The 1,141,374-nt window shown below is 47.0% G+C and overlaps 30 protein-coding genes, 4 long non-coding RNA genes, 6 other non-coding genes and 3 pseudogenes across 112 annotated transcripts in view; 24 read left to right on the top strand and 19 right to left on the bottom strand.

The window, feature by feature from the left end:
- Window positions 1-381: 381 nt before the first annotated feature.
- Window positions 382-8,564, bottom strand: B9D1 (B9 domain containing 1). Of its 2 annotated transcripts, XM_043472972.1 has the most exons (7): window positions 8,413-8,561; window positions 7,001-7,069; window positions 6,136-6,247; window positions 3,562-3,658; window positions 2,663-2,725; window positions 846-913; window positions 382-577 (listed from the first exon to the last, which is right to left on the bottom strand). In XM_043472972.1, exons 1-7 carry the CDS (start codon window positions 8,473-8,475, stop codon window positions 435-437), a joined length of 615 nt encoding a protein of 204 aa, XP_043328907.1. In that variant the 5' UTR covers window positions 8,476-8,561; the 3' UTR covers window positions 382-434. The 2 variants fall into 2 exon arrangements, with proteins under 2 accessions (XP_043328907.1, XP_043328908.1); XM_043472973.1 differs by lacking the exon at window positions 2,663-2,725 and having other exon boundaries at window positions 8,413-8,564.
- Window positions 8,565-24,781: 16,217 nt separating this feature from the next.
- On the top strand, window positions 24,782-30,081 carry MAPK7 (mitogen-activated protein kinase 7). Of its 4 annotated transcripts, none has more exons than XM_043472978.1 (6): window positions 24,782-24,918; window positions 26,246-26,411; window positions 27,269-28,347; window positions 28,430-29,016; window positions 29,345-29,478; window positions 29,624-30,081. In XM_043472978.1, exons 3-6 carry the CDS (start codon window positions 27,288-27,290, stop codon window positions 29,775-29,777), a joined length of 1,935 nt encoding a protein of 644 aa, XP_043328913.1. In that variant the 5' UTR covers window positions 24,782-24,918; window positions 26,246-26,411; window positions 27,269-27,287; the 3' UTR covers window positions 29,778-30,081. The 4 variants fall into 4 exon arrangements, with proteins under 4 accessions (XP_043328913.1, XP_043328917.1, XP_043328912.1 ...); XM_043472982.1 differs by having other exon boundaries at window positions 26,246-26,395; XM_043472977.1 differs by lacking the exon at window positions 24,782-24,918 and adding an exon at window positions 24,971-25,642.
- On the bottom strand, window positions 29,981-32,811 carry MFAP4 (microfibril associated protein 4). Its single transcript, XM_043472983.1, has 6 exons — window positions 32,665-32,811; window positions 32,375-32,453; window positions 32,013-32,167; window positions 31,496-31,592; window positions 31,235-31,417; window positions 29,981-31,107 (listed from the first exon to the last, which is right to left on the bottom strand). The coding sequence occupies exons 1-6, from the start codon at window positions 32,668-32,670 to the stop codon at window positions 30,860-30,862; spliced, it is 768 nt and encodes a 255-aa protein (XP_043328918.1). The 5' UTR covers window positions 32,671-32,811; the 3' UTR covers window positions 29,981-30,859.
- A 3,245-nt stretch (window positions 32,812-36,056) lies between these two features.
- RNF112 (ring finger protein 112) lies at window positions 36,057-51,662 on the top strand. 5 transcript variants are annotated; one of them, XM_043472999.1, is made up of 15 exons: window positions 36,057-36,133; window positions 39,337-39,454; window positions 46,679-46,719; window positions 47,216-47,504; window positions 47,706-47,912; window positions 48,024-48,152; window positions 48,328-48,432; window positions 48,831-48,881; window positions 49,128-49,184; window positions 49,262-49,336; window positions 49,412-49,529; window positions 49,653-49,819; window positions 49,893-49,946; window positions 50,070-50,144; window positions 50,275-51,662. In XM_043472999.1, exons 1-15 carry the CDS (start codon window positions 36,072-36,074, stop codon window positions 50,743-50,745), a joined length of 2,019 nt encoding a protein of 672 aa, XP_043328934.1. In that variant the 5' UTR covers window positions 36,057-36,071; the 3' UTR covers window positions 50,746-51,662. The 5 variants fall into 5 exon arrangements, with proteins under 5 accessions (XP_043328934.1, XP_043328938.1, XP_043328948.1 ...); XM_043473003.1 differs by having other exon boundaries at window positions 49,659-49,819; XM_043473013.1 differs by lacking the exons at window positions 36,057-36,133; window positions 39,337-39,454 and adding an exon at window positions 46,133-46,493 and having other exon boundaries at window positions 49,659-49,819.
- Window positions 51,663-69,740: 18,078 nt separating this feature from the next.
- Window positions 69,741-70,238, bottom strand: LOC122445339 (annotated as a pseudogene).
- A 13,577-nt stretch (window positions 70,239-83,815) lies between these two features.
- On the top strand, window positions 83,816-83,887 carry TRNAW-CCA. Its single transcript has one exon. It is a non-coding gene; the product is annotated as a tRNA-Trp (tRNA).
- Window positions 83,888-86,080: 2,193 nt separating this feature from the next.
- On the top strand, window positions 86,081-125,285 carry SLC47A1 (solute carrier family 47 member 1). Of its 2 annotated transcripts, none has more exons than XM_043473021.1 (17): window positions 86,081-86,409; window positions 104,349-104,450; window positions 106,000-106,068; window positions 107,534-107,682; window positions 108,871-108,913; window positions 110,516-110,560; window positions 113,414-113,511; window positions 113,717-113,814; window positions 113,921-114,034; window positions 114,117-114,184; window positions 115,009-115,117; window positions 115,211-115,286; window positions 118,931-119,000; window positions 119,225-119,357; window positions 122,585-122,679; window positions 123,693-123,771; window positions 124,664-125,285. In XM_043473021.1, the coding sequence occupies exons 1-17, from the start codon at window positions 86,347-86,349 to the stop codon at window positions 124,933-124,935; spliced, it is 1,683 nt and encodes a 560-aa protein (XP_043328956.1). In that variant the 5' UTR covers window positions 86,081-86,346; the 3' UTR covers window positions 124,936-125,285. The 2 variants fall into 2 exon arrangements, with proteins under 2 accessions (XP_043328956.1, XP_043328954.1); XM_043473019.1 differs by lacking the exon at window positions 86,081-86,409 and adding an exon at window positions 96,498-97,012 and having other exon boundaries at window positions 124,709-125,257.
- A 14,433-nt stretch (window positions 125,286-139,718) lies between these two features.
- On the bottom strand, window positions 139,719-166,400 carry LOC122453934. The gene is made up of 6 exons (XM_043488537.1): window positions 166,353-166,400; window positions 165,834-166,271; window positions 165,510-165,616; window positions 165,316-165,414; window positions 158,099-158,187; window positions 139,719-141,099 (listed from the first exon to the last, which is right to left on the bottom strand). The coding sequence occupies exons 1-6, from the start codon at window positions 166,398-166,400 to the stop codon at window positions 140,963-140,965; spliced, it is 918 nt and encodes a 305-aa protein (XP_043344472.1). The 3' UTR covers window positions 139,719-140,962.
- ALDH3A2 (aldehyde dehydrogenase 3 family member A2) lies at window positions 165,384-180,827 on the top strand. Of its 4 annotated transcripts, none has more exons than XM_043473036.1 (11): window positions 165,384-165,517; window positions 166,391-166,551; window positions 168,483-168,714; window positions 169,438-169,523; window positions 170,577-170,785; window positions 171,752-171,869; window positions 173,519-173,660; window positions 174,151-174,317; window positions 175,650-175,749; window positions 176,687-176,922; window positions 179,303-180,827. In XM_043473036.1, exons 2-11 carry the CDS (start codon window positions 166,399-166,401, stop codon window positions 179,315-179,317), a joined length of 1,458 nt encoding a protein of 485 aa, XP_043328971.1. In that variant the 5' UTR covers window positions 165,384-165,517; window positions 166,391-166,398; the 3' UTR covers window positions 179,318-180,827. The 4 variants fall into 4 exon arrangements, with proteins under 4 accessions (XP_043328971.1, XP_043328967.1, XP_043328962.1 ...); XM_043473032.1 differs by having other exon boundaries at window positions 165,414-165,531; XM_043473027.1 differs by lacking the exon at window positions 165,384-165,517 and adding an exon at window positions 166,142-166,276.
- A 1,539-nt stretch (window positions 180,828-182,366) lies between these two features.
- On the bottom strand, window positions 182,367-198,795 carry SLC47A2 (solute carrier family 47 member 2). Of its 8 annotated transcripts, none has more exons than XM_043473051.1 (17): window positions 198,600-198,788; window positions 197,771-197,872; window positions 197,501-197,569; window positions 196,684-196,832; window positions 196,006-196,048; window positions 193,373-193,417; window positions 193,100-193,197; window positions 192,746-192,843; window positions 191,767-191,880; window positions 191,078-191,145; window positions 190,103-190,211; window positions 189,394-189,469; window positions 189,056-189,125; window positions 184,875-185,007; window positions 184,709-184,803; window positions 183,731-183,824; window positions 182,574-182,952 (listed from the first exon to the last, which is right to left on the bottom strand). In XM_043473051.1, the coding sequence occupies exons 1-17, from the start codon at window positions 198,720-198,722 to the stop codon at window positions 182,732-182,734; spliced, it is 1,707 nt and encodes a 568-aa protein (XP_043328986.1). In that variant the 5' UTR covers window positions 198,723-198,788; the 3' UTR covers window positions 182,574-182,731. The 8 variants fall into 8 exon arrangements, with proteins under 8 accessions (XP_043328982.1, XP_043328984.1, XP_043328985.1 ...); XM_043473053.1 differs by lacking the exon at window positions 182,574-182,952 and adding an exon at window positions 183,228-183,510 and having other exon boundaries at window positions 198,600-198,793; XM_043473052.1 differs by lacking the exon at window positions 182,574-182,952 and adding an exon at window positions 183,529-183,635 and having other exon boundaries at window positions 198,600-198,794.
- Window positions 198,796-205,263: 6,468 nt separating this feature from the next.
- On the bottom strand, window positions 205,264-207,945 carry LOC122422106. The gene is made up of 3 exons (XR_006263738.1): window positions 207,852-207,945; window positions 205,817-205,933; window positions 205,264-205,590 (listed from the first exon to the last, which is right to left on the bottom strand). It is a non-coding gene; the product is annotated as an uncharacterized LOC122422106 (long non-coding RNA).
- A 4,921-nt stretch (window positions 207,946-212,866) lies between these two features.
- ALDH3A1 (aldehyde dehydrogenase 3 family member A1) lies at window positions 212,867-228,971 on the bottom strand. 4 transcript variants are annotated; one of them, XM_043473058.1, is made up of 12 exons: window positions 228,864-228,971; window positions 220,628-220,802; window positions 218,739-218,905; window positions 216,938-217,169; window positions 216,549-216,634; window positions 216,110-216,318; window positions 215,433-215,550; window positions 214,840-214,981; window positions 214,133-214,299; window positions 213,618-213,717; window positions 213,147-213,277; window positions 212,867-213,071 (listed from the first exon to the last, which is right to left on the bottom strand). In XM_043473058.1, exons 3-12 carry the CDS (start codon window positions 218,898-218,900, stop codon window positions 213,057-213,059), a joined length of 1,362 nt encoding a protein of 453 aa, XP_043328993.1. In that variant the 5' UTR covers window positions 218,901-218,905; window positions 220,628-220,802; window positions 228,864-228,971; the 3' UTR covers window positions 212,867-213,056. The 4 variants fall into 4 exon arrangements, with proteins under 4 accessions (XP_043328993.1, XP_043328992.1, XP_043328994.1 ...); XM_043473057.1 differs by lacking the exon at window positions 228,864-228,971 and adding an exon at window positions 221,141-221,196; XM_043473059.1 differs by lacking the exon at window positions 220,628-220,802 and having other exon boundaries at window positions 228,864-228,882.
- A 7,285-nt stretch (window positions 228,972-236,256) lies between these two features.
- Window positions 236,257-293,050, bottom strand: ULK2 (unc-51 like autophagy activating kinase 2). Of its 5 annotated transcripts, XM_043473062.1 has the most exons (28): window positions 292,125-293,032; window positions 291,160-291,252; window positions 289,812-289,853; window positions 284,916-284,948; window positions 284,452-284,488; window positions 279,458-279,631; window positions 278,301-278,374; window positions 276,021-276,122; window positions 275,006-275,064; window positions 273,051-273,133; window positions 271,232-271,279; window positions 270,805-270,893; window positions 265,073-265,244; window positions 257,739-257,799; window positions 254,523-254,660; window positions 253,530-253,675; window positions 251,783-251,863; window positions 249,956-250,242; window positions 248,914-249,101; window positions 248,408-248,511; window positions 245,844-245,993; window positions 244,776-244,984; window positions 242,821-242,999; window positions 242,328-242,446; window positions 241,848-242,005; window positions 239,021-239,156; window positions 238,364-238,452; window positions 236,257-237,377 (listed from the first exon to the last, which is right to left on the bottom strand). In XM_043473062.1, exons 1-27 carry the CDS (start codon window positions 292,212-292,214, stop codon window positions 238,394-238,396), a joined length of 3,111 nt encoding a protein of 1,036 aa, XP_043328997.1. In that variant the 5' UTR covers window positions 292,215-293,032; the 3' UTR covers window positions 236,257-237,377; window positions 238,364-238,393. The 5 variants fall into 5 exon arrangements, with proteins under 5 accessions (XP_043328997.1, XP_043328996.1, XP_043328999.1 ...); XM_043473061.1 differs by having other exon boundaries at window positions 236,257-238,452; window positions 292,125-293,031; XM_043473064.1 differs by having other exon boundaries at window positions 236,257-238,452; window positions 291,160-291,299; window positions 292,125-293,028.
- Window positions 293,051-305,991: 12,941 nt separating this feature from the next.
- On the bottom strand, window positions 305,992-349,052 carry AKAP10 (A-kinase anchoring protein 10). Of its 2 annotated transcripts, XM_043473106.1 has the most exons (15): window positions 348,818-349,052; window positions 340,998-341,045; window positions 339,255-339,437; window positions 336,843-337,379; window positions 330,410-330,508; window positions 328,242-328,326; window positions 327,372-327,495; window positions 326,106-326,242; window positions 324,084-324,228; window positions 322,302-322,475; window positions 319,795-319,904; window positions 317,531-317,613; window positions 314,550-314,602; window positions 313,824-313,919; window positions 305,992-311,736 (listed from the first exon to the last, which is right to left on the bottom strand). In XM_043473106.1, the coding sequence occupies exons 1-15, from the start codon at window positions 348,903-348,905 to the stop codon at window positions 311,731-311,733; spliced, it is 1,968 nt and encodes a 655-aa protein (XP_043329041.1). In that variant the 5' UTR covers window positions 348,906-349,052; the 3' UTR covers window positions 305,992-311,730. The 2 variants fall into 2 exon arrangements, with proteins under 2 accessions (XP_043329041.1, XP_043329048.1); XM_043473113.1 differs by lacking the exon at window positions 339,255-339,437 and having other exon boundaries at window positions 348,818-349,050.
- Window positions 349,053-349,157: 105 nt separating this feature from the next.
- SPECC1 (sperm antigen with calponin homology and coiled-coil domains 1) lies at window positions 349,158-559,946 on the top strand. Of its 10 annotated transcripts, XM_043473068.1 has the most exons (17): window positions 362,857-362,871; window positions 363,401-363,457; window positions 381,417-381,492; window positions 420,006-420,172; window positions 427,101-427,239; window positions 487,096-488,672; window positions 499,228-499,435; window positions 501,840-501,913; window positions 502,239-502,417; window positions 513,190-513,335; window positions 514,300-514,400; window positions 516,275-516,356; window positions 520,535-520,691; window positions 522,167-522,269; window positions 544,074-544,190; window positions 549,147-549,206; window positions 556,820-559,946. In XM_043473068.1, the coding sequence occupies exons 3-17, from the start codon at window positions 381,486-381,488 to the stop codon at window positions 556,907-556,909; spliced, it is 3,207 nt and encodes a 1,068-aa protein (XP_043329003.1). In that variant the 5' UTR covers window positions 362,857-362,871; window positions 363,401-363,457; window positions 381,417-381,485; the 3' UTR covers window positions 556,910-559,946. The 10 variants fall into 10 exon arrangements, with proteins under 10 accessions (XP_043329001.1, XP_043329005.1, XP_043329004.1 ...); XM_043473066.1 differs by lacking the exons at window positions 362,857-362,871; window positions 363,401-363,457; window positions 381,417-381,492 and adding exons at window positions 349,158-349,365; window positions 350,683-350,812; XM_043473069.1 differs by lacking the exon at window positions 381,417-381,492 and having other exon boundaries at window positions 362,823-362,871.
- Window positions 356,520-360,730, top strand: LOC122444625. Its single transcript, XR_006270330.1, has 2 exons — window positions 356,520-356,657; window positions 357,464-360,730. It is a non-coding gene; the product is annotated as an uncharacterized LOC122444625 (long non-coding RNA).
- On the top strand, window positions 360,969-377,790 carry LOC122444627. Its single transcript, XR_006270331.1, has 3 exons — window positions 360,969-361,011; window positions 377,547-377,551; window positions 377,645-377,790. It is a non-coding gene; the product is annotated as an uncharacterized LOC122444627 (long non-coding RNA).
- Window positions 559,947-562,573: 2,627 nt separating the features above from the next.
- On the bottom strand, window positions 562,574-575,285 carry LOC122444771. The gene is made up of 3 exons (XR_006270345.1): window positions 574,803-575,285; window positions 563,041-563,145; window positions 562,574-562,743 (listed from the first exon to the last, which is right to left on the bottom strand). It is a non-coding gene; the product is annotated as an uncharacterized LOC122444771 (long non-coding RNA).
- Window positions 575,286-576,298: 1,013 nt separating this feature from the next.
- Window positions 576,299-597,429, top strand: ADORA2B (adenosine A2b receptor). Its single transcript, XM_043473358.1, has 2 exons — window positions 576,299-576,651; window positions 596,031-597,429. The coding sequence occupies exons 1-2, from the start codon at window positions 576,317-576,319 to the stop codon at window positions 596,692-596,694; spliced, it is 999 nt and encodes a 332-aa protein (XP_043329293.1). The 5' UTR covers window positions 576,299-576,316; the 3' UTR covers window positions 596,695-597,429.
- An 80-nt stretch (window positions 597,430-597,509) lies between these two features.
- ZSWIM7 (zinc finger SWIM-type containing 7) lies at window positions 597,510-607,461 on the bottom strand. The gene is made up of 5 exons (XM_043473391.1): window positions 607,305-607,461; window positions 605,348-605,369; window positions 604,358-604,460; window positions 599,945-600,049; window positions 597,510-598,678 (listed from the first exon to the last, which is right to left on the bottom strand). The coding sequence occupies exons 1-5, from the start codon at window positions 607,459-607,461 to the stop codon at window positions 598,562-598,564; spliced, it is 504 nt and encodes a 167-aa protein (XP_043329326.1). The 3' UTR covers window positions 597,510-598,561.
- Window positions 606,868-636,392, top strand: TTC19 (tetratricopeptide repeat domain 19). Of its 4 annotated transcripts, XM_043473319.1 has the most exons (10): window positions 607,500-607,722; window positions 607,793-607,917; window positions 609,285-609,395; window positions 609,825-609,863; window positions 610,592-610,648; window positions 610,951-611,012; window positions 613,011-613,105; window positions 633,941-634,095; window positions 634,800-634,962; window positions 635,314-636,392. In XM_043473319.1, exons 1-10 carry the CDS (start codon window positions 607,554-607,556, stop codon window positions 635,445-635,447), a joined length of 1,110 nt encoding a protein of 369 aa, XP_043329254.1. In that variant the 5' UTR covers window positions 607,500-607,553; the 3' UTR covers window positions 635,448-636,392. The 4 variants fall into 4 exon arrangements, with proteins under 4 accessions (XP_043329262.1, XP_043329280.1, XP_043329254.1 ...); XM_043473327.1 differs by lacking the exons at window positions 607,500-607,722; window positions 607,793-607,917 and adding an exon at window positions 606,868-607,216; XM_043473345.1 differs by lacking the exons at window positions 607,500-607,722; window positions 607,793-607,917 and adding an exon at window positions 607,140-607,161.
- An 803-nt stretch (window positions 636,393-637,195) lies between these two features.
- Window positions 637,196-753,556, bottom strand: NCOR1 (nuclear receptor corepressor 1). Of its 19 annotated transcripts, none has more exons than XM_043473158.1 (47): window positions 753,533-753,556; window positions 736,977-737,154; window positions 733,444-733,574; window positions 726,361-726,553; window positions 720,755-720,937; window positions 715,069-715,182; window positions 709,846-709,902; window positions 709,253-709,305; window positions 708,893-708,919; window positions 706,802-706,868; window positions 704,347-704,519; window positions 703,103-703,193; window positions 700,869-701,047; window positions 700,379-700,433; window positions 699,606-699,707; window positions 696,451-696,578; window positions 694,702-694,919; window positions 693,764-693,826; window positions 691,821-691,960; window positions 689,932-690,058; window positions 679,915-680,467; window positions 677,260-677,389; window positions 674,772-674,967; window positions 669,134-669,294; window positions 667,597-667,717; window positions 667,402-667,503; window positions 666,955-667,055; window positions 666,085-666,253; window positions 664,928-665,068; window positions 663,616-663,699; window positions 662,902-663,158; window positions 662,312-662,672; window positions 660,502-660,729; window positions 657,856-658,065; window positions 657,299-657,448; window positions 656,843-656,956; window positions 655,083-655,248; window positions 654,425-654,912; window positions 652,016-652,144; window positions 651,472-651,629; window positions 651,076-651,299; window positions 648,687-648,833; window positions 647,344-647,486; window positions 644,277-644,330; window positions 643,680-643,901; window positions 640,148-640,327; window positions 637,196-638,575 (listed from the first exon to the last, which is right to left on the bottom strand). In XM_043473158.1, the coding sequence occupies exons 2-47, from the start codon at window positions 737,082-737,084 to the stop codon at window positions 638,388-638,390; spliced, it is 7,386 nt and encodes a 2,461-aa protein (XP_043329093.1). In that variant the 5' UTR covers window positions 737,085-737,154; window positions 753,533-753,556; the 3' UTR covers window positions 637,196-638,387. The 19 variants fall into 19 exon arrangements, with proteins under 19 accessions (XP_043329093.1, XP_043329085.1, XP_043329102.1 ...); XM_043473150.1 differs by lacking the exon at window positions 753,533-753,556 and adding an exon at window positions 753,153-753,274; XM_043473167.1 differs by lacking the exon at window positions 753,533-753,556 and adding an exon at window positions 752,562-752,706 and having other exon boundaries at window positions 696,451-696,575.
- A 72-nt stretch (window positions 753,557-753,628) lies between these two features.
- Window positions 753,629-800,944, top strand: PIGL (phosphatidylinositol glycan anchor biosynthesis class L). Of its 3 annotated transcripts, none has more exons than XM_043473388.1 (7): window positions 753,629-753,866; window positions 761,899-761,998; window positions 783,657-783,747; window positions 787,019-787,086; window positions 788,806-788,837; window positions 790,630-790,763; window positions 799,454-800,944. In XM_043473388.1, exons 1-7 carry the CDS (start codon window positions 753,629-753,631, stop codon window positions 799,532-799,534), a joined length of 744 nt encoding a protein of 247 aa, XP_043329323.1. In that variant the 3' UTR covers window positions 799,535-800,944. The 3 variants fall into 3 exon arrangements, with proteins under 3 accessions (XP_043329323.1, XP_043329320.1, XP_043329324.1); XM_043473385.1 differs by lacking the exon at window positions 799,454-800,944 and adding an exon at window positions 792,651-793,125; XM_043473389.1 differs by lacking the exon at window positions 790,630-790,763.
- On the bottom strand, window positions 794,645-803,193 carry CENPV (centromere protein V). The gene is made up of 5 exons (XM_043473377.1): window positions 802,763-803,193; window positions 800,694-800,792; window positions 799,393-799,462; window positions 795,912-796,026; window positions 794,645-794,952 (listed from the first exon to the last, which is right to left on the bottom strand). Exons 1-5 carry the CDS (start codon window positions 803,113-803,115, stop codon window positions 794,828-794,830), a joined length of 762 nt encoding a protein of 253 aa, XP_043329312.1. The 5' UTR covers window positions 803,116-803,193; the 3' UTR covers window positions 794,645-794,827.
- LOC122454711 (oleosin-B6-like) lies at window positions 803,114-804,055 on the top strand. Its single transcript, XM_043489594.1, has 3 exons — window positions 803,114-803,355; window positions 803,473-803,588; window positions 803,669-804,055. Exons 1-3 carry the CDS (start codon window positions 803,114-803,116, stop codon window positions 803,731-803,733), a joined length of 423 nt encoding a protein of 140 aa, XP_043345529.1. The 3' UTR covers window positions 803,734-804,055.
- Window positions 804,056-812,423: 8,368 nt separating this feature from the next.
- Window positions 812,424-812,797, top strand: LOC122419577 (annotated as a pseudogene).
- A 12,726-nt stretch (window positions 812,798-825,523) lies between these two features.
- UBB (ubiquitin B) lies at window positions 825,524-827,434 on the top strand. Its single transcript, XM_043473371.1, has 2 exons — window positions 825,524-825,677; window positions 826,370-827,434. The coding sequence occupies exon 2, from the start codon at window positions 826,376-826,378 to the stop codon at window positions 827,291-827,293; it is 918 nt and encodes a 305-aa protein (XP_043329306.1). The 5' UTR covers window positions 825,524-825,677; window positions 826,370-826,375; the 3' UTR covers window positions 827,294-827,434.
- Window positions 827,435-843,151: 15,717 nt separating this feature from the next.
- On the top strand, window positions 843,152-864,154 carry TRPV2 (transient receptor potential cation channel subfamily V member 2). 2 transcript variants are annotated; one of them, XM_043473406.1, is made up of 15 exons: window positions 843,152-843,169; window positions 848,329-848,565; window positions 850,742-850,875; window positions 852,430-852,723; window positions 853,440-853,738; window positions 855,687-855,860; window positions 856,218-856,373; window positions 856,908-857,003; window positions 857,783-857,853; window positions 858,301-858,466; window positions 860,196-860,262; window positions 860,364-860,680; window positions 861,520-861,647; window positions 862,392-862,471; window positions 863,964-864,154. In XM_043473406.1, exons 2-15 carry the CDS (start codon window positions 848,366-848,368, stop codon window positions 864,056-864,058), a joined length of 2,277 nt encoding a protein of 758 aa, XP_043329341.1. In that variant the 5' UTR covers window positions 843,152-843,169; window positions 848,329-848,365; the 3' UTR covers window positions 864,059-864,154. The 2 variants fall into 2 exon arrangements, with proteins under 2 accessions (XP_043329341.1, XP_043329335.1); XM_043473400.1 differs by lacking the exon at window positions 843,152-843,169 and adding an exon at window positions 846,513-846,707.
- Window positions 864,155-865,861: 1,707 nt separating this feature from the next.
- LOC122425492 lies at window positions 865,862-865,928 on the top strand. The gene has a single exon (XR_006264871.1). It is a non-coding gene; the product is annotated as a small nucleolar RNA SNORD49 (small nucleolar RNA).
- A 407-nt stretch (window positions 865,929-866,335) lies between these two features.
- On the top strand, window positions 866,336-866,406 carry LOC122425487. The gene has a single exon (XR_006264870.1). It is a non-coding gene; the product is annotated as a small nucleolar RNA SNORD49 (small nucleolar RNA).
- Window positions 866,407-867,191: 785 nt separating this feature from the next.
- LOC122425662 lies at window positions 867,192-867,265 on the top strand. Its single transcript, XR_006264947.1, has one exon. It is a non-coding gene; the product is annotated as a small nucleolar RNA SNORD65 (small nucleolar RNA).
- Window positions 867,266-867,671: 406 nt separating this feature from the next.
- On the bottom strand, window positions 867,672-901,496 carry LRRC75A (leucine rich repeat containing 75A). Its single transcript, XM_043473417.1, has 4 exons — window positions 901,113-901,496; window positions 878,922-879,050; window positions 871,247-871,362; window positions 867,672-869,546 (listed from the first exon to the last, which is right to left on the bottom strand). The coding sequence occupies exons 1-4, from the start codon at window positions 901,362-901,364 to the stop codon at window positions 869,006-869,008; spliced, it is 1,038 nt and encodes a 345-aa protein (XP_043329352.1). The 5' UTR covers window positions 901,365-901,496; the 3' UTR covers window positions 867,672-869,005.
- A 38,351-nt stretch (window positions 901,497-939,847) lies between these two features.
- ZNF287 (zinc finger protein 287) lies at window positions 939,848-952,599 on the bottom strand. 11 transcript variants are annotated; one of them, XM_043473473.1, is made up of 8 exons: window positions 950,268-951,181; window positions 949,490-949,581; window positions 948,951-948,994; window positions 948,720-948,810; window positions 948,427-948,553; window positions 948,079-948,285; window positions 947,901-947,987; window positions 939,848-942,297 (listed from the first exon to the last, which is right to left on the bottom strand). In XM_043473473.1, the coding sequence occupies exons 4-8, from the start codon at window positions 948,747-948,749 to the stop codon at window positions 940,745-940,747; spliced, it is 2,004 nt and encodes a 667-aa protein (XP_043329408.1). In that variant the 5' UTR covers window positions 948,750-948,810; window positions 948,951-948,994; window positions 949,490-949,581; window positions 950,268-951,181; the 3' UTR covers window positions 939,848-940,744. The 11 variants fall into 11 exon arrangements, with proteins under 11 accessions (XP_043329408.1, XP_043329402.1, XP_043329360.1 ...); XM_043473467.1 differs by having other exon boundaries at window positions 948,720-948,814; XM_043473425.1 differs by lacking the exons at window positions 948,720-948,810; window positions 948,951-948,994; window positions 949,490-949,581 and adding an exon at window positions 952,363-952,599 and having other exon boundaries at window positions 950,268-950,368; window positions 951,039-951,638.
- A 9,961-nt stretch (window positions 952,600-962,560) lies between these two features.
- TRNAW-CCA lies at window positions 962,561-962,632 on the bottom strand. Its single transcript has one exon. It is a non-coding gene; the product is annotated as a tRNA-Trp (tRNA).
- An 8,719-nt stretch (window positions 962,633-971,351) lies between these two features.
- Window positions 971,352-975,243, bottom strand: LOC122444851 (transcription elongation factor A protein-like 4). The gene has a single exon (XM_043473532.1). The coding sequence runs from the start codon at window positions 974,056-974,058 to the stop codon at window positions 973,414-973,416; it is 645 nt and encodes a 214-aa protein (XP_043329467.1). The 5' UTR covers window positions 974,059-975,243; the 3' UTR covers window positions 971,352-973,413.
- An 816-nt stretch (window positions 975,244-976,059) lies between these two features.
- On the bottom strand, window positions 976,060-988,681 carry ZNF624 (zinc finger protein 624). The gene is made up of 6 exons (XM_043473518.1): window positions 988,602-988,681; window positions 985,392-985,479; window positions 983,382-983,447; window positions 981,438-981,564; window positions 980,340-980,435; window positions 976,060-978,485 (listed from the first exon to the last, which is right to left on the bottom strand). The coding sequence occupies exons 2-6, from the start codon at window positions 985,422-985,424 to the stop codon at window positions 976,261-976,263; spliced, it is 2,547 nt and encodes an 848-aa protein (XP_043329453.1). The 5' UTR covers window positions 985,425-985,479; window positions 988,602-988,681; the 3' UTR covers window positions 976,060-976,260.
- A 1,573-nt stretch (window positions 988,682-990,254) lies between these two features.
- Window positions 990,255-1,005,309, bottom strand: ZNF286A (zinc finger protein 286A). The gene is made up of 6 exons (XM_043473545.1): window positions 1,005,215-1,005,309; window positions 1,004,725-1,004,935; window positions 1,003,493-1,003,581; window positions 999,747-999,861; window positions 998,596-998,688; window positions 990,255-994,588 (listed from the first exon to the last, which is right to left on the bottom strand). Exons 2-6 carry the CDS (start codon window positions 1,004,759-1,004,761, stop codon window positions 993,357-993,359), a joined length of 1,566 nt encoding a protein of 521 aa, XP_043329480.1. The 5' UTR covers window positions 1,004,762-1,004,935; window positions 1,005,215-1,005,309; the 3' UTR covers window positions 990,255-993,356.
- Window positions 1,005,310-1,010,430: 5,121 nt separating this feature from the next.
- On the top strand, window positions 1,010,431-1,010,537 carry LOC122424817. Its single transcript, XR_006264564.1, has one exon. It is a non-coding gene; the product is annotated as a U6 spliceosomal RNA (small nuclear RNA).
- Window positions 1,010,538-1,025,360: 14,823 nt separating this feature from the next.
- Window positions 1,025,361-1,043,980, top strand: TRIM16 (tripartite motif containing 16). Its single transcript, XM_043473559.1, has 6 exons — window positions 1,025,361-1,026,105; window positions 1,032,546-1,032,641; window positions 1,035,306-1,035,539; window positions 1,035,873-1,036,038; window positions 1,036,505-1,036,600; window positions 1,041,716-1,043,980. The coding sequence occupies exons 1-6, from the start codon at window positions 1,025,602-1,025,604 to the stop codon at window positions 1,042,297-1,042,299; spliced, it is 1,680 nt and encodes a 559-aa protein (XP_043329494.1). The 5' UTR covers window positions 1,025,361-1,025,601; the 3' UTR covers window positions 1,042,300-1,043,980.
- A 3,254-nt stretch (window positions 1,043,981-1,047,234) lies between these two features.
- On the top strand, window positions 1,047,235-1,048,725 carry LOC122445414 (annotated as a pseudogene). Its single transcript, XR_006270529.1, has one exon. The product of XR_006270529.1 is annotated as a biorientation of chromosomes in cell division protein 1-like (transcript).
- A 2,989-nt stretch (window positions 1,048,726-1,051,714) lies between these two features.
- Window positions 1,051,715-1,082,539, top strand: CDRT1 (CMT1A duplicated region transcript 1). The gene is made up of 14 exons (XM_043474727.1): window positions 1,051,715-1,052,219; window positions 1,056,992-1,057,168; window positions 1,058,985-1,059,188; window positions 1,059,284-1,059,411; window positions 1,060,218-1,060,340; window positions 1,061,413-1,061,522; window positions 1,063,328-1,063,528; window positions 1,067,218-1,067,339; window positions 1,070,134-1,070,282; window positions 1,071,290-1,071,432; window positions 1,076,657-1,076,815; window positions 1,078,627-1,078,892; window positions 1,079,859-1,080,011; window positions 1,081,247-1,082,539. The coding sequence occupies exons 1-14, from the start codon at window positions 1,051,715-1,051,717 to the stop codon at window positions 1,082,059-1,082,061; spliced, it is 3,255 nt and encodes a 1,084-aa protein (XP_043330662.1). The 3' UTR covers window positions 1,082,062-1,082,539.
- A 2,178-nt stretch (window positions 1,082,540-1,084,717) lies between these two features.
- On the top strand, window positions 1,084,718-1,094,514 carry LOC122444868 (Golgi apparatus membrane protein TVP23 homolog B). 2 transcript variants are annotated; one of them, XM_043473572.1, is made up of 7 exons: window positions 1,084,718-1,084,872; window positions 1,085,583-1,085,665; window positions 1,086,850-1,086,994; window positions 1,089,096-1,089,185; window positions 1,090,327-1,090,458; window positions 1,091,717-1,091,845; window positions 1,093,349-1,094,514. In XM_043473572.1, exons 1-7 carry the CDS (start codon window positions 1,084,861-1,084,863, stop codon window positions 1,093,382-1,093,384), a joined length of 627 nt encoding a protein of 208 aa, XP_043329507.1. In that variant the 5' UTR covers window positions 1,084,718-1,084,860; the 3' UTR covers window positions 1,093,385-1,094,514. The 2 variants fall into 2 exon arrangements, with proteins under 2 accessions (XP_043329507.1, XP_043329517.1); XM_043473582.1 differs by lacking the exon at window positions 1,084,718-1,084,872 and adding an exon at window positions 1,084,959-1,085,104.
- Window positions 1,094,515-1,132,868: 38,354 nt separating this feature from the next.
- CDRT4 (CMT1A duplicated region transcript 4) overlaps window positions 1,132,869-1,141,374 on the top strand; it is a 24,522-nt gene continuing 16,016 nt past the window's right edge. The window contains exon 1 of the mRNA XM_043473593.1: window positions 1,132,869-1,133,033. The gene's annotated coding sequence lies outside the window, so the exon portion shown is untranslated. The remainder of the gene's footprint in view (window positions 1,133,034-1,141,374) is intronic.

The raw sequence follows: 1,141,374 nt of genomic DNA on the forward strand, positions 1-1,141,374 counted from the left end.
TGCCCGGAGGGCTCCCCTGAAGCTGCTGGCTGGCAGTCAGGTGGCCCGGCATTGGCCTAGGGCAAGTGGGTTCTACCCCTGCAACACCACCCATCTGGGGAGGCTCTCAGCCTGTCCGGTCCAAGGGTGGCGGGCATCCATGGAACTGGAGCCATGGAGCATGGTCAGTGACACGTGCCAGGCACTGAGCAGGCAGGTTTTAGGGCTGAGCATGTCGAGGTGTGAGGGGCACACAGTCGTGAGCCGTGGGATCGCTGTTGAGTCCAAGCTCGTGTGCTGGTGGCCGTCCTGTGCAGCGTCCGTAGGCGGTGCCCTCTGAGCTGAGGCCCGGGCCCTGCTCCCAGGGGATGTGCTGCGAAGGTGGCGCAGCCCCAGCCTGGGCTCTGAAATGGTTACACTTTATTATACGATCACTGGGCAGAGGGCTGTTGCCTTTACCGGGGGAGGCCCTGGGGCGGGCTGGGCCCTGAGATGCCCTGCGTGTCTGGAGGCCCGGTGTCATAGCCCAGCTTCCTCATGTCTTTGGTCACCACGTTGAAGAGGAGAGTGACGAAGCCCTGGGAACGGACACGGGTCACTGGGGACAGAAGAACAGAGTCAGCAGAGCTGGATCAGAGACAGATCCAGGCTGCTTTCAGAATCTGCAGCCTCGGTGTTCCCTCCTGCAAAGTGGGGGCGACACTGCCCAGCCCGCATTCCTCCCTGGGAGAAGGGACTGCCCTGGGGACGGGGCGATGGAAGTGGCAACCCCTCTGAGCTGGGCCCTGCTCCACCCATCTGACTCCTCGGGGCCCACCTGGTCCCTTCCAGGCCCACCCTGCCCAGGGTGAGGGGTGAACCTTTACCTTCCCGGCCTTCCCCCTGAGCCACCACTTTGGGGTCTGTGTACTCTGGCCGCCGTCCCATGAACCAGCTGGGAAGACAGGGGAGCAAGTGAGCAAGGGAGCTTGGGGTCCTGCAGACATGGCATGGGTTCTCCCTCCAGCCCTTTCCCAGGGGCGGAGCCTCCCCACGCCACCCTCCTGCTCAGCTGGACGCCGTCCACTGTGGGCAAAAGCAGAGGGAGGGCTAGGACTGGGAGGGTGAGTGGCCTGAATCCAGGGGGCCCCACCCCAGAGTCCGGCAGCCATCCTTGGGGGTGGGCAGAGGAACAAGATCTGGGCTCTCCGCTGTTGTCCTAGTAGAGCGGGACCCGAGACAAGTCGCTTCCCGACTCTGGGCCCTAGTGTTCTCAAGTGTCCCGGGGACGTGATCACAGGCCCTACCTGACGGGGCTCTGGCCAAGACGTCTGTGCCTCCCGCTTGGGCAGAGTATCCTCCCACCTCGCTCCCAACGGCAGGGAGGTGGCACTGGCCTGGCTCCTCTGCACCCACACAGGCACCGAGGGATGTGGGCCACGGCGGGTAGGGAGGAGCCTCACTGACTGACTGCACCTCAGTTTCCCAGTCAGAGGAGCAGGGCTCCACGTGTACCTGCCTCTCAGCTGCGCTAAGGGCCGAGCTGGGGAAGCAGCCCCGCGGGCCAGCATGTGCCAAGCACAGACCCTGCTGCAGGAGCGCCACTCTGGCCTCAGGGCAGAGACGTGCCCATGTGGTGGCATCTTGGGAAAACCTTGAGCATCAGATTGGAAGGCCCCAGAGACAGGAGATCCTGTTGAGAGAACTTGATGTCTTCGGTTTTAAGCCACCACGTCCGTGGTAACTGGTCACAGTAGCCACAGGAAGCAGCCGCAGGGGAGTGGGTAGGCAGCAGGCTGAGGAAGGGTGCCTGGGAGCAGAGCACCCAGAGAGGGGGTGCATGGAGGGGCTGCTTGGCCAGCTTCTCAGCAGCCTCCAGGGGCCCTGGCCTGCGGAGGTCCGTCAATCCAGCTGCTGCCCTGGGTTCCATCATCCAAGCTCACACAGTCCAGCCAGGGCAAGAGTGCCCCCCGCCCCCCGCCCCCCGAGCCAAGAAGAGCAGGAGACACCCCTGCTACCACCAGGTCAGCAGTGAGGTCTTCCCCAGCCAGAAGCCCCTTCCTCAGGGAGACGGCACACAGGGGTCCACAGTTCTCCCCTGAGCAGTGTGGACACCGCCAGGATGTGTGGACCCACAAGGCCCTTGACACCCTGCAACTGCCCCGTGGGTGGTGATGTCACCTCCAGCAGACACTGGCCCCATCACAGTGGCTTCCAGAGGAGCTCCCAGGGGCAGCAAGCACCCAGCCATGCTTCCCAGGCCTCAGGGCTCAGGAAACTTCCTCCAGCCAGCAAGGCTCTGGCCATGTTCCCCTTGTCCTGCCCGCCCACCCGGCAGCTGAGCTGACTGTTCTCCATCCCTACCCCCGACAGCCAGCCAGGCCCACCCACCCTCCAGCTCCTGTTTGGATGAGGGAAGGGGCCAGAGGCCTCGGCTGGTCTCGCCCAGACCTGGTGTCCGGCCCCCACTGGCTGCGCTGCCAAGTCCACCACCTACTCCCTGTGCCTGTGACCTTCTCTGGGCTCTGCCACGACGGCCCCACCCTTGGCTCTAGGCCCTGCTCAGATGTCACCTCCTGGCAGAGGCCCCTCATGCAAAGGTATCCAGCATGACAAGGGGGGTGGGGGAATGTGACAGCCCTCCTTCCGACCACCGAGGCCAGGACGGGCGCCCCAGGGACAGTGGGGATAGGCGTCTACCCACCTGGTAAACTTTTGCAGTTTAGATGTAGATTCTGGGACAAACATGGGGATGGTCTTTTTGTGCCTGAAACAAATGTTTTCACAGCTGTGCTGAATCAAGGGAAAGTGCTGGAACTTTCTGAGCCTCCAGTGACGGGCGAGCTGGAGTGCCCAGAGGTCAAAGCCGAGGCCCCTTCCAGTGCCAAGTTCCTGAGAGCCCTGCCTGTTTTCAAGGGCCAGAGGATGTGAGGGTTCAGACACCAGCCCTGGCTTGGCTGTGCCCTCATAGGGTCTTGCCTTTCCCCAGTGTCCCCCTGTGCTGCCGTCCTCCAGGCCCAGCCTGGATACCTTTCCTCCAGGAAGCCCGTAGCAGCCCCCAGGGTCCCACCCACTGTTAGCAGCAAGCGGGTCCTGTCCCAACACCTCTCGGCTGCCCGCTGTGCCTCCTCCCTCTGCCCCCTCTGACCTAGTCCAGCTACTTAGGGCCCGCCTGGCCCCCCTGTGCCCAGAACGTCCTGTCTGCACTGTGTCTACATCTGTCACTGGGCTGGATAAGACAGAGCTGCAACTCTCCACCCCTGCCCACTACTGGGAGCTGCCGAGGGCAGGGCCCTGAGCTCACACGTGTCTGACACAGCGTCCTCAGGCCAGCAGGGCTGCGCACAAAGGCGGCAGCTGGGCAGGCTCTCAGGAAGGAAAGAAGGAATGAGTGTCTCAACTCTAACCCCTGGGGCCTCTTGAAGCCCAGGACCACCCACACCTCTGCCTCCTCCCAGATGGGGCTGTGCCCCCACCCCTGCGAGGCCCCATCCACTCCCCACCTCCAGGTGGGTTCCTCTGGATAGGAGCCCGGCAGAGGGTGCCCACCTCCCAAAGCTGCGCGGCCAGCAGCCCAGGGAGCACATTGGAGGGAGGACCTACCGGCCAGGTGAGAGGGGCACATGCACTGCTCCGTATCCTCGGACCACGTCATTTCCGAACACGTCCGGCCCGTACACGCTGAGCACGATCTGCGGCCCTTTGAACGACAAGGCAGGGTTCAGCCTGTGGGGAATCCTGGGAAGAGCAAGGCAGAGAGCAGGGCCGCAGTCCTCGAAGCCCCCAGGGGTGGGGCTGATGGAGAATGGGGTGGATGTGGGGACCCCCCAACCCGTACCAGGGGCTTCTGCCACCCAGGATTCAGGAGGCGGGCAGTCTGGCAGCTGGCCAGTACTGGTGCAAGATGCTGTCTGATTCTGCTGTCCACAGACCCAGGAAGTCAGCAGGCATCCAGGTGTGATCGGGTGGGGTCTGGTCCTGGGACCTCTTTTTCTGAGGGGGCGTCAGACTCGGGCCAGTGGGGCGGGTTCTGGGAAGGGTGGTATGCGGTCCGGTCCAGGAGGACAGAGGGGAAGCAGAGGCCTGCACACCCTTCCTCTGGAATCCTAAATTCCCAGTGTTCCCAGCAGGCAGTCCTGCCCCCTGGAGGCCCAGAAGAGAACTCCCTCCGCTCTGGGCCACTCTGGTGGAGGCAGGAAGTGGGGCACAGCCAACCCATAGGAAGTACTCCTGGGGCGGGAGAGGGCTGTTCAGAGATTGTCACTGCTTTTCCTAAGGTTTCACCACCAAAGCCCGGTCCTTTGGTTCTGCCTGTGTTCTGAACTTTGTACCATGGGAATGGAACAGTGCATAGATAACTGCTTTCAGCCTCTTGGACTCAGTGTTCACGAGATGTAACCAGACCACGTCACCTACAGGGTTTGCTTGACTTGGTCCCAGCTAGCGTGTCTGTGGGGCACACAGTCAAGCAGGGGCTCAGCACATGTCCCCCCAGCTGCGTCCCTGGGGCGCAGCACCCACTCCGGCCTTGTTCCCTGAGCCAACACTTGGCACCCTTCACCACAACTTGGCATCCTCAAGCTTCCTGATTGGGCTGTTCTGGTGCCTGCACTGTGGCCATTCACTTTAGCTCTTTTCTTCTTATATGACTGTATTTATTTTTGACTGCGCTGGGTCTTCATCACTGTGAGCTTTTCTCCAGTCGTGGCGAGCCGGGCTGCTCTTTGCTGTGACGTGCGGGTCTGTTCACTGTGGAGGCTTCTCTCACTGCGGCGCACAGGCTCTAGGGCTTTAGAAGCTGTGGTTCCTGGGCTCAGTAGTTGTGGGGCAGCATGTGGGATCTTCCTGGACCAGGGATCAAACCCGTGTCTCCTGCACTGGCAGGTGGATTCTCTACTGAGCCACCAGGGAAGCCCCTCACTTTAGCTTTCATTTGCATTTTCCTTAATTGTAACTGTTCTTCCTAAAATAAACCTGAGGCCTTGTCCTGTTTCTTGGTCACTCAGACCACTCTCAAGTCCCCTTGCCCCTCCTGCGCTGCCCCTTGTCATGAACCAGCTGTCTGCACAGGTTCAGTTCTGCCTGGGGCTCCGTATGGATCTGTCTGTCCTGGTGCCCTCCTCACTGTGCTGTATAATTACAGCCTGGTATCTGGCCGACAAAAATCTCAACGGGCATCTCCATCACCTCTGCCAGAATCGGCAAATGCTCCCGGGGGGAGTGGGGGCATGACCTCTCTGGAGCCCTGCTTTGCTCCTGGAGCTCGGCAGCTAAAGTTCCATGCTCTACTGCCTGTCTGATGCCTTCATGTGGTTATTTTCTGGTTTTGCTTTTAAGTACTTTATTCATCTGTCCTCAGCAGCAGCAGATTGGTATGTTACCTAGTGCTGCCTTCCAGGAAGCCAATGGGAGTTTCTTATTCATGGACAGCAGCCGTCTTGCCCAGGAGGGTCACCGGGCAGCCTCTGCTCTAGACCTGCGATCCCAGACCCTCCACACCCGCTAAGCCTGGGTGCCAGCCGCATACAGCATGAAGGCCTGGACTGTGAAATCAGATCCGTGCTCAGCTACTCGAGGTGAAGCTGAAGGCAAATGATGCCACTGTTTTGAGTCTTGGTTTCCTAAAGAGAAGACATGGGAAGAAGCCTGCCTTCTAGATAGTATCTCACAGCTCGGCCAAGCCCACGCGTGGAGAGCATGCACAGCTCTATGGAGCGAGCCAGGCTTTGCACGCAGCTGGCACTAATTAAGTAACAGTGATCACTGAAGACCAGGTACAGTGGACAGCAAACCCTGCAGACACTGGGAAGGAGAACTTTGGGAGGTCAGAGATAGGATGAGGGCCGGGTGCCCATGGCAGAGAGAAGGGCCTACCCCTGGCTCAGGGCAGGGTCTTGGAGGAGAAGCAGGGGGCTTGGGTCTGGCAGGAGCACAGTAGTGATGGACAGGGGAGAGCCGCTGAGGGGCCAGACTGCTGAGCCCGACACCAGGCTCTGCCCTTCGCAGGCAGTCACTGCCCAAGGTTTCAGGCTGGACCTCAGCGACTTCCTTAGAACCTCGGAAAGGTCAAGTGCACACAAATAAGTGGGAAGGAGGGGAAAACAGCCAGGTGTCTGAGAGCGCCTGACAAGGCTGGTAGAGGGCCCCAGGGATGGGCAGGGAGGCCTGCAGACTCACAGCCATAGGGGTTGGTGCTCTTAAAGGTGACATCGATGGGGAAGTTCCACACCAGAGCCCGCCTCGCATCTTGGCTCTTAGAGGTGATCTGTGAGATGCCCTCCTCCAGTCCCTGCAAGGACAATGACAGTGACGGCCAGTGTCCTAGCTCCAGGCTGCCACGCCCTCCCACCCCACCCCCGAGGTGGCAGCTGAGAGCTGTTTTCATCACCATCTTCTTCCAAACAAAGGGACCTAAGATGTCACAGAGTGGCTCCTAGGTCTTTGAGGGTTTCTATCCATTAGGGCCTGAAACCTTGAGGCCCCTCCCCTCTCTAGGTGCTCAAGCTCCACCTGCACCTCCTGCAGAGGATGGGACAGTCCAGCAGGCTGCTGCCCTCTCCTCTGTCTTTCTGCCTGGCTGGTTTATTCTACAGCCTTCCCCGATGTCAGCCTTTATTCACTTGGCCCATCCCCCTGCTTCCTTCAGCTCTACGCTCAGTTACGGTCTTAAGGAGGCCTTTTCTGGCCTCTCACCCCTCCCCTTCCCGCCTTCACTTTCCCCTCAGCACTGCTACTAGCCAACAGCCTGGAGCATTTGCTGCCCCGTGTCTGTCTCCCTCTCAGGCACGTGGCTCCAGCAAGGCTGGGCTGGTCTGGCTTTGTTCACTGCAGGGCAGGGCCTGGGAGTGACCACAGCCTTAGGGGTGGATCAGGGATCTCTGCATTCTCTGCCCTGGCTTCACTGGGAACAAACTCAACGTGTGTGCCACCCCTGAACTCTTAACTGGTTCTGAACTGGGAGGGGAAAGGGTGCGATGGAGCCTTCAGAAACCCCTCCAGTCACAAAAGCTGTGAGTCTGGGAGGCCATAGGGCCCAGCTTACCGCTGTGGGGGCCCAGTCCTGGCCGTACACGAAACAGTACTTGCAGTAGAGGTCGTCATACTCAGGAAACTGTGGGAATAAGCACACACAGCTTCTGCTCACAGGGACGCATGCTGTGACCACCTGCTGGCTAGGCGGGTGCAGCCACCAGCAGCTCTGGACATGAGGCACCCGCGGGGGGGCGGGGGCTGAGACAGCAGGGGGCGTGAATACGTTCATTGGAGAGTCTGGGCCCAAGATGTGGAATAGTCCAGGGCCACTGCTGCCCCCAGGCTTTTGCTTAGGCTCTGACATCTGTACAACATGCCCTTCTCATTCCTTCACCTGGAGTATTCCTGCTCACCCTTCAAAACTGACATTTTGGGGAGCCTGCCCTGACTCCCAGGCTGTTGGAGCCACATCCCAGCTTCCACAGCCCCTGGTGCTCCATTATAGCACTGACCATGTTTATTTCTCTCAGCTCCATTAGACTGTGAACAAGGGACAGGTGTGTGGGCTTTCTGTGTCCCTAGCACCTGGCGGCAGGGTGGGCACAGGAGGGTCTAAGGAATGGTGCTGAAGTGAAAGGTCTAGAAGACAGGTGCTCCCAGGACACAGGGCTTGGTGGGAGCTGACGGCCGGCAGAACAGCCCTGAGCAGAGGGGAGGAAGAGTGGGGATGAGGGGCTGCTGAGAACACAGGCACATGTGACCCAGCCTAGCTGAGGCGCCTGCTGGGATAAAGCAGAAGAGGGGAAGCTGGCTTTGGGCACCAGGCCAAGGGGGAGGTGGGCAGGGTGGGAGCGTGGGGCAGCAACCCTGATGAAACAGAAAGGCAAGAGATGCCCACTAACATACCCCAAGGAGCTTTACCTAGACCACCTCGGTTAGTCCTCACAATATAATCATAATATTTTTAAAACAGCCTGGAAAGGCAAGTCCAGCAAAGCTTTGACATCAGACCAGGTTTCAAATTCGTTTTGCCACTTCCTTTGGGCAACTTCCCATCTGTAAAACGGGGGTGCAAGTAATACTTACTTCACAGAGTTGTGAGGACTGGCTGAGAGGGGCTGGGCAAAAAGACAGGCATATATCATGTCTTACAGTAATAACAAACGGTTCTTAGGACGTGCAGGGGACTGGAAAGCACTGTCCCCTTCCGTCGGACACACACACCCTCTGAGTCAGGACAGCTGCCACCATCGCTGTGTCAGACCAACCCGCGCTGGAGAAGCTGAGGGTCGCGGGGTGGATGGAGGCTCCTGCCCTAGTCTTCACGCGGGCCGGGCCGATTCTGGCCTCGGCCTGGCTCAACCCTCCAGGCCTGTTTCCCCACCGCACTTCGTGGCGGAGGGTCCGCCCGACCTCTCGCCAAGCCTGTCACGCTGGCTCCCTCCCCCGAGGTTCGACCCTGGAGGACTCACGGCCGCTCACCTGGGCGCTCTCCACCTGCCCGTTGACCATGAGCAGGAAGACGCTGGGGCCCGCGGCCGCCATATCCGGGCCGCGCGGTTGCTAGGAGGCGCCGGGTTGCCCTGGAGACGACGGCGTGGCGCACGGGACAAGTTTCAGGGAAGCGGGAGCTTCGGGAAAGCGTGCACAAGGCGGCGGCGCGCAGGCGCAGTCGGAGGGGCGCGGTGGGAGGCAGGGCTCAGCCGTCCGGTCCTTCTGAGCGGCGGTCGGCTTAAGGACACCCGAGCGAGTGTGGATGGTGGTGCGGGACCCAGGCCATCGCCGGGGAATATGTGTCCGCTCAGACCCGGCCCCGCCGGACCCAAGGGCGGCCCTGAAGCCGGGGCGCCGACCACCGCGCTGCCAGCTGGAGCGTGTGACTGGAGCCCGAGGCCGCCGAGGGGCGGGGGGTCCGGCCGCGTTTCCGAGAGTCCCCGTGGGGCCAGCAGCTCCCTGCCTCGGTCGACAGATGCTCCCTCGTGCTTTTTGAGACCCTCTCCTCCCAAAAGCTTATTAGACAAACCGGGGAGGGACCTGAAAGGTCCTTAAGCCCAAGACGGCAGGTCTCCGCGTGACGCGGGAAGACCGGCCTCTGAGTGGCGGTCCCGGCACCTTGCCGGCGGGGAGGGGCGAGCCCGCAGGGCTCCGCCGGGACGCGATCTGCGGGGCTCGGCGGCCCGCCTGCTCTCAGCGCTCACCACTGTTCGCTTTTGCACATTGATTACTGTGGCAGCTCCTGCCAGTGCTGCCTCTCCCCCCAGCCCAACGCCACGAACACCGGGGCTGGGCCAGCCTGGTGTCCCGGTTGCCTGAGGATTGGTGGAGTGAATGGATTATTGAATACGTCTCCGTTGTGCAGTATCAAAGCTATGGTTTTTCCAGTAGTCATGTATGGATGTGAGAGTTGGACCATAAAGAAGGCTGAGCGCTAAAGAACTGATGCTTCCGAACTGTGGTGTTGGAGAAGACTCTTGAGAGTCCCTTGGACAACAAAGAGATTCAACCAGTCAATCCTAAAGGAAATCAGTCCTGAATATTCATTGGAAGGGATGATGCTGAAGCGGAAACTCCAATACTTTGGCCACCTGATGCGAAGAACTGACTCATTGGAAAAGACTCTGATGCTGAGAAAGATGGAAGGTGGGAGAAAACCGGGACGACAGAGGATGAGTTGGTTGGATGGCATCACTGACTTGATGGACATGAGTTTGAACAAGCTCCAGGAATTGGTGATGGACAGGGAGGCCTGGCATGCTGCAGTCCATGGGGTCACAAAGAGCCAGAAACAACTGAGCAACTGACCAACAGGCGTTGCGCAAAGAGGAAGCAGATTCAGAAGCAAGGTGACTGGGACTCAGTCAGCTGTAGGTACAGAGCCAAGCGAGGACTCCATCAGCTTGGGACCCTTGCTTTTGCTTCCCTTCCTGGGCTTGGGCCATCGCCAATGGTGTTTCTTGGCCGAGGTATCAAAGGTGGAATTATAAACCTTATCTGGGATCCAGAGAATGAAGGGTTGGACATCAGGGAGGCTGTGCCCTCAGCAGGATGCCCAGGTCATCACACCCTGCAGCAGCCAGCTGCTGGCTTGGTAGCAGACCAGGGGTTGTCCCAGGAGACATCTGTGCAGGAAAGGGAAGGAGGGGTCACAGCCAGCCCAGGCCCACTGACCATCACCCCCACCCCCTGCCAGGTGAGCAAAGATACTTGACAGGGGACGGGGCGTGGGCAGCCAGTGTTCACACCTCTGATAAGAGAGGCTGAGGCTGGGGAGGCTGATGGGTGGGCCGGGGGCTCAAGTGAGAGTCTGCCTCCCTGAGGCCTTGGCCATGTCCCCCCCACACACACCCTCCCTTTCCAGTTAAGATGCTTCTCCACAGATGATACCACTCATCCAAACTTTCCTCCCAGTTGCTTTTGAGGCTCGGTGTTACACAAATCAGTTTTTAACAAAATGCTTGCTATTATCAAATAATTGGGCTCCCAAGAGTTGCAAACCTGGCTGTGTCCAGGGCTGCCCCACATTTGCACAGAACCTGGACAGGGAGTCTCCTGGGGGCGGGGAGGAATCTCTGGGGTGTCCATTAGGGGTGCAGATCAGTAGTCCCCTAGAAGGTACGAGATGACCAAACCTAGTGGCCTTAGGAGGGACTGTGGGGCTGGTGGGGCCCGACTAGAATCCTCACCGTGAGGTGGGGTGGGCTGGCATGGGGTCTGGTGCATCAGGAGCCCTTGGGCAGGCAGGTCTTCGGGTCAGGACAGTCAGAGGGAGGAGGAGGGGGTCTTTTCAGGTGCTGGTGTGCAGTGGCCTAGGCAGGATGCCGTGCAGTTTTCAGGGTGGGATGTAGTGGTCTGCGCAGGGAGGGGAGCCAACCCTCAGCAGGTTGGCACCAACCTGGCCGCAAAACTTTCCACCCCTCCTGGACTTCCAGTCCTCCCTGTCCTCTCTCTGGACCCCTAGCCCCTCCCAGTGCAGCTTCTTCCTCCATTGTACTCTCACAGTCCCCTCAGGGCCAAGCCCACTGAGACTGGGGACACACTGTGGCCCAAGGGAGGGGCGGGGAGAGTGCCCAGTGTCGCCCTGAGGGCTGGGTGGGGCTGGAAGCTGGCCCTGGTGTAGCGGGCACCAATGCCTGATGCCCATGTCTGTGTGCCAGCCAGCCGCAGTCAGAGCTGGGCTGTTCTCAGGGTCAGAGACTGGGGATTTCCGCTCTGTGGTGCCCCAGCTCCACCCTGGCTGACTGCCCGGCCCAGCCCAGCGTCTCCCCTGACACTTCCACCCCAGACTTCTGCTCCTGTCCTTCCTGAAGTCAGTCTCAAACCCCTGGGCCCAACAGAGCTACCATGGGAACAAAGGTTTGAGCCCGGTGGCTGAAGGGACAGGCTGCATAGCACTGCTGAGAAATGGTGGGTTTGCCAGCCAGGCCAGGGCCAGGCCACCAGACCCAAAGGTCCTGGACCCTCCTGGGGACAGGAGCAATTCCTCCACACTGGACTTGCTCTCACAACTTTGCAGTGCCAGTCAGTCTCAGCTCAGGGTCATGTTGAAGTGGGACTGAGGCCAGCTGTGGAGAGTGGAAGTGAAGCGTCTGGGCCCTCCCTTCGGGCCCCCCATCCCTGAGCCCCTCTATACCACCCTCCCTGGCCCCTGCAACCACCTGCCAAAGCAGTTGGCACCTATGAGCACCCACTCTTGGGAGATGTGGGCCCCCTCTCTGTGGTACCAGAAAGATGCTGGCCTGTCAAGGCCACTTGGCTAGGCCCTCCCTGTTGTGGGCATCTGCCAGCCTGGGCCCTGCCCCAAGGACAAGACATCTCAGTTGAGCTCTGGGTCCTGGGGCCCCAGTGTCTGCTCTCTGTCTCTAGTTGATGTTGATCTCCTCTCCGCATCCGCTGATCCCTTGATCACAATCTGCCCCAGAAGATTCCCTGCATCTCCAGCCCAGAAGCTCATTATACTTGTGTGTACAGCTCTGCTTGCATTTCTCTCCAGACAGGGAGCACACTCCTAACTAACGTGCTGGGCTCCTGGCCACCTGGGCCTGTTAGCTTGGTTCACCCTTGGGCATGCACCCTGCCCAGTGCCTGGCACATCTCTACCCTGCACAGCTTTCCTGTTATTTGAACCCACGTCTGGGCTGAGTCTGGAGAACCTGGACTCTGGGCTCTTGAGGGGTTGGTTCCTCCCCGTAGCAGCCCCCTTCCTGTCTGCAGCTCCTCAGCAAACAGCAGCAGCAGCAGCCTCATCTGTAGAGCAGACTGTCCCCGCTGGGTCTGGCCTTCCCTCACCCCCCCATCCCCCCATCAGCCCAGGACATTTAACCTCTCCGGCACCCCCTCGCCACCACCGTCCTAAGGCCCACTTCCCGGACAAAGGGGAACTGGCCTGGGGAAGAGGACACGCCAGGCAGGGCCTGCCCCAGGGTGCACGGCCTCAGGCAAGCATCCCACTCACAGACCTTGGCCCCTGCTGGTGCGGGGGGCTGGGGACCCCTAGACCTGCCATCTCAGGTGAGAGGTAGAGGCCAGCAGTGACATCAGCACCCACAGACCTCCTTCTCTCCCCTCCTTAGACCCCACAAAGCTCTGCAGCACCCACGACACTTGACTCCATGAGAGCACTGCTGCTCCTTTTTTATGGGGAGGGGCCTTCCCAGGATCTCGGGGAGTCTGCAGCAGAGCTGCAATTTGAATCAGGGTCTCTGGGCCCCAAGGTCCCCAAGGTCATTCCTCTGACAACCCTCATAGGCCTTCCTTCCCAGCCCAGCCCTCAGCTCTCTGGCAGAGGGTGTGTGTCAGCTCCCTGTGGGATGGGCCACAGGCCAGGCCTGCAGCTGTGTGTCACCAGGGACAAAGCCCAGGTCCTCTGGCCTGTCGGGTCCCTCAGCACCCCCTGTTGCTGCCCATCTCCCCTTCCTCTCATCCTCGCAGTACTGGGTGCCTGCACACACATGCCACCTTCTTTAAAATTACATATACTTGGTTTTCATTGAGGTAGAAATCACATAACCTCAAACCAACCCCTTTTAAAGGCTTAATTCAGTGCATTGCAGGTCTCTGTACATGCTTTTCCTTCCACTCTTTCCATCTGAACTTCCTCTGTCCTGTCCTCCAGACAAGCCCTCATTGGGCAGGGGCCTTCTCCACCACCGAGGGGCTATGGCCTGACTGGGCTCCTGGACCACGCTCAACTGCCCGAGCACCCACTCACTAAGTGCTTGTTGAGTGAACTCATGAGTAAGTGAACAACTGGGCAGAGGAGAGGGACCTCTGGGAGGGACCTTAGAATGCTGAAGGCCAGGGCTGAGCCCTCAGGTTCCATCCAGAGGGCAGTTCGGAGTCGGGGAACTCAGGGACCCCAGCCTCCAGCAGCACAACTGAGTCAGTAGGTCTGTGTCAGGGCATAGCCCAAGGCAGATGTCTCATCTCCAGCCTGTCCTCAGCTTGCAGCATGGTCCCGGCAGGTCATTGCCCCTCTCCAGGCCTCAGTGTCTCACTAGGAAGATGAGGGCCTGGCCTGGACTGTCTTTTTCCTGCCAAGTCACTTGAAGAGCCAGGGGGGTCCCTGGCCTCTCCAGATCAGCCCCAGGACCCGCATGCTTCCTTCATCCTCAAGATCAAGGGGGAAATGCCAGGGCCGCTGCTTCCAGGGCTTAACCAGCAGGGGGAGCTGGGTTCCAGTCTGAGCTCTGCCCCTCACTGGGTGTGTGATCTTGGGCTTATTTATGGCTCAACTTCTCTTGAGTCTGTTTCCAGGAAACTGGGGGTCATAAGATCCTGACCTCGCGGGGCTCAGCAGAGGGGATCAATGGTCTCTATAGTGAAGGTGGTGATGCAGTTGGTGTCCACCTTGCTTGGAGACAGCAAGTTGAATTGCTGGCTAAACTCTGGGAAACACTGCAGGTCTTTAAAAACCATTCATTTTCAATCCATGGGACATAAACTCAACATCAGCCAAAGCCAGGCAGAGAAGTGAAGCTTGCCAGTTCACATGTTGGGTTCATGGCATGGCAGTTAGGCTGCATGTGACGGAAAACCCAAATAGGGTTTAAATACGTAAGGCTCATTTGTCTCAAAATCAAGACAGCCCTGAGCTGACGCCAGCTCAGCCGTGCCACCAGGGACCTGGTTCTCCCACCTGCTTAACACGTGGCTTTTGTCCTCATGACAAGACCACCATTTCAGCTCCAGGTACAGGGCCATGTTCTAAGCAGAGCAGGGGGAGAGGCTGGGCATCCCCAGCAGGACTTGGTATAGGACAGGGCATCCTGCACAGCCCAGTACCTGGAACTGGGGTTCGGGGCCTCCTCTAGCTACAGGGGAGCCTAGGAGCTTGAACTTGGGCAAGATAGGAGGGAGGACGCAGTTAGAATGAGTCACTCATTCTCCTCTCCACCAAGAACCACGTGCTGCTGCTGTCGGTCTCAACAAGCACATCTCCACGTCTAGCTTTTGTTTTCCTGCTGTGCTGAAAGATGCAGCTTCCAGAAACCTAAGTGTTCAGGTGTGGAAATAATCCAGGGAATAATGAGGCATGCTTGGTCCCAGGCAGTTGTTGAGGAAGGGGCAACATTTAAAATGCTGCATAACTCACATGACACAGACTCCGACCAACCTGATCAGAGGTCTAATTGATCAAAACATGCCCAGCCTGTCCTCACGGGTGCCTGCCGATGGCTGGAAGCCACACCTACCAGCAGAAACCAGCCCTGGTTGTAGACGTTGGGGTCCACAGCTGGGAAATCTCTGTTTCCTTGAACTCTCCTAATTTTGTCATGGGTGAATTTTTAGATGATGTTAGGTAGGGAATGTTAGATGTTAGAGAAAGCTCTAATGATGTTAGAGAAAGCTCATTTGTCGCATTGTTATCTAATCCCTCACCTGGGTCTTGAGGTGGCAGAGGCGTGGCCTGACTGGCTCATGGGAGGGGGTGGCACGTGCCAGCCAGTCTGCATGGTCCTGAACAGATGGTTCCTTCCTTTGGGACATCACTCCTTCCGGGTGCCCAGAAAAGAGACAGGAGGTTGAATGGAGGGGGATGGGGTCCAGGGGACAGTGGGAGAGGCTCCCTAGAAAGAGACAGCTGAGACCTGGGAGAATTTAGAATGACATTAAAAAAAATATTTATTTGACATGGGGTCTTAGTTGTGGCATCTGGGGTCTTCGATCTTCATAGTGGCATGCAGGGTCTTTAGTTGTGGCATGTGGGATCGAGTTCCCGACCAAGGATGGAATCCAAGCCCCTTGCATTGGGAGCTTGGTGTCTTAGCCACTGGACCACCAGGGAGGTCCTGGCATCATTTTGAAATGTACTGAAGTCCTCAGGGATGGGGAAGGGACAACAGAAAGATGAGTTTGTTTTTTTTTAAAAAGTATGCCAGACAAGACAGAGCTGGGTAAGCGTATCCACATGGTGGTCAAGAAGACTTGCTCTAAGTGGAGATTGCTTTGTTAAGGTCACTTCCTCAGTTTTATACTTGATGAAAATAATGAAAAGTCAAGTTTTCTACTAGATATTTTTTAAAAAGCTGTTACTGAATGATTTATGCTTTTACATCATGTCTAGCTGATTGTGAAGACTTTTGACAGTTCTAGGATGTTTCTAGTAACTACAAAATGTCTTTCCTTCTGAGAAATAGTGGGGTGGATGGGGCCTCCTAAATTTTAGTGGCTATATGTTGCAAAGTGCTCTCCTATCCATTCAGCCATGTGGTACCCACAGTAGCTCAGGAGGTGGAAAATATTAGTTAATCCTCCCTCACAGGGGACAAATCCAGGAGGCTCAGAGATGGAAAGAGCCTCACCAAGGCTGCACAGCAGAGTGGGAGTGGAGCAGGGCTGAAGTTTGTGTGTCCAGCTGGCTCCTGTGGGGATCGGGTGTATTGAGTGGCTCCATCCAATGCACAAAATAAACATCAAGGTCACGGGAGCCAAGCTTACTGAGCTGAGAGTTATCGCTAGCTCAGCAGGTGTCTATTGAGCTCCTACTGTGTGCCAGGCACTGGGCTAGGTGCTTGGAGTTAAGTGGAAAACAAGGCAGGCATGGCCCTTGCCCTCATGGAGTGACTTTCTAGTGGGGAGACAAACATGTAAACCTGTTCGATAATCTAGGACTGTGGGAGCTGCTATGAGGAAAAAAATAAAGCAGAGAAGAGGGCTGGAGAGTGAGGGGAGGGTTATTATGGATGGTGCACAACGTCCTGAAGCGAAGGGGCAAGTCCTGTGCAGGTGTGGGGCAGGCGTTCCCACGCCACAGTGAGAGCACAGTCGGTGCAAAGGCCTTGGGGCGGAATGTGCTCGAGGATCAGAGAGGCTGACAGGCACCGGCTCGCACAAACTGTGCTGACTCACAGAGAACTCTGTGCAACTCGGCCTCCAGCGACGTGTTCGTGGCTTAAAATCAGCTACAGAAACTGGCAAATGCTAAAATTAGGACTTTCCATTCTTTACATTTTATTGACTTTATTTTTGCAAAGAGCACTTCCCCAGCATGCAGTGGGGGTTGGAGGTGGGTTGACAGTGTGCACAATGCAGGTCACCGAGGCCTCCAAGTACTGGGTGGAGCCCAGGAGAGATGTGAAGCCACTGGGTTTTCACCAGGCGTCTCTGGTCCCCACATGGGGTCAAGACCTGGGGCCAGGGTAGATGGGAGGCCGGTGTGGAGGCACATGTGGTCCTCCTGTAGGGCTGCCCGATTCAGCAAAGAAAAACACAGGACGCAGGTGGGACCTCCATAACTGAAGAACTGCTCATTGGGTATCTGAAATTGAAGCACAGTAGGGCCTCCTGTGTTTTGTCTACAGCCCCACCCACAGGTTCCAGAGGAGGGGCAGGGCCACACCGCTGCTGAGCAAGTCACCCAGGCTGGTCCCTTCCTCCTGGGAGCTTTCCCACCACCCGCTCCCCAACAACCCACACCCCAGCCACCCCGGGCTGCACATACCCATCAGCGGCTTCCTCCGGGCTTTTCCAGCAGATCTGAGAGAGAAAATCAGGCAGATGCATGAAGGGGATGACCTCACAGGAACACAGCTGGGGCCGCACCACGCCCTGCACTTGGCCTCCAGGCAGCCAATCCCATCACAAAGGCCACTTCCTCCATCTATCCCCTACTCTCCACCAGCAGGGCATCCTGGGCCTGGGGCGTGGACTTGATCCCACAAGATGGGGACACCCATCTTGTGTTTGTTGAAGCCTCATCTGTGTTTGCTGAAAGGTCACTCTGGCTGCTGGGCAGGGAGGAAGTCACAGCAGCGAGAGGAAGCCAAGAGGACAGTGACTCAGTGATGACAGCAAGGGTCCTGGCGGGAAGTGATGGCAGCTGGGACCAGGCAGCGAGCAGTCATCCCGATCACCGCCCCCTCGCTGATTCTCACACAGGCCAGGCACACCCTGCCTCTGGGCCCTGCATCTCCTGTTCCATCTACCCAGAATGCTGTTCCTGCTGCTCCGTCCACATGGGGCTCCTTCCTGCTCCCACCTTCAAGTCCTTGCTCCAAGGTCACCATCTTGGCTGGCTTTTCTTGATCATTCCATGGAAAATCACGACCTCCTCCCCCATCAGCTCTTCCTGGGTCCATGCCTGGGGCCTGTCACCTGAGTCACTGTGTAGTTCAGTGACTGATTTTGTTGTCCTCTTCCAGGCTAAATCTGCGTTCTTCAAGTGCAGAGATTTGTACATGTCGTGTTCACAGTCAACCCCTCCCCGTGCGCCACCCCACCCCCGCCCCGGGTAGACTGCCCTGCACGGAGCATGTGCTTGGCGATGTGGTGAGTGACTGAGGCTCTGGCTTTGGAGCGGGTGTGGAAGTGGTCGGTCAGCATGCGGGTGAGATGGGGGCCCAGCCAGGGCATTGGTGAACGTGGCAGTGGTCAGAGGCCTGGGAGCCTTGTGGGGCATCCCCTGGAGACGTCTACAGAGCACTGGGTGCTGGATAGAAGCTCGGGGGAGTGGGGAGAGACAGACTGGAGTAGGGTTAGCAGTCAACTTGTGTGCACAGTGGTGCCCCTGAATTCTGCGCGTCCTGGGTGGGTGTGTGTCCGTGTTCTGGGAACCTGAATGGACTGTAAGGGCATGTGAGCGCCACGCTGTGGCTGTACGAGTATGTGTGTGTCACAGTGTGACTGTGTGTGGCCTGGAGGGCTTGGCAGTCCTCCAGGAAGTCAAGGGGCAGTCCAAGCCGCTGGCCAGCACTTCCCTCACACCCACCCCTGCTGCACTGTTTGTCACCTGTGGGATGGGCTCTGGGCCAAGGGGACTCTTGGTCCCTGCCACCTTTGGGAAGGAGTGTTGACACCCCAGGGCTGAGAGAGAGGAGGCTGGTCTGTTCTGGGGAGGCTGTGGACCTTGAGTGAGGGAACTCAGCCTCCGAGTCTCCAGGGTCTCTGAGAAGGTCCTGTCTTGGTTTGGGGGACTAGGGCATCACCCACCTGTCCTCTAGACCAGAAGATGTGGCTCTGGCCCTTCTACCTGTTCATTGTCTGTTCTCCATTTCTAACAAATCCTGATTTGGTGGGCAGCCATGTGCCTGACTAAGCCTTTGATTTCTCAGACCCCTGCAGGGGGGTGGCTATGTGACAAAGTTCTGTCTAACAAAATAAGTGCATGTCTGCTGGGGGAAGGGGAACGGGGAGGAGCTTCAGGCTGGCAAGTGGGCCCCAGAGCAGCTTCCACAGCCTCTGCAGATCCGGGCTACTCACCGGGTGACTCAGGGCTGTTGGCCTCAGTCAGTGGGGCAAGGAGCCAGGCAGAGGGAGTCAGAGGCAGAGGTGGCTCCCTGCCCCGCCCACCCACACTGTGCGCTCCTAGGTTACCACAGCCTCCCCTGCTGAGCCCCCTTCTCAGCCGTGAACAGGGACACTGACGAAGAAGGCAAAGGCAGACATGTTGGAGGGCACAAACAAAACCTTATGCGTGCCAGGACCCAGGGAAAGGAGCAGTGACCCCCACAAGAGACTGAGCCAGACCTTCCTGTGAGTGTCTGAAGGTCTCCTGCAGAGGCATGGGTCAGCAGTGGCCTGCTGTGGGGACAGGAGCAGCAGCAGTCCTGGGAGGTGTGGCATGTGGTGTCAGCCCTTTTGGAGGTCGCCCTAAGGCCTGACACAGAGACTATAGCCCTTCCATAGAGAACAGACTCCAGGACTGGTCCCTTCTCCTTTTGCCCTCAATCTTTTCCAGTATCAGGGTCTTTTCCAATAAGCTGGCCCTTTGCATCAGGTGGCCAAAGCATTGGAGTTCAGCTTCAGCCTCAGTCCTTCCAATGAATAATCAGGGTTGATTTCCTTAAGGATTCACTGGTTTAATCTCCTTGCTGTCCAAGGGACTCTGAAGAGTCTTTTCCAGCACCACAGTTCCAAAGCATCAGTTCTTCAGCGCTCAGCCTTCTTTATGGTCCAACTCGCACATCCATACATGACTACTGGAAAAACCATAGCTTTGACTATACATACCTTTGTTGGCAAAGTGATGACTCTCCTTTTTACTATGCTGTCTAGGTTTGTCACAGCTTTTTTTCCAAGGAGCAAGCATCTTTTAATTTTATGGCTGCGGTCACCGTCCACAGTGATTTTGGAGCCCGAGAAAATAAAATTTGTCACTGTTTCCAATTTTCCCCCATCTATTTGCCATGTAGTGATGGGACTGGATGCCATGATCTTAGTTTTTTGAATGTTGAGTTTTAAGCCAGCTTTTTCACTCTCCTGTTTCACCCTCATCAAGAGACTCTTTAGTTCCTCTTTGCTCCTCTGCCATTAGAGTGTTATCATCTGCATATCTGAGGCTGTTGATATTTCTCCTGGCAATCTTGATTCCAGCTTATGATTCACTCAGCCCGGCATTTTACATGATGTACTCTGCATGTAAGTTAAATAAGCAGAGTGACACTATACAGCCTTGATGTACTCCTTTCCTAATTTTGAACTCCAGTATTCTTGCATGGGAAATCCCATGGACAGAGGAGCCTTGCAAGCTACAGTCCATGGAGTTGCAAAGAGTCTGACATGACTTAGCAACTAAACAACAACAACTAAGGACAGAAATTTGACATTACCTATTAAAATCACAAGTGCAATACTCTTTAACTTGGCACACATCCACTTCTGGGTATTTTAAATTTGCAGTGCACAAAATGATGTGTTCAAGATAATTTAGTGCAACATCATTTGCAAGAGCAAAAATCTTAAAGTAGTAGTGTACACCTATAGGGTCTTGGTTAAATAGGTTATATTTGAAAAGAGGTACTATGCAGCTGTAAAAAAGAGTGAGGTGAGACTTCCCTGCTGGTCCAGTGGTTAGAACTCTGAGCTTTCACTGCTGAGGGCATAGGTTCAATCCCTGGTCAGGGAACTAAGATCCTGAAGACTGCATGGTGGCACCACAAAAAATAATAAAAGTAAAAAATTTAAATAAATTTTAAACAAATATGTAAATAAAAATATAAAGGTTTTTTTTTTTTTACAAAGTCTATATAAAGTTTTAAATAAAAATAAAAGTGGGTTCAGTGCCAATGAGGGCTTCTGTTGTGGCTCAGTGGTAAAGGATCTGCCTGCCAGTGGGAAGATTCCACATACTACTGAGCAACTAAGCCCCTATACCACAACTATTGAGGCTGTGCTCTGGAGCCTAGGAACTGCAACTACTGAAGCCCACATGCCCTAGAGCCCATGCTGCAACTACTGAAGCCCACCTGCCCTAGAGCCCATGCTCTGCAACAAGAGAAGCCAGCACACCACAACCAGAGAGTGGCCTCAGCTTGCTGCAACTAGAGAAAAAGCTCTCGAGGCAACAAAGATCCAACACAGCCAAAAGCAAACAAACAAAACAGAAAGGAACTGAATAGACACTGAACAGATGTTTCCCCAAAGAAGAATGGCTGATAAGCCCATGAAAAGATGTTCAACATCATTAGTCATGAAAGAAAGTGAAGTCGCTCAGTCGTGTCTGACTCTTTGCAACCTTGAGGACTGTAGCCCACCAGGCTCCTCCGTCCATGGGATTCTCCAGGCAAGAATACTGAACTGGGTTGCCATTTCCTTCTCCAGGGGATCTTCTCGACCCAGGGATCGAACCCAGGTCTCCCACATTGCAGGCAGATGCTTCAACCTCTGATCCACCAGGGAAGCCCTCATTAGTCATGAGAGTAATGCAAATCAAAACCACAAAGACATACTACTTCATACCCACCAGGATGACTACAATTTAAAAAAGAAAAATAAGAAAATAAAAAGTGTTGGTGAGGATGTGGAGAAATTGGAACTGTCAAATACACTGGGGAGATAGTGAATTGGTGCGACTACTAAAGGAAACAGTTCGGCAGTTCTTCAAAATGTTTAAAAAGTTTACCAATCACACCCTTAGATCTGTACCCAAGATTCTGGAAAGCCTAGGTCCACACAGACCTTGTCCGTGAATGTCCAGAGCACAATTATTCACACCAGCCAAAAAGTGGAAGGAACCTAAATGTCCATCAGTTGATGGTGGGATAAACAAATGCGGTCTATGTATACGGTGTAACATATTCAGCTTTAAAAATAAAAATGAAGTTCTGATACAAGGATGAACCTGGAAAACATTAGCCTGAGTGAAAAAAGTCAGATACAAAAGGTCTCAAGGTTGTGGAATGTATGATTGCATTGATCTGAAACATCCAGAATAGACAGTCGGGACACAGAAGTAGATTAGTGGTTGCCATGGGCTCACAGGAAGTAGATTAGTGGTTGCCAGGGGCTGGTGAGGGGAAATCAGGAGTGACTAATGGCTTTCTGAGATGATGAAAATGTTCTAAAATTGGGTGGTGTGATGGTTGCACAACTCTGTGAACCTACTAAATTCATATACTGAATTGTACACTATAAATGTTCTACAGTATGTAAATTGTATGTCAAAAAAAAAAAGGCTGTTATAAGAATAAGATCCCTCTGGTTTTTGATACTTAATGATTTCAGGAAACGTGTAAATGATTTGCTATATTTTGTCAAGGGGACAAAGAATGTATAGTTGTATTTGCGTGTTTCCAATTTTTATTGTTTCTTTTTTACTTCCAATGAAAGTGAAAGTGGCTTATTCGTGTCCCTAGGCCAGAATACTGGAACGGGTAGCCTTTCCCTTCTCCAGGGGATCTTCCCAACCCAGGGATCAAATCCAGGTCTCCCACATTGCAGGAGGATTCTTTACCAGCTGAGCCACAAGGGAAGCCCAATCAGTTCAGTTCAGTCGCTCAGTCGTGTCTGACTCTTTGCGACCCCATGAATCGCAGCACGCCAGGCCTCCCTGTCCATCACCAACTCCCGGAGTTTACTCAAACTCATGTCCATTGAGTCGGTGATGCCATCCAGCCATCTCATCCTCTGTCGTCCCCTTCTCCTCCTGCCCCCAATCCCTCCCAGCATCAGGGTCTTTTCCAATGAGTCAACTCCTCGCATGAGGTGGCCAAAGTATTGGAGTTTCAGCTTCAGTCCTTCCAATGAACACCCAGGACTGATTTCCTTTAGGATGGACTAGTTGGATCTCCTTGCAGTCCAAGGGACTCTCAAGAGTCTTCTCCAACACCACATTTCAAAAGCATCAATTTTTCGGCTCTCAGCTTTCTTCACAGTCCAACTCTCACATCCATACATGACCACTGGAAAAACCATAGCCTTGACTAGACGGACCTTTGTTGACAAAGTAATGTCTCTGCTTTTTAATATGCTCTTTAGGTTGGTCCTAACTTTCCTTCCAAGGAGTAAGAGTCTTTTAATTTCATGGCTGCAATCACCATCTGCAGTGATTTTTGAGCCCCCAAAAATAAAGTCTGACACTGTTTATAGGAAACTATAAAATCAGCCACCTGGCATGAGACCAGGATTTTCACTTGAACCTTTTTATTATGATTTGAATTTTGAGCCACATGAAAAAACTTTTTCTTAAAGTAGTCAGTTGTGTCATATGAAGTAAGCTCATAAGACAAGGCTGAAGAATGTTAGATAACTGACAACTTTCTCAGGACAGAGTCAGGGTCTTGTAGTGAGACAAGTAAAGCAGCTCATGGTGGATTCAAAAGTAAATGAAGGGACTTCTCTGGTGGTTCAGTGGTTAAGAATCTGCCCTGTAATACAGGGAACGGTGGGTTCAATGCCTGGTTGGGGAACTAGGTAGGATCCCACATGCCCCAGACCAACTAAGCTCTGCGTGCTTCAGCTACTGACTTTGCATGCTCTGGAGCCCATGTGCCACAACTAAGACCACTCAGTGCAGCCAAACAAATAAGTAAAATATTTTTTAAAAAGTAAATGAGAAACAGGGAGGTTTTGCCACAGAAAGTTTAATCGTCTATAACTTGTATACCAATCCTAGCTGAAATATTTCTAAAGAAGTATTTAAAGCATTCAAAATGTATGGGTCTTTTCTGCTATCTTATGCTTTACTACTTTAGCAGACCAGATTATCACAGAACTGGCCATCGGGTTCCCTGAGAAGACACGTTTCTGGGTCCTGCAGTTTTATGCCCTCTCTTTTCACTGATGGACACTGGAGAACTTAACGCACACATACGTCAGAGTTAAGGAAGATTGTCTACCGTATCACTTAAGGAAACACCATCATGGAAATGTTTTCAGAACTCAGTGCAGAAAATGTCCACTTCCCATGAATATGGTTTACTAATGGTCAAGGCAAATCATGTAACAGATAATTTGGCTTTTTGCTATGCTTTCAGGAAAACCAGAACCAAAGGTATAGTTAACTCAGGAGGTCCAAGTGATCTTTCCATGTCTAAATACGAGGTATTTATTTGTCCTAGAGCTGACCTTATGCTCCCAGACATTTTCCCTGATGTTGTATTTTTAAAATGCAGTCTCCACTTTTCCATCTTAATGTATGGACCCCAGTGAACCTCCGAGAATTCACGGCAACCCCCGACCCCCAAAGTATGGAAAAGAGTTAACAGAAAGAAGTTGTAACCACTAGAAAAGAGAAAGGGCTTCTGAAGGGCTGGTAATGTTCTGGATTTTTGTTTTGTTTTCCTCCACCTGACTTCGATACACGGATATGTTCAGTTTGTGAACTTATTCATACACTTACGTTATGTGGAACTTCCTGTAAGTATGTCTTAGTAAAAAATAAACCACCACAACAGTGGGGAATGTAAACCAAATTCCTTTCCGGTCTAAGGGATGGACCCTCCCTAGGGCCTTCAGGACTAACTCCTGGGCTCCCCCCCTCACCCCCTGGCTCTTTCTCATCTGTCACTGGAGAAGACACGACCTCCCCCAAGCCTCTTCGGGACGCAGAGGGTCAGCGCTGGGCGCGCACTCGCTGCGAGGTCGAACGCGGGCCCTGAAGATCCGCAGGGCACTGGCTCCGGCGGAGCTCTGCCTCCTCCAGGCGCAGCTGACCCTGTGGCCCTGCCCGCTGCCCTGCAGTCACAGCGCGGGAGTCGCTGGACGGAGCCGCCCCACGAAAGGTTCATGGCCGAGGCTGGCGAAGCGCTGGCCGAAGCCCGGGGCGCCGGAAGCTGAGCTGACAGGACCAAATACCGGAAGTCAGGGCGGCTTCAGGCCGACGCTCTAGAACCCGGAGGACCGGGATCTCTGTGGTTGAATGTGACGGATCACCGTCTACCTGGGACCACGCATTCCCAAGCGCCAGGCTCCCGGGGCCCATCGGGAAAATGGGGGACGCAATCCCCGGGCTGATAGGGGCTGATAAGGGAAGAAGGGCCTAAAGGAGCGGGACTGAGTGATGGTAGCAACCGGTAACCTCAGCCCTCCAAGATCCCGAGGCCACCAGCAACTGACCTGAGAGGACCTGGAAGATCGGAGCGGATGCGCGCGCACGCACGCAGGAGGCGGTGCCTCGCAGTCTCGCGGCGGCGGGGGCTGCTGGCGCGCCTGCGTCCGAAGACTGAGCCAGGCGGCCGCGCCCCGGCTAAACGCAGAGCGCGGGTTGGGTGGTTCCCTCCTGGAGACTGGACCACGGCGCGGGCGCGGGTGAAGGCGTGGCATCCTCGGAAGGTAGACGCAGATTGGAGGAGCAAGTGGAAGGGGTGGGCACCTCAGCAAAAGCCGCTCAGGGATTGGTCAGAGGCTGAGGGGCGTGGTCTTAAGGGGCGGGGCGGGAGACCCGGAGTTGAGCGTTCCGCTGAGGTGGTGGCGGCGGCCAGACCCACTGAGGGAGCGGGTATTCGGGTCCCACCCCCCCCAACCCCGACCCGGGGACGGGACGCCCGGGCGGCGTCGAGGGCCCGGGCGACGTCGGGGTGAGGCACCATCCGCCTAGTGAGGACCAAGAAGAGCGGGCGCCCCGCCCCTCGCTTTCTTCCTGGACCGCGCCTCGCGGCGCCTCCCCCACCGCCGACCCCGCGTCCTGCGCGGGGTTGAGCTGGGGGCTCCAGAGCGTGCGGGACGCGGGCTGCGTGTACCGCTCGGCCTGCGGGTCTGGAGCCTCCGAGGGGCCCCTGAGTTCGGGGTCGGGCCCCTCCTCGCCCGCGTGTCCACGCAGACGCCATGGCCGAGCCCCTGAAGGAGGAGGACGGTGAGGACGGCTCCGGGGAGCCCCCCGGGCCGGTGAAGGCGGAACCCGTTGGCACCGCCGCCTCAGTGGCGGCCAAGAACCTGGCCCTGCTGAAGGCGCGGTCCTTCGACGTGACTTTCGACGTGGGGGACGAGTACGAGATCATCGAGACTATTGGCAACGGGGCCTACGGGGTGGTGTCCTCCGCGCGCCGCCGCCTCACCGGTGAGCGACCCTCCCGGCCGCTCGCATGTGTGGGAATCAGGTCCCGGGGGGTGGGACCCGCCGTGTCCCCAGCAGCCAGCAGGGAAGCTGGGATGTGAAATCTCAGTCAAGTCAGCAAGCAGGGGTTGGGTGCTGTCTGGGGGCCGACCTCTGTGTTGGGCTCTGGTCTCTAGAAACTCTGGTGGTTCTGCCAGCACAGCAGTCTGCTTCCTCCTTAGAAAGGTGACAGTCCGGGTGAGATCAGAATGGAGGTTCCCCGGAGTGTGTTCTGGAGCAAACAGCGGGCATCGGGTTGGTGGTGGGGTGAAGAGGCCTGAGACGCAGAGTGTAGGGAGGTACCACTAACTATCTGTGCAGTGTGCCCAACAAATTACTGTGCCCAGGTCTCTAAGTCTGTGACTTTGAGCTGTGAGTACCTGCCTCGGGACAGAGATGAAAAGGGAGATGTGGTCATGTACCTACTGTGCTCAGCACAGGATCCGGCACATAGTAGGTCCTCTGTGGTAGCTGTTGTCACATGCATAGGATATCGAAAGAGGCCATGTGCTACTCTGCAGCTCACCAGCTATCCCAGGTGGCATCTGCTTTTCCCCTGTTCCTCAGGCCAGCAGGTGGCCATTAAGAAGATCCCTAACGCTTTTGACGTGGTGACCAATGCCAAACGGACCCTCAGAGAGCTGAAGATCCTCAAGCACTTCAAGCACGACAACATCATTGCCATAAAGGACATCCTGAGGCCCACTGTACCCTATGGCGAGTTCAAATCTGTGTAAGGAGCGGGGATAGGGAGGGAGGCAGAGTTGGCACCTTTTCTGAAGGCTGGAGCCATTCTGCTGAAGTTCTGGAAGGGCAGCTGAACCTAATGGAGGGTAGGCTGGGGAAATTCCCACGACTCCAGGACCAGTGCTCCCTAAGGGTTTGCCAGGGACACCTATGATTTCCTCAAAGAAACTGTAGAAGTGACAGTTTTATAGAATCTCAGTATGTGTGCATGCTAAGTCGCTTCAGTCATGTCTTGACTCTTTGCGACCCTGTGGACTGTAGCTTGCCAGGTTCCTCTGTCCATGGGGATTCTCCAGGCAAGGATGCTCAAGTGGGTTCCCATGCCCTCCTCCAGGAGATCTTTCCAGACTCAGAGATCGAACCCACGTCTCCTGCATTGGCAGGTGGGTTCTTTATTGCTAGTGCCACCTGGGAAGCCCAGAATCTCAGTATATAGCATGGCGAATGTAGGATATTCATCCTGTGTCTGTTCTTTCCTATTCCAGTAGCAGACGTCACTAGTCAGTCACAGAACACTGTCCTGCAGATTGCAGAAGGCTTTAAATATTCATCATAGCCTTTCAAGCAGCCACTACCACACAGCGGAGCAGGCCCCCAACTAAACCCCGGGGGCCAGACTGGTCTAGTCCAGCCTCATCTTTTCTCTGATGAGAAAAGCTAGGCCTGGAGAGAAAAGTGATTTCACTTGAGTCCATGGAAAAGTTGTAGAGAATCTTGATACCATGCGGGCAGACCCTACAGAGTCCAAGAGTAAGACCTTGACCTGTCTGGAGCTGGAAGGGCATGGTAACAGTGGGGTTGGAGTTTGGGCAAGACAGCCTGCGTCTCTCCCCTGCCCCTTAGCTATGTGGTCCTGGACCTGATGGAGAGCGACCTGCACCAGATCATCCACTCCTCACAGCCGCTGACACTGGAACATGTGCGCTACTTCCTGTACCAGCTGCTGCGGGGCCTCAAGTACATGCACTCGGCTCAGGTCATCCACCGCGACCTCAAGCCCTCCAACCTGCTGGTGAACGAGAACTGCGAGCTCAAGATTGGGGACTTTGGCATGGCCCGTGGCCTGTGCACCTCACCCGCTGAGCACCAGTACTTCATGACCGAGTATGTGGCCACGCGCTGGTACCGCGCCCCCGAGCTCATGCTCTCGCTGCACGAGTACACGCAGGCCATCGACCTGTGGTCTGTGGGCTGCATCTTTGGGGAGATGCTGGCCCGGCGCCAGCTCTTCCCAGGCAAAAACTACGTGCACCAGCTGCAGCTGATCATGACGGTGCTGGGTACCCCATCGCCGGCCGTGATTCAGGCTGTGGGAGCTGAGAGGGTGCGGGCCTATATCCAGAGCCTGCCACCGCGCCAGCCTGTGCCCTGGGAGACAGTGTACCCGGGTGCCGACCGCCAGGCGCTCTCCCTACTGGGGCGCATGCTACGTTTCGAGCCCAGCGCCCGTGTCTCTGCAGCTGCCGCCCTCCGCCACCCCTTTCTGGCCAAGTACCATGACCCTGACGATGAGCCTGACTGTGCCCCACCCTTTGACTTTGCCTTTGACCGCGAAGCCCTCACGCGGGAGCGCATTAAGGAGGCCATCGTGGCAGAGATCGAGGACTTCCACGCACGGCGCGAGGGCATCCGCCAGCAGATCCGCTTCCAGCCTTCCCTGCAGCCTGTGGCCAGTGAGCCCGGCTGCCCTGATGTGGAAATGCCCAGCCCCTGGGCTCCGAGTGCAGACTGCGCCATGGAGTCCCCTCCTCCAGCCCCACTGCCATGTCCCGGCCCTGCGCCTGACACCATCGATCTGACCCTGCAGCCGCCCCCACCAGCCAGTGAACCAGCCCCTCCAAAGAAGGAGGGGGCCATCTCAGACAACACCAAGGCTGCCCTCAAGGCTGCCTTGCTCAAGTCCTTGCGGAGCCGGCTCCGAGGTGCCTATCTGGGGAGTGGGGAGCAGAGGGGGACCCCCTGACTGGACAGGCTCTTACCTTCACCTGCCCATCCTCCCCACAGATGGCCCCAGTGCCCCCCTGGAAGCTCCTGAGCCTCGGAAACCGGTGACCGCCCAGGAGCGCCAGCGGGAGCGGGAGGAGAAACGCCGACGGCGTCAGGAGCGGGCCAAGGAGCGGGAAAAGAGGCGGCAGGAGCGCGAGCGCAAGGAGCGGGGTGCAGGGGTCTCGGGGGGCCCGTCCGCCGACCCCCTGGCTGGGCTGGTGCTCAGTGACAACGATCGAAGCCTGCTGGAGCGTTGGACTCGCATGGCCCAGCCCCCCGCCCCTGCGCCCACACCCCCCATAGCCCGGCCCCCCAGCCCTCCTGCTGGCCCTGCCACCCAGCCCACTGGGCCCCTGCCACAGCCGGCCTGCCCACCCCCTGCACCTGCAGCTGGCCCTGCTGCCCCCCAGACCACCACCGCCTCCGACCTTCTGGCCCCCCAGCCGCTGGTGCCGCCCCCTGGGCTGCCCGGCCCCAGTGCCCTGAGTGTTCTGCCTTACTTCCCCTCTGGCCCACCCCCTCCAGACCCTGGGGGTGCCCCACAGCCCTCCACATCAGAGTCACCTGACGTCACCCTGGTGACCCAGCAGCTGTCCAAGTCGCAGGTGAGGGAGAGGCCTGGTCGTAGGGATGCCTGGGTCTAATGCGGGGGAGGTGGGCTCTGAGGTTGTTGAGGCCAGAAGAGGTCGTGTGTGTCCTGGTGCCAGGAGAGCTGAGCTCCCCTCACCTGCCCCTCACTCGCAGAAAGAGCCTAATGCTGATGAGCAGATTGTTGGAGACCCCAGCCCATGCTCAGGGTTTGTCGAGGCTGGCGCTGTCACCGCTGCTGTCCAGGCCCGGTCATGGGTGGGGCTGTGTCATGGTGGGGCGCCCTGCCAACCTCAGTCGGCTCTAGATGGTGCCTGCATTGTGAGCTGCTGTCATTTCCTGCAGGTGGAGGACCCTTTGCCCCCCGTGTTCTCGGGCACCCCCAAGGGCAGTGGAGCTGGCTATGGTGTTGGCTTTGACCTGGAGGAATTCCTAAACCAATCTTTTGACATGGGTGTGGCTGACGGGCCACAGGACGGGTAAGAGCTGGGTCTGACCTTTCGAGTTGGGCTGTGGGTCCAGTGGGGCTCTGGGTCCGGTGGGTCTCTGGGTCTGGTAGGGCTGTCGGTTGGGGATCCCCCTGCAGGAGGAGCCTCTCACCCCCTCTCCCCGCCATACCCACAGCCAGGCAGACTCAGCCTCACTCTCAGCCTCCCTGCTCGCTGACTGGCTCGAGGGCCACGGCATGAACCCTGCCGACATTGAGTCCCTGCAGCGTGAGATCCAGATGGACTCCCCCATGCTGCTGGCCGACCTGCCTGACCTCCAGGAGCCCTGAGGCCTGCAGTCTGTGCCTTGCTGCTAGGGGCAGACCCAGCTCCAAGATCTGGAGGACCATCCCCAAGGGCCGGAGGCCTGCACCCAGTCGGGGAATCAGCTCAGATAATTCTGCAGCTTCATCTCAGACCCACCTTGTGGCCTTAGGCAGCCACCTGAGCCAGCACAAGCCACGCGAAGAGGGGGAGCCCCTCCCCCAAGTGATTCTTTTCAGTATTGTAATTTTATTATTATTATTACATTATTATGATGACACAGTTTTTTTGCCCTCAGAAGGTTGCCTGTGAAATACAAGGTCTCCTCTAGTGCCTGTCTCCGGGGTGTGTTTTCGGAGTCGAGGACAGTGTGCCGTCATGGGGGCAGGCAAGGGTATCCGCGTGCACAGCAGTAAGGCCTGTTCGTTCAGGTCCTGAGGTTTATTGAGACCTCCACTCCCACCTGCTCCCAGCCCCACAGAGGCGGTCCTCTGACCCTCGCACGGTCACACTCACCCCCGGGGCGGGTGGGGGGACCTCACATGTGTGCCCGCCTTTGGCTGTGGCATTTTAGGGTGGCCTGTGGGAGCTGTGGTGAAATACAGTTTGGGTGTTGCGTTTCAGGTGCCTGGGTCAGGCAGGCAGGGGGCCGCTGAGCATGAGTGCAATGGGGCCGGGCCGTGGTGCTCACCCCTGGGGAACACGGGGGTGGGAGGAAGGTGATGGGCCGGCCAGTGGGACTGCTGGGGTGTGGCAGCAGTGGCCACACGTGGGTGGCCTGGCAGATGCCAGGAGAGGTCTACAGGCTCGGCCGCCAGAAGCCGCAGTCAGGAAGCTGGACACGGGGGACACAGCCCCGTGTCCTTCGGGACAGGGTCCAAGTCCGGGCTGGACCGCGGAGCCTTTTGGAGGTTTGGGATGCTGCGGCAGCATAGCCTCGGATGGCAGGGAGCAGGGGCCTGGCCAAGAGGTGGATGCCAGGGATGTGATGGGGATGTCCGGCTGGAGCCATGGGGGCCTAGCCGAGGCGGTGCTGAGAGCAGCAGAGCTGCCGGTGGGGCCAGGTGGGATGGGGGCAGGGGCGGCGGGCCGCGAGGGGGCCAGCCCCTCAGGCCCGGCGGATCTTCATCTCGGTGCGCTTGAGCGAGTAGTAGAAGCCCTTCCACTGGGCCCAGTTGATGCCATTGGCGTAGGAGAGGTGGGAGCCACCCAGGTAGAAGCCGTTGAGGTTGGCGAAGTGGCAGCTGCGGAACCAGAAGGCACCTGAGGAGAGCGCTGCGCAGTTCTGCACGAAGAGGTCCTGGTCTCGGTCGAAGGTGGAGAACTTCTGGCCACTGTGGTAGGACAGTGAGTCGCCTGGCAGAGGGGAGGGGCACGGAGCAGCTGAGGCAGGAGGGCGGCCTGGGAGGGCCCCCCGAGCCAGATGTGCGGTGAGCCCAGTGCCCTTCCCCATCCTCAGCCCCACACAGCTGGTGGAGTGTACCTGCCCCGCCATCCTCAAAGCCCGACACATAAAGGGTGTAGCCGTCCTCTTCCGCACTGACGGCGTTGGGTGAGATGGAGAAGTCGGCGTACTTGGCGAAGGCTGTGTTGTTCTCAAAGTCCTCCAGGTCTACCCGCAGCTCGTACTTCTGCTTCAGTGTCAGCAGATGCATGTTCTGCAGCCCTGGGAAGAGGGGGTGCAGTTGGCTGGTCAGCGGGGACCTGGCTCCAGGGGCCCCCAGCCCACTGGGCCCTGCCTTACCCAGCCAGTACTCCCCGTCAGCCCGGCCAAAGCCCAGCTTGTAGTCGTTCCAGCCCCGGAAGAAGCTCACTGAGCCGTTGAATCTCTTCTGGAAAACCTGGAGCAGAGGGGGTGGGCCTAGATGCCTGAGGGGCCAGGGGCAGTGCCCTCACCCGGGCATGGACCCTGTGAGGCTAAGGTGGTTTGTGAAAGGACCGAGTGGGGGCCAAGAGGAGGTGCGTGCTGGCCCCAGGGGCAAGAGCAGGTAGAGGGAGCTGGTGGGCTGGAGTTGAGGCACCTGGGGTGGAGTCTAGCACTGGCTGTGTGACTTGGGCAAGTTACTGCATCTCTCTGGGCTCCAGACCATCATTTGTAAGGGGCACCTTGCTCCCAAGGTTATGATGTAATGCAATGCAATGCAGCCCCTAACCTACCTTAGGTGCCTAGGGTTTGGGGGTGGCGGCGCTCCACACACTGCTGTGAGCATCGTCCTAGGCTCACAGCCACGTGATGTGTCCCCCATCCCCCCTCCACTCACCGTCCACTTCCCGCCCTCCGTGGTCATGTCGCAGAAGACAGGCACAGGCACGCTGGGGCCTGAGGGGTAGATGAGGTACACGCCGTCCGCCTGGTAGCCCTGGGAGTAGATGTCGTCACAGTCCAGGGGCAGCTGGAGGCACGACTTCTCCAGAGCTGGGGCAGGTGAGGAGAAGGGGCCTGAGGTGACGGACACCTCCGCGCCCCATGCTTGCCTCCCTCCCTAGGCCGGGGTGCCGACTGGCCGGCCCACCCGCCCCATCTTAACAGGTTAAGCCAGCCCCACCCCCAGCTGTGAGTGCCCGGGACAGCCCCTCGCCCAGCCTGTCACCCAGCCTGTGGGCCAGGAGCGAGGCAGCTTACCATCTCCCCGGATCCCTAGGAGCTGAGGTGCGCAGGGGCCGGCGGAGAGCAGTAGCAGCAGCGGCAGGACCAGGAGGGCCTGGCGACCGGAGAGCAGGGTCAGCGCCCCGCCCCGGAGCCCCCATCTCCCTGCACTTGCCCCTCACAGGAGCCAGCCCCGCCAGGAACCCCTGGTCTGCCCTGCCACCCCCACCTCCTCTGGGACAGGCTCGTGACAGCCCCCGACTGTCCGTGAGGGCCCTCTGCGCACGGTGGGCTCAGCCCACACGGCCCCCTTCCCGGCCCCCTACCTCCATGCTGTGAGCTGGGCTCCGAGCTGGGCTCCGAGCGGCTGGGTGTCTGCTGTCCCAGACTGTGTCCGCCCAGAGTTATGTGCTGGGCCCCCGGCCAGCCTCCCGGCCCCGCCCCACGGCTGCAGTGCCCCTTCCCCTCCCCCGCTCCACTTACGCTGTCGGGGGCCGGGGCGGGCCTGGGCCAAGGGACCACCTGGATCTCATTAGGCCTGTCTGTGCAAAGCGCAGACGACGTCCACGCCCCACAGACACCCCCGGACCCCTCCGCCGGCACCCCCAGCCCCTGCCCTGCTTCCTGACGGCCCCCCTGCTCACGTCTGTTTATTTTATCCCTCTCCTTCCCTGGCCTGGGTTTCATTAGCCGTTGTCTTTGTTCAGGGGAAGGTTGGGGTGAGGGTGTGGGGGTATGTCTCGGTTCTGGGGAGGGGAGGCCCATTCTGGGGAGCAGAGGTGGGGTGGGGGGTAGCTCCAGAGCTCCTGATGTGGGGGCCGCGCCAGGGCCGGGGATGGGGCCGGGCGTCTCCTGGCAGGGCTGGGACATTGCTGAGCTGTGAGCACAGGCCACAGGCGTCCAAGTGCTGTCTGCCAGCCCAAGCCAGGGCCCCTCTCCAGCCCCCTGCAGCAGTCCCCCTCCCTCCCCCTCTCACACAGGCCTCCTCTGTTTTTCTTTCTCTTGCCCCAACCCCATCTTCCAAATGCCTTCACTGGGCCCGTCCCACCTTAGGCTCTCCCGGCCCCTCTCAGTCGGTTTCCTCAGCCCTGAAGCCCACCTCCTCCTGTCCTGCCTCCTGAGCCTCCATCTCTGCCTCTGGGGCGCCCTCCCTCAGCGCTCCGGCCTCTGCTCAGTCTTCCCTGGGGGCCACCCTGCCACCTCCCCCCCAACCCCCTCCAGGCCCCCCTGTGGCCTCAGGGCTGAGGCTGGGCTTCTCATCTTGCACTTGAGAAGAGAGTTAAGTGTGACTGACCCACCTGGAGGACCTCAATGGCTGCTTGTGCCCCCAAAGTGCAGCGCAGCCACACCAGGGTTGTCCCGAGGAGGCCACAGCTGAGCCTGCTCTGCTCCCCGAGGGGCCACCTGCCAGCTCCTTACTTGGCCTTGAGCGTTTGTGGGCTGGTGTTGCGGCCCACTCGTGGTCAGACATCTGAGCACCTGCCGTGTGTTGGCTACCCACGGAGTGGCAAATGCAGGTACCAGACAGCGCTTCATCGCGCACGTCACGTGTGTTGAGGAAGAGTGTTGGTTGAGCAGATGAGATGTGCAAAGGCTCAAAGTAAGAGCAGCGCTGGCCCTGGCCCCTTCTCCCTCCTGAGTCCTGGCCCCTCGAGTTTGTGATAGCTGATGACAGTTTTCTCTTCATAGCTGTGTGTATCCTGGGGAACCTGGAGCCAGTCTGCCTGCACTCCAGTCCAGTTGTGCCACCTGTTAGCTGGGCGACTTTGGACAGGTTCCCTAGCCTCTCTGTGCCTTGGTTAGCTCCTGTGTAGAACAAGGGTGGTAATAGTCTGTCCTTCAGAGGCCTATGGTTGGGTAACAGACACCAGGTGCCTGGCGCAGGGCCCACAGTTGTAACTGAGTAGTGAATACTCACCCTCATCATCATAAATGTAATAATTGTGTAATAATTGTTCTGCTGTGAACAGATTGCCTGAAATGGGGCTTTTATCCTCATCCGTGGAAGAGACGGTGGCCTTCCGCTCAAGAGCCATTCTTCCCTTAGTCTTGAGTAGTGAGGTCCTGGTTCTTAGCTGGCCCAGTGGTCCAGCCTCCCTTGCTGAGGCCACATGTCTGAAATCTGGCCCAGAAGATGCACATGGATGTGGTGCAAAGGCAGCCGCTCTTTGCTCTTCTCTGAGCCCTCTGACCTGTCCTCATGCATAGCGGCTGGACAGGGAGGAGGAGGCCCCTCCCATGGGTGGTAGGGGGTAATCAGGGGGGAGCTGGGTCCCTTGGACTTCGTGGTGTGATCTAGAGCCAGTCCTGACTGCCCTTCCCCAGGCCTCTTTCATGCTGTAGAGAAAGGAACTTATATCTAGTTTAAGCCTCTTTGGGCTCTTTCCTGTTACACACAGCTGAATCTAATCCTCAGACATCTATCCTTTCAGCTAATTTTAGCACAGGCTACAGCAAGGAAAATAAGGGACAATCAGTCATCAAAACTAATAAAATGTAAAATTAAAAAAAAATACTGATAAACATGTCCTAATTCTAGCATCAAAGACTTCTGCTGAGTACAGCTAATAAGCCTAGGCCCCACCCCCTGCCCCTGAAGAAACCCAGAACACACACACCAAAAACAGAAGAGGAAAGACAGAGGTAATTAGGGAGTGAGGTGGTCCCTATTGTGTTTTGCCTGTTAGTTTTTTCTTAAAACCTTCACGTGGGTCAGCAAAGCAGGCACTGCTTGTTGGGTGTGCTGGGGTTTAGATGCACTCTTCAGGGGCAGAAATCTGGCCCCATGCGCTCCTTCTGAAGGTGGTGTCTGATGGAAACCCTTGGATGTCCTGAAGAGACACATTAGAGGGTGTGTTTATTGACCACCCAGCATGGACATGTCTTCCTGGGTTTGGGGGGCCCCTTGCCTGGAGTGGTTGGTTGGTTTTGCAGATCTAATCTGCTGCCCTGGGACCCACTGTGGGAAGTGTTGATTTAAACCAAGGCTGGGGAATCCATTCTTGGAGTGCCAGTCATCCCCAGCATGTCTGCTCCTGGGTCACTGGCTGAGCAGCGGTAACTTTGCAGGTGAGGTGCTGAGTCACATCAGCTCTGCCTGGGCTACTAGCCCTGAGCTTGGGTCTCAGCCCCCCGCTGACTGATTTATTCTGGTTATGAGTCTGAGGCAGTCCCCTTGCTGTAAGTGAGGGGCTTCTCTGACCAGCATTGCCAGGAGGTGGGAGAACTCAGGGTGACGGGATGGGGGCAATGGGCCCACTGGACAGGCCTGTCTGCTGCGGGCCCCGCCCCACAGGCCTTGCACAGGTCACCTGCCCACTGTACTCCACCTGTCTGTCCTGCTCTGGCCCCGTGGGCCCAGCTGCTGGCTGAATTTGGCCCTTAGGAGGCACCAGCAGGGCGTAGGGGAAGAGGTACTCCCAGGCCCACCCTGCCAGGACCTCAGTTTGGCAATGGCTGTGTCCCCTCTCCACCCCGAGACGGCTCCCATGTAACACCCCCCCCAACTGGCCCTGATGACCTGCCTCCTCCCTTTATCCCTGCAGCCCAGGGTGGTCCCAGGTGCCTTCCTTAAGGCCCACAGCCGGGTGACAGTCCCTTCATGAAATTCTCTACAAATCAGAGCAGCTAAGTCTGCCTTTGTTCCCTGCCAGATCCTGGATGATACAGGTCTGATGCTGATTTTGTCCTGAAAGCCTGGTGGCCTGCAGAGCATCCGGGACCACAGCTGAAGATGAGGCTCCTCGTCTCCCGCAGGGGGCCACTGCTCCTTCTGCTTGAGCTGGAGAAGGCTGGGTGGGTGTCGCCCAGCCCCAACTGAGTGAGGGGCTGCCTGCTGTAAGGAAGGAGGGTCTGGCTGAGCCGCTGATCCCAGGCCCCTCCCCAGAGGCTGCACCTGCACTGGGAGGGAGGCTGATGGGGAAGGGGTGGGGCCCTGGGGCCCCACGGGCATTGTGGAGTGTCACATCAGGCCCACCGTGGGGTCAGGGCTTCAGCAGGCAACGTTTGAGGGAGGACACAGGCCAGCCCATCACCCCTGTGCCGGTGGCAGTGGACAGACACAGCGTCAGCGTTCCTGGAGCCAGAGGGGATAGCGTGATGACAGGTGGGATGGTGGGGGATGGGGTAACCGTGGGGGAGAGTTTTTAAACACAGGGTGTGGGAGAGGTCACAGGGTGTGTGATAAGCTTGTGCACCGCTCTCTGATTGACTGGCAGTGAGGGGACAGCCTGGTGTTTGCAGAATGTCAGTCATCCACCTCTGGGTCCCACCAGTCTGGGATCTGCGTGCTGGTGGGCTGTGTGCAGTGCACTGCTCCCACCTGGTGGGGGTCCAGTCTCTGCAGCACTCAGAGGCCGTGGTTCAGACTGCGTGATCCAGTCCAATTCCCTGAGGAGGAACCGAAGATCCTGGGCTTTGTTCTATGGCTAAACTATTATTATTTTGTCTTGTCTTCTTCCCATTGTTTCTGCATTTACTCACTTCTCTGATGAAATTTATTCTTTGAAATTCAGGGAAGACCTAGGAGGCTAAAATTTTCCTATAAACAAGAGGCAGGCAGAGGCCATGGTGGGGGGCAGTCTTTTCTAGGAAGACCCCATCGGACCCTGCTCAATTGCAGGAGTATAATTTATACATCATAAAATCCATCAACTGTAGGTGCGCAGTTCAATAATTGCTCCTTTAAAAAAATAGACTTTATTTTTTAGAGCACTTTTAGGTTCACTGAGAGGAAGGTACAGAGATTTCCCATACACACCCACCCTGACACATGCACAGCCCCCCAACAGCAGCCCCAAAAGACCCACAGCCTCAGGTCAGCATCACTCGGAGCCCACGGCTGATGTGAGGGGTCATGCCTGGCGCTGTGTGGCCTGTATCACATCCTGACACACAGGCACCATCAAAGCACTGTATAGAAGAGTCTTCCTGCCCTGAAGGTCCTCTCTGCTCCCGTCAGTCTTCCCGTGGCACTCTGTCCGCCCTGCCCACCCCCACAGCCGGGGAACCTTGAGGTGCTGATGCTGGGGGTGAGCAGCTCTCTGCCCAGGCGCTGGCCCCTGCTGCAGAGAAGAAGCCTGGGTTTGGGGGCCCAACGCCGTGAGGAGGTTGCAGATACCAGGGTGGGTGCACGCAGCACAGGGAGCCCGGCAGGCTGGAACAAGGGTGGTGTGGCTTTGTGGGCTGCAAAGCACCCCGCACTTCATGTCCTTCCTGGAGATGACTTAGTAAGAGCCCCAGAGTGAGGAGTGTGACCAAAGATCATTCTACCTGACCAGGAAGACCAAGGGATGCAGAATTCTGCTTCCAGCAAGTGTTCTTCTCACCACCGTCAGCTCTGAACAAGCACAAACATGCACATGTGTCCACAGCACACACATCCCTTCATCCTTGCATCCCTCAGTGTTTATGGGGTGCCTGCGCCACGCCAGTCACCACAGAGCACTCACAATGTGAGCAGTTTAGGGGATGCAGATGGACACCCACGTTCTCAGCATCCATCTCTGGAGCCTGGCACACTGCCATGCCGAGGTGACCAGGATACACCCAGGAGCAGACCCAGTGGATGGCCTGCCCACGTCAGTGATTGAAGGCAGGAGTCTCATCGAGTTTGAGTTTGGGGCAGGAAGGCTCAGTGAATAGTGAGAAGGTTCTGAGGGACTGAGGCTGGGTGAGCAGCTTTTTCTATAAATGGCCAGACTTGAAATAGCTCAGGCTTCAGGAGCCCTATGGTTTCAGACTTGAATCTTCAGCTCTGCCACCTTGGCTGTCCCTGGACATGCACAAGATGGCTGGGCTCCAGTGAGCCTTATTGACAGATGATGGGGAAGGGGCTGATTGGTATCCCAACCCCTGGAATAAAGACTGCAGGGGCAGGGAGGGAGCAGTGCAGACATTCCAGTAGAGGTCTGAGCAGTGGAGTGACATGTGCAAAGGCCCTGGGGTAGGAGGCGCCTTTGCATTTGAGGGCTGGGGCGCCAGCTGACTGGCCAGGCAGAAAGGACAAGCGAGGACACAGGAGAGGCTCAGAGGAGGCGGGGCAGGGTCCTTTGGGGCCTCGCAGACACAGGACGGACTTTGGCTTGTGCAATTGTAAACAGTGGGAAGGGAGGGCAGTGGAGAATGCCAAGGCCCGTGCCTAATTGTCTCCCCGTGGTTACTCCAAGTCTCCTTCCTGCCCGAGGCAGAACTAAGAGCCCGTTCTTTTTCCTGCAAAGAGAGCTGGTCCTGAGTCAAAAGACAGACTCACTGGGGGGAGAAAAGTCCCTGGCCAAACATGTCCAGACCTGGTGGAAGCAAGCAAGACTGGGGGTGGGGAAGAGCTGTGTCCCCCGGTCCTGCTGGTCCCCCAGGGACTGGGTCTCCCTGATACAGCAGTGGCCTTACCAGTGGGTGTCCTGTGAACTCTGGGGTCTGCCCTGGCTGCAGCAGGGTGATCTCGGCTCTTATGGAGAGCAGGCGAGCCCTTGGAGGCTGGGGCCCCCACAGGTGGCCTCCAATCATTGTGAACTGATGGGGGGCATGTCCTGGCAGTTCTAATGAAACTGAAGCCAAGTCCAAGGTGGAAGAGCGTGATGTTAATGGTTTTCCTTTTGTCGAGGTCAGCGATGGTGTGGGCAGGGGTGCAGCTCGTACTGGGTGAACCATTGTGTCACTACTTTCAGGTCAAGAGACAGAAGGTTTACAGCCCAGAAGGTCACGTCTGTGTCTCCCACTCCCTGGCTCGAGGGAGATACCATTGTCACTGCTCTCGACTTGCAGTGGTTTTGCCTGTTCCTGAACCTCCTATAAATGGAATAATTCAATACATATTCTTAAGCATCTGGTGTTCTGCTCAATACAAAAGTTTTTTTTCTTTTAAATAGTTCCATGTAGTGCTTCTCAGAGTGTCATCTGGGGTCCCCTGTGGGTGTCTGGGGCCCTTCCAGGGATCTGAGTGATGGAAAGCGTTTTCACAGCAGTGTGTGATCTGCACTCTGTGCGCCCTGCTTTTCCAGGGAGTGGGATGGAGTTTGCAGAGCCTGTGACTGCGGCTTCTCAAGACTGAACACAGAGGCTGGACAGTGCGCGAGTGCAGTGGGGCCCAGGGGCCTCTCTGGGCCATGCTTGCTTCAGGTGAGATGCAGTCAAGGAGGCCCTGAGCTGGAGGAGGGGAGGGCTGGGGAGCTGGGGGGGACTTGAGATGGGCAGGCCTCGTGGGGAGGGAATGTCAGGCTGTCCTACAGGCAACAGCAAGTCGGTGTCCCATTTTAAGCAGGAAGGGACAACCTTCTTCTAGATTGTTATTTTATTTGTAACTAGACTTTTTGTCTTGAGGTCATGGTAGGTTTCCATGCAGTTGTATAAACTGATACAGAGAGTGCCCAGGAATCTTTTCTCCCCCTCCCCCCACCCCTTTTTTTGGCTGTGTCTGGTCTTAGTTGCAGCATGCAGAGTCTTGCCTCATCCTTGCAGTGTCGGGATCTTTTCTCATGGTGACCTGTGAACTCTTGGTTGCGGAATGCGGGACCTTGTTTTTAGTTGAGGCACATGGAATCTTTAGTTGCGGCATGTGGGATCTGGTTCCCTGACAAGGGATGGAACCCGGCCCCTTGCACTGGGAGCGCAGAGTCTCAGCCACTGGACCACAGAGGAGATTCCAAGCCCTGGTATCTCATCCCGTTTCCCCAGTGGGCACACATTGTAGGTTTGTGCCTCAGCATCACAACCCAGATGATACCATGGATGTGGTAAGTGTGCAGGACATTTCCAGGACTGCAGGGTCCGCCCTCTGGCCCACTGATGGCCACTTGCTGCTGAATCCTGAACGGTGGGACACCTCATCACACAATGCCCTGAGACACTGGATCCTGTCGGCCCATCTCGTGCTTTCTCTGACGCCCCTCTGGCAAGGGATGGGGTGCAGCTTCAGGATGCTGATGCAGGTGGGCGTCCAGGCTCCTTACTCTGCCACCCCCACCAGGGCCCCAGGAGGGGCTGTGACCACCAAACAGGCTCAGGGTTCTGACTCCCCAGGTGGCCTCCACAGTGCTTTGGGGTCAGGAGAGTGCATGTCCCCTGCTGGGAGAAAAGTCCAGGCTCCCTCCGTGGCCTCCTCTGACACGGCCAGGTGAGGGGGCATCTAGCCCCCTTGGCGTCTGCTGGGGTGGCTAGGCTGGGGCTGTATCTCTTCGTGGTATTTGGCTGGAGTGTTTACTGTCTAAAAGTTTCCCATCTTGCAAGGCTGTCCCTCTCCTGATTCCTCAGCTAGAGCAGGGGTACAGGGAGTTTATTGGGACATTTTTTTGTCTTCCTGTTGGCCTTTCTGGGCTGCCCTTTGTCCAGCATCAGGTCCAGGACAGTGAGGCAGAAGGAGAATCCGGGGCACCCGCCTCCGTGTGGCTCTTCAGGTCCCGAGGCCCCAGCCCCTCGGCCCTCCCCTTCTCTCTCCTTTAGAGTCTTGTCTTGTTCTCTGCCCGGTGTCCGAGCGTTTTGTCGTACTTCACACAGGAATGGGACAAGGCACCCCGCTCCATCTCCCTGTGAGTTGGGAGTTGCTCAACACGACTGTGATGCGGTGTGACTTATGTGGAGCGCCGTGGGCCCGTCTCCAGGGACGTGAGCCCCTGACCACCTGATGAAGCACCCCAGAGGCCCAGTGGGATCCCTTGTTCCTGAAGGACTTGTTTTGATTTACATTCGGGCTGGCAGGGCGTAGGGCTTCCCAGGTGGGGCTGGTGGTAAAGAACCCGCCTGCCAGTGAAAGAGACATAAGAGATGCGGGTTTGATCCCTGAGTCGGGAAGATCCCTGGAGAGGGAAGTGGCAACCCTCTCTGGTGTTCTTGCCTGGAGAATCCCATGGACAGAGGAGCCTGGTGGACTACAGTCCATGGGGTTGCAAAAAGTCAGACACACACTAAAGTGACTTAGCACATATGCATGATACTGGTGGAGCAGGTGGGGCAGGGGCTGTCAGCCCACCATCTGTTCCTGGTGGCCACTGTGGATGGGCAGGGTTGGCCTGGGCCCTGGGGATGGCTCCCCAGCCGTCTCAGGCCTCTCAGCTGACCGCCTCCCTGCCTCTGGCCCCGGGATGTCCTCCGGGACCAGCTGCTCTGATCGGGGTGGGGCTCCTGCTCTTCCTGCTGCCAGATTCATCGTCAGAAAGCAGAAGCAGATTCCAGCATTTGGACACCATCCTCCCTGACCTCTGGGGTCAGCTGGTCACTTCCTGTTACCTAACCTCACTCCACACTTGATTTCATCAACAAACAGGCTGTGTGGTGGATTGCTGAGCACCTGGCTGTTATGGCTGCTCTACTCTCCCCAGGTCTAGGCTAGAGGGTGGGGAGGGGCTGAGAGAGGAAGGAGAAGTGTGTGTGTGTGTGGTGTGTCTGTGTGTGTGTACATGTGTGTGTCTATGTATGTATGTGTATGTGTGTGTGTGAGGGAGTGAGGTTAGCAGGAGGCAGGCATGGCTGTGAGCATCTGCAGAGCCTCAGTTTCCTCATCTATAAAGTGGAGCCATGATTCCACCTTTGGAGGAAATCGGGGAGAACTGAGTTTCTATCGTTGAAAGGACTCAGCCTACCTTCAGTTCAGTTCAGTCACTCAGTTGTGTCCGACTCTTTGCGACCCCATGAACTGCAGCACACCAGGCTTTCCTGTCTATCACCAGTTCCTGGAGCTTGCTCAAACTCATGTCCATTGAATCGGTGATGCCATCCATGGGATGGCAGCCTACCATAGGAGCAAGTAAATGCCCATGACCATCTCATTAGAGTAACAAACTAGCTGAAACAGGACTCTGTCTGCGGGGCATGGTCTTCATGCCCTCAGGTCCTGCCTCTGTAGGAACCTCTAGGATTCTTATTTGACAAGAGGAGGGGTCAGGCCCCCTGGACGGGGAGGGGGCTGAGAGACCAGGCGGGGGTAAACAGTGGGGAGAACAGGGGGTAAACACGGTGAGGTGAGGTGAGCCCAGCTGGCATTTATTGAGCACCAGCTGCACGCCAGGCTCTGGCAATAACCCGGCAGGGGGGAAGATCGTTATCTTTAGCTTTACTGTCAGGAAGCTGAGCTGCAGGGAGGGGAGTGACCAGGCTGGCAAGCTGGGCAGGGTTGGCATTTGAACCAAGGCCTGGGTGCTGCCAGGGCCTTCCAGCTGGTCCGGTCCATCTGGGGGTGGCCTTGGCCACCAGATGGCCAGTGGAGGTCTGGATGCAGAGGCTGAGCCTGCAGGGGGCCCGGCCCCAATCAGCCTGGCTGGCTGGCTGTCCAGCTGCGAGCTGCTGCCTTTCACCTCGGAGGGGTCTGGGGGGCTGGGCCCTGCTGGGCGGAGACTGTGGCGGGGAGTCTGTTCCTCGGGGCCAGCTGGCCGCATCCTCAGCATCCTGGCCGACTGCCTGGATGCTCCAGACCTGGTGGGCGGCTAGGAGTCCAAATGGGGGATTTCAGGGGAGGGGCCTGGAGCTGGGCATGGGCTCAGATTCAGGGAAGCTGGTACGTGATGGCGCAGGTTCCTCGGTTGCTGCTGGCCCCCCGCTAGCCAGTGTGAACCTCAGGGGGCCTTTGAGTGTCACCACTGTCTTCTCCTATCCCCACAGCAGTCAGTCAGTGCCCTGGCCTGGGCGTCTTGCCCCTGCAGCCCCCCTTCCTGTCCGCCATGCTGGGACTGTGGCTTCTCTACCCCTTCCTGACCCCCAGGCAGGCCGCCCCAAGCCTCTGTGAGGAGGTCATGTGACTCTGAATCTCCACTTCCTTGACCGCAGAGCAGGGCTGTGAGAGTTAAGAGGTGGCTCCAGTGTCCATGGTCCCCTGCCCTCTCTCACCCCCCCAGATTGGCCGCTGAGCCCCCCTTCTGACTGACCACACCACTGCCCAGCAGTTTCCAGGTGTCCCACAAAATCTCCACTCTTGTCCTCATGCCCTTTGTTTCAGGGGACAGAGCCTAGTGTGCTCAGCCTGACCACCAGGGCCTTTCTGGTGGGCTGCCTGGCTGCTGGCACACAGCAGGGACCACCTGTGTCCATTGTCGGAAAGAAGCAAGAACAGATGGGATTCTAGTTGGAAATGGGCTCAGGCCAAAACAGACCCCTGGGTGCCTAGCATCAACAACAGCTCTGCCCACGCCACCCTGCAGCTGAAGCATCTAGTTTTAAATCATCAACTATTTATTTGTCTGTGACTGGACACTTAGGATGCTTTAATCTCCCCCTTTAATTAGAAAAAAAAAAGTTTGTTTTTGGTGACATGGCAGACTGTTAACCTCAAAACTCCAGAGCAAGTCAGACGTGCCTGGCACCACCCTTCACTGTTTGTAGCTGAAGTCGGCAAAGATCAGCATGTGAGTTGAGCTCTGTGCAGGAGAAGATCCCTACCAGGTGGGTGGTGGTGTCAGGGCAGGAGCCCCCGGCACAGCACTGCCTGCTGTAGCAAAATTTGGTGGCACTCTGGACGCAGTCCCTAGGGCACGGTCTCAGGCCTGGTTAAGCTGCCAGGTCTCCAGTAGTCTCTCTGCGTGGGTTCAGGGATGCAGATCTTGTCACATGCCTCCTGCTTCAACTCCTTTAGGTTCCCATCGTCATGTCAGGAAAGTCTAAAAGCTGCCTCGTGTCCTCCCTAGGTCTGTGCTCTGCGGACCGCACTCCCCTGCACTGCCCCAGCCCGGCCTTGACACAGGCTGCTCCCCGTGCCTGCAACACCCAGCACCTTTCACAGAGAGGGGTTAATGTCCACCCATCCCACAAGACTGAGCCTCAGCAGCTGCAAGTCTGGCTGTGGGGCTTCCCCAGTCCCACAGTCTTCTGGGTTTCAATGTCCGTGCTCAGAGTGGAGGCCTGTTCTGGGTTTGAACACAGCCTTTGAGCTCCCCCGGGTGAGGACCCCATCTGTCTCTTGTAGCCCTGGCATCCGACTCCATGATTGGTACAGAAGAGGCACTTTCTAAAGATCTGAGAACAAAGAGGGGAAAGGAGAGATGGGGAAGCTCTCTGAGGGTGTCTGGGCCTGGGCTGGGGGGTGGTTGCTGGGGGCTCTCTGTGTAAAGCCCCCAGCATGGGTTGGGGGGAGGTGGCGATGGCCGGCACAGGCCTGGGGTTGGGGGGCCGAGGCCGCCCTCTGGGACTGCACTGCACGATCATCCTGCTCACTCAGCCTTGGGTTCCCTGTTTAGACACCAGACCCTCTGTGCTGTGGGGGCTGGGGGAGGCAGCTCTTGGTGACGTGGCGTGACCCTAAATTGCTAAGCAGGTGTGGGATGATTGTTCTGCTATGACATTATTTCAGGAAGCTAGGAGGGAATTTCCTGCCTGAAGGCCTTTGACTGGAGGCTGGGGAGTTAGGACTTTCCTCCCTGGCAGCTGCCAGGAGGGGTAGAGCCAGGGTCAGGTTCAGGGTCATGGGCAGCCAGTGCTCTCTAGCATAGAGCTCGGCGCTGGCCTCGCCACCTCTGCCACTGACTGCCCCCCACCAGCCTCGCCACCTCTGCCACTGACTGCCCCCCACCAGCTCTGAACACAGAAGTGGAAACAATATGTAACCAATGGCCGGAGGTGGGGGGGATGTGGAGGGGGCCTTTCAGTCCCAGAGGTCATCTTAGGGCATGGCGGGGGCCACCTTGATGGGAAGGGACTGGTGGCCCTGGAAGCGGGGTACTCAGCACATCCTGCTGTCCCTCAGGGCTGGGGAGGGTCCCAGCCTCAAATGCAGCTGAGTCTGGCCTTACCCACTGGACAGTACCCAGAGGCTGCTGGCTAGATAATGGCCTCCTGGGCCAGAGAGGGCCCGGGGACAGGGACTGAGGGATGAGGCTGCAGAGGGTCCTGCGCACCCTGCTCCCAGTCTCTCCTCCACCTCTCACTCTCCCTGTGAGAAACGTTGTCCTCCCACCTCCAGCCTCCCCAGGAATGCAGATCCAAGTGCCCTGCCTTTGCTGGGTGCCCCAGAGGTCTGGATTCAATCCCTGGGTTGAGAAGATCCCTTAGAGGAGGGCACAACAACCCACTCCAGTATTCTTGCCTGGAGAATCCCATGGACAGAGGAGCCTGGTGGGCTATGGTCCATGGGGTCGCAAAGAGTCGGACACAACTGAAGTGACTTAGCACACATCCACACAAGTATCTCTGGAGGGATGGGCCCACTACAGGCCCAGGGAACACTGGGTGGAGGTCAGAGGTGGAGGAAGGAGGGCTGCTCAGGGAGGTTCAGGCCCTCGGGTGCAGGCCAGGAACTTTGGATTCCAATCTAATGATCGTACGGAGCCAGAGCTGTGGCAGGTGTTTGAGCAGCCCAGGGGTCAGCTGTGCTCAGGGGTCTGGGCTGGCTGTACACTGCAGGGTGAGTGGGAGGGGCCCAGTCAATAGGCAGCTAGAGGGTCCAGGGATAACTCAGTGGGAGAGGAAGACACCGCGGGACAAAGAGCCAATGTCAGAGCAGCCCAGGGGGCTGAGGAAGGCATAGCTGGGACGACCCTGGGGGAGGGACCGCCGCGGGGGAGGGTCTTGTAGGCCACATGTGGTGGGTAGCATCATGGGCCCCAGCAGATGTCCAGCACCACGACCGTCCATAGGAGGAAAGAGACTATCTGGGACTCTGGGTCAGCGCCCACCACGTGCTTTCCTGGTTCCCACACTTCTGTCTTCTGTACCCCCTGCCTGCGGCCCTGGAAGAGCCCCGCTGGGCCAGCAGGGGCAGTGCCAGCCTAGTTCCGTGTCTGCCGCGCACCCATATGGTTTCGCTCTCCCTCCACCCTCCCCCGCCCTGTCCTTATCTTTCCCTCGTCTCCATGGCGACTCACCACCTCGCTCGCCTGCATCCCAGCCTCTGCCAGGGATTCTGGGCTTGGCTAGGCTTGTCTCGTCCCTCCCTCCTCCGGAGCCCTGGTTCCCGCAGTCCTGTCTCCTCCCCCTGGGGTGAGTCCAGAGGCAGCCTCCTCTTTCCCGACTGTCACATCCATTTCCCAGCCCTGCCCAGTCGTCTCCTCCGGGGAGACCACCCTCCCCCCCACCAGCCTCCACCTGCCACAGCCCCACCAGCGCTTCCAGAAGAGCCATCCTCAGCGCTGGCAAGGTCTCTAGGGCCTGTTCTCTGCTCCAGGACCCTTGCCCCCGCCAGCCTCCCATGCCGAGGTCCGCCTTGTCAGTCATTTCCTTTTGTCACCGGCTTGGCAAACAGGCAAGGTCTTGGTCCTGAGATCTGGGGAGGAAGTCGGGGGGCGGGGTGCTGGGAAGAGGTCCCCTTGCGGGGGAATGGGTCTCCAGAGGGGGGATGGGGGCACCTAAAACCCAAGATGAAGATAGAACTCTGGATTCTCTTCTAAATCACATTTTTGGGGTTTTCTCTCCCCAATTTTCTCCAAGGAGAGAAAACGGAGCTTCATGGGGAACAGCAGCAACAGTTGGTAAGTGGAGGGCCTGGCTGTGGGTGGGGGCCATGTGGGTGGTCTGGCTGGGAGCACGGAGGCCTGTCCCAGGGGAGGCAACACCAGGCTGGCTCCACTGGGCTGTGGAGGGAAGGATGGGAAATCAGGTGGGTGCCTCAGGAAGCCGGTGCCAGCTCAGCGCTGGAATCTGCCGAGAGCCATCTGCTCCGCCGCGGGAGCCCCCTTATGTCCGCAGGCCCAGAGTGTTGAAGCCATTGCAGGGAGGGGGTAGGGGTAGGTGACCCCTGGAGGGACCCCTCCCCTCGAAGCAGGAGGTCGTGGGGGTGGATTTCCGTGGCATCTATACCAGACACCGCACCATCTTGTCTGCCCGCCCCTGCCTCCCTTCCTGGAGGGTTAGAAGCAGGCCAGACCTGGGCGGGAACTTACCCGCGACAGCTCCATCCAGGGTTCCTTGTTTCGGGGGCCCCTCTCACCACTGTCTGGGGTCCCCGCATCCCCCCGCCGCCCCCAGGTCCCACACGCCGTTCCCCAAGCTGGAGCTGGGGCTGGGGTCCCGGCCCACGGCGCCCCGCGAGCCGCCCGCCTGCTCTATCTGCCTGGAGAGGCCACGTGAGCCCATCTCGCTGGACTGTGGCCACGACTTCTGCCCGCGGTGCTTCAGCACCCACCGCGTGCCTGGCTGCGGGCCGCCCTGCTGCCCCGAGTGCCGCAAGACATGCAAGCGGAGGAAGGGCCTGCGGGGCCTGGGGGAGAGGATGAGGCTCCTGCCGCAGAGGCCGCTGCCCGCCGCCGCGCTGCAGGTGCCGGTCTGGACCTGGACGGAGGGGGCGGGGCGGAGGAGGGGGCGGGGCGATGGAGGTGAGCAAGCCGGCCTGAGCCGGGAGGACGGAGGGGGCGGGGCGACTGAGGGGCGTGGTTTGGGGGCGGGGCGACTGAGGGAGTGGAGTTTGGGGCCGACAGGCTCCAGCCTGGTGCTCAAGGAGCCCCATCTCTGGGCCCAGGAGACCTGCGCCGTGCGGGCCGAGCCGCTGCTGCTGGTGCGGATCAACGCCTCGGGGGGCCTCATCCTGCGGATGGGCGCCATCAACCGCTGCCTGAAGCACCCACTGGCCAGGGACACCCCCGTCTGCCTCCTCGCCGTCCTGGGGGGGCCACACTCAGGGAAGACCTTCCTCCTCAACCACCTGCTCCAGGGCCTGCCCGGCCTGGTGAGCGCGGGGCCGGGCGGGGGCTGGGGGACAGGACCAGGGTCCCAGCCGGGCTTGGCAAAGGGAGAAGGGCCGGATGGTCCAAAGCTGCTCTGCTTCTCTGCCCCTCAGGCGTCCGGCGAGGGCGGCTGGCCGAGGGGCGGGGGCTCCGGGCAAGGGTTCCGGTGGGGAGCCAACGGCCTCTCCAGGGGCATCTGGATGTGGAGCCACCCCTTCCTGCTGGGGAAGGAGGGGAGGAAGGTGAGGGGGGAAGGGACAGAGGGGTCCAGGCTGACTCGGGCAGTGTGGGGGGGGCGGGGAGCAGAGAGGGTAGTGGGCAGGAAAACTTTGGGGGCCAGGATGAGAAGGCAGGGTGGGAAGGGGCACGGTCGGGGAGGCACCTGGCAGGCTGACCTATGGCTGGCTCTCCACGCAGGTGGCCGTGTTCCTGGTGGACACGGGGGACGTCATGAGCCCAGAGCTGAGCAAGGAAACGAGGACCCGGCTGTGCGCCCTCACCTCCATGCTGAGCTCTTACCAGGTGAGGCCCTGCCAGCTCCTCAAGGCTCTCTCCACCTTCCCAGGGCCATCTCAGCCCAGCCCGGTCCCACCAAGGAAGGTCATCTTGGCCCCAGAGCAGGTTCTGGAGGCGCCCCTAGGAGGGGGTGACCTCAGGGAAGGCGGGAATGTGGTTTGTCCTAAAGTTTGGTTGAAGGCCCCTAGGGAGGCTGAAGGTCTTGGACCATTCCCCGACCTGCCCTCCACCCCACCCAGGTCAGGCCAGTCCTGCCCCACTGCAGGGTGCAAGGGGTTCCCCCCGGCTGATCCCTCCTACATCCTGAGCCCCACAGTCCACCTGAGGATCCTTCCTTGCCTGGGTCTTCCCAGCATCTCCTTGTCATCACAGCCCCTCCCGCACCTTGTTCTCCTTGGTTGCAGATCCTCACAGCTTCCCAGGAGCTGAAGGACACAGACCTGGAGCACCTGGAGGTGAGGGGATGGCTGGCCTGGGGCTGCACTCTGTCCCTGTGTTGACTGTGAGGCAGGGGACTGGGCGGCCAGAATTTAGTCCTGCCCGACTCTGCCCCAGGGTTTCGTGACCTGGAGCAGGGCTGTGGGCTGGGGGCTGAGGAGAGGCTGGAGGGTCCAGGGCTGGGAGTTGGGACGGTGTCTTCCGGGGGCTGGGAGGCACATCCTCGGAGTGGTCCAGTCGTGACCCCTGTGCCCTGTCCCCAGACGTTTGTCCACGTGGCCGAGGTGATGGGCAGACACTATGGCATGGTGCCAATCCAGGTGAGAGCCCGTCTCTGGACTTGGAGACCAGGGCCTGATGCCCCCAGCTGCTGCTGTCAGCACCGCTTCTCTTCCAGCACCTGGACCTCTTAGTTCGTGACTCCTCCCACACCAGCAAGGCTTGGCAGGGTCACGTGGGCGACGTCATCCAGGTGAGGGAGGGGACGGAGGGCCGGGCAGATGGGGCAGGTATGGGGAGCTAGCTCAGAGTGCTCCCCCTCCTTTAGAAATCGTCCGGCAAGTACCCCAAGGTCCAGGGGCTGCTCCAAGGGAGGAGAGCCCGCTGCTACCTCCTGCCAGCTCCTGGGCGGCGGTGGGCGAGCCGAGGCCATGGAAGCTCAGGCGGTGAGTGTCCCTGGAGCAGGGACTCCCCAGCCTGCCCTCCTCCGGGTGCCTGGCCTGATACCCTCTCTCCTCCTAAAGCCGGTCCTGCTCCGGGCTCCTCTGCATGAGGGATCTCTTCCTCAGACACAGATGATGATGCTGGCCGCCTGCGCGCCTACGTGGCTGACGTGCTGAGTGCGGCCCCCCAGCACGCCAAGAGCCGCTGCCCGGGCTACTGGAGCGAGGGGCGCCCCGCGGCCCGGGGGGACCGACGCCTGCTCACAGGGCAGCAGCTGGCTCAGGAGGTCAAGGTGTGAAAGCCCCCTGGAGCCCCAGACACCCACTGCCCCTGCATCCCGTGACCCCCCACTGCTGTCTCTACAGAACCTCTCGGGCTGGATGGGCAGGACAGGCCCCAGCTGCACCTCCCCGGATGAGGTACGAGGCTGAGGGGAGGACATGGGGGTGGGGGAGGTGGGCCAGACCCCTCTGGATAGAGTCGGGCAACCAGCAGGGGACAGGGGTGAAGGAGGGAGGCAGCCGGGTTTTCCCCCTGGACAGATGGCCGCCCAGCTGCATGACCTGCGGACGGTGGAAGCTGCCAAGAAGGAGTTTGAGGAGTATGTGCGGCAGCAGGTGAGCCTGGCCTGCTGGGAGCCTGGGCGTCCTGCAGGAGAGGAGCTGGGCATCGGGCAGGAGGAGCCCAGGCGGGGGTCTGGTGGGAGGTACTTGGCTTCAGGTCAGGCCCCTTCTTCCTCCATCACAGGACGCAGCCACCAAGCGCATTTTCTCTGCACTTCGGGTATTGCCGGACACCATGCGGAACCTCCTGTCGGCCCAGAAGGACACGCTGCTGGCCCGGCACGGGGCAACCTTGCTGTGCGCCGGGAGGGAGCAGACCTTAGAGGCCCTGGAGGCTGAGCTGCAGGCCGAGGCCAAGGCCTTCATGGACTCCTACACCGTGCGCTTCTGTGGCCACCTGGCCGCTGTTGGCGGCGCAGTGGGCGCGGGGCTCATGGGTCTGGCGGGGGGCGTGGTGGGCGCGGGCATGGCTGCAGCGGCGCTGGCCGCAGAGGCTGGCATGGTGGCTGCGGGAGCTGCGGTGGGGGCCACGGGGGCAGCTGTGGTCGGGGGAGGTGTTGGTGCCGGGCTGGCGGCCACAGTGGGCTGCATGGAGAAGGAGGAAGACGAGAGGGTGCAGGAGGGGGACCGGGAGCCCCTGCTGCAGGAGGAGTGACCCCTGCCTGGATGCTCCAGGGCTAGATGCTGGGGGGAGGGGCGGACGTGGGAGAGGACTGGGGGTGCTGATCCAAGGGCCCCCATGTACCACACTGTCCTGGGTGAACCGCCCATCCGGGTGGTGACAGAATCACAGTCACCAAGAAACCGAGAGGGCTCAGGGCCGGGAGGGGCCTGAAGAAAGCCTTGGGCTGTTTCTGTCTCAGACAGTCCCAAACCTGCCTCTCTTCCTAGATGAACAGGCCCAGGGTCTCCCACCAAGAGCGTGGCCCACCCTCTGCACCCTGGCTTCTTTCCTGGGACTGCAGCAGGGCTGGGCAGGCGCCATTCTGAAGCCTCCCCTTCAGAGATGGAAGCAGCCCCAGGATGGGGGATCCTGTTGATCAGGATCAGGAGCCCCGAAGAGGGGCTGAGAATGGGACGAGTGCCCCCCCACCAGGCAGCACACAGTGGCCTAACCCCAGAGCGGAGACTCCTCCCAAAGTTACCCCAGCAGGACGGGGGCCTCCCCTCCTCCAGCAGCCCTGGGGAGCCTGCACATGCCCTGAGAGTGGGGCCCCTTATGTGTCCCTCGTGGTCGTGCCCTTTGTCCAGCCCGGTCAGTGTCCATGTTCTCTGTGGAATGCCGTCCCAACAACGGGTCAGAGCCAAAGAAAAACACCAGTAGTTGCTGAATTATACCGACAGCCCTCATCGCAGATTCTAGGAAAGTCCCGGGGGGACAGGTCCATGGACCACACCGCCCTCTGAAGCTGGGGGACACCCCTTGGGCCCGTTGGCAGGAGACCTGAATGCAGCCCCATGGCAAGCCCAAGGAGGATGGGAGAGCTCCACGAAGAGCCTTCTAGGCTATTAAACCGCGAAGGATTAACGGGTGCATCCTACGAAAAATAAAACATGTGTGCTTGAGTGTCAGCGTCCCAGTAAATCATTGAAGCAGCTCCAGAGCTCAGCCTCCATGGGACTTTGGGGACTGGGCAGTGAGCCCAGGCGCTCCGTGACAGGGATCTGCAGATGGGAAGAGGGGCCAAAATCCAGAGACCTGGGCGCCAAGGGCTTATTCGCCCACTAGGAGTGGGTCCTGCTCCCGTGGTCTCTCCCACCTCACTGGCCCCGGAGAAGGTTGTCATTTGGTTTCCATCCGAGGGTGGAGGTGGACAGGGAGTGACTGCTGGAGCCAGAGGCAGGAGGAGCCAGGACCTCTCTGCAGGCCAGCACCTGGCGAGCATCTGCTGCCCTGGTCCTGCCCAGCCCCCACTGAGCAGGACAGCAACTGAGTCTGCGTTGGAACCCTGTCCTTTGCAGATGCAAACCCAGAGAGGGGACATCTCAGTTGATGCTGCCCTGGTGGCTGATGGCAGGAGAGCCTCCAAACTCCTGACCCCCAGCTGGTGTCCCCCTGCCGAACTGGGAGACTCCTTTAGGGTCAGCTGTGCTTAAATTGAGGTGTCAGGACCAGCTCTGGGAAGCAATGTCGGGAGACAGGCAGAAGGGCGTGGTCTGGGACCCAGCTCCACAGCACAAGTCAGAGAAATCCCAATGGCTGGCCGGGGATGGGTGGGGGAGATGGAGGGCTGGGGTGACTCTGGAACTTCTGGGGTTGGGGCCAGAGGTGAAGGCAGGGCCCAGACTGTGTGTGTTTGTTGAGGACGGTTTCCGGAAGCATCTCCCTGGGTTGTTCTCTTGTCGTCCATTGGACACACAGGCTACAGAGCCTTGCAGGCTTTGGGGCTGGCAGGCTCAGGATGTGGGGGAGTCTCCAAGGAGTCAGGAAGGGAGGGGGCGGTCTAGCTGGAAGCCCCCACCCCTGGGGCTGCAAGGAACTGCAGTGCGCCGCCCCGCTGCTCTCTGGACAGAAGGAGCCTGCCCAGTGGGCGGGCCGGGCGAGCACTCTGTGAGGCCAGATGGATCACATTGAGCCACATTTGCCTTGTGTCTTACAGCTCTTAAAGCATCTCCCCAGAGCCTGGGACCCACACGGGGCATTGAGGACATCAAGGACCCGCTTTTATCAGAAGTTTAGAGAAACGACATGTCTCCATTGAGAAAACTAGTCAGAGATGAGCCGGGCCTCGAACACACGATCTCTGATGCCAGATTCCTTGCTCAGGTAAGCCCACATCACCCCCTCCCCCCACCCAGATCCTGAGATCAGGCCTCTGGGCTCCAAGCCTGGTGCTTCCAACACTGGTTCTGTAGTTCACAAGAACCCAGGGATTGTGTCGAGACCTCGCAGCCTGGCTGGTTCTAACCTTTCTCTCTGGTGAAGGTAACTGATTCCACGTTCCTTGGGTGACAAGCGTCAGGTTAGAGATCTGGCTGGGGACTTAGCCTGAGATGCCTACTTCTGGAGCCTCCTGGTGCTGAAGCTGGCCACAGAGCGAGGGAAGCTGCGTCCTTGAGCCCCCTCCTCCCACCCTCCAGGTCCTACTCTGAAACCCACGTGCCAGTGTGTGGCATCAGCGGGTGAGGCCTCTGGGAGGGATTAGGTCTTGAGGGTGCAGCCCTCGTGTATGGGGTTAGTGTCCTTGTCAGAGATGAACAGACCCGGCAGGGTCCCCAGCCCCTTCAACGTGTGAGGGCCCAGCCGGCTACGCTTCAGGAAGTGGGCCCTCCCCAGCTGCAACAGCGTGTCCGCTGTCCCCAGGATCTTGGACTTTCAACCCCCTCAAGTGTGAGGAATAAATGCTGCCCCTTCTGTGGATTTTATTACAGCAGTCCCTTTATGTTGACATTGAAAAGAGGTGGTCTTTCTGGGAAGAAAAGTCTCTGAGTTTTAATTCTGGTCAAAAGTTTATTTTGGGCTTCCCAGGTGGCTGAGTGGTAAAGAATCCACCTGCCAACGCAGGAGACACAAGAGGTGCGGGTTCGATCCCTGGGTGGGGAAGAGCCCTTGGAGGAGGAAATGGCTATTCTTGCCTGGAGAATCCCATGGACAGAGGAGCCCGGTGGGCTACAGTCCGTGGGGGTCACAAAGAGTCGGACATAACTGAAGCAACTGAGCATGCAAGCAAAAGGCTTATTTAGCCTTTAAAAACATTTGCATACCTATCAAAAGGACAGAGGAAGAATTTGCAAATATGAATTTTCCCTAGGAAAAGTCTTAAGAAAGGGGGCGAAAAGAGCTCTTCCCTTTGATAACCAGGGAAAAATTCAGTCTTACATTTATTCACCCTCCAGATTTTCCCCTTTTGTTGCTATTTTATAGTAATGGGACAGGCTGGGGCCCTGGACTATTTACCAGAGCGCTTGTACCTGGAAAAACACAAGGGCACGCACCTGGGGGCAATCATGAACAATGAGCTGCAGAAGGCCACAAACCAACCACCATGGCTGAGGTGCGGGAGCTAAAGCTGGGCGCTGCGCGAGATATCTCTGCGAACCGCCCCACCCAGGGGGCAGGCAGACCGCCCAAGCCACCCCCAGCCCCACCTGCCCTAGTTACGGGCCCAGCCTGCACCCTAGGAGCCGCAAGGCCACCTGTTGCTTGCTTCCGCTGCGCATGCGGCAGGAGCTCCAATAAGCCTCACCTGAATTTCTTGCCTAGCCTCGTTGATTTCTGTTGATCAAAGAGTCCAAGGACTCGGGTCAGTGCTATAGTTGGTGACCACACTGGTGGGCCGTCCGTGGGGCCTTTGCCCCTTCCCTGGGAGAGTGATGCAGGCACCTCCAGGACCACCGAACAAGCTTCCCTGAGTGGCCGGGACCCCTTGCTTCAGCATCTCCCCGTTTGGTAAGTCTGCTTCCTCACCCTGGGGCCTCGGCACCCATGCTCAGGCACAGCTTCTCTCCGCTTTGTCCCGGCCCTCTCCTGACCTCTCCTGTCTCTTCCTCCTGTCCTCTCCTTCCAAGGGGGTGGACGTCGGGCAGCTACAGCTTCTCTCCTCTCAGCTGTGACACCTGCTCCCTCTGGCCAGCAGCGGTCACCTGACGAGGGGCAGACAGGCAGGAGAAACATGTAACTGGCTGGTGTCCAGGCTCCATCACCCCGGGGGGCAGTAGACAGGGTGCTTGGCCCTTTCTGGGTGAAAGGACTGGCTCTTGAATCGATGCCCACGGCCCAGGTTGAAACGGCAGCCTCTCTCTCTCTCAGTCTTTTCTTTCCCTTCTCCCTCCTCCCCTCTCTCGGTCCTCACACCCACACTGCCGTCCCTCTCTGGACACTCCCTGTGGGGTTACATTTTCAAGACCCCCCAGCTCCCGCTGGCAGGAGGGGCATCTAAGAGAGGAGCAGGGCTGGACAGAGTCCTCCAGGGACAACGTGCGGTGACCTCATCTCTCTGTTTCTTGTCTGTAATAGACAGTGTCTGTTGCTGCTACATGTTAAGGCTTGATCAGTGAATTTAAAAGGATCTGTGTTTCATGCGGTTTTGTCTGTCCAGCCTCTCCTGTGCGTTTCTGCTGGGCTCAAATCCAGCATGTGAGGCTTGAAATGCAAGCACAGCCCATGAGGCCTGGGACTCCCGCCTTGGGTGACTTAGTAGGACTTCAGAGAATTAACCTATTGATTAAAATAGAGTCCAAGGGGCTTCCCTGGTCATCCAGTGATTAAGAATTCGCCTGCCAGTGCAGGGGATGCCGGTTCAGTCCCTGGTCCGGGAAGACCCACATGCCATGGGGCAACAAAGCCTGTGCACCAATGACTGAGCCCGTGTGGGGCAACTGCAGAGGCCGAGCGCCTAGAGCCTGTGCCGCACGAGAGAAGCCACCGCAATGAGAAGCCTGTGCACCACAGTGAAGGGCAGCCCCTACTCACAAAACTGGAGACAGCTCACCAGCAACAAAGGCCCAGCACAGCCAAAAATAAATAAATAAATATATATATTTTTAAAAGGAGCAGAATCTATTTTAAAAAAGAAATTAAAAATAAAGAGTTCAAACACCTGGGTCAGTAACAGTAACACTACAATTTCTAATGATCTCTGTTGCTATTTCTACCTTTCTCATATTTTGCAGCCATTGAAATTTTCAGCCATTCTGTAAATACAAAGCCAAGTAATTATCAGAATCCCAATGGGATGAATTAGAGAAGTCAGTACAATACATGATTTGAGGAGAAATCTTTAATGCATACCAGTGTTAAACACTCAAATTCTTGATTATGTGAGGGAGGAAAAAGCATCTTTTCTTTTGCTGTATATTTGTTAAAAACAAGATGACAATCTCAAAATGGAGTCACTGATACTGAGCTCCACATCACCAAACTTCACTTAATTACCATTTCAGACTCTTTCTGAAATAGGATCTTAAACCAGGGAATCAGGAGTTGCCTGGTCAATACCAGTGAGGTCACACTGGCCTGGTAGGGGAAGTGACCTCTCAACTACCACCCCACTTTTCAGCCCAGCGTGACTTCCTGTTCCTGCCCCTTCTGCCTGTGAAAGTCTTGCCCTCTGTACAGCTCCTCGGAGCTCCTGCCAGAGGCGATGCCATCTAATTCATGTCATTGAACAAAGCCAGTAAGATCTTTAAAATGTATGCAGTTGAATTTTGTTTCTTAACATACTTGTCTGCATTCTCAGCTGGGGGCCATGCAACAAAAGCCAGATGAACAAGAGAAAAGCACACAGATTTATTTAATGTAAGTTGTCTGGGATGCGGGAGCCTTGTAAGGAAACAGAAACCTGAAGAGGTGGCTACACCTGCATGTTTTTAGGGAAACATGCTAAAACCAGAAAGAGTATAACAAGCTCCGTGGATTAGCGGCGGGGGGAGGGGGAGGGGGCTCCACAATGCCTGTCTATACTCTTTCCTCCCCTCCTCACTCATCGAGGAAACAAGAGGCTCCTTTCCTCCAGCTGTGGGAGGGGTCCCTTCCCATACGACAGTGTTATGAGGGTCAGAAACTGCTTCCTGAACCTGCCATTTCTCAAAATCCCTTCATTTTAAAATATTCAGCGTGCCAAGGCGCTGAATTCTGGGGCAGCGTGTCCTGAATCCTGCTGATAAGCAACGTGCATAATCCCCCTTCTGCTGCACATTAGTTTTACAAACTGTTAGGTAGTTAGAATAGGGAAAAAGAGTCCAAAATGGCGGTGGCTAAAAGGCCTGGAAGGGAAAGCCCGCGAAAATAGAACAAAGGAAGGTCCGAGGACCGGAGTGAGAATCTCAGGTAAAACAAACAACACTCCTGGCCGGCCCAATTTACATAAGACAGGCCCAGGGACAGAGAAACATATAAAAGAGGAGCCAAAGGCCTCTTCTCTCTCCCCCGCCCCCGGCGCGATGGGGCGATCTTCTCTTTGCGTCTTTGGATCGACGTGCCCTCATGCCTTGAAGATGGATTTTCCTGCTATTATCTAAATAAATAGAGCTGTAACACTGAGCTGTAACACTGATTTATTTAAGAGCTATAACATGGTCTGTCCTCCGAGAGCTGTGACCCGCCAAGGGGCTTTAATGTCCGTCACTCCAAATTTTTCTTGTGACGAGACAAAGAACCGAGGAGCATACACTCGCGTGACACAAACAACATCAGTGATTCTAGGAAACTCGTGTCCAGTCCTCTGGGAACGTCCTTCACCTCGGAAGCATGGATCTAGCTGGGTTCTTCTCTCACGTGGAAGTCACATCAGTGCACATGAGGGGTCCTCCCAGGTGACAGTGCCCCTGTGGCTGGTCCCTCCAGCTCCTGCGACTCGAGGCCTCAGGGTGTCCAGGGAAAGCAGGCCTTTTGGGTATGAGTGGAGCTGGCCTGGGAGTCCTGTGCCCACGGGACGTGGCCTCAGATCCAAGGTCACAGGCCCACCTGACACCAGTGTATTATGTTCAGAGGGTGAGGCGATGCTGCTGGGACGGTGGGACAAAGCTTCTAGAGTCGGGCTCGTCCACTCCACTGTCTGTTGGGCCAAGAGGTTGGGGCAAACGCAGCACGATTCACCAATGATAGTGGACGTAAGGCCAGCTGGACATCCCGCTGACCACGACAGGAGACCTCACCACTTCCAAGGCCTCAGTCTATGGGCGCAACTGGTCCTGGAAGCGTCCTGGGCTTTCCTGGGAGCGGCCAGACAGACAACTCGTCTCCTGTATGTGGTGGACATGGTGTCCTCTGGGGAAAGTGTGGGGCCTGCGGACTCCCTCTTGGGTGGTGGACTCGCGTGGTTCTACAGTGAGACAGCAAAGCAAGCGGGTGTGCTGAGGCACAGCAGTTTTGTTGGCTGGTGGCCAGAGTTTGGTCGAGTTCATTTCATCCTTTCTCAACCCATTTATCTGTTTCCTTTTGTGAATCATTATTTTTTCAAATGAACAGCAGTCATCTGCCAAATTGCAAGGGAGAGTGTCCACTATTCAGCAGGGGCTTGGGCAGCAAAACCGCCCCCACCTCCGTGAAACCTGTCCTCGGCCCCATGGACCCTGCCTGCCCGAGGGTGCTCGAGCTGTGAAGCCCCAAACAACAGAGAGCCTGATTTCCTGTGAGACATTGTAGTTCCCACCACAGGCATGAATGCCCTGTTTTCCCAAATTTGCCCTGTTGCATAACAAGCCCTAAACAGATGTTCACAGATACTTGCCGCCATTTTCTGTGAGTCCTGAGCTGGGAGCAATGGTCCAGGGTCTGCTGAGGGTTATCTCAGCTCTGGCCGCTTTCCTTCCAGGCAGAGCCTGGGCTCCTGAGGCTCCCTGGCACCCAGCACCACTGTGAAGCTGATCTTGGCCAGTTTTCATCCCACACCTGGTCCAGCAGAGGATGGGAGCAAACCTGAACTCGGGACAGCGACATCTGGTGAGTCAGACCGGGCCTGCTGGCTTCCTCAGTGGCCGTCATGTCGCCTGCCTGGCCCAGGGTCCGGTGAGAGAGCTCAGGGCTGGCTGGTGATGGTCCTCCACAGCTCGCAGACGGGTGCCGCAGCGCTGGGTGTCGTGCACCTGAAAGAGGGCTGTCAGGGCACATGCGATGTGCAAAATCCAGTGACCCAAAGCGGGCTCCGGTCCTTTTGGCCCACGTGTCTGCTGCCACCACAGCATGAGGCTAGATCCGGTAGCGCCAGGAAGTGGACTGTGGGCCTGGAGTCTGTTAAACTCCACTTCCTGTTCTGTGAAGTTCTGTGGATTAGCTGCAGACTGGTCAGGAGTGTCGAGTCGTTCTTCTAGACGCAGCATTGGGATGTTTTTCTCTGCAGCCGGGGAATCGTCCCTGAGAATCCACTTTGACATTAAAGCTACTCCAGGTGTGTGTTATTCAGTGGTTGCTCAGAATAGCTTTTTTTATTCTTTTATTTTAAACTATCTGTGTCTTTATATTGAGAGTAGGTTTCTTATGGACAACATGTTTTGAGTTTTGCTTTTTTTTTTTTTTTAAACCCATTTTGATAGTATCGGTTTTTTGTTTGTAGCATTTAGGTCATTTACATTTAAAGTAGTTGTTGATGGGATGTACCTTCAAGTGTGGTCTTCTTCATGGTTCCTGTGCTTAGGGTTCCTTGAGCTTCTTCGATCTGTTGGTTGCTATCAAATTTGAAATTTAGGACATTGCTCTTCACATAGTTTGTCCTGCTCCCTCTCATTCTAGGATTCCAATGACACATATGCTGCATTAGTTGATGTTGCCCTGATGTTCTTTTTTCCCTCTCTCTTCGTGCTTTCCCTGTCTTTTCTTCTCTGATCTTTTTTCTGTAATGCCTACTCTGCTAATAGTCCCAGCTAGTCTTTCTTTTTTTTTTTTTTTTAATTCTCCCATTTGTCTCCTGGCCCTCTGCATTCTCTAGCACACAGGGCATCTTTATGATGCTGTTTGTACGTCTTTGTCTAAGAAGTCCATCACCTCTGTCACACATCTGCAATTTTCTCCTGGCTATGGGTAATATTGCTGATAATCCCTGGTGGCTCAGTGGTAAAGAATCCACCTGCCCTTGCAGGAGACATGGGTTTGATCCCTGGGTCATGAAGATCCCCTGGAGAAGGAAATGGCAACCCACTCCAGTATTCTTGCCTGGAGAATTCCATGGACAGAGGAGCTTGGCAGGCCACAGTCCATGGGGTCGCAAAGAGTTGAATGAGACTAAACAGCAACAACAATGGGTAATATCTTCCTGCTTTTTTTCATGCCTTTTGATTTAAAAATATTTTTTAAAATATTTAAAAATATTTAATTTTAAATATTTAATATTTAATTTTTATTATTTTAATATTAATATTTAACCAATAAATTAATTGATTTTATTATTTATTTAATATTAAATAATTTAATTATTAAATTAAATTTAATATTTAAATATTTAAAATATTTAATATTTAATTAAATAAAAATATTTTAAAATATTTTAAAAACATATCGGAGCTTCCCTGGGGTCCAGTGGCTAAGACTTTGCCTTCCACTGAAGGGGGTGAGAGTTTGATCCCTGGTCAAGGAAGTTTCACATGCCATGCTGCTGCTGCTGCTAAGTCACATCAGTTGTGTCCGACTCTGTGCAACCCCATAGATGCCATGAGGTGTGGCCAAAACAAAAAGAAGAAAAAAAGAAAAATTGAACTTGCAAGTTTTAAAAATATATATATGTATAACATAAGTTTACCATTTTTATCATCTTTAAGTGCACCATTTGGTGGCCTTAAGTTATATTCAGCAGCCATCACCACCATCCATCTCCAGACTATTTTCATCTTGCACAACTGAAACTCTACACCCATCAAACACTGACTCCCCCTCCCCGCTCTTCCAAGCCCCTGGAAACCACCTTTCTACTTTGTCTCTAGAAATTTGATAATTCTAGGAACCTCCCGTGGGTGAAATTGCACAGTATTTGTCCTTCCGTGACTGGTTTACGTCATGGGGCATGATGTCTTCAAGGTTCATCCATGTTGTAGCACGTTTCAGAATTCCCTTCCTTTTACAGTTATGCCTATTGACTTTTAGTCAGATGCTTGACACTGTGACTTTTATGTCTTTGGGTCCCAGATGTCGTTTAATTCCTTTAAAGAGTCTGAGGTTTTCTGGGAACAAATAACTTGAAAGGATCAAACTGATCCCTGGTAGCTTCACTGTGTTCTGGAACAAAACTCAATGGTCTTTCAAGGAAGACAGTACTTGGCCTCATGTGTTACAAGGTTTTTCCATCCTGGAACTCTCCCCATCCTGAGCTAGTGCCAGTTGTTCAGTCTGCAAGTTCCGTATCAGATTTCTGGGTGGAAAACCTCAGAGGCGCTGAGCAAACGATGAGTTTGAAATACCGTATTGGTATCAGTGAAATCTAAAAACAAAACAATTCCTATTGTAATAAATGCGAATTATACTCCCAGAGGCTTCACTGGGATGTTATGTGGATATTCTAACTTATCCTGTGTATTCTGAGTAATTGTTAGAGGTTTCCAGATATTTAACCACCCCGCCAGTCACTCATACGTCCTAAAAAGAACATCCAGCAGCTTCTAAGACAAAATTAACACCAGCTATTTAAAAAGAAACTTCTAGAGGAATCCGATTCCCTTTCCACGCATACTCCAGAGAATACAATTCCCCCAAAGGGAATAAAACAACTAGAAAAAGTGGTGCAGGCCTGTCTCTAACCTTTACAGAAGTCATAAGTGATGTCACATGTTCTGAATGCCTAACAAACTGATCTAAAGGCTTACACTAAAACAGGCACAGACGATGGGACAGCCTTTGACTTGCCGTTAACCTGCTGTACAAAAATCAGTACTTCTTGTGAGGCCTACGTAAGGACAGCAGGGCAGACAGAACAGTGAGTGACGAGGCTGGAAGGGAACAGGTCTGTCTGTCTAAAGTAGACCCCATGAAATTCTGGGCCCTGTGGGCTTCAAAACCTACAGGAAGCATTAAGAGTTATTTTCTTTGTGTTAATTGTCTATTTTGTTGGTTTATATGTCTTTCCAGAGATTTTGTTTGCTTATTTTCAAGAGATGAATATTTTTTATTGGAGTATAATTGTTTTACAATATTGTGTTCGTTTCTGCTATACAGCAAGGGGAATCAGCCATATGTATACATATAATCCCCTGAAATATAGTTGATTTACAGTATTGTGTTAGTTTTAGGTTTACAGCAAAGTGATTCCATTATATATATATAGATATATTCAGATTAGTTTCAATTATAGGTTATTACATGTGATTGAATAGAGTTCCCTGTGCTATATAGTAAATCCTTGTTGCTTATCGATTGTATGTATAGTAGTTGGTATCTGTTAATCTGATACTCCTAATTTATCCACCCCACCCCCCCACCCCCGCCTTTGGTAATCAGAAGTTTGTTATGCTTTGTTTGAGTCAGTTTCTGTTTTGTATATAGATTCATTTGTATTATTCTTTACATTCCACATATAAGTGATATCATATGGTATTTGTCTGACTTCACTAAGTATAATATTCTCTAGGTCCATCCATGTTGCTGCAAATGGAAATATTTCATTCTTTTTTATGACTCATACCATTGGCTAACGGGCACTCAGGTTGTTTCCATGTCTTAGCTATTGTAAACAATGCTGCTAGGAACATTGGGGTGCATGTATCTTTTCAAAATAGTTTTCATCTCCTCCACAGGTATATTCAGGGATGGGATCGCTGGGTCATATGGTAGCTCTAATTTTAGATTTTAAAGCACCTGCATACTGTTCTCCCTAGTGGCTGCACCAGTTTACGTTCCTACCAGCAGTGTAGGAGGGCTCCTTCCTCTCCACACCCTCTCCAGCATTTATTATTTGTAGACTTTTTAATGATGGCTGTTCTGTTGTGAAATGGTACCTCATTGTAGTTTTGATCTGCATTTCTCTAATATTTAGTGATGCTGAGTGCCTTTCATGTGCCTATTGATCATCTGTGTGTCTTCTCTGGAGAAATGTCTGTTTAGGTCTTCTGCCCGTTGGGTTGTTTTCTCTGATATTGAGGTGTATGAGTTGTCTGTATATTTTGGAGATTAAGCCTCTGTCGGTAGCATCATTCACACATATTTTCTCCCATTCAGCAGGTTGTCTTTTTGTTTTGTCGATGGTTTCCTTTGCTGTGCATACATGTCTTGCCCAAGGTTTAAATGCTACCGCATAGCCACTGTCACATCAGATGGTTCAACCATGCAGCCTACAGCAGAGATAAAAAAGAGATTAACCCTGAGTCCCCTAGAGAGTGTGTGTAACACACATGCTTCTGATCTTAATCAACAGAGTGTTGACAAGGGTAAAAATCTGGGCATCATGAATTAATGTCCTGCAGCCTGATGTCATCTGTCTTTGGCCAAAAGCGGAACTGAGAAAGAAGAAAGCAGCTCCTGACATCTGGAGCTGATCTGACACTTGCAGCTATATCTTAGCATGGTCACGAGCTGTCTGAGGCTCACAGCCAGGCCGTTTTGTTCTGTCGGACATAAAATCCTTGCAGACAATGAGCCTCAGGGGTTACTGAGGTTACTCAGAGACCAGGATAAAATGAAACAGGATATGCCCACCTAAAACCTTTGTCTAAGAACAGACACAAAGGTCACCCACAAAGTTCCCAGTCTTAGCATGGTCCCTGCTCCTGGGATCACTCCATTCCAAAGCAGACCCGGCTTCCTCAGATGCTGCTCCAAACCGCCTGCCAGCACCCAAGTCCTGACCCAAGCTCTGCTCCTCAGAGCCTCAACGATGTCACCTACAGAGGAGTTCCTGACCAGAAAGGGTTAAACACCATGTGTCACAGATTCCTCCCTGTGCTGAACAGCATGGCACACACCCAACAGACACAGGATTCTCAGACATACCTCTGTACAGAGTCATTCATGTTCGTGCCACTGGTAAACACAAGCTTCAACTTCTTTTTTTGTTTAAATTAATTAATTTATCTATTTTTCGTCATGCTGGGTCTTCGTTGCTGTACTCATTCTCTAATTGCGGTCAGCAGGGGCTCCTGTTTGTTGCAGTGTGTGGACTTCTCATTGCAGTGGCTTCTCTCGTTGTGACTGCCCGGCTCTAGAGTACAGGCTCAGTGGTTGTGGCCCACGAGCTTAGTTGCCCCGTGGCATGTGGGATCTTCCCAGACCAAGAATCTAACCCATGTCCCCTGCATTAGCAGGTAGATTCCTAACCACTGGGCCACCAGGGAAGTGCCTAGTTATATTTCTAGATGATAACAATGAGCAATCCAAAAAGGAAATTAAGAGAACAATTGCACTTAAAATAGCATCCAAATGAAAGAGATGGGGTCAATCTAGAAAGTGTAATACTCATATTGTAAAAAGTATAAACATTGTTGAAAAAATTTAAGTTCAGTTCAGTTGTTCAGTAGTGTCCGATTCTTTGCAACCCCACGGACTGCAGCATGCCAGGCTTCCCTGTCCATCACCAACTACAGGAGCTTGCTCAGACTCATGTCCATCGAGTTGGTGATGCCATCTATCCATCTCATCCTCTGTCGTCCCCTTCTCCTCCTGCCTTTAATCTTTCCCAGCATCAGGGTCTTTTCAAATGAATCAGTTCTTTGCATCAGGTGGCCAAAGGATTGGAGTTTCAGCTTCATCATCAGTCCTTCCAATGAATATTCAGGACTGATTTCCTTTAGGATTGACTGGTTTGGTCTCCTTGCAGTCCAAGAGACTCTCAAGAGTATTCTCCAACACCACAGTTCAAAAGCATCAATTCTTTGGCACTCAGCTTTCTTTATAATCCAACTCTCATATCCATACATGACCACTGGGAAAACCATAGCCTTGACTAGATGTACCTTTGTCAGCAAAGTAATGTCTCTGCTTTTTAATATGCTGTCTAGGTTGGTCATTACTTCTCTTCCAAGGAGCAAACATCTTTTAATTTCATGGCTGCAGTCACCATCTGCAGTGATTTTGGAGCCCCCAAAAATAAAGTCTCTCACTGTTTCCATTGTTTCCCCATCTATTTGCCATGAAGTGATGGGACCAGATGCCATGATCTTAGTTTTCTGAATGTTGAGCTTTAAGCCTACTTTTTCACTCTCCTCTTTCACTTTCATCAAGAGGATCTTTAGTTTCTCTTTGTTTTCTGCCATAAGGGTGGTGTCATCTGCGTATCTAAGGTTATCGATATTTCTCCTGACAAACTTGATTCTAGCTTGTGCTTCATCCAGCCCGGCATTTCACATGATGTACTCTGCATATAAGTTAAATAAGCAGGGTGACAATATACAGCCTTGATGTACTCCTTTCCCAATTTGGAACCAGTCTGTTGTTCCACATCCAGTTCTAACTGTTGCTTCTTGACCTGCATACAGATTTCTCGGGAGGCCAGTAAGGTGGTCTGGTATTCTCGTCTCTAAGAATTTTCCATTTTGTTTTTATCCACACAGTCAGAGTCTTTGGTGTAGTCAATAATGCAGAACTAGATTTTTTTTTTTGGAACTCTTGCTTTTTCGATGATCCAACAGATGTTGGCAATTTGATCTCTGGTTCTTCCACCTTTTCTAAATCCAGCTTGAACATCTGGAAGTTCATGGTTCACGTACTGTTGAAGCCTGGCTTGGAGAATTTTAAGCATTACTTTGCTAGCAAGTGAGATGAGTGCAATTGTGAGGTAGTTTGAACATTCTTTGGCATTGCCTTTTTTTGGGACTGGAATGAAAACTGACTTTTTCCAGTCCTGTGGCCACTGCTGAGTTTTCCAAATTTGCTGGCATATTGAGTACAGCACTTTCACAGCATCATCTTTTAGGATTTGAAAAAGCTCAACTGGAATTCCATCACCTCCACTAGCTTTGTTCAGGGTGATGCTTCCTAAGGCCCACTTGACTTGGCATTCCAGGATGTCTGGCTCTAGGTGAGTGATCACACCATCGTGGTTATCTGGGTCTTTAAGATCATTTTTGTATAGTTCTTCTGTGTATTCTTTCCACTTCTTCTTAATATCTGCTGCTTCTGTTAGGTCCATACCATTTCTGTCCTTTATTATGCCCATCTTTGTTGAAATGTTCCCTTGGTATCTCTAATTTTCTTGAAGAGCTCTCTAGTCTTTCCCATTCTGTTGTTTTCCTCTATTTCTTTGCATTGATCACTGAGGAAGACTTTCTCATCTCTCCTTGCTATTCTTCAGAGCTCTGCATTCAAATGGGTATATCTTTCCTTTTCTCCTTTTCCTTTTGCTTCTCTTCTTTTCTCAGCTATTTGTAAGGCCTCCTCTGACAGCCGTTTTGCCTTATTGCATTTCTTTTTCTTGGGCATGGTCTTGATCACTGCCTCCTGTACAATGTCACGAATCGCCATCCATAGTTCTTCAGGCACTCTATCAGATCTAATCCCTTGAATCTATTTGTCACTTCCACTGTATAATTGTAAGGAATTTGATTTAGATCATACTGAATGGTCTAGTGGTTTTCCCTGCTTTCTTCAATTTAAGTCTGAATTTTGCAATAAGGAGTTCATGATCTGAGCCATGGTCATTTCCTGGTCTTGATTTTGTTGACTATTTAGAGCTTCTCCATCTTTGGCTGCAAAGAATATAATCAATCTGATTTCAGTATTGACCGTCTGGTGATATCCATGTGTAGAGTCTTCTCTTGTATTGTTGGAAGAGGATGTTTGGTATGATCAGTGTGTTCTCTTGGCAAAACTCTATTAGCCTTTGCCCTGCTCCATTTTGTACTCAGGCCAAATTTTCCTGTTACTCCAGGTATCTCTTGACTTCCTACTTTTGCATTCCAGGCCCCTAAATGAAAAGGACATCTCTTGGGGGTGTTAGTTATAGAAGGTCTCTACAAGACCTTCATACATACCTTCTACAAGGTCTTCATACAACCGTTCAACTTCAGCTTCTTCAGCGTTACTGGTTGGGGCATAGACTTGGATTAATGTGATACTGAATGGTTTGCCTTGGAAATGAAAAGAGATCATTCTATTGTTTTTGAGACTGTATCCAAGTACTGCATTTCGGACTCTTTTGTTGACTACGAGGGCTACTCCACTTCTTCTTAGGGATTCTTGCCCACAGTGGTGGATATAATGGTCATCTGGGTTAAATTCGCACGATTGTTAAAGCCTCTAGATGGGATTGCAGAGTTGGAAAACACCGACACAACTCAGCACGCATTGGCGATGTTCAAGCCCGAGGGTGCTCTCGGGGATGGAGGATGTGGTGAAAGGGGGTTGGAAGGAGATTGGTGGGATCACTGGACACACAAGCTAACTGCAGCCTGGTTGGTTTGCCCCAAAACCAGGAAGGGAGAGAGCTGGGAGGAGACCACTTGGGGTGAGAACACATCTCAAACCCTAACCCCTACAGATATTCCTTCAAAGGAGTGGGAACTTGATGGGTTTGGGTTGTCGGGCAAGTTATACCCCCAGGGGAATGCTGCAGACAATGGAGGAAACAGCATGTAATTAGTGAGGTTTAACAGCTGGATATACTCAGGGAAAGAGACAGAGAGAGCCCTGCCAAAACCAGTGTCATTCCAAGGTGAGCACCGCACATCCAAGGCTGTGCCCTCGAGGACCTTCCATGCTCAAAACTGCAAGGATACAAGCAGACTCCACTGAAATAATCCAACCAGTCACTAAACAAAAAAGAAGTGATAACAGACCCCAGGGAGGGGACCAGTACCCAGAGTTGCTGTCATTATCCAGAACGTTCAGGGTCCAACAGAAGAATTATGAGACATGCAAAGAAGCTGGAAAGTATGACCCATTCACCAGGACAGAAGGGGGAAGGTGCAGGGGGAAGCAGGCACAGAAACTGACAGTGAGTGAGACTGGATGTTGGTTTTCACAGACAATGGCCATTATAAATACATTCAGTAAGTCGAGGAAGACATGACGATGGTGCTGCATTCAACAGAGGATAAAGACAGAGACTGAAATTGTTTTCAAAAACGAATCAAATGGATATTCTGGAATTGAAAGGACAATAGCTGAAATAAAAGAAAAAATTAACTAGGGAGCTTGGCAATGTATTTGAACTGGCAGAAGAAAGAATTTGTGAACTTGAGGATAGGTCCATTGAGATTTTGCAGTCCGGTCCCTTCTGGTTTATAATGTTTCTGCTGAGAAATCTGCTAATCATCTAATGGGAGCTCCCTTGAATAGGACAGGCTGCTTTTCTTTTGTTGCTTGCAGGATTCTCTCTTTTACTTTTGACAGTTTGGTTAAAATGTGTCTCAGTGTAGGCCCTTATCCTAGTTGGAGTTCTTTGAGCTTCTTAAATTTGGATGTTCCTTCTGTTCCTCAGAGTTTGACCATTATATCTTCCACTAAGTTTTCTGTTTCTTTCTCTCTGTGTCTCCTCATTCTGAAACTCTCATAACATCTATACTGTCAACTTGAAAGTGTTCTATAAGTTCCTATGGCTTTCTTCACTTTTCCTCATTCTTTCTTTTTGTTCCTCAAACTCAGTGGTTTCAAATGACTTGTCTTTGAGTGTCCTGATTCTTTCTTTTGCTTGATCCAGTTGGCTAGTGAACCTCTCTAGTGAATTTTTAAATTCAGTTATTGTATTTGCAGTTCAGAATTTGTTCAGTTCTTTTTTTAATAGTTTCTTTTTTTATATTCTCATTTTGTTCATAATTTTCCTGATTTTGTTTAGTTGTCTGTGTTCTCCTGTAGATCATTAAGCTTCTTTAACACAATTATTTTGACTTATTTGACAAGTAATTCAGAGATCTCCCTTTTTTCTTTTTTTGATTTGGTTTCTGGATATTAATTTTGTTCCTTTGATTGGGGCATCTTTCCTTGTTTGTTCATGTGCCTTGTTATTGTTTGCTGAATTTTTTTTAAAAGTATCAAATTTATTTTAATATCTAGTTTCATTTTTAAATTGAAGCTATTGGACAGTTTTTTGCCACTTAAAACTCATTAATAGAGGTGAGGAAAACATTAATAAGCTATTAATTATTGACAACAAATAAAATTATCAACCATGCATTTAAAAGAGCCATGTTAAAGGGTAAAAAGTTCCAATTATACTATTTAACTGAAGGAAATATCCTTTACCTCTTTATTTCTAATTATGACATTCTCATTTTGACATAATTTACACCTTTTCCACCCAATTAATACAATGCAAACAAATTTTTCCAAATGTTAAGACTTTCATTACCATTTACAACATATAACATAACTGTAACTCTTTAAAAGTTCCTTAAAAGAAAGTTGAAATTTTAATTTTCACCATGAACCTGTCTGATCAAAAAGTAAAGGACATCACTATCACACGAATTAAAACAAAGAATGGAATAAAAACAAAAGTTTTTAAAAGTATCTATATATATAATCAGCAAGTTACCTGATAAGACATTTTAACTACTTCACATTTCTACTTAGCACGAGTGAGAATAAACTGGTTCTAAGGTACTACAAGGTTTGGCATTTCTGCTTTTAAGCTTTAAATCATAGTGTTACTCTACTCAAGTCATTTCTAAGAAAACGGCAGTGTTCATAAGTACAAAAATTATTATATCCAGTAGGTGGTATTCTACATAGTCAAGATAACAGGAAAATGCTTTATAAAATTAGATTTTTAAAAATGCAGAATATCTGGTAATTACCAGTATCTCAAAAGCTAAAACGGAGTACTCTTGCCTGTACTCCAGTACTCTTGCCTGGAAAACCCCATGGATGGAGGAGCCTGGTAGGCTGCAGTCCGTGGGGTCACTAAGAGTCGGACGTGACTGAGCGACTTCACTTTCACTTTTCACTTTCATGCATTGGAGAAGGAAATGGCAACCCATTCCAGTGTTCTTGCCTGGAGAATCCCAGGGACGGCAGAGCCTGATGGGCTGCCATCTATGGGGTCGCACAGAGTTGGACACGACTGAAGCGACTTAGCAGCAGCAGCAGCAGAAGCTAAAATGAGAAAAATACAGAAAATAGAGAAGTACTCACTGAATAATATTATTTTGCTTTGAGGAAACCAGAAATGATTCTATTCCAAGAAATAAGTAATAATGATAAGAGATGTAATTAATACACCATATATCTTTTAAGCCAAAGCATGCTTTTCTGCTCAGAACAACTTTTTCTTAATCTCCCTTGTCCAGAACAGGACCCCATTTTAAGCCATTCTTTGAATAGAGTTCATAAACTAAAGCCACTTTTCTTCACAGGATGTTTTCATTTTAGTATTCATACATAAGCTGCAAAAAGGCAAATGAGAGTTATAAGAATTTGTAGCATAATAAATGCCAATTTACAGTAACTGTCAACAGACTTCTATTCCGAACCCGAAAAGTTGCTACAGTACAGGTGAGAACTACATGATTCTTCCATAGACTCAGACTTCGTTTAGTAATACTGTCATAAGATCCAAAAGGAAACCTTAATGGGTCCTTTCAAGGATGCATAATTTTCCGAACAGTTTTTCTCTGGATGCACAGCCTGTTCATTCTTTCAATCCTTTTTTAGTCGTTTAGCTTTTGCAATATTTTCTTGATGTTTTTGTTTCTTCTTTTCCTCCTTTTCCCTTGCCTCAATCATCTTGGCCAATTTCCAAGACAGCACAGCACTTGCTCAGAAAAGATGGAGTCAGAGCCAAAATAACTAAGGAAGCCATATGGGTCCTTTACAAAGTATTCCACGGCATACTCAGCCCAAGCCTTTAACTCAAACATCTTCTTGGAGGCCTTATGCTTGAGTAGTGATCTCTGATTTTGTCCAGGTATTATCAGCCAGTCACAATTTCAGATGACCTTTGGTTGGCTGTCTTCTTTAACTCTACCAATACACTTCTGAGAGAAGGCTTCAATTCTATATACTCCTATGCACCTCAGTTTTGGGCCCCAAGTGCAAGCAACCTCCACACTTTAAGGAATAAATATTATTCTTCTTCCTTCAGAAAAGGATCCACCAGGCTTGTTCTTCCAACCAGACCCACATGGCACCTGAAGCTAAGGACAACTCAACAGCCACCCACACTTTCCCTTCCTTGTGTTTTCCCCTAGCTCACCCTTCCTCACCCGCGGGGCTAGCGGGGTGCGAACAGCCTGCGGTCCCCAGGAATCAGGGGTCGCCCCCGCCACACCCTGGGCCACCGGCACCATGGCCACCTCCACTGAGCACCAGCCACCTGCCTCCCCTACATCTCACAGGGGACAGTGGGTTCAGACCCCCGCTCTCCGACCTATTTGCTGAATTTTATGCTTTGAGAAAAGTCACCTCTCCCAGGCTTTCTACAAGGGAAGGCACTCACCAATTAGCCCAGCTAGAACTCTGGGGTCTCTGAAACCTTTTGTGGGCCTGGCTGCAACTTCTCCCAAATGACTTCCCAATTAGGTTTGCCGGGTTCTTCTCCAGGAGCACGTAGGCCTTTGCTCCCTCCAGTGTGCATCTGTGGGACTGCATGTTCCCTGGCTCTGTTCTCAGCAACCCCTAGGCATCTGAAGTATGCCAGCTGTCCATGAGCTCCCCAGAGCCTGGGAGATAGATACCAGTCCTCAGAATGCCGGCTTGATTCATGCTCTGCTCTTCTCTCTCCCTCCTGGGAGTGCTACCAAGTCAGGCATCTTCTCCTGATTGGACCAAGCTGCCCTGGCCTCCGTCTGCAGCACCACGGGCCCCCTGGTGCTGGTGCTGCTGAAAACTGTCCTCATTCCTTCTAGCTTACAGGCAACCTCCAGACCTTCAAACTGTGTTGGTTCCGTTAGCCCTGGAGTCAAGAGAGACAGACACCAGTCCCTCCAGTAGCCCTCTGAAAGCCTGGAGTGCTGGTGCACATCTTGTGTTCTCTTCCCCACCCCCCTGGGATGAGCTGTGCCAGCCAGGGGATGGGCAGTCACAGAGGAAATGAAAGGATCTTCTTACACTTCTCCGTGGAGCTGTTGTTGACTCTGCATTTGCCTGGGGAACTACAGCTTCTTGGAAATGGCACCCCCACTCCAGTGTTCTAGCCTGGAGAGTCCTGTGGATGAAGGAGCTTAGTGGGCTCCAGTCCAAAGAGTCATAAAGAGTCAGACACAGCAACTAAGCACAGCATTGCAACTTCTTAGCTGGTTTCTGAAGTTCTCCTAAAGGTATTTTGGTGTTTATAGGGTTAAATTGGTGTCTCTGTTGGGGATGAGGGCTGAACCTTCCTATTCTGCCATCTTGCTGGCATCACCCTGAGTCTTCTGTTCATCACCAAGAGATCACATGAGGTGTCAAGACGTATAGAGCATGTAAGTCACTCAGTTGTGGCTGGCTTTTTGTGACCGCATGAACAGTAGTCCACCAAGCTCCTCTGTCTGTGGAATTCTCCAGGCAAGAATACTGGAGTGGGTAACCATTCCCTTCTCCAGGGGATCTTTCTGACCCAGGGATTGAACCTGCATCTCCTGCATTGCAGGCGGACTTTTTACCATCTGAGTCACCAGGGAAGCCCAGGATGTATAGAGCCCAGTTGTCTAAAAGGTGCTTAACACAAAGACTTTGAATGAAAGGCTGAGTGAGTGACACAGACCAGACAAAACCCCATCTCCTTTAACTAGTGAGGAAACTAAAGACCAGGAATGCCCAAAGTCCACGGCCACCTGCAAGCAAGAGATGGGTCTGCAGTGGGTTGAATAGTGTCACCCAAAAAGGCATGCCCACCATAAACCTCAGTTGTGACCTTATTTGGATATAATAGGGTCTTGGCAGACATAATCCAGTTAAGGGTCTTGAGATTGTCCTGGATTTAGAGTAGGTCACAGTTCCATTGACCGAAGTCCTCCTAAGAGGAAGGAGGGGGAAACTGGAGACAGGGATACAGAATTGAGGATGTCTCATGAAGACGGAAATGGCACTCCACTCCAGTATTCTTGCCTGGAAAATCCCATGGACTGAGGAGCCTGGTAGGCTACAGTCAATGGGGTCACAGAGTCGGACACGACTGAGAGACTTCACTTTCACTTTCATGAAGACGGAGGTGGCTACAAGCCAAGGACTGCCAGCAACCTCAGCAGCCAGGAAAGAGGCATGAAACATATGCTTCCCCAGAGCCTCCTAGAGAACTAACCCTGCTGCCACCTTGGCTTCAGACCACTGGCCTTCAGGACTGGGATAGAATAAACTTCTGGTGTTTTAAGCCCCCGGTTTGCGGTTCTTCATTACAGCAGCCCTAGAGATCTAATATAGGATCTAACTTCCCACTCAGAGTTGTAACTTCTATTCCCAATCCCACCACAGATCTTGAGAAGGGAGTCGGGTCTGTTAAAAAAACAAAACAAAACAAAAACTACAGTTCCCAAAATGGAGTCACCTGCATACGAATACTTACTATCTAACCTAACTGCACTCGCGGAGTCTCCCAGGAATGTGACCTTTAACCAGTCAGCTGGAATTAGTGAGGTATCTGCATGATGGAACCCCCCTCTCCCCCCAAAGGAAGGTGACCCTGCCTAAAGCAATCTACTCTAATAGAAACTGCATTTTTTTCTAGTACCCTTTTTCCTGTAAAAGCCTTCATTCTGTACAGCTCCTCGAATCTCCTTCTGATGTGCTGGATGAAATAAATGCTGTCTGATTCAGGAATCTATGAATAGAGACTTTTCTGGTAGTTCCCTGACTAAGACAGTGCTTCCACTGCAGGGGTCACAGGTTCAATTCCTGGTCAGGGAACTAAGATCCCACCTGCCCCGCAATGTGGCCAACAAAAAAAAAAAATAAGAAAAAAAGAGTTGGAGTAAATCACGAAAAAACTGACAGAGCACAGGTATGTTCAGAGTATTTTATTGGTTCCTATGCTAACCTCACAGTAGCCCTGAGTGAGGCTCCCGCTGTCGGTCCTCTTTATACCTAGATGGTGAGAGTGAGGGAGTTAAAGACACACCCTAGACCCAGGCGAGGGCCAGTGACAGGTGGGACTCCACCCAGGCAGCCCAGTTCCAAAGCCATTCGATTACACTCTCAGGATGTGGGCAGTACGCCCGTCCTCCAGCTCAGTGACTTCAGACGGACTGTGGAGGGAAGGAGCAGCAGGTCAGTCCCGGGGCATCAGGAAAACTTGCTGTGACTAGCATTTGTCCCAGCTCACTACTCGGACAGACCCCTTCGTGGACTTCCCGTTGGGAACGCAGAGAAGGTTAGGGTCCTCAGGGACAACGTTTGCAATTCTCATCCAGTCTTAATTACTTGGCGGGTACGGTGTTCACTCTCCTCTGGGAGCCAACACGAGACACCTTCAGGAGCAGACTCACAGAATCCACACTTGCAGCCAATTAGACCTGACCTGGACGCACAGCGCCTCATTTTTTGCGCCCTCAGATTCCCCTCCCAGCTTTCCTCCTAAGCCAGCTCATCTGCGGCGTCAGGCAATTGGCCTCGATATGGTCTACGACGAAGTGAACAATAAACTGGAGACTTCGCCGTACAGGACACACGCAGACTCCTGGGGATGGAGCCGGGACGGGGCAGGGAAGGTTGGCGGACTTCCGGGATGGTCACATGGGTGCATGACGTCACCGCGCCCCATTCAGGCGCTCGGGGAGCCGCCGCGGGATTGGCTGCCGGCAGGTGCGGTGGGCGCTAGAGGCCAAGCTCATTGCCTGCGTGCGTCCTCCTTGCGGTCGGGGGTCTTGCGCCAGGGGGCTGAGGCCTGGCCTCGCCCACCTCCCACCGCCACCAGGCTTGGGCGTGGCACGCGAGTGCTGCGGGACCCACCTGCGCCTCCGCACCTTCTGCCGCCTCCTTCCCGGGGAGCAGGACGGGGGCGCGGTTGGGAGGAGAGTTGCCCTCGGCTCGGGTGGGCCGGGCGCCGTAGGCACAAAAAGGACACTGATGGCCCGCGGGAAGGCGCTACAGCCCGGGGACACATTGAGCCTGGAGCGCACTGAACCTCCGAAAACACCCATGAAGAAACTGAGTTAAGAGTGTAGGAACTGAGTGGTTCAGTGGTTAAAAATCCGCTTTCCAGTGCAGCGGGTGCGTGTTCCATCCCTAACCCTAACCCCTACCCCTACCCCGGGTAACTAGATACCCCGTACTGGGGGGCAGCTAACCCTGTGGGCTGCAACTCCTGGGCATGTGCCCCACAGTGGGGAGAAACCGGAGTGCAACTACTGAGACCGAATGCTGCCAAAAATAAATATTATTTTTTTTTCTTTTCCTCTTTTCTTTTTCATTTATATTTATTAGTTGGAGGCTAATTACTTTACAATATTGTAGTGGTTTTTGCCATACACTGACATGAATCAGCCATGGATTTACATGTGTTCCCCATCCTGAACCCCCCTCCCACCTCCCTCCCCATCCCGTCCCTCTGGGTCATCAGTGAAAAATAAATATTTTAAAATATAGAGTTTAGAACTCTCAGCTCCCAAAGGTGTGGAGAGTGCAGTTCTTTCCCGAGGAACCCTGGGATTGGGTTTCTGGTGTTTTTTCTGGAGTAGGTTGAGGCCCTCAGTCCTGGGCTGAAATTTTTAGAAGCGTTTTGGGAGCCTACAGTTATTCCTGTTTTATTCTTAGGAACATTTCCCTTCAGATAGAGAAGCTATAGATAGACTGAACAACAGATTAAACATTCAAAAATATCTCTGCAAAAATGGCAGAGTCCTTATACTGTGACAGTATGAATGGACGCCCAAAGCAGAAAAATCTTTCTGGGAAAGTTAAAAAATAGCACAAGGCTCTTCCAGGAGGGTTATTTCACATGAGAAAGAATGGAGGAAAATGCAGAAAGACTTGCTGACCTGTATCCTTCAGTCCTGTGGTGCTTGTAACTGCCCAGCAATGAGATGAAAGAAAGAGCCTGTAGACAGTGACAGAGGCATCAGTGTTTTTTGGACGGTCACCTTAATAGGTCAGAAGCAAAGGTCCTGGAGCAACTCCCCACCGAGTACAGGGGAGGTCAAGTAGGACATGGCAGCAGTCTTCACTGGAGGGGGGCTGCTGTCAGTTGTAGGAGCATGACGTTTCAAGCACCCCTTGGTCAACAGGAGGACTCCCACACAGCTCTCAGTTAGCAGCAGTCATGAAGGCTGATGTCTCCTGATGATGACCAAACATACTGGAGCCATTCTGGTCCTTGGGCTGGAACAAATTTTAGCTGGGGGTCAGGCTGATCACTGGAAAAGGCAATGGCAACCCACTCCAGTATTCTTGCCTGGAGAATCCCATGGACAGCAGAGCCTGGCAAGCTACAGTCCATGGGGTTGCAAAGAGTTGAACACGACTGAACAACTAACACACACACACAGGCTGATCATTCTGGTGATTCCTGATTAAACTTGAAGATTAAGATGGGGATGCAGGGACTTCCCTGGTGGTCCAGTTGTTAAGAATGCAGGGGACTCAGGTGCGATCTGTGGTCAGGGACCTAAGAGCCCACATGCCATGAAGCAACTAAGCCCATGAGCCACAGCTAGAGTCCCTGTGTGAAATGATGAGCCCTTGTGCTGCAACTAAGACCTGAAGCAGCTAAATAAATAAATATTTTTAAAAAAATAGACGAGAAGCAATCTTTTGCATAGCATAAAGGTGAGGCAGGGCCAGTGGGGCATGGGATGTACAGAGAGCAAGAGAGCAGCCATTTATGGGGACTGACAGACCATTCAACCATAGAAAAAGGCAGAGTTCCATGAAGAATTCAGGAGTGTATTGGTTGTGAAGACTAAATTAGGTAACAAATAAAATACCTACTGGGACATCCCTGGTAGTCCAGGGGTTAAGACTTCACCCGTGAAACGCAGGGGATGAGGGTTGAATCTCTGGTCCCAGAACTAAGATCCCACATACCACAGGGCAGCTAAGCCCATGCTCCACAACGAGAGAAACCTACCAGCCTCATTAAAGACCCAATGCAGCCAAAGAGTAAAATGTGTACTGTGGTGCCAGGGATGTGGTAGGTCCTCATAAAAGTGATAAAATTGCAAAGATCTGAGTTTCCAGATGACTCGGAGTAGGTTTATGAATCATTTTTGTGTTGATGATTCCCTGATTTACATATCCGTCAGATAGTACAAGGTCACACTGGCTGTCCTGGGGACCCAAATAGGGTGATTTGGTTGGACTCCATTAATATCTAATCAGAGAAGAACAATACATTTTTGAGAGGGAGAGAAATAACACAAGAATGTGAGGTGGAGTAGGGGCTGTGCGGTAGCCATCTTCCAGCTTACATGACTCTGAGTAAGCACTGACAGCAGGCTTGCTTACTGCTTGTGCCTGGAGAGAGCCCAGCATTAGGTTAAACCACATCTCACCCCACAGCCCTGGGCAGTCCTGACAGCCCCACAGTCATGAACTCTGACATGTCTGTGGAAGCATAGTAGACACTCTAAGAATCAGGAAACAGGGAAGTCCCGGTGGTCCTGTTCGTTGACTCCGAGCTCCCGATACAGGGGGGGTGGGATGGACAGATTTGATCTCAGGTCAGGAAACTAGATATCCCCCTGCTGCAACTAAAAAAAATCTTTTTAGAAACATATTGTGCTCTTTGGAGCTCGTTTTCAAAGCATTACTTGGCTTACAATCCTTTTATTATTATTATTTTATTTATTATATCACAGTTTAGATAGAGGCATGTTGCAACCCATGGAATGTAGCCTGCCAGGCTCCTCTGTCCATGGGATTTCCCGGGCAAGAATACTGGGAGTGGGTTGCCATTTCCTCCTCCAGGGAATCTTCCAGACCCAGGGATGGAACCTGCATCTCCTGTGTTTCCTGCACTGTTAGGCAGGTTCTTTACCACTAAGCCATCTTGGGAAGCCCTTGGAATTGAGGACTCCATGGCAAAGAAAAGTTGGGTGACTTGTCTGGTGTCACACAGATAGTAGGTGGCAAAGACAGGACTGGTACGCTTGCCACCTCCTTGGTAGAGGGAACCTTCCACAGTAATGTTCCTTGTCTAAGTTTAAATCCATATTTAAATCCTGATGAATAGGGACAGGCTCTTCCTTTTATCGTTCTTCCATGTTGGAAGACAGGTGTTTTAGTGCCAGACAGTGCCAGAGGATGGCACTGTCTCCATTTGGCTGTTGATGGAATTTCAGGGCCCTGTCTGTCATGAAGGCCTCTCTGTGTGTGCAGCACCCAGTTCCCATCAGCTGCATCTGGTGAGTGACAGCCAGGAGGGTCTTTGATTTAGTAAAATGCCAAGGCTCTCTCTAGGCTGGGGACTTCCCTGGTAATCCAGTGGCTAAGACTCTTGCCCTCCCATTGCAGGGGGCCCTGTGTTTGATCCCTGGTTGGGGAACTAGAGCCCACATTCCACAACCAAGACCAATGCAGCCAAATAAACAAATAAATATATTTTTTAAAAAGGAAAAGAAGGGCTTCCCTGGTGGCTCAGTGGCAAAGAATCCACCTGCCAATGCAGGAGACACAGGTTCAATCCCTGGTCTGGTATCCATAACTACTGAGACCACATACCCTAGAGCCTATACTCCACGACAAGAGAAACCCCCACAATGAGAAGCCCATGCACCACAACTAGAGAACAGCCCCCACTTGCTTCAACTAGAGAAAAGTCCAGGCATCAGTGAAGACCCAGCACAGACAAAAATAAATAATTAATTTAAAAAATTCTTTTAGTAGTAGAAGATTGACGATCCCAAGTGCCACAACTAAGACCAAATAAATTAAAAAAAAAAAAAAAATCTCCAGGCTGAAGAACATCTCCAGAAACAAGTATAGTCAACACTGTCACATGGGGCAAAGTTGAGAAAGTCACACTTATTGTCACATGGAATAACTGGACAGGACCCTCGTCCTCGCTAGCTGCACCCACAGCTGATGACCTGTAGACAGAACTTTCTGCTTTCAGCTCTCCATCTCCAAGGTAAAGGACAACCACACTGCTCCAGTCTCCCCTGACCACAAACAAGCATGGCAACCTTCTCATTAGATCAGTGAAGACATTTGAGCCCTGACAGCCCAGCCAGACTTACTTGGGTTTATACCGCACCACATCCTCAGCAAAACCAAAACCTAAGAGGGTCACAGAAGCTTTAAAAGGGAGGGACAGGCAGGGAGGTACAGACTGGTTTCAACTGTAATCCTCTTGAATTTTCCTGTTTTGAGGGAGGGCTTTTTTTCCTAATCAAGGTTTTCGAGGCACAGAGCAACGAAGGAAAACCTGGCATAATACAAAATCGTCATGAAAATAGAAATGCCTGAAATTCAAGACTCCCTGTCAACACAAATAATAACCAGAGTATAACAGGAATGACAAGAGTTTTATTTGAGTCAAACAGAACTGTAGCCTGGGAGACAGCCTTGGAGGAGCTGCTTCGGAGAAGCATGGTTTTCAGCGCAGTTTTATATCTTGTCAGAACAAAGGACATCAAACAAGTCCAGGGTACATTCCTTCAAGGTTTCAAAAAACAGATGAGCAAATACACAGCGAGTAGAATCGCCTTGGTGCCTGGGAAGGGTCTCACCATGGAAGGAGAAACCAACACTGGCGTCCCAGGAGGGGAGTCTTTTAATATATATATATATATTTTTAACATGGACATTCTTTGCTTCTGGTCTGTGAACCCGTTAATGATCAAAGCAGATGTACAATGTACATTTGATAGGCCATAAACAGGCTGTTCTGGTTAGCATCAAATTCAAGTTAACTCCTGTATAAACCTGAATGACTTTCCCATACCGCAGTATGTGAAAACTTCTTCCATTATCCCCAAATCTGCATTTTTAAAACTTTCATGACATCCTTCTCCCATCATGGGATGTAGTGGCTTTTCTTCTCAATTAATCAGGAGGCCACAGCTTGGAGGAGTCCTGTCCTTGGCCTGGGCCTCCAGATTACCCAACATTGGTTTCTAATATTTCTAATGAAAACAATTTTTAAGTTTTTTTTTTTTTTTGGACCATTGTAAAAGCCTTTATTGAATTTGTTACAACATTGCTTCTGTTGTTTTATGTTCCGGTTTTTTTGGCTGCAAGGCATGTGGGATCAGGGATTGAACCTGCACCACTGTTAGGGGAATTAAGATTGAAGTCTTGTTCAGGCTTCAGAGACAAAGAAAGCAGAGCAGGCCTCTGAATTATCCCTACTCTGCTTGGATGCCACCCTGGCTACGTGCCTGCCTGCACTTGCACCGACTGCGGCATCATAGATAAGATAGGGAGTGAGTCTTGGAATTCTCCTGAGCCACGGAGATCCAACCAGTCTCCCGGGCCTGGAGAATATCAATGCTCACAAGATAAAACAGACAGCATTAACATGAAACCAGAGCTGAAGTTTGCTCACAGATTGATGGCTATATCAGTCTGTGGCCTGGAATTTTAAGCAGGAACCTCAGAACTGAAGTTTTGAAGTCTCACCCACGAAGCGGGCTCACTGCCTGGGACCTTTTCCCAGTTCAGACTCCGGACTTGCTGTGACACGGGATTTCCCAATGCTGTTTAAGTCTGGATGTTGGTTAAAACCCAGTCTGATGATGTATCCTCTGCTGTTTCTATTTCTCTTTTAATGTTAATATATTGAAAGTAAGGTAGATAATTCTCTAATAAATATTGACATTGTTCATTTGTTTGCAACAAGTGATTACTTTTGTTAACAAATCCTTTGAACCTGAGATGAAAGTTAAAACTTTTGGCAGAACAACATGCTGCATTAGAAGCAAAGTTTAACCACTGGGTTGCCAGGGAAGTCGTTGCAGTGAACAATTATATGTCCCATCACTGCATTCTTCCTCCATAACAGTTACCCCTGGAGTCTCAATACAACGTCTCTTTATTTAGGGAGCTCATAAACATAAGCACTTGCCAAGTCCAGCCCCTGTGCTCACTCCCTTGGAAATTAGACTGAGCTGTGGATCTTGGGTTTCACTGTCACCAACACAGCTCTGATGAGAATGATCTGCACATACATCTTCCCATCCATCCTTAACTGGTTCTTTAGTACCTGTTCTCTAGAAGGGCAGATGTTTGGACAGAAGCATTTTTAAAACATGTGCCACGTTACAATCCAAAGAGCTAGTTCCAGTTTATGTTCTTTTCCAGTCTTGAGTGAGAATATCTATTTCCCCATACACCTTTGTCATTGATGGCAGTTATCCCTTTTTTGTATTTAATTGGACATTGACTGTTTTATCATTTTGAAAATTTCTATATTTTGCAGGAGTTTTTTTTTGTTGTTCTTTTTTTTGGCAAATAGAGTTTTTTTTTTTTTTAATTTAGTTTTATTAGTTGGAGGCTAATTACTTCACAACATTTCAGTGGGTTTTGTCATACATTGACATGAATCAGCCATGGAGTTACATGTATTCCCCATCCCGCATAATAGAGTTTAGTTCTAAAATAAGGAAGCAGTTCTTTTTTATTTCTGGGCATCAGCAGAATTTTGGTGAACAGCAGGGCTGGAACTAAGGTGAAGCAAGTGAGGCATTCTCCGAGGGGTGGGGGCTTATCTCCACAGTTGAAGTTTTTAAGTTTAAAAAAATTTTTTAATAAGATAAAATTTTTAAATGCAGTCTTTTGAAAAATAAAAATTGTTGGACTTCCCTGGGGACCCAGGGACTAAGCCTCCCGGCCTCCATGGCATGGGCTGCGAGTTCAATCCCTAGTGGAGGAATTATGATCCCATGCCTCAGGTGTGGTCAAAAAATACAAATAGATGCAAAAAAATCCATGATGAACAAACAAGCCAAGTTTTAAGAGGAGTTGACCCTGGAGGATTTCCCTAGCTAGTCAGTGGTTAAGACTCCATGCTCCCGTTGCAGCGGGCATGGGTCCGATAAACCCGAGGCAGGACCAAGGGAAAAAAGAGGACCTGACTGATGCTGCACAACTGCATGCCTGCCTCACTCCTTCGCTCCCGTCTGTCCTGGCGGGGACGGCGCTCACTTTTTAAAGGGCCCCCGGATGCCACCCGTACAAACCTCTGCCTTCCCTCCATCCGAGTGCATCACTGCACTGGCCTGTAAGGGGCGCATGCACAGCGCAATCACACTTCAGGTTTGTGTCCACATCCAGGAGGAGGGGCCCAGAACTCTGAGTCAGGTTTCAAGGGTGTCTCTGACCTTTCCTTGGGTTGAGGCATTCTTTCCAGGAGATTCTGAGCCCTCGACATCCGACATCTGTGGGAAAGGCACTGGCTCCTCCTCACAGTGACCTGCTGTGTGGCCAGGGCTGGAGGCTTGTGGGGAGGAGGGACGCGAGGGAGTGACCAGCCCGAAGGTGCATCCAGAGCTCCTTCACTCCCTCTCCTCTCTCAGCCCCCCATTCCTCCTCCACCCCCAGCAGGGTACACCTCACCCCTGGGCCATCAAAAGCGATAAGGAGGTGACTCGGGGCTCTGGCTACCTGGCATCTGGACACGGAACCAGCAATGGTGCTGTGGGCTGGCAGGCCCTTTTCCTGGAAGATTAGGGATGGAGCCTCCAGTCTCTGATGCCCTGATGACCTTGGGTCCACCCCAAATGCTTCCAATGTCATACGCGGCCACAAACACAGAGACTGCCGCAATCCCTTTCCATTGACAAGTAGAAGCTCTGGTGGTCTCAGCTGCTCACTCCAACCTACACTGCCCACCCCATCCCCCGACCCCGAGCACCAGACACAGTTTTCCTTCCTCCCATAAAGGCTTCCCTTTCTCCTTCTCTAAAGAATGCCAGGACCTTCAGATGTCCTGGCAGTTATTTAATTAACTGATGCCTCTTGTTCTTAATCAGGCCAGGAGAGCGCTCTTTCTTACTTCTACCTTTTTAACTTAGGAGCATATTTACTCACTTATTAAATAGTTTTGCCTTTCTTATCCAATAAAAAGGAAAAGTACTGTTCAAAAGCAGGGACTCAGGATTCCCATGAAGTGATCAATGAGCCCTTTAAAATTACGATACATCGTGTGCTAAGATGCTTCAGTCATGTTCTACTTTGTGCAACCCTATGGACTGTAGCCCGCCAGGCTCCTCTGTCGATCGGATTCTCCAGGCAAGAATACTGGAGTGGGTAGCCATTTCCTCCTGCAGCGGATATTCCTGACCAAGGGATTGAACCCGCATTTCTGGCATTGCCTGCATTGGCAGAGGATTCTTTACCACTAGTGCCACCTGGGAAGCCCTGCCCTAAAATTATGCTAGGAAATGTATTAACTAACATATGGGGACATATAGTGACAAGTGAGAATATTAAAAAAAAGTTATGTACAGTATAATCTCATCTCAAAAATGCACTGGAAGAGGGATGCTAACGTCTTTCTCGGTCTGGGAGCCAGATACACGAGTATTGTCACTTTGTGAAAATTCACGGTTGATTTCCCGGGTGTGTGTTAGTTGCTCAGTCCTGTCGAACTCTTCGACCCTTTGGACTGTAGCCTATCAGGCTCCTCTGTCCAAGGGACTTTTCAGGCGAGAATACTGGAGTGGGTTGCCATTTCCGTCTCCAGGGGATCTTCCCTGACCCAGGGATTGAGTGGGTTGCCATTTCCGTCTCCAGGGGATCTTCCCTGACCCAGGGATTGAACCTGTGTCTCTTGCATTGCATGCGGATTCCTTACCCACTCAGCCAGCAGGGAAGCCCTTTTGGGTGTATACTACCCATTACTTGAAAGTTCAATAACCGATTTGGGAAGTAGAGGTAGCTGATAAAAATCTGCAAAAAAGAAAAAAACAAAACAAAAAACAATACCTCTGGGTGGTGAATGGTCAGAGATTCCAATTTTCTTCCAGGCACTGTTCTGATTTTCTTCAAAGAAATGTTTAATTCTATGGTTAAGAAACAATAATTATAAGTCAACTATGTTGTTGTTTAACTGTTAAGTCGTGTCCAACTCTTTTGTGACCCCATGGACTTGTATCCCGCCAGGCTCTTCTGGCCATGAGATTTCCCAGGCAAGAACACTGGAGCAGGTTGCCCGGTCCTCCTCCAGGGGATTTTCCCCAACCAGGGATCGAACCTCGGTCTCCTGCATTTGGAAGCCGGTTCTTTACCGCTAAGCCACCAGGAAAACTCTAAAACCAGTTGTACTTCAAATAAAAACAAAAATTGACAAATGCAATGAACTAATTTGCAAAGTAAAAAAAATAATAAAGTTGTTGCGTTTTTCAGTCTCATTTATCAAGTTCTGACTCCCGTCTTGCGGGGTTCTCTGAAAGGAGCCCCACCCTCCAGAAATCCGCTCCGCCCCGCAGTCGCTCGCAGCACGCCTCCCCAGGCTGCGCATGCGCACGGGCCCGGCTCCGCCCCCGAGTGGGTGGGGGCGGGGTGAAGGAAACGCCAGTGGTCTGCCGCGCGGTGGCGCAGCCCTAGTAAGGCCTTTAGCTCCCGGGTAAGGTGTGTTCTCCGTGACCTCGTGGCGCAATGGTAGCGCGTCTGACTCCAGATCAGAAGGTTGCGTGTTCAAGTCACGTCGGGGTCAGGCTGGCTTTTTTTCCTCACAAAGTACAGGGGCAGTAGGAGTAGAGTCCAGTCCCATCCCAAGAGATTTCACCTCGCGTAGGTGTATTATCCTGCCGGCCTGACGGCTCGTCGGTTCTTTTTCCTTCCGTCGCGAAGACAGAGCTGATGCTCACGATCCTTCCTGGGAGCTGCTCGCTGGGCCTCTGAGCCACCCCTTCCCGAAGTCAGCCCCTCCCGCCCGACTCACGTCTCCCCTCCGCAGCCCCGCTACCCGGAGGGGCTCCCGGCGGGAGGTGTCCCCGCGGACTCCGCAGATGGCCCTCCTCTGACCTCTCGGCGGGCTCGGCTGGAAGGTCCAGTCCGCAGGTCTGGTGGCCTTGGAACCCCCACCCGGGGCTGAACAGCGGCGGGGTCTGCTCGTGCTCCCCCCAACCGCCCCCCCAATCTCCCCGCCCCGGACCTGGGGACGGACGGCCGAACTCTGCGCTGCTCCGATGCCCGGAGATGCCCGGGCAGGTGGAGCCCGGCTTCCATGCAGGTGCTGGGACCCGCTAGCGGGTGGCGAGCGCGATCCTGAGGGAGACCAGGACTGGCCCTGCCCCGGAGTGGGCGGAAGAGCCAGCCCTAAAGAGCCAGCGTTTCAAATCTCAAATGACGAAAAAATCCCCAGGATTAGATCTGCCGGCAGACGGGTGCAGAGCTGCAGAGTCTGAGGAGCTGCAGGCTCAGGCAGCTCAGGGTGGCTGTTCTCTTGCTCTCTGTCCATCCTCTGCTGGACCAGGGCCCGCTTCCCCTACACCTTGCGCTCAGGACTGACCTGCCTGCCTAGTGGCCCCAGGACCCAGCTTATCACAAGGGCAGTGAGGGGCTGCCCTCTGCTGGTCTCCCTGGTAACTAATGAGCCCACCTGAGGTAGTTTCCCGTATAACCGCAGTCTCCCCTTCCCAGGGAGAAGGCAGGCCGTCCTGTCCACCTCTCCGTCCACTGCACACGGTGGGCTGTAGCTCCAGGACTTTCTTCAGAGGCGTTAAGTTCCTCCATATTCAATCATCCATGTCTCTGTTGCTGACTCTGGCTCTCTCTTCCACCTTGAAACTGGGCAAGCACAAGGCTGGTAGTCTCGCAGGCCACCAGGAGCACATCTGTACAAGCCCAGACCTCACACGTGGAAAGGAAAAACATGTCAAGGGGTTCTTCGAAGGAGACGATGAGGGACCAAGGGAGTACTGGGGAGATTTCCCTGTGCCTTTGGGTTCTGGGCAGCTTGTGAACCTGGTTGGAAGAATTGGGAGATTAGATCCAAAGGGAGTAGCCCTTAGTTTCGTGAATGACAATGTAAAAAGACTCCTCTGGGTTCCTGAAAAAAAAATAAAATCCACAGGATCCACCCTTCACCTACAGCTGTTCAGTTTCCCTTACCCTCGTGACCAGAAGAGAAAGGAACATGGAAAGGCAGACACAGAATGACCTGGTCGCAGGAGCTAATAATCTATGGACATTACCAGAAAACATGGTGAAGGTGATTCTCAAAAATGGCTTTTCATACCACTTTGAATAACTCTTCTTGCATACTGTCAGTGAAATTTATGTATGTTTTTACTGTATAGTTTGAGTAATGGAGATGTACATGAAACAAAAAGAAATAATAGATTTTAATTAATTTAAATAGAATTAACATGACCTAAATTTTAATAGAATATCAAATGTATGCAGCAATATTGTATTTATTTTGTTTAAAAATTTTCATAAATGAAAAACAACATCAGAAAATGAATTACTAAGTAAAATAAAAAATTTTTTCTCTCTGGAAAAATAAAACAAGTTGCGCAAAAACTTTAAACACACAAGATATGTAAACACATACTCGGCATTTTAATGTGTAGGACTGTGGTTGGGAGACATACCAGCTCTGGAAGAGCGGTAAACACTGACTTGTCCTGAGTTGGCAACAGGGACGAAAGTTGGAAAAGCTGCCAGTTACTGATCAAAGGTGGGGTGTTTGAGACCCACTGTTACAGGGGTTGTTGTTTAGCTTCCAGGTTTTTATAGGAGATGACAGGCTGCCTTCCTGGGCTGGTCACCGTCGATAAGGGGTTGGTTTCCTGGGCGTGCTGCTGCCCACTGTGAGTTGGGCTCTATTTTTATACTGGTTTGGCTATCATCCATGTGTATATTCAGTCTCTCAGAGGGTGTTTATTCCCCAGCTGTCTCCCTGCAAGGTCGCTGGAAACCTCGGCCTGGACAAATGTCCATGGTTCCTGTGGAGTGACCCTGCCACAGGCCCTCTCTGTCCCCAAATGCTGGGACCCATGCCTCCCCTCAGGTCTGCAGGCCCAGGGCTGACAAGGCACCCCACTCCTCCCAGCCTCAGGCCACTGTGCTGTCCAGGATTCCAGGGCTGGGGCTCCCAGGGAAGATGAGTCTCTGGAGACCGCTGCTGCTGGACTCAGGAGACTGGCACTCTCCGGAGGACTCTGGATGCGTCCTGGCATCCCTGGCTGCAGGAGATGCATGGTTTTGGGCGTCAGAACCTACCCCCCAGTAAGTAGGCTGAACATAACTTGTGCGAGTCTGTGTGCCTGAGGCCAAACAAACTAAAATGTAGGCATTTGGAGCAGAGAAAGGTTTATTGCAGGATTGAGCAAGGGGAATGGGTGGCTTGTGTCGTCTTCAAATGCTGAACTCCCTGAAGGATTTCATCAAACATCTTAAAAAAATATTCATTTGGCGATACCATATCTTAGTGGCGGCACGCAGGACCTGCAGAATCTTCACTGCAGTATGCATGATCTTCAGTTGCAGTTGCAGCATGGAGGATCTAGTTCCCTGACCAGGAGACAAACCAAGGCCCCCTGCATTGGGAGCATGGAGTCTTAGCCACTGGACCACCAGGGAAGTCCCAGCAAAGCATTTTGAAAGGCCAGGGGAGGGAGGGTGTCCCCAGGGTCTGTGGTCAGCTCGTTTGCAATTCTCTGATTGGTTGATGGTGAGGTCACAAGGTGGGGTCACAGGGGTTCACAGTATCAGTCCTTAGGCCCCTAGGTCTTGGGCTCTTAATCAAGTGTGAGTTTCTCCCATTTGGTGGTGGTTTTTAACATATACTTAACATATTTTAACATAATACTTTTTAACATAATACTTCCTGCAAACCCAGGAAGTATTCCTGAGATGCTGTGATCTGTGAACTTCACAGAGGAGCTACAGCAGGGGGGTGGGGGGGGGGAGGCGGTCTGTCCTGGGAAGGCCCCGCAAGGTCTCAGCAACACAAACCAAGGTCTTCAACCTGCTTCCTCTTTCCCCTCCATGCCCACTTGAACTTGAAACTCATTACCTCAATCTTCAGGTGTCAGTGCCACTCCCCACCTTGTGGGGGGGCAGCCTGGCTCGAGGGGTGACCTCAGCCTTGGGGGACATGACCAGGGCAGAGGGGTCCCTGCGACCCGGCTCACTAGAGCTGCCCTTTGCGGAGACGATGCTAGAAAGCTGAAAGAAAGAGCGTGAGGTCTGCCGACTTTGTGCTCCAGGGAACACACGTTCTCCAGGGGACACACTGAACTGACAGTGGCGGAGAAGAGAGATGAAAGCGGCCGAGGGAAACCTGGACGTACCTCCAAGTGTCCTGAGCAGACGGCAGAAGGCGATCTCATTTGTACAAAACACACCCTGCTCCACAGGCTGGAGAAGAACACACCAGATCATCAGCACTGCTTCTCTGGGGTGGTGAGATATTTGCCTGTGTTTTCTCACTTTTCATCAACAGTAAAGAATCTGGAATCCAGTATGCCCATCTGGAGCCCAGCCCTACCTCTGTATGACCTGGACAATTACTGTCACCTCTCAGTGTCTGGTTCAGGCAGTAAAGAATCTGCCTGCAATGCAGAAGACATAAGAGACTCGGGTTCAGTCCCTGAGTTGGGAAGATCCCTTGGAGGAGGAAATGGCTACCCACTCCAGTTTTCTTGCCTGGAGAATTCCATGGACAGAAGAGCCTGGCAGGCCACAGGCCATGGGGTCACAAAGAGTCGGACACGACTAAGCGACTAACACACACATTCAGTGCCTGATGTCCTTGTCTGTAAAGTGGGAGCCACCAGGGTTCCTGGCTCGGAGGACAAATGAGAGAACTGAGGGGGTGGATTTACACAGGGGGCTTCAGACACTACAGACCCTCCTGCTGTGCTCAGAATTTTTCTAAGGTTATTGCTGTTTCCAAGGCCAAACCCCCTTCTCAGTAAAAGAGGATTGCATCAGCGGAACCACAGCGTGTCCTGCCTCCCCTCTAACCCAGACACTCTGTGCGCTGTGTGCTGTGACAGGGCCCTGCAAAACCCTGCTAAGGTCCCCCACCTGGGCCTCCAAACTGGCCCCCAGGTGGGGATTCCGACCACAGGTGGGAACCCAGCAAGGAGGAAGCAGGACTGCAGCGGCCAGCAGAGGGCGCCAGAGGCGAACCCAGCCGAAGCGGGCCGTTAACCGCGAGCATCTTTTTCCCTCCAGCGAAGCGAACGCCGAGCCTTCCTGTTTGAGCGCCTGTGGGAGAATTTCTGGAAAGCGATGTGACCCTCACCTGTTTTCAAGTGGTCATCTAACACTTTCACCGTTATGTAATCGTTGCAGGGGTTGGCATGTTGTAAATAGTAACGTGTTAAAATAAAAGGGCTACATCATTAGTTTAACTATAACCCAGGAAATATTAATACCGCCAGGAATTCATACTAGGATGAATTTAAAAATATAAGAACAAGCTCTTTATTAGACAGTCTGCATGTTTCCTCTTTTTCTTTGTATTTTCAGTCCCACCCTGCCATAAATGTATAATAACATGATATGCTTTTAAAAGTATACTTCTCTCTACAAAGATGCAAATGTAAATTATAAAACATAATTTCATAAAATTAAAATGTGTTGGACTTCCCTGGTGGTCCATTGGTTAAGACTCCGCACTTCCAATTCAGGGACTGTGGGTTCAATCCGTGGTTAGAGAATTAAGATCCCATGGGCCACACAGTAAGGCTGAAAAACTTAAAAAAATAAAATATCTTATTTCCTGAGACCCTAGAGATCCGAAGTTTTCATTTTTCTTTGGAATTGAATTAACACTATAATAATGTTAACATAGTACTGATACAAACTGTACAAGTATGAGTTTTGATAGTAAAATTTGAAATGATCAAATTGCCTCTTTAAACAAATCTTAAATTTTATACCAGAATATAGCTGATTAACAAAGTTGTGTTAACTAATAGTCTCTTTGTTTGGCACTTCAGAAGTGTTTACACGCTGGGATGGCACCTCTAGGGAGGAGCTGGCTGGGTGAGAAGTGGCTTTTTCTTGACAAAAGACTCTGTCAGGGAGAAAAATGTTTTCCTCTGCCCTTCTAGGTTCTTCTGGCTGGTCTAAGAGAGACAGAGTAACAGGAGAAAATAAGTACAGTTTAATGTTGAAACCATTTACCTCAGATAGGGACTTGAACTCGGCCAAAACCCATGGTCTTCCAGCTAAAACCCAGACCTGGTTTCAGCACCTAATGGAGCTCAGGTTCTTAATGTCTCATCGCAGAAAGCATTCAGTGAGAGACAAAATGATAGATAAGAAGTGGATTTATTCAGAGAGAAACACATTCCACAGACAGAGTGTGGGCTGTGTCAGAGGGTGAGTATGGCCTTGAGATGTCGTGTGGTGAGTTTTCAAGGGCTGGGTGGTTTCACAGGCTAAACCACAGACTAATGAGGGGAAGATTATTCCAATTGTTCTGGGGAAGGGGCAGATCTTTCCAGGGATTGGGCTACCGCTCACTTTTTTTTTTCCCAAGTTCTTCACTATTCTGTTTTTTTTTAATATATATGTATATATAATTAAATTTATTTATTTATTTTAATTGGAGGATACTTGGCAATATTGTGATTGTTTTCGCCATGCATCAACATGAACTGGCCATGGGTATATATGTGCCCCCCCCCAATCCTGAAACCCCCTCCCACCTTCCTTTCTACTCTATCCCTCTAGGTTGTCCCAGAGCACTGGCTCTGGGTCCCCTGCTTCATACATAGACTTTTTGATCTTTGATGGTTGACCTTAGAATTCTCATGGTGCCTCTGGGTGTGTCATTTAGCTTGCTGATGTGTTACAGTGATGTGTTACTGAGGATCAAGGTCTAGGCCTCTGAGTCATCTAGGTTGCGCCCTGCTCCTTCCCTCCTGTTTCAATATCAGAGACTTCCTGGGGGTCCAGTAGCTAGCACTTTGGGTTCCCAATGCAGGGAGCCTGGGTTCCATTCCTTGTCAGGGAACTAGATCCCACATGCCACAACTAAGACCTGGGACAACCAAATAAATAAATAGGACACAATGGATACTCTTTAAGGCCCATCCAGCATTAATACTCTAGTCTTCTCTTCAGCCTTTTTACTCTGCGTGTGGTCCTCAAACCTGCAGCAGAGACTGCCTGGGAGGAGAAATGCAGACCCAGACCCCACCCCAGTGCCACTGACCCCTTGTTCATCATTCAGTTTTGTTTGACTCTTTGTGACCCCAGGGACTGCAACACGTCAGGCTTCCCTGTCCTTCACTATCTCTTGGAGTCTGTTGCTCAGACTCATGTCCATTGATTCGATGATGCCATCCAATCATCTCATAGTGTCACCCGCTTCTCTTCCTGCCCTCAATCTTTCCCAGCATCAGGGTCTTTTCCAATGCGTCAGCTCTTCGAATCAGGTGGCCAGAGTAGTAGAGCTTCAGCTTCGGCATCAGTCCTTCCAATGGATATTCAGGACTGATTTCCTTTAGGATGGACTGGTTTGATCTCCTTGCTGTCCGAGGGACGCTCAGGAGCCTTCTTCAGCACCACAGTTCGAAAGCATTGATTCTTCAGCCCTCAGCCTTCTTTATGGTCCAACTCTCACATCTGTACACATGAGATGCTTTTTAAAAACATCTTCAGGTAATCTGCAGATGCTCTCCTACATAAATTTGAGGCTCCTCAGAGGGAAGAATGAAACAACCCACATGAATATAAATACATATGTTTTATAGACTCTAGGGGCTAGGATGCCCCCTGGCAGTGGAGAAACGATGTCGTCATTTCTGAGCCATTTCTTACATCTGACTCCATGGAATTTCTGCAAGTTCAGTGTTTCGTTCCTAGAAACAACAGATACTCACAACCCATTTTCTGGTTGACAGGTGAGCAGATGAGCAGAGTTGGATAGTCCTATGTCCTCATCACCTGATGTAAAATTATGAGCTTTTATTCTACCTTCTCTGGAACCAGGCAGAAGTAATTTGCAGACTCCTCTCTGCCACTTATTAGCCACTTAGCCCTGGGCAATTTACTCAGCCAACAGACTCAGTAAACTGCGTGGAAGAAACAGATTAGGAATCTGTCCAGGGTTGTTTCAAGGATTATAAACTCCCAGAGGAAAGCCCTTGGCAGAGTCCTGGAATAAGGTGGAGGTTGGTGATGTGATGGAAAGAGAATGTTGTTACATTAAATCAAAGGCAGTGATGTGACATTTTTATGGCTGTTGTATTAGTCAGCTTGGGCTGCCATTACAAAATATGTCAAAGACGGATGTCTTAAACAACAGAAATTAACTTTGTCATGGTTCTGGAGGCTGGAATTCTCAGGGACGGTGCCAGCTGACCCAGTTCCCGGCGAGGACTCTCTTCTTGGTGTGTGGACAGCCGTCATTTTGCTGTGTGCTTGCAGGGCCTTTCTCGGTCACGCATGGGCCTGAAGATCTCTCTTCCCCTGTTAGAGCCACCACTCTCGTCAGGTTCCACCCTCGTGACCTCATGACATGTTGCTGCTGCTGCTGCTGCTAAGTCACTTCAGTCGTGTTCAACTCTGTGTGACCCCATAGACGGCAGCCCACCAGGCTCCCCTGTCCCTGGGATTCTCCAGGCAAGAATACTGGAGTGAGTTGCCATTTCCTTCTCCAATGCATGAAAGTGAAAAGTGAAAGTGAAGTCACTCAGTTGTGTCTGACTCTTAGCCACCCCATGGACTGCAGCCTACCAGGCTCCTCTATCCATGGGATTTTCCAGGCAAGAGTACTGGAGTGGGTTGCCATTGCCTTCTCCGCAAGACACGTTAATTACCTCCAAATTACCTCCTCTCCTGGAGCTTCTCTTGTGGTTCAGATGGTAAAGAATCTGCCTGCAATGTGGGAGACTCGGGTTCAATTCCTGCATTGGGAAGATCCCCTGGAGAAGGAAATGGCAACCCACTCCAATATTCTTGCCTTGAGAATCCCATGGACAGAGGAGCATGGCAGGCTACAGGCCACGGGGTCACAAAGAGTCAGATATGACTGAATTGACTTGGCGTGGCATATTTCATGTTAAGATTCTTGTTATGAATTTTTTTAAAATGTGTATTTATTTTTAGCTGCACTGGATCTATGTTGCTGCATGCGGGCTTTCTCTAGTTTCAGTGAATGGTGGCTACTCTCTAGTTGCAGTGCAGGGGCTTCTCATCGCAGTGGCTTCTCTTGTTGTGGAGCACGGGTTTCAGTGGGTGTGGCTCGAGGGCTCTGTGGCACAGGGGTTCCGTTGCTTCTCGGGCACATGGAACCTTCCCGGACCAGGGACTGAACCCGTGTCCCATGCATTGGCTGGCAGATTCTTAATCTCTGGACCAGCAGGGAAGCCTTCAGGCATTGTTTCTGAAGCTCTGCCACAGCATAACTGAAGCAACTTAGCATGCATGCACACACAGAATGGAAATGCCTGTGCTCTGGCCAGAGAGCCTTTCACTTTGATTCTTTTAATCCCAGTGGATGAAAAATGGAAGACACCAAGACAAAGACAGGTAAACAGTTTTGTAGGCATGTTATTCCCTATGAAATGTAACCCACAGAAGACAGGTGAAAGCTACAAGGGTGGCTTTGCAAGTGGACAACTTCAAAGTGTTCCCCAAAACCCCGACAACTACACAGTGGTTTTACCTGCTATCGGAGGTGAATCTTTGGAGGGTGTTTTCTAGCTATTGGCTCTAGCAGTGGGGAGTTGCTATGGGTCTGTGTAAACAATAACTTCCGGGAGCTGAATTGCTATGGATATATTATTACTAACCGAAGTCCATACTTTACTCAGATTCCTTAGTTCTTGCTTAAGGTCCCTTTTCTGTCCCAGGGTCCCACTCAAGCACCATGGCACGTTCTGTCCTCATTTATCTTAGGCTCCTCTTGACTGTGACAATTTCTCAGAATGTTCTTGTTTGGGTTGAAGTTGACAGATTTGAAGAGTGCTTATCAGGTATTTTCATAGAATATTTCTCCATTGGGATTTGCCTGATGTTTTTCAGATGATTAGACTGCAGGGTTATGGGTTTTGGGGAGGAAGACCACAGAGCTAAAGTGCCATTTTCATTACATCCTATCAAGATGCCCTCGTTCCCCAAAATCCCTGTCTCCCTGGAACCTCAGGATGTGACCTGATTTGGAAATATGGTCTTTGCAGATGTGATGAGGTTAAGATGAGGTCACACGAGTTAGAGTGGGCTCTGATCCAGTGATCGGTGTCCTTTAAGGAGAGAAAACAGAGACACAGAGGCAGAGATTGGAATTATGCTGCCAGAGGCCAAGAGATGCCAACAACTCCCAGAAGCCAGGAGAGCGCCCTGGAGCAGATGCTCCCTAAGCCCCAGAGAAGCAACCAGCCCTGTCAGCTCCTGCATTTTAGACTTCTGGCCTTCAGCACTATGAGAGAATACACTGCTGTTGGTTTACGCCACCAGTTACAGCACCCCTAGGTACATACTTAAGTACATACTATGGGCCTGATTTATCACTGTTGATGTTAACCTTGGTCACTGGGCTGAGGTAGTTTTTGCCAGGTTTCTCTGCTATAAAGTCACTGTCTCCTCCTCCACACACACACCCTTCCATGGTGTGCTCTTTGGAAGGAAGTCCCTGTTCACGGTCCCATTGTACTTTAAAAACTAATTAATTAATTAATTTTTGGCTGCCCTGGGTCTTTGTTGCTGTGTGCGGACTACTCTCTAGTTATGGCTCCCGGGCTCTAGAGTGCGGGCTCCGTAGTTGTGGTGAGTGGGCTCGGTTGCTCTGCTGCATGTGGAAACGTCCCAGACCAGGGATTGAACCTGTGTCTCCTGTGTTGGCAGGAGGATTCTTAACCACTGGACCACTAGGGAAGTCCCCACAGTCCTTTAAAGAGTTGTGAATGCTCCATGTCACAGGAGGGTTTATTTGAAGGCTCTTGAGAGTCCCTTGGACAGCAAGGAGATCAAACCAGTCAATCCTAAAGGAAACCAACTCTGAATATCCATTGGAAGGACTGATGCTGAAGCTGAAGCTCCAATACTTTGGCTACCTGATGTGAAGAACTGAGTCATTGGAAAAGACTCCGATGCTGGGAAAGATTGAAGGTGGGAGGAGAAGGGGATGACAGAGGATGAAATGGTTGGATGGCATCACTGACTCAATGGACACAAGTTTGAGCAAACTCCAGGAGATGGTGAAGGACAGGGAAGCCTGGCATGCTGTAGTCCATGGGGTCGCAAAGAGTCGGACACATCTAAGCAAATAAACAACAGTCGTGGAAGAGGCTTTTCTCCTTCCAGTATTCTCATATATGTTATTACCAACATAAAAGACTGATCATATCTGTTGCAGGACTTAAGTGTAACAACTTTTTAAATTCCTTTAATTAATCCTATTAGCTTTATCCCCATATAATTTCTTTGGACCGTTTGGAATTATGACCATGAATGATGCTTTGGTCTCTTCTCAAAAGTTATACATCACATTTCTGTTTCATGACTTCTAACATTGGCCAGGATACCAGAAGACTATTAAAGAGCTGGGCTTGGAGATCTAGCATACATCCTAGCGTTTTTGTCTGGCGGGACCCTCCGTGTAACTCTGGTGGGACTCTTGCCAGTGACAGACAGCACCCAACTTTTCTGGTACAGTTGAGCCAAAGGTTTCGGGTCCAGCCAAACAAGACCCTATTTCCCTGGCCAGGGTGATTGTTCCAAAGGCAAGCAGGAAACCTAAACAGGGCCAACCAATTTTCTCCGTTTTTGGTTTGTTTGGTCCCAAAGAGAAGTGGGGAGGGTCTTATTATCTGGATCACAAGGTAGGAAAGATGGGAATGAGGATTGGGGGAGGCCACCCTCCTGAACAGGCAAAGAGAGGCTGCCTACAGAGAAAGATGAGGCTGAGGAGTGAGGAGCAAATAGTGGGGAGGGGACTACTGTAGTGGTCCAGGTTAAGAATCTGCCTTCCAGTGCAAGGGACTCGGTTCCATCCCTGGCGGGGGAACTAAGATACTGCATGCCACTGCCGGGCAACTTAGCCGAGTGCTGCAACTAGAGAGAAGCTTGCATGCCATGATGAAAGACTCGTGGAACTAAGATCCCACGTGCCTCAATGAAGGCAAGACTCCGTGAACTCAATAAAATAAAATGAAAATTAATTAATTTTTAAAGTGGTGGAGAGAAGAGGGCGGGGAAGACAGATGGGGAGGCAGAACACTCATGACCTTGTTGTAAATCCCTGAAGCCAGACTTCCAGCTGTGGGACCCTCCCAGGATTTATGTTTTCCTTTTTCTAAAGTTGGGCCTCTTACGACAGAGGGAACCTTGACTGTTACTGAAATCACTCTTGTCTTGGTAGCTAACTTTTCTTAGGCAATTACCGTGTACCAACCAGGCTGAGAGAACATAGTCCATCTATACCATCTCATTTTTTAAAAAAAGATACATTCTTTCTTTTGGCCATTTGACTTGTGGGATCTTAGTTCCCCAACCAAGGACTGAACCCTGGTTGCTGGCAGTGAAAAGTGCAGAGTTCCAACCACTGGACCATACCATCTCATTCAATCCTCACCACAGAGGGCAGTTGTAGATACCGTTTCAAGTTCACAGATGGGAAAACTGAGGTTCTGAGGGACCAGCAAGTTGCTGGTGCTCTCCCTGTAGACCCTGGTGATATCTCCTGAGCCCAGGTTTGCTGACACATAGCCTCTTAGTCCCCTTGCCAACAAACACTTGGCACCGGCTGTTTGCCTCTATCAGGATGCAGTCACTGGCCACTGCAGCCCCAACCTTCATCACACCCTGAAAGGATTTCAGAGCGGAGATCAGGAATGAGGCTCTCTGCTCTGGGAAAATCCTGGCAGAACAAGCCTTCAGAAGATATTCTCAGGAGAAGATTTTATGAGCCTCGTGTCTAGAAAAGCACTAAAATCATGAAGGGGGACATCTGCTCCTGACCAGCAGCAAACCTTCGCCAAAGAGTGTGCTTGACTGCACACTGCCCCCTTCACTAAAATCGTGCGTAATACTGACCACCGGCCCCCCCCCCCCCCATTTTCGGAGCAGTTCCTCAGAGCTCTCTGAAATGTCACCTTGCAGGCTATAGTCCTCATTTTGCCCACAATAAAACTTAACTCACAACTCTCTCATGGAGCATTTTAAAAATCAATACCCTTATCCAGCTGATGGATAAGCATCCAAGACCAGGGAACCTGAGTCCTGGCGCTTGAAAATGCGGCCTTGTGCGCTATCCTGGCAGAGTCTAAGTTAAAGAACGGGCGCACGTGGGCGGGGTGGGGCGGGAAGAAGAGCCTCCGTACAGTCAAGTCCAGTCTCCCAGCCTGTGTGCGGGCGCTCGCGGAGCCGGAGGTGTCTGGCTGCGGGCGCGGGCCCTCAGTGGCCAGCTCGCCAGCGCTTCCACGCGGCTCTCAGAACCCAAGCCTTGGGAGGCGCGGAGCCGGCGAGCCTGGCTCCCGAGGGTCGGAGGACCCAGCCCCCGCCGCGCTTTCCACTTTGTTTCTTTCCGGAGCTTCCTTCAACTTTGTATTCGGAGTCCCGGAGTTGGCAGGCCTTTGCCAGCGAAGCGGGCGACCTGGGCCGGGCGGCGGGGGCGCGCCCAAGGTGGGCGGTGGGCGGCAGGCGTCCCGGGGCGGGGACTGGAGCGCGGCTGGCCGGGTCGGTCCTCCCCTCGGCCTCCTGCGCGCGCCCCGCGGCTGGCGCCCGGCACATGGAGGCGGCCGAGGAGCTTACACCCGGGCCGGGAGGCCGGGCGCTCAGCCCGGAGCGCCGCGCCCCTCGCTGTCTGCCGCTGGCCGACCTCCGGCGGGAGCTGCGGGCGCTCCTGTTCCTGGCGGGCCCCGCGGTGAGTAGGGGGCCTCACCGGGGTCTGGTACCGGGGGCGGGGGCCCCGGGGCGCAGAGCTAGCGGGAGGCGGCGGGCGGGCGCGCGCGGTGCCACGGTCCTGGGAGCCTGGAGGCGGGCAGGTCCCGGCGCCTCCGCGTGCGCCCGGGCCGCACTGGCCGCCCTGCGCGGCTGGCCCGCTAGGGCGCGGGACCGGCCGCGTCCAGTCTCCCGCTCCGGAGCCTTCTCTGGATGAGGGCTCCCGAGGAGCAGGCAGAAGCCACCAGAACCGCAAAACACTGCGGAGAACACCGAAAACTAGCCGTCGATTCCGGCCGTGAACGCGCGTCTCTGGAGTAACTACAGGCGGGGAGCGGTGTCTCTTAAACCCACATCTTCAGGACGATTTCTTCGGAATTGCTTAAACCACCTCTGCCCAAGGAAACTAGCGGCATCCTGCCCCACACACCCTCCCCCAGTTCTTGTGTTCAAAACGTTTTTGATGTGGTTCTCTTTGGGGCTGAGGGTTTGTTTTTTTTTTTCTTTCTCCTTATCATTGTCAGTTTAGGACTCTCTGTGTTGTCTATTTAAAGGTAATTAGAATTTTGAAACCACAACACCCACAAAACAGAATCTCATCGTTGTTCTGCTGTCAGTTTGGGCGATTTTCAAATCAACAGGGTAGGGGAGCCCTGTCTTCAGACAAGAAGAACCTGGGATGGTTCTAAGGGGAGAATAAGCTTTTGGACTGGAGAAGGAACTGGCTCCCCACTCCAGTATTCTTGCCTGGAGAATCCCATGGACAGAGGAGCCTGGTGGGCTCCATCGGGTCACAAAGAGTCAGACACAACTGAGCGACTAACACACAAGCTTTTGGGTGTGGGGGTGATGAGACATTCTGCACCTGCAGAGGCTGAGGCAGACAGGAGTGACCCGATGGTGACCCCACTGTTTGTGAGATCCTGGGATGCCTGTTGTGTTGTACCTGGTGGCATGGATGAGGTTGGGAGAAAGCCATGGCTTGAAAATCCATGTAGCGGGGAGCTGTTGGCAGCCAGAGGGAAAAGAACGCCTGGTTAGGAATCTTACTTGTGGGTCCAGTTCTCTGCTTTGATCTCAGAAGTGGGGTTAGGAAATGGCTACGTGAACCTGAGTCGGCTGGTAACCTCTTCCGGCTTCTGCTTATCCATCCATAAAATGCGGATAATAATACCATGCTTGGCCCAACATTATCTCACAGATCACTGTGAGAAAGATCTCTGTAAGGCTTCCCAGGTGGCCCAGCAGTAAAGAATCTGCCTGCCAATGCAGGAGACGCGGGTTCCATCCCTGGGTTGGGGAGATTCCCTGGAGGAGGAAATAGCAACCCACTCGTTTTCTTGCCTGGGAAATCCCATGGACAGAGGAGCCTGGGTCCATGAGGTCACAGAGTCAGACAAGACTTGAGCAACTAAACACGCAAAGCTGCTATTGCTCTGCTAAGGCGCTTCAGTTGTGTCCGACTTGCGACCCCATGGACCCCGCCAGGCTCCTCTGTCCACGGGGTTTCCCAAGCAAGAACACTGGAGTGGGTTGCCATTTCCTTCCCCAGGGGATCTTCCTGACCAGGGATAAAAACCTTATCTCTTATGTCTCCTACATTGGCAGGTGAGTTCTTTACCTGAGTTCTAACACCACCTGGGAAGCCCCCTGAAAATGAAGAACTAAACAAGGTGGCCTCTGAGATGCAGCACTCCCAGGGCAGGCCCCTGTCTCTGCTGGCCCCCAGAGTCAGCCGGTCCCCTGGATGGACCTGTTGGCCTGCAGGGATGCTGAGCACGGGGCTGACATGCCAGCCCTTCTCTCCGTACACCTGTGTGTGCGCCTGTGACGCTGTTAATTATAAGTGTAATCTATGTTCCTTGTAGAAAAAACAGAAAACTGAGGCGAATGAAAGGAAAAATCTCTGAAATGATCTGAGATCATCAGAGAGTTGGGAAATGTTCCTTGCAGCCACTTATGGGGCTGTTTCTGTCTGACTGCTTTATGCAGTCGGGTCGTAGAGTTCTGGCACCTGTTTAATTGTAATGGGTTGTATATGGGCCCCTCTTGGTCCCTCTCTGTCTATTCCCCTCTGCTCTGGGTTTTCTGTTTCCTGGGGGCACGAGGGAGGGGAGAGGTGCCCCTCATTGCCTGCTCAGGGTCCCCCTCTTTGCCTTCTGAGGCTCCGCCATCCATTAGGTAGGACCCTGGTCTGGGGCTCCTCTCTCTGATTTTCTGTCTCCTGTTCACCCTATCCCTTCCAGGCCTCTCATATCAACACTGACCCACGAGGATCCAATGTAGGAATCAGGTTGAGGGACTAGGACTTACCATGCCCGCAGTGAGCTTTAAATGAGGGCTATAAAGAGAGAATAATGCAGAATAGAAAGGCAAGTGTTTGAGATGAGCCATGCACATCTGAACAGAGGCTGGGCCACATTTTTCTTTAAAGATTTAGGTAAACTGCATTTGTTGGGGCGGGAAGGCAATTGTTGAAGTTACCTGGCCTCAGGCGTTTCAGCTGAGCTTTCTCCTCGTGGTTAAGTTTCTCTTCACCAGACTGAACTGTCAGTCCTGAAGAATAATCTCAAAGAGGGATTTCGTGCTCCTCAGGGACACAGGCTGTGCAGTGCATTGGTGAGGATAGAAAAGAGTTGGGGTAGCCAGGCCCAGACAGAGGGCAGTGGTTTCCATCTCCATGGAAACAGGCTCACCCGGGAGAGAGTTGAGAGGGTCTACGGCTGCAGGGCGAAGACTAATGACAATGCCCTCCAAGCAGAAGGGCATCTGAGAGACTGGCTTCCTGCCCATGAACCTGCAGGCTAATCTCTGACTGTTACCCTGTAGGTAGGGAACAAGGAGCCGGGTGTGTTCAGTGACCTTATGTAAGATGTTGCAGGAGCAGATTTGCTGGAGGCAGAAGATAACCTTGGCTGAAGGTGGGAGCTCCTTGGCGGTCCAGTGGTTAGGACTCTGAGCTTTCACTGCCAAGGGCCCAGTTTCAATCCCTGGCCAGGGAACTAAGATCCCACAAATCCAACTGCCCCCTGCCCTCACCTTTTCCCAGCCCCAGCCATCCCTCACACCCCACCCCCTCCTGCCTGGAACATTCTCCCAGATAGACAGGCCCCCTTCACTTGCCTACTCACCATCCAGGTTTCGGCAGAAACTTCTGTGACTCCTGGGCTCCTGTGTTATCTGCAGTGCCTGTCTTGTGTGATCCGCTGTGTTGCTCCGTGTTGAACATCTTTCCCTGTAATGCCCTGGATTCCCTGGGGTGGGGCTGGAGCCATGGTGTTCACCTTACTCAGATCCATGCTCCCGTGCTTGGCCTGTACTCTGTGCTCCAAAGGAGTGGACAAGAATCGATCTTCTGAGAGTCAGGTGATTGGGTCCTGACTGCACTTCTGACCTGGCTGCATGACTGGGGACTGGGTGTCCAGCCCCCGTCCCCCTGCCTGCACTTACCTCGGGTATGTGCACCCAGTGACCTGGCATCCTGCCAGGCTGACCTTTGCTGCTGATGCTGACCTTCCTGGCATCCCTGGACGAGGTGAGGATGGACCCTCGGGGACTGGGCAGGCTCACACCTGCTGTCCTGCTGGCATCCGGCCCCAGGGGGCACTCTCCCAAAGCCTCCTGGCCAGAAAACCAGGGTCTCCATGACAGGAGGCAGAGACATGCACAGACAGCCCAGCCATCTCTCTTGTCCACTTAGTCCTGTCTGGACCCCAGGCAGGAGTCCTTGAGGTGCTGGGGGAACAACCTCTGGGCCCAGCAGCAAGCCCCTGTAGGTTCTCTAGACCTGGTCCTTGACGGCCCCCTCTTGATTGAATGAGTGTAGCGGGGGGTGGGGGTGGGGGTGGGGATGTATGCTGAAAGACAGATCCCTCAGCCCCATGGACATCTGGACTCTATTGCTTTAAGTGGGACTAGGCATGGGTCTTCTGATCAATACCCTCAGGTGATCTCAGGTGTGTGGTTAGCAAACATGAACTCTGGAGCCAGGACCCCCGCCGTCCCGGAGGCTGGGGCATGGGAAGTCTCGCCATTCAAGGACTGCACCACTGGGCTGACCCACCTTCAACCCAACAGTTGAGTGGATTAGCCCTGCAGGAAACGTGGGTTTGATTCCTGGGTCAGGAAGATCCCCTAGAGGAGGAAATGGCAATGCATTCCAGTATTCTTGCCTGGGAAATCCCATGGACAGAGGAGCCTGGCGGGCTACAGCCTATAGGGTCGCAAAGAGTCAGACACGACTGAGCACACACACACACATGCACTCATGGATTAGCTCAGCTAGATTTCCCAGCCTCTGCTCTGAGAGGGTCAACTGATCCCACCCGTGCACTGGGCATTCACCCCTAAGAAAATGTCTGGCCCCACCCAAGTAAGAAAGACATTCTGTGCAGTGTGATTTGTATCAGCAAAACCTGGGAAGCAGCCCAGAGACCTGACCATGGAGGAGACGAGTGCATTTTCCTGTGAAGCCACAGAAACAGCTTACATGTGGCCTGTAGAGGTACTGGACACTGTGTTCTGGAAATACGGAAGTCCCATGGAAAAGGGGAAAACAGATCTATGACTATAGTTTGCAACAGTTTATGACAGTTCAGTTCAGTTCAGTTGCTCAGTCGTGTCCAACTCTTTGCAACCCCATGGACTGCATGGACTGCACCAGGCTTCCCTGTCCATCACCAACTCCCAGAACTTACTCAAACTCATGTCCATTGTTGAGTCGGTGATGCCATCCAACCATCTCATCCTCTATTGCCCTCTTCTCCTCCTGCCTTCAGTCTTGCCCAGCATCAGGGTCTTTTCAAATGAGTCAGTTCTTTCCATCAGGTGGCCAAAAGATTGGAGTGTCAGCTTCAGCATTAGTCCTTTCAATGAATATTCAGGACTGATTTCCTTTAGGATGGACTGGTTTGATCTCCTTGCTGTCCAAGGGACTCTGAAGAGTCTTCTCCAACACCACAGTTCAAAAGCATCAGTTCTTCGGCACTCAGCTTTCTTTATGGTCCAACTCTCACATCCATACATGACTACTGGAAAAACCATAGCTTTGACTAGATAGACCTTTGTTGGCAAAGTAATGTCTCTGCTTTTTAATATGCTGTCTAGGTTGGTCATAGCTTTTCTTCCAAGGAGCAAGTGTCTTTTAATTTCATGGCTGCAGTCACCATCTGTAGGGATTTTGGAGCCCCCCAAAATAAAGTTTCTCACTGTTTCCATTGTTTCCCCATCTATTTGCCATGAAGTGGTGGGACCAGATGCCATGATCTTAGTTTTCTGAATGTTGAGTTTTAACCCTACTTTTTCACTCTCCTCCTTCACTTTCATCAAGAGGCTCTTCAATTCCTCTTTGCTTTCTGCCATAAGGGTGGTGTCATCTGCGTATCTGAGGTCATTGATATTTCTCCGGGCAATATTGATTCCAGCTTGTGCTTCATCCAGTCCAGCATTTCTCATGATGTACTCTGCATATAAGTTAAATAAGCAAGGTGACTGTATGCAGCCTTGACGTACTCCTTTCCTGATTTGGAACCAGTCCATTGTTCCATGTCCGGTTCTAACTGTTGCTTCTTGACCTGCATACAGATTTCTCAGGAGGCAGGTAAGGTGGTCTAGTATTCCCATCTCTTGAAGAATTTTCCACAGTTTGTGGTGATCCACACAGTCAAAGGCTTTGGCGTAATCAATAAAGCAGATGTAGTTTATGCACAAAAAGACTTTAAAAAAACACTGAAAACCACTGAAATGTTGTGAAGTAATTAGCCTCCAACTAATAAAAAAAAAAAAAACACTGAAAAGATTGATAGTGATGCTGAATTTACCCAAATAAGGGCCCTGTGACCTTTAAAGTTAATATAAATCCACAATCAAAGAGACACCAACTCTGTGAATGAAACCACAGAATATCTGTAGGGTGGGGACAGCACTTAGTCGTGGCCAGTTCCTGGGAACAGGCCTATGGGGGCCCCTCGTTCTGACTTTAGGGTCTATAGAATTGGGCTTTTCATGCCAACATTTTTCAAAATTTCTATTTATTTATTTTTGGCTGTGCCGGGTCTTCATTGCTATGTGGGCTTTTCTCTAGTTGCAGTGCTGAGCGGGGGCTTCTTTCTAGTTGCGATGCGCAACTTTGGTCTCTGCGGTGGCGGAAGCAGGAACTGGGTCGAGGTTTGGAGTTCGATGTGGAGGTGTATGCACCGTCGCCCCTGCACATGCCTGCACACACATGCACACTCGTGCACACATGGCTAAGAGCAGGCCTCTCATGGTCTGTCGATCTGGGTCCACCTGCGGAGATGCACCTGTCTGTCCCCCGGTGCAGGGAGGGAAAGCAGGTGGTCACCTGTACCGTCACCAGCAGGGCCAGGTCCGATGCCCACGTGGCGATCTTGGGTGGTTGTGGCGCTGGCCGATGGCAGTGTGGGTTGACAGAGGTGAGGACTAGGGTCACTGGGAGCCTCACCTGAGCTCACCGGAGGAGCCTTCACCCTCGAAGGACTGAACGGCAGCAGTGCTGGCTGGTCCTGCACAAGCTCCCTGAGCCCCAGGCGTGCACTTTGAGAGGGGCGTGTGGGGCTGACACGCGTCTTCAGGCACTGATTCCATCTCCCCTCTCGGACCACAGGGGATCCCGTGAGAGACGGGCTTCCCGGGAAGTCCTGCACCTCCTGGGTCTGGCAGGTCACAGAAGGTGGTTTTTAATTAACCTGAGGAGTTAAGTCAGTGTCCAGAGGTGAGGCAGGAAGTTCTGGAATGGTGAGGGAGAACGAGTCCGTGTTCCCCAAGCTGCATTTGCCCTCATATTGGAGGCTTTGTGGAATCTGAGATGCTTGGCAGACTAGTAATGATTCGCCCCAACATTCCAGGCCCCTCTGGCCTTCCACTGAGGTAGCCTCAGGTCCGCCTCAGGAGTTCCTCTCTGTGGACTGTTCTGCTGGCTGTTGAAAGCTCTTCTCTTCAGCCCTCAGGAGGAATCTGAAATAACAACGGGATCATCCCAGGAGGCAGCCTCTAAAAATTTCAGGGAAAATAGGCATGCAGTCTACGGTATGAGAATCTACAATGAAAAATAAATTTTAAAAGTTGGAAGTTCTCAGAAACAGGATACTAGTGGTAGGAGATGAACTTGCGTATTTTTCAAGAATTCCACCCAAGGCTGCTCGTTGCCTGTGAGAGCTGGCGGAGGCTCCGTGCAAGCCAGACCTCCTTACCTCTGGTCCGAGCCCACCCAGGGAGGGTGGGGTCACCTGGGAGGCCCACCCCTTCCTTCCACTGCCATGTCAGGCCTGGCCTGCAGCTTCGTGTTTTCTGTCTCTTCCCAGTTCCTGGCCCAGTTGATGGTGTTCCTCATTGGTTTTGTGAGCTCTGTGTTCTGCGGGCACCTGGGGAAGCTGGAGCTGGACGCCGTCACACTGGCAATTGCTGTACGTACGGGGCTCGCCAGCTCAGAGCTGGGAAGCCATCTGTGTGTTCATTTCCTCCTCCGGCTCTTACAGATGATCAGAGTGTAGGGGTTTCAGGGAAGACACATACGTGTCTGAATCTCTCACTGTTGGAGGCCACTGATCTGAAAGGGGTTTCACTGGACTAATCCCCAGGTGTGGGCAGGGCTGTGACCATGTTCCATCCTTAGCCTACCTCTCCTTCCCCAGGGAACCGCCCCGGTTATGTGTTTCCTCAGGCGCCAGGCTCCGGGTGGGATGTCTTTGGAGGGCCCAAATTCTGTCTGCCACGTCAGCTAGCTTCCCATCCCTGGAGCTCTGGCTCCCACCCTGACCCCACATCTGGGAGAAGGGAATTGTTCACCAGTAGAAACCCTCACGCCTCCCCCAGCCCTTGATTTGTCTCTTCTCCCGAGATGCCAGAATATGAAAACCTGGGTGCCTGGGTCCAAACCTGAAATCGGGAGGAGGGGCTTCCCTGGTAGTCCAGTGGTTAAGAATCTGCCTTTCAGTGAAGGGGACATGGGCTGGATCCCTGGTGGAGATCCCTTGTTGCTCCACAACAAAGACCCAGCTCAGCCCACCCCCCAAATAATAATAAAACTTTAAAAAATTTAAATAATAAAAATTTTAAAAATCAGGAGGAACCAGTCCTCTCTGTACCCCAGATGTGAGCCCCACAACCACAGAGAGGTGTTGCCCTCAGCCATGGTTGCTGGCCTGGGGGCCTTGCTGGCCTGTTCATTTGGGCCAGCAGATGTTTCGCTGAAGTTCTTGCCGCAGGTGTGTCCTCTGAAAGGCACACATCAGCCTCCCGCACCTGGTCCCTCGGGCATTTGAACTTGCCACCTCTGAGCCTGCAAGGTGCTCTGAACCATCCCCAGGGCCTCGTGGATTGCTTTGCTTTCAGGGAGGAGCATGGACAACCCCAGTTTAATTATCCTTTTTGGTCTCTGATGTTTGGATATTTGGGGAACTCCGCAAGCTTCCCACAGATCCTTCTTGGCCACGGAAGTACAGGAAAACTGGTGCTTCCAGGCTGGGCCTGGCGGGGACTACTGTTCCCGGTGCCTCCTGCAGATTCAGGGGGTAGCAGGTGGAGGCAGGCAGGGCCTCAGATTTCCCTGGTTTGGGTGTGCTGTGGACGCTGGGAGGCCTCTGGCACGAGTCTTGGCTCTGAGACTTGCTTGTGCTCTCGCAGAGTCCTTCAGGGGGTTGTGTGGGTCATCACTAGCAAGTGGGCTCACCCAGGACTGCTCTGTGCCATGCTGCAGGCCCCTTAAGAAGGGCTCATGGTCCTCAGAACCTGGGAAAAAGGTGCCCAAGACCTGGGGAGCAAATGCCTAAGAAAGAATAATGCAGTGTGGTCACCACAGCCTTGAATGTCCTTTCCTCCCAGCACTGTGTCTGTCCTTTAGTTCAGGGCATGGGGAGGTCTGTGCACAGGCTCCGGGTGGGGTGCTGAGGGCTCCAGGGCTCTCACAGGCAGACGGGGAACCTGCCCCCAGCCTCCTCCCTGGTTTGTTCCCAGGTGGTCAACGTTACTGGTGTCTCGGTGGGGTTCGGCTTGTCTTCTGCTTGTGACACGCTTATCTCCCAGGTGAGTAGCAGCCCCGGGTCAGGTCACTCCCCCCACCAGTTGGAGGGTGGAGTCCCCCAGGGCAAACCCTTGCCACATTTTTCAGCTCTCCTGCTGCCTCTAAAGTGTGGCCGCAGGTCTCTCTGGTCTGGGAAGTGGTGTTTTTCTCCATGACTGCTGCTACATCTTGACAGATAGGGGATGTTTTGAAAAAGTCCCTTTTATTACTTCCAACCTTGTGGAGCTTGGTATGTCCAAGGGTCCTCAAACATGCATGTGTGTCAGAGTCACTTGGGGGCCCCCCACCAGCCATAAGCCTGAAGAACCAGGTCTCGGGGGTCGGGTGGGGAGTGTCCTGACTGGTTGTGTATGCTGGTTCCAATTTCAAGCTGCCCAAGATGTCATTGAGCTGGCTGGGGAGGGATGTGCATGGTGGGTTTTGTAAGCAATGGGAGCTGGCTCCAGTGCCTCCCCCATCCCCAAGTTTCTGCATCAGTAGGTCTGGGGAGGGGGAGGCCCAGGACATCATATTTCTAATAGGTTTCCAGGTAAGGCCACCCTGACTGCACATTAGGATTACATGGACATGGGGAGATTTTACAAATTATTGGTGTCTGGGACCTACTCTGGACCAGTTAAGTCCAGACTTATCTTTATCAAGCCCCTGTCATCAATGATTTAATAATGTTCCCCAAATTCAACATCCATTTATGATAAAAGCTCTTCAGAAAATAGGCACAGAAGGAACGTACCTCAACATAATAAAGACCACACAGAAAAAGCCCCTGGTTCTGGGAAAGACTGAAGTCAAGAGAAGGGAGCAGCAGAGGATGAGATGGTTAGATAACAGCACTGACTCAATGCCATGAGCTTGCACAAGCTCCGGGAGATGGTGAAGGACAGGAAGGGCTGGTGTGCTGCAGTCCATGGGGTTGCAAAGAGTCAGACATGACCGAGTGACCAAACAACAATGATAAGGTCACAGCTAACAAACTCAATGGTGAAAAGCTGAAAGCTTTTCCTCTAAGATCAGGAATCAGACAAGGATGCCCTCTTGCTCCACTTTTATTCAACATAGTATTGGAAGTCCCAGCCATAGCAATCAGAAAAGAAAAAGAAATACAAGAAGTCCCAATTGGAAAGGAAGAAGTAAAACTGTCACTGTTTACAGATGACATGATGCTATACATAGAAAATCCTAAAGACACCACCAGAAAATACCTGGAGCTCACCAATGGATCTGGTAAAGTCCTAGGACACAAAATTAATATGCAGAAACCTGTTGTGTTTCTATACCCTAACAATGAAATATCAGAGAAATGTTCCTTAGGTGATTCTGATGAGCAGCCGAGTTTGAGAACCACTGATACCTAAAATGTAGCAGTCTCTGGGGCCATCTGTCTCTTTATGAGGTGTGACTGGAGGCCTCTGGGGGACAGTGAGGGTGCCATTTCTGTGTTAATGCATTGGTTTTGACTGCACGCAGACGTTTGGGAGCCAGAACAAGAAGCACGTGGGCGTCATCCTGCAGCGAAGCGTGCTGGTGCTGCTGCTCTGCTGTCTGCCCTGCTGGGCACTCTTCCTCAACACCCAGCTCATCCTGCTGCTCTGCAGGCAGGACCCGGCCGTGTCCAGGTGAGATGGGCCACCCCCCGGCAGGATGGGTCCATCCCGGCAGAAAGATGGTGCCAGCCAGGTTCAGCCTCTGGGGGTTCCCAAGGCCAGGGACCAGGCCATACACCAGGAGCGGGTTAAGCTGTCCTCAGCTGATTCTCCATACCTGGCCCATGGGATAACATACCGAGTCCTCATTTGGGTAGCTTTCAGATAAATAGTTTTGGGTGAAATATGATCTGCAAACACCCTCTACGTGAAATGGTGGTTCATGGTGTTGGTTCTCGGTTTTGTGATTCTTGGCCCTGGTTGATATTAAAATCACCTGAATGCTTTTAAAGCCCACCGCTGGGGAATTCCCTAGTGGTGCAGCAGTTAGGACTCTGTGCTTTCACTGCCAAGGGCCCAGGTTCGATTCCTGGTTGGGGAACTAAGATCCTGAAAGCTGCATGGTGTGGCAGAAAAAAAGAAACCCCCCTCACCTGGTCCCCTCCTCCAGCATTTTGTTCTTTTCATTTGTTTGTTAAAATATTTATTTATTTGGCTGCATACGAGATCTTTGATCTTGGTTGCCACCTGTGGGATCTTTAGTTACAGGATCTAGTTCCCTGACCGGGGATCGAACCCAGGCCCCCTGCATTGGGAACACAGGGTCTTAGCCACTGGATCACCAGGGAAGTCCCTAGCATTCTGGTTTAATTGGCCTGGGGTGCAGCCTGAGTGTCCACGTCTTTCAAAGCTCCCTTAGATGATTCTAAAATGTGACGCCAGGTTTGAGAGCCGCTGGTTTAGTTGATAAAGACCTTTTATGACTTTCTGCTCAACCAGTGGCTCTGAACCCAGGGGATGTTTGGAATGTTAGAGGACGTTTCTGGACATCAGAACTGGTATGGGGATGTCGCTGCTGGTAGAAACCAGAGATGCTCCAGAACATCTTGGGATGCACAGGACTGCCTCCACGGCAAGAATTACCCAGCCAGGGTGCCCAGTTTGAACCCCCTGTCCTGGACCTGGAGAGACTTGGGAGAACCAAAAACGGTCACTCGGGTCATAGGATGACGCACTCTGTGTAGATTCTGACAGTGCTCCAGCAGCTTCAGCCTGTATGTTTAGGAAGAGCCAGGCATGTGAAAGGCAGTGTTGCTGTGTCCTGCCTACCTTCTCCTGGAAACAGAGCACTCTGTCACTTTTTTCCTCTTCCTTGCACAGGCTTACCCAGACCTACGTCATGATCTTCATTCCAGCTCTTCCTGTAAGTGTCCACGGGGTAAGGGGGTCCCTCCTTGAGGTTCATGGGTAAAAAGGCAGTGGAGATGCCTTGAGCTCAGGGATCTGGTTCAGCCCTGCGATGATGCCCACATGAGGAGTTGGCTCCTTCAAGGAAGCGTGGTTTTCATCACACTCGGGAAAGACACAAACCTTTGTCTCTCGAGAAACACCAGGGTCAAGAGGGCTGCAGAAGCCGGGATCCCCGCTCCTACAGCAGAAGGGGCCTCTGCTCACCCACGGGGAGGAGCTCAGACTTCTTCTGTAGACGGTGAATCCTTGCCACCACGGACCCCCAGGGACCTCACCCGAAACTTTGAGGCTCTTGCTTGCTGAGCCTGAGGCACAGAAACCACGTGTGTGTCAGTGTTCAGGGGGCCCTTCCTGGTTGATGAACAAGCACAGCTATTTCATTCAGTTAAACACACGGCCAGACTAGTCTGCTGAGCTGCTGTAACAAAATATCACAGGCTTAGACAACAGAAACCCATTTCTCACAGTCTCGGGGGCTGGCAGGTCCAAGGTCAAGGTGTCAGGGCTGGTTTCCTCTGAGGCCTCTCTCCTTGGCATGGAGACTCACCCCCAGTGTCGCTTGTCTGCCCAGAAGGACACAAGTCCTGCTGGATCAGGCCCCCTGCTGCAGTGGCCTCATTTAAACTTAATTGACTTTGGGCTTCCCTGGTGGCTCAGATAGTAAACAATCTGCCTCCAGTGCAGATTGGAGTATCAAACCCAGGTTCGATCCCTGGGTTGGGACGATCCCCTGGAGAAGGAGATGGCAACCCACTCCAGTATTCTTGCCTGGAGAATTCCATGGACAGAGGAGCCTGGCAGTCTGCAGTCCATGGGGTCTCAAAGAGTCAGAAACGACAAACATTTTCACTTTTAAAGACTTTATCGAATATGGTCACATTGGGCATGCGGGTTTCAGCATATGAACTGGGAGGGGATGTAATTCAGACCTCAGAAGCAGTCATTTGCTCTCATAATTGGCATTGTGGTCTTTATTTTTCCTTTTAAACTGAATATTCTTTTCTAAGATTTTTTTTTTTGATGTGGACCATTTATTTAACATCTTTATTGAATTTGTTACAGTATTGCTTGTGTTTTATGTTTTGGGTGTTGTTTTTTTTTTTGGCCCTGAGACATGTGGGATTGTAGCACTCCCAACTAGGGACCAAGCTGGCACGTGTGTGCTGGAAGGTGAAGTCTTAACCACTGGACTACCAGGGAAGCCCCTGAACTGAATATTCTTGAATTTTTTCCACCAAATAGGACTGCAGCCTAATCTATAGAGGGGGGCGCCCACCCAGAGTTTGCAGGGGCCTCCTGCACAGCCCAGTGCCCCTAGGAGAGTCCCAACCAAGCACCCAAGGAAAACGCTCCTCCAGCCCCACCCGGGGGTGCTTGGATCATGTTCGCCCATAAGAGAGATGTCCGGACTTAGGGTTCCCGCCTTGCCCCCAAGCCTCCTGAGAGGGCCCCTGCCTGGACCTCCTCTGGGAGTGGAGGGCAGGCAGGCCGAGGTCCCAGCTCTCCACTGTGAGGCCGGCCAGGGTGCTGACCTCTGTCCCCTGTTGTCTTGCAGGCGACCTTCCTTTACACGTTACAAGTGAAGTACCTGCTCAACCAGGTAACTTGACTCTCCTGTCCTGTGGGGGTGAGGGCATCTCTCCTTTCAGGGGTCAGGGAGACCGGGTGGAGAGGCTCGCCTATCCAGAGCCCCTGTGGGGCGTTTCCCCGAGGGGTGCACGCAGGGCTGAGGAGTCAAGGAGAGGACAGGTTGTTATTGGCACTGGAAGAGTCGGATCTGGTTCCCATTTGGAAATATTGTTATTGGCGGGTCGGCAGGGAGGATTCTTGGCCCTGTACTGTCGCCTGGGGGGGCAACCTTTCAGCTCCGGCCATCTGGGGGTGTGAAAGCACCCCCTTCCCCACCATGGAAAGTGCCTCATGTCATCAGGACTCTTGGTGGGTGACTAACAGCAGTGGCCAGAGCCCGGCTCTGTAGGTGTGGATTCATGTGTGGGACCGTCGACTTCCTTCCAGAAGGACCAGATAAATAGGGTGCCAGGTGGTGGTAGGGTACCAGCCCATGGGGGCAGGCTCTCCCGGGCTTGTGTGAAGGGGACAGGATGGTGGAGAAGGAAGCTTTCTAACTATTTAACATCCTTCAAGTTAAGCTGTTATCCTGGTAATGGAACAACAACGTTTCACATTTTTATAGTATCAGAATTGTATACTTGAAATGCCTGTCAAGAGGCAGAAACCAGCATGTGCCCTGGACTCTGGGCTGTCCCCTCATAGTTTGTTATCCCGTTTCAGGGCCTTTGCCCTGACTGTCAGCCCCCCAACAAACGTGGGGCTCCTGAGTGATTGAGTGAGGAGTGGGTGTGAGGACCCCTCCCTGAAGGCCCTGAGGCAGGAGAGACGACCTGGAAGGAGTCCTGAGCCGAGGGGTCAGGAAGGTGACTCGAGTGGTGGAGGACCCGTGGGTTTCGCGAGGTGGGAAGGAGTGGGGGGCGCAACCCAGACTGGGGGGAGGCGTGCAGTGGGAGCCTGGACATGGAAGGGGGTTGCCCAGGCTGACTAGATGCAGGAGAGAAGGAAAAGATGGCGCCGCCGCCTATGGGACACATGAAGGACAGGTTACTGGGGTCACTTAAAGGACGGAGGATGCAGAAAGGTGAGGGGCAGGCTCGTGGGGACACAGTGGGGGCTGTGCAACAGGCCAGGGCCTGGAGGCCTTAGCCTCAGGCCCTCCTCGGTGCCTCTGCTGTTTCTCCTCTCTTTTCCCTCAGTGGGATCCCACCCAGGCCCCCTCTGCCAGGTGGTCCCACAGCCTCTACCTGAAATGCACATCAGGTCACCTGCCTCTCCTGCTGAAACAGACCAGGGCTCCCGGTGAACAGAGTGCTTGGCAAGGTCCTGGTCTGGCCTCTGAGCCCACGGCCATGAGCCCGCAGGACGCAGAGCAGCCAGGGGAGCGCAGGTCTCAGTGCACAGAGCTGGGGGAAAAGATCTGAAGGATGGTGTGGAGGGAGGGCGGAGCAGAGGAGCCGCAAGCAAGTGGCCAGCACCCGCCTGCCCTGCAGAGTGACCGAGCCCTCCCTCCCCAATTGCTGTGTCCAGAGATATTGTGCCTTCCATGGGAAATCCAGACTGCTTTTTAAAATTAATTAATGAATGATGGCTGCACTGAGTCTTCATTGCTGCTCGAGGGCTTCCTCTTTTGGGAAGGGGGCCCTAGCGCCCAGGCTCAGCAGCTGGGGTGCCTGGGCTCAGTTAGCCTGTGGCATGTGGGATCTTCCGAGACCAGGGATTGAACCTGTGTACCCTGCATTGGCAGGTGGATACTTAACCACTGGACCACCAGGGGAGTCCCGAGATGTTTGATTTATACTGTGTTTTCGAAGAACAGAATTTCTAACAGCCTGTGATTTTGGGCATGATGCTTTACAAGGAGGTAGCGCTTTTTAAAAATTGGGATATAGCTGATATACAATATTCTATAAGTTACAGACATACAATATAGTGATTCACAATTTTTAATTCCCAAGTATCCTTATTATAAAATATTGGCTACATTCCCTGTGTTGTGCAGTATGTCCTCGTAGATTATTTAACTCACACATATTAATAGTGGTTTCTACCTCCTAATTCCCTCCTCCTATATTGCCCCTCTCCCTTCTCTCTTCCCGCTGGTAACCACTGGTTTGGTTGTGAGTCTGTTTCTGTTTTGTTACATTCACTAGTCTGTTTTATTTTTTAAATTTCATACATAAGTGATAGTATACAGTATTTGTCTTTCTCTGACTTAATTCACTGAGCATAATGCCTTCCACGTCCACCCATGTTGCTGCAAATGGCAAAATGTCATTCTTTTCCATGGCCGAGTCATCGTCCATTGTATATACACACCACATCTTCTCTCTCTGCTCATCTGAAAGGTGACGTTGTATGGTGAGGTGACCCCTTGCGGTGGGCGGCCCCTTCCACTTGGGGGAAGCAGTGCTTCCTGACTTCGTCACAGCTGACTTTCTCTATGTCCGTTTTCTGTCCTAATGCTGCGAGGAGAGATGTCAGCCCTGGTCCCACGTCACTTCACTCTCACGCCTTCAGTGGGTCAGAGATGTTGGGAGGCCTGGACCTGCTCGGGTCCGTCCCCCACCCCAGGGTCATAGCATCCCCTTAGGTCAGTCCCTGACCTTCAGCGTTGGTCCAGGTGTCTGCGGAAGGTGACGTGTTCACACTGCTCCTGTGCACGAGCCGTCTCTCGTCCGCCCTCTTTGCCGCTTCCTTCTCTCCTGCCGTGTGTCCGTGGCCAGAAAGATGCCCTTCCTGCCGATCCAGAGGAGGGGGTGCCCAGTGGACAGGAGCAGCAGTGCAGGGACACCTGTGACAGCCGCCCTGCTGGCCACGAGGACGCCTGTTTGGGTGGCAGTCGGCGGTCCCCATGGGTCTCCAGCACGGCCTCTCGTTTCAGGGAATCATCCTGCCCCAGATGGTGACCGGCTTGGCTGCCAACCTGGTCAACGCCCTCGCCAACTACCTGTTTCTCTATCAGATGCATCTTGGGGTTATGTGAGTCCCGGGGAGTCCTGGGTCAGGGAGCGGGGCGGCCTCCTGTGGCTTTCCAGGGCAGGGTGGGGTGTCCACGCTGACCCTCCTCCTTGGGCCACTCTGGACCCTGCGGGGGGATGCTGCTCTGGGAGGAGTGACCCGGGGCTGCTGTGTCACCAGCAGGACGGGGAGGGGGGCACCCCTCAGCGTGTTCTCTTCTGCCCAGGGGCTCGGCGCTGGCAAACACGGTCTCCCAGTTCACCCTGGCTCTCCTTCTCTTCCTGTACATCCTCGCCAAGAGGCTGCACCAGGACACCTGGGGAGGTAAAGGCCACCTTTCTCCTGCCTGGACACGACTCCTGTCTCGGCTCGAGCCCCTGCCCGGTGGCCGTTTGTGTCACAAGCAACCGCATCTGTGTCCCGCCCACAGGCTGGTCCTGGGAGTGCCTGCAGGACTGGGGCCCCTTCTTCCGCCTGGCCATCCCCAGCATGCTGATGCTGTGCATCGAGTGGTGGGCCTACGAGATCGGGAGCTTCCTGAGCGGTCAGCGTGGGGCCAGCCGGTGGCGGCTGGGGGACGGCCAGGGCCCGTGGGAAGCACACGGTCACCCGTCCCTCTCCCACAGGTGTCCTCGGCATGGTGGAGCTGGGAGCCCAGTCCATCGCATATGAGCTGGCCGTCATCGTGTACATGGTGAGTGTACAAGCCCGTCCTGGGGTGGGGCTATGTGCTTCCCTCCAAAGAGTGCTGAGCACAGGCGCTCAGCATGTACAGGTTGTGAAATAATTGCTGAAGGGCACATTTCACCCTGGAGCCTGGGAGGGTCCTTCTGTATGGCAGGGGGTGTTCCCTGTGAGCTGGAGGGCCTTGGGGAGACGGTCCGGAGGACTGGGTCGCTGCCGGTCCTCCGACTCCTAACGCGGTCCCAATCCGAAGGACTCAGTTTAATGGCGCGCTTGTCAAACATGCGGACTCTTTTCCTGTTTCATGACACAGATGCAGTGGGGACAGGTGGGGGATAAAGGTGATGGTGCTGCAGGCAGGAAGGGCTGAGCTCCACTCCCACCTTCCTCTGTTGCCTCTGGAAACTCGGTGACACTTGTAGGTTAGACCCCCAAGGAATGAAAGTTCCTTGTACTGAAGTTCCTAGCAGCGCTGTTCATGATTGCCAAGAGATGGCAGTGTCCCACGTGCCCAGGCATGTGCCTGGGGATGGCTGAGTGGACCCCATGTGTGGACAGGATGTTGTTCAGGCAGAAGAAGGAAGAGGGTGCTGATGCTCTGGAGGAGAACCCTGGTCATCAAAGGCTTTGACTCTCTTTTACTGAAAGCATCAGCTGGATGTTCTGAAGGGCTTTGTCCTCCCCAAGTGTCACCTTAGAAATGCACCTGGGAGGTGGGAACAGAAGGGCCCGTGGTGTGGGAAGGACCAAGGTACACACAGGTGTGTGTGTACACATAGGACTAACTGGAGGACTGATTCTCAGCATCGCTGTCGGCTCCCCTCCTCATTTCAGGTCCCCACAGGCTTCAGCGTGGCTGCCAGCGTCCGGGTGGGGAATGCACTGGGGGCCGGGGACATCGAGCAGGCCAAGACATCCTCCGCCGTCGCCCTGCTGATCACAGGTGCCTAGACTCAGGGACGTGCCCACAGCCCCCATGCCCTTCCCTGCAGACCCCCTTTCTCACCGTTTGCTTCTCCTGCCATCTGACCTCCAGGGCTCTTTGCTGTCATCTTTTGTGTCCTGCTGTTAGGCTGCAAGGATGTTGTGGGTTACGTTTTCACCAAGGACCGGTGAGTGTGGAGGTTTTCCTGAGATATGAATCTGCAGCAGAGATGGTTGGTGGGAGCTGGGCCTCCTGGGTGGTTGCATCTTGGTGGGGAGCCTGAGTCACCTCCAAGATCAGACACGCGGTTGTTACCTGGAAAGAACGGATAGGACGTAGGAACTAATTTATAATCTAGAAGCCAACTCAGTGGGCATGGGTGGTGGTGTACGTTTCTGCTAGTGGAGTACTCACATCTATTAAAGATGGTAACTCCCTTTGGGTACCATCGTCTCCATCTTCACTGAAGTACTTCCTTCCCAACAACACAAGTCATCTTGGTGGCCCAGAAGCTGCCCGAGTGCCTGGATGGCAGTAGTCTTGTAATGTGTTTGTCCATCTGAACTGAAGTGGAACTCTCACCCCTGAGCTGTCTCCACACATCACATTATCAATCAATCACTGAAGAATTCTTGCACCAGCAAAGTCCCCCGTGCTCTGCAGATCCTGTTAGGTTGGTTTGATAGCTTTCGTCCACAAGGCCACAGTGCATGCTGACTTGGTAGCTATATTGTGCTGTTACCCCGTCCTTCTTTTTATTTATTTATTTATTTTTGCTGAACCATGTGACATGTGGGATCTTAGTTCCCCAACCTGGGATCGAACCCACACCCCCTGCATTGGGAGTGCAGAGTCTTAACCACTGGACCACCAGGGAAGTCCATAACCTAGGATTCTTTTGTCAGCAGTTACAAAATGCAGAGTTGACTTGTCCCTCCTAGATTCACAAAGCAGGTGGTGTGGACGAAACTGACCCTCAGACTCTATGCCTCAGGAATCTGTCTTTTGACTTCTGGTGGTGGGTTGTCACCTTTCAGCCTCTGCCGTTTTGCTGTGAAATGTCTGAATATCCCTCACATCAGAGTGAGTCAGATGTAGCCAGAGATCATGCTCAGCTTCTTCGCTTGATCAGAAGTCTGTCCTGCAGGATGGCTTCAGCAGGACCTGGTAGGAAGTTTGATTCTGAATCTGTGCACTTTTGGAAAATCAAACAGAGCAGGGAATAGAGTGAAAAACAAGAGGTCCACCAATGGGATTTTTGATGGAATTAGGAGACATAGAAAACTCACAAAATTGAACTATTTGTGATATGGCCAAGCTCAGCTGAAACTGGCAGAACTAATGACACATTCTGATGATGACACAGATGCCTGACCCAAACAAAGGTCAAAAAGGCAGTGTGTCCCTCTATGCAGTCAGAAACGGGGAAATTACTGAAAAAACATAGTTTTCTTAAAGCAGAAGAGACTAGTTTGCACAACTTTTGCAAGTACATTTAAAATCTGGGTAAACAATTTCTCAAAACTTGTGCTACCAACAATAACCTATTGTATAGCACAGAATTATACTCAATGTTTTGTAATAACCTATAAGGGAAAATAATCTGAAAAAGTATATACATATGTATCTGTATAACTGAATCCCTGTGCTAACACCTGAAACTAACACAACATTGTAAATCAACTGTGCTTCAATACAAATTACAAAAAAAAAATTTAATTAAAAAATCATTCTAGAAAACCTAGGAGGTCTAAATAGATCAACTTGTTTAGATGAAATAAGAAGTAGTTATTTTTAAAATACCAGGGAACTTCCCTGGTGGTCCAGTGGCTAAGACTCCAAGCTCCCAATGCAGGGGACCTGGGTTCTATCCCTGGTGAGGGAACTAGATCCCACATGCTGTGACTAAGAGACCCTGGATGCCACAGCTAAGACCCAGTACAGCCAAATAAATAAATAAATTATATATATATATATATATAAAGCACCAACTCCAGGGACTTCCCTGGTGGTCCAGTGGTTAAGACTGTGCTTCCAGTGAAGGGGTCCTGGGTTCAGTCCCTGGTTGGGGAACTAGATCCCACATGCCTCGCAGTATGGCCAAAAATTTAAAAAATGAAAATAAAAGCATCAGCTCTAGAGGGTTTCAAAGGAGAGTTCTATGAAATCTTTAAGACGTAGATAATCCCAATGCTGCCTTAACTGTTCCAGAAAAAGGAAAACTTCCTCATTCTGTGTAGGAAGCGAGTATGTTGGTTCTGAAAGCTGACGAAGTTTTCACATTAAAAAAGAAAGCAATCCACGGGCCAATCTTCCTAATTAATATCGATTTTAAAATCCAAAATAAAATATGAGTAGATAGGATTCAGCAGCACATTAAAAATAATATATCCTGATGGAATATGAATATAGAGGCTTCCCTGTTGGCTCAGTGGTGGAAAGTCCGTCTGCCACTTCAGGAGACACAAGTTTGATCCCTGGTCCAGGAAGAACCCACTTGCACAGCAAGTAAGCCTGTGCGCCACAACTACTGAGCCTGTGCCCTGGAGCCTGGGAGCCTCGACTACTGAGCCCATGAGACCTAGAGCCCGTGCTCTGCAATAGGAGAAGCCACTGCAATGAGAAGCACCCCACCACTGTAAGGAAGGGTAGCCCCTGCTCACCACAACTAGAGAAAAGCCCACACAGCAACGAAGACCCAGCACAACCAAAAATAAATATATAAGATTTTTAAAAAGTGAATGTAATATATGAGGCAGAAAAATCAAGGTGCAGAACACCATGGAGAGAATGTCAGAACATGAAATGATACATCAAGTCCAGGAGGGGAAAGAAGAATATGTATTTGTGCTTGCTTTTATTTTCATGAGCACTGGACAAATACAGTGCCCAGAACTGTTCCTTGGTTTGGGGGCAGGTCACGGGAGGACTGGGCAAGGAATGGAAATAAAATTTTCCTCCATATGCTTTTCACATTGTTTAATTTATTTTAATCATTGGCATATGTTACCTATTCAAAAAGCAAAATAACATTTGAATAAAAGAACTGTACTTCTGTTCTTGTTTGGCAGGGAGGGGTGACCATCCTGTTTTGTGTTAGATTTCTTAATTATTTATTCATTCAACCAACATTTACTGCCAGACAACATTGTATGTTTCTTTGTTAACCACTTGAGGGAGTTGGGAATACTTGGCCGTTCTGGCTCCTGGCAGTGTTTTTCTGTCTCTAGCTGTAGAGGTGAGGGTCAAGGCCGGCTCTGTAAACTCTATCTGTGGCCTTTAGAACTTGCCAGCCTGGTTCCCTGGAGGGAGCCTGACCCTTATCCTGTTGTGCTTCACTCAGACACTTGGAGGGGACATGCGTGGAATTGTGTGAAAAGAAGGATGGCTCTATAACCCCCATTTTATTTTGTGGGGTACAGCAGAGGAGTACAGAATCACTTGATTGATTGACTTTCATTTTAATTTTATTGGTGTCTAGTTGATTTATAGTATTGTGTTAAGTTTCAGGTGTACAGCTAAATGAATCAGCTATATATATACATATATGCATTCTTTTTCAGTGAAATCATTTGGCTGAACTGTTTATGTTGACCACAGGGACTGTATGTTTTCTAAAAGTCTTGAGATACTGCATACAGTGGTTTCCACTGCAGACCAAGACAAGGTAGGACTGTCCCTGAAAAGGATGTTGGCTAACCTGAGTCTGTTAGCTACACACAGAAACGGAGCCCTGCCAGGCGGTCACAATTATGGTCACCAGGAACCACACTGCCCTCCTCTCTGCCCATGTCTGCCTCCCAGTCATGCTCTGCTTTGTTCTCCTAACAGAGAGATCATCTCGCTGGTGGCCCGGGTGGTTCCGATTTATGCAGTTTCGCATCTCTTTGAAGGGCTGGCTGTGAGTACTGTGCGGTACCTCCTCAGCCACCTTTACGATCCTCGAGTTTCTGCTGATGATGGTAGATTTTAATGGAGAAGAGCGGCCAGGGAGGTGGGATATTCCTCTCACATCCACTTCACGAGGTCCTGGACTTGAGGCAGAGTCCCCTGAGGTGGGGGGTGCCGGGGTGGGCATCATGGGGCAGCCTGAGCCGTGTTCACACGACTGGCGTCTGCCTGCAGTGCACCTGTGGAGGCATCCTGCGAGGCACTGGGAACCAGAAGGCGGGCGCCGTCATCAACGCCGTTGGGTACTACATGCTTGGTCTTCCCATCGGGATCTCCCTCATGTTTGCTGCTGGACTTGGACTGCTGGGTAAGCCTCCCCCCAGGGCAAGAAGAGCCGGGATCACGGGCCCGGGAGGTGGCTGTCAGAGCTCGGAGACAGTTTTTGAGATGGGGCTTTAAAAGAACAGAGAAATGGGTGACTGCCCAGCTTTGATTTGTAAAATAATACTTGGGCGTATATCAGCGTTAATACGTGATTACACTAAAACCTGAGCACACTAGCGCTGGGTGCAGTCGAGACAATGCTCGCCTGTATCCCTCAGCTCCTGGCCAGCTCAGAGGCGGAGACGTCATCTGATACGGAGACTCAGCTTTCAGGTCAATGTGTCTCGTATGTTGCACATTTTTCCAGTTCAATAATATTTTAGTGAAAAATATGGGAGATGTCCAAAGAATGGAGTTGCCAACGCAAACTTCATTGGTGTAGAAAATTATTTATTCTGAGTTTCTGGCCTTATTCATATTTTTGAAAATCATTTTAAATCTTATTTTCTGGCAGCTTGTGAGATCTTAGTTCCCCGACCAGGGATTGAACCTGGGCTCTTGGCAGTGAAAGTGCCAAGTGCTAATCACTGGACCTCCAGAGAATTCCTGGCATTATTCATATTTTGGGGTTTGCCAGTGACATAGCTAAGGAAAATATTAATATTATAGGAATTCACTTTAAAGTATAGATCTATGTCCCAAGAGCTGTACTAGGCCCACTCTGCTGTTTAACAAAAGCTCACCTACAGAGTGTACAGCATAGAGAGAGGTAAGAATCACCTTAAAAAAATGTTAGGGTACAAACTTGCAGTTGGAAAATAAGTCCTGGGGGTGTGATGTACAGCATGGTGACAGTCGCTCCCTCACTCTATCTTGTCCAATTCTCTGCAACCCCATGGACTGCAGCCCACCAGGCTCCTCGGTCCATAGGATTTTCCAGGCAAGAATACTGGAGTGGGTTGCTATTTCCCCTCCAGGGGATCTTCCCAACCCAGGGACTGAACTTGCATCTCCTGCTTTGCTGGTGGATTCTTTATGACTGTGCCACCTGGGAAGCTTGCAGTTAATAATACCTTGTTGTATATTTGAAAATTGCTGAGAGTAGATCTTAAAAGTTCTCTTCATAAGCAAAAAAAAATTGTGTAGCTGTGTGAAGTGATGGGTGTTAACTGAATTTATGGAGGTGGTCATTTCACAATACATACAAATATTGGATCATGATGTTATACACTGGAAATAATATAATGTTATATATTGATTCATATATAAAAAACATTGGGGGGAACTTCCCTGGGGGTCCAGTGGATAAGACTCCTTGCTCCCAATGCAGGGGTTCTGGGTTTGATCTCTGGTTGGGGAACTAGATCCCACATGCTACAATTAAGACCCAGTGTAGCCAAATAAATAAAAATTAGTATTTTTTTTAAAAAGCTGGGGACTCTGAGGAAGTGAGGGCTTTGTGAGAAGACAGTGGACACTCCCTATACCAACTGGTGTTGAAACTTGTGTCCCCTCTGGCAGGACATACTGTCCACCTACACTAGGAGCCCTAAGAAGCGTCAGGAGCTACAGGTTCTCACGGGCAAGGACAGAAAATCACAATGGTCATCCTAAGTCCCTGAGGCTTTTCCAACACCAATTTCCCGGGTCCTGCCCAGGGAATCCTGATAGCCATCCCATTTCAGCATTCCTCCTTGAGTCAAACAGGAATCTTTTCAATAGTATAGTGAAATCCTTGGAAATTTAACTCCTAGCTTTCAAAATACAGCTGGAGGTAGCTGGTATGGGCTTCCCAGGTAGTGTTAGTTGTAAAGAACCCGCCTGCCAGTGCAGGAGATGCAAGAGACACGTGTTCAATCCCTGGGTCAGGAAGATCCCCTCAAGGAGGGCATGGCAACCCACTCCAGTATTCTTGCCTGGAGAATCCCATGGACAGAGGAGCCTGGTGGGCTAGAGTCCATGGGGTTGCAAAGAGTCAGAAGCGACTTAGCACGAACACACGCATGTAGCTGGTTATGTTTAAAACGGTCGGAGGAGCTTGTGGTTTCTGTGGAATGGGAACTTTCAGAAGAGGAAGGCTTTGCTTTCACTGGGACCACTGTAGGAGTGACAGGTTGACTGTTCTAAATATCAGGCTGATCACACCTGTAAAATGCAGTATGGGGTGATGGATACCAAGGAGCAGAGTTGAAAAACATGCACCAGATCTGGCCACCCAAGCCTTAAAGCATGAGCCCTATCTAGCTCTCTTCACCTTATCCAGATCTAGCCGGCTACAGACATAAACGTAGACCACCCACCAGGGACCAGCAAAGATTCTTCATGCCCGGCGGTAGCACAATTTGATGGAGACTCCATGGCAGGTGGCAGGGGAGGGGGAGGGAGCCACAGTGGGACAAAGGGGAGGCCCAGAAGTGGGGCGTCCTATGTGCCTGGTCAGTGGGCACATTTGCTTTTCTCTGGGTGGTCCTAAGTGGGAAAACGGGGCAGAAACTAGGGAGGCTGTCAGTTACAGGCCAAGGCTTGGACATTCTACATCAGTTATTGCAGAAAGTATTTAGCACATCCCTAAAGAATGATCTGGCCTCTCAGGAGTCTGACGTGAAGCAGGCTGGCTTCTCGGCTGTCAGTTACAGGTAAGGGCTTGGCTTCCTAGACAGGTTGCTTTAGATTGTGAGTCAGAGGTCTACTTTTGTATAAGATCTGATGACGGTGACCACTGTCAGCTTGGATATTCAGTCTCTCACAGCTTGGAGATTCTGACTCTTGGCCAGAAGAACCCTTGTCACTCGGGTCCCCCTCTGGGTCCTGTGTAAGTGTCTGGGGCAGAGTTTTTGGGTGAAAGCACAGTGTCTTAGCACCTGAACTGCCAGGGAATTCCCGACGTCTACGTTTGTAGAGTGGCAGAGTTTGTAGAGTCCGCTTGGTTGAGGAAGACAGGACAAGGTACTGGGAGTCTGGAGGTACTGTTAGAATTCGTTTGTCCTGGAATATTCACTTTTCCTAATAGCCAAGCATTATGGTCACACAGGCCAAAAACAGCCTCCAGATATTTGTTCTGAGATCCACAAACCCAGGAGTGGCCTCAGGGTTCTGGGCTTCCTAGAAACTCCTGGAAACCAAGAGTGAGCAGGGTGGAGGTTTCTGGCTCACTGTGGGCCCCTCCTCTGCCCTAAGAACAGATTCTCAGAAGTGATTTTGGAGAAACATGCTCCCCAGGGCAGCTGGCTTTCCACTGAGTTAACTTCTGTTAATTATCCCCACCTCCAGGTCTGTGGTCAGGAATCACCATCTGTACCATCTCTCAGGCTGTGTGTTTCCTTGGCTTCATTGCCCGGCTAAACTGGAAAAAAGCCTGCCAGCAGGTAACTATGGGCGCTGCTGTCTTGCCCTGGAAAACACACAGAACCAGCTTTGCCTTTCTTTCCCTTATTTTAGAAGGTTTTTTTTTTTTTTAATTATAAATGCTACCTTTTTAATCATTGTTTTATTGAAGTGTAGTTGATTTACAATGTCATGTGAGTTTGAGGTGTACAGCACAGTGACTCATTTATACACACACACACACAGATACATACATATACATATACATATATATATATATACTCTTTCAATTTTAAAAATGTTTTTTATTTTTTGGCCACACCACGTGGCATGTGGGATCTTAGTTCCCTGATCAGGGATTGAACCCATACCCTGTGCAGTGGAAGTGCAACATCCTAACCATGACTGCCAAGGAAGCCCCTTTTCTTTTTCAGATTCTTTTCCCTAATACAAAATATTGAGTATATATCATTGCTGTTTTAACTGGGCTTATTAACTCAGGTGTGAAGGACATCTGTTCCCCTTTGTTTATTCATTCAGTAGAAGAACAGAGGGTCTTTTCTTCCCTGGGTCCTATGCTAGACTTCTGCCTTGCTCCTGAACAGCCCATTTCAGGACAAGATTTAGAAGTGGAGAGAAAGGTGGGGTGCCAGCAACTATATCCTATTTGCCTGGCTGCAGTTCACAGGGTTGCAAAGTCAGACACTACTCACCCACTGAACAAGATAAGATACCCGTGGGCATCTTTCTCTATGAACTTTCTAGGGTCAGGGCAGCATGTTAAGTAGGTGATAGAGAAAATGAATGAAGGAAGAGGAAGGGAGAATCCTGCAGTTGGTCCCCGACTTTCCTCGTCTTTTTTCCAGCCAACCTTCCCCATGCACTGGCCCCGAGTCAATCATTAGAAAAGAGGATTCCACGCTTGTTAACTGGAGAGGCTCCTGTGTTACCTGTCAGTGAGAGAAAATGGCTGGGTTTTTCCTCAACGAGGGTCAGGCCAGGTGTGTGACCGCACTGTGATGGAGCCTGTGGACTGACGTGTCTCCTCTCCTAGGCTCAGGTACATGCCAATCTGAAACGAAGTATGGCCAGGAACAGGACGGCCACTCTCCCTCAGGACCCACTTTGCCCAGGTATGATACACCTGCTCCTGCTCTTGGAAAGGCCCCTCTAGGTGTCCACAACTAGATTTGCTGTGCTGAGCTCCCATTTAAATAGGGAAATAATGTCTCAGCAACAAACGATAGGGAACATCCAGTTTCAGGTCAACAGCTGAAGTTTGTTTGCTTTAATTGCCGACTCAGACATGCCGCCATAGATGATTAAGAGTTGCAGGTGATCAGTTCAGTACTGGTGCAAGCGTTTAGGGTATTTTCCTTACTGTTCCTCTTCTGAAGTATCATGAGACTAAATCTAGGTCTGGGTCACTATCCTGTCTGGTTCTTAGAGGGTCCTTTACTGGGAAGGCTTGCATCTCCCGCCCCCCGACCCCAGCCCCACAATGTGCTGCGAACACTCTTGAATCACCTGTTAGGTCATCCTTTCCTCCACTGACCTTATTTTCTTTATGCGATGCTAATTTGATGGGTGCTGGCCCCTTGAACATTTCCCCTAAGCCTATTAAACTAGGTTTTCCCTGGTGGCTCAGTTGTAAAGAATCCACCTACCAGTGGAGAGGTGCAGGTTTGATCCCTGGGTCGGGAAGATCCCCTGGAGGAGGAAATGGCAACCCACTCCAGTATTCTCCATGGAAAATCCCATGGACAAAGGAGCCTGGCAGGCTATAGTCCATGGGGTCGCAAAGAGTCAGACATGACTTAGCAGCTAAACAACAACAAAAACTCTTAACCTAAAGAGCTACCTTACTTGGCTTTTTACGCAATGGGGCAGCTGGATCTAGTCAGTGTCTGTGGGTTTGAGGACAACACCTGAGCCAGGATTTTCTTTATTCTCCATGGTAGCAACTGCTTCCTGAATTATCATTCTCCCAGCTGGTACTGCATACGTGCTTTTCCTTTTATACAGATGAAAAATATCCTTTTAAGGTGCTGAGTTCCTTTTCCCCTCCAGTGGGCCCTGAAATCCATGGAGGAACGTTGATAAGAGATGTTGGACAGAAAGAGGAGACTCAGTCGGATCAGCAGATGCACCAAGAAGAGTGTCTTGAAGTCCATCCCAGGGCTGCGTGGAGGTTGTCCGGGAGACAGCTGGTGCTGCGGCGGGGGCTCCTGCTCCTGGCAGTCCTTGTCATCTTACTGGTGGGGATTTTAGTGAGAGTCTATGTCAGAGTTCCATGATGTGGCAAGAGAGAGAGAAAGCCAGGCCAAGGGATGCTTCTGAGCTTAAACGAACAGAAATTCATTGGCCCAAATGTTACTAAGCTGTGCTCATGGATGTCAAGAACTGAGAGTTCCAAGATATATTTCTGATGAAGAAAACGAACAAAGGTAAAAAGTATGTGCGAGTCCAAGACAACATTTGGGAGATTACATCCACCATCGTTTCCACCAAGGATCACTGTTTACCGGCTGCATCATGTAGGGCTTTGATTTTCTTCTGCTTAATATTTTTTTAGCCACAAACCCATATACTGAGCACTGAAAGATTCTTACTATTTGAATTATTTAAAATATATTTTACAATATATCTTCCTCATGCCTTAGATTATTATTCAGTGGGAAACAATATTGTTAATATTCCTTTGGACTCCAGATCTCAGGTACCGAGGGCGGTGGATGTGCTTAAGAAACTAAAAGGGGAGAAGACAGATTACCAAGAAGAAAGGAGTCAGGTGGCATCAGTTAGTTTGCCCGTATTCAGGGCCTGTCTGATCATTGGTATGGACCGATATGTTGCGGTGGGGGTGGGGGGAGGCGGCGGGGAGGGAAATGAAGGACCTGCACTTTGGTTTTTTTTTAATTTATTTATTAGCTGTGCTGGGTCTTCATTGCTGCTCGGGCTTAGCTGTGGTGGGTGGGAGCTACTCTAGTTGCGGGGCTACTCTCATTGCGGCAGTTTCTCTTATTGTGGAGCATGGGCTCTAGGGCACACGGACTTCAGTAGTTGAGGTCCTTGGGGTTAGTTGCCCAAGGCATGTGGGATCCTCTCAGACCAGGGATAGAACCCGTGTCCCCTGCATTGGCAGGTAGGTTCTTAACCATTGGACCACCAGGGTAGTCCCAGCACTTGGTTTTCCTAAAGTGGTGGGCAACAGACAGAAATACAGTGTTCAAATAGCTAATTCAGGCAAACTGGAGGGAGAAATCAGCCCCTTTCCTGTGTTGACAGAAAGAAGGGCTGAAAAAACTGAAAAGTAGCAAAAATGAAGAGTGTTCTAGGAGAGGAGAAGGTTACATCCCTGGAGGGCTTCCTTTATGGCTCAGATAGTAAAGACTCTGCCCGAAATGCAGGAGACCTGGGTTCGATCTCTGGGTGGGATCCCTTGGAGAAGGAAATGGCAATCCACTCCAGTGTTCTTGCCTAAAGAATTCCATGGACAGAGGAGTGTGGCAGGCTACAACCCATGGGGTCTCAAAGAGTTGGACAGGACTAAGTGACTACACTACATCCTGGGCAGGCCCTATTCATCTTGTTTGGGTGGTTCTCATTTTAGAAAAGGCACAGGCTTTTATTGGCTGGCTTCCCTTGTGGCTCAGTCAGTAAAGAATCTGCCTGTAGTGCAGGAAACCTGGGTTTGATCCCTGGGTTGGGAAGATCTTCTGGAGAAGGAAATGGCAACCCACTCCAGTACTCTTGCGGGGAAAATCTCATGGACAGAAGAGCCTGGTGGGCTGCAGTCCATGGAGTGGCAAAGAGTCGGGCATGACTGGGCGACTAACACTTACTTACTTGTGTATATCCAGAAGGTTCCTGGTGGATCCATCTCAAAAAGATGAGATTCTAATGAACGTGCCCTTCTCCTTGATTTTGGGGATCATTGGGAAAGTCTTGGAGTCATGAAAACCCCATCACTGCTAACTCTTAGCAGGCAGGAGGACAGTCCACAGAGGCCTTGGATTAAGGGGTGAAGCTTGGATGCCGGCGTGGGGTGGGGTGGGGGGTGGGGAGGTGTGCTGTTAGCCAAGCGAGGGTCAGGACCTACTAAGTTCGCTGCCTGCAGGGTGGGGACCAACAGCCAGGCCTGGCCTTTGCTGGGAAAGACCAGGTAACCGGGAAAGGAGAAAAGTGAGTGCTTCTTGAGTGAAGACACCCCGGGGCAGGTTTTCGGTGTGTGTTGGGGGTGGGGGGCAGTTCTCTTAAGGCCCTCATTCCTCTTGGGTCAGTAAGTGGAAGGCCATCTTCCAGACGAAGGCTGCACCCAAAGGGGCCCTCGCGATGGGGCCCCTGCGATGTTCCCGTCCCGGTTTGTCGTGCCCTCCCCACCCCGCGCCCTAGCCGCCGGAGGTTTCTCACGAGGCCGCCAAGTCCAACGAGCTGCAAACTGCTGGCACCTGGGGAGGGCAAGCCCAGGAGAAAATGCTTTGACTCGCCGTGGGGCGAGGAAATGCCGACCCCAGGCCTCCTCTCTTCCAGTACTTTTCCCACGCGCCCCCTCGAAGGCCGCCCCTCCACCGAGCCCCGGGTCTCATGGAACTGCGAGGGTTACCCCCCACCCCGCCCCGGTCGGCCGCGGCGGGGGCTGGGGGGTGCGGAGGTGGAGCCCCCTCCTCACCCGACCCCCTGCCCCGCCCCGCCTCCCACGCGCTCCCTGGGCCAACGAAGGCTCCTGAGCTCAGGCCCCTCTGGCGCCAGCATGCTCACCCCTGCCCCCTCTGCCACCCAGACCCCTGCGGCCCCCAGCTGGAGCGAACGCCTGCAGGCCCAGCGAGGACCTTCTCCGCCTGACGTGGGGCGGAGATAGCGGCGCTGGCGGCGCTCGCTGGCCCCGTGGTGAGTGCGCGGCCCGCCCCCACCCCCGCGGTTCCCCTCTCCGCGGTCAAACCGTGTCCCCCGCTGTCCCTCATTCCGCGGTCACACGTGGTCCTTCATCCCATGGTCCCTCCCCCGCGCCCCCCACCCCATGTCCTCCCGGGCCCCGTTGTCCCGCCCGGACAGGGTCCGGCTCCGTCTGGGCGCGGGGGCCGGTGTAACGCGCTGCCTCCGCCCCTCGCCTACCAGTTCCCCAGGCGGCTGCTCCTGTTTCTCATCAGCACAGTGAGCGCAGTGTTAAGCGGACACCTGGGCAAGGCCGAGCTGTCTCGGTAGGTTTTCACATTCCTTTCGTTAGGACTGAGGAGAAAGAAAAACCTGTCATTTAAATTGTCTTGTCTGGCACTTGCACCTTTATGGGGTCAGAGCTTTCCCTGAGGGTTATCATCAGATTTGGAAAGCGATCCTATGGACTACTTAGGAAAGGCGTTTTCCTTACTCTCAAACCAGCCCCAGGAGACCCACCTCTAATTATGCAAGAAATTTGTAGCCTTGAGACAACTCTGCAGATAAAACAGGAAGAACCGCATTTCCCCCTTTATTATGAAGTTAAACTAGGTAGCTTATCTACATCTAGGCTGGCTGCCATTAGTTAGAATTAGTTCATTCAGCTCAGCTCAGTTCGGTCGCTCAGTTGTGTGAGACTCTTGGCAACCCCATGAACCACAGCATGCCAGGCCCCCCTGTCCATCACCAACTCCCAGAGTTTACCCAAACTCATGTCCATTGAGTTGGTGATGCCATCCAACCAATCTCATCCTCTTGTCGTCCCTTGTATGTCTTTGGAGAAATGTTTGTTTAGGTCTTCTGCCCATTTATTGATTGGGTTGTTTTTCTGGTATTGAGCTGCATGAGCTTGTATATTTTGGAGATTAATCCTTTGTCAGTTGTTTCATTAGCAATTATTTTCTCCCACTCTGAGGGTTGTTTTTAATTTTTTATTGAAGGATAATTGCTTTACCGAATTTTGCTGTTTTCTGTCAAACCTCAACATGAATCAGCCATAGGCATTACACATCTCCCCTCCCTTTTGAACCTCCCTCCTCTGAGGGTTGTTTTTTTTTAATTTTGTTTATAATAGTCTCCTTTGCTGTGCAGAAGCTTTTAATTAGGTCCCACTTGTTTTTATTTCCATTTCTCTAGGAGGTGGATCAAAGAGGATCTTGCTGCAATTTATGTCAGAGTGTTCTGCCTATGTTTTCCTCTAAGAGTTTTACAGTTCCTGGCTTTACTTTAGGTCTTTAATCCATTCTAAGTTTATCTGCGTGTATGGTGTTAGGAAGTGTTCTAATTCCATTCTTTTACAGCCTTTCTTGATGCTGATCTTAGGAAGTTTCTCTTGTAGACTCACACCACGCACACGCTGTGATGGAAGCCTGTGCCCCAGACAAGCACAACAGGCTCCAAGAGATACAGCAGCAGTCCTGTGCATCTTCTCTCACACAGGCTGCTGGGAGGGAAACTCAGATGTCAGGACTGGGTTGACTTGAAGCAAAGCCATCTGTCTCTGACCAGTAACTTGACTTGGATCTAGTAACCAGGCTTGAAGCTGTAGAGGAAGAGTAACACAAAGGTGCATCTGTTTACCCCCCAAAGGCTCACATGTGACTTTTTATTCAATATGAGACTCTTTGAGAGATTGACATGCTTCATCTTTCTCTCTTCCTGGAAGGCAGAGGTGTCTCAGAGATTTTGCCCCGACGCTGTGAACCTGGGCTCCCCATCCCCTACCCCCCTGCATTGGGAGTGTGGAGGCTTAGCCACTGGACCACCAGGGAAGTCTTGAAGTGTGAACTTTAAAATGGTTATGGTGTTAAAACAATACACCATATAGTCATGACTGGAGTAAGAAGTGGAGAAATGGCTAACATGGTGAATTTCACATGATACTTTGCCCCCAATAAATACAAATGAGAAGTAGTAGAGCTGGAATATGTGAAAGATGGAAACCTGTTTTACATGTACTAGGAATTCCACAGGGAGAGGCTCTACTGGTGGGGATGCAGAATTCAGACACTGATGAGAGAGACCAGAAGAGGACTGAAGTGATAATAATGATATTATATTCAGCAATAACATTGTATTGGAGATTCTAACCTGTGCAATTAGGCAAGAAAAGGAAAATGCATTGATTTATAAACTGAATGGCTGGCATGGCTTTCCTGTCCTGTTGTTTGTGGATTTTTCTCCAGCGGACCTCTCCACTACATAGGAAGGTTCAGCGGGCAGCTCAGTACAGAGGTGGGCTTGGTCCCATGACGTCTTTACTTTAGGGTTTATGTGTGGAGGGCAGAGAGCAGCAGCCCTGCCCTCCCACACCAGCTCACCCCACCTCCCATCCCCCAGGATGAGAAGGACTTAGCTCTGCTCACACCACCAGGGAGCTCTGGCACTTTGCTTTTCTGCTCGCCCAGTCTCTGTGCAGTGACCTCAAGGGAGGGGTGGTCAGTAGTGGGGTCTGGCTGAGCTGCCTGTGACCCAGAAGTGAGTCTCCAGCACTGCTTACCACTGCCTCCTGGGGCTCCCCTGGGAAGAACTGGTGGGACCTGGCCTTCTTTTCTGTGGTCCTTCCCTCTTGCTGAAGCTCAGCTGCTCATTTATGTTCAGTGTTGTTAATGGATTTTGTTTCTGTTAAGCACCTTTACTGACATTTCTGCAGCATTTTGGGAAGGAAGGGGGATAAGCATGTGAGCTGGCCATTCATCATGAGCTGAAGCCAATACATATACTTTGGACCCACAAGTCTTGTAAATTTTTATATAGTCAGGTCCATTGTTTCTCAGATTCTTAACGATTTTTAATACGTAGGTTTTTATCAACTTCACTTAAGTTGGCTCTCCAACAGCAACAAATTAGACAGTTCTTTGGAGGATGCTGCTTCTAGTAGGAACAAGAAGTTAAAGCTGACGTGTAAATATTACAAGCAGACATGAGATTCAGTTCGGTTCAGTCTCTCAGTCGTGTCCGACTCTTTGCAACCCCATGGACTGCAACATGCCAGGCCTCCCTGTCCATCACCAACTCCCTGATTTTATTCAGACTCATGTCCATTGAGTCGGTGATGCCATCCAACCATCTCATCCTCTGTCGTCCCCTTCTCCTCCACCTTCAATCTTTCCCAGCACCAGGGTCTTTTCCAATGAGTCAGTTCTTTGCATCAGATGGCCAAAGTATTGGAGCTTCAGCACCAGTCCTTCCAATGAATAATCAGGACTGATTTCCTTTAGGATTGACTGGTTGGATCTCCTTGCTGTCCAAGGGACTCTCAAGAGTATTCTCCAACATCACAGTTCAAAAGCAACAATTCTTTGGCGCTCAACTTTCTTTTATAGTCCAACTCTCAAATCCATACATGGCTATTGGAAAAATCATAGCTTTGACTAAATGGACCTTTGTTGAAAAAGTAGTGTCTCTGTTTTTTAATAAGTTGTCTAGGTTGGTCATAGCTTTTCTTCCAAGGAATGTCTTTTAATTTCATGGCTGCAGTCACCATCTGTAGGGATTTTGGAGCCTCCTAAAATAAAGTCTGCCACTGTTTCCCCATGAAGTGATGGGACCAGATGCCATGATCTTAGTTTTCTGAATGTTGAGTTTTAAGCCTACTTTTCACTCTCCTCTTTCACTTTCATCAAGAGGCTCTCTAGTTCTTTTTCATTTTCTGCCATAAGGGTGGTGTCATCTGCATATCTGAGGTTATTGATATTTCTCCGGGCAATCTTGATTCCAGCTTGTGCTTCATCCAGTCCAGTGTTTCTCATGATGTACTCTGCATATAAGTTAAATAAGCAGGGTGACAATATACACCCTGACGTACTCCTTTCCTGATCTGGAACCAGTCTGTTCTTCCATGTCCAGTTCTAACTGTTACTTCTTGACCTCCATACAGGTTTCTCAGGAGGCAGGTCAAGTGGTCTGGTATTCCCATCTCTTGAAGAATTTACCAGTTTGTTGTGATCCAAAGGCTTTGGCATAGTCAATAAAGCAGATGTTTTTTGGAACTCTCTTGCTTTTTCAACAATCCAACAGATGTTGGCAATTTGATCTCTGGCTCCTCTGCCTTCTCTAAATCCACCTTGAACATCTGGAAGTTCATGGTTCATGTACTGTTGAAGCCTGTCTTGGAGAATTTTGAGCATTATTTGATAGCATGTGAGATGAGTGCAATTGTGAGGTAGTTTGAACATTCTTTGGCATTGCCTTTTTTTGGGATTGGAATGAAAACTGACCTTTTCCAGTCCTGTGGCCACTGCTGAGTTTTCCAATATTGCTGGCATATTGAGTGTAGCACATTCACAGCATCATCTTTTAGGATTTGAAATAGCTCAACTGGAATTCCATCACCTCCACTAGCTTTGTTCATAGTGATGCTTCCTAAGGCCCACTTGACTTTGCATTCCATGATGTCTGGCTCTGAGTGAGTGATCACACCCTGGTGATTATCTGGGTCATGAAGACCTTAGTTTTTCTGTGTATTCTTGCCATCTAAACATTTTCTGCTTCTGTTAGGTCCATACCATTTTTGTCCTTTATTGTGCCCATCTTTGCATGAAAAGTTCCCTTGGTATCTCTAATTTTCTTGAAGAGATCTCTAGTCTTTCCCATTCTGTTGTTTCCCTTTTATTTCTTTGCATTGATCACTGAGGAAGGCTTTATTCTTTCTCCTTGTTATTCTTTGGAACTCTGCATTCAAATGGGTATATCTTTCCTTTTCTCTTTTGCCTTTTGCTTCTCTTCTTTTCATAGTTGTTTGTAAGCCCTCCTCAGATGACCATCTTGCCTTTTTGCATTTGTTTTTCTTGGGGAATGTCTTGATCACTGCCTCCTGTACAATGTCACAAACCTCCATCCATAGTTCTTCTGGCACTCTATTAGATCTAATCCCTTGAATGTATTTGTGACTTCCACTGTATAGTCATAAGGGATTTGATTTAGGTCATACCTGAATGGTCCATTGGTTTCCCCTACTTTCTTCAATTTCAGTCTGAATTTGGCAATAAGGAGTTCATGATCTGAGCCACAGTCAGCTCCTGGTCTTGTTTTTGCTGACTGTATAGAGCTTCTCCATCTTTGGCTGCAAAGAATATAATCAATCTGATTTCAGTATTGACCATCTGGTGACATCCATGGGTAGAGTCTTCTCTTGTGTTGTTGGAAGAGGGTGTTTGTTATGACCAGTGCATTCTCTTGGCAATACTCTGACGTGAGATTAAAGCCAGTTTATTCTACCATCCATGTTTCACTAACAGCCCCCGAGTGCAGCAACCATATCACAGAATGACAACAGATAATCCTGCAGGTTGAGTAATGGTCTGTTAAAAAAGCAGGCAAGCTTAGAGCTTCAGATTTCCATAACCAGTTATTAAAGTTTTTGCATCTGAAGGGCCATATTCAGTTTAGTGGGTAATTAGACACAAGGAATGCTGGACATATAATGTGTTATGAGGTCAGATTTCATCAGCTTTTGCGATGTTCCTAGAGTGCCAGGTTTGTTCTGAGTGCTTGTTTCACATGGGTCATTTAATTTTTTTAAAGGCTTTACTTCTTTTTTTGAAGCTCCAATACTGAGGCCACCTGATATGAAGAACTGACTCACTGGCAAAGACCCTGATGCTGGGAAAGACTGAAGGCAGGAGAAGGGGACAACAAAGGATGAGATGGTTGGACGGCATCACTGACTTGATGGACTTGAGTTTGAGTAAGCTCTGGGAGTTGCTGATGGAACGGGAAGCCTGGCATGCTACAGTCCATGGGGTTGCAAAGAGTTGGACATGAGTGAGCAACTGAACTGAACCTCTTTTTTAAAAAAAATATTTTTGGCTGTGCCGGGTCTTTGTTGCTGCACACAGACTTTCTCTACTTGCAGTGAGCAGGGCCTGTTCTCTAGCTGTGGTCCTCGGGCTTCTCCTTGTGGCGGCTTTTCTTCCTGTGGAGCACAGGCTCTAGAGCATGTGGGCTTAGCATCTGTGGCACTTAGTTGCTCCACAGCATGTGGAATCTTGCCAGACCAGGGATTGAAACTGTGTTCCCTGCACTGGCAGGCAGATTTTTAACCACTGGACCCCAGGGAACTCCTGGTTCATTTAATTTTTACATATTACTTCTATATTTACAGTTCACTAAATCTTGTAGAATGTAGCAAGGTTGAATGGACTTTTCAGAGTGTGTGTTTAGCTAATAAGGGAGGTGCTTTGCCCTCATACCCAGCATCTCTAAGAATCTTGCAAGTTTGCTGAATTCATTAATTAGTACTAGTATTTTTATGTGTATGAATTCTTCAGGATTTTCTTTTTATTTTTTTTTAATTTTTATTTATTTTTTATTTATTTATTTTTTTTGTCATACATTGATATGAATCAGCCATAGATTTACACGTATTCCCCATCCCGATCCCCCCTCCCACCTCCCTCTCCACCCGATTCCTCTGGGTCTTCCCAGTGCACCAGGCCCGAGCACTTGTCTCATGCATGATCTGGGCACCATAAATCAATAGTATACATTCTTTTGAAATATCCCACCCTCACATTCTCCCACAGAGTTCAAAAGTCTGTTCTGTAATTTGTGTCTCTTTTTCCGTTTTGCATATAGGGTTATCGTTACCATCTTTCTAAATTCCATATATATGTGTTAGTATGCTGTAATGTTCTTTATCTTTCTGGCTTACTTCACTCTGTATAAGGGCTCCAGTTTCCATCTCATTAGACTGATTCAAATGAATTCTTTTTAATGGCTGAGTAATATTCCATGGTGTATATGTACCACAGCTTCCTTATCCATTCATCTGCTGATGGGCATCTAGGTTGCTTCCATGTCCTGGCTTATAAACAGTGCTGCGATGAACATTGGGGTGCACGTGTCTCTTTCAGATCTGGTTTCCTCAGTGTGTATGCCCAGAAGTGGGATTGCTGGGTCATATGGCAGTTCTATTTCAGTTTTTTAAGAAATCTCCACACTGTTTTCCATAGCGGCTGTACTAGTTTGCATTCCCACCAACAGTGTAAGAGGGTTCCCTTTTCTCCACACCCTCTCCAGCATTTATTGCTTGTAGACTTTTGCATAGCAGCCATCCTGACTGGCGAGTAATGGTACCTCATTGTGGTTTTGATTTGCATTTCTCTAATAATGAGTGATGTTGAGCATCTTTTCATGTGTTTGTTAGCCATCTGTATGTCTTCTTTGGAGAAATGTCTGTTTAGTTCTTTGGCCCATTTTTTGATTGGGTCATTTATTTTTCTGGAATTGAGCTGCAGGAGTTGCTTGTATATTTTTGAGATTAATCCTTTGTCTGTTTCTTCATTTGCTATTATTTTCTCCCAATCTGAGGGCTGTCTTTTCACCTTACTTATAGTTTCCTTTGTAGTGCAAAAGCTTTTAAGTTTCATTAGGTCCCATTTGTTTAGTTTTGCTTTTATTTCCAATATTCTGGGAGGTGGGTCATAGAGGATCTTGCTGTGATTTATGTCGGAGAGTGTTTTGCCTATGTTCTCCTCTAGGAGTTTTATAGTTTCTGGTCTTACATTTAGATCTTTAATCCATTTTGAGTTTATTTTTGTGTATGGTGTTAGAAAGTGTTCTAGTTTCATTCTTTTACAAGTGGTTGACCAGTTTTCCCAGCACCACTTGTTAAAGAGGTTGTCTTTTTTCCATTGTATATCCTTGCCTCCTTTGTCAAAGATAAGGTGTCCATAGGTTCGTGGATTTATCTCTGGGCTTTCTATTCTGTTCCATTGATCTATATTTCTGTCTTTGTGCCAGTACCATACTGTCTTGATGACTGTGGCTTTGTAGTAGAGTCTGAAGTCAGGCAGGTTGATTCCTCCAGTTCCATTCTTCTTTCTCAAGATTACTTTGGCTATTCGAGGTTTTTGTATTTCCATACAAAATTGTGAAATTCTTTGGTCTAGTTCTGTGAAAAATACCGTTGGTAGCTTGATAGGGATTGCATTGAATCTATAGATTGCTTTGGGTAGAATAGCCATTTTGACAATATTGATTCTTCCAATCCATGAACACGGTATGTTTCTCCATCTGTTTGTGTCCTCTTTGATTTCTTTCATCAGTGTTTTATAGTTTTCTATGTATAGGTCTTTTGTTTCTTTAGGTAGATATACTCCTAAGTATTTTATTCTTTTTGTTGCAATGGTGAATGGTATTGTTTCCTTAATTTCTCTTTCTGTTTTTTCATTGTTAGTATATAGGAATGCAAGGGATTTCTGTGTGTTAATTTTATATCCTGCAACTTTACTATATTCATTGATTAGTTCTAGTAATTTTCTTGTAGAGTCTTTAGGGTTTTCTATGTAGAGGATCATGTCATCTGCAAACAGTGAGAGTTTCACTTCTTCTTTTCCTATCTGGATTCCTTTTACTTCTTTTTCTGCTCTGATTGCTGTGGCCAAAACTTCCAACACTATGTTGAATAGTAGTGGTGAGAGTGGGCACCCTTGTCTTGTTCCTGATTTCAGGGGAAATGCTTTCAATTTTTCACCATTGAGGGTGATGCTTGCTGTGGGTTTGTCATATATAGCTTTTATTATGTTGAGGTATGTTCCTTCTATTCCTGCTTTTTGGAGAGTTTTAATCATAAATGAGTGTTGAATTTTGTCAAAGGCTTTCTCTGCATCTATTGAGATAATCATATGATTTTTATCTTTCAATTTGTTAATGTGGTGTATTACATTGATTGATTTGCGGATATTAAAGAATCCTTGCATTCCTGGGATAAAGCCCACTTGGTCATGGTGTATGATTTTTTTAATATGTTGTTGGATTCTGTTTGCTAGAATTTTGTTAAGGATTTTTGCATCTATGTTCATCAGTGATATTGGCCTGTAGTTTTCTTTTTTTGTGGCATCTTTGTCTGGTTTTGGAATTAGGGTGATGGTGGCCTCATAGAATGAGTTTGGAAGCTTACCTTCATCTGCAATTTTCTGGAAGAGTTTGAGTAAGATAGGTGTTAGCTCTTCTCTAAATTTTTGGTAGAATTCAGCTGTGAAGCCATCTGGTCCTGGGCTTTTGTTTGCTGGAAGATTTTTGAGTACAGTTTCGATTTCCTTGCCTGTGATGGGTCTGTTAAGATCTTCTATTTCTTCCTGGTTCAGTTTTGGAAAGTTATACTTTTCTAAGAATTTGTCCATTTCATCCAAGTTGTCCATTTTATTGGCATAGAGCTGCTGGTAGTAGTCTCTTATGATCCTTATGATTAGTACTCCTTATGATTAGTACTCCTTATGATAGATCTCTTATGATTAGTACTAGTATTTTTATGTGTATGAATTCTTCAGGATTTTCTATACATAGGGTCATGCCATATACAGACGAAAAGTTTTACTCCTTTACCAATTTCAATGCCCTTTATTGTTTCTAGACTTATTGTTCTAAAACAGGATTTTAACATTTTTAATTTTCAGTTTCACTTATTTTTTAAAAGTTTTTATTGCAATACAGTTGATTTACAACGTTGTGTTGACTTTGGCTGTACAGCAAAGTGAATCAGTTACACATATACATATAAATATTCTTTTTTTACAATGGGTCATTACAGAGCAGTAATTTTATTTTTAATTAAAAAATAACATAGGACTCCTCTGGTGGTCCAGTGTAAGACCCTGCTTTTCCAATGCAGGGGGTGCCAGTTTGATCCCTGGTCAGGGAACTAAGATTCCCACATGCCATGTGGTGCAGTCAAAAGAAAAAAAGAGTACAGCTATAATTTACAGGATGTGAGATAATTTTTCCTGAAGGGCCTTTGCAGAAATACACTGTTTATGTACATTATGTTGTTTATGAAATTTATGAAGACATTACATACCATCTCCCGTTTGCTCCATCAGACACCTGGAAAAGTTGGCACCTGAATAGGTGAAGCAGTTTCTCACAGACAGCAGGTGAGGAGAAAAGACCTGAGCCCAGACAGTTGCCCCTAGAGCCACTCTACTTACCATGGTGCACGTGGTCTCCCCCTGAGGTCTGAGTCCCTCATTCAGCCCGCAGACTCACTGACACCTGTGCATGGTGGCCTGGGCAGTGCTGGAACCCAGGGAACATAAAGGTAAGCAGGCAAGGATCCCCGTCTGCTCTGAGCTCACCCCAGGCTCTTGGTGTTTACTCCTCTGTTCTTTGGCACTTTCCCCACCTTTTGCTCAGGGATGCAAGCATTCCCTGAGCACTGAGAGATGATCCTCTTCTTGTCCTGTCCCTACTCTCCTCCTTGGAAGGTCTGAGCTTCAGCCTGGTGCTCAGGGCTCTCAGCTCTGGACCCGACTTCGTACCTAAGTTCCTGGCTGCCCAGATATTCGCAGGCTGTCTCACTGACATCTTGGTTCAGGTCCCCAGGCAAGAACTCTGCCCAAGTCAGGCTGCCAAGTCTTAACCAGCTCTGACGGTGAGATCTCAGGCTTATCGCACTTTCAGAGGCGAGGAGGTGAGAGTTTGTAAGGGCCGTGGCATTTATCTTAGCGTTTGTCATCTGCAGTAACCACTGCACCCACTCAGGTGCTATTCATTATGCTCATTAAGGGGGTCTCGCTCAGTACCCAGTTTCCTGTTGGGGGGACTGCAGAGGGGAGGTGCTTGAGGCAGATTCTGTTTTCCAGACACTTCATTTCTTCCTTAGGGAAATTCTCCTCTCCTGGGTTTCATCTCAGGATACCACCAGAAGATCTCTAAGTCCAGCTGCCCGGTGATCCTCGGCCTGGAGGATACCTATGTTCTCACAAAGTGGGCAGCCCTCTGATACCCTCAGCTCTTACAAATATTTGACGAACATTTTGGAAATGTTAGGCTCTACTCAGTGTACTTTTCATAATTTTCCTTTTTCTTGTTAAGTTTATGCCCAGACATGTCATTGTTTTGTTGCCATTGCAGACGGAGGCCTTCCCTTCCATTATATAATCTAAGTGGTTGTTTGTATGTATGAGGCCTGTTAACTACTGTATGTGAATGTAGCTTGTTAAAATTCTGAATTTGTCAAGTAGTTTTCAGCTGACTCCTGGGTATTACAGGCATTGTTGTTTAGTTGCTAAACTGTGTTTGACTCTCTGACTCCATGGATTACAGCCTACCAGGTTCCTCTGTCCATGGGATTTCCCACTGGAGTGGGTTGCCATTTCCTTTTCCAGGGGTCAAAGACCCAGGGATTGAACCTGCGTCTCCTGCATTGACAGGCGGATTCTTACCACTGAGCTACCAGGGAAGCCCCACTGAGGCAAACAGTCATATAATACTTTTATATTCCCCTTATCAAAGGTTATACCACGCATTTCTTTTCTTGCCTAATGCCTGTAGTAGAATAAATTGTTGTCCTGTTAGTGGAAATGCTTGTCTTGTTCTGGACTTTAGTAGAGAAATATTAGAGGCCCTAGTTCTAAGTAGCGTGCTGGATTTTGGCCTGACACATATATACACAGGAAGATCCCCTGGAGGAGAAATGGCAACCCATTCCAGTATTCTTGCCTGGGAAGTCCCATGGACAGAGGAGCCGGAGGGCTACAGTCCATGGGTTGCGAAGAGTCGGACACGACTTAGCAACTAAACAACACACATACAGTGTAAACACATATTAATAAATCCATGTATGCATGCCTTCTTAATGATGCTCAAGAAATATCCATGGAGTCTGCTTTATTCAAAGTTTCCAACAAAAATGGTTGAGCATTTTGTCAAATATATTACATGTCGTAAATAGAAATAGTTTTACTCCTTCCTAATTTTTATGCCTTATTTCTCTAGCAAAAATGTCTACAATAGGATTTTAACTTTTTTTTTCTATATTCTCTAGTAGTACTTATTTCTTAAAACTTTTTACTTAAGTTAGATGATGCATAATGTATATAAATGATGTATAATATTATGTTACAGGTGTATAATATAGTAGTTCACAACTTTTAAAGATTATAATAGCTATAAATGGAACACTAAGTATTTACTATATTCTCTGTGTTGTACAATGTATCCTTGTAGCTTATTTTATATATAATAGTTTGTACTTCTTAATCCCCTACTCCTATCTTGCCCCTCCCTGCTTCTCTCCCCCTACAGGTTAACTACTAGTTTGTTCTATCTGTAAGTCAGTTTCTTTTTTGTTATATTCACTGCTTATATTTTTTAGATTCAAGATATAAGTAATATCACATAGTATGTCTTTCTCTGAATGCTTTACTTCACTTAGCATAATGCCCTCTAAGTCCATCCATTTTGCTGCAAATGGCAGAATTTCATTTCTTCATTTTTTGTCACTGAGGAATATTCTATTATGTATATATACACACACACCTTTATTCATCTTTTGATAAATACTTAGGTGCTTCCTTATCTTGGCAGTTGTAAATGCTGCTATGAACACTGGCGTGCATGGATCCTACTGAATTGATGTTTTTGTTTTGTTCAAATACATATCCAGCAGTGAAACTGCTGGATCACTTGGCAATCTTATTTTTAGTTTTTCTGAGGAACCTCTGTACTGCTTTCCAGAGTAGCTGCACTCACTCACATTCCCAACAGTGCATGAGAGCTCCCTTTCTCCATATCCTTGCCAACACTTAAGTTCTTTTTGATGATGGCCATTCTGATAGGTATGGGTGATATCTCATTGTGGCTTTGATTTGCATTTCCCTAATGGTTAATGATGCTGAGCCTATTTTCTGTGCCTGTTGGCCATCTGCAGGTCATCTCTGGAAAAATTTCTATTCAGTTCTGCCCATTTTTTGATGTTGAATTATATGAGCTATTTATATATGTTGGATGTTAACCCTGTATCAGTCACATCATTTGTAAATATTGTCTCCCATTCAGTAGATTTTCTTTACATTTTGTTGATAATTTCTTTGGCTGTGTGAAAGCTCTTTAAGTTTCATTTGGCCCCATTTGTTTCTTTTTGCTTTTATTTTCTTTGTTTTAGGAGATGGACCAAAAAAATTGCTACGCTTTATGTCAAACAGTGTTCAGTTCTTTGTTTCTAGCACTTCATACACTACCTGACACAAAGCCAAATGCTGGCTAAATCCCCACGTAAAGCAGCCAACAGTTTTGGGGGTGTTTATTGATGGACTGAATGCCATAGACAGGTCAGTGGGAAGCCTGAGTCTGATCCTGGTCCGTAATTATCTAAAACTTTAGGGAAGTTATAAGGGCTTCCCTGGTAGCTCAGTTGGTAAAGAATTCCACCAGCAATGCAGGAGACCCCCGTTTGATTCCTGGGTTGGGAAAATCTGCTGGAGAAGGGATAGGCTACCCACTCCAGTCTTCTGGCTTGGAGAATTCCACGGACTGTATAGTCCATGGGGTCACAGAGTCGGACACAACTGAGTGACTTTCACTTTTGAGAAGTTATATTAACTGCAGTTTCCACCGTGGATACAGAATGATGTCAATGGTGGTAGGAGCAGAAGTGCAGAACACCTAAATGGGCTGCTCATTTCCCACCTGCAGGTCTCTGGTCCGGGCTGATGGTCTTCTTCCAAACCCTCTCTTACCTGGTGTACATCTAGAGGATCGACTGGAACTGCGCAGCAGAGCAGGTACCAGTGCGGGGGCCCCTGGAGGAGGGGAGTGTGTGTGTGTGCATGCTGTGATTCCAGGGCAGGCGAGGACTCTTCCAGGGTGAGGATGGTAAGAAGCCCATGGGCAGCAGGATGCACTGTGACTCGTGAAGAGGCGTCAGACGTGAGAGTGAGGGCCAAAGGAAACCTGTGTCACCAAGCAGGCGCAGCCAGAGAGAGAGTTAGCTTAGAAACTAATGTGTGAGGTTGTCTTGGGAGAACAGTAGTGCTTCCCGTTTTTCCTGATCTGTTGTCTAGTTCTAGTGTCTTAAGGATCTTTGGTCCATGGTTTCCTGAGAAGCAGGTGCTAAGCGTCTGTGGTCAGGGAGGTCTGTGGGGGCAGAGCCTGTCCTGCGGGAGGAGAACCGGGATCCTGACACTCCGGGCGTCTCTGGGTTGAAGGGTGAGCCCTACCGACTGGGTCAGGTTCAGGGTGAGACCTCCCACTAGGGAGGTCGGCCGAGGGGAGGTGTCATGGATACAGGGACATGAGGAGGAGCCGAGGGGTGCAGACTGTCCACGTCCTGACCACCTCAAGGCTCCAGGGCCCTCATGACTGCTCATGGGGACAGGTCATGTCCTCCCTCCCTTTAGTGGTCCATGGAGGCAGTGAGTGTACAGGGCGTTGTTATTTTCATGAGCTGATGTTGGGGAGGACGACAGTGGTCTCTGGTGTTGTGTCCACTGTCACTGTCAGGGCTAAGCAAGACTGTGCTTGGAGCCGAAACTTCTAGCGTAGCTCCCGCAGAAGCGGGACCAGCCAGCATGGCTGTACTTCGTTTACCTCTGACACTTGTGCTCAGGCACAGGTTTGAGCTGGGATGTGAGGGGACAAAGAGGCCATATCCAGCGCCGTGGGTGAGGGGGTGTCCTCTAGTATTCTCACTTCTGTCTTTCCCGCCTGGAGCTCAGTCGCTGGTGCGAGCCCCTGCTGCCTACCCATGTGGCTAGTCCTGCCCTCTGACCAGGAGATGGGCTCCAGGCCCCCGCTGGGGTGCGGCTACTGTGGCCCGTGTGTTAATAGCCAGTGACCGACGACCACGTGGGCTCATGTCACACCCAGGAACGCCTTCACTCAAGACTCCCACGTAAGTAAACATTATTTCCCTTTTCTCCACAGACAGATCTGTCCATCCTGGAGAAAGAAGCACCGGCTGGGGCCATCCTGCCAGACCTCATCTGACCCGAGAGCCAGACCACGCAGCTGATCAGGGCGGCCCCTGCCATGACGTCCTGACAGGGACCCAGCTGATTGTGTAGTGCGGGGTGTCCTCGCAGCGCGAATTTTAATAAGACTCTATACTGCCTGGGGCTGAAATGGAATCATCGCAGCCCCAAACTACCAGTGAGAATGATAGGCCACACGTGCAGCATGGGAGATGAGCTCTTCACCTGGACAGTGGCTTCAGTCCCAGCCGAGCAGGGGAAGGATGCCAGGGTCATGTTCTCATTCTGAGGATTCACACTATCGTCCCGGACATCAGGAAAAGCATTATAATTCTAAGTGAACTTTTCTCCCAAACGTTAACCCTTATCGTGGTTTTTAAGTCTGCATGTTTGGTGTCCCTGGCTGGCTGTGTTCTCTATCCCACCTTACATTTAATACCTCTTGTCTTCCAGGAGAGCTGGTCCTCCAGCAGTGACTGCTGGCCACGGCACACTTGTGGCACTCGTGTGTCAGTGAGCGTGGAGTCCTGTCTCGGGCAGTGCCATGCAAACTTTTATAAAATAAACATTTTAAAATACGTGCTCAGGCTATTTCTAAGTGGTAACTTATAGCTTACTGCCTTTTAAGAAATTTGTTAAACTTTTGTATTAATTAAAAGATGACTCCTGTGTTCTGTCCTGCTCCTTAGCTCCCAGGTGCTGGTGCGTATGGCTCCAGCACCTGCTGGATGTTTTTAGAGCCTTTTATTAGGGAATCTGACCAACCAAACAGAAAAATCCTAAAAATGACCGACACTGGCGATTCCCCAGCATGAAGCCCACCGATGACCTGGAGAGCAGTCCTCCCCGGAGCCGCGCACCTGCCCCCCTCACCCCACCGGAGGAGAGCAGGCAGGAGAACCCCAATACTGTCACCAGGCTGCAGACTACAATGCAGCAGGATAGACAAAGTTCTGAGGTAAGATTCACATAATCGAAAAGTAACCTTCAAGTGTGTAACTCAGTGACATTAGTAAGTACATCCGTGATCTTTATTATTATACCATCCTGTATAGTGTGTAGTGTTCCACTGTCACTTTATTACAGTTTTAGTGCACATTACTAACGACATCCCTCATCTTCTCGTAGGTTCACTGCCCGGCTCTGTAATGGTTTGGAGACATGTGCCCGTTCATCTATGGGCTTGTCTTTCTGCTGTGGGACATACCCTCTGAGTGCTGGGTCCCTATCAGACGTATGCCTTGCAGTATTCTCCCCACCTCCCAATTCTGCCAGCTGTCTATGCACTTTCTTGATAGTGTCTACTCTATGCACAAAAGTTTTTAATTTTGATGAAGCCCATTTTTTTCTTGCTTCCACTTTTGCTGTCAAATCTAAAAATCCATTGCCATGTTGTCAGAAAAAGATTTAAGTGCTGTTGGAATACAGATTATTATAGAAGAAATTTAAAAAGAGACTCTGTGTTTCTAGTCTGACATTTAAGGAGCTTGGCAGTCATCACCTTGTCCTCAAACAAGAGCAGCAGGATTCATGTCTCTTCTGGTGCCAAACGTGAGGGGCTCACACACACCGCAACTGATGCTCCAGACCTTCCCGCACCAGTGGGGCGTCCAATCACTCCACTTGACTCTGACACTATGTGGGGTTTGTGTCAGGGCCCACAGGTTAAGGGCTCAGACCCACAAGACTGCCCTCACTTAGAAGCCACTGCAGGTCCAGGCCACCTGTACTTTTGACAGACCATCTATAAATAGGGAGTTTCTATGACAACCCCCGCCCCCCCCCCCGCCCGGCCCGCACCTTCAGTTGGCTGGAACAGCTTTTAGGGCTTAGGAGTATATGCCCCATGGAAGCAGTACATAGGGAAGGTACAGAGGTGATGGTGCTCTGGTGGTCTTTCTGATAACCAACCGCCCTCCTAAAGCTACTGAGGGGCCCTCAAGGGTCACTTTATTACCGTAAACCCTAAACCCAAACTGCTCTGCACAGTACAGTCTACTTCTCCACTTGTTTTCAGCCATTAGACAAATGGAGAAGAAAACCCCAAGGATGGTGGCTATAATAAACACAGATACAAGCGCTGCTGCAGACGGGGAGAAACTGGACCCTCTGACATTAGCGAGAGGAACCTAAACAAGGCAGCCACCTCTGAAGGTGAGACAGTTACCACATGACTCAGCAACTGCTTGCCTGGGTGTGTGCCCAGACAACTGAACACACATGTCCACACAGAAGCTTCTACGTGAATGTTCAGAATAGCCAAAAACTGTAGGAGGAAACTCTAATTTTCAAAATGCCCCAGTTTTCAATACAAAATTTCTATCAAGTAAAAACTTGAGAATGTATGCCCGTATATCAGCAAGAAAAGGTAACAGAAATCACCCCTGAATGTGCCCAGACAAGGGCCAGAGAAGGAAAGGGACTGAGGCGCATGATGCTTCAACAAAGAGAGAAAATGTCAGCACACAAACAAAGTACAGGAAGCAAGCAGAAAGCCTGGTGCTGAACAGTGCGATGCCTGAAATGCAGGTGTCACTGCGGCAGACTGGAGCAGCAGGAGGAAGCCGAGAAACCTGAAGCAAGGACTGATCTGACACCACCTGGGCATTCACAGCTCAGTTCAGCTGTTTGATGCTGACAGGAGTCAACATCTTACCCCACAGGTGAGAACCACGTCTCCAAGAAGACCCTTCAGATGCCCAACATGAGCAGCCATTTAGGAAATGCACATGAACACTGCAATGAGATACCACCTCACACCTGTCACCATGGCTATAATCAGAAATAAATGTTTTCAAAGTAGGTGTTGGTGAGGGCACAGAGATATCTGGAACTCCTGCCCACTGCTACTAAGAAGGTAAAGTGGTACAGCTACAGTGGAAAAGTTTGGCAGTTCCTCAAAAACTGAAATGTAGAAATACCACGTTATCCAGCAATCCCACTAGATTATACCCTGAAGAATTAAAAGCAGAAACTTGGAAAACAAATGCTTGTACATCCGTGTTCATCACAGCATTACTCACCACTAGTGACTGAAATAACCCGTGTCCATCAGAGAAAAATGGATTTATATTCATACAAAGGATTATTTAGCTATAAAAGGAATGAAATTCTGACACCTGCTACAATATGGATGGATCGTCATAACATTATGCTAAGTGAAACAACCCAGATACAAGAGGACAAAATTTGTAGGATTATACTTTCAAAAGGTTCCTGGAATAGGAAAATTCATAGACAGGATGAGAATAAAAGCTACCAGGGCTGCGGGAGGGGGGAAATGCGAGTTATTATTTAATGGGTGAGGGTTTCCGTTTGGGATGAAAAAGATGTGGAGATGGGTAGTGGTGATAACTGGACAACATTTTGAACATACTTAATGCCAATGAAATCGACTAAAAATTACTAAAATGACATTTTACGCTATATATATTGTAGTACATAGAAAATATGAAAGGCAGAAAAATTAATGCTAATATGTATATACTGTTGTTGTTCGGAAGAGAAACAAATGGAAGAAAAAAGTATTTAAGCGAGTAATAATAGCATGAATGGAGAAGGAGCCGAAGTTGCCAGCCTCCCCAGTGCAGTCAGACAAGCAAGAAATGTGAGGTATGCGTGTTGAAGGAAAGAGACAAGAGCCCCATGGTTTACAGGTGGCAAGATAACCTACCCAGAAAATACAGAAAAGCTGAGAAATTACTAGAGCAGATCAGAGGCTTCAGAAAACTCCTAAGAGACAAGGTCAGCTTTCAAAAACCATCAGCTTTCCTGTATGTCATCAAATACCAAGTGGAAACTGGTTAACGATCACATTCAAAACAGCAAAGACAAATACACCCACAGAAAATCTAAACTCCCATGAGTAAGGCCTGGCGAGAAGCAGGTACAGTCCCCGAGAAGACACATTTGTGGATGCTGTGCCCTCCTCTCCCAGGAGGAGGCAGCTGCTCACCTTTCCTCGGCTCCTCCTCCGGGGCCCTGACTCCACAGCTCTCTGTCCCAGGGTCAAACGTGCTCCCGTTCCTCCCCAGCCCGCCTTCTGGCTCCCTCTCTAACAGCTGCCCCGCACACTTGGGGCTCCCCGGCAGGTGCAGTCACACCTCGTGGGCTGTGTGGCCAAGCTGTGCCAGCCAGCCCCCCGGGGTAAATAATCTGCTGCTGCTTTTGCTCTGCCTGAACCCCGATTGATGCACAGTGTCCCTGAGGTCAGGTGTCACAGAAGATACCGAAGCCCATCCCCGGGGCTGAAGCAAGCTCTTAGGAAAACAGATGATCCTGATAGAGCCAGAAATAGATTTTTTAAAAAGTACTGAAAATTTTTGTCCTGATTAGTCTTAGCGGCTGTTCCAGAATTAGAAGTATTGATATTCTAATTTCATAGCCTGCACAGAATTACCTGAAGTGTTAGCTTCCTCCCACCCACCTTTCTATTTTATCTCGATAGTACAGTCTCTTAGTAAACAGTAAGATTTATCCAGAACTAGGAACTTGCACTCACAGTAAGATTCAGAATACTGACTCCATCTAACTCTGCACAAGATCATCACTGCCCTGTTTGCCCAACTTGTGACATATGGACAACATATTCCCTGCCTCTATTACATGAGGCAGTCATAGAAAGCTCTTTAGCAAAAGGCTTACCACAAAGCAGAAATCCATGTTAACAATGATTATTTTGGTCATTCTTTATTAAAAAAAAATTTTTTAATGGACAGATGTTTGAAGTCTGGTGTCCCTGGGGCAGAAAGAGCAAAATGCACGCCCACACCCCCAGAGCTTGGGCACCTGTCTGTGATCACTAGTTCTGCAGGAGAGCAATAAGCCAGACACCCAGGAGTGGGAAACCAAGTGGGCCTTAGGAAGCATTACTACAAACAAAGCTAGTGGAGGTGATGGAATTCCCGCTGAGCTATTTAAAATCCTAAAATATGATGCTGTTAAAGTGCTGCCTTCAATACGTCAGCAAATTTGGTTAACTCAAGACATGTGCTATAAGATTTCAAAGACTGAATACACAAAATGCATTCCCTGGTGGCTCAGCTACTGTAAAGAACCCACCTGCCAATGCAGGAGACGCGGGTTCAATCCCTGGGTCAGGAAGCTCCCATGGAGAAGGAAATGGCAACCCACTCCAGGATTCTTGCTTGGGAAATCCCAAGGACAGAGGAGCCTGGCGGGCTGCAGTCCCATGGGGTCGCAAAGCCTGAACAACAACAAAGCAGGGAGAATTCCCAAGGGTGGGAAACATAGCAAGACGTTTCCTTCTGCTCCTTGTTTGTTATTGTTTTTAAGATTTACTTACTTAGTTATGGTTGTGCACGGGTCTTCTCCAATAGTGGCAAGTGGGGACTACTCTAGTTGCCGTGTGCGGGCTTCTCATTGGGGTGGCTTCTCTCTTTGAGGATCACAGGCTCTAGGACATGTGGGCTTCAGCTGCTGCAGCCCATGGGCTCTAGAGCACAGGCTTAGTGGTTGTGGCGCACGGACTTAGTTGTCCCACACTATGTGGGATCTTCCATACCAGTGGTCAAACCCAGTGGATTCTTTACCACTGAGCCATCTAGGAAGCCCTTGCTGAATGTTTTTATCATTAAAAGATATTGAATTTTGTCAAATTCCTTTTCTGCATCAGCGGGGATGCTCGTGTGGGTTTTTTCCCCTTCATTCTATTACTGTGGGGGGTGTGTGTGTATATTTGTTATATAATTTATACATATATATATATATATATATATATACGCACACACACACACATGTATTTTCAGAGACCCTCTCCCTTTACTTAGCGGTTCTTAATCTCAAAACGACAACCTTGGAAAGGTCATTTCAAGGATGGGTTTCCAGGCATTTCCTAAGCTTTCCAAGTTCTTTTTAATTGATTTTTTAAATTTTATTTTTAATCGCTGGATAATTGCTTTAGAGTATTGTGTTGGTTTCTACCAAACACCAACATGAATTGGCGATAGGTTTACCTATGTCCCCTCCCACTTGAACATCCCTTCCACCTCCCTCCCCATCCCACCCTCTAGGTTGTAACCAAGCCCCCGATTTGAGTTCCCTGAGTCATGCAGCAAATTCCCACTGGCTATCTATTTTACATATGGTAGTATGTTTCCATGTTACTCTCTCCATATCTCCCACTATGAATATGTTGCTCTGCTTGATGCTCTCTTTCAGGTCTTCTAGTCTCTGCTTATTTATCCTCAATCCTCTTTTCCTTTCTGCTCCTCATGCTGGATAATCTCAACTGACCTGCTCTGATAGAATAAAGAGGGTAAACCTGGACTTTGGCCCCCAGTTTCTGGCACAGAACTTTAAAAACCCTTGGACTTTCCTGAGTGATAGGTGTGTTTGTACCATGAGGTGACACGGAGGGGCCTATAGACATCTACAGCACAAGAGCCCGTCACTATAAAAACCAACCACATACGGACAGGGCTGGAAATTTCAGCCTCACCTCTCTGATCACCCTGAGAGAGGTTAGAGACCGCGGTCGATTGTGTGGCTCATGGTGTAATCAATCGTAATATCTATGTAATAAAACTCCATGTAAAACTCTGGACTATCAAACCCAAGGGAGCTTCCTGGTTGGTGAGCACTTGATATGCTGGGAGGGTGAAGGGCCCAGATTCCGAGAGGAGATGGCCGGGACGCTCTGCATCCTCTGGCCCCCAGACCCTGTCTTAAGTATGTTCTCTATCTGGCAGTTCCTGGGTTGTGTCTTTTATAAATTCACAGTCATAAATGTACCATTTTCAGTGCATTCTGTGATGCATTCCAGCGGGGTACAGAAGGGAGGAGGCTGCAGGAAATGAATTTATAGTCTCCTGGGCAGGGAAGTGTGGGTGTCCTGGGGACCCCCATGTGGGCTAGCATCTGAAGGGAGTATAGTCTGTGGAGAACACTACCCTCTAGCTGGTGGCATCTGATGCTGACTCCAGTTAGCTGGTATTAGAACTGCAGAACTGAGTTGTGGACACCCAGCTGGTGTCAGATCCCCTAGGAGTTCTACTTGGTTCTTATACTTCCCATTTCTTTGCTAGAATTCTCTACTTTTGAGACATCAGGCTCTTGGTTTCCTTTAGCCCTCTGTGCATATTTGAGTCTATTAATGTAAAGTACTTCTCAGAGGGGACTTCCTTGGTGGTCCAGTGGCTAAGACTCTGCACTCCCAACACTGGGGCCCCTTGGTTCAAGGCTTGATCAGGGAACTAGAACCCACATGTTCACTGAAGTTGGAAGATCCTGCCACACTAAGACCTGGTGCAGTCAAATAAATACATACACAGACATTCTAAAATGTAATAGTGTTTCTCAGGGAAGCTCACTGTCTTTTCTTCCTGTGAGGGGTCCATACATTTTTGATTCTTGCATGCCTAGTAACTTTGTATTGAAAATTGGGAATTTTGACTAATACAATCCAGCAACTCTGAAGTCAGATACATTCTACTTCCACTTCTTGATAAAGATAACTGGGTTTTTGCTGTTGTTTACATTTTAAAACTTTTATTGTTGTTAAACAGTATTCTTTATTGTGTATGGACACTGAGTGGTCACCTAGTGATCTGACAGAAATAAGCAGTTTTCGGCTACTCTGAATACTGCTTCTAGGAGTATTCATGTAGACGTTTCTGTGTGGACATGTGTTTTCAATTCTCTCGGGTACACTCTCAAAGTACAACTGCTGGGTCATGTGGTAACTGGGTCTCACTCTGAGAAACTGTGACACTGTTTTCCATGGTGGCTGCACATCTCTCCAAACCTGTGCCAACACTTGTCATCTGCTTTTTATTACTGCCACCAAGTGCATGTGGTATCACCTGTGTTTTCATTTGTATCAGTCTACAGGGTAATATATGAGCATCTTTAGGTGCTTATTGTCCATTTTTATGTTATTTTTAGAGGCACGCCACTGTATAATAGGCCCTTTGTCCATTTAAGACAATTGACTTAATTTTTAAAGCAGTTTTGGGTTTAGAGAAAAATTTCACAGAAAGTAGAGTTCTCATAAATGCTGCTCCTTACACACCCACACAATTTCTCCTGTTATTAACATTGTGCACTAATAAATTTATTGCAACTGATGAATGAACACTGCTACATTATTATTAACCAAAGTGCATAGTTCACACTGGTGTTGACTCTTGCTATCACCCAGTCAGTCCACGGGTTCCTCTGACAAATGTATTTCATTAACCTATCATGGCAGTATCACACAGAGTTGGCTTCACTGCCGAAAAACGCCTTCTGCTTCAGGAACTAACCTCTCCCCATACCCAAGATCCTGGCAGCCACTGATCTGTATAAACCTTCCACAGTTTTGCCAACTCCAGCATGTTATAAAGGTGTAATCATACGCTATGCAGTCTTTTCAGATGGGCTGCTCTCTCTTAGCCATATGCACTAAGGCTCCTCCAGGTCTTCTTTTTACCACCTAGTAAAATTCCACTGTATGGATGTAGAAGGGATTGTTTATCTAGTCACTGACTGAAGGACATCTTTCTTGGCTACGTCCAAGTTTGGGCAGCTGAAGCTGCTGGGCTTCCCTGCTGGTCCAGTGGTTAAGAATCTGTCTTCCAATGCAGGGGTCACCGGTTTGATCCCTGGTCTGGGAAGATCCCACATGCTGTGCGAAGCCCGTGTGCCACGAGCACTAAACCCACACTGTACAGCCTGTACTCCGCAACTACAGAAAAGCCTGCACAGCAACGAAGACCCAACGCAGCCAAAATTAATAACTAAAATAAAAATAAAGCTGCCAGTAACATGTGTGTTCCAGTTTTTTGTGTAGGTGTTAAGTTTTCAACTCATTTGGGCAAATAACTGCACCATGAACACTGGACAATATGGTAAGCCTATGCTTGGCTGTCTGTGCTTGGTCACTCAGTCCCGTCCAACTCTTTGCGACCCCATGGACTGTGGCCCACCAGGCTCCTCTGTCCATGGAATTCTCCAGGCAAGAATACTGGAGCGGGTTGCCATGCCCTCCTCCAGGGGATCTTCCCGACCCAGGGATCGAACCCAGGTCTCCTTCACTGCAGGCGGAATCTTTACCGTCTGAGCCACCAGGGAAGCAAGCCTATGCTTAGCTTTGTAAGAAACTGTCAAACTCCCCCAAGTGGCTCTACTACTTTGGGTTCCTAACAACAATGTATGAACATTCCTCTAGTTTCACATCTTTGCTAACACTGGGTGTTAGCATTCCAGATTTTGGCCATTCTAATAGGTGTAGTGGGAGCTCATTGTTGTTTTAATCCGCAGCTCCTGATGACTCATAGTGTTCAGCATCTCTTCACATGCTTCTTTGCCATCTGTATATATTTCGATAAGGTCTACTCAGATCTTTTGCCCAGTTTTTAAACTGAGTTATTTTCCTACTATTGAATTTAAACTGTTCTTTCTATGGTACACTTTGGAGACCAGTCCTCTTTCAGATATGTTTTTACAAAGATTTTTTTCCTAGTCCCTATTTTTTTTTTGGCCACACTGTGAACCATGTGGGATCTTAGTTCCCTGACTAGGGATCAAATCCACACTTCCTGCATTGCAAGTTCCGAGTCTTAACCACTGGACAGCCAGGGCAGTCCCCCTAGTCCCTATTTTATCTTGTCATTCTATTAACAGTGTTTTTATTGCAGAGCAGAAGTTTTTAATTTTTAATGAAGTTCAACTATCAATTTGGCAATGTCCTTGGGATTCCCTTGTGGCTCAGTTGATAAAGAATCCGCCTGCAATGAGGGAGACCTGGGTTCAATCCCTGAATTGGGAAGATCCCCTGGAGAAGGGAAAGGCTACCCACTTCAGTATTCTGGCCTGGAGAATTCTGTGGACTGTATAGTTCATGGGGTTGCAAAGAGTCAGACACGACTGAGCAACTTTCACTCTATATAAATCAGTCATAATTCCAATGAAAAAATCACTATTCTTGCTCCATTTATATAAACAATCAGGTCAGGATAAGACTAAACTTATTTTATAAACAAATTAGTCTTACTATAATGACATTTGAGAAAAACAGGGTAAATACGGAGAGAAAATTAGGTTTCAGTGGAAAATGACCACACACCCCCTTGGTTATTTTAAGAAAATAAAACTTCAAAGAAAATGAACAAGGCTACCTACCTGTAAACTGGACTGGATCCTGATTATTTTAGTCTCCTCCAATATCTAGCTACAACTGCTCAAACTAACAGCAGCAATTTCTGTCCCACCATTCTAACCTGGAATCACTGAGAATGAGAACTATCCTCTCCCTGAAGCTACAGCTGCATGGCATGGTGTCAACTTCAGAGGAATTGCCACAACAGATCATGTGTGGATAACCCTCTCACCTGCTCTTCTCCAGGCCTCTAAGGAAATTCACGGGATACTCAACTTCACAAACAGAGCCATTCAAACTGCAAATCAGGAAATTAGCCAAATGACAACTGCCATCCTCACTCCACCATCTGAAGATGCTTCAAGCTCAAATCCAGAAATCTTGACTGGATCCCCTCTGGACTCAGAAACTAGGTTTCCAACTCTGAATCTTTTTGTTTCCACAGACATTCCTTTCATAAATGCCTGACTGCTCACACCACACACAGACCTAACTTAGGACAGGGACTCCCACCTGCACCACTGCCTCCTGAAACAGACAGGAGAGTTTAACTGCACTGATTTAGTTCTCAAGACTAGGAGACTAGTTCAGTGAGCTGTGAAACAATCCACCAACTCAGTTCAGGACTGTGAGACCTGCTGGGGGAGTTTCCAAGTGGGTTGAAGGGGAATGAAGGTAGGTGGAACATGCCACCCCCAGATATGCGACTTTGGCATAAGAATCATTCGGAATTAAAGGTACTTGAAAAAACAGCAGATGTTTTTGTCAGAAAGGCACTGAAGAACAATTTAATCTCTGGTCCTCTTTTTGAAAAGAGGACAAAAAAATTCACATGTGAACGATGCCATCCCTGTTCCAGGAAAGGAGTCAAAGCTAAGTGAATCTACACAGACCTGGTTAAAATAACTCTCATCTTCCTTCAGCCTCTCCAGAGAGCTTAGTTACTTTTCTACAACTGCCTCTTTGTTCAAACTAGTAGAAAAGCATGTAGATTTTGCCACATTTTTGCATCTTCATTTCCTTATGAGGGCTCTGATGTCACACAGACCTTACATTAAGTTTCTATGTCTTCTCCTGTGAACCTATATTAATATCAGTTTTATTCTCAGGTCCAGCTGAAAAACCCTAAGAGGGGAAAGGTAAAATTCTGCATTCCCCTACAGGTATGATAACTCCTGGGCTACTTACAGTTTTCGGATTGAAAACTCAAGTCTTCTATTTAGTTTTTTATTATTAGTCCTTTCATAGCATTTTTATATTCGAATACCACTTATTTTTTTCCACAGTTTGGGAATGGGTTCTCAGATAACATTAAAAGCACAACAGTAACAAAAATAGATAAGGTGGATTTCATCAAAATCAAAAACTTTTTGTGCAGCAACTCAATATAACACATACTTAAAAAGGAACAAATCTTTACAAACTTCTCCCCAAAACTGAGGAAGGTGGACTTCCTAATTCATTCTATGGAACCAGCATGAACCTGACACCAAAGCTAGACAAAGACACTGGAAGAAAACAAAACTACAGACTGATATCCCCTGTGAACACTGATGATAAAACCTCCACCAAAATGCTAGCAAATCAAACTCACCAACACAGGACATCCCTGGTGGTCCAGTGCTCAGACACCCATGCAGGCACCACAGGTTCGATCCCCCATCTGGGAAGATTCCACATGCCGCGGGACAACTGAGCTCATCCACCACCACTACTGAGCCCGGGTGCGGCAACGACTGAAGACAATGCACCCCAGAGCCTGCGCCCTGCAATCAGGAGCAGGCCCTGCTCGCTGCAAGTAGAAAAAGTCCACGCACAGCAACAAAGACCTGGTGCAGCCAAAAATAAAATAAATAAATCCTAAAAAAAGTACTCAGCAGCATACAAAAGTTTATACACTATGACCAAGTGGGATTTATTGAAGTGCAAGGATGGTTCAACATAGGAGAACGGGTCAATGTAGTTGACACTGACAACATTACAAATGAAGAGGGAAAAAACCTCATGGTCATCTCAACTGATGCAAAAAAAAGCATCTGACAAAACGCAACACCCTTTCATGACAAGAACACTTAACAAAATAAAAACAGAAGGAAAGAAAGTACATCATGTGATAAGAGCCCATATATGAGAAACCTACCACTAACATAATACTCAATGGTGAAGGACTGAAAGCTTTTCTTCTAAGTTCAGGAGCAAGACAAGGATGCTCAGTTTAACCACTTCTATTTAACACAGTACTGAGAGTTCTAGCCAGAGCAGTTAGGGAAGAAAAAGAAAAATAAAAGGTATAAAATTGGACATGAAGAATTATCTCTGTTCAAAGACAATATATCTTATGTAGAGTAGACCCTAACAACTCCACATAGAAACTGTTAGAGCTAATAAAGGAATCCAGTACTGTGGCAGGATAGAATGTCTACACACCAAAAAGATGTATTTCTATTCTATACAGTAACAACAAACAATCTGAAAAGGAAATTAGGAAACAATTCCATTTACAATAGCATCAAAAGGAATAAATATTTAGAAATTAACTTCTTTAGCCAAGGAGGTAAAAATGGAAACTTCAAAATACTGCAGAGAAAAAGATAAATAAATGGAATTACATCTCATGTTCAAGGACTGGATGCCTTTTTACTGTTAAGACAGCAACACTACCTAAAACAACCCATAGACTCAAAGCCAATCCTTATAAAAATCTCAATGACATTATTTGCAGAAATAGAAAAATCCATCTTACAATCCACATGGAATCTCAACAGGCCTGGTACAGCCAAAACAACCGTGGAAAAGAAAAACAAAGCTAGAGAATCATAGTTTATGATTTTAAAACTTACTGCAAAGCTAATCATAACAGTTTGGTACTGGTGTAAATACAGATATATAGACAAATGGAATATAACAGAAGGCCCCTGAATAAATAAACCCTTGCATATGTGGTCAAATGATTTTTTATAAGGATCCAAGATTATTCAGTGGGGAAAGGACCATCTTTTTAACAAATGTTTCGGGAAAAAACTGGATATTTGCACGCCAAAGAATGAAGCTGAATCCTTACCTAACACCACATACAAAAATTAACTCAAAGTGGATCAAGCCTAAATGTAAGACATAAAACTATAAACCTCTTAGAAGAAAACATGAGGCAAAATCTCCATGGCACTGGATTTCAGAATGACTTTTTGGATGTGACACCAAAGGCACAAGCAAGAAAAGAAAAAAACAGATAAATTACATTTCAAGAAAATTAAAAACTTTTATAATAAAAGACAATATCCAAGAGTAAAAAGGCAACCCACAGAATGGGAGAAAATATTTCTAAATCATTTTTCTAATAAGGGACTAATGCCCAGACTATATAAAGAACTCCAAAAACTTAACCACCACCACCACCACCTGATTAAAAAATGTACAAGGGAAACTTCCCTGGTGGTCCAGTGGCTAAGATTAAAGCTCCCAGTGCAGGGGGCCAGGGTTCAATCCCTGGTCAGGGAACTAGAGCCCACATACTGCAACCAAGACCCAGTGCAGACAAATAAATAAATACTAAAAACCAAAGACGATGAAAGATGAAAAAAGGACTTGAACAGATTCATTTCCAAGGAATACACACAAATGGTCAATAAGTACATGAAAAGATACTAAACACAACTCACCATTAAGAAAATGCAAATCAAAACTATACTGAGAAATTACCTCACACCCATTAATTAGGTAGGCTACAATTAAACAAAACCCAGACAATAACAAGTGCTGACGAGGATGTGGAAAAACTGGTCGCCTATGCAATGCTGGTTAGAATGTAAAATGGTACACCCACTATGGAAAACAGTACAGTGGCTCCTCAAAAAATTAAAAACAGATTACCAGATGACCTACCAGTTCCAATTCTGGGCATGTACTGAAAAGAATTAAAAGCATAGATTCTACCTGTAGAACTCATGTTCACAGCATCATTATTCAAAACAGCTAAAATGTGAAAGCCACCCAAGTTTCCACCAACAGATGAACAGATGAGCAAGATGCGGCACATATTTATAGTGGAATATTATTCAGCCTTAAAAAAGAAAGGACATCCTGACACATGTTACCTGGATGAACCTTGAGGATATTACAGTAAGTAAAATAATCTGGTCACAAAAACACAAATACTGCATGATTGCACTTGTATGAGGTACTCAGAGCAGTAAAAACCATAAGCAGGGAAAGCAGACTTCCAGGGGCTGTGAGGAGGGGGAATAAGAGCTACTGTTTGATAGGGACAGAGCTTCAGATGTTCATGTTGACAGTGCGGTGGGGGTAGACGGTGGGGTGTGGCATATTATGAACATATTTAATCCATTGAACTGTACGTGAAAAACAGTGATGAGGGTTATTTTCATGTTGTGTGTATTTTACCACCATAGAAATTGAGAAACAGAAAAGCTGGTATGGCATTATCAGTTATAGAGCTTGAAAAGGCCCTTCAAATACACTCAATGGCAAGATTAAATCCACTGACAGGGAAATAGTCAATATAAACAAAACTAGATCAGCAATTAATATTTCATAGGAAAATGACCTACTGCCATGGAAGAAGAAATATTCAATATAAGAAGGTAAGAGCACCCATGAAAGGGATGATCAGATTTATACATTTAAAACCCATGATGGAGTATCATCCTGGAGAAGTTTTTACTTAAAACTGTAGCTCCTCTCTTGATCACCAATAGGATACTATAGACCTTCCAAATAACTTAGAAAACATTACTAATATTTATCCACCTGCAGTTGACAGAAAACCATGACAAGGTTAGTTAATATGCTTCATAAAATGGTATAAGATTATCATTTCCAGTTTGTAGCCTGGTCATGAGTCTTCTATTTTAGTTACAGTCTTTGAAAACTCTTATTAAAATTTATGTTAAACGTACATCAACAGCTTAAACCGATTCCACAGTGGAAAATTACTTGTTGTATTTGCAAACTTAACATATTTTTTGTACTGTGCCCTTTACTGCTCCTAAGTCCAGATAAAAGGATTAAAGTCTGAAGATAAACGGTACAGTCACCTAAGGGGTGGTTATGGTCCAACTTAACATCCTGTCTCTATGGACCACAATGAAGGGAGGGAGCATGTGACCTCTCCCCATGAGCAGTCGTGAGGGCCCTGGAGCCTTGAGGCAGTCAGGACGTGGACAGTGGTGGTCTGCGCCCCTCGGCTCCTCCTCACGTCCCTGTATCCATGACAGCTCCCCTCAGCCGACCTCCCACCATCTCACCCTGAACCTGACACAGTCGGCAGGGCTCACCCTTCAACCCAGAGATCCCGGTCCTCCACCCGCAGGACAGACTCTGCCCCCAAGAACCTCCCTGACCACAGACACTTAGCACCTGCTTCTCAGGAAACCATGGACCAAAGATCCTTAAGGCGCTAGAACTAGACAACAGATCAGGAAAAACAGGAAGCACTACTGTTCTCCCAAGACAACCTCACACATTAGTTTCTAAGCTAACTCTCTCTCTGGCTGCGCCTGCTTGGCAGAGGAGAAATTAGCTCCGTATTAAGAGAACACAGGTTTTCTTTGGCCCTCACTCTCAAGTCCGATGCCTCTTCACGAGTCACAGTGCGTCCTGCTGCCTGTGGGCTTCTTACCATCCTCACCCTGGAAGAGTCCTCGCCTGCCCAGGGATCACAGTGCCACCCCACCCCACCCCCACCTCCAGGGGCCCCCGCACTGGTACCTGTTCTGCCGCACAGTTCCAGTCGATCCTCCAGATGTACACCAGGTAGAAGAGGGATTGGAAGAAGACCATCAGCCCGGATCAGAGACCTGCGAGTGGGAAATGAGCAGCCCATTTAGTTGTTCTGCACTTTTGCTCCTACCATCGACATCTTTCTGTAACCACTGTATCCACGATGGAAACTGAAGTTAATATAACTTCCCTAAAGTTTTAGATAATTATGGACCAGGATCTGACTCAAGCTTACCACTATCACTGGCAACCAATCCATCAATAAACACCCCCAAAACTGTTGGCTGCTTTACGTGTGGATTTAACAAGTATTTCCCGGCTTTGTTTATGTCAAGTGGCGTTTGAAGACCGGCACCCACGTGGAGGGCAGACAAGCAGTAAACAAGGAAACAGGACAATATTATGAGTGAGAAGAGCCTGCAAGGACCTGGGCAGAGCACGGAGCAGTGACCTGCAGCCCAGAGTCAAGAAGATGGTTGGGGGGCTCTGAGGGGAGACCAGGGGGCTGGGGCCAGCTGTACTGGCTCCAGGCAGAGGGGAGAGCAGGTCCAGGCCCAGAGGGACCCAGCCTGCACATCCCAGGGGCAGAGAGGCCAGGGTGGCAAGGGCGGGGAGGAGACAAGAATGTCAGGGAAGCCAAGCATTCTAGGCCCCAAAGGTCCAGGTTTGATTCCAAGTTCAGCGGAACCCAATGGAAGGTTTTAGACAGGTGTGTGCATGTACATGTAAGAGACCTGATGCTTCTAAAGCCCACGGTGAAAACTGTCTAACTTCTGTGTGTGCAAGAAGTTGCTGAGAAGCAATACAAACAATGCCTATCTCCTTGTGAGGAGAAACTAAGCCACTTAAATATTGCTATATATCAAAGAGGATATATTAATAAAATTTTATCAGTAACCGCACTACAAAGCCAGCTGCCGAGATTTGAGTTGGAACGTGGTATAAACTGGGAATTAGCCTGCTAGCTCATTCACTACATGTCCAGGCCCCACACTGGCCAGGGGTCCCCCGAGGCTGGGCATTCCTGAACCCCTGGCCGTTTCACTGGAATAACCTCTCGAGTTCAGAAGCAGATGGACAAACAGTTTATATCCTTTGATGGACTAAGTCTAGTCCTAGGAGTACATCCTAAGGAGAGATTCAGGAATGTCATTAGTAATTCATATACCTTGGATGCTCATCACAACGCTATTTAAGAGAGGGAAAACTTACAACATCACTAATTATTAGAGAAAAGCAAATTGAAATGACAGTGAGGTACCACCTCACACTGATCAGGATGACCATCGATAAAAAATCTACAAATAACACATGCTGGAGAGGGTGTGGAGAGAAGGGAACCCTCCAACACTGTTGGTGGGCATGTAAATCAGTGCAGTCACTGCAGAAGAATCTAAGGAGATTCTTCAAAAAACTAGAGTTGCCATATGATCCGGCAATCCCATTCCTGGGCAAAATTCTAATTCAAAAAGACACATGCACCCCTATGTCCACAGCAGCACTATTCACAACAGTCAAGCTACTGAAACAACCTAAATGTCCATCAACAGAGGAATGGACAAAGAAGGTGTGGTGCATATACACAATGGAATATTACTCAGCCTTTAAAAGGAACGAAAGAATGCCATTTGCAGCAACATGGATGCAGCTAAAGATTAACACACTAAGTGAAGCCAGAAAGAGAAAGGCAAATAGCAAATGTTATCACTTATATGTGGAATCTGAAATATGACATGAACTTATCTGTGAATAAGAAACACAGATGGAGAGAACACATCAGTGGTTGATAAGGCGGGTGAGGGAGGGACAGACTGGGAGTTTGGGATTAGCAGAGGTAAACTATTATATATAGGATGAATAAACAAGGTTCTACTGTATAGCATGGGGATCTATATTCAATATCCTGGGAGAAACCATCATGGAAAAGAACACTGCTGCTGCTGCTAAGTCACTTCAGTCGTGTCTGACCCTGTGCGACCCCAAAGATGGCAGCCCACCAGGCTCCCCCATCCCTGGGATTCTCCAGGCAAGAACACTGGAGTGGGCTGCCATTTCCTCCTCCAATGTGTGAAAGTGAAAAGTGAAAGTGAAGTCGCTCAGTTGTGTCCGATTCGTAGCGGACTTTGTCATTCTCTGTTTGGGACGCAGAACTGCCAGATACTTATTTTGGTCTCATCTCCACCAAGCACCGTCCTTGACACCCCAGGAAATACCGTCTCACCAACCCCCAGAGCCTCTGTCTGTACTCAGCTTTACTTTAAAAAAAGCAAAAAGCATAAAACCTCTCCTCTGTTAGACTCTGAGCCCAAGTCTGGCCTGGTGGAAAGCGAACAACTTACACCCCACTGCAAGGAGTGTACTGACCACAGACGTGTTTTTAAAACTGTTAACATCTTTTAACTCCTTTCACCCCACAGTGGATTTGACCTAAGGACCTGGATAACAGAATTAACTGAAATGTGGCAAGTCTCTCCATCACATTCAGGTCTCTTAGTTGTCAGTGGCAAAAAAATTCAATTCTAATGCTGGGTCCCTGACATTTAAAAATTGATTAGCTTATAGAACTGTGACGATGGGAGTTGAAGATGGGAGGGATGGACTGGGAGGAAGGAATTAACAGCTACAAAGTATTACTCGAAGAATGGATAGACAATGTCCTACTGTATAGCGCAAGGAATTATACTCAATATCCGTAACAAACCATAATGGAAAAGAATATTAAAAAAAAGAATATATATAGGGAATTCCCTGGTGGTCCAGTGGTTAGGAGTCTGTGCTTTCACTGCCAAGGGCCTGGGTTTAATCCCACAAGACACACAGCAAAATATATATATATATATATAATATATATATAATGTATATATACATAAAACTGAATCACCTTGCTGTGCAACAGAAATTAACAACATATTGTAAATCAACTATACTTCAATTTTAGAAAACCACACAAAGAATTTGAACAGTTTTAAAATATGCCCAACAAAATGCCATCAACTGATTTCTCTGATTTAAAAAAAATGTTCAAGAGTGGGTGAGGAGTCAAACCTCAGTGATGTTGCCTGATATTAGAATCACAACAGATTCTTCTTAAGATCCTAAGGTCTAATCCTCAGCAGGAGAAGCAGCCCTTGGCTACTCAGGGCATAACCTACCTTAGCTGACACTGGTTCCTGTTCTATTTTCACGTTGGTATTCTGTTCATTGTTTATGTTTAAAAAAACTGTGGTGAGACTCATAGACCAGTTTACCCAGTCCCTTATGAAACATTTATATTGCTCAAAGTTTAATATCAGATCAAAAAGGGTGATTTGCTGTGAACTCTGAGCCAATGTAAACATTGCAACAGTTCCAGAATTAGGTTTTGCCCACACTTTGAAAGTTTGTCTGACATCACTGTGCTGTCACTAAAGGCCTATGTTAGCACTTGTCTTTGCTAGCAACACCAAAAAACGATCAAACTACTGCACAATTCCACTCATCTCAAATGCTAACAAAGTAATGCTCAAAATTTTCCAAGTGAGGCTTCAACAGAACGTGAACCAAGAACTTGCAGATGTTCAAGCTGGATTTAGAAAAGGCAGAAAGACCAGAGATTAAATTCCAACATCCGTTGGATAACAGAAAAGGCAAAAGAGTTCCAGGAAAACATCTACTTCTGCCTTATTGACTACGCCAAAGCCTTTGACTGCGTGGATCACAACAAACTATGGAAAATTCTTCAAGAGGTGGGAATACTAGACCACCTTACCTGCCTCCTAAGAAATCTGTATGCAGGTCAAGAAGCAACAGTTAGAACTGGACATGGAAAAACAGACTGGTTCCCAACTGCAAAAAAAGTATGTCAAGGCTGTATATTGTCAAGTTAATTTAACTTGTATGCAGAGTACATCATGTGAAATGCCAGGCTGGATGAAGCACAAGCCGGAATCAAGACTGCCGGGAGAAATATCAATAACCTTAGATGTGCAGATGACACCACCACCCTTATAGCAAAAAGTGAAGAGGAACTAAAGAGTCTCTTAATGAAACTGAAAGAGAAGAGTGAAAAACCTGGCTTAAAACTGAACATTCAAAAAATAACAAAGATCATGGCACCTGGTCCCATCACTTCATGGCAAATAGATGGGACAACAATGGAAACAGGGACAGACTTTATTTTCTTGGGCTCCAAAATCACTGCAGATGGTGACTGGAGCCATGAAATTTAAAAAATGCTTGCTGCTTGGAAGAAAAGCTTTGATCAACCTAGCCAGCATATTAAAAAGCAGAGACATTACTTTGCCAACAAAGGTCTGTCTAGTCAAAGCTATGGTTTTTTTTTTTACAGTAGTCATGTATGGATGTAAGAGCTGGACTATAAAGAAAGCTGAGCACCAAAGGATTGATGCTTGTGAACTGTGGTGTTGCAGAGGACTCTTAAGAGTCCCTTAGACTGCAAGGAGATCCAACCAGTCAACCCTAAAGGAAATCAGTCCTGAATATTCATTGGAAGGACTGATGCTGAAGCTGAAGCTCCTTTGGCCACCCGATGCAAAGAACTGACTCACTGGATAAGACCCTGATGCTGGGAAAGATTGAAGGCAGGAGGAGAAGAGGACGACAGAGGATGAGATGGTTGGATGGCATTACTGACTCAAAGGACATGAATCTGAGTAAGCTCCACGAAATGCTGAAGGACAGGGAAGCCTGGAGTGCTGCAGTCAATGGGGTCACAAAGAGTTGGACACGACTGAGCGACTGAACTGAACTGTCTGCTGACTGAAAAAAATCCAAAGAGGATTTTCACCGTGTATACACATGGCTGACTCACTTTGTTGTACAGCAGAAACTAACACAACATTCTAAAGCAATTATACTCCAAAAATAAAATTAAGAAAACAGATTCAGCATTTTAAATGCTTCTTGGCTTTCCTCCATCTCCTTTGGGACAGTCTCCCGGGAATGCCCTGCCCTGGGACAGCAGGAGGATCCTTCACTGACCTGAGACTGTAAGCCTGCTGGGTACAGGCAACCCTCAGGGATGGAGTTGGCTTAGACACTGGTATGTGCTGGAGACTACAACTTTTCTTCCTTAAGAAAAGTTTTCTTTAAGGTTACATTTGACCAGAGATGGGAGTTAGGTGAGCTGAGCACTCTAGGCCGAGGAAAGAGCTGGGAGCAAAGCCCCTGAGTGGGGATGCTTCCTGTTCTGTGAGCAATGAGGCAAGCACTCCTCCACTCAGTGGGAGAATCACTCGGAACCAGGCTGGAGAGGAGGCTGCACCAGGACACACGGGGCTGTTGAATACGGTGTCAGTTTTGGATTTTACTCTCAATGTCAAGGAAGCTGATGTAAAGCTTTGAGCAGGGAACTAACAGGGTCAAGGGTCTTGATGACTGACAGCTGGGTGGAGAAAGGCTGCAACAAAGTCAGAATCCAGACGTGAAAAGAGAAACCACTCAACCTACTGCAGGCAGAGGGAATCTAAACGGGAAGAGACTACAGGACAGATGGGAGGCTGCTAAGAATACCCCTGGCTGGAAGGAACCCGGGGGGCTGCACCAGCACCTGTGCCACCCGGAGAGTCTGTCACTGTCACTCTGTGTCTACTAGACACAGCCCCCTTGGCCAAGGGAGTAACCATCCTTGCTCCACTTCCAGTACAAGAACGGCCGGCAACCACCACACTGCAGAACCCAGAAGCAAAAAGTTGCCTTCCTCCTCAAGCTGCTCACTCCTGCTCGTGCCTCCAGAGACAGAACCCACTGGAAGCCAGTAGGTGTGGGGACCTGGGAAAGTACAGTTCACACATGCTGGGAGTCTGTGGTGCAGGTTCCAAAAGGGCAAGTGGAGGACAAGAAATGACAATTTCCCAGAGCCAGCAGCAGAAGCAGGGAACCCAGTGGGAGGTTCCATAAGGTGCAGGTAAGATTTATCATGGCTTAAACTAGGGCAGATGTGCTCAGATCAACAAGCTTGGCCAAAGAATCAGGATAACCTAAGGAGTTTGGCCTAAATAAAAAGGATAAACGATGGTACCCTTTACTGAGACTGGGGACACTGGAGGAGTTCTGCAGTGTATTTCATGAATTAAAATAAACCAGCAATTGTATCCATGGTCACCTTTAACCCGCCTATTATGAATGCCAGTATGAAAGGGATGGAGTTGAACATGCCTGCTGCTGCTAAGTCGCTTCAGTCGTGTCCAACTCTGTGCAACCCCACAGACGGCAGCCCACCAAGCTCCCCCGTCCCTGGGATTCTCCAGGCAAGAACACTGGAGTGGGTTGCCATTTCCTTCTCCAGTGCATGAAAGTGAAAAGTGGAAGTGAAGTCACTCAGTTGTGTCTGACTCTTCGCGACCCCATGGACTGCAGCGTACAAGGCTCCTCCGTCCATGGGATTTTCCAGGCAAGAGTACTGGAGTGGGGTGCCATTGCCCTCTCCGAGAACATGCCTATTGGAGTTCAAAGAAAAGGGTGGGACCAGATAGAATTGAAAACCTTCTCCAACACCGTCCACGAGATTAGATGAGGTTGTGACTGAGGAAAGAGAAGAGGCCCAAGGACTGAGTCCTCAGGTACCAGAACTTCAGGAGGCCTGGAAAAAGAGATCCGGCAAAGACAGACCCAAAGGACTCTGAGGGAAACAAAGGAAAACCAGAAGAACACAAACAAGCAAAGTCAAACAAAACACAGACCACCACAAACAGGCAAACAAGTAAAGCCGACTTCCAGGAGATGGCAACAATCAGCTGCAGCTGAGTGTGGAGGCAAGCGATCAGTAAACAACCTCTCTCACAAGTCTGTGTTGTTGTCGCTCAGTCACTAAGTCATGTCTGACTCTTTGTGACCCCAAGGACTGCAGCACACCAGGCTTCCCTGTCCTTCACTATCTCCAGGAGTTTGCTCAGACTCATGTCCATTGAGTTGGCGATGCCATCCAACCATCTCATTGTCTGTTGTCCCCTTCTCCTCCTGCCCTCAATCTTTCCCAGCATCGGGGTCTTTTCCAACGAGTTTGCTCATAAAACTAGAAGAGAGTTGTTTTTTCCCCTGGTCAAACCGAGGGCTGTAGCCCAGATGGGCAATCCCCACCTGGAGGAAAGCGCTGTGCAGAAGCACAGTTTTGTATATTGTCAGGAAAAGAGCACACATCAAACAGGCGACGCGACAAGGCCCTTGAAGGTTTCACCGGAGACCCCGCGACTGGGAGGGAAGTTCACCTCTGGAGAAGCATCAGCAACGCATCCGCATCCCCGGAGGGGGGCAGACTTCCCCATCTTGAGGCAGAGTCCTTCACCTCCGGATAAAGGGTTCTCTCCCTGAGGAGTCAAAACACAGGAAAACGATAAGCAACCACGTGACAGGCCGATAAAGTCCCAGTGAAGTCAGGAGCGAGCCAGAAAGTTCCTCCAACCTGCACAGGTGAGGAGAGTGAGGTGAGCACCCATCGGCAGCAGGCTCTGTCACCGTGGGCGCAGGGGGAGCCGGAGCCCGGGCACTCTGGGAGGAAGGGGTCAGGGACTTGGGGAGGGGAAGGGGGACAGAGACTCAGGATGGGGATGCGGAAGGGGACAGGGACTCGGGGTGGGGGAGGGAAGGGGGAGGGAGACAGGAACTCGGGGAGGAGGAGGGAAGGGGGACGGGGACTCGGATGGGGGAGGGGAAGGGGGACGGAGACTCGGAGTGGGGGAGGGGAAGAGGGACGGGGACTCGAGGTGGGGAAGGGGGGGACAGGGACCTGGGGTGGCGGAAGAGAGGAGAGCGACCGGAGGGTGGAAGCGGCGGAGAGCGACAGGTAAAGGAAGAAGACATGCCGCAGGGCACTGATGCGTGACGAGTCCGAGAGACTCGGTTCCCGGAAAGAGCGGTGTGGGCGGCCAAGAGCCGCCTCCTGGGCCGCTTGGCGAGGGGCCAGGTCTGCGAGGTCTGAACCGCCCGCCGCAAGCGCGGGCGCAGGCGCAGTCGCAGCCCCGCCGGCCAGGGGGCCCCTCCAACACCAGCTCCCACTCGTTTTCCTCCCCCGCGCGCCCGCCGACGGCTGGGGGCGGGGCCCGCACAGTGTCCGGCCCGCGGGGGTCACGTGGGCCGTGCCGGCCAATCGGCGCGACTCGGGGCTGAGGCCTGCTGGCTGGGCGTCGGCCGGGCAGTTGGCGTCGGCTGAGTCGCGCGTAGCGGACTAAGGTGCGGCGTGGGCCGTGAGCTGTGGGCCTGGGACCGGGTGGAGGGCGGGGAAGGGGCGGCCCCGCGTCGTGCCCGCCCGCCGCCTACGGCGTCCGATCTCCGCTGTCCCCGCAGGACCGGCCATGGAGCGCGAGGTCCAGCGGGTTCGCGCGGCTTTCGGCTCCGGCCGCTCTCGCCCTCTGACGTTCCGGCGGCGGCAGCTAGAGGCCCTGCGCGCGATGATCCAGGAGCGCGAGAAGGACATCCTGGCTGCCATCGGTGCGGACCTGAGCAAGGTGCGCCCGGACCTGACCCCACCCCTACCCCCTCTCCCGGGATTGGGTCATTCGAGCAACTTCTGGGCCGGATAACTGTCTTTCAACTTTGTGGCTGCTGGTCGCGCTCGGATTTTCCACCACGACTTTAGGTTTCAGATCTGTGCACCCACCAGTTACCCGGGACCTGTTAAAGGCGGACGATGCTTCCGTGGGTCGGGTGGGGTTTGGGGGGACTCTGAGAGCCCGAGTTTGTAACAAGTCCCCGGATGATACCACGCTGCCTTGTTCTGGAACCCTGCTTTCAGTAGCAAGGTTTTGGGCTAGTGTTTAGGGTTTAAATACAATCACCTGTGTTCTATAATACTATTGTTACTATTCTGTTTTTCATTTTTTTTCCTCTTTATTCTGGGGGTAGCAAGGCCTTGCTCTGGCTTTGCGAGGCTCCATCCCTCACTTCCCCCTAAAGATTATTTTGAGGAGTAGAAACATAAGAAGTGTGGGCTTCCCTGGTGGCTCAGTAGTAAGGAATCCACCTGCAGTGCAGAAGATGAAGATCCGATCCCTGAGTTGAGAAGGTCCCCTGGAGAAGGAAATGGCAACCCACTTCAGGATTCTTACCTGGGAAATCCCATGGACCGTGGGGTCACAAGAATCAGAAACAACTTAGTGACTGAACACCACCACCACCACCAGTAGTAACAACAGAGCTATAAAATTTACTTATGGTGGAGAAGCACTGTGTCACAGAAGGTGGATTTAAGTAGTCTGAAGCAAGAAGTCTGAATCGTTCCCTCTACCAGCATTTCTGAGTGTGTGTCTTAAGGATTGTGAAAGAAGTACGGGGCTTTCTTTGTGGCTCAGCTGGTAAAGAATCTGCCTGCAGTGTGGGAGACCTGGTTTTGATTCCTGGGTTGGGAAGATCCCCTGGAGAAGGGAAAGGTTACCCACTCCAGTATTCTGGCCTAGAGAATTCCATGGACTATACAGTCCATGGGGTCACAAAGAGTCGGACATGACTTAAAAAAAAAAAAGTACAGTAAGTTCCTTGCCCTTAAGAGTGTTAAATTTGGTCCAGAAACAAAACATGCCCAAAGTGAAACTACAGTTGTAAGCCACTGTATTAAGGGTGAAATATTAAGATATGGGTGAAAGCATAATTACTGTGGCTTGTAAAGTGAGATTAGGGCACACCATTATTAATTAGGGACCATTTAAGCCTGAGTTTAAATGTCTTGGATCAGTAAAGAAGGATTTAGAGAGATTGAATATATTAGGGAGTTAATGAGTGCATATTATGGGCTTTAGGTGGTGCTAGTGATAAAGGGCTTCCCTTGTGGCTCAGCTGGTAAAGAATCTGCCTGCAATGTGAGAGACCTGGGTTCGATCCCTGGGTTGGGAAGATCCCCTGGAAAAGGGAAAGGCTACCCACTCCAGTATTCTGGCCTGGAGAATTCCATGGACTGTATAGTCCATGGGGTCGCAAAGAGTTGGACACGACTGAGCGACTTTCACTCAGTGGTAAAGAACCTGCCTGCCAGTGCAGGAGACATAAGAGAGGCAAGTTCTATCCCTGGGTCAGGAAGATTCCCCTGGAGCAGGGCATGGCAACCCACTCCAGTATTCTTGCCTGGAGAATCCCATGGACAGAGGAACCTGGATGACTGCAGAGTCGGAGACAACTGAAGTGACTTAGCAGACATGCGCTGTGGACTTGAAGGGCGCAGAGAAATCTACACAGCAAACGAGCCCATCTGACAGGTGTGCCTGGCCCAACACTTTTGTTTCTTTATACACCTCTGTATGGCTTGTGGGATCTTAGTTCCTGGGCCAGGGATTGAACCCATGCCCCCTGCAGTGGAAGAGCAGAGTCCTAACCACTGGACCACCAGGGGATTCCCTTGCTTGAGTATGTCATACCCATGAAGGTTAACTATATCCTCTTGTGACAGAGCGAATTCAACGCATACAGTCAAGAAGTCATTTCTGTGCTTGGAGAAATTGATCTCATGCTGGAGAAGCTTCCGGAATGGGCTGCTGCTAAACCAGCTCAGAGGAACCTGCTCACCTTGCTGGACGAGGCCTACATCCAGCCAGAGCCCCTGGGGGTCGTACTGATTATTGGAGCTTGGAACTACCCCTTTGTCCTCACCATCCAGCCCCTGATAGGAGCCATTGCTGCAGGTCTGGGGTCAGCTTGTGTCCCCATGCCATTGTTGCACCTTAAGGACCGTGTCTAGTTAAATGCATTTGCTGTGCTGGCTTGCCTTAGTGTAAGCCAGCAGTGTATTGAGAAGTCATAAGCGTCATTCTTACGTGTTTAGTGGGCTCCAGAGGTTTGTGTGGCCACTGCTTTCTGGAGCCCTGGAGTGGGAACCCCTGAGGGTGGAGAGGCACGCTTGAGTCCGCAGACCAGGTCAAGAGTCAGACATCCATGTTCCCAGGTGGTTTCAGTCACCACCTCTGGCTTTGGATGAATCAGTTGGATTCTGTCTGACCAGTTTCTGCATTCAATTAAGGGCTGTGGGAGTCATGCTCTGTGGCCCACAGCAAGTGCCACGGGATTAATTTCTCAGTTCTCCAGGATCCATATCAACAGCTTCATGTTGAAAAGGCTCATATTTGTGCAGTAATCCCAAGGCAAACAGGAAAACCCAAGAGTGGGAGTGAGAGTAATGTGGGAACGTTGGAGGCCATGTAAGGAGGCTGTTGGGACCTGGAGGGTGAGAATGGAGGCGTCAGCCTCTGGGAAGGAGGCAGTGGGGTGACGCTCAGGCCCGCAGTAAGCAAGGCCGAGCACAGATGGAGGAGTGACCCTTAGCCTGCACTCCACACGTCAGCACCATCTGGGCGGCTGTTAGTCACTCAGGTACTTGATAATGCTGTCCTGCTTTCTGCTCTGTTTAGGAAATGCTGTGATTATCAAGCCTTCTGAAGTAAGTGAGAATACAGCCAAGCTCTTGGCTAAGCTCCTCCCTCAGTACTTGGACCAGGTGAGAGTACCCCTCCCTGGCATGCATGTCTGTCTGTTGGTTGGGAACAGGCACCTGCTCTTCCCGTCGCCATTGTTTGGTGGTTGGGCCTCCATGCCTCATTTCCCTAAGCCTCCTGCAATTGGCCTGACAAGAGAAGTGAAGTCCAAGACAAACTGGAATCGTTCAGCTGCTGTGGTTACAGTCTGTTCAGGCCCTTGGGCATATCAGCACCTCTGCTGCTCAGAGAGCATCCCCTGCTGTGTGGTGTTCTGAGTTAACTGTTGTTGGATCTGCCGTGATCTTGGGTGTATCCATGTAGTGAGTTGTTTGACGAGGGACTAGGGCTGAGCCAAGTGCTCCTAGCGAGGTTCAGTTGCATGAGAGCATGTCCAGGTTTAAATGGACAAGTTTGTGGCCTGAAAACCACAGAAAGAATTGGCATGCTGACCCGGAGCTGGCCCCTCACTCTGGGTTAAAGTCCTTGCAGTGAAGAGAGTCAGAAGCTGTGTAGAGAAAACCATCAGGGGTCTGGTGCAAGGCGGACAAGGTTGTGATGCCGCTTAGCTCTGAGGGGAGGGGGTCCTTGGGGACTGTCAGGGAGGCAGCTGTGAGGCCCCCAGCCCGCGGGCATAGGAGCAGGTGGCTCGAGCTTGGGAGCCCTCACCGGGTTTCACACGTGTTCAGGCTCAGACGTCCCTTGGTCTTCCTGTGGTCTAAGCCCCTGCACTGAGCTGAGTTCAGGAAGGATGTCCAGGTGGACGTGCCCAGGGCCTGTCCTATGCTCACCCACAGCAGCCGCATCCCTGTCATCCTCCCCTTGCCCTGCCCCCAGCTCTGCATGTCCCAGGTGGGATCCCTCTTCTCCTTTGTGTCCTTCCGAGGCTGAGATGGAAATGCTGGTCTCTCTGGCCAGTTCCGCTGCAGGTCGAGATTTCTCGGGTGCCATCAGACTCCTCCGCCCATCCTCACCAGGGCCAGTCTCTACCTTTTCCTGGTTTTATGGAATGTTAGGTGTTTACATCGGACGACAGGATGAAGTCGGTGACGCTTGGATCTGTCTGCTTCCTTCAGGACCTGTATGCCGTCGTCAATGGTGGTGTCGAGGAGACCACGGAGCTTCTGAAGCAGCGATTTGACCACATTCTCTACACGGGAAACACCACTGTTGGAAAAATCGTTATGCAGGCTGCTGCCAAGCATCTGACCCCCGTGACCCTTGAACTGGGAGGGAAGAGCCCGTGCTATGTGGACCGAGACTGTGACTTGGACGTCGCCTGCCGGTGAGACTTACTCTCTGGTTTCCTGAATTTTCCCAGCTCAGCCAAGAACCTGCTGGCATGTCCCCTGTCCCTCCTGGCTCTGAGAGACCTTGCTGAGCCTTGGAGGTTGATGTCCTCCTAGGTTGGGGCTGGGGGATGGCGTAGAACTTTCACACACTCCCTCTTAGTGCCACGGCCGGAAGTGGTGAACACTAGGCCTTGACATCACACGGCCGTCCTTAGGAATGAAAAACAAGTTCTTTCTGTTCTCAAGATAATAGACCAGGCAGGAAATCTTTCTGTCCGGCTGGTAGCTGATCCAGAAAGTACAGTAGATAATGCAAAGTCTTTAGACTCCCTCCGCTGATCTCCTAAGTTCCTTTATTGATAACCGATACTGCTCATTTTTAACTGAGAAGAGCATCTTGTGTCTGAGAACTAGAAAGTGAAAGGTTTGGAGGTGTCTGTGCTGAATCAGTTTGGCTCACAGCAAGTGCTCAGACCCACAGTTGACAGTGGTAGAGCGGCATGGCTCCCTTCCCCTCAGAGAGGCAGTGGAGAGGGGGTGGGGGCGTTGGACGGGATCTGGTGGGCTCTGTAGGTAGGTGTCTGTCTGCCCGAACAGGAGACCCCAGTGCGTGGATTTCTGTCAGAGCTCAGGCACTGCTTCTCAGAGCCAGGGGACCCCGTCCTCCCAGACATCCCCCTAGCTGGAGTTGGGGGAGGGAGGGGGTGTCAGTAAACAGCACTCTGTCCTTTCCTGCTGCGGGCAGGGGCATCCCTGCATTTAAAGCACTGTTGATGAGCAGACACAAAGCTTTCCCTGCTCCCTAGAATATTCTGCATCAGCTGAAAGTGCTACAGAGACAAGTCATTAAAACATTGTTCAGTCAAGACTCACAAGTACGTGTGGGAGCATTGTTGCTAAACAGCACAGCGTGGGTGGCAGGTGCAGGGATTGAATGCGGCTGCTGGTGCTTTTCCCAGACGCATCGCGTGGGGCAAGTTCATGAACTGTGGTCAGACCTGCATCGCCCCTGACTACGTGCTCTGTGAGCCATCCCTCCAGGACCTGATCGTGCGGAAGGTGCAGGAGGCCGTGAAGGTGCGTGTTTACCGCCTCTGGTTGCACTGGCTGCCTCAGGGTGCAGGGTGAGGTTGGCTGTTTGCGGGCAGTAGCTCCCCATCCCCTCCCCCCTTGAACATTCCAGTAGCAGCTGTGACTGAACTTCCTGGGTGATGAGAAAACGTTTTTGGAGAACGTTTGCTGAGAGCGAGGTGAGGCTGGTGGTATGCACGCCAAAAACCATCCAGCTCATTTGTTGATGATAACTCCTTAGGTGCAGCACAGGCTTTAGAAAAAACAGTTCAGCAGCGATTCTGTGGTCTGGGGAGAAGGCTGTCAGGCTTCTGCAGCGCAGTCAAGGACCCCTAATGTGTGGCCACTGCCCATCAAGCTCATCTGACCTTCGGTGTGTAGGCAGTTTAGCAAAGCCAGCTGTTTCGAGGAGCAAGTGAATTAACTACTCTTAACGCAGCCCTCAATCTTTGAGGGTGTTTCAAGCGGCAGTCTAGGGTGGGGATCAAGGAAGGCCCCAGGTGAGCCAGGAGAAACGAGGGACTTGGACTGGAGGAAGGATGGGGTGGAGTTTTGATAGCTCAGTGATGGCGCCGGGTCATGGGCCTCCTGGGTGAAGAAGTTCCTGGAACAACCATGGTTCACTGCCCAGGCGCTGACCAAGCCCTGAGAGGTGGCTCACGGACAACCAGGAGAGACAACGTGAGCAGCGAGGGGCCGAGGGTCTTGACACGAATGTAGTGGTGGGACTGTGGTGGGCCGGACAAGGACAGCATGAGAGGGGTCTTGGCTAGACTCCAGGGAGACACTGTGGCTGGAGAAGTTGTGCTGGGGGTGCATGGTGACAAGCCAGGTTTCCTGGGAGTGACGGTCCCTGTCTTCCTGGAGGCATTTCTCCTCTCACCACCCTGCTTGTCGCCTGAGAGTCACTAGGCGCAATTTAGGAGAAGTTTCCTGTCCTCCCCTCCACAGGACGTCTGGGGTCTCCAGGTGACACTCAGGTGCAGCTGGCACTAACAGCCACTCCTGTGTCCCCGGTGTAGGGACCCAAGACCCTGTGTTTCCACAGGCTGCCTGGGATGTTCTTACCAGCCAGCTCAAGGCTGATGGGGGGAATGAACAGTGGTCAGGGGAAATGGAGCACGCCCTCGGGGCTGACTGTGAGCCATCGAGATTGGTTTACCCAGACTGTGCTTTGATCTTCTGAGTGGTTTCCCAACTGTCTGTGGCTGGTGGAGGTTCCAGGCCAGGAGGAAGCAGCATGAAGCTCGGCAGACTCTTTCTGCAAAGGGCTGCACAGGCCGTGCTCCAGGCTCTGCAGGCCACCACTCAGCTCCTCGCAGGAGCAGAGCAGCCAGAGTTGACAGGGATGCACATGGGGCCCTGATATGGGCCACGACCTGCAGTACCCACTCTGCGTCCACCCTAGGGAGGACCCACACTAACCCCAGAAACTGTGGGAAATGGGAGACTTGTGTGTCTGTGAACTCCTGCCATTTGCCTGACAGAGAACTTAACCTCACTACTGTTAAAGTCCTCGGGGGCTGGAGGGTGCGGGGGGTGGCGTGGGATTCTGTGAGGGTGTAAAGCCAGATCTGGGGACACAAGTGAATTTTATAACTACTAAATTAAAACGTGGGTCTTTGGTGATGACTAGATACTGTTGTTTGACACAGGAATTTTATGGAGAAAATATAAAAGAATCTCCCGACTATGAGAGGATCGTCAATCTTCGTCATTTTAAGAGGATACAGTGTCTGCTGGAAGGACAGAAGATAGCTTTCGGTGGGGAGATGGATGAGGCCACACGCTACATAGGTAAGGGGACCCACCTGGTCTGTGTCCTCGGAGTCCACGTTGTCTCTTCCTGTGTCCTCCCATGTGTCCAGGGAGGGCAGAGCCTGAGCCAAGGCCCAGGGGATGCTACCACCTTATGACATTCTCTAACCTCACTCAGTTGTAGTCAAGGTCAGAGAGATCAGGGCAGGAACGCACTTGATTTAAGAAGTGGTGCTGGTCTGGCTGTGCTCCCAGGAAGGCCTATCCAGGGAAGGACACAGGTGTGCGGTGCTGAACACAGTTAGGTAAACACAGGATTTACTCCAGCCTGTCTGCCCCCTTGCTGGCACAAGGATCCCTGATGCACACGTCTGGAGACATTGAATACTTGCACGGTTCACGCATGCAATCGGGACTCATTTCATGAGGTGACACTTGGCAGGGTGGGGGAGCTCTGAGTGCATCATGCGGTGAGAGTTGGGGTTTCTGGCTCAGCTGCAGCCTTTTCATCTTTGATTTTCTTTTCCAGCCCCAACAATACTCACTGACGTGGATCCTGACACCAAGGTGATGCAGGAAGAAATTTTTGGACCAATTCTTCCAATAGTGCCTGTGAAGAATGCAGATGAAGCCATACAGTTCATAAATGAACGCGAAAAGCCCCTGGCTTTCTACGTGTTTTCTCACAACAGTAAGGTAATCTTCACAGCACATGGCGTGCTGTCATGAGCTGCGCTCCTGAACCTTCTCTGCTCTAAAGCAGACGAAGATTATTATGCCTGAGTCCCCAGTGAGGCTGTTCTCACAGCTAGCTGTCTCCTTCTCAGCTAATGAGGCCCTGGGTTATCACTGTGACCTTCCCCTCACTCCCTGGGGTCAGAGCTCCATCTTCAGAGTGACTGTAACAAGTCTGTTGACTCACAAACACCTCCCGTCTAATTAGACTTCCAGGCGCCAGAGTTAGCACCTCTCGGGCTATTAATCCCTGGGTGCCCGAGGGCCCCGAGGCTATGCAGGCGGGGGAGTGGCCGTGGAGCAGACTGGGGCAGGTCTCTGGCACTGCTGAGGGAGCCGTTGGGAAACCATGGACTTGGGTTTCTCCAGTGACACAGCCTTGTGGTTGGAGCAGTTTCACAGTCCTAGTCCTTGTCACCCCAGGCCTGGCAGCCCCGCCACCACTCTCGAGCCTGTCCATCCACACCTCAAAGGTGACTGGCTGCTGAGGGACAGTAGCCTCAAGGTGGGCCAGTAGGCCAGTAGCCTCTGAGGAAAAGGGAAAACTCGGAGGAGAATGTGCAGCCAGGCCAGACCAAGGAGTCCCCAGAGCAGGTGTCCCCTGTGGAGCCTCTGCCCAGCCGTGCAGGTGGTCATGGGGCCACTTCCAGAGCTGGCCAAGCTGTCGAGGGGCCGATCTCTGTCCATGATCCAGGGAGACTGAGCATGCAGGGCTCAGCGAGGGTCGGGTTAGCAGCACATAACAGTCTACAGCTGAAATGATCACAGGCAGTGGAGGACAGAGCGGAAGCTGAGGTCTGTGGTCTGGGCAGAGGGTGGCAGGTCAGGCTTTGTCCCATGGTCAGTGATGACCTTCGATACGGAGGACTCAGCTGGTTGGCACCAGGGAGGTAACATTTACCAGTCAAGTGTCACTGCCCGTTTGGGTCCCGGGTGAGCCAACCCGCAATCTCCTTCAAAAGTAGGACATTTGAATGTCTTTTGCATCTCATAGAAATGAAATATCTGTAAATCACAGGTTGTAAAGTAGACCAGAGAGAAGGAGAAACATTAACAATTCTTAAGACCCGGAGTAGAGCCTGAATGGTCCCTGATGAGAGGCCCTGGCTGTGGGCTCAGGGGTCCAGCACTAGTTTGACGGGTGTTCAACCTCCTCTGTATTGCTTCCCCGGAGGACTCGATGTGCAGCTGAGAGCTGACCTGTACCGTGCTTGCTCGTGAGGTCTGACCTCGAGGAGGACATGTGTCCTGGGCCGGCCACCGCTGACCCAGGGCCTCTGCTCTTCCCCTCAGCTCATCAAGCGGATGATCGAGGGGACATCCAGCGGCGGTGTCACGGGCAATGATGTCATCATGCACTTCATGCTCAGCTCTCTGCCCTTTGGAGGCGTCGGTGAGGCCCCTCCCAGTCGCTGCCCAGAGTCCCCTTCTGGCCCGTCCCCACCCTCCACCCTCAGGGGCACTTCCCAGTCTGCAATGGTTTACAGTTTGCTGCTTCCCTGGTTTGCAGTTCTTCACCAGATGCAGGGCATGTCTTGGGCTGAGAATCAGGTCTCAGATGAACTGAGGCTTGCCCTCTGTCCTTTATGAATGAGGTGGTGAGGGACAGGCCCTGGGCAGGCGAGGGATGGGGCCATGGGCGGGGCAGACAGCAGCCAAGGACCTGGATGTCCATTTGCATTTTTACGGAAAAGGCACAACAGAATACTATGGAAAGTTGTGAGGGAAAATGCAGTGACCTCCCAGACATACACACTTAATATTTTGTAATTTAGACTTTTTCTTTAAAAGGCACACCTTTTGATACATTTCACAGAATCCCCCTACAGCTTCAGCTTCACATAAATCATGCCCTGTGTTCTGGTTTCCCTAGCCACACGCGTGTCTGCCCGGCTTATGTGACCAAGCAGACGAACGAGCACAGGCCCGGAGCACAGCTCTGAGAGGGCAGAGGTGTCCACCAGCTTGTTAGCACCACCACATGACCTCCCGATAGCCTGGAGGAAGTGCAGCTCAGCCCCGGACTCCCAGAGTCAGACCCTCAGGGCCACACTAAGGCCCTACCTGCCCCATTCCCTCTCAGAAGTGGGGCTATGGTAGAGTGAGCCTGTCCCAGGAGCACCCGGAGCATGTCCTGGGCCAGGTCCACCGTGCGGGGGCCAGTGGGAGGACCTGGAACAAGGCATTCCCCCCATGCCGATGGGCAGGGAGCCCAGGACCTCCTGGAACAAGGCCCCCTGCCCACCAGGCTGGTGGGCAGGGGGCCTGCCTGTGCACAGGAGGAGCAGCGTTACCTACAGTGGCCTGTCTCACCTGCCCTTGACTTTCAGGGTCCAGCGGGATGGGAGTGTATCACGGAAAACACAGTTTCGATACTTTTTCCCATCAACGTCCCTGTTTATTAAAAACTCTCAAGCGGGAAGGCGCGAACCAACTCCGGTACCCTCCCAACAGCCAGTCGAAGGTGGACTGGGCGAAATTTTTCTTGCTGAAGCGGTTCAACAAAGGGAGACTCGGCCTTCTGCTGCTCACTTTCCTGGGCGTCCTGGCCGCCGTGCTCATCAAGGTGGGTCCCCAGTGGCTGCCTGTGGTGGCTCTGTCTTGGGAGCACCTCCGACCTTATTAAATCAGTGCTGTCTCATCCTGTTAACATTCAGTCTAAAACGAAGGGCCAGGGAGCTATGGCCTGTGGGCAGCCCCTGATTCTCTAACATCTGAGCATCTCTAGCTGCTTCTGGGCTCCAGCAGCAGAGACTGTCCAGTCCACAGGCCTCTCCTCACAGGAGCCATGTGCTGCCTCTGGTCTGAGGTTAAAGCCCTGGAGAGCTCACTTGCAGAAATTGAGCTGCCTAACCCTTGATCCTCTCGCTGTTGGTGCCTCGGGGCCAGCTGGTTCCTGGACGTGCATGGACCCAGCGCATGGAGGTGGAGGACAGTCCTCTGGTGACGGGCTGCTGGAGGCGGCTTGGCTGTGAGGCTGACCGCAGCGTGTGTCTCTGGTGATTGGTCATCACAGACGTGGATGTGCTAGGAGAGCCAGTGCCAGGCAGCTTCTCGGGGCAAAACCAGATTTAACGGGAACAGCTGCGTTTGTGTCTGTGTTTGGTTTAAGTGTTCAGAGGGTGTTGGTGGAGCTGGAGACACCAGCCGCATCTGAATTCATTTGGGTTTCCTCAGAGGTACCAGGCAGGCTGTGCTGAGGACAAAGGCCCTGTTGCTTTTTCTGGCAGTTCACAGACGTGCCATCCTGTGAGCCAGTCTCAGAACCCACTCTGTGTTGAGAGGAGGTAGGGCCGTTTCTTCCTTTCTGTAACTCGGGCCAGCGTGGGGTGTGTGCTCTTCCGGTCATGTGTTTTTCTACACTCAGGCTCATGTGTTACCAGAATAAGAATGTGTAATTTATTTGTCTCCAGGCGCTTTGGACTTTAGCCTGGAGCAGCAGAGTATTAAACCTGATTGAGCTATGGTTAGAGGGTCAAGATGAAGCAAGCATCGCTCCCAGAAAACCACAGCCACATGCACTCAGCTGCCCCAAGGATGTGCCCGTGGAGCCACTCAGACCTAACTTCAGAGTTTGAGCAGCATCTCATAAAAAGCTCAGAGTCACTTTTTGTTTCGTTTTTGAATTGTTTTTCTTTCCTTAAAGTTTAACTTCAGCAATCACATAGCAGACTTGGTGAATCAGAGCTTGCTGTGGGCTGCAGTGCTGTTCTGCATCTTGCTGAGGCCAGCAGCGCTGTTTGGTCTCTGGTCCCTGTCTGCCTGTCCTCTCCCAAGTCGTGGGTCCCCAGCCTGACCAGTACCTCCTTGGTTGCGGTGGAGTCGCTCAGCCTGGTGGAGAATCCGGAGGTGCAGGCAGACTGATCCCCACAGGCCTGCCCCCTCCTAGATGGGCTGGCAGCCCCGCAAGGTTTCCAAAAGGGTTTGGCAGGCAAGCCTTTGTCTGGTAGGCTCTAGAGATGCATCAGTGTTGTAAAAATGCATATTTAGCTGGGCCTTGAGCTTGATTTAATTACGGCTTCAGGCGAGGCCTCTTCTGAGCCCACAGGGCGCAGGCAGCCCTGTCTCTCGCTGTCCTCGCTGGGAACTGAGGTGTTGCAATTGTTTTGGATCCAGTGTGAGACTGGGTAAAGATCTGGGGGCTCTTCTCTCTTTGCTGCTTCTCTACGCTTATACCCTCTTTATAAAATCACTTACTACTTTCAACAAAGGATTCTGTGCCTAAATTGGCCATTTTCTTGAGGAATCTTTGTTGGTGGTCACTGCAAACATTTTTCTGAAATTGCTTTTTTGTACTTCGTAGCTCTGATTTTAATAATTCAGTTTACTAGCATTAGAATGCATTTGGAGCATTTTAAAATGGGAAACTGAAAGCCACAGTTATCGGTCTAAGGGGAGTATGTTAGTATCTCAGGGTGGGGGCATTTTCCACATCCTTTTTACACAGGGTTCCAGTAAAGGTTAGCCTAAGCTACAGACAGCATTGCAGGGGTTTTTAAAAGCTGAGGAAAAGAAAAGGTTAAAATCGATCGATGTCATCAGGACCTTGAGGATTAAATCCATCTTTGAACTTTGTGGCTGTGCTTCTTTAAGCCTCAGTGGGGGTTGATGGGATTAATTACTCTCTGGAATTCAAGAAGCAGAATCGCTCACCAGTTTTCATAGTTCACGTGGACAGTGCGCTTCCTTCTTAAAAACTTAGGTCTTTGCTTGTTGTCGTATCTCCTCCATGTTGGACAGAGTACCACCTCCAACACCACCATCCTGTCGTTGTTTTGGGGAGGAGAGCATGACCTCTCATCCTTAGACACCTGTGGGCCCTGCTGTCACTGCAGGAGAGGCTTCCAGGATGGGAGGTGCTGGTTGGGGTTCCGACCCTGGGCCTGTGTTGCAGGGCTAAGGGGTTGTAAACTGGCAGTAACCTGGATCCTTTCTCCCCACCACAGGCCGGATACTACTGATGGACCCCGGCTACCTCCTCATCGTCTCTGCTGAATTATTCTTCTGCTCAGTGGCTAACCAACCAATCATTTTTAAATCATACTGGAACTTTTAAGAAGATAGGCAAACACACCATCCTCACCATTCACCATTAATAAAACTCACTGCTTCAGCCAAAGTCCCCCACTTACCTCTCCCCCGGCCCCCCAGGACTGAGCACGCTCACTAGGAGAACCTGCGTCCCTAGAGCTCTGGGCGGGGGAGGGAGTGCACTGGGTGAGCCCACATTCCCAGACCTGCTCAGTGACTCCTGTTTATCAGGCACATGGGGCTTGCCACCCCCACCTTCAGGCAGCACCCCCTGAAGCCTCCCGGAGACTGCCCTGTGCATGTTTCCAGGTCTCAGTCCAGAGAGGTGAGGCATGATCTCCCAGACTCCTCGGCGTTCGGGGCACTAGAACTGGGGTTGTGGGGGGGTCCCTGTTCCTGATCTTGGGATTTGAAGACTGAGCTCCAGGAAGCAGCCCTCCTTTCTCACTGCTCTCTGTCCTGTCTTGTGTTTGGCTTGTGACGGTCCGTTGTGACATCCACACATGGTAAATCCTTGGGCTACTGGAAGGCAGCTGCCAGTTTGGTGCAAGAATCATCTGTCATTCGTAGACTGTGTGCGTCTTACAAAGCCACTGGCCTGTTTCACTGCTATCATCATGGTACTTAGACAATACCCACCCTTGAGCAGAAGCTGCACATGGCAAGTCAGTGGCTCTTTAGGGACGAATCTTCAAGTTTCCTGTTTCTGTACCACGAGGCGAGTAAGCATCCCCTTGGCCTCCCTGTGGCTCAGCTGGTAAAGAATCTGCCTGCAATGTGGGAAACCTGGGTTGGGAAGATCCCCTGGAGAAGGGAATGGCTACTCACTCCAGTATTCTGGCCTGGAGAAGTCCATGGTGTCGGAAAGAGTCGGACACAACTGAGTGACTTTCACTTTCGGAAACTTGAGAGGGGCATTGCTGAACAGATTCTGTCCAGAACTTAACGTGAGGACCAGTTTCTGTCCTGGACAAGGGGCCTTCAGTGTTCACGACTTACAGCCTGTGAGCCCTAGGGGCTGGTGAGGGGCATCTGGAAGAGGGCTCTCCATGACCAGGACAGCAGCTGGCCCACTGAGGGGGACCTTCCGTGCACAGTCGGGACCAGACCCAGCACTTCAGCCAAACAGGTCTCAAGAAGAGCCCTGGAGGGTCCTCCCCGCCCCCACACTCAATGAGAGAAGGTACCTCACTTCACAGCACATGTGATCCACCATTGAATGAACCTGCTCCTTGTGGCTGAGTGCAGTGTTACTGGCTTCATCACAGAACACGGGGGTCAACAACCAATCACTAGGCTGGCTTAGGGGGGACCTGCTTAACGCTGGGGCTTTATCAGATTAATAAGCTGTAAAATATCTCAGAGAAAATTTCAATATGGAATTTTCATTTGGTATATTGTGCATTTTATTTTCTAATTAAAATTATTTGTCTACTGGCATATTCTGCTTCAAAATAGATACATTTGATGAAATTGGCATGAATTTTAATAATGTCATTAGTTTTCAGATACGCCCTGATGAAGACAATCCTTTAAACATAAGTTTTCTCCAACTAGAAATCCATTTTTTGCCTTTATCAAAGGTAGTGTTGATCCACTTTAACTCTTTCTCATTTTAATTTCTCAGCCTAGATTTTCTCAAGTTTTACTTTGCCGCTTGTGGGTTGTTTTTAAAAACCATCTATATATAGTAAATAGGTTTCTTTCTAACTATATCTTTACCCCATTGCTGACCTAAAACAAGTATATTTCTGCAAGCACATTCACCAGACACCAATCCCATAAGCCTTTACGCAGAAACCGGCTCTGCCGTCAGTTCTGTCTAGCAGGGGTTTCTGCAGATGCACTGTTTCCCAGACTTGCGCTTGCAGTCCTTTTTCCTCAGTGCCTTGCAATCTGATGGCTCAGGTGGTAAAGAAATCTGCGTGCAATGCAGGAGACCCCAATTTGGTCCCTGGGTCAGGAAGATCCCCTGGAGGAGGAGGGTATGGCAACCCACTCCAGTATTCTTGCCTGGAAAATCCCATGGACAGAGGACCCTGGCAGGCTTTGGTCCATGGGGTCACAAAGAGTCAGACACTTAGCAACTTAACACCTTACTTTCACTTATGCAACCCTAGGACACAACATGGCCTTTCTGTTCCATACCTGTTTGTTCTGTCTGGGTGCGGAAGCTCACGGAGTCTTCAGGTCACAGATGCCACTGGCTCCTGCCTTTCTATGGAGTCAAGCGTTTGCACTCTGCATCCTTTTTCCCTAGTGACCTTGATTAGTGAATCCATTGTCTGGATGTAACTACCCACGTTAAAGGGACTGATGTTGAAGGCCAGGCTGAGCCCCCAGGGCCCCAAGTGCAGCCTGGAACCCGAACATGTCCCCAGTCCCAGGCCTCAAAGCACCCTAGGACTGGGTTAGCCCCAGATTCTGTCCTGAGCCTCCCTGGCCCAGTGATCTGGGTTTCACTGCCTGTCGAAGTGTTAGTCATATCTGACTCTTTGCTACCCCAGGGACTGTAACCCACCAGTCTCCTCTGTCCATGGAATGCTCTAGACGAATACTGGAGTGGGTTGCCATTTCCTTCTCCAGGATATCTTTCCAACTCAGGGATCGAACCCAGGCCTCCTGCATTGTAGGCAGACTCTACGGACTGCTCTTAGTTATATCCTGTTGCTACTGTGAGAGGCATTTCTCAAGTGAAAATGTTCATGCCCTGAGAGGACTGGGGGAAAGGTGACCAGCCCGGCTGGGGCCTCACAGCTCCTGGACCTGCAGGAGGTGCCAGAGCAGGAGCAGAAGGGGGTCTCAGCGAGGTGGACTGTGTGGGCAGGGCCCGCTGACCCCACCCTTCCAGAACTTCACAAAGGCTTTGTGAACAGACCTAGGCGGCAGACTCTGCCTACTTTTTCATGTGACAGTGGCGTTTTCTATTTCGTTTTGATTTGAAATCTCTAACCTGAAGCTGTTTATTGAATAAGGGGACCAACCCCAGGAGTCTCATCTTCCGGTCAGCTGAGCTGTTATCAAGAGCAGTCCAGGTGAGAGGAGGCAATTTAACTGCCGCTCAGACCCGCCATGTGACACACAGCACCAGCTCAAAATCTGTTTATTTTCTGGCCACACTGCATAGCACGTGGGATCCCAGCTCCCCAACTGGTGGGGGTTGGTGGGGGGTGGGGTTGGGGGGGAGGAGGGGGAAACCCGCTCGGTGGATGGGCAGATTCTCAACCACTGGATTACCAGGGAAGTCCCGTGAATGTTCTTGAGGAGTGGTTCAGGGCATCCCCCTGCACTGAATTTGGGATCAGCAGCCGCTGTCAGCTTCCTTTTTGTCTCAAGCTGTCTCGCTAGGGCCTGGCAGTGAGGACCCTCAGGACGAGCCCCACTATCAACGAGCCCACTGCCACCCCCAGAGCAGCCCCCCGGCGGAGAGCCAGCTGCTTGGCTGACAGCCGGTTGGTGGGGGCGGGTAGGGTGTGGACTGCTTCTGGAGTCCTGAGGAGGTCCAGGTGGCCCCCGAGTCTCGAGTAGGTCGTCAGGATCACGCCAGGGGAGCTGCCTGTGGCCACTGCAAGACAAGCAGAAGCCAGCTCAGCCCTAGGTGGGGGGCTGTGGAGCCAAAGGATTGACACCCCTGCCTCACAGCAGGAAACACGTGGGACAGCACCCTGTGGACCTGATGCACGGACAAGGCTGAGATCAGACGGGGTCAGACGGCCTGGAGGTGTGTAACCTCCACCAGCGACCTCAGCATGTGACATGCTCAGTCACGCTGCCTCCCCCGCTCCCTGGCAACACTGAAGCCCCCAAAGCCTGTGCTGGCTCCCCATGCCCACCCCAATCAAGGCACAGCCCAGGATGAGTGAGGTGAGGCTGCGGAGATAACCAGGCTGTGGGTTGTGGACACACAGCCCTGGGCTCAGGCCAGTGCCGGGGCAGCAGAGCTCCGGTCTGATGGGGTGTGGAGGGGTGGGCGGGAAGGGCCACCCACACTGGTTATCAAGCCAGGCTGACCTGCCTAACCCTCGGCTGCAGTCCTCCTGCCCACACTGGAGCTGGGTGGTGACAATGCGCCCTGAGGTCAGATGGTTGGTGCTCAGACCTCGTCCTCTAGTTTAGCAGCTAGCTGCAGGACGACAGGGAGGAGATCTAAGCACCCAACTCACACCCTCGTCTGATGACAGGACCAAGGGTCACAGCCTCCCAGGCCAGGACAGACAGGGCCTGCTTCCCAGGACGTCAGTGCCCCTCCTGGTGTCAGAACAGATATCACTGTCACATTGAGGAAGAGAGGCAGCCTGGGCGCTTGCGGTTCCTGGCCACCCAAGCACACAGGGCAGTGTTACCTGAAGACACAACCGCTTTCTCGGGCCCGGGCCTGGGTCCGAGGGCCATGCTCCCAGTACTCCCCAGTGGCGGCAGTCCCGCGCGTTTCTGCGCCTGAAGAACAGAGAGTCGCCAGGTCAGCCTGCCAGCTGCCCATCCACCCGGCCTCAGCTGAGCCCTGCAGGCTGAGCAGGATACACATGGTGACACACAGGCACACCTTGGGGGCTCCAGACCACTGCAATAAGGCGAGTAACGCAGGCAGAGGACTTTTCTGGGTTCCTGGTGCACATAAAAGTAATGTTTGCACAACATGAGTCTGCTAAGTGTGCAAGACACCTTGTCCATACCGCAGTTAAACAGTACTTCCTGGCTGGAAAATACCATCACCTGAGCCTTAAGCAGGTCATATTTTTGCGATGGTGATGTCAGAGTTCAGTGATCATCCCTCACCATAAATGAGATGATAATAATGAGAAGATTTGAAATATGATGAGAATTATGAGCAAAGTGTGACCTAGAGACACAAAGCGAACAAATGCTGTTGGGAAGATGGTGCCTGCCGATCGCCTTGCTCAATGTGGGGTGGCACCAGACCCTCAGCCTGCAAAAACCACAACACCTGTGAAGTGCGGTAAGGCCAGGCCTGCCATGTCCACGGTCTAGGAAACTTTTAAGAGGCGCTCTTTTAGATCCGGGTTGATCCATCGTCTCTGATGCCAGGAGGACTGGATCCCCACAGAGGGTGTGAAGCTCTGTGGGTTCACAGAGACTCTGGGTTTCAGAGTCTGAGCCATAGTAGCAAACGCCAGGCCGCCTGTTTCAGAAGTGCTCCCAAGAGGATGGCGGACAGGGTACTGTCAGTACCTTTTCCAAGGTCACAGCTCACCCTCGGGGTCATCCGGAGCCCTCTGCTTGAGTTTGAGCGGGGGGTGGGTGGGGGGAGCGCTGAGGATGGTGTCTGGCGTGGTTTCTTTGGTAACAGGAAGGGCACTCACCTCCTCTGCAGCCCGCTTCCAGTCCATCCGGGCCGTGTACGTGACGAAGGCAGCGGTGGCCAGCATGACACAGACCAGCATGCCCAGCCAGAGGCCTACAGGACACGGGGGTGAGTGAGGGCATCGACGAGCACTAGGCCTGCCCCCCGCCCCCCACACCACGTACCCATGACCCCCATCCCGACCAGGAAGGTCAGCACGACACCCAGCGGGAGGCCGATGGCGTAGTACATAACAGCGTTCACCACAGCCCCGAAGGCCTGCCTGCCGGTCCCACGCAGGACCCCAGCGTAGAGACACTGCAGGAGGCAGAAGGGCTGGCGGTTGGTGATGCTGAGGCGATGGTGAGTCTTAGCAGCAGGGCTTCCTCAGGAATCTACAGGCCATAGCCTCATTTAAGTCCACAACACGGGCTAGGAGGGGCCCTCGTCCCCCTCCCTTCCTGCAGGGACCTGCCCTGGGTCATGCAAGGCTGCTGTGTTTCAGATACAGGGGGAGGGGTGGACTGGGAGTTTGGGGTGAGCAGATGCAAACTATTACATGTAGGATGGACAAACAAGGTCCAAGTATGGAGCACAGGGAACTGCACTCAATATGCTATGATAAACCATTATGGAAAATAATATTTTTAAAAATGTACACCAACTCAATGGACATGAACTTGGGCAAACTCCAGGAGATAGTGAGGGGCAGCGAGGCCTGGCTGCCGTCCATGCGGTAGAAAAGAGTCAGACATGAATTAGCAACTGAACAACAACAATACATACATGTATAACTGAATCACTTTGCTATACAGTAGAAATTAACACATTATAAATCAACTATTCTACAATGACAAAAAGAACTTTTACAACTCAGGAATAAAAAGGTAATCACAATGGGTTGACTTGTGCCCCCCCTCGAAGATGCTGAAGTCCTGACCCCAGGACCTCTGAATATGACCTTAATTGGAAATGGCATCTCTGCAGAAGACCAAGCTGAGATGACGTCATCAGGGTGGACCTTACCCCGAGAAGACAGGTGTCCTTGTAAAAAGGAGAAACTAGAACACAGACATGCAGAGAGGGAAGACAACGTGAACAGACATGGGGAAACGATGCCTTCTACATGCTCAGGGGCTCCTGAGGGTTCCAGAAGCTCAGCAGAGCCTGGAGTAGATCCTCCCCTGGCGCCTTGGATCTAGGACCTCTGGTCTCCAGAACCGCGAGACGATCCATTTCTGGTATGTTAGGTCACTCGGCTTTGCATGCTTTGTCAGGGCAGCCCTGGCAGGCTCAGACAACAAGAACCTGATGTCTGCAGTGAACAAAGACACAAGCAGACACTTCACCCGAGGAGACATGCAGATGGAAGGGGCTCGGTGTTAGTCATTCAGGAAACACACAACAGGGACTCCCGGGCGGTCCAGTGGTTAGGGCTCTATGCCCGCACTGCAGGGGGCCTCGGTTTGATTCCTGGTTGGGGAACTAAGATCCCACATGCCGTGTGGCATGGCCAAGAAAAAAAAAAAAAAGAAGAAATGTACATTAAAACTACACCGAGATACCTGTACAGACCCATGAGGATGACTTTAATAAAAATGAGAATATAAAAAAGTTAGTTTCTGCTGTAATCAGTTATACATACACATATATTCTTTTTCATATTCTTTTCTATTATGGTTTATTACAGGATACTGAATATAGTTCCCTGTGCTATACAGTAGGACCTTGTTGTTCACCTGTTTCATATATAGTAGTGTGTATCCTGTATGATTCTAGAATGTTGTGTATATGTCCTTAAACGTTTGTCAAAACCAACAGAATGCATACCAACCATGAACTGTGGACTTAATGTATCAATATTCTTCATCAAGTAAACAAATGTCCTGTACTAATACATGATGTAAATAAAAGGGGGAACCAGCCGGGGCGGGGTGGGGGTTATGGGAACTCTGTATTTGCTCAATTTTTCTGTAAACCTAAAACTGCTCCTAAAAGTAAAATCTACTTTTTCTAATTTCAAGACAAACAATACCAAGAATTAGCAACACAGGGGAGGAACTGGAATCCTGGTACATTGATGGTGGGAATGTAAAATGATACAGTTGTTTTGGAAAACAGCTTAATGGTTTCTTACAAAGTTAAACATAAACTTACGCTTTAACCTAACAATTCAACTCCTTAAGACTCTACTAAGTGGCAGGAAAACATACGTCCACACAATGACTCATACTTGAATGTTCCCAGCAGCCTTAGTCACAGCAGGCCACACTCAAAACAACCCAAATGTCCATCACCTGATGAATGGGTAGACAAACATGTTACAGCCACAGAGTGGACTATCATTCAGCCACAAAAAGGAATGAAGTCCTGAAAAATGCTACGCCATGGACGAACCTCAGAAACATTTCAAGAAGTGAACAAAACCAGGCACAAAAGACCACATACTCTAATTCCACGTCTATAAAATAATCAGAAAAGGCAAGTATGCACAGACAGAAAGTGGGTCAGTGCATTGCCTGGGGCTGCCCGTGGGAGCAGGCAGTGACTTCAAAGCAGGCCCCAGGAATTCTGTGGGGGTGATGAAAACAGTCTAACACTGGATTGCAGCACTGGTTCCACAAGTAGACACTTACTCAAAGGTTTGACTTACGCATGTAAAATGCATGAATTTATGGTATGTAAACTATAATTCAAGAAAGGCATAAAAAATATAAAATAAAAACTAGGTCCATGGAAAACTTAAATTAAGAATAATATAGGGCTTCCCTGGTGGCTCAGTGGTAAAGAATCCACCTGTCAATGGAATCAGGTTTGATCTGCTGTCTGGGATGGTCCCACATGCTTCAGAGCAACTAAGCCCATGCGCCACACTATTGAGCCCTCGCACCCTAGAGTCTGGGAGCCACAACGACTGAGCCCCTGCACCCAAGAGTCCGTGCTCCACAACAAGAGAAGCCTGAGCACGGCCACTAGAGAGTAGCCCCCATTCCCACAACTAGAGAAAAACCTGAGCAAGTAACGAAGACCCAGCACAGCCAAAAATAAATAAATAAAATTATTTACAAAAAAAAAAAAAGAATAACACAGATCTAGGGAGTTCTCTGGCAATCCAATGGTTTGGCGATGCAGTTCTCTGGCAATGCAATGGAGCGTCTACTGCAGGTAGCACCAGTTCAATCTCTGGTCAGAGAACGAAGATCCCACATACCGCATGGTGCACCCAAACAAATAAATTTTTTAATGAAAAAAAAAAAATAGACAGATAGATATAACCAGGAGTAAACATAGTAGATGCAGCGATGTGCGCTGCAAGACCCCTGGCAGTTGTGAGCTGTGAATCTGCTGCGGGTTCCCTGGTGGGCAGTGAACAGAGAGGCGCTGCCTTAGGAGCATTTAGGAATGCAGAGCCCTCTGAGGCCTGACCCTGCAGGAGGAGTTTCTCAGCTGTGGCCTCACCTTGGAGCTAGAGAAAAAGTAATTATAGTGTCCTTGCAGAAGCCATAACAGAGCCCAGAAGAGGATTTCTTTTAATGTTTTGCAATAAAAGCTGTGAATCTGATGACAAAACCCGGCCCAAAGCAAGCGGTCCTGATGAGGTCAGTAATGTGCTCCAAGCCTGTGCCCAACTAGATTCGAAGACCAGCCCTGGAAATGTATGGGGAACCGGCCACAGTGCCAGGGCTTTGAGGAAAACTCTCCACGAATATACTTTCTCCCAACGGTTCTTTCTTTCCTTCCTGTAGGGACCACTCTTCCTATAAGAGCTGATGACTCCTATAAGGCTGTTTGCCTCCTGCCCCTTGCTGCTCTCAAAGCACATGCTCCAGGCAGAGACTTGGAGCTTCCTGCAAGATCGCCCAAGGTGTGAAGACGACGACCCAGGGCTTCAAATCCTGCTCAACAAATGAGACTTTGGTGCTCGCTGCCTCTATGCCAGGCTGTTAAACATTGACAGAATTCAGACTTGCACTCAATGGGATTTGCTCTTTAGTGATCCAAGCAGAAAGTTGGGCCCCTCCGTACTCTGGGCACCTCTATTCTGGAAACCAGTGTGGCCGCTCCTGGCCAGGTGGGGCCTGGGTCAGAGCTGTGCCCCGCTGCCCCCCAACCCAATCCTGGGGAACAAGGAAGAAGAGGGTTTATGATTCTGCACTGGAAGAGTGGTCTGTATTTTGCTAATGTGCACGCTTCTCAGTGAGTTGGAACTGCAGGAAAGAAAGGGGGGAGGCGTTATTTTGAATAATAATAGATCCAAGAGCTGCCGCTTAATCTGCAGTCAGCCCTAATCAGGCAGCTCAAGCTCACAGCCCTGAGCTGCTTGGGGGGCAGGGGTTGGGAACTCGGGGGTCAGATCGGGACTCACACAGAGGGCATCAAACAGCTGGAAGAAGATGTACAGCGGCAGGACCTTGTTAACCAGGCCAACGACTTCCCTGCAGGGACAGGGGGCCATGAGACACAGCCTTGGCCTTGGAGTCCCACTCCTGTCCCGTCTATTCCACCCTGCCCCCACCTTCTCCAAGCCTAGGTGGTCGCCCCAGGCCAGGCCGCTCCCGTCCCTGAGTCTCCCTGTGTGTGGGGACACGTCCGAACCCCCCGAGGAGCCCCGTTAGCTCTGCCCTGCCCTTCGGTCGGCGCCTGGTCTGTGCATGGGCAGCAGCCGAGGCCCCCCGACACGAGGCGGGAAAGCCGACTACCTACTCATCATTGGTGAAGATGTGGCCCAGCTTGTTTCTCAGGAGGCTCAATAGGACGCCCACAACCAGCGAGGTTCCCACTGCAAGAGATGAAGGCAGTGAGGCCGACCCAGCCTAGGGAGGAGCCTGGCCCCCCTCAGCCCGAGCCAGCCCAGCCACACATCCGCCTGGACGAAGACCCTCATCTGCGGTCTCATGATGACAACATGCAAAATGCCCTTCCTCCCGTGGTTCTCAAAATGGGGTCCCTGGACCGGCAGCTGCCTAGTGAAGCAGATTCTCAGACCCCCATCTCCGACTGACTGAGTCAGAAACTGCCGGGGGCGGGGGGAGGTTCGGGTTTTGACACCCAGCTCCCCCACCCCACCCCCAACCTAGGTCTAAAGCCTGAGAACCACTGCTCTCCATGAGGAGCTGATCTGAGCCTGGCAGCTGCAGAAAGCAGAGACAGGATGGATGCAGAGGGGTCCTTTCTGAGGGTCGCCACGAGCAGGCCCCATGCTTCTGGGGACTCCAGGAGGCCGAGCTCACAGGAAGACCTAGAGGCCTGGGAGCCTGGGGAGGAAACTGCCAGCTCAGACCCCCAGCAGTGGGGAAGCGGCCAGAAGGGGCACAGCAGGCTTGCTCCTCTGGGCCACATAACAGGTACCACAGGCTTGGAAGGTAGCCGTGGCTCCCAGGGCCTCCCCTGGCCTAAGCCTGACCCCACCCACCTGTGCAGAGGGTGCCTGAGATGGCTGATCGCTTGGCTTGCACGGTGTCTGCGGCTCCCAGGGCTGTCCCCACTCGGACACAGACCGCGATGCTGAGCCCCATGGGGATCTGGACTCAGAGACAAGAAGGTATGGTCAGCCCCCTTCCTACCCCAAGCCAAGTGGGAGAGAAGCAGAGTGTTCCTGGCTGCTGGTAACCAGCCGTGAGATCAGCGGCTGGCAGGTGGGGTGGGGGTACCCCAAGCAAGCCAGCCAAAGCCCCAACCTGGCTGAGCCATCAGACACCACAGGCAGCCAAAATCAACACACAGCCAAAACCTCATGAGTAAACATCACATAAAGAGGCAAGTGTAGTCCTAAGTCTGTCATAAAAGGTCCCTGCGAGAAAAAGATTGACACCACTTTCAACATAAGAATCACCTTATAAATCAGTTTTGTACATGTAGGTTTTTGCAACTCCCTCGATTAAAGCTGGGGTCACAGAGCGTGCACCCCAGGAGGCTGGCAGAGGCTGCACAAGTGACACGGGACACCCCATGTGTCCTTGAAGAGGAAGGAACTGCGGGGAGTTCTTTCCCCGGTGGAGGCAAGGAAGTGCCCCCAAAAGGGCTCTGTCCCCCAGGGCTCACCACTAGAGGTGTACAAGAACGTGGGCCCACTGCTAAAGGGAACGTCCCATTTTTCAATAAAAATGCAGAAATCCAGATTGTGACGCGAAATCTCCCAATTTTAAATGATGCCAATCAACTCAAAACAATTCCAACATGGAGAGTTCCGTATCACCCACGGCGGAGTGGCTGTGGGCCACGTGTGGCTCTTAGGGCCTGGGCCTGGTGGACACAGTGGGTCTGGAGGGTCCCTCAGGAGACAGAAATGGCCTCTGGGGGGAAGCTGCCCCCTCCCCCTCTGACACTCCCAGGCTGTCAGGGGATTGGGCTGGGGGCAGGACAAAAAGGTGCCCCCCACAAGCCTCACCATGTAGATGACGGTGGCCACCTCGTAAATGACTGCTTGGGCAGATAGGTCGCGCACGCTGAGCAGGCCTGCGGAGGTGGGGCAGGAGCACCGTGAGTGTCCAGCCAGCTGGCCAACAGCCCTGGGCTGACAGAGTGCCCCCTGCTCTTGGGGCCAAGGGGCCAGTGGCTTCCAAGGGCAGACACAGCAAAAACCACCTTTCCACTTGGCCTTCAGCCTTCCAGGAGACCCCTGCCTGGGTGTGCCAGGGTCAGGGTCTCTCTCCTGTGTACACCGTGTGATGAGGGAGGGAAGAAAACTGGACCAAGGTCAAGAAGCCTGAGTTCAGCTCTCGGCCCGGTTGGGGTGACTCTGGACAGCCTCTTTTACTCTTGGGACTCAATTTTCTCATCTATAAATGGGGTCTGGGGTGGACTGGAAGGTCTCTTGGGGCCATTCCAGCCCTGGCTGTTTGGACTCTGTTCTGAGTCCGTTGATGAGCTCAAGATGTTCCGGCTGCACCAGTTCCATCTCACTCCATCTCTGGCTGAAAATCATGCTCAGGTGTCCACTCTGTGCCAGGCCTAGACTGGGCTGTGCTGGGCCCAGGCCCTCCTGCTGGAAGCTCACAGTCTGGCAGAGAGCCCGGCCGGGTGGGTGAACCACCTGTCTGGGGGAGGAGTCTCCCCACACCGCGCCGTCCCACGTACCCACAAGGAAGCTCCCGATCTCGTAGGCCCACCACTCGATGCACAGCATCAGCATGCTGGGGACGGCCAAGCGGAAGAAGGGGCCCCAGTCCTGCAGGCACTCCCAGGACCAGCCTAGGAGCAGAAGCCAGCTGACTGAGCCCCCATCTGCCTTGCGGCCCAGCCAGCCGGCCCACCGCCAGGGCCCACAGCTTTTGACTCCACACAGCAAGCCCAGGCACTTGGCACCAGGCAGGGTGGGGACGGGAGGAGGGGACGGGCTAATACCTCGGGCAGCACCCCTGGGTGGGAGCCCGGGCACCACAGGCTGGCAGACAGCCTGGTCCTTCCTGGGCTCTGTCTCCTTGGATGAAATTTTAGTCCTTATCTCTGCCCCATCTCCCCAAAGGGCTGCTGGGAGGGTGGCCCGACACCAAGGCTCCAGGAGATTTCACAAGGCAGACAGGGTGGTACAGCCATGGGGGAGGAGGCCCCAGGCCAGAGAGGGACCCACGGTCCACACAGCCAGCTTTCAGGGGCTAAAAGCTCAGCACCTAGGCCTGGGAGCAGGTTCGAGCCCACTTCTGTGATTTGGGGTGAATGACAAACTCTCTCAGCACCGGCTTCCTCCATGTAGATAAAAATGGAGTTAACGAGGAGTTCTGAAGCTTATCCAAGCAATGTGGGTGCAGCCTGCTGCTGGCACCCAGCATTCTATCCGCAGAAGCTCCTGGCCCGTCCCCAGCAGGGCTGTGCCCCGGGACACACTGGACTGGGAAACCAAGCCTCTAGGGGTGGGGTGCAGAGGCGGAGAGAGGGTGCAGATACAGGGGGTGGGGAAGAGGTGGGCCCTGAGGGATGCGGGGGCAGGCTCGGGGCAGGGCTCCTCCAACGGCTCCAGCTGGGGGGACCCTGCCCACGAAGTGAAGGCCCTGGGCTGGTGCTGGCGGCCTACCCGCCCTTCAGCAACCCCCTCCCTGGGCAGGAGCCCCCTCCACACCTGCCCATGTCTCCAGATGCAGCTTCTTCAGCACGATGTAGAACAGGAGGAAGACAGCCTGCGTGAACTGGGAGACGGTATTGGCGAATGCGGAGCCCCTGACAGAGGGTGGAAGGTCGGGCTGGAGGAAAGGCCGACTCCAGCCCTGGAGGCAAGCGGGGGACAGGCCTGGCTCATCCCCAGTTCCCCATGACCCACCTGTGGCTAACAGTGTGGACAGCCTCCACAGTCCTTGTTGTGACCGGACTGGCTGCCCCCTCAGGGGTAGGCAGGGCTCCGGACCAGGCTGCCACAGCCCATGCAACGCCTTATTCAACTGATTCCCTCAAGCAGGCCCTGCAGCCCCCCGCTCACCTGACCCCCTGGCCCAGCACAGAAACCAGGACATAGTTGGCCAGGCCGTTGACGCAGTTGCCCACGACGCCACTGAAGACTTGGGGCCAAACGATGCCCTGAAATAGATGAAAACTGGCCTCACTGAGTGGGGGGCCCCAGGGGGGACACAGGCTGGGGACACGCAGCTCCCCACAGACCCCTGTGTGGAGGTCAGAACAGGGACCCCAGGCATTCCTCCCCCGCTGACAGTGCAGTGCAGGATACGGGGCAGCTCCAGCTAGGGCCCTGTACCTGATTCTGCAAGTACTTGGCCTGCAGGCTGTAGAGAAAATTTGCCTGTGTAAATAAACACACACAGAGAGACACAAGTAAACACCACCTCCACACAGACAAGAACAGACACTGCTGAGATGAATCTGGGGCAGCTGGTTTAGCAGAGTGCATCCCGACCCGCAGACACGCACCGCGCTGGCCTGGGCACCTGCACTGCCTGACGGCTGGTGCTGGGATGGGACCAGCAGGCAGGGAGGGGGGACCCAAGAGGGGCTCCAGTGCTCTGGCAAGAACGAAAGGGACTGGGCCCCTGGCCGCCAACCGGCCTGTTCACAGAAGGGCCACCAGAGCCCACAGGTCCGGGCCACCCTAGGGCCTGTCTCTGGCTGCCAGAGACAAGACTCTGGATGGAGGGGCCTTGGGCAGAGGGAGTCGGGGTAGGGAGGGTGGAGGCCACCAGCAGCCTCTGCAGAGCAGGGTGGAGACATCAGAGGAGTCCATGGAGGACAGAGGGGGCCTGTGTGTGTATGTGTGTATGTATCTTGGGGGCACTTCCCTGCAATTCCTGCCCTGTCAAACCCTGGCCCAGGCCTGTGCCCCCTGCCCACCCTCCCTCTCTCTTCAGGACTGCACAGTCAGCAAAAGTGTGCTGCTGGGTTCAGGTACTGGTTCTGTGCCTCCTGTGAGTGGTGTGGCCTTAGGCCACTTACTTAACCTGTGTGTGCCTCAGTTTCCTCACCTATAAAGGGGATAATACTGTGTGTGTGAATCCTTGCTATTCATACATACATTTATATGCAACGCTGATATTGCAAAAATGCTTACAAAACAGCATTTGGCACATTTAAGAGTGCTGAGAGTTGGGTTAGCATCATGACTAAGACATGTGATGCTTCTCATCCCACAGGGAGTTATGTTTGGCAGCATCTTTGAATGGGAGGGAGTGGCTTTGTTGATTTGATAAAGTGGCTGCCACAGTGATAACCTGGAAGTCTCCCCTGACCCGGGCCCAGGGGCCCTGTTGGACAAGACACCTTCACTTGGTCTGAAGAGCCAAAGGTTTGGAGGAGAAAGACCAGACTTTTCAGGTGGTTTCCGTGATACAGAAGAAATCTGGAGCTGGCCAGGCCTCAAAGAAGTCATGGCTCTAGCCTTCCAGATGGGAGGGTGTGGCTGGGGCTCCTTGACAGGGCTGGTGTCCCCTAAGGGCACCGTGAACTCACCCCAACCCTCTCCCTTCCCAGGTCCATCCTCAAGAGCTCTGTCACTGGTGCTCGGAAGACAGAGGGGGGCAGAGAGGCAAGACAGAGGGGGCAGTGTGAGGGGGGACAGAGACAGAAAGCTGGACTCCCCTGAGACAGCCTGCCCCGTGGTGACACGTCCACTGAACCACAGCAAATCACACTGTGCAGCCATGAGTCCCGAGTGGACAAATGGACCACTAGGCGGGGCTCAAATCTCAGAAACTTATCTGTGTGGATGGACTGCTTACTTAATATTCAATAAATTAACGGAGAAAGAACATTCAATAACGACTCTTAGAAAACATTTGTTAGAAACATTACAGCTCTAAACACAAAAGTAGAAACCATTAAAAAGTTCAAATAAAATAAAGGCAAATGTTTCTACAATCCTGTGATGGGGTGACTGTTCTTAAGCTCATCAAAGACAGACATCATAAAGGATGGGATTTATGGATCTGTTATGTACACATTAAAAATTCTTTAAGAAAAAAGTATCAAAAAATTAGAAGGCAACTAAAAAACGTTTGTGACACATATGTCAAAGGAGTGAGGTATTATTTAACAAGAGTTAAAATAATTAGGAAGAGATCAATCCACTAAAATAAGCAAAGGACGTGGGCAATTCATAGAAGGAAAACAAATGATCAAAGATATGAAAAAACACTCAAATTCATTTGCAATAAAGTGCATGTTAAAATAACCTATTTCTAATTGGAGAAAACATTTTAATAATACTCTGTGCTGATGAGACTATTGTTCTTGAGGGTAGACTTGATACAAACCAGTATCAAAACCCATTGACAGAGCAACTCCAATTCCAATTAGGCATCATTACAGACATTCACAAAGATTTTTCTATAAAAATGTTAATCACAACCTAATTTATAAGAGTGACCACTGCAAACAACCTAAATACCCAACACATAGGGACTGGTTAATAAGTTATGGCAAAGGGGGGATACTGTGAGGCCTTTGAAATGGGTATTGTGGACAGTGATTTGAGCATATCTAGAGACTGACTAATGATACATTTGAAAGGGAAAAAGTGAATTACAAAACAACATACACACACTGGCCCCATTTCACACTACAGGTGTGTCTCTATGTTTGATAACGCACACACCCATGAAGACAAATAGCCCTGGAGAGAGAGATTATTAACCTGTCTTTTCTCTGGGTAGTAGGATAATGGAAGATTTGAAATTTTTCTTCCTCAGGCTTTCCAGAATCTCTCCTGTAAATAGTTTTCTAACCAGAAAAAGGTGTTGCACTACTTTTTAAAAGTTCAATATGCACCAACCACCAACCGCAATGAGAAGTTTTCTCCAGCCCCCTGGCTACCAACACGAGGGCTGAGGGGCTCCAGACTAGTGGGGGGTCAGGATCCAAGCTCCATAGACAACTCACCGGCAGGCCCGGGATGTAGACCTGCACATACTCCTGGGCCAGCCTGCAGGAGAAAGAACCAGGCTCTGAGCCAAGCAGCCTATACCCTGGGGGTGGGGAAAGGTTTGGCAGACTTTACCTTGAAAACAAGACCCTCAGAGACACCTGGAACCTCGGTGGGGGTAGGGTGCCAGGAGGCAGGGCCCAAGAACCAAAGGACCCAAACACAGGGTCTCAGGGCTGGGGAACTTCAAATCGGAATGATGTGTGGTTTGTAAGAGGGGAAAACAAGGTTCCATCACGTTAAGAATTAACTACATGAAGTGCACATAACAGGAAACGAGTCAGGTATTCCTATGAGGAAATATATCCTACATTAACAACATAGTGTGTAATTCTTCAGAAATGGGGTTCGGTCCTGTTCCCACTGTTTGCGGTGTGGGGTGTGCATGTCACTGCTTCCGAAGCCTCTGCCGGGCTCGGGCCCACGCTGGGACCAGATGCAAATAAACCCCATACAAATGCCTTTTCTCAATTAAAATGGGCTGTAGTCTGCCCCCTGCTGGCCACAGCTGGAGCAGCACGCTGTGGGGGAGAGTCCCCAGACCAGATGGCCGCGGGATGGCTGGAGACCCAGAGAGAGCGGCACGGGTGGGGTGGGCCTCCCGGGATGCCCCGCCCCTGCCCGCCCCAGCGCACCTGGACACGGCCGGGTCCTGCCTGCATAACAGGAGGATGAGCTGGGTGTTGAGGAAGAGCGCCCAGCAGGGCAGACAGCAAAGCAGCAGCACCAGCACGCCCCGCTGCAGGATGACGCCCACGTGCTTCTTGTTGGGGCTGCCGAAGCTCTGGAACACAGGAGTTACGCCCGCCCCGCGCCTGACCTCCGCTCGCCGGCTGGAGGGGGGGGGGGTGGGTGCGCTGGGCAGCCCTCCACCACTCCCCCAATCCCCGCCCGGGGCTTCCTCTGAGGGGCTCAGCGGCTCAGAGTAACCACAGCAACCGTTTGCAGAGCTCCAGCCGCTGTCCACCCACGGTGCCCAGTACTCCGATGACTCCTGATGGGCGAGGAACTGCCCACCCCCCACCATCCCTGAAGCACCAGCGCATGCGAGTCTCCCTGGGGAGTGAGCAGCAGCCAGGCCCACCGTGAGCCCCAGGCCCCCGGAGCTTAGCCCCTCCTGGTGGTGGGCCTCCCAAGGGCAGCAGGCCCCCTCTGTGTGCCCTCAGCACACAGGGCCAGAGGATTCAAGGTCAAAGTCAGAGGACTCAAGGTCAGAGGACTGTCTTTCATTCCAGAGCTCTCTCGCCCGGCCACCCTGGCAAGGGGAGGGTCTGGTCCCTAGAGCACATGGTCCCTGAGGGTGGGTGTACCGGGACAGCTGCCCCCCAAAGGCCTGACAGGTTCCCAGATGCAGGGGCCACTTCGGGGCCTCGAGTGGGTGCCCAGCCCTGCCCTTTCTGCAGCAGCTGTGGGACTGGCTCCAGCCCTGCTGGTTCCCGGGGGCCCACCTACCTGGGACATCAAGGTGTCACAGGCCGAAGACAAGCCAAACCCGATGGAAACTCCACAGACATTGACAAACTGGAGCCACACACAGGAGAGAACACAGGCTTTCAGGAGACCGAGGGGGACCCTGCACCTGGGGGGCTGCCTGGCAGTGGGAGACCCCTCCTGGCCGGGCCTGTGCGTGGGGTGTGCTCGGGCGAGGCTGGAGGTCCAGCTGTGCCCTCAGGCTGTGTCTTCTCCCAGAAGCCCAGGGAAGAAGGTCCTGGCTATACTCACGGCCACCGAGAGGGTCACTGCCGCCAGCTCCACCGTGCCCAGGTGTCCGCAGAACACCGTGCTCACGACGTAGACCATGAAGTTCAGCATCTGGAAGAGGAACTGAAGGCCGGGGCTGGGGTCAAGGGCCCTGCTCACAGCCCAGCTCCCGGCAAGAGGCTCTCCAGGCCCTGACCCCCGAGAAGCCCCTCTGGGCCGCAGGGCGAGCCGCCCACAGTGGAGGAGCAAGAGTGTGGCCGAGTCTGGGTGGCAGAAGGCCCGGGTCCTGCCCCCTCCCCACGGGGCAACAGCATCAACCCCTGAGCTCTCGTTCCCCTGCGGGGGCGCTGGAGTGGGTACAGCTGGTGACGTCACTGTAACCACCTCATCCGGCCGCGTGCAAACACAGAGGAGTAGAGTTAAAGACACCAAAACCCTAGGAAGCCTCTGTCCATGTGGTGGGATTGGAACGTAGTGTCTTCTTTTACTGTTGTCCTTACTCTTACAAGGAGCACATATTTAGTAGTCTTTACAGTCAGAAAAAAAATGTACCTGAAGCCATTTTCCCTTTGAAAATAAATGGGCAAAGGCCCCTCTTCCAATGCAAACGCCCGTGCAGGCACCCCTGGGCTCCCCTTGGCCTCTCTGGGCTCCTGAAGGAGGACACACCTGGTCCCTCTCATGGCGAGGGGGTGGGGGCTGCCTGCCGCTGAGAGAGGTCAGACCCCGCCAGGCTCTGGGTGGTGGCCCCTGGTGCCACCTGGACACTGTCACTGTGGGTGATTTCTGGGGAAGGCCTCGAGCAGCCCCTGCCCCCCGCCTCGTCAGCCCCTCACCCCCACCTCCTTACCAGGGGTCCAGAAAGGATGAAGATCGTCCGTGCCTCAGCTCCAAAGCCAACAGGGACCAGCCTGCGGAGGGCAGGGCAGCGGCTCCTTCGGCCTGGGGGGACCGTGTCCTGGGGGCTGTCCATTCCAAGCCCAGGCCACCCAGCCACCCTGCACGCCTGAGCACCTTCTCAGCCAGCCTCACCCAGCCGGCCAGGGTAACCGTACAGCCTGGCTAATGAGTAAGGGGCGGAGGAGGGGCCACTGCCACCCATGGGACCAGCCCTGCCCCCCTGTGCACACCAGCCCTGTGGCCCGACCCACTAGCCCTGGACAGGACAGAGGTCTGGGCACCCGGAGTCACCAGTCTGACCCCCTTCCAGGAGGTCGGCAGCAAAGGCCCAGGAAGTGCAGTTGTGGGGCAGGGCTGAGGGGGCCAAGGACTCTCTGTCCAGGTGAAAAAGAGACTCGTACTCAGGTGGTAAAGCCAGGGTCCATAGGGGGTTTGGGGGGCAGGGGTCTGGGGTCAGTTCTGACAAGGGGCTCTCTGCCCCACAGGTGGAGGGCATTCAGTGGTCTAGCCCACAGGGTTCCGGGTTTCCCTGGTGTTCCCCAGGGTGCTAAGCAGGTCAGGGTCAGCCCACTGTCCAGAGAGCAGGTCCTCGGCTGAGGATCTGCAAATATCCCCCAGAATTTGTATGATGAAAACTCACAACTTCCTCCACGTCCCCCTCCATGCTCTCTGCCCCCTGCTGCTCACAGGTGCAAGGAAGAGAGGTGAGGTGGGCGGGGTGGGGTGTGGGAATCCCTGCACTTCCACCCGTGTGGGGGCTGCTCCCCCCAGGGTGGGGGCCGCCCAGATGCTGACTTTCAAACCTCCACTTCTGGCTTTTTTCTACAAAGACCCCACTGCTGTTGGAGTGACTGCAAATGCAGCCAGCACCACTTTCAGTGCCTGCAGGCTCGGGCCTGGGTTTGGTTTTCCAGGATTTCAGCCCATGTGAACTGGCACAGAGTCTCGGAGCAGAGTGGCCACCCAGTCCCACATGGGGTCCCCTGGCCAGGTGAGGACGCCCCTCTCCGCGGCCCCCGCTATCAGGGGCGGCCGTGCAGCCTCTGCCCCGCGTCCTTGGTCTCAGACCCCCCACAGCAGAGAGGAGTAGTGATTCAATTCTCAGGGATGGGGCCACAGACCCCAGGACTTTGGGACTCTCCCTTCTCAGGTGAGAACCTGCCCTGCATCCCCTGGCTCTGGGAGCACGCCCCACCACTTCCTCCCTCCTGGCAACGTTTGTCAATCATGGTTCCTTGGTAGAAACAGGAGAAACTAATTAACAGGAGGGGGAGAGAGAGTGTGGAGGGGATCAGTGTTTGGCAGGTGATCTGTAAAGAAGCTGAGTGACTAGAATGAGAAAATCTGGGTTTTTAAGGGCAAGTCCATGAGATGATCAAGCTCTGAACACCTTCACTCTCAGAGGCAGATTTCTGGAAGACTGGAGCAGAGTCAACCTGGGATGGCAACAGGAGGGGGAGGGTGGGATGGGGGTGCTGGGGACCACCTGGAGGGGCAGGTTGGTTCCTCCAAAGGATGAGATGTTGAACAGATAACAATGGTGTCACGTGTGTATCCCAAACTCAAGTGTCTTTAATCAGCCGCCATTTATATCACATGGGCTGCTGGGAGCATCGGGCTGGTGTTTTTATTGCACCTGTGTTTCTGTGTCCCGTGGAGAAGGAAGGGGCAACCCACTCCAATATTCTTGCCTGGAGAACCCCAAGGACAGAGGAGCTGGGGGGTGCTACAGTTCATGGGGCCTCAAAGAGTCAGACACAACCGAGCGACTGAATAACTATCTGTATTTGCCCCGAGGCTCACCTGGGTGGGATTGTCTGCCTTGGGTGCCTGCGGTCAACAGGTGCTTCCCTGGGGCTCCGTCTTCTGTCACGGGGCCTCTCTGGGCAGCCTGGCATCTCATGTCTCAGAGCTGGCCTGGCAAGGGAACATTCCAGGATGGCAGCGGGAAGTTCCAAGGTCACCTGGCTCAACCTCGAGAGAGGAAGCAGCATCCACCTCCTAGTGGGAGGAGCTGGAGACCCTGCACCCTGGGGACCTGCCTCCTCCATGGTCCCATCTCCATCCTCTCCCCTCCGGCACAACACCCACGCCCCACCCTGAGCAAGGGCAGAGCAGGGAGGGGCTCAGACCTGCCTAGGACCCTCACAGAGAAGAAGGACCCAAAGCTCTCAGGTCCCAGGACTGGTGGGGGTGGTGAAGGGAAAGGGTGGAGAGTCACTGCAAGCCCCCAACACACCCTGGGGTTGGGAAGGCATCCAACCAAGGAGAGGATGCCTCCCCTGGAGCCAGTTCCGGTGCCCTGCAGCCTCATTGTGCCACGAGGCGCTGGAGGGTGCCCAGAAGGACTCAGTGAGGAAGCACATATGGAAGCAAGCCAGAAGCCAGTGACCTGGACGAATTGGCCTAGCCATCTCGGTGCTGGGGAGGGGCAGGCTCAAGAGTCCCTCTCACCACAGACCAGCTGTAGCCAGCACCAGCACAAAGCCATCGCAAGGGGACCCCGACTCTGGCTGCAACTCCTGCAGCGGCAGGAAGACAGTCCCCCTGGGGGTGGGCCTGGCCAATGAGCCCCGCCCTCCAGGAACTGATGACCCAGTGACCTGCCAGGCACAGCTAGGGCCAGCTCCTGCAAGCCTCTCTTCGCTTGGTTACACCTCACCAGGCCTGAAGCCATTTTATTTGCCCTGGGGCTGCCCTGTGCCCTGCACCCCCAAGTCAGGGGCCAGAGTCCCTCTCTCTGATCCCCTCCTCCCTGCCATGTGACCGCCAACCCCCCAGCTCTCCTCTGGGGAGTGAGAGACTCTGGCCTGGTCCCTCAGCTTCACACACATCTTCAGGGCAAAGGACGGACGGCTGAGCAAGACTGACATCTCCTGAATGCCTGAGGCCATTCTGACTGCCCCCGAAGATTCAGGTGGCCTCTTCCCTCTCTGCCCCTCCTGATACCTCTTCCCTCCACACCCCTTCTCTGCTCCAGCCAGACTTCACTGGAATGTCTGAGTTTGGGTCCGGATGGACACCAAGGTTGGCAAGGTTTGGGGGGACACAGCCGGCTGGCCAAATCTTAACAGTGACTGGAGGCCCTCCTAGGGGACCTTCCGAGTTAAATTTCTGCCTGGGGAGAAGCTTACCAGAATGTACTGAATGGAGACACCAAATTCAGGGTTAAACCAGCAGTTCTAACCCGTGACTGCATTTTAGAATCACCCGGGGAGCTTTTTCCAAGAACACCACTACCCAGGTCCCACCACAGATGTTTGGACCTAATTAAGGCCCAGGCAGCAACTTCTTTTCCCTTTTTCTTTAACTTCTTACTGAGGTATAACATTTATACAGAAGAGCACACATAAGCCCAAGGCTCTATGAATCTTCTTAAATTAAATGCATCTGAGTAACCAGCAGTCCGCTGAGGAAACAGTTTTACTCGCCTCCTCTGAGCCCGGGGATGGTGTTCAGTCACTGCACCACTGAGGAGAACCATGCTCTTGGATTTAGCACCAGGGGATTCCTTGGCCAGGCGTTCTTTGAGACCCACCCAGGTGATTTCTCCAGAGCAGCTGGGGTCCAGAACACTGGCCTGGACACCTCCACCACCTCGCCCAGCACACTGCGGCCCTAGCCTACCCCCAACTATTTCCCTTGACAAAGATCAAGAGCTTCAGAGGCACCAAGCTCAACAGTTACTTCTTAAATTAACAGATACAAGTCCCCACAGCGCCCCCTCTCCCAGGCCTGTCCCCTGTGACAAGGGCCCCCTGAGCCGGGCCTACTGCTGGTTCTCACCACTAACCCTGGCTGTCTCTGAGATGGTCCTTGAAGAAACTGCAACGGCTGTCAGGGCTAAGGGACCTGCTACTGCCTCCCCTGGATGCCATTTCCCCTCCTGAATTGGAGGCTTTAGGATGCACCTGCTGGGCTGGGACAGCCCAGCTCAGGGGGCCTTATCCTGGGGCCACCATGCATGGTCAGGAGGCAGCTGCTTACCCGTAGCCGGCCGCGGGAACTCCTCCGCCCCGACAGTCGGGTTCTGTACCATCCAGGGGGCTGGGCTGAGGGACTGGGCGCCCAGCTACAGGCAGCCCTCCGAGTGCGAACCTCGAGCTTGGGCAGGTTTGGAGCGGCTGGCCCCAAACACCAGGCTTTAGCGAGGTCAAGGCAGCCAAGACCGTCACCGTCTCCAGGGTCCGCCAGGAACCCACGTGGGAAGGCAAGCAGGAAGCTGAGCCCAGGCTGCAGGTGGCCCAGTGGGGAATAACGGCCTCGATTGAGGAGACTCAAGTCAGACCAGCGTGGTGAGCAGCGGGCGGGGATTACTAAGGCCTGGGTGCCCCCAAGGGCAGCACGTGGGGGCAGCACACCGTACACCACGCATCCGGCCCTGGGACCCCGCCCACTGTACCTGACCTTGTGACACGTGACTGCCTCTCCGCCGAGGTTTATTGGCCGCCTTGGCCGGGCTGGGCCAATCAGATTCTCTCCCGGGACTTCGGGGGTGTGGGCGTGGAGCCCGGTCCGAGAGAAGGCGGGGCTGGAGGCTCAAGCTCTGTGCAGACTCGGCCAGGCCCGGGCAAGACTGGACAGAGCGCAGCTAAACCCAGGTCTGGGGGCCTGGCAGCGGAGGCAGCCATATGGGAGGGGAGGAGACGGGCAGCAGTGGGCAGAGGGGCAGAGATGGGAGACGCTGTGCGCCCTGAGGGAGAGGGCCAGAGTATCATTCATTTCTTTTCACTCGTTTGGCTTTTTCAGTGTCTTTTCCACGTCTGGTCATTTTATGGCCTGGCCGTTCCTTCCCGCTACCAGACGGTGCCCCCACCTTCCATCCTCACGTTCTACTTCAGATGATGAATGGAGGAGGTCAGTCCCTTGCAACTCCATGACCCCTGAACCTGCAGCTCTCTCCCCAACCCCAGCATCATGTCTTTGTAGTGACCACACTGAGCAAACCCTGGCCTTCATGCCCTTCACGTGGGTCTTGCTAGGGAGGCAGATGTGCTAGTGTGAAGGGCCAAGGATGCTCCCAGACCCATCAGATCATAGTCAGCCAGGGAGCAAAGAGGACACCCCCTCCCGACACTTTCTGTGATACCTGCACATGAGGCGGTTTGCTGAACCCAACTGTTTGCTCAAGGGGAGCGTCAAATTAATTAAACAAGGAGGTCTACAAGCAAACCAACACCTAAGCCTGTAAATGCTTCTAGGTGAGGAGGTCAAAACCTAAGCACAGGGAATGCCCTGGTGGTCCAGTGGCATAAGAATCCGCCTGCCAGTGCAAGGGGCAGTGGTTCGATCCCTGGCCTGAGAAGATCGCCCATGCTGTGGAGCAACTAAACTCGTGAGCCACAACTACTGAAGCCTGTGCACCCTAGAGCCTGTGCTCTGCAACAAGAGATGCCACTGCAATGAGAAGCCCGAGCCCCCAACTAGAGAAAGCCCTCACATAGGAATGAAGAACCAGTGTGGTCAAAAGCTAAATAAGAAATAACTTACAAAAAAAAAAAAGAAATAACTTACAAAAACCTAAGGACAACCAGTCAAAAACAAGTAACCAAAAGGTGGAGGCAACCCAAGTGTCCATTGAGGAAACAGAAAAACAGACTGTTATCTATTCAGTCGATGGACTATTATTATTCATCCTTAAAAAGTAAGGAAGTCCTGACAGATGCCACACATCAACAATACCAACAATGAGGGCATCATTTTAGATGAAATAAGCCAGTCACCAAAAGACAAACACTGATGTGGTACCCTAGGAGGTGCTTATACGAGGTCCCTGGAGTCATCAAATTCATAGACAGCAGAATGTTGGTTGCCAAGGGCTCAGGGAAAGGAGAGGGGGAGCTGTTTGGTGAGTGTAGAGCTTTAGTCTTGCAAGACGAAAAGACTTCTGGGGACTGGTTGCAGGACAATGTGACTGTGCTTAACAGCGCTGAGCTGATACACTTCACAATTTTTTTCATAGGGGGGGTTTTCTTGGCCATGCTGTACATCTTGCAGGACCTTAGTTCTGTAATCAGGGATTGAACCTGTGCCCCCTGCAGTGGAAGCATGCAGTCCTAACCAGTGGACCACCCGGGAATTCCTATATATGCACTTTAAAATGTTTAAGATGTTTAATTTTAGGTTATGTGTATTTTACCACAATTAAAAGTGAAAAAAAATTTTTTTAAACCTCACAGAAAGTATTGATGCAAGTAAATAAGCTAACATATATGGAAGTGCCTGGAACAACATAGGCATTTAATAGGTGTTAGAGTCTGTTTTCTTTTTCTTCCTTCACTCTGGTCCTTGATTCCTGATGGTCTAAAGGAATGGACCAGATGAGACTAACTTATAAGAGGCTAATGAAGACTGCAAAAGTCCTTGGGTTTCTTTCCTTAAGTAGGTTAGATAGTCTGCATAACAGTTTTGTTGCATAACGCAAGGACTCGTGAGCTCATGTCTGGCCCTGGTTCAAAGGAAAGATGTTCTGTGAGTCTGGTGCATCTGTTTGAAGATGGAGGAGAACGAAAAGGAGGAGAAAAGGATTCAAGAGAAAATTGAGCTTGCCTCACGGCATTTTCCTTTGTGCAGATTTCCTGCAGGATGTGTGTTGAGCATAGGCGCATGTGTAGAGGTGTTGACTGGACCGGCAGCTTTAGCCACGACGTCATATTTCATCTGGTCCCAACCTATTCAGGTGTATGCTTCTCTCCCTTTACAAATGAGAGAACCGAAGCTCAGGGAAATAGAGAGGCTGCCCAAATGAAGCAGTGGGGCCAGAATGTGGGGCTGGTCTGTATCCATCTGGGCGGCAATGTGCTCTTCTCCAGCCCTCCAGCTCTACGTGGATGTCATCTTGCAGAGTGCCCAGCAGACCGGTGCCAACATCAACCCTGGATGTCTGCCGTGGCGTGGGTAGAGGAGACACTGCATCTGTGCTCTGCAGCTGCCTCTCCCGCCTATGTCACGGTGCGCACAGTTATGGGGGGAAAAGAGGAAGAAAGCGTTTATCTGTTTGCCTAGCAACTGCTAGCCTGTTCTCTGAAAAAGACCTCGGGGTGGAGACGCTCCTCCTGCCAGGGTGTCTGGCTGGGCTTGGGCCCCTCTACTCCTGCCCTCTGTCTTCCCAGGAGAGAGGATGGGTCACTCAAATTTCTACCAGCCCCTGACCTTGTAAATTCCTACCAGGCACACGGGCTTCGGGGAACAGAGCGCTGTCATCTTTCTTCAGCAAAACAGCCGCCAGTCTGAACACTGATTTCCCAGAAGGTCACACAAGGACTCGTGAGCTCATGTCTGGCCCTGGTTCAAAGGAAAGATGTTCTGTGAGTCTGGTGCTCTGGAACTAGGCCTAGGCAGCGTTCCCGGGGTGTCACTGCAGTCATTAGGGAAGCACGACGCCCCCAGGGCCTCGAGGGAACAAAGGGTGTGTGGTTTCTCCCCATCTGTCTGTCTGTCTGTGTCTCTCTCCCCTACTCTCAACTCAAAAACTTGGGTCAAACCAGAGAGCTGAGAACATCTTCCCACCAACCCCCATCCTCTTTGCTAAAAGCCTGCAGTGGAGTTGAAAACAGCCTGGAGTGAGGATCTGGCCGGTGGAGGCTGTCTTGGTAGAGAACTTGAGTGCCAGGCAGGGACCCTGAGGCCGCGGGCTTGGCCCTGCTGTGAGAGTGGTCAGACCTGCACCTGAGAGCATGTGGCTTCCCCTGGTGCCCCCTCCTGGATCTTCCTGGAAGGAGCAGCTCTGCCAGCGCCCTGTCCGCCGGGCCTGGCTCTGAGCCCGGGCGCTGGCTTTGCATGTGGCTGCCTCACCTGCAGGAACCATCTCTGTTGCCTTTAGGAATTAAGCAGCTTAGCCCACACCCAGTTGGTATTTTCAGAATTTCTGATAAACAAAATAAATATGCAGCTTATATAACACTCCTGGCTGGAAAGTCAAAAACGGCTGGTATAGCTGAGCAGCCGACCAGAGCCCCAAGGGCAGCGTGTCTGGGGTGGCTGGTGATGAAGGAGCCCATTGTTGGGCCACCCTATCAAAAACCTTTGTTCTAAACTTTCTAAAGCGAACTCTCCACAGAGGAGTGAACTCCAAGCCCATTTCAGAGTGAGATTTGCTATGGGCAGAGGTCTCAGTGGTGGTAACAAGCACCAACCAGGCCCTGGTGCAGCTTCAAGCCAAGAGCTTCCCCCGAGTTCTCCCATTTCATCCTCACACTAACGCCAGATGTAAACACTGAAATTAGTACCCACTGGAGATCAAGAAGGGCTTCCTAGGTGGCGCTACTGGTAAAGAATCTGCCTGCCAATTCAGGAGATATAAGAGACGCAGGTTCAATCCCTCAGTCGGGAAGATCCCCTGGAGGAGGGCATGGCAACCCATTCCAGTATTCTTGTCTGGAGAATCCCATGGACAGAGGAGCCTAGCAGGGTACAGTCCATGGGGTTGCAGAGTCGGACACGATGGAAGTGACTTAGCATGTATTCATGGAGATCAAGAAGCAGGTCTGGGGATTTGCAATAGCTCAACTGGCCCTCAGCATCAACTACCCTTTCTGCTGGCAGCTTTTAGTGTTGCTAAAACCCACCTTTCCCAGACTTCCTTGCAGCCTGGGCTCTGGGTGAGCACTGAGTTCTGTCCTTACACACATATTGGTTCCTGGGTTTGATGAGCAAGGCCATGGCGCGCACAGCAGTGAATTCAGAGGTGGCTCTGATTCCCCAGGCAGAGGGTAACTCTCCCGGTGAGCCCTTCCCATGTGTCCTGGGAGCCGTTCCTGGAGGCCTTGCCCAGTGTCTGCTCCTCCAGACTTTCCTGTGTTTTTGTAGTGACCTAATTCCCTTTAGATAAGTATGTATTTATATATTTTTATTTACTTTTTGGCTGTGTCTCAAGGCTTGTGAGATCAAACCAGTCAAAATTAAAGGAAATCCTCCCTGAATATTTGTTGGAAAGACTGAAGCTGAAGGTCTAATACTTTGGCCACCTGATTCAAAGAGCTGATTCATTGGAAAATACTCTTATGCTGGTTAAGATTTAAGACAAAAGGAGAAGGGGATGACAGAGGATGAGATGGTTCGATGGCATCATTGACTAAATGAACATGAGTTTGAGCAAACTCTGGGAGATAGTGAAGGACAGAGGAGCCTGGCGTGCTGCAGTCCATGGGGTTGCAAAGAGTCAGGCATGACTTACCATCTGAACAACAACTATTGAAAATACCTTCAGAGGATTCCGTTTTCTGTTCTGACATGCCTGATATGGCCCTGGAGTAGACACCAAGCAGTCCTCCTCCAGATGCCCCCTTGGCCTCTCCTGTTGGTTTGGAGCTCAGGGCATGTGGGCAGCAGTGGCCAGAAGGAGGAGCTGGTGTGCATGGGACTTTAGAACCTGGAGGCCAGCAGGCAGCTGCTTCAGGATTAGAGAGGGAGCCAGGGAGGAAGGACTTGCCAGAGAGAACAAGCAGTCCTGCTGGGCAGATGCTGGGATACCGAGAGACTAAGGCGAAGAGGAGGAGAGAAGGACACCAGTCCGAGGATGGGGTGGGGATGGGATGGGGGGTGCCGGGAGCCGGCACACGACATCCCACCCATGACAAGGTCGTGAGGAGAAAACCTGACAGGCAAGGCGGATCAGGTTTTCAGCGATTTCGCGATTCGGAAAAGCTGCCCCTGGCGCTCACCTTAAAGATGATATCTGTCTTTCTGATGCTTGCTTCAATAGACTACTCCCTAATTTCTATGACACAGGCAGAAGGCCTTCCCCGATCTCTTCCCAAATAAGAATCAATTTAGAACTTTAATCAATAAGTTTCCCAGGTGGTGGTATTTTATGAGATTATCCAGGGTGAAAGGAGTGTTTTAATTTAAACTCCTTTGCTGGTAGTTTGTTAGCCAAATGCATTTATGCCCTTGGTACTAATATGCATGATTGCTTATAATATCTTAATCATAAAATAGCATAAAGAACCTGATTATATAAAAGCCCTAATAGACATAGAGCATTTTTGAGGGGTGAAGGAGTCCTATTAGAAAATATAAAAAAAATTATTCTAAAGGTGGTTATTGGGTTGACGTTTGCTTGCTGTGTTTTGCTTGCTGTGTTTTTGCTTTTAATGTGCTAAGGTTGTGTTATAGAAACCATTGTTAATATAGTTAAAGATCTAGAGAAATAAGAACTTAGCCCTAGTGTGGTAACAATGAAATGGTTGTTAATTGTCAGCCAGGAGTGCTAGGCAGAAGCTGCCTCGCCAAAGTCGCAGAGTCAGTGTGGGGTAAACTTCTTAGATAAATGCAACTGACAACTTCTGCAGAAGGATTAATTTTTGTATTAACAAGGATATACTTCTACTCTGTACTGTTGCCCTATGAGACTGCTACCTTTCAGTTAAGGTCACCATAGAAACAGAAAATAGGTTTACATTCACCTGACTTGCATAAAATGTTAATAGGCCCCAAGGCCAGAAGATAATGTACAAGACCCTCATAAACAAAGAAGTATGCAGAAAACACCCTGGTTTTGTGAAGAACAAGCTGATGTAATGTTAAACTATCTTCCCCTTAGAAATGTACTAATTTAGGGTATAAAAGCCACGGTAAAAAATAAAGCATTGCCAGACTCTGCCAGACCCTGCAAACACCCCCGTCTGGTCATTCTCTCTCTCTCTTTCTCCCTCTCTCCCTCACAGACTTGGCCCTATCAAGGCTGGTCTCACGTGTCTTCTCTCTCTCATTGACGCCGTTCATCCTGAGGGTATCCCCTGGATCCTGCCGAGGCTGGACCCCGGCAGGTGGGCAGGGCGAGTCTGTCCATCCAATAAGATGCTTTCAAATATAAATAGCTGAAAACACACTTCAAAAAAAATTTTTTAAGACATTTTATCACTATGGATAACAAAGACTCCAAAGATAGAACAGGGCCAGCAACTCAGTAACATCTTCTACAAGCCAAGTTGCTTCCATCTTCCAACTGCCCCATTCTTAGCAAGTCTACTCAGCTCAGGGGGCTGTCCTCATGGTCACAAGATGGCTGCACTGTCCCAGGTGCCCCATCCAGATACATCACCTTCTCAGACCCTCATCCCTTCTAGTGCTTCTGTTTTTATCAGGGAGGAACCTGTCCTAGAATCTAACTCCAGTCGGCTTCCCTTCACATCCCACTGCCCACACTGGGTGGCAATGCCCATCCTCACCCAGTCACTGGCTGGAAAAATACACTTTAGTACTGGCTTCTGCCAGGGGTGCTCAACCCTGGAAGAATATTAGAATCTTCTAGAGAGCTTTAAAATATATATATACTTTAAAATTTTGTGTGTATATATATAAATATAACTTTGTAAGTTATTTCTATATACATCTATATATTAATACATACATACATGTAATGTATTCACGCTCAGTTTCCACTCCAGAACACAGAATCAAAGGCTCTGGATCCTTGATAACGTTGTGTGCAGGGAGAGGGGTGGCTGGGGGGTGGGCAAGGAGGCAGTGGGGGCAGGGGAGCTCTCGGGGCCCTGACGAGGGATGGTGAACGACCTTCCCTCAGCTCCCTGCCTGCGGGAAGATTCTCCATCATCTGTGAGGCACCACCCATCTTCCAGGTGCCTTTCCAGATGTCTGTTTATTCCTGTGCTTATTGTCTGGTCCGTACAAGTGGCAGATACTTGCTGCCCAATATCGATGCTCCTGGGCTTCCTTCGTGGCTCAGTGGTAAAGAATCCACCTGCCAATGCAGGAGACTTTGGTTCAATCCCTGGGTGGAGAAGATCCCCTGGAGATGGTAATGGCAACTGATTTCAGTATTCTGGCCTGGGAAACCCCATGGACAGAGGAGCCTGGCGAGTTACAGTCCTTGGGGTCACAAAGGGTCAGACATGACTGAACAACAACAGTGATGCTCCTCCTTCTGCTGGAAGAGGGGTGCTACGAGATGGGATGTGAGTGGAGATGACCCGTGTGTGAGCCTCTGCATCTGCCCCCCCTCCCCCCGCCTCCGTGAACCCCCAAGGCCTGCTCTGTACAGGAGACCGCCGTTAGCGGGGGCGGGGGGAAGTTCCGGGAGCAGAGCCCCGCCAGCCTCCTGTGGCATTCACCAAGGCCACTCTGAGGTCAGCCTGTTCCTGCAGCATCACCTAAGTCACCCCTATCAACCCCTTCCTAAGACACCCCAATCAAACAAGCCTCCTGAGAAGCACAGACCCTGTGTTTTTTTCACAATGTCCCCAGCACCCAGGACTGTCCACTCAAAAAAAAAAATTGCTGTTTTGTTTTTTTTCTCTCTTGTGGTTAAGACTCTGCACTTCCAATGCAGGGGGCATGGGTTTGATCCCCGGTCCAAGAATTAAGATCCTACAGGCAGTGAGGCATGGCCAAAAAAGTAAAAAATAATTTTAAAAAATTTTGCTGAAGCAACAAATGAGTGGAGGAAATCTTCCCCTCTGTTTTATAACAACAGCAAAAGAAGAGACTGTGACCACAGCAGACTGCTTGCTTGTTTTCTGTCTGAGAGTCTAAATACTAGAAGCACCAAACAGTGGAACCAAAGGGTGCTTTGCCAAGGTTTCAGCTGCCCAGCCAAGAACCGGGATGTCAAGGTGCCCTCCGTGCCCTCTGCCCAGTGTGATGGGGGTTGTGAGGAGCCACCCAGAATGTCACCCCCTCTCACTGGTGACCTGTGAGTTGGGATGGTTCTTGGTCCTTTACATTTTGGACAATGGCAATTGTTTGGAAAGGCTGAATCAATCATGCAACTTTTTTTTCAGAGCATTCCTTAATCCAGGAAAAAAACAGTAGATGGGATCACAATACGGGTGAGATCAAGGTTTTTTTCATTGTTTTCTTTTGAGTTTAAATCTAGTTAGGAAATAGGGTTAGTCCAGAACAGGTCAGGTTTAGGACTTCACAATACAACAGCTTAGACTGTTAGTCTTGTAACATAGGTGGTAAGTGGGAAGAGGAGGAGGACGGAAAAGGGGGGTGACGGTGACTTTTCCCAGAGCACAGAGAAAGATGCAGATCAGGTGTTTGGAGACCCTGAACCATCTCCTCTCCAAGTTGCGTGTTTCCAGCTCTCTCGACACCATCTCAGGCAAGGTTTTGAGGACACATCCCTGCGCATGACACTTCCATGGTGTCAAGGAGGAGACGCCGAGACACAGCCCCTGTGAATGGTGCCGCGAGACCAGGCTACGCTGCTTCCGAGCCTGCGCTTCCTCCTCTGTGGAGGGTGCACAGAGCTGCTGGTGGTGGGGGTTGGGGGAGAAGGGGTGGGTCCAGCCGAGCCTTCCTCCTTCCTCCTCCTCTGGCTTTAGGATGGTTCTGCTCAGGGAGGTCAAGAGACACGTCGCTTTTGAGCAGGATGCTGTCTGTCTGTTAATTTGGCTTAAATCTTACTATATGCAGGAGTCTGGAGCTCAGGGCCGGGGGGCCGGAGACTTAAATTTGGGAGGAGGAACTGGGGAGGTGGGGGCACTGAAGTGTGGGGTCCTGGGAACCCAGAGTGAGGGGGACAGTACTGGAAGAAGGGGTGTCCGGGCAGGGGGCTGCCATGGGGACGAAGTGTTTTGGGCAGAGAGCAGGTGATGGCTCAGCCGGGTGGGGGGTGGAGGGGAAGAGGGTGGGGACGGGGCAGTGACTCAGGGCAGCGGTCTGGGGAAGACTTTGCTTTCGTTTTCAATTATTTGGATATTTGCAAAATAAGTAACAGGCACACAAAGAACATCCAGTGACCCGGTCCCCTCCCCTGCCCTCCTGGAGCGGAGGAGGTAACAGCCAGTGGCCAGCGTCGGCTGGTCTCCCCCGCCGTCCCCTCACCCGCAGGCCTGACCGATGCCCTGCTTCCCACAGTCTTCACTGGACCCTGACCCGGGTCCTCAGGCCCCTCAGGCCAGACCCTGGCCCAGAAGCTGCTGCGCACTTGAGTTCCGGTGTTGCCCCAGCTCCCTGTCCTCCCACTCCAGAGGCAGCATGCTGGAGTCACCCAGGGGGTCGTGTGGACCATCCACCTTGTGTCTCACCCAGGGACCCTTGCCCCCACCTCCTTGGTCCCCCCCCCCAGACTCCCTTAAATGGAGCTGACATTGCCAAGTTCCAGGGCCCTGGGGCTAAAGGGAAGCTCCTCAGCTGACAGTGGGGTGGGACTGGAGAAGGTGGGGGTTGGGGAGGTGGGGGATGGGGGGTGGAGGTGGGGTGGGCCTGGAGAGGGTGGGGGCGGGGTGCAGAGACACACAGTCCAGCGCTGGTCCAAAGCTTTATTGCTCTAAGTTTAGTGTAGTGCAGGGGCGGCGCCGGGCGGGAACTATGCGCTCGAGCAGGGGGGCGCCTGGGGAGCACTCCGAGCACTGGGAGCCGGGCGGGGGGGGCGAGCAGTGGAGGGGCGCCAGGGGAGCCCTCCGAGGGCGCAGCACAGTGAGGCCAGGGCAGTGCTTCAGTGACGGGGCATCTGTGGGGGACACGGAGGGCAGTGAGGCCCTTGTCCAGCCCGGCGGCTCCCCCACCCCCGCCTCCCACCTCTCACCTTGGCCGGGCTCGGCGGGTATCTGGCTCTGAGGGTCTCCTCATTCAGCAGAGGCCTCACCAGGCAGGAGCGGCGGTGCGAGAAGGTCTCGAAGCTCTTCCTGCCGTGGTAGGACCCCATGCCACTGTCCCCTGTGGGGGCGCCTGCTCAGTGTGGCCCGAGACCCCGACGTCCCTCCTGTGCCCCTTCTGCCATCCACCTACCCGGGCCGATCCCCGATCCCATCCAGCCAATCCCCAACCTGAGGTGTCCGCTGCAGCACCCGCAGCCCTGGGCCTGAAGAGTCTCACCCCAACCGGCCACTAATTGGCTCTGCGGCCTCTCTCAGGGCTCAGGTGACAGTCTCGAGATTCAATGTGGCTTTTGGGTGTGCAGGCAGAGGGAGGGGTTGGGGGAGTCTGAGGCTCAACCCAGGGATGGGGGACACCCCGGGGTGGGGCAGCAGGTGGCAAGCTCAGCCCCCAGACTCACCCACACCCCCGTAGGGCAGCGAGTGCACGGTGATGTGGACGATGACGTCGTTGGCCGTCACCCCACCGCTGGAGGTCTCCGCGATCATCTTCTTAATCACCTGCAACGGCCCCCCCACCCCCGGCCTCAGTGTCCACCCAGGACCCCCCCAGCGCTCCCCCCCGTGCAAGTCCAGGAGCCGCAAGGATGCGAGCTGGTGGAGGCCAAGCCCCAGCCTGGGGCCACTCCCCCCACCCTCAGAGTCCCAGCCTGGGTCCCCCACTCTCCCCAAGGGGATTTGTGCCTAGATGGGAAGGGCAGAAGTTCCCACACCGAGCATAGTGCCAAGCAGGTCAACATCTCAGTCAGTGCTCTGTCCAGACTTCAGAGATGAGGGGAAAGGGGCTCAGGAAGGGTAGGGGACTTGCCCGACGCCACACAGCAGGGAGTATGGGGCTGGGATCTGTTCCCTGGGTCTGTGTTTGCAGGGGTGCTGAGCTGGGGTCCCAGGACCCTGGGGAGGGCGCCTGGCCCACCTTGTCGTTCGGCGAGAAGACATAGAGTGCCAGGGGCTTCTCGCGCTGGGTGATGAATTGGATGGCCTCCTCCAGGCTGCGCACGCACACTATGGGCAGGACGGGCCCAAAGACCTCCTCCTGCATCACCGGGGACTGGGGGTCCACGTCCATAAGGATGGTGGGGGCTGGGCAGGGAGAGGCTAGCATCAGCCAGTGCCCGGACCCACCCAGGCACGTGGCCTTCTCTCCCAGCCCTTTACAGACAAGGTCCCTGGGCTCTGCGAGGGGCAGGAGGAGGCCCTCCAGCTGGGCTCCACCCTGGAGGGTCATGGGGAGGACAGTGGCATAACCACTATGGGGGTCCATGGGGGCCCCACTTCAGGCCACATGAGCCCGGCTGGAGCTCCTCAGCCTCCCGGCAAACTGGGGGCCAAGTAGGCCCCTATCTGCTGACCCCCGAGCCCAGGCAGGAGGCTCCTCCCACTTGGCACACCCGGGGCTCCCATGGCCTCTGCCGCCAGCACCCTCTGCTTTAGGCATTGGGGGTGGGTGGCTATGGTCTGTGGAGGGGCCTCCCAGGTGGCACCCAGCTCCTGCCCATGGAGAGGCCTGGAGTCAACCAGGGCCGTGGGTGAAAGAGGCTTATATGCACCGCAGGGGTTCACCTGCCCCTCAAGGGTCTGTGCCCATTTCTGCCAGCCCTTCCGGAGCGCTGGCACACACACCGATGTAGCGGCTGGCTGCATCCCCAGTGCCTCCATAGGCGACCTTCTGGCCCTCCAGCAGGCCCATCACCCTCTGGAAGTGCTGGGAGTTGATGATTCTCCCGTAGTCCCTGGACTTCTTGGCGTCCTCCCCGTAGAACTCCTGTGAGGAGACGGCAGGCTCCAGGTGAGGACTGGACCCTCATCATGGCCACAGGCTGCAAGGCCACGGTAACTCCAATGGGCACTGCCCGGTGGAGCAGTGCCAGTAAAACCTACGGGGCTGCCACACCCCTGCTGCCCACCGCCTTCCCCAGGGCATGAAGTGCTGCTGTTTGAAAGAAATACATGCACAGCGTCTGGACATCACATTGGGCCCAAACATGCGTCCACAGCACGGAGGACGGAGGGGACACGCCACGTGAGCAGCGACTGCCTCTAGGGGGTGGGATTCCAGGTAGAGCTCTTTTCCTTCTCTGTGCTTTTTAATCTTTTCCAAATTACAGTGAGTGTGGATTATTTTCATGATCAGAAAAAAAATTCAGTCTTTTCTTTAGTCCACGCCCATCTCACTGCCTGGCAGCCCATCACCCACCCCCTGCACCAGCACTCACTTTCAGGGACTTTTTGAGCTTCTCCACGATTTGGCTCTGGATAGAGGGGTCACACAGGATGTAGTCGGGGGCCACGCAGGTCTGGCCACTGTTCATGAACTTTCCCCAGGCGATGCGTCTGTGAGAACCCCAGGTTACAGGGCATTCTGCCAGCCCTGGGGAGGTGGGAGGGGGCTCCCTGGGAACAAGCCTCTGGCCTGGTTAGCCCAGGGTCAGGCTGTAAGGGGCTGAGCTATGAGCTGTCCATGGGGATGGGGGAGGGGATGCGCCTCGGTGCCCCACTGGCTTCCAGATTCCTGCCAAAGCACACTCAGGACCCTGGACGTGATCCCTGGGCCTGCAGTGACCTCACTACTGACTGGGAGGAGGATGTCTGGGGCAGGGGGGCTGGGGTAGGTGGCCTTTGTACCCCTCTTTCAACAGCCTTGAGCCCTGCATGGCCAGGTGTCACCTGCTCAGGGTCCCCACGCCCCAGAAGGCCAAACATGCAGGGTGTGAAGCGGGGTAGGGCTCTGGCCTTATGCCCCCACCCCTGCAGGAAGTCTTTCCCAAACTCTCTCTGTGAACATGGTACCCCACCCCAGCTCCTGTTAGGACTGCAGGTGCCCAAGCACAGGGCCATGTCGGTGTCGCTTGGGGTACCCTGCTGTCTGCCTAGGTTGGGGGCAGCCTCTCACCTGCAGGCAACGTCCAGATCGCAGTCCTTGTCCACATAGCAGGGATTCTTGCCCCCTAGCTCCAGCGTGACGGGGGTCAGGTGCTTGGCCGCAGCCATCATGACGACCCTGCCCACCCCGGTGCTCCCGGTGTACAGGATGTGATCGAATCTCTCTTTGAGCACCTCCGTGGTCTCAGCAACACCCCCATTGATCACAGGATACAGATCCTTCCGAGCAAGGATGGAGGCAAGGCTCAGACACGGCCACAGCCCCCTCCCCACCCTCCCGGGCAGCCACCACCGAGCGAACTCCCTCTCCTGGCTTGGGGGTCCATTCTCCTCAACAAGCTGTCCTCGCCCCACCCGTGGCTCAGCCCGTGGCTGCAAGTATTCACTATTTCCCCACCCCAAAGACCCGGCCCGGCCTCAGCTCTCAGTGTGCCAGGGGAGCCCGTCACCTGGTCCAGGTACTGGGGGAGGATGGCGGCCAGCAGGCTCGCCGTGTTCTCACTCAGCTCCGACGGCTTCAGGACCACCGCATTCCCTGCAGAGCACAGACAGCCGGGACTGCACCAGGATCACCCCGCACTCTGTCCTTCAAGGGACCCAGGACACATGGTGGGAGGCAGGGCTGCATGGACATCCGAACCTGGCTGGGCCTTGGGCACTCAGAGGCCTGGCTGAATACTCTGGTCCTTGCAGCCTCCTGTGAGAACTAGCTCCATCAAACCTCTCCCTGACTGCCGGCCCCATCTTCACCCAGGCCTCAGCACCCCAGACCCCTTCCTCTGCAGTGGAGGATGGGGACCCCTCCTGGCTCCCCAACCTGGAGTGGGGCCCACGGTACCTGCAGCAATGGCGCCCACCATGGGCTGGATGGTCAGGTTGAAGGGGTAGTTCCAGGTGCCGATGATGAGGACCACGCCCAGGGGCTCTGAGTGGATGTAGGCCTCATCCTGCTGGGTATGGGGGGTCTTCTCCACAGGCTCGTCAGCAGCCCACTCAGGGAGTTTCCTGATCATGTAGTCGATCTCCTCTAGGACATACACAATCTCCTCGTAGTAGGCGGTCCATTCATTCTAGAGAGAGGGCTCAGTGAGGCTCACCCCAGGGTGAGGGCCATGAAGTGGGGGCTCTGAGCAGAGGCCCCAGGGCCCGTCGTGGTCCTGCTTCCCAGCTCTGTGACCCTGAGTGAGCTTCCTACCCTCAGTCTCCAGATCTGCAAAATGGGAGCAAGACAGGACCTTATGCTCCAGGTGGGCCCATTTAGAACTTGACTTGTTCAGCTGCAAGGAGATATTCACTGCAAAATCCCCAGCCCAGAGCACCTGCCAAGAAGGCACAGGGGGTGGGACTGAGGATTAACCTTTGGGTGGTGAGCCGTTAGGACCCCTTTCTGCAAGTGCTGGGAGCTCAGGCAGGTTGGACATGTTGAGTTCGAGGTGCCTAAGGGGACTTCAGACCTGATTTGAGGGTCCCTAGTGAGTTAGGGAGTGCTTCCCTAGTGGCTCAATGGTGAAGATTCCACCTGCCAATGCAGGAGACACGGGCTCGATCCCTGGGTCGGGAAGATGCCCTGGAGAAGGAAATGGCAACCCACTCCACTATGCTTGCCTGGGAAATCCCATGGAAGGGGAGCCTGGTGGACTACAGTCCATGGGGGTCCCAAAGAGTCTAACAACAAGCGAGTCCAGGGGAACAGAGCTGAACGGTGTCCAGGAAGGCTTATAGATGAAAACAAGGCTTGAACCCAGAACAGAGCCCTAAGAAGACCACCTTGAGAAAGTGGCTACAAGAAAGGGGCGACCAAAGAGAGTCAGGAGAAAATCCAGTAGATCCTCAAGCCAGGGGAGGAGGGACTGGGCAGCCCATGGCAGGGCGTGGGGTGGGAAGGAAGCCAGTGTGCAGGGTGGGGAGAGAGGGAGTGCAGGTGTAATAAACAGCTCTGTCTCAAACTGTGACTGTGCAGACTAAGATGGAAGTTGTGAGGTCAACCGCTTGGATTTTCTTGCCTTTGGTTTTTGTCTTAAGGTTAGAAATCTTGAGAGATTTAAAAAAAAAAAAAAATTCAGTAGCAAAGGGCCGGGAAGCAGAAGGCTTGTAGACTCCAGCCTCTCTGCTCCCCTCCGAGGCAAGACCGGGGGGTGGAAGCAGGTCCAGGTGACTTGGGGGCAGTGAGGGGAAGGGGCTGAGAATTTGGAGGGGTCTGATTTTGCTCAGAGAGAGGAAAGGATGGGGAGGGAGGGCAGACCCCAGCAGAGCGGCCAGACTGAGCTGTTTCCTGGTGTGGAGAACCCGGGCCCCACGTGGGGCTGAGAGATGGGGGAAAGAGAGGCCGGAAGGGGTGTCCTGTCAGCAGGAGATGGTTAAAGTGGTGGCCTCGTGCCCTGGGCTGGGTGGAGAAGGGAGTGAAGCGAAGCCAGGAGCGGGGATGACAGATGGTGGAAAAGAGCCTCTGGCCCTGTGCAGGGCGCGTGGACCTGGGGCTCGCCTCGTGAGCAGGGAGAGGAGGGCGCACCCCATTCCAGAGGCGTGCAGAGAACTAAGTGGCTTCTCTGTTAAGGGGTGGAGCACGCCACCCCCACCCCTGCACGCAGCGGACGTCCTCGGCGCACTCAGTCCGCGCCTCCCGTGTTCGGCCCGTGCACCTTGTGGAGGTCCGCAGCCAGCGCGCCCACGAGGTCCTTCTCTCGCTCGCGAATCAGGCGCCGCAGCCCCTCCAGCTGCTGGACGCGGAACTGGAGCGGGCGCGTCCGACCCGAGTTGAAGGCGGCTCTGGCCCGCTGCACCACCTCGCTGATTGCGCTCATGGTCCCTGGGAACAGAGAGCTTCTTGCAGCGGGGAGGAGAGCGCCTTCCCGCCGGGCACGGGCATGGAGACCTGGGGTCCCCAGGGCAACACCCACCCTTGCTGCTGATTTTATAGGATGAAGATCTCCCTGGGATCACCGGGAAGTGGCATCCTTTTTGCCTTCTCAGCTCCCTAACCCCGCGGTCTGGACTGTCCTGGTTGGCAGGCTACCCCTGCCCACCAGCAGATGACGGACCCTCACACTGGGGACCCGGCAGCGGTGACCTGGAGTCCTAAGGTTGTCTACACTTGCTCACCGTGGGGTCTTGGCAGTGTGCTGGGGGCAGGCCCTTCTTGGCATCTCTCAAGTCTCATGCCCACCTCTACTTGTGTGCGGAGCTGTTGACACTCCCAGGGCAAATCCTCCAAGTGCTCTCCAGGCACACCCGACCAGGCCAGTCTCCAGATCAGATTAAAGGACCCAGGTGGTGACTCCACACCCACACTGAGTAAAGGAAACCCAGCACCAGGACACACGGCCCACCTTTCTGACTTGAGCCTTATTCTCAAAAGCACTGGTGACTTCTTCCCAGACAGACCCAGGCTGGCTGGGTCTTTAAACTGTCAGACATGTCCCAGGCACGAGGAGTAAGAAACGAAACAGGCTACAGACAACAGATACACCAGGCATGTGTGCACTTGCAAGAGCCCGTAGGGGCAGGCCCTGGCATGGTGATCTTTTGGTGGTGGGGTAGGGGGTAGGGGGATGGTGGATAAGAGGTGATCTTTGCTTTCATTTTTCTGAAGGGCTTCACTTTTCTGCAGCGAATTTGCATTTTTAAAAAACGTTTGTTAATTTGGGGGGGAATTCCCTAGCTGTCCAATGGTTAGGGCGCAGAGCTTCCACTGCAGGAGTGCAGGGGGTGGAGTTTTGATCTCTGGTTGGGGACCTAAGATCCTGCACGTTTGTTCACTTTATGAATAGGCAATACATGCTCATGGTAGAAAATGTAAAAGATACAGAAAGGACACAGAGAAAAGTTAAGTGTCCCTCCTTCCTCTCCCCCAGCAATTCTTGTTGTCCTCCCAGAGGTGTCCACCCACTTTCAGACACAGTGTGATCTCTGATAGCAGAAGAAAACACAGTAAGGCTATTTCCACTTTTTTTAAAAAAATGACATTATATGGGGCTTCCCAGGTGGCCCTCGTGGTAAAAAACCCGCCTGCCAATGTAGGAGAGATAAAAGATGCAGGTTCGATCCCTAAGTAGAAAAGATCCCCTGGAGAAGGGCATGGCAACCCACTCCAGTATTCTTGCCTGAAGAATCCCATGGACAGAGGAGCCTGGTGGGCTACAGTCCATAGGGTCACAAAGAGTCAGACACGACTAAAGCGACTTAGCACTGCATGACATATACACGATACGTATGGTATATGTGCATGTATTATTATACATGGTATATATATACCATGCCTTCACCTGAGCCACCGTGTCTGCAGGGGTCAGCATCCCCTTTGAGCCTCATAGACATTCTCACTCTGAAGGAGTGCCCGTGAAGAAGGAGCCGCTATAGTGCACATTACCAATGAGGAAAGTGAAGCTGAGAGACATCAAATGCTCTCTCTCTGGTCTCACAGTTCACAAGCTGCCAAGTCAAGACTTGAACCTGCTTCTATCTCTCTCTGCATAGTCCCTTTAACTATGGGACTCTTCTGCCTCTGGGTGACTGAATCAAGCCTCCTCACCCAGTGTCTCCAGGTCCCCCTGCTCCGAGGGCCCCCAGGGCCCTCCTCCCTGGAGCTGCTGGACGTGAGCTTCAGACTTTTGGCACACAGCTTGGACGCTCAGAAGATGTTCCTGGGTGTGGGAGGACCAGCTGCAGGGGTGGACCACTCCCCACCAGGCTGCAGCTAGAGGTCTCTAGGAGGAGAAGAGAAGGGAAAGAGGGTTACCTTCAACACAGGCTTTCCCAGGGATGGAGCTCCAGGAATGGGTGTCAGCTTAGAGGTGATGAATTTAAGGACCCTTCTGCCGGTCCTGGGAGTCCCTCCCAGGAAGTTTGCGTAACAAGAGCAAAACAGCTTTCAAACTTGGGGCATTGTAATCTGCTCCCAGTTTGGGGGATTAGGACTGGGCTGTCTGCTTTTGTCTGGTTCAGAAATGCAAGAATGTGTCCGCAAGGCTTGGGTGGGGCCTGGTCCAACCTTCCAAAGGAGCCCCTGTGTTTGCCCAGGGGCTGCGGATTGATTTAGACTGACCTGACAGCTTCCAGATTTCCCAAGTGCAGATGCCAGCTGCCGTTCTCCCCACCGCCCTGGTTACATAAGAGCGGGGGGCGGGGGGCAGGGTACAGTTGTGGTGAGTGTGCACGCAGCTCCCTGAAGATGCCCCATGGAGGCAAGATTGCCAAGCCTGGGGAGCCACAGGCCGGGACTGTCTATAGGAGGCCCCACTGTATGTGGGTCTGCCCTCCTGTTGAACAGCAGAGGAAGAGGACCATGAACCGGTACCAATGGCCAGGAATCTCCCGGGTGTGGTCACCTGGGGGCCAGAGGGCTTAGGCAGGGAGGGCTTGGGAAGCCCCTTTCCCTAAATTACAGGTGTTTGCTGGGTGTCTGCTCAGGGGCGGGGTGGGGAGGTGGAGGCAGGTGTGGAAAACGCATCTGAACACTGCCCACACCTCCCCTGCTCACACTTCAGGCTCTGGGTCTCCCACTGGCACTGCCTGCCACCCTCACCTGCCAGCCATGCCACATCCAGGGTCCCTGCCTCCCTCCTGGATTGATTGTCTGGCCCCCTCCCTCCACCTGGAATGCCCCTCCCTGTATCGCCGCCCACCAACCCTTGTCACCGTGCTTCCTTCTCTTCCTCCATGCTGTTCTTCTCCAGAAGGTATATCAGCCTCTGACAGGCCATCTGTCAGCCACCACCTAGAATTTGCTTTGCTCACTGCTGAGTCCGAAGCACCTCAAACACTGTCTGCCACACAATAGATGCTCAATAAGTGAGTGATGTGATGAAGTGAAGAAAGAGAGTGTTTCAAAGTAATATGAAACCTGTAGTGGCTGCAAGATGCACAAGAAGCTGCAGGGCCTCTGATGAAGGTCCCACGGTGGGTGAGTGGGGAAATGGCATCTGAGCTGAATGGGGGGTATTTAGGGAAGGAACAGCAGGGAGGCTTGGATCAGCAAAAGCAGACGCACAGAGGCAGGAACAAAGTCACGTGTCATTGCAGTTATTAATAAGGTTCTATTAACAAAGGAATTGAAACTGTCAAGGGTGCAGATTTTCAGGCCCCGTGCTCAACGAGATCAGAAGCTCTGGCTGAGGCCCAGCCATTGGTGATCCTACAAGGCCCCCCAAATTTCCAACATCCGTTGGATCATAGAAAAAGCAAGAGAATTCCAGAAAAACATCTACTTCTGCTCTATTGAAGGGAACGACAGAGGGTGAGATGGTTGGATGGCATCACTGACTCTATGGACATGAGTTTGAGCAAGCTCCAGGATCTGGTGATAGACAAGGAAGCCTGGTGTGTTGCAGTTCATGGGGTCGCAAAGAGTTGAACACGACTGAGCAACTGAACTGACTGACTCTGCTTTATTGACTATACCAAAGCCTTTGACTGTGTGGATCACAAGAAACTGCAGAAAATTCTTCAAGAGATGGGAATACCAGACCACCTTACCTGCCTCCTGAGAAATCTGTATGCAGGTCAAGAAGCAACAGTTAGAACCGGACATGGAACAACAGACTGGTTCCAAATCGGGAAAGGAGTACGTCAAGGCTGTATATTTTCACCCTGCTTATTTTACTTATATGCAGAGTACATCACGAGAAATGCTGGACTGGATGAAGCACAAGCTGGAATCAAGATTGCTGGGAGAAATATCAATAACCTCAGATATGCAGATGACACCACCCTTATGGCAGAAAGCAAAGAGGAACTGAAGAGCCTCTTGATGAAAGTGAAAGAGGAGAGTGAAAAAGCTGGCTTAAAACTCAACATTCAAAAAATGAAGATCATGGCATCTGGTCCCATCACTTCATGGAAATAAATGGGGAAACAATGGAAACAGTGACAGACTTTATTCTCTTGGGCTCCAAAATCACTTCAGATGATGACTGCAGCCATGAAATTAAAAGACCCTTGCTGCTTGGAAGAAAAATTATGACCAACCTAGACAGCATATTAAAAAGCAGAGACATGGGGGACTTCCCTCGTGGCCCAGTGGCTAAGACTCTGGCTTCCAGTGCAAGGGACCTGGGTTCAACCTGTGGTCAGGGAACTAGACCCCACATGCCACAACTAACAGTTCACATGCTGCAACTAAGACCGAGTTCAGTCAAATAAATAAAAGATATTTAAAAAAAAAAAAAAAAAGCAGAGACATTATTTTGCCAACAAAGGTCCATACATATAGTCAAAGCTATGGTTTTTTCAGTAGTTATGTATGGAAGTGAGAGCTGGACTATAAAGAAAGCTGAGTGCTGAAGAATTGATGCTTTTCAACTGTGGTGTTGGAGAAGACATTGGAGAGTCCCTTGGACTGAAAGGAGATCAAATCAATCAATCCTAAAGGGAATCAGTCCTGAATATTTATTGGAATGACTGATGCTGAGGCTGAAATTCCAATCCTTTGGCCACCTGATGTGAAGAACTGACTCATTGGAAAAGACCCTGATGCTGGGAAAGATTGAAGGCAGGAGGAGAAGGGGACGACAGAGGATGAGATGGTTGGATGGCATCACTGACTCGATGGACATGAGTTTGAGCAAGCTCCGGGACTTGGTGATGGACAGGAGAGCCTGATGTGTTGCAGTCCATGGGGTCGCAAAGAGTTGGACATGACTGAACGACTAAACTAAAAAAGGCCTCCAGGTGATTCTGAGGCCTCCAGAGGATTCTGAGGCCTCCAGGCGATTCTGAGGCCTCCAGGTGAAGTTGGAGAACCACTGACTCACCAGTGACTGGGCAGAGTTCCCTTTAATCTCTGTGTTTATTCCTTTAAGAAGTTGCTATAAGGAAATCTTATTATTTATTGTTTAATACCTGCTACATGTTACATACATACATACATATATGCATTTACAAAACTATATTTTGTAAACTATGTATGTATGTATGTAACTATATTTTGGAACTCCTGGGAAGATTGATGGTAATGATATGAATATGAGAGATTTTACATTGGTCTGTGGCACAGAATTCAGCTTACATGTTTCAAGTGGTCAAGAAGCTAGGCTGAGGGCATAAAACCTGAGAAACTGTCCTAAGGGATGAGTACAAGGTCTTTAGAGGGGAACATGAAGTTGTTACGTGACAGCAGGTGTGACATGAGGCATTATTCCAGGGATGCATTGCAAAGTCGAGCTGCCTATGGTCATCACGGCCACCACTCAGGCAGTGGTCATTTTGTGCTGTGACTGGACACATGGGGCCTCTGATGACAATTCTACAGGAAGGTGTCACCCCCCCCCCATTTTATAAAGGAGGAATGGAGGCTCAAAGAACATTGGTCCAAGTTCTCATCACTCACAGGTGGTGGAGCCAGCCTTTGGACCCACCAAAGCTCAGGCTGACTCACCCAGTCCAAGCCATCTCCTTAGAAGCAAGGTGCAGCCAAAGCAACCCCAACCGGAAGTGTCATATCCATTCCCATTCCTCATGGCGGGGCCCTCCTGCCCTCCTTCTGAACGTTCTGATTCTCAGTACATAGCTGGTTCCAACCAACCTGGGGATCTGGTTCTAAGTGACTAGATAGAAAGAGGAAGGATGCCAGGGAGGAACAGCTGGGAAGAATAGTGAGAAAGATGCCAACCAGCAGGATCAATTCCCTGTACAACAGCATCCCTGGTGGTCCAGTGGTTAAGACCCTGGGCTTCCAGTGCAGCAGAGTCCACTGAGATCCAGCAGTGCACCTGTCATAAACTTCCAGATGCAGTGCAGTGTGGGGCTCACTGACCTAGAGGGCTGACTGCCAGGGCCTGAAGGGAGTGAGGGTGCCAGGGTGCATGGGGCAGGCTGGACTCAGCTTTGCCCAACAGCACTCCATTTCTGACCTGAGGGTTCCCTGTCCTGGGTTCCTCCAGTCAGCAGCTGGCCGCTGAGCCACTAGAGGACACTGGGATTTCAACGACTGTTTACAGAGCTTCTCCCGGGAGCAGCAAGGTGAGCGAGGCTGGCCGCATGTCCAGGAAGATGCAGGAAGGACCTTCTATCCACCCCGAGGGCTGAGACTTGGGTCGGAGAAGGTACAGGTTGGCAACCCTGGGAGGCAGTGGGAGCAGGAGGGCAGCTCCCTAAAGGGTGCTGCAAAGGTCCCCCACTGTCACCTGGCCCTGACCTTCACACCCTGCAGATTCCAAGGAAGCACCCAGGAAGCCTGGGCTGAGCCTGAACCAAGGGCAGCCCAGGGCTAGGGCCAGCCTGCAGCAGCAAAGTGCAAGTCACAGTGAATTCGGCACCTGGCCTGAACCCCACCCGGAGCCCCCACACATCCGCTGGAGGGCAGGCTGTGGCCTGCCTGGCACTCCTGCTCCTCTGAGTGTGGGAAGCCGCACCCTGACTACTGATGAACACGTAGAGTGCACCCCATTGCACACCAAGTCTAATAATTACTCTAAAAGGGGCAAGTATCTGTTTATTTCTGCATGATGATCACACAGATAAAATCTTGTGAACCTGCACAAATGTGATGACTGGTTTTTAGAGACGCCGGTTCCTTTCTCACTGAACCCGGCTCGCCTCTCCCTCCATCAGCACCCTGCAAATTCCAGCATGTCATGCCTGTATTTGTCCCAATCCTTAGATAACATCTGATAAAGTTAAACATGCAAGACACACTGGTGGCTCTCCCGTTCTTAAGACAGGGTCTCCCGGAACACGGGTTCTGATCCCCCATGTTGTGTTGCCTCTGGGTGGTGGGCACAATTCCCCACCACCCAGGCAGCGGACAACGGGGTCCACTCTGTCCCCTAAACAAAGTCTGATGTGACAGGACCAGAATGCTCCCTGCTGGGGGAAGCCACCAGCTTTGACCAATGCTCCAGGAGCCTCCTTGAACTTACTGGTGTTTTTGTTTCTTTGTAACAGACTCCCAGGAATGTTGGCATTTTTGATCTCCTGCCTGTTAACTAATGGCGGTCCCTGGAGGCCAGCGGGCTGTCTGGGCCATGGTCCAGTCTGGCTACTGGTGCCCTGTGTTCTCACCATTTCTCGGGTGCCCTGTGTTCTCACCATTTCTCGGTTGTTCCCGACCCCGTGCTGCGGGTCCTCACACATGTGCCTCAAGCTGCCTCCCAGGCCACTTCTGTCCTGTTTTCCTTGTTTATGTTTAGGAGCTCCTTCTGTGACAGTCAGTGAGTCACTAGTATTTTCCTCGATCAGACAGATCAGACAAAAGACATTTGTCTGGTGACTGGATTTACAGCATCTCTGGTTATGATGAGTGTCTGCACAGCCAAGAAATCTGATTTAGTTTGAAGAAGGAGGGCTTTCTCCAACCCTGCATGGTTCATCTAGATTTGCAGTATTTTATCATTTACTCTGAGCCCTTTGAGAGGCTATCTTAGTGTACACCTTCCCTTTATGAATTCATTTAATCCTCATAACTGCACAAGGGGTAGGAACAATTATTATATCCATTTTATAGATGAGGAAACAGAAGCACCGAGAGGCTAAGTAATTGGCCTAAGGTCACACAGCATGTGAGTGATGGAGCCAGGCCTCACCCGGCATTGATTCCTTGACCTCCTTTGGAGGTTCACACCCTTCGGCCTCATCCATTTCCTCAAAATGCTTTCCTCTCCTGACTCTGTCAACATGTCTCCTTTCTGAATCTTAGCCTTGTGTGTTTCTGTAACTCATTTTTCATTCACAAGGAAAGGAAGTCAGGGTGAGCCACAGTTCTTCTGCTCATCAGTGTTCACAAAGGCCAGGCCCCACCTATCTTCTAAGAGAAGTGTGCAGGTAGGTTTCTGATTCATTTCTGTTCTTCATCAACTCCATCTTCCCAGTTTCCTTTTGTGGGCTTCCCAGGTGACTCAGACGGTAAAGAACTCGCCTGCCAATGCAGGAGACCCAGGTACAATCCCTGGGTCAGGAAGATCCCCTGGAGAAGGGAATGGTAACACACTCCACAGAGGAGCCTGGTGGGCTACAGTCCAAGGGGTTGCAAAGAGTCAGATGCGACTAAGCACGCAGTTTTCTTTTGCACTTAAACTGAAAAAGCAGGTCCTTGGTCTTTTGTTTTTCTATTTTAATACAGATGGCTTTTAAGTCATTTTATTTTCCATTGAATGTGGTTTTGCTATGTCCTGGAGAATGTAACATTCCTATTTTCACTGCTCTCTAATAGTTTTTAATTTCCTCCTTGATGGCCTGTTTCCTATTAATCAGGGACCCACTCCAGCATTCTTGCCTGGAGAATCCCATGCACAGAGTCTGGCAGGCTACAGGTTGCAAAGAGTTGGACACGACTGAGCGACTAACACACTTTCCTATTATCAAAGCAGTTAACATTATATTCATCACACCTTTACTATTTACTGACAACTTTCTCAGATTATGATAAACTTTATCAGATTATGATAAAAATATGGCCTTCTTCTCTGCTTTCCTGTATTGGTTCAGGCTTTGTTTGTGGTCATATAATCTTTGTAGCCATTCCAGGGACATATGAATGAGACGTATATTTTCTGTTCATAGCCGTTAAGAATCTTTACCTATCAAATGTACTGATTATTTCTTAACACCATTCCTTTTTATTTACTTGATCTAACTCTAGGCAATGTGTATAAACCTCTCATGGTTAACTGTATTTTTATCCAACTGTCCTTACAATCCCAATACTTCTGCTGTGTGTATTTAACCACATTTTGCTTTGCTCATACAACTTTATGACTGACCTTCTTTATGATTTTTGCCTTTCCTCTTCACATTTCAGTCATAAAGGCCACCTTACCTGATGTGAATACAGCTGTTCCTGCCTTATTTTTGCTTGCACATGTCTGCATACCTCATTATCTCCAGCGATTTATCCTGCTGTTTTATGCATTTCTTATAAATGATGAATGGTAGGTTAGTCTTAGATGCCTGCCTGACAGTCTTCCTGGAACTTTCCATCATATTCTTCCCATTTCCTTAGCACCCACTCTTCGTGTTGTTCTCTCTTTACTGATGGTCCCTGCTCCCTACTTTCCCTGTTGGTCTGTTAGCGTTTCTCCCCTGCATGGTCTCGATGGTCCCCTTCCTCCCAGCTCTGTAATCAGATACACACTTCCCTATAAGTGAGAAGAGCAAAATCCCAAGTATCTGTCCCTAAGCTACACTGCCCCTCTGCTGCCCCAAGAGGCACTCGAGGAATCCCCCCCTTCCATCCTGACATTCAGGTGAATCACTTTCCCCCCTCCCCCAGCATGTTTCCTTTGCTCTTTCCTCACCCCTTGGAGAGTCTCGTGCTTTTAGTTCTACACAAAGATTTGGACCAAGTGAAGTATGAATATAAAATGGCTTTTCAGTTTGTTTTCAGTTCAGCTTCAGCTGGGCCTCCTCAGATCTTTATTTTTCACCCCTTCAAACATTCCAAGAGGCTCCCATCACTTTCTGGTCAATTTCCGGTGCCTGAAGCTCCGTCCAGGCTAACTAAGCACTTTGATCTCAGTGCACGGCCTGTGCCAGCTCAGCTCTGGCCCATGTCCCCAGGAACGGGACAGATCTAGCTCACTCCCCTCCGCTCCCCTCCGACATACCCTGAGGTCCTGTCCCCCATGGGGGCGGGGCGGGTGGAGCGTTTGCTGGCAGGAGAATGAACCAGGGCAGAGTCTTTGCTATTTATCTTTACCTAGTGCTCCTGGCAGCCTGTGTGGGTGTCCAGGGGCCCTGCAGCTCCTGCCTCCACCCAGTTCCCAGGAAAGGGGTTTCCAGCCCCCTCTGCCCCTGCCCCCACCCTCCACAGCATCATCTGTGGGTCGCCTCACCTGGCTGAGGCTCCCCAGGTATCAGCAAGATGGTCTGAGGCCGTGCTTCCTCAGAGCGCAGTCAGCTGAAGGAAACTCACATCTTCATGACCCAGCCATCTCTCCAGTTCCATCAGCTCAGGTGAGGGTAGCTCAACAAGTACCCTGCGTGAGGAGCTGTCCCTTTTGCAGGCAGCTGCATCTCTCTTGGGGCTCCCCCTCAGTGGGCTTGGAGGGGTGGGGACGCCATCCTTCGGGGGTGTTCGGGAGGAGGGAAAGGCCACAGTGCCCCCCTTAGGCTCACGACTTCCTCAACTCTTACAAGGGCTATACTTTTTTTCTGTTTCTATGGCAGCAAGATGCTGGAGGAAACGAGGGAGTCAGTTCTCTCCCTCACTCTGGGTGAGGTCTCCACGGGCAAAAAGCCAGAGCGCACAAAGGACAGATGGAGCCCAAGGGGAGGGGGCATTTCAGACTCTGGGACCCCCTGCGGGGGCTGGAGAGTTGGTAATTCCCAGACTGGCATGCATGCAGACTTCCCTGAGTCCATGCTGGGGGTGCTGGGGAGGGGCTGACAGCTGCCCTCGGGACCACAGAGCCGCTACAGAAAGCATGGCCTGGTGAAAACCACTGCACCACTCACTACACTAACTCAGCCTTAAACAGGGAGGCAATCCTGACACCTGCTCCAATGTGGACGACCCTGGAAAGCACTGTGCTGAATGACGCCAGTCACAGGACAACAGACTAGGTGATTCCAGAGACGGAAAGGAGGACGGGGCGGGTGTGCAGTGAGGGTGTAATGGGGACAGAGATTCAGTTTGGGAAGAAGAGAAAGTTCTGGAGATGGTGGTGGTGGCGGCTGTACAACAGTGTGCACGTGCTTACTGCCTCTGAACTGTGCACTTGAAAACGGTGACGATGATAAACTTCATGTCATGCATGTTTTAACACAATAAAATTTTTTTTTAAAAAAAGCCCATCCGCATGGACCCAGGAATGCAGCAAACACATGAGCACTATCTACTGATCCCCCTTCCCAGTTGCCGGTGCTGGGGTGGACAAAGGGCAGAGCCAGCCCCTGCCATGCCCACAGGCAGGGTGGAGGCTCCAGGTGCAGCGGATCACAGGAAGCAGGTCCAGGTGTGAACCAGCTCTGGCTTTAAGTGAGCGAGGCTGGACTTGTTGAGACACGGGTGAATGATGACAAGCCGAATCTGGACAGCAGTGACCTTTGGGGGCACAGAGAGGAATAGACCGGGAGAAGGGTGGTAATGCACCAAGGGCTTTCTGTGTACCTAATTTCTAAAGCTGGGTGGAGGGAAAAGTGTTAAGTATTTTTATATATTTCTGAATGCCCCAAATACTTGTTTACAATTAAGGCTACTTTTAGAGCAGTTTTGGGCACAGCAAATGTGGGGGGAAGGTAAGGGGCTTCCTGTGCATCCCCTGCCCCCACACAGGCACCAGCAGCATCCCCACCAGTCGGTAACATTTGTTACAATTGATGAAGCTACCTGGACACATCATCACCATCCAGAGCCCAGAGTTGACCTCCTGTGGGTTTGGACACATGGATCATGACCTGTGTCTATTGCTATCACATCACACAGAAGATTTCCTCTTACCTAAAGAAGAAACATGGGGCGTCCACGCTAAGTGTCTGCTGGTCATGGGAGTGTTTCCTGTGGGGTGCAACTGACGAGGGGCAGCCTGAGAGCCACAGAAGGGATAACAGGGTGGAATACCCCGGAAACCATGGGCTGGAACAGTGGGGGCAAGAGGCAATGGGTTCGGGTGCGGCTTCAGCAGAGAAATTTATCGAGGAAACTTGAAGGAGTAAACCGCCAGGGGCCAGCAGCCTCACTGCAGCGTTGCTGAGGAACAGCACAGATCAGAATAGCCCTCAGGCCCTTCAGGTTGGGACCAGTGAGATAAATGAAGGTGCAGCCACTCAGAAAAGGCTTCAGATCCTTAAAAGGGGCAGCTGTTCATACTACCTTCATACACAAGTTTTTAAACAGTATAATTTCTATTAACTGCATTTTGATTAAAGATGTCATTTACACAGGGAGGTCATCTGAGTGGGTGAACCAAAATGTTAATATAACCTCTGAGATGATGGAAAGTTTGTTCTTTGTAAGGATTTCTGCAACGGACACAAAGTACTTATAAAAAGAATCATCATCATCCACGGGAAAACAGGACCAGTCAGTTCTCAGACACTGAGAGAGGAGGGTCCCTCTCGGTGAGGAGCCAAGCTCCCGTGCAGGACTTGGCTGGGAAGTGTGTCCGGGGGCATGAGACAGAAAAGGGGAGCCCACAGGAGGTGGGGTGCTGACCTGGTGACCACTCTACCCTGGAAGCTTGCTGCTGTAGGCCCCTTGAGAGCCAGCCTGGAGGTCAGCGGCGGGGCTGCTGCACACCGGGCACTTGGGCCGCTGGTTGTGGCTTCTGGCACCAAGGCCAGCACCAGGGTCTGGAAATGAGGCTGGTCCACCTCTGGATGAGTCATCTGCGACCTGGTTTGCCTGGCGCTCCCCCTGGTGGCCACCAACATGAAACGCAACACTGTGTGCTTGCTCCCTAGGTCATCGGCATGGGCCACCCCCAAACCTCCTCACATTGGATTTCCAGGTCTCCCTTCTTCTAGGCCCTGGCCCCTCAGGACACCACTCACATTCCTGTGTAGATCCTTACCCTAGACCTCTCCAATCCATGCAAAGGCGATGACTGGGCCCGAGCTCTGCCTGCCTTGCAAACAGGATCTTTCAGTGACCCAGGAGGCGCAAAGTGGCCCCGGGTCTTCTCTGCACACCAGGTGGAGTCGCCACAGGATCAAGCCCCCAGAGCAGCAGTGGACGAGGGTCACAGCAGTGCAATGACATCCATCCTGCATGTCCTAAGCCCTGATCCTGTTCCCAGGCCTCCCCAAGATTCTTCTTACAAATATTCATGTTTTACCAACTCCATCCTGCTTAAACCAGCTGGATTCCTCTCCATGCAGGGCGGCTGCAAGGACTCTGCCCCCCATCCCCCAGGCGCACAGGGCTGTGCTCCGCCTGAGGTGGACTCTACTTCCCACTCTGACCCTGGACCCGGCCAACAGGACACTGACAGATCCTAGTCTGCAGGACTGAGGAGTGAGTGTCCAGGGCTCGTCCTCTGACACCAGGCACTCCTGGATGGGGTTAGGCCAGCAGTCGACAGCAGAACGTCAAGCAAACCCATGAGCACAGGTGAGGGCTCCCAGGCCACTGAGCACCAGCCATGCTGAGCCAACCAGAGCCATTCAGCTGGACCACAGAATGGTGAGAATCAGGTGTGTCCACTGTGTGAAGCTACTGTTCTTGGAGTGGCTTTGTTACCCAGCAAAAACAAACTCATACACAATTCCTAGCAACAGAGAACCCTCCTGGATACACCCCCATCCTGTTCATCTCCAAGTCACATGGGTTTTAGATCCTCCCTGTCTCTAGAAACCAGGCACTTTCTCCTCTGAAGACATTTCAGGGGGTGTCCCTGCGTCCACATATGCTGCTTCCCATCTTTTCTCCAAGCTGCCAGTGCAATCAGGCCACCCGCCTGTGTCAAACCTTTCCATGGCTCTGAGGGAGCCTCCCTAGCCTTCCAAGCTGCACACTTTGACCCAAAGCGCTGACCTCTGGTCAGGTAGGGCCGGTGACGAGAGCCTGTGTCCGTCACAGGATGGACGTGCTCACGTGTGCACAGATGTTCGTAAAAGAGTCCCTGTGCACAAGCAGAGTCGTTGCTGTATCTGCATCTTGTGGGGGCGTGTCAGGGCGTGGGCTCCAGGGAGCCTGCCTGAGGCAGATCCTGATGTGGGCACTGACCACCATGAGAGTCAGCAAGCGCCTTCAGTCCCCTCCCAGACCCTGTGAGATCTATACATGCTCATGTAGAAGCTCCTGGACGTGTGACAACACAGGAGCACACACAGTGTCTATCTGCCTGGAACGTGGATGTCGCCACTGTCACTACCGTAACCACCGCCAACAGCAACATCCCCACCATCGCCACATCCCCACCAGCATCATCCTCACCACCACCGCCATCAACACCACCACCAAAATCATAAATGCCACCATCATTTTCCACAAATATGTTTTGAGCACCTGCTCTTTGCCAAGAAACGTCCTAGGAACTAGGCGCATTATTAACAAGACAGATTCCTGGCTTGAGAGAGATGACACTTCAGCGAGGTGAGCAGAACAGCAAGTAAAAGCATAAAGAGGGTAATTTCAGAAACTGCTTACTGTGCTACAAAAAGCACGTGGTGCCAGGACAGAGGACTGCTGTCCATTGAGCTGTCCACTGCCTCCATTGAGGCAGGTTTCCCTGCCACAGGGCCTTTGCACAGGCCAGTCCTGCTCTCAGAACACCACCCCTCCCCCGCTTCCTTAACCTGGGCAATGGCCACTCATCTTTTCCTGACTTTGGCCCCATCACCCCCACCATGAGCCCACCCACAGCAATGACACTGTCCATCTCTCTTTCATGGCATTCATTGCACTCGCCAAGTGGTTATCAGTCTTGTCCGAAAGGTACACCCCGTGAGAGCAGTCAAGCCTCTCATTGCTGCAGTCCCAGCATGGCAGGTGCGTTAGGTAGGAAGAGACCAACTTTGAAGTCGAACATTGCAGTTTCTTGAAATTTATCCATCAGCCTCTGGCCTAGGACACACCTCACAGAAGAGGTGATGCCTCCCCTAGACCCTGCCTCACAAAGACCCCTCCTCCCTCAACTCCAGGGCGTCACCCCTAAATCCAAGCGTACAGCAACTCAGGGTTGTTCCTTCCGCACCCTGTTGGCTGGAGGCCTGGCCATTCTCACCACGGAAGCCCCTTCAGGGCCATCCTCAACACAGGAACATGAACGCCCCTGGAGGCAGAAGTCAGGGGGAGACCTGGAGCAGCCCTTCCCCTGGACACTCTTTTGTCTCTCCTTTGGGACCCCATGCCCCACTACTCTTAAGAGAAAGGCTGGTCTCACCAGCCCCTGGAGGGGCCCAGGGGTCTTCGGGGTGGTTTCTCTGGAGGAAGGGGGCCCAGGACTTGCCTCCCTGCTCCTCTCAGAAGGGAGCAGGGCTGAACAGGTTCCTGCATAGCCCTGTAAGCCCCTGCTCCTAGGTTTGCCTCAGGCCCTCTGCCCTTCCCTGTTCGCAGGTGTTTTCCCCACCAGGACCGTATGAGTAGGTGCCCCCGTGATCTTCTTCACTGGATGGAAAAGCAGAGCTGCAAGAAGGCAAGGGATCTGCCCAAGACCACACAGCACAAGTGAAAGGGGCCTCACTTGTCAAAGGACCAGAAAGACAAGTGTCTCCAGATGCTCCAAAACTAATAATCATGTAAACTTTGCATCCTGTGTATTCACTAACCGTCCAATGAAATGTTTAAGGTCAGAATCGTTACCAGGGCTGTGCTGCTGACCCAGAGGTGGACCGTCCACATCCGTGTTAACTGACACATGGATGGTGGGGAGCACACGTCCCCGGGGGCCTGTCTCTGCCACCATGTGCACCTCAACACCTGGCTCTTCTGCGGGTCACCTGGGCACCGGGAACACACACAACAGCCTGCAGATTAAGACTGGTTCTTACATTTAAAGGGGATATTTTTAAAAAAAGAGAGATTTTGTGACATGTGGAAGTTATGCGATACTCAAGTTTCAGGTGTGTCGTCTGGTTGCTTTCCGCAGCTCAGCAGCAGGGCTGAGTATTTGCCGAAGTGGCCATTCAGTCCTGAACGGAGCAAGTGGGCAAAACGGGGTGTCCTGTCCAGCCTTCTGGACAGGACGTTGCAGAGCAGATGATGTGTTCGTGACCATGTGGAAGGAAGCTGGGACCCATGTGGAAGTAAACAAGCCCCTTATGTAACAAGCATCTGTTCCCAAGAATCCCCCAGTTTTCATATCCTCTCTGGATTGACATGCTCTGGTCACAAGCTGGTTCTTCTGTGAGCGACCTCTTAAATGTTGACATGTGCTCAAGGTTAGCTGGTCTGAGAAATGAGATTTTATTCCATATCTTCAGTGTCCGGAGTCCACGGATGACTCACGTCTCTGAACACCAGAGGTGATGAGGAGACAGCCTGTGACTGGAGAAGCATCCCCAGCCTCAGCCTCCCCCCTGGCTCAGATCCCCCCCCCCATCTGAGCCCAGAGACTAGGACCCTCAGCCAGTCTGTACCAGGGACTTTTTACCCCGCCACTCACAGAAGCCTCCAGACTGGAGACTGTTGGAAGGGAGAGGCAAGGAAGAAATGTGTCAAGAGGCCACTGCTGCACGAGGGAGTCCGAGACCAAGAGAGTTGCACCCAAGGAGGCAGCGAACAGCCAAGACAACAGCCTGGGAGTGGGAGGACAGAAGGAAGCCCAGGCTCGGGGGCCTCCACCCAGATCCACTCCAGAGGCTCTTCAAAACGGACACCCTGAACGGCCACAACAAAGATTTACATGGCACATCACTAACCGGCCGAGCAAGGCCCTGGGGAAGGGGACCTCACGCCTTGGCCCCTTCCTCCAGAACGGTCTGGGTACTGGCCTACCACGACCCTTCACCTGTTTGGCCCGGCCTTGTCCACAAAGGCTGAGACTTTAGGGGCTACCGGTCATTTCCCGTGGTGGGCGCTCTTCCAGGTGGGCCACTGTGATGTGTCTCCTCTGTTTGGGTGAGGACCCAGCCATCCTGACCCCTTGCCCACAGACGGTGTTCCAGCCAGGGCTGGGACAAACAAGGAGACTCGGGCAGCACTCGGGAGCCTCCACGGCTGCAGACTCGGGGCTCAGGGCACAGCCAGAGTCATCTCCTGGCGTGCAGAGCAGACACAATACTTCCAGGTGGTGCCTGTCAGGGACAGAAGACGCCAAGCTCCCCAGCAGCAGGCATCCTTCTGGAACAACACAAGTTCGCTCAGCCCCAGTGAGAACCGGTGACTGCTTGCAGAGGCTATGGCGGGAGCAGCAAGACTTCCTCCAAGGCCCATGCACAAGTCCTTCCATCACCTCACGGGCTTTCTAAAGCCAAGTAACAACTTCACGTCCATGGTGTCCAGCTTGACTCCCCTCCTGTTACCTGTGGGGACTGAGCCCACCCAGCCCAAACAGTGACCTTGTCTCCAGCCTCCTCTCCTCGACCCCAGGAGGGCGGAACGACAGAAGGGCACTCTGGCTCTTCCTCTTCAGGAGAAGGGGGTGTGGGCATCATCCCTCAGGCCCAGCGCAGGCCCAGTTAAGGCAAATCCTTACAACAGGAACAGCCAGCTAGCACATTTGCAGATTACTCCTCTACCTGCATTTGTACGGTCCATAACTTTCCAGATGTCAATCCATGAATGTATGGACTGGTCCATTTCCATTTCATGAAACAGATGATAGAAAAATCAAAAGATACACATGGAAACATAAAGCATTTGTTTATTATTGCTATAATCAAGGCAAAATCTCTTAAAACAATTGGCCTTGATAATGGAAATATAATCAGAATCATTATTCCTGCATTTACAGTTTGTTTTCTGCTGTTCAGACCGCAGGGTTTCACACATACACCACATACCACCTGACCTTTCTTGCACAAGAAAAAGAATGCACTTGGAGACCACTCCCTAGGTACTGACGGCAGACCAAGCCATTTCCTCACTGTGAACTCATTCCATCCTGTGTTTAAAACAAACGGGTAAGGGGAGGAGGGGCCAGAATGCACCCACCCCCTTTGGAGGATCAACTGAGATGACCCAGGTGGTAACTGAGAGAACATACAAGAAACTCCCTTTACACTCAAAACAGTGGTACAAACTAGACCATCACCGGTAATGGTGCTTGTCACCCTGCTGGGGGAGAGGGGAACCCCAGCACAGCCCTGCTCCCATAGCCTGCAGGACTGTCACCACAACCTGAAGTCCTGGGGCAATGTGCGTTAACCACCCAGCCTCCAAACTCACTGAGGAAGGAGCTGGTCTGACAACCCACGTCACAGGGACCCAGCCTTGTCCTAGAAACACCTGGTCAGTTTTATTTATCTTAGTATACATCTGTACAGGCAATAATAAAAAGGCTACTACACAATTCAGTGAGTTTTATCTAGTTTCATGGGTAATGCATGCAGTTACAAATGAGAGGTAGAAACACTGTATTAAAGACCTAAAAATACAAACATCATATAAATAAATGTTCAAATTAACTGCTGGGATTTTATACAGATAAATAAGGTAAAAATTACATTACTTCGTCAAAGTAAAGGAAAACCTTTTTGTTTTTATCAGTACACTAAATTAGATTAATGCCAAAGAGCTTCTGTGCAATTTGTCCAAGTTCAGATGACATCATCTAAAGGATTAAAACTGGAGAATGGTTTGTTCAAGTATCCAAGCACGTAAGTCAAAGAAACCAAATCATCGAACACGTGGGCACCGTTTCTGGAAGGACGTTAAGGGCCCACATTCTCCATGACTAGCTCCCTGGTGGACTGCCAGGATTAGCAGGAAAATGCACGCGGGCTGGAGAGAGCCGCCCCTTATCCTAAGAGAAAACAAACCTCATTTTTCACTGACTTCATGTAAAACTACACATCACTAAAAAGGCTAGAGGTCACCAACTCTGTTTTGGCCCTACCGCAATTCTTGAGTGTATCTCTGGCCTGTCACTTGTTCTAATGCTGCCCAAATAAACCTAGCGGTCACAGGCATGAATGCACATTATGCATGCACAGTAAAAAATGCAAACTAAAGCAGACAACCAGCAACTTAAAAACATCAGCGAGAGAAAACCTGTAGGCGTAGATGAATAGGTTAAGAAAATGCAGAGGCTCATAAAACACAAGTCTTTACCACTGAAAAGTCCACAAGAGATTACATGTGAATTCTGGAAAGGGTATGCATATATAATCAAGTAAAATACTTTAAACAAGTCCATTGTGCCTCAGTTAGTTTTAAATTGCAAAATCCAATACAGTTGTTTTAATAAATTAGTGCAATATGAAAGATTTTGGAAGATTATTAATATATGTCCACGTTAGCTCAAATTGAAGATTTCACAATATCTTCCAAGAGTCATCTTTCACTCCTTATTTCTTCCTGAGCTGTTTATGGGTGCGTGCTCAGACTCAAACTCACCCCGAGAACTGAACTGCCCGGAAGAGATGGGGCTTTTTATTTCCACTCCTCGGCGAATACAAGGAGTCCCACACTGTGCTCTGGTGGCTAGTACAAAGAGCCACTCATCACTTAATGCTAACTCTCCTTAACAGTAACCATATTGGTGACTCTAGTTCTAAGGTACGTTTATTTACCAAAATCAAACCGAAAACCCAGTGGAACACTTTTGCATCTGCTTCTATAAAGAGAAAGGGAAGGGGTGACTTCTCTGGTAAGGCAGACCTCCTACAATATGTAGTTCTGGGATTGGTTTTCCTTTGTGAAACCACTGCGTGCTCTTTGGTAGTCACCATGTAAGAGTGGACCAACAGGACCCAAGCTGTGCTCCCAATGGCATCACCTGACACCCACCGCTGGTCCCAGGGGCAGGCCTGCTGCTGCTCACAAGGCTGAGGTGCTATAGCAGAGTGATGACAATCTTCTTTCAATGCTAGATTTATCTAGAAATAAAATAAATCCATGAAAATACCATTAATATTTCAAAACCGAGCAAAGAATCACCACTGAGAAAAATCTCTCTCCACCTCCACCCTCACTTCTGTCCTATCTTTGCCCCAAAGTTAACAGTTCTAGTGCTTTTTCTTCTTTCTGCCTGTTAATTGTCTAGCTTAGTGCTGCGCGGTATAAAAGCTAGATTAGCAAGTCAAATGAAGAACATGTAGATTTTAACAGCTAGTTTGCTCACAACTGCAAATAAGTATAGAACTGCCAGCCCCTGGCTGCTCTTCAGAATGTGGATGACCATACCTCCTCCAAGAGGCCGACCACCTCATCTGCTCTTCACAAGCCTCGTATCTACTTCTCACAACAGCTCTGCAAGGCAGGCCTTGTCCCTCATCTCACAGAAGAAACTGAGGCCACGGAAGGGGGATGTGACTAGCCCAAGGTTGGGAAACCAAGATGTAACACCCTTGGGCAGGTCATTGCACACCCCAGGGTCTTCCTGCTGCTCCAGGAGAAGACAAGGAGATGCAATCAGCAAACACACTGCTTTCCAAGTCAACTCACATCTGTGGATGTTTTCAATGTCTGCCGGGTCCTGAAGAATCTTAGTTAAGCCCTCCAGAAGAAGGGCTGCCTTATGATAGCGATAAACAATATCTTCAGTCTGCTGAAACATTTCATCCAAGGCTGCGGCTTGAACCTGGAACCAGTGAACAAAGACAAGAAGGTTCTCAGCTTTTCCAAGAAAATATGAATCCATGTGCACAATGCAGCTTTAAACGGAGTCTCTCTAAAATTAATACATTTTGACAAAATGATGTAACTTACTGGGTGAATGATATAAAGGAAAAGCTTCTTGACAAAAGAGTTACTAACTCTGCATTCAAACATAACCTTCTTGAACTCAGAGACTCAAAACTCCTAAGGTTTAACACTTCTAAACTGACTCATCTCTGACTTCAATAAAAAGTTTAAATATATACTTCCATACTAGTAACCTGGCATTTCATTAAAGCAGATTTTGTTACAATGAAATAATTAAATGATGTTAAAAGCCATTTATCAGCTGCTTCTTTCAGTTAAAGGACTTCCTGGTGTGTGGGATTTATTCACTCAGAGACATTTACTGGGCACCTCTTGAATTTACCGGGCAGTGGGCATACGATGAAGGCGAGCTCACAGTCCAGCTAAGGTGTGGGCTGTGCTCCAAGGGCCACACGGTATCACAGGAGGAAGCCCTGGATGGTACCCAGGGGACTACGCTCAAGGGGCACCTAACCAGACTATCAGGGAGGGGAAGGTGAGGAGAGTCCCCAGGAAGTGACACTGAGGCCGAGTCAAGAGAAGCAGGCGTGATCTGGGCAGTGGGAGAGGGGGGCAGGGCCTCCCCAGTGTCATTCACAGGGTTATGAGCATTTTGTTTTCCTAACAGCATCCTAATTTTCTTTTTAATCATTCATCTCTGAGTCTGTGAGGGATCCAGTGTGCTAATTTACCTGTCAGTATGCTGTCTCTTTCAAAAAGTAAAGCCACTTACAATAAGATAAATAAAATGGATATGGAAAATCAAAGTCCTGAAACGGAGGGAGAAAGGAAGAACTACGTGTAAGGTGAGTGCCCCCACGCTGCTCAGCAGCCAGGGCCCAGGAGAGATTTGTTGTAGGCATGTGGCCCTGTCATCAGCAGAAACAGCAGCACTGTCACTCCTCACAACAGGACATCAGTCCTGGCACAAAATTTTAAGAGAAAATCTGTCCTACGAAGTCTTAATCTGGTACAAAACAATACAGTGCATAATATTATTCATGTCCAATTTGTAGTAATATAATGTATATTATTATCATCAATAGCTTATATTCCAAAATTATTTTCATATGACTTTTTATTATGATGGCTTTCAAAAAAATGCCAAGGGGGTAATATAACAGTACAATTTCAGAGTTCAAGCAAATCTGGGGCCAAGAAAGAAGGTCAATTGTGTTAGTATGGTAAAAATCATAAGGTTGGTCAATAATTAAATTCTTCCCCACTGAATTACTTCTTTAACAGCCCCTAATCTCATGCTTACCTCAGGCAATTTTCCTCAAGATACAGAAAACAAATTATTTCTACGAATATAACCAGATATTTGGCAAAGTAGGTTAAACTTCTTGTCTATACTGAGGTCAGTCATGGAATCTGAGCACATGAATTTTTGCAGATAGGGTAAAAGAGCAGAATTCTTTTCTAACATTTTAAGCCAAATTTCTTAAACAATGGGAAATGAAGAAACAGATCCAGCAAAAGCTTTTAGGTACAAACTATCAAAAGATTAGATCATGCCTAATGTTAGCAATTTTTAAGTGTTATGGTAAACTTTTATTAACACCAAATGTGGTAACCAACACAGCTTATGTTTGCTGCATGTTGCTGCTACTGCTAAGTCACGTCAGTCGTATCCAATTCTGTGTGACCCCATAGACGGCAGCCCACCAGGCTCCCGTCCCTGGGATTCTCCAGGCAAGAGTACTGGAGTGGGCTGCCATTTCCTTCTCCAGTGCATGAAAGTGAAAAGTGAAAGTGAAGTCGCTCAGTCGTGTCTGACTCTTCGCGACCCCATGGACTGTAGCCTACCAGGCTCCTCTGTCCATGGGATTTTCCAGGCAAGAGTACTGGAGTGGGGTGCATTGCCTTCTCCTTGCTGCATGTTAATTCAGTCCAAATACTCCTTCAGGAAAAGGTACCATGACACCTGGGACATGGGAGTGGTGGGGCTTTAACTCTGTTTAAAAGGATGATGTCAAGCAGGTATGCAATTCAAAAGATGCTCTTAGAATGGATAAGGAAGTTGTGGTACATATACACTATGGAATATTACTCAGCCACTAAAAAGAATTCATTTGAATCAGTTCTAATGAGATGGATGAAACTGGAGCCCATTATACAGAGTGAAGTAAGCCAGAAAGATAAAGACCAATACAGTTACTAACGCATATATGGAATTTAAAAAGGGTAATATACCCTATATGCAAAACAGAAAAAGAGGACAGAGTACAGAACAGACTTTTAGACTCTGTCAAGAGAAGCAAGGGGGGTGTTCAGAGAGAACAGCATTGAACAAGTATACTATCAGGGTGAAACAGATCACCAGCCCAGGTTGGATGCATGAGACAAGTGCTCGGGCTGGTGCACTGGGAAGACCCAGAGGGATGGGATGGGGAGGGAGGGGGAGGGGGGGATCGGGATGGGGAATACATGTAAATCCATGGCTGATTCATGTCAATGTATGGCAAAAACCACTACAATATTGTAAAGTAATTAACCTCCAACTAATAAAAATAAATGGAAAAAAAAAGATGCTCTTAAACACCACAACTATTACTGTACAATATTACACTTTAAAAAGGGTTACCATTTCTACAGCACAGTTATAGATGAGTTTCTCTGCAGTTACGCTGTTGATTTCATCAATAAATCTCTGTTTGTCAGAAAAGAAGCGATTCAGCTTTTCTGTCAATTTCTTGCACATGCTAATGCAGAATTTATATCGTTCATTCAGATTTTTGACAACTGGAAAAAAGTTGAAATAAGAATTCAGTTTTCTTTCATAAACAGAGTCATGGTGACATGCAGCTTTCCTGCTAACTTAAGGAAAGCGACAAAAAATGATCACTGAGAAAAGTGCCTGGAAATCATTCTTTCCTATGTCCTCTCAGTCAAGAGAGGATTGGCAACAAAGCACCTGATTGCTCTATATTAAAAACAGAGAAGCCAGCATCTTTTCCCATTGAAGAATACTTAATAACACAATGACCCCTCATCAAAAACCCCTTTCTCAGTGCAAGGGGAGAGGACTGCTGGGCTCCCAGGAGCTCATCATGCCCCAGCCTACCTTGCTTCACGCCCGAGGATGGGCTCAGCTTCCCGGATTTGATCTGCTCTTTGGCGAGATGCAGAGAGGCTGCTAGGAGTTGTGCAGCTTTCATGTGCAACACGAGCTGCTCTACTCGCCTGGCCCAGAGACAGCAAGCACAGTGTTAGCCTAGGAACCAACAGGCCAGGCCCCATCTCAACCCGCCTTGACACTCTTAGTGCACAAAGGACTCCTGAAAGGAGAAGGGTCGGCGCGGAAAAAAGTGTACTTTTAACATTAGGGGCACACTCAGATAAGAGTACCATCTCTTTATAATCAAGTATCTTTAAAATCAAGGCTGTAGAACCTCCAGTCTTGGCTCACAGAGCGAAATTGAGCACTGAAATAACTCAGAGACTCCTTGACATTTTTGCTAACCGGACATGACCTGCAGTGGGTGGCAAGGCCTCCAGCGTGGACACCAGTATATGGAGGGCAGGAAGGGAGGAGATGGACAGCAGGGGGCACCTACCCCCAGTCCTTGCTCAGCTGGCTGATCTGGTCCACCACCGCACTCTCCTGGATCTGGTACACGGAGACGGCCGATGCGCAGAGCTCCGGGCTCCCCCCGCGCACAGCTGTCAGGTCCAGCACACACTCCGTGAACAGCAGCATTGAGTTCAGGTGGCGTAAGGTGTCTGCATGTTCTTGCTAAGGCAAAGCCAACTTGTCTTAGAAACTTGAAGGTTAAGGAGGTGCATACTCATTTCTGTATACCAACCATGGCCACTGCTAATATTTTTTTATATGTATCAATATCAGAATGATCAAAGGAGGCTGAAATTTCTAAATTCCAGAAAACTAGTGAGAAGATAAACACAAATGAAATCAAAGGTGTGTCATGTGTTTTTGTGGCATGTATGAGAGCAACCACAACATTCAGCCTCAAAGATATGAGGCCACTGTGCTTTCACAGGAAAAAATGAAACACAGAACTAAATCAATGTACATGAGACAGAAACATGACCAAACAGATACTGAGATATAAGAACTTCAGCATATTCTGGACTTGAAACTACACTTCTCAATAGTTTCATGAATTCTACTGGCTTAAAATTTCAGAGATACTTTATTTAAATTTCTGGTGGTTCCTCAGTTAACAGTGGTTCCTAATAATAAAACTTTTAAATTTCATGATCTTTTCAGTTAGTTAGAGTGAAGTACAGACAGACGTAATAGCAATGCATTAAATATTGGTATTCTAAAATTAATGCTGTTTTGAGATTTGTTTTTAGCTAGCAATGTATTTTGAAATCTCAAATAAGACTAAGTTTCTCACTCTACTTCCATGGTTAAAAGGGATGAAAACCAGCGTCCTTGAGACAGAATAAACGAACCAACTTTTGAGAGTCTCCCTGCTCTGCAACAGCAGATTGGACTGTATGTTCCAACATTTACTAGAACATAATTTACATTATACATATTTTCAAAATTACAGCTTATTACACAGAATCACTACTAAAATTTTGCATGCAATATTTTATAACTTTTATGTGAGATACTTAATTCTCCTCCACACACAACAGAAATCCTAGGGGTCCAGCACAGACACTTAGTGCCTTTGATGGTCTGGAGAATGGGTCATTTTAATTTGAAGTGCAGGGTGATCTGCACTGACTGAGGTCAGATGCAGTCCACGGGAAGATGGCCTAGAGTCGACACTGAGGAGTTAGCTGGCACAGGCTTTGGAATCGTAACATTAACCTCTGTTCTGGATGTGTGCTCAGTACACTGCACATTATGATGTGTTTTTCCCTGGAGAACCCACTCCATGGAGGGACGTGACTATCCAATCTGCTGGGAAGCTGTATTTCTCAGCGTTACTGACTCAGTTGGCATTATAATTTACTTTTTCAAAACTTAAGTTTAAGCGTATCATTTTTATCTTGTAAGGTAAGGTAAACTTTGAGAATAAAAAGTTATGGCTTTAGGGAAAAGATTATGTTTTAAAGTCCTATAAGTAAAAGGGATTCCCTCGTAGCTCACTCAGTAAAGAATCTGCCTGCAAGGCAGGAGACCCAGGTTCGATCCCTGGGTTGGGAAGATCTCCTGGAGAAGGGAATGGCAGCCCACTCCAGTATTCTGGCCTGGAGAATCCCATGGACAGAGGCGCCCAGCGGGCTACAGTCCATGGGTTTGCAAGAGTCAGACACAACTTAGCGACTAAATCATCACCACCATAAGTAGTAAATTAACTTCAGATAAAAGAATTAAGAATACAAAATCTGTATCTGTCACTTCCTGTGAACCAAAGCTCGTTGTGAATGAGTGCCACTGTCAACATAATTCTAAAAACACACCACCAAGGTTTCAGATAGAAAAGTTCACGGGGAGAACCACTGGGACTTGCTCTCGGATTCTGCCCTCTCATCATCAATTCTCTCCTCACTGTAGCCTTAAAGGACACATCGTAGGGTCTCTTCCCACCTCCATCAGCGTTTCCTCCGGCAGTTCAGGGGCTTCAAAGGTGACGAGACCCTCCAGGCTGGGGGGTGAAGCACCACAAGGCACATGTCTCAGGCTGGGGGCCGCTTCTGCTCCCAGAGGCGGAGACCCCGAGCACAGCCCAGGCGGGGAACCCCCACACACACGGCTGCCGATAGAGCACAGAGAGCCCCCGGAGCCGCTAGAGCCCCCTGTGGAGAGAGGACATGGACAGCACTCGGTGATTAGCACCCAGTGATCACCAGGCAGGATGGCAAACAGTAAAAGAAACCTCCCACCCCAGCCCAAGAACAGCCTCTATCTTCCCACGCTCACCTTCATTCCTCAGCTGTAGGCATCCTTCACAGACTCATCACAGCTGCTTTTAAATTGTTTTAGACAAACTCTAGCGTACGCCTTTCTCCCCTGCTATGCCGCAGTCCTCAGGTGAGAAAACTCAGCCATAGGTGGTACATCACTAAAACTCTACCCAAGTGCTGGTCTGGAGGCACTTACACCAGTTCTGATTTCTAATGCCACGAACAACACTGTGATGAGATCTTGCCTTCTTGTGAGTTATTTATGTGTGATAAATACTTTATAAGGCCGTTTTGCTGTGAGTGGTCTTATAAACAGAATGCAGTTACCACAGGTCAAATATTACTATACACACTTCTACAGCTCTAAGAATCATCATGCTGTTTTCTAAAGCAGCCAAAAGTGAGCACACAGTTCCCATTAAGCCTCCGTAGCACTGGGTTATACTATTTAAATGTTGGCTTAGTTAATAGGTATAAACTGTTATTTTCTTTCTCTCTTTTCTTCAGCCGCCCTGCGTGGTATGAGGGACCTTAGGTCCCTGACCAGGGATGGAACCGGTGCTCTCTGGAGTGGAAGGTGGAGTTTGAACCACTGGGCCACCAGGGAAGTCCCCTCATTTACTTTTTATAACCCTTTCAGGTAAAGAAGATTGTTATCTCCACGTCACTGGAAATTATATCACACCATGAAGGCATTTTCAGAACTTGCACCCCAAACAAGAGCCCAAGGCAGAACTAAGTCAATCCTCACCTGAGGTGGTTCTTATCCGAAGGCCCGTGTGGGCACACGTGGTGGCTGTGGCCCTGTGTGGGGGAGACCCCACTGTGAACATCACAGCCCTGGGACTTGCTGCTGCTCCTATAGGAGGGGCCAGGGCAACACCACAGGCTCCTGCAGGGGCTGAAAGAAGTTCACCACGCGTGCTATATTCCAGAGGGCAGGGTTACAGAGAGACTTCACTGTTACATTAGATTTTTGGTTTTTTACAATAAGCACTTATTACTCTTAAAAACAGAGAATTCAATTTAGAGCTCCATGAAAAATATTTTACAGTAATCTCTTCACAGCTGTGAAATCTTCCTTTCACCAAAGCCTAGAAGTCAGGTTTCTGTGCACTTCTAAAATATGTGAACTGCAGTCACAGCTGAGAATAATTTGAAAATGTGGAAACTAAGAACTGGAAATAAAAATGTAAGGAAAAAAACATGATTAAATAATGGGCAGAGGATCTGAGAAGTTACTTTACAAAAAAATATGATCAATAGGTACATGAAAAGATGGTCAACATCACTAATCATCAGCGAAATGCAAGTAAAAACCACAGTGAGACACCACCTCATACCTGTCAGGACGGTCATCCTCAAAAAACCACAAATAACAAATGTTGAGGATGTGGAGAAACTTAAGAGCTAAGCTGTCTTATAGCTTATAGTTTCTTAGAAGAAAACGCAGAGTTAGGCATGAGACAGCAGTATCTAGGGAGACTTCAAGAAAAGGAAGACAAAAGCAAAGACACAAGAGAAAAGTTTACCCTGCTACCTACAGCTACAGCAAACCCTACACACAGCCTCACTTGTGGCAAAAAAAATTTAAAAAGACCTCACACTATTTGACTTGATTCTTTATATCTAGTATATCATGTCTGGCTTTCAACAAAAAATTAAAAGGCAAGCTCATCAACAGATAGGATGTGGCAGAGAAGAGAAATGAGTAATGTGTCTGATGAGCTCATCAACGGACAGGACATGGTGGAGAAGAGAATCAGCTAGCCTGAAGGTACGTCAGTAGGAACTTCCAAAACTGGAAAGCAAAGAGAAAGAAGAACCAAAACAAAACCCCCAGAATGTCCAAGAACTGTGGGACAACCACAAAGGTATAATATACATGCAATGGGAATATCAGAAGGAGAAAGAAAGAAACGAAAGAAATACCTGACGTATCAATAGTAAAGACCCAAGTAATTTCCCAAACAAATGCAGAATCAAACCACAGGTCCAGGAAACCTCAAGAACACCAAGTGGTCAGAAGTGAAAAAAAAAAATCTATACCTAGGCACTTCATATTCAAACAGCAGAGAATCAAAGAAAAATTCCTGTAAGAAGCCAAACTGTGTGTGTGTTGGGCGGTGGGTGGTGGCGGCAGGGAGAGAACATCTCATCTATTACATCAGAGGAACAAGGTTGAGACTTACATCAGACTTCTCTTTAGAAACCATGCCAGATGAAAGTGGAGTGAAAAGTGAAGTCCTGTTGTACAAAAACCACAAACCATACTCAAGATATTTACTGGTCTAGACATTCCCTGCTTTGGAGTTTCATGGGAGAGCCAATAAAAGAATTATAGAGAAAACAAGAACAAAGGTTACAACAGTGATTCTCAAATTTAAGTGTGCATAATAATCACACGGGGAGTTTGCTAGAGACACAGATTCCTAAAATCCATTTCCAGAAAGCTCAGTTGAACAAGTCTGGTTTAGGGCATGGAACCAGCCCTTTGATTTCATTTTTTTGACAAGCAGTCCAAAGTAATCTTGGCATGGGTCCATGGACATAAAGGTCTCTGGGACAACTGAAAGAGCCAGGGATCTCAGTGACCCATGGCTCTCTATAGGATAGGCCTGCTACATAAGAAATGCTGAAGAACACATATGTGTTTAAGGTAACTTTGGCCAGTGTTATCCTACTGATAAAAAACAATCTTGGTCAGAACTCCTTCTAATTCATCGGCTGCTTATCATCCAGACACTGCACAAGTCGCTGTCTTGGCAGGCTCCTAAGAAATCAGATGAGATGACAGAGGCTGGATGAAGAGATGTGGGTCAGCAGGTTCATCAACAGTCAAGAGGAGTAGACAGGCAGAATGTTACCCCCACATCCAAGCCAGAGACGCTCACGTCCTGACCCTCGGAACCTGTAAATACCTACATTACATGGCAAAGAGGAATTAAAGTTGCAGATGGAACTAGGGTTGCTAATCAGCTGGCCTTAAAGAGATTATCCAGTGGGTCCAATGCAATCACAAGGGGCCTTCAAATGGATAACAAGCAGGCAGAAGGTCTGAGTCTAGACTGGCCATGGCTGGCTTTCCAGATGGAAGGGGCCATGAGCCAAGGGGAGCAGGTGATCCCTAGAAGCTGGAAAGGCAAGGAATGCAGTCTCCCCAGAGATTCCAGAGTGAACACAGCCCTGCCCACACCCTAACTTCAGCCCAGTGAGACCTTGAGAACCGTAAACTAATATACTTGTGGTAATCTGTCACAGCAGCAAGAGGAAACTAACAAATTACATGCCTAAAGGAAACCGGATTTTTCTTACCTGTATCCATTGGTCGTTCTGTATTTAAACTGTCCATGCTGCCCTGATGTCCACCACAAGGTGTTTTTACTTGTTGATCTGATAATTTCCCAGTACTGATGGACCTAAAAAGAAAAATAATAGTGTAAATGTATACTTTTAAAAAATCCGGACATATCAATAACAAGGGTGACTTAAGCCAAGCCATAAAAGGATTAATGGGAAGTCAAAGAGCAAGGAGACAAAAATAGATACCAAACAATTCAAGGCAGAGATTAACTTCATAACCAGAAAAACAGAAAGTAGAAACAGACCCCCAGGAAACTTAGGATGAGCTCTGATTCACACAGGTGCAGGAAGCATCTTGGTTTTCTGAGATGCTACGTTTACAGAGTCACTAACTGTACACAATATCACTAACCACTGGCATAGAGCAGCTGCTGGTTTGGTCTGGTTGTTTTATGGTAGAAACAGAGGCTCTGCTACAGTCTTGAAGTTTGAGGCTGGAAGGAAATGGCCTTGTTTACCTGCCAAACGCTGCCTTGACCTGATGCTCGGACTTCTGCCTCTCCCCTCCTTGAACCAGGACACAGTGAGTGCATTTCCTTGGGTTGTTCCCATCTTTCGGCTGCCCCTCGGAAGGCCCATGGCGAGTGGCCAAGGCGAGAAGGTTGGAAGATGCTTGCGTTTTGGGAATTTTGAAAGGAGCCGTGGTCTAAAGAAAAACACATAAGCGAATTACTCCAACATATGGAGTAATTCCATTCAGAGTCACCAGGCTCGCGGTGCAGAGGCTGGAGCAGAGACTCCAGACTGTGGCAAGCCTGGATTCAAATCTGGCTCCTCTACATCCAGTCTCTGTGACCCTGACAGTTCATTTATGCTAAGCCTGCTTCCTTTCTCCATGGTAAACAGGATAACGAATGTAAAGCACACAGCAAGTACAGGACTCACACTCGGCCTGGCACACAGCAGGTGCTGATTAACTGGAGTTTTTCTCCCCTGAATGCTTTCCACAAGTATCTGTTAGACTAGCTCATGACCTGGCTTTCTACTCCTAAGAACTCAGTTAAGCTACTGCTAAGCCGACTGAAGGGACATTACATTGACACTAGCTCCCTGTACAAGCGCACGCCCTAGACAGCAGCCCAGAGAGTCAAGAGTGAGTAAGTTCCAGATCAGACTTCCCTGACAGGCCTGGTGACCTTCCTGTCTCCTGGGGCCCTCCCACTATGCACCCCTCAAGACAAGATTCTCATAGAACTTACCAGAACCCTGCTCTTTGGTTTGGAATGACCCATCCAGCCTTAGGCCAGAACCCCACAGCACTCTACCCGCAGACCTAATAGAGGCGTGTGCCCAGGTCCTGTCTTTGTCTGCGCTCTGACTCAACTTCCCTATGTGGCTCCTCGGTGCTTCTCCCAGGATCTGGGAGTAATCAACTTCTCTATTACAATTTCTCTTGTGGTCTGCTACTGGATCCAACTGACCATCCAGAATACAGTGCCCAGTTAAGAAATGTTCATTTAGCCAAGGCATAACACCCACATGAGGGCTGAGTACACACACCTTAGTAGGAGAGCCAATGATGGTTGGTAACGGAGTTCTGAAAAGCCAGTCCGAGCTCCGCGGGGAGGACCCGCTGTGCTTGGTGGGGGAGGTCCCGAGGCTGCCAGGCCGGCTGGGCTGGGGGGAGCAGCTGTAGCCTGCCCCGGCCTGGGATGGGCACACGGGGTCAGAGTGCTGTTTTCTGAGCTTCTGCTTGTTCTGGTAGATGTCGGTGAGGGTGGGAGCGCTCTGCAGTCGAGCGCCCAACAGGACAGGCTGTGGTGACTGGGCCTGCGGCACGGGAGAACCTGCCAAGGAGACAGAAGCAACGTTAACCCGAAGAGAACAAGCACAGAGCAGAAATGGGGAGTCAAGAAGACACCTCTCAAATGAGAATTCTAATGAATGTCTTGTTTTCCATGAGATATTCTAAAAATTGTTTACCTGGCAAGACACAATTTTTTGGCTCCTTTACAAAACAGTGACAAGGGCATTGCTGTTGGTGTCCCAGGAGACAGAAGTTAATGACTGTGGGTCTATCAGCTGTTTTTATCAACAGCAAGCACATAACTCAATTAATGCAATGTCTAATTACCAACGAAGAAAATTAAAGAGTAAATGGCTAAAGCTAATGAAGGCAACACAAATCTACACTGAACAAGATGGTTTCTACTCTTCATGTGAAGACACACATGTGTATCATCAATGAAATTATTCTCTCTTCTCATGTAGCAACTAAAAGAAACTCAAGCTAACCTAGAAAAAAACTCCTTATTCAAGAAAAGAATGTTGGCAAGAAAATTAGAAAGATAATATACTTTTCCTGGATTGTTTTTTTGTCTAAAAATAACAAGCATATGGATATTTGTCAGTTTCATGAAATTCATTTGAAACCTAAAATATCCATCTTCTCTACAAAGAGAATACCAATCATTGACAGACTTCCTGACTCTCAGGGGGACACTGGGAGACAAGGTCTCAAAGAATGGTTGGCTATGATCTGGGAACTCTCCTCCAAACCCTGCTGCTACTGACCTAACTTCCATAAGCCGAGAGCTCCAGTTACAAATTTCTTGGAGCTTCTTGCAAGCCAAACCACCACCAACAACATTAAAGACATATAAACCTTCTTGGTGGCTGATAACCATTATCTTCCCCAAAACAGACACCAGTAAATATAAGATCCTGCTGCTGACCACTCTTAGCTTAATTTCATCCTAAATCTAGTATTTTAGTTTTTAGACCCACATTCTGCCATACATGTGTGTATACATATACACATGTACCAATAAATAGTGACAAAATGTTATGATCTGGAGAAAGTTATTTGAGCTCTATTATTAAGGGAACACAAAATCTGCAACACTAAACCAAGAAAAGAGTTCTAAGTAATGGAGCATTCCTTTAACTTCCTAGTTCCTCAAATGCACATGTAAGATTTGACTTATCAGAGTGTGATTTACACATATCTTTTCAGACATATATATTTTACATAATAAAGCAAATAAAGATCCACATTTCTTTTTTATATGATGCTAACTGGTAGCTCTTATTAAAACCAATATTAATCAAAGTAATGAGATTTCATTTTCTAGATTGATTTTCATTGTCTGTATGACAACCAGAATTTAGCCAAGTCATTAATTCCTAAGACTTGGTTTCATGAAAGAATCATATACCCAGGAGACAATCAATCAGCAATGATGCACTAGAAGACATTAGACCAAGACAGGAGAGCAAAGAAAATGTCTCATATAAATTCTATTGGTTTGCTAAGACTGGAAAAATCTAACTTGAATTCACTCACAACGAGACTTAAACTATGAACACTGTGCAGACATCGCCTACCTGATGAGTGCCTACTCCTGGATTCGTGGCCCTGAAGATGCCCGCAGCAGCACTGACGGAACTGCTCAGGAATGGTGCCCACTGAGAGAATGGGAAAGGATGGAGAAATGGCTCAGAACTAGTTAAGGATGGAACAGGCAACAGGTGCACAGCCTGTATATTACAGCTGACAGAATTTAATTAGCAAAGATGTAGTTCAGCTTGTGCATGCTAAGTGGCCCGCATGCTGGGTGCTGGGCTCACTGAGACTGTAGAGCCCCACTGGGCCTGCCTGGAGAACAGAGTCCCGGGAGAGAGCCGGGCACACCCTCGATACCACAGGGCATGCCTTCATGACAAAGAATGTGAAGAGCTGGTCCCGAGGGTCCAGCCCATGGAGCTGCCGGGTCCCAGCTGCTGGCCCTCTACCCACCATGTTCCTGCCAAGGTCGCTCCCATGCTGCGCCAGCTGTGACTGCACGGGTCAGAGATCTGGATGGCATGGTGCCTGGGGATGCTCCTTCAGCCTGGGTGACATCTTCTCAGGACTCACTACCACCAGAACTCCTGCCCACTCCTCCTCCCTCCCCCACCCTTGGGGGTCAGGCTGATAGGTGGTCTGAAGGGCACCCACCGCTCCTGCTTCCTCCCTGATCTCCAGCAGGGTCTTCCCATGCACTCTCTGGAACGTTCTCTGCATCTACCTCTGGGAAGCCAAACTAACGAGAGGGACAGCCGGGGAAGACTTCAGGGAGCTTCGGCAGATGAGAGACACGTGTCCACCAAAAAGAAGAGGCACTGACTAAGTGTGGCTGGGCCTTGCCCCTGGAACTGGGAGAGAGCCCAAGGGTTACAGAGGGGATGAGGAAGGGCCATGGTTTTATTTGAAGAATATTTTTCAGCTAAAAATACTTTCAAAACCATTGCAACAGGGCAAGTGGTGATGTAACATTTTGACAAAATGTCACTAGGGTTCTGTTCTGTGACTGGGGCCCCTGGGCACTGCCACAGTCTCTTGCTCTCCCTCCTGCTGAGGCGTCTCCTCATGCCCTCTCGGTTTCCTCCAGCAGCTGTGACAGGGGATGCCAGCCCTCGTCTTGGAAGTATCTGTGTCTGTGTATGCTGGCCCTCCCTGTCCTGCTCCCCCCACATTTCTGCTGGGTGGCTGTCTCTCTCAGACTCTGCAATCTCAGTTGCTCTGGCCACTCCGATGTGTGTTCTCAAGTTGGAGCCTTTTCTCTGTCTCTGTTTTCCTGAAAATGTGGTTTGGGGTCTTTCTGTTGGGTTGGGATTTGCTGTTCTATGGCCTCCCAGGGTGCCCTGGGAGTGGTTTCCGAGCTCGCCCTGGTGCTGTACGTGGTGACCAGGAGAGGCAGGAGGAGCTGCTGCCCCTGCCCCCCTGCAGCACGAGGGCCCCTGGTGGACACAGCCTGGCACAGTTACGTATACCACTGCCTTGTAACTCTCTTAAATCCTAGTGCCAAAGCAGGGCAGGCATTATATATGCTTTAACCTAGGGTATCTGATTTTGTGTTTAGAGATGCTTTTTATCCATAAGACCCATGGATACTATCATATTTCCAACAGTGCTCCAAATGGATTTACAGACCCTCAAGAAGGAGTTGGAGCAGTGGAGGGCTGGAGGGAGGGACATGGCTCCCTATCAGCTGGGACTCAAGGCCACCAACAGCTGGGCTCCTAAGGGACTGTCGTGTCACAGGTGTCATCATGAAAAAGGAGGGAAACGACTGCCACGTATTCTTCTTACCCAGAGGGGAAGGTGAGTAAGGCCTGGAAGAGCCAGTGGAGAGTCTTCGTCCTATGGCCGGAACCGCATCTGCCGGTGCTGGGGAGCAAGATCCCGGACGGAGGAAGCCCAGAGGGCTGGTGTTAGACCTTCGTACCGCTGCAGATCTGGGGAGAAATACAATTACTCCCTTGCTGGCAGCTTCCAGGATTTTATTTCCGTCTTTTTTCCTAAAGCTTCCAAACAGTATGCCGTGCAGTAGATTTTTTAAAGTATGGAGCAAGTTGTATGGAACAGACATCAAGTGTGTGAAATTACAGAGTGAGGTCTCCCTCCCACCTTGGATCCCTCCACTTAATTTCCAACACTTCCTCAGTCCTACTCAAAAGGTTACTGCTATGTTCATTTCTAATGTATCCTTCCAGAGTTCCTTAATTCAAATATGAATGTATCATGCATGTGGGCATGCATGCTAAGTCATTTCAGTCACTTTTGCAACCCCATGGACTGTAGCCCGTCAGACTCCTCTGTCCATGTGATTTTCCAGGCAAGAATACTGGAGTGGGTTGCCATGCCCTTCTCCAGGGGATCTTTCCGACCCAGGGATCAAACCCGCATCTCGTGAGTCTCCTGCATTGGCTGCTGCTGCTGCTAAGTCACTTCAGTCGTGTCCGACTCTGTGCAACCCCACAGACATCAGCCCATCAGGCTCTTCCGTCCCTGGGATTCTCCAGGCAAGAATACTGGAGTGGGTTGCCATTTCCTTCTCCCCCTGCATTGGCAGGTGGGTTCTTTACCACCAGCACCGTATCACACTATATGAATTACCCAGCCAAGCTTAAACATCATTTAAATGGATCCACTACAAAAACATTCATCATTATTCAATTTTCTACACCTCCAGCACATACCCATGTTAGAGAGTAGTCAGCTATGGAAAGTGACGAACCTTCAATAACAAAGGACTTTAAAAGACAGGTGGAGGAACTGGGAAAGGGGCGAGTGCCCACCTACCGTGGAGAGCCATGTAGATTTGTGCTGGAGCCAGCAGTGGAGGTGAGGTTCTGCTCTATGCGCTGGTAGTTCCTCACCTGCGTGGGGACGGGAATGGGGGCAGCTGCGCTGTGTGGGGACACGGAGGGCTGGCACTGCCTGCAGACACGAGTCATGAAAAAGGAAAGAAATCCAGTGAAACCACTCTCCTTCCACTCGACCCACTGGTGACATTGAGAAAACTCTAGAAGAAGCCAAGTGATCACATCTGAATGCGAACAAGAAATGATCTTAAATATATATATATAGCCGAAAACATCACACCTGTCATTTCAAGAAGTCTCCTGGTTTGCACACACACACTGAGGAGGAAGATGTGCAGCCAGAAGGGGACACACACCCCTCTACAGCAACAGGAAGGGCCCACGGCCGGCACAGCGCCGCTTCAGCTGCTTACCTTCTGCGGCTCATTCTCATGTGATCAAGAGGAAAAATGCTTCTAGGAAACTATGCTGGGTAAAAGAACAGGAAATTCAAGAGCAGAGATGCCTGGAATGTTTACAAAAGTTATGAGTGCAGTAAGCATTCTCAGGAACTGGGACTTTGATGAAGACTAAAAACATACTGTGTGACTCCCAGCACACAACTCATGTGAGATCCACACTGTGCAGCACAGCTGGTTTCTTTCCTTGCTTTTCACAAATTCAGAAATGGCATGTCCTTAGATGACCTTCAATGCAATCTATAACATCGGGGGGGGGGGGCCCTGGGCCTTAAGAAAGAATGAGTGATTTCATTCTTTTGCCTTTCCTTAATTCTGAAGAAGCCACAAAATCTCCCACTTTTGCCTAGTTACAATATTAGAGAGATAAAGAGATGATATATTTAGTTATTTAAATAAAAAATCAATGAAACTGATAAACCCTTGGTGATATTAACTAAGGATAAAAGAGAAAAGACTCAAAATCGTAAATTAAAGAAAGGTCATAACTAATGCCACCTAGAATATACAGATAAATCCTACAAATACACAACCTACCAAGACTGGATCACGAAGAAAGAAAACCTGAATAGATCTATTACTAGTAACGAGACTGAACCATTAACTGAAAACCTCCCAAAAGAGAAAAATCTAGGACCATATGGCTTCACTGGTGGATTCTAGCAGTTAAAGACTTAACCAAACAACACTCAAACTCCTCCAAAAATTGAAGAGGGGGGAACACTTCCAAACTCATCCCATGAGTTCAGCATTACCCTAGTACAAAAGCCAGACACAGATACTATAGGAAAAGAAAACTACAGAATATCCCTGATGAAATCTGAAGTGAAAATCCTCAACAAAATACTAGCAAACTAAATTCAAGATTATGTCAAAAGGATCAAACACTATGATCAAACAGGATTTACAGTATACCATAATTAACAGAACAAAGGACAAAAACCACACAATCGTCATAAATGATGCAGCATTTGTCAACATCCAACACCCTTTCATGATAAAAACTACTAAATAAAACAGGAATAAATGGAAATTATCTCAACAATAATAAAGGTATATATGAAAAGCCCACAGCTGACAACATATTTAATGGTGAAAGACAGAAAGCCTTTCCTCTATGATCAGGGATGAGTTAAGAATGGCCTCTCTTAACAATTCTATTCACTATAGAATTCCTAGCCAGAGCAATTGGGCAAGAAAAAGAAATAAAAGACATTCAAACTGGAAAGGAAGAAATAAAATTATCTCTTCACAGACAGCATGATCGTAAATGTAGAAAACTAAAGATTTCACATACAAGGGAAAAAAAAAGACATCAGAACTAGTAAACTCAGCAAAGTTGCACGATATAAAAGCAACAAACAGAAAAATCAGTTGTATTTTCCATATATTAACAACAAATAATCCAAAAAGGAAATTAAGACAACAATCTCACTGATACTAGTATCAAAAAGAATAGAATTGAGAAATAAGTCTAACCAAGGAGATGAAAGACTTGCATGATAAAAACTACAAAACATTGTTAAATGTAATTAAAGAAGACACCTCATATTCATAGATTGGAAAACTTAATATTGAGATGTCAACAGTAATACCCAAAGTGTTTTATACAGATTAGTGCTGTCCCTATCAAAATCCCAATGGCTATTTTTATATAAATAGAAAAAAAAATCTATCCTAAAATTCATATGGACTCTGCATGGACCCTGAATAGTCAGAATAATCATGGAAAATAAAAAAATTGGAGGTCTCAGTCTTTTTATTTATATTTTAGGCTGTGCCACATGGGCTTGATGGAGAAGGCAATGGCAACCCACTCTGGTACTCCTGCGTGGAAAATCCCATGGACGGAGGAGCCTGGTAGGCTGCAGTCCACGGGGTCACTAAGAGTCAGACATGACTGAGCGACTTCACTTTCACTTTTCACTTTCATGCACTGGAGAAGGAAATGGCAGCCCACTCCAGTGTTCTTGCCTCGAGAATCCCAGGGACAGGGGAGCCTGGTGAGCTGCCATCTATGGGGTTGCACAGAGTTGGACACGACTGAAGCAACTTAGCAGCAGCAGCATGGGCTTGAGGGATCTTAGTTCCCAAATCAGGGATTGAACCCAAGTCCATGGCACTGAAAGTGCCAAGTCCTAAGCACTAAACCACCAGGGAATTCCGAGAGATCACATACTCCTTGATTTCAAAACATACTACAAAGCTACAGTAGTCAAAACAGTGTGGCACTGGCATAAAGACAGACCTATAGACCAACAGAGAACTCAGAAACAAACTCTTGCATTTATGAATAAGTGATCTTTGACAAGGGTGCCAACATCACTCAATGGAGAAAGGAGTCTCTTCAGCAAATAGTGCTGGGAAAACTAGATATCCACCAGCCAATATTGAAACTGGACCCATCTCTCATGCCACATACAAAAACCACCTAAAAACAGATTAAAGATCTAAATACAACAACATAATGTACAACCATACATCCACGTGGAGACCATATATGGAGACCTATTGTACAACACTGTGAATAAACTTAATGCTGTTTATGAACTCAAACTGAAAAATAGTTAAGACAGCAATTTTTCATTTTTTTTTTTACAATTTTAAAAAATGTTTAAAGAAAGAAACCGTTGTGAAACAAAATAAATTTTAGAATCAAGAATAGAATTCTGTAACTTCACTCAAACACACAAAAAATATGAAAAAAATGTTTAGTGAAATACATGCAGACATACCCTCCACACACCAAGAACTCATTAGAAGCACGTCTGCCAGCAGTTCCGATTGGCATATCATCTGAAGAAAAAAAGAGAAAAATACAACCAGTTTTGCTAAACCACCTGCTTAAAAGCGTTTATTGTTCCAATTTGACTATTAGGAAACAATTTGATCACAATACAAATTTACCATTTGCTTATGTTGTGATTTTGCAACAATAAGCTAGTAGGGAACACTGCACCCAGTTGAACTCACAGGCTGCCAACATCAGGTTTTTTCAAGGTAAACTGTCATGCTTATTGCAACGAGTATGTATTTCTCCACCATTTAATATGTGCAAAATCCGTGCTACTGTTTTTACCATGTTCGTTTCACATGTCACTGACAAAGGTTTTGGGTGTTGTTCTCCTAACCCCAGTTTGCCATAAACACTGTGGGCTTTACTGAACTACTCTGCAGAGTGTGGTGACTTAAGAACATGTGTGTCACCTTCTAGTACAGCTGCCTGCACCCCGAGTCCAGTTCACTCTAACGCTGGAGCATCCCCACTCCTGCATGACACTCTCCTGGGTCTTGCATGGGTGGCTGAACAAGATGTCATGAAGCTGGGCCTCTCGGACACAGATGCCACAGGGAGTCTTCATGCTCAGACATCACCCATCTACGGGAACAGAGTGCAGCTCAGAACACAGGGTCTCTCATCCCTTACCACCTCTACACCCATCAGATCACACTGCCCTGTGTGACCTTTACATGGCTGCAAAGGTATAATTCATATGTGCTGATATGAAATAGTACTGTTGACTAATAATATAAATTTTTAAAAATAAACTATGGTAACTTCAAATACTCAAAAAGGAAAAAAATACTCACAAACCTCCCTTTGAATGAATACTCACAAACCTTCCTACATGCAACTGAGGAATATCAATACATTTATTTTTGTCCCTGCTGTCATGAAGCTTACACTCTAGTAGTGAAAAAAGGTTAACAGTAGCAGGAAGTGATAAGATGTATAAAAGGAAAATAAGTCAGGGTAAGGGGATAGAGAGGGCCACAAAGAAGTCAGTTTTAAAGACAACAGTTGCCCAAGGGTAATGGAGAAAACAGGGCAGAGGGGACAGGGTTGGAAGCTGGAGTTTACCTCTCCATTTTGCAGCTTTGAGTTTGGAATCATGTATCACTGTGAAACAAAACTAAGAAGAAAAGAACAATCCCTAGAAATCAAAAATAAAATGAAGTGATGGAACCTAATCATGTATCAGCTCGGTAACATAACTACCAGAGGGGAATGCTTTCAAGTGACTTTAAACTCGGAAATTTAATTGAACATTCCTAATGGCTAACCAAAGAGCCTCTTGATGAAAGTGAAAGAGGAGAGTGAAAAAGTCGGCTTAAAGCTCAACATTCAGAAAACTAAGATCATGGCATCCAGTCCCATCACTTCATGGCAGATAGATGGGGAAACAGTGGAAACAGTGGCTGAGTTTATTTTTCTGGGCTCCAAAATCACTGCAGATGGTGATTGAAGCAACGAAATTAAAAGACACTTACTCCTTGGAAGGAAAGTTATGACCAATCTAGACAGCATATTAAAAAGCAGAGACATTACTCTGCCAACAAAGGTCTGTCTAGTCAAGGCTATGGTTTTTCCAGTGGTCACGTATGGATGTGAGTTGGACTATAAAGAAAGCTGAGTGCCGAAGAACTGATGCTTTTGAACTGTGGTGTTGGGGAAGACTCTTGAAAGTCCCTTGGACTGCAAGGAGATCCAACCAGCCCATCCTAAAGGAGATCAGTACTGGGTGTTCATTGGAAGGACTGATGTTGAAGCCAATACTTTGGCCACCTGATGCAAAGAGCTGACTCATTGGAAAAGCCCCTGACGCTGGGAAAGACTGAGGGCAGGAGGAGAAGGGGACGACAGAGGATGAGATGGTTGGATGACTTCATCGACTTGATGGACATGGGTTTGGGTGGACTTCGGGAGTTGGTGATGGACAGGGAGGCCTGGCGTGCTGCGGTTCATGGGGTCGCAAAGAGTCGGCCACGATTGAGCGACTGAACTAACTAATGGCTGAGTCTTTGTTGGGGGATTTGAGCAGCCCCTCAAAAAGGAAGCTGTCTGAGACAATGACTCAGACTGATGACCCAGTGTAGACTCACTGTCCATAAGATCCGCCACACACGAAGCTTTCAAATAACATCTTAACTGCTAATTCTAAATTATGAGCACATGACCATCACCAAACATTCAAAGAAAGAATCTAAATGAAAAACTAGACTCTAAAACAAACTGGAGGAAAAAAAGAACTAAACATTTTACAGCAAAAAGTTTTAAAATGTATATAATTAAGTGTGTTCAGAGAGAAAACAGTGCATCTTGAAACAAAAATAACAATACTGAGAGGGAGATAAAAAGAACTTCTAAAAATTGAAAAGATGAGAGCATAATAAGTGAAAAACCCAATAGAAGATTAATGAAATAAAATTCACATTTTATGGCAAGGCAAGAGAAATTTAAAACAAAAGTTCTCTCTGCTCATCTGGGTCTCCTCCCTTCCTTTTAGTGGATATTTTGCACCTGCATTAACCAGACCTCCTTAGGAAATAACCTTCCCTCTAAATCTTGTAAGGGGTCATCACAACAACCCACCACTGGCTTTTTACATGCAGACCTGGATTGGGTAGCTAACAACATGTCATTTGATGTACAGCCCCTATATAATTGTGCTTTGACCAGTAACAACTAGAACAGTCCTTATTAACTTTTCATCAAGAGAACATTTAGGAAACTTTCCTAAAAGTAGAGCAATACAACAAAAAGATGAAAAATCAGACAAAGAAGGTTAAGAAAATCAGGAGTATGCTCAGGTATGTGTTACATTAGTAGTGTTAAGTTGTACAGATGTTTTAAATGTTTCCTTCAGAGACCTCCAGTTCCTGATTTCACATGTAAGGAGCTTGGAAGTCACCCTTCCATATTGATAAGTGAAAACTCTTTTTGGCTCCAGAGGAGACAGGAGGACCCTGGGCGAAGAGATGTCCCCAAGACTGCAGAAACAGGCACACACAGAGAGGACTGGCTTCCCTGGGAAGGGACTCATCAACCGAAACAACTATGGAAACCAGAGCCAGGGCAGGAACACCTGAGTGAGAACTGACAACTTGCTGGAGCCTCGGGGCAGACAGCTCTGAAAGCTGAAAACTCCAGCGAGACACAGTCATAGGAGCAGCACAGGGCTGTCAGACTGACCTCTGGGAGCCCAGGCAGACTGCCACAGTAAATGTGGAGAAAGATACTTTCCTGCCTGGAGCGGGGGAGGGGGCTTCTGTGGAACAAGGCCAGTCCTCAAGGGACATGTACTAACCCGAGTTCACCGGGTGGGGCTGAACTCAGAGCCTCAGTGACCTGGAGATGGGGAACCCCCAACTCCAGGCCCCTCCAGCCACCCTGTCCCACTTCAGACAAGAGAAGAAATGTGAAATAGCTCTGAAGTTCACAAACCAAAGGCTCAGGCTCCATGAAAGTGTGTGAAAGTCTCTCAGCCATGTCCGACTCTATGCTCCATGAAAGGCAGAGCCTTAACCACAGGGCTGCCTCCTCCTCACCACATCATTAACGACCACAGCTCTAACGGCCTGTGGACAGCACTTACCTACCCTACCCCAGCCCTCGATATGTCAGATGCAACTATCTAGACACAAGTACAAACCACATCAAAGGCAAAAAAACACCCTGAAGAGGCAGAGCATCAGAACCAGACACAGTGGGGATGCTGGGATCCCCAGATCCAGAATTTAAAATGATGATGATTATCATGTGTGTGTGCTCTCAGTCGTGTCCGACTTTTGTGACCATAGGAACTGTGGCCCACCAGATTCCTCTGTCCATGGCATTTCCCTCGCAAGAATACTGGAGTGGGCTGCCATTTCCTTCTCCGAATGGATTAATATACTAAGGGCTCTAATGGAAAAAGCAGACAGCACACAAGAACACATGGGGAATAAAAGCAGAGATGGAAATCCTAAGAAAGAACCAAGAAGAAATGCTAGAGATAAAAAACACTGTAACAGGAATGAAGAACGTCTCTGGGAGGCTTATTAGTAGACTGGGCATGTTTGAGGAAAGGATCTCTGAGCCAGAGGATTATTTCAACAAAATCCTTGAAAACCAAAAAATAAAGACTTAAAAAAAAAAAGAACAGAATATCCAAGGTCTGTGGGACAACTGCAAAAGGTGTAACATGTGCAAAATGGTGATTCCAGTAGGAGAAGAGAGAGAGGAACAGAAGGAACTATCTGAAACAATGAGAATTTCCCCAGATTAATGTCACTCATCAAGCCCCAGATCTAGGAAGCTCAGAGAACACTCAGCAGGGTAAATGCCCCAAACAACTACACACTGGCATGTTATTTTAAAATTCTAGAAAATCAAAAATAAAGAAAAAATGCTGAAAGAAGCCAGAGGAGAGAAACACCTACAGAGGAATAAAAACAGAATTACAGACTTCTCTGAAACCTCAAAAATCAAAAGAGAGTGGAACCAAATACTTAAGGTATTGAGAGAAATAAACCACCAACTTAGGATTTCATACCCTGCAAAATTATTCTCCAAAATGAAGGAGAAATATAGACTCTCAGACAAGCAAAAATTGAGGGGACTTGTTGCCAGTAAATCTGCCTTGCAAGAAGTTCTTTAAAAGAAAAATAATATAGATCAGAAAACTGAACCTACACCAAGGAAGGAATAGGTGAAAGTAAAACGAAAACTTTTAATTTTGATTATTCTTAACTGATCTAATAGGTAACAGTTTGTTCAACAGCAACAATGTACTCAGTTATGTGTGCTTCCCTCCATGCCCTATGTGTATACATATATATATATATATATATGCTTGTGTATGCTTATATATAAGTGAAATTAATGACAACAAAGATACAGGGAGGAAGGAATTAGGGTTATTTTGTTATTATAAGATACCCACAATATTCATAAATGGTATGGTGTATTTCAAAATGGACATGGATTAGTTACACATGTATACTGCAAATCTAAGACAAATCAACCACTCAAAAAAATAAAAAAGAAGTATAACTGATATCTAAGAAAGGAAAGAAAATAGAACCTTAATAAATGGTCAATTAAAACCACAAAAGGTAGAAAAAGAGTAGAAGACAAACAGGAAGGCAGATCAAGGACAACAATAGAAAACATGAATGTGGTAGGCACTAATCCATGTGTATCATCAATAATCACTTTTAACATCAATGGTTGCACAGGTAAAAGAGGTTTCAAAGAAGACATATGGGGGGCCAACAGGTACATGAAAAGGTGCTCAACGTGGCTAATTATCAGAGAAACGCAAATCAAAACCACAGTGAGGTAATCACCTCACGCCAGTCTGAAGGCTCCTATCACCAAGACTACACATCATAAATGCTGGAGAGGGTGTGGGAGAAAGGAACCCTCCTACACTCTACACTGTAAAGATTCTGTCACTGAACACGTCTTAGAGAATCAACACAATTCCAATCAAAATCCCCAAATGGCTTTTTTGTAGCATTTTCAAGTCAAAATTAAACTACATGGGGGGAAAGGGGCCAAGAATAGCCTGGGTGATTCCACAGAATTCTTGGGTGCCCCCTCACCTTCACCTCTGACCCCATATTACACACACACAATGAAACAAATCCTTTATATAAGCCTGATGGGGCATGTCTGGGATTGCATATAAATGAGGAAAAGACAGAACATTCAATAAATAATCCTGGGGTAACTGATAGAACTCTTATCATCTATACAAATGAGTTTCAGGTAAAGTTAAATATGGAAAAAATAATGAAAATCTCTAGAAGGCACCATGGTACTACTGGGGCGGCATGACAGGACACTGCTGCTAGTGGCTACAGGCTACAACTTGCTTGTACCAACATTTTGCACAGCTGAAGCTGTACATATCTACAACCACCTGGAGGAAATCTGGCACAAGGACATCTGTTACCACACATTCTGAACAGTAAAAAGATGGAAATGATCCAAGTCACAATCAGTAGGGAGATGGATAAACTATGGTTCAGTTGTACTATTTTTAATATAAAATTCATAAGTTAAAATGAACTAGATACACACCTAGCTATATATCTAGATACACAGCAAAAATAGGAATAAAAAAGCAAACTACAGAAACAAATATTCTATGTAACATTTACTTAAAACTGTAACATCACAAAAATATTTTTTTTTTATATACAGGCATATTAGAATTGTAATATAAATCAAGAAGAAGAATATATCTCTGGCAAGATTAGAATGAGGCCAGGTGCTCTGTCTGTACCTACAGCATTGTATACCTTTAAAAAGACATCCAAAACATCCATGGCAAAATGGTGACATAAATAAAATTAGCAGGTGGACCATTTGAGTATCTGCTGTATTATTTGGCTTGAAATATTTAACAATTTAAAACTTTTAATTACTTTTTCAGTAAGGTAAAACCACCACACAGGATGATTTCTAAAGGCAACTCCCAGCTCTCGGTGCTCTGGTCAGAACCTGCCACCTGCTATTACATGCTATGCATGATTCCCCTGCCCCAGCCAAGCAGCCCTAAAGTGTGTCTGGTCTGAGGTCGCAGCCTTCCTGACAGCTAGCAAGGGGCTAATGTAAGCAGCTATTAAATATGAATTTGACAAACATCCTGAGACCTCTTGACACAGACTTCTCCAGCTTCCTACATCTGCACACAGTCAACCTGATACTATTAAATCATTAAAGTCTTTAAGTTTCCAGCTCTTCTGATCCTACTCCTCTGCAGCCAAATCGTAGTTCCTTCTTTTTTATGGTTCTAACTTCTCTTCTCGTAGGTCTCCCAGTGCCCTGCACTACTTCACAGAATCCTGCCTTGGATTCAGGCAGCCTGGATTCTGCTTCCTTTATAAAACATCCTTCCTGTGTGTTTATGAAGCTCATTCCTGAACTCTGGCCAGCATCTCCTGAAGCACAGCCAGACTGTTTGTAAGACCTTTGACTCCCAGATTTTTTCCAAAAGAGGTCTTCCTTTAGATCCTTTCCTTAAATTTAATCTCTCTCATTCTGCTGGCTTCTCCACTCCTTTCTGTTTGGATACAAACAGAATTTGAGGTCATTTCCTGCAAAGTTTCCATCTACCTTCAGAATCCAAGGTTACTGTCACAGGAATGTAGGCATATAGTTCTGGGAATTTCATCAACTAAATAAAATGTCCATTTGGAAAGGTGTCCTACACACAAGAGCGTGACATAAAGGTTAAAAAAATACTAGTCTAGTAAATTCAGAAATACAATGTGTACAAGCAGAAAAGATTCTCACATGAGTGGTCTGACGAGATGTTGTGTGGAACCAAAACAAAGTCATCCGTGTCACAAGAAGAGTTCTTGCTACTAGTACTGGCAGAATCTTTGGACACCTGGAGATAGTTGGGAGGACCCAATGGTGGGGAGGATAAGTTTTCTTCCTGAATATGCTGCATATCTGGAAGGGACTAAAATTAATAACATAAAATTAAAAGTGGCCTCAATAAAATGCAAGTCAGAATAGCCATTAGACTAAGGAATATTTTTTTCATGAAAGTGGCACAGAGTTCAATTTCATTGAAGATTTTAAAAATCTCTTTGGAAAACCTTTCCCTTAGAGATGCACAGTTTAAGGTGTGTTTGCATAACACCGTCTAAAATGCTTCCCAAAAGTGATACTTAAAACACATCACACCTCTTATCGCGTGCACAGGTCTGCCTCCCCTGAAAGGTCCGCTGTTAATCTGTATCATGTCCCATCCCCGCTTCAGCTCATGGCCTAGCAAAGCAGATACTCAATATCTGCTTACCTAATGACTAAAACAAAATGTCCAGGAACTTGAATGACATTCTGCACACAGTTTTCAATCTCCAATGAAGAAAAATTCTAAAAGGGAAAAGCCAAAAAAAAAAAAAAAAAAAAGGAAAAAGCCAGAGGCTATGTTACACAGAAAAGTAACTAAATCAGTAAGGATAACTGTGTATAAGCACAGGGAATTACTAACACTTCCAGAAAAAAAGATTTAGAAAGCCTTACAGGTGTGGGTGTGTTCCTTTTGTTTTCTTTTTTGTCAGGGGAAGGAGTTGATTTGTGGAAGATAGACCTGTAAGGGATTTGTGGAAGATGGGACCATAAGGGAAGAAAAGCATATGAATATATTGAATAGATCCTTGGGCACAAGTAGCTATATTCCTCTTGGCACTTGCCTAGTTCAAAGACACAGTAGTCACAACTTTAACCGAATATCTTCATCATACAACAGTCTCCTAAAACAATGAACTTCGTAACTTACTGTGTTAGGTCCCCATTACCCTGTTTAACCTTTGTTTCTATTTAAGAAAAATACTACAAAATGCTCTGTAAAGCCCAGTTTTAACCCACTACTATTTCTTCAAATGTCACTGCACAGTGAAACCAGTCTCAAATCTCCTTATCACTTCTCTGTGTGTGTGACATATACATGATATAAATTCTCCTTATCACTTTTTGAATAGCACTTATGCTTCAAGGTTATAAACGGAGTGGAAGTTGGAGGAAGTAACATTACAGAGCACTCACCACGGGCTTTGCACTGAGCTTGCCACTGGGCCCTGTTAAGAGCTTTCCATGTATTATCTAACTCCAGCCCTATTCTGATATCCATTTCATACATAAACAAAACTCAGAAGAGAGAACAGGTGAGCGGGCCAGGTTCCAAGCACCTAACTCCACCAATTCTTCCCTGTGCCCTTGCTCCCCAGGCAGGGACTCTCTCAATGTCTCCCTTTGCTATTTATAAAACTACCTTCATCCACAGCCACCTGTGTGGAAGAGATGCTTCTCAGGTTCAAAGGTCATCTTCCACTAATTCTCTTCCCTCTTCAAGGACCCTGATCAACTCCCCTCTGCTTTCCCCTCTGCACACAAACATGTGTAATTTCTTCACATCTCAAATCAATATAACTCTCTCAATTACCATCTTATCTCCCTTTTTCACTTAACAATGTTTCTTGAAATTTCAGTTTTCACTGACTCAAATCCCTCACCTCCAAAGTATCACTTGCTGCTGCTGCTGCTGCTAAGTCACTTCAGTTGTGTCCAACTCTGTACGACCCCACAGACGGCAGCCCACCAGGCTCCTCCGTCCCCGGGACTCTCCAGGCAAGATCACTGGAGTGGGTTGCCATTTCCTTCTCCAATGCATGAAAGTGAAAAGTGAAGTCACTCAGTCATGTCCGACTCCTCGCAATCCCATGGACTGTAGCCTACAAGGCTCCTCTGTCCATGGGATTTTCCAGGCAAGAATACTGGAGTGGGTTGCGACTTCCTTCTCCAAAAGTATCACTTTACTCACCACAAGCCTCTTTTCTGCCTTCAACCCTCCAATGAAACTGCCTTTACTAAGCTTCCCAATGATTCCACTGCCAGGTCTGTGGACCCTCCGCTACTCCTTCAGGTACTGGACTCTGCTTCCCAGACACTGGGCCCCCAGCCCTCCATTCAGGGACCCTGCTCTCCGTTTCCCTTTCTACTTCTCAGTCTCTTTTGCCCCTCTAAGGAGACCGGTGGAGTATGAGTTTCCCCAGTGCCACCCTGGCCTCCAACCCTCACAGTTTATACCCACCTGGGGCCCACTGTCGCCTTCCTACATCAACTACCCCTGCAGAGTGCTGACTCCCGAGCTCAGATCTGCCTCTGGGCCTGCACATCACAGTGCATCATTCTTGTGCTCCCCTTCTAAGTGGCTCCATCAACTCACACAACTCAGGCCCCGTCAAGACCTTCCTCTTCCTTAGGTCCCAAATTCAAGCAATCTCTAAGCACTGCAGACTCCTCATCCTGCTCTTCCTGGCCCCTTGTCCTTTCCTTTCCTACTGCTGACTTAGTTCAGGCCCTCATTCTCAAAAACAAACAAAGCAAACCCAAAAACAGTGCAATGGTCACAGGCTGTTCCCGTTGCTCTAGGAGAGAGGCCTCTCTTCTGATCTTCCATCCAATCCCCCACCTGCTTACAGAGGAATTTATTTGCTAAAACACACAGTGGATCAGGTCACACCTCCACTTAAAGCCACTCAAAATGTCTCAGCACACAGAGCCTGCTCTGCTTATAGCCCAGATTCTGCCAGGACGCAGACTGGCCCCACCCCGGCTCCACTCACCCCCCAGCACATCACCTTGTTCTCTGCACCCTCAGGCTGGGCCATGAGAGGAGCCTGTCCCACAGTGCTTCCTGCAACGTCAGAGGGTTCAGCTCTGTACAGCGTGGCGGCCATCAGTTATAGCTGGCTATGAACATGTGACATGTAGCCAGGAAGACTACCTAGTTGAATCTGCAAATCACTTAATTCTAACAAACATACGTGGCCATGGTGGGCTACAGACTGCTGCAACAGGTCATGGTTCCATGGGGATTCCTCTGCTTACATTACCACTCTTACAAATTCAAAACTTAGCTCAATGTCTCTGCTGAGGGTCCCTGCAAGCTCTCAGTCTGATGTCATGGCCTCATCTCTAGTCCCACAAGCAAGAAGAGGCATGAGGCATCTGCCTCCCACAGGCTGCTCCACCGGCCTCTCCTCCACACAACCAAACCCAGAGCTGCTCAACAAAGGGACCTGCCCTGTCACTGGTATCAACCAAAACTTCACACAAAGTGGGCATTAAAGACATTTAATTAAAAGAGTAGATATTTAAGAAGTATTATCTACATAGCATTTAGCTTATAGCCAGTATCAGATCTAACAGAATTATTTGAAATTTTTTGTTCCAGTTTTTGTTTTTCACCTTTCAAAGACTTCTCTGGAGTAAAGTAGCAGCTGGGTATTTTGGGAGAATGTAAAGAACAGACTGTCACACGGGCGTGCCTGCCTGCATCCCCCTCAGAACAGGAGTCCAGCCCAGCCCCAGGAGGGAAGGAGTGCATGCAGGATGTCACCTCACTGTTGCGGATTTATGTTGACACAAGGCCTATCAGATCACTCCACTTTCTAATCTCTAATTGGAAATTATACAGAAACATTCCTGCTCTCCTTTTTATTTCCAGATTTGTTATTTTCACTTCAAGCATGAGCTCTTCATAAAGGCCTTCTAAAAAAAGGTTTTTCCACCAAAGTTCTGGGGCTTCCCAGGTGGTGCTAGTGGTAAAGAACCCACCTGCTAATGCAGGAGATATAAGAAACTCAATCCGTGGGTTCAGTGTAGGAGACATAAGAGACTCAACCCCTGGGTCGGGAAGATCCCTGGAGGAAGGCATGGTAACCCACTCCAGCATCCTTGCCTGGAGAATCCCATGGACAGAAGAGCCTGGCAGGTTACAGTCCATAGGGCTGCAAAGAGTCAGACATGACTGAAGCAACTTGGCACGCACACGCAAAGTTCTGAGCATTTATAATAACTACGCCTCCCTTCCCCGCCACGTCTTCTCCCTGGTCCGCTCTTCCAGCAGCCCAAGCACTCCTCATTTGCTCTCCCTTTCAACACGTCTCATCCAACAAAAACCCAATAAGCTGTGTCCTGTCAAAGCACTCTCCCACTGTGTTCCCCTGGTGACCCCTCTCTGTCTCCTCCCACGGTTGTCCAACCACCCTGCAGACCTCCCTACACCCAGGTCCTCCCCTGCCCCGCCCCCTCCAGCACACTGTGCTCTCTACACCCCGTGTCACCTTGCATCATGTACATACTCCATCACGGCAGCTACAGTCATCATGTACCCACCACGTACCACCACCCACCCTGCAACCAGAGGGTAACCAGGCCTATGTTACGAATGAGGAGCTGACCTGCCCAGCAGGTTACAGGAGCAAGCAGCAGGGCCAGACACAGTCTGCAGTCTCTCCCTGACAGTGTACTTCCTCAGACTCTTCCCACTCACTCTAGATTCAGTGTTTTTCTTTATTCCAGACTGAAACAGGAAATATATGACATTTTTTTCCCCTCTTAAGTCTTTAAATCCATGGGAATATAACGTAAGTCTTCTTAGCCCTCTGCCTTTCTATTTGGTCTGAGTCGGCAGGCTGTGCAGAAGGGCTTTGCCAGTGTTAGGGCTCAGTCATGTGCCACAGGCTGCTCCAGCCTCTGCCTTTACCAGGGGCCATCGGGTCTCCCTGGAAAGCAGGAATAACAGCACCTGCCACTGCCTGAGTATTACTGTGTGCCGAGCAGTGCGGTCAGTGCTTTTCCTCTTTATCCTTAAAAATGCCATGAAGCATGTAACTTACGCTCACTTTACTTAGGCTCAGAGAGACTGAGTCACTTGTCACAGGCAACATGGCGAGTCACGAACGTGGACATGTCCAAGCCCAGACTCTTGAGTAGCAGGCTGCTAACCCCCAGCCAGCTTCCTGTGCAGCTCCCCAGCCCCACTGCCAGCAGAAGTCAAGAAATGCGTGTCTGCAGGCCAATCTGAAAAATGCCCGAAGAGGCTGACACAATGGTCTCTGGACTTTGACTTGTGAAAAGTTTCAAGGTCACAACTCTCAGGCAGCAAGAGAGATGTGGGGGGAAGTCCAGGAAAGCACAGAAGAGGGAAAGGCAAGACCCAGGGGAGCAAAGCAGGAGGAAGGAGTTCTCAGGACCAGGAAGAAGCACTGAGACTGGAGGGAGGGGGCTGCAGGGGAGCAGCTCACAGGGCCTGTCGCCATGACGACAGGGTCTCAGGCCCAAAGGGCACTCCTCTACCACTGGAGTTCTCTGTGTACTAACTTTCCAGATTGATGTTTATGATGTTCATAAAATAAATACAAAGCTACCTATCTATCTGTCACGGTGAAACCCTTCCCAACCTTACTGAGCATGAGAAAGTGAGAGCACTGTGTTCCTGGTTCAGAGGAAGGCAGCCCTGAGAGGTACCGTGTTCTGCTGAAGTGTGCACATCTAGGTAGGGGCAGATTCCAAACCGAGATCCTCAGCAACAGGGCTCCCTGCTCAGGCCTCAGCCGCGCTAGAAAACTCCACACATAAAGAGAACACCCATAATATATCTGCAGCTCTGTCTGTGAGCAGACGCACTAGCACACTCTACCGTCACTTCTAAGAACCCCAGGACTTACCGGTGGAGAGGCGAAACGACAGGACGGAGAGCTGCCATAGGAGCCTCCAGCGGCAGAGCCGGCGTACACGGGCACCGGGACTGGGCAGGCTGCAGAGAAACACCAGGGAAGAGAGGCCGCTGAGTGCAGCTACCTGAGTCGTCCACTAGAAAACCCGCCACAACCGCCACAGCTTCGTGCTGACCAAAATTCACATCCACATACTCCCAGGGATGAAACTAACAACACAGCAATTACTGAACTATTTCAAATTGGATGTAGAAGGAAAAATGGAACTGGAACTAAATAAACACAACTATAAGTATTTAAGAAAAGCCCAATGAATCTTGAGAAGCACATAAAAGATTAATTTTGTGAAACCAAATCCTAATTTTACCTTACGGTTGCATTTACTTGTTTAGTAAAAATGTAAAAAGTGGGTACTCACATTTTTTTACTGGAACTTGCTCAAGGAAAGGATGGCTGAAAAATGCTTCTGTAATGAAAATGAGAATGCAACCTTTAAACTGACGTTGATTTTGGCAGACGGGTTGATCTTGTCGATGTAGTCAACATAGTACCCTTGAAATCATATATAATTATTAATGTTGTTGTTTAGTTGCTAAGTCATGTCCAACTCTCTTTTGCAACCCCATAGACCCCGCCAGGCTCCTGTGTCCATGAGATTTCTCAGGCAAGAACACTAGGGTGGGTTGCCATTTCCTTCTCCAGGGGATCTTCCCAACCCAGGGATCGAACCCAGGTCTCCTGTATTAGCAGGCAGATTCTTTACCACTGAGCCACCAAGGAAGCTCATAATTATTATTACCTTCTTTATACAGACACAATTTCCTTTCAATGTAACAGCATGCTATTTTTATAAATCATCTATAAAAATCATCAAATTGTAAGTAATTCTGAATCAGTGAAAATTTTAAAATAATGGCTGTGAATTCTCCAAATGCCCATTACTAACACAGTACCACGAAGACGACTAAAGTGGATCTGTCCTCTTGTGTGGCTGTCTTCAAGCAGACAACAACACAGAGAACCGTGGCCAAGCCCTCACTAAGCACATATGTGAACTACAGCTGTCAACTGTCCTGACAGGAAGTCTTAGGCAGCTGATTTGTTCAGTAAATTCCATCCTTCTATCCCAGAAGAAGTATTTCTACAGCTGGTTTCACATTTTTAAATTCACATTTTTAAAAAAGTTATTAATTTGATTTAGTTCCTTCAGCTATTCACCAAGGATAAAACCTACACAGTAAGCCTGCTAATTAGATAAATAGGTAGGTGAGTACATGAAAGTATATTATTTTACTCTTTTTTCCTGTATGTATAATTTATTTCATTATTTCTTTAAAAGCCCACAAAGACCATCTCAATTATCATTAGGTCTCCAAATTATGTGCTACTAAATAGTACAGAGTGGACAAGGAGAATAGCATAGCATGGAAGTTTGCCAGATAATACAAGATCAGGAATGAGATTAACTCAGATTTAGTCTAAATGACTTCACTCTCTGAAGCACTTAGTTCATGGCCTCAGTAAATGTTCTCAGTAGAAAGTAGTTCTAACAATTTCTGTATAGGGGGTGGGATGAAATAATCTGGATATATCTTTTCTGAAACTTCTGTAGAAACTGATATTGAACTTTAGTTCATGCAATTGGTAAATATTTCTATCTTTCAGAGAAAGAAATGGACATTGCCCAGTAACCATGAGAAAAATGGGCCAATAATGAAATAACATACAGGTTAATAGTTTCTAAATTATTGATTAAATATTTATATTCTTTCCATACATTTACAAAATATGTAAAAAGGGAAAACACAGAGATAGAAAAGTAAAAATGAATTTCATTTTCCTCTGAAACCTCTATAGTATCTTAAAAAAAATTGTTTTTCATGTGGTTGCCAAGAGGGGAAAGGAGGGTAGGGAGGGACTGGGAGTTGAGTATTAGCAGATGTAAGCTATTATACATAGAATGGATAAACTATAAGGTCCTACTGTATAACAGTGAACTATATTCAACAACCTGTGATAAACCATAATGAAAAAGAATATATATGTGTGTGTGTATAACTCAATCACTTGAGTTATACACAGTTAGTGTATAACTAACTGTGTTAGTTAGTATCACCAGATACTAACACAACACTGTATATCAACAATACTTCAATAAAACATAAATTAAGAAAAAAAAAACTCTTCAAAATACACAAAATTATAAACCAGATACAAAATTTGAAAATATTACTTACCAAAGTCCATTCTATCTTTTTGGTTTCTCTGAAGCAAACCCAAAAGAAGATTAGCCAAATAAGGTGATGTTTCTCTGGGAATGCTGCGGGGGCAGGGGAAAAAAAAAAACACTAAAGTGGTGAGTTTATATATATTAACTACACAACTTTTGCTTTCATTATGGTAAATGAAAATGTATATGCAGTTTCACAAATACCACATTTTATACCAAGACAACCATGATAAAGCCTCATTCCTTAAAAGAAAAACAACCCACTAAGCAGTTGCTTCTGAGAAGCAGCATCAGTCTGGGAAGACTCTTGCCTGAGATTCTCACTGCCTTTGTCAGAACATCTGTAGGACAAAGCCGCTCACAAGCACAGCCTACCTTGAGTTTTAACACAACTTCAACCTAGCACTGAGAGTTGCTACAGAGTTCTCTGTTAAACAAAGAGCAACCTCCAATTCTGCCTGGAAAAGGGCAGAGCTTAAATAAATACAAGTGTCTCCAAACAAATGCTATACATAAGTTAAAAAAAGGCACAGAACAATTTGCAAAGTAATCTGTATTGAACTATATGTGTGCAGAAGCGCCAGTAAGAACCAGACATGGAACAGACTGGTTCAAATTGGGAAAGGAATACGACAAGGTTGTATATTGTCACCTTGCTTATTTAACTAATGTGCAGAGAACATCACACGAAATGCTGGGCTGGATGAATCACAAGTTGGAATTAAGATTGCCGGGAAAGCTATCAATATGCTGATGACATCACTCTAATGGCAGAAAGCGAAGGGAACTAAACAGCCTCTTGATGAAGGTAAAAGAGGAGAGTGAAAAAGCTGACTTGAAACTCAATATTCAAAAAATTAAGTTCATGGCATCACTTCATGGCAAATAGAAGGGGAAAAAGTGGAAACAGTAACAGACTTTATTTTCTTGGGCTCCAAAATCACTGTGGACAGTGCATTAAATTAAATTTCACTGCAGCCATGAAATTAAAAGACACTTGCTCCTTGGGAAAAAAGCTATGACAAACCTGGACAGCCTATTAAAAGGTAAAGGCATCATTTTGCCAACAAAATTCTGAATGATCAAAACTATGGTTTTTCCAGTAGTCATGGTACAAATGTGAGAGTTGTACCATAAAGTAAGTCTGAGCACTGAAGAATTGATGCTTTCGAATTGTGGTGCTGGAGAAAACTCTTGAGACTCCCTTGGACAACAGCAAGATCAAATCAGTCAGTCTTAAAGGAAATCAACTCTGAATATTCATTGGAAGGACTGATGTTAAGCTAAAGCTCCAATACTTTGGCCACCTGATGTGAAGACCCAACTCATTGGAAAAGACCCTGATGCTGGGAAAGACTGAAAGCAAAAGCAGAAGAAGGTGGCAGAGGATGAGATGGTTAGATAGCATCACCAAGTCAACGGACATGAATTTGAGCAAACTCCGAGTGATAGGGGAGGACAGGGAAGCCTAGTGTACTGCAGTCCATGGAGTCACAGTCAGACACAACTTAGCAACTGAACAACAGAATAAATATATACACATGAATAAACAGTCAAACATGTAAAGAGAACTCACACTAAAAATATTTCTAAAGAAAAAGAATTTCAAAAGGTACATAGCAAACTCTTGTTCTCCCTAAGGGCAGGGGAAGCCCAGCCACTTTCTGCTTTACACCCATCTGTTCTGTTTGCATTTCCCTCCCTTCCCTCAAAGAACACACATAACTTCTGTAGGTTTTTCTGGTGAATAAACTTAACATTATTAAAAAGAAAGAAAATGGCACAGCACATGGGCACATATGATGCTCTAGTAGCTTTCTAATTTCCTGTTAAAATGAATGCTCTCCTTACAGCTAACTGAAAAAAAGATGCAATAATGGAAAAACATCCATAAAACATATAGAATTCAGATAAATAATACAGTATTGACATAGTAAAACCCAGTGTAATCAAGACACATACCTAGGCATTAAGTTCCTGTTTTTTTCATAAAACATCCTTAGGTCTTGAGGACTATTAGCCTGTTTAAAAAAAAAAGAAGAAGAAGAAAATGGTTTAATTTCCTAAAACACCAAAGGCAAAAACTCCAAATCACATGATGGATGCTCAAATTCTTGCTATAGAATAGAGACTGAACTTGAAAGCCATGGACTGCTGAGGGAGCCATCGATGGGCACAAGACTTCTAACACCTCTGACACTGTATGCAGATTCTGCATATCTGGGCATAATGTATCTTTCTGAGGTCAGATTCTCAGAGAGGCCTGAGGCTCAGAAGACTCACTCACTACTCTGGAGGTTACATGGCCCACCCAACATGTGTGCTGTGTGAAGTCAGATGCAATGTACCTTCAAGGGAGTCAAGCCAGAGAACTAACAAAGTGCTCCTTTCCAGCCTCTCGAGAACACAACACAGCAACCTTGCAGTAAGAGCTGCTGAATTACTGAAGCTGCCTCTACCTTCAAACCAGGCTAGGAAATCAAGCGTTCAACCTGCTGTGTCACTGACTTTTAATACCATCTTGGGCAAATTATTTCTCTCTGTTTTAGTTTTCAGATTTAAAAAACGGTCTCTGTAACTGGCCAACATGAACTCAAGAGGAATCACTGTGATCATATGCTAGAAGAGCTCCTTCTGACAGAATGTTAAGGGAGAGGCAGACCTACCTAAAATAGTGTAAAACCTAAACAATGACCTCTCCTCTAGGAAAGGCAGGAGGAGAGTTGTTACCCATCTTCCCAGACCTGCCCCCACCCTCACATGGATTCCCAGACCCCAAATCCAGGCTAAGCAGGAAGCGCTAATGTCACACCTATTTCCCATGGGGTTGTTAGCCTGAGTTGGAGAACCTAGTATTACCTAGGATTAACACCTACACTGTTCAAGGGTCAACCGCATTCCCCATTTCATAAGTCAAAAGGCAACTTCAAAATGAAAAGAGCCCCAAACTAAGTATACCTGAAAAGAGTCATGGTACCTGAAAAGGTGGCTTTCCAACGAGGCACTGATATATCACTGTCCCGATGCTCCACAAGTCAGCCTTGGCATCATAATGTTGAGACATGATAACCTCAGGAGCCTGGGGAGAAAGCAATTCAAGAGATGCGCATAATGTCAGTTACATAATTGATCTCCATGTGTTAACTGGAGAAAGTCACACTCCTAACAAAACTACAACAATAAAAACAACACACTGTGATACTGCCCTAATCAAATGATACTGCAATCAATACAGACCCACATTCTTACACTGAGGTTTACTGCTGCTGCTAAGTCACTTCAGTCATCCGACTGTGTGACCCCATAAACGGCAGCCCACCAGGCTCCCCCATCCCTGGGATTCTCCAGGCAAGAACACTGGAGTGGGTTGCCATTTCCTTCTCCAATGCATGAAAGTGAAAAGTGAAAGTGAAGTCGCTCGTGTCCGACTCTTAGCGACCCCATGGATTGCAGCCTACCAGGCTCCTCCGTCCATGGAGGTTTACTGGCAAGTCTCAAAAACAACAGTGGAGGAAAAGCAGCAGGTTGCATAAAGAAAATATGTCTATATAATAGTATGAACACATAAAATACAGAAAGAGCATTAAAATAATAACAAAGAGTACACCTCAATCCCAAGACCAGGGTTACTTCTGGGGCAGGAGAGTAGGAGAGTGAGAAGGGAGGGTTACAGAAGGCACACAAACCGCTTCCGAAATATTTCATTTCTTCTAAAAGAAGACCAAGGTGAACACGGTAAAATGTTAACTGTCAAATGCGGATTGTAGGCACACAAGTGTTTGCTACATTAGTCCTATTTCTGCCATTTAAAAACTCTAAAATAGCAGAAAATCTATTATGCAAAACATAATAAAAACAGTCTTAAAAGCAAACAAAAAGTCTCTGATACTTTGTTACAGCTGTTTTCTCCCCTCTCATTAGATGTTGCTTTCAAAAACTACCATCAATCAAGGTAAGCATTGACTGGAAATGCTAAATACACTGAATGACAGTGACATTTTATTTTCTAGGTGTAACATTTTTATTTATTGTTCCTAGTAAATTTCTTACTGGGTCAACTTCCTTTAATAATCAGCCCAAGTACTCTCTCTAGCCTCAAGGCTGTAAGTTTTGAAACTGAACTGATTTCACACTCAAGAAGTACAAAGTAGTATTTAATTAGATTATAAGATTTATTATATAAGCAGTAAGGTTATGATCAAGAAAAAGTAAATCTAACACAAAATTTCTCTGAACTTTGAGCACTAGTTCCCTTGATCTCAAAGCTGATTTTATATTAGAAGTAACCCTAACTGAACATAAACCCATTTTAAATTCAAACTGAAGTAGGTTCATTTACTTCACAGGATTCTGAAGCTCCAGAATCAAAGTGTTTCCAGGTTTACCACCTCACATTAGTTCAGAAGTGTCACAGCCTCACCCTATTAGACCTGACAGTAACCACAGGAGAGGATAGAGAAGAAAAGTTAAGATTTTACAGCTGTTACGTGTGACACAAATGGGAAACATTTCTATAGTACAGGGATCCTGTCAAAAGACAACATGCAAAGGATGACTACATCCTATAGCTGAAGATACGCCCCAAAAGATTTTTTTTTCATTTATTTTTATTAGTTGGAGGCTAATTACTTTACAATATTGTAGTACCAAAAGATTTTTTTAAGTATTCCTAAAATTATACATCATGTATAGCATGACCATACTTCATGAATTTTTTTTTCAATTTTTATTTCTAATTTAATCTAATAGAAGATATCTACCATAATAACTAATCATCTTAAAAAAATAAATGCCAATGGGCAAAGATGACTTTTATAGTCCACTAGGCTAAAGCGCGGAGAAGGCAATGGCACCCTACTCCAGTACTCTTGCCTGGAGAATCCCATGGTCGGAGGAGCTTCGTAAGCTGCAGACCATAGGGTCGCTAAGAGTTGGACATGACTGAGCGACTTCACTTTCACTTTTTACTGTCATGAATTGGAGAAGGAAATGGCAGCCCACTCCAGTGTTCTTGCCTGGAGAATCCCAGGGACGGGGGAGCCTGGTGGGCTGCCATCTATGGGGTCACACAGACTGAAGCAACTTAGCAGCAGCAGCAGGCTAAAGCGAAAGACATTTGTATTACAGCATTTCAGTAATATAATTAACATTTATAAATAACTCAGACTATGATAAAAATCACATTTTAGTTGGAAACAAGCTTTATACTTAAATTCCAATGCTTCCCGCTGTAAACACAAAGGATGCAAACACTCACCATGTACATTGGGGACCCGCACAGCGTGGCAGCCATCATGTTACTATGCAAGTAACGGGCAAAACCAAAATCAGCTGTTTCACAAAATAAAAGGGAGAAAGTCAAATGATACCTTTGCTCACATTTAACACAGATCATATGATTCTTTAAGATACAAGCGGGCACAAAAGAACTATGAGAAACTAAAGCTTATTGACTTAGACTGTCCACCAAAGAAAGAAGTGGCCACCTCACTTTGAACAAGTTAAATAATGGTAGTAGCCACCAATGGCACAAGTCACTGCTCTGCCAGTTTTGTAACCAAGAAGGGAGTTCCACGCTTTGCAAGAGCAAGTGCCAATAATAGTAAATGATTCATTAATAAAGCTCTCATTAAATAACACCACCAGGTATAGAGTTTGAGCTGTTTTCATCCTCCTCCAGATACCAGATGTAACCTACATAATAACAGAGGTTTCTTAAAATACTGGTAAAAAATTGTTTTTCCAAAAACCATGAGAACAGCTCTAAAAAAAAAATCTAGCATTATGAAGTGCTTCAAATAATACTGAGAGTGCTGAAGTGTTAGTCGCTCAGTCGTGTCCGACTCTTGGCGACCCCATAGACTGTATAGCCAGCCAGGCTCCTCTATCCATGGGATTCTCCAGGCAAGAATATAGGAGTGGGTAGCCATTTCCTTCACCAGGGGATCTTCCTCACCCAGGGATCGAACCCAGGTCTCCCACATTGCAGGTAGATTCTTTACCATCTGAGCCATGTCTTCCTTGAGTGGGCTAAAAAAAACCCAAAAAACCTTCCAAACAAGAAGCCTGAACTAAATAGTCTCTCAGATCCCTTAGGTTAAAATCCCATGAGCTATGAAGAATCAGGGTATTAATTTGCTGCCAGCAATGCAGTGTGTTAGCTTCCCTCTGATGAAGAGAAGCATCTACTGCTGAGATTCCTACTCGGAGCCCTAGTGCAGGCCTGTCAGACTTGTCTGAAATTTAGCACCTGCTGTCAACAACGTAAAGGATCCCCACATCCAAATGGACTTCAGTGAACAGAACAAAAATCTCAAGTGTCTCAACAAAATTCATCATTCTCACTGAACTAAAATTACCTAAGAATACTGAGTCTCAAAAGTGTTCTTTGAGTGAAACAACATAGCCATATACCTATTTTGATGCGAATACCACTGACACTGGACTTCCTGCGATTGGCGTAGGACAGCAGGATGTTCTGGGGCTTGAGGTCCCTGTGGATGATGCCCTTGCTGTGCAGAATGCGCATGGCAGCTGCGATCTGATGCAGAAACACTCTGATGGTGTCCTCGCTGAGTGTGCCCTTAGCTGGGAGAAAAGGTGTTCCATAAACACTTAAGCCTACAAAATCAAGTCTCATCTGTGGGAGTAAGGAATGGGAATTCACTTTTTTTCATTGTTTTTACCCTAACAATTTAAGTCTATGAAGAGATATCAAATATCTCAAAAATTTTAATCAACCTGTTGTAAAGAGAACTGATTTATGTTCACATCTTCCATTCTCATCAGTGTCCCTTTACGGTTTTCTTTTCCCACTTCTACTAGGAAGAATGAGCATGACAACAGATGCTTAGCAAATTCGAGTCTCCTTCACAAGCCAAAAATAAATCCCCTTCACATCAAGTTCTTGGGATAAATGTCCATATTTAACCCCAAACACTACCTGAGTACAAATTAAAAACAGGTGATATGCTTGGCTGGTGAGACTAAGACATTGCCCCCAACTGGACCTGTCAGGGGGCTGTGGCCCACACCTGTCTCCTTTTCATCTCCCAGAGGCATCTCTCCTAACTAAAGACACCTGTAAGAAGCCACATCTTCACTGCTACCAAGAGGTGGTGGGAACATGACTGGAGAGTAGTCACTATCCAGCAAACAGCCATGCTTCCACGTACACACCAGAGCATGCAACAGTTCACAGAGCCTGGTGTGGGGTCAGGCTGCCTTTGTCCAAATCCCAGGTCCTGCACTTATTAATCCTCACTGCACAGCCCTGGAAGTTGACCCCTCTGTGCCAACTCCTCCTCTACTGAAAACTGAAAACAGACTAACCACATGGGGCTCTTGCAACACTCAAACAAGACAGCACATTTAATCATAAAGACTTAAGGAAAACGCCTGGCACGTAATAAGTACTCAAAGGTAAAGTGAAAGTGAAGTGTTAAGTCACTCAGTCGGTCCAACTCTTTTGTGACCCCCTGGATCGCAGCCCACCAGGCTCCTCTGTCCATGGAATTCTCCAGGCAAGAATACTGGAGTGGGTTCCCATTTTCTTCTCCAGAGGATCTTCCCGACCCAGGGATCAAACCTGGGTCTCCTGCACTGCAGGCAGATTATTTACCATCTGAGCCACCAGGGAAACAAGGTAGTCAGTACACAAATATGTATTTTATTACAATGGATCTAAAAGTCAAAAGTCCAATTCCTTGAATCTACATTAGGTATTTAATATCCGTGACCCCATTTTGACTTCTCTAGCTCAGATGGTAAAGAATCTGCCTGCAATGCAGGAGACTCAGGTTCAATCCCTAGGTTGACCCCATTTTAGAGTCTGTGAACATACTTCTGACCATAGAACTCTAGAACATGTTCTTTACAACCTTCTCTTATGCGCTTAAGACTAATAAGAAAGACAGAAATAACACTAATACACTGAACAAGTGAAATATTACTTTTAAAATCATTTTAATGAGTGACATTTTACGTCCTTAATATCTTCAACAGTGGAAACAGTGACAGACTTTATTTTGGGGGGCTCCAAAATCACTGCAGATGGTGACTGCAACCATGGAATTAAAAGATGCTTGCTCCTTGGAAGAAAAGTTATAACCAACCTAGACAGCATATTAAAAAGCAGAGACATTACTTTGCCAACAAAGGTCCACCTAGTCAAAGCTATGGTTTTTCCAGTAGTCATGTATGGATGTGAGAGTTGGACTGTAAAGAAAGCTGAGCGCCAAAGAATTGATGCTTTTGAACTATGGTGTTGGAGAGGACTCTTGAGAGTCCCTTGGACTGCAAGGAGATCCAACTAGTTCATTCGAAAGGAAATTAGTCCTGAATATTCCTTGGAAGGACTGATGCTGAAGCTGAAACTCCAATACTTTGGCCACCTGATGCGAAGAACTGACTCATTTGAAAAGACCCTGATGCTGGCAAAGACTGAAGGCGGGAGAAGGGGACGACAGAGGATGAGATGGTTGGATGGCATCACCAACTCAATGGACATGAGTTTGAGTAAACTCCAGGAGTTGGTGATGGACAGGGAGGCCTGGTGTGCTGTAGTCCATGGGGTCGCAAAGAGTTGGACATGACTGAGCAACTGAACTGGAGTATCTTCAAATAAACTAAATCCCCATGGTTTAAAAATTATCAAATACTTTTTTCTGAGAGCTATTTTTATCTGCTTTTAAAAATTCTTTGGAGTTCTTTTCCTCATGCTATTAAAAAGAAAAATCCAAATGCACTATAACACAAAAAGTGAAAGGTTCCCTGCTCCTCTCCCTGGAGATGAATGAACACTGTTAAACTCTGGAGTATGTTCTCCCGGTTCTCCCAGCTCTACTGATACTTTCCTGCAGATGGATGCGACGATGACTGCACATTAGTGGGAGGGTCAAATCAACAATTGGAGCTCTACTGCTATAACATTTTAAATTACACTGAAGCAATGAAAATGGACAGTACCATTTTTTCCATCTCATTCATTTACATTTTAATTTTAGGGCTTAGAAAATTTTTGCCACTATGAATGACTGCAGCTGCTTAGAACTTGTATCTTTGCCCCATGACACACAAAAGTTTATCTGATTCAGAGACCAAAATTCTAACACTGTTTCTGTGCAGAAAAATTAATGATCTCATTTAGGCTGTTTCTGGGCACAAACTACAGTAGAAATTCACGTATTTCTATGAACACGGAATGCCTATTCTCAACACAATCCCATAAACTGAAATTCTCTTGGTAAAAGCTTAACATTTTAAAGGCACAGCCAACATGAAAACTCTCAGACGGATGAACTCCTGAGCAGTTGGCCCTGACAGGGGAGACTCAGCCATGGCTGCCAAACTGAACGTATCTGCTAGAAATAATGTTAAAGTACAACTTACCAATTACTTCACAATTTCCCTTATTTTAACTTGCAGTCAATAGAATTTGTTTTTTATCTTTTGAAGATGTGAAAGGCACTTTATTTATCAAAGCAAATACAAGGACTAAATGGGTGTCTTGTGATTTAATGGCATTATGCCCTCCAGACCTCTGACTGACAGATCTTCTTGATCAGTGCATCGCAACAGAAATATAATGTGAGCCTTATACATACCTTAACATCTCCTAGTAGCCACATTTTCAAACGTGAAAAGAAACTGGTGAAATGATATTTAACCTAGTACTTCCAAAATATCATTTCAACCTATAATCAACATTAAAAACCTTGATATACACTCTTTCTTTCAAAACGCAATGTGTGTTGCAAATCACACACACCTTTCAATAGCCCAACAGCCCTATGTGGTCAGTGGCTACTGTAGTGGACAGTACATCTCTAAGACAATGCCTTGAGGACCTAAGTTATTCGACACATCTCTTCAAGTGGTAGAGAGGGGAGAGGTTAAGTATGACCAGAATCACACAGCAATTAAGTGACATAACAAAGGAACTACCGCAATCCAGCCTGCCTGTCCGACTCCAACATTCAGGTAAGCTCTTCATTGATCTGAAACGACTGCTCTGGAATATCCAAAGCAGAGTTCAACATCATGTACAGACTGCTGAGGAAGCTAACAAATCTGCTATGGCAGCATCAGCACGTATGTCAGCCCAGAGGCTTTCTGTCAGAAAAGGACACTGATATTCCAACAAGGAAGTGAAATAGCTAAGTGCCCCTCAGCCTGACCCTGGAGAAAGGGGCTTTTACCTGGATGGATAAGAAGTCAAGGATCTCAAGATTTAGAGGTTAACAGAAGGTAAAAGCAAGGTGTCTTCTAGCTTCAACTCCTCTCCTCCAATAGAGGAAAAAATGCCCATCTCTGAATTTTATCAACTAGCAAATGACTTTTTGAAAAATCTTTACCAAACTGACATAATTTGAGAGAATCTCAGGAAAAATACAAAAATCACACATGGACTAACCTCCCAAGCTCAGAATAATGGCGGTCTCTCAGTGGGAGGAACTGGAGTAGGACTACAGAAGGGCCCACAGGAGCTTCAATTGTATTTAGAATTTCTTTAACTATGGGGAGCAGGAGAAATACTTGTGTTCTATATATTATTTCTACATGGCTTTCGAAATCTCAGCAATATTTTATATTTTAAAGATTTTTAAATCTCATTTTTAATTGTTCCTTGTTTATCTTAACATTTAAAATACATTGCTTCTCTTCTGTAAACTGCCCACACTGTTTGTGAGTGTATCTACTGATGTCTTAGTGCTTTTACCATCAATTGCCATGACCTAGTTCTAGGCTGAGAGATGAACCTTTTACTACTTTTTTGTTTGTTTGTTTTGCCTATTTCCCTATATCTTCAAGGGTGAACAAGTAGGTGCTGACTTCATCTAATGTCCTTTAAAAAGTACTTTGGAGGGACACAATTTTATCTGAACACGAGCACACTTTATATATGGAATTTCAAGCAACATCTAGTACTAAAACCTTACCTCTATGCCACAAAATAATGTCAAGGTTACCCTGAATCCCTTACGACATCTTTTAAAATTTACAAGTAACATTCATGTTAATAAACACATCCTAGGATACATTCTCCCACTATTATTTTTTTTTTTTTTTGAAGGAAATGAAAGAGACTAAAGGTTCACTACCAGCCCCCAACTAGAATCCTTTGAAGAGAAATTTTGTTGGTTTTTCTCTGATGGTTTTTCTCTGAGAGGCCTGACCTCTCAAACTGTCAGAGAAAGGCACACATAAACAAGTACTTATATACAAGTAAAGGAGTAAAACCACAACACACAACAATCAGTCAGCAAAGCAACCATAATTAAACATACACAAATATTTATTGAATGTTTCTATACATGTACAGAAAACAAGGGTAGCATATTTCAGAAGTAAAGAAGATTAAACACACTATAGTACTATATTGACCACTGACAAAGTCAAAAAATTACCTTGCAAATAATCTGCCAGGTCTCCACCATTGCAATACTGATATACAAAACAAAAAGTAATTAAAATAAGACACTGATTCAAGATTAATTCAATTCATTACCAGCTAACTTTTTTTTTTTAACTTGGCTACACGGCATATAGTATCTTAGTCCCCTGACCAGGGATCGAACCCACATCCCCTGCATTGGAAGCTTGGAGTCTTAACCACTGGATCACCATGCAAGTCCTATCAGTTAATTTTAATTAAAAATACATTTGTAATAATATAAATCCAGTCCCCCCAAAATTATAAGAATCATAGAATCAATTTTTAAATTTTATATTTTAAATTTTATATTCCTTATAAAATAGAACCTAAATCACTGAAACTTTATTAATTCAAATTTCAAATAACCTACTGTCAATTTTAAGGTATGTATTAATCAATAGAAAAAAAATAAAAAGAAACCTGGATACTACCTACCTCCATCACCAGAAACACAGAGTTGGGTAATTCCTGAAAAGTAAACATATTATACATTGTCTAGATTAGAGAAAAAATTAAGCATAAATTTTAAAATAATGATTGTTAATAAAATAGTATATGTATTCATTTTAAAGAAGTAAAATGAAATCACAAAATCCATTAGTAAGTGAAATTTAAAATTCCCTAAACACTGACATAAGCATCTCAGCTTCAATGACAATAATGGCTAATGTAGTCATCAAGAAGTTCAAGTCTATTCATAGAAAGAACTAAAGGAAGACCAACACTAAACGTGCAGTCTCAACTCTGGAACACATGGTCTGGGATGCTTCATCCTACCGGCCCACATACACCTAAAGGAAGCAAGTACTTGCGGGGATTCTTAACTGTAATATAATACATTTCCACCTTTTTGCTTAATTATCTTCACCTCTCCAGCTGGCCAATGTTTACATCTGGTATGTAACCCCATACCCTTCTCCTACTCATACAACGAGAAGCTAAACACACACACACACAAACACACTTTACTTTGAAAAAATGGGATAGCATATATAAATGTCTGAATCTTGCTTTTCTCACTCAATAATATACCAAAGAAATCCATCTAAGTCAAATGCATATGCACAAGTCATCGTATGACTGTATCACCATTTAAGCTGTTTCCTACCAAGGAACATCATTTGTTTCCAGTCTGGGCCATTATAAGCAAAGCTGTATTGTTTCTTGGACATACATCCTAGTTCTCAGGCTTTTATGGCCCTCAGATAGATGTCCAGGATTCTGGGTTGTTTAGTCAAGGATGTGCAGCTCCAACAGTGGCAGATACTTCTCACTGACAGAATTTTTAACTCCCTACTATAAACAAGACACTGGTCCAGGCCCCGAGCGTACAACAGTAAGACAGCAGAGTTCTGAATATCCTGTACTCCCCAATCTTTAATTCTAAGAAGGGAGGGTCAGGAGCAAGTCAACAAACAAAAGAAATAAGTACACAGAGCATAGAGAAGATAACAGGTGCTTTGGGGAAGGAGGAGAAACAGGGTTGGGGAGGGGACTGCAATTCAATTTAGGGTGGCTCAAGAAAGCTCCCTGAAAACAGAACTTTTGAGTGAAGACATAAGGAAGGTTGAGGTGTACCTGTGCAGAACACAGACACAGTGATCCATCTGCACATATAATCTCCCTGCAGGAAGGAGGTCCTCAGCACAAGGAAAAGGGGGAAGTGGCCAGGAACCACAGGAGGCCCAAGTAGACATAACAGAAGCAGCAACACGCAGAGAAGGGGAAACTGGGGATAGCGGGGTTTGTCTTTCACTCACAAAAACAGAAGCCCCTGCAGGACCCATGCAGAGAAAGAACACCCTGACCTGCATTACTGGGAGTACTTGGGCTGCAATGCCCAGACTCTTCCTCAGGGTATGGAGGCAAAGTATCGTCCCACAGCACTCCAAAAATCATATCCAAAGACTGACATTTGTACCAGTGACACATCTCCCCAATCACACCAGTAAGAATTACTGCACTTTCTACTTTTGCAAATAGGAAGGGTGAGAAGTGACATCTGTCACCTTAATTTACCTTTCTCTACTTGTTTATGAAAATTTCATCCATTTATGGCTGTCAGTATCCTCTGACGTAAGTTTTAAAAAATTTTTATGTCCCTACTTTTATGGCTTCTGAGTTTATCTTGATTTAAAACACCTCTCTAGGGACTCTCCTGGTAGCCCAGTGGTTGGCAGTCCTCCTGCCAATGAGATGGACACAGGTTTGATCTCTGGTCTGGGAGGAGCCCATGTGCTGCGGAGCGACTGAACCCTTGCACCACAACTACTGAGCCTGTGCTCAGCAACAAGAGAAGCCACCACAGGGAGGCCTGTGCGCTGCAATGAAGGCTCAGCACAGCCAAAAGCAAAAATAAATAAAATACCTTTCTAGCTCTTAGATTACATATAGTCATATAAATATTATTATAAGATCATTACTGCTTATTTTATATATTTAAGCCTTTAAGTCATTGAAAATTATTTTGGAAAAATGATGAGGACAGATGTCTCAGTTTGCCAGCACCATGTACTGAATGAATCTCTTTTTCACCATACTAAAAATTAACAAGAGGTAGACGTTTCCAGACCATTGACATTCATGCAGGGAAGTATTCCCAGATGACAATACTTACCTCATGCCCAAAATACTCAAAGATATGTATCTTTCGAAAGCAGGCGTGATATCACCCTCCAAACAGCTTTGCACCGTCCTTGGACTAGAGATCCATCCCATGTGGGCCCTCCACCCTCCCCTGCATCACCCAGCGCTCCCTCCACCCCCAGCACTCCTGCCACATCCCTTCTTCCAGGTCCTCACTCTTGTCTTTCCTGTCGGCTCCTCATAGAGGCTGCATCTGCGTTGGAAGCTGACAGGCGATTGCCCAGCCCAGCCTCCTCCCACTGTATTACATGACTATAGATTCATATATGCATTTAGAAAACTCTAAAACAAATATAACAAACAGTGGTTATCTCTGGGAAGTGCCATATTTTTCTAATTTATTCATTTTGATAATGTTGGAATATTTAGACTGTGAGTGAGTGAGTGAAAGTCGCTCAGTCGTGTCCGACTCTTGGCGACCCCATAGACTACACAGTCCATGGAATTCTCCAGGCCAGAATACTGGATCTCCCCAACCCAGGGACAGAACTCAGGTATTTAGATTCTTTACCAGCTGAGCCACCAGGGAAGCCCCATTCAAACTGTGGGCATATATTACTTTTGTAATTAGGGAAAATGTGTTTAAGTGTCATCTAAAGTGAAACCTGAGCACTACAATGTCAAAAGTTTTCAGTTCATTAAAGTGCACATAAGTCTGAGGTAGACCTCCACAAGTGGCGGCCAGTGTGAACAGTGCTCGTCTCCAGTGGATAAAATGACTGCACCGGCCTCTACACCCCACACCCTGTACCCTTGATCAGAATCCAGTGAGCAAATCTAAACTCTGTCTACTCAACAGCCAAGCACTCAAGACTATATTCATCTGACTAAGAGTTCTGAAGTCTATTTTTATAAATTAATTCCAGGAGTACACAATGCACAAAACAGTAAACATTTCTCAGCAGTCACCTTGATATTTCCAATTGTTCCACAGTTCTGGTTTCTGGAACATGTTCTCCCTAATGATATCTCATCCTGCAGCCAAAGTCAGTACTTTAAAATATTCTTCATTCCGACAGACAAAAATCTTAACTACACTCTCCACCCTGAAAGCAAAATCGACTCTGAAATTGACAGCGTTTTCTGTACCTCTCAAGAGATAGGGAATGAAGAGTTACTATTACTTAAGTTTTACACAAGGCACTGACTTGTACCTCGTGGTGCCCTCTATCTACAGAGACTCAGACAACTACACAAACAGCTCTGAGGAGAACCAGCATTTCAATAGGGATTGTGACATCAGATTAGTCTTGACTTTAACCGTTTTTCCCCTTTCTTTCTAGGCTGCTTTGAATTTCTCAAATGAAGGAATCAATTATATCTATTTAAATAGGTAATAAAATATACCCACAGAGTATACATGTTCTGTATATGGAATTTGTTGTATTTTTGGAGATCACACACTGACATCAAAAACTTTAAACCTGTTCATGCTACTTGTTCCAGTAATTCCAATTCTAGAAACTGAACTCACAAGACATAATCAGATATCTTCAGAAGGTATGTATTATCCTTGGAGCATTTTTTTGTAATGGGAAAAACCTAAACATCTTGTAACTTGGGTCGAGTTAAATAAATACTTTGTTGTATGATATGACTACATGAAAAATGACTCTATTTTTTAAAGGACATATAGAACAGCCCACTAAAATTAAGCACACTGACAGCAAGGACTGTTTTACTCACAGCTTTGTTCCTAGCACTCAGAAATGCCTGGCAAACAGCACCTCACCTCATTGAACCTCACAAAATGACTGAATTTGAGTAATGCAAGTGTATAGAGAAATGGTTTTAGCTAGAAATATATATAGCAGAATCACATTAACATGCTCATTTACTTCCTGGAATTCCACTGTCCAGACTAAGAAAACAAAAGAACAGGGTAATGTCCATCAAGCACCCCGGGTCGGCTGTGGAAGGAGTGGAGGGAAAAGCTGAATGCACTGCCCCTCAGGATCAGACCCCTGGAGTTCCTGCCAGGTGAATACCACTAGCAAGTGTGATTCTAGGATCCAAGGATTTTAAAACACAATATGGCCCCTAAATACAAGCCAACTACTTGCTCTGGTGCTCCACCCAATAAACAGGAATTTTCTCTAAACTCGGGCTTTTGAAAAGGATTTCCAAGGGTGATTTTGACTATACAGAAATGTTGCTTAGAACTTCAGAATCCAGCCTTCCCACCGCCAAATATAATGCGACTCTACTGTATGCCATGACAATCAACATAAACAAATCCAGGTGATTAATCTGCAGAGTTTCCTTGTTATCATGCCATGAATCGTCTAATATCACCACTATTAGCAAACATTGCTTTTGCAATAAGAAAAAAAGCTCTAGCTGATTTTTCAATAGCCCAAAATAGTCCTTTCTACATTCATCACAGAAATGCCAGATCTGGCATCAGTATTTCTCTACTTGACCTAAAACAACACTATTGTAGCATATTATCATTTGTCAGTAAGTTTACTTATGCAGGACATTATTTATTTTATCCTTTTGCCCTATGCTGTTTTACACAAATTCTTAATTAATAAACACACAACTCAAGCTATACATCTTTTCAACAATAAGGCAAATTTTCTATTTCTATGATGACATTTAAATTTGTATGAAATAGAAAAAATTTCTATTAAGTTATTAACAAACATACATATATTTCTTTGAAAATTCAAAATAAGGTACCTGAACATCATAGAGTGCTACAATGTTTTCATGCTGAAGTTCCTGTTAAGAAAATTGAGAATTCAAAATATTTGTATTTATTCTAAGAATTGTAATATTTCAATATGCAAATAAAATTAAGTATATACACACATTTATATCCATTTATACTACTTCTAGTATACCACACTTTTGTTACTAGTTATAACAATTCAATCTAACGAAGAATAACAAGAAAAGTGCCTGATCAAACTTTACTTGGGGCCTATATATTTTTTCACTGTCCTAATTCATTCTCATTTAGAAAATAAACGTCAGAGTCAGTATGACCACATACTTTACCGCTAGTCTTTTAGATTTAATACAAAATTTCTAACAAGAAAGGCCTAAAATTCCAAACTGCTTTTAGAAAGCTTGATTTGCCTAAAAGAAAACAAAGTATAATTCAAGAAGCTGTAATTCTTACCCAAGAGCTGTCCACAGAATAGCAGTTCTGATGAATGTTAGATGAAGGTTCCATGTTTATATTACTTTGGGATTAAACACACCTAAACCTATTTCTTCACTGCATAATTTTTTCAAATTTCTTTATAATGAATCAAGTGCTTTGTGACTCTCCAAGAAGTATTTAGTAAACATGACTTGCCACATTTGTTTGACCAGGGACTCCTTTCTCCCCCTCAAAGCATCCCACTTGGATAATTCTGCTTATGAGTGACCTAAAAAGACAACTTCCAAGGAAAATAACTTTGCTCAATTTATAAGGAAAATAGATTACAAATGCCCCTAGTTCTCCAAAAACTATTTAACTGTAACAAGAAAGGAATCAACAGAAGAGAGAAATAATGTGTAAGAGAGGCCTGTGTGTGGTGGTAGTCACTCAGTCGTATCCAACTCCATGCAACCCCATGGACTGTAGCCAGCCAGGCTTCTCTGTCCATGGGATTCTCCAGGCAAGAATACAGGAGTGGATTGCCATGATCTCCTCCAGGGGATCTTCCCCACCCAGGAACTGAACCTGGGTCTCCTGCACAGGAGGCAGATTCTTTACCATCTGAGCCACAAAAGAAGCCTCCAAGAGATGCCTGCCTCTTCTCAAAGGACAACTCAATAACTAAGGGAAAAGAATGATGAGAAGCTAAACCCAGTTTTCATCTAATCCCTCCAAGCACTGGCCAAGAGCCACAAACATCTATTCTTAAAAACAGTTTGCAAGTACTCAATGTTTCAAAAAACTGAGCATGAAAAAAAGAGCAACAGGTGAACATTCTCAAACTTGGGGTCAACTACCCAAACTGGAAAGGATGGCATCTTGTGTTAAGTTTTAATCTAGTATATCTAATATGAAATACCCCATAAAGAAACATACCTTTAAGATTTTAATTTCCTTCCCAAGCAGTATTTGTGATTTTGACAGGTTCTTTTTATTAATACTTTTAATAGCTACCTCCCAATCAGTTTTCTGGAAAGGAAAAACAATTACTTCTGAAAATTACTCCACAGAAACAACTGAAGAGAAACAAAGAAAAAAGAATATATAAGCATAAAGATGTTTTTAGCAAATTCATATAACAGCACTAGGAAAAATAGAACCCAAATTTCTAACAGGAAAATGATTTTACAAAGGTGTAGCAAGCTAATGTCCCACAAGACAGCCAGTAAAATAAATATGAAGCCTCCGTAGTAACTAAAAATAAGTGGGGGGAAAAAAAAGACACACTTTATTTACAACTACTTAAAAGTTATGGAGGATAAACTGGGAGATGGTTGAGTTAACCGAAAATAGGATTTGACAGCTAGGCAGGATTACACGTTTTCGCTTTTTTTTTTTTTTTTCTTTAGTTTTAAGTTATTCTCACAATAAAGGAAAACTCGGTAGTATTGTATTTACTACTTTACAGGCTGAGCAACCAGGCCAGCCCCCCTTCAGACCTGCCCCTTGGCCCAAACTCTCTTAGGATTATTTCCACTCTTGAGGTGCCTTTCCGAATTCTTTAGATTCTAAAACCCGCTGGGAGCCTGTTTTCGAAACAGTATAAACTTTAAAAGAAAAAAAAAAAGCTGAGCCCGCTCTCGGGTCGATTTGAGTCTCCCCGCCTCACTCCCAGCCGTCCGCCCAGCACAGGAACGGAGGTGGGTGGGCGGTCGGGGCTCCGCGCGGGGAAACGCGACACCGAGTTGGGGGAGCCCGGGGCTCGCGGGCCACCTGCCCATTTTCCGCTAGGTCTGCAATTCTCCGCCACCGGGGAGGGTCCGAGCTCGACCGGCCGGGCCTCCGTGCCGCCCCGGCCACAGCCTCACAGCCGCTGCGGCCCCGCCTCAGGCGGGGCTCACCTGGCGGTGCCGCCCCCGGAAGACCACGGCGAAGGCCCCGTGTCCCACGAGGTCCCGCTTGCTGTACTCGAAGTCGCCCACCACCTCCATGGCCGCGCCCCGGGGTCGGCGCGGGCGGGCGGTGATCAGCACCGCGGGCCCGCCGGCCCCGAGCGCGCCCGCCGGCCGCCGAGCTGGGGCAGCCGCGGCCCCGGGCCTGGGCGGGCGTTCATGCCGAGAGGCCGGGCAGATACGGGGAAGCGCCGCACGGGGCCGGGGTCAGCGAGGCCTGGCCCGGCCCCGGCCGCTCCTCATGCCGGCCGCCGCCGGCCGCTGACTCCCTGACGAAGCGGGCTCCCTGAGGAAGCGGACTCGGCGCTGCCAAGCAGGGGCGGCGCCGTCGTCGTCACTGGGCGCTCCCGGGGCCGCGCGAAGGCCGGGGAGAGGTGCGGGCCCCGGCGCCCCCCATCCCCACCCGTCTGCGCCTCGTCCTCTCCGATGGTGCGGCTCCGCCCGGCCGCCGCCCTTCGCGGGCCTGGCCTTGTGCCCTCGCCACCCTTCCCCGCTAAGAACCAGCAAGCGCGCGCCGGCCGCTCCGCGCCGACTGCCGGCCCTCCGCGACGTCAGCGCTTCTTGTATGCCGCAGCGCGCGGCGCGGCCGACGCGCTACCTCCGCCGGGAAAATGAGTGCCCAGCTGCCGTTGGAGGCGGGAAGGAGCGCGCGAGCCGGCGGCGCCCAGGGCTGGACCCGCAGGGAGGCGAGCTTCCAGGAAGGGGCAGCAGGAGAGATAGGGGCATCCCTGTGCAGTGTGGACCCCGCGGATGCGATGAGGGCAAAGGAGCATCTCTTGTATCTAGGCGTTTCCGCGCCGTTGGAAACCAGAGGCCTCGCCGCCAAGCCCCCACCCTTTTGCATTTACTGCTCAGGGCCCCTCATGAGTGTGTAGGTCAGGGATCCTGCATCTTCTGCGGCCGCTTGGCTTCTGTGAGGAACTGATGACAGCTCAGGGCCTTCCTCGAAAAATAAATGCTGATGCTCGCAGACTCGGTTTTGCTTGTTTTCAAGGCTCTAGTGAGAAACTTTGCTTCCCAGCCGCAGGTGTCCTGCAGCGTGGCCTCCGGCTTCCTTTGAATGGCCTAAAAGAGTTTTCTTTCCTACCAGCTCATTAACAGTTCAAGTGACAAGGAACTTACTGTCACTTTTCCCTCAGAGAGGTGTCTACTGAAATCATGTTTTAAACCACGTGCTTGAAAACGTCAGAAATCCCAGGTCCCATAATCGGTTGCATGTTCACTTGTTTAGCATATCTGCTCTCAAGTCATCTCTCACTTCCAGAGTTACATTTCCCACCCAAGGCCCTTTCCTGAACACTGATCTCTGAAGGCTGATCAAGGACCCTCAGGACATCCAACCTTGTGGCAGTCAGCCTGGGAAATCTCCAGAGAGGAACTGGTCCCTTCCTCTAACCCTTAAAATGTGAGGTCTTGGGTTTATGCTCCCAACTGTGTACACTTGCCTAATTCCCTCCCTTCGTCCCAGGTGAGTGTTGGAGCCTGTATAAGTCTGCAACCTTCAAAAATTAAGAGCAGGGACTTCCCTAGTGGTCCAGTGGTTGGGAATCCACCTACCTGTGTGTAGGGGGCGTCAGATTTGATCCCTGGTCCGGGAAGATTCCACATGCCACACGGAAAGCTGGACCCATGTGCTGCAACCACTGAAACCCGTGCACCTAAAGCCCGTGCTCCGCAACAAGAAAAGCCCCTACACCGCAACTAGAGAAATCCCTCGCAGAGCAGCCAAGACCCAGTGAAGCCATACATAAGTAAATAAATTAAAAAATTTTTAAATGAGGATCAAATGAAGCAAATTTGCACATAAACAACAAAAATTCATTTGGAGATGATTCCTTACCTCTTTGAAAGAGTCCCTGTCTTCTTTTCTCTTTAAACATGAGTATTTAAATGAGTCAATGACCCAAAACCCATTGAGAAGTAGTTCTCCAGGATGTGTATATTATGGGTTGTAGGCCCCTGAACCAGCTACTTCACCTCGCCTGCCTAGGTTTCCTCGTTTGTAAAAAGAAGCTATAACATCAAACATGTACCTTCACTGGGTGGTTAAGAGGATTAAAGGACTGATGCTGAAAGAGCCTGGAACAGTACGTGGCTCTGCAAAGCACCACTTAATGTGTGTGGACAGGGAATGTGAAGGACAGAGAAGCCTGGTGTGCTACAGTCCATAGGATCACAAAAAGTAGGACACAACTGAGCAACTGAACAACAACAAGTATGTGTGGGGTAAGTAAAGTGAGATCAAACCTGGTCATAGGTGACACTTCCTCCCCCCAAGCCCTGTGCTGGAGTCACCCCCTTCCCTCCTCTGGTCATGCCCCAGGTGGTGCTCAGGTGAACAGAATCCAAGCTTGGCAGTTCTAGCTTTTATCCTTTTATCGATGGACCATTACACCTGTGTAAGAGCTGGTTCTCTAACAGCCCCCTGGAGAATTCACTTCCTATAAACTTTCTGTGCAGAAGCAGTGGGTGTAAAATTTTTGGACATCAGGGAAGTCACGAGGAGAACTAACACCCCAGGACTAAGGCTGGCAGCCTTTCCCATGAAGTACCTGGCCATGGCCAACATCCCAGGGAGCAGAGCAGGAGCTGTCCAGGCTGTCCTGAGGCACCGAAGCTGCTAGTTTCCGGGTCTGTCCGCCGAGATGTCTTTTTTTTTTTTTTTCACTGAGGTGTCTTGTGGGGCCTCAGTACCCTCCAGGAGCAGTGCTTCAACCTTCCTGCTGGTCACCTCACCATCCAGATGAGGACAGGTGTATCCTCTGCCAGCTGAGCCAGTGTACGAGACATAATTCATAACACGGCCCTGTTCACAAGGTTGCATCCCCTAGGAATTGAAGGTAATTGAAGCTAATAACTAATACACAACTTCGAGCTGTTTATTTTTTAACGTCATTAAAATTACATCCCCGCAGTAGGACAGTATAGAGCTGTCCTAAGCCACCAGGGGCCCTAAATTTAGACCTGCATCCCCTCCTGTACCCATAGGCTAAGCACAGGCCCTGGGAACACATCGTTGCTTTAAAAAATATGCGGCTTTCACAGAAGGATTTCTGACCTGAGGCTCACTCCTGAGGGGAAGTGGCGATGGGGAGCACTGGGGTGGGGGACCTTTGCTAAGGGGATGTCTAGTTAGGACTATGTCAGTAAGCACATACGGCAAATGAGATAAAGCAAACACACACACACACACAAAAGAGGAATGTAGATAAAGACACAGATGTGGCTCTCGGGTTCCCAGTAGAGCAGGGACTGGAAGAGGTGTCTGCTTCTTTGTTCTTTCCGCATCAAAGCAGGAGGACAGAGAACTGGAAGCCACCGGTCTCAAACCCAAGTTCTTAAGGAAGGGATTCTGATGGCCCCACTCAGGAGAGGTGCACTGAGCAATCATCTCAAGACAGGGACTAGGGTTGAGGAAGGCAGGTCGAGTTGTACAAGCCTGCCGGAGCCAGCAGAAGAGTGGAGATCCCAAGACTTACCCCAAAAGCAGGGGCGAGTGGACAACCCAGGAAGGGTGATCAGGGGTCAGATTTAGGCTTTATTCAGGAATGCCCGCAAGGAAGATTTTTACTTTACTTCTGAAATCACTCGAAGTTGCCAAACTGATTCACTGTCATCGTTTTTTGTCCTATTAACCGTGTGTGTGTGTGTGTGTGTGTGTGTGTGTAAATATGCCTGTTGACACTATTGAAATGTTTCACTTTGTATACTGTGTAATAATAACTGCAGCAAGAGGTAAGATCACTTGCTAATATAAATTCTCACATAAACTGAGCTTCTCAGCCAAACACTGTATGATGTTGTGATGGTGAAAGTGTTCCTGGGACAAGTAAGTGTGACAAGCGTTCACGACCCCATCTCTTGGCAGGGAGGCATCCTGAGATTAGGAGAATCACCCGTTTATTATTATCTTCAAATCACATCATGGCTGTTTGCTTTTATTTTGGTTCCATTGTCTCTACTTCGATCCTATAGCTGATGCTTAGAAATTCTTGGAACTGGTAATGCGCTGAGCTATGATGTTTATACATGTACAGTTTTATAGAAAAATATGGAGATAAGCACATAAAGTGAAGAGATCACAAACTTTGGATGTATTTCTTAAAGCTTTCAGGAAATATCATAACTACAAATCTTCTGAAATGACATCAAAAATAGACTCCAGTCAGGAATTTTCTGATACTGTGATAGCAGGGCAACAGCAAGGAGCATCTTTCTATGTTATGCATGAATCAGTATTTCTAGGACTTCCCTGATGGTACAGTGGATAAGAATCTGCCTGCCAATGCAGGGGACACATGTTCAATCCCTGGTCCAGGAAGATTCCACATGCCAAGGGGCAACTAAGCCGATGTGCCACAATTACTGAAGCCTACACGTGCCCATGCACTGCAACAAGAGAAGCCATTCAATGAGAAGCCAGCATACCGCTATGAAGAGTAGTCCCTATTGCCACAATTAGAGAAAGACCACGCTCAGGAGACTGAGCACAGCCAACAATAAAACAAAGTAAATAATTTTAAAATTTCATTTCTAAAATGAAAAACAATTTGATTATTTCAGCCCAAAATAGAGTAGCTTATTTTCACTATTGCCATAACTGTTAGACCCAAAGAGCACTTAAAACTTGAACCATTAAAAGTTAAAATGCTAAGCATATATGTCACAGGAATGGCCATAATGTCCTGTTAATGGTAATGGCTGAAATAAAAATGAAGAATATTTTCAGGGAATGCCTTGGCAGTCCAATGGTTAGGACTCAGTTCTTTCACTGCTGAGGGTGCAGGTTCAATCCTTGGTTAGGGAACTAAGATTCTACAAGTCGTGTGGCATGGTCTTAAGAAAATAAAAAGGTTTTTTTAAATTAAAAAAAAATTTAAGAATATATTTATATGTCACAAGGATAAATTTCAGGGAATATCACGAGTCCATTGCCAAATAAAGCATCTGAAGTATTAAAACTCCTAAGGGAAATATCTGATTGATGTGATGATATAGAAAATGAAAATATTTTAATTTTAAAACAGTTTTATTCAAAAACTTAAACAGAATCTATTGGGTGGTTTTAAAAGAATAGTACATCTTCGACCATGATGGATTTACTAAAACTTTAGACAAGAAGAAGATCAATATCAGTGTGTCATTACAGCCTATTTTTTTCTCCCTGTTGTAAATTAGATGCCTACTGAAATGAGAAAACAGCTGACCCAGCTGGGTTCTCCAGAAACAGACTCTGATCTGGGGTTGGGATGGAGACGCTCATTAGGGATGGACATCAGTGACAGGAGGGGCAGGAACAGACATGACACCAATAACCAGCAATGGTTATCCCAGTGATGCTGGCTTGACCATGCCTGGGCCACCCCAGCTGAACGCTCTGGAGTTGAGCCCAAATGCCCAGCTCACTCATCACCTTCTGGGGCTGCGCTGGAGGGCACGGCCCTGGGTGGCTGGGCTGCTCCAGCTGAGGCCTTGGACCAGCAGGGGAGAGATGGGGGCCGACTGTCCTTCCCCAGCAGGGCAGGTCCTTCCTCCCAGAGGAGTCTGGGCATCGTGTCTCAGGTAACCAAAGGTTACAACTTTGGAACACTTGTGAGTCAGGCTGTAAGACCTCCACCATTAACGACAACAAAGTCTATTGTTGCACAGACAAGCATTTTTGTTTTGCTTGTTCTGTTTTTAAAGAAAAGCATAGTTTTTCTTGGAAATGTTCAGAGCCCACTGCTGTGCTCCCATTCTTTCATCAGTCTGTCCACATGCCCCTAGCTGCTGGGGTGGGCCTCGGGCAGGCTTCCCTACTGAGCTTCCAGAGGTTGATTGCAGAGCTATTCCCAGGTCCAGCCACAGATTAAGCAATAAGATACTATTTACTAAGTCCTTCAGCCTCATCCCTGAACTTGGGCGGGATGAAGAGTTCAGAGAGGGTTGGAGGAGACAGAAAACAAACCCAGGTCCCCCGAGCCCACCACGTGGCCGTGATCTCCTGAGGGAACCCAGGGCTGGAGGCCAAACCGCGAGAGGGGTGTGTTCCTGGAAGGTTCCCTGTTCTGGGCAGGGTGGGAGCTGTGCTGTGTGTGTATTTATGGGAGCAGGGCTGGGATCTGGGGGGGGGGGCCCACTGCTACTTTGGTTCATTCACATCTTCAAGGAGTCTTTCTTCCCTCTGCAGGCTCATCTCGCTGGAGTTTGGTTCCCCAGCGCTGAGTACTGGTCCTCTGCTGGACCACTCCCCTCAGGAACGCACCTGCCCGCTGTCAATCATGGTTAGCTCCTCCTTCGACAACGCTCACGCCATCCGTCCCCCACCGCACAGACGGCGCACGAGGGGCCTCTTCGCTCAGTAACTTAAGGCCCTACCTCAAGGCCAGGCCCTTCCTCCCCTGGACGGAGCCGGACAGGGATGGGGAAAGGGTGGGGGCGGGGTGACCAGGAAATCCTCAAAAAAACTCCTTCAAAGGAGTCTCAAAACAACCAGCCAACAAAGGCCCAAAACATTTCCAGCCACCTCATTTGTCTCTCTGGACAATGGGCCGGCCATCCTCCACCATCTCCTCTTCCTTAACAGTCCAGGAGTGTGGCTCCGAGTTTGGGTTCAGGCTGGGTACAGCCCACATCTGAAGCGGTGACTCTGTCTCCAGCTTCAACCTCATCAAGCCAAAAAATAATAATAATAAAAAAAGAAAAAAGGATGAAAATTGTTCCAAAAGCCAGTGTAGTGACTCCAAACAAGAACCTTTTTTTTTTTTTTTTCTTTTAATTGTTGCAGGTTTTGTGGGTCAGGGATTGGCGCGGGCCCATCAGGAAAAGCTCACCCTGCCCCTTGTGGTATCGGTATAACCCGGGCTGGAGGACCTGGAACATCCTGACTGGAAACGAGGTCTGGTAAGTCTCTTGGGTTCCAGCTTGACCGGCAGGGGAGGGCTGGATTCACTCAGAGCCCGCCTCGTGCCCCATCCCATCACTGCCCCCAAAAGAGTGACCCTTTCCCAGTGGGTATTGAGTTCTGTCTGGTTTACATATCTGGTTTACATCCAGCTTCTCTCCTTGGCGTTATGTCTGTATGTGGGCACCGTTCTGTTTGTCATCTGCAGTCATTACTCCTTCTGGTCTCTTCTCAGGGTCTGCCATGTGAAGAAACCTCGAGTTACTGACCCATTCCACTCTCGACAGACACCCAGGGGTGTCCGGTGTCCGTGAACTTTGGTGACCATGTGTGTTTGTTTCTGTTTGGTTCACACCCAGCAGTGGGGTCACTGGGCCAAAGGACACATCTCAACACCGACCAATACTGACAAATGAACTCCAGGCTGGTCACATCTTCCCCCGGCACAGTATGAGTTTGCTGCTCAGCATTCTCACTCATACTCAGTGGTGTCAGCCTTTCTATCCATTTGGCAAGTGTGACAGGCTGGTCTTACCCTCCTCCTCCCAGCAGTTCATTCTCTGGCCCAGGGACACCCCTGGGGCTAGTGTCACTGGCGGTGGACCTGCTGCCTCACCTCTGCAGCTTCAAGGAGCAGGCCTTGGCGACCACAGCTTCCTGGCAGTGGGTTGGACAGCTGGTGATGTGAAAATCGGTGAAAGTCAACTGGGGGATGTGAGTGGTGGCTGTGTCTTCTTTGTTCCCTCATTGGCTGTGGTAGCTCCAGCCCCTGAGTCAGGGGACCTGGCTCACCATCGTCACCCACCACGAACCAGACGTGCTGAGGACCAGCCATTTACCCAACCCACTGCCCCTTCACACTGCTGTCATAACTCTTCTTCGGCATGACTGTTCTCCACCAAAAGGCCCAGCTCAAATGCCCCCTCCAGCAAGGCACCCTGGATTCTCCAGGCCCTTCTAGGTCTCCTCCACGTCTCCCATCCAGGCCTTTACTTCTGTTGTTCACTCCCCTTGGAGCCCTCTTCCTTCATCATGGTCCCTCACCACCTTCTCGCCATTCGACCCATTTGTCTCCTCCATCTGTAAAGATGTAGTGTTCAAGCCCCCAGACCTGGAAGATGGCCTAACACACAGCAAAGACTGTTTGACTGACTACATCCTGTCTCCTGATGTACCCATCCTGGGCTGGCTGGGCTCCACATAGCCAGGCGACCTGTCCAGAGCAGAACCAGGGAGGAGAGCAGCTCCTCATGTCTGGATGGAGTTGGGTGAGGCCGCAGTGGGGTCTCAAGTGAATTAAAAAGGTGAGTCAGTACACGTGAGGAAGGAGGGGTTCCCAGGTCCAGCAACCGTGACTAACCTGGAGAGGCCGGTACAGGGAGTGGGCAGAGGACGAAGGAGATGGAGCCAGGAGATGAAAGAGACACCAAGAAGGGCTTCATTCAACAAACCTTCGTTTAACACCTGAGTGGGGGGATGGGGATGGGGGCTGTCAGGGGACAGGGCAGGAGGTGAAGCAGGGGAAGGGGCTGAGACGGACAGAGGAGGGTGGACTTGGGGCAGCAAAACAGACCAGGAGACGAAGCCAGCGGGTGTTAGGAAACCCCCCTGATTTTCTTGTTTCTAATATTATCTTTACTTACAATAAACACGAGAGCGAATTATTGCAGAAAAGACGTTCAGTCTTGGCAGAAATACTTGTAGTCTCTTGCTTGATCTGTTTACGAGTTTTAGAAAGTGAGAGGGATATTGGTAATGTGTATTTTAAGCCATTTTAAAGTTTGTGTGTTTACTTATGTAGTTTTTCTTTTTTTATTTAAAAAAAAAAGTATAAATGGTATTGTACTATACATGCCCAGGGCCAGCTTTCATATTCTTTTTAAAATTTAAAAAACATTTATTTAGTTGGCAGTGCTGGGTCTTAGTTACAGCGTGCAGTACCTAGTTCCCCAACCAAGGACTGAATCCAGACCCCCTGCATAGGGAGCACGGAATCTCACCCACCGGACCACCAGGGAAGCCCCTGTTTGCTTTCTTTTATTTGTGACCACCCTCCCTCACCCATGAGACTCATGTCAACAATCTATTACAGATTTTCCCCACACAAAGACAGTCATATACAAATATATGTAAACTGTTGCTTATAAACAAGTATGTGGAAAACATCCTTGCCGTATGTCAGTTTGACAAACAGGGCATCATATGATACCCTTTTTTGAATTTTGCTCTTCTCAGGTATTACCTGATGGGATTCCTTTAAGTTACTTAGTGCAAAACTAATTAACCCTTTTTCAAGGCCGCATAACATTCCATGGTGTGGATGTATCAGAATGTATTCAGGCATTCTCTGTGATTGGACATTCACTGTATCCTGATGTGTGTGTGTGTGTTGGTCACTATGAACACTGCTGTATTACATTAATTCTTTATGTATTAGTACTTTTATTTCTTGGACTAGATTCTCAGGAGTGGGATTGCTTGGTCTAAGTGTATGGATTTTTAAATGTAGTGCCTCCCCTTGAAGAGCTTATTCTCAGTGAGGGAAGCAGACCATGCATAGGAAAAATAACATAGCTGGGAGTTTCACTAGCAACAGGTACCAAAGTGAAGTGAAAGTTGCTTAGTCATGTCCAACTTTTTGTGACCTCATGGATTATACAGTCCCTGGAATTCTCCAGGACAGAATACTGGAGTGTGTAGCCTTTCCCTTCTCCAGGGGATCTTCCCAACCCAGGGATCAAACCCAGGTCTCCCGAATTGCAGGCAGATTCTTTATCAGCTGAGCCACAAGGGAAGCCCCAAAATACTGGAGTGGGTAGCCGTTCCCTTCTCCAGGGGATCTTTCCAACCCAGGAATCAAACCAGGGTCTCCTGAATTGCAGGCAGACTCTTTACCAACTGAGCTATCAGAGAAGCCCAATAGGTACCAATAAGAAAACTAAACCAGGGAGGGAGATAGGAAGCATGGGGGAAGGGGCCCAATTGAAGAAAAAGTGACCCAGAATGACTTCACTGAGGTGACATCGGAGTCAAGACTTGAAGGAAGTGAGGCTGTGATCCATGCAGAAGAGAGGAATTCCAGGTGCAGAAGCCCTGAGGCAGAAGAGTGCCTGTAGCCCTGCCAGACTGGGACTGAGTGGATCAGGGGGTGGTGATTGGAGATGACGTCACAGAGAAAACAGGCCAGAGGTTGTAGAGTCTCAGAGGTCATTGGAAGGATTTTGACTTTCCCCTGGGTCAGATGAGAAGCCTTTGAAAGGTTCTTAAAGAAAGAACAACATCATGGCAGTAAAACTGAACAGGAAGTAGTTCTCACCACTGGAAGAAATGATGATGGGGACTTCCCTGGTGGTCCAGTGGCTAAGACTCTGTGCTCTTAATGCAGGGGTCCTGAGTTCCATCCCTGGTCAGGGAACTAGACCTAGTATGCCACAACTAAGAGTCCACATGCCACAACTAAATATATCAAGTGCTGTAACTAAGACCTAGTGAAGCCACATAAATAAATAAAAATAAATACATTTTTTAAAAGAAAGAAATGATAATGATCATGTGGTGCAACAGAGATGTTAGTCAATGCTATGGTGGCCATCATGTTGCAATATAAATGGATCACATCGACATGGCTGGCCCCTTGAGCTCACACAAGGACAGTGTCAACTCTATCTCAATGAAAGAAGTGGGCAGAAAGCAGAGTGCTTTCCCACACGCCCCCGCCCCCACACAATCTCAGCATCTTCTCCCCCAGCAACATCCCCACCGGATGGTATGCGTGTTACAACTGATGAACCTGCATGGAGACATCCTCACCATGCAGAATCACTGTTTACATGAGAGTCATTCCTGCTGTTGTGCATTCTGTGGATCTGGAAAAACATCATCAAAGTGGAGAGAAGTTTCCCTCTCTTCTTATCTTCTGAGAGTTTTTTCTTTTTTTAATTGAAGTATAGTTGATGTACAATATTATATAAGTTATAACTGTACCATGTGATGATTCACAATTTTTAAAGGGTATCCTCCATTTATAGTTACTATAAAATATTGGCTCTACTCGCTGTGCTGTACAGTGGGCCCTTGTAGCTTATTTTGCTAACAGTTTATCATGAAGTAGAGTTGGGTTGTGTCAAATGCTCTTTCTGCTTTGCTTTTTGACAGTAGAACTTTTCCTCAGAAATCAATAAGTGGGTCTCTCTGGTGTGGATTTGTGTGTCACGGCTGTGGGAACTTGATTAACATGAACTGTCCCTGAATCTGATGCCTTGACCCTGGAGGGGGGCGGATCATGAGACCAAGTTCGGTGTCCTCCCTGGGGGAGGATAGCAAGGTCAACAGCTCCCCCAGCCCCTGCCTGCTAACACCTCCCACCCACTGTGCTGGGCTGACTTCGCCTGTGTCTTGGGCTTTCCGTCAGGTTTTGCTGACCTCTGCTCTTTTGCTCTGAGAGCCCATGTAGTCTTGATTCTTGCAGCCCTTGGTTCTGCTTCTTGCTTCCTTTGAGGAAGGCCCCCAGCCTCCCCGGGCTTCCTTCTCTGAGAGGCTGATCCACCAGCCGTGCTGCTGACCTCAGACAGACCGCAGGCTGGGCCCCCAGAGGCAGAAGAGGTGGCTTGGGGCCCTGTGGTCAGGACAGGACGTTCACTTCCTCTCGTGCTGGTTGAAGACCTTGGCTCAGCAGTTCTCCCCACAGTGGGGAGAGGAGGAGGAAGGCTTGTTTCCCAGGGCTGGCTCCACTGTAAACAAACCCTTGTGATTAGAGTCGCCTCGAAGGAGGAATCGGGCCTGCTCACAAAGTGCTGGGTCTGCACTGTGAGGGCGGCCTTGGGAAGGAGAGGATTAGAGCAGGTCTGTTCTCATAATAAAGCAAAGAAATCCAACGCTTCACCCTTCTCTTCATCACCCAAACCTTCCGCTTGCACTGCCAGACATTTCACAAGCCAGTGAATGCTCTCTGCCACCACTTGGTGCTGAAGAACCATTATCTCCATTTCTACAGAAGATACAGAGGTCCAGGTAGGTGAGGCAAAGGCTGACGACCCACAGCAAGGGTGCAACACCAAGTGGAATGGAACTTCTGTGTGTCAGTCGCTCAGTTATGTCTGACTCTTTGCAACCCCATGGACTGTAGCCCACCAGGCTTCTCTGACCATGGGATTCTCCAGGCAAGAATACCAGAGTGGGCTGCCATTCCCTTCTCCAGGGGATCTTCTTGACCCAGTTCTCCCTTTCATGCAAACAGCACAGTGCAAGTAAGCTCTGACCTCCTGTGCGTGGCTTCCCGCACTGGCCTGCGGGTGGACCAATGGGGCAGTTCTCAGACTTTCTCATCTCACAACCCTTGATAGCCTATCAGTGGGTCTCACTTTGAACCAGTCTTTCACCTACTCGTGGTTTGGTGAATCACATGTCGGTCATTTGGACAATATTGGTTCATTGGATTATGCAGATCTTCCAAATATGACAAATTTCATCATACAATATTTTTTGAATCACATTTATAAATTAGAGCTCATCAGAAATGTCTTTCAGGATGGCAAGCTATCAAGGCCACCATGGTGAATATTAGTTTTCCAAAATTCCAGTTTTTGCTTTAAGTCAAATTTCATCCTGGGCAATAAACACTGACAGTGTTTTCTTCTCAAAGGGACAGACAGGCTCACTTCCTTCATTTTCATGAAAGAAAATATCTTTGTAAGCCCCAAGCCTGAGTAGCCAGTTTGTCAGGTGTGCCTTCGTGGGCGTCCACATGATGGCCAGGGCCAGAGCCTCTCCTGAGCCAAGTTGCCCCTCGATGTACAGAGGGCTTCCTGGGTCCTCCCATGATGTCCCACATAACATTGAAAACATGCACTTAAGGGTCGAGATTTAATAAAATTAATAATTGTTACTTCTTCAGAACTTTCCTGGGGGTCCAATGGTTAAGACTTTGAGCTTCCAATGCAGGGGGCACAGGTTTGATCCCTAGCCTGGGAACTAAGACCCTGCATGCTGAGTGTTGTGGCCAAAAAATTAAAAAATAATCATTACCGCTTCCCTCTTACAGGAAACTGGCTCTTTTTTTTTTTTTTTTTAAAAGATGGCAAGTGCATGGCGGGAAAGAATACAAGGACCTTTGGCACAGTGTGTCCAGATTGCTGCTAAGGGGCCACCATCACTTTTGCATCATCAATACAAATATTCACACAGTGAAAAAGACAGTTCACATCTCAGTGTTATTATGAAAATGGTTCTGACCGTGCAGACCTTCTGAAAGGGTCTCAGGACACTGGGCCCCTTGGGAGCTGCTGGACCTGTGTGAGTGAAAGCTCACTTGTGGGAGCAGGTAGGGAGCTTTCTGCCTCAAAGGCATGGGAAGCCTTGGTTCTGATCCTGGGCAGACAGGGCCCAGGAAGGCCATGAGCTGGACCTGGTTCATTTAAAGCAAACTTTTTCTTTTTTTTCTCCAGTATCTCCTGGGCCACGATCCCCAACCTCAGAACCAGGCCTTCCCTAGGAAGAGCTCACTGACATTGGGTCGGGCAGAAAGGCCCTGATCCACCCAAGTTGGATGCTGTATGAGGATGTGCTCGGTGGCGATAAGGGAGAGGACTCAGGTGGACTGGATATCAGAGAGGGTCTTGGAGGTGGCTGGAGGAGTGAGACTTCAAAGTGGAAGGACTTCCTCGGGGACAGTGGTGAGGAGGTCATCTGCAGAGCCTATAGAGGAAGAACATGAAGTTGAAGGCTGAGGGTTGCAAGGTCTCAGAGGCTAGGTCACCCAGGGCGTTCAATGCTAAATACGAAATCTGGACTTTCTTCAGCAGACCACAGGGAGTTCATGAATCATATCAGTGATCCTACATTGAAGGCAAATCTCAATTTTTATAAAGGAAAAAAAAATTTTTTTAATTAAGGTATCAGAGATTAAATCTTTCGGAATGTTGACGAGTCAGATGTCTAGTTATAACATCTAATTTATTTAGTTACATGTGCATATTTAAAATAACAGTATATACAAGAATACATTAGTACAAAATATTGCTTTTTCCCATCTCACATTTCAAGTAACAACTTTATTCCCACTCTCCATGTGCACCTTGGACACTGAAGTCTTCATCATGACAGAGCTGCAGTTTCTGGAGGCACTCCTCCTAGGTTGTCTGAGATGCAGCATAAGACATGTGTCTGACATTGGTCTTGGGAAGCCTGACCCAATCCAGCATCAGGACAGTCCTCCCCAGCCCTCTCTTGTCATGTTGCGCAGGCTTATCAACCTTAGAACAAAACCACTTGCTTATTGCTTCTGAACTTGCTCTTAGAAGCTGGTTTACAAAACCCACCACTATTGACAGCGAGGGAAACCCGCCACAATCATTCACAGCCTTCCCACACCCTTCCTTTAACCCATTCCCATGGGAGGGCCTGATTTGAGGTTGTTTGGGACTGAAATGTGAGGGAAAACCAGAGGTAGAGCAGTCGTAGGAGACGACAGTCTGATTGTGGGGGTGACTGGAAAGTAGTTCTTGGGGACATAAAGTGTCAAAGAGTCCCAGGTGGGATCAGCATCCCAGGTGCCCTCGGCTTGGACAGCCGTCTAATGCTGATAAGGGATTTATGTGCTTGAGTGAGTAACGGGTCTCAAGTTACACTTCTGAGTAATGTGGGCACTTCCGATCAGAGGGCATGAAAACATTCATTTCCCAATTTACAGGAAAGCCTCTGAGATTCTCAGCAGCAGCAATTGGGAATTCGCTAAAATGCAAAATCTCAGCACCCTCCCCCCTCAGCGCACCCCCCCCCATTCATTAACCCAGAAATTCTGAGGTGGGTCGGGGGAGGGGAAGCAATCTGATTGAACATGTTCTCCAGGGGCCCCTGATGCGTGTGAAGTATAAGATCACAGCTTTCAGGTAATGGGCGGCATGTCTTGAATGGCTGCCTGGACTTGAGTTGCAGCTCTGAAGGGGCCGCTTTGCTCCAAAGCCTCAGTCTCCCTGTTTATAACAAGAAAAAGGCGCGTGCTTAGAGGAGCATTGCACGGATCCCACGGCACAGCACCCGGCACGGGGAGTTCCCAGTGCTGGTCAGTATGAAACCATCTCTAGAGGGGACCTCACAAGGGGCTGACCACCTCGGCCTCAGCCCAACAGTGAGTGAGACTTGCCAAGATTGGGGTTTTCATATTACATGCTTGTAGTAACTTTACACTAGGGTCCTCATTTCTAGTTTATAAGGTTCACGTCTCCCAGAGTTCTGCAGAGAGCCCCATGAGGCTGAGGCTGCTCCTAGGTCCACCCTAACAGGGCCTAGCCTGGGGGCGCCCCAGGGGCCAAGGTGCCTGACCCCTTGCTGTTAGCCAGGTGCTCAACACTTGAGAAACAATGGCGATGAGGGAACAGAGTTGCACACAGCCAGCCCTCTGGGGGCTGGTAATGGGGTTCAAAGAGTGGGGGGGTGAGGTCATGAACCCTGATGACCTCTGCCAGGGCTCTGGCTCTAAAACCCGTCCTGGCTCTAAAACCCCAGCACCCGCTTCAGATGTGCCTCTCACTTGTCCCCTTGTTGGAGTGGAAGCTCCAGTGGCCCGGAGGGTTTCACCCTACTCTGTGTCCCTACACTGTCAACACTTTGTAGGCATTAAAGTACTTCTGCATGGGTGACCGGCAGCTCTGTTGTTAAAAAAACAAAGGGCTCTTTGCTAAGATGAAGGGTCCATGGGCCCAGGGCGGAGCTACACCTGATCTAGAGGCCCAGCTCCCGCTGGCCCACAAGGTGCCGGCATGTGGGTTCTCATTGGGATGGAGGGAGAGGTCAGCTCAGGTCATTTTGGAGTGACCCACTTTGGAGTGAGCTGGAAAGCCACTTATCATGGACCCAGGTGTCAGGAAATGCTACCACAACCTTCACTAGCTCCTTGGCAAATGCCAGTTCCCTCTGGCTGAACACAAGCCACTCTTTCCTGGCACCTGCCTGCCCACCGCTGAGGCCCAGTTGCTCTGCCTGGGCTCACGAGCAACCCCCAGGGGGCAGCTGAGGAGAGCCCCGATGCTGCCCTGTCGTGCCCAGGGTGGTTCGCCAGCCAGAGCAGGCTGGGTGGAGGGAGCGGATGAGGAGACACCTGGTGGTGTGAACCTGAAGGCAGAAGAGGTCCAACCCTGAATGACAGGCATCAAGCGGGCTTCCCTCCAAACACAGGGACATCCTCTAGGCCTTTGCTCTCAAGGGTCCCTCAACGCCCTGCCAGCCATTTCCTTGCCACCTCCCCCCCCAATTCCGTGCAGGACACAGCTCCCTACTCTGAGCCTAAGCAGAGGCCTCCTCAGCAGATGGCCCCATAGGGCAGCTATTCAGTCAGGCTCCTAAGCTGTGACCCTGAACATGCTGCTGGAATTTACCCCCATGTCCAGCTCCAGCCAAAGGCCAGACTCTGTGCCCAGTACCAAGTGGTCAGCACTCACAAATTCTGTGATAATCACTGCCCTCCCTCATTTGAAGGTTTTATTAGCTACTCACTAAATGGGCATTATTTTATGCCCTCTATTTCTGGGTTTTATTGTCCGTTGGTGCTAAAGAGGAAACGGAGTTTATCTTTCAGAAGGATGTTTGGGAAGTGTTCAAAGACCCTGGTCTAGGTGACCATCCCACAACAGGCAAAGCAAGCCATGCCCTTTTCCAAGCCAGAGTAGCTTCTCCCTGGAAAAATGAGGGAGTGTCTTTCAGTTCTGTGAGTTTAGGATTACACTTTAAGAGAATACACAAAATGACCAAGAAAGGTTTGCTAAAGAAAAATTCCCCAGAATTTAGTGGTATTTTGCAAACATGCTGAGCACACACAATTGTTAGTGATTAGAGCTATCTGGTAGTATTTTAGTCAAGGTCCTTTTGGTTGTGCATAAGAAAAACTCACTTCCGATTGATTTTTTTAAAAGTCAAAATGCATTCTAAGGATACCTGAGGGATTGATGCAGTCCATGGCAAGGATGCAGGAAACCTTCACTGGCCTGCTGGCTACAAGGCAGCTGCTCTCTCTCCCATGTGCTCTCATGTCTCTATTTTCTGCTTGTCCACATGGCGCCGGCTCAGGGTTCCTGACTTGTAAGTGCCCTGTGTGCACTATCACCCCAGACAGAGACTGGGACTTCTTCCCATTGTAAAATTTTTAGGATAAAGCATTTTCCTGGGCCTCTTTGGATCAGAAGATCAACCCTGGTCCAATCAACTGGTGTGTGGGGGAGGGGAGGGGAGCAGTCATTGTATATAAACATGGCCCCACAACAATGTCCTGAAAGAGGTGCCCAGTGTATCAGCAGGTTGCTTTAGCTGTCGGTACTTAAATACAACAACAAAAACAAAGATGTCTATACTTTTCTGTTTCAAGTGACTCCCCCCGCCCCCACCCGCCAAATTCTTACTGAACTAGCCACAGCTTCAGAAATGTAATTACTTAGACTTTGTAATGTTCTACTGAATAATGACCCAAGTAGAAGAGGTTAAAACAGCTGCTCCCTGTTTTACTGCTCTCACTGGGCTTGGCTGATGCTTTTTATTTTCATCACATCTTACAGGAGTGATGAAGACGCATCCGATCACAAAAGGTACCCTTTCATAACGTCTTTTTTCTTTTTAGCAATGTGCATGGGTGTCAGCACGACATTAAAGCTGGATGTTCAGGGAAGCCTGTTTCGTGGGCACACTGCACACAGCCTGGCTCTCAAGGCCAGACGATCCCTCCCATTCTGAGGAGTGCAGGAGCCGTGAGAGACAGGAGTTTCAGGCTGCACTTTCTGTGTCCTACAGCAGGCAGGGCAGGAAGAGCCAGTCAGTCTCCAGCCTGCTATCCTTCTCTTTATAAGGACCTCACAGCTACTGACCTCCCTACCGAGAAAGCACACAGCACACACAGGTATAGCACTGGACAGCATCTTAATGCAAAGCACGCATGTCAACAGCCTAGAGCCTGACAGACACTGTTATTCCAAAACATGCAGAGGCGGCAAGTCACCCAAAACCACAGTTTATTCTATGAACTTCATATTGCTTTTCTGTTATTTAAAGACTGAAGCAAAGTGACATGGATGGAAGTATTCTGTTAAAAGAACAAAGTGAGTCAATCACAGCACAGGCAACTAATAACACTTGGGTCTATGCCACACGCTCCAAACACAGGGCTGAGTCCAGGAGTGGCTCTGTTCTGGGTTCTTGTAAAGCAAATGGAAATACTGGGAAGAATCAACACATTTCAATAGAGGAGCCATAAATGCCCTGAAAGCAGAAAGTTGACACAGTTTTAAATATAATTCATATATATATATTTTAAAATCAAACACAATTAAATAGAATATGGTTTAAGTACATGAACACTTGGCTTTAGAAGAATAACAGAGGTGGTACACAGTACCAAAACCCACACACAGCCTTTCTGCTTCGTCTGTTGATGAAATGGCGTGCCTCTTGCACAGTCAGGTATTGCAGTAGAAGGAACTCTATTCATTCAAGACTTTCTCAAGGACAGAGATGATTAATAATTATATATTTATATGTGTATATATATATATATATATTTTTTTTTGCAAAGTCTGAGCAAAAGCAGTAACACCTAAGAGAACGTTCTTTCCCCAACAGTCTGGGCAGCGAGGCCATGCTGGCAGCACCCACCATGGAGTGTGCTTACCGCCAGGGTGGCTCTGCCGAGGGCAGTGTGGCCCAGACCTGAGGCCGACGGAGTGGAAGTGCAGCGAGGGGCCTCTCATGACCATGGACGAAGGAGAAAGGCCATGAGCTGCACACTGCCGGCACAGCAAAGATGGGCAGCGGGGGTCAGAGACGAGGGCCTTTCTCCCCCACCTTTGCCCGCCCACACCCCTGCCCACCACCTGCTTTAAAGAAGTGTACAACTGGGAACAAACATTTGTTCAAGGAACCACAGGGGAAAACTGGAGTGACGGTTGTTGCAAATTCCTTTCCTTGTGTGCTATGAGGGGAAGGACATCTCTGGAGCATAGAAGTTGGAGGAGCAGGGCCTGATGCTCACAGTGCAGAGGGTGGCCCCTCCGGCAGGGGACCTGGTTTACGGGTACTGCATCCCGGGAGCAATTAAAATGTGAAAATGGCAAGTTGCCACCAAAGGGAAGGACAATGTCACCATGACTTGACCCGTGACCTCTCAGCTTCCTTCCAGATGAACGCCTCTGTGCAGGCCCTATTCCCAGGAAGGAAAGCCATCTGCCGGCACTGCGCTGCCTGGCTGGGGCCAGGCCGACTCACCTGTTTGTGTAGGAGATGGAGCAAAGCACCCCGGGCACCCACCTCATGATGTGGCAGGAGTGGGAGACCGCCAGGGCGGCGCATCAAACACCAGCTCCACGCCCACCCGCCTCCCATGGCGCCTGGCCCTGCAGATCCCCGTGGGCTAAATTCTTCTGTGGATGGGTTATTGCCATTGGAAAACGATTAATCTCTAGTAGTGTAAACAGCGCCCCTTGGTCTCTCTGACTGTCACTCTGCGATCATCTGGGTGGCAGGGCATCTACGAGCCGCTCTCCATGGTGCAAGTCTGGGACTGTCCGCCCTTCTTTCCTGGGAACGACAGTGAGAAGAAATACAGTGCTGTTTTCATTGGCTGTGGTGAGGAATTCAACCCAAGGAAAAAAGTCTTCTTATTTTCCAAAAGCAGATTTCCTTGATCTCAGGTCTGAGTCATATCTGAAAAAAGGAAGGAAAAGACAAAGGTAAGGTACATTTCTACAACCAGGGACACACTACCATCACAAGGGGACGCAGTGCTGAGTGCCTCCTGCATACCAGGTACTGTGTACCACCTCAGGACCCTACTACAATCACCTCCATTTACAGCAGAGCCAATGAAAGGCTGAAGATGCCGAGTGGCCCACCCAAAGGTAACATGACGAGGACTGACAACTAGACTTGCTTTTTTATCTTTCCATCTAGGTGATAGATATTAGAATGAAATATCTACTTTTTGACAAATAATTCTGTTTCTAGGAACTAACTCCACAGCACACTCATAAGAAGGGACAAAGACTTTCATACACTGTTCATTAAAGCATTGTTTTGTGACAGGGAACAACCCCAGACAACCAAATAACCATCTGTTGGGGATTAACGAGATGGAGACATAACCATAACATGGAATTCTCCAGAGCTTCTAGCCAGAAAACAGAGACTTGTGATCTGGCTACCTGAGACCAAGCTTCTGAAGCTGAGTCCACCTTCTCACTGCACTGACAAGGAAACAAACATCACAGAAGACACGGTCCTTACTATCTGTGAGATGGGACATACACACACAAAATAAGTCATTAATGCCCTAAGTTTAAATGCCCAAGTGCTTTCTACAGACAAATGCCCAGCAGTCAATTCAAAGCAGAGAGATATCCATGTGGGTTAAGAAGAAGCTGTGACCTCATCTGTGGGGGCAGGACGTTCACATTCACACAGTCATGGACTGAGAATTACAGGGGATCTTAGGAGATTTTCTTGTCCAACTTCTCTGATCTGCTGATAAGGAAATGAAGGGACCAGAAAGAAGCAACTCGCATAAGGTCACACATACTGACCGGGAATGGACAGTGCTAGGTCTGCTGGATCAGGGCTTTGACCACACCAAGGGCTCTGACCACACCTGCAGGACCGTCATCTCGGCCAACCAAAGAGAAGGCCAAGTAAGGTTAGAAGCAAAGTATTCCTGCATATCTTAGACATGAAAAGCACACATGATAATAAAATCTGAACACACAACAATGAAAAGCCTTAAGCTGAAAATCTGCTTTCCAAAATGGTTTCTAAAGAACAATTTCATACTGTGGAACATTTGATCATCAACATGGTAACGGGGATCACAGAAACAACCATCCTGCACTTCTTTCTACACCTTTATCTTGCTCTTTGTTATTTTGGGTTTGGCTAAGCCGGTAAGGATAAATATAGGTACAAATTATCACCCTTACACAGAAAAGAGGACAGTCTGCAAAAGTGAGCAGAGCTTTGGTCTGAATTAGCTCAGTGAAAAGTTCAAAATTACACCAAGCTCTGATAACGACAGTTCTTAAGAGTAAAAAGCTGGCAAGGAACGGGTGATGCTGGACCCACATCTCAATTCCTGCCTCCAAACTATGGAGGGTCACAGGGGACGTCACGTGAACACAGGTAGCTTGGGTTCCTAACTCCTGCTAACGTGAACAACACAGAGCAGTTTAACGCCATCATCAGGAGTCTGAGCAGAAGTTCTCCTGTCACGGGAAGTCCTCCTGAATCAACCCAGGTTACAGAATACAAAGCTAGAAGAACACTGGGAGTCTCTTCTTGAAGAAAACACCAGGGGGCTAAGCGGCTCTCTCCAACTTGCTGGGTTATCACCTAATATCAACGTTTAATGCTACAAATCTGCCTGTAAGAACGCCTTCAGCAGTACCCGACAGGCATGGCCATCCCCCAGGAATGGTGAGGTACTATTTCCAGGGCCCCTGCGGATACCAACAAGTCGAGAATGCTCGAGCCCCTGACACAGTGTGGGGCGTGGTATTTCCATATAACTCACACACCTCATCCTGAGTACCTGAAATCACCTCTCGCTTACTTATAATTACCTAATATAATGTAAATGCCATGTAAATAGTTGCCGGGCACGGCAAATCAAGTTCTGCTTTTCGGAAATTTTTTTTAAAGAAATGTATTTTTGATTCATGGTTGGCTGGAGCAGAAGTTCCCTTACGTCCTGCACATTTGTATCGAGATCTAATTCTCTTGTTTCATGCAGGCTGGGTCCTTACCTTTGTGGACTTCTCTAATGGCTGATCACACTGGGCCTGCTGCATCACATCACTGACTATCATTTTAGCAATCTTCCAAGCTAGCTCCTCCTGGGCCTAAAAAAGTAATTAAGTTGTTGATAACAGTTATTTGCTAGAAAAACCAACAAACATTATTAGTGCTCTCAAAACAACTGTGTATACATATCATTTCTATGTATTTGGAAAGAAGCACATTCCTATGCATCAAAGGACCCAGGCCGCCCTCTGGTTTTGGTATGTTTACATATGATTCACTGGTCCCCAGAGTCAGCTACAGGCCAGCCAACAGCATGACTAGTTTCATGTTAGATGGTCAAAATCAAACATTTTTCTTCTTCCACTCTCGTCTTTCAATGTACCTAACTATTCAAAAAAACAAACCTCTATTTCTGAAAGTATACCTGACAGTGAGGAAGGAAATGTTTGTTTTGCTGTGGCACTGATCACTGATGTCTGCTGACTGATGGGAACCTGACTGCTTGACTGTTTTCTGTGGTCAGAGACTCTGGACTGAGGACCACTGCCTCCAGGCAATTGTGAGATCTTGGAAGGGCCACGCCTTCCTGTCACCTCTGAGACAAGGAAGCAATAAGGTGCCATGCTGCTTAAGCATCAGGAACTAAGGAGAGAGAAAGCCTGAAACCTTACTTAGAATAAGTGCCGCCGATAAGACAGAAATCTTTTTACACTACAAGTAGAATTTACCTCATCAGTATTTCCTTGCACCCATTTCTTCATAGCTTGAGAGAACATGGATCCTAGTAAACAAAGCCAAAGTTGAATGTAGACCTCATGCATAATTTTACATTAAAAAAGATTATTAAAAGCCATTTCCCAGTTTTTAAAATACAAACTTTAAAAATTTAAAAAAAAATCATGTATCTATTTTTGGCTGTGCTGGGCCTTCATTGCTGCATGGGCTTTCCTCTAGTTGGAGTGAGTGGGGGGCTACTCGCTAGTTGCAGCGCTTGGGCTTCTCACTGTGGCGGTTTCTCTTGTTGCAGAGCGCGGGCTCTAGGGTATGCATGCTTCAGTAGTTATGGCACATGGGCTCAACAGTTGTGGCTCCTGGGCTCTAGAGCACAGACTAAGCAGTTATGGCCCCTGGGCTCCAGAGCACAGGCTCAGCAGTTATGGCTCCCAGGGTCTAGAGCAGCACAGGCTTAGCAGTTGTGGCACATGAGCTCAGTTGCTCTGCAGCATATGGGGTATTCCTGAACTAGGGATCAAACCCACGTCTCCTACATTGGCAGGCAGATTCTTCACCACTGAGCTACCAGAGAAGTCCCAGAAGATATTTAAAAAAAAAAATTTATATGTATATATATATACATATATATATTTTGTACAACCTCACTCCCAAATTAAGGCCATTAACAAAAACTGATTATATTGTTTCCATAAGAGAATATTTAACTTGCAAATATGGCTTGAAAAAACTTTGAAAAGCTGTTTTAGAGCTTGAGGTTTTTCTTCTGTTCTCCTCACTTGATGAAAGAAACTATCAACCAGTGTTAAAATGTGCAGTAAACATTCAAAGATCAAATAAAACCAGGACCAGGATCTGGCCTTGAGGGCAGAATCTAGCAATACATCAAGAAGTATAATCCACTGACAGGTGGATGGACATAAATCTTTCAGACCAGCTCCTCTACAAAAGGGTTCCCAGTGCAGATGTTGTTGCTACACGTTGGATCTCTGGTCTGCGAATTTGCTGGGTAAGATCACTGTTTTAAACAGCCATGCTCTGTCCAGGCTGTAACAACTTCCCAGGAGACACACAGCCTCTCCACACATCTGTACTTAAAACACTGAGGCACTACAGAGGAAGGAGGCTAGCCTCTATTTCCGTGAGTTAAACACACAGCTTATCCTTTCATGAATACAAACAGGCTCACATCTAACTCAGCCTTAAACCAAGTGTCTGGTAGCCTGTTTCTCAGGCAAGATCCTGATTAGTTCAATGACTGGGGTAGTCTACAGTAAACTGTAGTATTCATGAAAAATACAAAACCTGGATCCTTTCCCCTTAATAATCTGTATTACTAGCCAGAAGTCGAAATACTAATCTTGTTAAACTTTATGGTCAGGCAGAGTCAACATCACATGGCCACAACACTACATGTTCTGCCTAAAGTCTCAAACGGCTGTTGAACCCACTGAATTTCTTGGGAGAAAGAACTCAGCTCTTTCTCCAGGCTATTGACAGCCTCTACTTGCGAAGGCTTCCCTCTCTTCTTCTAGCAGCGCCTCCCCCGCTCCAGAGGAGCTTCTTCAGGATCCCGTTGTTCCCTCAGCACTTTCTCTGGGGCATCTCATCCCCTCCTTGGCTTCAACTTCCTTCAAAATGCAAATAACTCAAAAATTTGTTCTTAGGTGTCACACCAATACTTAATTTAAAAGTTGTCCTAAGACATTTCAAACTTAACCTGCTCCAAGTAGAGCTCTTCTCTCATATACCTTTTTGTAGCCTTCATCTCAGACAATAATTTAATCCTCTATTGAAAATCAACATCATAACATTTTATTTAGAGAACCCATGTTAAAACCTCATCTGCCTTCCTCATTTATTTTCCCCGTGAATCTGTAACCAAATTCCACGTTGGATGTAGTCTCCTGAATTTCCTAAGTGTTATAAATCTGACCTAATTCCTGCTACTACTACCTACCCCAAAATCCTCCTCTTCTTCTACCTACATTACTAGTGAATCCTACTCCCTGAGTAGCCTCTCTGACACCAGACTCTCCCCAACTGCACTTCATTCCCAGACTACAGCAGAAAGAAGCATCTCACTGCACTCTGCTTAGAAATCCCTGCTGCCCAGAAGACGTGACCACAGGTTTCCTAGAAACACACGAGGGTGTTCACAGGGCACACACAGCTCAATCTCCTGCCAGTGCACCGCCACTGCAGGGACCACCCGCCCAAAACATCCCTTACAATTCCTTCTTGTTACACTTTCTCCTAGATGGTGTGAAGGTGACTGTTAAAATTAACCTTGCTTGACCTGAAAGTAAAGTTTCCATATTCTCAGAAGTTTCTGAGCTATAGCCGCCTTAAAATGTGGCCCTTCCTTATCTGCTCTATCATTAGAGCTTTAAAATCCAAAATAAAACTACAGGTTGGCAAATGACAAACACTCTCAGCAGCTGCCTCGGCAAGGAGAGGAAGGGAGAGGAAGTAGAGCTGAACAGCAAACTGCTGTCAGCATGGTGTTCTGAAGCCATTGTTTCATGCAGACGTGCCTTCTGTAATGGGAAAGCAAGTTCAGTAACTTCTGATTCAGAGATAGAAACTGTGTGGAGACCTGATTACACCAAGCCCTTGGACTCACTCCTGACTATAAACACAAGGATAAAGATATGACAGCTATTTTGTAAAATAAACAGTTTAAATCTTCAACAACCCTTCACTTACAGGCAATGACTAATGTGAGTAAAGGCATGATTAAAGAAGTGAAGTGAAGTCACTCAGTCGTGTCCGACTCTTTGTGACCGCATGGACTGTAGCCTACCAGGCTCCTCTCATGGGATTTTCCACCAGGAATACTGGACTGGGTTGCCATTTCCTTCTCCAGAGGATCTTTCCCACCCAGGGATCGAACCTGGGTCTCCCGCATTGTAGGCAGATGCTTTACTGTCTGAGCCATCAAAGGCGTGATACAATGTATAAAAACACCACAAACCTTTTGATTTCTTTACATCAGGTTCAGGCTCAGATTCTCGGATGAACTGACCCAAGTCACTAACTCTTCCAAACGTCATCTTCCTAAATAAGTATGAAAAGAACACAATGTCTAACAATCCACTTGAAATTAAGAAGAAAAATTAAATTTAAGCATCTTATCTAGATCTGGAAAACGAGAAATACAATTTATACCTATCCATTTTACTCAGAGTAGGGCTTATTTCAAAAAGAATTGTCCCTCACAGAAAGTAAACTTTCTCTAACCTATTAATACCAAAACCCAGTTAATACCAATAACCATCAATGCCAAATAGTAACATAAGACATTGTGAAATATTTAGCAACAGTTATGAGCTATAATTAACATTATTTATGGAATAGTAACAACACAGTTGAGATGAGGTAAATATGTGTAGACTAACACAGAAAAATCTCCAAACTCACTATGAATGAAAGCACAAGACAGAATGGAGTGTAATTTCAATCATATAAACATAAGCCAACAAAAATATACACCATAACATAACAGTGATTATCTTGAGAAGGAAGGGGAGAAAACAGGCATTGATTTGTAATCAAAGGGCACCGTAGCCTTATTTGTAAATTTCATTTTTGGAAGACGAGATCAATAAATTTGTATTAGTTAAACTTAGTTAAAAAAAGAAAATCTTCTGATGCCTACATATTATTTCATCTCAGGTAAAGCAGATCTTATTCTAGAAACAGCCTTCCTAATAAGTCAGTTAATATGTGGGTGCCAATACACCAACTGCTACAGATTTGTTGGCCTTTAGAAAAATTTCAGGAAGATGCTAGAACCGTTAAACTAAAACAAACACTAAAATCTATCTCTAAAGATAGAGGGGAAAAAAATCATTATTTCACTCACACTATACATATATTTATTTTACAAATTTAAATTTTATAAATTAACATGTATTTACTTTACATACAAGAAAACTATAGAAATAAAACATCTTGCAATTGACAGTCTTTCTTAAGGTCTGAAATAAATGAACCAATCATTACTTAAGAATAAATAGTATCTTTGGGAATTAACTCATTTAGCCTTATTGTCTACCATTTCCTGAAAGAAGAAATAAAGATTACTACAACACTGACACAGCTGAAGACTGAGTCGCCAAAATAACTTTCTATTTACTTCAAGGTATTTTCTGGACTCCTTGGTCTCCCAACTATCACTTTACTTTCTGGTAAAAGCAAATAAGCATGTTGAAATCCCCTTTCATGCTACTGCCAGGACTGGGGTGGGGTAATCATGCATGCCTTTACACAGGTTTCCGTGTTTTCAAGCCATCTTCAGGGAAGAGGAAGTGATAATATGATTTGATCTGTGGTAAAGATCGAGAAGTGCTGTATCACTGCCTTTCTGTTTCAGAATAAAATAAACAACCAAGTTAACTCCAAAATACAAAGGAATCATTCTATTCTGTTTCCCCAAATACAGCTGGTTCCCCATATCTAAAGGCTCCAGATCTACAGACTCAATCAACGACCGATTTATAAAGTATTCAGAGAAAAAAAAAATCTAGAAAGTTTCAAATAGCAAAACTTGAATTTGCTGTACACTGGCAACTATTTACATAGCATTTACATTGTATTTACAATTACTTACAAAGCACTGACATTCTGTTAGGTGTTATAAGTAATCAAGAGATGATTTATATGGGTTTAAAATACCAGGTCACTTCATACAAGGCACTCGAGCATCCTCAGATTCTGGTATCTGAAGGGGTCCTGCAATCCCCTGCAGTTACTGACAGCCAACGGTTCTAGTTATATAGTCCATGATAAATGCTATCAGCGTCTTTGTAGTTTAAAACAGAGACTTCAAAATAGCTAACATATGAATCAAATGAAACGTGGACAAGACAGGCTAGCACACATTATGTAAACATGACATGCATCAGTGTCATACACAGCGGTGGAAATGAGGATGGCAATGGAATCCACTGAGTGCTCACTGCTATCAGGCAACGTTTTCAATGCTTTTCATGTACTATCTCATTTAATCCCCTTCACCAACCCAACGAAGCAGGACTCATTCTCGTTTCACGGATGAAAAACTGGAGAGCATTAGGCAGCTTGCCATCAGCAGCTGAGCCAAGATTAAACCCAGGAAGTCACTCCTTAGCCTTCACCCTTAACCGCACTACATGTAAAAGGGAAGGGCATAGACGAGACAGTGGAGACAATTTTTACATTTTAAATTAAAATATTTTCTTTTAAAAAGATGCTTACCCTGCATATGTCCGTTGATACAAAGATTCTGGATCCAGACTTGCAGCGTCCACAATTATCGCTTCATCAAAATTTTTCAGAATCTTAACACTGGCTTTTTTCATACTGGACTACAACAGAAATTGTGAAATTAGTGTATATTATTCAGGAGTCAAGTCAGTCCTGGGTTTGGAACGATAGATCTATACAAAATCTTCAGTGTTTAAAACACACACGTTCCCCTCAACCCCGTCATGAATGAGATGCTTAAAAGCAATGATCCTGAGACTCAAACATAAGTGCAGGAGGGATGCACAATACCGATACATATGACACGTGCATCCGTATGCCACACGTGCTTTCCCTAAGAAATCGAGTTCCAACAACTGAGCTTATGTTCCCAACTGTGTAAAACTCCCTTCTTCCATGCACATGTATCTTGGCTGATAAATGTAAAGCCCGACTTTCACAGTATCAACATGAACGCTTTTGATTCTTAGTGTGGCCATGTGACAAAACAGAAGCTGGAGGAAACTTGCTAAAACGAATAGTATTTTACCTCCCACTCCTCATGCCCACAAAGAAAGCAAGTCAGAACTGGTACCTCTATGAAATAGAGGCATGGGTTGACCCAGTGACTCCACTTCTAAAATTCAATCATAAATAGATTTATACAAAATGACTTATACACAAGATTATTTGTTGCAGCATTGTTTAAAGTAACAACAGATAGGAATACCTTTAACATCAATGACTAAAGCACAGGTTAAATTAAAAAAATATATATATAAAAAAGTAATGGACCAGACACTTAGAGAACACTCTACAGCAAAGATGCACACTGTCACCACTTCTGTTCAACACTGTACTGTAATTTCTAGCCAGAGCAGTTAGGCAAGAAAAGGAATAAAAGACATCCAAAGTTGATAAGAAAGAAAACTATTTCTATTTGCAGATGACATGATCTTAGATATAGAAAACCCTAAAGAATCCACAGACAACTATTTAGAGCTAACAAATGAATTCAGTAAAGTTGAAGGTACAAGATAAACACACAAAAACTGTAACATTTCTAAACATTTGGTGAAGAATCAGAAAAATAAATTAAGGAAACAATTTCTGTTTATAATAGCATCAAAGATAATAAACTACTTAGGAATAACCTGACTCAAGGAGGTGTAAAAAGTGTACACTTAAAACTACGAAACACTGCTGAAAGAAAAAAAAGATGGCATAAATAAATGGAATGGTATTCCGTGTTCATGGACTGTAAGACTCAATACTGTGAAGATGGCAACACTTTCTAAAGGAAACTTCAGATTCAATGTAATTCTGACCCAAAATGTTAAAGCTGATCCTGAAATTCACATGAAACTACAAGGAACCAGAACATCCAAATCAATCTTGCAAATGAAAAAAATGCAAAGTCAGAGGACACACACATACACAGTTCCTGATTTCAAAGCTTTCAAAACCTATAAACTAGAACTAAGTTGGAGGACTCTCATTTCCCGATTTCAAAACTTATTACAAAGGAACAGTAATCAAGACTGAGTTAGTCATCATTTGACCCAGCCATCCTACTCCTAGGTATGTACACCAGAGAAATGAAAATATACATCCACACAAAAACTGTACAGCAGCGTGACTCCTAACAGCCAAAAACAATAATCCCGACGTTCACGAGCTGAGGAGTAAACGAAATGTGGTGTGTCTATATGATGGAGTGTCATTTGGCCATAGAAGAACAAAGTTCCAATAAATGCTAGAAACACAGATGAACCTTGAAAAAAGAAGCCAGTCACAAGGACAACATATCACAAGGTTCCACTTATATGAGACGTCTGGAACAAGCAAATCTATAGAGACAGAAAGTCAACTAGCAGCCACCTAGGGCTGGAGGAACGAGGACTTGGAGGGTAAGAGTTAAAGGGTAAAGGCCTCCTTTCTTGGGTGAAAAAAATGTTCTATAACTGACTGTGGTGAGTTAAGCAACTCTATAAATAAACTACAAAACCACTGAATTATACAGTGTAAATGAATAAACTGTACGGTATGTGAAGTATATCTCAATAAGGTTGTACAAAAAAAAGAAAAAAAGGAAAGAAAAGAGGAGGACAGTGACAGGAAGGGGACAACAGTGTCTGACAACCTGGTAAGGTGTTCTCTTTCTTGATCTAGATGCTGGTCACATGGGTTAGGTTTGCTTATCTAAATTCTTCGAGCTGTACATGATTATGAAATGTAGACTTTCCTGTAACATATTATTATACTTCAACCAAAAATGTAAAAATACTTTTTATGGTTAGCACCTAGGCCTTTGTGTCTAAACAAAAACGGCATTCTACTGGGTTGGCCAAAAAGTTAATTCGCGTTTGTCAATCATCAGAAAGATTTTGGTTAGAATATCTAGTAAGTAGGCTAATTTTATCTCTGCTTGTTTCTTCTACAACCTAAAGCGTATAAACGGGGTCTGATGCTAGGATCTGAGGGAAAGGACCCTAACGGCTGGGCACACGGGTCACTACCTGAGAGGTGGAGCTGTCGGCTGCCCCAGGGTGGGAGTCATCAGGGGGACCCATAGAGCCTGGAGCCGTCAGTGAGACACTCCCTCCCAGGAACTCGTCTCCGCGAACTGAGTGGATGAGATCGTTCAAGTATTTATAATACAGATTGCTGGACAAAAAGCCAGGCAAAAAGACCTGAAAAAGAAGACACCTTGTTAAAGCTACCAGTCACCACGCCTGATCTTACATCTTGTACTCCAAGCGTTATCCCTTTGTACATAGTTTACACTGTAACTAAAACTACAACATGTACGATTTATAGGCAACCCCCGGAAAACTAGCCATGAACTACTGAATCTGGACGTCTTAGTGACCAGGGAGCGAATGTAGTTTGAAACTAGGTTTTTCTGGTTTGTTATAAATACTTAAGTCTTCGTGTATATGTTGATTTTGACTTCTGGACTGATTTATTTAAGATAAATTACCAGGAGTGTGACTACTGAGTTCAACGCATGAAAACTTCAGCTTTGATAAATCCTAAGGATAATCACTAGAGTATTATCAAGGCATCTATTCTGACAGAGGCTTTCCAAAACTGGCTTCTGTTTTTTCAAATCACCGTTAAATAAACATCTAATGTACACAGATGCTTTCATTTGCATTTAAAATTATTAACGATCCTAAGCTCCCATCATTATTACTGGCATTTCCTATTTTCAACTTTTCCCTTACAGTATTCAGCACAACTGTAAATACTGATGTCTGTGTCTAACACATGCCTTCCTCCTAGACAGAGCTGCAGGAGGGCAGAACCATGCTTTTTCTTCTGTTTACCCCTGTAACAACAACACCCAGCACAGAAATACTCCAAGTATTAGTGAAGGAGGCACACATTCTTCTCACCATTTACCTACTTGATAGTACTGTACTCTGATATTCTGTTTTTCTCTTTTATTACCCAGAAAGTTTACATTCTTTATATGATACAGATTTTGAACTTTCCCCTCTAAGATTAGACAATGTTTATTTTAATCATGAAAAAATTATCAGCCCTGGACAAGAGCTAACAGTCTATCCAGTTTCCCAGCAGCTCCCTGATGATCTGATTTTTGCATGTAACCCGTCACACTCCTGACACTCAGGTTTGAGGGGTGGTCATGCAGCAGTGTAATTAATCCCTTTCCACCTGATGCACAAGCCATACATGAGAGAAACCTCATGGGCTTATCCTGGGCTCTGTGCCATTCCCAGGAAAAACTGCTCTAGTTCATCAGAGAATAACTGAGGCACAATTTCAACTCTTTATCAATAATAAGCAGCAATTAGCACTTACCCTGTAAGTGATAACGATACAAAAAACTAGCGTTCCAACCCTGTTGGAGGGTTTGGTGAAAAATTTGGATCATCCCTAAGCTAACTTTGCTTAGTACTATCAGTTATCTAAAAGCTGTAATAATAGCAGTTAACATTCTTTAATGCTTATGAGTGTCAGGGGTTATGTTACTAGTAAGCACTCTACACATCTTACCTCACTTTCATCCTCAAAACAATTCTGAGGTTAAGTACCTGTATGAGCCCCACCTCAGAGACAAGGAAAATGGCATTAAAGGACTTCGGGAGCTGCCTGGGTCCCTCGGCCTACAGGGTTGAGATTAATACACACCAAGCCAGACGCAAAGCCTTTGCTCTTAATCACCATTGTTTCAGTTGTCCACTGTTGTGTTTGCTTTTCTCCACATTTCATTTTCTGACTTCCACCAGGAAAAACTTCCTATAGTTTAACACTTCTGAGGTTTTGGTTACCTTCTCCATGGTCGTCCAGGCCTGACGTAACGGAGTGGTGAAACAGTTAGGGAGTGGCCCACCTTCCCGGCAGATGTTGGATTCAATTTCCAGTCGCACAACATCGTCAAATCCAAGAGGGTGTGTGGCCTGGAGGGAGAAGTACCTACAGCAGAAAGACGGCCAAAGTCAACCCGTATCCCAGCAATTACAGCGCCTTCTGGCACTGACACCAGAGACCCTCCTGAGGCTCATGCAGACCTAGGCTTATAGAGCTGGGTGGAGGGCAGCTCTGCAGCGACCTTTCCTCCCACCACATCTGAGCATTCTGTGGCTTCCAGCTCCTGTTATTGATACAAATACAAAAAGGCTAATGAGAAACGATATTAGGAAAAAAAAGATAGAAAAGCGGAAGAGTAGGAATGGGTAAAGTCAAATTTGGCAAAATGAGCTTGATAAAACAATAGTGCTGGTGGGCATCTTCATTTAAAGACGGCTCCCAGTTTGAAAATGGGATCCAGTGAGAAGACGGCATCTCTGCTATGGGTGGCACTGAGCTTCTGCCAGGTCCTCGCTGCTGCCACACTTCTGTTCCAGCACAGAAAACCCCTTTTTCTTTTTTTTTTTTGTGACCCCATGGACTGTAGCCACCAGGCTCCTCCATCCATGGGATTTCCCAGGCAAGAATACTGGAGTGGGTTGCCATTTCCTTCTCCGCCCTTTTTCTTGTTATCAGTATTTTCTTAACAAAAAGTGAGCTTCCTCCCACCTTGCAACAAATAAGTTGGCAAATATTCCTCCATGCTTTGAATTGTGGGGCAACACAGACCAAAAAAGAAATTTTTCTGGCCACACTATGTGGCTTGCGGGATCTTAGTTCTTAGACCTGGGCTTGAACCCAGGCCCCAGATTTAATCCCTGAAATTGCAGAATTCTAACCACTGGATCACCAGGGAACTCCCCCGAATTTCTAAATGTACACGCCTGCCATGTTAATGTCCATATAACACTGTTTTTTGTACAGTATTTTCCCACAAATATATTATACTAAAATAAACACTGGACAAACATTAGAACCACATCCAAGTCCTGCCGCTAACCTGCCCCGTGACTTTGAGAAATTCACCACCCGTGTGGGACCTGGTGTTCTCATTAGCACATTGGGAAAATCAGACCAGACCCTCACCTGGCTATTCATCAGGATCACCAGATGTCTTTACAGAGAAAGATTCCTGGGCCATACCTCAAACCCGCTGAGTCAGAATCTCTTTCGCAAGAGGGCAGGAAAGCTATTTTTGACAGTTTCTAGGTGACACTCGCGCTGACAGGAGCACGAGCACACCCGGCAAGCTCGGAAACCCCTGACCCGGATGCTCTCAGCTCTCTGCCAACTCTAAGGTCCCATGGATTTTTTTTTTACCCTCAAGCTTTCTTCTTAGCAAGTGCTTATAATACAACACCACACTGCTTTTCTTCACAGAAGGGAGAAAAGTTGGATGAAACGGAGCGGACACAGTTTCCAGTTCCATTCCCTGTCAGACTGCGCTGCCGTCTCATATTCAGGGAAAGCTAATGAAAAACTGCTCTCCGCTGAGCAGTCAGTCTGGCTCAGTAGCCACTGAGCCCTCTGCAATGTATTCCCATTGGTTTCACCTTCTTTCATGTCCCAACCCAAGTTTTCAATCACCCAAAGCTCCAATGAGTCTGCTCATGCTGATGCCTCCTCCAAGAACATTCTTTCCCACCTTCTCTGGCAACAGAATCCAATTCACTCTTCGGGATGCACTCAAATCTTCCTTCTGTGAAGCCCTCAGTGACCTCCACCATCATTGACCTGCATTTCCCCTACACAGCCCCCTTTCCCACCAGCAACTTGTGTTCTGAGAACCCCTACTTTGCACACACCAGTAAGCAGCAGCTCCTCCGAGGCTCCCTGCAAGCTCCCTGATGGCAAAGACCCAGGTGACCCACCTTTACTACCCAAGAGCACATCAAATGCTCATTGTCTGCTAAGTGCCAAAGTCCTCCACCAACTAGACTCACTTGTCATATAAGATCATGGCGTCATTCTGTGCCTCCTGTCCGTCGTACTGCCCTTTTTTGGCAGCGAGCTGAGACTGGAAGTTGTCTGCTGCCAACCAGAACTGTAGGATATTCACTGCGTCCTCTTTCTCCATGTACTGGGAAATAAACATACAAAAGAGGAAAATCAGACTGAAAATCTGTAAACAGATTTCTCTCACCATCTCATATAAGCACCAACTATTAAAATACAGGACATTAAGAGAAGAAACCCCCACAAAACCACCCACTGCCCAAAGAGATACACTTGCTCAGTTAATGCCAGTCAGCAACTTACAGTCATATGAGATGGAAAAAATATTAAAATACTGTTTGAGGGGGAAAAAAACCAAACCAAACCAACAAACAAAAAACCCCCCAAACAAAAAAAAAACCAAACAACTCTAAGCAACAACCAGAAACCCTACCACCACACAGCTGAAAGCAAACTTCAGTGAACTGGAGTTAAAATTAAAGGTGGATTAGTGGTTCCTTGCTGCCAAGCATACAAAGAATAAACCAACTGGACCCAACCTCGAATACCTGATTGTTTCCACCATTCCATGCGGCCACAACAACCTGAACAAATGCTCAACTAAACTCAAGGCAAAGAGAGGGGCTGAGAACTCGAATCAGCTAAGTAATTGTACTCTGGTGAGGAGATAGGATGCAGGTGTGGGTCTAAGTGACCACTCTGTGAGACTAGGAACCCTCTACCCCGACTTCAAAGTCACTTGCTTTGCAACAATTTCATTAGCTGAAGCCTAACACACCCCACCACACTAAACTGCATGCCTCAAGGAGATGAGTTTACTCACTGCTCCTTGCAAATACTTCACTGGGTAATCCTATCACATGGCTAAAGTAGAATGATGACAGCAGGAAAAAATTCACTACTTTCTCTTCTCCTTAAGTCTGGTCTGCAAACATTTATGCATTGAAATCAAGTATCAAATTCCGTGGTTTTAAAACAGCTCTAAATAGTTAAAAATCTGCATTCTCTTATAAGCAGTTTAATTAGGTTTTTCAAAATTATAGAGTTATTTTACACTGAATTTTCAAGTTCTCTTTAATGCCATTCAAGTACTCTTGCCATTAGATACAACACAGTAATCGAGGTATTTAAACCCAATTGATGTGTTTAGAAACGACTTGTCTCCTCTATGTTCTTTTCCACAGGCAGGGCCCCAGCATTTACAGCTTAGAGGCTGGACTCTAACAGGGTGTGAAAGGAAATGCAGAATTTACCTCTGAGAAATAAAAGAGGGCTGACTCACAGAAGAGAATGTCAGCCAGGTAAACAGTTCCACTGGTCAGCACTTCAATCTGGTATTTACAGAAATGGTGACTTCGTAGAAACTCACTAAAGTGCCTGCATGTGGACAAAAAGGTAAAATTTGAGGGACCGACCGAGGAAAGAGCTCCGCTGGGAAGCACACACTCTTTCCACGCTGTGCCCGCCGTGCCTCACAGCCTGGGTCAGCATGCCCTCCCTTCCCACGGGGTCTCCCTGACTCTTCTCCCTGCAGCACCCTCTCCCCTCTCTTACTGGCTTGCAGCTCCCCTCTGGCATCTAACACATGCTACCTCCTACTGCAGTAACCAAGCAACATGCCCTATTACTCTCAGGCTGTAATCTCCTTCAGCAGGTACTATAACTAACCATGCACAGCACCCTTTCCATAAATGTTAAATGAAAGAACGAAAACAGAGATTTTTGTTTTGAGGGCATGTGGATTTAGTGCTATGGCATCCATTAAGCTTAGAGCATGTACTAACAATCAGGATATCCACCTGAAGACACGTGTTGTTTAAGCAGATAAACTATATCACACTACAGTCACAATCACCCCCAGTGACTTCAGAATTAAAAACAAATTCTTTTAACTTAAGAAATATCAACATTAAAAATACAAATCTGTTTTACTTTTACTAGGATTCACATAATTTGTATTTAAAAGAAACCATTGCCCAAGATAGTCTGAGAGGATGCCTATAAGATCCTGTAAACATTCAAAGTATTTAAGTATTTAAACCCTCAAAGATAACTTGGTTTTTTCCTGAGACTGAACCGAAATTCCCAAGAACACAGGATGTGTGAGTGTGAAACCGACGTACTCGTGCTCCATTGCACTGAAGACTATGGACTGTGCAGAAACGAAACAGTTGGGATCCACCTGCCCGTCTTCTCCACAAATCTTTGCTGTAAAAGAAATGGTAAATAACTTTTTCTCTAAATCCAAACTATACACATCTGCAAATCAAAGCAGGGAATAACTGTAAAGGCATAAAGATTAGCAGGTTTTAATGCAATTAAAAGAAAATACAGGTAAACAGCTGATCATTAGGTAGGGAAGGTCTTTCTAAGCATACATGCAAAAGCAGAAATCAAAAGATTCAATAATGAAATTAATTTCTATAAATTAAAACACTCTCAAAACAAAAGGGCAGACTGAGGGAAAAGATTTGCAGCATATATGACTGTTTAAGAATGATAGATTATTTTCATTCATGTATCAAGAGCTCTCACAAACTAACAAGAAAGTCTCAAAAGAAAAATGAACAAAGGACAGGAAAAGAAAATTCACTCAAGGACAAATATAAAATGGCCAATTTAAAAAATACGCATGCTCATTAGTAACCAAGGAAATATAATAATGAATTACAACAATGAATCACATCACCTTTTTGTCTAGTAAATTGGCACAAAATTGTTTTAACAATCCATATACTTAATTGTTTAATGATACACACACTTGAGCATGGGCATGGGAAAACTGACCCTTGTGTTAGTGGGCATATAAACTGGTGTATTTGTTTCTGGAGGGCAATCTGACAGTTTCTAGCACAAGCTTTAAAAATAAACATAGCCCCATCCCTCAAAATATGAACATACCCTTTCTTTCAATCAGCAATTCTGTTTCTAGGATGGTAACCTAAAGAACTATAGATTTATGAAAAAGAGTTTATCTCTTTATCAAACGCTCTCTCCTTTTCTGAAATACCCCAGACAGGTTAGTTATCAATTGGTACAAACACCTAAAGGAACTGCTAGCGAACGATTTCCCACATAGGCACATTCTAATCTGTTCAGACACCTAACAGTTGTTATCATTAGGCACAGGTGGTCTTGGGAAGTCTAGAAGATGGTAGCAACAAATTTTCACGTAGAAAGAGAGGAACGACATAGAAAACCCAAAATTGCACGACGACACTTGGAATGAAACTGGTTGAAAATTCCAAAATACAAGCAGATGGGGACAAGCCACCAACAGCCACAAGGCCCATGCATTACAGGTGTCTGTGTGGGAGAGGAAAAGGGAAACACATGGGCAGCAGCTGTCAGCCTGACACAGACAGAAGGTGTGCACCGGGAGTGTGGCGACCGACTGAAGCTTAGCTGAGCCTGGGGAGGGGATCTGCTGTCCCCAAATAATGAGTGAAGACCCAAAGAGCCCCATGCTGGGAAGAACCTGCTAGGAGAGGAATAACAGGCTATACTTCATAAATCAAAACAATTTTTGTAATCAAAAACTCAAAACTGAGTACTGGGACTTGATAGGAATATAATAAATATCTGTTCAATGTATAATGAACCACTTTTATCTGTGACTATAGGCATACTTGAGGTCTTTCTGATACAACATAGTAAAACCTTTCAAACATTTAAAAAATTATGACCAACAGAAAAATTTATATACCTACACATGATGGAAAAAAGAAACAGTTTTCAGAAGTGCTGTTTGTTTGTCCTTACTACTGTGAAGCACTTTGATTTTTCTAGTCTTTTTTTGGAAGGTGGTGAGGACCTAAGAGGAGACTGGTCCTAATCTGTAGCCTGAAAAGCACTGCCAAATAGCCTACCAGGTAGGGTCTGGTTTCAAAGCCTAACTCTGCCATGTCTGAGCGTTATCGAGGGCAAATGTTATAGACAGCAAGTGTACACTGGGAGCTGTTACCTTCTCTGTGCTTCTTCACTTATAAAATAATAACTGTATTTATGCTAAAAGGTTCTTTAGAAGATTAAATGAGCTTGTCCAGGGGAAGTGCTTAGAATATTGTCTGGGACACAGTAAGTACTCAGTAAACATGTGCTACTATTTTTCAAATCAAAAACTAATAATAATGAATAAGAGGGAAACTTTTTAAGTGAGCGACAGTCAGATATAATAAAGTACACTGAAAACAGACATGGAAGGGAGATGCTGAATTTCATATTCATTTAGAATTCTCTTAATAACCAAAAAGAGCCTTTTTTTTTGGCCATAGCTTCAAGCACTGCTTACCTATGATGTCATTTCTCATTGCTTCTGTAATTGGTATCGGTTTAGCAGCATCTGGAGATATGTATTTGGTAAAAGTATTCACTGCATCTTGCTCTATACCTGCAAGGGAAGACAGAGACAATTTCAAAACCAAAAAAGCAACTTGCACCAGTAACAGAGCATATTCATCAACAGCAGGGCTTTGCTGTGCACCCAAGCACACACAAATATACACAAATAGTTTATTACAAATAAATATATCTGTAAATAAACATAGGACAAAACAAGTCTCTATCACAAAGTTGCTTTTACACCCTTTGGTTGGTGGAGCAGAGGAGTTACGAGGAAGCCCCCTGCCCTCCCCGCAGCTAACAAGTTCACAAGAAACCGCAAGTACTTATTCTCACACACCCTCTTTCCATATCTCCTCTCCAAAGTCGGAACCTGAAGAATTTACACAGCGGGGGCTCAAGTTATTTACAAATCCATGTTGAAAGTATTTTACCAAATTTCACATTCAGGAATACATTCATCTGACCTTCAAGAACCCCGGAAGGCTAAAATAGAGAATCTCAAACTTTCTGTCTTGGGACTCTGCAATCTTAAAAATTACTGACCTTCCATTTATCTGAGTTTTACCTATAGATAGTAAGGTATTGAAAATTAAGGTGAGAAAAAATTATCCCGTTTAAATGAATAATATTAAATCTGCTAAAAGTTAACATAAACACCATTTTTTTAATAGAAAATAACTATTTCCCAAACTGAAAAAATTAATAAAAGGGTGCCATTTTACATTTTTGCAACTCTATTTTTCTTGATAGCAAACTTAAGACTCTCAAATCTGCTTTGGCATTCACTCTGTTGTGCTTTTTTATTTGAGTCAAATCTATATAGTGCTATCAGGATATGAGAAGAAATGTATGTATATTATATACGTGTGTGTATATAATATATATATACATATATAGCATGCGTGTGTATGTTGTGTTAGTTATGCAGTCACGTCCGACACTCTATGACCCTATGGACTGTAGCCTGCCAGGCTCCTCTGCCCACGGGATTCTCCAGGCAAGAATAGTGGAGTAGGTTGCTACTTCTTTCTTCAGGGGATCATCCCAATCCAGGGTCTCCTGCATTGTAGGCAGATGCTTTATCATCCGAGCCACAAGGGAAGCCTATGTGTATATGTGTGTGTATGTACAGTTTCTGTCCCGGTTCCTGGCACAGAACCTAAATCCCTGGTTCCTAAATCCCTTGCAGCTTCCTGAGTTACAGTAGGGGCCAGAGGAGCATCATTTGTTAATCATAATAAAGCTCTTTCAACCACAGGAAAAGTTTATGGAAACAAAGTGACTCGTGCAGAGAGGGGGCTGGTTGCCAGAGAAGGAACCAGAACTCCAGCCCCACTCCCCAACCTCCAGGGAGGGTGGAGTGGGTTGTGGACCATCAAGCCAATCACCAACAGCTAATGATTTAATCAATCATGCCTACATGATGAGACCATAAAAACCCTAAATGAAGCAGCTCAGAGAGCTTCTGGGTTCATGAATGTTTCCATGTGCCAGAGGGGAGATTGCCCCAACCCCACAGAGACAGAAGCTCCTGCACTTGAGATCCTACTGGACCTCGCCCCATGGACCTCTTCATCTGGAAGCTTATTTCCCTCCTTTATAATACCCTTTTACATCACTAAACATATATAACGTGTTTCCCTAAGGTCTTTGAGCCTTGACAGCAAATTACCAAAAGAGGAAGAGGTAGCAGGAATCTGACGTACAGGTGACAACCTGGGGCCCGTGACTGGCATCTGAAGTGGGGGACACTGCTGTGGAACTGAGCCTTTAACCTGCAGGGTCGGCACTAACTCCAGGTAGTGTGAGAGTGAACACTAGGTTACAATCCAATGAGAATGGAGAACTGCTTGATTTTGGACAGACATTGCTTTGCTGTGAACAGAGAAATGGTTTTCTTTATATCAAGACTATCTGGCCTCAGAGCTGTGAACAGGAGTATTTTAATAGCTGTCTGAAGTAACTGTGGTTATATTCTTCTTTGATCCTCCTCCTTGTGCGTACTCAGTCATGACCCCATGGACTGTGGCCCACCAGGCTCTTCTGTCCATGGGATTTTCCAGGCAAGATACTGAGTGGGTTGCCATTTCCTCCTTCAGGGGATCTTCTGGACTCAGGGATTGAACGCGCGTCTCCTGTATTGGCAGGCAGATTCTTTACCACTGCGCCACCTGGGAAGCATTCTTCTTCGGTACTATACCCAAAACTTGAAAAGTGGTAGTTTCTTAAAAGTTAATCAGAATGTAGAATCAGAAATCGTATTAATAAACTGATTATATTCTGTTACATTAGAATCTACTGGTCTATGTACCATGTTTAAAGAAATCACATCATTAATATCACAATGATCTTTTCAGAACACTCTTTAAAGCTGTCAAAGCATGTGGCAATAAATGGAAGTTTTCCAAATTCTAAGTTTCACTTGAAAACTTACATTTTATCACTGGGCAACAACACTGCCAGCTGTTTTCCAGGAAATGACAACTCATTTTACAAGGCCAGAATTACTGATACCAAAACTGGACAAAAGCAGTGTAAGAAGACTACAGACCACTTTCTGTCATACACACAGGTGCAAAAATGCTCGACAAAATATTAGAAAATCAAGTCCAGCAGCATAAACAGACTGATACAAGCAAACGAGGCTTACTCTGGGAATGCAAGCTCATTCAGTATTTTTTTTTTTTTTGTAATCAATATAATCCCTCAGACAAAAGAAGGAAAACCACATGGTCATATTAAATGACACAGGAAAAACATTTGAGAAAATTCAACACCATTCTTTTTTTTTTTTTTTTTTTTAACACCATTCTTGATTTAGACAATTATCAGTAAACTTTTAAACAACTCTTAGTAAACTTTTAAGAGAAAGGAGCTTCATCAACCTGATACAGGGCATTTAAAAAAAACCCATAGCTAACCTCACACTTTATGGTGAAAGCCTGAATGCTTTCTAAAACCAGGGAGAAGACAAGAATCTCGGGCAATCTACACAAAAGCTCCTAGAAATAACGAGTAAATTGAGGCCACAGAAGGTCAACATATAAAAGTCAATCATATTTCTATATACTAGCAATAAAAAAACTATAGAAACAAAAACTTTTTAAACATACTATTTGCAATAGTACCAGAAAAGGGGGAATAATAAAACATTAAGGATCTGTATGCTGAAAACCATACAATGTGAAAGAAAGCAATCAAAGAGGTAGGTAAATGGAGCAGATTAAATCTGCGAGTTTTAAGACTCGATACAGTTAAGAACATAAATTCTCTCCAAACTGACCCATAGGTTGAATGCAATTCCAATAAAAATCTCAGCAGGTGTAAAGTTAAGTAGTTTATTTGTTGTTTTTCTTGAGGTAGGCTTGTATTGCTATAAACCTCCCTCTTAGCACTGCTTTTATTGAATCCCATAGGTTTTGGATTGTCGTGTTTTCATTTTCATTTGTTTCTATGCATATTTTGATTTCCTTTTTTATTTCTTCTGTGATCTGCTGGTTATTCAGAAGCGTGCTGTTTAGCCTCCATATGTTTGTGTTTTTTATAGTTTTTCCCCTGTAGTTGACATCTAATCTTACCACACTGTGAGTGAAAGAGAAACACCAATACAGTATATTAATGCATATATATGGAATTTAGAAAGATGGTAATGATGATCCTATATGCAAGGCAGCAAAAGAGACACAGATGTAAGGAACAGACTTTTGGACTATGTGGGAGAAGGCAAGGGTGGGATGCTATGAAAGAATAGCACTGAAACATGTGTATCACCATATGTAAAACAGATGACCAGTGCAAGTTCGACGCATGAAGCAGGGCATTCAAAGCCAGTGTTCTGGGACAACCCAGAGGGATGGGGTGGGGAGCGGGGTGGGATGGGGGTTCAGGACAGGGGAACATATGTGCACCCATGGCTGATTCATGTCGATGTATGGCCAAAACCACAGTATTGTAATTATCCTCCAGTTAATTTATTACTTAAAAAAAATCTCAGCAGGGTTTCTTGTAGATATAGACAAGCTTATTCTAAAATTTAAATTAAAAAAATAAGAACCTAGAACAGAAAAAACAACTTTGAAAAAGAACAAACTTGGAGGACTCAAACTATCCAATTTTAAGACTCACGACAAAGCTACACCACTTTAATTCCCCAGCAGCATGTGAGACAACCATGTTCATGACGCTATTCATATCAGCTATGAGCTATAATAAGCTTATACCCTTTCAGGTCAACTTCTGTTCATTCAAAAAATAACCTGTGATAAGCAAAGCTTTCTGGATTTCTCGACTGCAGATAAGTAACTGTGGACTGTAGGAGCCAGTTCCAATCAAGATGGGCAAAAGCACATGAGAGAGAGGTAGCACAAGAGAGAGAGAGGTCATTTACCTGAGAAAGGCCCCCACCCCCATAAGACAGGAGGCTTTCACTTTCAAGGGCAGCTGCAGGGCCTGAAATACACACACACCCAAATACACACACACACACACCCCAAATACACACACCCCCCCCCCCAAATACACACACACACACACACCCCCCCAAGAGGGTGGGACACACGCACACTCCCAAGACAGAAACTTAGTTTTCAGTGGTACCAGGGTAGCAATCAAGCGGGTTCTGGATGCCTGGCAAAAGCAAATGCAAAGATACTCACAAAGAACCCAATTTAATCAGAGTCCCTGAAGAATTACCAAAGATAAAATTCAAAGACATATGTATTCACAGCCAAAACCCACTAAAACCACAGCCTACCAGAAGTGTGAACCTGCAGAAACAAACCCTGAATCAGATACACAAAAGCTATAGGCACTGGGGTTATGAGATACTGAATATGTGTTTAATAAATTTAAATAAATAAAAAATGGGAGTCAAAAGTAAGACAGAGGGATAAAGGAACAAGAAACTAAAAAATGACCAGGCAAACCTGAAGAAAAATATTTCTAGAAATGAAAGAATTTACTAACTTTTAGATTAAAATAACATGTTAAAAGACTGATTTAATAGCAGTTTAGATCCATTTTAAGAATCAATATCTCAAGATACTGAACTAAAATATCTCAAGATGTCACCACCAAACTGAAAAAGCTATATACTACACAATTCTAAGTATGTGACATTCCAGAAAATGCAAAACTATGGAGACAGGAAAAAGATTAGTGGTGGCCAGAGTGAAATGAGTGGGTATACAGAGATAAACTGGTAGAGCACAGAGGTTTTTAGGGCAGTGAAAATGCTCTGCTTGGTATCACAATGATGGTTACAAGTGGTTATACACTTCCCCAAACTCACAGAACATGTAACACCAGGCGTAAACCTGAAAGTAAACTTTGGGTAATTGTGACGCCCTCAGGTAAGTTCACTGGTTGTAACAAGTATTTCCCTCTGGTGGGGATGTTGATAATGGGGAAGGCGATGCATGTGCAGGGGCGAAGGGTGTACAGAAAACACCTGTACCTTCCCCTCAATTTTGCTATGAACCTTAAAAAAAAAACCTGCCTTCATAACGTCTTAGTAGGAAAAAAAAATAAAAAAGCACACAAGGAAAAATCAAAAAAGGAATGTTGGACCTTTGAAAAACAAAGAGAAGATAAGAGAGAAGATGATGAGCATGGGTTGGAAGCTGTCTAATCAGAATTCCAGGTGATAATTGAAAAATGAAGAGTGTGTAGCTTTCAAGCTAACAGAGAAGAAAAAAGAAAAGAGGAGCTGCAGTCCAGACGCCAGGACTTCAAGCGCAGGTCCTGCCTGGTATATGACCTGACAGGCTCCCCAACCTTCCCAAGCCACGACTTCCTCAGATGTAAAATGGGGTGACTGCCTACCTCACAGGGCTGCTGTGACTACTCCATGAAATTCAAGTACAGCCCAGGACACAGAACCTGATTAATGCTGCCTGCTGTCAATTAACAAATAACTTTACCTGCAAAGTTCAGTAAAAGAGCAAGAAAACTAAGACTGAGGCTGCCATTAGCTTTTCTGGATAAGGATTTGATTTCAAAATCTGTGATGACCCTGGACCCTTCTTCATTTGTTAATTATTTCTATTTCTTAGCGGGTTGGCTCTTCTGTTCTTTTTTCATACACAATCCTATTCTAAAACTCCAAAATTTGGGAGAAAATTACTCTAACCCTTTTAATCCCCATTCAAGTTCCACTTTGTAAGTAGATTTTTAAAAATATATATGTATTTATTTTTATTTATTTGGCTCCAACAGATCTTATTGTGGAATGTGGGATCTTTAGCTCCTCAACCAGGGATCAGACCCAGGTCTCCTGCATTTGGAGTCTGCAATCTTAGCCACTGGACCACCAAGGAAACCCATAAATAGATAGTAAAAACAAACAAAAACAGGATAAAGAGACAACACCACACACTTACTTTTCATTAATTTTCCTGATAATTCCTTCAGTGGAGAAGATGGACTACTTCTACTGGCTACCATGAGCCTGGAGGACTCCTGGGTTTCCAGGGAGCCCCGATGAGTTCCTGTCCTGGCTGTCTCTAGGTGTAGAGAATGGGCACAGTCACTCTCCTGGGAAAGCAAGTGGTTCTGGGTGTTGCTAGTTCTATTATTCAAGTCAATTCCTTCCAGATGGGCTGAGCCAGAATCCTCCAACCTCCTGTTAAGAGACTCGGTTACAAAAGCTGCTGTGGTTTCGGGCTTTTTAGATGGAGAGACAGGTTCAGCCAATGAGCTCTGCTTCACTGTGTTCAGACTGTGTGCTCTTATTCGGGACCAAGTTGTGGAGTGAAAACTTTCAGCTTCCAACCAAAACTTAACCAAATGCTCCATTCTCCGAAGTTCCATGAACTGAATGAAGTAAGGGAGGACCACTGTGTCATGCAAGACTTGCTCAAGGGTTTTTGAAAGACTTGATTTGGCCTCCTGAGTCTGGTAGTCCAGACAAGATCTGCCTAAAAGAAGAAAAGAGTTAGCAGTTCAATAACAAATAACAACCGCTGCTGCTAAGTTGCTTCAGTTGTGTCTGACTCTGTGCGACCCCATAGATGGCAGCCCACCAGGCTCCGCCATTCCTGGTACTGGAGAGGGGTGCCACTGCCTTCTCCGAACAACCACTAAAGCTTATTTAAATTATTAGAAGGGTCTTTGTTAACTTAATTAATCCTCGCATCTCTTTTCATGGCAATTCAAATCATGTAAATTCTTAAGGGAAAAAAATCTTACGATACCAGTTCCAAAGGAAAAAAAAACCAATAAAAATATTTTAAAAGTTCAACCTCATTAAAAGTCTCAAAAAAGCAAATTAATACATACCACTTTTGCCCATCAAACTGAAAGATGGGTTTAAAAAAAATAACAAGAACAAGGGCACAGCAAAACAGATGATGAAAAATGTAAAATAACAAAACCTTTTTGGAGAAACAGACAGCAAAGCCTTAGCCATCAGGGTAATTTTTTTTTTTTTCATCAGGGCAATTTTCAATCCAGTAACTCTATTTCTAGGACCTTATCCTGAGGAAAAATTGTGGATATAACTCGAAAGATGTTATGAACTCTTAGTCTCATTTTTTTTTTTTCTTTTTTTCTTAGTCTCATTTATAACAGAATAGTTAGATTTGGGATTTTATCTTGAAAAGTAAAACCAAACAATAAAACCAAAAGTTTATTTCACATTTAACTAAATTTAGGTTATGACTATGAACACAAGCTAATTATTAGAAGACAGAAAAAACTAAGAAAATACTTTCACAGCACGACACAGAGAGACTCATTTTTATAAAATTAACCGAGGGCCTCATCAGCTTTTCAAAAGGGCTTTTCTTCACCCTTGGTTGTTTCTTCTGAAGCACTTCATGTACCACCCCTGCTGACTGTCCTGACTTTAGTGTTAACTAGTCCACTGCGTCAACACCTCTTTAATGAACTTCAGGAAAGCTCGAGCCTCTGTAAGACTTAACTTTAAGTACCCTTTACCCAGTCTTGGAGAAGGAAATGGCAACCCACTCTAGTATTCTTGCCTGGAGAATTCCATGGACAGAGAAGCCTGGAGGGCTGCAGTCCGTGGAGTCGCAAAGAGTTGGACATGACTGAGCGACTAACATGCACATACCCAGTCTCCCCTACGGTATCAAGATCCCACTAAGACACTGACACAATCCATCCATCTTATCCAGACTTCCCCAGTTTCACCAGTACTCACTGTATGTGCATTTAGTTCTCTGTGTTTCTATCATGTGAGTAGACTTGTATAAACATCAAGACAGAGAACAGCTCCAGTGACACAAGGATCTCTCGTGAGGCCTTTTATAACCAGCCGCCATCCCTAACCACTGGCCAACACTCATCGATCTATTCTTCATGTCTATCATTTTGTCATTTCAAGAATGGAATAACACTTGTCTCTCAAAATAATTCCTTTGAGATTCATCCAAGCTGCTATGTGTAAACAGGAGTGGCTATTTCTCTGCATCTACATTAACATTCCAATTATCAAGCTTTAAATACTTGCTAATGTGTTGGGAGAACATAAACTCATTATTTTAATTCGCATTGCACTGAATATTAGTGCAGTGAGGCCTCCTTTTCACACACTCAGTGGCCAAATGTACTTCTTCTTCTGGAAATGGCCCATTATTCTACTGGGCATACTTTTTCTATTTACAGAAGAACAACATGGAGCCATCCATTACATTAGCTGTTAGTCCAGTTTAAACATTTTTTTTCAAAGGCCCAGCCAATAATACGGGTCAGTATCCTCTGGCAGGACCTTCACACTTTATACTCAAATCCTTCCTCCTAGAAGTTAACAAAAACTGAGAGTCACTCACCCAGGTCCCCAAAGTGAGCAGCTTCCATGTGGCTGGGCTGTTTCTTAAGTGTTGCAGTCCTGCTACTTGAAAAGGAGTCCATGTTGGCAGAAATGGCATTGATTGCAACATGACTTGGTCCCGCAGCCTCCAGCAAGGCATGATTTTTAGTGCTTTTTTGTGGGGAATGTACGGATATTGAAGCTATAATTTTTCAAAAAATTGTTAAAAATTAAATACGATTTGATAAGTCTAAAACTGTCTCCTAAAAGGGCTTTAAGGAACTTTAAAAATTAGATTTTGTAACACCTCTCTTGAGTAAGCACACACACTCAACAAAAAATTCTTATGGAAAAGGTAAATTAACCAAGCAGCAGAAAATTGGAAAGAGACTCCCTACTACTTATATATAACTCTCAAAATACTGTGCCAAAAGTAGAACTTAGAAGAGAGATCTTTGAGAAAGTTCTCTCTGAGAACCTCTAGTAAAGAAAGTACCAAAGGCAGCAAACATCCCGAAATATGGACCTTCTGCAATTTCCTAATCCTAGCTAGCTGGCAAGTGAGAAATTAAATTCCAAAGTAAAATTTTAGGTTATCAAAAGAATTAGAACAATACTCTTCAGTATTGCTAATTTTATTTTTTAACTAACACAATTCTGTTTATTTTACTTTTTAACTGAGTAACAAAATTTCACCATCTAATAAAAACTGATCAAAGTTAAAGTTGCTTAAAGATAAAGCACACTTAAAAATTCACAAAATTTATTTTCTTTCATAGCCTAAAGAAATAATAATATCCTGTTGACTTCAGGATAAAGAGGAACTCATCAAATTCACATGGTCAAAGTAACCCTATGAATTCATTGCTACAGCTGAATTAAAATTCCACTCATCCCACTTGTTCCACACAAATATCAAAAGACTCTCATGAAAGGTCTTTAAGAGGTTTTGGTTTAGTGCATTGAACCAACACGGAATACACCTGACTTTAAATGATCAGAAACAAGCAGAGAATAAGGCTGTGAGGTACCCTACTTATTCCCTAATCTTACAAACCTCTTGTTATAATCAGTGTCCCTCTCACAAATTGAGCAAGTGGAGTTAATACTCAATGCTAGCCACACAACATGCAAACATTTAAAAGAAAAATCTAAAGAAGTAGCAATCTACAGTATTTGTGTAAATAAATTATATCTATGAAAATTATATGCCATGGACATGGAAGTAATTTTCATTACAATTTTCCCATTCCAAAATTTTTGTACATTATCATAATGAAATCAGTCACAACTACAGCAGAAATTACAGTCTAAAAAAAGCAGGCTCTTACCTACAAATAAGGACAATATATTGATTCTAATAAAGAACTCTGAATAAATTTTAAGTTAGGGCCATTCGTTCAAAGTAATAAAGAAATGAAAACAGTGAGCATCCAGATCTCAGATAAACCTCAGAAAACCAGGCTTTATAAGTCAGTGGTCAGACTGCTCAGTAAAGAGTATTTTCTGCTTTTAGTTTTTTAAAATAAAGTCAATCAATTGCTTTTAGGGAATCACTGAAATGTGTGATTAGCAAGGAGGACACTGGTTCCCTGGAATCACCAGGACAGCCAATGAATGCTCAGTAAAAGCCTAGCATATGTTGGGTGTTAAAAGATACATCAATAAGTCACAACCATGAGTAATTATAAAAGGCAGAGATGATAAACAAGGGAGAACGCAACAGGATTAAAGAGTTCATAACTGCGAAGCGCTGACTCACCTTTGACTGACTTGACATCTGGGGTCTTCTCCTGCTCTTTGCTTTTCACTGCAAGAGAGGAGGGCAGCATGATCAACTTCTTCAGCCAAATGCCCCCTCCACACACTGTAAAACTCAGGCCAGCTCTATTCCAATAGGTGAGCGTGTTCAAAGTTTTACACAAAAGGGCAAGCCGCCGTGGAGCAGGGCAGGGCACCTGTCAGGGGAAGTTTCTCAGAGAAGCGCCCTCTGAATAGCACTTGGTCAAGAAGGCTGAGTACTTAAGGTGAGATGAGGTCAGGACACCTAGGTTCAAATTTGGGCTCTCCCATGTGATCCTGAACCAGTTACTTTAATTCTCAGGGTCTCAATTTCCTTGATTTACAAAACCTGGTCATTCTTATGAGCTAGTAAAGAGTCATTTCAACAGGCAGGATTTCAACCTTGGTCTGTGGAACCAGAGAAATCACTCTTCTACCCTTGGTTAAAAGCCTGTAGAATGACCGTGTGATTAAGATAACGTGTGTAAATGAATGTCTCAGAGGCACCTCCCACCCCATACACCAGAACTCAACATGTACTTTTCCAGCAACGTGTCTCAGTACCCAGCCCCGTGCTGGGATGACTGGTGTTTGCAGCTGCCTCAGCTGCATCTGCCAACTGACTTCATCTCCCTCTTGAAACATGAATTTGGCATGGCTTCCGTGAAACCCCACTCCTCGTTTTCCAGGGGCTCCTTCTCAGCTTATCCCTGGCCGACTTCTCCTCTGCCAGCTGGGAGTTTCTCAGGGACAAGATTGGTCACCCATCTCTCCAATCCATGTACGTATGTACTTCCTTGCTGACCTCAGCTATTCTTCAGGCTTTCAATACCACAGACATGCCATAACTCCCAAAGTACTCGCTCTAGTCTGAGTACTTTTTGATCTCAAATTCATAGTTTACCAACTTTCTGCCATCTTTCATAATCCCACTGCCTAAATGGGATGTACCATCTTTCCCCAAACCTGCTCCTAAGTCAATCTTTTTCTCCTCTCATAAATGTTTCACTGCCCACTAGCTTCTCAGGCCAAAGCTCTGGGAGTCATCTTCCACACTGTCTCTCAATCACCTCCAAACCACTTCTAAGAACAACGGGTTCCACCACCAAGTACCTTAGAGGTATATTTTATTGTATGTAAACTTTAAATCTTAATGTAGTCAAACTGCATTGATTAAATTTTCCTACGTCTTATTTCTTACCCCTATATTTTCTTCTATATGATTTCAAACTTTGCTTTTTCAAATTCTGGGCTCCAACTCATTTGGCATTTATTTCTGTATTATCAGGGATAGCAAACTACAGCCCAAGGGCCAAGTCCAGCCCACCACCAGTTCTTCATAGTGTTTCTGTATAGTCTATAGCTACAAGGATAGAGGAGAGTGAGGTGGACCAAATAGCCTTCAAAGCCTAAAATATTTACTATCTGTTTTTTTTTTTTTCCCCCTGTAGAAAAGTGTTTATTGACTTACAATTCCTAGAGTAGTAAAATACAGCAGTGTCATGAAAAAGAAATCTTGTTACTCAGTTGGCTAAAGCGATATCGCCTTTGAACTTACATGTCTTTGTTTACTTATGAGAAGGCCTTGCCTAAATTTGTTGATTTTTGTACTTCCTCTTTTGCTGATGGCCTGTCATAATCCCTGCTAATACTATCTGTTTTTTTACAGAAAAAGTTTGCTGACCCCCTGATGTACATAATGAGGAAGTCTTAATTTTTCTTTTCTTTTTTTTGGGCCAGCGGGATAATGAGCACAACTTACTGATTAGTCCAATCTTTCCCAAATGAATAGGAACTCTTTATATACTACGTTCCCATACATACGTGGGTCTGTTTCTGGGCCTACTACTGTAATTACTAACTATGTAATAGGCTCTGGCAGAGCCAAGCCCTCTATCATATTCTTTTTTCAAAACTATCTTTCATATTAACCGTAGGACCAACTTGTCCTGATCCTAAAACCCTCATGGTAATTTCTTTTTAAACATTAAGCATTGACTTGATCAATTTGAGAGAGAGTTCACATTTTTCTGGTATTGAGTCTTTCTGTTCATGAACATAGTATACCTCTATTTATTTGGGTCTCCTTTTAGGTCCACTTATATTTTGTAAACTCCATAGAGATATCAGTTTTTTATTTTTAATGCTACAGGGATACAACTGAGTTTCAAATACTTATTCTAATGGTATATGTGTAAATTTTCTTAAACGTTCTCTGTACACAATCATAGTATCTGTGAATAATGACTCTTGTTCCCTTTCCCTCACAAAAATTTTCTATTCTTTTTCATGTGTGCTATAGTGAAGACTATGTTAGTTTTCTTTTTGTTTGTATAACCCTGATCTATATTCTCATCCTTTTAACTTTCCTACGCTCTTTTTAACGCTTAAACTGCATAGATTAGGAAACCAATCTGAAGATAACCATTTCTTTATTGTCTGGGTCACCCATTTCTGTTTATTGTGATTACTGTTCTTTATTTCCAAAGCAGAATGTTCTTAAAACTCAATTACAACTTACACACCTGTTGACTTCTCCTCGTAATTCTGTTGATTTTACTTTATATATTTTGAGACTAGATTTTAGGTGCAAACCAGTTCAGAATTTTATCTTCCTAGTACTCTACTCATTTTACCATACTTTACAGACTTTTTTTTTAACCCTACTAGTATTTTATGCTTTAAAGTATTTCAGCTACTTCACAAGCTTTCTTTTCTTTGCATCCATTTATTTTCAATTTCTCTCTGTCTTTATGTTTTTGTTGTGTTTCTGGTAAATAGCTGGATTTTCGATTATTATCCAACCCAAGTCATTACTTTTTGTCCACCTTTCGATGGACTTTTACTAGATTTTTATTTACATTTACTGTCGTTTATTTCTACCACCTTATTTCGCACTACTGACTCTTCCTGTATTTTTAAAAATTATTATGAAACATTTAAAACAGAAGGAAGACACTTAGGTTTAGCAAAACTTAACATTACACCATATTTGCTTTGGAAAAATTTTTAAAGGAAATAAAACATTGCAGGTACAACTAAAAGTCCCTCTGTGACCTCATTCCCCTTCTCCATAGAGAAACAATTTCAGAAAGTGAATGCTTAAGGTTTCCATCCACACTTTTACTATTTAACATACTTATGTATTCATAAGCAATATATAGCATTGTTTGAAGGTTTTAAACAAGTGGTTGTACCAACTGCCATTTCCAGCAGCAGTATATCCTAATTAAATCTTGATACAGTCAGGCTTTAATCTCAACTCCTAAGTCTTTTCAAGAACTTCACTCCTGCAAGTAACATTTCTTTTCTGTATCATTTTCTCTCTCTACTGAGTTCTTTCTATCAGCAGACAAACAAGCTTAGCATCTTTTATTTTAAAAATAACAACAAAAAACACCCCTTACCCTAAAGGCTCCTTGTAGTTATTGGCCTTGTTTTTCCCTCTTAACTGCAAATTTTCTTGGTTATTCTTTTTACTTTCCCCACTTCACATTCTCCCTTCAACCTGTTCCACTGACACTACATTTATAAGTCATCAATTACTTCCCTGTTATCAAAGTGAATAGCTATGTCTATTTACCTCAACCTTGTAAGTGACATTAAATACAATACTTCCTACTTTTTGAAGTACTATCTTCTCTTAGCTTTCAAGACACTCCACTCCTGTATCACTTGGCATTTTCTTTTGCCAATGGCTCATGTTCCTCAACTTAACTTCTAAATGCTCAATTAACTCAGCACTCTCTCCTTGTCTACAGTATGGCAGGTTATGCTACCTCACCACTGAACTCATTCTCCCACTCTTAGCAAGAGGGCCGTAGCCTGGCACACAGCTAGCTAGCTTCTCTCCATTTCCCAAAGCCCTTAAGTTAGCTGGGACCACATGACTAGGTTCTCAGCAATTAAATGTGAAAAGGAGCAGTATGTGCCATTTCTGGCCAAAGCTTCTCTCTTCCCTTACCGTGGGTCAGAGAGCTGACAGAAGGGGCTATGACTTGGCTTTATAGCATGCAATATACCTTAAGAGAAAGAGGAATAAGACAATAGTAGGAAAATGATCCCTGAATGATCATGAAGGAAAGCCACCTGATGACCAGGGACCTGAACTGTTACACAAGAGAGAAATAAAGGCCTATCTTGTTTGAGCCATTGTACTCTGTGTCTCTCTGTCATGGAAGCCTAGCCTTTCAACGTAACTAATTCATATATTGTATGTCTTCCCTTGATGATGTCACCCAGTCCTATGTCTTTAATCATTATTTATGCAAAATACTTTTAAATTCAGATAGAGAACTCAAGTTCTGAGCTCTTTCCTTAACTACAGACTAGTACATCCAACTGCCTCCTTGGCAGATCCACATGGACTCACATCCACCGAAGGAGAACTGTGGATTCTTCCTACCCCAAACTCAGTTTTCCACAGCTTTCCCAGTTTTCCTTCACTCCAGTCACTTACTCAAGCCATGCTTTCTCTAACTCCAAGACAACCCCATTGCCCTCTACTCCCAGTAAACTGCAGCCTTCTCTCCGTCCTTGAACAAAGCCAGCTCATTCCTACCTCAGGACATTTGTACTACCAGTTCCCTCCAGCAAGAATACAGTTCCTTTCACCTTTTCAAGGCTGGCTCTTTCCTCATTGAGACCTCAGTTTAAATACCATCTTCCTAGACAAGCCTTCCCTCTCTATCCAAATACAAACTGCCATCTGCTAAGCTGCTCCTATATCATTGTTTAAATTCCCTGCACAGCACTTACTACCTTCTGGAATTTTTCTTATTTTCATTTTTACTATTTTTAGTAAATTTACTAAATAGATATTTACTAAATTCCTAACTATATCCCAAGCACTGATCAGGACTTGAAGATACGGCCATGAACAAACATAAGCTTCCTTCCTAACAAAACACATGAGTCAGCAGATGGTGATAAACACTGCAGGAAAAAAATAAAAAAGCAGGGCCACAGTAAGGAGTGCAGGGGCTGGGGGCTGCAATCTTCAGCAGGCTGATCAGGGAACCCTTCACTAAGATGTCAATTAATCAAAACCCTGGAGGAGAAGGGGGAAGAAAATAGGCTTGCATCTGTAAGAAGAGGTTTCCAGTCAGAGGGAACAAGTGCAAAGGCCCTGAGGTGGGAATCTATTTGGCAACAAGGTGGCCAACATACAAGAGTGCTGGAGAAAGGGAACAGATGAAAACAGAGGAGAAACAGGACATAGATTATGTAGGGCCATATACAGGAAACCACTGAGGGCATCTGAACAGAGGTGTGGTATAATGCAGTTTGAAAACACACCAGGGGAATCAAAAATGGAGGAAGGGAAACCAAATTGAAGCCTAACGCAAAATAACACTGTTTCCTTGATCTTCATAAAACCGGCTTCATCTTGACACTTAAGCTGAGATCAGAATGACATCCCCTCAGAGGACTTCATTAACCACCCAAACTAAATAGAGATGCCAGCGTGTTCACGGTCAGGGATGGTGAGAAGTGACTGGATTTGAGCTATATTCTGGGGTGAACCTAACAGATTTGCTGATGGATCAGACATAGAGTAGGAGAGAAAGAGGTTGAAGAAAGTACTAAAGTTTTAGTCTGAGCAATTAAAAGACCAGAAATGCAATTTATCAAGATACTGAAAAACAGATGAAGGAAGGCTAAATCTAAAGTGAAATTTTAGATACAGTAAGTTGTTTATTAGTTGACCTCTTAGACATCTATTTTGTTGTTGTTGTTGTTTGGTCGCTTGGTCATGTCTGACTCTTTGCAACCCCAAGGACTGTAGCCCACCAGGCTCCCCTGTCCATGAGATTCCCCAGGCAAGAATACTGGCGTAGGTTGCCATTTCCTCCTCCAGGGGATCGTCCTGACCCAGGGATTGAAGCCATATCTCCTGCACTGCAGGTGGATTCTTTACTGCTGAGCCACCTGGGAAGCCCAGACATCTATGTGTAGAGGTAAAAAGTGGACCAACAGTTGGATATGGAGTCTAGATTCAGGGAAGAGAATCCAAGCTGGAGACGTAAATCTGGGAGTCATCGGCAGATAGGTGGTATTTAAAAATGGTATTTAGAAACTGGATGGGAGCTCTAAATAGGACCATCTCCAGTTTCTATTCTTGCTACATTCAGTCTCCAAAAAACATCTAGAATGATCTTTTCAAAGCAAAATGAGATCAAATCATTCCTCTTTAAAATTTTAAAATATTGTCTCTGCACTTGGAATAACACCTTGTGGTGACCTACAAAGCTCTGAATCATCTGATCCTTGTGTACCTCTCAGAACCGCAGTCACAGTGGGCTTCTTTTCTCTCTTGAAGGACACCAAACTCTTACCACCCAGCCTTTGAACACTATTCCCTGTGCCTGGAATGCTCTTCCCTGGCCTCTATACATTACCTCTTGCTGTTCTTCAGCCATAAGTTTCAAGGTTGTCTGCTGAGGACTTTGACTAACATCAAATCGAAATATGTCTCTTCTCTCAAGCTCTCTCTTTCATAACTCTTTACTCAATTTGTAAACAGAGAGAGAGAGAGGTTTATTGTCTACTCCAGCTGACAACAAGCTCCTTGGAAATACGGATTTTGTCTTGTGCAGTGCTCAATACTGAGGGCCTAGCACAGTGCCTGGCAAAGAGCAGACATTCAAAAGTATTTGCTAGATAGACAACAGGCTATGAGCAAAGCAATTTGCCTCATTATACCATTATACACAGAACACTCCTTACCCTAAAAAAAAAAAACACCAACCATTTCAACACTGTCAAACAAATTAGAGAGCTATCAACCATACCAAAGTACCTTACCAACACAGCTTCCTTGTACCATTTTACCATTTTCATTCATTCAGAGAGATTTTCATTCATTCATCATGGTTTCATTCACTGATCACATGACATCAGTTACTAAAACTCCCTGTGTACTTAAAAGGAATTCTTTATAGAGTTGAATGGGGTCTTTAGGAATCATCGAATTCTCAGCTGAGAGGAAAGTGGGTCAACATTTTTCTGTCCCAGATGACAGAGTTAGTAGCAGAGCTGTCACATAAACCCAAGTCTGATTTAGTTCAGTGCTTTCCCCAAACCTGCATTTGTCTGGGAAATTTTCCCTGAAGCAACAAGAATCGATACAAGAATCACTATCATCCCAAAAGATCCACACTCGTCCACCCTGGATACGTACCCGTAACGAAATGCCAAAAACCTTACCCAGACTCAAAAGAAAGTTGCCTCTACTCAAAAAACTGGGCAGCTACTACTACTGAAAACTAGAAATATCAATATAAGCAGTTTGTCTATAAAGTTAGGATTCCCGTAGCAAGTAAACTTGCAAAGTCATCAAAAAGAAGGACTCTTCTTCATTAGGGAACTTCTAACCGTAAGTTAAGTAATGTCATTTTAGGAACAGCAGAATCCCCCTCCCCCATAAAGGGGAAACTGGAAAAGAGCACTCGTTGAAGAAAACAATTTTTTCACGTGTTGCTTTTAGACACAAACCCCTCGATATTCTGCAAAGTCGGAGACTTCCGTAATACTGAAGAAATTTCCATTTTCTGCTATAAACGCACCACCCCCACCCCACTCCCCGCGAAAGAGCTGTGTCTCTGCAGAAGGCATGCCCCAAGCGGGTCCCGGCACACACTTCAGGAGCGGCCGGCGGTGGCCCGCGCGGAGGCCCAGCTCCCTCCCACAAGCCCGCTGGCCGGGCACGCAGGCCGTCCGACCGCGCGGAAGCCGAGGCCTCGCTGTCCGAGGGCCCGCCGCCCGCCGCCCCAAGCCCGGCCCCGCGCCCCTCGCTACCTTTCCGCCGGAAGAAGGACATGGCGGGGCCCGGGTCGGGGCGGAGGGCGCGGGGGGACTGCCGCGGGGAGGGCCCGGCTCCCCTCATTCAGCAACCGGCCCGGACTTCCGGGTCCGCAGCAGCCGCCGCGCTAGCCCGAAAGGAGACTCGTCTTCCGGGTGTGGGCCCCGCCGCCTCCTCGAGACGCGCGGGTAGCTCCTGCCGCCATGTTACCAAGCCGCCCGCCCGGAGTTCCGGTCCTTCGCCGCGCGGGGCTTCACGGGAGGCCGCGCGCCGGCCCCGCCCCCCGCCACGCCTCCTCGCCTCCTAGCCTCCTCCCGCGGCGGAGCCGGCGCCCGCGCCGCCCAAGGGACTCGCGCGCTACCTGCACCCGGCCCTGGACCCCGCGGCTCTCCTGTTCCTGGGCGGTGCGAGGGTGGCCCCTGGAGAGCCGACCGAGTGTGACCCGCACCCCGCGCTCTCAGGGATCGGACCCTGGCGTGGCGGACTGGGTCCCGGGATGCGGACTCTAGGCACCACTGTCCCCGCGACTTCGGCCGTGGAGGAGGTGCGTTGTTGGGCTTATTACAAGACGCGATCGCTGAGAACGCTCAGCTCTGAAAGGACAGCAACATAAAAACCTCGCCAGTATTTACCGGGCGGACTCCAGGGGTCATCCTTCCAGCCTTCTTCAAATGCCATTTTCCTAGGAACCTCTGACCTCCCTCGACCCTAGAAGCAGAGCGAACCTCCCACCCGTGGGTCCTCTCCCACAGGACTGAGAATCCCTGTAGCCTCGCTCGTGTGCGGTGGAGGAGCCTTAAAGAGAGTAGCAAATCAATAAATGGGTTTTTCAGTCAGTGAAGTCCATCAAGTGATGGACAGAGCAACGGAGATCCAGAGAGAAGAGGCAACTGGTCCAAGGTTATTCAGGGTGTGGGTGTTGAGACTATAACCAGAACCCAGGGTCTAGTCACAATATAATCAGAGCAGGTTAATAGATTTGTCTGGGTTTGGTCCCTGGGTGGGGAAAATCCCCTGGAGGAGGGCAAGGCAACCCACTCCAGTATTCTTGCCTGGAGAATCCCATGGACAGAGGAGCCAGGCGGGCTACAGTCCGAAAGGTCGCAAAGTTGGACACGACTGAGCGACCAAACCACAGGGGCATGTGCGGTAGCGATAGCGGATGTGTATGGAAAGATCACTGTGCGCAGGTGCCAAAACCCTCCGGACGCATGACGACCGTTGGGGAGTCTCGGTGGGAGAACCAGGCGCAGATAGATAACCTGCCCAAGGTCACGGCCTAACCAGAGGCGAAGTGTGTGGGATCTCAGACCTAGAGAGTTGGCTCCAGAGCCAAGGTCAAACCTCTTCCTGGGTAAGGACAGTGTCCGGGCGGGAGCAAGAGGCTGCCGCGGCTCCGGGAGTCCGAGTATGTCCTCCCTGACCTGAGCAGGTGCTAGGAATGGACCTCTGTCTGACTGCGGAGTCTTCAAGGAGTCCGAGCGGCTCCCCCACTGATCAGAAGGGCGCTGACCCCAGCCTGGCGCAGGGGAACCACTCTCTAAGGTCTGCGGTGGGTGAAACCCGGGGTCCTGCCCCCTTTGCCGGGAAGGGGAGTTGGGCTGACGTCCAGGGCCAGTGGGGCGGGGGTGGGTCTCTAGGTTCCCTGCTTGGTCGGTGGAAGCTGCGAGGGACTTCCATCAGGAGTCTGAGTGCGAGGCGGCTGTGCTCCAAGCAGGAAAGTGCGGCGCCCTCTCTCGGGAGTCCAAATCGAGGATTGCAAGGCATGCCCCCAGTATCTCTGCGAGGGGAGCACGAGGGATGTGGGGGTAGCGCTCCGGTCCCTCTAAATCTCCTTCCTCTTTTCTCCAACTACGCATAGAATCAACGTAAAGAGCTGAGTCCTACCGCGCCTTCCAGTGTGATATCTGCTCTGGAGGCCCCATCCCACCCCGCCCCAACAGAAATTCTGCCGCTTTTATTCCCGGGACCAGAAAGCATTCCTGCTGCTGGTAAGTCACTTCAGTCGTGTCTGACTCTGTGCGGCCCCACGGACTGCAGCCTACCAGGCTCCTCCGTCCATGGGATTTTCCAGGCAAGAGTACTGGAGTGGGGTGCCATTGCCTTCTACGGAAAGCATCCCAGTCAGTTAATAATACCCGTCGTTATTTATAAAGTGCTTATCATGTGCTTTCAAGGGTCTAAGTGATGTATAATCACAGTCTCACCAATCCTTCTCCTTCTCCCCTACCAAAGACCCTGTGAGGTGGCTACCATCATTACCCCCAATTTACAGAGGATAAGTCAGAGGCTCAATGAAACCCACCCAGGATCACAAGGCTAGTAAGGGGTAGGGGTAGGATTTCAGTCACTGTCCCTCTGACTCCAAAACTATTTGCTTGTAGCACTTCCTCCTGTCTCCCCCACACCCCTAATCTGCTGCTAATTCCCATTTATCCCATGTTCTAGTTAAGATGTCTATTTATTGGGCAAGCATAAGGGGATGAATGCTATTTAGCAGAGCAGATGCCTTCTGAATCATCACCCCTTAAAGTGTTTATACGCTTAAGGAAGCTTTAAGGGTATTATCATTTAATCTTCTGGAATGTGATGATCCACAAAGGAACAGAGTTAAAACAAGAATATAGAAATAAACAAGAAAATTCCACTGGCCCAAATGCCCAGTTGTGACAAATTGATACTTTGCATTTCTAAGTTAATTTGTTAGAGCCACTTTAATTTACACGTAAAACAAATTTAATATTTGTGAAACAAAATTGAGTTTTACCAGGAGCAATTTCTTTCATTATGTTCCTAATTTTAAGAGAACCCTCACAGGCTTTTTATGCCAGTTGTATTAATTATACAACAAGCCAGTGAGGTAAAATCAGCAAGTTAATTATCACAAAGTCAGTGCATAAAACCAATCTTCTATGACAAATACTATTTACAGAGGACTTCCCTGGTGGTCCAGTGGTTAAGAATTCGCCTTCCAATGCAGGGGATGTGGGTCCAATCCCTGGTCGGGGAACTAAGATCCCACTTGCTGCAGTGCAACTAAACCTGCTCAGAGCAGGGAAGACCCAGCGAAATCAAGAAACAAATACTCTTTACAAATTGAGTGAACTGTGTTCTACAACAAATATTCAAACGCATGTAACTGTCTATATCAAGCACCCTTTGGTTTGATAACTTGCTAGAAGGACTTGCAAAACTCACTGAGAGCTGTTACATACTCATGGCTGTAGCTTATTACTGCTAAAGGATGCATACTAGGATCAACAAGGGAAGAAATGCCAAGGGCAGAATCCAGGGAGGTACCAAACACAGAGCTCCGGTTTATCCTCTCCCCAGGGAGTCGGACAGCATGACTTCCCAGCTTTGAATTATAATGATATTCGTGGAGGACTGCCAATGAGGGGAGCTTACCCAAGCCTTGGTGTTGAAAGCTTTTCTGGGGGGGGTTCCATCACATAAGCATGGTTATCGCCCTTGTGGTTGATCTCAGTCTCCAGATCCTCAAGAGATCACACTGATATCACATGACCCAAAGTCCCTACCTCAAATCATTTGTTATTATATGGCTGGCCAAAGGCCAAACAAAACAGAACACTCCTATCAGACGCGATATGCCAAGGGCAAGAGATGACTTCCCAGCAGCCCAGGGTTAAGGTCAGACTTTCCTTTGGGCAAGTTAAATTATTTTCAATACAAATGTCTAACAGGTTTAAAATTTTCACCAGTGTGGCAGGCTCCTGAATCTTTGTAGGGCTTAGATCTCACCTTCTGGCGTGTATGTGTCTTACCATGGCATCTAGAATACCTGCGATTTCTTGCTTACTGGGTGTAGATAGCATGATGTCATCAACAGTGCCCCAGTGGGATGTTCTGCAGAACATCCAGACAATGAAGGGTTCTTTGGACCTGTACTGTCCAACATGGTAGCCACTAGCTATGTGCAGCTTTACAGCACTTGAAATGTGAGTAGTTGAATTAAGATGTGATGTGCTGTAAGTGTAAATTATACATCAGATCCCCAAACTTGGAATGAAAAAATAATGTAAAATAGCTCATTAACATTTTATATTGATTCCATGTTGAAAAGATAATATTTTAGATATATTGGGCTAAGTAAATGCAGGTATTATTAATTTTACTTGTTACTTTTTGATTTTTATTATTATTTTTAGTGTGATAACTGAAAATTAATAATAAAAGGAAACCTCAACTAAACTTGGAGTTAGGAAGGCCTGCAGAGCGAGCTCTCCCACCCTGCCCCTCACAATTAACTACCCCAACAGGAAGACATCAGTTCTTAACTGGGAGGTGGAGAGAAGTACTCCCAAACAGGAAATGTAACTACCCAACTACCCCAGCAGGAAGGCAACGAGCTCAGCCAATGAGAAACTGTCTTCCTCTGAACTTTTTGTTTGCTCCAGTGAACTTTGATTTTTTTCCTTGCAGATTTGGTGTCTGCTGAGGGCCAGATTCCTGGTTCATAAATGGCTGTTTTCTCCTCTGTGTCCTCACAAGGCAGAAGGCACAAGAGAGCTCTCTAGGGTTTCCTTTACTTATTTTTTAAAAATATTTTATTATTTAAGTAATTTATTTGTTTGGCTGCATCAAGTCTTGTGGCACTTGGGATATTTGTTGCTGTGTACAGTGTCTTTAGTTGCAGCATAAGAACTCTTAGTTCTTTAGTTGTGGCATGCAAATTCTTGGTTGCAGCATGTGGGATCTAGTTCCGTGACCAGTGATTGAACCCAGGCCCCCTGCTTTGTGGAGTCTTAGCCACTGGACCACCAGGGAAATCCCTGGGATGTCCTTTATCTGGGCACTGATCCCAGTCATGGGGGCTCTCAGATGACCTAACCACATTTTAAAAGTATCTTTTCCATGATGGCTTATCTCAGCATGTCCAATATAGTCCCCTGTGCTATACAGTAGGACCTCATTGTTTATAATAGTGTTTTTATTGCTGTTATTTTAGTGAATAATCTAACTCCCACATTTCAACCACAGAAAGTGAAGCTTCTGGCAGAGGACTCCTGGCAGGGCTGCATAAAGGGCCCCTTCCTAGGGGAGGAGTGAGGGGTGGGTGAGTCAGGTGGGAAAGGGGGCAGAGCCAGTGGGGGACACTGTTCCTGAGTGGGCTGCCTATGATCAAGAGGGCCTGCTGGGTCTGTGGGGCTGCACCCTGAGAAGTGTATGAACTGCACCTGCTGCTCCCAGTCCTCATAGGTCAGGGGTTCACTCCACAGGGCATTGAGTCTCCTGCACTTCAGGGCTGTGTGGACAGACCCCAGGGCATGGTCAATACGGGAGCCCAGAGCAGGGGCGAGAGCACAGTTGGGCCAGGAGGTGAGGTGCTGTCAGTTACCCCTGCATAAAGCTGTCCAGAACCCATGTGGAACTGACATGGGAGCCAGTGGAGATGAGAAAGGTCCAGAATGGCCCAAGTCAGGGATCAGAGGAAACTGGGCAAACACCACATGCACCTCTCCACTCCCCATGCCAGACCAGCCAGTTCAGAGTGACCAGGAATGCAGCCAAGGGAATGGGTCTGTAGGGTCTCACAGATGCACAGATTCCGGGGATCTGTAGGGCCTGGAGATTTGACTGCCTGTTTCTTTATCAAGCTAATTTAAGGTGATCATTTCAGTTCTCATCTTTGAGCTCCTACCAGACATACTTTTAAAAAATTTTATTCCCACAGGAGCTCTTATTTTGCAGATGAAAAAAATCTCAGGGACTTCCCTGGTGGTTCAGTGGTTAAGAATCCATCTTGCAATGCTGGGGACAGGGGTTTGATCCCTGATCTGCAAGGACTGCACATGCTGCTGGGCAGCTAAGCCCGAGTGCCGCAACTACTGAGGCCTGTGAGCCCTAGAGCCTTTGCTCTGCAGCAAGAGAAGCCGCCGCAGTGGGAAGCCTGCGGACCTCAAGCAGAGAAAGCCCGAGCACAGAATGAAGACCCAGTGAAGCCAAAAAAAATTTTAAAATAAAACAAATTTTTAAAAAAGAAAAAGTCTTAGGTAGGCTCTAATTCAACCAGTCTGAATGATTCTAAGGACTAGAATGTAGACTGGACATTTTAATTCCAAATTTTTTGTCTCCCTCCCACCAAAGGGCTTCCCTTGTAGCTCAGCTGGTAAAGAATCTGCCCTCAATGTAGGAGAACTCAGTTCAATTCCTGGGTCAGGAAGATTCCCCTGGCTAAGGGATAGGCTACCCACTCCATTATTCTTGGGCTTCCCTGGAGGCTCAGCTGGAAAGAAGCTGCCTGCAATGTGGGTAGACCTGGGTTTGATCCCTGGATTGGGAAGATCCCTTGCAGAAGGGAACGATTACTCACTCCAGTATTCTGGCCTGGAGAATTCCATGGATATCCATGGGGTCCCAAAGAGTTGGACATGACTGAGCAACTTTCGCTTTCACTTTCTCCCACCAAAAGGAGACTAGTGAGCCCAAACCTTTAATTGTCCCCATCTTGTCCCCCTCCTTTAATTTCCTGTGTACCATCAAACTTAGTCATTTAAAATGAATTTGAGTGGCGTCTCTCTCATATTCTGCTGCTGTGAGGATCCATCCTCAAGAGAATCAGGATCTAGATGGAAGGATGGAGATGAGACTGCAACATGTGCTGAGTGTGTACTGAATGCCAGATATTGTCCAAGGGACTTTTTATTCCAATAAAGTAATGTTGCATTTAATTCTCACAGCAGCTTGAGATTATTATTGAGGTGTTATTATTTGCCTCATTTTGCAAATGAGTGAATGAGTCTTCAGAGAGGGTAAATGAATTGCCTAAAATCTTTCAGCTGTAAATGCAGAACGAAGGAGTGGAACACAGTTTCGCTGCCTCTAATGCCCCCTTTCTTCTTACCATGCTGTGTAAAGTTTTCGTTTGTCAAATCTGATGATTCACTTGACTCGAAAACAATAACCAAATTTTGCGTGGGTGTCTTTTTGAGAATGGAAAGTGACTGAATGGTTTTTCAGTTCCCCATTCTCTTTGCCCTGACTTGAGAGAGTCAGAAAGCAAGCATAAACCCTGGGTCTGTAGCAGATATGCAAGCCACCCTCGGACAGCTTTCATTTCCAAGTCAGGCAGAGCCACAGTGGAGGATGAAACCTGCCTGATCTGGGATTCCACAGACCAAGGTGCTGAAGGATGGGCTTTGCATCCGAAGACTCCTCAAGCCTGCACCTGCTTTTGGGCACAGATGTTTGTAAGAATTTTTTCTTTCTTTTTGGCCTCACTGCATGGCATGTGGGATCTTAGTTCCCTAACGAGGGATAGAACCTGAGCCCCTTGCAGTAGAAATGTGAAGTCCTAACTACTGGGCAGCCAGGGAAGTCCCTATAAGAATATTTTTTATAACGGATGAATGTGCAGAGAAGCTGAGACTTGCCCTCGCTGTGTCAGACAAGTCAACTGCACAGCCCAGAAGAGAAAACAGCTAGCAGCCCAGTCTTGTACAAACCTGCTGTGTGCAGGCTTTTGGAACCCAGCTGGCTAACTGTGCCACGTGGGAGCTGGGACGTTCGAGGACCAGAACTGTCCTGCTCCTGATGCAAGGGGAGAAGAGCAGTGGTGAGGCCAGGTTCTTGAAAAGGGAAGGCCCTGTTTGGGAAATGATGCTGGGAAAGATTGAAGGCAGGAGGAGAAGCGGATGACAGAGGACAAGATGGTTAGATGGTATCACCGACTCAACGAACATGAGTTTGGGCAAGCTCCGGGAGATGGGGAAGGACAGGGAAGCCTGGCGTGCTTCAGTCCATGGGGTCACAAAGAGCCGGACACGACAGAGCAACTAAGCAACAACAAGGGGCCACCAGCAGCTGCCAAGCAAGGTGAGTCCACCTCTTAACTATTGGTTTTATAGTGACAACCATCAGATTATGAAGGAAGACTGACTCCACCAGTTCCTAAATGTTTCCTGAGGGTCTCTTTTGTCTGTTACGTCATACCAGAAAGAATGTAAGTCTGGGAAATGATCTGGACATCTACCCCAGCCCTATATTTGTCCTTGGGTCAATTATTTACCCTTGATGAGTGGCATCTGTAAAATGGAAATATAACCAACCTCATGGGTGGTTGTGCATTTAAAAGAATATATTAGAAGTATCTGGGCTTCCCAGGTGGCATAGAGTAAAGAATCCCCCTGCCAATCCAGGTGATGCAAGAGATGCAGGTTCGATCCCTGGGTTGGGAAGATCCCCTGGAGGAGGAAATGGCGACTCACATAAGTATTCTTGTCTGGGAAATCCCATGGACAGAGGAACCTGCTACAGTCCATGGGGTTGCACAGACTGAGTGACTGAGCGGACATCAGAAGTACCTAGAGCAGAGTTGGGCCCATAGTAGTCACTCAACTGGTAGTAGCTGCTGCTGCTGCTGTTACTATTGCAATGATTCGATTGTTTTGTTCTCTGTTTATGTTGACGGTCTAGGCCCGGGGGCATGACAGGGAGCTCATCCTGACATTTATGGAGAGTCAGGGCAACTGGGGGCAGAGACTGTGGCCCCCAAGAAGGAACCATCAATACAGGGGTCCCTGTTTTGGAGGAAGGTCAGGGAGGTCTGGGGGGCTTAATTCTTCTAAACATTGGCTGCCTGCTTGACCACCATCCCTGTCCCCCTATTGCTCCGGTTCCAGGAATGTCACCCTGTTCTCTGCAGGTGCCAGCAGCTCGTCCATCACACAAATCCAGAGGGAGTCAGCCACCTGCTCCATGTGCTGCCCAGGGCTGTGATCATCCAGAGAAGAGTCTGCAGGGACAGGGAGAGAGGGGCATGGCTGCTCTTGGGAGCACAGAGGCTCTGAGAGAAGACTGTGGCCATGGGGTGTGAGGCAGGAAGCTGGCACCCGCAGAGCTGCAGGACTTGAGGAAGCTGAGGAGGAAATCCTGGGCAGGTTTCATAAGACTGTCCTGAGAAGGGAGCACAAATCCACACGCTCCCAGCACCATGTGATATAAATACACAAAGTCTGCTGGGGACTGAGGCTTCCCCGGTGGCTCAGACGGTAATCTGCCTGCAGTGTGGGACACACAGGTTCAATCTCTGGGTCAGGAAGCTCCCCTGGAGAAGGGAATGGCTACCCACTCCAGTATCCTTGCCTGGAGAATCCCATGTAATCCACCTGGCAGATTACAGTCCAGGGGGTAACAAAGAGGCAGACACGACTTAGTGACCAAACAACAACAACATACAAACATACAATGTGACATGCAGGAATGTGCCTCCATGTGAAAAAATTCTGAGGTTGTAGTCAATTCCCACGTAACACAGAGATTCTTAACTGGACACTGAACCTGGCAATGGTCTTGGTAGGGGGCAGGTGGTGTCCCAGGATCCCTGGAATTATATAGGATTGGTTTGTGCATTTATCCAAGATTGTTTATTATTTCATCACATCTTAACATGAGCCCGTGACCCAAAGTGTTATGAATTCCTGCATAAAACATCTATAAGTTCATATTAAAGATTCCAAATATTTCTGCTTTGTTCCTTTAAAAGCAGCCACAACTTTGGGGCCCTGAGTTTCAGAGCACTTTTGTGTGTGTGTATTAGAGGCTCAGTCCCACTTTGCGATCTCCTACTTCACTACCAGATCAATCCTCTAGGTGGCAGCAAAACCCTCAAATGGACTTAGTGCTCCTTAGCTCTGCCGTGTCTGACCAGTTGCATCTCCGTGGGCTGCAGCCTGCCAGGCCCCTGTGCATGGAATTTCCCAGGCAAGAATACTGGAGCAAGTTCCCATTTCCTTCTCCTGGTTTTTGAATTATATCATTTTTTTTCCACACCAAGGATTGAACCCAAATCCTGAGCTTGTTTCAGCTCTTTCCGTGGTTCATCTCAGCAAAAGCTAAATATACTGAGGTGCCTACTGTTGTGATTGTTGGACCCAAGTTCTGACTGCTGGATTAAAAAAAAATTTTTATCTGACTGTACCGGCTCTTAGTTGCAGCATGGGGAATCTAGTTCCCTGACCAGTAAAGTAAATCTAGTTCCCTGAGCCCCCTGCGTTGGGAGTGTGGAGTCTTAGCCACTGGGCCACCAGAGAAGTCCCCCGACTACTGGATTGATTAGGTGACTTGATAGTACAGATGTGGAAATCCAAAGTACAGATTTTCCCCCAGTTAACAAGAAGCATCCTTACTATGCTTTTGACATTTGTATTCTCAGTCCCTGGAGCAGAGCTAGTTAAACAAATGAGTGAGGGTATGTTAGGCACTGCCTATCTAGGAGACTCCCTTGTGCCAGCCAAGGTCCTTGCTGGTAAGCAACAGAGGTCACCTCTGGCTGTCTTAAGTAGAAAAAGAATTTACTGGGACAATATGAGAATAGATTACAGAGTCATGAGAGAGCAGTCAAAATCCAGACTGTTGCCTCACTTTGCATCACGTGTTCCAGACTTCTGGCAGATGGTCCTTTGATAGACCTGCTGCCAAAGGGGGAAGACAGGAAGGATGCTCTGACACAGCTTCTCAGGGAAGCAGGGCCTGTGTCCCCTCTTAACATGCCCGGCACCCCAGTCTCACCCAGCAGAGTGTCTCAGGGCCTTTGCCAGCTTCTGCCCCATCTCAAGTGTTTTTACTACCACTCATTTCTTCTTAACTTGGAGTAGCGTTGAAGACTGCAGACACTCTCGACTTGACTTTTCCTGGGAATACTTTGAATGTTTCACCATGGAGTGAACATTTAATGAGGGGCTCAGGTAGCTACATTCTCTATCTGGCTTAAGAATTTCCCTTGTGTTCCCAGTTTACTAGGAGTTTTTGAAAACTGAAACTGGTCCTGTATTTTGTCAAAGAACTTCTGGGCACAAAATCCTTCTCTCAAGTGTCTCTACAGCGAAGGACACTCATAGACCTTTCAGTGTTGAATCAGCCTTCTTGCCTTGGGGAGATTAACTCATGCAACCATCCATCCATTCTGCAAGTCCTGCATACCTGACGTGAAAAGCGGTGTCGTCAGCACTGGGTGTGGACAAAAACGACAACAAAGTGCCTGCCTGCAGGGAGCATGCACTGCAGCTGGAGGGATGCAGACAAGTTTTTGAAAAACACAAAATGTAAAGTATGTCTGAGAGTGATGAGTATCCCACGACCTACAAATCCCTCTTTATCCTCATGTGCTCTGGGCGGCTCCACATCTCCACCTCTGCCTGGATGGAAACACTGCCCGGCCTGAGAATCTCTGAGGACACCTGACTATTCTTCTCCAGAGAGCCATCCTGTGCCTCCCCTGCACTCTTATCCAAGCTTTCAACTGTTTGTCTTTACCACTCACCCTTCTCCTCTTCCTGATGGCTCTCTACTTTGTTATTCACTGGAGATGTCATACACAGCGGTGCACAGTGCCATGCAAGGTGTGCAGGTGGTTTGAACATCCAAATGAACATCCAAGTGAACAACCTTGGTCTCTAGTTCACTCCACTCCTCCCCCTGGCTGTGCAATTGATATAAGGGTACTCAGTGGTCCTGCCTCCACCCCATCCATCCTCACATCTTGACTTGGCATCTGCGACCATCATATTTCCTTACCAAAAACTCCTCTCTACCTTGGTTTTTCAATTACTCCAATAAGATAAATAAATCACTGACCCCCCCCCCAAAACATCCAGTTTGTCTGACTCACTGCTTAATCTCAATCGCCTAGCTTTCTTCCTCCTACTTCTTTGAGTATGATTTGCTTTACTTCTCTTTGACTATGTTTAAAAAAACCTGAAAAAGCTACTGTGTTAACTGATTTCAAGTAAAAAAGTATCCAGAAGAAAAAGACAGTACTTGAGCTCTTGTATTTATCAAATGAAGAAAAGTGCTGAAAATAAGTTGAATGTAAATGTGCCTAGTCACTGTATAAGTTACATTTAAATTTGATTTTTTGAAGAAAATTACACTAAATTTATGAATATTAACAAAGTTTTAAATCTGAACAATTTTATAAACATGGGCAGTAGTTGATATTTGCTATGTAAAGTGTTGACTTTTAACTATTTATTTGAAAATAAAACAGCAGGGCAGAAGGCATAATGAAATGGCGAAAGAAAAGGACATCTTTTAAACATATTTTCCATAATAATACTGTTGTTGTTGTTATTCAGTCACTAAGTTGTGTGCTAGTCTTTGCGACCCCATGAACTGAAGCACGCGAGGCTTCCCTGTCCTTCCCTATCTCCCGGAGCTTGCTCAAACTCATGTCCACTGAGTCAGTGATGCCATCCAACCATCTCATCCTCTGTCACCCCTGTCTCCTCCTGCCCTCAATCTTTCCCAGTGTCAGGGTCTTTTCCAATAAGTCAGCTCTTCGCATCAGGTGGCCAAAGGATTGGAGTTTCAGCTTCAGCATCAGTCCTTCCAGTGAATATTCATAATTGATTTCCTTTAGGATTGACTGGTTTGATCTCCTTGCAGCTCAAGGAACTCTCAAGCATCCTCTCCAGCACCACAGTTGGAAAGCATTGTACATGTGCAATATGAAGCACATTTTGGGAAAAAAAGAAAGGAGAGGAAGAACTCCCTCCTACTTATCATCTTGCTCAGTTTAGATTTGGCATCACACACACACACACACACACACACACACACACACACACACCTGTCTGTTCTCACAAACAACTTCCTCTCTTCCTTTCTCAGGGCTTGTCAGCTTCCACACTTTTGGCACTTGGGTCAGATCATTCTTGGTCATGGGCCTGTCCTGTGCCAACATTATATGTTACAGCATTCCGGGCCTCTACCCACTAGATGGCGGTGGCACCCCCCAGTGTGAAAACCATGATGTGCCCAGACATCTCCAAGTTTTCCTGGGTGGGGAGGTGGGAGTGGAGGACATACAGCCCCTGAGAACCTCTATTCCGGGCTCATTTTCCTACTGATGCTGAGACTCCACTGCCCCATTGCATATATACAACTTTTTAGGCATCATATGTGTGAGAACTCTTCTTTCTTGTGTAGCCCACAGCTCCATCTTAACTGGATTCTTTTCATAAATACTTAAACATCTTCAAACAGCCCTCCCTCAACAACACTTCCAGGGAACACTTAAGGCAGCACCAGTCTTTCCATTCCCTCCACATGTTAAGGGGTTGGTATTTTCCCAGCTTCATTTCTTCCTCCTCTTTCCATCCTCCCTCCCTCAAGTATGATTCAGGGACTTGCCATTCGGCTCCTGAAGCTTCCACTAAGGTCTTAGATGACTCCCCAGTGGACAAATGCAGTGTACATGAGGTTCACTAGAGCAGAACCAGATGGAGGCAGTGTGAGTGTGGTGTTGACCCTATTGAGTTTTGGCTTTTCAGAGGCGTCCTCGAGGAGACGTCGGGTGAACACTGATAGTTGAGGGCTGGAGTGAGAGGGGTGGCCTGGGCCACCAGTGTACCTGGGGATGGACCGGTGTGTGTGTACCTATATATGTAGCTGATGCCACAGGTGAGATGAGGTCTCTTGGAGAAGAGTGGATGCGTGGGACTTAAAGCAGATGTTCTCAAACTTAAGGGAACTTCAGAATCAACTGAAGGGCTTGCAAAAGGCAGATTGCTGGGCCCCACCCCCAGAGTTTTTAATGCAGCAAACCCTATGTAGCCACGGCGAGGGGGCGTTTGAGTTTCCAACCAGGTCCTCCCGAGATGCTGAAACTGCTGGTCGGCTACCACGCTTGGCGGTCCAGGTACCAGCTGGACGGTTCCGGTACCGCGCTGAACTGTCCTAGTACCGAGCTCTGCGGTTCGGCTAAAGAGCTTTGAGATCCAGGTACCGCGCTGGGCGGCCGGGTACCGAGCTCTGTGGTTCAGGCACCGCGCTTTGCGGGCCGAGTGCCGAGCTTTGCGGATAAGGTACCACGCTTAGCGGTCTAGGCACCAAGCTTTGCTGTCTGGCCACCGTGTGGGCGGGAGACGGCGCAGGGCTGCGGGACTACATCTCCCAGGTTGCCTCGCGCCGCTCGCGCGCGCCCCCTGCAGACGGCTCGGGGCGACGCTCGGCGGCGGGGGCCCCTCTGGAAGTCCGTGAGGGAGCGCGGGAGCCGCGGCGGCTGCTGGCTGTGGAGCGGAGCTGGCGGGTGAGTGGGGGCGGCTCCGACCACTCTCGCCTCGCGTCTGAGCCGCGTGGTCATCTCGGGCTGCGGGTCCCGGTCTAGGTCCGGAATGGGGGTCCGGGGTGCGGGGTCCGGCGCGGGTCGCGGGGCTGCCCCTCGCTGAGGCGGCGTCCGGCCCGTCCAGCCCGGGCGGCTGGACCCATGTCGCAGGTGGCGCGGCAGGAGACTGGCCTCCCCTCCGGGCCGTGGGTGTCCGGGAGCGCTGGACGGAGTCTGGCGCCGCGGACACGGGGCCCCAGAGGCGCCCCCGGCGAGGCCCCGCGGGAGCTGTCCCGGGTGCTGCGAGGCGGGGCGGGTGGCCCGTGCGGTCCGGGCCCCTGGGAACCGTGGGCTCCGCTGCGCTGGCCCGGCCCGCGCGGCGCACCTGGACCCGGGCGCCGTTGGGATGCCCGGTAGCCCGGGATGCGCAGCCTGTCAGGAGCGCAGGGGGACGCCTCCTCCCCGCGCATCCGGGGAACGCCGTTAGTTTTAGAAATTTTTTTTTTTTTTAAAGGGAATTTGGACCCTGAATATCTCATTTTTGAGGTGTGGGCGCTGCGTTTGCCAGCAGGTAAGTTTATATAATGAGCGCTGCTCCCTTGGAGAGACGCGTTCCCGGAGGCTGCTCGCCCTTGCCCTCTATCGGGAGCATTTCGCCCGCCGTGACGCGCTTATCCATCAGCAACTGCGGGAGCTGCAGGCAGCAGATAAAGCGCCGCTGAGTCGTCACAAGTCAAATTTTGGTTTCAGAAGATTTCTGTCATCTAGTTTCAAACAAGATGCTGTTTCTCATTTAAGATGGGAGACGAGGTTGGGGGTAGGGGCAAGCCTGCCATCCCCGATGCCTTACTCTACAGAAAACAGCTTTGCAGGACAAAGTCTGGAAGCAAACTAAGTTTGATTTGGTGCCCCAAACTAGACCTGGAGCCTCCTCTCTGAGGTCTCTTCGTTTTAATCTTTGTTTTTCCAGTTGATTTGTCTGCTTGCTGTACATGGACAATCTTTTCTGTTAAACAACAGAGGTCTCTTTCTAATGTTTGTACCCATTTCTTGTTTTCTATGGACCACCTCTCCAGAGCCTTGACTATTAAATAGGACATTTTTGTCTTGGGCTTGGTTTTAGGGGAATGTTGCCAGTGTTTCCTCACTAAGGATCTTGTTTATCAGATTAAGTCAGTTTCTGTTTTGTGGATTTCCACCCCGTCCCCAAATGCTTCTGTATAGCATGTATTGATATGACCATGTAGTTTTCTTCTTAACATTGCTAACATCACAGGAGATTATTTTGCTAGTTTTTCTGGCGCCAAAATCCTGGGATAATTTTAAATGCCCGTATGGGTTGTTTGATAGTGTCAGTTAGCTGACATTTTATTTAGGATTTTGGGATCTGTATTGATAAGAGATTGGTGTTATGTTTTTTCACCCTCCTCCCATGTCTGAGTTCATAATCAAGGTTATGCTGTCCTCAGTGGTGGAGAGGGGAAAGTTTTCTTCCTGCTCTGAAGCAGAAGGATGATCTGGTTCCAAAGTCTGGCAGAATCTGACTGCAGACCGCCTGGACTGCTGGTGGTGTTTGTTTTTGTTTTCTTTTTTTTAAAGAAGTTGGTATTAGTATTTAACTACCTTTCCATTTTTTTTTCCATCATTGGCTTTTCTAAGGTTTTCTGCCTCTTCAATCTAATACTTTATATGTCCTAGAAAATCATTAGCACTGTTGAAATTTAACATATGTTAATGTAATGTTACGTATAGTAGTCTGTTGTAAGAGAAAAAGTTTTCCATGTCTGTGGTGCACTGTTTCCTGTTTATACTTGTGTGCGTGTGTATGCATGCATGTGTGTCCACCTTTTCTCTTTTTTAATTGGCCAGACTTGCTTAATGCTTGCTTACTTTTCAAATAACCAGCTTTTGGATTTATTGATTAATCCTGTTGATTTTTTCTATGTCATTAATTTCTGTTCTTTTTCTTTCTCCTTAACTTGGGTTTATTTTACTCAAATTTTAGCCTTTTGAGTCAAAAGATTCGATCATATAATCAATCAGTCCTCCTAATGGAGGCAAGGACTTATAATTCCTGTCACCTCTTGTTTGACATTGGCTCTATTCTTACTTTAACTCTTCAAATTAGACATTATTGCTGTCATTATTTTCTAGGTTAGCATTTATTAAATTTATCTACCTGTTTACCATTGTCCTCACTCTTCATTCCTTCCTGACCACAGATGCTCTTTTTTGGATCACCCTCCTTCTCCCTGAAGTACCTTCTTTACAAGTTCTATCAATGATGATACATTTTTCTGTTTTTATAATATCTGAAAATGCCTTTAATTTGCCCACATTCTTGAATTTTGGTTTCAACTGTTTTCTCTAATCCAATGAGTCCAGAGTTTCATATATATGTGTGTGTGTGTGTGTGTGTTTAGCATTTTTAAAAGATAGTTTGTAGGTGGAAGGTTTGGGGACTTCATTTCCGCCATAGTGCTGAAAGATGAAAAATAGAAATTAATCTGTAGTCTAACAAGCTGTCAGTTTTAGTGACTTTTCCCTGTACAAAATTATATGTTAATCTCACATTTACTAAGTATAATTTATATTCTCCCGACCCTTATTTTTTGCTTGACGTATTGATTCTGAGAATTGTGTTAAGGACTTCCACTGTGATCGCTAGTGGTTTTCTTTTGTTCTATTCGTTTTTGTAATATTATTAAATATATACATTTATGAGCTAGCCATACCAATGTTGTTGCTTAGTCACTAAGTCGTGTCTGACTCTTGTGACCCCATGGACTGTAGCCCACCAGACTTCTCTGTCCATAGGATTTCCCAGGCAAGAAGATTGGAGTGGGTTGCCTTTTCCTTTTCCAGGGGATTCTGCATTGACAGGTGGATTCTTTACCACTGAGCCATCTGGGAAGCCCTATAAGCAATATGTATGCATGCCTCCGTGCTAAGTTACTTCAGCTGTGTCTGACTCTGCAACCCCCATGGACTGTAGCCGTCCAGGCTCTTCTGTCCATGGGATTCTCCAGGCTAGAATGGGCTGCCATGCCCTCCCAGAAGGGATCTTCCCGACCTAGGGATCAAACCCACATCTTCTGCAGCTCCTGCTTTGCAGGCAGATTCTTTACTGCTAAGCCACCAGGGAAGCCCTTTATCTGGCATATCTTCTAGTAATATTAATTTATTTTTGATTTTCTGTATTTTGTTTTAGGTGTTACTCTTGTGATTAGCTAACAGCAAGATTTTGTTTTATTCCTTAATGTTTGTCTTTTTTGAAAAGTTAGGGTAAATACACATATCATAAAATTTATCATCTTAGTCATTTTTAAGTGTACAGTTCACTAGTAGTAAATATATTCATGTTGCTGTGCAGCCAACCTGCAGAACTTTATCATCTGCAATATCTAAACTGTTCCCATTAAACAATACATACCCAACCCTGCCCCCAGCTCCTAGTAACAACCACTGTACTTTCTGTCTCTGTCAAATTGCCTGTTCTAGGTACCTCGTGCAGAATTTGTCTCTCTGTGACTGGTTTATTTCTCTTACTGTCGTGTTCTCAAGGTCATTCTATGTTGTAGCAGGTGTCCTTTCTTTCTTTATGAGACTGAACACTGTTCCATTGTGCATACAGACCACATTTTGCGTATTATTTCATCTGGGTTGCTTCCACATTGCAGCTATTGTTGGTAATGTTGGTCTTAACATGGGTGTACAAATACCTCTTCAAGACCCTGCTGTCTCTGCTTTTGGATATTTACCTAGACATCAAATTTCAAGATTATATGATCATTTTGTTTTTAATTTTTGGAGGTATCACTGTGTTATTTCCCCAGCAGCTGTACCTTTTTACATTCCTGAAACAGTGCGCAAGAGTTCCAGTTTTTCCTTATCTTTTGCAATGCTTGTTATTTTCTGTTTTTGTTTTTTGAAAGTAGCCATCTTAATAGGCATGAAATCTTTATCTTTCATTCAATGACTTTAACCTATTTATATTTGATTAATGTTATTTTGGGTCCTATTCCTGCCATCTTGTTTTATGTTTTCAATTTCTTGTGCTTACTTCCTGACAGCCTCCACCCTTTTCCTATTTTTTGTTGGGTTGACTGAGGTTTTTTTCTTTTTTTTCATTTTGTTCTATTTTATCTCTCTCAAGACATGGAAGTTACAAATACTGTTCTTACTCTGCTTGTGGTTTGGCACCCTTGAATTTGGAGACACCTTTTTACTGAGGTATAACATGAACATGTAAAGGTATACACATCTTACAGCTTGATGAATTTTGACCAATTAAATACATGTATAACCAGCAGGCAAAACAAGAAACAAACAAACAAACACAAATAAGAACAACCTTTCCCACATTCCAGATTCTGTCCTCCTGCTGCTCACTGCCAAGGATAACCCCTGCCATTTCTGACAATAGATTGGTTTTCCCGTTTCTGTGCTTGATAGCAATAGAACTGTACAGCACATGCTTCTTTGTATTTAGCTGCTTTCTGTCAACATTGCATTTGTGTAATTTGTAGGATTCTGGAGTGTGGTTGTGGTTTGTTCATTCCATTGCTGTGTACATTCCACTGTTTGTATGTATCACGATGCGGCTATCCATTCTACCTCAACTGGATTTAGGTGGTTTATAGTTTGGGGTTATCATGAATAGTGCTGCTGTGAACATCCTAGTACATGTCTTTGCTGGATGAATGTATGCATTTCTGTTGAGTATATATCTAGAAGTGAAATTGCTTGGTCATAGAGTGTGCATATGCTCAGTTTTTACAGATGCTGCCAAACAGTTTGCAATAGTGGTTGCATCAGCTTATGTACCCGAGAAGCATATGTGATTGCCTCACATCCTTGCAACTCTTGGTAATTCCGTTTTTATTTTAGTCATTCTGGTGGGTATGACATTACAGTTTTAACTTGAATTTCCCTGATGATAGATGAATTTGAGCTCTTTTGGTATCCTTAAGTTTTCACACATACCTAAGCATTTTTTCTCTTGATGTTTAAAGATAATCTGTATATATGAGATTTGGGAGTTTTGTACATTATGTGTCAACAGTTATAAGTTTAACTGATCATTTGTTGTCATTGACTGTTTTATCTTGTTTTTCTCATTTTGGATTCATTAGTTGTTTTGATTGCGTGCGTCCTTCAGTAACTTTTTTTTCGCTAGAGATTCAATGGGTGGTAAACTTTCTGAGCCTTATAAGTTTTAAAAATATTACAAAATTTTGCTTTTCCCTGTGAATACTCTTGACTGGGTATAGGATTCTAGGTTAAGAATGTCTGAGTTTCGAAGATAATTCTTTATTATCTGCTGGCCTCTAGTGTGGTCTTTGTAATCTGATTCTCACTTTGTTTTTTTGTTAACCTGCTTATTTCTCTGAAGCTCTACAATTTTTTGTTTTTTCCTAATATTCTAAAATCTCACCACTATTTGCCTTAGGGTGGATTTCTCTTGTTCTTCCTGCTTAGTTCTCGGTGGTCCCTTTCATTCTGTAGATAAATATAATATTTCTTTGGCCCTGGGGAAGTTTGAATGTTTCCCTGCCTCCTCCATTCTCTTCATTTTCTGCTTCTGGAATTACTGTTAAATGGATATTAGTATTTCTTGGGACTTCTCTGGCAGTCCATTGGTTAAGACTCTGTGTTTCCATTGCAGGGGGCGCGGGTTTGATCCCTAAGATCCCACATGCTGTGTGGCCAAAAAATAAAATAAGATAGTATGAAAATGGATATTAAGATTTCTTAATTTATCCTTCATGTTTCTTGACTTTTCTGTCAAACATTCTATCATTTTCGGGCTGCATTCTGGAAGATTCTACAAATCTAGTTTAGCTTTGTCCCATCAGCTCTTTAGCCCATCTGTTGAGTGTTTTTTTAAAATTATGTATTCAATTTTCAAGGTTTCTACTTTTTTAAAATTTAATTTTTGGAATAAATAAGATATTCAGTGTTCAAAAATTATACTGTAATAAAAACTACAAGTAAAAGGTGCCCCTATGTCTCCCCACAAAGTTCTCTGTCACCTCAAAAGCAGGTAACCATTGTTATTAGTTTCTTATATATCCTTTCAGAGACTCTTTATGAAAATACAAGTAAATATGAATTACATTCTTAAGTCCTCCTTTTTTTGCACAAATAGTACTGCCCTTGACCCTGCTCTCTTTTTTTTTTTTTTTTTTTGGGCTACATCCCCCAGGGCTTGAGGGATCTTAGTTCCCTGGCCAGGGATCAAACCTGGACCCAAGCAGTGAAAGTGTCCAGCCCTAAGCACTGGACCACCGGGGAATTCCCTTGACCAAGCTTTATTTTTCCTTTTTTAATCTTTTTTTGATGTGGACCATTTGTAAAGTCTTTATTGAATTTGTTACAATATTGCTTCTGTTGTTTATGTTCTGGGTTTTTTTTTTTTTTTTTGGATCTTAGCTCCCCAACCAGGGATCAGACCCTCATCCTCTACATTGGAAGGCAAAGCCCTAACCACTGGACCGCCAGGGATGTCCCCTGAGTGTACTTTTTAATTTCACCATGTAGAGATCTTTACCCATCAGTTGGCTCCTGCTTTTCATAGTCATGCCTCCCTTCCATCTTTCCAAAGACTTATAATAAATTCTTCTACATGCTTCATTGGACTTCCTAGGTGGCTTTGCGGTAAAGAACCCACCTGCAAGGCAGCAGGTACACGGGTTCTGTCTCTGGGTCAGAAAGATCCAGGAGAAGGAAGTGGCAACCCACTCCAGTATTCTTGCCTGGAGAATTCCATGGACAGAGGAGCTGGGCAGACTACAATCCACGGGGTCACAAAAGAGTCGGACACGGCAGCGACTGAACGACGACAACCATATGCTTCATTAACTCCTCTCTCAGGCATATGTCTTCCTGTTGACTTGGTGTCCCCATTTCACAATGTTGAGTAAAAACCGGGGGCATCTGCCTTCAGGTGCTCATACTCGTGCATGAGGGTTCCTGTTTGCCTGCCTGTCTCTTTGCTGCCTCTGGTCATTGCTGGAGACTGTGACGTGCTGCTGCGTGGAGTGTGTGGTCCAGGGCAGGGGCTCGTGTCACGGCCGCTCAGTGTGCAGGGAAGAGTCCCAGGGCCCTGGCCATCCCGCCTGCCGTGCCCCAGCTCATCTCCTTGTCAGATCCCACCCCTGCCCCTCATTCTTTCTGCTGATCTGGAGCCTGAAACCCTGCATGACGGGCTCCTCCCAGGCTGGTGCTGGGCTGTGGTTCACTTGGGCACTCTGACCCTGAGTATGCTGTGCCTCTCAGAAGTGTCTTAGGTGCTTTCATTGGCCACTGGTCGTGTTTCTTGTTCCCCAGGTCTCTTATTGATTTAGTGGTTTAAAAATATTTCTGTCGTTCCAAAGAATTTTAGGGTAGGAAAGCAGAAGTATGTATTTAGTCCAGTTTCCCCCACTGTGTCCACAAGTCCATCTCCAATATTATCTTTTATCTTGAATTAATTTCTGTTGTTGAGGGGGTCCCAAAGACTACCCCCAGGTTCAGAGATTTCCTAGAAGGTCTCACAGGACTTCTCACATTCTCACATTGTCATTCCCATGGCTGTGACTTATCACTGTGAAGGATACAAAGCAAGACGAGCAAAAGGAAGAGCCCAGAGGGGCCAAGCCCTGGGGACCAGGGGCAGGATTCTGAGAGTCCTCTCCTGGGGAGCCACCTGGCGACGAGTTGTGCAAACACAGCTGAAGCATTGTCCTCCAGGAAGCTCTCCTGAGACTTGGCCCCAGGGTCTTTTCTGGGTGCTGGTCACACCGGGCACCCTCTGCCTAGCATCCACCCAAACTCCAGACTCCCGGAAGGGAAGCAGGTGTTGAGCATAAACCACAGTGTTTGCACAAACAGTTAAGGGGCAATAAGAGCCTCTCTTATCAGTCCTGCAAACATCAGGAAGCAAAATCCAAGTTCCCAGACGCCAGCTAAGGGCCCACTGGCTCAGGCCTATCTTAGGCCTGCTCTGTTAACCCTTTGTTGTAAAATGGCCCTCCTATTTTCCACAGGGAAAAATGGATACCATACCTGGAGATGACTTTTCCCAGCCAAATTTACCAAGTGCCTTTTGCCCTCTCTCGGGAGAGAGCAGCATTTCTGGAGTATTACGGGTAAAGCACTGTTCCCTGTCTTTGGAATAAGCTGAAGTGTGTTGCATGGCAAGCAGCCTTGAGGGGCAGAGCATGGGGTGACCACTGGGCTGTTAAATGATCGGTTCTTTTGCTGGTCTTTGGTCACCAGTTTCAGGGCAAGTGGTGCAGGGCACATGACCATCCCCAGTGTCATGCGTATCTTTTCCTACATCATTCAGGTCACCTCATCCACCACAGGCTCTGCTCCCCAAACTCTGGCCATGGCCCCACCCATGGGGCATTTCATCCCTTACTTTTCTTCTGTGACTGGTTCAGTGGCTTTTCTTGCCTCACTTTGTGTCTGAGTTTAATCTCCCACAAGACTGAGAATTCCCTGAGGACCAAACAGCAAACCACATGTAGTTATAGACCCAGAGCCTCCCTGGCAGGGTGAAGCACTTACGCTGGTATCTGTTAGTGCTTCTGGAAGGAGCAGCTGCAAGGACATGGAAAGGCATCTCTTCTCCTTCCTTGATCCACACATCGCTGACTTGTGTTCTGTGATTAGGATGGTGTTGTAAACCTGTGTGTGTGTGTGTGTGTGTGTGTGTGTGTGTGTGTGTGCACATGCTCAGTCATGTCCAACTCTTCGTGACCCCATGGACTGTAGCCCACCAGGCTCCTCTGTCCTTGGGATTTCCCAGACATGAATACTGGAGTGGGTTGCCAGTTCCTTCTCCAAAGGAACAGCTTCTCCGTCCAAGCCCCTCTCTTGTCTTGTGTGCTTTTTCGTGCTTTCATTGGTTTATAGTTTATACATTTATAATTTATTCCTTTTTCTTCTATGTAGCCTGCTCTTTCATTCTCTCCCCCATCCCACGCCATGGCCGACTATTCTAATATGTTTAATACACATGTTCTTGTTGTATGTATTATTTTTTTAAGCATCATTGTAGTTTTATTTGTATATATTTGCCCAAATGTAACTGTTACGTATGCAGTCTCTCAGTGTCATCATGACATAATGTGCTCACATCTTTTCAAAATACTTGCATTTGAGTGAAGATCTCTACCCTACCAAATATCTCCAAATCTTGTGTGTATGTATTCTTAAGAATGTGTATTGTTTTGTGTGCATGTTTTTTCTTATTTTTTCTCTTTTAAAAAATTTAGTTTGTTATCTCCTTTGTTTCTTCTTTCTTTGTCTGTGTGGACTCTTAGTTGCAGTACACAGGATCTTTTGCTGTGGCACTTGCGCTTAGTTGCCTCGAGGCATGTGGGATCTTCATTCCTCACCAGAGATCAAACCTGTGTCCCCTGCATTAGAAGGCCGGTTCTTAACCACTGGACTGCCAGGGACGTCCCCATGGGAGGGTATTTTTAATTTACATAAATGGTGTCATGTTAGACTCTTCTAGTGTTATTACTCACCGCCATGTTTCTATGACTCATTCCTGTTGCTATGGTGACTATCCAGTTTGTGTATCCACCACATCCTGCCTCTCTCCCTCCTGGTGATGGACACCCATGTTGATTCCTACACCCAGACACTACAAACAGTGCTGAGGGAACCTCTCGTACATGTCCCGTATGGACTTCTGGGAGAATCTCTCTGGACTTGGGCCAGCAGCAGGACTGCCTGCTCACAGTGTGTGCCTGTACTTAGTATTTAGGACCAAGTACCACTGATTGCTTCTGAGTGAGGCCACACTATTCTGCATGTCCTCAGAGTGCATTGGATTCCAAAGACTTTTCTCTTTGCAAACACTTGGCATTGTCCAGCTTTCTGATTTTTAGCAGTCTTACTCTATTTACATTTCTCTGGTTACACTACTGAGTATATACACTTGAGAATACGTATGCTTGCTACCGTGTTGTGTTTTCTTTAATGTAAATTGCCTGTTCATGCTGTTTCCCCATTTTTCTTTTTTTTTTTTGGCCTCACCAAATGACTTGTGGGATCTTATTTCCCTGACCAGGGATCAAACCCTGACCCATTGCAGTGAAAGCCCCAGTCTTAACCACTGCACCATCAGGGAATATCCCCTCCATTTTCCAGTTGAGATTTCTGACTAGAATATTTTTTAGACATTAACCATTTACTGATTTTTAGATGATGCAAGTGGTTTCTCCTGATACATGATACCCACTTTGTTGTTAGGTCTTCGTTGAATGGAAATCCTTAATTCTGTAATCAAAATAACCAATTTGGGGGGAGGTAGGGGAGGAAAGGATTATGAGTTTGGGATTAGCAGATGTAAACTATTACATATAGGATGAATAAACAACAAGGTCCTACTGTAGAGCATGGGGAACTGTATTCAGTATCCTGTGATAAACTGTAATGGAAAAGAAATATGAAAAGAATATACACATACATATATATATTGTATTTCTGCTGTACAGCAGAGTGACTCAGTTATATATAACTGAGTTTTTTTATTTGCCTCCAGATACCAAGATAAATGCCTGTGTTTGTTAATTGACAACATGTTAATAATCAAAACATTTCACATAAAAATCCAGATTTCTAGCCTCTGTTGAATCAGCTGTGTTTCAGTGTCAGCTATAGTAACCGAGTGGTGGACTGTTTCCCACCTGGTGGGCCTCACTTGTTCCTGTGACCTCCTGGTCATATGGTCTTCTGAGTTTATGATCAGCCCCTGCTGTGTGTGGAACAAAACCTTGAAAATAAACAAGCATGATGATAGTTAGTGTCCATGAAGGTGCTATCTGAATGCGATTCTGGGGTGAAGTGGGCTTGGAGCTGAGAGCACAGTCCGGTGGCTGTTCTCATGATGGCAGTGTCAGCACAGGAAAGAAAACCAGCTGCGCTAGTAAATACTCTAGGCTTCTTAGGAGTCATAGTGTCTCACAGCCACTCCCCTCCTGCTCTTATAGCTCGAGGGGCATGCATGCATGATCAGTTGCTTAATCGTGTTCAACTCTTTTGCCATGCACTGTAGCCCGCCAGGCTCCTCTGTCCATCGGATTCTGCGGGCATGCCTACTGGAATGGGTAACCATGACCTCTTCCGGGGAGGGTTCGATCTTCCTAACCCAGGGATCAAACTTGCGGGTCCTGCAATTGGCAGATTCTTCACCATCTGAACCACCTGAACCACCTGGGAAGCTTGAAGGCAGCCATTGACAGTATGTCAGTGAATGTGGTCCATTCGTTTGGTCCAGACTTGCCCCGCAGACTGTCATTTTCTGACAACATTTTCTCCTGTTGTTTCTAAGGTGCAGGCTCACAGCTTTTGCCTGATCATGGGGAAGCAAGTACCTGCTTGTGCCATTGCTGAGGTGGTGCTGGTAATGAAGCACACTTTCAGTCTTCAGGCTCCAGCTCTGGGTGGGGAGACAGACAAGTGAGGAGAACAGGCCAGGATGGTCTATAGTGGAGCGTATCAGGGAAGACTTTCTGTAAGAAGGAGGCATCGAAAATGAGCGGGGAGAGGAATTAAGCAAGACAGAGGCAGGGCCTTTTTGTGCTTCGTTTGTAAAACCCAAGAGGTGACAGTTTCGCTCACTATGGCTGGAAAGCAGAGACCTGGTTTTGTGGTGGTAAGGAGTGGGGGCTTGGGGTGGAGGTAATGGGGGTGGTAACCAACCCTAAAGTGGGTAGCAGGAATGACAGGACAGAGACTGGGTAAAAATTCCACACAAAATCCCGAGTCCTTAAATTATCAGAGATTGATGATGACAACCCCCATGCTATCAAAATGTGTCAGAAAATAAGAAATCACAGAACTTTAAATTCACAAAATCAAAATAATCCTGATGGAGAAGAGTACAAGCCCACAAAAGTCAACTATAGACAAAGATGACATATGGATATATGCAAATATCCTAAATGAAACAGCAAAATGAATTCAGCAGAATGTCAAGTAGGTTTTCTTCTGGGAATTGAAGATTGCTTTGATATTAGGACATAGGTTAGTTTAATCCATTGTGTAAGTAATGAAAGGTGAAAGCTATGTAATCACTTTAAGAGAAACTGAAAAAGCACTTGATGGAATCTGACTCTGAACCTTTTATGTTTCCTTGAAAAGTATTCACAGTCCTGCCTTCAGGTGTGCAGGCTCCCTGCCTGCCCAGCTTCCTCACCTTTTTGCTTCCTTGGCAAACCTTGGCTCATTATTTCTTTTTTCTTTCTTAGCTTTTATCCACACTGTGTGAGGCATGTAGAATATTAGTTCCCCAACCTGGGATCGAACCCATGCCTCCTGCCTTGGAAGGCAAAGTCTTAACCACTGGACCGCTGGGGAAGTCCCTGTTTCTTTTTTTCCTTTTAAAATATTTATATTTATTTGGCGGTGCCGGGTCTTAGTTGCAGCATGTGGGATCAAGCTCCCTGACCAGGGATTGAACGCAGGCCTGCTGCATGGGGAGCATGGAGTCTTAGCCACTGGACTGCCAGGGAAGCCCCTCTGCTCATTATTTCTTCACCTTTTCCTTCCCCATGTCCTTTGTGACCCTTTCCTGTGTCCTCGGTGTGAAGTAAGTTACCTCTTCTCTCTGGTCTAGGGAGTACTATTCAGACCTCCTGTCTTGCATTTTGGTAGTAATTCTGTTTCTCTCTATACTTAGTTGATTTCCTTCTATCAGAACCTTGTCCCGGGGTGGGCGCTGGAGATACAGAGATGAGTAAGATGGTACTGGTAACTTGGCTCTTCACCCCCAAACCCATCCCCTTGCTCCCCTGGCCACTGACTCCAGCTAAAGGTACAGGTGGAGGCTCCAGGGGAGACCAGGATGTGAGAGGAGGGGGAGCAAGGGGATTTCTCTCCCCTATTTTCTGCCTTGGAAGGTGTCTCAGGGGTGGTCCCAGCTCCAGCTGAGGGATAGTTGCCTCTGGCCTTTGTCCCACTGAGACAGGCTGGGACGGGAGCCTTTGCTGCAGTGCTTGCACCTGGACAGGCCTCTTCTCCACAACAAAGTACAAAGAAACTATATGGAGCTAAAAATAACTGTGTCTGGGCAGTTGGGGTAAATTCTGGACAAAAGATACAAAGAGACCAAAAAACCCAGCAGCCACTTTTGAAGAACCTTGAACAAAAGCAGGGTGTTGGGAACAAAAGCAGGGTGTTGGGAACAAAAGCAGGGTATTGAGCATGCCCCCTGCACCCAACACCACCCTCACCTAACATGAAAAACAAGCTCACCCCCACTCAGGGACCGAGCAAGGGAACCTGTTACTTGCTCTCTGTATCCCCTGCTGCAGCAGTTCATTTCAGTTCAGTCGCTCAGTCATGTGACCCTTTGTGCTTAGTCCTGTGACTCTTTGTGACCCCATGGATTGCAGCACACCAGGCCTCCCTGTCCGTCACCAACTCTTGGAGCTTGCTCAAACTCACATGCATTGAGTTGGTGATGCCATCCAACCATCTCATCCTCTGTCGTCCCCTTCTCCTCCCACCTTCAATCTTTCCCAGCATCAGGGTCTTTTAAATGAGTCAGTTCTTTGCATTGGGTGGCCAAAGTATTGGAGTTTCAGCTTCAGCATCAGTTCTTTCAATAAATATTCAGGACTGATTTCCTTTAGGATGGACTGGTTGGATCTCCTTGCAGTCCAAGGGACTCTCAAGAGTCTTCTCCAACACCACAGTTCAAAAGCATCAATTCTTTGGCACTTAGCTTTCTTTATAGTCCAACTCTGAGTCCATACATGACTACTGGAAAAACCATAGCCTTGACTAGATGGACCTTTGTTGGCAGTAATGTCTCTGCTTTTTAATATGCTGTCTAGTTTGGTCATAACTTTTCTTCCAAGCAGCAAGCATCTTTTAATTTCATGGCTGCAGTCACCCCCCAAAAATAAAGTCTGTCATTGTTTCCACTATTTCCTCATCTATTTGCCATGAAATGATGGGACCAGATGCCATGATCTTAGTTTTCCGAATGTTGAGTTTTAAGCCAACTTTTTCACTCTCTTCTTTCACTTTCATCAAGAGGCTCTTTAGTTCTTCTTTGCTGTCTGCCATAAGGGTGGTGTCATCTGCACATCTGAGGTTACTGATATTTCTTCCGGCAACCTTGATTCCAGCTTGTACTTCCTCCAGCCCAGCTGCAGTAGGGACTCTAACAAAGCCTTGCCTGAATTTCTTGTCTGTCCTCTGGTCACTTTCTATGGACTGGAGAAGGTCAAGAACCCTGATTGGTATCACCACCTCCTTTCTTTGCTCCTCCAGTCTTACTAAACATGCTGGAGGGCTCCTACTGTTGTGAGTCTCTGGTTTGCTCTCCATCCCACTTAGTGTTTTAGTCATTTCCCAAACCTTTTGGGGCTTCCTTGGTGGCTCAGTGGTAAAGTATCTCCAATGCAGGAGATACAGGTTTGATCCCTGGGTTGGGAAGATACCCTGGAGTAGGAAATGGCAACCCACTCCTGTATTCTTGCCTGGAGAATCCCATGGACAGAGGAGCCTGGTGGGCTACAGTCCATGGGGTTGTAAAGAGTAGGACACAATTGAGCATGCATCACTTGCTTCACTTGCAAACCTTGTGACCAGTTCCCATATTAAATTCCCTCTGCTGAGCTTTGTTGTTGTTGTTCACTTGCTAGGTCATGTCTCTTTGCGACACCATGGACTGCAGCATGCCAGGTTTCCCTGTCCTCCACTGTCTCCTGGGGTTTGCTTAGACTCATGTCTATTGAGTCAGTGATGCCATCCAACCATCTCATCCTTTGCCGCCCCTTTCTGCTTTTGCCCTCAGTGTTTCTCAGCATCAGGGTCTTTTCCAATGAGTCAGCTCTTTGCACACAGGTGGCCAAAGTGTTGGAACTTCAACTTCTGCTGAGCTACTGCTCTTGAATTCTGTTTTCCAGATTGGACCCTGCCCAGTATAGACAAGAACCCCACTTCTAGATGCCCACCATCCTACAGGACAGACATGGAAACCATTGTGATTTTGTCTGTTTCATGCTGCTTCCTGCCTTCTTGGGCACAAGGATTGGCCATCACCCAGACTGACACCATCATAGGACTTCACACTCCTTGTTCACAGAGGCTTTTCCAGGAGTCATATCATGTCCCAGATCAGGCTAATCACTTTTCTCTGAGTTTGAAATGGGTCTGGTGCAGCCAGAGCCCCCTACCCTCTTGGGAGTCATAGGAGGTGTGAGTTCTGTGAAAACTTGGTCTTTGGTGTGTTTTTTTAAAATTTTATTTATTTATTTTTTTAATTTATGAGCTTGATCTTTGTTTGGTTCAGTGTATGTCTCCAGTGCGTAGTGAGTACCCTGTCAACACAATTTCATAAAATTTAAGGTGCCATCCATTTTCAAACAATTATTTTGTGTTCCACTAAGAAAGAAAAAAAATACTGTTAATTAAACCATAACATAGTTTTTTATGTGCACTTTTTATTTTAGATGTATGAAAAGATCTTTTAGACATATTTAAGACAGTTTATATCATACAGTGTTTTTATTTGTATATAAATAGGAAAGTGTAAGTGCTGTTAGCTGCTTAAGGCATTTCTAAAACCTCTTCTTTTTTATTTATTTTTTTCCCATTTATTTTTATTAGTTGGAGGTTAATTACTTTACAATATTGTAGTGGTTTTTCCCATACATTGACATGAATCAGCCATGGATTTACTTGTATTCCCCATCCCGATCCCCCCTCCCACCTCCCTCTCCATCCCATCCCTCTGGGTCTTCCCAGTGCACCAGCCCTGAGCACTTGTCTCATGCATCCAACCTGGGCTGGTGATCTGTTTCACCCTAGATAATATACATGTTTCGATGTTGTTCTCTCGAAACATCCCACCCTCGCCTTCTCCCACAGAGTCCAAAAGTCTGTTCTGTACATCTGTGTCTCTTTTTCTGTTTTGCATATAGGGTTATCGTTACCATCTTTCTAAATTCCATATATATGCGTTAGTATACTGTATTGGTCTTTATCTTTCTGGCTTACTTCACTCTGTATAATGGGCTCCAGTTTCATCCATCTTATTAGAACTGATTCAAATGAATTCTTTTTAATGGCTGAGTAATATTCCATTGTGTATATGTACCACAGCTTCCTTATCCATTCGTCTGCTGATGGACATCTAGGTTGTTTCCATGTCCTGGCTATTATAAACAGTGCTGTGATGAACACTGGGGTGCACTTGTCTCTTTCAGATCTTAAAACCTCTTCTTTTTTAAAATAATTTTTCATACTAAAAATTTATTAACTTTTAATACCAACAAATGTCCAGTTATCAAATTCCTATTAAAATCTCCTGTTTTTAAAAAATTTATTCATTGTTTTCTTTTTGGCTGCACTGGGTCTTCGTTGCTGTGTGCATGCTTTCTCTAGTTGTGGGAGCCGGGGCTACTCTTTGTTGCAGTGTTCAGGCTTCTCATTGTTCTGGCTTCTCTTGTGGAGCACGGGCTCTAGAACACACAGGCTCAATAGTTGTGGTGACTACCGCTTGCCCTGCAGCATGTGGGATCTTCCTAGACCAAGGATAGAACCCGTGACCCCTGCTTTGGCAGGCAGATTCTCAACCTCTGGAACACCAAGGAAGCCCTAAAACCTTCTCTTCTGAGTCACTTTTGACTCCAGGTCGTTGGTGATTTTTCACAGATGAAGTCCCCTCTGCCACCAAGAACCCTGGTAACATGCTGTGTGTGGTTGTGAAAGTGTTCCACGTTGTCTCCAGGGTTTTCTTTTGAGCTGTGACACCCATTCTGTGAATCTGATACTGGCCCTTCCTTATCTCACCTACAGATCTGAGATCTGCAGACTGTGTTGAGAAAGCAGCTAGGACTCACACTGCTCCTTCGATGGCCCTTCTTGGTGTGTAGCCTGAAGTAGTGTAGGACTGTGGTCAGCTCTAAGGCCACCTGGAGTGAAAACCAGGTTTCTGTGCTTTTCAGGGAGCTTATTCTGTCATGGACTGAGCAGCACTGACCAGCCAGCAGTGACCGTAGGAGGCGTGCTGACCTCAGGGATGTTACCATGGGTGTCTTAGCATTGAGGGATTGTGATATTTGCACAATTAATCAATCAATGAATCTGGTGTGGCCTGAACCCACCCTCCCTGAGAAGCACGCAGAAAGACGTAGGGAGAGGCTCTCCCCTGGTCCAGTGGTTCCTTGGGCCACATCTACCCCTGCACTTTCCAGGGTTTATTTACGAAATCTGGTCCTCCTTCCCTCTTCCTTTGTGAAACTAGTTCAGATTCGTTTCATGTCACTTGCAACCTAGTGAATCCTGACTAATCCAGAAGCTTGTAAAATGATTATAAACAGTGTGATGTGTGCAGGAATTAAAAGTATATTCAGGCTCTGAAGTAGCATCAAGGAGAGAGAGAGACCTGCTCCGTCCGAGGAGGTCAGGCCACAACTCTAGACTCTCCCAGGTGAGGTGGGGCCTACCTCCTGGGTGCCTCCCAAGGACCCCGTGTACACTGCAGCTTCCAACTACTTGCTTTCACTCTTTCTCACCACATAATTTTAAAAAATCAGTTCAGAGGAGGATGAAACCTGTGTTTTTTATTCCCATTTATAATCACATAATTACCTTTACCTGTGCTCCTTAAATTTTTGTGTGTGTGAATTTGCATTTCCATTTGGGCTCACTTGCTCTCACCTTGAATAACTCCCTCCAGCATTTCTTGTGGGGCTAACAACAAGTTCTCTGCAGGATGGCAGACATTTTATTGGCTTCTGCGTGCCAGCATGGCTATAATAAGATCTGAGGCTGGTCTTACAGGCTGGTCTTAAAGCAGTAGGACATGACTCACCTGGAATGAATCATTCCATTGCTGCAGGTGACTTTTGAAACTTTACAGCTCACCCTAAAGGTGACAGTACACTGGTGTGTCTAGCCACCAAGCTATCGGTGAACTAGGGCTTTTCTTTTGCTGCCAGGCACTCTTTCTGTATTGCTTTGTGACTCCCCCCACCCCCCATCCCCACTTGCCCTGTTTCAAATGTTTATCTTTACCATCTTTATTTATGTATTTCTGGCTACACTGGGTCTTCGTTGCTGCGAGCAGGCTTTCTCTAGTTTTAGTGCTCGGTCTTCTCATTACAGTGGCTTCTCTTGTGAGCAGGGGCTCTCAGATGCAAGGGGCTTCAGGAGTTGTGGTGCATGGGCTTAGTTCCTTTGTGGCTCATGGGATCTTCCTGGACCAGGGATCAAACACATGTCCTCTGCATTGGCAAGTGGATTCTTAACAACTGGACCATAAGGGAAGTCCCTACTTTGTGACTTTTAAGTCATTTGTTCAATTTCTTTTTTCTTTAAATTTATAGTGCAGAAAATTTCAAACATTCACAAAAATACACAGCCTCATATGGTACATTTTCATGTACCCATGACCTGGCTTCAGTGATGATTTAACTCACAGCCAGATTTGTTTTATAAACTTCCACCTAATCATCCTCAATCTTATTTTGTAAGTCACTCAGTTTCTTTTCCTCATTTTCTTCCAGGAAAGAGTGTGACAGTATCCTGAACAAACTGAATTAAGGTGTAAAGAGAAAACCCTGTAAAACCCTTTGATGTGTAGTAAGTAAATGAAAGCTGTATTAAAAGTGTGGGACTAAAAAAAAAGTGTGGGACTTAGTCACTATAAGCAACAACAAAGGATGCCTAACACCATGTGCTGGGTTTGTTTTTCTTTAAAGGAGCTGTAGTCTGGCATTTTAACAAGAGTTACAAATGACAGGGTGGTGTAGACTGAGTCTAGCTCTGAGACTGTAATGATACAGGACTGTAAGCTTACAGCTTTTTCTGTTGACTGTAAGTGTCAGACATTTTAAAATTTAGGGCTTCCCCTGTGGGTGAGTGGTTAAGAGTCTGCCTGCCAGTGCAGAGGATGTGGGTTCGATCCCTGGTCTGGGAAGAGCTCACATTCCTCAGAACAACTTCACAAGCCCCTGCGCTGCACCTACTGAGCCCAAACACTGCACCTGACTGAGACTGTGGGCCATGACTACTGAAGGCTGCACAACCTAGAGCCTTCGGTCCTCAATAAGAGAAGCTGCCACGGTGAGAAGCCCTCAAACCACAACTAGAGAAAGTCCACACGCACCAATAAAGACCCAGCACAGCCAAAAATAAATATATTAAAATATTTTTAAAATGTAGTCTTATAATTAAAAAAAACACTAATTCAATAAAATTATTTTGGAGAGAAATCGTGTTGAAAGATTTTAGTAGTATCCTCAGAGTAAGATGTTTTGAATGGTTCTTCTGGATATAACCTGCTATTCATTGTGAGGACACACGTTTTACTTACTAGCTTCAAATTGATTTTGCTGAGAGAAATAAGGCCTTTTGTTGGTCATTCTACAGTCTCTCACCTGTCTCCCCAGTGATATAGGAAATGCATTTGCAGGGTTGACAGAGGAAATTAGGATTTTTTGTTGTTGTTGTTCTGGAGTATATAACACTTAGGCTTATACTTGATAGCTTCACTTCAATGAGCATCCTCCTTTAGTTAAACTGGCCTTGGGTATTCTCCAGGGAAAAATATATTGTTAGATTTTTTAACACAAGTGTGTGCATGAACTGGTGAAGAAGAACTTCCTTTAGTCACAATTTCAGAGTTACAGAAGCACATGTTTGTTATTATGATCTTGCAAGTTTGCTAACTGCTTTACTGAAAATAGTACATGGAAAAATACAGCACAGTATGTCCCAAATAAGCCCGTGGGTATTTCTTTTTAAAAGTTATAATTTAAATTCTGTCTTGAACTTGTCAAATGCTTTCTTTTAAAATACATGTTTATATAAGCACTTGCTTTAGTGCTTTTGTGATTGAACCAAAAGGGCTTCCCTGGTGGTAAAGAATCTGTCTGCCTATGCAGGAGACTCGGGTTTGATTCCTGGGTTGGGAAGAGTCTCCTGGTGGAGAAAATGGCAACCCATTTCAGTATTCTTGCCTGGAGAATCCTGTGGCTAGAAGAGCCTGACAAGCTGCAGTCCATGGGGTTGCCAACGAGTTGGACATGACTTAGAGACTAAACAACAATTGAGCCAAACAGCAAGGAGAATGGGCAGCTTCTACTCAAAAGACTGAAACTCCCCCAGGTCTCTTGGGGAGGGGTTTTTAAAGACAGTGTTAGTGGTGGGGATTGTAGGGGGTGTGATCAGCTTGTACAACAATTCTCTGACGGTTAGTGGCAAGGTGATCAGGAGTCAACATCCACAACCTTCTGGTTCCAGGGGGTCTGAGGTCTACGTGCTGGTGGGCTGCGTGCACTTAACTCCAGCTGGTGGGGGTGTCAGTCTCTGCACCACTCAGAGGACGTGGCTTAGACTACTATCTAGAGCTCTCGAGGAGGAACTGAAGGTCCGGTACCTGTGTTGTGGCTTAACTGTTATTATTTTGTCTTACTTAACTGTTTTCCTTTGTTTCTGCATTTTCACACTTCTCTGATTAACTTTGGAACTCAGGGAAGGCCTGGGAAGCTAAAGCTTTTCTACAAACAAGAGGCAGGGGACACGGTGGGGTGGGGTGGGATTTCTGTTCCTGGGAAGCCTCTGCAGGGTCCTGCTCAGTTTAACTTTTCTTTTGAATTTGCTTTATTCGTCTGTTAATTCAACAAATATTTACTGATTCCCTGATCCGTGCTAGATAGTGTTCTAGCTACTGATGATGGGTGGGAAGTGAGGCAGACAAGGACCCTGCTCTCAGTGAGTTTATAATCCAGTGAAAACTTCAGGCTGTGGCCAGCCTGTGTGGAGGACATTGAGTCGCCGGTAGTGTGAGAGTGAGTGAGCTTGGGGGCAATACCTGATCACGGTATTTATACTTTAATTTAGTTACTGTTTATCGGAGCAATAATATGGGAGAATGGAAAAACCATGGACTTATTCTGTGTAAACCTTAGGTTTTCTAACACACGTTGTGTCAACTTCAGAAAATTATATAATCTGTCTGATTCCCAGTTTCTTCAACTACTCCAAGGGTAAAAGAATACTACCTAGTTCAGAGGGGCTTTTTGAGGAATAAATGTGACAATTTAAGCAAAAACCTTAGCAAGGTGTTTGATCTCTAACAGTTGTTTATAAATAGTAGCTGACATATTTCTAGAGGCTTCCCTGGTAGCTCAGCTGTTAAAGAAGCTGCCTACAATGCAGGAGATCCTGGTTTGATTCCTGGTCAGGAAGATCCATTGGAGAAGGGATAGGCTACCTACTCCAGTATTCTTGGGTTCCCTGGTGGCTCTGCTGGCAAAAAGAATCTGCCTGCAATGTGGGAGATCTGGGTTCGATCCCTGGGTTTGGTAGATCCCCTGGAGCTTAATTGCTTTCTTCATTAAAATTAAAAAGTAAGTTCTCCCATGATTTCATAAATTTTTCTATCTGGTACCTAATGAGATGTTTTAAAGAGAGCACCTTAAATAGCCTTTCATGCCCATGGTCACCATGGTAACTGCTAGCATGGGAACTTGCTGCTATGGGCTTATTCATTTCCATGAATCGTCACAGTTTAATGTACATCTTCTCTTGGTCAGATTTTGTTGAGGTCATAATTCACAGGAAGGAAACTACATTTGTATTTAATGCAGCAAAGTTTTGTAGAACTGAAAAGTAATAAATACATCAAGAATCTGGACACCAAAGCAGGGTTCTAGTGCAGAAACAGCAGCACCACCGAAGTTTCTTCTGTGGGAATACAACACATTGTGGTTCAGAGGAGTTTTACTACCCCATCCAACTAGGGGTGCAAGCCACAGACTGGGAGCAGGCAGAGACCCCAAGATACCAAGTCTCTCAGGGCGGCTGATGGGAACTTTCCATAGAGGAGATTCCAAGGCCAAGGTGGTCATCTTCTTAGACAGGCAGCCAGTCAAACACCTTAGAAGAGCATGGGGCACAGGGAAGCAGGCACGTCAGAACAATGAAGCCTACAGCCGGCCCAGGAGACCTGGCAGGGTCTGTGAACAACAGCGAGAGAAGGTAGGACAGCTTGGGGAACTACTAAGCTGACTTGAGGGTTTCTCAACCTGCTGGCGCATCTGTGTTCCTAACAACTCACTTTGTCTTGGATCTACTTGTCCTGGAGACAGGATCAGGCTAAATAGCACCCTTTCTTCCTTTCCTTCTTTCTCAGGTAAGGAGGTCTCTCCTCTGTCCCAAATCAGAGGCCAGCGGGTCCTACCAAGAGCTTTGTCAACTACCCCCTCCTCATTGACACTCTGACTTCTCTCTCTACTGATTTTTTAAAAATATCTTTATTTATTTGGCTGTGTCGGGTCTTATTTGTGGCACTCGGGATCTGTAGTTGCAGTATAGCGGATCCAGTTCTCTGACCCAGGATCGAACCCACGCCCCCTGCGTTGGGAGCGTGGAGTCTTGGCCACTGGACCACCAGGAAGTCCTTCTACTGATTTCTCTCTCCACCTGTAAACATGCTCAAAAGTTTCCTATCTTAAAAAGGAGTCCACCCAAACTCTCTACTCTGACCTTTAACTGTTGCCTTCCTTTCATGGCTGTTTTCAGGAATCGCTGGACTTTGTCTCTCAATTCCTCCTTAACTCTGTGACTTTGCTTCTTTTTGAAAAAAATTAATTAATTTTGGCCACAGTGAGTCTTCACTGCTGCATGTAGGCTTTTCTGTAGTTGTGGAGAGTGGGGACTAGCTGTATCGAGTGGGGGCTAGTGGCGGTGAGTGGGGGCTAGTGGTGGTGAGTGGGGGCTAGTCGTGGTGCACGGTTTCTCCTCCCGGGGGCTTCTCTTGATGCAGAGCCTGGCCCTGAGCGCAGGCTCAGTAGCTGTGGTGCACAAGCTTAGTTGTCCCACGGCATGTGGGCTCTTCCTGGATCAGGGATCAAACCAGTGTCCCCTGTATTGGCAGGCTGATTCTTAACCACTGGGCCCCCAGGAAAGTCCTGTGACCTTGCTTCTAGCTCCGTCTTCTGTAGACTTTGTTCTTGCTACGTTCAGCAGTGGGTATGTCCATCTGTCCTCTGTACTCTTCCAGTTGAGTGTCTCTGCATTTCAAATTCAGCAAGAAATGAACTCATCATCTGCTTCAGTGCTATGATGGTTTGAAAATACACCTGCAAACTCTTTGATACTTTTCCTTTCAAGAGGTGGGGCTTAATGCCCTGTCCATGAACACGGGCTGGGATTAATCACTCCCTCCTAATGAGTGGCATAGGGCAGAAAGGATGTGTGAGACTTGAGGGTCGTTAAAAACATTGTGGCCTCCTCCTTGCTCTCTCTTGGGTCACCTGGTGTAGGGGAAGACGTGTGCCATAACTGAAGGATATTCAAGCCACCTATAGAAAGAAGGCAAGAAACAGAGGTTTCACTGGGCAAGAAACAGAGATCTGTCAACAGCCAGCGGTTATTTGCCAGCCATGTGACTTGAACTCCTTGGAGCTCCTGTCCCAGTCAAGTCTTCAGATGGTGCAGCCCCAGCTTAAGTATAATACAGCAAAGCTTCTCCTTGATTCCTCACCCACAGAAACTGTGAGATGATAAATGATAAATATAATAAAATTTAGCAAGCTGCTAAATGTTATAGGTATTTGTTACATGGCAGTAGATGAACAATGCACATGGCAAACCTTGTCTTTCACAATCTCAACAAATTGTTTGCAAACCAGAAACACCTCCTTCCTCCTCAAAATTCAACTGACACCCAAGTTCTATTATTTATATTTAGGTATCTATAAGATCATGGCATCTGGTCCTATCACATCATGGCAAATAGAAGAGAAAAAAGTGAAAACAGATTTTAGTTTCTTGGTCTTCAAAATTACTGTGGACGGTGACTACAGCCATGAAATTAGACAGTGTATTAAGAAGCAGAGATGTCACTTTGCCAACAAAGGTCCGACTAGTCAAAGCTATGGTTTTCCCAGTAGTCATGTATGGATGTGCAAGTTGGACCATAAAGAAGGCTGAGCGCCAAAGAATTTATGCTTTTGAATTGTGGTGCTGGAGAAGACAATTGAGAGTCCCTTGGATTGCCAGGAGATCAAACCGGTCAATCCTAAAGGAAATCAACCCTGAATATTCATTGGAAAGACTGATACTGAAGCTGAAGCTTCACTACTTTGGCCAGCTGATGTGAAGAGCTAACTCATTGGAAGAGACCCTGGTGCTAGGAAAGATTGAGGGCAGAAGGAGAAGGGGATGGCAGAGGATGAGATAGTTAAATGGTATCAATGACTCAATGGCTATGAATCTGAGTATACTCCGGGTGAGAGGGGAGGACAGAGGAGCCTGGAATGCTGCAGTCCATGAGGTCCCAAAGAATCGCACATGACTTCACGACTGAACAACAGCAACAATTTGTTGATTCAGTGTCTTATGAATTTCTGTTTCACTCTCCATGTATGGTATCTCATCTAGACTGTTTAAATTGCCTGGAAACCGGTTTCTTGCTTCCAGCTTTATTCCCTTATAATATGTCCTCCATGCTGCCATAAGAGCAGTTGTTCTAAAGTATGAGTTTTATCTCCTTGCTTCTTTGCTTAAATCATCCTCATTGACTATACAGTTTCCATGTAATTCTCCAGGCCAGGATACTGGAGTGGGTAGCCTATCCCTTCTCCAGGGGATCTTCCCAACCCAGGGATCGAACCCAGGTCTCCACACTGCAGGCAGATTTTTTACCAGCTGAGCCACAAGAGAAGCCCCTCATTGACTAGGGCTTATCAAGTCCGGACACCTTAGCAGTACAGGTAAAGCCATTTGAGGTTTGAGTGCTTCTTCCTCTTCACTGTGGCACGCCATATGTATTCCTTGAAATTCAGAGCATGATTTGATAGAGGAATTCTGCTAACCGCTTGTTCTGTTTTCCCTCTGGCCAAAACATGTATCATTAACTTTGGGGCAGTTCTAAAAACACATTCCATTAGTGTGTGTGCTGTACCAGTTTTATCTCTGAGGGGTGAAACAGTAAATGAAGCCTCTGTTGTTTTCCTTTGAAACTCATAGGAGTTTTCAGAGAGAAATGTTATTCTACCTTTGAGGAAGAACTTGGTTGGTTTACCAAAGAGGCCATGTTGCTTTGTCTGAAAGTCATGTGGGAAGCATGTGGGATTTTCTGCCACTATTTCAGGAGCTTCATAAAAAGCTATGAAGTGTTCTAACCCTTGGTAGCAAATGCATCAGGGGGCCAATTAATCCCAGTTGTTCAGTATTCACTACTGTGTTTCCTGCCTGCATATCCCTGTTCACCTGGCTGGCTGGCCACATAAAGGACACACCATAAAGGACGTGCACCTCTTCAGCTTACACTTCAGTCCTGTTCGATACGACCCTTCCAATCAACTATACAACAACCAAAAAGCTGATTAAAAATAGGAAAAAAAATAGTGACCCTTCTAACTGTCGAGTCATATTTATACTGTCAACATGACCTTTATATTTCCTTGAACCACTCTCTCTGGGCTTCCCTGGTAGCTCAAATGATAAAGAATCTTCCTGCAGTGAGGGAGACCTGGGTTCAATACCTGAGTTGGGAAGATCTCCTGGAGGAGGGCATGACAACCCACTATTCTTGCCTGGAGAATCCCATGGACAGAGGAGCCTTGGTGGGCTACAGTCCATGGGGTTGCAGAGTCGGATTTGATTGAATGATTAACACTTCGCTCTGCTCTATCAATTTTTTAAACTGATGTAATGTTACGAAATAGGAAAAGATGAAAACTGTGAATTTTAACAAATATGAATACCAGCATACAAATATTATTAAAATATTTGGTGAAAATATAGTAACAGACTAACCAAGATGAACCACATCCCTTTAAAAAAATATATTTATTTACTTATTGGGGCTTCCCAGGTGACACTAGTGGTAAAGAATCTACCTGCCGATGCAGGAGACCCTGGAGATACGGGTTAATAAAAAAAAAATTATTATTTTGGACTGTGCTAGGTCTTCGTTGCTGTGTGGGCTTTCTCTAGTTTCAGTGCAATGGCTTCTATTGTGGATCATGGGCTCTAGGGTGTGTGGGCTTCAGTAGTTTCAGCTACTAGACTCTACAGCACAGGTTTAATAGTCGTGGTGCTCAGGCTTAGTTGCTCCAAGGCATGTGAGATCTTCCTGGACCAGGGATTGAACCTGTGTCTCCTGCATAGGGGGCTGGATTCTCTACCACTGAGCCACCAGGAAGCCTGAACCACATCCCTGTAACTGAAGGTTGGATGCAGAAAAATAACCAAAGTGTAAATTTCAAACTTAATGGTTATATGAAGAGTGTAACAGGATTTCAGTGAAAAGAATAATCTTGCATTTCAAGATAATATTAATAGAATACTTGGGCTTCCCTCATAGCCCAGTTGGTAAAGAATCTGCCTGCAATGCAGGAGACCCGACTCTGATTCCTGGGTCGGGAAGATCCCCTGGAGAAGGAAATGGCAACCCAGTTCAGTATTCTTGCCTGGAGAATCCCATGACAGAAGAGTCTAGCAGTCCATGGAATCACAAGAGTTGGACATGACTTAGCGACTAACCCACCACCACCATTAATAAAATACATTTGAGTAAAATTGTTGCACTTTTTTCTTTTGAAGTTGAAATTCCCAAAGTAGCTTTGGATATATGCCTCCCATTTTTCTTTCATGTATTCAGCAAACACTTACTCAGTGCCCTGTGCTGGGCTGTCAGCAAGGGGCAGAAGGACGAGGACAGGGCTCCTGCCCTCACGGAGCTGGTGTTTGATTTTCTTCTGCATCATATCCAGTCTGTACTCTGATGCTTATTTTTCTATTTCTCCTTTTTCTTACCTCTTATGTTTCAGATCCATAAACTATTTTAAGTCTACGTTCTCATTTCAAAGTACTTTGTTCTCCAATCTAAACAGATAGTAATGGTTGTGGTATTAGTCCTTGTGTATACAGGCTTAGAAATTCCATTTTTAAAGCACATTCTTATAAAAACTCATAGAAGTGCAGAGAGTAAAATGTGAAAGGTCTCCCTTTATTCTTTTAATTAAAAATAGATATACTTATTTGACTGTGCCACATCTTAGTTGTGGCATGCGGGATCTTTGGTTGCATCATGCAGACTCTTAGCTGTGGCAGGTGGGCTCTAATTCCCCGACCAGGGATGGAACGAACCTGGGTCCCCTGCATTGGGAGCATGCAGTCTTAGCCACTGGACCACCAGGGAAGTCCCGAAAGTCCCCTTTTACAATCTCCTCTCCAGCTTCTTCCCAAGATCCATGCATACAAGTGTGTGAAAGTCCTATTTCCCACATTTTTGCTGACACTGTTATCCCTTTAAAAAATATTAGCCCATATGATGGCTTTAAAAGTATCCTACTGCTCAGTCCATGCCTGCTGGGCACTGAGTAGTTGAAGCATCTTGTGTGTTTGTTTCTTCTTGAGTTAATTTTGGTAATCTATGTTTTCCTAGAAAATTATCTGTTTCGCCCAGTTTACAAATCCATATATATAATTATATCCTCTTTCTTGTTTCTAATTTAGATGCCTTCTTTTTTTCTTCTTTGATTAAATTTGTGTGAAGTTCTATCTTGTTAGTCCTTTTAAAACACCAGCTTTTACTTTTATTAGTCTTCGGGACTAATAAATGTTAAAAATGTTTTTGGTTTCATTAATTGCTGCTTTTTCTTTATACATTTCTTCTTTGTACCTTCTTTTTTTATAATTTATTTATTTTTGGTTGCAGTGGGTCTTCATTGCTGCATGGGGGCTCTCTCTGATTGCAGCAAGTGGTCTTCTCATTGCAGTGGCTTCTCTTGTTGAAAAGCACAGACTCTAGGCACATAGGCTTCAGTAGTTGTGGCACGTGGGCTTGTTAGTTGCCCTGTGGCATATGGGATCTTCCCGGACCAGGGATTGAACCCGTGTGCCCTGTGTTGGCAGGTGGATTCTTAACAGCTGGACCACCAGGGAAGTCCTCTTCCTTGCATCTTATGTACCTTTCCAGGAGCAAAGGTTCAAAAGTTGTTGCTGAGGGTTGGGAGAGGGGCATCAGCCCTGATCCCTGCCCCTATCTCCCATCACCAATACAGAAAGTTCAGAATCAGGAAGAAACAAGTCAGTCATCAGGTGGAGATCATGTAGGCTTTGATAGTAGTAAGGCTGGCTTGAATAATGCTCGACCTGCGATTAGTCAGGCTAACGACCTTTCTTTCCCCTTTGAGTTAACAAGAAATTCTTAGAATAAATGCTTTTCGGGAGGTTCAACATGAAAATAATTAGAGCTGAATAAATCAATTACTCAGTAGCAATGAGGGCTTTCCTGGTAAGGTGGTTCAGGTGATAAAGAATCTGATGGTGAGGTGAGGTAGTTCAGATGGTAAAGAAATGCAGGAGACCTGGGTTTGATTCCTGGATCGGGAAGATCCCCTGGAGACAGAAGTGGCAACCCACTCCTGTATTCTTGCCTGGAGAATTCCATGGACAGAAGAGCCTAGTGGGCTACAGTCCATGGGGTTGCAGAGTCAGACATGACTGAATGACTAACACTTTCACTTCTTTCAGGGGCAATGAGGGCCATGTTCCCTCGGGGGAGCTCAGTCTTCATAGTTCCATCCAGAGACCCAGATTGGAGACAGAAAGATGGTGATGTGCAGATCCCAGTTGGTGGCTGACTGAGCAGGGAGCTGATGGGGAGCCTGGTGGAACGAGGTGGTCTTGGGATTCAGACTGGGTGGGGAGGCCTTTGGGAACCCGAGGCTGGGAAGGGTGCAGGGGTTTCAGCTTAACCAGCAAACCAGGCTGGGAGGGAGGAGGTGAAGGGCCGCTGGACGTCAGAGAGGGCCTTTCGGTGTCAGAATCCCTATGGTAGGAAAGTCAGGTGAATGGGCGCATCCCCAAGGATCCTGGGACCTGTGGGGGCCTGGGGCTGAGTCATCCTGCAGGCTCTGGGGCTCTTGTTCTACCCACTTAGCTCAACATCTGCTTTGAAGCCGAAAGAATCGCTGCTTTCCTATTCCTGGCTAATTAAACAGTTGAAACATATGCACTGCCTCCCTCAGCATCCTCACACAGCCAGGAGGGAGGTGCTGTGTGGGTGGCAGGTGTGTGGCCCCAGCAGCAAGGGGTGGTCGGGGTGGGGTGGGAGGAGAGTGGGGAGGGGCCAGCCCTGGAGCCACACTCGCCTCATGGCGACCTGACCTGTCAAGGCTCCTTTGGGCCTGTGAGTTCATCTGGCACCCCAGGGGTGTTTTTATGACAGTATATCAAGGCATAAACTGTAAGCCAACAGCCTATGTTCCTAGCCACGTGTTCGCAGGAGTTTGGTCTTCCTGTTTCCTCAGGGAGGGTGCAGTAACCCCTGTCCAGAGCTCATACAAAGGGCAACCTCACTAACCATCTCTCTCCCTGTGCGGTGTGTCTCCCTCTGTAATTACTTCTCTCTATGTAATTTCCTACAGTGAAATTTGATGCTTTAGAACTAAATTAAAAAGTCATCTAAAGAGATGGTTAGGTTAACATAAAAGTCAAGTTTAAGGAGGAATGATTTTTTATAGTCCGGTCACACAGATATTTACAAAGAAGAGCAGTGTATTGGGCTGGACAAAATGTTCATTCGGGTTTTTCCAAAAGATCTTAGGAAAATCCCAAATGAATATTTTGGCCAACCTAGTACTATCTTACATGCCGATGTCAGGTTTCAGAGTCTCTGTATGCAGGTAGGGCTTCCCGGGTGGCTCAGGGGTAAAGATTCTGCCTGCCAAAGCAGGAGACACGGGTTCGATCCCTGGGTCAGGAAGATCCCCCGGAGGAGGAACTGGCAATCTACTCTAGTATTCTTGCCTGGGAAATGCCATGGACAGAAGAGCCTGTCAGGCTGCAGTCCACGAGGTCACAGAAGAATCGGACAGGACTGAGCGACTAAACCACCACCATTAGCACATCACGTAAACAGTTTCTGTTTATACTCATTTTCCAGTAATAAGCACAGGGTCTGTCTGGCTGCATGAAAGGTAGAGACTGTGAAGAGTTTTCAGCTGTTTTTGCCCCTGGGAGGGTGTCCTTTCATGTATTTCGTCACACGTCCTTGAGGGCATGTCTCCACTATAATGCAAGGGTCCTAAGGACTCTTACTCTGACAGTCTTTGCAAAGATTCATCAAATATCTCTTTGAAACCCATTCAGAGTCATTTTCATCTTTTGGCTTTGTCCTAGGTATTTTTAGGGTTGATAGATTTATTTTTTCCAAAAGCAAACAGAACATTTTAAGGCTTTGATTTTTGGCTAAGGCTTAGTAAATTCTGTTCCGTGGAGAGTGGGCAGGTTTCCTGCTGAGGCGCTTATAAACTTGGCTGGCACAGAGATTTCCTGTCAGCGCTAGCTTGGGGTCATGGACCCAGCCCAGGAAGTAGACCACCCTTGTCCTGTGCAGCTTCTGTGCCAGTGGACGCCTGGACACACTGTCATGGTCCATCACCTCCCTTTCTTCTGAGATTCCCTGTCCCCACAGAGGACATCTTGTCCAGGGTTTACTTGTTTCTACACTTAAGAAAGCCTGCCTGGGATCACGTTGCACTTAGTCTCTGCAGAATATGCTATCAAGTCCTAGAGTCTGCTGCTCTTAGAATGTCTAATGGTTATTGTGCTTAAATTGTATTATTAAAATGATAAAACAATCCATGTTCATCTCAGCTAGTGTCAAAAAAAATCTTAAGAACATAAAGACAATTAGAACCTTCCATCATTTCAGCACCTAGACGTAACATCCTCTTTTTTGTCATTTCTTTTCTAAACTTTTATTTTACCATGGTAAGAACACTTAACTTGAGATCTACTCTGTCTTGTTTTTAAAAGAAAATTTATTTGGCTGTCCCAGGTCTTGGTTGCAGCATATGGGATCTAGTTCCCTGACCAGGGATTGAACCCAGGCCCCCTGCTTTGGGAGCATGGAGTCTTAGCCACTGGACCACCAGGGAAGTCCCAAGACCTACTCTCTTAAATGTTTAAGTGTACAATAAATGATTGGTGATTAGAGGTACAACACTGTATAGCAAATCTCTAGAGCTTACTCATCTTGCTTGACTGAAACTTTATGCCAGTTGATTAATTAATTAAACTTTATGCCCCATTTCACCCTCCCCCAGCCCCTAGCAACCACCGTTCAACTCTTTGATTCTGTGAATTTGACTATTTTAGAGTTCCTCAGATATGTGGAGTCAGGAAGTGTTTGTTCTTACGTGACTGGTTTATTTCACTCAGCATAATGTCCTCAGGTTCATTCATGTTGTCACAGTCTGTGGACTCTTCTCACTTTTTTTAAGGCTGAATCACATTCCATTGTATATACATACCATCTTTATCCATTTGTCTGCTGACGGATACTTCGGGTGATTCCACATCCTGGATATTGTCAATAGCACTGCCATGAACAAGGGAGTGTTATTGTCTCTTAGAGATCTTGATTTCAGTTCCTTTGGGTAAATACCCAGAAGTGGGATCATATGATATTTCTACAGTTGATCCTTGAACAGCTGGGCTTGTACTGCATGGGTCCACTTACACACAGATTTTTAAAAATAAATATATAGTTGACCCTTTGTAGCCCTAGTTTTGCATCTTCAGTTCAGTGCTGATGCAAACTTAATACATGACCATATATTCCACTGTATTGCCATCTTTGTTCCACATCATCAAATATTTTACAGTATCACTTGTGAAATTTGTATAAATCACATCATAAAATTCACTATTTTGAAGTGTACAATATAGTAATTTTCATGTGTATTGACAAAGTTGTGCAACAGTCACCACTGTCAAATTCCGGAACATTTTCATCACCCCAAAAGGGAGTCCTGGAGTGATTATCAGTAACTCCCCTTTCTAACTCCTCCCTTCATCCCATGGCAACCACTAATCTACTTTCTGTATTTATGGATTTGCTATTCTGGAAATTTCATATGAATGTATTCATACAATTGTGATCTTTTTGATGTGGCTTCTTTCACTCAACATAATGTTTTCAAGGTTCATCTATGTTGTATCATGTCCCACTACTTTGCCCTTTTTTTTAAACTTCATTCCTTTTTACTGATGAATAATATTCCATTGTATGGATCTCACATTATATTTATCCATGCATCATTGATGAGGATTTTTCTCCTACTTTTTGGCTATTGTGAATAGTACTGCTGTGAGCATTCGTGTACAGATTTTTTTTTGTTTGTTTTTTTGTTTTTTTTTTTTTTCGTGTACAGATTTTTATTTAAGCTCCTGTTTTCAGTTCTTTGGGGGTACATACCTAGGAGTGGAATTACTGGATCACAGTGGTGACTGTCTTTATCTTTGGGGAAATGCCAAATTTTTTTCACAGATGCCATGGCATTTTATTGGAGAAGGAAATGGCAACACACTCCAGTATTCTTGCCTGGAGAATTCCATGGACAGAAGAGCCTGGCAGGCTACAGTCTATGGCGTCGCAAAGAGTCGACATGACTGAGCAACTAAACAAACAACAGTGCCATTTTACATCCTCACAGACAATGTCTAGAGGTTCAGTTTCTCCACATCTTTGCTGAAACTTACTATTTCTTTTCCAGCTGTAGTCATTCTAGTAGATGTGAGGTGCTATCTCATTGTAGCTTTGATTCTCGTACCGCTAGCTTTTGAACTGTGGTGTAGAAGACTCTTGAGAGTCCCTTGGACTGCAAGGAGATCAAACCAGTCCCTCCTAAAGGAGATCAGTCCTGGGTGTTCATTGGAAGGACTGATGTTGAAGCTGAAACTCCAATACTTTGGCCACCTGATTCGAAGAACTGACTCATTGGAAAAGACCCTGATACTGGGAAAGATTGAGGGCAGGAGGAGAAGGGGACGGCAGAGAATGAGATGGTTGGATGGCATCACCAACTTGATGGACATGGGTTTGGGTGGACTCCGAGAGTTGGTGATAGACAGGGAAGCCTGGCATGCTGTGGTTCATGGGGTCGCAAAGAGTCAGACACGACTGAGCAACTGAACTGAACTGAATGCGTAATAATTGCAAATATCTTTCCATGTGCTTATTGGCCGTTTGTATGTTTCATTATTTTCCTTGAAGAATTCTGTTTGGCTCCTTTGCCCATTTTTCAATTGGGTTACTTGTCCTTTATATTCTGGATAACAGACCCTTATTAGATATGTGATTTGTAAATATTTTCTCCCATCATGTGGATTATCTCTTCACTTTCTTTTTTTAAAAATTTTATTTATTTATTTTTAGCTATGCTAAGTCTTTGTTGCCACGCAGGCTTTTTCTCTAGCTGTGGTGTGTGGGGGCTACTCTCCAGTGGCAGCGTGTGGACTTCTCATTTTGATGGTTCCTCTTGTGGAGTACAGGCTCTAGGGCACATGGGCTTCAGTAGTTGGGACCCTAGGGCACAGTAGTTATAGTTCCCAGGCACTAGAGCACAGGCTCAGCAGTTGTGACACATGGACTTAATTGCTTTGTGGCATGTGGGATCTTCCTGGATCAAGGATCAAACCCGAGTCTTCTGCATTGACAGGTGGATTTTTTTTTTAAAAACCACTGAGCCACCAGGGAAGCCCTCACTTCTTGATAGTGTCCTTTGAAGCACAAACATTTCTGATTTTTACAAAGTCCAATGTATCTAGTTTTTCTTTGGTTGCTTGTGTCTCGGGTGTGATATCTAAGAAAACGTGGCCTAGTCCGAGGTCACAAAGTTTTATACTTATATTTTCTTCTAAGAATTTTCTATTTTTTAGCTCTTACATTTTGAGGTATTTTTTGCATGTGGTGGGAGGAAGGAGTCTAACTTCATACTTCTGCATGTGGATGTCCAGTTGTCCCAGCACCGCTTGTTGAAAGACTATCTTTCCCTGTCAAATGGTTTTGGTGTCCTTGTCCAAAATCAACTGCCCATAAACGTAGGAGTTCAGTTTTGAACTCTGAGCTCTGTTCTATTTATCTGCATATGTCTAGCCCTATGCCAAATATCACATGGTCTAGATTGCTGTAGCTTTGTAGTTAAGTTTTGAAATTGGGAAGTGTGAGTCCTACCTTGTTCCTCTTTTTCAAAATTGTTTTGACTATTCTGGGTCCCTTGCATTTCCATATGAGTTGTAGAATTAAGAGTCACTGCCAAGAGCCACAGACTTTGGCAGGGGAGGGGCCCTGAGGCCTTGCTGACAGAGGTCCGTATAGTCAAAGTTATGGTTTTCCCAATAGTCACGTACATATGTGAGAGTTGGTCTGTAAAGAAGACTGGACGCCGAAGAATTGATGTTTTCGAACTGTGGTACTGGAGAAGATGCTTGAGGGTCCCTTGGACTGCAGGGAGATCAAACCAGTCAATCCTAAAATCAGCCCTGAATATTCATTGGAAGAACTGATGCTGAAGCTGCAATCCTTTGGCCACCTGATGTGAAGAGCTGACTTATTGGAAAAGACCCTGATGCTGGGAAAGATCGAGGACTGGAGGAGAAGGGGGCAGCAGAGAATGAGATGGTTGGATGGCATCACTAATTCAATGAGCATAAGTTTGAGCAAACTCTGGGAGATGGTAAAGGACAGGGAAGCCTGGTGTGCTGCAGTCCATGGGGTCGCAAAGAGTCGGACTCAATTTAGCTACTGAACAACAACACCTCTGCAGAGCAGACTGGCTTTTCCCCCCCTTTTTCTTCTGTTTGATATCTCAGGGAGCAATCAGCGAGAAAGCAGTCAGCCTACGTCTTTAAATCCTATGTTTTAGAGACATTCAAAGGAAGCGTTCAGGCACCAGTAGGGTAGAAGTGATTTTGCAGTTTATGGGAGGGGGTAGAGGGGAGGGAGAGGCGGGGGAGAGGCCCTGGAGAGCAGAGCCCGCCTGCTTCCTGAGCAAAGTGTTGCTCCAGTGTTCGGCGCCCGGCCCCTCGAGTGTGGTTTTCCTCCCACCAGCACCAAACCCTAAAATAGTACCACTGGCTTGCTGATCGAGGTCAGCCGCTCCCAAGAAGCAGAAGGTTTTGGAGTAAGTACCTAGCTGGTTATTATTTAAAGTGGGGGCAGAAACTCTCAGAACAACAGCGCTATCTGGGGAAAGAGGTTCTTCTGCTGTGGGCGTAACATCTCAAGTCTCCAGTGACTCCTGACGGTATTAACATATCCTCATGGGCTGGGCAAGTGTGTGCTACGTGCTTGTTTGGGGGGCTGATGATGGATTTCAAACATCTTCTGACAGCCTGAAAACATTGTCTTTTCTCACTGCCTGTAACTTTTCTTGTCTTGCCAAGTAAGGATAATTAATACTGCTGCTGCTGTTGTTTAGTTGCTCAGTCGTGTCCTACTCTTTGCGACCCCGTGGACTGTAGCCCACCAGGCTCCTCTGTCCACGGGATTTCCCAGGCATGAATACTGGAGTGGGTTGCCATTTCCTTCTCCAGGGGATCTAACTTTAGGTTCAAGTCTAAAGATCTTTGGAAACGCAGTTCTCCCCCTGGGTACTAGTTACTGGCAGTGTGAAGATGTGTTCACAGCCGTGGTGCAGAGCCTGCTTGTGTGGGTGTTGTTGCCAGGCATGGGAAATCTGAAGTCCTATGCGGGGGGGACCGCCCACTGGACCGGTTCTAAGGCTTCTCCCCTGGAATCCAGCTCTGGGGAGCGCCCCCTCCCTTCCTTGCATAGGGCCGGATAACATCCCTATGCACAGTATCTGGGCCAAACGCTGTGCTTGCGAGGCCTAGATGGCAGTCTCAAAGATATGACAGAGATAGAGGCTTTTCTAGGAAGTTACTTGTTACGTGGTTTCTGTTTAGATGTCTTTTGCCCCCACCCTCTGGGCAAGGGGCTCAACTTACTCTGCAGCGTCTCCACCACTCTGGTGGCTGGAAATTCAGTTCTGGGGGATTCCCCCTTTTCTTCCACTGAGTCTAATCTCTTATTAGAATCAGACCGTTAGCTCAGTTTCGCAGGACGTTCATCCTTTAAGTTGACTCAGAAATGGGCTTGCCCTTCTCGTTAGGACACAGAGATAGGCACACATGTGCTCCTCTGACCCGGTTCTGTCCCTCCAGCTCAGCCCCACAGACTACGTCTTCTGTGGCTGTGCTCAGAGCGGCCGTTTCACTTCCCTACATCTCTCCTCTCTCCTCTGCCACATGAGTTTCTGTGTGTCCACGTCGTCTCAATAGGAGACACCCACGAAAAGTCTTGCCAAACAGGCAGGACTGCACCTTCACTGGGGAAAACCGGTGCATGGGAAGTGTCTTTCCCCCTGGATTCAGTTTTCTTTTTCAAACACGTAGATGTTTTTTAAAATGATGAACATGAGACTTTGGCATGCCAACTGCGTGGCAAATGAAGCAGTCCAATTCTCCTAGAGGATTGTTTCCTTTGATTCCCATGAGGCGCCCGCATGTATGACTCTCTTTTTCAAGGTGGAGAAACCGAGGCACTGAAAGGTGACCAGGAGTTGCCAGCGGAGGCTCTGGGGAGAACGTTGTGGCCAGAGAGGTGGTGAGCGCTCAGGCCTGGAGCTGTGGTGGTGCTTGTGGGGAGCCGTGCATAGTCCAGCCAGGAGCAGGTCTGAGTGGAGTGTGAGAGAGAACCCAGAGAGGCATGTGGCACTTTGTCTTCACCCTGGAATGGGTGGAGGTGGGTGGTCTGTAATCAGAGGGATCTAAATGGGGGTTCGAGGTGGGGCATGATTGGTTCTGTGTCTGAAAAGCCTGTTGGCAGAGGCGGCTGTGGCCCTGAACTCTGGGCAGGAAGACCAGCAGCAGTTCTGCCCCTGGCAATGTTGCCAGGCTTTGGGAGTAATGAGTGGGAGGAGGATCCAGGAGAGATTTCCAAATCAGAAGACAGAACATGGTGACAGGCTAACCACGCAGGTTGGAGGACAGTGGCAGGATTTCCATTAGGGTCCTGGGTTCCGAGTCTCGGCCTCGTGTTGAACGCATGTAACTCGATGACTTTTGATAACTGCACACACCCACAGAACCACCACTGCCATTGAGATACTAAGCATCTCCTTCACCCCAAAATTTTCCTCAGTGTCCCTCTAATCCCATTCCCAGCCCACCAGCCCCAACCCCACCACCATCCCCAGGCAAACACTGATCAGCTTCCTGTCACTCTGTTTTGCTTCTTCTAGAACTTCATATCAATGGAACCATACACTCATAGTATTTTGTGTCTGATTCATTGATACTGTTCTGTGTGTCAGTACTTTATTTCTTTGTATTGCCAGGCATGGATGTATCACAGTTTGATGATCCAGTCACATTTCTGTCATATGTATGTGTGGGTTCTGTACAGATTCTCAGAGCTGCCCTTTTTTAAAAGATCATTACCTGTCAATGAGTCTTCAGCTTTCTGGCTGTTTAGGCAGCTAGGTCTCAAGCTTGGTTGCTCAGAGACACCCTGGGAGTTTTATAAAAATATTGGAAGCAAGGGACTTCCCTGGAAGTCCAATGGTTAGGACTCCGAGCTTTTCACTGCCAAGGACCTGGGTTCAATCTCTGTCTGGGAACTAAGATCCCACAAGTTGCACAGTGTGGCTCCCTGCAAAAAAATAAAATAAAATAAAAAATATATATATGAAGCAAGACTTACCCTTGATGGGACTGAGTCGGGGTCGCAGGGAGTGAACCCCAGGCCTGCATGTTTTTAATCAGTCTGGCAGGTGGTTTTGATCAGCTAGGTTGGGGAACCATAAGTGGCTACTTCCTAGTAGGTGTGAAGTTTTAACCCCCATAGTCCTGTTTGCTTATCACCAAGAAACCATCTTTCTGAACTCCTAGGTGATATTCTATTTCCCCAGTGCTGACCACACCCACTTCACTGGCCATGGGTCACTGTGCCTGCTCGTTTCATCATTAATTCATCAAACAGAAGAATTCTGAGCTCTTACCACATGTAACGCATCCCTTGAGATGCTGTGTCTATATGTAAAACCAGATTTTCTGCTTTCAATCCCTTTGGGAGACTTGGCCTTCCCATACCCAGTCATACAAGAGAAGGCCGTACCTGTGGTGCGAAAGGGGTGAGGGTCGGAAAGGCAGCTGAGGAGGAAGAAACAAGGAAAAAAGTGGGAGCTGGACATCCTGGCAGCTGGGGCCGGGGCGGCCCAGTCTGAGGCGGGCAAGGAAGTGAGGTTGGGGGTGGGCCTGGGTCAGAGCAAGGAGCCCACGTGAATTCGCCCAGCGTGTGCTCAGTGTGATCCCACCACGACCACCCCCAAGTCTCTGGTTCATCTTTATGCTCAGCCTCTCTGACTTGTCTTCCAACCACCACTGAGCTGTGAACTCAGTCCTGGTGCTGTCTACCTGCACAGAGTGTAAGGCATAGTCCCATAGGACTGGCTTTTTGCTGTTATGAACTGGTTTTTTTTTTTTTTTCATTTATTTTTATTAGTTGGAGGCTAATTACTTTACAATATTGTAGTGGTTTTTGCCATACATTGACATGAATCAGCCATGGATTTTGTTATGAACTGTTGATGAAAAAATTAATCAATAGTCAGAAGGAAATGGAATGTTTATTCAAGCTTCCTGAGGATTACAACATGGGAGATGGCCTCTCAGGTAGCTCTGAGGACTGTTCCCAAGAGGTAAGCAGGGGAGGCCAGTACATATGTGGTTTTGGTGAAGGGGGTACATGCAATGAGCACCCATCTTGGTAGGAGGTTGCTGCTGGTCATGAGGAGCAGACACCTCAGTTAATGCTTTTTTTTTTTTTAAGTGCTTTTCTAAGTATGGGAAGATGTAAGAATCCAGGTTCATAAAAATTTCTCCTGAAAATATCAAACTGTCTGAGGGCTGGTTCTGCCAGTTTTCCCAGAGCACAGAGTGCTTCATCCTGGTCTTCGCTCAGAACATTCTTCAGGGTGTCCTGTGGGTCATCATCAGCAGTGGCTGATGACTTGGTTCTTATGGAACTGGATGGTGGGCAACGTTCTTTATTTGACAAGCCTCTCCCTTTTGGTCTTAGTTTTGACCAAGGTTTGGGAGGCATTTAGTGACCAATTTGTCTTATGGCGGTAGGAATGCTTGTTCCCAAGTCAGGCAAGGATTTCATTGATGAGCCACTCAGTGTGCTGTTAGTGGACTAGGCCCTGCTAACAGTAGCCCAAAGCCTCTGGATCCCCGTCTTATAGTCTGTTATGTCCAGGAAACAATTTCCTCTTGTTGCTCCCTCCCACATCTAGAGTTACACTTGATCTTATAGGACTGTATATTTGGTCAATTGTTTCAGACCACCTAACCATCATTTATTTTATCTGAGTTTTAGTCACACATCATTTGGTGATGTAAGAAACAGTACTTTTGTAAAATAGGTAGAATATAAGTTAATATAGCTAGTGATACTAATATAAGGTCATAAGTAAGTATTTAAGCTAAGAACTTCCTCCAGGTGGGGCCTGTTATCTCCCTAGGTCATCTGACCAATCTTTCCTGCACCAGTCACTGTCTGGTGCAGGAAAGTACTGTAGTGGCCTTGTCCATGAAGTCCACCAAAGATGTCTGCACAAATAAGGTGAGTGGTGGTCATTGTGGCCCCAACAGGACTGAGAATGGAACGTTACCTTCGAGAGTTACATAACTGGTACCAGAAGGAGAGGGGCTTCCCAGGTGGCTCAGTAGTAAAGAACCTGCCTGCCAATACAGGAGACATGGGTTTGATCCCTGGGTTGGGAAGATCTCCTGGAGAAGGAAATGGCAACTCTCTTCAGTATTCCTGCCTGGGAAATGCCATGGACAGAGGAGCCTGGCGTGCTACAGTCCGTGAGGTCACAGATTTGGACATGGCTGAGCAACTAAATCCAAAACAATCACCAGAAGTAGATAAATTTTGTTTTGTTTTTTAATTTTTTTTAGTTGAAGCCCTAATGGCTCAGCAGGTAAAGAATCCACCTGCAATGCAGGAGACACAGGAGACACAAGTTCAATCCCTGGGTTGGGATGATCCCCTGGAGAAGGAAATGGCAGCCCACTCCTGTATTCTTGCCTGAACAATCCCATGGATGGAGGGGCCTGACAGGCTCTGGGTTGACAGTCCATGGGTTGCAGAGTCAGACATGACTGAGCAACTAAGCACATAGTTGATTTCTAATATTATATTAGTTTCAGGTATACAGCAAAGTGATTCAATTATACATACACATTCTTTTTCAGATTCTTCTCCCTATAGGTTATGACCAAATGTTGGGTATAGTTCCCTGTGCTACACGGTAGGTCCTTGTTGTAGGAGGAGAACAGCTGATTTTACGGTTGAGCAGGTGTTTCCACCTTGGGGGGGGTGCGGGGGTCTGGTTAGTGCAGATGCACACGCACACTAGTGGGGAGGGAGGAGGCCAAAAGCAGAGTAAATTATGTTTAAATTTTTTTTATCTTGCTTTAAAACATGAATTTTATTTCATCAGGACCAAGCCTATGAATTACTTCCCACTCAGACACCCTTTCATTTCTCTTGGGCAAATACTGAGGAGTGGGATTACTGGACTATATGATGAGTGCAGGTGTAATTTTATACTGTTAAAGACAAGGAGCCCCAACTGGAGTCACTGATGCTTAGCCCCCATCACCAAACCACGACTTCACTACAGTTTCGTCTTCTCCCCAGAACAGGTTCTTAAAACCAGTGAATCAGGAATTCCCTGATCAGCACTGGCTGAGGTCACTGGCCTGGCGGACCCCACCTCCCCTAAAGGAAAGTGACTTCACAATAACCACCCTGCTTTTCTGCTGAGCATGGCCTCCTGTTCCTGCCCATTCTCCCTGTGAAGGTCTTAGCCTCTGTTTACCTCCTTGGAGCTCCTTTCTCACTGCTAGATGGGCTTCTACCCCATTCATGAATCTTTGAGTAAAGCCAATGAGATCTTTAAAGTTTACACAATTACCTTTTGTGTTTATTTTTTTTTAATGATAAGAAATGACTAAATTGATTTGCAAAGCCGCTGCACATTTTGTATTTGCACCAGCAATGAATGGGAGTTCCAGTTGCTCCATATCTTTGTCAGCACTCGTTTTTGTTTTTCTAAATTTCAAGCCATTCTAATTAGACGTATAGTAATGTCTCCCTGTGGTTTCAATTTGCATGTACTTAATGACTCAGGATGAGATGGTTAAATGGCATCACGAACTCAATGGCAATGGATTTGAGCCAACTCTGGGAGATAGTGAAGGACAGGGAAGCCTGGCATGCTGCAGTCCATGGGGTCGCAAAGAGTTAGACTTGACTTAGTGACCAAGCAACAACAATGACTCTTACATTGAGCATCTTTCCAGGTGTTTATTTGCCATCCAATTATCTTCTTTGGTGAAGTGTTTGAATCTTTGATCATTTTTTATTGAGTTGTGTGTTCTGTCATTGTTGAGTCTTATGAGTTTCTTCATAAGTTCAGGAATCAGGTCCTTGATCAGTTTTGTGTTTTGTGGATGCCTCCCTTCCAGCCAGTTGCTTGGCTCTGCACTTTCTTGACAATGTCTTCTGAAGAGCGGAAGTCTTAAATTTTGATGAATTCCAATTTATCTATCATTTAATAAAATTTTTATGTACCAATCATACTTTTGGTGTTGATGGTAAGAAATCGTTGCCTAACTAAAGGTCACAAAGATTTTCTCCTGCATTCTTCTAGCAGTTTGCTGGTTTTACTGAAGTTTCTGTCTGTCTTTAGCCAACACTGATGACAGACAGGATAGTGGGCCCAGAGCTGTGGAGCCAGAGGAACAAGGCAGTCCTTTGCTTTAGGATGCTCTGGGTTGAAGAGCTGGGATGGGGCATGAGTCAGCAGGGAGTCAGCCTGGTTAGGGAGCTGTGGATGCTTCTTGTGGTGGGAAGACAGGATAGGACTGTAGGGGTCAGGTTGAGAGTAGGAATAGGGGTGGGAAGCCATTGTCCTGGGTGTAGAGTGGCCGTGGGGAGGCCTGGAGGCTAGTGACAGAGCAACTGCCTGTCTGTCCTTCAAGTCTGAGTGCAGGGCACCTGGCAGGCATGGGCGGGGCTCTGGGCGGGCCTCAACCCAGAACAAAAACCAGGTGGGGGCAGCTTGGTGAGGGCGGGTGACTGTCGCTTTGCACTGAAGCTTTGCACTGAACCGCACCAGTCAGACACATCTGTGTCACAAAGAACCTGTCCTCAGGGGGAGCCACAGTGCTGTAGCATCATTGTGCCTGGGTCCCACCCTGGGGACCGGTCACAAGCCCGCTACTGTCCTGCTGTTCCTTGTAGACCTGCTCCTGAGGTCCCTGCAAGGCCCCTCAACGACAGGGCCATCCCAGGAGCAGCCTGGACATGATCCCTCACGTGTGCGGCTATTGTGTGTGTGTTTAAAACGTGATCCGAGAGCGTCGTGTGCTGGAGAGAGATAGGGCCTGTTCCAGGCACTGAATAAATTAACCCCGCCAAGTACAGCAGTTGCTTTCATGAGCCAGCTGGTGCTCCAGGAAAAGAGCTGAAGCCTGTGGGTTAGCAAAGAACATTTCAGGAATGTGAAAACAAAAAAGAAATCAGCACATTCAGTGATTTCACTTAATCCGGTAACAATGAGAAAATCCAGAGCGATGGCCGACTCGGCAGCTGGGTGGAAGGCTGGACTCTGCCTGCTGTCCATAAGGGGTGTCCACCAGGCCCTGAGGCGGCCAGGGTGCTGGTGCAGCCCTGAGGCTGGCCCCGCACACTCTGTGCCTGTGGAAGTTCCAGGAAAGTTCTGTCTCCCCCTCATTTCCTCAAGTGGTCTAGGAGCCAACACAAATGCTGACAGGCTTGATGGCCGTGCGGTCCTCCCCTCTGTCCCTCCCCAACCCTGGGGTGGCTGCTGCTGTCACATCCATGCACTGGAGGCTTCATTGCCCACTGTCCTCAGACCCAGCTCCTGGGCCCACAGATGGGGGCCTGGCCTGCTGCTGGCCCTCCTCCATTACCACCAGGTCCCCCAAGACTTCTATCTGCCCCAAAGACAGCATGCAGTGAAACGGCCCTTTCAGTGTTTCTTCTTGGCTCAGTCCCTGCCTCCCCCCAGCCCAAAGAATCAGAGTTCTCCCAGGAAGATCTTCAGTGCCTTAGACAGACTGACAGACAAACTGCCAGGGGCCACCCTGCCAGCCTCCAGACACCTGGGCCACAGTGCCCAGCATGGCTGGGATCCAGCTGAGACCCTTCTTCTCTGACCCTTCAACCAGACCCAGGGCTGCCTTTTCAGAATACTGTCATCATTACAGAAAACCCACAGCCACTGCTGGGGTCCTTGGTGAGTCTATCAGGGACCACAGGCTTCTGAAGGTGCCCATCGGGGGAGAAGTCTGCCTGCTGAGCAAAAAACCAGAGTCCATCATGGTTTCTTCCCTCCACAAGGCCTTTATTTTGTTGAGCTCAAGATTTACTTTGGTTTTTAAACTGAGTGTTCCCAAACTCCTATGTTCATCGACTCAATGGACATGAATTTGAGTGAACTCCGAGAGATAGTAAAGGACTGGGAATCCTGGCGTGCTGCAGTCCATGGGGTCACAGAGTGGACATGACTTAGCAATTGAACAACAGCAACAACAAAGCTCCTAATTTAGGGCCTGGGGGCTAGCATATACACACTACTATATATAAAATAGATAGGGCTTCCCTGATGGCTCAGCGGTAAAGAATCCACCTGCAATGCAGGAGATGCAGGAGACTCGTGTTTGATCCCTGGGTCAGGGAGATCCCCTGGAGGAGGAAATGGCAACCCTCTCCAGTATTCTTGCCTGAAAAATCCCATGGACAGAGGAGCCTGGCGGGCTACAGCCCATGAGGTCACAAAAAGTCAGACATGACTAAGGATGCATGCATATGTAAAATAGAGAAACAACAAAGTCCTACTATAACACTATATTCAGTATCTTGTAATAACCTATAAGGGAAAAGAATCTGATAAAGAATATATATGTGTACATAACTAAACCACTTTCCTGTACACCTGAAACTAACAACCATTGTAAATCAACTAGACTTCCGTTTATAAAATCCTGAAACAGATTAGTTGTTCCCACTGCCACACACAAGCACAGACACACAGACATAAACACAGAGGGATACACACAGACACACTCACAGTCAGAAACTGGCCAGATAGCTTGGGGTTTGCCCGGTGAGTGCCCTGTCTCCTGGTGTTATAAAGGCACCTGCCTCTGACATCCGCAGACAGGAGGACCCGGTGGGGAGGAGCACATCCCTTTAGGGGAAGAGAAACTTAACTTGTTGTGATTAATATATCGGAGGGGACGGGGACACAGCCGAGGAGGCCTGGCTTGTGACATGGCGCAGCAGAGCCTGTGATGGGGCAATAGGGACCACGCCTGCGCTCCTGCCTGGAGTCAGAGTAGGGGGCGTGCTGGCATCTCCCACCACAGCTCGTGAATCATTGAGCCACCTTCTCAGCCAGAGGCCATGGGAAGTGAACCTCGTGGATTCTCGGGAGCCTGTGCAGCATGGAGCATGGGAGCCGCCTCTCCTGTGTCTGCAGACAGCTGCCTCCTCCTGACTTCTGTTTCCTGTTGGCCTGAGGCCTTGTGGCTGAAGTTTAGTGAGCCTAGGGGTGGGGTGGGGGTGGGCAGTGGGTGTGGGAGGGGCCCCACCTCTGCGCTTGTGGACGGATGGTCCCTGTTTGCATCTGCGCCCAGCAGTGCTGGGGGAGGGGACTTGTGCACCCCCCATCTCTGTAGGGCAAGTGCACTGAAGTGAGTGGGTGGAGGGCATGGGGTTTTGCTGAGGGGCTGGGGGTGGAGTGGCATGCCCTGTAGTGCTTGCATTGTTTCTGGAGGAAACAACAGAATGAGTCAGAAGTGGCTGCTGGTTTTCTTGGAAGCTGTGCCACTGACATCACAGGGTTTGTCCCTTGTCCCACCTGGCAGAGAGGGGGCCCCCAGAGGAGCAAAGAAACAGAAAAGTTTGCACAAAAGGTACTTAGACTTGATACTTTAAATTTTTGGGCCCCTAACCCTGTGGTTGCCATTGGCTACCACTTAACAAAGCATCGAAGTTCCTGTATTGTGATGTTTCAGTTAAGATGTCTGAAATCTTAAAGCATAAAATTGTAAAATATTGTTGACCATTACTGTGAAACTGGGATTATAGCACACATTTTTTTTTAAAGCCATCCTTTGGGAATAAAGTCAGGAATGGAGATGAATCAGTAGATGGTTTTAGAGATTTGGTGTTGAATGACTTCAAGAACTATTTCCCCGTATGTTACAAGTTAGATTAGTCTCATAAGGCTGATGCTGATACATCCACATGAACTCCATTTCCAATATACCAGTGCTGGAAGGCCCTGCATCAATATCCATGGGGTTCTCATCCTGAGAGCCGTTTGGTTTCCTTGGTAATTGTTTAGAGGTGTCTATAGGTCTTACAGGAGGAGAACTATCATTGCTTTGTGGCTCCATTTTGTTGTTATTATTGGTTAGTCACTCAGTTGTGTCTGACTCTTTATGACTTTATGGACTATAGCCCGCCAGGCTCCTCTGTCCATGGGATTTCCCAGCTAAGAGTAGTGGAGTGGGGAGTATTTCCTTCTCCAGGGGATCGTCCCAACCCAGGGATCAAACCCAAGTCTCCTGCATTGGCAGGCAGATCCTTTACCACTGAACCACCTGGGAAGCCTGGCTCCATTTTATATTCTCCGGTTAATTCAGCACTGATTTTGTGAATCTAGGCACCTGGTTAATAGAGGAAGAGCAAGGAGACACTTGCACATGTTTCTTCAGTGAAAGAAGGGCTCTAGTGTTCATTCACCAGTGTTTGCCAAGCACCTGCTCTGTGCCCCGGGAATACCGAGATGAACCGGGAGGTGAGCTACATGGGGTGGGTGACGCAGATGATCAGCGAAGGATGGCCAGTGGCAGCCAGAGTCTCTGTCTGGTGATAAATCTCTGAAGAAATGAGTGGGAAGCTCATCCAGAGATTGGAGGGAAAAGGCCTTTTGAAGGAAGACCCCCCCCCACCCCCATGTGAAGAGCTGGGGAACCTTCCAGGTGTGATGCTCCTCCAGGGGATCCAGCTGGGCACGTCCAAGGGAGGGCCTCTGACAGTACAGATGGGGTCTCTGGACAGAGGTCTCAGACCTGGGGGTTGTGACAAAGGTCTTGGATTTTTACTGTAAGTGTAGTGAGAAGAAGCCACAGGAAGGTTCTCCTCAGGGAGGGACATGGCCTGACTTGTATGTTTTTAAAAACAATTTTTAAAATTTAAATTGTACACATACCATAAAGGTTACCATCTTAGCCATTTACTTGCTTTGTGTGTGTTTTTTTTTTTTTTGCTTGCTTTGTGTTTTTAAAAAGCCCTCTGGCAGCTGAGTGGCCTTAACTGTCCTGAGCAGGATGGGCAGGAGCAGAGCTGAGACCGTCTGTCCTCTGCGGGGATGCGGTAGCATGAGGAGGGGGTGGGCCGGGGCAGGGGAGTGTGGGGAGAGACACTTGGTGTGGGGCGGTGAGTATCGGAAGGCCTTGTTGGCAGAGCCTCACAGGAGGGACTGGAACATTCATAGAGGGAGGTCTCTGAGGAAGGTCTTAGAGACTGCAGGTGGATCGGTAGGGCCTGACTGCCCCTCGGGGTGTGGCCGGCCTGACTGGTGGAGCCCAGCTGGTCTGTCCCTTGATTGGGAACAAGGTTGAGTCTGGGTCCATCTGGGGAAGCACTCAGGCTTGGGCACATTAGCAGTCTGATGAGTGTCAGACCAAAGATGAGTGTGAACTATTGGTTTGCGCGGGAGCAGCGGCCCCGGCCGAACGCTGAGGCTGAGTCAGGGACAGGAGTGTGGAAAAGGGAAAGCCAGGGCTGCACAGTCCACCGAGAAGGAGAGGGGAGCGTGGGGATCCACGCAGGAGCTGGACCCCGGGCAGATGAGGATCTGAGGGGCAGCCCCGAGCCCTGGGGGAGGGAGAGGGGGAGGAGGCCCAGCTGACAGTAGAGACGGGAAGTCAGGAGAAGCTGCTGACTCAGGCTGGTCTGTGCTGGGGCTGGCGGCTCCCCGGAAGGCCAGCTGCCGGGCAAGTCGGTGGACAGACGAGGGTGGGGCCCTGAGGAGGCCCTCCTGGGCTGGGGAGGCTTCTATAGGGAGTCCCCTGAGCTTACTCTGATTGTCCCTCCACATCATCAGTCTCTTGCAGATGCTGCATCTGTATTCACCCCCCCCATCCTCCCCCACACACACTTCTCGGTGAGCCCTGAGCAGCAGTGGAGGTCAGGAGTCGGGAGAAAGCAGGGAGAAAGCAGTTCTGTCCCCAGCCCCTCCCCATCCCAATCCTCCTGAGTGGTTGGGTTGGCTGCACTTCTCTGCTGGGGGCTCAGCTTCTGCTCTTGGTCCAGCTCCCTCAGGGGCTCGGCTGCTCCATCCCGGACCTGGCAGGCTGGGGGTGATCCTGGCCTGGCCTGGCTTCTGTACCTCCCCTATGCTGCTTTCCAGACAAGTCAGCCCCTGGTAAAGGGTCCTTTCTGAGCTCTCCTGTTCCCCAGCTGATGTCCCAGACAGAGGCAGGGACATGTGACTGAACAAAGATTATGACTCAAGATGTGTGTGTGTGTGTGGGTGTGTGTACATGCACATGCGCTTGCGTGCTCAGTTGTGTCTGACTCTTTGGGACCCCATGGACTGTAGCCTGCCAGGCTCCTCTGTCCATGGGATTTCCCAGGCAAAAAGACCGGAGTGGGTTGTCATTCCCTCCTCTAGGGGATCTTCCCAACCCGGGGATCGAACCCTTGTCTCCTGCGTCTCCTGCTTTGCAGGCAAATTCTTTACCACTGAGCCATGATTCAAGATGCTTCTGCCTAAATTGAGATGAATCCAGTTCCCTTCTCCACTATAATTTTTGCTTTGTTTTGTCTTTCTTATCACATTTTAAAAACTTGTGGTGAAATACATGTAATATAAAGTTTACTGTCTTCACCATTATGAAGTGTTCAGCTCAGTAACATTAAGTACATCCATGCTGTTTTGCAACTATCACCACCATCCATCCACAGAACTGTTTCTTCTTCAGAACAGAAACTCTGTCCCCATCAAACAGTAACTCCTGTTCACCACCCCCACCCCCCACAGCCCCCTGCAACCACCGTTTTACTTTCTGTTCCTATGAATCTGACTACTCTAAGAACCTCACGTAAGTGTAATCATACAAGTATTTCTGTCTTTTTCTGCCCGGTTTATTTCACTTAGCACAATTTCCTCAAGATTCATCTATGCTTTTTCTTCTTTTTGAAGACTGAATAATATTCCACTGCATGTATAAACCACTTTTTGTGTATCTACTCATCCATCAGTGGACATTTGGTTTGCTTCCACCTTTTGGCTGTTGTGAATAATGCTGCTGTGAACATGGGTGTGCAGTAATCTCTTTGAGACCCTGCTTTCAGTTTTGGGGGCAGTGTACCCAGAAGTGGAATTGCTGGATCATACGGTAAAATCTGTTTTTTATTTTTTTCAGGAACCACCATACTGTTTTTCATAGCAGCTGCACCATTTTATATTCCCAGCAACAATTCACAAGAGTTCCAGAGCTGTCCACATTCTTGCCAACACTTGTTATTTTCTGGTTTGGCTTGGCTTGGTTTGGTTTGGGTGGGTAGTAGCTATCCTAATGAGTATGATATGGTATCTCAGTGTGGTTCTGATTTGCGTCTCCATGATGTTGAGCATCTTTTAATTTACTTTTGACCATGGGTATATCTTAGTTGGGCTTCCCAGGTGGCACAGTGGTAAAGAATCTGTCTCCCAATGCAGAAGACGCAGGAGACTGGGGTTCAGTCCCTCAGTTGGGAAGATCCCCTGGAGAAGGAAACAGCAACCCACTCCAGTATTCTTGCCTGGGAAATCCCATGGACAGAGGAGACTGGTGGGTTGAAGTCCATGGGGTCGTAAAAAGTCGGACATGACTGAGCACACACGCAAAGCACCTTTGGAGAAGTATCTATTCATGTCCTTTGTCCATTTTAAAATCAGGTTAGTTCTTGTTGTTGAGTTGCAGGAGTTCTTTGTATATTCCAGATGATAACCCTGCCTTAGTCTGCCTGGGCGCTCATAACAGAATACCATAGACTGAATGCCTTAAACAACAGAAATTGATTTCTCGCAGTTCTGGAGGTTAGGAAGTCCAAGGACAAGGTGTGGCTGTTGGCTTCTTGGTGAGGGGTCTCCTCCTGCCTTGCAGGCTGCCGTCTTCTCACTATGTCCTCGCGTGGCTTTTCATTAGTGTGTGTGCAGCAGAAAGGTCTCTCTCCCCCGCCTCTCCTAATAAAGGCACCAATTCTATGGGATTAGGACCCACCCTTATCACTTCATTTAACCTTAATCCACCCCCTGAAAGTCCTATCTCCAAATGAAATCACTTTGAGAATTAGGGCTTCAACATATAAATGTGGTGGCAGAGGGGCACAATTCAGTCCACAGCAAACCCTTGCCAATGTTTTCTTCCATTCTGTGAGTTGCCATTTCACTCTATTGATTGTGGGTTCTCTGATGCATGGGAGTGTTTAATTTAAAAAAAATTTTCTTTTCTATTTACTTGACTTTTTGTCTGCATTGGGTCTTCACTGCTGCGCATAGGCTTTCTCTAGTTGCAGTGAGGGGGGCTGCTCTCTCTTGCAGTATATGGGCTTCTCACTGTAGTGGTTTCCATGCTGTGGAGCACAGGCTGTGAGCGTGGGCTCAGCAGTTGTGTCGCATATGAGCTTATTTGCTCCATGGCATGTGGGATCTTTCCAGACCAGGGACTGAACCTGTGACCCCTGCACTGGCAGGCAAATTCTTAACCAGTGGATCACCAGGGAGTCCCAAGTGTTTAATTTTGTTGTCATCCAGTACATCTTGTTGCTTGTGCTTTTGGTGTCATCTTTAAGAATCCATTGCCAAATCCAACGTCATGAAGCTTTTCCCCTGTGTTTTCTTCTGAGAGTTTTACAATTTTGGCCCTTAGATTTAGGTCTTTCATCCACTCTGAGTTAACTTTTGCCTATGGTGTAAGGTAAGGGTTCCACTTAATCCTTCTGATGTGGATGCCCAGTTTTCTCAGCATATTTGTTGAAAAGACTGTCCTTTCCTCTGAATGCTCTTGGCACTAGACAATAGTTTATATTCTTACTCTTTCAATAGACCTTTTGAAACTGTTCCTATAGAAAAAGCTCTTGAAGTACTTTATTTCCATCTCCTTTTGTACGGCCTTGACTCTTTCCTATAGTTCTTTGATGTGAAGCCACATTTTAGGTAAGGAAACAACTCCTGGTTAGTGGCTACCAGCTCTGTGGGACGCTGGCTTCTTGGTTCGGCTTTGGAGACAGAAGGATGGCCCAGGGCAGTATTTCTGAGGGTTTGATCTCAATATAGCTCCCAGATTACAGCCTCTCTCTAGGATCTGCGTTTTATATTTAAAGACCAGCTCCTCCTGTTTTTTTGGTTTTTTTTAAATTCCGGATTAAACCCTATTCATTATGGTCTCTACCTTGTGGCAGCCTGTCATAGTTTCTGCAAGTCCGTATTCCATTTCCAGAGTGTGTTTTCAGCTTGAGATGGTGGGGCTAGTGCTGTGCGGTTGTCCTTTTCAGTTTAGTTTTGTTTCATCCCTTCTTGGTTCTCACTTTCTTCCGATGACTTCTGCTGATGGGATCAATGAAATTTTGTTAAAATTTTATGTATTTATTTATTTTTGGCTGAGTTGGGTCTTTATTGCTGTAGGCTTTGTCTAGTTACGGTAAGCGGGGGCTGCTGTTGATTGCAGTGCTTGGGCTTCTTTTTGCGGTGGCTTCCCCTGTTGGGGAGCACAGACGCTAAGCTCACAGACTTCAGCAATTGTGGCTCAAGGGCTCTAGAACTTGGGCTCAGAAGTTGTGGCTCCCCGTGGCCTGTGGAATCTTTCCAGATCAGGGATCAAACCTGTGTCCCCTGCATGGGCAGGTGGATTCCTATCCTGCCTCTGTACCACCAGGGAAGTCCTCCATATGAATTTGCCTTTTCCCTTCTGATGCTGTGTAGAAACTTGTTCTTTATATACTGGGAAGGATTGAATCTAAACAAAATGGGATGACTTTTCATCTCGAGACCAACAGGAAATAATAAGCTTTGAAGAGCTTCCTTTGGCCTCTAACCAGAGTCCGGGATTCCCTTGGCTGTTCCCGGGCCAGGTTTTCAGCGTAAACATTCCCAGGTTGGGTGGGAATCAAACCAGGTGCTGGTTGAGGAGCCTGGCTCTTCCTCTGGAACTGAGTTTCCCAACATGGAGTACCAACAGCTTAGGCAGGATCACTCTTCATTGTGGGACTGCCCTTTGGGTACTGGGGTGTCCAGCAGCGTCTCTGGCTCCACCCCCAGCACCAGCCCGCCAAGCTGTGACAGCCCAGAGCAGCTGCACGCACTGTCAGATGTCCCCTGGGGGCAGAATCCTCCGCCCACCCCACTGCAGAGGTCAAGAGCAAGCCCAGAGCGGGTTCTAGAAAGCTCTTGCTGGATATTTTCAGCGTGCCATTCACTTGCCTTCTGTTTCCTGCCGAGTCCCCTGGTAGTTGAGCTATGTGAACATGCTTATTTTGTTCGTTCTCAGACTTGAATGCCTCCGCTCTCGGCTTCCTGGGGCTTATTGTACTTGGATGCAAAGCTGAATGCCCTCACCCACCCCTGGACACTCCTTATTATTTGTGATGGTCCAGAATGGTTTCCCGGCTGCCTTTCGATTTTCTTGCCTTAAAAGGGTAACCAGTCTGAGGCCCAAGACACCCGCCCCCCAGCACAGCTCTGAAGGTGGCGCTGAAACATCTGAGCTGCATGCTGGCTGACCCTCCCTCTGCATGGACCATATCGTGTTCCTGACTGTTCTCTCCCTCTCCTTCTCTTCCATCTTTTTTACTTAACTCCACTCAATTTATGAGTTATGGTTTAAATAGAAGTCTTAGGTGAACACATTCTAGAGAGGAAAGAAGCTTGATAAGAATATAAAATGAACAATTTAAGGAAAACAGCCCTGGGAAGACCCTCTCCCTGCCCTTGTGGAGTGAGTTCCTAAGTTTAAGTGTACCTCGGATCCTCGGATAACATGGGTTTGAACCGCATGGATCTACCTACAAGTAGGTTTTTTCCACAGCGGATCCTTCAGTACATCTTCGTCCATGGTTGGTTGAATCTGTGGATACCAAGGAACCACAGACTCGGAGGGACCACAGACATGGAAGGGACCACAGACATGAGGGATCACAGGCATGGAGGTGCCCAGACATGAGGGACCACAGACGTGTGGGGACCACAGACGTGGAGGGGACCACAGACATGAGGGATCACAGGCATGGAGGTGCCCAGACATGAGGGACCACAGACGTGTGGGGACCACAGACGTGGAGGGGACCACAGACATGAGGGATGAGGGACCACAGACATGAGGGATCACAGGCATGGAGGGGCCCAGACATGAGGGACCACAGACGTGTGGGGACCGCAGACGTGGAGGGGACCACAGACATGAGGGATGATGGACCATAGACATGAGGGATCACAGGTGTGGAGGGGCCCAGACATGAGGGACCACAGACGTGTAAGGGCCACAGACGTGGAGGGACCCAGACATGGAGGGCCAACTATAAATGATGGATAAATTAAGCCCCACTTTGTTCAAAGGTCAACTGTAATTTCTTGATCAATTTGATCCTCTTGAGTTGGTTAGAAGAATTTTTAGGAATCAGGAAATTAATCATAGAAATCTTTTTTTTTTCTTTTCATCATCTTATGCTTGGCTAGAACCCATCTGTCTATTTTCTGTTTTGAACTCATAACCCTAAGAGAAGTATCGTTCATCAGCATGCACACGATGTTGCCTTTCAGCCACTGGGGCCAGTCCTAGTGACTGTGGGGTGTCCGCTCGTTGTTCAGCTTTCTCTGCACGTTCCCTCTGTCGGATTTCCAGGTGAACACAGGCTGCTCTGTGAGCAAGGAGAGACCTTGCTTATGTCTGGAGTGTCTGTCTGGCTCCGGCCACTGGACATTGATTCCATGGATCCATCACTGGGTGTTGCTGAGTCCATAAAGCCAAGTAGCTCTTGGCTGAACACCATGAGCATTTGTGAGTAGGCAACTGATGCTCATTGAGTGTCTTTTGTTGTGTGATGCGGGCACCAAAAACTCTGTTGATCAGGTGAAGATGTTGGGAATCGTAGTGTTTTGAGAAGCATGCCTGAGCCTGTGCAGTGAGCAGCGGAGGTGGAATCGGACCAGGAGCTCTGGATCCGGAAGCCTGTGTGCTTTCCTCAGAACACTACCCAGGGAGGCCGTGCCCACCCCCGGTGTGTAAGAGCCAATTAAAACTGGATTTGAATCCTGGCTGTATTGTAAACTCTGTGGTTTGGGCAAGTTCCTTAACCTCCTGAACAGAACCAAGTGTCTGCATCTTAGACTGAGGGTGATGATACCTGGTAGGGTTGTGATGAGGGCTTGATGACCTGTGAAGAGGCCTGAGCAGCGCCAGGCCACGGGTGAGGGCAAGAGGAGAGTCGGAGAGGAGGCAGTGGGAAGCGGATCGGGTTAAAGTCTGCAGAAGCTGGGAGTGGGCCTGGCGCCCTGCCCAATTCTAGCAGGAGGATCCCAGGGAGTGGACAGGGAACAGGGCCAGAGCAGGCTGAGCACTGTGGGTGGATGACTGCAAGGATGCTCCTTTTGGGGTCCATTCCTGGAAAGCCCATGGCTGGGTGTGGTCAGAGCAAAGGAAAGAGGAGGCCTTGGAAGATTTGGGGAACACAAGGAAGACCCGGTCCTGCTGGAAGGGGCAGGCGATACTTAACAAAGTCCTAGATGTGGAGAGTGGGGAGCAGGGCACCTAGCTGGCCTTCAGCCTGGCTGGAGGCTGAAGCACCCCCAGCCAGCACCCTTGTCCTATCCTCGTCCCAGGAAAGTGGCACTGCTCTGGTGGAGCCCACCACCCCTCAGGGCGTATTCCCTCCAACATAGCACCCACCCCAGCACCCCTCCCCCAGCACTCTCCCTACCAATAGGACTCCCTTCCTGGTTCAAGGGGAGATGTTACTTATTTCATTTCTGTATATTTTGAATTCTGGAAGAAGATGGAATCTGAAGAGTCTGGCTGGTGCATGAGTACAAGATAAATGCCTCCATCTGGGAAAATGAAGGAAAGATGTGTGAAGGGAACCAAGGATGAAGAGTCAGGCCATGTGGAGGGGCTCAGGGGAGGAAGGTCCTCTGTGTACATGCATCTGGGAATAATCAGATTGGGTTCAAGGTTCTAGGAGAATAAAGATGTGATGATGCAAATGAAGTAACCCTGAGAATTTTGCCTCAGAGCAAGTAACCACAGCCTTCGAGAAGTGGCTGCAGGTCTTTCAGGTGACTGTCTGGAAGGTTATCAGGTTTGTTGCCAGAGATTAAGAGTTTAGATCTGGAATTTTGACTGAGGTGCATTTTTCCCCTTTCCTTTCTCTTCTTTTCTTTCTCCCTCATCTCTCCCTTTTTTTCTTCCTTCCTTTTTTTTTTTTTTAAGATTTATTTATTTATTTTTGGCTGCTCTGGGTCTTCATTGTGGTGCACCGGCTTCTCATTGCTATGGCTTCTTTTGTTGTGGAACACGAGCTCGGTAGTTGTGGCTCATGAGCTTAGTTGCCCTGTGGCATGTGGGATCTTCCTGAGCCAGGGATTGAACCTGTGTCCCCAGCACTGGCAGGCTAGACCACCAGGGAAGCTGCCTTCCTTTCTTTTTCTTTCTTTTTTTATGCTAAGGGCTTAGGGAAACACTGGGAAGATTTTCTATCACCTTCCTTCTGCTTTTCCTCTTCAAGGTCTTATCTTTCTTCTGGGGAATGAGTATGATGCATTTCATTTCCATTTTGATGGGTAGATTTTGGAAAGCACAGATGCGGTATAGAATCACCTATGTTTTCACCGAGTAAGTCCTACAACAGTCATCTCTAAGTAGTTGCAATCATCACCTGAAAGGGTGCCTTGATTAAACAGATACTTTATTTGTTGTCACTGTGAGTCAGACTGACATGCCACTGGTTGGTTCTGCAGTCATGGGTAAAATTCATCAGTAATTCTCTCCAAGAATCACTCAGGCTATGTTCATTCATTTTATACTGAGAGTCCTAATAAAATGAGTTGCTATATAGGTCTTAACCTAGGAATTCTTCCATTGTTGCTGTGGAAACAAGCATTAAAAATTGTGGGCAGAGAAAGAAAAATAGCTTGTGCTAAACATCCATGCAATGCACAAGAAGTGGTTGTTTAAATACAGAATCTTAAAAATCGTGATACCTGGAATCAAGCTGAGACTAATAAACTATTGCACTAGTCATATGACTGAAATCGTGAGTAATTTTTCTCAGAAATGATTTAGAAAACAAATCGCTGTCTTAAAATATTATTTTCACCTGTAGTCACATTGGCACAGCTGCCAGGATAGCAGTGCTCAGAACGAGTGCCAGGTACGTCTTGGACACTGGCCACCAGCTAATCTCTTTAAGTAGGAGCAGGGGCTGGGTGGTCCCGGCTGGGAGGCTGTTGGTTGAAATGGTGTCTCCAGGAAAGGAGACAAGAACAGGAGGACGTCCCTGCTGGGGAAGGCAGCCTGTTCCTTTTCTCCGGGGCAGAACGGGGTGTCCTGGGATGCAGTGAGGGGAGAGGTGGCCCAGGGCTGCTGAGCACCAGCTACGATCCGGGAGGCGAGCAGTTAATTAGACCCAGGTCCTGTGAGTGCTGGGGCTTCCCGGGTGGCGCAGTGGTAAGGAATCCACCTGCCAACACAGGAGTCGCAGGAGACGAGGGTTTGATCCTTGAGTTGGGAAGATCCCCTGGAAGAGGACATGGCAACCCACTCCAGTATTCTTGCCTGGGAAATCCCATGGACAGAGGAGTCTGGTGGACTACAGTCCATGTAACAGTCCACGGGGTCACGAAAGAGTTGGACACGATTGAATACCTGGGAGTGCAGCCACCGGCATCACTGTCACCTGGTGCTTGGCGGTGGTTCAGTCGCTCAGTCGTGTCCGACTCTTTGTGACCCCACAGGCTGTTGCCCACCAGGTCCCTCTGTCCGTGGGATTCTCCAGGCAACAATACTGGAGTGGGTTGCCATTTCCTCCTCCAGGAGATCTTCCTGACTCAGGGATCAAACCCAGGTCTCCTGCACTGCAGGTGGATACTTTACTGACTGCGCCACCAGGGAAGTCCAGTCACCTGGTGGTGTTTTTTAAAGTGCATTTTCCAGTTTGTTTCTTATCTGCAGTTTTGGTCCTTGACCTCACATCCCTGGTCGTGAGTGTCCACAAGGACAGGCAGAGTCAGAGTCCCATTGTGCTGCTGAGAGGGAAAAGGGCTCAGAGGTTCATGGCCAGCCGGCCCACATCCTCAGGAGTGGTGGCAGGACGCAGGCCACCTTCCTCGCCTTTGGACGTGGGTTTCCCCCAGGCTTTTAACCACATCCTGCTCCTTTGCACAAATTGTCTTTCCTAGAATATTTTAATTGAGTAACTCTACTCTATAATGGCAGGTCTGTCTGATCAAAATCTTCCCAATTAATTTTTAATTGATACCATTTTTGTCCAAAAGAAGAAAAAAAAGCTGTGCTTCTGTGAAATTGAATTTTCAAGTAATTCATTTATGTCTATTTGGAAATTATGTAAGTTGCTCAACTGTCAACCCTAAAATGGCAAGGCTTACGGACATAGTATGTCTCGACTCCAGCTGACCTGTTTTATGTGGGGAGATACATGTATCTCCACATTGCTGAAGAGTAATGTCATAACATTTCCCTTGTAGCTCAGTCAATAACAAATCTGCCTGCAATGCAGGAGACCTGGGTTTGATCCGTGGGTTGTGAAGATCCCCTGGAGAAGGAAACGGCAAGCCAATCCAGTATTCTTGCCTGGAGAGTCCCATGGACAGAAGAGCCTAGTGGTCAGCCCATGGGGTCGCAAGAGTCAGACACGACCTAGTGACTAAACCACCACAACCCATGTCAGAACATCAGTAATGGTACACGTGTGTTTTCAGTAGTTCAGTGAAAGCTGTTGAGAAGCTGTAGAAAGGAACCTGGTGGGAAGGTACCATCTCAGGAGGAACGTGCTCTCTGTGCATCCTCATCTGGAGGCTTGTTCTCCATGACAGCAGTGATGCCCATGGTGTGTGGGGGTGAAGCTCTGTCAAGTGTGGACACACGGGTTTTCTTTTCTACCCTTTGTACAGAAGGACTCCCTGGGACAAACATGAAGAGCGCAGCCAAGCCTTGGAGTCCAGTGACCAGGACAGGGAGCCAGGGGGTGGACCGCCCCCGGCCCCTCCCCGGCCCCTCTCCCGGCATGAAGAGCTCTAAGTCTTCCACCTCGCTGGCTTTCGAGTCCCGACTCAGCAAGGTATGGATGGGACACCGGGCAGGGCTGCTGGGTGCCCCAAGGCAGTGAGCAGGGCCCCAGGAGGGCCCCAACATAGCTGACCTGAAGGCACAGAGCAAAGGGGGTGCAGTCAGGGTGCCCTGGACTCGAGAGGAAATCTGTGGTTGGACAGAGATGGGACCCCCTGCATGGACCATGTGGGCTCTCCAGCCAGAGTCAGCTTCCACTGGACGGGCTCAGGGTCACCAGGGTCCTCATAATTCAGGTGTCACTGCCCCACTGGCTTGCATCTGGACTTCTCCTCTCAGGGTTCCCCTCACCCAACCAGGGCAGCCCTTGGGGGTCTCCCCTGCTGGCTCCTCCTCACCCCCTGGGGTTCCTAACATAAGTGGACTGGAGCACCTCCTTCCACCCTGAGATGAAACTCAGAGACCTTGTCACTGGCCTACACACACACACACTCTGGAGAAATCAGTGTAGCATCCTAACTATAGAAGGAACAAAAGGAACATCATTTATAATTAAAGCATCACATTTCCACCCACAACTGCCTGTGCGTGGCTCCACTGAAGGACGTATGGTGCTTCTTGGTGCCCCATGGATGTGGCCACTCTGGGCAGACAGATTCAGGGTTATCGTGTTGATGACTCGGGCACCGGGAAGGCTGGGGTGATGGTTTGAATGCTGAGCACTCTTGGTGAAGTTGTGAACCCAAGTGCAGTCTTCCCTTGTTCTTAGAAAGTTGAGTGTATCTTAAAGTCTTATAAGAAACACATTGTCTTTATACGTAAAACAAAGGGGTGTTCTCCACTGGGATAACAATCAAAGATGCTCCAGCTCTGCGAGTGTCTGAGGGATCTGTGAAGAGTGTGGATGCAGGCAGTTCCTTGTGCCAGGCTGTCAGGTTCTCAGAAGGACGTCTGGGGTCTCCATCCTCCCACACTGTAGACGCCAGTACCGCCTACAGTCACGGTGGCAGCTAAAGACGCCCCCACAAAATTCTGACATACTCCCTGAGGAATGGCACTGTTCCTGGTGAGGACAGTTCTTGTAGGTGACAGCATCCACTCATAAATTCTGACACCGCGTGAAGGTGACACATGGATGTGTGTCTCCAGCCAGCGCTCCTCCGGCTGCCTTTGTGACCCACCTCCTGGGTGTCTGGAAGGGCCCTTGAAGGTGACATACTCAACATTGACTGCTCTCCTTCCCCTCCGTCTCTCCCGCCTGCAAACCTGCTCCTCTAGACTCTCCCTGTTCCAGTAAATAGCAGCTCCCTCCTGTCATCACCCAGGCAAAAGCCCTGACATCATCTCCAGACCCTCCTTTCCTCCCATCCCACGGTTCACCTGCAAAACATCCCAGGGACCACTTGCCTGCTCTTGACTTTGTAGCCTACGCTCCATTCTCAACAGAAGCTGGGTGGTCCTTTCAACACAAGTCAACACAAGTCACTCCTCTGCTTAAAATCCTCCAGGCTCTCCCCACCCATTCAGAGGGGAGTAAAGTGTCCTCCCACCCTGCTGAGCCTGGCTCCCTGGACTGCATGCACACAGCTTCTGGGCTCCCCCTGTGCTGTCCTGTTGCTCCCTGGCAGTGCTCAGTATGGGCTGAATACCCGGCAGGGGCAGTGGGTTAGGAACAGCTTGCTAAAGAGGGGGTCAGACAGGCCGCATCAGGACCTCAGCTCTGCCCGCTCCTGGCTGTGGAACCTCAGGCTGCGCAGCTGCTCTGAGATGGGGTGAGGACTGTATCTGCCCTGAGATGTAAGTGTGGATAGTGTCCTGCACATAATTTTGTTTATCATTATTCTGTTATCCTGGCCCTGACCATTATTTCCATCGTTTTAATGTTTATTGTCTTTGACCTATTGGGAGACATCTTCAATATGGATTTTAAATGAATACATACATTTCCCCCATAACCGACCCTGAGAACTTCTGGAATATATTAAAATATTTTCAAGCAGTATTTAATCACAGGTGAAGCTCAGGTGTGTTTCCTACTGCTGATGAACGAGTAAAATGGTGGCCATTTCTGCTTTGATGGATGTGTGTTTTGGAAACTGGTTCCAGTGGGAGGACATCAGGGGAGACGCAGACACTCCTCTGGAGGCTCTTGGCTCTTGTCCTGGTCCTCCGGGTCGCCAGGCCTGAACCTGTGAAAGAGGGTGACGGGGTTGGGGGAAGGAATAGCCAAGAGCTGTACCCCCGTACTCTCTGACACTCCTCTCTGCCTCTGTGGGCAGAGGAAGAAGACAAAACCCAGAGCCCAGAAGAGAAGGAGGCGACAGACATTGACAGAAAAGCAAGTGACTTCCCCCCAAGTGTTTTACTGCTGAAATCTGAGCACTCAGAGAAGCTGAATTACACACTGAACACGACATCCCACCACCTGGATGCCATGGTCAGCATCTCACTGCGGCTGCTTTACAGGACTTCCTGGGTGGCTTGGTGGTAAAGAGTCCACCTGCCAGTGCAGGAGATGGGGCTCAACCCCTGGGTCAGGAAGAGCCCCTGGAGGAGGAAATGGCAACCCACTCCAGCATTCTTGCCTGGGAAATCACATGGACAGAGGATCCTGGTGGGCTACAGTCCATGGGGTCACAAAGAGTCAGACTTGACTGAGCACACACACATTACCTATGACTGCTTTGCAGGAGTTGGACACATATAAGTATAGACAGATATGTTTTCACTGGCCCAAAATAGGAGAACTAAAACACATGCACCAAAAGTAGAATGAAAGACCCTGCTTCAGATGCTGGCCTGAGCTGTGGAGCCGTGGAGGAGCAGGTTTGTGTGGGGAGCAACAGGAGCCTGGATGGGATGGCGGGGGTAGGGGGGCTACTGTGAGTCCTCATGTCACTGAGTCCAGCACAGAGAGACAAGCCCCCCGGGCTCCCTGATGCAGACAGGCCACATCACATCAGCTACTAGAAGGCCCATGTCTATTAGCCAGGACTCCCTTGGTCACAAATGACAGAACATTGACTTGAACAGAAGAGAAATCTATGGAAGACATTTGAGGTTCTGGGTCACTGTGTGCAGGACAAAGGTGCAAGACCAGAGAATAGAGAGACCGGGACCATGGACTGGGACTCCCCAGGACTTCACGTCACCTTTCTCTGCTTTGTCATCTTCTTTGTCGCGTGGTATGAAGTCTGGCTGTCAGTCCTGCCCGTGCCTCCCCCATTCCTTGGAGGGTCCAGCTGCTGCTTGCTTCTGGTTGGTTAAAAGCAAGCAACAAGCAAAGTATTGGGAAAGGTCCCTGCTTGGTGAGCACGAGTCATGTGTTAACCCCATCCAGTTTCCTGTGGCTGGGGCTTAGGGTCCCCGTAAAGCAGTCTCATGGTTTATGTTCTCCTTGAGTCTTGGGGACCAGGTCAGTCCTCTTGTTGTCCTTCCGGAGAGAATGCTCCACAGTTGCACTACCTGAAGCAGGAACCACCAGCCTGTGTGGCAGTGATGAGCCCTAATGTGTGTTGTGAGTGCAAGACACACATCAGGTTTTGAACAGTGAGTGCAAAAAAAGGAAAAGACCTCATTGGTGTGTTCTACATTAATTGATAATATTTTGAATGTATTGCATCCAGAAAATATGTCACTAAATTTAAGGTTGCCTGTTTCATTTATGTTTTTTAATGTTCATCCCAGACCATGTAAACTTAGGTCCATGGCTTGTATAATATTTCCACTGACAGTGCTACTCTAAAACCTTTTGGTTCTCAGAGTGTGGAACCCACAGCAGCAGTACCAGCATCCCCTGGGAACTCGTCCGAAATGCAGATCCTCAGGTCCCACCCAGACCTAGGGGATCAGAAGCTTGGCAGGGGTGCTGGGGCTGGGGTGCAGGCATCCGTCTGCGGTTTAACAGACCCTTAGGATTCTGACAGACCCTGAAGTTTGAGAACCACTGCTCCAACCATTAACATGTTTTCCTCTTTGAAAGACCAGATTGTGTTTTGTGTGATTATTTGAGAACTTTGACTTCCCCCGTCCCCATCTTTGTGGAATTGAAGGAATCTCTTAGCTACATGAATCTGTGAGCTGTTCAGACATTTTCCTTTTGTAAGCTTTCATATACAGGTGCTCAGCAGCTTAAATATCAGTGGAAGAGTTGGTGAAAATACTTATTACACACATCACAGCAAGAACGAAGCTTTCGTAGGGATCTTGTGTAAGAAACCAGAGATCTCAGGTGGTGCCGAAGCTGCATTTGATGACCAGGAAACAAAGCCAAGAATGCAGCCATGAACAGAGAAAGAAGAATTAGTAACCTCACTCCAGCGGTGTGGCCGGCATCTCCTGGCTCCTCTTAGGCTTTGACCCAGTGGAAATGTTCTGTGTCTGATATTGCCTCAGAGGACAGGATCAATCTGGGGTCTGTATGTCCTGCCTCTGGGGAAAGTACTAAGCAGTGAGTCTTTCTCCAAAGGAATTCCTCGTGGAAGGTGCAGGACAAATGAAGGGCTCCCTGTAAAAGCTTTGCTGCCACCCAAATGGGCCATGCTGCACTAGGGAGACAGCACGCCACTGGCCTGGAGCACATCTGTCTTATCCTTTTGCCAGTGAAGGATGGGATCAGATCTTTTTATAATACAGGTTGGGACCCTAAAGTCCAAGAAGAGGCCGAGGAAGTTGGGTACAGCTGGTAAAATGGAACTCAGAAGTGGGCTTCGGAGTTCACTCACATCGGTATCATGGCTTGATGTTTATCAAGTAGAGAAACAAAAGCACAGGAAAAACCCACAAAAGCACAGAGAGGTAAAAGTGATTTGCCCTGGGTCACACAGCCAGTAAGAGGCAGAGCCAAGACTCCAGCCCAGGATCCCAAGTCTGGACTTAGAGCTGGTGCCCTGAGTTGCCACCCTGTGCCGCCCATGCGACATGGCTTTCCTCCAGCCCTGCCCATAAGCCCTCACCCCGGTGGTGTGCCTGGCATCTCCTGGCCCTTCTTTGGCTCCAGCCCAGTGAAAATCTTACAGGCCTTGGAAACACAGTCCTGGGCCTGCCTCCCAGTCCTACCTCACCCACGCAGCCTCGAGTGAGTTAGTTAATGTGCTTTGTCAAGTCCAGGGTAGTCAAGTTGTGGTTTGAATCAGAAGTAACATGTGAGTCAAGGACCTAGAAGGACCCAGGCTGCCACATGTCATCAGCTCCTGTCTGTTCCCTTAATTCTGCCTCTGACCCTCCAAACAGGCTTATCACCCAGTCTTAACAGCAAGAACTTGACTTTGCCTTCCTTCCCCCTACCCCTGCCTGCCCTTCCAGCTGCCTCCTCTCTCCCCTCCCCCACCCCGCCCGATCCCTCCTTCTCTTCTGCTCACAGAGCGGTCTCTCCAGCGGACTCAACTGGATGGCTCTCCCGGCTGGAACACACACGTTTCCCTGTTGTCTGCTCATTACATCCGAATCCTTGTCACTGCTTCTCCTCATCCTTATTTCTCCAGGAGCCAGGAGGGTCCTGCCCTGGTCCCATGTGCTCCCCCTTCCTTCCCCGCCCTGCTCCCTGCCCCCAGCTTTTAGCGTACACCTGTGGCCTCAGGGACACCCCGTCCACTTGGTCCTCCGGGCCTGGTCCAGGGCACCTGCTCCGTGAGGACGCCCACACCTCCCGTTTTTGTTTTCCTCACTCCTCATGACGAGTTCTGAGTCACCACACAGGAACTAGCCCCTTTGCTGGTTGTTGACCCTGAGAGCAGGCCGCCCACTCTGCTGTGACCCGTGTGCACCCTGGCCCGTGGATTCGGCACATTGTATGCACTGAGGGTGGACGCCCAGCTGGCAGTAGGCCTTCGGAGCACAGTGTCCAGGATGGTGGGAGCAGCTCTGGGGGCTGTGGTGAGAGGGGAGGGGCCCCAGGCTCTCTGTTCCACACCTTCCCTGTTCTCCCTCTCTGGGCTTCTTAACCTTCAGGAAATGGCCCTAGAGCAGGATGGAGCCCCTGACCAGTGTGGTGGCCTGGGCTTCCTGCTCCAGGTCTCCGTTGATTCAAGGGAATTTTCATGCTGTTTCTCCAAGTGTCATGTGTGTTTGTGGAGGCTCTGGACACCTGCCTGCCTCGTCTTCTAGAAGGATCCCTTCCACAGCCGTCTTTAACCAAGACTGTCTGTGGTTGGGAGAACTTATTTGTGGTTTTTCTCTTTCAGCTCAGGTATGGTTTACCTGGGCCAGAGTGTGAGCTCATTTAGGCCTGCCCCCCCACCCCCCACTTCAATACCTTTCAGCAAATGTTTGTTCTCTGCCTTCTGTGCCAGGGAAGAAGGCAGACAAGGAGCAGATCCTGCTGTCTTTCTGCCATCACTAACCATTCTTCTGGCTCCACAGCAGTCCCTCTCCTCCATCTGAACAGTGTGTGTGGGGTCGCCTGCCAGTGCTTGGGGTGGGCACCTGTGGATATTCACCTGTTTGTATCTCTTCCCTCTGAGAAGGGAAGAATCTCCAGAGGTTTTTGTGCTACTTTTTATTGTCTTTGAATTTCTTGTGTGTCACTCTATCCTGACTTCTGTGTGCCATATAGTTCTTTTTTCCTTGGTTCCCAGTCTTTTAAGAAAAAAACAATAATACATCGGGACCATCCTAGTGGTCCAGTGGTTGACTCCCTGCTTCCAATGCACGGGGCGTGGGTTCCATCCCTGGTTGGCCTGCACGCTGGGGGCAGGGGGTGGGGGTGTCTCAGCCAAATAAATACATAAAAATACACACCATGTTTTAAAAACATCATTATTTGAATGTGATTGATGGGTGGTGACCACCCACGACCTTACACGGATCTCTGAAGCAGTGCTGGAGGCCCGCGCCAGGACCAGAGGGCATCCAGGTTTGTCCACTCTGCGCTGTTCCCTCCGGCCGGGGTGGGCAGGTGGGGCCCGCTCCGTGCTGTGCCGGTTTATGAAGCCCCTTCCCGAAAACGCATCTCTTCACCCTCTCTCCCCCACCTCTCTCAGCTCAAGCGGGCCAGCAGTGAGGACACGCTCAACAAGCCTGGGGTGGCCGCTGCTTCCGGGGCAGCAGCTCGGCTGAAAAAGACGTCCACGTCCGGTGCCATCTCTGAACTCACCGAGAGCCGCCTGAGGGGCCCCTCAGGTAGGTGGGAGTGGGGACAAGGAGAGACTCAGGCGTCGGGGGCAGGCAGGTGGGAGGGTCTCAGGGAGGTGGGGGCAGGTGGGCGGGGTCCGGGGAGGGGCGGGGCACGTGGGGGGAGCCCAGGGCAGAGGAGCCCAGGAGGCCCTTTCTTGTCCATTTGAAATTATCTCAGGGCTTCACTCCTCCTTCCCCCGTCAGGTCTGTCAGGACCACTTTGAGTCAGGAGCTTTTAGGCGACAATATTCCACAACGGGGGGTTTATATGTCTCGGGGAGACAGACACAAGGGGACACGGAGGCGGTGGGGAGCCCTGTGTGTCTCTCCACCCCTCTGCTTGTCCATCACCCTGCACGTGTGGACTTCGTGGGGATCCAGGCAGGGTGGTACAGGCCGTGGGGCTGTCTTGGGGTCTTGGTACTGCAGTGTAGACGAGTGTGTGGGCCCACAGGTCCCTGGCCAAGCTGCCCAGCCTGCGTCCTGGGTCCTGTGGAGGCCAGGAAGAACTCAAGGCTGCTCGCAGTCGCTCAGACGCCAGTGGCCGCTGAAAGCCGTAGGCATTCTCTGTGTTAGCAGTTTTTTGAGAAACAGAAAAGGTTTTTTTTTTTTTAATCCATTATTCAGAGCATTGGAAACTTAAAACATCAAAGAATATATTTCATTTTCTTTTGCAGCATGTAGATAAGAAAGTTGAGCTTTGCGTGGTCCAACTCACAATGCAGGCCCATAAATGATCGTAATGTATTGCTCAGTTATCCAAGATGGGAACAGCTGAAATGTTCATTTATGATAGGGGTTTAATGGTAGCCTGCTTATGACTTCCTCACTTTTACGTAAAATATCACAGATTAGCTTTCCAAAGGTATATTTTAATTTACTCTTTTCAAAAAGTTGAATCTGTAAAGAATATATGTGACTTTTTTTTATGATGTGGGGGGAATGGCCTCATGTTTCTCTACAACCGTTTTACTTTTCAAAAGACTGGTTTCATGCTAAATATACACACATTTGCTTTTTCTAAATAATTTTACTTATTAATTTTTGGCTGCACTGAGTCTTCATTGCTGCGCAGGCTTTACTCCACTTGCGGTGGGCAGGGGCGGCTCTAGTTGCCGTGCTCAGGCTTCTCCCTGCAGTGGCTTCTCTTGTTGCAGGGCACAGGCTCTAGCATGGGCTTCAGTAGTTGTGGCTCCCAGGCTCTAGAGCGCAGGGTCAGTAGTTGTGGCTCCCAGGCTTAGTTTCTCTGCGGCATGTGGGATGCTCCCTTATCAGGGCTGGAACCTGTGTCTGCTGCATTGGGAGGTGGATTCTTTACCACTGAACCACCAGGGAAGCCCTCACACATTTTGCTTTTAAAATACAGCATATGAAAGTACAGTATATTTTTATCAAGCCAGCCTAAGACTGTTTTTACAAGTTAACAAAGTACCATGAAAAAACTAACCGACTGACCTCACTCTCAAATATTGATGTAAAAACGTTGAGGTGAAAATTTTAGCAAGAAGAATTCAACAAATTAACAGCAGTAGGGCATATCAAAACCAAGTGGATTTATGCCATCCAAGATTGGCTTACTAGGAGATTCAGGAATATAATCCTTCACACAGTATTAATAGGCTAAAGAGGAAAAACCATGAGGTCATTCCGATAGAGATGGAATATGCCTTGGACAAAAAGAGCACTCTTTGATTTCACTTTCACTTCTTTCTGATTAAAAAAAAAGAAAGACTCTTGGTAGATTACAAGTGTATGGGTACTTCTTTAGTGATATGAAATGTATGTATCTCTAGCCAAAACCAACATTATGCTGTATTGTGAAATCTTAGAAGTATTTCCATTAAAATCAAGGATGACTTAAGTTTGCCCATCACCAATTTTTTCTGCAAGTATTAAGCTAGGCAGTGAGACAGGAGAGCTACAGGAGGGTGTTCATGATAGAACATAATGGTGATTTTATGCAGACAATAACATTGTATGCTTAGAATTTCCTGAAAGTTGTATCACTAGAAAAACCTTATCATGTTCTGAAAATCTGATAGATACGATGAGTTCAATGAGTGGCTGATTATAGAATGTGAAATACCAATAGCTTTCTCATCAGTAACTAGTTAGGACAGATAATAACATAAGAAATAATCCCATTTGTAAAGGAATGAAAAAGGTAAAATACCTAGTAGTAAGCTTAATATTGGGACTTCCCAGGTAGCACAGTGGGTAAAGAATCCACCTCCAATGCAGGAGATGCGGGTTTAAACCCTGGGTAGGGAAGATCCCCTGAAGAAGGGAATCGCAGCCCACTCCAGTATTCTGTGGACAGAAGAGCCACAGTCCATGGGGTCACAAAGAGTCAGACACAACTGAGCATGCATGCACACAAACAATATGACCAGGGCCTATATTTTAAAAAATCTTAAAACTCTTTTAAAAGGACATAAATGAAGGTATGCATAAGTAGAAGGGTATATACCTGGTTCTTGGATAAGACTAAATATAACAAAGATTAAATTTAGTAGATATGTTAAATAAAACAGATGTCTGACGTATCCTATGAATTTGTCTTCATCTCAGTTAGAGTATCAGTGGGAATTTGAGAGCAGAAACACTGATAAAATGAGACCGATTTACATGAAACAGCAGTCTCAACCTCAGACGATTTTGCCCTTCACCCCAACCCAGGGAACCACCAGCAAAGTCTGCAGAGATTTATTTGGCATCACTGGGGGTGATACTGCCATCCAGTGGGCAGAGGTCAGCGGTGCTGCTGAGCTTCCTGCAAGGCACAGGATAGCCCCTCACAGAAAGGAAGGGTCCTGCCAGAAATGTCAGTAGTGCGCTGTTGGTAAACCCTAATCTAGAAGAATAAATACTCTCCGATAACCAGGAAGTTTCTGAAACATCAGTGATCGGGGAGGACTATTCAGTGGAGCAGACAGTCCACAGGATTGGAAGATTTCGTGTAGGATTACAGTAGCATTTTCTATCAAGATGGATAATTCACTCACAAGTAATGACTGATTGGGTCTTTAGGAAAAAATAAAGCTGGATCCCTATCTCATGCCACTCATCAGAATTAATTCCAAGAGGATTAAAAATTAAACCTTAAAAAGTGAAACCATGAACGTGCAGAGGGAAAACATCAGAGAATCAACTTGTGGTCTTGGCCTTGGAAAGAACAAGCACAGAAATAGTCAAGCACAAAAGTCAACTGGTGAAAAAAAAAATCACATAAATATTAAACACTGCTTTGTAAATAAGGGGAAATTATTTGCAAGACATTGTAACAAATGGGGCTTATTTACAACGAGTTTGTGTAAATCGATAAGAAAAATAGTACAAAAGAAAAATGGCTGGTTCATATAAAAAGGAAATACAGATAGCCACTACAAAGATGCTGGGACTTCCCTGGTGGTCTAGTGGTTAAGAATCTGCCTGCCAATGTAGGGGCATAGATTCGATCCCTGGTCCTGGAGGATCCCACATGCTGCGGGGCAACTAAGCCTGTGTACCATGACTACTGAGGCCACGAGCCCTAGCGCCTGCGCTCCACAATGAGAGAAAGCCCAACAACAGCAACAAAGACCCAGCACAGCCAACAGAAAAAAGATACTAAGTCTCACTTAGAGGTAAAAAGATATAATTCAGAGCAATAATTAGATATGTGATTTCTCCTAACAGATTAGTAAAAATTAAAATGATTGAGGAGCTTCCTTGGTGGTCCAATGGTTAGGACCTTGTACTTCCACAGCAGGGGACACAGGTTCAACCCCTGGTCAGGGAAATAAGATCCCACATGCTATGCAGCACAGCCAAAATAAATTTTAAAAAAGAACTACAAAATGATTGATAATTTTTTATGTCATTAAGGGTGAGGGGAGCCACACCACATATTGCTGATAACAAGGACAATCTGGTAAAATCTATCTACATTTGAAACACATATGATCTTTCACCAAGGATTTCTACCACTTAGCATTTAGCATTACTGATATGCTTGAAAAAGAATGCCTATATACATAAACAAGATGTTTGGTTGTGGCATTATTATAACAGTAAAGCACTGGAAATATCCAAGTGTGTATCAGTCCAGGGCTGGTTGCATAATGAGATTTTGGTATAGCAGAATAGTATGCAGCCATGAAAATGGACATGGTAGATTTGTATGTACCGACAGGGAAAGATTATTATTAAGTGGGGAAAATAAGATGGTGTGTATAGTCTGACCTCATGTGTTTTGATTTTAAATACATGATTTAATTTTTGAAATCATAACTGTTTTCCTGGAAGGATGTAGGGATGTTACTTTGAGGAGTATTGAAAGCGGTGGGGGAAGGAGACCTTCCATATTAGATCTATCTATACTGTTTCAAAATGTTAAAAACACATGCAGACATTGCTTTAAAAATTAAAAACAGAATCAGTTCAGTTCAGTTGCTAAGTCATGTCCGACTCTTCGAGACCCTATGACTGCAGCACACCAGGCCTCCCTGTCCATCACCAACTCTCGGAGTTTACCCAAACTCATGTCCATTGAGTCGGTGATGCCATCCAACAGTCTCATCCTCTGTCATCCCCTTCTCCCGCCTTCAGTCTTTCCCAGCATCAGGGTCTTCTCCAGTGAGTCAGTTCGTCGCATCAGGTGGCCAAAGTATTGGAGTTTCAACTTCAATATCAGTCCTTCCAATGAACACCCAGGACTGATCTCCTTTAGGATGGACTGCTTGGATCTCCTTGGAGTCCAAGGGACTCTCAAAAATCTTCTCCAACACCACAGTTCAAAAGCATCAATTCTTTGGTGCTAAGCTTTCTTTATAGTCCAACTCTCACATCCATACATGACTACTGGAAAAGCCATAGCCTAGACAAGACGGACTATAACCTAGATTTTTTTTTTGCTTTAGCCCAATCCTTCCTCTTCTACTTACCGTTTAGTGTGTGTCTTAACCATTTCTTTGTCAGTAATTTAACTGTTTAATCACAGCACATGTTTCCTTTATTCAGGATTCTAGAGAAAGACTTCAGTTTTATTGGTTTCCACACTCCATGGACTTTAGTTTTCTTATTCTCACATTGAGGAAATAGGTACAGATCTTCAGCTCAGTGATGTCATAGCAAAAGTCTGTGAATGCTTCATAAACTGTGATGGGCTATTTGGAATGTATTCTGACAGCTATCATTCAAATTCCTGAATGTAATGAGATTACCTTGATTGTAATGAAATTACATCCTTTGACTTAATCAAGTTGGATTAAAAACTTGCGCTTGTCTCTGGAGCTTTTGGGTTTTAAGTGCGGGCAGTCCTCAATAGGGCTTCCCTTACAGCTCGTTGGTGAAGAGTCTGCCTGCAGTGCTCAGTATTCTTATATCAGCTTTTGTACAGCTGGCACTTTTGTACCTGGTCACATATCCCCCAACCACCTCATTCCTGTGAATTCAGACCCGTGCCTCAGCTGACAAACCGGCCATTAGGAGCACTGGCCGACAGGTCACCCATCAGCAGGTCTGTCTCTGCTGCACAGCAGAGACCCTGCCACTGTGCAGTCGTGTTAGGTGGTTCTGTGAATATCGGCTCACACTTTGTCTTTATTTTATGTGCATGAAAACCAGGGGAATGAGAGCACTGGCACTAGTAATAAGTATGGGTTTTAATATCTCAGTACCATTGAGACAAACAAGGAGGTGACTCACTGTTAGAAAGGGCACCCCCATCAGGAGCTAACTGGAGTCACCACCACTCTCTATAGATTTAGCTGTAAAGACAAAAATGAAACTAAAGAAAAGAAGGAAAATACCAGCAGTACGTGGTTGATTTCCTCTTAAAGGAAAGATGTAATTATAAATTGTATGTAAACTCTTAGGGGACAGAATTCTTTTTATGGCCCTCAACATTTGGCTTTGGGACATGTTTTCAGTAATGGTGTGGGATGGTATAATCTGTTTTCTTTCAAGTATATTAATTTTGGAAGGGATCCTGTCATGAAACAATTATACAGTGTTGTGATTTTAAACTCATAGCAGTTAAACCTGTGATCAGCCTGTATTGTACCCTTTGCTGGGAATTGATCTGTCCTTGGGGAGGAGCCCTCAAACCTAGCACAGAAGAAAATGCTCACTCTTTGAGTAGTACTGATCATATGATGGCAACTGCTGGTAATGCACTGTCTAACCTGAGTGCTGGGGGAGCTTGGTGAAGGGGCTGGATTGTCTCCGGGTTCTGATGTCCAGGCCCAAGCATCCCCAGGGCCCTGTCACCATCTGTAGTGCCCAGAGCAACCACTGGAAGGCAGGGAAGGGTCTGGACAGGGCAGGTAGTCCAGCCCTACCTGGTACCCTCCCCCACCCCACCCCACGCCCACCCCATACCAGGGGTTGGCCTCGCTCAACCTCACCACAGCCTCCAGGAGAAGGCAGTGTTTCGTCCAGATCACGACACTTCAGGGAGGTCACATGAGCGTTACTTTGTCTTCTCCATGCCCACCCATTTCCACACTGAACACTTGCTCCTCCTAACTGATTTCGAATCAGTATTATAACATCTCTGTGGCAGAGCCCAGCCCAGACACCTGCTTCTTTTCTCCCTCCAGTGTCTGTGATGCAGATCTGGTCTTAACTGATGGGCATGGGCTTAGAGAATGGGGTGGCCCCTGGTGGTAGATGGCTGTCCTCCCTGATAGCCCCTAACTGCACATCCCAGGGCCCCAAGAGATGCTGAGCCTTTTGGGTACCCCCCTGCCAAAGCTGCAAGGGGGTCCTGCCACTAGATGGCAGCCTCATCCACACACTGACTCATGTTCTGGAAGCCCCCACTCTGACTAGAGGTCCTTTTGACATTCATGCAATTAGGTCAGCAAACATTTTTGAGTGCCTACTGTGTGTCTGACACTGTTTTAGGCAACAGGGCAATCTCAGGGGGCAGGACAGAGATCCCCCATCTGTGGAGCTCCATGAACAGACATGGCCGAGAACAGTGTGGGCCCATGGCTCAGCCGAGGTGGGAGGGGCACAGGACAGAGGGCTGGGGTTGGGGGCTAAGGGAAGGAGGAGTGACTTACCCGGCCTCATTTTATTTACTTTTTTTTATTTTTAATTTTTTATTTTTATATTGCAGTATAGCCAGTTAACGGTAGCTATACTGGTGGCTCAGACGGTAAAGAATCTGCCTGCAATGCGGGAGATCTGGGTTTGATCCCTGGGCCGGGAAGATCCGCTGGAGGAGGGAATGGCTAGCCACTCCAGTATTCTTGCCTGGAGAATTCCATCGACAGAGCAGCCTGGCAGGCTACAGTCCATGGGATTGCAAAAGAGTCGGATACCACTACTATTAGTCAATTAACAATGTTGTGTTAGTTTCAGATGGGCAGCAAAGGGACTCAGTCATACATATACATGTATCCACTCTCCCCCAAACTCCCCTCCCATCCAGGCTGCCACAGAACATTGAGCAGAGTTCCCTGTGCTCTACATTTTAAATATAGCAGTGTGTACATATTGATCCCAGACTCCCTAACTATCCCTTCCCCCTACCCTGGCAACCATAAGTGTGTTCTCTAAGTCTGTGAGTCTGTTTCTGTTTTGTATCATGTGTTAAGATTCTACATATAAGGGATGTCATATGATATTTCTCCTCTGTCTGATTTACTTCACTCAGTATGACACTAAATCCATTCATGTCTCTGCAAATGGCATTATTTCATTCTTTTAAATGTCTGAGTAGTATTCTATTGTATATGTGTACCACATCTTCTTTATCCATTCTCCTGGACTTGACCTTATTTTACAAGGAGCATTTTGGCTGCCTGTGCAGACTGGACTAAGGGATGGGGGGAGACCCAATCAGAGGTTATGGCCAGGCCCTAGGAGAGAGCCTTTTCAAGTCTGAATAATATTCCCTTGTATGTAAACCACATTTTCTTTATCCCTCCATCACTGACTGACCAGGAAATAGCTTTAAGTTGTGCAGTGTCCAGGGTGACACCACTCTGAGGAGGTTTTGAACTTGGTACTGCTATTATCAAGTCTTGGATCCTTTGAGGGTACCTGGTCATCAGGGTTTGGTGGCTTTCAGAGTTCCTCTCTGGGAACCTGTGGTTCAGAGGAGGGCAAACTCTCCCTACTTGTTCCTCCAGAAATACTGACTTTTTTGCAAAGTCTTCCCGTCCAGAAATGTGGCCACCTCTCTGAGCCTTCCTTTTTGTCTTTATAGTCCACATATTTCTTCTCCTTTTTCTTCTGTTTGTTGAGTTTACGCCCAGGTTTATACTTTTATTACTTTGTGGATGGGATTGCTTTTTCTTCTTTTTTAACGTGGAAAACTTCATCAACATGTATGTCATCCTCCACACTAATCTTCTCTGTGTCCTTCCAATTTTAGGATGTGTGCTGCTGAGTTGAACATTCACTGTATTTTTTTAATTAGATATTTTTAAACTATCTAATTTGTAACTGACTCACTGGTACTGATGGTTTTCAGTTTATTCTCCCATGATCTCCAAGTGGACGATTCTATCAGCTGCAGATAACAAAGCCCTTTGTCTCCTTCATCCCTGTGGCTGTGTCTTTTCTTTCTCATTCCTGCTGTGTCGTGTGAGTGACACTCGGGTTGTGTTAAATGCTAGTGATGTCCTTGTTCTCATTTTACTGTGATTGCTTTTGATCTTTCCCCATTAAATTGGATGCAGAAAGTTGGCTTGAGATATTGATTTGCAGGTTCAGTTCTTCCTTTCCTCTTTTGCTTAAGAGTTTCTAGATTGGGTGGTAGATTTATTAAATGCCCTCAAGGCATTCTGTTATAACTTTAATTATTGAGTTTCTCTTTACCCTGGAGCCTCCTTCAGGGAATTCAAATATGTGTATATTCTGTCTCCTGAGAATGTCTTCTCCATCATGTATTAATATTTTCTTTAATCCTTTTGATTACTTTCATGCATCCTCTGATTTTTTTTAAAGTTTATCATCTAATGTGCTTCACTTTGTTTCTTTACTTCAGCTATTGTGTATTTCATCTTTTGTCTGATTTATCTGATCTCAAATTGTTTCTTCTTCATAACCTCTTGCTGTAGCTTCACAGCTGTAAAAGCTTCTTGAATTTCAATGAGGATACACATTAGAGATTTTCTAAAATTTCCTATTTCTTCCAGTAACTGTTTCATAGATGTTTATTTATCTGGACTTCTCAGTTGGTTCCCTTCTTATGAATGGCCAAGACTTTTCAGATAGATCTAGTGATTTTCTAGAATCATCCATTTTCACAGAGGGAAGTCTGTTGTATCACGTTCTGGGGGCTGTGTCCACATAGGTGGCTTTCTGTCACGCTGAGACTCAGGGTAAACTTCTGAACAGTGATCCAATTTTCTCCCATCAGTGTCTTTACTCAGTGGGGTATCAGACCCTCCTCCTTTGAGAAGCTTCTCCAGTTTCCTCACCTGTAAGATGAGGTCGACCACACCCATCTCAGGAAGTGGTGAGAAGGAAGCGCAGTGGCCTCTGTGAGGAAGCAAGAGTAGAGCCTAACATGGAACTGTCTTTATGAAATGTGCGTTTCCTCGAAAACCGCCCTGCGCGACAGGACCTCAGAGTCAGGAATTATGGCGATTAGATAAACCCACCTGCCGTGGGCTCTGTCTGGCACATCTTGCCCAGGAGCTCCCAGCTCTGCATTACGATGTGCTTTTTTTTCCTTCCAAAGCTACCATCCCTTGCACTTGGTCAACAATTCCTTTTTCAGTCAAGGTTAAAGTTATCCTTTTTGGTTCGAAGCAGTAAAATTCGGGTCAGGTTTTGACTGAATATATGAAAGAATGGGCTTCCCAGGTGTCACTAGTGGTAAAGAACCTGCCTGCCAATGCAGGTAGATGTAAGAGACACAGATTCGATCCCTGGGTCAGGAAGATTCCCCTGGAGGAAGACACAGCAACCCACTCCAGTATTCTTGCCTGGAGAATCCCATGGACAGAGGAGCCTGGTGGGCTGCAGGCCATGGGGTCACAGAGAGAACATGACTGAAGTGACTTAGCACACACACACACACACGCATGGAAGAATGTTCCAGCAGCCATAGCACATCGGAAGCGCTCAGCCCTAGGAAATGAAGAACTCCCGGTTACTGGAGTGAAGGTTTCATTCCACGCTAACTCCTTGCTGGGGATGTTGGAGGGTGATTGAATCAGATCCTTACTGATGTCCTTCTTGACTTCAGGAGGTTGCTGTTAAGCTCAAAGACCTCCTCCTGCGTATCTTCTCTTGTCCCCTCCCACGTGGGGGACACTCTTCCAGGCCCTCAGGCCAAACCTGCGTTTCCACCCCAAAGTGAACCTGCCTTCTGGAAACACTCCCCCAACAGCCGACACTCTCTATCCGTTCGTTCCTTCACCAAGTGTTTGTGTCTACTGAGTCCCAGGCATCTTCCCAGGTGCCAGGGAGGCAGCCATGAGCAACACACAGAAAGCCCCAGCTCTCCTGGGTCTTGCGCTGTGTTCTCGTTCCTATGGGATTTTTCTGAATTATGCTCACCTCTCACTGCACGGGCTTCCAGCTTCCTCTAGCATCTGACTCCTCCGACTGCAGTCACCCAAATCAGCTGTCCTGTTTTCTGTCAGCCTCCTTTCTTGAGTGTGTGACTGCCTTTGTCACCACATTTGCCCACTTTTCATTTCCTCTGGGATCCCTGACCCAACTTGGCCTGGCAACTCTCACCTGAAAAGCACAGAGGCTTCTTGATTTGGGTTGGGCTGCAAAGGGTTCCCTCATCATTTATAGCAACTTTGAACATTTTTTAAAATTGAGGTTTCTTGGGCTCCAGTATCGCTGTGGATGGTGACTACTGCCATGAAATTAAAGACACTTGCTCCTTTGAAAAGAAAGCTATGACAAACCTAGGCAGTGTATTAAAAAGCAGAAACATCATTTTGCCAACAAAGGTCAGTATAGTCAAAGCTATGGTTAGTCACGTACAGATGTGAGAGTTGGACCATAAAGAAGGCTGAGTGCCGAAGAATTGATGCTTTCAAATTGTGGTGCTGGAGAAGACTCTTGAGAGTCCCTTGGACTGCAGGGAGATCAAACCAGTCAATCCTAAAGGAAATCAACTCTGAATATTCATTGGAAGGACAAATGCTGAAGCTGAAGCTCCAAAACTTTGGCTACCTGATGTGAAGAGCTGACTTATTGGAAAAGACACTGATCCTGGGAAAGACTGAGGGCAGGAGGAGAAGAGGGCAACAGAGGATGAAATGGTTGGATGACATCATCAACCCAATGGATATGAATTTGAGCAAACTCTGGGAGGTGGCGAAAGACAGGGAAGCCTGACATGCTGCAGTCCATGGAGTCGCAAAGAGTTGGATGCGATTGAGTGACTGAACAATACCTCCTGTCTTAAAAGGTCGCTTTCATCCAGTCTTTTCAGGTCATTCAGAGTGCGTTTTGAGGAAGCAATGTCTCTCTCTATTTCTGCACTCCTGTTTCATTGGTTTACAGAATAATTAAGTTATGTAAATAAGATCATTGGTACAACTAGCATGAACAAGGTTGAAGCAATCCACCTACTCCCAGTATGCGGATGTCCCAGGTGGAGGGGCTGAAGTGCATGCTTGTTCTGGGAGGAGCCTCCCAGCCGCCAGTGCCCAGGACACTGGTCAGTGTGCCCTGTTCAGATGGGCGCCTCAGTGATCTCGGCGGGTTGGCTGTGGGTCAGTGCTGGAGGAGGGTGGATGAAAGGGCAGGTTTTGCAGCAGCAGGGCCCTTGTCCTGAGCTGCAGCTTTGGCCGGCCCAGCCCCGTGCTCAGACACCTGAGACAAGATCTCTGCCTTGGCTGCATAAGGGACTGGGGCAGAGCAGTCCCTTAGGTAGCCCTGTCCCAGTCCTGTTCTTGCCTTGACTCCAGTCCTGGGCTACAGCGGGGCTGGTTCTCCAAACACAGTCAGGACTTTGCCACAATCAGGCCTCTGTCCTGATGAGCCAGACCTGGCCCTACCGCTGGGCCTGTTCCTCCAGGATGCTTGTCCATGCCTGGAGCCCTGCCCTCTCTGCTGCCCCACTCCTGCCACACTGGATGTTGACAGCAGTTCTGATCACCAGGAAGGGACCAGCTCGTAAGCATCACCTTCTCCAGGAAGCCTTTCTGGATCCCTCGGCAGGCTGTGCTTTTTTCCCTTTTAAGGACACGCTGCTTGTGTCCTTCTGTCCAGCCCTCTTGAGTCCTGCCTGGTGCTGCTGCTCTGTCCTTCCTCCTCATTCTCTGCTGCTCCCGGGACCATGTGTTGGACCTGCTGGCAACACACTCAGGAAGAAGGCCCATCCTGCTAGCGGGTGAGGCCTCTCTCTTCCCTTTTATCTCATCTTCTTCAAAGCATGTATCTTTCTAGCCTTGATTCTTGGTAGCGAGGCACCCCTGGACTTCAGTCACGCTCATTGACTCACAGTGAGGGATGGGGCTCTTTTTAGTTCAGAAATAATTCATAGAGTCCTGAAGGCTCATCTATTTATCTCCCTTGACTTAAAAACCCAGCTTTATGGAAGTGTAATTTACATATTCTCAAATTCATCCATTTAAGATGTGCAGGCTGATGATTTTTGCAACTGGGCTTTAGAACGTTCCCGTCACACCAGAAAGATGCCTCGTGTCGTTTCCAGTCAATTCCTATTTCACTTCAGCTGCAGGCAATTGCTTTCTGTCCCTATAGATGCACCCTCAACTTTGTGTGCTGCCTTCTAGAGCATTCTTCAGACCAGCATATGCGCTGTTTGCCTGAGGAATTTCTTCTGATTCAATTACTACACTTTGTCACTCTCTCTTTGACTCTCCCCGTGTTTTTAAGTTTCTCTTGGTTTCTCTTTGTATGAACCTTGTTGGCCTTTGACTTAGAAACCTGAGTTTCCCCCTTTCCTTTGGAAAATGGAAAACTTGGAGTGTTATGTACAAAACAGGTACTGGATGGTACTGACTGAGTAAAACAGCCTTAGCCCCTCACTCCTGGGACTTCCAGAAACCATTGAGTGGAAGTTTGAAGTGGAGTGAAGTCAAGTTATAATAATAAGTGAGCTGTGATATCCTGTGATCTACTTAGTCTTCTTCACCTTTCTTCCTTCAGACATTGGCAACCACTGATCTTTTTACTGTCTTCATAGTTTTGCCTTTTCTAGAATGTCATATAGGGTTTCCCAGGTAACTCAGTGGCAAAGAATACGCCTGCCAATGCAGGAGACACAGGAGACTTGGGTTTGATCCTGGAGATGGGCATGGCAACCCAGGTCAGTATCCTTGCCTGGAGAATCCCATGGACTGAGGAACCTGGTGGGCTACAATCTCTAGGGTCTAAAAGAGTCTGACAGGACACAGAGACTCAGCATGCACACAGAATGTCATATGATTGGAATCATATAGGATGTAACCTTTTGAGACTGTCTTCTTACACTTTGCAATCTACATTTAAGATTCCTCCATGTCCTTCTGTGGTTTGACAGCTTGTTTCTTTTTAACTCTGAATAATAATATGAATGCACCACAGTTTGTATATCCATTTATCTGTTCACCACCTTGCATTTGGATAAATACCAAGGAGCGAGATGGATGTTATGTGGTGAGGATTTGTTTACCTTTGTAACAAACTGCCAGGTTGTCTTCCTAAGGGGCTGCATCATTTTGCACCCTCACAAGCAATGAAGGAGAGTTCCTGTTGCTCTTTATCATTGCCAGCATTTGGTGGTGTCGGTGTTTGGGATTTTCACCATTCTAATATATGTGTTGTGGTATGGATCAAGATTTTTTTAAAATTTGGTACAAGCAGAAATTTGAAGTTTGATTAGGTATTTGCTAAGAGATTATTGTCAGTTTTTTTCAGTTGGGATAATGGAACTGTGGTTTTGGTTTGTTTTTTTAGAGTCTTTATCTTTGGAACACAAATTGAAACATTTGCCAATGAAATAGGATGTCTGGGATTGCTTCATATTACTTGGGAATGGGGGGGAAATGGATGATGGTATTTGAAACAGGGTTGACTATCAATTGATGTGTTTAAACTGGGTTGATAGAGGATCATTATAACATTGCTTTCTATTTTTTGTATATGTTAGAAATTTTTAGTAATAAATATTTAAAATTAAAGTAGCTCATGTTATGTAAAAACGGTGGGCTCTTTGGTGTTTAGTAAGAATTTCAGCCTGTCTTCTAGCACCACCTTCAGGATAAGCTCAGTCCTTAATAGAATCATGGAGAAGGAAGGGATATATGTTCAACAATTGTACATGTACTGGGTTAATATTTAAAGGATCCTCCTAGAAACTAAAGAATCTTCTGGTAATATATACAATTTTACCTGACATTATCTAGAGAATATATGTGATTTTTTTCAAAGTGAATTTTTTAAATTAAAAAAGCAAAAGCAGTACAATGTGCACTAGAGCCAAATAAAAAACATATGGAGAAGCAAAAATAATAATAAAAAAAGAACATAAAGGACATAGAATCTCACCCACTGCATTCAAAGAGAGCCACTCATTCTTCATCAGAACCTTGAGGTACAACTTTCCATTTGTGTGTTTGTGTCCAGATGTTTTTTGTTTGTTTGTTTATAAACAAAAAATAAGATTTATGTCCTTGATATATGTACTGTTCTGCTTTCTAGGGTAGCACGTCTGACACATTGTTCAGGGGCTGCATAGGCACCACTGTATGGTTGTGTCATCATTTATTTAACCATCATTTATTAGCCCCAGTGTTAAGGACTTCCTTGGTGTCTCAGATGGTAAAGAATCTGCCTGCAATGCAGGAGACCCAGGTTCTGATCTCTGGGTCGGGAAGACCAGACTGAGCAACTTTTCTCTTTCCATGTTAAACACTGAAGGTTTTTCCCAACTTTTTGCTGTTAGAAACAGAAGGGGTCCTTATATTCAATGAAGATTCCTAAAAGCCTTTTTTTTCCCCCCGAGTCTTCCTTAAATAACCATTTCAAATAGAGATAAAATAGAAAATACATAATTCCAGGTTTTGTTTTGGAGACAATTCAGGAAATTTTAATATGGACTGTGTTGTTGTTCAGCCGGGATCAAACCAGAGTTGGTAGGTGGATTCTTTACCGCTGAGCCACCAGGGAAGCCCATGGACTGTGTACTATACACTATTTTGAAAGTACTGTTTTTCGTAGGTTGGATCGTGGTATGGTAGGAGAGTTCAGGAGGTTGTGCTGGAACTAGTTGGAGGTGAAATGTAACGAAGTCATGTTGTCTGCAACATACTTCAAATGAGTCAATGAAGAAGAAAATGGAGAGGGACCAAGATAGAGGCAAATGTGGTAAAATGTTTCTAGTTTGTAAAGGAGGTGATGGATATTGAAGGTGTTCACTCTAGTATTCCCTTTAGTGTTCACTGTAGTGTTCTGGCCAAACTTTTCTATGATCTGAAAATGTTCACAGTGAAAGTTCAGACAATAAAGAAGGCTTTCCCCCCTTTAATTTTATAAAATATACATCCATGTTTACTTTTATATTTTCATATTTTACACTTAAATTTATATTGAATTGGAATTTCTTTGGGGCATAAAGAGGGAGATATGGCTGTCACTTAATTTGAAGTGCTACTTTATGTTTAATTCTTTCGGGAATTTCCATTCTGTTGTAACCACACTGTTTTTCTGATGTAATTTTATGGCATGTTTTTCTTTCTTTTTTTTTTTTTAATTATTTCTTTATTTTTGGCTGCACTGGGTCTCTGTTGCTGCAAAGACTTTCTCTAATTGCCATGAGCAGGGGTCACTGTTGCAATGCTTGGGCTTCTCATTGCGGTGGCTTCTCTTGTTGCAGAGCACAAACTCTAGGTGAGTGGGCTTTAGTAGTGGTGGCACATGGGCTTCATTGCTCCATGGCATGTGGAATATTCCCTGACCAGGGATTGAACCTGTGTCTCCTGCATTGACAGGTGGACTGTCAATCACTGGACCACCAGAGAAGCCCGCATGTTTTTATCTCTAATAAGGCAAATCTCTCCTCTTTATTCCTCCTCTTGCAAACTTTCTTAGGCTTTCTGATGCTTTATTCCTCTAGGTGAGTCTTGGAATAAACACATCAAGTTCATGATTCATTTGAATTTTGATAAAATTATATATTTTAACTATTTGGGCAGACTTGATGTCTTTATAATGTTTACGTTTTTCATTTCAATGACGTAGTATTTCCGTGGAGAGCAAAGAATCCTTCAGAAGCTAAGTGACCATCACAGAACTATTTTGTTTGTTTGAGAAGCTAGTGGCATATTATAGAGTAAGTAAATATGTTGTTTACTTCAGTATTTATTAGATGTGGATGCAAAAAGGAGTAAGACAGAATCCTTGCCACTCGTGGAGTTCACAGTGTATAAAGAATAGTTTAAGTAATGTGGTTCTGTGGGAAAACACAAGCATTTCCAAGGACAGCAGCACCGAAAGGGAATATTTGATGCTGACTGGGGTGAGCAGGCCCCCAGGGGAACTGATACCTGACCACGAATTTAGAGCAGAGAACCCGCATTTTCCAGGTAGCCAGGTTACAGCAGAGTTAAACCAGAGGGACGAGAACAGATAGGAAAGCATAGGGGCTGAGACAGGAGGGTGTATGCAGGGCACCACAGCTGGCTTCATGTTGCTGGGAGATACAGGGAGGCTGTACTATTATTTCATTTTTAATATTTATTTATTTGGCTACCCCGGGTCTTGGTTGCAGCATGAGGGATCTTTAGTTGCGGCATGTGGGATCTAGTTCCCTGGGGACTGAGCCCAGGCCCCCTGCATTGGGAGCGAGGAATCTCAGCTACTGGAGCACCAGGTAAGTCTCAAGGGATGGTATACTTTTGAAAGTAGTTTTGAGGTCAGAGTAACAGGGTGGGAGGGTGCAAGATGATACCATGCAGGAGAACTGGGGACTTTATGCTACTGGTAGAGGAGAGCCCCAGATGGCTCAAGTGGTAAAGAAACCTCCTGCCAATGCAGGAGATGTAAGAGCGGTGGGTTTGATCCCTGGGTTGGGAAGATACCCTGGAGAAGGAAATGGCACCCCACTCCAGTATTCTTATGTAGGAAACCTCATGGGCAGAGGAGCCTAGCAGGCTATAGCCCATGGGGTTGAAAAAGAGTCGGACACGACTGAAGCGACTTAGCAGAGCCTATAAACTCACTCATCCATTCATTCGCTGCTCTCGTGATGTTTGCACTCTACTGGAGAGACAGTAAACAAGTCCACTGAACAGTGGAAAGTGTCACAAGGTCCACAAAGCCAGGAAGTGTGTGTGTTGAGGGTCTGATTTACTCTTTCATGTGATAAGACAAGAGAAACCCCTCTTAAGGGAACAAATGGTATTTGACCAGAGATCTAGGAAGTGAGAGGTCTGTGTTATGTTGGAATGAGGGGGAAAGCATTTGGGTCAGAGGGAACAGTGAGTGCAAAAGCCTTGGGGTGGGAGCACCTTGGCTGATCTGGGGAACAGCGAGAAGGTGCTGCAGCAAGACCAATGTGGGGGGTGGGGGCAAGTCCACAGTGGAGGGAGGGGGAGGGAATTCAGGGCCTTAGAGGCCATGGTAAGGGCTTGGCTTTTCCTCTGAGAGACAGAAAGAGCATGTAAGTTGGGGGACTTGACCTGGGTCTTAGAAGCGTCGCTCTGTCATGTGAAGGTCAGACTGTAAAGAGGCAGGGTCAGAAGAAGGGAGGCTGGATCGGAGGTGGTGGCAGAGATACTGGTGGGAGGGGACTATGGGCTGGACCGGGTGGCAGCTGTGGAAGCGGTGAGCAGTGCTTGAGAGATGGTGGCATTGACCACATACATCCTGACACATCCTGTTTACGGAGATAAGGGAGACTGTGTGAGACACTGATGGTAAAAAACCTAGAATTGTGTTTTGTTCCCATTAAACTGAAGAACCCTAGTTGGAGGCATCAAGACGGTAGTTGGGTAGATGAATCTGGAGTTCAGAAGGCAGGACCAAGCTTAAGACACACTGCTGCTGCTGCTGCTGCTGCTTCACAGGGCAGGATTTAAAAGCCACAGCTTGGCTGCAAAGGCCAAGTTAGAGGCCCTGAGCAAATTGGACGGAGGTGACCAGCCATTAGAGTACTCAGTGTCCAGAGGTCACGTAGATGAGAAAGAAAGGAAGGGGATAGAGAGGAGGACGCCAGAGGAGGCAGAAAACTAAGTGTACTGTCCAGGAAGCGGAGGGAGTAAACTGTTGTGAGGATCCAAGTGACCAGGGCGATCTGAAATGCTGAATGAGAGCTGAGGTGAACCAGTGTTCAGGGGACGCAGGAGCTGGAAACCGCCGTCCTGCTTATGATTTTTTTCCTATTATGTATTAGCGAGTTCTAAGCGTTTTCACTGCAAGGCTGACTCTGAAAGTCGTTCAGGGTGGAAAGTCGTTTAGGGTGATTTCCGTAACTCAGTCATTTCTGAGAGCAGATCCTGCTCATGACTGGCATGCATTTTTATTTTTAGTGGCAGCATTCATCGTGGAGAATGTTGTTAAAGCGTCTTCCTCACCACCTCCGCCTCAAAACTTGCTTGTTGGTCTATTCATTTATCCCAAAACTTAGCTCAAAACTTACCCAGAAATACTTAGGAAGCGCCTGTCGTATGCAACCCCAGGTTTTTCCCGATGGTCTGATATCTCACGCGCAGAACTGTGCCTTCCTCGTGACACCTGGCCTCGGCCTCCCCGCAGTGGGGTTTTTCCAGCCCGCAGTGTCCAGCTGCAGTTCCCCGCGGCCGCCCCTAGAGGCCGGAAGTCGGGCGGCGGGCGCGTCCCTCCCCCACCGGGGAGGAAGACTCTGGGAGCCCCAGAGAGATATGCAGATAAGGGGGCGGGGCAGCCCCAGTCGAGGCTGCCGGCCTGCCGGGGGAGGGGCGGTATGCAGATAAGGTGGGCGGGGCTTGCGGGTGCGCGGGCCGCGGGAGTCGAGGTGGGCGGGCCGCATGCAGATGAGCGAGCGCGGAGCGGCCAGCGGCCGCGGGGACTGAGGCGACGGCCTTTCTTTGACTGGAGCGGACCCGCCAGACGCAGCCGCTTCGTCAGCCCGAGCCGGCGCGAGCGGCCGCGCGGTGGACGCGCCGTCCGAGGCGGCCGGCCGGCCGCTGCCCTAGGCGGCCGAGCCATGGGCAACCACTCGGGGCGGCCCGAGGATCCTGAAGCAGGTCTGTGCGGCGTTCCGGGGGTCGCTGCGCCCCCTCGCGCCCGGGCGCCCTTCCCCCACCGCCCCGGGCCGGGCCGCGCTGCCCGCGGGCGCCGGGGGGCGCGGAGGCGAAGTTCCCGGGCGTGAGTCCCACCTCTGGAATGCGCGGCGGGGGTGGCGGGCTCACCTGTGCCCGCGCCGCGACCGGGGAGCGCCGCCGGCTTACCTGGCGGCTGGACGGGCGGAGGGGGGCCGGGGGCGCCCCCCTCCCGGGTCGGGGGAGGTCCGTGCGGACGTGTGGGCCCCGGCCGCGCCCGTGTCACACACTTTCCAGAGTCCAGTGGACGGTGTGGGAGGTCAGCAGGTCTGTTACTCACCCTCAGATGGGGGGCCGGACGGTGACTGTTGCTCACTCAGAATAGCGGGGGCCGATTCCAGGACCCGTGCTTCCGGTCCTCACACGGGCACTGCTCAGAGACCGCTGGCCTCGTCCTCAGCGCTGAGGGTTAGCCTGGCCTCCCGCAGACCTAGATGCTGCTGGCCACAGGGTCGGGTTTGCCGACGAATAGGATGTTTCTGCCCTGTCACACCCGCAAACGGTTTACTTCAGCGTCCCCAAGTGCGTGCTGGCCGCAAAGGAGATGGTCCCTCTCGGGCTGGAGTCCGGGGGTGGGCAGGTGACCGGTCTGTGAATCTGGGACAGAGTCAGAACTCGAAACTCTTTTCCAGGGGGTGATTTTTAAATTTGAATTTGAATGAGGAAATTGCCCCAGCTTGTCCAGGTGACTTGTCCCCAAATCCGAGGCAGGGCTGTCATTAAGACCTGAGTCTCTTAGCCTCGGTTCACTGGTCTCCACTCACCTGGGCAGGGAGGCCAGGCAGGGGCAGGCAGTGTCCTTGAGGCTGGGAGGCGGCGGCTCTGGTACATTGGACTGGTACAATCAGGATAGGAAACTTGGCCACAAGTGGAGACCATGGAGGAAAAACTATAGAGATGGGATTGATTTTGAAGGGGTGACTTTCTAAACTGCGCAGCCCTCATCCAGCCTTCTTTGGGCAAAATAGCCAATATTTGCAAATTAATGCACATTTGCCTGTGTCATAAACAGCCCTACGATTAGCTATTAGGTAAGGGCTTCCCTGGTGGCTCAGCAGTGAAGAGTCCACCTTCCAGTGCAGGAAACTCAGGTTTAATTACTGGGTCTGGAAGATTCCCTGGAGAAAGAAATGGCAACCCACTCCAGTATTCTTGTCTGGGAAATCCCATGGACAGAGGAGCCTGGTGGGCTATAGTCCATGGGGTCGCAAAGATTCGGACATGACTAAATAAGAAAAGAATATGTAACCTTTTAAACACATCTCATTAATATCCACTTACCCTGTGTATTATTTCCTTGGTGTCAAAACTATGAAGAGACTGTGCCCCTTGTTAGTTTTTAAGTGTTATTTGGGTGCTTGTGTTCCAGTTTCTAACTGACCTTGCTTTTGAAAGCAATCTAATGAATAGAGGATGAAAAAGACATTTTTATGGCAGTGACTTATTTTATCGCACTTTTCCGAGTGCATACAATTTCAGTATGGGAACTCAAGTCTGATTTGCTGCAAGTAAAGATACCCAGTTAGAAAGTCTTAGGAAAGACTGTCTTGCTAGACTGTTGTCAGCTGAAAATGTGCATATAGCTTTAAGTGATCTCTGTGCAGTGATGAAATGCTATAGAATGCACCAATGAGATCCCGGAAATGAGAATTTTGTTAAAGATTAACACATCCTCAATCTGTTTTACCACCTTGCATGAGGCCGGGAGGGCAGGGCCTCCCACTGGCAGATATGGTGCATTGGACTAGACTCAGAGCAAGTGCTTCGAGGGTCCTCAGAGCAGGGGGCCCAAAGGTGAGTGGTGGAGATGAGGAGGAGACAGGCACAGCAACACCCACGCCTGGTTTCTACACCAGTCCTATGTCAGCTTTGTCCTCTGAGGCGCAGACCCTTAAACAGAATCGGGAATGAAGGAGGGTTATTAGAGGGTAAAACGCCTGAGAAAGAAGGGGTGGACACCTGAATCAGGCCAGGAGAGCCATTGGACCAGCACCCAGAAAAGGAAAAGGCAGCAACATTTTTGGGCAGAGAACCTGCAGGTCTGACAAGCTTCCCGGGAGCCCCTGAGAAGACTGCCCGGTAGAGGAGACTTGCTTGGGCAGTGAGAGCCAGGCCATAGTCCTCTCACTGGGTCAGGCCTTGCTGAGGCTTCCTGGAGAAATGTGCCTTCAACTCAAAAGCCAGGCTGAGTCCCAGTGGCACTGGCCGCTGGAGTGTCAGTTCACACCTGTCCTTGCAGCTGAAGCCACAGTTTTTCTTGGAGGGAGATCCAAGCGGCACACCTCCTGGCTGACCCCCTTGAGACCTCAGTTGCTCCAACAGGGAGGGGCCATTAGAGGGTAAATGAGACGGAATCCCCATCTCCACCCCCTGTTCCACCCCCTGACCCTCTGCAGGCAGGCCTGAGGCAGAAGGCAGGGTTTCAGCTGCTGCTGCCTTTCCAGCCTTGAAATTATCCACCATGGCAGCGAGAATTCTCTTGTGTGGGGATGCAGTCCTTGGAGTTGAGTCACTGTGACTGACTGTGGCATTATGGGACGGACGAGAGAAATGAATCAAGCAAAAGACATGAGAGTCTGTGTGAATAAGGGCAGCTGGAATCTGAACCTGTCAAGGACCACATCCCTTACTTCCTCAAAGGTCTCAGTTTAACAGTCCTTCAGTTTTCAACCAGGTGTTCAGTGCCTGCAGATCAGAGAGGGCTGCTGGTTATAGTCACACAGGTTGTGCACTGCTCAAAGGCAGCTGGGAATAAAGAGTGAGTGGGCCAGGGTGGGATTGTATTGCTGCAGAGGAATGGTGCCATTTTATATTCACACATAGGTGCCCAATATGCTAAAGAAACCATATTTTCTACTTAGAGTTAAAACCTTAGAAGGCTTTTCCCAGTGTCACCATGAGCTGACAGCTTCTTACTCTTTGCTTTAAATCTGTGTGTGTTTTTAAACAGTGGATACCAGTGATAGGAAACAAAAGTCAAAGCTTCAACCCCGACTCCCACGGATTCCACTCCCTATTGGTTATAGTTAATGCTGCTAAGTCACTTCAGTCGTGTCCGACTCTGTGCAACCCCATAGACGGCCGCCCACCAGGCTTCCCCGTCCCTGGGATTCTCCAGGCAAGAATACTGAAGTGGGTTGCCATTTCCTTCTCCAATGCATGAAAGTGAAAATTGAAGGTGAAGCCGCTCAGTCGTGTCCGACTCTTAGCGACCCCATGGACTGCAGCCTACCAGGCTCCTCCATCCATGGAATTTTCCAGGCAAAAGTACTGGAGTGGGGTGCCATTGCCTTCTCCGATAGTTAATGCTAACTGTGGTTAAAGACGAATCCCAGAATAGCCCCTTAAGACATTAAAAGTTGATTTCCCCTCACGCCCCAGTCCAGGGTGAGGTGGGGCCCTCTGGGAGTCATATGGTGGTTAGAGGCTCAGGCTGGTGAACGTGTCTTCAGGTTCCAGCTCCTGGGTTCTGCTGACTCTGATGGCAGTCAGGAGAGGGGAGAGGACATGAGGGTCCTGTGGGGGCTGGAGGGGCTGGGCCTGGATGGGGTGCCTGTCATCCCTATGGCATTCCCCCTCCCCACCCCCACCAGGCTCTGGTACCCAGCTCCACCCGGTGTGGAGCGGCTGGAAGGAGGCTCAGCCACTGCCATGCAGAGGCCAGCACGGATGTGAGGTCCACTCTCAACCACATCTGTGTCAATATTTTCTTAGGAAATTTTAGTCAGAAAAATTGAAAGGTATGTATAGCTAGCACCCATAGACCCACCACAGAATCTACAGTTAACATTCTGTCCCCGTTGCTTTATCCTTCTGTTCATCCCACTGTCCATTCGTCACTCCCTTTTATTTTTGATGCATTTCGAGGAAATGGTGGTTATCTCTATAATTCTACATAATTTTGTATGTCTGTACTATTTCTTGATTTATTAGTTTTGAAGGTTGTGTAGAGTGAGGAATTCAGTGTGTTTTTAGTACTGTATTTCTCTCTTCCTCTGTTCCTGCAAGCCATACTAAAATTTTCTGAATTTATTGTTAGTTAAGTTTTAATGGTGGGGTACAGTTGTGGGTGTCTAGTTGTTCACTGTAAAACTTTGCTATATGAAATTTTCATTCAAAAAACAAAAATACTAAGGAAATCTTTTATTATTTAACACTTGTATTTCTTGACTCACCAGCTTTAAATGGTGTCCTTGGCTCAGTAAAGAAGGATATGCTATCTCTACATTTCTTCTGCCGTTTCCCCTACAGGCTCCATACCCTCTTGAGTCTACTGTCAACCTTTTACATGGCAAGAACATTCTGTCTCCTAATTAGTATAATTAAATCTCTGCATGTTTGTAGGTTGATTCTAAAAGTTGAAAACCAATCAGCATTTAAAATACTAGGTTCAAATATGTATCATGTACTGGAAAATCAGGTAGTGCATCTAGAAGCAGAAGAGAAGGAAATTCAGGCTTACATGATTTAATTTATAATCTGTGACAGGCAATATTACTTTAAAAGAAAAAAAATAGGGACTTCCCAGGTGGTCCAGTGGTTAATTAAGACTCTGCTCTTCCAATGCAGGGGACTCGGATTTGATCCCTAGTCAGGGAGTTAAGATCCCACATGCCATGTGGTGTGACCCAAAAAAAAAAAATTAAAGGAAATATAGAAGGAGTAAGGTGACGCAGTGGTAAAGAGTCCACCTGCCAATGCAGGAGACGCAAGATATGGGTTTGATCCCTGGGTCGGGAAAATCCCATGGAGAAGGAAATAGCAACTCACTTCAGTATTCTTGCCTGGAAAATTCCATGGACAGAGGAGACTGGCAGGCTATAGTCCATGGGGTCAAATAGAGTCAGACACGACTGACTGAGCACATAGTCACTATAGTTTTTTACTCCTAGAATGATCTTAACCTGCTTTTACCCTCTAATCCGGCTTCTCAAGTCTACAGATGGTTGTAGAGAATTCATTTTCTTCTTAAAGACAGAAGGCATGGTGGTTGAGAGTTTGGGCTCTGGAGCCACACTGTTCACATCCCAATTTTGTCCCTTAGTAGCTCTGAGGCTTTGAGCACATGAGTTAAGCTCCAGGAAAGAGGACAGTATTACAGCCTGCCTCATTAGGTTGTCGTGGTTGTTAATAGCTTGAAGCACATGATGGATTAGAATAGGCTCACACATCACAGAAAGTGCCTGGTAAGCTTTAGTCATGATTATTCCTGTCCTTCTGACTTAACGTTTCCCGTTCAGACTTGGTTGCCTTCTGGTCTGGCTTTACTCTCAGGTGAGCTGCCTGCTTCTTGAAGCCTTTTTCTTGTTTTGTATGTTCCCTTTTCTCTGACTGGAGTACTTCCTGTGATTCTGTCTGATGCTGAAGTTTTATATATTCTATCATCTCCATGCTCACCTTTTTCTTCCAGTTTTTCTTATTGACTTTGAAATTGACTTTCTTATTGACTTTCTTATTGACTTCATCAATTATATTTTCTATTTCCAAAATATCTTTTTGTGCTTTGTTTTATCTTACTCATAGCAATTCAGAGTTTTGAGTTAAGGGGAAGGGGAGTGGAGTTGGTTGGTGGGCTTAAGCAAATTAGTTAATGGGCTCTCTTGTCCTTAGTTTTAGATTTCAGGGATTCATCAGAGTTTTGACAGCATTCACGAAGAGGAGAATATAGCATGTATTTTTATCAGATGTATTTTGTTCCATAGAAGAATTTTAGAGTGAAACTAGTGTCCTGAGAGACATACTTGGAAAATGCAGCCTTTTAGGATAAAAAAAAAAAAAGATGTATATGTTAAAGATCAGTGATAACACATAATAAAAAAAGGAGAGAATATTAGATATATCTGTTACTATAATAAATGGGTTAAATTCACTTAGAAAAAGAGCCTCCTCCTCTGGATTAACACAGAAAACAAAATATATAAGCTACATAAAAGCATATTCAGATGATAGTTTGATTTTTAAAATTAACTTGGTTAAAGTTGTGAATAATAAATATCTAGTTCTAAAGAAGGCTTTTAAGTTCAACATCAAGTCCAGTTCTTATAAGTTTTTGTGCTTGTTGTACTCATGTGTAATTATTCTTAAAAATATAGTGATTCTTAAGTCCTTATATACATCCCCAAACATTCACACATTCTCTCTTGTGTGTGTGTGTGTAAACACTGTCAATTACACACTTTAAATTAGAATCATGAGGCTGCTCTAAAACTCTTGGAAGATTCAGTTCTCTTAAACATTAAACTTTAAAGTAACTCCAAAATATAGGTATTTCTTAATTTATAATACTATTGCTACTTGTTTATTTAAACTACTTCTCTACTTGATTCAAAACCTTTCTCAAATTAAAAGATGTTTACTTACATGCTTTATTCCAAATAATAACTGGTGTTGGAATTTTATCCCGTATAATTTTGGGGTTGCCTTCTCAGTTTGATGAGGTTTTTTAACCAACAGAGATTTCCGGCAGGAACAGGATTCCTACATGACACCATGCCAGCTGAGCACCTTTTGCTGTGATTGGGGCACAGTCTGGAGCAGCTGGGTTTGCACCCATACAAAGACCATCCATGTGTGATGCCGTGTCTCACGCTTGATCTGACGATCTCTCTCTCTTGCCTTCAGCCTTACTGATAGTTTCCCTGGGCAGAGAATTCTAAGTTAAAAATCTTGGTAATCTCTTTGTGACACCAATTCCAGAACTTGAAGAAGAAAGTGGTCATGATGCCCACGCCCCTTAAATTCAAACTACATTTGATCTTGGAGCTCCTGATAGGTGTCTGAGACCTCTGTTCTAACAGCCATATCACTTGATGAGGGTTTGCACTTCTTTGGCACTTAAAATATGTAACCATCTTCCCATCTGACTCAGAAGACCTTTGACTTTATAGAACACTGCCTGCTTTTCTTAAACTTTCTGTATCATAAAGCAGTATCTGTCTTGATAGTGAAGAAAATGTGATTTAATTGTGGCTATCTCTCATGCCTTTGTCTGACTACTGAAACAATTGTATCAGTTAAAGATACACACCACAAAGCACCTTAAATCAGACAGGACCTTCAGTATTGATAAGAATACAATTCAAGAAGAAAAAAGTAGCAGTTACAAAATGAGTACACTAACTAGACAAACCATGGAAGTGATTAAATGTGAAAGCTATTAAAACTGCCTGAAAAAACTCACATGTGAAATGAGAGACTTCAGTGTGTGTCTTACTGTTTTTCTAGGTTGTTCGTGAAATGGTTAAAACATTGATCTTTTCTAGACCAGAAAGAAAACCTTATTACAGTCTCTTAAGGGAAATTTTACCGGTCACTGTGTGTCACAATGCAGTAAAACTGTAGGAGTAGAAATTGAAATTTTAAACAGTTAATCCATCTTGATACAACATGGTGTGGCTGTAGCTAACTGTACTGTATTGTGTGTTTGAAAGTGGCTGGGGGTGAATCATTTTATAACTGCACTGTGACCGATGGTAACCATGCTTATTGTGGTGATCACTTTACAGTGTATACAAATATCCATACATCATTATGTTGTAAACCTGATACGAGTATAGTGTTATCCACCAATTATATATAAAGAAAGCTATTTGGAAATTTTAACCCAAATAGGATCTGAAAACTATGATTATGGATCATTTAGAAAAATAATAGTGAAATACTATATATAGTTACAAATAGCAAGCCAGTTTAGTTCTCTAAAAGCTTTTATCATAAATGCAGTAAGTACTAGACATAGAAAATTAGAAAATAAAGGACAAAAGAAATCTGGGAAAACAGGAGGGAATTTTATATATATGTGTAATTTTTTTAGTTTTGGCTGCGCTGGGTCTCTGTTGCTACGTGCAGACTTTCTCTCGCTGTGGAGAGTGGGGCTGCTCTTTGTTGCGGTGCTCGGGCTTCTCGTCGCGGTGGCTTCTGGTGGTGGAGCACGGGCTGTAGGCATGAGGGCTTCTGTAGTTGCAGTGCGCGGGCTCAGCAGTCATGGTGCACGGGCTTAGCTGCTCCTTGGCCTGTGAGATCTTCCCAGACCAGGGATCGAACCCCTGTGTCCTGCATTGGCAGGCGGATTCTGGTCCACTGTACCACCAGGGAAGTCTGGGAGGGAGTTTTTTAAAAAGGGGCGGAAATTAATAAGGTAAATTTTGACAGCATCTGTTTCCTCGCTTCTACCCTCATCGCCTGGCCCGTGACCTGGCCCATGGTTCACAGTCGGTATTTGTTAAATGAATATATGAAAGAACAAAAAAAGAAACAAACTCACTGGAATTGAAACATAAGAATAGACCCTTTGTTAAAACAAGAAACTAGATAAAACTGTAGTTAAACTAAGAAAAAAAAACCCACAAATATTCCAAATAAGCAATACAAGAATGTATGTAATCAGAGATGTGGCGATTTTAAGAAATAGAATAAAAATAAAAATTTTTAATGAAATTTCCTAGGAGAAAGAAACTGCTAAATTCACGAAGTAGTGAAACACTTGGGCAGAATATTGGAAGACATCACAAAGTGACTTAAGAAAAAAACTTCAGAATGGTGAACTCAGATGGTGTTATATGCAGAGTTTTTGAAAGATCAGAAAAATAGATTTCTGTGCTATTTAAAGTCGTCAAATGCATCATTTCCCAAAGATTATTATTGCATTACACAGGGTGCACATAATGGTTTAAGGTATATACTGATGGCTAGTTCTTATTTTAGTAAATAAATTAAGCTGTGTTAGAAAAATCGTTAAGTAGTTCATTGAATTTATGTTGCTTAAGACAAGATTAAGGTTTTTAAAAAATGAGTCAACATTTAGTTTATGCATAAAAATATTAAAGGTGTAATAGGATGTGCATGCTCAGTTGCTCAGTCATGTCTGATTCTGCGACCCCATGGACCCTAGCCCGCCAGGCTCCTCTTTCTGTGGGATTTCCCAGGCAAGAATACTGGAGTGGGTTGCTAGTTCCCTCCCCAGAGGATCTTCCTGATTCAGGGATCAAACCCAGGTCTCCTGCATTGGCAGGCGGGTTCTTTACTGCTGAGCTACCAGGGAAGCCCCAGATAATAGGACAGGTAAATGCAAATATAGCCAAAATTGTGACGTGTTAGTCACCGTCATGTCCGACTCTTTGCGATCCCATGGACTGTAGCCCGCCAAGTTCCTCTTGTCCAGGCAAGAATACTGGAGTGTGTTGCCATTTCCTTCTCCAAAAATTGTAAAGGTGATACTCAAATAATAAGAACTTGAAAAACACTCCAGAAAACAAAAGATGGAGGACTTTGCAGCTTATTTTAACAGAGGCAGTGCTAATACTATTAACTACTCCTGATACCAAAGCCTTTCAGAGACAGAGGGGAACGAAAGCCAGAAGACAGTGTGGCAGTGCACGTCCTGACTGAAAGATAAGCCACATTTACTCCAGTGAGGCCTTTTCAAAATATTACACTCACTGGTTACAAAAAAAATGGTTCATTCCAAGAAAGCAATAATATTATTATATAAATTTACAACATCAGTACATTTAAAGAGCAGAAATTCATCTTACTGTATATGTCAGTAGTGCATTTAATAACACTTAACATCTACCTCATAAACATTTAATAGGAATGAATGGATTCTTTCAAAGATAATAAATAAAATGGTCTGAAAGCCGCATACACCATGTTTAACAGGAAACTAAAAACATTCCTGCAGATGTCAGGAAAAAAACAGGTGCCCACAGAGGACACTGTTTTCAGATAGGCTAGCCAAGGGAGTAAGATTTTTTTTTAATGTTTATTTTTAAAATTAGTCAAAATTAGCATTATAGATAGACTGTGGGCTTCCTAGGTGGCAATAGTGGTAGAACTCACTTGCCAATGCAGGAGACATAAGAGACCTGGGTTCAATCCCTGGGTTGGGAAGATCCCCTGGAGGAGGGAATGACAACCGACTCCAGTCTTTTTGCCTGGAGAATCCCAAGGACATGGGAGCCTGGCTGGCTATAGTCCATGGGGTCGCAAAGAGTTGGATCTGACTGAGGCGATTTGGCATGCATGCGTAGGGACTGTAACTCTCCTGTTAGAATAGTTAAGAAGATCAACTGAAAAACTGTTAGAACTAGTGAGAATGCAGTAACCAACTTGGCAATACATATGTGTATTCCTGTATGTCTGAGCATGTATATATATGCATGCGTGTGTGTTTGTAGATGTGTATAGAGCAGTAGCTGTAAGTGATCACCAGAAACAAGGGTTAGTTTATTAGAAGCTCACATTCTCAGTGTGACCACAGTGGGTGAAGCCTGGGGAAAATGGGGTGTGTGAGGCCGTCTTTGATTAGCTGTGAGCTTCCCATGCAGAGCTGGACATCCGATATCACGAGATGGATGTACCCTGTTACACGGAGGAATTATCCTTCATGTGTTTTGGGTTTTTTAAGTCAGAAGTAGTTGCTGAATTTTGTAAAATGCCTCTTGGGCCTCCCTCTTGAGATTATGATTTCTCTTTTTAGGCATAGTGATGTGATGGATTTGAAATGTTTCACTGTATAATGGAATTTTCAATCAGGTTTTTCTAAATCCTCCTTTTGGAAAATAATTTTTTTAACATGAAAGGTGAATTTCTGGTTACAGTTTTTCTTGGTCTCTTGTTGCTTTGTATGTAAAAACAAAAAAAAGTAGGTGTGCGCGCAAGGTTTCTACTACTTGTTAACATTCTGTGACTTTGGTAGACTTTTAAATACCTTTCTCATTCAGACAAGAGTTTTGGGGGAGAGGAGACTGGGCTTTCACATGGGGACTGTGTTACCTGAATGTGCTTTAGGTATGAGAGTTCTAGTTTGTTGAATCTTGTTTTACTTTCTCTAAGTGTTGATATGGCTCCAGTCAGCTGAGACCAGCCTGAATAGTGGTATCATAGAAGCAGCATTAAAACACGGAGAATTTTGAAGGTTTCAGTGTTTCTTTACAAAGACCTTGATGGCAGCTGCCGCTTGTATTACCAGGGAATTTTTGAATTCTTGAGAGACAGTAGGTTTGATATTTCAAAATTAATGTGGTTGGCCAAATATTTAAAAGTGAGATTAAAACAATCATTTAATGTTATGCAATTCAAAAAAGCTTATTTCACAGAAAGAGTTTTCCGCATTCCAGGCCACTAGAGAGATAACCCCGATATCCTGGGCTGGGGACTCCCTGCAGGAGCTGGGGCCATCACCCCTCACCCACTGTCTCCTTCCCTGCCTGTGACCAGACCCCCCCCCAGGTCATAACTCTGATCTGTTCATAAAAGCTTTCTTCCCAGTGCCCTTCTGCTTCTGCTCATTTAAAAACCCTCGCTCTGTTTCTCTAGAAAAACTGGTCTTTTCTTCTTCACTGTTTATCCTCCCTCATCTCCAGCTGCTTGTTCCAAATTAAACCTAATTACAGATGAGTGTTAAGATTAGGGGTTACAATCCACCTGGAAAGTAAAGTTGTAAGTTTTGACCTGAAACCCTATTCTGCAAGAAACCAGTGCCAGCCACCTCCAGAGCCCTTGAAAATCCCCTTTGTTTTATCTGCCAGAGAATTCATCTCCTTCCTCTAATTGGTCCTGCTTTTCTCTCTGGCCTCGGCAGCCACGTTGAAAACAAAACAAAAAAACTTGGAAGGTTAAATTATCAACAGTCTAACCTTCTCTTCTGATTTATAAACAGATAAACAGAGAGCCTATTCACGGGGTCATGTGGGCATTGAACTGTTAGGAAAATTATCTGTTCATAGTTATATTTTGGTCTCTTCTGCTCTCATTTCAATCTGAGGACATTACAGTGTGCCGCAGTTGTGTGGAATGACATACTTGCAGGCTGGACCAAAGATGTGATAGAATGGTGTCTTTGTGCAGGTTAACAACGTGGGGGGAGTGTGTGCCTTTGTGTGTGTTGTGTTTGTGTGTGTCCCTCACAACTTCCCTGACATCTAATCTGTGGCTTTCTGCTTTTGTGCTTTATGCCTTGGTGGGGACTTTCAATCAGTCATTGTAGGTGATTGAAAAAAAAAGAAAAAATGCAAATGAATGGATAACAGTGATTCCATTTTAATGTAATCTGTACATTAAAATGGAGAAGGAAATGGCAACCCACTCCAGTATTCTTGCCTGGAGAATCCCGTGGACAGAGAAGCCTGGTGGGCTGCTGTCCATGGGGTTGCACAGAGTCAGACATGATTGAAGCAACTTAGCAGCAACAACAGTACATTAAAATGACCTCTTCCTTGTAATAAATTCTGGAATACAGAGCCTTACACTAACCATTTCAGATGCAAAATCATCCTGAAAGTCTGACCAACATGCTGTTTTTGTTTACTCAGGTCATCACTGTCCTCGTCAAATCTGTCACCAACCTTGACTCTGGGGGGTGCCCTGGGGCTACTCAAAGGTTGTGGTCAGTCTTCGTGGGGTCATATGCTGCTCACATTACAGACCCCACCCCCACCCCACTTATCTGTTGCCGCCTATCTGTGCCCATGCACCTGGAAACCAGTAACCAAAGCTGCCAGGTATGTCTAAACCAGAGGTGCTTCTTCTAACAGTGAAAGAGTGTGACGTTTGGAGCACAGCTATGTGTATTAGCATCTCTGGACATCTCTTCCTGTTAATGACAACGTCGCATGAGGCTGAAGGGCCAGCAGGTGAGCTTAGCCAGCTATCAGGGTGCCCCTGTGTGTCACATGCTGTTCCCGAGTCAGGTGTGTCTTCTGTGTCCCATGACCCTCCTCCCTCTTGTCCTTGCCCTGTTCCTGGAGTGCTCCTCTAAAGGATTCACAGCCGCCTCACTGCAGTTGTGCTGTATATCTTTCTGCCATCACCCCCTTCACTCCTGTCACCAGGTGGTTTATTCCTGTTACCTGACTCTCAAAAGTGCCGCCATGTAGAAGATAAATGATACCTTCAACCCACTCCTCATCCTCCCAGGCCTCAGCTTCTTCCCAGGGATGGGATGTCACCTGTCCAGGGGGACCTTTCCCCTCCAGCCCAGGCAGGTTCCCTTCTCCCTGGGGGTGAGATTCTTTGTCCAGCTGCCGAACGCCTCCCACGGCCAGGCTTTTGGAGAAGTCGAGAAATTTGGGCTTCTTTCCATGACAGGACTGAGAGGACGGAGCAGGGCCAACCTTGGAGGAGGTGAGAGAGGAGAGGTTTGGGTGGCTGGACGCGGTGGGGAGGGGTGAGATGGAGGAGGAGAAAGGGCAGACAAAGCATGGGGACATGGTCTGTGGGGGCCACTGATGTCGTGTGAGTTGTCCCTCTACAAGAGGATTCTAATCCCCTCTCCCCCTTGAGGCTGTTGTGTTGGATTTGAGGGTTTAGAAATAAGACAGGAGGGGGCACGATGCAGGGAGAGACTTCCCAGAGGTTGATTACACACAAATCGAGTGAAATAAACAAACTGCATCTTTTCTTGGTCATCAGTCAGGATGAGAGACAAAGCCCTGGATTCAGAGACAGACATTGCTCCTCGCTTGACCTCGGTGGGTTTTCACGTTGGTGAAATGAGGGCGGCCTAGGCTGTCTCCATGATGTCCCTTCCACCTTTTAAGAGTGCAGAATTCCATGGGAAGCTTGCATTTTGCATTTCTTGGGTACTTTTTTTGTCCCCAGTTGCAGGCCAGAAAGGAAAACTTCCAAATAAGGGTGTATGAGTTACTCTGGGAAACAAAGGGAAACAAGTAAAATACAAGTCTAGCCTTTGCCCTGGCATGAAAAGAATGCAGACTGCCGACTGACCTAAAGGTTTCTGTTTTATTTCATATTTAGGTGAAGTGGTCAGCTTTGACCATTACTCCCAAAGAAGTTTCTATTTAGACTCTAGGGATGTTTGTGTAGCATGGAGTGGGTTATGTTATCCTCGAGAGCCATGTGGTCACTTTTATCTGTGAAGCTGCCCTGCTGCATTGTGTATGTACCAGGAGCAGTGCCTGGAAACCAAATTTAGAAAAATTAGTCTAGGCCCACAAATGTTGACAGTAGACATTCATTCGATATCCCTATCTGATTCTGTCACAGGCATCACTGGGTCACGTCCTCACAGTGCCGCTGTCTAAACAGAAGGAGTGGTTCAGTAATCATGGTGATTGGACTCACTGGATAGTGCCTAACGTGCCTCAGACAGAAGGGTCAGGATCACATCCAAGGTGGAGAAGCCTGCCCTGTAGAGGGGATGAAAAAAGCTGAGTGCAGGGCTGTGTGTGTGCTGATCTGGTCTGTGTGGAAGTGCTGACTGGAGGACCAGCCTCCTTCTCTCATGGCATGTCTGGAAGTCACAGGCTGGGGCCTAAACCCTACACGTGCCGTTTCCCTCGCTCTCTCTGGCTCCTTTTTGACGTCTATTTATCCGTGTGGATCCCTTGGCAGTTGAGTTTTTGATCTCTGATTTAAAAAAAAAAATAGACTTATTGAAATGAAATAAGATAAATAAGAAAGATTATTTTAAGATACAATAATCTTAAATGGAGTGAGTTGCCATTTCCTCCTTCAGGGGATCTTCCCAATCCTGGGATTGAACCCACATCTCTTGTGTCTCCTGCATTGGCAGGCAGATTCTTTGCCATTAAGCCACCTGGGACGCCCTAAGAAAGATTATTTTAAGATAAAATAATTAAACGAATATACTGCACATGTATCATGAGGTTATGGATTGTTCTGGTTGCTTCCTGGGGAAACTGGCCTCGATCTGGTCAGAGATTTGTGGGCAGCAGGTTTCTGGTGAAAACAGCACCTGTGAGGGAGCGCATGGGGTGTGATGCAGTCACAGCTGCCATCCATCTGTCCATCAGTCCCGAGGGAGCTGGAGCTGGGACGTCCTCACACAAGTCCTGCATTGAGGCGGGGGCAGACCTTTGTGTGTCAGCGAGGGATGACCTCAGGGAGACTGTTTGCTGGGTTTTCCAGCAGTCTTTCATTTCCTTTCTAAATTCTGCCCTGAAGGGAGTATTCGTATGTCCTGAAAGCAGACCCAAGAGTCATCCAGTGTTTCCTTCCATAAAGAGTTCCCTTCCAGGGAGTTGGCTCCACACTGACCACAGATTCTGCCCTCACAGGGCCTGGCTGACTCAGGTGGTCAGTGCAGGGCCTGACTCACTCCGTTCCCCTGGGACATGTGTGCCTGCAGCCAGCTGGGGAGGCCAGGTCATTGCTTGTCCTGCAGAGTGACAGGCCTGGTGACATTTCAGTAGAGTAGAAAATGGACAGCTGGCCCCTGTTTCCAGCGCAGAGGTCCTGAAATGCTTGGAATTTCTGAGTGATAGGTTGAGGGGGTCTTTTCTTATTTGTGATGAACTGTTTCTACTGCACTGGAGTTTATGGTGATATGGTGACTTTGGGGCTGGACTGGTGGCAGAGGAAACAACTAGGAGTCAGAGGGACCCTCAGTCCCACCGGGATCCCTGGGGTGGGAGGGGCTTGAGGGGGTTTCACCACCAGTAGCCAGTGATTCTCGGAACTTCCATACTCCTCACCCTGGGATGCGGAGCTGCTGGGTCTCCAGGGGCATCAAGGTGCTAGAGGGTGTGGCCTGGATGGGGTGTCTCTCCCATGCAACTGTTGTGAGTTGTGTCATCCACAATAAACTGGTGATCTCAGCAGGAAACTGCTGAGTGTGTGAGCCACCTTAGAAGTTAGTTATCAGAGCTGGGGTAGGGGCTGTGGGATGCCCCAGGGCTTATACCCACTTGGTCAGAAGTACAGGTGACAATCTGGGACTTGTGACAGCGTCTCGGGAGTGGGGGCAATCTTGGGGACAGAGTCCTTAACCCGTGGATCCTGGGTTAAGTCCAGGTAGGTAACTAGGGCAGAATTGAGCTGTCTGCACCCAGATGGCTGAGAGAACCAGCCGGAGTGGAGGACCCACCCACGGGGGTGGCAGTGAGGAAGCAGGGCTGGTTTGTTCTGGCCCAGGGCCTCCCCCCTCCCCATCTCGTGGCCCTCACCCTGTCCTCTAGCTCAGCCTGGCACCTTTGCTGTGGGCGCTGCACCCTTGCCTGGAGCCCCTGAGAAGATGAGGGAGCTCCTGGATAGGCCTGGTCATTCCTGGGCACCTACCTCCACCTCTGCTCTTGCCGTGGGTCCACAGCATTTGGTGGTACACCTGTGGTCCTTGTAGCTGGTGATCCCTGAGGCCAGCTCACCCTGTTCATATTTCAGGGTAAACTTCCGCTTGGCTATCTCCTGCCATCTGGCTTTATCACCACACCTACATTGGGTCTTTCTGATCTTCCTCTGTATCTCTTAATTTTAAAACAAACTTGTGTTCATCTCATCCCCCCTTTCTCAGAATTCTGAGTGAATTTCCTTAGTTGGTCTTCTAAGTCGTGGACTGATTGCCGGGCAATCAGGTCTAGAACGTGTCCGGGGAGGAGAAGGGAGTCAGTGCAGCTGTCGTGGTGGTTTCTTTACTACAAGTATTTTGTCTGATAGCATAAGTAATATGTGCTCATCTTATAGAAATGAAGAAACTAAAGAAACACACCCAGAAAATAAAAATGACTCATAATCCTGCCACTTGGCGATCATAGTGCTTGACATTTCTGTGAGGCGTGGTTACTGAGCCTTTTTTACGTGGGCTTTCACATAGTTAAGCCATATTGTGTATTCAGATTCATATCATGACTTCTTTAACGTATCATAGGGCTTCTTTAGATCATTGAATATTCCTGAATTTTCTTAACATCTCTGTAGTATTCTATTGTATGTATTACTATAATATCTTTAGTTTTCCTATTGTTGAATCCAGTATTTTTCTGTATTTTAAACAATTCAAATACATAAATCTGTGTTTAAGTTTCTGAATATGTCCTTAGGCCAAATTCTAGATAGATATTTCAGTACAGTTGCTCAGTCATGTCTGACTCTTTGCAACCCCATGGACTGTAGCACACCAGTCTTCCCTGTCCATCACCAACTCCCGGACCTTGCTCAAACTCATGTCCATCGAGTCGGTGATGCCATCCAACCATCTCATCCTCTGTTGTTTGCTTCTCCTCTTGCCTTCAATCTCAGGGTCTTTTCCATTGAATCAGTTCTTTGGTCTACGGCCATACCACCCTGAACGCACCCGATCTCGTCTGAATCAGTTCTTTGCATCAGGTGGCCAAAACATTGGAGCTTCAGCTTCAGCATCAGTCCTTCCAATGAATATTCAGGATTTACTTGGCCAAAATATAAGATCATTTGTAAACCTCTTTGTAAGCCTCTTCTGTGTTCTTTTTGGAAGAGTTTTAAAATACAGCTGTGTCAGAGAGTATTGTTCTCATGGTAGCCTTGCCAGTGTCAATATGATCCTAAATGATTTCCCCTAATTAGGCAAAAAAAGTATTTCATTGTTTCAATTTGTATATCTATTGAATTTCATATATTTATTGGTCATTTTTTTCCTGTGATTTCTCTGTTCCTCACTTTTCTCAATTTTCTATTGGAGTTTTAATAATTGTTTTTGTTTCTTTTCTGGTATGTTAACACTACCAATCCATTTCCGTTACAGATAGTTTGTCCTTTTTTTAGTAGAGTATTCAGTTATTCAGTTTTTTTTTTTTTTTGAAATATAGACGTCTAAGACTGTTATGAAGCAGATTTATTTTTTCCGTTGTGATTTCTTACATTGTTTCTAGGCTTAGAAATATTTTTCCTTCCCAAAGGTCAGATGTTTTGGGATTTCATGTTCCCATTTTTTAATATTTATGTCTTTAACCCATTTGGAATGTACTTTTAACATATGACGTAAGAAAATGTATTTAGAACACTTGCCAGTTATTCCAACAGCATTTACTGAGCAAGATTTCTTTTCCTCGCTGGTCTGGATTTGCCTTTTTTTTTTTTGTCTGATGTTAGGTGCAGTGTATCTTGGATGTATTTGCTGCTCTTAGTATTCTGCTCATTGAGTGTATGACTTAAATTGTTGTAGCTCTGCAGTACTTAATATCTGGCAAATCAAGTTTTTTTTATTATAATTTTATTTTTCTTGTTTATTCTTTCACGTGAGTATTTGAGTCACTTTATTTGGTTTCCAAAAAGTCTAATTTGAATTTTGGTGAAGTTGCAGTCCTCTGGGAGGGAATTAGCACATTTTCCAGGGTAGAGATTTTCCTTCTAGAAATGTGATAAATGTCTTCATTAATTATTTTTTGGACTATCTAGTAAAAAATCTAACTTCCTTCCTGTAAAGGGAGCAATAAATTCAAGGCACTGTATGAAGAGAGTGATTGGGAAAATGGTGCTGTCGAGAAAGAGAGAGAGATGCCAAAACCAGGGGAGTTAGGAGGAGGGTGTGAGAGACAACAAGAAGAATTCACTTTTAGGGATTTTGAGGTTTTGCCCATAGGCACATCTGAATGGGTCTGCTGTCTTCTGTTGAGTTTCCATTGATTTGTGGTGGAGAAGTGGTTGCTGGTCAGAAGAGAAGGTCTAAATACTTCCCACCCAACCCCCTGGGACACTTCCTTTCCAACGGGTGGTGGTGGACACAGTAATAGCATCTTCCACAGTTCATTGTACAAGGAGTGTGTTTGCTGTCATCTCTGCGTCACTGCCCCCAGGCATCATAGAGTCCTTTCTCCTCTTCACGGCTCTCTCAGGATGACACTTTTCAAGATGACTGGTGAGTCGAGCTCTCCCTTGCTTCTGAAATGCTGGTGTCTTCTTTGTTGATTTCGTACATGCTGCTGATTTCACTGGGCTTGTAGTCTGTAAGTCCAGCTCTCTGTCAGGATGACCTGCCTCTGAGCTCTCACTGGTCTGCCCTCAGCACCCAGCTTAGTTGTGATTCCTTCCCTGACCGCCTACCTGACCCCCTGGGCTGGACACAGTGTCTGTCTGTGCTCCCAGGGCTCTGTTTGCTGCATTGTATCAAAACCACCGTCTTGGCTATCTGTCACATAAGTTCCTACATCAGTACCTTGTACCACAGTGCTTGGCATGTACATGTTCTTCAGGAAAGCTTTGTTAAATGCAAGTACAGATCCGAGCTGCATTCATGCCAGGATATAGATGTGGAGAAATTACACAGGTGGTGGAGATCTTAGAGCTGGGGATTAATATTTGGGAATCATTCCCGTGGCATGTCTGCTGGAAGCTTCAGAGGCAGTTACGGAAAAGGTGCTGAAAGGGAGGAGCAGAGTCAGAACTGCCTGCTTCCACCACCTTTCCCCCACTCCTGCGCCGCCCATCTCCAGGTGACCTTACTTACCTCTGGAGTCTGAGGGGTGGAGACGCTGTGGCCCAGGCCTGGTCCTCTCCCACTGCTCAGGAGAGAAGCAGTTTTCAGCACAGGGAAGTGTGTCAGGTGGAACAGTTTCCCCCACCACTTCAGTCATGAAGGGTCCCAGTCTCACAGATCCCAGGAGCCTGGAACAGGAGGAGCTGGCAGTTGGGAAGGACTGTGTCTCCTCTGTTTATTTTCAGTGACCTGTGCTCAGATAGGAATGTTCCCCGAGGCTGGGTAGAGGGCATCTTGGTGTGCCAGGTCATTCACAGCTCTGCGTGATGATATCCACTGCCCAAGAAATGTGGCTGTGTTTGGATACAGGGGAGCCAAACCCATATTTCATAGAAAACAATTCTGATCCACTTTCAGAGAGATTTAATAAGTTAAGCAGGAGAACTCTAGCTGAATGTTTAGAATAAACAGAAGAAAACGTTCACCAAAAAAAGTGACAGCTCTCAAAGAGTTAGTATTCCTAATGAACCTTTTACAAGATGAAATACAAAGGATTGCAGCCCCTATTGAGAGCTGAGGTAGTTTTCTGGAAGGAGTGTCAACACAAAGATGTTGACATCATGATCTTAAGAAGGGAAGATGTTTGAGGTCCATCCGGGAAATCTAATCACTGGACACTGGATTTCTAGCAGGAAAAAGGAGTAAGTATAAAAGGAGGAGGACTTTGGAGCTGAAGATGATCTTAGATGTCAGAGGAAGGGGGCTCACAGAAATCTGGAAGAAGACATAGCTCAGTGGCTAGGCTGCAGCAATAAAGATAAAAATCCTCCAGGCTTCTCAACAGGAAGACCAGTCTATCTTTGAAGAGTGAGGGGGTGACACTGGGAAGCTAGCCAGAGTCATGTCTGTAGGGACTGTTGACTCTGAAGAGCTCCGAGTCTCTGTACCAGCCCTGTCCGCTTGGGCTCAGCCTTGTAAGCTCCAGAAGGTGCTTTTGGTAGCTTGAGGAAGAAGATGAGTTCTTAAAGCCTATTGAGTTGTTGTGGAATAGTCCCAAGGGCTGATGAGCAAGGCTTGGGGATGCTGCAGCTAGGAACAGTGCCTGGAATCACAGGCAGGGGTGGCTCACACTGGACACGCCTCTCTGTGTGTGCAGGAGCGTGGTCAGTGCACCTGCCCACCAGACACCCTGGCACTGGGGTCACTGCGTGCACCCGAGCCACCGCCTGCCAGGACCTGGGCCTTGCTGCAGCCACCACAGCTGTGTAGTCCTCGCGGTGCAGCAGGAGTTCCCAAGTCAGGGTCCAGAACAGGCGCACACAGTGGCAGGTCAGGGGGCCTCCCCGGCTACAAAAGGAAGGGTGGCAGCTGAGAAAGCAAGCATGTGATGTTCTCAGCTTATTTAAGGGTAGGTGGGCCCTGCCTTCACTTGAGCAAGAGTCATCAAGCGTGGATATCCCCAAGCGTACGAGAGAAACGTTGATGAGCCGGTGGTCGGAAAGGATGCCAGGTCAGTTCCTCCTGCCAAGATGACTCACCCCAATGACTCTGGGCCAAAGAAGGGTGTTTGCAGACGTGAAGGATTTATGTCCCCTATTTGAGCAAATGCTCACATGTCCAATGAAACATTGGCCATTGGATCAGTAGGAAAAGCAAGGAGGAAGGTGAAGAATTTAGGAAACAGTAGTGAGCTTGAATCTGGCAGCAGGAAACACAGTGTACACAAGTAGAGTATACTAGCTTGGCTGAAAATGCATGAAGTGTAAAGTAGGATTCTTGAAAAGAAGGATTATTCTCTCAGGGAGAATCTAGGGAACAGCTCAGAACTAAAAAGTCTAGCCTACCTCAGCAAAACCCAGGATTGCGGCTGGGGGCGTTCAAGACATTCAGATGTAAAACTACTCTGAAATGAATTTCGTCTTTGTTGGCATGTGATTGGAGGCATAGTTACTTAATTTTGATGAAGGTGTGGTTAGGACTGTTCACGATGGCTGGTAATCACGAACACAATAGAAAAGCTAGTATTCCCCCAATAACAGAGATTGAGTATGATAATGAGAGGTGAGCAGGCCACAGAGGACTAGAGAGAAGCAGTACCGGAAACAATAAAACCACAGAAACAGCCTCAGTAAGTATTCTTAAGCCAAATCCACCTATTAAAAAAAAAAGAGATAGCAATATTAGTGTCAGACAGAGGAATGCAAAAACAAAAGGGTTGAACAGGACAAAGAGTGATACTATATGATAAAAACCCCAAATATGTAACCATCTTTAATCTTTAAGCAACAAAATAGGTAGAACAAATACTGGGGATAAAAGAAGAATTTAGTTAAAAAAAAAAAAAAAACATGTTATGCCAGGAGATGTTAATTATGTGTCTTTTCTAATGTGAAGGGCCAGGGGAATGAGGTTGTTGATTTGGATGCCCACGGGAACAGCTGGGCAGCGTGAATATGTGAGTTCCTGGTGTGAGACAGCAGAGATTACAGTATTGCAGAGGAACTGGAGAATGCATGTCTTGCCTAAAGGCATTGAGAGTCATACATTTTAAAGCACTTTGCCAGCCAAGCAAAACGTATCTGTACCTTGCAGGCTGCCAGTTTTCAAGCTCTGAAACAAACAAAAAAAGCAAGCATATAGGTTATAAATAACACATTCAGCAAGTGTATACATTCTTCTAGACCTGGGATTGTTTACAGAAGTTGATCATGTGCTTTCTCACAGAAAACAAACAGTAGAATATAAACATTGTGATTATATTTGCAATTAGTGGTTAAAAAAAAGATGATTATTTAAAAACCGCCTTGGAATTCAGAGACACTTTTAAAATATTCTCTGCACCAAAAGGAAGTCAAGCCAGAAATGACAAATCATCTAGAGATAGATGGAGGGAGGAGAGTATTGTAGCAAAAAGCAGGGATTAGACCTAATGCCATACTCAGAGGAAAATGTATAATCATAGATGCTTTTATTAGTATATAAAGAAGACTGAAACTGTGTGAGTGAAATATTCAACTTATAAATGGGAAAAAATAAAAGAGAAATAAGTTAATAATGATAAAAGTTAATAATGAATGAAATAAAAAGCATAAAATGGTAAAGAAGATAAGGCCAAACACTAGTTCTTTGAAAAGGCAAATAATGGAAATATCTCTGATTAGACAAAAAAAGAGAAAAAATATTAAAAATGAGTAAAGGTCTACTGCTATAGGTATGAAAATGAAAAATTCAGTCTACATTTGAAAAACTGAAGGAAAAGGATGAATTTCCCTCAAAATATAAATTCACAAAACTGTTCCAAAAGAAAAATTAGAAAACTTGAAGTGTTATCAATAGTGTTTAACATTGTTTTGGTATTAATGCAATTAAGCAAAAACATCTTTTGGTTTAAATATTAAAAAGAAACAAATTAGACCTAATAATAACGGAATTTGTAAGTGATTGTATGTAAGATAAATATAAAAAGAATAATAGGTTTTTTCTATACTAGCAGTAACTGATTAGCCCTGAAAATTGAAAAAAATAAATGACAGGTACCATAAAATATCTAGGAATAATTTTATCTAGAATATTTTAGGCCATAAGGTAAAAAGTATTCAATCTCATTGTAGTTCATAAAACAAGACTTGATATAGAAACTGTACTATATTCCAGGGTAGACAGATTTAATATTATAAAATTATTCATCTTCTCAAGCCTGGATATGAGACTAATTTCTCCCCAGAATTATTTCTTAGGAAAAAAGGGAGCTCCTTACACTCAAACCTTACAAAACATCATTTTTAACTGGGCATATCCTTAATTACTTTGTTCTGAATAATTAGGTACTATTTGGGGAAGACAGACTAAAATAACCTCAATCTGATTTAATTCTAAATATATAATTATACAGGTGGCTTAGAAAAAAGGGAGTATTTATGCCATGAGATATGATCTCAGAGTTACAAGTGTTATAGATTGTTGAGGCCTTGAAAGATTGTATGACAGTATAGTAGGTGGTTAGGTCGTAGAGATAAACATATACTCACAGGAAGAATTGTTTTTTAAGAATTGACCTGAGGGTCTTCTCTGGTGGTCTTCTGGCTAAGACTCTGAGCTCCCTTTACAGGAGGTCTGGGTTGAATCCCTGGTCAGGGAACTAGATCCCACATGCCACAACTAAAGATCCTGCATGCCACAACTAAGACCTGGCACAGCCAGGTAAGTATTATTTTAAAAGAATCGACCTGATATCATGCAAATGTGTATTAGTATAAAATTTTTAGTGACAGCATGATACTGTCACTGGATTCAAAAAGTACTGAGTCTCAAACAGCTTTGATGGTTCTCTTGCAAATTGGAATAGATGGTTGAAAAGTAGCTCTAGTCCTGATGGAGACAGTGATACAGAACATGCTTGTGACGTATCTGGGACAGTCTTTTTCTTGAAATGTGAATATGGGGTCAGTATTTCTGGATGAATATATTTTGTTTGGGGTTTTCGTTTCTTTGGCTGTGTAGCACAGCATGTGGGATCTTAGTTCCCCGACCAAGAATCGAATTGCTTGTCCTGCATTGGAAGCACAAAGTCTTAACCACTGGACTGCAAGGAAAGTCCCTGAATGAATATATTTTATATAATATGGTTTTAAATATGAACGTAAAATAAAAGTTTAATGTATTCATATGTATTATATAATTCAATTAGGCATTATATATAATTATAATACATTATAATACTGTATTAGAGGGTTGGGCTTCCCTGATGGCTCAGTGCTAAAGTAAATGCCTGCCAATGCAGGAGACATGGGTTCGATCCCTGGGTCGAGAAGATCCCCTGGAGAAGGAAATGGCAACCCACTCCAGTATTGTTGCCTGGGAAATCCCATGGACAGAGGAGCCTGGCAAGCTACATTCATAGGGTCTCAAGGAGTTGGACACGACTGAGTGACGAAACAACAACATAATACAGTAACACATATAATAAATATGTAAAGGACATTTTATATAGACATATGGAATAAATACTACATATTAAATTTTTGTAATATATGAATTAAAGATAGGGATCAGCTTCCTTTGTCTGCAGCAATAAAAGCTTACTCAAGTTGGTCAAGAAGCTTGTATTCTGCCTTTTTTTTTTCCTCTTTGGGACGTGGGTTTCTATCACCTTATATTCAGAGTCACTCTAATTAGAATTAAATTCAGCTGCAAGGACAAAGGACCAGCCCCCCAAATAATAGAGGTTGATATAGTCTTGAGTTTATTTCTCATGTAACAGTCTTGGTCAGGGGTTCCAGGTTGCCATGGAACTTAGGGTGCTGGGCCTTGGCCCACTGTGTGAAACCCTAACCTCATGGTCCAGATGTGACACTCGCATTTCAGGCATAAGGATGGAGGAAAGGGGTGTTAAGGAGAGCTTCCAGAAAATGCTTCATCCATTGTCCAGAACCCAGTCACCCAGCCACACCCAGCTGCAAAGTGGTTGGAAAGCCCTACTTCTGAAGCCACGTGTCCAGTAGAAAGTCGAGTTACCGAGGAAGAGAAAGGGAAGGAATTCTGGGACACAGCCAGTCTCTGCTTACAGATATATTATAATCTGGGGGGATAATGCAGGATGCCCTGTGTACCTGAGGTCAGCCTAGAAACGAACAAGGAAGAGCCAGATGCCAAAGGAGGTAGTGGTCCAGATCAACCGGAAACAGCATGATCAGCAATTAAAGGACAAAAAGGAAAGAAAAGAAAAAACAAAGATACTGAGCATCAATTGCACCAGAGAATGGAAGTCAAACGCAACCGTTTTTCACCCGTCCAGAAGAGTAATAGCTTCCTGTGCTGCTCAGGGACTAGAGAAACAGTTACTCCTGTGCATTGGCAGTGGCAGTGTGAATAATGGCAGGTTTTTTGGAAAGCAGTCTGGCAGTAGCTGTTGAGATTGAAAAATATACGTTTCTTCTGACAAAGCAGCTCCATTCGGAGGGTTTTGTCCTCTAGAAGTAAAAGCAGCACTACTCAAGTATGGAGTGAATGTATTAAAAGTTTGTCAATTGCAGTACTCTTTTTTTGTAGTGGCCCAAATGTAGAAACAGTGAATAAATTGCAGGACATCATTCTTAGGATGTATTGTATTATTAAATAGAGCAGCAAGATGTCTTCCCACTGTCCTAGAAGGCTGTAAATGCTTGTATTCTAATGAGATGAAATAGAATTCACAAGAGTGTTTGCAGCTTTATGTCATGTATGTGTATATCATAATCCCAAACAAGAGACTAAGCTCTTTTGTCTCCACATGAAAGAATGCATTCTTTCCATGTCTCATATTTCATGTCAATGGCTCAGGAAAGTAGGGGGTTTTGGTTATTTCAGTTTTAGAAAGAGCTTTGTTGTCTCTGTATGCCCTTGCATGTGTTAATAGTAAGGAAATGGGACCATCTTGTCCAGGATAGTGCAAGCCACCCAGAGTTGTGTGCCTAGCAGAATGGACTTTACCAGCGTCTTCGTTGTGCCTTAGGGACCAGCGGACCATCAGGAAGCTGGTTGTTGGCTTCATGTCTAGGTGGCACAATGAGCAGTTTGGGGAACAGGCGGACAGTTGGTGTGTTCCTCTTTATAAGATGCAGCTCTGTTTTGTCTACCTGCTGGGGTGCTCCAACCACTAGATACAACAGAGGTGACACCGTGTGACCTCTGTGGCTGGGCCACAAGAGGCCGTGAAGGTCCCATTTTCAGAAACAGGGATGCTGGGACCCTGAGCCCACCAGGCTGAGAGGCCATACCCTGTTGGCACTCCCACCAGGCCCAGCCGAGCTCCCCACGGCTGGGCCATGGGATTGAGTCAGCCCAGCCTCAGCCACCACCCCTCCTGAGTTCCTGCCCCACAGAACCATAAAGAAAATATAATGGTTGTCTAAAGCATTGAGGTTATGGGAGACTTGTCCTGAAACAGTGGCACAAGCTAGAATCAAGATGCTGGGAGAAATACCAACAACCTCAGATATGCAGATGATACCACTCTAATGGCAGAAAGTAAAGAGGACCTAAAGAGCCTCTTGATGAGGAGAGTGAGAGAGGAGAGTGAAAAAGCTGACTTAAAACTCAACGTTAAAAAAACTAAGATCATGGCATTTGGTCCCATCACTTCATGGCAAATAGATGGGGAAAAAGTGGAAACAGTGACATTGTATTTTCTTGGACTTCAAAATCACTATGAACAGTGACTACAGCCATGAAATTAAAAGATACTTGCTCCTTGGAAGGAAAGCTATGACAAACCTAGACAGTGTATTAAAAAGCAGAGACATCCCTTTGCTGACAAATGTCTGTATAGTCAAAGCTATGATTTTTCCAGTAGTCATGTACGGCTGTGAGAGTTGGACCATAAAGAAGGCTGAGCACTGAAGAATTGATGCTTTTGAATTGTGGTGCTGGAGAAGACTCTTGAGAGTCCCTTGGACTGCAAGGAGATCAAACCAGTCCATCCTAAAGGAAATCAACCCTGAATATTCATTGGAAGGACTGATGCTTAAGCTGAATCTCCAGTACTTTGGCCACCTGATGCAAAGAGTTGACTCATTGGAAAAGACTCTGATGCTGGGAAAGACTGAGGGCAGGAGGAGAAGGAGGGGACAGAGAATGAGATGCTTGAACGGCATCACTGACTCAGTGGACGTGAGTTAGAGCAATCTCCAGGAGTTGGTGATGGATAGGGAAGCCTGGCCTTCTGCAGTCCATGGGGTTGCAAAGAGTCAGACATAGCTTAGTGACTGAACAACAACAAAGTATTAAATTTATGGGAAGACTGGTCCTGAAACAGCAGTAACTGCAGCATGAAGGTTTGGTAAATAGTAGCATAACTGTGACAGTGGTCATACTCTTAGGGCACATGAACCTTCATGGATCTGATCCCAGCTATGTGTTGGATGCAGGTAAGTGAAATTGCTCAGTTGTGTCTGACTCTTTGCAACCCCATGGGCTGTAGCCCGCCAGGCTCCTCAGTCCATGGAATTCTCTAGGCAGGACTACTAGAGTAGATTGCCATTTCCTTCTCCAGGGAATCTTCCCGACTCTGGGATCGAACCTGGGTCTCCTGAATTGCAGGCAGATTCTTTACCATCTGAGCCACAGGGGAAGCCTGCATGTAGGTAAACCATCAGTAAACAAGAAAGGTTTGCCTAGTTATAATCAGTACTCTTAAAATTCACTATCCCACTTGGTCTTTTTTCATTTAACGTTTTATTTTTAAGTGTTACATATGTATGCATATGTGTTGAGTTGCTTCAGTTGTGTCTATCTCTTTGTGACTCCATAGACTATAGCCTGCCAGGCCCTTCTGTCCATGGGATTTCCCAGGCAAGAATACTGGAGTGGGTTGCCATCTCCTTCTCCAGGGGATCTTCCCAACCCAGGGATTGAACCTGGGTCTTCTGCATTGGCAGGTGTATTCTTTAGCACTGCACCACCTGGGAAGCCCAATGTTATGTATATGTATTATACATTACACATTATATGCACTAAATGTATGGCAAACAGTATACATTTTAAAAAGTTTTACTGAAGTATAGTTGACTTACACTGTTTTGTTAATTTCTGCTATACTGCAAAGTGACTTAATTTTACATATATATATTCTTTTTCATATTATTTTCCACTATGACTTATCCCAGGATATTAACTATATTAGTAATAGTTTGCTGTGCTATACAGTAGGACTTTGTTGCTTATCCATCCTACATGTAATAGTTTGCCGCTGCCAATCCTGAACTTCCCCTCTCCACACTCCTCCCTCCCCCTTGAGAACTGCAAGTCTGTCCTCTATGTCTGTGGGTCTGTTTCTGTTTTGTAGGTATGTTGACTTGTGTTGTATTTTGGATTCCACATGTACGTGATACCATATAATATTTTTCTTCCTCTGTCTGACTTACTTCACTCAGTATGACAATCTCTAGGTCCATCCATGTTGCTGCATATGGCATTATTTCCTTCTTTTTATGGCTGAGTAGTATTCCATTGTGTGTGTGTATATATCTCTCTCTCAATCTTCTTTATCCATTCATCTGTTGATTCAAAATTTACATTCTTAATTGATGCCTGCTATCCCCTGCTGGGGTTTGAAGTCTTTTTTGTTTCTTTGCTTTGAGCTGGAATAAACTGTGCCGTTCTCTCTCTGTTGTACTCCAGCACCGGTGTACTCTACCAGGAAACTTAACCAGCTCTGCTCAGACCATGGTACGAACACTTTCTGAAACTTTGGTGTCTGCGCCCAGCATCTCCTTCCCTCTTCTTTGAGGCATTCTCCTTGCCTGATTCACCATTTCTCCACTTCGAGCAGGTCAGCTGATCCCTTGACCTCAGTGAGTCAAGGATAGTTCAGACCCTCAGATCGAGATGTGAGGAGACATTGTCGGGGCTTCTGGGAGAGAGAGTGCTCTTCACTGGATTTGGGATATGCAGACATGAGGCCTGGAGCTGCCTGAGGCATCCTGCGGCCACGAGGCTGATGAACCTGTCCAGGAAGCAGATGTGAAGGCTGGAGAGATATGGGCCCCAAGGACATCTTCCCTCTGAGCTGGACCTGAAGTCGGGCCACGCCTGGACTTCCAGTTCTGCAAGCATTTCTTCTCTTCTTATGACTGCAAGCTTGAGTTGGATTTTCTGCTATGGAAACTCTTGAGTGACCACATCTACAGCATTTTGAGATTTTTGAAACAGCAGAGGGACTTTGCTCTATCAGAGGCAGAATTCAGTCTCTAGGCAGTTCATCCAGTGACTGGCCCCAGGACCTGGGAGGCTGGGCCGGAAGGGTTAGGGATGTCCTGCTTCAAGAATAGAAGGCCAAGGGGGATGAAAGTGGCCCTCAGATGTTCAGACATCATGGGGGACAGGAAAGCCGTTTGTTCTTCGTGGTTCCAGATTGTTTCAGAACTGGAACCCACGTGTGCCATGTGAACCAAGACTGCATTCAGCCAGTTGGAAAGAAAGAAGGATTGTCTCGCTCTTTGAGCTGCTCAGCAGTGGAAGCAGCTGATGCCCTGTTCAACGTAAGAGTTTAAAATAGCAACGGAAGCTGGATGTTGTCATAACTACTTTGCATGAAAGGCCAGGCCACATGATTTCTGTGTTTCTTCCAGTTCTGAAATAACACTGTTGGGTGCCTCCTTAGGGCTTCCCACATGGCTTGGCTCGTAAAGAATCTGCCTCACAATGCAGGAGACATAGGTTCGTTCCCTGGATCGGGAAGATCCCATGGAGGAGGACATGACAACCCGCTCCAATATTCTTGCCTGGGAATCCCATGAACAGAGGAACCTGACGGGGTACAATCCATGGGGTCGCAAAGAGTCGGACATGACTGAGCAACAAGAATAGCTATCAGAAGACATACTTAGTATGTGACCCTTGTGCAAAGTGTGAGGCCTGTCAGACACTCATTTTCCTTGTCTGAAAAGTGAAGATAGCAATACGTTGCCAGCTGACTCTGGTGAACCTCATATTAGAAATGCTTTGAGAACCAAAGTGCCCCACAGTGTAAAGAACTGTTGTAACCGCCTACGTGGTGAACTCCAGTTTAAAGAATGTGGACAGTGCCTTAAAGTTCTTTGTATGTTTTGACCTATGGGTGGTTTAAAAAAAAGAACAGAAAAGAAAAAAGTGATGCTAATTCAAGTAAATAGGATTCAGCTTGCCCAGTTGACCTAATTCTCTTGTTGCTCCACTCGCAAATTGAGGTAAATTTCATCCCTTATAATGGTGGGACTTGGAAGTTTCTCAGTGACCACTGTGAAATAGAGCCACATGTCTCATTTCAGTGAAGTATTAGTGTTTAGTCAATCATATCAGACTTTTTGTGATCCCACCAAGGACTGCAGCCCACCAGGCTCCTCTGTCCATAGAATTTCCCAGGCAAGAATATAGGAGTGGGTTGCCATTCTCTCCTCCAGGGGATCTTCCCCACCTAGGGATTGAACCTAGGTCTCCTGCTTTGGCAGACAGATTCTTTACTGTCTGAGCCACCAGGTAAACCCCATTTTAGAGAACTAGAGTTAAATAGTGATCCAGGAAGGGTCATTCTGCTCTGCGTCAAGCCTCATAGAGTCCATCTTTTCCCATCTCTGCTGCCCAGGGAGGGGCAAGTCTTTGCTTTCACCAAACCTCCACCACCCTCGTCCTCCTCACTCAGTGTTTGCTGCCTGGAAACACCGAGGGTACTGGGGGATTCCTGTGTGGAGGTGCCAGCCCTCGGGTCAGGCGGGGAGGCTGGCATTTGACCTGCATAGTGGAGCCGGAGGCCCACGTGGCCTACAGAGCAAATCCCAGGCCACTTGGGTCTCAGCGGAAACCAGCTGTCTCTGCCGCTTTCAGCCAGCCTGCTGGAGCAGCCCATCCAGTGGTGGAGACGGTGAACCAAGCGCCAGGTGGGCCGCCTGCAGGAAGCTCTTCTCCAAACGCTGCGGCTTTGTCTCCTGCCCCGTCTTGCTTTGAACCCAACACAGAGCAGCCACTGGGTCCTCCCTCAGGCCAGAGCCCCCTCTTAATGTTAGGGGTCTTTTGTTCGGAAGCCCCCTGGTTCTGGAGCTCTGTGCGTTAGTGGCTGAGGTCCCGAGTGGGTCTTTGGGAAGGAGAAGAACGCAGATTTACGGGTGTTTTTAAGACTCTCACCGGAGTTGCTAACCAAGTGGAGCGTAAGCAAAATTAATTCTGTGTTCTGGAAAAAGAAAAATGAAGATGAGACAAAACATGTGTCTGGTTGCAGAAATCATCTCTGAATGTGGGCTGTACTGGTTGCCTTTAGTGAAGGAAGCAAAATGAGCAAGTAATTTGGCTTACTTGTGTGTATTTTTTTCCTCTGTTTGGTTTGCAAAGGGAGTTTCCGTGAACTTTAATATGAGGAACGTGTGAATCTCTAGGAAAAACTCTATTGAGACTCTGCAAAAGGCAGCCCATGGAAACACTTCCTACCACATGCGAGGTGGAGCTGGAGATGTGATAAGAGACCCAGTTCCTTATGGCAGCGCTTGAGTTGCCTCAGGCTTTCCTGTTTTATCTCATTTGTTCTAAGTCCAAAGGACCAGCACTGCCTATAAAACCAGCTGCAGATTACTGGCTTCCACAGTGTCCACAAACACTCACATTTCTTTTCTTTAATTCTTACTAACAAAGTAGGAGATGCACTGGTTAAATAGTGAAATAGGGCAAGACCTTTACTATGAAAGGGCTTCCCTAGTGGCTTAGTGGTAAAGAATCTGCCTGCAGTGAAGGAGACACAGAAGATGTGGGTTTGATCCCTGGATCAGGAAGATCCCCTGGAGGAAGAAATGGCAACCCATTCCAGTATTCTTGCCCAAGAAATCCCATAGAGGATCCTCGCAGGCTACAACCCATTGGGATCACAAAGAATTGGACACGACTCAGTGACTGAACAACACCAACAACAGGGAACTTTAGATCCTGCATGCTGCAACTAGATACAACTAGAGCCAAATAAATAAAAATCCTTCCCGCCCTGCCTAGTCCCACCCCCTTCCTTTAAAATCCTGGCAGTCACTGATCTTTTCACTGTCTCCATAGTTTTGTCTTTTCCAGGGTGTCATATGTTAGTGGTTGGAATCACACAGAATGTCCTTTTTAAATTGGCCTCATTCACTTAATCATACGCATTTAAGGTTCTTCTGTGTCTTTTCGTGGCTTGACAGCTCATTTCTTTTTAGCGCTGATTAATGTTCCACTGGCTGATGTACCACAGTTTAGCCATTCACCCACTGAAGGACATCTTGGTTGCTTCCAGTTTTGGCATCTATGACTAAAGCTGCTATCAGTATCCACTTACAGGTTTTTGTGTGGATATAAGTTTTCAGCTCATTTGGGGAAATACCAAGCAGTACAATTGCTGAATCCCCTTCATGGATCACAGCCTTGTTGTGTTGAAGGGGCTTGTGTAACTCAGTGAAACTGTGAGCCATGCCGTGCAGGGCCACCCAAGATGGGCAGGTCATAGTGAAGAATTCTGACAAAACATGGTCCTCTGAAGAAGGAAATGGCAACCCACTCCAGTATTCTTGCCTGGAGAACCCCATGGACGGTAAGAAAAGGCAATAAGATATGACGTCAGAAGATGAGCCCCCTAGGTCAACAGCAAGAACAACAACATCAAAGAAACCACTCATCTGTCTTCGCAAGTGGCTGTATGATTTTGTTCCCACCAGTAGAAGTATGACTTCCTATTGCTCCACATCCACACCAGCATTTGGTGTTGTCAGGGTTTCGGGCTTTAGCAACTCTAATAGGTGTGCAGTGGTATGTCCTTGTTTTAATTTGCAATTCCCTGATGATGTATGAGCATATCTTCACCTGCTTATTTGCCATCTGTTTATCTTCCTTGGTGAGGTTTCTGTTTAGATATTTTGCCCATTAATTAGGTTGTTCATTTTCTTATTGAGTTCTTTGTGTGTTCTGGCTAACAGTCCTTTATCAGATACGTCTTTTGCAGATTTTTTTCCTCCTAGTCTGCAGCTTGTCTAATCATTCTATTGACATTGCTGTGTTTTAGTTTTTCACATGTAGACATTTTGTTGACCCTCACTCTCATAGGTGAGAATTTAACTCATAACCTTTTGCCTCCTCCCAGTGTCATATCACTGTTTTTAATTCCTTTCTTGGTTACCTCTTTTATTTTAATAATGTAGTCCATCTTTTTTTCTTGCTTTGCCAACTCTATTTAGTCTCTTTGACTCTCCATTTATGAGATGAGGTTGGAAATTGTTGTTACAACCCTTTCTGCCAGCTTTCTTCACCTGGTCTTCTACCTCTCAATTTCTTCCGTCGGTACTTTAATTTTTTTTTTTTTTTTTGCTAACAAGGATGATAGTATTCAAATGTTCTATAAAACAGTCTTTCCTACTTTGGTATAGGTAAATTTAAGTAGTACTAATGTTATTATGACTACAAAGATAGGCTTCTGAGAAAGATTGAGGATAAAAGGAAAAGAGGTGGCAAGAGGATGAGATGATTGGATAGCATCACTGATTCAATGGACATGAACTTGGGCAAACTCCAGGAGATAGTGAGGGACAGGGAGGCCTGGCGTGCTACAGTCTATGGGGTCGCAAAGAGCTGGACATGACTTAGGGCCTGAACAACAGCAAGATAGGCTTCCCTGCAGAGTGCAGTCATGTGCTATGATTTTGTTACCTTTATGCAGTTTCTTGTTTTTGTGAGGTTTCTGTTTTTTCACTATTTTTATTATATCCTCATTTTTTTTTTCACTCTTCTTCCAATGAGGTGTTCTATTAAAGAAACCTCCCTTCTTAGACACTTTATCCTCAACCCAGCATGGACTTGTTCTCCAGACTTGCTCCATGGACACCATCCGAGACTTCCCTTGACTGCTTTCCTCTGATAAGGCCAGGCTTCCTGGATGACTCATCCTCTTCTGTTTGGTTTGCTTCATTGTTTTCCTGGAGCACATCCTCGAATAACTTCCTCAGAAAAGGTGTTGGCAGTTTTAATTTTCTGAGTCTGTGCATGTTTTAACATGTGTTTTCTACCTCTCCAATTGATTTGTAGTTAGGTTGGGTGTAGAAATCTAGGTTAAAAATCATTTTCCCACAGAACTCTGTAGGCATTTGCTTTGTTGCCTTCTAGAATTCAGTATTGCTAATACTGGGTTGGCCAAAAAGTTCATTCAGGTTTTTCTGTAACATCTTATGGAAAACCTAAACAAACTCTTTGGCCAACCCAATACATGATGGCCAGGCTCATTCTCAGTTCATACCCCTTCCCCAAACTTTTACACATTCTTGGTGTTCTGAAACTTTAAAAATATTTATCTATCTCCTTGTGGATCTTTTTGTTTGTTTTGCCTGACATAAATTCTATAGACACCTGCAAATTTGGGGAATTGTGTTACATCAGCTCTTTGATTATTTCCTCTGCTCTGTTTCCACTCATCTGTAGTTCTGGAATTTCTATTAATTGATTATTTGATTGCCTGGTTTGGCCCTCTATGTTTATCTTTTCGATTTTCATCTTGTTTCCATTTCATTGTACACATTGAGAGAATTCCTTGCTTTTGCATTGTATTCCTTCCATTGAATCTTTCAATTTGACAAACATATTTAAACTTTCTGAGAGCTAGAGCTTTCTCTATTACTTTTTCATAGCACCCTGGCCTTGTTTTAGCAGATGTGTATAACCTTGAAATTTCAATGGTGAGACCTGCCCTGAGCACCCTGTGGCCATTAGCCTTCTTTTTCATCAGCCCCTCCATGTACTCCAGAGCCTTTACACATTGTTCACACTTTTCTAGCTTTTTTTTCTCCCTTTTATCTAGTTTGAGATATTTTTGTGATAATTCAATTATGCTTATCAAGTGAGCAGTTTGATGTTCAGATGTTGTCGGAGGAGAGATCCATATAAGAGAGTTGATGTGAGAGTCATCAGAATACAGGTGGTATTTAAGCTCATGGGATTGAGTAGAAGCACCAGGAAAATACTTGTAATAAGAGAAGGGGAATGGCCCAGGACCTGGATCTGAAGAATTCCAGCGTGCAGAGTGGGGGGTGGGGGGTGGGGCCATCTGAGGTGGCTGCTGAGGTCAGAGAGAACTAGGTCAGTATGACATCAGAGACCCATGTCAAAAAGGGCATTATTGTTCCAGCCCGGCTGAGAGGATTGGAAACACCCACTGCATTGGATGTTGCAGTGGAAGCCACTGATAAGCTCAGCAGACAGTGTTTGATTGAGGAATGGGAGTGGGCAGAGGAGGGGATGAGGGGGAAGAAATGCAGACAACCTGGAAGTGCATTGCAGGGCTGAATTCTGCTGGGACAGGTAGGGACAGATCAGAGACTAGCTGAAGGAAGCTGTGGACTCAGATACTCTTGTTTTTTAAATTCTTTAAAAAATTTTTTTCTTTTATTAGAGTCTAGTTGATTTACAATGTTAGTTTCAGGTGTAAGCAAAGTGATTCAATTATATGTATAAATATATCTTTTCTTTTTCAGATTCTTTTCCATTATAGATTATTATTAATACAAGATAGTGACTACAGTTCCTTGTGCTGTACAGTAGGTCCTTGCTATTTATGTATTTTATATATAGTGATATGTTTCTGTTAAGCTCCTAATTTATCCTTCTGCCCCCCTCCCCTGCTTCCCCCGGTAACCATAAGTTTGTTTTCTATGTCTGTGAGTCTATTTCTGTTTTGTAAATAAATTCATTTGTAACTTATTTAGATTCCACATGTAAGTGATATTACATGATATTTGTCTTTTTCTGTTTGACTGACTTCACTCAGTATGACAGTCTCCAGGTCCATCCATGTTGCTTGTTGTTGCTCAGTTGCTAGGTCATGTTTGACTCTTTGTGACCCCATGGACTGCAGCACATCACGCTTCCCTGTCCTTCACTGTCTCCCAGAGTTTGCTCAGATTCATGTCTATTGAGTCAATGATGCTAGCCAACCATCTTATCTTCTGCTGCCCCCTGCTCCTTTTGCCTTCAGTCTTTCCCATGTTGCTACAAATGACATTATTTTGTTCTTTTTTGTGGCTGAGTAACATTCCATTGTGTATATACACATGGGGTTTCCCTGGTATCTCAGTTGCACCTGCAATGCAGGAGACCTGGGTTTGATCCCTGGGTTAGGAAGATCCCCTGGAGAAGGGAACGGCTACCCACTCCAGTGTTCTGGCCTGGAGAATTCCATGGACTGTATAGTCCATGGGGTCGCAAAGAGTCGGACATGCTGAGTGACTTGCACTCTCACTTTCGTATACGCTTTTCTTTATCCTGTCATCTGTTGATGGACATTTAGGTTGTTTCCATGTCTGGGCTGTTGTGAATAGTGCTGCAGTGAACACTGGGTGCATGTATCTTTTAATTGAAGAGAATTGAGTGTGTTTAAATGCTGGTTAGAAGGATCCAGTGGGAAGGGAATGACATTTCCACAAGTCACAGGTGTGTTGGGGACCCTGGGGATACTGGCAAGAGCTCAGTGAGGGTTGTGGGGAGCAGAAAGGCCCAAATGATGAGTATGGTCAGCTGTGGTTAGCAATTATGCGTGGCCTTGAAACCACAGGAAGAGGTTTGACAGGAAATATGTACAGAGTCTGGAATAGAAAATGAGAGTTACTTAAGGGATATGGATCCAGAACATCTCACAGGTGGGGGAGGCTGGAACCAGGAAGACCTGTGAGAATGTTTCAGAAATTTCAATGGAACGTTCCAAGGACCTGGACTAGAGTCAGACTGAAAGGAAAGGAAAAACATGGAGACCCTCTCAAAGCTAGTTAATACATCTGTGTGACTGCCTGGCTCGTTACAAAAAGAAAGGGGGAAGGAGGCTTTAAATATGTTCTTCTCTGATGGGGGAAACTGAAAGATGTCTGGTGCCATTGTCAGAATATTTTGTGACTGCAGAGAGCAAAGATTTTCAAAAGTTAGCCACCAGCCAAGAGCGGAGACGGATGAGGAGTCTGGGGAGATTAGATTTGACAGTAAAGAAGTTATTGGAATTTTCCAAGAAAAAGGTTACGAAGGGACTTCCCTGGTGGCTAAGACTCTGTGCTCCCAGTGCAGGGTGCCTGGGGTCCATCCTTGGTCAGGGAACTAAGATCCTACATGCCGCAACTAAGACCTGGCACAGCCAAGTAAATAAAAATAAATATTTTTTTAAAGTGTATTATCTTATTTTTTAAAAAAGGTTATAAAGAGTTATCATACAGAATAACCTGGTAGTTTTAGATTTTTAGAGACAGAATGAGCGAGTCTGCTTGTGTTAGGAGACCAGGCAGGCGGCATGCGATCTTGTGAATTGTGTGTCTCTACAGAGCAGGACTTGAATCCTTGGTGAATAAATGAAAGGTTAGTAGTTTACTTCAGAATGCCACCCTTTCCCCCCACCCCACCCATGTTACACTGAGCAGCCCCAGGAGCAGATTCTTTGGGTAAGATGAGGAAATCAGAAAGAGACTGAAAATGTTTTATCTTCAGCTCATGAGAACCACTGCTTAAAACCTTATCAATAATTTAAATGACTGCACTGTTTTTTATTTTAAACATGCTTTTTGTTCTATGGAAAGATTTTTTCCCACCCCATTTTCTCTCTCTGTATTGTTAGGATAGGATTTTTCCCTCTTTTTTTTTTTTTTAAAGTTTTATTGGAGTATAGTTGCTTTGCAGTGTTGTATCAGTTTCTGGTGTACAGCAAACTGAATCAGCCATTCGTATACATATATCCTATCTTTTTTAGATTTCCTTTGCACTTAGGTCACCACAGAGTAGTTCCCTGTGCTCCCTCTCTTTTACTTTATGGCATAAATATAACGTAAAAAAGGATCAGGAGAACTACTCACTGTCGACCAGCTCAGCACTCCCTGTCTTGCGCGTCCTCTTCCCTCCCTGTGCATCTGTGTGTGTGTGTCTGTGACACACACTTTGATGCACCTGTGATCAGCCGCAAGATAATACAGTGTCTCCTCTGGTGTTGTGAAATGTGACATGTCAAACATGGTTTAAAAATATTATTGTATTAGGCAGAGCTTGCTTTTATTTTAACTTCTTGTAGCCGGACAGCCATCCTTGGCACCAATAAGCAGTGATCAGAAGAGGAACGACGTAAGGGTGCCCGCCATGCCGGGCCCTACCCATCAGCCTAGGCTCCAGCACCCCGGCTGTCTCCCTGCTCAGCTCTCCTGTGCTGGGGAACCTGCCAAGGCTGAATGGCTCTGAGCTGATGCCTCTGAACTCAGTTCTTGAAGGAGACTGGGAGGAAGAACCCTTCTGGTTTATGATGTGGTAAGCTAGGGGACTGCCCCCCACCCTGCCAGTGGCCATGATGGGGTGTCTTGATGCAGATGGTGGAGTAATAGTGCTTTAGTTTGGTCCAGTGATGAATTTTAGCAGCACTCTCAACTTATGCTCAGCTAATGATAGCTTCTGAAAAGATGTGTCCAGAGACTGGAAGAGCCTTTTAAAGAAGATAAGGAGGCAATTACACTGATCATCAAGTGATGATGAAGCAGCGAGAACCAAAAAAAGAACAGATGTTGTGAAAGTACAGCTGGGTTATACGCTTTGTAATCCACAACTGGATGTAATTCATAAATGGACTTGGGTTTGATGTAAACAAATTCCTAGTAGTTTAGATAAGGCATAAGTAACACCCAAGCTTCGGACAGACTGAGATTGTCAGCAAGAGGAAGGAGTGAAGCTGTTGCTGCTACAATGGCAGAGGTGGTCTGCTGCTGTCCACATCATTCTTCCCAATCAACAAACAGCTGAAAGTAGCCTTACTTTAGTGGCGTTGTCAAGAATGCAGATGCCCATGACAGTCCGTCCTGGATATTCAGTGTTGCATGTCCTCACTATCATTAGGTTGAAACTTTAGTTATCCCCCAGTTTTCATTCCGGTCCTTGACAAGGTTACTTCACTCCAGAAGACTGGTGTGACGAAAAAGGTTTATTGCTTAGTGATTTCAGTCTTCACTTTACAAGGATATTTAAACACATCTTTTCTTCACTGAGCATTTATTGTGGTATACTGGAGGCACCAGGACACAGCCATGCATCACACATGTGTTACCATGCTCTTAGCTTTCCAGTAACTTAATTTGGAAAGGTTAACTTAAAAACCTGAGTCTTATTCTATGTGACTATGACAGCCTAGCCTTCATCATGTCAATGTTTTAGAAGCATCCAGCGGTAAGACACTCAGCAGTGTCCCCCGCCTGCCTCCACATCACCCCCTCAGATTCCAGGGCACTGGGAGACACAGTTACTCATGACTTAGTGGCTGTCTTGGCAGTGGGTTCAGAGCTGTTTCACCACAGTGGTCCCTGCTTCTGCCTTGGCTGGCTGGGGCCTCTGCCAGGCTGTGGATGTGTCCCTGCCCCCACTCTCCCTACACAGCAGAGGCCTCCGGTCCACGGTCCATTATTGTGTAAGTTGCTGCAGTCAGCCTTGATTCATCAAACCTCTTTGAGTTTGTAAGAAATCCAGATTTTTCATTTTATACTTTAATCTCTGAGGTGGGTTTTGTTTCTGGAGCATTTAGGAGATTGATGTCTGAGTTTTCACCCCTAGATTTTTTTCTTTTTTTTTTTACATTTTCCATAGTAAGCAGCATAAGTGAAAATTTAAGATGTAGTGTAGGTGAAGGTTAAAAAATAACTGTTTACTCAGCCGTCAAAAAGAATTCATTTGAACCAATCCTAATGAGATGGATGAAACTGGAGCCCCTTATACAGAGTGAAGTAAGCCAGAAAGATAAAGAACATTACAGCATACTAACACATATATATGGAATTTAGAAAGATGGTAACGATAACCCTATATGCAAAACAGAAAAAGAGACACAGAAATACAGAACAGACTTTTGAACTCTGTGGGAGAAGGTGAGGGTGGGATGTTTCAAAAGAACAGCATGTATACTATCTATGGTGAAACAGATCACCAGCCCAGGTGGGATGCATGAGACAAGTGCTCGGGCCTGGTACACTGGGAAGACCCAGAGGAATCGGGTGGAGAGGGAGGTGGGAGGGGGGATCGGGATGGGGAATAAGTGTAAATCTATGGCTGATTCATATCAATGTATGACAAAACCCACTGAAATGTTGTGAAGTAATTAGCCTCCAACTAATAAAAAAATTAAAAAAAAAAAATAACTGTGGTAGTATAGATGAAAATAAATTCCTTACATTTTCTATTGTAAGTTCTAAATTCTCTATCATTTCCACATTACGTAAATCTGTTTGGCATTGAAAACCATACAACAGATGAATGTGCTGGGCCCTCATCGTGTTGGTTCTTGTTTCTTTGTGAATACAAATGAGCACAGTATTCCCACTTATGTTAAAAACAATAGGTCATTGAATCAGATCAGCCTGTGCCTAGTACAATATTATTTGGGTCTTCTGATTTCTTCATGGAATTTGTTCAGTCAGAATGCAAATGATACATTTTGTGAGTGTTTACTTAAGAATTCACAGCAATCCTGTATTTTGCTTACTTGTCAGAACTGTCAATTCAGTTGTGTTTCAAGTTACAGAAAACCTAGTTTAAGGTGACTTATGAAAGGTGACTGTTGGCTTGTGTGGTTGGAGGGCCAGCCTCAGGGTGACTGACCCACAGCTCCACAGCGCCACTAAGAGCTTGGTTCCTTCTTTCTTCTCTGCATCCTCACCTTCCTCCTGCGATGATGGTTGCCAGCCATCCCCAGACCAGTCTGTTTAGGCGCTCACGCAGGAACTTCTCCTGGTGTCTCGTTGACCTTGACCGTGGGGCTGGTGTGTGCTTTGAGCAAGCAGCCGTTGCTGGGGATGGGGTGATGCTGAGTAGCTCAGCCTGGTGCCGGCTCTGCTGAAGCACAGGGCTGGGGGCAGGGGTGCAGAAGCTCCAGTTGGAGCTGGGTAGGCACCGCAGGGAGGATGTGATGGAGGAAGAGTGGCAGCCATGCTGCCCACGTGCCCTGAGAGCTGAAGTTACTGGGTTTGTTTCACTGGTTTCTTCTCTCTTCAGGGGCCGTGACAGCCACCAAGAGGACAGGCATTCCCGCCCCTCGAGAACTCGCTGTCACTGTCTCGAGAGACAGAACTGTGCCACGCGGTCCCTCCAACTCAAGGAAAGCGACAACCAGCCCCACCTCTTCTGGTGCGCCCACCCCCACCAAGCACGTTCGGGCTGCTCCCCCAAGACCCCGGCCGGAGCATGAAGGTGCAGAGAAGGCCGTGCTCGAGTCCCAGGTCCGGGAGCTCTTGGCAGAAGCCAAAGAGAAAGACAGTGAGATCAACAGGCTCCGAAGTGAACTCAAAAAGTGGATGGAGAAACGGACTCAGGACAGTGAAGACGGGGACACTTTGGACCCCAGTGTGGACAGAGCATCGGTCTTGCCGGGTGACTCGGAACCTTTGATCCGAGCCCTTGAGGAGAAGAACAAGAGCTTCCAGAAAGAGCTTGCAGAGCTTGAGGTAGAAAACCGGGCCTTGAAGGAGAAACTGACTTATTTTGAGCACTCCCCGGATTCAGAGGGGGGAGCAAGTCACACTGGGGACAGCAGCTGCCCGACATCCATAACTCAGGAGTCCAGCTTCGGGAGCCCGACGGGGAATGAGGCGTTGGGTGAAATTGACACGTACAGAAAAAACCCACACGAGGGTGCCCTGCGGACATCAGGCTCTTCCAGCAGTGATGTCACCAAGGCCTCCTTGTCCCCGGATGCCTCTGACTTCGAACACATCCCGGCAGACACCCTGGGGCCCCTGTCTCCCGCTGGGAGCCTTGTCAAGAGCTCCAAGTGCTCGGCAGCCAGCAGCTCCCCAAACACAGCGAGTGAGCTGTCCTTGGCGTCCCTGGCAGAGAAGATCCACAGGATGGAGGAGAACCAGCACAGCACGGCCGAGGAGCTGCAGGCCACACTGCAGGAGCTGTCTGACCAGCAGCAGATGGTGCAGGAGCTGACGGCTGAAAATGAGAAGCTGGCGGACGAGAAGACACTCCTGGAAACGTCCTTTCATCAGCACCGGGAGAGGGCGGAGCAGCTGAGCCAGGAGAATGAGAAGCTGATGACCCTCCTGCAGGAGCGTGTAAAGGGCGAGGAGCCTGGCGCCCAGGAAGGCAAGATCCTGGAGCTGGAGCAAAAGTGCACAGAGATCCTGGAGCAGGGCCGCTTCGAGCGCGAGAAGCTGCTGAGCATCCAGCAGCAGCTGACGTGCCGCCTGCGCGCGGTCGAGGAGGAGCACCGTGGCGCCCTGGAGCTGGTCCGGCACCTGCAGGAGGAGAACGGGGAGCTGACCACCCGCCTGGAGCTGGAGCGGCACAGCGGTGGCCCCGCAGCTGAGACCCCAGCAGCGCGTCAGCTTCCCATGGAAGGGCTCCAGGTAGAGAACGGGTCTCTGCAGGCCTCCCTGGAGAACGAGGAGCAGAAAACTGGAGAGGCCAGCCCCCTGGGGCCCACGGCTGAGGGCTGCGACGTCCAGGAAATGCTGACCGTGGCTCGAGCCGAGAAGGACCAGCTGGAGCAGTCCTGCTCGGAGCTCAGGCAGGAGCTGCTGAAGGCACATGGGGAGGTGAAGCGCGTTTCAAGCCTGCTGGCCAAGGTAAGGAGCTTTCTCTCTGCTGGGGTTTGCTCATCCTCATCTACTTGGCCCTCCTCAGCCTGAGAGACACAGGGCACAGAGGACCACGTACTCAATTACGTTCACAATCCAGCAGTCTAGCCTGAAGATCTGTCAGAGTCCACACAGACCAGGCATGCAGCAACGAGACACCCCAGTTTCTAGCTACAGTAGTAGAATGTGTCATGGGGATACAGTGAGTCTGATGATGCAGGAATAAAGAACATCACAGTCTGGAGTCCAGTCCCCAGGGGAGCACCTAGAATAATGTGGGTAAGGGAGGGTAGTGCAGGAGGACTTCCTGGAAGAGGTGGCAGTAAGCCAAGTGTTGAAGAGTGAGTGATAGACATCAGGTTTCCTGGTTACCATGCTTTGGGCACTTAGGAACAGAAAACTAAAATCACCCCAAGTTTCCCCACCAAGTAATACAATTATATAACCACTATTTTGGCATTTTCTTACCAGATGTACCAATGTATGTGTGTGTGTTTTTGTCTCACAAGTTAAAAAATTGTTCTATACATACTAACTTTTTAAAAATCATATTTTGTGAGCACATTCTCATTGTTCACTATTCTTTGAAACATGATTTTGAAGGCCAGATAGTATGCTGTTCTAGAAATATTTCCTAAGTACTTTACCGCTCACCTATTGTTGAACATTCATGTTTTTTTTTTCCAGTCTTTTGATAATGTAAGTCATTTTTTATCTCTCTCTGATTATTTCCTTAGGAAAAATTCCTAGACATTGACTCACTATGTCAAGACCGTTTTAAAGACTTTGCATGCCTTTGGCCAGATTGGCTGCCAGCAGTAAGACACAGGTGTAATCCCACCAATGGGGTGGGGTGTTCTGGACCCCTTGCTGACATTTGGTACCTAGCTGTTGGGTCATTCAGATCTGGTCTCCGTTTCCTCTTTTCCCCTCCCCGTTTCCACTCAGAAAGATCTTCCCCAACCCAAGATCAAATAAATGATCACTATTTTCGCTTTTTAAAAATAATGCTTTAATAAAAAAAAAAAAATGCTTTAATCAGCCTGGACTTTGTTCTCTGGTAAAGATCGCTGGTGATTGTATGATATTCTACCCACCCTCAGAGCAGTGCTGGAAAGGTATAGACAGGTGGCTTCCAGTTTCCCAATTCCTCTGAGCTCTGGGTTTGATTTTGGAGTCCCTTGCTGAGAGGGACTGAAAACATCCTCCCACCTCATATCAGGGGCTGTCACTCTCTTGATACAAATTATGCCCTGAACTCCCAGAGGGTTTGTCTCTGCTGCTTCATCTGCTTTAAGAATGGTCCATTGCAACCTGATTCTCTGGTCGTTAATGGTGTGGATGTCTTACAGGCTTTCTTCTTCCTGTCATTTCTTCATCTTCAGCTGGGTTAGAGTATCTTCAGGTTTCCAGCTTCTCTGACCTCCACCTTGTAATTTTGCTGGCAGCTGACTGTGTGATTGTAGAACCTGCCTATGCACAGCTTCGTGGGGCCAGGGTGAGGGGGGTGGGGTCTTGTTTCCACAGAATCGTCAAGCCTTAGCCTCCCGCCACCGCACACATGCCTTCCTTAGCTGGCCAGCAGTGTGGAGTTGGATCACATCTTTGTTTTTCCAGATTATAATGCAGTCTAGGTCTACTTGTCAAGATTCCAGTCATTTGGGACCCTGATTTCAAGCTGGAGAATTTTTGTAAGTCTTGGAACCTAGAAGTTTTAAAAAAAAAACACGGATTTTTCTGTTCCCCTGAGGTTGACAACGTGTAGAAATTCAGTTCCTCCTGCAAAACTCGGGTGTTTCCTCCAGTGTAGTAAGGGGGTTGTAAAGAAGCACTTGCCTGAGTGGCCAAGGAAAATGAGAGGTGACACGATCATTATGTGACCAGCGTTGTCACCAAGACAAAATGATTAGGGCAGCAACTGGCCACAAATGGTCAGTTTGTGAGAGCAGATGTGGCAGGTCAATGGCCCTGTCACTGTGACTGAGGACAGAACCCTACAGGGATGGAGAGACCTGGACCCTGGCTGGCATGGCAGGTGGTCCATGAGCATGACCAGCTGGTGCTTTGGACAGTGAGAACAAACCCCAGAGTCGGGGCCCCAGTCAGCAGATGTGTGCGCTCTGCTCCATAACCTGGAGTCTGGTGTTCGAGTCTGGTGGTGGGCTCCAGGCGGTGTAATGTCACCGCTCCAGGCTGGCAGCCCTGAGACCCTCTCTGCCTTCCTGTTGGAGGTGCAGACGACGAGCATCTGTTTTCAGCATCTGGTCTCTACAGTCCTGACAGTCCTGTGGGAGAACCTTCCCTGGCTCCCCCCTGCCTCCCCGTTACACCTGGGCAGGACTGGGTCATACCCAGTGATCTGGTGACCCTGCCTCAGGTCACCTTCCCTGAGTGCAGGATCATAGCCTGATTCCTGAACAAGTTAGGAGGTCTTAGTAAGAAGAGAAGGGGGCGTGACCTCTGGGCAGGTGAGAGCACCATTGGCCATAGCCAGCAGGACTACTCCTGGTCAGTCACGTCCCCACCCCATCTGCTTTCCCTTCCAGCCCCTTCCCTGCCCTCTGCCCCACTTTTCCCCCCACAGGTCCTGTCTGAAGCTTTAGGTCTCAACTTTGGTGTTCCTTTTTCAGAGGCGCTGACCCTCAGCTCCAGGAGGGCTGTGGGCTTATGGACCCAGGAGGCCACATCCTGGATGGGCTGGGACTTCTTGGCTAGCCCAGTGCCTTGGTGGTACTGGGCCTGAGCTCCAGTCTCTTTCTTAAACTTGACCGCAGGACTGGTCTCTGGAGCCTCTGGCTGCCCCAGCATTTGTCTCCTGGTTGAGACATTGGAAAGCACCTCAGGGAGCATCACAGCTCTGCCCTGAAGGTGTCCCAGAGGGCCTCAGTGAGATACAGATGTTTGCCCTCCTCCTTGAGTTTTCTGTCCCCATCTTTCTTTTTCCATAACAAAATTGTAAACTGAACTAGCATATTCCCTCCCCTTTGGCATAGTAGCATTGTAAAAAAGATAGTGCAGATGGAAGCTGGCATGAATGAATCATGGCTCCATCAGAACAGGGGCAAGGATTCAGCAGAAGGAATAACCAAGTTAGATGTAAAACAGACATAACGAGACTTCCCTGGTGGTCCACTGGATGAGAATCTGTCTTCCACTGTAGGGGACACAGGTTTGATTCCTGGTCCAGGAAGAACCCACATGCCTCGGAGCAGCTGAGCCCCAACTCTAGGACCTGAAAGTCACGACTGCTGAAGCCCATGTACCCTAGAGCCCATGCTCTACAACTAAAGAAGCCACTGCAATGGGACGCCCACACACCACAACTAGAGAGTAGCTCCCGCTTGCTGCAACTAATGCCTGAGCAAAGCAATGAAGACCTAGCACAGCCAAAAATAAAATTTTTAAAAAATATCCAGTGCAGGGGATACCCGTTCAATACCTGATTGGGGAACTAAGGTCCCACATACTGCAGGGCAACTAAGTCCACATGCTGCAACTAGAGAGAGCCCCTGTGCAAGCGAAGATCCAGCACAGCCAAAATTTTTAAAATTTAAAAAAAATATAAAATACACACAGCAAGATAATGCACACTCATTCATGGTACAGTTACTTAAGCCCTCACACTATGTACAGTCTTAACATGTGACAAATACCTATGAAAAGAAGAGAAGCGAAAAGCAAAGGAGAAAAGGAAAGATATACCCATCTGAATGCAGAGTTCCAAAGAATAGCAAGGAGAGATAAGAAAACCTTCCTCAGTGATCAGTGCAGAGAAATAGAAGAAAACAATAGAATGGGAATGACTAGAGATCTTTTGAAGAAAATTAGATACACCAAGGGAACATTTCATGCAAAGATGGGCTCAATAAAGGACAAAAATGGTATGGACCTAACAGAAGCAGAAGATGTTAAGAAGTGGCAAGAAAACACAGAAGAACTGTACAAAAAAGATCTTCATGACCCAGATAATCACAATGGTGTGATCACTCACCACGAGCCAGACATCCTGGAATGTGAAGTCAAATGGGCCTTAGAAAGCATCACTACGAATAAAGCTAGTGGAGGTGATGGAATTTCAGTTGAGCTATTTAAAATCCTAAAAGATGATGCTGTAAAAGTGCTGCGCTCAGTATGCCAGCAAATTTGAAGTGGCCAGCAGTGGCCACAGGACTGGAAAAGGTCAATTTTCACTCCAATCCCTGAGGCAGTGCCAAAGAATGCTCAAACTACTTCACAGCTGCACTCATTTCACATGCTAGTAAAGTAATGCTCAAAATTCTCTAAGCCAGGCTTCAATAATACGTGAATCATGAACTTCCAAATGTTCAAACTGGTTTTAGAAAAGGCAGAGGAACCAGAGATCAAATTGCCGACATCCACTGGATCATCAAAAAAGCAAGAGAGTTACAGAAAAACATCTGTTTCTGCTTTATTGACTATGCCAAAGCCTTTGACTGTGGATCACAATAAATTGTGGGAAATTCTGAAAGAGATGGGAATACCAGACCACCTGACCTGCCTCTTGAGAAACCTGTATGCAGATCAGGAAGCAACAGTTAGAACCGGACATGGAACAACAGACTGGTTCCAAGTAGGAAAAGGAGTACGTCGAGGCTGTATATTGTCACCCTGCTTATTTAACTTATATGCAGAGTACATCATGAGAAACCCTGGGCTGGAAGAAGCACAAGCTGAAATCAAGATTGCCCGGAGAAATATCAATAATCTCAGATATGCAGATGACACCACCCTTATGGCAGAAAGAAGAAGAACTAAAGAGCCTCTTGATGAAAGTGAAAGAGGAGAGTGAAAAAGTTGACTTAAAGCTCAACATTCAGAAAACTAAGATCATTGCATCCCGCCCCATCACTTCGTGGCAAATAGGTGGGGAAACAGTGGAAACAGTGGCAGAGTTTATTTTGGGGGCTCCAAAATCACTGCAGATGGTGACTGCAGCCATGAAACTAAAAGATTCTCATTCCTTGGCAGGAAAGTTATGACCAACCTAGACAGCATGTTAAAAAGCAGAGACATTACTTTGTCAACAAAGGTCTGTCTAGTCAAAGCTATCATTTCTCCAGTATTCATGTATGGATGTGAGAGTTGGACTATAAAGAAAGCTGAGCGCTGAAGAATTGATGCTTTTGAACTGTGGTGTTGGAGAAGACTCTTGAGAGTCTTGGGTAAACTTCAGGAGTTGGTGATGATCAGGGAGGCCTGGCATGTTGCGATTCTTGGGGTCGCAAAGAGTCGGACACAACTGAGCAACTGAGCTGAACACGTGACTTTTTCCATGTGTTAAGCATCTGGTAAATGCTTGTTGAGTAAACTGAACGAAGGAATGTATGTCAGAGAAACTTGCAATGAATTAGGAGAGAAAGGCTGCTAAAATTATATCAATCAATATGTTAAAGAAAAGTTTATCATGTTTTTATAACAGCTACTGTTCTGATGCTTTATATGTGCCAGATACTCTTGGTGCCTTTAGGTCATTTAATCTCACTTAATTGTCATAATTTTAGGGTACAGATACTGTTTTTATCTAGTTTTTTTTTTTCTTTCTGTTGACCTATCTCAGGGTTTGTTGAGGAAACTGAGGCAGGGAATGGTTAAGTTACTAGGCTTAGTTCATTAACTAATGAAGGCCAGGGGCTGACCCCAGAACTCTTCTTGGTTGGTTGGTTGTTTTTGAAGAGGCAAATTTTGTTGGACTTAATTTTCATCACCCTGTTTGCAGGGTTTTTTATTTTTTGCTGTACTATGCAGTGTGCAGGAATCTTAGTTCCCTGACTGGCGATCTAACCTGTGCCCTCTGTGATGGAAGCACAGAGTCTTAACCACTGGACCACTAGGGAACTCCCAGAACGATTATTCTTCATCCCTGATTTATGCTGCTTCCTGGTTACACAAAAATAAAGGAGAGAGAGAGAACCATCTGAAGCAGACACATGGGCTCGAATACACAGCAGTCTTACAGCCAGGGCCTTTAGGTTTGATAGAAAGCAACTTGCCAAGTCTCGATAAACTAGGAAAGATGTTCTTGCTTGTCTAGAGAGTAAAGAAATTCGCAGCGAAAACCCATGTCATTAAGACATGTCCTCTTGTTTGATTTAGAACCTGAATCTTGAGGGCAGTCTGGGTTCACCAGATGTGTTGGTGGGGCAGGACAGCAGGAATGTCATATGGAAAGACAGTTGCAAGTTCTCACCATCAAAGAAGTGACCAGTGGTTTACAGTTTCTGGAGTGCATGGCAGCTGCTTACAGTCGGGCTGGAGGAGACCCCGTCAAGAGCTTTGAATTGTACCCTCAAGCCAGTGGGAGCCTCTGGAGAATTTTTTCAATACCAGTTTTGTTGACATACAATTCATTTAAAGTGTACCGGTAAGTGGTTTTTAGTGTATCCACAGAGTTGTGCAGCCATCACCACAATCAGTTTTAGAACATTTTGTACCCAGAAGAAAGGGCTTTCCAGGTGGCTCGGTGGCAAAGAAAACACCTGCCAATGCAGGAGACTCAGGTTTGATCCCTGATTCAGCAAGATGCCCTGGAGAAGGAAATGGCAACCCACCCCAGTATTCTTGCCTGGAAGATTCCATGGACAGAGGAGTCTGGCAGGCTACAGTCCATGCAGGTTCTGTTTTCCTGGGGACAAGCGAATGATGATACCATTCCTCAGATTCAGTGTCTGACCAGCCAGAGGAAAGGCAGTGACCTTGTTGAGATCCCAGCCCCTGTCAGGTCAGGCCAGCCCTGCGGGACAGTCCCTCCCAAGTGGTCTCTGCTGCCACCTGCCTTTAGTGCTTGTCTGAGCATCGGGACCGGCTTAACGCACCCCGTCTCTGGGGAGGACTGGGACTCCCAGGAATCATTTGACAGATTTGTGATGCAGTTCTGCATGCCCCATTTCTAGAGAAAGTTGACTTTTGAAGAGGAGATGTGCTTTATATGCGTGAGAGTGAGTTCTGTCTTTAAAGGGAAACCTTGGAAACCACGTCGTGCATGTCAGTTCTGTTCTTGAACCAGAGAAGCTGGACCCGGTGACCTGGCCCAGGGAACGAGGAGCCAGGGGTGCAGGGTTCAGCCGGCACCCAGTAGTCGTCAGGGGCAGGTGCTTGGCTGAGCTGCTGGCCAAGCTGCTCTTTTCTAATAATCTAATTTCTCTCTCCATTAGTTACTTTGTGAGATGAGTCTAAAAATACCTCCCCAGCCCCTACCGGAAGCGTGATAAAGCTACATGTTTTTTTTCTTTTTTTAATAAAAGAGCTTTCCAGAGTACATTGCTAAACTTGAGAGAATATTCCAAAATCAAGAAGGAAGAACGTTGTCTGTAAGTGGACCCACGTGCACTGGTCTGTACGTTTACCCACTCAGCTGTGCACGGCACCCAGCACAGGCCCTTCCGTACCTACGCCTGTGCCCATGACCCCGACATGAAGGACGTAACGGAGGCCAGAGCTCCTGAGAGGCCGGCAGCCTGAGCTACACGCGGAGACCCTAGGGTCCTCAGCCATTCCTCACCTGCTCACATCCTCCTGTTTTAATCCCAGTCAAGCAAAGGACATGTTTCTAGACCCCAGGGGAGTGGCCCTTAACGTGGGAGTCTGTGAGGTGGAGCCTGGTTGCTCTGCAGAAAGCCAGAATCTTTGGGAGGCAAGGCCCACAGGTGCCTCCTGTGACTGCTTGTTAAAGGCTGTCAGACGCCAGCCTTCCAGGAGCTAAAATGCAGTGGCTTTTTCTCCTTAAGGGTTGTCTATCTTCTGTTTATTAAAGTAGCTATCCTAGGACGTAAGACTTTTGGTCTTTTCCATATGTTGTAATTTTCTTGAACTTACATACTCAGAGACAGAAGGCAGTTAGGAAAGAATAGCTACTGTTGCGTGCTTACCTGCACCAGGCATGGTGATAAACTATTTAAGTGCACTGTTCCATTTAATTGTTCAGATGGATGCAGGGTCCGGTAGAGCTGACATTTACACGCTGCAGTCTGGTCCAGGCCCGTGGCCCCACCCCTGAGTGCGGCTCCTGCCCCCTCCCCCCACCCCCACAGGAACCTGCACCCTTTCCCCTCCCCCACACAAGCACTCTCTTGTTTCCTCCCCACTCGGGGGCGCGCTCTTTTCCTCCCTCAGTCCCTTCCTTCCTTATCCTTGATCAGTTCAGTTCAGTTGCTCAGTCGTGTCCGACTCTTTGCAACCCCATGGACCGCAGCACGCCGGGCCTCCCTGTCCATCACCAACTCCCAGAGTCCACCCAAACCCATGTCCATCGAGTCGGTAATGCCATCCAACCATCTCAGTCTCTGTCGTCCCCTTCTCCTCATGCCCTCAATCTTTCCCAGCATCAGGGTCTTTTCAAATGAGTCAACTCTCCGCATGAGGTGGCCAAAGTATTGGAGTTTGAACTTCAACATCAGTCCTTCCAATGAACACCCAGGACTGATCTCCTTTAGGGTGGACTGGTTGGATCTCCTCACAGTCCGAGGGACTCTCAGCCTTCCCCAACACCACAGTTCAAAAGCATTAATTCTTTGGCAGTCAGCTTTCTTTATCCTTGATCAAAACTTCCCAATTGACAAACTGCACAGATTCCCTGGTGGCTCAGTGGGGAAGAATCAGCCTGGCAGTGAAGGAGACGAAGGATCAGTCCTTGGCCCAGGAAGATCCCACATGCCTCGGGGCAACTAAGCCCATTCACCACAATTACTGATCCTGTGTTGCAGAACCTGGAAACCGAAACTACTGAGCCCACATTGCCACAGCTACTGAAGCCCCCTCACCCTAGAGCTCGTGCTCTGTGACAAGAGAAAAGCCACCGCAACGAGAAGCCCTCGCACCGCAACCAGAGAGTAGCCCCTGCTTGCTGCAACTAGAGAAAAGCTTGCACAGCAGCGAAGACCCAGCACAGCCAAAAATGAAATGGTTAATAAAACTGTAAAAAATAAAATAAGAATGTTATACCCAGAATAGATATTTTAATAAAACGCAGTACTGTCTTCAAATACCCACAGATTCTGCACATGAAATGCAGTTGGGAAAAAAATTGTATTTGGAGACTTCCCCTTCCAAATCTGGGAAGAAACCTACTAGGTGTCAAGCTTACATCATCTGCTAAATATACAGCTATTAATAACAAAGGACTGTAGAACCAGGATACAGCTTAAAATAGTAAAGTGATTAGTGTATTCAGGCAGTAGGATATTATGCAGTATTTAAAGTAATGACCTAGGGAATTCCCTGGCAGTCCAGTGCTTAGCACTCAACGCTTTCACTGCCAGGGGCCTAGGTTCAATTCCTAGTTGAGGAACTAAGAGCCCACAAACATCATGGTGCATTAAAAAAAATAATAAAGCTTTTCTTTTTTAAAAAAAGTACTTACTAGAACAGTGTGTATCATGAATATATCTCAAGAACATAGTTGAAAGCAAGTTACAGAAGTGTAATCAGCACAGTATATACAGGACACAGAATAATAATACAGGATGAGAGCATCTTACATAGGATACAATGTAGTAGATCGTACAGTGCCCTGCAGAAGCCTAAGAGAGTGTGATATCATTTGTGTAAACGTTTTAGAGCATCCAGAACAACACTGTGTATTGTCATAGGCACATCCACACACAGTAAACGTGGGAAACTCTTCAAGGAATAACCATATGCCGATTTCTGGACACTCCCTAGTGTGGGAAGGAAGATTGAGGCTTTAACAAATCTTGTTAGGGTAAAAGAAGATTTAGCAAACATGGCAAAAATTAACAGTTGGTTTGCCCGTTTTGGCACATGGTTATCCCATCCCAGTTGGTGCTTTTCTGTGTGTTGAGAACGTTACTGATTAAACTTGAACAGGTGAAGTGAGTGTGCTGCGCACGTGTCTGTGTCTGGTGTGTGCACATTTCTGCTGTTGCCGTCCCATTAGTGTTCCTCCAAAGAAACACTAGCCCCAGGTAGAAGTTTGGGGCGTGTCGCGGGGGTTAGCCTTCTGGCTTCCCAGCAGAGGGCGCTGCTCCATTGTGGCTGTGAGGCGAGTGGCCACTGTCCCGGGACAGCTCCAAGGAAGGGACAGGAAAGGGGTACTTAAGCAGATGCAGCTTTCTTTAGGGGCTTCTCAGGTGGCGCTAGTGGTAAAGAACCTTCCTGCCAGTGCAGGAGACATAAGAGACTCAGGTTCGATCCCTAGATCGGGAAGATCTCCTGGAGAAGGAAATGGCAACCCACTCCAGAAGTCTTGCCTGGGAAATCCCATGGACAGAATGAGCCTGGCGGGCTACAGTCCATGGGGTCACAAAAGAGTCGTACTCGTCTTAGCGACTGAACAACAACAACAACGTTTCTTTGACACTGTAGGAAGGGGCCCAGAATCCATCCATTCGGCCACTGACATCCATCATGCTTCTCTGCCTTGGCTGTTTTTGAGGCCCAGAACACAGAGATGGTGCCGGGCACACCCGTGCCCAGGGCTTCCTTTGCTGTTGCATCAGTGGGCCCAGTGTGGACCTGGGGGAGCTCTTTCCTGTTCAGGTGACCATGGCACCTTGCTTCCTTCTAGGTGGAAAAGGATTACTCTTACCTAAAGGAGATCTGCGATCACCAGGCAGAGCAACTGAGCAGAACCAGCCTGAAGCTACAAGAGAAAGCGTCAGAGAGTGACGCAGAGATCAAAGACATGAAGGAGACCATATTCGAGCTGGAGGACCAGGTGGAGCAGCATCGCGCTGTCAAGTTGCACAACAACCAGCTCATCAGTGAGCTGGAAAGTAAGTAGACCCAAGTCCCGTGTGGGCATGGATCAGGACGGAGGTGGGGACACTGGTTGCCAGGTCTTCCTTTTGAGCGTGCTGTTGTCTCCCAGGAAGAACGGCCAGTAGAAGAGAGAGAATCATCAGCCTCCTGAACTGAGCCACAGAACAGCTGATGAAGAAGAAAAGCTGTTGGTCGTGGGTGGAGCGTGTGGGGCGTTAGGAACACACGGCAGGTGCCAACAGGTGTTACCATTGGGATCTGCCAGGTAGAAGGGTGGGGGCCGGGGGTTGGCCTCAGGAGAAAACAGCCCCAGCATGGGTCCCCTGGACAGTAGGATCAGCTGACTTTGAGACATCGCCCACGTGTTCCTGAAGAGGCGCTTATATGTGGCTTATTTAGTAGGGAGGGATGTTTTTCAGAGATTAGGTAAACACTGCCTGCTTTGTGCAAATAAGCCTTATCAAATGATCCCATCTAATGTGTTTTCCTTTAGTAACAAAAGACTTAGTGTGCAAGCTTTTAGCAGCACCTGCCCTGCTGAACAGCACAGTTGGTGGCCTGAAAGGTTCCCCAGTGGGTGCAGTCCCTCTATCCTATTTCTGGAACTCTTACTGGTGGTGAATCTACCTGCTTGCCAAAACTTTCTTGTAAACCCCACCCCCCCCTGCCCAAATCAACACGATGCTGCCATAGCTGCTGGCACCCCGCAGACAGGGAAAAAGTCTGAGTCTCCCAGGGGCCTCCCCAGCTAGGGTGGGACAAGGTGACCCCGCCTTCCTGTTTCAGCTTGGACCATCCACAGGTGTCTTTCACAGTTGATTCAGTGCCATGTGTTTTGCATTTTTGTGCTTGGATGTTGGTGATGCCTCTGTTTAAAATGGGCCCCAAAGGACTTCTCTGGTGGTCCAGTGGTTAAGAATCCACCTGCTAAGGCAGGGGACGTGGGTTTGGGTTCTGGTTGGGGAAGATCCCACATGCCGTGGAGCAACTAAGTCTGTGCGTCACAACCACTGAGTCTGTGCTGTAGAACCCGTGCACCCCCACAACAAGAGACGCCACTACAGTGAGAAGCCTTCGGTTCACAACAAATTAAAATGGCCCCAAGTGTAGTTCTGAAATCCCATCCGCTGTCCCTGGTACAGGAGAGCCAGGACACATCACGTGCAGGAAATCCAAGCCATGGGGGAGCTTCATGCCAACCAGAAATGCAGTGCCTTCATGTGGACCAAACCTCCAGAGACCAGGAGGGGACCTTCGCAGTCTGCCCCCGAGCCGCTTGGGAAAGTGCCGAGTGGAGCAGATGGGAAAGTAGTGACATTGGTAGATTCATGAGATTTAAAAAAGAACCAAGACATTGAACAGTGTGGTTGTGAACCCAAATCAAAGAAACGTGTGGTCAGATTCCCAGGAAGGTGTGAAGCCCTTTCATCCAGCGCTGGTACCCACAGGAGGGAAGTTCCAGCCCTGCAGATGAGGCAGTTCTGAGTGCCCTGGGCTGCAGAAGTGTCTTCCAGGTGCCTGCCAAGTGTTGTTACATGGGAGAAGGATGCTGTGGGTGAGCACGTTCCAGAACCCGTGGGATGGGCTTTTTTCCACAAAGATATCGACCAGCGAGCCATTTTAATGCGAACAGCATTAAACTTTGATGAAAACATTGGGATCAGAGTCTCAAGGGAGCATAACCCATCTTTGCTCCGGGAGCTGATCCTGTGTGCCTGGCAGCTGTCTGTACCTGCCTGGACCATAGACACCCCCAGACCCTGTCTCCCTGGGAGACTGGATTCCATTGGTCAGGGTCTGGAGCTTGAACATCTGTGCTTCTGAAAAGTTCCCCCCAGTGATTCAGAGTTTTAGCTGCGAGTCAGTTCCAGACTTTGGAAGCTGGTCTAAATATCACAGTAGTAATAACCATCCATTCCTGCTGTTACTCAGAACCCCTCCCTCTGGGAGGCTGAAGAGGGAGGGAACACATGTACACTTGTGTCTGATTCACATTGTTGTATGGCGGAAACCAACACAGCATTGTAAAGCAGCTATCCTCCAGTTAAAAATAAATTTAAAGAAAAGCCGTTCTTCCACATCATAGCAGCGAAGGATGTTCAGGTCACCGGGCTGCTTCCAGGCAGTCAGCGTGTGAGTGTGAGCGACTGTTGGCTCTCTTCCCGTAGCACTGTGAGTTTGTGCAGCCTGTCTCTGAGGCTGAACCCTAGCCTCACATCACTTACATTCCCACTCATCCTGTTTCTCTTGGAGGAACCCTCTGCCGCTGGCTCCCATGCTCTGGGCGCAGAGCTGGGAAGCCCGGCCACAGGGGCAGGTCTTGGAGCCCGGGGCAGGACCTGAGGTTGCCCAGCTCCTGAGCTCAGCTCCCCAGAGGCTCAAGACATTTCTGACTCCAGTCTGCCTATTCCTTTCCAGGCAGCGTGATGAAGCTGGAGGAACAGAAATCAGACCTGGAGAGGCAGCTGAAGACTCTGACGAAGCAGATAAAGGTAAGACACGGTCAGAGCCAGAGCATCATTCTACCTGAAATATCCCCGTTAACTGAGGTATGGACACCTTTGAGACACACCCTGACGACTCTCTGGCCCTGCTTTGTGTAGTAAACTTGCGGGGCCTGGAACCACAGTGTGGCCAGGAGGGAGGTTCAGGCGGCCTCAATTTCAGGGCTGGGACTCCCGCACTTGCAGGTGCAGCCCCCCTGTGCCTTTTCCTGGCACCAAGATCGCAAAGCCCATCTTTCCTACAGACACCCCTGGGCCCTGCAACTGTGGCTGGGGGGTCAGTCTGATGCAGGCACCAACTTGGCTCTTCCAGGACGAGACGGAAGAATGGCGGCGCTTCCAGGCTGACCTTCAGACGGCGGTAGTGGTGGCCAACGACATCAAGGTCGAGGCCCAGCAGGAGCTGCGCGCTGTCAAGCGGAGGCTGCTGGAGGAAGAAGAGAAGAACGCCCGGCTGCAGAAGGCTCTGGGAGACGCACAGGCCCGAGGCAGGTGGGTCCCGGCCGCTCTCCCCACCCAGGATACAGGGATGTCTCTGCCCTCACTGAGCCCTCACCTTCCTTCCAGGTTCCTCTGCTGCTCTGTGCCCGCCCATGGCCAGGTTATAACTAGCTCTGTGGCCAGGTTATAACGAATCCCCTGGCGAGGTCATAACTAACCCATGGCCAGTGAATAACTAACCCCATGGCCAAGTTATAACAAGCTCCAGGGTAGGAACAATCCACCTAGCACCATGACTGCCGTTCCTGGTGATGAGGAAGCTGGTTACCATGAGGACAGAGCTCCAGCCAAGTCCTCTCTGGGGTCTGGAGGAGAGGCTGCTCTTCCATCTCAGTGTTGGTTCAGCACCCCATGTGTGTCATCCTCACTCAGTGGGAGAGGCTGACCCACTACTCAGGCTGGCTGGTGGATACAGACCCCACCTACTGTCCTGGTGCAGGGTGTGTCCTTTCTTAGCAGCTCCTGTATGCTCCCTGCAGAAGAGCATGAAGTAACTCACTTTATTTCAAAGGGTCAGCATGGAGAACATGCATCGGACCGATACGAGATTCCCTTCTTTTGGGGGGATGGTCAGGGGGAGGACATCAGAGGCCACGTTTTCCCAACAAGCCCGTCCTAACAGTGACCTTTCAGAGGAAGCTGTTCCCAAAGTGAGCTCAGAGTTGCTTATTGTTTAAAGTTTAAATGGTTTCTGGGCAAGATTGTCACAGTATTTTAGGCTTCAGCTCATGCATTGCTGTCTTTCCCCTGTCAGGAATAGATGTCCTTAACATTGATGTTCTTGGTTATTAGAAATTATTTTGAATTTTCAGATGTCTGTCAATATAAAACACAGTAGAATTAAAAAACCCTTAGTAGGTTCTGGATACAGATTTGTTCAGCTTGCACTTTATAACTGTTTTCCAGGGTTGCTGGAGGCTGGATTCCCAGCCTCTGGGTCTGATGTAGTGTCATGAATTTCATGGCAGTGGGAGGGGTAGATTTCTGCCCAGAATTCTGTTTTGATTCTCTTAAGCTTGCTTCGGTCAATCTCATGGCCCTTTGTTTATGAAAATTAAGACCATGATTATGTAGTGAAACCTATACTTTCTGGCCACCAAAGCGCATGAATTTTCAGTTCAGGGAGCAGCCAAGTAGGAAAGCAGATTTCGTGGTGTTCCCTGTTGAAATGACTGGGTTGTTCTGGTTTGCTGTGGTGTCTGCTTTTGTTTGCTTGTCCACGTGTCTTGCTTTTCTATTGTGTGTCTTTGGAGGAAGAGCCACATCATACGTCATCTCACAGATAAACAGTGAAAGACAAGCCCTGAGTGTGAGATGTGGCCCTCAATAAGTTATTGTATAGATTCTAAGAAACAGGCCAGATTATATATACAAGCATGATGTCACAGGATGCCTACATGTAGCTTGACCACGTAGGGCCCCCCCATTTGCACACCTAACATTTTCAAACTTAGGGGCACTTTTTTTTTAAACGCAGTACATTTCTCTTTTGATTTTCCAGTGATTTGCAAACCTACCTCCCAAATAGAGCAGTTCAATCCCTTATCACACAATATTTCAAAATTTGAGAACTGACACATTACTGAACCTGTCCCATCAGTGGGTTTCTTGGCCGTCATTGCCTCAGGCCACCCTCCAGACACTTGCCAGAGTGGTTTCTTACCTGGCACTGGCTGCCCTGACCAGCCGCCTCTTCTAAGTGTTGGTCTTGGAGAAGTTACTTGCCAGCGGCCCCGCCTCTCCCTGAACATATCACCTGAGCCAGACCTGGAACCAGCTCCCACCCTCTGAGGTCCTGGATCGGCATGATGCTTCCATCTTGGCTGCCTGGGTTCTTAACTTTGACAGTCACCTAACGAGAACTCAGAAGTCATTCTTGGCTCAGCCACAGCCAAAGAACATGCAGAAAATTCTGACGAGGTCCTCCAAGTATTAGTACAACAAGAGAAGGTAAGAGCGTCGTAGGAGAAGCACCTCCATCGTGACTCCAGATAGACCGATTCGCCTTCTCATCAGCTGGCTGTCAAGAGAACACAGGCCAGCAGGCGGGTGGGCGGCGGGCCTGGGTGTGCAGACAAGTTATCGTTTGTTGCCAAGAACTCAGTACCTAAAACAGTGGAACGTTACTTAGCATACTGTTTTTAGATGACTCTAAAACTTAGCTCATTAACTATCTTCAGCCCTGTGATATTTTCAGAGGTATTTTTATTTTGGAGTCAGAATAATCGATGTTAAGATACATGGCACAGTTAGGCTCTGATCTCACCTTTGCAGGTTTTCTTCCCAGACCAATCGCCTTCATCTCTTACATGAGGAGGTAAGAGTAGGTTGGGTTTTAAGGCCGCCCACCCCCAGGCTCCGCTGTTTCCTGAGTCGAGTTGATGGGCTGACCTTTCTCTGATGGGGAGTCGTGGACTTGCATGCCCACTGAACCATCTTCCTGACAGAAGCCTGGGGTCTCCCTTACATATGGCACCTCCACGCGAGGTTGTGGACCTCATCTTTCTCTTCCAGAAATCTGAACAAACCTGTGTAGTTTTTGTGGACCTGAAAGTGGGCAGTTTTGCCAGACACATACATTATTGGATGAAAGGATCATGAATAACTTTTCAACTCTGGCTGTTTCTTGTTTTGAACCATTAAGGAAAATATAATGAAATTAAAACTTTCATCGAAATTGAAACAACAGATATTCTTCCTGAAAAATTGAGTCCTTGGGCCTGGCAGTTTCAGAGAACAGACATGCAACTCAGCTTAACTGCCTCGATGGGCCACATGCAGCCTCTCTAACAAAAGACCCTGTCAGTGAGACATGCATGACGTGGGTGTCTCAGACCATAGCAGGGACAGACTTCTGTGTGTCTGCTCTTACCGTGAAACTGTTAAAACCATTGTTTGTAGGAGACTTACTCGATTTCTGCTGTAGTTATTGTGTGACACCAATGAGCAGCCACAGGAAACATCTTAAAGAGCTAAACACGCTGAATGTCTGTGCATAATTAGCTGTGCCAGCTTCCAAACTAGGACATTTCAGGTGCACGATGTGTCAGCCTGTGTTGCTGGTTCTTGCATTGCCACCCCTGCAGCCAGCAGCATGTGGCCTGTCACTGCCAGCCTCCCTGGGGTCGGCTGTTAACTCTGTGTGTGCGCCTGCATTCTGACGTCGGTTGTGTGCCTCTGTGCACCCTGTGTTGTTCTCACAGCTGTAACATGTCACACCGCTCACTGGGTGTCTGCGGCTGTCACTGGAAGGGAGGTGGGGTGTTAAAGGTGTAGCTTCATGGGTCCCTGGGATTGTCGACATGTCCAACCCCCTTCCCATCCCCCCCTTGGGGAAAGGCCAGTTCTCAAGGGGATTCCCGCGCACTTTCTGAGCAGACCTCACATGCCTACCTGCAGCTTTTGGGCTGCTGGCATTTTATTTGGCCCTCGGGGCAGAAACTAGTCCTCCAGTATCCTGGCAAGCATCACCCTTTCACTCACACAAACGTGCATTTTCATAGCTTAGCTTCGCACGTGTGGCATCAGAGAAGCCGTCTGTAGTTCTGCAGAGCTGTGTCTGCTGGCCTGCTGCCTGGCCCCATCTACAGATTCACTTTGAAAAGTGGGCCGAGGACGTGTGCCTCCCCGAAGCCTTTAGCACTTGTGTGCCGTGCCAAGTCACTCTGTTGTGTCCGACTCTTTGTGACCCCATGAACTATAGCTCACCAGGCTCTTCTCTCTGTCCATGGGGTTCTCCAGGCAACAATACTGGAGTGGGTTGCCATTTCCTTCTCCAGCACGTGTGTACACAGCACGTGTGTATCATAACAGAAGTCCTTTTTCTTTTTTACTCTTAACTGTAGAACAGTAGAGGGACCCACAGGCCATTCTGTCAGTCACAGGGGCCTGATGTGATTGGTCTCCATCATCTCTGCCGACACCCTGTCTGTCAGCGAAGGTCTAGTGGGAAGAGCCTGTTCGTGGCATTCTTTCTGTCTGAAGATCTCTTGACTTCCGCAAGGGATGGGAAAAGTCGAAACCCAGGTGTGCTGATCCTGTTCTGGATCTGAGCTGTCCCCCTGGACACTGCCAGCTGTCAGTTCTGATGTGTAGACTGTGGTCGTGTTACGTGGAGTAACCCCTTTACCAGCCTGTGCCTCCTGTTTCTATCTTCCAGCTCCATGGTCTCTGTCAGCTAGCAGAGCAGGTGGAGGAGGAGAGGCCGCCCAGCCCTGCCGCGATGGGGAGCCACAGCCATTTCTGTGTGAGAGGGGGCGTGTGTAGAGGAGGAATGCCCTTTTCATAAAGAACCAAACGGTCTCCTTAGAACAGCCACTGTCTCGAACAGTCGTTGCCAGCAAGTCTCTCTGCCTTTTTTTTTTCTTCTTTTGCATTTTGGAATCAACTCTGCACAAAGATCATCCTTCCCTCTTATTTTCCCCCTCTTTCTTAGAAGATTCAGCAGTCTTTGAAAGCACAAAATGAAGTTGTTCTGAAAACAAAAGACAAAAAACCCAAAATACGAGTCTGTCATGAAAACATTTTTTAAGAAGCAGCCAGAGTGCTGAGTGAGGTCCATGGCTTTGCATGTGCAGAGAGAACACAAACCAGGCCACACTTTACTTTTTGGAGTTTATTTTTATGCTTCCGTTTGAATACGGTATCCAATAAGCTTGGAATTAACACTAGTTTAGGTGAAATAGGAAGCTGTCCACGTGACGTCTCTGAAGAAGTTAGAAAGCCCTACTTCTCCCATGTCAAGCTTTGATTTCACCTCTTCAGGCTGAGGTCTGACTTCCTCACCTAGTCCAAAACAAGCCACTGCCACGTGTTGGGCTGACTTCCAAAATCTCTTTGAGGGGTTCTGTTAGATGTTTGCTTGATCATAAAGTCTGTGGCTGAATCAGACACTTCCGTGTGGTGACAGTGCTGACCAGAACTGCATTGAGAACTCACGAGCATTGGTAAAAGCCTCGTGAATAAGCTCACCTTGGAAAGTAAAAGACTTTTCCAGTCCAGAATTGTGTAACTCAGAGGGATCCAAGGTTCAAAGTGAGACTGTAAACTGTTGGAAGTGCATCCATTTGTGAAGATCTAAGTCCAGGTCAGCAGCCTCCTCCAGGCAGAGACCACTGCAGCCCTCGTGTGAGGAGCATCTGGACCATCACCTACCCTATAGGAGATGAGACGAGATAGGACTTCCTGTCTGCTCTGCAGAGACTTAGGCAAGCTGGTCAACTCAGGAAGATGTTGTGGGAGGTCAGGCCTGAGAGCCCAGAGTCACTAGAAGACTCAACTTGAGAGGTCACTGTCCTCTCTGTAAGAATAGTTTCGATACCCGCTGGAATTGTTGTGGGATAGGAATTTATATATCTGTAAGTTTACCTCGGACTGAAAGTCCTTACGATGATATAAAATTCACTTGCCTGGTGTTTTCAAATATAAACAAGAAAAACACAACCTCAGCTTCAAATGCACAGCTGTCTCTGCCCCACATATTTCGATCTGTCTTTCTTGGGAGACTGTTGACTATTTTTATATGTAAGTGTTTATGAAGTGCTAAATAAATATGTAATTATTTAGAAGAGTCTGTTGCCTGATTTTTCACCCCTGGCAGGCCCTCCAGGTCACTTTGTTCCCAGTTTTCTGGCATGTGTAGTTTCAGAACTTAAAAGCCACATCAGATAACTAGAACCAAGGCAGGAGCAAAGTTTCATTTTCAGTACACTTTGTAGACAGGAGGTTGACTTTTAAGTGCAAATGCTATTTTTTAATGATTTCATTATTAGAAATAAGAGGGCATGGAGCGAAGATACTAATTTTGCATGAATAAGTTTTTAATTAAAAATTCTGAAGTATCGGAAAATGCAGTACATGGGATTTGAGGTCCAGAGTTGTCTTGCTGAAATCTAAAAACAGATGGTTTGGTGATTGACTGTATTGGATTTCTTCTTAATTGTGAAGTATTATTTAGGTGAACTGATAATAAAATGGAAGTGTTAAACCCCTCTGGTAGCATCCTGGAAGGCAGTCAGTGTCAGCAGTGTTCTCCGCCCATGGAACTGAAATCCCACATTGACATCGTTCATTTCATCCATTTTCAGAAAGACTTTGCCAATATGCTCTTGTTCCTTTTTCTCTTAAGTTGGTTCCCCTTGAAAATATTTTCCTAAAAAAAAAATATTTTCCTGACCTTACGAGATTGCTAATAACACTCAGCCTTTCATTTTACATCTTTTGTTTGTTCTCTTGGTTTTATTGCATTCTCAAGGCAGAGGCTTTTCAGTGTCTGAGTCTGTTTCTTGTCCTTTGTTTACACATCTGTTCTCCCTCACATGCAGTGAGTCTCTTCATCTTACGCCATGAGATCTGTCTGTGCATCTTGGCCTGTTTTTGCCCATCTCTTATTCCTGCTTCAGTGGATCCAAGTGTGTCAGGACCTGTTCTCTGCCCAGGATCAGTGTCTGGATTCTACCGTCATCTGTGCTCACTCTTCCCAACCATTCTTGAAATCTTCTTGTATCTTAAGCTAGAGGAGAGGCTCTTTAAGGTAAATCTCTGCTGAATGTCAGAGATACAGGTGCTGAAAGAAATGCAGCAGAAAAGGTGCCAGCGAGGAAATTCACCAGTGTCCAGTTTTTTTCTCTGTTTGGCGCAGATGGTACGTGGTAGCCGGCTTTGGGGGTCTGTTTTGCTTGGTCATTATCCATTTTAGGCGTGTCCTGTGGCTTTTTGCTACCGTCCTTTGTGCCGCAGATCAACCACCCTGGCCTCCTCAGGTGGTCAGTGTTCCTGACCTTTTGTGGGAGGAGTGCTCCGCATGTCCTCCAGGCGCTGCTCCCAAGCTGGCCGTCCCTCCAGGACCAGGGCTGGGAAGGACTCGGTGGGCTGTCCTGCACCTTCACTCTCCTTGCAGAGGAATTAGGGTGAACTGGTAGTATTTTCTCTTCTTGCCCCACCCCTTCTCTGTGTAGCAGAAATTCTTCACAGTCTGAGGCCTGTGCATGCCGCTTTCAGTAGCTTCAGGGGCTGATGCAGGATTTTTACGAAATGTTCCTGTGGTTCTTAAATCGCCGTGTTACCCTGGTCGTTTTTATTTGTCCTAGAATTGCTTATGTTGCAATTCAGAAGTGAAATTCAGAGGACACTTGACACCTGAGACAGAGTGCTTCCCGATTCCTGTCTCATGTGGATCTGCAGACTTCTTTCAGAGTGTCTTGTGTATAACTGAAGACACAGTTTGGGAAGAGTACCTTACAGGTGGAGATATGGAAGAGCAAAGACCTGGAGGAAGGACAAAGAGGAACAGAGCTCCAGACATCCAGGCTTTGGTCCGGAAACCAGGCCGGGTGCGGGGAGTCTGTGCAGCACCAGGAGGGCCTGGGCTGGGCTCTGTTCAGTAGCTGAGAAAAGAGCCATCAGGAGCAGATCATCAATGTGCCCAGTTGGTCTTCTTTACAAACCTTGATCAGGTGATTGTGAAGACAGCAGTGGTATAATGAGATGTTTCCCAGAAGTCATTAACATTTGAATATTTTAAAACTAATTGCACACAAGAACTCACATGTCCTTGGAGCAAAACTGACAGCAACGCCAAGCAGTGTCCCTGTGTGATGACACAAGAGCTGTAGAAAACCAACAGTGCTTTAAGATCCTGTTCCATAACCTAACAAGGAAAGTAGTGCATTAGGGAAGTTGCTCAGTCCTCAGTTGTGTCCAACTATTTGTGACCCTGTGGACTGTAGCCCACCAGGCTCCTCTGTCCATGGGATTTCCCAGGCAAGAATACTTCCCAGGTGGCTCAGCAGTGAAGAATCTGCCTGCTTCTGTAGATTACAGAGTTCTTACTCTTCCTCTGAACAGAGGAGAGATCATACTTTGTTTATTGCTGGACTTGTTGCTGATTGATCCAAAACCATCTGATGACAGGCTGGTGTCCCTGCTTAGGATTAAAGTGCTGATGAGATCAACAGCATTCTTAATGACTTGTGTTCTTTAGTTCTTCATTTCAGGCTTTGTTTTGTGGCTCCCAAGACACACTCACACATGCACACACTCACACGCATGCACACACATGCAAACGCACACACATAGCGGTTACATAATGGGGTGGGTCTTTAGTCTCATAGCATCTCTAATCTACTTAAACTCCTTGCAGGGTTTCCTCACCCTACTTCTTGCTGGCCCAGCCCAGCAAATGGAAGGTGTGGAGCGTTGCCCATCATACCTGCAGGCAGGCGAGATGGGAGTGGTTCCAGCATCCTTGCTACTCTCTTAGGCTTCGGAACGAGTCCTGTATCATCTGATGTTGTGAATCACATAGAAGCTTAAGTAGTTGAAGGGAACACCTCAGCAGAATGTTGGATTCCCCATTTTATTCTTATTAAATTATCAAGGAGTGAAATGAACATGGGCTTTTTAAAACGACCTTCCTTTGTCGTGTGCCCTAAATCTCCCCAGTCCCTGAGGAGGCAGATCACATACCTGGATGGCTAAGGAGGTGCCCACTTTCTCACGTTCCTAAGAATGCCCAGGACAGAAATGAGAGCTTTTCCTCTGCCTGTACCTAACCTGGTTCCAGTCTTTCTGCATATTCACCATCTGATTTTGTCCTATGTGACATAACAGGGAAAGTAACCCAAACCAACCCTATTCGATGTAAAAAAAAAAACAAACCTACCAGTTTCTGAAACACCTGATGTTGTTCAGTTGCTCAGTCATATCCAACTCTTTGCGACCCCATGGACTGCAGCACTCCAGGCTTCCCTGTCCTTCACTGTCTCCCAGAGCTTGCTCAAACTCATGTCCATTGAGTTGGTGATGCCATCCAGTTGTCTTGTTCTCTGCCACCCCCTTCTCCTCCTGCCCTCAATCTTTCCCAGCATCAGGGTCTTTTCCAGTGTGTCGGCTCTTCGCATCAGGTGGTCAGAGTATTGGAGCTTCAGCACCAGTCCTTCCAATGAATATTCAGGACTGATTTCCTTTAGGACTGACTGGTTTGATCTCCTTGCAGTCCAAGGGACTCTCAAGAGTCTTCTCCAACACCAGAATACGAAAGCATCAATTCTTCGGCACTCAGCCTTCTTTAATCTCACATCCGTACATGACTCCCTGATACTAACTTCCCAGAAAAGTCATTTGTTACTGATTTTTTTTTTACCTCAAAAGAAGGTAAATACAAAAGTGTAGGGCAGTGTGATTTAAAGTGTGTTTTAAGTTCTGTTTTTCCAAAATTTATCCTCCTCATGTTGATAACAGAGCAACAGGAGAAAGCTTTGAGAATCAAAGACAAGTCAGTTCAACCACAGAAGCTTCTGAGTAGTCAGATTTCTTCCAAAAAAGATCAGTAAATAAATATATTAAACTTCCATTGACCTTATTAAAATATGCTGCCAGAAGTATTCTGTTTGAGCTATTCTCATAAATTAGTCATCTTCTTGCAAAACAGCTGTAGCAATTTGATATAATAAAAAGAGCAGTGATTTAGAAATCAGAAGTTGGGCGATGTCTTGGCTCACTCACAGGGAGATTAAGTGACAAGCTAACATCCCCTGATTGAGGAAGGTTGACCCAAATGGTCTGTCTTTAAGAGGCTCTTCCATGAGTCTGGGGGCTTCCCTGGTAGCTCAGCGGTAAAGAGTTCGACTGCAATGCAGGAAACCTGGGTTCGATCCCTGGGTCAGGAAGATCCCCTGGAGGAGGAAATGGCAACCCACTCCAGGATTCTTGGGTGGGAAATCCCATGGACAGGGGAGCCTGGCAGGCTACAGTCCATGGGGTCACAAAGAGTTGGACGCAACTGAGCAACTAAACAACAGTCCGTGAGTCTGTGCTCCAGCTTGGAGACCACAGGGAAGACTGACGGCAATTGTGCAGGAGAGCTCAGGAGAACCACTGCCTCACAGGGAGTTGTGGTATTGTTCTAGAGCACGGTTACCATTCCTGTTCCTAGGGGTGGGAGGGTTCACGTGTGAGTCAGGACTCTGATGTTCCTGAGAGATGGCAGCCTTGTGGGTTTAAGCAGAAGGGGCTTGCAGGATTGCTGGGGGCCCCTCCGAGAAACAGACCCAGGCCTAGCCTCCAGTAACAACTCTGGAAGTTCCCACACACAGCTGGGTTTCTAGGCGAGTGGCTGCCTCTGCCCTGAATGGGAACCTGACACCAGGAAGCTGCCGGCCCGATCTGAAGCTGCCACCAGTTTCCAGCAGCAGGAGCACCTTATCTCTGCTTCTGTCCATCTCAGCATAGTGAATGCCCTGTGCCCTGCCTCTCCTCCCCAACTCAGGAGTCTACATCCGGCCCAGTCTTCCTGGCCGGTGGGGTCTAAGCCTTTATCTGAGATCCTCCCTGCAGGGATTGGGCTCCTGAGGTGTCGTCTTTCCAGCCTCTGTGTACCAGGTGGGGGTTGGAATTCACACTAATTCACCAACCTGTTGTATCCACTGTGGACAGTAAGATAACTATTTCATGATAAATAACATTTGTTTTTTTATATATTTATAGTTTACAGAGTAGACGTACATCCTTTTCATTTAGAGCTCATGTCAAGTCACTCCATGTATGAAAATGCTGTCTCTGGCCATTCCCGAGAAAATGTCTCTGATAAAAGTTGAGTGGTTATTTCCTGGAGATGCAAAGCTAATACAGAGAGCAGGATTTTCAGTTTGGGTTTCTCCTCCCAGACTCATTCTTCTTCTCCGCATTGGCTGTTTCCATCTTTGTCCTTCCCTGAATGGGTGCGTCCTCCAGCTTTTCAACCTGATTTGCTCTTTGCTGTGCAGACCAGTGAAGGAAGAGCCCGAGCCCTCGGAGGCGGATGCTCCTGGCCGGTGGCCCAGCGTCTACATGAACAGGACTCCTCCAACACCTTCAGAGTCTGCAACCACCGTGAAGTCCCTCATCAAGTCATTTGACTTGGGACGACCAGGTATTCTGTCATTTTGTTTGATAGGCAAAACTCAAATTCAGACCATAGCGTCATGGATCCAGCCTGTCCTCTGCTGCCCTGGCCCCACGTTGGTGTAACCAGGGGGCCCTTCTCAGACTATCCACGTGCAGACACCGTGTGCAGTGCTCGCTGGGGCTGCATGAGACGACAGAGGGGAGTTGTCTTGCCTCTCCTCCCAAACTTCCCTTCAGCTCCTGCCACACCCCTTTCCTTTTCTTCCTCTCTGTCCATTAAATCCAGATCACCACTGTTTGCCTTCTTACCATCTCATGAGGATTAGCAGGGTTAGCCAGAGGCTTGTCTCCCAGGAAAGGAGGCGCTGGTTCCATGCATTGGGCTGTCTGGCTGGCACCTAATACAATCTGTCATTCCTGATTGTGAGACATTCCCAGCTTTTTCTGGAAATGTCTCCCTGACCCACAGCTCACTTTTGTTTGCCATTATCTGCATATGAGAAAAATGGATCTCTACCTTGTCTACCCTGAACTTTCATGAGCACTGTTCTTAGAAGAAATCTGTATCCAAAACACGATGTATGTCTTCCCTTGATAGCAATAAATACGTTCATTGTACCAGGGCCAGAGTAACAGCCAGTCCTAGGACATTGTCTCTGCTGAAACAGTTTGCAGCTGAATGGATTAAGATGAGCCTGCAGACAGGAGGATATGAAGGCCCAGTGACAAGATTTGGTTGTGAAGGTGGAAAAGGAAAGAACAGTGTGGTTTGTGTAAGAATGTGTTCTTGCCGTGGCTGCCTCGATACCTGTTCGTTCTCCTCCTCATGTGTCCTTGTCTAAGACCAGCCCCCATCTAGTTAACCCCCGACTCACTCCCCAGTTCAGCATGAGTCCAGACCAGAAGAGGGTGAAAGAGCAAGGCAGGAAGTATTATTTGCTGTTTCAAACTGGAACAGCATAGAAACATCCTGCCCTTTTTCTTGGCAGGTGGAACTGGGCAGAATATTTCTGTCCACAAGACCCCCCGGAGTCCCCTGAGTGGGATCCCTGTGAGGACGCCCCCAGCTGCCGCTGTTTCTCCAATGCAGGTATTGGTGCCCACCGGGTGTGGGTGGGAGCCTGTGTCACGTGGTTACCCAGGCAACAAAAGGGATATGGAAACCAGTTCATTTATTTTTTGAGGTGCATTGATCGTCTGTTTTGTTTGTTTATTTATTAATTTTTTCCATGCCACGTGGCATGTGGAATCTTAGTTCCCTGACCAGGGATCAAACCCAGGCCCCCTGCAGTGGAAGTGAGGAGTCTTAGTCACTGGACTGCCAGGGAAGTTTCTGAATATTGTTTTTAATAGGCCTAAAATAATAATAATGAAGCTTTCATCAAAAATTCCGCTCCAGTGCCTGGTGAGGGTCTGAGAGAGACGCTGTAAGCATCATACAGTTTTGTTGATGCCTCTTTCTTGGTTTTCCATAAGATGACACTGTCAAAGTTTTCAGTTAAGTGACGATTGTATTTTTTACACTAGAGTGGACATTGATCTTCTTCTCAAAGAATTTTTTTTTAAATGCCCAGAGAGAGTGCTTGCAATTTATAAATTCTTAAGGGTTCACCACACGTAACCCTATGTTGTGTTTGCCATCTCCTAAAGGTCTTAGACCAAAACCGCCTGGCAGTTCTAAGACCAGGGCTTTTGATGTCACCAGGAGCACTCAACGTTCTGCCCATATGAAGCTGAGGTTGATGTACTTGTCAACAAGCTCTGTTGTCTGACATCTTTGGTAGTTACACGTCTATTGTTTGGGATCTCTTATGCTTTAAAAGAAAAATTTTATTTTTTTTTTTACTTTTTCATCCTTGAAGGTAATTTCTACCACCTTCTATGTAAAACCAAATACAAGTTATTTATTTTTTGTGATAATCATTGTTTATTTAATACAAGTGAACGAGGTCATGCTTCACTTTCACCTATTTGTATTGAGCTATAACATAAGTTTGCTGGTAGAAGTTTAACAACTGGCTGTTTAGGAGAAAGAGCCCTTATTTGTGGTGTTTGCCAGTTTCTCTGATGTCAGTGTTGCCATCATTGCCGATTTCTTTATCCATTCATCTGTTAATAGACATTGAGGTTGTTGCCATGTCTTGGCTAATGTGAATAATGCTACAGTGAACATGGGTGTGCAAATATCCCTTCAAGACCCTGTTTTGTGTTCCTTGGGTAACCACCCAGAAGTGATATTGCTGGATTACATGGTAGTTCTGTTTTTATGTTTTTGAGGAACCTTCCTGCTGTTTTCCATATCACCTGCATGGTTTTACATTCCCACCAACAGTACACAAGTGTTCTAATTTCTTACATTCTCACCAATGCTTGTTTTTTCTATGGTTGTTTTCTGCAATGACCATCCTCACAGGGGTGAGGTGATACCTCATTGTGGTTTTGATTTGCATTTTCCTAATGACTAGTGATACGGAACATCTTTGCATGTGCCTGTTGGCCATTAAAAAACAGTATGTTTACACACGTCCTTGAATATACATAGATTATTCCAGGAAGATGTTCACAGATGTGATGAGTAATAGTTGCCCTGGGGAGAACGGGGTGATGGGAGTGAAAGGGAGACTGTGCTTTCACTCTGTGTCCTTTCTGTTCCTTTTGAGAATCCTGCCAATTGCATCTCAGCCCACTCCCATATTCTTGCCTGGAGAATCCCAAGGACAGAGGAGCCTGGCAGGCTACCATCCATGGGGTTGCAAAGATTCGGACATGACTGAGCAACTGAGCAAGCTTGCATGCATGCACACCAATTGCATTTATTACCTGTCCAGTTAAAGCGGTTGTTTTAAAAGCCCCCCCCCCCCCCGGTGATTCTAATGAGCTTGAGAACTGTTGTATGTACACACACAAGCACATACACACACCACTTGTTCCTGGTGTGACCTGTGTGATGCCCTTTGGTTTCAGAGGCATTCCGCCTTCAGCAGTGCTCGGCCAGCCAGCAAAGGAGTGACTCAGCGCTTGGATCTCCCAGACCTTCCCCTCTCAGGTAAATCACTGTAACACATTATTGGCCAGAGACATATTAATACACCTTTTGTTACCCAAATGTTATTGACCTGAGTGTTTCAATATTCACTTACATAACAAATTGCCCGCCACAGGCATTAGTTTCTGCGAAAATCTCCCAGTCACTAAAGAGTTAAATAGAAAGTGCTTTTGACTTATGTGTTGTAAGGTTAACTTTTCTTTTCTCCTTTGCATGAAACTGAGCTTAGAAAAAGAATCAGGGGCGTTTGTTGCAAATGATTCAAACTCGGAATATGTGTATTATGGCCGTGAGATCCCAGCTGTGTCCTGCTGGCTACAGGGTGCCTGAATCTGGGAGAAATAGGCTCTGCAGGTCTTTTGCTTGTTTTACTAAATCTCAAGAGCATATCTCATCTTTAAAAGTAACTATTTTGATGGAGAAGGAAATGGCAAACCACTCCAGTATTCTTGCCTGGGAAATCTCATGGACAGAGAAGCCTGGCAGGCTGCAGTCCACGGGGTCGCAAAAGGTTCAGACACGAATCCGTGACTAAACAACAACAATTCACCAGGAAAGGGGCACAATTCTTGAGGCACTATCCCTCTGTGTTCCCCCTTTGCCTGGCAAAGAAATAAAGCCACTCTTTCCTTGTCCTTCGTAAAAAAAAAAATTTAAAAAAAAATAAAAGTAACTATTTTGAGAAAAAACTCTTATCTGATTCTGAAGGTCTATTGCTCCCATAATTCCTAATATATGCCTGAGATCTTTGTTTTTGAATGTAGACCTTTTCCTGTTGCTGTGCCTTGTTTTGAAAAATTTAGATCCCCATGATGAAGCACTGCTGTGTCGGCAGGCCTCACGTGCCCCATTTTTGTTCCTTCTGCACCTGCCATGCTGATGGCTGATGTGAGGGAGCCGTGGAGGGGGACTGGGGCAGACGGCATGGACTTGAACCTTGGCCCCGCCACTTACAATCTGGCTCTGGCCTGGTAATCCCAGCCCCGGGTGCTGTGGTTCCCTCGTCTCTGAGACAGAAATCCTGTGGTCCACCTCTGGGATGGCTTGGAGGATTGAGTGAACTCAGCCAGACTGGTGCCAGTGCCTCACAGGGACTGACTTTTGCCACCTGCCAGAGCCCCAAGGCCTTGGCCAGGGTTGCCATCATCTAGAATGTGCACTGGGAGATAGATACTTGTGTGTGAGGTCACTGCTGTGAGGAAACATGGAAAGAACACTGACTACCTGGTTCTTCGTGCCTGGAAGAAGGAGTTGTTGTTCAGTCGCTAAGTTGTGTCTGGCTTTTTTGACCCCATGGACTGCAGCACGCCAGGCTTTCCTGTCCTTCACCATCTCCCAGAGTTTACTCAAACTCATGTCCATTGAGTCGATGATGTCATCTCATCCTCTGCTCCCTTCTCCTCCTGCCCTCAGTATTTCCCAGCATCAGGATCTTTTTCAATGAGTCGGGTCTTCACATCAGCTGGTCAAAGTATGCCCCAGCTTCAGCACCAGTCCTTCCAATGAATATTCAGGGTTGATTTCCTTTAGGATTGACTGGTTTGATCTCCTTGCAATCCAGGGAAGAAGGAGAGAAAGCCAGAAACCTAGACCACATAGAGAGAAATCCTTTATTTCTAATGTAAAACAGTTTCTGTGACACTGAATAAAAAAGGAAACCCCACTCTTCTCATTTTTGATCATGGTCGAGCACAGATTTATCCATAAAACATTTGTTTCTGTGACTGTAAACTCTTTCACCTCACCAACTTATTTTTTTCCCTTCTGAATTTTGTTTTCTTTTTTCTTGGACTTAATAAGATTTTATTTTAGCCTTAGATAAACACTGACATTGAGAATTTAAAGATGACCTTGGCCTGTTCCTTGCATTTTACAGGTGAGAGGCTCAGGCCCTAAAGAGCTTAATCAATTTACAAGAGCCACACTGCTTGTGAGGAGCTCAGGGACAGGAAGGACTTTCCCTGACTCTTTTTGCCATGTTGCCTTCTGGTGACGGAGGCTGGTGATCACTCCAATTAGCAACTTCATAAAGAAGTGTGCACAGTTCATATAGGACTTTGGGTTGTCATAATGACTCCTAGGAAGAGGGAAGTGGTGACCAGAGACCATGGGTAGCCCAGGGTCAGAGGAGTAAGGAATCCAGGGGGGGGTCATCCATGTTGAGTTCTTCACACTTGCTATATAATGTGGAGTAGGAATAACTCGGTTATAAGTGCAATGCTGCCCGTGTTGTTTTTTAAAATTGTGATAAAATATCTGTGGCTTCTCAGATGGCTCAATGCTAAAGAATCTGCCTGCCAGTGCAGGAGACGTGGGTTCAATCCCTGGGTCAGCAAGATCCCTGGAGGAGGGCATGGTAACCCACTCTAGTATTCTTGCTGGGAAGTCCCATGGATAGAGGAGCCTGCTGGGCTACCATCCATAAGGTTGCAAAGAATGGGACACAACTGAGGGACTATACACACACACACACACAAAATACCTGTAACAGGTTTACCATCTGAACTGTTTCTAAGTGTGTTAGGTGATCTTTTATTGTTAGTATTGACATCTCTGTTCCTCCAGCTTTAGAATTTCCCTTTTGTAGAGAAACCGTTCTTTTCGTTGACAAGGTAAATACTGACACTGAGATTGCCCGGAAGTAGTAACTCATCCTCAGCTCCCCTCTTTCTCTCCTCCCTCCCCCCGCCCCACAGGCACCTGTCCACCTGCGAGATTGTTTACTTGGCTCAGAAAGGCCCGCACCCTGGAAATTGCCAGCTTTCCAGCCAGCCATGCAGCATCATGTCCCTAGAAGCTGCAGGACCTGGGCTTAATGCACTGTTTTTTGTTGTTCCCTTTAGTGATGTAAATGCTGTGATTCTCTGCTCTTCCCAGCTCATTAGCCACACTCCCAACCTGACCACCATAATTGATGCTAATGGCTGTACAAGTGTTTTCCCCACTGTTTATGGCGTCGAAGGAGGGGACCGTGGGCTTGGCCTGGTCGTGGCTGCTTGTGGCATTGAGCAAGTGACCAGGTTCCCACTCCCGAGTCATCTGTATGTCCAGCTAGACAGTTGCAGGAGTCTTCTCCCGATCTGCACCTCAGTGGTCCTCTAGGAAATAGCCTTGAGGGGGTTCAGCCTGTTTCCTTAGCTGTTGAGCCTCAGAAGAAATGGTCTCACTGATTCCTAGAGAGCTGGGCCCTGTGGCTGGCATGGTGTCCTGTCCTGTGAAGTGGGCCTCATTCCTGGTGCCCAGCATTTCCACCTGATGACCTATCAGGCATCTTCCTGCCACACCCTCCCCCAAGTGCCCATCGATAGAACATGGGCTTTTCCTGGGGCCGGGCTGTTCTGATGGCCCTCATGCCCTGTGTACCTGCGGAGGCTCTTGGGAGCAGGGCGTCTAGTCAGTGCGCTGCTGGTGCCATCCTGAAGCTCAGAGTAACTGTTGAACAAGGGCAGTTTGGCATTGGTCCCTGTGAACCATGGAGTTGATCCTGCCTGGACAGTCCTTTCTAGAAAACACCATGTCCCTGTTCGTGTTTTTATCACCCAGTCCAGAACATGTTATCTGTGTATCTATCTGAATCTGGGGTGTGGTTTATTTTATAGTTTTACTGGAGTAGAGTTGATCTTCCCAGGTGGCACTAGTGGTAAAGAACCAGCCCGCCAACAAAGCAGGAGACAAGAGACATGGGTTCAGTCCCTGGGTCGGGAAGATCCCCTGTAGGAGGGCATGGCAACCCCCTCCCGTATTATTGCCTGGAGAATCCCATGGACAGAGTAGCCTGGAGGAGTACAGTCCATGGGGTCGTGAAGAGTCGGACATGGCTGAAGTGACCCAGCACACACAGATGATTTGCAGTGTTGTCTTGGTTTCAGGGGTGCTGCACAGTGATTGAGTGTCTGTTGTGTGTTCTTTTATACAGTTTTAGTGGCGTGTAGCTGGTGTACAGTGTGTGCTGGTCTCAGGGGTGCTGCACAGTGAGTGTCTGTTGTGTGTTCTTTTATACAATTTTAGTGGCGTGTAGCTGGTGTACAGTGTGTGCTGGTTTCAGGGGTGCTGCACAGTGACTCGGTATCTGTTGTGTGCTTGTACATGACACTGACGTGAGGACTGAGTGTACTGGACAGTGTGACCTTCCGGGTCTCTCCTCCTCCAGGACAATAATCGTGGTATTGTCCCCACAGATCTCCTGAAGGGAAGAGCTGAGGACCTGAAGCCAAACCCTTATCTCCGCAAGAGCCCCTCTCTTGAGTCCCTGAGCAGACCCCCTTCTCTGGGCTTCGCAGGCTCCAGGCTGCTGGGCGCCTCCCCTGGGGGCTGGAAGCCACAGAGCAAACTCAGGTACCCATCAGAGTCTGTACCTCCCACCTTTGCAGCATCACACCAGCTATTCTGATGACTTACAAGGCTTGGGCCGGAACTATCTTCCTTCTATCCTTTCACACTTCTCCTCCTCGGTCCACCCTCCCCTGAGGTTGCAGCCCACCCCCGGTAGCACGGACACCCCCTTTTCTGCCTGTGCTGTCTGACCTCCATTTGTTTTTTTTTTTTTGACCTCCATTTGTATTTAATTCCCTGCTGCGCACTGTGTGTGCTTTTGTCCTTACTTGGGCTGTAATTTAGTGGACAGCAAATACTTCATCCTGACGCTTGGATCGCTCCTCAGCCCCTCATGTTGTGCTGCACAGAGCCGCTCACTCAGTAAATATTTACGAATAGGCAGGTGGATAAATGCACAAAATTGGCTACTTGAGGAGTAATGGCTTTTTAACAAACATTAGAACTACCATTATGAGTATTAGAAAAGGGTTTTATAAAAGTCTGAATACCTCAGTTTAGCCATTGTCAAATCTTTGGGTGTGGTCTGTTTCTGGACCCAAATATATGAAGTCATATCTTTCAGAGGTTTAATTTAAAGCCCCAGTTGTTACATTTCTGTCTTGTTTATGTGCAGGGGATTTAAATAATCAAAACAGGTTTTCAGGACCAGAATTAGTGCTATCCCAAAATTATTCTTTTCTTTGTACCAGAAATACATACAAACAGACTATGTATATATTTCCATGCTATTTATATTATACCTTCATTGTAAAAGGTTAGATTAGTGAGGTTAGTTTATTATTTCATTTTTTTATTCATGTCATTGAGACAAGCCAATAATAGAATAGAAATTTACTTTGGTAATTTTCGTATTATTATTATTACAGTCATGTCTATTTTTTTTTTTTTTTAAGAAAACTGGTAAATGTTTCGTTTATTGAGAAACTCTTTTCCAAGCCTTTGTTTTAGTCTTCCCTAATTTGTCATGCCTAGAAATTTGGCTCTCAGTGATGAATTAAGACTAGGCATAGTGAACACTTGCAAAGTCACAATAACTTCATTGTTAATGGTGACTCTGACCATATAAACTCCATTCCCATCACCTCCCATAAGCAACTAGTCTGGTGTTTTTAAAATGCTCTTCCAGTATACCTTGTGTATGTTACATAGAAATAGGTGTAGCTTTGGAACATGTACTGTTTTCTATAGGAGTCTTTAATTTAAATGATGCTGTACTTAATAAATAAAAGGTTAGAAGGATAGAGCAGCAGATGGATTAAAAAAAAAACCCTCACCAGAGTCCTGAAAGCCAGGAAGCACAGTTCCCTTTCTGCTTCATACCATGAAATGTAATAAAAATGTGATGTTAATGGGACTGGTGGGCGATTTCTTTAGAGTCTCATTGGACAGACCTCAATTTTTGTTTTTCTCATCTAGTTAGTTATTTCCTGTGTATTTGTGGGCTCTAAATGTCAGCATCTCCGCTTTCTAACTAGTGTGGAAAGAAGAGACCCCCTGGCGGCCCTGGCCCGGGAATACGGCGGCTCCAAGCGCAACGCTCTCCTCAGGTGGTGCCAGAGGAAGACAGAGGGCTATGCGGTAAGGCTGGGGGCTGTCAGCATCCAGCGGGCTTGGGCGGGTGGCAGCCTGTGTCCTGTGTGCGCACCGGCCTGGGCGGGCCCATGTGCCTGTTGGTGTCGGCTCTCTTCTCCCAGGCGGGGCTGCTGGCGGGGCGGGGGCAGGGGCAGGGTAGGACCCCGAGAACCCATCACAACTTTCAGCAGACATGACCTCACTGTGGGCCTGTGTCCCCTAGGGTAGGGGACCCTTTATTTTCTCAGAGGCCGAATAAACCCCCAGCAGTGCTCCCGACTGGCTGTTTTGCCCAAGGAGGTAGCTTTCACTAAATCATCTTCAAAAGATGGTGCCTTTTCCTGATTCACACAAAGGCCCCACACGGTGGGCCTTCAGTCTCTTCTGAAGTTAGGAATTGCTCATATTTAGTTGGAGAGTTTCCGTTTTTGTTTTCTGTAGAGGTTGAACAGGGAAGGAATACTTGATATAAGTTTGGTTTTTTATAATGAAATGTCATACACAAAGATAAAAATGTGTAAACCATAGTTTATTGAATGACTGTGGACATGAAAACCCATAGAGTCACGTCCAGGAGCAGAGCACAGCTGAGCCCACACCACTCATGTGACTTTCCCGTCATAGCTCCCATGACCTCCACAGGTGACTCTGTCCCTAGTTCTATTCCTGCTGGCTTTCTATAAAATTTAGGGTCCCTAAATGCCATATCCATTTTGCCTGCATTTGAACTTTATATAAATGGAATTAAAACCTGTAGTATTTCCATTTGTGTTTTTAAATTGTTGAGATTTACCAGTGTTGTTGCCTGTGAGTATGGTTTATTCATTTTTCTCCAATAGTAACCTATGGTATGATCACATAATTGTTTACTTACCCATTCTGTTGTCGATAGGCAGGTGAGTGACTTCCAGTCTGGGGCTCTTAAAATCTGGTATGTTCTGTTGGTATGTTCTTGTAACGCCTCTCAGAACCCACATGTGTCAATTCCTTCTGGGTGTATACCTAGAAATGGACCAAGTGGGCCACAGGATGTATGTGTGTTACAGCATGGTAGACCGTGCCGGGCAGATTTCCAAAGCAATTGTACAGTGTTATCACCCACCAATGACTTGTGTGATTTATGTTTTCTCTACTTTCTCCGCAGCACTTGCTGCTGTTGGTTTTGTTGCTCCCAGTCACTGGCGCGTGTGTGACGAGAGGTCTTATCGGGCTATGGCTTGCTTTCCCTGCTGGCAGGTGAGGCCGGGCTCTTCTCTTGTGCTCCTTGGACGTCCTGCTGTCTTTCCTTGGATGACTGCTCAGGCCTTTGCCCATTTTTAGAATAAGATTGTCTTTCTTTGCTTGTTGCTTTCAGGGATTCTTTATACATTCTGCACACAGGTCCTTAGTCAAATAGACAATATCATCTCCCAGGGTGGTTGACTTTTCACGCTTCCTTTAAACACAATTCTTCATTTTAATTAAGTCCAATTTATTAGTCTCTTCTCTGATGATTAGTGCATTTTGTTTCTGTTTAAGAAATCTTTGTTCCATGGTCATGACACATCGTTCTATGTTTTCTTCTGAAAGTTGAACTGTTTTACCTTCCTGTTAAGTAGGTGTCCTCTTTAAAACTGCCCCGCCTTTCACTCTCCTTATTCAGGCCCAGCTCCCTCCCCTACATCTTTACCCTATTTTTCTACAAATCCTGAAACTGTTGGCACCACGACACTCCTTTCCCAATGTCCAGCTTTGAGGGGCAAGAAGACCGGGCCTCCGCTGAGAGTCAGCCCAGAGGGCCAGGCAGAGCCAGGTTCTCTGTGCATCAGCAGTCAAGTGTCTCCAACTCAGACTGCACCCAAGAAAAAAGTGGCCCATATCTGAGTCTCTTCATTTTCTGTTAAAAATGTAAAGAAAAAAATCAGGGTCATGACCAACAACAGAGGCCCCCCTGGTGCAAATGTGCTTCTGGCCTCTTGGCTCCTCTGTCACTGTCTGCCTCCGCCCTTTCTCAAGGGTCAGACACCCTGCACAGGACAGGAGTCGGGGATGAAAGCTGGTTACGGGGGGTTTCAGGGTGAGGAAGGTGGGCCTGGTGGCCAGAGAGGAAGCCGGGTAGGACTCGTCAGCCAGGCACAAGGTCTGACGGCGGTGAGCCCCACGAAGTCACGGGGGTCAGTGGCAGTATCACTTCTCGTTTTATAGAAATGGGTGAGGGACATGCTGGGATGGTTATGAAAAGAATATTAAAAATTTCAGAAGGAATTGGCCCTTGAATGCAGAAGATCATTGTAATTAGGTCACAAGAGGTTTAGACAAGGTATTTCCAGTCATGAGAGTGACGATGACGTTTCTTGCTGACTTGCTTTCTTCCCTTTGTTTTCTTTTGTGAACATCTTGAACTTGTTTTCAAAGCATCTCACATTGGATGAAGCCCAAACTTATTTTGCCTGGAGTATCTTTCATTCATTGTTAAATCTCTGTAAACGTAGAGAGAAATACAAATCATATGTGTCTGATTTATCTACTCTTCAAAAAATATCCTCTGTCTAGACCTGTTTGTCTAAGACAGCCCTCTAAAGCTTATTCTCTCTGACTTGGAAAGCCAGAAACAAACTGTAGAAAACTCAAAACGGTTCAAAAACCATCTTTTAAAAAACCGGTAACCATGTAATTTTGACTGAAAATGATTTCTTTTTACCAGTATAGTGTGATAGGTTAGATCAGAATCTTCCTTATATTAATTCAGTGGGTCTTTATCGAGATGCCAGGTTGGTGCCACATAATATTTAACTGCTGGTAAGTCATCTGTGAATGAAACAGGCGACACCTCTGCTCCTGTGGAAACTATGTTCTCATGGGAATGACAATTAATTAAAATTTAAATGTGAAATATGTACCAGATTGGAAGATGGAACGTGCTAGGGAGAAACATAAAACCAGGAAAGAGGATTGGGAATGATGTCAGGTGTGGGGGTGCAGTCTTAACAGGAAGGTGGAAGAGGTGATGGTTCAGCTCACCTGGAGAAGGTGAGGACTCTTGTATTTATCTCATCAGGCTCGAAGGGCATGGCCTTAGGGATGTCTCAGTTGGAGTTTAAGTAACGCCAGGTGGCTGCTCTGTACAGCAGCACCGAGGGTTAGATGAGCAGGCATGGGTCACCCCACATGAAGTTGGGCAGTAAACAGGCCTGCACTGTGGGGAGGGGTCTGCACGGAGCCATCTTATCAAAAGGAGACCCTTCCAGACAGTCTACTCAACTCAGATTCCTTTGGGCCTTTTTGGAAAAAGCCAGACTCCAGGAAGGCCCCACAGGCTCCTCCCCATGGGTCTGGTGCTGGCCGTTCCTTCAGCTGCATCCCCACCCCACCCCTACCCATGGAACCCCCAGACTCTCTCTCTTCATCTGCTTTCCCTTCCCTCTCTCGGGTGTGACATAGAGGTTTCCGTCTCTTAAGGTCATTACCAGGAAACCTTCTAAAGGAGCAGAAACTGAGATGGTGGATAGAAAAGCAGACTTCTAAGATGATGCCCAGTGCCCTTCACCCTGTGCACTTGCCCCCAAGTGTGGCAAAGGGGCGATCACCCAGGTAGACCTAACAAATAAACCCTTAAAAGTTGAGAGTCTCCTCTGAAGCGTAACAACCCACGCCCTCAGTGGATTTGAAGGTGAAAGCGACGTGTGAGGAGGCGCTGACGGCCAGAGAGGACACCAGGACTTCCCAGCATGAAAGCCTTGGAGCACCGAGGTCCTGTGACACCCAGGAAGTGCCGTGGGGGCCCCAACAGTTGTGAAGTGAACAGACTTGTCCTTTTCTGCCTGTCCTGATGCCCTCAGACCTCAGCCAGGCTGACGGTGTGCAGCTTGCTGGACCTTCTGCTGTGCCTCAGCCGAGGGACCTTGACCTGAAACAATGATGAGTGCGTGGTCCTGGGGTAACCCTCCAACCCGCCGGGAAGTGTGATGAGGCAGAGCCACCCTGCCCTCCGCAGACGGCACCTTGGCTGTGCCCCCAGGCCCTACGGTGCCCTGGACTGTGTGGTCCACACTGGCGAGTCAATCCGGGTCATACACCAACACCACAAGTCCACCTGTGAGTGGATTCCCTCCCAGGGCCTTCAGGGCAGAGCCTGGCCAGACTGACACCTGGAGGTCTGACGTGAACAACTGGGCGGGGCTCCCCGGACTTCTGACCCACCAGACACTGGCCAACAATTAGTGGGTGTCCTGCACACTGCCGGATTTACAGCAACAGAATTCTAGCCAAGTGAAGCTACTGGGGTCTGGAGGTAACAGAGAGAGCCCCCACTTCTCCCTTAGGTCAGATTGTTTGCTTTTCCTGTGATCAACCAGGGACAGGCTTTTCTTCTTTGGGTCATTAGTATACCACTCACTGTTTCTGTTCCTGCATTTCTGTCTACAGCACACTGCTTCCCTGAGGCTCAGGCATAACTTTCCCATTCGAGGTTTCTTAGTGCTGCCAGGGCCCCTGCCTGTTGGGGTCCCGACTCCTTAGGTCTGGTCAGGGTCAGGCACAGCACTTTATAAATGCTTCTGATGATGAATGTGTAGTTGGCACTGAGCACCCAGGTGGGGTGGCAGAATTCTAAGACACCCTGTGATCTCTGCTCCCTGGCGTTTCTCCCACAATCATGCTGTGTTCATGGCAAAAGGCATTCGACAGCATAGTTAAAGTTGCTGATGAATTGACCCTAGAATAGGAAGGGAGATTACCTGTGTGGGCCTAACCCCATTACATAATGGCTGTTGCTGGGTTGGAGATGTGAGGGGAACCTGGGGAAAGGAGCTGAGAATAGCCTCCAGTTGCTGACGGCCAACAAGGAAATGGAGAACTTGGTCTTACAGACCTACGTAGAAACCTGTCTCCAACCTGGACAGACCTGCAGGCAGATTCATCCCAGAGCTGCCAGGTGACGCTCAGCTGACAGTGGATTTCAGCCTTTGGGGAACCCTGAGCTGAGAACCAGCTACACTGGCCGACCGCTGACCTTCAGGAACCATGAGGTCACAGGTCACTGGGCCCCAGAATTTGTTACACAGCAAAAGAAAACTAATACAATGACTTAGAAGGCAGTAAAAATGCCTGACCATTCCTAGCCAGGCTATTTTCAAATTATATTTCCAGTAAGGGTGAACTTGGGTATCATTTTACATATTTCCTTCTACGTCAATACTGCTCTAATGTTTTGACACTTGAAGTCTGAGGCCTTTAAAACTTTAAAACTCAGCCTGTTAAAACTTGCTGCGTCCTGCCTATGTCCTTGACCAGGTAAATCACCAGTGTCGGCCTCCCAGTCAAGGTGCCACCCATGGAATATACCCTTCAACACAGAAACTGTGTTTCTTAGTATTTATTTTAAGGAAATAGTCATGGATGCCTATGAAGATACCATTTCAAGCAAATTTATCATGTTTTATTCATTTAAAATTATTTTTAAAGAACTGGACGTGATACAAATGTCTAATAATAGGGTAATCAAATAAATTTCAGTATGTGTGTACAGTGTAATATAATATAACCCTTAAAAGTCATACTTTGAACAAATATTTTTAAAAGCAGTGGGGAAAAATGTACCCAATGCATTAAGTCAAAAATCAAATTTAAAAAAAAAATCAAATTTTAAAACACTGTCTAGTGTGATTCCAATTCTGTAAAAAGAAGTTTATACAAATCTTAACAGTGGTTATTTCTGGGAGAATACTTAAAATTTATTCATCCTTTCTTATAATATTTTCATTTTCTGCTATGAACATGTAAATTTTTAAAAGAAAAAGTTATTTTTAAAGTTACATCTTTTTAAAGAAAGAAAGGCTTCCCAGGTGGCTCAGTGGTAAAGAACCTGCCTGCCAATGTAGGAGACCCAGGAGAAGCATGTTTGATCCCTGGGTCAGGTAGATCCCCTGGAGAAGGAAATGGCAACCTGCTCCAGTGTTCTTGCCTGGAAAAATCCCATGGACAGAGGAGCCTAGCAGGCCACAAGCCATGGAATCGCAAAAAGTTGGACACAACGGAGCACACACTCATCAAAGGAAAGAAGCCAGATGCAAAAATCTACTTATTATATGTATGAAATGTCCAGAGTAGGGAAATTCATTGAGTCAGAAAGTAGAGTAGTGGTTCCCAGGGAGTTGGGGGAGGTGTTACTGAATCGAACTTGGTTCTGCTTGCCTGTAGAGGCAGACAGTCAGCTGACACTGGGTTGTAGTGAAGGAAAGTCCAGTGTTTATTTGCAGGGCACCAAGCAGGGAGAAGGGCTTCCCTCATATCTCAGTTGGTAAACAACCCGCCTGCAACGCAGGCCAGACCCAATTCCTGGGTCGGGAAGATCCACTGGAGAAGGGATAAGCTACCCACTGCAGCATTCTTAGGCTTCCCTTGTGGCTTAGCTGGTAAAGAATCCTCCTGCAATTAGGGAGACCTGGGTTCCATGCTTGAGTTGGAAAGATCCCCTGGAGAAGGGAAAGGCTACCCACTCCAGTGCTGTGGCCTGGAGAATTCCATGGACTCTGTAGTCCATGGGGCTGCAAAGAGTCGGACATGGCTGAGAAACTTTCACTTTCAAGCAGGGAGAACAGGCATTTCATGCTCAAAAGGCCCAAACTCCTCCCCATGACTTTCAGGGAAAAATTTTTAAAGACGAAGAGAGGGGAAGGATTAGGGGTGTGTATCAGCTCCTGCACATCCTTCCTGTGGGCAGGAGATGAGGTAACAGGTGATGTTTCAGGAATCTTAATCATCCGCCTTCTGGTTCCAACCAGTCTAGGGTCTAGTGCTCGGGTTTAGCATGTCGTCACCGTCCTCCACCTGGGCCAGGGTCTTATTTCTGCAGAACAACTCAAACATATACGTCAGAGTGTTCTGTATGCCCCTTGGGAGGAACTTGCACTCCGTTTTATTGTTGAACTATTGTTTCTTGACCCCTTGTCTTTTCTTTCCGCATTCTCTCACTTCCCTAATAAATAACTGCTCGAATCTGCTCTTTGGGACTCAGGAAAAACCTGGGAGACTAAAGCCTTTTTTTTTACAAATAAGCAGGGGACAAACAAAGGACTTCTGTGCCCAGGAAGTCTCCATGGGGTCTTGCTCGGTTTCAGTCCCCCCTCTTCTTCAGTAAATTTCTCCATCCTGAGGGGAACCAGGCAGGACAGGGAAGGGAATAGAGTTTTAGATAGAGGGGTTAATGATAAACTCCGCAGGGGAGCTTGATCTTAGGGGGAATCCAGTTTCAGAGGGAGTGATTGGGCACAGAGTTTCTTTTGCAGGTGATGAAAATGTTCTGGAATTAGGCAGTGGTTATACAACTATGTAAGTGAATGAATAAGCTTCCGAATCACATTTTATAAGGGCAAACTTTATGGTGTGTAAGTTATATCCCAATAAAGCTCTCATTTGTTTTTAGAAAAGGCAGTTAGGAGAGCTTCCATAGAGAGATCAAGGAGATGGCGGATGAAGGGTTGGTGAGGATGGTAGAAAATAGTACCTAAATGATAAATCTTATCAAACTAAAACTTTAAACTTTAATAAACTAACTTTAATAAATAACTTTAATAAACTTTTATAACTTTAGTAACTTTAATACACCACATATTACTGTGTATGCTAAAAAATAGTTGGAGAGATGCAAGGTATTGGTCTTCTAGTTTTATTTAGGAGGTGGGATTCAAGGTGTTCACTTCATTATGATGATTCATAACTCAAATGTGTCTTTTGTATTGCTCGTTGTGTTGTAACATATAATTTGGAGGTGAAGTCTGAGGAAGAATGCCATAAAAATGTTTTATAGTCAATGATTAAACCAGATCCTTTCTGAGAAAAACACAAAGTGGAAGAACAGAGCACCTAAGAAATGACAGTACAGAGAATGGGCTGGAAGGGCCTTCAGGGTTGGGTTCTGTTCTTATCTCTCAGTGCCGTTTCAGAGCTCTGTGACCGTTAACAATTTGATTTTTAAAAAAAAAAAAACAAAAAACCTGCATCTTTTAAAAACCAACATAAACTTGAAAGATTGATAAAAACATTTCTCAGAAAAATGGCTGCTTCTCCCTAACCCTGAATTGCACATATTATAACTCAGATTTTACTCATTTTGGCCTGTCCTGTCTTGTTTTTTCACATTTTATCTAATCAAAGCCCTTGCCATTTGGAATGGTGATAGTGTAGTAGGTCTGATCCTGTTACACTGAATAACATGTAAGTCTTGATCATGTAAGTCTAGATCAGTGTTCAGCCAACCATGGCCCAGGGGCCAACTCAGGCCCGCCATGGGGTTTTGTGGATAAAGATTTACAGGCACAGGGTCACACCTGTTCATTTGTATGTGCTGCTTCTGTGCTGTAACTGCCGAAAAAAGCCCTTCCACAAGAAAGGTCGGCTGACCCCTCCCTTAGATAAAGGTGTACATTTAGATACTTAGATAAAGAGTATCCCCCATTATTCAAATCATACTTGGCTCTTGCATTTCAGATAGCAAGAAGCCCGTGTCCAGATGGCAAGAGGCTTACTTGAAGATGTGTCTGAATCTGTGAAGTTTCTGGTTTTGTACTGCAGGAATTGAGACAGCAAGGAGACAGCTGTGCTGTCACAAAGGCACAGACACCTTTGAACCTGGTGTTTTATTGTTTTTTTAATTGGAAAGTGGAAGTGAAAGTGTTAAGTTGCTCAGTTATGTCTGACTCTGCAACCCCATGGACTGTAGCCTGCCAGGCTTCTCTGTCCATGGGATTTTCCAGGCAAGAATATTGGAGTTGCCATTTCCTTCTCCAAGGGATCTTCCTGAGCTGGGGATTGAACCCATGTCTCCCACATTGCAGGCAGATTCTTCACTGTCCAAGCCATCAGGAAAACCCATTTTTAATTGGAGGATAATTGCTTTATAATATTGTGCTGGTTTTCTGCCATTTATCAACATGAATCAACCATAGGTATACATATATCCCCTCTGTTTTGAACCTCTCTCCTTCCTCCCCTGCAATCCCACCCCTCTAGGTTGTCACAGAGCACTGGGTTGAGCTTCCTGCATCATATAGCAAATTCCCACCAGCTATCTGTTTTACATATGATAATGTATATGTTTCAGTGCTATTCTCTCAATTTGTCCCACCATCCCCTTCCCCTGTGGTGTCCACAAGTCTGTTCTCTACATCTGCATCTCTATTCCTTCCCTGTAAATAGGTTCAAATTTTCCAGATTCTATATATACGCGTTAATATACAATATTTGTTTTTCTCTTTCTGACTTACTCCATTCTGTGTAACAGGCTCTAGGTTCAGTCCACCTCACTAGAACAGATTCAGATTACTTAACCTCTTAGCCAGCAACTACGTATTCTTCTATGTTAAAGAAAAAAGCAGTCTTCCTGTTGTCCTAAACAAACCTTAATTTGTCTTTGGAAAGAACACCCACGTTGCTGGCAAAGTGTTTTTCTGTCTCTGGTTCCCAGACAAGCACCAGCGCATGCCTGACCAATAGCGAGCAGTCTGCGATCCATCAGGCCATTTGGAGCTCTGCTGGTTGTTTTCTTTTTTGAGACAGGTCTCTTGAGAACTACAGGCACGATTCAGAGAATGTATGATGCTTTGGCTTATTTATGTCATTAAAGTGGCTCCTTTCCTGACTTCATTATGAAGATCGATCCCAGCAGAAAACCAGCGCCGTCACTGGTCTGTGCTCTGTGGAGGCCCCCTTTCACCTGCTGTCTCACTTCTGCTGCTGTTTATGAAACACTGTGGTTTGTGAAGACACTTTTTTACGTTTTCAAAAATCTAACTACATTTGGTTTACAATAGTGTGTTAGTTTTAGGTGTAGAGCTTCAGATTCCTTGCCATGACAGGTCGTACAAGATATTAAATATAGTTGCATTGCTATACAGTAAATCTTCATTGTTTATATATAGTGGTGTGTATCTATTAATCCCAAACTCCTAATTTATCACCCCCACTTTCCCCTTCAGTAATCCTAAATTTGTTTTGTCTATGAGTCTCTTTCTGTTTTGTAAATAAGATCATTTGTATAATTTTTTTTAGGTCCCACATATATATGATGCATATTTGTTTTTCTCTCTCTGACTCACTTCACTTAGTATGATCATCTCTAGGCTCATCCATGTTGCTACAAGTGGCATTATTTCATTATTTTTTATGGCTGAGTAGTATTCCATTGTGGGTTTTCCCTGGTGGCTCAGCAGTAAAAAAAATCTGCCTGTAATGCAGGAGACGTGGGTTCAATCTCTGAGTCAGGAAGATCCCCTGGAGGAGGGTATGGAAACCCACTCCAGTGTTCTTGCCTGGAGAATCCCAGGACAGAGGAGCCTGGCAGGCTGCAGTCCATGGGGACACAAAGACTTGGATACAACTAAAGTGACTGAGCATACACTCACAGTATTCCATTGTGTGTTTGTGGATACACACACACAATGAAGTACCATATATAGATAGATAGATGTAATGTATATATATATATATATATATATATATATATATATATATATATATATAAATAAGTAAAATATATAAATTTATATATATTTATATGTGTATGTAATATAGAGATATTTAGGTTGCTTCCTTGTCTTGGCAGTTGTAAATAATACTGCTATGAATGTTGGGGTGCATGTGTCTTTTTGAATTAGAGATTTCATCTTTTCCGGGTGTGTGCCCAGGAGTAGGATTGCTGGATCACATGGTAAATCTATTTTTAGTTTTTTAAGGAGCCTCTGTACTGTTTTCCATAGTGACTGCTCCACTTTTCATTCCCACCAGCTATGCAGAAGAGTTCCCTTTTCTCCACACCCTCTCTAGCATTTGTTGTTTGTAGACTTCTGATAATGGCTATTCTGACCAGTGCGAGGTGGAACCCCATTGTGGATTTTACTTGCATCACTCTAATAATTTAGCATATTTTCATGTTGACCATCTGCATGTCTCTGTGTCTCTTTCAGTTTCTATATGGTCATCACTAATTCAATCCCAACCCTCATGGAGATCCCCTTAGGTCTTACATGCGAGGGGGTTCCCACCCATTTCCCGCTGAGGGGTCTCCCCTGAGTCCTTGGCCTCCTCCGTTCTGGCTTGTCCTCGCTCCTGTGTCAGACTGCTTCACTGTTACATTTCTATCTTTCCTTTTCTTTTTTTGACCTTTAGGTTCCCATATTCTTTTTTTTTTTTTTTTTTTTTTTTTTTTTTTTTTTATCTTGTTTTGGTTCCTCCAATGTCTTCTGAGCAGGAGTTCGTGGAAGGTAAAATTTCATCACCTTGCCTCTGCACATTACTCTGACACTTGGTGATTTCATTGGGTATAAAATTTTAGGTCTGGGCATAAGTGGGAATTCAGCATCTGGAATTCCCAGCCTCTTCTGCTGGTCTGGTTCTCTCTGCCACTAACAGCTGCCGTGCAGAAAGATGGAAAGGTGATGGGGAGGCACTTACTGTACGTGGGGCCGTGGGAATGTCCACTGTCTTGTTATTGGCCACAATGTTGGCATCTCGACATTTTTCATTGTTTGGTGGTATTAGTTGATTTTCTAGAGTTTTGAGGCAGACCATTGCAAGAAAATGATGTGTTTCCTTTCTTTTTAATATTCATACCTCTTGTACTTTTTTGGTTTTATTTACTTGTAGGAGTTCAGGAAATGTTGACTAGTAGTGTTTTCCCTGCAAAATGAGTAGTATCTCAACTTTAAATACGACTTTTGTGTTATTTCCTGATAAACAGCATCCATTAAAGGAAGCCTAGTCTCAAGGTTATTACTGAGAGATTTTTCTTCCTTTAATCCAGAAAGAGATAAGAATTGTTTCAAATTCCTTTTTGGCATTTGTTGAGCAATAAATACATCAGATGTTTTTCTCTTTTGACCCATTTATGTAATTCACATAAATATATTATATAACAGGTGTCCTTGTGGGGAAACATTCCTATATTCCTGGGGGTAAAATTCCAGTGTGGCCAGGGTGTCTGGTATTTATTCATATGGTATATTCCTGGGGGAAGTTTCTGCCTGATGATGGCTGTTCTCTAATATGAAGCATATTGTTTTCTGTACTCTATTCATAATAAAAGACATTTGTCTTATTGCTTAGTTTAGGCGTAGATGAAGTTTTGTGTTAATAAGACCTGGTTTAAAATGTTAACAGGCACTTACATGTGCATGTCACAAATGCAGTAGACCGGCTCAGCATCCCCAGAGGCCACAGGCCGAGGGACCCACATTCTGCCCGTTCCAACCTTCTGCATTCCTACAAGATGCAGGAGAAAGAGAGGGGACAAAAGGAGGTGGTCTTTGGGAGATAGTGTTCAAGGACGCTTAGAACCTCTTCCTGTGAGTTAGCAGAGTCTTATGGCTTTACAGGATCATTGGAACGAAAGGCCTGTGTTCATACATCACCAGGGCATACTCTTCTCCATGTGTGTAGAAATGTCAGGTGTCCTACCAGCTTCAGGAAGCAAGAGCAGGATTTTCAAAATGGTGCAACAATGTTTCTTCCTTTCTTCTCCCATCCTCCTCCTGGGTAGGGAAAGGAGGTGCTTCTCAGGATATTCCAGCAGCCTGTGTGGCCACAGGGCACCACCAGACACCAAAAGCCGTGAGCCTGCCTTCCGTGAGAGCTGAGGCCGGGAGGCCTGGGTGTTGCTGCTCTTCCCTCTCTGTCCCCCAGGGCTGCTCCTAGGTCTGTTTAGACAGTAACAGTCCCCAGCGACTCTGTGCTGAGTATTTTTTCCGTTCTTTTATTCATGAAATGTTCATCTGGGAAAGAAACACTCTAGCCACAGGAAGCTTATGATTTCAGAGACTGAAGTCAGTCTTCTTGCGGGTGGGAGGTTAAGATGCAGTTCAAGATTGTTTGTCGACCATAAATTAAACTTGGTCTTAGAATGAAATTCCTTAGAACAAGTTGTTTAGTTATTATGTTTTGTTTTGTTTTGTTTTGTTTTTTGGTAAGCATATCCAAAAATACACACGTTCCATTTCCCTTTTAAAAACAATGGTTTTCTTTTTCCCCTTACTAAAAATATTCTGTTTAGAGTACTAGAGCATCATAGGATGGACAGAATCACATTGTTCCCTTAAACCTTGTGGATTCTTTTACGGATGTATAGAGAAGTCACTCATATGTTATGGGGTGGGCATGGGAGGGAATAAGATAGAGAAGGTCTCAGAGGGCAGATTGGCAGAATCCATCGTGGTTTATTCCACGTGTGTGCAGAGTGATAGCAGAAGACTGGAAACAGCATCTGTTGTGTTCATCCACATCGTAGGAAAGAACAGAGCTGAGAATGAGCTGGTGTATAGTGAGTATCACACGTGTGGTGCACATTGTTCTGCGTGCTTGTGCGTCTCGACTGCAGTCCCATGAGATATCTCTTCCAAATCCTTTTTAAGGATTTGGAAACCAAGGTTCAGGGAAGTGCCTAATTGCTTACAATCATGCCACTAGTAAGTGACAGGCTTCTGGCTTCAGAATGCACTGTCTTAGTTTCTATGCTGTAACTGTTTTCTCCCTATGTGGTGTAAGGACCTATCTCTGGATCCTGGTGAGTGGGGAAAAAATCAGGATTCAGAACTGTCCACAGCATGCTATATCGCATAAAAAGAGGGGGAATAAACCTGCACATTTGTGTGGTGCAGGGCAGTGCTGTCCAGGAAAACTCTGAGTTGGTGGGAATATTCTAGATCTGTGCAGCGAGCACCTTACCCACTCACCAGTCATGGTTCCTGAGCAGTTAAAAGGTGGTTAATGTGGCTGAGAACCTGAATCTTAAACTTTATTTAATTTTAAATAATTTAAGTAGCTACCTATGGCTACTGCCTATCGTGTCGGATGATGTAGGACAGAACAGACATGGGAGCTGGTGAGAGATCATTTCATCTTGTGGTTTTCAATCTCTAGAAAGAGCTTCTGCATAAACTTTTGTTGGAAGAGCAGGTTCCATAGCCAGTCATTTCAAAACCATGACTATAGGAACTTCCCTTGTGGTTCAGTGGTGAAGAATCCGCAGGCCATGCAGGCGACTTGGGTTCAATCCCTGATCCAGGAAGATCCCACATGCCACAGAGCAGCTAGGACCACACATCCCAACCAATTGAGCTTGTGCCCTAGGGCCTGTCCTCCATAACAAGAGAAGCCCCCACCATGAGAAGCCCGTGCACCAAAACTAGAGAGCAGCCCCTGCTCACCGTAACTAGAGAAAGCCTGTGCACAGCAATGAAGACGCAGCACAGCCAGAAGTAAATTACTAAATAAACAAAACAAATCTAATCTAATCTAATCTAAGCTAGTTATTTGGAAGGTGGGGAAACTGAAAGACAGAGAAGTTGAGTCATTTGCTTCGAGTCCATCCCAGTCACACAGCTGGTATAGTGACAGAGAAAGATCTGGGCCTCAGAGCTGCTCCCAACTTGGGCTCGTTTTTCCTCCTTGGAGTCATTTATGTTTTGCTTTGCCAAGGTCCCTGTTCAGTCTGATTTTCAGTCACAAAAGAAAACAAGAGCCAGACTTTTGTCTCCAGTGTTCCCGGAACCACAGGGGGATCCTATCCATGACTTGCTGGTTCTCTGCAGCCCAGCCACCAGGGGCCACCCGCATGTGACCCCAGATCACGGCATGTCTGCCTTGCTTGCTCTGCTGAACGTGGTGAACCTTTTGAGCTGGGGACCACGCTTCGTTGTGTGTGTGTCCCATGGCACCCAACACACAGAGGGGCTCAGTGAGCATTTGCTGTCATTAGACTTCAGACTGTGGGCTGAGCTCCCCTTCCAGTCTGGAAACTTGACCCATGAGTGCAGATGGCTCATGATGGGAACACATGCATAGTGAAGCATACAACTTGTTGAAATGACAAAGTTTGCCTCCAAACCCAGAATCAGGCTCCAGAGCCTGGTCTCTGAAACACTGTACTATTCTCCTTCTCTTTGTTGAGGGTTGGAAGGACACATAAGATTTTGAGCAGTATCCTAGGCACCAAGAAACCATTTCTGTAACTTGTCCTTGGTGGATACAGATAAGCTGTCAGCCAGAGGCCCATGCCTCTAGTTTAGGGGTACAGACAGATGACAGAGCCTGGAAATGGGGCAATTGGATCATTCTAGGATGAATGGAGCCAGCAGAGCTACAAGTAACCGTCTCCTTTAGAAAGAGTAGGTCAAGATGAGTGAAATTAATGAAAATGAGGTGATCAACTCAGCAGAGAGTCACTAGAGGACTGGAAAGGAGGAAGATTCCTGAAAAGTGCTTTTAGAGACCCTGGGCATGGTCTTGGCGTGGGGATGGGACATGCAGGGAGTTGTTTCAGAGCCAAGCTGAGGGGTAGAGGGAAGACCTGGCAGGAACTAGCAGCAAAAGAACTAGTGCCCTGTGATGAGCTTGGGGTGTGGCGAGAGGGGCCACTGGCTTGGGGAGTGGAATGGGGCCACCCATCATGATGCCACGGTCAGAGAACCTCAGGGAAGTCATGGGTGGGGACACTCCAGCACTTGTTCAGTGAGAAAAGAGGAAGCAAGAAAGATAGGCTCCAACCATGCTTCTGATGTGTCAGTATCCTTTCAGCACTGTCTCCAGGGAGAAGTGGTGCATATCTGCCTACACATCCCTGGAGACACAGCAGCCCTCTTGTCATCAGAAAGCCCTCATCCTCAGATGGTCCTGTTCTCTTTCCCCTGTAACTTACCCTTGGTTCTTGCCATATAAGTCAGAGAGCATTCTTCCTAGACCTGCTGCTCTGAGCTACTCTGTCCCAGGTCTTAAGCCTTATAGTTCCTTATGAATCTATCTGCTTGTTATTCTCTGTGTCTCCTGGATTTCAACTAAGTCAGTGATGACATAGAGAAGTCCAGGGCCAACCTTCTAGGTTGATGTTTATCTAGTAATTGGTGAAAAGTACAATTATCTAGAACTTACTGAGTAGCAGACATACTGAAAACCAGAATGGCTGTGTTTTCCCACAAGCTTCCTAGGAATGTATTCAGGTCAGAAAACTGAGTTACAGATTTTTTTAATTGAGGTTTTCAAAAGGAAAGTTTACTTAGCTTAATTGGTAGGCAACTGGGGTATCGCCAGTTCCCCATTCTGAACAGTAATATTGCAGTAAACATTCTTGTAGCTGTGTCTTTGAGCAGATAGATGCGTTTCTATTTCCTCTAGAAAAGTTGCCTACAAGTGAAATGACTTGATTAAATCATATTTGCATTTAGCAAAGTGCTTCCAGTTGCCTTCCTGAAAGTCTGTACCAGTTTGTATTCCTATCAGCCCGTGTGGGCTTCCGTGGTGGCTCAGACAGTGAAGAATCCACCTGCAATGCTGGAGATCCTGGTTTGATTCCTGGGTTAGGAAGATCCTCGGAGAAGGGATGGGCTTACTCACTCCAGTATTCATGGGCTTCTCTGGTGGCTCAGACAGTAAAGAATCCGCCTGCAATGCGGGAGACCTGGGTTTGATCCCTGGGTCGGGAAGATCCCCTAGAGAGGGTATGGCAACCCACTCCAGTATTCTGGCCTGGAGAATCCCATCAACAGAGGAGCCTGGCGGGCTACAGTCCATGGGGTCTCAAAGAGTCAGACTCGACTGAGTGACTAAGCACACACATCAGTCCATCAGCCCATATAAGATTATACCCACTTCCCCACATCTTTGTTGACTCTGTGAATTAACCATCTATTTCACTTTTGCCAATTTGATGAGTAAAGTTTCTATTTTCTGGTGAGACTGAAGCCCTCTTCATGTGTTTCTGACCAGTTGTATCTCCAGGTATTAGTCACTTACTGTGTGTACACAAGTATCTTTTTTTTTAATGTGTGTCACACAGAAACACAGTTCTTTTATGCTAGTTGCGTTTTGTGCCTTGGATGGGTCTATTTCCCCAGGATGATAAAACTGTTCATCTGTATCCTCATGTTTGATGTTGGCTTATAAATTTAGCCATCTGATCAGATACACTTATCTCCAGGCAGCTAATCCTCGAGAGAAGGGACATTCATGAGGTGATCCCATGATCACAGCTTTCTGCTGGGGAACAGTTTCTGTCATGGTGTAGAGCTGGTGTTGGGTGGGGAGGGGTCACAGCCGCCCTTCCAAGATGAGGACACATTGATCGGAGTGGGCACCCGAGGCAGCGACCTTCAGTGAGATGGGGCCTCAGAAAGGAAGGGTGTACAGAGAGCGTTCCCTGTGGTCCACGGGCGCGTCTGCGTGAGTCCATGGCCAAGGACTGCACATGTGCAGGGCCAGGCCACTTGAGGGTCACCGGCTAGCCTGGGATTGGACCGGCTCCTGGAATGGGAGGCGTGGGTAGGTGCAGACGTGCGTCCAGGCAGGGAGCGAGGCTGGTCACGTTCAGAGAGGGAGTGCAGGCTGCCTTTGTGGCGATTTCCCCTCCCCTACCCCTGCATGTGCACATGCTCTTCTGTACTTTTCTCACCAGATCTTCAAAGGAAGCTCGTCTCCCCAGGGCTCTTCCTACCCAAGCTGCGCCTTGCTGAGGAATGAGCTACTTTTATCCTCAATGATCTATAAATTGTTACACACACCCCCAAAAAAGAATCTCAGTCTGATTCTCCAGCTGTGACAATAAGACGTCTTTGAAAAAGGCCCAGGAAGCCCCAAGGCGAGGGTGCTAAAGCCACCCTGCGCCCAGGACAGCTGGTCCCTGAGGCAGGGGACTGACAGCGATTTCTAAACGGTCTGCCATCTTCTTCCCAGAAACTTCCTTTTTTTGTTTTTAACTTTTTAAAAACCTTGTGCATTTAGTGCACACAGAGTCGACCCATTCGTTGAAATCTATTGGAACAGCCTACAGAGACCCTGAGGGATGATGGAGTTTCAGTGGGAACAGGTCACACAGCCGTGTCCTTGGTGGGTGCCTGCTCTGCAGAGCGGTTCATGTTTTCACCAGATGTCAGCCTTCCCAGGCAACAGAGGGCAAATGAAATGAACCTTCTAGAAGCAAAGGCTGTGGTTGTTGGGTTTTGCTCTGCTCTGTCAGCTGTGTTGTTTGTGAGCTGCATTCCCAGTCGCCCTCCTGGAACTTGTCTAGAATCTCAGCCGCTCTGATCATGTTCTAAGATGTTCACCAGTGCTGTTTTAGCTTCCTCTGTGCCTGTCTGTTTTTGTGTGTCTCAAATGACTTCTGCGGCCCTAGGGACAGAAATCTGTTACCTTACAAAATTTTCTCCTAAGCACTCCTTTTTGGAGATGCTCAGAATGTTACCTTTTTTATATCTGAGGCTTCCTCTCCCTGGAACTTTCTCTCACTTGGGAGTGTCTCTGAACTATTTATAGCCCAGAGAAAGTTGAGGATAATTTGCAATGAGTAATTACCATTCCCCTTGGGGAAATAGTCAGCAAGTTTCTTTTGGTTGTAGCTCTGCTTTTTCCCCCAGTAAATCTTACGTAAATTCCAAAATGCTGGCATTCTTTCAGATAGCCATGGTTCAGCCCCTTAAGAAGATCAGGAGTCCCTGTTTGTCTTTCCTTTCTCCTTCTTAATCAGTCCTCTTTCCCAACTGCCCCCTCCCTCACCCACCCCTCTTCCTGCTCATCTCCCTCCCCAGCCTCCCTTCGTTTCTTTTCTCTTTATTGACATAGCTCTTGTTGCACGTACACGTGTACACCTCAGTGAATTTTCATGAAGCACATACACCCATGTCACCAGCATCCAGCTCTGGACACACAGCCTCCCGACATGCTCCCTTCCGCCTCCTGACTTGCAGTCAAGGCTAACAGTGATCTCAGGCAGTTTTATTCAGGAATAAGTAACAAGGAAAGAGTTGAAGATCCATCTTGTAGAGTGCCTGGTTGGCTGATTCCCACTTCTCTGTACGTTATTCTCTTGATGTGGCCCTAAGATTCAGTGGGATGGTCTCTGCGGAAAGGAAGGCACTCTGTTTACACCCCTGGGGTGCCATGTTCTTGTCTTTGGTCAGTGCAGCTGTGAGCACCGAGTTTCAATGCCCACAGGCTACACAGGCCTCACTCACGCCAAGGCCGAGCTGATGCTGACCATCCCCAGCTGAGGAGAAAGCTTTTCATCTGTCCTGGGATGGGGCCTGGAGTTAGGACGCGCATTGTTCCTTGGCTCAGCCACCCCGCCCAGGACACTGTCTTCTCTCTGCCCTCATCCAGCAGCCATTCCTGCCCAGGAGTACCTGTTGCCTCCCCCATCTACGAGCCGTCTGCACGGTCCACTCTGCAGGGCCCCTGGGAAGCCTCTTCCACCACTCCCTACTTGGCAAGGCCATCCCCATGTGCCCTCCATGTCCCCTGCGCCCCCTGTGTCCGCTGACCAGAGACCCGAAGAGTACTCGGCTATGGCGATCTGCAGACGGGTCCACAGTTGAACAGGATTCAAATGAGAGACCCCAGAGAGCATCGGTCAGCTCCCCCCTTTGCTGTGATTTTTGTGAAAAACACGTGCCTTATCAAGCTGTGCCACCCTCAGCTCACCTTTCTCTCACCCAGATATACCTTGGGGAGCAGTAAGGAAGCCCTTGGTGGTGACAGCCACAGGGCAACCATTGGAACCCAGTGCCTCTGCCCGCTAACTCCCACCTCTGACCTGAGGGACCAAGATGCGCACACATGCTTAGTTGTCCTGTCAGTGGTGCTGAGGAGGATTGTTGAGACTCTCATTGTTCACATAGGACCAAGGACAGTTTCAGGTGGCATTCAGGGAACTAGAACTATGTTGTTTCCCCCAGAGAAATGAAGGGTAAGATTTTATTTGAGCACGTCATGTTCTTGGAATGAACGTAATCTTAACACGTCATAACCAGATACCCTCCATCTCTGCCAGAGACAGAACAATTCAGAGTCTGAGACCTGGGAACTTCTCTGGTTGTCCAGTGGTTACGAACCCACCTGCCAGTGCAGGGGACACAGGTTCAATTCCTGGTTCGGGAAGATCCCACATGCTGCAGAGCAACTAAGCTCTCTAGGGCCTGAGCTAGAGCTCTTTTCTGAGCTCTGCAATAAGAAAACTACCACAAGAAGAAGCTTGTGCACTGCAGCTAGAGAAAGCCCTTGCGCAGCAACGAAGACCCAGCGCAGCCAAAAAAAAATAATAATAACAAATTTTCTTAAAAAAATTAAAAGACAAAAAGTCTGTAACCTGGGAAGTAAATGACACAAAAGACAAACCCTTCCTGACCCACATGTTGGTTCTGGTGAGCCAGCTGGATTTACGATTTACATAATTCCTTGTTTTAAAAGCTGCCTCCTTGGTCTGGGGCAGTGTTTAAGTTCTGCTGCTGAAGCATGGTGCCTCATGAAGTGTGTCTCATGATGCCTGATGGCCTGAGAGTGGCCGTCCATCCAGAAGTAACCTGGCAGCTGATCTGTCCTGAGGGCCTGACTTATTCTGATTGATTCTTCACTCCTGGCTTTGGTGGCACCAGATTTTTATATCCCCACCCTGGCTCAATAAACGAGGACGTTTGCACTTTAGATCAAAAGCTGTTCCTAAACAGTGTTCAGTGAGCTGAAACAGAGGGCGGCATCTCAGTTTGTTAGGTGGGTGGCATTGTCACCTTTCTGGGTCCCCTTTGGCCTCTCAAATGCCTCTGAAGATAGTGCAGGTGGAGAAAAATGATGTTTTGTGTCATAAATGGTACAAAAGTGAAGTGTAAAAAAATGTTTTCATGTTTCAGAAAAAGAAAGATCTACCAAGTGTTAAACGCTTTTGGTGTAAAATGAATTTATACAGGAAGGAAGTCAGGGAGGGAGGGAGAAAAGAGAAGGAGGAAGGAAACCCAACAGGAGGACGGGGGGCAGTGGCCAGTGGGTGGAGCTGGACCAGCAGGGTTTGGTTTCACTTCAGCTTTCTCACCTGTCAAATGGGCATGATGCTGCTTACTTACAGGTGTGGGTGTCCTGGGAATTAAATGAGAAAATTCACAGTGACAGGTACCGTGTAGACACTCTGCCAACCATCCTCCCTTCTCACCCATTAAGTCCGGAAACCCTCCCCTCTTGCAATGTGTGGTTTCTCTGCAGCTGCCCACCCTCCCCAGGGTCTCCCAGCCCAGCATCTGGTTTGAAAGCTGAAATTGAGTGAACTGGATGGGTCGTGCCCCCCCACCCCGGCTCTTCCTTCTGCTTTTTTTCATGCACAAGCCTCTTCGGAAGGCATAAAATCAAAGTGCCTCCATTTCCAGCACAGCCTCCAAGTCCCATCAGATAGCTACAGGGTCTTTAGAGAGACTTTTGAGACAAGAGATCCAGATGATCTCCCTCTTGAGGGGCCAGCCTAAGCACAGACAGACCTTCCAGCTGGGCCTCTCAGACTTGTCTGTCCCTCCCAGGGGCTGTCCTTGTGAATCAGACTGAGATCTTAAGGACACACAGTTTAAGGTGGCTCTCTGAGGGGAAGTCCTTGGGTCTTCCCTAGGAGATGGTGGTGATGGTGATGATGGTGATGGAGACAGTGATGTGATCGTGGTGGTGATGATGATGGTGACGGTGATGGTGGTGATGGTGGTGGTGGTGATTCTTCTTTGGTCAGATAAGGCTGGGAGGTACTAGGGTGTACAAAGCTAACCAGGTGGTTAATCTGAGAGTACAGTGTCTGAGAACCTTTGACCTACCAGCGGGCCGCCAGAAGTTCCCTACTGTTTTTCACTCCAGAGTCTTTTTTTGTGCGTTCCTGTGAATGGATTTGGGCAACACCAGGTCACCATTCCTGACAGCAAAATTATTAACGAATGTACTCCCAGCAGACGTGGGTAGTGTCTGGTCTCATCTTCCTGCAAACCCAGAGATGGCTACACAGCCCTGTTTAGTCATGACTCAGCAGTCTGGTGATTCATGCTGCTCTCCCCACAGAACATCGATATCACCAATTTCAGCAGCAGCTGGAGTGATGGCTTGGCCTTTTGCGCTCTCCTCCACACCTACCTGCCTGCCCACATCCCATACCAGGAGCTGAACAGCCAGGAGAAAGTAAGTCCCCCATCCCCACCCTGGTCACCCTCCAGAACACAGGGGAATTTCTCACACTGTTGATACATCCCAGGGAGCATGGGGTTTGTGGCCTTGAAGAGGAAACTGGGGTATGATTCCAGCACAGATCACAAGGCAGGGCAGGTCCCACCGTCAGTAATGTTCCCAACTTCCCTTGCTACCTAGGAAAATGCAGCAGAGACCAGTTGACTGTGTCTGCTGAGAACTTCCTATCACTCACTTTTCAGAGGAAGCCCTGAAACTCACCTTCATGGTTTCAAGACCTTAGGCCAGCATTTTCAAAATCTTCTCCAAAGAACCAGAATTCCCTGGCTCAGATAAGCTGGGGAAGCTGTTTATCATAGCACACTTCTGGAGATTCCTGATGCCATAAATACTCTAGGAAGTCCTTCATTAGAGAAACCTGTGTGACTCATTTTAGGCCAACCTACGTCAGAGCCACAGAACTTTTTAACATTTAATATAATCATCCATAACAGGAGTTGGCAGACTTCCCCTTTCAGGGGTCATTGGTAGGCTTTGTTGGTCTGTGGTCTTTGTCAAAGCTACTCAGCTCTCCCATCAAAGCACCCAAGCGGCCATAGATGTTTGTCAATTAATAGGCTTGCTATGTTCTAATAAAACTTTATTAACAAAACAGGCTGAGGGCTGAGTTTAGTCTGTGGGCTGTGGTTTGCCAAACCCTGCCCTAGAACATCCTAAAAATCATACTCCACAGAGTTACTCCGGGAAATGCTGTCCCGGGCCCTGGACTCATTTACTCAACAGATGTTTCTTGGTAACTGTCATGCCCAGTAATAAAGGCAGCATTGGTGGTATAGACAGGTCCTTTGTCCTTGAGAGGTAGACGGTCAGCAAACAAGTAGTAAACTTGTAACAAGTAGCACTGTAAGTAAATAACTATAAATTGTGGAAGAGCATGAGAGAAGCACAGGGCATGGGGTGAACACGGGGACCTGACTTTCAACAGGAAGGTTGTGGACGTCTCTGAGGCGGAATTCCAGTGAAGAGCCCACATGAGAGGACCCGTGATGCAGAGAGCAGGGGAGCCTTCCAGAGCCAGGGAGCATGCCACAGGCACGCCCAGGGGAGTAGAGGCCAGGGACATGGGGAGGTCGGCGGGCCAGATGAGGAAGTCCACAGGACGCAGTCTGGGGGAGGGGTCCCGAGCACGGGAGCTTCTGTCCCCTTGGAGTCTGCAGTGTGCCACCCTCCCAGCACATGGATGCTTCACTGAACCCCATCCTTTGGGGTTTTACTGGCAGCTTCATTATACAGACACGGCTAATTAAATCATTGGTCATTGGTGACTGGTTCAGCCTACAGCCTCTCCCCCGCTCCCTGCAGGTCAGGGAGTGGGGCTGAATGTTATAACCTCTAATCCCACCCTGTCTTTCCAGGGGTTTTCAAAAATTGAGTCATTAACATAAATCCAGGTGTTGTTGGAAGGGGTTTGTTATGAATAACAAAAGACACCTGTTTTGGAACTTCCCTGACAGTCCAATGGCTAGAACTCTGTGCTCCCAATGCAGGGGACCCAGGCTCAATCCCTGGTCAGGGAACCAGATTCCACACGCTGCAATTCAGAGTTAGCATGCCTCCAGTGAAGACCCCACATGATGCAACTGAGACCCAGCACAGCCAGATAAACAAGCAAATAAAAAGACACCTGTTTCATCTTTATTTTTCTGAAACCATTTTTAGAACCAAGGACAGAAAACAAATATTATTATAAAAGATGTATCCATGACTCCTACATAGAAAATTATAAAGGCTTTAGGAGCTCTGTGCAGGAGCCAAGACAAAGACCAAAGGTGTGTTTCTTATCATAAATCAAACTTCACAGAGGCACCTAGAGAAGACAAGGAACAAGCCTTGAGGACTCCATCCTTGTGGCCAGGGCAGGGCAGAGTGGCCCAGCGAAGGTGCCGGGAGGAGCAGCCATGAAGCAGACCAGCAGGGGCTTGTGGGGTCCCAGGATCCACGAAGCCTGGGCACTGTCGACAAAAAAAATTCATTAGTCAATCAAGGAAGAAAAAGAAAATTTTTATTCGAGCCAAACTGAGGATTATAACCCAGGAGCAGCCTCTGAGCACGCTCCCAGAACTGTTCTGCCTATTAGATAGAGGTCGAAGCACAGTTGTACAAGGTTTTAAGACAAGAGGGCTGTGCATCAAGGGATGCGGCTGGTTTACACGATCCAGGGCTGCTGGTACAGAGTGAGCAGCAGGTCATGGGTCATCAGGGCCTGAAGAAGGTCAAGACGGAAGATTGTCTTCTAGGAGAGTCTGCTGGTGCTGGCAGAGTGCTGCTCCTCATGGTTGAGCAGGTATTGAATGTTTCTACCAATGGGGAGGTTGGGCGAAGCCTGCTGCAGATAGGTCCTCAGGGTGTGAAGTGTTTGACTGCAGCCGAGGCGCTTTGTTCTCCTGTCAGTGGATGTGTTGGAAAATGATGGAAAGTGTTTGCTTTCATCCTTCGGATCATCTCATTGCTTCCAGATGACGGAAACCGCATCTCGTCCCCTGGAGGCCGGTGATCCCTGAGATTCACCGCCCGCTGCCCAGATCTGGAAATGCACAGAGCAGCCGAGCATCACAGCTTGGTCGCTCTGTTGTCCTTGAGGTCCGGGGGCCCATGGTTCCAGCACGCGGGTTGCCTTTCTTCTCCCTGTTCCAGGATGCTGTCCTGGGGAGGAGACAGGTCAGGCTGTGAGATGCTGCAGATTCGTGAGGGCTGAAGAACTTAGCTCCAGGTGCATCCCTTGATGCACAGCTCTCTGTCTCAATATCCTGTACGACTGTGCTTTGACAAAAAAACTTTTACAGGCAGAACAGTTCTGGGAGCTTCCTCAGAGGCTGTTCCCGGGTTATAATCCTCAACTTGGCTTGAATCCTCAACTTGGCGTGGAGTTTTCATTCCAGATCATGCAGTGTCACAGCCTCCCCTGATGACCACTGGCCTCTTGCTTCCTAACTGCCCCATGTGGATGTGCTCTGGGTTTGGCCCCTGCACTGGGAGATCTTGTGTTGAGGTTTGGGGAGAGAAACTCGTATCTCAGAGTTACCGATGAGGGTTCTCAGAACAATGTGTCAACACAGGCAAATCAAACGGGCACAGTTTAAAGCTGAGCAGGTGTGTGAGACTCAGCCTCGGGGCGGGGGCGGGGGCGGGGCGTGGCTCTTGATGGAGGAGAGAGAGGGTTGCAAGCAGGGAAGTGTTCCTGGAAGGGACGAGTTTGAAGTTGAGTTTCAAAGGGAAGGAGCTAATTTGAATGAAATGATGCCTTTGACCTTCAGGATGAGTGAAGTTCAGCCCTCCTCAGTTGGAGCCTGGGTCTGGAGAGCTCTCAGTGCAATGTATTTCTTGGGTTTTTTGGTGAACAGCAGACAGCGAAAAGGGCACCAAGAGAGGCCTGTATTGTTTATATGCATGTTAAGTCACTTCAGTTATGTCCAACTCTCTGCAACCCTCTAGACTGTAGCCCACCAGGCTCCTCTGTTTATGGGATTCTCCAGGCAAGGATACTGGAGTGTATTGCCATGCCCTCTTCCAGGGGATCTTCCCAACCCAGAGATCAAACCCACGAATCTTGAACTGTTGGGAAGGTTCTTTATCATAGTGCCACCTGTAAAAACCTATCAAAATCAGAATCTGAAAAGTCACTTTAGTACAAAGAGAATATCATGGATTATAAGCCATAGGAAGATAAGCAACCAGAAGAAGAGAAGGAGATACAGTTCTCCCAGCAAGAAAAGTCCCAAACAAGCGGAACTGAAGGCAGACTTGAAGAAACGCAAGGTCCAGGTCTGGAGCATACTGAAACGTGGTGTGGTTCTGAGCTGTTGGTTGTTACAAAGAGGAAAACCCTTTGGAAAGAATGTTTTGAGTGGCACAGCATCGCAACCATGGAACCTGGGGCGAGGAATGTGATCTCAGCTGCTGTGCCAATACCCCTTGTTGTTTTCAGCCTTCAGAGTCATCCTGTTAAGAGGGTGCTGGACACCTTAGTGTGGTTGAGGAGAAGGAAGCCAAGTGTATCAGCTTGAACAGTTCAGAACATGACCAGGTGGAGGAAAGGCAAGGGAAAGTCCTACTCATCACACCAGTTGAAGTTGGAAACTGTCATTTGTAACTGATGGGACAAGAAATGATGGTTGAGGATACTGGTTAAAGTCACAAACATAACTAATAAGGGAGCGGATGTGAGCTGTGTGACTAGAATGAAGGGAAGAGAGAGATGCATGATTCCTGAGTCATTTAACTTAGGAGGAAGTTAGAAGGTCATGCCTCTATTTTAGAAATCAAGAAAGTGGTGGGACATCCCTGGGGGTCCAGTGGCTGATTCCAAGCTCCCAAAGCAGGGGACCCCGGGTTCAATCCCTGTTCAGGGAACTAGATCCCATATGCTGTGACTAAAGATCCCAAGTGCTGCAACTAAGCCAAATAAATAAATATTTAGAAGGAAGGAAGGAAGAAACAGTGATGTAAGGAAAGAAGTCCCTGGAATTAAAGAGAGAAATGAAAAATCATTCTCCCAAGGTCCAGGATTGAGGCAAGGAAGTCTTTCATGTGATTATATTTAACTCTGTGCACATATTACTTTGATAATTTTTGATACAGCACCATGATTAAACAACTTGATACACAGCAGAATGTATATGTCCTAAATATTGACAAAGTAAAAAATAACTAACAAAAATGTATCTTTGATGGTCAGGAATCAATCAATAATGTTATTTTTTAGTGACAGTGGTAATCTGTTAATCTTCTTTTTTCCCCCTTAAACTGAGACCACTGTCTGCATACTTGACTTCAACACTTGTGTTTTATAAATAGTAGGTAATCTATATGGGAGTGTCAGTTGGTGTTTATTCCTAAAAAAAGCTATATTTTCTTGGCTGATAATTTCATTCTGTTTGTCTTTTAACCTAGAAAAGAAATCTCTTACTGGCATTTGAAGCAGCTGAAAGTGTAGGCATCAAACCCAGCCTGGTGAGTGTACCCCTTTGTACCTGTGTGATACTCTAATCCTGTGAGAAAGAACTTTATGCCGTCTACTAAATAATCTTCACAGCAATGAAGTCCATTACACATGATTCCTGATATAAAAGTGTCCAGTTGGTCTGACGACATGTGATTTAGAGTGTTTTCAGTGAAGATTTCACTGTGGATAAATTTCAGTTCTAGGCTGAATTATCATTAAAGCCCTGGAAATGTGAATATGATGTAATTTTTTAAATATCAATACATAGCCAAGCTCTGAAGAAGGAGCGGAAAATAACTATATGCCAGAAATTAAAAGAGGAGTGAAGACCAGAGTCCTGAGGCATGTGCTGAACTCTGGCCACCCCAGGGTGGGACTGGGGTGGTGGGAAGGGGCCTCCAATGTGTGCAGGCTGTGGTTCGTGCTCGTGCAGGGGCGGGAGACCTGGCACTGAGCTCCTGTAACCAGAGCAACGGTCCTGAGACCCCTGCACAGAACCAAGGCTCCCCAGATGCTCATCTTTATTAGTGAAGGGGAGATAAAAACTGCCACCTGCCAATCCAGGGAGGTGATAAGGAAGCTCAGTCTCCACCTGGGATTTCTTTGTGGCCCCCCCCAAAAAAATCTCGTGTAGGGAAGGAAGGAAAAGCTGGGCCAGATGAGGTTTGGAGTCCAAATTTATAATATCTGCTGTAAGCAGTGACCAGTTTATAGTGTCTCTGCTGCCAGAAGCTCTGTGGCCTGGAGCACAGATGCTACTGAAAATACGCTCACAACTCAAAATTACAAAACAGTCGGGAAAATGATCTACTTGACGATAGGACCTGCTATACAGCACAGGGAACTCTACCTAGTATTCTGTGATAACCTTTATGTGAAAAGACTCTGAAAAAGAATGACTATTTGTGTATGTATAACTGAATCACTTTGCTGTACACCTGAAACTAACACAACATTGTAAATCAACTAGACTCCAATAAAATTTAAACAAAGGAAAGAAAATTATCTAGTCAGCAGGCACCACGAACAAGAGGACCGTCTACCAGAATTTGAGATAATAAAACAATAAGAAAGAGACCTCAAAAGACTATGTTTAAACATATTAGAGATCAGAGAAGGAATAAAAATCATAAGGAAGGAACATGGTTTTAATTTTTTTAAAAAAGATTTCGAAAAGAGCCAAGTAGAAATTTAAAATTTGAAAGTAAAAACCACAGCTGGATTGAAAACTGATTGGATACAGCAGAAAAGAGAACTGCTGAACCAGAAAATAGATCACAGGAAATTACCCAGGACATATAACAGAGATTTTAAGATGCAAATGTTATAGAGGGGTTTTATTAGTTAATAGGTTTTCAACTTTAAGAAATGGAAAACCCAACTAACAGTTGCTTCAACCATAAAGATTTTTTTTTTTGTAGTTTCAGGAATGGTTCACTGCTTAATATTGTAATCAAGGCCCACAGAGTGTCTTTACTCTCTTGGTTCTTTGTCCTCTTATTTGTCTCTCTATGGCTGAACATGGCTGTCAAGCTCCAGACATCACTCCCATCTGTAGGGTCGGAAGTGAGGAGGAAGGTACAGCAAGTGCCTGACATCCCCCACTTTGATAAGGAAACCAAAAGGCTTCCCAGAGGCCCTCCAGCTCTGTGGCAGTTCTCTGTTGCATGGCCACCCCAGCCGCAAAGGGATTTGAGAAGGTAAACATACAACGTTTCTCATCCTCTTTAGTGGGAAGCCTGCAAGGGAAACAGAGGTTGGGACCAACTGATAGTGTCTGTCACAGAGCTTAAGAGGCGTGGAAGATAAAATCAGACCATGTCCAACTCCCATGGCTAGTGGGAGTTCCAGAAGGAGAGGAAAGAAAACATGAAGAGAGATAATATTTGAAGAAGTGGCGCCTGAAATTTTTCCAGAATGACGAAAGACCACAGATTCTTAATGGAATCTCAAACAGGATAAATAATACAAAACATCCATCCAGACACGTAATGTAACTGCAGAAAAAACAAAGAGATAATCTACAAATAATTTGTACTAACTAATGATAAAAGAAACCTAGTAGAAAACTATCAAAGTCCGGAATAGGCAACTCACAAATGGCCAATAAACATTTAAAAACGTGTTCAGTGATTAGGAAAATCTCAGCTGCAATAACTGAGAGATATACTTGTGTAGCCCTCAGAGGGTGAAATGAAAAGGGAAAAGACCAGGGGCTTCCCTGGTGGCTCATCGGTAAAGAATCCACCTGCCAATGCAGGAGACATGGGCTTGGTTCCTAGGCCAGGAAGATTCAAGTACTGTGGGGCAACTAAGCCCATGCGCCACAGTAACCTCAGCTACTGAAGCCCGCACGCCTTAGAGCCCGTACTTGAGCAAGAGAGGCCACTGCAATGAGAAGCCTGCGTATGGCAACAAAAAGGAGCACTTGCTCACCACTAGAGAAGAGCCCTCGTGACAACGAAGACCCAGCACAGCCCAAAATAAAAAATAAACAAAATTTTGGGGGGAAAGGAAAAGACAACTATCGTAGGAATTTTAATACTATAGTTATAACAGTGTTACCCTAACATGTTTGACAGAATGGACAGTTTTTAAAATAGATACATATATATATTTCTTCAAATAGTAAATGTAACTATTTCTCCAAAACTCACAGAGAAAGAACTAGAACTTTAGCCATTAAAGAAGTGAAATTCATTGTTTTAAATATAGTCACACACACACATAAACAAAAAAATACCAGTCCGCCCAAATTCCACTGAACCTTTGAGAAACAGATGTCCCTATTGTGTAAACTCAGGTCTAGAGAATTTAAGAAGAAGTGGGGGGACTTAATGTTTGGCGAGGATGGAGTAGCAGGAAGCCGATTGATCTTCTGAAATACTAATCAGGTAAGGAATTGTCGTTGTTCAGTCGCTAAGTCATGTCGGACTCTTTTCAACCCCATGGACTGCAGCACGCCAGGCCCCTTTATCCTTCACAGTCTCCCAGAGTTTGCTCAGATTCATGTCCACTGAGTCAGTGATCCCTTGCAACCATCTCATCCTCTGTCATCCCCTTCTCCTTTTGCCCTCAATCTTTCCCAGCATCAGGGTCTTTTCCAGTGACTCAGCTCTTTGCATCAGGTGGCCAAAGTATTGGAGCTTCAACTTCAGCATTAGTCCTTCCAGTGAATATTCAGGGTTGATTTCCTTTTGGACTGACTGGTTTAATCTTTTTGCTGTCCAAGGGACTCTCAAGAGTCTTCTCCAGCAGCATAAATTGAAAGCATCTAGCAAGTAACCACAGGTCATTTGCTTAAGGAAAGATATTGAATATAATGAGAACTTGTTGGAAGACAATATTCTACACATAATATGGTTTTCTTTGTATGCTTGCATGCTAAGTCACCTCAGTCGTGTCTGACTCTTTGTGACCCTGTAGACTGTACCTCGCCAAGCTCCTGTGTCAATGGGATTTCCCAGGCAAGAATACTGAACTGGGTTGCCATGCCCTTTTCCAGAGATCTTCCCAACCCAGGGATTGAACCCCTGTCTCCTGTGTCACCTACATGGGCAGGCAGGTTCTTTACCACTAGAGCACCTGGGAAGTGTTACTGTTAATATTTGCTTTTTTAAATTAATGTTTTTTCCTATTTTTTCATCTCATGTACTATTGAAGTTAGTGAATGCTGGGAAGCAAATGAGATCATCTTGTTGAGCTAATCATCGGAGCCAGCGGTTTTATTTGTACAGAAGTCTCTGAGGAGCTACTGACGAACATCATTGTGGATCTCACAAACATTTAGGAATGTTTGTGAGCAGTTTAACCAGTTCATGCCAACAAGAAAATAGAAGCTTCCTACATTATTAAGTTTACTTTTGTATCATGAGATGAAGTGAAAAATAATATATTTAATTACATATGACATTTTAAAACTGCACCTAATCAGAATTGGCAGCAGTAACAATCCCAAGTCTTTGGTCAAGTTCTATTATTAGATTAGTCAGGAAAAAATTTCCCTTATATGTTTATATTCTAGCAAATATAGGCTTGTGCGTTTAGAGGATTAACAAGGATGAGAGTTTTTCCAAGTGAAAACGCCACAGTGTTCCCCCGAGTTGAGAAAGCATTTCTTCCCCGCCACAGTGTGAGACACAAGTTTCACCCACTGCATCAATCACGAAGGGTGGAGAGAGAAGAGGCGTGGCCTTGTTGCCACTGCTGTCAGAGCAGCCAGCACGGGTGCCCCCCAAGGGTGAATGTGTTTGCACTGGTGAGGCAGACATGCCCATACCAGGTCGTGTGGTCTGTGAAGGTGTCACTTGCTCGCTGAGCCTGTGTGTCCCCCCGAACGGCCACTCCTCACACAGACTAAAGTCTTCAGGTCATCTAGGAAGGGCAGTCTTCACCACTCAGGGTTTTATAGGGAGGTTAGCATGATTCCTTAGGTGCGGCTGAGCCTGCGCTGTCCCATGAACTCTATAGGGGCTGCTCTGCCAGGCACCTTCTGTGGGTTGACTCGTGGTCCCTCTCAGAAGCCCTGTGACATAGATGCTCCTTACATGAGGGACACCGCAATTTTGTGGAAGAGCACATAGCTGGTGAGTAGCTAAGACAAGGGTCGAGGAGGCTATCTAACTCCAGAGCCCACATCTCACCCCTCCACGACCCTGCATCTGGGCAGCCATGCCAAGCTGGGCTCTTAAAGCACAATTTACTCATAGTCTATCAAGTGCATATGTGTTATATTATAATTTATCTGATTATACGGCTTATCTCTGGGCTTATCTGGTGGCTCAGACAGTGAAGAATCTACCTGCAACGTGGGAGACCTGAGTTTGATCCCTGGGTTGGGCAGATCCCCTGGAGGAAGACATGGCAACCTACTCCAGTATTCTCGCCTGGACTCCTGAAGGCAAGAAGCCCTATCTTTTTTTTTTTTTTAATTACTTTTATTATAGTGAAATACACATAACATGGTTTATTTACCTAGTGGTAAAGAATCTGCATGCCAATGCAGGAGACATAAGAGATGAGGATTCAATCCTGGTGGGGGAAGATCTCCTGGAGGAGGGTATGGTGACCCACTCCAGTGTTCTTGCCTGAGAAATCCCATGGACAGAGGAGCCCGAAAGGCTACAGTCTACAGGGTCAAAAAGAGTCGGACACAACTTAGCGACTAAACAACAACTATGAATAAATTTGATTGATTGATGGCTGTTGAGCCAGCCTTGCATTCCTGAGATGAACCCACTTGATCATGATTCAACTTGCTAATATTTATTAAGGATCATTTTACATTTTAGTGAGAAATTGGTATTCTTGTAATGTCTTTGTCCTGCTTTTGGTATCAGGGTAGCTCCAGCTTCACAGAATGAATGAGGAAGTGTTCCCTCCTCTTCTGTTTCCTGGAAGAGATTGCATAGAACTGGTATTATTTCTTCCTGGACTGTTTGCTAGAATTAACCAGTGAAACCATCTAGATCTGGTGTTTTCTTTTTTTGGAAGGTTTTTAGCTACTGAATCAAGTGTCTTACACTATTGGATTTTTATTGATCCCCAACATACCCTGTCTTCTCCTGAAAGGTGTTAACTGATTTCTTCAAACATGTTCAAATGTGATGTTGACAATGCACTGAAATAGTTTAAAACTTAATTATTGTCGGGTTCAAGCATGTAGGACAGTCTGAGTAAAACTGTGAATGTTGATCAGACTTCAGAGTCCTCTCTGAGCAGGAGGACATGTCCTTGCCCCCAGAGGGGGTTTGCATTCCTCCAGCCTCTCAGGCCATCCCTGTGTTCTCAGGGCTCATCTGCCTCCTGAGAGCACAGTTCCTCATCGCTTCTCTCTGTGTCGTCATGTTAGCAACCCTTGTGTTATAAGAGTTTCAGCTCTTTGTGCATCTGTCTGTGCACACAGACAGAAGGAGGCTTTTCCTTCTTGTCTTCTGTGAATGCATTGTTTCTCTTTTCACATTGCTGTAGGTTCCTGTGTGGGGTGTTCCACACGCTCCTTTTCCACCCTTCCCTCAGACCGATGGATGATACGCTGATTTCTCAGTCTCACCAGGGAGAAAAATCAGTAAAATATATTTAGATGCTGAAACAGAAGCTAAAGGCTGGTTCCAGGCCTCAGCCAGTTCTGTCCCCGCCCAGGAACAGATGTTCTGAGCTCAGCTTGCTTTTCCACTGTGTCTCTGCTTCCAACTTCACGCCAGGACCTTCCCTACTATTCTCTCATGAACACAGAAGAATCTGCAGTCAGCCCCAAGGTGAATTGTTGAGTAGTGTGGTGATATGAATTTCAGGAAAGCCTGGCTGAGCAGTGGGCGGAGCACTATCCTGCTGCCGTCGGTCCCTGGCCTCTGCCCGTGCTTGCTTGTGGCCGATGAAATGAGGGAAAACAATAAAACGTGGGCTGGTGACCCTTTTACCACTGGTGACCCACTGGTCAAATAGCTTTCAGCTGGTGCAGGGCTTTTGTGGCACAAATAGGAGAAACAGTACCACACAGATGCTCACTGCAAAGAAGAGGTGACCACAGTCACACACTGTGCTATTAGGACGGGACAGCTGTTCTCCTGGACAGTGTATATCCCCTAAATGATGCAGCACATCACAGCTGTGTGGGAAATCGTGTATGAAACATGTTCGGTAACAGAGCACAGGGTACGCAGTGACAACGTGGGAGGACATGGGTGTGCGTTCAAATGTAGCTGGGAGAAGTGGGAATCCTTTCACAACAATGGAATCATAGTGACTCTTTTCAAAACTTTTGTTTTATTGATTGAAGTAGAGCCGATTTACAATGTCCTTTTAGTTTCTCCTGTACAACAAAGTGATTCAGTTATACACATACACATTCTTTTCCATGTTCTTTCCCATTTTTGTTTATCCCAGGATACTGAATATAGTTCCCTGTGCTGCACAGTAGGACCTTGTTGTTTATCCATCCTGTATGTAATAGTTTACATCTGCTAATCCCAAACTCCCAGTCCTCTCCTCCCCCACCCCTTGGCAACCACAAGTCTTGTCTATGTCTGTGAGTCTGCTTTATAGATAAGTTCAGTTGTTTCATTTTTTAGATTCCATGTATAAGTGATATCGTATGCTATTTGCCTTTCTCTGTCTGATTTAGTGTAATAATCTCTAGTTGCATCCATGTTGCTGCAAATGGCATTATTTCATTCTTTTTAGTGGCTGAGTAATCCTCCATTGTGTGTCTGTAACACATCTTCTTCATCCATTCCTCTGTCGATGGACGTTGAGGTTGTTTCCTCATCTTGGCTACTGTGATTAGTGCTGCCTAGACCATTGGGGTGATGTGTATTTTTGAATTAGAGTTTTATCCAGATATGTACCCAGAAGTGGGGTTGCTGGATCATGTGTAACTCTTAGTTTTTGTTCAGAACTTTTCTTTTTTCAGAACTTTTCTTTAATGCTCATTGTTAAAATATGAGAGGGGCAGGAGATCATGTCTGATGTTCCTAAAAGCACAGCATCTCCTGAATAAGCGGGAAGGAAAAGATTTTCTTTTTCCCACTGAGCACCTTTAGCACTGGCTGGGTGTTGCCTGCACTTGCCGGCCAGGTGGGAAGGTCCGGTGGCACCCGCTGACCTCTGTCTTCTCCCATAGGAGCTCGGTGAGTTGCTGCACACGGACCGGCCTGACTGGCAGAGCGTGATGCAGTATGTGGCCCAGATCTACAAGTACTTCGAGACATAGGTCCTGTGTGTCCAACACCCACTGCGTGTCCTGGATGCACCTGGTCTGTGCTGTTGGCTGCCCACTGTCTGGATTTCCAAGGCAGGTTCCACCTGAGTCCGACACACAAACAAGAAACAGCTGGGTCCACTGCACCCACCCTGAACCCTGACACATACGGACTGTAAGTCAGGGGTCGTGCTCCCAGGGGCCCCCTTCTCCTGCGGGAGCCTCGCAATGTGTTCACTGGAGCTGCCCTGAATCTCACGACAAACATCTAAACCCATCATCTTTCTCCTAAGAATCCTGGCTTCTGCCTTCTAAAAACTCTGCACTTGCCAGTCCAGCCCCTCCAGAAACACCCAGCAGGACACAAAAGGACAAAGTCTGCTCTCGAGCAGCTCTGAGTCACGTGAGCCCTGCCTTCTGGGGACAGACTTGGTTCTTGGAGAGGATTTCAGCACCGTTAGGTCTCCTGTCCCTTCCTTCATTCTCTGGGTGGGAGACCAAACGTCTGAGATGAGAGGAGCCCCCCGGCTGTGTGCTCGGTGCCCCTGGGAGCGACAGGAGGGGGTGTGTCTGGGGCACAGTCACACCAGGACTGGTGCTTGGCAGTGGACAGAAAGCCTCTGTGACCTCACCTGATCCTTGTGTCCTGCACATATTCACGCCTGTCCACACCCACATGCTTGTACAAGCAGAACTTGACAGAGTCCCTCAGACAGAAGGGACGGGCCTGTGTTGGCCAGGGTCCTCCTGCTTTTGCACAAGCAGGCTGAAGATGTGTCTTTTTGGGGTGCTGGGCAGACAACATCTCAGCTCTGGCTTTGGCTTTGTCCTTCCCCGGGCCTCTTAAATTTGCATGGACAGAAGACCTGAGCGAGGCAGGAAGGGTTCGGGTACGACCGGATGAAGGGCATTGGCTTCCCCAGCACGTGCAGTTGCCCCATGTGGCTGCAGAGCACCCCCCAGAACAGCCCTTCCCCCAGAGCACACACCCCTCTCCCAGAGCAGCCCCTCCCTAGGTCATGCAGGCATGAGTGCAGGTCATCACCTGGGCAAATACATGCACATTTCATGGCAAATGAGGTCCCCCCTGGCCCAGGGGGCTCCCACAGCTGCTGACATCAGTGCCCTCTGACCCAGGTCCATTGACACTCCCTGAGCCCCGGGCTGCCCACCCTGCCCAGTACACCCTGCGAGCCTGAGGGGCAGGCGGGCCCTTGTGCACAGCGGGGCCCTCTTGGTCCCTGTCCTGGGAGGTGTGAGCTCAGCCCCCCATCCAGTTGCCTTGGAGGAGACACTGGGCGCCCCCAGGGTCCATCCGTCCTCCTCAGGCTGCAGAGTTGGGCCACTGGGGCTCTCGTCTGGGGGCTCCCTGACAGCACACACCTCGCCTGCCCCGGCCTGGGGTCAGAATGTCAGGAAGGCCACCAGCATCATGTTGTGTGTATTTTCAAAGTCCCCAAGAAGTGCTGGAAGGGGAGTCCAGTGACGGTGACCACGTGGGGTGTCTTCATGTGGAAGGTGGAGGCACCTTCCTGGACAGTCTGCTGGAAGTTACCCGGTGTCTCCTCCTGGGTGTCTCCCTCCTCCTCGCCCCCCTGCTGCCTTGCTTAACCCACAAGGGGATGTCACACCCGAGAGGGGTTGAGCCGTTGGTGGCTGTGTTTACTTTGGGTTCACTGCAGGCTCTGCAGGAGGGGTTGCAGATGCCTGGTGCTGCTCCTGGTGCCCTGTGGTTCCTGAGAGGGTCTGGGGTCGGCTCCTGCGGCAGTCTCTCAGTGGGGGGCTCACTTCAGGTTAAAAAGAAGAGAGGGGGCCACGTGCAGTTTATTTTTATAACTTGGAGAGGTTGCCCAGTTCCCCTTGCTGCCCAGCGGGCAGGCTAGAGCACAGCATGCCTGTGTCCTGCCCGAGGGACCAGGCGGTGTAGGGCAGGTCTGGTCCTGGGCATCCTGGTGTGGGGTCAGGTCTTCCAGTACTGAAGGGGCGGGGGGTCACCTCAGTCCGATTTTAATTGAGGAGCTCAGAGCACAGGGTGAATGTGGAATGTTTTTAAAGTTGAGAACACGTGGTGGTTACCGTGAGCGCACCCCACCCTCCCCAGTTCCCTGTCCTGATGTTTTCACAGGCCACTGTATCTGTGTTTCTTCTCATCTTCCTCCACCCAGCACCTCGTCATTTAAAATTATTTGATGGTTCTGCAGATCCTTTTTCCAAAATAAATGCATTATTTTTATATGCAAGAGAGACACAAAATGCAAGATCCCCAAGAGGGGCGGAGTCGTTTTAAGACACACAGAGAAGCCCTTGGCTCTTTGTGTGCTGAATTGTTTCCTGGCTGATGGTGGCGCCATGGCCCCTGTCCATGGGGCTGGCCATCTGGGGAGCGGGGTGGGGGTGGGGGACCTATACCTCTCCTGGCCATCCTTCCTTGCTTCAGAAAGGACAGTGGTCTTTGGTTTTCACTCTTCACTCAGCTGTTGTTCTATAGCTTTTGTTGAGACCACCCAAGGACCCCAGGGGACCCACACCTGGTGTCACGGTGTCTGTGGGTCTCAGCCCCAGAATGGTGGGCTGCTTTCCCAGCCCCCTGCCGTCCCCACCAAGGGGACAGGCCCCTCTCTGTGCCCTGCCTGGGATGGAGGACTCGATCATCAGATACAAGATCCTTTGCACATCCAGCCCCAGTCGTCCCCAGCCCAGAGCCCGAGAGCCATTTGAGAGGAAGTGATAGTGACATGCAGCAATGGACATAACTCAGAAGCCCTTTTATAAAGGATATTTAATATCGTGGCCCCAGCTTCGTGGCAGGTTCCACTTTTCTGGCCAAGTTAAAGTTTGGCTGGGCCCACGCCGCCCTGAACAGCTCTCTGACTATAACCGCACGAGCTGAGTGCAGTGGATGAATGCGGCCTCGTTTCTGCAAGGAGTGCAATGTGCCGAGCATGGTCCAGACTGGACAGATACATGTGAAAATGTGGACACGACCGAGTGTGATGTATGACTCTGTAATATTTCTAATAAATATATTTTGTTTCTGTCTGATTGTGAATTTGTCCCAGCGACACTTATTGTTACTGTTTTCTCAAAATGCCAGACTTCCATTCAGTCCATTGCAAACCGGCACCTCCAGGCCCCTGTTCCTCACTGGGCATGGTCTCCACTGCAGCTGCTGTGAGTCACCGGAGAGGTCTGGGCCCTAATGCCCCTCAGCCTCCTTCCCTGCGTGGCCCCCTTGTGGAGCCCGCCCTCCAGGGCCACACAGGATGCTGTAGGCTGCACAGATGGCCCGCCAGGGATGGGGAGCAAGCAGGAGGGGGTCATACCAAGATCATGGGAGCAGGGTGAACATGAACGGACAGGGGCTGCTGCAGTGTTCTGACACCAAGATGCCATGCGAGCGATTCATCAGGTGATGTGTGGTCTTCAGGCGCCGCTCAGAGGCCACTGTTCACGGATGTCTGGGGACCAGCCCAGCCCACAGGAGAGAAGAGGGGACACAGGAGGAGCCTCATCGCTTCTTCCTCCTTCCAGGGAAGCCCCCTCCTGACTTCCCACCCCGGCAGGTTCTGGCCTTTTCCTCCCCCTTCCCAGAATAGCACAGCCTCTGATGTAAGTGGAACAGACCCTGAGCCAGGATGGCAGCCACCACCCGCTTCCTCTGGGCAGCCAGGTGCCAGGCAGCTGTACCCAGAAGACACCAGGGTCCCCGTGTGATGACCCTCCATTGTCCTAGCTGTTCAGCCTGTGTACATGTGTGTGCATGCACACACGGGCACATGGACATTTGGTGGATGGCCAGTGTCACAGCCGTGGCTAATTGACCCCTTCCATGGTTTGGGGTCCAGCGGGGAGGTTCCTGACTTATGGGCCTGGACCCCTCTGTGGATGAAGCTTGGCCCAGGCATACTGAGTTGGGTCTGAGGCATGAGTTGCCTGGCGGGGCCTGACCCACAGCCCGTGCCCCATTGGTACTTGTGCCTGTGGTCAGTGGCTCTGTGCTGCATTGAAGGCCGCGGGGCCTCGGCCAGCTGTGGGCACCTTCCCCAGTGCCTCTGTTCCTCCTGCCACTAAGCGCATGGCTTCCCAGGGCAGAGCCAACAAGATCAGATGTGTACGGGGCCAGGGACGTTTTCAGCCTGAGCTTGCAGTCCTGGAAGCCAGGGTTTTAGACCTTACCCCCTATAGACCAGCACACCCAAATGGCCCCTCAGGGTCTCAGGATAGGCTTGAAGCTGTGCACTGTGACTTTTTAGAATTCTTTTATTTTGAGGGCCTAAATTTTGTATTTGAAGTTTTTAAAATGTTGAGAATTCTACATTCCCTTTCTAACAGGTTGTATAAAAATGTTGACTTTTCCCCTAAAAAATGTCTGAGTAGTATCAGAAAGTTGGGAAGATTCATCACCTCCTCATAGAGCTACATCCCCTGGCGTGGAGAACCCATAGGCATGCCTGACCCTCAGGGCATGAGTCTAGCTGGAGAAGTACAAAACTGGCCAGAAAGGTGAGTCACAAATTGTGTAACTTCAGGTATCTGGGAAGAGAAAACCAGGGAGCACAGTGGTAACCAGCCTCCTTGGAGCCCCTTTTGATTCATTTCTGGACAGGTTCGGCTCTGAAGCTGTTTGCACAGGGTGGGGTGGGGAGCCAGGCTGGATTCCAAGAACATTTGCTGGCCTTTGCATCCTCCAGGTTGAGTCAGCTAGAACCCACAGCATCTCATTGTCCGTGTCCCCAGGCCATGGAGGATTCCTCCCCTGCCTCAGACAATGGAAACCTGTCTCCCAGCTGAGAGCAGACACGTGGAGCCTGGGGATTTGGCAGATCCGGACCAGACCTGGCCCCAGGCATCTTCTCTGATTTGTTTACAAAAGCAACGGGCCTCTTCCCTAAGCCTGCCTTGGGAGAGCAGAGATGCTGTGGGGTCTCTGCTGCTGGGAGGGGCCACTGTGAGTGATGTGGGAGATGGCACCTCAGCAGCAGCCTTGCCTCCTTTCAAAATGAAATTCTCTGACCATGAAACCAGAAGCCGGAAGATGCGTTTCCTGTGATTAGTTGTAAATGTCATTGTTCTAAAGTGACAATTGTTACTAAAATACATGTTCTGTCCAAAGAATACCAAAAAGTACAAAAACAAAAAAAGTTCTTGGCATCACACCAAAAATGGGTTACCAGAATTAACCTCCATTCAGTATTTTATCAGATCACTTAGGATTGGGCTAAACTTCAAGGAATAGAGACTCCAGCAATACTGTCTTAGATAAGAAACTTATTTCTCACCAAAAAGAGAAGTCCAGAGGTAGAAAACCCCACAATGGTATGTTAGAGCCCTCAAATCCTCAGGGATTCAGACCCCTTTCCACTCTGACATTTCCCAAGGGAGTGCAGTTTGTCCTCATGAACTAAGATGGCTGCCAGAGTTCCAGTCATTGCAACTGCATACCAGGTGGCAGCATAGAGGAAGAGTGCCCTGTCCTTTTTAAATCTTCCTAGAAGATCCATTTAACACGTTCACTTTTATTTCATTGAGCAGAATTTAGTCACACGGCTGTACCTAGCTTCAGTGAAAGTGAAAGTTAGTTGCTCAATCATGTCCAACTCTTTGTGACCCCATGGACTGTGTAGCTCACCAGGCTCCTCTGTCCATGGGCTTCTCCAGGCAAGCATACTGGGGTGGGTTGCCATTTCCTTCTCCAGGGGATCTTCCCCAACCAGGGATCAAACTTGGGTCTCCTGCATTGCTGGCAGATTCTTCACTGTCTTAGCCACCAGGGAAGCCCACCTAGCTTCAGCGGAGACCAGGAAATGTAGTCTTTTTAGGTGAACACCAGTGGAGCTGGCTGAAAACTAGGAAAGGGAAGAATCAACATTGTGAAGGAACCTAGAAGGTTCTGTGACAATGTATATACTTTTACATCTTAAAGTTTAATTTCTTGAATAAATTCAAAACCTTACTTTTACTTGGCTCAAAAATTTGACAATTACGAAGAGAGATACAGTGAAAAGTCCCTTGTCCACTTAGTCATCCCTCTCCTCCCCTCCCCTCACACAAGCTCACTGGCAACCGTGTCACCAGTTATCTTGTATATGTTTCTGTCTCCAGAGCGTCTTATACAAGCAACTGTGAGCATCATGGGGTCTCACTTCTTTAACCTGGAAGGTGGCAGGCTGTGCACATCTGCATCTTGTCCTTCCACTTTGCTTCGTCTGTTGTCTTTCCCCTTAGTGATGCATCATGGAGACATTTTCCTGTCAATACAAAGACAGCATTCTCACTTCTTGTTCCTGCAGCCTGGTGTTCCACTGAGTGGGTGCAGCATAAATTATGTATCTACTCCCCTGGGAAGGGTGTGTGTGGCCGGATGATCTGTCATACAAACCAGGACCCTTTCAAGAGTGAGAGTGTGGTGTCTGTTAGTAATTATACTGGAGCAAAGCTATGAACTGTCCCAGGTGGACTGGGGCACAGGGTTGCCCCATGAGGATGAACGTGGGGATGTCAGTCAGTGTTTTGCGGTTATAACAGTGCTGTAAATTTTAATGTGCACATGCATAACTGGGTTCATCCACATAAGTCTCCAGGTCAAAGAGTGCCTGCTTTGTGATCTGGGTGGAAACTGCCAATTTGCCCCCCGTGGGAGCAGTGCTGGCTTTTCTCATCATCACAGCTCGGCCCACAGAACGTGTTGTCAGACCTTTGGATTTTTGTTGATCCTAATAGGTGAGAAGCAGCATCTGAACTAGTTTTAATGTGCATTTGTTGTGAATGAGGCTAAATATGCCTAAGAATCCTATTTATGTTCCTTTCCCTGTGACTAGTCTTTTCGAATCCTTTGCCCATTTTTTTCTTACTCAGTGTTTAGAAATCACATTTTGGAGCTTTTTGTGAGTTAGAAAGATGATTCGAGATGCAAATATTTTCCCCAGCTGGCTGTTTGTCTTTGTTTATGATGGTTTGTTTTTCAAATTTCCTGGCATACGGAGTGCAGCACTTTCACAGCATCATCTTTTAGGATTTGAAATAGCTCAACTGGAATTCCATCACCTCCATTAGCTTTGTTCGTAGTGATGCTTCCTAAGGCCCACTTGACTTTGCATTCCAGGATGTCTGGCTCTAGGTGAGTGATCACCCCATTGTGGTTATCTGGGTCGTGAAGATCTTTTTCGTACAGTTCTGTGTATTCTTGCCACCTCTTCTTAGTATCTTCTGCTTCTGTTAGGTCCATACCATTTCTGTTCTTTATGGTGCCCATCTTTGCATGAAATGTTCCCTTGGTATCTCTTACTTTTCTTGAAGAGATCTCTAGTCTTTCCCATTCTATTGTTTTCCTCTGTTTGCATTGATCACTGAGGAAGGCTTTCTTTTTTTTTTTTTTCTTTTTTATTTTTATTTTTTTAATTTTTTTATTAGTTGGAGGCTAATTACTTCACAACATTTCAGTGGGTTTTGTCATACATTGATATGAATCAGCCATAGATTTACACTTATTCCCCATCCCGATCCCCCCTCCCACCTCCCTCTCCACCCGATTCCTCTGGGTCTTCCCAGTGTACCAGGCCCGAGCACTTGTCTCATGCATCCCACCTGGGCTGGTGATCTGTTTCACCATAGATAGTATACATGCTGTTCTTTTGAAACATCCCACCCTCACCTGAGGAAGGCTTTCTTATCTCTCCTTGCTATTCTTTGGAATTCTGCATTCAGATGCATATATCTTTCCTTTTCTTCTTTGCCTTTTGCTTCTCTTCTTTTCTCAGCTAATTGTAAGCCTTCCTCAGACAACCATTTTGTTTTTTGCATTCCTTTTTCTTGGAGATGGTCTTGATCACTGCCTCCTGTACAAAGTCACAAACCTCTGTCGATAGTTCTTAAGGCATTCTGTCTATAAGATCTAATCCCTTGAATCTCTTTGTCCCTTTCACTGTATAATCGTAAGGGATTTGATTTAGGTCATACCTGAATGGTCTAGTCGTTTTCCCTGCTTTCTTCAATTTAAGTCTGAATTTTGCAATAAGGAGTTCATGATCTGAGCCAGTCAGCTCCTGGTCTTGTTTTTGCTGACTGTATAGAGCTTCTCCATCTTCAGCTGCAAAGAATATAATCAGTCTGATTTTGGTACTGACCATCTGGTGATTGTCAAAACTCAGCAGTAGCCACAGAACTGGAAAAGGTCAGTTTTCATTCCAATCCCAAAGAGAAGCAATGCCAAAGAATGTTCAAACTACTCCACAATTGCACTCATCACACACGCTAGCAAAGTAATGCTCAAAATTCTCCAAGCCAGGCTTCAATATTATGTGAACCATGAACTTCCAGATGTATAAGCTGGATTTAGAAAAGGCAGAGGAACCAGACATCAAATTGCCAACATCTGTTGCATCATAGAGAAAGCAAGAGAGTTCCAGAAAAACATCTACTTCTGCTTTATTGACTATGACAAAGCCTTTGACTGTGTGGACCACAACAAACTGTGGAAAACTCTTAAAGAGATGGGAATACCAGGCCACCTGACCTGCCTCCTGAGAAATCTGTATTCAGGTCAAAAAGCAACAGTTAGAACTGGACATGGAACAACAGACTGGTTCCAAATTGGGAAAAGAGTACATCAAGGCTGTATATTGTCACCCTGCTTATTTAACTTATATGCAGAGTACATCACAAGAAACGCTGGGCTGGATGAAGCACAAGCTGGAATCAAGATTGCTGGGAGAAATATCAATAACCTCAGATTTGCAGATGACACCACCCTTATGGCAGAAAGTGAAGAACTAAAGAGACTTTTGTTGAAAGTAAAAGAGGAGAGTGAAAAAGTAGGCTTAAAAGTCAACATTTAGAAGACTAAAATCCTGGCATCTGGTCTCATCACTTCATGGCAAATAGATGGGGAAACAATGGAAACAGTGAGAGACTGTTTTTTTGGGCTCCAGAATCATTGCAGTTGGTGACTGCAGCCATGAAATTAAAAGATACTTGCTCCTTGGAAGAAAAGCTATGACCAAACTAGACAGCATATTAAAAAGCAGAGACATTACTTTGCCAACAAAGGTCCGTCTAGTCAAAGCTATGGTTTTTCCAGTAGTCACATATGGATGTGAGAGTTGGATCATAAAGAAGGCTGAGCATTGAAGAATTGATGCTTTTGAACTGTGGTGTTGGAGAATACTCTTGAGAGTTCCTTGGACTGTAAGAAGATCAAACCAGTCCATCCTAAAGGAAATGAGTCCTGAATATTCATTGAAAGGACTGATGCTGAAGCTGAAACTCCAATACTTTGACCACCTGATGAGAAGAGCTGACTTATTAGAAAAGACCCTGATGCTGGGAAAGATTGAAGGCGGGAGAAGAAGGGGATGACAGATGATGAGATGGCTGGATGGCATCACTGATTTGATAGACATGAGTTTGAACAAGCTCCGGGAGTTGGTGATTGACAGGGAAGCATGGCATGCTACAATCCATGGGGTCACAAAAACTTGGACATGACTGAATGACTGAACTGAACTGAACTGATGATGATTTGTTGGTTTTTGCCATGTAGGAGATTTTTTATTTTTATATTTTCTTTTATGCCTTTGGATTTTAAATCAAAACCCTTCCCCATTCCAGAGTTATGAAGGAGCTGTGTTATGGAAGAGTGCTCCAGGGTTTTGTTCTAGAACATTCTTCTGTTTTAAATCCTTGGTTCATTTGGGTTTCGATTTGGTGTTCATGTGGTGTATGGAGATATATGCTTTTCAAAAGGGTATTTACTTTTTTCCATGGTAATACAAGCTCATGGTTTAGTTACCTCCCAACTTATAAATAGTAACTCAAACTGCTCTGTGTTCACTCTATTGATTTAAGTTTGTTTTTCTATGTTACATTAGAATTTAAGTCCTGTGCCTCCACTCCACCTCCTTTGTTCATAAATGCCCATCAGATCTGTCCACTGGGTGGTGGACCCTGGGATATGACCATGTTCTATTTCTCTCCTTTTAAAAATGAACTAACTTTTCATTTTTCAGTAAGTGATCTTTAGTCATTATGACCCCCTTTTCAAAAATATATAAACTAGACAGATTTGGGGTTAAACTGCGTGGGATGGAGGAACTCCTCATTTTCTTCTGCAGTGCATTTTCTTCTAAAAAATTTTCTTCTCACACAATCTTGGGAAGCTTCCCCAGTGGCTCAGTAGTAAAGAATCTGCCTGCCAATGCAGAAGATGCAGGAGACACGGGTTCTATCCCTGGGTTGGGAAGATACCCTGAGGAGGAAATGGCAATCCACTCCAGTATTCCTGCCTGGAGAATCCCATGGACAGAGGAGCCTGGCGGGCTACAATCCATGGGGTCACAAAGAGTTGGACATAACTAAGCACGCACGAGTACACAGTCTTATCGTTTAAGATAGCTGGTTGCATTTGTGTCTGAGTAAGTTACAGCCTGGTGTTTGTTTTCTTGACTTGAGTGCTTTCAGCCTAGCATCAGAGCAACCCTAAGAGTCATCTGCAAATATTCCACATGGTTTTCCCATGTCAAGTGCTGGGGGATACAACTGTGAATGACACAGACTCAGCCCAGACTCTCTGGAGTTCACATTCTGATGCACTAGGAAGAAAAGTAGAGTGGGGAGAGAGTCAGGTGGGCTGGTGAGAGGAGGTACTGCTCTAGGAAGGACAGTCGGAGAAAGGCTCTGTGAGGAGGTGACAGAGTTTGAACCAATACCTGGAAGATATGAAAGGGAGCCTGATGAAAATGGGGAGAGGGGGTGGACAGACTGGGAGCAGCCTATGCAAAGGCCCTGTGGCAAGAACATGCTGGTTGTGTGTGGGTGGGGGCAGATGTGTGTGTATCTGTGTCTGTGCGTTTGTGTTGGGGGCATACCAGGGGGCCAATGTGAGCAGCAGAACATGGAAGCAACTGTCTAGAAGAGGGAGGGAGGTGAGAACCTCCCAGCCTGATCAGAGGTAACTGGAGGGTTGGGAAGATGGTCTGACTTACTCTCGTAAACATTCTCTTTGGAAGTTCAGCAGAGATGTGACTGTGGTGGGACAAGAGTGTAGTAGAGATAAAATGATAAAGCCTGGCGAAGAGGTCAGGTGAGTATGTAGGAGCTCAGACAGGATGACAGCAGGGAAGATGGATGGGAGGAGGAGGTTTCCAGCAGAGCTGACAGGTGCTCCAGCCTGCTGTGGGAGAGGGATCTTGGATGACAGCAGGCAGGCATGTGAGCCGGGCATCTGCTAACCCTGGTGCACTGGCTGAGCTGGAGGAGGCTGGCGGGGGGGAAGCGGGGGAACCCAGGGAGGTGGGGTCAGAGTCAGGCTCAGGTGCCTCTTCAACATCCAAGAAGAGAAGTTGAGTGGACAAGAAAACAAAGTCATTCCGAGCCCAAGAGAAAAGAAGACACCTGCCAGAGGATGGTTCCTGGTCTTCTAACACGTAGCCACTGGGGAGGCCGAGGACATCTCGGAAGCCAGCATTTGGGGAAGGAGAAAGTGATGGACAAACACTGCCGAGAGGTTGAGTAAGATGAGTGAGCACTGAGAACAAACCCCGGCTGTGGTGAGACGAGCATAGGTGGTGTGGGTTGACAGGGCCTGCGGGACCATGGGCTGGAGGTGGGAGTCAGGACATAGGAGGAAGTGGAGGCCGAGACCTCTGCTGTGAAGGGGACACAGGACAGGCTGCAGGAAGTGATGTGAAATAGGGAAGGATGTCACTGTCATCCTGTTTTCTCCCTGAAGAGTAGAAGGATGTGGCCCATTTTCCTGCTTGTGGGATCAGTCTGGAGTAGGGGGCAGCAAGGGGAGCAGGCTCTCAGGCAGCAGGGCTTGGGTGTCCATAAGGCCGTGCACAGAGCTGGGGTCGGGGGTGGGCTGTGAAATCCTGCACAAGCTCCAGACGCTTGTGTGCGGAGGCAGAGCAGTGGCTATTTGCCAACCTGGGTGAACACATGTTTGTTTTCACAGCTGGTGCAGCTGGATGAGGGCCCAGGGGCTGAGTGTCAGGTGTGGGCGGGGGTCTTGCACAGGAAATGGACTGGGAGGCGGCTGTGCACGGCTGAAGGTGATGTCCTGAAGCCAATTCAGGTGCTGGTGTGTGACTGCGAGGCAGGCCCACAGGGCCAGGGTGGTTCAGGAAGCTGGAGGGGCGAGTGTGGGCCAGGATGTGGGCCAGGGAGATAGGCAGAGGGGTTCACAGAAAGGCAGTGTTGGAGCCGCCAGGAATGGTGACACTGGGGGAAAAAGGCAGGGATGGGGTGGTGGGGACACGGACTAACAAGCTTCCTGGAAATGGGCTGAGCACCGGGGAGGGGGTGGTGAGCAGGTGACCACAGAGAGAAATGGCTCCCTGCTGTGGAGGAGGGGAGCTTGGACCTGAGCCCCACATATGCCCCCTCTGCAGGGAGTCTGGGGGAAGCAGCCTCAGGAAGCTCAGGGGACATGGCTGGGGCCCTGCCAGCAGGAGGGCAATGGACGTTCAGAGAAGAGGCGAGGATTTGCAGTGTTTTCTGGTGACACCACAAGTTCAAGACCTGGTAGAGATGTGGGGTCAGGAGGAGGTGGACTCTGGGGTCAGATGAGGGGATATTCAGCCAATGGGGGACAACCATGGGAACACGAGGTGGACTCCAGCCAGACCCTGAGAGTCGGGAGCACCTCCTGGAGGAGTCAGAGGGGTGGACCCTAGGAGGGCCCAGGGGCCTGGGGCGGATCCCAAGACGACCCCAGCCTGCCCTGCATCCCAAGGAAGATACACACGGACATGTGGATCTCTGCCCTTTTCCTGTGCAGGAGGCCGAGAATCATTTCCGCACCTCCTTCCATCCTGTCTCAGCAGCCGCTGTGTTGTGCCCCCGCCCCTGGTCCAGCAGCACCAGTACCGCAGGCAGGAGGTCTTTCCACACAGTGAGGAGCATCCAGCCTTAAAAAGGGAGGAAACCCTGATACGTGAACAATATGGATGAGCCGGGTGGATACCATGCTGCATGAACTGACCTGTCACAAAAGGACAAGTACTGTATGATTCTGCTTCCACAAGGTCCCTGGAGTCGTCAGGTCCATGCAGAGTGGGGCCGTGGTTCCCAGGGCTGGTGGAGGGGGCGGGGCCGTCATTTTTAACAGGTTGCGAGTTTCAGGTTTGCAGGATGAAGCCACTCTGGAGGTGGATGGTGGTGACAGCTGCACCACGATGCGGATGCACTTAATGCCACAGAAGTGCGTGCGCTTAGCCGTGGTTAGAATGGCTCAAGAAGGAAGTCGACGTGGGGGAACCGAGGCTGCCCTGTGATCTCTGGGCTGCACGTCGGGCCAGAATCTGGCTCCGGATCGTGGCGCCCAGAGGGAGGAGGAATGGGATGGGCAGTGACTCAGGTGCTGAGCACCCGGGGGCTCCCTGGAGACACCTGGGTCACCAGGGTGGTAGCTGCAGTGGGCAGGGCCACCTCTAAGCAGCAAGCAGATGTCACAACAGCAGGCCCAGCTTGTGGGCTCTCCCTGACTCCAGCCTCCGTGCTGGACCTCAGAGCTGTTGTTAAAATGGCCTGACTCTTCCCTTCAGAGAAAATAGGGTCTGCTGAGCTCCATATGCTCACCTGAGCGTCTGTGCCACTCGGCCGGGGCCCTGCAGTGCTTGATGGGAACCCCAGTCTGACCCACTGAGCCAAGGAGGCCAAGAAAATTCTGAACAACAAAGGAAGATCTATACCAAGACACTGTCAAGTCAGCGCTTTCGGAAGTATGGCATCAGCTGGGGAGAGAGCGGTGATTCCTGCATCAGAATGGAGTCCAGAGGTGCTGCGGCTCAGGATGGCTGCCCATGCCCTGAGCTCAGGGAAGAGGATGCCGCGTGGTGGGCACCCGGCCACTGTGTCGGGACGGGGGGCAGGTTGGATCCTTCCTCCCCGAGGGAGAAACAACACCTAGTTCAGAGACTGGCCTGCTTCACCACATAATATGAAAAAGCTTCTGTTCAACAGAAGACACTGTAAACAAAATTAAGAGATTAAAGACAGACCAGGGGGGAAAACAGGCTGAGAAAAATATCCTCAGTACATCACCAGCAATACCCAACATTCAGTAATAACTGTAACACAAAGAGCTCCTAAAAATAGAGAAAACAAACAATCCCAACAAAGGAAGGATTCATAGCCAACACTTAGGAAAAAATGCTAAATATTAGTGAGAATGAAGGGAAGCTTGCTTTCAGCAGAAAGTCATGTGAAATAAAGCAATGGTGATATCAACATTTACTTACCCAATAGGGAAAAGCAAAAAATGTTGATAACATTCAGGTTTGGCACAATTATGCAAAAGTGGATGTTCTCATGTACTGTTGCTGAAGGATGGATAAACAGTATCTTTCTGGAAAGTGATTTGGTGATGTTAGTGTGTTAAATGTTAACATTAAATGTTAAATATGTAATTTAATACAGTGTTCCCACTTCTGGAAATTTAGCCCAGAAAGTACTCATGAATATTCAGGAAGAGCTAGCAGCAAGAGTAACAGCAAAAATAATGGGAATAACGTAGGAATTTCCATTAATAGAAGAGTGATAAAAACTAAACTGTGTGTCCACTAGTATGGAATACTGGGCAGCTTCGAGAAAGACAGATGAATGTGCTCTTCGAAAGAGGTCCATGAGATAGTTGTTAGAAAAAGGTTTCTTGACCATCTGGGTGGGTGGGGTAAGTCTGTTGTTTAGTTACTAAGTCATGTCCCCAACTCTTCTGTGATACCATAGACTGTAGCCTGCCAGGCTCCTCTGTCCATGGAATTTCCCAGGCAAGAATACTGGAGTGGGTTGCCATTTCCTACTTCAGGGGATTTTCCTGACCCAGGGATTGAACCTGAATCTCCTGAATTGGCAGGCAGATTCTCTACCACTGAACCACCAGGGAAGCCTGGGGAAAGTCTACTTTTACTTAAAACAAAAATATGTGTATATGCACACACACACACATATACCCCAATTCACTAATTCCAGGTTGCGTGCCTTTTTCACAGGATATGTCATCACTGACATCTTCGATTCTATAATATATGGCTCCATGTTTGTATAAGCACAGAAGCATGTCTGGAACAGTACTCAAAACTGTGCACCCCCCCCCCCAAAAAAACAACTGTGCACCCCAATGGGGGTGTGTAGGATTAGGGAGTTTGGCAGGAGCACTTTTCCCATCTTAAACATGTCTGTGAGTTTAAATTTGTAATATGAGCCCCTGTCATTTTTGCCATGGGTGAAAACAACACATCAACAACAGGTAGCAGACCTGGCTGTGGTCACCAGATTCCATCCTGAGCTGCTGGAGGGCCAGTTTTACTTTTCCACCCTGGACAACCTTTATTCGAAAGGGGGTGGCGATTCTCCTTTCATAGCTTTTTCATATTTCCCTATAATCCAAGCTGTCACCTCTGACACCAGGAGGAACGGAGCCGGAGCCGAGCTGAGTCTGGAGCAGGGGCTAGCTGCCCACTGCCTCTGTGGCCAGTGCAGAGTTAGGACTTCTGTCCTGGACTCTGATTGACAGGAGGTTAGAGAGGGAAATGAAGTTAGAGGTCACTGAATTCAGCTTTCTAATTTCACGATTTCATCATTGAGGAAACAGGTTCAGAGACGTGAAGCAGTGTTCACAGTTCTGCAGGGAGAGCTGGCCCTGCCCTGGAGACTAGGCTATGGGGTCCAGCTGTCATCCTGTCCCATTGGGTTCTGTCTCAACAGATGAGCCAAGAACTAAGATCCCCCTGAACCAATAACTGTGTAGCTCTGAATTTTGTGGCATGCTTTACCAAGAGTTCCAGAACACATGCCCAATGTGGAAACATTTGTGCGGTTATTGGACAAGAAATCCAGAGGGAGCTGTTGCTGGGGTTGGTTGTGCTGTTCAAAGATGTGATTAAGAACACAAGCCCCTCCTCCATCTTTCCTCCATCACCTTCTGTATGTTGATTTTCACATCCTGGACTAGGATGTGATGTCCATATTCTTTGTCATGTGTGGCAACTGAAGTCTCTACTTAGTTTGGTGGTCAACTCACAATTGGACAGAGATTTCTTCAAATGCCTTGACCCTATAGGTCCCCTCGCTTCTGCAGAAGGACTCCTGTGTGTGTCGGGCTGGCTTTCAATGCTCTGGTAGACAGTTTACAACTCTGCCTTGGCCTTCGTTTCCTGCTTCCTCACAGTCAGCCAGAAGTGAGAGATTGTTTTTTCAGGTCTCCTCTGGGCATATGCACACCTATGTAGCTTTCTATATTTTAAGGAATGAGTCAGAGCTTTTCAAAGTTCCTTATGGACATCTCATTTTCTGATGTTTGTAAGTTTTTGGGCCCCCTCTTTTTAGCCTCAGGGGTACTGTACTTGGGCAGCTGCACTGTTTCTCCTACCTCCTTTCTGTATACACACATTTCTCCACCTCCAATGGCCAATTCCTCTATAAAGCTTTATCACAATTTTTCATTAAGCCAATATTCAGTTTTGAGTCAGAATTTCTCAATGAGGGTGACATTGATATCAGCATTTTGCTGGGACAGTTCTCCATTGCAAAGGGCATTTAACCTTCCTGGCCTCTGCTCCAAAGTGCCAGCTGTGGTTACACAAAAGAGGGAACCAAAAACATGCACAGATTTCTAAACACTCTGGAATTCAGGTGTCAGTGTCACTTGGGTTAAGACCCTCCACTTCTCAGAATTGTGACTATCATTATGAGATACCTATGTACTATTATTACATTTATATAAAGAGAGTTAACATCTCTGATGACATCTCGGAGTGCTGTACCTACTCTAGGGCCATCTTAATGCCACCTGGATTCTGCTCTTACGGCTGAGGCAGGACACAGGGGGAGAGAAGTGGGAGGCTGGGGGCCAGGCTTCTGGAAGAGGTCCCCAAGGTCAACTGGTTCTAGAATACACCTTCCACCATCACCAGTTAAGACCCACTCTGGTTTGTATGGTTCTGGCCCTAATTTATCCACATGTTCCCATCACAGCAAGAGTTTGCAAGGAGCCTGGATCCTACTACAGGTGACCACATGGCAGATGGATCCTCCTGCCCCCTTTCAACCCAATGGCTATGAGGCAGGTGTTGCTATTTCATCTTATGCACAAGAAACCATGTCTTAGAGATACCAGTTAACTTGTCCAGGGTCAGTCTCAGAACTGGGCATCAAACCTGGGGCCCCTCCTGCTGAGACCTGGGCTCTGTGCACAGAACCCCCAATTGCTTTCAAGACTAAACCTCAAGACCTCCCTCAGACTCCTCCCTTTCTCCTTTGTTTTCTCAACAATAACTGCCCATTGCTGTTACTGCCACCCCCGTGGGTCCAGTTCAAATCCCAACGTGAGTTCTGGGATAGACAGCATCAGGATCACTGAATTCATTTCCGGTAAACTTGATGGAGAGGGGTAGGCAGCGGGGTGAGTGGAAGGGCATGTGTGAGCTGGGGACTGCGGTGGAAGAGGACAGAGGAAGAGGCTTTGCTGGGGGTCCAGCGTGGACCCCTGTCACGTGAAATTAGGCAGGCTGCTTCGAAGGCAGGCTGTGGGGTTAGTGTTCCTGCTTAAGTGATTCAAGGAAGGTTTCTTAAAGGAAGTCTGCCTTGCAAAGGGATTCCAGGCACAGCAAACCACACGCTCTGCGGAGCACAGTGACCAGCTGGCTTCCGGCTCCCTCCTGTGCCGGCGCTGCAGCCACCTCGGCCACTTAACGCTCTGGTGGTCAGCGCCCACCTCAGAGGCTTCCCGGGGCTGGCGTCCAGCACCTCCAGTGGAGCCCCAGCACGCTCCCCAGCGAGGCGGGCCTCCTGTCTATGCCCTCCCCCGCCAAGCACGCCCCCCGCACCCGGCTGCCTCCCCACTGCTCAGTGCTGCCCAGAAAGCCGTGCCCCCAACTCCCCGCCTCCTCCCCGCCCAGGAAGCGCTGACCTCCCTGCGGTTCCGGTTCTGCTTCAGCCGTTGTTCCGTGTGATTAACAGCGTTTGAGTTAAGTGCGGCGGACGTGGGCGGGGGAAGGAGCACGTCTGAACTTGGGCCGACGTGGAGCTTGTGGGGCCTCCAGTGTTTTAGCACAAAGCCAAGCTATCTTGACAGAAGTAACAAAACCACATGGAAACTAGAGAGAAAACCCCAGTCACAAGCTCGCCCAGCCGGGACCTCTTCTGTGAGTGCGTCCCAGACAGATTCCTCTGGTCAAACTCGGCAGGTGGTACCGGTCATGCTGATGGGGGCTGCGGGGCTGTGGTCACCGGCTGCGCTGAGAGAGGGTTTCCGTGCTATCAGTCATCACTTTAAAGACGGCACGGCCATAGTTGTTCCCTCTGTTCAAAGAGTTGTGCAACCATCCCCGCACGTAGAATATTTTCATCACCCCAAAGGAAATCCTCTGTCCTTTTATCAGGCAGCTTCATGTTTTATTTTCTGCTTGACGTTATTTCACAAGTATCTTTTCCTGTCGCCCGACACTCTTAACTACCTTGTCAGGTGACTGCCAGCAAGGGATGTAGGGTGGGAGCCTCGTAAAGCCGGGTGTGTTCTGGAATGGGGGTGTAGACTCCGGACCAGGAGCTTCCCGGAGAGGAGCGGGGACCCAGGGCAGTGATGGGGGCTGGGGGATGGTGAGAGCAGGCAGTGAGGAACGACCCAGCGGGACTGGGGTGCAGAGAAGCCCTGGAAGCGGGATGGGCAGCACCGCAGACGGATGTGGGCTCGGAGACGGTGTCCTCCCGGGGAGGGTGTCCCACACCTCCCGGGGCGGGCGAACTGGGGGCGGGAGGGTGGGGTGAGGTCAGTCACTGAGTCCCCGGGCGGGGGGGGAGGCGGGCGGCGGGCAGGGCCTGGGCAGGGCTGAGGATGGACTTGGTCTTGGACCTGCTGGGCTTGGGCCGGGTTCTCCTGGGGAGTCCGATAGGCGGCAGGGGGTGCAGGGCAAGAATCTGGGGTTCAACTTGGGGACTGAGTTCAACCGGGGTGACCAGGGGGCCGAGGAAGCGTTGGGAGCGCGAGGCTGTGAAGACGCGGGGTGGGGCTGGGGGCGGCAGGTCAGCGTTCGGAGGCCGAGGGCAGCCGCCTAGACAGCGGTGCGGGATGAGGAGCTCGCCCGAGGGACAGGCGGGGAGGAGAGAGCGGCCAGTCGGATCCCGAATCCCCCGCGCCCGGTGGCCGGACGGTGCGAGCGCTCCGACTGCCCCGCGGGTTAGGGCGCAGGGAGCGCGGGAAGCGCGGCTCTACCGGACCCAGCGGCGCGCGGAGGGGGCGGAGGGGGCGGAGGGACGGACCCGGGCGGGCTCGGCAGCTGAGCTGCGCCGCCCCCGCCCCGCGCCGCCCTCGCCCCGCCCGCCGGCCGGCAGAGCTCGAGCCCCGGGCTCAGACGCGGAGGGGCAAGCGCGGGCCGGGCGCTCCGGGAAGCCCGGTGGGGCGAGCCCGAGGCGGGCCGGGCGGCGATGCCGCTGGAGGCGCAGGACGCGGTGTACGTGGCGCTGGAGCTGGCGCTGGCCGCTCTGTCGGTGGCCGGCAACGTGCTGGTGTGCGCGGCAGTAGGCACCTCGAGCGCACTGCAGACGCCCACCAACTACTTTTTGGTGTCGCTGGCCGCGGCCGACGTGGCCGTGGGGCTCTTCGCCATCCCCTTCGCCATCACCATCAGCCTGGGCTTCTGCACCGACTTCCACAGCTGCCTCTTCCTCGCCTGCTTCGTGCTTGTGCTCACGCAGAGCTCCATCTTCAGCCTCCTGGCCGTGGCCGTCGACAGATACTTGGCCGTGCGCGTCCCGCTCAGGTGAGGCCCCTGCCCCGGGGAACCCAGACCCTTCCAGCGGCGGGAGCGAGGCACGCGAGTTCCGGCCCGCAGCCTCCCGACCCACGTGCGCCGCGCCCGACCCTCTGGACGCCTCGGGCGCGCGTCTCCTTTCCGGAGTCCGAGTAGGGACCGCCCTGGGCCCCGGGGGCGCAGCCTGGCGGGGCAGCTCCGGGAAGGCTCCCGGCGCACAGGTGGGCGCCCGCATTCCCTGGGCTTGGTGGGGCCCTGGAGGCTCCAGGACAACCGTGGACGCTGGGACGCGCGGGGCAGAACGACGGGGCTCACGGCCAGGCTTGGGGCTGCACCGACCCGGGGGCGGTGCCAGTTAACTTTGGGGAGCCCTGCGTGCTGCGCGCGGGCTCTAATCACCCCCTTATACTTGAAAGAATTAGAGGACTTCCCGGCTCGCTAATACCGACAGCTTGAGAGCCTAGTGCTTTGTGTAACCTTGTTTATCCTCGGCTGCCCTGTCCCAGCCACTGAAAAGGTGCCACCAGCGTTTCCAAACACCGGAGGACTTGAGGGTTGCTCTTGGTCCCACACTCCGATGATGCAGGATTCGGGGATGGAGCGCAGCGGCAAGGGGAGTGCAGCCCCAGGTGCAGCTGTGAGCTTGAGAGCCCAGGTGTCACTCAGGGTTTAATTGAAAGCACTTTCTTTCTCCGCCTCTGGTGCCTGGAGGCCGTTTGGTGTTTCTGAGTTGGGTGAGCTTGGGATCTCTTTGGACTAAGAACTGAGACAGGGAAACTGAGTCACGGGGTAGGTGGGACAGGAAGGAGTTAATCGCTGTCTGCCAAGCCTATGAGGTACTTTAAACTCTATCCTTTAATCCCAGCAGTAATTCCAGAGGTGGGTACCTGCCTCCTGTCCGGGAGGGAGGGGGCTCAGGATGGCAGCTCTGGAGCAAGTGAGGGAGCAGGACCGGCTCAGCGCTGGGCCCCGCATTTCCAGGCGTGCCTGCCTTGCCTGCCTGCTGCGTCCTGTTCTCAACCGGGACAGAAAGCGGATTCTGCCTGCAGTGAGTCGGTGGTTATGAGGGAAACCTGTTTCAGGGGAATTGACAGGGAATAACAAACACTCTCCCAGCAGGCTTGCGTGTCAAGCCTGGTCCCTGTGTCCTGCACCTGGGTCGCAGCAGGAGCAGGAACCTCTTGCTTGGTGGGCTGTGAGCCGCCTGTGTGTCCAGGCCTTTCCACGTGCTGCCCCTTGGCCTGCGACCAGGACGCCCCTTCCTCGGGTGTGACAGAACCCAGGAATTTCTGAGGTCCGGGGCGCACACCACACTCTCGTCGTCGTAGAGGTCCTTTCCCACCTCCTGATCCTCATGTTGGTTACTTGGTGGCCTTCTGGACTTTGTGCACCCAGCAGGCAGCCATAGGCACCAGCCTCATCTGCCAGAAGCCTCTTGGGCTTGGCCCTGACGGAGGTCCAGAGAGACCTCTGCTCAAGCTTCAGAAAGCGTCCCTCACCCCTGTGCAGCAGGAAGTTCCATGAGAGTTTGAATCTGTCAGTTCTTGTCCTGGTCTCTCCTGGGCGGCTTGAAAGAATGGGTGTGGGTGTGTTAAGGGGAAAGAACTGTGAATCACAGCCCCTGACTTCTCCTTTGCATCTGCTGAGGGTGGGAGGCTGGTGTGGGGAGGGCAGAACAGCCCGTCCCACCCTGTCCCACCCCTGCCCTCCTGGCTGGCCTGTATGAGGTATGTGTGACCCGTCCCAGCAAGGGGTGCATCTGTTCCCCCCACCCTTCCCTCCCGCCCCCTCTTCCCCCACGCGGCGCTAAGCCCACTCTCACAGGCCGGAGAGGTTCTCCTGGCTCCTGTTTCAGCACTTCCTGGCCTCTTGAGCTAAAATGCAAATTACAGGGCCCCACTGGGCTCTCCTGACTCAGAATCCATGGGGTGGGGTGTATCACCCCATGATTCCATATCAGAATTCACTGGGGACTTCTGGACCCACCAAAGTTTGAGAAATTCGGGGAATCATGGAGACTGGGAGCGTTCCCTTGTTCACTAGCCCAGCTCCCTCGCAGCTCTGAGGCCCTCCCTAGGGTCACGGGTCATGGGAGTGAGGTTGGAGGTGAGCCGGCATGGGAGGTGTCTCCTGTAGAGGCGGCAGGAGCCAGGTGAGGGCCAGGAGCTCAGGCCCGTGTCTTACCTGGGCAAGAATAGTGTTTGGACTCACCCTCAGTGCCAGGTCACTGATGCCCCAAGGCTCTGAGCGAGGCCCGCGTGGCCATGGTGGGTACAGCTCAAGAGTACAGAGCCCACAATCCCATAGCCGCCCGGTTGGGTTGTCAAGGCAGATACTGACCAGGGAGGGTTGCAGGAAAGGGGAGCCAAGGAGATGCTGGACACAAAGATGAGGCGGCCTCAGAGTGAGGGGCGCCCACACACAGGAGACTGTCCTAACTCAAGTCTGCGTGGTTCCTGATGCCTGGCTCAGGGTCCAGGCTCAGTGGTGCCCAGGGGGCAGCAGGGAGGGGGTGCGGGGTGGGTGTGTCTGCCCGCAGCTGTTGGCTCTCACTTCATCCTGAGGCCATTTCTGGCTGGAGCACTTCCTCCTCCCTAATCTGGTTCCCGCAAGCCACACCCCAAGCCGCTGGGGGACTGAGTGGTCCCCTCTGCCTGCCTGGGGGCCTGCCTCCCTGCTTCTGGACGCTGTTTCCCCAAGCTGCGCTGCTGAGCTGCTGAAGGAGGGTGTTGCCAGGAGCACTGGGTTGGCTGGATCGGTTAGCAGGATGGAAGGGTCTGTCTCTCTGTCCCTGGACCCTCCTGCCCCCTTTGCCACACGGCAGCATCTCTTTTCTGGGAGCCTCACATGTCCAGTCTGGGAGGGAGGTGTTGGGGAGTCTTAGCAAGACTACGTCTCTGGTGGAAAGGTGACGCCCTCGGAGCTCCTTTTAAGTGACTGAACTGTAAGTTTTCGGCAGGGCATTCTGAGTGGCTTTTTGTTTTGTTTACATTTTTTTCCTTTTTTTTAAATTGAGTTTTGTTCTTGTTTAGTCACTCAGTCGTGTCCGACTCTGTGACCCCCATGAACTGCAGCACACCACGCTTCTCTGTCCTTCACTCTCTCCCAGGGTTTGCTCAAACTTCTGTCCATTGAGTCGATGATGCCATTCATGAATCTTATCCTCTGTCGCCCCTTCTCTTCCTGCCTTCAATCTTTCCCAGCATCAGGGTCTTTACAAAAGAGTCAGTTCTTTGCATCAGGTGGTCAAAGTATTAGAGCTTCAGCCTCAGTCCTTCCAATAAATATTCAGGACTGATTTGCTTTACGATTGACTGGTTTGATCTCCTTGCTGCCCAAGGGACTCTGAAGAGTCTTCTCCAGCACAGTTAAAAAGCATCAGTTCTTCAGCATTCAGCCTTCTTTATTGAGCTACAGTTCCCATATAATAAAATTGTAATGTTGTGATTTTTTTCTTATCTTTTAGCATTTATTTTTGTCTATATTATTTATTTGTGCCAGATCTTAGTTGCAGCACACGGGATCCTTAGTTGTGGCATGCGAACTCTTAGTTGGGGCATGTGGGATCTAGTTCCCTGACCACAGATTGAATCTGGGCCCCCTTCGTTGGGAGCATGGAGTCTTAGCCCCTGGACCACCAGGGAAGTCCCTGTGATGTTTTGAAATACAGCTGGGAAGGAAGGTTTCAGTTCTGGGTGCCCAGGGACCCCAGCCTTGGGTCCGTCCTTCTTCCACAGCAGGGCCATCTTTCTTTCCCAGATCATTCCCACTGCGATGGGTTGAATGCGGGCTTCCAGAAGGATGTTCACATCCTAATCCCCAGAGCCTTAGATGGGAAAGCGTGAACACCAGCTCATGTGGGTCTTCAGGGAGGAGCTTATCCAGGATGACCTGGCTCCTGAGTGCAGTCCCATCCCCATGAAACAGACAAGCAGGGAGAAGCGGGGCCATGTGGGGATGGAGGCAGAGACTGGAGTGGTGCTGGGCCTCCAGAACCCGGCCTCCCCGAAGCCTCTGAGCTCTGAGTGCAGCCCTGCCCACACCATGATTCCAGGCTCTGGCCTCCAGTACCATAGGGAGTAAATGTTCTCGGCCACCACGTAAGTTTGTGGCACTTTGTTACGTGGCCCCAGGAAACCCGCGTCACTATGCAAAAGTGTGAGACCCTGAGTCCCTCACTGCTCACCCCACCCATGTGCTGGCCGCTCCATGTTTCCTCCCCAGGAAGCTTCTCCACCACGATCCGCCACCAGGCTCTCAGCCTCCGCGTCCCATGTCATCATGGTGCCACCAAGTCATTCCTGTCACATCACCCCTCCTGGGCCTGCCCCTTCTCGGTGGAATCTGAGGGTCCCTCCTGTGCCTCGTTGCCCATATCCCTCAGCAGCTCTCGACTGGCTCCTGGGGGACCCCACCCCACCTCCTCCTGCTCCCCTCCAGCCATCTCCAATCTGGAGGGCACTTGGGGTCCTGTCCCCTCGCTGCAGGTAGAGTGCAAGCAGTTGGACAGTTGTGTAGGAGCCCCTGGGGCTGCAAGGTGAGAGGAGCCCTGAGAATCAGGGGTGGGGAGGAGAGGGGGGCTGCCCCCCACCTTCGGCTGCCCTGAACCATGGTGACCGGCAGCCCCTCAGCAGAGGAAGGACAGTGCGCTCGGCTGCAGGGTTTCGGCAGTGTTTGCACTGGACTCTGGAAAGCGCAGGTCACCTTTGATAATGTGGAGGACGAGCGTGTGTAAAGGGGTGAAGTTAACTGCATTCTCCTGAGCTGTGACCACAGCTGCTTGCGGGGCCCTGTGTCGCCCTCGCCCTGGCTCACCTGCCGGCCGTGGTCACAGCAGAGGGACAGAGACAGACACGGGGGACAGGTGTGGTCCAGACATCGAACAGGAACATGGTTGTGAGCGGCAGCTGCTCTTTTAACCTTTTCCGAGTGCTGAGCCCCCCGTGTGCCTCCTCTGGGGGAGTCCTCACAGCAGCCGTCTGGGGGCCGTCCCGTCAGCCCCTCCTCCACAGGGGGCGACCAGGGCTCCATCAGTCCAGGGAACATGGCCAGGATGGGGTGAAACTGCGTCCCCGGAGGGAGAGGGTATGGGCGGGCTGTCAGAGGACTCCCCTCGCAGAGCGGTCCCTTCTAGGAGTGGACGAGGTCACCAAGACAGAGAGGACCCTGTGGCCGAGGGAGGGGGAGCTGGCTGTGCCTTGGCCAGCCTTCAACCCGTCACAGAAGGTGACTCAGCTGCCAGGACCCACAGGGGCATCTCCATCACCTTCCCCTTCCTCAAAGACAGGAAGCGAGGCCCAGCCTTTCCTGATGCTTCAGATTCATTACCCTCAGGAACTGGACTTCCCCGTGTTTCTCCCTGTCCCCCTGCCCCTCCCCCCCACCCCGGAAACCCATTAAGAGGTTGTGCTCTTGACCTCAGAGGCTGGCAGGCTGGAGACACTGCCCTGGGCAGCAGGAACTGAACAGCAAGAAGCAAATGTCCCTTCTTTGAAATAGTTAAAGTTGGGAACAGACTGAGTGTGGCCTTCCAACTCACCAGGCTGACAAGGGGAGCAGTGCTGTTTCTGGAGGGCAGAGGCTGGAGTTTCCTGTGGGGGACAGACAGGAGGATGGACAGACAGGAGGATGGAGCGTTTTGAGTTGTGGTGGGGCCTATGCCAGAGCAGCGGGGCTGCTGGGCTTCAGGGTGGGGGTCCCAGCTCAGCAGGTCCAGGGGAGCCCCGAGCTTGCCTAGAAGCCTGGATTTTGTCCTCAAGGCACCATAAGTCCATGAAGGACTTGGTTCTGTTTGTTCTGCGTTAGAAATCAACCAGTGTGAAGAAGTCAGCGTTCAGAAGCACAGTGGGTTCAAAAGACAAGCCCACACCAGCCACTCTGCCTGGGTGGCCCTCCCACACGGATACCCCCTCTGCGGTGACCGCTGGGTTTGTACTGCCACCTTTAACAGAACCTGTTGACTCTCTCCCATGCAACCCAAGCCCTCTTCCCTGCCCGGTTCCCTTCAATTTCTGTTACATTTTGATTTTTTTGATTTTTTCCTGTGGATCATATTTCAGCCTTCTGTTTCTAATGCCATCACTTGTAGGCAGTATGTGTTAGCTGTCAAGAAAAAGAAGGAAAAGTGTTCCTCCCCCCCTCTCTGCCCTTGCTGCCACCCCATCTCTACCTCACTTTGAGCAGGTATGTGGTTTCGCCTACTTGATAAGAGGTTTCATTTTCAAAAGGTGATCCCTGCTGTAGTAAAGAGATCGAAACTGTGTAAAAGGGTAAATTGTGGGAAGTAAGTCACCCAGTCTGACCTCTGGTTTCCCACTTTGCCTGTCAAGCACCTCCACTGCTTCTTAGTTTTTTCCTACAGAAATTACGTATTGAATACGTTTATACTGTACTATTGTTTTTACACTGTCAATGTTCATATCTTCTGCGTTTTATTCTGTACCTATGGTAAAGTTCCCTGCACTTTGTGGAGAAGTTCTGAAAGGTGGAAACAGATATCCGGCATATATAATATAATGTTCTGCTCATGTGTTTGTCACTCACCCTGAGCAGAGCGTTCGACTGGAGCAGAAATGCACCCGTCACTAACCCATCTTCTCCAGGTGCGTGCTCAGTTGCTAAGTCGCGTCTGACTCTGCAACCCCATGGACTGTAGCCCGCCAGGCCCCTCTGTCCATGGGATTTCCTAGGCAAGAATACTGGAGTGGGTTGCTGTTTGAGACGGTTCTAAAGGCGGTCACTCAGGTTCTGTTTGTGGGTGCCTCCCACTGCTCAGAATGATGTCAGATTTTAGTCTGCCCGTGTTTGAACCATGATCTTCCCATTTGGAAGTTAAAAGACAGCCTGGCTCCTGCACGTCCTTATGGTGGAGGGTGCTGGTACCACGTGGGTGTCGCGGTGGTTCTCCCTGTCATGCTCTTCAGGTGGTTCTGCCATTTCTTGCCGCCGCCATGTTTGCTTTCCTCTGGGATCCCACATGTGTGTGTCTGTATTTTAGGACCTGGGTTCTTCCATGCCAAAAACATGGTTTCTTTCTCACATGTGGTTGGCGGTTGAACTGGGTGTGCTCAGAGGCTGGAAGGCATTGCTTTGACACCCAGGGTTGCTCAAGAAATCTGACGTGGGTGTGGGTGTGGTTCTTCTTTGTAATTCTTGTTTCCTTGGAAGCCTTTGGGATCCTTTGCTTTGCTGGGTGTCCTGAAATTGCATGAAGTGAAAGTGTTAGTTCCTTTGTCCATGGAATTCTCCAGGCTGGCTACTGGAGTGGATTGCCATTTCCTTCTCCAGGGGATCTTCCCGACCCGGGGATCCAATGTGGGTCTCCCACATTGCAGTAGATTCTTTATGGTCTGAACCACCAGGGAAGCCCATGAGGTTGGCTCTAAATACTCACTTTCAGCTCTTCTCCTTCATCTGAGGATGACATCTTTCCAGTCTGAAGACTGAGGTTTTCTGTCAGCTCTGAAATCTTAAAAGAGAAGTTTTCTAGATTATTTCCTTATGTCCATTCCCTGTTTTTCCTTCTGGGGTTCTTGATAGATGGAGACTTTCCTTCCTTGACTGATTTTATCTCTTAGATGTCCTCTTACACATAAGGTTCCAAAGCTTACCTCTTCATTCTCCCCTGGACGAGTTCCTTGACTTCCCCCACCCCAGTTCTTCTTCTGCTTCTTCTTTTTTTACTTTTAGCATTCATATTTTTCCTTTTGATTTAAGGTTAAGTTTTTGGACTTGACTTTGAAAGGCCAGTTTTGGATTCACATGATTGAGATTCTTGCTGTGGCACAGACTATATATGTAATCAAAACTCTCCCCACCTCCCAACCCTATCCTCTGTCGCTGGGTCTGGAGCTTCAGCTTGGGGGGAGGGTGGGGTGTCGAGGAATACATGCGCAGCGCACTGGGGGTGGGGTGAGGCTGCCCCAAGCTGGCCAGCAGTCAGCCTTTGCCTTGACCTCCGCTCTGTCTCTAAATCCTGTCTGGAGCCTGCTGTCCGAGAGGTTGGAGCCTCTTGTCCTGGCCACCCTGTTTCTGATTCAGGGCTCCGTGCCCCTCCCGACAATCCCATCTGCCCTCTGGCTTCTGGAAACTCACCAGATTCTCTGGCTTGCTGGGCGTCTCCTTCCACTTAGGTTTTTAGAAAGGTTTTGAATTTACTTCCTTTTGTGCGTCTCTGCTGCCCTTAAACATGGTTTTCTCAGAGGTGACAATTAGGTGGGACCTAGTAGGCCAGGAGGGGCTTTTAATCAGGAGTTTGCTGAGGTCGGGTTGCATTACAGAACAGCCACTCCGGCAGACGGCAGGGGCTTGGACTGGAGGGCAGCTCGCTGTCTGGGTGAGAAGGAAGGAGTGTGACTGGCACAGAGGTCATGGAGATGGAGGCAGAGTCTAGGGATCCTCGAGGCGGGCAGCGTCTGGACTTCTCCACCTGGAGGAAGGCTGATGCCAGAGGCAGCTGAGAGGTCAGCAGAGTCCAGAGCAGAGGGGCTGCCAGGCCGACTGGACTTCTGGACAGGAGAGGACCCCGAGGCCAAGGTGGGCCCTGGGGTGACAGTCAGTGAGTAGGGCCAGAGACATGGCTGGTCAGGGACAGATGGCCATGGACTCACTCTCTCTGTTTTGTTTTTTTTTTAATATGGAGACTGTAAATATTGAATTTTGGTGCCGGAGAAGACTCTTGAGAGTCCGTTGGACAGCAAGGAGATCAAAGCAGTCAATCCTAAAGGAAATCAACCCTGAATATTCATTGGAAGGAGTGATACTGAAGCTCCAATACTTTGGTCAACTGATGCAAAAAGCTGACTCATTGGAAAAGACCCTGATGCTGGGCAAGATTGAGGGCAGGAGGAGAAGGGAGTGACAGAGGATGAGATGGATGGCATCACGGACTCAATGGACATGAGTTTGAGCAAACACTAGGAGATAGTGAAGAACAGGAAAGCCTGGCATGCTGCAGTCCATGGGGTTGCAAAGAGTTGGACACGACTGAATAACTGAACAACAACAAATCTCTATTGAAAGGCATCACAGACCAGGTGCTGTAGGCTGCACCTCCCCCCACCCCCAGCCAGGTCTCTTTGGTGGCTCCTCTGCTTCCGCCCTGTTCCCAACACCAGCTCTGCACCCATGCTGCCCCTCCTTCCTTGACCTGATGCTCCCTGTGGCGTCTGGGGCTGAGGCCAGCCTCCCACCAGTTCTGGTCTCTCCCCAGCCTCCCCCTCCCCACCCCCTTTATGTGTCTGCTCTGCTTCTCAGAAACCCCCTCAGTTCCCTGGCTGAGGCCAGGCCTTTGCACCTGCCGTTCCCCTGCCTGGCACATTCTGTACTTGCGGGCTCTTCCTGATTCTAACAGCACTCTCTGCGAGGTGCCCTCATAGCTTCTGTGCATGTGGGGCATTTTCTAGATGATTCGTCTGTTAACGCAGAGCTCATGCTGCCCCCTCAGCTTCCCAGGAGGCGGCCCAGTGACTAGCCTGTGTGCACACACGTGTGCTGGGGGACCTGCCCTGATAGGCGTGGACCAGCTTGTGGCCAAGACACAATGAATCCATGGAAGGTGTCTTCAAGATAAAGCAGGGTAGAGCGGGAGTCCTGGGGTGACCCACAAGGAGAGGAAGGAGAAAAACAAGGCTGTGTTTCCAAGGGGAGACTTAGCTCTTAAGTTTGACATTTTTTAAAATCATTAGAAATGTAGTTTTTTTAATAGCAGGGACTTTTTAAAAATTACACGATGAATGTATGTGTGTGTGTGTACATACATACACAAGCACACATATACTGTACCCATTCTGAAATTTTTAAGAAGTCCCTGCTATTAATGGATGTGTATATATGTCTCTATACCTTATCTGTCTGTGTGTGTGTGTATACACATATTTGTATCCGTTTGACTCATCTGGTCTGTGGTTTCAGAAAGAATGAGTCATTCTGAACTAGTGTGTTTTTGTCACAATTTCTGAATTGCAAAACTAATACAAATCCCTAATTGCTTACATTTTACTACTTTTGCTTCCTCTGTCTTACACCCACCCACACCCACATGCACAAGTACACTCTGGAGCTTTAAGATTGACATAATATAGTCTATAGTCAGATTTCCCAATTGCCCTGATCATGTTCTTTACAGTTAAAAAAAATCCAGCTTTCCAGTAAAAGGTCACGTGTGCATCTGATATGTTCTTTTCGCTTTGTTTATTTGTTTGTAAACATTTATTTATTTGCCTGTACTGGGTCTTAGTTGTGGCATGTGGGATCTAGTTTCCCTGCTAGGGATCAAACACAGGCCCCCTGCAGTGGGAGCTCAGACTCTTAGCCTCTGGACCACCAGGGAAGTCCTGATTTTCTTTCATCAGAAGAGTTCCTCAGCCTTTTTTCCTTCTCTTTCAACACATTGTTTTGGGTTTGGTTGTTGCCTTATTGATTAGATTCAGCTTTTGGTGGGAACACTGCCTGCTTGTTGTTGTGTCCATTTCCACCTGTCACACAGGAAGGCACTCGGGGTCCATCTGTCCACTGCGGTCATGTTAAAGCTCCCTTAGTTACAACTGTGGCTGCCAGGGTTCATCATGGTGAAGGTGTGCTTTTCCCACCGATGATTCTTCCTGGATCAGTTATCACCCTGTCAGGTGGTAATTTTTTTTTTTAAATAATATTTGTTTTTATTTATTTGACTGTGTTGGGTCTTAGTTGCAGCATGTGGGATCTACTTCCCTGACCAGGGATCGAACCCCGGGCCCCCTGCATTGGGAGCATGGAGCCCTAGCCACTGGACCACCAGGGAAGTCCCCTGTCAGATGGTAATTTTATTTTTTCTCAGTTGTTTTACGGTATCAGTTGGCTTTCTTCTATAGGGAAGAGGTTGCCTTTTCTTTGCTCTTCCTTAAATTACTTTTTTACACACAGTGGACTTAGGGAATGTTATTTTCATGTATTGTGTTACCGTCCATTCCTGCCCAGGTTTGGAGGACGGGAGCCCGTTCAAGCTGACTTCCGCCTGAGCGTCCCCATTTTTTGAGCACGTCTGATGTTCTGGCAGAGAAAGGTTTTTCAGGCTCCGTTGTGTGTTCCAGCTTCAGAATTGGCTGTTTCTCCAAGGAGCCCTGTCTCTTTTCAGTGGAGAATGGTATCTAGGAGCCAAGATCTGGCTGCTGGAGCGTCGTTTCTCCTGGCCCTTGTGATGAGCATAGCGAGGAGAACTTTGTTTTGTTTTGTTAGATAACCACTTGGAAGAACTCTCGCTGTCTCACTAATGAGCAGGATGATGGAGTTAATAAGCAGGTCATCATTTGGCAGCGGTCAGCGTAGTAACCGGTTCAGGCAAGAATAGTCAATAGGTGATAAAACTCACTGATAGAACTTAAAGGAGGGCCAAGATACTCACCTCGTGGACTCAGCTCTCCAGGTTCCTCTGCCCATAAGATTCCCCAGGCAAGAATACTGGAATAGGTTGCCATTCTCTTCTCCAGGGGACCTTCCCAACCCAGGGATCAAACCCAGGTCTCCTGAATTGCAGGTGGATTGTCTACCATCTGAGCCACCAGGGAAGTTCAGATATATTTACAAAATCTCAAAGTACATGCACCAGAAGATACAAGTCATCATAAACAGAGGAGCAGTTATAGTGGAGAAGCCTGGTGGACACTCCAATGACCGCTTAGCAGGTTACTGTCACCAGGACCTACATGCCTCTTAGTGTCTAACTGGTTATGTGCATGGTGACCAACGTGTTTGACAATTAATGTGACAGCTGCCCTTCCCCGGGCGGGGGGTTCCTGTCTTGTGAATGGGAGCACGTGTGCTGGGTGAACAGAAAGATATTGGGGTGATGCAGGTGTTGTCTTGGTGGTGGTAGCATCACTGGCTTCAGCAGGAGAGGAAAGACCCTTCAGTGTGACTGCTGTGCGGCCCAGAGGGGCCAAGGAGAGGAAAGCAGGACCCGCGTCTGGGCCTCCCTGCCTGCTGACCACCCCACACCCCCACCCCGCTGGCAGCCAGCGCAGTCATGGTCCCACTCACTTGCATCTCCTCGTCCAGCTGCGTCGTCTTGGCACCCGTCAGCCTTGCTCTCATCTAAGTTTTGCCAGGATTTCCATTAGACTTCCTGGTACATTGTTAATATTCACCGCGGCAGCTCTACCCCTGAGACCTACCCGCTGGGTGGTGCGAGTTACTTTGTTAGTGCTCTAGTTACAGCGCTCGCTTGGTAGGTTTTGAGAGGTCTGTCCTCGCCCCTTGTCACGCAAGTCCTATTGCTATTCATGTGAGGTTTTAGAGAATGAGAATTTTCTAAGGATTATACATTGCTTTAGAGCAGAAGTATTTCTGTTACAGAGGAATGAAACTTGTGAGCGAGACTGAACGTAAAAAAAGATGCTGAGCAAACAGCAATTTTAAGAAGCAGGACAGAACTCTGTGTGTATTTACTTAGTGACCTGCATGCAGAAAGTGCTTCGTGCACATGATGTCTGGGATCAAAGGCCAGGCAACAGTGGGGCAGGTTCCGCTGCCACCAAGGGCCCCATTTTTCTGAGAGCAGAGCTCAGACTCTCCCTGTCTGGACTCAGTGTCACTGCCAGGGACAGCTGCCCTTGGGGATCCGCTGATCTCAGAGCTCCCTGAGCGCTGGGAATTCTGAGACAGTGGCTGGTCTGAGGTGGCTGCAGGGGAGGAGGGGCCCTGCCCCAGAAATAGGCCAGTGCTGGTTCAGCCATGCCCGGCGAGCCCTCTTTCATGACTAACCTGGTGTCCACACTGCTCGCTCCCTTCTGTTGACTCCGGCCATGTGACTGTGTCTTGATCTGACTCCTCCATGGTGCTAGGGCCAGGGGGGCTGGGGAGGGTGTCCAGCATAACAAGGGCTTAGCCACTTCCCAGAGCCGGACGCCCCCCAGGACACTGGGAGGCTGGAGCCGGTCCTGCTTGTTCAGAATAGGGAAGGCACCTACATCTCCTCTGTCCATCACGTTCCACTTACTTGCCCTGCACTCGAGGCAGATGTAGGAAAGGACATGTTGCCTTCCTTTCAGGACTGGTTTGGGGACACATGAGGATGTTCTGAGACCAGAGGTGCACAGGGAGGAGTGAGGGGTGGGCAGGGTGGAAGCCGGGCACTCTGGAGAGGACAGAGGTCCAGCTGGAAGTGGGAGATGGGAAGGGATGTGGGCGGAGATCAGCGGAGCCCCCATGAGATGCCAGGGCCCCCAGGGGTCGTCCCTGCAGCCTTCGCCCAGGGCATCAACCCCTGCCTGCTCTCCAGAATCCGTGGCCGTCCCCTGCCTGCGCCCGGGTCCAGGCAGTGCTGCCGGCACACTCACTGTCCTGCCGTCGTGGGGCTGCAGCTCTGGCCCCAGTCGTGCCTGTGTCTTGAATTCCCCCAGCCACCCACCTGGGGGTCTAGTCGTGTCACTAGCAGAAGAAAGTCTTTCTGCCACCATTTAAGGACTGCCTACCGAGAGGGCAGCAGGGGCCTCTGCCAGTTCCCACGTGGCTGCCTGCGGAGTCGGGGGCGGGGAATCCCTGGTACCAGCAGCAGCTTTGGCAAGAGCAGAGGGCGGCTGAGCCGGGCTGGCTGCACCCACACTGGGCCCATGGCTGGGTGAGCAGGCAGGTGGGGTGCGGGCAGGAGCTGGGATCGTGGGAAGAACCACAGGGTCCTGAGCAGGACAATACCTGCCTTGGACACAAGTGAAATCAGATTGGGTGAGTGGCTTTGTATCCTCACTGTGGCTTCAGAGCTGCAGGCCAATCCTTTGCTCCATCTGAGCCTCGGTGTCCACCTCTCTGAGCTGGAAGTGGTGGTGATGACCTTGGGCCTGGGCTGAGCGGGACACACGGGCCTGCAGGTGGTGCCCTGCTCGGGGGGGGGAGGCTGTGTTTCTGATGTGCTCTGTGCAGCTGGTGGGGGGCGGTCTGCAGGGACGTGTCTCCAGGACAGGGTGTCTGGCTGTGATTCAGAGGCTGCTCCAGCGGGGGTGTCTGTGTGTACAGTCCTTGCTGTCACCCTGCTCGACACCAGCATCTTCTCTCAAGTCAACCACTGAAAATTTCCTAACTGCCTGTCTTCTTGCTCCTCTAAACTCCATCTCTGCAGGGATCTCTATACCAGCGCAGCCCTCCACCCCCTGGCTCCTCACTGCTCTGGGGCAGCTGAGTGTCACACTTTGCCCCTCCCCATGGCCTGGGGACACCCCGCCTTGCTTGAGGTTCATTCACATGCCCTCCTGCTTCTCTGGAAGAATGAAATCCCATCCTGTCTGGAAGCCTTGCACATTCTGTTCTCTCTGCTTCTTGTTGTTGAGTAGCTCAGTCGTGTCCAACTCTGTGACCTCATGGACTGCAGCAACACAGGCTCCCCTGTCCTTCACTATCTCCCTAAGCTTGCTCAAACTCATGTCCATCGAGTCGGTGATGCTATCCAACCATCTCATCCTCTGTTATCCCCTTCTCCTCCTACTTTCAGTCTTTCCCAGCATCAGGGCCTTTTCCAGTGAGTCAGCTCTTCGCATCAGGTGGACAAAGTATTGGAGCTTCAGCTTCAGCATCAGTCCTTCCAATGAATATTCAGGATTGATTTCCTTTAGGATTGACAGGTTTGATCTCCTTGCTGTCCAAGGGATTCTCAAGAGTCTTCTCCAACACCACAGTTCAAAGCATCAATTCTTAGGTGCTCAGCCTGCTTTATGGTCCAACTCTCACATCCATACATGACTACTGGAAAAACCATAGCTTTGACTGTACAGGCATTTGTGGGCAGAGTGATCTCTGCTTTTTAACACACTGTCTAGTTTGTCATAGCTTTTCTTCCAAGGAGCAAGCATCTTTTAATTCCATGTCTGTAGTCACTGTTCCCTCTGCTTAGAAAGCCACTCTCTCCAGTTTCTAGACCATTCTCTCCTTCTCTGCCACTGTCTAAGAGGCCCTGTGTCTGAGCTCTTCCTGGCTTTCTCTTATCTGTACCCTGTTCATTTTGATTTGGCCAGACTCCTTCCGACTTGTCCATTTGTGTGTTTACCTGTTTATTTTCTGTCTGTTCCATTAGCTCTGTCACCCACGAGGGCTGTGATTCTGTTCGCTGTGCCAGCAGAGTGCATGGCTCAAAGGGGGAACTCTGAATAAAATAATGAACCACTAGAGGAGAAAGGCTGTGATGGGGTCCCCAGATGAAATTAGCTGCTTTTTCTCGTTTAAGACAACTGAGCATGAAAGTTATTTTTCACAGGCAGGATCCAGCATTTGTGAGAAGTTCAGATGTGGTTGCCTTCCAATTGTTTTGAACTCTGGCAGGAAACCCCCCCCACCCCCACCCCCGGGACCCTTTTGTGTACAGAGGACTCTAATGTTGCTCAGACACAAGTGAAGTTAAAAAAGCAGCATAATGTGGTGCAAGGAACAGGGATCTCAAGTCTGAACTTAGCCTTGGTCTTTGGTTCTTATATTCTTATTCTTATATTGCCTTTATTAACTAAAAACTTTGTATCTCTATTTCCTCACTTGTAAAATAGAGAAGTTGGACTAGACAAGATAAAAATCCCTTCCAGTTTATATCAGTTCAGTTCAGTTGCTCAGTCGTGTCTGACTCTTTGCGACCCCATGAACCGCAGCATGCCAGGCTTCCCTGTCTATCACCAACTTCCGGGGTTTACCCAAACCCGTGTCCATCGAGTCGGTGATGCCATCCAACCATCTCATCCTCTGTCGTCCCCTTCTCCTCCTGCCCTCAATCTTTCCCAGCATCAGGGTCTTTTCAAATGAGTCAGCTCTTCGCATCAGGTGGCCAAAGTATTGGAGCTTCAGCTTCAACATCAGTCCTTTCAATGAACACCCAGGACTGATCTCCTTTAGGATGGACTGGTTGGATCTATAAGCATGCTTTTAGCTGCAGGTAACCGTGACTTTTTAAGCAGTCAAGACCATCAATTCTCTCTTGAGCTAGAATATGGAACCATGGCAGTTCTAGTGTTGGTGTAGGGCTTGAAAGACACCATTGAGAACCTGGACTCCTTACTTCTGCTTTGCCATTAGCCTTGTTTTTCAGGCTTCTGCCTCATGGTCACAGAATGGCTGCCGCAGCTCTGGACTTCATGGCCTCCCAGAAGAGCAGAAAGGGATGAGCATGGGGGAGGAGCTCTCCTCATGGGTCTCTCTCCTTTTACCATGTAAAATCTCTCTTGGAAGTATTCTAGCAGACTTCCTTTGTCTCATTGACTAAAACCACCTCCTGTAGCCACCCTAGTCCGTGACTGATGAGAGAATTTGCTTGCCCTGATCTAATTCATCCCTGGGGCTGGTCTGCACTCAGCTGTATGCACTTCAGAAAAGCAGAGGCATGAGGGCAGGGCCGCTGCAGAGGCTGCCTCATGGGCCTAAGGTTCTGTGGCTAAGAGTTGTGTCTGCACGAGGTGGCCCTGTTACCCTGCAAGGGCCTGACTGCGTTCTTCACGTCCCTGGTGCAGTCATGGCCGGGAAAGATATTTCTATAAGGAATGGCTTTACATTCCTAAACGACGAGGGAAGCAGAGGGGAGTTGGAAATAGATGCAGCTGAATGGCAGCTGCGCCCATGGGTCCTTTGCCATCAAGGCCCCTCAGCTGAGCTGCCTGTTGCTCGGAGCAGAGATGGGGCATCGTGGCCAACGGGAGGCGAGACCTCCCCAGTGGACCAGTTCTGCTGCCTGTCCAGGCCCCAACATTAGGCACTCCTAAGGAGCAGGCTCTCTAAAGTTGTCTGGTAACAAGTTGGAATGTGTGTGTGTGAGCTCATTACTAAGAACCCCCCATGTGCCAGGCTCTTTGCTAGCTCCTGCGGATGCTGATGCAAAGGGACGAGGTCTGAGTCCTTAAGAGGCTGGACGTTCTAGCTGAAGGGCAGACACTTGTAATGTAAACAAAGCCCTGTGACGGGTGTGTGTCAGGGGCCGGAGAGTGGGCGCGGCCCCCTCTGCCTGTGAGCCGAGCCGGAAAGGAGGTGACCTTTGAGACAGAGAGCAGCTGAGCCAGGAGGCCGCTGCTGTGGGGAGCCACAGGCCGGGAGCACACGGGGCGGTGGCCTGAGGCTCTGCGGGCCACACGGACAGGTGCGGGCTTGGTCCTGCAGCAAAGGAGATTGGACACTTTCCATAGACAAGTCCCAGGATGACGTGTACCCAGTTACTGCCCAGCTCTCTTCCCAGAGATTAAGTAATGATTTTATTTCTTTTTTTCAATATATCATGTCGAATACATACTAGGGACCACTTATGAATAGCAACTCTCTTGCAAGAGTGTTCTGGAAAAACATCTATTTCTGCTTTATTGACTATGCCAAAGCCTTTGACTGTGTGGATCACAATAAACTGTGGAAAATTCTGAAAGAGATGGGAATACCAGACCACCTGACCTGCCTCTTGAGAAACCTGTATGCAGGTCAGGAAAACAGTTAGAACTGGACATGGAACAACAGACTGGTTCCAAATAGGAAAAGGAGTACGTCAAGGCTGTATATTGTCACCCTGCGTATTTAACTTATATGCAGAGTACATCATGAGAAACCCTGGGCTGGAGGAAGCACAAGCTGGAATCAAGATTGCTGGGAGAAATATCAATAACCTCAGATATGCAGATGACACCACCCTTATGGCAGAGAGTGAAGAAGAACTAAAAAGCCTCTTGATGAAAGTGAAAGAGGAGAGTGAAAAAGTTGGCTTAAAGCTCAACATTCAGAAAACTAAGATCATGGCATCCAGTCCCATCACTTCATGGGAAATAGATGGGGAAACAGTGGCTGACTTTATTTTTCTGGGCTCCACAATCACTGCAGATGGTGATTGCAGCAATGAAATTAAAAGATGTTTACTTCTTGCAAGGAAAGTTATGACCAACCTAGACAGCATATTAAAAAGCAGAGACATTACTTTGCCAACAAAGGTCCGTCTAGTCAAGGCTATGGTTTTTCCATGGTCATGTATGGATGTGAGAGTTGGACTATAAAGCTGAGCGCTGAAGAATTGATGCTTTTGAACTGTGGTGTTGGAGAAGACTCTTGAGAGTCCCTTGGACTGCAAGGAGATCCAACCAGTCCATCCTAAAGATCAGTCCTGGGTGTTCATTGGAAGGACTGATGTTGAAGCTGAAGCTCCAATACTTTGGCCACCTGATGCGAAGAGCTGACTCATTTGAAAAGACCCTGATGCTGGGAAAGATTGAGGGCAGGAGGAGAAGGGGACAACAGAGGATGAGATGGTTGGATGGCATCACCGACTCGGACATGGGTTTGGGTGGACTCTGGGAGATGGTGATGGACAGGGAGGCCCGGTGTGCTGCGGTTCATGGGGTTGTAGAGTCGGACATGACTGAGCGACTAAGCTGAACTGATGAATAGTAAAGTTTGTCTTTGCTATAAACTGTTGTTTTAGGCTAGCTGATAGCAAAACGTCCAAAATGTGTATTATGATTTCTAGAGATTTTAAGTAAGAGTTAATGGTCTAAAAGTTACTTTAAAAAATTTAATATTTGCTACATTCTCTCCCAACTTTTATCAACTTTGCTGAGAGCTGAGACAGCCAGGGATGCTCCCAGAATTGTTCTCAGCATTTCCCCAGGGAGCTCTGGAGTGGGAGGTGGGTGGGGTGGGGGACACAGTTCTTCCTGGGTGTTTGTGGGAGACCAGTCTTCTCGCCCAGAGCCACCAGGTGGTACTGCCTGACTCAAGGGGCCTCCAGACCTCACTTCTCAGGTTCTTGTTCAAGGGCATCTTATCACACCTCGCCTTCCATACTCTGCTTTTTCCTTTTTTATATTATGCGTCTCCTTCTAACACACCATGTAATTTACTGACTGATGTTTGCTGCTCATTATGATCTGTCCCCCTACTAGAACTATGTCCCTGAAGAGCAGGGGTCTTTGTAGGTTCTGTTCCATTGGGTATCTTGACCCCCTATGTTTGTATCTTGTAGGAGATCTAGACCCAAGGTGGATATCTGGGTAATCAGAAAGCAGCCTTTAAGAATTTGCCACTTGGGACTTCCCTGGCGGTCCAGTGGCTAAAACTCCATGGTCCCAAACCATGGGTCCAGGTTCGATTCCTGGTCAGGGAACTAGATCTTGCATACTACACCTAAAAGATCCTGACTGCTGTAACTAAGAGCTGGCGCAGCCAAATAAATAAATATTAAAAAAAAAAATTGCTACTTGCTCTCCTTGACCGTGATTTGTCGTCAGAGGTGAGTTAGTAAGAATGAAAATCTTGTTGGAGCAAAGCTGTTTATACATTTGACTGTCATCAGTGTTGCAGACAAAAGCCCCTAGTGCCCTCTGAGTGTGGACCTGAGGCTGTTGGGGTCAAGGCCTGGCACAGAAAGCAGAGATGGTGGGGTGCTCTGAGTTTGCTGTAACAGACCGTGTCCTTTTGAACAGGTATAAGAGTCTGGTCACTGGGGCCCGAGCGAGAGGAGTTATTGCTGCCCTCTGGGTCCTGGCGTTTGGCATCGGCCTGACGCCGTTCCTGGGGTGGAACGGCAGAGAAAGAGCCATCAACTGCACGGAGCCAGAGGACAGAGCCGAGAACGTGAGCTGCTGCCTCATCAGGTGTCTCTTCGAAAACGTGGTGCCCATGAGCTACATGGTGTACTTCAACTTCTTCGGCTGTGTCCTGCCCCCGCTGCTCATCATGCTGGCCATCTACATCAAGATCTTCCTGGTGGCCTGCAGGCAGCTGCAGCGCACAGAGCTCATGGACCACTCGAGGACCGTCCTCCAGCGGGAGATCCACGCGGCCAAGTCCCTGGCCATGATTGTTGGCATTTTTGCCCTATGCTGGCTGCCAGTCCACGCCATCAACTGCGCCTCACTCTTCCAGCCAACCTGGGCCAAGGAGAAGCCCAAGTGGGCGATGAACATAGCCATCCTCCTGTCGCACGCCAACTCGGCCGTCAACCCCATCGTCTACGCCTACCGGAACCGAGACTTCCGCTACACTTTTCACAAAATCATTTCCAGGTACGTCCTCTGCCGGACGGACATCCTCAAGAGCAGGGAGGGGCAGGCAGGGTCTCAGCCCACTCTCCAGCTGGGCCTATGACCCAGGCTCTGGCCTCTTCCAGGAGAGGGCTCAATAACAAAGGGACGGGGCACGCTTGGCCAGTTCTCACTGGAAAGACAGCAACCCTCACAGGCCAGCCGGTTGCCTCTTCTGGGCACTTCCCTGGAGGTTCCATGTACCTCGTTAACATGTGACTACTACTTCCTGAGGTTGACAAATGTATTTATGGTTCTCTGGCTGCTTTGTGTGGATGATGCTGACGGTGTGAATGGATTGTAAAAGTATGTTTTGCTTTTTTTTGTTTAAGAGTCTGCCTCTTTTATGGTAGAAAATGATCAAAACTATTTTACTGTGACATACTGTGAGCTATTATAATACAAATATTTTTTTAACTTGGAGGCAATGGGAAAGGTTGGACATGTTAAAAATAATACTTGTTCTGAGGAAGGTGACCAGGAAAAGTAAAAGTATGAATCTTCAACCAAGAGACTGCTGTTTTAGGGAAATGACAGGCTTGTAAGTTCTTAAGCAGAACATCATCGCAGGCTCAACAACATTCTTATCCATGTACAGCACCCGACCCCAGAAGAAGCTGTAGAAGCAGGTCCTCCACTACTAGGCTCCGATCCCCTTCCAGAGCTAGGTGGTGATTTTTACGTCTCTCCCAAATTCAAGTTTGGCCATGATGCTGGACCCCAAAGTGAAAATTTTACTAAGGCGGGTTATGTAATTGTGTTTCTGTATGAGGTAAAATAAAAATAAAACTTAACAAAAGTTCTGGGTGTTGTGCCAGCTTGCTGCAGAGCTCACCTACCTTCTGTTCCGTATCCTGAAATAAGTTCACACCCAGGCCCTTTTCCTGAGTTGAGCCTTGACAGGTTTTATTTGCTGCACCATCGCCTAGGAGACAGCTCTGCCAACCACAGAAGCTTGCGCTGTTGTGACCTTTCACACACTGATTCCTTAGCACCTCCTGTTTCAGGGGTACAGGGTTGGGAGTACCTAGGCTCCAAGATCATCCACTTTGCCTGTCTGGTGGCTGGCTCAGCTCCTCCTGCAGTAACCCTGCAAGGACATGAAGCCCCAGAAAGACAGGAAAGCTTGTCCAAGGACCCTGTTCAGCTGTGAACGGTTGTCCCCGAGGGAGGTGCCTGTCCTATCTCAGCTCCGTCTCGTGTTCACTTCCATCACAGCATAGGATGCTCTCTCTCAGGCCAAACGAGTCCCATTCCTCTCCCGCCTCACAGCCTCTGGACATCTGCCTTTTCTCACTCGGCCTGGAACACCCGGGAGCGTCTGGCTGCCTCCCTCACCCGCTTGTTACGAAGCTCAGAAATGCTCCGAGCAGACCTGCACTTCCTTGTTCTAGGTGCTGCCTTTCCAACAGCACAGCCTATTGAAGCAACTGTTTTGGCCTCAACACTGCAAATGTCTGGAGCCTGCTGAAACCAGCAAATTCAACGTCTCTTTATATCTGCTGCTGTTACAGCCACATCCGTGCTCTGACCTTTTACTGCAGAAAGACTTTCTGGGCCCAAGAAGAAGAACTAACGCTTGTGCATCTAAACCATCGTACTGTCTCCTCTCCCATTCTAACCTCTTAAGGACTAGGACTTTGGTTGTTTGAAAATCTAACTCACTGTGGATGCGACTTAGTGTTAGGCTTTGGAGTCTAAGATGCTTGATTACATCTGGAAATTTTTTACCCATGGAGCCTGGAGGCTGGATTTTTCACGAGGGCTTCACGCCATGTACATGTTCTGGGTCTGGAGTCCAGGGCGGAAGGGGACACTAATGTGAAGTCTAGTCCACATCTCCTCTATGTGAAGCGTGCGTGACAGGGCACGTGCATCTCTGGACAGGACTTCTACTTTGAAAGATGGTCAGTGATGCTCCGTCTGCACTTTTATGCTTCCTGTGTCTTCTCCGCTGACAGTATGTCAGTCAGTTGCTTGTCAGAGACACTCAGCTGCTGACAGGTCCTCATGACCTGACTCAGATAAACTGCCAAGAGGTGCTTGCACTAGAATAGACAACACGCAAGCCAGTTAGAAACAGGGAGGGCCAGGCTTCACAGAGCAGGAAAGGAGCGGGGCACACACATCAGGGGCCTGGAACCCACTGCCTAGAACCGCAGACCAAGGTTAGACAGGTGTCTACTTCCTAGCAGTCCGGTGGACAAGGAGGTTTTATCAATACTTGGCCTGCTGTTTGGGGCAACAGTGTAGATCCAGCAGGGACAGGTGAAATCAAGTGAAAACCAAGACAGGCTCTTTATGTCAGTCCTGAATTATACTTCTTTCTTCCTTGCCCTCAGAAAGCTGTTAACAGCAGTGGCTAACGTTCCTCAAGGTACAGCGTTGCTAAGATCATCTCAAAGATTATCTCATTTAAATCTGACAGCCCCCTGGGGGACAGGGTTTATCTTCATTTTACACATCTGCACCGAGTCTACAAAGGGGGACTGACTAGTCCTTAACCACTGGACACCAAGAGCAGGGATGGCAGGACCCTCACTGTCTCGCCTGTCCCTCTCCGAGGCATGATCTGTGCTGGACCTCACACCGTCGGGCACACCACTCGGGCTGCTGAGGGCCCGGCTCCAACCCTGTCATTTTTCAGGTGAGATCACTGAGTGAGGCTCCCTGCCAACGGGAAAACCCACTTGCCACCTGCTTCCTGACAGGTGTGACAACTGTATAAAGAAAGGGGAGCGTGGGGCAGATGCTGTAATTTTCTTCCTTGGCAAGACTGGAAAGATCGCTCTCCACCCTCAGGTGGTAGTGGTTTTCCTGTGGACTCAGGACGGATGTGAGGAGGTCTCGTTCCTGCCTGATGCTCTGGGCTCCTGTGAGATCGGCCGAGGCACCAACATGCTTTGCTGCCCCTGGTGAACGTCAAGCGAGGCTGAGCACCAGGCTGTCCACGGGCAGCGGGAGAAGCGCCTCGTGGCTGGAGGTAGGGGCATGCACTGTTGCCAGCGTCCAGTTTGGCTCATGTTTTTACTGGGCCCGAAAACTGCCCAGGTGCCAACTCTGGGGATTACTTGCTGCCCTCCTGAAGCTTCATCTCTGACCTTTTAAATTAAAACGGGAAACTGGCATAGTTCTAAAAATGCCCCTGTGTTTTGGGAGGGTAAAGCCAGAAGAGATGACTGACTGAAGTCAAGGACAACGAACTACCATCTGTTTCCACACAGAGTAGACCCCACGTAGGGCGCACAGCGAGGCTCCCAGCTCCCCCTGCCCCACCACCGGCTCGGCCGTGGCCGAGGCCCATCCATCCTCACCACAAGGCTGTCCCCCTTCCGCAGCACGGAGAAGGCGAACGCTGGGCACGAGCAGTAGTGGCAAGAAGCCAGACATGTGTACGTTCTCCCGGAGCTTCCAAGCACCTGGAAAGGGGAGGACAGGTGGAGTCAGACCTGGAAAGGTGAGCGGGAAAACCGCTACTGCCCTTGAGTGTACCTTTGTGAGGGTTCGGGGCTGTTCTCCGAGGGCCTACCTGCCCACGGGACTCTCCTGCTGCCTCAGTGCCCTGCCCTTGACAGCTCCACATGCAAAACAGAAGTGTCTCAGGTGGGTTGAACCCTCCACATGAACCACTGTTTTTCTGCCTGGGGATTCAGAGGGTTGACTAGAGAGAGAGAGGAGACGGCTCCCAGCACTGTACTTTGTTGTGTTTCTCAGCCTTTGTAGTTATTTCACAGCATGTGTGTGAATGTCTAAAGCCTCCACCACACTCCTAGCAGGAGTCTGAGGACAGGAAAGGCCCAGTAGGGAGTGGGAAGAACACGTGGAACAGACTCCTGTAACAGGGTGACTCAGCTGCCATGGGAACGGCAAGCCCAGGTCTGCTCGCTCACCTAGCAGGACGGGATTAGGGCACAGACCCGGGAGGGCTGGCAGGAGGCCACATTCAGAGCCAACGGCCTTGCTGTCAGTCAGGAGACACGGGGGACCCTGTGTTTGGAGGGTGGCTGGACAGACCTGGAGGAATGGCTCGTCTCTGTCCTCACTCCCCAGGTGCCGGAGACAGTAAGTGGAGGGCTTTGTTCCTAATGTCCCAGTGGAGTAAAGTTACTATCCCAGGGACCTAGAGACCCCCTGCAGTGGGTCAGGGACAGGGAACTGCCCCTGGGGGATGTGCCCCAGGGCCTTCACGTTTGTTTCAGGCTCTGAGATGACAACCTACATGGAAAAAAGGAATGTCAGTGCCCCTAGAATTGTTTCCTATTTTCCTCACACAGGTAAGACTTCCACTGAAAAACAGCAATGTTGAGTGAGGTGTTGTCTCTCCAGCATTTCGCCTGGTGCAGGCATGTCGCTATGGGTTTTTTTTGCCAAGTCAGGAGGACTCCTTGGGGGCTGCAGGATGACCAGAAATGGCCAGTGACTGGGTAACAGGATGCCAACTGAACCCATTACACATTTCAGCCCCATTACAAACCGGATATTAAGAAAGTCACACCACACGTTTCCAGTCCTGAGGCGCTGACGTGTTGAAACTGGTGAGGGCTGGGGGTGCGAGGAGGAGCTGCCCTTTGCTGAAGGGAGAGCATGAGAGCAGACTGGTTCCCACTCAGTCCCACAAGAAAACCCACCAACGCCTGGCAGGGACACCAACAATTCTTGGGTCTCTAAACCATTACCAATGGTTTCTTCTTCTCTCTTGATTTATGGTTAATTAGGCATAAGCCTATTGGAGAAGGAAATGGCAACCCACTCCAGTGTTCTTGCCTGGAGAATCCCAGGGACGGGGGAGCCTGGTGGGCTGCTGTCTATGGGGTTGCACAGAGTCAGACACGACTGAAGTGACTTAGCAGCAGCAGCAGGCATAAGCCTCTGGGATTCCACACAGACTGCTTCCTCCTTATGGTGGGTCCCCAGCCAATTACCCTCTGCAAGAGGCTGAGTAAGTGCCTGGTCACTCAGGGGTGGGGAGAAGTTCTGCAGAAGTTCCCTGGCTGGGACTCAAAACATGCAGCCGCCCAAGGCGGTGAATACGGTAAAGAGAGTCACTTCTCAGTTGGCTTCTCTATCTAGCAGTGGACGACTAATGAACCTGATAATCGGGCAGAGATCTGAGTCAGATGAGTTTGGAGCTGAAAACTGACCTCAGGGACTGGCTAATTCACCCTTTGTGGAAAAAACCGCCTCCTCTTACAGGAAGTGCTCCAAGCTCATCCACTCGGAGCCAGGAGTGTCAGTCCCAGAGGGGAGCCTTTACAAAAGGAATGCAGGCAGGAGGATAGTCAGACCCAGGCTGGACTTGCCCGCACCGCCCTGGGAGGATCTGCTGCAGCTACAGTGAGGCTCTAAGGAGACGGGCCCACTGGACAGTCATCCACCCACAAGCACAGTTTACTTTATGGCTGCTCCAAGCCCTTAGCATCTGTCACAGTGGTGAATTGTATACGATTCACCGTTCCCTGAGTTTGGTGCCTCTCTTGGAAAGAGGATGTTATGCCCCTGCCCTGATACATACAGGCTGACTATGTGAGCTGCTTTAGCCAGTAAAGTGTGACTGGCCAGGCAGAAACGTTCAACATGGATACCTACGATATCCTGACTTCCCTCTGCTATGAGATACACAGTGTCCCAGATACAGGCTGCTCCATCGCCTGGGATCCTGGGCCACAATGTTCTGGATCAAAGCTGCAATTGGCTTGCAATGGAGATGGACAGGGAGTGACACATCTCTGTAGCTTTCAAATTTAGGGGTCATTGTTACAAATTTAACTTGGCCCCTCCTGACTGACGCAGTCCCCTTCCTAGGAGGACTGAAGTTTATCAAAAAGCGACTCAGGTGACAACATGAGTGTGACTTCAGGGTAATTACCACCAAACCTGGAGGAGGTGAGAATGTTAGAAGGTCGACCTATGGAATGATAACTAGCTGGGTAACAAGGCAACATCTGACTCAACCTTTATCATCTCACAGAACCTCTGAATTAAGCCAAATTCTTTCCATATTACTACATACAGTGAAACCACTGAGGTTAATTGGAGGGTGTCTGTAAGGTTTCTACAACCTCATTTAATTCAAAGTCCAACACAATTCTAAGAATTTTGCATTTTTACGATGAATGAAGCAACATGACATAATACAGAATGTGAATGATGAAAACCAGAACAAGTCACGGTGATCGTGGGAGGAATAATAAGTCAAGAATAACTGAAATATTTCCAACACAGTCTTTGAGATTTTAACTAACAGCAAGATCATGCTTGTGCGGGTCAAGTGTTCTGCTGATATTGGAACTGAGACAAGAGAATCTGAAACTAAAAGACATGGGAAAACTCAGGAGCCCTTTTTGACAAGGATATGTTAGCTACATAAAACCCAAAAATAAACTAGCAAAGAAAATGGAAATCCTTCCTCAGGTACAAACAACATTGCTTAAGAATTCTTAATCTATGATGTTCACCAACAGAAAATTCTAATCAGCCTCTTCTGAGTAAATACAGAAGTTTTAACTGCAGCATTCGGCACTAATCACCCCAGCTTACTTCAGGCAGAAACGCATGAGGACCTCAGGTACAAACAACATTGCTTAAGAATTCTGATTCTTAATCTATGATGTTCACCAACAGAAAATTCTAATCAGCGTCTTCTGAGTAAATACAGAAGTTTTAACTGCAGCATTTGGCACTAATCACCCCACCTTACTTCAGGCAGAAACGCATGAGGACGTGCCAGCTGGCTGCACCACCCTACTGCATGGAAAAGCGAGTTCATGGGCCAAGTCTTCCATGTGCCCGAGAGGCTTTGCTCAGTCCCTTGCTAAAAATGAATCAATACGGTCTCAATTCTGAGACAGTCATCATAAATAAACCAGAACCCAAACGCTCCTCAAAAGTTCTGCCTTTCCTGGTCTTCAACAAGGCCGGGATCTCATACAAGAGCTGATGGCTGCTGCTTCTACCCCTTCCATACACAAAATTTTGGAGACCACTGCCAACATTTTTATTTCATTCACAAGATCCCCTTCTCTGAATCCCAGCTGGCATACCATGTCTAACGTGGCTAAACTTGGGTTTGGGAGGCAGAGAGTCTGGCCCGCTGTTGACACCGAGACAGGCAGGACCAGCTGCCAGCTATACAACCCTGCTGCCGTAGGGGACAGTTCATTTTCTGCATCTCAGTTTTCAGCAAAATAAATATCTTTCCGGGCTTTTGGTGAGAATTAGCAATACATGAAAGTAATTCAGTGTCTGATACGAGTCCGATTTGTACTTTACAAACCTGCCTACCTTAAGGTCCGCTTGAACTAAGGTCCAAGTAAACTGCCCACATTCAGCACAGTGTGGCCTTCGTGAACGCTTCCAACAACAGTTCTGACAGATCGTTTCTATTAGATGAACCTTGACATGTGAAAGGACCTTAAAGTGCATTTTGGCTTTTGCTTGTAAGCAAGAGACAAGGAACAGGGTGATCCCTGTAGTGTCAAATGACAGAAAGGGAAAGTTGGCTGTGACCATCAGATCTGGGCAAAGAGCCTCCCTGGATCATTGCTGGTTCCACACACTGCTCCCAGGTGGGGTTAACAGGCCACATCTATCTGACTCTAACTACTCACACTCTCATTTCACTAAGTTGGGTCAAGTCCTTTCAACCATCCACCAGCTTTCATACAGATTCATGAAAACATCTGTCCTAAGGGGATCTGGTTGAGATTACTCCACCTCTGGGTTTCTACCTGGTAAACACGCCTCCCGCTGGGCGAGGAGATTAAGGTAACAGACTGGCGGTCAACTAGGTCCAAGGCCTGGACGGCTGACGAGCCGAAGACAAATTTCAGCCTGGGAAGGAGAGGAGCCTCAGGTTAGATGATGGACTGAAAGCCACCTCTCTGACTCAACCCGAAAGATTACCATCAGCAGCTTCTGAAAATTTATTTTAATTCAGAAAAAAACGTAATACAGCAAAATCCCACATAATCAACCGGCCAGAATAAATGTTAACATGTTGTTTATAAAGAAGCCTCTTTATATGTCAGAGGCCTTCCTGTTCTTCCTCAATTTCTCCATCCCCAAGGCAACCACACGCATTTCATGTTAATGTTTTTATATTTTACTATACATAGTACATATGTGTATGTGCATACATACACACACATATACATATGGTGATGTTTTTTAAGTTTAAAACATGAACAGTATATTCCGGGCTTTTTGGGCAACTTTTTTTCACATTCAGTGTGCTTCTGAGAATGATGCATATATACATGTCTGCACGTGCACATGTATATACATATATATACACACAAACATTTTAAAATTTAACTTTTGTATAATATTCTAGTGTACGTACATAGTACATTTTATTTCTTAACTACTCTTAGCCTCTTACTCAGGAAACAGGCCTCCCCCAAGCACTGTATGTGTAAGAGTTGTTCAAGGGTCAAATGTCCTTCTCTTTTCATGTGTTAGTAGTGTAAGAGCTACAACTTTTAGAACAATGTTAAAATACAGTGGCACTTAGGACAATAAGGAGTGCCTTGTACTGTCAAGTACAGTGCTGGTTATTCACTTGAGACAGATTTTTAACAATTACATCAATAAAATATTGTTCCTAGCTTAGTAAGAATATTTTCTAAAAATAAGAGTTGGTGTTGAAAGAATTGGCCTTTAAAAACACACATTAGTGGTTTATAAAGAAACCCAAATACAAAAGAATATATACTTACGATAACAGATGCTCATCAGGAACTGTAAAACAGGAATGGAAAGTAAGTGAATTGTGTTAAACCAGTGACCATAGACAAAAACATTTTTAAAAGGCTATTATAGCCAAAAAGACTTCTGTGTAAGATGATGAACCAAACCTATGCATCAAATTTTACTCCTTCCCAATATTCCACTAAACAATAATAAAAGAATTTTCTAAAATGCATAAACTCTCAAGGATGAGGACAGGGAGAAACACAGCTAAGATATGTTGGAAAATTATTTACAAGGTTTGAGAAAACTGAAACTTAAGCTAGCAATAGGACAGCCAAGCAACAACCTGATTTACGCTGCAGACTCTAGTACCCTCACTCCCTAAAAAAAAAAAAAAAAAAACCCTCAAGAAATTGGTGGCACCAGATGGCTCTAAAGTAGGAATGAAGCAGGAGGGCTAAAATAAGACTCTTTGAAAGTAAGTTTACGAAGTTGGAAGGTAGTAGAGTAATACTTTAAGATGTCTGAGGAAATATTTCCAACATATAATTCAATAATACCTTGTCAAACTATCAATTAAGTCTCGGGATAGGAGAATATGTGCTCTATAAAATAAGACAGTAAACTGAGAAAAAGAAAATTGTAGGGTATACTACACATTAAGGCCCAAAGTAGGTGAAGGGAATTCCCGACAGTACTGGTGGGGGCAGATCTCAGGAGAGCAGCCTGGACGCTCTAGGAGAGGAGAATGAGATGGACAGAACAGCTCAGCATCTTGAGTAGAGGATTTAGAACCCTGGTAAGAGTCTGAAGTTGAATTATGGATGTGTGTGTGTTTGTTAGTCACTTAGTCGCGTTCGACTCTTTGCACCCCTATGGACTGTAGCCCGCCAGGCTCCTGTCCATGGAATTCCCCAGGCAGGAATACTGGAGTGGGTTGCCATTTCCTTCTCTAGGGGATCTTCCTGACCCAGGGATCAAACCTGGGTCTCCTGAATTGCTGGCAGATTCTTTACCATCTGAGCTATAAGGAAGTTATTGAATTAGGGATAAACATATAGAAAAGTAAACAACCAAACAAATGCAATCATGACAGTTTTGAGAGAAAGCAAAAAGTTACAGCAAAGAAGTAGTCATCACTTCCTATATGGCTCAGCTGTGACTAGATTTTACATCATCATACAAGTGTAAACTCAGAATACTGATCTAAAGAAAATTATCGTCGAAGGAGGGGGCTCAGGAGAGTGCATGACTTTCTAAGTACAACGATTTCTAAATAGCAGAAAACCGCTCTGAAAAATGTGAACCGGTGACAGTGGTCTTGGTGAGCCCCAAGCCTCAGGGGCGCCCCCTTCAAGACTCAAACTATGCTCTTCACACACAGCCCTTTCTGGCAACCACTGTTTGAGCTGTCAACAGACTGGCTTTTCCCCCAAGCTTTTTGATGTTCGAATACCTGGCTCGCCTCATCTTTTAAGCACATGCACTGCTTTAGATTTAACTGAAATGAGAAAAGTTGGCTTCCTCCTCTCAATTCTTTAAAAACAGTACGTCAAGGTAAATCCTTTTCAAAGTGCAGTCCTTTGCAAACAAACGCCGCCCAAGTGAACCAGCAGGGGCAGTCCTGAGGCCTAACCGACGTATTCGATGGTCATTCAGATGCCGGTGGCGCAGCTCTAAGGAGGATGCGCTCTGAAGCCCCGTGCGCTTGCGGCCAGAGGATGCGGGAGCGTGGTAACAGAGCATCCTCTGCTGGTCACAGGAATAAAGGCACAGCCACAGCGTCCAGACCCCTCAAGTCCTGCGTCTGCAGCCCTGAAACAGTCACTCGTGCACAGAGGTCAGGAGGGGAACCGTTTGGAACGAACACAGACTGCGAGAAGGAAGGGCTACAGGCGAGTAGAGAGGGCGGAGACCTCCCCAGTGGGCCCGGACCCCCGAACCCCGTCCCGCCGGCGCTGCCTCCAGCGCCCCCGCCCGTACTCGGCGCGCCGTCCCGCACCGCCGCCGCCATCTCGCTCAGCAGCTCCTCCACCACGGCTGGCAGCGTGAGAGGCCCAGTCAGAGCCGCCATGACGGGTCCCACGTTCTCCGGGGCGGGGGAAGGGGGAGAGGTGACGTAGTTTGCGTCCCGGCGCATGCTGGCGGCCCGGCCAATCGGCGGGTTTTCGGCGCCAGGGGAGGAACTTCCGGAGGCCGTGGCCGCAGTGCGCAGAGGACGCGCGGTCCGCCATGTACCGGCTTCTGGCTGTGGGCCTGGCCCGAGGCCTGTTGCGGGCGGCGGGACTGCGGGGCCGCTGCCGCCCGGTGCGTCTGCTGCCCGGGCCGCCGGGAGCCCGGGCGCCGCCGTGCCGAGAGGCGCCGCACGGCCGAGGCTCGGGCCTGCTGCCGCTGCTGGCAGGTGAGGGGCGCGGGCCGGCGGGCCGGGCGGGCCGGGCTGAGCGCGGTGACCTCAGCGCCCCTTCCCGCAGCGCTCGCCTGGTCCTCGAGGCCCGCGGCGGCGGAGCAGGAGCGGCGGGGCGCGGGCGGGGCTGCGGCCGGGGACGCCGAGGCCGAGGCCGAGGCCGAGATCATCCAGCTGCTGAAGCGAGCCAAGGTGAGGGGCCGCGGCGTGCCCCCCGACTACGGGGACCCCTGTGGACGGAGTCCTGGGGTCCTCCCGCCGCGCGTCGGGCGCAGGTGGAGGCTGCGCTGCGGACCGCGAGGTTGGCGAGCGCGGGGAGAAGTGCACACAGGCTGAGGGGAGCGGGTCGGGCCTCTTCTTCCTGAACGTTTTCCCCTCTTCCCGGGGTGCCGGGCCTCCTCCTTCGGGCTGACCGTCGCCTCGTGCCCGACGTGTCCGCACCGGTGCCCGCAGACGGCGGGTGCGGCCCGCGTGCCAGCTCCATTTGGAGGCTTCAGCTGACCCAAACGAACCTGTGGTCTTAGGCACCTCCCCGACCCCTTCTCCCAGTACCTCTTCTTTTCTGTAGCCTGCCCCGTTTTCCTGCCTGGACGCTCCATAGTCATTCTGAAAACTTGTACCTAACTACCACCTCCCAGATTCCGAGAACCCAGCAACGAATTTTTGGATTTTGCCACCAAATCCAAAATACTTCTCAAACCTGTCGTGTCTTCTGTGGCTCCTGCTGTCACCCTGGCCACGTTGCCACAGCCTGCAGTCTTGTCTGCCCGGTTGCCCCCCTGCCATCCAGACTAAACAGCAACTGGAGAGATCATTTAAATGTAAATCAGCTGGTGTCATTCCGTGCCCACAAGCCTTGGATGACCCGTCACAGCGTTTGTTGTAGAACCCAGACTCCTTGCCCTGGCCGGTGAGACCTATGGTCCCACCCCATTGCCTCTCTACTTGGCAGTAGCAGTCACCATCCTCGGTTCACATCTGTTCACTTTCATTGTTTGAGTGGTTCTTGAAGATCCGTTTTCTTCAGCCTGGAGCACCTCCGCTCATTCCCTGTTTTCTGTTTGGGTCAATTTCCCCCCACAGTTTCTTACTTGGTTGGCTGTTTCTCTTCCTTTTTACCTCAGTTTAACTGTGGATTCCTTGGGCGGCTTCTCTTGACTCCCATTTGAAGGAAACCCCTTGTTCCTTTCTCTTGCTTTTCTTCACAGCCTGTATCATTGGTTGTGATTGAGCTCACGTGTCCTGCAGGAAGAGCGGAGGAGGATGTAGTGTCAGCAGCTCCCTCATAAGAGCTGGTGAAAGGTGCTCACGATCCCACTGCCTGTGTCTTCAGCCAGTGTGCTATATTATGGCCATGGGGAGCTGCAGGGGAGCCCCTCTCCAGTTGCGATTGCAGACACCTTGCCTTTGCACAACAGGGATTCAATAAATGTTTGAGGAATGAATGACTAGCTTCGCTTTGTGTACTGGGAGACGTAGCGGTACTTGCTCCTGTCTGGCAGTGCATGTCTCTGTTCTTTTCGTGTTTCATTTTCTTTTATTTTGTTTTCTCTTTTCAGTTGTGCATCATGAAAGATGAGCCAGAAGAGGCAGAGCTGATTTTGCATGATGCTCTTCGTCTTGCCCACAAGAGTCACAACACAAAAGCCATCGCTTACACTTATGACCTGGTAACTCCTCTGACCAGTCTGAGCCCCCGACGATGGTGCAGAAGGGCTGTTAGTGCTCCTGATTAGTATTCCTCACCTGCAGGCTGTCTCTCTGGGTTTTGTTTTCACTAAGTTTTCTTTAGCTTTCAATTTTTATTACCCTTGAACTGTCATGTTTAAGAAACCTCAACCCCAGGCTGAAAAGAAACAATTACCGTTAATATTTGTGTTCTCAGTGAAGAGTGGATCTAGATTTGTCATCATCAGAGTCTATGCATGTACTCTCACCCCATTGCTGGACTTTGCTTCTAGCAGATTAGTGACAATTTCTGGGCTGTTTTTTTTTTTAGATAGAAGGTGAAAGCAAAGGGGAGTTTTTAGTGTAAAGATTTTGAAGTAAGTGAAAACACAGTGCTCTAAACTGAAAAACAACTTGTAATCTGCTTTCAGATGGCGAACTTAGCATTTATAAGGGGTCAGCTTGAAAATGTAAGTAAATCATGTTGTAATGTTGTGAATTTGTGAATAGCTAGCCTCAAGGGACCTCTGCACATAAGGGTACAGACTAAGCTGCTGTAACAAAGAGACCCCAAGATAAAGTGACTGAAATAAGAGGGAAGCGTATCCATTTAATGCATTAGTCCAGAGGTGGCTGAACCCTGAAGAGGGGTGGGCACTTCTACCCCATGAAGTGACCCAGGAGCCCAGGTTCCTTCTAAGATGTATTCTCGCCTGAGTACAAGCGCTGGCTCATCTCCAGCTGCGGGCAGGGAGAGGATGGAGGGCCAGCAGCGTCCTTGTGAAGTACGCTGTTGAGGCTGTTCGTGTAAACTGCGTGCATCTCTTGGCCGCAGTCTCGTCATATGATCACACCTGAAATGCAAAGGAAGGACCCTTGACCTGGTGGAAACTGAGGAGAATGTACTTGAAAAGATGGAGAGGAGAGTGACTGTTAGGGCTAGTTTTCAGTCTCTGCCACAGTGGGTTTGGGTGGGAAGTTGATCTCTGAAGCTGGTTCTACACATCACAGAGTAGTTTTCAAGGTACCCAGAGGATGTGGGGTCCCAGTAGTTTAGTCTGTTTTTCCCACACGAGGTTGCCTTTCTCTGTGTATGTGTGTTTTTCAAGGAATGCTGCCTCAGACTAGTACTTAGAAGGCAGGGTCATCTAGATACGGGGCCCAAATAAAAGAAAAAATCTCTTCCTTATGATTTTAGGCAGAAAAACTTTTTAAAGCAACAATGAGTTACCTGCTTGGAGGGGGCATGCAACAGGTAAGGACATTACATAGTATTACACCCTAGCTGAAGCAGTTTTCAAAATAGCCTTGTGTCCTAGAAATTCCACCCAGCCCTCACATGTGTTTGGACCAAGAAGTTGGGATTTTTCCCCCAAGACCAGTATAAAAACTGCCAGTCTTTCACTCATGCAAAAGCATGACACCTGATTCCTCCAAAAGCATCAAAACTATGGCTTTCAGAATGTAGTCAGTCTAGAAATTAATCTGAAATAGGAGGAAATTTTATGAGGAAATTTTATTTGTTATGAACTAACTTCCTTTTTCTTTTACCAACAGGAAGACAATGCAATCATAGAGATCTCCCTAAAGCTGGCCACTATTTACGCTGCTCAGAGTAGGTAAGTAGTCAGAGTCTGGGTGTGGGAGCAGCGTGGAGCAAGGGCTGTGGGTCAGAAACTGACCCTGGAGTGTCACAGTTTTCATCCTACTAATCACCTGGGTATCCACAATCTCGGTTGTCACACTCCTGGTGTCCCGTCCCTCATCTTTGAGATCTTGAGCCTTTTCCAGTCTTGCCCCTCCTGTGTCCATTAGCATGCCCAGTAGGGCCTGTGGCCCTCGTCCCTGTGGTGCACCATGACAGGCCTGGTCATGTGTTCTATTCCTGCTTGAACTGGGAAGTTGTTAGAACCTTAGTTTTGCTCTTCCTAGGAGAGCTGGGAGCAATGCAAGAGTGGCCGGGAGTGGCATATTTTGCTGGTGGAAGTATCAACAAAGCAGGAAGTTAGGTACAGGTTACATAATGAGAGAGTTGCTGTGAGAGGGTGTCAGTGGCTCGTCCGGTGGGTGGTTTGCAAAGGCTGTAGAGGTGATGGGGTGGCTAGGTTGTAGCATGGAGGCAGCGAGGCATGGGATAGAGACCTTTGGACAAGTGGGACAGGAAAGCAGTACTACTTAAGAGTATTGATTAAGAGTCTAGATTCTTACACAGAAGAAAAAGTCTGCCAGGTACCTAGGAAAGGCTTTGGGAAACCTTTTAGATGTGTGCCAAAGGTCAGGGACACAGATAGAGGGGCCTGGAGCATTCACTGTCTAGGTGAAAACTCGGAGGATGTAAGCAGAGGACTCCTGGAGGGTTAATTTGGGGTAAATTTAAGGGAAGGCCTGGCTTCTCCTTAGCCCTTGAGTTGCTGCAGAAATTGGGTACTACAAGTTTTGAATGGTACCTAGCCCAGTGCTGCAGGAGGAGTGCTCACTGCAGCCAGAGACCCTGGCACTGGCACCTGCAGCCCGAGTGGTCCGCTCCTTTGTTCTTCGGGGGAACCGGTCCATCTCCTGGCATTTGGCTGGACACTGGATGGACCAGAGCCTCAGGGCCTCTGACTCCAAGTCTATAGAGAAACTTTGAGGTTGGTTCATGCCAGGGAGCATTGCAGCCGGGTTAGTCTTTCTGGACGGGTTACAGACAGGACCAGATGTTGGTGGGTGTGGATCCCTGGGTTAAGGAGAAGCCCAGAGATGGTAACACTGGACAGTGAGAGATGCCCACGATCTCTCAAGAGGTGAAAGCTGTGCGGTACCTACAATAATTAGCCCATAAGTTCCCCTGCTCAGAGGTGTTCTTTCTTGATGACTGAGAACGTCTTGTGGGCAGCCTCCCCTGCTCCACGCCCTGCTTGGATGAGGTCCCTGCTGCTGTCGAGGTTTGGCTCGGGGAAAGCTGCTCCTCTTCTAAGAACGGAGTAGGGTGAGGTTGTCTGGCCAAGCCCAGCAGAGAGGTAAGCTTGTTTAGTGCCGCTTCCAGTGAGGAGCTGAGAGCCAGAATGGAGGAGCAAAGACCAGGACAGATGGGTGCTTTGTGGTGCTTACTGTGTCTCTTGAGATGCCAGCGGGCAACCCTCTTTCTGTCCAGAGTCGGCCTGCTGGCTGCTTGGGCATCCTCATTGGTGACTCAGGGTCTCCGGACTGGGGCCAAATGCCTTTTAGCACCCTGGTTGGAGCTTCCATTTCTGTAAAAAAAAACTTGCGTTGGAGACCTGCAGCTTGAGGGGAGTGGTGAGCTGATTCACCCCTCGGAAATGGACGAGGTCGGCAGTCAGAATTCTGCGGTGAGCCCAGGCCTCCATTGGCGCTGCTCTTGGGTTGAGCAGGCGTCAGATGCTCTTGCAGGAGGAGCTGGCCCCTCAGCTCTGCTAGTGGGGAGGAGGGAGCGCTGGTTGTGTCAGTTACTGAAACCCCAGCAGCACTCCGAGATGACCCAAAAAACCAAACTTCTTACAGAGGAGAGATTGACACCCCTTAGGGACTTGAAACAGAGTTCCCATCCATCTTAACACTAGATGATGCAAACCTGAGCTGGAAGACGGGACAGCTGATTGATCTTCTTTGCTTTACAGACAGGAACTGGCTCTTGCTGGCTATGAATTCTGCATTTCAACTCTTGAGGAGAAAATTGAACGAGAAAGGGAATTATCAGAAGACGTTGTGTCAGGTAGGAAACCTGGCTACTTTTTTTGGCCTTCCTTTGCCGCAGAGGGCTTTGCTGTCAGGCTGCAGTACAGGACACAGAAAGTGTGTCAATCAGGGAAGGGGAAATGACTTGTTTTGTTAACTGGCTGTTTCTAAGGTCTCAGAGGGTTTCGAGTAAGATTTTCTTTAAATGACTTGATCACTGGTTTGCTTTGTTTTGTTTTTAACCCCATGGTGACGTGTTCATAGTATGTCGTTGACTTATATAGAATCTCTGGAAAACTCGGGCAGAAGGGATGTGTTTTCTCTGGTCTGTTGGCTCAGCTGCGGTCATAGTACAGATTAAGTCGCTTAGCTCCCGGTGTCCACGAGGGTGTGAGAGAGGAGTGCAGAGTGTGTCTATCCCTCATCGTGGAGGGGAGGGTGTGACGTGTGGGGTGGGCAGGGGGCTCTGGCTCTCAGCCATTGCAGTGTCTTTTTTTTTTTTTTTTTTAATTGAAGTAGTTGGTTTACAATGTGGTGCCAATCTTTGCTGTATTCAGTTTTACATATACATACCTTCTGTTTTAAATATTCTTTTCCGTGATGGTTCATCATAGGATATTGAGTATAGTTCCCTGGGCTGTACAGTAGGACCTTCTTATTTCTCCATTCTAAATGTAATAGTTTGCATCTAAAACCCCAAATTCCCAGTCTTCTCCCCTCCCCTTTGGTAACCACAAGTCTGTTCTCTGTCTTTGAGCCTGCCTCTGTTCTGTAGATAAGTTCATTTGTGCCGTACTTTTATTTTTTTATAATTTTATTTTATGTATTTTTGGCTGCACTGGGTCTTCGTTGCTGCGGGCGGCCTTTGCTAGTTGGGGCGAGTGGGGACTACTTTCTAGTTGGAATTCGTGGGCTTCTCTCTGCAGTGGCTTCTTGTGGAGTGTGGGCTCAGTAGTTGTGCATGGGCTTAGTTGCTCTGAGGCATGTAGAATCTTCGTGGACCAGGAATTGAGCCTGTGTCTCCTGCACTGGTTGGTGGATTCTTAGCCACTGGACCACCAGGGAAGCCCTGTGCCATTATTTTAGTTTTTCTCCATCTGACTGACTTCACTTATGTGATAATCTCTAGTTGCATCTGTGTTGCTGCAAATGCGTTATTTTGTTCTCTTTCATGGTTGAGCATCCATTGTGTATAGGTACCGCGTGTTTTTTATCCAGTCGTCTGTTGATGGACATGTAGATCGTTTCCATGTTTTGGCTGTTTCTGAATAGTGCTGCTGTGAACACGGGGGTGCATGTGTCTTTTTGAATTACGGTGGTGTCTGGGTTTATGCCTAGGAGTGGGGTTGGTAACTTTTTTGTTTTCTGAGGAGCCTCCATACTGTAGTCGATAGTAGTTGCACCAGTTTACATTCTCACCAGTAGTGTAGGAGAGTTCCCTTTTCTCCACAGCTTTTCTAGAATTTATATACTTTTTGATGGCTTTTTGATTCTGACTGCTGTCAGGTGTTATTTCATTATAGTTTTAATTTGCATTTCTCTTAATAATTAGGGATGTTGAGCATTTTTTCATGTGCATTTGGGTTTTTCTTCCTTTCATTTTAATTATCTTATTTTTCTCTCGTTGGGGCAAGTGGGTGCTACTCTTTGTCTCGGGGCTTCTTGTTGAGGGGGCTTCTCTTGTTGCGGAGCATGGGCTCTAGAGCACAGGCTCAGCAGTTATGGTGCATGAGTTTAGTTGCTCTGAGGCATATGGGATCTAGTTCCCTGACCAGGGATAAAACCTGTGTCCCCTGCATTGGCAGGTGGATTTTTAACCACTGGACCACCAGGGAAGTCCTTGCGTTCAGGTTTCTTATTACGGGTTGAAATATTGGGAATTTTCAGATTGACATTCGTTCAGTGACTGATTTCACACTGCCTCTTTGCTGGGAGCTCGCACGATGATGGAGGTGGAGCACAGCTCTGGTATCTCTGAAGGTAGTTCATGTGGCTTCAGGGACGTGTCTGTCCTCCGTGGTCTTAAAATTTACCCTGGAACAAAGCTCAGTTTTCCTCCATCAGCTCTGCTGAAGCTCCCCGCATCGAGGTCACCAGCTCTCCTCCCTGGCAGCTCAGCCCAGTGATCACCATCTCCTGCTGGAAATATTTTACTGGACTTCAAGGCCACCTCCCTGGTCGCTTGCGCTTGCTGGGTCACCTCTCTTGTGGGCCTCGGTGCTGTCTGGGCTACTTCCCCCTCTGCCCCTGCACCCTGGGAGGTAACCACGAGGCCTGTGCTTTCAGTACCAGTTCTACACCTTCTGGGCAGCGTGTGAGAGAGCTTGTCTACCTGACATCTTGACCGGAATGCCTGATGATCATCTCACACTTCACCTGTTCCAAATGAGTCTTTTTTTTTTTCTTGCGTTGATCTAGTTTTTCTTACTGAAGTGTAGTTGATGTGTGTTACATGTTACAAGTGGACAGTACAGTGATTCTGTTTTTAAAGGTTGTCTTGTTGCTGTAAAATATTTGCTATATTCCCTGTGTTGTGCCCTGTATCATTGTAGCTTATTTGACACCAAAGAGTTTGTCCCTCTTACTCCCTCTGTGTATATTGTACACCCCCACCCTACCCCCTGTAAATGGATCTCTTGATTTCCACCCCTCACAATTGCTTCTCACCAGGCAACCTGTTTTGTAACTGGCACCACCATTTACCCGGTGCTTTGGCACCATCTGGGATTCTTCCTTCCTTCCTGCTTGTAGCTCACCGGCAAGCTGTACTGAACCTGCCGTGGCAATACGTCCACGTCACAGCCATCTGGCCGTCCTGCCCCGTTGTGGTCCAGGCCAGTGTGCTTCTTGCCTGGGAGCCTGTGGTCTTTTCCTCCCAGGAGTCCCTGTTCCCTCATTCCCTCGGGAAGGTGTTCCCGCCCACCTGCCATCTCAGGCCCGCCTCCACCTGCAGCCCCAACTCCTCATAAAACAATCTGTTATCAAAAGGAGCACTTATAGGAGACAAAATTTCCAGTCTTGCATTAGCTCACTTACCAGTCCATTTACTTAGTTAACTTCAGTCTAAATTTAGTTAATCATGACTATGCATAAAACTTTCCTCAGGGTTCCTCCTCATAATCACTTTTTGTATCCAACCTGTCTTTCATTTTTCATCTAAATAAAATTAACCAGCTCTTTTTTTACCAACATGTAATTTCATTTCTCATATCTTCTTTATTGAAAACATATATTGTATCTCCTACTGTATTTTGAAAAGTTACTGTATTGTTTCTCACAGTTGTAATTACATGTTTAAATTAGAATCCTCAACTCTTAAAACATTAATTTTAGTGAAACTAAGAAGTAAACAATTAGGTTCTCTCTTTACGTTGGCATTTTATAAATTGGTGAGCTTAAACATCAGTGGTAATTTTTTAAAAACATTTGTTTTCTTAATGTGTGTGTTGGTTCCTCAGTCGCGTCTGACTCTTTGCAACTCCATGGACTATAGCCCACCAGGCTCCTCTGTCCGTGGAATTCTCCAGGCAAGAATACTGGAGTGGGTTGCCATTTCCTTCTCTAAGTGGTCGTCCTGACCCAGGGATGGAACCCAGGTCTCTTGCATTGTAGGCACATTCTTTACCATCTGAAACCCTGTTTTCTTATACAGAACATCTTAGGTGATATCAAACATTTTCATTAATATTTTCAAATACTTTTGATTTTTTTCTTCTAATAATTGATGACTTAGTACCTTAGTATCTTTTAGGTAAACTTTCATTGCGTAGCTTAAATTGGCACAGCTTTAAGAATCTTAAGTTACCAAACATCTGGAAAGATCACATTAAGTAGACATTTCTAAAATAATACTTTAAAGCTTTTGTCACAAAGTTTTTATCTCATTTACCTTGAAGTTTCATCATGTCTAGTTATTTTCTTGCAAGAGAGTAGTAAGGTCTTATTTATTAAACCTAAATACAATAAAATATTATACTTCATTTAGATGACTCTTTTGTTCTCCAGTCTCTCAATTGTGTCCAACTCAGCGACCCCATGGACTGCAGCACTCCAGGCTTCCCTGTCCTTCACTGTCACCCGGAGTTTGCTCAGACTCCTGTCCATTGAGTCAGTGATGCCATCCAACCATCTCATCCACTGTTGCCCCCTTTTCCTCCAGTGAGTCAGCTCTTTGCATCAGGTGGCCAAAGTATTGGAGCTTCAGCATCAGTCCTTCCAATGAATATTCAGGGTTGATTTCCTCTAGGAGTGATGGTTTCATCTCCTTGCTGTCCATGGGACTCTCAAAAGTCTTGTCCAGCACCACAGTTGAAAAGCATCAATTCTTCGACACTCGGCCTTCTTTATGGTCCAACTCTCACATCCATACATGACTACTGGCAAAACCATAAACTTTGACTATGGACCTTTTTCAGCATAGTTGACATCTTTGCTTTTTAATACACTGTCTAGGTTCATCATAGCTTTTCTTCCAAGGAGCAAGTGTCTTTTAATTTCATGGCTGCAGTCACCACCTCTGGGATTTTGGAGCCCAAGAAGATAAAGTCTGTCAGTGTTTCAAGTTTTTTTCCCCGTCTATTTGCCATGAAGTGATGGGACCAGATGCCATGATCTTTGCTTTTTGAATGTTGAGTTTTAAACCAACTTTTTCACTGTCCTCTTTCACATTCATCAAAAGGTTCTTTAGTTCTCTTCCCTTTCTGCCATTAGGGTGTCATCTACATATCTGAGGTTATTGATATTTCTCCGTGCAGTGTTGATTCCAGCTTGTGCTTCATCAGCTGGCATTTCACATGATGTACTCTGCATAGAAGTTAAATAAGCAGGTGACAATATGCAGCCTTGATGTACTTCTTTCCCAATTCGGAATCAGCCCATTGTTCCATGCCTGGTTCTAACTGCTGCTTCTCGACCTGCATACATATTTCTCAGAGGCAGGTAAGGTGGTCTGGTATTCCCTCCCATCTCTGTAAGAATTTTCCAGTTTGTTTTGATCCACACAGTCAAAGGCTTTAGTGTAGTCCGTGAAGCAGAAGTAGATGTTTTTCTGGAATTCCATTGCTTTTTTAATGATCCATCATATGCTGGCAGTTTTAGTTCTGGTTCCTCTGCTTTTTCTAAATCCAGTTTGTACAACTGGAAGTTTTCGGTTCATGTACTGTTGAAGCCTAGCTTGGAGAATTTTTAGTGTTACTGAAAATGCTAGCATGTTAAATGACCGCAGTTGTGTGGTGGTTTGAACACTCTTTGGCATTGCCCTCTTCTGGGATTGGAACGAAAGCTGACCTTTTCCAGTCCTGTGGCCACTGGTGAGTTTTGCAAGTTTGCTGGCATATTGAGTGTAGCACTTTAACAGCATCATCATCTTTTAGGATTTGAAATAGCTCAGCTGAAATTCCATCACCTCCAGTAGCTTTGTTCGTAGTGATGCTTCCTAAGGCCCACTTGACTTCGCATTCCAGGATGTCTGACTCTAGGTGAGTGATCACACCGTTGTGGTTATCCTGGTCATTAAGACCTTTTCTGTGCAGTTTCTTCTATGTGTTCTTGTCACCTCTTCTTAATGATGATTCTTAATGATGTCTTTATTAATTTGGATCCACAATCTTAAACATTGTCAGACATTCAATTTAATATTGAATATTTCCCAGTTTATGTGAACCTGAAAATTGTCAGTTTTCTTTAAATGTAGACACTTTTTATTAAAATTAAGTAGCGCTATTTATAAATCCTATTCTAATAATATCTTTTAGAAGCAGAGACATCTTGTATATTATGATGTGTATACAGACATTAACTATAGAGATCTCATGGCATTACCAGGTATTACAGTATAAGCTTACTGGTTAACAAACAGTTGGAATACCTTAAAGTTGCTTGTTTACATGATTAAGGCATACTATCTGTAAGATTTTGCTGAGGGAACATTCTCAGCAATTGAGATTTAAAACTGCCACGTTTTTTTCTTGATTTCCCTGGTCGTGCCTGCTTAATTGGGCTTAGTCTCAGCTCCTTGAGGCCTGTTTTCATATTCTGGTTTAGATATTTGCAACACAAAAGGCAGTAGGTTAGTTTTTTAAAAGATGGTTTTGTCGCCTAAAGTTACTAAAATCAGTGGCATGATTTTTATCAAACTCAAATGTAATTTATGAAGTTCTATGTTATAAGGCATTTAGTAAAGACCTTTCTGAGTTTATAAATTAAACCAAAGGAAAATCACTTAAAAAAAATTAACCCTTGCATGTTAGTTCCCAGTTTACTTATTTTGTATTACTCAGGTAACTATTAGTTTCCTCAGTATGTTTAGTTAATATTTCCTTAGTGGCAATCTATATGCCTTGTTATCCCACAGTATAATTAAATAAGAGCTTTAACCACCTTATATAAAACCCATTTAAATATACCAACTTACATTTTTATCGACTCGATGGACTTCAGTTTGAGCAAGCTCCAGGAGTTGGTGATGGACAGGGAAGCCTGGCGTGCTGCAGTTCTTGGGGTCACAAAGAGTTGGACAGGACTGAGCGACTGAACTGAACTGATATTTATCTAAATTGTGCCAGCTTCCATACCTTTACCTTAAGTTTTCATCAGTATCCAGTCAACAGGTTTTTGTCTTAGGGGAGAGTTTAGAAGTATTTTTCTTTTTGTTACCTGTCTATTTTACCTACTTTAATGTAAAAGGGTTTGGGTAAAAGGCATATATGTTTTATTTATCCCATTTTAAATAACCATCTAAAGAATTTTTTATTCATTTGACGTACCTCCTTTTAAAAAGAAAATTTTTTTACCTCGTCGAAATAATAACGACCTCCCAGCCCCCCATTTTTTTGTTGATATTCTTAATTGCTTTTATTAGCATTTGTAGGGCTTCCCTGGTAGCTCAGCTGGTAAAAGAATCCATCTGCAATGCAGGAATGAGAATGAAAGTGGCTCAGTTGTGTCCAACTCTTTAGGACCGCATGTCTCCCACAGTGCAGCCTGATTATTTACCAACCAAGCTATCAGGGAAGCACGCAATGCAGGAGACCCTGGTTCAGTTCCTAGGTCAGGAAGATCTCCTGGAGAAGGAATAGGCTACCCACTCCAGTATTCTTGCCTAGAGAATCCCCATGGACAGAGGAGCCTGGCAGGCCATAGTCCATGGGGTCACAAAGATTCCAACATGACTGAGCGACTGACACGCTCTCTGATCTGTCTGTAAGGGAAGCATGGTTGGCCTGCAGAGTTGGTCACCAGATTGTGATTTGTGTGTGTGTGAAGCCAGCTTTTAATTTTTAACTGCGTACGTATTAAAGAGTCCCCTCAGTGGCTCAGCTGGTGAAGAAACCGCCTGCGATGTGAAAGACCTGGGTTTGATCCCTGGGTTGGGAAGATCCCTGGAGAAGGGAAAGGCTATCCACTCCAGTATTCTGGCCTGGAGAATTCCATGGACTGTATAGTCTATGGGGTCACAAAGAGTCGGACACAACTGAGTGACTTTCACTTTTCATTATTTAGGATGGAATTTAATTTGTCCAGTTAACTAGGTACTTGCAAGTCTGAGCTCCATTCCTTATGTCTTTCTACAATTGAGCCACCTCGGTGTCTTTCACCCAAGCCCTGGGTATTTCTTGGTAAAAACTGAGCCTGCCCCCACCTGTGCGTTTCTCCTGGGTGGGAATTCTCTCAGGATCTTCCAACCAAGCTCCACCCAGTATCTAGACCCTGGGTGGGTATTTCCAGGTGTCTTCTCATCCCCACAGAATTGAGCATGCAAAATTTAGCATGGAAAGATGCAAACCTCTGGGCTCACTGAATTCATTCCTTTCATATGCACCTCAGCTGCCTGGAGCCAATCCTGTTTCCTTGCATCACCCCTCCCCCCAACAGTCATCTTGGGGAGGTGGCAGCAAATGTGGTTTTGGGAGCCCTCATTCATATTCAGAGGCTAGAAATCGCTCGTGGCTATGACATTTCTTGTTTATTGATATGAAAGGAGGTATTTTCATTTTGTTGCAGGAAGGGGGACCCCTTCCAGGGCCCGAAACTGAGCTCTTGTCTAACACTCGGAAATGAATTGTCTGAGTAGACACATGTGCTGACAAAGCAAAAGATTTTATTGGGGAAGGGCACCGGGGTGGAGAGCAGGAGGGTAAGGGAGCCCAGGAGAACTCTCTATCACGTGGCTCGCAGTCTGGGGTTTTATGGTGATGGGATTAGTTTCCGGGTTATTTTTGGCCAATCGTTTTAATTCAGTCTTTCCTGGTGGCGCACGCATCGCTCAGCCAAGATGGATGCTAGCGAGAGGGATTCTGGGAAGTGGACGGACACAAGGTGTCTCCTTTTGACCTTTCCCGGACTCTTCCGGTTGGTGGTGGCTTATTCGTTTCGTATGCTTTACCAGGATCTCCTGTCATAAAACAACTCATGCGAAAGGTTACTAAAGGGCCTGGCCAGGGTGGGCGGTTTCAGTCAGTGTTCTTCCCCCAACAATTTCACAGAATAAAATTTCAAACAGCATTAAGAAGAAAATAAAGATCCCTTATAATTATAGCAAGAATTCTTATTTATTTTTTGGCGTATGTCTTTCTAGGTTTGTTTTGCCCACTGCTGTTTACATTTTAGCAAGCAAGTTAGGGATCACACTGTACATATACTATTATAATTTGTAACCTGATTTTTTTAAAAAAATGTAGTATATGGGGAAAGCACCTTTTTTCTAGTTGAAAGGAGTCTTGTCAGAGCAAATTAATTTCTCTTGTAAATGTGATTTATCTTTTTCTCAGGAAATACAGTCCCTCAGTTTTAAAGCAAATTCATTATCAAATTCGTGTGCTTTCAATTGACATAGCTATCAAAACTTGTTTTCTAATTACTGAGGAAATGCCCTAACAAATTAAGTGAAAACAATATAGTGAGGAGCAGTCTAATTTTTTACAATACAGAGATTAAATGTAAGTATAGAACACAGGCTGAAATGATACCAAAATCTATTTATCTCTGGCTGGTAGGCTTTATGGGGGATTTATATTTCATTTGTGCTTTTCTGAATATTTTTCTTTTAAAAATTACTTTCTGATATTACCTGAATAATATAAAAAGTCAAAGAATATTACAACTTAATTTAAAAACAGCAATTTCAAAATAAATAAACATTTTCTTTGCCCCACTTGTTCCTAGTCATTTTCAACTCTTAACCAATTTCTTGTGATATTTTATTTCTAAATAACAAAGTTACTATTTCTTAATTTAGTTTTAGAATCTAGTGGCTTGGAACTGAAGGTTTATCACAGATGTGTGCACACTATGAATACAATATAATTGTGTTAACTGCTGAGCCAAGTAACAGGGCTATAAATTATAGTTTCTTCTGTGTACAACCTTTGTTTTCCTCTGAAGCCAGTAGGTAACTGGATTTGCTATGTGGTTTTGTTCTTGATTTTTTATTGGAAAATAATTACAATATTGTGCTGGTTTCTGCTGTCCATCAACATGAATCAGCCACAGGTGTACACATGTGTTGTCCCCCCCCCCCCCACCTCCCTCCCACCTCTGTCACCTATTTTTTATGAATATGGCAAATTCTTCTAAATGGGCTGCTTGCTTTACTCCAGATCCCTTTCCTCTCAGTCTCTTCTGGGGCTCTCGTGTGTGAGTGGAGGGAGTGGAGTAACCATGTGGATCCAGTCCAGGTGGGGTGGCCCAGCCTTCCACTACTGAGCTTAAGGCAGTGTTCAGAGTTGGCTCCTCGGGGTGGATTTTGCACTGACATTGCAGGTCAGTCAGCACATCTCAAGGTTGTTGGTGAATACTGCACGATTGCTTTAGAAAGGACTGTATTAATTTACATTTTCTGATTCTGTTAATGTATTTGCTTTGTGACTTTGGTCAAATCTCTATTTTTAATCCTCAGAAAGGGATTAAGAGTAATACTTTCTCTTGGGATTGTTAAAAGAACTGAACAAGTTAATGCATGTAAAGCACTTAGGGCAGTGTGTACTAATGCGTACTAGGTACTCAGTGTTCAGCGTTATCCTTTTAAAAATAATTTCATTTATTTTCAACTGTGCTGGTTCTTTGTTGCTGCGCAGGCTTTTCTCTAGTTTCGGCAAGTGGGTGCTAGCTACCCTTCGTTGCAGTACACAGGCTTTTCATTGCAGTGGCTTCTCTCGTTGCGGAGCTTGGCTCTAGGCACGTGGGCCCAATAGTTGCAGCTCCTGGGCTCTGGAGCACAGGCTTAATAGTTGTGGAGAATGAGCTTAGTTGCTCTGCGGCATGTGGGAGCCTCCCGGACCAGGGATTGAACTCACGTTACCCACATTGGCAGATGGACTCTCTACCACTTGATGGATTCGCAACCACTGAACCACCGGGGAAGTCCTCCCATTTGGTTTTTCCCTTAATTTTCATGTGAATTTTACATCATTTTGTCAGGTTCCCAAAGTGCTTTGAGACTGAGTTTTAAGATACTGGTTTGGGGAGATTGCTACCTGAATAAGTTAGCATTTGACTGCAAACAGCAAAAGAAATTCAACTACATTGAGTTAAATAGTGAGGACACTATAATGTGTCTGGCAGTTCAGCCAAGGGGGCTCTTCCCACTGCCCCTTGCTGACATTCTCAGTGTGCTGGTTTTCTCCTCGCGCTTCCCTTGTGGATGAAAAGTGACTGTCAGGTCCCAGGAATGTCGCCCAGAAACGGCAGCGTCCGGAGGAAAAGGGAGACTCCTCGGATGTTTCTCTTAGAGGCCAGGTTGTCTCTGCTGGAATCTTACCCCACCCCTGGGGATTTACCCTTACTCCTTTTGACTGAGGTGGGTCATGTGGCATTTCTAACCCAGTACTTGGCAAACCAAAGGGGAGTACCATGATTGGCTAAACCTGGTCGGGATCCATTCCTGACAGGGTTCAGAATCCCTCTTGAATCACATGAGAGAGTGGCCCCTGACACGAACGAATGGCCTCCCTGCTGGCAGAATTCTCTCTGGACGTGTCCTCACACTCAGGGCCGCGGGCTGCTCTCTTCACAGGTGTGGTGCTGTTCTGTCACATCTGATTCTCGGTGGACACCTTACTAAACTGTTTGGTTTCAGTGGATATTCACACTATTTCCAGATACAGAATTAACTATTTGGGAAGTCATAGTTGTGCTTCTGTGTCCTTACTCCCCGCCCTGTTAAATTTAGTTCATTGGCCATAGTCTCGGTGTTAAGTAACAGCGGTGCTGGACAACTTTGTCTTAAATCTAATTTGGTGTCAAACTGCATGAGTAGATTGACTGTATCAGGCTTGCTAGTAAATTGTTCAGTGTACTGCTAGATAATATTTAATGCTGATATTTTATTTAGACATTTGCATTTATTTTCTCATGTGAGATCCGTAGTTGATTTCTCGAGCTTGTCATCACAGGATTGTATTAATGTGATAAAATGAGTTGACATGTTCTCTGTGTTTCCTGGACTAGGTGTGAGGCATTACACGGAGTGACCTAGTCCTTGAAAGTTGTAGGATCTGTGAGACCATCTGCGTCAGATCTCCTTTAGTTATTCTCTGGCACCCTTTTTCTTCCTTCTTTGGTTCCTTACACATTTAAGGTGGTTCTATTTTCTTGAGTTGCTTTCAGTATCTGGGACAGCATCAATAACATAGCTTAAATAAATATCTGTTGAGTATGTGAATGCATGGATGAAAGAGTTTTATAGGTTTTTTTTTTTCTGTATTTTCCTGGAAGAAATTTTCTTAGGGATTATATTTATAAAGCATAGCTTAACAATATTCTGTTATGTATTCAAGATCATATTCCTTCCCCAGATTTTCATATTTTAAGTAAAACATTTCTGGAAAGTTGGAGTATTTCTGGTGGCATATTTGGTTTCATGAATGCTTCGAATTGAGCCAGGTTGGAATTCTGGCTTCTCCACTTAGAACAGCAGTGGGACCTCGTCCATAGAAATGGCAGGAAAGCCTTCCTCGTGGAGTTGTTGAGGGGGTGAGATGCTCAAGCATTGTGGCCGGGGCTCATCGGGGGCTATCAGAGAGTTTGTTAACCTGTCAGTTAAGTGGTTTGGCTCTTCTGTGCTATGTTTACCCCTCTGAGTTACAAAGGACCTTCCTGACTGTTTTATACGTGTTTCTTTTTAGTTTTTGTCAGTTTTGTTGACCTTGTCAAAGGGCCAACTTTTGGTTTCATTTTCTCTATAATTTTGTTTGTTTTCTACCTCATTTGTTTACACTCTAATCTTTTATAGCTCTTCTGCTTGCCATGGGTTTATTTTACTCTTTTTCTAGTTTCTTAGGTAGAGGATTAGGTTGTTGATTTAAGATTTTTTTTTTTTAATTGCAGGATGATTGCTTTATAAGATGGTTTCTGCTGTACATCAACGCTAATCAATCATATATATACACACACACCCTTGAGTCTGCTTCCCAAGACCTTTCTTTTTTATTTTTTATTTATTTTTTTTAAGACCTTTCTTTTTTAATGTAGCCATTTACAACTAAAAATGTTCCTCTATTATGTTAGCTGCATCCCATGAATTTTGGTGTGTTGTGTTTTTATTTTCATGTATCTCAAAATATTTTCTAACTTTTCTTGTGATTTCTTCTTAGATCTTTTGGATATTTTGGAGAGTGTTGACTAATCTCCATGTATTTGTGAATTTCCAAAATTTACTTCTGTTGGTTTTTAGGTTCCATTATGATCTGAAAACATGCTTTGTATGATTTCAGTCCTTTTACATTTTATCGAGATTTGTTTCATGGCCTGGTACGTGGTTTATCCAGGCTTCCCTGGTGGCTCAGTAGTAAAGAATTCTGCTAATGCAGGAGACATGGAAGACAAGAGTTTGTTGATTCCTGGGTTGGGAAGATCCCTTGGAGAAGGGAATGGCAATCCACTCCAGTATTCTTACCTGGAGAATCCCATGGACAGAAGAGTCCATGGGGCTGCAAAGAGTCCGACACGACTGAGCAGCTAAACAACATGATTTATCTGGGAGTGTTGCATGTGCATTTGAGAGGAGGCGTACTCGGTAGATGTGTGTCGGGTTTAGTTAGTTTATGGTGGTGTTCAGGCTTCTGTACCCTTGCTGACATTTTGTAGTTGTAGACAATATTTATGTTTTTGTGATTTTTTTTTCTTTATATATCTATGCTGTTTAGAGTCCCAGATTATATATATATATATATACACACACATATAGCTTCATTATGAATTATCCTTCTCATCAGAAAAGCCATTCTTTTTTGTCCTACTTCAGGTATTTGTCACAAATTTTAGTTTTACATTGTTGACTATATCTTACTCTTAAAATTTGAGGGACTTCCCTGGTGGTTCAGTGGCTAAGGGTTTGCACCCCCGATGCAGAGGGCCCGGGTTCAATCACTGGTCAGGGAACTAGATCCCACATGCCACAACAAAGATCCAGTGCAGCAAAATAAATAAAAATAAATATTAAAAAATAAAAAAAATAAAATTTGAGTCGTTTTGTTTTCAGTGTGTTTGGCGGGTTTTTTTGGCTGTACTGGGTCTTCCTTGCTTCGGGGGCATTTCTCTAGTTGCAAGGCATGGCCTTCTCATTGTGGTGGCTTTTCTTGTGGAGCACTGGCTCTAGGTGCGAGGGGTCAGTGGTTGCAACTCATGGGCTTTAGAGCGAGGGCTCAGTGGTTGTGACCCATGGACTTGGTTGCCTGTGGCGTGTGGGATCTTTCTGGACTATGGATCGAACCCGTGTTCCCTGAATTGGCAGCCCAGTTCTTAACCACCAGATCACCAGGGTTTCCCTCAGTGTGTCTTTTGTAGAAAGCTGTGTTTGGATCTTTTTTTTTAAACCTAATCTGAGTATTGTTGCCTTGTGATAATAAAACCTACTTAAATCTAGAATTGAAAGTGATATTTGGTCTAAATTTTTGCATTAAAAGCTTTCCATTTTTGTTATTTCTTGTTTCCAAGTCCCTCTTAAAGGGTTGTTTTCGTCACTAAACCTCCTTTTATATTTTGGAAGGAAGGCACATAATATGGTTCTTAGTTCTGTTAAGAGCAACCTAAAAATTTCTTCAAAATGTATTTGACTCAAAAAAAATTTTTATATTCAGTTTCCTGTGTAAGATGAGTGTAATAAAATTCTGAGTGTAATAAAATTCTGCTACTTTTCCCTAGTTGTTCTCTGCTATCTGGAATTTTGCATCTCCTGGGATTTTTCTTCAGAGACTGCCGAAGCCAATTTATTCACCTCCTTTTGTAAATAACCTGTTTTCTCCTGCCTGGTTACTTTGTAGGCATTGGAAGCTCTTTAGCATAAGGTTAGGGGTTGGTCTCTGAATTCTGCCTGGTCTTTGGTGAACCTTTTCGGGATTTTTAGGCCGTGCTGGGTCTCATTGCCGCCTGTAGGCTCCGTCTAGCAGCTGTGGGCAGGGGCTACTCACTAGCTGCGGTGCTCAGGCTTCTCTTGCACATGGGCTGTAAGTTGCCCCGAGGCATGTGGGATCTTAGTTCCCAGACCAGGGATGGAACTTGGGTCCCCTGCATCGGCAGGTGGATTCCTATCTGCTGGACCACCAGGGTTGTCCCGGCCTCCCTCTTTTCTCTGTTCTATAGTATAAATATATTGTCTCCTCTGTTTTCTTGTCTGTGTTTTGGAAATTTTTTCATTGTGTATTCTGTATTACTGACTTACCCAGAAAAGTCAGTATTGTACTTTTCTTCTTCTCATTAAAGATTTTAAACAAAAATAGTGGAAACTTTTAATAGATACCTGCATGCTTTCCTCTTAGCTTTGGCAAGTATTAAGTATTGGGTTGGCCAAAAAGTTCGTTTGGGTTTTTCATACCATCTTACAGAAAAACCTGAACAAACTTTTAAGCCAACCCAATATTTTATCATATGTGCTTCAGATGATGGTTTGGGGGACTGGGCAGAGTTTAAACCCCTTGGTACTCCTGCTTGATGTAACTGTAATCCTAAATTTGGTTTTGGTGTTTATGATTCTTCTGCCTGTTTATTATACTTGTATACATCAGTAAACTATGGGACTAAAATGTTTTTAAACTTTGTATGAACAGTGTCTTACTGTACATTGTTTCTGCAGTGTATTTCTTCACTCATCATATTGCTGAGCTTTATCCACGTTGATCCTTAAAATATATTATTTTATGCACAAAGGCCCTATTTGCTTGTCACCCTGCATGTCTGTTCAGAAGAGGTGACTTCCTGTGATTAGTCCCGGGGTGGGGGAGTGGGGGTGGGGTTCGGCTTTTTTCCATCCTCCAGAGGAGAGATGCAGGCTAGTGGAGGCCCTGTTACTCTGCTGTGGGCATGTACTCACTTCGCCCGTTGGTGGACATGAGGTCCTGCCCCTCTCTCTGTGGGAGTAATGCTGGGACCTGTGTGTCTGCACACGCCAGGCTGTTCCCCAGGGACGTATGGAGGAGTGGGACTGCTGGCCTGCACACACTGCTGCCGCTGCTAAGTCGCTTCAGTCGTGTCCGACTCTGTGCGACCCCACAGACGGCAGCCCACCAGGCTCCCCTGTCCCTGGGATTCTCCAGGCAAGAACACTGGAGTGGGTTGCCGTTTCCTTCTCCACTGCATGAAAGTGAAAAGTGAAAGTGAAGTCGCTCAGTCCTGTCCCACTCTTTGCGACCCCATGGACTGCAGCCCACCAGGCTCCTCCGCCCATGGGATTTTCCGGGCAAGAGTCCTGGAGTGGGGCTCCATTGTGTTCTCCACTGCACACACTAGACATTACCAAATGCTTATCAGTGTGCTTTTACCACTTTATATTTTCATCGGCAATGTGTTGGCATTCTAATTGCGCTATACTTCATTTAAAATTTTTTCCCTTATTTTTTGAAGGGTGTTTTTCTTTTCTTTCTCAATGATTTGTAAATAGTTCTTAATGTATTTAAGCATCCCTTTTTGTTTTTTGGAGCATCCACTTTGTGGGTTACACTCTCTCTTTGTGGTCTTGTCTTTTCCCTTTAGGGTATTTGACAGACTGCAGAATCTTTTGGTATTTTCCATTATGGTTTGTGCTTTCTGCGTCTTGTTTAATAAAATCCTTCACGTTCTAAGGTCAGGAAAATAGTCTCTTCTAAAGACTTGGCTTCCACCTGGCACCATCTGGAGATGGTTTGGTTGTTACAGCTGGGGTCAGAGGGGAGGTGGACATCTAATAGGCATCTAACTAAATCTAAGTTAAACACTCTAATTCACAGAAATTATCTGTCAAAATATCAATAGCCAAAAGTGACGCTGTTTGGAAACCATAATCTCCACACATCGCTTGTGACAGTGGTTAGGTGTCCAGATACCTGCAAAAATCATTTCAATCTAAATGATTGAGAAATTAGAGAATACCAGTGTTAGGATATTAAAACCTGTGTGTCATGATGGGGTCATGTGTGCAGACCTCAGAGGTAAATTTTGCCATTTTTATTTTTTCCTAATGGAGCTTCATAATAATTCTTTGATACTCCATGCAACCAGGAATCAACAACAATCCAGAGGAAACCAATTACATGCTAATAATCCACAAGTAAATAAGTACTTGGTTCTATTCCACTGAGTCTTCAGTTACCTGGAATTTGTTTTTACTGTGGTGTGAGGTTATGTTTTCCTCCCCCAGACTGGGTTTTAATTCAGGACCGTTTTAGTAGTGAGTCCCTTTCTCACTGGTGTGTAATGACACCTCTGTGTTGAGCTTCCAGAGATTCACGTCCTGCTGCTGTGACTTCTGTAGGTAAAATTAATGTTTGGTGTCATCATACCTCCGATGTTTAATTGATACCTTCTTGTTTCTCTTCTGTTCATTCAACCAGTCAGGAAACACTGGGATGCACATTATTAGATACAGCTGTAAGTAACACCTGGTCGGTGCTGCCTCCGTTTCTAGTGGAGGAAAAACATAGCAAACATCCACTGAAGTGGTTGCATATCTGAGGATGGCTAAAGAGTGGGGGTGTAAGCTGAGGGATGAGGACTAGAGGGGCCGGCGCGGGGCTCATAGGTGGAGCCCCTGACCTCTGAGGACGAGTTCCAGCCGGGGTCACTAAGTTATCTTCAGGGGAGGCTTTCTCTGATTCCCACCTGAGCTGTGTCTGCATGCTTACATACTCGGGGTTACAGACTCTTCAGCAGCTTTGAGAAATGAGTCTCCAGGCTAGCTTTGTTTTTCCAGGCTCTCAGGTCCGAGCCTGGAAGGGATGGCTCAGATTTAGACATCAAATCGAGCATGGTGGGGTAGGGTGGGGGTGTCAGTGATGGGTTTCCATGTGGTCCCTGTCCCCCTATAGCCTCTGGGGTCATCCTGGCTTTATAGGGAGTTCAGATCTACCTCTGTGTCCTGTGTGAGATGAAGAACCCAGTTCTGGATTCAGAGATACTCAAGCCACCACACAACCAGCCAGAACTGGGCCCTGCTTCATGCTCTCCCCTTTGGGTTTTAGCTCCTTCGTAATTGCTGGCCCTCAGGATTTCCTTCTCTCAGGAGCTCAGCTGTGCACGTAAAAAGATATGTATTATGATTTATCTAATATTTGAAGCAGAAGGGTTTTCAGGTTATCTGTCATGTTACTGGAACCAAAACTCTTTCCACTGGTACCATTAGTGGTCTTGGGAAGTGCCAAGGTAGTCAGTCAGTCAGGTGATGAGATGCAGCCTGGCAGAAGGTTGAGGAACGTTCCTGGAGCATGAGCAGCAAATGCCTTTAGCTTCAAAGACCCTGTAGCTTCTCCCAGATTATTATTGCTGAGGGTTGGGGAGCTAGCTGGGTGCCCGTGCTCGAATTCTCCCAAATCAGAGATGCTCTTCTTCTCACTGATGGAGAATCTGCATTTATGCAAGCCTGATTTGGTACACAGATACATTAAGTATACCGAGTCATTCTAAGCATTCCTGGAATAAAAGCTGCTTGGTGCATTTATCCTTAGTGCATTTGAAAATTCAGTTTGCTTGTATTTTGACTATAAAGATTTCTGTGGTAAATCTTTTTCATAGACTGATTTTAGCTTACCTCATATTTTTCTCCTAGGAATGATTTGTGATCAGGTATTATTTATAATTAAAGTCTGAAGAGATAAATACACTTTCCTTCCCTCAGATTTAAATAGCCCTTTGGGAGCAGTGGTTTCTCAGCTGTTAGTAGGTTTCTTTGGTGTGTGACTTCTAGTGGTGTTTGTTTATATTGGTATTTCAAAGAAACATGTTTTAATTATTATTAGAAAAAGGAACTCTGGTACCTTACTGAGTGCTGGTGGTCTCGCTATGCAGTCTTTATTTCTCCTTTGGTCCTATATTTAGAGATGTATGTTTAAAAACTTCTATGTTACTATGATTAGAATGTACTGTGAATTTAAAATGCATTTTCTTAATAATGAAATATTAACAGCTAAAATTTACCTCATCAGTTAATTCCTTCTAAAAAGCTTTACTATCTTTTCTGCTATTCTAGTTTAATTACCATTACTGGTATCAGGGGTAATAATTTTCCACTAGAATTACTTGTCACTTTATTCTTGTACTTTTGAGTTATAGTATTGAACATATATTCTAATTTTAAAGTATACAAGAGTATACTTTATTTTTTATTTTTTTTTAAGAGTATACTTTTTTTAATGTAGAAGTATTTAGAGAATTAGCACACGTTCCAGTAATGAGTCAGCAGTCATTTTTTAAACAGTTTTCAGAATTGGAATAATGTACGCATTATTTTGTGATAGTTTTGGTATATGGTAAGCATCTTTGCCTTGTTCTCCAGGAATGCAGATTTTAAGTGTCTGTAGGTGTTGTGAATCTTCCAGTCTCTTTGGGCCTGTGTCAGCACCTGGGGAGGGCACAGAGCTGCTCTGCCTGGGCCTTTCTCCACGCTGTTACCTCCCAATAGTGTGGATCTTAAATTGCTGATTTTACAAGCTTTTTGCTCAGCATTTAAAGAGTGCTTCTAGTAAGATATATTTTTATTGTTTCAGCATTTCCTTTTAATACAGAAAAATGGTATCTTAAATGATATTTGGTGCCATTTTATAAAGTTTCACTTTTTTATGTTGGTTATATTTATCCATAAATTTTTTTAAATTTATTCATTTATTTGGCTGCACCAGGTCTTAGTTGCAGCATGTGGGATCTAGTTCCCTGACCAGGGATCGAACCTGGGCTCCCTGCATTGGGTGCTCAGAGTCTTAACCACTGGGCCAGCAGGGAAGTCCCTATCCATAAATTTATATGTGCTTTTTGTTTAAAGATAATTTAAAATTTGTAAGGTGATCTATTTAAATAAAAACTATTCCTAATTTGGTTTTAAAATGATTATCATTTACCTTTTATATATAACTAGGTTAGATTAAGAACTTTGGATTTTTACTAGAAGAAAAGTTTTATTTTCACTATTACTGTCTGAGATTATTTTTTAGATACTTTATTTGCATTGTTTTATTTAAACTATCCCCTTAGTAACTGATCATATAGTTATTTGGCAACATTGTCATCTTTAAAGTCTATGCACCATTTAAACTTGGAAGATACAGAAGGAGTTGTATTCAGTGTGGCAATCCCTTTGTTGGTAAACAGACCCGTCTGAACCCCTTCACGTAGGCGTCCAGTAATTGTGCTCCGTGAGGCTATCCGAGGGAACCGCTGAGTCCTTCGTGTGAACATTCCCCTCCGCTGAGCTGTCTGCAGTGTGTCCTTTCCACCGGTTCACCACCACTTATGTGCTGTTTGTGTTGTGGCTCCAAGGCCTTTTACTTGGCCGACTGCTGTTAGCTGCTGGTCCCCAGCCCTGCTGTCTGGCTCTTCTTTTTCAGACATGGTATGTTGGAAGCTGCCATACACTGTGGCCTTTATTACTGTTCTTCAAAAAATAGATTACCTGTTTTTTAAATTGGGTTGTGACTCTCCATCCCAGGACTCTGAGTGTTCTCTGGCTCTTTTCTGTAGTGCTGTTTTCATACCAGAAAATTTTATTGGCCCTAGGCTTTTTGTTGTCCTTCTAGTTTATCTTCACCTGGTTCATGCTAGGTAATATTAGTTTCACACTAAAAATAATACTGTTTTAATCCATTTGTGGACTTTGTCTTAAAAGGTATGGAAAGGTTCATTACTTATGTTACAGTAATTGTGACTTATAAGAAATATGTATTTGGTTCATCTATTTCATCATCTATTTCAGATGATGAAAATGTCTCATACATTGGTCTTTGTTCATCATAGTTCCTGCCTCAGAACTCCCCAGATGCTTCACATTTCCTAAGTGGGGAGTGATTTAGTAATTTGAGTGATTTTAGTGATTTAGCCGATTGTTAAGCACAGGGGCTGGTTGCCCGTGGAGCCAACCATGTGGTTGGAGGGATGGAGCCTTCAGTCTCACCCCTGACTGGGGTGGAAGGTGACTCAGTTCCGAGTGCTTTAATAAAGACGCCACCATCAACACCCCAGAGGGTGGGGCTTGGGGCTCTTCTGGAGGGCACAGGGACAGTGGCACCTGGACAGGGCGGGATGCCTCCCCTGTTCCTGAGTTGAACCCTTATAGAGACAGGTGATCTGTGAGCCACCCTAGCAAACTGACTGAACCTGAGGGGAGGGGTCCCGGGAACCTCTGATCTCCAGGTGACACCCTGGACTGGTGTCTGGAGTGGGGTGGGGGGTTACCTGGGGACTCTCTGGGTAGGTGGTGTCAGGGGAGTTGAATTCTTGGATACACCTATTTGTTGGTTTGGTGAATCCCCCCTTCCCAACACTCACTGGTCCAAGAACCAGTGTAGATGTTAATCACCTTGTGTTAAAGTATAGGTCAAGAGGACTGTTTAGTGACAGTGTTCAGGGCGCTTGGCCCCGTCTCTGCCCCCACTTGTGGTTGTGCTCATTGCACCCAGAACTGCTCGCGTTTCCTTCTCAGCGGATGACAAGGCCAACACACGGCTCCTTCTGGGCATGTGTCTGGACACCTACGCACGCTACCTGCTCTTCTCCCAGCAGCCATCTCAGGCACAGAGGATGTATGAAAAAGCTCTGCGGATTTCTGAGGAAATACTCGGAGAAAGACACCCACAGGTAAGGGGTGGGGGCGTCTAAAAACAGCAGGTGTTTTAAGACGAAGGTTTCAGAATCCAGAATAGGAAATGCAGACAGACCCTCAGCACAGGGCCCTGCTGCATCCACTCCCCCCACCCTCCGTTCTAGGAAGGGTCTGAGGCTGCCAGGGAGGTACTAGGTCTGCCCAGAGGTCACCGAGAGTACTGGTTTGCCATAGGATGCGTCACTACCTTTTGCTATGTTTATTTGCTGCTGCTTTTTTGACAATTAATAAGTAATATTCATCCTGCTACCTAGTTTCCAGGTTTGTATCATTTTCCAGAGGGTCAGACTGCTGCTGTGCAGTGCAAATGATAAATGCACCTGACTTAGAGGCTCACACCTGACCCCAAGGGGCACCGCTAGGAAAGAGCCTTTCAGGGCATCCACAGAGCACCAGACACTAGGGCTGTGGAAAGTGAAGAGTTGCTCAGTCGTGTCTGACCCTTTGCAACCCCATGGACAAGTCCATGGCAGATCTCCAGGCCAGAATACTGGAGTGGGTAGCCGTTCCCTTCTCTGGGGGATCTTCCCACCCAGGGATTGAATCCAGGTCTCCTGCACTACGGGCAGATTCTTTACCAGCTGAGCCACCAGGGAAGCCCAAGAATACTGGAGTGGGTAGCTGTTCCCTTCTCCAGCAGATCTTCGCTTGCAAGCAGCAGCTGTTTTCTCCCATGTAGACCATCGTGCTGCTGAACGACCTGGCCACTACCCTGGACACACAGGGCCGCACTGACGAGGCCTGTGTTCACGCACAGAGGGCGTCAGACCTGGCGAGGCAGGTGGCACACCCTGAACTGCACGTGCTGCTCAGCAACCTGGCTGCAGTCCTGACGCACAGAGGTGTGGGCGCGGGGCACCCCTTGGTGGGTCGGGGACCTGGGTGGTGGGCTGAGGGCAGGTGGTGAGGCCGTGGTCCCTTGTTTCTGGAGTGCTCCGCAGGCTCCTCCTTGTTGGCATGTGGAGAGCTCGATGTGTCCTCAGGAAGCTCTGCCCTCTGCTCAGAAACCTGCAGGGACAGGTCCCTTACCCGAACTTCCATCAGGGAAGGGCTCCCTGAGGTCCGGGCGTCCCAGGGTCATAACTTGTCTCACACCGTGAACTAGCGCTGTCCCGTCACACGTGCTTTCTCTTCAGAATGTTTTAGAATCACGATGAAACATGCATTTTCTCCCTTCTCTCGGGCTGTTCCAGAACTGTACGCACAAGCAGAAGAGACCTATAGGGAAGCACTGAGGCAAGCGGAACTGAAGAGAGACGAGGCGTCTGTGCAGCACATCAGGGAAGAGCTGGCCGAGCTGGCAAGAAAAAGCAGACCTTTGTCATGACTGATACCTCTGTTCCAGTCCTGGCGGCCCCCAATCAGTGGCTTAAATCCTCTGTGACATGCACGTCCCCTCAACTAAGCCTTGGTGGAGGACAAGCTGTGCTCGCTGTTTTGCACACCCCCCCTCCCCTGACTGACTGTTTCTCAGGACTGCTGTCCGGCAGTGTTCTGTTCTAACGGATGGTTGGGGAGGTGCTGAACCGTGCCAATGAGGGGCCAGCGTTCATCTGGGGTGGGGGCATCTATACTATAAGGTTTTGATTCATTGATTTGCTGCTATGTCTTATTTTATCAAGACCTGGCAGACCAGAGCTACCAGTCCCATGATGGTGAGTTGCTTTCTCTCATTCTCTGTCTCATGAAGACCACTGTGGGATTTAATGCATAGAAGAGTAGTATCTTGGTTGCCACAAAGCATCAGATGTGAAGCTTTAAAGTGGGAATCGGGCACTTGGAAGTAGTAGCATGCCCTTTAGATTATATATAAAAGTGGACTAAGTGAACTGCCTGTTTTTGTACCTATCTGGTTGTAGACCACTATGAAAAAAGGAGGAAAAGGAATGACAATTCCTACGGTCTCTCCCCTCTGAGCATGCACCCCTTTGGACCCAGTCACAGGTCAGAGTTGTCTGAGGGCTGCTCAGAGGGGAACCCTGGGGGTGTCGTACTGACAGTAACGGGGCCATAGAGGAAGCACTGCCTAGACCCCAGCCCTAGCTCTCGGGAGTTTTGGTTCTCAGTCTCCCCGTGGGGGTCTTTGGACTCTTTCAGCCCCAGGAGAAGGTCAGTGGCCTAACCTGAATGGTGTGTCGTGAGCGTTGTCCCTGCCTCGGGGCAGTTCTGCAGTCCTTCCGGTGTGGGGGCGGGGAGGATAAACTGGTGCCTTTGGCTCCTGTGTACACACGAAGGCTCCCTTCCTAATAAACCGGGAGACGCCACAACAGTATTGTATGTATTCAATACTGAAGTCTTTTAAGTTTCTCATAAAAAGGTCATTGACTCTTTAGAATTAAAAACAGAGGAATTAGGGTCAGATCAGAATCTTCTATTAGAATAATCTATTTTGCTGATGTGTAAGTATCTTCTCATTGTCTCACCAGGTTATTCCTTTAATCAGGTCTAACTCAGAGAAACTCAAGTTTCAGTGCAACCCGGTCGTAACTACTCACCTTCAGCATCTAGCGCGTTTACCTTTTCACAGCTGCATGAGTTGCTGAAAGGGAGGTATTCTCTGCCGTGCAAGTTTCACTGAGGAATTTCTCCCCCTCAGTGACACGGTCCGAGTTTGCAGAGCCTGTTGTACAGTTCCCTGCACTGAGGCCCGAGAGCAAGGAGGACTAGCCTCCATGGACTGGGCCCAGGCAGTGCTGCCCTGCCCACCCCACCTGAAGCTTATTTTGAGCTCACTTACATGTGGGTGCAGCCACAGGCCTCGAGGCGTTGGCTAGCGTTCCTGTCCTTGTTGCTTTTTTAACAACTTGGGCAAAGTACTGAACCTGTGTCCACACCTATTACAGGGACTTGATGCCAAGGGATGGAGGGTCTCGGTCACTACAAAGGAGGCGTCTCCTCCTCCAGCTGTCAGACAGCTGCTGTATTTAGAGGCTTGAGGACTTCTGTTGAAAAACTCACGTCTAGTTTGGAGTCTGTGAAGTCCTGGTGTTTATCATCCTGAGACATCTTTCCATTCTAAACACCTCCCCAAACCATTAGCATCCATGTGCTACAGAAGGATGTGTCAGTGCTATGCTTGAGTGTATGAAAAGAATTTAATTCAACAAGCAGTTACTAATGAAGATTAAGACTGGTCCTCCAGTACCAGTCGTTTAAATATTTGCTCCTTGAGATTCAGTGAAATGAAAACATTTGATGACAAACACTTGCCCACAAGGAATTGAAGTGAAAGTATAAGCACAGGGTGGCATGCAGTGGAAGGGCCGTCTGCTTCTTCTAAGCCCAGGAGGACACACAGCCGAGAGGCTCTGTGCCAGGTGTCACCTTCCAACTCAGCCAGTGACACGTCAGCTAACCTGAGACACCAAAGCCTTCAGTCACAATCATCTACTGTAGCTATGGACAGGTGGACAGGGCAGTCAGATTTATTTCCAAACCAAAAGCTTTGCTGCATCAAATGCAGGCAAATACCCAGGGCGGGGTTAATTACCAGTGTGCGTAACAGCGAGGTACGTACACCTCAAATAAGCCTTTAAAATGTTAGAAACTGAACTAGAACAATACCCATGCAGTACTATGTTTTCAGTGCTTCTAATTTAAAAAAAAAAAAGACTGCCCTGGAAATTTACAATATGGCAGAATTTTGTTCCTCCCTTAGACCCTAATACGTTAATGTACAGATTTTATGGCAGCATGTGTTAAAAATCTAAACATCTCCACAAGATTTTAAACATCACCGGGAATCTTGAGCTTAGAGGAGACAAAATTGGATAAAAGTACAATGCCCGTAACAGCCAACACCATGGAACTGGGCTGTATGACGTTATTTGGAAGGCAAGGGTTAAAAAGGTAGACGAGAAATTTTTAAAAAATCACCCCCAAGTTGATGTGCTGATTGAACATAAGTACACCAGATATACTACAGCGAGGGGAACACTGCAAAAAGGTCCTCTATTTACAGAGTGATTAGAGACATCATGGTTTCTTTACAAACAGATGTAAGAACAGGAATTATCCACTTTTTAAAAACTCTACATGTTGACCCTCCACTATTACTATCATCCATGGAACTGCCTGTATCAAGACAGCCTTTTCCCCCTCATTTAACCCCAAAATGAATTTCCATCGTCTCTTCACCGTCCATGGTCCAGGCTCTCCAGAAAAGTCTCTGGGCACAAATCCTAGGCGGGCAGGCTTCGGGCCTGCAGTTAGAGAGGAAGCTACCAGAAACTGGAGCCCCCCCAACCCTGGGACCCCTGCCCACAGGTCAGTCGTCGCTGTCAGACAGCGTCTCGTACTGCGCGGATAGCAGCGGGGCCGGCTCCCGCTCCCAGATCCTACTCGGCTGGTGCGGGGCAGCCGGGTTGGCCGAGGTGGGAGTGCAGGCGACGGGCGTGGGCGGTGTGCTGCTGAGCATCCGCATGGTCAGGGGGTTGTAGGGGAACTGTGTCGAGCCTGCGGAGAGAGGTTAGCACATCTGAGTGGGTGGGGGCAGAAGAGACCTCCCCTGCTGCGCCATTCCCAAGCAACCAACCGTCCAGAAGGACACAAAGCCAGTGAGCACTGGAGGCTGGGCTGCTGCTGAATCCAAGTGGAACTCCTGAATTTTTGGCTCAAACTAAGACTGGTAAACACAGGCGGAAGCAGGAGGTTCAGCTGGTCAGGGGCAGACAGACCCAGGGACAGGCTTCAGAGGGGGACACACAAGCCTCACAATAGCACTGCACCTTCTGCCAATTCCTAGATCGTGTCATTGTCTCCAGGAAGCCACCTACAATCTAAGAAATGCTAAAACCAGAGCACACAGCACAGCATCAAAGAGACAAAAGAAGAAACAGTCATTGGTCTAGGAAGTTTTGAAACCAGTAAGCCCCCACTCTGCATGTGGTGGGAGAAACTATAAAGTGATTAAGTGAACCTTAAATTATGATGTTTTATAATACCAATATGAAATTTATAACTTAATGAGGGCACAATTCAGATTTTTTCATTGATCTATTTGTGGAGTTAACTCCTCTGAAAAGAACAGATGAAACTCTAAAATCCACAGCAACTATCCCAGTTTTACTTAAAAAAATTGTTCATTTTCAAGATGACCGTTATAGTGAAAGTGTTCATTACTCAGTCATGTCCGACTCTTTGTGACCCCATGGACTACAGCCCACCAGTCTCTGTCCATGGAATTCTCTGGACAAGAATACTGGCGTGGGTAGCCATTCCCTTCCCCAAGGGATCTTCCTGACCCAGAGATCAAACCCAAGTTTCCTGCATTGTCGGTGGATTCTTTACAGTCTGAGCCACGAGGGAAGCCCACCATTATTATCATGGTTATTTGTAATTTTTAAAAGCTTACAAAATGGGGACTTTCCTGGTGGACCAGTGGTTAAAAACCTGCTTCCAATGCAGGGAACTCAGATTCGATCCCTGGTCAGGGAACTCAGATGCCACAGGTCAACCCAACTACTGAGCTAGCAGGCAACAACTAGACAGGTTGCTACACCGCAATAGGAAACCCTTGCACAGCACAAGAGGGAAGTCCAAGCACCACAACCAAGACCCAGTGCAGCCAAAGAGAAGAAAAGCTTATAAATAGTCATAAAAGGGCCAACATTAAAAATATCCTACAGTTTTGTTTTGCTGTCTGTAAGACAGCCTACAGAGGGGTGACGGCTTTCTTCCGTTTCTGGCTTCGGTTCCCATTAGCTCCTAAGAACTTCCTCTGAGGCCATCTGTGCAGAAAGTGTGGGAGAGCTGAAGCCACAGGCCCCAGCTGTGCACCTATGTCAGGTGCCGCCGCCAGCTCTCCACAGACGCAAGGGGCCTGAGGGCAGCTGGGCTGGTTATCAAACCTGTATTCTTAAAATTTTTCAGATTATATACATTCAGTTTCTGTTAAGAACAGTGGAAGCCTTTAACCATACCACAATGGAAAGCATTTTCCTAACAGCATCTGATTTTAGGAGCAGCACTAACCAAGGCCCTGACGCCAGCGGCATGCAGACCTGCGCCCTGGCAGCAGCCCCTCACCTGTCGAAGAGGGTCTGTCCTCCCAGGCCCAGCCCGGCGTTTGCCTGTGGTAGTCCCCTTCTGAGTGCACAGAGGAGACCGATGAGGGCCGCTCCGCTCCCAGGTAGCCCTGCCCTGGGACAGGCGATTTCGATTTCCTGCTGTTAGCCTTGCTGAGCAGCTTTGGTTTGCAAACTCCTCCTGAAAGTGGAAGAAACTGTCATTACTAACACACAGTAGTCACATTCACAAACTGAAAGGGCACCCTAGTGCTGCTGACCATCTGCTACAAGAGAAAGCAGGATGGGAGCATGAAGAATCCAGACCCTGGTAACATACAAAAGAGGCAGAACTCACTTGCAGCAACTAAAGTCAAAGGGGGCAGGTCCTCATTGCCATAAACTCAGAAACAGGTAACAAGAAATTAACATTTCTGGAACATCGTTTCTTTCTTGGCCTTGGAGCAGAAACTGCTAAGAAGCCAAAAACTGACAAAAATCTTAAATCCTCACTATCTCTGCCCTTACCAATCTACAGAAGAGTGAAGAGAGGAAGAAAATCTGCATAAGAGAAGCCCCTTCAAGCTGTTGGACATCAGCTGGGCCAGGCAAGTCAAGGAAGCCCTTTCTGCCTCTCCAGGCTGTTTAGTTGGTTTGCAGGACTGGGAAGCCCCAACTGGGCTCTCACATAGAACATTAAAAGGATCTCAGAAGAGATCAAAGCCCAGGTCAGCAGCCCCAGCAGAATGGTTTCATCCTGCCCCCAATCCTTGGGGTACAGAAAAAAGGGAGAGAAAGCATTTTCTACCCCTCTATCTGGAGAGAGAAGAAATGTAAGTCCTTGGTGATAAGGAGGACAATATAACCCAACAGAAAATGGAGGTGGGGGTGTACTTCAAACACTGGGGAAAAACTTCACAATACATGAAGGCCATTTACAAAAGAAGTGATCACCAAAATGAATGAGGCTTATGAAAAGACATTAGGAAGTCAAGCCATGAAGGAAAAGAAAATACTGGTGCAAAGGAAAAATTTGAGAGTAAAAGCAACAGAAAAAGTATCAAGATGATTAAAACAATGAGAAGGTAACAGAGGACAAAGCCTATCCAGCGAAAAGGCAGCTTTCTCAAATGGAGAAAATAACTAAGGAACATCTGATAGAATTTCTTCCCCTGAACACAGAAACTGGGAAGGTGCACACACCCTTCCGTGATCAGGGAATCTACCCAGGCCGAAGAACACTAACACACTGTGATACTTATTGAAGTTGAGGAAAAAAGGATTCTCTGGGCAGATAAAATGTCATCACTAAAAAAAGGGAGGTAGGGGGGAATCTGGTCTTACTTCTTACACAGCAGTGAACACCAGAATGAATACAACCATGTTTACAGAAGGTTTTGAGAAAAGTACGTGTCTTAATAGTAGGTTGGTGCAAATGTAATTGCAGTTTCGGACCGTGAATTTTAAATCATTATAACTAAGCTCAAACAGATCTTTATTAATCAAAACAGGAACCCTTACAATCAACACATTTTTGCCATTGAGAAGTGAGTTTGTTTATTTCTGTAGCGTAAAAATCCATACTTTGCGATTCAACGAACTCTTGGAAAGCATTTTCCCTGCAAAAAGTTGTCAGGATGCTTGAAGAAATGGTAGTGGGCGAGAGGTCGGGCAAATATGGCAGATGAGACAAAACTTAATAGGCCAGTTTGCATGTCATAGAACCAGTGCTTCAGAAGTCGAACAGTCAGACTTGGTGGAGAACTGAGCTTTTTTGCCAGTGGCAGGTGTTGCAGTTTTCGGTGCATCTCATCGATTTTCTGAGCATACTTCTCAGATGTAATGGTTTCACCAGGACTCAAAGCTGTAGTGGATCAGATGGGCAGCAGACCACCAGTGACCATGACCTTTTTCTTTGGTGCGAGTTTCACTCTGGGAAGTGCTTTTGGAGCTGCTGCTTCCAACCACTGAGCTGGTTATTGCTGGCTGTCATATAAAACCCACTTTTCATTTCACATCACAATCCAAGAAATGGTTCATTGTTGTGTCGAATAAGAGAAGACAACACATTAAAACAATTTTTTTGTCAGCTCATGTGGTACCCACTTATCCAGCTTTTTCACTTTTCTAATTTGCTTCAAATAGCTGTAGAATGATCAACACTGAGTTCTTTAGCAATTCCTTGTGTGCTTGTGAGAGGATCACCTTTGATGATGGCTCTCACTTGGTTGTTGTCAACTTGGGGTGGCCGGACACTATACTCCTTATCTTCAAGGCTCTCATCTCCTTTGCAAAACTTGTTGAACCACCACTTATATACTGTATATTTGTTAGCAGTTCCTGGGCCAAATTCATTGTTGTTGTGAGTTGTCTCCACTGCTTTATGACCCATTTTGAACTCGAATAAGAAAATCGCTTGAATTTGCCTTTTGTCTAACATCATTTCCATAGTCTAAAATAAACATAAACAGCAAGTAACAAGTCATTAGCAAAAAAACATAAAGAAGTGTACATTAAAATGATGTATAACATTTAAGAAAGTATTCCAATATCAAACAGCAAATTTCTGCATGCAAAAACTGTTAATTACTTTTGCACCAACCTAGTATTGTAACACCTGCCAAACCATTATCTCAAACAAAGGCAGCAAGAGACCTTCTTGAGCAGGAAGGACCTCAGGACACAGCAGCCTTTTTGTAAAAAACGGTATGAAACCTCACCACCAAGAAATGCCGTGACAGACTACACAACAAGGAGAACTCTGTAAGTCACCAATACTGTAACTTAAAACACACACACACACATTTAAAATCAATAAAACTTGAAGGTTAGAGCAGAAGACAGTGTCTCATCTTTGAAAGCAGGAAGTGAATTTATATTGTCCTAACGTTAATATATATAGGGAAAAGTAAATAAAACCACTCATCTCTTTAATCATTTTCTTATCCTTAGTGAGATCTTTTGCGTGACCATAACAGGAGAACAAACTTGAACTGTTGCTGACCTTCAGTTTATTTTTAAGTAAGGCATAAGAGAGATTCTCAACAGATTAAGAAAAAAGGTTATATATAAACATATAAAGCATAGAGTCATGGTTTTTTGTGTGCTTATAACAGGATGTATAATGACCTCATTCCAGTAAGCTACCCTTTTTAACACTAGCTTTTTATACAATGTGATCCGAAGGACTTCTTTCCCCTTATTTTTTCCTGTGGCTTAAAATTTCTTTTATACGGGGCCCGTCACTTTTATTACAATAGCAAGTCACTTTGATTCAAAAGCAGAATATGAAATTGCATCAGTATTACAATGTATGCACACAGATAATGACTAGATGAAAACAAAAACACTGATACACTGGAGGGTGACATTCTGGGTAGAAACTTTCACCCCTTTTTTAATTTTATGTCACTTGTAACATGTCTGAAGAGGTTGAAAAACGTTGAGGTGACTGAGCACATAAATGAAATCTCTTCTTGACCCATCTGAACCTGGGGTATGGACTGGCTTTTCCTTGGGAGACATGGTGAAAAGCACAAAAATGAGCCCCTTACCTGAGTGAGGCGATGGGTCCCCTTCCTCCCTCCGGATCTCGCCGCTGGTCACCACCGAGGTGCTGGCGCCCCCAGGCCCCACTGCCACTGGCTGGGGCATGACCACCCCGTGATCTTCCACTTTGTCATCAAAGCTCCCCATGAGCGCCTTCCGGATGATGTCCTCCAGCCCGAGGTTACTGGCAGGGTCAGCAAAGGAGTGGCCTCTGGAGCTCACGGAGCCTGCAGGAGACGGCACAGCACCTGCCTGACTCTGAGGGAGGACAGGGGCAGGAACCGCCCAGGACACATGCCCCGGCACAGTGTCGGCAGCACAGCCCCACAGAGGCGGCTAATCCCCCGAGAGGGTGCTTTCCTGTGTTAAATCAGGCACCCACTGCTGTGTAAGTTGCTTGACGGTTTTCTTCTCTTTTTAGCTCAGTAGTTCTGATTCTCTGTTCATTTATGTTTTCAATAAGTACTTACTGATCTCAGTTCACTTTTTACTGTGACTGCCTCCGTGTCCCACCCCGACTAAAGGATGTTCCTGGCATGCAGCCAGTACGCAATGCCTATTTGCTGGACTGACTGCTACTGTATGAGTTTTCTGAATCTTACCTGAGGTGGTGACTGCTGGCAGATTAAAGATCTCAGTTCCTGGCTGAGCAGCTGCTGTATTTAAAACAAACATTCAAGTTAATTAACTGAGATGTGATGATCACATACACGGAAAGAGATAAAGTCTCCAAAAAAATTCTACGGTAAATTAACCTTATTTTCCATGATCAACTTTATTTTTTGCCCATTAAGTGAAGGTAAAGAGAAATAATTACTTTCTTAAGGAAATCAGAAATCAGAACAGGAGTAATACAGCTCAGGAAGGAAAGGACCTTTTGCAGAGCCAGAGAAACACACATAGGGAAAAGCTGGCCTCAGGACAGGAACCCAAGCTTCCAGGGAAGAGACCCTGCAAACAGCAGGTGTGAGATTAGATCCTGGGGAGAACACCCCCGTGAAAGGAATGAACATGACCACGTGTCCCTGCTGCAGTTGCCAGGGTGAGGCAGAAATCCTGCCTGTCAGTTCTGTTCATTCCTGCTAACTGTGCAGTCTGTCATTTGCTCAATTTGAATGACAGCAGCTCGGACAACCTGGAACTACTTGTAAAGCACTGTGCCCAGAAATGGAAGAAGTTTGGGAACAGAAACAGTGTTTTTATCATGCCTTCCAACTCAAGGTTGAGAACTTGAAAGAAAAAGAATCCAGGAAGTAAGTTAGTGGCCAGACAAGCACTGTCTCAGAGAAGGATGGGCCTGTACCAGGGAGAAGGCCTGTCCACGCAGATTGGAGTGAGGGAGCCTGGATGCCGACTCCTGGGACAGGAATACTGGGGGGCGGGGAGAAGGCTCCTCACCCACGGATAAGGGAACAGTAAATCGACTGAACCTGAAATAGTATGAGGGGGTAAGGAGGGCCTTGTAGTTCTCATAGAAACCTGGAGAATAGGACTCATTCATTTCACAAATACATACCAAGCCATTATTTGGCTGAATAAAAAAATCATGTTCTTATTGATCAAAAATGGTCAGATGAAGACAATTTCATATTGTTCAACCAACAATAACATACTGAACTTAAATACACTCTTTCCTATACCTGTGGGGTTCAGGTCAGAAGGTACTTCCTGAGGCCCTCAGAACAGAATCACCTGGGAGCTGAGTGAAATGCCCATTCCCAAATCCCTGCATTGCTCGGGACTGATGGGAGTAAGACAGGCTTATGAGAGGACATGACTGTTCCTCAGAGGTGGGGAAAGGCAGTTCAGGGGCTGCCCAGGACATGAGGATGCAGGAGGGGAGGACCACAGCTCTCTGTGGGGAGACATGGTGTGCAGAGTGTTTTTAGACACTTAAGGCACCAGCGAGACCTTCAAGAAGAAATATGGTTGCAAAGATTTAAGTAGAGTTCAGTGCTAATAGAAAAAAGCTAAACTCCAGATGCAAGTTTGGGAGTTTTCAGACTCAGTTTAAACAGCCAAGAGTGGATGAAATGGCTCAGAGAATACAGTGCCAGAGGCAAACCACCATCTCAGAGCCCTGCTGAGCAAGACCTGGCTTCTGAGGAGACACAAGAATCAGCCAAAGAAGCAGAGGAAGAAATTGGAAACAGCAGTACTGAAAACCAAGGGGATAGAGCATTTCTGGAAGGGATAAGTTGTTCACTAGTGTTAGCAGCAGGGAGAACAGATTTGCTAAGTTTAGAGCATGAAGGCTTCCGCAGAATAAAAGCATTGATGTCCTCAGTGGGAGCCCTGAGCTGAAGCGAAGCCATCTTGGTTGCCGAGGACTTAGACTTCTCGAATCTAGTAATTAAGAGCTGGGATAACTACACAGACAACAAGTGACACTGGGCTCATCCTTTCTCCTCTGGAACTTTCAACTTTTGTTAATCACAGTGTCACAGATTCAAACATAACTCCACCTGGCAGTTCCTAGTTGGCAGGGTTTACTGATGGTAGAAACCATGGGTTCTGCAGGGCTTCCCCAGAGCCTTGGGTCACTGGATACATGTGAGGAGAAGGGGACGAGGGAACCTGGCTGATGGCGTGAGTGTGAAAACAGCAGGCGAGGAAGGTTCCAGCCCAGCTGTTAAAGAGTTCTGTCCTCATGGGCATTTATGGACAGCCCTGGTGAGGGTGTCGAGTGTAGAACTACTGGAGACATGGACTCCAGAGCTGGCATCCATGAGTCTGAACCACAGCCCTGTCTCGTCAACAGTCACTAAACCCAAGCCTCAGTGTCCTCATCTACTAAGTGGAGATGATGCCAACATGTGGCATGGAGAGTGTTTTGAAGGTGACAGGAGATAATCCACATTCATGCTGACAACAGGGCCTGGAGCAGACAGTGATACCCAGGCCGTGCACCATCTGTTTCCACTGCCTTGAGGCTGGCACCATCCTCAGTGGTGGGGAGGTGCGCTTTGAAGGTAATCCACAAAGACTGGCAGAGCAGAGAAAGGAGCAAACAAGCACACACAACCTGGTCCCACGCTTGGTGTGACAGACACAGAGGACAGAGGGAGAGGCATGGTCCATAGGCAGCTCTTCGCAGGAGGCTGGTGTTGGTACCAACATCCAGTCACCTATGAACACATAGGTCATCAAAACACCCAGTGTGGTCTCAGACCCCCTTAAGATGATGAATTAGGGATGGGTCATACCACAGTACTCAGAACCAACTGAAAGGCTAACTGAATGAAAGGTTTTTAGTGACCAGCACCTGAGATGGTAGGAATGCTTAGAGCTGGCTGCCTGTGCACATCCACAGAGGAAAGACAACTGGAGGAGCACGACCTTGTCTGCAGACAGCTGGATGGTCTACCCAAATGAGGGGAAGACCAGGGGGTAAACACTGGAGAGCCAATCCAGCCCCACTTAAGACACACACTTCCAAGACCCACACTTGTTCAAAGAGAAAACAGGCAGCGGCACATGTGCTGGGTGGGGCTCCCTCACAGAAAGCCCCCAAGCAGAGCCAACAGAGGCCTACAGAGGAGTTCAGGATCATATGTGCTTGGACCGGCCTGCCAGAGTCCTTATACTCAAGGGTAACGTGAGAGGCGACATGGAGCTATCATTATTTATGTGCATTTTATGGGGGTTCATGAAAGAAATCCCACTTACCCATATCAGAGTCACCTCCACCAGAGGAGTTCAACTTACGAAAAATCTCTTGCTTCTTTGACTTCACCATGGGGGATGTGCTCTCGAGCTTGGTGAAGAATGAAGGCAGGTAGCTTATGCTGCCTGGTGAGCGGGAGTCATTCCTGCTGGGAACAGTCACGTGTTACCACCACGCACTCCTACTCCCTTCCCTGCCCACCCCCGCCACCCCCACCCCGAGTGCCAGGCCCGAGGCCCTCTCCGTCTGAACACTGACGTATTTGGGGCCAAGGGGATATAAGAAAAGGAGCCCTGGAGTGGAGACAGTCTAGAACCAAGAGAGTGAACAGGTGGTAACAGGAGCCCTCAAAAGAGCTTGCCATGCTCCTGTCTTCTCTGCAGCACAGACCCTGGTGTATTGAGGGTGACCACATAATCTGGGGACTGTTTGACCAGCAAAATTACTTTGAAGTACAGTAAGATTGTAACTACTAGCATACCTGCCTATAAAATAGCAAGCACTCACACCTAAGCGGTAGACAAATTAGATCTAACAGCATAGCGACAATACAGAAATAAAACTGTGTATTTGTTAGAATCTTTCCAGCCCTGCATGAGCTGAGCATCATGTAAAGGCTTTCATATTTCGTCTGCAGCTTCCTATGCTAACACATTTAGAAACACAAGTCTCCTCAACTAGCTCAGGACTACCAGGAGTCAATGAGTGCCAGAGACAGTGACAGAGAACACACGAAAGGTGCTGATAACCTAATTGGGTCCATCACTCAAACGTGACAAGGAAGGTGACAGAAAAATGACTAAGATGTCTCTGTCCTCAAAAACTCACAAGCTTAGGGGAAAACATGTAAACGTATAATTGAAGTTAACATCATTCCCTTTCCAAAACAGGATTTCTTCCTCATTTCACTGAAAGGAGCCAAACCAAAAGCATCTAAACCCAGTGGAATAAACATCTACTAATTCACAGGGTGGGGTAAGGATTAGAAACTGGTGAGAAAACAGCAAGCAGTGCTCACTGCAACCTTCCATGCACTGCACATGACACCAGGTGCCTGGCGGGCACTTTAGGGGCTCAATGTCCACACAGACAAAAAGGTTTTAAAAAAGATCCAGAAGGAATTTCAAGAAGAATAATGACCAATTATTTTCTATCATCTATTTAAATATTAGAATTTCTTCAGTAAAATCCACTAGCATTTGATCACTAGGAAAACAGACAAAGTGATTCTCCTGACACGTGATCCAAAGAGAAAAAACTGCACTGACTTCAGGAAAATGGCAGGCACCAAGTGTGAGCATGCGCATGCACGCACACACAGCCACGCGGCCTTGCCCCTGCGTACCTCTGCTCCGCGGGCTCGGCTCCACGCTGGGCCAGCAGCAGCACACTGTCCTGCTTCTCATGCACAACAGGAACCTGAGGCGGGGAGATGGGCTCATAGGGCTCCGAAGAGATGTGACTCCTCTCTGGGGATTTTCCGGGCCTGATGCTGCAACATACGAAATGTGAGACTGTCTTCCCAGGGCTCACCTCGGCTCACCCTACACACAAACAGACACTGGTTAGCTGGTTACTTCAGTCATTTCAGAGAACAAAAGCTGACACTGAATATTAGAAAAAAGTCACCTCAAATACTGTGAACTATTAACAGATCCCACTTATCACAACTAAAGATCCTGAGTGCCACAATTAAGACCCAGCACAGTCTAATTTTTTTAAAAAAAACGAATAAAAGCCATCAGTGACCTTTAATATATGCTTTCATTACTATTGCGTCCCTGGTAGCTCAGCGGTAAAGCGTCTGCCTACAATGCGGGAGACCTGGGTTCGATCCCTGGGTCGGGAAGATCCCCTGGAGAAGGAAATGGCAACCCACTCCAGTATTCTTGCCTGGAAAATCCCATGGACTGAGGATCTTGGTAGGCTACAATCTACGGGGTCGCAAAGAGTCGGACACGACTGAGCGACTTCACTTTCACACTTTCATTACATTCACACTTTCAATAGGTTAGTAGTATTGTTGGTCATTTCTTTCCCCAATCTACCCCATCCAATTAGAGGTGGCTATTTTTTACCATTTCTGAGCTTTTTGATTATTTAGGTGATTTAGAGGTAACTACCAATCTTAGGCTTCCCTTGGGGCTCAGCTGGTAAAGAATTCGCCTGCAATGCAGGATCGAGACCTGGGTTCAATCCCTGGATTGGGAAGATCCTCTGGAGAAGGCAAAGGCTACCCACACTTCAGTATTCTGGCCTAGAGAATTCCATGGACTGTATAGTCCATCAGGTTGCAAAGAGTTGGACATGACTGAGTGACTTTCACACTTTACCAATAGTATACCTTTCTTTGTGTATCAAAACTTGAAACAGTAGCTATCAATCTCCTACCACAAAAGATGAAGGATTTTACTACCTTCTCTATATTGACTTTAATCTTTGTCTACTTTATATAGCCTGCTCAGCCATTTTTATGTGATTTACAGCATTTACATTGTTCCAGAACTCTAGAACAACTGCTCTGTGTTTTGCTCATAGGTTGAAAAATCAATAATGCTGTTTTATAACAGTATGGATTATGTAAATATTTTAAACTGTAAAACCAGGTAATCTGACTAAAATCAATGAAAGAAATGTAACCTTCCTCATTCAAAAGCAAGGTGCAGTGATGTGGAAATGATAAGTGAAAAAATCAAAACAATTTTTTCATAAATGGCCATCAACTGTTCAAAATCTACATAGCGCTTTGTATCAAGAATGTATCATGAATGACTGTTATAACTTTCTGTTCTTTGATAACTGAAGCTTTTTTTTGTTAAAAGAGAATGCTTATGTATGACAAAACCCCCCAAAAAAAAAAAAAGAGAATGCTTTCATCATGTCCTTAAGATCATCCAGCTGCTTGAGATGACTTATGTCATTTGCAATTTGCTTCAGAACACTCCAGCTTGAGGTGGGGATAATGAAACACATGGGGCCTGTGCTGGGTGCTGGCATGTTACACTTTCTCTACTTCTGTATGTTCAAAAAAATCCCACAATAAAGTTTTTTCCCAAGGAGTACTGTTCAGCTAATACACTGTTCTTACTCCTTTATGTTCTCTGCTAACTTAGGGGTTGGCAGGCAGGCTGGAGAACCAGGCCTGCTACAAAATCAACTGCTGTTTCCACTGCTCTGGTCCATCCACCTGCCATGTGTCTCCAGATATTTGCAGAATCCTTGACCTGCTGAACCCCAGACTTGTTCTCAGCATCTTTATGAACTTTACAAATCTGTGTGCTGCTTGCTCTCCATCAACTAACATGCACACCAATACTCACCCCACTACCTTCAACTTCCAAGTACAGAGCACTGGGGAGAACACTGGAGAGAGCCCTGTACTAAGCGGCCTCAAATTATTTAATGCCAGCTTCCTAAACATCTGAACACACTGTGATTCTGAAGACCCAGGCAGTGTCCCAACATTACCACCCAACCATCCATGCCACAGCACTGTCTGCAAACCCACAGACAGAGGACAGCAATCAACTTGTGGACACATAATAAAAACATATAGGACCAACTGCCTAGACAGTGGACATTCCAAGAATAATACACAAAGGAAAAACTCTCAATTACACTTTCCAGGGAATGAAGGTAAAGAAACTCTGCGTAAGACATGAATCCCCAACGTGAAGGTAGAGTCTGACTGTCTCACTGCTGGGGAACCTGTGTGTGGGTGAGGGAGACCATACCTGGCCCTGGATTTGTCCACTAGAGTTTCTGGAGAGACCCTCGAGCCTGGTCTCTGATGGTGAGCAGATTGAGACTGGGATTCTGGGCTGTAGCGGTTTGATGTTTTCGTCCTCACGGGTGTAGACACCAAGGCAGACGGTGAACTCTGGAATGTAGAAGTGGAAGGCTGCTGGGGGGGCTGCGAGGAAACTTGATTTCTAGCAAAATCTTGTGTGATAATTTGCTGTGAAAGAGAAAAGGAGGAACTGGTTAAATCCATTGAGCACTTCCAGAAAAAAAAGAAGTGTAACATAAATCTAGATATCTTTATTGTGATTCTATGTGAAATGTGGCCTTCTGTGTGATCTTGTACAAACAAAGACCCCGCTAGCTAATAAAAGTAGTGAGAAACTCACGCAGATGTGGTCAGCAAGTGTGATGAGCCGGTGTGTCCGGGGCACTTGCCCCGCCCCCTCGGCTTGTGAGGGTGGGGGCGGTGGCTGCTGCGGGGACGGGGACTCCTGCTGTGGCCGGTAGTGATGCAGTGGTCCTTCGTACTGTCTGGGGGCTTCGTCTAACAGGGGACAGACAGATGTCTTACTGCAGGGAGGCCCACCTTTCACTCATGAGCAAAGATTAAACATAGCTCAGAGAAACACAGGAGGGGGAATTCATATCTTAATTTTGAAGAAAAAATATTTATTCACTGACAGACATCAGAAGATTAGCATAGAATAAAATGCGAAAGCACAAGTGGGCAAACAATATCAACTATTTTCAATATCATTAAAACATATTAAAAAAGTCATCAATGACTTAAAAATAGTTTTCCATTAGAGCAGTCTTAAAACATTTCTAGACTCACAGAAGATTACTCTAAAACAAAACTAACAAAAAGCTACTTCTGAACATGCCCTGGACAGACTACAGGAAGCACATGTGAAGACATAGGAGACCCACTTTCTGCCTGGCTCGCCTTCACGACCTCCGGCTGGTAGGCCGGCAGCCTCTCCTGGGGTGGTGCGGGAGAGCTGGCAGGGCTTATCACCTCAATAGCATCGCCAGGTGTTTCATACCGGTGAGAAGATACTTGAAGAAAAGAAAAGAATCTATTTTAAAACTAATCTTATGTCAAGCTCAGAAGTTCCAAGCTCTTCAAACCTATTTGCATATTTTCAGTTTTTACTTGTCAGAAATGGTCAGTGGCACCTCAGGTTAATGGGAAAAAAAACCAAAACAAATAAATAAGGAGTTCAATGCATGGTGGCAAAGGTCAGTTAATCGCTTCCTCTTGGCAAGGTACAGAGTTTCCTGAAAATCTGCAGGCTCTAAAACCTTGAGGTGAAGATCAGAAACAGAGCTCGACCTTCTCCTGGGGGCTGAAAAAGAAAATCACCAGGAAATTCATCACAAGAGATTAAACCAACAAGAGGAAACCTCAACAGTACACACTTCCAAGTCACTTCCATCCCGGATAGTCTGCTCTTCTTCACCAGGACAACTTCAAAGCTGTGGATTAATTAACATCATGTAATAATTTTCTCAAATCATTGAGTGCTGCTGACAAAAATGACTCCCATCTTTAGCCCCATGTTACAGCGTGAACGTGAACAGAGGTGGCGGTGAATGTCCGCAGGGAGGAAGGGAGCATGCACCCGTCATAGCAGGGCCCTCCAAGAGATGGTGCCCTTGGGAACTGAGGGTCTAGGCAGTGGGGGTCCAGGCGCTTTCTCAGTCCTGCCAGGGCCTCAGATTCGAGAACAGGGGAGCTGCTAGGGAGGGGTGTGACCTCCTGCTCAGGACCCTTCTGACTCAAGAGTGCTGTGTGTACTTTTGGGTGCACTGAAGCATCTGAGGAAATGATCAGAGGCCCAAAGGGTATGTGACCCTGGCCAGATCAGCAAGCGTGGTCAGGTCCTGGACACAGGGCAGAAGGTGGGAAAGAACTCTACTACTAGTGCACTACCCACTCCTCAACCTCGACTCAACAGCCCTCTTCTGCCCCCACCAGGTCATGGAAGCTGCAAGGACCTGCCTCTAGTATACTCAGGACAGAGATCTGGTAACAGGAGTGGAAACTCGCTTTGGAAACTAAAATAGGACACTATATGTAAACTAAGTGGTACTACTTTGGGACGGGCAGCAATCACTGTTCACTGTTTGGGTGCTGTTCCCAAAGTCTGCTCCCCAGGGCAGCACAGGTGGCAGGAGGCCTGGTTCTCCTGGGAGCTCAGTGGTCTTGATGTCTGGGGCAGGGGCCAGGAGGAGGGGGTTTGCGGAAGAACTGAAAGCCATGCTGGGTAACCGGGAGAAGCCTGGGCGCTTCACACAAGGAATCGAGTCAGTGATGAAAATAAAACTACGCTCAGAAACATAAACCCTCAGAAAAGCAGCCAGACTGCTTGCAGACATTCTGTGACGCAAAAAGGAAGTGATGTCAGGTAATTAGCAATTCCTCAGGCCCCAGGATGGTCACCACATGTGTGCTGGTGACTTCCCGCCAGACGGCCCAGTCACACAACTAGAGACTGTCCCAATTTTCTGTAGGTACAGCATCGATTTTGCAGATTTCCACAGTCCAGGCTAATAGATATCTTTCATGGACACAAAGGGCTACCAAGCTTCTCTCCAGACCTCAGCCACGGGGCTATTTATTTACCCAAACAAGTCAGGATCAGGTGCAGACTAGCCAGAACCTTGCATTGCACGCTGGGCAGTGCACAGGACCCACCAGTCATGGTCTCCAACTCTACTTGATTCACGAATGGAAATGAGAGGTTACTATGTGTCGTTACATTACTTCAATACTAAGGGATATGTGTTTAAATACTTTCCTTCAGAAATTCAATAGAGAATTTAGGATGTAGTTAAAGATACATTTAAAACAATGTTTCTAGCATTTTACTGTAGGTTGCTGAATTCTTACACTTGCTCAAAATCCAACTTATAAGAAATACCAATTACCAATAATCATAATTATCAACAAGGTGGTCTTTTAAAAAAAATCTGTATCTTAGAAAAAGGTTACTAGTGGCTTTGGGGAACCACCCTAGACCCTGATGCGTGCCTTAGAAGGGTCTCCTGAGGAATGAGGTCTTGAAGCCATTTGCAGAACCTGAAATGTGAGCGGCTCTGCCTCCGACTGACTCCCTGTGACTTCATCCCCAGAAAGGCCAAGTTCCTCAAGCAAACACGTGACAGTGTACTTAAGATGCTCAGATATTTAAAGGCGTAACAGCAGGAAAGACTTTCGTGCACCACTAACCCACACAACCTCTCCATTACATTCACACCGTGTGCTTCGCTTCCCCTGGAGTCAGGTGACTCCATGTGTGGTCCCGTGGGGCGGGCTCGGGCCGAGATACATACAGCTACTGGAAGAGTCTGAGCTCTGGGAGCCACGGTCCCTGCTGTCCTTGTCCGAGGCAATCTGCCGGGTGATGATCACGTCTATGAAGTTAGCTGCGGTAATGGTGGTCTTTCCTCGAGTCCTTAGCTCTTCCTCATATCTGGACTTGGGAGGAGGCCCTTTCTCTTTCCCAGCCTCAGAGTAAATTACTGCAGAGTGAGGCTGGGGCTTGCCACTCGGCAGGGCTGAAGAGGTGTACAGACACTGACCGGCTCTCTTCTCCGCCTCCAGGCTTTTCTGCTCTAGCTGCTGCTCACTGACTGCTGCCCTGCTCCTCACATTCTCTTCTAACCTGGTGGCGTCGTGCTTACTCTCTTTCGTTTTGGACACATCCATCTGGGGAGCAGATGCAGCAGCATCCACAAGAGCAGCCAGGGCATCCGCAGCGGTGTTGTAACGGGAGGCCGGCAGGCCCTGGCTGATGGAAGGGCCCCCGGCAGGCAGTGGCCTGAAAAGAAAACCAAAGCACAAGTCTGTGATGTGGAAGACTCTCCCAGGGTGTTGGGGTGTCAGGAGGACAGACTGCGGTGAGCACAGTGTGCAGTGCTATTGCAGTCACACACTGACGAGCGTGTGCAGCAGATGGCATGTCTGGTCCAAGTGCACACGGAGGCTTACATGATCCGCAGCTGTGCACTAGGGTCCAGTGGGGTGATCACGCTGGTCCCGTTGGTTCCCTGGAAGACGCTGGGTCTCTGCTGCAGCAGGGCCTCCTGAGTTCTGACCGACGGGGATGGGGAGCGCACGTAGCCGTGGCTGCTGGGCCGGCCAGGCTGCTCCGAGCCTGCGGGGCAGAGGGATGCAGGGACCAGCCATCAGAAAGAGGCTGGATGGTAGCACAGGGGGTCGCTGACTTCCTCACATTCCCAAATAGAAGACAGGAAAGCAAGTGGAGAAACTCACTACCCTGCTTTCTGGCCTTTTGAGAAATCAATGCTTTAAGAGTTTTCCAATAAAGATGCAATAAACCACACTAGTAACTTGAAACAAAATCGTCAGCTACCACTTTACTCTCATTCCCATTCCTGTGACAAGTCTCTATCTTGATTCCAAAGAGAAACAAAAAAACACCAATACTGAAGCACTAATACAAATCAGGTAAGTTTGTCTCTGACTTTTCCTTGAACTCTGGTGTGTTTCTTATTTCCAAAATCAAGTCTGGAACAACTGTCTCTGAATCACAATGCAAATGATGAGCTTCTGCTGCAGCAGGGCCTGAGGCTGTCCGGCCCGCAGCTCCGTGGCTCCTCCACTTGACTGTGGCTCCCACAGCAAAGCTCCTTCACTCGCAGGACCTCAAGTTCCTTTTCCTCACTTTCTCCTCCACCTCCTCGGGCTCTCAGACTCACTCTTTCTCACTTGAGCAGGCAGTTCTAGCAAACAGCCATATTTTTTTTTCAGAGCAGGTACCACTTAGCACAGCCATTCCAGCGATTCTCTCCCGTCTGACCACACAGCAGTTTATGTGAGCGTTCCCACAGGTGTGCATTCCTAGGACTGAATTATTGCTCACATTTTTATGTCTCTGAAAAAGTTATCCCTGTTTATACTACCACTGACAGTGTGTAAGAGGCAGTGTTTCCTCAAACACCACAACACAATCTATCAACCTTTCAAATCTCTGATGGAGAAAAATGATGTTTGATGGACTTAAAGCTGCATGTTATTCATCAGTGGGATGACAAGCACTTTTAAAACATAGTTCTTACAGAAATTATGTAGGATTTGTACCTGGCTCTCTCCAGTTAAGTCAATTTCTGCAGTTTCTGTACAATCAACATACAATCAATATTATGGTGCTAGTTCATGATCCACTTCTCAGGTGGCTCAGTGGTTAAGAATCCACCAGCCAATGCAGGAGATGCAAGACCCGTGGGTTCAATTCCTAGGTAGGAAAATCTCCTGAAGAAGGAAATGGCAACCCACTCCAGTATTCTTGCCTGGAAAACCCCAAGGACGGCAGCTACAGTCCATGGGGACGCAGAGAGCAGGACACAATTGAGTGATTAAACAACAATAAGAACAGCTCATGATTCATTAAAGCACCTCCTATGGTCAGACACTGAGGGACTTCGTTTACATTAATCAGACAACCTTCTAAGCACACTCTGCATCCTCCTTCTATATGCCAGCCCAATGCCACATCTATCTTCAGGAATCTTCTGGAAGCCTCTGCTGGACGGCTTCAGCTTTAATGAGCTCTGAACCCAGTGTTTTCAGACCCAACTACTATTGCTAAATCCAAATGCCACCGTCCCCATGACAACGCCACTGCCTCTGCCCTGTCTGGCTCCTCAGCAGCCTACACATGCAAGGGCCCCGCTGCTCTGTGTCTGAAGGCATCCCACCCTGAGCACAAGGCCGGCGCCTCCACCCACCCGGCCGCAGGTAGAGGTCCGAGGAGGCTGCGGCAAGGCGCTCCCGCTCCTTCTCCCGCTCCCGCTCCCGCTCTCTCTCAGCACTGGCTGCGGCTGCGAGGTGTGTTGAGTGTCCTGGAAAACACACAAACCTGCAGCCTGAGGACAATAACGCCAACCTGGCAAGTGCATCAAACAAGCTTTACCTTCTCAAGTGACTGAACATTTTTCAGAAAGCTCCAAATCTGAGCAGTAGGAAGTGTGCTTTGTTAAGAGTTTCAGTGATAATGGAGCATAACACAAGCTCCCAGGAGCTCTCAGAGGATCTAGGGACAGACACTGTGGAGGACCTATGACTGGACAGTAAATGAAAAACAGCAGACTAACTGTGGAAGAGTGCCCAAAACACCCATAGAGGCTGTGCTGGCAACACAGAAGCACAATGCTCCCAGCAGAGAGGGGCGCGCGCAGACCCACCTGGACTTACGGACGCAGAGCTGTAAGGTCTGGGTGGGAAGGTGATTTGTGTACCAGGAATATATGTGATTCTGTCCATGGGAGGGGTGCTCGTTCCCCCGGGGTGAGGCACTAAAATTGCTGGAGGCATGTTGGTCAGGTCAATAATTCCTGTTCAAAAGAAATACAACAAAATTATGTTTCAAGTATTACTCTAAAGATACAGAGCTGCACATGGCTCTTGGGTTTCTCTAACCCCAAAATAATTTGCAGACAGGACAAATACAGTGCTTAAGTTCAGCATGACTCTGTAAGACCTGCTTCGACAGGGAGAGATGAACACTGCCCCACTCCCCCAACCCCACCCCATACATGTGGAGAGAGGAGAGAGTGAAGCTGGCGAGACCACGGCTTCCAACCTCAAGGACATCAATCTGGCCTCATTATTCCAGTGTTGCCAGAATAGCCTGTTTCAATGTATCATCCTGTCTGCCTTCAAGGCTAACGGCTACAGAGCCTGCTTTTCCTTCCTCCCATCATCCGCCCACCAAGCACCCGTCCTGGACACAGACACACACCCCTGGTCGCCGGGTACGGGAGCCCCAGCTGCTGTTCCCGGGGAGATAGCCCCCTGGCCACGTCAGGCCGAAGGCCCACTTGCATCTGCTGGGAGGTGATGTAATCGTTGAGAATGGTCTGGCGCGTGTTCTCCATCGCGTAGAGCTGGTACTGACTGGGGTAGCCGGCGGTCGGTGACAGCTGCCTCTGGAACAGGTAAGCAGCGGCTGCTGATGGAGAGAGGAAAGATAGGCATGTAGTTGAGTCCGTGCAGAATCCACTTGCTAAACATCACCCACAGAAAGAGTAAGGAAAAGAACCATCTGCTGAGCTACTGAGCACAATCAGCTTCTACCTACTTCAGGGTTGGGGCAGGGGGAAGGGGGGACACAGGATTACGGCAGATTCCTTTTGGACCTTGACAGAAGAGCAGTGTGAATATAAACATCCTAATGTCAGACGTAACGAAAACAGGGACAACAGATCAGACAAAACAAGAGTATTAACCTTTACCACTAGAACAGCAGCTAAAAACTATTCTCAAGTAGTTTCACTTGCAGTCTTTGACATATAACTTTATTAGATTTTTCACCTGAAGTTTCCAAAAGCCGTGTTTGAAAAAAGTATTATTTTTTGTAGTATAGATCATCTAATACAAAGAAATGGAAAAATATGAGATACTTTGTAACAAATGGTAACTTTACTTTTCGGGGGCGGGGGTGGGGGGGGGAGGGCGCTAAAAATCAACTGTCCATGGGCTTCCCTTGTGGCTCAGCTGGTAAAGAATCCGTCTGCAATGCAGGAGACCTGGGTTCAATCCCTAGGTTGGGAAGATCCCCTGGAGAAGGGAAAGGCTACCCACTCCAATATTCTGGCCTGGAGAATTCCATGGACTGTATAGTCCATGGTGTCGCAAAGAGTTAGACATGACTGAGCGAATTTCACTATCAGCGTGTGCCTGTAAGGCAGAGATTAGTCAAAGGGCCAGAATATGTGAGGATCTGTGGACACTATGGCTCTGTCACACTGACTCAACTCTGTCATTACAGTATAAAAGCCGCCACAGACAAAACAAGCAGGAATGACTTGTGTTCTAATAAAACTTTATTTGCACCAACAGGCAGCAGCAGGACCGGGCCCCCATGACGCAGGTGCTAGGACGCTGGTCATGAGCTGAGCACACACAGTGAACTTAATACAGTGCCGGAGGTCCACACATCCCGACAAAATGGCAACAGGAGATATGCCTCTATCCTCAAAATACTGATAATCCAGCTCAAGCTCAATAATGACAAGCAAAGAAAACTGCTATAAAATAAAGGATTATGATACACACTAAATTAAAGTATAAACATTCACTTCTGTCTGAGAGTTTGAGTGAGGAGTTTATGCACACATTTTCTCCTGAGAAGAACAAATGACAAACTCTCAGTGTCTGCTCCCCCTTCCTCTAGCCCTCCCAGCAGGGTCAGCCAACAGTGGGGGGTGGGGGTGAGGCTCCCGCCCCAGCTCTGGGGACAGTCCCTGAACAGACATGTGTGGGTGCCTCAGGGACCTGACATTTTCAGGTGACAGACAATGTGATGGTACTGACCTCACCATAGTCCAGCAGAGACGCTCCACTACCCATGGACAGGATGCCCTTTCCTGGGCAGAGTCCACTGGCCCGGGCCGCGAAGGCAGCACTGCTGTGCCAGGGCAGGCTGCCCCCCAGAAAACCTACATGCTTCTACACCTACTAAGACCATGTTCACTCACGCTCAGTGATATCTGTTCAAAAGTTCCTTCCAGCTATAATTGCTACCACAATAATGAAATAATGAAAAAACTATGCTGCTGCTTTGGAAAGACTCAATACAGAATCTGAATTAGGTATGGACTAGATAATTTTAACAGAGAAGGCAATGGCAACCCACTCCAGTACTCTCGCCTAGAAAATCCCATGGGCGGAGGAGCCTAGTAGCCTGCAGTCCATGGGGTCCTGAAGAGTTGGACACGACAGAGCGACTTCACTTTCACTTTTCACTTTCATGCACTGGAGAAGGAAATGGCAACCCACTCCAGTGCTCTTGCCTGGAGAATCCCAGGGACAGCAGAACGTGGTGGGCTGCCGTCTATGGGGTCACACAGAGTTGGACATGACTGAAGCGACTTAGCAGCAGATAACTATAAAAGATGAGGGAAAAAATCTAGAAGCATACTGTATTTATTGATAGATTCCTTTAGTGTGTCTTTAAATTCCAACTTCACTTAAAAAAACAAACCTGGAGATGTATCATTTACCTAAGAAGCAGTTGTGAGGTGTAACCAGTGCCCTGACTAGAGATCAGAACACTGGTGAAGAAAGTCTCTGTTGTAAACTAAAATGTATGAAGTATGCCTGTGTTATTTAAAAATAGTTCTTCACAGAACCCACTTTTCAATCAAATGCCATCACACAAGAGGGCTTTCTATGTACCCAGTATTTTAATTCTTTAAGGGGTGCTGGTAATATTCTGTGTCTTGATCTGGGGGCTTGAGCTGTAGAGTTTGTGAAAATCCACTTAACTGTATCCTAATAACACACATGACTGTCTGCATTCTGTACTTTAATAAACAGAATGTCTAAAGAGGCACACAGCCATGTCACTGCTCTGCCTTCAGTTTTCACTGCATACTATGCTTACCAGGATCCAGAGCCCGGTGAAAGGGCATGGCTGGGTCCAAGTGTGCCGGCAGGTGGCTCCGGTACACCTCCCCGGGGGTGCCGCCCCTGTGGTGCGGCTCGAAGGGGCTGTGGCTCACTGCAGGGTCCACGCCAGGCACCGGAGACTTGGCTGCGATGCTCTCCCTCTGGGTAGGGGTCAGGGTGGACTTCCTCTCATGATTAGCAGACTTGCCAGAAGAAATTGTAACTAGAAAAAACGGCCAACACCACAAATCCTTAAGCAAGCTTGTTAAATAGGATGTTAATCTATTTCTCAACCATTCCAATACAGACCATATACAAATATCTCTTTGATCTTCTCTTTCTACTAAACATGAAACAATCAATCTTGTAGAACATGCCCCCTTTCAGGTCACAGCCCTGTTTATCACCTAAAATTACGAATGAAAGTTGACGCTCAGTGCTTTGTCATCTCTGACCACTGACACACTAACTCCTCCGGACCCTGCCCATACCAAGCCTCCACCCTCTCTCTGCCTGGCTGCCCGGCTCCTTGCTGGGTCACACAGTGTTCCCTGCTCTGTGCTGCCACACAGACTTCCTCGCCAGCACTGGCCTCCTCCCTGCTCCAGCTTCTTCTTCTCTACAGGACATTATTCAGAAGTTTGATTATCTCATCAGTGCTACTGAGTCCAAACCAAAACCCTACCAGCCATCACCTTCCACTGTTTCAGTAACTGTGGTGAAACACACAGGGGATAAAATTTACAAGTTTGGCCATTTCATAGGGTATACTTCAGCAACAGTGACACACTGTGCAACAGCCCTGTGCAACCAAGTGCACCATCTAATTACTATTTTGATAATATTGACTTTGCTGTGATCACACAAACCTATGTGTGGAAGCCAAGAAATCATGCTGGTTAATCACCTCCCCTCCCTGCTGCAGATCACTCTAACAGGCAGAGCCTGTTAGAATTGCCCTGCAATTCTCCTCCTTCAAGACCAGAACCAAGAGGGTGTAGGTTTACGCCACGGCCCCAGACGGACATTTCCCTCTTCTCTTCCCTGTGTGTGGCCCCTCCAACCGCCCACGGGAGCCTGCACATAAGCCCTCAATAAACGAGTACTGCACTACAATCTAAAATGCTCAGTGGAAAACACTTCTAAGGGCCTCAGATTGTTCACAGACCACCTGGTAAAAATCCACGCCTCTCATCCCCCAGATGTCTCTGCAGCAGCATGAACCCCTAGGAGGGGCAGGTTCTGGTCATAAAACAGAACTGACAGTAATAACAGTTCACAATTACCAAGTCCTTCCCACACTCTGTGCACTATTCTGCCAAAATCCTTTCAAAATATCACCTCATTTTATCTGCATAGCAATCCTATGAGGCCAGCCTTGGTATTACACCACTAATTCACAGATGAGGACACTAGAGCACAAAAAAGCTAAGGAACGTGTTCAACTCTGTGCAGTAAGAACCTCAATTCACCCTAAGCAGCCAGCTCCATGGCCTGAGCACTCAGACAGCAGACACACAGCAGACAGTGAGGAGAGCTGACCATCCAGACCAACTTCCAGAAATTCTCATGGTTTAGCTGAAAATCCATGCCAAGCATGACCTGTTCCACCATTTCTGGACTCCAGTGCACTGTGCACTTAATGAAAACATTAGGCATTTTACTTGCAATTATGCCTACTTTCATGGGCAGCCAATCTCCCAGAGCACAGCAGACAGGCTACAAGCCCCTGGAACCAACGCCGGGCCAAGTGCTGCGGTGGACAGCATGAATATTCGGTCAGACAGCATACGAGAGCAACACACCTTCGGAAGCTCTGCTCAGCATGGGCGAGCCCCGGGACACAGTGCTGGCGTAGCTCCCCGGCGTGCGCCGTGCGCTGGCGTCCTCATAAATTCCCGGGCTCAGCTGTGCTTTGGGAGCTTCGTGGAGAGTGGACCTGAGGACTGAGGGGCCGGAGCTCACCACCGACGTGTGCCGGGACCGCACGGGCTCTCCTGCCTTCACATCCTCATACTTGCCCCTTTCTACCACTTTAACGTTCTCGGGCACAATTTCCAATGGAGGCATCCCCCGGGGCAGTTTGCTAGGCCCCGTGATCAGGGACTTGACATTGTGTTTGATGGCAGATTGACCCGAGCTGCTGTCGAACTTGATGGGTGTGCCCTGTGGGTCAAGAGACAAGTGTCACAGGCAGCCCTGTGGCCGGGCTCCATCTCACGTGCCACGCTGGCATGTGCCAGTGAAGGGCTGCTGAGTGCCCGTGCCGCACATGCTCCCAGACCAGAACTGAGGTCACAGAGACCTCCACGTTTACTTCCAGGAGATCCGATGTTTACAATGATCTAGAACCACTGATAACTACTGCTGCACTGTGGTCCAAAGTGGACGGTACCTGGGAGATGGAGCCCTCAATGACGGGCCGAGCACTCGGCACCACCTCGGGGGTTTTCCGACTCTCCTGAGCCAACATGTCCTGCCGGGGGATCTCGTGAACGGAGCGCCCCATCTCTTTGATGGTGGTGATGCCATCATACGGCTTTCCTTTGGTGATGGCACCTTCAAACGCTCGGATGGGTGGACTCTCCCTTTTAATCTGTTTGGGGTACTTAAGGCCATCCTCAAAACTTTCAGTTGTCGCTCTTGGTGTGCCTTCAAAGAAGGATTCAAGAAACACACTTGGTAAATCAATGCCACTGAACTATATACTTCAAAAAACTGTTGTAACAGTAAATTTTGTTGCATATAAATTACCACAATATGAAGAAATTAATGCCTTGCTGTTTGCAGTTTCTAATCAGTTTTCTGTTTACAGTAAGATCCTTATGTAAATACTCATGGCCATTATTTTGGGGGGGTTGTTCAAGACTTAATATATCATTCATCACAATCAAGAGTGGTTCTTACATAATGAAGATGTCTGTATTCAAAGATTAAGCAACGATCATCTTCAAATAAACTATGAAACTCAGAGAAGAAGAGTTATAGTTAGGGTTTAAACACCTAACATATCAAAAGGGAAGATACCTTGAAAAACAGGCTTCATACCCTGCAAACTACTTTGCCCCTGAGACAGCTGTGAACAGAAGCAAGCGAGCAGAGAGTTTACCGTGCATGATGGACCCAGACAGCACGGTCCTGTCCTTGAGGTCAGAGTGAGGGCTCCCCCTGGGCAGCGCGCGGCAGATGAGCCCTTTCAAAACAAGCAGGTGGTTCCGGTGTTAGACACAGCACAGATGTCAACTCAGGAACACAACTAACTGTTCTAAGAGGACACACTTCTGACAAAAGCTCCATGGAAAAAGGAGAACCATTTTAGATTTGCAAACTAATCAGAAGAACATCATGGAAAAAATAAAAGCTGGAAGTATCCACTTTTAAAACTGCTTCTTTTCAAACATTTTCACAAACAGAAAATGGCCAAGGAAGACATCTAAGTCAAAGCGTAGAGAACAACACTTTCAAAGCTAAGTCTAAACCCTCAGTGCTTTTTCATCAAGGCGAGAGAAAATACAGACGGGCTGGAAATCACTGTTAAGCTCTGAAGAGAAAAACATGAAAGATGGATACCTCAAAAACAGATAAAATACACTAAAGATGCAAACCAAAATGAAACACATGTAAATAACCTTTTCAGACGTTTCATGTTACATGGCCAACAAATCTGAATGGAGGAAAAGTGAGATTTTTTTTTTTTAATTACAGAGAAAATTCAGCTCCTAGAAAATTTAAACAGGCCTTCAAGACTGAGGAATCCTTACCCTGTTTCCCGTTTCTCATCTAGATTAAAATAAAACAGTTGAATCAGGTTAAGACTTAAGGAAAGTGAACCATTCACAAAACAAACCATGGTGATCATGTGATGAAGGCATGCCACATGATCAGCACAGAGCCGCACAGCGCTCTCTCCCTCACATGACTGCAGGTGCAAGCCCTCAACTGACAGAGCAAGAGATGGGCACAGACAGATGCACCCGGAAAGAGCGAGATTCAAACATGTCTCCGCTCTGTACGTTATATACCTCTCTGCCTGCCCCACAATAAAAACCAGTGCTCATGATGAACTTCACATTTTTAAACTCACTTAAACAGGATCAATCTACAAATTACATGAGCATTCTAACAGTTACCTATGATAAGATCAGTTTTGTCTTTACTTCCCCCTTCACTGTCATCTACTGCTTGACTTAGATGTAGAGATGAACATGAATTTAAATGTTTACTAATAACTTTCATATTAGTATATTAATTACTATTATACATTTTATACCACATGTATGTATAATATATTAACATATTTATGTTTCATTTATATATTGATATAAATTTCAGGTAGAAATGACATATATTAAATGCAACCAAACCCAACAATGCAAATTGGCTGTACGTATCTAAACAGAGCTCTGGAAACAACACCTTACCCTCCAGCGGTGCTGAAACGGGAGATTCCCTCATAGACAACCCTTGTTTTATTGTTCCTTCCACTGATTCATAGCTTCTTTTGAGACTGATTTCATGAGCTGTTCTCGGACTCCTTGTCCCGTCTCGGGCATTCTTAATATCTGCAGAACACAGACACAAGCACTGCTCGGATAGAGCCCAAGGCCTAAATAAGTTACTTTAATCTCATGATCTCATGAAGATAATATAAAAACTGGTCTTAATCTACTACATACCTACCTCTGTAGATGATATTTATAAAAATGTTTTCATTGATTCAAATATATTTACTGAGGGTCAGGCATAAACCAGGATTTCAGATATAGGGTGTAAATTAGGTCCCTTCCCTCAAGGAACTTAACAATAGCGGTGGGTCCAGGTTAACTAATGGCAGTTACCACTGAGTAAACCGGTACTACAGACAGCGGGCGATGAAACTGCTGGAAAGGGATCTGGGCACATGAAATTTCAGGTAAGGGTCACTGGACACAGCACTGTGACTGACAATAGTCATCGCCAGCTGAGCCAGTTGGACATGGTGGAAAAAGGGGAGATGCATGTCTGGGCAGGACAGTGAGATTTCAGCACACTGCTCAGAACAGTGCGCAAGCTGAAACTTAAACTCATGAACACATCTAAAGACAAATGTTTAGAGACAGACACTGAAACAGTTACATTTAAGGTGAATTTAAATTCAATACTCTTTCTAGGATTATCAGACTACTATCTACTCCGTAATTCTTAACACGTAAAACTGGCATTCCTTTAAAATAGAAGGGGGTCAAATCGCATTCACAGGGACTTGTTTTTGCTGAGCAGACATTTAGCTGTGGTTCTATTAAACAGAGATTCTTTTCCTAGGCTAAATCTAATGATCACAGCTGGCAGTGCGAGCCACCACTCAGGGGACACTTACTATGGGCTCCATGCTGTTAAGCACTTTTCACCGACTGCCTCAGTTTATTTTTCACCAAGGTTTCAAAAGAAGTACTCACGTTAACCCTTTTTACATTACAGAGAGGAAACCTGGGCTTGGGGAAAGAAAACTCACTTTCCCAAAGCCAGCAGGTAAGAAGCCAGCCCCACACCCCTGTCACATGTGACAGCACCAGCCTTGGAGTGGAGAGGCAATACTTACTGTCATAGGATAAGATGTGTCCACTTTTGCCTTCGTAAATAACATGGCCTTTGGAGGCGGCTTCCTCCCGGCCTTTCTCAGGACTGCTCTCTTCAATGGACAATCTAGAAACAGGTCCCTTCACCAATGCCTCAGTGGGTATGCCAGCCTGGGACAGCGCTGGGGTTCCCTGCCATTCAATCAAACACAGGCAGCATGAGCATCACTTCAGTTGACAAGACACAAACGCTCAGAAAATGTAACCTGCCACACCAAGCATCAGATCAAGCCATGACCTCAAATGAGAAAGGCCAGCACATGACAGGAAATCGGACATGTTATATAAACATAAAGAAAGACTGCACCTTGGTCCTTGAACCCTGCCATGCAAAACTTCCTAAAATGCCAATAGGTATATGAGTTGAGTCAGCCTTCTTCCCCACCTCAAAGTTAAACCACTATGAAAGTACTTAACTCTCAGAAACAAAATTTGTCTTAAGGCCTAAACTCATGCAAATGTAATCAAGCTTTTTCAAAATTTCTAAGAAAAATACAATAACAAGTTGTAAAAGCAAGCAAATAATTTATGATTTTCCTCTCAATTTCTGTTTAAGCTGAATACATGTTAAAAGCTTTGCCAGGCAGACTTGCACCAATTGTAACTTGTTTTTTCTGCCAATTTGCAAATAATCCACCTTTTTCAATGAAACACAGTATAGGTGATTTGACTTATGGTTTATCATCTGAGGTATATCACAGAGACCTGTCCCAAATCCCAGAACAATGAACAACTTTGTCACAACTTGTGTTAGAACAGCCAACCCACTCGAGACTTCACTTCTGCTTTTCTCACCAGCTGTGGTTTGGGTCTTGGGAAGGAGAACAACTGACCTGGGTGATGGAACCTCGGAGGGACGGGATGCTCTCCACAGAGAGTTTGCTAGAGGGCGTTCCCCGAGTTATGCTTCCTTCTTGAATGGCTCCTGAGGTACCTGGATAACAACAGAATCACCAGCCAATCACACCCCCACACCTATAAGAAAAACAGGCCAACAAAACCAGCCCCTGCTTGGGAGAGAGGAGAAAAAGAGAGAAACCACAGCCAAAAGGAACAGTGTTTTACTGAAACGTACTTTAAAAATAATTTCACAATTTTTAAAAAGAACTGCAGAAACAACATTTCAAAGTTTTAAAATGATTTTTATATGGAAAGAAAACTTAAACTTAGAATTTAAAGGCTCTAATTTAAGAGCCCATCTTTAAAACATATTACTGACTTCCCTTAGCCCATTTACTGGGGACCAGAGTATAATATTTCTGCCCTACAGCGTGACTTACCTCTGACCACCCCTTCATGTTGGGCTCTGACCAGTAAACCCTCAGGCTGTGAGTTCTGGCTTCGGGGAGAGAACTCCTCCTGCTTGATGTAGGGCACGCTGGCTGTGGGCCAGAGCAAGACAGAGTGAACTCAAGTGCCAAGTCCCCAACTGGTGCGCCACAAAAGCGGCTACAGTCTGCCCCCTCCTCACTGACCTGGCTTGGCGGCGTCCTGCTGCCGCGGCAGTCCCAGAGAGATGGAGCCTGCCGAGGGCTTCGCTGCCTCAGGGGCGTAGGAGGCCTGATTAGGAGAAGGCAAGTAAGTGCCGGGTGTTCCCTAAAAATAATGTTAAAGGACTAGAATAACACTGTCTCTTCACAAGGTCAACTCTAGAGTTAAGGTACACGTTTCTGTTTAGAAAACTTACCACCCATCCACCCTCCACCGAAACTAATAGGTATACATAAAGCAAGAAAATCCTCGTCGCAGACTGGTTAAATTTTAAAAGCTTTTAAAAGGAGCAAGACATCTTCCAAAATCACCCTAAATTTCAGGTAGATTACTTTGTATTATTAACAAATTACATAACTGAAAACACTTAACCATACCCTCAGATTATTATAATTGCATTTATTCCTCGAAAAAATGGTGGAGGAAGAACTTCCAAAGACCCTCCTCCACAAAGGCAACCAGAAAACTAGCAGGAAGGTTAAGAATCAGCCCTTTAAGAACTCTTTTCCAAATCTATAACCAAACACCTGTAGAAATCTGGGAGCATTATTATTCAGGAAAATGGCGAACTCTGGTGAGAACTGTGAGCTCTGTGACCTGTAAACTTGCTCTGCTGACCCCCATTGCTGGTCTGCTTCAGCCCTTAGAACGCACAGCTCTGGTCACATGAAAGTACGGAGGGGGTCAGTCTCAGGTGACTGTCATTATCAGACTGGCTGAGCGGTTCTCTGAGAGACCCCACTTACAAAGCTGTCTTAAACTGGCCCCGACGGGGTGGGGAAGCAGGTGTAGGCTTGTCAGAAACAATTAGAGTCAATGGACTCCTCCCCTGGCCGAGGCGGTCAGAGCAAACAATCAGGCTAACCATAAACTGTAAGAGGGACATCCCTAGTGGTCCAGTGGTTAAGACTCCATGTTTCCACGGCAAAGGGTAAGGGTTCCATCCCTGGTCAGGGAACTAAGATTCTGCATCCTTTGAGGTATGCCCCACCCCTCCCCACAAAAAGGAAAAGCTAAAGAATGTCCACAGGGGTCTGAAGAGGTCCAACATCTCCCTGGGGACCTAGAAGGCCATACACATGTGCAGGCTGCACACTGGCCAGGGGAGACTCCAGAGGCCGTGCGTCCTCACTGTGTGTGGTCCCACCTCAAGGCTCTGTGATAGCAGGAATTGAGGAGGAAGGCAGTGTTGTCAGCTGCCTGGTTGATGAGCCCCTTGGTAAAGACTGGGAAATTTAAGTCCTTCTGGACACAAAGCTCCCTGATCATTAGCTGACCACCGATTAGGCAGACAGAGATCTGAGTGGCCACACATGACACTGTCACTCAGTTTGGGGACTTAACTTGAACAAACCTGCATGCGCCGTGGAAGACAAAGCGACTGCTGCATTTTTAAGTCAATGTCTCGTCATAAATAGATTTTCATTTAGACTCTGACAAATTAATATGGGAGGGAGAGAAAATCTTTACAAAGCAGTAACCAACAGAGAATCTCCTGGGAAGAGAAGCCAGCCCTCTTACCTGTGAGATGGAGCCTCCCAGTAAAAACGATGGTTTCTCAGAAGCCACTGTGGTTTTGGATGACGGGATGAGAGGAGGCGGCGGCCGAGTGGGCCGAGTTGTTGGAAGCCGAACCCCTTCAGGAAGGTTAGTTATCACCTGATGTGGAGCAGGCTGGAGGACTTTTAAAAGGAAGAAAAAAATTATTCAAAATAGTCAATTTCCTAGTTTGTGATGTCCCACCTATCTCAATTATTTTTTCAATCACAATTCAATTGTAAGTGCAAGATGAATTCAAGGATGAACATATCTATTTTAAATTTCCTTCACTTAGATTAAATCTGTATCCATACTCGGGTCACAAATGGTATCTGTGACATTGAAATACTCAACTCCCTGTCAAACCAGAGCTTTCAGGCTGAAGTCCATTTCAGACTATTTCTGTTCAGCTTATGCAAATGGCAATCTTTAGTGATTTTTTCTCTCTCTGCACCACTCCTTGGACCTCACACAGGAGGTGAAAAGAAGGGTGTTTCTTGGGGACAGCTGATATTACAACTCTAGAAAATATACAGATATAACTGACAGCCAGTTGTATGTCCTCTTTGCATCTTGCATAATTTGAGAAACACTGACTTTGACTCTCATAGACACTTGAATATTTTTTAGCAGGGGGTGGATCTCAAGATTTTTACAAAGTACATGTACTCATAGGAGAACAGGCAGTCAACGTCACGGTTTTCAGGTATGAACACAAACCTCCCGGTGGCCCAGTGAATCTCAACTGAATACAACTGAAGATGGGATGCAGAGAAACGAGAAAGGAATTCTGAAACAGCGGGGACACGTCCTGGGAGCAAACCACCCCTGCCAGCAGTATAGGTGGATGGCCAGCAGCCACGGCAGGAGGATTGGTATTTACCTGGCGGGCCACTAGAGCGGGCTGCACTCATACCAGGCTGCGGAGAGAGCCTACACGGTGACGCTGACCTGGCCGTTGTACTGTGTATCTGTGCCTCCCGCTCTAGAGCACGTGTGGCCTCAGCATAGGGCATATAGGCGACTGATTTTCCTATGGAAGTTAAAGTTACCAACATAAGGGAAGAACCCCAGATTGAAATAGCAAGTGTGACAGGACCAGCCCACACTGTCCGGAGGCAGATCCAACTCTATACTACTATAGAGGTCTGGGTTACAAAACCCTACACGTCCAAATCTTCTGTGTAAGCACCAATACTCTGACCTAATGAAATCCACAAAAATCCAATGACAATTTCTTCTTTCAAAGCTCAAAGAACTTCTCTGTCCTCTCATTAGGAGAATCAAGTCTTTTCACATGCAGTAAAGATCACAACAGGCAACGAGTGGATTATCCAGCCATTCTATGAATTCAAGTATACCCTGAATTAGAGGCCAGAATGCTGAGGATTTTGACTTTTATAATTAGCCTGTTGAAGCCCACTGCTTAGTATTAGAGAAATAAATGCAATCAAAAAACGGAAGAAGGATTTCAAATATGCAGATCAAAATAATTTTTAATGGCTATGCAAACTTATGAATTTTACTACAATAATGCTAATGAAAATTATTCTACTAATTTGCCTCCACATGTAGTATAAAAATAAACTTTAAGCATTTCAAGGGCATATCAGATATGCAGAGTCATATTAAGAATTAAAAACCACAAATATATATAATTATATAATTTTCTATATTATATATGTATATTTTCTTTTTTTAAAGAAAGTAAAATTGAAATACTGTAATTTTAGAAAAGAAAGTAAAAATCATCTGTACCCAAACCACTTTAAACTGTGGCATTTTAATGTTTGCCAGAACAAATTCCCATTCATCTTTTATTCTTTTGCTTACCTAGTTTTATCCACTTGTTCTTTCAGATAAATCTAAATTTAAATCATTTTGAGTACTTCCTCCCCAATGTATCACTGGAATTTTCACTGGATGTGTATTTACAGGAGACTTGACATTTTATAGTGAGTTTTCCAATTGAGGAACCTTGATTTTTTCATATAGGTCATTTTTCATAATTTCATAAAATTATTAATATGTATATATTTTTATATTGTTGAGTAAAACCACCTGTTTAGTATACATGGGAAAACATATATATATATATATATTTTACACACTGATTTCTGCAGATATAAGAAAGATAGATACAGATCTCTGTATATCAATTTTTTTCTGAGAAACTTAATGAATTTTCCTCTTAGCTCTAATAACTTCTCAGTTAATTCTTCAGGCTTCCTGGTGGATAATCTTCCCCTGTGAAAAATAATTTGCCTTCTCCCTTCAACAGTAGCCCTCTTGCTCAATTCCTTTCTCCCTTAACTGCAGTGACATGGGCATCCTCACAGGTCCTTTCTAAAGAGAAGGTCTCCAGCCTCTCACTGTGAAGTGGAAGGTCTGTGACTGGTTTCAAGCAGAGAATTGACTAGCACAATTAAAATGTTCTTTAGCTTATTTTTAAAAACCAGAAACAGTGAAAGTAATGTCAGCTAATAGGAATCTGTACTATGCGCAGAGCACTGAGACTACAGAAGTATCTCGTTAAGCTCTCAGGACTAACGAGATCATTAACAACGTTTGACAGAGGAGGTAATTGAGGCTCAAAAGAATCACACCCTAACTGCTCAACAGAGATTGGAGACTTTCCTACAGCAGTGCAGTTCCTGGCCTGAGCTCTGAGCCCCAGTGCAGTGATGGCTTCCTGAGCACTGGGTGCAGAAATTTCACATGCCTCTGGGGTCACCATCAGGATGACGCTACCCATTCATTCCTTCTCTAACTGATCAATAAGTGTCCTAATACTGTGCAGATTTATGAAATAAACCAACTACAAAAGAAAATCATGTCTCCCTTTCTAGACAATTTAACACAGGAGCACATAATATATATATATTCACAATATACATATATGTTTATTCACTATATATATATATATATTCAGTGAAGGATGGCTTTATAAGTTTATAAACATACAGAAAAATAAATATACTTGTCATAATAGTGTTAAATAAAAAGATGAAATTTTAGATGGTTCTAAATACAACCATTTAAGTCATCACGTACTCAGTTGAAAAAGTTAAAAAAAAAAGAAACCAGATTCAGTTGCACAGAAGCATTAACTCTTATTCTGACTGGATTTTGTTAAAACCTGCATTAGAACTTCACTTCTAACTACCTTTACATGTGTCAAGTCTGAGTTCTTTCACTGCAGAAAAAAGGCTTCCAACTAAAGCAGGAGTCAGCTTGTGTAAATGTTACTGGAAAATGAAAACAATTTTTCTCTGAGGCTTTTTCAAGCTTTTCTACAAATGGAAAGGCTTAAACCGCCTGTCTCATAAACAGAAGGTGAACACAATCCAACAGGTGGACAACAGGTGCTGCCTGTTACCTTCTAAATGTGCCTGTGAAGAGAAAAGCCAGAACTGTGTTCCTACCTCACACGGACAACACCAGTTGGTAATTCATTCTCACTGTATTTACCACTCTATAAACTATTCTATGATGCTGCACCAAAAATATTCTTATTAAATACTCTACATGCAAGCAAGTTAATTGCAAACATATAAATGTTATTTGGGAGATTATCCTTTAAGCAAACTACAAAATAGCTATAAATCCAGGAGAGCCTTCAGCACTTGTTAAATGAATTACTGGATGAACATACTAGCTAGATTAGCTAAAACAAAACCTAACATTGGAATAAAATGTAATCAACCACCCCAGTTTGTAGAGAGGTAGACCCCAGTTTGTAGACATCACCTTGAACCAAAGTGATGTCATATTAACAAACACTTTAGTGTCATACTGATCACATAAATAAAGACAGCTTGGGTTTAACACCACTGCATCACTGTTTAAAAAAGGATACCATTCAGATCTAAACCACATGGATTAATGGGATTGATCATGGAGAAATGCAATTCACAGTCTGAAGTCTCAGAACTTGGAGCTAGCCTACTTCAGCCTCTCCAGCTGCCAATACAACCCACTTTGTAACGGAGATCAAGAAAAGAGCCTCAGTTCTTAAAATAATTATACAGACATATTAGAATGATTCAGGTGTTGTCAGCTGAATAATGCTAAGCTTTAGCATAAGTTCAGAAAACACTATTTGTTATTTTTCCCACATTTTAATTGTTTCAAAAAATTTATTCTAAATCATTTATGCAAGGAATAGATCAAAAGACTTAAATTATTCTATAATTTATCATTTTCATACTGACAGATTTTTCTCATCACTGGAATGCTCAAAAGATAAGTACTTCTGCTAAATCCATCTTTATCTTACTTCATTTAAATCATTCCTTTAAAATGTAATTGCTGAGTACACATTATGTCAATTACTGAGTTAGGGATTAAGGATTCTCTAGAGACAATATACTAAAAGCTCACAAGTTACCAATATTTTTTCTACCTTCATTCAAGAAATATTCATTTAGCACCTATTATACATACAGCCGTGGTGGGTATTAATCTGGTTCACATTTTTAATAGCCTAAGATTTATATTTAAAACACTAGCAATCTTATATGTAAAACTCTGACACAGGAGGTTCAATAACTAACTGTTTACTCCTGGTGGGATGGGGACAAGGAGTCAGCAGGGTCAGTTAAGCACCCCAGTTCCACTTTTACGTTAAACAGTCCTTGAAATGCACGGTGTTCTACAGCTAACAGCCCTTATCTTATATAAGGTACTACCAACAGTCGACTGAATCATTAAAAAAAATGAAACCATAGTCAAAGACTTTAATGGTCTCATATTCTAAGTGTGTCGTACTAGGCAGTCCATCGGTTACTATCAACCATACTACTACAGACTACTGACTACTAGGTGCCATTTTCTAACCATAACAGAAGAATTTACTAAAATTTAATAACGACTCCCTTTCTTCTTGTTTTAAAACAAAGTATATCATGCACCAACTAAAAACAACATGCACAACTCAAATCTGTCACTTGAAGTAACAACAGTGACACACAAGATAACAGCACTCTTCAAGGTGTCTATTACACTATGCATATGCTAATATACTACTGCTACTTATTATACTGTATGTAAAATAATGCAGAACTACGTGTTATAAAACAATACTGAATGCGCATTCTTTCTCAGAAAGGCAGAGATATAGCTAGATTAGACAGACATGTATTTCCACTTTACTAAAGCTGAGAAGGTCAAGTGGCTTGCCCACGACCAGAGTGAGGGGCAAGTCAAGGTCTGATTGAATGTGCCACACAAAGCTGATCTCACCATATCAGAGATTTAGAATATTTCCCTGACTTGCTTGGAGGACAGGTAAATCTCACTGACTCTGAAAACTCAGATGAATGTAGCAGAAAGAACGGCCATTACACAGTCATCAGCAGTAAGGTGAACATCACAAAATTCACATTAACAAGAAGTCTACTGAAAACATCACTGCTACAAAACAAACTAACAAACAAACAAAAGAAAACATCACTGCTATCCTTTAGTGATCAAAAACACCGACATCCCTTGACAGTCTTAACCGAGGATAAGGTAAGGAACTGTATCTGTTCAGGACAGCGCCACGAGCCAGGTTTCAAACGCAGCTCTGTTTCCCACCACCTGCACTCGTGTCCTGGGCGGTGTGCGCGCTACCCACCTTCCCAGTCTCTGCCGGGGCTCCGGGCGGCACCGCATGGGCTGGTCGAGCTCCGACACTCTAGGTCCAGCTGCTCCTGCCGTTGCCGCTGCTCCTCCAGGAGCGCCGACTCGTGCATGGCTTTGATGTGCCGCTGGTAGAGGGCGTAGCCGCTCACGGGGGTCCCAATTGGGATGTTACATGGGGTGCAGGAAACCTACAGGGAGAAAAAAATCTAAATACGCCAGACACCAAAAAGTAGCCGTTACCATCTGTTGCAAGTAACCCTTATTTCTATATAAGCAGACTGCTTGAAGTGGTTCTACCATTTTTTTTAATCAAAGTAATCTTCAAGCTTTATGCTTAAAATGCTAAACAATTACTTTCAGACTTGAACATGATATAAATCCCAAAGTTGTGGTAAGAGAAATCAAAGTCAGAAATCAGAGTATTTCCATCCGCTTTTAACTCAAGACGTTGAGCCCCTGGTAGCTCAGGTCTGGCCCACCCTCTTCCTGACCCTCATAGGTGCTCACACCCACTTCTATGGATTTAAATGTCACCTCTATGTTAATGGCTCATAAGCAAATATTTCTGAGACATTTTTCTCCAAGTTCCACACTCACTGCCCTTAACAACTCCACTCAGATATCTCAAAGCACCTCAAAACTCACATTCAAAATGGAGCTTCTCATTTGCTATACCAAACACTTCTCTGGCTTCTCGTACAAAGCAGAACCCCAGCAGCTTCAGCCAGAAGTCTGGCAGCTGCCCTGGCCTCACCCAGCTCCTCCCCTCCACCACCAACTCCTTAAGAGGCCAGTTTTCTTCAGACAGGCCAGCCCCACCATCCAACACCACACTGCCATCCCTCCTGCCTTCCTTCTTGCGGCAGCCTGCTCCTCTCTCACAGTGCACATCACTCGACACCATGGGCAGCTTAGATGCTTGTTTTCTCTGTTTTCTCTCTCTCCCACCTCATAAAGAAAAGAATCCAAGCTGCTTTGTCCCAACACTAAACAAACAGCCCCTAACACAGCCCCTCACTTCATGAATATGAGCATCCTGGGACTAGCAGAGAGCAGACCCTTTTTAGAACCTGTTATCTAAAGACCCACAGTTTTTTCCACTGCTGTAGGTAGGATTTTTCACTGCACTCATAATACACACATAATTTTCTTGCCTTTGGGTTTTAGCTTACATGTAAATACGCCTTTTCCTTCTTTTACTATAAAGCAAAATGAACTGCATTGGTCCAATCAAAACATTATTTCCTACAAAGAGTCTTCTTTAAGTGTCTCTTTAACCAGGAAGTGCTCGTTCCTCTGAATCATTCATAGTATATTTTTCAACCTAACAGAGCATCACATTTTAACTCTTTTAAATTTTTATTGCACAGAGGGGACATACGTATACCTATGGCTGATTCACACTGATGTATGGCAGAAACCAACACAACATTGCAATTATCCTCCAATTATAATAAACGAATTTTAAAAAGTTGAGGCAGAAAAAGAAACAAGATTTTTTTCTATGTCTTATTATCAAGACCAATCTAAATTTTCTGAAGTCAAAGATTATGACATTTCACAAAACATAAAAAAATGTTACCTTGAACTTGGCAGACCCTCAATTTATGTCCATTTGGGTAAATCAATGAATGAACAAATGTTTTTTTTGGTGAGCCTATTATTTATCAGAGGCACACACTTAACTTTTACATATTGTCATGTGACCTAGGGAACAAATTTTTATCCTCTGAAATAAAGAGCTAGAACATAACTAAGTAAAGGATCAATACTCAAGACCAGAATTCAGGATCAAAAGGGAGTCAAATTCACAGAGATTAATAAGGTAAAAGGCAAATAAAACTAGGTTTGGAACTGTATACTAAAGCTAACCATAACCTCTATAATTTACTCTAAACATTCAACATCTAGATATACTATTTACTCATTTATATTTACTATTATCTTATAGCAAAACAAAACAAACACAAAACTTAGTAACATTTATGGCTAGAGCACTACATTTCTCTTTTTTCCTTAACTAGAAATGGATCACTTCAATCAATTCTCACATGAATTCATTTCAAAAAGCAACACATTCATCAGATGAATGAATAAATCAAATGTGGTCTATACACCAGTCTTAAAATAGAAGGAGAATTGATATGTGCCACAATATGAATAATCTTGAGGACATTAGGCGAAGTGAAATAAAACAGGCACAAAAAAACACAAATACTGTATGAGTTCACTTATGTAAGTAGCCAAATTTATAAAACAGAAGGTAGAAAGGTGTAGGGTGCTGGGTGCAGGGGAGAATGATGGTTTAATGGATATACTTAACCCTACTGAACTGCACACTTAAGAGTTAAGATGTACATTTCATGTTATGTGATGTTTACTACAATTAAAAAAAAAAAATCAAGCACTGATTCGAAAAGAAATGTCTCTAAAGGTCTTTGTTTTCAACTCTACTTTTCTTACTCACATTGAAAACTTACCATTGGTGGGATGACAGCAGCTCGATGTTGAAGCTGAGGCAGGTCCAGTGGGTTTGGTTTTATGGGTGATGAAACCAGTATAGACCCAGCGGGATTTAACAACGAAGGCTTCGAATCCATAGGAAACATTCTGAAAATGCAATTAAAAATGACTAATCAATATATTCTTATTGAAGACTTTAAACATACAATCACCATAATTCCTTATAAGTTAACATGTACACACACACAAACATATATCACATTAACCTTACATATTTGAATACTAAGGAAAAAAATCTACAAGGCTAAACTTTCAGGTAAAGAAACCTAATGTTAATTTATAGGTTGATATTCATCTGCATCTAACCAACAGAACAGTCTGAACAAGGGCCATTAGGGAATGTCAGGTCCTAATCTACCATTAACATAGGTTACAAACTAGTGTTTTGCTAAGATGAGAGAGCATTTTTAAAACATCTGAATAAACCACCATCATTTTAAAATCAAGAATTTCACCCAGGGACTTCCCTGGTGGTCCAGTGGTTAAGAATCCGCCTGTCAATGCAGGAGACGTGGGTTCCATTCGTGGTCCAGGAAGACCCAACATGCCACAGGGCAACTAAGCCCATGAGCACCACCACTACCAAAGCCTGAGCCTAGAGCCCAAGCTCCACAACAAGAGATGCCACCTCAATGAGAGGCCCACGCACTGCAACAGAGAGCAGGCCCCACTCACCACAACTAGCGAAAACAAGTCTGCACACAGCAACAAAGACCCAGCAACGCCAAAAATAAAGAAAGAAAGAAAAACAAACAAAAAAAGAATTTCACCTATAATTCCAGACTCCTGGTTTCTCATGAAAACTGGGGAGAAACGGCACCGCAGAGCAGCACTCCCACAAGGCAACTGCAGGTTGAGCTCACAAGGCTGCCCATGCTCCCCACCCAGTCCGTGATCCCCGTTCACCCTCTGCCATCTCACACTGCACCACTTCACTCAGTTTCAGGACCCACACTTGAGTAAAGGATGTCCAGAATAGGAACTGGAACATTATACCTTACAGGCGCCATCATATTTCCCAGTGTTGTCAGTTACTGGGGAAGGTGAACATTTGAAAAGGTATAAATGGGTAGGAAAACTAGAATGTGTAAAAGAAAACAACTTTTTACACAAAGAATCAAGATAATATTAAAGATACAGACAACAGAAAGTGTCATTTTGACAGCCTAGAAGCAAAGTGAACTAGAGGATCATCCAGAGAGTGCCATGTGTTGATAAGGAACGTCAGAATTTCACGACCACTATCACAGTCAGCCCTTAGGTGCTCCTCCCCTTTATGATTACTGCCATCCTAATTTTCCCTTCACTCATAAATTTATAAATAAGTCACTAAAACCAACAGCACAGAACACATAACTCTTATTTTAGATGACATATTTCAGTAAAGCATGCTTAAAAAAGGACCATACAGCTTGAATCCATTTATGTTTAAAGTTTGGAACAGTTAAAATCCACAGTATTGAGACATGAGAAAAAGAGTGCTAGAACCTTCAATTTTCTGAAAAACCATGGTTAAGTAGGAGCTCTATATTATTTCTATTTTTGCTGATTAAAATTCTAGTATCTACTACATAAAAGTCTCCTTGGAGAAATCATCACTGTTATGTTCAGTATCATTCTAGTATCAAGTCCCATTCTTAAGTATATAAGATGTACAATATACTGGAAATGGACCAAAAGCACAGTGACACCAGGACACACTACAGAAGCGGAGCTCTGAGCAGAATCTGGCTGTCTCCTGAGAGCCTCTTTCTTATTAAAAAGGGGGAAAATAGAAAAAAAGAGCTGAGTTGGGTTTCTGGTCAAATGACATTTTAGTCTAATTCATTTTACAATTTGCACCAATCAATTCAACATGGTACAAGTGATACTGTGATTCTAGGTGACTGCATTTCTTTCAAGGAAAAGTAAACACCCAAGAAACTGAGTATACTAAAGAAGGTAGTATCTACTCCTGTAAATTTTACTTTTTTTACAGCAATTGTTATAAAAACCATAAAGATTGTATTTCCGTAATATTAATTTGACTAAAAGTACTTAAGTTAATTTGTATCATACCTGTACTTTAAATTACAAATATGAATAATCTACAGTTTTAAGTGATACAAAAAGGTGATCATTACAATTACCACTAACTTGAATCAGATTATGCTTTCTAACACACTTTTCCTCCAGTCCCCATCTTCGCCCTCAGCATCTCTCACATCTCAGACGCAGGCACTGCGGCCTTGCTCCGAGGCTGTTCCGTCTGAGGGCAGAGCTGGGGCCCCTGCCTCCCGCCTGCCCCTTCACCACGTCACATGGCTCGGCCACCATAGCGGCAGGCAACTGCGGTTCTGGTCACAGCTCTGGGAGCTGACCGCCCTTCTCTGCTATCATATGGGATGTACCTAACGATTGATATGGAAAGAAGTTAAAGTCTTTAAAAAATAACGACTACACAGTTCTTTTTGGTTAATCAGGTGACCAGCATCAGAACCCAACAGTAAAAGCAGACAGACTCTCTCACTGGCCAGTATTTACACAGGAGCAACCTTGGCAGCCAGCACCACCCTGGGTTCAGTCTGCGACCAGCAGAGTAAAGACAGGGGAGGTCAAGGAGGGAGCCTCACCGCTGCCTCTCGGGCTCCCCGTCCACGTCCTCGTCTGCACTGCAAGTGGCGCTGGAATCGTGGTCAGACAGGGGCTCAGGCCTCGGGGCGCTCAGCTGCTGGGCCACCCCCAGATCATCCTCTCCAGGCTCTGGCTTCTCGCCACTCCTCTCCAGGTCTCTGTCTTTGAGGTCCCCTTCGACTCTGGATGGACTGCTTTCTGGCACTCGCATTTCAACATCCACAGCATCGGCCTTTGCAGCCGAGGGGAGGTCAAGAGCAGAAGTGCCTTCAGCCCCGTGCTCCTCATGCTCCACCTCCATCGGCTCAGCCGTGTCCACTGTGATGCTATCATTCACCGGGGCTTCCACACTGTCATCCTCGGCTGCTTTTGTGCTCGCAGCTGCCGGCGAGGGAGAAGGCCTGGGCACGGCGTCAGGGGTAGCCTCCAGCTCGGCCGCAGCCTCAGCAGTCCCTCGAGGAGGGGCATTTTCAGTGCTGTCTTCGCCAGGCTTGACAGCTTCAACTGGTGAAGGAGAAGGAGCACTTTCTGTATCAGAACTATTTTCAGCACCTTAAAGATAATGATACAGCATAAAAATCTGATAATGAACACGTGTCAGGTGGTGACAGAAGCCATGCTTGAAAGTACTTGTTTAGGATGGGTTATCCTCCTGTGATGACCTCCCTGAAGTACCACAGCACTGGGAAAACAAGTTTTCTACAAAGTACGAAAGGGAAAGCTCAAATTGCCTCAGTCTTTGGAAACAGAAAGCATAAGAGCTTTTAATGTCCAAAAATAATTCATATGAAATTTGAAAAAGATAGATTAAAAAATAAAACTAAACCAAAAACATTTCCATAAAAGATGACATTTTGATTTATTTCTACCAGTCCTGTCTCTGCTTTTTTTAACCCAGGAGAGCTGACATTAGAACAGCAGCATCCAAAGAAGAACCTAATGCACTTTACATTTGTAATTCTAATTTTTCTTGTGGCCATGTTAAAAAAGTAAGGAGAGAGACAGGTAAAATTCAACAATAATTTTATTTAACCCAACCCAATATGTGCAAAATATTATCATTTTAAACATAACCAACATAGAAATCTAGTAATAAGGTGTTTTACCTTTTTTGGTACTAAGTCTTCAAAATTTGCGATTTCACATTTCAACACATCTCAATTTGGTCGACAGCTGTCCCTTGGTGTCTGGCGGGGAATGATTCCAGGAAAACCCCCACACCCCACCACAGATACCAAAATCCATGGATGCTTATATATAAGTCCCTTATATAAAAGGGTGTAGTGTTTGCATACAACCTATGCACATCCTCCAGTACTCTTCACATCATCTCTAGATGACTTATGACAACTAACAAAACTTCTGTCTGAAGAGCTGTACAAACAAGGCAAATGCTGTGTAAATAGTTGCCATGGTGTGGAATTCTGCTTTGGGGCACCTTCTGAAGTTTTTTTTTTTTTAATATTTGGACCCGCAGCTGGTTGAATCCACATATGCGGGATCCTCCGGTGGAGGGAAGACTGCAATCACATTTTAAGAACTCAACAACCACATGTGTCCAGTGGCAACCACACGTGTGTCCAGTGGCTACCTCACTGGACAGCAAAGCTCTACGAAAATATTACATAGGTTCTGTCATTTAATTTGCTGTAACACTGGTCTTTCCCACCGTTTGTTCCATCTCATACATGTACTTTTAATGCTTTTACCTAGATTTCACAAAGGAATTACAAATTCTCTATGTCTTACTCTGGACTGATATTCAACTCTCCCAAGTCTCAAATCAAGCTCTTTTTTAGAGTTTCATATCCAGCAAACAAACTAGGAACCCAGGAGTCATCTTTCACACGCTCCTCTCATTTATCTCCAGATTCTGCACCTTGATGAGTCATAGATTTCTCTCTAAAAATATCCCCCATGGAGAAGGAAATGGCAACCCACTCCAGTATTCTTGCCTGGGAAAGTCCATGGACAGAGGAGCCTGGCGGGCTGCAGTCCATGGGGTTACATGACTGAGCATGTGTGCACGAGGGTGGAGGGAGATGGGTTGGTAGCAATAAACTGGTAGAACTAAAAAAAAAAAAAAAAATCCCTCAAATCCAGCCATTTCTGTTCAATTTCACAACTGCTACTTGACTCCAGAAACGACTCTTCTCACCACCACCCCAGACTCCTCTCTACCACAAAACCAGAGTCAATTTAAAAGCCAAATCTTACCAAAACTCATTCCCACTCTCACTCATTCCCATTCCCAGCCTTACTGCTCCCAGGATCCAGTCCCAAGCTGCTGGGTGTGGCCATGCTTGCTAGCTGCCAGCTCCCTCTCCAGCCCCGCCTTCTCTGTGGCCTTCTTTCAGTTCTGTGAAGGTCCATGCAACCCCCACCATTGACTACACACATTCTGAACAGCTTTCATCTACTCTTCCCTTTGGATATTAGATCAACTACCACATGCTTTAAAAAAAGCCTTCTATTGTGAAAGTGAGTATACTACCTAAAGCAATCTATAGATTCAATGCAATCGCTATGAAGCTACCAACGGTATTCTTCACAGAACTAGAACAAATAATTTCACAATTTGTATGGAAATAGAAAAAACCTCGAATAGCCAAAGCAATCTTGAGAAAGAAGAATGGAACTGGAGGAATCAACCTGCCTGACTTCAGGCTCTACTACAAAGCCACAGTCATCAAGACAGTATGGTACTGGCACAAAGACAGAAATATAGATCAATGGAACAGAATAGAAAGCCCAGAGATAAATCCACGTATCTAAGGACACCTTATCTTCGACAAAGGAGGCAAGAATATACAATGGAAAAAAGACAACCTCTTTAACAAGTGGTGCTGGGAAAACTGGTCAACCACTTGTAAAAGAATGAAACTAGAAACACTTTCTAACACCATACACAAAAATAAACTCAAAAATGGATTAAAGATAATAAATGTAGACGCAGAAACTATAAATCCTCTAGAGGAGAACATAGGCAAAACACTCTCCGACATAAATACAGCAAGATCCTCTATGACCCACCTCCAGAATATTGGAAATAAAAGCAAAACTAAACAAATGGGACCTAATGAAACTTAAAAGCTTTTGCACTACAAAGGAAACTATAAGTAAGGTGAAAAGACAGCCCTCAGATTGGGAGAAAATAATAGCAAATGAAGACACAGACAAAGGATTAATCTCAAAAATATACAAGCAACTCCTGCAGCTCAATTCCAGAAAAATTAATGACCCAATCAAAAAATGGGCCAAAGAACTAAACAGACATTTCTCCAAAGAAGACATACAGATGGCTAACAAACGCATGAAAAGATGCTCAACATCACTCATTATCAGAGAAATGCAAATCAAAACCACAATGAGGTACCATTACACGCCAGTCAGAATGGCTGCTATCCAAAAGTCTACAAGCAATAAATGCTGGAGAGGGTGTGGAGAAAAGGGAACCCTTTTACACTGTTGGTGGGAATGCAAACTAGTACAGCCACTATGGAGAACAGTGTGGAGATTCCTTAAAAAACTGGAAATAGGGAGGGTTGGGAAGCAAAAAAAAAAAAACAAAACTGGAAATAGAACTGCCATATGACCCAGCAATCCCACTCCTGGGCATACACACCGAGGAAACCAGAACTGAAACAGACACGTGTACCCCAATGTTCACTGCAGCACTGTTTATAATAGCAAGGACATGGAAGCAACCTAGAAGCCCATCAGCAGACGAATGGATAAGAAAGCTATGGTACATATATACAATGGAATATTACTAAGCCATTAAAAAGAATACATTTTAATCAGTTCTAATGAGATGGATAAAACTGGAGCCCATTATATACAGTGAAGTAAGCCAGAAAGATAAAGACCAATACAGTATACTAACGCATATATATGGAATTTAGAAAGATAGTAACGATAACCCTATATGCAAGACAGAAAAAGAGACACAGATGTATAGAACAGACTTTTGGACTCAGTGGGAGAAGGCAAGGGTGGGATGATCTGAGAGAACAGCATCAAAAACATGTATATTATCCAAGTGTGAAACAGATCACCAGTCCAGGTTGGAGCATGAGACAAGTGCTCAAGGGCTGGGCACTGGGATGACCCAGAAGGATGGGATGGGGAGGGAGGTGGGAGGGGGGTTCAGGATGGGGAACACATGTAAATCCATGGCTGATTCATGTCAATGTATGGCAAAAACCACTACAATAATGTAAAGTAATTAGCCTCCAACTAATAAAAATAAATGAAAAATAAATAAAATTTTAAAAGCCTTCTATCATTTCCTCAACAAAGCTGAACTTTGCTACTGATGCACATGTACTGTATATGTACCCATAGCACATGTACTGACTGCAGCTACAATTTTACTTTTGTTCACAATTACTGACTCCTGGCTGTTGCTCCCATGAGCCTGTGAACACCATAAGGGCAAGGATTACACATTTCGCTTTTCATTTAGTCCTAGTGACCAGCACAAGGCTGAGGTCCTGGCACAGAGCAGGCTCACATACCTGATGCAGTGTGAAATGAATGAGCGGCTCTGAACATGTCTTTGTCTTTAAGTTTATGTCACCTTTCCTCTATTACTGGACCCTTGGGCTACTTTCAACGTGACACTGCTATGACCAGGATACAGAGATACTCACTTCAACATTATGTTTTCGATTATTTTCTTAAAACAGATTACAAGACAACACAAAAATTTACATCTCCCTAAAATTAATACACATAACTCCAATGAGAATCCCAACAGTGTGTAAGATCAATTTAAAATTTATGTGAAAAAATAAGTCCCTGAGAAAATTCAAGAAAATTAGAAAATGTTATCAGCATGGGAGAGACTTACTCCTCAGACACTTAAACTCACTATGAAGCCAATGTATTACGACACATTTGGGGCTGCCCCAGAGACAGACAAGACAAACCAGTGGTACAGAAGAGAAGGTCAGGAACAGGTCCTGATGGATGTGAGGAACTGATACATGCCAGAGCCAGTGCTTTAAATCTCTGAGGCAGGACAACAGCCAATGAGTGCAATTTCTCAGAACTGGTCCTTTGTGTGGAAGAAAAACATGAACGCTGCCTTACATAATGCAGAAAAAGAATTCCAAATGGGATAAAGCCTTTTAAAACTCTTAAGAAGATAATCTAGCATGAAATACAAATAACCTCAAGAGATATGGAGAAATATCTTAAGCAAAATAGGAAACTCTGATGCCATAAATGTATCATTTTTACATAAAAAACAGTAAAAATAAAAACTTAAATGATCATATAAGAACAAATACTTTTCATGCATAACATAACATTTAATAACTTGACAAATTCATGCTTTCATTCATTCAAATATGTGCCTAACACCTGCCACATAAGAAGCTGTTTGAGGTCCTAGTAACCCAGCCATGGGAGAAGAAATCTAGGGTGAAACAGGCAATGAGCAAAAAACACTGGACACATCAGGTAGTAATAAACGCAGTGAATACGGAACTCAACTGAGACCCAGTGGGTACAGAAGCATGAGAGCGCTCACATGACATCGCCAGAGGCCCAAAGGAAGTGGGGAAAGCACATGCCAGGAAGAGATGAGGACGCGGAAAAGCCCCTCACATGGGGTAGTCAGCTTGGGAGCAGCAAAGAAGACAGTGGGCAAAACAGGGGAGCAGCCGCCTCACATCTGTCAGTGTGCTGTCATCAGGAAGACAAGCAGTAACAACGGTTGGGGAGGATGTGGAAAAAAGGGGGCCCTTAATGCACTGCTGGTAGGAAGCGAAACTGGTGCAGCCACTATGTAAAAGAGTATGGAGCTTCCTCAAAAAATTAAAAACAGGACTACCATATGATCCAGCAATTCTATGCCTAGGTATTATCTGAAGGGGGGAAAAAAACACTAACTTGAAAAAACATATGCACCCCAACATTCACTGGAGCACTACTTACAATAACCAAGATACGGAAGCAACCTAAGTGTCCACCAATGGATGAAAGGATTCAGAAAATGTGGTATGGTGTTTATGTGTGTATACACACACACACATATATGTAAACATATATAAATACATGTCTTGTCACTTCTGACAACACAGATGGAACTTGAGGGCACTGTGCTAAGTGAAGTAAGTCAGACAGAGAAGGACACTGGATGATCTCACTCACATGTGGAATCTTTAAAAAGAAAACAGCACCAATAGAGAGAACAGACTGGTGGTTGTCAGAGGCAGGAGGTGAGGAGTAGGCAAAATGGATGAATGTGTCAAAAGACTCAAACACCTAGTTATAAACTAACTAAATCCTGCGGATGTGACATACGGCATAATGACTACAGTTAATTACACTGTGTTGTAAATCTGAAAGTTGCCAAGAGCAGACATTAAAAATTCTTATCACAAGAAAAGTAACTATGCAATGATGAAAGTTAACCAGACTTACTATATGATGAACTAGATTATTTCATAAAGTACAAGTACTGAATGATTATGTTGTTCACCTGAAACTAGTGTAATGTTATATGTCAATTTTCTCTCATTTAACCACAGTGAAAAAGAACAGAGTGAGCAGTAGAAGGGGCCGCCAGAGGCCAGAGACGTAAGAAGGGCCAGTGCCTATAGGGAGGCTGCACGCCTCCAGCTCTGATTCTGAATGAGATGGGAGAAGCATCACAGGATGTGGAGCAGAGAGACCTGACCTGACTTGTATTTTACAAGGTTCACTCGGGCTGCTCTCTGGAGGAAAAAAAATATAATGGAACAAACAGCAGCAAGCAGACCAATCTAGAGGCCACCACAAGGAAGGGACAGTGGCTCTAAGTGGGGTGGCAGCGATGGAGGAGAGGAGGAGATCTAAGGAGATTCACTCACACACCCAAGGGGGAGACTGGAGGGAAAGGGAGGTATGGAGGTGAGAGACAGGTCGGTTTCGGTTGCTGTTAACCCTTAGGTGCCCAAATACAAAGGTTACACAGGCAGTTAGATGTGTGACCGGGACTCAGATAAGAGCTCAAGTCTCAGCAACAAAAATATAATCGAAAGACAAAAGCTCAGAAGAGCACCTCAGGTGTTGTAAGGTCTAATGGACAGCAGCAATTATGGTTGGTGAAAGATGCTACCAGTGTTGAAAGGCAGACAAAAAGCCAGACTTCATCCTCATTTCCAGAGAGGGCAATGGCACCCCACTCCAGTACTCTTGCCTGGAGAATCCCATGGACAGAGGAGCCTGGTGGGCTGCAGTCCATGGGGTCGCAAAGAGTTGGACACAACTGAGTGACTTCACTTTAAATTTCATTTTCATGCACTGGAGAGGGAAATGGCAACCCACTCCAGTATTCTTGACTGGAGAATCCCAGGGACGGTGGAGCCAGGTGGGCTGCCGTCTATGGGGTCGCACAGAGTTGGACACAACTGAAGTGACTTAGCAGTGGCAGCAGCAGCATCCTCATTTCTATTCACACAGTGATGGAAGCCAAGTTCAAGGACAAACTAACAAGTCATTTCTCCTCCAAAGCCAGGAGGACATGTCAGTGATTATGCGGATGACATCATCTGACACGAGCACTCCTTCAGTTATCTTCTTCTTTCAAGTCGCAGCGCTTTACCAAGCACCAGCCAAGTGTGAGTGTCTTTTTCTTCCCCCCTCAGAACATCTCAAAGAATGATTCAGACCAAGAGAAAATCTAAATTATGACAAAGGTTTGGTCCTTTTGATGTAACTCACCTAATTATGAAAGATACTCATATGGTCAGACGCCCATCTAGGAAGCCAACATGGAGACTTGGCCTCTAGCAGCTATCTCCACTCAGCCATGCGCAAGAGCCTGAGGGCACAAACCCATGTGGCTTCAGGGTGTCCCTGAGCTGAGCAGTTAAGACCGATCAGGGCTCGTGGAAAATGCACTGTGCTTGCTGTTCTTCTCTGACACTTCCCAAGTGAAATTAAGTCAAAGGAACTGGAGATCCCACCATTTTGGTGGCAAGTTCATTTCCTACTAATAGGAAACCATTCCAGATGTCACCATTCCAAGGATCTCCCTTATAGTTCAGTTGGTAAAGAATCTGCCTGCAATGCAGGAGACCTGGGTTCAATTCCTGGGTTGTGAAAAAGACCTGGAGAAGGAAATGGCAACCCACTCCAGTATTCTTGCCTGGAGAATCCCATGGACAGATGAGCCTGGCGGGCTACAGTCCACTAGGTCACAAGAGTCAGACATGACTTAGAGACTAAACCACCACCACCAGACATCACAATACACACACATGTACAAATGGCATGATGTGACCAGGCCAGTCCACACTAGAGCCCGTGGAAACATCGCTGTCATACCAGGTTGTAATTAACCTGACAAACCTCATTTGACAGTTTGGAAAAAGCTTCACACTAAGACAAAGAAACAGGAAGAAAAGAGAAGGAAAAGTCATTTCATGGTGTTCAGTTTTTAAGAATATGTCAGCCCACGCAACAGGTTTCCAGGTTCTGAAATAAACATACATATGACAAATAGACTTGGCCCTTGTTATGCACTGAACTGTGTCCCACCCCACCCCCAAATTTATGTTAAAGCCCTAACCCTCAATGTGACTATATTTGGAAATAATGCCCTTAAAAGGAGATAATAAAGGTTAGATGAGGTCATAAAAATTGGGCCCTAATTTAAAGAGCTTCCTTGGTGGCTCAAATGGTAAAGAATCCGCCTATAATGCAGAAGAGACCAGGTTCGATCCCTGGGTGGGGAAGATCCCCTGGACAAAGAAATGGCAACTCACTCCAGTATTCTTCCCTGAAGAATCCCACGAACAGAGGAGCCTTCTGGGCTAAAGTTCCTGGGGTCACAAAGAGTCAGACACAACTGAGTGACTAAGCACTAAAACAACAGATAAGTTTCTATTGTTTAAGCCGCCTAGTCTTGTGAAATACAGGCTTCATGTACATTTATAACCTAGGCAATATTGGCTACCAGTTACAACCCTACTGAAGTCAGCAAACTCTGAGGACCTCTTTCCAAATGCCAGCTACCCCTTTGGACTGCTTGCAGCCCCTCAGCTCGCCCCAGGCAAGTCTGCTCCAATGGTCTCTCCATTTTGGCAATACCACCTTGGTTTTCACAAAACCTCACAGAATAAAGTTCACTTATTGCTCAAAGTCAAAACCCATTTCAAGATAAATTTTTAAGTTTAAAACCCAATGACAACAATTTGTAGAGAAACCAAAATCTAGTATTTTTAAAACTCCTGAAAGGTGTAGAACCTTTTAAGCTTAAAACATAAGAGCCTACAAAGGAAAATGCAAACAGCTCTAATTACCTGCGAAGCTTAAATTCTGGTAATTTAAAGATAAAATAAAAAGCAAATGAGATAGAGAAAATATTTGCATACATAAAACATGAACACGTTTAAGATATAACATATTAAAAGCTACTGGAATCATTGTGAAAATCCCCACTTGAGAAGAGGACAGTTAAAAGAAATTCACTAAAACTTTAATAGTAATGTAAACTAAAGTAAATTAGGTACCTTTTTTAATTCGAAAAAAATCAAGAAAACATTTACTTTTTGAGGAAATTGCCATCAATTTTTCAAATAGCATAAAGGATTTTATTTAAGTTTCTTGACATTTTTTTGGCCAATGCCTCTGGGCCATTAATACATTTTTTTCATGAAAACATCAATATGACATGTTCAGCTTTATAAATGCTGACATAAATCAAGCTCGATAAAATAAAGAGGAAAATGAAACTGAAGCTAATGACTGAACCAATATGTGTGGCAATGATAGAGACACACTGAGAGCTTATGGACGCTGGCACTTAGTGTCTCAGGCAGGACTGCCATCCTTCAAGACCTTTCGATTGCAGCACCTGGACCATCTCAGGAGCTACATAAATACATGTGTGATTGAATGATAAATACACTGTGTTCTCATTTCCTGAATGAAGCAATTCCTAGACAGCCAAACAACTAAGGTACCTGTCATGCGTGTGGGCCAACAGACGCCACAACCAGACAGAAGAGTGGTGGTACCTTCACTGTCCTCGGGGTTCTCCTCTTCGTTAGAGGCTTCAATGTCCTCATCCTCCTGTGCTGAGACGGTGGAGGCCACGCTTTCACACTGAGACACGTCTCGCTCTTCACGGGGCTTCCGTGAGGCCTAGAAGAGTAAAAATACTGTTACTTGGAATTTACATAACTGAAAGGAAAGAAGCAAGCCTTCTCACAGCTGAGCTGAAGCAGAAGGCGTACACTAGACCAGCAGCTGCATGTCTGACAAGCACCCTGGCTGGGGGGCAGTCCCCTCGGGGACCACTAACAGGCCTTGTGTGCAGATGGATTGCTTTTATCAAAATGATCAAAAGTCACATCCAAACTATTTTTGGAACTACTCATCACTCTACTGGAGAAGGCAATGGCACCCCACTCCAGTACTCTTGCCTGGAAAATCCCATGGAAGGAGGAGCCTGGTGGGCTGCAGTCTATGGGGTCGCTCAGAGTCGGACACGACTGAGTGACTTCCCTTTCACTTTTCACTTTCATGCATTGGAGCAGGAAATGGCAACCCACTCCAGTGTTCTTGCCTGGAGAATCCCAGGGACGGGGGAGCCTGGTGGGCTGCCATCTATGGGGTCGCACAGAGTCGGACACGACTGAAGCGACTTAGCAGTAGCATCACTCTACATGGACAAAGAGTCAAAGCTCAAAAGACTCCTGTTCTTCTCCCCCTCCAAAAAATGTTATTTTTCTAGTAAAAATAACATACACATTTATTTTCTAATAAAAATAATGTCATGGAATGTAGAAGACACAGAAAATTATGTTAAGAAAAATAAAAATTCCTCATAATGCTAGCAGCTAGATAGTCTCATCAGAAAAGTCTTTGAGTAGTGTGAAGATGTTAAGCTCATGGTGAGAGAGATGCATTTACCAAAATTTTAATTTTTGCCTAAAAGTTGGAAATTTTAAAATGGTAACCAGTATTAATGGATGTTTTCTTTCAAGACAGGCTCACTCATTTTCAAGAAAATGTCTGCAAACTTTTCAGGTCTGAAAAGTGTAGTTTTTCTGTCATTCTTTTAATTAAAAATGACATTCCATGAAAAAGGCGAGGTTTGTTTAGCTTGGAGCTCAAACAACCCAAGTGTGCCTTTCCTTAAGTGCTACCCTGGCCCAAGACAGTGCAGAGGGCTCTTTGCCCTGCCCACCATCATACAGACACGTGTGCAAGACTCAAGGTTTACCGAAGTCAAGTTTTATTTGCTTCACTGAGGGCACTAAGTGAAACTGCCATTTTACAAAAACAAAGCTGCAACTGCCTGGAGATGAAGAGTGCACTGAGTTGGCAGTGCCACCACGGTCCACACTAAGGTACCAGCACTCTCACTCAAGCTTCTCTGACCCCAAGGATGCAAATGTCCACATAGTGGGAAAGGGAACATCTTAATATTCTTATGAAAACAAAATATTCATGGAGCCCTCAAAGGGCTCTGTAGACTCTGAGAACACTGGAACTTCCTTGTTAAGGCATTTTCAATAATCTCTAATAATCTTTAAATAATTTTTTCCATAAGACTTCAAAACTTGCTGGTTTTTAGTCTTTACCCCATGGAGTCTCTGAGAAAACATCTTTTTTAATAAGCCAGATCAACTCATTCAATATGGTCAGCAGAACTCTAAAGTTTTCAATTCAAACTCCAAAATGCTCATATTTTTCAAATCCAGTTTACAGTAATTCAAAAGTACCGCACTGCCATTACTACTAACAGAAATTTTACTCTTTGGGCAATAAACAGAGTCAACTTGTGCCAAGAAATATAGGTAATGCTACAAAAAAGTTTTCTTCAAAACCAATCTTTGAAGCACACACACACACAAAAAAAAACAATAAGTAAAAGATTCACCACCTCTGATATACTCACTTTCTGTTTATGCTGCTGCAAAAGGTTGTCAAGATTGTGCCTCCGTTTATAGTTAAAATAGAAGTTTTTACATTGGGCTTCACTTTTAGTTCCCACCATCTTTGCAATTGCTGCCCAGTTACGACCATGTTCCACTAGACCTGTATTTTAAAAACAAACCAAACATTAATTGAATAGTCACCTGATACAGCAAGCAAGAAAAATAATACAATACCCCTAAATCCTTGCACTCACCATCATTAACACTGTGTTTTCAGTTATTTATTGATACATTTCAATGCTTATTGAAATGTGATCGACATAATCTCATTAACAGCTCTATTTTTCTACCCAAAGTTCAAACATGCTCAGTATTGGAAGGACGTGACCCTGTCCTTGCTGTGTTATCTCCCAGAGGACCAGAACAATGCGGACACACAGGGAGAGCCCAGACACTGTCAACTGTGTGGTTAGGGACTTCTAGATCCTGGGGAACACTGTATCAGCACAAGGTTAACAAGGCAATCAAATGTCAGTGATTAACACCACGTAAAGACACATACTTGAGGCTCCAGGTATAATCAACATGTCCCCAGTCCATTTCCAATCAAGGATCCCCTCGAAAATATCAACCAGGTTGTCTTAAACCTTCTGTAATACAATGCATCACAGGAACCTATTCAATCTGACTTCCTTCCAACAAATGACACACATATGCACACAGAAACATATGTGCACGAAATATGGGCATATAAACGCATAAACACAGAGATGTACATTAGACATAGGTGTATCCAAGCAGGAATTTCTAGTGCAAATTCAACAACTGGTGGGGAAAACATCAACTTTTCAAGGTTAACACCAGTAGATTTCTTCACAATGAAAACTGAAGATCACCTCCAGATTCTGCCAGCATATGACAAAAGCTGAAAGGAAGGGGCCTGAGCAGTCAGGTGTGGGGATGTGCCTCTGACCAGACCACGCTGTGGCCACATGGGCATCCGCTTACTGTGCTGTGATGGTCAGATGACAGCAAGGCATGTGAGTACAACCGTCATGGCAAACACACCTCCAATAAAACTATTCTGAGGACAGAACACTCTAAACTGCTGTATTTCAGGCAAAGTTTACATGATTCTTAAATGTGTTACTCATTACCAGCTAAATAGAAAATAAATCTGAAATGTGTCACCAAAAGGTCAAGCTATTTGCAATAATTTCTCTTTGGAACTTCAAGGTAAATCCTTAACCCTCAAAAGAATTGGCTAAACTTTCTCAAAATTATTTTACTTAAAAAGTAATTTATTTATAAACCAATTATTTATCCTTTTAGAAATTTTAGCTAATTTCAAACTGTATGACCTGTACTTTATACAGGTCATTTATAAGAAGAGAAGAACAAAAAACCCATAGTGTTCCAGAGTAAAATGAAGGCCACATGCTACACAAGTGTCAGAGGCAGAACTCAAACATTCATCTGTCTGGCTGCAAAGTCCATGCTCTCATCTCTGAATCACAACACAATTTCTTAGCAGTTTGTAATAAAACTTAGCCTTACTAAATGCAAACTGAGGAAATAGTTATCATTCTATTAAATGCAACTTTTAAATAAGAGACTTTTTATATCAAATACCTTCCAAAACAACATTAAGAGCATTTAATCACAACTCTTCTGTAAAACTGAAAGTAGCTTACCTGCTCTCTAACAAGACATTCAAAATAAAATGAGAGAGTATGTTAAATCCCTCAAAAATGGGTCCCTCAAACAAGACACACTGGGGTACCTTACAGAGCAGGATACCATCAAAAAGACCTTCTAAGTGTACTTCTAAATTCTGCTTCCATTGTGGAAGAACTTTTTTTTTTTAATTAAAAAGAAATTAGTTCCGTATCACTCATTACTAATAACCCTAAAAACAAACAAACTAAAACAAACCCAAAGAACCTGAACTACTATCATTTACCTTTTTTAGCAACTTCCATTTCTTCTTCTGTCCATCGAGAAGTTTCTACAGGTTCTGTAGAAACTGAAACAAAGGTAGAACTCAGTAAGTTAGAGAAAAATCATCCATAGATTATACAGCACCAAGCATATAATCTGTTAACTCCAAACATACCTCCACACTCTCACCAGTTATCTTTGTAAAGCACCAATCTAATTGCAACACTCGTCTATTTAAAAATCTTTGCTTTCTAAGCAAAACAGGATATAGTCAAAACAAAGCCCACTATGATCTGCCCCCATCCACCTGTCTAAATTATTTCCTTCATTTTATCCTTGTCATTCCCAGAACTTGCACTTTCTTCACATCAATATTTCATATAATGATAAACTTAGTACCACTGAGCCACCAGTGACAGGACTCATCATTAATATGATCCTTTTTTAAACTAATGAAGATAGTCCCTAATAAGAGAGAAAAATGCCTGTGCTTAGACCCAGTATTTCCTTGTCTAAGAATTTATTCCTATGAAGGTTAATTTAACAGAAAGAAAATGCCATGTGAATCAAGTTTTTTTCATTACAGTGCCATCTATGTTAGCTTTAAAGGGGGACGAGATGGCCAACATCTCAAAGCTATCAAAAGTGAAAATAAAGACCACCCAGAAACTAGAAAACATTCATGACACGTGCCCAGTTAAAACCTCAGAAAACAAGGTGACACGCACACTAGGATTACAACTAAGTACAAAGGAAACCCACGGTGTTAGGGTAGTGAGGTCAGGGCTGGTGCTGTTTTTCAGAAGACTTTGATATTACAGTCTAACAAATGTAAAGGCCAGAGTTTCAGATCAGGATTTCTAGGCTGCCAGTATCAGATGTCCCTCCTGCCACACCCCAGCACTGAAATGGAATCCCAAACAAAATTGTGGCCCATTCGCTCCAGCCCTGTCCACTCACTGGGCTCTGGCGGTGGTGGCAGAGGTGGTGGGGGCTCCTCAGTGGCTGCGGCCGCAGCAGCACTGGCCGCCGCAGCCTCACTGGTCATGGATCTGGTGATCCGGCCCTTCCGGCGGCCCTGGCTATTGGCAGTCTTCCGGCCCCGGGGCGTGGCCTGCTCTCTCTCCTCAGTTTCTTCAGCTGTCCCCTCTGTCTTATCCTTTTCCTTGGCATTTTCTCTAGAAACAGTTGCCAGAGAACATTTTGTGTGATTTAAAAGTATACATACACCAAAAAGATTAAAGCTTTGAAAATTCTTCAAACAGAAACTGAACAAACCCTCCCCCAAAAAAACCTCTCAGTTACCTGGAATAACCACTTGGGCTTCTCATCAACATAAACTCAATCCGCCCGAATACATGCCCGCCCTCCCACCCTGCTTCCTGCTCCCTGCTCCCTTGGGCCCCAACTGCCTGCTGTCGACAGAACCAGCACCCTCACCATCACCCAGTTTACAGACCTGACCGCGCCTGCAGTTCTCTCCTGCACTCGTCACTCCCCGTCAGTGAACCTTCCATCTCACTAACGTTTCTCCCACCACCTGTGTTTCTATCACCGTTGTGCATGTCCAGAGCCCCAGCAGCCCAGCCCCAGCCTTTCACGCCTGCCCCCCACCTCTCCATTCATCCTAAACTGCTCACAGAGCCACATTCTAGTAGAAGAGCTGTGGCAGGAAACCATTTCAGCAATGCTAATCCTACCTATTCCCAAACAGAGCCACATTGCTCCCTGAGTGAAGTCCACATTGAGCTTTCTTTAAGGCTGTACATATCGAACCCCAACCTCCTCCTACTTTTCTCCTGAGGCATCTGATGTTCCAGTCTAATGAAACCACTATCTGCCATTTCCCAAGGAGGCCTGTCCATCCACGCTACACCCTCTATTGTACCCACACTGACCACTAGGCTCCTGCATGAAGTCCTCTAGGCTATGCAGGTGGAAGAAAATCTCAAGCTCTTTTCAGTCTCCCAGCACACTTTACTGTTTCCGCACATGCCTTCCAGGCCATTTTCCTCTCCTCCCACTTGGATCTTGCCTAATTCCCCTCCTGGCTTATAAACTGCCCGAGAAGAGTACACGTCATACAGGTCTCTGCACCCTCTAGAAGACTGAGCTCTCAGAAGCAGTATATGAGCACTCATTAAACAAACCAGGGATTTTAAGAACAAAGTCAAAACGAGATGTGGCAGTAACTTATAAGCACTTATGAGTAACTTATAACCACTGATCACGTGGTGAGGACAAATGTTTTATCTGAATAAGTAAAAAAAAAATAGAAAAACAAAAAACTATAGGTTTCTTCTTCCTAAAGTACAAAATTAGAATAGCATGAGTATTCAACACTTTAAAAACCATGACAAATGATTTAGGCTGCTTTAACTGCCTCTAAATCAGACAAACCTTCAGTATTTCCAAGAAGATTAGAGAAATAACAAAATAAATATTAAAAAGAAACGAACAACTACACAAGCAACTACTACTGTGTATTATTTAGTCCATCCCTTCTGAAACATACTAGGTCATATCTGGCAAATAAGTCCATCAATCCAAAAGTTATACTTACTAGAATATTCCACTCCTTAATTATGTCAAATAACCACTAGGCAACAAAGCACACATCCCATTGATTTTTCTAAAATCTAAAATTTTATACTTTCAATAGATTCAATCTCATTATTTTCAAATAACAATAATATTTAACTAACTCACTTAGAGTCCTCCTTTTCATCCTTTTCTTCTTCATCTTTCTTTTCCTCCTCTTTTTTTTCTGTTTTTTCTGCTTTATCCTCTTCCTTTTCTTCTACTTTTTCTTCTTGTGAGGGTCGGGCAATTTGCTGCTAGAATGAACCATCATTTGTAAAGTTGGAAAGTAAAAGAAACAGCTCTTCAAACTGTAATGATAATAAGTATCTATGCAACAAATTAAACTTATTAATTAATCCTCCACAATGTAACCAGGGGTCATGCATTAAAAATCAGTTGAAAGCTCTTTAATGTAGTCTGTATGTATTGCTTACAAGGGTACACACACACAAATGTTCCTTGTGTTTGGATCCAGAGAGGTGACAATGTTAGGATTCCACTTAGAAATCTGAGGTTGGTACTCTCTCTAATTCCAACATCTAATCTGTCACTTAAACATTTCAATTCTGCTGTGAAATTTGATAAACTATAATTTATCAAACCACTGCCTCTAGTATTAGATATTTAACATGTTGCCAATTTTTTCATCATTATGGATAATACTACAAGAAACCTCTTTATGTTGTTTGTCTTTGGGGAAACATTCATTTACCAGAATAGTATACAGTCATGGTCATAATCAAGAATGAAGCAATTTAGAAAAATACTATGGATACAACAAAGTGAAAAGTAAACACTCAAATATATCTAAGCTGTAATTACAACTAAGTGACTGTAAATAAACATATAACAAAGACTGGGAGAGATAAGATATGGACCCTTATATCTTTGCTGTCTCAACTACTAGAATTGTGACTCTGAGAGAAAAGTAAAATTAAGTTTGTGTTGAGTTCTATTACGTTTGTTCATTGAAGAAATCCAACGGCCTAACCAAACAGGACCATCCCAGGCACAGTACCTCTTTCCAGCCTCTGCCCCTTCCCACAGGGTCTGTGCTCAGGCTACCCTCAGCACACCCAACATTTTCACACCTTTGCCCAAAACAAAGCAAAATTTTCCTTAATTTTTGATGGAACCTCAAAGTATTTTACCGGCTCCCCAAAACTACCATTAGCTTTTTCCTTAAGATAATTTCTCTTCAGTTTTCTCCAGAAAATGTCCTACACTATGCCTTCTTCTAACCCAGGTGGAAGGAAGAAGAATCAGAACCCGTCTTGTTCCCGACCGCCCCTTCCAGAACACTGTTCAACCATGGTGTTTAAAATCTTCTTTTTACAAATTTCAGAAAGTCTGCCTATGACACCTTTCTTCATCATTTGGTGTTAAGGACTGACTCTCAAAGTCTCCCAGGAACACAGAGATGACTTTATCACATGGCTCATTAGGCCTTGTCATTATTCTTCAGATTCAAGATGCTAGTCACTGCCTTTTCTATCAACATGACATTCTGCGTGTGAAATACTTTCAGGTCATGCCCACCAGGTTTGACAAACCTCCCCCAGGGCATCACCACCACCATCTTCAGCGGGCATGCATCAGCTCCAGGACCCTGCAATCGACTCAAGTGCCCCCCATCCCACCTTTCCACTGGTGCCAATCCTGCTTTCTGTCCTCATGATCTTGATTCTATGAAATTTCCACAATTCACCAAGAATGGAATCCACTCTTCCACTCTGGCACTTTGGCTAGATTGTTTCAATACCACAACTCCCTCGCTGGCCTTATCTGACCTTCACAGCTTCATACCCTTCTAATTGCAAGTTTCATTTTCTTTTGGGTATGCATTATCACCTTAGAGAAAACTAAGAAATCGGGAAGATTTTCAAATGCATACTCTCCAATTGTGACTAGTTTTGCTTTACAACTGGGAATGTTTCATTCACCCCAACTCTCGAGTATACCACAGTGGTCACAAGACCTGTTTCAAATGCTAGTAACCTCACCCTGCACCCCACAAAGGTAGCATTCATCTGTCATCTGAAACAAGATGGTACACCAATGACAAACTCAGCCATCTGTCTAGCAAGTGGGTTGCATAACCCAGAAACAGTTTACAGCCCCAAGAAGCCATGGGAAGGTGTCAACTCAGCTGAAGACAAGGAAAGAGGTCCACTGTCCTTGGGTTTTAACAACACATGTAACTGTATTCCCCCAATACTCTTCTGCCCTAATACCAACCAGGGTCTTCAGGTAAGCAAACACTCCCACATGCCCTGCTGCCTGAAACTAGCCTGCAGCAGAACCTTACAAGCAAAGGGACATTTGTGCTCTGCACACACCACCCACCAATGCCCCTCACTTACTAGGGTCTCAGTCCTGGCCCCTCATCCCCATCGCGACTCCCCCGACCTCCAACAGCCTTTACACAGCTGACTCATCAAACACTCTATACTTTTCTTGACCAAAAAACACTGTTTCTGAAGTCTTGCGGTGTAAGACCACATCCCAAGAGGTGGCATTGCTCTGGAGGAAACAATGACCCAGAACACACAAGACACTTCTGACCACACATCATGAGGGAACCTGTATCTGGAGATCAGAGTGACCAGGGAAGGCAGGTGGGGGCTGTGGAGAACAAAGCATGTCAGAACACTCATGATGGCAGTAGCTGTTGTGCCCACAGGTGCCACCGTCCTACCAGTGGTCTCAGGGCATGAGGCACACAGAAGAGCAGGAGGGAGCTGTGGTGGCAGCTGACCAGCTATTCGAAGGAAAAGAGCTTCTAAAGTTCTGAACTGCCACTGTGAAAACACACACTGCACTGCATTAGACACAAGCTTCTGACATCGAGTGCTTCAACCCCAGAACTGAAGCTAACCTGAAACAATCAGGTTCCAAGTATTTTATCAAGCAACCCTTGACTCTAGTCACCTTACTCTACCTGTCCCCTTCACAGACCAAAGGACTGGAAAGGGTGGTGTATTCATTAAGATATATTACAACTGTTAACTCTGACATGCACAATTTCAATAGCATGAAAATATAAAACTTCTCATTAATTTTGGTATGCCAGAAACTTAAAATGCATTCAAAATAGAAAATGCAACACACTAAATATATATTAACTTCAAAATAATCAAAGCATGTTCACAACATTCTAATTAATTTGATAGAAAGGTCAATTCCTGAAGCACAATTACAGAGAAAGCCCCTATTATAAAATTTTTCATCTTTATATTCCACCAACCTTGAAATAGTTTCCATACAATAATGAAACATACCTGGTTTCTCCCTCTGCGTTTTCCATAGTTCCTTCTTACTAGGGCTTTATAATTCTCATTTTTCTTGGTTAAGTAGTAATATAAAACACAATCGGGAACACTCTACAAAAAAATTGAGGATCCAATGAGATTGAATTTTTAAAAAATCAAATAACATCTTCAAGGAAAATCTCTAGTGTTCTCAAAATATAAACTGGAGAAAAACACCAATGGCTAGCTCTTTAAGGCATATCTAGGCTATATATATATATATATATAGTATCTACTGTTTTGATGGACAATTACAGCTGTCTTAATACAAATTATGTAAAAGATACCAGAAACTATCAGAAACATTTAAGCACTTTCTTATTAACCAGTAACTAAATTCTCTTTCTTCCTCTATATAAGTAAATACTCAAAATGTCTCTTTAAATATTTTGTTCATAAACCCAACATCCAATAATACATTGTGGAACAAATTCAGGGAAAATCAGGACTCTGAAATTTTAATTAGAAGTTTAATGAGGTTCAGAAAAACACTGTAACCTGTGTGTTTTTAGGGAAACAGAGTATCAGGTCATTTTCATTAACCGTGAAAATTAGTCTGTGTTGTGCTTAGAATCATCATCATATGATTGTAAATACCACAATATTATTCACATAAGAATCTTTTCTGTGTCAAGCCCTTTGCAAAAACTCTATTTAACTACTTCTGTGCTTTAGCACACAAAACCTTCAAAGCAGCAACCAACCCAAATCTATCAACAATCTCAGTGTAAACCATTTCCTACCTTCCTTTCCAAGTAAGATGCAATCAGTCCAAAGTTTTTTGGATGCTGGATAAACCTAAGTAAAAGAAAAACAACACACACACACACACTTTAACAACTTAAAAAGAGGTGGGGGAAGCCCTTGGGAATACAAATATAATGTAGACTAATTCCTAGTGACTCCTAAAGGCCAATGTCCTCTTAAACGGCACAGATTCCTGGGGACAGTCCACCAGGAACTGACTGGATTGGGATACAGTATTGCACAGAAATCAGTAACTTTAAAATGCACCCCCAGTGATTCTGACACCACTCAGGTTTGGGTAGTGGTGTCATTTCCAGCTATAACTTTACAGGCAGGTTGCATCCTATCTGTCTTCTCTGCCTCCCACATTATTCAAATGCCAAAATGGGGCCATGTTTTGGGGGAAACAATTCAATTTACAAATGCCAATACTTTTCACTAACTCATATAAGCTTCTATTAGAGAATAATTTAAAATTTAAATTACTTGTCTTTAAAGATCTCCTTCTCATGGTCAGTCCAAACATTCATGAACTGCCTATCTTTATAAACCTTCATAGGGTCCTCCATGAGGCCATTCATGTTAATGAACTTGACCCGTCTCTGTTCAGCATCAAACATCATAGGCGGGATCACAGAGAGCTGTCGCATTTGTTTCTCATTATTCTGAAGGAAACAAAGAAGAAATGCAATTTACACAGAATTAAACTTAAAGAGGACCACAGACTATAACTATCTTAACAGACACTGAAACACCACATACGCACTTTAACGACAACAGCAGTGGTACCATAACATCTAACATATGGTCATTATATACGGATCTAATAAACACTCATTGTGTGAATAACAGAGGCAGAGAGGCAGAAAGTACATGTACTATTTTTTTAAAATCCACCACTACAATGTGAGAAGAGTTCTTTCCTTAAACGCAGCAGATACTTCAGCTAATGGATCTTAGACCTAAAGGACACACAATGATGTCAGATCACTGAAGTAATGACCATATGAAGCACTTATTAACATTAATATTGCCTCATTTAAAAAAGTCTCAACATCATTTTATAGAAAATAAAATAGAAAAATACACAGACAGGAACCAAAATCTTAAGGTCATTAATTTTAAATTAACTAGACATACTGAAGTATTAAACACTTCTTGCTAATCTTACATAATCTTTCCACTGCAAATTTAAGACTATCATCCTTCAAATTTCAACTAAAACTTGGTTTCAGTTATACAATTTATCTTCCCAAAACTTAATTCAAGTTTATAAACAAACTTCCATGAGAAAACCTGTACCGAAAATTATAACTACTGACCCCAACACAAGGCTAGGTCTTCTGAAACTCTTCTCCTAGCAGTGGACATTGCCTTAGTCAACTCCTGACAGAGTTTCTCATTTTACAGGGACTCTCAAGTGGTAAAGAACCCGCCTGTCAATGCAGGAGACATAAGAGATGCAGGTTTGATACCTGAGTCAGGAAGATCCCCTGGAGGAGAAAATGGCAACCCACTCTACGATTCTTGCTGGAGAATTCCATGGACAGAGGACCCTGGAGGGCTACAGTCCATGGGATCGCAGAGTCGGACATGACTGGAGTGACTTAGCACATTCAACTTCAGTCTGTCTAAACACCAAAATGTAGTTTGGGACAGACACACTAGCTTGACATTCACCTTGACATTCACACTAGCTTGACATTCACTTGGAGAAGGAAATGGCAACCCACTCCAGTGCTCCTGCCTGGAAAATCCCATGGACAGAGGAGCCTGGTAGGCTACAGTCCATAGGGTCACAAAGAGTCGGACACAACTGAGTGACTTCACTTTCACTGACATTCACTAGCTTCACATTCAGCTAGTATTCACTTAATACTAGCTTGGGTTGCTTACAGATGCCCCCCTTATACAATCAGTTTCAAACAGTAAGCAAAGAAATTAAACGCAGAGTTAGTCATCACTGCAGAGATCATGGCCACAAAGCCTGAAATGTACAGCAATATAATAATTGTCTTTGATTGTTACTTAAGAGGACCACCCCTTCAGAATTGAGAGAGGAGGTTTTCAAAAAGTCATTTTAAAACCAAAACTAGCAAAAGCTAATACATGGCTTTTGGACCAACCTTCAGAGAGTGTAAACACAGCTATGAAGACTCAGTGCTAGAAACCGAAATTTATTCTTATTCAGAACTGATTTATTAACATCGTATCGATCTCTCCCAGGCTCAGCTGGCTAGAGATCACACCCTAGACATCACCCCCTACTCCACCCCCAATGAACTTCAGGTCCACAACCCAACACACCAACACCGGCTCCTTTGCTCTTTCAGGAAAACGGCAGCAGGAGCCCATCCTCTAACCTGCTCGTCTTTTCCCCCCACTCCTGTCCTATCCATTCTGCCTTCTACTAATCTGTCCTATCAGGCCCCTCAACACATTTCTACCACTGTCGCCCTGATTCAGGCCCTTATTTTTAATCATAGCAGTGTCCTCACCTCTTTTCAGGCCTCCCTGCTGCCAAAGCCATCTTCACAAAACACCAGGTAAGATCTCAGGGCAGCCTTGTTTAAAACCTTCGAAGGTTGGCCATGTACTTTGGAAAAACTCAAACGCTGTAAGCATTCTCTCATATATATACAAATGAACCCTTAGTTCATAGGGTATGAAGCTAAAATGCCTAATCAATTAACATGAATTAAATATATTAAGTGTCTTACCTCCTGTTCAGAGAGCCCATCAATAATTTCAGAAATCTCATGTTCACTCCTAGCAATGGTGGCTGAAAGACCAGCTCCCCTCTGCCCAACTCTAAATATGAGGGAGAAATTACATATATATTTAAAGGCCTTTCATAAAGAAGAAGTATCAATTAGATTACTTTTATATCAATTTGCTTTCTGAGTGGGACTAGAAGTCAGGGGAAAAAAACCCCTAAAATGCTATTGAGTAACTACTTTTAAGCAATATGTTTAATTCATTTATCTATAAAATTAGTAACAATTTAAATGCTAAATTTCTTTTTAAAGGTTACATGTCTAAATTCAAATTGCAGAACTGTTTGCGGGAAACATCTGGAAAACTAGTTATTGGTGTCATTTTCATTTCCTGTCCTCCCACAGCACAGGACAGCAGACTTAGAAAAATACATAAAACATTTATAAAGGGAGGGGAACAAAAATCCAATCATCACCCCTCACAACAACTTAACTGTGGTTACCAGGGCTTCCATGACTCACATGAGACAGCAGAAAAGACAAGTAAAGATTCTACCTTTGCAAAAGCACTTGTCCTCTAAAGTAAAAACAAATCAGAAACTATGTACCAATTACAAAGAATTTCTTAATTAGCAAACAATTTAGTAAGACTTTTGATTATGCTGAAAGATAGCGAAGGACCATGAAACATTGTCTTATTCTTACTGTCCTTTCAAAAGGAATGAGCATTTTCAAGAACTGAAGAATTTCAACATATTCACTTAAATTTAGATTCAACAGCATGATTAAATATAAAAAGTTACTAGATTCACCAAGACATAAATATTGCTAGTTGATAACGAAGTTTTATATTCAAAATAAAAGTTCTTAGACTCATAGACATAGAGAAGAGATTGTAATTGCCAAGGGGTGGGGGAGGGATAGATTGGGAGTTTGGGATTAGCAGATGCAAGCTATTATATATAGGATGGATAAGCAACAAGGTCCCACTGTATAGCATAGGGAACTACATTCCGTATCCTGGGATAAATCATAATGGAAAAGAAGGTACGTATGTGTGAAACTGAGTCACTGCTGTACAGCAGACACTGGTACACAATGTAAATCAACTATATTGGATTTATTTTAAAAAAAGGAAAAACATAACAAAAGTTCTCTACGAACTTTCTTAATGGTTAGATTCAGGTGACAATAAATATTGTGAAAGATCAAAAATATGATTCAAAGAAAAATATCAAACCACTTACCGCTGAAACCGTTCTTGCTGTTCTCTCTGTTTTCGAATCTCTGGAAATTGCTTTTCATAGTACTCTCTCGTTTTGCTTTCTTTAGCTTTCCTCCGAGGGTTATTTTCTATTCTGTCCACTTTTTTCTCCCATGCCTCCATGAGCTGATCATAACGTTGGCAGATTTTTTGTTCCTATTAAATACCCGTAGCAAATTAATAATTAAACTAAACTCTGTGATTCTGATAAACCTAATACTTAAAAGCACAGGTTATTTCTTAAGGCTAAGTCAGAAGGACATTTGGCCTATGACTCAACTGTGAATGAAAAGGTGTCCTTGATCTGAAAGAAGAGAAAGACAGGGAGCTGTTTTCTATGAAAGATCCACACACAGAGCCTATCGTGGCTGGATTTCTTAGTCAACATTAAGACTACACAAATCAACAAACTACATGCTGAGCCACTCTGGTAACAATTAAGTCTTCGTTGTCAAAAAAATGGAAAATGATAAATAGAAACACGTAAATAGTTTGTAATCCCAAAGGCAAGCAGATTAACATTTTGTTGTCACCTTTCCATCGTCAAAGAAAACACTCACACTTAGACCACCCTCCTACTGTTGGAAGTTCTGGTTACTTGCAATTTTTCCTTACTATAAATAATGCCATATAATGAACATTTTTACAGTCTGGAAAAGGCAGAAACTGGTTGTACTCTATGATAAAAAGAAATCCAGTAAACTACATGAAATCGAGAATGAATGATTTTAGAGAAATGAATAATGTGTGATCTCATTCTTTAAACAGAGAAGAAAGAACCCTGTACTGTGTGTGGGCACAGGACCGTGGGTGCAAAACAACAGAAGGTGTGAAAGGGCTCATGACTGCCCAGGAAAGGACGAGAGAGAAAGCGCTGTCCCCCATACTCCCTCTGTCTCAACACCCGTCCACCTCCTGGGCCTGAATCTACCTTCATTCGGCTCTACTTTCAAGTCACCCCCTTGCCTCCTTCCTACACGGCTCCCATGCACCCTGAGGTGTAACTAGATGCACATTCCTTTCCTCAGCTCAAACACTTCACAGATGACCTCAGCATCCGACCTCGAGCCCCCACCTGGCCTGGCTCCCCTGCCCTGCCACGCTCCCTCCGCTTTCCAGCCCTTCCTGACCTTGTACAAGTTGGCAGACGGCTGGTTTTCCTGTGAAACACCCCTCAGGACCACCTCTGTGCCAGCTGTCCCCTACACGCTCTCACAGTCATCTGGATGTCCTGAACCACCGGATGACCACAATATAGTAATCACCCGTGGCCTCATCTGCACTGTTCCTCCTTAGACTCCCCGAGGGCTAAAGCCACACATGGCTATCTCCTCCCTTTGTAGAATAATACATGGGTTCATTTTCAATTATTACATTCAATTATAAGGCAAACATTACTTTTAAGTTATAACTACACAGTTACTGATTCTCCTTATGAATCCTGGTGAGATAAAACACCTTGGTTCACTCTTGGAAAAGGGGAAACTGCCAATAAGTAGTTAGTAAGCAAGTCAGTGAACATACAAAGTTCAGAACTAAATACTCGGTGAAGTATAAGAACAAAGTCTGGACCCTCTATGTTTGTCTCTTTGGATAGCAAATTTAGCAATTACCACAATTAAAACAAAATTACTGGATAGAAAAAAAATACTTTAGCTAATTTATTTGAATGTGTATGCTCTTGGCCAAAAAAAAAAAAATTCAAGACTGATAATTTAAGAAAGTATCTGAAAGCCCAGATTGGCAAATTAGAACATTAGGAATTATACCAAATAAAAGCTGGTGACCCTTATAATTCATTAAATTAACAGGTCCTTAAATACAAGGTACAAGTTCATTTCTGATGTGAATCAAAATATATCATTTATTCAGTAAGAAACCATTCAAATGAATTAACAGTCTAAAATTATTACGAACACACTATAAAAGAACAGTGGCATCATATTTTCTGTAACTTAATTTCCATGAAGATTATAACCACAAAATTTTTAGACTGCAAGTCATAATAAATACAAAGAACACCATGAATTTGAAAAAGCTGAACTTTAGCTGACCCAGTTTCTAATAAGAAAGAACAGTGATGCCTCATCAGCATGACCATAACTTACCCAATTTGTCTGAGGTTAAAAGACTAAATGAGATCATCTTACTTCTCTTTCATGTTTTTTTAAACTACTCACCATTTTCTTTACTTTGGCTAGATGAAAATGCTATACACAGATGACCAAGGAAATTTGATAATGATATTAAATGTGATTTGTGATATCAAAATGTTACTAGACTCAGATTGATGTCTAAGTCACATTTATAGTTACAAATCAGCACCTGCTCTCAAGTGTGGTCAAGAACTGTTCTCACTAACAATGGGAAAGCGAATGCCTGAAGAAGCACGGACGGGAAAGCTGAACAAATTTCAGTGAACAAGGATAGGACCTCACCCTTTGTTTTCTTGCATGATTTCTTCTTTTAAAAAATAAAATGAGTTTTTTCCTCATCACCTGGTTTCTAGAAGAGAAAAATACGGTTGTATGACATTAAGAAAAAGTACAATTTAATAGTGCATTCACTTTGTTTTCAGAGACACTGAAAAACAAGCAAAGATCACTTAAGAATATACAATATAATCAAAGTTAATCCTAATTTTTTCACCCTGCAAAACAAGACTCCTCCAATAATTAGGACTAAATTTCCTCCCATTCTACAGTAAGGCTTTAACACAAAGAGTTCATTTTCAACTATTACATTCATAAGGCAAATATTATTTTCAAGTTGTAACAGTTACTAATTCGTCTTAAGAATCCTAGTGAGGTAAACACTCTGGTTCACTCTTGGGAGGAGGGAGGTAGAGAGGAGGCCAAGCTTTCGCAGTTTCCTCCTAACACAGGTCCACGCTGCCCTGCCTCCTCAGAGTGTACCAACACAGAGAGCTGACTCTGCCTTAAACAGAGGCTTTCTTCAGGCACAGAAACAACACAGTCCACTCTCAGAAGTCACGGGGGGCAACGTGACAGGACAGCAAGTCCTCCCTTATAACTTAACAGTTTCACTTTTCAAATATGAAGCACTGTAACCTTCAAAAACAATGGCATGCAGGTTCAAATATAAATATTTATACCCCACCTACTTCCAGAAAGGATTTCAAGTTGATTATTCAAATATAAATACATAGCCAAGGCAAGGAGAAGTAATTTTTTGGGTTATCTGCCACTCCGTACTAACACTGACACTGGCTCCACTCAAATAAGCATGAACAGTCAGGAGCTGGCTATATGGAAAAGGAGCCAAGAGATGAAAGAGAATTACTGAAAGGAACATTTGCTATTTCATACAAAGCAAATGATGGTGATGACAGAACAGCTAGTGAACGATCCAAACGGACACACGTAGCTGAGTAGATGGTACTTCACAAGGCGGTGTGCAGTGGAAGCATTGCCATGTATGCAGTTTGTTCTCGCTGTAATTATGTGCTACTCAACAGCAAAGGACAATCAATAAATATAATTAACAATGGTTCCTAAGAATTTACATGAAGAACTCTTTCTCAGGACAGTGTGCTAAGCACTACAGCAGGAAGATAGCTAATATGAAATAAATCAGACAGGGCTGCTTTGCAGCAACTATCAGGGAAAAGACAGAACACAAACATAATGGAAGCTTTGTGGAAAAAAAAATTATTAAAAGTAGCCAACTAGATTTTATCTGCTATTCTCCTTTTTAAAAATGTTAGAACAGCTAAACAGTTCCAAAACAAGGTATATTTTATATGTTTTGCCTAACCTAGTTCTAAGGGTTGTTAAGACCACAGCAGCATCTCACAGAAAAATTCTAGGTATATGACTATGATAAACGACTTACTTAACAAAAGTTAAAATCATTCAAATTTCAGTTTCTGTCATGCATACTACCATGCAAATTATATTTGCCACCAATTCTGCAAAGTAGCCAACTATTGCATATACTCTCAGTAAGAAAAAAGTTTTTAAAAATTATATTATATATATATAAATATCAATGTGCTCATTAGTAACTGTACTAGTAAATAAGTATAATGTTCTGGTTATAGTTAATAAAACATATAATAAAGAAGAAATATCACATTTTTGTTACAAACTAATAATTCATCTAAAATTCTCTTAAAATATGATAATTTTAAAAAAAGATACCTATCTAGCTTCCTCTCTTACTTCAATCAGATCAAGAAATTAGGTTTTCTTTTCACTTATTTTCTTATTCCAAAATGTGCATCCAGAAAGGCCTGGTGTCTGGGAGGAGCAAGGCTAAGCCAGCTACATTGTGGAGCAGTCTCCGCACCCACGTGAGGGCTGAGCGCTTCCGAGGCACCAGGGCATGAAACGGCAGAAGGGTCTACAAATACCGTCATTAGCAAGAGTCATGGAAGGGATTTCCCTAGAATAGGATTTGAATAATGATAAAATGATCCGTGGCACTTCTACTTTGCAATGGCAGATGTGGCTTGGTGGGGGACGGTGTCATCACTAGTCTTAAATGAAAAAGCTTCATTATCTTACTTCATCATGCGCCTTGCAGGTACTCCACTGAAAAAAAGACAAAACAGGAGGCAAAAAATTCAAGCCTCAAGGTAAGCCATTTCAATGTTAAGTATCCACCTTTTTTACTAGCAGATCATAAAACCAGCTAGTTTTATGCAATCATTTATTTTATTTTTTGGCCTCGGAAACTCAAAGCTGTTACCCCAACCCCCAAAAAGCCAGAGGAAGATAACATATAGTAAAACGACAGCAAATTACACAAATCTAAAACACACCTACACTACATTATAGTACTACGTCAGCAGATAACGTAAAAAAGGTCTCTTTATAGAATATACGGTCTTTAACTGAAGAACTCCAAAGATGATCAATACTTACGTCTTGATGTTCTCATGGTACACCTTGGTGTCTGATGGCTGGTTATAGAGTGGCTATAAAATAAACCAAACATTTATACATAAAATGTTGTACACTTGTCTACTAAGAGACAAAGACACACTCCCTACACATCAATGGAAGCTCAGGTAAAGTACTGCTAATGGGTCTACACACAAATACCCAGCCACAACCTCCAGACTTAGCTGGCCTCTCTGAGTAACTCTGTCCACCCCCTCTGCTAACAATGAAATCCACTGTACCCCATAGTCACTTCACTCAGATTTTTTAACTCTGAAAGACAAAGGAGGATTAAATGCCATTATTACCCTAACAAGATGATTCAAAGAGTTTTCCATTTCTGCTATTACTTCTTCCTCCTTCTACCTCAGTGATTTAACAGCTGCTCAGGCAAAAACATGATCAGGAAAACGCCTCTGCAAAGGTCCCAAGTTTGTGCATGTTATTTCAAGCTTATCACCCTTACTGACCCGGCCACATTATTCTCATCCTGAATCAAGCAACCATACTCCACCTTATCCCAAGAAAAACTGCTACCAAAAGAGCACTAGACACAAAAAAAATTTTTTACTCACCAGTTCAACTTTCGGGCCAAGACCTTCAAATATTTTATGAGCTTCTTCCGCTTTTTTCTACAGATAAAAATATTATTATATTATATAACTAAAAATTACTTTACCTAAATGCAAAAGTACTTCTAATTCAATAATATTTACCTAAAGACCAATCTATAGTCAAACTTATCCTTATATTCTTCTTTCATATGACAGGCTAAAATACTAATTTTGTTTTCATAACTCCTTCACCAAATCAGTCAAATCTGAACATGTGTTTTGAAAGCAAAACCCAAAGAATTGCTAAGTTCTTAAAAGCAAATAGATATTACTAATAAGATTCCAGAGAGAGGAAGCAGAGATTCACTATTAGAAATGAATCCCTCAAACATATTTAAAACTTCAACTCTTAATATCTTTAAAGATGACTTAAAAACACAAAATACCATAAAGTTGCCAATCTTTACCATGGTAGGCCAAACTGATCTCTTTGAAGAAAAGCTTATAATGAGCATATTCTCTAATTTTAAGAAAACCTTGGTAATAACAGAGAAAACAACTAGTTTGAATTACTCAAAGTACTCATTAGCGAATAAATGTTGAGTTATATATACTTTTACATGCTTTTTTGGGCTTCCCTCATAGCTCAGTCGGTAAAGAATCTCCCTGTCTTGCAGGAGATCCCAGTTCGATTCCTGGGTCAGGAAGATCCCCTGGAGAAGGAAATGGCAACCCATTCCAGTGTTCTTACCTGAAGAATCCCATGGACAAAGGAGCCTTGCAGGTCCATGAGGTCTCAAGAGTCAGACACAACTTAGTGACTAAACCACCACCACCACCAGTCTTTTTCAAAAGTTAAATCATCTAGACCAAAGTGCTATCTAAGAGATATCTACCTTTAATAGACAAATTAAATACAACAAAATTCGACACTCAAGCTGTTTAAGCTGGAATTCTACATCCAGCAATAGTGTCAAGGTTCTCAGCTCTCCCTGCCCAGCACGTGCTCATTGGTCACGAGGGTTCCCTGTCCACTACAGACTCCCACTGTCCACACACTGGGGCTGGGAACTCGCCAGGACTTCTGATGGGAATGAAATCAAGCAGGATCCCCAAGTGTAAAGAAAGATGCTCCCTTAAAATAAACATTCTCCTATTCATTTATCAGTCAATTGGTCAAAGATTTACTTAGCATATATTACATGAAAAGAAGTATGTTTAACCAGTGTAGAAAGCTCAAAGTAGTGTAATGTACTTTTTGAACTCCAAGAAACTCAAAAATGTTATTGAGATAAGAAATAAACCTATCAAAAATGTCAAATACAAAACTGTAACAACCCATAAAATGTGCAGAGTGAACTCTATTTCTATTGACAATTTTAAGGCAGACTTGTCGCCCTTGGTACTATTAACATTTTGGGCCAGATGTCTCTTTCTTATGGGGGCTGCCCTGGGGATTATAGGCTACTCAGCAGTACCCCAGCCTCAATCCATTTGATGCCACCAGCACTCCACCCCGCTACAAATTATAACAATCAAATAAGTCTGCAGTTGAGAACAACTGGTCTCAAAAAGCCAAATGTACATACCAGAAAATTCAAATTTACTGACTTTAAGGCGTGTATTAAATAACACACAAATAACATAATCACAGGTGATAAATTTGGAAATATCTAGCACCTTCAATGAATTCTCTCTAGATAATCTACACTTGCCAGTTTTTCAATCTGCCTTTTCAAGGCCCTCTACCACTACACAGAGTCTACACCAAGAACAGGCAGGCCAAGTGGAACCATAAAAATAATACTGGTACACAAGGGGGAAATTATGTTATGGCAAATATTTACTGGTATCCTATTAATTAAAGGCACTTACCTCTTCAGGACTAATTTTAAAGCTGATATTTAGAAGGTGTTTGCATAGCCCAAGATTTAAGTTTTGCAAAATTTTATTAAATATTTGACTTAACGTTGGCTTAACTGCTAGGAACAGATTAAACTATCAATTGTTTGGCAGAAATATTTAATTTACAACCTTCACATTTACATAATATAACTTTGTTCTAAATCTACAGATAGAAGTAATTAATGCCTCAAACATACACTGAATATGTTCCATGTGCCAAGCACCTGCTAGACCCTAAGGAAACAATGAATAAGACTGACTTCCTGGTGTAGGAGGATAAGGAGTCTTGGAAGGCTTCACAGAGAAAATGATCCTTGCGGTGGGTCCTGAAGTGATTACACTCGACAGACAAGACAGGCAACACAGGGACGCCTGTCACTGAGGCAACATCACAGGGTAAAAAGCACTGTCATCGAGGGGGACACTCACACCTGTTCTGGTAGTGCTAACAAAGGAGTCCAGGCCTGCAGGCTGGCCAGGCAGACATGTGAGCCCTGATGAAAAGGCTGGGCTACTTGGGAGAAAGGGGGGAATCAGCAAAAAGTGCTATTTGGAAATCACACTGGGGATCTCAAATATGAAGGATAGATTAGAAAGAAAAAAAAGACTGAAGGAAAGAAACTCAGTACCTATGCAAGGTGATGGCTTAAAATAAGCTAGTGCCAAAGGAGGAAGAGAGAAGCAACTGACCAGACCAACACTCAGGAGGCAGGACTGAGGCTCCTCATTGATTAACCGAATCTGCAGAGTAGCAAAAAGAGAGAAATCGATAGTTTCCAGGACAACGGCCTCGGTGACCAGGGGTTTTTGGCACTGAGTACATTTGCTACTGTCAATCTCTCTCTCTTCTAGTGAAACCAGTGCCACAGTAACCTGCAAATCATTCAACCAAAACATAAATGTTTCTGAAAACTACACTTCACATCCCTCTTTCAATATATATTAGAACACTGAAATTAGAGCACTGACAAATATTTTTGGGATCTACAACTGGGAAGGGTGACAGCAAATTAAACTATTAAAAATAGTCCAGAAGAGTCTGTTTAGAGACTAAATGAATCTTGGCCTCAAGTTTAACTATGATGCAGAGCACTTTTTCTCTCAGTAAGACAGTTTTAAAGCTAACCATCAGCGTGAGCAGTTTTCTGCTCCCCACTAATGTCCAAATAAAAGAAGTTGCCTCTCAGATCATGGTCCCAGTCTCTCAAGACATGTTAGGCTTAACTGCAACCAGCATGTGCTGCTGACAAACAAGAGGGGGACAACCATTGTCGCCCACCACTGCTCTCTGCCTTCTCTGTCAAAATGGGTAAGGTCATTCATGAAAAGAAGCACAGATGGGGTGAAGGTCTGACAAAAGGCAGCTGGCGAGGAGCAAGGTTTGGGTAAGGGTCAGGAGTGAGGAAGGCTGCATGCTCCACTTCCGCCTCCGAGGACCTCCACCCTGACCCCTGGGGACCCCGCCACCATCTAGGGCCTACTGCACAAGCACTACCACAGCAGACAACTAGCTACAGCGGATACAAAAGGAATTTGTTTTAAAAGATGATTTCTATGGTTACTGAGTTAAAAACAATCTTCACTGTAAGTCTAATATTAACACAGATTTCAAGCTAGGTTCTTCTCTTGTACACAGAATGTGTAACAAGCTGAGTGTATAAATGATGAAATGGCAAGAAGAGGTCCAAAAGGAACTTTTGGCTCTGCTGATGGGCATCGAGAAAAACGTACCACACTAACGAAAAAGAGCACACATATATAAATTAAACACAAACCGAATTCTCTGTCACATCCTAGTCAGGCAACCTCACAACCCCCTAACACTGGAACTGTTTATTAAGCCTGTAAGAGAAGGCTAATTAAGCAATTCAATTAATAAATATCACTGGATTCAATGTACTTGAAAAAGTAACTCATACTAAGAATCCAGTGTTTTATAAAATCCTTTTCCATCATCACCAGCTCTGATCCTTATTTACTTTACCCTTGAGTCACAAATTGACCTGAAGCCAATCAGCCCACAGAAGTGCTTTATTGTTCTCCAGTTTGTTTTATAAAAGCAGGAGACTTTCTATAAAATCCATTTTCCCGGGTTCTCCTAAACAAGGGAGCACTGGTTGGCCATGGGCACATCCCTACCCTCCAGGCCTGAGGGGTCCTCATCACTTACTCCACCCACTGCCTTTCACCCTCACTGGACTCACCTTTACAGAGGCTGTTCTGTCCAATAAGTTGGACTGATTTTGAACCCAGTCAAGAAACTGGTACTAACCCGTATTCTGCCTCCTGGTGACAATTACCATCATCTTGAGTACTGGGTGTCTGATGACTCAGTTATCCATCTATACACACACATCCATGCACACCTGACTCCAAGACCACTTGTGTAAACCCTTACGTAATGACTAGCTCACAGCTGCTTTTCTCAAAGCCATTTCCTTTAGGATCTGGGATAATATAGCTGTAGGCTGCCTGTGTAAGATGCACTGATTCTGGTGACTTCACTCATAACAGGGCAAACAACTGAAACAACAACCCTAACTTCTGCAGATTGTCGCCTTTAACTGACAAGCCAATTCTCTAGCACAGTACATAAAGCATGGAATTCCTCCTTGAAGGGGGGGTTCTGGAAGACCCATGATAAGCAGCTCTGTCTCAAGGTTCTCTTCACGTTAGGGGGAAGTTGGTTTCCCTTTAACTGCTAGTTCCTGGGCTGGATTCTGGTCAAAAACCAACTTCAACATCACAAAATTATTCATAGAACTGAGGTCCAGATTTCCTAAATTCACAGACACTTTTAATTATAAGCATGAAAAGAAGAAATTGTTTTAACAGACCTATAAAGGCAAAGGTCTACCTAAAGGTCAGTGGCTTCATACTTTATAACTAAAATTCAAACTACACCCCAACCCTCAGTTCTGAAGCAGATAATGCAAGTCATTCCCACATCCAATGACCCATTCTCTACTACAATAGTGGCGTCGAATGTCCCTTATAAAGTGAAAAGCCACAGAATGGCTGTATTATGTGCTACACACTTCTTAACACCATACAACAGGAGATTTGGCTGATAAAATTATACTGTCAACTGTCAATAATTATACTGTTATTTATACCATATAACATGAATATGAAATACTAAATAATTTAAGACACAACTATCAACTTTGCTTCAGTACGTAAAGAAAAACACCAAGCTTCAAAATTCAAGAACATTCAAAATTAAAGCAGAAAGCAGGTTTTAATACAGTTAACATTACCACAGAACAGAGACAACTGGAGAAGGTACAGCCCAGTGGTCTTCAAGCCCTGAGCCACCAAGGAGTGGCTTGAACTTACCCGGTTTTCATCATAAATAATCTGGACAACACTGCGGTGCTTCTGCTCCACGGGAGGGGGGGACACAGGCTTCTCAGGCTCTGGAGGCTTCGCGGCCTCCTCTTCAAGCTGTTGCTAAGAGACCCAGAAAGGGAGAGTCAGGCATCTGCTGCACGTCAGCCCCACCAGTAATTATTCACCAGAGACAACACATGCTTCTGAGCAACACTTCACTGACTCTACAGGGTAATCACTTAACTGACAAGGGTCTAAGGACCCAAAGGCCCTAATGAACCCAATCAGATTTATTTTGACTAATAACTAAACAGCATAAGTCATCTTTTGATAGATAAACCCTTTTGTATTCTATTTCTGATAAATTTAAAGCAAAATAATAAGGGAATCTAATAGCAAAGAGAGATAAGGCCTTCTTCAATGAACAGTGCAAAGAAATAGAGAAAAACAATAGAATGGGAAAGACTAGAGATCTCTTCAGGAAAACTGAAAATATCAAGGGAACATTTCATGCCAGGATGGGCATGATAAAGGACAGAAACAGAGGCAGAAGAGATTCAAAAGAAGCAGGAAGAGTACACAGAACTATGCAAAAAAGGTCTTAATGATCAGGATAACCACGACGGTGTGGTTACTCACCTAGAGCCAGACAACCTGGAGTGAGCCTTAGGAAGTCAAGTGAGCCTTAGGAAGCACTACAACAAACAAAGCTAGTAGAGGTGATGGAATTCCAGCTGAGCTATTTAAAATCCTGAAGCATGATGCTGTTAAAGTGCTGCACTCAATATGCCTGCAAATTCGGAAAACTCAGCAGTGGCCACAGGACTGGAAAAGGTCAGTTTTCATTCTAATCCCAAAGAAGCGCAATGCCAAAGAATGTTCAAACTACTGGACAACTGTGCTCATTTCACATGCTAGTAAGGTTATGCTCAAAATCCTTCAAGCTAGGCTTTAGCAGGATGTGAAACGAGAACTTCCAGATGTACAAGCTTGGTTTAGGAAAGGCAGAGGAACCAGAGATCAAATTGCCAACATTCCCTGGATCACAGAGAAAGCTAAGGAATTCCAGAAAAACATCTATTTTTGTTTCATTCACTACGCTAAAGCCTTTGACAGTGTGGATCACAACAAACTGTGGTAAATTCTTTAAGAGATGGGAATACCAGACCACCTTACCTGCCTCCTGGGAAACCTATATGTGGGTCAAGAAGCAACAGTTAGAACCTTACATGGAACAACCGACTGCTTCAATAATAGGAAAGGAGTACGACAAGGTTATATACTGTCACCTTGTTTATTTAGCTTATATACAAAGTATATCATGTGAAATGTTGGGCTGGATGAATCACAAGCTGGAATCAAGACTGCTGGGAGAAATATCAATAACCTCACATATGCAGATAATAACATTCTAACGGCAGAAAGTGAAGAGGAACTAAAGAGCCTCTTGATGAAAGTAAAAGAGGAGAGTAAAAAAGTTGGCTTAAAACTCAACATTCAAAAAACTAACATCACGGCATCTGGTCCCATCACTTCTTGGCAAATAGATGGGGAAACAGTAGAAGCAGTGATAGATTTTATTTTCCTGGGCTCCAAAATTACTGTGGACAGTGACTGCCACCATGAAATTAAAAGACACTTGCTCCCTAGAAGGAGAGCTATGACAGAACCTAGACAGCGTATTTAAAAAGCAGAGACATCACTTTGCTGACAAAGGTCTGTATAGTCAAAGCTATGTAGTCATTACGGATGTGAGAGCTGGACCATAATGAAGTCTGAGTGTCAAACTGATGCTTTTGAACTGTGATGCTGGAGAAGACTCATGAGTCCCTTGGACAGCAAGGAGATCAAACCAGTCAAATCCAAAGGAAATCAACCCTGAATATTCATTGGAAGGCCTGTTGCTAAAGGTGAAGCTCCAATACTTTGGCCACCTGATGTGAAGAGCTGACTCACTGGAAAAGACTCTATGCTGGGAAAAACAAGGCAGGAGGAGAGGAGAGCGGGCAGGGGATGAGAGGGTTAGATAGCATCACTGACTCAATGGACATGAATTTGGGCAAACTCTTGGAGCTAGTGAAGGACAAAGAAGCCTGGAGTGCTGCAGTCGATGGAGTTGCAAAGAGTCAGGCAAAACTTGGCACCTGAACCACAACTTAAGTAAGAGAATCTAAACGTATGAAGGTATTGCATCTGCCTCTATCACAAGGACCCTCTGTGTCCCTGGAATAATGCTGCTCTGTGTTATAGACACACAGTATCTGCTAATGTCTGGCAGAGAGAGCACGGTAGAACACTGAAGGGTTAATTAACCCTTAACTCAGCACAGCACCACCCTCTACCCCACTCCCCCATGAGACTTTATATCCTACAGTGAGGAGGCGGCAAAGTTGAAAGCCCATTAACTGCTAGTGTGTGCAGCCACAACGCAGGAGGCTATCTGAACTACTCTGCCCAGGTTCAGCCCTAGGGTCCCCCTTTACAAGTGGTTTGATCCAAAGACCCTTTCTAGTTCTTACCTCAATCTGGAGCAAGTGTACAAACCCCTCACATGTGAAGTGGGGATATTCATCCTACCTATCACACAGCTTTCTGCGAGGATTAAAGGATTCAGTATATGTCAAGCACAACTATAAATGGTCAGTGAGTATCACCTACTGAAGTAAGTAGGGACTGAGCTTGGTTCCCTGTTTTTTGTCTTCCATCACCCCAACTGATACCTAGTAAATGCTCAACAAACAGCAACATGCATATAATATAAAAGGCATTAAGGTAAAGGTGGTAAGTCTACTAAAGGCCCAGTGGAAAAAGATTACCTACATTTTCAAGTTAAGACTGAGAGTCAGGTTCCTCATCAAGTAAGTCAGATCACAACCAAAGAAAGGATAAAAATCCTTCAAGAGGGAAGCTTTGAGGTCCACTTCCACTTTGGAACAGAAAGGACTCATGCAACCTGCTATCTGTGTAAGCAAATGATAGTATTCGGGGTTCTGAGATCATTCTCATGTTAATGAGGTCTCCAACCATGCCCTTTTATTCCTTTGCTCAGAAGGCCTTCTTTTAGAATGTCCATTAAGTAGGTGTAGAGAAAGAAAGAAACAGGTTTCAGGAAATCACATTTTGTTCTCCACAGTTAAGTAGCCCTGGGACAAAACCACAGACAGACACTAGACAAGCTCATAGATTCAAATAGACTAGTGGTTGCAGGGGCAGGTGGAGATGGACCAAGTGGGTGAAAGGAGTCAAAAGGTATAAACTTCCAATTATAAAATAAGTAAGGGATGCAGATGTAAACTATAGCTGACCATAGTTTGGTGACTATACTTAACAACCGTTTATTGTATAGTTGAAAATCGCTGAGAGAGTAGATGCTAAAAATTCTCATTAAAAGAAAAAAAATCTGTAACCATATGCAGTGAGAGATGGTTAACTAGCTTTACTGTGGAGATCATTTTGCAATATATATAAATATAAAATCATGATGCTATATAATGTTGCGTGTCAATTTTACCCCAATTTTCTTTTAAACTGAGAATTACTAGGAAAAAGAGACAAATCAAAAATCCAGATATCTACTGTATTTCTATATCAATACCACAGAGAACACAAAGGCCAGCAATCAGTCCAAAGCTGATTTATAACAGAGCTGAAAGTGCGGCTGGAAAAGGATGAACTTCTTAATTATTTATTAATGTGGGGGAAAAAATATTGACTTCTGTTTTGAGGCAGACACAAGAATTCAACTTCTGGTGGATTAAGAATAATGTGATGAGAAACTATAAAACTTCTTAAAAGATGATAAACTCTTTTAATGATCCCAAGGTAGTCACATACAAAAACTACAGAAATTCTGTTCACCAAAAATGCTGACCTAAATATAAGAGCAAAAACTATAAAACCCAGAGAAGAAAACATAGGTATAAATCCTCGTGACCTTTGATTAGGCAACGAGGATTATGGTTCTTAGATATGACACCAAAAGCACAAGTAATGAAAGAAAAAATAAACTGGACTTCATCACAGTTAAAACTGAAAGCTTTCTGCCCTGGTGTGACTCCATCCTGCTCACCACCCTCTGCAAGTGCAGTCACTCACCTCTGCGCACCCTCTCTCCCACCTCCATGTGTGCCCCTGGGGCCCTGGAACCACCTTTCAGTTGTCAACAAAGATGACTTTAAAGTGGATGATGATGAAGCTGAGCAGTTATCCTGAGATAGGTCAGTTATACTCAGCGTGGACTCTGTCTCTTTCTCCTCTCTCCAGAGGTCAGTTTCAGGGCTAGTGCAAAGGATGAAGCGCACACTGCTGAGCAAAGGTGGTCCCAACCAAGCAGCCCTGGCCACGTTAACTCGTCCCTGCGGGACTGAATGCCACCTGTGGTCCAAAAGTGGGTCAGGGCCTGTGCTTATTAGTGGACAGCTCTTAGAAGATGCAGAATAAGAAGATGAAGAGGAGGATGTGAAACTCTGGAGTATATCTGCAAGTGGTAGCAAGGTTCCACAGAAAACAAGCAAACTTGCTAATGAAAAGGAAGCTGAAGAAAAAGCTCCAGTAAAGAAATCTATACAAGACACTCCAGCCAAAAAGGCGCCAAATCAAACCAGAATGGAATAGATTCAAAACCATCAAACATCAGGAGCAAAAGTCAAGAATCCTTCAAAACATACAGTAGCCTGCCAGACTTCTCTGTCCATGGAATTTTCCAGGCAATACTGGAGTGGGTTGCCATTTCCTTCTCCAGAGGACCTTCCTGACCCAGGGATCAAACCCCTGTCTCCTGCATTGCAGGTGGATTCTTTACCGCTTGAGCCATCTGGGAAGCCCTCAAAACACACACACTCACTCACAAACCTCCTAAAACACCAAAAGGACCTAGTTCTGGAGAAGACGTTAAAGTAAAACTGCAGACAAGTCTAGGAAAAAGCACAATGAACAGTCCTCATAAATTAAGACAGAGAGAGAGGAAAAGGAGATAGAGTCCAAGCTGCGTATCACTAGCAATTCAGACCAAGTTTTCTACTTTAATCTCAACTCCTTCTCCTGATTTATCCCACCACCACCCCCCAGGCTGGAAGCAATCTCACTCCTGCTTCATAAAACACTTGTGTTTGATGGCTATGATTCAGTGAATCTTAATACTTTGCTTTCATTTGATTTACCTCTTTGACCATGTTTTAATCACTTTTATATCTCCTTAGATGCTCAGTAAGAATTTGAATGAATCACAGGAAAAAACAGCTCTGTACATCAACAAACACTATCAGGATAGTGAAAAAACAATCCACAGAATGAGAGAAAATATTTGCACATCATATATACGAATATCCAGAATATATAAAGAACTCTTACTCAACAATAACAAGACAACCAGCTTAAAAAAAAAAATGGGCAAAGGATCTGAATAAACAGTTCTCTAAAGAAAATATACAAATGACCAACACACACATAAAGAGATGTTCATCACTGGTCACTAAGGAAATTAAAATTAAAACCACAATGAGATACCACTTCACATGCACTAGAATAGCTATTTAAAACAGTGAAGAAGAGAGAGGGAAATCTTCCCTCAGACACTGCTAGTGGAATTTAAAATGGCATATCAACTAAAGTTAAAAATATGGAAAGTTCAACACTCTTCTTTAGGGAGACAAACATTCCGAGAATGTACTAAGCAGTAAAATCAAACACTTACTTGTTTTTTTTTCAGTTTAAGGATCTGCTGCTCTACTTTCGCAATTTCTCGATCTACACGATCCATACTCTGTATTAACTCTTCCTTTGAAAGCTTTGAAGGTGAAGCATTTTGATCATCCCCACATGGTTGCCCAGAGATTGGAGAGGAAGGAGCTTCATGTTTGACTCCAAATGCCGGGTCCTTTAAAGAAGAAAATCAAGAACAAATGGTTTCTCACTAAAGATCAATGTCAGCATCAAGAATCTCTTAACGGGGACTTCCCTGGTGGTCCAGTGGCTACGACTCTGGCTCTCAATGCAGGGGGCCCGGGTTCAATATCTGGTCAAGGAACTAGACCCCACATGCTGCAACTAAAAGATCTCATGTGCTGCAACTAAGACCTAGCGCAGGCAAACAAATACATAAAACAAATAAAAATATTTTTTAAAAAAGGCACGATGGGTTCATTAAAAAAAAAAGATTCTTAACTGAAAAAAAGTGAATTTTAAAAACTTAGCAGAGCCATGTGTGCTCCCTTTCTACACAGTAGGCCTATAGTAGCAATTTTCTCCCTTCTTCCCGCCCACCCTCCCTCTCACTCACACACACACACTCACACACCACTGACGTTCACAGTTCAGACATATCACTGAAGATGGTTAAGTGGCCAACCAGCCTTTACTACAATACTGAGACATACAAAGAATTGCTGCAGAAATAATGATGCAATCACAACAAAGGAAGATGCCAATTCCTCAGCCATTTTGTTGTAATGTCTGAACACATTCACTCTGTGTGCCCACCCAACTAAACAGCTACAAATGGCCATTCCTATCAAAAGTTTTCAGGCTTTCCAAGGGTTAATACTGATGTATAGAAGTCTGGGGAATGACCTAGAACTTTTGTTGCTTTGATCACTCTCAATAAAGAGCAACTAAGCCTGTCTGCCCCACAGCGCATGTAACATCTCTTCAGTCAAATGTACCTCCTCATTCCAGCTCCATACTGAGCAGGAACTACAGTAGACTGAAGGCCTCCACCCAAAACCTGCCACCCTGCCAATACACACATGCACACTCGCACAGCCTACTCATCTCCAGTACAAGGTGAAGATATGAGCAATACTGCAAAGCATATGAATTTCAGATTAAGGCACTGATTCTCTTTAGGCTGTAAGAAATCTAGAATGATCACAGTTCATAAGACCAGAGGGCCCTCAATGTATTAAACAATGACTAAGTAACTGTGAGAAATCAATAGTTCTAACCAAGAATGCACTTAAATATACCCGGATAGTTGTTCCAAAACACCATGGAACAGAGATTAACTAAAACATAACATGTATATTCCTGAAAAATCTGATATTCTGTAACCTAATATAGCTAAATTAAGGCTTCTGGGGAAAACAGGATTATAGCTATTACTTAAAACCTGTAAACTTTGTAAGCAGAGTATTAACAAAACAACAGCAATTCTAATAAAATAATACTGTCAAAGCTCCAATACCATTTGCATTCAGACTACAGGCAATCCTTTGATATCTGTAAACCCTGCAGTTTATATGTCCCCTGTTAATCCTTCAGGTCATTTGCTTCCAGTTCAAAATAGCACACTTCATCATAATGTTAATAAAAATCTGATTTGTGGTATAATGACTTTGCTGTTGTTTAGTCACTAAGTCGTATCTGACACTTTGCGACCCCATGGACTGTAGCCCACCAGGCTCCTCTGTCCATGGGATTCTCCAGGCAAGAATACAGGAGTAGGTTGCCATTTCCTTCTCCAGGAGATATTCCTGGCCCAGGGATCGAACTCATGTCTCCTGCATTGGCAGGCAGATTAACCTTTAAAAACATAAAAGGACAGGAAAAAAGGTCTCACAGTTTCTTTTCAACATTCCAATCTTCATTAGTTAGTTTAACACTGAAAAGCAGAGCAGTTATTGAATTAACTAAGCTAGCTACTACCTGCACTAAATGAAAACTACTGATAAATGCAGACTTTTCAAATCTTTTTAAGGTCTTCATCTATCTAGCAGGCTAATTCTTAATTATGAAAGCTTGATCTTGAGAGCTCTAAAACATTCATGTGCAAGGAACGATCATTCACCATGGATTTCCACGTTATATTAACATCATTCTCTTACATATGCATGTGAGATCATTTGTGTTACAGAACACATAGAATACCACAACAGATTACATTTCGACTCAGCAGATTTTGAAAATGCTCCTCAGGTGATCTGTCTGACCTGTGCCCTAACAACTACTATTACAGATCAATATTTCCCACTGACTTCATCTCTAGTTAAATATTTAACAAAAAACAAATTCCTGTTTACAGTGCCTATCATCTGACAGGCACTAGGCAGAAAGGTAAACAAAAAAGGCTTGCCATCAAGGAGCTTATAATTTTGTGGGGGGACATTCTGTTAGCTATTTGGGGGGGGGGAGTTAAATTTCTATTCCACATATCACAACAAAAGTCAAATAATAATATTTATATGAGATTTATTAGCAAATCACAAGTAGCCTCAAACAAAAGGTATTCATATTATACTGAGTACAGGAAAGTCAACAGCAAAAGACATTAAAAAAAGATTGATGAATCAAAATAAAGAACAATTTTCTCTTTATCAAAATAGGAATAAATTTACAAAGCAAACAGGAAAAATCATTTGCAAAACGTGAACTCTAACATAAAATAAAAAACACATCAACAGAAAACTAGGCAACAGATATGAAAAGCAATTCATAAAACAGGAAAAAAGGAAAAACAAATGAAAAAATGTTAAATTTTAATAACAAGCAAATAAATGCAAGTTAAAAATTTATCAAACTAACAATGATCTTTTTTTTTTACCTTTTTTTTTTATTGTTGGAGGCTAATTACTTCACTAACAATGATCTTTTTAAAGACAGTAAATATGTGGTTTCAGTATGGACACACAGCAACTGGGTGACCTTACATCATGCTATCAGCAGTAAAAACTAGTTTTCCACCTTTTCAGGGCAAACTGGATATACCCAGGAAAACCTTAAAATACACTAACAGGAATTTACCTTAAGGAAGTAAATAAGAATGTAAACCAAAAAAATGAACCTAGGGAATTCCCTGGTGGTCCAGTGGTTAGGCCTCCACACTTTCTCTGCTGAGGGTACAGATTTGATTTCCTGGTTGGGGAACTAAGATCCCACAAGCCGCACACAAAAAAGAAACAAACAAACAAAAAGTCAAGCTAAGGAAATTATGTCATTATTCTAATGAACAAGCAGGTAACCTACACGTGTGACAAGTAAGTTATTTTATATCCATACATGGAATATGACCGAAAATACAACTGTAAACTTAATGACACAAAATGAACCTCAGAACGTATTTAAGCAAAAATAAAGTCATACACAATGCACAAAGTAAGCACAATAAAATATGCACAATTATTAACGACAAATTGGTGAGACAAACTTTTCCTTCAAGCTTATCCAATTTCATTCTTCTCTAAGTGAAGAAAAAAACTAACAAATGCTAACCCTTTCAAAATCCCGACTTCTGAAAAAAAAAGGAAAGTCATGACTTACAGCTTAATGGGGAAAGAAGCAGGACTAGGAATCAGAGGTCACGCATGGGTTTTCATTTCAACTCAGGAAACACTGCCTAGGTCACTTAGTTTTTCTTAACATCCGTCTTCTCTACTATAAAATGGAAATCAGCTGTACTCTAATATAAATGGATGAAGTTTTAAGCTCTCTGCCAAAAAAAATCTATAGCTATAAATTACATTTGTGTTCATTTATTCAGCCTTGCAAGAAGACCTTTATTCACCTCTTTCCTTCTTTTTTAAAGGCTGCAAACATTCCTTATAAACCCACAGACTATAATACAGATATTTCACATGGTGAAGTGGGTCTCAATATTCCTAGGAGCTTAGTTCATTTCTAGCTCATCACAAAGAGCTTTACCCACCCAACTTACTATTTTTAAAATTTCAAATTTACATCAGAGTTGAGAGACTAGCGTAACGGATTCAATTACCCTTCATCTAGCTTCACCAATTGTAACATTTTGCTATATTTGCTTTATCTCTCTGTATACATATACATACACCTACCTTTTTTTTTTTCCAGTTGATCTATTTGAGAATAAAGTGCAAACATATTTACTGTCTTTTATTTAAATCACTGTTCACTCCATAAAAACTCAAAGAAAATGTGTGGGTATTTAGTTATCTGATATCAGGGTGGAAAGGGCCACTAGCCCTAAAGATAGATAAACTTTTTTGGAAAAAGATTTAAGAACAAAAAAGCAAAGATAAAGAGATATTAATATATGATAGTAAAAGGGTTAATACTTTCTGTTAAAAAAGTATTTTACAGAATTAGTTTATTCTTTCTAAAACAAATATTTATTCTATACCTACTAAGTGCCAGGTAATTCCTGATCTGAAGATCTAATGACAAGCAAAATAGTTAAATATGATAAATTGAGGAACAAAATAAAAGTATAATACAGAAACATGCACGTCACCAAAGAAAGGCAAGTAACAATAAACAAAAAAGGAAAAGAGGCATGATCTTAATAGAACCTTCTCATAAACCCAAAACACATATTGTTTGAAATATCACGAGATCATTGGAAGGACTGATGTTGAAGCTGAAATGCCAATACTTTGGCCACCTGATGCGAGGAGCTGACTCACTTGAAAAGACCCTGATGCTGGGAAAGATTGAGGGCAGGAGGAGAAGGGGACAACAGAGGATGAGATGGTGGAATGGCATCACCGACTCAATGGACATGGGTTTGGGTGGACTCCGGGAGTTGGTGATGGACAGGGAGGCCTGGCGTGCTGCGGTCCATGGGGTCGCAAAGAGTCGGACACGACTGAGCGACTGAACTGAACTGAACTGATTGCTGTTGTTTAGCCACTCAGTCGTGTCCAACTCTTTTGCAACCTCATGAACTATAGCCCATGAGGCTCCTCTGCCCATAGCATTTCCCAGGCAAGAATCCTGGAGTGGGTTGCCATTTCCTTTAGCAGGGGATCTTTTCCCAACCCAGAGATTGAACTGGCGTCTCCTGTATTAGAAGGATTCTTTACCACTGAGCTATTGTTTGGAAGCCCATCATGAGATTATAGCTCATATTAAAAGTAGTTATCACTAAGAGAATAAAAATTTTTCTTCACAAAAGTTATAAGCATAGTTAAACCTTACCTAAAATATGTCTTCTCCCATGTAATAAGTTAATAAACTGCAAATGAATTTAAGGGAATTATTTAAAATTCAATTTAAATTTAACAGAATTGTGGTAATCTTGAGTAGCTCTGACTACATTTTACAGCCCAGCAAGCCAGTACAAAATGCTTGAGAGTCATTCAATAGCAATTTTTCTTTACAGCAGTCCTCAGATTGTTTCTCATTTACCAAAAAGTCAAAAGTACTGACTTTAAAGTCCGCAGGATTAAGTCTGTGGCTTTTTAGTTTTGTTTAAACAAAATTTTTACTTTCCCACAGCACTAACCTTTGGTGAATGGAATAACTGGTCTTTCTTTTAGGCACTGTGCCTGAATGTGGCTAAATACACATTTCAGACCGACAATTCCACAGGGTAAGAAAACAAATATTTACCTTCTTAGCATCTGCAGAAGACCTCAACCCTTCTGGCAGCGTGTGGACTAAAGGTAAGACCGCAGCGCTGACCCGCTGGAAATGGGAATCAGAAAGCTGCTCCAGACGCGGTCTCTTGGAATCCAGTGAATCATGATCCCCTGGGGAAGGGCCTGGGTGAAACTGCTCATATCCAGTTCTTCTTTCTTGAGGCCTGACACACACAGAGAAAAGAATCACTTGAAAATGTTTAAGTAATGTACAATATCCTGCTAATATCCCTGGTTGGACTTAGAATGAATGAGCAGCTACACTTACTTTCAAAGTGAAACCACCCCCACCCCAGGAGAACACATACCTAACTATTAAGTCCTATTAAAGTTCTGATTCTAAAAGAAAAGTTTCCTCTTTTCTACCAGAAGGGGAGGTGGGAGTAGAGGTGGTAACGTAGCGAAAGATGCAACAGAAGATTCAATTTGCAGAAAATTTAAAAGATGCTAAAGAATATCCATAAAATAAATATTTTTAAGCCCAAGCCATAACAACTGAATTAATATAATCTAGACTAGAAGAGCCACCCTTTTCAACCAATAGTAAAAGCAAGCAGGAAAAAAAAAAACTTTCAGCAACTGCCACATGGAAAGATAAATGCCTTGAGTTGTGAGGTATTATCAAGACTTAAAAACAAGTCTCTTGAGTGGGAATGCAATATTGCTTTGAACACATAATTCTGACCCCAAAAACATGCATTCTGTCTAATTTCCCCAAGTACCTAAGTATCTTGAAGGTCTGGAATCTGGTTTCAATTTCCTTACATGATATACCGTACAGAGTATTTACAAAGTATTTCCAGACGTGACATTTTACTTGTGGTCAAGGTTTAAATGAACATCTCACAAAACAACCTTTCATTTTGAAGTTAATCATGGGGTTTTGTTTTTAGTATAGGTGATAAAACATACTCTGAGGTTGATAATTTTATAATACTTCAAAAATTTGAAATCTCATTCAAGACATAAGATCCCATTGTCTCCTTAAAATTCACAATGATATTACAAAAAATACTGCAATACAAAGTTTCAGGAATAAGACAAGGATGACAGTTTTAGGCACTTGTATTCAATATCATATTGGGAGTTCTTATCAGAATATTAGGCAAGAAAAAGAAGCATCCAAATTGAAAAGGAAAAAGTAAAGTATTTCTATTCACAAATGACATGATCTCATATGTGGAAAACTCTCAAGAAATCACAAAAAATGTTACAACTAATAAATGAATAGGGTGAAATTATGAGATAAAAAATATCAACATGTAAAAATCAGCTGTATTTCTATACATTGACAATGAATAATCTGGAAATGAAATTAAGAAAACTATTCCAAAAAAAAAAAATTTCATTTATAATAGCATCCAAAAGAATAAAGCAGGAATGAATTAGGCCACGGAGGCCCAAGACTTACACACTGAAAAATCACAAAACATTGCTGAAAGAAATTAAGGAAAATTTAAATAGTAAGACATCCCATTTTCATGCACTGAAAGACAATACTGTTAAGATAACAATACTACACAAAGCTAAGTACACATTCAACATAATTTCCAGCAAAATCCTAACAGAGTTTTTTTGAGACATTAAAAAAAAAAAAAACCATCATAAAATTCATGGAGATGGGAATTCCCTAGTGGTCCAGTCATTGACTCTGTTTTCACTGTCATGGGCCTGGGTTGGATTCCTGGTCAGGGAACTACGATCCCACAAGACAGGTGGTACAGGAAAAAAAAATTCATGTGGAATCTCAAGGGACTGCAAACAGTCAAAACGATTGTAGAAAAAATATATAAAGTTGGAGCACTCACACTTTGCAATTTCAAAACTCACTACAAATATACAATAATCAAGAGCATGGTACAGCCAGAAGGGCAGACCTACAGACCAACAGAATACAACTAAGAGCCTAGAAATAAACTCTCACATCTCAGTCAGCCTCACCAAGGCTGTTGAGACCCTCCCACAGGGCAAGGACAATCTCTGCAACAAACGGTCCTGAAGAACGGAATTCCCACACACACAACAATGAAGTTGGACACATATGGATTAAAAATCCAGAACTTAAAAACTCTTAGAAACAAAACATAGGGAAAAATCTCCTGACCTTGGACTTGGTAGTGAATTCCTGGATATCAAACCAAAGGCAAGGCAACAAAAGAAAAATGTAGATGATTGGACTTCATCAAAATAAAAAATTTTAGTACATCAAAGAACACTACCATGAAAATGAAAAGACAAACCACAGAATGGGAGGAGATATATGAAAATCATGCATTTGATAAGGCTGCAGTATCCTGCCTGATGCCCACATTCTTTCTCCCCAGCTCGCTCTCTGACACATTCTCTCTGCTTCAGTCTACCCACCCCAAATCCACCCTCCACAGAGCAGCCAGGGGCAATCAGATAAAGGCCATGCCCCTGGACACAGCACTGAGAACCAGGGCTGCTGCTGGCCTGCTTGAAGACTTTGTGTGGAACTTCTATAAGCAAATGCAACCCTCTGGGGCCCCTAGCTATGTCCCCGCAACTGGGCACCCCTGTTAAGGACACAATCCACAAAAGCTAACTAACTTCCAAGGATCACATTTTACCTCCAGCCACTCTGCCTGAGAGATTGACCAAAGCCAGAGGGTGAGGTGTACCCACAGCTGGAGGAGAACTCCAGGAAGCCAGGGCACAGGACAATTAAGAAAAACAGAGTATTGAAAACTCTCACTCCATCAAGAAATCAAACTATTCCCCATTTCAGCTTGCCAATTCTTTTTACAACAAAACTACTCATGCATAAATAAATACATAATTTGCCATTTAAAATTTCAGAAAAAAATTTAAATGAACTATGAAAATCTTGGTGAAAACAAATACAATTTTATATTGGGAGCTAAGCATGTAATGTGCATCTTTAACAAAGTATTTGCCTTTTAAAAACTAATACTGTATGATGGCGTGGCCACTTTGTACACAGTCTGGTAGTTTCCCAAATAGCAAACAAAAGGGACCAGCACTTAATCCAGCAGCCCCACTCCCAGTATGTGACCAAGAAAAGGGGCATGTGGGGCTTCCCAGGTGGCGCTAGTGGTAAAGAACCTGCCTGCCACTGCAGGAGATGATGGAGACAGGGGTTTGATCCCTGGGTGGGGAAGATCCCCTATCCACCCCAGGATTCTTGCCTGGAGAATCCCATGGACAGAGGAGGCTGGCGGGCTACAGTCCATGGGGTCACAAAGAGTCAGACACGACTAAAGCATGCAGGTGGAGTATAAAGGGGTATATACACAGCCACAGAAAAATCTGTGCTTGGATGTTCACAGTAGTATTATTCACAAAAGTCACAAAGTGCAAACAACTCTAATAGCTATCAATTGATGAATAGAAAAATAAAATGTAGTACTTCCAAAACAACCAAAAAAATAAAAATCCCACCAGATTTCACACTAAAATACCTGTGCAGACTCTCAAATTTAAAATTTCCTACATTTTACTGACTTTCATCATCTCTTAGTACCATCTTTAAATAGTTTTAAAGCAAATTTATCAAATGGATTTTTTATTGTAATAAACCTTTATTTAGGGGTAATATAAAGTTGTTGTTTAAAATACTGGCCCATGAAGATCAATCAGAATTTATTGTGTTTATTCCCAGCTGAGGGAGACTCTTGTCCAAAACAAAAATAATTTCACCTAAATTTAAAAATGTATAAATATGAGTTGACCTCTTTTGTTGCTCAAGGGAAAACCAATTATCTGAATTTCAGAGAATCTTTTATAGTATCTGAAACTACCTCAGTTGTTCTGTACCTACTTAATTAAACATCCAAATACTCTAGATGTTGTGTGTTAGTCGCTCAGTCGTGTCCGACTCTTTGCGACCCCACAGACTGTAGCCCACCAGGCTTCTCTGTCCACGGGATTCTCTAGGTAAGAAGACTGGAGTGGACTGCCATTCCCTTCTGGGCTAATTTTTCCAATGACATCTAGAAAACATGATGAATGATATTCACACAGAAATAACTTTTTGTGAGTGCTGTGTTTATAAAATAATAAACACTGGCTAACAAAAAAATTCCAGGAATATATTAACAGAACTAAGTAGCAAATCATCCCAAATCCCACCACATAGCAACAGCTGTAATCAGGGGTGAGTTTCATTACCAGACATCATTTATTTCTACATACGGATGTATGGACATACAGGCAAAAATAAAACAGAAGAATCACATAGAGTATTTTTTAAATATATAATATTTTTAAAAAAAGAATATTTGGTTTATTTTTATACAGATACATATATGAGAAAAAATGAAATAAGGCTTAAAAATGGAAGGAATTACTACATTCCAGTTAAACACTCCTTTACTCCAAGAAATCAGTTCCTTAAAAATTTTTTCAAAAGGGTGAAAGTGAAAAGGGTAAGGAAAATAATTATGAAAAGCACTGAGAAGAAGAATTTTTTTTTAACCTATATTCCTTTTCAGAAGTCATCAAATCACTCCAGGCACACTTTTCAAATGTATAGCTTTAAACATTCTCCCAATACTTATTGTATCTCTGATTTGGGACACTTACATTATTTTACTTCATCAAGATTTAATACTAACATCCGCTGAGGATGATTCCATGATTCCTTGAGATGTCTCATACGCACCCTCCACTTGAATAGGTTTATGGCTAGTGTAATCCTTTGACCATGGCTTCCATTCCTTATTCAACTGGATTGCATCTCTGAGAAATTCTTCAAGAAACTTTAAATACTCAGTGTTTTCACGTCTAAAAATGTCTGCCTATTGCTTTTAAACATGTCTGATATAATATTTTTGGATCTCAATTTCTTCTCCTCAGAACTTTGTAGCTATTGCTATCAGATTCTTTTCTCTTATTGAGGACTTGTTCTGCTTGCTAGATTCCTGATTCTTTTACTTACCCTTAAACTTTAATAATAACTCAACCAGGATCTGTCTCAGTATTGATCATCCTGTGTAAATTTCTCCTGGAGCAAGATATGTCCTATCAACCTACAGATTTCTTCCCTCATGTTAAAGGGGAAAAAAGGTGTTTTGTTTTGTTTTTAATTATGAGTATCATTTCCTTTCCCTTACTAGGTTCTCCACCTAGGAAACACATGTTCTTATGACATGCTGGATGATTTCCATTTGCCCTCCGTATTTATCCACCTCTTTCTAATTGCTTTGATCTCTCTGTCCCTTTCTTCTGCCTTCACTCTGATCATCTCCAGACCTTTCTTCCAGAACGAAGGTCTGACTTTCAGCCACATCTATCTTATCCCTTGTTCCTTCTCACTTTATATACAGAATTTAAAATGTGGCCTTGGGGGCAAAGGAATGTCCAATCTTTCGCTTTATCTGATACGGCTGTTTTGTTTTTAAACACTTCATTATAAATTTTAAGTTAAGTGCACAGCATTCATGGGGCATGTTGTTTTTCGTCTTCTTTACACACAGGGGTCTTTGTTTTTGGAACAGTGCATTGCTTGAGTCTTCCTTTCCAGGAGTATGCTTTCCTGGTTCATGGCATCCTTTACCCTCCTGCTCAGGCAGACTATGAGCAGCCTTATAATAGATTCGCTCTGTGGTGCAGAACGGCGGGGTAGGGGTGGCGGGCGGGTTTCCTTGCCCATCCCCACCTTGCCTAGTATGTGTTTATCTACAGATGAAGGACTGGATATGGCTTTCTATGTAATTCTCTACAGCCTGAGGAAACAAGAGAAATGGGACGAGTCAGGGGAAAACTCAACTGGAGCTGTAGTCCTTAGCCTTGGCTCCACCAGTTACCCATGTAAACCAGTTCTGAGGGTTCTGGCTCAGCACTTTGCAAAGTGGCACCTATAACTGTCCTTACCACGGGACAGCATAATGAGGATTCCTAAGTCAACTGTTCACCACTTCCACTTGCATTTTCCCAAATCAGGGGCAATCATGAGAAATCTTAGGACTGTACTAACCTTTCTTTCTTCAACACTGCTTCTTTGACAGTAGAAGCAGGAATTAGGAGGCCAAGTTGAGAAAGATTCTTCTCATTCCTTCCTTGAATGCCACTCTTCCAAGTTTATGGCAGTGGCTGTATCCTTTCCTTCTTTATGTGCAGGGTGCATTTTTAGCCCTTTCTTAAACTATCTTCATATATTTGCTAGACAGCAGAGGAGAGTGATGTGATTTCTCTCCATAATCTTCACCAAGAAATGTATTTTACAATGATTTTAAACATGGTTGAATAGTTTCAAACTTTTTATCATCTTAAAATCTAAACAATAAACATACTTTTTAAAATAGGAAATCAGGTTCTTTATAAAACTGCTAAAACAAGGACTCAAGAAAGGTGATTTACTAAAGGCAGTTATTATATTTCAAAATACTTTAGATTAAGAGTGAGAATGGGAAAAAAAAGACGGGGCAAGGAGGCGCGGAATTGAGTAAAAGACCGCAGAAACAGTAAGGACACTGGAGAGAATGAGTATCTGATATGGACGAGACCAACATTAGCTGACAAAATACCCACTATCCTTTGCAGACAATGCCTTGTTATCCTCATTTTTACAGGTAGAAAACGAAGGTCTGAGGAGTCTAAATCACTGACTGGCAACCCTGGCTGTGAATAAGAAAGATGTGGGCCTAATCCCAGAGACTAATTTAATTATTCTGAGATGAGATTGGGTATCAAGCTCTTAAATCTCCCCAGGTGCTCCTAATATGTAGGGTGAATTGAGAACACCAACTTATACAATGTGACCAAGGCCCCAAGAGCTGACCAGGATTCAAATCTAGGTCTATCGGACAGCCCTCTGCACAGCATTGACTCTGAACTCCGGAAACAAGGTTTTAAGAGTTTATAAACTATTATGGACAACTACTCCAAAAGGTCAACAAATAAAAAAGCGCTCAAAATACAACTGTAAATGACTGATCACAGCTTGGTTAGTAAGACTATTAAGACTAAATATAACACTGAATTGAAAGTAATAAGATAAATGACACACGTGTGGTTTCCACATACTCCCCAAGTTCAGTCCTGGGTGGAAACACAAAAGAGAACCTGTTACCTGTCAGAACCCGGGTGAAACTCTGAAAGTAGGGAAGGCCTCCTGCGAAGCTGCTGCTGCTGCTGCTGCAAGAGCTGTGATGCCTGACTGACTTCAAGATGAGAAGAACGGTAATCAGGGACCGCAAATTCCTGGTAGTAAAATAGTCACATATTAATTATTAGCCAACAAGCAAAAAGCATCATGCAACCAAACCAAGGGCAAATGTACAAAGGCAGCTATGGTCCAATAAGCATGCGAAGAAGCAGCAATGGTGATTTCAATGCTTCACTGACCTAATTCTCTCCCATAACCTAAAACAATCAACATTAATTGTGTATCATTCAAAAGAATTAAAAATGAAATTTCGTGTTCAACCTGTGTTTGATTTATTCTTCTAATAACGAATCACAGTAACTCCTAATCTGTACTATTTATTTAATAGGATCTCAAACCCATGTGTGCAATATGAAATCCTAAAAAGCATTCCTATCTTAAATTTAAAATGGATAAGCTGGAAGGGTCACAGACCCCATCTAGTTAAATCCATGTACAGTCACAAGTGAAGAAACAGAGGTCCAGAGGATCAGCATGCTAGCTAAGAGTAACAGTTTCCATCATTCTAGGTGGGTGTTTTTATGTTTATCTTCCTATTTTTTGAACAGACACATGTATAGGGCAAATACAAGCAAAGAGAGCACTGAGGAATTTTCTCAGAACACAGTAGAGCACAAATATATAGGAATTACAGGAGAAAAGTTAGAAATCTCAGCTACAGTAAAAGGCTCTAACATTCAATATCCATCCACAGGTGAGAGGCAATATTCTAAGAAATAAAAAAGCAGCATTTCTCAGAAGTTAGAAAGGACTCAGTCCTCTCCTCAGGTTTCAAAGGGCCTAAGAGAAAAGTTGAACGTATTTTAAACATTATACCATACAGGACATATCAGAATTTTAGAAAACCAACGATAGAAAACTATCAGTCATAAGACAGAAAAACTTGGTTTCCTACGAAGTAAAGGATCATAATAAAAAAAGACTTCTCATCAGCAACACTGAATAGAACGAAACAGACAAATACATATTCCAAGTTCAGAGGAAAACAAATCTGGAACCAAATCACCAAGGGAGTTAGAGAATGATTTCCTGAAATATGAATTTGGGTTCCCTTAAGTGCTTGGCTGAATTCCAATCTGTAATGCATAAGGAGAGCACAGTCCTATCTTTAAAAGGCTGGACCAAGAACAACTTCTGAAGAAAGAACTATTGGAATGATAAAACAAGCAATTCCCAGAGCTCCCATAGGGCCAGTGAAAGTGAAAGTCACTCAGTCCTGTCCGACTCTTTGCAACCCCATGGACTGTAGCCTGCCAGGCTCCTCTGTCCATGGAATTCTCCAGGCCAGAATACTGGAGTGGGTAGCCGTTCCCTTCTCCAGGAGATCTTCCCAACCCAGGGATCAAACCAAGGTCTCCTACATTGCAGGTGGATTCTTTACCAACAAGCCACCAGGGAAGCCCTACACAGGGCCAGAGCTCATTTGAATTTCCTCCAGCTAGAGACAAGAAACCTCACTGAATATACAAGACATTTAGTAGACATGCCAGAAGAGAAAAGTTCACAACCGGAGGATAGGGTTTCCCTGGTGGCTCAGTGGCAAGGAAACCATCTGCCAATATGTAGGAGACACGGGTTCCATCCCCGGTCTGGGAAGATCCCACATGCCCCAGAGTAATTGAAGCCCATGTACCACAACTATTGAGCCTGTGCTCTAGAGTCTGGGAACCACAACTACTGAGACCTCGCGCCCTAGAGCCCATGCTCCACAACCAAAGAACCTACTGCAATGAGAAGCCTGTTCACCACAACTAGAAAATAGTTCCCACTTGCCACAACTAGAGGAAAGGCCATGAAGCATCAAAGGCCCAGCACAGCCAAAAATAAACAGATAAAATTATTTTTAGCTTTTTTAAAAAAAGAAAATACAGGGGGAAGGAACATTTCCCAAGCTAACACTCCTAACAGGCTGAATGCTCTCCTCTTAAGATCAGAAACCAGGCAAGAACATCCACTCTCACCTTCTACTCAACTTGGGACTGGGGTGGCGGGGGGGGGGGGCAGGGGTGGGGGGTTTCAAGCCAGTGCAATAAGTAAGAAGGAGAACAGACAACTAGTATTCCATACCAGAAAAGCAAAGCTGTCTTTATTCTCAGGTTATAGTATCATCTACAGAGTTAATCCTGGGGCATTCATAAAAAAGCAGGAAGTAACAAGTAATTTTGCAGGATACAAGATTAATATACATAGCAGCAGTGAACTGAAAACTGAAATTCAAAAGCAGTACCAGTTACAATCCGTCAAAAATACTAAATATTTAGGAATAAATGTGACAAAAAAGGTTCATGACCGGTACACTGAAAACTAAGTGACTGGATACATACACAAATTGTGGTATATCCATATCCAGCAATAAAAAGACATTACCAAGATGTGCCAGAACACAGATATATTTCAAAAATATGAGACAGAAAAGAAACCACTGACAAATGTGTTCACATGAAATTCAAGACAAAGGGAATCTGTTGTGGTTGGAAGCAGATGGGTATCCTGGGAGCTGAAGTCTGTAGGAGGTTGGGGAGGGGGCCTGAGTTGGACAGGGAATAAGGGAACTTCCGGGGGTGGCAGAAATGCTCTCTTCATTTTGGTGGTAGTCTTATAAGTGTATGAAGCTGTCAAAATGTACACATACAATGAAATGTTATTATATATAAACTAAACCCAAAGTTGATTTAAAAACAGCAGCAGCAACAATAAGGTAGGAAATCAGTAATCAGATGAACAGCACTGAGGCAGAAAGGACACACAACCAAAAGTCAACACCTAATCACGGTTAAGAACCTCAGTGGAAAAAAACAAAGAACCTTAGTGAAGAGTAGACAGTGACTTCTTCAACCAAAAAGGGCATCTACAAAAAACATGAAACTAATGACCATTTCATCTCTTCCCATCTTTTTTCAAAGCTTACACCCATGGCCCTGGCCTGCTCCAAGCTGGTAATTTCATCTCTTTTTCACAAGGTAAAACAATCACACAAACTCATCTTCCTACCATCAAATCTCCCAAAAAGGTAGAAGTTCTTTACTAGGTTCACAAATAATACCAGTAGCCACATAAACACACATACAGAAAATCTAAGCTCGAGACCTGGCTCTCACTCAAGACACCAAGTCTTCCATCCGGCTTAATGCTCAACCAGAACCTGACACATAAACATAGGTCTTAACTTAGAAACTCTAGGTCACTGACACTCTATCAACAACTCCCACCCATCAGAAGCAGAGACATGGCCAACTCCTGGAATCTGGCATATAGCCACAGTAAGAAGATAAATATAATTAATTCTTAACCTTTGAGAATGGTTCCTGCCACTAAATACACACACACACACACACACACACAATTGTGTTTGGTTTCTGATCAACAAATATATTACATAGGAAAAGTAGAGAGAAACACAGACTACATATGCAATTTGCATAATATCTATTCCTTACCTGCTGGTGACGGGTGCTGGGAAAGGTGTACTGAACAGAGTGGGGAGGATACCGACTTTGTTCTGTGCTGAATGCTCCTTGGTTGGGAGGATAACCTGAACTTGACATTATCAGTAAGGATGTCCTCACCAGGTTGTGAGATCAAGTGCAACAAACAATCATGCTTCTAGGAAATCACCTGTACAGGATGGGGAAAAAACAGAAGTGATAAGAACTAATGCACCAAGGGTGCTTCTAATAACTTACAACCATAGCTGCATAAACAAAACCACTATTATCAGTAAAAGCTTTCTCCCATTTATTAATACTTACTCAGCTTAACAGAAGTTACAGAACTTTAAAACCAGCAATGGGTCTTTTCCTCTTTACTGAAAAGAAGGTTCTTTAACATATCACAAATAAAACCAGTAGCTACATAAAGTGAACACATAAAATCTTAGCTCAGGAGCCAGCACACAGCAGCAGCTCAGTAAATACCTTTCTTTCAATAATTATCTGAGACACAAATATTAAACATTACAAAAACAAAAATCTATGGCTGTAAAACTGTAAAAAGTCAATTATTAAAAGGATTCAGGAATAGTTATAAGGTTAAGTGTTTGTGCAGAGGAAATATTGTCTTTATTCAATAATTCGGCCCCAAAATGACAGCCTAAGAAGACACTAGGGATAGAAAAGCTTTCAAGGAAGAAAAAAGAGAGCCTATCACTTCAAGAAAACTACTGCCAATTTTTTTTAAATTAGGATTTCCAAAAAACCTGTATCTGCCACCATTAGCCTGACAGCTTCCCCACATTTAAAGACTTTTCCACCAAGATTGGTGGTGATATTAACAAGTGTTAAGGTTTTGATATTACACAATGAAATTCAAAGATCTGAGTAACTCAATGAATCAGTATTTTCCAAATGCCCAATACAGAATTACAAGATTATGCATAAATAAAACATTTAAAGTCAAAACACTTTACCACAGTAAGTTGCAAGACAAACCAATAAATGTTTAATGTGACATAATATGAAAGGTTTACTGATATGGTTTCAAGTTCTACACAGTAACTAACCTTCAAAACCTTACCACTTGTCTGGTTTGGGTATGATATCAAAAAATACCCACAGGTATCTTAAAAGGCTATTAAAATACCCTTCGCTTTTCCAAATACATATCTATATGAGGCTGGCTGTTTTTCATAAGCTTCCATCAAAACAACGTATCACAGGACTAAAACACAGAAGAAATGAGAATCAAGTGATCTTCTTTTCAGATACTGAAGAAGTCTGCAAAAATGTAAAACAATGTCACTCTTCTCAAACTTTGTTTTATTTTGGAAAATACATTAACATTTGTGCTTATATTATTTTTAAATAAATATCTTTTGAATTTCCCCATTTTAATAGCTAATATGGTAAATGTCAACATATATAATCCACACAAGCAAAAGCTCTTTGGAGTCGCAAGTAATCTTTACGGCTGTAAAAGGAGTCTTGAGACCAACAAGTGTGATGATCACTGGCCTAGTGAATTAGGTCATCTTCAGATTGACTAACAGAGCTACAGAGGTGGGTCATGCCAGGTCCCTGCACTCCTTCTAGAGACCCTGGCCCTGTCAAAGTGTGGCTTCAACCCAATGTTTATGTCAAGTGAACTACTCTATGGGGCCAGGGTTGTACCAATCAGGTTCCCCTCCAGGTATCTGAACTGAGAAGGTCAGTTATTGCAAAGTGGTCAGAGTGGGAGTGAAGAGGAGCCAAAGCACGTGTCAGTTAAGAGAGGAGCAGCCTAGACATGGGCCAGAACAGGATGCAGAGAGCAGGGGTGCCCCTGAGACACACCAGGAACTGCCTCTGACACTGTGCTCCAGAATCAGCTCCCAGGAGGAGGTACTGTGCTTCTTTCCTTCTCCCCGGATTCCTGTTCAACTGCCTACGTAGTCTCACAGTGAGTCCTCTTTGTTTAATACAGGTGGAGTAGGTTTTTACATCTTAGTATCACAAGATCTCAACTTAAGTCCCAAAATAACTACATAAACCTTGGAATACTCTAAATGTCACGTCCATCAACTGATGAGGAACTGATAGATAAAATCGGGTATATTCACAAAAGGGATTATTATTCTGCCACGAAAAAACAAAGCATGATATACGCTATAGCTTGAACAAACTGAAACACAATGCTAAGTATAAGACACCAATCATAAATGACTGTGATTCCCTTCATATGAAAGTCCATAACAGCCAAATCTATAGTGACAGAAAGTAGATTAGTGGCTGCTTAGATATACTGAGATGTATATACAATAGGAAAAAATGATCACAACAGAAATATAAAACATGAAAACATGATAGAATTATGGGATTAACAAAAGAAATAAAATTAATGAAGTCATCCTGAATAATGACAAGAAAAGTAAAACAAATTGGCAAAATATTAAAAAAAATAATAATGCCTAGTGTTGGTTTGGAGGAAAATGTACTGTTTTACAACATGTGTTGGTAAACTGGGTACAGATTGCTTTCTAAAGAAGAATAGCAATTTGTGCAGTATCAGCCCTGAAAACATGCACATTCTCTACCACAGCAACTCTGCAACTCGGCTTGTAGGAATTCATTTGGTTATTCAATAGACATATCCAAGATGAATGCTTGAGGCGGCTTCTTAAGAAGCCGTCCTAAATATACAAGAGCTTAGAAAACTGTAAGAAGTTTAACTAATGAGGGACTTTTCCTGGTGTTCAGTGGTTAAGAATTCTCCTTGTAATGCAGGAGAAGCAGGTTTGATCCCTAAACAGGAAACTAAGATCCTACATGCTGCAGGGCAACTAAGACCATATGCCTCAAAGAGAGAGCCCACCTGCTGCAGAGAGTGCGCCACAACCAAGACCTGACACAGTCAAAAATGAGTATTTTTTTTTTAAAGTTTAGCTAATGAAAAATTTTACTTACAACATGACACAAAAAAGTTCTTATAAATGAGAACATTTTGCTTTATAAAAGTATAATTTGTATACACTGCTACCACTTGATTTCTCATGTATGTCTATCATATCTTCACAAGAATGTAAGGCTAAAGGTAGAAACGCCATGTATATATTCAGCAAACATCCACTGAGCTGTACACTCTGTATGTCAACACGGCTCTAGACGCAGGCACAGAATGTGACCAACACAGGCATCTTATTTTGAGGAGACACAGACACTAGGTAACCACAAGCACTATGATAAAGTGTTATAAATAAGACAGGATTGGAGAAGGGGAAGGGAGACATGTCTGGCAGGTAAAAAGTCAGGATGACCACATGCCCCAATTCTCTGAGACACCCAATTTACAACTACTGTCCCCGTGCAGTTATTAACCATGTTCCATTTCCCTCTCAAGACTGTTCCAGTTTGGGTAACACATTATATTCTAAGATGACTTTTGAGCCCAAGCCTTGAAAAGACAAGAGCATTCAGTGGAGAGAAACTATAGAGAAACCCTAAAGCAAAGCGAGGAGGCAGAGGAAGAGTGAGGGAGAAGGTGACCGAGGCCATGGGGTTCTGCTGGCCATGTGTGTGACCGTCACGGTACAAACATTTTCTTTTGGCCTTCCCAACTTGTTTCATCTTTCCGAAGACCTTTTCTACCTCAAATTTTAAAAATATTCTTCTACATTCCCCTCTTACACTTTCTTAATTTTCAAAAATACATTCATGCTCCTTAATCATCAGAATGGGTCAGAAGACAGCAAGAGCCAGCTGATTGCTTCCTACCTGCTTCCGCCAAGGTCCAAGGCACGAAAGTTAGAAAATCTAAGAATTGGGAGGTTTTCAGGTTTACCCAACTAACACTGATTTTTTACAGATAAGGAATCTGAAAGCACAGAGAAATTAAAAATTTCTCTATATCACAATCATCAATTGCAAAAAAGGGAGAAGCTAGTGTTTCCTGTGATGCTTTTTCACAGGGAGTGAGCTACTCTGAGGAGCTGAGATGTATGATAAGACCACGCTCAAGACCACCTGGCAGCGCTCTCCTCCTATACACCTGCACTTACCAGCAGAAGGGGAAAAACCAGCCAGGGACAGGGGAGGTTGCTCTGGTTTTGTTTTGGGAAATATCTATTATATGCATGATCTCAGAGTTTCTCAAAGTACCATAGAATAGAGAGGGGAAAATCTCCTTCTCACCCCTGTCCCCAGCCTCTACTCAGTTCTCTTCCCAGAAGGCAACCAAAGTTAGTAGTTTCCGGAGTCTGCTTTACGAATGCCTACGCACACTTTGCCCTCTACGTAAGTGGAACCATGGTGGATATGTAACTGTCCAATATTTTGCTCTCATTACATAAGATCTTAACACATCTTGACAATCATTTTCATGAGTTCATAAAGACCTTCATTCTTTCTATTGCTGTAATGCATTTCACTGTATGAATGTTCACAAATATTTTGTTTTACAAGTAATTCTGATCTGCACCCCTGGCTTATGAGATGTCTCTGAGCTCTCCTTCCAACTCAGACATCCGAAGTAAATAAAGCTACAAATGGAATGGAGATGCAAAAGGAAAGATCTTAGCTCAAGGTCATCCAAACCTTTTTCCAACAATGGCTTACATGACGAGAAATCTATGCTGTATGGTGTTGTTTTGAAGTTGTTTTGTTTTAATTTCCAGCAATGGTGAGTCCTGAGTACAACAGACACTCAGATGTATGTAAAATAATTGGTCCATGTTTCCCTTTTATCATAACCAATCCTTTGTGACGTCCTAGTTTTCCGATGTGGTTTCAGTGAAGTTTAACTTGTAATACTTTAAAAATAAAGTCAGTTACTATCGACCCAACACAGGTGGGTAACAGAACACCAATAAAGCTAGAGATTAGCCCTTACCGGATACAAATTTACGGGTCAAACGGGCCCCACCTCTGGTCACAAGAACTGCAGCTTGCAGCCTACTATGAGCTGGCCTCCTTCCTCAAAACTGATCCATGAGATGTACAGCAATAGTTCAGACCTTTTTGTTTTTTAACCAGCACTGTCTCCTCAAAACCTTACATGGACGCCAAATGTATAGAATACCCAAAGAAGAAATACTTGGATTCAAGGAGAACTGGGAAACTAGGTCTCTTTTCAGCCTCCTCACCCCCGTCCCGCCTCTGACCCTCACTCCAGTCCTGGCTCACCAAGACACCTTCCACAGAACACTTGACAGTGTGCAAACAACTGAAATAAAAGAATCTGGTTGAAAGTGAAGGCTAAAGGGGAAGGGAAAACCTTAAATGGCAGTTTCCAATTTTAAGCTCAGTTCCTAGCTTCAAAACTCTTTAACTCAGTTACACGCTTGATTCATGGACTGTAAAAATTCTGTGAAATGTTTAAGAAACCTGGTCAAGGTTTTATGTGCAATTCCCTCATATCAATACACTTAATTGTATTTTAGGGTGAAAATAAAACTAGATATCATTGTGTAAGTGACAGAAGTGCATTTTATCTGAATTTTAGAGAGAAACTTAGAACTAGCCTCCAATATTTCGAAAACAGGTAATAAAATACAGTAAAATGAAGTCAGTTTATTTAAATTTCCTTTGAATCTTCCCATACTAATGTAATAAAGACACACACTCACAAACACAAAAATTGACTCAACAGGAAACTTATCTTGCAAAACAAGATTTCAAATGCAATCCAAAAAAAAAAAAATCCCTTCTCCCCAGGAACTCCTGGCTTTTGGCCTACAATCTTTGCATAACCAAAACGTACTTGGATAGGTTTTCAAGGTGGCCTCGGCTATCTTGGAAAAAGTGCTAAAAATATACCTTGCTGTGGCAGGACTGCAGACGCCTCTTCAGATGAGCAAGAATGACTTCACCAAGGGTCATAACAGAGGTGAAATTCATATTTCACCAAAGCAGATAAAGGGCCCCGTAACGTACACAATTCAATTTTTTTTTTTTAAAGATCAAATAACACTTTCTGATACAAAAGTGTGGCAGAGGAGAATGACCTCTATGACACCACAGATGCTGATACTAAACTGAGGTAAATTAGGTATCACTGATTCTCACAAAGCAGCTCAGCTCAGTCCAACTCCAAATGCGCATTAGGCAAGGAGAAGCTAAGATGGCCCCCTGGGGTACCCAACTACCTCTGAGAAAGCCCATCTGAGCCTATCTCTCCAGCCTCCAGGACAGAAGACAGCTAGAAACCATCCCAGTGAGCTCTGTCATTGGTCTAAGATCAGAGCGGTGCCCAACCGAACAAGATTTCTCCTGTAAAATAATCTAGAACATTCTTCCCTCTAGGGAAAGGGGGAAATGCCATTAACATGGTGTTTTATTTTTGGCCTCTCTGACATAATGACATCTCACCTGGAAGACAGATGAAGAGGAGCTAAAGAAAAAGACCTTTTAGTTTAGACTACCCTGTGCCCAATAAAGTAGGGCACTGAGAGGAACACGTTAATATGGGCATAATCATTTCATTAATCTTAGATTCCAGATGTTCAATAAATATTTCTCAAATGAAAACACCACTACTCTATCCCTACCAAGGCGAGAAGGGAGAAGGTTCCCCAGACAGTGAGCGGCAGGAGACAGCATAGGGGAGCTAAGGACTCTGCTATGTGGCTGCACTGTACTGACCTAATTCTCTAAATTGACAACATTCACTCCTGCCATGAAAATGAATATATTTCAAAGTCAAAATGGACAACTATTTGCAACCCTCTCCTCCATTAACACAAAGAACAGAGGTTTGAGGTAAGATGCTTTCACTTTAACTTTAGCTGCTTGACCAGGATTAATCAAGGTGACAACTCTGAAGGAGAGTAATAAAGTGGCCACTTATCAAGTCCTGTTGCATCGCAGGCAGAGCACTAGGAGCAGCGAGCATGCACTCACCTAAATCACAAGCTCCATGATTCTCCTGAGTGAGGCTCTGGCGAGGCTGAGGAGCTTCCCCGAGACAGTTTCCTATCTCAGGGTGATCTTAAAGATCATGTTTTTTGCTGCCTCCCCTTAAGAGAGGCTGTAAAAGTTAGGAAGCAACACAAAACAGGGCTAACGAACAGACAACTTCTAAGGTAGATACTAAAAGAAAGTAGGGTAAATGAAAAACTGACTTAAATGTGCTGCTGCTGCTGCGAAGTTGCTTCAGTTGTATCCGACTCTGTGCGACCCAATAGACAGCAGCCCACCAGGCTCCCCCATCCCTGGGATTCTCCAGGCAAGAACACTGGAGTGGGTTGCCATTTCCAATGCATGAAAGTGAAAAGTGAAAGTGAAGTCGCTCAGTTGTATCCGACTCTTAGCGACCCCATGGACTGCAGCCTACCAGGCTTCTCAGTCCATAGGATTTTCCAGGCAAGAGTATTGGAGTGGGTTGCCACTGCCTTCTCCGTAAATGTACTGAATTCTATACAAAAAAAAAAAGCCACAAACAAAAAATAAACAAAACCAGAGACCTGTGAAGGTAGCGGCCATCTCGTCTTCTCCCACATGGCTCCCCACCTAACAGTTCTTTCTTAGCTCTCAACACACCCACTCCAACAGCATGCCCACTCCAACAGCAAGTCATGCCCCCACCCACAGCCTCCCAAGCTTCTCCAGCCCCACTACCCCCAGTCTCATCTCCTGCTGCAGAAACTCCTAACTGGACTTCCCACTTCAACACTTTCTCCACTCAAAAAGCCAAATGTCAAAAAAAAATAAAAATCTATATGTCTTTTAAACCATCAATCAGAACATGTCACTCTCCTGCTCAAGACTCCTTGGGGGCTGCCATGCACCACAGACAGAACCGGAACTCCTCACAGTGGCCCAGGAGCCCCCGCTGACTGGCCTCTTCCTCCCTGACTGCTCAGGAGGCTGAAACTCAAGCTTCCCTCCAGCCTCTCACTGGTGCCAGGCCCAGTCTTGCCTCAGCCCTTTGTCCTTCTGTACTCTCGGCCTGGAATGCTCTTCCTGGCTCGCCGTGGGGCCTGAGACTCCTCAAACTTAGGTCTCAGTTTCAAATGCCATCTTCTCAGAAAGGCCTATCCCAGCCATCCTCCAGTTACCCTTTTGTTCCTTTATAGGCTAATCATAATCTGAAATGCATTCATTTGTTTTACTTCCCCCACTAGAATATAAACTCTTTGCTTGATTCCTTACTACATTTGTCGGACAAAAGAAATAAGAAATATGCAAACTTATTTGAAGGAAAATTTGAAAATCTACTGAAGAACATAAGTCATCTGAATAACAGGATAACTCCTATAACAGGAAGTACACAAGGTGTCAACTTTCCTAAAATTAGCCCATGAACTCAATACTGCCAATCACTATTCATAAAAACCTCAGCAAGATTTCTTTTTGAACTTCACAGAATGATTCTAAAGTTCATCCAGAAGAATACACAGACCAGAACTATCAAAGTCTGGGGGAAAAAAAAAGAGCAATGAACAGATGACTAACCCTATCAGTATTAAAATTATAAAATAGTAATTTAAAGAATATCATAACGTATAACAAGAGACCAAGAAAAAGTTCTAAGTATATTTAGCAAATGATAAAAGGCACAAATCTAGTAAATGGGGCAAAGGCTGGGTTATTCACCAAATGGTGCCGACACAACTGGTTATTTCAGGGAAAAAAAATATACACACCTCCTATCCCCCCCAAAATATATGTCTACCTCATTTCCTATACTACAAATAAATTCCAGATGGAGCCCCAAAATTCAAAGTTTAAAAAAAAAAAAGGAAAAGAAAAGTGAAGAGAAAAAGAAACCTTAAAAAATTAAAATCTGAGGACTTGTTTTAGAAATGCAAAAAGGTATCCAGTCAAGTCTTCCTCTCACTCACATGCCTCTGTCACTTAGCTCTCCTTCCTACAACAACCAACAATACCAGTGTCCTGGGTTTTCTTTCATAAACATTCTATGATATAAAAGCAAATATGTATCCATTAGTTTTCCTCTTTAAAACAAGCAATGGCATACTAGACTTAATACTCCTCACTTTGCTTCTTCAGTTTAATAGACCGATGAATATTTCAAATCTTAGAGTGAGGAAGGTCTAAGTAGAGCATGAAACCCAGAAATTGTATATAGACCAATGATGAAGATATTCGTCTTGTCCCAGTCTCTACGCTAAATGTCATTTACATTATCTCCATTTCATTCCACAAACAAGGAAATTAAGGCGTTCAGAAGTTAAGTGATGTGCCCAAGATCACAGAAGCAGCACAATCCCAGCTGGTTATACCTGACTACAGAAAACTACAGATAACACTACAGAATACTACAGATAATAATACTTACTACACAATACTGCATCGGGCTATACCTGACTACAGAATACTACAGAAGGACGGCTGGGGGGTAGGGCGTATGCACAAATACAAAAAATGTAAACACCCTAATACGTAAAGAACCCTTCAATCTGAAAAACACCAATAGTCCAACCAAAAAATAATCAAGAATAAAGGGAGATAATTTCTAAAAGAAATACAACTCCCTCCACTTAAAAAGTGTTCAACAACAATAGTGATTGATAAAAGGCCAATCAGAATCACTTTTTTCCCCACTTCTTAAATTGACAAAATGTTTTAGAGTAATTTTCAGTGCTGGTCATGGTCTAGGGCATGCCATATATTGGGACAACATCCATCCAGAGCTACATTGTTCATCTAACTGCAACTCCACTTTACAAATTTCTGCTACAAAGCTTATTTGCACAAATACACACTCACACAAATAATTCACTACAGCTTTGTTTTTCTGACAAAAGTGGCCATAAACTGATTAAACAAAGTGAAAGTGTTAGTCACTCGTGTCTGACTCCTTGTTACCCCATAGAGTGTAGCCCTCCAGGCTCCTCTGTTGGTGGAATTCCCTAGGCAAGAATACTGGAGTGGATTGCCATTCCCTTCTCCAGGGGATCTTCCCGACCCAGACACTGAACCTGGGTCTCCCACATTGCAGGCAGACTCTGTACCATCTCAACCACAAGGGAAACCCACCTGTCTTCTTTCATAAGTGGAATACTATGTAGCTATTAATGACAAAAGTAGCTCTAAAAACATCAACTAGGAACAGCAGAAGAGCAATATTAAGGTCTCATAATATAGAACATTACATACACGTGGGGAAAAAACCTGAAAGAATACACAACACTTAGCAAATTACATCTAGAAAGTGATGCTTTCATTTTCTTTATATCTTAAAACTTCCATGTTGAACTTCTGTAAAAATAATGTATTTCTTATAATAAACAGAAAAGACTTCAAAATAACATATCCTCCTTCACTCATTAAAATGGTTCTGTGTAAATAGAGTAACTTCTCCTTCCACCCCTCCCCTCTCCTGCTCAGTTTATGCCCCACCCCCATTCACAGACACACACCATTAATGGACTACACACTCCCTACTTCTGGCATATTTACACTGTGTGTATTTAGGCTGTAACTCCTAGAAAGCACAAGCTTTGGTTTCATTTCAAATACATAAAAGTCATTGTTATTCAAAGCTGAATTAAAAGAACTTAATCAAAAGTAATACAAAATTAAATGACTTTGAAGTCATGATGATTACTACTTAAAACAAAAGTTTCAAAATTATATGAATCCATATGCTATTGCCAAGGGAAATGAACTGCCAAAAACAGACTACTGACTCTAAACTGTGCCTGACAACAAAAATGTGAAAACAGCTTATCAGTTAAAGTATGGGAGGGAGGTGCAATCTATAATCATAAAGGTGACCATCCTAACAAGTCAAATTTTCCTAGAAAAATGTAACCTCAATTTATTCTGATTTAATTTTGGTTTATTTATGTATAATTGAGTAATCTTAACTCTTCTCTTCCTTCTATCTTGACTAATCTACTCAAAAATTTAATTTTTGACATAAAATTAATCAAGTAGTATTCTTTCAAAGAGATCCCTTCAAAAGGGATTTTATAATAATCCTGTAAACCCACCATTCCTACTTCACATTTTTTCCCTAGCACCAAAACAACTCAAAAATTTCCTGCATATTTAAGTTAACACATTTTGTGTCATTATCTGGACATACAAATCATCTGAGATGAACTGATTCCCCACTTACTCTTTCTCCCAAGAATCCAAGTACACGGAGAGAAATTTTTTTTTTTTAAGAAATGTTTTAATAATAATTCACTGATAACACATGTTTTACCTGACACCGGTGAGTTTCTACCTGATTATTAATTTCCAAAAACTATTCATCATCAAGTTCCCACATGTGTATATCCACCAGCTTCTACAACTGCACCAAGTAACTCTAGGCTCCTCCTTATGCATTCAGCAGATTCCTACTACACCTTTCCAAAGAACAGAGAGTTATTCTGGGAGTATGGGCAGAAGAAGGATCAAACAATAAGTGAGACACAGACATGTCCACAAGGGGCTTATGGTCTACTCTACTGAGGATTAAATGGACATGTATATAAGTAACTATGATGTTATGACAGAGGTATAAGTAAAGTATTTTCAGACCAAAAAAAGTCATCTTCAGGTAAGAGGGAGGAGCAAGGAGACTTCCTGGATGAAGTGGTATGTGATAAAAACCTCTCAAAAAATCAGCAGTATATAGATGTGGTAGTTTGGAAGTGTAAGGTAGGGAAAAAGCATTATGGAAAAAGCACAGAATGGGAAAAAAACAACCCTTCTTAATGCAACCCAAAATAGACATATTATTTAACAGCCCAAATGGAATTTAAAACACACACACACACACATATCATGCTTCAGTATTCATGTGAGGACATTAGTTTGAAAAGAAAACTATGCCTTTTTTTTTTTTTCAAATAAATTTTATGGCATGAGTACCTATAGAAAACTAACATTAAAAAAAAAAAGAAAACTAACATTATATATGAAGTTTTTCAACAGGACATTTAAAAAGACAGTTCATGTTCACACTATTTACCTACACTTTCATATTAACTGAAGCGTCACATACTTAAAAAAAAGTAGCAGTTTGAAAGTAAAGCAAGCAATAACTGATACATAATCTAACCTATCAAACTGTGTCTCTAAACCACTGGCATAATAAAATTTACATCACTTTAACACTTAAATTCCATGAAATGTCAGTAAGTCCAGATAACCTTAAAGGCATTTTTGTTTAAGAAGATATTCATAACAGATTAAAAATGAAACTAGTAATTCCCAGTGATCATATTATTGACATAGATCAATATCAACTTTTTTCAAACTATATTTTCAATTCAGTATCTCAGCTGAGTGACTGACCACTCATTCCCCAGCCCACCCCCTAATTTTTGTTTTCAGTTGTATCAACCATCACACTGAATCATCCCCTGATGATACAGTGTGACAGCAGGAGCTACTCTGGACAGCCAAGGACTGGATTCTACTGCTGGCCAATAGCAACAGTTCAGGCCAGATCTGTTTGATTCACTGACCTTCAGTATACTCACCAGTAAAACACAACTGGTTAACCTACATGACTCTATGTTCTATAATTCTATAAATAATGAGCATTTTGTTTTAACCAATTTAGATTTGTCTTTGAGATTACTATCAAGTGACCATAACAGTAGCACACATAAAGAATAAACCTGAAAAAAAAAAAAAGAAGAGTAAACCTGAAGAATACACCCGCCAACACTCTCATGGCTTTGTATGCTCTCATTTTCACATTCAAAGAGGAAATCCCCTTTCCCCCAAAAAAGTATGTTGTATCTGAAAACAATCCAAGTAATATCCAAGTAATATTTTGACCACACAAGCTTCTGGGATAGAAAATGGTAGAAGAGTAAAAATATTCAAGGAAAACCACCACCACAAGAATACCAAAATAAAAAACAGATGTTCTACATACAGTTATTGCTACATGACAGAAGCTCTGGTAGCTTTTCAATACTCCTAAGAAGTTCTGAGAGAAAAACAATGTTTTCTTAACCTTCTCTCTGAATGTACTTTTGCATCCTGAAACCTGAAGAGGACAAAGTATCAGACATTCTATAGACTGAGTTCTTTGTGCACATAACTGATCAGGTCAACTTTATACTTCTATAGCACTTAGCAACATGCCCTGAACATGAGGCACGCCACACCAGCTGAACAAGTGAATGAACGACACACCACAAGATAAGTCCATACATAATAAATTCTGACCAACCTTTACTACTTCTTTGTACCGCATTCCAGTAAAACCCAATCTCTGAAGTAAATGAACACATGGAAATATCTAAGTATTCGAGATCGCTATCATCCTCAAACATCAGTTAAGAATTTGAAATTTCAATTAAGACATTACAAAATACAATTAAAACTGAGTAACAAACACAAAAAAAAAACTGAGTAAGAAATAGCCTGACATTAACCTACATCAATCCCTGGCTTATTTAAAAGCCTCTACTTTCTCCAGAAGATAGAAATGGCAAAACAAACTCTCCAATCCACAAAATTTAGAAGGAAAAAAAGCTTAGAAAAACTTGATTAATCTGTACTTACTTAGCCTTGGAACAAATTTTACTCAATTAAATTCAAAGAAAGATAGCTAATTTTTAGCATTCTACGCTTTTTCAAAAAAATAGGCGGGCAGGCCAAACTCTTACGTTTTACTATATGATGATTAAGTCCCGCAAGATGAGTTAAAAATATTTATTCCTCAGAAGTCATGAAGAGAATCACAGCTACAGAGACCTGTGACAGCAGATCAGCAGGTGTACTCCATAAGTTGTAAGTTTTAACTGTGAACACAATTTTCTAATTAGAATACAATGTTCATCCACTCAATAAACATTTGCAATGTCAATACCCTCTGGCAGTGCCTTAAAGTCAGAGAAGGGCTTCTCTTGTCCTCAAGAGGAGATAAGACAAGTAGGTACCTAAATGCAAGGCAGAAAGAATAAATGCCAGGCAGAAAGAATAAATGCCATGAGAGATGCACAGATAAAGCATTTCAGAAATGAAGAGGGAGCTGTTACTCTCACAGAGAAATATTACCTTTTTGATCTTTGTAAAGCAATTTCACAACTATTAACTCTCCTAGGCTCACAACAGCAACCTAGGAGAGCGGATATTTTCCTACTAGCATAGATGAGGAAACTGAAGCGGAGAAAGGTTGATCCTGTTCCAAAATGACACATAGTTAAAGACAAATCAGGACTCTTTGTATTATATTTTCTCTGGGGGAGGAGTTCAACATATGGCAAGCCTTTTGTAAAAGGAAAGAGTATTTTCGTATTGCAAGTAATCATATCCTTATGTATGTATGTGCATATTATTTATATACATGTGTGTGTTAACCTTGATTTCCATTAACAGGTGTGCTTAAAGCACAGCAAAGCAACTGTGTACTATAAATATTAAAATAAACAAACTTCCACTGGATTTTAACAGAATAAGCAAATAAAAACAGTACTTCTTTCTGCAACAACTTGTGAAATAATAAGATTTCTTCCGTAATTTTTACCCATGTCTAAATAATATTCTAAAATTGGTCTGCTCCTGAGACCAGGCACGTTGGTTCTGCCAATAATTATCTTTAAGGATACATCACATTTTCGAAAACTATTAAATAATGCCATCAACTCTTCAGCTATCCAAGGGAGAGTCACGTGTGACGCATCAGCAGCAGCTATTGATCAAGACATGCTGAACGAATGAATGAATTATTTGCAGGCATTTTAAAATCCCTGGCCTGTTGCTCTCTACGCAACGTTCTGCCTCTCATCACTGCCTCACCAGGGTGCACGCAAGGCATGTAAATTTCAATACAATTAGGATCTAATTAGGGAAGCAAATCTGATGCAGGTGAAAATGCTAATCCCAAAGATTAGAATTACCCACACCGCCAAACCATGGTTAACTCTGTAGAAGCGGGACTGGAGCCTGCAACGTCGGTGAAAAGAAAACTGACACTTTGTAAGCAAATACTTTTACTAAATATCACTTATGCCCACTCACACCTTTAATATACGACTATACCCCTAATCCGGTTAATTCAAAGAATTCTGTCTCCTCGCCACTAAGACTGACCTCTCAATGATAGTTTCTTGAATCCCTCTCCCCTCCAAAAGAGAATCCACGTTAAACAGCCAGGGTAAAAGCCAGAAGGTACCGGGTTCCCATCTCCGCCGTCTCCCCCGCCCTCCCTTCGCCATTACACCCCAAGCGGTTTGGTCGCAAAGGTGAACTAGTTTGCTCTTCACGCACTTGTCCACCGCTGTCACCCACCCTGACCCCTTGCACACTCGCGGGCGGCCACCAACTCCGCCCCGGAGGAAGCGCGGGCCGCCACCTGCGCCGGCCCCACCCGCCGCCCCGGCCCGCGCCGCCTCGGGCCCCGCAGCCCCCTCCCCGCAGGACACCCCGGGCGCCCCGGCCCGGTCGCAGCCCATTCTTCCTCCAAACTCCAGCAGCCTCCCCCACTCGCCCGGCCCCGCTCCCCGCCGCGCCCCGCTCGTCCGGCCGCTGAGGGCAAGAAGCCCTTGGTTGGGCGGGTCCCAAGACGCCGGCCCAGCGACGCCCCTCGCGGGCCGGGAAGGCGCCCCGGCGGCGGGCGCCCCCGAAGTCCTCGGCGGCCCCGAGTGAGCGGCGGCCCGGAGGCCGGGCTGCGGGCGCCAGGCCTACACTCACCGGGAGCGGGCGGAGCGCGGCGGCCGGCGCGGCCCCGGGCCTGAGGGGCAGGACACAGCCCCGCGCGCGGCCCTGCCCGGGCCCTGGTCGGCGCGGCGAGCCGGGCGCTCACTCCAGCCGCCGCCGCCGTCGCCGCCGCTGCTGCTTCGCCACCTCGACCGCCATCTTGACTCAACCCCTCTCCTCCCCCCCGGCCCGGCGACCGCGGCTGAGGCGGCTCCGGCGCCGGCTCCTCCTCCTTCCGGAGGCTGGCAGGCCGACTCCCTCCTCTGGCCGAGCTTCCCGAGTTGCCCGCGTCCGGCCCCCTGGCATCCCGCCTCGGTCCGGCGGCGGCGGCCCCAGCGCGAAGCCATCGCGCCCGGGTCTCCCCGCGGGCGTGGGAGAGGAAAGGACGCGGTCCTTCGAGCTCGGGCTGCCGGGGGCGCGCGGCCACCCAGCCGCTGCTTCTCGGGCTCGGGCTGCGTTCGCAGCGGGCCTCCCTGAAACACCGCGCGCGGCCGACCCGCCCGTGATGCCAGCCCTCCCTCCGAGGATCCCGGGCCCCCGCGCCCGCCAAGTGCGCTCTCGGCCTCACGCTCCCAAGGAACTGACCGGACGGGCCTCGCCACCGCATACTGTTCCTTTAGAGAAGCCGCCACTCCACATCCCACAATTAGGGAGGACAAACCCAGTCGGTGTCCACCCGGATAGTTACGAGAAAGCCTGGGTTTTAAGAAACGAGTGATTAAAAGGTGACGTGAAGAGAATTCGCACTCAAGAGGTTGGGGGTTCTTTTCAGACGCTTCCCCTTAAGTACTGTGTGGACGGCAAGGGGGTCGCTCAGCTCTAAAGCGAAGCAGGCACGAGAGCTCGTAAAGGCCGCGTAAAGTAGCGAGAGCCCGTGAAGAGGGCCTGGGAGGCGTCCGTGTCCGAGCACACAGCCCTACGCTTAAAGCCTCCGGCCGTTGGAGAAGCCAGCGGGACGGACTTACACTCGGAACGGGGTTTCCGCGAGCTCGGTTTTCCCGCCGGAGTCGGCCCGGCTGCAGCCTCCCTGTCTGCGCAGGCGCAGTTTCTCCTCTGGGGCCATGGAAGTGGCGGCGCCGCTTCTGTGTCTGGCGGCGACTGTCCTGGTATGGGGCGTCCTCTGGGTTTGGGGCTCCTGGGAGCGAGTGACGAGGCCGGAGCAGGCTGGCCTGCCCGGAGGCGGAAGCCGGACACTTCTGGTGACGGCGCACCCCGACGATGAAGCCATGTTCTTTGCTCCCACTATTCTAGGCTTGGCCCGCCTGCGGCATCAGGTGTTCCTGCTCTGCTTCTCCGCAGGTAGGAGGCTGTAGGCGGGGCGCGGGGACTCGGGGCGGCGGAGATAATTCAGGCTCCGGCCTGTTTCAGTTGGCTTCTTACCGAAGAGGTTTCTGTCGTAGGCGCCAGGCGAATGAACACACTGAAGGACCCTTCCCTGGGCCGTGAATCCGTGATCCCAGCCCGGTACGGCTTCCCGGGGTGGGGGCACGTGGGCCGCGTGTGAGCCGGCTCCCCGCTGCCGCGATTGGAGAGCACGAGAGAACTGCTCCCATTTGCTTCCGATAAATACCCACATCTGCGCTGGGAACTGTGGCTGTAATCAGTATTCTGTGGAACCTTTTCATTCACAGGAGGGCCAAGAATAACGACCAAACAGAATCTAGGCCGTGTCATGACTGCTCAACTCTTCATTCTGTGCTAGAAACATGTACATGTCAGACCGAGGGGAGAGCCCATTAGACTAGAAAGTAATCTTACAGGTCGTTTTAGCGTTCAACTCGACCCAGCTTTCACTGAAGGGACCGTTCAAAGAATGAATTCTCCTTTACCGTACAGAAAATATGGGATGAGAAACAGAAGTTGACCATTATGCTGGATTATGGTGATAATTGCAAAGCTGTATAAATGAAATAACTAAACTGTACATACACAGTGGGTGAATTTGATGGTGTGTAAAAACCATACCTCAATAAAGCTGGTTGTAACATGCCCAATGAGCTCTTTTCCCATTTGGTTGTGTTTCATACCAGTTCTTTTTCTATACAGATTTTTCTCAATAAGCATGTTTATATGATTTATCACAGAATATTACTTTGTCATTAATTTCTTAAATATTTATTAAAAACTTATGTGTAATAATCACTATTAAAATGGGCAGGGAACTTCCCTGGCAGTCCAGTGGTTAAGACTACAGGCTGCCAATGTAGGGGGTGCCGGTTCCATCTCTGGTCAAGGAGCTCAGGTCCCACATGCCAAACAGCACGGCCAAGAGATTAAATAATGATAATAATATATGGCCAAAATCCAGAACACTAACATCACTAAATGCTGGTGAGGATGTGGAGCAAAGGAATTCTCACTCACTGTTGATGGGAACACAAAATGGTGCAGTCACTTTGTGAGGAAGTTAGTTTGGTAATCTTTTACAAACCTAAACATACACGTATCAGCAATAACCCTCCTTGGTATTTATCCAAAGAAAGTGAAAACATGTTCACCCAAAAACCTACACCCGGATGTTTATGGCAGCTTTATTCGTAATTGCCAAAACATGAAAATAACCAAGATGTCCTTTAGTAGGTGTGTGGATAGACTGTGGTCCATTCAGACAGTGGAATATTAGAGCTAAAAAGACATGAGCTGTCAAGCCATGAAAAGAAACAATCTTACATGCATATTACTAAATGAAAGAAGCCAATCTGAAAAGGCTTTGTACTGTATGACTCCACCTATGTGACAATCAAGAAAAGGCAAAACTGTGGAGAGAGTAAAAAGTGGGGATCAGGGGCTGGGATGGGAGACAGGATGTATAGACAGAGCACAGAGGATTCTTAGGGCAGTGAAAATACTCTGATACTATAATGATGGATACATGCCATTATATGCATGCTTATTCACTAAGTTGTGTCTGACTTTTTGCAACCCCAGGGACTGTGGCCCGACAGGCTTCTCGGTCCATGGAATATTCCAGGCAAGAATACTGGAGTGGGTTGTCATACTTTTCTCCAAACCCACAGACTGTACAAGACCAGGAGTGAACCTAATGGAAAGTGTGGACTTCGGGTGATGATGGTGTGTCAGTGGAGGTTCACCAGTTGTAACACATGTACCATCCAGTGGGGGATGCTGCTCATGGGGAGACTGTGGATGTGTGGGGCAGGGAGTCTATGGGAACTCTCTGTATCTTACCTTTAAGTTTGCTGTGAGCCTAAAACTTCTCTTAAAAAAGTCTTGACTAATTTTTTTCATTAAAAAAAAAATCTATCTGCTAGGATGTATACTCTGCCCTGGGAATAAAACTGAAAACAAGTTAGGTAAGGAACACATCCTTCTGAAACTTATAAGTTAAACATTTATCCATATTGATTAGAACTAGGTATATAGCCTTTTAAATGGTTTCATAGGGATAAACCTTAATTTGTTGTTTAGTCGCTAAGTCGTTACCAACTCTTTTGCAACCCCATGGACTGTAGCCCGCCAGGCTCCTCAGTCCATGGGGTTTCCCAGGCAAGAATACTGGAGTGGGTTGCCATTTCCTTCTCCAGGGGATCTCCCAACCCAGGGATAAAGCCCTCGTCTCCGGCATTGAGCCCCCAGGGAAGCCTTTTAGTTAGTCATCCCTTCAATTCAGTTTAGTCACTCAGTCGTGTCCAACTCTTTTCGACCCCATGGACTGCAGCAGGCCAGACTTCCCTGTCCATCACCAACTCCTGGAGCTTACTTAAACTCATGTCCATCGAGTCGCTGATGCCGTCCAACAATCTCATCCTCTGTTGTCCCTTTCTCCTGCCTTCATCAAGGTCTTTTCCAATGAGTCGGTTCTTCACATCAGGTGGTCAAAGTATTGGAGTTTCAGCGTCAGCATCAGTCCTTCCAATGAATATTCAGGACTGATTTCCTTTAGGATTGACTGGTTGGATCCCCTTACAGTCCAAGGGACTCTCAAGAGTTTTCTCCAACACTAATACCACAGTTGAAAAGCATCAATTCTTCGGCGCTCAGCTTTCTTTATGGTCCAACTCACACATCCATACATGACTACTTGAAAAACCATAGCTTTGACTAGGCAGACCTTTGTTGGCAAAGTAATGTCTCTGCTTTTTAATATACTGTCTAGGTTGGTCATAGCTTTTCTTCCAAGGAGCAAGCATCTTCTAATTTCATGGCTGCGGTCACCATCTGCAGTGATTTTGGAGCCCAGGAAAATAAAGTCTGTCAACTGTTTCTGTTGTTTCCCATCTATTTGCCATGAAGTGATGGGATGCCAGGATCTTATTTTTCTGAATGTTGAGTTTTAAGCCCACTTTTTCTCTCTCCTCTTTCACTGTCATCAAGAGGCTCTTTAGTTTTTCACTTTCTGCCATAAGGGTGGTGTCATGGGCATATCTGAGGTTGTTGACATTTCGCCTGGCAGTCTTGACTCCAGCTTGTGCTTCATCCAGCCCAGCATTTTGCATGATGTACTCTGCATATAAGTTAAATAAGCGGGGTGACAATGTACAGCCTTGATGTATTCCTTTCCCGATTTGGAACCAGTCTGTTGTTCCATGTCCAGTTTTGTTGCTTCTTGACCTTCATATAGATTTCTCAGGAGGCAGGTCAGGTGGTCTGGTATTCACATCTCTTTAAGAATTTTCCAGTTTGTTGTGATTCACACAGTCAAAGGCTTTGGCATAGTCAATAAAGCAGAAGTAGATGTTTTTCTAGAACTCCCTTGCTTTTTTGATGATCCAACAGATGTTGGCAATTTGATCTCTGGTTCCTTATTATTGTATGTATATTTAGAAGTTTTTTCCCCCCAGTTTATCTCTATTACAAATAACCTCTTTATTTATACTTCTTGCTTTGATTAACATTTTTTCCCTCAAAAAATTTTTTTATTGGCAGTAAGATTAAACCATTTTTCATATATAATGAGAATTTCAATCTAAGCACTTTTCTCAGTTTGTTCTATTAAAGATATTAATTGCAAATAGATGCAAGTAATGGTCTCTCTTTTTTTTGCTTTTAATTTTATGTTTTTATCAACTATGGAAATCAAATTAAGCAAAATTTTGAGATGGTTGAATTTTATTTACAAAGTATTATAGGTACAGGGGATTCTTTACTAAATTTCTTTTTGTTTTCTAGTAGGTTGAGGCTGAAAATTAAAATTTTTTCAAATGAAAAAATATAAGACCTACCAGACTCTTGACACATGCTGATATATCAGTATCTATATTGTTGTCTTTCATTGTTTCCTCTGAATCTAAATTTCTTTGTAATTTTTAAAATTACTTTTTAAAATCCCCAACTCATTGAAAAAATGTATGGATTAAACATTAGCCACCTTCCTGATTTATTCTAACCTGAAAAGCAGGAAGTTAATAACTTGTTATATAACATAATGAAAGCTGTAACTGCATGACAGAGAAAATACTGTGGACCCAAAATGGGGAAAAGCGTGAATTTTCTTTTCACAGAGTTGGATTAAGGAAACTTTGAAAAGCTTTTCTTTTGAGCTGGTCTTTTAAAATAGGACTTAGGTTCACAGAAAGTAGGGCAAGTCATTCAGGGCAGTCATTCAGAGAAATAGTAAAAACATAAGTAAGTCTGGGACTCATTTGAATGATTCATTCTAACTACATCTCCAGTTCTAAGGGGTAGGGAGAAGCAGGGAAAAAAATGTATCTTATTAGTGGCTCATATAATCCTCTCAGCAATCCTATGATAGGCATTAAATACACAAAATGTTACACATGTATATAATTTGTTCCCCCTCCCCCCTTTTTTTTAACTATGGAAACTAAATCACAAAAAAGTAACTTAACCAAAGTGAAGAGCTAGGATATGGAGGAACCCAGAACCCTTTGGGTCTTTCCAGTTCTGAGCCATTACACCCAATCTGCCTCACACATCTTGTTGCTGTGACAGTTAAGGAATAACTCATTTGATGCCCAGTGTATCTTCCAAGAAATACCAGTTCATCAAGCTGCTATTTTAAAAAGTTAATAACTTGACCCGACAAGTTTAGGGAACTTAATCAGATATGCTATCCCCAACCCCCCCACTTTAAAGCTGTATAGTCCTTGTTAGACTCTCAACATCTCGGTGAAGTCTTGCTATAAAAAGTCCTATTTAATTTTGTTTAGTTCAGCATTTCTCCAATTTATGTAACCACTGAGCTGTTTGTGTGCTCAAGTCCGCCTGACTCCTTGAGGCCCCACGGACTGTAGCCCCCCAGTCTCCTCTCTCCATGCAATTCTCCACGCAAGAATACTGAAGTGGATTGCCATGTCCTCCTCCAGGGGATCTTCCCAGCCAGTCTCTTGTGTCTCCCTCATTGGCAGGTGGATCCTTTACCACTAGCGCCACCTGGGAAGCCCAACCACTGTATATTCATATACAAATGGAAGAAAGCCACAGTAGATAGTAAGGTGTGGTAAAATACATTTGGTGGAGAATTAGCACAGACAGTTCTGTATTTTAGAAAGCTCGTTCCAGCGGAATATGGAGGACAGTTTGGAGGGAAAGACTGGTTCTCCCCATCAGGAAGTGGAGCGTGCTTCTCTCCTTGAACCTGGATATGACTTGTGACACCCTATTGTCTGCTCACAGGGTGCACTGTTCTGGAGGGTCCCAGCCACTTACTCCACCGAAGTGCCTGCATGTTTACCAGACCTAGTGAAAACGCCTAAAATGCTTTCTGACTTCAACTCCCTAACCCCTTCTATGTTCCTCAGTTCAAACATAAAGCAATAAAACCAGCTCTCCAAGCAGTTTCTCACAACCAATAATCAGAGTCAAATGTGTTCAGCCTCAGACATTAGGAATCACATCACTAGTGTGAGTTAGGCCCTTAGTACCAAAGATAAGTAACCTTGAGACAAAATGGGAGAGGGGAACCTAAAATATGATGACTGTCACAAAATTGACAATTTCTGTCTGACTCAGAAATTTGTGATGAGGACAGTAAAATGAAGTTGTCTGGAGTCTCTTGGGGGTTAATCCTTTTGTCGATACAACATAGCGACTGTCTCCTATCTGGGTTCAAAGAGTTCAAAACTCGCCCTAGAGGAACCCCTGCAGCAGTGGAAAGGTTTCACTTGGGAGTTTCTGAGTTTTCTGGAACAGTAAGCAGAACCACTCTCCACTCACTAGGGGCCTCATGAGTGCCTGCAGGGTGCTGACACCAGGACTGAGACCGAGGCTTTTAAGGTCAAAGACATTTAGGACTTAATCATCAGATCCCAGAGGAGAGCTCATCCTTCTGAGCAGAACACTGGAAATGATTACTTGCCAGGGAAAAATAGCAGAAGGCATACCTGTGACTGATTCACATTGATGTATGGTAGAAACCAGTGCAATATTGTAAAGCAATTATCCTCCAATTAAAAAAAGAAAATAGCAGAAGGCTTCCCAGAGGGATTGGCAATTGATCTGGATGATGACGGTGGATTGTAATTCAGAGGGAAAGGAGAGGAAAAGGGGGAATGTAAAGATAAAAAAGTCAAGGAAAAGGGAGATTAACTCTGAGAACCAAACCAGGCGGATGTGTATTATCACATAATCTTCAGGAAAGCCTCAGGAGAAGGCCATCATTCCCACTTCACAGCTGGAGAAACCATGGCTCAGGAAAGTTAACTAGCATAAAGCAATTATCTGCTGGAGAGTTGGATTGAGGGGTGCAGCAGCCAGAAAACTGCTCATGAGTACAGTTTGTGTGCTTAGCCGCTCAGTCAAGTCTGAGTCTGTGACCCCATGGACTGTATCCCACCAGGCTCCTTGGTTCATGGGATTCCACAGGCAAGAATACTGGAGTGGGTGTTCCCTTCTCCAGGGCGTCTTCCAGACTCAGGAATCGAACCTGCATTTCCTGCACTGGCAGGTGTATTCTTTACCACTGAGCCACCAGGGAAGCCCGAAATGCAATTTAGTGGTACCAAAATGTCACTGTAAGTTATTTGTAAGGATACAGAGCAGTTACTTACCAGAACTATTATTGGGAAGTATAGTGTATGTGTCGGGAAAATAAAGAATTCATGAGCTATTCAGGGTGCTGATGTGGTCCAGATCCCCAGAGGCATGCTGGAATAGCTGGTTATCAAACTCCAAAGGAGGATATTTTCCTAACACACTCAGGAATGGCAGCCTTTTTAAGTGTTTAACAGATATTTGAAGACTATCAATTTAAAGGGGCCCAAATGACATATACCCAGACAACACTAATTCAAAAAGATACATGCTAGGAAAGATTGAAGGCAGGAGGAGAAGGGGCTGACAAAGGATGAGATGGTTGGATGGCATCACTGACTTATGGACATGAGTTTGAGTAAGCTCCGGGGGTTGGTGATGGACAGGGAAGCCTGGCATGCTGCAGTCGATGGGGGTCGCAAAATCGGACACAACTGAGCGACTGAACTGAACTGAACATGCACACCTGTGGTCATAGCAGCACTATTCACAATAGCCAGGACGTGGAAACAACCTAAATGACCCAAAGAGGACTGGATAAAGACAATGTGGGAAATATATACAATGGAAGTTACCCATAGAAAAGAATGAAAAATGCCATTTACAGCATCATGACTGGACCTAGAGATTATCATACTAAATGAAGTAAATCAGAGAAAGACAAATACCACATGAAATCACTTATATGAGGAACCTGAAATATGGCACAAATGAATCTATCTACAAACCAAAACATACAGACATAATAGACTTGTGGTTCCCAAGGAGGAGGGAGTTGGGGGATGGAAGGACTAGGAGTTTTGGGATTCACTAGAGGTAAACGATTACATACAGGATGGATAAACAACAAGGTCCTACTGTATAGCAGAGGGAACTGTATTCAGTATCCTGTGATAAACCATGTTGGAAAAGAATATAAAAAAGAGAATGTCTATATGTGTATAACTGAGTCACTTTGCTCTACAGCACAACATTGTAAATCAATTATACTTTGATTTAAAAAATAAGATTAAATAATAGGCCCAAAAGAATAGTATGTCCGGATACCCTACTTGTTCTGAGTGGTTACGGAAGAGTCAGTCCTAAATCTGCTAACTACAGAGCCAGTACGCAAAGCCTGTAGCATGCAGTTGAAACACAGACTGGCAGACAGACAGACGTATGGATAGACAGAAATGGAGAAGAATTCAATGGTGATTAAGAAGACTGTGCTTCACAGGTGTGTCTGACAGTAACCCTAGTGTTGTGTTTCTCCAACTTTTATCACCACCACAAAATTTTCAGATAGTTTAAATCCTTTTGGGAACAAGATGAGAATGAGTGGACAATAGATCTCCACTGATAAAGAAATCGACCACCATGTATTTGTTATCCTCAGGAAATTACTACAATCAAGGGGAGATCCGTAAGAAGGAACTCTTGCAGAGCTGTGATGTTCTGGGGATTCCCCCCTCCAACGTAATGATTATTGAAAACAGGTAAATGTATCTTTTAACAATGTGGAAATTCAGTGGCAATAAATACACAGTGGTACACTGAAAAGACACAAAAAAACTCATGTGGGTGGGTAAGAACATTCTTATTTAAGAAGTTACCCAGATATAGTTTCACATTTGTTTTCAAGTGACAGTATAACGCAAATGAATTTTTTCAACTTCTGTTCAGATTTTGTCTTAAGATAGCTACTTCTTTAATCTTTAAAATAAAATTATAAAATATGTCAGAAGTGTAAAGAACAGTATTATGAACCCTCACATGCCTGTTGTCTAAGGCCAGTAATTATCAAGCCTTTGCTATGTGTGCATCTATCCCCATATAATATCTTTTGTGTGTGAAGTTTTAGGGGCTATTTTGCAGTTATAACTTAGCTGTGTTTTTTCTTTTTATTGGAGTATAGTTGATTTACAATGTTGTGTTAGTTTCTGCTGCACGGCAAAGTGAATCTGTTATACATATACACATATCCACTCTTTTTTCAGATTCTTTTCCTATATAGGCTATTACAGAGTACTGAGCAGAGTGCCCTGTGCTGTATAGTAGATCCTTATATATTTTTATATAATGGTGTGTATATGTCAATCCCAGTCTCCCAATTTTTTCCTCCCGTGTATGAAGTATTTTAAAGAAAACCCAGCCATCAGGTTATTCTACCTTATGTACTTAGGGATAGATCTCTTAAGAAGGTAGACTTTTTTTTTCATGCAGCCACAACGTCATTAGCAACCCATCAAACAAAACTGATAGTAATGGCAATTCCTTGGTTTCAAAATGGACACCCAGTCCATTTTGAGCTGCTTTGAGTAGCTCAAAAGTGTCTTTTCACAGTTGGTTTGTTCAAATCAGGGTATAAACAAAGTGCCCACACTATAGCTGGTTGATATGCTTCGTATCCCTTCCCCCTCCCAATGTCATTGATTGTTGAAAAAATTGAGTCAGTCGCCATGTAGAAAGACTTGTCTGTCTACTTCTCGTGGTATTGCCTCAGTGGTTGTTTTAGCCTCTGTATTTCTTGCAAACTGGAAACGAGCACTAACTTTCAGGGACCAGAAGCCGTACCATATCCACCCCATTCCATCATTTCAGGAGACGTGTACTGTCTCACTTTCAGTGATCCTACAATCAATTGGTGAGTTTACGTGGTAACAACCATTCCTTTTCATTGTAAAGACCCACATCAACCTTTCATGTAGTGCTTTCATGATTAGGAATCATTAATTAAGTAGAGATTGCAAAATGGTGAGTCTCTAAACATCTCCTGAGTTCCAAATATACCAGCTATAATTCTTCTATAAAGCAGAACTTTATCAACTGGGGCTATTTAGTTACCCTGATATATATAGTTTGACTCCAAAAGACAAGCTAAAATGCTTCTTTCCCTTTAGTCGCCATTTTCAGAATAGAAGTTGATCCCCTACGTAACTGCACCAGTAATCAGTTATTTGTTGGTTTGTTGGATGGGGCACTCAGGAACTTACATGTTCGGTTTTTCAGTTTAAATCATTATGCTCTTTGATACTGCAGTCATCTCCTCTTTGGCCATTGAGCCTTTTCATGTTGGTGCATATGTCCTTTTGATAAGAAATTAAGAATCTGACTTAATTTATTATACTTTTTATATATCCAAAAGATCATGCAGCTTCAGCAACATCCCCTACTTGTAAGAGGAGCCGTAAACTTGTTAAAAATAAATAATTCCACAGCCAGTTTGAAGATTCAAGGAAGCCAGGTGTCTTAGTCTGCTCAGGCCACCGTGGCAAAATACCAGTCTGGGCAGCTTAAACAGCAGAAATATATTTTTCTCTCACAATTCAGGAGGCTGAAAGTATAAAATCAAAGTATAGCAGGGTTGATTTCTGGAGAGGGTTTGCTTCTTGGCATGCAGATGGCCATCTTCTCCCTATCTGCTCACAAGCAGAGGGGAGAGGGAAGTTTCTCTCTTCCTCTTCTTACAAGGCCACCAGTCCTATAGGGTTAGGGCCCACCATTATGACCTCACTTAACCTTGTGCGCGTGCGTGATAAGGTCACTTCAGTCGTGTCTGACTCTTTGCAACCCTATGGACCATAGCCCATCAGGCTCCTCTGTCTGTGGGGATTCTCCAAGCAAGAATACTGGAGTGGATTGCCATGCCCTCCTCCAAGGGATGTTCCCGAGCCAGGGATCGAACACAAGTCTCTTATGTCTCCTGCGTTGGCATGTGGGTACTTTACCACTATCACCACCTGGGAAGCCCCTCACTTAACCTTAATGAGCTCCTAAAGACCCCATCTCAAACTACAGTCATATTGGGGATTAAGGCTTCAACCCTCGGATTTGCGGAGAATACAGTTCAGTCCCTGGCAGCATGCAGTTTTCAGTCTTTCAGCCTCTAGTTTCCTAACCCAGCATGCAGAGCTCTGGAATCTTGCTCTGGGTTATTTAGACGAGTCAAAGGGAAGGATGAAGGGGACGAAGAGAAAGGAAAGTTTCACGGCGGGCCCACATTCAGAATTATCATGGTAACTATACATTCAACTCACTGTCAGCGCCAAGGACCTCGCTAAACACATGATCTTACTCAATCTTGAAAATAATCCAGTTACGTCCCCAGGTTATAGATGAGAAACAGAGGACTAGTGAGAGGCTGAGTCATCTGCCTGGGGTCACCCAGCTGACACTGGCAGAGCAGGCCTTGCAGCCGAGGCCATCTGGTCACTGTGCTCTGACTTCTCCAAGCCTGACTCACAATCGCACAAAGGTCACCGTGTTCAATTCTTCAAATGACTGTACAAACACAGGTTTTTTAATGATCCTTTTAGTTTCACACAAAGAAACTGAAGCTTAAGAGACTCCTCTGAGGTCAGACGTTTAATAAATGGCAGTCAGTGCTGGGATTCTGAAGCAGAAAGGAAGACAGAATTGATTCCTGACTTTCTGCGGGAAAGTAGGTCACCACTTTGTTAGGGTAAGCGAACGACCGACATGTGCTTAAGAGAACATCTGACGTTGTGTACTGTCAGTGCTTTCTTCCATTGCTCTGAGCTTCATGGCTGGATTCCAATGAGGCATTTAGCCAGAGGAGCTCACCTAAGTAAGCCCCTTAGCCAACCCCTTAAAAAGAGAAAACAGTTCCATTTTCAAGAGGAGGCATCTAAGTCATTAGACAACTAAGTGGATATTCTTGGTCACCTTACCCAGTTCCTTAATACTTGTAGGTTCTGCTAATTTAATGAACCATGTGATGTTTAAATGAATGTTATTAACAGATACGGATTAAAGCTCCTGGAATGGGCAAGGTGCCATGCTAGAGGCTGAGGAAAAAGAACAGTTCAAGGTCCAGGAACTGGATAATGGGTGTTGGCCTGATAGGCACCACTGCTGTGTCTGCAGAAACAGTAGTTGTGCACATGCTGAGGTTCAGGCTAGAAAAGGGCTTGGAGACCTTCTCCCGGACTCTTGGGAACTGAATGTGACTGGGAAGTGCAGCCTACAGACTGAGTATTCATTTGTTGCTTTTGTGCTGGGGTCCATAGAATTGTTTCATTTACATTTCAAAACAAAAAGTAAACACACATTTCTGTATGTATATTCTAAGAGAACACACACCAGACTTGTCAATAGCAGCTGCTCTTTAGTTTGGCCAGGGAAGGAAGGACTCTAGCACTTCTTAATTTCACAGAATTCTGTACAGTTTTATTTTGCTTTTTTTTTTCTTTTAAAGGAAGCCTGTATTACTTTTTATTTATTTATTTTTTCTGTATTACTTTTTAAAGTACAAGCAGACTTCAAAGATACTGTAAGTTCAGGCCCAGACCACTGCAATAAAGCAAGTCAATAGGAATTTTTTGGTTTCCCAGTGCATATAAAAGTAACGTCAACACTATACTATAGTCTATTAAGTATGCAATAGCATTACATCTAAAAAAAATAACATACATACCTTAGTTGAAAAGTAGATATCATCTGAGCCTTCAGCCAGTTGTAACAATAACATCAAAGATCATGGATCACATATCACCATAACTAATAAATAATAATGAAAAAGTTTGAAATATTGCAAGAATTACTGAAATGTCACACAGATACACAAAATAAGCAAATGTTGGAAAAATGGCACCAGTAGTAGACTTGCTGTCATAGGTCCACAACCCTTCAGTTCATTAAAAATGCAGTATCTTTAAAGCATAATAGTGAAGTGCAATAAAATGATTATATATTTTTAACTACTACTACATGACTAATAAAAATTCTTCCCTCTGTACTCAGCTTCTATCCATACAAGTGAAGGCTAAATTAGAAACAATTCTGTATACATTTTGGTAAGTTCAAAGCATAGAGTTCCTTGAAAAGATAGTAATGCTTTTCAAGCCTTTTTATAAACACTGTGGTCTTCTCAGGGCCTTATTCTGAAGGACCAGTGGGCAGAGGGTCAGATATGCTGCTCCAACGGGCTCAGGCTGGAAATGGGGAGGGGTTTAAGGGGGGCTTCCCCGGTGGCTCAGATGGTAAAGAATCTGCCTGCAAAAAAAAAAGAATCTGCCTGCAACGCAGGAGACCCAGGTTCGATCTCTGCATCGGGAATATCCCCTGTAGGAGGGCATGGCACTCCAGTATTCTTGCCTGGAGAATCCTCATGGACCGAGGAGCCTGGTGGGCTACAGCCCATGGGATTGGAGAGTTGGACACAACTGAGTGACTCACACACACACACACACACACACACACACTGATTGTAATGAAATAAAACAAAGTAGACCTTCCAGTCATAACCAGGCCCATAAAAACTCATCAGGGCCCAACAACCAACCATTGGGAGAAACTTTTGGGGTCTCGGAGCTGATCGTGATCTGATCCCTGCTCCTAGCATCCCATACCTGCTGTACCCACATCACATCTATTCCCACCACAAAAGCGGAGGATTCCCAGCACCCGAGTCAGTTCTCGTATGCAAGTCAGGCTGCAAACACACCAAGCTTTCTTCTGCATCCACACTCATGCATGTGCCTGCACTCCTCTGACTGCTTCCTCCCTTCCCAACTCCCCACATTTTGGCTGTCTAGCAAACTCCCATTCATCCTTGAAACCCCAGCTCAAGATTACCTTTGACTTTGCAACATCCATGATTTGCCCAGATTTTCTTGGGCACTTTGGCTACATTGTCACTGTCCCATCATATCCTAACATATACCTTATTTTTTTTACTCCATAAGCCCCTCTGTATCTCTTATTCCTATATCCCCAACCACTGTCCTAACACTTGATACATAGTTGCTTGATGCATGTTTGTTGAATAAACAGGCTACTTGGCTCACACCAGAAGCTTCCTTCCTGTGGCAGCTCATGTGTGTGGTCTCCAACCCCCTTTCCTCGGTTTGTTTTTTTTTTTCATTGATCCAGAAATGGTGACTAGCAAACCAATTCCTGAGACTTCAGTAAAACTGTTTTCACCTTTTTTTTTTTTTTTTTTTTAAAGAAAACAGTCTTGATCCCTGACTTGCATGGTTATTTTTAGCCTTCTGGAAGTCCTAAGTGAGCACTTAGGTTTGGGAGTATTTTTCTACATGTTGATTTTCCCACTCTGTCAGTTTGGCTCCACCATCCTAAGGTTTCAGCATCTTTTCTCCCAGTGCTTGTCTCAACATCATCCTGGCATTAACAAGCCCAAGACCTTAACAGACTGATTTGAGTTGGACAAGGAAATAGAATCCAGTACCCACTGCTGCTGCTAAGTCACTTCAGTCGTGTCCAACTCTTAGTGACCCCATGGACCGCAGCCTACCAGGCTCCTCCATCCATGGAATTTTCCAGGCAAGAGTACTGGAGTGGGGTGCCATTGCCTTCTCCGCCAGTACCCACTAGGCAGCATAAATGAGCCTGGCCTGCTACCAGTTCCTGGAAGTCTCTGTGTTTTCCAATAAATGCACACAAATCAGTGAAAGGGAAGCCACAAAGCAGAGAGTCTGGGGCTGCTGGGGTCCCACTGGTAGCTAACCCCGTCTCCTCCTGAGACCCTGTAAAAGCCAGTCCTTTCCAGAAACCAAAACAGACCATACACCAAGTGCCAAAGTGAACGTGACCAAGCGTCCTCTTACTATAAAAAGATAAAACAAAGCTCCTTGCAGGGCATTTTCTCCAAAGACACAAAGAAGTGACCGGGTACAGTGAGAGGGCAGCGCTCCAGTCCCAGTTGGCAAGAGCAGGGCAGGGCACCCATCCTCCCAGAGGGCACAAAGGACAGCGGTGTTTCCTAGAAAAGGAGCTGTGGGAGGAGACTGCAGTGGACCGAGCTGATACAGAGCGACTATGCCAACATGGAGGGCTGCTCCCGTGCTACTTCAAAGGCACGTTATCCTGGGAGCTGGAGGGAGGCTGGGGCGTCGAGTCACGTGTCAGTTTAGAAGAAGAGTGGGACCGGGGAGGCTGGCTTCAACAAGGCATGTATTTGTAGCTGATTCTGCTCCTTGAAAGAGGCTGTAAATATGCCACAAAAATAGGAACCAAGGTGACTGTGTATTGTGATATTCATTACAGCAAAAAAATTGATAGCAATCTAATGTAGCAGTAGGTGATTAATTATATAGCCATGGTCCAGAACATTAAGCCACAATTAAAAATTTTCTTTTTAATATTTATTTACTTGGCTGCCTCGGGATATTCCTTATGTCATTTGGGATCTTTTGTTGCGGTGTGAGGGCTCAGTAGTTGCAGCACTTGGGCTTAGTTGCCCCACAGCATGTGGGGTCTTAATTCCCTAACCAGGGATCAAACCCGAGTGCCTTGCATCGGAAGTATGGGGTCTTAACCACTGGACCACCAGGGCAGTCCCACACAATTCAAAGTTTTCCATGCATAGTTCATAGTCTAGGAAGATGTTCCTGATAGAATATTGAGTTTAAAAAGCAGTATATACTTCCTTTACACTCTTCTGTATTTTCCTTAGTTTTGATAATGAGCGTATATCAGTTGTAAACCGACAGTTTCACTGAATTTATTTTATAGTATATTGTTTCTGAGAAGGTGAGGCTTGATTCTGAGGCATTTCCAAATCCTGTTGGAAGTGCCAAGGTAAAGCACTGCTGGCCAGCTGTGCACCTCCTCTCTGGGGCAGATGTTACCAGGCAGGTATGTTCTATGTCCGGTGATTTTCTGATATGGTGGTTTACTTGCTTCATCAAAGTTGAAGCTCTGTAATTATTTCTTTTGCTGTCGTTTCCTATGGAGTTTGAGGGAAGAGAGTGAAATGGAGATGTTGCTAGGACTATAAGTGTAAGTCCATGTTTCAACTTAAACAGATTCCTGCTGGCAGATGAAGGAAGGGTGAATATGAGGAAAATCAAAACCAGAGAAAATAAAAAGAGGGAAGTACAGTGTGATGGAAGAGCTCTCGTCCAGGAGTCATGAAATGTGGCTTCAGCTTGTAAGGCCTACTGTGTGACCTTTGGCAAATAATGCCCTCTCTCTGGGCTTCTCTCGTCTTATATGTGCAACGACTGGATGAGATGGTGACTTTTCCTAAAGCTCCTAGATCTTCTCAGGGGCAGAGCAGAATGTGTTTAGATGTGGTTGTTCTATAAATGGAGGGTCATGTGCGCAACTCAGCAATGTAGCTGATTTGTTTTTAAGTGCTTTCCATTTTACTGAGCACTTCTACATTTCATGACACCCATGGCAGTCTATGTCCCTTGTCACACACTTTGGTCCTTTCCTCGGGAAGCAAAGTAGGGATTTTTTTAATTAATAAATTAACATTTTTATTCTTATTTATTTGGCTGCACCAAGTCTTAGTTGCAGCATGCACATGGGATCTTTTTTTATGTATATAATTATTTACTTATTTATTTTTGGCTGGGCTGGGTCTTCACTGCTACACAGGCTTTTCCCTAGTTGCGGCAAGTGGGGGCTACTTTCAGGTTGCGGTGCCTGTGCATGCTGCTCACTGCAGCAGCCTCTCTTGTTGAGGAGCACGGGCTCCAGGATGTGAGGGCTCAGTAGTCCTCAGGCTCTAGAGCACGGGCTCAGTAGTTGTGACGCACAGGCTTTGCTGCTCTGCAGCAGATGGGATCTTCCCAGATCAGGAAACCGTGTCTCCTGCATTGACAGGCAGATTCTTTACCACTGAGCCACCAAGGAATCCCTGAATAGGCATATTAAAACACTAAGAAGTAGACCCTTTAAGAACCAAACTGAGTTTAGCCAGCTCACCCTTACCCCCACTGTCATAGTCCATTTGGGCAGCTAGAACAAAAACACCTCAGACTGGATGGTTCGTAACAGAATTGTGTCTCACAGTTCTGGAGGCTGAGAAGTCCAAAATCACAGTGTCAGCAGATTTGGTGTCTGGTGGGGCCCTGTCTCCTGATTCACGGACTACTACCTTCCTGCTGTGTCCCCACGTGGTGGAAGGACCAAGGGAGCGCTCTAGGGTTTCTATTCTAAGGACACTAGTCCCATTCATGAGGATTCTGCCCTTGTGACTTTATTACCTCCCAGAGGCCCCACCTCCAAATACCATCACACTGGGAAAATGGGTTTCAACATATGGATTTTTAGGGGACACAAATCTTCAGTCTATAGCATCTGCAGTAATTGCACTAGGAACCAAAAACTCTGGATGAGAGGCAACTAATTCTCTCCCACTCAAGCCTTACAGACAAAGTGTCTGCGTCCAGAAGAAAGGTCACTGGGTCAGCCTTTAAGATTATTTCCCCACCACACCAAGTTCCAAGAAAAAAGTCTTAGTCATCTGGGGGATGAGAGCCCTTAGGACAAGAAACACTGCAGCTGCCTGTGTGTGTTGCAACGTAAGTTGATGTGGTGGTCCTCTGGCAAAACTGTCATGGTGAGACAGGCCTGGTTCTGCAGGGCTGCATGCCTGCATGCTCAGTTGCTCAGTCGTCTCCAACTCTTTGGCACTCCTTGAGATGTAGCCTGCCAGGCTTCTCTGTCCATGAAATTCTCCAAGCAGGAATACTGGAGTGGGTTGCCATTTCCTCTTTCAGGGGATCTTCCCGACCCAGGGATCGAACCTGGGTCTCCTGCATTCGCAGGCAGATTCTTTACTGCTGAGCCACTTCGGAAGCCCCACAGCTTAACTACCCAGTTTCAGTATTAGAAGGATTTATAGGGTTTATTCTTTTTTAGGTTTTCTTTTTCTTCTTTTTACCTTTTTTAGTAATACTGTCACCCTCACATATATAGTCAGTTGATTTTCAACAGTGCTGCCAAGACAATTCACCGAGGCAACACAGTCTCTTCTGCAAATGGATATCCATATACCAGAGAACAAGCTTCCCTTCCTCTCCACTAAACACAAAAATTAGCTCAAATAAACCCAAATAGCAGAGCTAAAATTATCAAACACTTGGAAGAAAATATAGGAGTAAATCTTCATGAGTTTGGGTTAGGCAGAACCTTCTTAGATATGACACCAAAAGCATCAACCATTAGCAAAAGAAAAAACAGGCCAAATTAAAACCTTTTTTGCTTGATGCATACCATCAAGAAAATGAAAAGACAACTCACAGAATGAGAGAAAACATTTGTAAATCATATATCTGAAAAAGGATTAATATCCAGAGATAGATACAGACAAATGTAATATATCCTTATATATTATATAGTATATATGGGCTTCCCTGGTAGCTCTGCTCTGCAGTAAAAAAAAATCCGCCTGCCAATACAGGTGAAACAAGGGGCATGGGTTCCACCCCTGGGTCAGGAAGAACCCCTGGAAAAGGCAATAGCAACCCACTCCAGTATTCTTGCCTGGGAGATCCCATGCTACAGTACACAGGAGCACAAAAGAGTTGGACACGACTGAAGGACTAAACAACAACAACAATACAGTATATATAACATATAAAATAATATATAAAGAACTTCTATAAGCAACAACAAAAAGACAAACAACCTAATTTTTTAAATGGTCAAAGGACTTATATAGACATTTCTCCAAAGAAGATACACAAATGGCCAATAAGCACAGGAAAAGATTTTCAACATCATTAGTTATTACAGGAATGAAAATCAAAACCACTGTGAGACACTGCTTCACACTCCCTAGGTTGACCAATTTTAAAAAAATAAAAAGGGAACTACTAACTGCAGGCCAGGATACAAAGAAATTGGACCCCTCAGGCACTGGTGGGTTTGTGTAAAACAGCTTGGCAGTTAGTTCCTCAAAAATGTAATTACAGAATTACCTTTACCCAGCAATCTTACTCCAACATAAATACCTAAAAGAACTGAAAACATTCAGATGAAAACGTGTACATGAATGCGCACAGCAGCACCATGCATGGTAGCAAAAGGGTAGAAATGACTCAAATGTCCATTCACAGATGAGTAAATGAGCAAAGCATGGTCTGGCCATACACTGGACTATTATTCAACCACAAAAAGGAGTGAAGTCCCAGCACATGCTACAGACTATATGAACCTAAAAAGAAGCCTGTTAACAGGCAGCCACACAGGGTATGATCCCATTTATCTGAAATACCCAGGGCAGGCAAATCCACAGACACAAAGTAGATCAGTGGCTGCCAAGAGTGGGGAGGGAAAGGGAGTGGGAAATGACTCATAATGGGGTTTATTTTCTGAGATGACGAAAATGTCCTAAAATTGCAATGACAGTTGCACAACTCTGTGAACATACCAAAAAAAAAAAATGCACCACACTGAATTGTGCACTTTAAATGAGTGGACTGCAAAATTATGTGAATTATGTCTCAATCAAGCTGTTCTGAAAATAACAGTAATATTTAATAACAATATTTATGATGTACACTGTAAAAACAAACAGTACAAAAATATATCCAGTGAGGAAAAACGAATATCTCCCTCCACATATGCTTCTCTCCTCAGAGAAAACCACTGTTAACTACTCAATGTGTAAACTTCCATACCTTCAATAATTTACAAATGCAGATTTACATACATAAACACAAATACAGTTCATTTTTCAGTGAGGCATACTATTCCTTGGGATACCTGTATCATAACTTACTTGACTAATAAAACCGTCCATCCCGTGGCCTTGCTTGAATCATCATTAACCATCCCACGGCTGTTCACACTGGCGTGATACATAGAGTAAGAAGCTATTTAGTTACACATCAGGGTTTGCAGTGTGGGCTTCCTGTTCACCTCCAGGATAAGACCTTGACCCTAGTGAGGTGAGAAACCTAGATTCTGCATTTTTTACAGACTCCCTAGATGATCGTAAAGCACAGTAATGTTTGGGAACCTCTGAGCTGCTGTTTCTGAGTTGCAACTCCCATTTCCCGAGACAGAGAAGTGGAGTGGATAAGCCTGAATCAGGGTACCCGGGACAGGGGAAGCTTGGATCAGGTCACCTGGGAAGGGGCATTATTTGGTCTTTTTTCTTGGAGCATAAGTGTAGGAGCAAGTTTTCTCATAGGAATGTAAGAGCAGGAAGGACTGACAGTGAGGAAGAAAATACTGGAGTCTCCAGTCACTGGCATTCCTGGGGGGACCTCTGTGTGTCGCCCAGAGCACGCCATCCCCCGAGCCCGAGTACCAATGACACAACCTCAGCTCTGAGCTCAGCCACATCTCACAAGACCCTGGAAGCACTGGCTGCTTCAGAAGCCATCCATGAGGAGCAGAATCTCTCACTCACAACTCACCACTCGCAGCAGAGATGTTAATCTCTATTAAGCAACTGAACAGTGAGACTTTGTAAACACTTTACTTCACTGATCATATAAAAGTTCTCACTGAACTATTACAAAGTCAGCAATTAATATTAATCCTGTTGAGTTAGAGTAAGAATACACTGATTAGAGCCTTGTTCCCTAGTCCCACCTCCCGGCCTGTCTGTCGGGGATGCCTGGGACCCCCTGCAGGCCAGTTACAGCTTTGGGGTCACTCTTGACACTTGCTTAGCTGCGCCTGGCCAGCTGCTGATCTCACCAGGCCCTTCTCGTAGCTGCTGAAACTCATAGGGAGGATGTTTGCATACCTCCCAGCAAACTTGGATGGCCACCAGGACACTCCCGTTTCGTAAATCATTGGGCCTTGTGCCCTTTGTGCTCATGACCAGCACCCAGCCTCACCCATGGTGCTGGGGTGTCCATCCAGAGCCATCAGGCAGGCCACTCCCAGCCTCCCCATCCTGCCAGCCAGGTCACTGTGGAGCCTCCTCTCAGTCCTCTTCCGGGCGGCCTGAGCACTCACCTCCACTGACCGCACCACTGCCCCCTAGGTTGCTGTGGAGGGTACCTGGATCCTCTCAGCTCCCTCCCCTGCTCCTGTGCAGCCCTCCAGCCATGTATCCATTTTGTCTCCATCTTTCTACCCCCACCCTCTGCGTCCAGGCTTCTGCAGAAAGGTCCTGTGACTGAAACACAGGTGGAATCCCCAGAAGGCCCCTTTCAAGGCCCCTGCCCACCGCACTTCCCTGTGGCCCAGCACCCATCACCCCTTTCCTTCCTTGGCATCAAATACCATCCAATCCAGAGTCAGCTCAAGAGCTGACCTTTACAGGACCCTGACCGCATGCCAGGCTCTAAGTGTCCATCAGGTTTTATCTCGTTTCATCCTCACCACGCTGATGACAAGGGAGCTGTTAGCCTGCCTTGAGCCCGCAGCTCTGCTCCCTGCTTAACACATCCATCCTCTGTAGCCAGATCGCCTGGGCCTTACCTGTCTCCTCCTGCCCCCGTGGGTAGCTTACTCTCTACCACCATGGCTGACTGGTTTGCCGCATCCTCAGACATCCTCACAGCTGCACAAACCCTTCTGGACTCCCAAGTCCCTCAGGCCTCCCACCTCTTTCTTCCTCCCAAACTTCTTAAAGCTCCTGGTGCTGCTCTCTCACCACCCACTGACCCGTCCTTCTGCACCACCTGCCCCTTTTCATGGGCCCTGCTTCCAGGGCCACCCATATTCCCCCCAAGGGGTGAAATCCAGCGGCCTTTCCTTACTCAAGCCCTGCCGGCACGGTCCCGTGGACTGGTCTACTCTGTCTCTGCCCCACCAGACCCCTCCCTTCTCCCCCAACCTGACTCGCCAAGCTACGGTTCTGGTTCCTGCTCCCTTGAGGCTATTCCCGGAGAGCTTCTCCATGGCTACAGCTCCTTCATGAGAATTTTTTTTTTTTTAACGCAGTGTTTTAATTTCAACAGTCTTAAGACAAACCAAAAAAAGGAAACACCAGTTGACAGAGCTCTCTATAGCTGGGTATCACCAGTTTCAGTGCCCTTCCTAGCATTCTGCATTATTACACCAACTGATATATATTTAGTCACCAAGTGACTAAATAAAGTGACGCCTGTGACATGGGCTTCCCTGGTGGCTCAGACAGTAAAAGAACCTGCCCACAATGTGGGATACCTGGGTTTGATCCCTGGAGAAGGGAACGGCAACCCACTCCAGTATTCTTGCCTGGAGAATTCCATGGACAGAGAAACCCAGTGGGCTACAGTCCACGGGGTCCCAAAGAGTCAGACACAGCTGAGCAACTAACACTCTGTGACTGTAAGGAAGACACCAGGCAAACATGAAGTCCTCCCGTGTGACTCTGGAGTCACCTCCAACGGCGTTTTCTTCTTTGCTTGTACCGTCCAGTCAGGCACTAAATCTGACAAAGCCTCTTTCCATAAGTGTTCTGGGCGCCTTTCTCTCTCCCATCCCCAGGGCCTCCTCTTTGGTCTGGACCCTTGCCGAGGACTAACAGTGCTCCACCCCCAAGTTCACCCTTCACTTTCCCAGGCTGACGTCCTAAAGCAAACCCGATCCAGCCACTGCCCTGAGGAAACCTCCCCGTGCTCCTCACTGTGCGAAGATCTCTACACGAGACAGGTGCCCTCAGTCACGGCCCCACACTCACCCCGCACGCCATGGCTCCACTCTTCTCTTTCTAGAACTCTAGCCCCTGTCTGGAGGCCTGTTCACCCTGACCCAGCACAGACACCGCCGCCTACATGAAACTTCCATCCATACTGTACAACCTTAACATTTCCTCTCTGAACCACCACAGCAACATGTTTGACTGTTTCTTGCAGTGCCTTTTTGCCCTGGACTTCATTATTTGAGCACTGGTCTGATCATCCTGCAGTGCCTTGCAGTTCAGTGGAATCTACAGTTAAGGTTCCCTTTCACCCTGAGATGTCCCAGGGGCTCCGTGGTTTGGCAACCCTCTTCCCACGCTGGGACTCCAGGGTGTCCTAGTGGGCTGACCACACCGCCCACGGGGACTCCACATCCCACCCTCTGGCTTTGCTTCTGCTCTTCTCACTTGGCACGTGACGGCATTCCAGGTGCTTGCTGAAGGCAGAGATGAACCCCTTCTCTGACATGACCCTAAATCTGGCTTTTTTAAAAAAAGGGAAAGAGGCAGACATTTCAGGCACCAGAAGATTGAGAAGTGTCCAAAGTCTAGGCCCCAGCCGTTCTATCTCTGTCCCGAGCAACACTGCACAGCCTCTGCCCTGGGGGGTGGGTGGGGGGGGGTGGCCCTTGGGAGGCAGAGGGGAGGGGTGGGGACGGAGACCTGGGCCTCCCAGCTGAGCCCTGTGACCGCTGAAGTGAGCTCAGTGAGCAGTTCTGTTTCTCAGTTGCCACGTAAGACAGCGAATTGGCAATTTTGGGGAAAAGATCTCACAAGAACTTCGCAGGATTTACACACCTTGTTGGGGTACTAATTAATGTAAAACGTGTGTCTTCCTGAGAAAGGTGAGCTACAGCCCTGCCTGACAGCCCTGACCTGCAGGTTCCTTTTATGTGCCTGAGAAAGGAGGGCAGGGAGCCTCTGTGGACAAGGGTCTCCTGGGTCATTGTCCACGCTCTTAAATTGCTTGTGGGGGTGGGGTGGCTGGCAGCCCAGATGCTTCACAGACACCAACTGTGGTCTGTTTCAGCCTCTTCCTGGTTCTTGGTCCCTTCTTTCCTCCTCAACTTTCCCTTTCTTTTCCTCTCTCCTCCGCTTGGGCTGGTCCCTGGCGATTCCGGGAAGCGACCCCCCGCCGCGCAGCAGCCCAGGTGACCCGCCTGCGCCCCGCCCTCCTCCGGTGGCCCTGAACTCGGGTGACCTTTGCCCGCCCGGATGACAGAGGAAGTCCTCGGTTTAGAAATATGCCGGAGTCGGGGGTGGGGGAGGGGGGGTGAAGGACGAGCCACAGGCCCAAATAAGGGCGCACGCAGCGCCAGCGGGGCGCGGTGACTGTGCCCAACCCCGGGTCCCCAGTCCGGCAGGAGGGAGGAGGGGAGAGCCCACCGCGCCCACCACCCCGAGGTCACGCCCCACACGACCGAGGGCAGTCGCTAAAAAGTGCAGAGCAGGTCACAGTTATTCTTCAGAACCTCCCGGGCCGAGCGCGGAAGTCCAGGGCAGGGCTAGGTTTGGGGCCTTTTCCAGCGGAATTAACGCCGTGTTCGCTCACTGCACCCCGAAGGCGCCGCGTCCTCTGTGTCGGGTCGCGTCCGGAGCGCCCGTCCCATACCCTCGGGGGTCGCAGGGCCGCGTCCCCACGAGGTGCCCCTGGCGCTTCTGCGGCCCCTGCGGCTGGAGGTGCCCCCCACCCCCGCTCCGGACCCTGCATCTGCGATGGTGCCCACGCTTGGTGCCCAGTCCACGCTGGGCCCGCGGGTAAAGGTGCAGAGATCCCATGCTCTGGGAGCCCTGCCCTGCCCCGCTCTGCCCTCGCGCGGAGTCCGGCAAGAGTTGTCGGCCCTCAAGTGCTGGAGAGCTAGCCCCCCCAAGATCGGTACGTCCCTCTTCCTCCTCCCGGACAGACGCGCGGCTCTGAGATGGCTTTCTCGAGGTCTGGCGGCCAGCCCGCGGGACCCCGGGGCCAGCCCGCAAGTCTGCACCGCCTCCGCTCCCTCTGGCTCTGGGTCACAGCGCCCAACAGGCCTTCCTCAGGTTGCTGCTTTCCGGGGAGCCCAGGCCAGGGTACCTGGACTCTTGAACCCAGAGCCCTTTATTTGGAAGTTCTCTCACAGAAGGGCTTTGTTTCCAAAATTCAATTCAATTTCACATGAGTCTCATTCTTAAGTCAGGAGCAAAACTAAAGTTTAATTACTGGAGTTCTTTTTTTCCGATTTTAACATTCCTTTCCTTGGGTGTATTTAACTTTCTTTGCTTTGACTTTGAACATGCCCTAAATCTCTTGTGTTATCTTTAGCATTTTTCACAAGCCACAGTTCAGGAAGTTAAAGACATTGTTCCCTGGTGTCAGAACTACAGAACTGCAGCCTTGTTCCCTCTGTAAATGCAGTGAAAGTGGTGTCTCTGCCTGAGTGGACTTCCACTGTTAGGCTGATTACTTCCTTAGAGTCATTTCTAGAAAGGTCAAAGAGCACAAATCGGGTAACCATCCGGCACAGGTGCGGCCAGTAAACTGGCCCCTTCCTGTGAGCCCTCCTCCACACCATGCGGAGCTTTAATTCTGCATTTGTTTGACTCCTTCTGAGAATTAGAGGAATATATGTTGGCAGCTTGCATTTCCTGCTTTGTAAAATGCCTCTTCAAACAATCTTTCACAGGTCTTTATAATGTTGTAGTCTCCAGGCTTGCTTTGTGAATGACCTTGGAAATTCTGCCCTCATTCCTGGTTCTCCAGGGCTGGCTTCTTATCAGGAACCGTCACCTCACTGAGGAGATGTAGAGCGACCACAGGTCTCTTAATCAAGAGTCTAGGTTCAAGGTGTGACCTGCCAGACACTTCATTTCTGAGCTGAAGGGCTCTGCGGGTTGCAGTCCTCCTGCAGGGGGTGGCTGATGCAACCTTTGCTTGTTCTTGTCCTCAAGTCTTCAGAGGTGTCATCTCTGCTCTACTTGGCAAAACCTGGCCAGAAACCTGTTTTCAGCCACCCTATCCTCTGTCTCATCCAGAAAGAGTTATTCAGCTTTCCGTGTTAGCAGAGCTACCCAGACACACCAGCACCAGAGGTATCTCCATATACTTTTATTAAAATTGCGATAAAAGCCGAGAAGTAGCTTGCTAATAATTGAAGGAAGTTTCTGGGACCTCTTGGTAACTTTATTACTGTTTGCCATGGGCCTGCTCACATCTAGGTTTGGGGAGAGCTGCGAGCAACTTCAGAATCCTTGTCCACAGCTTAAGCAAACCCACCGTGTGGTTCACACATACCTCAGGTTGGGTATGGCAAGTCCAGATGTCCCTTAAATATGAAACCTGACTACTCTTAGGGCTTGGCCTCTGTTCTCCCATTGAAACAGCAGGGAGGTGGGCTGGCACAACACTTCAAAGAACCACACAGCCTGAGGACACGACAGAAACTAATTAGAACCAAATAGGTCCAAAATGGCCAACCCCTCGATTTCCACTAGATCTTGAGCCTCAGTATTCATTCATTATTGTAACTTATCAGCAAACTAAGTGACACACCCGGCACCATGACAGTTCCCAGGCCAACCATAGAGGTAAAAAAGTGGACAGTGGCCCTATTCCTGCAGATCCCCACCCCATCCCCGAAACAGCTGGAACGTTCCTCGCACTCGGTAGCTCATGAAATTACCACCCCTATTGACAACCCCCTACCCTGTGCCAGTCTGAGCTTCTGGGATGGCCCACATTCTGTCTGGGGTGTTTCTCTCTAAATGAATCCACTTCTTACCTATCACTTTGTCTCTCACTGAATTCTTTCTGTGATGAGATATCAAGAACCTGATCTTCAGTAAGTCCTGAGACCAGGTGTAGTGGTCTCAGTTAAAAGACTGTGAGTTCAAGTCCCAATTGGAACTGCTTGGTTTCACTCTTGTTGCTGAATGACCACGTGATTTCCCAGGAGACGGGCTGGTTACCAAGATGAAGTAGGGCTCCTGACAACACACGTGTTCCACTGCAGCCCCACTCAGCCAGCCTCTACTGCCTCTCACTCCACGTGTAACTCATTCCCTTCCAACCAACTGTCTCCAGCTGTAGAAAAATGTAAATGGCCTTTTCCAGCTTCCCTGGTGGCTCAGACAGTAAAGAATCCACCTGCAATGCAGGAGACTTGGGCTTGATCCCTGGGTTGGGAAGATTCCCTTGAGAAGGAACTGGCAGCTGACTCCAGTATTCTTGCCTGGAGAATTCCATGGACAGAGGAGCCTGGCGGGCTACAGCCTGTGGGGTCGCAAAAAGTCAGATGTGACTGAGCGACTTCCACTTTCATGAATCATTAGGATAAGGAAGTAGGTATAAAACACCTGAGATTTTTAGGAGGCGTGGAGCTCTGATAAGAGTTGTCCCTGTTCGTCTTTCCCTCCAGCCTATGAAGTACACTGCTCTTTCTCTCTCCGTGATGCTGTTCCTGGTGAGTTAACCCACTTTCCACTTCCTTCTCTTAACACTGCTCCTCACAGGGAGATCTGCAAGGTTCTCCTTGCTTCATCTCTGACTCCCAAGTGACATCTCTAGGATTTTATCCCAAGGAAATATTGAGAGAGTCATATGAAGTGTTACATTATAACAATGCTAGTTACAACTTTTTTCAATAATAAAAATTGGAAACAACCTACATAATCAGTAAAATAGAGGCTTTACAAAATGATGGCATATCTAAATCAAGATCTGGTTATGCATCAGATGACAGAAAACTGGTTATGCATCAGATGACAGAAAACCCACAGTGACTACAACTGTGATAGGAGATGCGTTGGCTGGGGCTCGGATGGAGGGCCAGGGCACCTTCCTTTTGGCGACTTTGCTCTGCCTCACTTTCAGACCTAAGTTACTTCATGCATCTCGATGGCAGCTTCAGTTCCAGTCCTCCTCCCTGACCCCAGCCAGCAAAACGCAGGACAGCACCAAGAAAAATAGGGCAAAGGCCGTTTACCAACACTCCCTTAAGGAGGGGCCGGCCGGCTGACTCACTTGTGTTCACACCTCTGCTGGCATGTTTATCTAAGGCGGGATTGTTAATCCATCAGAGAAGAAAGGAACTATTGCAAAAGTTACTACTTGGACCCAAGCCTTGAGTTGATTAGGGCTGAACTTTAGGCAAAAGTCTTTCCTGGTGGCTCAGATGGTAAAGAATCTGCCTGCAATGCAGGACACCCAGGTTCTACCCCTGGGTCAGGAAGATTCCCTAGAGATAGGAATGGCTATCCACTCCAGTATTCTTGCCTGGAGAATCCCATGGACAAAGGAGCCTGGCGGGCTACAGTTGATGGGGTCGAAAAGAGTCTGCACGACTGAGTGACTAACACTTTCACTAGTAGGCAAAAGACAACTCATGATGTTGATCTCACAGGTGTTACTTTTTCTACACTTAACTAAATTTTAATAAAATATAAAATTTTATATTTTCCTGCTTTGAAGGGAAGTGGTCCCCTGGGGATGCCTTGCTCCCCCTGCAATTCAATTTTTTCTTTTTTTTTTTACTTATTTATTTGGCTGTACCATGTCTTAGTTGCAACATGTGGGATCTTTAGTTATGGCATGTGGGATCTAGGTTCCCAATCAGGTATCCAACCCAGACCCACTGTCTTGGGAACAAGAAGTCTTAGCCACTGGACCACCAGGGAAGTCCCCCTTTTTCCTTTTCTTTTTGCCTCTAATCTGTTTTTATAAATTTGCTATCTTTTAAAGCTCTTACTTGTATGTTTCAACCTCTAAAGGCAGGTATAGCTACCTTTGGCTCAGTCAACCAATCAATCACTTTAATGCAGCACCTGGCATGAGAAGACCCGCCCCCAGGGGATCTTCCAGACCCAGGAATCGAACTTGAGTCTGTTGTGTTCTGTACTGGCAGGTGGGTTCTTTACCACTAGTGCTACCTGGGAAGCTCATCCAAGGCCCCTACTCTTTCCTAAAAACTACCATCCACTGTCAGCATTTCAACCTCACTCAAAAATTGCATAGGACACAAAGTCCTAGACATCAGGGCTCTCAGGTCACCAGTGTGGCCCAGGTCCTCCCAGCTCTAGGGATGATGCGGCACAGGCCCCGGGCACCTGGTGAGCAGGGAACTGGAACTTGTGTGTTCTGTCATCCGACCTGGCGTCACGATGCCCCCTGGTGACACTGGGCCACCCTGATCATAGGCAGAGCTCAAGCAGAGCTGCTGGGGTGGAGCTGCCCACCAGCCGCTGCCCTGTCTCTCTCCTCTGAGCCTGAACTCTTGCTTGCCCAGCAGTGACCTCCACGTTGCCCTCTGTACCTGGCCAGCTAGTGGCAATTGCATTCCCAGAAGGGCAGACTGCTGCTACCCTTGAAGGCTTAGGCTCAAGTCTGGGGCATAGTTGAGAGCAAACATCCATTGGGCACTTGCTTCGAGCACTGCCAGACACCTGGACCAACAGCAACCATGCTTCCTGCCTCCCTTGCCAATCAACTGACTTCTTAGTAGGTTTGACCAATAGTTGGCCGTGATGGGAGACTGGAAGGTCTCCCCGCTCCTCACAGCACCTCTGTCAGCAGCTGAATGTTTTCCGGGCCTCTAGCTGCTGACCTCATAGTTCCTGCCATCAACCACTCCCGTTCCTAGGCTCTGATGTCTTTCCCTAGAGGCGACAGTGGCTTCTGGCCCTGCCAACCTCTGATTGCCTCCTTGTTCCCTGGTTTCCAAAATGACGCCTTGGTGCATTTATGCGGGCCTCCCAGCCAAGGGGATGTGTGTAGTTGTTCTCACTCCAGGGTATTTCCCTGGAAAATTCCTGAATTTCTTCCTGCTCGAGCTCAGCAGGTCTTGTTCTCCATCCCATGTTCAGCTCGCTCCCCAGGAATGAGGCTTAACAAACTTCATCCTGGTCCCTGCCTCTCCCTTCCTCCCTGTCCAGTCCCTGCCACTAGCCGAGCTGTCTGTCCTGTAGAGGCAGGAGCATTAGGGGGCCCCTGAGGGAACGATGGGCAGGATGGTGCTTTCAAAGTCACCCTGGCAGGAGGCTCCTCGGGGTGTAGAAGAAGCAGCCAAGGAAGCGCAGAAAGTCACTGTGTTGTTCTGCCCTGAGATGCATGTCGTTTTCCTCCTAAAAAACTTTCAGCACCTCTCCTTTGACCATAGTCCTAAATGAGTCTGATAATGGCGTGTGTCCATGGAGAGGTGACATCTACCTCCTGGTGGGAATCGGGGGGCCCTGTCCCCCCAGCATAGGTGGGTGGCGCCCAGGACCTGAGGCAGCAGAGATGGCTGTCTAGTTATAAGACTATGAATAATGTCTTCACACTGGAGTCAGACCATGGCCTTGGCCTCAGATCGGCAGGTGGTGGTGATAGTGGACAGAAACAAGGCCTGGAGTGGCCTGTAGAGACCCCTACCCCTGGGGTCACCTCCCCGGGGCTGAAACCTCCCCTGTAAGTCAGAAAACCTGCATCAAACCCAACCCTAATGGCCCTGCAACACACAGGCTACTCACCTGCATCGTCCAGGCTCCTTCACAGCTGTCTGAGGTTAAATGAGGTAACTGAGTACTTTTACCAACAAGCCATTCCCATGACTTTTACCGAGACACATCAGAGTTCTGCCCCATGTTTCATCCCTTGGGGACCACACCTGTCCCCCAGCTTGTGGACAGATCTGCTTCCCTCCCAACCGCCCAGCCATGACATGAGCCAAGATGCCCTGAGTGTGCTGTGTTTGGTCTGTACGTCCTCAGCACCCCACATGTGCACACACCTACTGGAGCTGAGGGGAGAGCCTGCACCCCGTTAGAAATGGTTTCCAACGTGCGCTTCTTCCTTCCAGGGATTTCCCAGATGACCCAGATGTGCGCTGGGACCCAGAGCGGGCAGCTGATGTCCTCCTCCAGCACGTAGAGGCCAACAGCATCAACCTGGTAAGGGTACACGCCCCCCTCTCCAACAGAGACCCGGTCCGTCTCTCTGCACCTTTCCTGTATAACCATGGAGCTCAGGGGGAGGCAGAGATTCTCCCAGACTGTGCCCTCTTCACCCGCCCCCCCCACCTCCGTGCTGCCCCCCTGAAAACCCAGGTCCCCACAAGCCTATGCCACAACACGCTGGCACAGAACAAGCGTTTTCATGTTAGGGTGTCACTGTAACTCTGGGGGTAAGTGTTGTCCTAATGCTCACCTTCATTGAGGAAACTGAGGTTCCCAGAGGCTCAGAAGCTGCCCGAGGTTGGCAAGCGTGAAGCTAGGGACTTGAGCCTCCACTTTTCCCTCTAGAAAATACGAGGCTAAATCAAATCCACAGCCCCTGTGGAGAGAACATTCCTGGTTAGAGCGCCGGTGGGCCTTCGATTCACCTGCAGAGGCAGACGGCTCGGGAACACCCACCTCAGTGCTCAGGCCTTGCCAGCCTGCATCCTGCCAGCAGTCCATCTTAAGGTTCCGGGAACATCTAAAATAATAATAACCCTTCACGAGTTAATACCTAAATCCTACCATTTAAAGCCCTAGCCATTGGCTTTTGATTTTGAGCCAAGTTTTGATTAATCCTTGTTAGAAGGTGAACCCCACTGTCAGGCTTTTATCAGTGATGCATCCTCCAAGTGAACTGAATTATTAGGCCATTGTTAAGAGCAGATTTTTGTGGATTAGTCAGACTGCCTTTGTGCTCTAATGACATAAATACAACGGGAGCTTTGTCCACATGGGCCAGAAGGGGCACCTAGCCAGCTGGCTGTGAACCACATGGAGCTGGAGGTGCAGGGGGGCCGCTGGACCCACCAGGGATCTGCACCGGCTTTGCACTTTGTTCTGGCCAGACGAATGGCTGCCAACAGCTGCAGGCCCACCCCTCCTGGATGTACCTTTCTTTAGGGTCTGAGGTGATAGCTGGCCTGGCTCTTCTTGCCCTGCTTTTCCCAGACCACACTCAGACCCTCTCAGGGCTCGACAGCCTGGCAGTGGACAGGGCTGATCCTCAGGGCCGGGTGGGGCACAGGGCAGGGTCTGTGAGGTCTACCACAGTGACCCTTGGCACCCTGTCTTCCCGGGCAGTGGCCTGCCCACGGCTAGTCCCCAGACTCTCTCTTCTCTGGCTTTGGTTCATAGGAACAACTGGTCTTCAGTCACTCCTGCTTGTGGGATAAACTCCCATCTTTGTGAACTTGGCCATCTCTGACCAGCCCTTCCATAGGTGCCACCCACTGGTGAACAGGGCTGGACCTCACTTAGGGGCCAAGTTAGTGTTTAGACCACATCACAGCCGCAGCTCTGAACATCCAGGGAGGAGGTCAGGGCACAGACACAGAAGAATGTCCCAAGTTTGTTTCCCTGAAAACTGACTTGTGGTCCAGGCCCAGCTAAGACCACCTTCTCGCAGAAGCCCTCCGTGACTTCTTCAGCCCTCTGTGGGACAGTATTTGCTGTGTGTCTTGCCCCGGTGACAGGTGTTGCTGTTTATCCTTCACGGACCATGTCCCGTGAGCCACTGTCTTAGAGAAGTGAAAGCAGCCTATTGTTTACTTGGGTCCGGGGAAGCCTTCATTTGAACATAGGTTTCTGCAGTTTAGGGGGGAAGGTGGACAGACACCATTGCTGCCAGGTCCTAATCTGCACGAGACCAGGGGGTGAAGACAGTTCAGCTCAGCCTGCCTCAAGGCAGGAAGACTAGGGGCTTGTTGGAAGGTGTGGGATAAACAGGAAACAAGACCTTGGAGAATTTTAAGTGATGGGGATGAACTGCAGTGGCCCCAAGCCCCCAGACCAGAGAGTGTGCCCCAGCTGGCCTGAAACAACCACGTCCCAGAGTTACCTCCACCAAGGGCAGCAGACACTCAGCCTGGGCTGCTGTCCAGGTCCTAAATGTTCCCACGGGGCTTCATCTGACCTTCACCTTGACCCAGAGAGAAAGGAGGGAGGCCTCACTCTTCCAACCTCACAGATGAGAAAACCAAGACACTGAAGATGAAATCGCTCCCAGTAGCGACGTACTATGATATGCCGGAGGATCAGGGTAACTAGGTCAGAGGTGAGAGTGGACTTAGGCACTCCACGCTTAGCTGCACAGAAGGATGGGATCAGAATTGGGTACCTGAGTTCTAGGGTGAAGTGTTGTTTTTTTTTTTTTAATAACACATTATAGTTTCCAGAGCAATTTTAGGTTCACAGTAGAACTGGGAAGAAAGTACACATGTACCCCTGGCCCCACGACCTGTTACAGTAAATCTACACTAACATGTCATCACCCCAGGTTCATGTTAGGGTTCACTCCTAGTGCTGTATGTCCCGTGGGTTTTATCAAATGTATGACACATACCCACCATAATGGGATCTTATAAGCCTTTTAAAAAAAAATTCCCACTGTGGAGAATTTCAAGCATGCAAAAGTAGAGCAAAGAGTATAATGAAACTCGTGTTCCCATAATTCAGCCTCACTAATTATTAACTCAAGGTCAACAGTGTTTTTCTTTAAATGCTGGCTCACCTGCCCCTGCTCCTCCATCATCCTGCTTTCTTGGCTGTCTGGTCCCGTCTTTCCATCCCCCCTCAACCAGCCATACCTGTGCCTTTCTCTGAGTCCTGTCTTCTTTCCTACATCTTTTTTTTTTTCACTTATCCCAGCTATTCTTTTACATTTATTATTATTATTATTCAAATTATTCTTTGGATTTTTTAAACTCATCTGTGCAGAAATGAATCTGGAGCCTAGGCTAGGCTTATAGTTGGAGAAGCAGATGCTGGTCTGAGAATGTGGACGCAGAGGCAGCCTACCAGGAGCCACGGGCTCCAGTGAGCCCCAGGGCACGGTGGACACTGTCCCCTAGCGCTTCCATGCCCTCGACGCAGCACCAGGAGAGGGACCGAATAATCAGATGGCATCGACGTGAACAAAGGTCACGCAGCAGCCAGTAGGGAGACCAAACGTGCTGATAAGAGGCCACGCAGATAAGAAACACAGACATGCCGAACCCAGGTTTCTCTCGTGGCCCAGTTCCACTCTGCTCTGCTCTCCAGGAGCAAGAGCATAGTCAAACCCACAGCCACAGGGCTGAACAGCGGTCACACACCACCAACCCGTTCCCAAGTCAGTTCTGATTCACTCGGAACACGAACAGGCTCAGAGTTCTGGGCCCTCCTGTCTGTCCTAGGCGGTGTGGACGGTTCAGACAGTCTGGAGTGAAGCTCTGTGTCTCTGCAGGTGGTGACCTTTGATGAGGGGGGCGTGAGTGGACACAGCAACCACGTGGCTCTGAATGCAGCTGTGAGGTACAATTGTGCGCCAGTTCCCTGGGTGGCTGGGATGGGCGGTCTCATCACTCTCCACCCCATGGGTCATCTTACCTCGTCCTCCCAGGAGCAGGCGCCCTCGAGTCCTAGAGTTATGACCTTGTCTCCTAATAGCTGAGTCTCTCTGTCCCCAGATGCAGCCAAATGCAGGAACTGACTGGATTCCTCCCTCTGCTTTGGCCTCAGGAAATGTTACAGCCAAATCTCACCTCCTTGTAGCTCACGGGGAGGTCTTAGGGCTGGGATCCATGAATGGGCATCCTCCTGATTTCAGATCTTTCTTTGGAGGAGGATGTGCATGTCGTTTGAAATCTCACCTGTTCTTTGCAGCCACTCCATTTTACTGACATGCATCTGCATTTAGGGCTTCCCTGGCAGCTCAGTGGTAAAGAATCTGCCTGCCAATGCAGGAGAGGTGGATTCAATCCCTGTGTCAGGAAGATCCCTTGGAGGAGGAGATGGCAATCTGCTCCAGTATTCTTGCCTGGGCAGTCTCATGCACAGAGGAACCTGGCAGGCTATAGCCCACTGGAGTTGCAATGAGTCAGACATGACTGAGCGACTAACAACCATGACTACCACCTGCATTTACTGGTTTAAAAAAAAAACAACCCTCACAGATCTTGAGGGACTTCTCTGGGGTCATACAAACCTGGACCTTATGTCCTGATCTCTTGAGCCTGCTCCTCTTGGGCCCACAAGGAGCTTGCTGGACCCAGCCTAGGGAAGGGAGAGGGCAGCTTGAGGTCAAGGACTGACTCTACACCCTTCTTCTGAACGTGCCCGTTCTCTTCAGGGCTTGAATGTGTGTCTCCAGGGCATCTCTCTCCTGCCCTTAGATCTGCCTCTGAGCTCTTTCCTTGGAGTTCATCCCCAGGGCTCCACCCAGAGTGCAGGATGAGCTGCCTCTGAGCTTGGCATTTTCTATTTCTCAGGCTCTGTAAGTCAGGCCAACTTCTTGTCTTTAATCCTTGCTCCTGAGAATCCCTTCCCCATGAGTCCATGTGTCTGTGTGTTGGAGTGTGGGGGAAGGGGACTCTTTGTCCCATTGCCCACCTGTCAAATTTCGAAACAACAAGGAGTTCATTTTCATATTGCTGTTGGACCCAGCTCACCCCTCCTCTTAGGATAAATACTTTTTCTCACCACACTGCACAGCATGTGGGATCTTAGTTCCCAGGGATTAGACTAGGGATTGAACCTGCGCCCTCTGCAGTGGAAGCCCCAAGTCTTATCCACTGGACCCCCAGGGAAGTCCCCTCACGCCTCCTCTTAGGGCAGTGAGCACAGAATGGCCTCTACTGCCAAAAGGTGTGTGGAAGGGGAGGGGACTGTCAGGGAAGAAACACCAATTAACACTTTACATATTTTCCCACCACACTCACATCACGATCTCATAAAAGAGAAAAACTCTGAAGAGTCCATTGTCGTTACTTTCATCTCTGATGGGCACAGCTTGGACCAGTGCACCTCATAAGCCACTGGTCATCTCCAGATTGGCTGACCTTGGATGAGGGACCCACCCTAGCCCCTTCAGCTGTAGCCAGAGGTATGGGGTTTGAGGAATCTCCGTGGTGACTTATGCTCAAGAACCTACCTATGTGGAGGGACCCCAGGGTGGGGCAGGCCTGGCTCTGACAGCCCCTCCGGTTAACTGCAGAGGGTTCTCACTCGCACTGTCTCTGTTTCCTCTGCCAGGACCCTGCATGCAGAAGGGAAGTTACCTAAAGGTAAGGCCGGGCCCTGTTGGAACAGGTTGCTGCTACTGTCCCTCTAGGGTGAGAGTGCTAAATATACAGAGAGCTGCCCTTGGCCCAGTGGCGGGAGTGGGGTAGACAGGGAGGTGGGGCCACACTGTCCTGACTCAGCTCACTGTGCCTGTCACAGGGGGGTCCCCAGGCCTCACGGTCAAGTTGTGTCCACTGAGAAGTATCCTCTGGGTGTGAAGGAGGAGGGGGTGTCATTGGGGTTCTCTAGAGAAACAGACCAACAGGAGGTGCAGACAGATGTGCCGCTGTATATTATACACATACATACAGATGTCTAGACAGCATCACTGACTCAATGGACATGAGTCTGAGCAAACGCCGGGAGAAGGGAAGGACAGGCAAGCCTGACTTGCTGTGGTCCATGAGGTCACAAAGTGTCGGACACAACTTAGCGACAGAACAACAACAATAACATAAAGAAGGAATTGGCTTACACGATTATGGAGGCTGAGAAATCCAGGATCCGCGACCTGCAAGCTGACGGCCCAGGAGAGCCAGGGCATCCCTCAATCAGTCCGAGTCCAAAGGCCTGAGACCAGGGAGCTGATGGGGTTAGTCTTGGTCTCAGGCAGATGACCAGGGTCCAGCTCTGCAGTTGGACAGAAGGGGACACGTTCTCCCTCCCACTAACCTCTGCTCTGCTCGGGCCCTCCCTTGATGGACTGGACAAGACCTACCCAGGTCTTCTGCTTTCCCCAGTCGTCCAGTTCAAATGTGAAACCCACAGACACACTCAGAAACAGTGTTGACCAAGAACCTGGGACCCAGATGGGCTGACACAGGAAGTTAACCACCTCTGTGGGCCTCGCCCCTCGCCTGCCTGGCTTTCTCCCTGGCCAGCTCTATCCCACCTCCAGTGTCCTTTCAGAATGTCCATCCAAGCTCACATCTATCCCCCAGGTAACCGAACAGGCTGTAGGTGACTGCTGGGTGCTGGACAGGTCTGAAACACGTCCTAACTCACAGGAAGGCGTCTGACCGCCCTCCCCGAGCCAGTTTCTGTCTGGACCTGCACCCCTCACAGGAGAGCCCTGGGGGTGGAACAATGGACCCCCAGGCAGCATGCCCTCTCTGGGTGGGCTTCTGGCTGGTGAAGCTGCAGGGGCTCAGGAACATATAGCTCTGGTGTGTTTGCTCAACCCTGGAAGACAGCTCCGGTGGTGCTGCTGGGAAAGAACCCACCTGCCAATGCAGGAGACAGAAGAGACCTGGGTTGGGAAGATCCCTTGGAGAAGGGAATGGCAACCCACTTCAGTATTCTTGCCTGGAGAACCCCATGGACAGAGGAGCCTGGCGTGTACTCACGAAGAGTCGGACACGACTGAGCAACCAAGCACATGGCACGTGGGAGACAGGCAGGTCCTACACTCACAAATGACCAACAGCCCATCATACAGACGAGAAACTTGAGGCTCACTAAGAGGAAGGGACTTCCCGAAGCCCGTGAGTTCTCCGGTGACGAGCAGGAGCCAGGTCTCCAGCCTCCTAAGACAGAAAGTCTGCCTGTACCACTCCCCGCTTGGGTTTGACCCTGGCCTCCAGCAGCCAGCCTCTCCCTGCTGGGGGCACAGGGCAGACAGAGGGTGTCCTGCAGGTGTTCTGGGCCCTTTCACCCTCTGATCTGTGAGAACGGTGGGCAAAGAGCAGCCTGATGCTGCCCTGCCCTGAGCTGCAAAGGCAGGGCACGCGTGTGGGGAGTTCAGGAAAACTAGCCTGGAGCTGCAGGTCTTCCTGCCCTCCCCCGCCCCCGCAGGATGCTCGGTGCTCATGCTCCAGTCTGTGAACCTGCTGCGCAAATACCTCTGTCTGCTGGACCTACCCTGCTCCCTGCTGCTCGCCCGAGACGCCCTCTTCGTGCTCACCCAACGCGAGGCAGCCCAGGCCCAGGTGAGGACCGCCCCTCGCCCCCACACCGCTCCCCCCGCCCCATCCCAGGTCCCCCAAAGCCCCTCACCCAAGGTCTTCCAAGTGGTTCTGTCCCCAGAGCCGGCCCACAGCCAGACACTGGGAGCCGTAGACCTTCAGGGACTTGCACCTTGTCTTCTGAGTCTAGAACTAGCACAAGCTGGAAAAAAATAGCAAGTAACAATATAGGCTCAGTGTGGAAAGTCTGGGAGTAGTTACATAAAAGCAAGTCGAAAATAAAAATCATTCATCAAAACTACCTGCAACCCGATCCCGTACAGGTAATCATTCAAACACAAGAGTATTGACATATGTATGTAAAATGGGGTGACACAGAGCCTGCTGTTTGAAACCTACTTTAACATCATGACCGTCTTCTCTGACATCCTCACGTGTTCAAATCTTAATGGCTGCCTGTGTTCCTTCGCACGGACATGCCTTACAACAGTTCACAAACCCCTGAAGGTTGGACATTTTGATTTATGGGTCTTTTACTGTTGTATGTGGACCAGGCTTCCAGCTTGAGTCTAAGGACTCAGACCTGTCAGGAGCCTTAGTAAAGACCAGTGGGCAGCCCACTGTCTGCCTGTTGAGGAGTCAGGCCAGGTGAGGCCCTCTTGGGAAAGTGGTGATGGGTGGGGCAGGGGGTCTGAGAAGCACAGGGCTAGGGACGAGGCTGCCCAGGAGTTCTAGCCCTTAACCCTTTGCATTCTTGCCATGGAAGTGGAAAGGGTCAAAGGCTAGAACTCATGTGGGATTCTGAGAGTAATTTTTTTTTTTAATGTTTTAATGGGAGGATAATTGCTTTACAATGTTGTATTGTTTTCTTCTGATCAACACCATAAATCAGCTATATGTCTATACATGTCCCCTCCCTCTTGAACCTCCCTCCCACCTCCCACCCCATCCCACCCCTCTAGGCCATCACAGGGCACCAGACTGAGCTCCCATTATCTATTTTACAGACGGTAATGTATATGTTCCAATGGTACTCTGAGAAAAATTTTTATTTAAAAATTGTGGCTGTATTTCCTGTTGAAACCACAGTATTTCATATTTTTGCCTGAATATAGTGATGGTTCTCATTATCAGCTTCAAGCTTGCAGTCATCACGGGGTATTTACATCTCTAAAGCCACGAATGTTCAAACAATGAATATAAAATGAGTTTTTTACGTAAATGTTTGCAATGATACTCGCTTAGATTATAAGCATTAGTTATGGTCCTTACAGAAAAACAGGAACTGTATTTATAGGGTATATCTAGTTAAATCAGTTGTTATGATCTATTCTATTTAGAAACCGAGCTACATTAGTTCTGAATAATAGGATAACGTTCCCCCACTGGATGGCAAAGAGACCCTGTACCTGTGGGTACCATTTCCTTTCTTCTTCTTCTCAGAGTGGCTGTATTTACCCAGCTTAGCTGATTCAGAGGAGTCTGGGCAGAGGGGTAACAGGGCCAAAGGATGAAGAATATAGGTGGGGCAAAGGAGTGAAGAATGTAGGCTTGAGTCAACCTGAGGGCTCTGGGTTCCAATTTCAGCTTTACTACCTACTTGCTATTTGAGATGGAGGAGTTTCCTCATCTGTTTAAAAAAAAAAAAAAAACAGTAACAGCCCTTCGCTCACAGGGTTGTTAACGGAGAGTGTGCTCGGCTGCATCAGGACCGGCTGCTGTTGTCAAGGGGATGTCAGGAGGTGGGGGAGTGGGGCAGGAAGCAGCCACTAGAGGCCAGTGCAGGGGATTTCGAAGGTCACAGGGGAAGCCAGGTCCCGCTGCGGTTCGGAGTGCGCAGGTGGGAGGCGGCAGATGGAAACAGCACACGGCCAGGCACCAGCTCCAGAACCACTCCTCTCGTCCCCCCAGAGAGCCATGTCCTGCCACCGCAGCCAGCTGCTCTGGTTCCGCCACCTCTATGTGCTGTTCTCCCGCTACATGAGGATCAACTCTCTGAACTTCCTCTGAGCCGGAATGGGCTCTCGGATCCAAGGAACCGAGGGAAAGACAGCCAGGGAGCCCAGGGCCTGTCTGGAGCAGGCTTGTCTCCCTGAGTCAAGGACATCCCAGCGTCAGCCTGAGTTCCAGGGCCCTGTCCTCCAAACTGTCCGGCCTCTAATAAAATGGGGGCTGTGCAGACCCAACAGGCTGCCAGACCTGAGCAACTTCCTCTGGGCGACAAAACCACAGCCACCAAACACAAACCAAGCCAAGGACAATGACAGCTACCCTGCTAGCTTCTCGAGTTCTTGTGTGGAACAGTTCACACAATGGCAGTGTCTGTCAACTCCCTAACACAGACCTGCAACTATTAAAAATAAATGTAAAGGTCTCTAGAATCCCATCCTATGTCATGTATTTTCATGTTTTTTCCAGGGCAGGCTCGCCCCCCATACATACACAGAACAACAGTCTATACTGAATTTGTTCAACCATAATTCCATGGATTTATCTTTGTGGCCTACACATCAGATTGAAATCTAGGGAAAACGCCTCCCCAAGGGGAACTTCCAGGTGGTCCAGTGGCTAAGACTCCGCGCTCCCAATGCAGGGGACATGAGAAGAGCAAGATGCTACCAAACAAAAAAAAAATGCAAGTTGCAAAACAAAACATACAGAATCTAGTGGTAAAGAATTCGCCTGCCAATGCCAGAGACATAATAGATGTATTTGATCCCTGGGTGGGGAAGATCCCCTGGAGAAGGGAATGGCAACCCACTCCAGTATTCTTGCCTGGAAAATCCCATGGACAGAGGAGCCTGGTGGGCTACAGTCCACAGGGTCTCAAAGACACAACTGAAGCGACTTAGCATTTGTTTTTAAGAAACTCAAAACTGTGTTTTATATGCCACTGCAAGAGGGATGCAGGTCAGAGGGGATGTTCACTGCACCAGAATATACTCCTGTTTCAGCTGTAGAATGCTTTACCAGCTCCTTCCAACTGGCCTTCAGCTGACGTGGTAACCACACAGAACCCCAGTCCATCTGGACGTCTCCTCCTGCTTTTTTTCTGGTCTACTTTCCCTCCCAGATAATTTCTTAAGTCACTTTCCTAAAGCAAAGAGCAATACTTACTGTTTGCCATTATGCATGTACGTATACACCCAGTAGTTGGTAATGGAAGGAATGCTTTAAGAAAGCATCTTATTATAATAAATAAAGCACTAATTATGATACGAAGCTACATGAAACACAGAGGGTGGGGACGGGGGTATGGGTCAGAAGACTGTTTAGAGCCCTCAGGGCTTCCCAGCACATATAGGACAGAACCAGGACGCCACAGGCGGCTTCTATTTCCTTCTGACCCTCTACTTCTTCCCACCTCAAGCCTGGCTTTAGCTTGTGCCCGCACCTCTGTCCACAGCTGCTTCTCCCTTCTCTTCCCAGATCCTGCTTCCTTTAAACACATAGGCTCAAAGTTACTGTTGATGGGTAGAGGGGGCGCAGTTTTAACAAAATGAAGAGCTGTGGAAATTGGTGGCACAAAACCATAAACATACCCAGCACCACTGAGCTGTGCACTAGAAATGAATTTTGTGTATTTTACCACAATCGGGGGAAAAAAATCATCAGAAGCTGATTGACTTAAAAAAAACAGGCTCCCATCACACTCCCCCCGAGTTCTTCCACAACTAGCTTCTCCTCCTCCAGACTCCTGGGTTCATGTTCTTGTCACAGCTCGGGTGGCTTGTGACCACTCACCAGCTCTCGTTTGTCCTTTGACACCATCCCCCCCACCCCACCCCCTGGCCAGGCCATGGCTGCAAGAACTATTAACAGTGCTCAGTAATTACCTGCCGCTGAACCACTGGCCTCGGAAGCAAACCCAAAGGACAGAGATGGCGATAAGCCAGAGGAACCGCTTTAATGTTAAAAATATTTATTTCTCTAGAAGATCGCACAAAAGTCAGGAAGGGGGACAGAAGGGTATCAACTAGCCTATGTCAAAATCTGAGCTAGGGGAGGACAAGAGCTGCCTGAAGACACCGGTGGCAGGAGCAGACTGCAGAGGCCGTAGGCCCTTCCTGGGCAGGAGGTGCGGGAGCTCACTCCTTGGACATGTTCTTGATGGTCTTATGCTCCTTCATGGCCTTCTCCCAGTCGCTGCCATTGAACTCCTCCACCACCACACTGCGCACGGTGCCCTCGTCCAGGCAGTGGGGGGCAATCCCTGCAGGGAGGCAGGCGTGAGAGCCGGGCAGGCTCTCGGACAGACCCACCCCGCAGCTCACCACGGCAGCTCCTGGCTCACTCTCTTTCTCTCAAACGGGGCTCAGGGGTGGCCAGGGCTGACCGTCATTGAACACTGAGCTGAGAGGACAAAAGAGAAAGGCTTGAGCCCAGAGCCACCTCTGCTGGGCAGCCTGAGGAATTCACAGGCCTCGTCCAGGGCGCTGAGGGGTAACTCAGCTTTAAACATGTCCCCATCCGTACAGGAAGGCAGGCAGGCAGGAAAGATGCTCCGTGTGGCAGAAAAGGAGCAGACAGGAGCTCTGGGAAGAAGGGTAGGCGGGCAGGGTGACGTCAGGCGCCCCCCAAGGCTCGAGGCAGCTGGCCCATGGCAGTCCTGGAGGCTGCGTCTCTGCAGGGCCAAGTTTCCAGGAGCAGCCTCCATGGCTGCTTCCTATCTGATTTGCACGGCGGCTGGTGTCATTCTTAACAACTGTCTAAGGGTGGTTTTGCCCCCAGATCCAAGAAGAGGAACCTGGGGTTTCCCTATTTGTGTTTGAACAAGCCCAGTTTTACTGGCATCATCACTGCTGTTCATCCTTACCTCCTTCACGTGCCCCCACCTCCACCCATGTGGAGGCCCATGTCCTCCCCCTGCAGTGGGTCCCCCAGCAGCATCCCGCTCCCACAGCAGCAGGAAATTCAAGTCAGGACCGGAGGGCCTCTGGAGGTCCAGGGCCAGGCTATGTCGTGTCTGCAAAGAGTTCAGCTGACGAGCCCCACTCCTCTCACACACGCAAGGGAGAGGCCTGGCCAGGCAGGAGGCTGGCCAAAGACTCCAGCACCCGCTCCCAGAGCGCATCTCACTCCAGGTGGCCACAGGGCATCGGTGCCCCGAGCCTGACCCCACTCCACTCACCGAAGACTCTGGGGTTGGAGCCTGCCCCCCTGTCCACTCACCGAAGCCTCCAGGGTTGGAGCGGGGAGAATAAAAGCTCTGGACGCCGCAGCGCTTACAGAAGGTGTGCTGCGCCTTGTGGGTATTGAAGGTGTACGTGGTGATGCTGTCGGCTCCCTGAGAGACACAGACAAGGAGCTTCAGTTGTCTTTTACAGAAATAAACCCTGTAAAAATCTCAGTGGGGAACGCCCTCTGGTCTGGCTCCTAGGGTCACGAGGACACGTCCAGTCTGAGGTCGGGGCCCATCCTCACTACCTGGAGACCCGTCAGCCTGGAGCGTGACAACTCAGGGCTCCTCCTGGGTCAGTTGCACACAAAACCTTTGACCTTGAGCTCCCCTCTGTGGCCCAGGCCTAAATGAGGAGGCATCAAGTGAGAGACTGGGTCCCCATGTCCCCAGACAGCACCGCTCAAGGCCTTGAGAACACGCTCACTGGACTCAAATTCATCTACAAAGGACCAGGAAAGGACACATGCCGGACATCACAGGCTAACATCCCTAATGGAGACACAGACAGGAGACCCAGCAGAGGATGTGCACAGATAGTTCAGAAAAACCGGAGAACAAGTCTCTCTTTAACCTTCAACACGATATCCACGCTCACAAACTGCAGTGAGGTATGCTCTTCATTGTTCCAGGCAAAAATCACCAACTGAGCTTACTTGGAACTGCGTGTGTAGAGAAACGTGCACTCCTGCATGTATCACAGGAGTACAAATCCACAACACTGGATAACACCTGCCAACATTGCAAAATGTACATTTTCTCTAACCCAGCAATGCCACTTCTAAGAATATATCCTGCCATTAAAACTCTGTATTTCATCCAAGCACGTGGATATAGGTGTTAACGCACCATCTATAAAGGCGAAACCTTATAAAAAACGGAAACTGTGAAATTATAGGTCTTTTATTTGAGGAATTACATAATGTACACTTGAATTGATAGAAGCGTCTGTTATTGATAATTTGTGTGGCAGTTTTTATTGTTGATTTTTTAAATAAAGTTGATATTTTAAAGTAAAAAAAAAAAAAAAAGGAAACTGCCCCACAGAAGATTAGTTAAAGGAATCAAATACAGACATAAGAATGGAATCTCTTCGAGTTTTGAAAAGAATGAGGCAATTCCACTTAGAAATACCAACAGGCAGACAATCTCCAAGGTTACAGAGGGAACTGAAAAGGCGAGGTTTGAAACAATTTGTGCAGTACACTACCATTCCTATTTTTAAAAAGCACACACCCTGGCACGCACTTTCAAAGAAAGAACTGAGAAAGCAGTAGTTTATCTCTGGAGACACTGGGTGACTGAAGGGTCAGAGGTTTCCACATGTCTTCCCCGACCATCACTGTGGAGAGGATCCCTCAGAGCCACATACCGAAGTGGCTCCCTGAGGGGTCTCTTCTCAAACCACACCCCCCCGCCAACCTCTCCTCCACACACAGGCAGCAGAGAACAGTCACGTGGTCCCCAACCACGCAGGATTATCTGATCAAACACTCCCCCTCAAGAAACTCACAGCCTCACGGCCTCCTGGGTCTCATCAGCATGAGGGCCCAGTGCTGACACGCAGACTCCACCCCACCCTGTTCATGCATCCACCCACCAGCCTGACCCACTCCCGAGATTTCTGCTGAACACATGGCCCATCTTAGTTGTAATGCCCTGTACGTTCAACCTCCCTGCTCACTTCTGTCTCCCTGTTCACGTCTGTCTCCATGCCCTGTCAGAAATCACCACCATGACGACCGACCCATGGTCAATTCTCCCGACCTCAGGGGTCACACCCTCTGAGCCTGACCAGTCCTTCCATTCTGAGGATGCTCATTTCCAGGCTGCCCACTCATCTGCCTCCACCCTCTGGGCACGAAGGCCAACCTGCAGCTCCTTGGACATGCAGAGTGTGCGCCCCCAACACGCCTCATCTCTAGGGGCCTGCCCGAGCCCACCGAGACTTGCTACCAGCCAGCCTCTGCCACGCTGCCCTGCTTAACTCTCCACACGGCATTTCCAGGCCTCTTATTTCTCTGTCTCCCCTTCATAAAACATAAGCTCTGAGGGGACAAGGGCCTTGTCTGCCACATAAACTGCTGGGTTTCAGTGTGACAGAGCCTGGCACACAGGAGGTGCCCATAAACACTGCTGAATCAAAGAATGAGTTCTGTACTTAATTTTAAAGAACAAACAGAAAATTGCTCCTTCAACAGGCTGGGTCAGAGAAGAGAACAGTGCAGTAAACACCAGGGCAACAACTGATGGGCGGGCCCATGGCGGGTACAAAGTGGGTAACTGTCAACTCTGAAACCGAGGGCTCCTGGCCGCCCATGTATCTTCGGGGACCACCTGTCTCAGGGGGTTGGGCCACAGTCTCTAGCTGGCACCCAGGGGAGGGGTCTCGTGGGAAAGACAAGGGCAGGCCTGCTGCCCACTGGCACCCTCCTCCCCACACAAGACACCCATGGGAAAGATCCAGGGCAGACAAAGAAAAGCAGACAAACTGACCCAAGGTGCCTGGGATTAAATCTCAGCTTCTCCTTCCAGACGCTCACTGAGTGGCCACTCAGTTCCAAGGCCCCAGGGCCAGGAGCGCAGACATGACTAGAGGTGCTTCCAGGAGCCCCTCCTGACCCAGAGAAGGAGACCCTCGCACAGGTCACAACCCCAAAGCAAAGACACTGATCAGACCACAGCAGGCAATGGGACCCGAGGACCAATCACAGCCCCATCCCACCCCATGAGCAGAGAGTGCCAAAGCTTCTGTACTCTTTGACCAGAGATTTTACTTCCAAGAGAACTGATCCAAAGAAACAATTTCTAAATTATTAAAGACTTACACACAGGGAGGTTCAAGACAGCACTGCACTCAACCTAGACGTTTAAGTGTAGAAAATCACTTGTGGTACATTCATTTAACAAAAACCACTACAAATACAGCCATAATTGTATAAGTAGGAAGTGGCTGTGGCTGGGAGGGGGTGGAGGAGAGGCCAGGGGCCGAGGGACAGTGGTAGGAAGGCCTTTCACTCTGTACCTTGCAAAGCTGGATCAAGCACAAAAAATTCCCCCAAAGAATAAAGTAAAAAATCTTTTCAATTATTTATTTTTCATTAGGAAATGTAAGAGTCAGTTATGAAACAGAAAAAGAGGTAAGATTCTGTGCTGAGAAAAATGCATACATTTAGACGTATTCATCCATGTCCAAAATAACACACAAGGACACACACCAAAACACAATAATGGTTACCTTTGATTGATAGGATCTGGGTGATCTTAAATTTAAATTTATTTTTTGATCCTCCGTGTTTGTACATAATGGATCAAATATATATCCAAGATATAAAGGAGAAAAACAACATAACCTTTTAAAGAGAAGCATGAAACCTGGGTGACAGGGAAAGTAAAAGCCCCCGAGAGGCCCAGGAGGCCCCCAGCCCCCTGTAAGCCAGGGCAGGGCCCCCCAGCCCTGCTCAAAACACTCACCTTCAGAAGCTTGAAGCGAGAGGCCGGGACAATGAAATGTTTGTTCTGCTTCTTCTTGCAGATGCTGCAGCTACAGAAAGACACGAGCAGACCCCAGATGGTTATGTGCCTCCTGGGTTTCCCTGTCCCAGGAGCCGGCTGACCATGGAGGTGAAGGCCCTCTCACTGCCCTCCAAGGAAGGGTGGCTCGGGCAGGCGGGCTGGGTGCCTGGGGGCCTCTGCTCCGCAGGTCCATAGCCAGCAGTGCAGGCCTAAGAAAACCAGGACGTGCAGAACCACGTTCCTGCTGCCCACCCTGCCCCCGCTCTGGTTTACGAGTGAAGGGAAGGGTGGGTTCTGGAGACTCGCAGAAAACAAGCATCAGGCAGATCTCTGCTCTCCGCCTCGGGATCCACATCCCCAGCAGAAACAGACAAGGAGGCCTAGGTGCCCTGACCTCCTCCGCGCATCAGAGGAAGCCCAGCTCCACAGCCCACAGGTCCTCAGAAGTAAATCTAAGTCCTTCGTTTTAGTCTGCCTTTTACGAAACTCTAATTCCACACGGGGTCCTCTAACAGCTTATTCCATGGGGTGGCTTCTTCCATCTGTTAGTACTGGGTCAGTCCCCGCAGGAGGAATTCCACGGAATTTATTTATTCTTCACATATAACCCAGGCACCACAGCACCAAGGGGCAGAAAGAACTGGCTATTGTTGAACAGTCAGTTACATACCAACCACAGGTCAGAAGTTGAGCCTGGAGGGCCTGACCTGTCACAAGGCGGGCAGGTGCTGACAGGAGGCCCTCTGCTGACCCTGGTAGAGTCACCTGCCTCACCTAGACAAATGGGCCAGGTGGCCTGGGGCATGCCAAGCTTCCAGGTGTGCACGCACTTGCCTCACCCCACCCAAATCTGTGGAGTTCTGCAGATTCTGCCCAAGGCCTTTCATCCAGCATCCAGCCCAACCATCTTCAGGGTACCACTCTCTCCCACACACGGGTGGCACTCTTCTCTGAGAAACTGCCTGGCACAAGTCGAGGGGCTCCTCCACGTCCCCTGCGGCTGTGCTGCAGGACTGAGCTGTCACACACACAGCAGGCTGTTATTCTCAGCCTCCCGCCATCTTTAAAATTTTTAATGAAAACATCTAACACACATAAAAGGAAAAAACAGAACATGAACCTTTATGTACCCATCACCTGACCCCAATTCCCTGCTCACGGCCACGGTCGTTTCACCTGGACCCCAACTCCCCAGACCATGCTGAAGCACCCTCACGCGCTGTGTCCTCTGAAACAATATAGGAAAAGAAGACACTCACTTGCAGTCAAAGATGTGCAGGTCAGCCGAAGCCCAAACTTCAAAGCGCACGGCCCCACAGTGGCAGCCTCCTGTGTGTTTCACCAGGCCCTGGTATTCGCTGGAGGGAACAGAAATCAGAGATTAGAATTCCTAAGCAGTCAGGCCACAGTGGAAAGAGAGCAACAAGATGGAACTGGAGTCTTCACGGGACAACAGGGACACGTTTCTGCTTTTGAGGAGGCGTCCTCAGTTTTATAAAAGGATTCAGTGCCTTCTTTGTCTACGAGCTCTTTTTTTCCACTTCTATTTTGTTAAGTTGCAGAATAAATTATTCCCAATGTATGGGAAAGAAAGAACTGGGGTGAAGATCCTAAACCAGCCACCTGAACATTTTTATTTATATGGCCAGACCTAATTAAGATTTTTTATAAGCAGGGCAATAAAAAAACAAGGTACAGTAGACAGGGTCCCCGCCTTTAGGGACCTTGAGCAGCCATTACCCAAATTACTGAATATTTACATGACTGTGAAAAAGGGTGTACAGGCTGCTAAGAAAAAGAAAGACAAGGGGACCAGACCGAGTTCAGTGGTTCAGAAGAGTCTTCAAGAAAGTTAACAAAAGGCTCCTATAATTCTGCTGTATTTCCCTCCTGTATTTTGCGTACATGTGACTTTTTACAGAGCTATCTGTACACATTATGTTCAACTTTAATCCCTTTAAAACTTGTAAGTCAGGTCCTTCACTGGACATTATTAAGATTTGATATATATCATCCAAGTACTTTCCAGAAGGGCTGAACACTCTTATTAGTAATGAATGAGAAAACATTTCACTGAATCTTCTCAAGCAATAATTACAGGGAAAGTAGCTTGCTGCAGTTTTATTTTGCATTTATTTGGTTACCAAGACTGTATGCTTTTTCATGTTTCTATACAAGCTGACTCCATTAATTTGATATATTTTTTCCCTGCATACACAAACAATGCTTATGGTAAAAAACCTTACAACATTTGACAGTGCTAAGGGTGAAAGTCTCCTAACACCCAGAGGGACCCACAGTTAACTGTTTGCTCTATGTTCCTCCAGATTCATACAATAATGTTTTAACAGTAACAGTGAAGAGTTATATATTCTTTTTAGTTTTTCTTTCTTGAATGAATGTAACTTGCGCCAATCTGATAGGTTAAAAAAAAAGCATTCTTTCACCTCAACACTTTGAAATCTTTCTCTTTTTTTTGGCCATTTATCAGTTTGTTTTAAAGTCTAAATTTACTCCAAATCTGCGTTTTAGGACACTGGGCAGTAGCTGGCACACTTTAAGGGCTCAAAATTGTTGGATGATGTAGATTTCAAAATGTTCAGCCTACAGTCCAAGATGATAAACCAAAAAGTGAAGCACCGGGAAAACCGAATATTCCATCTCTGAGAAGACTCGCCTAACGAAGAGAATTTCTTACGGACAAAAGACAAAAAAAAAAACACTTTTAAGAAAAAGAGATCCTCAAGTTGTTATGCAATTGTTGGGTTGTTTTGTTTTTTGGGGGAAGGGGTTCTACTAAAACACGACTGACAATGAAATATTAAGGGCGCTACAGGGCAGGGGGCCTCATCTAGACGACGAGGCGCCCCCCGGAGCTAACAGCTCACTGCGAACCCCACGGACCGTCCAAAGTCCTCTGCGGCCGCTGGGAAGCCGGGGGTCTTCGGCCCGCGGTGGCAAAGCTGGGGGAAGCAGAGCCCCGGGCCCTGGAGCGCCCGCGGAGATACCGAAGCCAGAGGCCCGCTCTGTCTTCCCGCCGCCTGGCTCCGCGCAGTGCGCGCGCTGTAACCGGGCCGCCGGCCTCCCCGGAGGCTCCGAACTGTCCCAGCGCCTCTCGTCCCTGCCCTGCCCTCACAGCCGCTCTCCAAATATAACATGCACAAACACGAAAGAGGCCCCGGGACCGGGGAGCCGCGCCGACCCTCATCCTAAGAAGGCTGCCGCCTCGGCGCGCAGCGCTGGCCGGGCGGAGGCCTTTGTCCGGCCAGTGCGCGGCTCGAGCACCACGGGGACGTTAGGGGCGCCAGCCCGGCCGCGCCGCACTCACTAAGTGTCCAGCAGCAGCTTGGCGGCGCCCTCGAAGCTGAGCCTCTGCCGCTTTTGGAAGGTCTCCCAGCGCTCCCGCTGCTCGCCCAGGTCCAGCTCGGACGCCGCGAGCGCCGCGGGCGGAGGCGGGGGCAACGGCGGCACCGGCGGCGGCTCCCCGGGGCCCGCCTCCTGCGCCGGCGGCGACCGTCGCTTGGCCGCGGGCTGCCTCGCCGCCGCCCGGCTCCCGCCCCCGGCCTGGACCGCGGGCCGCCGTGCGCGGTCGGCACTAGGAGCCGAGGCGGGGGCCCTGGAGGTCCCCGACCGCTTCTGCCCGCGTGGCTTGGTCGCCCCGCCGCTTCTCGCCCGCCGCATGGCTCCCGCAGCCTGGCGCGCAGGCCTCTCCGCCGCGCGTCCCCGCTCACCCGCGCGCCCGCTGCGCCCCGCGCGCTACCGCCGTCCGCGCGCGCCCGCCGCCCCTCTGGCCTACCGGGCGCAGCGCCCGCCCCGCCCTGGCCGGTGTCCGGCCTCGGCCCCCGCCCCTCCCGCACCTGGTCGCCACGAGCGCACCTACCCCTGCCCACCGCGGGGCCCGCACCTGTGCCGCTCCAGCTGGTAAGCCCTGCGGGACCGCGCCTCGGGCCTCGGTTCCCGACACTCGGGGCCCATTTGCACCTGCCGCGGCGTCTCCGGGCCCCCTGAAACCCCTGAGGGCTTCCTCTTGCCTTCCAGTGGCCTGGGTCACCCTGAATTCCCAGTCATATGCGAGCAGGCACCCCGAGGCAACTTCATCTCCGATGAGGACAGCACCTGCCTGGCAGGAGCCACCGCGCGCCCGATTGAGCTAGGTAATGTGGATAAATGACCTGCCTCTCCGGGACAAGCAGCAGCTGAAATCAGAGTTCTTACACTTGGGCTTTCCTGACAGGTTATAAAACAGAGTCTTCAGGAACTCGATGGTCAACAGATTTTTTAAATTTAATAAATGAATGAACTCCACACCAAATTCCATTATTATGGTTCTATTGATCACAGCACCAATTTAAGGACAAACTCACAAGAACCACTGCAGGAACTCAAATTATTTTCCAAACCTATTTTGTTACCCTATTTTATTCAGATCTTCAAAGAAATAACATTTTCATTTACTAATTTTTCTACTTTTGTGTGCCCTGCTTCCTTAATTTTCACCTTCCTTTGTTTTTATCTTATCGTTAGTTTATTGAATTAAATAGAGGTTCTTTATTTTTAGTATTTTTTGTTGTTGTTCAGCCCCTAGGTTGTGTTTGACTCTGCAATCCCATGGACTGTAGCACACCAGACTCTTCTCTCCTTCACTATCTCCCAGAGTTTGCTCAAATTCATGTCCATTGAGTCAGTGATGCCATCCAACCATCTCATCCTTTGCCACCCTCTTCCCTTTTTGCCTTTAATCTTTCCCAGCATCAATATCTTTTCCATTGAGTGGGCTCTTTGAAGCAGGTGGCCATTGGAGCTTCAGCATCAGTTGTTCCAATGAATATTCAGGGTTGATTTCCTTTAGAAGTGACTGGTTTGATCTCTCTGCAGTTCAAGGGATTCTCAAAACTCCTCCAGCACCACAATTCGAAAGCATCAATCCTTCGGTGCTCAGTCTTCTCTGTACCTGACTACTGGAAAAACCATGGCTTTGATTATATGGACCTTTGCAGGCAAGGTTAATGTCTCTGCTTTTCATACACTGTCAAGGTTTGTCATAGCTTTCCTTCCAAGGAGCAAATGTGTCTTTTAATTTCAAGGCTGCAGTCACTGTCCACAAGGAATATTAATGATTATAAATTTCCCTCTGAGTACAGCTTTAGCTGTATGTATTAGGGGTTCATTCGAGGTGTATGTATAGTTTATACACAGCAAAATGCACATATCTTTTGTCTTCTACTTTTTTATTGAATATTTTTAAAAATTAAGATGAAAGTCACATAACAGACATTTTAACGTGTATAGTTCACTGACACTGCATTCATGGTTCTGTACAGCCACCACCTCGATCTAGTTCCAAACTCTTCTGTTTTTCTATTACATTTATACCTTGCTGGTAAATAGAAAATTCGCCGAGCTAAACACTGTGTTGATTTGCCTCAGCAGATGGCATTTTACTAAATGATTTTTTTTCTTTTTTAGCAAGGGTAGCTAAGACACTCCATCTGTATAACTCTTTCCTAGGCTGCCACCTTTGGGCCAGTTTATGACTCCTTCACTCAGGTAAATTTCAAATAAATCTGATTTAACTTTTTAACAAGTTTGCTTTAAAATTTTTATACAGTAGGTATTGGAAAAAAGGAAGATGAAATAATTGACACTTTGCTAAAGTGCAATTTTTGTGACTTTTTTGGGAGGGGTTCAATTTGTTTTAAGGTATAGTTGATTTACAATGTTAGTTTCTGGTGTACAGCAAAGTGATTCATTTATACATATATATATCTTTTATATATATATATATTCTTTTTTGTATTATTTTCTGTTAGATTTATTATAAAAGATATTGATATTCCGTTTGATAGGATCTTGTTGTTTATCCATTCTATATATGATAATTTACATCTGCTAACACCAAACTCCCAATCCAACACTCCCCACTCACCTCCCCCTTGGCAACCACAAATCTGTTCTCTATGTCTGTAAGTCTGTTTCTGTTTAGTAAACAAGTTCATTTGTGCCATTTTTAGATTCCACATATAAGTAGTATCATATGGTATTTCTCTTTCTGACTCAATTGACTTAGTATGATAATCTCTAGGTCCATCCATGTGGCTGCAAATGGCATTATTTTATTCCTTTTTATGGCTGAGTAATATTCCATTGTATATATGCACCCCATCTTTTTTATCCATTCATCTATCATGGACAATTAGGTTGCTTCCATATCTTGGCTATTGTAAATAGTGCTGCTCTGAATATAGAGATGACTGTATCTTCTGAATTATAGCTTTGTCCAGATAAATGCCCAGAGTGCGATTGCTGGATCATATGGCAATTCTACTTTTCATTTTTTTAAGTACTGTTCTCCACAGTGGCTGTACCAATTTACATTACCATTTAAATGTGTGGGAGGGTTCCATTTTTTCCACCCTCCCCAGCATTTTTTGTAGACTTTTTAACAATAGCCATTCTGACTGATGTTTCTCTAATAATTAGCAATACTGAGCAACTTTTCATGTGCCTGTTTGCCATCTATGTCTTCTTTTTTTTTTAATGTCTTCTATTTAGATTTCCTGCCTATATTTTGATTGGGTATTTTAGTTCTTTGTTATTGAACTGTATGAGCTGTTTGTTTATTTTGGAAATTAAACCCTTCCTGGTTGCACTGTTTGCAAGTATCTTCTCCTTTACCGCAGGTTGTCTTTTCACTTTGTTTATGGTTTCCTTTGCTGGCAAAATGCATGTATCTTAAATATACAGCTTATGTAACCACCACCAACTCTAATATAGAACACTTCCAGCAGTTTAGAGTTTCTCTCAGGTAAAAGAACAGAGGGGACCAGTATTTTGACTTCTATCACCAGAGGTTAGTTTTACCTACTCTTGAACCTTTAAAAACAGCATATCTGACATCTTTCACTCACTATAATGTTTTTAAAAATCATCCATGTTGTTTTGTGTATCATGATTTTATTTGCTGTTGTGTAATATTTGACATGAATACATCACAGTTTATTCTACTGTTGGTGGATATTTGGGTTGTTTCCAGTTTGGGGGCTATTATGAATAAAGCTGTTGTTTACATTTGTGTATAAGTCTGTTTGTGAACACATTTCGGTATATACTTAGGACTGAAATTGCTGGGTCACAGATTAGCAGTATGCTCTTACAAGAACTACCAAAGAGCTTTCCATGGCCATACCATTTTATACTCCACCCGTGTATGAGAGTCATAGGTATGCTATACCCTCACAACATTTGGTATTGTCAGTCTTTTCAAATTTAGCCTTTCTGGTGTTTTTTTTTTTTTTTTTTTTGCATGTCTTTGACAAGCAGTGGTGTTGAAAAACCTTTTCATGTGCTTATTGACCACCTGGACATCTTCTCTCTAAAGTGCCTGTTGACAGGCACTAAATTGGCTTGTTTGATACATAAGACTTCTTTACGTCTGGATATGAGTTCTAGGCCAGACATATATATTTAAAATATATGCAACTAGAGATTATCATACTACGTGAAGTAAGTCAGAAAGAGAAAGACAAATACCATATGACATCACTTATATGTAAAATCTAAAATATATCTACAAAACGGAAACAGACTCACAGACATAGAGAATAGACTGGTGGTTGCCAAGGAGAAGGTGGGGGGGGAGGTAAGGACTGGGAGTTTGGGACTAGCAGAGGTAAACTATTACATATAGGATGGATAAACAACAAGGTCCTATTGTATAGCACAGGGAACTGTGTACAGTATCTTGTGATAAACCATAATGGAAAAGAACATAAGAAAGGATATTTATGTAACTGAATCATTTCATTGTACAGCAGAAACACAACATTGTAAATCAACTATAAACTTCAATTTAAAAAATTTCTTTAAAGGAATATAGGAACTTTCCTAGTAGTCCAGTGGTTAAGACTCTGTACTCCCAATGCAAGGGGCACAGGTTAGATCCCTGGTCGAGAAACTAAGATCTCAAATGCCATGTGGTGCGGCCAAAATAAAAAGGAACACAGCCTGACTGACACCTTGATTTTATCCAGTATGATCTGCGTTGGACCTCTGACCTCCAGAACTGGAAGATAATGGCTACTTTTAGCCATTATATACACACATGACTTCCCTGGTAGCCAAGTGGTTAAGACGCCAAGCTCCTAACGCAGTGGACCAGAATTCGTTCGATCTCTGGTCAGGGAACTAGATTCCACATGTCACAACTAAGATGGAACATCCCAAGTGCCACACACAGTTAAGGCCTGGTGCAGCCAAATAAATAATAAATAAATAAAATTTAAGTGGGCATCTTTTGGTTCTAGTCCAGCCCCTATAACCAACATAACAAGGTCTCTGGTGACTCAGGATGTGGAGAGATAGACCCAGAGTATAATGTGCCGGCAGAATGATGACAGGGAACACTCAACTTTAAAAGAAAAACATAAAAAAAAAACATAAAAACCCTTGACAAATCTGCACAGGATTTTAGGAAAAGGGAATCTGAAAATAGTACAATGTATTCGACTTGCTTTTTTCTAAAGCATAAGTTCCCATGATTTTGGCCAGAATTGCTAGGAATATAGATGCATAAGAGAGTAAATAACATTGCCCTCCAAAGGCAAGCATGCTCTTCTGATACAGTCTCAAGTTTGTGCTTGAGACTGAAGGTTGGTTTTGTTTAGTTGATAAGTCATGGCCAACTCTTGTCACCCCATGGACTGTATTGCTTGCGTGCTTGCTACGTTGCTTTAGTCATGTCCGGCTCTGGGCGACACTATGAACTGTAGCCCACCAGGCCCCTCTGTCCATGGGATTCTCTAGGCAAGAATACTGGAGTGGGTTGCCATGCCCTTCTCCAGAGGATCTCCCCAACCCAGGGATTGAACTGGCCGGGTGCCTCTTATGTCTCTTGCATTGGCAGGCGGGTTTATTACCACTAGCGCCACCTGGGAAGCCCCATGGCCTGCACAGCCTAGGCTGATTCAGCTCTATGGAGCGTGCAGAATCCACACCCGCCACCAGAGGGCAGGAGTCCCTGAGACACACAAACCAGGCAGGCGCAGCTTCAGGGGGTCAGTGCCCACTCTTAGGGGCATCATTTTTTCCCCTTAGGCAGGCTTGAGGCTACCTGCAAGCTCTCTGACTACCTGCAGGTGGAGAAAGCACCTGGCAAAGGTTAGGGTGGGCCAGACTTACTGTCCCTCTCAATCACAGGAGCACCCAAATCTCTCTGGTCCTGTGACAGGCTTGTTGCTGTCCCTGCTGCTATTTATATCAATTTCTCTTCCCTCCTACCGACATGCCAACAGTAACTTCTGTTTTCTGAGGATTTGCGGGGCCACCACTAACTTCTGTGCCGATCAGAACATGAAGTCTCTTTCGGGCAGACACAAGCTGGCATCATAGGACCTGGCAAGCTGGCTGACTGCTCCTGAGTTTAAAAAAAAACAAAACAAAAACCTCTTTCTGGGCAATTCTATGTGGTCGGTGGTCCTGAGACCTTCGTAAGCACCAGGCACAGTGCCAACAGGTGCTTCATATACTGTGTCTGACGGTCTCAGGACAGGCAGGCACAGAGAGTGTCCACATTCTCCTGGTGTGGAAATTGAGGGTGTCGATAACTCCTGCTCACACAGCTAGCAGGTGGGAGGGCTCATGCCAGAGAGAAGGGCAATGACTTTGGTTGCCTGAAACTTCCTCCCACACCCACTGCGCTCACTGGAGCCCCAGCTAATGCAGAGCCTCCCAAATGAGCTCCCCGCGTTCAAGTCTCCTGCCTCCCCTCCTACTCCCTCACAGCGGAGTGAATTTTTTTAGCTCCTTAAGCATTTTTGTTTTGTATGTTCTTTTTTCCAAGGAAGAAGCTGCTCCTTTCTTAACTGACTGGGTTTCACACGGTACCAAAGGCCCCCGCCCAGACACCCCTCAGGGCCCCACAGTCCCGAGTCAGGGCGTCCCGCATCGAGTAGGGTGCGGGCCGCCCTCCACTGCCCAGGGGTGTGGTGGGCATACCTTGCTGCCCATAAATACCCTCCACAAATACAGCCCAGCTGTTTTCAGGTAAACAGGCTGAGCTGCAGCAGTCCCAGGGCTTGGCGCCAGAGGACCCGGCTCTGAGGACAGGGGCCCCACGCTGGCACCTGCATCCACACCTGCTGGCAGTCCCGCCGCAGAGCGCCAGGGGTCAGAGCTTCCTCCTGGTCCCCGTGCCTGCGAGCCGCAGCCCCTCATTGTTACAGTGACTGATGTACAGAATATATATGTACAGGTCAAATTACACTAATTAAAAGAATGTCCAACTAGATTAACGAATGGAGCTTTTGTCCATTTTTCTAACGCTCCCAACATCCCCCTCCCTGCTTCCTAGGAAGGAACCACTACCCTGACTCTGTGGCTTATCTGATCACATGTGTGGTGGTGGTGGTTCAGTTGTGTCCGACTCTTGCGACCCCACGGACTGTAGCCTGCCAGGCTCCTCTGTCCATGGGATTCACCAGGCAAGAATACTGGAGTGGGTTGTCATTTCCTTCTCCAGGGGACCTTCCTGACCCAGGAATCAAACCTGGGTTTCCTGTATTGCAGGCAGATTCTTTACTGAGTGAGCTACGAGGGAAGCCCTATCACCTGTGTAAGTATATCTAAATGGGCTTCCCAGGTGGCTCAGCGGTAAATAATTCGCCTATAGTGCAAGAGACGCAGGTTCGATCCCTGGGTTGGGAAGATCCCCTGGAGGAGGAAATGGCAACCCACTCCAGTATCCTTGCCTGGGTAAAGCCCATGGACAGAGGAGCCTGGCGGGCTACAGTCCATGTGGTCGCAAAAGAGTCAGACATGACTTAGTGACTAAATAGCAACAAACAATGTACATCTATTTAGATGTTATTTAGTCTTGTTTGTTTTTGAATTTTATGTAAGTAAAATAGTACTGTATGCATTCTTCTGAGACTATTCTTTTGTGAGTCATCCCTGTGGACCTGTGTAGTTGGAGCTGATACATGTTCACTGGTGCATAGTATTCACAGAATGAACATCCCACAATGTCCGTGTCACAGGTTTAGATTTTGCTAGTACGATCAATCTTGTTCATATCCCCCAGGGCAGGTGTGCAAGCGATTCTCTAGGATATAGTGTCTAAAAATCTTTTCAGATAACTTAATTATGAGTACATGCCAAGGTTTTATTACAGTCTTGCTATAAGAACAAAGGGCTCTGATAGACAAGGTAGGGGGGATGCGGTCTTTTACCAAGGAATCCTCCAACACCAGCTCAGTGTCCTAGAATTTAACTCAATCTGATGCCGCCTGCCTGGAGTTATCATCAGATCCCAAAGGTTAAAGGCTCAGTCCCACCAGACTGTCCCCTCACCTCCCCCTCCCCAGACGCCAATACCAAGTCCAGGTTGTCACCTGTGCTTCTGACCCAGACCCACGGCCTCCTTCCTCCTGGAGTTTGACTGATTTGTTCAACCGGCTCACAGACACCAGGAAAACTGTTTACCCACCAGATCCCCGGTTTATCACAGAGGACATATCTCGGGAGCAGCCGCACAGGGCCAGGAATGTGGGAAGGGATACAGAGAGGGATGCCTCTCTGGGACCACTCTCACCGCCACTCGTCCCATCTCCACTGTTCACCATCACAAGCTCTCCAAACCCTGTACTTAAGAGACTTGTTTGTAATTTTAATTGGAGGAGAACTACTTTACAGTATTGTGATGGTTTTTTGCCATACGTTATTATGGAGGCTTCATTACGTAGGCGTGATTGATGAAATCAGTGGCCACTGACGACCGATTGAATCTCAGCCCCCTCTCTCCTCCCTCAAGGTGGGGGAGGAGGGCTTAAGCTTCCAACCTTCTGAAAAACAACCCCCAAATTTAAGGCCTTTCTAAAAGTCGCCTCATTAACACAAACTCTGGGAAGGTTGAAAAGTGCTCATTATGAATAATAAGACATCTTTATCACTCTGACCACTTAGAAAATTTCTAGGGTGTAGGAGCTCTATCATAGCAATGAAGATGAAGACCAACTTCTTACAAATCACATCAGCACAGTAATCTCTGTTAGACTGTGTACAATAGAAACATCTAATTAAAGATCTTCAGACCCAATAAATAAATAAATAAAAAGATCTTTAGACTCTTGGGGACTTCTGTGGTGGTGCAGTGGTTAAGACTTCCAGCTTCCAATGCAGGAGGCACAGGTTCAACCCCTGATCAGGGAACTGAGATCCCATGTGCCATGAGGTGCAGCCAAAAAAAAAAAAAATGTTAAGACTCATATTAAAGTATGGGTATCTAGTATCTCAGAAGAGATCTTATTTTGGTATTTTGGTTAAAATCTATCATAAAATCACTCAAATATGTTATTAGGAATGCTACCTGTTTGTGAATTATGTAAATCCACAGGCCAGACTGAGGGTAATTTTTCTTCTACAATAACTGAAGTGATATTGCTGGACCCAGGAACTATTCTTGCTCAACTTTGTTTTCCAAAGGGGTTGTAACAATTTAAACTCTCACCACAGTGGATATTGTCTGACTTTTTAATCCGTGCACATCTGCAGGTTATGAAGTGGTATCTCATCATGGTTTTAATTTGTTTATTCCTGATCTCCTTGAACAACTTTTTATGTTTGCATACATGCTCAGTCACTTCAGTCCTGTCCAATTCTTCACAACCCCATGGACAGTAGCCCGCCAGGCTCCTCTGTCCACAAGTTCTCCAGGCAAGAATACTGGAGTGGGTTGCCATGCCCTCTTCCAGGGGATCTTTCTGACCCAGGGATCGAACCTGTGTCTCTTACTGGCAGGCAGGTTCTTCACCACTAGCGCCACCTGGGAAACCCCAGCTTTTTATGTTTATTCCATCCTATTTCCTCTTCTATCTTCTTCATACACTCTAGATCTGTGCTATCAATATAGCAGCCACTAGTCATATGTGACAACAATTAAAATTAAATACAATTTAAAACTGAGTTTCTGGGCTGCAGCGGGAGACTTTGGCGCAATGTCTCACATCATCTTACCGGTACAGCCTACGAAGAGGCCAGAAGGTAGAACTTACGCTGTGAATCTGTGAATGAGTGTATGGAAGGTGTTTGTAAAATGTATGAACATCTGAAGAGAATGAATCCCAACAGCCCCTCTATCACATATGATATCAGTCAGTTGTTTGATTTTATTGATGACCTAGCAGACCTCAGCTGTGTTGTTTACCTAGCTGATACCCAGACATACCAGCCTTATAACAAACATTGTATTAAAGAGAAGATCTACGTGCTCCTTCATCAACAGGCCCAACAGGCTGGGAAACAGTTGAGTTTGGAAGCATTAGGGGGATGGGAGTGGGCTTGGAACACAGCTGTGTGCAGCGAGCTGTAGTGGAAGTTTTGTATTATATTTATCCTGTTTCCATTTTGGTATATCCTAGCTAGAACTGAATGTATTAGATAAAATGTGATGATCTTGTTCAATCTGAAACCGCCTTTGCCTCCCTCCCCCCCCCCTTTTTTTACTTAAACATTTTTATGATGATTTAGATGAAAGTTGGTTTTTGTCAGTTAACGTTGGTTCCAGTCCCTCAAACTGTTCATACTTGCTTTATAGCAGCCACTGTACTAATCCTCCTTCAAACTGGGGTGGGGAGTGGTGGCGCAGTTTAGTTATGTCCTCAAGACAAAGTCTTGGTGAAAAACAAATAAATGTTCTTTCATTAAAAATAAATAAATAAAACTGAGTTTCTCAGTCTCATTAGCCGTAATTCAAGTGCCCAGTTTTAATGTAGTTGAATTTATGAAAGATCTACCAAAGCTCTTTTCCTTGGTCATGAAGATATTTGCCTAGATGTCCTTGTAAAAAATATAAAGTCTTGCCTTTTACAGTTAAGGCCTAAATCCACCCATAATTTAGTTTTGGGTGTGGCACTGAACAGGGATATATTTTCATTTTTTTCCAATAGTTCCTTCTTTACTGAATGTATATTAGGCTTTTTAATATGCATGGCTCTTTCTCTGAGCTTCTAGTCTGTTTCACTGATCCTGAGCTGATCACATTGTCTTATTATAACTTTAAAATGTAATAAAGGCTTGATATCTTGGTTCTTCAGGAGTGTCTTGACTGTTCTCAGACCTTTGCACATCCATATAAAAAAATTTTTTTTTGGCCATGCCAAAGGCATGCTGTATTCCCCAGCCAGGGATCAAACCCACACCCCTTCAGTGGAAGAGGGGAGTCTTAACCACAGACTGCTGGGGAAGTCACCATAAAAATTTTAGATTTGCTGTTCAAGTCCCCCATAAAATCCTGTTATAATTTTGACTGGAGATGCTTAAATCTACAGGTGGATTTGGGAAAAACAAACTACTATCTATGTGCTAGGTCCTGCCCATGGCCCTGGGGATGTAGCAGTGAGCAAGACAGACGAGGGGATGTCCCATCAAAATTAGGGTAAAATCCAAACTCTTCACCATCGCCTACAAACCAGTCCACACAAGACCTTCCCCGACCCCCTGCTGGCCTCTCACCACTCGCTCTCACTCTGAGCTCCAGTCACAGCTTCCTTTGCATCCCTGGACGTCAGCAAGCATTCTCCAGCTGTGTTTTTGCCGGAATCCACTCTCCACTCTCTGCGCCTCACTTGCGTGACAGGCTCCTTCACCTTAAGCAGGTGTTTGCTCAAATGCCCACCTTTTCAGAGAGGCCATTGTGCTACCTAATAAAGCAGCATCTCTCTCTAACCTTAGCTTTATTCCATAGCCCTCATCACTACCTAACATGTTAAAGATCATTTTGTTTGCTTTCTGCCTCCCTATGAGAAACTGAACTCCCTGAACCAGGAACTCCATCTGTCTTGTTCATTATCACGTTCTCAGGGCTTTGACCTATGCCTGAAACATAGTTGTTGTTCCGTTGCTAAGTTGTGTCTGACTCTTTGTGGCCCTGTGGACTGCAGCACGCCAGGACTGTAAGTAAGCACTCAGTGAATTTGCTGAATGAATGAAAGAAGCAGGATCAGACAAATGATCCGGCAGTTTTGGAAAATACCCAGGCAAGCTCTCTGAGTTGGGATAGCTACCCAAAGTTTTATAAATATTTGGCTAGTGCTTATCAATTTTTAAAAAATGGCCACATTCCCCGAAGACTTCCAGGGAGAACAGTATTTAACCATCTAATCATTTTAGAGTCTGATTTGCAAGTATGTTATCATCATATTCCTATATGAGGGTTTGGGGAGACAGATTTTATTTTAAAAAATATTTATTTGGCTGCACTGGGTCTTAGTTGTGGCTTGTGGGATCTAGCTCCCTAACCAAGGATTGAACCTGGGCCCGCTACACTGGGAGTGCAGAGTCCTAGCCACTGGACCACCAGGGAAGTCCCTGGGCAGATAGAATGTAATTAATTCCAATTTATCAATGTTTTATTTTACAGATTACATTTGTGGTATCATAATTAAGAGGTCTTTACCTAATTGAGGAACACACAAAAATATTTTTTCATTTAGACGTGACCAAACAGGTCACTGGTCCCTGCTGATGTCCACTGGGGTCTGAGGGACGATGTTGTGCACTGGAGCCCATGGTCTCCTGTACCACAGTGCCTTCCAGTGAGCCTGGACATTGACCCCCTTGGTCTGGGAGGGAGTATTACAGCCTGCAGATGCCCACTGAGCACCTACTGTGTCCCAGGCATCAGTCTGGACACCAAGATAACACAGTCTCTGACCTCCTGGGCTTCCAACGTACAGGAGGTGAAAAATGAGTGAGCAGAGCAAGTTCAGGCATTGATAAGTGTGCTGAAGGCAAGAAGAAAGCATTCCAGTGGGTAGGACAGTGTGGTCAGAGAAGGCCTCTCTGAGGAGCAGACTCCTGAGTTGAAACCTGAATGACAGGATAAAAAGGAAGAGCAGTCCAAGCAGAAGGACGAACACAAGCCCCAAGAGCAGCAAGGGCGAGAAGGGTCTGGGAGACGGAAGGAAGGCTGTCGGGGGAGGATTAGAGTGACTGAGGGGGTGCAGTGGGGGCAGCACTGAGCAGGAGGCTCCCTCTGACCTCACTGGGCCTGAAGGCCACAGCGAGGACTCTGGGTCTGACTCGGGAACAACAGGAAGCAGAGGAGTGACTGGCGGTGAGTGAGCTGCTGGATTCTCCAGCGATGGACACGCCCATTCGAGACTATGCTGTGCTCAGCCTGAGGCCTGGAGGCCAGAATGCAGACCAGACATCAGAAAAACCATCTTCCCCAATACCTGGCCAGGGAATCCGAGCCAGAGAATTTTATATGGAATGGAATCACACAGTCTGTACCCTGTACCCTTTTTTGTCTGGCTGCTTTTACTCAACATAATTTTTTTGAGATTCATCCATGTTGTTTATATATGTATAATTAATTTATTTTTAATTCTGAGTAGTACTCCATTGCATGGCTGTACTACAATTTATCACAAGGACTTATGTATGTAATTGATTGTGTCTCTCTCTTTCCACACTGGTTGGGGAAAAAAACTACCAAAACAATCTGTGGCCCACTTCTAGCAAACAGATTGACTTCAAAGCTAGCATTTTCTATACTCATCTCACTCTTCATTTTCCTTTTTTTCTCCTCTGTTATAAGCTCCCCATCCACTTATCTTTTATTTTGTTACACTATAAACATTTACGTCAGTCATCTAGGTACTGCTCTGAAACAAGGATCAAGTAACAATACTTGTCACCCTGCTTGTTTAACTTATACACAAAGTACATCTTGTGAAGTGCTGGGCTGGATGAAGCACAAGCTGGAATCAAGATTGCTGGGAGAAATATCAATAACCTCAGACATGCAGATGACACTGCCCTTGTGGCAGAAAGCAAAGGGGAACTAAAGAGCCTCTTGATGAAAGTGAAAGAGGAGAGTGAAAAAGCATGCTTCAAACTCAACATTCAGAAAAGGAAGATCATGGCATCTGGTCATTACTTCATGGCAAATAGATGGGAAACAATGGAAACGGTGAGAGACTTTATTTTCTTGGACTCCAAAATCACTGCAGATGGTGACTGCAGCCATGAAATTAAAAGATAGTTGCTCCTTGGAAGAAAAGCTATGACAAACCTAGACAGCATATTAAAAAGCAGAGACAATACTTTGCCAACAAAGGTCTGTATAGTCAAAGCTATGGTTTTTCCAGTAGTCATGTATGGATGTGAGAGTTGAACCATAAAGAAGGCTGAGCACCAAAGAATTGATGCTTTGGAACTGTGGTGTTGCAGAATACTCTTGAGAGTCCCTTGAACTGCAAGGAGATCAAACCAGTCAATCTTAAAGGAAATCAGTCCTGAATTTTCATTGGAAGGACTGATATTGAAGCTGAAGCTCAGATACTTTGACCACCTGATGTGAAGAGCTGACTCATTAGAAAAGACCTTGAGGCTGAGAAAGACTGAAGGCAGGAAGAGAAGGGAATGACAGAGGATGAGATGGTTGGATGGCATCACCTACTCAATGGACTTGAATTTGAGCAAGCTCCAGGAGATGGTGAAGGACAGGGGAGCCTGGCACACTGCAGTCCACAGGGTCGCAAAGAGTCAGACACGACTGAACAACAATAAGTAACAGTGCTCTGCTTTGATTTGATTTGACTAGTTCTTTCCTGATGTTTGCTTAGGGATGCTGAGCTTTGTTGATTTGGTCTATTCATAGATGCTCATTATCTCCTACTTGGCCAATGGCCACCATGTCTGGAGTGCTGGTCTCTGATCTCATCCCCTTTCTATGCACCTGCTATGATGTCACCTAGTTATCATTCTACAGTAGGAATCTGAACATGTCCCTCCCATGCAGAGCATCTGCAAGAAGAATCTAAAGTCCTCAGCATAGCAAGCCAGGTCCTTCATTAGTCATTCACGCTTTCAACAAATATTTACTGAGTGCTGACCATATACTAGGCTGCATGCTAGCCAGCTAAGAGTGGAGGTATGGTGATAAACCAGAGGGACCTGGTCTGTACCTCATAGAATTTATATTCTAGTGGAGGAAACAAAGAAATAAACCACCATGTAAGCAATACAATTATGGACTATGTAAACATGAAGTCATTCTGAAAGAAATAACCAAGGTGCTGCAGTTGAGTACTGGGAGCAGGAATGGGTGTTAGAGAAGGCCTTTATGAAGATATGATGTTTACACTGCATAAAGTAGGAGACAGCAGGAGCCACAGAAGAGTTCTCGGCAAAGGAAACATCAAGTGCCAAGGTCCACAAGTGGGAAATGCCTGGGACGGCAGGACTGCTGGAGGTAGTGAAGCTGCTGGAGTGTTGAGCTCTGCCTCCTTCTCCAGGCTTATTTTCCACCTGCAGTCCCCCTAAATCCCAGACATAAATAGGTACCCACCTGTTCTTCATCATACTATGCCTTCTCACTTTTCACCTGCTCCCCTCTCTCTGAGCAATCCTGACTCCTCCCTGAGATTGGGCTTCTAAGTAATTCCTTTGTGGTAACTTTTGGGTTGCTCTGCTACCCTCCTCCAGGCAGCTAGACAGCTCCTTCCTCTTCTATGCCCCCACAAAAGTCTATGTACTTCTCCTTATCTGTGCAGCTAACATTTACTGACTGCTTCCTGTGTACCAAAAACTTTTCTAAGCATTCTACCTGTAGAAACTAATCTTGCAAGGCAGGTTCATTCAACCCTCAAAAACCCTGTAAGGGGGACCTCCCTGATGGCCCAGTGGTTAGGGATCCGCCTTGCAATACAGGGGACCTGAGTTTGATTCCTGGTCAGAGAACTAAGATCCCACATGCTGCAGAGCAACTAAGCTCTGCTGCCACACAGAAAGTTCCTGCATGATACAATGACGCCAAATAAATAGTAAAAAATAAATTTTAAAAAACCCTGTAAGCTAGGTATTATTAGTATCTCTGCCCTATATACATGAAGACACTGAGGCCCAGAGAAGTTGAATAACTCACTGACAGTCACAATGAATGAGTAAATGGTGGAGTCAAGATTTCAACCCAATCCAGTCTGTGCTTTAACCACTAAGCCATTTCTGTCTTTCAAGATTGACACAAATATCTAGCAGTGATCAAGCACCCCCTATAAACAAGGCTTTCTTCTCAACCCTTTACATGTATTAACTCATTGAATCCTCCAACAACTCATTAGGATAAATACTCTCAGGATCACAATGACCCCCTTTATTGGCACTAAAACCACAACCCCCTTGGGTGGGGCCCATGTCCTACCCAAGTCAGCAACCCCAAAGCCTTCCATTCCCAGAAGCTGCTGGACATGTCTGCTGAACGAGCAAAGAAACCAACAAACCTTGTCTTTCTCTTGGATCAACATTAAATTTCAAGGGACTGCCCTGGTGATCCCGTGGTTAAGAATCTGCCTTCTAACGCAGGGGACATGGTTTCGATCCCTGGTCGCGGAACTAAAATCCCACACACTGCAGGACAATTAAGTCTGTGAGCCACTATGAAGATCTGGAGTGCTGTAACTAGGACTTGATGCAGCCAAAAACAAAGAAAGAAACATTTTTTATAAAAACAAATAAACATAAAATAAAAATTTTAAATTATTTTAGCATCTTTGTAACAGTGAAAACTAGGAATATCTTGATGTTAAACTGTGATATCTTCACATAGGAGAATACTACACAGCAGCTAAAGCAATTGAACTAGCTTTATTAACACAGCTAAGCCACAAAAATCAATATTAAAAAGGGGAAGTTGTAGAATGATAGCTAGAGTATGACATCATTTACATAAAGTCTAAAAACAGGTGTTTTAGTCTGTTCAGGCTGCTATAATAGAACATCACAGACTGAGCAGCTTATAAACAATAGAAAACATATTTTTCACAGTTCTGGAAGCTGGGAAGTTAACATTAAGGTGCTGGCAGATACAGTGTCTGGTGAGGGGCCACTTCCTATGTCCTCACATGGTGCAAGGGGGCTCTCTCTGGGGCCTTTCATAAGGACACTTGGCCCATTTTTAAGAAATCTGCTCTTGTGACCTAATCACCCCCAAAGGCCTCACCTCCAAATACCATCACACTAGGACTAGGTTTCAACACATGAATTCTGGGGGGTCACATTCAATCTATAGTAACATGTAGTATTTATGGAAACATTAATGTATGTTATTAGTTTTAAAAGGCTCCTGGGGTTGATAAACATCAAATTCAGCACTGTGTTACCTCCAAGAAGAGAAAAAAAGTATTGGCACTGGAGAGGGAATACTTTAAAAAAAAAAAATTAACACAGATTCATACAGGTCCAGCCAACTGAGTTTTAACAAAGGTGCAAAAGTAATTCAATGGAGGAAAGATAGTGTTTCCATGGTGAAACTGGAGGAATTTGACATCCAAAAGTGAAAGAATGAACTTCGACTTAAGCCTCAAAATGAATCATAGATTGACATGTAGGGAAAACACAAAGTCTTTGGGATCTAGGGCTAAGTGTAGAACTCTTAGACACGACACCAAAAGCACAATCCATTAAAGAAAAGAAGCAATAAACTGGACTTGGTCAAAAATTTCAAATTTTGCTTTATGAAAGATGCTGTGAAGACGAGAAAACAGGAAACTGGGGAACTGCAGGTCTTAGAAGGTTTACAGAGCAGATGTAACAAAGCAGAAAGGTAGATGGGCAAGAGGTTGGATTCTGAGAGTTGAGTACTCGGGTTTAAGAAAGCAGAGTGTGATCATTTTAGGTGATGTCCAGGTTCGTTGCTTAGGTGAAATGGAGATGACTGTGGAAGAGATCAGGTAAGCATAAGATAGGGTGTTAAGACATCTCAAAATAACAAACCTTTGTACTTCAAAAGACACCACCAAGAAAGTGAAAAGACAACTTATAGAATGGAAGAAAATACCTGTATTTTCTAAGAATTTGTATGTAGAATATATAGCGAACATTCAAAACTCAACAGTAAAAAAATGTAAACAGTCCAATTACAAAATGGGCAAAAGAGATGAACAGATATTTCAGCAAAAACAAAATCCACATGGCAAAGCAGCACATGAAAATACATGCAACATCATTAATCATTACGGAAATGAAAATTCAACATCTAAACACTGCACAAGAATTACACAGCTAAAACTTAAAAAAAAAAAATGACAATTCCAAATGCTGTGAGGATGCAAAGAAACTGCATCTCCCAGACACTGGGGGTGGAGAGTAAATAATACAACCCCTCTGGAAATGGCAGTTTCTTAAAAGACCTAACCATTCACATACTTGATAACCCAGCAATTACACTACTAGGCATTCATCCCAGGGAAAGAAAAACATCTGCTTACACGAAAATATACATGAATGATCAGAGAAGCCTGTGTTAAAAAGGAGATAAAATGCCCCAAATGGAGTCACTTGTGTCAGGCCCCAGGGCAACAATCTAAGACTTCATTCCTAACCCAATTGCAGTTACGAGCTTCCCCAGGAAACTGACCTTTAACCAGACAACCTGGAATGTCCTGGTCAGCACTAGGATCCACCCCTGTGATTCATGGATACCTCTGCCCTTCCCCTTAGGAGAGGAAGGCAGCCTCGCCTAAAACAAGGTATTCTTGGCTAATTCTTTCCTTTTTTCTGCTTCCTCTCTGCCTTTAAAATTCTTTTCTTTTCTGTAGCTCAACAGAGCTCTTTCTATTGCTAGATGGGACATTTCCTGATTTACACATTGTTGAATAGAGTCATGTGATCTTTATATTTATTCAGTTGAGTTTTTGTTACTTAACATTTGTAATAGCCAAAAACTGGAAACATCCCAGTTTCCATATGTAGGTGAAAGTCCATCTGTAGGTGAATGAATAAACCAACTTTGGGACACATATACCACAGAAAGATATTCAGCAGCAAAAACGGATGAACTCTTCACATATTCAACAATTTAGATGAATTTTACATGAAAAATGTCAAAAGGTTACATACTGTACTATTCCATTTATGCAACATTCTTAAAATGACAAAATTATAAAGATGCAAAGTGGATTAATGACTCCCTGGGCTTGCAGGGAAGGGGTAAGAGAAGCTGTGACTGACCATAAGGAGGTAATCAAGAGGTTATCCTTGTAGTGATGAAAACAGCTCTGTACCTTGATCGTGTTGGGGGTGACATGAATCTACTACCCACGTGATAAAACTGCATACAACTGCACATATACTGAAGTGCATGTAAAACTGCTGAAGTCTGAATAAGGTCTGTGTGTTGCACCAATGTTAATTTCCTGGTTTTGACATTGTACTACAATTGTGTAAGCTGTTGTCATTGGAGGAAAATGGGTAAAGGGGACATTGAGACTTATCTACTATTTTTGTGAGTTCCTGTAAACCTATAATTATTTTTAAATAAAAAAATAAATCATTAAGGAAATGCAAGTCAAAGCCACAATGAGGTGTCATCTTACACCCATGGGGATAATCACTTTTTTTTTAAATAACAAATGTTGATGTGAGGATGTGGAACAATCAAAATTGTACACTAGGGAGACATGTAAAATGGATTTGCTGTGAAAAACACTTAAAAAAAATTAAAAACAGAATTACCTTAAGATCCAGCAATCTCACTTGTAAGTGCAAGTGAAAGCACTTGCAAAAGAACTGAAAGCAAGATCTTAAGGAAATATTTGCACAACCATGTTCACTGTAGCAGTTCATTATTCACAAAAGCCAAGAGGTGAAAGAAATCCACATATCCACATAGACAGATACATGGATAGACAAAATGTGCTGCATACATACAATGGAATATTATTCAGCCTAAAAAAGGAAATTTATCACACACGAATACTGTATAGTTTCACTTACATAATGTACCTAAGATGGTCAAAATCATACAAAGTAGAATGATGGTTAGGGGAAGGAGAAATGGGGAGTTGTTATTTAATGGGTATAGAGTTTCAGCTTGGCAAGATGAAAAATTCTAGATATGTTATACAATAATGTGAACACAGTTAACACTACTAAACTGTACATTTATAAGTGTATAGTTAGTCTGTGGGCTGAAACCACTGAAGCCCAAGTACCTAGAGCCCTTGCTCCACAACAAGAGAAGCCACCAAAATGAGAAGCCTACACACCGCAACTAGAGAGTAGGCCCTGCTCGCCACAACTAGAGAAAGTCCACGCATCAACAAAGACCTAGCACAGCCAAAGATAAATGTTTTTTAAAAAGTGCATAGTTCGTAAATTCTATACCCCATTTTTTTCACAAAAATATTTTTAAAAGCTTAAGCAAAATAGCTTTTGCTATTCTGCTTTGCTATTCAAAGTTGGGTGGTGGTTATATGGTGTTTGTTATATCATCTCCAACTTTCATATATGTATATAATCTTTCACAGTGAAAATCTTTTTGAATAGCTATTCTTTTAGAGTTTTCCATTTATTTATTTGGCTGCTCTGGGTCTCAGTTGCATTACTCCAGATCTTCAGTCTTTATTGAGGTACGTGGAATCTACTTCATGACCAGGGATAGAACCCCCGCCCCCTGCATGGGGAGCATGGTGTCTTAGCCACTTGACCACCAGAGAAATACCTTGAACAGCTATTTTTAAATGGACAGATTTTTAAAATTTTGAGGCCCAATATAAAGACAATTTAGAATTTTGCTCTGTGTTCATTTGGGCACTCAATATCAAAGTTTCTAACTTGCTGGTAAGAAATCAGAATTAGTCTCATAATTCTGTTGCAATAAACTGCCAAACAAGGAAATGACAAACCACAGAATAACTCTGTATTTTAAATGTCAGCTGATAATGTCAAGAAAACAATTGTGAATTTACAATTGGAAACAGTTTTCTCACAGATTTTTATTAAAAGACCTCTAGCTAAGTAAAAAAATCACTTTGAATCTTAGAATCAAATTCTTCCTTTCAAAGGGACTGCCTAGGCAAAACCATTTGCGCATGGTTATTAAATAAGAACTGTTTTTTTTGCTTTGTGTTTTAAGTGTCTAAGGCTGTCAACATTTTCCCCCAGTTGAACCAAAGGGAAACTACAGTTCACTGAATAAACATTTATTAAGCACAATGCCAAGTACTGTGCTAGATTTCCAAATTTGTGATTTCAGGGATTTCTGTCGGTCTATTCTTTAATGTGTTTACCGACTACCTTTTACAATCACCAGAAATGACGCTATTATTAAAAGTTTTATTAAAAAACACACCATAAAAAACTCATCTTGTCTATTAAACATGGCACGCATACACCTCTTTTCTGAAAACATTTTTCTGTGCTGAGGTTACCAAATGCCCTTTGTTCAAACATTAAACCAGGAAGCTGTATGACTAACTTCTGGCAACTGCTAGAATTCCCAGACATGTCACCGTATCAAACCATGAGATTTCCATTCTAGATCATTCCACCAATTCACAGGGATGACTCAAGAGGAGTTGTCACTTAGTGAAACAAGCTCAAACTACTGACCGTCAGGCTAACAAAAACGAAAATCCATACTTTGTACTATGAACGTTTTATCAACTACCTCATCGACCAAATTATCTTCAAGAAACTGTTTATTTCTATCTTCTATCATTCATGTAAGTAGATTTTAGCAAGTCAGAATAAATTTATCGCTGTCTAGGCGTTAACTCAAATGCTTGTCACACTGCACCTCCTCTTACTGTTAAGCGTTGAAGGATTGTCATTTAGACTCACGACCTTTCCTAAGTGAAAACTAGCCACTCTGTAGTAAGGTGCACATCTCCAGACCACCTCCTAACTTCGCGAGGTTGCTGCTACGCGACAGCCACTCGCATGTTTATTTACACCCCCACCAGCATGACTCAGCCGCCGGGCTGCGTGGCTGCGGACCCAAACACGTCTGCCTTACTCACGTTCCCCCGGTTATCTCGTTGCTGACCAGCGGCCACACCCGCAGCGGGGTCCTAGATGGTTAAACCACCCGTAATGTCGCTGGCACAACCAACACATTGATGGGACACTAAAAATGCTAGGGTCGCGAATTCTCTCATACGTGAATTCTGTCTCTCCATGTGGGTTTTCGGCTCCCCGATCCACATCATCTTTCACTCGGGATCTGGACAAACAGCAGTGAGGGAAAGGGATGTGAGAAGGGAGGCATTTCTAAGCGCGGCCACCGGGTCACCTGGAGCGGGGATTTGGGGGGCGGGGCTGTGCAGTGGAGCAGTGGGCAATGTGAGGACTCCGCAATGAGGCCTCCACTGTGGGGGTGGGGGGTTCGCGGCGAGGAACAGGGAGTGGGGGGAGGCCTCTGCGTGGGAGACTTTGCAGGGAGGAGTGTCCCGCGTGGAGGGAGGACGAAAAGAACCTTCTCGTCAGGTGAACGCCTCCGCGGCGGGGGAGGGGGCCTCCCCGGTCGATGCGGCGGCGGGGGGGTGGGGGTGGGGGTGGGGATGGAGGGATGACCGGGCCCAGTACAGAATACCAAGAGTCTAGATTTGGTCTCCTCAAAGCATGACCAAAGCACCCTAACTGTACAACGTGACTAAAGTTCCGCAACTGTGCTCCAGACAACAAAAATAAAACGGGCCGATGTGAGAAGGGCTTGTGCCTCAGGGCTGACACCAGAAAAACTGCGGGCTCCGCCGCCTAGCTCCTGGGCACCTCCAAACCACCACTTTCTCGGGAAAATCACCGCGGAACCCGCTATATCCTAACCTAAAACCCGACAACACATCTGAGGAGTCCGGGCCTAAGAGGCGGGAGAGAACGACCCCTCCTCCACCCCCAGCCGGAAGTACGCTTCTCCAGTGACGGCGCGCCTTTGCCGCGCACGCGCTCTCAGTTACTAAGCAACGTCGTTGCCGAATCACCCCAGCGGGAGCCCAGCAACAGCCGAGCCGCTGCCTTCCCCACCAATCAGAGCCGGCCTCGCCTCACACCCCTCACCAATCAGCGCCGGCGCTGCAAGGAAGTTTCCAGAGCTTTCGAGGAAGAGCCCCTTAACTCGAATTCATCCGCCCGATAATTTTCCTACCTTTTCCTAAAAGAGGAGAAGGATCATCTGGAGGAGAGGGGAGCTGATTTGTTATGATCCTTTTTTCCGGTTCTGAGGAATTTAGAGCTCAGTCGAATGACATAACTGCGTCGCGAGAGGTGGGGCCGAGCGAACTACTTTTAGCGGCGCAGGAACACTACGCCTACGTAAGAGTGATAAGTGACGCAACAGACGTTATATAAATTTCGGCCCCGCCGAGCCGGAGCACTTAGAAGCGACTGGCATTGTTGGCTTCCTGTGTCGTCTTGGAGGCGACGCGGCGTGATTGAATTTGAGGCATCTTCGCTTTCACTCACAGGTACTGGCCCGCAGCCAGGAGCGTCTGGAGGAGCGGAGAAGGGGGCTTCCGTGAGGGCGAGCCGTAGGGGGCTCGGAGTCCACGAGGCGGGGTCGGGTCGGGTCGGATGGGGTGGGGTGAGGTGGGGGAGGGGAAGCGAGGTGACGCGGCCCCGGCCTTTCCGGAAGAACGGGCCTTGTTTACGTGTCGGGAGCGGGGGCGGTTGGCGCGCACGCCCGCCGGCAGAGGTCAACGGACACTTAACCGATGGAGATTCCATCGCGTCTGTTTCAGGGGGGAAAGGTGGAAGAGAGGTAGTGGCGGGGGCTTCTGGAAACCTTTTTAATTCGAATCCTGCCGTGGAGGAGGTGTAGGTCCCCAGTTGCGTTTAAGCAAGTTTTTTATCTAAATGCTGACATGATTACTAGGTTTGGGGGGAATTGGGCGGGATCTTAACGAAGTACCTGAACAGTTCTGGATGATGATATCAGAAAGTACTTTCGAGTCTCCAGCCTGTTAGGTAGACGTCTTGACTAAGGAATTTTGCTTTCAGTAACTGATAGGTTTGTCAAGTTAAAAAAAAAAAAAAGATTTGTGAGAGATCTTGACGTAGTTAAGGCGTTTTAGAATATAGTCTGTTCGTTTTGAACAATTATGAAAGCGGTAAAAGATTCTGAAAATGACAGTAACGTTTTTTCTATTAACTTGTATAGGTCAAAATGCAAATCTTCGTGAAGACCCTGACCGGCAAGACCATCACTCTGGAGGTGGAGCCCAGTGACACCATCGAGAACGTGAAGGCCAAGATCCAGGATAAGGAAGGCATTCCTCCTGACCAGCAGAGGCTCATCTTTGCCGGCAAGCAGCTGGAAGATGGCCGCACTCTTTCTGATTACAACATCCAGAAAGAGTCGACCCTGCACCTGGTCCTTCGTCTGAGGGGTGGTATGCAGATCTTCGTGAAGACCCTGACCGGCAAGACCATCACCCTGGAGGTGGAGCCCAGTGACACCATCGAGAACGTGAAGGCCAAGATCCAGGATAAGGAAGGCATTCCTCCTGACCAGCAGAGGCTCATCTTTGCTGGCAAGCAGCTGGAAGATGGCCGCACTCTTTCTGATTACAACATCCAGAAAGAGTCGACCCTGCACCTGGTCCTCCGTCTGAGGGGTGGTATGCAGATCTTCGTGAAGACCCTGACCGGCAAGACCATCACTCTGGAGGTGGAGCCCAGTGACACCATCGAGAACGTGAAGGCCAAGATCCAGGATAAGGAAGGCATTCCCCCTGACCAGCAGAGGCTCATCTTTGCTGGCAAGCAGCTGGAAGATGGCCGCACTCTTTCTGATTACAACATCCAGAAAGAGTCGACCCTGCACCTGGTTCTCCGTCTGAGGGGTGGTATGCAGATCTTCGTGAAGACCCTGACCGGCAAGACCATCACTCTGGAGGTGGAGCCCAGTGACACCATCGAGAACGTGAAGGCCAAGATCCAGGATAAGGAAGGCATTCCCCCTGACCAGCAGAGGCTCATCTTTGCTGGCAAGCAGCTGGAAGATGGCCGCACTCTTTCTGATTACAACATCCAGAAAGAGTCGACCCTGCACCTGGTCCTTCGTCTGAGGGGTGGCTGTTAATTCTTCAATCTTCTGTTCATAATGCCCAATGGTGGCATGTTCTGCACTCTAGCCATTTACCCCAATTTAAGTTTAGAGATTACCGGTTTCAGTAATAGCTGAACCTGTTCAAAATGTTAATAAAAGTTTTCTTGCATGGTAGCACTTCTGGTGTCTGTTCTGAATACATGGTGATGGTGGGTACTCTTAGCAGGTTAAAATGGTATTCAAAGAAGGCATTTGCAGTTGTCTCTGTGACCAAAATTTAAGTCCTTGGCAGACATTCCGTGTGCCAAGGTATAGACCTCTGTTCAAGATCATTAATAGGATTCTAGTGTAATTAAAACCATTTCAAATTGTAAGTATGGAGGCATGTTGGGGGAAAGCACTTTCCTGCGTCCTGAAATAGTGGGTAACAATCAAGACTTATTACAGAGAAATGAAATTCTGAGGCTGTTCAGTTGTGTTCTGAAGTCCTGTAATTATTGGTTGGCTATTGTCCTTTTTTTCTCTGGTGCTTTACACTTAGGTGTTTAGTCTTAGATAATAGAACCATAATTTTCTCTTAATTGAACTGAGCCAAGAACCAAATGGAGGCCCTGGTCAACAAGGGTAAGGAGAAAGATTGAGTTAAGGTGATAACTAACATCATTGGTTCCTAATAACAGCTTTGCCTCTTTGTTAGGGGTAAGATTGCTCCAGTGAAGGAGATTCTGTAACTTGGGTGGTGGCAAGAATCTTGTGGAAGCCCTACACGGCAGATTTTGTGCTCCCATCCCACGAGGCGCAGTGGTAAAAAAAAAAATCAGCCTGCCAATGCAGGACAACCAAGAGATGCAGGTTTGACCCATGGGTTGGGAAGGGCCCCTGAAAAAGGAAATGGCAACCCACTCTGGTATTCTTGCCTGGAAAATTTCATGGACAGAGGAGCCCGGCAGGCTCCATGGGGTTGCAGAGTTGGATGTGAGTGAGGGCATAACACGGTTAAGCCCTAGGAAGTATACTCAGTGCTAACTGAAGATGGGAGTAAGAATATTTTGGGTCACAAGCCCTCCTTTATCTACTATTTCCCTGCTTCACAATTCTCTTCAGTAGTGGTTCTCAGCTGGAAGTAGGAAGGGGAGGGGCTGGGTGTGGAAGTAAAGGGGAAGAGTTGGAAGCCCTCCCGGTTCTCAGTTTTACACTAAGCTAAGAAAATCACTTCTGGTACTAAAACTAGAGTAACCACAAGGGTAGCATGAGGGGTAAGAATCACCCAGAGGTGTGATATACAAATGTAGAAAGCCAAGCCTCATGAGAGTCCAGGTGTACCTGAGAAGAGCTTGGTGCATAACTTTAGGAACTCTTAGCAGCAAAAGCTGTTTCAACTTTTGTCCTAGAAACCCACTTAATTTTGAATATACACTAAATTGGAATACTTGACTGATTTTCTTGGGTAAGTTAGAGACTGGAAATAAGCACTTTAGCCTATTAATGCTTCAAATTGGTGGTAAAAACGAGTCAGAAAGGTAAAAAGCTATTAAACCAATAGAGGTGGTAATGAAACATTAAGCCTTTTAAAAGTTTTCCGTAGACTTAAGGGAACACACTAGATTCGTTGTCAGGTTGGAAAATTATATCCTTCCCAGTCCAGTGTGTGACTTGTCCAAGCCCCTAGTTCTTGTTACAGGCAAGGCAGGGACTGGAATCCAAGTGTCAGCTCTGACAAGCTCAGAAAATTTCATAAAGTTTTATTCAGTTCCTTCCCCTAACCTTTCAGGATGTCCCCAAACTAGTGCTTGCTGAACCACTCTTGCTTGAATATTGTATAATTTAAATAGGCCTTTTGCAACTAAACCTGAGTTTTGAATATTAAAAGTTCTCCTACACTTTACGTTACACTTAACCTGAGAGAAGCATTTCACCGGAATAGCTCTAGTGAAGACGGGTGCTGATTTGGGCAATGGGACAAGAAAGTCCTTTTTCCCAAAATCATTACCTGACTTGACAGGCTTTGAGGTCTGCACTCGTGTGAATCCCCTGAGGAAAAAAGTTTTTAGCTGTTGCTCTAATTCTCTCATGGGATTTCCTCCTGTCCTTGGGGATCCCTCAAAGTATTCATGGATCTCAGCAAACACTGCACACAACCAGAGGTCTGAGCAAGGAAACCTCTGTGTGGTCTTCACCAACCTGTGGTATCAACTGGGAAGCGGGGCCAGCACTCTCTCTTCCCTGAAGTTGGGCCACACAGTCACTCAGTACTCAAGACACTGCACAAGTGTCTGTTTCATTCTCTATGGAAACTACATCTCACGAGACTTCCCCAACCTCAACAGGCTGCATTTCAGATACACTCTGTTCATCCCTCAATCCAAAGGGGCAAAGGCATGGCACCCTTTCAATCAGGCCCAGCCAACTCCAAATGGAAGCTTTAGGGACTTCTCTAGTGGTTCTGAGGTCCCAATATGGGGGACCAGGTTTTGATCCCTGGTCAGGGAACTAAAGTACACATGCTACAGCTAAGACCCAATGCAGCTGAATAAATATAAATATTTTTTTAAAAAAGAAGCTTTAGACAAATGTTGATTTCTGGCAAAGGATCTTGCACTTAGTGTAACGATATTAACTGCTGAAATAAGATTTTCCTTTCTTTGTACCTTCTTGATCCTATCACCATCCTCTTATTGTGGTCATCAGAAGTTGAGTGGTGAAGTTCACTCTCCAGCTGATAGGTCTCTGCCAAACCCTGTAGCTTATTCTAGCACCTATTCTCTGGACCATGTACCACCAGCCAGGACTCCTTTTAAGGAACATCTTTACCAGAAACTTACGTCAGTGTTTTGCAAGCTTTGTCCTCTAAATGTTACAACCTCTGAAAAGGATGCTGTGGTCACAGGAGCCCAGGAAGCTGTGTGCTATCTTCCCCTTGGAGGCCATCTTGAAGGCTCCAAGAAGTTCTGCCTTAGAGCAACCAGCTGTGGTTCAGCCCAGTGTGTTCCAATGTCCAATTTCACTTTTTCTTTTTTCCAATCTCCTTTTCAATCAGTTACCATCGCTCACACTTTGAGAAACCTTGTTTGAGCCATGACTCCTCACATCCACATCTCCTTGCCCAGCACTACTGATTGTGCTTTGTTCCCGGCCTCTGCAGGACAGAAACCTGCTGCCGTGGCCTCAGAGACTGCCACAAACTGGGCCTGGAAATTCTGCTGCTAAAATAAAGCAACACAGGGACATCCCTGGTGGTCCAGTGGCTAACAGTGCACGTTCCCAATGTAAGGGACCCAGGTTTAATCCTTGGTCAGGGAACTAGGTCCCACATGCCACAGCTAAAGATCTCATATGCCTCAATTAAGACAGTGCAGTCAAAAAAAATTAAAAAAAAAAACAGAGCAACACAAATACAGAAGAGGAAAATATAAATGAAAATATTTTCCAAACACAAGGAGATGGATAAAACTTTCCAGGTTAGATGGTTCTTCCATAAGTTGTTCTTAGTCAGGTGGTACCTACTATAGCTTGTCTTCAAGCAGCTGTTAACAGACAAAATAGTAGTAAATTTTGAATGTGGTTTTTAAAATTTTCTTCTGATTTTTTAAAATAAAAAGGTGATACAAACTCTTGATAAAAATACATTTAATGATATACAAGAATATTCAGTCAAAAGTGAAAAATCTCTTACCTCTTTCACTTCCCCCCCAGAGGAAACCACTGAAAGACTATTTCTCCACTCATCTATTAATTCAACAAATATTTACTTCAACAAATATCTACTCTGTTTCCCTGGTGGCTCAGATGGTAAAGAATCTACCTGCAATGCAGGAAGCCCATGTTCTGTCCCTGAATTGGGATGATCTACTGGAGAAGGGAATGACTACCCACTTGGGTATTCTTGCCTAGAGAATTCCATGGACAGAGGAGCCTCGTGTGTCCATGGGGTAGCAAAGAGTAGCTCAGACACGACTGAGCAACTAACACTTTCACTGTTTACAGCATTGGAAATGCAGCAATGAGCAAAACTGACCAAGCCTGTCCTTACAAAACTTAAAGAGGAGAGGAGACCGAAAAATAGATAAGTACATCATTTCTTAGGTAATGGAAAGTGCTATAGTGATGGAAAGCAGAATAAAGGGCACTGGATGATCAGGGAAAGCCCCGCAAATAATATGACATTTGAGCAAGGTCTGGAGGAAATGAGGGACTTGCCTCACGATATCTGGGGGAAGGGCAATCCAGGCAAAGGGAACATCATGTGCAAAGGTCCTGGAAGAGAAGAAAGCTTAAGTTCAAAAGCAGTATGAAGGCCAGTATAGCAGAAACTTAGCAAGGGAAAGAGTGCCGGTGGTTAGGACTCCATGCTTCCACTGCAAGGGGCACAGATTCCGTCCCTGGTCAGGGAGCTGAGATCCCATATGCCTCATTGTTGTTGGTGTTTATTCACTAAGTCATGTCCAATTCTTTTGTGACCACATGGACTGAAACCTGCCAGACTCCTCTGTCCATGGGATTTCCCAGGCAAGAATACTGGAGTGGGTTGCCATTTCCTTCTCCAGGGGATCTTCCCAACCCAGGGATTGAACCCACTTCTCCTGCTTTGGCAGGGGGTTCTTTACCACTGAGCCACCGGAGAAGGCCATGTTGCACAGTTCAGCCAAAAAATAAGTAAGTAAAACAATGCTGCAATGAACATCTTTGTAAATGTCTCATCTCAGATGTGCAAATATTTCTTCAGGATATAACTAGAAGTGGAATGATATCAAAGAATATGGCATTGAAATTTCTGATTACTATAAAGTCACTCTTCAAAAGTACTGTACCATATGCAATGAAATATTATTCAACCTTGAAAAAGAAGGAAATTCTGACACAAGTGGTGTGGATGAATCTTGGAGTCATTATGCCAAATGAAATAAACCAGACAAAAAGGACAAATACTGTATGATTCCATTATATGAGGTCCTCAGAGTAATCAAATTCATAGAGACAGAAAGTAGGACAGTGGGTGCCATGGCCTGAGGGAGGCGGATGGGGAGTTAGTGTTTAATGGAGACAGAGTTTCATATGGATGATGAAAAAGCTCTGGAGATGATAATGGTGATGGTTGCATAACAGTGTGAATGTACTTAATGCTGCTGAATCTTACACTTAAAAAGAGTTAAAATGGTAAATTTTACATTATGTATTTTTTTTTTTTTTTTTTTGAGGGAGACTTGGCCAGGCACTGAGCCTGCCTGGGAGCCAGCCCGGGAGCCTCCCTCACATTATGTATTTTTTACCACAATAAAAAAGAAAACTATACAAATCTGAATTCCCACCAGTTTTGCATAAGAGTACCTAGACCTCCATACCCTCATTAATATATATTATTAATCATTTCAATTTTGGATAATTTGAAGGGCAAAAAATGACACTTTGTTTCACTTTGCACACCCCTAACGTGTCAATTTAACTTGTTAAGGTTAAACACTTTTTGCATTTTTTGACATTAATTTGTACTGTGAATTACATGTTCACTGGAGAAGGAAATGGCAACCCACTCCAGTATTCTTGCCTGGAAAATCTCACAGACGGTGGAACCTGGTAGGCTACAGTCCATGGGGTTAGAAGAGTCGGACACAACTGAGTGACTTCACTTTACATGTTCACATCATTGCCTATTTGTATTGCTAATTGGTAATATTGCCTTATATATTCTAAAAAGTAATCATTTTTCTTTATAATTGCAATAAATAGTGCCTTTCAGAGTGTTGCTTCACCTTTTGTTTATGGTGTCTTTATAAAAACTGAAGTTTGGAATTTGAAAAAGAATCTGGCAATCTGTTTTCTTTAGGATTTCCAGGCCAAAGAAGAGAGGGAGCAAAGCTGAAAATTGGCAGCCTTCCCTCCACCCCTCAAGGCCAGTGTTTGGGAGGCACAGATCACGTGCTGAAGGAATGGAGGTGTTGGTCATGCACCTTGCCCCTCAAGCAGCAGCAAGTTCGTGGTGCCCACACACAGCAGGCTCTGGAGCAGGAACAGGGATGGAGGCTCTGCTGAGCCTGCCCGTGTTCCAACCTCCAGTCTTCAGACCTGCTCTGCTCACCCTGAGGCAGAGTGGAAACTACTGACCATTGCGTCCAGAAGGCGATGTTTCAGTGTTTGCGGGGGAAGAGGGTTTTGAGGGCTCTTCCACAGAAGGCCTCACTTCTCAGGGAGAATGCCCCCCCGCCCGCCAGCCAGAACCCTCAGCTTTTGCACACACCAGGCTCCCCACAACCCCTCGGCAGGTTAGCTGGCAGCTCCAACCCTCCTGCTTGACCCTGGCTTCTGAGAGGCGGCACCCTGCCCCCTCCACTCCTGTGAAAGCTGTCTTTCTGAGCATCAGGCCTGAGCATAATCTCCTTTAGAAGCTGAAGCAGCCTGCTCTCTTTTTGCAGCCAATACTTTAACTCAGACGCTCTGATGGCCTGTTAGATAATTCTACTCCTCTCCCAAGCTTTTCCTGGAAGCAGCTGGTGAGGTTGATGGGAATGTATGGCTCCTGCCCCCATGCCAGCCAGGACCTCTGGAGGGAAGAAGTTTCTGAGTCACCCAAGGGCCTGAGCAGGGAGCTCGGAAAGAGAAAACTCCAGAGGCCAGAAGATAGGTGGTGATGGGGGAGGGGCAGCGGGGGGCTGGGGAGGGGCAGCGGGGGGCTGAGGAGGGGCAGCAAGGACTGGGGAGGCAGCAGGGGCTGAGGGGTGGGCAGCGGGGGCTGGAGGAGTCCGCACTCTCTTCCTCCGCTTCTCTGGGCTCACCTCCAGCTGCTGATACCTCTGCCGCCAACCCCCATCTCTTCTGTAAAACCGCAAGAAGGCAGGTGGAGAGTGCCGGATTCCAGTAAAGTGCTGACGATTTCCTCTAAGGGGCTGCCCCTCTTAGACTCACGTCACACACCCAAAATAAGTCACTTGTCTCACTTCCAGTTCTGCCCTCCCCACTCCTATTTCAGGCCAGCGCTGTGCAGCATGCCTCCAAGCTCTGACCACTGGGCTCAGTGAGTGGGTGTCTTAAAACGGATCTTCTCATGTGAAAATTTATGGGCTTCCCAGGTAGCGCTAGTTGTAAAAAAACCTACCTGCCAATGCAGGAGACTATCAGAGACCTAGGTTCAAATCCCTGGGCTAGAAAGATCTCCTGGAGGAGGGCATGGCAACCCACTCCAGTATTCTTGCCTGGAGAATCCGTTAGAGGAAGCTAGAGGGCTACAGTCCATAGTGTCACAGAGTCGGACACAACTGAAGCAACTTAGCACGCACACATGTGAAAATTTATAGTGAAATAAGGGGCCCATGCCTAAAGATATACACCCAAAGTACATAGAGGCTGTGTGCAGCCTCTTCAGGGTGACCCCGGAACACAGAAGGTAACAGGCAGAACCTTCTGTGGGACATGCTTCGGGTTTGCCCAGAAATCAGCAAATATAACCCCTTTCATCTGGGAAGGTGGGCCAAACAGCTGTGTATGAATCTGAGCCCAACATCTCCTAAGGATGAGAATGTTATTCTGAGCCTTATTCTAAAGCCTCATGGTCTGTAGAAATAAAACTGGTCCTTCTTGCAGGCAGGGAGAGGGATGGACTGGGAGTTTGGGATTAGCAGATGCGAACTATTATATATAGCATAGATAAACAACAGGGTCTTACTGTATAGCCCAGGGAAATATATCCAATCTCCTGGGATAAACCATAATGGAAAAGAACATGAAAAAGTATATGTATATACATATATATATATATATATGTATATACATATATATATATATATATGTATATACACATATATATATATAACTGAGGCACTCTGCTGTGTAGCAGAGATTGGCATAACACTGTAAATCAACTATACTTCAATTTAAAAAAAAAAAAAGGAAGGAAAAAAAGGGTTGTTGGAAATCCGTGTAGATAACATTTCAAGGGAGATAACCCTGTTGGTGTTGACTGGATATTCGTATAAACTTTTTAAAGAGATGAGTGATAGAGCTAACCCTTATCTGTAAGTTTTGAATTTATATTGTTTCTTCCCATGTACAAAACCATTTTTTTCCTACGGAGTTGTTGTTGTTGTTTTTTTTTTTTTGCGTTGGGGGGTGTAAAGGAAAGCCGAATGTTTTATCATGATTTTTGCTTCAGCAATTTTGGGACAAATTAAAAGTCCTAGAACTCTGGTGCCAAAAAAAAAGGGGAGGATTGGTCCTTCTTACTCTAAGCGAAGTGCTGAGGCTGCCCAGACAAACATGCTCTGTCATGGAGCAGAATAGATGGGTAAACAGACATGGTGATAAATACCAAGCCAGGTCACAGTCAGGCACCCTGTGGGCTCCTCCCCAAGAGAGGGGAGGGTGTGAGAGTCTCCAGGGTGCTGAGAACAAGGAAATGGAGGACTGGGTTCTGTACTCCCCTACCATTGCCTTAGGACCCACAGTACCTGCCCCACACCTGCAGGGACTCTGATCTCTGCTCCAGGCCTTTGGAGTCAAATCAGGGCAGGTCAGATCTCCTGTGTTTGGGAGATACTGAAAAAAACAGGTCGGGACCCACTGATTTTGCCAGCTGCCTAATCATCTCCTGCTCCAAACACCCAGATCTGGGGGATGACATTGCAAGGCGGAGTCCCTCTAATGCTGCTTCCCTCTGAGAGCAAAGTGTGAAGTCAGGCCTGGAGGGCTTGTTCTGTGGGGTGAGGAGTGGCTGGCTGCTTTTCTGGTGCCTCCCTCTGAGGCGTATCTGCTCCCCACGCACTGAAATTGTCAGGGCCTATGGACAGAACAGAATACACCCCAGAGGATGTAGTACGGCAGCCTTCTCTGCTCTCGTACTTCACTTCTGACTTCAGTGACACCAGCTTGGAGACATTGACTTGGAGACAGTGTTAGATCTCATGGGTTAAGGGCATCACCACTTTCAGGAGAGAAGCTACACACTGAATTATCTTCAGAATAAGGATTTTTAAATTAGACTAATAAAAAAAATTAGACTAATGAACATGTTAAAAGATACAAGGAAGAAATTGGAACTACAAAACAAGAACACAAAAACATCAAAAAGAACCAATAAGAGATACTAGGTTAAATATATAATAGTTGGGCTGAAGAACAATATTCAGATATTGCGGGACATGTCCCACACACAGTTTGCATCTCCACCTACTGCCCCCTATCTTTTGTGTTCCAGGGTCACCCTAAAGAGCCTGCACACGTGTTATATGTACTTTCAGGGTATGTCTTGAATGGATGAGTTAGTGAATGGATGAATGAGTGAGCTAATGAACTAGAATGACAGAAATTCCCCAAAAGTAAAAAAGAAAGAAGGAACAGATAATATAAAAGAGAAGCTAAAAGATACAGGGGATTAAAAGTAGAATAGTAACATACAGACAATAGGAGTCCTTGGTAGAAGGTGATAAAAATGGAGGAGAGGAAAAGCAAAGGAAATAAAAGCAAAGATAAACAAATGGGGCTTAACTAAATTTACAGTCTTTTGCACAGCAAAGGAAACCATCAACAAAAAGAAAAGACAACCTATGGAGGAGGAGAAAATATTTTCAAATGATATGATCAACAAGGGTTTAATTTCCAAATATAAACAGGTCGTATAGCTCAATAACAAGAAACAAACAACCCAATCAAAAAATAGGCAGAAGACCTAAATAGACATTTCTCCAAAGAAAACATACAGATGGCCAAGAAGAACATTAAAAATGTGCTGATTAATAATGTTACTAATTATTAGTGAACTACAAATGAAAACTACCATGAGCTATCACCTCATACTGGTCAGAATGGGCATCATCAAAGAGTCTACAAATAACAAATGATGGAAAGGATGTGGAGAAAGGGGAACACTTGTACACTGTTGGTAGGAATATAATTGGTGTAGCTGCTATGCAGAACAGTATGAAGGGTAAAAAACTAAAATAGAGTTACCATTTAATTCAGCAATCCCACTCCTGGGCATATATCCAAAAAAGATGAAAACTCTAAATAGAACTGAAATCCCACAAGCCACGTGGTGAAAATTATATATATAGCTAAGAGCAAAGAAAAAGAAGAAATACTTCCATAAAACCAACCCTCAAAGTCAGAATTAGGACTTCCCTGGTAGTCCAGTGGTTAAGAATTCACCTGCCAAAAGAAAAAGAGAAGAATCCACATGCCAACGCAGGGGACACAGGTTCAGTCCCTGGTCCAGGGAGATTCCACATGCCTTGGGGTAACTAAGCTCATGCACCGCAGCTGCTGAAGCCCTCACACCTACAGCCCCCGCTCTGCAACAAGAGAAGCCAGTGCAATGAGAATCCTGTGCACCACAACCAGAGAGCAACCCCTGCTCACTGCAACTAGAGAAAGCCCTATGCACAGCAACAAAGACACAGTGCAGCCAAAAACAAATAAATAAATGAATAAAATTTAAAAGGTAATAAAGTCAGGAGGGAGGTGGGAGGGGAGTTCAGGACGGGGGACACATGTACACCGATGGCTGATTCATGTCAACGTATGGCAAAAACCACTACAATATTGTAAAGTAATTAGCCTCCAATTAAAATAAATAAATTACTTAAAAAATAATAAAGTCAGAATTAAACTAACTGTGGCACGTGTGAGTTCAAAGCTGGGTAGATACCAAGGAGAGACCTTTGCACATCTGCAAGTTTGAGGTACAGACATGAACTCAGAGCCCCATTCTAGCCCCTGGCAGGACAGCCCTTTATTTGGCAGGGTCAGCTTGAGGTTCCTTCATGCTTCCCAGGTGGAGCAGGTGGTAAAGAACCTGCCTGTCAATGCAGGAGACATAAGAGATGTGGGTTTGATCTCTGGGTCAGGAAGATCCCCCTGGAAGAGAGCATGGCTACCCACTCCAATTTCCTGCCTGGGGAATCCCATGGACAGAGGAGCCTGGTGGGTTACAGTCCATGGGGTTGCAGAGTTGGACACGACTTTAGCACAAGAGCAATGCCCCCTATTTCAGCCTTTGGAGAGCGTCTTTCATCTTTTTCCTTCTCTGACATTTTCCCTGTTTCTCAGGCTCAGGCAGTTTTGTGCACCAGCTGTCATGTGGTTTTTGGCTTATTTTTAAGGGAGGCCGGGAACCCCTTGAGCCTTGGGGTATCCAGGATCCTAGGAGCTGCTGTGCATCCCCGATGTCTGGATGGTGGGGAGGTAGGAGAGGGTCTGATTCCTCCATGTAACCCCACCCTTGGAAACACACCTCTTCCTCCTCCCTAGTCACATAGTAAAACCCCAAGTCTGGAAGAGTCCTGCACCTGTCTTCCCCCTGTTTGCACCCACATTCCAGGGGGAGTGTACCACACACTCAAGTTGACTGGTTTCATTTTAAATTAATGTTAACAAAACTCAAGCCCTCCTCCATTTCTCTAAGAGGTGATAGGCTCTATTTCTTCAAACTTCCCACTCCCTCATTCCCAGATGATGGCCTTGACTTAACGTTTCTTAGGGAAAATACAGGCCATTGGACCTTCCCACCCTTGACCTGAAACCTGTCCGCACTTGGACCCACTTTGCCTTCTTTTCTCGCTACATGAACAGGTGAGTCCCTTCACTGGGGCCACCCTCTGACCTTCTCGAAGTCTCTATTGGTGCAGGTACCCTCCCCTTGCATTGACCATTGTTGGATCATTCATTAGCATATAAACAGAATCTGTCACTACATGGATCAGTTCAGCTCAGTTGCTCAGTCATGTCCGACTCTTTGCGACCCCATGAATTGCAGCACGCCAGGCCTCCCTGTCCATCACCAACTCCCGGAGTTTACTCAAACTCATGCCCATCGAGTCGGTGATGCCATCCAGCCATCTCATCCTCTGTCGTCCCCTTCTCCTCCTGCCCCCAATCCCTCCCAGCATCAGGGTCTTTCCAGTGAGTCAACTCTTTGCATGAGGTGGCCAAAGTATTGGAGTTTCAGCTTCAGCATCAGTCCTTCCAATGAACACCCAGGACTGATCTCCTTCAGGATGGACTGGTTGGATCTCCTTGCAGTCCAAGGGACTCTCAGAGTCTTCTCCAACACCATAGGCTAAAAAGCAATCATTTTTGCTTCTCAAGCTTCTCACACATACCACTGGAAAAAAAATAGCCTTGACCAGACGGACCTTTGTTGGCAAAGTAATGTCTCTACTTTTTAATATGCTATCTAGGTTGGTCATAATTTTCCTTCCAAGGAGTAAGCGTCTTTTAATTTCATGGCTGCAGTCACCATCTGCAGTGATTTTGGAGCCCAAAAAAGTAAATATCCACTACATGGATAGCTGATCCTTAAACAGTTAATCCCCCCTACCTTGACTCCACCTCTCCTTCCAGGTACTGGCCACTCCCTACTTCCTTATATCATGAACACCTCCAAAAGGTGGTCTGCACATTTCCTCAACTTCAACGTTTTTGTTTTGGGGGTGGGTGGGGACACGGGGATGACTCCAGATTGTCTTGAAAATAGACATAATACATCACAGTCATGGTTGGTCTTCCACTATTAAAATGGTTTCTTTCCAAATCCTTCTAAAGTGATCACAGAAGATTAAAAAAAAAAAAATGTGCAGGACCCCCCAGATGGTCCAGTGGTTAAGAATCTGCCTGCCAACCCAGAAGGTTCTGTAGACTTTGGGGCACCTAAGCCCACGCGCCACAACTACTGAGTCTGTAAGCCCTAGACTCAGGGCTCAGCAACCAGAGAAGTCGCCGCAATGAGAAGCCCACCCACTGCAACTAGAGAAAGCGCACACACATCAAGGAAGCTCCAGTGCAGCCAAAAATATGTCAACATGGACAAAGAGAGTGGGAGGGGAAACCAGGCAGGGCACGGCTGGCAGTGTTTGGCCCTGGATGGTGGATGACCACGTGTAACTCAGTAGAGAAGCTGAGACCTCCTAGTGCCGCAAGGACATAAGTATAAAGAAGACCCTGCTGAACTGGGGAGGGGGGCAATGAAGTGGACACCTGTCTGCTAAACTTGGGGGTGCTCAGTGAACCCACATCCACACAGTTGGCTTTTTGGTGCAAGACATTCAAGGAAAGCCTCTCTCATGAAAGGCAGAGTTCTTTAAAAAAAGAAAGGCAGAGTTCTCCAAAAAGCAAAGAGAAAAAGTAGACATGTGACCAAAGGAGACAATGCAGGGAAACAAAGAAAACTCTGATGCGTAAGCTTTCCTGTTCTCTCTCCAACTCTCTGGACCTAAGGGCCGCTTGCAAGCCGTGCTGGCCTGGACACCCAACCTTTCTGGCCAACAATCTTTCTCCTCTGAGATGGTTTCTTAGAAAAGAGGCAGCCCCCAGGGCACTATGAGGGTCTGAGGGAGGGTCTCACATTCAAATCTAAGTCACTCTCCATGACTTACCCAATAAAGTCTAAATGTGAGTGGTATTTCTGAAATGTTCTAAGTCTTGTTCTGAACTCCTGTCCCTGGCTCCTGAGTCACCTTGTCATTCCCTCCGCTATGGTCTGAATATTTGTGTGCCCGCTGCCCAGGTCAAAATTCTAATGTCCAATATGACGGTATTAGGAGGTGGGGCTTTGGTAAGTGCTTAGTTCAGGAGGATGGAGCCCTAATGAATGATATCAGTGCCCCCTATAAAGGGTTAGGATGAGGACACCAGGAAGAGGCGCTGGCTCCATCCACAAAGAGGGCCTCCCCAGTGTGACCATGCCGGGAACGTGACTTGAATTCCCAGTTTCCAGAACTAAGAGGAATAAACTTCTATTGTTTATAAGCTACCTTGTCTGCGGTAGCAGCCTGAATGGACTAAGACACCTTCACAACATCCTTCCTTTTCCAGGCTTGCAGCAGCCCCAGGCAGTGAGGACAAATTCTCCTCAAAGTCTAGGGGCCTGGGAGGGGGGTCAGACACTGCCAAGGGGAACTGCAGCAGGAGCAAGACACGTGATGTGGGACCTTAGAAGAAGCCAGGATGACACACTACGCAATTCCATTCACGTGACATTCTGGAAACCAAAGCTGCGAGAACAGAAATCATCCTTGGTTATTAGAGTATGGTGGTGACGGAGGGGCTGACAAAGGAGCACCAGAGCACATTTTGGGGTGATAACAACATTCTGTATCTTGACCACTGTGATGGTCATATGCTTATACACTTTTGTCAAAATTCTAGAACTGTTAACTTTAAAAGTGTGTACATCCTTAACAATTACAAAGCACATTAAAAATTTTAAGGGTGTAAGTTATACAGTAAACCTTTGTGACTTTGTGAAAAAAAGAGATGGAAAGTCAAAAGTTGGAGAGACTGCCTGTGTTCAAATCCGACTGCCTTCACTTGCGAACTAATGCTATGATCCAGAGCAAGCCATGTTTGCTTGCTCTCATGTTTGGATCCCTTCTCTGAGTGGAGACCACAGATCTACCTCCCAAGGATGTCAGGAGTGAAAAAAAAAATGCTGTGAAGGCCCGGCTCTAGCGCACGTTTCCAACCTTACCCGCGTCCAGAGAGTGCGAGGCAGGTGCCTCCCCAGCCCTGGGTGCACCACACCGCGGGCGCACACCCGCTCCCCTGGAGAGAGGCAGGAGCCCCAGCCTGGACGCCCCGACTCCCTCGCGGTGCTGTGACTGAGGGGGCGTCGGCTGGGAGGCACTGCCGCGCTCCTACCTGGGAGCCCCAGGGAACCGCGGACACTTGCGTCCTGCTGCGCGTGGGGAAAAGGGCAGGGCCTCACCTGGGCGGGCGCCGGAGGTGACGCTAACGTGGGGGTGGGGGGGTCCCTCGGGAAACTGGGTATGTGTGAAGGGGGCGTTGAGGCGCGGAGCCGAGCCTTCGCCCCATGTGGGCGTGGTTGAGGCGCGGAGGGGAGGAGTCGTGGGCGTGGGCGTGGCTGAGGCGCGGAGGGGAGGAGTCGTAGATGGGGCGTGGCTGAAGCGCGGAGGGGAGGAGTCGTGGGGTGGGGGCGTGGCTGAGGCGCATTGCGGAGGCGTCCTGCGTGTGGGCGTGGCTGAGGCGTAAAGGCAGGTCCTTTGCGTCTCCCTGCTTGGTCTCCTGATTCGCCTTCACCCCTCCGTGCTCTACCGCTTGTTCTTCGGCTCGACCTTGGACGCACCCTGGGTCATCCTTTGCCTCAGTCAGGCTATCTGATGCTTCCTTGGCCCAGGCTGACTCTGCCTGTGTCTGGTCTTTCTCCTATCGCTGTCGCTGGTTCTGGTCAGACTGTCTGGATCTCTGGTCTCAGGTTGTGTCTCTCTTACCGGCCTTGACTTTGTAGGCCCTTTGATCAGCGTTTCCTCTCTCTGCCCCATCTTTATCTCGACTCCCCCTCTCCACTCCCCTTTCTCTCCTGTCTCCCAGACAGCAGAATATCCTTCCCTTCTGGTCTTTGCAGTAGTAAAATCGGACATCCATAAGCCAGTAGCTGGGGGTTGTTGAGAACGGGCCCAGCCCCAGCCCAAGGTCCGGAAAATTCCCCAGAGGCTGTGAACTTGAGCTCCCAGATTTGGCCCGGGGCCTGGCTGTGGCTATTCTGGGTCCTGGGAGAGAGGCCCCACATCTGGGTCGGGCTGAACTGTGGTCCCGAGGGCGGGGGGGTGAGGGCGGGTGGCGCAGAGACCGCGTGAGAAGGGGCAGCTTGCTTCCGCTGAGAGCAAGGATCTCCCAGGTCAGGCAGGCTGCACCCACACACGCAGGACTTCGCAGGACTTCCCTCCTGCGGGAGGCACTCTTGGCCTTCCTGACTAACTCAGCTAGTATTTTTCTCTTCCAGTACCAGCCTGCTCAACTCCAGTCTCCTCCTTTGTTCCAGGAAGCCTGTTCAGCCTCCTAAACTGGTTTATTTCTACTTCTCTGTCAGTCTCAGACACAGAGCTGCTCAGAGAGGCTCCACCTAGCCAGGACACCGGCCCAGCCCAGGCTCTGGACCAAGTCTTGGGAGAAGCAAAGGAGCAGGCTCTGGTTTGTGCACTCACTTCCCCCAAGTTCCACCCTTCTTTCTCTCTAAGGCCAGAGCAGCTCTCGCCTTCCCATTCTGCCCTTCTCTCTCCCACCTCTCTTTAGAATTTACATTAATTACGCACAGGCTTTAGATACTTTTTGCACAGTTGAGCTGGGTTTGTGTCTTTTTTTTTTCTTTTTTAGCTCTGGAAGGGATGCCTTTTTTGTTGTTTTTTAAGTCAGCGGTGAGAAACTCAAATAGTTCAAATGATACACATCGAAAGGCAGTTGCCTTCCCACCCTCTCCATAGAATATCCCTGCTGAACTTGCTTTGAATCACTTGTCTTCCTTAAAATTGATTCTGAAAACAAATTCAAGTGAAAAACCATGCCTTTATAAAAAGTTACTAAGTGTAACACATGGAATTGAAACATATGGAAAGGCTAAACATAAAGACTGATTGGGGGAGATTTTCCTCCCATGGAAACTGGACTGGATGAAGCATCTTCAAATATGAGTTCAGTGGCATTGGGTGAGAAAGCTGTGTTTCTCTGCTTGATTCATTTCTGACTAAAAACACAGGCACTCTGCTCAGAGGACCTCTTTTTTTTTAAAGATAAAATTCACATATAGTTTGCCAACATAAAGTGTACAATTCAATGGTCTTTGGCATATCTACAATCATTATCACAATCAAATTTAGAACCCTTTCATCACCCTCTCCCCCCAAAGAAGCCCTGTACTGGGAGTTCCCTAGTGGTCTCATATTTAGGATTCAGTGCTTTCACTGCTGTGGCTCAGATTCAATTCCTGGTTGGGGAACTAAGATCCTCAAAAGTTACACATAGGCACAGCCACCCCCCGCCCCCCCTCCCCCGCCAAAAAAAGCCCTGTACCCTTCAGTTCCCCATTACTCCCCAAATTTGTAGGCGTCTACTTTCTATCTCTATAGGCAACCACCAGTCTACTTTCTATCTCCACAGAGTCCCCTATTCTAGACATTTCCCATTTCTTTTGAGTATATACCTATGAGTGGAATTGCTGGGTCATAAGGTAATTCTATGTTTAATTTTTTTGAGGAACAAGCAGACTGTTTTCCAAAGCGGCAGCACCATTGTATAATTTGCCAGCAGTGTATGAGGATTCCAACTTTTCCATATCCTCACCAATACATATCATTATCTGTCTTTTAAAAAACTTTATTGTATTCTAGTTGATTTAAAGGTAGTGTATAATCTGTCTTTTTAATTTTAACTATCCTAGTGGTGTCAAGTGGTATTTCATTGTGGTTTTTGATTTGCATTTTCCTGATGATTGATAATCTGAGGGACTTCTGATAAACTTGATTTGCAATTAGGGTTGTCTATCCAACTGTCACTGAAGGACTGGAGGGTCTCCACTTACTCTTTAGTTTTCCCCCAACAGCACAGTAATGTCTTCTGCATTATAATCATAATTCAAAGGTTTCTTGAGCACCACTTGGGGTTGGGCACTGTGCTAGGTGCTGAGGATACAGCAAAATAAACAAGGTCTCACCCCTTGGAGAGCTTGGTGTGTAAAGGCGTGGCTCCAGATTCGAATACTTGCTTTGTCACCTCCCAGCTTTGTGGCCTTGGGCAGTGTGTCCAGTCTTGCCCAGCCTCAGTTCCTAATCTGTGAAATAAGGTTGCTCTGAGAATTACATACAAAACATTGAGCAGTATCCAGCATATAGTAACTGCTCAGGAGGCTCTTGTTATTATTAAAGATGAGACCAGACAATTAAATGTTAAGCACAATGGACAATGAGTTACTATTAAAGAAATGCAAAGTATTGTGGAACACAGGGGCTTCCCTGGTGGCTCAGACAGTAAAGTGGCTCAGACATTGCATCTGCCTGCAATGTCGGAGACCTGAGTTCGATCCCTGGGTGGGGAAGATCCCCTGTGGAGAAGGAAATAGCAACTCACTCCAGTATTCTCGCCTGGAGAATCCCATGGACAGAGGAGACTGGTGGGCTGCAGACCATGGTGTTGCAAAGAGTCGGACACAACCGAGCGACTAACACTTAATGGAACACAGAGAGGGGACCCCCAAACCAATCCAGGGTCTAGGAAAGTCAACCCAAGGAAGTGATGTTTAAACAGAGAGGTAGGAATTAGCTAAAGCAAGGCTGTGTGTGTGTGTGTGTGTGTGTGTGTTCCTGACAGTTGCAACAGCTTATGTGAAGACTTGGAAGCAACAGAAGAGAGCATGGTATACTGGTATACTGGAGAGACTGAAATGTGTTCAGAATGTCTAGAGCAGGACTGTAAAATAAAATTCTCTGCTATGATGGAAAAGTTCTGTATCTGTGCTGTCCTCTATAGTAGCCACTAACCACACGTGACTACGAGCATTTGAAATGTCTAATTGTAGAACTGAATGCTTAATTTAATTTTACTATAGTTGACATATTTAAATAGCCACTGTGGCTGGTGACCTTAAATTGGACAGCACAGGTGTATACACTGGAATGTCATGTGAACGGCAGGGTTCACATGCAATAAGAGATGGGGTGTGGAGAAGGGTATCTAGTTGCACGGGCTTGGTATGGGGGGGTGTTTAATTAAGTCAGGGAGTGAGGTGATTTGGTTTTCATTTTTGAAATACCACTCTCATTGCTGTAGGAGAATGGATTATGGAGGGGTGTGGGGCAGGAGTGAAGCAGACAGACCAGCCTGAAGGTGCCTGTGGTCTCCCTGGCAGGAAGGACAGTGGTTTGGACCAGGCAGAGATAGAGACAAATTGGGAGGTTTCGGGGTGTGGGGTTCCTGATGGGGTGGATTTTAGGAGTGAAGGAGAGAGAGATGACCAAGGGCTGGCTACTTACTAGGATGGTGGCTGTGTCGCCAGTCTGGACCAGGGCTGGTTTGGAAGGGAGTTGTCTAATTTCAGAAGCACAGCCGCCCCTGCTGGCCGGTACTGGAAGCGCCTTTAGCTCAGGGAAGGAAGGCTGGTGCCCTCAGGCTGGGGGTCTGGGGGACTGGGGAAAGGTCCCGGGAGGTAGGGAGGTTCGGGCGGTGGGGTGCATTCCAGGGGCAGGTGCTGGGCTGAGTCCCTCCTTTCCGGGGGCGTCCACATAGCTCTCCCTGCCCCGTCTGAGCCACATGGACGCTGGGGGACCAGTGGTGGGGAAGACGAGGGGTGGGGGTCAGTGTAGGGGCCGAGTCCCTCCCTGACCCAAGGACCCGTCAGCTCCCCTCTCCCCCGAGCAGGACCCCGCACCCAAGGGTGGCCTCTGACTGCCCCACCCGCGGCATCTGGGGGCCTCAATGGCAGGCAGTGGGGGTGGGGCGGGGCGGGAGGCGGGGCGTGTCTCCCCAGAGAGGGTGTGGCCCGCGGTCCTTATGGTCAGTGTCCCGGCCAGCGGGTCCTGCCGCGAGAGCGTTGACCCGGCTGCAGCCAGGCGGGCTGAACGTGCGGCACGCGGGGGCACACAGCCGGCTCTCGGGGCTCCCGGCCGGCCCGCGCCCCTCCAGGCTGCACTTCCTCCGCAGCCCCAAGCCGGACGCGCCGCGCGCTGCCTCCACCGAGCCGGTGAGTACGGGATGATGCGGGCGTCCCCCGGGGGCCCGGACCCCCAGGCCTGGGGGTGGCGGCTAGGAAGCCCAAGTGGGCGTCTTGCTAACCCAGCCCTGAGCCAGGGTCTCCGCGGGGCTCCGGCTCTCTCCTTCACCTGACCACCCAGGTCCTTCCTCTCTGGGAAGATGGTGGGGCGCGGGGCGGGGGGGTGGCGGCGATGGGCAGGGCAGGGGCTGCGCAGACAGCTGTTGCTGCGGAGGCTCGGGAGCCGTGGGCCGGGAGGCAGAACGGTGCGAGGGTGGGGAGCTTAGCCAGGTTAAATGGCGAGTGGCATGGGAAAGATGCCCCCGGGGTGCGCAGAACGATGCTGGTTCAACACTGCGTCGCGAGGACTGGACAGGCCCCCGCCTCCCCTGCTTCTGTGGGAAGATGCGCCCGCGTCACCCGCCCGCCTACTCCGGGGGCTGAAGTTGCAAGGAAGATGGTCCAGGCCCGGCCACTGTCCACCCTGCCACTCCTGCCCTCCGCTTCCCGTCCCCAAGTCCCCACGCTCTGCTCCCTGAGCCCTCTCTCCAGTTTTCTCTCCACTCTCCCCACCTTGGGCTCTTTTCCCTTCTCTCTGCTCAGCCAATGGGGGGCCCAGGGGCTTCCCCCACCCCACACTGGGGCCCCACCCGGCCGTGTGATGGCGGCTGTGGTTTCAGCGCTCCCCTTGAGGGTGAGGTGGTGCTTGGAGCTGAACTCTCCGCCCAGCCTGGGGCCTGGTGGGGCTGCCGGCTCAGGGCCGCTTGGGCGCCAGCGAGGTGTCTCCCTCTGTCTCTGAACCCCCTAAGAGACACTAAGGCTGAAAATACACTCAGGCCCTGAAAATCCTTCAGGCCCTGAAGGATTCTGAGAACCGAAGAGGAACAGCATGGTGGGGCGAGGCGCTGCCCACAGCTTGGGACCTTGGGAAAGTCACTTCCCCCTTCTGAGCCCTGGTCGTCCTGGCAGCAAAATAAAGACTTTGATAGGCCCGAGGTTTTCCGAGGACTTCCCCAGAGCGCCCCTACTCTGCGTGGGAGGTGGCATGACCTGCCCCCATCGGAAACTGCATTTTCATCTGATGTGAATGTTGGCTGCTGGGCAGGAGGTTGTGTCGAGAAAGGGTTGTGCTTTTAACACAGATGTTTTGGGACCAGGGGCTGTGGCCTCGAAAAGATCAGTAAGTCCCAGAGGGAGAGTCAGGGACAGCGATGGTCCGTGCCTCGGAAGGGGCCTCCCTCCTGGGCCTCCCTCCTCTGGCTCCTCTCCCTGCTCCTGTTGGACTGAGTCCCTGCCCTGGGGGCTGGTCTACTTGTGTGTGCTCACCCCATGGACTGTAGCCCTCCAGGCTCCTCTGTCCATGGGATTTCCCAGGCAAGAATACTGGAGTGGGTTGCCATTTCCTCCTCCTGGGGATCTTCCCGGCCCTGGGATTGAACCCACTTCTCCACACTGCAGGTGGATTCTTCATGCTGAGCCACCAGGGAAAATCTGCTTGTACCCAGCTTCTGTTAATGAACCTCTCTGGTCCCAGGCTCCAGCCAGCTCTTCTAGTCCTGCTCCTACTGGGAGGATGTCCCTCTGACATCTCTGTCCGCCTGCATCCCCACAGAGGTTCCAGTCAGAAGGGGCAGCCGTCTTCCCTGAGGATGACCACGCCTTCCAGCCCTCCTGCTTTCAGGCTCGAGACCTCAGATGGAGGCCATGAAGATGGTGCCCAGGGAGACAGAGGAAATGGGGGCGGGGGCTCCGAACCACCCCCCATGGAGTCTCAGTTCCAGGGTGAGGACCGGAACTCCTCCCCACAGATCAGAGTGAACCTCAACTTCCGAAAGGCGGCAGGTGCCAGGTGAGGCAGCAAGTGTGGATGGAGCCTGAGGCCTCACTTCTAGCAGAAGCAGACTGGGTGGACTGGCCCAACCCCAGCGCCCCTTCCCCACAGCCTGCGGGGTCCTCGGTCTGGCTCTGATGGCTCCTGGGCCGACAGGCTTAACTCTGCTCTGCTCGCTGAGCATGCTGCTTCCAGAACCTTCCCCATTCTTGCCCTTCTGTCTTCTGGGATTGCATTCCTCTTGGTAGGGACATACTCTTTCAGCTCCAGTTACTCAACTGAGCCTCGCATGTCCCTTGTTTGTTACAGTCCCTGCGGCGGGGCGGGGGGGGGGGGGGCGCAGGTAGCAGGATCCACACTCCAGTCCAGGAGAGTCAAGGCCATCCAGGAATGTCCCATGTGCTCCCAGGCTCCTCTGAGGCTGGGCCTGTTGCCCTGGGGATGTGGACTCTGGGGATTAAGGACAGTGGGCTTATTCTTGGAATCACCTTCACTTTGACTTTCCTGTGATGTCCACTAATTCAGACCCTGGGAACCACTCCGGTGGGGAGCCCTGTGGGTGTGGGGGAGGGGTGCATCTGGCATGCCCCCAGGGTGAAGTCTGACATATCTGCATGGGCCAGACAGCACTCTGCTAGGGAAGCCCCTCTGTCCCTCCCTCCTGCCTTACTCACCCCTGGGACTCGGCCGCCCGCCTTGGCCTCCCAGCCCAGAGCCCCCATCCTGTCTGTGCTGCAGAACCGAGGTCACATTCACACCAGGGCAGGAGAGAATGCTTGCGAGGCTTCTGGGATTGGGCCACTAGCCCGAGGCAGAACCAGCCCCTCGCGGCCCTTTGTGTCCCATGGGCTTCCCTGTCCCAGGACTCTGATGCTGCCCTGTGACAGGAAGTGCCTATCCAAATAGCCACTTCCCCTAGCCAGACTGCCCCGGGCTCCTCAGTCTGCCGCAGAGCCCTCTTGATCATGCTGCGTCCACGTGGTCTGCTGGGTGAATGATGGTGAGTCAGTCACGCGATCCCAGCTTAAAACATGACTGATCCCAGCAACCCCCCCACTCATCAGAGCCCCCAGCCCTTTCTTGGTTGATCCACTCCATGGCAGACCTGAGGGTCCCCAAGACGTCAGTTAGTCCCCTCTTTGTTTGTCACTTCATATTGGCTGGTCATGGTGCCAGGAGACCAGGGGCGAGCTGGCCTCTGTGAGTAGGGACGGGTCCAGGCAGATGTACCCCACACAGCACTGCTAGACTCAGAAGGGTTACCGGCCACTCCTGGGGACTTCTTCCAGAAGTGTGGCTTCTCAGTAAAATTCTGTGAGCGTCTGGTTTCCACTCTGGGACCCATCTCTCTGAGAAACCTCTGTCTGTCCAGACTGGAGTTTCTCTGGAGCTGGGGTCTGGAGTTAGTTGAGCCCCCGCTGCCCCCTACCCCCGCACCATGAATTCTGCACCATGTGACTTTGGGAAGGTTACTTTATCTCCTTGTTTATCTGATGGAGAAGATAGAGATTACTCACCCAGGACAGAAGTGATGGTCAGGGGGGCAGCTGCTCCGTTGTTAGTCCATAGATGGTCTGAGAAGACGAGGGGCTTTTCTTGATTCCTTGGTGGGGGCCAGCAGTGCAGACAGCCCCCAAGTCTGTGGGCACCTCCGGTAGCCCCGTGCTGACCCAGAACCCAGCTCAAGGGCCATGACGAGTTCCTGTGCTGAAATGGACAGTGAGCCTGTTGTGAGACCCGCAGGGCACCTAGAGAGTGAGAACAGGTCTTCCAGATGCCTGGGGTCGGGGGATGCATGGACCAGGGCCCCGGACAGCCCTCTTCTCCAGGGGTCTGAGCACCTGGGGTCTCATTGGTCAGCCTGGGAGAATGCATGCTGCATGCTAAGTCACTCAATCACATCCAACTCTTTGCGACCCCATGGACTGTAGCCCTCCGGGCTCCTCTGTCCATGGGATTTTCCAGGCAAGAATGCTGGACTGGGTTGCCATACCCTCCTGCAGGAGATCTTCCTGACCCAGGGATTGAACCCGTGTCTCCTGCATTGCAAGTGGATTCTTTACCACTGAGCCACAGGGAGGGTAGAGGCCCTGAAGAGGCTCCCATGGGGCTCCCTGGGAAGGGGGAAGAGCTTCCCCCCTTCTAGGGGCCCAGAGCTCTCCTGCAGTATCAGTCACAAACCACATTCCCACAGACAGCCAGACCCAAACCGCTTTGACCGCGACCGGCTCTTCAGCGCTGTGGCCCGGGGGGCCCCCAGGGATCTGGCGGGGCTACCAGAGTATCTGAGCCGGACCAGCAAGTACCTCACAGACTCGGAGTACACAGGTAGGCTACTGCTTGGGCCAGAGACCCACGAGCTGGGCCGAGACTGGACTCCCTGGGTGGGTCTCGACCATGGTCAGGAGCTGAGCGGCAAGGAGGGGCAATGTTCCTAGTGGCTCTCCTGCCTACAGAGCCTGCTCCCCTGTCCACCTACCCCACCGGCTCCCGGCCTGGGCCTGCCTCAGCCACCCTTGGCCGTGTCAGTGGTGAACGGATATTCCCAGGCTTCCTCAGCGCGGCCTTTCCCTGCCTCTTTTTCAGTTAGAGCATCACTGAGATCTGACACATACCACACACTTCATCCATCTCAGAGCGTTCTTTGCCCCAAACATAAGTACCTGTAATGTTTGGGCTGATGAAGAAAAGAACATTTGTGCACTCTAGAAGGTTCAAATAATAATGAAATGTATAAAGCTGAAGGTAAAATTAGCCCATCATCCTGGCCCCTAATAATGATATGGAATACATCTTTTCAGACTGTTTAAATCCAGGAGGTTTATATTTATAGAAGTGGGGCCATGCCATGAGTGCGGATCTGTAATGTGCTTTCCCCCTCTTACTACATCTTCTAGCACGCTCCATCTCAGTGCACAGGCCTCTAACTCAGTCATCGTAACAACAGGCGGAGTTTCCCGTCCTGCACATTGACCACAGTTTAGTTAACTAACCCCCTACTGGTGGCCATTTAGATTGTTTGTAATTTTGGGCCTCAACACCTCTGTGTACTAAGAATTTTGTGTATAATTCCATGTGATCCTTGCAAGAACCCTGGGATGGTCCCATTTTACAGTGAGGAAAATTGAGGTTAAGAGAGGCCAAATGACTTGCCCAGAAGAGACAGAGTTTTTTAAGTGGTAAAGCCACTTAACAAACACTGCTCCAAACGTTCTTGTGTAGACAACGCTGCCCACACGTCTTAGAAACTTAATTTATAGGGCAGAAATTGTAGCATACCAGAATATTACTCAGCCATAAAAAGGAACAAATTTGAGTCAGTTGTAGTGAGGTGAATGAACCTAAGTCTGTTGTACAGAGTGAAGTAAGTCAGAAAGAGAAAAACAAATATTGTATATTAATGCATATATATGGAATCTAAAAAGTGGTACTAATGAACCTAATGGCAGAGAGGGAATGGAGATGGCGACATAGAGAATGGACTTGTGGACACAGCAGGGGAAGGAGAGGGTGGGACAAATTGAGAAAGTATCATTGACAGGTATCCACTACCATGTGTAAAACAGATAGCTAGTGGGAAGCTGAACTTGGTGCTCTGTGATGACCTAGAGAAGTGGGATGGGGGAGTGGGAGGGAGGCTACAGAGGGAGGGGTTTTATGTATATAATTATGACTGATTGGAGTTGTTGTATGCAGAAACCAAACCAACATTTTAAAGCAGCTTTCCTCCCAACTAGAAAATAAAGAAAATTGCAGCCATGCCTGTTGGTGTTCTAACACCTCTGGCTTGAGCCTTGTCACCCTGCAGCATGGCTGGGGTGCTCCCTGTATGGGCGGGCGGGCGGCCTGAACACCGCAGTGCCCCCTCCCTTCCTCCTGCAGAGGGCTCCACGGGGAAGACCTGTCTGATGAAGGCCGTGCTGAACCTTCGGGACGGGGCCAACGCCTGCATCGAGCCGCTGCTGCAGATTGACCGGGACTCGGGCAATCCCCGGCCTCTGGTCAACGCCCAGTGCACGGATGAGTACTTCCGAGGCCACAGCGCCCTCCACATTGCCATCGAGAAGAGGAGCCTGCCCTGCGTGAAGCTCCTGGTGGAGAATGGGGCCGATGTGCACGCCCGGGCCTGCGGCCAGTTCTTCCAGAAGAGGAGCCAAGAGACCTGCTTCTACTTCGGTGAGCTGCCTTCTTGGATAAACTGGGCTGCAGAGGGGATACGGCCTCGCCCACGGCCATAGGGTAATGTGACCCTGAAACCCAGACCTGTCTGACCCCTTATGCTTCTAATCGCTCGGCCACCTGCAAAGGCAGCTTGTCTAAGAGATATTTTACCCTTATCTGGCCAAGGAAGCTCACTCACTACACACGAGCTCAGACCAGGGCCAGGGGAGCAGGCGGCTAGCACTGGTGTGTGACGAGACTCGACCAGACAGGGCCTGGAGGAAGGGGCATCTGTGCCCAGCAGCAGTGGGTCTGGGCCCCGGCAAAGAAAAGAGACAGAGGCAAGGGGTGGGAAGCCTGGTGGGCAAGCCCACACTCTGATCCCTTAGATGGTAAAGAGCTCCAGGCTCTCTCCCTTGGGTTAGAGCTGGACAGAGCCGCCTTGACCAGCCCCTGAGAAAAGGCGCAGCTGCCCTAGGCGGGGCCCGGGACCTTCTCTGCTCACTGCCTGGCCTAACTGGGCTGGGGACCTTCTCTGCTCACTGCCTGGCCTGGGTGGGTCCAGGACCTTCCGCACTCACTGCCTGGCCTGGCTGGGCTGGGGACCCTGATATAATATTGCATCTCCTCCTCTGGCTGCCTGGCCCACCTCAAGGCGGTCCAGGGAGCGTGACGAGCCGGCGGGTGGAAGCTGAGAGGCCCGAGGCCCAAGCTGCCCTCTTGGCCCCCAGGCGAGCTGCCCCTCTCCCTGGCTGCGTGCACCCAGCAATGGGACGTGGTGACCTACCTCCTGGAGAACCCGCACCAGCCCGCCAGCCTGCAGGCCGCCGACTCGTTGGGCAACACGGTGCTGCACGCCTTGGTGATGATCGCAGACAACTCTCCGGAGAACAGCGTGCTGGTGACCCACATGTACGACAAGCTCCTCCAGGCGGGGGCCCGTCTTTGCCCCACTGTGCGGCTGGAGGACATACCCAATCTGCAGGGCCTCACACCCCTGAAGCTGGCCGCTAAGGAGGGCAAAATAGAGGTGAGCAACTGGGCTGCCCTTTTCAGGAAGCAGGAGGACTTAGCCAGGATTTTTGCAGAAAGAGCCTGGGGTGGTGTCTAGCTCAGAGCAGTTTCAGCATGCACCTCTCCGATGTCTGTGTTTATTGATAAATTATCCAGGAGCTGCAGAACGAATATACTACATTATAAAGCAGGGATTGTATATTTTTGGCTGCACTGTGCAGCTTCTCAGATCTTAGTTCCCCAACAAGGGATTGAACCTGGGCCATGGCAGTGCAAGCCTGAGTCCTCATCACTGGACCACTAGGGAACTCCCAGGGATTCTTTTTAAAGTTATTTGGGTTTCTTGATTAGGAGATAGCTGTCTCATGTTCTTTGTTGTTAGGTTTTCTTCCTATTGATTGTTGTGTTTTTAAAAAAATTATTTATTTATGTATTTATTTTTTTTTAATTTTCACTGTGCTGGGTCTTTGTTGCTGCACACTGGCTTTCTCTAGTTGTGGCAAGTGGGGGCTACTCTCTAGTTGAAATGCAAGAGCTTCTCATTGTGGTGGCTTCTCTTGTCGAGCAGTGCTCGCTTGAGAGTATGCAGGCTTCTGTTGTGGCATGTGGGCTCAGTAGTTGGGGCTCGCAGCCTCCAAGGCTCATTAGTTGTGGCACATGGGGCTTAGTGACATATGGGATTTCCCGGACCAGGGATCGAACCCATGTCCCTTGCATTGCAAGACAGATTCTTAACCCCTCGACCACCAGGGAAGCCCCATAAGTGTTCTTGATCATTGACCATAACAGCATTTTGTTTACAATTTGTCATAGTTGCAAATTTTTCTCCCAGTTCAATGTTAAAAAAATGTTATGGCATTTTTTGCTACACAGAATTTTTACATTTTCATGTAGCTGAGTGTAATTATCTTTTTCTTGATTTTTGCTATTGCTTAACTCCTACATGGTTTTAAATCTTTGTGTGTGTGCCTGCATATACGTGTGTGTGTGCTTGTGTGTATGCATGTGTGTGTATTCCATAGTCATATCTTCTTCCAGACTTTTCTTTTGCAGTTTCAACTTTAATGTACTAAAGCTGATTTATCTGGAAGTTATAAGTTACTCTTACAAAGAGTAACCATGAGGAAATTCCCCAGCAGTCCAGTGGTTAGGACTCTTCACTTTGATTGCCAAGGGCTTAGGTTCGATCCTTCGTCTGGGAACTAAGATCCCACAAGCTGTGTGGTTAAAAAAAAAAAGAAAGAATAAACATAATCTAGCTTTACTTTTTTCTCAAAAAACTTTCTCGTTATCTGATCCTTATTATCGGGGAGAGCTTCATGGGTGTACAACCCACACAGTTGACACAGGGCCCCATGCTTAGAACATAGCTGTCTTTAAAATTTAAGACCAAACTGAACATAAATGGAAGTTTTACATTTTCTTCCTGCCCTCCAAGGCCCTTGGGGTGTGGGGACCTCCCTTTGTGTCTAGAGGCATGGCTGTGTGACCTGTGGAAGCCACTCCCCAACAGAGGAAGCCCCCCCGCCCCACTCCTCATTTGTAAAACCACACTGCTCTGAACCTGTTCAGGGCAGGGACACTTTCCAGCCTGCTGAGAGCTCTAGACTCTGGCCACAGTCATCCACACACGTGTGTAGCTGGCAGCCTCTGATGTCATGGGGCATTAAGGACCCCTGAACTGGGGGTCCCTTGGCCATAAGAGTGTCCAGGAAAGAGGCCTTGGGGCAGGAATGGGGAAGGAAGAGCCAAACTTGCCGGCAGGCCCTGGCATAGGTGGGTAGGTGGTAGTGCCTACATGGGACTCAGTATGTGGACGTGTGTAAGAGTTCATATGCACAAGTACATGTGGGTGCAGGGCACATGCGTGTGTCTGCTCTGTAGGACACTGAGTCTGAGGCTTCCCATCAGTGGGGGCGGTGGCCGTGCGGGTCAAGCTCAAGCTCATGTGCCTGGCCCTGTAGATTTTCAGACACATCCTGCAGCGGGAGCTCCCGGGGCCATGCCAGTCCCTTTCCCGAAAGTTCACGGAGTGGTCCTACGGGCCCGTGCGGGTGTCACTGTATGACCTGGCCTCTGTGGACAGCTGGGAGGAGAACTCAGTGCTGGAGATCATTGCCTTTCACTGCCGAAGCCCGGTGAGCCCGCAGCGGGGGCGGTGTGTGTAGGGGGCCTGGCAGAGCTTCCTGCAAGGTCTACCACTCGGGTCGGCCTGCTGGACCACACGTGCCCTGAAACTGGGATGTGGGGGTGTGGCTTCACATCCTCACCCAGCCCCTGGGCACACGCTCACTCCACACACCGGTGCCACCCGACCTGGGGATCACTCCAGGGTGTCCTCTCTGTTGCCCAGCACCTGCTCAGGACTGGTCACTCTGTAGCTGTGAGGGTGGGGAGGGGTCATTCGGGGCTCCCTGTCCTCTCCCCCTCCCATGGTGCCCCCAACTGTACTTGCTGAATCGAACACGCCTCTGACTCTCACCTGCCCGTCCTAGCTCCGGCACCGAATGGTAGTCTTGGAGCCGCTGAACAAACTGCTGCAGGCGAAGTGGAAACTGCTCACCCCCAGATTCTTCTTCAACTTTTTGTGTTACTTGACCTACGTGTTCATCTTCACCGCCGTCACCTACCACCAGCCTGCCCTAGATAAGGCAAGGCGGGGAGGGGTGCGTCCTGGGGAGGCTTGCCAGAAACAATCCTGGCAGAAGACGGGGCAAGGATTATCACCTGCCCTGCAGATGCTGACCGCTGGGTGCTGCAGCCACGCGTTAACCTAGCTGGTCACAGTACGGAAGTAACAGTATAGTGGTAACAACAGCAGTAATAGTTAGGACTTAGTGAGTGTGCACCATATGTGAGAAAGTGTTCCATGTGACTGGCATGTGTTAACATATTTAATTAATTTCACAACAAGTCTCTGAGATGATAACTCTCATCATCGCTGGTTTACAGTTGAGGGAAGGGAGGCACAGAGAGACTAAGGAGCTCCTCCAGGGTCACACAGGCTGTGAGTGGTGGAGATGGGACGTGAACCCAGACAGACAGTCTGGCTTCAGAGCCCTTGCTTGCTCTGCCACTCTGGGGACCTCCCTGCCGCTCACACTCAGAGTGGGCCCCCAGCCAAGCTGTTAGTGGGGGGCTGCTGGGAGGGGACCCCAGGCTGAGCCGAGCCTCTCTTCACGCAGGACTTCCTCCCACTGGAAGTGACAGCTGGGAACACCATGCTGCTGCTGGGCCATGTGCTGCTTCTGCTCGGGGGAGTCTACCTCCTCATGGGCCAGGTGAGGGCTCCTCCGACCACCCAGCTCCAAACCCAGAATCCTGCTCTGAGGAGCCTGGGCATGGGTTAACCAAGTCCCTGCATTTTCAGGAGACTGAGCCCCATACCTGGTCCCATGCTGACCAGCCTCAGGGCGGCCTTGCCTTCTGGGCTGAACGCCCTAACCCTACTGTGCTTGCTGGGGTGCCCTCAGGGTGGCAAATGACTCCTGTGATCCCCTGGCAGTGCCAGCTCTGCTCCCCTGTGAATGGAGCTGGATGCCCCCCAGCCCACAGTCGCTCAGCTGGGTCGTTCCTCACTTGAGGAGCACAGAAGGGTAGGCTAGGGGGATTCAGCCCAGCATCCTGAGCAGGACATCCTCAGGGGAAGATGCTGCCAGCTTGCAGGAGACAGACTGGGCCGTGGTGTGGAGACTCTCTGGGAGGCCAGGGTGTCTGCAGCACCGGATGGACCCTGGGCAGCCAGGGAGGGGGAGGGAAAGGAGCCCCCCCTCATCGTATGGAGCGTGAGCCCTCCAGCTGGATCCACAGGGAGCCGGGGGGTCCCTGGCATTGTCTGGGTGTCTGACAGTTTGGAAACAGGGTCTGGAGCTTTCTCAGCTACCAGCTGGATTCATAAGCACCTCAAAAGTCCTGAGCCCCCGAGGTGGTTTTGGTCAGATTGTGCCAGGCTGGCAGGTGGGGAGCATGGGAGTGGTGATCCAGCCCTGAGGGCAGTGGGGCTGTGTTGTGGCCCCGCACGTGTCGCAGCCTGTCCTCCCGGCCCCCCGCCCCCCTGCAGCTGTGGTACTTCTGGAGGCGCCGTCTGTTCATCTGGATCTCCTTCATGGACAGCTACTTCGAAATCCTCTTGTACGTGAGGCCTCACCCCTCCTCCCCCATCTTGGCCTGGGAGGGGGCACCATGCAGCTTTGGGGACCAGGGAGCTTCAGGGACTGGGACCAGCATGCAGGCCGGACCCAGGAGCTGGGCTGCTGTTGGGTCCAGCTCATCACTGAGACAGTCACGTCAACCGAGTCCTCGCTCTGCCTCAGGGGAGCCTAAAGTCTTTACCTGCTCTGTCTCACTGAATCCCCGCCGACACCCGCCGAGTCAGGCGTTGTTACTGTCACCCTCATTTTACAGGGGAGGGAGCTGAGGCCCGCAGGGACCTCAGCCGAGATGGAGGTCAGGATGCTCAGGTCCGGTCCGGACACAGGGAGGACATCTCATCTCTGAGACCTCGGCAGGCAATGGGGGGCAGTGGGGGTCTGCAGCGGCCAGGGGAGGCCCGAGCGCTGACTGACCCCGCCCCCGCAGCCTGGTCCAGGCGCTGCTCACCGTGCTGTCCCAGGTGCTGCGCTTCTTGGCCGTCAAGGCATACCTGCCGCTGCTCGTGTGCTCGCTGGTGCTGGGCTGGCTGAACCTGCTCTACTACACGCGCGGTTTGCAGCACACGGGCATCTACAGCGTCATGATCCAGAAGGTGAGAGGCAGGGGCAGCCCTGTGCAGCCAGACTGGGCAGAGACGGACACTGCACCCCAGGGGGACTCCTTTTGGGCTCAGCAGGCAGGCGCAGAACCCCCCACCCCCCGCCCCAGCTAGGCTAGGCAGAGGGGAACGTGAGCAAGTCTGCCCGTGCCCCGTGCCCCCAGACGCTCGCCGAGTGTCAGCATCAGGGCGCACATACCTGTGCCTGCTCTCGGGGTCTGCCCTCCACACGGGTAAGCACACGTGCACACATGTGTGCTGGCAAGTGTCCACACAGGAGCACGTGCCTCCTTTGCGCTGAAGCGGCAGGGACCCCGGTGTGCCTGTGACCTGGGTCGTCTGGGCACGTGGAGGTGCCTGCATTCACTCAGTCATTCAACTAACATTTAGGAAGCGGATGCTAGGTGTGGGTCAGGCTCTGTTCTAAGTGTCAGGAACACAGTGTTTTGTTCACAGACAGAATAGATCTCGCTCTCCTGAAGCTGACATTCTAGCAGAGGAAACAGCGTAAGAAAACAAATGAGAATGGTGCATTACACTAAATTCTCTGAAGGAAACATGTAAGGGGGTATGAGGGACAGTGACTGGCTGCTGTAGACCGGATGCTCTGCGGGTCTCTTTGAAGAGGTGGCGTGTAAGATCTGAGACAATGATCCAGCCACCGCAGACTCAAGGAAGTAGCAATCTAGGCAAAGGGACCAAGGCCGGAAGCCAGAGCGAGTTTGGACAGCTAGGGACAGACAGAGGCTGGGAGGGTATGGGAGGAAGTGGGCGGAAGGGAGTGGTTTTACTGGCCACGGGGAGGCCCCTGGAGGATTTCAGTCATGTCCAGTTCTTTGCAACCCTATGGACTATGGCCCTCCAGGCTCCTCTATCCATGGGATTCTCCAGGCAAGAATACTGGAGTGGGTTGCTGTGTTCTCCTTCAGGGGATCGTCCCCACCAAGGGATGGAACCCGCGTCTCTCATGTCTCCCGCATTGGCAGGCAGGTTCTTTCCCACTGAGCCACCCAGGAAGCTCAGTGACATTAAGTACATTCACAGTGTTGTACAACCATCTCCATCATCTCCAGGACTTGTCCACCTTCCCCAGTTGAAATTCTGTCCCACAGAAGTCTAACTCCCCATTACTCGCCTCCTCCTTGCCCCTGGTAACCACACTTCCACTTTCTATCTCTATGAATTTCACTATTCTCATCACGTAAGTGCCAGTCATACAGTATTTGTCCTTTCGTGTCTGGCTTATTTCCCTGGGCATAATGTCCTCAAGGTTCATCCGTGCTATCGCACGTTAGAATCTCCTTTCTGTTTAAGACTGAATAGTACTGCACTGTATGTAGATACCACATTTAGTTTAATTGTTCATCCATCTGTGAACACTTGGGTTGTTGCCACCTCTGGTTGTTTGAACAATGCTGCTTCGAACATGTGTGCCCGGGTTATCTGTTCGAGTCCTTGTTTTCCATTCCTTCTCTTGGGTGCATATCCAGACGTGGAGCTGCTGGAGCCTGTGGTTTAACTTTTTGGCCCTGGAGGGTTTTGAGCAGGAAAATGATGTGATCTGATATAGATTTTTTTTAAAGACCCCCCTTCTCACTGTGGCTCCACAGGGCCTGTGTATGCCCACATTGTGCGTGTGTGCATGTGCAGGGTAGAGGTAGGGTCTGGAGTCACACCTAGTGACCTGGGCCCCTCTCCCCCAACTCTGGGGTGTGTGTTCTAGGTCATCCTTCGGGACCTGCTCCGATTCCTGTTGGTCTACTTAGTCTTCCTTCTCGGCTTCGCTGTCGGTAAAGGCCCTCGATCCCCCACCCAGCCCTTGCCCACCCTCGAGGCTGCCCGCTGGTCTCCCCTGGGCTGAGCACCCCCTGCCTCTCTCCCCTCCCTGCAGCACTAGTGAGCCTGAGTCGGGAGGCCCAGGACACCGGGGCCCCTTCGGGTTCCAACACCACAGAGGTGGCGGGGAAGGAGGACAAGGAGGCCCCATACCAGGCTATCCTGGATGCCTGCTTGGAGCTGTTCAAGTTCACCATCGGCATGGGTGAGCTGGCCTTTCAAGACCAGCTGCGCTTCCGGGGCGTGGTGCTGCTGCTGCTTCTGGCCTATGTGCTGCTCACCTACGTCTTGCTGCTCAACATGCTCATCGCGCTCATGAGCGAGACCGTCAACAGCGTCGCCACTGACAGCTGGAGCATCTGGAAGCTGCAGGTGCCTGGGGAGGGTCCCCATAGCCTCCTGAATCCTGAGCCCCCGAGTGGGATCTCCCTTGTCCATTCCTTCCTTCCTGCACAGGGCTGACCTGAGGACGGATCAGGTCTTGGGAGGTGCCTCGCACATACTAGGTGCTGTGTGCTAGCTGCCATCATCATCAGTACTAAGTGTTTCCTGAGTGCCCAGTGCAGGGGTAGACACGGTTCTAGGCTCCAAGCATATGGCAGAGAACAAGATGAAGACTCCACCCTCATGCAGCCCGATTCTGTGCTCATCCAATGTTCAGTGGGGTTAGCTTGGTGGGCGACGCATGTGGGATGCAGGGTCCTAGGTTGGCCTGGCCTGGAGGAGCTGAGGCGGAGGGCAGAGGTTGGGGTAGCTGGGAGCTGATGAGAGCTGGGAGGGCCAGGGTGGGTGTGGACAGGTGGTTCGGGGAGAGCCTTGTGGGTGAGGGGGTGCTGAACTGTGTGACCCATCACTGCTGACCTTGGGAAAGCCACTTATCTTCTCTGAGTCTCACCTGCAAAGTTCCATGCCACCCCCAACTGGCTTGAGTGCCAGGGGCAGGCACTGTGAAGTTCTGCACCTCCTGGAATTCTAGAAGCTGTAGTTATGCGACTGCAAGTCACTGCAGGGCACGCATCACCTGCAGGCTCCCCAGCAACCACCCAGGACATGTCATCCTCAGTCTCTAAGTGGGAACACATTCAGGGGATGCAGGGCTTGAGACACAGGCAATGGAACTGTAGGGCTGGATTCAGATCCACGCACTTCGCAGATGCTGAGTTATGCTGTGAAGTGCCGGCTGCACTGTCTGATGAATCCTTTGTCCCTAGAAAGCCATCTGTGTCCTAGAGATGGAGAAGGGCTACTGGTGGTGCAGGAGGAAGAAGCAGCGGGCAGGGGTGAGACTGACAGTTGGCTCCAGGCCAGACGGTAGCCCGGATGAGCGCTGGTGCTTCAGGTGAGCAGGGGTGTGGGTGGGGACGGGCAGGCAGGGTCTGCATGCCCGAGGACTCTGGCCAGGGCAGGTGAGGTCAGCGCTGCTGGACCTCATTAGATCCAGAGCTCCAAGGCCTGCCGCTCTGCCTATCAGTTCATCTTCCTGTCCACTGACTAAAACTGAAGGTCCCTCCCCGGTGGCCCCTGACTAACTCCTTCAGGCCTGAAATGGGGTACAGTCAGGAGGCCAAGAAGCCAGAGGCATCCTGGGGTCAGAGTGTGCTAAGCCTGCAGTGACTGGTCGGCTTTGCCCTTCCACCCTCCACCCCCATCCTGACCCTGAGGCTGCAACCCTTCCCCGGAGAGCAGACTCTCCCCCCGGAGAGGGAGCCTGGTGACAAGTGCACAGCCAGAAACACACTTTTCTGAGGGCACAGCCAAGCAAGGGGTGGGTTTTAGGACATGGAGTAGCTGTGAAAAGACTCCAGGGCCTGGGTCCACAAAGACCCAGCTCCTCTAAACTCCTCTTTGGATGCTGGGGACAATCCAGGTCACTGTGAATAGCTAGAGGGGACAGACACCTGTTCCTCCCTGTGGGCCCCTGGCAGGGGCAAACGATCTGAGAGCTGGGAGCACAGGCTCAGGTGGGCTGGTGGATGGTCCAGAGTCCTGTGGAGAAGACTCGTCCTCTTTGCCCTCCTCCGGGGCAGCCGCTGTCCTGCACCCCCGGCCTCCTGGAGCCTCATAGCTGCCCTGTCTCCTGCAGGGTGGAGGAAGTGAACTGGGCTGCATGGGAGCAGACGCTGCCCACGGTGTGCGAGGAGCCCTCGGCGCGGGGCGGCCCTGGTGAGTGTGTCAGTGTCTGCCTGGCCGACAGCTCAGAGTCCGGGCTCCAGGCTCCATCCGTGGAGGGGCTTTGTCCCATCAAGTGGGGTGTCTCCCAGTCTCTCCTCCGTCTCCTCGCCATCATGTGGGCAACTGGCTCCTGGTGCACCCTCCCCTCCTGCCTCTTCCTGTCCAGGTTTCTGTCTGTCCATCCGCTCATTCAGTGGGTTCTGGGGGGACCCAGCAGGGGAACAAGTTAGGGAGCACCCAGTGCCCACTGGCTCCACCCCAACAGGCCAGCCTGGCCAGCCCCACACCTGAGAAGCCACTTCCTCTGACCTTGCCTCATGGCCCAAGCCTGTTCAAGGCCCCGCCATAGAAAGGCTCCTCCATTTCTAGGGTGGTGCTGGCCCCCCTCCAAGAATGACCCCTTTCCCCACCAGAGGCCTAGCTCTCTGCAGGGCAGGGCTCTTCTAGAATCCTCTGTAGCTCCCACCTCAAGACTTCTGGCTGCCCTTGTCTCCTTTCTCGTGCTCTTTCCAGACTCCATCTGCTGTGCCCCGGCCCCCTCCCCACAACAGCCTCCCCATCACTGGAGAACCCTGTGTGTGGAGTCTCCTCTGGCCTCCAGGGCTCCTGGGTCCCTGACCACACGGCCCTCACTGATAACTTCCTGCCCACCTGTCTGTGTGTTTCCCTCCCTCCGAGTGCTGCTGTCCCCTCCCTTCAGGACTCTGAAAGTCCCCTTGTCATTCCACACCTCACTACCTGCTGTGACCCCTGACTGGACATCACCAACGGGAACAGCCTTGGGGCTGCCCTGCCAGGACCACATTTGTCAGTCTGCCCCTCCTCGCCCAGGCGGGAGGACTTGTGGGTCTCTACCACCCCCTGCCCCCTGGTGCTGAGTGTCCTTGGGACCCTCTGCCCTGCCCCTCCCACGTCTGCACCCAGACCCTAGACAAGGCTTTCGGCTCCAGGCTCATCCCACTCCAGCCCCTCTGATGCAGACAAAAACCACACACAGCCCCCAGCACACACCTCCCACCGCCTGGAAGGCCACCCTCCTCCTCCTTGGGTCAAGGCCCCTCCCTGCACCTCCCTCCATGTGACGGCAGTCCCTCGACAGTGCTCCTTGTTCCTTTCTCTCCTTGGCTCTGTCCCAAGTGCCCCTTCCATTCTCTGGGCGTCCACCTTTCCCATCTTCTCCCTGGGTGGGGTGGGGTCTCCTCTCTTCTCCGAGCACCTGACTCTCACCACTGGCTTTTCAGCATATCATCTCAGGTATTCCAGTTTCTAACACAAAAAAGCCTGTCACCTGCAGGCACTCTCAGCTCCTGGGAGGAGGCCCCTGATGGGCACGTGGTGGGGGGAGGCACTGCCGGGGACTCCTCACCTACTGTCCACAGGCAGGGGTGGTGCCATAGCTGTGGCCTCCTCCTGTTTCCTGGCGCCTGTCTCCTGGGGTACACACCCTGAGGACCAGGCCACTGTGGTCTTCACCCCTTCACAGGCGCCATGATGAGCCCGGCTTTGGCCTCCCAGTCCAGCCAGGACAGCGCTGTGGAGGAAGACCATGTGCCTCTGCAGCCCCTGGAGTCCCACTGATGGACAGAGGAGGGAATCTTTCCAGTCCCACCTGCTGGCTCTGGGGCTCCAGCGGTCTTTGGTGGCAAAAATGAATAAATATTTTCTTGTGACTAACTCTTCTGGAAACGTTAGCTGAGTAAAGGTACTGGGCTCTTGGGCTGGGTGGCATCTGCCATTTCTCTGAGAGTTTACCTGTGTCTGGGGCCGGGCTGCTCTGGCCATCTCCTGGGCACAGGGACCCTCACCTGCAGCCCCCCAGCTGCCCTCTTTGGGATGCAGGCAGCTGGCCGAAGCGCTGTGCCCACTGTCACCACAGAAGCGAGGTGGTGGACACAGGCCAGTAGGGCCACCTCTACCCCAGCCTTCAGACACCCGCTAAAGTCACCTGCAGGACGTCTCTCAGCCCGCTTCAGGACTGAACTTCATTCAGGCTGTGGATTACCAATTGCTCTTGAGCAGTTCCCACCCCTGCAAGCCGGAGGGACCTCCCTGGGACACCAGAGCAAGGTTACCCTGGCCTCTGAAGGCTTGCGAGGCTCCGGGCGCCCTCCGGGTCCCTAGCCGGCATCCCCAAGCATTTCCGGAGGCCTCCTGCTCTCCTTGGCACTTACACTAAATCCTTCGCGCATGACAGTGGACCTCGTGGGTGTCTGATCCCTTGGCGTGGGTCCGTCTAGAAGCGCCCCCTCCCTACATTAAAACCCCACGCCTATTTCTAAGACCCGCTCAGTAACTGATGGGTCACCACCGCGTTTCCGGCATTCTCCCTTGGGGTCCTGTGTGTTCGTTCACAGGACGTGCGTGGACGGGCTGAATGTTTTTTAAGTGGCCAGACCCGAGCCTGTTCCCACGCTGTGGGAGGGAGGAAGGCTTCACCGCTGTTGAAACGCGGGCGCGACTGGAGGAGTACCGAAGGAACGGGGGGCGGGGGGCGGATGAAGGGAGTGAGGGGGGCGGTCGGGGCGCAGCGGCTGGAAGGGCTGGTGCGGGGAAGGCAGACGGTCCCAGCCCCCAGGAGAGGAGCGGTCACAGTGTGTGCAAGCCTGCCGCGCGCCAGCCTCTGTAGGGTTTCGAGGGCATGATCGCACGTAACGCGCAGAACCACGGTCTGCAGCCTCCGCCACTCCACCTTCCAGAGAGGTAACCGGAAGCTCGCGATGGCCGAAACTCTACTCCCGACCACCCGGGGGCGGCGCGGCGGGACAGTCTCCAAACTACCAGCGAGCTCTAGCTCCTCGCACGCGCCCTGGGGCTAGCCGCGGGCCTGTGACCCAGAATTCTTGGGCCTCGGAAGAGACCATGAGCTCCGCAGGAGGGGGAATCCGGCCGGCGCGGCGGAGGCTGTGCCGTTAAACGGACCGGAAGTTCCCGTGAGTCTTTGCCAGGATTCCCCTCCCATCGCTGAGGAGTGGAACGTTCCGACTCCTTAAGGGCCTGGGACGCGGGCTTTCTGGTCTTTCCGCTGCCGGTGTTGCGAGCCGGGTTGGGTATTCAGTTAGGGCCTGTCAGCGGGCGGCGAGGGCGCCAGAGCTTGTTTAGTTTCTCGACCGATGTTCCCCGGAAGCGTAACTGGAGCGCGGCGGGCGGCTGCGCCCAGGCGGGCCTGGGGGCGGGCGCCTTGGCCTTGTGCTCATATCTGGGGACCGAGGATAGAGGAGCGCGTGCATCTTTGTCCTGCAGGGTCGCTGCGGTCGGGAACCCCTCTCCCCGGGCTCGCGGCCGGGAGTGAGTGACCCCGAGAGGACTGGGTAAGCGGAGCTGCCTGCACCTGAGGGCGCGGGGCGAGGCTCGTAGGGGGGTCTCGAGGGAGGCTTGCTCGGCTGTCCTGATGATCCCGTAGGAAGTGCCGTCAGAAGCGATAACTGACGACTTTTACGCTTACCTGATGCAGTCGCTGATACCTGACGCTTTAGGTGCCCGTAACTGCCAGAATCTGCCCTAAATGCACGTCCTGATCCTTGTTTCAGATAGCGGCCCACTCGGTTTTGCAGATGGGAGCAGCAGGTCTCCTCCTCTTACCTCGAGGTAAGAACCAGTCTCTGTGGACTTAATAACATTAACTTATATGTGTCTAAAGTTCTTCCACCCTTAAATGCACGGATATTGCCTGATGACTTGCCGTTGTCACTTTCATGCATTTGATATAATTATGCACGGCCTCTTGGCGTGTTTGGGACGGTTTGGTTGTGGCCCCTAGCCTGAAACCGCGTCTGTGTTCAGAAACAGATGCCTTCAGGCAGGTTTAGCCAAAGCCTGGGTCCTCGGGGCGGTACTAGGAGTGGTGAGGTGCTTGGCTGCTCTGATGAGATCACTAATAGGAAGTGCCGTCAGAAGCGATAACTGACGATAAAGTTTCCCAACTGACTGCAGTCAAGGCATCCTCACCATTTGGCGGTGCCCAGGAGTTGGGTGGTCTGGACTGTGACCCGTAATTTCTGTATTCACCCAGGTTGCCAGTTGGTGAGGCATTGCCAGCACGTGATCACCAGCCACCGAGTATGGGAGCCTGGACTGAGGTGAGTAAACTTTGGATTGTAGTTGAGGAGGCCAAGGTGTTCAGTTGAATCGTGAAGTTGCTATTGGACCATATGTTGGCAGTTTCGTCTGGCTGACCTAGACCTTGACCTTTGTCATATCTGAGAATGATTTTGGTTTGTGTGTGGACCAGATGGCAGAGTGAACCCAGGAGTTCCTTTTTATGTCGTGGCTGTAGAGTCCTGAGCAAACTTTCTGCTCTGAGATGCCCTGAAAATTGAAAGCCTTAGGTGTGTAAATGTTTAAAACAATGTGACTGAATGGAAGTTGAAACATCTATAAAGATGGCAGTTATGACTCAGTCCCTAAGGACTGTTGAGGGGATGGATGTGCATTTGTATAGTTGTGGCTGTCAGCACAGTGGGAACTGCTTCCAGTTGCCCTTGGCTGTCTGTCCACAGGTACCTTATTCATCCCTCCAGGGTCTGAGCTCTGAAGAGTGGTGACCAGCAGAGTTTTAGAGCTTGCAGCAATGGCAGGAGCACCCCAGCCCAAGACAAGGTAAGACCTGATCTGGACCATGACCGTCTGCATGGTGGAATGGATGAGCAGCTAGTTTTTTGCTTTTTTTTTTTAGCAGCTAGTTTTGTTAAAATGGTTTTGCAGAAAAGGATATCAATGATGAAATCACCCAAAAGAAGCTGGAATTACCGGCAGATTGTGTAGTGGTGAACCTATGGTTTTCTGAGGATATCTTTATGCTGTGAATGACTATTCTGGGGAGTATAAAGTAAGATTCACTGATACTTAGTTTCCTTGCAGGCTATGCTGCAGCAGGGGCAGAATTTGGAAGCCGCAAGGACCAGTGGCAGCCATCAACTTGGACTCGAAAATACAGGCTTCAACGTTTTGTTTTGTGTTGAGTATCAAAGGGGACATTCTTATTGTGAAAGAGCCAAGAAATGGATTTGGCAGCCTTTTTCTAGGACAGTGGAGTCATTAAATTCATAGTTTCATTGTATTGTTCCTTAAGCAAAAGTAGCTTTTTTGTACTTGTAAATATTGTATGCATTTGTTATACTGGGTGAGAGAAACTTCCTGAAATTTGTATCTCCATGCAGTTACCGTAGATGTAATAAAAGGATGCTCTTTGGTATTAAGTTCTTAGAAATGTGTATTTTTGAAGAAAAAGTCAAGTCTGATCACTGCTGACAATTATTGTTCCGTCTCTAAGTCGTGTCGATATTAGTGGTCCAATTAACTCCTTGTAACTTTCCCTTATGGTCAGTTTAAGGTGTTCTCCCCTCTTGAGACTTAGGGCAAAAAATCCCAAAGCATTTAAGGCATCTGTACACAGTCCCTGTTCCTCTGGGCTCTGTCCATTGGCATGAGCTTCCTCTCTCTTGAAGCCCCAGTCTGTAAAGGTCTTTGCTCCCTGGCATCAGATTAGAAGCTTCACTAACCCTCTTTACCTGAGGGGCCTTGGTTCACCAACATCATGGGTACCCGGGATAATTTTCTCCAATTCAGCAATCAGCTGGGCTTTTTGATTGGGCCTGAATGGGTAGGCCTTGGGTGTAGGGACAGTGGGGTGGAGACTTGCTTTTTTTCCCCCCTCCTCCCAGCTGTGGCTGCTCGGAGGCACTTCATCTTTGTGGTCCTGGGGTTTTGGGAATGTGCTCATATTTTGGGGACCCCATGGGAAGGAATTTTATGGGAAATGGTCCTTTTGAAAGGAAGCAAGGCTCACTGTGACCTGTACCCTAGCAACAATCACCTATGAGAAGGTCTGGTAATCTGCAGTGTTTTGAGTGGGTCTTATATTTTGTGCATGCGCTGGTCTGCCCCAGGTTTGCTAGGCAGGCTGCCCTAAATACTGGTGGATTTAGGGAATAGCTGGTACCCTGGGTAGGCCCTGGGATCACATCACAGGCTGAAAGATGGACCTTGTAGATGGTGGGAAGTTTGTTCCAAGGAACCCAAGGCTCCACAAAGAGACACCCTTTAGTCCAGATGGGGAGGGGACTCGTGGGGTCTCTAGGAGCCAGTCCCCTCCCTTAGCCCTTGACCTGGGGTACAGTCAGCATCTGGCTGGGGTTTGCTGGCCTGAATATTTGTAATTCAGGATTGGAAAGTCCTGGGTTAGATGGAGGGCCCCTACTACACTCCTTTCCTGGGGGAGAGCTCTCCTGATTCACAGTAGCTCAGGCTTCCAGCACCTCCAACCAGCTGCACCCACAGGTCTAGGGAGAGTAAGGGTGGATTCCTTTTAAGCCAGGGATGACTTCTCAGGAGCCAGAGGCAGACGTGGGTAGACAGGGGAGATGGAGAGAGGAGGTACAGTGCTCCTTTCCCAGGTGGTTCCATCTGGCTTCCCGTGGGGGTGGGGGGAGGCACTGCCCAGGCCCACTGTGGAGCTCCCCCCCAGGAGCCCCAGCCTGCCTCAGCCATCCCATCCCAGGAGGAGTGACTTTGTCCCGCACGGCTCTGTCACGTCTGGGTTGCACCTACAGTTTCCCTGCCCTCCTGGTCTCTCGTGAGTGTTTCAGGGCCCCCTCCAGGATCCTCTGGGCCCAGGGCCTCGTCCTGGGTCTCATGCCCACTGCCCGGGCCCTCGCCCAGCTCCAGGATGGTGGGCAGGTGGCCCTGCTTGGGGGAGCGCTTGCGTAGGCTGAGCAGGAAGGGCTGGGGCAGCGAGAAGATGTCCACGTTGTTGCCCAGGTCGATCCACGTGACGCTGGGGAACTTCCTGGGGTCTCTGAGGGCGTCGGTAAGGTCGCGCAGCAGAGCCCGCGTCAGCCGGTTGCCGTTGAGGGCCAGTGTGGTCAGCCGGGGCAGCGTGCTGAGCGCCGGCAGCAGCTGCAGAACCATGTCATCCGTGAGGCCCGTGAAGCCCAGCTCCACGCTATCCACCTGCTCCCCGCAGCGCTGCAGGTAGCTGGTCACCCGTTCCAGGTCACGGGAGGTCAGCGGGATGCCTGACAGGTCCACCGTGTTGTCCGGAGGGCTCCCGGCCAGGACCGCCTTGAGGCTGAAGGGGAGACGGGACAGCAGGGTTTGGAGCGAGAGCGGCAGGCTTTTCTCCGGAGGCCGAGGTGGGTCACCTCCAAGAGCCAGCCTCCACTCAGCCCTGTGACTTCAAGAGGTCAGGGACCCCAGGCCCCTTGCATTGCCCCACCTCTCAACCTGGCTGCCCAGTGGGCAGAGGCTGGGGGACCCCAGGGGAGGGTTAGGGTTAGGCAAACGTCTGGGTCTGCCCTGGATGCCTTTCCTCCTACTCATGTGACCTTTACATCCTTAACCTCTGTGCCTCAGTTTTTAAGCTGAAAAATGGAGACAACTGGGTACCACAGGTTGTCATGTGAAATAAGAATGCATTCAGGACAGTGCCTTGTAGAGGAGGTGGTGAATGGGCGAGTTCCCTGATCCACCCAAGAGTGAAATAAGATCTTGGGGGGCCCCTCCTTCAAGACCACCTTCCGGCCAGAAGGAGGATCCTTAGGGAGAGCTCTCAGGACAGCAGGCAGGGGTTGGGGGTGGGTGCAGGGGCCTGGAGCCTGGTGGGGGCTGCTGTCTACCCCCTTCCACTCCCCACCTCCTCCACCACTTGCTCTTCTGCCCCGCCTCTTGTCTTCTTGCTCTGGACCCAGATCTCCTGGTCTCCAGGTACCCAGGTAAACCCCAAAGCTCCAACCCTGGGAAGGACAGGGGGGTGGAGGGGCCCCAGATCGCAGCTTGGACTTCCTGTTGGTCTTGTAGGAGAAAACCAGGCTGAGGTAAGAACTCAGTAGGAGTTACAGCAGAGGGACCACAGGTGCAAAGGCCCTGAGGCTGGTGGAACTCAGCATGTCTGTGAGCCAGCAGGAAGGCCAGTCTGGGGGAAACAGACCTGCACTTGGGGCTGACGGGGAGGCCCTGGCTGGAGTGAGGCTTCTGAACGGAGAGTGGACTGAGCATTCCCGTGCCCTGGGGAGACAGAAGCCCCTGGGTCCCAGCAGAGTTCACAGCCGAGCTTCTCCTTCCTCTGCAACCAGCTCACAAATCTCCTGGCCTTCTGGGTTCCAAGGGTCCTGTCCTGCACTCTCCCAACACTTGGCCTCACCTTGGCCCGACTGGAGGCCCCTGTGCCTACTTCCTCCCCCTGGGAGGGGCCCTGAGGAGTCTTCCCCTGGCTTGGAAGTGGGGGCGGTATCCGGAAGGGAAGGGGGACCAGACCTCTTCTCTGTGCTTCCCCTCCTATCCCATCTGCAGGAGCTGGAGAGGAGCCTGCGCACCAGGACCCCAGTCATTCTGTCCCATGATTCATCCAGAGTATGTTCCCCTCCGCTTTCTCCTATGATGCTGTCCTAGCCCTGGTTCTGTGTCCCAGGGTCTCCTCTGCCTCCAGGGTGCAGGCGGCCACACAACCCCTGAGGGTCCTCACAGCTGCATGAGCCAGGAACTTGGTAGGGTCCGGGACCCTGGGAGACATCAGGAGGGCTGGTGATGGGTGGGAGGAGTACCCACAGTCAGCCCCCACTGCACAGATCAGGGCCTGGATGCCAGAGCCTCTCAGGGCTCATGCCCACCTGGAATGCCCCCCAACCCCCATCGATCCTTTTTCTCCTGCAAGCAGCTCGTGTCCTCTCCCCACTGCCCTGGGAAGGGTTGCTGGACGCCCCCCAGGCCCATCCCGACACAGCTGACTGGGAGCTGCCCTTGGAGGAGGAGGCTGGGGGGCGCTGGACTCACCAAGCCTGGGGCTTCCTCTTCACCAGCCCGCGGTGGCGCCTCCACTGGGAGTGGGGGCTGAGGTGGTACGTCAGCTGCCGGCACAGCTTCTCCATGGAGCCCAGCGCATCGCCCTCCTGCAGACCAACCACACGTCCCTGAGTCGCTGGAGCAGGTGGGGAGCCAGGCCCCTCCCTCCACCTCCCGGCTCTGCAGGACCAGCACGGCCACCCCGGGCTAGCTCGGTGTGGAGACCTGCTGCACTGGCTCCCGGTGGCTGCCCGGAGCAGGGGGCAGGGGTTGCAGACTCATCTGCATGCTGGTGTTAAGTTTCTGTGAATTAGTTGCTGTCGTGAATAAACCTGAGATTTCTGTAAGAGCCGGATTCCAGGTGATGTGACAGGTGACCCCTTAGCCAGAGTCACCACGGTCCCTGCCACTTCCCGACGCCCAGGGCTGTCCTCACTGGCTTTCCTGACAAATGCCCGCTGGGCCCCTCCCAGGTGCTGGACATTTGCTCTGGACACTGGGAGCAAATGTCCTTACCCTCGTATTTCACACGGCAAAGAGGACAATGACATCCTTTACCACGCCTCTTCTGCCCACATCAGCAGTGGGAAAATAAAGGAATGACATCCCCCTTCGTTTCCTGTCTGGTCCACCAGCATTTGAGCTCAAGACCCTGGGTGTTATGGCCTGAACTGTGTCCCCCCAAATTCTTAAACTGAAGTCCTAATCCCCAGCACCTCAGAATGTGGCTGTATTCAGAGACAGGGCCTTGAAAGAGTAATTAAGATAAAATGAGTTCATCGAGACGGGCCCTAATCCTATATGACTCGTGTCCTCATGAGCAGAGACCAGAACACAGCCGTGTACAGAGGAGAGACCATGTGAGCACACAGGCAGAAGACGGCCATCCGCATGCCAAGGAGGGCAGCTTCAGAAGAGAACAACCCTGTTAATGTCTTGATCTTGGACTTCCAGCCTCCAGGTCTGTGAGGAAACACATTTAGTCTGTTTAAGTGGTATTTTTGTCATGGCAGCCCCAGCAAACAAATATGCTAGGTTAGAGGATGCAGAGGGCAGATTTCAGAGACTCCTGCTCTGTCCAAGGGAAGTCAGTTCAGCAGAGAGTCTCCGGCCTGAGAGACTGAGTGGTCCACAGCCTGTGTGCTCACCAGACGGTCCAGGGCCAAGGACCAAGGCCACGGAGTGCCAGGTGTGGGTGCCACCCACTTGCAGAAGGCAGTGCAATGTGGTGGGTCAAACATTACAGTGGCCAGGGCCCACCGGGGCCCCTGACACAGGGCAGGTACTTGGTGAAGACCAGCTTGATTATGACCATTGTCACCATTACTCTGCTGGCAAGAGGCAGCACACAGCTCTCCCCCCTCATCTGCTGTTGGGCTTTCCGAGGTTTTCATTACTCGTGGTCAACCTTGGCCTGAAAGTATTAAGCGGAAAATCCTCGAAATAACTCATAAGTTTAAAACTGCACTGTCCTGAGTAGCATGATGAACTGTCATGTTGCCCCGTTCCATCCTGTTGGGGATGGATAAATCATTCCTTTGTGAGGTGTAACCCACACTGTATATATTACCTACACCGTTAGGACAGAGAACACAGTTTTATACAGTTTGGTACCATCTGTTTCAGGCATCCCCTTGGAGTGCTTCCAGGTGGCACTAGTGGAAAAGAATCTGCCTGCAATGCAGGAGACTGTAAGAGACTCAGGTTGGAGCCATGGGTTGGGAAGATCCCCTGGAGGAGGGCATGGTTATCCTCTCCAGTATTCTTGCCTAGAGAATCCCAGGACAGAGGAGCCTGGTGGGCTACAGTCCATAGAGTTGCAGAGTTGGACACAACTGAAACGACTTAGCACACATACACGAAGGTCCTGGAACATATTCCCTGAGGATAGTGTGGGATCTACTGTATTGAGTAGTTAAGAACATAGACTTGATCCAAACTGTGTGGATCCAAATCCTTGCATTGTCACCTCCTGTGTGACCTTGGGCAAATCACTTGACCTCTCTGTGCCTCTGATCCTCGTCTGTAAAGGGTTAAGCAGGATGGGGCAGCAACCAGCTCACACGGGGCCATATGGAGTTGCAGGGGCCTATGGGGCCTCCAGCTGGGGGATGTGACTGGATTTATGGGCTGGGGGTGAGGACAGGTCTAGCCTGGACACAATCGCCAGCATCTGATTAAACCCCTGGCCAAGGAATGAGCAGAGCAGGCAGACAGGGGGATCAGTCAAATATCAAAGGGGCAGAGGGAGAGCCCAGGGGACGTGAAATGACAGCGAAGGCTCGGCCAGAGAAGCAGGAGGAAGCGGAGCCCTGGGCACCAGGAAGGGGGCTGGTGGGTTCAGAGACCCCACTGGAGACTCCAGTGCGGAGGTGCTGGCCAGCACAGGCTCAGGGATGGTGGTCATGGTGCTGGCCGGGGTGAAGGCCAACTTCTAGGCCAAAGGGAGAAGGGAGGGTGGCACATCTAAGCCAAGGTTCTGCACCTGGGATCCTTTCACAATTATTTGTTTATTTATTTGGCTGCTCTGTGTCTCAGTTACAGCATATGGGATTTTCGACTTTTGATGTAGCATGTGGGATCTTCAGCTGTGGCATGTGGGATCTAGTTCCTTGATCAGGATCAAACCCAGGCCCCCTGCATTGGGAGCACGGAGTCTTAGCCACTGGATCACCGGGGAAGTTCCCTTTCCCTAGGACCCTCGCATACCAGGGTCACCCAGAGCTTCAGAGAACACAGTTGCCTGGGCCATCCCCAGTGATGGGTGGACACTGGGACTTTTAACACCTCCCCCCTACCTCAGCCGAGATTCCCCTGTGCTGCCAGGTGGACCAGTGGGGTGGGATGTGGTAGTCTGCCCAGTATCACCCCCAGGACCACCCGGGCTATTCCAAAACTGAGAAGCGAGCTCCTAGCCCTAATCTTAACCTCTGACCACTTCTCAGGGGTTCCAAATTGGGAGCCACAGACTGTCACTCAAACTTCTCGGCCAGAAGGAAGAAACAGAAAGTTCAGTTCTGTCGCTCAGTGTTGTCTGACTCTTTGCAACGCCATGGACTGCAGCACGCCAGGCTGTCCTGATCATCACCAACTCCCGGAGCTTGCTCACACTCATGTCCATTGAATTGGTGATGCCATCCAACCATCTCATCCTCTGTTGTCCCCTTCTCCTCCTGCCTTTAATCCTTCCTAACATCAGGGTCTTTTCCAATGAATCAATTCTTTGCATCAGGTGGCCAAAGTATTGGAGTTTCAGCTTCAGCATCAGTCCCTCCAATGAATATTCAGTACTGATTTCCTTTAGGATTGACTGGTTTGATTTCCTTCCAGTCGAAGGGACTCTCAAGAGTCTTCTCCAACACCACAGTTCAAAAGCACCAATTCTTCGGCGCTCAGCTTTCTTTATAGCCCAGCTCTCACATTCATACTGGACTACTAGAAAAACCGTAGCTTTTACTAGACCGACCTTTGTCCGTAAAGAAACAGAAAAAGAGGGGGTAAAGAGCCGCCGCAGTGCGCCGGTATCGCCACCAGGGGGCAGCCGCGCACACAGCGCGGTCCCCAAGCTGGGCCTGTGCTCTTGTTTACTAAGCAGGGACGGAAGATGTGGTCAATTTGCAGGGGGCCTGAGGCCAAACATGAGCCTGCGTCGTCAGGGGTGAGCGCGCCTCCGCTTGTCTGAACTAAGATTCAGTGACTCACATTATCTACTAGACACTGTGTACTGCCTCTGGCTTCGCCTACGTCCCAATCCTGTAATCACAGTCATCGTATGAGATGGGTGCCCCTGTAATCCCTCCTGACAAACACGGAAATAAATAAGTCGAGGGGATGGCAGGCCAGGCGACGTGAAGGCTGGCATCAGGATGCAAACCCCGCAGTCACTCTGAGGCTGGGCTCTGCTCTGCCCTCAGGTGATGAATCTTTCTCGAAAGTGAGTTCAAGGTGCTTCTATCCTTTGCAACTAGGAAAGCCCCAAGCAAGCTCACTTAAGTTTTCCCACTCCAGGCCTCTGCCTGCAGGAACAGCTAAGCAGGACTGGCCCAGCGGTGGAGGAGGAGGAAGGAAGGGGGGAGGCGAGGAAGAAGGAGGATGCTGGCCCTTCTCCTCTTACTCTGAAAGCCGTGAGGCCCAGCAGCCCCTCTGTGGGACCAGACCGCACTCCCAAGCTACTGCTGACTGGTCCAGAAGGGGGCACTGGAATCCTAACTTTAGACAAGACTCCTGGAGACTGAACCCTGACAACCCTGAGACATGGGGAGGGGGGTGGGGAGGGGGCAGGAGCAGAGGTGGGGGGCAGGTATCTGTGCTGGTTGGGGTCCCAGAGCCTCTTTCCAGCTTGGCTGCCACTGGGCCCCACGAGCCCCCTTAGTATGGGAAGGATAAGCCCTCTTCCTGGCTTGAGGCAGCCCGCATGGGCTTCTGTTACTTGCAACGGAGTCTTAACCCACAGCAGAGGTGCCAAGGCAGGTTGTGGAATCTGCTCTCTAGGCTTTCCTCCCACCCGTGGAAAAGGAAGGAGGGGGAGGGGTGTGGCACAAGTTGGGAAGACTGGGCACCTGCCCAGTGCTGCTGACCAGAGGCCCCAGAGAAGACCCTGCTTGAGGGGTTCACTGACCTGTCAGGGGAGAGGCCCACCGCAGACCTGCAGGCCCCTCCGGGCGGGGTCAGGCCCCTTCCGATGCCATCTACTGTCTTCACCCCTGACCCCAGGATAACAAGCAGGGCCTTTCACCACTCTGCACCCAAGGCTTCTTCATTCATTCATCAAACACGGCTGCCCTGCCTACTGTGTGCTGGACGCTGCTCCAGACACTGAGACTGTACTGGGCTTTCTGTCTACGCCTCCCCCATCCACTCTCTGTTCTCTGTGCTGGACAGGCTGAGCTTTTACGGACAGACTGCATCACTGGCCCTCTTGCTCCTGACTGCCAGTGTGATCAGCTAATGGGAGGGAGGTCAGAGGGCAGGAGAGAAAGGCCAGGGATTAAGTCTTCTTGTTCCTGCCCTGCTTCAGTTAGCCTCCAAGATAGCCCCACAGATGCCGGACTCCTGGGTGTGTACAGCCTCCTTCCACCAGAGACAGGGCTGATCAGGCGATCCACTATGGCAGTGATGGCATGTGACATCTGAAGCTGGCTCAGAAGACACTGCGCTTCTCCCTTGCTCTCGGGCATCACCCGCTCTGGGATAAGTCAGCTACCCTGACATGAGGGAGCTCAAGCAGTGGACGGGCCGCAGGCAGAAAGCTGAGGCCTCCCACCATTAGCCATGGGGGGTGTGCCATCCTGTCAGTCCCCTTCCAGACTCCAGATACTTGCAGCCTCAGCCAGTGTCCCGAGCCCCCAGCTAGACCCCGAGCTGCCAAGCTGCCGCTGTTCCTGAATCCCCCACCTACAGAGATGGTAAAACGATGCTAGTCCATTGTTCTAAGCCACCACGTTTTAGGGTGATTTGTTATGCAGCAACAGAAAACACAATAAAGTATTAAAAAAGAAACAAAGAGAAAAAAAGGAAGATACAGGGCGGTTTTGGGAGAGGCGTTCTCCTCCCGACTTGGGCGATACAGCTCTGCCCACAGCCCTTCCTCGGTGACGACTTCCTGCTGCTGGTCTCCGGTGTCCCAGTGGCCCAGTTCCATTCCCTGCTTCCTGCCCACAACCGTGGAAATAGTCCCTTATTGTGGCTATTAAGTCGCTAAGTCAAGTCCACCTCTTTGCGACTCCATGGACTGCAGCACGCCAGGCTTCCCTGTCCTTCACCATCTCCCGGAGCTTGCTCAAACTCATGTCCATCGAGTCGATGATGCCATCCAACCATCTCATCCTCTAACGCACAGTGGAATGTGTCACCTGCTTGTGCCAGGAGCAGGATGACTGTGAACAGGCGGACATCCTCTCTTGCCCCTCCGGAGTTTATATTCTAGTGGGCAGAGCAGACACTAGGCCAACAAACACGTCAGCAAGATAATTTCAGAGGACAGTGAGTGGAATGAGAAAATAAACGGGGCTGATCAGAGACCTACTGAAGGGAGGCTGGGCAAAGAAGGCCTCTGAGAGGCACTGCTTAGGCTGAGTCTTAAAGGAGGAGAGGAGAGCTGGCGCAGGAGGCAGCAGAGTCCCGAAGGGCGGAGAGAATCTGGATGCCACAGGAAGAGAGGAGCGTGGGGGCTGGAGTGGAGTGGGAGCGATGGGAGGGGAGATTCAGGCGGATCCAGAGGAGGGGTTGCGAGTTCCTTAAACCACAGCACCACACAGAACGCTTTTCAGGAGGTACCTGGGTGATGCGGTTTACCCCTGCACACGAAGGGCAGAGAGGGCACAGAGTCCAGCTGGAGGCTCTTCCAGCAGCCTGAGGAGGAGGGCCTTGGACTTGGCCTCGACACATTAGAGAACTAGGACTGGTGGGACATGCTGACCGGTGGACAATGCGGGTGCTCCGTCCAAATTGCCCAGGGTCCACTGTTCCCGACTTTGTGCCCGGCCCTTCTCTGCTGTGGCCCTGCCTGGACAACCAGCACTTGCTGGCTTTGCGGTAGCAGCCCTCTACCAACCCACCCCACACCTGCCCCAACGGACCCCCAGTCCTCCTTGTCTAGCCCTCCACCTAGGAATTTTGGCACCAGACACTCTGGAAGCCAGAGAGAAGGCCCTAGACAGAGCTCCAGATGGGGGCGCCACCCTGGAGCAAGGTTCAGCCCCTGGGCACCCAGGCCAGGTGTGGGGTGGACCTGGGAACCACCTCTTGCTCTGATCCTGGTTCTACCCTGATGTGGAGGCCGCCGCAGGACTCCTCCGCCCTGTGCTGGCTTCCTGCTCCTTTCTCCTGCTACAAGGAAGCATGTCTTTTAGAAACTGCTGGAAATTGAGGGATGGGAGAGAAGAAACCAAAACAGACAGGAAAGCCCAAGGGGGCAGCTGACCTGCTGTGGCCGTCCCCTCCCTCCCGGGTCCCAGCCTGGACTGTGGAGCTGGCGGGAAGGGGAATGGATCTCCCACCCTGAGGGGCTGGGCCGCGCCCACAGAGCCTGGAGAACCGCGGAGCCAGGCTGGAAGTGGACCCGAGTGAAGTGGGTGGGTGCAAAATGACACTCGGTCCAGAGAGGAAAACCAGTGGATGTAGTGGGGAGTGTGGTGAACTGAACGGCGGGTATCCTCACACGGCAACTTCGTGTAGACTAGACAGAGCTCACCTCTCGCTGGACACGGTCCTGCCCCTGCGCCCATGGCTGGTGGGCAGAGAGAGGGTTTGGACTGAGCTGTCTCCTCCTGCCCCACCCCCTCTGTGCACGTGTCTTTGTGCAGGATGCAACCTATGCAACTGTACATGGCGGCCCTGACACCAGACAACAGGGGTGGCTACTCAGCTCCAGGCCTTAGAAATGACGAGTATCCCCATTTTCCAAGGGCAGACAATATGGGGATTGTGTGAAATAGTTTTAAATGTTGGCAACAAATCCAGATTTGATGCACCTGGTGGGCTGAACAAAGCCAGCACCGAGGGTGCAGGCGTGTAGCCTCTACCATGGATGCTGGGCCTCAAGTGCCTGCACGAGGGGCCTGGGCAGCATTGACCAGCCCCCCACCCCGGGCACCGGGCTGTTCTGCCCAGGAAGGTGCCTGCCTCACACCCCAGACCTGGCTGGCTCAGACCATGGCTGGCCTACCGGCTTGGGGCAGTGGATGTAGCGGGCCAGGCTGATGATGAGGTCGTGTGTGATGGGGTCCACCAGGTTCCTGAAGCTGGCGTAGCGGTACAGGACGTCGTCCAGCGAGGTTGACTCCATGCCCAGGTCCTGCAAGAGAGGAGGATGGCCAGAGGTCAGCGAGGACCCCCCTCCGCCCTCCCCTGGCGCCCCACCCAGCACATCCAGGGCAGCTCATGGAGGTGGGTTTCAGTCCCTGGGGTTGCAAAGAGACACAACTGAGCGACTTTTCACTCTGTGTGGCAGGCGAGGCTGGAAAGGTAGGAATTGGAATTCAGCCTATCCATATGTGGATGAGAGACCTCTTCCCTCTTGGGGTCTGTTTCCCCATCTGTGAAATGGGCAGATGGACCACGTTTAGCAGTTACCAAACCGTGTTCCAAGGTCTTGGGGCTGGTAAGACAAGAGGGAGGCCAAGGGTCAGCAAGTCTTTGGGCCCAGCTCTTAGCAGAGCCACTCTGCTCGCTGCCCTTCAGTTTTTTTTTTTAAGGCAGTTCTATTGCCAAAGTCTGAAAAACCTGGACTGGATGGCTGCTTGGGTTTCTTGAGTTCCTACCAGCCCTGCCCTATCTTCCCACCCACGTCCTCTCCAGGCCACTAGAAGTCATCCCATCCTGGAAGGACCAAGAAAACCCGACCTGCTAACCCAGGACGCCGGGGCAGGTGTGGGAGGATGTAAGCTGTCCTTTCCCAGAGGCCCCCCGCCCCCAGGGCCATGTCCCGGTCCTCGGTGTCAGTCTGGACCCCTCCCAGCCTGCTGACAGTGGCTCTGTCTCTCCGGGCAGCTCTTATCTGGAGTCATGAAACTGTCGCTGGGGAGGGGGCTGAGGGTGGAAGGAAGGAAGGGGGTGGGGAGGGGGTCTCCCCAGGAAGGCAGACGTGGCCCCGGTCACGCGCTCTGGGTGAGTGAGTCACGGCCACCCTGCCCTGTGAATTCCAGCTGGGGTGGGGCTCCCGAGGTCCCAGGGCGCCGGGTTATGAGAAGCTGCAACAGGGAAAAACCAGACGGGGCCGGAGAGAGGCTGCTGCACTTTTATTGCTTTATTTCTTTACTTAGACCCCACCTCCTGGAGGAGGAAATAGCCGCCGACTCCAGTATTCTTGTCTGCAGAACTCCATGGACAGAGGAGCCTGGTGAGCTACACAGTCCATGGGTCGCAAAGAGTCCAACACAACTGAGCGACTAACACTACACTTTTGACTCCACCTAGGTCCAGTGCTTGTGCTACTTCAGAGCACCTCACACATCCCGAGGACCTTGGGCCACTTCCAGCATCCCTAGTGTCCTCTCCATGTCCCCCACCAAGCTAGTGTACTGGAGACAAATGTGTCATGAGCACACTGACAGTCCTACTGACCCTGCCCACCAGGGACCTTGACGCTCTGCTCTGGCTGCATGTGGGGATGGGGGGATGGGGGGGTGGAAGAATCACATCCACATGTGGCTCCTCCAGGCTGCCCTGGGCATAGCTTTGGCCTGGGAGGGGCTGGTCTGCCTTGCAAATACCAGGCAGTGAGGAGAATCCTGGCTTCCTCATTACGGGTCTAAATGGTGCCGTCTCTAGGACCTGTGCATGTGAGGTTCCTCATCAGGAAACCTGGGCACATCAGCAGGTACCCAGGTTCCCTGGAGTCACCGCTGTGGGCAGCTTGGCACGCAGAGTGTCCCTGGCCTGGGACCAAGCGGGCCAATGGCCAGCATGTGCCATCTCGAAGAAGTGGGGCCCCCACCTGAGCTTGAAGAATCAGGTTTGGGGACTCACTCCAGCGGGAAAGGTGAGGGGTATGGCTTTCCAAAAAGCGAGCAGAGATTCACACAGCGTTTCTCAAAGCGTGAGGGGCGACCCTCAAGACCCTTTCAGGGATTCTCTGGGGTCCTCTTTTCCAAATCGGCATGATGTACATTTTCTCTGTCGACTTCAACCAAAACAACCTACTGGAAGAGACCAAACACAGAGCAGCAGGTATGAGGATTCAGCTGTCTTCCAAGTCAGCCACACACGAAAGAGATTCACAAAACTATGAAATAACGTGGCTCTCTTCACCGTATTTTTTTCTTTTGGAAAATATATTTTCACAAAAATTTACTTCTTTTGCATGCAAGTTTATTAACTTTATTTTTATTTATTTTTTAAAAAAGAATTTCTTCTGGGCTTAGAAACATCAAAGTCTTTTTTTTTTTTTTAATGTGGACCATTTTTAAAGTCTTTATTGAATTTATTACAATATTTCTTCTGTTTTGGGTTTTGGTTTCCTGGCCATGAGGCACGTGGGATCCCAGAGGAGATCAGGTTGGCATGCCGCAACCAGAGGAGATGGAACCCACATCCCCTGCATTGGAAGGAGAAGTCGTAACCAGTGGACGACCAGGGAAGTCCCGAGCTTATTAATTTTAAATGAGTGAATAAATGTATACTTAAAATGTTTGTTTTGATTTCTTCTAGGTAGACAGCCTTTATTAGATATTACCCATACACACACAAAAAAACCTCTTTGAGGCCCTCCATAATTTTAAGAGTGTAAAGATTCCTCAAGAAATTAAAAGTAGAGAATTCCCCGGGAGTCCACTGGTTAGGACTCAGTGCTTCCACTGCCGTGGGCTCAGGTTTAATCGCTGGTCAGGGAATTAAGATCCTGTAAGCCACATGGTGTGGCCAAAAATAGATAAATAAACAACATTAAAAACAGAACTACCATACAACCCAGCAATCACACTTCTGGGTGTATATCTAAAGGAGATGAAAACATACTTCCAAGGAGATGTCTGCATGCCCATGTTCACCGAGGAGCTGCTCGCAACAGTCAAGTCAGAAACAACCTAAATGCCCATCAGTAGGTGACTGGATACAGCAGATGTGGTCTATATATACAATGGAATACTATTCATCCACAAGAAGGAAATCCTGCCATTTGCAACAATGTGGATGGACCTTGAGAACATCATGCTCAGTGAGATAAGGCAAAGACAAAGACAAATACTGTATGATTGCACTTAAATGTGGAATCTAAAAAGAACTGAACTCTGAAAACACAGTGCATTGGGGCTGGGGGTAGGGGAATGGGAGATGGTGTTTAAGGTTCGTACTTGCAACAAGAAGATAAATAAGTTCACAGTACACTGTTAAAGAAATGCACACAGGTCAGCTACAAAAGACAACAGAAGTATTGTAAACATCAAGCTTGCTAAGAGATAAGACCTTAACTGTTACCAACCCTAGAAGACAAAAACAGGGGTGTTGGCTAATGCTACAATAGTATGCAATGGACAATTCATACAATGCAGTATGAATGTATCAGATCAATATAGTATGTGCCTTAAAATTGTTATATGTCAGTTATATCTCAATTTTAAAAAGAGACATAAAGTATAAAGAGGGCTCTTAATACCAAAAACACTTGGAGAATTGAAGGGATAGAAGCAGGGGGTACCCTAGGAGACAGTACGATTCACCATGGTCAAAGGGTGGAAACCCAAGTGTCCATCAACTTCCACAGGTACATGCATAAAAATGTGGGATATGTCTGTGATGGAATGTTATTCAGACATACAAAGGAACAAAATATGACATATGTTACACCTTGGCTGATCCTTGACTTTATGCTAAAAGAAATCAGTCACAAAAGGATCGTTCCACACATACGAAGCAGTCACATTCACAGACGCAGAGTAGAATGGTGGGGGCCAGGGGTTTTGGGGGAGTTGCTGTTTCAGGGGACTGAGTTTCAGTTTGCAAGATTTGAGTTCTGGAAACGATAGTGCAATGGTTTCACAACCATGTGAATGAGCTTAATGATACTGAAGCATAAAGATGGTTAAGATGGTAAATTTTATGTGATGTGCATTTTGCAACAATTCTTTTTTTTTTTAAAAAGGGCTTCCCTGGTGGCTCAGAGGTAAAGAATCTGCCTGCCAGTGCAGGAGACTCCTGTTTGATCCCTGGGTCAGGAAGATCCTCTGAAGAAGGAAATGGTAACCCACTCCAGTATTCTTGCCTGGGAAGTCCCATGGACAGAGGAACCTGGCGGGCTAAGTTCATGGGGTCGCAAAGGGTCGGGCATGACTAGGTGACTAAACAGCAACGACAACTTTTTAAAAAAGGTCCTAAGATGCAGGGGGACAAACCCACAGACACCTTCCTGGGAAAGGAGGGAGCAGAACGGGGCATGTTCATGTGGCAATTATTTTTCCTGCCTGTCCCACCTGGTTATTACAATTTTTCCCACCGTGTAAGAACTAGCTGTGGGTATTTTCTTTAAATTTTCCTTCCATGTCGGGGTCTTTCCATCTACAAACATGGACTTTTCAGAGCCTGTCTCCTCATCAGGAAAGCCGCACTCTGAGTATCTCTTGACTTTCTCTCTTCCCGTGTTCTTACCCACAGCGCACTCCCGTGGAGGGCCTGGGTTTGCCTCAGTCACTGACCTCGTGTCCTGCAGCGTCAACCCCATTCCCACTGCCCCTAGTCAGGACTATGTGCCGGCTAGCATTCTGAATCCTTGCAATTCTTATTTTCCTCGTTAATCTCCCTTTTCACCTTGCCCTGTTGTTTTATTTCCATCTCAGCTTGGCCTCTTTTCGTGACATCCTGGGCTTTTCTCACAAAGTTCATTTCCTCCGGAACCTGCCGTAGATCATTTCAGAGTCAGGGTCTGGCCTCCACATATTTCCCTGACGCACAGGGTTTTTCCCCTACTTGTTCATCCTTGAAGGATGGGCAATCTAGTGAGATCCCCCCACCTATCAAGTCTAGTGTGATGCTGTGATTTACAATGAGAAATACATATGTGAACTTTCTGGCACAGATCTCCTAAACCCTCAGAATTTCCTAAATGATGAGAGAGACAAAGGTGCTTTTTGTTATGAGATGACATTTTTAAATGTTTTTTTGTTAATGAGGTGACTTTTGGAAAGTCCCTTGGTCATCTGGAAATGGGGCTGGTAGCCAGGGGAAGCAACCTTGTCATTAGTGAAAGTGAAGTCGCTTAGTCGTGTCCGACTCTTTGTGATGCCATGGACTGTAGCCTACGAGGCTCCTCCATCCATGGAATGTTCCAGGCAAGAGTACTGGAGTGGGTTGCCATTTCCTTCTCCAGGGGATCTTCCCCACCCAGGGATTGAACCCGGGTCTTCCGAATTGCAAGCAGATGCTTTTACCATCTGAGCCACGAGGGAAGCTCTTGTCATTAGAGGTTGGAAATTTCAGTCCAGCCCCTGACCTCCAGGGAGGGTACGGGGGATGAAGAGTCAGTCACCAGTGGCCAGAGAGGTCATCAGTCACGCTGATGTGATGAAGCCTCTGGAAAATCTCAGGGTTTCAGGTTTCAGGGTCCAGAGAGCTTCTGGGTCTGTGAGCACGGGAGGTGTGGAGAGTGGACACCAGGGGGGCGTGGAAGGTCCTGTCCCTCCCCACACCTGGGTCTGTGCCTCTCTCCTGTCGAGCGGCTCCTGAGTTACATCCCAGTATGTTAAACTAGTGAGTAGAATGTTTTCCTGAGCTCTGTGAACCACTGAAGTGAATTCATCTGACCCGAGGAGAGGGTCGTGGGAACCTACAGCCCAGAGCTGGGCGGTCAGAAGCACAGTTGACCACATGGACCTGTGACTAGAGTCTGCAGCGGGGGTTGTCCTGTGGGACGGAGCCCTTATCTGTGGGGTCAGAGACTCTCGCTGGGCGAGTGTCAGAACTGAGCTGAACTGCAGGACACCCCAACCTGCATGGGGTAACTGTTCGTTGCGGAGAGAATCACACCCGCATGCTGAACTTCTGACCTTGTCCCACGGCTGCCTTCCTGGGGGAAGAGCCGAGTCCACCTCTCAGGTTTTGTTTTGTAAGGAGGCCAGCTTAGTGCGAGGCCACATTCGGGACACTGAGCTGATGCGACTCTGACCTTGGGGAGGGGTGTCTTTGCCCATCACCATGGGCTGGGTCTCCCATACTTCAAAAATGAGGTCCGCAGAAAGCTACTACGTGGTCAGTATCCCAGGACCTCCCTGTCCCTGGCCGAGCCCAGAGGCCACAGTGGACTTCTGGGGGCCATGGCTCTCGGGTTTCCCTCTCCTGCCTGTCTGGTGGAGGCGGCGTCTGAGGGCCGCTTTCTCTGAATACACACAGAGAAGCATGTGGAGGGTCCAGGCAGGGGAGGACTCCAGCAGTGCCGTGTCGACCCCCAAACCGTCACTCTCAAGGGGAAGGGTGGCCGCCTGACTTCCTCAGACTGGGAAGAAGGGGTCCCCTTCCCCCAGGAGGCCTCAGCTTCCTGGGGGAGCTGGGTGGCTCCGTCTGTCTCAACAGAGCAAGAGGGAGATCCTCCCAGGCTGCCCACCTGTCTCTGTTTTCAGGAATTTTCATCTTTTTTTTGGCGTGTCTCCTCAGGTATTTTAGGGGAAAGCTGGGGGAAGCCACACAGGAGGCTGCCACGCACACGCTATTTTAAACCACAACCACCCCCTTCCCTTTTAAGTTCCAGGTTTCAAGCCCGCTCCCAGGAGGGAGGCCCTGCAGGAAGCGAGCTTGTGTCTGTCTGTCTCTTCCAGGCATGAAGCTGCGGCTTCTGCAATTACACAGTCTGGGGAGGGAGCGGGCAGCTGGGTCCGCATATTAACCAGCAGAGGTGGACAGCTGGCGCTGGAGCCGCCGGAGCCTGCGCGCTCACGCTCTCGTGCTCGGGGTGGGTAATAAGGCTGTGAGCACACAGGGTCCCCCGGAGGAGAGTAATTAGTTCAGAGGGCAAGCAGGGAGCCGGCAGGCTGCCGGTCTCCTCCTGGTTCCAGTGCATCAGAGGTCACTCCTCTGGGGAAGGACACAGACTGGGTACTGGCCTCGCCTGGGTGGCCGGCTCCGTGTCCCCTCCCCCTTGACATTCTAGCCGCCTCAAGGATTCCCAGGGGAAGGACTGGAACTGTCGGGTGCCTGCCAGGGGAAGAAGCTAGAGGGTCTCCACGGGCAGGGACCCCGTGCAGACACCAGGCGGCTGCTTGCTGAATGAAGACAATGGCCTCCAAGGAGGGCGGCTGCTGTTCAGTTGCTGAGTCGTGTCTGACTCTTTGCGACCCCGTGGACTGCAGCATGCCAGGCTCCCCTGTCCTTCACTATCTCCCGGAGTTTGCGCAAATTCAGGTCCATAGGGTTGGTGATGCCATCCAACCGTCCTCTGTCGCCCCCTTCTCCTCCTGTCCTCAATCTTTCCCAGCATCAGGGTTTTTTCCAATGAGTTGGCTCTTCACATCAGTGGCCAAAGTATTGGAGGAGGAAGGCAAACCACTCCAGTGTTCTTGCCGTGAGAACAATACAAAAGGAAGGTGTGCGGAGTCTTAAAATGCCAATGGGGATGGAGGAGACGCCTGGGGCCAAGCACACTGGGAGTGTGAGAAACCAAAATGGACGCACCAGTTAAATGGTAGCCCCTGAAAGACAAGTCCACACTTTTAGTCCCTGGAACGTGTGAATAATGTCTAATTTGGAAAAAGGGTCTTTGCAGATTGATTACCTTAAAGTTCTCAAGATGAGATCATCCTGGCTTATCCAGGTGGGCCCTGAACCCAACAACAGGTATCTGATAAGAGACAGATACAGAGGAGAAGGGGACAGCAAGATGGAGGCAGAGACTGAAGTGATGCAGCCACAACCCTCAGCCCTCTAAGGGAGACTAGGCTTGACTTGAGACTTCTGGTCTCCAGAACTGTGAGAGAATAAGTTTCTGTTGTTCTAAGTCACCAAAGGGTTTCCCTTGATGACTCAGTGGTAAAGAACCCACCTGCCAATTCAGGAAGACATGGGTTTGATCCCTGGGTCAGGAAGATACCCTGGAGTAGGAAATGGCAACCTACTCCAGTATTCTTCCGGGGATAATCCCATGGACAGAGGAGCCTGGCAGGCTACAGTCCATGGAGTTGCAAAGAGTCAGATGCAACTAGACAATAACAAGTCATCAAATTAGCAGTCCTGGGCAACAACGGATGGAAATGGAAGTGACGTGTTTCTCCACGATGCACCTGGATGACAAGAAAAGGTCAGGCCAAGTGGGCTGGAGCCCTTTTCTCCTCTGACCGCTGCTGACCTCAGCCAGGAGCACAGCTGCGGGCACCTGGGAGCATCACCGGCAGAAATGTCCTTGTTGTTTTCACAAGTCCTGGGTCCTCTCTGGATGAGTGCACCCCAACACACTCTCCCTTGCTGTCTGCTCCCAGAGGTGGGACTGGGCTGGTCAGAGATGGCTCCAAGCCCAATATGAGAAAGTATATTTAAAAACAAGTGGTAAAAGAAATCAATGGGCATCCCCGGTGCCTCCATGGTAAAGAATCTGCCCCCCAGTGTGGGAGACTTGGGTTCGATCCCTGGTCTGGGAAGATCCTGCATGCCATGGAGCAACTAAGCCAGTGCCCCACAACTATTCAGTCTGTGCTCCTGAGCCTGGGAGCCGTAACTACAGAGCCCGTGCCCTGCAACAAGAGAAGCAGCTGCAGTGAGAAGCCGATGCACTGCAACTAGAGAGTAGTCCCCGCTCTTCGAAACTACAGACAAGCCCACTCGCAGCAACAAAGACCCAGCATAGCCAAAAGTAATTAAATAAATAAAATTATTAGGGAAAAAAACATCCTGACACATGCTCCAACAGAATGAACCTTAAGGACATTATGCTAAATGAAGCAAGCCAATCACACAAGGGCTCAGATTGTATTATTCCACTCCTCGTATGAAGTCCCTAGAGGAGCTGAATCCATAGAAACAGGAAGTAGGATGGAGGCTGCCAGGGGCTAGGGGAGGCGGTGTGGAGTTGGTGTTTAATGTGGACAGAGTTGCAGTTTGGGAAAACGAAGAGTTCTGGAGGTGGATGGTTGCACAGATAATGTGGATGTGCTTAATGTCACTGAACTGTACACCTCAACGTTGGTTAAAGGAAGTTTTATGTCATCTATGCTTTACTACAGTTAAAAAAAATCAAATGGTGAGTTCACAGGCCCTGGAGGTATGTAAGAAGCAGAGAGATCTCTTAGCTCAGTGGTGGCAGGATTTCTGTACCAGGAGGGAAGGAGGCCTCTAAGGACTCTCTCTCCCTTCTGGCTCCCTGGGAGTCGTCGTTAGTGTGGCCTTGGATGCAAGATCCTGGAGCCAAGGGTGTGCGGCGTGTGCCATCCAGGACGACATCCAGGAGGAAGCTGAAGAGGGGGGCCTTGAGGGAGGAAAGCACTGGGAAGGACCATGAGAGGAGCGGCAACAGACAGAACCCAACCCAGAGAGGAAGCCACCCAGATGGGGGAGTTGGAGGAGGAAGAGTTTGGGAGTGGGAGGTGGAGGTGGAGGACAGCAGAAACAGGAAACTGGAGGCCCCTGGAGACCACCACCTGGAGGTGGCACTTGGCCTGTGGCTCCCCTGCTCCTTGACAGGGTCCTTAACTCAGACGGGGTTGAATCAACCAGGACAGGGGAGTGAAGCAGCTCAGATACACTCAGAAATGTGTAAATCTGGCATCTCACACATTTTGTAACCTTTTAGAGGATCAAGTGGGCTTCCCGAAGAAACTGCCTGCCAAAACAGGAGATTTAAGAGACTTGGGTTCAATCCCTGGGTTGGGAGGATCCCCCCAGGGAGGGCACGGCAACCCACTCCGGTATTCTTGCCTGGAGAACCCCCTGGACAGAGGAGCCTGGCGGGCTTCAAGTCCATGGGATCGCAAAGACACAAGTGAAGGAACTTAGCGCCCACACACAGAATCAGGTAAGTCAGAGAACCTAACATGAGAACTGCAGTTCCAATTTGAAAGGGGTGAGTGAGTAACTGAGGTTGGGCTTATGATTTTAAGCAGCTTGCCGAGGGAGGATTTGGCTGAGTCTGTGACAGTTTTCAAATGTTTAACAGAACTTCATATCTACCCTATTCATAATTTTAATATGTTACATTTTAAGAACTGCGTAGGAGCTTGGGAAAGTCCTGCTTTTTAGGATGGCTATTTACAAACTTAGGAAAACTGGACATACTAAATTTGTAAGATCACTAAGATATCTAAATAAATTTAGTTAACGAAGTTATAAGCCTCCTATCCTTAAATGTGACCATTGAAATCTACTAGATTCATAAACAGAATAATGGCATTTGTAGGTTAAACTTAAAATGTTTGGGAAATGGTAGGCTTTAAGTTTTTCAGTTCAATATAGTGAATTGTAACTGAGAAAATCAAGCACCCATGAGCACTGTGTGTATATGTGTGTATATATGTGTGTGTATACATATATGTGTGTAGTGCGTGTGTATATGTACATGTGTGTATATGTGTATGGATGGGTGTGTATATGTAAATGGGGTGTTTGTGTATGTGTGTGCAGATGTACATATTGATGTGTGTGTGCGTGGAGCGTGTGGTGTCTGCACAAAAACTCCCCAAGGACACAGTAAACTTCCCAGGGACACAACAATGAGGCTGAAGCCTGCTGGCAGGCAGCTATCCTTATGTCCTCAGGGAAAGAGGCATTGAGCGCCCACACCCATGCCCACACACTGACTTTGGAAACACCAAACAGCAAAGCAAAAGTCATAAAAGCAACCTCTGCCCTGGCCTCTCCTTGAAGGAAACTCACCAGTGTTGGCCTGCTTGCTGGCGAGGCCACTCCTGCTGGGTGCAGGGGAGGAGCTGGAGCCCAGGAGATACCCTGCAGGCCCCAGTCACCACTGCCCCTTGCCTGCTGGCCCACCTGGCTGAGGGGCATGGATGGGCTCTGGTCCCATCGCAGAGCCTGTTCTCATCCCCCAGGGGTGGCTGGTAACCCCGGCGCTCCCATGACGACTGGCCCTGCCGGGTCTGAAGGTGGGCAGGCGCCCCTCCTCAACCGTGACAAGTGCCCGCGGGTCTGCTCTCCCCGCCAGGATGCAGCAGGCCGGCGTCATGGCTGTGTGCTGTTTGTGTTTTAACTTTGAAGTCTTTAAAATAGACACCCTCTGCACAAAGCAGGCCTCTGGAAACACATGTCTGACCGCTGCCAAGTGTAATTCAATTAAAATCCAAGAAGCAGCAGTAGCAACAAACAAAAGGACGCTTTCTCTTCAGAAAATCATAAAATCAGCTGGAGGTCCAGTAGGCCTGAGGGGGTCTGCTCTGCTCTCTGTGGTCATGGGTCCACCCAGGCTCTGCTGGGGCGTGACAGGGGCCCCCAGGCCCAGGCTTGAGTTAGCCCCTAGGTCAGTGTGGCCCTGGGCACCCTCCCGTCCCGCTGCACGACAGCAACCCCACCTACAAGTGAGCTTGTCACCAGCTCTTTCTTCCCAGAAGGTGGGAGAGACCAGCAGAAGAGGCCTGGATCACCAGGGTTTGGAACCCAAAGAAGAAATTCAGCAAATAGCACTGCATTTCCCCCACAGGACCTTTCAGCTACTGTGCTTTATGACTCTGAAAGGTTGGTGGCATTCCCACTATTATACTCCCCAGTCTTCCTTTCCAGTCCCAACCAGCCCTGCATCTTGTGGGTCTGGGATTCTACAGAAACATTGGGGCCAGCGGGTACCTGAGGTCTACCGGCTCCTACACTTCATGGATTCTCAGCACTCTGTCATCCATCCTGCATCCTCCAGATCTCTACTTAGGAAATAATCTGTCGCTGAAGCCTTCTGAAGCACACTTTAGCCCATTTGTCTCTCTTGTGGTTAATGTTGTCCATTTTAAATGAAAGGTTTGGTCCATTGTGGAGGGAAATGTAGGTGACAAAGAGGTGTGTGTGGGGGGGCGACTTCCAGGCTCCTTCTGTCTGGCTCCCCGACACCCTGCTTTCCAAGCAGGACAGACCTCATGGGAACAGCCTGTTTCTCAGGGTGAGAAGTCAAGGACCTGAGGGTTGTGAGCGAGTGGCAGAGACGGGGGTGGGGTGGGCCCTGGAATTTCTTACGCCACCTCCCACAGCTGCCAGCCCTTGGAGAACATATATAAGTCAAGGTTGTCCAGAGAAACAGAATTGATAGGGTGTGAGTAGGTGAGAGGGAGAGGAGGGAGGGAGGTGTAAGGAATAGTGACCGTGGGATCCGGCAAATCTGAAACCTGGATGGCAGGCTGGGACCCCAGGAAGAGCTGCTGCCACCACCTCCCCCAGTCTAAAAGCAGCACCCCTGCCCCCAATCTTTCCTCTCAAGGTCTTCAACTGATTGGACAAGGCCCACCCGCACTGTGGAAGGTCACCTGCTTTACTCAAGGTTGACTGATTTAATGCTGCTGCTGTGTGTGTTAGTTGCTCAGCTGTGCCCTACTCTTTGTGACCCCATGGATTGTAGCCCACCAGGCTCCTCTGTCCACAGGATTCTCCAGGCAAGAATACTGGAGTGGGGAGCCATTCCCTTCTCCAGGGGATCTTTCCAACCTAGGGATCCAACCTGGGTCTCCTAAACTGCAGGCAGGTTCTTTACCATCCGAGCCACCAGGAAAGCCTGACTTAATGCTAATCTCATCTAAAGAATACCTTTGCAGCAACATCTAGACTCATATTTCACCAGAAACTGGGTACCATGACCTCACCAAGATGGCACATAAAATCAAACACTCCCTCACACTGAGAGTCTTTACCACTTCACTTTTAATTTTCTTTGTATTTTGGCATGTGAGACGGTTCCCCAACCAGGGGTTGAACCCAGGTCTCCACAGTGAAGGCCCCAAATCCTAACCACTAGGCCACCAGGGAACCCACAGGGTCTTTACCACTTTCAATCTCTAGGTCAGAGGCAAGGCCCCGGGCACAGCTTCCAAGAACCCAGGTAAGCAGAGACGAGTCACACGGGACGGGAGGTCCAGCTCGAATCCAGCTCACACCCAGGTGCGGGGTTGGGGAGGGAATTGCAGGGAGAGGAGGAAAAGGCCCTCCAGGCTCCTGGCTGAGGGTGAGCCCTGCCCATTTCCCCAAGGCCTTTTCCCAGGGCAGTCGGGAAGGCAGGAGTGGACCAGGGAAGGAGCTCTGGCCGGTGGACTCTTCCCCACCCTGCTCCTCCTTGGGGCCTCACTGCCCCACAAGTGGAAGAACCTGGGGCCACAACCAGCAGTATCAGTGAGTCCCAGAGACTGCAGGGCGAGGGGAGTGTCCCTGGGGAGGGAGCGGCTCTGCCCGTCTCCGGGAGTCACGGAGTCTGTCCTCATTTTCCAAGGACTCTGGGAGGGTGCAGGTGGAGGTGGGTGGAGTGAAAGAGCCCAAGCGACAGGCCCATGAAGGCCCAGAGCTTCCTCCCAGGGTCTCAGGCTCCCTCCCGTACCAGCGCCCCTGGGTTCTGCCCACAGGTTCTCCTCAGTGGCCGAACTCCCTCGAGCAGGGCCCACGCGCCACACACCTGCTCTCACGTCCCCAGCCAGCTGCCCCTGCTCCTCTGGGTTTCCCGGCCAGCTGCCACCAGTCTTCCAAAAGCTGTTTCTCTAATTCCACCCCATTGCCCCCTCTCCTATTCCAGGCCGTCCCCCACCTCCCAGAGCCCCGTGCCCCTCCGAGGGCCCCCACGTCTGAGCCCTGGCCCATGGACCAATCCTCCCACTGAGACACGTCACAGCACAAATACCTTTATCAAGCTCCCCATGCCTGACCGGCCGATTCTCAGCCAGCAGGCGATTTCTAGAGACGTGAGAATTCTCACAACGGGTAACTTGGAACCTTCCGTGTCTGTTTCCATCTCCAAGAACCTTCCCCTCCCGATGGTCTCTAGGCTGGCAGCTGCTTGGAAACCCCGTGGGAGTTTTTACCCCGAAACTCCACAACTCCAGGAGAAAATGGGGATGAGGTCTGCAACTGAGAATGACAGGAAATCCAGAAGACAGGCTTATCCCAGGAAAACTCAGCTGAAGGGAGTTCTTTTATCTGGAGAGGTGGATGGAGGTTATTTACAGAAAATGGGGAGCATCCAGAATGCATGCATGCTAAGTCACTTCAGTTGTGTCTGACTCTTTGTGACCCCATGGACTGCAGCCCGCCAGGCTCCTCTGTCCAGGGGATTCTCCAGGCAAGGATACTGGAGTAGGTTGCCATTTCCTTTTCCACAGAGACAGGGATGTAAACAGTCTGGGAAGCTGGAGGGGAATTCCTGGGTCCCCAGGACATGGGTGGGGAGTGGAGATGATGGGAGCTTAGCAAGGAAGGAGTTTAGAAGGTCCCTGTGCTCCTAAGTCCTATGGGCCTGACTCCAGACTCACTGAAGGTGTCTTTGACTCTGTTCGACACCCATGGGAGAGGCATGAGTGTTGGGCTGGAAGAAGGTGCCCAATTGCTTCAGCTTCCCAATTAAGGAGGAAGGGGACAAACGCCCAGCTCAGAAGCAGAAATTATCCCATTGTGGCTGGCATTGCACTGCTGCCTGCTTCAGGTGACATGGGAAGGCGGTGCCTGAGAGGCCACATGGGAGAAGGGCTGAGCCTCCTGACGGACTTCAGCTGATACAGACTGAACTTCTGCACGCCTTCACCAAGCGGCTAAGTACAGCTGTGCAGGGTGTGCACTGCACAAGGGTGTCTGGGTGGGGTTGAATTTGCCGAGCTTTGACTGTGTCTCTGCCAACCAGACAGGTGTCTCCTACTTCTCACAAAGGCACTGTGTGGGCCTGGGGTGGCCTTACGTCTCCTTGGAGGCAACTGAGGGGATGAGGCATCCTTGGGCCCTCTGCACTCCTCACTGAATGGCCTTCATACCTCCAGTCCTTGGCTGCCAGGAGCAGGAGTGTGGCCACACTCCATGGAGGGGCAGTGAGCTCATGAAACATGCCCCTTACAAGGACGACTCTCTCTTCAGGCTGGGTTCTGCTCTCCTCTTCCTCCAATATTCATCTTGGCCACCACAATCTCAACATCTTATTTTAACAAACAAGCCACTGAAAAATGTACCAGTTAGGTCTTCCCCGGTGGCTCAGTGGTAAAGAATCCACCTGCCAATGCAGGAGGTGTGGGTTTGATCCCTGATTTGGGAAGATCCCACATGTCAGAGAGCAACTAAGCCCGTGCGCCATAACTACTGGGCCTGTGCTCTAGAGCCTGGGAGCTGCAACTACTGAAGGCCACGTGCCCTAGAGCCCGTGCTCTGCAACAAGAGAAGCCATTGCAATGAGAAGCCCAAGCACCGCAACTAGAGAGTAGCCCCCATTCTCTGCAACTAGAGAAAAGTCCATGTAGCAACAAAGACCCAGTGTAGTCAAATATAAATAAATAAAAGAAAAAGTGCCACTTGGAGAATGTTCTGGGGGACAGATGGGGGCCAAGGGCATGAGAAGGGGGTGTGGGCAGGAGAGGCTTAGGCCTGAGTACCAGGGCCACTGGGAGGGGCTGTTAGGGCAGGTGAGACAAAGCCCCACCTAGGAGCTGGTCCGTCTGGGAGTCCTGCGGGAGGAGAGGTTTGTGCCCGTACGTGGGGAGCAGTCCTAGCTCTTGCACAAACTGGGGACAAGGGAGTGACATCAGAGCATGACGGGGACTCTGGCTCACGTGTGAATGAACGTCCATCTTGATGCCACAGGAGCCTGGTAGAAGCTGTGAGGTGGTCGGGAACCTCAGTGGTCACCTCAGCCACACGGCCTCTCACTGTGCTGGTGGGCAAACTGAGGCCAGAGAAGGGGAAGGGGCTGGCGAGTGAAGGTCTGTGCTGGGACCAGGGCCAAGGGACTCTTGTCCCCAGAGAAGGCCACTACAACTTGGAGCCCTTTCTCGAGGCCCCGCTGAGCACATGCTGGCTTGTGCCAGCATTATAGATCCTTATAATCTGTCCATGAGGTGGGGGAACAATTTTACTCCTGTTTCTCCTGCCTCCCGGGGCCTAGAGCAGTGCCTGGAGGGGCAGGCACTGGACTGTAAAATAGACGAATCTCTTCGAGGTCTTATTTTGGCTCATCTGTATTTTCTCATTTTTGAACAATTGTCTTGTCTTGTTCAGTTGCTCAGTCGTGTCCGACTTTGTGACCCCGTGGACTGCAGCACTCCAGGCTTCCCTGTCCTTCACCAACTTCCAGAGTTTGCTCTAACTCATGTCCATTGAGTCAATGATGCCATCCCATCTCATGCTGTCGTCCCCTTTTCCTCCTGTCTTCAATCTTCCCCCGCATCAGGGTCTTTTCCAATGGGTTGGCTCTTCACATCAGGTGGCCAAAGTATTGAAGTTTCAGCTTCAGCATCAGTCCTTCCAATGAATATTCAGGGTTGATGTCCTATAGGATTGACTGGTTTGATCTCCCTGCAGTCCAAGGGACGCTCAAGAGTCTTCTCCAGCACCACAGTTCAAAAGCAGCATTGTTCAAAACAATGATGATGCACTGTTGTTTTTAAAAAAGAAAAGCTACCATTTCTTACTTTAAGTGAGATCCTGTCGACCTCATAGGACTATTTAAAGAGCTAAATAAACAGGAGAAAATGCTTTATGGACTGGGAAGCAGGACACGGGCAGGAGGGATGTCCCCAGAGCTTCCCCCACTCAAGGCGCTGGCCGCTACCAGGCCAGACAACGAAATGACCCCTACTCCTTCCTGTTCTCACGGTCCCTGGCTGCCTTCCTGCCACGAAGGCTATGGGGTGGGGGCAGCCCTGGGAAGCTGACCAAGATGAGCTGAACAACAGAGATGCAAAGTCTGCTTCTCACCCAGGGAAAGGGAGAGACACAGAGAGGAGACGGTGGGAGGGGGAGTGGGAGAGGCTGAGAAAAACTGGGAGGCAGAGGACAGCGTGGCTGGCTGGGGGCACGGCCCTCAGGCCCGACGCGAGGCCACCCTGCAGGTGAACACTGCCCTTCTCCACTCCTGCCTGACTCCTTGTCTATACTGGTGAAGATGAAGTTAGAAACATCGAAATGCCACATCGCCTGAACAGCAGCCGTCGGCAGAACTCCATATGGCTGCAGCAGCCAGGAGTCTGAGCTAATAAAAGTTGAAAAAAAAAGAAAAAGAAGAAGGCTGGGAAATGCTCCCAGAGAGCCACGTGGGCGCTGCTTGGGCCAGCGAGTGGGGTGGGGAGGACAGCCAGGCACCGTGAAGGCCAGCCCCCACCCCTGCCTGGCCAGCCAAGGTTACTGTGCTCATTAGGACAACCACCTCTTCCAGGGGCAGTGATGCAGCCTGCCATTTTTGACCACTGCCCCCATCCCCAATCCCTGTTTCTCCTAATGAGAGTGGATAGGACACAGCTAATGGGCCAGGATAGGGAGGTGGATGGCAGGCTTGAGACCCCCACTTTGGGGAGGGGATCTCCTCGGATGTGGACCCCACCCCTCAGGCATCCTGATGGGGAAGCCAGACCAAGACCTGGGTCACCTGGATAACTCTCTTGCAGGTGGCTTCTGCCTGCAGGAGGTGAGGGGGGGTGTTTTGGGGGGTGCAGGGGGAGCCCAAAGGAGGTCTCTCCCCACCAGACCTGCAGTCAGGACAGCTGGCCCAGCCTCAGGCCCTGGCATCACGCCTGGCCACACAGAGGTGGCCTCATCCCTGGCCTTGGAAACCAGCAGAGCAGGCCTTGGCCTGGGGCTCCCCCTGCCTCGGCATCACTGGAAATGCCCAGCCTGGCCAGAGAGCAGCAGGGCTTAGAGAGGGAGGAAGCTTTCTCTCTGCAGATGGAATCAACATGATTCAGCACAAGGAGCCTGGAGGCCGGGCCCTCCCGCCAGGCTCCGCTCCCTGCTGCCACCTCAGCGGAGGCCCCAGACAGCACCTGCCACGGGGTCCCCATGGTGCCCACGGAGGCCGGGCACCATGCCACTCCTCTCTCCAAGAACACCACTGCCTGGCGGGCTGCCAGGAACAGCCAAGCCCTGTGGACAGGGCTCCCGGGAATCCAACCAAATGAAAGCAAACTCGCCAGATCTCTCGACCGCACCCGCGGGCCTGGCAAGTAAGCCCTGGGGTGCCGCAGCCCAGACCCAAGGGCTTGCTGGGGACACACCAAGACTGCGTGTCCCTGGCGCACGACCGACTGCAGCTCGCCACAACCTGCGGGTGTCAACCGCCTGCCAGGGACAGAGGTGGCGGTGGGGGTCCCCACTCTCAGGAAGTGTGGGACTTAGTCTAACAAAATGGACAGTGGGAAAAACGACATACATACGGACGATTAAATCCACACAGCCTAACCGGCAACTGAATCTCAGAGTCCATGGGCTGACGTGGCCTAGGAGGGTGGCCTTGGAAATGTAAGGAGCATTCCATGGAAATGAGGACGTGGATCCCAGGTGGAGAAGAACAAGATCAAGGCTAAGGGTGGGGAACTCCCTGCTTGTTCTGGGGGTTGTCAGATGAAAAAGGCAACCTCTTGCTCATCTTTCTGCTGACCCTCTGGGTCCCCAGGGAGACTTATCCAGACCCCTGGGGCAGCCAGCACCCTAGGTTCTTGGGGGCTCTTTTCTGCATTGCTGGGGTGGCTCATGTTCCCAGGTGTAGCGTAAAGCCAGCCCAGTCACCCTGGTCACATGGCCTGAGCCACACCGTCAGGATAACCCTAGAACCGCCCTACCCAACAAGGCCGCACCGTATAAACCAACCCAATCAGATCCTCTTTACGGAAAAGCTGGGAGATGGGCCACTTTGGCCTGGTGTGTGCTGGGGGAGCCGAGCCCCTACTCTGGTGCCCCACGAGGTTGGGAGATGACTGAGTCTGGGACTTGGGGACTCAGAGCAACCCCTGTACCCAAGAGATGACCCCCGCCTCCTCCATGGGCTGGCACTCGCCCTCTCTCCATGACTAATGGGTCCTTCTTCCCAGGGCACCTTGAAGACTGCAAGTCTGAGCCGAAGACTTAGGAAGCGACACCTGGAGAAGGGGGAGGTCTGGGGGAGGGGAGCGGAGCAGCCTCTTTCATCCACAATTAGCTTCTTTCACCCCCCAACTCCCTGAGCACTGCCCCACACTGCTTCTGAACTTTCAGTGAGTTCTGGCCCAGACTGAGCCCTAGTCAGGCAGACGGAATCTAAGGGGAATCTCAGGCAGTCTGAGAAAGGGGACCGAGACCCTGCCGGCAGCCCGGCCAGACCCCAAACAGATTCTCTTGTTCCCTGTCGTTGTTGCCGTGAGAACGAGTTTAGGTGTGCAGAGCCGAGGCAGTCTCACACAGTTTGTAGCATCTGCTCTGCTCAGTACCTCAGACACCCTCAGGAAAACGAGGAACACAACTCAGAGGTTATCAGCTGGGTCCCAAGTGGGAGCAGACTGAGGACCGGATCGCAAGCTGCCCGAGCTGACCCTTGGCCCCAGGCTCTTCTCTAGATGGCACGGCTCCTCAAGGGAAGGGGACTCCCCTTGGCTCCTTCCCTCAGCAGGCAGCTTCCTGGGAGCTTGCTTCCCTCCCCGCTGCACAGCTCAGCATCCTAAACACCAAGGAGGCCTCCCCATACTGCTTGGGCAAGGGACACACAGGGACAGGCTCCCCCAAATCTAAGACCAGAGAGACTCCTAGATTCAGAAGCAGAGGCACCGGCAGCCACAATCCTTCAGCCCACCACGACTGTCACACATGGTCCCCAGGCCCCTGTTTCTACATCCTGAGCCTGTAGCAAGTCACACAGGTGGGAAAGGGGAGGTCCCAAACGGGGGTGTATTCTGAACCTGGGTCTGTGAACCCTCCAACATCCTTGCAGGACTGTGAATGTTGGCGCATTGTTCTGGGAAGAGTGTGGAGAGATCGTTCAGGGCCACAAAGAGCTCACGGCCCATGGGCCCTCCCACGGGGCTCTGGGCACCACACACACGGACAAACACAGGAGAAGGTGAGGATGACCGTGACCGCAAATGTCTGGGCTCCTGTCCCCTCTGCCTGTTTCCCTGTTCACCGATGCCCACCCTTGTGCTCTGTGGGGCAGGAACAGTGTCCCAGCATGACCTAGCCTTGAGTTCTGCACACCCACCTCTGCCTCCTGTTACTGATGCACCCCTGCTGGTCCGACCCTAGGGAGCCCTGGGTGTTTCCTGTCTCTCAGTGACTGCTCATTCGCTTTCTGAACATCACCACCCCCGAACTAGAGGAGGAAACTGGAAAGGAAAACAAGATTTGGGGAAAGAGCCACTTCTGTGCACAGCACAGATGCAGCTCCTCATCCCTCCAAACAGCCTCAGGGTCCTAGAAAACCACCTCTTGTTTCCCACGGACATTTGGACACTGGGGCTCCCGTCCCATGCTGCCCAGGGCCCCCAGCCACTCCCTGGAGGGGCCCTGATCTGCACCTTAAGCAGGCCCATCGCCGGCTCTGCAGAGCCCACAGGCCTCAATCAGAGGCCACGAGAGCCCAGGACGTGCCTGGAGCAGGAGGGCAAGTTATTCTGCTGTTTTCGCAGCAAAGGGGAAGCCTGGCTGACCTCCTCTGACCCCCATCAGCCATGCCACTGTGTCAGGACAGAAGAGTGTCAGGATACCAACAAGACACCATCTGTCAGGAAATGCTCCCTGTCTCAGGGACGCTGTGGGTGACACAGACAGTATTAGTCGCTCAGTCGTGTCCTGAGGCCTCCGTCCATGGAATTCTCCAGGCAAGAATATTGGAGTGGGTAGCCATTCCCTTCTCCAGGAGATCTTCCCGACCTAGGGATGGAACCCAGGTCTCCCGCATTGCAGGTGGATTCTTTACTGTCTGAGCCACCAGGGAAGCCTGTGGGGGACACAAGGATGTGTCTACTCTCCAAAAACGGGGGGAAGCTCAGGTTCTCCAGGATGTGGAATCACACTCGTCCTGCAGGCCCCACCTGACGACTGGCCCTGACTGGCCCTCGAGAACACGGGCTGCACTCTGCTTTTTAAGCCCCAGGAGGGCTTGCCTCAACCCCCATCGTCAGCCCCGCCACGGTACTGTACCCTCTGCAGCACCCACCCCAGTGCCGGGAGACAGCATATGATCAGAGCAGCATCTCACCGTCTGGTTGCAAATGGATATGATGGTCTGGAAAACCCATTATTCTGATAGAAAGCGAAACAGTTTCCACAGAGGCCATACCCTGGCTTTCAGTTCTTGAAAGACAAAGAAAACACACACCACTAAAAAGTTAGTAGGTGTGGAACGTCATCTTTCTCTGAAGATTCAGTTCAGAGGTGGCACCTGGGGAAACAGAGGCATCTCAGGTAGTCTTCTGGATGCAGTTTGGGAAAGAGGAGGGGAGAGCAGAAACCCCAGGCTTCCCAAGCCCCCAGGCCTCTGACTCCATCTCCCTGTGTGCACACACCTTGGGAACACACACTCCAGGGTGACCACATACCAGATACATAGGGGGCTAGGGGGGTGCTACAGACCCAGGAGGGATGAGGGTCTGTCTGACTGATTTCCGAAGCTCCCCCCAGGAAGGCTCTCTGACAGCCTCTTTCAACAGTGATGGGAGAACTTCAGACAGACCACCTCAGAGCCCCTTGCCCATCCCCTCTGGACTCCACCACTGAGCCAGAATATGGGGCTCCCCCGCAAAGCTCGGCCAAGACAACCCCTAGGGATGCAGGAGGGGCGCCTTCCTGCCTCTCTCCCACTGGACAGAATCCATGGAAGGGATGAAAAGTGAAGAAGGAAAACAAGCCCAAGAGAAGTCGACAGCAACGGCCCCAGGGAGACCCAAAGCAGAGGGGACCCGCCAGAGGTGCCAAGGCAGTCCCTAACCAGGGGGATTAGGCTGGGGGCAGGGCGCAGACAGACTCGGAAGGCCCTGCGGCCAGCCGGTCCCACGGGAACCGGGCCAGCTCCCCCACCCCACCGCTCAGCTCCAGGCTGAGCGCCGGTCAAAGTTAGTCAGGGAAGAGAAGACCTGTCTCCCACCTAAACCCCTTCTCACCCAGGGTGCCTCCCGGCGAGCGAAGCACCTGGGGGCTGGTCTCACCAGTCCCAGAGCTGTGCCCTTGGACTCCCCCTGGGGAAGCTGACAACTGCGCATTCCTTGAGGACCCTTGATGGGAGAGACTGCCAGTGGGCAGGGGGGAAGAGAAGCACCTTGGCACAGGCAGGCGTCCCCTCCCGCCCACCGCCCCAGGCCGGCCTCCTCCCCTGCCTGCAGAGAAGAGAAGCGGGGACATTATTCCAACAGGTCCCCCTCGGCCGGGCCTCCCCGGGCAGCCTTCCTCCGCCCTGCCCTGAGGCCTCAAATTCAGGGGCAGCGCCGAGGCACCTGCGGCTAGACCGGGCCGGGTCCCCGCGAGAGGGGGCCCGGGCGGTGCCCCTGGCGCCCCGGGGCCTCCTCGGCAGGGGCGGGGCGCCCCCGCGGCCCCTCCCGGCGCTCACCTGGCGCAGGTGCTGCAGCAGCGTCCCCGCCTCCTCCCGCCGGCCCTGGCGCACCATCCGCAGCAGCTCCTGGACCATGCCGACGCGCCGGTGGTAGGGGGGCAGCCCCGCGCCCGCGCCCGCGCGCCCCGCCTTGTCCCCGGCGCGCAGCAGCAGCGACGCCCAGAAGTCGGACCGCTCGCGCCGGGGGCCGGGCGCCGCGCCGGGGCCGGCTCGCTCCGCCAGGCTGCCCTTGGTCTGCCGGGTGCCCATGCCGCCGCCGCCGCCGCCGCGCTCTCCGCGTCCCCGCCGCCGCCCGCCCGCCCCTCGGCCGCCCGGCGCGCGCCTCCCGGGCGCAACTTTGGGGGAACTGTTGCGCGCGGGCGGGAGGGCGGGCGGGGGCGCCGGCCGCGCTCCTCCTCCGCGCTCCCCGGGCGCGCTCCCCCGGCGCTCGCCGCCCGCCGGCCCCGCCCCGGCCCGGCAGCCCCGCCCCCGGCCCCGCCAACGCGCGCCTCCGGGCCTGGCGCGCCCCCTCCTCGCCTCCCCGCCCCTTGGCTCCGCTCGCCCGCCCTGCGCCCCCTCCCGGTCCTCACCACGTTCACCAGATGCTACACGATCGCGCGTGGATAAGACCCACGGAGCGGACGGGGGGCATGCACCCGGCGACATGCTGAAAGTTTGGAGAATCGAGGCGGAGCGGAGCTGGGGTCTCAGCCCCAGAGTCGGGTTTCTCAAAGTGGGCGCCGCGGAGCATCCGCGCCCAAGTCGTCTGAGGGCTTGTTGAGAAGGGCCGACTCCCAGTCTCGCCCCAGACCCGCTCAGTGAGAATCTCTGCCGTGGGGCTTGGCGATCTGCATTTTTAGCCTCTTGGCTGATTCTGATGGACATTCCTTTGAGACTCGGCGAGTGAGGGCCGGTGGTGGTGCAGAAACACGTGCAAGGCTGTGTTAGGTAGAGTCCGTAGCCTGCATCAGTCCAGTCTCAAAGGGGCTGGACCGTCCAGGGGCAAAGAAGAGTCCTTTTCTCTTGTTTTTTGCTAGCACACCTCCGGAGAAGGGTCCTGAGGGTACACCCCATGCAAAGCAGCAGGAGCATGCCTGCAACTAGGCCCGACTGCGTGTCCCTACCTGGGACACCCCCCCACCTGGCCAGACCAACCCTCCCGTCCTTAGTGCACCAGATCACCCCCTGGCTCAGACGATGCTTGGAACGCCCAGGGCAGCCCTGCCAGAGAGAAGGCCCAGGCACCTGGGGACCTTCCCCAGTCGGACCATGGACCACCGGAGGGCTGGGGTGACTGCCCTGGTCTCAGGCTGGGTTGCGGGAGGAGCAGCAGTCATGTCTCTTGCCTCTGACCCAGGGCCTGGGTGCTGCTTTGGGACAGCGTGGGCTGTGGGGCAGGAGAGCTGGAGTCCGCCGTGTCCTGAGCCTGGAGCATCGGGCAGGTCTCTTCTGTGTGGGATGAGAACACTGTGCCGCGAATTGGGAGAGTTAAGATGCGGGGGGTGTGTCAGAAACTCCGAGAGGAGACACATGTCCCACAGAGGACGTTCCTTCTCCCACTCTGTGAGTGACTGCTGGGTCAACCCCCAGTCCCTGGAGGATGGCCCTGTGTGCCCCTCATTGGCTTGCTCTCCCTTTGGATGTCTGGCTCCTGAATGCCCAGCTCTGCTGGCAGAGAGCACTCAGTCTTCCTGAAGGCTGGCTTCACAGGGCTGGGTGACACCTTCCAAATTCATCCCCACCAGGACCCCGGCTGGGAGACACTTCAGTGCCTCTCATCTCTAACCTGCAGGATCACAGGCAAGGTGGCCACCAGGAAACCTGCTGACCTGGCCCCTTCCCAGGGATGGTGGGCTCCCCCCACCCTGGAGGCACACTGCAGCTGGAGTTGGCACGTTTGACTGGCAGGAGGGCGTGGGGCTGGGACACCACCATCTTGGTGGAGGGAAGCCCAGGCGACCCTGAGAGTGGGGTCTACTCTCTAGTTGCGGTACTCGGGCTCCCGCATGGGCTTGGTTGCTCCGCGGCATGTGGGATCGTCCCAGCTCAGGGGTGGAACCGTGTCTCCTGCACTGGCAGGTGGATTCTTTACCACTGAGCCACCAAGGAAGCCCTCTTCCATCTGTTTAGAAAGAAAACTTGTATTTGCTCCCATCTCTCCATCACCAAGGCCCCATCTCTCTTCTTTCCTTTTGAGCCAAGTTTCTTGGAAATGCCTAGTATTTACGTCCATTCATTCCTCACACACTGTCTCTTGCCAGTGACCCAGTTGCTAAATTCAGTGGCCACTTTCAGTATTCCTTGACTCTTAAGCAGCATCTGATCCCGTTCCCTACACTGTTTCGAAGAAACTGCACTCCCTTGGCCTATGGGGATACTGCTTTCCTCCAGGGACGCCCTCTGGGGGCTTCCTGTGTTAGCTGAGTCCTTTCCTCCTCGCTGCCACCTGGGTGCAGGCAAAGACCCTTGCCTTATTTATCCTCATGGCTTCACGCGACATGCACACACTGATGACTCTAAGTCTTGCTTTCCAATTCACAGGCTGATAAGTTAACCTGTCACTGATTCTCGCATGCCAATGGAAGAGGTGACACTCCTGGATCAGAGATGTACCGCTTTCTACTCAGGCCCACGTAGTGTGAACATCAGCATATCTGCATCGGCTGCCTGGCCTCCAAGTCCCGCGGGGATGCTGCACCTGTCGCGGGTTTACATCACCAAGGGTGGAGGACACCCGGCTGGAGAAGCCTGGAGGGAACAAACGCAGCGCTGAGAAGTGATCCGGGTGTAAGGCGGCCGGGGGTTCTGCCTTCTTGGCACACAGGGCGAGATGGGAAGGAGTGAGGCAGGCCCTCACTCCTGAAGAAGGAGTGTCTCTTCCGCCAGCGGGCGCTTCATACTCCACAAACGAGCACATCTCTCTTCCAGGCCTCCTCCCCAACCTGCCCTCCGCGGGCTCTGCTTCTTGTGAGCAGCCGGAAACCCTGGAGCCGCTGTGCGCTCTGGTCTCGGAACACCTGCGTCTGGTGAGTCCTGGTGAAGATGCCCAGGGGGTGGCGCTCCTTTGTGCGTGTTGACTGCGGGCTCCATCTCGGGCTGTGTCTGGTACGGTGCGCTTTCATCCTTTTAAACAGCTGTGAGGTCAGTCTCACTTCTGCCCTGAGTTCACAGCTGAGCATATGGACTCTGGGACATGTTAGTGACAGGCCAGGCAGGGATTCACACTCAGGTCTGTCTGACCTGAAAGCCCAGCTACGAATGTGACTTGAAACATGGATCCTTGCTGGACACACATTGTCGTCATTTTCACCCCAGTCATTACATCACAACAGCCTTCTTTTTAACTTCTTTCTAACTAAAGAGGAAACAGTTACACACCACACACACACACACAGAGGATTCAGTGACTTATATCCCTTTCCATCCAAACTACTCAGCATGGGGCTTCCCAGGTGGCACAGTGGATAAGAATTCACCTGCCAATGCAAAGGACATGGGTTCGATCCTGGTGTGGGAAGATGCCACATGCCACAAAGCAACTAAGCAGGTGTGCCACAACTACTGAGCCCACGCTGTAACAAGGGAATCCCCCACGGTGAGAAGCCCGTGCACCAAGATGAAAAGTAGCCCTCACTTGTTGCAATCAGAAAGCCCTCATGCAGCAACAGAGACCCAGTTCAAATTCAAAAAATTTTTAAAAACAAAACAAAAATTAAAAAACAAAACAAAACAAAAAACTACTCAACATGCATTGCTGCCCCCACGTGCGATGCTGTCATCATCCTGTGTTACTTACTCCCGTCCCGAGATGCTGTCTCCTGTGGCTTTGCACACACTGCAGTATCTTCCTTCACCTCCTTAACAGGTAATGAGTATCCCTTAAGACTTGGTTTAGGTGTCCCCTCCCTCAGGAAGCCTTCCCTCAATGCCTCCCGCGCCATCCTCCATGTGACTGCAATACCCTGTGACTGTGACCGTGTATCTCGTTTGTACTGTTTGTTGGCAGGCGCTCTTCTGCCTGGAGCATCCCCCCTCTTCCCTTCATTGCTCAGCTCCTCTTCTTCCCTTGCCTCCCACCAGCCGAATAGGTGTCCATCTCATGTTTCTCCAAGTCTGACTACTTGAGCTCAATGCTGCTGTCCTGGCCTGGGATCTCCTCAAGGGCTGGTTGTCTACTGGTGGCCAGAAGGAGGAGCTCAGCATAAATTTGCTGAGTGAAAACTGTGTGGACCCCCATGCATGGCGGGCACTCAGGAACCAGAGCACTAAGATGCCAGTGGGGCATGTTAACATGGAAGCTACAGGTGACCTTCAGGAAATCAGTCTGCAGGGAATCGAGGTAAGAAAGTTGAAAAGTGCTGATGAAGCTCCTTCTTTCAAGAGACTTGGTTGTGACTTGGCTGGTGGCTGGTTGACTTGGGGCAGTTCCTTCTTGGTGGTGGTTTGTTATGAGTGAAATGGAGCATTTATTTAGAGGGAACCCAGGAATCTATCCTTTTGGTTGTTCTCTTTTATTTAAGCATCTAATTTTGGTAACTTGAGATGCATTGGACTTTTCTCACCATCGAACCAGGAATTACAAAATTCTCATCATGATTTTTCTTTGAACATTCACTTCAGTTTTTTCTATGGTAAGATTTGAAGTTAAAATTAAAGATCTTTCAGATTATATAAATGTTTAAGTAAACACATCTAATTCATGGATCAAATACTAAATATTTTTATCTGCAATGTCAAGCTCTTATTGCTGCAGTGCATTTTACACTAATAATATTGAAGCCTTTTCTTAATAATCATGCAAAAATGTTTTGATAGTCCTTTTTAGAGCAGAAGAAACTGATGTTTAAAAAAAAAACAAAAAACAGTTTGGCTAGTGCTTCCTTGAGAGTCAGAATTCAAACCCAGGTCTGCACTGCTTTAGAGAACACGCTGTTGTTCAGTTGCCAAGTCATGTCTGACTCTTTACGACCCCCTGGACTGCAGCACACCAGGCCTCCCTGTCCCTCACCATCTCCTGGAATTCCCCCAAGTTCATTTCCATTGAATCGGTGGTACCTTCCAACCATCTCATCCTCTGTCGCCTTCTCCTTAGAGAATATAGATGGTCAATATAATTAAAAATTTTTATTTGAAAATGTTATGCTGCTGCTGTTTGTCCTTGAATGTAGGGAGAGGAGTCGGCCAGGAAGAGCACAGGAGAGGAAGCACACCTAAGCCACGTCCTACCCAGTGGTGGGAGGTGGCCTAGGATGTCTCTGGAGGGATGAGTCTCAGACCAGCCTCAGGGAGACTCTGGCACAGATTTGGGAAAGGAGGAGGAAAGACATAATTAGTTTGCAAAGGGAAGAAAAGCTGGGGAAGTAACTACCTGCCAAAATGCCTGGAAGGCGGGGCAGGGGCTTGTGGAGAGAGAGGCAGTAGGACCACCCCTGGGGGGAAGGAAAGGGAGCTCTCTGGGCAGCTGGAGGCGAGCCCAGGCAGGACGGGCATGACCAGAGCCCTCTGCAGGTGGGAGACAGAAGCTTGGTGCAGCATCCTGCTTCCATGAGGTGTTGCTCCAGCAGCTCAAAAATCAGGGCCCGGAAGTGAGGGATTAGACCTGCTGGTGCTGGGCTTCCTTGGGGGCAAACTGGGTGACTGTAGTTTTTTTGCTTCCAGTCTTTCCTGGAAGCAAAGACCCGTGGAGTACTATCAGGGATGGAGGTGATGCCAGGACCCAGGGATGGGACACAATGTACATCCTCCAGCGGTTCTCAAACTGGAGCAGGCATCAGAGTCCCCAGGAGGGCTCGTCAAGGGACAGACCGCCGAGCACCACCCTCAGAGTTTCTGACTCAGTAAAGAAACTGGGACCAGCCGCCTTTGTAATGAGTTTCCAGGGATCCCATGTTGCCAGGCAGCTCTGCCCGGGGACCGCACTTTGAGAAGAGCCAGAAGAGCTGCGTGTGGGGAGGAAGCAATCAGGAGTTTTTCTCTCCTAAGGTCTTGACAAGTCTGCCAAGGCCAGACTACTCCTGTGCTCAGAGGAGTTGAGGGCGTCCCTGAAGAGCTGGCCCCGAGAGAACACAGAAGGCACGTGCACTCAGGTAGCAGGGGCCCTATCTCTTAGCCCACTTTCCTCTCAAAGGAAGACTCTTCCCCCTTGCAGGATGCTGCCAGTGCATTCCTCTGTCAGCAGCGCATTCCTCTGTGAATTCCCACACATGCTGAGGTCTTCAGGGCCCCTGAATGCTGCTGTGTGCTGGGGGTGAACGTGAACCCCTACGTTTCAATCCCCAATTGCAAGCAGACCACCGGTGACATACCCAGCATGGGACCAGCTCTCATTAGGAAGCTCGAAATCCCAGGATAACTGACCCAGGCCTTTGCGGGCAAGAACACTCTCAGATTGTCAGCAAGGCAAGTGAGAGAAGTGACCTGGGAGGGAGACGGGCTGGCTGCATCAGGAGAACGAGCACCCAGGGCTCCACCAAGTTCCAACGCTTGCCTTGCAGATGGAGCTCCAGGAGGACACATCCTGGAATCCATCCACTCAGGGCCTCTGAGAACCATGTACAAGGCTGACTGCACACTTTCCTTCTACTTCCCTAATTGTTTCTCCATTTCTCCATGCATGGCTTGCTTTAATTTGGTTATTTAGTTATGTAACAAGCACCCACGAGCTCACCATCGAAAACAAAACCAAACCAAACCAGGCCCATGGCAATAAGCGACATTTCATCCTTGTATGCCATCACCTGACCCCCTTTCTCTTTATATTATTTTAATGTTCCTCTGCATAATGGAGAAATCAAACACATTCAAAGCTAGAGAGACTAGTGAGTTCACATGTCCTCCTTATTCTCCTTTAACTTCTCAAAACACGCCCACTCTTATTTTATTTTACCCATTTTCTCTGTTTCCACGTAATTTAGGTAGCTGTATTGCATTTATTGCCTGGGAAATACCATGGACGAAGGAGCCTAGTAGGCTGCAGTTCATGGGGTCGCTAAGAGTCGGACACGACTGAGCGACTTCACTTTCATTTTTCACTTTCATGCATTGGAGAAGGAAATGGCAACCCACTCCACTGTTCTTGCCTGGAGAATCCCAGGGACGGGGGAGCCTGGTGGGCTGCCGTCTATTGGGTCGCACAGAGTCAGACACGACTGAAGTGACTTAGCATTGCATTTATATAAGCGATAAAGTGTTAGTCACCCAGTCATGGTTGATTCTTTGTGACCCCATGGACTGTAGCCTGCCAGGTTCCTCTGTCCACGGAATTCTCCAGGCAAGAATACTGGAGTGGGTAACCATTCCCTTCTCCAGGAGATCCTCCTGACCTGGGAGGGAGAAGGGCTGGCTGCATCAAACCAGGGTCTCCTGCATTATAGGCGGATTCTTTACCATCTGAGCCACCAGGGAAGTATGTGCTCCTAAAGGGTATCTTTTTTTTTAAATTTTGATTGTTTTTAATTGTATCAAAGAATATCTTGGGGCTTCCCTGGTAGTCCAATGGCTAAGACTCTGTGCTCCCAATGCAAGGGGCCCAAGTTTGATCCCTGGTCAGGGAACTAGATCACACATGTTGCAACTAAGTATTCCCATGCCAAAAGTAAAGATCCTAATGATGCAATGAAGATGGAAGATCCCATGTGCTACAAATGAGACCCAGCGCAGCCAAATAAATAAATAATTTTTTTTAAATGGCCAAGATGGTAAATGTTATGTTATGTGAATTTTGTTACAATTTAAACAAAAACAGACAGTTACAGTCAAATTCAGGGCCATGCCCTCCTTAAGATTGTTCTGGAATTCAGGGATTTATACATCCAGAATATGGAGTAAGGACCACAGCATCTCAGCTGCCACTCTGGCTGATGTGGCCTGTGTGGTCCCCATGAAGGCAAGAGCCACCTCTTATTATACTCCTTCAAGCTTGAGCCCTAGGATAGTGTCACCTGATCCTTCCCATTTTGGGCAACCACTAGCTGCCTCCATTTAGAGCACTTCATGTAACTGGGACACCAATGGGTTTCTACCTCTTGCAAAACTCCTTTCCAAAAAAGAGTGGTCCTTCAGAAGCCTTGAATAGAGCTTTCTTCAAAGAAGACATACAAATGACCAACAGGTGTATGTAAAGATGTTCAACACTACTAATCATTAGAGAAATACAAACCAAAGCCATGGGATACCACCTCAACCTGTTAGAATGGTCATCATAAAAAAAAAGACAACAAAACCCACCCCAGGAGATGAGTTTTCGAAAAATTAAAAATAGAATTACCATGGGCTTCCCTGGTGGCTCAGTGGTAGAGAGTCCACTGCTAATACAGGAGACATGGGCTCAATCGCTGATCCGGGAAGATCCCACATACCGCAGAGCAACTAAGCCCATGTGCCCCAACTATTGAGCACACGGGCCCTAGAGCCTGTGCTCTGCAACAAGAGAGGTGACTGCAATGAGAAGTCTATGCACCACAGCTATAGCGTAGCTCCTGCTCACAGCAATTAGAGAGAAGCCCACACAGCAATGAAGACCCAGCACAGCCAAAAATAAACAAACACACAAACAAATAAATAAAACTTATTAAAAAAAAAAAAAAGAACCTACCATATGATCCAGCAATTTCATTTAAGGGTATTTATCCAAAAGACTTGAAGATGAAAAAAAAAAAATAAATAAATAAAAAAAAAAAAAAAAAAAAAAAGACTTGAAGATAGGATTTCAAAGAAATATTTGTACTCTCTTGTTAATAGCATCATTATTCGTGAGAGCAAGGTGCAAAGAACCTGAATGTCCATGAATGGCTGAATGGATAAGGTAAATGTAATCTATACATACAGTAGAATATTATTCAGCCTTCAAAATGAAAGAAATCCTGTCATGTCTTCAACATTAAATGAATCTTGAGGATATTCTGAGAGTGAAATAAACCTGCCACAGAAAGACAAGTACTGTACGGTTCTAGATACATGAGGTACCTGGAGTGGTCAGGGTCATAGAAACAGGAGGTAGAACGATGGCTGCCGGGGTCTGGGGGAGGGGGAGGTGAGGAGTTGTTGTTTGACAGCATTAGTTTCACTCCTGCAAGATAAAATGTGCTAGAGATTCGCCATACGGCAACGTATGTATATGTACCCCAAGGTTTGTTCCAGCACTTTTTACAATAGCTAGGATATGGAAGCAACCTAGGTGTCCACCAACAGATGAATGGATACAGAAGTTGTGGTACATATATACAACGGAATATTACTGGGCCATAAAAAGGAATGCATCTGAGTCAGTCCTAATAAGGTAGATGAACCTAGAGTCCATTATACAGAGTGAAGTGAGAAAGAGAAGGAGAAAGAGAAATATTGTATATTAATACATATATATGGAATCCAGAAATGTGGTACTGATGAACCCATTTGCAGGGTAGCAATGGAGATACAGGCATAGAAAACAGACCTGTGGGCACAGTGCAGGAAGGAGAGGGTGGGACAAACAGAGAGGAGCATGGGAACATATATGTCACCATGTGTAAAACAGCAATCGGGCATTTGCTGTGTGACACAGGGAGCTCAACTCAGTGCTCTGTGACAACACAGAGGGAGGGGCTGCGGTAGGAGTGGGAGGGAGGCTCAGGAGGGAGGGGACGCATGTATACCTGTGGCTGATTCATGTTGATGTGTGGCAGAAACCAGCACAACATTGTAAAGCAGTTGTCCTCCAATTAAGAAAAGCAATGTATGTATAGTAACATCACTGTACTGCACACTGAAGTATTTGTTGAGAAGATGTTGTTTTCAACCACTAATAAGAATAATCAAAGAGCTGTCCTTCCCCAGTCTTAGGGAAGGTCTCTCCCACTGCACTCTTCTCATCTGGAACCAGCTTCCTTCCCCTCCCCCGTCTGTGGAAACTGCACTTAATTCATTGATGTGCTTCTCCCTGGGGACCAAGTCCTGTGTGGGCGCTTCATCAGGTGCCCCCCAGTATTCAGAGAAACTGCTAACTGCCCTCCCTGCTCCCTTCCCCAGGGAGTGCCTAGGCTGGCCCTTTCTCACAGGAGCTGGGAACGGAGAAATGGCCTTTTCTCTCTTCAGAGTTGCCTCCAGTTTGTGGTTTGTTTATGTGATAAATGCTCGAGTGTGTACTGTGCACTGGGATGGGCTCTGGAGACAAGATCACAAACAGGAAGGACGGGACCCTGCCCCAGGGAGTTTACTTCCCAGCAAACAAAGAAGGTGACTTCTGAAGGTGTCAAACGCTGTGATGAAAATAAACAGAGGGACCTGGCGATCTGGGAGGTGCCCCAAGGAGGTCCCTCTGAAGAGAGGATGCTTGTCTTGAGATGTGAGGAGAATGGAGGCAGGAGGAATGGCATTCCAGGAAGACCTAACAGTTTGTGCAAAGGTCCTGGGTAGAAAAGAGTGGCATGTCTAAAGAACAAAGGAGGCTGGTGGGGACGAGGGGAGAGTGGACTGGAGGAAAGGGGAGCTGTAGCTGGAAGGCGTGTGTGCAGGGCCTCTTGGAGCAAGTTGGAGCAGGAAACTGTTAGCTACTAACAGGCAAGGAAGGAAGGACAGCATGGAGGACATCCTTGGCTTCTCGCCCAAGTCTGTTACCTGCTACTTGCACAACTCTAAGTCAAGGGTTTTCAAACTTGGGCATGCATTTGAGTCAAGGGCTGGGCAAGGGGAGGGTTGTGACAACACCCAGCTGGGCCTCATGCCAGAATGTCTGATTTGGTGGATCCGAGGGGGGCCTAAATGTGTGTGCTGATCAAGTTTCCAGGTGATGCTGCTACTGCAGGTCCTTGGACCACTTTGAAAATCATGTTCTTAAAAAAAAAGAAAATCATGTTCTAAGCAAGTTACTGATTCTGAGTCTTTTTCTTCACCTGTAAAATTGCACTTCTCTGAACTCAGCAGTTGCCAGAGAGGACTGAGGGTGGAGGGAGGGATAGTTAGAGAGTTCAGGATGGACATCTTCACATCCTGCTGTATTTAAAATGGATAACCAATAAGGACCTACTGCATAGCACAAGGAACTCTGCTCAGTGTATGTGGCAGCCTGGATGGCAGAGGAGTTTTGGGGGAGAGTGGATACATGTGTATCTATGGCTGAGTCCCTTTGGTGTGCATCTGAAACTATCACAACATTGTTAGTCGGCTGTATTCCAGTACAAAATAAAAAGTTTTTTTAAAAATCGCCCTTTTCTCCTGGTTGATGTCATTATCAAATGAGATAAAGCCCTTTGTAAGGGACTTCCCTGGTGGTCCAGTGGCTAAGACTCTGTGCTCCCAATGCAGGGGGCCAGGGTTCAATCCCTGGTCAGGGAACTTGATCCCACATGCTGCAGCTAAGGCCGGGAACAGCCAAATAAATAAATAAAATAAATAAATATATTAAAAAAAAAAGCCCTTTGTAAAAATAAAAAAGATACAAAGAGGGAAAAATCAACTTAACTTTAATAATCACCAGTGTGTGTTTCCTTCACAATTTACAAAGGATGCTCACATGTAACACCAGCAGCAGGTGCCTTGGGAGCCGGGGCAGTTTTCTCTACTGGAAGGCTGGCTGACTCTCGGACCATGTACATTGAATCTCACTGCTGCTGGAAGGACAGACACCTGTTTTGCCCTGCCTGGGAGAGATCTTGGATGCGCCCCCCCATTGTTCACTCCACAGACGGAGGCTTGATGATCTCCTGTGTCTGTGGTTATTTTTGTTAACCATCATCTCCTCCCACTCCTCCCCAAGAAAGGCGTCCTGTGAGTCATCCGGAGGCCCGGGAGGAAGCCACAGTTGCTCGGCTGGTTTCTGGCCATCGAGGGACAGACAGGAGTGGTTGAGGTCTCCTTGAGCTTTGAAGGAAAAACTCCATCGATTCACAGACTCCCAGAAAGTCAGCCTCTAGGATATGTGCCTATTATATAGTCTTGGAGTATTATTATTTGTACTCACTCACAGAGTCAACAAATATGTTGACTATCTGCTACAAAGCAGGCTGAGGATACAGCCGTGACAAAACAACAAAGCGGCCCTTTTTGGAGTTTATGTGTGTGAGATCCATCCATGGAATGCTTACTGAAAGCCTACCATGCGATATCCATCCATGGAACGCATCCTGAAAGTCTACCATGTGATAGCCATCTATGGAATGCATACTGAAAGCCTACCATGTGTCATGAAATTTATAGTCCAACAGGGAAGACAGACTTGTAATCAGATAAATGCAGCGAGGTGTAATAGGGCTTGTGATGGTGATAAACACAGGGTGGGGACAGTGAGTCATAAGGGGGAAGAGGGCCCCGAGGAGGCGTCCCCATAAACTGGTTATTAAAGGCGACTGACTAAGGGGAGGCATTCTGCAGAGAGGAAGCGGCTGTAGCTTGGCACATGGGGCACCTGCCAATGGTTCCACAGAGTTGGGGTACAGGGTGCCCGGGATAGAGCAGAGGCTGGGAATGGTGGCAGGGGTCTGGCCACAAATGGCCTTAGGTGACCTGGACATGGGACTTAATCCTGCATTAAGGGTATTGAAGTGTTAAAAAGCTCAGGGTGGAGAGGGAACAGTGACAGGGCTAAGCTGCGTGGGGTGATTATTCTGGAGAACGTGTGGGGGGAGCCACTGGGTGCAGAACTGGGGACGAGGAGAGGAGGCTGGGCTCACAGATGGAAACAAGGATGCAGGATGCAACAGGGCCAGGAGAGGCAAGTCAGAGAGGGACGCTGAGGATGAAGAATGGACAGGGTTGGTCACAAGTCAGAAGCGGGGAAGGAAGATGCCGAGGGGAAGAGAAGCAGCTAGAGGAGCAAGAATGTGGGGAGGAAATGACTTCTGTTCTGCACACGCTGAGTCTGAGATGCATGTTGGCACAGCACAAGACCTAACTAGAGTGTGAGATCGAGAACCCCACATTGAGCAGTAACTGAACCCAAGTGAGTCTGGGGATGAGGGCAAGGACAAGCAGGCCAGTGGGTGCAGCGTCATTTAACACACTGGAGGAGGCGGGGAAACTTTGAAGAGAACTCAGAGGAGATGTCAGAGCAAGACAGCAAAGGAGGACGAAACAGGGTCTTGGATAACTGCTGTGAAAGTCAAGGATGGAGAAAGTTTCGGAAAGAGCAGTCAGTGGTGACAAATGCTGAAGAACAGGTCACTGGAAGGACTTGAAAGTTTGATTTCAAGAGAGTGAATTGAGCCCCTGCCAAGAAATAAAAATGTATGGAATGAGTGGAAAAAACTTGGGAGATGAGACTCTGAACACCATCTCCAAAGGGCAATCACTGTTATATGGATTCACAACTTTCTAATTTTGACTCTTCTGTTTGTACCAGAAATCTCCATCTTCTATGTGACCAGTGAAAGAAATAAAACAGAACTACAAAAACATGGGAAATTACACTTGAAAACACACTTTCAGGTCTCAGAGACTTCAAGGAACTTCTCTACAAGGGGTGATGCAAATAGGAGCAGATTCCAAGAAGTACCTGCAGACAGTTCGGTCATCACACACAGAGGACAAGTGGAAGGGCCCTCAGCAAAACCCCACATGCCCGAGCTTTGGCAGAAGCAATGCTCTCTTGCACACATCATGTCTGACACCTGGCTGGGTGAGGACACTGCAGGAACCAAGACAGACAAGATCCCGGCCCCCAGAGGCTTGCATTCTAGTAGGACGGATAGACAATAAACAAGTAAAGTAACAAGTAAAGTAAAATAAACAAGATAAACGAAGTAACCAGAGTGGGATGAATGCTATGAATGAAATAAACTAGGATGAGCCAGTAGAAACAGGAGAGGATTGCTTGAAACAGATGGTAGTCAGTTTATCTTGCTGAAAAATTTCCAACTTTAGTCACATAGCAGACTTCACGTGCCATCATATTTTATGATTGATCACATCTTGCACTGTTCTAATCATCTCCTGTTGCATTTCAGACAACCCTCACTGGCAATGGTAGGGGTGGGGTGTGAAATTGTGAGGAAAATAATTCTGTGATACTTTCCCTATGCCTACACCCTGATCCCTGGCTGAGCATCATGGGTGGGGACAAAGATGGGTCACTGGGAAGGTGAGTGGATCTCCACTGAACAGAATGCTCATATGGGATTGTTTATGTGGGGGCAGCCCCATTTCTCACTGCTTCCCAAACACATCTCAGCTCCAGCCATAGCATGAACGCTCAACTCAAGACCCTCTTGGAGTTTTTCAAAATGTGTGTATGAGTTCGAGGATGAATAAGCCTTTTCCATCCTGTGTGAAGAGGCTTGACTGCAGAAATCCAAAACTAAGCCAACTCCCTAGAACAGCGGAGGCAGGAGGTGGAGGAGGTGAGTCCCGCTGCTCCGGGTGGCCCGGAGGCAGGTCCACTTGCTGCTTTTCTTGAGGTTTGGTTTCCTGGGCCGCCTCTTCCTTTTGTTGCCTAAGCTGGTCCCAGTTGAAGTTCTGCCACTGTCAACTCAAGTACCCCAACTGTTGTGATGCAGCTGAATCGCACAGAGCTGGGATCAAAGCCCCACATATTCTGGAGTTGAGGCTGTGCTGAGCAAGGCAGGAGCCCCAGCAGTGGGCTTTGACAGGTGCAGTCCCCTCCCTGTTGGGGGGGGGTGCCCACGCTAACCCCAGGGCAAAGATTACTACCACATTCAGAGGTCTCCGTTCCCTAAGGCTCCTAGGGCCAAAATGAACTTTTGGGGGAATGTCTGCTTTTAGCTAGGATGAGCTCAGCTGCTGCGACAAACAGACCTAGAGATGCTTATTGGCTCAAACACAACAGAAACGTCTCATTCACACAACAGACTCCAGTGTGTGCTTTTAGTGACAGTGGCTCTCTCCCATATAGTGATTCAGGGATCCAGGATCCAAACTGAGGCTCCAGCATAGCTTGGCTGTCATTTACATCTTGCCAGCAGAAGGGGGAGGGATAGCACATCAGGTCATGATCTATTGGTGAGAACCAATCACGTGACCACACTGAACTGTAAAGGAGGCTGGGAAATGTAGTCCAGTCTTGCACCTTGCTATAACTCCCATTGCTACCAAAGGGGAGAATGATTTTGGTGGGCAGAAAACTTTGACTTTCTGAGAGGACTAAATGGGAGGCACTCAAGTGTTTTTAATCTTGACAATACTGACATTTCAACTGGACACTTCTTTGAGGGTGTAGATGCAATGTAGAACATTTAGTAGCATCCCTCCACCCACTCCTAGTCATGACATCAAAAATGTCTCAAGACATTGCCATCAGTCCCTGGGGCATAAAGTCATCCCTAGTTGAGAATCACTGCTCCAGACACCGAGAGCAATGTCAGTGTTTGTCAACCAGGGATGAAAGGCAGTAAAATTACCTGCTCTCACTTGTCACTTGGAGACTCTCTGGTGGCTCAGACAGTAAAGAATCTGCCTGTAATGCAGGAGACATGAGTTTGATCCTTGGGTTGGGAAGATCCCCTGAGGGAGGGGGCAACCTACTCCAGTACTCTTGCTTGGAGAATCCCATGGACAGAGGAGCCTGGCAGGCTATAGTCCATGGAGTCCCAAAGAGTTGGATATGACTGATGACTAACACTTTCACTTTCTTCACATCACTTGGGAAGCTCGTGGTGTGGATGCTAGTTTTTGCTCACGAGATTAACAGGTTAGCTGAGGTGCTGACTTGAAGGTTCAGAGAGAACAAAGTGATATGGACCCCAACTCTCAGACTCTCAAGTGCATGATGGGAACAATGTTAGAACATGCAGGTGCCTTGTGCATAGCCAGGGCAGCCTGCACAACAGATGCTCTATGGCTTTCATTCAATTCAAAACCCAAAGGGCACTGACTTGTTTGCAATGAACAGATTTTCTGAATTATTTGGTGCCGATACCCTAAAATCTCTGGGAGAAATAAGAATTGTTTGATACCTTTCCTAACATGAGGCAAATTTGTTAAGGATCTAGTGAGTTGTTCTGAATGGACTTGGTGAACTAGGACTGGGCAGACCTCTAGAACGTAGTATTTGTTTGCAGGAAGTGGGCTGCAGGGAGGATTTCTAGCAGCTTGTTGATACCAGAAGTACTACCATCCAGCAAAGCATTAGGCTGCCAACAGTCTGCTTTATCTCTTAGAAACCCAACAGTGCTGCTCTGACTTCACAGGAAACATTTCCTGGCTGTAGCTAATGGGGATTCCTTCATATCCCATGGAGAACTTCGGGTTGTAGTCCCCAACAATGAGGTCGAGATTTGTGTGTAGCTCCCTGCGTAAAAATATTAGTTTCTTGATTCACTGGGAACATGCACCCTCTTGAACATTAAGTAAAACTAGTTATGTAAGTCTTTTATTTGAAAGCTACTTGAAATGAATACAAGTCATAATCAATAAAGCTCAGTTTGAAACACTGCAGAGAAAAAGGAAGAGAGAAACATTTTCTCTGCCCCTGGAGCTGCACAAAGTAACAAGTTTATGTTAGACTGAGGTTTGTGTGCAAATAGCTCAGTACTCCTTCTGAGGATGAGCAATTTGGGTCTAATAAGTGTTTGATGTCTCACAAACCCATGCGGATCGTTCTCTCTGAGAAGGCTTGAAAACACTAGACTTTTCGGCTTTTTACCAGTTGCTATTTAGTCTAGAGGGCTTCCCTGGTGGCTCAGATGGTATAGAATCTGACTGCAATACAGGAGAAATAACAATGAAAAACCAAGTAACAAATCTAGCACTGCTGAGGGGTGGTTCTCCAGAGCCCAGAGCCCTCTGTGGTCCGGTCTTTGTTTGCCTCCTTCTTGAGCCTCGTCTGCTGGCATGGTCTTGCCTCCTCGGACACCTCAAGCCCAGGAGAACCAAGCACATGGCCACCCATGCACCAGGCCCTGCAGTGCCCAGATTTCTCTCCACCTCGCAGCCCAAACCCCAGAGCTTGATGACCATGTTGTCAAGTTTCAGGATTCAGGTCACACGCGACGCTATCCAGAAAGGCTTTTTGACTTTCACTGGTCTCTCAAGACGAGCTGGCTAGTTGTTCCCAGTGCCCCTCAAGCCGCTGACTGGCCTTTATCCCCCAGGACACACTATGTAGATGCCTCACCCCTGCTGGACCACAAGCTCTGAGAGCAGGGCCTGAGTCTCACTCCTCTTGGGAGCAGCACAGGATCTGGAGAAGGTTTGTTCAGTAAAAGCGATCAAAGAAATAAAGTCATTTTATAGCAAATGTTATGCTGTCATGTGATTCTCCTTGCGTTTAAAATTGTGGTAAGATACACAGAATGTAACATTTACCATCTTCACCACTTTTAACTGTATAGTTCCATGGTGTTCGGTATGTTCACAGTCTTGTGCAACCATCAGTATCATGTGTGCCCAGGGTTTCTCCATCTTCTCAAACTGAAAGTCTACACATTAAACACTAACTTCCCTTCCCCTCTTCCCTCAGCCCTGGCACCTGCCCTTCAACTCCCTGTCTCTATGAATTTGACAAAGAGGTCAAACATTCTAGGTAGCTCAGCCAGTAAAGAATCTGACTGCAATGCAGGAGACTCCGGTTCAATTCCTGGGTCAGGAAGATCTGCTACAGAAGGGATAGGTTACTCACTCCAGTATTCTTGGACTTCCCTGGTGCCTCACAGGATAAAGAATTCGCCTGTGATGCAATGCAGGAGACCTAGGTTCAATCCCTGGGTTAGGAAGACTCCCTGGAGGAAATCGTGGAAACCCACTCCAGTATTCTTGCCTGGAGAATCCCCATGGACAGAGGAGCCTGGTGGGCTACAGTCCATGGGGTCCCAAAGAGTCACACACAACTGAGTGACTAAGCATACAGCATGTATAAGTGAAATCATACACTATTTGTGCTTTTGTGTCTGGCTTCTTTCACTGAGCACAATATCCTCCAGGCTCAGCCATGCTGCAGCCTGTGTCAGAATTTCCTTCCTGTTTAAGACTGAATAATATTGCACTTTATGGATAGACTGTATTTTGTTTATTTATTCATCTATCGATAAGACACCTGGGTTGGTTCTACCTCTTGGCTACAGTGAATAATGCTGCTGTGAATGTGGAAGTACAAGTACCTATTCGAGTCCCTGCTTTCAATACTTTTGCATATGTACCCAGGTTGCTGGATCATATGGTGATTCTGGGTTTTGTGATGTTTGGAGGAACATACATGCTCTTCCAGGCTAGTGCTTTACACACACTAGTTCACTTAGTGCTCATAAGAGTTCCAGGAGGGAAGACTACTATTAGGCCTTTCTCGTGGGACTTCCCTGCTGGCTCAGAAGGTAAAGAGTCTGCCTACAGTGAGGAAGACTCGGGCTTGATGCCTGGGTTGGGAAGATCCCCTGGAGAAGGGAATGGCTGCCCACTTCAGTATTCTTGGGTTTCCCTGGTGGCTCACAGGATAAAGAATTCACCTGCAATGCAATGCAGGAGACCTAGGTTCAATCCCTGGGTTAGGAAGACTCCCTGGAGGAAATCGTGGCAACCCACTCCAGTATTCTTGCCTGGAGAATTCCATGGACAGAGGAGCCTGGTGGGCTGCAGCCTATGGGGTCACAGACTCAGACACGACTGAGCAACTGACACTTGCATTTCTTTCTCGACGGATGAGGAAATGAAGGCAGAGAAAGTTAACTTGTCAATTTCACAGTCAATCAGTGGTGAACTGGGACTGAGGCTGACATTTAGATTCCAAAACCCACACTTTTGAGCCCTGTGCTGCATCTGTTTTCTTCCAGAAGCGGGGGTGGGGTGGTGGTGGTGGGACGCTCCCTCACTCTGCTGGGTGAAGGGCTTGCCTTGAGTTGGGGAAAGGACCTTTTTTTGTTTTAAAAAGATCTTAATGTGGGCTATTTTTCAAAGTCTTTATTAAATTTGTTACAATATTGCTTCTTTTTCTTTTTTTTAATGTTTTTTGAGGTTTTTGACCAGGAGACATGTGGGAGCTTAGCACCCCAACCAGGGTTGAACTAGTGAACTAATGTGTGTAAAGCACTAGCCTGGAAGAGCGTGTATGTTCCTCCAAACATTAATGCACCCCCAGCATTGGAACGTGAAGTCTTAACCACTGGGCCACCAGGGAAGTCCCAAAAAGGGCCTTCTTAAATAAGAGGTATCTTGCTTGTAAGTGGTCCGGCTTTAGAGGTTAGATGTGTTCAGCTTTTCCCTAGCCCTTCACAGGCCTGGATATTCTGCAGTGAGGCCGTAACGTGCTCTGAGGTATACATCCTAGGATGAGACCGGCTAATAGGCTCATACTCAAGTTCGGTAGTAATTACAAATTCACTGAGTCAACTCTCAAAAACAACCTGGGTGCTCTGTATATCCTCTGAAATGATGACTGAATACAGATGGGAGGTCATTAAAACCTCGAACAGATCTCTCAGGTTTTGTAATCCAACCTCTCTCTCAGTGGTTTGGACATGAAGGAGAGAACTGGTTCGTAATCTGCTAAGTCATTCAGAACTAATCAACCTGTGCTAAACTTTCCCCATCTGTCTCATCAAAGACCTGGCAGCTGATTATGTGGTAAATGATAGTCAGCACATACCCAGATACACCACTGGATCAACAGACATAAAACTTCCCTTGCTTAGTAGCCTCTGGACATAAAGACTTGGTTGGGCAGAGAAGAATGAATGGCCAGGGATGAGAAAGAATTCATGCTTGATGTACCTTCTCTGCTCCAAACATACATCAGTGACAGAAAAAATAATGAAAACCCAGAAAACCCAATATTCCTAGATAAACCCAAGGATAAGATGAATAGCTGAAGACTGAAAAGATCAAGCAGAAAAGAGATAAATACACTCTTTGCAGAAATGCAAAGCAGAGCAGACTGCAGCCTGGGAAGTGCTGTGCTCTCGTCCGGAAGTCAGGAGAACTGACTGGGAGTTTGAATCCTATGGGATAAAGAGAACTAAAGATGTTCCACACAAGGCTCACCGCTGGAAGTGAGAGGCAGAACAGGTCCTGAAAGGAAGCTGGAAAAAATAAACAACTACTGCTGACTGCCACCTGGGGAGGTGGCATTTCCAAAACCGTGAGACTGGAGAGGCAGGAACACACAGATGAGCCTCACAGCCAAGCCTCCAGTTGGCCCATTTCCTGATTCTGCGTAACTGTAAGACTAGCATGGGGCAGGGGAGGCCTGAAGTGAAGTTTATAGGACTTTAGCTGGGCCCAGGGTCAGGTGCAAACAAGTGTAGAACGCTAGGCAGAGAAGTGTGAGCCCAGAGTAACAGGGAAAGAATAAAACAAAAGTTTTCCAAGAAAATAAAAAATCAGAATGTGAATTCATTCCAAATTTACACTTTGGAATAAACTGATAAAGACTTCAAAATAAGTGTATGTGGCATGCTCAGAGTGATAGAGAAAGGGATGATTTCCATTTTAAAAAAGGAAGAGAAACTAAAAAAAAAAAAAGCAATCAGAAATAAAGCAGAACAGGTGATGTTAAAAAGCAACAAATTGAAGAACTTCTCTGGTGGTCCAGTGGCTAAGACTCTGTTCCCAATGCAGGGGGCCTGGGTCTGATCCCTGGTTAGGGAACTAGATCCCGCATGCCAAAACTAAGAGTTTGTATGCTGCAAGGAAGGTTGAAGATCCTGCAATTAAGATCCAGTACAGCCAAATAAATAAATATTTTAAAAATTGATAACCACCTTGATGTTGGAGAATGAAGAGAACTAGATAAGAACATAGATTGATTACTATATTTTGGGGCCAAACAAAACTTTAAAATTTAACATGAGATTAAAGACTATTATTTATTCATTGGAATAAACAGATTTAGTAATTAGATTGGGAAGATAATATAACATTAGAAACACATCTATAGGTTAATGGATATATATTTTTTGAACTAAAAGGTTATTTTTAAGTTTATTTGTTAAACTAAATGTTGTAGTTTTAGTTTTAGCAAATGTATTTCTGTTTTTAGGGAAAGTCTGGATTTTTGTGACTATATATTACAAAACAGCCCCCCCTTTTCCTCTGATGTGTTCAACTTCACGATGATCTGGGGACAGACTATAGGGGAGGGAAATCTTAGAAGGATTTCTCACATTCAACACCACTTAAAAATTTCCTTCCATCATCTAAATATGATGATATCCAGGCAATGAAGGAAACACAGTGAGGTAATGACCCTTGGCTGAAGGCTTTGCTCGTACTTCATTAGATTTTTCCCAGCGAAAATCTTCTGAGGTCAAAGTGGGCTGAATGATCATGTCAGTGTTTGTACATTAATTAAGAATCATAAGATTCAACCCCTGGTCAGAGAACTAAGATCCCATAAGCCGAGCAGCCAAAAAGAAAAAAAAAAAAAAGAGGTATTTATTTACTATGAATTTCCTACTATTCAGGAAGGTGTGTATTTTGGTGAAGAGATTTCCTCACAGTTTCTACAGTGGTAAGATCTTTTTCTAGTGAGATTTTTCAGATCTGATCTTTAATAAGATATCTACTCTGTTTGAGAACTGTGTCACATTGGGGATATTTAGAGGGTGCCCCCCTTCTGGTAATAGAAGTCCTCAGTTGACAACAAGGGATGAGCTATGATTCAAGACTTTTCATGGTTATTACATTCATAGATTCTCTCTCTAGTGTGAGGACATGGAGAATAAAATCCACCTTTTAAGTGAAGACTTTCTCACACATTCATAAGTAAGTGTTAGTCGCACAGTCATTTGCAACCCCACAGACTGTAGCCCACCAGGCTCCTCTGTCCATGGTATTCTCCAGGCAAGAATACTGGAATGGGGTGCCATTTTCTTCTCCTGTATGATTTCAGAGTCAGTGGAAGCGATAAGCTGGGATTGAGGCATTCGTGTAATTCTTAACACGTGTTTGGGAATCATGTATTCATTCCAGTATGAATTTTCTGATGATGCGTGAGAGATGAGCTCTGGATGAAAGCATTCTCTCATCCCTTACATTCAAAGGGTTCCCTGCCCATCTGAGTTCTGTGGTGCACAATAAGATGTGTATTCTACTTGAAATACTTCTGCATATTTTGCACTGAAAAGATTTCTCTGCAGAGTGGATTTTCTGATGTTGAATAAAATATGAGTACAAGTATTTCCCATATTCATTACAACGACAGGATTTGATGGTTTGCTGGAACGGCTCACAGGGAAACATCCACTTATGCTCACCAGTTTATTAGAAAGGATACAACCCAGGAAGAGTGGAATGGAGAAGTCGCATGGGGCAAAGCACCCCCATCCCCACAGGTTCGGAGCTTCCACACCCACTCTGGGCACATCACCTTCCAGCATCTCAGGGCTCAAGTTCCCCTTGGGCTGATATTCCAACCATCTACACATGGCTGGTTTCCCTGGCAACCAGCCCCCATCCTTAGGGGCTTTCCAAAATTCACCCTATTCATATAAGCGCAGGTGTTGTTAGGAATAACAAAGGATGCTCTTTTCATGTTTATCACTCACAGAACCCAAATATTATAGCGAACGATGCTATTTCTTTTATCACTTAGGAAATTACAGCGGTGTTGGGAGCTCTGGCTAGGAACTTAGGATGAAGCCCCAAATGTGTATTTCTTATTACATTCCAACATCACAGTTAAAACTGTAGTTAAATTTGTATGGTTGCATCTGGCCAACAGCCCAGCCAGAGCAACACCATTGCTGCTGACACGGGGCCACTGTGGAAGGGCCCATTCCTACAGCACTGGAAGCTGCTCTGTTTGCGGCTGGACTCTCCCACTGGAAGGGTGATACTGAGACTGAGCAGGATCCTTTGGGGCCCTAAAGGGCACAAAACCCCTCTGTGCCCCCTGTTTCTTGTTTGTAGAAAAAGACTTTAGTCTCCCAGCCTCCCCTGAGCTCCAAAGAACAGGCACAAGGTAGTTACTAATTAGGGAAGTGAGGGAATGCAGACACAAAGGAAAAGCAGTTAATCAAGAAAAGTAACTGATGAAGAAGAATGAATGCTTCTGAACTGTGCTGCTGGAGAAGACTCTTCAGAGTTCCTTGGACAGCAAGGAGATCAAACCAGTCAATCCTAAAGGAAATCAGTCCCGAATATTCACTGGAAGGACTGATGCTGAAGCTGAAGCTCCAATACTTTGGGCACCTGATGGGAAGAACTGACTCTTTGGAAAAGACCCTGATGCCGGGAAAGATTGAAGGCAGGAGGAGAAGGGGATGACAGAGGATGAGATGGTTGGATGGCATTACCAACTTGATGGACTTGAGTTTGAGCAACCTCGGGGAGTTGGTGATGGACAGGGAAGCCTGGCATGCTGCAGTCCATGGGGTCACAAAGAGTCGGACATGATCGAGTGACTGAACTGAACTGAACTGAAGAAAAGTAATGACAGTAGGTTAATAGTAAAACAGAGGCCTAGTTCTTCCCAAGGGATGTACACAGCAATCAGATACATACCCTAGAGATTTCTGTAGGAACTAAGACCATTCACCGTCCCCAGTTGGATGCTGACCACAGCTGGTAGACCCCAGGCTGGTTGGAACCAGAAGATTGATAATTAAGATTACTGAAATACCTGGTTACCTCACGTCCAGCCAATCAGAAGAAAGTCATGCACCCTGCAGCCCTCACCCCACATGTCGTCTTTAAAAACCCTTCCCAGAGAGCTGCCTGGGAGTTTGGGTCTTTTGAGCATGAGCTGTCTGTACTCCTTGTTTGATGCCCACAAATAAGCCCTGGCCTTCCCTTCACCACAGTCCAGGGCCAGTAAGTTGGCTTTGCCATGTGGCAAGTGAGCAGACACAAGTTCTGTTCAGTGACAATACTCACAAACCCTGGAAATGAGGTGAAGTTAATTTCTAAATCAATAATAAAATTATCTGTATACCCCACTGTCTTTAACAATTTAGCAGCAGCAACATCGGAGCTGTGGGATCTTTACCCACTCAGTGTAAAAGACTTTAGCAAAGCCACTCCTTTGATTACCACTGATTTTTATTTGCTTTTTTACTTTTTCAAAGTTGTCAGAGACAATGTTCCAGAATGCCTTGGTAAAAAGACTCCTACAGACATAAAGGTATACTTCTCTTAGATGAGGAGCAGCTGGTGAAACAGTGATTTTACTTCATTTTTTAGAAAACCATTTTGATTTTTTAAAATATTTATTTAATTTTGATCTTAAATGCAGCGAGTAGGCTTAGTTGCCGCATGGTACGTAGGATTTTATTTCTCTGATCAAGAGTAGAACTTGTGTCCCTTGCCCTGGAAGGCAGATTCTTTTTCCCTTTATTTATTTTTTTTTCAGTGGGTTTTGTCATACATTGATATGAATCAGCCATAGATTTACACGTATTCCCCATCCCGATCCCCCCTCCCACCTCCCTCTCCACCCGATTCCTCTGGGTCTTCCCAGTGCACCAGGCCCGAGCACTTGTCTCATGCATCCCACCTGGGCTGGTGATCTGTTTCACCATAGACAGTATACATGCTGTTCTTTCGAAACATCCCACCCTCACCTTCTCCCACAGAGTTCAAAAGTCTGTTTTGTACTTCTGTGTCTCTTTTTCTGTTTTGCATATAGGGTTGTCGTTACCATCTTTCTAAATTCCATATATATGTGTTAGTATGCTGTAATGTTCTTTACCTTTCTGGCTTACTTCACTCTGTATAATGGGCTCCAGTTTCATCCATCTCATTAGAACTGGTTCAAATGAATTCTTTTTAATGGCTGAGTAATATTCCATGGTGTATATGTACCACAGCTTCCTTATCCATTCATCTGCTGATGGGCATCTAGGTTGCTTCCATGTCCTGGCTATTATAAACAGTGCTGCGATGAACATTGGGGTGCACGTGACTCTTTCAGATCTGGTTTCCTCAGTGTGTATGCCCAGAAGTGGGATTGCTGGGTCATATGGTAGTTCTATTTCCAGTTTTTTAAGAAATCTCCACACTGTTTTCCATAGTGGCTGTACTAGTTTGCATTCCCACCAACAGTGTAAGAGGGTTCCCTTTTCTCCACACCCTCTCCAGCATTTATTGCTTGTAGACTTTTGGATAGCGGCCATTCTGACTGGCGTGTAATGGTACCTCATTGTGGTTTTGATTTGCATTTCTCTGATAATGAGTGATGTTGAGCATCTTTTCATGTGTTTGTTAGCCATGTGTATGTCTTCTTTGGAGAAATGTCTGTTTAGTTCTTTGGCCCATTTTTTGATTGGGTCATTTATTTTTCTGGAATTGAGCTGCAGGAGTTGCTTGTATATTTTTGAGATTAATCCTTTGTCTGTTGCTTCATTTGCTATTATTTTCTCCCAATCTGAGGGCTGTGGAAGGCAGATTCTTAACCACTGGACCACCAGTGAAGTCTCTCCACTGCATTTTAATTCTCCAGGATATAACCGTTTTCACAATACAAAAAATTTATATTTTAAACATTGTCTCCATTTTCTTACAAGCTTAAGGTCTCTGATATGTGAGAAATGGCGAACGTCTACATTCAACACAAGTCAGAAATACACTGTGACTCCTCAGACTCTCCATTTCTCTGGTCCTCAGGAGAAAAATACAGAGGATAGGATGGCATGGTTAGGAGGCTTAACCAGATTTCAATTACTTGCTTTATTTTCCTTTAAACCTCATGGCACACAGGGGACAGCTTCATGCTTGCTGTGTTTTCCTTTCCTGCAAAACTGCTGGCCGCCCTCCTCCCACCTCATTTACTGGAGACTTTTGCTCATGAACTCCCTCTTCACCCCAAGTCTCAGCTTCCTGCTCTGCAAGGTCAGGGTCCACAGGATGACCAACCCTCACCCAGATACACTGCTGTTTGAGTGTCTCCTGGCCGCCCACCTGAGCCTTCATGCTGAGGCTGCACCCACTGGCTCCGCCACCATCAGAAACCTGCTCCTTCTGGAACATCCATGTCAGAAGCCCATTCTCTTCCTACATCAGCTCAAAAGAACTTGAGATGTTCAGGCCCTTCTACCTCTGGGAGACCTCCAGACACTGATAACATGCCCCCCTAACAAGTTGGTCAGCTGGTTCCTCAGGACACTTACTTCCCTGAAATCCCCAACTGCCTCACAAAATCCACATTTTTTTTTCAGTTTTATTGCTATATTAATATAATTGACATACAGTACTATATAAATTTAAGGTGTACAGTATAATAATTCCCTGGTGGCTCAGACAGTAAAGAATTTGCCTGTAACACAGGAGACCTGAGTTTGCTCCCTGGGTTGGGAAGATCTCCTGGGGGAGGAAATGGCAACCCACTCCAGTATTCTTGCCTGGGAAATCCCATGGACAGAGGAGCCTGGTAGGCTACAGTCCATAGGGTTGTAAAGAGTTGGACATGACTGAACAACTAATACGCTACTTTGCCTAATAATTTGACTAACATACATCATGAAATGATTATCACAGAAAGTTTAGTGAATACTCATCATCTCACATAAAACCCACATTTTAGATGAGCTCAGGCGGCCTCCTTCTACAGGCCTACATTCAAACAACTGCTTATTTCAAATTCCCGACGGAGACTCAAGCCAGCACACCCGTAAACAAGGCCACTTCCCTGTGGTGGGCAGCCCCATGCTCTAGTCCTCCGCTACCAGGACTCACCTTTTCACATAACAGTGGTTCTTGCAGAGCTTCTGGTCTGAAGTACAAGGTTGCAACTGACCAGTGTCACTGCAACAGCATGGAGAAAAGCGGAAGAAACTTTAAAAATGACACTTCTAAGCTTTTGAACTGTGGTGCTGGAGAAGACTCTTGAGAGTCCCTTGGACTGCAAGGAGATCCAACCAGTTCGTCCTAAAGGAAATTAGTCCTGAATATTCATTGGAAAGACTCATGCTGAAGCTGAAGCTTCAATACTTTGGACACCTGATGGGAAGAACTGACTCATTTGAAAAGACCCTGATGCTGGGAAAGACTGAAGGCAGGAGGAGAAGGGGATGACAGAGGATGAGATGGTTGGATGGCATCACTGACTTGATGGACATGAGTTTGAGTAAACTCCGGGAGTTGGTGATGGACAGGGAAGCCTGGCATGCTGTGATTCCTGGGGTCGCAGAGTTGGGCACGACTGAGCGACTGAACTGAAAAGACTGAAAGACACACAAGTGAGAGGTGGATGCAAAGAAGTCCAGAGGAGTGGGATTCCAGACAGCCAGGAGTACTTTGCAGCGACCAGCCTCCCTCCCTGGAATCAAGCTGGCTGGGGTGGTGGGAGGGTCTCTGCTCACTTGAAGAGGTGTCAGTGTAGGTTTTTTGGTTTTTTTTTTTTTTTTTTTTTTAGTATTTGTAAAGTATCTGGTTGGCATGTTGGACTGAAATCTGTAGGAACTGCAAATGCACAGTTAATTCTACCCTTGCTGCGTGTGGGCGGTGGGGCTGGTGGGGCTGGTGGTGGGGGCGAGGGACTGTCATGGTACAGGCAGATAAGAAGGATGAGAGGGAACCAAGATTAGCCAGGTGACAGTGCAGAGAATGCCTGTCACCTGTGGACACCCACCTTCTTCAGTCCTGCTCCCACCAGTGTGGGGGTGGGAAGCTGCTCCCTAGCTATAAGGACTGGCTTCACATTTCTGACCCGACTCTCCATTGATTCACAGGCTACCTCTCCTGCAGCGGCTAGAAGGAGGTTCTCTGGATGATTCTTTTCAACACTGTGAGTCAGTGGCAAGCAGCCACCTTCTAAGGCCCCAGGCCATTCCTTTCATCTTAATTGCAACCAATATCCTGCTTAGAAGTTCATCACCATCCTTAAAGGAACAGCTATTCCTGATCCCACTCTTCTTTGATGAGGAGAGGAAAGCTTTTACATACTGAAGTTCAGAGAAGTCAGTCTGGTTATATATGAGTCAACTTGAACTTTATGTTAGCTAAAACAGCCTGCATTATACACCTGCTTTAACCATTAAAGAGTGCAAGGACTTCCCTGGTGGTCCAGTGGCTAACACTCCATTCTCCCAACGCAGGGGGCACGGCTTCAATCCCTGGTCAGGGAACTAGAGCCCACATGCCGCAACTAAGAGTTCACATGCCATAGCCAAAGATTCCGCATGCCGAAACTAAAGGGAAGATCCCACACTCCAAAATTAGAAGATCCCATATGCTGCAATCAAGACCCGATGTGCATGCTCAGTCACTTCAGTCGTGTCTGACTCTTTGGGACCCCATGGACTGTAGCCTGCCAGGCCCCTCTGTCCATAGGATTCTCCAGGCAAAAATATAGGATCTTCACCCAGGGATCGAACCACATCTCCTGCATTTCAGGCAGATTCTTTACTGCTGAGTCACTTGGGGAAGCCCAAGACCCAGCACAGCCAAATAAATAAATGTTAAAAAATCATAATAATAAAGAAAGAAAAGGTGTACTGACCAGAAGCAAAGAATGTCTATGTTAAAAATAAGGATGAAATGCCTCCCCTTATTCGGACGGCAATGCTGGGACTCCTTCCATTGCCGGGCCAGCCGGAAGATTTCAGCGAGCAACACGACGCGTTCCTTTAGGCTAAGAAATAAGGAGACAGAACAGATGGGGTTGAGAGGATCGCTGCAGTCAACGATGATTCTTTATTTCTCAGGGTTACATATATACTAAACCAAGAAGAGAAGCATCCCAAAGAAAATTCTTCCCCATGTACATCATCTTTAAGATAACAATCACCAGAGCTCTCTCCTGGCGCCAAAGGCATCCTACTTATCTTAAGGGCAGTCGTGCAAAGCCATCTATCTGCACCTTGTGTTCATTCAAGGCTCACTAATGGTCTGTTAGGAGTTAACTTGGATAGTAAATTTCAGAGGGGTGGCGGGACAGAGAGCTATGTCTGCGAACAGACCCTCGATAATCAATCAAGGCAGCTCCCAGAGTCAGCTCTTTCAAGCCGCTCCCCGCATTCCATGACAAGACTCCTTCCTGGTTCCAAAGGCCATACTGATCTGCTGGTCTGTTTTAGTTGTTTGGTTTTTTTTTTTTTTTCTCTCTTGGCTTCTGGCATCTTAGCTTCCTGACCAGGGACTGAACCCAGGCCTCTACGGTGAAAGTGCTGAGTCATAATCACTGGACTGCGGAGAAGTCCCAGATACTTAACTGTGTTTTTGGAAACTCTGATGGAATGGACCCCTGTCAGGTTTGACCGCTGTTCTGACAAGACACAAAACTGTGCTGAAAACACTGCTTCTACAGAGCAGGTCCTGAGAGCCACTCAGAGGCCTTCTCCTGGGCCACAGCCCTCAGTTCAGTTTAGTTCAGTCGTGTCCAACTCTTTGCGACCCCATGAATCGCAGCACGCCAGGCCTCCCTGTTCATCACCACCTCCCCGGAGTTTACCCAAACTCATGTCCATCGAGTTGGTGATGCCATCCAGCCATCTCATCCTCTGTCGTTCCCTTCTCCTCCTGCCCCCAATCCCTTCCAGCATGAGGGTCTTTTCCAATGAGTCAACTCTTCGCATGAGGCGGCCAAAGTATTGGAGCTTCAGTTTCAGCATCAGTCCTTCCAATGAACACCCAGGACTGATCTCCTTTAGGATGGACTGGTTGGATCTCCTTGCAGTCCAAGGGACTCTAAAGAGTCTTCTCCAACACCACAGTTCAAAAGCATCAATTCTTCGGCGCTCAGTTTTCTTCACAGTCCAACTCTCACATCCATACATGACCACTGGAAAAACCATAGCCTTGACTTGACAGACCTTTGTTGGCAAAGTAATTTCTCTGCTTTTTATTTTTTTAATTAATTAATTATTAATTAATTAATTTGTCTCTGCTTTTTTTTTTTTTGTCTCTGCTTTTTAATGTGCTATCTAGGTTGGCCATAACCTTCCTTCCAAGGAGTAAGCGTCTTTTTAATTTCATGGCTGCAGTCACCATCTGCAGTGATTTTGGAGCCCTCAGCTCGTCTCAAATAAAACCCTTTTGTATTCCTATTATAGACTGTTTATCACCTATTTGCACTGACAAGGCTTATGCTTCAACCACCTTCAAGGCTTTGTGTCACCAGCAAAGCCCATAAACAGTTTTGGAGAAATAAAAATAGAATATGGGTAATAAAATAAAAGTCTTACCTTGTTTCTCCTCTGTACTGAGTCTGGTCTCTCCAGCTCATTGGGGGCTGCATGCAGAGGCCTCACACCCGTGTCTTCGGCCCAGAGCTCCCCGCGGAGCATGGTTGCCCTGGCACCTCAGCTCCAGGCGGTAAAACGCCCGGCTGGACACTCAATCCAACATGGCGGCAGTGAGCCGTGTGCAGTCTGCGCACAGCACTCGATCCAAGATGGCGGCAGTGAGCCGTGTGCAGAGTCGCTGTGCTGGGCACTGCAGACCTGCGTGGTAAACAGAGAACCTCGCCCCCTCCCCGCCCTGGACACCCTATGAAGCAGCCCTACCATCACCTGACTGGCATGTCAGAAAATCTTGTCCTCTCCACCCTCTGGCCCGAGGAAAAAAATCCTCCTTTGGTTCTGAACAGAGATGGGTCTTTTATTAGCTCAAAGGACCCTTTTTGGGCCAGACTGGGGAGGGTTGGTGACAACTGGTCAATCTCATTGCCTTAAGTTTTCTTGTCTTGGGCTTCACTGGTACCCCTGCAATTTACAGTTTTAAGAGAAGTCAGGCTGCCAGCCTGGAAATCAGTGGGCAGGGAGAGCCTACTTCCTTTTTTTTTTTTTTTAAAGAAATTTTGATGTGGACGATTTTTAAAGTCTTTATTGAATTTGTTACAACATTGCTTCTATTTCGTGTTTTGGTTTTTTGACTTCAAGGCATGTGGGATCTTAGCTTCCCAACCAGAGATCAAACCCATACCCACTGCATTGAAAGGTGAAGTCTCAACTACAGGATCACCAGGGAAATCCTTAGAGAGCCTACTTCTAATGTTTTTTTTTTTTTTTTAAATTTATTTTTTGCTGTACTGCATGGCATGTGGGATCTTCATTCCCCAACCAGGGATTGAATTCATGCCCCCTACAGTGGAAGTGTAGAGTCTTAACCACTGGACTGCCAGGGAGTTCTCTAATGTTTTATTTCTTAACAACAAAACAAGAAATCAGGCAAGTTTGGAGGGTTAAGAGTGAACAAGACAGAGTAAATACTGGCATTGGTTACATTCTTCACTATAGTTTTCAATAGAGGTTTTTAATTAAAATAATACAAAGTGTTAGTACTTCAGTTGTGTTCAAGTTTTTGCAACCCAGTGGACTGTAGCCCACCAGGCTCATCTGTCCATGAAATTCTCCAGGCAAGAATGCTGGAGTGGGTTGCCTTTCGCTTCTCCAGGGAATCTTCCTGAGACAGGGATCAAACCCAGGTCTCCTGCAGTTCAGGCAGATTGTTTACTGTCCCAGCCACCAGGGAAGCCCTAATGCAAAAGGGACTATAAAAGATGTATGTGTGGCAGGGGCGGCTAGGTTAGAAAGTAAAGTCTGAAAAAGCTGAACAGAGTGAAAAGTTGCGAGGTGGGGGGGGAAATCCTTAACTCCTTATTTCACCCAAAGGAAACTTTAAACATTAATAATTTGTACCTCTGATACTAGAGTAATTCATATTAATTATGTTCACCTTTTGTTTTTATAAAAGAAATATATTTCCATGGCACTAAAAAATTCAAACAGCTTAGAAGGATTTAAATGAAAACAAATCATGCAATTGTTGGAGCAGGAAAATCATATTCTTTAAATTTCTAATATAATTACTGATCTTTATCTGCTTATTTTACCAGTGACTGACAGACATATGTTACATCATCACATTATGATTGAGCTTTTATTTCTTTTCTCAGCTTTGACAGTTGTTGCTTTATGTATTTTGAGTTATATTATTAAGTGAATTTCAAAGTCAGAATTTTTATCTTTCTGGTTGATTAACCCTTCAGTCATTATGAATTTTGCTCTTCAATTCTAGTGATGCTTCCTGGCTTAAAATCTCTTTTTAAATTTTTTTTTATTTTATTTTTTAAAAAATCTCTTTTGTCTGATATTAATATCAAGACACCAACTTTCTTTTGATTAATGTTTACACTGTATATCTTTTCCCCATACTCTTACTTTCTATTTTTTTTGTGTGTCCTTAAACTTCATCTCTTTTAAACAGAATAATTTTTCAAAAATCCAGTTTGACAATCTTTGTCTTTGACTTGAAGTATTTATTCCATTTATACCACATGTAAATATAGATGTATTTGGGTATCAATCCACCTTCTTCCTATTTTTCTACTTGTCCAACCCTAATCTATGCTTCTTTTTCTTACCTCTTTTTACAAAAAACCTGAGTGTCCATCATTAAATGACTGGTTGAATATACTACAGTACATCCAAACACCAAAGTCATGTGTAACTGTGAAAGGAAGGATGAAACCATCTTTGTGATTTCTAGAGTATATGTTTATGTGGAAGAGGTGGAGAGACGTGTGTATACTAGGTTACAGTGTATCTAAGAAAGGGTGTTGACCCTTGAACAACATGGCTTTGAGCTGTCTGTCCACTTACATGTGGATTTGTTTTTTCAGTAAGTATGAACTATAGTACTGTATGACCTATGGTTGGTTGAATAAGCAGATGCTGAACAGAGGGGAGGAAGGGACCTTACACGTCACACTGCTGGGCAATCGTTGCTCCTAACCGCCCCCACATCATTCAAGGGTCAATATATTTTCTCAAATTTTTTTAAAAATAGAAGAATAAACTACAACCTTTTAAAATGGTTAGCTTTGGAGGACGGAGAAAACTGGGTAGACAGGACAGGGATAAAAGTTGGATTTCTCGAAGTACTTTGTTCTACAGATTTTACATAATATGAAAAAACTTCACCTAATTATAACACAGAAATACAATTAAGAAAATGCAATTTTCAAATCTTGTAAAATAAAATGAAACTGTGTATATTAGTGTCTTAACACCACAGTCTGGATCATGAGAAATGCTACCAGAAAAAAGACCTAGTTTGTCCAAGAAATACATTGACAGAAATAAAAGAGAAATGTCAGAGAAATTTACAGATTGAAAAAGACTTACGAAGCATCAATTAACTTCAAAGTGTGCAACTCTCCTGGATCTTGAATCAAATAAACAGACTGTAAGAACGCAAAAAAAAAAAAAAAAAAAAAAAAATTACACCAAACAGGGAAATCTAAGCATTCAATTGCTTTTTGATAATATTAAGAAAAAAATTTAAATGCAACAAATCTATGTCACTGTGTTTAAAAAGTCATCTTTAAAAATGTACACTGAAGTGTTTGCAGGTAAATAATATGATGCTGAGACTTGTTCCAAAATAACAGGTGAGTGTCAGTGGTGGACTGTAGACCGGAAGCAAGGCCGGCTGGCTGTCCAGGCAGGTGGACATGTACGTGAGGGTCACCGGGAGAGAGAAGAGGCTGCGGCACTCTTGGAAGGATGCGATGGCAACGGCTATAAAGGGCTGTTTGGATAGCCTCGTCACCGAGCCGAAGCTTGCAGATGTCCGAGCGCGCGCCCCGGTGACGCGGGGACGCCCCCTCCCTTCAGCTCTCCAGCCTGGCCGGGAGCGCGCCGGCAGGTGGTCGCGAGCCGAGGGGCAGAGTCACCGTGATCGGCGGTGCGCCTGCGTAGCGAGGCTCTGCCCGCGTATCTCAGGAACGCCCATGCGCCTGGCCCCGCCTAGCATCCCAGAATCCCCTTCAAGCCGGAAGCTGGGCTTCCGCCCGGGACTGATGGGGCTCCTGCTCTCGGGGGCCAGGGAAGGCGGCTCTGGTCCGAGCCCCTCCCTGCAGGAGGTGAGCTTGGCCTCTGGTAGTTCGCTCCCCTCAGTCTGATGGCGGCCAACCGGGACGGGCGAGGGTCACCCGCCACTGAATGAACTGCAGCGCTCGGGGCGGGCGGAAGGTGGGCTTAAAGCAGAGGGGGCTTACTTAGCGTTCTCAGAGCGGGAGAGGGGCACTCAGTGCCGAGGAGCCAACTCCCTGTGGCCTGTGGGAGATAATTGAGAGGTGCAGGATCAGGGGTGGGGTGAACACTTACCTGGCTACGAAATAATCTAAACAAGAGTTGTTGAAAGGCTTTGAGGATGTAGAAGAATGAACTGTGTAATATGAAGAGGTAAAACCCAAACCTGATGGTCCAGGCAGGCACTGACCACATGGCTCTGAAACGTGGGAAAGATCTGGATGAGAGAACAGAATTGGAGGAGAGGGGAGTGCATCATTTGCTAGGCAATTCTCATATAAAGATTTGAATTTAAAAGACTCTAGGGGAGGGCAGACAAAAAACTTAAAAAGTGCTGTAATCTCATCAAGTGCTTTGCCAACAGAGGTCCGTCTAGTCAAAGCTACGGTTTTTCCAGTAGTCATGTATGGATGTGAGAGTTGGACTATAAAGAAAACTGAACACCGAAGAATTGATGCTTTTGAATTATGGTGTTGGAGAAGACTCTTGACAGTAACTTGGACAGCAAGGCGATCCAACCAGTCCATCCTAAAGGAAATCAGTCCTGAATATTCATTGGAAGGACTGATGCTGAAGTTGAAACTCCAATACTTTGGCCACCTGATGTGAAGAACTGACTCATTTGAAAAGACCCTGATGCTGGGAAAGACTGAAGGCAAGAGGAGAAGGGGACAACAAAGGATGAGATGGTTGGATGGCATCACCAACCCAGTGGGAGTTGGTGATGGACTGGGAAGTCTGGCATGCTGCAGTCCATGGGGTTGCAGAGAGTCGGACATGACTGAGCAACTGAACGGAATCTCATCAAAATAACGTAATTTTATAAAATTGTAGGTAGATGCTTTTTGTATTCTGAGTTTTCATTTAACATTCTTTTAACATTGAGTTCTTAAAGAATTCTGAGTTTTCATTTTAACATTCATTTAACATTGAGTTCTTAAATAAAGAACTCAACCTAGTGCTGGAGCCAAGGGTTCCAATCCTTGTTCCCTCACTGAGTGTATGTGATCGGGTGGGCTTCACCTTCCCTGTCCACACACAAGACTCAGTCCTGCTGACAAGCTTAGACACACATTATACATATCACTGTAGTACACATGCTTGCCATTTTTAATGGCTACTGTGTTCTAAAGGGGTAGTAATTATAGTGAAATATAGAGCTATGATAAGAATAATAAAGGGGTGAAAGTATATTAAAGGCGCATGCAAGTGAATTCATACCAGAAGATAAGAGTCAAAGAAACTTAATGGCATTAAGTTTTAAAGACCAAATAAAAGTTTAGCAAGAAAAACTAGTACTTTGCATGAAATAGATCCTCAGAACTCTGATTTATATCAGAAACCTGCCTTAACGTGATGGGAAGAGGGTGTGATGAGCTCAGCACAGTAAATCATCAAGACACGTCATAGTCAGACCACCACATAGTTGGTGTTATTCACTCAGTTGCTCTCAACTGCCCTCTACTTAACATGCTTGCCAGGTTAACCGAAAAGCTCCGTCCCTCTGAAAACTTATTGCTCATGGCCTTGGCACAAGACTTGCGTTTAAGTGTGTGGTTTTCCAGGTACACATAACCCTTGTGTTCCCTCCAGTTTAGTTTGCTCGACAGGACTTATTTGCTCCCCAAATCGTTTGTCTGGATATGTAATTATGTCTCCCCATTACAGAATTAGATATTATGTAACTGGTGAAAGAAGGGCAGAGTTGCCTTTACTGCAGACTTCCTGCAGTTGGAAGGACTCAGCCCACTTGCTAAGAATGCCCAGTAGCAAAGAGCATGCCCACTGCCCAGATCTGGTTTCTAAATTGCTGCCTATAAAAAAGAGCCAGGGATTCCTGGAGAAAGGGCTCATCCCATACCTGGGGTATTGAGAGTGTGAGGTGAACTGGAGATAGCTTTTTCAAAAGGCCATTAAGTGCCCAAAGGTTGGAGAGGAATGACAGAGGACAAAAGGGCTACCTGAAGGTTTCTAACTGGCCAAGTCTTGGATTATCAGAGAATCTGAAACAGTGATCCTAACTGTGCAGCACCACATCATATGTCATCACTGCTGGTGACTCCTGACTCTTGAAAAATCGGTAATTTAAGGAAAGACTTGAGAATGATCCTGCCTCTGGTGCAGTCCCAGCTGATGAAGGAAAGCTCTTCCTTACAGAGTACCAGTCAGTAAATGTAGGAAAGACAGAATTAGAAAATTTCAGCAAATTTTGCTGAAATAATAGATTCTGGCAAGGATGATCATCATTGGATCCCCAAAACTACCAGGTAAAAGGTTGCTGGTAAATGGGCTGCCTACGCACTGCCACATCAGTGCACAGGTTATCCGTTACCCTCAACAGCAAGGACATCCTTTTAAGTTGGGAAGATGTGATCAAATTTTGCGTCACAGTGAGTCTTTTTTTTTTTTTGGCTGTGCCAGGCAGCATGCAGGATTCCCCAACCATGGATCAAACCCATGTCCCCTGCATTGGGAGTGCAGTCTTAATCACTGGACTGCCAGGGAAGTCCCTAGTCAACCTGATATTGAGACTTTTGATGGGATGCAATATGAAATACATCTGTGAGGTGTTAATGTAAAAAATGTGTAACATGAATACACCAAGCCTTTGGCCCTATCTGCTAATTTATAGAAACTACAGGAACAAGATAAACAAACCACATGTACAATCTGTTAAATCCTGAAAGACATTCTACAACTGACCTGCTCTATTTGAAGGAGAAAGAACAAAAAAAGTCCTGGAAAAAAAACCTCAAGGCAGGAAGCTATTCTGGGTGGATGGAACAGACAAGCATCTGTACGGCTTGAAGATGGAAACACAGACTGAGTGCTTGATAGTTGGGAATTAATGTTCATTTTTTGAGATATGTTATTGTGGTTGTTTTTATGAGATGCATGATTAGTGTTTAGGGGTGAAATGTCTGTAAGTTACTCTCCAGTTACTCAGTAGAAAATATGGCAAAATGTTAATTTTTCCATCTAGGTGGATATATATAGTTCATTTTATTATTTAACTTTTCTGTATATTTGAACATTTCATAATAAAAAGTTGTGGAAAATAAGACTACCTGTTTAAACAAAAAACTTCAAAGCATGGATCAGACAACTGTAAAAGTGGGGAAAACATGAAGATCTAGGATTCTCCACAATTATTATTATAAGGGCATCAACTGCCTCGGTGTTTTCAGTGGAAGACCTTATAAGTGTATTATTTACATAAAACACACAAAGGTAGGAAACACGGATTAATGCAAAGAAAGGCGCTATGGACTGTAACACTCCACACTTTCTTTCCAGGAGAATAAAGTGTAAGGTATGAAGTACTGTTACAAAAAACTGCACCTTAAATACAATGGTTTTTTTTTTTTTTTTTTTAACATAACTATGGCATGAGCACAATCTGAGAATTATGCAACCTCAAGAAAACCTGCACTTTGTGAAGGGTGATTCCATGACATCGAGGTTAACTACGAGGCGGACAAGGGGAAAGCAGCTTCTTGAAGAAAACGCTCAGGAAGCGAACCTGGAAGACGCTGGCACTCCAGGTCCTTTGCCGCCTCCCCTCAGGTCTTTCCAATATCCAAATGAAGCTGCATGGTCCATACATGCTTACAGTGTTATTTATGGCACCAGAAATTATACCAGGTTTTCCTCACCTAGCTCAGGAAAGCTTCTTGTATAAAGATGTCCCTTGACTTTTTAGGAATATCCCCGCTAGTAAGATTTGGGGGTTCTGGTTCTTCATTTTGAAGTCACTCCTATTAGTAACAAATGGCCAATATTTGTTACATATTTCTTTGCATGTATGCACCAAAAACTATAAAGATCTGCCAATTTCACACCACATCAGTTACTCTACCTTACTACTCCAGCCTAACTTGACTACATATTCATTAATTCAACCAGCATATCTCAACCACCTACCAAAGGCAAGGCACTGAAGGAACACAAGCAGAAGGGAAGGTCAGCTGTCAGCACATGGTCTGAAATTCTGAGAGTGCAATGCTGTGGACAGTACATACAGTAGTGGTTTCACCTATTTCTAATTGTGTTTCTACCAGTTTTCCTTATGTGCTGCTTGGGGCCCCACAGTTATTACTGTTTAATAATTACTACAACGGTGATAGTTTCTGCATCAATGCTTTTTCCAATGAAACGTCTCGTTATCTTAAGAGTAATCCCTATTTTACTTACATGTACGAGGAGTACCAATTTCAGTGATTCTTTTGAAACCAGTCATTTCAATTTTAGTTTCTTCTTACATAAATAGGCTGGTTTGCTTTTTCATTCACGTGGTCACTCTTATTTTCTTAGGTAATCAAGTCTAGTAACATTTCAGCTGTAAGTAGTCTCTGTATCCTCTTTCCTCACCCTTAAGTCTTTAGATTTTTTCCCTGACCCACTTTCTGCGCTAAACTCAAACCCATTTCCCACTACGTATTTTTTCCTCATACTGTTTAAATAGCTGCTTTCATTCATTACTTTCTTAAGATAACGGGGTTGCATTTAGCAACCCATTTCAGCAGGTTTCCTAGGTTCATTCCATGAAGCACCGGTTAAGATCACGTCCTTGATTTTGTTACCTTTCATTATTTTAGAAAGCTTTCTGTTGCTTCAGTCAGCTGTGACTTTCAGCAGGTAAGCCGTGGAAGGATCCAACTAGGTGGTCTGGGCCCTGAGCACAGTAGGCACTCAAGAAACATGTTTCAAAGGAAGAAACGGACTTTCTACAGTAAGACTGTCATGGGGGAGCCTTAGGTTATGATTTTAGGAGTCAGGGGAAAAAAAAGGAACTGTGAATTTAGGAATCAGATGGGGGAAAGAAAAAAAAAAAGACCTGTATTCTTTTTTTTCTTCTGGATGACAGCTCTCGAAAGCTAGTGTGTGCTCAGTTGTGTCCAACTCTTTGCAACCCCATTGCCTGGAGCAAAAATACTGGAGTGGGTTGCTATTTCCTCCAGGGGATCTTCCCAACCCAGGGATCGAACCCATGTCTCCTGTGTCTCCTAATTGGCAGGCGGATTCTTTACCACTGAGTCACTTGGGAAGCCTGTCAAAAGCTAGTGAGACTCAGGCTGTTATGTTTTAGATACTAAACATATTTAAATTTTAAATTGTTTAAATTTTAATTTTTGCCTGTATAAGAAAATTTGTGCACGTGTCTAAGGGTTACAGACACATTAGCTTCTCCTAACAGATCATCTTTCACTAGGCTGCTCTTCCTTTAACATCTCAGTATTTAGAGGAAAGCATAATTAAACAGTGGTCACACAGAAGTCCTTCCTTAAGATACTTTCAACCGTTTTCTTTTTTGGCAAACCTACTGGCTTCACGTGCAGTTATGGCATAACAAGAAAAGGGAAGGGGGCCCTTTACATATTTAAGGCTTCAAATCTGGGAAGAACTAAAGGCTGGAGGGCAGCTCTTCTGTTCTGTCACCCTGGGATTACCCTCTGGTGTGGAAGCTCTACTGGATGGAAGCCTTCCTGTTACAGTACATTCTTAAGGCCTCATGAAGAAGTACTTGAAACTCCGTCTGAGTTAGTGGCTAACAGGTTTCTGGCACTCTTCCTTTCCTACGGTTTCTTTCTGGAATGAACTAAACCAGTATCAAATAAAGGTTATTATGAAGCAAATGTTTTCATCTGAAATTTCACAGTACATTTAAATAGGTTATACTCCCATCACTAATTCCGATACTTCTGCTGAGTGAAAATCTAACCCATATTGCACTTCTTTTGAATAATGTTTTCAACAAGCAGAGTACAAAATAAAATGTAGAACGATTAGGTTTGAAAACCTATGTGCAGTCTCCCGGATGCATTAGTTTCGATTTTTGGCACCTGTGTGGACGCGCTGATGCTGGATGAGGTTCGTACTCTGGGTGAAGCTTTTGCCACATATGCGGCATGCATAGGGCTTCTCTCCTGTGTGAATCCTCTGGTGCTGAATAAGGCATGTTCTCTGGCTAAAATCTTTGTTGCATGCATTACATTTATAGGGTCTCTCTCCAGTATGAGTTCTCTGATGCTGATTAAGTGATGAGGAATAAATGAATGCCTTCCCACACTCGTTGCATTTGTAGGGTTTCTCTCCAGTGTGAATCCTTTGATGCTGAGTAAGGTTTGCACCCTGTCTATATGCTTTCCCACATATGTTGCATTTAAACGGTTTTTCTCCATTGTGAATCCTCTGGTGCTGAGTAAGGTGAACGCTCTGGCTGAATGCTTTCCCACACACGCTGCACTTATAGGGTTTCTCCCCAGTATGTGTTCTGTGATGCTGGGTGAGGTTTGCACTCTGGCTGAAGGCTTTCCCACATATGCTGCATATATAGGACTTCTCTCCAGTGTGAGTGGTCTGGTGCTGAATAAGTGTGGAGGAATGAGCAAAGGCTTTTCCACATTCGTTGCATTTGTAACACTTCTCTCCAGAGTGAATTCTCTGATGTCGAATAAGGTAAGTGCTCTGACTGAATACTTTCCAGCACTCATTGCATTTATATGGTTTCTTTCCTGTGTGTATCTTTTGATGTTGGAGGAGGTGTGTGCTCTGGCTAAAGGTCTTCCCACATTCATTGCATATGTAAGGTTTTTCTCCAGTATGAACTCTCTGGTGATTAATGAGAGATGAGCTGTGGCTGAAGGTTTTACCGCATTCCAAGCACTTGTAGGGTTTCTCTCCCGTGTGTGTCCTCTGGTGGATGGTGAGGTGAGCACGCTGGCTGAAGTCTTTCCCACAGTCATCACACTTGTAGGGTTTCTCTCCCGTGTGGATCCGCTGGTGTATGGTAAGGTGGGCACGCTGGCTGAAGGCTTTCCCGCACTGGTGGCATTCATAGGGTTTCTCTCCCGTGTGCATCCTCTGATGTGCGATGAGGGATGAGACGTGTCTGAACTCCTTGCCGCACTCTTCACATTCGTAAGACTTCTCTTTGGCATGGCTGTTTTGGTGTGCGATGAGGGATGGGTACTTCCTGAACCTCTTCCCACACACCTTACACTTGTAAGGCTTCTCTCCAGGGTATATTTTCCTGTGCACGATGCCGGGGATGAAGGTCTTGTCTTCATCGTACATGAAAGTTTTATTGTCTGACTGGGTACCAAACTGCATAATTAGGTTTGAATGCTTTTCAAAATCACTTCTATATATATCATATTTATAGTCTTCTACAGAACTACCTTCTTGTGAAAGGACTGACTTCACACTGCAATGTCTCCTTTTGGTGGGAATTCTCCTGTAGGTCTCTGCCACTTGCCCCTCCATTCTGTCATCATAGTCAGAGGGTTCTTCCAGTTTGATGGGCTTGATTCCATCCTTTTTGAGTTTAGAAACATTTTCCACCAGAGTACACTCTTGGGCTTTGGTTTCCCATTCTGAAATTAACAAAAAATATATAAAAAAGTCTTCCTCTGTTTGGAGAAAGGAAACTACTAAAGTAGAAACAAAATAATGAACATGAATAAAATGCCCAAAAAGACTGGCCTTGACAGCCTCATAACATGGTCCTCAATGTGCAGGCAAGGAGGATAAAACGGCAGAAAACAGGCCTAAATAGTTGAAGGAGGACCGGCTCCTCCCTATTTAACACCAGCATGGAGTTACTAGAATAGGTGAGGTCAGGCAACAGAGTTAAGAAGTGAAAACAGATGATGAACAATGTGGCATGACTTTCATTACGTAATCATTTATAATCATATAAGTTAACTTACATAGCAGGTCATAAAGCAGGCTGGCTGTCACCACCCCTCCTTCCAATCTACCCTGCACACCCTCATGATATCCTGGGCAGTTTCATGGCGTGTGTCCCTGCTTTAACACTTAGAGTAACTCCTACAGCCTTGGAGCAGTGGTCCAGACCTGAAACACATCAAGTGACTGGGACCCTCCCAGACATCCTGAGACAGAAACCCTGGGAGTAGGGCTGAGCCCTCCAGGAGGTTTAAATCACACTGAAGTTTCAGGATCAGTGGCTTAAAGGATGAAAGTTAAAGGAAAAAAAGTTAAAATACCTCCATTCAGTACTCAGGCCGCAAATAATCTACCCTTTTCTATTGTACTCTCCCCTCTTCCACACCTCACATTCACCTTAAAGTCTGAAGTTATCCACATAACTTACAACTGTGTCCTCATCATCTTCTGAAGGTGCCACTAATTTCAGATTTCTCTTATGTCACCTTCATCTATTAAGAAAGATGCTATGGCCCAGCTCATGTTTCTTTCTCCTTCTCAGAATCCTAAAGTACAGATTAGGTTGAATCATAAAAAAGTGCCTTGTATATAGGTCAATATGGCAGAATATCAGCAGTTTCATATAGTTCAACTTAATATAATGTTAGGCCTATGGCATTAGTTGGCCTTACATTATTTCATAGTTTTGTGTGTTTATTTCCAACTCAGATGCAAACTCTGGAAATGGCTTATCCTTCTTTTACATTTCCTTCAGAAAAAGGCATAAGACTCTGGATATGGAGGCCACTCAAGTGAACCTGGTAAAATAAATGACAATATCTTGTTGTAAAATGAAATCAGATGAAAGCATGCGCATGTGCGTGCACACACATACACGGACCCCAAAACCTGACTGCAAAGCCATCATATGTTCATTTGTTGATGCCAATGTTTCATTATGATGACTTAAAACAGATTTAAGCTACAACACCTTTGAAATCAGGTAAGAAACTTGTAACTTGAAAATATTAAGAATTATATAATGAAACATCAAATAGAGTTCATAATACAGTACAAACAATACTGGATAGTTCAGAAACTTTCTAAGATGCAGATCAAAGGAGGATATTTACAAATACATCCATTCAGTAGACTCATCCATCAATAAAGGACTAGTTAGAATAGGATATAATGGAATAGTAGGTATATTGACCTGAAAAAGTGTGCAGGACATATTAACAGGAAAAAAAGAGAGAAAATGGTATGTAGGGAAAGATCCCATCAGTGTAAAGATGTGTATCTCCGACTCCTCACCCCAAACCAGCGCCTTCTCCCCTCAGATCAGCACTCTCTGCATGCCTGCACATACATGTGGTTAAGGAAAGGGAGACATATAGTTCATTACTCTGCCTCGTGCTGCTTTGATTTACACACTACTTTTACTGCTTTGATTCAAATACAAAAATTAGACATTACAAAATGCTTAGGAGTAATGTTAAATGAAAAAAGCAGTATCGTGACTAGCATGAAAACTCATTAGAACTAGGTAAATATTACCAAGATGCCAACAATGGGATTTCTAAGCTTCAAAAAATATTTTCTGATTTTCAAGAACTTGCCTGTATTTGTTTGTTATTTAGTACTACAAACGTTGATGTATTACTTCATCTAGTGGAAAAAAATTTAAAAACAACTTCCTTAAACCAGGATTTATTACTCCCTCCTTAAAAAAAAACCAAAATGAAAAAAAAAAAAAAAACCAAAATGAGAATGTTAATGGAATGCATGGGAAAGTGTGTGTGTGTATGTGTGTGTATATGTGTGTGTATGTGTGTATATATATACACATGTGTATACACACACACATGTATATACACGTATACATACACACACACATATATGTATGGCTTCTGAGGTGGCTCAGCAGTAAACAATCCACCTACCAATGCAGGAGATGCAAGACATGGGTTCCATCCCTGAGTTGGGAAAATCCCCTGGAGCAGGAAATGGCAATCTGCTCTAGGATTCTTGTTGGGAAAATACCATGGACAGAAGAGCCTGGAGGGCTACATTCCATGGGGTTGCAGAGCTGGACACAACTGAGCGACTGAGCACAAACACACAAGTAGTGTGTGAGTATAAAGATGTGATAGTCCTAGAAACTGGGTTTAGCTTCTATGTGATCAGAATCAGTCTATGACAGAATGCTCCATACACCTGAGAAGGAAGTACTAAAGTTATAATTAGGGACTTCCCTGGTGGTCCAGTGGCTAAGACTCCAAGGTCCCAAAGCAGGGGGCCTGGGTTCAATCCTTGGTAAGGGAATTAAATCCCACATGCTGCAACCTGGTGCAGCCAAATAAATAAATAAATAAAATAAATAAAGTTATAATTAACAAGCTTAAAGTAACAAGCCTGAATGATGACGACAAAGAAATCGCTATTATAAGCATACATTCTTAAACCAACGAGACCATTAAGCAGGGCTTAAATATGTGTATATAACTAACCAGAAAGGATGAATTAAAAGCATAAGGTATCACACAGTGGTGTAATATTTCTAGCAGGAGAGAGCAGTGTTGATCAGGCTATCAAGGAAGGGATATCAAGGATGGGGGGAGGTCTGGTCTGAACCTGAAGAAATAGGTGGTCCTGTATGATGTAAAGAACCATGAAATTCTGAGACAGGACTGACCATCAGCGACCAACACAGATGCTCAATCTGTGAGTCATCCAAGTTCCCACTCCTCAAGCATGACTGATGAGATGTTGTAACCAAAGGTTCAACTCACACTTCTCTGAGCCACTAAGAAAGTAAAACCCTTAGAGGCCCCAAATCAAGTAAAAGCACAAGACTGGGATGTTGGAAGTTGACGCTGACTGCCCGAGACACTCCTCCACCCTGTTGATGGCCTCCAGCTGCCCATTAAGGGTGCAAGGGGTTTGGGGGCCAGAAGACAGAGCCCGTAGCCAACCAGGAGGGGCAGCGGGCGGGAGCCTGTATGCTCTGTGCCACACCCTATAGAGGATGGGCTAGAAAAACAAACAAACGCAAAACCTCACCTCAACTGAAGGAGAAAAGGAACTTGCCTTTCTCAGTTTTGTGCTCCTTGGTGAGAGCAAAATCCCCCCCAATAGGCCCCCTTTTGGGGTTTACAGCCTTAATTCAACCTGATCGTCTGAAAAACTGAAGTGGCCCCAGAGGGGCAGTGCCTCCCAGAAGACTGTCCTGACTGCCGTGCAGGGCTAGTTCCATCCTGCCACATGTTTTCTCAGTATTTAAGACTGTGCTGAAATCACTCCCTAAATAATTTGGTGTATATTTTGTGTCACTCTGCCAACTAAAGCCGATAGGCTGTAAATTATAAGAAGAATTAGTTTTTCAAATAGCACCCTTAAAATACCTGGCGATCAGATAAAGCTAACTTTTTAAAAAAGTGAAGCAATCTGCTTAAAGGGAGCATATTATTCTCTGTCATTACTATTTAATTTACTGTTACTACTGTATTCCAGCGTTGATACTGGTAGACAACCAGAAGTCAGTGCCTTAAAAAAGGAGGGGTGATGGATAGGAATGGAAATGCAAATGAGTACTATGTACTTCTTTTCTACACAAAAGGAGAGCTAAGACTATATTTATGACTTATCTCTGCAAAGAGAAACACAGAAGGATAAACCAGAGACAAGGGAACAGAGTAAACTGCACAGAGTGGGTTGGAATATGGCAGGAGGGAAGAGAGCACACGCCTTTCTCTACAGTCTTGACTTCTGAACCATGATAATGCTTTATAGACTCAAAAATGTAAGATTAAACAAAAAACAATCAAGAAATAAGAAAATACTAAAACTGAACACTTTACATCAAACTGTTAAGAAAACCAGAAGGGAAGAATTCAAGTAACTACACCCAGCACCCTTGGTGGATATCCTTGTGTATCCTTGGTGGACTATCTCCTGAGGACAGGAAGGCATTCTGAATATTACCTGAACAGTCTGTTATTTCAGCGATATAATTCTGAAACCATTCTTGTGTGTATTATTATGGCAGAGCAAATGAGCAGACAGATATACTGATGCTGGGAACCAGGTGACTCGCTGTGTGGGAAAGGAAGTAGAAAATGGATATGGGAAGGTATAAGATGGGCCTTGTCATGCTGGACTGGAATGTGAGTTACCAGTATGAATCCAGGTTTCAAGAAACCTACACACATATTTCATAGTTCTACCTACTGAACTGATCTAGAAGCAGTGGTACCCAGGATAGTGAACACCCTCACTGCCCAGATTTTGGCTTCTCATCACTAATCTCCACTACAATGAACCACTGTTCCTCAAAGAAATTCCAGGTCTAAGGTGGGCATGAGGTGTGCCTGCAGACCATCCTCCACCAGGAAGCCAGGAAACACTGAAACATGGATGGAAATGCCTCAAAAGGACATGGACTTGGGCTGAAAGGTGGCCATCACCCACATTTGGGACAACTGATAATTAAAAGCAACTCCCCCACCTCACAAATGGAATGGACCACAAATACACTGAATTTTAAAAAATTCCGTTACTCCATAGTGACACGTACACATAAGAAAGGGATGGGAGGAGGGACAGCTGTTTTTTACAGAAAAATAATTTCAAAGAGATGAAGAATTAGAAAATCACTATTTTTAAACCTGCAGTGTAATAAAGCAAAGATCTTCAGTGGACGCTACGAACCTTAAATGAAAGATCATCAGGGACTAGAATAGTCATTCTAGGTGTCAGTACACAGATGACTACACAGATGTAGGAACTGTGTGAATGTGGCAAACAGGTAGAGACTTCTGTCCGTATAGCTCTGGCTTTACATAGTTTTACAATTTCTAGTCTTGTAAACATGTTATCTTTTAAAATAATTAGAAAATAAAAAAGGAAGAACTGAGGTAGGAGACTGGAGGCAGGTGGATACAGGATTTTGTCAACAGACAGAGTAAAAGAAATTCAAAAAGACATCGAAAGGGTTTGAAATTTAAGATCTTAGGGGACATTCATGCGTGCTTAAGAATACAGGGAGGGAACACAAGGAAAGCCCCAGACAGAGCTCTAAGAGAGGGAAACTAAGGGTCATGGAGAAGTACAAAATGATACATAGTAGATCTTTTCCTGAAGAGGGGATCTGCAAAGAAGCGTCACCGAGCAGCTCAGTCGTCTTGACCAGCTGGGGTGTCTCTGTGTACAGTGAGCGACTCGGCCATATTTAAAAACACATCTAACACACTTAGCATAACACAGGCTCTTAAGCACAAAGAATCTCGTCCACTGGTGGTTCTCTCACCTGGACTTGGGCCTTCTAGAATTTCTTTTAGCACCATCCACGGTTCTTCCAACATGGGGATCACAGTTGGTCTATACACTGTAAGTCCTGTCCAGGAGGAACAAAATCACTTTTACCCTGGAGATAAACAGTCATACTACTTTTATTAACTGACTCCTTCTTACCCATGAGGACAGACCTCTTACAGGAAAAGAACGGTTCACAGACACGATCTCATGAATGAGGTCACTGCCCTTTTGAAGCAGGGACAAAAATCTCCCACCACCCTGGAGGATGCGTGTGCAGAGACTGTCGGGGAGGCAGGCGTTGGGCAAGGCATGGGGTGGTGGTCCTGGGGGGCCGTGCATCGTGGTTCCTGATGACCTTTCACTTTGAAACCTTTCATCTGGGAAAAGGGAGCAGAAATTGGCTGTTTCTGTGCCTGAACAGATGAGCATGTTCACCTCTAGGCCCAACCCACTTTTGAGAGCTGAGGAAAGACAGACTCTGGCACGTGTGTGGTTGGGGGGCACAGACAGACGCTCACCGAGAGAAACCATGTTCCAGTAGTTCTGCAGTGTCACGGTCTTGTACAATTCCTTCTGCACAGGACGCATGAGCTCCCAGTCCTCCTGGGTGATGTCCACCGCCACATCTTTGAATGTGATAGATTCCTGAAACATCAGAAGGGCACAGTGATGGCAAAGGTGTGTGCATGGTGGGGGAACCACAGAGTCTTGAGCACTGGCAGGACCCTAAAGGTTACTACCCAATATTCACCCAGTATATGGATGAGCAAACTCAAATGGCCTAGAGGTATGAAAATAAAATCAAATTTACCATTTTTAGTGCAGGCATTGGCAGTTCCATCTTAAAGAAAAAAGGGATGTGAACATAGATGACAGAGCTGAAAGGTTCGGCTTTTCAAGTGCTGTCTTATGAATTAATAAAATGCGTTATAATTTGACATTTTAAGATATTTTGTCTGCTCTATTATGAAAAGTAGAGCCCTTCCTCTTCCTTTCTAAAATAAAACTGGTACTAATAACCACACTGAACTACTGAACTTACAGAACATCTTCCAGTCTGGTCAAGTTAGCATCCCTCTGTTCTTCCTTTGTTAAAAAAAAAAATTCTTGGTTACTCTCATATGTTTTTCAAATAAATCTTCTTTCTTTAAAAAACTGTATTGGGATTTTCAAATCACAGTTAAGTGTAAAATTTAGGGAGAGCTAAAATTTTACAATATTTAAGGCTTCTTCTTTCATGTCCCATAGAATAACACAGGATTGCAAAATTTATACTATCTTGAGTTCTGGCTACTTTAAATTTGAGGGGGTAATACTATGAATGGAATCTTTTATTTCATTCTAAGATCTGACTTTTTCAGGTATATAATAAAATGATTATAATTTTTGTAAGCCATTTTCTGTAGCTGTCACTTTACTCAAATTTTCCATTATTATTTCTAACAGTTTTCCCCTTGATTTCCTTAGGTTTTTTGGGTAAACATTCATATTATCTACAAGTAATAATTTTACTCTGGTTATCAATTTCTTTTTTTTTTTTTTGGTTATCAATTTCAGACCACATATACTTTTACAGTAAACCTTTCTCTTAAGACGGCCTGAGCTGCTCTTCCTTAAGATAACAGAGACTCATAATCAACAGGAACACCGCACAAGTCATGGCCTTTAATTACCTGTTAAAGAAAAATAATAACTGTTGTTTAATCTCACTGCAGTCTTCTTGATGACTTACTGTAGTCCAGACTAATGGGTCTCATAGTATTTAATGCTCACAATCCAAGAGGAATATTCTTTCACTGGAGTTGAATAACTCGGGCTACGAGTAGTTAAGCATCTTTGCCCCAAGTCACAGGTTCCATGGCAGAACCCGGAACCAAATCTAGACTCACATGGCTCTGGAGGTCAATGCTGTAGCCTCCATGTGATACTGCTTCTTGAAAATAAAACAGCACCCCTTCCTGCAGTGAGGAAAGGGGTGATCAGAAGAAGCAATGGGTCCTGTTTCCTGTAAAAGGCACTCACCTACCTTAACAGGCCAGGGAGACTTAAGTTGAAAACTGAGGCTTAGGTCTTTTGAGAGGACTTCTGGGGTCACAGAAGGTAGAGGGCCAGGTTAGAATATGTCCTCACACACGAGGGAGGCATTTTACAATCACAGAAGGAACTGACACTCCTCTGGTGGTCCGGTGGTTAAGACTTTGTACTCCCAATGCAGGGGACACCAGGTTTGATTCCTGGTCAGGGAACTAGATCCCACATGCTGCAACTAAAGATCCCAAGTGTTGCAACTAAGACGCCCAGCAGGCAAATAAATAAATAAATGTTTTAGAAAGAAAGAAAGGAAAAAACTGACACTCACTTTGGTAACCAAGTCATTGAACCACCCTGCCTGGAAAGCTTGTCGTCCTTTGGGGTCGTCCTCTGGGGTCTCTTGGGAAAGGGTGAAGTTCTGAGGAGCAGCTGGGAAAGAGAGAGAAAGACCATGATGGAGATCAGAGGTGTCTGAAGAGCCTCGGAAACTCTTCACCAGTAGATGTCTATGTTTTCTTAAAGCGAAGAGGAGTCAGAAGGAAACCAGAAACAGCACTCCTGCTGCGAAGAAGTAGAGGGAAGAGGCAGTGACTCACCTGAAGACCCGGGCGCAGGCCTCAAAAACAATCTGCTCTGGGACTCTGGAATAGGTGCCAAACTCACAACTTCCCACTAAACCCTCACGTGATAGAAATTTTGCGAGTTGTCTTTTTACTTAGTAAAGAAATATTCCCTGGACATTTCCTAGCTATTTGGAAGCATAGGTTAAAAAACTAAATAAAATCCAGTTTGCAAAGCAAATTATTTACCAGCAAAAGGTTCAAACCTCTGCAGGGAACCTCCTGAGGGCTCACACAGAGGTCATCTATTGTGCCTGGCCACTGTTTTACAAGACACATCGTCTGTGTTCAGAGAACATGTGCTGGGTTCTGAGCAGGTAGAAGGCAAATGCCGTGCAATAGGGGGTTCAGGTGAAGCGGGTCCTCACTCACTCCCTGAGCTCCGTTCTCCTGATCACGTCCAAGGGCTGTTCTCTGACATGATGGCTGTTTTCTTGGACCACCCTGGGCTCCTCCCCGCTCTGCCCTACAAGTCTTACCTTCTTCTTTCAGAATCTGAGTCAAGTCCTCCACCAGTGTCACCACCTCCTCACTGTTCCTTGGGTACTGGGACTTCACCCACGTCCGAACCTCCCCAGGCAGGATGCTCAGGAACTGCTCCAGAACCAGCAGCTCCAGGATTTGCTCCTTTGAGTGAATCTCGGGTCTCAGCCACTTAAGGCAGAGCTCTCGGAGCTGGTTCAAGGCTTTCCGAGGACCAGCCAGGTCTGGGTACGGGAAGTTCCTGAAATTCTGCCGACAGGTCTCAGTGTCACGCAGGAGTCTCAAGGCGAGGATTTCCTTCTCAGCATTTCGGGGTCCGCTCTGAGCCTTGTCCATCTTCCATGTTAGCAGGACTTGGGCGCGAGAAGAACTGGTCTTCCTCCTGCTTGGGGAGAACATTGCTACAAACAGGAGAGTCAATCTGGCAACAGCCTTTATTTCTCCAGGTCAGAGCCAAGTGCTTGAAGTCACATGCTAGAGCCACCAAGACATTTAAGGAGGGCTGCTGCAGCCAGGGGCTGAACAGAGGCAAGGAGGAGTCAGCTGTCTTCCTTACAAATTCTGAGCCCAGAATTCGTAGGGATGGGGAAGAGACCCTGAAACACAGGAATAGACCACAAAGTCAGGAATTCCTGGTGCTCTCTGCCAGACACACAAACAGAAATAGCTGACCTAGAGACCTTACCAATTGGGCACCAGTTTGGGACTGCCATAAAAGAGTGGAGCTAGATGCAATGACTTGAATCCTGAGCAAAAACACAGGTCAAACTTCTAACTTGTACAGGAAAAAAAAAAAGCCTCAGTATATTAGTCATTGATATTACACAAGCTGTAATGACTGAAGTGACTCTCAAAAACAACAGCAAATCTGTTACTTCGAACAAACTCGGAGAACTTTTTAAAGAGCTCAAGGTTGGGGAAAAGGGGCGAGCCATCCACCTGCTCTGCATATCGATGACGGCCAGTCCAAGCCCATCACTACCTGAGGTCTGGGACGGGAAAGAAGCAGAGGGGACCCGTGTGACTTGAAGCCCGTGCACAGCTTCTACAGGACAATTCTTTAGGAATACATTTGGAACCAGTTTTCCCACGGAAAACCTCACTGCAGGCCTGACACCACCTGTCCACGGTCTCCACCTCCAAGCCCCCCTCAACTGCACCGTGTCCCCTAAAGCCGGCTGCTCACTAGGCCTGCTGGGCAGAGGCGCCCCTGGCCTGCTCACCCGGCGGGGTCCCCCTAACTCCGCAGTCTGAAGGTCGGGGGCAGCTGCGCGGGGTCTGCCCCGCAGCCCCCACCCCTCAGGCCGCCCGCATCCTAACCTGTGGCCGGACCAGCGGACACGCAGCGGAGCGGCCCTAGAGGCCCGGGGCAACAATGGCGGCAGGCGCTGCGCCTGCGTGGTGGGCTCGGTTCCGCGCTGCAGAGGGGCCTCCGCCCGCCACGTCTCGTCCTGGAGGGCACGGAGCCTGGGCCGGAGCCGCCCGTCCAGCCCGGTCCTAGGAAGCCCGGCCCGGAACCACCGAGCCCCGGCTCCGCCGCGACCTCGCCTCGGCGCCACTGCGCATGTGCGCAGGGAGGACGCTGCGCGCCCGCGGAGCCAATTGGAACCCGCGCCGGCCCCCCGGCCGGAGCCGCGGATAGTGGACCCGTTTCCGTGGCAACCTCCTCCACCCACCCCCTGTGAATTGCTCCGTAGCCGGCCAGGTTCTGAGCGGTCTTTAAAGTTCCCCTGGGCAGAGGCCGGTCTGGTAGACGACTGAGAGAGAGGTCGGGGAGCAACGGCATCTTGAAAAAGGGGTGGGAATGAGGGGGGTGGGGATGGGGGGCGGTTGTAACCCTGCGCGAATCAACCTGAGAAAGTTGGTGCCTGAGTTCTAGAGGAAGGATGGGCAGGGAAGATGTGGGTCTTAAGGCAGAAAGACCCAAAGTGCTGGTTTTTTACTATTCACTATTAAAGACTCTGAGTCCCTCCTCAGGAATCTGATTCTGAGACTCTCAAATTGGAAACAAGAACAACGTCCTGCATCACGTTTATACTCACAACATACCAAAAAATGCCTGAAAATAAAAGTATGAAAAACATCCAAGTGTTCACATTATCTATGGCTGTGTTGGCAAATCACCCCCAAACTTAATGGTGTTAAAGAAGAAGCATTTTATTATGTTTATGGATTCTGTGGGTCAAGAATTTGGAAGGTGAACAGTGCCTGTGGCTTTTCTCTGATCCGTTCTTTCTGGAGCCTCAGTCGAGAAGATGATTTGATGGCAGGGAGGGTCCTCTTTCAAGCTGTATGTACTCACATGTCTCCTGGTTGGGCCAAGATGGCTTAAGGATAAGCTCAGTTTGGACATGTGGCCTTTTTGACAAGAAGGACTCAGCTGGCAGCTGAGATGGCGGCTTTGGGCTTCAAGAGCAGATGTACTAGTAAGCAAGAGAGAAGCCCGTGGCTGATTAGAATATAGCTGCAGAAGTCACAAAGTATGACTTCCATCATACTCCTGGCCAAAGGCATCACAAGTTGTGTGGAATCAAGTGGAGGCAGATGTTGACTCCATCTCATGATGCGTAGAGTGTCAGAGTCTTACTATTACCTCACCAAGCAAATCTGAACAACAAAAAAGTTGGGTAGTGTGATGATCTTTGATGTGTCAACTTGGCAAGGCTACAGTCTCCCACTATTGAATCAAACTCTAACCTAGATAGTGTTGTAAAGCTACTTGTAAGTGTGGTTAAAGTCCATAAACTGAGATGAATTAAGTAAAGGAAATTATCTTATTAAATTAGTTGGGTCTGAATCAATCAAGGCCTTAAAAGCAAAATTGAGGCTTCCTTGATGAAGAAAAAACTCTGGACAAAGCTTCCAGCCTGCTCTTCCCAACAGATTGCCCTCCAGGTTTTGAACTTGCCTAGTCAGCCTCCACAATCTAGTAAGCCAGTTTCTTGCCAAAAGAAGAGAATCTTTTAGTATGTATGCCCTACTGGTTCTGCTTTTCTGGCGGAACCCTAACTGATGCAAGTAATAAGCCGAATTTCTAACAAAATAGAATCTTAAAAAATCATTAGGGGAGGGACTTCCTTGATTGTCCAGAGGTTAAGAATCTGCCTTGCAATACAGGGGACTCATGTTCAAACCCTGGTTGGGGAACTAAGATCCCACATGCCTCGGAGCAACTAAGCCAGAACACCATAACTACTGAGCCCCCATGCCACAACTCGAGTCTGCGCAGAAGGAAAGGTCCCACATGACGCAACGAGGATCCCACATGCTGCAACCCAGACCTGACGCAACCAAATAAGCAAATAAAATATTTTAAAAATCATTAGGGGAAAAGATAAGCATGGTATCAACTTCATAACAGTTATAAAACTTGACAGAGAAGACATATCATCTTAAATACATGTCTCTAACAATAATACCTCAAAAGATACCAAGCAATAACTCATATAACTACAGAGAGCAAAACAAAAATCAAAACTGAAGCTAGAAACTTTAGTACACCCTGTGGAGCACACTGTGATGGGCTGTAGCACCCCGCTCCCCAGCCGTCTGTGTGTTTGGCTGCTGATGGTCCACAATAAAGTATTTCCCTGGGAATTGTCCTGGCTGAAGCAAGCATCCTGTCTCAGGTCACATGTCCTACCTGGGGCAGCCACATCTAGTGGTGCTCACTGTGGGGGTTCAAAGACCTGCTCCCCTTGCCTCAACTTGCAATCTCTCTAAAGGGCCATCCCGCTAAAGACTAGCAGGGAGGCACTCTTTCTGCCCCCTTCCGTTGTCTATGTCAGAAGCTTTCTCTATCTCTTTTATATTTTAATAAAACTTTATTACACAAAAGCTCTGAGCGATCAAGCCTTGTCTCTGGCCCCGGATTGAATTCTCCTCCGGAGGCCAAGAATCCCAGCGTCTTTCAAGGTTCAGCAACAACCTTTCATGAGGATGGGGGAGGGAGCAATTTCAGGACTGGAATTGAGTGGTTATTACCAGAAGCCATTGACAAGAAAAAGCTGAGGGTGATTAACCACCCATTTAAGGTGAAGTGTGAAAAGCAGAGGGCTTCTTGAAGCCTGAGGCAAAAATGTAAGAGTAGCATAACTTCGGCTGAGTTGGATTCTTGATCCCATGGAGGTTTTCTATGCCAAGGTCAGGACCTTGTTCGCAAAGGAGGAAACCCAGAGACTCGGGATGGGGACATTGGGTTGATGTGGACAAATATCTGTAAACACCAATCCCTCTGGATTTTTGGGGCCTGCAAACGTGACCCACTCCTCTCGGTCTTGTTTGAAGATGATGCAGAGGAAGCTTCTATTTTGTGATAAAACCTGTGTCCCCTCACAATCTACTTTCCTCCCCTCCTGATCCCTAGACCCATAACTAGGGTCAAGTCATCATGACAGCCCACAAGAGAAACGCTGGACGTGGTAAGAGATGAAGATGACTATTCAGCTGCTGTGGGCCCTGGTCAACCTGCGTCTGCAGGAACCAGGAGGGTATGGTCTGGATCCCGAGGATGCTGGACCACAGAGCGTAGAACATACAGCTGGGTGTGGAGAGTTCATTGGAAAGGAGCACACGCCTGTGATAAGGGTTTACACAATCTGCCAAGGGTGTCAGGAGGTGGTGCTAACACAGTGGTGGTGAGAAAAGCTTGGAGAAATGATGTCTCCACACTGAGCAGAGAGGCCAGAATCATTTGGCAAATGGTGGAAAAGACGGTTAAAAGGTTCAAAGAAGTGGACAGTCCAGAACAGGCAGAAAATGTAGGCGTGGAAAACGTCCGCTCCGTTTCTTTGGAAGATGGGGGAAGCCCCTCCGTGGAGATACAGAAAGGGCTGTTGGGAGGGGGCACCAGCGTCATTGAAAAGCTCTGTTGGGCCTGATGTAGGGGGTTCCTTACAGAACCAGGCTCACCGAATATCAGAGATCAGGCTTACAGAAAGAGCAGAAAGGCCAACGTGGAAGGCGGGTGAGCAGGTGAGGGGAGCGCTTTATCTTCAGAAAGCGATGGGGATAGTTACTTGAACACAGTGTCTTCACAGTCACGACACGGGTGGTGTTCAGTCTACACGACCAATGGGATAAAGGCTGGATGATCAGGAGGTCGAGGTTAGCCTTTACCTTTACTGGCCAAAAAAAAGAGGAAATACAGAAATTAATCAAGCTATGTTGGAAAGTGGAGACACTGCTATGGTCTCTTCGCAAAGGAAAGATAATATAAAAGTGCTGTGAACTGCCCAAGTTTACGTAATTTAGATGAAACGGAAAATTCAATTCCCCGGATTCGGCAGGCAGCCGGCCTCCCTGCGCTGCCCACCTGTGGTCACAAGAGGGCGCACGAGCCCGCCCTTCATGACCGTCCTGGCGCGCAGGCCTGTTCCGCCCGTGCTTGGGGCGCCTAGTCCAAGGGGAAGGAAAAGGCTTAGAGTGAGCTTCCCGACTTATCTTGCAGAAGCTTTCGTTTAATAGAATGTCCCTATGTTTCATTCTTTACCTTCTCACAGTACCAGGATTTATTTTACAACGATAGCCGCTCATTGAGGCGTTTGAACGTCGTACTCATAACTTGAGGGAGCCTTTTGTAAAATAAGACAAAATCTTATCGGGTTGCCAGGATGTTTCTTGGCAAGAGTAGTGATCACAAGAAGACAATACATCAAAGAATATGTGATCAGAGATTTCAAGGGCCATTACAATTATCTGCATTTGGGAGTGAAGAATTCTGCAGAGCAGACTGAATGTTACCTGAATGAGCCGCTCGTCTATCTTCACCTGTGAGTTCCTATTGCTTTCATCAGATAAATCACAACATTGAATACGATTCTATATATTCTGCTCATGTTCATATGATCCCTAAAAACGAAACCAAAAGGATAAGACTCTTATAAACCAAGGAAAATGAAACAAAATGTTGACGGAATTACTGCTGTATGTTAATTGTATTTAAATATTGTGATTATTCAAAGCTATTATATTGCTGGATAATGTTAGCCAAGAATTTAACTAAAATTGCTCTTTAAAAATTTGTTAAATGACTTGTCTATTGCACCTTGGTGAGGCTAGGGGGAAAAACAAAAATTTTTTAGCTTTGTTAAAGGTACTATAAATGTGTTCTGTATTAAAGTGTCACAAAATCATACATTTCAAATAACCATCTGGCAACGGATGAAGATCAAGGTGTTTTTGCACAAAGGACTTGCCACTCTGATTACCCACATGTGTCCTGAACATCATCCCCATAAATGAAGTGAAGACTTGAATTACCTCTCAGCCTTTGTAAGTAAGGCTGGCATCAGTTGCCCCCAGTTAGGACTCCTGAAGTGCCTCTTCCCATCCGAGCTGGTCTGCAGGATAGAGTAGGGTGCAGTGTGCAAAGATCCGGTTACACGCATTTGCTGTCAGCAGATACTCCATCTTACCAACTGTCTTGAGATGTTTCAGCAGTCTTGGGGCCTGCGGAGCACTGCTGTTTACACCAGGCCGAGCCTCTGACTGGGGCTTCACCAGCAATGGTTGGATTTCGGCAAGGTCCCCTTGTGAAACTCGGAGGCAGCTAACACAGGACCCTTGCCCAGGCTCCAGAGGGCCCATTATAGGTTCCCTAGGATACCCTGTCAAACCCTGTTCCCTTTACCACGACCTGGTCCCACACCGATCCTTTATACTGCTTAAGGAGATGGTAGTCCTGGGCTGGGAGTCCTGTGGCCACCAGCTGTGGAGCTGATGAGTGCAGTAGAGTCTGGGTCCTGGCTGCCAGCTTCTAGCTGCTTATTCTGCTTCCCATTAGCCCTTCTTTTCCAAGCTGGCTGCTGCTCCTTCTTCGTGGTCCCCAACATCACGGCCATCCAGATTTTGCAAAGCTTCCAGGATGACCTTCATTAGGGACACATCTCCCTGAGTTTGGGGACAAGGGGTGCTAAAATACACACAGCTGGGAATCACCCAGACTAGACAGCGAGGTGTCTTTACACCTGGAATGTGCCTGTGAGGGGTTTAGGATTTCTTGGAATTCTAGGATTTGTTGGAAAGGGTTGTGTCCCTAGAAAGAGGGAGGAGCTCCCTCAGGGCCAGCCCCCAAATCCCACCTTGCACGTTAGGTCTGAGTTTGAGTCTTCCTCCAGTTCAGGGAAGTGGATTGAGAGTTTATGCCAAGCCATTGGCTCTCTGTGGGACTCCTTTGGGAAGATCGGACCTCCTGAGGAGATGCTGAGGGTTCAAAGGCCTGGTGTGGTCTGTGGTCGGAAGCGCTGAGGCATCAGTGCATCGCTGTGGATCATTGAACCTGCATGTCCTGGGGGTTGGGTGGGGGTGGGAGGGAGGATGCTGAAGGCTGTGGCTCCACTTCCTTCAAGGGCAGAGAGAACCAAGGTGTTTCAGCACCGAGGTCTGGACAGCGCCCTTTGACCGGGCTTGAGGTGCCCTAAGGGGTGGTGTACACACCTCTCTACCAGAGTGTGGGTCTGGCAAGGGAGGCCAGGGAGGGAGCTGGGCCTGGCGCGCTGATGGTTCAGGGCCAGACGGCAGGCAGATCCTGGTAGAGCCGCCCCAGAGCAGCGTGCCAGGCATGACCCTGGGGCCACTCCACTCCTGTGCAGGTAAGAGTGCTCCCCATGTCTACCCCTTCCATTGCCTAAGTGCAACACGGTGTTAAAATGGGTATTTCTGCTAAGAATATAAGACAGCAGAGATCAGATACCTAAAGTGAGATGTGAGGCAGGCCGCCATGCAAAATTGACCCCCCGGGAAAAAAAGTGGCTGAGAAACTGTTGGGAGACTCTTACACCCCTCACCTATAGTGAGAGCATCAAAGCAGTTCTGGAAAGGACTGAAAAGGATTTCTAAACTTTTGGAAAGATGGTGGGGGGGTGGCTTGTCCCACAGATCAAACCTAGTGACAGTGATTTTAACAGGCCGCCTGGACAGTTTGATATGGGTCACCTGGTGTTTGGGGGGGGGGGTACTCAGTGGTCTATTTTTGCTCCCCTGGTGGTCCAGCAATTTAGACTCTGCACTTCCACTCCAGGGAGTGTGGGTTTGATCGCTGGTCAGGGAACCAAGATGCCACTTGTTGCGTGGTGTGGCCAGAAAGTAAAAAGGTATCTGCACGCTTTTTAAAGCACAAATTTGGGGGCAAAAGATGCAAGAATTCTTCCCATGATCGAGACATGCTCTGTGTGCCTGGGGTAGGGGATAGGGGGCTGGGAGTTTGGGGGAAGCTCCTCTTAGGTGCCATCTGAGGGGTGGCCTGGAGGGCTGATCACATCTCCTAAAAGAGCATCCTAAAGGCTTCCCCAGTAGAGAGCAACTAGCTGAAATACTATTTTCTCCAGGGCTAAGTGAAATCCAGGAGATAGAGCCTCAGCCCTGAGGGAGTCTCTTAAAATTCCACCAAAGTCGGAGAGAGTAGGGTGCTGCTGAAGATACTGACCGTGGAGAGTTCCCTGCACCCGTTTATCCTCCCTTCCCTGCTTTGACTCAGAAGTGCTCCGAGAAACTTCAGCAAGACCAGGAGGGAAGCGGCTTCAACTTTAATTCATGTTCAGAGACTTGACTGTTACATAGGATGGTTGTAATCACAGCCTGGGGGAGTGTTTCTTACGTGAATTTGTCTCTCACTCTCTTCACCCACCTTTGCTCCATCATCCATGAGAAGGAGAACTAGAAACTGAACACCTTTTTGAGGAATGATAGGAAACAGTCACTTTATGATCTCAGCTCACCTTATACATGTTTAGAACACCCTCTGAAACAAATGGCCAGTCCCATTTGCTTCCAGTCCTGATTCCTTGGAGACAACACATACAGCACCGGTAGCTCAGCATCTGTCAGGAGAGCATCTCCCTGGCCAGGTGACGTGTCCCAGGTCTGAAGATAAGGAAACATCCTCAGTGGGAGAGGCAACGGGCCAAAGAAAAATTTTATCATATACTGTATTTGTGGCAAGGCTGTGCCATCTTCATTTTTTAAAATTCATTTTAAAAATATTTATTTGGTTGCATTGGGTCCTAGTTACAGCATGTGGGTGGGACCTAGTTCCCTGACCAGGAATCAAACCCAGGTTCCCTGCACTGGGAGCATGAGTCTTAGCCACTGAACCACCAGGGAAGCCTGTATGCCATTTTAAAATGCTACCTTCCTTTCAAAATGAAGCAGTACAGCTAGTTTGGTGTGAAGCAAGAATGTGTAAGTAGATTAATGGAACAGAATAATATCTAGAAATTTAAAAAATGTTAAAATATTTGATGCCTTGGTGCTAGCGGAATAAACCTTTGAAGTTAATTTTAAGACAATTTTTCTTTTTCTTTCTCTTCATCCCTACTTTTTCTTTCTAAAAAGTGATACTTTAACCACAAAAAATACCCTTGCCCCAGTTTTTCTAATAATGTATGCTGCTTTATTTTCTCAACTGGAGGAGCAAGTGCTTATTCATGTGTAATAAATGAACTGAGTTAAAACTGATAACTGAAAATCCACTTTTATAACAAAAATGAGATTGTATTGGTAAAATATTATCTGACAATTACAACCTTTTACAGTTTGACTTATGAATATACAAAAAGAGAATTTTATCAATTCACATGAGAAACTTGAAGGACACCATTAAAACTTTGATAAAGTTTGCTTAGAACTAATTCTTAGGCTAGAATATCTACAAAATAGATTTGACCATACAATTCTTTTAAAAAATATTTATTTACTTGGCTGCACCAAGTCTTAGTTGCATGCAGGATCTTTAGTTTCAGCATGAACCCTTAGTTGGAGTGGAAGTTATGGCATGTGGGATTTAGTTCCCTGACCAGAGATTGAATCCAGTTCTCTGCACTGGGAGTGCAGTCTTAGCTACTGGGCCACCAGGGAAGTCCCTGAATGTAAGATTCTTGAAAGAAGAACAGTCTTAAGAGATTTCTGAGTGTTTGTTTGGTATTAAGTTAAAATGTTACTTTTAGGAGATTTAAGTGAATAGAAAGGGGTTGTTTTCTGCCTTAGCCAAGGAGGCAAGACCCACTTAAGACATTTAAGTGTAAACTCATGCTGAAATGTGAGATCTCTTGGATTAAGTATTGCTTCTACTGGTTCACAGTAGCAGGGGAACCTCAAAGAGAAGAGGAGAAAAGGTCACTGCAAGAAAACCCTAGGGGATAGCCTCCTGAGCACTGGGAGATGGGGATGAGCGCTGTGCCCCAGCCTGTCCTCTGGTCAGTGGATTTGAGAAGGGATCTGGGCAGCCCCCTCCACCCCCAGGGAACAGAGAGCAAGATCAGGCATAGCAGAGCCCCATCTGATGCCTCTGAACAGATTTTAGAGAAGGCCAAGAGTAATTTCAGAGTATGAGTAAGAGAGAAAGGCACGTTGTTTGTTTATTTTTAAATTCTGAAGAACTAGGAAAAGAGACTAGTTCATGACAGAAGAAAGATACAACAATGAAAATGATGGAAAGGTTCAGATTTTTTGTTTCCCCAGAAAAATAGTAGGAGACTTCCTTCGAGGTGTGGCCTCCTTAAAAATGAGGTTTGACTTTGAGTTTAAAACAGAGGAGAGTAAGACAGGGGATGCCTTTTGGAAACTGAAATGACAATAGCAGGATCAAGTGCTCTCTGAAATTGCAGAGCATGGAATCCCAGATGGCGGACATGCCTGAGAAGATGCCCAAAGGGCAGAGAGAATATGAAAACAGGAGACAATCTGAGAGGAGATTACGGAAGCAGAGGATGGAGCAGCATGATTATCCATCCAGGTGGTGGGAATTATCCACCCTATGGAAAGGTGAACACACTCCTGGGAAAAGTCTAGAGCAAAAGGAACTGAAGCAATACTGAAAATATGCTAGGAAACTTTTCTAAACTGGCTGAAAAGTAGTCTTTTATAATTATTTTAATTTCCTCTGGTCTTGGGCTATGTTCCTTTATCTCCATAGCTTTGAGTATGTGAGCAATGCAATTTAATAAAAGCTTTTTGATCATAGGTTAGTTAGTCTCACAGGTTAAAAATAACTTGTTGAATTTTAATTTGCATTTCTCCAACCATATAAAGAAGTTATTTTCATGTGTTTAAAAGTAATTTACATTTAGTTTCCCAGTAACTCTCTTGTCCTGTCTTCTATTGTGCTGTTTGCGTGTTAACCACTCAGTCCAGTCCCACTCTTTTGGACCCTTTGGGCTGTAGCCCACCAGGCTCCTCTGTCCATGGGATGGGTTCTCCCAGCAAGAATACTGGAGTGGGTTGCCCTTTCATTCTCCAGGCGATCTTCCTGACCCAGGGATTGAACCCAGGTCTTCTGCATTGAAGGGAGACTCTTTACCAACTGAGCCACCAGGGAAGCCTGTACTGTTTATCTCTTTTTAAAATAGCTCTTCGGGTGACAAGGGGCTGCAGTGCTCAGTTCACACCCCCAGGAGTCTTCCAAATCACCCCTGTCAGATAAGAAAACGACACTATTGCAGAGGAATAGGAGCGCAGAAGCACGAACCAATCCTAAGCGGTTCAAAGTCCTAGGTTCGCTCGGTGGGAAAATGAGAAGCTATGACCCCGACGTGATTTGAACACGCAACCTTCTGATCTGGAGTCAGACGCGCTACCATTGCGCCACGGGGTCACAAAGAATACCTGAATTTTGATCCTTTAAGGCTCCTCAGTCCCGCCCATCCAGGTCGCTTCTCGGACTAAACCCTTTGCTTTCCGGGTGAACTTCTGGTCAAGCAGAAAAAGACCGAGAATTGGGCGGGGGACATGGCTGTGCGAGCTCCCAGGACTCCTGGCCCACCCAAGCCCAGGCGGGGAAGCAGCTGCAAAACCCCAGGTCCGGCCGGTGCGGGGGTGCGGTGAGTGCGGTACCGGTTCCCGCCGCTGAAAACCGTTAAAGAGGGGAACAAAACCGGAAATTGGCGGGCACAGCTAGGAGGTGACTTTGGAACTTGGCAAAAAATTAGATGCTCCTGTGTCCACCCCTCGCCCCATCCCCCGTCATTTTTGAACATTACATAAGAGTGCAGTAACAATTAAAATCAATAATCCCACCACCCGCTGTAAAGCATTTTGATGTATTTCTTTCCAGATTTCCAACCTACTCCAGTATTCTTGCCTGGAGAATTCCATGGGCAGAGGAACCTGGCAGGATACATGGGGAGCCGGACACGACTTAGCGACTAAACCACCACCACATACATGAGTGTCCACCTGTGTGTGTTAAACCTCCTTTGCTGTAAAGTACAGCAGTTACAGAAATTGGCAGAAAACAGAAGGATCGCAAACCCTTGCTCCCCCCAGACCTGCCAGCCACCCCAAGAGCTTGACATCTGCCTTCCTCCCCCACAAGCAATCGACCTGGATGTCTATGGAAAGGTCTTCCTTGCTTCACAGTTTTATCACTCAGATGCGCATCAGTAAAAACTGATGGTGGTGTTCTGTCTGGGGCGTGTGTCACTTTTCATCCACCCCGTTCTCAGATTTCACATTTCTGTTGTCAATGTGTCTTGTTACTAGAGAATGCTGACTTACATCAGTTAGTTATGCTTTCCATGGTGGTCCTCTGCTGTATGCTACTATTTCCCCCTTGGTAATTAATAAATATTTCGGGGATAAATGCTTTCAGGCTATGCAAGCTGTTTCTCTTCAAACTTGCACCAATTTTAGCACCCAGACTTGACTGCAACAACTATGACTGTGGTGTTTGTCTCATGGTCATTTTCTGTTTCCCTTTTTCCATCTATGTTCATCAACATAATTCTTCTATGGGAAAGAAGTGGTACTTCTTGGGGTTTTCCTGGTGGCTGGTTAGTTAAGACTCTGCACTTCCATTGTAGGGGCTGCTGGTTCGATTCCTTGTTGGGGAACTAAGATTCCCTCAGGACTAAAAAGTTGAAAACAAAAACAGAAGAACTGGTACTTCTCTTCCATTTACTTAGGTATTACATATTCATTTATTTATTTGCATCAATACAGATTCATGGATATTTTAAAAATTTATAGTTTTAATCCATGTGTATTAGTTGCCCAGTCCTGTTTGACTCTTGGCGACCCCGTGGACTGGGGCCCGCCAGGCTCCTCTGTCCATGGGATTTCCCAGGCAAATATACTGGAGTGGGTTGCCATTTATTCCCCCAGTGGATCTTCCCAACCTAGGGATTGAACCCAGGTCTCTTACATTGCAAGCAGATTCTTTACCATCTGAGCTACCAGGGAAACTCTTTTAATCCACAGAATATCATTTTTAATAATGTTTCTGAAAGTCTCCCAGCTTTGGCTCCAAGTCCTTCTGGTTGGTTTATGTGGCCTTTTGACATCTGCATCCTGTATCAGCACTTTTTTAGTTTCTGACACAAGATATCCCAGGATTATTTTTTAGTTTCCCTGCATCAGGAATTAACCAGAAAACCATTTCTCCAAGGAGCTCTGGTTCATGTTTTTGGAGTATGGTTTTATGAAATCAAGATCTGGTTGTTAGGTGTGCTCATTACAATGGGCTGTCACCCTCCTTTTCTTTGAAGCTTCTCTGACACTGAGAAACACAGCTCTCATTAGTCATAATATATGCACTTATTATACATATGCAAACATACATATACGTGTTTCAGAATTACTAACCTATGCACCTGTAAGAAAAGATTTACTAAGAGGATTACCTTATATGTGTATGGCTTTTTGTTTTTGCCTTTAGCTTTACAGGCAAAATACTGTTTTGCAAAGTTATTTACATTAGTTCTTCTCTTCCCCAAGTCCTTCATGCCTGGTTATATTATTTATCTGTAGTACAGTTAGGTTGTTACTTTTATATTCCATTTCTGGTTCATGCAGGCACATACTCCCTGATTACTTTTAATTATTTTCTTTAAACTTCGGCATTTGTAAAATATTACCATGGTTCTAAGTGCCAGAGCTGTGTGAAAGGGTATACTAAAAACTGTGTCACTCTCTTGTCATCTCTATTACCCAGACTCATTGCCCTCTTCTTTCCAGCTCTTCACCAACTACAGCTGTAGGTAACTAATGTTTTCAGTTTCTGGTTGATCCTTCCTGCATTCTTTTGCACAAATGGGCAGGTATATGTTTATTCTATTACACCCTTTTCTTTCTTAGATAAAGGATAGCACACTATAATTATTATTTTGCTTTTTTTAGCTTAGCGAAAAGGAAATCACTCCACAACAGTTTGTTGAGATCTTTCTTTTCTTTCTTATAGCTACACAGTACTTTCTGGTGTGGATGCAAGCATAGCTTACTCAACCACTTTCCCATAGTTTTTCATAATATTTCCAAGATTCATCCATTGTTGCTGTATGTATCAACACTTCATTCTTTTTTAGTGCCTAATAATATTCCATTGCATAGATATATCAAATTTTATCTACCAGATTGGTACAGTTAAAATCTACCAAAATACCAAATGGAGATTTTTTCAAATACAGGAGTAATCAGATTCTCCCCTTTACCGGTTTTTAAAAAATTGTTGAAGGTTGTAGTAATCTATTTGTTTTTGTTTGTTTTTAGTCACCAAGGCGTGTCCAACTCTTTTGTGACCCCATGGACTGTAGCCCACCAGGCTCCTCTGTCCATGGAAGAGTACTGGAGACAAGAGTACTGGAATGGATTGCCATTTCCTTCTCCAGGGACTGAACACGTCTCTTCTCCATTACAGGTGGATTCTTTGCTGCTGAGCCACCAGGGAAGCCCCATATAATAATTTACATCTGCTAATCTTAGACTCCCAATCCAACACTCCCACTCCTCTTGCCTTTGGCAACCACAAGTCTGTTCTCAATGCCCGTCTGTTTCTGTTTAGTAATATGAATTTCAAATATTTTATCCTGCAGTTCTAAAATTTCCACTTGATTTCTGGCAGATTTTAATTGTTTTGAAATATTCTATCCCAGATGTTTTAAAAATCAGTTGTAACCCTCTTTCCTTCTAGCTTTCTAAACATATGAATCACAGCAGTTTTGACTGTTCACTCCAGGTCTGGATCATTTCTGGATTTGTTTCTATTGACTGTTCTGTTTATTATTGCTCACCAATTTTCCCCTATGGTGAATGTTGATTTAACTTTTTTTTTTTCTGGACAATGTGGATATAAATTTTAGAAGCTCTGGCCCGATTACACTAACTTCCTTCCCTTTTGCCTTGGAAAGCCATGAGCACTGGCCCCACAGAGAAATCACTGTGAGGGAGACAACAGCTTTCTCCTCAGGAGACTCAAGTCTAGAATCTGCTGTTGCACTGATCCTCTTATCACATTTCTGGATGTACCTGGGTTTCCTGGTGTATCTACTGCCTGGGGATGTGGAACGTCAGGATTTTCTATGGTGAAAATATCACCTAAAGTGACAGGGTGGTACTCTGCTCACATGGTGGTTTCAGGGAAATCCCTGGTACAGAGGGCTGGCAGGAGTTGAGAGTTTTCTCTTGAAGATTGGGATCCTGCTCTCCTCAGTTATTTTGCTGTTCTCAAAAGCTCATTTCCTTCTTCTAGAGGAAGAGAAGATTCTTCTAGAGATTTCATGGGCTTCCCTAGTAGCTCAGCTGGTAAAGAATCTGCCTGCAATGCCAGAGACCCTGGGTTCAATTCCTGGGTTGGAAAGATCCCCTGGAAAAGGGAATGGCTACCCACTCCAGTATTCTTGCCTGGAGAATTCCATGGACTGTATAGAGATTTTACATGGAAAGAATTTTACATGGAGATTCCTTTTCCAATTTGTATGGGATGCAAAAATTCTCCAACTTGGTGAAGGCAGTGTCAAAATAGCAATTATTAAAAAGGATGCAATTGCCCAGTATTGGCAAAGATATGGGGGCAGGAGGCACCCTCATATGTAACTGGTCAGAGTCAGGGCTTTTGGAAGGCATTTGGCATGTGTATCAAAAGGCCTTATTAATATGTGCACTTTGTCCTAGAAATTCCATTTTTATGACCCCATGGAAAACAGTTAAGGATATTTTCCTGTAGGGTTATTAAAATTGTTTGTAACACTGAAGAATCAGCAGCAATTTTAGCTACTCTTTTCCAGAAGCAGAGTCTAGATTTTTGAAATATGAGAGGAAGGAGGAAGAATACCCTAGGTTGGGTTCCCCAGCTGACTCTGAGTGGATCTTTGCATGGAGGGTTTTGGGATCACAAGAGAAGGAAGCAGGACTGGGTAGAGAGAGGAGACGGCTGTTATGCAGACTCAGTGACCCCATGAAGAGCTCCAAGTTCACAACTGCCTCAGCGTTAAGTGGAAAGGCCAGATCTCTACTCCTGGGTCAACTAGTCATTGGATGTGGGCTGTCCCAGGAACGGGTCTGCTTCAGGGGTGAGGTGACTCTCAACCTCAGGACTGCCTGCCAACAGCATGTCTAGGGTGTGGAGAATAAACACTTCAGTTCTGAAAGTGGGGACTGGGCAGCCCACTGTTTCATCACTTGGATTCACTTCATGTAACTTTTGGGAGAGGCAACACCAGGATTCTGGAGGGTCTGTTTTCCTGAAGAAGGGGGATGAACTACAGTCTCCTCTCCTCCTGCTGCTGGTCTTAAGGTTGTAATTTATATTCACTGTTGCCTCCTCAACCTCAGCCAGCACCTGCACTCATCCTGGTGGCTCACCCAGTGGCAAGACTCCTTCATTCATCCTTGGGGCCCTGGTTGCCGTGTGCTCCTCAGGCTATGACTGCTGTGTGCGTTATTCACCACCAAGATGGGTAAGTTGGTACTAGAAGCTACTCTAAGACAATGGGGAATTACCTGGGTGCCAAACATATGCCTCCCTTCCCCCACTGCAGTAACAGTCCCACCCTTTCCTAGAGATCAGGATCAGATATCCCTGCAGCAGTCTTGTTGCTGCCTGGTCCCCTGGCAGCAGTTGTAGTTTACATCTCAAAGGTACTATCAATGACTATCAATGTGTTTCCTGAATTAACTGTTCTACAAAGTGTGGCCTACACTGGCACTTACGGCATGCCTTTTAACAGGCCATTCTAGATCCAGTGTCCATCACCCTGGAAGCTTCTGGGGACGTGGCTGGTGATACGATTAGTGGATCCTGTGAGACTATGCACACTCTGTTAACCTCCTCTGCTGTAAAGTTTGACAAAGGATAAAGGATAAAGAAGGATAAAGCTCCTTGTTTATTATGTGGATGTTATCATGTGGATAAATCAAACATTCTATGAGTCCCAAGATAGTGAGTGGTTTTGTCTGAGACCTTGCAAGCAGGAAAGGAAAGCAAATAGCTAGAGAGTTGATTCAGTCATATGAATTGCTGTTGTTTTCATAACAGAAGGGATCCAGTGGCACTAACTTGCCACCAAGTGTCTGACTGGTCTCCTAGTGGAGTGGTAACCATATTAGGGACCTAGCACTGGGGAGCCTGTGGCTGGAAGGTTGGACAGTCAGCAGTTATAGAAAGTGAACAAGCCTTGGGAAGGGGCAGCCTGGGACGATGGGCGTATACACAGAGCTTCCGTCTCTGCCACCAGGGCTTCAAAATTTAAGCTTGTGTTGTCAGCACTGAGCAACTAAACAGAAGCTGATGGACATCAACTTAGATCTTGGATAGAAATGAAGTGTAGGAGCTGGGCTTACATTTACCTGGCTTTTCCTCTGTTTATGGAGCCCAGGGAGAAAATTTTGCTCTTACTGTCAGAGTTTAGGGGTGTCGCTGGAAGACAAAGGGGTAATATCCTAGAGGAGAAAGGTTTACAGTTATTTCCCCTCAAACCTTTAGCTGACTTCCAAGCTGTGAAACAAGAGAAACCCTGTAAAAAGCAGCACCTTTTAAAGGTGAGACTGTGTGTGTGTGTTAGTCGCTCAGTTGTGTCTGACTTTTTGCGACCCCATGGACTGTAGCCCGCCAGGCTCCTCTGTCCATGGGATTTTCCAGGCAAGAATACTGGAGTCGGTTGCCATTTCCTTCTCCAGGGGATCTTCCCAGCCAAGGAATTGAATTCAGTTCTCCTGCATTGCAGGCAGATTCTTTACTCTCTGAGCCACCGGGGAAGCCACCTGGGAAAGTGAGGTTAGGAGAGGTTAAATGGATGAGCTGATTTCAGCAGCTGGCACAGTACAAGGAAGATAGAGATTACAGTTCAAGATCAAGCTCTACCAAGTGAGACGGGCTTGGTAAATGCCTTGGAGCTTGCACTGAGACTCTAGGAGAACCATGCTCTAGAGCAAGGACAAAACCGAGACAGACCAACTTTAATGTGATCCACTAGTACTCTGTTAAAATAAAACCTGATCCTCTCTAGAGGAAGATAAACCAGGGATCTCTGCAATTTTTATACTTACAATAGCTGGCATCAAATGAAATATTGTACTAATATTTAGTAGGTGTATTAAAAAATTATATAAAGCAAATATTCTCCATTAAAAGAAAAAAAAAAGATAACAGCTGACTAGATGGCAAGAAAAACAACAGACATAGGAGTAGGTTCCAAAGTGTAGCTACTGTAGTTAACTGTCCAGGACTTGAAATAAATATTATTAATATATTCATGAAAAAAGAATGGAGAATTTGAGCAGATACCTAGAATCCACATAAAGACAGGATGACAATTCCAGAAATAAAGAAAATCTAACTAAAGTTAAAAATTCAAACTGTGGGTTTATTAGCAGATTAAGACAGTGGAGGTGTACAGTTTGATGCACACAAAGAAGAAAGGTGGGAGATAGACGAAGCTTTAAGAGAGACCTGGACCACAGTGAGAGACAGTGGAATGCCATTTTATTTTAGGTTATGAAAAAGATCCCCCAAACTAGCTGTAATGAAAAGCAAATGCCAAGACTAGAATCCTTATCCCAATGAAAACACCCTACCTAAATGAATGCAAAGTAAATATACAAAAAAAAAAAAAAAAAGATACAGTAAAGACAAAAGCTGAGATAAGCCACTGGATGCTCTGATAACCAGGCAAAGGGAACATGATCCAGTTAGAATGAGGAAAGTCAGGGAAAAACTAAGAACACAGGAATAGGCAAATACATGAATAAATATGAGTAAACACTGTTTAAAACAGTGATAGTGGTATCTTTTGGAGTTTAAAACAGATAGAAATAAAATATAAGACTACAATGGAACAAAAGGCAGAGTATCAAGGGAATTAAACCATTATTTTTTTTCATTGCTTTGAAATATTGAAATACTAATTTCAAGAGTGCTTCAATGAGTCAAAGACATTTTAGGGGTAATGATTTTTCAGATGTTTCAATATTAGGACAACCTTAAAATTTTAAAAATTAAGGAAACCAAAGACTTTTTATTTTTATGGATTATATCAATATTTACTGTATTTGAAACTAAAATTGGAAAAATGTTTACTGTTTTATTAAAAATACTAAACTTACAATATGATACTGAAAAATATTTTTGAAAAAAAACTTCAAAACAAAAAATTAGTGCTAAGAGTGGTGGTGTTTGAAATTTTTTGCAAATCTCTTTTAATGCCTGACTGGAATAGTTTGTGAGGTCTGCTATAACAAAAGCACCACAGACAAAATGGCTTAAATGACAGGAGTTTATCTACTCACGGTTCTGGTGAAAGAAGTCCAGGAGCCAGGTGTCTGCAAGGCTGGTTTCTCCTGAGGCCCCTCTCCTTGGCTTGCTGGTAGCTACCCTCCTGTGGCCTCGTCACATGGTTGTCCCTTTGAGTGTGCACTGCTGGTGGACTCTCTGTCCATCCATGTTTCCTCTTCTCATAAGGACACCAGTCAGACTGTATTTAGGAGCCATCCTAACAGCCTCCTTTTAACTTGTATGTTAGTCGCTCAGTCATGTTTGACTCAATGTGACCCCATGGACTGTAGCCCACCAGGCTTCTCTGTCCATGAGCTTCTCCAGGCAAGAATACTGGAGTGGACTGCCATGCCCTCCTCCAGGGGATCTTCTGGACCCAGGGATCGAACCCGGGTCTCCTGCATTGCAGGTGGACTCTACCATCTGAGCCACAAGGAAAGCCTCCTTGTGGAAAGGCGGCTTTTAACTTATCACCTCTTTAAAGGGCCTATGTCCCAAAGCAGACATTCCTGGGCACTTGGGAGTCAGGGTCTCAGCACATGAATTTGAGGGGTAAGGGACACAGTTCACTCAGTAACAATGGCTCAACAGAAGACGGCTGAATTCTGAGATCTTCTTTTGCGTTAAATATTTCGCAATATCTCATGCCATGCAACTTCTGAAAAACAGTAATCTATACTCATGAGAAAATGAGTATGAAAAATGAGAATGAGAAAGGTAAATAACGCCTTAGATTATGAAAATAGTCCTGCTGCTCTAGGGTAACAACCGAAATAATAACTAAATGTATAATTAAGTTGCATAGAGTGGAATATGAAATAATGAAGCATATTTAATTAATACAAAGAAAAGCAAGAAAGGAGAAACGGAAGAAACAAGGTAATACAAGCAGAATTACACCCAATGAGTAATTACATGAAATTAAAATGGATTACACTCAACAATTAAACTACAGAGATTGTCAGACTAGATAAAGACCCTAAATGGATGCTGCTTACAGGAGACATACTGTAAATATAAGGACACAGATTAGGTTAAAAGTAAAAAATAGGAGAAAGACATATATCGTGTATATTTGCTTTCTACTGCTGCATAACGCATTAATGGAAACAGTGGCTTAAAACAACAACTGTTTATTAGCCCACAGCTCTGTGGGTCAGGAGTCCAAGCACAGTGAAGTTGGGTTCTCTGCTCAGGTCTCAAAGGCTGAAATCAAGGAGTCAGCTGGGTTGATTCTTGTCTGAAGGCTGAGGAAGAATCCATTTCTGAGCTAAATCAACTTGTTAGCAAAATTCAGCTCCTTGCAGTTACAGGACTGATGTTCCTGTTTCCTTGCTGGGCTCAGTCACAAGCTGCTCTCAGGTCCTACAGGGTGCACATTCCTGGTCATGTGGCCCCTCTGTCTTCAAGGTCAGCAATGAAGAACATGGCTCACACTGACTCCTCCTCATATTCCCAATCTCACTCACTAGGAGGAGCCCCACACTTCTTAAGATCTCAACTGATTTGGTCTGGCCCACTGAGGGTAATTTCATTATTCTGAGTCAACTGATTTGGGACTTCAGTTATATTTGCAAAATCCCTTCACAAAAGTACCTAGATTAGTCTTTGACCGAGTAACTGGGAACCTCTTGCATACCAGGGGCCAGAAGTTTAGTGAGCAATTTAGAATTCTGCCTAACACACCATGCAGACACAAACTGAAAGAAAACTATATCTATAATATAGAAAGACATTCTAATAACCTGCAAATAACCAGAAAGAGTTATCAATTCAAAAATGGGAGAAAGTCTTAAATGGCACTTCTCAAGAGAGGATATTCAAGAAGCCAGTAAACACCTAGAAACAGACTCAACATCAGTAGAGCGTAAGGTGATGCAGATTAAACCTCTAACATGATAACACTACACCCTGGAACCAGGCTCTGGCACCTTCCAGTTCATGGAACTGCTCTAGTAAAGGTGCCCTGAATTATCTGTGCCCCCAAGTCCGAAGGACACCTTTCAGTTCTAATGTCACTTTAACCTGCTGACCATACTGCTTTGCTCTTTTCCTGGGGAGGTAAGGCAGATGGGGTATAGATGTGATGAGGGTTTGAAGGCAGAGAGGAACAGCCAACAGAGTTGGTATCATGTCATGCAGACTGTTTGACAATATTGTTTCTTAAGGGTAGTATTTCAGGGTTAGACCCTCAAAACTTTCCAATCAGAAAGTGGTACGTTTTGTCCAAAGAAGACACATCTAGTAATAGTTAATACATTTCACTATTAAAATTCAATCAAAATAGTCATTTTAACCACAATGTCAAATTCATTTTAGGGAGACAGTTCCCATCACTCACCCGAGATCCCCTTCACAACATTGTGGGAGGAAATCTGACTTTCCTTCAGTCTCCATTAAAGTGTTGCCCTACATGCCTTGTCCTTTTCAGGGGTTAGGTCCATGGTCTGTTAGGGCCTTCTGGGACCAGGATTACAGCCTCTGGGTTCCCATTTTGACTGCAGGACTCTCTTAGTATTTCCAATACTAAGTATTGGAAAGTATTTCTAATACTTTATTTTTTTAACCACTGTTGATTTTTAGTAGACAGTTTTCAGTTTTTCCTGTACATGGATCACTAGTAAAGTATCTTTGTAGTTTTACAAAAAATGGACTGATGCCATATATATGGTTCTGAAAACTATTTTTGTTTTTAATTTTACAATGCACCATAAACATTTTTTCATGCAATGGATGAAAATCTGCTACTGAAACAGAGGGCTGCAGTTGAATAATGAGAGCGACACCTAAAGTATAGGATTAGCATAAGTTTAAATAAAGCACAAGGCCTGGGAAATGCCTGCCAGAGGCACTACACAAAAGGAATGTCTTCAAAGCCCCTTTGCGGGGCCCTACAGCCACCCCTGAGTTCCTGTGGGCCCCATGGGTGGAAGGGGTCCTGTAAACTTTTTTTGCATCCACATAAACCCCCCCAATTTCTGTCTGGTTTTCTTCACCTCATCCTCTACCCTGGCCATCTCATCAAATTCTCTTATCATCTCTTCATTGCTCAAATGCATACCATGTATGGCCTCCTTGTATTCCTTGAGACACTGAGCCAGCCCCTTGTTGGTTTTTCTTTTGGCCTTCCTGGGTACATCCTCCCCAGCTGGGCGCTTTCCTCCAGCCCTTAGTTCCCTTGGTTCGCTGGCTGGCTTGTCTTCTTTTGGTTTTCCCTCACTCACTGGCTTTCCTTCACTCTCTGGCTTCCCCTCACTCTCTGCTTTTCTTTCTTTTGCTTTTTCCTCACTCACTGGCTTTCCTTGGCTCTCTGGGTTTCCTTTTTTTGGCTTTGTCTCATTCTCTGGCCTTTCCTTAACCTTTAATACTACCTTATCTGTCTTTCCCTTGTGATCTGTCCTTCCCTTGTTTTCTAACATTTCTTTGTCTTCCTTAGTAGAAGCTGCTCCTGGTTTTCCTGCATCCAGTGGCTGTTCGTTTTCCATCTTGCCTTGGTTCTCAGGCTTTGCTTCATTTTCACTGCAGAGTTTTTCCATGTTGAGTGTCCCCTCCTTTTCCTGTCCTGCGGGGATTCTGGACAGGTTCCTCCTCTTTCTATAGGCCAGTAGAGAGCTGGGAACAACAGACACGTAGACCTGAAAGAACCAGGAGCAACAACTAGGGGCTTGCAGACGGCTCCGGGCCCGACAGCACCAAGGGAGGGCCAGTACCTGGACCGGTGCCCACTTCTGGGCCCTCTAATACTTTAAAATGAACTTGGGAGTCCTTGGCTGTTTCCCTCTCTATACTCCAGTAATGCAGTGCTGTGTGGAGCTGTACACAGACCTTTTCACCACTGTGATCTCCTTTGGTGCCATGTTGAAAGTGGAACTTGTCCTGAGGCTTGCAAGCCTTCTGGTCTATAACCTGGACACAAGTTCCAGATATTCTTGGATATACTTTGCATCTACCTGAAATTTCTATTACCTCCTCCAAATGAAACTGAGAGAGTGAGGGGTGGTGGTGAAACACTGGATAATTTCTTTGGAATTTAGGCAGCATCCAAACCAGTTCCCAAGCTCTTAAGATCCATGACCACTCCTGCCCTGCCAAGGAATATTCAGCATCCAGGGTAATTCCTGGGACATGACAGGTGCCCACAGGAAAAAAAAAAAAATTAGCTTCACAAAAAAATAGGTTTTCAATGTTTACATAAATATTACATGCTCACTGGAAAGAAAAACTGAAAAATATGGAAAAACACAGAAAGGTAAAACAAACAAAAAAACACTGGATTCTCAAAAAAATCTGAAATGAATGTCATTAACTTTTTGGAGACCATCCCTTCATTCATGGTTATCACATGTTTACACAAATACATAGTTTTATACCATATACATTGCATTTACATTTTTCTGTTATCCCAGTCTTTCCCCGCACTTATCTCATGCTTCTCCTTTTCTCCCTCCCTTTGAGGTAACCAATATTAACAGCTTGGTGTATATTCTTGTTACCTGTTTCCATGCTCATCTAATCACATGCACACATATACACACAAATGCATGTGATCATTACTTTAACAAAAATGAAATTTTGTACATATACATCTCTGTAATAAAGCAATTACTTACCAAAAAATTGTGGAAACACCTTTTAGTCAACTAGTGTAAATATACCTCATTTTAAAAATTACTCTCAAAAAAAAATTACTCTCATGTTGTTCCATGGTATGGCTATATAGGTTAATTCACCCATTCCCCAATTCATTGGCATTCACTTTGTCTCCAGTTGGGTTTCATCTCTGTCTCTACAAATAATACTTTAACAAACATCCTTATTTATGCATATACTTTTGCACTGATGCTACTATTTCTGTGCAGCAAATTCTCAAAGTGAGAGTGCTGGGTCAAAATGCTTTTAAACTTTTACTTAAAAATCTAAAAAGTATATAGCTGGATTGCAAGTGGAAATATAAGTTGATATAACTATCTTGTATGAGTATATGGTTTATCAAACTCCACTAGCAAAACATCTCTTAATTTTTGCCAACTCCATGAAGTGGAAGTAACATCTCATGGGTTGTTTTAATATGCACTTCCCCGAGTACTGTTTATTTAGGTTCATAATATTGTCATAGGTTAATGCATTTGGAGTTGTTTTTCTATGAACAGCCATCTAGTCCAAACCTCAGTGTAAAGAATAAAATTATAAAAATCTTAGAAACAAATTTAAGAGGTTCTATATAACCTGGGGATTACATGGGTCCTTTTAACTGAGTAAATCAGGAATATAAAAAGGAAAAGATGTTTTACTATAAAAAATTAAAGACTTACAATCTTTTACTATATAAAAAATACAAAGACAAATATTAGGTTAAGAAAAACATGTGGAACACATGTGAGAAAAGATTAATATCTCAAATACATTAAGAGCACCTCCAGATTCATAATATAGACAAGCCAATAGGAATATATAAAAAATATATATAATAATATATAATATATATAAGCAAATCATTGAAGACAACTTGTTAAATGAATAAAATATGAAATTTGGATGATGGCTTTCACATGCCCCTTTTATTATGAATTTTCTTATAATTTCTAAGATTTAAGATGACCAACTGCTTTTCTACATTCTTATAAAGCATCTCTTCAGTGTGTATTTTCTGGTGAATTGCTCCTGGATGTTTTCCCACATTCATAAAATGTATAGTTTATAAGATTCTTATTACTGTCTGAATGATGATTTGCTGTTCTCTATATTAACTGAATTTCTCTCTGATGTGTTCTTTGATGTACAGTAAGGCTGGAGCTACTCCTAAAGGCTTTTCCACATTCACTACATTTATAGGGTTTTTCTCCAGTGTGCATCCTCAGATGCACAATAAAGTCTGAGTTAGTTCTGAAGGCTTTTCCACATTCTTCACATCTATAGGGCCTCTCCCCGGTATGAATTCTCTGGTGCAGAGTTAGCTGTGATAGAGTAATACAACCTTTCCCGCATTCCTTACATGAGTAGGGTTTTTCTCCAGTATGTGTCCTCCAATGAACTGTAAGGTATGAACCCCTCCTGAAGGCTTTTCCACAGACATCACATTTATAGGGTTTCTCTCCACTATGGATTTTCTGATGTTCTGTAACGTGTACCATCTGGCTAAATGCTTTGCCACAGTCATTACATTTAAATGGCTTCTCCCCGGTATGTGTCCTTTGATGGGTATTAAAGCCTGAGTTACTTGTGAAAACTTTCCCACATTCATTACATTTATAGGGTTTCTCTCCAGTATGCCTTCTCTGATGCACAGTAAGCTGTGATGTATTAGTGAAAGCTTTCTCACATTCATTACATTTATATGGTTTTTCTCCAGTGTGGGTCCTCTGATGTACAATAAGGTATGACTTAGTTCTGAAGCATTTTCCACAGTTGTAGCATGTGTAGGGTTTCACACCGGTGTGAATTTTCTGGTGCTCCTTGAGATTTACCATTTTGGTAAATGCCCTCTCACAGTCAGTACATTTATATGGTTTCTCACCAGTATGAATCCTCTGATGTACAGTTAAGTGTGATTTTATTCTGAAAGATTCCCCACATTCATTACAGAGATAAGGTTTCTCCTCAGTATGAATTCGCTGATGTATAATTAGAGATGAAGAACGCATGAAGGCCTTTCCACATTCATTACACTTATAAGGTTTCTCTCCTGTATGCATCCTGTGGTGTACACTAAGGCATGAATAATTAATGAATGCTTTCCCACATTCATTACATTTATAGGGTTTTTCTCCAGTATGAATCCTCTGATGTTCTGTGAAATTTGCTATACGATTGAATGCTTTCCCACATTCATTACATTCATAGGGTTTTTCCCCAGTGTGAGTTCGGATATGTACAATAAGACTGGAATTACTTCTGTAGGCTTTTCCACATTCATTACACCTAAAGGGCTTCTCTCCAGTATGAATTCTCTGATGAACATTAAAGATTGTGGTATTCTTGAAAGATTTCCCACACTCATTGCATTTATATGGTTTCTCTTCAGTATGGGTCTTCTGATGTACACTAAGATATGACTTATTCCTAAAGGCTTTCCCACAATCATTACATTTGTAGGGTTTCTCTCCATTGTGAGTTTCCTGATGTCTTGCAAGTTTTGATTTATCACTAAAAGCTTTCCCGCATTCACTACATTTATAGGGCTTCTCTCCAGTTTGAATTCTCTGGTGTTGATTAAGGCGTGCACACTGGCTAAAAGATTTTCCACAGACATTGCATTGATAAGGTTTCTCCTTAGTATGAATTCTCTGATGCACCATAAGTGATGAAGAAGCAATGAAAGCCTTTCCACATTCACTACATTTATAGGGTTTTTCTCCACTGTGAATTTTTTTATGTTGACTAAGATAAGAAGGCTGGCTGAACATTTTCCCACATTCATTACATTCATAAGGTTTTTCTTTAGTGTGAGTTCTCTGATGTTGAATGAGTAATGACCTATAACGGAAGGCCTTTTCACATGTACTACATTTATAGGGCTTTTCTTTATTATTGGGTTTTTTCCCTAAAGTGAGTTCTGAGGCCGGGCTTATGACTTTGTTGCCTTCTGTATCCTTGCAAACTTCCTTTCTCAGATGGGTATCTGTGATCAAATCTAAACCCTCTGTAAAACTTCCATCATGTGTTTGGTATTTGCCATGGGGTTCTTCTGCGATAACTTCTGGTTCTGGAAGAAGAGGAGATCCAAACTCAAAGCCTTTCTGAATAGTGGGGATTTCCTTGTGTTTAACTGTTCTTTGGCCCACAGGACTCTGCTGACTATACTGCAGTCTCAGTATCCTGTCACCCCATTTCCATAATCCTCCCATTCCAGGGTCCCATAGACCATTCTCTGTGAGTTTCTCTACAATGGCCTCCTGTGATAAATGTTTTTTAGAAAAATCTTCTGTTGGTATAGTATTCTTGGTTGTAGGTTTGGTCTCCAACTCTGGGAGGAAAAAAAGAAAAATCAAATGACTCCTATTTCAGGTTGAGGAGATTGTACTAACAGCATAACAAAAGGGAAGCTTGAGTTGATAATGAACATATGTTTTTAACCACTTGCAAATTGGCCTTGTTTTCTATGAAGAAGGAGGTAGGGTTAAGTGTGGCTGATTGAGCAAAGAACCATAGCAGTAATTCAGGAGTTTTCTTCCTACTAAAAAAAATTCATTCCTGGTAACCCTTCTACAGTCCAAGTTTCTCAAATATTTCTTCTTTTTCTCATTCCTTTTAGAGTCAAATTCTTTAGAGAGCTTCTTGAAAAGCTGTTAACTACTTCCTTGATTCCCATTTACTCCACAAACCAGACATTCACCCCCAACAATACTTTCCACTTGTTCTCATTATTTGTTCACTAGCTTTTCTGCGAGGGCTTTTTCTGACATTTCCTTGTCAGAATAGCTTCGTCAAGTCTTCAGATGTATCTTTTTTTTTTTTTTTTGCTCTCAATTTAGTAGATTAAAAAAATTGTATTTATCTATTTAAGTTCAGTTGATTTATTATACAATGTATAATGTATACAAAGTATACTGCTGTGCAGCAAACTGATTCAGTTATACATACATATGTTATTTTTTAAAAAATATTCTTTTCTGTATCTTTTTAATGGAACATTTATGGAAGACACTGATTTTTCAGAAAGTAGGCTGAACTAGTCAAAATTAATATAGTTCTGAATATTACAAATAACGACAATTACTTTTATCAAGAGTAGTTCTGCAACCTTTTTATGGGTCTTAAGAAAATTTCTCACAGTTTCAAACTTTTCTTAAACAATTATACTGGGTGGTGGTGGTCTTATAATTTATTTGTATATGCAAACTTAATATTTTACTTTTTAAAACACTTTCAAACTTCTTGAAAATTTTTAATTTATTTCCAAGTAATCACATCTAAATTTAAGAAAAAATGGAATCAAAATCTGTGGTTAGTAAAATGGTTTTATGACAAAAGAAATGGTTTGATGATTTTAAAACTCAAGTTAAGTAGAACTTTCAATGAATTCACAGGGTAGGACAAAGGTCTGAATTCAGGGTCACCAAAAAAAGACCACTCTAGAACCCAAGGACTAAAACCCAGATGATTTAAATATCTAAATGAATTAAGGTGACAGGATTTTTTTTTTAGGGAAAAAGAAAAATGGAGAGAATATGACACCAGCATATCTGAATAAAAGAGAGTATTGAAAGGTGTTCTTTAAGTAGAAGAAAAATAATCTTAGTTAAAAGGGTAAATATTGGTTAAATAGGTAAATACTGTATTTTGATTCTCAACTGATTTATTGTTCATATTCTCAATAAGTTAAGATCCTGAAAGAGTGGAGGGGGGTTCAGCAGGCTTGTAAGTGAAGAAAGTTAAATAATCAGTCAACAGGTTTAGCTTAAAAGAAATCAGTGATGATCCTTAAGAAAGTACTTTCAGGAAAATGAAAGAAGAGATATCAGATACATAATAGTTAAACAAATGAGAAAAATATAAAGTTAACTGGAGAGGAGAGAATTGAAAGAGTGAAGAAGAAATGAAAGAACAATTATGAAAATCATGTTCCCAAGAAAATAAAATAGGATGGGACGGGGACTACAAGTACAGGGCAGAGATGAGGGAGAGAGAAAAGGAGAGAAAAAGGGAGAGAGGGAGAAAAGGAAGGAGGGAGATGTAAGGAGAGAGGACGAGATGGGGAGAATCTTTTCCTCTGAGACAGCTTTGAACAAAGATACCACCCAGAATTTCAAATATTCTGCTCCATCCATGACCCACTGACTTTAAATAAATCTCATCCTCCAGTTTCTTATTAACTCACCTGAAAAGGGGGTTCTTGAAATTTCTCTCACTACCACCCATGGTCCTTTTCCATCCTCCAAATGAGATATCATGTCTGGTTTGGAAATTGCAAGCCCTGCTCAGAGAAAAATGAATAGGATTTGATTGTGCCTATGAGCAAGAACCCGGAGAAGGCAATGGCACCCCACTCCAGTACTCTTGCCTGGAAAATCCCATGGACAGAGGAGCCTGGTAGGCTGCAGTCCATGAGGTCGCTAACAGTAGGACATGACTGAGCGACTTCACTTTCACTTTTCACTTTCATGCTCTGGAGAAGGAAATGGCAACCCACTCCAGTGTTCTCGCCTAGAGAATCCCAGGGATGGGGGAGCCTGGTGGGCTGCCGTCTATGGGGTCGCACAGAGTCGGACATGACTGAAGTGACTTAGTAGCAGCAGCAGCATGAGCAAGAACCAGGGTCAACCGCTCTTTTATTTCCTGTGTGGAGTGGCTATGAGAAGTTCTAGAGCTGCGCTGTCCAAGGCAGCTGCCAAGAGCCACCTATGGCTATTTAACTGTGAATTTAAATTAGTTAAAATTATATACAATTTAAAATTCAATTTTTCATTTTACTAGCCAGATTTCAAGTTCTCAGTAGCCACAGTATCTACTGCCTGTCATACTGGACAGCACAGATCCAGCAAATTCCCATCACAGGAGAACATCCTACTGTATAGCAGTGTGGTAGAGAATTACAAAGGGACCTCAAAGAAGCTCTAGACTATAATCCTAGGTTTGGAAATAATCTGTTTAGAAAGAAAATAAACAAATTTGTTCATTCTTTCTAGAGGCACTGATAACTCTTACTCTGGAAATGACTGGAAAAAACTTTAGTCCTCAATCGGAGGGACTGTCAACACTCTCCAAGATTACAATGAAGTACGTATTTCTTACTGTACAATTGGCAGACCATTAAGTTAAGAGCAAGAGACAGTATAACTCTTAACAATATGCCCCTAAGACTGAGATTTTAATGCTTAAATTCTAACCCAAAATCCAGTTGAGTATTTTAGAGAATCTATTATCTTCAGTAAAACTGGTCCAGTGGCAGGTACATAAGCACAGAGCTTATCCTTACCCAAGGAGACAAGATTCCTGTAATTCTCTAGCATCACGTCCTTGTGCAGGTCCCTCTGCGTAGGGTCCATCAACCTCCACTCTTCCAATGTGAAGTCTACAGCCACATCTTTAAATGTCACTGATTCCTGAAATAAATACAGAGATCCCTCAGGGGACTGTACAGTTAGACCTATTAGGTAGATTAATACATACAAAACTGGGGAAGAAAACTAGCAGTTTCCACCCAAATGTTTCCTTCCTCAAAATCCTGCCTTATGTATATTATCAACTTTTTTTCAGTTCTATTCTATAAAATATGGCTTAATAAAATACATAGGTTATCATTCAGATTGTAGTTATAGAATATTATAAGCTGTCTGAGAAAGAAAAATAAGAAATCATGGGACCTTGAGGAGCTTTTTTGGTCTGGTTATAAAATATATGTATATGCGTCTTGTAAAAAAAAAAATCAAAGAATGAGCTATAACATTGTTTTAATGGTTACCTATTAGAGGAAGGAGGAAATAGAGTGAAGAGAACTAGAACAGATGCTAGATTTCCTTGAATATTTCCTGCCTTGTAGATTTGACTTTTGATCCATACAAATACTTTATATTATTATAAAAGAAAAACTAAATTTAAAAAAGCAATTCCTAAAAATTAAAAGTAAAATGAAATCAACTGGTAGCATACATATTCATTAGAGAGGAACTATTTTGAGCATCTTTAAAACACAGTAATTTTTCTGTATATATCTTGAGAGATATATTCTGAGGAGACAAAGAACTGTAAAAAACAGCACATTTTCAGTAAATAATCCTACTGCTGGTGGCAGTGATGGAAATGCTAAGCTATTTTGTAACTGTTGTGTGTGTGTTAGTTGCTCAGTCATGTCTGATTCTTTTGCCACCCCATGTACTGTAGCCCGCCAGGTTCCTCTGTCCATGGAATTCCTCAGCACGAATACTGGAGTGGGCTGCCATTTCCTACTCCAGGGTAATCTTCCCTACCCAGGGATCAAACCCAGGTCTTCTGCATTGCAGGCAGATTCTTTACCATCCGAGCCACAGCATTTACCCACATTGTGTGTGCAGTGTTGGATAAAGCAAATTAGAATACTGGTATCATTCAGAGCTAATAAATCTGCCATGGGAGAAAGAACATATAGATTCAATATCAATGAGATTATGTATAAACTCCAGAGATTCAAAACTGAATTGGAAATATTGGTATAAACTCACAAAATAGTTTAAGGAAAATATCTCATCATACTTCCTAGCTTTGTCCACTGAAAAGGTCTAGAAATGATAACCAAAAAGGTACTTCTGTGCAGTTTAGACTGTGACCTCTACAGATCCCACTAAATGAAACAAGGACCTGGAACTTTCTGTCATAATTAAAAGCAAGGAAACTCTAAAAGACTACCAGGATAATATCTAAGACATTGGAGAAAACTTAAAGAGGTTCCCACTAGCCAAAGATGGGAAGACTTGAGCATCAATAAGAACAATAACTGTGATTTCAAAAATATCCAATATATTTAAAATTATTATTTCATTATAAAACTAAAAGGATACTCATTGATCAACTTTGGAGGATTCCTGGAGACTGGTAAATAAAGAGAAAGAATCAACCCTTGCCCTTCTTTTCCTATGCAAACATCCAGTTTGCACAGTAATAAGATGGAATCAGATGATTGAAACTCTGTAGGCAAGAAGTGAAGTATGCGACACAGGCTACTTTTTCATTAGGAATTATAACATGACCACCTGTCAAGTTAGGGCTGCCATCACTAACAGAAACGAAATCTGTCAAACTGATGCTACTAGCCCTGGGGTTACCACACCGATCAAGCAAGATGGTATACATGGTGAACCTGCCATGGCATTGGAACATTAAGAATTAGGGCAGTAAAAGAGGAGCTGTCACTTCATTCCCCTTAAGATACAATGCCAAGTGTTACCTTTACCAATTCTGGCTCTTCTGCCTGAAGGTGAAGATCTTCCTCTGGCTGGAAAACTTGAGGACTCTGACGGGACACAGGATAAGATCACTCCATGACTCACTACCTGTTACATACAGCACAGCCTCAACAAGCACCACCAGTCCACCACAGATGTGGTGTATATACACCTCTTTTACTGTTTTATTTAGGGATGAAATTAAGGTCCATAGCAACATCCAATCATAACTTTCTTTCATTTTGTTTGAGACAATGACACACACAAGACTGAGAAAGATATAACTGTATAGATTTTAAAGGCTTTAACAAATAACCTATCAAAACAAAAATAAACATATAAGGGGTCTTAGATGCCACATAATTCTTTTTCCTATGAGGATGAAGTTTGCTTCTCAGAAATTATCTATCTTACTCAAGAATAATATTCAAATGCGACTAACACCATCTGTTTTCTACAGTTGGAGAATCATTACCATGCTGGAGGTTGGAGGGCATGTCTCCGTACTCATTCAGGAAATATTTCAGGGACCTCTCACAACATTGTTTTCTTCCAAACCTTAAGACACTGTATGCCTATAAGGACCTGACTTTATAAATTAAATGAAATTTTACTATACCTTCTAGTAGTACTTACTGATTTTGGATCTTGTGCCATTTTTAAAAATTAAGGGTAACAGAACTATTTTTAAATTTCATTGAGAAAAATGTCATCTTAGTTCTTTCCTTTCAAGTTCTCACGTTAAAAATACAAATATTCAGCTTCCAGAAAATCAGTGATGATTTGAGCTCAACTTCTGATAATTAGAGATGGGTTTGATCAGGCCTATACTAGACAAATACTTTAGATCTACTAATAAAGTGAAACACTTTGATTTTCATTTTATCTTTTCAAGGATTTGTCTTAAGGACTATTTACATGTTATATATTCTTGCTATCAAGAATAAAAGATCACCACTACAGGTTATTATGAATCATTACTATAACAAATTGTATTTGGACTACTTTCCTTCTGTCTCTCCTATTTAAAAAAGTCACTTCTAAAACACAGCTTTAATCACATTACTACCCACCTCAAACACACCCTAACACACACACATGCATATATACACTTAAATGTCTTCAGAGAAACATGAAAAGATTCAGCTTAAACATCTAAATTTCAGTCCTTTCTCAAATATCTATCTTGAATCAAACTGTTCTCTGCCTCAGAACCTTGCCTTCTCATCTGAAGTACCCTCACAATTAATTTATGACCATTTAAATCCACTTGTAATTGGGTCACAGCTTAAATCTAACCATCTTCCTGAGCTTTCCATGACCGATTTAGCCCATACTAATATACCATTTCTTTTCTTACATAGCACTCATCAACTTTATCATACTGCTCAACAACTATCATTCACCTAAATAAATTATGTAACTGTTTCTTTTGTAAACCTTACCTCAGTGAGACTGTAAGCTCCCTACAGCCAAGCACTGTGTCTTAAACATCTTCTTTCTCTCCATGTCATCTATTAAGCTTGATCACTTCTTAATGGGTAGAAAAGAGGAGAACACTAAGAGTGGGCACAAGGGGAACAGTCCCTATGAATTAAGGTATGTGTATGTATGCATATGTGTACATATATTCTTTTTTCAAAGTTTCCTAAACAAAATTTTCCAATTGGAAAATACTCCATTCTACTATCGCATAAATAACTGAAATTTCCTGGGAACAATACAAAGTTAACATCATAAGTAAATTTCCCAGACTTCCTATCATATCTCAAGATCGTGCACATATTGTTTCCAAGATCTGGTGTCTTGATATTTGTTTTAATATGCATAGTGAATCTCCCTATAGATTACAAACTTTACTATGATGAACCCAGTTTTCATGGATCAAACAATTTGATTCAGTTACCAAAAGGGGTATGGGTGAGGTAGAGAAGTCACGCAACTTTGGGAAAAGTAGGCGTGCTCTCAAACCAGGACAACAGGTCAGATCAGAGGAGGTTTCCCCAACTTACCAGAGGTCCAACTGAAAAAACTACAGCAGCCATAATCTCTTCCTCTGGGTTCCCCTCTCTGGAAAAAGGGAGTCCTGCAAAGACAAATCTAAGAAAGAGAAATAAGCCATGAAAACCAATCTTGCCTTGGAAATCTCAGATGTACTAAGGTGAAATCTTGACATTACAAGTAAGTATGACCTCTCTAAAAATTACAAGTTAACCCCCAATATCAGTGAAGGAATACTATTCTTACTAGTGTAGCTCTTAATACTACTAAATGCAGTCACAGCTAGCAGATCAAACATGGTACAAGCAGCTTTTAAACTACTTTCTCAATGACCTTCACATCATCCAATGGAAACTACATTCCCATTTCACGTATGAGAAAATTGAGGCTTAGAACCATTTTACACAATGCCGTGTAGGATTCCAAATCAATCTAATTATAATGCCCACACTTTTTCCATTACATCAACTTGCTGTGTGCTGTGAAAGAAAACAATTCAATCTTTCCTTGCCACAATCACCTCCTCACCTAACACTGAAATAATCTAATAACCTCTTTTTTCCTGTCTTTCCTGTGAAGAGTCAATTTGCTAACAGTTTCACAGACCTCAGCTTCATGTAAAGAGAACACCACAACTCCAAACTTAAAAGATATTAGAAACCTTGACATGCCTCTCTCAATCTCACATTTAAATAGATCTTTTATCTATCCTTTCTATATCAGGCAAAACCAAACAATAAGGAGCAGGATAGTAGTAATGATATAAGACAAAGTGGAATCCAGTACACAAAGCACTGAGCAGTAGTCCTCTTATACTGAAAATGTTATATGCCTAATAAAGGCTTTACATTGTGGAGAAGCAAAGTGGCAGAGATCTTGTTCAGATACCCAAGGCACTGATTCTGCTTTTTGTCTTTGGTTAAAGATATGGCCTTGTTGATGTTGAGTTTGGTTTGAAAACAAGAGCTTGAGGTTTGAAAACATTCTCTTAACAAGTGCATAGTTGTGGAATGATGCTGCAAAGCATATAAAAGGGCAGTAGCACAGAGAGAATTGATCTTTCCATATCTTGTGAAATTCTACTTTTGAATAAGAGCTTCCCAGGCAGTTTGACATTCTTACCACTCTGCAGAGCTTTGGAGGCCCAAAGGGATCTATGCTGAATTATGGTGAATCTGTCCCTCCTTTATATGTATAATATACTTCCACTAACAATCCACATCCGAGACTTCCCTGGTGGCTCAGTGGTAAAGAATCACCTGCCAATGCACGAGACATGGGTTTGATTCCTGATCCAGGAAGATGCCACATGTCACAGACAAACTAAGCCTGTGTGCCACAACTACTAAGCCTGTCTTCTAGAGCCGGGGAGCCACAACTACTGAAGCCCGAGAGCCCTGGAGCCTGTGCTCTGCAACGAGAAGCCACCACAGTCAGATGCCTGTGCCCCACAACCAGAGAGTAGACCCTGCTCACCACACTAGAGAAAAGCTCGCACAGCAATGAAGATCCAGCAGAGCCAAAATAATAAACCAACTTTAAAAAAAGTCTGTTGTGTGTCTATACACTAATAATGAACTACCACAGAGAAATTTAAGAATCAATCTCATTTACAATTGCTTAAAAAAGAAATACTTAGGAATAAATTTAACCAAGAAAGTGATAGACCTGCTTACGTTGAAAACTTGAAGTCATTAAGTGGAAAGACGTTCCATGCTCAAAGCCTGGAAGAATTATTGTTGTTAAAAATGTCCATACTACTTAATCTATAGATTCGATTCAAAATCCATCAAAATTCCCAAGGCGTTTTTCACAGAATTGAGACAAATAATACTAAAATTTGTATAGAACCACAAAAGATCCCAAACTGCCAAAGCAAGTTTGAGAAATAACAACATGGCTGGAGGTACCATGCTTCCTGATTTCAAACTATGTTACTAAGCTATAGTAATGAAAACAGCATGATATTGGGAAAGATGCAGATTAATGGAAAAGAACAGAGCACAGAATTAAACCCACACATAAATGGGCAATTAATTACAACAAAGGAGCCAAGAATATACAACAGGGAAAGAACAGTCTCTTCAAAAAATAGTGTTGGGAAAACTAGACAGTGACTTGCAAAAGCATGAAACTGGACTACTAACTTACACCACACAAAAATATTAAGTCTAAGTGAATTAGGTACCATAGGATCTCACTTAAATGTGGAATCTAAAAACAAAACAAAACACCCTAGACTGCCAGATACAGAGAATAGATTGATGGTTTGGGGGAGTGGGGGGGGGGGGGTTGGCAGCTGCGAAGTTGGTGAAGGTGGTCAAAAGGTACAAACTTCCAGGTACAAAATAAGTAAGTCCAAGGGACTTCCCTGGCGATCCAGTGATTAAGACACAGCACTTCCAATGCAGGGGTACGGGTTCCAACCCTGGTTGGGGAACTAAGATCCTACAAGTTGCATGGAACGGCCAAAAAAATAAATAAATAAAATAAAATAAGCAACCAGGGCTGCAACGCACAGCACCAAGACTAGAGTTAATAATACTGCATTCTGGGAATTCTCTGGGATCCAGTGGTTAGAACTCCGGGCTTTCACTACCCTGGCCCAGGTCAAGCTCTGGTCGGGGAACTAAGGTCCTCCAAGTTTAAGTAAGCTCCGAGAGTTGGTGATGGACAGGGAGGCCTGGCGTGCTGCAGTCCATGGGGTCGCAAAGAGTCGGAGACGACTGAGCGACTAAACTGAACTTAAGTTGCCCCAGCAACAATAACAAACACACAAAAAACCTGTGCTGCGTATTTGGAAGTTGCGCCGGCAGGAAAAGCTGCCTCCGCTTCCCAAAGGCAGGAGGGGGACACCTGTCAGGTTCCCGCTATCGAACCCCAGTCCCTCTACACTGCCAAACCCAGGACGGAGAGATTCTCCTTCCTCCAACCCGTCCGCTCCCCTCAACGCCCTTCTCGGCCCCGTCTTCCTCAGTCCAGGCGTGGCCCCGGGAAGAGGGCAGGGTCCAGCCACGCCCCCGCCCAGCCCGGCTCCCTCTCCCAGAGCCTCCAGGCCGCTGCCTTCTGAGGTAGCCCGACCCCGGCCGCCTCTGAGGTGGGCGGGTCAGCTCCAGGCCCGAGGCCCCACCGGAAGCGGCTCCGCCCCCGATGCCGCCTGGAGCGGAGCGCCGAGGCGGGGGGGTGAGGGGGACCCGGCCGGGCGCCAGGGCAACTAGTACCTGGCGGCCGCCTGAGGACAAGGCGCTCTCAGAGCAGGGCGTGAGGGCTTCCAGCAATGGCGCCGGCGGCGGGAGCGACCGCGGACGGCAGTGCGCCTGCGCAGCCGGCGGGGACCACGGTGCCCAGAATCCTCCGCGCCGCCGCCCTGCTCTTGCATCTCCTCTCTGCTTTGGTGCGGGAGTTTGTGGACCTAAGAAGGTCCACATCGTAGGCAGTTTGTGGACCTAAGGAGTTTGGTCAGATTGAAACATCACGACTGTGTGTCGAGCACTAAAACTAGTGATACAAAGAATGACACAGCCCTTGCCTCTGAGCACTTCCATTTGACTAAAGAAATAAAGCCACTGAGAGAACAGAGTGTGTGAGTCGCTGTCATGTCAGACTCTTGCGACCCCATGGACTAGCCTAACAGGCTCCCCTGTCCATGGGATTCTCTAGGCAAGAATACTGGAGTGGGTTGCCATGTCCTCCACCAGGGGATTCCCAACTCAGGGATGGAAACTAGGTTTCCTGCATGGCAGGCAGACTACCATCTGAGCCACAAGGGAAGCTTCATGCAACTAATTAAAGCCCCAGACGCGCGCGGGGGTTGAGGGTTAGGGGTGGGGGAATTGGGTATTGCGTGTCCACCTGTATCTGCCTCATTCAGTTTCTTGGTCGAAATATCATGCCTTCATTTTAATTTCTGGATCTTTGAATTTTTCCTTGGCCCATCCTAATAATAAACGTTGACATTATTTAAAGCACGTTTTCTTTTCTTTGCCTCACTTCCACGGGTTTTGATGCCCAAAGGCCATATTTCCACACTGGGTCACATAGAATCCTCAAGGTTTCTCGGGCAGCTTCCCTCAATGGTGAGACTGTTAACTCTAATACCATCCCCCCCAGCCCCCCGCCCACTTTTCCCCCAACAGTTTCTGGCATCTTAGCTCCCCGACCAGGGCTTGAACCCTGGGCCCACGGTACTTAATCTTGGAGTCCTTCTGGTGACTGTTTTCCATGAAATGGAAATAAGATTGCAAACTCTTATTATACTTTGTATTATTTACCTTAATTACAAAATGTATTCAAGTGCATTATTTGAAGTATAACATACAGCACAAAGGACAGAAATCATAACTCTACTGCTCAGTGACTTATTACAAAGTGACCACACCTTTGTAACTACAACACAGTGTAAGAAAATAGAATAAAACTAGCAACTCAGAGGCTCCTCTCCTCGACCTCCATAAACACTACCCATTCTGTCCTGCCAAAGCTAAGGATCATCTAGTTTTCAACCCCACAGATTAGCATCCCGTGTGTTATAAATGTGTGCATTTTAGTATGTATGGATTATTCTGTGTCTGGCCCAACAAGGTATTTAGCTTAGTTTTAATTGTACTTTTTATATGAAGTCCTTCCCTCCCTGGTCTCCCCATCACTCCTAAGTGAGGGATGTACTTGGCCTGAGCACCACTTGGTAGGAATAATCTTCCTTGGCTCTTTCACCTTCTCTAGGATAGAGGTTATTAAGCCCAGTTTAACAATTAGAAATGCAATCAGTTTCCTGAATTATGTGGAGATATTTTATAGTTGGTCTTTCTTTAGTTCTCAAAACAAGCTTAAATGAGAATTTAAAAGTATTTTACAAAAGTTTCTGACAACAAATATACAAACGATATCTTTATTGACAGTAGGGCAATAAGAACAATCAAATTTAGTTTACAGATAATCAAAAACATTTGAAAAGCAGGACACTAAAACTTCCAAGATTCCCGTGGGAGTACAAACACGCAGTCAGATTAAACTCTTAAGCATAAAAGGAACAAATACTGATATGAAAAGGGCCAGAGCTCTTAGTAAAACTAGCTTAGACTAAGTCCCTTGACCTAAACTGCAGTTAGAAGACACATGGGACAGCTCCTGGTTATGTGATTCTTAGAAGGAAAAAAGGCAAATTCCATGAGGTCTCCAGGAGGCTGTGTGGGATGGAACAAGAGCAGAGAGCTGTGAAGCCCTTCTCTACTCATGTGCAGGGTGGTCAACTCCAGATCAATAAACAAAGGATGTGGAAAACACACTAAGTACTTCTGATTGATGCTCAGCCACTTGTTAATAGATGGAATGTTTGTGTCCCCACCCCCAACCCCCAATTCACCTTGAAACCTAATCCCCAAAGTGCTGGTATTTGGAAGGGGACCTTTGGGAGGTGATGAGGTCATGAGGGGAGTCCTCACAAACATGCCCTCATGAAAGAGGCCCCAGAGACCTCCCCAGCCCTTCCACCATGGGAGGACACAGCAAACAGATGGCCATCTATGGACCAGGAAGGGGCCTCATCAGACATTCTACCAGGGTCTTGATCCTGGACTTTCCAGTCTCCAGATCTGTGAGACAGTTGTTTATAAACAAACCAGTGACATTTCATTACAGTAGACTAAACTGACTCACCACTTCATTAAAATGTTAAGTCAATCCTTCCTTGAATAGCACAGGTTTGAACTTCACAGGTCCACTTACATGTGTGTTTTTAATAAATACAACCTACCCTCTTTATTTTGTTTTGCATCAGCAGATTCAACCAACCGTGGATGCAAATTTCCATCCATGGTTGGTTGAATATGAGAATGCAAAAGCCTCAGAAACAGAGGGCCAACTGTACTACATCATTTTCTGTAAGCACCCATGGATTTTAGTTTATGTGGGGGCTCCTGGAAACTAATGAGAGAAAAGAGTAATTGTGTGCTAGATTCTCTACCTGCAGTCTTACCCTCACAACAGCCTTGAGAGATGATCTGTTCCCATTTTACAGATAAGACTGGGGCTCAGAAAGTAGCTTTTCAAAGTCACATAATTGCCAAGTGGAGGTGGCAGGATTCAAACCCACTAATCTTGTGTTAGCCAAGTATTGGCCGCCAAATGATGAATGAACTTCTCACTCAAACACCTGGAATGTTGAGAAACAGCAAGTGTTTCAGGCTTTTTGGGACATGAAATCTCTGCCTTAACTACTTAATTCCACTATTTTAGTACAAAAACAGCTACACATAACATGTAAATAATGAGTGAGGCCCAGTTCCAATTAAACACTATTTACAGAAATAGGTGGTGGGTCTAGGCCAGTTTGTCAATTCCTGCTTCAGGTTGTTAATCTGAGAATCAAGTGATGAGAGGGCTGAGCTCCTTTTTATTTTGTCCTATGTCAGCCATTCTCCTAGTTTCATCTCTCAAGAGTTCCACCTCTTTAAAGATTTTTTTTTTTAAATTGTTTTCAAAGCCTGTCCTTAGTCCTTTACACTCTATTTCCTATTGTTTTGGTTACCATTATTGCTGGCTTTAGACCTGCCCTTGATTTCTATTACCCCCCCTTTAAACTCTTCCTCTCCTTTCCCTCAATGATAGAACTAAGGTATATGGAGGGAACGATGAGAACTGTAAGGAGTAATGGGGATAATGTGGAGGGGAAAAGCATGGGCTGGCTGTTGAGTGTTCATCAAGGACAAGATTTAGAAGAGGAAGTCTGCAACTGTTTCCTCTCTCTTTTCTATAATCTTCTTTTCACAGTCTGTTAGTCTCTGTAACAATAAAATAAAAAGTCTATAACAAGACATTTGTGTGGTGCCCTGCTAAATATTTATTTGAACTCTTGCTTTTGTGTTTCCATCCCACTACAAGGTCTTTGGTCACCTACATAACTTATGTCAAGATCAGTGTGGTTCTGTGCCTTTTCTACCTTCTCCAGGGCTCTAGGATACAACAAAGACCAATACACAGGAGAACGATGACAAAAAATGTGCATAATGTGAGGTCTGAGGATATATTTCTTGTGCCTCGGAGCTGCTCCAGGTCTTCTTCTTGCCTGGGACTCTAAATGGAACAGCACAGTGAATCAGTCAACTTTCTAGACTCTCCATATCCCAGGGGCTTTTTCTCAAAGTGACAAAACTTACTTTACACAGAGCAGAATGAGGTAAAGGAGTGAAATCTCCCTAATTCTGTAGTTACAGAAAACCAAGGATTTATTCAATGTCAAAGATAAGGAAAGAGGGACCTGAAAAAAACTATAGTTAAGGTTCCAACTCTTTCCCTATCTCAAGGTCACTTCCAAGGAAGTGTGAAGTGAGGATGTACCCAGCAGAGGGGTAATAATCATCTAAGTGTCAGCCTAATCCATGTAGGCCTAACTCAGACCCCATTTGTTCATCAATTGAGACAGTAGCCTTTGGGGCTGGGAGGGAAGCCAGAGTGTATTTCAACTCTAATCTTTAAATTTTTATAGTTAATGTAAAAAAAAATGACATTCTCCAGATAGCTGGGTGTCCACTTTGGATTTGAAAATAAACAGCTCTGTGTCTTCCTGATAAGTGAGGATATGAACCCTCAGCCTCACCTATAAGATAAGGATGTCCTTACACAGTGAGATGCAGTTACAGGCTTTGGCATGACAAAGAGGGGGAACTGGACTTCACAATGACTGTATTGCTACCCACTCCCAAGGACTTTCTGAATTTCTACAAAAGAGCATTATGGGTAGCGGGATGGTGGTTTAGGGATCAACCTTTGAGATTTCTGGCTGGAAGCATTCAGAATGATCAAATCAATGGATAGAAAAAACATTGTTTATGGCTCAAAACTATTGTATTATGTGAGTAGAATTAGATGCACACAGAACTGTTTCTCAGGCAGCATTTTTTGGGTCTTCTTCCTAAACCATTCAGGTATTTAACACAGCAATAACACCAACTTACATTCCTTTGCACTCAAGTCATTTTTCAGGGCTGCTCTTCCATGTGAATCCTCTGATGTCTGATGAGGGATGAACTGCACTTAAAGCTCTTCCCACACTCGTTACACCTGTAGGGTTTCTCCCCAGTATGAGTTCTCTGGTGTTGAATAAGGGCTGACGAATGAATGAAGGCTTTGCTGCACTCGTTACATTTGTATGGTTTCTTGCCAATATGAATTCTTTGATGTTTAGCGAAATTGGAGCTCCGGCTGAAGGTTTTCCCACACTCGTGACACTCGTAGGGCTTCTCTCCCGTGTGAATCCTCTGATGCTGGACAAGATGTGTGCTCTGACTGAAGGTCTTCCCACATTCGCTGCACTCATAGGGTTTTTCTCCGGTGTGAACCCTCTGATGTTTGGTAAGTGATGAGCAGTGGCTAAAGGCTTTCCCACACTCCTGGCATTTGTAAGGTTTCTCTCCAGTGTGAGTTCTTTGATGTTTAATGAGTGCTGAGGAATGAATGAAGGCTTTATCACACTCGTTACATTCATAGGGCTTCACCCCCGTGTGAATCAGCTGGTGCTGCACAAGGTGGGTGCTTCGATTGAAGCCTTTCCCACATTCGCCGCACTCATATGGTCTCTCTCCGATGTGAATCCTCTGATGAATGGCAAGGGATGCGCTTTCGGTGAAGGCTTTTTTGCACTCACTGCACTCGAAGAGAATTCTTGTGTGAGTTCTCTGATGTTTGGTTAAATTAGCCCTGTGGCTGAAAGATTTCCCACAGTCTGCACAGCTGTAGGGCTTCTCCCCTGTATGGACCCTCTGGTGTCGAATGAGCACTGAGTGGTAAGTGAAGAGTTCACCACAGTCATTGCATTTATGAGGTTTCTTTTCTTTATAGGTCCTCTGCTTTTTCATTAAGGTAGATTTCTGTTTCAGTCTTTTTTCGAGGGTGTGGAAGGCATAGGGTCCTTTGGGAACTCTGTCTTGAGTGAGAAGGACTGACTTCTGGCCTAGGTTTCTCCAGTAAACATCATGCTCAGGGGCTCTCTCTTCTGGGAGTGAATTCATGTGGGTGAACATTCCTCTCCAGTGTCTCTCCTGACTTCCCTGCTGATTCTCCAACCACCCTTCACAGTCGAGAGTTGTTTCTGTGCTGGAGTCACAGACACTGTCCCTTGTCAGCCTGTCTATGACTGCAACCTGGCATGATTCTTCTTTGGAAAAATCTTGCACTGAAGTTGAATCCTTGCTTCTGGGACTAGTCTCCGAGTCTGAAAGAAATTGGAAATGCAAATTTCCTTCGTCCTCTGAGTTTGACAAAATGGCAGTTCTGTAACGGGTCAGAGTTAATGAAGGTGAAAAGCATGGCTTCAATGAGGAAGTAGATTTGACTTCTGGAAGATGATTTGCAAAGAGAAGCAAATGGAGGGGAACGAATGTACAGAGTATGCAGATAAATCAGTACACCATCTGACCCAGGAGGCAGAATAGGGCAAAAGATGACCAGAAAGACAAGAGGAAGGATGGAGAAGAAGTGCTACATTGCTGGATGAGCAGGAAATGAGTATCCCAGATCAGAACAGGGGAGGAACAACCTCTCACAGAACATCAAGTGCTGTCATGACCTCCCTAAGATATAATGGCAAATATATTAAATTATACCTGCACAAGGCTAAACATTACAACACTAATTGAGGTAGCAAAACTGGTAACATCTCAAATATTCTATAGAGAACTGATTAAATTATGGTGTATACACACAATGGAGTATGTGCAACTTAAAAAAATAGGAGAATGATCACTACATAATTGCTAGGAGGTGATCTTCAGGATACATTAAATAGACTTAAAAAACCCCAGCAAACTGGAAAGGAGTGTGTTGTGTTTGGTTTGTTACTTTGAGAGATATAGATATTATCGACATATTTGGTTACATTTTCCAAAATCAAGGACAGATACATGAAATACTAATAAATAAGATTACTTACAGAAAGAGCACCAGAATACAAGACAGCAGGGACAGTAGCCAACCTCTCTGAATATATCTACTATATATCTATTAGAATTTTTGTGTTCAATATGAAATTATAAAGCTAAGATAATTTATAAAGAGTATAGTTCCAAAGAATAAATAAATAGTTCAGTGAAATCCATTTGACTAGATAAATTCTTGGTTGCCTAAAAAAAGGTATGGTAGGAAAAAAGTCTGGTAGCTTGATAGGTGGACTTCCCAGGTGGCTCAGTGGTGAAGAATCTGTCTGAAATGAAGGAGACACGGGTTCAATCCCTGGGTTGGGAAGATCTCCTGGAGGAGTAAATGGCAACCCACTCCAGTATTCTTGCCTGAGAAAGCCCATGGACAGAGAAGCCTGGTGGGTTAATGGGGTCGCAAAAGAGATATGATTTAGCAACTAAACAACAACAAACAACAGAAAATGAAACAGAAGAGCCATTTCAGAAACAGTCAAGTATAAAAAGGAATTAAGGACAATACGAAGGTGGAATTTCAGTCAGTGAACTAAAGATAATTGGTTTTTAAAGCAAATGGTTCTGTGACTTATTAAACACTCAGAAGACAAGTTAGACCTGTCCCTCATTCCACACAGCCAGATGAACTCTGTTCATTTATCTACTCGTCTATCCGTTCATTCAGTGATTATCTATTGGATATGCTAAGCTCTGGGGAAAAACAAACAGTCCCTATGTACACAAGGGGAGAAAAAAATTTAGTCTGACATCCATGAATACATATAAAAAATGCACTGTAGTAAGAAATAAAAGGCAAATGATGCTGTGAAAGATTATAAGGGGAATCCAGGGGGGTGGGGTCCTCCCTGAGAAGGTAAATCACTGAGCTGAAATCCAAGTGGGGCTGGGGTCTGGGTGAGTGTTCCAGGTAACAGGTACAGATGCAGAAGTGAGCCTTCCAGGTAGAGGAAATGATATGTACAGAAGCCCCAAGGTGAGATGCAGTACTTAGGAAGAGCAGAGCAGTTGAGAGCATGGACTCTGAAATCAGAACGTGTGAATTTAAAACCAGCTCTGCCACTTCCAGCCATGTGACCTGGCCCAAGTTATTTAACTTTTCTACTTTAGCTTCCTTATCTGTAAGATGGAGCAAAAACAGTACCTGCTTCATGAAGAATAAAAACAACACCTACCTCAAAGAACATTAAATGAGGATATTTATAAAACACTGAGGACCCTGATACAGCATAGGTGCTATGTAAGCTGTTTGTAAAATATAAATTGATGTAAGGCTAGTACAGGCAGTGATTTCAAAGTGTGGTCTGTGGACCTCTGGGAGTCTCTAGGTTCAAAACTGTTTTCAAAATAATACTTGGATCTTGTTGGCCTTTTTCATTGTCTTGACGTTTGCATTTATGTTGCAAAAGTAATGGTGGTGAAACTGCCCACAACTTATGCACAAATCAGGACAAAACACCAGGTGTACTAGTAGCTGTTACATTTTCCCCTGCTGTGTACTCTCAGTTAAGCAAAAAAAAAAAGAAAAGCCAGTTTCACCTAAAAATGTCTGTGGAAACAACAGGAAACATTATTAATTTATTAAATTAATTTTAATTTATTAAACTTTGACTACACGCCCTTTTAACATTCTAGATGATGAAATAGGAAATATTCATAATGCAAGTCCACTCATATCAAAATATGGTGCTTGTCTTGAGGCAAACCATCCATTGTGGAAGCAGTCAGTTTTCCTTTTTTAAACAGACTAGCACTTATACTTGAAAGAATGACTGACAACTATGTTATCTTGTTGGGTATCTGGCAGATATTCCCTGAAAACTGAAAAAAAGATAAGCCTACCATTTCAAAGAAAACGACTGACAGTATTTGAAAAAATGTAAGCTTTTAGGCAGAAATTAGAATTTTGGAAAACTTTTACCTCTCACCGAGAGCTTGATAGTTTCCTAATACTTAAAGGCTTTTCTGATAAGGTCAGGGGTGATACTGAAAATTGTACTTTTAAAATATTGCACAATGTGTCAATATTTGGAAGATCTGCCTAACTTAGTAAACCAAAATTTTCCAAAAGATCAATGGATTTTAAGAGTATGAAAAGTTCAAGGATATGGCTTCAGATGCACCTGCACCTAACCTTTAGGAAACTACTACTTGCCCAATTTTGGTGTATAATCAGGAGAAAAGCCAAAATTATCTGAAAAGGCTATAAAATACTCCCACTTCTTCCAACTAAATATTGGTGTGAGGCAATATTCTTCATATAGGCCAACCAAAACAATGCATCACATCAAGCTGCATTCAGAAGCAGATGTAATTATAAAGCTGTCCTCTATTAGCCATATACAAAAAGACCTGCAAAAATGTAAAACAATGCCATTCTTTTCAATAAATTTCTGTTGTAGAGAAATAATTTTTATTTAAATTGTGTTATTTGTGTTAACATGTAATGGGTTTATAATTGTTATTTCTAAATTAATCATACAATAGTTTAAAATCTTTCTCACTTTTAGTTTCTAATATGGTAACTACTGGTAGATATAACCCACATAAACAAAAGCTTGCTAGGATTCTCAACAATTTGGGGAGTTAAATAGGTTCAATGATGCTAAAACCATTAAGAGTTGCTAAGATAAGGTACAAAATCGGAGGGAAAGTAGATATGAAGCAGGGCTGGATATTATGAATAAGGGACAGATTTTACAAGCATCTATAGGCTTCGAGGATTTTGGCTGTCATCTTAAGAGCAATGGGAAGCCATGGACCAGCCCTAAGCAAAAGGGTGATGCCATCAGACTTGCATTTTGAAAACATCACTCACTGCCACATGAAGAATGGTTTACAGGGGTAAGGGTGGAGTCAGGGAGATGACCTCAGATGAAAGGGAGACAGAGGGATGTTAATGGTGAGGAAATACTTAGAAGTGATCAGATAAACACAAGGACGAACTGGATAAAGGTGAAGGGGTTATGTAAAGATTGTTCAGATTTCTGACATGTACAATTTGATAAGCATCGAGTATCATTAATACAATTATTGGAAGAGGATCCTGTTAGGGGGATGGAGAATTTGGGCACATACCAGGCATTCAGTTTTCAACATGTTGTACTGTAGCATCTCTTGACATAAGCAAGTAGAGACAGCATGCAGGATCTTAGTACCTTGACTAGTGATTGAACCCATGGCTCCTGCATTGTAAGCAAGGAATCTTAACTACTGGACCACCAGGAAGTCCTGACTTCTTTAGCATCCCATGGGACTGTTCTTTCTGAAGACCCCCATCTATCTGACTCACCTGAGCAGCTGCTTCTGGGGGCTTTTCTCTCAAGCAGAAGTGGTTCTTTTCCATTCTCCAAACTGTGGTTCTCAGGTTTGGAAACTGGAAGCCCTGCTCATTAGAAAAATTAAAAAAAAAAAAAAAAAAAAAAAGGAACTTAGTTCTTGGTGATGGGTATAAAGCTCTGTCACAGAGCACAGGCCCAACCCCTGGATCCACAAAGACAAGACACCATAGGAAGTTCTGGAATAATGGAGGTGGAAGCCTATAAATGAAGCTTAAAACATGTGCAGCAAGAGTCTGGGCACAGTAAGGAGTCACACGCATTTGAAAAGACAAACATTTAGCCTGTAAAAAATGGAAAAAAAAAAAAAAAAAGAATTTCTCACTTGTTTATTACAGGAGTCCCAGGGAGATACTGCTCATCAGTCCTCAGCTCAGGGAAAGAGCTGGGTGAAGTGGGACCCCTGCAGCAGCACCATGAGCCTGGGAGTCTATGATTAGTTGTTTTTGATGTTTTCCTCTCTTTCTTCTTCAGTTACTAGAACCCACTTTCTTATGGAATTTATTACGTAATTTGGGAGGAGCTAAGATAGTTCCTTCGACTCAGACAAACACATACATGTGCATGCATGTGTGTGCATGCACACACCTGCGCACAAGCACACCACACAGAGGTGGACACAGGTTCCAAACTGGCCAGAGCGTTCTCTATTTCCCTGGCTTGAGTAACTGTCTCATGATGGACACATAAGCCTATCTGCTGAAACTCCCAGGACAGAAGCCCTCTTTCTTTCCTCAGCTCTGTAACTGGGAAGAACGACGTAATCCTAGAGAGGCCAAAGGCCATCTCTGCCCACAAGGAGATTCAGGCAAACCTATGGCGTGTCATTAAAAAATAAGCAGATAAAAGAAACTCCTGACACCGTACCTGATTCCCTTTCAAGATAATGTGAATTCAGTTTCTGTCACCTGAATCCAAAGACTCCTAATAAAAGAAAACAAGCCCAGACATTTCACCAAGACTTTACAGCATAAACAGATTCTCTCTGGGCCCAAAGAGACCAACACTTTACATAATTTCTGGCTTTGTTAAGCTACTTCACTGTCAATAAAACAGTGAGGTCCCCATAAGCAGGTCAGGAGTCACAGCGAGAGTCTGTCCTTACAGAGTGAGACCAGGTTCCTGTAGTTCTCCAGCATCACGTCCCTCTGGGCAGGATCCAGCCTCCCCCACTCCTCTGGGGTAAAGTCCATGGCCACATCCTTGAAGGTCACTGATGCCTAAGACACAAAACATACTTCTGTTCACCATTCGTCTTTCTGCAGTCTCCCTCTTGGTTTCTGCTGGCCCTGGAGTAAGCACGTAGATGTACTCAACAGGGGGAATGATTACAGTGAGACACAAGCATTCTCATGTGTTCTGGACTTTCCATGTAGAGTCACTGGGTAACAATTATGTGCCAGGCACACTGTCCAAGATCCAACATGAGAATCCAAAGAAAACCATGGTTTCTGCACTGAAAGACTATCATTTTTTCTGGGGAATCAAGAGTTAAAACAGGATCCAATGAATCAACAAAACAGTTTGGCAAAGTTAATGAAATATAGGCAGAGACAAAAAGCACATCTGTATAATTCTCCTTCTGAGTCCTCAATAAAAAACTTGAAAGATAATTTACACAGAACTTGTGACTGGACAAGCTGTGGAACAAACGGGCATCAAATTCAGTGAAGCACGGAAGCAATTCAAAGCAAAAAGCATTAAACTGGAAAATGACAGCAATAGATTAAGAAACGGTAGAGATATAAAATGTAAATGTTCACATGTAGGACTGAGTTTATCTAACACTCAAAATACAAAAACTCATTGGAAAAATACACATACCAGTACTCAATGTTTCTCTTTAAGCGATAGAGAATGGGAATGATATTCCAGGTTGTTGAAATAAATATACCAAATGCTATAACTTGATAGAAAACAACTTCTGTTTAAATATTCATAAAGCATTTGCAAAAGTAACAAAGTAAATGTTAATAAATTCCAAAACAGAAATGAAAAAGCAATAACTGGTGGTAATTGAAAAAATTAATTAAAATTAATTAAAAATATTAAAATTTCAAAACAATAATGAAATAAAAGGCAAAAATCAATGTCATAAGGCTAAAATTGTACTCAGAAGCAACACTTCCATTTCATTAAAAAATTACTATAATTAAGTGAACAAAGTATCAAGTCAAATTAGAGACAGAACGAGGGAAAACAGAAGGAATTACAGGATAAAAGCAGAAATTAAGGGGAAGAAAATCAAGAAAAATAAGGGACTGGGAAACATGAATAAGAGCAGTACGTTATAGTACTATTACAACATCAACTTCCTGATTCTGGAAGAAGAAAATAATAAAAGAAGTGAAATGTTAAATCCTGGAGAATCTAAATGGACTACATATATGAGAAATCTTTCTACCACTTGCTATATAAGTCTCAAATTATTTCAAATAAAGTTTCCCAAAATGGAACTAATCTTAAAGAGACTTAAAAAATATAAGAATCATCCTTAGAAAATGTAGAAATCATTAATCAGCTACTAAGGAGATAAGATACTATGAAAAAAAATGACTTTGATCCTCCAATCTGCCTATCTATAGCTAAACTGACAGTGGAAATTAACTTCCAAACCATTAAAACAAAATCAGAAAAACAAACCAAAAAAAATCAGAAAAACAAAATGCAAACTACTGCACAAAGGGCAGAAAAAAAATATAGATGGAGAAAGCATAGCAAACAGAATTATAAAAATAACACAGCAACAAAAATGTGAAACACAGAAGTAATTATATTAATATGAATAAATTCATTTCCCTTATAAAAAGGTTTCTTAAAACAGACACATCCTCTTTACAGAAAAAGAGATCCAGACAAAACCCCCAAAGCTGGGGACTGGGTGGGTGGGTGGGGAAATGGAAGGAAACATAGTATACTACATGTCTGAATACAGTAGTTCAAGTTCAACGAAAACATATGGAAAAATATACACCAAACTGTTATCCTTAGTAGGGAGAGGTAGCAAACTGAACTTGGTGAGGTTAGTACGCATAATATACTTTTATATCTATACATGTCTGTGCCTTTCACCTGTACTGTAAGCAAAATTTTAAAACATTAAAAAAAAAAAAATCTGATAAGTAAAAGATTCACAGCCCAGGCAAATTCTAACAAGAAAGACAGTTGCAATATTAGCATCAAACAAAATCTAATGCAATACAAAAAGGACACAGAGAGAATTTTCAAAATTTCCATAAAAGGTTTAATTCATCCTGAAGCTGTAACAACTCTTGAAACTAGTCTCTTGTTGAAATGTATTAAGCATTCACCCTTCTTCTGGTGCTTATACCCTGACTGTCCTCTGGCTGCCATGTCTGGCCACGTTTAGTCCACGAAGTTCAGGCAGTACCAGCTCCACCTCTAACCCACGGGTGGGATACAGGTTTACATGTGTGTGCTCAGGTCTACTCTCTACTCTAATCATCACAGTCAGATTTGGCAAATAATGGTCCAAGGAAGGGTATAATACCCATTAGAGTTAACTTTCAGTACTTCTGGAATCTGGAACGACCAGAAGGGAAGATGTTCTTTTCCTCTGATTTTCAACATGGTAAGATGTAAGCCTAAATTTGTTAGGGGCCTGCCTGCACTAGAAGAAAAGACTGAATGCAAAACACACAGAGAGAAAAGAAAAGGTGACTGAAATGGAGAAAACAGGTTCTAATGTCACTGTCTGAGCTTAATTTTTGCCAGACCTGGATTTTCCCTTATAATTGTCAGTAAACTTGCTTGGGCCAGTTTGAATTGAGTTTTCATTAGCTGCAACTTAAAAAGCTTCTTGAGTGATAGAATCTTCAATATTCATGGAAGACATTCAAGAAACCAACGGACACCACCAAGTACTCAAGGATCCTGAGAAATCACTCTGATAACCGGTAGCAAAGTGCCAGGCCTGCTTTTCACACTCTGGATTAAAGCAGCCAAGAGAGAGGCTAGTGGAGGAATCTCTGGGTTGTGGTATGACACACATCAGGGAGAACTCTTTTCTCCTACCCAAGTTTAATAAAAATTAAAAGTTTTTGGACATGCAAAGAAAGTTGAAAGACTATTATACCAATCACCCATGTATTACAACTACCACTGAAATCCAACAACTCTTTTAATATATATATATTCGGCCACACCACAGGGATGAGGGATCTTAGTTCACTGGCCAGGGACTGAACTCGAGCCTCCTGTAGAGGAAGCACAGTCTCAACCACTGGACTGCCAGTGAAGTCCCATTATTAACAATTCTTAATATCAGTCCTTGGGGAAGGGAGAGATTGGAAAGCAAGCTGCAACTTGATAACACTTCGCCTCTAAAATACCTGAGCATTCATCGTCTTGGAGAGCTGATTAGAATCCTTCTATAGGCTTCCTTTTCCGGTACTTCTTTGAACTATCTGAATAATTATGTTCATAATTCACTCTAGCACTTAAGGTGCTTTCTTAAATTCCTACTTAACAGTCATGTGTATGCTGTTTCCCCCTAACTGAAACATACATTTTAAGAAGAGTGCACCACACTATCTTTTAAAATCATTTCCAAATACCAGGCACAGAAATTAGCTGCCACGTTAAAGAAGGGCAAAGCTCCTTCCATGCCTGCTGAGTGATAAAACTAGATGCACAAGATCCTGTGAAGAAGTAGAAAACATTTCCCACCGAATCCACTAGTCACTCGAGCCATCTCTTAGAATCAGAACTCAGCTCGGCAGATGGGCTCTAGCGGGACACAGAAAGAAACACCACTTCAAACAGAAGAGAGTGTGTCCACAATCTGAGAAAAAAGGTGAATTTCAATAATCAGCAGAGACTTTCACTCACCTGCGACCTGGCCGTGAGGCGCAAAGCTGCCACTTCTCCCTCTTCTGTGCAGTTTTCTTGGGAAAAGGGAGAATCCTGGGGAGGCAGAGCTAAAGGCAAGAAAGCAGTCATGATAGGACCCAAATGTATCTTGTGATGCAGATTTGCAACTCCTGCCACTGTACTACTGGTGCTCCTTATAGACACTGCTACTGAAGGGATCCCAATCTGGAAATAACTCAGGAACGCTGCTCTTGGGGTTTCAATTCATTCAGTTGCTGCTACCCTAACAGATCCTGGAAGATGGCACCCTCTGAGCCTGGAAATTAAAGTCCCCGCCGCACCCCCCCCACCAGGCTTAATCTACATTAAATTAATATGGGAAAAACAGGCTCAACAGCTCTGAAAGAAATCACCCTGCAACCTTAGTCCAAACGTGGACTGCTGGATCCCACCTCCAAATAATTATCATTACTTGAGACTGGGGTAGAACCTAAAAATCCAACAAGCAGGGGTGGGGGAGGGGCGTGGATTTGATGTAGGTCACAGAGCAAACTTCAAGAAAGCCTTGATCTAGGAGAACTGGAAGCCAGTCACTGACTCCTATGCCTCGTGTCTCCTCTGTAAGACAAAGGATCTGCTCTACTGAAATCAAAGAGTTTTTGTGCAAAGTGGAAAAACAGGTGTGGAAAATGCATGCGTGCTCAGTCGGGTCCAACTTTCTGCGACCCCATGGACTGTAGCCCGCCAGGCTCCTCTGTCTATGGGATTTTCCAGACAAGAATACTGCAGTGGGTTGCCATTTCCTTCCCCAGGGGATCTTCCAGACTCAGGGATTGATCCTTTCTCTCCTGTGTCTCCTGCATTAGCAGGCGGGTTCTTTACCATTGAGCCAGCTGGGAAGATGTGTAAGATATTTTTGCCAACCAAAAAGCTAAATCGTCGGACCCCCTGATGAGGCTAGGATGGTATAACCACCCAGGAGAAGACGAAGGTGTGAGACAAAGTGAGAGGATATGCCCAAGCCTCAGCAGCTATTAATAACATTTCGCTCACATTTTGATGGAGGCTTTGGAGGGTTTGCTGTGCACCCAGCTGGAGTGGGAAGAGGGGGGATCCCACAGCAAGCTCTCCACTCTCACTCGAAGAGCCCGTCCGTCCCCAGACAAAGGAGCCGGACAACACTGACTCCCGTTCATCAGGAAGGATTCGGGCCCGGCCCCCAGCACAAGTTCAACACCGGCCCGTCTCACCTCTCTTCCCGGGCGTTTCGGCCACATCAGTCTCCATGGTCACCGCCTCCTCCCGGCCGCGAAGGTTCTGCTCTCCCCCCAGCGCAGCCCTCTCGGGGCGGAGGAGCGGGAAGCCCCGAGGCCTCGTGGTCCTCCTTCCCGCCGCCCCTCGGGGGGCTCCTCCAAAAGGCTTCGCTCCGTCCCGAGCCGGCTCGGCCCTCGAAGCTGGCACCTGGAAAGCCGGGACAAGCATCCCTGAGGCTGGGCGCTCGCGCCTGGTGCAGCCGCTCGGGGACCGCGCGGCCGGAGCACCAGCGCCCCGGTCGCCGCCGAGGGGCCGCCGCGCAGACCAAGCCCCCCACCCGCCCGCCCATCCCGAGCCCCCGGGCCTCGTTCCTGCCCTCGACGCCCCTTCCTCCAGCGCGCACTCCAGCCCGGATCGGTGCAGACAGCTGCCCTGGGGGCACTGCCGAGGCCGAGTGAGAGAACCGGCACCTGAGCCACAACTCACCCCCCACCACGGCCTCACAAAGGCTATGAACTTCTCGGGCCAGCGGGGCCGCGCATGCGCAAGAGCAGGGGGTTCGGCTGGCGGGCCTCGTTCGGCCCCGGAACTACGATTCCCAGAAGGCCCCGGGCGCGGCCAGACTCCCGCTCCTTAGCAGGTGGGAGAACGCATTGCGCGGTTGGGGGAATCCTAGGAGCCGCGGGCTGCCTCCCTCTCGCGAGAGTAGCGGGCGCTTAGCTCGTGCGGGATCCCGAGGACACGCAAGAGAGCGAACGGCAGAACCGCGATACTGCAAGTCCCGCGCTCTGTCTGCACGTGGCGCTGCTGAGGCGTCCCACTTAACACACTCCAGTGTAAGATGTTCACAGTACTTGACTCTCCCCACATTCGTCTCCTTTCTCCTAAACTCATCCTTTGCTGTCGAACAGTGTGAAAGGTGTATTTGCAGACCGAGGTGCATGCGTTCGTAGACTACTTGTAATACTGAAAATTCACCCGTGTGAGATGGGTGAGTTGAAAAGATTCAGCCAGTTTCAACTGGCTCAACAGATTTGAGCAACAGGTTTCTGAAAGCATAAAAATTAAATTTATCAAAGGAGGTGTTCTCTCAAGGGAGCACGATTAGTCTCTAATTCTGTTAATGGGCTTCCCTGATAGCTCAGTTGGTAAAGAATCTGCCTGCCATGCGGGAGACCTGGGTTCGATCCCTGGATTGGGACGATCCCCTGGAGAAGGGAAAGGCTACCCACTCCAGTGTTCTGGCCTAGAGAAGAAGTCCAAGGACTATATATAGTCCATGGGATCGCAAAGAGGCGGACACAACTGAGCGGCTTTCACTTTTAGTTATTGGACAGACCTACCCACCTCGAACTTTAATTTTTGTCTACACTGTCCCTCTTCTTCTCAGTGAATAATATCACTGCTCACAAATCATTTGCAAAAGCAAGAACCGGAATATCCTCAACTCTCACTGCTTATTCATCACCAAGTCCTATTCACTGTATTCTTTAAATCATTCTCCAGTTTGTTCATGTTTCTCTTTTCCCTTCAGTATTACCTTAGTGTAATAGTGGTGTGGGTATCCATTTCCTTCTCCAGGGGATCTTCCTGACCCAGGGATCGAACCTGGGTCTCCTGCATTGCAGGCGGTTTCTTTAACGTCTAAGCCACCAGGGAAGCCCCGTTACCTTAGTTCTAGACACCGACATTTCTCTGGTGTTATGGTACCAGCCTTCTAGCTGATTTCTGTAAGTCAAGTTTGCTTTCCCACCAGTTTGTTAGCCACACGTTCTGGCTGGTGATCATTCTAAAGTAAGAATAAGATGTTACATTCCTGCTTAAAACCCTTCAGTGGTTTTAAAAAACTTTGGGGGAAAAGATTTTTAGTTCCTACCCTAAGGTACCCCCTGGGCTTACCCTGGTAGTCCAGTGGTTAAGACTCCTCACCTCCATTGCAGTGAGCGCAGATTCAGTCCCTGGTAGGGGGAGTAAGATCCTGCAGTCCACGAGACATGGCAAAAAGAAGAAGGTACTCCTTATCCAGTTCCCATTTTCCAAAGTGGTTCCCATGATCTGAGCTTGATGGTATTCACACCTTTGTGTTACCTGCTCCCTGACCTTGAGTGGACTTGTGACTTACTTTTAACCTATAAAATGCAACAAAGGTGACACGATTCTAATGCTTGTTTTGCTAGGAGAATCCTCCTTGCTGGCATTGGTGAAACAAGTGTGATATTGGGGAAATCCCCAAGACAAGAAACTGTCAGCCCAGAAAGACAGATGAGGACTAATCCTTGCCAACAACCCCCAGATGCTTGGAGGTGGATCAGCCCTAGTAGAGTCTTCACATGAGAAACCAGTCTTGGCTGACACCTTGACAGCCCGCTGCAAGGACCCAGCTAAGCTGTGCCTGGACCTTCATACACAGATACTGTGAGATAACAAATGTGTGCTATTTTCAGCCACCAAGTATATAGTAATATTGTTAGACAGAAAACGGTAACTAACACAGCATCCTAATGTAAATGGCTAGGTCCTTGTCCCAGACCCGACCTGGGTGCCTCTGGAAGGAGGGAGGTTGTTGAATTAAGAAACTAATGAAAAATGGATTGGAGACCCTCTGAGAGACAGATGGCTACAGTCTGCCCTAGGGTGTGTGTGCACGTGTGTGTAGATGGGGATGGAATGGGAGCAGCAATGAGAAGCTCCAGATGCCACGAGGGGACTCAGGGATGTGCTCTGGGAGTGGGGGTGCTTTCTGATGTCTTCTGTGCTCCTTTCTGCTCTCTCTGACATCACTCTGGGGAAATCTTTGTCCACTCACCATAGCACAGGGTAACCTTACAGCTGGGCTGGGAGAGGAGTGGATACTAACAGATACGAGCAGCTCCACCTCCAAGGGTTTTATTCACCTTTCTCCCACCCTGATCCACATGAACACCCAAATATGTACGCGCATGCAGGAACATACATGCAGTCAGCCAGATGATTACTGCAAAACAGAGGTAAAAATAGATTTATTATTACATAAGATCACCTGGTAGGAAGAGGGTGATAAACGGGGAGGGGTCTTGACCATATTTTAACACCATAGATTCTCTGCTTTGAAAGTAACTCAAATTCCTCTGACTTCCCTGATGGCTCAGCTAGTAAAGAACCCATCTACCAGCGCAGGAGATGCAAGACACACAAATTCGATTCCTGAGTGGAGAAGATCCCCTGGAGAAGGAACTGGCAACCCATTCCAGTGTTCTTGCCTGGGAAATCCCATGGACAGAGGAGCCTGACAGGCTACAGTCCACAGGGTGGCAAAGAGTTGGATACAACTAGCAACTAAACATGGAGATGGCAATGGCAATCCACTCCAGTACTCTTGCCTGGAAAATCCCATGGACAGAGGAGCCTGGTAGGCTGCAGTCCATGGGGTCGCTAAGAGTTGGACATGACTGAGCGTCTTCACTTTCACTTTTCACTTTCATTCATTGGAGAAGGAAATGGCAGCCCATTCCAGTGTTCTTGCCTGGAGAATCCCAAGGACAGGGGAGCCTGGTGGGCTGCCGTCTATGGGGTCGCACAGAGTCGGACACGACTGAAGCGACTTAGCAGCAGCAGCAGCAGCAGTAGCAACTAAACAGCAGCTCTTGGGTCAACCAGTGGTCACATCCTCTTGTTGACTTCCTCCAACAATAAATAACAGAGAAGAACTTCTGACAACCTCCAGAGACTAAACATGGATCACTTACAAGACAAAAAAATAAAAGAATGATTTGTTTTGTTCAGTGAGTGCTAAAAGCAGTGCCTGGGATTTCCCTGATGGTCCAGTGGTTAAGACTCCATCTGCTGATGTCGGGGACAGTGGTTTGATCCCTGGTCTGGGAAGATTCCACATGCCTGCAGGACAGGTGCTACAACTACTGAAGCCTGTGCTCTGGAGCCCATGCTCCACAATAGAAGCCACCCCAATGAAATGCCCACACACCGCAACTACAGAGTAGCTTCTGCTCATCACAACTAGAGAAAAGCCTGTGGGCAGCAATGAAGACCCAGCACAGCCAAAATTAAATTAAAAAAAAAAAAGGAAAAAACCCAGTTCCTGGCATTTTGTGGCCCCTCAATGAATAATAATTGACTGAGTAAATCTGACTTGTCAGTAGCACTGACTACAAAAAGAAAATGATCTTTTCAAATTGTAAAAGATAAAGCTTTCAATCTAGGGTTTTACATGTTACTTAAGAATCATGTAAGTGAAGGTGCTGTTTAAATCTTCTGTTTTAGGGCATCGTCACCCTGTTTATAGTAGGTCTCGGTGTAGTTTTGTGGGCCCTGGTTTCAATGGCAATTTAATCTTCAGAGCCTTCGTGGTACTATTTTGGTCAGCTTGGTTGATCTGGTGCTGCTGGAGCTCTACCTGGTCTCTGCCGGTGCTGCCTGAGTGGGTGGAAAGGGAATGGAAATGGGTGGGTAGGGGGTCGTCTGCCCATGAGGAAGAGGCACCTCCTGGGGAGAGTGCTTTGTGTGGTGGCACCTCCCTGCCAGTACCAGTAGCACCCAGCCATCTGGTGTCTCTAGGGGTGTGTGTGTGTGTTCGGGGGGCAGTGGGGACTCCCCGGACTGGCTGGGACTAAGCGTACTTCCTGGACCTCTGCTAGTGCCACCTAGAGCCTGGTTTCTCTCTGTGAGTGAGTGGAGTCTCAGGTTTGCGGGGGACAAAGAGGGTTCTCAAGGAGGATCCCCCTTGTCAGTGCCACTTCACCCTGACTTCAGCTCCAGGTTGGGGGGAGGAGACTCAAGTCCAAGGGGTACAGCAGCTTCCTGTCTGGGTGATGTGGCAGTCGCTGGCTGAAGTGCCGTGATGAGGCTGCAGCGTGGTCCCCTGTGAGTTCCCTCTGCAGGATCTGAGCCGAGTGTGGGGCGTGTGTGTGTGCTGGGAGTCACCATGCTTGTTATTTCTGCCTGAGGCAGCTGGGAGTCTCTGGATAAGAATGGATTTTCTTGTTCCTGAATTTAAAGCTCAGAATCTCGCAAAGCTGTGAAAAGCACTCTGTTGTGTGAGTGACCCTGGCCAAGAGCTCACTCCTTCCAGCTGATGTTAGGAATGAAAACCTTTGCCTAATGTGAGCTGTTTGTGAGTGAATGAACAAACACAGTTTAGTTATTTACTTTGCATTCACGAGACTCTTAGGTTCTCAACCAGGGGTGATTTTGCCCCCAGAGGGGACAATTGCCAGTGTCTGGAGACATTTTCTCTGTCACCACTTGGGGAGAGAGTGTCACTTGTCTCCAGAAAGTGCTGGTTTCCATGGGGTGCTTCTGAACCTCCCATAGTGTGCACAAAACAGCCCCCCCATCTCCCGACAATGGCAACAGTGCAAGGCTGACAAACCCTCAGGTTGGTGACATGCCATGGCAGCACATGGCCACCAGATGGCAGTCATGCCTGCTGCTAAGATGTTAGATCACAAGCGCTTGCAAGCCCCAGGTGCATTCTCCTGGGGCTCAGTTGTGTCCAACTCTTTGTGACCCCACGGACTGTATAGCCCACCAGGCTCCTCTGTCCATGGAGTTCTCCAGGCAAGAATACTGGAGTGTGTTGCCATGCCCTTCTCCAGGGGATCTTAAAGTACAATATAAGGGTTCCTCTGATCCCCTGCAAGTCTTACCCTTAAAGAAATGAGTTTGGGACTTCCCTGGTGGTTCAGTGGTTAAGAATCCAGCTGCCAGTGCTCGCTTCGGCAGCACATATACTAAAATTGGAACGATACAGAGAAGATTAGCATGGCCCCTGCGCAAGGATGACACGCAAATTCGTGAAGCGTTCCATATTTTTAACAGTGTGGAGATTTCTTAAAAAACTGGAAATAGAACTGCCATATGACCCAGCAATACCACTTCTGGGCATACACACCGAGGAAACCAGATCTGAAAGAGACACGTGCACCCCAATGTTCATCGCAGCACTATTTAAAATAGCCAGGACATGGAAGCAACCTAGATGCCCATCAGCAGACGAATGGATAAGGAAGCTGTGGTACATATACACCATGGAATATTACTCAGCCATTAAAAAGAATTCATTTGAATCAGTTCTAATGAGATGGATGAAACTGGAGCCCATTATACAGAGTGAAGTAAGCCAGAAAGATAAAGACCATTACAGTATACTAACACATATATATGGAATTTAGAAAGATGGTAATGATAACCCTATATGCAAAACAGAAAAAGAGACACAGAAGTACAGAACAGACTTTTGAACTCTGTGGGAGAAGGTGAGGGTGGGATGTTTCGAGAGAACAGCATGTATATTATCTATGGTGAAACAGATCACCAGCCCAGGTTGGATGCATGAGACAAGTGCTCGGGCCTGATGCACTGGGAAGACCCAGAGGGATTGGGTAGAGAGGGAGGTGGGAGGGGGGATCGGGATGGAGAATTCATGTAAATCCATGGCTGATTCATGTCAATGTATGACAAAAACCACTACAATATTCTAAAGTAATTAGCCTCCAACTAATAAAAATAAATGAAAAAAAAAAAAAAAAAGAATCCAGCTGCTAGCATGGGGGACACAGGTTCCATCCCTAGTCTGGGAAGATCTCAGCTGCAGGGCAACGAAACCCATGCTCTGCAACAAGAGAAGTCACTGCACTGAGAAGCCCGAACACCACAATTAGAGACTAGCCCTTGCTCACCACAATTAGAGAAAGCCTGTGCACAGCAACAAAGGTAAAATAAAAATAAAATAGCACAGCCAAAAATAAAAAAGAATTGAGTTTGAATCTGAATCTTTCCTCATGCATGTGTGTATGTGTATGTATATATGTGTGTGTACACACACATATGTCACCAGTATCGTACTGTTTCTTTTGTTTTACAACTCACTTTTTTTCCTCAACATTTTACTCTGGATAACTTTACAAGTCCTCTTGAGCTACCATGTGCTTTAAATGGATGCATAGTGTCTGGTATATGGACATACTTTACTTTATTTATTTATATTGATGGGCACTTGAGTTCTTACCAGTATTTTTTTTGCTTTCTTCCAAATGCAAGCAATTCTGTGATCATTCTGCTATTGCTACAAGATAGGTTCCAGAAATGTGATGAGTCAGAGTGCACGAAAGGTGGAATCTTGATGACTCAGAAGCACTGATTTGTGCTCCAAAGTGCAGGAGAGGATCCATTTCCCCATATTCTCACCTATATTGGTATCCATTAGTATCTAATATCTATATTGAATACTGTCTTTTTTTCTTTTTTACTTTTTGGCTGTGCTGTGTGACATATGGCCTCTTAGTTCCCTGACCTGGAATGGAACCCAAGCCTTCTGCATTGGAAGTGCAGAATCTTAACCACTGGACTGCCAAGGGAGTCCTCAATATTTGACTATCTTTAATTCATATTTTATTATATTATTCTTAATGAAGTTGGATATTTTTTCATATTTTTAAATATTTTCTAATGTTTATCAGCACATTTCCCAATTTTATATTCAATTAAAAAATCAATTTGAAGTAGCTCTTTATCTGTTTTGCTTATTATTGCTTTGTCTGAATTTTGACTTTGAGTAAGGGGTGTTCAGTTCAGTTCAGTTCAGTTCATTCGCTCAGTCATGTCTGACTCTTTGAGACCCCATGAACTGCAGCACGCCAGGCCTCCCTGTCCATCACCAACTCCTGGAGTTTACTCAAACTCATGTCCATTGAGTCGGTGATGCCATACAGCCATCTCATCCTCTGTTGTCCCCTTCTCCTCCTGCCCTCAATCTTTCCCAGCATCAGGGTCTTTTCCAATGAGTCAGCTCTTCACGTCAGGTGGCCAAAGTTTTGGAGTTTTAGCTTCAACATCAGTCCTTCCAATGAACACCCAGGACTGATTTCCTTTAGGATGGACTGGTTGGATCTCCTTGCAGTCCAAGGGATTCTCAAGAATCTTCTCCAATGCCACCATTCAAAAGCATCAATTCTTCAGTGCTCAGCTTTCTTTATAGTCCAACTCTCACAGCCATACATGACTACTGGAAAACCATAGCCTTGACTAGGCGGACCTTTGTTGACAAAGTAATGTCTCTGTTTTCTAATATGCTGTCTAGGTTGGTCATAACTTTCCTTCCAAGGAGTAAGCGTCTTTTAATTTATGTCTGCAATCACCATCTGCAGTGATTTTGGAGCCCCCCAAAATAAAGTCAGCCACTGTTTCCACTGTTTCCCTATCTATTTGCCAGGAAGTGATGGGACCAGATACCATGATCTTAGTTTTCTGAATGTTGAGCTTTAAGTCAACTTTTTCACTCTCCTCTTTCACTTTCATCAAGAGTCTCTTTAGTTCTTCACTTTCTGCCATGAGGGTGGTGTCATCTGCATATCTGAGGTTATTGATATTTCTCCCGGCAATGTTTATTCCAGCTTGTGCTTCTTCCAGCTCAGCATTTCTCATGATGTACTCTGCATGTAAGTTAAATAAGCAGGGTGACAATATACAGCCTTGATGTACTCCTTTTCATATTTGGAACCAGTCTGTTGTTCCACAATCACAGACAACTAGCCAGACTGATCACATGGACCACAGCCTTGTCTAACTCAGTGAAATGAAGCCATGCCATGTGGGGCCACCCAAGATGGATGGGTCACAGTGGAGAGGTCTGACAGAATGTGGTCCACTGGAGAAGGGAATGACAAACCACTTCAGTATTCTTGCCTTGAGAACCCCATGAACAGTATGAAAAGGCAAAAAGATAGGACACTGAAAGAACTCCCCAGGTTGGTAGGTGCCCAATATGCTACTGGAGATCAGTGGAGAAATAACTCCAGAAAGAATGAAGGGATGGAGCCAAAGCAAAAACAACACCCAGTTGTGGATGTGACTGGTGATAGAAGCAAGGTCCGATGCTGTAAAGAGCAATATCTCATAGGAACCTGGAATGTTAGGTCCACGAATCAAGGCAAGTTGGAAGTGGTCAAACAGGAGATGCCAAGAGTAAACGTCAACCTTCTAGGAATCAGCAAACTAAGATGGACTGGAATGGGTGAATTTAACTCAGATGACCATTATATCTACCACTGTGGGCAGGAATCCCTTAGAAGAAATGGAGTAGCCATCATAGTCAACAAAAGAGTCTGAAATGCAGTACTTGGATGCAATCTCAAAAATGACAGAATGATCTCTGTTCATTTCCAAGGCAAACCATTCAATATCATGGCAATCCAAGTCCATGCCCCGACCAGTAATGCTGAAGAAGCTGAAGTTGAACGGTTCTATGAAGACCTACAAGACTTTTTAGAGTAAGGGGTGAGTTAGGGATAAAACTTAATATTTTGTCAAACAGCTAGCCAATTGAACTAACAACCTTTATTACTTAATTCCTTCCTTTCAATTGTAATGAAATGCATGCATCCCAGGGTCTAATTTTGGACTCTGTTATATCTAACCTTATGCTGGTTTTAGAGTGATTTTTCCCCCCCCACAGTGCATGGCATGCAGGGTCTTAGTTCCCTGATCAGGGATTGAACCTGTGGCCACTGCAGTGGAAGCGTGGAGTTGTAACCACTGGACCGGACATCCCAAGTTTTTATATTTAGAATATAGTTGGAGATACAGATCCAAAAGTCTGAGCTGGAGATGTCAACTTGTTGACTTGGTAACTGAAGGTTAAGGAAGGGATGTACTCATTGAGGGCAGAGCATCAGCTGCGAGAGAAAGTGATCTTGGATTGAACTTCAAAGAATTTCTCCTCTTCACAGCCAGGGAGAGGGACAGGACCAAGAAGAGCAGAAGGGAACGTAGTGGCCATGAGACAGGGCAGTCAGGAGAAAGGGGGCGGTGTCCTTTGCAGGTTGTCTAGTTGTTATCCAGTTTTCCACTACACTGTCTTGTTTCTTATTAAATTTTATTTTATTGAAATGTAGTTGATTTAAAATGTTGTGTTACCTGCTACGCTATCTTGATTTAAAATTTAGAATCTTACAATAACCCTGAGAGTTAGACAAAGCAAGTCCTACTCTTATTTTTCAGGTGAAGAAACTAAAGGATTGGATGACAGATGACATGCAAAAGCGGTTAATGAACCAGTGGCTGAGCTGAGTGCAGACTTGTCTTCTGATTCCCAAGTCTCGGACGTCTCTCCTTGGAAGATGACCCCTGAGCTGCCACAGGGGACATGTTGACAAACAGGTTTATTTTTTAAAGTAAATAATACTGTTTTATGATAATGTATGGTATGAGTTGTTATTTTAAAAGTTGGATGATTTGGGAAAGCACATTCCAGGTAGAAAGCACAACTTCCTGGAATAACTTCATGCATCTCTGGATGAAGTACCTGGAATAACTTCATTCCTGCTGTCTACATGTAGATATGGTGTGCTTGCTCAGTCGTTCAGTCATGTCTGACTCTTTGTGACTCCATGGACTGTAGCCCACCAAGCTCCTCTGTCCATGGGATTTTCCAGGCAAGAATACTGGAGTGGGTTGCCATTTCCTCCTCCAGGGGATCTTCCTGACCCAGGGATGGAACCCATGTCTCCTGCAGTGGCACACATATCCTAAAGCTGTTCTTTTTGACATAGTCTCCTAGTGTACAATCCATTTTATATAACCTTTATGAAACTTAATATATTGTGATCCTTCCTCATGCCTTTAAATAATGAGTAACTGGTTTTGAGTGAGTTAGAAAAGCAAATAGAACAGTTTGGCAGAAGCAAACAAGCCTCGTTGGGTGGATGACCTTCAGTCCTACCCAGCTCCTATGATTTTTTATATACTTTCTACAGAACATACACATTCACTTTTTGGAATGAACAGCGGTTCTGGAACTAAAGTCTCCATGGCTCACATCAGTAATCCCCACCACTCTCATGCAATCCTGGAGGGCATATGTTTTGTGCCTGGGCCTGACCTGATGTTCCTGGCCCTGTGGGTCCACATGGGTTTCTAGTTTATGGGAACAGAATAAACACACTCTTTCCCTGGTCCCTAAGAGGAAGCCACACTGTATTTCAAGGATGAAACTTCAGAAATCCCTACACTTAGTTGAAGGGAACAAAACAAATAGGTTCACATGGGTCATATGTGTCAAGATGGGTCCCAGGGAGGATCCAGTTTCAAACCTGACACCGATCCAGAAGGCATGCACAGGAAGCCAGAGCAGGAGGGGAACACATACCCTCAGGGTCAGTAGAAGCCCTGTTTGCCTGTTCGGGTCGGGGCTGCAGATCTAAGGCACGTTTTGCTTTGATCAGACACCACTTAGCGACTCAACAATGAACAACAACCTAGATCCTGAGACTGTCTCCTGCCTGACTTAGGAAGCGTCCCTGGTGCACGTTTTCTTAGGATGTGGTCTGTCCAGCTTTGAGATGCAGGGGCTGAGATGTCATGCTGGGGAGAGAGCCCAGAAGTCTGAACAGACCCAGGGTGTATGGTCAGAAGTCAGGGCAGTTCCTCCTCGACCTCTGTCTGAATTTCTTCAGCCTGAACTTTCCCACCTTTGCCTTTGCTCCCATTTTACATTCACCTATGCTTTTTATCACCTTTGCTCTCCTTCAACTCTCATATTTACTGTCCCCATCTTAGCGTTGTCAGGGAGGAAGACATTTGGAAGCATCACTACGAACAAAGCTAGTGGAGGTGATGGAATTCAGTTGAGCTATTTCAAATCCTGAAAGATGATGCTGTGAAAGTGCTACACTTAATATGCCAGCAAATTTGGAAAACTCAGCAGTGGCCACAGGACTGGAAAAGGTTTGTTTTCATTCCAATCCAAAAGAAAGGCAATGTCAAAGAATGCTCAAACTACTACACAATTGCACTCATCTCATATGATAGCAAAATAATGCTCAAAATTCTCCAAGCCAGGCTTCAACAGTATGTGAACTGTGAACTTCCAGTTGTTCAAGCTGGATTTAGAAAAGGCAGAGGAACCAGAGATCCAATTGCCAACATCCATTGGATCATCGAAAAAGCAAGAGAGTTCCAGAAAAACATCTACTTCTGCTTTATTGACTATGCCAAAACCTTTGACTGTGTGGATCAGAACAAACTGTGGAAAATTCTTCAAGAAATGGGAATACCAGACCACCTGACTTGCCTCCTGAGAAATCTGTATGTAGGTCAAAAAGCAACAGTTAGAACTGGACATAGAACAACAGACTGGTTCCAAACTGGGAAAGGAGTACATCAAGGTTGTCTATTGTCACCCTGCTTATTTAACTTATATCCTGAGTACATCATGAGAAATGCTGGGCTGGATGAAGCACAAGCTGGAATCAAGATTGTCAGGAGAAATATCAGTAACCTCTTATATGCAGACTATACCACCCTTATGGCAGAAAGCAAAGAACCAAAGAGCCTCTTGATAAAAGTGAAAGAGGAGAGTGAAAAAGTTGGCTTAAAACTCAACGTTCAGAAAACTAAGATCATGGCATCCGGTCCCATCACTTCCTGGCAAATAGATGGGAAAACAATGGAAACAGTGAGAGACTATTTTTTTGGGCTCCAAAATCACTGCAGATGGTGACTGCAGCCATGAAATTAAAAGATGCTTGCTCCTTGGAAGAAAAACTATGACCAACATAGACAGCATATTAAAAAGCAGAGACATTACTTTGCCAGCAAAGGTCTATCTAGTCAAATCAATGGTTTTTCCAGTAGTCACGTATGGATGTGAGAGTTGGACTATAAAGAAGTCTGAGTGCCAAAGAATTGATGCTTTTGAACTGTGGTGTTGGAGAAGACTCTTAAAAGTCCCTTGGACTGCAAGGAGATCCAACCAGTCCATCCTAAAGGAAATCAGCCCAGAGTATTCATTGGAAGGACTGATGCTGAAGCTGAAACTCCAATATCTTGGCCACCTGATGCAAAGAACTGACTCATTTGAAAAGACCCTGATGCTTGGAAAGATTGAAGGCAGGAGGAGAAGGGACGACAGAGGATGAGATTGGATGGCATCACCGACTCAATGGACATGAGTTTGAGTAAACTCCGGGAGTTGGTGGTGGACAGTGAAGCCTGGCATGTTGCAATCCATGGGATCGAAAAGAGTCAGACATGACTGAGTGACTGAACTGAACTGATCTGAGTTCTTCTGGCTGGTCTGAGAGTTAAATGAGACAGATTAACAGGAGGAGATCAAGTAAAAGTTTAATAACAACACGTGTACTTGGGAGACACCCAGGAAAACTGAGCAACTTTCCAAAATGGTCGAAACCCTCACTCTAAATACCATCTTCAACTCTGGTGGTTTAGACGGTAAAGATTCTGCCTGCAATGCAGGAGACCTGGGTTCAATCCCTGGATCAGGAAGACTCTCTGGAGAAGGGCATGGCAACCCACTCCAGTATTCTTGCCTGGAAAATCCCAGGTCAGAGGAGCCTGGTGGGCTATAGCCCATGCAGTTGCAAAGAGTCAGACACATGAGCAACCAACACTTTTAAGTTAAAGACAAAAAGAGGATGTTGTGGGTAGTGGTTTGGGATTTCAGAGGGGAGGAGGTCAGTTTACAAAAAGATGGAAAAGCGAATGTTTGGTAAACAAGTGTTTGCTGGGCCAGTGGAGTCAATGGGATGCTGAGTGGAATTCTAACAAACAGACTCGGCTGGATTCCTCCCTGTCTCCACACCTAGTTCTCACTGTAGTTATCTCTGGTGACAGCTCCCTTCCTGGAACAGGCCCTCGCTCTGCATTCTTTCAGACTGTTCAGGTGAGGTAAACAGATAGACTTCTTTTTTTAAAAAATTTTCTAAATTTTATTTTTGGCTGCTCTGGGTCTTTGCTGTTCTGCGAGAGCTTTCTCTATTGCGGCGAACAGGGGCCACTCTTTCTTGCGGTGTGAGCGCTTCTCTTGTTGCAGAGCATGCGCCCTAGGGCGTGTGGGTTTTAGTAGTAGCAGCTCACAGTTCCATAGTTGTGGCTTGCGGGCCCTCGGGCGCGAGGGCTTCAGTAGTTGTGGCGTAGGGGCTTAGTTGCTCTGCGGCGTATCTGTGTCCCCTGCATTGGCAGGTGGGCTCCCATCCACTCTATACAAGGGAAGTCCCAGTAAGACTTCTTGGCCTGAAATACCTTTATGAAAGTGAACAGGGCTCCTTGGAATGTGTGGTGTCCCAGCCTGTTCTGACTGGGGGCTGTGCAGCTGTCCCAGGTCCAGGAAACTGGCCAAAGCTGCAGCTGTCCTGGGACCTCTGGGGTGAGCCACACTTGGAACCCATCTTCCATCCCTAGGTGGGAGAGAGCATTTGTTTATATTTTAAAAGATTTGCTCATTTGGTCAGAATAGGTTGTTTGGCCATTTTATGCCTAAGCTGTAAAGGGGACTAGCGTTTAGTTTGTTTAGTTACTTTGGGTTTTCTCACATGGTTCTTAGAGTTGTTATATAGGTTGGACAGGGCACAGTTTAAGGAATGTGGTAGCCACCTGCCACATAAAACATCATGCTCTTGGGTCTGGAATATATGAGGAATGATTGGAGCATGTGGCCTGGATCTTGGGCTCCCTGTTTCCAGGGCATTGAAAGCTCCCATGGGAGTTATTGGCAGGTCCAGCAGCTAATTATGGCGGTGGCTTGAGGACTGCCGATCAAGCGGTGCACCGTGACCACACCTCGTGGGCAAACAAGAGTGACCTGGAAACAGCCCAGGGCCAGACCTTCTGTGGATGAGGCAGGAAGTGACCCATGTGCTTCCTTAAGTTGGAGGAGGTCTGTCACTCAAGGCACAGTGGAAGCTGATTTCAGCCAGTTTTCTCTGTCCATCAGTGTGGGTTTTGTAGGCTCTGTGGTAGGTGCTCATGGGCAAAGCAGAGCACCCGGTCAGGTTCGCAGTCTTGTTTCTTGAACCAACATGTGTGTCCCCGGTCTTTGTGAAGAGCAAGCGTGTGCAGCACCCCGGGACTGCCCCTCCTTCCCAAGTGGACCAGTCACTACCCCTCAAAGGGACCAGGGGCTTGGGGGTGAGGCCGGGGAGGGGCTGGGGTAGTCACAGCCCATCCGGCTCTGAGACTTAGAGCAAAGACCCTTTGAGTCTGTTCTCTTCTGCAGTTGGTTCTCTTAGTTTGCAAATTACCAGAATGATCTAAGAGGCTGTCTTTTCATCTTGAGAGAAAGGCAGGGCTGGGGACCAGTTTGCTGATGGTGACCATAGGCTGGAAAGTCCACTGGACCCACATCCCCAGGTGGCAGGAGAAGTCTGGGCTGGTGTCTGGAGGAGTGACGGTGCAGCTTCCACCTCTGTGGTTCTCAGACCCTGGGATTTCACCAGAAAAGCTGCAAAGTGAATTTGGAGGACTGGTGTAACTCTTCCAGATACCTCTACCCCACTGTTATCACCATGGTTTCATTAAAGATAAGACTGCCAGTTCCAGAAAAGGGGAAAGGACACAGCCTCAATTAAGTATTATCCCTAGAGATGGGTCAAACTCAGATGTATGATTATTATATTATTCTTATTTATCTCAGTCTGATGCCTGCTTTTTCTTAATTTCTTTTTAAAAATATTTATTTATTTAGCTGTGCCAGGTCTTAGTTGTGGTACACAGGATTTTCCATCTTTGCTGCAGTGGAATCTTTAGTTGGAACAGGTGAACTCTTAGTTGTGGCATGTGGGATCTAGTTCCTTGACCAGGGATTGAACCTGGACCCCTTGCATTGGGAATGTGGAGTCTTTAGTCACTGGACCACCAGGGAAGTCCCCTTTCTAATTTTTGACAGACAAGTATTAGCTAGGTTTATAAATCACAGCTCAGCAGACACAGATGAAAAATATTCAGTGAGTTTTTTTTTTTTTAAAGATGTATTTATTTACTTATTTTATTTTTGGCTGCACTGGGTCTTTGTTGCTGAGTGCAGGCTTTCCCTAGTTGTAGTGATGGGGGCTACTCTCTAGTTTTGGTGTACGGGCATCTCACCGTGGTGGTTTCTCTTGTTGCAGAGCACAGGCTCTTGGGCACATGGGCTTCAGTAGTTGTGGTGCATGGGCTTAGTCTCCCTGAAGCATTTGGGATCTCCCCAGACCAGGGATTGAACCCCCGTCCTCTGTATTGGCAGGCAGGTTCTTAACCCCTGGACCACCTGGGAAGTCCTCAGTGAGAGTTTTGAAGCTATTTCCTTAGGAAAAAGGCTGAGAGGCTTCCTTATCCTGAAACTGCCAGACAAGAGTCTTCGGGTGGAGAAAGTTCCTCTTGAGCTCTTCCCTCAGGGGGGTGACCTTAAACCCATAACTGGGAAGGGGTGTGTTGGTGCCGCTGTTCATGTGGCCCTGAGGGAGAGTGTCAGGTTGTGGGGTTATTCATCACAGAGTCACCCATGAAAGATTAACCATTACCTACCTGCCGACTCATTTCCTACCACTGGAGCTCAATTTCTGGGCAGGAAACCTCCCTCAGTTCTGGAAAGGAAAACCAAGCTACAGCTTGGCCCTGAGGCCCCCAGTGGCAGATGTGATTCAGGGAAGAAGGAAATTATGTTTGTTCTGTGAAGAAGAAGATTAGTATCATGCGAGGCTGAACAATCAGAGGCTTGCCTGGAGGACAGGACAGGGTGGAGTTGTGGGGCTCCAGTTCAGTTCAGTTCAGTCGCTCAGCCCTGTCCGACTCTCTGCGACCCCATGAACCGCAAAACGCCAGGCCTCCCTGTCCATCACCAACTCTCGGAGTTCACCCAAACCCATGTCCATTGAGTCGGTGATGCCATCCAACCGTCTCAAACTCTGTCGTCCCCTTCTCCTCCTGCTCTCAATCTTTCCCAGCATCAAGGTCTTTTCAAATGAGTCAGCTCTTCACATCAGGTGGCCAAAGTATTGGAATTTCAGCTTCAGCATCAGTCCTTCCAATGAATACCCGGGACTGATCTCCTTTAGGATGGACTGGTTGGATCTCCTTGCAGTCCAAGGGACTCTCAAGAGTCTTCTCCAATACCACAGTTCAAAAACATCAATTCTTCGGCGCTCAGCTTTCTTTATAGTCCCAACTCTCACATCCATACATGACCACTGGAAAAACCATAGCCTTGACTAGACGGACCTTTGTTGACAAAGTGATGTCTCTGCTTTTTAATATGCTGTATAGGTTGGTCATAACTTTCCTTCCAAGGAGTAAGCATCTTTTAATTTCATGGTTGCAGTCACCATCTGCAGTGATTTTGGAGCCCAGAAAAATATGTGGGGTTCCATCTGACATCAAAGGAGCAGGTGTGATGAGAGGGCTGGAGGGTGGTCTGGACGTTGTGATGGGGGACTTCCACCTCAGCCTGAGATATGGCAGGGGTCTGGGGAAGGGGTGGGGGGCAGCAGGAGAAACAGCACTTTTGGGAAAAGCCGAGCTTGGTAAAGAAACCGCCTACCAGTGTGGGAGACATGAGAGATGCAGGTTCGATCCCTGGGTCTGGAAGATCCCCTAGAGGTGGGCACGGCAATCCACTTCAGTATTGTTGCTTGGAGAATCCCATGGGCAGAGGAGTATGGAGGGCTACAGTCCATAGGGTCACAGAAAGTTGGTCACAGAAGAGGCTTAGCACGCATGAGCTTCAGTTAAAGCAGGGAAGTAGGAAACTGTGACTGAGAATATTGGGGCACCCGGAGCACAGGGGAGAGTGGGGGTGACTGTGGCACGCTGGGTCAGTAGGGAATTTAGGCTTAGGGGACACATGGGGCATTAGCCCCAATCTTGAGGTGCTGGAGCATTGCACCAGGGGGCCTGGGCCATGATGAGATGCCCTACAGCCCTGGGAGGTCAGGTTGGAGCTCAGGTAGCAGTGTTGTCTGGAAGAAGCTGCATCAGGCCTGGCAGTGGAAGGGACTTAGAAGTTGAGGTGGATTCCGTGGTCCTTAGAGAGTCAGGGGCCTCCAGATGGTCAGCGCTCTCCAGGCCCGAGCCCAGGCCAGACGTCCCGACTAGACCACAGTGCCCTTTCCCACAAGCTCAGGCAGATCTCAGGTACAGCATCACAGTTGCCCCAGGAGCCAAACCGGGAATGTGTTTACCGGCCTTGGCTTTGCCAGCCTGCCCACTTCATAGATGAGGAGACTGAGGCTGAGAGAGGACAAATGATTTTCCCAGGTCAGGCTGGCACAGGAATGTCAGGTTTCCTGTTCTCCATGCTGCTGTGGAGTGTCTGCTGGCTCAGGACTCCAATGGGCACCAAGCCCGCGGCTGCCCTCTGGGGTCAGCAGGAGAGAAGGGGCAGGTAGGGTGACCATTCGTGAAGGAGAGGCTGGCTCAGTGCCCTCTGATTGGTGCCCGAGGTTGTGGAACAGGTCAGGCCAGGCAGTTATCTCCCCTCCTCCTCCCCAGAAAGATCAGAGGCTCCTGGCATGTGAGTAGACCAGTTCAGTTTCCAGAACCAGGTCATCTAGAGAAAGAGAAAGGAAAGCAACCCTATTTGTTAAAATCCCAGGAATGGTCTGGACCAGGAGAAGTCATCTCCTTTCCCTCCCATCTGGAGATTTAAAGCCATGATGTGGGGCTTCTGTGCTGGTCCAGTGGTGAGGAATCCACCTGCCAATGCAGGGGACTTGGATTCAATCCCTGATCCAGGAAGATCCCACATGCCACGTGGAGACTAAGTCCATGTGTCACAACTACTGAACCTGTGCTCTAGAGCCCAGGAACCGCAACTACTGAAGCCCAAGTACCCTAGAACCTCTGCAACAAGAGAAGCCACTGCAATGAGAAGTCCGAGCATCGCAACTAGAGAGTGACCCCCACTCACTGCAAGTAGAGAAATACCTGTGCAGCAGCGAAGACCCAGCACAGCCAAAAATAAATAAATAAGTAGAATGATGAGGGGGAAAAACATGGAATGAAATGCAGGGAAACCTCTTCTGGGGTGTCTTCAGCAGTCGAGAGGAGAGTCAGGTCGGGGAAAGTTAAGAACCTTCATGTTGCTGAAAAGGACCGTGTCTAGGCCGTCTTGAGATGCATGCTCTGTGCACGTAGATAAAAAACAGGGCTGTGCCTGACATAGATTTTTACTGCCTCCCTGCCCTCCTACACTAGGCAGGACTTCTTGGTTTATTTGCTTTTACCTGGATCCTGTAGAACTCACATGGGTGGAGAGCCATGGTGGGGGGAGCGGTGCCATGACCTGGACCCACCCCAACGCTAATCTCAGGGGCAAGCCAGATCATCCCCACCCCATTCTGTCTCTGTTCTATTAGTTTTCCAAATCTCTGGAGTGTATCTGGAGAAATCCTCGGGCAGGGGGAGGAGGGGGCTGTAGAACGGATACAGATGGGGGCCAGGTGCCTTGGAATATCCTGGTTCCATGATGCCCACCTGGCAGATGCTCCGTGTGCTGTCTATCCCCATCTTTCTCCTAAGGAGCTAAATGCTTACGTCTTATCCTCTGGCATCTATTACGTGGTGAATTGTGTCCCCTCCATTCATATGTTGTAGTCCTAACCTTCAGAATGTGACTTAATTTGGAGACTGGGCTTTATCAAGAGGGAATTAAGGTCGGAGAGAGGTCATGAGGGTGCCCCTCATCCAAATCTGACTGCTGTCCTTCTAAACGGAGGCGATCTGGACACAGGTATGTACAGAGGGGAAGTCATGTGAGAACACGGGAAAAGAGGGCCATCTGCATGCCAAGGAGAGAGCCTCAGGAGAGACCGACTCTGCTCAGACTTTGATCTTGAACTTCTGGTCTCTAGGATTGGGAGAAGATAAGTTTCTGTTGCTTAAATCAGTCAATCTGTGTAGCTGGAGGAAAACCATCACCGCATCTTATTGTTTAGTCGCTCAGTCCTAGCCAACTCTGCGACCCCATGGACTGTAACCCACCAGGCTCCTCTGTCCATGGGATTCTCCAGGCAAGAATACTGAAGTGGGTAGCCATCTCCTTCTCCAGGGGATCTTCTCAAGGATCGAACCCATGTCTCCTGCATTAGCAGGTAGATTCTTTACCACTTAGACACATGGGAAGCCCTCACCATATCTAGGAAAACCTTAATAAGTGAGTAAAGAGACCAGCCATCTCTAGGAGCCCCTGGGCAGGTTGTGCAGCCCGAGAGGGCTGTCTTCTTACTTTTATGTGGAAAGAGACAAGTTCTTCCTGACCCTCCTGATCGCCACTAGACCCCTCTCCGAAGCTCTTCTCCTGGAATGGAGAAGGTCATATGCAAAAGATCAGAGACATAGATCTTGTTCCCAACTGTGTCTCTCCTATTCTAAGAGGTGGGAAGGGATGAAGGGCTGCCCTATTGCTTAAGTCCTTACATTTTGGGTCCCTTTAAAAATTGAAAAGAGGGGACTACCCTGATGGCTTCCCAGGTGGCTCAGATGGTAAAGTGTCTGCCTGCAATTTGGGAGACCCGAGTTCGATCCCTGGGTTGGGAAAATCCCCTGGAGAAGGAAATGGCAACCCACTCCAGTATTCTTGTCTGGGAAATCCCGTGGACAGAGGAGCCTGGTGGGATATAGTCCATGGGGTTGCAAAGAGTCAGACACAACTTAGCGACTGAACACAAGCTGTGGCGTGGCCCCAGGAAAGAAAAAATTGAAGACAAAAACGTTGAACCTGTTGAGTTATATAAAGCAACATTGGCTGTGACTGCAGATCTCAGGAATTTCTGGTTCTTTCCAGACTGACCCGTCTTGGCTGAGATTATGGGGTGGGGGTGGGGGTGCGAATGATTCACAGAAGAATAGCTGTTTCGGTTCTGGGCTGGAGGAGAGGCCGGAGCCTGGGTCATTGAGCCCGAGGACCTGGGCTTCCTGGTGGCCATCACAGTTGGCTGTCCTCCCAGATCAGTGGAGTAATGAGCAACCGAGCTGCCTCTGGGGGAGGAAACAGTTAAAGTCCTACCGCAGCTGCAGTCCTCTGGGCGTGGTTCTACTGTCTGACTCGGGCTCCGGATCCTGGGCCCAGAGGCAGAGGAAGCCCAGCTCGGCAGCGGCAGACCGTCTACATGGCTGAATTGGATCTGATGGCTCCAGGCCCGCTGCGCGGGGTCCCCGCTCACCCTCCGGCCACTCTCAGCCCAGACTCTGGCTCGGCCAGTCCTGCAGAGGAAGAGGACCCGGGCTCCCCGGGGAGCCCCCCAGGGGAAACTGGGGGACAGGGCTCTGAGTGGCAGGGGGCTCCCGAGGCCGAGGGCCTGGAGGAGGAGGAGGAGGTCCTGTGTGACTTCTGTCTCGGGGCCAGCAGGGTGAAGGCCGTCAAGTCCTGCCTGACCTGCATGGTGAACTACTGCCCGGAGCACCTGCGGCCGCACCAGGAGAACAGCAGGCTGCACGGCCACCAGCTGACCGAGCCCGCCAGGGACCGGGACCTGCGGCTGTGCCCCGCGCACCGCAGCCCACTGACCGCCTTCTGCGACCCCGATGGGCAGTGCATCTGCGAGGAGTGCAGCCAGGCCGAGCACAGGGGCCACGCCTTGGTCTCCCTGGACGCCGCCCGCAGGGACAAGGAGGCAAGTGCTGGGGTCTGGGGGAGAGGGAGGTGGGGAGGCCGTGTGCCCGGGAGGCTCCTGGGGCTGCGTTCTCTCAGCCTTGCTACCTGGTGGTACACCCAGCCTGAGTGTCTTTTGCACTTGGCTTTGGGACTCTGTCGTAGCTCACTCTGTCCCCGCTGGCCCCACTGTCCCTGAAACGCTCTCTGTCTGTCTGTCGCTCCTCTTGCTGGTTTCCTGCTGTTTCTCACTCAGCTTTCAATGCTGATCTGTGTCTGGGGGTGGGATATACAAGGTGTACGACTGAGGACAGGGTGTTCCCCTCTGGTCAGGTCTGAGTGGCAATGAATGAAATGTAAACCTTGGCAGAAATTCTGAAGAAAAGAACCAAAATTTCCCCCTAATTTCTCTTCTTCCCTTTACCCCAAACGAGATATCGGGAGACAGAGCCCCTCAGGAGGTGCCAGCTATGAAATTCAAGACCTTGAGATGGGCTGAGATAACTTAGAACTGGGAACGTCTTTCCTGGACAATGTCAAGGACCACTATCCTTAGGGAAAATAAACCTCCTCATCAGATAGAGGCATCAGGAGAGACAGAAACACTGTGTTCATAGCCTGTAATTTTATTCCCATCAGATAGGGAAACTGTTTCTGGAACAACTGGCTTTTCTCTGCCCTAAAGCTGAGAGCCTGGAGAACTCTTGGGAATGGACTTAAATGCTTTGTTTTCCTTACTTGGACTTCCAAGAGCACTTTTGTTATGAAGGTGGGGCGGGCGGGGAATGTGCAGTTGAACTTTGTCCCACATTTCTTTCTTTCTTTCTTTTTTTAAAATGTTTATTTATTTAGCTGTGTCGGACCTTTGTTGAAGCATGCCGGCTTAGTTGCATCTTAGTTCCTTGACCAGGGATCAAACCCTTTTCTCCTGTATTGAAAGGTGGATTCTTAGCCAGTGGACCACCAGGGAAGTTCTGTGCCACATTTCTTGTGTCCAGATGCTGGGCAGCTCCCTTGTTGGCACTGAGCACAGTGCCTTGGCCCAGGGCTCCAAGACAGCTGAGAAGGAGCTTCCTGGGAGGGGCAGGTTCCTAGCAGGGTCCCTCTTCCACTTCCTCCCTTAAGTGTTTATCTGATGTTAGTGGGAATAGTTCTGGAAAGTTCTGTATCCCAGATGTCAGTGAGTCACCAGCTCTAGAATCCACTTGTCAACTGTTCCCAGCATCTCTAGTGCCAGGAAATGTCTGGTCAGGAGAGCTGGTCATTTCCACCCACTCCTCACGTTCACGGCCACGAGGAGGCTCTTTATCAACGGACAGGTCAGAGGACAGAGCTCCAGGTAATTGAGGAAACTGGTCTTGGAGGGTTGCCATGTGCAACATGCTTCCCTGGGATTTCTCCATTCGGTCCTAGGATAACTCTACGAGGTGGCAGCTCTTCATCCCTACCATATTTGTCCAAGCTCATACAGAAGGCTAAGTCATGGAGTAAGGGATGGGACCTTCTGGAAGGCCACCCACTGGAGGACACAAGGAAGGACCCCAAGGTCACAATATTATAACCTTACTTTTTAAAAAAAATGCACCAAAAACCTGCCATACATGTAGTAAAGAGTTGAAGGCAGAGTGCATTTCCTTTGTTCAGGGTATAATATCTGAATTCTGTCATGTTTAACTGGAAAAGGAATGCATGTACATACACACAGAGGAACAATCACCAAATACTGCAATAGATTTTACCAGAAAAGGTCTCCCTCCCATCCTGGATCCACCCATCTCCTTCTTCAGAAGTATATATGCTCAGTCACTAAGTCGTGTCCATCTCTTTGCAACCCCATGGACTATAGCCCTGCCAGGCTCCTCTGTCTATGGGATTTTTTCAGGCAAGAGTACTGGAGTGGGTTGCCATTTTCTTCTCCACAGGAGCTTCCCGACCCAGGGGAGTAACTCTCCATAGGAATAACATTGATCCCCAGGGATCGAACTTGCACCTTTGCATTGCAGGCAAATTCTTTACCTTTGAGCCACCTGGAAAACCTCTCTTCAGAGGTAAACACCATCATATGCTCTTCCTTCTCGTTCTTTTCAGAAATTCTGTGCCTGTAGCAGCATAGATACAACATGAATTTTAAATGTAGTGTAAGCTGGTGCATTACAGAGACATTGAGTAGTTGTTATTCTGAGCAGGGAGAGTTGTTTAGTGCAGGGACCCCCAACCTCTGGGATCTAACCTGACAATCTGAGGTGGAGCTGACGTAATAATAGAAGTGTTAGTCGCTCAGTTGTGTGCAACTCTGCGACCCCGTGGACTACAGCCCTCCAGGCCCCTCTGTCCATGGGATTCTCCAGGCCAGAATATTGGAGTAGGTGGCCATTCCCTTCTCCAGGGGATCTTCCCAACCCAGGGATTGAACCTGGGTTTCCCTCATTGCAGGCAGATTCTTTACCATTAATAGAAATAAAGTACACAATAAATAATAGAAATAAGTAATGTGCTTGAATCATCCAGAAAACCACCCCCCATCCATGGAGGACTTTTCTTCCACGAAACCAGTTCCTGGTGCTAATAAAGTTGGGGACCGCTTGTGTAGTACATGTGCAGAACCCCAAATTCGGACACCCCAGGAGGGAGCTGTGTCAGTAACACAAAGACACCCAGGACAGTTTTTGGTGCTGAAAGCAGTAGCATTTATAGGAGCAGTGCAGTAGCCCCGGGCTCTGGCCTGTTCACCGCCTCTTACGGGTCTGCTTGTCTGAGTTTTCTGCTTTTCTGCTCTGCGTCCTTGCTTTCAATTCAGAGCAAGCGTGCCCAGTAAGTGCTCTCTCTCTCGGTAGTCCTTGCGGCTCAGGAACTGAAAGATTTCTTGCCAGGAGACCGGCTCAGAAGACACAGTTCCTCGAGGAGGCTGCAACCTCCACCAGGATTATTTGGACAGTCTTAGCAGACCTCAGTAAGGCTCCAGAAGTTTCATCTTTCCTTCAGCCAACCTGAAGTGGCTGGAGCTGAAGGTCACTGTGCTGAAGGTCACTTCACTTTGCTAAAGCTCACCTTGGATGGTGTTTAGGGCTGCTTGCTCAGGCAAGCCTGTCATGCAGAGGAAACTGAAAACGGCAGGGTCAGCCCCAGGGACAAAGGGCAGCCAGGACCCTGCACAGGGTCTGCAGAGCAACTGGTTTCTCAGTTCTCCGTCTGAGCCTCTTCTGCAGCTCCTACGCTCTCCAGCTATGCCTTTGGGCAGAAACTCTGAATTTGGGAAATCCAGGTGTTCTCTGATTATTTCTTCTGTGCTGCTGGGCTCCTGGGGCCCAGCCCTTTCCTGTGGGGACTCACCTCTTCCCCTTCCTGGGGCCAACTTCCCAGGGCCCCATAACTTAAATTTTCTTGTTTTTAGTTGAAGTATAGCTTGACTTACAATGCTGTGCCAATCTCCACTGTGCAGCAGAGTGACTCAGTTTTAACATATATACTTTCTTTTTTAAATATTCTTTTCCATTAGGGTTTATCTCAGGATACTGAATATGGTTTCCTGTGCTATACAGTAGGATTTTGTTGTTTATCCATCCTATATATAATTGACATAAATTCGAGCAAACCCTGGAAGATAGTGAGGGACAGGGAAGCCTGGTGAGCTGCAGTGCGTGGGGTGGCAAAGAGTTGGACACGACTGAGCGACTGAGCTGAACTGAATCCCAGTCTCCCAGTCTGTCCCTCTCCCTTAGCTTTCAAGAGCAGCTGGTCTTAACTCCACTCACCTTCTCAGAACTCAGGCTCCCTGCCAGGAAGTGAGGCTGCATGCTTGCCTGCCTGTGTGCGTATGTGCATGTTGTGAAATCTGTACCACTTCTGTGACTGCTTTTCTGTTCTTTTCTGTTCCTCGCTATGTTTATCAATTATTGAGAACTTTTTGTGGGCTCAGTGTGCTGCACCCTCCCAGGGAGTGTGGGCTGTAATCAGGAAGCCAAGGCAGGCCTGTGGCTCCCTGGACGTCCAAGGGCTGGGGCAGCACAAAAGCTCAGCCATGTGTTCCGAGGAGGCAGCCCCTGGCAGTGAGGGGCGGTGATCTTGGGAGGAGGGAAGGCCTGGGCTGGACCCCATCTTAGACCTTTAGGTCCATTCGTGGCAGGTCACTGCATCCAACCTCAGCACAGGTTCCAGAAAGCTAAGGACAGGGTAGGGACGTGGACACAGTCTCAAGGTGAAGCAAGAGCCAGGTTCTGAGAGCCACAAGTGTCCCCAGTTCTCTGGGGAGCAGTTAATCAGCGTTGTTCATGGCCGTCTGCTGCCAGAAGGCAGATGGCTTGAGGCTGTTCAGAAGAATTTCTTCTAGAACTTCTGAAGAGTGTGTTGGACTCAGTATTATCTAACTTGCTTTTTCTTAAACATTCTACTGCCTTTGAGAGCAGGGAGGCTGCCTTATGTAACTGGACTGACATGTAGTGGGCTCTGACCAGCTGCCTGAGGAGTGAAGTCAGGGCCCAGGTGGGACTCTTTGGTTCCCAGAGGGACACACAGCATGCCTGACACCATGTAGAATTTCTTTCATTCTCTCTCCTCACTCCCTCTGCTGTTCCAGCTTGCATCTCTAACCTGACCCTGGCCACCCAGCCGGGTGCGGCCTGTGCCCTGGAGGAAGAAGCAAGAAACAGTCTGTTAACATCTTCTTGAGGTGCCAGAGGAGATGCTAGAGGGTCTGACGGGGGCCGTGGAGCCCACCAGTGGCAGGTGTTGGATCACAGACACGGTGCCCTTTGCACAGCATCTGTCCTCTCCCCACCAAGGCAGGTGGGGCTCTCCGTGCCCCTGGATGTGGGGCATTTACGTTCACTGGCACTCCTGTCCTACTTTGGTGCAGAGCCTGCCCTGGCTTGCGATGTGTGTGCGGCTGATGTCTTGGGAAATCCTGGAGCCGGGGTCTGAGGTGCCCCGTCATTTTCTGGGAACAGGAATAGCTGGAGGTGCTGGTTGCCTGAGTGGTCCCACCTGTCATGGGTAAACGGGAGTGCCCGCTGGTGGGGTGACTCAGAGGGCCCCATGAGGCACTATGGAGTCCTTTTCTCCTTTAATGGCAGTCTGCAGACAGCGGGGAGAAACCCCTCCCGATATACTCTGGGGGTCTCCTGGGTCCCTGGGTCATGCTGGGGCTGACCCCTTTAACATGTTCTCACGTCTGTGCTGTTGCCATTGTGTGTTCCTTTGTGTCTCCCACCACCTTTTAAATAAGCGCCTCATGTCCTTCCCGCTACCCAACCTGGAGCAGGTCGCTGGGTAAGCCTTTCTGATAGACCAGGATCCCACAGTCTCCCCCAAATAGGTCAGGTCCCTTCTTTCTCCCCCACTTCCCCCACTCCTGGACATCAGGTCTCAGGCGTGGGAAGTCAGTGGACTCCCATCGGCTCTGAGTCAGGACCCTGGAACCTGATCAGATGTTCCCGGCTTTTGGCAGATCGAGGCGGGTCCCCTGCCCGCCTGGGCTTCTGTCCCTGGGGCCTGGGATTACCGCGGGCTTTGGTGGGAGGAAGGGGAGACGCATCAGGTGCTCCCTGCCAGTCCAAGACCTGTTAGGGCAAGTGACTCAGAGCTCAGTGCTGACACACGCTGCTGTGAAAAGCAGCGAAAGCTGTCCTTTCTGCTGCTGCTGTCTCACACCCTTGTGGAGGCAGAAAGCGACGGGGGCCTTTGACGTTCACAAAGCCTCTGGTTTCCTGTCTTGTCAGGTTCTGGGCAGAGAGTGCTTAGGGAGGCGGAGTGGGGCTGGGCGGGGGGTGGGGGTCAAAGCAGGCAAACCCAGAGTTCTCATGTGGGCACTCACCTCGGCGGGGAGGGGTTGCCCTGCCTGCGTCCGGGAGAGAAGATTCCATGATGGAAAGCAGCCAAAGAGGCACGGATAAAATGAAGAAGGCAATGACGCCGCTGCCACCGATGGAGCACCCGCAAGGTGCCGGCTGCTGTGCAGACTTCCCGCTGCCTCCGTCCTTACGGGAGCCCTGTGAATTGGACACTAGCTCTCCCCACCTCACAGTGAAGAAATGCAAGTGTGGAAGCGTTAAGTCAACTTTGTCCCAAAGTCTTGGCTGCTAAGTAGAAACCCTGGGGTACCGTCCACCGCCAGCTCCAAGCCCCCGGTGATCCCTGTCAGCCTGTTCCAGGGCCAGATGGTCCTGTCAATTCCACTGCCAGCTGCGTGACCCTCGTGGCTCTGTTTTCTCACCTGTGTGATGGAGACGGTGTGTTTACCTGCTGTGGGCATGGTCACAATGACAGGAGGAGATTCAGCTGGTAATGCTGGTGCACGGTGGACCCTCTCTGCCTCCACAGAAGGTGCCCAGCCTGCTCCTGGGAGCAGCTTCCGAGGCAAACTCTCCTTTCTATGGAAGAAGGGCAGGTGGCGCTGTTGCTCCCGGGGACCTTCTGGGTGCCCTGGGCACCTTCCTCCCTAACACTGTTGACCTTTTCTCTTCTTAGGCTGAGCTTCGGAGCACCCAGTTAGACCTGGAGCAGAAACTCAAGTTGAATGAAAATGCCATCTCCAGGCTCCAGGCTAACCATAAATCTGTCCTGGTAAGTCTGGCTGGAGTCACCTGCCGGGCTTTGGCACACCTGGCTGGCTGCTGCTGCTGGTTCAGTCAGGCCCACCCGGAACTGTGGGACTTGGCTGCAGGCCCGGCCTCCACGTCCACAGGCCCCTTAGGTCTTATCATCTGGTAGAAACTGTGGGTACAGATCAGGTTGGCTACACCGTAGGGTGGTGTCACCTTGTCGCTGGGATTTGCCGTGAAATTAGTTCAAGGTTGAAACCTGGCAAGTGATTCACTTTTAACAGTGGAGAGTAGGAGCTCACTAGTCCTGTGATGTGTGTGCTAAGTCGCTTCAGTCCTGTCTGACTCTGCGGCCTTGTGAACTGTAGCCCGCCAGGCTCCTCTGTCCATGGGGTTCTCCAGGCAAGAATACTGGAGTGGGTTGCCATGCCCTCCTCCAGTCCTGTGATAGCTCTGGCTCATTTGTATATTTGCATATGCTTTTTTGACCAGGAGCAAATGGTATATGTGGGAATCGAGGGGGGTGGTTAGCTAGAGCTCCAGAAATTATGCATAATCTTGGCTTCTTCCACCATGAGAGGGTGTTCTGCAGGCGATTCTCACTTGTCCTAAATCCTGGCAGACAGAAAAGAGAGGTGAGAGCGGCTGGATTAGTGGATGGTACTGCGGGTTTGAATCCTTGGTCAGGAAGATCCCCTGGAGAAGGAAATGGCAACCCATTCCAGGATTCATGCCTGGGAAAGTCCATGGACATAGGAGCCTGGCGTGCCACAGTCCATGGGGTCACAAAGAGTCGGACATGACTTAGTGACTAAACAACAACAACAGCCACTTGATAAGGCCAATGGTCTGTGTGCTCAGTCTGACTCTTTGCGACCCCGTGGACTTTAGCCCACCAGGTTCCTCTGTCAGTGGCACTTCCCAGGCAAGAATCCTGGAGTGGCTCTCCATGCCCTCCTTCAGGGGATCTTCTGGACCCAGGGATTATACTCAAGTCTCTTGCGTCTCCTGCATTGGTAGGCGGGTTCTTTACCACTGGGCCATCTGGGAAGTCCCATAATGGTATGCCAGGCTACTTAGTTTTAGTCTCTCTGGTTTCTGACCACTTTCCATAATAAACTCTAAGTGGACCCAGACAGTTTCACAAAAGCTTCTCATTAGTGGCAAGCCAATAACCAGAACTCAGAGGAGAATGCAAAATGTGCACCCTTTAGCAGTTAGGAGCAGCAGCATCTTTGCCTATGAAGAATGATTCTACCTCTCCATCCATTCATCTGCCCATCTATCCACCCCTCCCCCAACCATCCATCCATCCATCCATCCACCCACTCACCTGTCAGCACCAGTACCTAAGAACTACCAAAGATAAAAGGAAACTGTTGAAAACAACATGGATTGAAGTTGTTAAATATGACCTTGACTAAGGCATTTACTAAAGATATGGAAGGACAGACTCCCACATACACAGGTGCCATCAGGCAAATCTCTACTATTCATCACATGGAGTTAGTTGTATATATTTTTGAACATGGCATTCCATTCCAACACAGGTAGGCTTGTCCTGCAATACTCAGGTGCTGTGGTCGCCTTCACATGCCCTAAACGTTTTGTGCCTGGCCCAGACACCAGAGGATGTGCTTTCAGCTCAGATGGATCCAGTGGGCAGTTTGTTGCTGTTTGGTCACTAAGTTGTGTTCGACTCTTTGCAACCCCATGGATTGCAGCACACCAGGCTTCCCTGTCCTTCACGATCTCCTGAAGTTTGCTCCAACTCATGTCCATTGAGTCGCTGATGCCATCCAGCTATCTCACCCTTTGTTGTCCCCTTCTCTTCCTGCCCTCAATCTTTCCCAGCCTCAGGGTCTTTTCCAATGATTTGGCTCTTCACGTCAGGTAGCCAAAGTATTGGAGTTTCAACTTCAGTATCAGTCCTTACAATGAATATTCAGTGTTGATTTCCTTTAGGATTGACTGGTTTGATCTCCTTGCTGGACAGTTTGATTTCCTTGGTGGGTAGTTTAGCTAGACATAATGAAGTGCTGAGAAAGCAAATTCATGCTACTGACTTGTACAAAGAAGCCAAATTATTAATTTACTGCAAGAAATATGACTATCAAGTACACTGAACAGGTCCATTGTCCAGACAGGAAGACTGATGTCACAGACTTGAAGAGGAACCTGACTGTCAGAGCTGGGCTCAGCAGACAATGCACAGTCTTGTCTGATGGATGAAAGACAAAGTTAATGAAGAGTAAATAAGGACTCACACCCCAGGGAGTCCTTGTTTTATGGAACCTGGGATTCAAATGAGAATAAAGGCTTTCTTTTATAATAGGAAATTGTTCCCTAATTTGAGGGTTTCTTGGGTGTATATTGGAGTTCTCAGGTGGCGCTAGTGGTTAAAAATTAACCTGCTAATGCAGGAGACTCAGAAGACACAAGTTTGGTCCCTGGGTGGGGAAGATCCCCTAGAGGAAGAAATGGCAACTCACTCCAGTATTCTTGCCTGGGAAACTCCATGGACAGAGGAGCCTGGCGGACTGCCGTCTGTGGGATCACAGAGTCGAACACGACTGAGCATGCACGCATGGGTTTACATTTCTGTGTGTTGAGCTTTGATAAGGTTGCTGCTTCACTAATCACTAATGGGTTCTTCACTGGTTCTCCCCCACCCCCTCACCACTAGGTGTCAGTGTCGGAGGTGAAGGCCGGGGTGGAGGAGCAGTTTGGGGAGCTCCGTGCTGCCATGACGAAGGCCCAGGCCGACGTGATGCTCTTCCTGGAGGAGAAGGAGCAAGCTGCCCTGGGCCAGGCCAATGGCATCAAGACCCACCTGGAGTACAGGAGTGCAGAGATGGAGAAGGCCAGGCAGGAGCTGGACAGGATTGCTGCCATTGGCAGTCCCGTGCTGTTCCTGGAGGTATGGGTCACTGTGACGCCAGAGCCAGAGAGACCCTCACTCTGTTAGGTCCACAGTTGGACATGGCAAGGCAACCACCCTGTTGATAAATGAGGCAGAGAGCAGCAGAGAACAGGAGTAGGAGAGAGGGCTGCCCAGAGCGGAGAGGCTGGACCAGGTCATGGAAGATGCCTTCTATGTGGTCAGGTGCTGAGCTGGACCCATTACATTTTGTGAAGTACATGCCCCTATCAGCCCATGTCACAGATGCAGAAGGTGATGTATTGAGTAGGGCAGCCCTGTTTAGGAAGCACAAAAGCCATGGCAAGTTCTGCTGTGTTTCTTTTCCTGCAGGAGTACTGCAAGTTCAAGAACACGGAGGACAGCGCCTTCCCCAGCGTCTACATAGGGCTCAAGGACAAGCTCTCGGGCATCCACAAGGTCATCACGGACTCCACTGCCCACCTGATCCAGCTGCTGCAGAGCTATAAGGAGAAGCTCCAGGAGTTCTCCAAGGATGGTTAGACGCCAGGGCTTGTGACATCTCTGGAGGGGTTGACGGGGGAGGTGGGAGTCTGGGAGGGAGAACAGAACAGGGGTGGAGAGAATGTCCCATTTTCAGAGCCATCCTCTGGTTGGACTGTGCGGCTGGTGGACACATACCTTGATGATGTTAACTTACAACTGAGATCAAAGAACATGGTCTCCGTATGCCCTTGGCCCACATCTCCACTCAAGTGCAGACTAACATCCAAGGTCACTGATGCCTGTACTTTCAAGTGAAACCCAGGTCAGGCTGGGATCTTTCCTCAGCAGGTTTTACTTCGATGTGGTCCATTGAGCAGGATTCTTTGAAGCGTGATTAGTGTCTGGTCCCTACTTTCCCCAGGAGGCCCAGGGAAGAGCAATTAAAGTGGGGGATTCCTGTTCCTTAGGTTCTCTTGCCCACTGGGACAGGTGAGCATTCACAACTCTTGATTTTCTAGAGGAGTACGACATCAGAACTCAGGTGTGTGCTGTCATTGAGCACAGACATCGGACCTCAAAACCCGAGCCCTGCACCAGGCCGCAGTTCCTCCAGTGTAAGTCGTGAGCTGCCCTACTTTCCCTGGGTGTGGATGTGCATGTGATGCTTCGGAAGCAAGGACACCATCTATCAGCAGGTTTCAGGTTCTTGCAACCTCAGGTCTATCCCCAAATGGTACATTTAAATTTTTTTTTTTTTTTAAAATATTTATTTATTTTATTTATTTATTTGGCTGTTCCCAGCCTTAGCTGCAGCATGTGGGATCAAGTTCCTTGACCAGGGATTGAACCCTGGCCCCCTGCATTGGGAGCACAGAGTCTTAGCCTCTAGACCACCAGGGAAGTCCCTGTACATTTAAATTTTAAATAAGTTGAATTTCAAAAAAAATTAGAACTTTTAATTTTGAAACCGTTTCAGAATTAAAAAAAAAAAAACATTGCACAAAAGAGGACCAAGAATTCTGATACATTTTTCACCTAGCTTTTCCAAACGTGAGCACTTTACGTAACTATGGTCCATTGATCCAAATCAGGAAGTGAGCATTGCTGGCTGGAATTTATTCAGATTTCACCAGGGTTGCTCCCAGTGTCCTTCTGGTCGGAAGTCCAGTCCAGAGTCACAGATGTTTTCTGACTCCTTAGCTTCCTCCAGTCTGTGTCCAGTCCTTTAGTCCTTCTGTGTCCTTCACAACCTTGGCCCCTTTGAAGATCCTGGCTGGTTACCAGGTGGCTCCCTTTAAAGTCTGACTTGACTGGAATTACTTAGCCCGTTGTCCTGTCCTGATGTGGAAGTGTCCTGGTCTGTTGGCATTTTTAGAAACACTTATTTTTAATCAATACTTGCTCATGGTTAACAAGACAGGGAGGTCTCGTCTCCCAGGAGAGGAAGGATGTGTCTGGGTAATCAAGGCTCATTTTTCTGACTTTAATCTCTTTGGAAGTCACTGTTCAACCCTGCTTCTGCTTGCTTTCTGGGGGTGAGCTCTGGCTGGCCGACTCCTGAACCCTGTTTGCCCTGGTCTTGACGTGGAGCCTCGGGTTTGATGACCCTGTTCTTGCCACAGCTCCTCGTCTCCCCCAAGACCTCTTGGTTTCCAGTTTCCTTTATTTATTCTTTCGCGCTTCCTGACAGCAGCATATGTATGTTTTACAAACAGACAATACAGTTAATATAGGGGCTTCCCAGCTGGCGCGATGGAAAAGAATCCTGCCATTGCAGGAGACATCAGTTCAGTTCAGTTGCTCAGTCATGTCCAACTCTTTGCGACCCCATGAATCGCAGCATGCCAGGCCTTCCTGTCCATCACCAACTCCTGGAGTTTACTCAAACTCATGTCCATAAAGTTGGTGATGCCATCCAGCCATCTCATCCTCTCTTGTCCCCTTCTCCTCCTGCCCCCAATCCCTCCCAGCATCAGGGTCTTTTCCAATGAGTCAACTCTTCCCATGAGGTGGCCAAAGTATTGGAGTTTCAGCTTCAGCATCAGTCCTTCCAATGAACACCCAGGATTGATCTCCTTTAGGATGGACTGGTTGGATCTCCTTGCAGTCCAAGGGACTCTCGAGACTCTAATACCACAGTTCAAAAGCATCAGATTTTCGGTGCTCAGCTTTCTTTACAGTCTAACTCTCACATCCATACATGACCACTGGAAAAACTATAGCCTTGACCAGATGGACCTTTGTTGGCAATGTAATGTCTCTGCTTTTTAATATACTATCTAGGTTGGTCATAACTTTCCTTCTAAGGAGTAAGCGTCTTTTAATTTCATGGCTGCAATCACCATCTGCAATGATTTTGGAGCCCCCCCCCCCAAAATAAAGTCTAACACTGTTTCGACTGTTTCCCCATCTATTTGCAATGAAGTGATGGGACCCGATGCCATGATTTTAGTTTTCTGAATGTTGAGCTTTAAGCCGACTTTTTCACGCTCCTCTTTCACTTTCATCAAGCAGCTCTTTGGTTCTTCTTCTTTCTGTGTGTCATCTGCATATCTGAGGTTACTGATATTTCTCCTGGCCATCTTGATTCCAGCTTGTGCTTCATTCACCCCAGCGTTTCTCATGATGTACTCTGCATATAAGTTAAACAAGCAGGGTGACAATATACAGCCTTGACGTACTCCTTTTCCTGTTTGGAAGCAGTCTGTTATTCCATGTCCAGTTCTAACTGTTCCTTCCTGACCTGTGTACAGGTTTCTCAAGAGGCAGGTCAGGTGGTCTGGTATTCCCATCTCTTTCAGAATTTCCCACAGTTTATTGTGATCCACACAATCAAAGGCTTTGGCATAGTCAATAAAACAGAAATAAATGTTTTTCTGGAACTCTCTTGCTTTTTCAATGAGCCAGCGGATGTTAGCAATTTGATCTCTGGTTCCTCTGCCTTTTCTAAAACCAGCTTGAATATCTGGAAGTTCATGGTTCACATATTGCTGAAGCCTGGCTTGGAGAATTTTGAGCATTACTTTGCTAGCGTGTGAGATGAGGGCAATTGTGCGGTAGTTTGAGCATTCTTTGGCATTGCCTTTCTTTGGGATTGGAATGAGAACTGACCTTTTCCAGTCCTGTGGCCACTGCTGAGTTTTCCAAATTTGCTGGCATATTGAGTGCAGCACTTTCACAGCATCATCTTTCAAGATTTGAAATAGCTCAACTGGAATTCCATCCCCTCCACTAGCTTTGTTCGTAGTGATGCTTTCTAAGGCCCACTTGACTTCACATTCCAGGATGTCTGGCTCTAGGTGAGTGATCACACCATCGTGGTTATCTGGGTCATGAAGATCTTTCTTGTACAGTTCTTCTGTATATTCTTGCCACCTCTTCTTAATATCTTCTGCTTCTGTTAGGTCCATACCATTTCTGTCCTTTATTGAACCCATCTTTGCATGAAATGTTCCCTTGGTATCTCTAAGTTTCTTGAAGAGATCTCTAGTCTTTCCCATTCTGTTGTTTTCCTCTATTTCTTTGCATTGATCGGTGAGGAAGAAGGCTTTCTTATCTCTCCTTGCTATTCTTTGGAACTCTGCATTCAAATGGGAATATCTTTCCTTTTCTCAGGAGACATAAGAGATGCAAATTTGATCTCTGAGTCAGGAAGATCCCCTGGAGAAGGGGATGGCAACCCACTCCAGTATTCTTGCCTGGAGAATGCCATGGACAGAGGAGTCTGGTGGGCTACAGTCCATGGGGGTTGCAAAGAGTAGGACATGACTGAAGTGACTTAGCATGCACACACATAGTTGATACAAGAAGCCAACTGATGTGGAGCTGCTGCACGTGTTGGGGGAGATTCATGGGTGACTTAGATGGGGGTGAATGGGGCCTCTAGGTGGGACTTGGGGCTTCCAGTGTGAGTTGAGGGGCAAAATGACGGAGGATGGGGCCAAGAGAAATGTCAAAATAACCTGGAGTGTGACTTGAGCATTTGGGTGTGTGGAGGTGTCCTCTGGGGTCAGGAAGAGAATATCTGTGTACATGCGGGGGGACTGCTTGAGAATTCTCCTGCTAAATAGTGGCCAAATATTTTAACAAATGAGTGAATCAGATGTGAGTGTATGACCCTTACCAACACTGCATAGAAAAGCACCTGAATTTCAGGATGTGTTTGTCAAATGAATGAAAACATGGGCCCATCAGTAAATTTTATTTCTTGATTCAGTTCAACAAATAATACAGTAAATGGCAAGCAGTTTGAGCTTCAAGAAGGAAGGAAGGAAGTGGGGGTGACTTGTTAAAAGGTGTCTGGGACCACTTACCACCTGTGTGGGAGAGAGGCCCCCTCCCCCTGCCCCCCGCCTAGCAATTCCCCCAGACATGGCTGGGCATCCCAGTATTTAACTCTGTCCTGATACTCTCTGCCTGGAGATGCTATCAGAGCCCACCAGACGGCCTTCACTTCAGATGCCAGTCACAATTATGGGACCCTCAGAGGACCCACAACTTCTGTCCGACTTGGCTACAATCTAAGGCTCCCAGGACCCTCCTTGGATTCGAGCATTTGCTAGAACAGCTCACAGAATTCAGGAAGACGCTTACGTTCACCAGTTCATGAAAGGATGTGACGAAGGACACAGATGAGCAGCCAGAGGAAGGGAGAGATGCTCAGAGCGAGGGCTCTGAGGGTCCCCATGGGGGTGGGAATCAATTGCCTGATGTGGATGTTTGTCAGCCTGGAAGTGCTCAGAACCCCATACTACTGGGATTTTATGGGGCTTTTATCCCACAGGCGTGATGAACCACTTCCAGCCCATCTCTCTTCCCAAGAGAAGAGGAGTTAGGGCTGCGAGATCCAAGCAGAACTTGGTCATGACTTGGTCTTTTTGGTGACCAGCCAGCCCCACCCCACCATCCCCACACACAGAGTCACCTCATTAGAACAAAAGACACTCGGACTTCCCTGATGATCCAGTGGCTAAGACTCCGAGCTCCTAAGGCACCGGGCCCGGGCTCAATCCCTGGTCAGGGAACTAGATCCCACATGCCAAAACTGAGATCTAGTGTAGCCAAATAAATAAATAAATGAACACAAAACGAGACCCCCCAAACTCTACCTCTTAAGAAAAAAAAAAGACACTTGTTTAACCCGGGAAATTACAAGGGTTTCAGGAGCTCTGTGTCAGGAACTGGTCTCAGCATGGGATTTTCCAGGCAAGAATACTGAAGTGGGTTGCCATTTCCTCTTCCAAGGGGATCTTCCTGACCCAGAGATTGAGCCTGTGTCTCCTGTGTCTCCTGCATTGCAGGCGGATTCTTTCTAGGCAAGAATATTGGAGTAGGTTGCCATTTCCTGCTCCAGGGGATCTTCCTGACCCAGGGATCAAAACTGAGTCTCTTGCATCTCCTGCATTGGCAGGCAGGTTCTTTACCTCTGAACTGATTGGGAAGCCTGTCAAAGACCAAACATTAGAACAAAAGATGGTGCTAGTGCTGTTACCACTCAGGAAATTACAGGGAACTCTGTGCCAGGAGCCAGGGGCAAAGACCAAGTCTACAATTACTACAAGTCACAGAGTCCCGCTTGTGTTCTGTTTCCTGGTTTTCACCCACCTCTTCTCTGGGAGGGGACGGGACCTGGGTAGACAGGGAACAGAGGGATGGATGTCTTCTCATCCCTTGGAGGCTGGCTAGGTATGAGTCAGTGGTCAGCCCCTGACTTTCTATGTCCCCCTCAGATGCCTGTGATGTTGTCTTCGACCCCGACACGGCACACAGGTACCTCCGGCTGCAAGATGACAACCGCAAGGTCACCAACACGGCGCCCTGGGAGCACCCGTATCCCGACCTGCCCAGCAGGTTCTCACACTGGCGGCAGGTTCTGGCCCAGCAGAGCCTGTACCTGCACAGGTACTACTTCGAGGTGGAGCTCTCGGGAGCGGGTGTCTATGTGGGCCTGACGTGCCAGGGCATCGACCGCAAGGGCGAGGAGCGCAACAGCTGCATCTCCGGGAACGACTTCTCCTGGAGCCTCCACTGGGATGGGAAGGGATTCAGGGCATGGCACAGCGATGCGGAGACCCTGCTCAGCGCCAACGCTTGCCGGAGGCTGGGGGTCTATGTGGACTTCCCCGGCGGGGGCCTCTCCTTCTACGGCGTCGAGCCTGAGACCCTGACGCTGCTGCATAGGTTCCAGTGTAAGTTTTCGGAGCCCGTCTACCCAGCCTTCTGGCTTTCCAAGAAGGACAGTGCCATCCGGATTGCGGATCTTGGAGAGGAACCTGAGAAGCCAGGGCCGGCCCTGGTGGAGTCTGCTGCCTAGATGCTGATCCAGGTCTCAGACCTGTGCTGACACACGGACAGGTGGCAGTTTTCATTGGAAGACTGACTGGGGGTCTCTGCCAGCACCTGCTGGCTTTAGAAATTGTGTGGGGATGAGGGGAAGGGTCTCTGGTCGCCGCCTGGGCGCCTCACTGCACTGGTCCCCGTGTTTGCAGTAATCCTCAAACCCTAGGTCCCCCTCACCATCTTCTTATGATCTTGTCCTGTCTGCTTGGGTGGACCGCACGCTGTGCCCAGAGTTGGTCACCAGGCAACCTTAGAGCGATCAGAAAGACTGCAGAGGAATCATAACCAATGGCTAACCTTGTCTTACTCCTGCGTCCCCTGTTCTGAGCGCCTCCTGGGCCTCAGCCCTTGTGACCCTCTCGGCAGCCCCATGGAGAGGTGCTCAACCACCCCCACTTGGCAGATGGACAGGCTGCGGTCCAGGGGGTTAGTGAACTCACTCAGGGTCACTGTGGTCACGTGGAGAGTGAGTGGCCAAGCTGGGATTCAAACCTGACATCGAACTTCTAACCACCACCCCGCACTGCCCTCGTCCTTAGATCACAGGTGTTGTGTGTAAGGGAATAAACTACAAGGTGAACTGCATTTGTGAGCATGGAGAGTCTGACAGCCTCAGTGGCTTTTTGTGCCCATGTCTGATGGGCCTTGCAGCTGTGCTGTGACGGAGAGCTCACTACCTCACAGGCAGCTCTCCTGGCTTGGGCACAGTGAGAACTCAGGACTGTCTTCATAGGGTCCACATCCTAGTCCCTGTGACCTCGGCAGATGGCCCTAGCACCTCTCTTCTGGAGCCACCTAGATGGTGGGGACGTGTCTAATTCCTTATCCAGCGGTCAGTTGTCTACACACTTAGGGGTAGCTCTCATGGGTCCCCCAGGAATATGCGTGTTTTCACATCTTATTTGCCAGTTGCTTTGTGGTTTCCAGATCTTTTACCCCTCTGGTCACTTTTTCTTCCTTTCGACAGATTGTTCCCTAAAATTAAAGGTTCCTTAGTCCTTATTCTTGCTCAATAGTGTCTGACTCTGCGACCCCATGGACTGTAGCCTGCCAGGCTCCTCTGTCTATGGGATTTCCCAGTCAAGAATACCAGAGTGGGTTGCCATTTTCTTCTCCAGGGGATCTCCCTGACTTGGGGATTGAATCTGCGTCTCATGTGTCTCCTGCACTGGCAGATGATTCTTTACCGACATCAAACCTTTAGGCAAATGACAAACTGTATCTCAATGGGTTTCTGAGGACATAACCTGAAGTCCCTTCTGGGACTCACTGGAAATATAACTTCTGGGTCTTTTCCATGACCTGTGTCAAGGCAAGCCTCTTCCTCCTTGCCCTGTCTGGTCATCCTGTCTCAAGAGCACATTATCTCAGCATCACTTGACTTGTTTCCGGAGACCCTGTCAGACATTTGAATCATAGGATTTACACAGTGTAGGGTTTTAATTTTCAAACTGAATTTAAAGTTTTTGAATTTTATTGACTTTAAAAAAATTTGAATTGTAAAACTCATCACATCACTGCTGCTTGTGGAGATAGATTTGTTTCATGATCCTATCAGGTTATAACAGCTCTCCTTCCTATCCTGCAGAAATTGGTGACCTTTTCTTAAATCTTACTCTTGTTGATACATAAATTTGTTAGAGTCTTGCAGTCGTCAGTCAATACCTTTTGGTTTTAGTTATTCAATAAGCCATGCATCAGTGTGGGACTTCCCTGGCAGTCCAGTGGTTAAGACTTCACCTTCCAATGCAGCGGGTGCAAGTTCAGTCACTGGTTGGAGAGCTAAGATCCCACATGCCTCGTGGCCAAAAATCCAAGACATAAAACAGAAGCAATATTGTAACATTCAATAAAAACTTAAAAAATGGTCCAAGTAAAAAAAAATCTTTTAAAAAAGTTATGCATGCGTAGAACTCTTTGATAATGTAGTCCACCTCTGCACCTTTATGCACTGGACACCATGAAGGACTTTTTCAACAGCAAAGGTCAAGATAAGCTATATCAGCACTTCCTTCTAACAGTGCTCTGAGCGGAGAAAAAGATCAGCTTGGCCACTGTGTTTTTTTTAAACCCCCGTAGGTTGTTGATGCTTCTTCCCTAAATGCTCACAAACTATTTGATAAAGCATTTTAGAATTCAGGTACAAATTCACATCTAGTCTGCTGTCTCTAGAATCCACCTCATTTTTTTTTTAAAAATCTAGACAATTTTGCCTGTCTCCATCCTCCAGCATTCTCCCTAGTTTCTCAAAATTTACTGCCTGGGTTTCAGTCACGTTGGTAAAATGTGTCAGTGTCATGAGATGTCATTTGTTTAGGCCATACTCAGACTCATAAAAGGAACCCTCTGGGTGTCTCCTCACCTGTCTTTAATACCAGCTTCTCTTTTTGTTCACTCGTTAAGGGCTTCCCTAGTGGTTCAGGGGTGAAGAATCTGCCTGCAATGCAGGAGACACAGGAGACGCAGGTTTGATCCTAGGGTCATGAAGATCCCCTGGAGGAGGAAATAACAACCGACTCCAGTATTCTTGCCTCCAGGCAATCTCATGGGCAGAGAAGCCTTGTGGGCTATATAGTCCATGGGGTTGCAAAGAGTTGGACACAACTGAGCGACTATCACTTTCTTTATCTTTCTTTTGGCTTGAAGACCTTTTTTCTTGATGTAGAAAAGTAGAAGTTGCTCAGTTGTGTGCAATTCTTTGCGACCCCATAGACTATACAATGGAATTCTCTAGGCCAGAATATTGGAGTGGGTAGCCTTTCCCTTCTCCAGGGGATCGTCCCAACCCAGGGATCAAATCAGGTCTCCCACATTGCAGACGGATTCTTTACCAGCTGAGCCACAAGGGAATCCCAAGAATATTAGAGTGGGTAGCCTATCCCTTCTCCAGGGGATCTTTCTGACCCAAGAATTGAACTGGGGTCTCCTGCATTGCAGGCAGATTCTTTACCAACTGAGCTATCAGGGAAGCCCTTTCTTAAATGTTAGTAACAGTTTTGCTGTGATCAAAATTGATTGATCATCACAGCAAAACTGGGTGTTGGGAACATTTAGTTTCTTTCTATCGTTGCCTCAAATGACAGTCATATCTTCTTTTCCTTGGTCCAAAACTGAAAATTACCTAAAACAAACAGATAAAGAATAGAAAGATAACAAAGGCCAGTGTTATGTTCTCTGTCATTTTCTCTAAGCTCGTCAGCATGTGCCATTCTTCTGTATGTCATATAGGAGCCTCCACTGTCTCTGGCAGCTCCTTAAGCACAGAACGGAATGTAGGCCTCACACTAGGACACCCCACCAGGCAGCGGTAGGCACGCGTCTTCTACGATGAGATTGGGGCCTGGAGGGGCTGTAGGGCTTGCCCACGGCCACAGCTCCAGTAAGAAAACTGGGGGATTCCAGCCCATCTCTAATTCCCAAGGTTGAGCCCTCAAGCATGAAGTCAAGGCCAAATTGGATTGTAAAACTGCTTCTTCGGTGTATGTCAGCCCCACAGATTAAAACCCTAATTTATTTAGGTCTTTAGGAACAAGCTGCTTCCAGTCTGTAGCATTTCTGGGGGATAACATGCCCCCTAAACAGGTGCTTTGGGCCTCTCTGCCCTGTCTGGGTTTCCTGGTGGACCAGAAGCTAATCCACTTTTACCTCTTCTCCAGGCTTGAGCTGTTAGCACTGATCTCCTTCCGGGCCTGATTCCTGTCTTCACCATAATCTTTTATAAGACCAGCCTGGCCATGACTTCCACCGCCTTTCTCTGGCGGTAGCTAGTCTCCAAATGTGGGTGTTAGAACTGCTCATGCCATTGCCTGCCTTTTGATGGTGTTATAGTTGCTAAGTCATGTCTGACTCTTCATGACACCATGGACTGGAGCCCGCCAGGCTCCTTTGTCCATGGGGTTCTCCAGGCAAGGATACTGGAGTGGGTTGCCATTCCCTTCTCCAGAGGATCTTCCTTCATTGGCAAGGGGATCCATTCCCCCCTCAGCCAGTGGGGAAGCCCTGCTTTGCATGTAATACCTCATTTAATCCTTACACTGACATCGAAATGACACTGACACAGAATGATCTCTGTTCATATCCAAGGCAAACCATTCAATATTACGGTAATCCAAGTCTATGCCCCGACCAGTAACGCTGAAGAAGCTGAAGTTGAATGGTTCTATGAAGACCTACAAGACCTTCTAGAACTAACACCCCCAAAAGATATCCTTTTCATTATAGAGAACTGGAATGCAAAAGTAGGAAGGCAAGAGATACTTAGAGTAACAGGCAAATTTTATCCTTGGGATACAGAATGAAGCAGGGCAAAGGCTAATAGAGTTCTGCCAAGAGAACGCATTGGTCATAGCAAACATCCCCAGATGGTCAACACCAAAATCAGATTGATTATATTCTTTGCAGCCAAAGATGGAGAAGCTGTATACAGTCAGCAAAAACAAGACCGGGAGCTGACTGTGGCTCAGATCATGAACTCCTTATTGCCAAATTCAGACTTAAATTGAAGAAAGTGGGGAAAACCACTAGACCATTCAGGTATGACCTAAATCAAATCCCTTAAGACTATACACTAGAAGTGAGAAATAGTTTTAAGGGACTAGATCTGATAGACAGAGTGCCTGAGGAACTACGGACACTGTACAGGAGACAGGAATCAAGACCATCCCCAAGAAAAAGAAATGCAAAAAAGCAAAATGGCTGTCTGAGGAGGCCTTACAAATAGCTGTGAAAAGAAGAGACATGAAAAGAAAAGGAGAAAAGGAAAGATATATCCATTTGAATGCAGAGTTCCAAAGAATAGCAAGGAGAGATAAGAAAGCCTTCCTCAGCGATCAATGCAAAGAAATAGAGGAAAACAGGCGGCGGGCGGTTTACGCCGCTTCTGGCAGCAGCTCCGCTGCCTGAAAGACTCCCGCGGCCGCTGTCGACTCCGACGCCGCCCCTTCCTCCTCCGTCCCCCCCGCCGCCGCCGCTTTCACCTTTTCGGGCCCCTCCGCCACCTCTCCACGACCTAGGCCCTCTGTTCCTGAGAGGAAGCCTTACTCGGGCCCCTTCGCGGGCCCGGCGCGCAGCCATGGCTGACGGCGGGGGCGGCGGGGGCACCGGCGTGGTGGGTGGTGGCGGCTCGGGACCGGCCTCGGCGGGGGCGGCGGCTGGCACCGGGGTGCCGGCGGGAGCGGCGGCCCGATCAACCCGGCCTCACTGCCCCCGGGCGACCCGCAGCTCATCGCGCTCATCCTGGAGCAACTCAAGAGCCGGGGTCTCTTTGACAGCTTCCGCCGGGACTGCCTGGCCGACGTGGACACCAAGCCAGCTTATCAAAACCTGAGGCAAAAAGTGGATAATTTTGTGTCAACACATATGGACAAGCAGGAATGGAATCCCACGATGAACAAAAACCAATTGCGAAATGGTCTGAGGCAGAGTGTGGTTCAGTCAGGGATGTTGGAAGCTGGAGTGGACAGAATTATTTCCCAGGTGGTGGATCCCAAACTGAACCACATCTTCAGACCACAGATAGAACGAGCAATTCATGAGTTCCTGGCAGCCCAGAAAAAAGAAGCCGTGCCAGCACCACCTCCAGAGCCTGAAAGCCAGGACCCTGCTGCTCCATCCCAGGACACTTCCTAAAAATATGCCTGACATGTTTTGGAAGCTCCATTGAATTAACGGTGAAGACCTGGATTCAGTTACACAAGAGCACAACTTCAGAATGAAGACAGGCCGAAGTCCTCACTGACTTCAGAATTCAATGTCGACTGTGGGGCGGTGTCCAGAGGGAATAAGGAGCAAGTGGGGCTACAGAAAAGTTGGCCATGTGGGCCCCCACATTGTGCTGCCGTCCAGCTAGCCTGTCCGAGGGTGACACCCCATAGACACTACAGACATACTAAGAAACACTACATCACTCTGGGGTTTGTCCTGAAGCGAACCTTTGTACTTGAACTTAGAGACTGTGTATGGATTTTGGAGTTTGTGCTTGAGGATAATCAGAAGCTACAGTGAAGGAACATAACCAGTCCTAAAGATGCAGTTTCAAAGAATTGACAGTAAAAGTTAGCCAGGGTTGGTAGGGTTTTAACAATGCTTATTTGATACTATCAGTTTCTGAGAGTTGCAAATCAGAGTTTACAAGCCAATACCATCAAACAGCTGTAAGGTCACTGTGACCCCCTTGTAGGTGACTCTTTAGCTTCCACTTCCTTTCCCCTGCAAGAGGTGTCAAGAGCAGGACCCTGGAATGTCTGAGGAGATGCAGACTTAAGTGCAAGGAGAAACATTGGCAGGCTCTCCATCTAGGGCTGCTTCCTGTCGTGCAAGGGCTAGTGAGTTGGGTGTGTTTATTTTATTCTCATGTTTGTGTTTAGAAAGTGAATAAAGGGACTTGAGTTTTGTAATTAAATCATTTGATACTCTGAAAAAAAAAAAAAAAAAGAAATAGAGGAAAACAACAGAATGGGAAAGACTAGAGATCTCTTCAAGAAACTTAGAGATACCAAGGGAACATTTCATGCAAAGATGGGTTCAATAAAGGACAGAAATGGTATGGACCTAACAGAAGCAGAAGATATTAAGAAGAGGTGGCAAGAATATACAGAAGAACTGTACAAAAAAGATCTTCATGACCCAGATAACCACGATGGTGTGATCACTCACCTAGAGCCAGACATCCTGGAATGTGAAGTCAAGTGGGCCTTAGAAAGCATCACTACGAACAAAGCTAGTGGAGGGGATGGAATTCCAGTTGAGCTATTTCAAATCCTGAAAGATGATGCTGTGAAAGTGCTGCACTCAATATGCCAGCAAATTTGGAAAACTCAGCAGTGGCCACAGGACTGGAAAAGGTCAGTTTTCATTCCAATCCCAAAGAAAGGCAATGCCAAAGAATGCTCAAACTACCGCACAATTGCCCTCATCTCACACGCTAGCAAAGTAATGCTCAAAATTCTCCAAGCCAGGCTTCAGCAATATGTGAACAGTGAACTTCCAGATGTTCAAGCTGGTTTTAGAAAAGGCAGAGGAACCAGATATCAAATTGCCAACATCTGCTGGCTCATTGAAAAAGCAAGAGAGTTCCAGAAAAACATCTATTTCTGCTTTATTGACTATGCCAAAGCCTTTGACTGTGTGGATCACAATAAACTGTGGAAAGTTCTGAAAGAGATGGGAATATCAGACCACCTGACCTGCCTCTTGAGAAACCTGTACACAGGTCAGGAAGGAATAGTTAGAACTGGACATGGAACAACAGACTGGTTCCAAATAGGAAAAGGAGTACATCAAGGCTGTATATTGTTACCCTGCTTATTTAACTTATATGCAGAGTACATCATGAGAAACGCTGGGGTGAATGAAGCACAAGCTGGAATCAAGATGGCCAGGAGAAATATCAATAACCTCAGATATGCAGATGATACCACCCTTATGGCAGAAAGTGAAGAAGAACCAAAGAGCCTCTTGATGAAAGTGAAAGAGGAGAGTGAAAAAGTTGGCTTAAAGCTCAACATTCAGAAAACTAAGATCATGGCATCCAGTCCCATCACTTCATTGCAAATAGATGGGGAAACAGTGGAAACAGAGGCTGACTTTATTTTGGGGGGCTCCAAAATCACTGCAGATGGTGATTGCAGCCATGAAATTAAAAGACGTTTACTCCTTGGAAGGAAAGTTATGACCAACCTAGACAGCATATTAAAAAGCAGAGACATTACTTTGTCAAGAAAAATCTGTCTAGTCAAGGCTATGGTTTTTCCAGTGGTCATGTATGGATGTAAGAGTTGGACTATAAAGAAAGCTGAGCACTGAAGAATTGATGCTTTTGAACTGTGGTGTTGGAGAAGACTCTTGAGAGTCCCTTGGACTACAAGGAGATCCAACCAGTCCATCCTAAAGGAAATCAGTACTGGGTGTTCATTGGAAGGACTGATGTTGAAGCTAAAACTCCAATACTTTGGCCACCTGATGTGAAGAACTGACTCATTGGAAAAGACCCTGATGCTGGGAAAGATTGAGGGCAGAAGAGGATAACAGAAGATGAGATGGTTGGATGGCCTCACGGACTCAATGGACTGGGTTTGGGTAGATCCCGGGAGTTGGTGATGGACAGGGAGGCCTGGCATGCTGTGGTTCATGGGGTTGCAGCGAGTCGGACACAACTGAGTGACTGAACTGAACAGTTGTCTCCCTTTTACAGATGAGGAGACTGAAGCATAAAGGGTTAAGTAATGCACCTGTGTTCACAGACCTTGTGACTAGCTGGGCTGGGGTCCAAACCCAGGAGTCTGACCCCAGACTCCCCAGTCTTCTCTGCTCAGCTGTGGTATCTCTAGACTCCAGGGGTTGGCATGTGATTGAGGCTTGAAGAGATCCCAAATATATGCTCAGGCCCAATGACATTTTTTTCACTAAGGAGTTTTACCTGCAGAGATTTCCAGTTAGAATTCTTTATTTTTTAAAAAAATTATTATTTATTTACTGTATTATTTGTATTTCCTTGGCTGTGGTTGGGTCTTTGTTGTTATTTATTTACTTTATTATTTGTATTTACTCGGCTGTGGTTGGGTCTTGGTTGCAGGCCTTAGGATCTTCCTTGTGTTATCAGGGATCTGTCGTTCCAGTTCACGGACTCTGTAGTTGTGGCACATGGGCTTAGTTGTTCCTCGACATGTGGGATTGTAGTTCCCGGACCAGGGATTGAACCCACACCCTCTGTATTGGACGGGCAGCATCTTAACCACTAGACAGCCAGGGAAGTCCCCTGGTTAGCATTCTGAAACACTTAAGTTACTTGAAAAGTGAAGTGAAACTGAAGTGAAAGTGTTAGTCACTTGGTCATGTCCGACTGTAGCCTACCAGGCAAACATATATTAAGCATTTGTGTTTTCACTTTGATGTTAAGAAGATAGCTATAAACATATACAAGATCATTCTAACTAAACAACCATCCACAGAAGCCTCCATCTAATTTCATATTCATAAATATTTAAAATTCATTCACAACAACAACGGAAGCCTCAACACCAGGCTCCACCATATATTTTTCTCTTTAAAAGGGGTCCATCCACTATCTAGATTTGACCACCTCTCTTCCTGTTGTTCTAGAAATGAGATGACCAGCTCTTTCAGAATATACAGCAACTGCCTCCCTCTGAGCAGCGCCAGGCTTAGGAGATTTACGGTAAAGGCATGTTTCCTAGGAGGTCAGTACTGAAAGCCAGACTCAACGGGCAGTTTCTAGGAGAGAGAAGCTCTCCACACCGTTGCAGCAGTGTACCTTTTCTTTGGGAGATGTTCGTATTGGAAAAGGCTCAACTGGGATACTCATCAGCATCTCCGGTCCTTCTGGGGTTTGGCGGCAGACAAGGATAAAATGAGCTGGTCCTCTCGGGGCCATGGAAAACCTGGAGTCCAGGCTCAAGAATGCCCCGTACTTTTGCTGTGAGAAGGGGAATGATTCTGTCCCTGTGTGCCAGAAGTGTGAGACGTGCGTCCTGGCCTGGAAGATCTTCTCCACGAGAGAGTGGTTCTGGAGGGTGGGTGCTGGGTTCCAGAGGAGGTTCCTGGTGAGTGTCCTGCAGCAACTGGACAGCTTGCACTTGTTACACTACTTCCTAACCCTCCTGCAGACCACGCAGGGCAAGGACCTGGTCTATCACAGGGCCCGGGTCGACCTGAGCAGGAAGGAGCGCAAGAGGATCCGGTCCTCGTGGAATCAGACGCTGGGCGAGACGGTGGAGCAGAAGATGCGGGAGGCTCTGCACTGGCTCCAGAACAGCAGCCAGCGGACGAAGGCCAACTACACGCTCCTGCTGCTGCAGATGTGTGACCCCGGCTTGCTGCTCACCGCCACTGACGTCGTCAGAGCCCTGTTTCTGAGAGAGTGGGGTGACGCCTCAGGTAAGCGAGGCCACAGGTAGAGAGATCCGGGGTCCCTGGAGACCAGGAGCCTGTGAAGGGATGGGGGGTGTGGATGAGCTCAGGTTGACGGGGCATTTCCAGATGGCAGGGGGTGGTGGGCTAGTTGCTCAGTCATGTCTGACTCTTGGCGACCTCATGGACTGTAGCCTGCCAGGATCCTCTGTCCATGGGACTCTCCAGGCAAGGATTCTGAAGTGGGTTGCCATTTCCTTCTCCACGGGAACTTCCCAGGGTCGAACTCGGCTCTCGCCTGCATTGCAGGCAGATTCTTTACCGACTGAGCCACCATCCTGGTGCCTGGTCCTGTTGACCGAAGCAGAAGCTCCTGAAATGTGACTTCCTTCTAGAAAATGATGAAATGACACATGCAGAAGGAACTTTCAGCTGTCAAGCATGGCACAGGGACTTCTTCATCCCTGAAGGCCAGAAATGGCTGGTCCTGCTGTCTCTGCTCATTAGTGCCGGGCCGATTCCCGCCTTAATGCATTCAGGATTGAAGTGGGTTTGGGAGGGGTTAAGGTTACTGCTGACTTGTTTTGCCCTTCATTTTGCACTGCACGGAAACCAGGCCAAGAGGTCCAAACCTAGGACTTTTCTCCATTCAGTCAAAGTCAAAGTGTTAGTCACTCAGTCGTGTCCTACTCTTTGCGACCCCATGGACTGTAGCCCACCAGGCTCCTCTGTCCATGGGATGCTCCAGGCAAGAATACTGAAGTGGGTTGTCATTCCCTTATCCAGGGGATCTTCTTGACCGAGGGATTGAACCTGGGTCTCCTGCATTGCAGGCAGATTCTTTACCGCCTGAGTCACCAGGGAAGCCCTATCTCCATTCATTCCACCGTATTCCTTGCTTGGACATGAAATCTAACCTGGATGTGGAGTTTATCCAAAGCTGGATCAGATGTTGTTGTTTAGTCTCTAAGTTGTATTTGACTCTTTGCGACCCCGTGGACTGCAGCATGCCAGGCTCCTCTGTCCTCCATTGTCTCCCAGAGTTGGCTCAAATTAATGTCCCTTGAGCTGATGGTGCTATCTAACCATCTCATCCTCTGCCACTCCCTCCCGCCCTTGCCTTCAGTTTTTCCCAGGATCAGGGTCTTTTCTAGTGGGTCTGATCTTCACATCAGGTGGCCAAAATATTGGAGCTTCAGCTTCAAGGAGCATCAGTCCTTCCAATGAATATTCAGGGTTGACTTCCTCTAGGATTGATGGTTTGATCCCCTTGCTGTCCAAGGAACTTCTCAAGAGTCTTCTGGAGGCATGAAAGGACTGAATAAGGCTGGGATAGGAGTTCTCCATTATTGTTGTATCAGAATCACTGGGAAGGCTTATTAACACCCAGGTGGCTGTGGTCCTCCCCCAGAGCTCCTGACCCAGCAGGTGTAATGTGGGTTATGAGTCTGCATTGCTAACATGTTGCTAGGAGATGCTGATATTGGTCTGTATGTCTCATTTTGGGAGCCAGTGGTCCATTCTGTTGGTGAGAAGGTCTTGGCCAGTTGGACTAGGGCAGCAAAAGCAGCCAGAAAGGAGGCAAGGGACTGGGGTTGCAGGGGGGTGTCTAGAAAGGGAAGCAGAGGTTTAGCGGCATGGGAGAAGCTTGGAAGGGGGCATCAGATGGAGAGATTCAGAGGTCGAGCTCTTTTGAGAGTGGGGGATTCCTGCTGTCCACGAGGCTTGGAGTGTGGTCCTGTTTGTAGACTCATAAGATTTCAAGAAACTTTACAGCTCCCTAGGGCACTATTAGGGGCTTCCCAGGTGGCTCAGTAAAAATTCCTGGGTTGGGAATTTAACAACCTATTCCAGTATTCTTGCCTGGAGAATCCCATGAACAGATGCGGGCTATAGTCCCTGGGGTCACAAAGAGTCGGATGTGGCTGAAGAGGCTGAGCACGCACGCAGAGGGCTATTAGAAACCTGATAAAGGCACTTGCTTTCTTTGGTGTGTCCAGGAAGTAAAAGAATAATCAGATGGAATGAAGAAGTGGTGGAGAAAGTCAAAGAATCCCGTCAGTTAGGTTAGAGATTGACCAGTCCAGCGCCTTTATTTTGTAGGTAATGATGTTGAAGTTCAGCGAATCTGAGTGACTTGGTTGTGGTCATCCAGTCGGGGGATGAAAACCAGGCCTCCCATCCTATGCATCTCCCATGGGCAAGGCTGCCGGGGTCCAGCCTCGGCAGGATCCAGGGGGTACCCTCAGGATGAACGGCGTCGGCGAGAGAGAGAGAAGACACGTGAAACTAGCCTTGATAGGGCCAAGTCTGTGTTTTACTTTTTGACAACCGGTTTTATACCCTTTCACAGAACGTTTTCAAGGTACAAGATGCTTACTCATGATTACACAGGATTAGCATTACATCATTTTGTTTTTTAGGAAAAGCAGGATTTTTTTTGCCTTCTAATTCTATAGTAATTCTTAGCATATGATCTTCTGGCCTTGGGGCTATTAACATTTTATGCAGGTCAGGTGAATGTCAACCTATTTTCCGTTTTTATGGTGATCTTAACTGAAAGGTAACAGTCTCATAGGGAAATAGTACAGAGTAGAATTATATTCTTGTTAATACAAAAATTAATCTTTCTGCAAAAGTTGTCAGTTGCATTTATCTAAGAAGTTTACCCCATACTGACTCTGTGACTTTGGTGAGGCAGCTTCTGCCTAGCACTCCTGACTGAAAATTAACAACCATCTCATTGTTACCACACTAGGGCTAAGTTCTTATTTCTCTAGATCTTTAACTATATTAACAATGGTTTCTATAACACAACCTTAGCACATTAAAAGCAAAAACACAGCAAGCAAAACACAGCAAGCAAAAACACAGCAAGCAAATCACAGCAAGCAAATCTCAACCCAATAGCCACCTATAGAATAATTTTTCTTATGTTTTCTAATAGGACTCCTTTACCCCTTAAAAAGGCTCTATATCCGTTAGGGCTTTTATATAATCAGGTTCTTTATGCTATTTTATGATTAGGATATTATAAGCAATCATGCATATTAGTACCAAGGGCATAAATGCATTTGGCTAACAAACTACCAGCAAAGGAGTTTAAATTAAAACACTCCTTTCACCCTGAATAATCTCATAAAATACCACCACCTGGGAAACTTATTGATTAAAGTTCTAAATTGATTCTTATTTGGGAAGAGATCAGGGAAGGCCTTTCTGCCTATGTCACAGAAATTAGGGAGTAGTCCATTGAGGCAGGCATCAGAAAGACAGATATCATCTTTAAGGTGAGTGCCGGGGGCAGCTTTTCGAAATCCCTGAAAACCTGATCTGCCTTGCCTGTCAGGCTTTCTCCTCGTGACCTTGTCATGGGTGGGATCTCTTGAGCTGGCCTTTTCAAAACCCCTGAAAACCTGATCCGCCTTGCCCGTCAGGTTTTCTCCCTTATGGCTTTGTCATGGGTAGGGTCTCGTGTGTTGGCTCCTGGCACAAGGCTGCCCTCCAGACAGGGAAGCAGGCTCTGTCCACACATGTGCCCTGTTCTGTGGCCCTCCCACACCGTAGGAATCAGCTCCTTATATTTACAGGCCTCCCTTTGCTAGGGGAGCTTCTCTCTTAAAAATGAAATTTTCTAATTTGACTCAAGGGCATTTATTCATATCACTGAAGAAAATTAAGTAAGTGCTTCAAAAAAGCAATCCCTCTTTCAACTCCTGCCTCTTTCTCTCTCTCTTTCCCTCCTTCCCTCTCTCTCAGTCTCTACCCTCGCGTATATAGAGAACTGATGAGGTTTGCAGTGCAGGCAGGGTGGCAAAGGCTAACAGAGGCTTTCTGTGACTTTTGTGTAGAAACTCAGTTCAGTTGCTCAGTCATGTCCGACTCTTTGTGACCCCATGAATCGCAGCACGCCAGGCCTCCCTGTCTATCACCAACTCCCAGAGTTTACTCAAACTCAAGTTCAATGAGTCAGTGATGCTATCCAGCCATCTCATCCTCTGTCATCCCTTTCTCCTCCTGCCCCCAATTCCTCCCAGCATCAGGATCTTTTCCAATGAGTCAACTCTTCGCATGAGGTGGTCAAAGTATTGGAGTTTCAGCTTCAGCATCAGTCCTTCCAATGAACACCCAGGACTGATCTCCTTTAGGATGGACTGGTTGGATCTCCTTGCAGTCCAAGGGACTCTCAAGAGTCTTCTCTAATACCACAGTTCAAAAGCATCAATTTTTCGGCACTCAGCTTTCTTCACAGTCCAACTCTCACATCCATACATGACCACTGGAAAAACCATAGCCTTTGACCAGACGGACCTTTGTTGGCAAAGTAATGTCTCTGCTTTTTAATATGCTATCTAGGTTGGTCATAACTTTCCTTCCAAGGAGTAAGCGTCTTTTAATTTCATGGCTGCAATCACCATCTGCAGTGATTTTGGAGCCCCCCAAAAAAGTCAGCCACTGTTTCCCCATCTATTTCCCATGAAGTGATGGGACCAGATGCCATGATCTTAGTTTTCTGAATGTTGTGCTTTAGGCCAACTTTTTCACTCTCCTCTTTCACTTTCATCAAGAGGCTTTTTAGTTTCTCTTCACTGTCTGCCATAAGGGTGGTGTCATCTGCATATCCGAGGTTATTGATATTTCTCCCACTCGGAGGCCCCTAAATAAAAACAAACATGACTGGCCTGGTCTGTTTTGTGTAGATTTAAAAGAAACCAGTAGACCTAAAGCCACTTTTCTTCAGCACTTCCTCTCCATGAACCTGCTTCAAGGGTCACTTGTCTTGGTCTTTTGTTTTTCAGGGATTGACCCAGACTTTACCAACATGTTTTTCATCCCTAAAGAAGGCCACACACACTCGTGTGACACCTCACAAGCCTGCTGGGCAGCCGGAACCAGGCACACAGCCTTCCCGTTGTCCAAAGCTACAGGAAAAGCAAGCTTGCGTGCCTTTGTGCGGGGGGGAACAGCCACTGCTGGTAAGCCCACTGGTGGCAGCAAAGCTCAAGGGGAGGGGTCCCCATGGACCTGGAGGGGCTGGCGGGTGGTGGCATCTGAGGAGGACAAATGTGGGCAACTCACACTCATTTGTTGTCTACGAAGTGGGCTGGGCACTCTGGTGTTTATTCCCTCATTCCCCCATGTCTGGTAAGTGGGCTTCTCCAATGGCTCAGCTGGTAAAGAATCCAGCTGCAATGCAGGAGACACAGGTGATGCAGGTTTGATCCCTGAGTCAGGAAGACCCCCCGGAGGAGGAAAATGGCAACCCACTCCAGTCTTCTTGCCAGGAGAATCCCATGGACAGAGGAGCCTGGTGGGCTAATCCATGGGTTCACAGAGAATTGGACACAAGTGAGTGACTGAATGTGCATATGCTCACTGGTAAGGTGAGAAACAAGGATGAAAATCAGTCAGTGTGACCCTAAGTTTCCCTCTGCCCCAGGTTGTATCCCTTGGTCTAGCCCCCCGACCTCTGGTACAGGGAGGGGGAGGGGCATCTCCAGAATCCAACCCAGCAGGAGCTATTTTTGCAGCACTGGAGTCAGTCTTTTTATTTATTTGTTTGGCTCTGCGAGGTCTTAGTTGTGGCATGTGGGATCTTTAGTTGTGGCATGAGGGACCTAGTTCCCTAACCAGAGATTGAACCCAGGCTCCTGGACTGGGAGTGTAATCTTTACCACTGGGACACCAGGGCTGTCCCTGGATTCAGTCTTGAGGTGAAAACAAGAGCAGTGGGGAATTGGGCTCTGACCTTAAGGCTGTCCTCAGTTGGTTTTTGAATCAAGACACATACATGGAATAAATACAGGAAACACAAAGCATAGGTTCTAAAACGCTTTTTATACAGAAAATTTGAAGTTTCAAAAAATAGGTTTGTTTTTGTTGTTGTTCAGTTACTAAGTCATGTCTGACTCTTTGTGTCCTCATGGACTGCAGCACGCCAGGCTCCCCTCTCCTCCCCTGTCACCTGGAGCTTGCTCAAACTCATGTCCATCGAGTTGATGATGCCATCCAACCATCTCATCCTCTGTTGCCCCCTTCTCCTCCTGCCTTCCATCTTTCCTGGCATCAGGGTCTGTTCTAAGGAGGTAGAACAGTGTTATCGTCACCCGTGTAACTGTCTTCCAGGCTCAATAATCATCACCATCTTGTCCATCTCATTTCATCCACCCCTCTCCTTTCAAATTGTCTGAGACCTTTTTTTGTTGGGATCCTTTAAAGGGAACTCTGGACACCATGCCTTTTCACCAGCAGGGCAGTTTTCATGCTGCAGATGTCACCTTGAGCTGGGAATGCTGAAAACTGCTTGTGTGCTTGGTTAGGGGAAATTGTATTTTCACTTTGGCGGAAGAAATGACCAAAGCTCAGTGGCCTCAGGGTAGACTCTGACAAGCTCTGTTTTGGTGGGGGAGCTTTTGGCAAGGACTTGTTCTGGGCCTGGTGGTGGTGGTAGTTTAGTTGCCAAGTCGTGTCTGACTTTTTTGCAACCCCTCATAGAGTTGGACACTATTGAGTGACTAAGCACACACACACATGAATTGTAGCCCACCAGACTCCTCTGTCTGGATTTGGATTTCCCAGGCAAGAATACTGGAGTGGGTTGACATTTTCTTCTCCAGGGGATCTTCCTGGCCAAGGGACTGAACATGGATCTCCTGCATTGCAGGCAGATTCTTTACTGGCTGAGCCACCAGGGAAGCCCAAAAGTGCTCGGAGAAAGCACTTGTCCGTGGGTGGGCTTGGACTCATCCCAAAGATGCCTTAGCTGTGCCCCCTTTCCCTGTTTCCCTCTAGAAGTACAGTGGAAGAGTTCACTCCAGTGTATTTCTGAGATGAACAGGCTATTTTCTGAAAAAACCAGTGTGTCCAAATCAGGCTGGGCCCCGGCCACTGATGTGCTGCTGGATCTGGACACCGTCAGAGAACTGTCCTCTGGGGTCAGCAGGTACCGCGACTTCATCCGCCAGCTGCCCATCCACCTCTCCAAGTATATTCTAAGTATGCGGGGCTTGTTGGGGGGGTTTCTCAAGCACCCCCTCTCCCTCACTGTGGCCCAGGTTGGAGGTTCCCAGGCCCACCTCTTGTTTTTCCAGGTTTCCTGGATAGGAGCACCTTGAACAGGTGTAGCTTTGTGAGCCAGCACTGGGCGGCGCTGGCACAGCAGGTCAAGACCGACCTGTCCATGCACTCCTTCATCCAGCGCCAGATCGCCTTCCTGCAGGTACGGCCTGTCTGGGAGGGACAGGTCAGACCAGCCTCCTTTCTGCCAAGCCTTCCCGTCTGTGGTGGCTCCCGAGCTGGCCTCCAGCTCCACGTGGGCTGCTTCCTCATTGCCTTCATGTCCAGACTCTCGGTCACCACTGACTCTCTAGTGGGAAGCACCCTGTCTAGAAACCCCGCAGGCAGAGAGAGGCAGAGCCTTCCCCACGCCCCATGGAGCTGGGAGCTTTCCCCAGGAAGCCTTACCAGAGCTTGTGCCATAAGAGAGCCTCACGTACACAGATGTTTACAAGGCCACAAAGTGTATTTTTAGGTAATGCTGCACTATTCCCTGGATAGTAACCACCTTTGGCATTTACAGTTCTGTCTCTTGCCTGAAGCCTGACCCTAAATCAGGGGTTCCTGGTAGTTTGGTTTTTTCCCCAGCAGAGGGAGGGGACAGGAGACAGACGAGGAGGCCTTGAGGCAGGCCACATGCTGGAGGCTGGAGACCACCCACCGTTCTTTTTTTTAAAATTAATCAATTTATTTTATTGGGAGGCTAATTACTTTACAATATTGTAGCGGTTTTCCCCATACATTGACATGAATCAGCCATGCCACCCACCATTCTTGCTGGTCCTCCCTGGACGTTTGATGTCATTATCCTCCTCGAACCAGTCTGCCCACACCAGTGGCCCAACTCTCCAGGCCCATGCCTTCCCAGGCCAGAGCTTATCCGTCTTTCAGATCCTGCCAAGCACTAGATTTTAGTTTTTTCTTGGAGTGTAAGAACAAAGAATAACTGTTTTCTGTTATTTCCCCCAGGGGTCCTACACCAGGGGAATAGACCCTAATTATGCCAACAAGGTTATTATCCCAGTTCCGAAAATGACGGATGACGGGAAGCGCCTACGTGTGAAAAATCAGAAGTGGAAACTGAGAACAAAGGTGGGTTCTGATGGCATCTGGGGTAAGTGACTGTAGGGCGTCCTTTCTTACTGGCCACTGAAGGCCGAAGTCCAAGCTTGGACCTCACGTAAGGATGTCAGACATCAGAGGGTACAGGATAGAGCATATTATGGATGTGGGGCATGGAGGATATGGGATAGAGCATATGGATGTGGGGTATGGGAGGTGACGTACCCTAAGAGAGAGGCCAGAGTCCTGTGCTATGTGTCTGTAGGCAAGTGATTTCCTCTCCTTAAGCCTTGTATTCCTCATCTGTTAAGTGAGGACTCATTTGGGTGTCTTCTTGAAGTTCTTCCTGACTGCGGCTCCCACGCCAGGTCCTATGTCCATGAAGCAAGCATCTAGTGGGCAGCTCAGAGCCAGGAGCAAAGTCAGGATCACTGGGTGTCCCCACCGGCCTGTCCCTGCGTTTCATGGCTGCAGAGGTCTGTGGCTGGGGATGGGGAAGGACGTGGGGTCAGGGCCTCTCTGAGGCTACCCTCTCTGAGGCTCAGCTGTCTCATCTGTGAAATGATGAGAATACTTGCGGGGGGGGGGGGGCGGCAGGTGACATGCTGTGTGACGCAGCTGTGAGGAGGTGAGGGTTGCTGATGTGTGAAGACCTCGACATACCAGGCACAGAGCGTGCAGCAATGACTTCACTTGTGCCTCGAGTTCCCACAAGTATGCTCTGTACTTTCACATGTACACAACATGAACATGAATCCCCCGGGTTCCATGAAATGGTCAGTCAAGGGGCACCAGTGACTTTATTTTGCATGCATCGTGGTCCTGAGCTCAGTTTAAAAAAGTTGTGTTATCAGCAGCACCGGATGTTCACAGAATCAGAGGTGGAAGAGGAATCAGGACCCTCAACTCAGTATTTTTGCACTCAGGGGTTCCTTTTCTCACTGGTCGGCCCCCTCCCCATCACCACGTAGTGGTTGCCATGGCCTGAAGAGGAGGAGGCCATGGACCCCTGCACCCTTTCCAGGGGGGAATCCCAGGGTGCGTGTCTGGGGCCCTGGGTCAGGTTGCCCCTGTCCTTTGACTGTGGGTGTTCCCTTGTTAGAATGACTACAACCTGTGGACTGCGTACCAGAACCAGGAGACTCAGCAGGTGCAGATGGAGGAGAGGAATGTCTTCTGTGGCTCATACAACATCCGCATCCTCTCTGACATGTAGGTACTAGGCTCAGAATCTAGGGCCCAGGGCCCCTGGACTACCCACGCAAGCATCTGAGGATTCCCATGACCCTCGCTCACTGGAAAAGCAATCCTTCTTTACCTGAAACTCCAGCCCCAAACCCATCTGGAGACTTGGTGCTTGATTTTTGCACCATTCTCAGTAGAGGGTGGGCTTTCCTGGTGGCTAAATGGTAAAAGAATCTGCCTGTCAATGCAGGGGACTGGTTTCGGTTCCTGGGTGGAAAAGACCCCCTGGGGGAGAAACTGGCAACCCACTCCAGCATCCATGCCTGGGAAATCCCATGGACAGAGGAGCCTGGCAGGCTACAGTCCATGGGGTTGCAAAAGAGTTGGACATGACTTAGTAACTAAACAACAACAAACAGTAGCGGGTGGAGGACACTCTGCCCTTACAAATTTTGGGTACACTGACCAGCAACCTTTTGCACAATTCACATGCATGAAATATTTTAAAACTATCTTTACTGTTTAATTCTTATTTTAGAAGTAATATATCCTCATTGGAAAAAATTTCCACTAAATGCCAGAAAATGTATAGAGAAAAAGCAATCCCTTCTATAATCTCGTCATGTAGAGATAACTACCATTAATTTTGATGTCTATCATAGAATTTTTTCTTGGCATGTATAAATACGTATTTTAAATAGAAATGGGGCTATTCTATACATATTTTGATAACCCACTCTAGCAAAGTACTGTGTCTTTTCATGTTAAATATTAAAATGGTATTTAAGGTAACTATGTAGTGTGACATCATTTGAATATGCCAGAAGAAGATCCTTTCATAATGTCAACTTCCTGACATATTTTAGATCTAGAACTTCACTTTTTATTAAAAAAGTTTTGTGAAGGACATCTTTTATTCTGTTTTTGGTTGTGAACCTTACTAACAAACTGCATCTTGACCAGTCAAATAGGGGGAGGACAGAACAGATGGGAAAATGCAAAGATGAGTGTTTATGAATAGTATGGTGATATGTGCTCTTTAGCAGAGAAAATGACAGGTTGAACTCTAGATATCGCAAATGGAATGAGGGCAAAATTGTCAGGAATTGCTCCTCTATTTAGAGTGACTATCCATCCCTGTTTATCCAAACAACCCTGCTTTATTGTGTGGTCCTCGAGTAATTAATAATAGTGTCCCCTTTCATGATAAAAAAATATCAGTTTGGACAATAAATTTTTTGGTCATCCTGCTCATATTTTATCTATTTGCTAATAATCTTGTGATTGGAAAATTAATTCAACTCACCCTATTTTGTTGGATTTCATACTGATTGAGGACAGGGTCCATCCATATCTTACTCATCTTTGTGTTTCCCATGAGCACCTATTAGCACAAGACTTTGCCCCTAATGTAGTATGCTCATGGGATATTGGTTAAGGAAAACAACAATGACAGTAGTGGGATATGCAGTCAGTATAGGGCTTCTCAACTGTGTTCCTCTGACGTTTTCTGTGAAAAAAGGTTTCCATGGTCAAATAAAGCAGAAAATGCTGCATACTCTGTTCTCTGTCCTGGGGATTTATTATACATTAGCAGAAATTGTTAAAATAATTGTGCCTTTTGTGTTTAGGTTTTAAATCTGCTTGAAATGCATTTTTATTACAGTGTGAGGTAGGGATCCATCAGGGCTTATTAACATTAGGCCTTGCCTTCTGCTACATCCCTTGCTGGATGGATTTTCCATGATGGCATTGCTATAGGCAAAAGGCACTGTACTAAGTAGTTCCATGGTTCTCTTCTCTCATGGTGCATCTTTTTCCTGGCAACTCAGGTGGGACCGAAATAGAATCATCCACTATTCTGGAGGTGATTTGTTAGCCGTGTCATCCAATAGAAAGATCCAGCTTCTGGACATCATACGTATAAAGGAGATACCCATCAGGTTTCGAGGCCATGCTGGGAGTGTCCGGGCCCTCTTCTTGTGTGAAGAAGAGAACTTTCTCCTGAGTGGGAGTTATGACCTGAGTATCAGGTAAGTGGTCCAAGAAAGTTGTGGTCCTCAACTTGCCCAGGCCTAAACACAGCTTGTGGAAAAAGCACGTGTGCTTTTACGTTTTTCTGTATTTATGCAAAAGTTATCCTAAATGATGCTGACTTCTAGAATAACCCACATTTTTTTTGGCAAGATAAAAACCAAAAATTTGTATATTGTTTAAACTTTGAGTGAGATAGATTTATAGCAATTATTAGATCTATTTTCTAGCTGAAGTTTGCGAATCAGAAAGTATTTTCTTTAGTATTCTTAGATGAAAGCATAATTTATATTTCTTTTTATGGATTCCTTCAGGGGAAAGTAGTTTTTCTGTGGGTGTTAAACCTGGTATGGAAGCCAAATAGTGATAAAAGTATATATATACACAAATATTTTTAAACAATATAATAAATACTCATGTGCTCGTTACTCAGGTTAAGAAGTAGGGCATTGCCATTCCCCAAATCTTATTATGTGCCTTTCTCTTATTTTTTCTTTCTTCCTCCCAATCAGTATAAATTTTATACTTAAATTTTTTTTATAGTTTTGCTACCTATTTAGGTATCTCCAGATATATTCACTACCTTTGTCCTTTCTTGAACTTAACATAAATGTAGTTGTGTTTTAAAAATTCATGTGTACTTGATTCAAGCACTAATTTTTTTTTTTTTGATTCAAGCACTAATTTTGAGATTCATCTTTATGATATAGATAGCAGTGATGAACTTATTTTCACTGAGATATAGTATTTTATTGGATGAATACATCATCATAACTCATTTGTTTACTCTTCGGTTGGTGGATATTTGCATTGTTGTTAGCTCTTTATTCTTTCAAAGATTACTGCTGTAGACATTCCTGTATGTATTTTCTGGTACCCGTGTGTATGAGTTAAAAAAAATTTTTTTTTAAAATTTTTTATTGAGGTATATTGACATACCTATTGACATACATATATTTTATTTTGGTATAGTGAGGTATATATTGACATACAATATATTAGGTGTACAGTATAATGACTTGATATATGCATATATTGCAAAATGATGACCCCAGTGAATTTAGTTATATCCATCACTGCATATAGTGACATTTTTTTTTCTTGTGATGAGAACTTTCAAGATCTACTTTCAGCAACTTTCAAAAATACAACACAGTGTTGTTGGCTTGCTTTTCTATTCTTGCATCAAAACTACCTTTTTAAAAAAGACAATTTTTATAGAGCAGTTTCAGAATCACAGCAAAATTGACAGGAAGACACAAAGTTTTCCAATATACCCTCTGCACCCGCACATGAATATATTCACTTGTCCTCAAGATTCCCCATCAGAGTGGTACATGTGTCACAACTGATGACCCTGCTTTGACACATCATAATCTGTGCTTTCCTGATGGCTCAGTGGGTAAAGAATCCTCCTGCAGTGCAGGAGATACAGGAGATGCGAGTTTGGTCCCTGGCTTGGAAAGATCCCCTGGAGGAGGAAATGACAACCCACTCCAGTATTCTTGCCTGGAGAATCCCTTGGTCAGAGGAGCCTGGTGGGCTACAGTCCATGGGGTCACAAAGAGTTAGGACACAACTGAGTGACTGAGTATGCATGCAATTACCTAAAGTCTACAGTTTACCTTAGGGTTCACACTTGGTGGTGTACTTTGTATGCATTTGGACAAATATATAATGACATGTATCTATCATTATAGTATCATACAAAGTATTTTCACTGCCCTAAAATCCTCTGTCCTCTGCTTATTCATGCTTCTCCCAATCCCAAACAGCCATTAATCTTTTTACTGGCTCTGTAGTTTTGCCTTTTCCAGAATGTTATATAGTTGAAATCATACAGTGTGTAGCTTTTTCAGATCTTCTTTCACTTAGTCATATTCATTTAAGGCTCCTCCATGTCTTTTCATGTCTGGATAGCTCATTTTTTTCTTACACTGAATAATATTCCACTCTCCGGATGGACCACAATTTATTTATTCCTTCATCTACTGAAGGACATCTTGGTTGCTTCTACATTTTGTCTGTTATGAGTAAGTGGCTATAAGCATCCATTTACAAGTTTTAAAAAATATTTGTTTATTTATTTGGCTATAATGGGTCTTAGTTGCAGCATGTGGGATCTAGTTCCCTGACTAGGGATTGAACCCAATCCCCCTGTATTGGGAGCATGGAGTCTTAGCCACTGGACCACTAGGGAAGTCCCCATTCCTATTTTTCTAAAAGCGTTTATCAAATACCTTTCCTGCATAAATTATGAAAACAACCTGAGCATATGGTCAACCATGCTGCTAGGAGGTAGAAATTCAAAACATGCTTTTTTTTCAGACCACTGGGACCTTGTTAAACTCAACTATGTATGCATAGCAGGCTCTGATGAACAGATAAAGGCCATGGGACCTTTAGGAACATTAGAAGGAAAAATCTGACAACGCCTCCCTGCCCAAATCAAAAGAAACATTTACTTATTGTTTATTATGTGCCAAGTCTCTTAATATATGGGATAAGTACCATTATTATCCCCAATTTACAAATGAGGAAACTGAGATAGCAGGTGATTCAGTAACTTATTTGAGATCACACAGCCAGTGAGTGATGGATATGGGAGTGGACCTCAGGCAGCCTGGCTCCAGAGCCCAGTCTCTTGACATTATACTTTGTCCTGTCACAAAGTCAGTATGAATGATGGTTGAGAGACCTCAGGCAGGTTTGTATATTAAAAAACAGTGTGACTCATACATGTTTCCCATATATCTCTTAGATATGCTTTGTGTGTGTGTGTGTGTTTAGTTGCTAGGTCATGTCTGACTCTTTGTGACCCCATGGACTGTAGCCCACCAGGTTCCTCTGTCCTTGGGATTCTCCAGGCAAGAATACTGGAGTGGGTTGCCATCCTCCTCCAGGGGATCTTCTCAACCCAGGGATGGAACCCAGGTCTCCTGCATGGCAAGTGGATTCTTTACCACAGAGTCACCTGGGAAGCCCTAGATATGCTTTAGAAATGCACATGAAATAGTCTGAATCCAAGTGGCACATGTCAATTGTTCTGTTGTTCTTGTTTGAAGATCAGCTCTACCACTGAATCAGTGTCATGGATTCTGAGCCTGGTGATTGTTCTAGGGACCCTTCCATCTGATGAAACGTGTTAGTCACTCAGTTGTGTCTGACTCTTTTCAATCCCATGGACTGCAGCCTGCCAGGCTCCTCTGTCCATGGAATTAAGCCATTCCCTTCTCCAGGGGATCTTCCTGACCCAGGGATCAAACCTGGGTCTCCCACATTGCAGGCAGATTCTTTACTATTTGAGCCACCAGGGAAGCCCAACTTGTGACAACCAAACATGTCTTCAGACATTGTCACATGTCCCCTGGGAGTGGATGTCACCCCTAGTTGACAATTTCTGCATTACTGTATTTAATATTTCATAAACCTGTGAGATAATTATTATGATCATTTCCATTGTATCAAGGAGGAAATGAAGTTTTCACCAAAGTTCAGTAGCTTTCTTAAAGTTACACATAATAGGTGCTGCAACTGGGATTCAAATCCAGGCCTTGGACTTGAGCTTAATCATGAAACTCTGATGCCTTCCAACTACCTATCAACCTAAAGGAACTCTATACTGTTGAACCCTTGGGCCCTCAGAAAGTCTCAAAAACATCTCTTTTTTGTGGTCTGATTCCTGCAGATACTGGGATCTGAAGAGTGGGGCTTGTATACGTATCTTCAATGGCCACCAGGGGACCATCACCTGCATGGATGTGTATAAGAACAAGCTCGCCTCTGGAGCAAAAGATTGCCAGGTAAAAGGTGAGAAAGAAATGCCTCAGACTCTCTAAGATGTTTCCTTAAGCCCATGGGTTGCCAGAAGACTTGTTTGCTCATTTCTAAAGGCAGTTGCTTATCCCTTCATCCATCTGTTTATGGATCCATCGATTCATTCAGTCAATGACTATTGGTTGAATGCTAGGAGCTGTGATAAGTGTAAGGAAAGCAGCATATGCCATGGCCCTTTCCACATGGCTTTCTATTTCCTCAAGAGCCTCGTGGTCTCCTAATGGAGACAGATATATAAATATATCACGGAGGGAAGAGTAAATATGTGAATGACAACAGTCGCTGTTGAGTACTGACTTTGGGACTGCGATGGGTGCTTTACATTATCTTATTTCAGTCTCATAAATGTTCTATGGGGTGGATGCAGATAAGGGATCCAAGACTCAGAGAGAAAAACAATTAGCCCTGAGTCAAAACTACTAAGTGGTTGGGTGGGGATTTGAACCTAGGGCTGTCTGGTTCTAAAACATGTACTCCAGCGAGTTTGTGGAAGTCTAAGTCACCATAGAAATAAGAGTAAAAGGGAAAGCACTGCAGGCAGGGTACTGTTTGAGTGTGGTCCTGAGGATGAGTAGTTCTACATGCAGAGGGAGCATGTAGGGCATTTCAAGCAGAAGGAACAGCTCAGGCAAATCACAGAACATGAAAGAAAATGAAGAATTGAGGGACTTTCCCTCTGCTCAGTTGGCTGAGCTGTTGTGTGTGGTGTTGGTGATCAGGCAGGTATGTTTGTTTGGGGCCAGATTATAAAGGGCCTTCTGTGTTGAAAATTGAACTTTATTCTGTAAGATGTATGAGGCTGTAAATGCATTCTAAGCTGAGAAGAGATATGATGAAATGTGTATTTGAGAAAGACTGCTCTAGTGATATTGTGGAAGAAAGATTTGGAGAGATGGCAACTCTGTGGGGACAGGGGACAAGTTAAAATACTACTCAGTCTAGAGAACCTCTGGATGTCTTCAGAATATCTGAGAATAGGCAAGTGTGAAGTTATCGGATGGATCTGAGTTTACAGGAGATGGTACATACAGAGGGTGGGGTGGGTGGGATTTCCAGAATGAGAGCAGGCAGGACTTCAGCACCAACAGGAGATGAAAAGCAAGAAAGAAGGGTGAAGGGTGAGGTCAGACTTTATAACTCAGGCCATTGGGTACACAGAAGGACCACTGATGGAAATGGGACCTTGGACGAAGAGCAGGGTAGGGGAGGGATGGAGGAGAAGATGATGGCTTGTATTTTGGACACATTGAGTGTGGCAGGCAGAAGAACAGCCAGACAAAGATGGTCCCATCCTAATCCCGGAAGCCAGTGACTGTGTCACCTTGCATGGCAAGAATGACTTTGAAGATGTACTGAAGTCAGGGATCTTAAAATGGGGGTTGGGTTATTGGTGTGGGCCCATGGGTCATCCCTTGGATCCATAAAAACAGACATTTTCTTATGTGTGACCAAAAGGAGACGTGACTGTGGATGAATGGTCAGAGAGATGGAACATTGCTGGCCTTGAAGATGGAGAAAGGGGGTCATGAGCCAAGGTGTGTGTGTGGGACCCTAGAAGGTGGAGAAAGCAAGGACATGGATTCCTTCCCCCACCCGCCTGAGACTCCCTAAAGGAGCAGAGCCCTGCTGACACCTTGATTTTAGCCTTGTGAGGTTGTGCAGTGAGATAATCCGTTTGTCATTTTCAGGCTCTAAACTGATAGTAATCTGTTACAACAGCAATGGGAAGCTAATGCATTGAGTGCGGAGTTCCCGCAGACGCCCAGGTGAGGGCAAAAAATCAATGTAGAAAAGCTTACTCACATAGTTTTGGTTAATGGTTAGAAACATGGTCTCTGGACCCAGACTCCCTGGGTTCAAATCCCAGTTCAATCTGCTCACCACCCCTGTGATCTTGAGCAGGTTACTGAACCTCTCTGGGTCTCAGTTTCCCCATCTGTACAGGAAGGAGTAATAATAGCTTTGTCTTGTAAAGATGAGTTAATGCATGGCAAGCATTTTGATTGGTGCCTGGCTCATGGCTAGCGTCGGGTGGGTGTGCAATGTGGTTAGTATTTGGTCCTGTGATACTCATTCCATTGCCTAAGGAAGAAAGTTCTTTGGGGGGGGCTTTAATGTTCTCATCACTGAATTTGTGATGCCCACTGAATTTGTGATTCTCAGTCTCTTCCTTCAAGCTAAGTTCTCCCACCACCCGTGGACTCTCATATCCACCCAACATTTACGATAAGAGAGGTGGGGGCTCCAGCACCATCTGTGTAGAAGCAGCAGTAGATCCACCCTCAGCTGTGACAATCTCTTAGAAGTAAAATCCAAAGATCAGATTCAGAAATACTTTAAAATGTAAATGGAGATAGACAGCTTTCTCTTCTTTGGGGGTGGGTAGGAGGTGAGGGTCAGGAGACAGCATCTGGGAGGAATCATGCCCTGAATACCTGCCATGATTTTCCTGAAATCTACTCTAGCGTCTTTCAGGCTTGAGGAGGAGGCTTACTGGAGATGAGTTGTCCACCTCTTAGACGAGGAGGCTAAGTTCCAGGGTCAGAGCCAAGGTCTATGCATTGCTGGATCTCCCAAGGGCTATGAGAGGGGAGCCTGGGTTGCAGGTACATGGACTATGGGTGAGAGCGTGGGGGTGCTGGACCAGGTGAAGCCTTCTGGAGTCTGACATGATGGGCTCGGCTGGTCTCAGCTTCTGCGATGGGGTATGGAGCCTCTTTGGCACCTTCTCCATGCACCCTCTTTTCTCTCTCCCCTTCCCTTTCAGAGTGGGATATAGATACAGGGAAGTGCCTAAAGACCTTCAAACACAAAGACCCCATCCTGGCCACCAGGATCAATGACACGTACATCGTGAGCAGCTGTGAGAAAGGCATGGTCAAAGTCTGGCACATGGCCATGGCCCAGCTGGTAAAGGCGAGGAGTGGGGACGTGGGGGAGGGGACTAGGGGGAAGGGCTAGGGGTGGGGACTGGGGAGCAGAGTGCTGTGGGTAAGAGACCGGAGGACACTGACAGTCCACCTCCAGGTAGCTCCCCAGACCACCCTAGGGTGGTTGAGAGGCAGTCACCAAAAGAGGGTGGTCCCGAGAAGGGGAAGGGGAAGACCCACTAAGAAGGGGCCATTCTGAGTTGGTTGAAGGTCAAGGCCCACGTGAGCCATGTAGTCATGGGTGGAGGTGGTGGAGGCTGCGTTCTGACTCCGCAAGACACATGGACTCAGCAGGGTCTTTTCACAACAGCACAGGTAAAGTACCTTTTTTTCTTCTGGAACATTTGACTCTGATTCTGACACGGGGTCTGGGAATGAGCAAACCACAGTGATCTCCTCTTGCCTCTCTTCTGAGAAGAGAATGTTGGCTGTCTAGAAAGTGATCGAATGTTTACACGCAAGAAGTGTTCTTGCCGGATGGGCGGCCCCCATCCCCGGTGGGTGGTGCTGAGATATCTTTTGTGCCAAGAACACAGGATCACAGTGAGAAGCGGCTGCCTGGCTGGTGGGCTTTTTCACCAGTGATGTTACCGTGGTCTAAGCAGCAGTTACTGGATATCAAGCTGCCTCTGGTCCTGGCGGGAGCTGACACATGAGCCTTGCCCTTCTGGCAGCGGAGGAAGGAAGACTGTGTCCCTCTCAGGCACTCCAGGAAGGCGGGGCCTGCCTGGTCACAGACCCACTGGGTACCAGGCCTCCCCCGATCTCCTTCCTCCTTAACTGGGGAGGGAGCTCTGGAGAGCAGGTTGCCTGAACCTCACCAACCTTCTTAGAGCAGACATGGAGTGGGCTCAGGCAGACTCCCAGTGTGGTAGTCACAGATTGGTGGAGTGTGGCTTTGGGATCCATCTCAAGAAGCCTCCAGCTCTGCTCCTTGAGGAGTCACTATTTGGGCTGAAGATGGGCTGAGAACAGAGGCATCTTTTCTTGCAGACGCTCAATGGCCACGAGGGGGCCGTGAAGTGTCTATACTTCGACCAGTGGCATCTCCTGTCGGGAAGCACTGATGGCCTGGTCATGGCCTGGAGCATGGTGGGAAAGTACGAACGGTGCCTCATGGCCTTCAAGCATCCAAAGTAGGTGCTCAGGACACCCTGGCTAGGTCCCTGTCCCCAACCCCAATTTTCCCATCAGAACCTAGACTTCACTCTTTAGATCAGTCCCCACTGCTCTCTGCTGACCCTCTTGCCTCTGCTCCTCACCCATTTCCACTTTCCTTTTCTTCCATCTGTTGCCCAATATAGTCACCCCCTCTCCTGCCCTCCCTTATTTCTCTTAAGAAACAACAATACACAGTATGTTTTCACTGCAGATTTTGAGAAGTTATTGAAAATTTACACTTACGGCACATGTGACAAATTTTATCTGTTACCTACCAAACTTAGGAATATTGGCGGAACTGTCCCTCAGTGATGCCAGGTCCAGTAAACTTAAATTCTTGGAATTTTGTGGTTGCGAAAGCTTAAAATGACCCAGGTGCCCAAGGTTTAAAAATAACTAATGGCTTAAAGAAGGAGCTCCCTTAAAGCCTGTGGGCTCAATTCTATTCCGGGACAGCAAATGGATTTCATTTTGCCTTTCCAATCCCAGTTTAGTGATGGTGCCTGCTTGGATCCAATTAAGAAGTACTCCGAGGTTATCTAAGCTTATTTGGAAAGGGCATTGTGGTCAATGGTTAATGGTTAATGGTTCTGCCATAATCGTGGGTTTACAGACTGCTCTATGCCACTCTTGTACTGCACGCATATTGCTTCTTCCCCTGAGCGCATTATAAGAGACGCCAGGAAGCTAAGTGCTATCCTAATTCACTGAGAGAGTGAATGGGTCTTCCAGAAGGATCTGTCAGTTATTTAATGAAATATGGTCCTAGATTTCCTTGTACCCTCACAGAAACCTCTTTTTTAAAATTAATTTTTAAATTTTTAAAAAAGGTTTTATATTGGAGTATAGTTGATTAACAATGTGATAGTTTCAGGTGCATAGCAAAGGGACTCAGCCATACATATATATGTACCCATTCTCCCCAAACTCCCTTCCCATCCAGGTTACCACATAACATTGAGCAGAGTTCCTTGTGCTATACAATAGGCCCTATTTGGTTATCCACAGGAACTTCTTGAGCAGGCAGACTGGCTCTGTGGGCAGTAGAGGGGGATATGGGCCTATATGTGTATGTTCTATATCTGGGGTGTATAACTGCATTGTTGACAGGTGGGTAGTATCAGGAAGGGCCAGTGTTCAGTGATTTAGTCAACCCTTGGGTGATTATCGATAAACCTCTCAGCATTTATCATCTGGCTTGTCCAAACTTGACCTCAAGGAGGGACTCAAACTTTGTGATGTCACATTAAAATGGTAACGCTAGGTTTTTAAAACCTTCCAAGCATGATTCAGTAGGATTTAATTTAGTTATTGGAAGATAATTGTTTCTAGCAAACTCAGCAGTGTGTTCACCATTTCATCAAGCCCATTCTACTAATACCTCAGTTATGAGACCTTCTTAAACCATTCCCACTTCCACTGAATGACAGCCCAACATACCATCCACATTGGCGCTTGATGCCTTGCACACATACAGCAAATCCATAGACAGTTATAGTACATTTGGAAGACATGGGCAGTGTTCTCATTTGTAGGGCCCTTTCTCCCACTCATCTGTAGCAGTACTGTGTATATATTGTTATATATATACAGTTGTTAATGTCTTACTCTTTGTGATCCCATGGACTGTAGCAAGTCCTGTCTTCACCTGTCCTTCACCATCTCCCAGAGTTTGTTCAAACTCATGTCCATTAAGTCGGTGATGCCATCCAATCATCTCATCTTCTGTTGTCCCCTTCACCTCCTGCCCTCAACCTTTCCCAGCCTCAGGGTCTTTTCCAGTGACTCAATTCTTTGCATCAGGTGGCCAAAGGATTGGAGCTTCAGTTTCAGCATCAGTCCTTCCAATGGATATTCAGGGTTGATTTCTTTTAGGATTGACTGGTTTGATCTTGCTGGGCAGTTTGATCTCCTTGGTGGGTAGTTTAACTGGACATAATGAAGTGCTGAGAAAGCAAATTCATGCTATTGATTTGTACAAAGAAGCCAAATTATTAATTTACTGCAAGAAATATTATTATCAAGTACACTGAACACCTGCATTCCATTAAATGTATACATTGTAAATTTATATATATTATATAATATATTTAATACATTAAATATATATATTTATATATTATATATAACATTTTAATATATATTAAGTAAATTGAATATATTTATGACTTAAAAATTAAGATAATTCACATGACATAAAATTCACCATTTCATGGTGTACAATTGAATGTTTTTTAGTATATCCATAATATTATGTAGCCATTCCCACTATCTAATTACACAATATTTCCATCAGTCAGTAGTAATGTCCTCTGTTTCATTTCTGATTTTAGTAATTTGAATTTTATCTCTTATTTTTTGGGAGCAGTCTAAGCAAAGATTTTATAATTGTTATATCTCCTTGGTAAATTCACACTTTTATCATTATTATGTAATGTTCTTTTTTTGTCTCCATTAACAATTTTGTCTAAAAGTCTATTTTGTGTGATATTTGTATAGACACTGTGGTGCTCCTTTGGCAAGGAGTATCTTTTTTTTCCCACTGTTTCACTTTCAACATATTTGTGTCTTTGAATCTACAGTGAGCCTCCTGTAGGCAGCATTTAGTTGGATCGTGTTTTTAACCATTTCTCCCAATGTCTGCCTTTTAATGGAAGAATTTAATCTATTTACATTAAGTGCAAAACAAACTTAACTCTACCATTTGGCTCTTTGTTTTTCTTTTCTTTGTTGTTGTTGTTGTTGTTCGTTTGTTTCATTTCTCAACTCTTCTACTGTGGTCTTTTTGGGTGTTGAATGGATATTTAGATATTAACAGTGTACCATTTTAATTCTGTCATCACATTTTTACTATATATTTTTGAATTACTTTATTAGTGGTTTCCCTTGGATTGCTGCAAGCCTTTGGTTATTTTCCAGAGTTCCAAATAGTTGATTCTGACAGTTTTTGCCGATTTTTTCATTGCTTTTATGAAAGGATGGAATTTTGGAGGTCCTTTGAACTCCACCATTTTCACTGACATCACCTTCTGCAGTGGTTTTTTTTTTTTTTTTTTTTGATCAAGGAGGGACAAAGAAAGAGACAAGTGACATTTCTAGGGCAGAGAGAAAATATGAAAGGAGACTGGATTATGCCATAACCATGAAAACCACTGTTGTGTGAGGTATGGGCTTAGTTTTTAAAATACCTTGATTGATTTAATCCCGACAGGAATCCTCTGAAGCAGTTCCCCTTCTCATGGAAGAGAAAACTGAAGACTGAGAGGTTATTTTCTCAAGTTTATACAGTCAGTAAGAGGTCCGATCAGGTTTTGATCCCAGATTTTCTGATCCCAAAGTCTGTACTTTAAATCACCAGGCTATAATGGTATATAGGCTGACCCACCAAATGTCACAGGAACCCACGAGAAGTGTAGGCTCAGCTCAGCAAGATCCAAAGAGACACACAAGGAGGCAAACCCTTCAATCACAAGGCATCTCTCCCAGTGCTGGATTCGCCATAGGTGGACTGAGGTGCACTTAGGGCACCAATAAAGTTATTGCATTTTCATCTCGGGAAAAAATGAGAACTTTGTTGAACTTTCTTACATGTATTTTATACCTTAGATTTATTATCTGTCTATCCATCTGTTCATGTATTCATCACTTGATACCTCAAGCCACATTGGGTTCTTTCCTGTTCTTTGAATGTCTTCTGTGTTTCAAAGTCTTTGTTATTTTTGTTTTGCTAGTTGTTGGAGCCTTGAAAAGTCTCAGTATGACTCTGGTACCTTGGTCACCTTGGAATCTGACCAAGTCCAGATGATATGTGGTGAATGTCATTCTTTTATTTATTTTTTAACTTTTTATTTTATATTGAAGCATAAGGGTCAGACATGACTTAGCAACTAAACAACAACAAAAACATAGCTGATTAGCAATGTTGAGATGGTTTCAGGTGCACAACAGAGCAACTCAGTTGTATATAGAGAACGTGTATACATGTGTTCTCCCCCCAAACTCCCCTCCCACCCAGGCTGCCACATAACATTAAGCAAAGCTCCCTGTGCTATACAGTAGGTCCTTGTTGGTTATCCATTTAAAATAGAGCAGTGTGTACTTGCCCATCCCAACTCCCTATGTTGGATATCATAGTTTTAACATACCTTAGCAATGATCATACACTGAAACATGAGCCAACATTCACTTTTGTCATATTTATTGAGGACCCACTATGGGACTGGGCCATATGCTGGGTGCTGGGCGTGCAAAGGTGAATAAGACAAGTGTTGTACCCAAGAGGATCTGACAATATACTGGAAGTCTATGTATATGAGTGGGGTGAGAGGACCAGTGGAGATGAGAGATGGCTTTATGGAGAAAGTAACATATGAATGTGGCCATGGATGGACTTGGATGGGTGGAGGTGGCAGAGATTGATGGACCTGCTTTGCACACGAGGTCTAAGAAATTGGTGACATCAAGTTCCATTTTTCAGTAGCATTAATAGCAGTGGGGTAATGGCACTTCTCAGATCTGAATACTCCACTTATCTGGAGCCCAGCTAGGACCCAACTGTTGTCAGGGGGATTTCGTTAGAGGCATTTATCTAAATCTTCTCCCGATCCCCTCCTCTTCTCCTGCTGGTAATCACAAAAGAGAGCTCAAAAATCTCAGCTGCTGGGTACAGTTTTCCTATGGGATGTTTCACTGAAAGAATGAAAGCCACTAATTTAAGGACCAAGAGAACCTGCTCAAATACCAGGTTTTTGCTTATTATAAAGATAACCATTTTCCCGTCTGTTTTTTCTTTATTTATATAATAATGCTACTTTTTAAAAGATTCAAAACGTCAAATAATTCTGAGCATGACATTTGTAGACATCTGATAGCTAGAAATCAAATTGTAAGAGAGAAGCACAGTCATCTATATATCTGACCAAAAAAAAAAAAAAATCTTGACATAAGCCCTTTTGTTTTTCTGCTTTGTGGTGCTGTGACCAAGTTGTAGGAACAGTAACTGCAGAGTGAGGGGAGAGAGTACAGTTGTGTCTTGAGGGTTAATGGTTTACATCCAGAATCACAAAATGATGGCAAACATCACTTCAAGGACAGTCATGAGCACCCCCCTTCCAACCACACACCAAACTCCCTAACTGCAGACACATCCGAGTGGTTCGCTGGAAGGTGGGTACTGCCCGTCACTCTGTTCCCTTCCAGGGAGGTTCTCCACGTGGCCCTTCTCTTCCTCCGGGTCATCAGTGCTTGTGCCGATGGCAAGATCCGCATTTACAATTTCCTAAACGGGAACTGTCTGAAGGTGATGAAAGCCAATGGCAGAGGTGATCCTGTGCTGTCCTTCTTTATTCAGGGCAACAGGTGGGTGGTCGGTGTGGCGGTCAGGGTCCTGAGTGAGTCTGTTTAGATGGTTTCTTTTTCCCTCCTCTGGGACACTGGCCCTGGATTTGCTGGCAGCAGGAGAGCACAGGTTGTGCTCACTTGTAGTTTGGGTCGCGGTGGATGATGGGCTCAGGGGCTCATTTGTTCCCAGGGTCAGATCTGATCATGTGATGGGCATGATACAGCTCTGCCGCAGGGACCTGGTTCTGCCAACAGGCAGCCTCCACCTGCCCCCTGATCCCGTGTCCAGCCTGAGTGCTCCTCAGCTCCCTGTGTCTCGTTTCTGATGCAAAGAGACTTGCAGGAGGGTTGGGATGGCATTGGCAGGTGGCCCATGTCCAGTGGGGCAGAACTGAGCAGAGGTGTGTGTAGGTGTGCTCGAGGTGTGTGCTCAAGAGGTGTGTGCTCAGTCGCTTAGTCATGTCTTATTCTTTGTGACCCCATGAACTGTAGCCTGCCAGGCTCCTCTGTCCATGGGATTTTCCAGGCAAGAATACTAGAGTAGGTAGCTCTTCCCTTCTCCAGGGAGCAGAGGAGTTTACAGAAACAGAACCATGGTAGCACTAATTGAATATAGCACTGTGTTGTTATATGCTAGGTTCACATGATATTATGTAAAAATACCCAACTAGACTTTTAAATTCTAGCACAGGCTCACTTGAGACATCACCTAGTTGCTCTGGACTATTTTGCCTTCCTTCTGCGTAATAAGGCTCAATAAATGAATACTCTTCCAGTCATGAAGTCAGAAAACCATAAAGAGAGGTCACCTCTGACCTTCTTCTCATTTGTGACATCCAAAGAGAGACGTCAGCTTGAGTAAAAATGAGTCTGAAAGATTTCTAACTGGGATGGTTCCCTGATTCCATTCCAGCGTATCCTACCATAACCAGTCACTTGTATGGAGAGTTTATGCTGACTGTGACAGTCTTAAAATTACAGCCTTTCAGAGCAGAAAGGAGCCTGCACACAGCATTTCCCTCTCTTGTTTACAGTTATAGGCGACCTAGGAGCCAGGGTTGGGGAGTAGCGCCCTGTGAGTGCTGCGAACCCCAGGAACAGTGGGTGGGAGGTAATGTTGGGGGTCCTGGGTTCAGGGGGGATTAGGGAATATGGAAACCCTCCTGCTTTCCAAATACAAATGTCCTGTCTGGACATAGAGTGTGCAGAGAGATCCTGGAGTGATGGAGTGAAGGTCGGGGTGGAAGGTCAGCGAGGGCTTGAAGACCTCCCCCATTAGAGAGCTTTCTCATCCCATCATGACAATAGACATGCGGCATTTGGATGCTGTGCTTAAAAAAGGAGTGAACTTCCAGACATCTGTGTGCAGAGTAGCTAAGCTTTCTGCCTCGGGTACCTAGGTCCTTAGCACTTACTCCAGGAAGAGAAATTCACTTAAAAATGTTTTAACTTGAGAAGTGAAGTAATCAGGACATGTGTGCTTTGCTCACAACTCATTTTTAAAGAAAACCGCTACAGAGCTAATGAGTTCTGCTGCACGGCCTGCTGCCTTTCTCCGCTCTAGACCCTGCAACAACCTACACCACCTTGTTTGTGTGGTCATTTCCCCAGCACTGATCTCTTGGTGCAGGATCCAATGGGACAGTAGTCCTAATGCATGTTTGGGAGCTGGGGCAATGGCAGCCTCCACGTTCCTTTTAAGGGTGTGTGGGATCTTAGCTCCCTGACCAGTGATTGGACCCGCTCCCCATCACTGGGGGGTGGAGTCTTAACCACTGGACTACCAGGGAAGTCCCCTTTTGTGGGCAGTCATGTTGCTTTGGTTCCAGGATGGTGATCAACACGGAGAGCAACATCCTCCTCTTCCAGTTTGAGAATATCAAGTGGCAGTACTCAGTGGAGCGAACCAAACAAAAGAAGAAGGACAGAGAGGAGGACAGGGAAGAAAACAGCTTTGCAGAAGTCCTCTCCAAGTCTAGCACCCAGGTCTACAGTCCAAGGGATTCTGTGTCCAGCAAGCAGACAGCCCAGGAGTCCCTATTAAGCAAACCTCCCAGGTCCCGCATCTTCCTGAGGGCATCCAGATTACCTACAGGTGAGACAGCTGAATCCAGGCAGCCTCTGTGGTATCCTTTGGAGCAGGCAAGGGGCTGCCAGGACCAGCTTCTTTGTGGGATATTTTGGCCAGTGGTTTCTTAATGATGTACATCCTAGTTCTTTAGGGCAGGTGGGAACCGTTCTCTTTGTTATGACAATCTAACAGGCAGCTCAAGGGAAGCTGCTTATTTTCAAGGCCTAATTTCCAAATGTATTAGACTCTCTCTACAGGAGGTGACACTAGCCCTTCATACTTGCCATTTAAATAAGAAACAAGCTACCAACACCCTCCTCCATGCCCTTGATCCAAACACACGTTGCTGTTATGTTAGTTGCTCTGTCGTGTCCCACCCCATGGACTGTAGACTGCCAGGCTCCTCTGTCCTTGGGATTCCCTAGGCAAGAATACTGGAGTGGGTTGGCATTCCCTTCTCCAGGGGATCTTCCCAACCCAGGGATTAACCCTGCATCTCTAGTGTGTCCTGCTTGGCAGGTGGATTCTTTACCACTGAGCCATCTGGGAAGCCACTTTCCAAACATATAGTTCATGATTCACTTTCCAAATATATAGTACATGATTATTTCCGTAGGACAGAGACGAGGTATATTGCGCTCTTCTCTCTAGACCTCTGGTCGATAACATGCGTACCTGGAAAATACTAGATCAATAGATCACCTCCAAGCATATTATACCACAAATGATCAGCTAGGACAGAGCACTAGAAATTTCGGATAACACTTAAAGCTTGATAATCAGTAGGAAATCAGGTTGGCGGGGGCAGTCAGCAGGTGACCTAGATGGACCTTTGGTTCCAGGTGACTGCCTAGCTTCAAGGAACAAGAAACATCAAACAATAAAGTGATAATTTGTGTGAAGATCAGTTGAATTATCAGCTATGCCCCCAGTAGTCATCCTTGATTGAATCACAGAATTACTACAGTTTCCTCCTCAATCTTAATTTAGGCGTGTTAATGGAGACACCTCCAAGTCCAGGAAAGCCAAAGTCACCCTGGAAAGATGGCAGGAAGAGACCCGGTTCTCAGGAAGCAAACAGCATGGGTGCCGAGCAGGAGAATTTGGAAGCAAAACCCGTTGTCGCCGGAGATCAGAAGACGGGTGATCCTTTATTCTGAATCAGTGTGACAGGATTCAATCCCTCTTTCTCTCTCTGTTCAGTCCAGTTTTTCACCAGGCCAATAACTTTGCTTATCTTTGATTCAGACAGATAAAATGCCCAGCTTCTCCTAAGAGTGACTGGTATTGGTTTAGTGACTGTCTTCCCCTAATCGTCCCCTACTAACTTGAGGCCACACAGAAAAGTGTGAAAGTGTTTAGTCACTCAGTCGTGTCAGATTCTCTGCCACTCCATGGCCGTAGCCTGCCAGGCTCCTCTGTCCATGTGATTTCCTGGCAAGAATACTGGAGTGTGTTGCCATTTCATTCTTCAAGGGATCTTCCCCACCCAGGGATCAAACCTGCTTCTCCTGCATTGGCAGGCAGATTCTTTACCACTGAGCCACCAGTGTGCTAGAATGAATCTCTTGTCCTTATCAGTGGCTTTTGGACCTGTTATCATTCAAAACATTTTGGGATCTCCTGTTCAGGAGTTGCTTTTTGGCCACGTGATAGTTTCCATTTTGCAGTGGAGACATATTTTTTGAAGGCAGTTTTGATTCTAAGAAACATCCAAAGACCTTTTGGAATCAAATTTGATTATAATAAAGTGGAGATCAAGCTTTGCTATACAACTTTTATTTAAAAATCTATGTATGTTACTAAAAATTTATGGGCTTCCCAGGTGGTGCTAGTGGTAAAGAACCTGCCTGCCAGTGCAGGAGATGTAAGAGACGAGAGTTCGTTCCCTGGGTCGGGAAGATCCCCTGGAGGAGGGCATGGCAACCCATTCCAGTATTCTTGCCTGGAAAATCGCATGGACAGAGGGGCCTAGTGGGCTACTGTTCATAGGGTTGCAAAGAGTTGGGCATGACTGAGCAACTAACACTTCACTAAAAAATTTATAAGGCCCATAAATGGGGTATGAAGTTCATTCCCACAGGGGAATTTCAAGAATGTGTGGAACATAACAGATGTTCCTTCTAAAATATGTATATCTAGATGTTAATGCACACTTGGACACAAATACTAGCATATCTGTTAAAAGCTCATGTTAAATATGTTGTGATTGCTCCTCTCATAAGAGGATTTTTGCTCACATGATGGTGGTGTGTCGCTGGCTGGGCAACAGTGAAATTAGTCTGCATAATAGAATGGATTTAATTTTCATGCATGAGTATTTAATGGTTCTCATGGAACACTGATTTGCTTTTCTTTTCTGTTTTTGGAAAAAGCAGATGATGTGGAGAAATTACCAAAACAAAGGTATCTGGGAATTTCGGGAGACTTGATCAGTCGCTCAAAGAAGTCCTGGAGCATTCCCATGTCGCCTGACCAGTTCCTCCTGACCGTGACCGCCCTGCAGAAAGCCCATAATTCTGGGGAGTTTGCCTATCCCCGGAGGCCCCAGGCCCAGATCATCGATGTCTGGGGACCTTCCATTCCATACCAAAGGAAGGTCCTGAGTTTGAAGGGCCAAGAGGTCCAACAAGCAGTTGACCAACTGAGATTCAGCACTCCTCCCATAGAAGTGAAGCAGACCAGTATTCCCCTCAAAATCCAGAAGCTTCGGCCCAACCTGAAGAAGTCTGTACACGGCCCCCGAGTGCAGTCCACCATCCCCCAGCCGGTGCTTATCCGCCCCAGGTTCCGTGGTGGCTTGAAAGGCGAAGACCTGGCGACCAGTTCAACTGACGGAGTGCGCAGCTTCAGCCCCTTAACCAGCATGCAGGTCATCAAGCCAAACCGCATGCTGGCTCCGCCCACGGCCCCGGCAGCCCAGGCTGCCAAGAAAGAACGGCCCCGCCTCTACTCTGCCCTCGACCCCTTACGAGTGAACACAGAGTTCATGCTGCTGACTGTGAAGGAGCAGAAAGAATATGGGGAGGCCAGGATGAAAGAGTTTCAGGCCATAAAGCCAGTTGGAGTGGTCGATCCAGAAAAGGCCAGCAGAGCTTCATGGATCAGGAAGATCAAAGGCCTGCCCATCGACAACTTCACGAAGGAGGGGAAAACCGCGGCCCCTGAACTTGGTCAAAATGTGTTTATTTGAACCAGTCTTGGGAAATTACAGGGTCTTATAATAAACAGGAAACCAAGTAGATGTTGATATTTGGCCTCTTTTGTTTTGTTTGTTTTCAACTGTTCCCTGGCAATTATCATGGGGACTCTTTATTATCTTCCTATAAGTCAAAGAACTGATACTTATCAAAGTAAGAAAACAAGAGACTAAGAGAGATTGGTTTCTGTATTCCCACTGAAAACCATTCACTGAGATGCATGGAAACCCTGTTTCATTGATGGGGGATGAAGAAGTGGTTTTTGGAAATTTAATACCACTCATTGCTACCAATTTCCTGTGTCATTTCTTTTAGCAAATGGACCAAAGGGATTATATCAGAATCGTGCACTGGAGTCCCCTGGTGTTTTCATACAGAAGCCTGATGAAGCACAGTAAGTTCAATTAAGGATCAAAAAGGAGCCCTCAAATTGTGTTTCCTCAGGGCTGACTCCTAGGGAGAAGAATTAATATGCCAGCAAATTTGGAAAACTCAGCAGTGGCCACAGGACTGGAAAAGGTCAGTTTTCATTCCAATCCCAAAGAGAGGAAATGCCAAAGAATGCTCAAACTACTGCACAACTGCACTCATCTCACACACTAGCAAAGTAATGCTCAAAATTCTCCAAGCCAGGCTTCAACAGTATGTAAACCATGAACTTCCAGATGTTCAAGCTGGTTTTAGAAAAGGCAGAGGAACCAGAGATCCAACTGCCAACATCTGTTGGCTTATCGAAAAAGCAAGAGAGTTCCAGAAAAACATCTACTGCTTTATTGACTACACCAAAGCCTTTGACTGTGTGGATCTCAACAAACTGTGGAAAATTCTTAAAGAGATAACAGACCACCTGACCTGCCTCCTGAGAAATCTGTATGCAGGTCAAGAAGCAACAGTTAGAACTAGACATGGAATAACAGACTGGTTCCAAATCTGGAAAGGAGAATGTCAAGGCTGTATATTGTGACCTTGCTTATTTAACTTATATGCAGATCTCAGTTCAGTCGCTCAGTCATGTCTGACTCTTTGCGACACCATGAACCGCAGCACACCAGGCCTCCCTGTCCATCACCAACTCCTGGAGTCCACCCAAACCCATGTCCATTGAGTTGGTGATGCCATCCAACCATCTCATCCTCTGTCTTCCCCTTCACCTCCTGCCCTCAATCTTTCCCAGCATCAGGGTCTTTTCCAATGAGTCAGCTCTTTGCATCAGGTGGCCAAAGTATTGGAGTTTCAGCTTCAACATCAGTCTTTCCAACGAACATTCAGGACTGATCTCCTTTAGGATGGACTGGTTGGATCTCCTTGCAGTCCAAGGGACTCTCAAGAGTCTTCTCCAACACCACAGTTCAAAAGCATCAATTCTTCAGTGCTCAGCTTTCTTTATAGCCCAACTCTCACATCCATACATGACCACTGGAAAAACCATAGCCTTGACTAGATGGACTTTGTTGACAAAGTAATGTCATCACCGACTCAATGGACATGAGTTTGGGTAAACTCTGGGAGTTGGTGATGGACAGGAAGGCCTGGCGAGCTGCAGTCCATGGGGTCGCCAAGAGTCCAGAACAATTGAGTGACTGAACTGAACCGAACTGACCCTTTCTACACTGATCAGCGTGTGTCGATGTTGCTATTTAAGCCTGCTGAGGGGCCAGGTAGGTAATTTAGAAGCATGCAGCCCAGCAAAGGGCCTGTGGCCCATTAGAGAGCTCAAGCCCCATCCAAAAGGGTTACCCTCCACTAGCCCAGCATGGCCGTGGGATGGAAACCATTCAAACAGTAGCAGAACAAAACAACAAAACACCAACCCCACAACCCACACACTGGGTGGGCCACCAAAATCCTGGCATGGCAGACTAGATGCACGGGACACCTGCTCCCAGCCTCCGCTTTCACCTCCAAGTGCATGAATACTAATGTTTGGCAGCCTTTCTCTCCTTGGAGAATTTTTTTTCTCCATTATTAAGATACCAGGTGTAAAGTAGCATTGGCCAATAGCCATACAAAATTGTGATTTGTATGGAAAGAATGCCCTCAATTAAGGAAACGTGCTTCTACACATTATTCCACGAGTCTTCCAAGAGCAGTTTCACACAGGCCTAGCAGATAGAACATTGTTACAATCCCAGTTTCAGAGAAGACACAAAGTCCCTGAACTCAGCTCCTTCAAGGGGCAAGACCACATCCTTAGCGGCTAAACTTAAAACAGTAATAATATCTCCTATTGAGTAGGTACCCACCTTGTAGGGACACCCTTTCATCACCTTCCCGAGGAAGGGAAGGAACACAGGGGTCAGTTAGATAATTGGTAAGTGCACATTTGTTTTTTCAATTGTTTCCACCATTTAAAGTACAAAAGCAATGCTGTATACATCATCGTAGAACACTCAAACGAAAACTATGGAATAATCACACCCCACCCCCATACCGGCCCTGAGGCCATCCACACTGATGGGAAGGACACCCTGTAAGTACAAGCAACATCTCCATGTGATAAACCATGAAGCTTTCCCGGTTAGGCTGCACGGTTAATTTCAGCTCCTGCTTGGACCAGTCGGCGAGTCCCCGCCCACTCGCTAGCCCCGCCCCACCCCGAGTCGCTCCGTCCCCACGCTCGCCCCACCCCACTCACTCCTCCCGCGAGAGCCCGGATGCGGAAGTGGGACCGGGTTTCCGCTGTTAACTTCGGCTCTTCCTGGCTGGTGGAGTGCTTTCTGCGTCGGGTCGGTCCCTCCCCGCGGCTGCGGCGCTGACGTGGCTCCCGGAAGTGGGGTTGGCGGGGAGCCGTCATGTTGCAGCAGGTAAGGGGCTGTGGGCGCTGGGAGAGGGCGGCGGCGGCTGGGCCTGCCGGGTGAGGGCCTGGGGGGGCGGCCCGGCCTGCCGGGTTTGAAGGGGGCGGTAGCGACGACGCCGAGTGTGGACGGCGAGGGGAGGGGGCCGCCGCCCTGGACGTGGAATTAGAGGAGTTGCCCCCCTCCGCCCCCCTCCCCCCGGCCTAGCAGTGAAGTTTATGTCGTCGAAGGAGCGTTGGAGGTGATGGACGCTTGGTCCACTCCCGTGACCACATCTGCCCTCAGGCCTAATTACAGCCCTTACGTTTATATCTTCCTGTTTTCGGAAAGATTACACTTTTACTCAGGTTACCGTAGGTGGTGTTTTCGTACTGAGGGGTTACTGTGGTCCAGGTACCGTCCTAGGCCCTGGGAAAGAGCTGCGAACAACGGGGAATGCTTCCTGCCTTGAATGGGAGGGTGAAAAGGACTGTGCGGGGGTGGGGGCTGGACCAGGGCCGGGGCGCGGAGACAGGATAAGTTACAAGACTAAAGGTGTTTTCACATAGTGATAACAAAGCCAGGGTGATGTGATAGCAGAGACCTGGGCTGTGAGTTCCAGGTGGCTGTGACCGTGTCTTTCCATTGTCTTCCGTGTTGACTACCTTGCTGCCTTGCATGGAGTGGGCATGGAGGACGGAATTTCGTTTTGCTTCATGAGTGTTTACTTTTCCTATCAGGACAGCAATGACGACACTGAAGATGTTTCACTGTTTGACGCGGAAGAGGAGACAACTAACCGATCGAAAAAATCCAGAATCAGGTATGAGGATAAGTTGAAGGGATGGGTTAGCCTCTGGTGCTGTTTTTCTGTTGACTGGTGCCAGCACTGGGTTTCCGGGCAGAGTGGTTGTGAGAGTGCTGGTGAAGAATGTGTACTGCCAGTTTGCTTTTCAGTCTGAGATGAGATGACATCTCACGTTTTCTCTGGGAATAATTGACATGGAATTTTACTCAGTACTGTTTCCAAATCTGCAAAGCCAATTATTTGAACACTGGTGTTTTTCATTCTGACTTTTGTACCAAGGACACACAGGTTTTTTTAGATAGTTTCTAAAGATACATTACATTTTGGGTTTATTGTGAAAATTTCAGTACTGTATCTTTTGTATCGATTAATATGAAAACATATTAATGTCAAACAAATGTCAACTCCAAACTTAGTGCTCTCTAAAGAAATTCACTTAATGAAATCAACCTCTACCTGAACCAAAAACATTACGCCAAGTGAGAGATGCCAGTGCAGAAGACCACATTTTATATGATTTCATTTATGTGGAATGTCCAGAACAGGCGAACCCACAGGGACAGAAAGTACCTTAGTGGTTACCGAGGGCTGGAGAAGGGGTGAGATTGGGGTAAATGGGGGCGTGACTGCCCACAGGTATAGGATTTCTTTTTGAGGGGGTGCATCATGAAAAAGTTCTAAAATTGTGTGATAGTTGCACAATTCTGTGAATATACCAGAAATCACTGAATTATACCCTTTAAACAGGTGAATTGTATGGCATGTGGTTATATCTCAATGATGCTGTTAATAAAACACCAACTCTGCCTGATGGGTATTTTGTCTTAATGCCTGATTTCTGAGGGCCTGGGAATTCTGAGGGCGTGGTTTTTAGACAAATGAAAATAGGAGTCAGTCCTAAGAGTATAGTGTCCCTTATTTCTCCAACCTTGGTAAGGTTTCTTGTTATGTATCTTGTGAAAGTTTATAGTCAGTGAGGTGTAAAGTCATGTTTATATAGTGTATTTTCTGTGACAGCAGGGCCTAGTCAAATAATGGGACTTAGGAAAAAAGAGAGGTACTCGGTTTGCTTCTTCCTCAAGTCACCTTTTATTTTGACAAGACTCTGCATGGTTCTGTGGCTGAAACATTTTCATCTACATCTGCAGTATCTGTCGTAAAATGTAATTGCATTTCTTTTGTTATGTTTTGGTTTTCAGACACCCAGTGGCATCATTTTTCCATTTATTCTTTCGAGTCAGTGCAATTATAGTCTATCTTCTCTGTGAATTGTTCAGCAGCAGCTTTATTGCCTGTATGGTGACAATTATCTTGTTGTTGTCATGTGACTTTTGGGCAGTCAAGGTAGGTTTGATTGTTTTTATTTTAAAACCGTTTAATATGATGAGATTGAATGACGTATAAACAGTAAAAAAAAAAAAAAAAGACACTTAGCATTTTCGATTGGGGTTAATTTATCTTTTTGTTACCTTAGGCCTCATCTCTGTAAAAGTGCCCGTTATGTCACAGTAGGTTACTACTCTACTGACTTGTCTGTATGTTATGTTAACCTGCATCAGCTCTAAAGTGAAACAAACAAAAATGCGACCAGCAGCTACAGACCACACGTACTGCTTCTGGTCCACACCATTGGTTTTGCTTCAGGGGTCACCTCTGGCTGTGCCCTGTGTGATTTCTAGATACGACCCCAGGATAGCTTGACCCCAGATAACTGAAGGAGTCCCCACCATTGTGAAGGCTCCCATGGGAGCTCCAGGACAGTGTTTCTTAGCCAGGGCCAATCCCCCCCACCCCAGTGGGCGTTTGTTGTGTGTCACCGTCCGAGGACATTTTTGGTTGTCACAGCTCGGGGTGGGGAAGTGTGCTGTTGGCATCATGGTGGAGGCCAGGGATGCTGCTGGAGTGCATAGCCGGGACAGCCCCCCATGTCAGAGAATTATCTGGTCCTGAGTGTAGATAGTGCCTGTGCTGAGGAGCCATGGCCGTATCGTAGGGGATACTGAGAAGGTAAGAAATGGCTCAGACCCAGAGGCTGTGGTGGGTGGAGCGGTAGTTGTATAGATAGAGGGGCATGTGAGGAAGTCACTGTGGTCAAATATGAAATGTAGACTCCAGGATTAGGCATATGAGTATTCACTGTAAAACTTTTTTGTGTATTTGGAAATTTTCAAATTTTGAATACAGGGGGGAAAAAAATGCAAAAACTAGTTTTGGAATTTCAGAGATGTGTTTACTGATTCAAAAACCAATAAGATGTTACAAGTCTACTCATGCCCACCAACCCAGCCATTTTAGATGTTTTGATTCTTACAGATAATCAGAAGTGGTTGGCTTGGTGGTGGCCAGTTTCTGTAGGCCACAAAATGTAGAGAATAAAGATTACAAAGATCTGTTTCATGTAGGTACTTCTTTTGTGCAGTCTTCTTTGGCTTGAATTTCTTTGAATTTCTTTTGTTGCTTTATGTCCTAAAGTGTTTACTGTATCCAGGTCATAGTTTTGTTTTGATGAATGTTTCTTTTTGTTGTTCATGTTATTTCTGCCTAGCCAGATAGAACACTACCTTTTGACTTGTAGTCAGTTCTTCCTGGTAGTTTCCAAAAATTAAATAATTAGAACCCTGTGGGTTTAGAGTTTTAGGAAATATGGCCAGATAATACATTTTCTGATGAACTCTTTAAAAAAAAAAACAAAAACCTAAGGCTAAAAGAAAGTCACTCTTTTTGTGTGGCAGGATTACTTACAGATACACAAATAATTGAGATATGAAATTAAGTCAGGAATGGGGAAACTGTTAAATGGACTGCTTACACAATACTGGGTGGCTCGCAAACAACAGGGATTTTTTTTCCACATTCTGGAGGCTGGAAATCCAGGTACAGGGTGCCAGCATGGTCAGCTTCTAGGGCCCTCCTCCAGGTTCTAGACTGCTCACCTCTCACACAGCTGAGAGCAGAGAGAGGGTAGAAACTCTCCTGCCTCTAAGGGGGACACTAATCCCATCTGCACAGGCTCCCCGCTCCCGACTTCATCTCACCCTTGTCACCTCTCTGAGGCTTTCTCCTGACACCATTACTGGGCGATGCTGTGGGCTAGACTTTCAGTACATGAATTTGGGGGAACGCATTATTCAGTCCCAAAGTAGGTCCCAGTGGCTGAAGAGTTGGGTTTAGAGACAGGGAACCAGAGAAAGGACGAGAGCTCACGAGGGGAAAGAAGGGTGATGTTTGTGGATGTGCCGACCCTGTTACCTCTGTCCTGCTGGGCCTGCCGTGGCCAATGTAGTTACTCTTTTGTCCAGGCCTCGTATATACTGGTATTAACTGGGTGTTACGGATGGAAAGATGATGATTTGTTGTTTGTGAAATGTTACACTAAGATAAGATGTTAAGGTAGATCTGTCAGTGCTATTTTTAAAATGTGTGTATATGTATTAATCTTCACCAGAATGTCACAGGTAGACTAATGGTTGGCCTGCGCTGGTGGAATCATATTGATGAAGATGGAAAAAGCCATTGGGTGTTTGAGTCCCGGAAGGTAAACAAACAGCCTTTGGTGTTTTGGTTTTCTTGCATGTCATTTAATACATTTTGTGTAGATAATATTTGAATATTTAAGGATAAATTACATATGCAGATGTAATCAACTCATAAAGAACTACCCCAGATCACTTGGCGGGGCAGTACTAAACTAGATGACCTTCTGAACTCCCTGTTTTCTCTGGCCGGCTCAGGCTGAAAATGGTGTGTCCAGGAAAGAATCATGAGAGAGGGCTTGGGCTCGGAGTGTATGCCATGTGCCCGGCTGGCCCCTTGGGGCTGCTGCTGCAGGATCTCTTCTGAGTCCCTTGGCTCTGCGGGCTGTGCCAGGGGTAACTGCCTCCAATGGCTCCCTCTTGCCCCCATGGTTCTCCTCCATTTGTGGGCAGGGAAGAAAGGATTGCAACTGCATAGAAAATCTGAGTTGATGGAAGCAGTTTGCTCTTCAGGCTTTGCCTTCAGAAGCCCTGGGGGACGCTGGTCTGTTTGGGGTTTTAACCTGCTTCTCTGTAGTGGAATCAGCTTGGGTGGCAGAGGACAACATTCTTGGAGACAGCACTGGTTAAATCTCTCACCTTCTGCTTGGAAGGGCCCTGACTGGTGCTTCTCCGAAAGCAGTGTTATGCTCGGTGAGCCCTAGACCTTTATGTTATAAAACCCGCCTGGGGAACAGCGCACCACCTTTTACATTCCTGGGTATTGCTAAGATGTCGTGGTCATTGTTAGGGTCCTGACTCCTGGACCCTGACTTGACCTTTGAGTCTCCAGGAAATCATAGCCCTGATTTCTTGAATCCTTACTATGAAGGTGTCTTTCAAGGGTTGCTTGTGAATAACCAGTGTAAGTGCAAGAGGCCTGACTAGAAGCCCAACACCCTTACTGTGTTGGGTGATGACAGACTGTCCACTTTGCCTTGAAAATGAAACATTCTCGATTTAAAACAAAGCATGTTAAGACCAGTTATAAAAATCACATCTACTGTTTGAACAGGGCAGGGAGTAGGGGTTCAAAGTTGGGACTTGGGTTGTCTGTATTAATTTATTTAAATTTGAGGGTAAGGAGTTTTTCATTAAAAATGTTTTAACTTTTTGCCAATAAATATACAGAACCTCGGTTATTAAATCTGTGTTGTTTTGTAGGCCTCCCCTCAAGAGGGTAAGACCGTCTCCGAGGCTGAATCAAGGATCTTCTGGTTGGGCCTCGTTGCCTGTCCTGTGCTGTGGGTGGTCTTTGCCTTCAGTGCCCTCTTCTCTTTCAGAGTAAAGTGGTTGGTGAGTGTCGGTGACCCACCCAGGTGGCCGGTGGGTAATGGGAATAGGCGACCACCCGTCTTTATCAATAACATCAGGGGCCTGTCTCGAATAGGCAGCTTCATCCTGTATTTCCCGAGTGTGGGTTCTCAACTCTGCTTTCCTTTGAGCACTAGAAAACAGAGTCCTGTGAAAGACCCCGTCTCACCAGTTCTCCAGGTGCCCTGCAGTGTGTTGACTTAGCCCACCTAAGTGATCACCGCATTGGTAATCACAGTGCAGTGATTACCACATTGATCCCATGACCTTGTCAGGTGTGGGTGGTCTGCATACTTCAGACGTGCTTAGCTTAGTTGGGGACTAACGGTGGTCCTTCCTGAAAATGCTGGTGGTGACCTGTCCTCGTCATCTGCTGCAACAGTCACTGTATGACCTCTCTCAGTTTCTCTGGTTCGGGAGGTTGGAAGGGGCTTGTCTGGGAAGTTCTGGCTTGGGATCTTTTGTTTTTTTGATCAGACAGTGGCTGGGGGCTGGTATGGCTCCTCTCTGTGAGGTCCCATGGCCTCCCACATGGATTTTGCACACGGCTAGTTGGGGCTTCCTCTCAACCTGGTGGCCTCGTGGCAATAAGTCTGCCTACTTGAGGGTCGCAGCTCCAGGTGAGAGGGCTGGAGCTCACATGCTGAGGTACCTGGTGCAGCTGTACCTCTTTGCTCTGGCTGCCCTGACAAAGGACCACAGACTGGGGGCTGACACAGCAGAACTGTGTTTCCTCCCAGTTCTGAAGGTCTCTGTCTCTCTGGCTTATTGACCGTCTTCTCCCTGTGTCTTTACATGGTCTTCCCTCTGTACATGTCAGTGTCCTAATCTCCTCTGCTTATAAGGACATCAGTCATGTGGGATTAGGGCCATGTTGGTCTTTCTCTTGACCATTCTTTTGGAATTCTTAAGGAAATAATTGACACTTGCACTCCTTCTGGGTCTCAATTACTTTTATATCTCTACTCACAGAACCGTGGAAAATAGTAGAGAGGGACTGGTCCGCCACTGCACCCCCGGGTCTGACACAGAGCACGCTTGTTGATGGCTGCTTGTTGGACAGTGCAGAGCTCGTGGTGGATGAGTCTGTTCTGGAAGGGAGACAGGAGTCGTCTCTGCCACCCTTCACAAAGCTTCTTCCTCCTCCTCTTTCCCGAACTGGGCTCCGTGTCTCATTGATGGCAGAGAGAACCGTCAGTCACCGTCAGGCCCGTAACCGTTGATTGTTGCCCTCCCCCAGGCGGTGGTTATCATGGGCGTGGTGCTGCAAGGGGCCAACCTGTATGGCTACATCAGGTGCAAAGTGGGAAGCAGGAAGAACCTAACCAGCATGGCCACCTCGTACCTTGGGAGGCAGTTTTTAAGACAAGTAAGTGTTCTCTGGAGGTGAGGATCATTTTGATGTGGTCAGTGACTAATGCAGTGATGATTTCTAACTCTTGTAGAGTTTAATTTCTATGAAATACTTGAAGTTTTTAAAGGGATATATTTAAGTATGAAATGATGATAGTCAAGTTATTTTATTTTGTCTTTGGAAGCTTTTAGGACATTCCAAAAATGTCAGTGTCCAGAAGTTATTTTAAAACCAGAGGGCTAAAATGTTCATTGACAGTAATTTTTTTTTTTTTTTAAGAAAAATTAGCTGAAGTTCAGTTGCTTTCCATTACTTCTGGTGGCAGTCTTGAAGAATGTATCTTATACGGTTTTAGGGTTTATAGTAAGAGCAAGTTAGAAACATAAGACCGTATCATTAAAGATTATTTTTAAAGTATTCAGATTTTTTTAAGAACGTGTAAGACAGAGGATCAGATGGCTGGATGGCATCACCAACTCGATGGACATAAGTTTGAGTTAACTCTGGGAGTTGGATGGACAGGGAGGCCTGGTGTACTGTGATTCATGGGGCTGCAGAGTCGGACACAACTGAGCGACTGAACTGAATTGAACTGAAGTTTTATTACTGTAGTTTCTGGATGTGAAGGTTTCGGTTAGAGTTTTCAGTGGGATCAGTAGTACTCTTAGGTAAAAATAGTTGCTGGTAAAATCTTTAGGAAATTGATTAGGTCTTTGTGTGAGTGACGCCTCACGTTTGTGTTTGTGCAGTAAGTTGGGCAGGTAATGATGCACGGGACAGTTAGAGGTTTTCAACCTTGGCCCTGCATCAGGCTTGCCTGGAGGGCTAGAACACAGATCTTGGGGTTCCACCCCCAAAGTTTCTTACTTACTTGATGACCTGGGGCCAGGTCTCACCAGTTACATGTTTACAGGTTCCCAGGTGGTGCCGATGTTGCTGGTCCAGAGATTACATTTGTGACTAAGGCCCTGAGAGGTCAAGTGGCATGTCAGAAATATACAGCAGCTAAGTGGTTCAAAGTGAGGGCTTAACTCAGCTCTCCTCTCTTGAAATTTGTTGCTCTTTCCTGTATGGTTTCTCTTGTAGGAAAGTTAAGAAGTGGGGAAAGCAAGGATTCTTGCAGGGCCATGATTCCTCTTGAGGACTTTGGCAGAGTCCCAGTATACTTTGGCTGGGTGAAGTCCACCTTATGGTAATTTGCAAGTGTGTGCTCAATAGGTTTTTCCCCTCAGATTTTGATCTTTGAGCCTGATGTACATGGACAGGGTCAGCAGACTTACATGGCAGCCAGTGATGCTCTGCTCCAGTGAGACTGCTTGCTGGACATCCGGGTGGACTCACTGCTTTGCTTCTTCAGCGTGACAGTCATTTTTAACATAATTGGGCCATGTAGTAACTGCATCTGCTGACAAATACGAAATGTTTTCCTAGTGCTTTGAATCTGGTGTTTTATGTAAAATAGCTTTTCTTTGTTTTGTAAATCGATTTTGGCATTAAGGAATTGTTTCTCTTTTGCAGACAACTGGCGACACTCAGACCACCTCAGGAGAGTGAAAGCCTGCGTGCTTTTTTCATGGGGAACCGCCCAAGGCGGGTCTCGACTGAACCTTCAGAACTCAGAAGCTATTGCAAAGAGGAGTGTGGGGTTTGTTTTTCCATTTAAAAATTTACTTTAAGAAAAAGGAAAAGTAGTTTTCATATTGTCTTCTTTTTAGCACCTGGGCCTTGAAGTTGTGGTATGGCTAGAAACACTGTCAGCATTTGGTTTATGGTATACATAGGTGTCTGTCCATAGTCTTGTGAGATCGCTGTGTCTTAAGTTAAAGTGTTTGTGTTCACGTCCATGTAAATGGAGACTTTTGCGTCTTGGTTCATAGAACACAGAAGGATGTTCTTAGTCGATCTCAAAACTCTCTGTGTTTACCTACTGTTTCTGTAGATTATTTTAGAAGTTTTTGCTTCCATGGTAAGAGTGAGCACTTTGGCTAATGTGTACGTTAGAAATAATGGTTAATTTTACATTTAATATATACTTCATGGTGAAACTTCTTATCCTAGGCATTCACAGGCAGGTAAAAACCACACTTGGGCTGTTGGTGTTAACTAGTTTCTAAAATTTGGCTTATTGATGAGTCTTGTACTGCAAGACCCAGTTAACATAACAGGAACATTAATAGTGTATTTTCATGGGATTCCTAGGGATTGCTGCTGTTCTATTTATTTTTGGGGGAGAATAGCCAGATTTTACTTTGAAACTCCCAGAAGCTCTTCAGTGGTCCTTGGCCTAATGAAGTCTTTTTCCACTTAAAGAGTATTATTCTTATGTCATAGTGAGAATAATTATTTCGATACTTGGCATTGTAAATGCCTAAAAGACGTTTTATTTTATGAATCTATTTTTTTGTCTTGCTGTGATAGGGATATTGTAAATCATGCATTTGTATTAACGGTATTTCTTAAAACAACATATGTAACAATCTGCAAAATACTGTAGGCATCTGTGAATTCTGTCCTAGGTACTGTAAACTTTGTTTTAATCAATGGATTATTTTGTGACTGTATTTATACATTGTTAAAAATTTTTTGAAGATGTTTTGTTTAATTGAATGAGTGTCTTTATTGGAGTGAGAGCTTTGAAGGTGCATAACTTTATATTTGTATAAAACTCTACTGTTTACAAAGCACTGTGACGTTTGTGATCTCCTTTGATCCTCATGGCAAACCTGTTCTGTGTGACACCAGTGTATTGGTGACAGAGCGGGACCTCAGGTCACTGAGTGACTTGTCCAAGGAGCCACTGATTATAGGAAGACCCATCAGGACACATGTTTGATTTTTGAGGAAATCCTTGTCTCTAAATGTCCTTTCCTTTCTTATGAATCATTAACTTACTAAGTCGTTAATTTGGTAAGTGCTTGTTTCCCATTTTATTTATACTCATCTGGTGAGGAAAGTGAATGCTGTGTAAAGACATGTTTTTATTGAGCCTGAAAGATCTGACGTCAGTCTGTTGAGTTGGGAGTCTAGCAGGAGACCCAGTGGTGTCGTTCTCAAGGCAGCTGTTGTTATTTGAGGCTGTGATCCTAAACCAAAGTGAATTTCGGATTGTGTACGTGGCAGCACCTGCTGTTTACTGCTGTTTATCCCCCACTGTTAGTTTTTCCCTTCTACTCATTTCCCACTTATTAGCCAGAACATGGCAACAAAGACAGTATTTTCCAGATTTTTTTGCCCTTTCGTGGCTTCACTTCCAGGAAGTGTCCTTAGAAGGATGGCATGCCTGTCTCTTCTCCTTTCCACCCCTGTTAGCTGAAATGTACATGGAACAGATGGTGCTTGAATAGTTCCTGTGGTTAGTGAGGTGGAAGCCTCCTCTTGTGAACAGCAGAGAAGTAGAGGTTGAGTTCCCTCTGGTGGGGACAGTAGCCCTGAAGTGCCTGTCTGAATTTTTAAGTGAGAAACAGAGTTCTGTCTTTTTTGAGTTTTACTACTGTTTTCCTGTTGCTCCAGCCTAACTGAATTCTTATCAGTCTGTATTTTTAGCTTCCCCCACAGTTGTTTCTGTTAGTGTGGAATTTGAGATGTAGGAGTTCAGCAGACACACGTTTGCTCTTTCCACTGTGAGGTATTTAAGCTAACAAGTCCAGCCCTTCCAGATGCTGTTGTTGCATAAAAATTGACTCCAAAACCAAGCCTTGCAGAGCAGTCATTTCATGACACTTACACAAGCCGGGGATCAGGGGTCTGGGTGAAGCCCATCAGAGACAGCTTTTCTCTGCTACACAGTCTAGCCTCAGCTGAGAGGTTTGAAGGCTGAGGTTTGCATGCTGTCCAGGAGGCAGGAGGCATCTAGGGGTGTCTTCTTGGGTCTGGAAGCTGATGCTGGCTGTCAGCTGGACTGCAGCCAGGTTGCTGGTTAGAACACCTACATTTGCAACCTCTGGGTTGTCTCTCTGTGGAGGCTCATCTGGGGTCGTCTCCACAGCCTGGCAGCTGGGCTCTCGGACAGGCTTCCCTAGGGAGCCAGAGAAGTGGGTGACATTCTATGGTTAGCCTCGGGATTCACGTAGTGTCGCTTCTGCCACACTCTGGTTGAAGAAGCCACAAAGTCCCCCTGCGTTCACAGAGAGGGGACATAACAACCATCTTTGGAAGGTAAAAATCTGCCCCCCATACACTTTAATCGTTTCAAGACTGAAAGCTAGTTGGAAGAGACTATGGGGTGCAAATATTGCTTTCCCTTTTGTCTTGCTTGGTCAGCCTTGAGCACAAGTGAATTGGCTGACTGGGGCAGTTAATGTGGAAAGCAGTGTTGCATTCCCCAGTCCCCGTGTACCTGTTCCCTGACCCACCTTTGAAAGCTGTATGTTGTGCAGAGCTTATGGCACAGTAAGTCCACCGAGGTGTCGATACTGTCATCTGTCAAATTAGTAAAACTCTTTAGAGCTCATTCAGAGTTCTTTGATGTCTATTAACCTCATTTGATTCTCCCTCTGTAACTGCCAGTGCCAGAGGGAGGTGAGACCGTGAAAACCTCGTGTTACTGACAGTTGCATGTAGTAGAGACACGTGATGTTCCCTTGTTATTCCTTTTGTTCTTCTCTGCTTCCCAGCAGCCCCCTACCTAACAGAAGCCATGAGGTCAGTTGTGGCCCATGTGATGCAAGTGAAGTGTGATCTGTGTCACTTCTGGGTGAGGAAGGTACAGCGGATGTGGGATTCTCTGATCTTCTTCCCTTCCGAGGCAGCCAGGGGTGCTTGAAATCGTACCTCAGCCAGCCAGGTCCCTGGGGGGCTTGTCCAGCAGAATTTCCCACCTGCTGCTATCAGACGAACGGTGTGAGTGAGGAGTAAACTCCTGGTGGAGCCACTTGATCTGGTGAATTGTTTCCATAACAACACAACACAATAGCCTGTTCTGATGAATACAGGTGCACAACTGACAAGTAATACTCAGAAAACTTTTAAGTCCCAGTTTGCTGTTGGATTCTGGTCCCTTGGTGCAGGGTTGCCAGTTCTGGTCATACCAGACAGGTGAAGTCAACCAGGTGAAAACTCAAGTAGGAGGATCAACCTGCATCTGAATGAACCGGAAGCCCCTCATTTCCAGCCATTGCTTGGTCTCTTAGGCATGTGGTCCCTGTGTGGCTAGGGTTTTCAGTTTTTCAAGAGAAGCGGAAAATTTGGATGCTTGTATGAAATCTAGTCTTTTAATGCTTGTAAATTAAATGTTAAAAGGGAAAAAGAGAACACATAAAGCCAAACAGTTTGTTTGCAGGTCAAGTTGGGCTGTGCTAACTTTTGCTGTTGTGTGATCGTGTTCACACTAGTGGGACTCTCTCTTCTGAGTCTTGAGTCAAAGCTGAGTGTCTGTAATGAGCACAGCTGTTTGGCCATCACCCACTCGGCCCTCACCACCAATTTCCGAGGAGCCCCCAAGCCACTGTTTGCAAGCCACTGCTAGGAACGTGAAGCCAGAGTCCGCGTGGTTTTGAGGAACACGTTCTCAAATCATGTGTCAGATACATTTTCAATTAAAAATAAAGTCAAAATAGTAAGTTCTTGTGAGAAGCAGAAAGCATTCTTTCTGTCCTTTTTATTGTTATTCTAGAAGGAAAAGAGCAAGCCTGTTGTTTCCTGAAGAAGTTAAATGTGCCAAAGAAAAGGGTAATCTAACCTTTACCCACTTTTAATTCATGAAGAAATAATAATTAAAGTACAATGGTCAGAAAATCAAATAGTACCAAAGGGCTACAAAGAAATGCAAGTCTTGCCCACTCTCAGTTCTGCTGTCAAGTAGTAGACATCTTTAACTGCTGCAGTTTCTGTATTTGGGGGTATTTACCTCCATACTGAATAAAATACTTATTGTTTTTACAGTGTTTCTTGACTTACCAACTGTCTCTATCAGCTTTTGGCTTCCTACTATGAAAAATGAAGATGCCCATCAGCAGACGAATGGATAAGAAAGCTGTGGTACATACACACAATGGAATATTACTCAGCCATTAAAAAGAGTACATTTGAATCAGTTCTAATGAGGGATGAAACTGGAGCCCATTATACAGAGTGAAGTAAGCCAGAAAGAAAAACACCAATACAGTATACTAGCACATATATATGGAATTTAGAAAGGTGGTAATTATAACTCTATATGCAGAACAGAAAAAGAGACACAGATGTATAGAACAGACTTGGGCTCTGTGGGAGAAGGTGAGGGTGGGATGATCTGAGATAATAGCATTGAAACATGTATATTATCAAGTGTGAAACAGATCGCCAGTCCAGGTTTGATGCATGAGACAAGTGCTCAGGGCTGGTGCACTAGGATGACCCAGAGGGATGGGATGGGGAGGGAGGAGGGAGGGGGGTTCAGGATGGGGAACACATGTAAATCCATGGTTGATTCATATCAATGTATGGCAAAAACCACTACAATATTGTAAAATAATTATCCTCCAGCTAATATAAATAAATGGGAAAAAAAAGAAAAATGAAGATTTAACTCAAAACCCTCAGGTGGTGCTAGTGGTAAAGAACCTGCCTGCCATGGTCCCTGGAGGAGGTCATGGCAACCCACTCCAGCATTCTTGCCTGGAGAGTCCCATGGACAGAGGAGCTGGGGGGCGGGGGGGGGGCACAGTCCATAGGGTCACACAGAGTCAGACACTACTGAAGTGACTTAGCACACAGTACGCACCTCCCTCCCATATAGTTTGAGCACTTTTTTTTCCCCAGTTGTTTGTAAAATTACAGGCTTAATGTAAACCTCCATTTGTTAACTCCTTCAGTTGTCCAAAGGTAAATTTAGTTTTCTCTCTTAGTAATTTGTTCAACTGCAAATAACAGAAATACTAGTGGCTTATTATATTATAAATATTTATAATTAGATATTATAAATAATAGTGGCTTAACAGAAAAAAAGCGTTTGTGTGGTTTTCTACAAAGGAGGTCTAAAAGTGGGCACTTGGTGGTGTTGATGCACTTACTAAACAATTCTCAGAAAGCTGGTTTTTGTCCCCATGCTCATTGTCTCAGGGTCACAAGATGACTGTCACAGCTGAAGATGACTCATTTGTTTATATGCAAGGAAGGAGAAGGGAGGTTCTGGTCCTGTCTGTCCTCTTCTATCAGAAAATCAAAAGCTTTCTCAGCAGTCACAGTAGGGTTTTGCTTCTGCTTACATCTCATTGGCCAGAGTGGTGTCATTCAGGTGTGTAAAGTCTGGAAAAGCAGGTAGGTAGGTGGACATTGCTGCCTTGAGTAAAAGTGAGGGCTTCCCCGTTGGCTCAGACAGTAAAGAATCTGCAGGAGATTCAGGTTCAATCCCTGGGTGGGGAAGATTCCCCTGGAGAAGGAAATGGAAACCCACTCCAGTAGTCTTGCCTGAAGAAGTCCATGGACAGAGGAACCTGGTGGGCTACAGTCCAGGGGGTCGCAAAGAATTGGACACGATTGAGCAACTAACACTTTCAAAGGAGAAAGGGACGTAGGGTAGGGCCTTGGCAGTGCCCACCACACACTTCTCAAGGGGGCTTTATGTAGGGGACACACTGCTGCTGTCAGCATTGCTTCTACAATATATAGGTAGGTGGGCACGTTGCTGCATTGGATCTGGACAGCTTTTTAAATGCCAACTTTTGCTGCAAAGCTATTGAAGCACAACTTGGTGAGGTCTGTGAGGGCGTAGGCTGCTGTGCTGTTACGTATTCTCACTTCAGTGTGATTTGGGGGTTGGATTTAGAATATTCAGAGCCTACCTCACTCAAGAGTTCTCTCGAGGTGGTGCCACCCCTGGGCGGGAGGGTGTTTTTGTAAATACATTAACCATTGGTCTGCACAATGATTGGTTATTTCATGGGTGGAGAACAGTTATGTACAACCCCAAGTTGTCTGGCATCTCTATAGCTTCCATATGTCCCAGGAAAATTATGTATATGCAAATCCTCCTTTAAAGAAAAGGGAAAAGCCGCCCCTGACAGCTGTCAGCTGGAGGCTGACCTGGCCCTGACTGCTAGGCTGTGGGGTTCTCCTTGAACATAGGTAGTCCTCTATGACGCTGACATCTGACAGGGTCATTCTGTGGCCCTGAGGGAGCAAGACAAAAATGAGGACCTTGTGTAATCATGTTGGAGCATAGAAACCACCTTTTGAATCGCAAGTTAAAGTCACTGCAGCAGCACTAGTCTGCTTTGTTGTGGACACATTCACAGGAATTATATGTGTATTTGCAGGCACCTGACTGTGCCACATGCATGTACAGGATTTGCATGTCCAGGAAAGACCTGAAAAGGCGCTAATCTCTCGCCTCTAGACTTGTCTTGAGGTTCTACACAAACAGGAAATAAAAGCTTGGGTAGAGTTGTAAATTACTAGTGTTATGTGCCCCAGTACACATGAGCCCTTCAGCAAAAGGCTTATTTCAGATGCTTAAGGAAATCTGATTATTAGCTGAAGATGAACCTAGCTGAGTAGAGATTTCAGTGACTACACATGACAAAGAATACTGCAGATGTGCAGAGTTCTGAAAAGTCACTGAAAGAACCTGCAACCTCCACCACAACAAGCATTAAAGGAAAGGGGCAACAAATCTGATTTCCAGAGTTGTCTCCTTATATTACTGAAATTGTCCAGTTTTCAACAACAAAAAATGGTAAGACACACAAAGAAACAAAAGACAGTATGGCTCATACACAGGAAAGAAATTCAACAGAAACCTTGCCCAGACTTTAAATCAGCTGTCATGAATGTTCAAAGAACTAAAAGAGACTGTGGGCAGAGAACTGAAAGAAAGCATGAAAATGATCTACGAACAAAATGCGAGTATCAGTAAAGATAAAAATTATAAAAAGGAGCCAAATAGAAACTTTGGAACTGAAAGTATAGTAACTGACATGAGAAATTCAGTGGAGAAGTTTAAACAGATGAAAGAACAATTGAAAATAGGACAATCGAAATATTGCAGTTAGAGGAGCAGAAAGAAGAGTGAAGAACAGTGAACACAGCCTGTGGACCTCAAACATACACCCTAGGGGAGTTCCAGGAGAAAGGCAGAATATTTGAGGAATTAATGGCTGGAAACTTCTCAAATTTCATAAAAGATTTTGGAAAACAAACAACCCACATTAATCTGCACTTCCAAGAAGTGCAATGAATTCTAAGTAGGATAAATTTAAAGAGGCCCACATCTAAATACATCATAGTTGAATTGTCAAAAGACAATGCCAGAGAACATTAAAAGCAGCAAGGGAAAACAATCCACCACAAGCAGAGGATGCTCAGGGAACTTAAAAGCTTACTTCTTATCAAAACCATGAGGTCAGATGACACTTTCAAAACAGACTTTAAGACAAAATGAATTGTTACAAGAGACAAGGACATTACATGTTGATAAAAGGGTCAATCCCATCAGGAAGGCGTGACAATTATGAACATATGTGCAGTTGGTATCAGAGCTCCAAAAGAGGATTGAAGGGAGGAATAGAAAACTCAATAATCATTATTACTGATGATTCACTATTAATAATTTAATGATCAAGTGAGAAGATCCATGTGAAATATTCAGGATAGCCCCAAACACTCAGTAAGCACTCCGTAATGGAAACTCAGAAAGGAAAACAGTTGCTTAGCTAGTTGAAAGTAGAGCAGTCAGGAGGCCTAACCCCTAGTTGAGTGACTTCTATATGGTTTGGATTCCCATTCAGGATGTGGCATGGAGAATTGAAATGGAGAAAAGCCATCAGTTGCAGGAAAGATTCTTTTTTTTTTTTCTGTATTCTGTAATTTATTATACTATTGATACATGATTCCATATTATAACACAGGGAAGATATTGTAATAGAATTGTCCTGTATACATCCAAAAATTTTTTAAAAAAATTTTAATTGGAGGCTAATTATAGTATTGTGGTGGTTTTTGCCATACATTTACATGAATCAGCCATGGGTGTACATGTGTTCCCCATCCTGACTCTCCCACCCACCTCCCTCCCCATCCCATCCCTCTGGGTCATCCCAGTACACCAGCCCTGAGCACCCTGCCTCATGCATTGAACCTGGGCTGGCGATCTATTTCACATATGATAATATACATGTTTCAATGCTATTCCCTCAAATCACCCCACCCTCGCCTTCTCCCAGAGTCCAACGGTTTGTTCTTTACATCTGTGCTGTCTCACATATAGGGTCATCGTTACCATCTTTCTAAATTTCATATATGTGCGTTAATATACTGTATTGGTGTTTTTCTTTCTGACTTACTTCACTCTGTATAATAGGCTCCAGTTTCATCCACCTCATTAGAACGGACTCAAATGCATTCTTTTTAATAGCTGAGTAATATTCCATTGTGTATATGTACCACAGCTTTCTTGTCCATTCATCTGCCAGTGGACATCTAGGTTGCTTCCATGTCCTAGATATTGTAAACAGTGCTGCGATGAACATTGAGGTACATGTGTCTCTTTCAATTCTGATTTCCTCGGTGTGTATGCCCAGGAGTGGGATTGCTGGGTCATATGGCAGTTCTATTTCCAGTTTTTTTAAGGAATCTCCACACTGTTCTCCATAGTGGCTGTACTAGTTTGCATTCCCACCAACAGTGTAAGAGGGTTCCTTTTTCTCCGCACCCTCTCTAGCATTTGTTGTTTGTAGACTTTTTGATGGCAGCCATTCTGACCGGCATGAGGTGGTACCTCGTTGTCGTTTTGATTTGCATTTCTCTGATAATGAGTGATATTGAGCATCTTTTCATGTGTTTGTTAGCCATTTGTATGTCTTTTTTTGGAGAAATGTCTGTTTAGTTCTTTGGCCCATTTTTTTGATGGGGTCGCTTATTTTTCTGGAATTGAGCTGCAGGAGTTGCTTGTATATTTTTGAGATTAATTTTGTCAGTTGCTTCGTTTGCTATTATTTTCTCCCATTCTGAAGGCTGTCTTTATACCTTGCTTATAGTTTCCTTCATTGCGCAAAAGCTTTTAAGTTTAATTAGGTCCCATTTGTTTATTTTTGCTTTTATTTCCATTACTCTGGGAGGTGGGTCATAGAGAATCCTGCCTGATTTGTGTCAGAGAGTGTTTTGCCTATGTTTTCCTCTAGGAGTTTTATAGTTTCTGATCTTATATTTAGATCTTTAATCCATTTTGACTATATTTTTGTGTATGGTGTTAGAGTGTTTTGGATGTGTTTTAGATCTGGTTTTGACGTCTGTCACCCTATTGATTGCCAGGGTTGATTCAGCTGATCTGGTTAGCTAGGCAGGTGTCCCCTTCCTCCCTCACCACTCCATGTGCGTCCCTCCTGAAGCTGCGCGCTCGGTTGAAGAGGATGACCATCCGTGATAGAGGAGGACCGGTCTTCGGTCAAGGGTATATGAGTAGCTGCGCTCCCCTACTAGAACCTCCAAACAAGCTCTCAAGGAAAGATTCTTTTGCAGGCTGATTCATCTATTTTTCATTTTGCTTAGACCAAGTTAGAGATTGTAAGATAAGCTGGTAACTTACTATGGTGTTTATTTACAGCTTATATTTAGAACACATCTTATTATTTCTGTTTTTCAGATAGTCACTGAAATCCAGCAATGCTATGGGCCAGTGTTCACGGTGAACATTTCTTTTAGGGTATTGCCTTTCTCTGCACGCCCTTTTCGGAGAAGGCAATGACACCCCACTCCAGTATTCTTGCCTGGGAAATCCCATGGATGGAGGAGCCTGGTAGGATGCAGTCCATGGGGTCGCTAAGAGTCGGACAGGACTGAACGACTTCACTTTCACTTTTCACTTTTATGCATTGGAGAAGGAAATGGCGACCCACTCCAGTGTTCTTGCCTGGAGAATCCCAGGGACGGGGGAGCCTGGTGGGCTGCCGTCTATGGGGTCACACAGAGGCGGACACGACTGAAGCGACTTAGCAGCAGCATGCCCTTTTCCTCTATTGCTTGTAACTTTTGCAGGGTCCACTAGATGGCAATACAGCAACATAAAATGCAAAGAAAAGAGCCAGACTGGAACATCTTGTTTACTTGGTTTGGTGGGAAATAATAGTTTTCCTGGAAAACTAGCCTGCAAGTAGTGAGTAGGACTAAATCCATGTTTCCTGATGTGAAATTAATTAAAACCAGTGCCTATGAATGAGTAGATGTGGAATGAATAAGTACAATTATTTAGTACTTACAGTGTATCAGACACCGAGTTAGGTACTACATACATGATATATGTCTGCTTTCCTCACATCACCAACCCCCTCTCCCCCAGTTGAACAATGAAACTCTGAGGATTAAAAGGTCAGTAGCTTTCCCTGGGTCATACAACTAGAGACAGGTGAAGCCAGGACTGGTCAGTGTCAGGGGAAGGTGATGAGTTTGAATCTAAGATATGTTGGTTTGAAGCCAGTGTTTACATCCAGGTACCAGAATGCAATGGAACGATGGATTTACATTAAGACTGGGCAAAAGCTATGAATTTGTGAGGCCTCTCTGCAGAGCAGAGTTGAAGCCATAACAACAGCCCTGTTGAAGGACAAACAGCTCTGAGACTTCTGGCCATCTGTGGCTAAGAATCTGCCTTCCAATGCAGGGGATGCAGGCTTGATCCCTGGTCAGGGAACTGAGATTCCACATGTGGGGAAAATAAGCCCAGAGCTTCAGGTACTGAGCCCACGCACTCTGGAGCCTTGGAGACACAACTAGAGAGAAGCCTGCACATTGCAGTGAAGATCCCGTGTGTCGCAACTAAGACCTGACACAGCCAGATAAATAAATATGAAAAAAAAAGAACAGCTGAAGTGTAATTCCCAAGGAGAAGGTGATTCAGCAGAGAGCTAAGGGAACACGCACTGGAGGCAGACAGTCCTGAGTGTAAAACCTGGCTTTGTCCTTCCTGGTGGTGTGTTCTCAAGCAAGATAAGAACCTCTTTGACCCCTTGCAATAACCTCGAGAGGGAGATACTCTCACCATTTTACAGATAGGGAAACTGAGGCCTGCAGAACGTAGGAATTCACCCAAGTTCATGGTGCATCTGGTACATGATGGCACCAAGACTCAGATCTGGAGAGTCTGACTGAGGCTTAACTTACACTGCCAGGTAGTATGATGCTTCCCCAATCATAGTGCATAGGACACTGCCTAGTAATTCATTGTGTATGTGCGCATCTCCTTGTATCAGTCAGAGAAACAGACCAGCAGGAGATATAAATGTGAGCTTCCCAGGTGGCACTAGGGGTAAAGAACCTGCCAATGCAGAAGAGATAAGAGATGCGGTTTCCATCCCTGGGTCGGGAAGATCCCTTGGAGGAGAAAATGGCAACCCATTCCTGTATTCTTGCCTGGAGAATCCCATGGACAGAGGAACCTGGTGGTCTACTGTCTTTGGGGTCACAAAGAGTCAGAAATGACTGAGTGACTAAGCTCATACACACATTCTATGCTGAAGACCTAACCACTGTGACTGTTTGGAGGCAGAGCTTTTAGGAGGTAACTAAGGTTAAATGAGGCAGGATGGGTCCTTATAGGTGGCCTTATAGTAACAGAAAGAGAGATCGCTCCCTGTGCCCACACCGAGGAAAGGCCATGTGAGGACACAGAGAAAGTGGCCGTCTGCAGGTCCAGAAGAGAGCTGCCATCAGAAGCTGAATCGTTGGCACTCTGATCTTGGACTTCTATCTTCCCAGAACTGTAAGAGGTGAACTTCCGTTAGCTTAAGCCACCTTGTCTATGCTGTTTTGTTATGGCAGCCCAAGCTGACTGCTACAGTCCTAACTGGAATGAACTGTAGTATTTTAAAACTTGTCTCATAGAGGATGTGAAATGAGCCAGAGAAGCATAAAGGAAGGAAACACTAATTTTCATGAAGGCTTTTCCAGCTCCAGGAACAAAATAGAAGCTCTTTCTGCATCTAATTGGGTCCCGCCCTCTCAGTGTCCAAATTCCTGTCTTGTGGGTGTGGGGCTTCATCACTTTTTGTTGTTGAAACTCACTTTATTTTTAAAAAGTCATCAACAATAAATTATAATTATTTCCCCTTTTCATATCTCCATCACTTTTAACCTTACTAATCCCTTCAAGGGCTTCCCAGGTGGCTTAGTGGTAAAGAATCCACCTGCCAATGCAGGAGATGTGGGCTTGATTCCTGGGTCGGGAAGATCCCCTGGAGAAGGAAATGGCAACACACTCCAGTATTTTTGCCTGAGAAATCCCATTGTCAGAGGAGCCTGGCAGGCTATACAGTCTCTGGGTTTGCAAAGAGTCGGACACAACTTCATGACTAAACAACAACAATCCCCTCAAGCCTGGTTTCCTCGTCTGAAAAACGCAGATAATAAAACCCACCTCACAGAATTGTGGGAATTAAATGATAACTTATGTGCCAGCACCGGGTCATACATAGGATTGATTTAGGCATGCTCCTGGAACAGGCATTCTCACACATCACTGGTGGAACTCTCAGCTGGATGAATCTCTAGAAATGCTCAGAAATAACTATTGTTGTTTTATAGCTCAGTTGCTAAGTTGTGTCTGACTACACATGACCCCATGGACTGCAGCACATCAGGCTTCCCTGTCCTTCACTATCTCCCAGAGCTTGCTCAAACTCATGTCCATTGAGTTGGTGATGCCATCCAACCATCTCACCCTCTGTCACCCCCTTCTCCTGCCCTCAATCTTTCCCAGCATCAGGGTCTTTTCCAGTTAGTCGGTTCTTTGCATCAGGTGGCCAAAGTACTGGAGCTTCAGCTTCAGCATCAGTCCTTTCAATTAACATTCAGGGTTGGTTGGTTTCCTTTAGGATTGATTGTGCTGATCTAAACACAGACTAAACTACAAATACATGTGGGAGACTTCCATGATGTGGTAGCAAGGACTGGACTGAACCTCCCATTGTAAACAATCGGAAAGCTGAGCAAGATACATAAAATAACTTCCTCCACTACCTTGGCATTGTACCACCAGTGGTGCACAATGGTGGTGCCTGAGAAAAGGGATAAAAATTAAGTGAGCCTTGTAGTTGCCTTGGATTTCCACCTGCAGGCAGTTTCTGATGCTGAGATGGGGAGGAGGAACCCAGAGAGAGGCAGGCAGTCTCTCCCAGACTTCTCTGGTAGTCCAGTGGTTAAGAATCCACCTTGTAATGCAGGGGACAGTTTCCACCCCTGGTAGGGGAACTAAGATCCCACATGCCTCAGGGCAGCTAAGCCTGCGTGCTCTGGAACCTGAGCTCTGTACCCCACAGGCTGCAGCTAAGACCTGATGCAACCAAAACAAAAAACAAAAAGCGCGTATTGAGAAAACTAGAAAAAAGTCCCTGAAAAACCCACCCCGTAGAAAATTCAAGTACAAAGGGTTTTAAAACAGAGCATTTTCCCCTACACGTCATTGGCATTTATATTTTTATTTGATTTCTCACCTCCGTGCATTCCTTGTTGAAGGCAGAGACCACTGTCATGCATTTCCCCCCACCCCCCATGACAAACCCCGTGGGTACCATGTGCTTCCTCAACACCTGACTGTCCTCATGCATAGACCCTTGGCCTGAAGAAGGGCTGGCAAACGTGCACCTATGTGCTGCCCACCTTCCTGGGCCCTGACAGACATCACTAGTCAAGCCTGGAGCACTTCCCCACTGAGCTTGGTTGTAGCCAAGGTTCTATTAATAGATGGTTGCTTCTAATTCACTAGCATTAGTGCTGACCATGTTTAACTGTTTGGCGTCCTGGGCCTGAAGGAATGCTTAGGATTCAGAAAGGCACAGTAACATCCTGTCCCGGACATGGTCTAAGTTTTCCGCCAGCTGTCGTCTGCTTTCCAGTACGTGGGCACGGTTGGCATGCTGGCAGTCTAGCTTAGAGCCAGCGGGGGGGGGAGGACATTCTGGGGGCACTGAAGGCTTGGGATGCCTTGGGGCTGATGGAATGAAGAGGCTTTTGAGCTTGGCTGGGATGCTGACAGAGCGTCCAGGGTTGCAACCACGGCAGGTGGAAGTTGGGACTTGATCACAGCTCTGAACCCCTTGTTTTGGGGGTGGGGCCTGATGTGATGTTGGTCCCCGCTTTGGACTCTTAGTGCCTGAGGGGTCCTCTGTGAGCACCTGCAGTTGTTCTCCTCTGCTGAGGATTATCTCGGCCTAATTTGCAGATGGAATAGAAAGAGACTGGGTGTGAGACCCGGCTCTGAGCTCACGTTCTGTCTCTGCCGCTTACCAGCCAAGCAGTCCGGCTTCCACCTCTGTTTTTTAAAAATTTATTTATTTTTTAATTGAAGGATAATTGCTTTGCAGAATTTTGTTGTTTTCTGTCAAACCATAACATGAATTTTTAAGGAGGGGTTGGCGACATCAACTCAGGAAGTTGTTTGGAGATTTAATGAGACAAAGTAGGTAATATATAAAGCACACCGTGGATATTAAAGATAATCAGCACTGGGACTTGCCTGGTGGTCCAGTGGTTAAGAATCTGCCTTGCAATACAGGGGATGCAGGTTCCATCCCTAGTTAGGGAACTAAGATCCCACATGCCTTGGGGAAGCTTACCTTTGGATCTCTAGTGCCGTGTGGAAGACCCGCTGCAGCAGAATGAATGAATAAATGAGCTGCACTGACATACTCTTTACTGTGTGCTGCACTGGGAGGTAGCTTCCTCATAACTCAGTCGGTAAAGCATCTGCTTGCAGTGCAGGAGACCTGGGTTCGATTCCTGGGTTGGGAAGATCACCTGAAGAAGGAAATGGCAACCCACTCCAGTATTCTTGCCTGGGGAATCCCATGGACAGAGGAGCCTGGCAGGGTACCGTCCATGGGGTTGCGAGAGTCGGACACAACTCAGCGACTAAACTACTACTACTATACTAGACTAATTCAGTTAACATTCATGACATTGCTCATGCCGTGAGGATCTACAAGTATCATCTTAACTTGATAAGGTGAGGGGGGCTCAGAGCGGTTGGTTCTGCCCAGGGTCATGCAGCTGGTCCCTGCTAGAGACCCGAGCATTCTGACATCCAGCCTGCGCTCTCAGCTGCTGTTTTCCCCGTGGAGGCCAGTCCCCTTCGCCACAGCATGGCCACAACTTGTATTCATTGGCCACCAGCTTTGTGCCAGCACCTGTGTTAGGTGCTGGGGAAATACAAATATTGATAAGTTATATTTGGGAATGAATGAATGGGGGCATGAAGTTGAGTGGGATATGGTTTTGGAGTCATGGAAAGCTTATAATTGGTGTGGGGTGATGGGATGGGGAAGAGAAACCCAAACAACAGGAAAGAAGGGTCCTACGGAAATGACCGGCAAACTCAGTGTCCTTTCAGAAATCTCCGTGGGTAGATTATTAGATGTACTCAGTTGCTCATTGGTGTCTGACTCTTTGTGACTCCATGGACTGTAGCCTGCCAGGCTCCTCTGTCCATGGGATTCTCCAGGCAAGGATACTGGAGTGGGTTGCCACTCCCTTCTCCATCTCTCTTCTTGCTGTTGCCTCTGCACTGATGACCTGCTGTGGGTGTCCTTAGTCTCCCTGTGCCTAGAGACCCCAGAGCAAGGGAGAGGCTGATGAAAGATGGATTTTAGGATATTTGCGGTCTCAAGCCCTTGGAGTGGTGTTCAGAGGCTCATGTCTTTATGACCTGGCCTTTCTGGATTCTGCTTTTCCACAAACAAAAACGAATATGAACAAAAAAATCCCATTCTTTCTTTCCTCTGAATCCAAGTGACCCTGGTAACATTTCATCATGAAAGTCACATCCAGGGAGGGAAATTCAAGGGGGAGGGGACACGTGTACATATGTTAATGTATGGCAGAGACCAACACAATATTATAGGGGAAATGTGAAGTGAAGTCGTTTAGTCGTGTCCAACTCTTTGCAACCCCATGGACTGTAGCCTGCTCGGCTCCTCCAACCATGGGATTTTCCAGGCAAGAATACTGGAGTGGGTCGCCATTTCCTTCTCCAGGGGATCTTCCTGACCCAGGGATCGAACCCTGGTCCCCCGCACTGCAGGTAGACTCTTTATCATCTGAGCCACCAGGGAAGCCCTGTAGAGCAATTATCTTCCAATTAAAAATAAATAAGTCACATTCCACATAGCTGGCGTCTCACTGCTCAGGCCCCAAGGAGGCCTCCTGGGTGGAAAGATGCTGCAGGGCTGGGTGGCAAGTCCTCCATGGAGCCTGGCTCCAGGCCCCCTTCACCCAGCTGGTTGTCCTGGGTCAGGTCGCCCAGGAGGGACACTGAGATGACAGTTCTGCAAGCCATGTTTTCCTGGTTCCCGGAGAGGCATGAGAGGAGCTGGGTGGGAGAGGGTGTGACTTCAGAGTAAGTCCCGAGGAAGTGACTTTAGCCCGTTTCTGCAGGTGGCCCTGAGTGTAAACAAGGGGTGTATAAGTGCTCAGGAGCAAAGGGTTGGGGGCTGGGTTCTCTCGGCTTCTTCCCGTCAGTCACTGGCCATGTCCCCTCACCAGTGAGGAAGGGAGATGCCCCACTGTTTCTGACTGCTTCCAGTAGCCCAAGGGCAGCTGTTCAAAAAAGACTTGGCATTTGCGAGCTGTTGGAAGGAAAAAGCCCCCTGAAGTTGGGTAAAGGGTGCCCCCATACAATGATGGGGTCCCTGGGTGGGGCAAAGCTCCTACAGCTGGGAGCTCCCCAAGGCCAGGACCTGTGAGTCATCAAGCCGTTAGTCAGAAGGGAGAGAAGCCTTTCACCCTTTTTAACTTTGAAAATGTAAGAATGAGAGATTGAAGATTATACGTCAAGGTCCTCTGGGTAGAATCTTGGCTGTTTGGATAGACTCTTAGGACTGGACGACCTTTTGGGCCTTGATGTTTGGTCCCCCATTGGAGGCTCGAACACCCTTTCTATTTCTTATTATTTCCAGTAGTGAAAAATCTAAATAAAGAAAATGCATAACTGTTTTAAAGAAGAAATGCCTGATTGTTTTCACATAGAACGTTTCTTAAAGCCCAATTTAAAATTCAGTCCACTCTTGGGATATTTTTAGCATCTTGAGAATGTTCCAGATCGCTGACTCAGTAAGCCCAGGCTCTTAAAAATGCGTGTTTTTAAACCCCACAATGTAACATTGTCTGAGCTCCTTACCATTTCAGTCTGCCCGTACAGCCTGAAGTCGGCCTTGGTTTCCTAGGGGATGTATCTGAGCATCTAACACCCCCAACTCAAATCTGATGACAGAGCAAGTTCCGGGCATAGCACAGAGTAAAGGGGGCCTATGGTGGCATGAGAAGGAACAGAAGTCTACTGTGTTCACGGCAGCCAGAGCCGCCAGGGCTCCTGAGCTACTGCAGGTCAGCACCCGCACTTTGCAGAGGAAGAAACGAGAGCCCGGGGATGGCCAGGCGCTTGTCCAGACTGCCTGCTGCCTGCTTACTTCCTTCCCCTCGGCCACCCGAGAGGGAAGTGGGTGTGCCGGCTCCCCCTTGATTCAGTGGAGCTCCTTCCTTCGGTGCAGTTAGGTTTGGTCATGGTGGTAACGGTGGTTTGCTTGACACACATGGATGCTTTAGGAGGTGGTACGACAGAGTGTGACACTCTTTCCAAATCTGAACTATGTTGCATTAATAAAAATATCTCAGGCTTCCCTGATGGCTCAGTGGTAAAGAATCTGCCTGCCAGTGCAGGGGACACAGGTTCAATCCCTGGTCAGGAAGGATCCCATATGCCATGGAGAACTAAGCCAGTGAGCCACAACCACTGAGCCTGAGCTCTAGAGTCCAGGTACTGCAAGTACTGAGCCCATGTGCCACGGCTACTGAAGACCGTGTGCTCTAGAGCCCGAGCTCCGCCAACAAGAGAAGCCACTGCAACAAAGAGTGCGGTACGATCTACCTATCTATCCATCTATTCACCTATCTATCCATCTATCTATCCATCTATTCACCTGTCTATCCATCTATCTATCTATTCACCTATCTATCTATCTATCCATCTATTCACCTATCTATCCATCTGTCCATCTGTTCATCTATCTATCTGTTCATCTATCCATCTATTCATCTATCTATCTGTCTGTTCATCCATCTATCGATCTAGCTATCTGTCTATCTAGGGCTTGTCTTGTGCTTGTGCTCAGCTGTGTCTGACTCTTTGTGACCCCATGGACTTTAGCCTCCGGTGGCTCAGACAGTAAAGAGTCCATCTGCAATGTGGACTGCACTAGAACCTGGATTTGATCCCTGGGTTGGGAAGATCCCCTGGAGAAGGAAATGGCAGTATTCTTGCCTGGAGAATCCCATGGATAGAGGAACCTGGCGTGCATGGGACTGCAGAGTCAGACACGACTGAGTGATAAGCACAGCACAGCGCAGGACTATAGCCTACTAGGCTCCTCTCTCCAAGGAATTTTCCAGGCAAGAATACTGGAGTGGGTTGCCATTTGCTACTCCAGGGGATCTTCTTGACCCAGGTATCGAACCTGTGACTTGCGTCTCCTGCATTGGCAGGCAGATTCTTTACTACTAGTGCCACCTGGGAAGCCCCATGTCTATCTATCATCTATAATGTTTATCTAATAAGCAATATGCAGCAGAGAGGGAATGCTCCCAGCAGTTTCAGATTGTAGCGACATAGATCACTTCCCTCTCAGGGGCTGGGTACTGACAGTTGGGACAACATATTCTAGTTTTTTTTTAATGAGCCCCTGAGCATTGCAGGGGTTGTGTAGTCTGTCATGGTTACCAATGCTGGAGAATTCCCCCTGGAGCCTTGGCTTCTCTGAGCCACATCAGGGAAAGTCCCTTCCAGGTAGACAGACAGAACATGGTCTGTAAAGAAAAACCTTAGACCTCATGCTGTCTAGCCCACTGATGGAGAAAGCCAGGGCACACCTACAACTTCACTTAGAGACACCGGGGCAAAGGTAGGTCTGGGATCCTACCCCAGTTCTCTGAGGATGGGCCCGAGGAGGTCTGTGTTCAACAAGTGGTTCAGGGGTCCCAGTGCTCACTGTGGTTTGAGAATCACTGCTCTAAAGGACCACGGATGAGGTCACACTCTCCAACTCTTCGAGTCTTCCTTGCCCTTCTGTGAGTTAAGTCTGATACAAAGCTTAAATAACTATATCAGACTTCCGAACTTTTACATATTAGCTATTATAAGTTATTTCTCCAAAGTCACACGTATTGTTGAAAAGGGGAAATGAACAAGATTACGGTGGGTCCTGAGCTATCAGGTGAATAAAGGAAGCCCACTTGTAAACTCAGAGCTATTCTGATCTGGAGAAAGATGGGGGACTAAAGTGATTTTTTGATTAGAACAAAGAGAAAAGGGAAAATGGGACTAATTAAAAGCTCCTCTGTCTTTGTAGGGCCAGGATCTTTATTGTTTCTGTATATTTCTTAATGGTTCTAATTCATCAGGATCTAAGATCAGTTCCTCTGGGTTCCTGGAGTCTGTAGAAACATTTAGGATGATTTTTACTAAGGACTTAAGATTGGAATACTCTGTAGACGGAAGGCTTCACTGGGGCAGATATATGTCTTGAGATCAGGGACTGTCTCTCTCGTGGTGATGCAGGGAGTGAAACAGGACCCTTGTTCTCAAGGGCAGTTAGCACTTCCCAGTCTGTAATGTCATTGTTTGCCCAGAATAACCCCTCACATTTGTCTAGCTCTGTGGTTTTCAAAGCTCTTCGACATCCAGTCTTGTATTTTGTCTTTCCTAATGGAGATGAAGTACCTGTGATTAACTCTTGCCATCCCATTTCTTTAGGGGATTCCCTGGTGGCTCAGCTGATGAAGAATCCACCTGCAATGTGGGAGACCTGGGTTCGATCCCTGGGTTGGGAAGATCCCCTGGAGAAGGGAATGGCTACCCACTCCAGTATTCTGACCTGGAGAATTCCATGGACTGTATGGTCTATAGGGTCGCGAAGAGTCGGGCGCGACTGAGCAACTTTCACGTCACTTTCATCCCATTTCCTTAGCTGTGAAGCACAGGAGGTGGCTTGTTCAAGGTCAGGTGATCAGTGGGCTGCCCCGCCCATTTTTTGTTGTCATTTTGTCACTCAGTCATGCCTGCCTCGGACTCTTTGAAACCCCACAGATTGTAGCCTACCAGGTTCCTCTGTCCAAGAAATTCTCCAGGCAAGAATACTGGAGTGGGTTGTCATTTCCTCCTTCAGAGGATCTTCCCTTCTTAAAATGAAAAGGGCCAGTGACCCTCGCTTCCATTTTTAAGGAAACCATGTTAATATCTGTAAAAGCACTGGTGTAGTTAACACTTGGTAAAGGCTGTGTGTGCCAAGTCGCTTCAGCTGTGTCCGACTCTGTGCGACCCCATGGACTGTAGCCCGCCAGGCTCCTCTGTCCCTGCGATTCTCCAGGCAAGAATACTGGAGTGGGTTGCCATGCCCTTCTCAAGAGGATCTTCCCGACCCAGGGATCCAACCTGCATTGGCAGGTAGGCTCTTTACCATTACTGCCACCTGGGAAGCCCTGGTAAAGGTTAGTGGTTACTAACTTGTCATCGTTCAACACGGGGCATGACAGAGGAATGAAGTGACTTTCCAGGAACACCCATGCCATCACAGAGCTGCAGCTCTGGTTGGGGTGACTGGGCCCTCAGCCCTGAGCTCTCTCCCTGAGCTACCGGGAGCAGACGCGTCTCATGCTGGGGAGGGCTCCTCAGATTTCCCCTCATTCGGCTTCCTCCGTTTCTGTCTTTAACCCACGCTCTGCTCCACCACGCCCTTCTCCGCAATTTGATGCCAGAATCTCTGACGGAGCACAAAGTTACTTACTGAACACCTACTGCATGCAAAACACTGTCCTAGATAGGGGGTAAGACAGGTACAAACTGATCTCATTAACTCTATAGTGTGCAGTACTTGGTGGCTCAGTCGAGTCCCACTCTTTCGCAACCCCATGGACTGTAGCCCCCCAGGCTCCGATGTCCATGGACTTTTCCAGGCAAGAATACTGGGGGGGTTGCCCTTTCCTCCTTCAGGAGATCTTCCTGACCCGGGGGTTGAACCTCTGAGCCACCAGGGAAGCCAAATAGAACTAAGGGGGATGCAAAATGAGGCAAAGATAGCTGTCCGGGCACCCCCACCCCCGCCCCCCGCCGGACCCCACATTTTCAGTGCTCTTCACTGTTCATTTCTAAGGACTGAGGCATTTTATTAATAATTTCTGTGATCTTCTGCCTCGAGGACCTATTCTCAGATAAGCAGGCTTCTTCACCCAGGACGCATGAACTGAGCCGGTTCCTGGAACCCCCCCGGCCCCACCCTAAGGTCCCCCTCGTCTCCGCGAGCTTCAGGCTGCGGCCGTTAGGTGGCGCCGGCGGCCCGGCGTGGGGCCGGGGGAGGCCAGAAGACCCGGCTGCGGAGGCTGCGCCCGGGACTCTTCCAGCAATCTGGACCGCATTGCCGAAGCCCCAGCTCTGCCTCTCATCTCCTCGGGAGAGAGAGAGAGACACGGCCAGAGACGCTGGGGAGGGGAAGACGGCCGAGAAGATGCGGACCAGCCGGGCGTAGTGGAGGGAAGGGCGTGTCCCTGCCCTCGCTGGGCCGTCCAGCGGCGCCCCCCCACCCCCCGCACGTCCGCTCGGGATGGACAGGGGGCACGCACGGGTGCACGGCTGGAGGAAGGAAGCGGTGAGCCAGAGGGTTCCAAACAAAGGATGACAAGACAGGGTCCCAGAGCGCTGGGCCTGCCAGCCCCCCTCTTCCCGGCACGGCTGACCCTCCCAGGCCGGGACCCAGAGGGAAGGGTGGAGGCCAGCCACCTTCCTCCCCTGCCGGACGTACCATCGTGTCTAAGGGTGACTAATGGGTACGGCTGAGGGGTCCAGTTCCAGAAACGATCCCTGTCCCTCAGTCACTCCTCCTCCCAGTTGCTTTCCCCCTTTATTGTTTTCTGAGCCCTGATGGTGATAAGTGGTTACTGCTCAGCAGCTAACAGGCTGTGTGATCCACTGGTCAGTGGTGATGGGTTGGGAGTGGGGGTCCCAGGAGGATGGACGTGGTGGCAGTGAGGTCTGGTTCTCTCTCCCACTCTTGGGGATCAGAGACGCCTTCCTGGCTAAGGTGGACAGGAGCTCCATCTAAAACCCTGCCTGCTGAGGGGTTGCACTTGCTCTCAGGAGGCTGCGACCCCCTGAATCAGGTCATTGCATCCTTTCTCACCTAAACCACCTGGTTTCCAGCTTAAGCCCCCTGCAGCTGACTGCTCACTTAAGTGGATGGCCTCAAGGTTCCCTCCCTGCACCTGAAGGCTGTGTTTTGGCGAAGGCATGTGAAAGGGTGTTCAGAACTCTGAGCAGAGCCCCAGGCTGGGCCAACCTGGCTTCTTGTGAGACTCTTCTCTGCCCCCCTTCCCCAGAAGCTCCCCGACGAAGTGGCGCGAGGCTTCGGATCAGGGGCCTATTGCACACAAATGTGATGTCCCCAGGTGACACGCTGAATGAAATAGGAACTACTGTTAATAGATCACCAAAGTCAGCCCAAGACTGGGGAGGAAGGCTTTATGTCTGTGGAATTAAATAATCTCCAAGTGGTCAGAATGAACTCCAAGCAGAATAGAGGACAGAAGAAAAGGATCCAGTGATCACAGTGAGTGCCAAGTTAAAATGACTCATTGGGGATGGATCAGTGATGACCAGGGAGGGACACTGAGAAAACCCCCACAGAAATGCTCGAGCAGCCTCTGGCACCATCCTTCTGTTACTAGAAGATGCTCAAGTCCTGGTCATTGGAAAAGACCTTGATGCTGGGAAAGACGGGGAAGGAGGAGAAGGGGATGACAGAGGGTGAGATGGTTGGATGGCATCACAGACTCAATGGACGTGAGTTTGGGCAAACTCCGGGAGACAGTGAAGGACGGGAAAGCCTGGTGTGCTGCAGTCCATGGGGTCGCAGACTGGGACACGAGTTAGTGACAGGACAGCAAAAACTCCTTTCAAAACCTCAGGAAAGTGCTTCCTCCCCGAGTGCCTTCATTCTGCAGGATGCACAAGGAGGACCTTGTACTTGGGCTCATTTTCTCACAAGACGTGCTGGAAAGGTGAGCTCTCAGTGGCCACAAGGTGACCATACTCATGATTGTATGTCCATTACTGAGTCACAGTGGGAGGACGCTGGCCGGCTCACCCAGCAGAGGCTGCCCCTGCAGCGGAGCCTTGTGGCTCAGGACAGAATCGTCTTAGCAACAACACCACTCTGTCTGGAGGATAGATTTGCAAGAAAAGACAGAACCAAGAGTCTTTGAGCTTTTCCTGTACCCCCCCTTTCCCCTCCCCCGACCCCCTCCCTCTTCCCACCCATCATCTCCTGTCTCCTCCGCTCTCTCCATCTGCCCACATAGCTGACCCTCCTCTCTGCATATTAGGGGTTTAGACTACAGCTTCTCAATTATCTGCACTACTGACATTGGGGCAGATAGTTCTTCGTCATGGGGACCATCTTTGCATCCTAGGATTTTAGCAGCATCCCTGGTTTCTACATGTAGATGACAGTAGCACTCCTTCTCCCCTCTCCAGCAATAACAACTCAAAATATTTCCAGATATTGCCAAATATTCCCCTGGGGAGGGGGAGGTATGCAAAACTGACCCCCCAGTTGAGAACCACCAGTTTAGACAAATCCCAGATGGAAGTATCTGCTGTCACACTCAGCAGTAGTTGCTCTTACACATAATCACTGACATTTTTGTGTCCAGTAGGATCATCCGATAAAGGAATTTATTGATAAAAGCATGCTTTTATTCCAAGCCCAACATCTGTCATTATCTTCTAGTCGTCCCTGTCCCCTTCCCTCAGCATCTTTGAAGTAGTGCCAAGACTGTTTTTTGCTACTCTAGTATCACTCAGAATGATGTCTGTGTGTTTTGGGTCTCTACCATGAGTGAAATAAGTTTGTGTTTTTTTTTGGGAAACATGATTTCACATTTTTTTCTACAAAAAATTAATTGATTTACCTGGAAGTGATTTAATAGAGTGTTTTTGACTGCCAGTCTGCTGGAGATTGGCTGAATCATTGTCCCAATGCATTCAATTATGAGATTAATTCCTATTCATGCATTTTTCTTTTTTTTTTTTTTTTGGCAGTCTGTTGGGAATTAGTGAATTTGCAGATTTACTGGTCACAGTGCTTATAGACTCTCCATCTGTATTCTCACTGAGGTCCTGCTTATGATGCATGAGTATGATGTTATACTGAGATGTGGTCCATGTTCCTATTACATTATTCTGAGTATACTCTGTGCTCTGCTTTCAGTCCTGCCTTTATCCCACCATGAATTGCTTTTGGACCCTTGATCCATTTTGTACTTTGGGACTATTGCACAAGGCAATTGTAAACCGCAATAGAAAGGAAACCTAAGCGTTATGAGAAATAACCTGCAAATAATGAGAAAATGTTGGTTGAGGTACACCACACCTTGCCAGGTGAGAGTTAGTTAGCCAGGACAGGTGACCTGGTGCTGTGGTGTGACTTGTCCTCAGACTTCCCTTCAGTGATTTCGGTTGTAACATCGACTAGGAGCACACCTTTATGTTAGAGTCACCTGTCAAACGTGTGACATGCAGTGAAGGAGGTTTGCATCAGAGTTTTCCCAGAAGAGCAGCATCGGCATTCCCACCTTCAGGTTCCTGCCAGGTGCTTCCGGGCACAGGTGGATTTCAGCCCTATTTAGGGAAGACTGAGCGCGAATCAGCAGCATTCCTTCAGAGGCTGGTAGAGGGAGAAAGACTCCAGATGCCCAGGGGTCCTTCTCTGGGCAGGACAGCAGGACCTATGGGCATGAGCACCGCCCCCTGACTCCACCCCACCCCAGATAACACAAAACTCTTGGCAGAAAAGGGTGAGGCTGTTGTTTCCGCTCTGGATGTGTGGTGACAGGGGATTGGTTTCAGCAGAGGGTGAAGCCCAGGGCTGAAATGCAGTTGGACAGCTCCACAATGCCAGGCCCTGGGGGTTTTCCCGGCACAAATCCCTGCTTTTGACAAAGACCAGCACTCTGGGCTACAGGACAGCTCAGCAGCAGTAGCTGGCCCCAGCAGTGGCTCCACTGCCACCCAGGGTGGGCTCTGGACCCAGTGCCCTGCTCCTGGGGCCCTGGAGGCACCAGGCTGTCTTCCCCACAAGCAGTCCCCCCTGCTTTTGTGCCAGGACCAGACTTGGGTGGGGGATGTGAAAAAATGAAGTTAGGTTCATTTAAGAACAATTATTTATTTGTTTGGCTGTTCTGGGTCTTAGCACATGGGACCTAGGTCCCTGACCAGGAATAGAACCTGGTTCCCCTGCATTGGGAGTGAGGAGTCTTAGACACTGCTGCTGCTGCTGCTAAGTCGCTTCAGTCGTGTCCAACTCTGTGTGACCCCATAGACGGCAGCCCACCAGGCTCCCCTGTCCCTGGGATTCTCCAGGCAAGAACACTAGAGTGGGTTGCCATTTCCTTCTCCAGTGTGTGAAAGTGAAAAGTGAAAGTGAAGTTGCTCAGTCGTGTCCGACTCTTAGCGACCCCATGGACTGCAGCCTATCAGGCTCTTCCATCCGTGGGATTTTCCAGGCAAGAGTACTGAAGTGGGGTGCCATTGCCTTCTCCGCTGACCACCAGTAAAGTCCCAAGAACAATTTCATACTCAGTTCAGTTCAGTTGCCCAGTCGTGTCCGACTCTTTGCGACCCTATGGACTGCAGCACGCCAGGCTTCCCTGTCCATCACCAACTCCCAGAGCTTTCTCAAACTCATGTCCATTGAGTCAGTGATGCCATCGAACCATCTCATCCTCTGTCCTACCTTCTCCTCCTGCCTTCCATCTTTCCCAGCATCAGGGTCTTTTCCAATGAGTCAGTTCTTCGCATCACGTGGCCAAAGTGTTGGAGTTTTAGCTTCAGTTTCATATTACCTCCATTAAAAGAAAACTTCCTGAAGGATCAGAAGGGCAGGTAGGAGGATGCTTCTGGAGGGAGAACTTGTCAGGAGAGCTGGGTGATGTTATTACTATTGCTATTGTGGCTGTTATCCTGCCAGAGTTCATTGCCTGCTGATACTGGCCAGATGTGGCATGTCGTGTCTTATTTACCCCCACAATCCTGCTGTCACCCTCACTGGACAACTATGGAAACGGCCACCTGGCAGGTTGAATGTTGGCCCAGAGTCCTGAGCTGCTGAGCTGAGGTTCTGGGTACTATTCCTGGCTTTGGGAACTTTCCTAAGACTGATGTCATGGTCTCCTACTTGGAAAATTCAGGGTGGGTTAGTTGACCTTCAGTGACTTTTTTTTGCTCTCACACACATTCCCTTATGTCCTAATTTCTGAAAGTCCGTTTCCTTGGGCCATATCCTAAGAAATGCATGAAGCAGACTCTTCTTTCTGAGCTTCCTTCCTTCCCCAGTGTTCCCCAGGGCTTCCTCCATCCACGGAGGGGCAAGGAACCAGTGCCTTTGTGGAATTTAGTTACTCCTGCTTCCATCAGAGATCATGAAGGAGGGACTCCCCTGGTGGTCCAGTGGTAAAGCGTCTGTCTGCCTTGCAATGCAGGGGACTTGGATTCAATCCCTGGTTGGAGAGCTAAGATCCCACATGCCTTGGGGCAACTAGGCCTGCACGCCACAGCTACTGAGCCTGTGAGCACTACAACTAAGACCCCAGCCAAGTAAATAAAATAAAAAGAACCCATGAAGGAAAATAGCTTCAAGTATTTCTTTTCCATTCAGTGGTGGAACGGCAGCTACCAGCCAGCAGGTAGCAAATCGTTTGCCGGAGGCGTAAGGGTCTTAGTATCACCCCACTGCTAAAAGTCCCCAGATTGTCCCATCCTGCCCCTCACTCCCAATTAGGTAAATGAGGAAATAAGGTTTTGCAGATTCAGTTCTCTGCTTCCTCATCGGGAAATCCCATACAGAGATGAATACCCTGAAACCGCTCCCCACTTTTGGAATGTTCAGATTCCTGACAAGGAGCACTCCAGGGGACCTGGAACATTCCAGAGGAAACAAACGCAAGATGAGCAGAGGGAAAAAGACCTCCGAGCACCAGGTTCACAGTGCCAGGGTGAGGGTGGCTGGAAACTTCTCAGGGGTGGTGGCTGCCCAGGTCAAGGGATACCAACAGGAAATGCTGCCTTCCAGGGCCCCCAGGCTGGGAGGAAGCCCAGGCTACACAAGCTTGGCGGTGCCCCTGCTTCCAGAGACACTCTGCCCAAGGTGACTCAGGCTTCCTGAGAAGCCGCTTATCGCTGCCAGCAAGGACATCTGTGCCTTCCTCGCCCACGACATCACCAAGTGGCGTCACCTCCTCCCCCAGCCAGGTCAACATCAGGGAAAGGAGGCAAAGCCGGGCTATGCCAGGAGCGCCCCCATGATGAGGCTTGGTGACTGTCTCCCCAGGATTTCTGTTTCTGCTTCCCTGTCCTCCTCCCTCTGCTCGGAGGCTGCTGGAAGTCCGGGAAGAGCTGACTCACTTGCCCATGAGCTCCTGGCTGCAGGAGGGACAGAGCCATTGCTATAGCGACCATTAGCTTCCAGACTCAATCAGGACAGGAAGCCTGGATGGAGAAATGGTGCTGAAGGGATGAGAGGACCACACATGTTGAAAATTAGTCTCCTGGATGCGGTTTGCCAGAGGAAGGCAGTATAGGGTGTAAGTCATAGCCCAGCTCTCAGAGCCGACCACTTGTGTCCCACCAGGTAGAGGATGACTGCACCCCTCCTCAAAGCCCATCCTGGAAGGGGCTAGAGAGAGCGGGGAGAAAATCCCATCTGAGTTTTCTTACTGATGGTAGTGGAGACCATGGAGCATGAGACAGTTCTGTACCGTCATCAGGGTTCCCACAGCATCCTCCTGAGAGACCACGAGATGCTTCTGGATGGCAGGAGCCCTGCTTGCCTCGCCTGGGGTGGTGCCTCTAAGGCTTGTTCCGTGGAACTCATCCTTGGAGGCCAGCTACCACCTCCCCTCCCCCCACCGAAGGGGCACGTGGTGGCAAGTTCCACCACACACGGAAGTGAATGGAAGCCTCTTGGCAAAACAAATGAAAGGAGACACGACCTATTTAACTGCTTACAAGCAAAGGATCCTCCCTTTATTGTTTCAGAAAACATTTACTTTTTTAAAAAAGAATTCCTGGTTGTTTTATTTTATTCAAACTTTGTATCACTGTGGTCTTTGTTCAGTCACTAGGTTGTGTTTGACTCTTTGCGACCCCATGGATTGCAGCACTCCAGGCTTCCCTGTCCTTCACTATCTCCTGGAGTTTGCTCAAACACATGTCCATTGAGTCAATGATGCCATCTAACCATCTCATCCTCTGTCACTCCTCCTGCCTTCAATCTTTCCCAGCATCAGGGTCTTTTCCAATGAGTCGGTTCTTCACATCAGGTGGCCAAAGTTTTGGAGCTTCAGCAACAGGTTGATTTCCTTTAGGACTGACTGGTTTGATCTCCTTGCAGTCCAAGGGACTCTCAAGAGTCTTCTCCAGCACCACTGTTCAAAGGCATCAATTCTTCCATGTTCAGACTTCTTAGTTTCTTTCTTTTTTTTTAAATTATTTAGCTGGATTGAATCTTATTTGCAGCACTTGGGATCTTCGTTATGTCATGCGGGATCTTGCATTGAGGCTCACAGACTCTCTGGTTTTGGTGCACAGGCTTAGTTGCTCCAAGGCATGTGGGATCTTAGTTCCCCGACTAGAATTAAACCCACATCCCCTGTATTGCAAAGTGGATTCTTAACCACTGGACCACCAGGGAACTCCCAGAAAACATCTACTTTTATCTCGGGGAACCAGAGCCATGCAGGCACATCCCAGCCTCAAGTGGGGGAGGGGAGGGGGAGCTGGCCTTTTAGAAAAACCAGGATCTCCTGAGGAGCTGGAGGTTTCATCCTATGAACTGTGGAAGGCAGTGGCAGGATTATTTCCCCCCTCATATAACATTTCTCCTGACTGCATACGTAATGCATATTCATTGTAAAAAACTTCGAGAGCCTCTTCAAGTTCTGCCTGCTTCCATCTTGACCCCCTGCAGTCTTTCCCTTTTTGCATCCATCACTGCGTCAAAACACAGATCTGAGCATGAGTCCCTCTTTGACGCCCTCCTGTCGCTCTTAGGAGGGAGACAAAGCTTCTTCATGTGTCTTCTCTCCAACGTCTGCTCTTCCCTGCTTTTCCAGTTCATTTACCCCCACACCCTCATGTGTATCTCAGGCAGACTGAGGGCCCCTCGTTTTCACTACTCACTTTGGACATTTTGTTCCTTTTCCTGGAATGACTGCTTCTTCTTTCTCGTCATCATGGATCTTCCACTCCATCCTTTGCTTTTCAGCTGAGTTATCACTTCTTCAGAGCCATCTTCTCCGACACCTTTGATTGGGTCACATCTCCACATTTATGCCCCATGCAACTTGAGATTGTATGTTTCCTTGTGATGGGTTGGTGTGAGTCTATAGGCTGTACAAACTGTAAGTCAGGGTAGGTTGTAAGCTCTGTGGGAGTTGACTGGCTCTGTTTTTGCTCATCATGCTGGAACACAGTGCTCAGAAAAAGCTGTTGATGAGCAAATACATAAATGAGTAAAATGCCACAGACGGTTTGAAAGGTGGTGGATTCCACTAAAGCTGTCGCCAGTGGTACCATTTGCCCTTGGCTTAAAGCAAACAAAGAGACTGTGTCCTTCTCTCGGGGAGCAGGACCTGCTTCAGTGGTTCAGCGTTTCAGCAGGAGCTGCGTCTGGTGGGGCCGTTATTTTAGAGTTCTGCTTTTTCTGAAAGCTCACTGACCCAGCTGCCTGTTCTCACTCCCTCCGTGATCTCATTAGGGAGGGAGTGTTTGGATTTAAACACGTTTGGCTGTTGAAGAACCCTGATTGCAAAACAGGGTGACTTCATGCTCTTCTTTTTTCCCCTTAGAAGCACAGTTCTCTTCACACTGGGGAAGCCTGGCAAGGGTTCCCCGAAAGAACAGAAAAATAGTGTTTCAGAGGCATCCTGTTTTCACTCCGTAAAAGGACCATTGTAACACGGCTTTTCATTGTGTGTGTGTGTGTTCATGTTCATCATGTTTCCATGTATCTGTCACAGAATGTCACAGCACCAGGTATTGGGTTCTCCAGTTTGGGTGAAGTTAAGCATTTTCATCCCTGACCTACCTGTGGACAGAAGTCCCCTCCCACTTAGCATGTGGGAACCCTATAACCCCGTCTCCGTGGGCCTTCAGACATAGCCAGCATTCACTTGGCAGAGTCACTTGTCCTCATTTCCCTTCATTTATTCATTCAGCAAACACTCAGAGCCCACAGGATGGATGACTGGGTCCGAATTTGCCACAGTGATTTCCTTGGCCTTTGATGACTTAGTCTCCCTCTTACGAGAGTGTAAGCTCCAGGAGGGCCAGGATCTTTGTCCACTTTGCTCACTGACATACCTTAAGGACCTAGAATAACGCCTTGCACTCAAGAAAGACTTGTTGACTGAATGGATGCATGTTACTATGTGCTCCAGGGACCTCTCTGGTGTCCAGTGGTTAAGAATCCACCTTGTGATTCAGGGGCCCTGGGTTTGATCCCATGTTGTGGAACTAAGATCCCACATGCTGCAGGGCAACTAAGCCCACACGCCAGAGCTAGAGAGAAGCCAGCACACCGCAATGAAGAGCCCAAGTGCTGCAACTAAGACCTGATGTAACCAAAAATAAATTAAAAAAAATATGCTCTAGACACCTTCCTATTTTTTACCTGTCTAGCACTCAGCATCTATGCCCCCCACCCACTGTCACTTGGGATGAGAACCCTAGTTTTCCATGAGGAAAAATCCTCTCACTTTCAGACTCTAGGATGTGGAAAGAGATTAATCTTTTTGTTGTTGTTGTTGGCTGAACCACCTGTCATGTGGGATCTTAGTTCCCTAACCAGGGATTGAACCTATGCCTCTTGTGGGTTCTTAAGCTCAGGTACTTAATAACTGGGCCACTAGAAAAGTCCCAAGGGAGAAGGCTAATCTTACCCCTAAGACTCAAGCTGCTAAGACTGGATCTCAGGTCTACTGTTCGATTTCCTGGGAGGAGAAGGTCTCCCCCAAGAGGACATGAAATGGGAAGGCTGTCACTGTTGGGGCCACCATATAGTGACTGCTTGCCTGGGAGTGGAGCCCAGACTGAGGATGGCAGAGCTTAGAGAAACTGAGAATCACTGAGTTCTGATGACATTGCTTTTTCTGCTTCCGCTAGTGTCCATCTGTATTAGTTTTCTAGAGTTGTCACAACAAAGTGCCTCAAACTGGTTGGCTTAGAAATCCAGGCATTTTGGATTTGGGCCCACCCTAATGACCTAATTCTAGCTTGATTACCTCTGTAAAGACTGTATTTGCAAATGATGTCACATACACTGGTACTAGGGCTTAGAACTTCAACATTTTCTGGGGGGAGGTGGGGAGGGACACGATTCAGCCCTTAGCTCATCTCTTGCAGCTGAGAGCTTTACACACTTAATGTTTCATGAAGCAAATCAAGTTCCATGAGGCAAGTCAGTAATATCAAGTTTGTCTTCACCTTCTGGCGTTGGTCCATCTCACCGAAGTTTGCAATAAAGTAGCCAATGATCAGCATTTATTTCCTGCATATCTTCTGCATGGACTTTGATCTGGGCACAAGGTCCATTGGAGGTCAGAAGAGCCACAGACCACTTCCACGTTCCTGGACTTATAAAAAGCAGAAATGAGAAAGCAAGTTTCTAGATTCTTTGTGAGAGTTTTCATGTTTATGTGGAAAAAGTAAAGATTTTATGCTCTGCGTGGTATGTCATCAGGGGAATTGCGAATTAAAACACACACTTATTAGAATGGCTGAAATCCAGAACACAGACAACAGCAGGGTCTGGAGAAGATGTGGAGCCAAGGGAACTCTCCTTGGTTGCTGGTGGGGATGCAAAGTGGTGCAGCCTCTTTGGAAGACATTTGGTAGTTTCTTACAGAATGGAACACTTTTGCTGTGTCGTTGTTGTTCAGTTGCTAAATTGTATCTGATTCTTTGCGACCCCATGGACTACAGCACACCAGGCTTCCCTGTCCATCACCAACTCCCAGAGTTTGCTCAGACTCATGTCCATTGAGTCAGTGACACCATCCAACCATCTTATCCTCCAGCAATTGTGCTCCTTGGTATTTATCCCAATGAACTTAGATCTTCATTCACATAAAAAGCTGCACACAGTCATTTACAGCACCTTTATTCGTAATTGCCAAAACCTGAAAGCAACCAAGATGTCCTTCAGTAGATGGATGGGAACACTGTGGTCCATCCAGACAATGGAATACTATTCAGTGCTAACAAGAAATGATCTATCAAGTCGTGAAAGGATACAGAGGAATGTTAAGTGCCTATAACTAAGTGAAAGAAGCCAACATGTAAAGGCTTTATACTGTATGATTGCAACTGTAGGACACTCTGGAAAAGGCAAAATTATGGATACAATGAAAAGATCAGAGGTTTCCAAGGGCTTGGGGGAGTGAGGTGAATATATAGAGGATTTTTAGGGCAGTGAAAATATTCTGTATGATACTATAATGATGGACACAGGTCCTCTATACATTTGTCCAAACCCATGGAATGTGCAGTTTCAAGAATGAACCTTAAGGTCAACTATGGACTTTGGGGATTCTGATGTCTCAGTGTAGATTCATCCTGGGTGAAGCATGTCTCACTCTGGAGGGTGATGCTGATTATAGGGAAGCTATGCATATGTGGGGGCTGGGGGTGTATGGGAAATTTGTACCGCCAGTGTGTTTAAACAGGAAATCATCCTAGAAAATAAAGTCCTTATACAGAGTGCCTCCCAGGTGGTGCTAGTGATAAGGAACCTGCCAGTGCAGGAGACTTAAGAGATGCGGGTTTGATCCTTGGGTGGGGAAGATCCCCTGGGGGAGGGCATGGCAACTCACTCCAGTATTCTTGCCTGGAGAATTCCATGGACAGAAGAGCCTGGTGGGCTACAGTCCACAGGGTCGCAAAGAGGTGAATATGATTGAAGTGACAAACACAAACATGCACATACATACAGGGTGAAGTCGGTCAGAAAGAGAAAAACAAATATTGTACATTAATGCATATATGTGGAATCTAGAAAAATGGTATAGATGATCATATTTGCAAAACAGAAATAAAGACACATAGGAACCAACATATGAATACCAAGGGGGAAAGAGGGGGTGGGATAAATTGGGAGATTGGGATTGATGCATATACACTACTGTGTATAAAATAGTGAGAACCTACTATATAGCACAGGAACTCTACCCAGTGCTCTCTGGTGACCTAAACTGAATGAAATCCAAAAAAAAGGGGATATATGTATATGTATATGTATATGTATATGTATAGCTGATTCACTTTGCTTTATAGCTTTAAGCAATAAAAAGCAATGTTTTTTAGTTTTAAGCAACTCCAATGAAATAAAAATGAAAAAATGTATTTAAAAAAGACCCACCTCCCAGAGTAATGGAAATAAAAGCAAAAATAAACAAATAGGACCTAGTTAAACTTAAAACCTTTTGCACAATGAAGAAAACTATAAGCAAGGTGAAGAGACAGGCTTCAGAATGGGAGAAAATAATAGCAAACAAAGCAACTGACAAAGAATTAATCTCAAAAATATACAAGCAGCTCATGCAGCTCATGGAGCAGGAAATGGCAACCCACTCTAGTGTTCTTGCCTAGAGAATCCCAGGGACAGAAGAGCCTGGTGGGCTGCCATCTATGGGGTCGCACAGAGTCAGACATGACTGAAGTGACTTAGCAGTAGCATGCAGCTCAATACCAGAAAAATAAACAACCCAAGCAAAAAATGGGCCAAAGAACTGAACAGACATTTCTTCAAAGAAGACATACAGATAGCTAACAAACACAAGAAAAGATGCTCAACATCACTCATTATCAGAGAGATGCAAATCAAAACCACAATGAGGTACCATCTCATGCCGGTCAGAATGGCTGTCTTCAAAAAATCTGCAAACAATAAATGCTGGAGAGAGTGTGAATAAAAGGGAACCCTCTTATGCTGTTGGTGGGAATGCAAACTAGTACAGCCACTATGGAGAACAGTGTGGAGACGCCTTAAAAAACTGGAAATAGAACTGCCATACGAACCAGCAATCCCGCTGCTGGGCATATATACTGAGGAAACCAGATCTGAAAGAGACACATGTACCCCAATGTTCATCGCAGCACTGTTTACAATATCTAGGACATGGAAACAACCTAGATGTCCATTGGAAGACAAATGGATAAGAAAGCTGTGGTACATATACACAGTGGAATATTACTCAGCTGTTAAAAAGAATGCATTTGAGTCAGTTCTAATGAGGTGGATGAAACTGGAGCCTATTATACAGAGTAAAGTAAGTCAGAAAGAAAAACACCAGTACAGTATATTAACGCATATATATGGAATTTAGAAAGATGGTAACAACGACCCTATATGCAAGACAGCAAAAGAGACAAGGTTGTAAAGAACAGACTTTTGGACTCTGTGGGAGAAGGCGAGGGTGGGATGATTTAAGAGAACAGCATTGAAACATGTATATTACCATATGTGAAATAGATGACCAGTCCAAATTTGATGCATGAAACAGGGCACTCAAAGCCAGTGCACTGGGACAACACAGAGGAATGGGATGCGGTGGGGTGAGAGGGGGTTCAGGATGGGGGAACACATGTACAGCCCTGGCTGATTCATGTCAATGTATGGCAAAAGCCACCACAATATTGTAAAGTCATTCAGTTCAGTTCAGTTCTGTCGCTCAGTCGTGTCTGACTCTTTGTGACACCATGATGACTCTTTGCGACACCATGAACTGCAGCACGCCAGCCTCCCTGTCCATCACCAACTCCCAGAGTCCACCCAAACCCATGTCCATTGAGTCGGAAATGCCATCCAACCATCTCATCCTCTGTCGTCCCCTTCTCCTCCTGCCCTCAATCTTTCCCAGCATCAGGGTCTTTTCCATTGAGTCTTCTCTTCGCATCAGGTGGCCAAAGTATTGGAGTTTTAGCTTCAACATCAGTCCTTCCAATGAACACCCAGGACTGATCTCCTTTAGGATGGACTGGTTGGATCTCTTTGCAGTCCAAGGGACTCTCAAGAGTCTTCTCCAACACCACAGTTCAAAAGCATCAATTCTTTGGTGCTCAGCTTTCTTTATAGTCCAACTCTCACATCCATACATGACCACTGGAAAAGTAATTAGCCTCCAATTAAAATAAATACATTAAGTTTAAAAAAAGGTAATGCTTTTCAATATACTTAGTAAGCCCCGTGCAATACAATTGCAGTATGTTAAATTAATTATAGGATTTCCAAAAAATGAGCTCAGTCACTTAGTCATGTCTGACTCTTTGTGACCCTGTGAATGTAGCCTGCCAGGCTTCTCTGTCCATGAGATTTCCAGGAAAGAATACTGGAGTGGGTTGTCATTTCTTTCTTCAGGGTTCTAAGAAATAGTAGTTCAATAATGGACAGCAGGAGGTGCGCCAGGTACATTGCCAGTCCTTTATGGCACAGATGCAGCCGTAACTAAAACACAGCTGCTGCCCTCAAGAAGCCATTGACCATTTCTACCTTATAGCAAAGTGAGTCAGCCATATGTACACATATGCCCCTTCTTTTTTGGATTTCTTTCTCATTTAGGTCACCACAGAGCATTGAGAAGAGTTTCCTGTGCAACATTATGAAGCAACTATACTCCAATAAAAGTTAATTAAAAAGATAAAGGCAAAATTAACATCTCTGATAAATATTATTGTGTAGTACACACTTTGATGATATTTACAATATTGCTTTCATGCCTTTATATTTTTTTGTTTATGTGTAATTTATTTTTATTTACACACTTCTGTAACTATTAGGAGGGAATTGCTCAGATCTAATATACCAATGAATATGTGTGTGTGTTAGTCGCTCAATTGTGTCTGACTCTTTGCGACCCCATGGATTGTAGCTCTCCAGGCTCCTCTGTCCATGGAATTCTCCAGGCAAGAATACCGGAATGGGTTGCTATTTCCTTCTTTAAGACCAATGAATACATAATGGCCAAAAAAAAAAAAAAGAGGAAGAAGCCATTTGACCCACTGGGGGTAAACATGCATGTGAAGAAGTGATGCTGTTACCGTGAGACATGTATGCACGGCACATTGGGAACCTCCAAGGGGGAGTTAGGGGCTCTGCCTGGTGGGATGAGAGGCCTCATAGAGGTGAAGTGAGCCTCAAAGAATGAGCGGTTTTGCATGTAGAGAAGAGGGCTTTTTGGGTGGAGGGCCCAGCATGAACACACCTGATGGAGCTGGGAATGGGGAGCATTCTGGAGCCTCACTGGCTCAGCTCAAAGGGAAGCAACCCCCCCAAATTTCCACTTGGTTTCTACAGGGCAAGATTTTGCTTTCATGCCCGCAACCCATCATGAGGCTTTTGAGTCTCTCCTCCTGCTCGACTGTGGGGGGCTGTTGGATGGTGGGTGTCTGTAGTTGATGGGTCACTCAGGGTCAACAGCTGAGATCAGCTTGACCACAGTCCCTTGCTCTCAGGGCTGTAGGACTCTTACTGTGGACTCGGCTCCCTCCACATCTCTCCTCCCGTCCCCTCCACCTGCACCCTCTATAGCTTCAGTTTCAACTGGGAGCAGCGGGAGCTTCTATTAATAGTCACCAAAAGACTCTGCCCACAAAGCGGGAGACTGGGGTTTGATCCCTGAGTTGGGAGGATCACCTGGTGAAGGGAATGGCTACCCCCTCCAATATTCTTGCCTGGAGAATTTCATGAACAGAAGCTACAGTTCCTGGGGTTCCAAAGAGGCGGATACGATTGAGTGACTACATACAATAAGAGGTGGAATTAGGTATGTGGATCTCTTGTGAAATAAATTATGTAACACTACAAAGAGTGTAGTTTCTTTTCAAAGAGAAAAGAAATTCCTGTGGGCTTGCCTGGGTCTGGAGCACTGCACGCAGCACTTTGTCTTGAGTTGAGAGTGAGGGCTGACCGGGTAAAATCCGTTATCTCTGACCTGATAACACGATTCTGAGCTGGGGGCTCTGAGGCACAGAGTGGCAGTCTACCCGGACCATGTGGGGTGCCGGGACTGGCCTGAAAGCGCTGTGTGTATGTGGCTTGGTGTCTAATGCACTCTCTGCTGTTTGCTATCTTCTTAATAACTTAGTGACTCTCATGATTTGTTGATGGGCCTTCCATTTTCTTACACTGATGATCTCGAAAGGTAGGACATGAGGAAGAACGTAACCAGGAAACATTTCTATCATCTACCTATCTAGGTGTCTGTCTAGGTAGCTTGCTAGCTAATCTATCATTGCCTGTTTTTTTTATTAACTGTAACTTTCATCTATTCTCTTATCTAATCTTTGGCATATACTTGGAAAGATAACTCAGAAGGTGGTTTTCTTCTTTTTTTTAAAATAGCTTTATTGAGATACAATTCATATGCTATAGAATTCATCAATCTAAATTGTACAATTCAATGGTTTTTTTTTTTTCTGGTATAATTAGCAGAGTTGTGAAACCATCTCCACAGTCAATTTTTGGGGGGCATTTTCATCTCTCTAACAAGAAACCCCATAGGTTTTAGCTGTCATGTCCCCAACTTCTCCATCCTGCCCAGCCCCTGCCCAGGGCAACCCCACTTTACTTTCTGTCTTTATGGATTTATCTATTCTGGATGTTTCATATAAATGGAATCACCACATGCTATCTTTTATGACTATCATGTAGCCTTTATCCATGTATGTTCTGGAGTTGATTCTTCTTATAGACTGTGTGTCCATGGACAACTCACTTACCATCTCTGTGCCTCACTGTGTTCACTTGTAAAATGGGGATTGAAGTAGTGAAACCTGCCTGTTAGCACGTGGAGAAGATTTTGAATGGTGGATCAGGGAGGGCCTGGTGAGTTGAGGACAGTCCCTGGCATGGGGGTCATGTAGCCGGAGCCAGCGCTTGATCCCTGGTCGTCCTAACTCATTGTGCACCCACTGAAGGGAGGGTGGGGCTGAGCACGAGCTGCAGGGCGATCATGGGGGAGCCAGGGATAAGGCTGCCCACCCCCATGGGGGACGCTGGAAGTCTTGGGGCACCGGGAGTGCAAGTTCCCTTAGGGGTCCCTCTTGAGGTGACGGCAGTGGGTGGGTGAGTGCAGAGGCACAGCGTGCTGACTCTCGGGGAATTTTCTACCCACAGAGGAGGGAAAAATGCACCTCTCTGGAGGGGGCAATCAGAGGCCAGGCAGGCCCAGTGGGAGGAAGAGAACTGGGCTGTAGGTTTTCCCCGTGGGGCTTGCAGCCTCGCTGTGAACAGCACAGACATGGTGTGACTAACATCATGGCCCGCTGTGTGCTGGCAGGTGGCGGGGCTGAGGTCACTCCCAAAAGGCTTCTTAGCTGATTGGTCCAAGGACCTGGTCCCTGTCATCTGCAGTGCTAGGCCTGTGAGGGGCTCCAAGAGCCACCTTAAGCTGCAGAAGGCCACAGGCTGGTTTTTTGGAGGTTCTTGTGAATCTGTGCTCACCTGCCCACCTTCCACCCTGTAAACCAGCCGCCACCCCAGGCCTATGCACACAAGTGTCCACAGTCTCCCTAGACTCCCCAGGAGAAGGCAGAATGTTCTCAGAGCCCCCAAATGTCACACAAGTGTTCACAGTCCCGTCTCTCTACACCCGCCAGGAGAGAGGGCGGATTCTCAGAGCCCCCAAATGTCCGGAAATATGGACAGGTGAATTCCAGATCTAATAAATCAGAAACTCTGGGGTGGGGTCTGGCAATCTGGGTCTCAATAGACCTTCCAGGTGACCACTGAATAGGGGTTTGTATTTGCCTCTCTGGGGCAGAGAATCCCCCTGCTATCTGGGCTAAGGCCCAGTACCCAGTGGGCATTTATGGCTGGGCCAGGGGTCGGGGGATCCCACACTGGGGTTTGAGGACAGCACCCTGCAGCAGGCTGAGCTCCAGGGGGATGAAGGGAAGAGGGCAGGAGCCTCTTCTGCCCAGGGTGGGGACCATACCACCTGCTGACATCACAATGCCCATTTACTCTGGCTGCAGGCTCCTGGACCACCTGGAACAGTGGAGAGAGGATGGCTGGCGGCCACGAATAGAGGACCAACGGAGAAGTAAGGTCAAGGACACTGGGACGTTTGGGGGTGAAAATAAGCCCCAGGAGGGAGAATCACCAGGCTCCTGAAGGTAGCATGGAGAACCACAGAAACCTCTCAGGTAACTCGGGGTTAGGGTCCTGTCTTGCCTTGGAGCACCAGGTATTCCAGAGAGAACAGTCAGGGATGAATGTGGAGCAAGGCCAGCCTGTCACAGCAGCAGGAGCCCTTTTGCTGGATGTTGGAGCCTCGGTCTTCCTCCTTCGCTGCCGTCTGCCCCTGGACTCTAACTCTACTGAGGTCTGGATTAACTTTGCAGGGACTTAGGCCTGTCTTTTAAAATGGTCAGGTGACTCCACAAGGCAGCCAGGGCAACAAGTCTTTGGCAAAGAAACCAAAACAAACATGAAATACACTCGTTTCCTCCCTAGGAGTGGGGGACGGGGCTCCTATCGCGTTCCCTCCCCACCCCCCAGGAGCTCAGCACCCAGGACATGCTACCCCGGGACTGGGGGCGGCCTTGACGGTTAAGGAACTATAGGAACCCGGAGGGGAGAAGGTTGTGACAGCCACACAGACAGCAGGTTTTAGAAAAAGTGATGAATATTCCAGTTGCTTATTTAAGAATAATAAAGAACAGGAGGAGAAAGGGTGAGTACTTAAACATAGCAGTCCGTAAGTGTTCTGATCAGCATGGACACAGTGTGGAAGGGTGAGGGGAAGAGAGAGGGGGGGCTGGGCTCAAACCCAGACCCCCAGAGGCCACCGTCTGTGCCAGCAGCTGTGGTTTTGCATGTGCTTGACGTGTGAGGAGCTGCTGTGGGAGAAGCAGGAAGGGAGGGGCAAGGATGGGGGGCCAGAGTCCTGGGTTCAGTTCAGACTGCCCCGTGTCCGGGAGAGGGTCATTGGCCAGCCTGGGGTCAGGGAGCTGGTCCTGTCCGCTTCACCCGCTGCATCCCAAGGTCGCAGTCTTCCTTCAGGCCTCCGACCAGCACTTCCCTCCTTCCTTTTTGGTTGAGTTAGTTCAGGGGTGTCTTCTGAGTGCTCCCAGCTGGGACCTGTGCAGGGTACAGGGATGCTTCCTCCCCAGTAATGGATGGTCAGGCCCACATGGCCCAGGTTGGAATGCAGGGCAGCCATTCCGGCGTCTTCTCTTTGCCCTCCTGGTGCTGCCATGAGGGATCTGGAGCCCTGGGATCCCTCCTCCTCCCCTAGTCAGAGTGGGGGCCCTTGGTTGCTGTATTGGAATGGGTTAGTGTGTGTGTCTTTGTGTCTGTGTGGGCATGTGTGTATATGTGCTTGTGTGTGTTGGGGGCTTCCCAGGTGGCTCAGTGGTAAAGAATCCACCTGCCAATATGCGAGACTCAGGAGACGTGAGTTTGATCTCTGGGTTGGGAAAATTGATCTCTGGAAGAGGAAATGGCAACCTGCTCCAGTATTCTTGCCTGGAGAATTCCATGGACAGAGGAGCCTGGTGGACTATATAGCCCATGGAGTCACAAGATTCGGTCATGACTGAGCAGGCATATGTGCATGTGTATATGTATTTGTGTCTGTGTGTGCATTTCTGTTGCCTCTATGTACTTGTGTGTGTCTGTGTATGTCTGTGTGTGCATGTCTGTATTTCTGTGTGTGTGCCTGTGTGTACATGTTCATGTGCATTTGTGTATATCTGTGTTCCTATGTGTGTTTGTGTCTGTGCTTGTGTTTCTGTGTGCATCTGTGTATATGTGTGTGTGTGCACACAAGGGCCCAACCCCCGCACTTTCGAGCCCCTCCGTGGCCGTGCCCCCGGTCCTTCCCTGTCAGGCTGTCAGTGGGGCCGTGGGGCTTGGTGGATGGGCGCCAGGCAGCTGGGCCTGGGGGAGTGATGAAGGAGTAGCAGCTGGTACAGGCCACTCCCTGGGGAGTTTTGGCAGAAAAAGGAGGAAAATAGAAGTCAGGGAAGCCTGGGTTCAAGGGAAGAATTTTCTAGAGGAGGGGAGACTTGGGAATGTTTGAAGCAGAGAGGGAGGGACATTTGGAAAATGCTGGTGATGGGGGCTCGGAGTGAGGCCAATGGGCGGGGCGGGCGGAGGGGGCCGAGCATGGACAGTGGACGTCAGCACTGCTGCGGTCTGTCCCGGGCCAGTCGCCATGCGCCCAGATTGCTCACACCCCCAGCATCCATGCTGTCAATGTCCCCAGAGAGTGCTGACCAGCAAAGGACGCAGAGAGAAGATGCCAAACACCGTGCCCAGGCTGGGAGCTGGTCTCTGCCTTTAACAGGCTCAGCATCTCCCGGGACAAAGACGTATCAGCCTCCCGCGCCTGAGGGCTTGCCTGGCCCCTGGGTCTTCACTCTTCTACCACCCTTACCCTCACCCCCGCCCCACCCGCACCCCCATCCTCTCTTCGCTAGAGAAAAATGAGGCCAAGCGAGGTTGGTAATTTGCCCAGAGTCACACAGCTGGCAAACAGAACTTGGACAGGAACCCAGCGCCCTCTGACCCCAGTGTTCGCGCTCTGGGCGAGTGTAGAGCACTGGGTTCCCAGCCCCTCTGGGAGCTCTGACTCCGTTGCCTGCTTGACCTCCTGTTGCTTTGCCCGCTCCTGACGTGGCCCTTCACTATCCAGACCTCAGCCAGTCCATGTGCCAGTTCTGACTTTCCCACCAGCTACTGGCTCCTGCTTCTTCTCCAGGACCTCAGGACCTTCTTCTCCCAGTCCCCGTTTTCCTCAGGCCACCAGGTCTCTGGTGACGGGACAGACAGATGTGTGGGAAGTCAGGCTCTGAGGAGGGGGCTGATGACAGGGCATTTCCAGTCAGATGGGTCAGTGTCAGGTCTGATGGCAGCTGGTAAACCTCATGGTGGGCAGTCCACTGCAGAGAGAAGATGGGAAGTTGCTTCCACAGCTCACGGAGGCTGTTGCTACAGGGAAAATGTCCAGAAATCAACAAAAAGGAAGGAAAGGTTTGCCAGGTTGCTGTGAGGGATGTTCTCGAGAAGACTTTTGAGAGTCCCTTGGACTGCAAGGAGATTAAACAAATCCATCCTAAAGGAAATCAACCCTGAATAATCTTTAGAAGGACTGATGCTAAGGCTGAAGCTCCAATACTTTGGCCACCTGATGTGAAAAGCCAACTCATTGGAAAAGACCCTGATGCTGGGAAATGTTGACGGCAAGAGGAGTAGGGAGCAACAGGGGATGAGAAGGTTGGGTGGCATCACTGACTCAATGATGAATTTGAGCAAGCTCTGGGAGATTCTGAAGGACAGGGAGGCCTGAAGTGCTGCAGTCATGGGGTCGCAGAGTCAGACTCGACTCAGCGACTGGACAACAGCTACAAGTGAGTGTCTGGTCTAGGTTAGGCGTCAGGAATGTGCAGCAGGTCAGGCCAGCAGCCTGGGAAATACTTGGCCCACTTCGGTTTTCACTTTTCATTGTTTATTTCTAACAAATGTTTATTTCACCTTTGTAATTCTTAAAGTTTTTAGGAACATGCCAGAGAATGACTTTGTTCTAGTTTTTAGACTCTTGACTTTCGGTCGCAGAGACAGAAGCCAATTAGTTAATCACAGCCATGGGCTGTCAGCCAGGGCTTCTCAGAGGGGCCACCTGCAGGATGTCTTCAGCCTGTATTGTCCTTCAGCCACCCTGGAACCATCATTTCACTCTTGCTCATTGAGACCCTGACCCTCTCTGACTCTCTAGCCCACTGGTTTTTCCACCACATCTGACCCTTTTTTCTTCTTTCCAATTTCTTCAAACCAAGTCTCCTCTCTGATGCTAAAGAGAATCCCCTCTCCATATCTATATGCACCTCCAACCAGTGGCCCTACAGCTGTGCTGACAGTGGGGGATGTAATGTTCCCCCCAACTTGTCTCCACAGTCTCCCATCTCTCTTTTCACTTTCAAGTTTTGGTCTATTTCTGCCCACACTCTCTGCTCCCTTTTCTGGCCCCTGCCATCCTTACATCCTTAAAACATTTTGCATTAATATGTGCTCTGCTGAGTTGCTTCAGTCGTGGACTCCTTGAGACGCCATGGACTGTAACCTGCCAGGCTCCTCTGTCCATGGGATTCTCCAGACTTGCCATGCCCTCCTCCACGGGATCTTTCCAACAGAGAGATTGAACCTATGTCTCTTGAGGCTCCTGCATTTACAGGTGGGTTCTTTACTACTAGTGCCACCTGGGAAGCCCCTTTACATTAATACATTTTACAATCAGCTTGTGAGTTTCTATAGACACTTTCATCTTAGTTGAGGTGACATCGAATCTACAGCCCAATGTAGGAGAACTGATATTTTTACAGTGAACATGGCATTTCTCTCCATTTATTCAGACTTCTAAACTAACACCCCAAAAAGATATCCTTTTCATTATAGGGGACTGGAATGCAAAAGTAGGAAGTCAAGAAACACCTGGAGTAACAAGCAAATTTGGCCTTGGAGTACAGAATGAAGCGGGGCAAAAGTTAACAGTTTTGCCAAGAGAATGCACTGGTCATAGCAAACACCCTCTTCCAACAACACAAGAGAAGACTCTACACATGGACATCACCAGATGACCAACACCGAAATCAGATTGATTATATTCTTTGCAGCCAAAGATGGAGAAGCTCTATATAGTCAGCAAAAACAAGACCGGGAGCTGTCTGTGGCTCAGATCATGAACTCCTTATTGCCAAATTCAGACTTAAATTGAAGAAAGTATGGAAAACCACTAGACCATTCAGGTATAACCTAAATCAAATCCCTTATGATTATACAGTGGAAGTGAGAAAGAGATTTAGGGATTAGATCTGATAGAGTGCCTGATGAACTATGGACGGAGGTTCGTGACATTGTACAGGAGACAGGAATCAAGACCATCCCCAAGAAAAAGAAATGCAAAAAAGCAAAATGACTGTCTGAGGAGGCCTTACAAATAGCTGTGAAAAGAAGAGATGTGAAAAGAAAAGGAGAAAAGGAAAGATATATCCATTTGAATGCAGAGTTCCAAAGAATAGCAAGGAGAGATAAGAAAGCTTTCCTCAGTGATCAATGCAAAGAAATAGAGAAAAACAATAGAATGGGAAAGACTCTTCAAGTCTTGAGATCTCTTCAAGAAAATTAGAGATACCAAGGGAACATTTCATGCAAAGATGGGCTCAATAAAGGACAGAAATGGTATGGAGCTAACGGAAGCAGAAGATATTAAGAAGAGGTAGCAAGAATACACAGAACTGTGCAAAAAAGATCTTCATGACTCAGATAATCATGATGGTGTGATCAGTCAACTCACTTAGAGCCACACATCCTGGAATGTGAAGTCAAGTGGGCCTTAGGAAGCATCGCTACAAATAAAGCTAGTGGAAGTGATGGAATTCCAGTTGGGGTATTTCAAATCTTAAAAGATGATGCTGTGAAAGTGATGCACTCAATATGCCAGCAAATTTGGAAAACTCAGCAGTGGCCACAGGACTGGAAAAGGTCAGTTTTGAGTCTTATCCCAAAGAAAGGCAATGCCACAGGATACTCAAACTACTGCACAATTGCACTCATCTCACACACTAGCAAAGTAATGCTCAAAATTCTCCAAGCCAAGCTTTAATAGTACGTGAACTGTGAACTTCCAAATATCCAAGCTGGATTTAGAAAAGGCAGAGGAACCAGATATCAAATTGCCAACATCTGCTGGATCATTGAAAAAGCAAGAGAGTTGCAGAAAAACATCTATTTCTGCCTTATTGACTATGCCAAAGCCTTTGACTGTGTGGATCACAATAGACTGTGGAAAATTCTTGAAGAGATGGGAATACCAGACCACCTGACCTGCCTCTTGAGAAACCTGTATGCAGGTCAGGAAGCAACAGTTAGAACTGGACATGGAACAACAGACTGGTTCCAAATAGGAAAAAGAGTACGTCAAGGCTGTATATTGTCACCCTGCTTATTTAACTTATATGCAGAGTACATCATGAGAAACGCTGGGTTGGATGAAGCAAAAGCTGGAATCAAGTTTGCCAGGAGAAATATCAATAACCTCGTATATGGAGATGACACCACTCTTATGGCAGAAAGTGAAGAAGAACTAAGGAGCCTCTTGATGAAAGTGAAAAGGAGAGTGAAAAAATTGGCTTAAAGCTCAACATTCAGAAAACTAAGATCATGGCATCCAGTCTCATCACTTCCTGGCAAATAGATGGGGAAACAGTGGAAACAGAGGCTGACTTTATTTTTTTGGGCTCCAAAATCACTGCAGATGGTGATTGCAGCCATGAAATTACTTGGAAGGAAAGTTATGACCAACCTAGACAGCATATTAAAAAGCAGAGACATTACTTTGTCAAGAAAGGTCTGTTTAGTCAAGGCTATGGTTTTTCCAGTAGTCGTGTAAAAGCTGAGTGCCGAAGAATTGATGCTTTTGAACTGTGGTATTGGAGGAGACTCTTAAAAGTCCCTTAGACTGCAAGGAGATCCAACCAGTCCATCCTAAAGGAAATCAGGCCTGAATATTCATTGGAAGAACTGATGTTGAAACTGAAACTCCAATACTTTGGCCACCTGATGTGAAGAAATGACTCATTTGAAAAGACCCTGATGGTGGGAAAGATTGAAGGCAGGAGGAGAAGGGGACAGCAGAGGATGAGATGGTTGGATGGCATCACCAACTCTGTGGACATGAGTTTGGGTAAACTCTGGGAGTTGGTGATGGACAGGGAGGCCTGGTGTGCTGTGGTCCATGGTGTTGCAAAGAGTTGGACATGACTGAGCGACTGAACAGAACTGAACCGAAACATGTTTTTTTAATAATGTATAATTTTCTGCAGAGAGGACTTGCATATCTTTTGTTGGATTTATTTACTGACTTTGGCATTTTTGAAGTAATTGTAAACGGTAACATTTCAGACATTTTTTTCTGGCTGGTATTTAGAAGTAGTATGTTGTCTTTGCCTCCAACAAGCTTGCTCAACTCGATAATTCTAATAGTTTATTTGTAGATTCATTTGGCTATCAACAGGTATAGTCAGAGTCTTCCCTCTGTGTCCTTGGGGGATTGTTCCAGGACCCTTCGAGGGTATCAAAGTCCACGGATGGTCAAATCCCTTACAGTTGGCCCCATATATGTGGGTTCAGCACCCATAACTCCAGGGGGCAACTGTCCTCTAGTTACAAGCACTGGTTTTAGAATCAAATTGACTTGCTTTTGAATTCTAACGTCAGCATTTGCCAACTGCAGGGCTTTGAGACAGTTGCTTGGTGTTTCTGAGGCTCATGACTCCCTTTACAGAATGGGGACACCATGTCATAGGTGAACAGTGGTAAGGAATGAATGGCGTGAAGTGTGTCCCTCTGGTGGCAGTGCTGGCCCTCCCAGGTCTCCATTTATATTATTCCCATCCCTGTCCCCACATCTGCCTTCCCCATGAACTCTGTAGCTCTCCCAGTTCTGGCTTTTACCCCATCATTTTATGGAATCACCCCCATACATACTCCTAGTGTCAATGTCAATGGATTCATTTGGTCCTTGAGTTTCTTGATGCCTCTGTGGCCTTCACACGTCCATCTCCATGACATCTTTTTTCTGACACCAAATGTGTAAATTCTGACACCAGTTGATTCTCCCCTCCTCCACCACCAGCTGGGTGCCTACACATGAATTCAATTCAGATTTTGTCTACCTGGAGAGTGTCAGATAGAGAGCTCAGTTTCACAAGACTGCCCCCATTTCAACTCAAGTCCCGAGGGTCTCCTCTACTTCTCACTGGCTATAAATTTGGGGGTTCCCATCACCCCTTCCTCAGATTTTCTCATTTGCTAGAATAACTCACAGATCTCAGGAAATGCTTTACTGTTACTTTACAGGAAATGTTCACCGGGTTTTTGTAGAGGATGCAGTTCAGGAACAGCCAAATGGAACAGATGGAGTTTGGTGACATGCAGTTGTTCAGTTGCTCAGTTGTGTTTGGCTCTTTGCGACCCCATGAACTACAGCATGCCAGGCTTCCCTGTCCTTTACTATCTCCCAGAGTTTGCTCAAACTCATGTCCATTGAGTTGATGATGCCATCCAACCATCTCATCCTCTGTCACCCCTTTCCTCCTCCTGCCTCAGTCTTTCCCAGCATCAGGGTCTTTTCCAATGAGTGGGCTCTTTGCATCAGGTGGTCAAAGTATTGGAGCTTCAGCTTCAGCATCAGTCCTTGCAATGAATATTCAGCGTCATTTGCCAAAGGGACAAATGAGATTTTACTTCCTCGGTCAGTACTTTTCTTTACAAATCAGCTCAGTCAGAGAGTCTGGTTGTATCCTCTCCTCGTCGCCCTTTGAGCACTAGGTGAGGAGGGAGTCCTGGCAACAGCAGGGCCTCCAAGCAGAGCTGTGATGCGCCCAGGGCTGGCGGCTGCTGCAGGAGACAAGAAATCTCACCGTTTTCTTGCCTGCCTCTTGGCTTCAAAGTAAAGTTTTAGAAACCACCCATCAGGGGTGACCA

The sequence above is a fragment of the Cervus canadensis genome, chromosome 1 (genome assembly GCF_019320065.1).
Source record: "Cervus canadensis isolate Bull #8, Minnesota chromosome 1, ASM1932006v1, whole genome shotgun sequence".
Taxonomy (NCBI): domain Eukaryota; kingdom Metazoa; phylum Chordata; class Mammalia; order Artiodactyla; family Cervidae; genus Cervus; species Cervus canadensis.

Bases quoted from the DNA above. Each gene is read 5' to 3' on its own strand.
- RNF112 (XM_043472999.1), top strand. From the start codon at position 36,072: ATGAGGCTCCTCGTCTCCCGCAGGGGGCCACTGCTCCTTCTGCTTGAG. The intron at 36,134-39,336 runs GTGGGTGTCGCC...CTGCTTTTCCAG, and splicing joins CTTGAGCTGGAGAAGGCTGG to GGAGTGGGATGGAGTTTGCA. The intron at 49,820-49,892 runs GTGTGAAAGCCC...CTGTCTCTACAG, and splicing joins AGCTGGCTCAGGAGGTCAAG to AACCTCTCGGGCTGGATGGG.
- UBB (XM_043473371.1), top strand. From the start codon at position 826,376: ATGCAAATCTTCGTGAAGACCCTGACCGGCAAGACCATCACTCTGGAG.
- TRIM16 (XM_043473559.1), top strand. From the start codon at position 1,025,602: ATGGCTGAATTGGATCTGATGGCTCCAGGCCCGCTGCGCGGGGTCCCC. The intron at 1,035,540-1,035,872 runs GTATGGGTCACT...CTTTTCCTGCAG, and splicing joins GTCCCGTGCTGTTCCTGGAG to GAGTACTGCAAGTTCAAGAA. The intron at 1,036,039-1,036,504 runs GTTAGACGCCAG...TTGATTTTCTAG, and splicing joins CCAGGAGTTCTCCAAGGATG to AGGAGTACGACATCAGAACT.
- B9D1 (XM_043472972.1), bottom strand. From the start codon at position 8,475: ATGGCGGCCGCGGGCCCCAGCGTCTTCCTGCTCATGGTCAACGGGCAG. The intron at 6,248-7,000 runs GTAAGCTGGGCC...TTGTCCTTGCAG, and splicing joins AGGACTGGGCCCCCACAGCG to GGACTGGAGGAGGGCATCTC. The intron at 914-2,662 runs GTGGGTAGACGC...CTGTCTTCCCAG, and splicing joins AAACTGCAAAAGTTTACCAG to CTGGTTCATGGGACGGCGGC.
- ADORA2B (XM_043473358.1), top strand. From the start codon at position 576,317: ATGCCGCTGGAGGCGCAGGACGCGGTGTACGTGGCGCTGGAGCTGGCG. The intron at 576,652-596,030 runs GTGAGGCCCCTG...CCTTTTGAACAG, and splicing joins GCCGTGCGCGTCCCGCTCAG to GTATAAGAGTCTGGTCACTG.
- PIGL (XM_043473385.1), top strand. From the start codon at position 753,629: ATGGAAGTGGCGGCGCCGCTTCTGTGTCTGGCGGCGACTGTCCTGGTA. The intron at 783,748-787,018 runs GTAAGGGTACAC...GTGTCTCTGCAG, and splicing joins AGGCCAACAGCATCAACCTG to GTGGTGACCTTTGATGAGGG. The intron at 787,087-788,805 runs GTACAATTGTGC...TTCCTCTGCCAG, and splicing joins GCTCTGAATGCAGCTGTGAG to GACCCTGCATGCAGAAGGGA.
- ZNF624 (XM_043473518.1), bottom strand. From the start codon at position 985,424: ATGGCTGCTGTAGTTTTTTCAGTTGGACCTCTG. The intron at 981,565-983,381 runs GTAACACTTGGC...TATTTATTTCAG, and splicing joins AAGAGCCAGAATTGGTAAAG to GAATCAGTGACATTTAAAGA. The intron at 978,486-980,339 runs GTGAGTTAATAA...TTTTCCTCCCAG, and splicing joins TTCAAGAACCCCCTTTTCAG to AGTTGGAGACCAAACCTACA.
- LOC122444851 (XM_043473532.1), bottom strand. From the start codon at position 974,058: ATGGAAAAACTCTGCAGTGAAAATGAAGCAAAGCCTGAGAACCAAGGC.
- TRPV2 (XM_043473406.1), top strand. From the start codon at position 848,366: ATGACCACGCCTTCCAGCCCTCCTGCTTTCAGGCTCGAGACCTCAGAT. The intron at 848,566-850,741 runs GTGAGGCAGCAA...ACATTCCCACAG, and splicing joins CGAAAGGCGGCAGGTGCCAG to ACAGCCAGACCCAAACCGCT. The intron at 850,876-852,429 runs GTAGGCTACTGC...TTCCTCCTGCAG, and splicing joins CACAGACTCGGAGTACACAG to AGGGCTCCACGGGGAAGACC.
- ZNF286A (XM_043473545.1), bottom strand. From the start codon at position 1,004,761: ATGGAGACTGATGTGGCCGAAACGCCCGGGAAGAGAG. The intron at 999,862-1,003,492 runs GTGAGTGAAAGT...TTTGTGTCTTAG, and splicing joins GCCTCACGGCCAGGTCGCAG to GCATCAGTGACCTTCAAGGA. The intron at 998,689-999,746 runs GTAAGGACAGAC...TCTAATGAGCAG, and splicing joins CAGGAACCTGGTCTCACTCT to GGCTTCCAGTTTCCAAACCT.
- SLC47A1 (XM_043473019.1), top strand. From the start codon at position 96,878: ATGGAGGCGGCCGAGGAGCTTACACCCGGGCCGGGAGGCCGGGCGCTC. The intron at 113,512-113,716 runs GTGAGTCCCGGG...TCTTCTGCCCAG, and splicing joins CAGATGCATCTTGGGGTTAT to GGGCTCGGCGCTGGCAAACA. The intron at 122,680-123,692 runs GTAACTATGGGC...CTCCTCTCCTAG, and splicing joins GGAAAAAAGCCTGCCAGCAG to GCTCAGGTACATGCCAATCT.
- ULK2 (XM_043473062.1), bottom strand. From the start codon at position 292,214: ATGGAGGTGGTGGGCGACTTCGAGTACAGCAAGCGGGACCTCGTGGGA. The intron at 284,949-289,811 runs GTACCTTATTTT...TTTACTTTTCAG, and splicing joins TAGCACTCTATGATGTTCAG to GAATTACCCAACTCTGTGTT. The intron at 273,134-275,005 runs GTATGTGTCTTG...CTGCCCCCGCAG, and splicing joins AACAGGAACTTAATGCCTAG to CATTCCCAGAGAAACATCAC.
- SLC47A2 (XM_043473047.1), bottom strand. From the start codon at position 198,722: ATGGACAGCCCCCAGGACACGGTCCCCCCAGGCCGAAGGAGCCGCTGC. The intron at 196,049-196,683 runs GTGCGCTGGGGC...TTTCTCCTGCAG, and splicing joins CAGGACCCGGCCGTGTCCAG to GCTGGCCCAGGAGTATGTGC. The intron at 191,881-192,745 runs GTGTGGAGGGGG...TTCTGCTCCTAG, and splicing joins GCATCTGGAGACATGGGCAG to GCTGGTCCTGGGAGTGCCTG.
- AKAP10 (XM_043473106.1), bottom strand. From the start codon at position 348,905: ATGAGGGGAGCCGGGCCCTCCCCGCGGCAGTCCCCCCGCGCCCTCCGC. The intron at 341,046-348,817 runs GTAGCGAGGGGC...CCTCTCTTGCAG, and splicing joins GTCCTTCTTCCGGCGGAAAG to TGAAAAGCAAAGAGCAGGAG. The intron at 322,476-324,083 runs GTAACCAAAACC...CTTCTTTTTCAG, and splicing joins CCTGGACGACCATGGAGAAG to GTCTTTTTGCCTGGCTTTTT.
- CDRT1 (XM_043474727.1), top strand. From the start codon at position 1,051,715: ATGGAAAACCTGGAGTCCAGGCTCAAGAATGCCCCGTACTTTTGCTGT. The intron at 1,067,340-1,070,133 runs GTGAGAAAGAAA...CTTCCCTTTCAG, and splicing joins AAAAGATTGCCAGGTAAAAG to AGTGGGATATAGATACAGGG. The intron at 1,070,283-1,071,289 runs GCGAGGAGTGGG...CTTTTCTTGCAG, and splicing joins CCATGGCCCAGCTGGTAAAG to ACGCTCAATGGCCACGAGGG.
- MAPK7 (XM_043472977.1), top strand. From the start codon at position 25,411: ATGGCCGAGCCCCTGAAGGAGGAGGACGGTGAGGACGGCTCCGGGGAG. The intron at 25,643-26,245 runs GTGAGCGACCCT...CCTGTTCCTCAG, and splicing joins CGCGCGCCGCCGCCTCACCG to GCCAGCAGGTGGCCATTAAG. The intron at 29,479-29,623 runs GTAAGAGCTGGG...CCATACCCACAG, and splicing joins GCTGACGGGCCACAGGACGG to CCAGGCAGACTCAGCCTCAC.
- LOC122444868 (XM_043473572.1), top strand. The intron at 1,089,186-1,090,326 runs GTAAACAAACAG...GTTGTTTTGTAG, and splicing joins GGGTGTTTGAGTCCCGGAAG to GCCTCCCCTCAAGAGGGTAA. The intron at 1,091,846-1,093,348 runs GTAAGTGTTCTC...TCTCTTTTGCAG, and splicing joins GGAGGCAGTTTTTAAGACAA to ACAACTGGCGACACTCAGAC.
- ZSWIM7 (XM_043473391.1), bottom strand. From the start codon at position 607,461: ATGCGCCGGGACGCAAACTACGTCACCTCTCCCCCTTCCCCCGCCCCG. The intron at 605,370-607,304 runs GTACGGGCGGGG...CCTGTTTTACAG, and splicing joins GGTGCGGGACGGCGCGCCGA to TTCCTGATGAGCATCTGTTA. The intron at 600,050-604,357 runs GTAGAAACCCAG...TCCCCTTTCCAG, and splicing joins GCGGGAGGCGTGTTTACCAG to GTGCTTGGAAGCTCCGGGAG.
- LOC122453934 (XM_043488537.1), bottom strand. From the start codon at position 166,400: ATGGCCGGTCCTGCGGGGACAGCGGAGATCGGACGCCGTAGGCGGCGG. The intron at 165,415-165,509 runs GTTGGAGGAACT...TTGACTCCTCAG, and splicing joins CACTCTCCTCACCTGTGCAG to GGAGAGAACCCTTTATCCGG. The intron at 141,100-158,098 runs GTACCAGTGCGG...CCCCTCCTCCAG, and splicing joins GGAACTGTGCGGCAGAACAG to GGGCCCCCGCACTGGTACCT.
- ALDH3A2 (XM_043473036.1), top strand. From the start codon at position 166,399: ATGGAGCGCGAGGTCCAGCGGGTTCGCGCGGCTTTCGGCTCCGGCCGC. The intron at 166,552-168,482 runs GTGCGCCCGGAC...CTCTTGTGACAG, and splicing joins TCGGTGCGGACCTGAGCAAG to AGCGAATTCAACGCATACAG. The intron at 174,318-175,649 runs GTAATCTTCACA...TCTTCCCCTCAG, and splicing joins TGTTTTCTCACAACAGTAAG to CTCATCAAGCGGATGATCGA.
- TTC19 (XM_043473319.1), top strand. From the start codon at position 607,554: ATGTACCGGCTTCTGGCTGTGGGCCTGGCCCGAGGCCTGTTGCGGGCG. The intron at 607,918-609,284 runs GTGAGGGGCCGC...TTCTCTTTTCAG, and splicing joins AGCTGCTGAAGCGAGCCAAG to TTGTGCATCATGAAAGATGA. The intron at 613,106-633,940 runs GTAGGAAACCTG...TTTCCTTCTCAG, and splicing joins ATCAGAAGACGTTGTGTCAG to CGGATGACAAGGCCAACACA.
- LRRC75A (XM_043473417.1), bottom strand. From the start codon at position 901,364: ATGGGCACCCGGCAGACCAAGGGCAGCCTGGCGGAGCGAGCCGGCCCC. The intron at 879,051-901,112 runs GTGAGCGCCGGG...CCTCTCTTGCAG, and splicing joins TGCTGCAGCACCTGCGCCAG to GACCTGGGCATGGAGTCAAC. The intron at 871,363-878,921 runs GTAGGCCAGCCA...GTTGGTCTGCAG, and splicing joins ACATCCACTGCCCCAAGCCG to GAGGGCGATGCGCTGGGCTC.
- ZNF287 (XM_043473425.1), bottom strand. From the start codon at position 951,441: ATGTTCTCCCCAAGCAGGAGGAAGACCAGTTCTTCTCGCGCCCAAGTC. The intron at 948,554-950,267 runs GTGAGTGTCAGT...CTGATGTTTCAG, and splicing joins TCAATGACTTGGTTACCAAA to GAATCTATCACATTCAAAGA. The intron at 942,298-947,900 runs GTGAGAGAACCA...TGTTAATTTCAG, and splicing joins TCTAGAAGGCCCAAGTCCAG to AATGGGAAACCAAAGCCCAA.
- CENPV (XM_043473377.1), bottom strand. From the start codon at position 803,115: ATGCGGCGGGCGAGAAGCGGCGGGGCGACCAAGCCACGCGGGCAGAAG. The intron at 800,793-802,762 runs GTGAGTGCGGCG...TGTTCCCTCCAG, and splicing joins AAGCTGCTGCTGGACACTTA to CGAATACCAGGGCCTGGTGA. The intron at 799,463-800,693 runs GTGAGTGTCTTC...GTCTTTCTGTAG, and splicing joins CTGCACATCTTTGACTGCAA to CTGCAGCATCTGCAAGAAGA.
- ALDH3A1 (XM_043473056.1), bottom strand. From the start codon at position 219,256: ATGAGACTTGAGAGATGCCAAGAAGGGCCTGCCCCCAGCACACTGCCA. The intron at 217,170-218,738 runs GTGCACGGGCCG...CCCTCTCTCTAG, and splicing joins TGGCTGCGGACCTCCACAAG to AATGAATGGACCGCCTACTA. The intron at 213,718-214,132 runs GTGGGCCAGGCG...GGGCCGTTGCAG, and splicing joins TCTTCTCGCCGAACGACAAG to GTGATTAAGAAGATGATCGC.
- MFAP4 (XM_043472983.1), bottom strand. The intron at 32,168-32,374 runs GTAAGCTGCCTC...CACCTGCCCCAG, and splicing joins CCTAGGGATCCGGGGAGATG to CTCTGGAGAAGTCGTGCCTC. The intron at 31,418-31,495 runs GTAAGGCAGGGC...CCCTCTTCCCAG, and splicing joins TGACGGGGAGTACTGGCTGG to GGCTGCAGAACATGCATCTG.
- NCOR1 (XM_043473158.1), bottom strand. From the start codon at position 737,084: ATGTCAAGTTCAGGTTATCCTCCCAACCAAGGAGCATTCAGCACAGAA. The intron at 680,468-689,931 runs GTACCACCACTC...ATTATCTTTAAG, and splicing joins GAACCCCGAGGACAGTGAAG to GTGCTGAAAATAGTTCTGAT. The intron at 663,700-664,927 runs GTAAGGTGTTGT...TTGTTTTGAAAG, and splicing joins CGTTTCAGCACCGCTGGAGG to GGCTCATCTGCCGCGCGCTG.
- LOC122454711 (XM_043489594.1), top strand. From the start codon at position 803,114: ATGGCTCCCGCAGCCTGGCGCGCAGGCCTCTCCGCCGCGCGTCCCCGC. The intron at 803,356-803,472 runs GTAAGCCCTGCG...CTTGCCTTCCAG, and splicing joins CACCTGTGCCGCTCCAGCTG to TGGCCTGGGTCACCCTGAAT. The intron at 803,589-803,668 runs GTAATGTGGATA...CTTTCCTGACAG, and splicing joins CGCGCGCCCGATTGAGCTAG to GTTATAAAACAGAGTCTTCA.
- SPECC1 (XM_043473066.1), top strand. From the start codon at position 349,318: ATGCGGACTCTAGGCACCACTGTCCCCGCGACTTCGGCCGTGGAGGAG. The intron at 427,240-487,095 runs GTAGGTGGGAGT...TTCTCTCTTCAG, and splicing joins CCGCCTGAGGGGCCCCTCAG to GGGCCGTGACAGCCACCAAG. The intron at 522,270-544,073 runs GTAAGGCTGGGG...CTCTCCCCACAG, and splicing joins GGAAGACAGAGGGCTATGCG to AACATCGATATCACCAATTT.